Source organism: Sylvia atricapilla, chromosome 2, assembly GCF_009819655.1.
Source record: "Sylvia atricapilla isolate bSylAtr1 chromosome 2, bSylAtr1.pri, whole genome shotgun sequence".
Taxonomy (NCBI): Eukaryota; Metazoa; Chordata; class Aves; order Passeriformes; family Sylviidae; genus Sylvia; species Sylvia atricapilla.
Window position 1 is genome coordinate 37,510,972 of NC_089141.1, and position 955,953 is coordinate 38,466,924.

The 955,953-nt window shown below is 35.5% G+C and overlaps 1 protein-coding gene and 1 long non-coding RNA gene across 2 annotated transcripts; both read left to right on the top strand.

Moving 5' to 3' along the window:
• Positions 1-46,145: 46,145 nt before the first annotated feature.
• LOC136357571 (uncharacterized) lies at positions 46,146-216,421 on the top strand. Its single transcript, XR_010742913.1, has 2 exons — positions 46,146-46,402; positions 216,373-216,421. It is a non-coding gene; the product is annotated as an uncharacterized lncRNA (long non-coding RNA).
• A 127,344-nt stretch (positions 216,422-343,765) lies between these two features.
• CNTN5 (contactin 5) lies at positions 343,766-949,384 on the top strand. Its single transcript, XM_066312958.1, has 25 exons — positions 343,766-344,218; positions 530,386-530,522; positions 635,982-636,112; positions 712,657-712,875; positions 721,153-721,276; positions 726,375-726,550; positions 764,184-764,279; positions 786,086-786,289; positions 801,181-801,283; positions 814,684-814,865; positions 821,839-821,975; positions 823,472-823,601; positions 825,868-826,018; positions 878,865-878,992; positions 880,015-880,190; positions 893,761-893,881; positions 915,228-915,386; positions 915,812-915,961; positions 924,839-924,909; positions 927,034-927,268; positions 938,088-938,197; positions 945,000-945,186; positions 945,640-945,752; positions 947,121-947,289; positions 948,853-949,384. The coding sequence occupies exons 3-25, from the start codon at positions 636,058-636,060 to the stop codon at positions 948,954-948,956; spliced, it is 3,300 nt and encodes a 1,099-aa protein (XP_066169055.1). The 5' UTR covers positions 343,766-344,218; positions 530,386-530,522; positions 635,982-636,057; the 3' UTR covers positions 948,957-949,384.
• The last annotated feature ends 6,569 nt before the right edge of the window (positions 949,385-955,953 follow it).

A 955,953-nucleotide genomic window follows, 5' to 3' on the forward strand; every position in this document is an offset into this window, starting at 1 on the left:
TTTACAGAAATATGAATAAATTTGAAAATAATTTCCAACAAGCCTGAAGTTGAGATTAATTAGATGATTTATTAATTAGAATATTTGATTAGTCTTTCTATATACAAGTTGTGTGTGGTAAACAGTTCAAGTTCACATGTGCAAGTGAAAATGTCATATTTCTGCTGTGGATTGATTTGTATTCACCTGAAATTGCTTTAGAACAGGAGTTGCTATGAAAACAGATTGCTATGCCTTGTCAATTTTATTGCATTTTTAACTGCTCCCTAAAGTTACAGAGTAACACTCATCTCTATTTTTCTACTAAATCTACATCACCTGACGTGAAAATCTTGTCTAGCACTGGTTTAGATATTCCAAGAACACAAAAAACTTACTTTTTCTATTCTAAATTACTCATTGCTTGCTAATGGAAAAAAACCACAATTTGTTTATCTTTCTTATAAGGCAGAACCATGTTTGGTGCTCAAACATTTTATTGTTTCAGCTTTTCTTATTGGCAAATAATATGTATCAGTTCTTTAAACTGTTCCACATCAGAAAAATAACCAACAGAATGTAACCCTTGGAAAAGTAATAACAAGAATAATTGTCCTTTTAACCATGAAAACAGTGAGCCTAAAACCACAAGTACTAATAGTAAGAAAACATCCTCCATCTCTTCATTCTATAGCTATTTCTACCTCAGCTTTTTTTTTTCTATTTGACATTACTCTAAAGAATTAGTGCTGTTCTCTGCTTTTCCAGATAATATCTAAAATATATGCAGTTATAACCTGAGCCTGTGAGTATCTAAATCGACTTCTAATTCAGAATATCTTTTAACCTTTCCTACTTTCTGAAGCTTACATGATAGTTTTTTAATTTTTATTTTTATTTATTGTTTATTATTCGTTTGAATTTTTAAATTTATTTGGACTTTTTTCACTAGTGACACTCTTCAGGGCTCCATTTTAGGCCCTGTGCTCTTCAGTATCTTCATAAACGACTTTAATACAAGACTTAAAAGGAGCACTAAGTTTGACAAATGACACCAGATTGTGAGGAGCTGTTGACTCCCTCAAAGGCAGAAAGGTCCTGCAGAGAGATCTCAAGAAGTTAAGGAGCTGGGTAATCACCAACCATAAGAAGTTCATAAAAGGAAAGTGCTGGATTCTGCAGCTGGGATGTGGCAACCCTGGATGTACAGACAGCCTGGGGAATGACATGCTGCAGAGCAGTGCTGCACAAAGGGACCAGGGGGTCCTGGTCTGTGAGCAGTAGAACATGAGCCAGCAGTGCCCTGGCAGCCAGGAGGGCCAACCCTGTCCTGGGGGGCATCAGGCACAGCATGGCCAGCTGGGCAAGGGAGGGGATTGTCCTGCTCTGCTCTGAGCTGGGGCAGCCTCACCTCCAGTGCTGGGGACAGTTCTGGGTGCTGCAATATAAAAAAGATATAAAGCTATTAGAGAGTGTCCAAAGGAGGTCTATGAGGATGGTGAAGGGCTTTGAGGGGAAGTCATATGAGGTGTGGCTGAGGTCACTTGGTCTGTCCTGAGGTCACAGGCTGGAGGAGACTGAGGGCAGACCTCACCGCAGTTACAGCTTCCTGGTGAGGGGAAGAGTAGGGGCAGGCACTGATCTCTTCTCTGTGGTGACCAGTGACAGGACTCGAAGGAATGGCCTGAAGTTGTGTCAGAGGAGGTTTATGTTGGATATTAAAAAAAGGGTCTTGTTTCTTAGGGTGGCTGGGCACTGGAACAGGCTCCCCAGGGAATTGGTCACAGCACCAAATTTGACAGAGCTCAAGAAGCATTTGGACAATGCTCAGTTTGAAAATGTCCTGTGCAGGGATGAAAATTGAACTCACAATCATTGTGGGTCTCTTCCAAACCAGAATATTTTATGATTCTGTAATTCTGATGTAATAATAATGAGATAATGGCTCAGAAATCAACACAGCATTACAGAGACCATTAATAAAATCTCTACTGCCATCTATAAAATCTATAGTTTTAAGCAAGACCCAAATACCTGGTGAATGTAGGCTATTTGAATTGACTCTTAACAGTCCAAACTGCTTGGAGAATTAAATGCTATTTGCTATGGAAAAGTAAATTGAAAACTAAAAATGAGAATGCTAGAATTGTTCTTAGCAGTTCTTTGGGTTGGATGATTGGTTTGTTGGTTTTGGGGACTTAGGGGAGGCTAGAGGGTCTTTGTAGGTTTTGGGAGGTTTGATCATTTTGTGGTTTTGTTTTGTTTGTGAGCTTATTTTTTCATTCAGAATGAGAAATGACCAATAACATCAGACTTCTTAGAAACCTGAGGAATCCCTGCCTGCAATTAAGCAGTTCTAATCAAAAACTGATTCAGCATAAACTAAGGCAAATACCAATGGCCTGCTCTCCAGGGAGATATATCCAAGGAGACTGATATTTCATGCAACTGAGTCAATAGATGAGGAACATGAACAGGAACTCTGGTTATTTCTGTATTATATTGCACAGCATGTGGCTCAAAGTTCTCATTGTGACAAAAGCCTCTATCCTTAAAATATTCAGCATATACTGATGAAATTCTGAGATGTTTAGTTTTAAAAAGGCTGATATATTCAAGAGCAACTGAATGTGGATACTCTTGGAGACAGGAAAGGATTAACTTTGCCTCTTTCAAAGATCTAGGGAGTTTACTAAAGATTAGACAGCTGTCACAACATGACTGTGTCCTCTTCTGGCTTTTTTGAAAGAAATTGGCATCTGAAAATACATTCTGTGAAGATTTCAAACCTATAACTTCATAAAGATTTGAAAAATGCCTGGAAGATACAAATTCTAAAGGAGATAGAGTCAGATTCTGGAACCCCATTAGTTCAGTGAGAGCTGAGATTATATTTTGCCTAAACTATGAGATTATTATGCTTTTGCTGGTTCCAGAGAACTCTAGAAATCTACAGGGGTTTATGTTATAAATGTTTATGGGACATGAAGTTTGTTAGGACTTGACAGCAGCTTTCACAATCAGAAGTTTCAAATTAACATCCTAAGATTCCAAATAATTTCTACACTTTCCATCTTTGGCAGAAAGATCTTTTCTTTTTTCTTCATCAAACATGATGCCCTAGATGTGTAGAAAAGCCCAAATAAAGTTCTGTGAGAACACATCACCAATAGAGACAAAAGAAAACAATAGAAATTCTTTCTAGAAATATATCCTATAGATATAGGTGAGAAAGGTGAATCAAGAGCAATTTAATGATGTACTAAAATTGGACCCTATTACTCTACAGTTTAGTAGTAGCAAACAGTCTAAAGATACACAAATGTTTAGTTTTACTGTAGTAGCAATTGATCCCAGGACATCCCAGGGCATTTAAAACCAAGTTTATGGAAAATATACATTAAATTAATGTCCTATGAAAATTCAATTATCCAGACACAGGCTACCAGAAAAAGAGAAAAATTTTCCATTATCAAGCAGTAGGAAGTGGAAACCATTTTTAGATAGGCCTAGGCTTACTTGCTTTTTTCTCCTTATTTTTGCTGTGGGAAATAATGAAAGGCTAAAGGCTACCAGAGTTCTGTGTTAGTAGGAGCATATAATTTACTGCCAGTTTTTTGAAAAAAAGAGTGGGAATGCATATGAAGAGGTGTTAATGTTGGAAAATATGTTTCATAACTAATCAAACAGAAAATATTTTTTAGTGCCCGTCATGTTCATTAACAGCAAAGTCACATTTTGCATATGTGCTTTCTTCTGCATTTGCAGAGCACCACTGCTTTATCTTGGTGACTCTGTGATTTCCATTTGAATTCACAGCAAATTGCATATTTGTTTCATTTGCAACTAAATAGTACACCAGTGCATTAGGTTATTGTGCACCACTCACTGATGTGATAATCACCTTCAAACCACTGTAACTGTTAAAACCACAGTATTAAGTGTAAGCACAACTTTTAAAAGCAATCATCAAAGGAGAAATGTACAAAATCATACCATTTAACACAGATTCATAATAAATGAATAAAAATTCTGCAATAAGCATCTTGGTTTTGAAAGGCTAGATTAGAGCCAGCTCTCTACAAGCAGGAGCAACATGTTCCAGTGTCATGTGCAGCAAGAAGTATCATGGTAGCTTTTTTGGCATCTTTCCATTACAAATGATTCTGAGTTCAGTTCAGTTTATAGTATACTAATAAGATGTACTATAATAAATCCCTGCTTGTTGTAGTGGAAAATGAACTAAAGTGGAGGAAAACAGTGCTTTCAGTTGTTGGAGGCATGGAACTAAAGCCAGGGAAGGACAGAAGCCCTTCATTGTGTCTCATCAGACTCTCTTTAGTCTTTCTCATTTGAAATCTATAACCATGAGATAAATATGTAGTCTCTCTCTGATACACTGCAAAGATTACACAGATCACAGCAAGCAGGGATTTTACAGGAGGCAGCACACAGTGAGTTAATAAACAACGCTTCCAAACAACTGCTCAGATAGCTGGAATCATTTGTCTTTTCCAAAGGCCTGAATTTCAATGGAAAAGTAGTCCAATTTCATGCTAGTAAAAATGGAATTGCAGAAGTACTTTTTGGTGTAAATCTAAAATAGTTTTTCAACAGCCAATAAAAAAGCTGTTCCTCAGCATGATCTTCCTTGAGAATAATGTCATTCACAGAACAAAATATCTGTAGAGGAATAAACACACTTTTCAGCAATATACTCTATGATTTCTAATCTAAGATAAATTGCTCAATGCAAAACAACATTAAAGCAACGATTTCCTTTTTCTTATAACCTTGATGAGGAGAAATACTCATCAATGACAAAGTCAACAGCCAAAAGAAACCTATCCTAACATCAACCTATGGAGACAACTTCATTGTGAAGTGGCAATTGCCTCCAGGCTGTCTGCTAAACACCGAACTGAAATTACCAGGAGAAAAAAAATCCCACTTGTAAAATCTCTCTCTTGTATTACTGCAGGAAAAGCTTTTGGTATTGCACAATATTCATTCAAAAATATAGAAATCACATTTAGTCACTGAATCCTCACTAGAGTATACAAGCTTCTTTTCACCATCTGTTACACTGTATTTACAACTGTAATCTAAACCTATATATTCATCATCATCGTCATCATCATCAAAAATTAAAAAATAAATGCATTTTGGATGGAAAGTAAATATTTTTTTAAAGACTGCCCAGAGTCCTCTTTCCTCAATATAATGAGCATATTTCCACTTTCAGTTTTCCCAACCTGGCACAACACCTCAGCATCTCCTCTACCACTGTAATTAATTCTACAGATTAATCATAAAAAAATTTCCTCTTCTTATTCCTTGCTCTCATATAATCTGATTTTTTTTTTACATTTATAGGAATATATCAAAGTGATAATTTTGCATGAATTTGTGTGATTTCATCTGACATGGAATGAACTTTTAAAAATCTTATTAAAGATTTGAGCTCAAAGAGGGCTCTTTCATTTAATTCATTTCTGTGCCAGCTCTATATTGTGGTTTAAATGATAGATCATCTGTAACTAATCTGATGTAAGAAATGGCTGCTATGTCCACAAAGATCCTGTTACTTCTCAGGTTGAGAACAGGCAATAACCATGATAAAATCTGAAACTCTACAGGAGAAGAGATGTAATCTCTACTAGGAAGCAGGGGTGATAGGCAGGAAATCATGCCTAAAAAACAGGCAGGAAAAGATATTTTATAGCACACCAAGTGGCATACAGGAAACAAGGCATGTTTTTTGACTCCTGACTTCTTTCGCTTTTTACTCTCTTTTTAATCGTCATCATCTCATTGAATCAACATCATTGATTTAAGGATGAATCACACAATTAATCACTATGTTTATAATTTTCTCCTGCATACATTTTATCACATCATAAGGATTTTCCAAACTCTCTCTGCTTTTATTTTTCTGTGCGGAGATAACTGCCACAAATGGCAATTCCCTTGAGGATTAACAGGAGTATTATTTGCAATTGCTGTGAATGTTACAGAAGAAATCTAAATGCAGCCTTTGAAACGTAACAGAAACTGCAGTCAGGATCCATTCCAGTTAAACTCTTTCATTAATTTTATTGTATTTGTTGTCATTGAAATCTTTAATGTTTTGCTCCAGCTTTTAGTCTTTGGAGGGCTTTTTAAAATGTCTTTAAACTCTAATACTCTGAATTGCGACATTCAAATTGAAAATAGAAATTGCAAATGTTTTTCACAGAAAATAAATAATAAAGAATATCCAATTGTATAATTTTAATACTTACATTGCCAGATTTACATCTGTTTCCTATATTACATTTCCTATACTACAGTAATAATGATTTTCTGCACTGCAACAGTGAACTTTAATTTAATTGCCATCAAGTGCTGATCACTGTAGTTTTTAAGACACTTGCATTTTCCTTGAAGCTTTTCTCTACAGTTGTTATGATGTGCTCCAACAGTTTGAAAGTTTTTACACTTAAATGAGCATTTTCTGTTCTCATCCTCTCTTAGAAAAAAATGCATTTATTATTGTAATTATTTTACCTTCATAAGTAAGCTAATTGCAACCACAGTTTGAAATTCTAGCTTAGTGTATTTTTGTCATGAATTTAACACAAAAAACCCCCCTTCTGCACACATAAGTCACTTGGAGGTGCTCATTTTCTATAGCTAGTCAAGAACTTTATGGCAGTAAAAAATGTAAACAGAAATGCCAAAAAACCATAAATAATTGAACTGATATCTGCACCTGTGTGAAAAGCCATTTGCAGATGCAGATGACACAAAACTAGGAGGAGTGTCTGTCACCAGCTGCTTGTGCTGCCATTCACTGACACCACAACAGGATGGCAAATTTCATAGGGAGAGTACTTGTGAAGTTCAAAAAATAGGGAAATGTCAAGTTCTGCATCTGGGGAGGGATAATTTCCATGCAGCAGGAAGGACTGTGAGAAACAGCTCTGCAGAAAAGGACCTCGTTGAGGTGGTGTTGTACAGTCAAGCTGACTACAAACCAGCAAAGTGTTCTTATGACAAAGCAGCCTCCTGGATTTCATTCGGAAAAGTTGACTGACAATCAAGGGATGTGATCTCTGCTCTCTGCTCAGTGCTGGTGAGACAGATTTGGAGTGATGTGTCCAGTGCTGAAGCACAAAAATGTTGAAAGACATGAAGCACTGTTGCTGGAGGGGAGGCTGAGAGAAAACAGATTGCTCAGTCTGGAGGGGAGAATGCTTTCATTGTTGAGAGGGTGCATCTCACTGGTGTGTGTAAATAGCTGATGGATATAGTAAAGAATATTTAGCCCTTGGTGTCCAGGACAAGAGACAAGGGGCACAAACTGAAGTACAGAAAAACACTGGAAAACACAACCATCAGAGAGATGTGCCCAAGAGTCAGATCACATGCCTGAGAGTGTTGTTCACCAAGATCTGAATGAACTTAGCCCACTTAGGCACATAATGGTAAAATCAGGGATTGAGACACATCCTCCAAGAGTAAAAAACAGAGAAAGAACCTTGGCAGCTTAAAAGTAACTTTAGATCCAGACTAATTTCAATGAACATCCTGATAATTTTATAGTTACAGAAAATACGCAGATACTACATTGTATCAGGATCAGAGAACTGGAACACTTCTCCTAAGACATGCTGAAAGAGTGGGGTTGTTCAGCTTAGAGAAGAGAAGGCTTCAGGGAGATCTTAGAGCAGCCTTCCAGTACTTAAAGTGGGCCTAGAGATAAGGAGGGACTGTGCACCAGGGAGTGTAGTAACAGGAGAAGAAGTAATGGCTTTAACCTGAAAGAGGGTAAATTTAAATTAAATGTTAGGCAGAAATTTACTCAAAGGGTAGCAAGGCGCTGCAGCAAGTTGCCCACTGGAACAAGATGTCTCATCACTGAAGGTGTTCAAGGTTGGATGGGGCCCTGAAAAACCTGGTCTAGTGACATCCCTGCCCATGCCAGGGGCTTTGGAACCAGATAATGTTTAAGGACCCTTTGAACCCAAACTCTTCCATAATTCTATGACTATATTATATTCAGAATAATAACTTCAGGATTATACAAAAAAAAAATAAAAATTTGCAACCTCAATTATGAAAGTGATATTTGAAAGGAGAGACTAATAAAGACATTTACCAGTTGTTATGAGAGAAATAGGTTGTTTAGGACCTGATCCATCTCACTTATTTTCAGTGTTTACTTTAGCTTTAGGTGAATTACCCCATAAAATATCTATTTCTCACCACAGACTGTAAAGTGAGACTCAGTGACAAGTCAGTATAGGCGTCGACATTGTAAAAATGACAAAAAATATCTATTCAAAACAACGTTCTCTCTTTTTGATATATTCATAACATACAGCACAGATCCTTAGTGAAACTTACAGAGAGAAGAGCACTACATAAAGTAATCATTGCTTAATGTTTCACTTAGGAGAAAAAACCAGAATCTGGAAAACTTCCAAAGTTATACATCTGTTCCTTTTAATTTACTGCTCAGAGGAATGGGCACAGCAAAAAGCGGGGGAAAATTAATACGTTTATTATTAATTGACGTTCTCTCCATCTAAAACATTTAAATGATCCTTTCTGACAGAGAAAACCTCTGGCTACACTTTTAGTGCTAGGAAATATGGTCAAAACACTGCATACTTGAGACAGGAAAACAGTGACATAAATGGAAATTCTCCCAATGCTTCTGAAGCATTAATTTAGAATTCCAGTGTGGATCCAATGGGGAAAAACAGGATATAATTACACAGCAGACTAAGTTAAATATGATTTATTCTAATTACCTCATTTTTGGTTAGTTTGGAATATTGTTTAGTAGTAAAATAAGTGAGAAAATGGGCATGATCATTTATTTTGGATCTGAAAAGGCAGAAAGCGAAAAATATGTCAAAATAACTTTGTAAATAGTGTTTTGACATAAGTATAATCTCAGAGAGCAAAAAGACCTATGCTACACCTATAATTAATTAGTGTGCAGTGCAAAAATAAAAATAAAAATATCATTAATGAAGAAGAAGAAGAAGGAAGAAGAAGAAGGAAGAAGAAAGAAGAAGGAGAAGAAGAAGAAGAAGAAGAAGAAGAAGAAGAAGAAGAAGAAGAAGAAGAAGAATAAACAGAAGAAAGAAGAAGAAGAAGAAGAAGAAGAAGAAGAAGAAGAAGAAGAAGAAGAAGAAGAAGAAGAAGAAGAAGAAGAAGAAGAAGGTGCACAAGCACACACTGCATTTACTGTAGGACTGATGGTGATGCTAAACATGCCCAAAGATTTGATTGGAGTAACCTGCAGTGGTAGGGTGAAGTTGGTGTGGTGAGGTTGATAAGGCTGCCACCAAAGAAATTACTCCTTTTTCTTGGGTACAATTTGTATTGCTATTGCTACTCTATCAAACAATGCAAGATTATTTTGTTTCCTGAGCTGAACATATTTTGGTTGTATTTCCTCATAAAATCCTGAGGTTCTTTGGAAATATGATGCCCTGCATTTCACAATCTACTTTGGTTAGAAGCTGTTTTTTCTTTTTGACTTCTGATGATTGAATTAAAAATAATGCCATCACCCCTCACTCTGATTCTGGAAATGGTCAAGCAAGGCTTTTTCATTGTTCAGACTGTTTTAAGAAGTACACTTTAGAAGAATGTCCGATTTATTTTCAACATTTAAAATCTGATGTAGGATAGGGAGTTTGCTGGGTGTTCATCTCCTAGCTCTTGAAGTGCTCTTCCAATACGTACTTTCCAACAGGATTCAAATTTCTTATGGTTCATTTATTAAGACTGTTCCCTTCTTTTCTTCATTTGCTTTAAACTTCTGTTTCAATAATCATAATGATTTAATTAAATCATTTATTAATTAAATAGCACCTGATGTTGCTATATATGCTCGTGCCTAAATCATCTGGAGTATTTCTTAGATTTTAAATACTCCTCATTCTTTTCAGCAGATTATTTCTGCTTAATGTAATTTATATGTAACGATGATAAACAGATACTTATGAATAGAAAGTTATCAGGATGACAGGGGTGGGATATGCAGCCTCTTAAATGTATCTGATGTGGTTTCCTACCACAACTCTCGTTTTGTAGAAAATTAATCATGTGTGGTCTTTTCAAAGAGCTTGTATTATACCAGACACCAACTCAGTCTCAGCTTGTTTAGTATTCAGTATAAGGTAGTGAGGTTCCTGCTGGGATTAGGGAATAATTAAACAGCCTGTGTTTGACTAAGGTAGCTGACCATCAGTCTGAGTAGGAGTGACTCAAATATAATAACCTGCAAATACCCAATGCATTCAAACCAAAAGAAGACCAGCAAGGATAATTGCACTGATATGTGAAAATCAGGTTTGAAAGACAAAGCAAGTGGAGGGAGAGAAAAAAGTAAAGCTGTGCCTCTTCTGAATACAAAAGTTAAACACCAGAAAAAAAAAATTAAATGACCACACTGAAAAGGTAGATTGTCCCCAGAGGATGAGGTGTTTAAATTATAAAAAAAAAACCAAAACCAAAATCAAGAAAAAACCCCAAACAACAAACAAACACCCCAACAACAACAACAACAACAAACTGCACAAAAGCCAAAAACAACAACAAAAATGCCCAGCAAAAATTAAATCTCAATAGGCAGAAATCTGGAGAAACTGCTAAAGGAGAACTCCCAACAAAGTGCTGGGAGACTCAAGGCTATGTAGGTTTTATGTTTTAGGGGCCACCTGCAGAACTATGTTGCTGGTTACACAAAACAAGGGGCTTGTTTCCAGACCATTCAACTAAAGAAGTATCAAGTTTTTCACTGAAGACAAGATAGTCTTGTATATTGATTTGCAGATTAGCCAGTCTTTAGAGATGTCAGATCAGAGCCCTGTGTTTAGGTGATGCTTCATCTTGAAGTCTGCCCCATCTTGAGAGGAGGAGGTAAGCAGAGGATCCACCTGAGATACCCAAATATCTTTCCCAGTAAACTATAAATTTTACAGGGGTGCACACATCTTCGAGGGAATAAATACCCCAAACATCTTTAAGGAACCTGGGAAGTGAAGAGTGTTTTCTGCCAAACTTTCAGGAACCTGAACAGGAGTGAGTGCTGTGCAATGCCAAGTTCAGCTAAAGTATTTTCTGGCAACTATAAACAAATAGTTTTTCTGCATTTTAAGGCATTTAGTAGGCCTCTGACTGTTCTGAATAAACCTACAGCATCACATGTTGTCTTTTGTCTCCCAGTCTGAAGATCTTAACTGTAGTTGAGATGCCATGGCAATATTTCCCATTTGTATCATAAAGAGAGCTATACCGTCGCATTATGCAACTTGTTAATTAGAAAAAAGATTTCACATTGTGTTATGAAGAGAAGGAAGAAATCTTTCCAGCAGTAAACTGTGATATCAACAATGCACTGAAGTACTCAGTGAGTATGGTAGATGTGCAAATGCATCTACTTATTTCCTGAAATTTCCATGTGATAAGTTTGACCTTAGGAATACCAAGCTTGAGAAACCAGTAAGCTTAGCATGGTAAAACCTTCGGAAATCTTCTATTCATACAAAATACAGAAAATATTCAAATTGTTTACATATTTTCCTGTTTATTTGCATTTTGTTTGTCTTTTTTAATGGCATTCTTACCTTTGAGAAAGTAGATCCGAGTAATTCTTTGGTAGACACTTGGTTGTTGTATGACATATGAGAGTACTATATAACTGCTAATACAGTCAAAGTGAGAAGACCTTTTAGGATGAATATAATTTCTGATAGGGAGGAGGAAATACTGCTATTATCATATCAGGAAAATAAAAGTGTAGGTAGGTGACTCAGAAATAGTGTAGGCTTTAAAAGAAAGAGCACCTAAAAGTCTTTTCAAATCCTTAGTTCTTATCCATTAAAAAAAATTAAACACTTCAGTAAAACTCTGCAGTAAATTAAATATTTTTTTAGAGAGGAGGTAGAGTAATGAAGCTAATTAATTAAATAAAACAAAAGGTTGATGTAACTAAAGATGGACATGTTTGTCCAACCATGGACATGTTCTATTTAAACAATGTCAGATGTCTGAGAGCAAAATAATGAAAAGTAGAAGCATGTTTTAAAATGATTTTTTCACTTGCTGTGAGAACCAGTCTTTAAATTCTGGGAATACAAACGGTGGCTGAATTATGGTATGAAGTGAAATGAATTTTGTAGGATCAGCTGCATCTCAGAAAATAGTGTATGACTCAAACCTTTATGGTTTAACTCAACAAAACTGACAGGCCCTGTTCACAAAGTCCTAAGCACAAAACTCCCATTAGTAAAGATTATTTATTGGACATCAGGGTCAGAGAAAATTATAAAAATACAGCTAGTTCTTTGACCTATGTTAGCTCAAACACATTCACCTTTCTATAAAATGATTGTGCCTGCTGTGTGACTTAGTGATATCAGCACATCATTTTGCCATGTAGAACAACTGAAGGTTCCCACTCCCTGTTTGTGTGTCTGCTACTGACAAAAAAGTTCGTGATTACGTGGGACTGTGGATCTCCCTTATACTGTGACCCACAGAACCACATTCCCTTGTCCTTACACGAGAGGTTTCCTTTGATGTTTATCCATATATCTCTTGAGTCAAGGCATCTTTTTAACACAAAGTAAAAAAGGAGAGCAACTACACTGAGCTCTAGTTTATATCAGTTTAGCAGATTTATATTCTGAAATGTAAGAGTAGGTGGATTTTCAGGTGTGTTCTAGAAGCAGCGCTTTCTGTACACACATGAACTACTGGCAATATCTCCAGACCTTCTTTAATTAATAAAGCTGAATGACAATTAATGGTGTTCATTAAATGAGACTAGAATTGTGTTGTGTCCCTAAGCCTCACAAATGTGCTCTGCCAGACGAGCTCATGATGCAGCTGTGGCAGTTTATGCTGGCAAACATGCCTTTATAGGTTGCCAATGCATTCCCTTACCTAAACTGCAGGTAGAACAAAGACTTTCAATTTAAAGGGAAAATACTTTTGAAAACTCTCTTTAAGAGAAGGAAACTCAGGAGAAACAGTTTACTTCAGAGGCACCAGGAGGATTGTATCCCTAGAGCTTGTTTCTAGAAGCTGCTGACAAGCTCAGGGGAGCAATTACTTCCAACAGATATGTCAGTGTTTGTGAGACAAGAAAGCTTGTGCAGAAGAAAGCACAGGTGTAGTACTCAGAGGCTGCAGTGAAGCCTTTTGATAAACTTCATTCTTTTCATGGTTCCTGTTCAAGTCTCCTGTGTTTGGACATGTATTTAAATAATTGTTGACAGTCAGACACATACTATTGCCAACACAGACTGGCAAATAAGAAGTGATGCACAGTCACTTCGTCTCTTGACACTCTAGTTCTACCTTTATAGAGGTATATTTGACCACAGAAATCAGCAATTTTATTTTAATAAGACTAAAATTGACCTTGAGAACGTCAATGAAAATGTACCCCATCTATCTCTATAATGTTAGGTTCAGAGTGGAGAAGATTCGGTAACACAAGGAAAATAAGAAAACACATAAATGCTTATTTCAAATATTATTACAAAATTGTTTCTAAGAGGGAAAGAAAGATGCTTACGATTACTTTCAGGGTCTGGTTTATTTGCTTTAAAAATTAGTCAAGGCCTGTAATCTTCCTATGGGGCATGTTGACACTAGATTTTCACATGTGTCTCTCCCTCATAGAATAGTTTAAATTGTGCTCTGAATTGCATCTATATATCAGCTGCCTTTTTGACTTCATTGGTGTTCAGTTAAAAGGAGAATTTAATTCAATATCTACATGAGGGAACAACGTGTCCAGTCCAACTCTTATGTTCAAAAATTTTCCCTCTTCAAATAAAAAAATTCAATCCTGTGAGTTTTTCATGGTTTGGCTGGCAAAGTCAGGGATGATCCGACTAGTGTTGGTGGCAGCTGTGGCAGGTTGACATTGACAGACTGCCAGACCCCCTCTCAATTTTTCTCCCACTACACCTTCTCACCAGCCCAAGGGGAGAAATTAAGGTAGACAAACTCATGATTTGTGATAAATGTGATTTAATAAAAGAAAAAAACTGCACAAAAACTGAATACGAAAAGGAATTTAGCCACCAATTCCTACTGGCAAGCAGATGTGCAGACACTTCCTAGGAAGCAGAATTTTAGTGACTATTTTGGAAGACAAATGTCATAACATGATGTCATATGGTCTGCAGTGTCTCCTTGATCAACTTGGATCAGTGTCCCCTCCCAGCCTCACAGCCACTTCCAGCCAACTGGCCTGGGTGTGGAGAGGCAGCCGTGATGCTGAGAAAGCAGCAAAACATGATGTCTTATCAACACTGTTCTAGCAAATGCACAAATTTTATTTGTAAATGTAAATGTAAATGCAAGTGTAAAGCATGGCACAGTATGGGCCACTGTGATGACAAGTAACTCCCAACAGCCAGACTCAGTGCAAGAGTTTATCTCTGAATTGAAAGCTGGTTTAAATTACCTCCAGAGCTCAATATTTCCATAATTCTAGCATTTCTCTCTTACATCCCAAACTCATGTGCTGTATGCAATCAAACTGTTGTAGTGATTGACTTTTACCCTTTTATTACTGCATGAAGGTCATACAATTGCTAAATATTCTCCTCATGACACCAAAAAATCTCTTATTCATTGTTTCATTTACAGACTTGTACAACTGCAAAGACTATAAGCTGAAATAATGAACATAAACTACACCATAATAATTGTGAGTCACCTTCAAATATCAAAACCCATTTGACAATATCCAGGTCAGCAGACAATTTTAACAAAAAGATAATCATACATTGACTGCTATCTTGCTTTGTAACCTGACAATACTTTGGCCTAAATTTCTGTCTCTATTTCTTCAACATGCCTTGGGGGACACTATCTGAGTTTTATCTTTGCAGAGGAAATGAGAAAACTGTCTTTATTTGTCTTATGGCTCATGGAATTAAAAAAAAAAAAAAAAAAAAAAAAGCAAAGAAAAAGAAAAAAAAACCCTGTTCATTCCCTGACTTGCAAGAAAATCTTTCCTTTTAGTTTAAGACAAATAGGCTTTTAGGAATGGCACACTATAATGCTCATGAAGGAAAAAATAAATCTGAAAGACTTCTGAAGCTTTTTAAGTCATTACCGCCACATTGTCATCACCTTTTCATTTTCTATTCAAGTCATTCCTTAGCTGGTGAAAAGCTAGAAATTGCATGACCCATTTTCTATACAGATGGAAAGCCCAGTTAGTGTTTTCTTTCTTCAGATTCATTTCAATGAAGTTGTCTGAATTCTTCTAGACAATGAATTTCACTGCAGTTAGATCTGCATCTAAAAAATCTAGGAGATAAAAGGTCATTTGTGACAGAATTCCAAACATGTTTACCAATGGCAAAAAAAAAAAAAAAAGAGCAAACATTTAAAGGTATGTAAAACCATCACATTAAGTTTCAAAACATAAAATGTTTCAGTATTTACCAGAAAATGCTTTCCAAAATTAGATGAAGTGTTTTTGCAACTCAAAAAATTGTCTGTTTTAATCTGTTTTTCTGTCTTCTCGAATAATTCCTAGGAAAGTGGCCCAGCAGAAACTTTCCATTGATATGTCCCTGCAGGAGAATGGACTCTTCAACTCCATTCAAGAGTGTAAGAGCCTCCTGAGCTACCGTGTTGCTGTATGATGTAGGAAAACGAGGATGAAGACAGCCTTTTTCAACTTGTTTTCAGCTGTAGTCTGACCTGTGAGGCAGAGATGGCCTACTTGCTTGTTTCAATTCTAAACTTCATTGCAAGAAAAATGAAGGGTTTTACCTCCTCTTCTACAGCACTGGAGAGTGAGTGTTGATGTGTGGAAGATACAAAAATGAGATAGATAGTTTTTTTCTTTTTCCTGCAAAGAAGAGAAGGTCAAGGACCCTTTGAAAGGGCCTTAACAGCAGAAATTGAATTTCACATTATCAAGTTCTTTTCTTTAGTTTCTTAAATAAACTATGAAATAATACTTTTTTACCAAATAACTAATATCAATTTTTACCAAATTTAACAGTTACAGAGCCCACAAAAATGTTACTTAAATGAAATTTGTGTAAAGGCCAGCGAGTTAACAACTGGAGAAAAGCAACTAATTCAGTATTAAACAACAATTTCATACTTAAGGTGTGAATTTACAAGTTATGGTTTGGCTGACCTAGTTGCTCATGCATGTATTTGTTTTGAATCTCAAAGAATCCTTGAGAGATTCTTTCCTTTTACATCTAGATTTTTTTTCCACATGTGGATGGCTGTTTTTCTTTTTTTAAGTAGCCATTATTACAGAACTCTTTATTTTCTTAGTCAGGGAAAAACTCTTGACTTCAGACTACAAAAGGTACAAAATAGAAAGGAAACAGTATTTAGTGAACTACAAAAACTTCTCCAAGAAAAAAAAAATAAAAGTCTGGAATTTAATTCTGGGCAACAAAATTTGTCTGCAACTGAAGTGTCTACAAGTATTCTTACTCCCTCTTTGAAAAGCTAGTCATGAAAGTTGTCTTGCTTATTATTTAAATAGTTGAATGTCTGTCTTCCATGTAGCTTTGCATGACCTTGTTTTGTGGAAAAGTTGGTGAACAGGAGTTTCCCTGATCTCTCCTGTACACTTTATACCACTACTCTATTTCCTACTAGCATCATAGCTGAATAAATGCAGGGTCCCTGAATATTTGGTCCATTTCAGAAGGAACATTATGAAGAGCACTGGCAAGTGTTTTTCACCTGATTTCTAGAGTCAGATTTCAGGAATTAGTTCAGGTGTTTTTTCGGTGTGTGTGTTTTGGGTTTTTTTTGGTTTTTTGGGGTTTTTTTTGTTTGTTTGTTTTGTTTGTTTGTTTGGTTGGTTGGTTGGTTGGTTGGGTTTTTTTGGGTTTTTTTTGTTTGGTTTGGTTTGATTTGGTTTGGTTTTATCTGAGAATAAAATGCTCAGTGTGACATGATATTTGGTGACTTGATAATTCAATGATTAACACTAAAAGTCAAGATGGTCTCTCCAGTAAATTTAAACATATTATATACCCATCAGAATGAAAAATTCCCAGTTACATTTTTAAGTATTTAATTCCTTCAGGATTCACTCCAAATAATCAAGTACCATGATAGTTATTGCCTGTCAGATTTTTAGTTTCTTTTCCTTAATTTTACTTTAGAGCTTATTCAGTCTAGTTTTTGTATCTAGAGACTTTTTAAAAATATTAAGTCAGTCTTCATCTCCAGTAGGTTACATGAAGTTCTTCATCATCCCTGCAGTTTGAAATAACAACTCTGTTTAGACTCCTACTTAAACATGACTTCTAACACAGACTTTCCACAGACTTCAACAATTTGGGAGTATACCACCTGTGCCTTCATATTCTTCCCACTCTTCAAATTTACATGCTTTCGGTTGTAAACTGTGCTAGACAATAGGCATATAGATGACTAAAACCTGATATTTTGTTGTTTTCCTTTCCATTGGTCTCATGCCTCTTAAGGCTTGTTTACACAATGAAATAATATTGAGGAGTCTAAGATACTACAGAAAAAACCTAGAAATGTCCTAGGTTCTGTAGTCCTGGTTTGGGGATCTCGGTATGACACTGCAACTGAACTAATTGATGTTGTCTTTCCTCCAGGCCTTCTGATGTGACTCTGCTACTTTCAGTCTGGTTGAGCCACACATGACATCACCACAGGTTTGTGCATTGGCAGCTTATGCCCTGCACAATCTGTGGTAGGCCTTGATGTAGAAACCAACTTCTTCATGCTTATTTTCCCCACTGTTATACTCCCCAGGAGGAAGTAAAGGATCTCCTGACCTTAGCCCATGTAGATGCCCAAGTGGATGCCCGCTCCCATGCTGCTTGCACATACAATTAACAAATTGACAAATAATGCCCACAGATACTCACACTCTCGGTTCTCTAGGTATTGAATGCTGCCCTTCTTTTTGATAGGCGGAGAGGAAAAGAAGTTGGGCTCTGTCTTAGTTTCAGGTGGGGTAGAGTTAATTTTTTCATAATGGTTAGTATGGGGCTGTGGTTTGGATTAATGCTAAACACAGGGTTAATATAGAGGTGTTTTTGTTATTGCTGAGCAGAGCTCTCACAGAGTCACAGCCTTTTCTGCTTTTCATGCAGCTACACTGGTGAGGAAGTTAGAAGTGCATGGGAGGTTGGGAGGGGGTGCAGCCAGGACAGGTGACCCCAACTGCCCAAAGAGATATTCCAGACTACATGGCATCATGCTGAGTACATAAAGTGAGGTAAAGAAGGAGGAAAAGGGCAATATTTGGAGTGATGGTGTTTGTCTTTTCCAAGCAACCATCACGCATGATGGGTTCCTACTGTCCTGGAGATGGCTGAACACCTGCCTTCCCATGGGAAGCAGTGATTTAACTCCTTGATTTGCTTTGCTCTGTGTGTGGCTTTTGCTTTCCCTATTAAACTGCCTATATCTCAACTCTTGAGTTTTCTGGCTTTTACCCTTCTGATTCTCTCCCTGATCCCACTGGTAGAGGAGCAAGTGAACAACTCATGGGTCTTGGCTTGCTGCTTGGGGTTAAACCATGACAGACTCAAGGAGCTCAATGAAATGTTTGGTTTTGGGAATATTAAAATAAGTCTACATTAAAAATATTCCCCATGTGTATAATTTGAATTTAGTAAAAGTGAAGGATTTCAGTTTTCATTTAGGATTAAAAATAAAGCTAGAAAAAAAAATAGTTTTATACGCATATACAACTACTTATTTATGAATTTATATATTTGTATTTATACCTATATTTAGGAAACAGAGACAGTCTTTCCCATATTTCTCCTGTTCGGATTTATTTTTAGCCTCATTGTTGAGGTTCATTTGGTCAGTGAATATATTCTAAAATGGTTCTCAAATTCATTCTCCTTGCTTTTGCAGATACTCCTCCTAATGACTGAATACTTCCAGGTAGTTTATATCCTTCTCCAGATAGGTCTGAGTGTTTCACACACTCTCTCTCACTGCTTAAATTTATTGTCTTAGCCAATTTTTTTCCTCTTTCTCTTCTCAACTCCCTCTGCCACCTTTCTTTACTGTCAATTTTAATCTGTATTTTGAGCCCAGATTTCCCCAGAGTAGCAGCAAAAATGGTGTTGTGAATATTCATAGATTGCTATGATCTTGGAGTTTTAAAATAGAACTGACTATTGTCATAGCAATTCTTATTCTTCCTGTTATAAAATATTCAGTCTTGCCTATAGCTGATCTTCAATATCTAGGGCACTGGGCCTTTTTTTTTTTTGCAACCCTTTTTCAAGTCTAACTTATTAATTACTACACATCATACCAAGACATTGTAATTTAGCACTTTAATAGCCTTTTTCCTCTTTGAGATAGATGATATTCTAGGGGAAAAGATATTGAAGTGATTTGGTCTGTTTGTGGGTAAAAATTGGAATGGTCACTCACTGCAAATTCCACATGGGGTTTTTTTGCCCGATAATTTCTATCACCTTTATTAATCAGAGTGAATTTTTTTCAAAATCTTTCTGCATTTTGAAACCTTTATGTCTAAAATGCAGTCTGGGGAAAATGCTCCATCTTTTCCATAAATTAAATTTCTAAAAAGAGAAAACAATTTTCATATTTGAAATAATGTATTAAGCTGTAGCATCAAATGATGTTCCTTAAACAACCCTGAAAGCCAGTTCCTCCTTTTTCTTCTTTCTTCTTCGCTCACCAACTCTCATGACTTATGCAGTATTAATACTGGAACACCTTTTGTTAATAAAAAATAATGTGTCTCTTCCAAAGAGAAAACAAGAAGACAGATTACAAATTAATAAATATATATTAAGTGAGCAAAATAACACTGAAATATTGTGTTTAATGTAACACAAAGAAGTATGGCCCAACTACTGTCTAGCTGTTTTTACAGTTTGACCTTTCTACAAGTTTTGGAAACCTTTATTTAGCGTCCTCTCACAATTCCCCTTAAATGACTCTTTACCCAAATATGAGTTCTGTTACCTACTCACATGCCATGTATTATTTGAGATTTCTTTTCTCTTGTTTAGATCTAGAACTCTAGCGATGTTACACTTACCACAATGGACAACAAAATTCACTTGAAGGAGAAACTCTGTGTTATAACATATTGTTAGATGCAGCATTTATTTAGATTGTTTTCTCTAGAAAGTTTGGATTTGTGCAAGAGTGACTTTTTTACCAAAAATATTTTTATCTGTATCTGTGACCAGTTTTGCTTCTGGGACTTTGATTTGTCTATAAGTCATGCCGAGTGTAGTAACTTGCAGTTCAGATATGGCAAATAAAGACATTTCAAGCACCTAATTTAGCAGATAGAAATATCTTTTCAATTTAAGTTGCACTAGGGGGAGAAGGACTGTCCTAGAAAACAAAGTAATGAGCCCAAGGTAGAAAGGGTTATTGAAGTCATTGGGATGAATAGTGTCTGGAAGAGAAAAGGAAGCATAAACACAGAGATCTGTGATGCTAATAAATAAGTAATGTGTAGAGTGGTATTTTATAACAGAAAATAATGTTGATATGCAAAGATTAAACTTTTTCTGTTGCATTGTGGTCACACTAATCAACATGAGCATGCAGAATTCTTCTAAGAAAGCCAGAGACAAATGCCTATGAAAGTTAAAAAAGTTCAGAACTGATAAGTAGAAGTTGGACTAAAAATAATCTATAGCTACACTTAGTAGATCTGCTTGTTAGTGTTTTCAATCCCTGTTTTCCCCTTGGACATTGAGCCATGGACTGTAACTCTTTAGATGCAGCCCTGCAGACAAGGTGTTATCCAACTAACAGTCCACTTTTCAAACCTCTATATCTCCAATTTAGGGGCAAGAATGTTGTGGGGGGCCATATCAAAAGGCTATCAGAAGAATAGATATAAAACATATGTGGCTATCTCTATGTGTCTGACTTCTGTAGTTTCAACACCTCTTCTAGGATGATCTGTTCCATGGTTTTACAGAGGTGAGGCTGTTTGGTCAGTAGTTCCCAGTGTTCATCCTATTTTCCTTTCTAAAGATGGAGACATGGTGTTGCAATTTTTGTAGTTACTAGAGACTACCATGACTTTTGATGTATAATGGAGAGCAGTCTGGCAACTGAATTAGTCAATTCCCTCAGGACCATGGGATATATCATCTCAGGTTCCATGGACATACATATATTCAGGTTTCTTATGTGGTGTCTAACATGATCTTCACTTATGATGGAAAGGACTTCACTCCCTATTCCCTGACTTAAGATTCAGGGACTTAAGAGATGTGACAAAAGCCATTACTATTTAAAACTGAGGTAAATGTGCTGAGTATATCAGCCTTTTTCATCTCTCTTGTCACTGTTTCTTCTGGTGATATAAAGCAGTTAGGAAATAAATTTCATTCTACAAAGAATAAAATTACAGGTGTCATGGAAAGTTACAAACATTGAATTTTCTTATTCATTGAATGTATCTGATTTAGAAGGCTTTTTTTTCCAGCATTTTTATATAGTTGGGAGGAAAAGGTTAAAATGTGGAGATGTGGTGGGGAGGAGGAAATAGTTTCTCTCAAAGTGACCTTGCAGCTGGGAATGGTAAAAAAAGTCAGTGTGAGAAGACTTCATTTATTATGCCTTGTGTTGCTCACCCTCTGCCTGTTTTAAGAAGTAGTATTCCTGTGAGCAGATAAGACACTCTCAGACACATGTGGAAGCCTTTTGTTAGTGAGGCAGGTGAGCCCCTGCCCTTGCTGTCAGCTGGGATGAACCAAATAGAGCCTGTGTGCCTGTGTGCTGTTAGTGAGGAAATGATATAAATCTACTCTTTGCATTTTGGCTCTGGCTTGATGGTTCCCCTTGGTTACCTGTATATGTTGATTCACAATATATATGCACACACACACAAAAAAAATATTTTCTTTTATTCTACAAACATTTTATTTGATAACCATTTACTCTTTTGCTCAAAAAACCCACACTTATTTAAGGTGGTAGATTACCTTGTTTTTACTTTAGTTTGTCTTACATGAATGTATCTTAGAACCATAGAATTGTGGAATGACAGAGTGGTTTGGGTCAGAAGGGACTTTCAAGATAATTTAGTTCCAAACCTCCCATTCCATGGGCAAGGACATTTTTAACTAGACTTTCTCAGCCTGTCTTTGGAGAGGAGCTCCAGTCCTCTGACCATCTTCATGGCCCTCCTCTGGACACACTCCAACTGGTTCACATCTTCCTTGTGGTAGGGACCCAAGAGGTGGATGCAGCACTTCAGCTGGTGTCTCACAAGAGTTGAAGGAGAGAATCAACTCTCTCTACCTGCTGGCCATGCTGGTTTTGTTGCAGCCAGGATACAGCCAGCTTTCTGGTCTGTAAGTGCACATTGCTAGGTCATGCTGAGTTTCTTGTTAACTAACGCTCCCAAATCTTTCTCCTCCAGGGTATTTTCAATCCATTTTCTACCCAGTCTGTATTTATGCTTAGGATTGCTCTGCCCCAAGTGCAGGACCTTGCATTTGGCCATGTTGAACATAATGAGGTTTCATACTGATTCACATCTCCAACCTGTCAAGGTCCCTCTGGACTGCATCTCTTCCCTCCAGGCTCTCAACTGCACCACACACCTTGATGTCATCAGGAAACTTGCTGAGGGTGCACTTCATCTCACTGTCCATGTCTCTGACAAAGATGCTGAACAGCACTTGTCCCAGAGCCAATCAGTCCCTGAAGAACTCTACTCATCACTGATCTCTTCTTGGACATCAAGTCATTGACCACAGATTTTTGAGTGTGGCCATCCAGTAAATTCCCTATCCAGTCTGTCTTTGAAATCCATGTCTCTCTAATTTAGACACGAGGGTGTCTTGGAGCACAATGTCAGATGCTTTGCAGAAGTATAGGTAGGCTATATCAGTTGCTCTTCCTTATCCACCAATACCTTAATGCCTTTATGGAAGGCCACCGAGTTTATCAAGTATGATTTGCCCTTAATGAAGCCATGTTGACTGTCACCAACAATCCCCTTATTTTCCATGTGCCTCAGCATAGCTTCCAGAAGGATCTGTTTCATGATCTTGTCAGGCAAAGAGATGAAATTATGTTGCCTGTTCCAGCCCTCAAACCTTTGCAACCCCACAGACATGATTGCTGCAGGAATTTTTGAGACGTTGAAGATCACACTCAACCAAAGTAGGAAGGAGTAACTGTTCATCTCTCAGCTATTCTTATGGGGAGTGTAAGAAGAAAGCCTGTGAGTGCTTCTAATTTGCTTGTAAATATTCAATTTACACACCTTCACCCGCAACCAGAAACCTAGATGTTTTCACACAGAAGTCTGTAAGGAAACACACATTTATAAAACTGAACGATGACAGCAGTAACTGCTAGTGATGGAGTAAATCATAAGAGACTGAGAAATTTTTCTCCAAAACTCTGGCAACCATTTCTGGAGAACTGACTGATCACAATCCAGGTAACATGACAGTGGGTGCAGTTTACTTTACTGTTGTCCTATATCCATTTCTACCTACTTGCATAAAGGGCTTTCATATAAACAGATGTTAAGAAACATAAAACTAGACTAATTTGAGTGCCATGATCTTAGCCGATATAAGCTGTCTTTTCTAATAATAATGCTGGTAAATCAACCCAAAAAGATGCAACAAGATTATGTCTCTAAACAACATTTAGGTGAAGAGGATCCTTTGAAATTAAAACTTAATACAGAAAATGTTCTAGAAGCTGCAAACACAGCTGGAACTTTCTCGAGCGGAAGTATAAAAGACTGCGGCTTAGATCCTAAGTTTCAATTTTTTGTTCTTTGAACTTCGGAATATTTTTGGGTTTTATTTTATTTGTAGAGATAATTATTCAATATTATATTTTTCAATTCTCATGGTTGTGTACATCTTGACATACCTTAGGCATAATGAAAGTTCTGCAATATACTGAAGAGCAGTATCCTTGAATTTCTACCAGAAAGAGCAATTATCAGTACCTTAGATTACAGTCTTTGTTTTGCTAAAATGGAATTTTAATTAGGTAGGTATGAAAGCATGCAATTTACTATGAGAAAGTCTTATCCATAAAATACCTTTTTTTAAGCTATAATATTCATTTCCATTCTAGCTGTTTAGGAGTTCTTATGACTCCAAAACATCAGCTTCACATATACTGAAAATCAAAATCCTTGCTTGCTTCAGGTGGATTTTTCTGTTATCACTGCTCCCAGAGTGGCCTGTTAAGCTGGATAAATATGCTATCTTTTCTCCAGAACATAATAGAGTTGTTAAAGGCGATACAGAAAAATTACTATCTACAAATCATCCAGTTTTGCAAAGCACATGAAGAAGAAAAGGCATCAACAGCATTTGCAAGTAATTAAAGTTGTTTGTGGTTTCTTTTTTTTTTTTTTTTCACTAAAATGCACTGTGTTTTCTAGTAGGTAACTATGCGTCTGCAATGACAATGCACTGCTTACACTTCTGTAACACTGTTTGTAGTAATCCTCTTATTCCTTATTCTTCTGCATCCAGTTAGTCAAGTTTGTCAGAAAATGTTTAACATATATTCTAATAAAGCCCATTCTTTTTTATGAAAATGTCTAATTTATTTATTATATATATTTTTTTTCTTTCATTCTTCTCTTTCTTCCATTACCTGGTTGAATAGTGGGTATTCACTGAAACAAATTCACCTTGGAATGAGTTTAAATATTTCATAAGCTTGATTTAATTGCTGTCATTTCCAATAGCTTCTCTGCTCAGGGGACATCCTTTTTATAGGAACCCTACTGGATTTTTACTGTCAATAAAAATTTTTTAGACATCATTAAGTTATATTTGAAGGGTGAATGAACCTCTAGAGTTTTTCTCCTGATGGCTGTTAATTTTAAATCTGCCATATTTATTTTTCTTTCAAATCTTAGATTCATTTCAGGCATAATAAAAGAAAAAATGGTAAAGGAATATGTAAACCTTTAATAGATTTTATTAGTGTGTCAATAACCATAGCGTAGATATTCTGCTATAAATAATTTTATTTATCCAGGTATTTTTCAAATATGTGGAACTGAGAAAAAAATAATGTTTGAAGACATTCCACAGTCTAGTTTTAAAAATCATGCCATAGTATCAATTGATTTCTCCTTTCTGTTTATTATTTGCTTTAATGTTATTATAAACTCTTTACCAAAATGATGTTTAAAAATGCATTCTCTTATTGTATATCACATTTATGACTTACAATCTTGTAAGATTTTTCAGTCAGAATAGCAAATGCTATTAAAAGTTGCAGTCAAGATTTTATAAAATCTTTGGAAATTATTCAATGAAATATTACTTCTAATCTTTCCTTTTTTTCCCTGCGTATGTGTATCTATGTTTAGGTGTTCAGATAATATACATTGAGCTGTAAATACAAATAGTCATAAACTCACCCAGTCCCATGAAATGACAGCATGCTTATTCACATCCACAACAATATGGAAAACATACATGATTGGCCAAAAAATAAATATATGAACTATCACTGTAAGAAAAGCACTAAACCTACTGTTGCTTAAAAAAAGGGAGGATGATCACAGGGAAAAGGAAAGCTAGAGGTAAGAAGCATATTCAAAGATTCCAGTTGTTATTACTCTGAAATAGTTCTCTTTAAATATTGTAGTGATAGCTCTAAACAACATCATGTGTCCTAGGAAAAAGCACAGCATTGTGACAAACATCAGTGGACGTGTTCATCGGGAAAATCCAAAGGATTTCTGATAGGTAATAAAAAATCACATGATCTAAATGACTGAAGTTCTCAAGTTGCCTGTGGTTATACCCATGTTTTGTTGTGTCTGACCCTTTCCTGTAAAACCAGATCAAATATCTTTTTTTTTTTTTTTTTTTTTTTTTTGTTAACATAGATCTAAAAAGTACTGGGCCAAAACTTCTAAATAAGACAATTTCTGGCTCATTTTGCTGCATCAAGTTGTGTGGCCCAACAATGTTGTGTTTGTAGAGACAAACATTCTCACTGGGGATGCAATATCTACACTTCATGCCTTTTGTAAGAGTTTAATTTCAATTGGCTTTATCTGTGTTTGACTGACTTGAGGTAACCACCCTGTTAGCATTTGAAGTGCATTAAGTGCTCTCCTGAAGTGAATCTTAATTTGTTAGAAAGAATCTGGTCTGTAGTCTGAAATACCTGAAGTTTTCATGAAATAGAATTGTCTTGTGGACTCATCTCTCAAGGTTGATTTTAGCATCTAGCAAAAGTTGTGAATTTCAAAAGCAGTTCACATCCATGTATATAATGTCTCCATTTCCCTCCTTTGTGCTCTGAGAAAATATTTAAAACATTTTTGAATAGTATAACAATTCTCACAGGCATATATAGGTTGCCATGTAAAAATACAAACCAACATTTTTCCAAACATATAGACAAATTCTCTGTGTCAAACAAATAAATCTTGTTAAAAAGAAGTATTTTTTTAATAATCTTTGCTTCAAGCCATGTCTGTAATTGCTGGAAATTATATAGAACCATAACAAGCAGTAGAAAAATTTATATTATAGTGAGGAATGTAAATAAATAAAAAAATTAATACAAAAATTTAATAACAATCGACTTGACCAAAGTGTGAAAAATGGATACTGAAGTACAAGTCAAACCAAAGAAAATAAAAACCAAACTAACAACAAAAAAACCCTAACACAAAAAAAATCACAAACCAAAAAAACCCCTTATTTACTTTCAATAAAATAATTGTGAAGTTTTGAAAAGCAATTAAAAATCCCCTTTCATGACTTATATCTACAGTGAAATTGAAGACTCCCTCCTCTTCCTTCCTCTCCCTTCTACTTCTGCTCTCCTTCATTTCCATTTTCCTCTCTTTCTTCACTTTATGTATATTGTGCATCAGCTCATTCATACAGTATTTGAGAACTTTTATGGAATCTTTTCAAAACCCAGTGCTTATTTGATAATGATTTTAGGCATAAAGTTACAGAAGGAAAATTTAAAAAAATAGCTCAAAACAATTAACATTGGGGAAAAATGTGCTTACTACATAAACTGTAATACAATTAGTTGCTGCAAACACTTCCAATATGGATAACTATTGAATTGCAGCCAGAGAAGAGCAGGGTGAGTATATGTAAGAGAACAGCCTGACAGACACCAAGGTCAGTGGAGAAGGAGTGGGAAGAGGTGCTTCAGGTGCTGGAGATGAGATTTCTCTGCAGCCAGTGGTCCAGACAATGGTGAAGCAGCTGTGGCCCTGCAGCCCATGGAGCACCACAGGGATGGAGAGGTCCACCTGCAGCCTATGGAGGAAACACACACCAGAGTGAGTAGATGCCTGAGAGGAGGCTGTGAACTCATGGGAGGTCCATGGAGAGAGAAGCTCACACTGGAGGAAACTGTTCTTGAAGAACTGCACCCCATGGTAGAGTGGCCACACTGCAGCAATTTGGGGAGGACTGTTGCCTGTGAGATGGTCTCACACTGTAACAATCCTCAGAGGTCTGTTGCTTGTGAGATAGATTCACTCTCCAAAAGTTCATGAAGAGCTGTCTCCCATGGGAGGGACCTCATGGTGCAGCAGGGGAAGAACTCCTCTCCCTGAGAAGAGGGAGAAGAGAAAACATCAGTGAGTGATTAACTAACCATATCTCCCATTCCTTGTTTCCTGGCACCTCTGGGGAAGAAGGCAGAGCTGAGAAGGGGTTTTTAAGGTCTTATTTTTCTTATCTTTATCCTGCATTGATATTCCTAATAATAAATTCAATTAATATTTCTAATGTTTTGCCCATGACATTTGGTCAGGGATCTCTCTCTGTCCTTACACCTCAACTCATGAACCCTGAGTTATGTTTGGTTTCCTTTGTCCAGCTATGTAGAGGAGTGCAAGATTGGCTTTGACAAGTGCCTTGCATCCAAACAGTCTCAATTCACTACTGTTCCACATACCCAGAGGTTTTTAAGTTCAACAGCACATTACACTGTGTTTTAGGAATGCAATACAAGATTTCTTCCAATCACCAGTTTATCCAGAATTATTCTGTCTCTTAACTTCCCTATGGGAACAAACCCTGTTTGTTCCTGTTTTCTGAAATCCAGTGCATACACAGATACTACAAAACAAATCAAATGCTAACCTTAATTGCTCTGAAGGTCTGTGAAATTATTTGTATAGTGAAGGTCATCTTGTTGTGTCTCTTAGTTTTGTGCATTAGTGCCTGTTGTTCTATTTTCTCCATCACAAAAGTAATTTGATGTTGGTGTTTTGGTTTTGTTTGATTTTAATCTATAATTGTCATTAATGTGGCCAGTGTTTTACTTCACAGCTTTATTATGGTTTTATCCAATCCCCAGCCCCAGAATAACCATAGAAGTATTTATTAAACAAAAAGATATTTTATAAATTTAAAGGAGGACACACATCAGCAGAAGCATAGCAAAAGGACAGAAGACCAGACTGAAGTGCTTGGACATCGGGGTTTATTTTTGTCATATTTCTCTGTTAAAATTTATTGATTATGACCATTTTTAAGGAGTTATGAAATTCCCTAGAAGCTGATTTGTAGTTTCATTGACAATACAGACAATGGTATAAAAATTGTATTAATGGGCCAAAAACCATACAGACAATAACTACCTTTAAAACATATAATACATTCAAAGTCAATGTTCAGTGTGATTCATATTTATGGGGATATGAGGAGACAGGTTAAACACATCCTGTATTAGATCAATCTATACAATTAGAAAAAAACCCCAGGTAACTTTCCAGGTTCACATGCTTATAGTCTGCTTTGAAATAGAAGCATTGACTTTTGAAGGGACATAAACATTTAGGATAGTTGTTCCAAGTGTAATATGCTGCTTTTCTACAGAACATTTGATTAGAAGGGATGATAGGCAGTTGTAAGGCAGGGGATGACAGTGAAATAGATGAAAGACATGTTAAGTTTATATACAAGAGAGAAACAAACCATACACTGGCTCTGCTTGCAGTGCTGCTGGGTTGAGACAAGTAAAACGTAGAGAAGTTCCCATATTCTGAGTCCATGACTGAGGCAACTCAATAGATTTGCGCAGTTGGAAAGGGGCTTTGGAGCTGCCCCATAAGAATCTTGATTGTGAGATCTTGGTAAGTACTTGTCTTGTGAAAAAATTACCCACTTAGGGATACTTATTTGTTTTATGCTTTATCATGGGTCTGTTTGAACTAACTTAGTAGTTGTATTCAGTATTGGAGTTGGTCAGCTTCACATATATAGGTGTCCCTGAAGGAACTCCATTTAACTCTGGGGGGCTGCCATTTGAAAACAGTAGAGGAAACCTGAAAATGTATTTCAAGGCATGAATAGCATTTTTTTAGTAATTTTAGCCTTTGTTTTAGGTTATGGTGATATGTGATTACTTAGCTGTTTACTATCAGTGTCATGTTTTGCTTTTTGTATTAGGTTTCCATATATTTCTTTCAGAGGTCATTCAAAGGTATTATATGGAAAAAAGTTTGGTGTTGCATTTTCTCTCACTCAGAGCTGGGTATATCAAGCAAATCTTCAATGGTCTGGCTGTATATCACAGACTTTTTTATGTGTTTTTCAGGTGTTTACTGACTTTTCTGATCTGTGAGATATGTAGCAATTTGTAGTAGCAACTTGTAGTTTATCATCTCATGCTGCCTCTGGTGTCTTGAATTAATGCAAGGAAGCTGCAGCTGGGGTTGATGCAGGAGTATGTCAGAACTGGAAGATGGATAGATGGTAGATATGGAATCTGTAATAAAAATTGGTAAGTCAAGGTTAACACAGATGTTACTGTTGTCATCTCTGTATGCTAGCTACATTAAAATATAGTTGTTTAGATTCGGTTACTTTTAATAGCTAATGAGACTGTACACACATTATGAACTACTTATTTGGACTATCTTGACAGTAGTAGCTGTGCACTATGTGGAAAATGTCATTTATTTACGGCAATTTTTCCTGTGGATAAGAACATAATAGATGTTGGAGAGTGTCACACTGTTCAAAGTGGAATTCCAAGTGCTTGTTCTTAGATTTTGCTGGGTTACTTATGGGATGGATCAAATTAGTAATCACCCTAGTTTCCCTTCTACTCAAAGAAATGGGACATTTTACCACTCAGGTTATAAAATTGCTCTTTGACTTTTCATAAATTTCCAGTTCTCCATTTGATACAGTTCTGGCATAGGAACTTTTCAAGATATCAAGAATTGTGAGTCAAATGTGGTAATTGTTCACTCCTCTTTCACAATGCACATCATTTCACCAAAACCAGTCATGAATTATCTTCCCAAAGTTAAACATGTGCTTTGGCAGTCAGATCTGAGATCAATTCAAAGGCTTAAAACATTACTAGAAACAGCACCACTTTACTGAATAATTTAATGGAATATTGCAGGATATTTGGGATATTATTAATAAATTCTTTTACTTAGAGCCAACACTGCTTCATTTCTCTCCTTATATTAATGAGTTTTTTGTCTGCTGGTTCCGTAGCTTGTATTCTTCACACATTTAAAGAACAAATGTAATGAAATAGGGTAACCATTATAAGATTATGGAAAATACAAGGAAAAAATGAATTAACTATATTTATTTATTTACATATATCTCAGTGAGAGAGCAAAAAGAGAATAATATATTTGTAGAATGCCAACAGTGTAGATGACAAAGCAGTTGCATGGGAATGTAATCATTATTCAGAGTAAGAAAGGACGTCAAAATCACTATTAGTACTAATAGTTTTGTGAGTTGCCACCAATACAAAACTCTTTCACCTCCAGGTTGAAAGGGTCAAAGTAATTCTAGATCCTAAGCTGCAATAAACTGTCTATTTTACATCAGCTAATATCTGTCCTGCATCAGGGACTGTTATACCACTGAAGGATTTGTCCTTTGAATAAAACATTAAATCAAACTCTTTTCTGCTCTGTAGGCATTATGGATAACATGACTAATAGGAGAGTAATAATGATTTGAAATCTCTAAAGACTACTGATTTGATGTTTATCAAATATACATAGTGAATAATGAAAGCAGTTTATAAAGACTTTGGAATCAAAAAGTCTAATACTCAAAAAGGTGATGGGACTTCTTAGAGACAAGTATGTTACTCCTTTTGAAGCAAAGTCCCAATGTATAGTGAAGATATGGGCTAAATCAGCATGTTTCTAAAGCAACTGAATGATTTTTTGTATTGTCTGTGTTCTGTTGACTTAAAAATAGTATTTTTATGACAATTTAAGTATTTCTATCTAGAAGAAGGAGGTGAAAAAATGTTTTCAGATTTTAGAAACCCAAAAAAAAATTAAATTCGTAATTTTTCTTGCCAATCTAGCACATAAACAGAAGATGAATGATTTTCCTGTGTTCTCTTGCCATATGGAATGCTCTGTGTATTCATATATGTTTCAATGCTGTAGTTCATTATTTTCTTTTTTTCAGAATTAAGTATAAAAATTGCAAATGAAGTTCATGGTATTGGCTATTATGGTTCTGTGAAATGGTGTGGAAATTTCAGTAGGGTTTTATACAGTTATAAAAATGGACCCCACAAATAAAGTTGTTACTTACCAGCTTTTAATGGGGAACTCATTTCAATCTTAAACCCTAATTTTCAGACATGATACAGTTTGTGACATGGCTTGAAGTAATCTACATCAGCAGATCAGGGGATTACATAATTTAAGTGGATCAGCTGGTTGTTCAAATAGGCAATAAAGATACTGCCTTTCTGAACTAGCCAGACCAGGAGTTCTTGACCATCTGCTCCAGCCCCTGCTGTAGTGGGGGCTGTATCCAAGTGACTTTTTAATATCTCCAAGATTCGAGGCTCCACCACATCACTGAGTAACCTGTCCTAGTGCTCCATTACCCTTACAGTAAAAGAGTGTTTCCTGATTGTCAGATAGAGCCTCCTGCACTTCAGCTTACGTACATCACCTCTGATCCTGTCACTGGGCATCATGAAAAAGAGCCTCTCTCCAAGCATTTTGAACCCTTCTTTGAGGTGTTTATGTACACTAATAAGATCTCCATGGGTCTTCTTTTCTCTAGGCAAAACAGTCCCAATCCTACCAGTCATTCCTTACAGAAGGAAAACCTCTTTCATCATCCTCATGGCATTGCCTTTTATTCTCTCAGTCGACTCATGTCTCTGGTACTGAGCAGCCCAGAGCTGGACACAGTCCTTCAGCTGTGGCCTGCCTAATGCTGAGCAGGGGGCAAGGATCACTTCCCTCTGCTGGATAAGCTTTGCCTAATGTTGCCCAGGGCATCACTGACCTTCTTTGCAGCAGGGACTTGTCAGCTCATGTTCAATTCGGTGTCGACCAGGCATTTTCTGCCAAACTTCTTCCCAACTGGGTGGCAGCCAGCACATTTTGGTAAATGGAGTTGTTCCTCTTCTTGCATTTCTCTTTGTTGAACTTCAGGTGGACCCTATCAGCCTATTTCTCCAGACTGTTGAGGTTCCTCTGAGGTATCAAGCACTCCTGGTTGTGTGTCATCTGCGAAGTTGCTGTGGGTAGTGTCTGCCCCATCATACAAATCATTAATGAAAGTATTAAACAGGACTGGACTCAGTAGAGACTTCTGCAGCTACACTGCCAGTTTCTGGCCTCTAACTAGACTTTGAAGATTTTAACCACCCTCTGGACCTGGTCATTCAGAGTGTGTTCAAGCTATGCTTATATACATAAAGTATGAAGGAAATATTTTCCAGAAATTTTGCCCTCTTTCCTGAAGTCTTTAAATTGGCTGATTAAAAAAGACTTCCTAATTAGCAGGTCAATAGAGAAAAAATATATGATTGCTGGATAACCTTTGTGTATAGAATAACTAGAAAATGAAATGAGAAATTGTGGGAACAGAGATCTACTGGTGTAATATTCATATTTATCTAGTGCAGTCAGCAGAGACTGATAGGAAGATGTCTCATTAGCTTCCTTCTTTCTGATAGATAAAAGCATCTATCAAAGGAAAATAATGAACAGAACAGAAAAAAATCTTTTAGATATACAGTCCTCTTTTGCCAAGTTTGGTTACATCATCTGCCAACTCAATCCCACTGAATTTATTTAGTCATGGTTGCTTTCAATACAAATCATTAGCAAGACAGATTTAGAAGCACTTATCCAAATACTAGTGCTAGACACCATATTCTAGGATTTTAAAGACAACAACATGAATTCAAGACAGTGACGAACAGTGAGGAACAGATGTCAGGAACAGTAAATACTACACGACTGTGGAGAGGATCTGCTACTGGTTGAAAACAATAAAAATGTACAGTGTAAGTCTCCCATAGAAATCTTGATATATGAGATGTAACTGTGAAACAGAAAAGCAAGGAAATGCCTAGTGAAAATATATAAAAACAATGTAGGAAAGCAAACAAAGGATCAAAGCCCAGATCTTTAGGCTATGTGTTTAAACTCCAGCTTGCAAATAAGTGCCATGCAGGTGCTTTTTGACTGCTGGAGCAGGATAGGGGAGATATTTGGAAGGGTAAAAGCAATTAAAATTGTGGACTGAGATAAATATATTTCATGGGTAAAACAAAAGCTGTATGCACAAGCAAAGGAAAACAAATAATTCCTCCACGACTACCCATGGCAAGACAGGCGTTCAGCCATCTCTAGAAAAGCAAAGCTTCATCATACATAATGGTGACTTGGGGAGACAACTACCACCCCTCTGAATATCCCCACCTTTCTCCTTTCTCCCCCAGATTCATGTGCTGATCATGACTACACATGGTTTGGAATATTACATTGGACCAGCAGTTCCAGCTGTGTCCCTTCCCAACCCCCTGTGCACTTTCAGCCTCCTTTTGGTTGGGGTGGTGTGTGGAGCAGAAAAGGCTGTACAAGAACAGCACAGCAGTAACTAAAACATCCCTGTGCTTTCAACACTGTTTCCAGCACAAATCCCAAACACAGCACCATAGCAGCTACTGAGAAGAAAAGTAACTCTGCCATTTTTAGAGATGGGAATGTGTTCACTGTACACCAAATTAGGTCTTATATTTTAATTTCCTCAGAATACAATATAATTTGTACACACTGAAAGTTCTCTTCAGAATAAACCATCAAATGATAAATGACAATCATGTGGCTGCCTGCACCAAAACTGTGGTGCTGATCTGAGCGAATTTTTCCCAGATTTCTATCCAAGGCTTATGAAGAACAAAAGCACAGAGTGGCATATGTCCTCAGTAATTACTTTAAAACAAATATAGTGGGATGCTTCAGGCTACTTCTTGGTGATATTGGATTTATTTTGGCTTTTCTTCTTTCCTGTTTTCTATTTTTCATCTTTATTTTTTCTATTCATGTGATAAAAAAATTCTGTGAGCAGAATTAAAACTGTTACTCTATAAGGCCCTACTGAAACTAATAGTAGAGACCGATTTAAGAACCTATTTTATATCTTTATTTTTAGTCATTCTTGCAGTATGGTTTCAAGTAATTCAAGTCTCTCTTCTGCTTTTTATTTTCAAACAAATTCATAGAAGTAAAGATATCTGGGATCTGTCAGTGTTCTTTCCATAACTAGAAGTAGTGTAATATGATCTTGCACCAAATCTAAATCTGTACATTTCATCTTGCAAATATTAATGTCAGAGCTCTTTTGCATTCTACCAGCCCATATGTTTTTCTCAATTTTTTATTAAACTTATTTTTATCTTGCAACCTTTATGTTTTGCTTTTACTGATATTTTATTCCCCTCCTCAGTAGCCATTTTCTTCCCAGAGATTCTGCCAATTTTTCTCCAGATTCAGTAAGATTCATTTGAGACTCTGATGATGTTCTCTGAATGAAATATGCAATTTACTTTTTTTTCCAGGTCAAGTGTAGTTGTTTCTATGAAGAAGAAAGAAAATTATGTTGTAACGATTTAACTTGAACATATTTTATATAGAATTTCAGAAAGATGGAGGGTTTTTGTTGTTTTTTTTTTTTTTTTAAGAATGGGGCATTTTTCACATCAACAGACTACTGAAGCAATAAAAACAGTATTTTAACCCTTGAAATATCAAACTGATTCAGCAGATTATCACTAACACACAGTAACATATGTTATTTTATTTTAGGGATATGTAGATATATATTTAAATATGATTCCAGTAAAAACCTGAAAATACATAATCTACCATGAACTTGTCCCATCTTTCCTTATTGTTCAAGTCCTAGTTTGTTTGAATCATAATGAATACAAAACAACCATAAGTAATGCAGGAAAAATAAAGGTTTTAAATCACATGTACATTTGTGAAAATTGAGCACATTAACTAATATGAGAAGTAGGAAGCAAATTGCAACTTTTAAAGCAGGGATCATTATGTAATGTATCAAGTTATCCCAGCTGGTGGATGGGGTCCGCCGCTTGGGACCCAGAGAGCCACAGCCACCCCAAAGGATGTCTCGCTAGAAACAGCTCCTTGGGGGGTCAGGGCGCTCCTCAGCCGGCAGAGGGGCTTCTCAGCATCGGGCAGAGCAGTGATTTTTCAGCTCAGTGATTTCAGCTCTCAGTGACTTCAGCTCAGTGCTCTTAGCTCATGCCCTTGTGAGTTAGCCCCTCTTTTAGCCGGCCGTGGCGAGAGAGAGGTCTCGTATGGAATTTCCACAGGTGGTACTTTATTGGAATGGTACCAGCGAAGGGGATCCAGGGACGAGGAACCTCTGCCGACCAGAGGAAACCCAGGGGTTTTTATGGGACACCAGGGTGGGAGGAAAAGGGTACAGAACCAATCAATTGTAACAGATCTACATAAAATCCCGAGGGGGCTTGTGGGTCTCCAGACAGGTCGCCTGTGGCTAGGAGGTTTGCCTTTGTCTTAGGGGCTCTGGGTGAAGTTGCGAAATTCTTCCTTGACTCCTCAGCTTGGCTCCCTCCAGGGCAGAGCAGCTGGGGCTCTGCCCACCTCCACATCAAGTCTAATTATTCGTTCTCGAACTGTAAAGAAGAAAAATTTAAAAAATGCTTTTATGTAGCAAATAGATTGTACAGTGTCACTGTTCTTCCTGTTTGAGTCAGACTAACTCAAATGAAAATTAAACCACAATTCAGAATGATTAAGTATTAAAAGAAGCAGACAAAGATGGATTCAATGCAAAGGTTAGAAGCAAGAAAAATATAAAGCTAATATCAATTTTATTTACCTGCTTCTTGAATCTTATGGACTATCTTTCATTTTAGATTTACTCTAAGTGCTTGTTTCTGGTACAATGATTTATGAATGGTTTGCTAAGTTTGAAGCCAAATTTAAAATGCTAAAATTTCATAAGAAACCCTCAGTTCAGCTTTTGAGTGTTTAATTTTAAAGGGGACTGTTAGTGTTTGTAAACTGCTAATAATATAATTCAGTTCATGTGTGACAAGTAAAACTATACTATAATATCTCATCATTATGTTGTTTTGCAATCCATGATGAATGAAATGGAGAGGGATTGCTATAGAATAACAGAACCATTTAGGCTGGAAAAGACCTCTAAGGTCACTGAGTCATTTATATTGCTATAATCATATGTTACTGAAAATTGCATACATGTTTAGCGTCATGAAATATTGAAACATAGTTCTCTTTCAGAATGTAAAATTATTTAAATAATTTCAGAAATAATACCAATTCTTCAGGAAGCAGTAGGAAAGTAGAGCTAATCTACTTTTACAAATGAATCTGAAAATAATTCAGCGGTTCTCAGTGAGATCTACTATTCAGAAGAACGTTTTGTTGTTTTGTTTATTAGATTTTTGTAATTTGCTGAGGTCCTGCCCAGCCATCAGTTGCAGAATCATATTAGTATTACATAATGCATATAGATCTTCCTGATTGCCACTGTATTTCCCATAAGGTCAGGTAGCTACATTCTACTTCTTATTTACCAGTGACTAACTCACAAAAGACATTTCCATTTTCTTTTTAAGAAGAGAGAGAACCTCACTAAAATAAAGGAAAGATTAAAGAACAACAGTAGATTTTTTTTTTATTACAAAGAACATCTTTGTAATAAAAAAAAAAAAAAAATTTCAGTCCTACTTGGCATTTTCACTTGACAGGCCTAGTAGTATCATTAAGCTGATAAGCAAAACATGAAAAATACATTTCTTAATGTTGACAAAGGACTCCTAGACTGATCCCAACATTAGTACTCTACACTGAAGTAATCTGATTTTTTTTTTCATCTACACAGAGGTATATTTTTGTTTTGGCTTTAAAAACTGATATGTGAGTGTGGTCTGTGGAGCGTAACTAAGATTTTGTATCCATTTTTCCTGTATTACTAACTGCAACTTTGCTGTGCTTGAACTAAACATTATTTTTCATTTCTTTCCTTATAAGTGAAACTGGGACCAGTGTCCATTTTATGGATTATAATTCACGTTGAAAATCCTACCAGAGGGGTGACACATAAGTCAGCAGATAGTCTGCCTTTGTTTCTGTGTGCAGCAAACAACACTGAAAATTGAAGAACTGCTGAATACTAATCTGAAGAATGAAGAGAAACAGAACAAGAGCAAATCCAAAGGCTTTCTCCTCTTTATCTAACACACTAGAAGAGTAGTAAACAGGTTTGCTGCCATAAATGTACAGTGTTATTATAATCTTAGTACATAATAATTAAAGATAATCAGAAGACTCAGTACAATGCAAACAGGAGTGAACACTAGGCAGAATGGAGATTGTCATTCTTATAACCAGGTTATAAACTGATATATTCCAGTAGCAAAAAAAAAAGAGGTGTATGCTGATTGCTGACAGAGTTAAAAGACAAATAAAACAAAGTGAGGATAGATAGACAAAGTGAGGAGAAGTCTGGACAGCTGCCTAAACTATAAGAAGATCCAACTGAACTAAAATTTTTTTTCTAAACTAATAGGGAATCTAATATCAAAAGATATTATCTCATCTGTATGTCCAGTCATCTTTACTACTTGCTGTTGTTAAACAATATTTCATCTGTCCAGAATAAGACTTAATTTACAGAAGCATCCAATTTTTCTCTGCTTCAGTCAGTCAAGCACTTGGCTAAATTACAATCGAGATAATGAGAAGTCCACAGCTTTCTCAAGTCTCTAATGAATCAGGGTATGATTCACCTCATCTGACTTGAGACACCTACAAAGCATTTATTCATCTGACCTATTTTAGGCAAGTACTTTGAAAAGAGATAAACCCCTCCTTTGACATGTTCTTTTCCCCAATTAAACGATAAAAGTTTATTTCCAATCAAACTATGAAGGCATAACTGACTCAGACATAGAAGTTCACTTTATAGACTTTGCATCTGGCCATATGAATCCCAGCCAGGTGTCTGATGCTGTTTTAGTTCATGGAATCCTTGAGCCTGCCAAATTATGAGCCAGTATTTGACCCTAGTGACCTATTGACCAAAACCTAGAAAAACAAAATCTGTATTTTGGGGAAAAGTATCTTTGACTCAGCTAGACTTAATGTTTCACTGCACCTATTATTACTGAAAAAAATAATTTTTCTGAATTCTGGTAAGAAAAGTACTGGTCAAGTAAATATTGGGCTTGATAGGAGAAAAATATCATGTAATATCAGGTTGTGAACTGGGTACTCCAGTGATTGAACATTAAAAATAAAAACTAATGATGAAACTTGAGTAAACAATATAAAAATAGGTAAATAAAATCTAAAAAATCCCCAACCAAACAAAACTCATTGAAGAGCCATGGATATTGTCTTGCACTCAATTACGAAATCTGGTTTATTTTAAAAGGCATGATGCTAAATAAATATCTGCTATTACGTAATCTGATAATTTCTCACTGAATTTGAGAAAACAAATTGCTGACAGCACAGGCTCAGATTTAAAGACCCATGGAAAATTAATTAGCAAAACATGGAAAGTCTGGAAGTCCAAAGCAATGGAGGAGAATCTTTAAGAACACAAATGGCACTGGGTCAGGATAAAACAGCTGAACTTCATTTAATGAGGACAACATGAGAAATGTGTGGGACTGTTTCTAGAACTAAAGGTAGAGAAGAACACGTGCAGATGGTCCATTTTGAAGGTGTGGGTACTATTTTGTGATGCCAGCCAGAATGCATATTCCAGCTTAAGGCACTTTGCAAAGCAGAGGTGGAAGGTAGTATTGAAGCAGCCATAAGTACTTTTCTTTCCCTCCAGATTGATAACAGGATTAAGTCTCTAATGAGGATTGATCACACTTCCCAGGACTTGTAAAATTGCAATTGTAATTGTCACAAGAGTTGGAGAAAGCTCATTTTCACTTGGTAGGCTCTTCTCCAATGAAGAAATGTCACTGCTCCCACTCTAGTTAAGTAGAGATTTTATCTTCTCATTTTTCACACGTTTCTACTTTTAAGCTACTTGGAGAAGAAATTCTTCACATTTTCTTCATATTTTTGTACATCAAGCATTGACATTCTTCCTTTAAATGATTTACTGCCTAAATATACAGTAACTTAGATTAGATTAGGAAGTAAAAAATCCAGGTTTTTTCAGCAATTGAAAAAGTACATAAGAATGTCTAAAAAGGAAACAGTTAAAAGAAAGGATTAAGTCTAAGAATATGAATCAAAATTAATTATTTATACCATAAGGCCGATGTTAGTGTCATGAAACGATGTAGCATCAGACAGCAACATCATTCTCCACAAATCAGACAACTCCTCTTAAAAAAAAAAATAAAAAAAATATAAGACTGGATGAATTCTGATGATAAAAGACTGTTACTATGTTACTAAAAAGGCTGCTACTAGGAGGAAATATAGAAAGGCAATAATACTTATCTGTACTAGGGAAATTCTTTTTTTAATAGATGAATCCCACAAAACACCTTCAACAGTATACAAAAATGTAATGCATACAGGTTCATAAATCAAACAGTTCAAGAGTGATATATAGTCTCCTATTTAGTATCTGTTTCAAGAAATAAAAATACTTTTCCTTTCTTAGTCTTCTATGTCCCTCTTGTTCTCTCTTAATCTTCTCGTCCCTTTCTCTTCATTGGTCTTTTTTATCATCCAGAAAATCTTGGTTTGAATAATATTCAACAGACCACCCAAGGCAGTTTTGCTCAAAACACTGCCATTGAACAGGTCCAGTGCTCAGATGAAACATGGACTTAATTCAGTTTTTGACTGTGAAATAGAGGAAGAGTAGGGAATTTGTTTGGCAAAGGTAAAATATGTTGGAAAAGAACAGAGGAGTTGGAAAAGAACAGAGGAACTACATGGGTAAAGGAAGCTGAGAGGGGTCTCTGAGGATCTGAAAAACTCAGCAGAAATTTCAAAAGCTGAAAGGGTTAGGGGAAGCTGTGAGAGAGTAACTAGGAGCAGTAAGGGAAAATTGGGAGGAGACAGGAAGAAGCTGATAATGGTGTAAAATTTTTTTTCCAACTGTTACAAAAAGTTAGTGCTTTGATTTTGTTTCTTAATTTTTCAAATATAAGTTTTTTTACACTAGTTAATTACACTATTTGGGCCATGATCCAGAAATACACTTAGGGCCACAAATTAGCTTGGCTCTTAGGCATGTGAAGAACCATGTGTTAATAGTCAGGGGCTTATGGTTTTATGTACTTGAATCCAGTGATAAAACATATTTTAAGTGATGTAAACAGACCTATTAATGTATATTTTTATCCTCAAAAGAAACCTACTTTCTCTAGTTATAGCTCCAGGCCAATTTGATTATGTCTCATAGGAAGCGTGGTTTAGTCTGATCATCAAAACTAGATCTCAAACCTCTCTAATGTTGCAGTATCATATGAGGAAGAAACTTTCCTTTCCCATGTTTCTTTTGTTCTCAGGATAAAGAGCAGCATTTTCTGTGAGTGATAAGAGCGAGAGACTGCATCTCACTCTATTGACCTGTCCTGCAGAATATAGAATGCCTCCCTACATATTTCCAGGTCTCTTTACTTAGGGGAGAGCATGTTCCACACTGCATAGTACCTGCACAGCATTGTAAACCCACTGGCAAGTATAATCATGTTATTGTTATCACTATCACATTTTAACAGCTTCTGAAGCCTTTATTATTTTTCCATGCATCTATATGCAGCCAGTCATCTGGTTCAGCTCCTTACTTGATACTAAATTAGCACTGAAAAAGCATGCTTTTGTGTCTCTGCTTTCAAAGGTGTTGCTTAAACATAGCACAGAGGCGGCTGCTTGGATTAGCAGAGATGGCAAGAATTAAAACCACCATCTGCACCCCAGTAAACATAAAAATATGTCGTGAATGAAGATCGAGAGAGAATGTTCATATCTTGAAGAAAGAAAAATAAATAGGTCATAGTTTAGATACACTCTTCAGAGGGAGGAAATAACTCTGGAAATTTCAGCTAGCAGTAAAGGAATGCACAGATACAGGTGGCACCTGTTCCATGGAAATTAATTACCATATTAAAAAAAACAACCCATCAAACAACAAAACCAAAAAAAAATCTCACATATAAAATAATTACATGCCTTTACTTCTCTTCTGAAGGCTGAAAAAAATAATTTCTGTCAACCAGTTCTTATATTTCACACTCTCCTAACAATCTTGGCAGCCCCCTGTACTGGATTTTTTTAGTCATTGCCCTGATAAGAGAAGTCAAAGTTGTTTAGCAAGGCCAGATATGGACAAGATAAGTGTATGACAAGGCAGATATGGTATTGACCATACAGCTGTTTATAGGGTGACCATCAGTCATACTGTTCTGATGACAAACTGATGTGACTCATGGCATCACATGAATGTGATTTTCATGAAAACTTTGCCAGTGACAGAAACGTGTTCTCATCTCTTTCTCTATATTCCACAGTTCTGACTGTGTAGAAGCTTCCTCTGTGTTAGGTATGAGACCTGCTTCTGTCAGGGGTAGGTACTGCAGCTATGTCTGCAGAGACAGACCTCTTGGTGTAAGATAGAGGACCAGAAGTCTGCCTGGCTCAGAGCTGTGTTTCTCTGTACAGCAGAGATGACCATTGGCTCCTGATGTTTGTAGAGAGGGTGCAGTGGCTTTCTGCAGCTGAGGATGGATGCATGCTCTGACAATAAGCAGTGGGTCACTATTTTTGTCAAAGAACAGTGTCTATGACAAAATAAAGATCACTCAAGGTCTCTGCCAGGTTTTCAGAGCAGTAGAACAGGCTTATCAGAGAAGGCTGTGGAGTCTCTATCTCCCCTGAATCAGCAAGAGCCTCAAGAAACCTGTTTCAGCTTATACTCTTTTGCACAGGGATGATGTAATAAACCACCTTAGAGATCCCTTGTAACATCATCCATTCTATAAATCTGTGATTCTATGTACTTACCTTGGATGCATCTCCCTGACAGAGATTTGAGTATATTTTCATCCATGGTGAATAAACTTTTAATACTTCAGTCATTTGTGTCACAGCGGAAGGCACATGTCTTGCACATATCTATTGTACTAGAGCTACGTGGAAATGGATTTCAGTGCAGGAATAAAGGTTTGAGAAAGAAACCAGAACCAGTGTATGATGGTGCTGTCACTAAGCCAAAAATTAAGGTCTTTTTGTTTAGAGAATAGTATTTAGAAATGGCTGAATGAGTGCCTGTAGTGCACCTCTGGCTTTGCTTGAAATAGTGATGATATTGCAGGTATTTGATTCTAAGTTATGATATTGCACAGGTGAAAAAATAATATTGCAATCAAATTGATTCAATCATAGGAAAGAAGCCCTAATTATCTTACTAATCATCACAGTTTATTGTAGAAACTTTAAAATTTGACAGATTGTGTTCTGCATGCTGTGATATGGAGGAGCTCTGGCTATTTCCAAAATACGACTAAAGTTCTGATTATGTCCAAAAATGTGGACAGTTGTCATGGAGTTGTCAGAACCAAAGGAGGAGTGCTTATCAGACCAGAGCAAAAATATTAATGTGAAAAGATTATGATTGCCAGAGACAAAAATAGAACCTTAATATGACCATGAAACTGAAAACAGTGAAAGGTTAATACCTCAAGAATATGCTCATTCCCTTCAGTTCTGCAAATGATTACAGAACAGGCAGAACTTTAGTTTTCTGTCCTCATAGAATATGGTAAATCAGTACCATGCAAACATTAGGTTTAATTTATTACAGCTGTGCAACTGAAGACATTAGGTGCTAGCAATAGTACTAAAAAATCACATCCTATTATATATTCAGAAATGCATAGATTTTGCTGAATGCAAGGTACTGCTAATAACTTTAACCTGATTATGTGATTAGGGTACACACTGAGGAACTAGCCAATTAAGATAACCAGGCAGAAAAAAACATTTTAAAATATGTAAAAGGCAAATTCAATTTATAAAAATAGCAGTTTATAATTTTTATAATTGTAGGTTTTCTTTTTACATTTTTGTTGTTGAATTTTCAGAGATAAAGAGATACACTTCACCATTATAGGAAATATGGAGACATTTGATATTATGAAAAAGGAAAAGAACTCCACCTGAAAAAGTCAAATATCATTACCTAATGACAAATTCAATCCTGGAACAAGGTCCATGGCCAGACCAGGACTTTGAGACAATGACTGTTGATCAGTCAATGTTAATACAAACTGGGAAACAATGACCTAGAGTTGACAAACCTGTGACATCCACCAGTGACTGCAGAGAACATCTGCATGGAGAGGGAAAATATAATATTAACATCTACTGACAGGTATTGGTAAATCATTATTGAGGTGTCATTTCTAAATATCAAGTTATATTCCATCAATTTCTTCTTCTCTGGGTTTTACTAACTTATTCTTTGCCTTATCTATCCATTGTGGATTTATTTTTGTTAACTAGGGATATAGAAAAAAATATTTAAACACTTAAACTACGAAGTTATTGCCAGAAGTTGTTTAAACATTCTGAAATTACAAGAGTAGATGAAAGAGTAGTTCGATTAAGAGAAAACTTTCTCTTGACACTATTTATTAAAAAAAAAAGATCAAATGTAATAATGTTAGTTCATAAAGATTCTTCTTGTCTAACAAAGATGTGTTGTGATACGTGATATCAAGAACTAGTCAGAACATTTAAAATTTGTAAAAGTATCATGTTGCAATATTTTTCAAAGCAAATACAATCAGAGTGCTTGAAGGTCTCAGAGGCTTCTTAACACCTTAGTTAGAGGAAATGTACAAACCCAAGTGGTTGATCCTCTTCAATGAAGACCAAAAAAAAAAAAAAAAACTGTAGGAAACTGTTGCCAGTGCAGAGCGACTAAATACAGAGAGACTAAAACTGTACAAAGGTACTTCTTTCTGTTGACCTGAAGGAAAATTTGAAGTGCAGGAAAACATACATGGATCAAGCTATGTTAGAAATTAATATTATATTTTTCCCAAAGTTTAGATGAATTACTAATAACTTTCTGAAGGAACCAGAGAACAGACATTTGTTTCTTATCATTAAATGGAAGAGTCAGGGAAGAGTCAGTGAATAATAAGTACAATAAATAAGTGCATAATGTTTATCTATAATTTATTTGAAATAATGCATAGAATCAGAAAATCATACTAGTCTCCCTTTCGGTATTTCAACTCCATCTGGGAGTGAAGTACAACTAACATTGTGAGTAATTAAAAAAAAAGTCCTAATTTCTCTGTCTCACCCTCAGACACAACCGGACAGAATCACCATACAAGGATAAATAGTAGATTGTCTAAGATAAAGAAGCACAGGAGAAAATGTTAATCCCTTTAGTAGGCTACATATTCAGACATAAAAACTCTTTGGGTACGCAGGTTTCTCTTTGCCTTCTTCCCATTCTAATCGACCACACACACTTCTTGTTACAATTAGTTGATCTCAACCTATAAATACCCTACACTTTTAATTTTTTGGTTCATTGACATCTCTTCTTTAGTATTGATGCTTTCATTAGAGGAGTGTTATTCTGCTAGAGAAGTTGTAAACTTTGTCTATACAATATTTTATCTCTTTTATTCTGCTAGAATAGCTTTAAATTTATAGTGTCTAAAAATTATTTCTTAAAACAATGTTCACTTTAGGTCCTTTGCTAGTACCTGAGTATGTTCATTGCAATAGCATTAGAAAGAACAGCTGTGGGGTTTTGCTACTGAACACGAGTGACCTTACCTTAAGAATAAGATAATGTATTACAAGCAAGTTGAAGCATTCATATTTCAGTGGCTGAAGGAACTAGATCCAAAATACAAGGGAAACTAAAAATATCTTATGATATATCTATACTGCTTCACTGTTTGCCACCTTTTGTACAAATATAATCTCCATATGATTAAATCAAATCCACATTGGTCTAAAATCTACATAAATAGCTATAAATGACAGTTACTGAAAAAAGCTATTTCCTTTAACACAGTTCTTTATTTCAGACTGGTTAAAGCCATTGTAAGAAGCAGTACTTAGATAATTTTTATTTTTAAGTAATTAATATTTGCAACCTGTTAGAAATAAAACTTTCTGATGATGCCCATAAAAGTTGAATTAGTAACAGATAGTACTACACTAATGTCTGTAGTTTAATGTAGCTCCTTAATTGGATATTATTACAGCAGCTGACATTCTGAGAACCCCAGAATTCAAATTACTTTGGCAAAATTTCAACTCTATGAGCTCATCATTTAGACTGTACACATAATTTTTATGCTGACGTAAATCCAAAAGTCAAAGAACTTCTGCTCTTAGAAGTTCTTTTAAATAAATACACTTTATCACAAACTTCTGCTTTCATTAAAAAGATAGCCTATTATTTTGGGAATTTATTATAATATGGAATTTCCCATGAAAACATATTCTAATTGCATTGTAACTTATGGATTATACTTCAAACTAAGAATACAATTAAATGCCAAATCATTTACATTGGTTTGTATTTCAATCTCTACTCCCTAAATAGTCTCTAAACAATTACATTTCTTAATTTTTAATAGTTTGTGGTTAATTACTCACTTTCATAGGTAGGTAATAACTAAAAAAGAAGTTAAAACAATTTTTCAAATATTTTTCTCTTGTTAATGCAGTTAATATGTGGTACTATAGGTTAAGGACTGAGATATCAATGAGTTTATAAAAAGTCTTGGAGAGAAATTCTGGACATAAAATTATGTTTGTTAAAATATATTGATGTTTTAATCAGCAGCAATTACTAAGAAAGATGAAAATTACAAATGTAAATATTACATTCTTCTGAAAAGCTGACCAATTTAAATATAACTTACACAGCACTGGTATCAAGATGGATGGAGTCTCAGGTTATGGAATAATTCCTTCCCAATTTTTAACTTCCATGATGCTTTTTATCAAGATTTTGTAGAGATAGCAACAGAATGCAGCCAAAATAAAAATATAGCAAAGGCCTAGATTTAAGCCCTAATAATACATAAAAATATAGTACAAAAAAAATCCCAAGCAGAAAATTTGAGAAATATGTGAGGAAATAGCAATCTATTAGCTGTGTTAGAAAAGTTTGGAAGATGAAGAATTGTGGCAGTAATATTAAGACGTAAGGCCTCTGGAAACAGCTCTTTATAAGCAGGGTTTAACTGAATGGAAAAATAAAGTGGGTTGTGCAATGAATTCTGAACATGATATCATGGAACAATTTAGTTTGGAAAACATCTCTAAGATCATTGAGTACAACTGTTAACCCAGCACAACCATGTTCACACTAGACCACATCCTTGACTGCCACATTCACAAGTTATTTTTTAATTTCCAGGGATGATGACTCCACCTCTTTTTTGGCCAGACTCTTCCAATGCTCAACCACCCTTTTTCAATGAAGGGATTTTTTTCCAAATATCCAGTCTAACTTTCCCCAGGACAATTAAAGACCCTGTTATCTGGTCCTGCCACTTGCCACCTGTGAGAAAAGGCTGACTCCCACCTGGCTACACCTTAAGGGATCTATTAATAATATCCTGGGTTACTCTTGCCTTCTAGGGTGGTTTGCAACAAATCCAAGTCCCCTTTCTAGATGCGAAAATAGTCTCCCCATCAGTGTTTTTTATTTTTTTAATTATTATTTCTTCTGACTTTACAGAGTGTAGTTAGTATTATTTAGTACCTCTACATACACCTCCTTGCAGCAATTACATGGAAGTGGCATAGCTATAAACACAAATTCCTTGAATTCAGTTTATCATCTCTAAGACCACTGCTCAGAATTCAGATACCATTTCCTGTGAATGATTAAAACAGGTGAAAAGAGACATGCTTTTAATCATTGTAACAAAAGATGTAGTATTTTTGATGTTTCAACCATATTGTCATGGGAATTAATCTTAAAAAGAGGGAGGAAAAAATCCTTCTATATTGTCACATGCTCAGTAGATGTAAATATCAAACTGTACATCAAGAGGCATAAAGAAAAAAAAATAAAAGCACAACATACTTTTCAAGGATGGATTAAGGATCCCAGGGGAAGGATTTTAGGATCTGTGAAAAATGATGGTCATGCTTTAAATGCCTGTGATGTTTGGAACAGGTTATAATTTATGAAATAGGTTTTTGTGTATGTTGAAATTGAGAGAGATGTGGGGGCAGGGCATGGGAAAAAGAAAGAAGAGCAAAAGGGACTTCAGAACAGAAGCGGTGGTAGCATATAAAACATATAAAACTTTTATAAACTGTGTAGCACTCAGGCTCTTATGCCAGTCCAAAAAGAGGAAAATGAAACTGCCCCTTGTCACCCAGGTCCTGGGGCAAAAAAATATATAACAAAATAATTAAAATAGCTCCTTTGGAAAATATTCTGCTGTTAAGAAATTGCATCCACTCTAATACCCAGGATAGTGCATAGTGCATAAAAAAGATAATAGCTTAATAAAGATTTCATTAAAATTAATGCAGGTGAAGCGCTAATATGCACAATGCAGACCTGTCATATGGCAATCGTAGCTTAATAACTTGATATTTGTGCCATCCATGTTATCTATGTCTGGGCATTTGATCCATGACAAACACAAGGAAACATAACAAAAAGAATTGTAAGCTTGCCTTTGCCTTTGCTTGGCTTATGTCTGAAGTATATACAAAGGTAGCTATACAATGATGCAAAGTTTCTTTACCACACTGCTGCGGTAATTTCATTGTGAAGCTGAGCCTTAAAACAAGAATTTTGAAAAAAATTAGAAACTTCCTTGTGTTTCAAAATGTCGAGGTTTTGCCTCATAACCAAAAATGTAGCCAAAATTACTCCCTCCCACTCCCACCTCCACTTCCATCCTCCCCAGCCCCCCTCTTCCTAGAAAAGTAATGGAAAGAGATAGAGTTATCAGAAAGAGAAAGATGAACTATACTTGCAAAAATTTCAGAAGGAAGTTATCTTTCCTGACGATTGTAGCCCTAATTGGCTTTCTCGATCAGCTCTGAGAAACTCTTTACCCTGGTGTTGAGTACTTTTGTCCTTGAGGGCTCCCTGGTGGCAGGTTAGTTGCTCTTGTTAGACCAAATAGGATGTGTTCTCCAGAACTACACATGTTTTTAAAGGCTCAAAATTCAAGTTTCTTCATTCCCTGTGTTCAGGTTATTCCTGGATAAAACTTGTTTGGTTTAATATCTTTCCTTAGGATGTGATCCCTGGTATCTAAAAAAGAGTATCTTTTTGAAGATGTTATCTCTTTGTAATTATATTGTGATTGCTGTAATTGGTTATTGTGTGCCCGTAGTGTCTTGCAGCAAGACCAGGAAACTGCCCAGATACTATGCATTATACCTACAGAGTTCCAGTGTTCCTTTTAAACTGCTAGCTTAATTAATTGAAATAAATTTATTCTAATCTAAATTGTGTCGCAATTTGTGCTGAGAACATGCTTCCTACGCCACATCTTGGAAGATCTGGCTTCAAAATGTTATCTAATACCTTGAGGCTAGATCCACAGCAGTCCACAGTAGGAATTAAGTTTTAAAATTCTGAAGCTTGAGTTTTAGACATCCTGTAGCTTAAAGATTTTCTTAACCCCAAATATTAGGCCTGGATCTCATAAGGAATGTAAGAATTTTAACATACCTTCAGGCAAGTGCTCCCCAGGGTGTACTTCAAATGCCTAAACTAGGAATTAAGTTTTTTTTATATTGTGCATGTTACACAGACAGAATGCAAGGAATGGGATTTACTCAGTGTGATGATTACAGATTTTTTTCTAAGCTAACCTAAAAAAAGCAAAGGCTGAAAATAAATATATCCAAGGAAAAGATGGTGGAAGTGGGATTTATATCCAAATAATCACTAGAATATGTTAAGAAGAGGAATGGATTCAAAATTTCCAACTCTATTTACCACCCCACTAAACAAGGAAAAGAGCAAGCAGCTTGGTGGGTGCTTAGCTTCTGACCAGGGTGAACAGACCACAGTGATTCATTTAAATAGTACTCAATAATGAAGAACTAAGGCATGCATAAATTCAATGCTAGATGCATGTAAACTAGAAAAAACAAAGCAAAACTAAAAATCCTCCAGATCTGCCTAATAAAACCCTGTCAAAATCACTGGTAATGGCACATAAGCGGTTACTGAAAATAAGATTATATTAGGCAAGAGGTAACTTTTTCTGCAAGAAAGAAAAAGCCTTCTGGGGAATAATATAATATCACATGCAAATTCTATTTGACTTTGAAGAGTTATGAGCAAGGACGTGTTCTAAAGACAATGGACAAATCAACTTGTTTAATCATTTGAGAACTTTATTGATTAAGGCACAAAGACGAGTTGGTTACCTCTGAAGAAAAGTGACCGATATATTTGTACAGGTCTGTCAGAGGCAGGGCTCTTTGTTTGTATTTATCTCCTGCTGTTTCAGACTTGTAAATGATTACTGCCTGTGTACAGACAAATCCACTGGTCACGTACTTGGATTAGCTAAACAAATATAATCTGAAAGAGATTTTTTCATTTATCTGTTTGATGACATAAAAAAAAAATCCAAAATACACGAGAACAATACTAGGGCATTTAAATAATGATGTTTTTCCTTTCTAAAGTTGTCTGTCTCCAGAGGGTAATTAATCTCATCTTAAAATGACCATCTAGAATAAGTGTATTAGAGAGCCCTCTAAAAATGTACATATTTATCTCTTGTGAAGAGACTTTCAAAGGAGAAAAGTTCCTTCTGCAGGCAGACAGACAAACAGACCACTGTCTAGAAACCTACCTCTCAGCTTTGATTGTTTGAAAAACTTACAATTATAACAGAGATTTCTAAATGAGTCTCTTTGAACAGTCAGTTTGAGTAATGATTTGAATGTGACTCTTCTAACTTCCTCCCATACAGTCATAGAAATGCTTTTCTTACCACTTAACTCCAACAGGAGCAACAGAAGAAAGAAAGAGAGAAAGAGAGAAAGAAAGAGTGAGAGACATTGTGGAGAAGTTCAAGTTTGAAGAAAAAAGACTAGGAGTAAGGCTATTCCAGCCAGGCTTCCTGAAGCACTGCTGAACTGCTTTAGAAAGAATCTTTTAATATTTTCTGTCACAGACGTGTTTTAATCATTTCACCAAAAACAAATACTATTTTTCATCTTGTGAATACAATTGTTCTCTGGGTCTCTCATTACTGCAAGTGGAAAAGGGAAAACTCAAAGTCTTATTTTTCCTACCTCTGGCCATATGAAGAAAATATTTCAGCCACTGGACTGTGAATTTCCTATTTATTTTCCTACAGATTTCATAAAGAACTAACAGATGTGGTTCAGAAAGAAAAAAAAAATGCAGCCAAGTTATGCAGGGACAAGTTAAATCTTAAATGTTTTGCTGTCCACTGTCAGACTCCTCTCCCCCTGTTTTGCCTCATGTGTGTCTCTTAAATTAGTAGCTTTTTCATGCAGTGATCACTTCCAATCTATGTCAATGAAACACAGCAAACTAAGGTCTTTTCTCCTGATGTAAATAACTCCTTCAGGAGCCATTTCCTAAAAGACCATCCTTCATCCAAGATTGCTGCTCCATCAGCATCAAAACTTCCTCAGAGAGTTTGGTTTTGCTGAAATATGGATCAAAATTTTAAAAAAAACCAATAATTTTTTCAAAACAAACAATATTTAATTTCTTACTTGAAATGGAGCATTTTGACCTGTCATTTCTTTATGACTAAAACCACATCATTTTCTTTTACATTATAAACTAGAGAATCATAAAATCACAATATAATGCATGTTGGAAGAGACCTCAGGAGGTTTCTAGGACAACCTTTTACTCTGACTGAGATCCCCAAGAAATCTGACCAGATTTCTCATGCCTTCATACAGAGTCAAGACCTTAAAACCTCCAGGAGTGAAGACTACAAAACATCTCTGGGTTACTGATAACAGCGTTCATCTGTCCTCATGGGAAAAGTGTTTCTTCAGTCTGTATGTCTGTACCTCTACTGCTTCTATTCCTACACATTGTCTGTTGTCCCTCAATGCCCTGCAGGGAAGAGCTCATCTACAGCTCCTAGAAAGCTTCACCTTGGTCAGTTGAGGCTGCTGTTGCATTCTCCCAAAACTGCCTCTGCTTCAGGCTGAACAAACCCAGCTTTCCCAGTTTCTCCTGAGAAATGTTCCTGTTCCTATCACCTTGGTGTCCTCCACTGAACTATCAGCAGTTTAAAAGTGTCTTCCTTGTAGTGAGCAGCCCCGTACTGGGCACACTGTGTTAATGATCTAATATATGTGGGATAGAGGAGAATAGTTCCTTCCCTGGATCTCCAGGGTCTGCCCTGTGCCTACAGTCCAGGTTGCTGTCAACCCCTTTGCTTCTAGGGAAACCCAGGGGCCCATGATCAGCTCTGGTCCAGCCCACGAGGACCCTCAAAAGATTTTCCTGCACAGCAGCTTCCTAGGCAGTCAGTGCTCAGCCTGTGATGTTGCAGGGTTTTTCCTTCCCAGATAAAAAGCTTTAAATTTATCCTTATTGATCTTCTTTTTGTTCTTGCTGTCTCACTCCTCCAGCAAGTCTTGGATGCTTTTGAATGGCAGAGGAACCCTAGAGCCCACCTACTACTCCCCCTAGAGCAATGCCATCTGAAACTTGATGGGAATACACTGATCTCTCACAAAGGTATTGAATACAACAGTCCCAGCATTGTTACCAAACACCATGTAGAGAATGTAGCTTTTCCCTGATATCATAAAATATATTTCTCAAGACAAGACCAGAAAATATTTTGATTTTTGCAAATAAGATTATTTTCCAGAGTTCAAAATGTTTCTGCCTTTCGATTTCTTGGCAAATTGAAAATTTTTGGACACTGAATTGCAACCAAACCAATTCTGAGTTTTGAATGGACATATTTAATAGTGCCTTTGCTGGTCTGTGGCACAGTTTTTATTGTTTGGATAGGACACACTGGGAATACTTTATTGCTTTCTAAGAATGCCTCATCCACACATCCTAGTCTGTAACATTATTATTTTTACTGGAATTTTACTCGTATCAATGAATGTGATCAATTTTATTGTTCTAGTTTTCAATTTCTGAATTACTCCATTCTCAGTAAGATTGGGCACATCCAGGCTCTGACCACAAATTTCCTTTGCATTAAGCATGAGGCAATAAATGTTGAGACAATAAAGCATTTAGGAAATTATTCCCCTTTCTTACCTTTCCATGTATTTATTTACCATTTTACAGCGGGTTGGCAAATGCTCAGGTGCTCATGTGCCTTACATGATTGTATGGTAAGGTGTAGTTGCTGTTCTACTGTGACCTGGTGTCCTCTCTACAGAGCCAAGGCCCTTGTTTTGAAAGGTCAAACAGGAGCACACAAGTCCTTACAAGGTATGTAGTTGAGGCTGGTGCTCTTAAAAAGAGTGCTGGCCCTTAGACAGTGGTTTATGACAGGGAGCACTGATTACCAACGCTACTCAAACCTTTTGTCAAGCTTCTTTAAACACATACAAAATCCTCAGAGACTTCAGGGTAATTTGATGTCTGTTTTAAATAGCTGTGTACTAGGTAGTTGTGTTAACTTTTCAATAAAAGGAAGCAGTGTTGAGGTAGCTGTTTATAACTGAAGATGAGGCCATGCCCACTCATAATAAAATGTGTGAAATTGTTAAACCAAAGCAAATATACTCCATGGATGTACTGAACTTCAGGGCTGCCTTTGGGCAGGCGCTGGACCAAGAACTTCTCCATTGTCCCCTTTCACTTAAACCTGTTTTTTAGTTCTTCATTTCACCAGTCACTAAATATCTAAATGATCTTTGGGCACGTGAATAGCAGGCGATGGAGCACAGCTCAGAGAAAGCTGGTTGCAGAACTGGAATCAGTAGAAGCAGATAGCAGGATATAGGTGTTTAGCCTTGCTGAGGACCAGAGCTGGATCACAACTTGACGGTATCTTGGCTGGATCCATCTGAGAGAGCTCTCTATCCTCAATGCCTCATTTTTTGGAGTACTCCTTCCCATGAAAGTTCGGGGTATGTGGCACTGTTAACCATACACCCATTATTCAGTAGGATTTGGCAGCTGTTGTTTATCATTGTCCACTGCTCATCTATTGTTTGTAATTCACAGGTGACTGAGATCAGAGATGGGTGAATTTTTTTTTTTTTTATTTCTCTGGCATATCTTGGTTCTACAAAAGTCAGGACTTGGTCTTTTTGTAAGCTCACATCACTTCACCTGCATTGGATAAAAGCAGACTGTGCAATGATTGAAATGGTGATTGCCATAAAGTCATTTAGTTTTTGAAGGTACTTGCTGGTTATTTAGTTCCTTCAAGTCAACAAATGGATCCTGCTAAGGAATATCATTGTTCTCAGCCCCCAGGGTTCTTTTTCAGGGAAAAAAATAATATGTTTGATTCTTATTACAGTTCAGGCTATTTACTTGCTCTGTCCATGTGACATCAAGAACACTTGAGTCCTGTCCAAGCCCTGTCCTCAAAAATTTAGTGCTGTCTCTCTGTACGTTAAGGATAAATTTGATTAAAGCCCTGGTGAGGCCTGCTTATCAGTGCCAGTGGGTCTGCAAAGGGATTTTACTCTTAGAAGTCAGGAATGTAACATTGCACAGTGGTGATATGCTCTGCTGATTTCTCATATTCCTCTTGTAATTTCCTCCCTAACAATGTTTACTTCCTTCTGAAGATAAAGGCTTTGGAGAGTTTTTGAAACTGTGAAATCCTATTCGTTTGTCAGGAGCATTTCTTTTGTAATAGATTAACTTTGTTTATCTATTGCTTCAAAACATATTTATTTCAGTTTCACCTGTTTGGGCTATATTTTCTGTTTAGTAGACCGGACACTTAAATTAATGTAAGTCCTTCTGTACTAAGATTAATAGTTAATTTCTTCTTCAATTCCTTCCAATTCAACATTGTCTGGATAATCTTTCTTTCACTTTCAAGCTACTGACAAATATGCTGAAGGCTGGCACTGCTACATTTGGTAGAACTGAGTAAAGGAAAAGAAAGACAGGAAAAATTTTTCTTGCTGGAATTGCAAGTCACTTATTTCTCCCTGGGAAGTAAACTTTACAAGGATGATTTTTCTTCTTTTCAGATTAAGCTGAGCGAAACTCTGTTTCTTAAATTTTTAAAAACTTTTGCCACCTGGAAAATAATAAGAAAATATTTACCTCTTAGTTATGCTTCATAGACTTTCTGTAGAAAAGAGAAAAAAAAAGAAAAAGGGAATTAAAAAAAAAAAAAAAAGAAGAAAAGGAAGAAAAATATTTCTGTATACAGTATGCAAAGCAATCAATGGTTTACTTAACATAAGAAAATCTTGACCTCCAGCAAAACCTGAAATCTTCTAATCAGTGATCTAATCCTTTGGAAAATTAAATATGTGGATTTGACTCATTTTGAGCCTACACAGAAGTTGAATTTAGTTTTCTAACCTTTTGTATGAGTGACACATAAAGATGTCTTTGTGGATGTGACAGGACTTCAAACTCTTTTAAAACAAAACAAACTTTTTTTTTGAGAAAGGACTTAACCAAGTGTCCTGTTTAAGACACCTAGTTTTCTTGTCTTCTTTTGAGTTACAGCTGGGTCTAAAGTCTATATACAATTAAGTAAGGTGTCGGGTTTTACAAACAGCTTATCCTCATCATTCTCTGTAGAAACACATGTTAAATGACTTGGGCTCTACTTGACGGACCACAGCCCCCCAACAGTTAAGAGTAAATAATTATCTACCAGATAAGAGTGATGGGTTAGAAACTTTTCCACCAGCTCCACACAAAGGTTACACATCAGCTATGTAATGTTTTTACGGCTTTTTCTACAACTTCAGGGCTCCTTTATGTCACAGTATGAGGCTGGAACCTCAGAGCCCATGCCCACCCTGATGATGACTCTTTGCTTAACATTAAGAAAGCTCCTACTCAGATTTCATGGTGCTATTGCAAAGTATACTTGCTGAAATAACTGCAGTGACCCAGATGTACACAAAGATAAGCAAGATTAAGAGTGACTGTCATCTATCATTCTTTATGACTCCAAATTTAATAATTTTTGATTATTTTGAGGATGTAGGCTTGACTAACACATTTATTGAATGTAAAAAAGTGCATCTCTGTTGTTTGGGGGTTTTTTTTCTTCCTGGAAGTTAGCAATTATGCTTGAATTGCTTCCTATTTTGGATATTCATTCTGCTTTCTTTCTAATGTAATGGTCCAATTAGGAAGCTCTCTTCTCTGAACACTCTTTATTATCTATGGAAAAAAAGTAGATGGCTCACCCTGGATTAATTCCATGTAACTAGGGCAGGTTAATTGCTGAGTTTTCTATCATTTGAATAGAGAGAGTGAGAGCTAAGCTCTGTTTTCAACCAACTCTCTCCCTCTGGAGGTGTCAACCTCCTTCTATTGAAGGACAAAAGGAGCCAGAGGGGACTGGCCTCTAAAGATAGGCACCTAAATTTGATTTTACTTAATTTAGTTGATGTGATTAATTTGATCATGTGTGAGTTTTATCTTCATTTGGTCTTTTAATACAAAATTCCTTTATTTATTCTGAACTAGCTCACTGGGAAAGCATTTTGGCTTTGTGCTGTTTTGAATGCTATGCTTTCCTAAAGCCTGTCTGCCAAGGACTCCTCAAATTTACATATACCAATAATAGAGGTTCAAGGAGAGGATGTCTCTGACTACAAAATCCTGGGAGTGACATCCTGAACAGTAATCCTGGCCACAGTCAAAAATTAAAATACAGCACAGAGCTAAGTGAGGAGGACTACGACTTCTGTGTCACTGCTAGAAATTGCTGTTCTTCACATAAATTGTCTTTGTCATAGAGTATTTTTGAAGTGCAATTGGAATGTACACACAATTGGATGCAATTACCTCAGAAGTCAGGTACTTAACAAATATCTCCTTTGGGAAAATACTCTGAGACTTATCTGTTTACAATGAGAAGCCAGACTGTAATTCTCTCCATCCTTAGACACACACACTAACATTTAGGTTAACAGTCCAGTCATATCTATTCAAGGCCATTTTAACAGTTTAGGCTGTTGATGCAGCACTCTTCATAGTCCTAAAACTCAATATCCAGGCTTGGTAGACCGAATTCCTCCAAAAACTATGAGTTTTGGGACAAAATATTAATTTCTGCTTGCAGCAAATACAAATTAGACAAATTCTTCACTGTCATTATGGTGCACAAAAATGTATTCAGGAAAGAAGCCATGTAGTTATATATTCCTGCTCTCATCAGATACCCAGCAGTAGTTTCTGTATTATGTCATGCTCATGGGGAGCTTCCTTCCTTCAGCCTGCTGTGGCCGCCCAACAAACTTATCCCAGCTCTATTTCACTTTCAGGGAGAAACACAGAATGAATGTTAGGTGGACGTTTCAAGTAATGCCTACTTCTTTTACATTTGTGGAAACATTTCTTCTCAACAGTTTAATTCAAATATTTTTCCTTCAAGGTCAAGAAATGCCCTTATGTTTGGGGCACAGAAACATTTATCACTTCAAGAGGTGTCCAGAAAGGGGGATGATTGTTCTGTCTTGGAAAAATATTCAGGATGTAATATTTTTCCTCCAATTCTTTCTTCTACCTCTGCCTCTGTTTCTATCTCTGCCTCTTCTCTCTGTGTCTTTATGTCTTTAATTATCTCAAAAAAATGATACAGAAATATACATGCATATTTACCAATTGGTAATTAAAAGATGATTCTAGTTCTGCTGTTTTGTGCCTCCAAAATATTTATTTTTTAAATTATGCTATGCATTTTGAAACTAACATATTTTTCATTTTCAGAACTTTTAAACAAGATATTTGAAGGCTTTGCTGTTAAGTTTTGAAGATTTTTGTTTTGTTTTGTTTTCTTTATCTAGAAATTTATCAAATCTATTTCCTTAAAAATATTTCTTTCAATGAAGTGACATTTTTCCACCAGAATAAGACCTTTCCTTTGCAATATGACCAGTAGTTCTACAGTTTTTTCAAGAAAATATTTCGGTAGGCAAGGAGGGTTGTGGTGCATCCTAGTAAGTCTTCTAGAATTCCTGCACAACTACAAATGTGACAAGAATAGCAATTCTTACTGCACCAGTATTAGAGGAGCTGAGATTGCAACCCAGCTACTGACATTGAGGATGACACTTTTTGATCTAGGTCTTCTTTCTTGTATAAATAATAAGCTGTATTTTGAGTTTTGTTTTTTTGTTCACCAAGACAAGAGGCTGCTGCATCACTCTGTTGTTGGCAAATGGGAGGAGGCTGTTTTTTCCTATAGATGCTGTAAACATAATAGGATTATTTTTATAGATGAAGAATATTGTGTGACCACTTTCCCATTGCTGTAATTGCTTTATAAATATGATAATAAAGAATAGTTTTAGATCAAGTGAGGAAATTACCTCTCTTTCCTCTGCTTTCTGGTACAGACTGTAAGCAAGGAAGGAAAATTACACTTTACTTTACAACTCTGGTTGTAATGAGAACTAGCCTGATAATATAAACCCATCATTGGTATCTTGACTTAAATTTGATTTACAGTTTTCATAATGCTTTCCCTTACTTATGTCTTCCTTCCTTTCCATCTTCCCTTTTCTTCTTTTATTTTTTCCTCTGTGGAGTTTCAGTTTTATATTACAGTTTTGGACTCTGTCAGGCTCTTTCTAAGACTTATTGCAGACCTTCACTTTTCCTTCCTTCAACTTTTACCTCTTTAAATACTCAGGAAAAGGTTCGGCTTGCTTGGTAATTTATCATTCCTAACATAAAGACACAGCATCCAATCAGCACAAAGATCAAGTATCCCATTGGAGAGGACATTGTTTTTAAAAGAGGATCCACAGTCATGCAATCATACACTGCAATAGAAATATTCAGGGGAACAACCAAAGAAAAGATGTGTGCACCATTTCAGAGCTGCCCTGAAGAGTATCTCTGCTGTGTATCCTGAACTCATGCTCTATGTCCAAGTTTTGGAAAAGGCAAAAAATGTGATTAAATCTATTGTGATTGGAGGTTTGAACTCCTCTGAACAAAAGAGAAAAAAGAAACATACCGAGTTCTTTTTTTATAGGAAGCGAACTGCTTTGCCTAAGTAATCAAGCTGAGAGCTGTGTGGTTCAAAGGCAATTTTAGTGTCTCATATGGAGTACCTTCTGTAGTGGCTGAGAGATAGTGAAGAATGAACCTCTTAATGTGTGGTCATGTGGAGCAAAGTATACACAGGATAAAAATATTAAAGTATCCAACTGATTAATGAATCCATATTTATTAAAATATAAACTCTTTGCTTTCTAATTACTGATGTAAATTGAGAACAAAAGGAATGTAGAATCCTAAGTAACTTCTGGGCACTCTGATACTTTTTGGTGATAAAAATATATTTTCTTCATAGTAAAGACAAGGGAAGTAGCTTTTGTCTACTTTCCCCCATTGTAAATTTCAGGTCAGTGAAGTTACACTGTTACAAATGTGTTGAACTCAAGAGCAGCTCTCTGACTTTTATTTTCACCCAATATATTTATTAGCATCTAAATTATTATTTAAGTCTAGAAGTGATGTGCTTTATGAGTGTTGAATCTGATTTCATGCACATTCTCACCTCTTTAAATCCTAAAATCCTTATATTGTTCTTGGCTTTTTTTGCCTCCTGATGGTTAAAAGGAAGAAAAGAAAAGCCACATCTAAATAAGTCTGTATAGAGAGGAATAAGGATCCTGAAATGGGGAATAATTCTTAACAATTTAAACCCAGAAATTTTGAATGGCTATTGCTTCTGCCAGAACATTCACTTCTCTATATTCTCATTTTAATTGATATGGGGTGAATGTACCACATTTATTCATTTTATTGTTTAGATAAAAGCAATCTTGAATTGTATTTTGATTTTAAATCGTTCTGATTAGCTTTTAAATTTCTTTTTGCCTTCAACATGGTGCTCGATCACTATGATTGCAATTAAAGACTAAACAAAGTCCTAGAAGTCAATCTCTTTTACTAAAAACAGAAAATCATGATGTTAGAATGTATTTCAATCAGAAGTGGTCACATCACAATATTTTTAGAAAAATGAAACATTTTCTGTTACAAATAAATTATTAATAAAATAAATTTTCCTTTTCTATTTACCAGTGGAGCTTAATCTTGCAGATTGCAGGTATTTTTTTTAAAGGATCTAGGAGCTGGTCTAGTATCATGATATTAAATTGGCCACTTTTTCTTCTAGGCTAAGGAGCCTGAAGTTCCACAACCATAAACTAGGGTACTGAAATGTGTTCAACTTTGGGGTCTTTAGCACATGTTTAAATTACTACAGTTTAACAATTTTTCATATACCACATTACAACCACCTTTTATGCACTATGGCAAGTGCATAGTAATGCAGTTCACATTCACCTTTTTTTATTGATAGCTTGCTTAACTTGAATGACCTTTGGGCTGAGAGTATGCACAGTGTTAGAGCTGCTCTTTACTGTGAAAAGCTGGGATGGATTTAATTATAAATTCGAGCATTAGCATAGTGAACTGCAAATCTACCCATATTAGCTGGGAAAGGCACACATATCCATGAAGAGGTGTTCATAAAGAAACTTCTCTAGACCTTCAAGTTGCACTTGTTTTCTTAGTACAACATTATCCTTTCAGGTTTTTACTAGGACATAAACAGAGCTACTAAAACATCAGAAGAAATTTTATACCTGAATTCCAGGTCTGATTTGCACATCTGTTTTAAAATTTTTAAACTCTCTTTGCTACTAAGAGTCCTGCCTTTCCTGTGGGATGATGAGCAAAATTCTGCAACTGCCTTTTCCTGACAATAATGGAAGATAATAAGGATGCTATTAGAAGAGTCCCTGAAGTCATAAAAAGCAAAAACCACAGAAGCCTTAAAAGATGGCAACATAAGCAATCGAAAACAGTATGTGGTGTGAACAGCCCACAAATGTCAGACTGCGCAACTTTGTGCTGAAAACAACAAAATTCAAACTGGGAGAAAGTACTCATTCTGCAGATACTACATTTAAAAAGACTGGTTCACATCAGAAAACAACAGCAAAAAAACCCCACAGCTAACAGAAAAAGAGTGCTACTCTTGTCTGTACTCTCAAGCACATCCATTTAGGTAGATACATTTTATTGCAGTGATACTGATTTCTGTGGCAGGCATGAAGCTACTACAGCCAGGTGTGAATTCAACAAAAAATTAAATGGAGCCTTACTTCTTTTCAAAATAACAGCACTAGCATTCAGGGGCCAGCAGTCATTTGGGTTGGTAATGCAAAGCCCAAGGACACAGCCTGGCATAACTCCCAATGTCACAACAACAACCAAACAACTGAAAAAACCCACTTCATGCTGACATAAGAGATTGTTTTACCTCTCTGTCTGTTCACTAGTTGAAGCTGAGACAGCAGCATGAGGAGATCATATGCTACAAGAACTACTGAGATATTTTGTGATAAAACAGTGTTTCATTGGAAAATACAAATTAGTAGAGTATAAAATATTTACCAAAAATCTCCTGAGCTTTCAACAAGAAAACCTACACTGAAAGCTCAGGAAAGCTCCACATCACTCTGTCTAGATTCCTGGCATATTATTCCTCATGCAGCAGCCCTGGGACACCTAATGTGCTGATGCTAAGAACACTTGCCTGCATTCTCAATATTGGTGTCTCTACATGATACATTTGGAGGGACAAACCTGATTCTGACAATAAACCCTGTTCTTTTCATGGAACACGTAAATGTTTAATTCATAGTTTTGAGCCAGCCTGCTTGCAGGTTTTCTTTCAAACTGTGGACAAGAAGAATACCTCTCTACCTTGCATAATGTACAGGAAGCCTCTGCAAAAAACAGAAGCTCTGGGACCTGTAGCCCTACCCAGATGTCATTTCTGGCCCTGTGGAAGGAAAGCCCTAGAAAGACTAACAAAGCAACAGTAACCTGAAGCTCAGTCCCTAAGGGCTTGGTATTTAGGACTAAGGCGTTCAGCAGAATGAGTGCGCCCCATGTAGCAGTTCTGTGACGAGGAGGGCAGGCATCTCTGGAGAGCTGCGCAGCTATTCCCCCATGCTGGTTTGGGCTGGGATAGAGTTAATCTTCCTCTCAGTAGCTTGTACCTGGCTGTGTTTTGGACTTGTAATGGAAACTGTGTTGCTAATGCACAAATGTTTTCTGACTGCTGAGCAGGTCTAACACAGTGTCAAGGCCTCTTCTGCTCCTCACCCCACTGTGCCGGCAAGGAACCTGCAGGTGCACAAGGGGCTGGTAGGGAACACAGATAGGACAGCTGACCCCAAGTCACTCAAAAAATATTCCAGACCCCATGGCATCATGGTCAGCAGTAAAAAGCTGATGGAAGAGGGACGAGAAAGGGACATTACAAGATAAGTCATTTATCTTCCTGAGTAACATATGATGAAGCCTTGCTTTCCTGGAAATGACTAAATACCACTGGGAAGTGGGGATATTTTTTTTTTTTTGCACATGCAGCTTTTTCTTTACCTGTTTAACTCTATTCATGTCAACCCAGGAGTTTTCTTACTTTTATTGTTTTGAATTCTCTCTGCCATCCCATGGTGAGGCAGTGAGTAAGCAGGTGTCTGGGGCTGAGCTGATGGATATGGTTAAACCATGATACCCCATGACACTCACATTTCTTTAACACCACATCTAGTTTCTCATGTCCAACTGTATTATTCAACAGAATAAGAAAATGTTTGAATTCCCTAGAAAAGAAAAATAAAGCAAGTGGTTTTCCTGTCAGGTGCACTTGTCACACATTTTCTGTAGGGTAATAAGTATTCTTACATCTCAGACTACATCTAGTACTCCTAGAAATGTACCTCACAAACGTATAGCTCTTTAAAACACAAGTTACAGGTACAGCTTAGTCTTTATCTGGCTTTGTCTGTTGCATGAGTATTGTGCTGAGGTTGATTAGTATAGAAACAGATTAAGTTAAATCAACTCAACCCTACTATACTGAACCAAGAAGGGTTTTATTCTCCAAAACCAATCTATTACCTACCTTTTTTTAAGTTTAATTTTACCTAACTTCAGCTATTTAAAATAATGAAGCAGATGTGGTATAAACTTATTTTCTAGGGTCTATCTATTACAAGCTTAGACTAGCTTATTATTCTAAAAATCCTAGGTTTATCCTTAAGAACACTCTTGTTCTCTTTGTTTTAAAATTTAATCTCTCATGGAATATGCATGAGATTCATTGGACAGTCAAGAAGCAAAGTAGTGAGCAGCGCTAAGCAGAGGGGAACCATGTGGAGAACCCTGCTCCTGCTAAGCTCAGTCTAAGCCCTGATGCGTGGATTTCTGGGGAGATTCCTTGGTGTGCCATCTATATTGTTACCCGATGCAGGGCTAAAAACAATTCCTGTAGAATTTTCTGCTAAACACACAGCTGGAAAGACAATGCTCATGTTGTAAAACTTTTCTTTTTGAAGGTATTAGGTTATTTTTATGTAGTTTACTGTGCTATCACCTCTCTGCATCTAGTATCAATTATGGCAATTCACAAGCAAAGCTCTGTGAAGTTCCAAGCAGTACATGTGCTCTTACAGGAGATTTATAAGAGAGTTTCTGTGATAGACTGCAGTTCCCTGTTGACATCAATGAGATTCAAAGTTAGATAGAGCTATAGCAAGTGAATTATGAAAATGAGTAGATTTGTTCAATAGCTTCCCTTTCATATCAAGGTATTAGTAATATTTACTTTTTTACTTGGAGTTCTGTTTCAACATAATTTCCTGCAAAGGAAACATATTCTTCAGCAAATTTCATGGTACGGGAATCTGAATATCAGCAAGAATTAAACAATGCAGTATAAGGATCCCTTTTGCCTTCATTTTAGGTGTTATGAAAAAGTATTTAAAGCATAATAGAACAAAGATCTTTATTTTCTTTAAGGGTTCATTATATGGGGCTACACTGTGTGTCAATAATGGATAGTTCCACAGAGTTACAATGACACATAATCACACAATTACCCATGATAAAATGAAATATTCATTCAGGCTATTTATATAACGTTTCCTTTATGGTAATGGAAAGAGATTTCTAAGCTTTTCAAGAGTGGACTAATTATGTTTTTTCTAGGATCAGGCAAAGTATTAGGAAATCTTACAACCAAAAATTCAATTTACCATTTCTCAGAATTAATCTTTTTCTTAATTATTTTTTCCCCCTTGCATTGATATGGAGTCTAGATAGAACTGCAAGGCTGTAAAGTCAAAAATATATTGTTTCCATGTTGGAAATGATAATGGTGAAAATAATTCAGACTGACTGAAGACAGAGATGATACCACAAACTAGGGCAGTCCATGGCGATTATAATTATTTTTAAATACTTGATGTCAGAGGAGCAAGGGAGAGTATACCAGCAGTTAAATTTCCATATGGTGATTTAGTGATCTTTTTGCAAGGCAGAAATGATGGATAGAACAGATCTGTTGACTCTGTAAGAGCTTATTGAAAATGCTTAGACTTGAAGGTAAATTTATGTGCAGAGAAGTTTATAATCACAACCTCAGTCTTGGTAAGATAGGGTAGGAAATGGGTGCTCTGCCACATTAGAACACTTCCAAGAAAATCTGTACATTGGGCAGACTTAGTTCTTCCTTCCTTGGAATCAGCTTTTGGGTTCCTCACAGCAGTGAGCACAGTGAAAATGTGCTCTGTATTAAACATCTATAGATGATGGTGAGCTCTGGGTGACAGTTGTTGTGTAAGCACAGTTTAAGGGGCTGTTGGATGTCATTGATCTAGGACACTGATTAAAAAAAGCATTATATGAAACAAAGACCTAAGCTCTTAGTTTCCTAACAAGAGAGTACCATCTAAAAAAGCTTGGTGGAATACAGAAATACAAGGAAAATAAAGCATTTTTAAATTAACAGATATTTACAATACTAGTAGCCTAAAATGAAAAAAGAATATAGAATGCTGCATGTGCTATGAGGGCTGCTTGTGCCCTGTCCACAGAGCAAGACATATATTTCAATTATTGGCAATTCAGTCCCCAAAATTAATTTTATAGTGATAGAAATTATTAGGACATTTACAAAAAAAAATATTTTCCAATTTTTAAAATATATTTAATATTTTTTAATATGGATCCAAGCATCTCATTTTGACTGCTCTAATGTAATACTTTAAGTTTGTTTTGAAATGTCGTTTCTAAGTTTTTAAGTTCAAAGAAAATATGTTTCAGTATTTTAAAGAAAAATAATCAACTTCAGACTGATACAGCAACAGTTTGTTTTGATTTATTTTATTTAATAATTATATAGACAAACTATATTCCCCCTCTCAAAATTATATATAAACTGGATATCATTTTAAGGACAATCAATTAATTGTTATGTGATATTTCAAATACTGGAATTCTCAGGAGTGTCTGCCTTGGCCCAGGTTCCCATAATTTTTCAAAGTCCCAGACCTGCAAAAAGTCTAGGTGAATTCCAGTGAAAAACAGCCATCAGATCAGCAGAAGTTAGCTGAACTTAAGTTCTTTTCAGTTAACTTTATTTGCCAAGCTAAATTCTCATTTCTCTACCTTTGGGATTACTCTTTGATACCAGCTGTTACAAGAGAGGGCAGCTTGTAAATTGTTCTTACTGTCAGCAAGGAAAAAAGACAACTATAATCTAGACAGGATTTAGAGAATTGAAGTGTTACTTAACGTCACTCTTGCACCCTTTTTCCCTGCACTTTTTTATACGTGTGATGGAGCAACTCATAGGAACAACATTTTGTGGGTGAAAAATCATCATTACAGGACTTATTAGTTAATTAAGTCTAGTGAATTCAATGACCCTGGCAGAAAAACTGGCTATTTTTCATTAAAAATTAAAAGTGCTCCATGTTTTTTGCGTGGTGTAGCATCCAAAGAAGTGATTAAACCTCAATGACTTAAATGACTTTTGTAATTTTGTCAAGTTTCCCTCATGTATGGATTTGTTTCTAGAAAAGGAGTTGGTCTCACTTGAATTAATGGACTTCTACCCTTTTTATAAACTGATATCTTTTCACCACTGTGTACCAGTTCTGGTTAAGTAATGTGACTACTCCAGAAATGCAAATGTAATGCAAATTCTGTAGAGCAAAATTTCATCAAGTGCTAGATTTTGCATATATTGTATTAGCTAGCTCCTGCTAATTAGATAAACACCAGCTAAACAGTCTTGAACTTAAAGTAAGACTGGAGCTCATGAGATCTTGGCTTGGTTTCTTTTTGCACCAAAGACTCATATACTGTATGCCAGGTTTTCCCACTGCAACCTTTCTGACAAGTCTTGATTGACAACAAGAAGTTGATTCATATTTGAGGAGATTATTACAAAAACTCTTGGGAGAGTTATACTGAAATTCCTGGCATTGTGGGAAATATTTTTTCACACAAATGTGAATAAAGTTGTTTAAAAAAACAATTTTAATTAAAAATGCAAAGAAAACTCTTGCAACACAGGTGGATGCAATCATTCTATACACTTCTTGAAGAATATTTTAGAGCATCTTCTCTAAAGAAAATCTTACACCTAATGCTAAACCTAATGTCCCTTTTTATCTTTCTACTGACTTCCAAAAGCTGTGCCTTGTGCCCACCATTTCACAGACTGATTAAGTTAACTTTGGCAAGTTTTCTTTCAGTTTTCAGTTCTCAGAAGAGCTGGTGCAGAGCTATGAAATAATCACAGCCTCTTTAGCCCACCAGAAAACCCCAAACAGTTTCTTCATAAAAGTTGCATACAGTCCCCTCCTTCTTACTCTCTTTCCCAGCCTCTAGCCTTTGTGTTTTGTTTGAAGAAATAAAATAATTTTCAACTCTTTCTCCTTTACTCCTCCAGATGTCAACACAATGACCTTACCTTCCTGCAGCTCATCCCTTCCCAATTTTTGGGTGAAGGATTGTGACAGTTTTACTTTCTCCTTCTTCCTCAACATCAGCAGTGTATGTGCTTTTCTACCTTAATATTCACTCAGGTGGTTCATTTGCCTAATTTTATTCTGGACACTTTCATTGCCAGAAATAGTTCAATTTTGTACAAAGTTGTTTTTGTTTGTTCTTTGCAAAGGAAAGTACTTGCAAAGGAAAGTGCTTGAAGTTGACGGATACAGAAAGGGGAGGAGGAAGAGAACCAATGTGAGATGATGCTGCTTCTGAAGGGGTTTCGTCCTTCAATACCTGGCTGTTTCTGAACTGTGGTATTGCTATGCAGATTTCTCCTTGACTGCAACGAAGGTACAGTCATCTTAGAATAAGATCAGGTCTCGTCAGCTTTGGTAATTTTGCAAGACACAAACCACAAGAGAATGATCTGAGTGCACACCTCAAGTTGTCCAATATCTCTCCTCAGGAAGCACCTGACACCATTTTTTTCCTCATTTTCCTTCAAAATCAGAAAAAATATTGCACCCTCAGGATCTGATTTCTTTGCACCTTAATTCCTTAAACTTCTTTGTAGTTCTTGGGCTTTCTTCCTGTTAGCTCTTCAGGTGACAGATAACAGTCTGGGCAGAGCATGATCCTTGTTATGACACATACAGGACCTAGCAAAACATTTTCATAATAGCCAAGGCTTCCATTGTTGCTTTCCTTTTTATTGCCAACCCAATCTAATGTTAGTTTGACCTGTGTATACGTTATTTTGTTCTGCATCCTTTTTCTGAAATTCATCCTATTTTCAGATACATTCTGACTGTAACCTTTAGACATTTTATTTTTCTTATTCTTACATTTTTCCAGCCTCATGTGCTAAATATTTATGCCTTTTATCTTTATGTATGATTCATAACAATCTAACAATATTTCTCCATGTCCAGAATGTAAAATAGGTCTACGTAGGTAATATATGACAATAACCAAGTCTAGAACTGTGACCTGATGCCCAGATGGACAAATGAAAGCTAATGATCTAAACCAATACAACCCAGAGAAAAAATAAAATCTGAAAAAGAAACCCCAAGCAAATAAATAAAAGAGCTTGCACTCCTTCATTTGAAGCAGCTGATAGCTGGCTGTATGAGAGGCCAGAAAAAAAATATTTTCATCAAAACTTCAGGGAATTTGTTGTTGTTTACTTTTGTTTGTTTAAACAAAACAAAACAAAAAAAATTGTGTTTGGGGTTCTTTAAAATCAGAAGTAAATTAGAATATTTTGTCTACAACTAGCTAACAGATATAATCAGTATTTGGGATTTCTGTGGACCCTGAAAGGTCCATTTTCAAGTTCCTCCTGGTTCCCAATCATAGGCACTCTCCAGAATCTATTTTATTTGCTTGAAGATATGAATAGAATTTTTCCTTTCTTCCCAACAGAAAAAATTTCACTGAGCAGGAAAATGGAAGGAATAAAATCATTACAAATAGTGTTGCATAAAAAAATGAAATATGTTTCATGTGAAAGACACTATTTCATCTAAATCAGAATATGGTATGGGTCAGAAACCTAATTGCATCAAGACAGAACTGAACATTTTTACTTGGAAAACTAACTTTTGTATATAAGACAGAGTTGTACTTAGTTCATGTCTAAAATATTTCTTTCTAAACAAAAATGTTTTTTTCGTATGGAGAGTTAAACAATGCTCTATTGCAATAATATGTTATTTTCTAATGATTAGGTTTCCTATCTTGACCTTCACTTGAATTTTAGCAATTTAATCTTCACAATATGAGGTTTTTTGTTATTTGTAATTTTCCTTTATAAAACAAGTCTTTACTCTCATAAGGCACATTGCTTGTTACATGCATTTATAGGTATACCCTTAAAATGGGCAAACACACTTTTATTCAGTGTAGGTTTTATATTGTCTGGCAGAAGAATATAATGTTATATTTGAGAAGTTCTAGGCCACGACACAGTGTGATTCAAAAATATTTCTTTCTTTACAGAGGAAATACAAAGGCTTTTTTGTATAAATGGTTTCTTTGTATGAATAATTCCTGTTACAGATCAGAAAGTGGCAGACATAAGATAAGAACACAATCTCTGTTCCAAAGAATTTTACATCAAAATAGTAGCTTAGTAGCTAAATTACATAATAACAGCTTATCAAGTTGCACATCTTTGTCTGCATGCTCCTTTTTGCTTCCCTGAGTGGTCTAAACCAGGCTTCAATCCTACCTTTTACCTACCAGCCTGATTTTGTCAGCTAATTCAAAGGATCTATTAAAATTCACAAAGTTAAGCAGCAGCTGTGGAAGTATTTGCAGGGTCAAGCCCTTGTAGTTTAAATCTTTACTACATGTGTATGCAGAACCTAGCAATGGGGAGCCTTGAAGGCTCATTTGCATCTCCTTGGCAGAAACCTGAGAGCAATGCTTTTCAATACTCCAAACTCCACCTTGGAATCCCTTTGAGGAAAAGGAAAAAAGAGGGGTACAAGCCTTCCTGGAAAGAGAACATTTTTGCAGTCAAGCTACATGGAAACGACATCAAAAGAGCCTTTCTGGTAGCAAGACTTTTACACTCTGTTATTCAAAATACATTTCTTAGCTTGGTATTCATGGGAAAATTTTGGATTCTCTGAGTATATATTTTCTTTTAATTGATATGAACTAATTTAAGAATATATATATAAAACTCCTTTTACTTTTCACTGCATATGTGTAAGTCCAATTAATTTTGCTAGCAGTAGACAGCATATTTGCATTTCATTAGTATTCATTTTCACTGTATTTTACTAGAAAGTTACCTCCCGGATTGTAGAGTGTGCAGAAACTAAGCAAACTCAAAGACCCCTAGGAGTCTGGGTGGAGGAGTGGCTGAGAAAAGGCTGGGGTTATATACCAGTTATAGGAACTTGGTTCAGAAAAAAAATATAGTTTGGAAATTACTCAACTGCTATCCTTCAGGAATTTTTTAGCTGTATTTTTTAATAGATTTTTTTCCCTGAATTTCTTTCCTTATCATAGATACACATTTTTGTTTTATTCTCTGGCCTTTTAAACTTTAGTTGTAGATGAAACTGAGAAAGAAGGCATTTTTCTCCTCATAGGAAACTTCTTGTCTGAACCACAAATCAAGATGGAAATTTTAAGTGCTGACTGCTTCATATAAATTTAGAAATTGACTCTGAAATATACTGACTTTGTGTTGCCATTTCAGAGCTAAATAAATTTTCCCCAATTTTGAAATATTTTTTAGTCTTCAGAGTCACAGTTAGGGCATCATCATCATAGGGGCTGGAACAGCTCCCTGCACACTGTGGTGATGACCGCAGTCAGTCCTCAGGCACCTCCATGGGCACAGGACCTGTAGGCACAGCCCCTAGGTAGGCACCAGGAACAGCAGAACCATCATGAGCCCTGGCAAGGCTGCATCATGATGGGAACTTTGAAGTGATGTGGTGTCTTGGGTTGCAATATGTAACTGAAAATGTGTGTTCTCTTTTCCAGTTGTTGAAACTGATAGGGGAGGTGTTTTCTTTATCTTTTGTATAACTCACAGGGAGGGAGGAGGTGGGTGTCTTCTGGCAAGGGTCAGCTGTTAAAAACCAAGTGGAGCAATGTTCCTAATGTCTTCCATGACCCATCCTCCCTCTAGGGGATATCTTCTGTTAATCGGCCATTAAGGCTCACCTCATGACTGATGCAATTATATCATCCCATTGTGAGATGCTGCACCCAGAGGAAGGAGCCAACCATTCCTACCCAGATAAAAACCTAGAGTCAGAAACACCAAGACAGTCTATTTTACATTGGATTTCCCAGAAGACTGGACCCATCACACCACCACTGGAACCTTCTACAGAATCATCTCTACTCCAACAGAAACACATCTGTTACTCCAGGAGGATTTATTTGGACTGCTTGCAACACCCTGACCAAGAGGGTTTCAGGTTGTATTCTGACTCTGTCAGAGTCTAGGATTTTTCTTTGTTTGTTTGTTTATTTGCTTGGTTTTTTTGTACTACTACATTTTTCTTTATAATATTCCCAGTGAAGAACTCTTATTCCTATTCCCATATCTTTGCCTGAAAGTCCCTAACTGCAAAATTATTATAATTTGGAGGAAGGGGCTTTACATTCTCCATTCCAAGGGAAGCTCCCGCTTTCCCTGGTGGACACCTGTCTAAACCAGGGCATGTGGTCTCTCCTATGTGCTGTCTCCATGGCCATGATCTCTCCAAAGCATGTGGAGAACTTCACACATGGTCACCATGGGCTACAGCAGACTTGTGCAACCTCTCACCTAGGAAGTTAATGTGGGAACATCCTTGCAGTTAAGAAAATTACTTTTCTGTAATTGCTGTCTCTCCTGGTGGTTTACTAGGCCATACTCCAGCATGTATTTGGTCCATTCAATCCATCACTTTTTCAAACAATTTCCAGTCACCTTTGGCAGGTAAAATAGCTCAGGGATGACACTCAATAGGATAGTAGGCACACAGCCTACTTGGTAGTGAAAGAATTTGCTCTACAACCATGTGGACCTTTCTTTACTGGTTGTCCTCAATGCCCAGGAATGTTCTTGGTTATAATTTAATTTAAATGGCATGGATGTAGTGCCTGAAACTTATGTCTGCTCTAAAACCCTCCACTGGATCAGTAGAACTTGGAAATGTGCATTACATCAAGGGAAATGCAATCTCTGTGAAGCTCTCTAGAATATGATGAAAGCTCTGGCTATCCCACCATAAGGTGAGGCAGCAGTGGAGATGCCTAACATGGTATTTTACTGAACTAATTCAATATAAATTATTTGCCGTTATGAAAAAATAAGATATTATACTTTGTATTGATTGTTGCCCTATCTTGAATCCTGTTGTGGCTTGCAGTATGAACTTCAGAACTTAATAGTTATCTCTTATATCATTGTTCAGGCAGTTCTAGCTTAAAACCCCATCAGTCTTCCATTACAGCTCTTTTGTTCTGTTTTATTAACCTATTTGTTTTAATATAGACTCATAGGCTGTGTTAAAGGTGCTCCAAATTCTCCTTAGTAATCACCAAAGTGTAAAAGCCCCAAAAGACACCATTAAATGTTACCATTCTTTACATTTTATGAGTTATGGTAGTCATGCCTTTCAGCAAGACACAGTGTGGTGTGCTTACATTTCTCTACTTCTCATTTATATGTTAATAACTCTCAAATGCTTTTATTTGATTTACATTCAATATTTTCTAGTTAATTGAGGTAGGGCTACCTTGTCTGAGAATAGTATCTGCTATTTCCTTCTGGACAATTCTATTAATGGTAATATTGTTTAAGCACAATGGTGCAAAAAAAACCCAACAAAAACTGTAGTTGTTGAAGGTACATAATTGATCCAGGGGGAAAACATATGAGTATATTAAAAGAACTGAAGTACTAAAGTTTTAAAAACTCTGTGGTGTGCAGAACATAAGATTATTTAATTGGGATCTAATAATAAGAATGTAAGATTATTTACTTACGATCTAACAATAAGAATTTCTTCTATAAAAGGTGATGTTTTAACTAGCTATTAAAAAAAGAAGAAAATCACACACTGGAGTTAACCATACATTGTATGCATGAAAATGGTGCACACAAGATAAAAGACCTCACTTGTGACAGACAGTAAAGGTCAAGATTACAAAAACTGTTGCATAAAGCACCATGACCAAAATGTCATTTTCAGGATGAGTGTAGTACTGATCCTGTTCACTATGCAGAAGATGAATCTAACTAGAACAGATAAGGTTATAAGCAGAAGATAAATGGGGTTGTCTCTATTATGAGACAGAATCTAAGTAATTTAGTTGTTTTGCTAACTGAATGACAAATGTGGAGAAGGTATTGTCAATGTCCATCTAAGAAGGCAACCCTGTGTTAGGAGAAATAAATAAACTACCAGTATTTCCAATTTCTCTGTCTTGCAATATTGCTGGAGCACTATCTACTCCTTGACTGGGCAAGTCTTCTGTGATGAAAGTAAAGGAAATACTTAAGTTGAGTAAATTGCTTTGACACCTTAGACAACTCTTTATAAAATATTTAGAAGTGGGAGATAAAGGAGAAAGATGGGAATGGGAAATCAGGATACAAGAAGAACCTGTTGGTCACAGGGTCACAGAGAGCACAGGACAGGTATTTTGCTAAGGGTAAGTGTACATGGCTGCATGTGAAGTGTGATCAGACTTCAGATGCAATATTGAAAAGAACAACTAGGCCCATAAATTTAAGCTAAAAACTGAAAAAATGTATCTGGTTTTCCTAGAAGTGAGATCCCAAGCATTTGTGCAGAGATGCTTGTGAGAAAATGTACTTTCACATAGATATGTCTCACTTTATTGGATGTATTGTGTAACATGCTTAACCTCAATAACAAGTGATGTTACTAAGGCTTAGGTGTCCATTCCATTGTTTTCCTTTATAATTCTGCCGGTCATTATTCATCTTCCTGCCCATGCCAAAACAATAATAGGTGAATCTGGGTTTAAAATTAACTTGTTCTTTTGAAACATCAGACTTCTGTGTTACTAGGGGCACATATATCACATTGTCTAATTAATTCAATAACCTTTATGGAAATACTGCCATTAAAACAAACAAACAAATAAAATAAATAAATAAAAAAAAAAAAAAAAAAAAAAAAGAAGAAAGTAGGATGACAAAGAAACACAAAATGGCTTGGAGACACATAATGCAAAGCTAAAGAAAAAAGATCAGCATTTTCTACCCTAAAAGTGATATTGTTCAAGTTAAAAACATTCCATTATTCAAATAAGATTGCTTAAAGTTAACAAGTTCTGGTGGTTTCTGTGGAAACAGGGTCAGAAAGCTATAGGTAGTCAGTGTGTTGCCATTAGCTGAGAAGGAGATCTCTCACTTGCAGATTTCAGGAGTTGCCTGCCTGCTGGGAAATGTATAAAAAGGCAGCTTCCAAAAGTAGTCTGCAGGGTTTCAGACTGGTGGAAAGGATGCAAGGTTTAAAAAGGAGATAATAGTAAAAAAATTATGAACAATTACATATATCTAAAAAAAAAATCTGTACAGAAATATCAAATAATGTTTAAAAGTGTAATAATTTTACTTTACAAAATATAAATGTTTTTAGTTTGCTGTATTAAAAAATGGAGATTTCAGATAATTTTATATTTTTGGGAGAAGTTTAATTTCAGTCATAGCAGCAGCTGCTAAGGAATCTAGAGATAAGTTAAAACTGTAGACCAATCAGCTCTAGTGTTAGTAGTCAAAGTCAGGACAAAATAAGAGACAATCCATAGTGGTTCTGTATATTGGGATTTATTTAAGAATCAATGAGAAGAGAGCTTTTATCCTATTTGTCTATCCCATATACTCCCTGGCTTACTGTCCTTGGTGCTATGTCACCTAGATCTTAACTTCCCTTCTCAGAAAGGTTGTCACTGCTGGTCTGGGAAGTTCAGTCAGGAATCATGTCAGTCCACATACATAATTTAGTCCCAGGAGTATTTGTCATCACGTGCATTCCCTGGGGTTTGTCTCCATGCATTTCCCACATTTCCAGGATCCCACCACTTCTAGGACTTCTATCTAGCCAGGGTCAGTCTTCAAATTTTTCTTTCCTGGTCCCCATCCTACTTCTAAGACCACTTCTTTGAGAACCCTTTCCACCACTAGTTCCCCAGTTTCCCTTAACCATATAGTCTGTCTGCAGAAGCACAACCTGGGATCAGATGCCTCAGTCTTATGACTCTTCATTAATTGGACGATTAATAAAGGAGGATTAATGATGGAGGATTAATAATATTTTTGACATAATAAGAAAATGGAAAACACATGGCAGTAAGTAAAAGGATAATTTTGTGGAAGGTCAGGGCATAGTCACTTGCTCTTAGAAGGAAACTATTATGTTCCTGCCATGCAGCTTCTGGTTGAAGACACACTGGAAATTCTCTAGGTATGTGAACCCAGTAATGGGCTCAAGAATATATTCATTGTACTTTAGGAAAGCATAAACCTGCTTGCTCTACATTTTTTTTTTTTTGGTCTCAATCTGAAGAAAAGCCTGTTTGAATTTATTAGAAAACAATACTTTGATTTGCACAGGTTTGAAAACACAACAATAATGAGCAATATCTTTGCAAAATGCTTCCTTTGTGTTTTTCTTTATACATTCCTTTCCTATAATTTGCTTTTCTAAGACCACTCTGATGCAGGAACTTGTCTGACTGATAGCTCCATACTGCTCTATTTAAGCTCTCCTTCTTTTCTGTGACCTTTATTCCCATGGGTGTTCTTAAAGTTGCTCTCCTCTTAGTCCTGGCCTCCTTGATATTCATCTCAGATGCTACTATCACTGCAGCTTTGCCTTGGCCTTTTACATAGTGAAAGGGTGAATGAATCACAAGAGACCTCAAATGGATAGATGCTAAAAGGTGTGATAAGAGTGCAGAGAGCTGTCTTTTCATTTTTCACCCCTACTTATGTATTTTCTCTGTTCCTTGAGGTTTTATGCAAGAGTATTTTTCAGGGTAGTCAGGCCTGCTGTGATGTAAAATGAAGCAGTGATAAAAGTAGAAAGATGCATAAAAAATGAGATTGTGGCATTTTGTTTAAGGTGCTTCTGTAGGAAACAAAAGGAAAGGGAAGAACTCTGTGAAGATTACTCTTTTAATGCTGTGTTTTCCCTACCTGTTTGTTTTTCCTTAAATCTCTTAGAATTCCAGAATTATTAGGGAATCTGAAGAGTCACTAAAAAGAGATACACAAGAAGAATGATTTTCTCATCTTGCAAAATAGATAATTCCAAATGGCCTCCTCTGAAAGTTTAAAAAATGGATTGCCACTTGAAAAATATCTGGAATTTGTAGTAAATCTTTTTGTAGGTAGAATAAATTAATGATAATGAATGATGTAAAGTCTTCTCTTTTATGAGTGGATAGCAATGGACATCTTTGTGTTGCATTAGAAGTTCAAATGTTGTCCATCTGGTCCAGGTTTTTTACAGTGTAAAATTTTATCTATCAGAAGAACAGTTTGTCAAAATGAAGTGTTTTTAAAAAGCAGAAGTGATTGGATTTTTTTATTGAAGTATTCAGTTCCAGATAGTATTCTCAACAAAATAGACTGTGAAAATGGTGTTTCAAATGGTGCAGAGAAGAAGTTTAGGTCAAGGGTTTCTTTTCCATGGTCAGAATTTTGCTACTTGTTTACTGATTTGTTCATGTGGGGCTAATAGACTCTGAATGTTTGGGATTTTATTTTGATGAATACCACAACTCAGATATACAGGTTTCAAAATATCTTGGGGAATTGAAGCAGGAAACAGAATGAGAAACTTTTGCTAAAGTAATTTATCTAATATCTAACACAACATCCATGTTGTCTTCAAAGAGTTTCTTATGCTTTGAGCTTGCAATATAGCTGCACCTATATTAACCACTTTTATATGAAAAGTGAAATTTCACAGAGCATAAAATATAGTCTTGTTCTACTGTACAATCTTTTTTCGCTTTGGATGCTTTGATTGCAGAAAATGTTATTTCTCACTGTTACAAAGACAAGTTTACTGATTTCTAAGTAATACTTTCAGAAAATATAATGTAGAATCCCAGTTAAGATCTAAATATCTAATTCAATCTAAGATAACAATTAAATTTTCTCTTCTAATTTGTGCAATTTTATTGTCTGATTCAAAATTTCCATCCGTTAACATTTTGCAGAAATCACAGAGTAATTGTGATGACTCTAAAATATGTGTGTCCCAGTATATTTTGGAAGTGCCAGGTATATTAATAACTTGGTATTTTCTGAAGTCAAAGCCTGGGAAATGCAAATCAAACTAAGTTTGATATTTGAATGACTTTTGATAAATATAGGTGACATTTTGGTAAAATAAATGCTTTTGAATACGTATGCCAGAGTGAGTGGGGTTTTAGGAAAAGGTTGTTTATCTATGTCTATAGGCACACACATATGCCAGTGCACACACAGATGCACACATCCATATAAAATTCCATAAAAACATAGAAGTTGTTAAAAGTCTTAGGATTTCTGACAACAATAAGGCTTCATAATTCTAGCTGCAAGTATTCTTTTCAATTAATCTTTCAGAGTAGTTTTTTAGTCCATGTGCCATTACTACTAATATTAAACCTGTGAGAAATTATTAATTACTTCCACCAATGAATAGCTAAACTACCCTATGCTTGAAAACAGTGGAAGTTACCAGCCCTCAATGAGGCTAAATGGAAATGGTAAAATGACAGCTTAAGAACATAATTTTGTGGATCCTTTTGGATCCAAAACTCCCCTTTCATCTAGAAGGTGAAAGATGAAAAGACGAAAAGAGCAACATCTGGTTTGTTGCCTAAGTTGCTAGCAATTAACAGAGATAATTGCAAAGAGTTCTGACTAAAAAGATAATTTGGACTATAAATTGACTTGTACACAAGCAGATCCTTTGCAGCTGCTGCTGAAGTTTCTTGTTCACACAGATCAGGAACTCGTTCTGGCTCTGCAGTTTTCTCCCTCTCTGCACCTATAAGTTTCCTTTTGATGGACAAACTGTGTGTGAAAAGGCCACAAGCAGTTTTCAGAAACAGCAGCAAAGAAATGTCCCAGCGGGCACACATCCACATTACTCAGAGAAACAGCCGTCTGGGGAAAGGGAAAAAAGGGAAAAGGGAAAAACAAAAAGAGAAAAGCAGCAATAACATACCCTTAAAGATTTAGTGGAAAAAACTGAACAGGTGAGGGAGAAGGGCTATAAGTGACAAAAAAGTTATTTTGTACCATAGTTGGTGCATTTCCTTATTTCTTTTTAGCTAACCCTGAGGCAAAGCTTAGCTAACAAAAGATAGCTACAAACTAATCTTGCTATTCACTGCACAGCTCTCTCGCATATATCAGGACTAATTTCAAGACTAAAGACAAAACTCACAAGAGTAATTTATTTTGGTTCTATTTAATCATTGTTTAAACCATAGAATGGTATCTACTCTGTAAGAACATGTGTTGGATGAAGCAGAAAAGCTCCCAGGGTGTGAAATAAAGCTAAATTCCAGTTTTCATCTGCAGCAGGTCTGAGAGAATTGGAGAAGAAAATGTACTGTTAGGTATCAGAAAATACCTAAAAAAAAATTTCAGCTGAATTAAAACAGAAAAGCACCTCAATATTTATCAGTTCCTAAATTTCTTTTCATGATTTATACTTTCACTTTAAGGTGATCTTTGACCTCACATGAACAAAGATTTTTAGAAATGTTGCGGAGTTCATCTCTGAAATACCTTTGCAAAACAAAAAAAAGTATTTTATTCCCTAAAAAAAACCCATCAATCAACCAACCCCACAAGAAAAATCCACCAACCGACCAAACATAAAACAAAAAAAACCCAAACAAACAAACAAAAAAACAAAAACAAACAAACAAACAAAAAAATCCCAACCAAAACCACTTACCAAAAAGCAAAATAAAACCCCAAAACAACCACACCAAAACCAAAAAATGCAATGGAAAAAGCCCCAAGTTTTACATATGGCACATACCACAGATTTGGGTCAGAACATAATGAGTTTCTTCCTTTGTTAATTGTAGGCCAAATGTGTGAACTAGTTTTAAATTCTTCTTCTCTACACAAAACTTTTCTAGTACTTCAAAACTTGTCTGCTGTCATCCTAGCCATGTGCTTTGGTCAAATAAAATACCCTCCCTGGTCTCTCGAACCTCTCTGTGATCATATGCCTTTCTGTCCCTGGCTAGAGCAACCACGAGATGGTGGAGTTCAGAATCCTGAGATGATGCAGAAGGGCAGAAGACAAGATCTGAGTGTTAGATTTCAGAAGAACTGACTTTGTTCCCTTCAGAGATCTGGTTGAGAAAGTTTTATGGCATAAGGCTCTGGACAGAAGAGGGAGACAAGGAAGCTGTTTGACATTCAAGAGTTGCCTTCTTCAGCTAATGAACAATCCATCCTAACAACTAGGAAGTCAAACAAAAACCACAGAAGACTGACAAAGGAGGATTTTCTGGCAACACTTAGACTAGAAGGTGAGTGTAGGTAGAGGTAACTTGGAATATAGACACTCTCTGATAAGTAGAGATGTGCTTAGGGAAGTCATAACCCACACAGAGCTGAATGTCACAGAGGATGTTGAAGGAAGGAAGTGCTTCTGCAAGGATGTACCTAACAAACTTAGACTAGCAAAAATGTTGGCTCACTGCTGAATGAGGCACCCTGTTTTAAATGACAGAAAATTCTCAGGTGTCTTTTTCAGTTCAGTTTTGTAAGACCCACTTCCAGAATTCTGAGGACCCAGAGACCAGAGGAAAAGTCTGGAGCAAGGAAGGTATACCCCTGGTGCAAAAGGATCACTCAAGTGAACTGTACATGCATAAACCCAGAGGCCATGATGCAATGCACCCATGAGTGCTGAGGGGTCTGTCAGGTGCGTTGTGTAAAAATTGCCTAACCACAATTAACAAACTTAAATTGACAGTGACAGTGACTGGGACAAGTGCCTGAAGACTGTAGGAAAGCAAACATCATTCCTAAACCTCTGTGATAAAATTCAAAAAAAAATTACTGGCCTAGTAGATGAGCAGGAAGCAGTGATATTACTTACCCAGCCTTCAGGAAGGGGAAAAGTGTCTCCTGTAAGAGCATCAGAAGCAAGCCTGTGATGTGTAGGCTGGATGAGAAGAGAGTGAGCTGAATTGAAAGCTGTCTGAATGGCTGGACCGAGAGACTGATGGTCAGCGATATAAAATCTGGCTGGAGGTCAGTAACTGCACTTGTACCCCAGGGGTAAATGCTAGCTCCAGTCCTGTTTAACACCTTCATTAATAATTTGTATGATGGTGCGTGTTCAGAAAATTTGCAGGTTGCACAAAATGAGGAGTCACTGATACAGCAGAAAGTCATGCTATCATCCATAAAGACCTTAGCAGGATCACAGAATCACAGAACAGTTTGGGATGAAAGGGACTTTTAAAACTCATCTATTTCAATACCTTTGCAATGATCACAGAGAACCTTGACTAGATCAAGTTCTCAAAACCCTGTCCAACATAACCTTTCCAGGGATGGTTAATCTAAAGCCTCACTGAAAAACTTTTACCAGGGTTTCACCACATTTCTTGAACAATTTTTTTCTTATGTCTAGTCTGAATCAGCACTTCTTTATCCCTTGTCCAAACACTTATGCCTTGTCCAATCACTGCAGACCCTGCTAAATAGTCTGTCTCCATCTTTCTTTTAAACCCCCTTTAAATGTCAAAAAACCTCAATAACATCTTCCTGGAACCTTCTCTTCTCCAGGCAGAGTAATCCAAATTCTGTCAGCCTTTGCTGATCAGAGAGGTTCCATTCCTTTGATCATTTTTGATGTGTCCTCTGGACTTGCTCCAAAAGGTCTGTGTCTGCCCTGTACTGGGGACTCCAGAGCTGGAGACATCTCTCCTATGAGAAGACACTCTACAGAGAGCCTGGAGAAAGAGAAGGCTCATAAGGAATCTCGTCAATATCTATAAATATCTTATGGTGGGGTGCAAAGGAGAGATGTACAATCTCTGTCCTTGGAGAGCTTCAAAAGTTATCTAGACCTAGTCCTGGACAACCAACTCTAGATGGTCCTGCTTGAGCATGGATGTTGGGGACAAGATGACTTCTGAAGCCCTCTTCCAACCTCAACCATTCTGTGATATGGTTTGAGTGTCATGGCAGTAACACTACTACTGAAGCTCTTGATAGGGCACAGCTGAAGTCTATGATAAAGTACAAGAATCTATGGAGAGTTTCTGGAACTTCATGATATATACTCTTAATTTTTTTTTCAATGCATTGAAATTATCTTAATTGAAAAAAATAAAAGGAACCTCTCAAGGAAACTACAGAAAAAATATGTAAAATATTCTTCCAAATACATGCCCCTGCCACAGAAAAACTGCAGCTGCTGCTGTAGAGATGCTGAGACCACTAACAGGACTTAATGGCCCTGACCACTGAGTCCCTTGCTCATGGGATCAGGGCCCCCATCTCAGTGTAGGCCTTGGCAGACCTGCCTTGAACCATGCTCTAATTATTCACATCTCTCGTCCTGTCTACTGCTGCACTTAGTGGGCTTCCTTGGTCTATCCTGGCTCAAATTCCCTTTGATAGATAACTAAAGAACAACCAGCACAAATAGCCACACAGGCCTTCCTTTGCAGCTGTGTGACTGTGCCCCATCAGTGGGGCCAGTGCCCATGCCAGGATCACTAATAGCTCCTGGCTCTCTCTCACTCATAGGGAAATTCTGCTTCTCTGCTCCCAGAGAACCTATATGACTTCCCTGTTTTCCCTGTTACTACTGAGACTCTCACTCTCTTAAGACACATTTTTTCCCTAAACCTTTCTGTATCTTTGGATTTTTAACTAGTTTCCCCTTTAGGGAGTAATTAATTTCTAAAGTATTGGCATGTCTGGTTGACATCCTAGCCAAGCCCTCATGAAATTTAGAGTACTATCTTGCCTTCAGAGTAAATTCTCTCTTACATGATACTCTTTAAAGAGCTTTTGATCTCCTACTGCAGAGTTCTCAAATCTTTCTGTTGACTTCTCCTTTCACCCAGAATTAAAAACATAGCTGAAATGTTAAACTTTCTTTTTTTTCCATTAGAAATGAGCAGAATTGTAAAAAAGATGAAGATGTTGAGCGCATATGACATAAAAAAGAAGTTATTCGTGATGCATGTGTGTAGCCCAAGCATGTAATTACATTTTGACATGAAAAATCTAAGGGCAAAGCAAGTATTGGTAAGAAAACCTAGATTCTGAGTCTACAAAGAGAGTGCAGTGTGAGGCAGGTGAAGCCTGCTTAGCTTTCTCATGGAATTTTTTTCTGTCTTTTTTTTTTTTTTTTTAGCTTCTGCCATTTCAAAGTATGTATTTACATACAAGTTAGTCCAAGGCTAACTTTCAGAACTAGTGAGTACAATACATGAAATTCTGAAAAGCCAAGATTTCAAGAAGATTGCATCCCATGACTATGTCTAAACAATACCAATATAGTGAACTATACCTAAACTGGGTATATTTTAGATGGTAGTGGGAATATAAGCCACCCATGAATCTGATCTCTTCATGCAGAAATCTACAAATGAAGAGCCATTGTGACAGAAATAATCATGGCCAGTAATACTTATTGTTCCCCTTCGAGCATTTCATTATCTGTTCCCTAGATCAGAACATGAAACCTTCTCTATTTTAGCTTGATGTTTTGAACACATGCCATACAGCCAGTGGATTATCCACAAGCTTTCATGGATAGCATTTGCTTTCTGCCTAATTTTTTGCCTATGTAATCTGGAATACTTGTATTTTCATTCTTAGATGAAAAGACAGTAAAAAAACTCCAATAATTTTTTTTTGTAATAAAACAGACACTTAAAATCAGATGGTTAGAGGAGAATTGGACCTTATCAAATGTATAGCAACAGGCTGATTAATATTTTAAGAGTAGAAGCTTATGGTTTGCCAGTTACTGATGATGTTTGTGCTGCTCAGAACAATTACATTAACTTGTTCTTTAACTGATCAATAGTTAGCTTATTACAAAACTCTAAAATTTCTATTAACAGCTTCTCATAAGATGCTTCTCACCATACAAGAAGCTACCTATGAGATAAGTATGAGAGTTACTGTATGTTTTGCATATGTTAACAAATTATTTTATCAGTGAAAAGCAGCAAATTGGTATTACCCATGACCAATTGCTACAGTGTTCAGTTGCTTCCCTGCTACAGTTGTTAGCAGAACGAGAGCACTGGAGCAGAATTCAATTCCCCAGTATCATAGAGAAAAGCAACTCTTTCCTGTGCTTCTAGATTCTAATCCAATAATTACCTCTGCAAGGAACTACATCCATCAACTACATCCATTATATTGCACATGCCTTGGCAATGCTGGGGGCTTATAACCACTGTAATTCACTTGCAGAACTCAGCCCCCCGTGAACTCAGACTGTGCACCCTCATATTCACCTTGGAACTCTAAGGCTATCCTTGGTTATCCAATAACATCTGTGTATTACACCTGCTTCTTTATACACATCTCACAGCACAGGTGAAGTCTGTCCTGACAGATTGTATGAAAAAGTCTGTAGAACTGAATAATCCCAAAATTACTCTTTACCAGAAGCCAGAGTTGTTTTTCACTTCTTTAAAGAAATCTTTGCTTCAATTGAAATGTAGAAACAAAAAATGGTAGGATAATAACCATAGAATTTTGAAAATCATACTCTTCATGGATAATGCAAGAGTAATTTTTTTATAAACAGTGAAATTTCTTGTTATTTTTACCTCCTTTATGTCTTGTAATATGGTAAGAAAATTTAAGTTAATAGAGATGTGAATAAATAAATGATTACAATGTGATTATGAACTATCTTAGAGCAGGACAACAAATAAATGGATTTAACACCTGATAGTATGTATTTTCATTAAGGTGTCTTGTTATCTGAGAATAGAGAAATAAGACTGTATTACTATCTATACTGACGTATACCAAACTGATTATTAAAGTTGATGTACTGTTATTACTGTTCTTTTAAACAATTGGTGAATGGTTCAATACTGTATTTTTTTCCTACTCTGAAGACTAATGAAACTAATTTTAGGTGCTAATACATCTGGATTACAATTATAATGCCAATATGCAACGCCCTAAAACAGAGTTTCAGAATTGTCACAGGGAGTAGGTACATAATTTGACTAAATTGTTTTCTATTTATTTTTAAGATATTCATAGTTTGAACATCATGTCACACCAGTTTTAATACTGTAGAGTCATTGGTTTAATGTGTGCAACAAAACCAAATTGCTGCACCAGTTCTGTCAAGATGGCACTGAGAACCTCTCCCAGAAACTGTGCCTTAACAGGGGTGAAGATCCGTGCTCTGATCAGCTCCTTTAAAATCTTGGAGTCAGAAACTCAACAAATGCAGATCAATCTAATTCCCTAGCATCAGCAGATGATTGAACTTGAAATTTGCTTTCACTAGAGCTGCCCTGAGTGCATCAAAACCATTTAATGTTATTTATCAAGGAGCCTTTGTTTTCTTTCTTTGTTTTGGGTATTTTTGGATGTAGGCTTATTGTGTTTTTTTGATAATTGAATTTCTATTTCTATTTCGTTACTATGTCTTTAACATGCACTTTTCCTAGTAAGTTATTCTGTTTCCTTTGTTTGGTCTTTACTTGATTTGCTTGCACTTTTGAGATTAAATGACACATGCTATTATGGAACACAGGTGACACAAGCACACAAACAAGCGCAAATGTATAAACACAGTGAACAAAAGAGCTTTTAATGGATACCTTAATTTGCACCACATAAATTAGGTATAGAGATCTAAAAGTTAATTAAAAATGTTGATTAGTGAAACTAAGAGTTATAATTAAGCTGCCTTTCCTAGGTGGCCTAGTTAAGAAATTTTACTGAAATAATTTCCACTACTTTTTATATAAATATGTATTGTAGTATGCAAATCATTTGAAACTAAATATTAGTGGACTGCAAAAATAAGGATATGCGATCCTAATTTTATAACTTCAAATTTATAAGCACTATGGAAAAGCATGACAATTTATGCATTTAATCCAGTAAAATACAGTCCTAAACTATTACTATAAAAATTGTTATGATGTTCTCAGAATTTTAAGCATTATCTGAGTTCCAGATAATAGAGCAAATATAGAACAATATAGATTGTTCTATATAGAGCAATATAGAACAAAGAGGCCAAATTCTGTAATGTTCTATATCCTATCAAAAGCTGATGAAATAAGTACATTAATTAATAATATGGTACCTGTTTTCAAAGCCTCTACTCTCTATTGCATAGTCCAGATCATAAGGTGCTCTTATTTATAGAAGCTGTTGCCACAAGGTAGACAAATATTTCCACATATTTATCTTTTTAATTTGGAGTCATCTCTAACTCCATATTTCTCATTCCCACTTTTAATTGTAGCTATCAGCTTACTAACACCTATTATGAACAATATGTAAAATGTGAAAGAAGCATATGTGAAGACTGATTTTCCCAAAGATTATTTCCTTTCCCCCTTTTACTTTAATTATTTTCAGGATGATATCTATTATCATCAAGTTTTGGATCAGGTCCATAAAGTGTTAAATAACCCAAGTGTTAGCATACAACTTCTCTAAAGGAAAACATCTCTGTTAAAAATTAATAATAAAATCCATCAATAAGGACCATAAAAATCTTAAGCCAGTTGAATAATTGGACAATGTGTTAAAAAGGAGTATCTTTTACAGAAAGTTGTACTCTTTTTTTCCCTGAAATTTTGTGGGGTTGCAAAGTTACTATGGACCTTAATAAATGGACCTTCAACCAATCCCCCTAGTCTGAATACCTTTGGAATTTGGAAAAATGCAGATTTCAGACTCTGATTGGATCCTAACGGTCCAACTGTGCCGTTTAAAAATTCTGCATTATTTATCTGAGCATTTCTCCTTTCAAGAGTGAAAAATATGCAGAGATTTATCCTAGTTTCTGCTCAGACAGAGTTAATTTTTTCAGCTTTCTTGATGAAGGTAGAGCCTGCAGCCATCTGAGTGTGTTTAGGTTGTTATTCTATACCCGGCACATCACCCCTGGGGTATTGCTTCAGGTGGAATCATAAAGGAATGTGCAGTAGAACCATGGCTGTTTCTTCTCCTTTTTACAGGAGAGAAAAGCAGTAGAAGAGTGATGGAGTGGGGTTGCACAGATGGTACAACCTTGGGAGGGTTTGTCTCCATTATTTTTCATTGGCTCAAGCTGAGGGGAAAAATGCCAACAGAGGCAATGCCTGCCATTTTCTTCTTCGTCTTGGGAAGCTGTGTTACTGGCCATGATAACACTGGGTCAGTTCCATCCCTGTAAGCATTTTATTTATTTTTAATGCAATCACCCACTTTCATACACTGTTGTCATTAGTATTGTTGCTGTTACTATTGGTTTTCCTTATCCTGTTGCTCTTTTAGACTCTGAATTTTTGCCTCAACCCACAGTCGTTGCCTTTTTGTCTCTTTTTCACTAAAGAGGGGAAGTGGAATAGCAGTGGCTGCTTGGAGCTTAATTTCCAGCTTGTTTTAAACAACAACAGAAATGTATTCTTTCTTTAGCCATCTTTTACTGATGTGTGTGACTTTTCTCAAAAGCTTGCCTCACCACCTGTCCTGGAATAAGGAAACATTACCAGGTGTAGTTCTTACAGGATTTACTATAATGACAAACTTCCAATGACCACCCTTATGGAAAACACAAAGTTCCCTACGTAAATCAGACTTACAGAAGATTATATGCTCACCCTGCTAATCCTGTTTTGGCCCAATTACTTCACAGAATTACTTCACATAATCCAATTCTGATGTAATTGTGCAAGCCTGAATGAAATGCAGGTTTGGAAGAGTTTGAAGAAAAATGCAGCTCTGAACTTCTGTATCTTTGCTCCAGAAAGTGACAATGCCTTACTTTTAGGATGAGTATTATAATGTCCTTTTTCTTTATGCTTTCTTTCTCTCTGAAGACCTTAACAGAACAACTCTTACATAACAATCTGCCCAAGAAGATGATTTGTTTTGGAGTAATTTATAGGGTGACAATAACATTGATAGGTTGCTATTTCTCCATGGCATGGGAGTTAATTTGTTATTAGTACTATGCAGTGACAGATCCTGTTTAACTGAAGTATAAATGCAGGAATTTAGAGAACTAAACCACCACTAAGTGCCATCCTTATTCTAAGACATTAATTTACTTGGGTAATTGTTACAGTATATAAGCAATTATTCATTGAATGAAATGTTTGGGCCAAAGAACAGTGTGATTTACAAATGTGCTTGTAAAACAGTATTTAAATGGGAAAAGAAAAATGAAGCCAATAGGAGGCTAATTAAATTGAGTCTATTAAGAAGACGTTTTAAAATATGCTCAGTAAGTATCTGAAAGAGAACATGAGGAGGTTATACTGAAGGGTATTTTTGTCCTTCTGCCCAATCATCAAGTATCAGGTGGTTAACTGATAGGACAACCCAGCCACTCCATTTTATGACTTTGTACAACACACAGATCAGTTACTTGAATTACAGAATCATAAGAGCATAGCATGGCTTGGCTTGGAAGAGATCTCAGAGATCATCCAGTTCCAAGCCCCTTGCCATGGGCAGGACAACCTTTCAGATCAGGCTGCTCAGAGCTCCATCCAACCTGGCCCTGAACATGTCCAAGGATTTGGTACCACAGCTTCTCTGGACAACCTCTCCTCTCATCATCCTCACATTAAAGAATTTCTCTTCTGGCAAAATCAGAGATAATGTGCCAGCAGATCATAGTCCACAAATTTTGCTCAAGAGCATCTGAAAATAACACACTGCAAACAACCTGATTGTTTTATCTTAGTCTGCTGTTTAACTTTTCACTTTTTAATATTCACAAAGCAGCACCAAAATGATAGTCCATGAACCACAGACTATGGACAGAGCCTAAAAGCTTTCTGAAAGGGAAAATAGAGAGTGCTAGTTTGTGGGTTTCTCCTACATTTTTATCTTTTTCTTTTCCCCTTGAAATAATAAATTAAAACCCACTTTCATAGAACCCATTCAGTGTTTTGAGGCTTGCATAAGTAAATCAGCTGTGAGGACTGACTGCGAGTGTTCCAGATGTAGTTTGTCCCTTTAGTTTAGTCAGTATTAAAAACTTCGAAGTTGTATATAAATGACAAAAATGGCAGAGTGGATGGATGTTCTGCATTCTTTTAATGGTCAAGCACTCGACCTACCCCTCATAATAGTGATTTTAAATGAGAACCACTGAGGATATAGTCTTACAGAAGTCTACATTTAGTAAATAGTAAGAAAAAAGGAACAATTTATCAAATTATTGTATCAATTAAAAAATCTTATTATTGTAAATATCATCTAATCTAAAAGCACTGGCAACTACTAGAGAAAAAAATATTTTTTGTCTAAGGTTCACACTAAGTGTCGTATTTCAGTATGGTTTCTTTCCTGTTAAGAAACAACAACAACAACAGCAGCAAAACAAAACAAAAACAAAAACAAAACAAAACAAAAAACCAAAACCAAAACCAACCAAACAAAACAAAACAAAACAACCCCCCCCAAAAAACCCAAAGCAAACAAACAAACAAACAAACAAACAACCACAAAAAAACCCCAGAAAGAGTAAAGAAGCCTGGAACTCTGAGTTCTCACATAGATAAGACTAAATAACACAGAATCAACACCATCTTATATAAAGAGTACATCAATAAATAAGATATCTGGTCTTCTTTACAAAACATACAGAACTAGTAAAGGGCTCAAGCAAAGGAATTTTTCTGCTTTGAAGTTCCCATTTAATGCATCCACTTTTCCGAACTTGTATATCCCTGCTGCATTTAACTATTTGATCTCAAAGAAAAAAAATCTATTCATCACACAGATATTAGCCCTGCCACAGAATGCTTCACTAGAATTTCCTTGGGTACTACATTGAGTAGTTCTCTATCCCAAGCTACAGAGACTGAAATTAATTTTGATCTCCATAAACTATCAGGAAGAGTGCTGTTTTCTCCAGAGTATTCGTTGCATAGTGATTTAAATGAAAAATATACTTATCTACAGCTTAAGCCAACACATGGGTTTGTGACTGCTTGCTAGTTTTTGCTGTCTCCAGTGCAGTATCTTGCAGCAGATAGTTCAGAATATAGGTTAAGACTTCATGTCACAGTGCAACAGAGGTTGCAGATAACTAAGTTGCAGGCTTGGAAACGGTAAATTAGACAAGACATTGGGTCAGGCTAACTTTACTAATTTCCATACTAATTGACCCAGAACTTCTGTGATCCTCTGTACATGTACAAAATGCCTAGGTAAAGCTAACTGTTACAGTGGATGTTGGTATTAATAATGCATTTGGAACTCTAAAGTTCATTCTGCTCTGGTAGTTCATACAACCATTGTGTCAAATTTTAGCTAGTTGTGAACAACAATTTATTGTCATTTCTGAAATATTCATTTTGTTCTTTACCCAAATTATTAGTTCTATTTTTCTGTTTTACAGAATTAAAAGCTAGTATGATATCAAAGTGTTATTTTTTAAAGTGTGGAAGCTATAGTGAACTTTCGCTTCTAGAAGATATAAATTTTCTGATTGTTTTAATAAGAATTCTTCCTCATGTTAATTCATGTTTAAACAGGTTTTAGTGTATTTGTAACACAGGAGCACACGCAGTTAAGTGCATGGTTACTTTTGCCAATGAACTGAGGAAAGTTCTAAAAAATAAAAATCATTGAAAATAGATAATTTTGTAAATACACGTGAAAGTATTATGGACAATTTGATTTACCTAGAATGTTTAAGATGATCTCAGATCGACTAGTTAGTAAATGATGTACCATGTAGTGGAGATCCAACACAATCAACTTTTAATCAAAATTGTGGCCTGTGTGCTTGTAATCAAAAAAAAAACCCCTACTCATTGCTGAATAGTTTTATTAGAGCTATAACAAATGTAGTCATTAGGGAGCATTTCAAATTTTCTTAAAATTGCTTCGCTCAGAGGTAGTTAATTGAACTAATTAATAGAGTTACTTTCAAATTTAGTCTTTGCTTTTAATCTGCCACTGTGAAATTTTTGTTAGTTTTCTGTTTTTTTCATGTCGGTTATCAATCCTCTCTAATGCATATAGTCTTGTAATGCCTTTGAAGTCTTTGTTCCAATCTTCTATATAAAACCAGATTATTGTGACTGTATAACACTTTTAAATCCTATTTCTTTTTATATTAAAAATTTTGTTTCTGGTTGGCCTGTTTGTTTGGGTTTTTTTTTTTTTTTTTTTTTTTTTTTTTTTTTTGTTTTGTTTTGTTTTGTTTTGTTTTGGTTTTTTTTTTTTTTGAGGCTGGTTTTTTTGTTTGTTTTGTTTTATTGTATTTTTTTACAAAAATATGTTTGTGATTTTCTAATTTCTGTCAAGGAGGCAAAAACTCTGTTTCTTACAGTTCCATAGGAACTGGGTTGTTTTCCAAACCTTTATAGACAGAGTAGTAGATTTGTGGCCTACACAACTCCTGTTAGAAAAAAACCTAAAACATCAAGCATGGAAATGTTCATTATCTATTTAATGAAGAAGAATAACTGTTAAAAAATTTGATGTGAAGTTTATACCAAGACTGCTTTTTCTAATTTTCAGGACTTTCCATACTCTATTAAGGTCAACCCAGAATTTTTTTTTTTTTTTTTTTTATGGAAAAGAATCAGATATAACATTGGTCTCTCTGGTGCAAATGGGCTTGATGCTTTCATCCGTGAACTGCCTCAGTTAAGAGGCTGAGAATTCAAAGTGTCCCAAGGAAAAACATAGAGCAAAACTTAGCCATCTGGGCAGGGGAGTACTAGGAATTTTATACTTTCAATTTTTCTTCTGCTCTTCATTGGTAATAATAAAAAAAAAGAAATCTAGCCCTCAGCCATATGACACCTTTGATACAATGAAAATATATATTTTTGTGAGTACTGCTAGACAATGTTTTAAATCCAATTGTCTAATGTAAGTTAATTAAGAAATAAAAGTACATTAAATGCTCAGTTTCAGTTAACAGATCATAACATATTTGTAAAAACTGTAATGCTAATGGTTTTTTGCAGATTCCTCTTTTCTATGAACAGCAAAAAATTTCATGTATCTATTTATGGCTCTCATGCAATAGAGCGAAAAATATTTTATTGATACTATGTTGACATAGAATTCACCATAAAATCTTGAAATGCAGTAACTGGTTTACTAAAAGTGAAATATATAACGGCATAGATGGGTCTTAATAAATCATGTTATATATTATATGCTGAGATGAGCTAAATTATTTCATGTTTTGTGACCTATAAAAGTAAACTGATTTTTTTGCCATGAAGGGAGTGTTTATAGCATTCTGTTTTACAAGGAAGTGTCATCTACAAATTTTCTTGCTCATCAAGTTTACTTTTTAGATATTGCCTCATAAAATAATGTCAGACCCTGTCTAAAGATATTTTTTCATTTCCTTCTGAAACATTTCAATAGATTCCATTATTACTTTACATTTTACACATTTTTACAAGAAAGTTTTCTTAAAAGAAGGATTTAAGAACTTTTTTCATCATGTTATTGCACTTTTTGATGATGAATTAAACTGAAGTTGAGGACTTCAGTGTAAGCATAAATTTGTATCATTGAGTTAGAGAACAATCAATATACTTATAAAAATATATATATTTACTAAGGCCCAACTCTCTGACTAGTACTAAAAATCTATTGTTTACTGAGTTCATCAGAAAATTTGTTCAATACAAATATAAGCAAAGACTGTAGCAGTTGGTATGAAAAATAAAGTGTGAAATAAAGTCCATGGCTCATAATGGAAAGATGGCTGCGGGTAAAATTAAAGGAAACCAAGAGGTTATATTCACATCCTAACAGAAGTTATAACAGTATGGAAATTATAGGGTAAAATGCAGCTGCCACTCCCTGGATAGAATATGGTTGACATACTCAAAACCTATTCTGTGATGATTCCCTACATCCACAATCTGCAACCCCAGCTCCTGCTGAGGGGGATGGATTGAAGGTTGGAACAGTGTGCAGACCCCGCAGCCAGGCTCTGTCGGAATCCCTGCAGGGAGGGAAACTCGATGGTGCTTTCCAGCTGATAAACTGCACAGCAACTGACAGCCAAGAGAGGTAAGGGACAATGTCCTGCTGCTGAGCCAGAAACTGTGGCGAAATTGCTCTCCTCAGATTGACTTGGTTCATTATAGACTACTTGTAATATTAATGCACACCTCCATCCCAAAGGTACCTCCACACTGGGAATGTGCTCTATATTTTCTTTGACTGTATCTCTAAAATGAGCTGAGAGAAGAAAACACCAATCAGTGACAAAGGTATTCATGACAAAAATCACTCAAGCTCCACCTAAACATAAAGAAATACTATAAAAGTTGAGAAGGGGGAAAAGTGAGGAAAGAGTCCACCATAACTCCTGAGAAGAGTTGAAGGGCTGAAATTTTTCTCCCTGTAGGGACACCTATTGGGTAAGAACCACTCTGCATTCTGAAAATCTTTTATTGATGATTAGAGTTTGTCTGTGTATTGGTTTGAAAATGGGTTTTTTAATTCATTTTTATACGTGGAAGAGCACTAATGGGCCAAACTGGAGGTCTAGGTTGTGTTGTCACCCCTGTCACTCACTTCTGTCTTCCAGGCTAGTTTGGGTTGTCTATTTAAGTAATTTGACTCTTTAGAGCAAGTAAAGGGTGAAAAACTGGTTGTATAACCCCAAACCAAGCCATCTGAAATCAGACAGATTTCTGACAGACACATTGTCATGTTTAAAATTATGTGAATCCTTGCATGTTAAGTCTGAAAGACTTGTGGGTTTTGCAAGTGGATCTTATCGGTCTGAGCATCCTGTTTCCCCATGTGGGATAGATGCCTACGCTGCCCTAATGTTGCCACATGGAGTTACCTATCTCAACTCACACCTTAAAGCACTCTTTTTGTTAAGAAGGTGAAGAAAGAATGGGATTAAGGGACTCAATGGATAGTATGTAAAAATATCTGAAGGAATAGCTATATCACATAGGCTCAATAAAGAAGATATTTTTCTTCTCCTCTCTTGTGTATACTTGATTTCCAGTTTTAGGTGAAGTGACAGTACAAGTCCATTCATTGTTCTTTCATATAATTTATGTATTTACGGCTTCCTCATTCCATACAATATTGATATTCAGTTATATAGAATGGCAAATTGTCTTTGTTGTTTGATGTCTCTTAACAGTGAAATGTTTAGTGTTTATGTTCAACTTTTTTATTTCCAGTAAGAAACTACTTAGGCAGCAAGACAGAATAAAACAGATATATTTTTCTCATGCAAGATGACCTGTGAGTTTACTTTGAATTTATGACCCACAAAGCATTGAAATCACAGACCTGTGACCTCTTCTAAAGACTTATTTTAAATACGGACATTATGTTTGCTTATGAACACCTTTCCTTTCTCATTACTGCTAATATCCTGTTCACATGAAAAGGTTTCTTCTTCTTACTGTTATTTATTGAAGCCTTCCACAATGCCTCCATAGATAATTTATAAAATTTAACATTAAGTTATTGGAGTTTAGGAAGAAGTAATTGACACACATAAAATATTATGAAGTTGCAGTTTATCTACCTCAATATAGTCTGGCCACAAGTATCAGCAAAACAATCATCAAATACAGAGCTTGCAACTCAGAATCCGTAACCTAGGCTAAAATTCTGACTCCACTACTCTATCAGTCATCATCTAGCTGAAATAAAAATATTTAACCCAATTCACCTACTTATTTTCTCTGATTTTCTTTCAGGTTTACATATCCTTCACTTTAACTCTTCTTATTCTTCATTTATGGAGTTCAAACTCCATAAATGAGTTGCTCCTGAAATTAGCAAACTATTTGAAATAACAAGTAAAATAGCCATGGCATTGAATAGAGGCTCAGACATGTATGCAGTGCAGGATAACTTTATTTCTGACAATGAGGGCCACTCAAAACTGGTATTTGAATAAACAGGATGAGGCTTGCAATTCTCGTTGAATCCCTATCAGTGATTTTAACTTTCATATATATAAAAAATGCTCATATCATTCAGTATTTGCCATAGTAAGGATAACATAGCACATGAAACTCATAGTGACTCCCAAGACTTTTTCATGATACACCAGATCATCAGAATGTAACCCAATAAATTGCCCAACAAGCAGTGGCAACATCCAACTGAGGCATTCTGAAAAGTCACCAACAGAAGTTGCTACCAATATTTGGAGAACTTTTTACTCACTCTGCCTCCAATTTGTTGCACAGCATTTTTGTGCTAACCGCCCCCCCCCCCCCCCCCCCGCCCCGTTTTTTAAAAGACTTGTGCACGTAGAAAGCAAAATAACTTAAAACCTATTAACAACATGAGAACTATTTTCTGTATGGCTATGGCCAAGGGCACTGGACATTACACCTATAGTCCTGCGGTGAGTGGTCTTGTATGATAGGCTATGAAACAAGATAATGGCTGTTCATGTGGCCAGGCAACCAGAGCTGCAGCACTCAAGATGGTTTGTGCCAGAGCAAATATTCACTCATTCCTCATCTGGAAGCCTGATCACTTCAGAGAGTCAGAAAATACTTTTTTCTCTCATATTCATCATCTTCCTTCATGCTTGCATTTCCCTGTGTCAATGTGTGCATGTGCAATTACCAAAGTTTAAAAGAATTTATAATTGTGAATAATTGTGCTACAAAAATTAAAACAATAAGGACATCCACTGCTTTCAGTAAATGTTTTCACTAATGCCAATGGAAGTAGCACTGAATAGCTAACCTCCACAGAGTATTTATATTGGTAAAAATCTGTCATGCACTGCTAGAAATCCTAAAGAGAGGGATGAATGTTGTTAACATTATCATTATTATATTAATGCATGGGAGTGTGATAACCTGCGCATTCATTTCTGGAAATCAAGAATGTTGTATAATGTTTCTTAAAGCACAAGTCTTAGGAAGAGCAGCTGAGGGAACTGAGATTGTTTAGCCTGAAGAAAAGGAGGATGAAGCGAGACATTATTGCTCTCTATGACTGCCTAAAAAAAGGTTGTAGCCGGGTGGGGGTTGATGTTTCCTACCAGATGACAAACAATAGAACAAGGGGAATTGACCTCAAGTTGTGCCAGGGGAGGTTTAGTTGGATATTAGGAAAAAATTATTCATTGAAAGTGTGGTCAAGCATAGGAACAGACTGCCCAGGGAAGAGTTGGAATACTGTCCCTGGAACTGTTCAAAAGAAGTGTAGCTGTGGTGCATAGGGGCACAGCTTGCTGGTAGACCTGGCAGTGTTGGGTTAACAGTTGTACTGAATAATCTTAAAGTACCTTCCAAAGTTAATGATTCTATTATTCTATGTCCATTCATTTGGTAAATACCAAATGCATTGAACACATTCTGCTGCATATATTGATTATCTGTCAAGACTATCTAGCTATCAGACTCCAAACTGGAGTTGGCTGAGCACTTGTCAATAAGTATCCTTAAGATAAATGTGGGAATATCACTTTATGAATGGCATATTACACATGGTTAGGTAAATGCAGAAGCCTTCCTAGCATGTTGTTTCTGACTGCATTCAATTATAGCAAGGTTGGTTTCACATGCTCTGAAAGTTTTTGTCTTTGAGTTAGATAAATTTCCCTTTTCATCAGCACTACTGGAATCTTAACTTCCTCCAGCCCCCTGCACCATAAGGAAGGACATGACGAAGCAGCTGCCTAAAACAGACTGCGCCTGTTAAACCTCCTGCCTTCTGAATGTTTCAGTGTCTCAAGACTGTTTCCCTACTCAACCTCTTCTTTTTCTACATTGAACTTCTGGCCCGTCCATATGAAAATCAATACTTAAACTGGGCAAGTACAGAATAAAAAAAATCAGAAACACTCACTTTACTTTAGTTTTTCATGTTAGGGCACAATGTAAATGTATGGACAGGTTTCAGTATGTAAACATTTTCAAATAAATAGTAGCTGATCTGTTTATAAGCTTGTTGAAAGCTAGCTCTGCTTAAGTGCACCTAGAAATACAAGATAAAAATGTGGTGCTGTGCATGCTAATACAAATCAATTTACATTTGCATAAAGTGTAGCGTTATCACTTCTTCCCAAATAGTGAGGCAGATGATTTAGGAAAAAAAAAAAAGGAATTCTGGTGGGCAGGTGTGAATATGAGCAGTCAAGAAAAAAAATCAAATAAACAAACACACAAATTCCAAAGGGGATTTTTTTTTTTTAATAGCTGCCCTTGTTAGTACCTGCTAAGTGATACTGTAGAAAGCAAATGATTTCCTCATCCCTGGAGCTGAACTCTGAATAGAAGCTTGTTGTTGTATGCACGAGGTGACAATTTTCTTATCCCTTCTGGAGTTGCAAAAGATGTAAATGAAATTTTTAGTAAAGAAAAACATCCCAAACTATTCTCAAACGTGACTTCTCTAAAGGCTGGAATCTTGTAACCTAATGCTGACAGGTTAATGACCAAACTCAGATTCCTTGGAGCATTATATCCCTTTTATCTGTCCTATAAATATCCCTTTTATCTCTCCTATGATATGAATATCTGGATTTGTGAGCAAAGAGTTAAAAGTTTGTCTTTAGCAGAAAAATAGTGTATTTTTTAATGTCACTACACATCTGTTATTCCTCTGGCAAAGAAGAACATAAATAACTGAATCTATTGCAGTCTGAGCATTAAATTCAATAGATTTTCTTAGTTATGAGAGGAAACAGGCTTTTGTTAAACCTTATTGTGTGTATTTCTCAGGCAAAAAGAATATAAAGTGCATTTTTATGAATTAATATTAAAAAAAAATCTTATTTCTACTTTTGAATTTTCTCAATAAACGTAACAGGAATTCACTCCATTTCAGATTGCACTTTGTGGCGATATTAGCCAATTGAGTGATGTTTTGAAAGCTCTAAAATTTTTTACACTGCCATGGTAATAAAAAAGCTGTAAAAGCTTTTTTAGTATGATGAAATGTGAAACACATCTTTATCTTCCTCATCCTCCCTAAGCACTCGTTTATTTTTTTCCATCTTTATTTTCTTAACTCTGATTTAACACAGAGTTGTCTGATGACGCCTTTTAGTGTATCCTAGCAAAAAGCAAGTATGCAATTGTTGTTTCCACTCAAAAATGTTTTTTAAAAAATTAAACTATGGACTTTGTAGCTTACCAGACAGAAAAAAGTTGATTGAATAGAACAATACTAAATTAAAGCACTGACACAAAAATAAGTGTTCTCCTATGCCCACCTGAGAAGTAGTCCAATGCATTCCACAGGAGCAGGACAGTGGAAAAATCGGATGACTGCTGCAATTTTCTTAGCTTTGTCTACTTTATGTTTACAAAAGCATAATAAAAACCTACATTGGAAAGAAAATTCAGTTTAATATGTGATGTGATTCTCTTTCCCCTGGGTTGATTAGATGTTCATCTTTTCTCTCCAGTTGTTCATCTTCCATCTTTCAATGAGGACTTCTTAAAGATCATGTGAGAAAGAACAAGTCTGAAGAACAATTAGTGAGTTCCAAATTAAAAAACATACTGACTTATGAACTTTTCTCCTATTTCTGTCTGTGCTAAAAGAGAAAATAGCTTTGGTTCATGAGATGAAATGAAGAAATTTTTCTATATACAAGCTACAAATTTCATGGGTTTAGACCAATCCAAATTAAGGATTCAATTCAAAATTAAATTACCCTAGTTTAAAATCTATTTGTCGTTTATATAGGTGAGCTGGTTTCCTAAGCTCCCAGAGTAGTCATTGATGATTAGCCATTACAAGGAATTTGTAAATGAGCTTGCCAGACACTAAGTGGGGGAATCATAATTGCCTAGCATTGTCCAAAGCATGCAAGTACATCAGGGCTAAGTATCTGTGATCTTGGAAAGTATCTTGGAGATCTGAATCCCAAGTGAAAGTAATAGGAGGCTGCTGATTATCCTCCATAGCTAGATATTTACATATTGGAATATTAAGCCCTTTCTCAGTCTTTCACTTAAGGTGAACTGGAATACTCTCAAGGTTCCACTGGTAACACAGGCCAGGAATTGAATTAAATTCAGTTTCTTTATGCAAACATTCATTTTCATTTAAGACAGTTACAATTACAATTTTAGGATGACATTGGTCTTCCCTAGGATCTGTGCTGAATCTTGTTGCTCCCTGAGGAAGTCTTGGAGCTTGTTTTTACTGTATTCCAATACCAGCTGCATGCTTTTTACACCAGGAAACAAAAGAAAACCATCTATAAAACTACATTAGAAAAGGTATTAGATCCCCCCATTATCCAGAGGAGGCAGTCAGAGAACTGCTGAGATCCTTGGGTATTCATAAATCCATGGGCCCAGATGGGATCCATCCCAGGGTGATGAGAGAGATGGCAGATGAGCTTGCAAAGCCACTCTCCATCATTTACAATCAGTGGTGAGGTTCTGAATGATTTGAAACAGGCCACTCTGACACCCATTCACAAAAAGGGTGGGAAGGAGAATCTCAGTAATTATAGACCAGTCAGTCTGACCTCAGTTCCTGGCAGATAATGGAACAATTTATACTGAGTGTCATCATGCAGCATCTACAGGATGGCCAGGGTCTCAGGCCCAGCCAGCACAGGCTTAGGAGAGGTGGATCATTTTTGACCAACCCGGCCTCCTTTTATGACCAAATGACCCGCCTGGTGGATGCAGGAAGGGCTGTGGATGTTGTCTATTTGGACTTCAGCAAGGCCAAGACCCTGTCTCCCACAGCACACTCCTGGAAAAGCTGGCAGCCCAGGGTTGGGACAGGAGCACTCTTTGCTGTGTTAGGAACTGGCTGGATGGCCAAGCCCAGAGAGTGGTGGGGAATGGTGATGCATCCAGCTGGGGACAGTCACCAGTGGTCTCCCTCAGGGATCTGTGCTGGGGCCAGTTCTGTTAGATATTTTTATTGATGACATGGATGAGGGTATTGAGTCTTTCATCAGTAGATTTGCAGAGGACACTAAGCTGGGAGGGTGTGTTGAACTGTTGGAAGATAGGATGGCTCTGCAGAGAGATCTGGAACAGTTGGATGGATGGGCAGAGTCTAACCAGATGAAGTTTAATAAGCCCAAGTGCCAAGTCCTGCATTTTGCCCACAATAACCCCCTGCAACGTTACAGGCTGGGGACAGTGTGGCTGGAGAGTGCCCAGGAGGAAAGGGACCTGGGGATACTGGTGACAGCAGCTGAACAGGAGCCAGCTGTGTGCTCGGGTGGCCAAGAGGGCCAATGGCCTGGATCCCGGCCTGGATCAGGAATGGTGTGGCCAGCAGGAGCAGGGAGCTCATTCTTCTGCTGTCCTGGGCACTGGTGAGGCCACACCTCGAGTGCTGTGCCCAGCTCTGGCCCCTCAGTTAAGGGAGGATGTTGAGACACTTGAGCACGTCCAGAGGAGGCAACGAGGCTGGTGAGGGGCTTGGAACACAAACCCTGTGAGGAATGACTGAGGGAGCTGGGGGTGTTTTGCCTGGAAAAAAGGAGACTCAGAGATGACCTTATCACTCTCTACAACTTCCTGAAGGGTGGCTGTAGTCAGCTGGAGGTTGGTCTCTTTCTCCAGGCAGCAACTGACAGAACAAGAGGACACAGTCTCAGGCTGCATCAAGGGAAATATAGGTTGAATATTAGGAAGAAGTTTTTCGCTGGAAGAGTGATTAAATACTGGAATAGTCTGCCCAGGGAGGTGTTAAAAAAGAGACTGGATGTGGCACTCGATGCCATGATCTAGTTGGGTTGGACACAATGATCTTGAAGGTCTTTTCCAACCTACACAATCTGTGATTCTGTGATTCTGTATTTGAGAAAGACTATTAACTGCTGAATAAATCCGGAACCGGAGACTTGGAGAACACTTGTGGGACATTTGTTACTGAACAGGGAAGAGTAGATATCATTTGATTTCTTTGATTTTTCAAGTTTTATTGTAGAGGACTACTGCAAGTGAGTGAAATGTTCCCAACAAGGGAGAGCAAAGCCCTTTCTTGGATTGTTACTACAACCATTGTTGAGGAAATGAAAAAATTAAAATGCATGACTAAAAAAGACAGAAACTTGAGCTGTAGAAACTACTTGCAGGAGAAATCACACTCTTAGAAGCTTCTTAGAAGCTTTTGCAACATACTGTGAACACTGAGACAGGAAAATATGTATCTTGAGTTATAAAACTTTAGATTTTGTAAAGATCCAAAAGTCTCAATAGTTGAACTGAAAAACAGAAAAAGGTACCTAAAACAAATTGAAAGCCATCCCTACTTATTCACTTCTCATCCTCACCCAGTGTACCCACAACACATGATGCAGTTAAAAGATGTAGGGGTGAGACAGGCATCAGTACCTGTACTGTGGGATGAGGCCACCTGGTTAACATAATCATATTTCTGTGGCAAAATAGCAAAAGTATATGTGCTGTGAATATGCCAGAGAAACTCCCAGACCAAAGGAATCACAGGAACATCTTTGTAGAGTAGTAAGTGGCAAATACAGCAACCAACGGAATGTCCAGATGAGTGAGCAGCAGGGTGGTCTAACAGGACTGTACAAAAAACTGCAGTAGTTCTGAAAGGTCTCTTTCAGTGTCTACAGGGATAATTGTTCAATTTAACTCTTTCCCCCCTTATCACAGTATAGCTTTCTTTGCCATGTGAATCTTTTATCTTTCTTATCAGATAAAATTCATCTGATCTGAAGTGAGCTGTCTTTTTCTGAGGAAATAAGATTGGATTTCCTTGGTTGAATTTCAGTGTGGAGTCTACCAAGAACATATTATTTTTATGAACAGTGTATAATAATCTATTATCTTGAAGAGTGTACAGTAATTTCTTTATATGGAATATTACAATTTTAATTGCTCTGGAGCCTGACTTGTTTATACAGAAACAGGCAATCCCTGTAATTCTGCAACTGAATTTTTGTTGACTATATAGTAAAAACTCTGTTGGAAGACTGATACTGACACACACATCTGCTAAAAAAATGAGTAGAGGTGACCAGTTTAGGATTTGTGGAATTCTAGGGTGTCTCTGAAGATGTTAAAATGACAATTTGTGAAATTTGCCAGGGAATTTTTAGTGATCATTACAGTGAGACAAACTCAAAGTTAGCTTGCATGTGTAGTTGCTTTTCCATCCCATTTCCTTTAAAAGTAAATTCAGGATTCAGTGTTTCTAAATAAACTTGCATGTACACCTTGAAGCCCAAGTGAAATAAGATTATGTTTATTGATAATTTGTGTTTTTTCCTTTTCCTCTTTGTCTTTGTGAAGTTTTTTGTTAGGGTTTTTTGAGGGTGATTTTTTTTTTGTTTTGTTGCGACTTTTTGTTGGTTTTTTTTTTTTGTTTTTTTTTTTTTTTTTTTTTTTTTGTGATTTAGTTGGTTAGTGTTTGGGATTTTCTACAGAGACTCATTTTAATAAATTATTCTCTTTCACAAGCTTTTTGCAGACTCCTGAAGAAGCCACTCCAAGTGCTGACAAACCTGGTTCATGCTAGAGCAGAGACAGAGCAGATAATCTTGTACATTACAAGTGCCTAAGAATACAGGGCATGAGAGCAAACTGGAGAGCTTCATTTAACAGAACACTGGAGACAAATCTTTACTTTAGAGAGGATTCCCATAGCATCTTCTTGCTATCCCAATGAATGATGTGGGTTAATGGAAAGCACAGATACTGACATCTAATGCTTACAAAATATGTGTGATGCTGATGCCTTGAAATGAAGGGATAACAGGTTTTGAAGTCACATGAGCAAAAACCCCACTCCCATTATGAAGAGGTGGGTGATTGCTGAAGCTATGAGGCCTGGGACACACTGACACAGTGATCTTGGAATGCTTAATCCACCTGTCCATGTGTTCCCTTACTGGAGAGGTAGATAACCTGCCCCACTCAAACCCACTGACTCAGGCGCAGAGTGAATCTGTTTCAGGGTCAGACCAAGGCTTTGGTTTTGTGTCCTGCTCCAGCTAGAACAGGTCTCACAGTAGGCCCCCCATATACCACCACCCATACACTCTTATGAGTGGAAATACTATGAGTGTTTTCACTCATAAGGGTCTATTTTCCCTTCTTGGCATTCCTTTCCATCATTCTTCTATCTACCTTTCACCTCCTGTTTTCCCTCAGGTAAACACCTGAACCCATAATTTTTTCTCAGTACTAATTTTGATAACAAATACATTATTTCTTATCCCAGTTTGCCAAGCAAACTTGGCATTTTATGGTATTGCTGACGGTTACCTGAGACCTGTTTGCCTTACAACACTGTACTCCCACAAACGTTCCCAACACTCCTCTCCAATTATCTGTGATGTCTGGCATTTTTTCACATCCTCCCACTTAACCACCTGTGAGATTCAGGCACCTGTCATAACTCTAACTTTTGCTTGCTTCCTACACAGGTACTTGTTATGTTCAACAGCTTCTGGTGTTCCATCCAGCAGATTTTCCCTTCCTGCTCCATCACTTATCCTGAGCCAGGTCCCCCTCATCAACCTGAGAGTTCACTTGCAGTCTTGACAACATGTCCACAGTGACTGATGTGGGCTGTCCTGCTACAGTCCATCTCCCATCACTTGGAGAAGGCATGCAGTTATTATGGGCTGGGATGGTGTCTTGCTCAAATCCTCAGAACCTTTCTTCCGCTTCAGCCCCCAGGTTAAGCACATAGCCTTTCAAAGAGGTTGGTGGTGGGAAAGCCATGTCATCACCTCCTTAGTTTAGGGAAGCAATTGTAAGACAACCTTTAATATCAGTGGTCTTCTTAGTACTTGACTTCCCAATTGGTTGTGATGGATTTGTAACCTTCCTATCTATGGAAGGCTGGATTGCCACATCTTCCACTCATCTACCTGTGATTAAGGCTCAGAATATCTGCTGTTCCCTGCAGTCACACACAGCTCAGAGACAGAAGGACCACAAACAGTATCTTCCACATATTTATGATGAGACTTTGTATCACTGAAAACCGTTCTCTCAGGCTGCACGGTGAACCAAACAGCAGGTGAGTAAAATACAGTAAGTTTAGTTCTATCCCTACTTTACAGCAATAAGTATAAAGGCAGAAGGTATGTATTTATAACTGATATCAGTGCAGTTAACAAAACAGGACATTTTTTTCTGAATTTAAGAATCCCCAGACACTGCCCACTCGTTGCTTCTGCTTGCACAGGCCTTCTGTGAAATATAAGTAAACAACATATCACTCAGGCCGATATTCTCAGGTGATCACCTTTCAATAACTTGCATGCTCTTGAAACAAACTTTTCCTTAATAATGTAGAAAACTGAGATAGCTGAGTGAATTATAGGTGCCCATTAACAATTAGACAAAGGATATACAGTGAAATAAAAATGAGGCCACAAAAGCTATATCTAATGGTGAAAGAGATCCTCCCATGGTATGGCCTTGTGCAACAGCAGCAGTGCTGGTAAGAAGCTCTGTGGCAGTGGCAGGTCAATGACATGGACATTCATACCTGGACATTACCTTTACTAACTCAGCTGTCTGATATGTTGTCATAGGTTTTTTGTGGTGGTTTTTGTGTGTTGAATTTTTTGGGTTTTGTTTGTTTGTTTGTTTGTTTGTTTGTTTGTTTTGTTTTGTTTTGTTTTGGTTTGGTTTGGTTTTGTTTTTTTTTGACTCAATAGTTTAATTTTTAAGGAATGATGGCTAAATGAACATTTCTGTGGAATGATGGCTAAATATACAATGCTCCATCACTTATTCTGTCTTATCTCTTTCTAGCTTCTTTTAGTGCACTCTTCTGTGCTTTAGATAAATATTCCAGCATCTCCTGTAACCTTCATGGATAAAATGCAAGCACTCAGTAAAGATATCTCTGAATCTCCAGAGCATTCAAACATCTGGCACCAGGATGACTCATTCAAGGAGTGCTGTATCCTTAAATCAAATCATACAATTTTTGACATCAAGCAATTAGAGAGCGTTCAAAGGACGACTGGAGCAGAAGCCGTATGAGGAGTGACTGAGGACATTTGGTATGTTCAGACTGGAGAACAGGACACTGAGGGGAAACCTCATTGTGGTCCCCAGCATCCTCAGGAGATGAAGTAGAGGGACAGGTGCAGATCTCTTCACTCTTTTGATTAGTGACAGGACTCAAAGAAACAGCATGAAGCTGAGTCAGGGAAGGTTTGGGTTGCATATCAGGAAAAGGTTCTTCACCCAGAGGATGGCTGGGCACTGGAACACGCTGCCCAGGGCAGTGGTCACAGCACCAGGCTGATAGATTTCAAGAAACATTTGGACAATGCTTTAAGGCACGTGGTGTGGATCTTGGGAGGTCCTGTGCAGGGCCAAGAGCTGAACTTCATCATCTTGATGGGTGCCTTCCAACTCAGCATATTCTGTGATTGTATGATTCTATTAAAACAGTTCATGATAATTGTGTGAGAAAAACTCCACCAGTTATGCCAAAATTGCCTAACCCACAGACTTTCACAAAAAATAAAGTTATCTACTTGTCTCATCTGCCTTACAGTGAACTTCACAAAGAACATGAGACATGAAACCTCCCCTTCATCACTGACAGAGCACTCCACACCAAACCATTCTGGATGATTCTCTGGCCCTATGGCTTGATTTAATCCCACAATTTCTTCTTCCTTGTTTATTGTTATGTATTGACACACAGTTCCTTGAGAGCAGTCAGACAAATCTACTGTTTAAAACTCTGCATCCTTTGTAGCCTATAAATACATCAGAAGAAGTGGAATAACAGAAATAAATATATTGCTCCCTGTGCTCATGGAAGATAGTGCAAAAAAAGCAATAATGCAGCAAAAGATACTTAGGACACTGACAGGCTTGTGGCGGAAGATTAAAATCAGACATCTAGTTTTCATTTAGCTTAATATACAAGACTGAATGCTGTGATAACTCAGCAGGTGATGACTTGTATCAGCCATCCCTGCATTAATGGACAGCAGAAGAGACAAACACTTTAGCGGTTTAATAGCTTCATCTACCTGAGTTTGGCTGCCAAGACAAATCTACCACAGCCTTTAGTTTAACCATTAATGTAAGATTTAACATTAGATACAGCCAAACTTTAGAATAATTTCTGAAAGATATTTGCAGAAAATATATATTAAACCTCTGTAAGAAACTCCTCAGGTAAACACCATTTAGGAGACTTGGAGCCTGCCTGTGATACAGGCAGAGGAAGCCAGGATTTGACTCCATGAATTCATGGACACCCTTTCCTTCTTCTCCTTGCGACTCTGTGAGCAAATCATGTAATTCTGACAAATTATCATTTATCATCTGACCCACCAGATTAGTAGCTCTTTTTTCACTTTGACTTCCTATTTTGAGTCCTTCAGGCTTGAGGCAGACTAAAAACTAAAGTGAAGCATTCTAAATCATTGGATGGCTTATAAAAAACTCTCTGTAAGTTTTTGATGTTTGATTGAAGTATCCACCTTGCTCATACTGATCTTTTTTCTAGAAATTATGTTAGAGATCATCAGTCTCTTAAGTCAATGTATCTTTTAAAATTTTGAAACATTTAAAGAATTACATTTCAAATGCTTAATGGCATTTTTAGATATCTTTGTGAGAAAACAAAATTTTGTTTTGAATTTTATGAAATTTTTTGAGAAACTAATGCTGAGAATTGAAACAAGTGATGCAAAAGTAATTGAAATTTTTCTTAATATTTAAAATTTGTAGAGTTCATTCTTTGTTTCAATTCCATATATCGTTATTTTCTTACCATCTTGGAAGAGTCAAATTAAGTTAAAATTTTGTTCCCATTTTAGTTGTGAACAACTACACCTTCTATTTTTTCTTTGCCTTCCAAGACTCTTTATATTAAAATATGAAAATACTAACTTTAAAGTTTTCCCAAAACAAGTGTAAGAAGACTAAGCTTTATTTTAATTGAACACCAAAAAAGACAAGATTTTTTTAGTGTATCAAACTTTATCTAATAAAGTTTTCAAGATCTAGAACTTCGAAGTAAAACCTTCAAAATTAATTTTAAGTTAAGATTTTTTTTAGGATTGTATTCTCTTCTCTGTATGAATAATTACATTACTTTTTCCATTTAAAAAAATGAATCAGAGAGAAAAGAAAAAATGGTCTTATTTTTTTGCCTAGAATTAATATATACATATATCTCATTAATAAAATATTGATATTTTAGTCAGTGCTATTTGAAGGGCCATAATAATGTCATTATTTCAGTGGTTCCAAATAGCTAATTTAGAAGTAAAACAATTGGTGACCAGTGAGACACCATAACAAGTGAAGAATGAACTCTCAAATTGAACAATCAATAACTACAGGAGGGGAAATTTCCACTTCAGACAGTTATTGTAGTATTGTTATGCATGAAATACATTTTACATCGACTGAAGTTGGTTCACTACACAGCATATGAAGAATCAGGCCAGATTTGTAAATGACTTTGCTATAAACACTTAAACTATCAATATATCAAATAATATAATTGTGTTCATAATGACCTCACGTCTACCAGTAAACAGGATTTAAAAAAAAAAAATAATACATTGCTGGTTGTTGGCTTGTTTGGGGTTTTTCATTTGGGGTTTTTGTTTTTTTTTTTGTTTGATGTTTGTCACACTTATGGGTGTGTGTGTGCATATATATATAATATACTGTGCATAGTATATTTAACTTTGTGGTCTTGTTCTGGAAAGTGCCAAGTTTTAGTTCCATAGCTGTTTAAATGAATACTGTAAGCAGAAGATAAAGGGCTTTCCAAGCTGATACACTTCAAGTCAGTGTATTTATTGCCAAAGCTATTAATGCAAATAGTGGACCAAAAGCTCAAACCAAATAGGTAAAAACAATCCCCACAGATATACTCAAATTCCGTAAGTATATCACATAATTAATAATTATCTAAAAGTACAATTTGGTTTGTGGCTATGCAAAATAGTTCATCCTGACATTTCAGTTTATTACTTCAGCCTTAGTTTCTCTGCTGAAATTTATGATTATATATTTCTATGGTAACCCTGGAGGAGGGAAGGGTGCTCAGAGAAAAGAAAGCAAGGATGCTACAAGAAGGAAAACAACATGAAACTGAGAAAAACAGCCAATGGAAAAAAAAATAAATTGTAACAGCTTTTAGAGGAGACTAGACCTACCAAAAAAAAAAAAAACCCCAAAAAACACAACAACAAAAACCAAAGCAAAAACCAAAGCAAAATAAACATTCCATGGCCAAATATTAAAAAAAAAAAAAAAAAAAAAAAAAAAAAAAAAAAAAAAGATATTTTGAATGGGAGCTCTGAATGCCCTTATTCTGGATAAGCCATGCTTTTTATTAGCAATATACACTTAATCTGGGGACAGTAGAAGAAGAGGTAGTGAAAGATGCTGGACTTAAGAGGCAATTTTGAGTAACCTTAGGTCAACATCTATGCTTGCTGTGTAGCTTACAGTGAATTGAAAGTGTTACCAGAATTTATACATTAAACCTAGGTTTTGAGTATTGCTCTATATTGCTAAAGGAGATACAGTCAGCTCAAAAAAGTGATTTGATCACATCAGATCTGTCTGGTTCTCATTCAACTCTGAATGTTAGAGGGGACTAATTCTTAATTCAGATAGGTGAGTCAGGAATTTAAAATTTCTACTTTTTTTTTTTTTTTTTTTTTTTTAATGCTCATGGGAAAATGCTAATCTCATGTGACTATATGAATCATTCGATTTGCTAGTAACATCTAAGTATTGTTTTTAAGTAATTTAAGCATCCAAACTTTTTTAATAGATGTTGATTTAATTTAGGGTTGGGAAAGTGAAGAAAAGAGAAGAATAATCTTTGGAGGGACCGACAGAGTTTTTGATTTAGAACAAGCTGTCCGTTTTGAGCTCTGAAGTACTTAGGACTACTCTGAAGTACTTAAGACTCTTGGCATGGTACCAGATAGTTAAAACTCACTGCTTATAAAGGAAGAAATACCTCCACAAAAGCATGTCCTCTGTTTTCAATCCCCTTGCTACATAGTTAATGTCAGAGAGGGGCTGATTTTGACACATGGTGACACAGGGAGTTAAATGAAATGATGCACTTTCTTATATATGCCATGATAGCTCATCACTCCTAGATGTTCATGAGGTGTGAGGGTAACAGGAGGCAAGTACTTGTCAATATCTTAAATAAGAGAGTAAAGATTTTTTTAAAAAAACTTAATTATCTTGTACATGTTCTACTCTGCTTAATTTTACCCTTTTCTTCCATGACTATTATAGAAATCTGGGTATTTATATATATTTTTGCTAGATGTAGGAGATCATCAGGGCATGTCACATGTGGCTGCCAAGGAGTGTTAAATGGAAACACTCCCAAACAAGAAGAATTCTAACATTAATGTCACTGTCATAAGTATCAGGCAACCCTTTCTGGTCCTCTACCTTTTCAGATTTTTCCCAATGAATAATTTAAATAAAACTGGTTTTGCACTGCTAATTAAGTTGACTAGTGATGTTTTCCTTTTCAGAAAGAGTGAAGCTCATGTTTTGAAAGCAGTGAAGACTCTGGCATAGTCTGCCTTCTTCCTGATACCAAAGTCATTGCTTATGTGAATAAATGCTGTGTTGAAATGCATGAAGAGGTGCAACCAGGTCTTTAAGTCACTGTCATTCATCAACACCAGTGCCTGACTACTTGCTTTTTACTACGTTGTGTATAAAATCTCAATGACATGCAAGGTAGAGTGGAAGGGAGGAAAAGTGCACTATATTACCTATTTCATGAGGAAAAAAAGGTGTAAAATAGACACGAATGAGCTCTAAAACTATATAGAACAGTTTTCTCAATAAATAAATAAATAGAAACCTGAAAGTATACATACTTTAAGTGCCCCTCTTAATTATCTTTTTCTTCTTCATCAGACAAAAAGAACAGATCCATATGTTCTGCTTGAATGACTTATTTTGTACTTCTATGGAAAAAAAATAAAACAAGGCTTTCAAGGCAAAAATAAAGTTTGCATATCTCCTTTAAAACAGATAAAAATATGTCCATTGTATATGAATAGAACTCACATCACCCACTACTCCAAAAAATCAGTATGGATCGTTGTGAAAAAAAGCATTCAAGTTTGTAAAGATAGACTAGAGAATGTACACTAGACTAAGAGAATGTACAAAACCATAGATACTATCCTTTCTAATCAAGTCCTTAAGTAAAAAAGTAATGTAGCAGCTTCTGTTCTTTTCATAAGCTTTTACAAGACAAAAATATATACAGAAAAGCTGGTTGCTTATCTATTATCAGCTGGAAAGAAACAGAAAAGCCAAAACCAAGAGCAGACATAATGAAATCTTCAGATATCAAATTTATGAAGTCTTACTTTATTAAAAAATGCATCATAATCATGTCAGGAGTACAGTCTGGTTGTCTGTCACATCTTCACCTCTGTGGAGGTGAATTGCCATGTGCTTTCATGTCCTCTTGCCCCCTCTCACACGTAGGCTTGACCTGCTGCAGGCCATGCATTTCACAGTAATTGACACTGCCTACAAGAGGTAGGCAGGAACAGGAGCTGGAGTTTCCCAGCTGATGATCTCTCAGTCACTAATCGTTGGGTAGGTCAGGCAGCTGGACCTCCGTATCATTCAATGTGAGCCTCAAAGAGAGGTTTCTGGATGTTATATCCCTGCTGCTGTTCCCCAGTGCCAGCAGCTCTGCACACCATCTCTGGGCCATGGGACTTGATGCCTCACACATGACAGATAACTGCATTAGTGTCCACGGCACATCCAGAGAATGAAATGTAGGATGCACTGATAGAGATGGCAGCAGCTTAGGAGTATGTAGGCTTTGCATTCTTTCTGACTTTCTGGCTTGCTAAGATACTGATATGAAGGCTCAGAAAGGAATCTCTGTATGCAGCTCAAAACCTCTAAAACTTTAAAATGAATACTGTTTTTCTTTGTTGTGTTTTGTTCGAATTTTGAGAGGGTTGTTTTTGATTGGTTGGTTTTTATATAGCTGTGCCTCCATCATAAAAGAAAAGAAAAAAAGTCTATGAAGATCAGAATCAGCTCTTTATTTAAAATTAAAACATTGTTTCATATTCACTTTGTAGATTTTCTTTCCATACAATTATTCTGAGTAATACCAGGTTTTTTCTGTTTTCTGTTGCAGGGAATTGCAACAAAGCACAAAGGACAAAGCACTAAACACTTTGTTTTTCTCAAAAAAGGCATATTTTTGAATTCCCAATACCTGTAAAGATGAAAAGCCTAGTAACAGTCTCTGTAGACTTTGTATCTACTCAGGCATTTTGGTCGTAAGCACTTTCATATAAGTTACTAGAACAGTTTAATTAAAGTTCAGTGACAAACCATGCATACTCCTTTTGTATCTTTGTGCACTCTGTATATTTATGCTTTTTGAAGTCTACCGAATTTAAATGTTATGTTCCTGTCCCTCTAAAACAATTAACTGGTTTTAGATGCTTTCAGGTTTCAGAACTTGTTTTCATTGATCAAAAACTTACATTTCTGGAGTGAAACACAAGCACTGTTCAATACAGCATAAGATGCACTACATCCTGTACCATACTACCCATTGCTCACCAGGGCACAACAACACTGCACAGAAAATATAAGGCAGAAAGTGAAGGATACAGTTCTATTGAAAACATTCTGATGGAATACCAGCACTCAAAATAAAATACATACTCAGCTCAAGAGTGACTCATACATTTGAAAGTGAATAGGAAATTTGGGTAGGCAGAAAGTAATGATCAATGTGAGAATTTTGCAGGAGGAAGGAATTTTACTTTTAAGCCCTGCTTAAAGTCTAAAAAGGCTTTGAAAAGTTGTGTGAATTATGAAATAAACTATGTTGTACCACTTTTTTGTTAGTGGACAGGAAGAGTATTTAGTCATCCTGTTGCTTTTTTCCAGTTGCAGAAATTCATGTTTTCACCAAGTAGCAAGATAGAAAATCCTAGCAAGAGAAATAGAAAATAAAAGATTTATTCCCAGACTGTGGTCAATTCTTGCAATGCTGATGGTCTATGGAACCACACAAACAGATCACAGAGCACCCAGAATTCCATGATTAAAGAGGAACTTGCAGTGGCCCACCTGTGTACTGACTGTGATCCATAGCAACAGCCTGTCACTAGCAGTATTTAGGCCAGAGCATATCAGAGGCCACTACACTGTGCTTTCACTTGGGTCTTGATTTCCACATAAGTTCACAGCATGCACTCCTCCTTTCCTCAAAGCACAGGAGAGTGATCTGTTCTTCACCATTTGCTTAGGCATAAATTCCTGGTATACGTCTATGACACCCCTGTATCCTGCATGAAATTTTGGCAAGGTTGGGTGGGGCTTTGAGCAACCTGGCCTAGGGAAAGGTGTCCCTGCCAACTGTAGGGAGGACGGAAATGGGTGATTCCTAATGTCCCTTCCAGCCCAACACATTCTGTGATTCAAAAAAACACTCTCATACAAACCCAAAACCAAGCAAACAAGAAACTAAAAGCAACCAAACCAAAAACCCACAAAACAATGGAATAACCATTTCATAACAATAAAGATTCTGGATTTAGGATTCATATTTCATTCAAGCTTTGATAAGAAAATGGACATATCTTGAAAACAAAATATATGGAAATATTCTTGAAATGCAAATGACTACATAAACAAAAATCTCTTAATGTTTGACTCTACTTTTAGATGTCATTTTCTCTGATTTCAATGCACGGAATAATTTTCTAGATTAATGCTAAATTAAGAGAAAAAGTGTAAAAAACTATATTCATTATTTAAATGCACTTAGAGAAGTGGAGCCCTTTGCTTTTATTTTTCCCATTGGATAAAATCTTCTTCAGAGAATAAAATTTCCTTGCGTATTTTTGACTTTCACAATTTTTCACTGACATTCAGAAAATCAGAGGTTAGAGAAAGAACATGGGGAAGGTTTATTCAATGGGGTTTAGATCTTGTCAAGCATGAAGGTGTTGTAACATAAAAGTAAAGGACCCCTGGAAAATAATATTTGAATTGGGAAAAGAGTGAAACTTCATCTCTCTTCATTCTTTTATCTTACCATAAAAATACAAAGAAGGTAAAATAAAAGGGTTTCCAGAACTTACATTATGTACTCCATAATGTTTCCTGTTGATTTTAGTGGATAATTGTAGCCAGAGAGTTGTAACTGGCAGTAGAATATCCACAAAGAAAGATCAACCTAGCAAGGAAAGGATATAAGATTTGTTTGGTGCTTTATGTCTCATTGTGCAAAACATTAAAGGTACAAAGGAAATTTTATCTTGAGCTCAATCATTTAAAACACTACAATAGAAAAATAAATAAATAGTTTTTAAAAAATCAATATTTTCTTTGAAACAGAACATCCAAGAAAAGGCAAAAGCCTACAATGAAGACTTCTAATGTAACTCCTAGGAATCAACCTACCACTCAGAGCATGGACAACCTCCAATCTATATTTTGTTTCAAATTCAGATCACAGTGAAGTACAGAATATCTCTGACCTGTCTTTGCAATTTGTCTCAGTCTTTGATTACTCACATTGTCAATTTTTTTTCCTAAAGTATATTAATAGTTTGTCTTGTTGTAGCTCATGTTCATAGCCTGCAATATCTTTATGGTGCTTCTCTGAGAAGAGTCTGGCTCTGCTTTTTCTGCACTTTGCTCCTGAATGTTTGAAGCCAGCTTCCTTTCATTTTCTCTTTTCCATACTGACAAAATCAGGTCTCACAGTGTTTTCTTCCTTTTCCTTGAATATATCTTGTGTTCCAGACCCCTAAACAGCTTGGTGGCCCCTCACTGGCTAGTTCCTTTATTTTAATATTTCTTGAGTACTAGGGAGACCAAAACGGGATGGATACTTTGGATGCTGCATTCTCAGTGCCTCACGAAGAAGAATGAATTTGCCCTATTGACTACACTCTTTCTCATAATGCCTATTTCTTCATGTCTGCCAGAACACACTCCTAAATAAGATTTCACTTGGCCACTGGGACAACTCAAATCCTTTTTTGTTAAACTGGTTGCTAACCAGTATGTCTCCAGCATTTGCAGGATGTTGCATTCAGATTTGTTAAACTTCATAAAATCTCTGCCAGCTTCCCTCATATCGATACCATCTGAATATGGTATTGCACTTCACCCCACTTTACAGGCCAGCAACGAAGACATTAAACAACATCAGTCTCAATATCAGCCTTTGAAAAAGACTAAGATTCCTTTATTTTTCCCAACCGGAATGTTACCATATCTCACATATGGGATCAGGACATTCTGTGGCTATGATGCCTCTTCAAGATGAAAATAAAGACACAGACTTTAAACACATTATTTTATAAGAAATCATTGATTACCTGCAGAGGAGTTAGTAATTTGGTCTCTATTTCTTCTCTGCTACACCAAATACAATTTTTCTCTGTACTGATCAACATCTTTCCACCAATAATGAATTGCAACCAACTTTTTAATAATTTGTTTCCGGAGTTTGATGTTTTAGTGTTCCATATATCTTTTATTGATAAGGTTCAAGGCCATTAATTAGTCAATATACTCAACCAAATGGAAGAATTATCCTTTCATGAGAATTATTACTGGATGGCATATGGGAAGATAGTTATTGATATTGTATTCCTATCCTAAGCATAAATAAAGATGGTGTATCTTTCACTGGTGATGAAGAAAAGGCATCAGAATGATAAGTTTGAGTTAATAAATATCAACTAATGGTGTCACAGGGATATGGAGTATTTAATTTTAAGGGCAGAGTACTTTTTAAAAAGTTATATGTACATGTAATTGATGCAGTCAAGAATGGTTAAACCACAGTGTTCAAGTGGTTTACTTTTTAAGTGTTCAGCGGTTTATTTCCACCTTCATATATGTTCTAGACAAGTCAAGACTTCAGGCACAGAAGTTCTAATTAGAGTTAGGAACACTTCCTCATGTGGGAAATTACTGCAGTGTGTCAGAGAACACTCATGGCAAACTTATTGGTAAAACTACTGGTAAAATAAAATGACTCCTCAGATGCAGAATAAGCTACAAGTATGAAAAGACACTTTGCCAATATGACTGAAATTTCTTTAGAAAATTCTAGAAAATGAACTGTGCTACTTGTAAGGAGCAGTGTAGGCTTGACCTTAGGGATATATTTTAGCTTTACATACCCTGCTGATTTTTTGTGTACAAATTTGTGTGTGTATACACACATATACCTGTGTGTCTATGCTTTATTCAGAGCAATATTGCATGTTTTAGTATTTTTAAAGTACTGAAAGACTTTGAAAACTACATTGCCAAAATAGAAAGTGCCTTTGGCATGAGGTAACATAGTCATAGCAGTTGCAAGTCCAGCTCAAGCATGGAAAATTCCCATAACTCCAGTATCTCCAGTATCTAACACGTTTTTAAAGTGAAGAAATTTTTAAATTTTATTTTAACTGATACTCAGGTAAGAAACTGTACTATAATTACAAAAGTATTGAGCCTTTTTTTTTAATCTCCTTTTGCTCAGCAAACTCCACTTTACTACATTTTGTAGTCTATTTCATTGCTGTGTCTGGTTAATGCAGTCGTGTTTCATTACTCTATTGACATGGCAGAACATAATATTACTGGTAGAACTGAATGTGTCAGATCAAAAATATGGTACAACAGCCTGGGAAATTAAACAATTTCTTTTTCTTTCATGTAAAAAAAAGAAGAGATTTAATAAAGCTCTGAAAACATTCAGTTAGAATTATATTTAAACCTTTGAATTTGTAATCTGATATGGTTCATGTGCAAAACACTACATTTCCAGGCAAACACAGAGTAAAAGTGCAGTTTCTGCTTTGTGGTTAATAAGGGAAATACTCACACAGAAGTCTGGCAAGCTTCCCATGCTTGGGAATATGTGACTTAAATCTGATCCATTCAGTAGGTCCCTGTTCAACATCTACTGAAGTCATGCAGCTCCATCTGATTGCAAAGGGAAGAAAATTGCCACTTCACACAAAAATCTACCTCAGCTGCTCTCACTTTGAAGCAGATGTGCAGAATGAGCTGCATGCAAAATTTAAGAAAAATAAAGAAATTATGTCACTGTAGGGGTAAAGTGATTTAAAGATAATGCCCTAAGTGTTACATCTTTACTGTTACCAATGTTATGGAAGGCTCTTTGTCCTTTTTCTTCAGGAAAAGTTGAAAAGTTGCAGAAAAGTAGGAGACGATTAATTACTTTCTTGATGGCAGCACCACACAGAATAAAACAAAAGTGTTTTATTCAGTACACAATATTTTGGTTTCATGGAAATTGGCTTTTGGGAACTTTCTGCTTTTTCTCTGTCTGGCTATTGTTAGATTTCTGAGAGACAAGTAAAAAATATGCTGGTGGCAGAAACACTTAATATATAAATGTCCAAGAGGAATAATGTGCCAAAGGTGGCAGAGTCATGGTTACAACAATGTTACATTTTCTTGTATGACTGTAAAGTGACAAATATGTGGGACTCCAAGTGGACAACAATGCTGAAAACCTACTGTTTCTGTTCTCATTCTGGATAAATCTCTAAACTAAGATACTTTCAGCTTCAAAAATGTGCCTCAGCAATTTTTTTCTGTACTCACTGACACTATCCTGATCAGATCTTTTTAGCTAGCACTTTGGAAGCTAGCAAAACAATAGAAATTCAGTCAGGAAATTCAGGATTCGTTTCTCATTTCAATTCTACTTATTGTACTGAGATATATTTTGATTTTTTTCATAAAGACACTTAGTATTTGCAATTTTCTCTCCATCCATTTGGAAGCAAGCAAAGAACAAACCTTGAGTATTTTACCAAACAGTGAACAAGTTCATTTTTCTAGTGAATATTCAACAACACTTGGCTTTCTTTTGCTTTGCTATATTGCAACCAGTGTTGGAGTTACAGCCAACACTGGGGTTTTGCTGGAGCCACAGACTTCTCATGAACAAATCTTCTTCCCAATTTTTCCCTCATCTAACTAAAACAAATGCTTGTTGCTAAACAAAGGCTGGGTTGGCATGGTCATCCTCTGTGCTGGATGTGCATCCCCTCCTCCCCTGAGCCTCTCTTATGCAGATCAGAGGTGTTGCCACCACACACAAAAAACTCTCCTCCTCCCTTTGGGCTGGGGTGTGCAAACCCAGCCACATCAAAGCACCCTCAGTTTTTGCAAGTGGTGAATTTCTGAGCCATTAACCTTTAACATTTCAATCTCTCACACCTGACACACCTCAGAATAAATGATACCCACCCAATTTCTGTAAGATGATTGTAGCAGGATGTGTACTGTGGACAAGGCATATCCTCATCAGCCACCTCTCATTTTTTTTCACTAAAATAAGGAAGCAATTAAGGACAAGGATAAATCATGCAATTAAAGGAATGCTGTCCAAATCTTAGTAGCTACAAAATGTTATTCATAAACCATTCACCAAAGGACTCTACCATCTCTTAGATTAATTTTTCTACAACTAATTGGCAGTTATTGCTTTATTATTTACATCGTTCTTCAGTTAATTAGATGTTAATTTAAAATCAATTTCGTTGGAACAAAACACTTTAGCATACAAAATGTTAGATAGTTTTTTTACCTTGCATTAAAAAGTTATAAAAGTTGACCCTTCCCATTATAGGCCAATAAAAATTTGATGGGCTGGATTAGCTACAAGCTGTTCACACTCTTTCAAAGTTAGTTACAAATTAAAATTTGGTTAAGACAACATTTCAAACAGATGAGAACAACCTTTGAAGATTGTCCACTTTTCTGTACATTGCTCATCTTCCTTCTATATCCCTTTCCTACATATCAAAAACCTTTTGAGAATTGACTGGTGACTGGAAAGAATGTATAAGTAAAGTTCTGCTTATTCTTATCCTTATATTTCAGGCTTTCACAATGATAAGGTCAAATTAGGGAGGCTGGAGCAGAATTCCTATCTCCAGTTCCCTCACAGGGGTTCTGGAGTAACAGAAGACGTCCAACCTCTTTAGAACTTCATAGCATCTCCCTGCTGTGAATGTCTCAGTCAACTTTGAATAGACGGTACAAGGCTGTGAATAAACAAAGCTTGACTTTTCATTCACATATTATACTGTAAAGTGTTGGCTATTGCAAAGTATTTGTCAGATGTCCTGTGAGAAAGATTTCAGGACCGTATATTTGGATTGTGCTTTTGCTGATTAGTTCAGATAAATTCTGATTGCCTGCATGATTTGCTTTTGTCTCTTGATTCTCCTTACATAACTGGTGCTTTTTAAGCCATTGGATACAAAAAATAGTAATACTCAAATTCTACTCTTCAGAGAAGTCAGCAATAACAATCAGCATGTTTAGGAAGAAGAAAGTCCTAAATCCTGAAATATTGGGAATTACACACCCTAACATTATTTCAAGATATTTATTGTAAACAACAATAATAGAACTCAGATCTTTTACTGGCAGCAGTATGGTCTTATTTGCACAGCTAAGAATGTTTCTTTGTAAAAAAAATTATAATGTTAATGATTTTTGTAGCATTTTATGTGTTTCACCTAGTGTTATTTGCTAAAAAAAACCCCGCTTAATAACAAAACCAAACCAAAACCAAAAACCGCAAAAACAAACCCCCACCACCACAAAAAAAAAAAAAAAAAAAAAAAAAAAAAAAAAGGACTAGCAATGGGATCAGAAAAATAGATGCTGTATGGTTTAGCACTTAAAATGGGAAATTCCAAGTTCTCCCTTTTTAGAGCACTAACCCGTAGATTTTGGGTCCTTAATATTGGAAGAGAAGGAAGTTTAAACTTAGGGTAGTGAAAAAATTACACATTTTTAAAATTGTTTCAGATATTGTTTGATACTACTTCAGGTGTTCAGCACCTGCCAATTCAAAATTGTAATATGAATCCACCTGTCAAAATTGTATAAAACTATTAAGATCTTCAGCAAAGAAATACAATCTATTTTTTTTTCCCATGTGTTAAATGCACTGTGAAATTTATGAGGTGTGCAAAATTCTGCATTACAAGCATTATAATCCAACAAAGACATTTCATTTACAGCTTTATTTGAAGTAGATAATAGCATCTGCCATGATATACACTACTGAAGAGAAATGTATGCTTTTAAACATCAGGAAGAAAATTAATTTTCCTGTCTCCAGGAGCTTTGGGGAAACATAAATGACACTTCATCATGTTTGCTTGTATTTTTTTATGTAATTCAAACATTTTAACAACTAAAAATCCTGTCTAGGTCTAGGGGTTTTTATGCACATTTTCTAAGGTGATTTTATTCCCATTAGAGATACCCGGAATTCACAAAAGCATGTTTCCAGTTAAAAATCCTTGTTAGAACATGCATTTAAATTTCAAAATCATGATTCTCTCTAAATAACACCTAAAAAAACTGGAATTAAATTGAATTAGGAGTATCCTGATTAGGACAAGGCCATTTCTAGTTTTAATATGAGCAACAAATCTTATTGAAAGCACCTGGATATTGTCAAACATATTACATACTCTTCTATTAGATAAAGTAACCAACTTTAATATTGAAACATATAGTCTGAATTAAATAATAAAATGTCTCAGAAATAGATTTCATGTCATTAACTTATTCCTCTTTCCTTGGACATTTTGACATGTTCTTGTTTTCTGTTTAAGATCAACTTTGAAAATTTTATTTTTTAAAAAAGTCCTTTCATTTTCTTAGTGGTAAAGAGATAAAATACACTGTAATGAAGAGAAAATTGCAGTCCTTGAGTTTGAGTCTGGCAATTGTGAATAAAAACTAAAAGAGATATTTTACAGGAGTCGTTCTTCTAGCATCTGTAAAGGCGTTGATTAACTTTGTTCCATTAACTTGGGAGCTCAGTATGAAGCATAAATAATACAGGCACAGCTGTTGACCACTAAAATGTGGTTCATTTTTCTTCCTTACCTTCCATTCTCCATGTTGAACTTTCATAAAAGATCAGTAAAGGAAATATAAAACACAGTCTACATGCAAGTTTGCATGGAGTATGAATGTGTGTGAATCTGTGTGTGCTTAAAAATAGCAGAATAAATGTTTCAGCAGAGATTAGACAAGTGGGGATTGTGCAGCTTGTTGAGAGACTAAAAGCAGCCACCCATGGATGACAGCAGGGCATTGAGCTGGGTGTTGAAGATAAACTACACAAAAGCTAAATCCACAGCAGACTTGTGGGGTAATCTCAAAGTGATACGCTCAGCATGGCCCCGTGCCTTCATCAGAAGCCTTAAAGGCTGCAAAGAGCAATGCCACTCAAGATGAGCCTAGAAGATATGAAGAGGAATCAAGGTGAATAATTTCTTGTCCTCCCTTCCATCCTCTGTAATAACAATCAAAATATTAGAACATACACATCTCATGGTTTTACATGTGAGTATGAAACTTGTATGTCAATTTGGTATTTTCTATGATAAAAAAATTCTATTTCCCCTGTACCATCTCTTTTTAATTTTGCACATTAGTTAAATATTCACACAGCATCAGATTGATAAACCTGAATAGTTATGATATAAAAGGGATTTTTTTGCCGTGTTTATTGCTTTCTGTGTCACATCCTCAGAGTAATTTACTTATGCATTAACTGCACTTGCAAAATTAATATATTCAGTTCTTACTTCTCTGGACCGTCAAGAGTGGAGAACAATTCCATGACAGGAAAAGGACAATGTTTAAAATGCAGATTCTCACATCAAGTAAGAAGAGTTGTTAGAACAGTGGAGCTTTTTTGTTTGCAGTTCCAATTCAACAAAGACCTCTCATGGCCATGCACAGTGACTAAAAGATTTTTTATAATTACTCTGAAATTCTTGAGGAATATGTATTTTATATAATAAAAAATATGGCTAAATATTAAATGTTCAAAGGTTTTTGAAATCAATTGTTTAGGAATGAAAATGAATCAAATTGAAAAGCTGTTCAGCACTTAAAGGCCAGAGGACTTTTCTGTATAACATAACATTGCTCAATCAGCTGCTCCACAGAGAGCTTTAAGTGCTCTTTTTAAGCATCATCTGTAGATTATTGTCAAATCAAAACAAACTTTATTAAAAAGTATTACAAAGATCACTGATCTGTCAGGTAAAATGATTGAGTTTCATCAGTTTTTCCTGTCTCAATATTTGGTACTAATTTTCCTCCTCGCAACAGCAGGATCAGTGTTTCTCCTTTTAGTAAAGTTTACTTGTTTCTTACTCGGCAGTGATGTGTCTTTCTGCCTATGGAATTAGTTCTTTAAAATTATAAACTTATTAAACAATTAGTAAACAAATCCAATAACTGATAGAGGACCCATGGGGGGAAAATGAGATAACAAGGAAAAATAAAACTCTGATGATATAAAGATGATCAGAAGCAGAAACATACATACTTATGAGTGTTCTTGTCACTTCAATAGAAACTCACGGAGTGCTTTGAATTACAGGATAAGAAAGCAGAGAAATCTCAGTTTTCTGCCACAGATGATCTATTAGTAACAAAATCTTCTGAAGAAGATACATAGTTCGTTTTTCTTCTTTGCATTTAACAAATTACCTGTGAAATTCTCACTTCTAATATAACATTTTTGATAAATAAAAATGGCCAGGTCTACTTTAATAACACAGCAGTAGAGCCATTGGATCTGCAACCATATAATAGAGGAAAGAATTTTGTCCAAATGTATACCTAAGTTTTTGTAATTTTAAAAGTTGTGGAATTTTTTCTTACAAAAATTTGATAATGGTTAGTATATTTATTGCTTTATATTTATGGAAGTCATTTAAAAATGGGCAAGAATATTGTTTCAAGCATTGCTGCAATAAAGCTCTCACTCAATCACATGCCTGATAAATAGTTTTATAAATCTCTCAATACACTCAAGGAAATAAAAGTTCTTCAGAGACCTTTTCTTACATGCATTCCTGCCACATATAGGAGGAGAGCAATAGATGTTTGATGTGACTCAATATTATTTATATGACAGCTTCCAAGAGGAAGTACAAGAAAACAGTTTCAGTGAATGATGAAGGTGAAAGAGTTTAAGATACTGTCAGAGCAGCAAAAGAAACATCCTTTCTCACTAAATTGCGTAAGATCAAACCTTGCACTGTCAAAGTGGATCAGAAACTTTAGTTTCTAGTGTATGACACATCTTGATTCAAAGGAATGATTCCAAATTGGCAGTTTCATGAAATGAAACAGGTATGAATAATGCAGACAGCAAACGAGTAATTAACATGCATTTTGTGTTTATTAATCCCTCCTCTGACACATCCTTAGGGGTGTTCTTGAGCCTTATGCCTTTTGATTTTACAAAGTCTTGCCAGAAAGTATGTTCCTTGGGAAGTTCTCTCTCATCTAGAGAATCTGCTTTGGAACATCTACACAACCCACAATACAAAATCAGCATCTCCTCCTCAGCCAGCTTTACTCTTTATACTCTTCATAATTAGTGCTTTGGACCTCCTCATGTCATGAACCCCAAATCTTCTATTCAAGATTCCCTTTTCTGCAGACTGATGCTTCCTCTTAAATAATCCTCTTATTCCCTTCCATTTCCTGCCTTATTCTACCTTCACTCCTGCCTTCTAGCTTCAGTCTCTTATCACAGCATTACTTTTTTAACAAGGTTTTTTGCCAAGCTTCTCATCTATTCTCCCTTCTGAACTGCTCTCTGCTCATCAACACACCCACAAAGGCACTGAATGGCCTTTGATCTGTCTGCTTTGTGAAAGATAATTTCAACATTAAGAGTATTTGTATTTTAAACCCACAAACTGAGAGCTTATGAAATAACTTTATTGATTACAGTGGTATTTCTGCTAGCTTTTTTTAAGATGCACTTCCTTCACAACGTTTAAAATTCTCACTAAAAATCCTACTGGAGTTATTAGACAGTTTTTTTAAAGAACTTGACCTCATTTGACGGTTCTTAAAGAAATTAAAAAGAAATACTAATCCTGGAGAAAAAATATTAAATATGTATCACATTTTGCAGAATGCATTTATTGTTGCACTTCTTTTTTTAAAAATATAAGCATACTGTTAGCTCATCTGAAGGTCATCAGTATCAGTAATACAAATGCTTCACAGTTTTTATAAATCTCTAAGTTGCCAAGGTGCTTCTGCAATACATAGAAAATTTTTTGACCCTCACAAGGCAAACACTTTGGCAATCAGTTTCAAGTCACAACCTATAAATATTGCCAAGTATTTATCTCTTATAATCATCAGAGTTTTAAGATTTAAAGAAATTATACCCAAAGAATAGGGAAGAGCTGACCCAATAAAGCAGTTTGTGCCAGAACAATAATAGAGGACAGAAAAGTACAAATCTGCCTTCAGAATTACACAAATATTCATATTATCCATCCTATTCTTTTACAGGCCAATTCTGACATAACACTTTCAGTTCTTCTGGCCCAGTCACGGGGGTAGGGAGAGTAAAGCATAAAGACATAGTAACTGGAGAAAAAACTGTGGATGCTAGAGGATGTGCCACAAGATCCACGAAGAGAAAGCAATTAAGAGAAACAGTCCCTCAGCCATAATACTGCCCTGGACTGTGTGGTGTGTTCTGTGTCCTTGTCCTGCTCTCTCTCACAATCCGCAATCATCTCAGTAAGATATTTGTTGCTTTCAACCTCTCTGATCTGGTAGATTCCTTGTTTTTCAAGGAGAGCACAATGTGACTCAAGGTGACTTCAGCTTTCTATTTCCCCTCAAAAGCATTAACTCCACACACCTCATATAGAACGAGTTGGTATTTGATATCCACTGTCACTGGAGCTACCTCTCACTACATCAGTATCAGGTTTTATTACCTATCTTCTCTTTCAGTTATGATTAGTGTATAATTTTCCACCCCTCACACCTTTTTGCAGCATCTGGAACAACAGTTAGCAACCTGGTCTACTGAAAGGTACATTACCCATGACAGTGGGCTTTGAAAGAGATTATATTAAAGGTCCTTTCTAACCCAAGCTTTTTATGGTTCTATGATCTTCATTTATGACAATTCCCCAGAAATCTGTTTTGTTATTTTCAGAAACGAAGAGCTCAGTTTTAATGAAACATCTAACTTTTGTTCAGATTGTTCAGATCGTTACTCAGGAGTTCCATTAGAGACCACCATGTGCTTGCTCAGACTTCCTGCACTTTATTAGCTAGCACTTTATGATCTGGGCTTCTGAGATTGTCATTAAAATAATAATGCTTTATTGATCCCATGATTCCTTTATTTGTCTTGCTGTTTCCTGTTTTTAATTATAACAATTGAGAAACTGTTTGAAGTGTTTCATTTGTCAGGCTAAATAACACCAGCTCTTTGGAGTTAGACCATTCAGAAGATAGGTGGACTAGACTGCACTTAGATAAAAAGTGTAGCCTAATGTTTTCCCACTAAATGTTTCCAGTAGATAAATAATAAAAAAAAACCCAACAAAACAAAAAGCAAACAAACAAACAAAAAACCAAAAAAAAACAAAACCAAGCAAAACCCCAGACAAAACTAAAGAAAAAAAAAAAAAAAAAAGAAACCAACCACCAAAAAACCCCACCAAGAACACCTCCAAAACAACAATAACAATAATAAAGACTAAAAACCAACCGAAAACCCCAACCAGACCCCTAAATAATGCTAATGAAAGGAAAAATATAAAATAATTTAAGAGGAATAATTTGGATTGAACCCTATTTGCCAGTGTATGATACTTAGAAGTGCTACTTTTGTTGTCACCTTTCACTGCGGCCTTTTGGCACTGCAGTTTCTCTTGTTACAGACTCATTTCAGGCCAATGCTTCTGTATTATAGCGGGTGGTGAGTAAAGCAGCAGTGGCACCTGAGAGAGGGAGAAAAGAAGATAAAAGTAAATTAAACAGGAGGCACTGGATTAACCTCATTTTTTTCAGGCAAAACTTTTTTTGACACAAGAAATTATGATAGATTTGTCATCTCTTTTCCTTTCATTTCCCTCTTCTTCACAATGACAGAAAACAGGGAGCTGCTCAAAACCTCAAGAGGATGCAGCTGGCAGATAGCTGAGCAAGATGTTTCTGAAGAGGTGCTTATTTTCTGAACAATAGTCTCAGGTCAACTGAAATTACTTAAATTAATCCTAAAAAGGAGAGCCTTTAAAATTCTAAAATGATTATTTGAAAAATTCCAAGTGAATTTGAATAATGAGCAATTTTTGCAGTATTGTGTTCTGATAGTTTCCTTTTGAAATATTCCTGAATTACATTTGTAAGGGTGGTGAGGCAAGGAAGAAATCTTGATCTATATTCAATCTATTTATTTGTTTATTTATTTAAACTGGAAGAATATGCCATTTGGGTACACTTTAAACAAATAACTGAATTATATTTATTCACCAGTCTCTATAATGGTTTGTGTAAACCCACAAGAGAGAGGCAAAAAGTAGCAGCAACTTGTTCCACAGCAGAGCCTACCGCTCACCTCATCATCAGGCAAGGAGCAAGCAAAGGAAAGGGGAGAAAAGTGCTTAGACAGGGTTTTAGAGATGTTCTCTTCCCTGTGCTTTCAAAACCATTTCATTTGACTTTGGACAAATTGATGATAGTATTCCAAAATTATTTAAACAATTGAGTAAAATATTTGTCTCTAAAATGATTTTCAGTTTTTGTACAAACTAATTGGTACTGAAGTTTGTGTTCAGTCTTGTTACATTTTCTGTACAATAAAATCACACAGATTCAAATATTTTGTTGGCCTAGAAGTGTCAGCTTTAGTCATGGAAGAGCAACATGAACTCCATGCTGAGTACTTTTATATAGTCAGCAAGTTATATATGTTCCTTTTGTGCAATACCTTCCTTTTTCCTTAAAGTTATTCCCTCTTTCTACACTAAATTCCAGATAGATGTCAGATGGCTTTATAAAAATTACAAAAATATTATTTTAACTCTATGTAGTGTATCTTAACTCACAGGCCTACACCTAAAAACTATTTTGGGCACACTCAGCCCTCCTACAAAAATTCACCCCTGGTCATGGAATTCCTATGGCTAAAGAGAAGTGCTGAGATTGGCTAGGCTGAAGAGAAATGCCAAAGACAATATCACTCTTTGATTCAGTAATCAGCATTTTCACTTAGATGGAAGAATTTGGGATTAATTGGTTACTAATGACTGTGTCTGAGTACAATAAACAGTTCTTGCAGTGAGTACACCAACATTTCTTAGCAAAAAGAATAGAAATGAAGGTAATTCTCTTTTGGTGGGACACAAGAAACACTTGTTAGCCTTCTAACTTAATTCCTCTTTAGCGTGATATTTTTTAAATCTCTCTCTGAAATAGCTGACTCTCCCTGATCATCCCATGGGGAGCACTGATGTGTCACCTGTGGACTCATCCAGGCAGGCAGGCATCAAGAAGCAGCTCTGAGCTGTGTTGGTGCTCATGAAAATATTCCTTCTGTTTGTTCAACATGCTCCAAAACTTCACAGCTCTTTTATGTATTCACCTCATTTAATTGTGATCTCCTCAAAATTACCAAGATCAACTTAATTCTACTGAAATAGATGCTCAAAAAGGGTTCCTCTCAAACCAGTTTCTTTTCTGAATCTATTATCTATTAAAACAAATGTAGTAGGGTTGAGGTTTGAAAGTCAGTTGGGGCAGGGATGAGAAAACAGTATGCAAACAGCATATAACAAAACCTGGGTTTTTTCCATGTGTAATTATCTTAAATTGTTGAAATATAAAAAAACATTTCAATTAAACTATGACAAATCTCTTCAACGTGATTGTATGGAGTTAGTCACAGCATGGATCAGCACTAAAAACTTGAAATTTTTGTGCCTTCATTTCAGCCTTTATTACTTTTTGTGAAAGGTAGACTCTCACTAGACTCAACCCATTAAAGAAAATTATGCATGGATTTTCTCCATCCCTTTCAATCAACTAAATATGTTCACATCAATGTTGAAAGAGAAAATTAGTTTTATAGTACAAGGCTAATGATATGATAATTTTGTCTTATGCGTATATAACCTCGAAAGATATAATAATAGGGAAATCTCTGTGTTCTTAAAATCAAATTTGTGTCAACTTTCTCTTGGCAAACATTACTGTTATACAATGTAGCACAATACTTCTTTTGTTTAAGCATATTTTCACATATCATTAGACATAATTTCCTTATTTCCCATGAAGGTTTTTGGTTTATCAAAAGCTTTAAATTCACACTTCTCTCTGAATATTCAACAAGTTCTTTCTGGAATGATATAAGCAAACTTTATACAAAATATTTTCATGCTTTCTCTTAGTTTATCTTTCATGTCCTTTATTTAATTTATCCTTACACTTTAAAAGAGACACGGAATGGAAGTTATTTAACAGTGAAGATGAAAGTTTGAATAACTTATTCTTTTACATATATACTTTTTCCCCTGACAGATTTGATTTATGTATTTTGATCAAATGTTTAATAGGCTGCACATCTACACATTCATTCTGAACCTCAGAAGATATCTTAGAATATCTAGATATGTTAGAATCCAAGAAGAAATCTTGGATTTCCAGAAGGAAGTAAATGAAAAATCTAGCTCTTTTCCACAGTATATCAAAAGAAGAGCATCAGTTTTAGAAAGAGGGGTGAAAAAAAGACTGAGAAATAGCACATGTAATTCACATGGTATTTTTTTAATAAAAAAAAATTAAAAGTTTGTATTTTTCACATTGTACAGAATTAGTGTATTCACAGTGTTTGGTAGAATTATTCTTCCTGCCAATGAACAGGAATGTAGCTCATAGAGGCTTTTCCATATGGCTAAGTTCTACTTGAGTCAGTCAGAGTGAACCAACATGAAAGTGCTATGATTTGCGTCTGTTTACTTTAGAACTTAATAATCATAAAGATAAAAGCCAAAATTTTAGTTCAGAAATTGCAGTTCTCTGGTCTTCAAATCTTCACTGAGTCCTAGTTAATGAAATGACTTTGTCCTCTTATCTATAGTAGGCTAGTAATTTAATACAATAATTTAGCAGAAAGTTAAGTGAGAGTACAAATATCTGGTGGAATTTAAATATCTATTTAACCTAAAATTGGCTGTTACAGGTAATCATATTATGTGTTTTTCTTAGTTGTATTCCTGCTGTGCTTAGGTGTAAAAAGACTAAGAAACTTCTTTGTGATATAGAGCTTATGAATTTTAACAATGTAGTATGTCGCAGAGAGACATGCTAGATTATTGGCATGAGAAAGATTAAGTTTATTCATAAAGTCTCATTTTTAAATAGATCAGCCACAGCTGAATAAAATGCAGCTTACTGTCAACCTCTTCTGTAATCACTGAAGGTATTGAAATGAGCTGAGTCAACAGTCAGTTTCTTTTAAGGCAAGAATAAACTAATCCATTCTGTCAAAATAAGGCTATTAATTGCTTTGACCTCTCAGTATGAAGCAGGTAATGAAAGAAATGGAGGAATAAAAGAGGAGAAAAAAAATGACACAGGAACAAAGTGTATAATTGCCCCTGAATTTTGATTTAGGACCCGGGAAGCTCTGAGATTTGCAATTGGTGTGTCTGTAAAACATAATCTGGCTCCCAGAACCATGCCCACTCTTTCATGGGGAACTTAATATGTGCACATGTGCAGCTTCATGTGATGTCAAAGGCCTGAACTTAATGCAGCTCCCAAGCAGAGGTGGTCCATGGCCCACACACTGACATAAATTATCATCTGACATTGAATCTTGATTTTCATTGTGTAGGAAGGTAATTTTTTTTAAATTTCCAAAAGCACTGTTATTCTGGCATTTTTTAGTAGAACCTATTGCCTAAGCTTATCCTGAGGTATAAGAGGTTCCTGAGGAAATGTTCTATAACTGCCTTTGTATTGTGCTACCAGAAATTTCTGTTCCTTTGAAAATAACCAATAGCTATTTATTCCTTCAAATCACAATGTAACGTCTAACTTTTAAACTTGTTTTCTTTTTCATGTGCAACTTATTATAAGTTTTGCCATCTAAACTCTCATATTTTGTACCAAAAGAAAACCAAAGGATATTAAAAAATATGGCACTAAAACGGAGTTCTGAAGAGCAAAGCTACAATCATGTCTTAGAATCTCAAAACCAGATCTCACAATTAACCTGTATTTTCTGGAGTTATATATTATCATAATTTGCAAAAACTTCCTGCTGGACTACAGAATGAAAGGAAACCAAATAGTTCATGACTTTTTTACATGCTGCCAGAACGACATCCATATCAGGTTTGAAAACATTAATAAAATTAAAATAATAATTACCTAACTGCAAAAAAAAAAACCCTCTTTGTTAAGATTATAGAGAACAAAATTACTTTTGAAGATGTAGGTCCAAAGGTGGAATTGTCAGTTGGGGATGAAAGTGAAGAAAATTAAGTGTTAAAATATATTTTCTCAGAAAGAATTTCAGTTTTACTACAAATATGATTTACATTTTAAAAATACATAAGCCCAGAAAACATTTAGTCTTAAAAACAAAATTTCCTGCTTCTTTCTATTGAGAAATATTCTTTATCCATGAAGTATACTGACATAAATTGAATACACAATAAGGCTACCAAATAGAGTTTGTTATCAGATATAAACACAGTCCATCTATCAAAACACAAAATATTGATACTAGTGGGTTTTTCATTCACTTCTTTTCTTTGTTTTTCTTGAAAAGGTTATTTACATTCCTGCTATTTAATTAACAGCACCTCAACAATACAGTGTCAGTACAGTTTAAAAGTAAAAGTCAATGAAATACTAAATACCATATACTCTGGATATGTAGCAGAAGGTGATTAGAGTGAACATGACAAGAAGCCAGGATGCAAATGACATTGTGAACAAATTTTTAAAAACCTTATATTTCTTCAGGACAGCACATGGTTTCACATGGATTTCAGGTGAAAAAAAAAATGGCTTATGTCATTATTATTGCATGGCAAGGTGCCTTTTTTGTAATCACACTTTATCTGGTAAATGTGTGATTCAGGATTCACATCAATTATTCACCGACACAGAGAAGGTAAGCATACAAGTAGTTATTGCTTTAAAGGATTTGTGTGCACTACAGGAATGAATAGCCTGGAATGGCCTGAATCCAGGGAATTTGTTCTGCTCTTTTGGCTTAGAGATGGTAGCTGACACTTCAGTAGAAGTGATAGATAAGAAATTGATAAGTAGGAATCCTGTTACCAATCTAAATGATTGTGCTAGATATTAGGGTATTAATCACCAGTGAAAACCCATGTGTTCTTCTACACTTATTTAACAAAACAGTTTCAAGTCAAAATTGTTTTTCGCATGTATGTTCTTTCCTCATTGAGCACTCCCTCATTATCAACTGTGATCACATTTTTAAATGTCCTTTTATTATTAAATTCTTAATAATGTGGGAAATGTTCACTGTACATGGAGACCACAGTTAGAAATGTTTTAGCTTCAAAATGAAAAAGTGTGTAACTGTGAGTGCTAAATGTAGACGTGTGGACACATGATATATCAGTTTAATCAGTCTCAAACCAAGAGGTATCAGTTGTTTTATGTCAAATAAGTTAATATATAATGGCATTTTTTTATACACTAGTGTCTCTAGTATTATTAGAATAGCATGGCAGTATCTATGTCTCCTGATCAAAGAATTTCCAGGAAAAAAAAGTTCATATTCAAACGCAAAATAAAATTATATGCTAATAACACAGGCAAGAAGAGCAGTTGATGCATATAGTCCCTATTACCAACCACTGACATTGCATATGGAATAACTTATTAGAAAAATTTGGAAGTTTTTTAAGAGCAAAGAGAAAAAATGCATAATTTCAATTATCCTGTCCTTGATGTGATTCTGTGGTCAAGACCTTGTGAATAGTTGAGACAGTTGAATAGCAGAGTGTTGAACTATGCATTTGAGCTTCAATAAATCCAGAAGTTGATTTGCTGTGAACAGTGAAATATGTAATAGCAAAAAACCAACCAAACAAACAAACAAAAAAAACCCCCACCCAAACAAAAGCTAAACAAATTAAAACAAGCCCCTGCAATACAAAAACTACCATGCAGTAGTCATCTCAGATTAAAACTTCCATGACAAAAAAGTCATGGAAATTAGTTCTTATGAGTGAAGACTCATGAGAAAGGGAGATGTATCTGCAGAATAATTAGCTACTCCAAAGTAGTAATTATATTTTTTAAGTCTTTCTTTATGATTCATTGGAATTTTAAACAACTTGTTTTTCTTTTGTCCCATTTTACAAAGCTTGGATTCCATTTTTCTGTGTTATAATTAATTTAATAGAAAAATATATCTTACTGGTAAGTGTTCAACTGAGAAAAAATACTCAAATGTCTAGGTTATAGATTATTATTTGTAGCAAACCACACAACTTATTCAATATTTCTTACAAAAAACCCCACATGTTTAGTGCACTGCAGGAATCTTGATGAGAATTGAAACAGATTTGCAGAGAAAATATAAAAATTAAATTAATAATGACAACTAACAATGCCGTCTAGAAGTATTGATACTAATTAAAAAACATTTCCATTTTGCACTGTAACAGTGCAAATACCAATTTAAACAACAGAAGGATTCATGAATGCCTGAGAAGCTGACCATCCTCTCTGCCATTCTGATAGGTAAGGAACAATAAACTTGACCTGCATCCTAAACAAGGAGTAGGTCCTGAAATTTAAAGCCATGAAAGAAAATACTATGTATTGTATATTTTTCTTCTTCTTCAATCATTTAATTAATCACTAAGAAGTCCACATAGGCGCATAAATCAGCATGAAAACACATTTTACTCTTTAAAATGTGTACAAAAGGTTAAAAAAATCCACCTTAGTAAGTTTACACTGATTTTGATGATTGCTTAAAGCTTGAATGGTATTTTAGGAAAAATATATCTTTGAAAGTTACCCATTTCTTGCTAAATTTGCTATAAAACAATTTTTAATATCTGCCCTCTCTCCCCCAAAAAAACATTTTAACTAAATCAAGGTATTATCATTAAAATACAGAGCGCTGGTCTGTAAGTCTGGTGTCTGTTTCTTGTAAAGTCTCAAATCTGATGTAGCAAAGTTATCAAATATGCTCTATGCATTCCCTAGAATGTTGGTACAGAATTTTTCAGCATCTTATTATGTGCGCTAATATCACAACAATCAAAAAAGGGTAATGCAGGATTCTTTAGAGATAACAGTTAAAACTCAATCTTTTCTCTCTAATGAGGAGAAAGAATGAGTACATGCCCAATTTCCACATAGTCTACAGGCTAAGAGGCATTGGATGAGGTAGAAAACTCCAATTATTACATTCCTGATAAGCAGTTGTGTTCTGATTGGTGAGAATTTTCATTCATCACTGGGGAGTAATTTATTTTTAAATGTAGATACTCCACTGTCCTCTTCCAACATTTTAAAAAAATTGCTGTAATAAATCACAGTAACAATAACTTTCTGAAAAATAATCATTACTGTAATTAATATTACATTGTTAACTATAGTTTTTCCTTTACTTAAAATTATGAGTTAAAAAAACCAAATAATTAGTAATCAATTTATTTTGTTTAGAAAGTTAAAGGCTAATTTTCTTAAATTTACTGACAGTAATAAAACACTGTAGATATATTTATCATATAGAATACTCTAAGAAAATCTATTTTTTCTACTGATGGTATCTTGCTCCATGTCTTTATCCTTTGGTTTAATTAGTGATGCGTAGATGCAAAGAAAATGAATCAATGCCATTAAAAACTTGATTGTATCTGGACTATATTCAGCACTATAAATCATTAACCAATAATGTATTGTAATTTAAAAACCTTAGGCCAGACTTTCAAAGGAATTTAGGTACTTGAAGCAGGTAGGATTCTACTATAATTTTAAGCAATTTAAATATCAATTCCACAGAAGTCAGTGACATTTAGGATACTGCATGGTTTTGAAATACCAGTGTGGTTTTGTGTTTTATGTGGTTCTGGTAAACCTAAATGGTTTTAAAAAAATCTGATGGCTTATCAATCCCTCTTGAAGTAGAGAAGATTGGCTTGATTTTATGACCATGGGCTCACAAAAAAGTTAGTATAAAATAATGAAGATGGGCATACATGCTGTTGCAGCTATATTGTGGAAAATATCATTCCATGACTTTTTCTCTCAGTCAATAATGAGCTGGCTTACTACAGAGGTATATATGAACCACTCTACACTCTACAGACATGTGAATAGATGCTGAGAACTGCACTGGGCAGTAATTTGTGTTAACTATTTTTATTGTAATACTGAATAATGGGGGAATTGATTACAGAGTATGTTAGCAAACACAGCAGTCAGCTTCACATACATAAAAACAGATTCAGGCATTAAATGTAACTTAAATGAATGACAAACCTGTCTCATAAATAGCTTCAAGAAATCAAAAATAGTCCTTTTTACTCAATTGAGACAGAAAAACAGAAAATCAAAGCACATACCCTCTCCCAAGTGTTCAGTTTCTTCCTGTTAAACTTTCTATCCATTTATCCTTTTTTTTTTCCCCTATCCTGTCTTATCTTAAATTTTGGCTGTACAGCATTCAAATGGAACTCCGTGCAGCCCAGGAAATGGGGTTTTAAAGGCAGCCTCAGTTTCCTGCTCCTTGACATAAGAAAAATCTAGCCTTAAACTGCCACTGTTTCACTGCATTACAGACATCTTTTAAAACATGATGCAATTGCCCTTCTTCTGTGAAGAGACAGATAAATGAGAGTCAGACGAGAACAGACTCTCTGGCAAAAGAAAATCTACTAGACGTCTCAAAATTCCTCATTTCTCATAAGCTCAAAGTAATTTTTCTGTGACAAAATACTCCTGGAGCTGCAGTGAAAATATTCTGTATTCTAGTGGTATTTTGAAGGGGTGATAGTGGTGATGGGATAGAAATCAAAGCATAAACTGCAAGGAGGAATAACTGTACGGTTTATTTCCAGGATAATATTTGTACTAGGATGCTCTAAAAAAATCCCATCAATAAGTAGCTCCATTTTCATATACAATACTCTTATAATATAGTCCATTTGCTTTTGTAAACATACCATGATGCTTTGGATGACAGGTAATTCACAGGTTCAATATCCTTCACTAATTGAACCTGGATGAAACAGGGAGAACACTAATCAGAACTGATTTCAAGTGCTGCTCACCTGAGGGAGTGAAAATGGTATCTTCTACCAAGAAGAAATGTTGATACTGCATTAAAAAGACAAGCTCTGTGATATTCTGTGTCCCTCAGGAGAAGCAGGAGTCTTATAAACTGCAGAGAACTTCCCTGTTGAGGTAGAACACCAGGAATAAGGAGCAAATTTTAATGAAACCACTTGATTGCAGATGTGGAAGATAATGGCTCTCTTCCCACAGCACTCAGCTCCATTCTCCCAGCCTTATTTCTGTTCCCACTACAGAAAGGCTGGTTGCCCTTCTTTTCTCAGTTTGATAAAGGCTGAGTTAGCTGCTTTGGACCCAAATCTGTAAAAACTCCAGATAAACTCCAACTTTGTTTCAGAGAAAATTTTTGAGATCTGATGTTTAATTGTCAGATCGTCCACTTTATTTGTTAGAAAGCTGTGTCAGAGTCTCTAGGAAACTTTATATCAACACATAAGTATATAAACCATAGATAATATTTTCAGAATGACTGGAAAAGTGTATTTATCAAGGAAAAGAATGTATTTGAAAGAACAGGCAGTGATAGTCCAAAGACAGGCATAAGTGAAGACAGTAGCAAATTTTTGGAGGTAGATGTATTTCAGCGACAGTAAAGGTGAAGAACAAACCAGAGACCAGTCAAGATAAGGAGGCACCTTTGGGACTTCTGTTCAGAAGGCAGAGACACATTCTACCTCTAAAAAGAGTGAAAACCTTAAAAAAAACCCTAAAAAAAAAAATAAATTGAATAACAATTGTAAAACGTGCTATTTTTTGATTAGGATAGAGATGGAATGTGAAGCCCTGAAAATTGTGCAAGAAACAAAACCAAAAATAATGAATTAATCTCTTTCACTTAATTAGGAACAACTCAACATAAAGCAGCAGATGGTAAAACAAAATTGCAATGGATACTTTAGAAATTGAAATTGAACTGGTATTCCATTTATGATTTTTTGTTATTTAAAAAGGATTTAATTGTGACTAAGATACATAAACTACCATCACAGCCAATGGACATCAAGGGCAGATGCACAAGTAAGAATTTATTTTGTTTTCCTGAGGTATCCAGGCCATCTACATGGGGCAAGTACATAAAAGCAGGATAGGATACTGGACCCACAGAAGACTTGTACATTCTGGAATGTTGAATGGAGATCAGCTGCAGAGCTCTTCCTTTATGGAACACTGTGATAGTATCTGGAAAGATAACTCAGCTAATGGTCACATTTTCCATTTTATTCATCTGCACAGCAAAACCAGAATTCTTTTAAATTGAAAAAAAAAAAATTAAGTTCTTTAAGTCAAACTGAAAATTCTTTCAGTGGCAAAAAAGGTGAATTGTAACCTTGGAAAACAAATTTCCAAGAAAATTGAAAAATACTGAAATAAAGTTAATTTATAATTACCCCTACATGCACTAGTTTAACTGACATAACCAAAACACCCTGTTCTGTTCTGTACGTATGTCTTACATTCCATTCACCCTTTTTTTTTTTTTTGTAAAGAGTGTGTTTGCTATATCCCAAATGCTTCACAGTATCACTTAGTCCAATATCTGGTTTTTTTCAGAAACCTGACAAGCAGTTTAAAAAGAGGCCTTGCATTTACCCCTTCTCTCAACATTGTTACCAACAATGTTGGTAGTTTTCTTTTCATTTAGTGTTATTAATAGATATTGTTAAGGTAAATAACTACTAGTTATAACTTCATGGTTCTTGGATACCTTAGACTAAACAAGGAAACTATTGCCCTAGGCTAGCTTGTGTTTCACATCATTGACTAGAGTGACAAAATCTCAACACTGACATTTTACAAAAATAAATTTGAGGAAATATCTTTGCTGGAAATTAACTTGAGAAAAGATTCCAACTTCTTTAGAAAAACGATTCACTTAAAACTTTCAAGACCCATTTTAATGAGGTTTCTTTCATTTATTTGTGGTTTCTTTCACATTACTAATTTAATCTCAATTCTTTTAATGGTCTTGATATACAATAACCTTTTCATTTACACCAAGGAAGAATCTGTTACCTTAGGATGATTTTAAGATAATTTCCATTGCAATTACTTCATAGAGAAACTTTTTTTAAAAGTATTAACAAGAAATGATCACAAATGCTATGTTACAGTTTTGCGTTTAGTACTCAAAGACAAATAAGAAATCTGTCCTAAGGCAGATACCGGAAGCGAAAGGTATACTGTTCTGCTTCTTCTTTTTTTTTTTTTTTTTTTTTTTTTTTTTTTTTTTTTTTTTTTTTTGAGCTGACCAAAGTACCTGCTTTGCAATAAGTGAAACGAAAGTTTTTCTTTGGTTGAATAACTTTCAATTTTATTCATTAAAGAGATAGTTTTGTTCTTAATACTTAATTCAAAACATGAAAACAATTCTCTAATTGTTCTCTAATCTCTCAATTGAATGATTAATCATAAGAAGGCCTTGAATTATTTTAAAATAAAGTCATTTTTTAAGAAAAAAAAATCTTCATTCTTCAGAGAACTTATTTTCCGAAAGTTTGTTTGTTTGTTTTTTTTTTTTTTTTTTTTTTTTTTTTTTTTTTTTTTTTAACTGATAGTGTAGTTTTTCCATTTGGACAAATTCTGAGGACGTTTGCAGTTTGGAAATTGCATAAGTCTGGGAGGTGTCTGCAGAATAAAAACAAAAATAATTTGTGAGGTACTAACATAATTTTAATTCCTCCATGTAGTTTAAAAGGTTTTGATCTTCATGCTAGGTATTTCCAGGGAAACTGCAGTATTTATGCAATTCTTATTAACAGCAGCATTAAAAATATACAAAAAAAATTACAGATAATACCATGATTTACCTTTCAAAGTGATACTTAAGAACGCTCACATTAATCTGTAATGAAGGAAAAACTGAGTTTAAGTAAAAGTGTTTACAGCTGAGGAAGATTTCTTTTCTTTGTTGCCATCTTCCATCATTTTGCTTCCATCTGATTTCACATGAGTCACTTTATCTCAATGGAATGAAATCCAGGAAGGAATATGCCTAACCTCAGTTAAAGTCTGCAAGATCCAGAGAGAAATTTCATATTTATTTTTAAAGAATTCATACAGGAGCTAACAGTTTGGGAAATAAAACCAAACCTCTCTATCATTTACCTTCTTCAGTGGAGCAAGTGGAGAAAGACAAAAAAAACTCATGGGGCAAGAAAAGGACAGGGAGATCCCTCACCACCTACTACCATGGGTAAAATAGGCTTGATTTGGGGGAAATTTATTTACTATATTGCAAAATAATAACAGAGTAGGATAATTATACATAAGAACAAAAGCAAAATCATCTTCTTTTTTATCACTCTCATTTTCTCAAGCTGACTTCACTCATAATCCTTTTCTCCTATCCCTCACTCAGTGGCATACACTCCTAAATGAACAGACTGCTCCAGTGTAAGTCCCTTGCAAGACACAGCTCTTGCTATAAAATCTACTTTTGCATGTGCTCCTCTCCACAGATTGCAAGAGCTGTCTTCCTTTTGAGCCCTTCATGAGTCACAGCTTCTCTTGTGGAATCTCCACCTTCTCTGGTGTGGGGGTGTCCATGGCCTGCATGGGAGATGTCTGAGACTGTGCTTTTCTATGGGCTCATGGAAGTGAGGAATCTCTACTCTGGACCCTAGTACAACTCCTGCCTCCTTTTTTTCCTCTGGCTTTGTTGTTTGCAGGGTTCTCTCTCTCACACAGGTGTTGCTCAATGTTTTTTACCTTTTCTTAAATAGGTTATCACAGAGGTCTCACCAAAGCTGCTGAAGAGCTCAGCTTTGGGCAGTGGCAGTCCTTAAAAGAAGCCTGCTGGTATTGGCTCTGTCAGACATGGGGGTAGCTCCTGATGGCCCCACAGAGGCCAATCCTACAGCACACCCTGGCTACCTAGAGCTTGCTTTCTAAAACTAACATGTGGCCACACTTCCCTCTTCAGTTTACTATTCCATCAGTTCAAAACAGAGAAAGGTTTTCAAATGTGTCATATTTTAGTACTAGCAATGAATAAACAGATGAAATCAATAATTCTCGTCAACCACAGAACTAAACCTGTTTGGAAGAGTAAAGGCCAAGTTTCTGCCTCAATTAGAGCTGTTACTCTCTCCCACGGGTTCTATTCCTGGATTTCTATTCTTAGTTTTCTATTTCTGTATGAACTTGAACAAGTCACTCGTCTTCTCCCTGCTTAGTACTTGACAGAAGTTCTTCTGAGGTTAAAATAATTATTTAGCACATGCTAAGATTGCTATGTGGAAGGTCACTGCACAGGAATTACAATAATTATTTTGCACCATGAATTTAAACATGTTTGCATTTTGAAATGAAATGGAATTCATTAATACTAAATAATACAATGCATAGAAATATTACGTTATGCATGATTAAGAGAAAATTATCTTTGTATGCTTGGCTGGTGGAGTAAAATTTGATGAAGCATTTCAATTAAATATATAGATACATACACATTCACCTGGCACCTGTTTCACTGTTAAAGGAGAAACTGCTGCCTGAGCAACCTCCTACTATTCAGAGTCACACACACACCTCCTGAAACTTTAACTGCTAAAACCAGGATGTCTTCACAGCAGGAGGCTTCAGAGAGCCAACTGCTTGCTCACACACACACTCACTTCACGGACAACTTCCTCTTTCTTTGGGTTTGACCTTAGGTTTCCCATAGCAGAGTCTCAGGCACTGGATTTATAAAAAAAAATTATTTAATAGAGTGCTTTAGCTGCAGGTGCTTGAGTGCTACACCTAGCTCAAGGTGGGTGCCTGCAGAGAGGGACACGGAACAAAGAAATCTTCAGGCAGTTATGCCCTTATGAATTCCTCATGCACTCTTCCAATGCCTCATGTGCTTTTCTTGTTCTAATGGTGATTTTTGATCTGGGGTCTTTTAGGAACTTGTTGGAGTCTTTCAATTTGTCTGTGAAGCCAGGTTGTCCAGCATTCTCATCTTGTGGAGTTAAAAAAAAACAACAGCTTCTGCTGGCAGTTGTAGCGTCTTGTTTGCACCACTGCGGGACCTGCTCTCTGGTAGGACATGGGAAGCTAAACCAGCTGTAGATCTGGGCTAAACACAACTTATCAACAACAAACCATCAGTGTGTTAACAATGTTTTTTCTCTTACTAAAGACAAAGTAAATCACTGTACTAGCTACTAGAAAAGTTACTGTGAAAATGTATTCCTATAATCTATTCCAGTCGAAAGCGTATCTAAGGTGTAAGTTCACAGCTTGCAGCCTAAAGCCTCACCAAACCAAGTTCCTCATGCTAAGGCAAACAACATACTAAACACACAGTATTTTAATTGTGTAATTCATTCCATATAACATTTATTTAAGCTAAACAACTAATATCTCTCAATGTTCACTTATTGATCATTGCACATTCCTCTCATTCACTTCTCAATTAGTACATTGCAGAAAAAGGACAAATATGGATTGGCTTCAACAGAAAAGGCTTTCTGTTGTTTTTCTAGCTCATGTTTGTGGCATGCAGACCTACAGCATGTCATGGAATCTACAGAGCAAGAAGGCTGGAACTCTTTGTCTGTCTTCCTAGTACAGCAGGAACAGGAAAAATGTGATATATTTTTTTGGTTATACCTTATAGTTGTTGCACCATTTGCCTTTTCTCAAAACCAAACCAACAACAGATAAAAGCCAACAATTCAAAACAACAGAGAAACAAAACAAAGCAGAACACATAGGCCATAATATTATTTACTTTGAATAACAAATTTCCTGAACAGACTTTCATTGTGCTGGTATAAATTGCAAGAAATCAACTTTTTGCACAAATGCACTCAAGCAATGCTTATGAAACACTTTGCATTTCAAAAGAGGAGTCAAGACCAAAGAGCCATAAAATAGCTCCCATTTTCTGGCATAACTCCACAAATACTGTGTTTGAAAAAGAATATTTCAGATTTACTATTTCTCATGAATAAGCGGGGGTTTTGTTTATGTGTCATCAATCCACTTTTATTCAGGCATTGCTTCTTAGTGATACCCTTCCTCTTTTCCTGACTTTCCAAATTTTTGCTTATTGTTCTCCTATTGATAACAGAGGTGTTGTCATTGTCTTCAATGGACTTCTAGTCTGAATGTCACTGACCTCAGTGATTTCATCAGAGGCTGAAACTGTTGCTCAGTATTCTCTTGCCTTTGAAAGTACAAAAATCTCCTATAAAATGCTGGATTTTGTTAGCAGAATGAAGAGATACACCCTAAAGCCACATCACCTGCAGTATTATACAGTTGATCATCTGGTTGCTGCTCTACCCCAAATTTAGATTTAGACTGGTGATATTAAAGTTTGAAAAAAAATAAAAAAAACATCATCAGAAAATGTATCCCCGAAGAGAGATATTTATATACAGGAGATTCTTACAATAAGATCTTTCTTTATCTTATATTGATTGCTGTTGGAAGTAAAAAATTGGCTGGATTTACTGTCTTACTGTATCATCTGATGGGAAACTGTCTCTTTACTTGCACAGATGCTAAAGGGAATGAATAGACAGATGACAGACAGGAATACTCAAAACAGACATTCATTGGACTCAAAAGGCAGACGGAAGACAAACTATGCATGGCAATACTGTAAGACAGTTGTTTAAAAAAAGGAGAAAAAGGAGAGTATGATTAAAGAAGGTTAATTCAAATGTGCTAACGACTACTCAGAGAAGAATTTGATCAGGTGTCATTAAAATTCATCAGCTTTTGCAAAAATTCGTTTGCTAATAAAACAGTTGTTTAGGAACTTATTTTCCCTATTTCTTATTACAAAGACAATGGTAATTTTGGAGAAAACTGAACAGATGGAATCTTAACTTTGCTTAGTATCTGCTCGTCTTCAGGGCCAGGATTTCAGCTGTTGTGGCCTTTACTTGGAGGTCTTCCATTCATGCAATAGCTAGCTATTTCACTGGTGAGATCTAGTGTAAATTGCATTTGTCCAGCTCATTAAAGAAAAATATCTAATGGTTTAATACTACCTGCAAAATTGTAAAAGTCATATTTTCTTTATCTAAGGTAATCATGTGTAAATAACATTTTACTAACTTGAAAGCAAAACAGGCATTGTGTGTACCCTGCATTGACAACCTAAAAACCAAAGTAATATACCATCATCCAAATTTTCTTACTGAATGAATAATGAATTGAAAAATAATTTTATATTAATTCAATTTAAAAAATCTCCTTCAGTATTTAATTTGTAGTGATCAGTCTTTTCTACTAATCCATAAAGGTGTGGAGATTCTTAGACAGTATCGTTATGTGCAGATCTCAGTACCCTGAAATCAGAACAGAAGCAGCCTGTTCATTGCTAAGAAAACTGTAACTATGAGGAAAGACTAATGAAGGTGACATTTGTTTCCATGTCTAGTGAAGGTGATATTTGTTTTTAGGTACTGAGAGTAACAACTGAACAGAAACAATGACTCCAGGAAATAAATATGTAAACCTTTCAGTCAGCCAATCACTTACACGGCTCTAACTTCCAATACACCAACAGGATGATGGGTCTATGCATTTGTGTTTCCTTCCTGAAGCAGTCCTCTGCCAAAATCTTTCTTTCCCAAATGTTAGTCTACACACTTTTTTTCTGTTATAAAAAAGTATAATTTTGGGAAGGTTTGCTGATAGAATTTCTTATAATTAGCTGTGTTATATATATTTATTAGAAAAGGATAAATAGAAAATATTACAGTAGCCTGGAGTCTACAGTAGTTTATAAAGTGTTTTGTGCTTACAATGTGTGATGTAAAACTGTTGGGTTTTTTTAACCTCTCCTATAAGCATGTTTTTGAATTTTTGCAAGTGGATTAATCTATCTACATGACAAAGTGCTCAGGCATGTAAATACCTGTGACCTGAGCTGAATTAATCTGCTGTGATTCAATACCAGAACTCAACTGCAACTAATAAAAATTGATGGCAAAATGAAAGTTTCTGATTCACCTAATGAGCTCATTGGTGCATTTAGAACTATTCATGTGGCAAATCTTTTAACGTTTACATTGGGATATTTCTATTTGCAAACAATAAGTTTGATGTTTACATTTGCAATTAAAAATGTTTTAGATACACTGGTTTTGTTCTGCAACTTCTGTTATTCTGTTTGAAACTGTCTGATAGTTTTTCACGATGATTTTATTTTTTTTCACTTACAATGTTTGGTTTACTCAAAAAAAAAAAAAAGAAGATGATAAGGGTAAAACATACATTTAAAGAGATAATTATTAAAAAAAATCTGTTTCACTAAGTTTATGTGAATCATTTCAGTCAGTATTAATTACAGAGAAATTGAGATGCACATTTTTCATGTTTTAACAAAGAATAGAGCAGGAGTTGAATGCCTGTTGCTTTCTTATGCTTAAAGTGTGGTTGGGACTGAATGTGCTCAACTGCAGCAGAAACCTTCCTGCATATTCTGAACTGCCAGATGTGGCAAAAATCTTCATCAAAGTGATGTGTGATAAAATGTCATGTATCTGGCAAAATCTGCATCTTTTTTTTCCTGAGCTGCTAATCCTACAAGGATTTAGAGTAAAATAAATTCTAGTGAACCATTAGCTCCAGGAGGACAGATGGAGGAGGAAGAACCACTTATGGAAATTACTGAAGATAGTAGGACTCTGAGGAAAAAGACGTTGCATGGGGGAGCAGACATTTCAGGAGCCAGAGGTTAACACAGAACAGTGCAATAGGGTTCAAAGCTCTGTTCTTGAAGCAGGAGCTGCCAACGTGCAACCTCCTGTTAAAGTCAATGGAGTAGACATTAAAGTAGTCAATGGAGTAGTACAAGCAGTAGATTTTAATTCAGCTTACCACATGTACAGACTGAATTCTTGTTTTTAAAGGTAGGCAGCAGACAGAATTTCAGGCTTCCATCTGCACAGGGGTGGATGCTGTGACTTAGGAAACTGTGGGCACTTGGATTGAGCCTTTCAGGCTGGAAGCTGAAGGCCAGGCAGATAAGGAAGCCTGGGCAAGTAAGCTGGTTTGTATTTGTCAAACCCAAACCAAATTTTTCATCCTGTTTCACATTTCTTCTACAAATTAAACGCACAGTGAATGTTTAAAAGTTGTCCTTTTATGAAAAAAGTCTGTGAATTGGATGAACCTATATAAGTGTAATGTCCTTGTGGGTTGAACCTGGCCAGATGCCAGGTGTCTACCAAATCTGCTCCACCACTTCCATCCCCAGCTGGGCAAAGGAGAAAAAAATGTAACAAAGGACTGGTCCTTTTTATTGCTGATTCAGCAATAGTATATGCAAAGCTGAGTGTATACTGAGTATATACTGCCAAAGCTGACAAAATTTCATATATTATATTTAGTTTAGTTCTGTTTTGATTTTTCTGAGAAATTTTGTCAGTGTTCCTTCTGTTTCATTCATGAATCACAGCTCATTTTAGTATATAGAGTTGCATATTTTGATCTGATGTACACAGATATGATAAAGATTTATAAACAACTTGTGTGTATGGGTGTATTAGCTCAGTTGGTTCGTGCACAACACTAATAACACCAGGGTTGTGGGTTTGTTCCTCATATAAGCCATTTACTGAAGTGTTGGATTTGATCTATGTGAGTCCCTTCCAACTCATAATATTCCGTGATTCTGTGAAATTCCGAAGCCTCACTCTCATCTCTTTCCTACGAGAATCCAACCTTAGAGGTTTCTCTTCCCTTTATCCCATGGCTTTAAGAAATCTGTTCAGCATTTTACCTTATTCAACAGGAGTGAAGAGCTATGAGGTTGCAGCAGTCAGAAGGGTGATTGCAGCAGTGGTAAGCTAGATCAAAACTAGCTCAGGCAGTAAGTACACATTATATGGGCTAACCCCCAAACCGGACTGCTTTCAGGGTTGTGCAGCCTGTAGGAATGATGTGACTCATTCAGGTGACCAGAGCTGCCATGTGGACTGATCAAAGGTGGCTTGAGAAATTGTACAAACATACAAAGATACCACAGCTCACCTGCACAAAAGCTCTACATGCTTCCTGTTTTGATCTCTAATGCAGTGATGTGGGAAATGAGCAAGAGGTAGGTTCTACATCAGACATGATGTTACTATTTCTTTCTACTGTTTTAGCTGAAACAAGAACTTTAATGAAAATATACTGTAATGTATGTGGTGTAGCTTCTCTGTTTACCTCACTCACTCTCCTTTGCCTCAATAGATATTTGCATATAAATTGCTTGGAAGAATATATTAGCAACAAAAGGTTGTGGAAAAGGAAATTTGAATGAATTGTAAAGCCACCAGAGGGTTTTTTTTTTTCCTAATTTAGAAGCTTATATATAAAATGAAATCTCTTCACAAAATGCAGTTCCTTTAAGTTGCCAGTACTCCTGCATTGGAAAATTATATCACTGTTGTAGAAGAAAAATACCACTTAAAGCATCATAATTAATAGAACAGGGGGAAAGTTGTTCTCCTCATAATGACTTGGTAGTTCAGTATTTATAAATCTAACTAAATAGTTATTGAAGGGTAAAGCAGGTTGCTGCCATATTAATTCAGTTAAAAAAACTTGAGTGGAAAAGTAGCATGCAAGAACAAAATGTTGAAAAAAAAAAGAAACTTGGTTCAGAGAGAATCTGAGGAGGAATCTAAACTGACATAGCCCAGTATGAGTGAAAAAAAAGTGCTGTTGAGGCAAACAATGCAGAGACAAAAGCAGAGTTGTGCATGAGCATATATAATGACACACTGTGTTTCAAACAACTTTTTCCAAATTTTTCAGTTTTTTATATATAACATACAAAGGGGATTTGGTAAAAGAGATGTTAGAAGACTTAATTGGAGTGAGATAGAAATAAACAATTCCAGATAATTTTCATAGTCAGGCAACCAGTGAAGAAAGCAAAAGAAGAGAAACATAGATTAGCAGCAACTAAAAAATAATTCATGATTTACAAAAAACAGAAGATAAAGAGAGGAGGACGTGTTTTATAAGGTCTTGATTTTTGTTTCATGTGCTACATGAAAGGATTGAGGATTTTTTCCAATAACTAGTCTTAAAAATATATAATATATATATAAAATATATTGTTAATATATACTTGCTATTTATATATAATAGATGTTGCAATATATATGTCCATCTATATAAAAATTAATAAATACTTCCTAGCTTTCTTTGCTGCTTGTTTGCCTTTTTGAGATTTTGGGATGCATTTCAAAATATGTAGTTCAATACTAGTGCATTGAAAGACTTGAGCCCTTTTCTTGGAATGAAATCAAAGCGCTTCCACTAACTATTCATGTCTAAGTGTTTAAATTCCAAATAGAAAAAAACTCTTGTAGTTGTACAACTCTGAATAAAAAGTGAGAATACTGAGTGTGTTCTATTTGATTAGAAGAAAATAAAGATGTGTTACCTGGATAATTATAGTTTTGTCAGCCAGCGTTAATGTGAGGTAGATGGCTGACTTGGACTTGACTACTAAAGAAATAAAGTAAAATAAAAAAAATTAAAAACTCTTAAAAAAACCTCCAATAAACATATATAAATTCAATTGTGACAAGATTGCTTTCTTCTGCCTGTATTTTGAAAGATACTGAAGATCACCTGGAAACGGTAATAGTGTTTATAGACTGTAGTGGGAACTGCAGGATGTTTGGTTTGGGACCACAAAACATTTTGGTCATATTGTGTGTATTTACAGTTGTACTATTCCTACACCACCTGAAATCCTTAAGCAATAAGATGTCTAACCAGTTGTTTCGGGGCCTGGTAGTACTTGCCGGATCATTTTTAGAAATAATCTGGGAAAATCCCAGTGCATATAGCAACACAAAGAATCATGCCTTACTAAGGAATGCTCCCAAATATCTAATGGATAGGAAGAAAACACATCCCTCACTCTATCTCTTCTCTTCAAGAAGGCTGAAGAGGGACTTTTTATGAGAGCAGTGACAGAACAAGAGGAAATAGCTTTAAACTGAAAGAGGCTGATTTTAGATCAGATATTAGGAAGAAATTCTTCACTGTAAGTGTGGTGAGACAGTAGAACAGGTTACCCAGGGGAGTTGTGGATGCCCCATCCCTGGAAATTTTCAAGGCCCGGTTGGATGGAGATCTGAGCTACCCGGTCTAGTGCTAGTCCATGGCAGCAGTTATCAGAAAAAGATGACCATTAAGGTCCCTTCCAACCCAAACCAATCTATTATTTTGTGATTCACCCCCAGCCAGTACATTGGTGCCATCAAAGGATGTATGCACAAATTATTTTTGGTAAGGAACTTCTCTAGTGCAATATAATTTTTGGTAATCTGGTTATCACAGGTAGCAGACTATATTATCAAAAAAATATTCCTGTTTTACTACAGCATTAAACAGACAAGGTTCAGATTTCTGGTTGAGAAGGGAAGAATACATGTGCATTTTTGAATGTTTGGAAAATTACAGAGTAAGCATACATGTGTTAGGTAGATCAGACCGAAAATGATAAGAAGGCAGCATTCAGCATGTTGAAATGGCTGTGAAGAGCAATAAATCAAAATATAACAAAATTCCCTTTAGAGACTGAGGATTTCTGTTATACTTTCTATCCTTGTATCAGATAAGATTATGATAGTTCTGTTACTTAGATTCACTTTTCCTATTTGGCAAGACAGTCAAAGTCAAATTCAAAGAGAAAATGAGGGTCAAAAGGAGGTACAGAAGACATAGAAGGATAGAAGGACATACACGTTTATGTCTTCAGTCTACCAGGACCTTGACAACAGCCTGGCAACAGATTTGCTTTTATACTTTGGTTCCTCCTCCATTTTCCTCAACCTGAGATACTCTGTTTGGGCCTGTTTGTTCTTGTAGTGAGACAGAATTAATCTAGTCCTGTGCTGCTTGTTAAACAGTCAGACTTTTATTTTTTCCTAGCGAAGAAGAAACAGAACAGAAAAGAATTCACAAGTGGAGCAAGGGCAAAGCAGATCCCACAGGATTCTCAGCAGGGCTTCAATTAGTTCAGCACTACTGTGTGCTGCTCATTTTTAGTCCTGTTAGAGCATCAAATTGGTGGTCATGGAGGGGTCTTTAAACCATAAAGCTAGAATCTGCAGAGAAATGCAGAGGCCTAATAACCTTCCTCTTCTCAGAAGTATTTTTCCAAAATTTTCTCCATGTTCTGATGATATCTGGGCGTCCTTTGTTCAGCCTGTTAGAGGTGATGGATGAGACATGAGCCCCAAACTTCTGTTATAGTTAGCTGTAGGTCTTTTGTGCCACTTATTGTAATCAGTTACCTTTCTTTTGCATCTTCTCTATATCTTTGTATTGTTGTATTGTTCTCACAATGAACATTTTATATGAAAAAATTAATGAGATTTTGTTAAGTTTCTTCCTCTGTCCATGTCAAACTAGTATTTTGGCACAGGTTGTTAGCCTCCTTTAATAAAAGGCAGTTCTGTATTCTGTGCAAGAATAACTCTCTGGCCCTGAGACCTACTCTTCATGTACCTTGCCAGTAGGAAGGAAGACACTTTATGCACTGACATGCTGCATGATCTCCTACATAATGAAAATGCAGCAAATCTGCCAGAACTGAAAGGAAATGAAGAATGACAAAAGGGGTCCTGTTATGTAAAACCTCTCAGCTTTGGAAATGCCGCTTTCAGTTGTCATGATGAAACTCTGAATAAAGGAGGAAAACAAAAGACCTCTAACTAGGGCATGCAGAAAGTATCGCACATTGGGAGTGGGTTTCTGCAGTGTTGATGCCAAGGTCCAATACTAGGAGGGCAGTTGCACTACTGAGAGATGCTATCCTCCAGAAAAGGTATTAAAATTATTTCCCATCTGTTTATTTTCAACATCACTTTGAGATGATAAAGATCTCATGATACTGGCTCGAGGGACATGATGGTAGTGGTGTTAGGGAAGATAGGGAATAACTTTGCTTCCATCAGGAAAATCATCCTTTGTTAAATGTTATCATTACAAATTAATTGGCAGTGTAACAAACATTCATGATTATACAGCATGCAAGATGTGATGCAGGACAGACTGGTGGCCATTCTGATCTGTGTAATAGAATGCACTAAAGCTGTTTAATTGGGAATTTCACCCGTGAAAGTGAAAAGAAAACAATGTGCTAATATACTTGCAGAAGCACCTTTCTTTGAGTACACTACTGCTTGTTTAACAACAAATTCTACATTAAATCATGTAGAGTTTAGAAAGAACAAAGAAAAGTTTTGAAGATAAGATGTGTATTTAAATGCCTAGTGATGGACTTATGTGAATATTTTCAGATATTTCAGTCATCTGCTTTCTTAATACATTTCAGTAAAAATATACCAATTCAGCATTTGAGCTGTATCTTGCAAGTATGAGCTATAATAGCTGCAACAGAAATATAACTTGCAAATTGCAATCCCAAAAGATTATTTCCATGGTCTACCCAGGACTTAATTATGTAGCATGTAAAGCTTCTGGAATGGAACCTGTCGCCTGCAGATGCAGTCCAGTGGGTAGGTGGTGAGACAGCATGTCTGAACTCTGTTACTTAGGTACAGCTCTGAGGTAGCAAGGATACACAAATGTTTTGAGTACTTTTCTTGGAGAGGCACATGCTGCCTTTAAACTCCCCAGTTAACAAAGTCACATTCTCTGTCTCAAAGTTCAAGGCAGAGGATGAGAGAAGGGAGAACAAACAGTAAATACCATGAAAGGGTGCATCAGAATGTGGAAATACAGAGGGAGGCTCTAATATGCAAAGGGAGACAGAAAGTAAGAACAGGTTATTCACTAGAAAGAGGAAGGCAGACAGAAATAGTAGTAGGGTACTTTCCACAAAATTATTTTTTAATTCATTAATGTATTCTGCTGGAACTCAAGCAAGAGTTGCAACTTAGTAGTGATACCCTTTCAAATAAAGTTAACATCTTCACTTTTAGCTTAGTGCTTCTAAGAAACCAGAAAGTTAAAGAAAAGTGCATTAAACATGCTCAAAGAAAAGGAAGTTATTCAAAAAATTATTCAACTGCAATCTTTTATAAATTTTGATGATTAAAGCCAGGTTTTTAGTCTTTGGTTTTGCGTATTTGAAGTGAATCTTAGTAATGCTGATATTATACATATGTGTTCTACATGGATACAGTATGACCATACACTTATATATTGTACAATGAAAACAATGAGAAAAAAAAAAAGTGAAATATTTTTGCAGAGAAAATTTAGTTACACAGTGGTCTAAGTATTTATTAAAAAATCAATGTTTAAACTGTATGTTATAATTTTAGGTTATTAAATATACTTACTAAATTTTGATGAATGTCAACAGTTAATTATATACAATACATAACTGTATTAGTTTTAAAAGATATTCCTTGGAAATCAAGACCACAATAAAACCCCCTCACATTAAATGAGTCCTTAAATGCAAAAATGTGCTTATTACTTCTATGGATTTGTATGTTGATTGAATTACAACTTCATAAACACTTTCTTTAGTACTCTGTATTATCTTCATGCTGGGAAAGATACATGGGTAAGTTATTGATCTGTAACTCATGCAGGTTATTTAAAAGGAGTAATTTAATTGCAGAATGTAAATGTAAATATTGATTTGTAGGTCCGTGAAACAGAATGAGGTCCTGTTTATGAGGCAGTCATTTTTTAAACAAGAAAAGCCTCAAAAAATATTAATCAAAACACAGGACAAAGTCCCAAATTAACTACCTTCTATAGAGGTTAATACCAATGAAGACTTCAGATATAATCTCAGAAACATACAAGATTAAAGATATTATTCCAGAAAATAAGAGGCATTTTTAGTTAAGGTAGGCATTTGGAGTAGAAATTGATCTCCCACTAAACCCTAATAAAACTGGATTAATATTTGTGAAAAATATATCAAATGAATGAAAGGGTTGATTCTGTCTTTAAATAGATTCTGAAATAGTCAAAGTGATAATTACCAGCATATACATAAAACTATGATCAAAGAGCTGAAGAAGTACAATTCTTCTGTATATGCACTAGCAGAGTCTCTATTCAAAATGTCACTGTGAGCCATGGAATATAAATAGCAGCTGAAATGTCAATCTATCCAAATACATGATCACGAAAGATTAGATTCGTAGGATTGTTAAATATCTTGAGCTGGAAAGGACACAAGAGTTATCAAGTCCAGTTCAAAACTCCACTCAGGAAAATCTAAAAGGTAAACCATATGTCTAAGAATGTCATCCAAATGCTTCTTGACCAGTGAGAGGCTAAGGGCCATGACTACTTACCTCCAGAGTTTTTTCTGATTGTTTTTCATACTTTCAGTGAAGAATTTTTTCTCAGTGTCCTGTTTGAACTCTTCCTGACACAGTTTTTCAGCCATCCCCTTGTGGCTTATCACCAAATACCAGAAAGAACAGCACCTCCCACTTCACTACATCAACATCTTGTGATACACAGCAAAGAGGTGACCCCTCAGTCTACTCCCTCTGGGCTGAACAAACTCATATCCTCATCCACTCCTCATAAGTCATGCCCTTTAGTCCTTTCATCATCTTTTTTGCTCTACTTAGGAGAGAAGAATAATATAAAGATTAAGTTGATGAACTGAGAATTCAGGGTTTATGTGTATTTTTTCTTTATGAATATTTACTTTCTTACACAATCTTTCCTGGAACTCATCTCATACAACTTAAGATGCCTACTTAGATGTGTACTATATCAGCTCCTGAATCATTCGCCTGTATTCTTTTTCCTGATCAGTGGATAAGAGAAGGAACTTTGAGGTAAAGATAATCTCACCAAAATGAATCTGAGCTTTTGGTTCATGATTTTGTTTTTAACTGACAATACTTTTTTTCTCTCTTCACTGATTAAAAAGAGTATTCATTGTCTAGAAAAGATATTGCTTTCTGTCCCGTAGACATATATAGGAAGGTAAGTGCTGTCCAAACATTATACTCCAAGCCTATAATTTAATCTCCATAAGATTGTAAATACCAGTATCAAGAGTCCAAATCAGTAGTGAATCTACCAGCTCAGCGCTGTTGGGAAAATGAAGAGCATCACTAACTAATAGGACAAGGAAAGATTTTATTCCCTTGCTATCCAGAAATATTTTAGTTTTGTTAATTACTCAACCAAACTATTTTTGCAATTGATTGACTTCATAGCATCATGAGTTTAATGTCTATCATGAACTTTTACAGTAAATTAAAACTTAATTTAGCTAGATTAAGTTGTAGGAATCACAGAATTTCACCCAGCAACTCCTGCATGAGGCTCATGATTTAGATGAACCCTAAGCCTCTTGGAAACCACATCCATATCACTTACAAAATAGAGGCTTTTTTTTTTTTTTTTTTTACCAAGTCATGTTTAATTTTCAGTTATGGTGGTGTTAGATATGTACCCAAATTCTCTTTTTAATATGTACAGAAAATAAAACAATTATGGAGCCAGACTCCACACAACGCTACACAATCTATGGATGAGAAGCAATGGCTATAAGCCATGGGCATTTTCTGTTGAATATAAGAAAAAATAGCAGAGTAAATGGGTAGGGGCTGGAACAGGATGCCTAATAAGCCTATGAAACCTCTACCCTCAGGAATTTCCAAATCTGAGTGTTCAAGGCCTTGCTGAAAGTGATCTTAATTTAAAGTTAGTACTGCTCTTAACTGGACAGCAGTCTATATAGCCTCTAGATATCCCTTCCAACGTAAATGATTACATGAGTCTATGATCTTAAGAGGTGATTCTTGTTTTCTTCTGAATTAGCAATGCTCCAACCACTGGCCATTTAAATTTGTTCAAGCTCTGCCTCCTGTCAGGATTGGTTTTTCCCACATATGAGCTTGTAGACAATGACTTCATAATATTATCTTGGGTGTATCTTGCTAGTTTCCCAAATCTTGACCTTCTTCCATTGTAATTTTTGCCTATGATATTTTCATATATCAATCCCTTTAAAAGACAATCACCAAAAAATGCATTTAGGCATGGTAGCAAAATTCTCTCAAGTGTTGTTCACAAATACGGCCTCCTCCTTTCTATTTAATATTTTTCTAGTCATACATTGAAAAGCACATTCACCTACTTAACTATGCTGTTGCTCAGCTAGCTCATGTTCACTTAATTATTTACAATTTCCTCTAAATCCGTCAGTTTTGCTGAACACCAGGATGCCATTTCTCATCCTGCAAGTGTGAGCTACACACTTTGTTCCTTGCTGCATGCCCTTTCATTTGGCTTTGTTAAACATATGCTGTCCAAAGAAAAGTAATTTCCTTCAGCAATATAAATTAGTTGAGTTGGTCTTTGCCCATTATTTCTTACTCACTAATTATCTATTATCAGCAAATTTGATAAGATAATTGATGAAGAGGTTGAAAAGCAAGAGCTAACTTTTCAGGGTCGTCTGATTATGCATCCTGTTGACACTGATACTTCATTTGTAATTACTTGCTAAAACATCTTTCATAGCTGATATTTAAGCTTCATTGATTTTGCATAGCAGTATCCTCGACAGAAGGAAGAAAGACAAGGAAAACTGCTTTATAGAAGTATAACTGCATTATGTCAATGAAGTCATCTACTGCAGTTATCAACCAAACCTATTGTGTAAAAAGAACCCACATTTGTTTGACAAGATACATTTTCCATGAGGTCATGTCGATTACCATTTTAATCTTTATAGACAAAATCCCTTGTCAAAGTGCCATCACTGTCAAAAATCCCAGCCTAATCATGTTATTTACCCTCCCTGAAATTTAGACCAGGTAACAAGCTTAAAAAAAAAAAAAAAAAAAAAAAAAAACAAAAAAAACCCAACCAAACAATAACCCACTGCAGTATCTCCCAGAGACAGTCATCAAAGTGAGTATTGAAACATTATTGTCATAAACATGAGCTTTCCTTGCACTCCATTGATACTATGGATATTTTTAAATGATGAATGAGTTGAACATTTTTGTATCTCCTAAAATGTAGTGGCTCCATAGACATATGTCTACAATGGTGATGCTAATTTTTTTTTTGTCTTTTTAATGCTTTTGTCCCCTTTCCATTCATTTATTTATTCATTCATTGGGCATGATAAGCAACATATGAAGAACATAACCTTTTCTATTTTTTTGAAAACATGCAGAAACATTGCTTTTATTGTGTAAAATACAATTAATAGTGATGATTTAAGTGCCTAAAATATTTGCATAGTAAACCCAGAAATGTTTATTTGAGATCATTATTCATTTCTAGATTACTGAGATGGAAATGAATGACTTCTTGATTCATGGGGACAAAAGGGACAGCCTATCCTTCCCTTGACCTATTAATACAACATTTCCATACCTGATAATATCTAAAATAAAAAGAATATTTCTTCTGTGGTGTAGTGTCCAGTACTTCTGTCTGAGATTATCTGTATCTGAGTTAAAATCACGTTAGTCTAGTGGCACATGTATGAATCCACTGCAGGGACTATGACTAGGTCACACTCCTCTCTTGGTCATGTACTGTAAAATGGATTTGCATGTGTTCCACAGCCACTTGATTGTTGTGAAAAGAAGCCTAGACAGTAGCCTGAAAATTCCAGAATAAAAGGTCAGACTCACAATAAAAATGACAGACATGGCATGAATTTTCTGTTGTTTAGATTTACAATTTCTTGAAGATTTTTCTTGTCTACATACAAACTTAATTTTGTTATTAATTAGCTGGAGTCACAAACTGCAAATTTTACAGGATTTGTCTAAACTCCCTTTATTCTATGTTTTGCAAACACCTCTGCTAATTAAAATTTATATATTGGGATGGTTATCAAAGATAGGTAAATTTTAAATATACCAATCAGTCTAGCAATCAAAGTATGAGCAAATAAAAAATGTTATATTATAATTAATGTTTTTATTATGTTTCTAGGATTTTTAAAGACAGGCCTTTAAAAGGTTACGATGTCAAAAACAAATTAGGTACATAAAACAAAGTATTCTAATTAACTACATATAAATTTGAACATTAATTTACATCTAATTATTTTATCCCTTTAAGTTCTGTGTAGCTTTGTAGGAAAAAAATGGCTAAATTAACAGTGTATAATTTTATTGATGCCCTTTTCTTTAAAGGGATAATTTGAATGAATTGCTGAGCTGGTGTATTAAGACACAACCAAACTAGAAATCAGCCAGTTGACATTCTGCGAAGTTCATGTAATAGCATACATTAGGCTAAAGCAGCTACCAGATATATTATCCCAAAGCCTCTTGAAGCTCTTAACACTGGGTCTACTGGGAATATGTAACAAGGAATCAGGAATCTACCTGGGATTTCAATTGAAATCTTGCTGAAATCACCCTGATTCTTTATTTTTCTTTTAATTATTGCTTGACTTCTCCAGTAAATGGTCTAATCTCACTGAAAATACATTTAAACTTTCTGGCCAGCATGGTATATAATCGCCAATAAAGGATTTTGATGTTGTTAACTAGTTTAGCACGTAAACCTGATGGCCAAGGAACAAATTTGAACACATTATTAATTTATGTGTATTCAATGCTGAATAAAACATGATTTTACTCCAGGAATACTCATAATCTGAACAGACAAACATGGCAATCAAATCCAAAGCTCTGTTTCAAATTAGTGAATATATTGGAGTGAATTCTATGAATATGACTTATTTTAAACCAACCGGTAATTTAGGGTCAGTGTCACATTTTAATTCTGGTAGGCAGCTGTCTAGATTTTGGCTGGGATGGAGTTAGATTTTTTCCTGGTAACTGGTATAGAGCTGTATTTTGGATTCAAAATGGGAATAATGATGATAACATACTGATGTGTTGGTTGTGTCTTAGTAGTGATTACCATATATCAAGGACTTTTCAGCATTCTGTCAGTGAAGGGGGCACAGGAAACTAGGAAGGGGCATGGGTGGGACAGCTGACCCAAACAAGCCGAAGTCAGATGGCACACAACAGAATGGCATGTTCACCTTAAAAACTGGGCAAAACAGGCCATAAGGCACTGATTGCTGCTGGACATGGGCGGAGCATCAGTTGGCCAGTGGTGAACTCTATTGTGCATCACTTAATCTTCGTGTGTTTTACTTTCCTCTCTCTCTCCTTTTCATTGCAAATAGTAACAGTAGCAGTAGTAGTAGTAGTAGTAGTAGACTATTTCACTTTGTTTTAATTATCAAACTGTTCATTTATCAACACATGACTTTTAATTTTTTTTCCTGATTCTGCTGCACCTCCCACCAGGAGAGGGAAGAAGAAAGTGAGCAGCTCTCTGGTACTTAGTTCCTGGCTGGGGTTAAAACACGGCAGCAACTAATCCCTGCACAGCCACTTGTTTGCTCCCCCACAGAAAGATGGGGGTAGATTTGGAAGGGTAAAAATGAGAAAACTTGTGGCTTGAGATCATAAAGACAGTTAATAATTTTTTTAAAAAACTGAATTAAAAAAAAAAAAAAAACAAACCCAAAACAAAACAAAAAAACCAACAGAGAGGGTAAGGAAAGGAAACTACAAGGAAAATGGGTGATGCAAAAGAAAATAATTGCTCTGCACAAATCAACAAATGGTCACCTAGTTCCAGAGAAATGCCAGCCCAACAGCCTGCTCTCTCCAGTTTTATTGCTGAGCATGTGTCATACATTATGGGACATCCCTTGTGTCAGCTGGAGCTGTTTGTCCCAGTTGTGTCCCTCCCAATCCCTCGTGCACCCTCAGTCTCCGAGCTGGTGGGGTGGGGTGAGCAGCAGAAAAGGCTTTAACTCTTTGTAAACCCTGCTCAGCAGTAATGAAAACATCCCTGTGTTACCAACACTGTGTTCAGCACAAATCATGTCCCCATATCAGCTACTAAGAATATATTTAACTCTGTCCCAGTCAAAACCAGTACAGTCACTAAATGCTTTAAGAGTGAAATATCGTTTAAGTATTCATATTAGGAAGAGCCATCACAATGACAGTTTCTAGGAAAGGATCCCGCTGACAAGAAGAAAGAAAAGCTGTACTAAAGTATGATTTTTTGCTGCAGAAAAAACCAAACATGGATGCCCAAGCAAAAGGAATTTTACCTCTCAATTTCTAATGTGCACACCAGGTTTGTGCTGCTCTGGTATTAACATCCACCCAGTAATGCTTGTCTGCAGGAACTGCACATTTGTAATTAAAAGGAGATTAAGGTAATTTACTACTCTCCTGTCTGCTGCCCACTAATTTTCTTTCAAAAGGAATAGCAGCACACTTCAGGGATCCAAGCACACTAACCACTTGGATGAAAAAAGGACCCAGTAAATAGCATAAGTGGATATTATCACATCTTTTCATACTAATTGAGTAATTGGATTGATCTGTTTCTTTCTCACAGTGACAAGGAAGCCAAAGCTTTCTGAGATTAGAGTTTCTCTGGGTTACCTTTTCAATCAAGAAGGGGATCTAGACTGCCAATGCCTTAATATTTTCAACAGGCACTCTTCATTTGTTCGTAAAAAAACCTGGGATTCATCTGACCATGGGTGAATCTGTATCTGAGCTGAGCACTAAGCTCATACAGCAAGGAGCAATAAGCATTTTAGCAGGCAGTTCACTATGCACAACACAGTAATACAAATCATGCCCTAATATTTTTTTGCATTTCTTCTTCCATGAATAGGAAAATAGGCTGACCAGGTCAAGTGTTGATATCTATACTGTGGTTGTCTAGATCAACATTCATAAGCTGATAGCTCTGTAATGGCATGTAAGGTGCCCTAGTGCACCTAAGGCATTTACACAAGGCTCAAAAACATGATACAAGATCCATAGGAGATTCGTGTTATTCTCTAGTGATGCATGAAGGCTGTAGTGGGAAGTACACTTGACTTTGTATAAAATTCCCAACTTTCTAATTTAGATTGTCAACTTGCACCTTTAGAGATAGTGAATCCCATTTAAATGACTGGACGTGTCATATTTTGAACAATTAGCTTCTCTCTTCAGTGTTTCATAGCTCCTCTTATTTGTTAAAACACACAGCTGAAAAACACTGATCCAATACCAACAGTATATAAGTACTGTGGATTGTATCAGGATTATTGTTTCCATTTTCAAAAAAATTCATTTTCTTATTGGAATAAACTGTTGAGCTTTGAAGTTAATCCACTATGCATTCGCTCAGAACAGTGTGACATTGTTACCATTTCTTCCTTATGAGCGGCATTTGTGATTTTGTGACCCTGACAGAAACTGTGGGATAAGTATTTTACTTTTCCATTGGGATTTATCAGCTATTTAACAACTGAAAAACAGGAAGCAACCTACCTTCCACAGTCCATGCTTATTGTTCAGCCTGTTGGATAAATGAATGCATCTCTTGAAACCTGTTAAAAAATTAATCACTTTTAGGATGCACAAGACAATACTAACTCCAGTAATGCATGCATTCCTTTGGCATAAATTACTGTATAATATTTAAAGACAGCTGTTTCTCCAAAAGACAGAGATGGTAGGACAGATGGATAAGCAGAGGGGTGGCAAATTCCTCAGAGGGCTTTATCAACTGCTCGCCATATTCAAAAGGTAGAAGACAATAATTTACAGTGTAGCAGAGCTTACATTATACAGTCAGTTTAAATAGTTTGACTTGTTAAGCTGTTCAAGTTTTCTAATACTGGCATTAATACACTTGCTATCCTCTTCTGCTGAGGGAACTGATTTCAACATTTATGCTTTAAAACCTGAAAAATGCTGTGTGAAGGGTACCAGTCTCCATCTCTACAATAAAAAAAATCAAATAGTGTTTTAAAGAAATCCACATGACAGTACAAGACCTTGTAAATAGCACAAGTCCATGTTCTATCCTTTCATATCATTTCTATTTCTGTCCATGTGACAAATCTTTTGCAATTTATCAGCTGCCATTTGTGTCATTATATGAAGTAGAAGAATGAATGGGCCAGGCTTTTTGTGCTAAGAGTTTTCTCACCAAAGACTGGGGTTTCAATATAAAATTATAGTTTATAAGGAAGAAAACAAGCAAATATGATACTCTGCAAAATTGCAAGGTATTTTTTTGTGACATAAGTTTATTATTGTTCAGCTATATACAAAATAGGTACTTCTTTATTCAGTGTCTCCTTATTAAAGCAACTCAGTGGGTTTTCCCTCTTAAACTATGATTCATGAAGTCACCCTAGTTACTGCAAAGAGGTAAATAAAGCTGTGCACAGAGGATATAAGGTACAAAGCACACACAAGAATCCAAACAATAGAGCAAATGCACATTACCACTCTAACACAGCCTCCCAGCACTCCATGCACTCATAAGTGTTTAAAGTGATTGTGGCTTGCTTTAAAAAGCAAGCTATTTGAGACTATATATAGAGCATACATGGTGTGAAGCCAGTTGAGTCTCAAAAAATTGAAATAATTCAGTTTTATTCCATCTGTCCCTCAATATTTGCACCTGAGAACAGATTTTTATTCCTTAAAATGTGGATGATAAACAGCTACTGTATTTTTTAAATTATTCAGTTGCATTATTTCTTTAGAAACTGTGAGAGTTAAGAAATTTTTGCTTCTCAGTTATTGATTCATTGTTCCAATCTTCCAGCCCATGTTCATACTGGATGTATTTGTGGCAGGCTTTCCATTATATCTCTTCAAATAAAGGATCTGGAAATATGTTTTAAAATAAAAGCTAAAAATTCTTTTTGCATTAGATGATTCCAGTGACTAAGGACTAAAAAAATCCTAACTATGACAGAACCTCCTTCTTTTTCTAGAGCTGTCAATACTGAGATAGGAAAATCTGTCCTTGGGGTAGAAAGAGGAATCCTACATGCATTTTGCAATAGAGGTGCAAGAATCAAGTATAGATGAAGATACACACCAGAAGGCTAAAAATAATTTTTACTTTGAAGCCATTTCATACTTTTTGGAGGATGTGAAAAAGAACTCCGAGTTCTCCAGCACTGGCACTTGACAGTTGCAGAGTACAGCTGAAAGTTCCTAAATACCCTTTGAGACACAGTGCAGTTAATGTAGCCTGGAATGAGGACACAGGGAAAAAGAAACACTAAGAAAGAGGAAAGAAGAACAACAGATGGCATAGCTGAAGTATAGTCAGCAGCATAAACTGCAAGGGAAACAAACAAATCCCAAAGGCTGCGGGTAATAAATTTGCACAGTGGGGAACACACAGTTCTGGAGAAACTTCAGTCAGAAAATAAACTGTGCATCAATCCAAAGCTTTCTGTTTAGTGCTAGTTGTCCTAGTAGATTTTCAGCAAGCTTTAGAAATTTTTCCCCCTACAAGTCTGTTTTGAGATTGCAGGGGCCTGCAGGAGGAGAAGACTTTCTCTGAAGCCTGAGGTACCCTTGCAGAGCCATTTCAAAGCCCTGCAGACTGAAGAAGACCCATTGGTAGGGACATAAAACACACTGTTGCCTGTTCCAGACTGTTTAGCCCACTTTTCCATAAGAAAAGCATAGAATGGAGTGACAGGATGGTGCCGATTCCAGGCTGGGCAGAGGCAATGTCTGGCTGGCACCTCCTCAGTAATGCATCCAGACAAAAATTCCCACTGTGGCAAACAGTGTGAAGAAGCAACTGCTCAGACACATATCACAGCCAAACAAAGATCACCCCAGGTTATGGGACAGATGGCATCTGCGGCCACTGTAGTTCCCTCAAATATGCCTAAATGTAACTTGGATTATCCTAAGCCACTGTGACAGGAACTTGAGATAAGATAAAGGTGGCACTATTGTCCAAATATTAATAAAGCGGGAGGAGAAGGATGCATTACTGACAATGGACAAAAAGAATACAGAATGTATGGGTCACAGGGAAAGCAAACTCAGAAAATGTGTTGAAATCAACTCCCACTCAATAAAAGATAATTCTGACAGGGCAGAATGCAACCACCAAGCACAAACCATGGACTAAAGAAACCTACTGACTCAAAACACTCAAGAGGAAAACTCAGCATGGGAATAATCAGCATTAGAAGGACGGAAATCCTTTAACCAATAGAATAAAAGAAATGTGTCGGCAATGAGCATTAATTCCTTTGTTAAAATGTATAAATAGTGACAAACTTTGAACAACACTTGAGACCTCCACCAAGAAGAATCACAGAGTAAGCTGAGGTGGAAGAGATCCACAAGGACCATGAATTCCAACACCTGGCCCTGCACAGCACAATCCCCAAGGATCAAATCATGCCAGAGAGAATTCTCCAAATGCTTCTTGAACTCTGTCAGGCTGGTGCTGTGACCACTTCCCTGGGGAGCCTGTTCCAGTGCCTAAACACCCTCTGGGTGAAGAACTTTTTTCCTAATATCCAACCTAAACCTTCCCTAACTCAGCTTCAGGTAAATTTCCTTGCATCTTGTCACTGGTCACCACAGAGAAGGGATCCATGTCTGCCCTTACTCTGCTCCTTATGAGGCCCAGGGTGAAGAAGAACCAGTGACACGCCACTGGATCCATGGGTATATTCTGCTTTATCTGTTTGTCTCTCCCTCTCTCTTCATTTTTTCTTTTTTTTCTGATTTCTTTCTTTCTTTAAGCTTGGAGAAGAGAAGGACCTTACATCATGTTCCAGCTTCTAATAAAGGACTTTTCACAAGGGCATGGAAAAGGGCTGATAGCTTTAAACTGAAGGAGAGAGACTATGTTTAGATTACATATTTGGAAAAAATTCCTTGCCGTGAAGGTGGTGAGAAACTGGCATAGGTTTCCCAGGGACACTGTGGAAGCCCTATTCCCAGACATGCTCAAGACTAGGCTACATGGGCCTCTGAGCAATCTGGCCTACTGAAAGACAACCCTATCCATGGTGGGGAGGGATAGAACTTGATGATTTTTAAGATCTCTTCCAGCCTAAATAATTCTATGATTCCATGATTTTCAAGAAATACAGTATGATGGGGACAATGAGTTGGTTCAGGCTCAGCTGAGGGTAGCTGTGCTTGGCAGCAAATGTTTGCCTTCCACTAAGCTATGAGGCAATCACCTGGTACCACATAAGGTCATACATGATCAGCCACTTTGGAAAAAGGAGTTGCAAAGTTTAATCTAATTTCATGATGAGGGGATTCTCATGTGAAACTTATTTTTCAATACTGTGAGAAAAGACTCAGAGCAGGAATCTTACTCTACTGGCATATTTTTTTTTCATTGTGGTGAGGTCATGGCTCCCCTGTTTTTAGTTTATGCTTCAGTGTTAAGGAAAACACTATAATGATGTAAAACTGCAGGTGATAGGGACATACACACAGACAAAATGTAAGCTGTGATTGTGGAGCTATTGAATGAGGTGACTACACCTCAGTCACCACATGCTCATAGCATGATTAGGAAATGTGCCCCGAAGTAAAAGAACATTGTTGCCATGGCTAGCATCATCTCAAGTTTGAGACCTCACTTCTGAAGGTAACTAAGAATAAGCCTGGAGCGAGAAATATAGCTTAGCTGAAAAATAAACTAAAACCACTCAAAAATCCTGCATTAATCTGACTGCACTGAGCAGATTAATATGAACAAAGACAAAAAACATATTAAAAGGCAGTAAATATAGAATAAGTAGACTTTAAGTGATAGAGCACAGACATAGACATTAGAAACAAAAATTTGAAATCACAACTAATTTTGAGTGCACAAATTGGAGTGGGATTTATATGTTTTCTTTCAGAAAAAGAATTCACAGAATAACAGCTTTCCTACATAGTCTTCCAGTGAGGACAGAGTGGATTTGCTAGACTATCCAGTACGCCTGCACAAATAATGGCAGTTGGGGCACAGGACATGAAAGAGACCAGACATTTCCAGATCAGCTTCTGAAGGTCAAACAAGATTCCCTAAAGACCCTCAGCTTGCACTAGATGAATCTGCTGAGGCAATTGATTCAAGCCCAAATATCTACTTCAAAATGGGCAGAAAGTCTACCTCCAACTTTTGTCATGTTGGATAAATTTGACCCCAGCTGATGGCTGCAATTTAGACTACTTCACATGCACACATCTGCCTATAGACACATAGATATCTCACCATGGAGCTGAGCCAGCCCTGTAGGAGAGATCTGAGAGAGATGAGAGTAGGAGTATAATTCAATTATCTAAAACATTCATCTAGGGATCTACAGAGTAGCTGAGCCATTTGTAAGGTGCTGACATATGACAAAGTAAAAGAGATTTTCACGATTCTGGATTGGCAGTTGCAGACCAGGTGAGTACCTTGGGACATCACAGCTGGTACTAAATACTATTTAGAAAATTGAATTTACTGTGAAGGTCTATGACATTGATACCTACATCTCTCCTAATCTCATGGATTGGTCTAGTGAACAGGGCCTGACACTTCTCAAGTGAAATTTATTCTTCTGAAGCAATGTCTAATGCTCACTGGCCTAAATTGGTCACTGCTCTGACCTATGAATGCTTCTACTTTCCTAATGGCTATAAAGCAAATTAGGATTATTTAAGGTAAAAGCAGATATTGAAAAAGAGATTAGATGAACTGCAAGTTTTTAGCCCATGCTACAAGGGCAGCACCACTAAAGCTTAAGAACAAATGAGGTATTTAAGGTCCACCTTCTGCACTGTTGAAAATAGTAAGGTTATGGAAACTTAATTTAATAGGAACAAAATTAGAGTCTTATTTTAAATCAATATGAAAATCTTCATCAGAATGTCAAATGGTAAAACTGTTTAATAAATACAAGTATACATATATATATTAAGAAGGTTATAGTAAATATGTTGAGGTTATGCACTTTTAATATCTTTGAAAAACAAGATTGAATAGCAACATTGTGGGCTTTGAGCTGGAAAGTCTAGCAGTAGATGACAGTTTCACAAGTTCACTAAGTGGCAGAAAAGACCCTTATGACTGCAAACAGCCAATGCACTGCCATTATCTAGAGATGAAAAAGACATGGGCACAGTGAGAAACTACCCACCACTTAATTTAGCTCCAAAAATGTAGTAAACAATATACAATGTTCAAGAGAATTTGCAGAAAATATACAGTGAAACACAAAACCACCAAGGTCATGTAGTGACAGGACAGGAAATGACAGCTTTAAACTGAAAGAGGGTAGGCTTAGATTAGATATTTGAAAGAAATTCTTTACCTTGTGTGTGGTGAGGCAATGGAACAGGTTTCCCAGAGAAGTTCTGGAAGCCCCATTCCTGGACATGTTCAAAACCAGGCTGGACGGGTCTTGGAGAAGTCTGATCTAGTGCAAGGTGCACAGGCTTATAGAGTAGGAGTTGGAACTAGATGACCTTTAAGGTCATATAAAATATTCTAGGAATCCATGGGTTTAAAGTCAATTAGTTTAAAATCAAAATCAACTAATCAAAATTAAAAATGTATATAAACCAGTCTTTTAGCATAGATTTAATGTGCCCTTTAGAGCTAGTCCTCAGTTCTCAATCAATTTTTTTACTGAAATTAGAGTTATGACTAAACCAAATTGATTTCTCAAAACTCTCTTTTTTCTTGAAAAGGAAAATAAAGTTTCCAAAAATGCAAGGTGGAATTTATCTCACTTAGCTTTAAAAGTTTATAGCATAAATGTGCTCACCTAAGCTAATTACCTTTAACTTCCCTTTTAGCAAATTTTTGATATGTACTGTAGAAGATGAAATGCACCTAAGAAAACCTGTTTTTCTCTATTATTCAATTAAAGCATCATATGGCAGGCTCAGATGCAGAATTACTCTGCATATATATACATCTGATAAAATTATTCCCATTCCAGGCTTCTACAAGCAGCCCAAAAACAACAATTAAAAGATAACCCTGAAACATTTTGTAACTCAGGTGCATGTTCTCCCATGCTTCTCTGCCTGACACTCCCTTATTGGTCTCCCTGCTCATCTGTGTCTGTGCAATCTCCAATGTGCTTCTTCACCTTTTCAAAAGGGAGAACAGTACTCACAATTGACAGCGCAAAGTGACTCTCTAATACCTCTACATTTTTCCCTTGGGAGGAACATATTTTCTGTCTCATTTTAACTGACCATCTTTCTGTTCAGAATGGTTCACTTTCCATTTTTTTTAGTATGATTTTGTATTTCTGTATAATTCCACCACTAAATATGAGGATGAAAACAAAAACAAAAACAAAACACAACAAAGCAAAACACAACAAACACAAAAAACCCCAAACAAACAAACAAAAACAAAACCAAACAAAACAACAACAACAACAACAACAACAAAAACCACCAACCCCAAATTTCCTTCCTTGCATTCCTAAAATCAGAGGTATACCTACTAGAAACACCAGTTCTTGGAAACATTAATGCTGCTGTTGACTTGCTTTTGGACCCATAGAACAATTTGAAAAGAGAAAATGAGATCTTGAAAGATGAGCTAAAGGTAGAGACTTTCTCTTAGTTATAAGAAGAATAGATAGTTGTCTCTGAGAAATGTATCTTTAAACTTTTATGGAAGCGTCAGAAACTACTTTTTCAGTCACTGTCATGCAGTCAAAAGAGGAAGTCTCTCTAAGACTGAAACAAAGGAGAGCCAAACATATAAAGCAAATATACCTAACATTTACATTTCTGTTCTGAAGTCAAAATCTGGAGAAGGCTGCACAACTCATTTCCAAACAAATAGCATCACTGCTGGCTGCTTTCTTACCATTATATTGAAAGTCTCACAGGAGAGGCACAGTATTTCCAGGAATAAAATTTATAATCAGAATTTACCTCATGAGCATGATTCTACCATGAGACTTCCATGTATAAACAGCAGAGGAAAATAACTTTCTAGCTCATAAAAAAACTTCTGTGCAGTCATGGTAAAAATAAAAAGATTTTTTTTCAGACATGTACCAAACAAATTTTGATACTTTTTCAAGTGCACTTTTATTTTTATATATAAAAAAAAGAAACAAAAAAAAAGTGTTTGAATGTGTTTCAAAGTTTAGAAAGATACTATCAATGAGCATTTCTCACAGGTGTTCTTAGTGTCACTCATTTCACGACCTGAAATCTCAAACTGTTCAAATGAATCTGTTGCTGATGCCACAGAATTGTGCCAAATAAATGATCACACATTTTATTTGCCCATAGAACCTTGTATCTCCCATAATAATCTTGCCAATCCACCTTTGGTAGTTGTGGATTGCTGTTAAAAAGCAGGGTAATCAGTACAGCCTAAGAATAATGATTTTAAGGTGGTATATAATTGAGGTGTTATAGCAGTCTGTAAAATTTTTCCGATCTTTCAAAATGGTTCAAGGAAGATAAAACAACGATCTTGCAACCTATTTATACCTGCAACACCTGCTAGTAAACTTAGAATAATATAATTTCAGTCTTGTCTTGTTAGTTTTGTGTGTGGTTAATTTGAATTAATTTCTGTCATTAAAGAAAAAAGCCAACATCCCTCTTCACATCCCCCATCAATCAGCTACTGGATTTCATAGGAAGGAAAACACTGAATTGAAGGCATGGTTCATTTTTTACATTGCTTTTTACATTTTTTACACTTCCATCTAAGAAGTGATGTTTTACCACACTGTAGATTCTGACCTCATAAAAACATAAAACTGAGTTTGAATTAAGATTTCCTTTTCTTTTTCTCTTTCTTTTCTTAAATTAAGCCTTCTGTCAGGGATAGTCCCACATCAAGGAAATATTGGTTAAATACATCTTAGAGTTTTAACTATTATGAGCAAGCTGACATCACTGTAATATGTGTATGATTTGTGAAAACTGCTTTCCATTAAAAACATTAGCATTTTAAATATTGAAAGCCAAAATATTCCACCATACTGAAAATGCACCTTTATAGAAAAATTTTTTCCTAAGTTAACAAGGAGAAGAAAAAAAACTCGTAAATAACCTCTAACAACTGAAACTCCTGCCTAGAAACTCTGCAAACCTACACACTCTTTAAAGAACATCCTTGAAGATTGTAGTCACTTTATCCTCCCTTTGCTGCTAAATCAAAGAAATTATAACTTATTTATATCTGTATAAACCTGCAGCAAGATCTTTCTCTTGCCATAGTATCACCTGCCAGGACTGCTTTTCTACTTTAGGCACCCTGTTTAAATTTCGTTGGGATAAGACCAATGCTCAAGCAAGAGATTCTACAGCAGATACTTTGTGCTATGAAGCTCTAAACGTCTCTCCCTTTTAGTCTCTCTCTTTTATTCTTCACCTTGCATTGCAGTACATCAGGGAACTAAAATTTATTGTGTGTATCATGAAAGTTGCATATTTTTTTCACATCAACAAATGCATTTTAACAGTGCACCCTGTAGATATGATCATGGTTTCCACCATAAAAATCTGTAGTTCACAACATACATACCTGTTAATGTCAGTAAACATATGCTCAGAAAAATTAATTAGTCATTAAATTTCTGTATCCAAACCAGAAGAGAACTGGACACAAATGAGATTAAAGCCTCTCTGAATGACCACAGAATATGGATTTATTGGGGACTGCTTTTCCAGTGCTCTTTTTCTCCCTATGAGATATTCCAACAAGTACAATGGTAGAAAAAGAATAGTAAAATGAAGACTTGGGATTGTAACACTCAATGAACAGTGACCTATGATAGATAACCAGAATCTTTGTATCTACTGCCTTTTTGTTGGTCTGTTACTTGGCTTTCTTTGTTGTCTTCTGCAATGGGAAAAAATAAAAGAGAAGGAAAAGTGAATGTCCAAGCCAAGCTCTCTGAAATTCTCTAAATTAGTAAATTAATAGGTTCTTCTGATAAGAATACACCATGTGGCCAGTAAGTGCTCCCCTGTAAGGAAGTCTGTCTCCAGACATAACGAGAAGCAAGGCAGCAGTGCTGGAAGGCTGTTGTCAATAGGCTACGAGGGAGAAGTGCTGTGCAAAGGAGTTACAGGATGTCAGTTGTGTAATATGCAGACATTTCTTCTCTTAACCTTTGTTGATGCCTTGTAACTCTTGCCCATGGGATGCCGTTGTGGGGTGTCATACTCTTGTCACCCAAGAGCCTGAAATGAATGCTGGTTGGCAGGATCTCAAGCCTGGAGGGTGTCTGGCATTCCACTTGGCTTGGCTGCACCAGCTCCCTGGATTGCTAATTGGAACATGACCCTGTTAATCATGTATATATATTTGGGTGGGAAAGCATGAAAATCTATTGCTGACATGGTCTCATGTACTGATTTGCTCATTTTGCTAAACAGAAATTTTAACTGTGATCTTATTTGGTGCTGTTTACCCTCCATTGGATCATGAAACATAATGATAACCTAGAAATAACTTGGATTTTTTTTTTTTTTTTATGGAATATTTGCCATTACACTCAGTGATCCAATCTGTAGTGAAAAGTGTACTCCAGAAAACATCCTGAACATCTGATAAATAACAAATGGTCCATGCCTAGGGCCATTTAATTTTCTATGCTAAATTAAGAACACTGCTTCACCCCCCTTCTTTTAATAGAGATCAGTAGGGGGTTACCCACTACAAAAGCTCAAATGTGTAGACTTTCTGATCTTTTTGTCTCATGTACTTTAAGCTGTCTAAAGATTGTGCCCGTCCCAGATTGATATGTTCAAATAGAGTATAATAGAGTAGTGACTCTGAGTGTGGCTAAAATCAATGCCTGGACACATAAGGGTTTGGCTTTTTAGTCCCAGCATATCCTCTTAAATATTCTTAGAGCAAAAGGGATCAATCGTGGAAACTGATTGTTTTTCTTTACTACCCCAAAGGTAATATGAAAGATGAAAGAAAGAAGAATGAAACAGTATGACTATTTAATTACCTTATCTTTCCCATGGAGGAACTGGAAAGTCAGCATGAACTTAAGTCCCATAAATTAAAAAAAAAAAAAAAAAAAAAAAAAAAAAAAAAAAAGTGGACATTTCAAACTCTGTGATGGGTTGATGCTCCTTTGAGGCAGAGTGCTGAGTAGAGCAGCTGAAGAGGAATGAGCTATGAACATATAGCTTTGGTTATAATAATACTTCAGTATTATTTTGACATAATAAAGATAAAAATACTCCTCTATATTTTCCTAGCTGTTGTGTGCAGACTAAGAAACAGAAGACAAAGGCTGAATTTCATCACAATTTGTATGACTGTCTGCAAGTCTTTATACATTTCTGTATATGTGTAATGTATATACACCTGTGTATCTGTGTAATACGCTGTGTATCTTCAAAAATAGATAGTAACTAATAGGTGACAGAGTGAGGCAAATGCAAAAAGAATGTAGGACAAAGTTTGTTGATTGCACCCCGAAGGCTGTAGCCACAGTAAGAAGTGAATCCTGAAAGAATTTGGTCATATGCCTTTCAGTAGTTTGAGGCAAAGCACAGCCTTTAGGCTTAGATGTCCTAGAAACAGCATTTAAAATAACGAAAGATACCTAGATTTCTTCTGCCACCTCGGATTTGACTTGTAAGAGCAGAAAATTCGATTAACAATTCAGTGTTATGGTTTACTATTCTGTGACTCTGCATCTTCTCTTTGCATTGAGATTGTATCACACATGCCAATAGAGTTAATAAAATCCTCATATATTTGGTTAGTTACCAATAGATTTGGCTTGTGCAGGTAATGAAGGTAAGAAAGCTTTCACATCTATTTGCAGAACTATATCAAGAAGAGCACATTTATTTGAATTTGTTAGATTATAGCTCACCTTCTTTTTCCCCTAGATTCAAATTAGTCTTGATAGTAATAATTAATTTTCAGCTTCAAGATTTAATAATACATTAGGGTCAAATTATCACTGGATAATTACATTTCATATTTTGGAAATCTGTAAAGTATATTCCACGATATGTTGTTTCTGTTTCTTGAAGCACCCATACTCTGAGCCTATTTTTTACTTCCTTCTTGATGGTCGGCTAATTATTGGTTTTAAAGTGTACTGTATGTTCATTCTGATGGACGATCTGTTTGGATAAAACAAGACTTTTGTTTTTCCTCCCAGAGGTTTTACAAACTTTTCATTATGCAGTAATAAGGAAATGAGTTTCTGTCTTGAGGGAAGCTTGGGAAATCTTCACCTGTAGCTATTACCAATGTTACTGGAGCATGGCCAGATAATACTGCATTATTGTGGTTAAAGAGACTAGTAAGAAATTCAGAGTGTATGATCTGAAGTCAAAATACATTTTCCCACTTGAGACACATCACCATGTGGACTTGATTCTGGGCACCGCCTCATTAGCACTGACATTTCTCTGAGAGGAGTATAAAAATTCTGGGCTATCTGATCATACCTGATATATCTGATCCCAGTCTAGATTTGGAGAAATACAGATCTGCCAGTTGTGTAAACACAACTGAAACTCAGTTGTGTAAACACTGCAGCAGTGCCACTGTGCTCCCAGCATAGTCCTCCCATGATGGAATCATGATGTTCTTAAGCAGCTGGATGAGCAGCAAGGTAACTCTAAAGCAATTGTAGCTATATGTTTTGAACAGGGAAACCAGTCTTCATGGTATTGCAAGACAAATTTGGAGTGGCCTCAGTGGGAATACTGAGTAGCAAACGCAGACAAATAATGCTGAAATGCTACTAAATTCCTTGCTGCAGGAAATGCAGCAAAACTGAGAAGTGGCTTTACTGATGCTCAGAGTCTTAAATCTCTTCAGATATTGTGTCTCATCAAGTCCACTGTTCAGAGAAGGTGGAGCCTTTTTAAGTAGTGTTTCTAGACAGGAACGCATACTGCAGAGGTACACTGGGTAAAACAGCTAAGCATATAAGTCTGGTAAATGCTGACCTTTATGTTTTATTAAATTTAATGCTATGCTAGTTTAAAATTTTCCTCTTAAAAGTTTAATTGGAGATTAAATGTTCACAGTTGGATGTTTCCTTATCCAGCAGAACTTTAGTCATCATTTATTTACGATATATCTGACCCAGGCTGCAAAATCTTGCCTTGAGTTTGGAGAGAATCAGTTATAGTCTTGAAAATGTAATTGCTGCTTTGTCAGATTCTCTGGTGCTAAGAATTTTCTTTTAAGCTCTTTCAACTTAGCTAGGTTGAAATATTTGTCAGACTTCCATTAGTGTCTGCTGTACTCATTATTACTTAGACATCAGAAAATTGTCTTTCATGTTTATCGTTGAAAATAGGGTTAAATTGCAAACATGTTAAATATTGTTTTTAACATATTCCACATGACACCACATGAGGAAAAAATACTAACCTAAAAACATGAAACCATTACATGTTAAATAGCATTTTTCTGTAATTATTCAAAATTCTCTGGTGCACTGATAGTATTTAGTTACTAAGGAGCCTCTAGTGCAGTGAGCCTGAAACCATGACAACTTCTTGACAAGACTGTAGTTTAACCATATAGTAAAAAAATAATTAAGAGATGGAGAATAAACCAGAAATGTGGTAACAATGCTTATCTTGATATGACTAAATTTAAGTACTTATTTTAAGTATAGATTCTTGCTGTGCTTTATATGTGAAAAGCAAAGAGTGAGGATACTTGCTCAGGATGATTCAAAGTTTTAGTGAATGGACAGCTTTCTGCATGTTACTTATTCTCTCCACTGTCAGCACAACGAGCTGCAAGGAGCAGATTCTGCTAAAGGTTAAGTGTGGTGAATGGGGTTTAATGTCTCTGTCATTTGGGAGGGGAAGGGGAGAAGGTGATATGACAACTGAAGAAGTCCTCTTGAGCTTATGTTTTCTCTTTTGTTTCAGTTGATTGCTTAAAACAGTCTCATAAATGGATTGCACTTCATCTAAACAACAGCTAATATTCTTCATGCCCACTTATCTTAGCTGCCAGAAAGCTATTCTGGACCTTATTGCTGGCCGGAAAATCTGTCCTCATTTGGAGTCTAAACTCATTCAAGGATATTTAAACAAGCTTGTTCTTGTGCCAACACTGTCCTTTAGCTTAAACTGTTCTGATTTTTTTCCTTCTTTGGCATTTATCTCCCTCACATATTTATGGCAAGCAGTCTTGATCTCTCTTGACCTCTGTTTGGTAGAACAAATAAACCAAATTCTTTTGGGGCCTACCCACATCATAAACTGCAGTGCAGATCCCTACACTTCCATCAAACCAAGTAGTCTGGGCCAAAAGACACAGAGTATAGAACAATACCCAAGGCAATTATTCTGCTTCTTCCAGATCTGACTCAAAAGAATAAAATGCTACTGGAAACCACATAGGTTGTGTCATTTAGAAATGTCAGCTCATGCTATTACAGCACTCAAGCACAGTGCTTCAAAGAGATTCACTTTAATTTTGTCATAAAATAGGGTCCCACTTGTCTCACCCATCTTGGTAGACCATCTCATGCTTGCTCTGCTGTGAACAGATCTGCATTGAACAAATACAATTAAAACTTTTATATATGGCTTGGGGATGATTAAAAGTTTGGTGTCATGTGCATGTGTACTATTGATCGAGAATTATAGGACAACTTAATGTTAAAAAATATTTTTCTCATGGCAAAAATAAGAAATACAAAAAAAAAATTTGTAGGGTAATATCCAGTTTTGACTTTATATTAAGAATTTTAGTATCTATACTAAGAAATGTCTTCCAGAATCCCTGCTTCTTGTTATTTATGTCATATCAGATGTTTGTTATGTTTATGGGGGTTTTTTTCTGCCTCAATTCATCAAAAAGATTTAGACTGATTTGTCTAGAATCTGAAAATGTCAGAAAAATTGCTGCACCTTTACTACACTTTGAAACAAATATCTTGGTAGTTCTTGTAATATATGTTCTCTACTCCAATTTATGGAGTAACTGCTTGAGTGTAATACCAACACACACACATGCATGCACATACCCCACCCAAACCAGTGATTTGCCCCAAGATATAAAAATGTACGCCCAAACACATCAATAAAAAGATCACTGGAATATAACCCTCCTAAAGTAACAAAGACTTAGAGAGAGGAAAAAGACACACCTCTCAGCAGCAAGCACTGGTGACAATCTCAATCATAATGATTAAAATGTTTGATGTGAAAGAAGTGACTTCTTCCACTAGTCTCCAGAGGAAGATGATTCTCTCTAGTTAAATGAATTAAGCAAATTTGTATTTTTAAAAGAGTGCAAAGTGCTCTGTAGCATTCAAAGATAAATGATTTTCAAACTACAGAGACAGTACACGATCTCTAAGCAGAAGAAGCAAAATGATGAGTAGCTGAGTTACTAAACAAAAATAAGCCACACAATTACACGGTGTTTTCCACTGTCTGTTAAAAAGGATAGATGGCTATTGAACTGCATTGTGAAAGCATGGTCCCAGGGTTTTGTTTTGTCCATATACTTATTGATCTTAGCAAGACAAGACCTTGCTGGACTGTTGGTGACAGAACTGCAGCTCCCAAGCATGTTGTGTCCAGAAGTGCAAAGCAGTCACTCAACACACCCCCAGTCTTTTAACAGCTCTCATGTGAGACACTCCAACCTGAATTTTAAAATGTTAATTCACACCCTTTGCATTATGTTTTTTTTTAATACTTTTGCAACAAAATTGAGACTGAGTTTGAAACAATGATACCAGGCGGCAACTCCTAACATGTGTGCAAAAGGACCTTGAATATTTTTCAAGTATGTTTGTAGGGACACAGACAAAACAGAGGAAGTGCCAAGAACACAGCTGGTTTTGTCCTTCCTACTCTGGGACTTTTGCACCAAACTCTTACAGCTTTATTGTCACAGAACTCAGCTAGGCATAGTTTTTTTCTGCATTGACACAAATGGGCACAATGTGACCTTCACATACAATACACATAGGAAGATGCTTATGCTCTCAGAAAGAAATAGTCAAGTAAAATTTTCTACCACATATGTTCTCTCACTCAAACAAAGTTGAATTGTAACCCTAGACTTGAGAGTTTTAATGGCAGCCTAAAAATCTTATCGTTAGCAGATATCTGAGAAGCTTTAAATTTTGGAAGGGCAAAACTGAAAAACATGTATATAATTCAAATTATTTCAACTAGATTCTGGGAATAAACCTCAGAAATTCAAAAAGGAGAAAGGATCTTCTTGAAAAAACAGCCCTTAACTTGCTGTATAACTTCACTGGTTCATTGTGAGGTAACAATTCAGTGATGAAGAGCACAAGTTCAGACCTGAGAAGCAGTGATATCTGATATAATGATACATAAGCATGGCTACCAAAAGCTGTCAATGTAGCTATTTGGCATGAACAAGAGACCATCAGACAAGCTATTATCAAACACTGAAGTGCTTCTTGGAGATAAAAAAATTGACATTTTAAATTTCAGACTTCTTGCCTACTGATTTCATCCCCATTCAATAAAATTAATGTTTAAACACTATAAAAGTGTTTCAGTATTTTCCAGTTTTTACCCCAAGAACTTCAAATTTAAATACCAAGGAAACGATTGTTTGAGAATGTGGCAATACTAATTGTTACTATTACATCTTGTTCTTGTATTTGCCTTATCTGAAATACTTGCAAAAGTAATAGCTGTGCATTCAGCCAGTTTAATTCAATAATACAATTTCTTCTTGCACAACAATTTGACTTTCAAAGAGAACATCTTGTTAATAGCCTTCACCAATACTATTTTGTGAGTGTCATTAAGTTTATTTGGCTAGTGACAGTGTGTATTTTTGGCAATCAGGAGCATCTTTAAAACTATATTATCATTACAACGCATCTATGTTTCCTACTTTAATTTCATTCTGCCATAAGAGCAAATTGACAATGCATTAATTTAAGTATCCAATTTAAACCAGCTGAAAATTAATGTATTCAAAGTAGTAAAAACAAAGACAACAGCAGGCTAAAAGATTGTGGAAATTGAAATACTATAAAAGGATCTGAATTTTGGTGGTAGTGCAGCTCTTTCTAAATATTCTGATTGTAACAGTTGATTTATATTGTTATTATTAAAGTAGATCTTTCCTGTTTTGCTTATCAGTAAACTTTTAAAGACTCAATTTAGAAGTGCATGTTTTCATCTTTTGACTTTTGTATGAATAGTGATTCCAATAGCACTGGAATACAGTAATAAAACAAAAGATGCAAAAGAATTTGAAAATGTCAAGTTTTAATTGTAACTGTGTACATATTTTCCAGAAAATAATTACCTCATAAAAATGTTTCGCTTAAATTTTAGGAACACACAAGGCAGAACAACTAGAAAGTGTTTTTCACCAAAATTCTTTTTCTATATTTAAAAAAATTTACTTTTTAAATTATTCTTTTCTTCTTTTTAACTGCTTGACTAGGGGAAAAAAATAATATTTCATTATAATTTTTTTGCTTTAATTAGGAGATAAATTTCTGAGAATGAAAACGGGAATAAAAAACCCAAAAAACCCAAAGCCAAAACCAAACACAAAGAAAACAAAAAATAGCCTCCCCCAAACCCCAAACAAACTCAAAAACCCAGAAAACCAATGGCCAGCTCTACAAAAGTTCTCCTGATCTCTTCAGATTTTCAAATAAAGGAAGAAAACAGAACTTCTTAAAAATAAAATAATAACACTTGTTTACATTTAACTTTTCAGCTCTTTAGGTAGCAAGTCTAGCATCAATTTTTTATCAAAAAGAATCACAGAATTGTTAAGGTTGAAGAAGACCTTTAAGATCATCAAGTCAAACCATTAACCCTGTACCACCACCATGTTCACCATTAAATCATGTCCTCAAATGCCATATCCACACGCTTTTTGAACACATCCAAGGACCTTGGCTCAACCTTTTCCCTGGGGAATCTGTTTCAATGCTTGAGAACTCTCTCGGTGAAGAAATTTTTTTCCTAATATCCAATGCAATCTCCCATCTAAATCTCCCCATGTGCAACTTAAGGCCATTTGCTCTTGTCCTGTCACCATCCTTGGAATGATTTGGTAAACTGTTGAGCTCAAAGATCTTTAGGGTCTTTTCTAACTAAAATGATTTTACGCTTCTATGTGCAAAGCAAAGTGTATTCATCTGACTTTGCCTTGTTACTTCTGGAACAAGGATTGCACGATCCTTTTTACAGTTACTAATAATTTTGTCTATCACTTCAGCTTTCACTAAATTTATCTATCACTACTAGCTAGCCATCATCTAAAAATACCCTCCCAACCATCCACCCCCCACACTACCTGGCTCATAGTGCTGAACTGTATGAAACAAGGTGCAGTTGCTTGCACCTTTGGGCTGATGGCCCAAAACCTCTGATTGGCAATCAGTGTTTGTTTTTAGGTGGTTTCATCTTGATAAAAGCAAGTATAAGTTGTAATGTTAACAAAAATCTGCCGTAACATTTACTTTCAATGTAATGATAAGAAATGGATCAATGAGCACTTTCATAAGCAGTACCGTGTTCCTCAGGATGGCCAAGGACAAGAACTTGAGGAAGGCCGTGGTCCAGCATTTGCTTTTTGTTGCATTCTTCTAATTTCTCCTACAGGTTTTTCCTGAAACACATTGTAGCTCATCACTTCACCATTCGTGTTCACTTTTCTTTTCTTTTAGAAGGCTGAAACAGGGGAAGGGAGGAAATAGAAGTGAAATTTTCTACATGTAGGTCTCATCCTAACATGAGGCCAAGATAGACAACCACAATTTGGAGTTAGGTAGCACTATAGAGCACCACGTTTTCCATGTAGCCCGAAAAACCCTAAAAGAAAATTACATTCAAGAGATACGAAAGTCAGATTTTCTTTCTTTTAAATTAGAAAATCTTTTCATCTGGATTCTACAGTCATTTCTCTAATTCTTCTCTCTGAATTGTGACTTTTTAATTCAGGCTACAAAATTATAAAAAAGATGCTTAAAAAAAAAACCCTGACATCTTATCTCCAATAAAGAGACAACCCACCAGCAATAATATCATAACAAGAAGGAATCTCTGCTTTTCTTTCTTGGAAGCATGTACTGATTTCATAGGTTTATATGGTTTTATCCAGAGTATTAATAATGTTATATATCAGTCTATAAAATTATAAAGAGGGACAAAGACTAGAATTTTTCACACAGATGAAAATTCAAATAAAACAAGTGGATAGATAGAGAGGTAGGGTGGTAGATCAGACCAGGAAAGAGCTGTGGTCACCTGGAGACTTGATGAATATGGATGAACTCAAGAACTTTGATAAGCACTGTATGGCACTTCAAGTGAAAGCCCTTACAGAAAATTCAGAAAATGCCAAAGATGCAGGGAGTGGGGGGTGGAATCGGGAAGGGGATGAGAAATACCTAGAGCTCTCTGCTGGCACAAAAAAAGTAAGCAGATGTGGAGAGCAGCATACAACCAAGGGCAGGAAAACAGGCACAAGCCTGCTGCTTAGTTTATTTATGCCAAAGTCCTGAGAACTCGGGGTTTCAGACACTGCTGCTAATGAGGCAAGAGTTGGGTCTCTGCAGCTGTCACTATGGCAGGCAAGGCACGATGACATTCCAGCACTGTTGTTTTAGCTTATTATCCTACTTAAGCTCTCTCACACATCTAGGATAAAAATATTTTTCCCCCTTACAATTCTTAGGACATTTAGAGCCACCTATAATGGTCTTACCTTAAAAACATGGTGAAAAATTTGTGTTCACCCTCTGTTAGTACATTTACAATACTAACATTTCAAAGGAGAAAAAATCCTAAACAAAACTAGCAATTAATTCTAATATTGATTAAAATGCAGCTAAAAAGGATTTGCATAAATTTTTGAATATCAGCCCCTTTCTTTTGTGCTCATTCTTCTTTTCTGTTTTTATGGAAGCTTGTCAAAACACAAAGTCCTTCACTGGGAGTAGTATGACTTATAGATGAAGGATTCTTTCTCTTTGAGAGTTACCGGTGATTTTTTAAATTTTTGAATGATCTGTGTTAATGCTTCTCAATCGATAGTTCTGCACAGCCAGTTACTAGTAAACGCTGTGATAGTTTGTACAGGTTTTAGGGTAAAATTTTGCAGTTACAAAAACATCCCTACAATAATACTAAAAAAGTCACGTATTGATCATGTCACAGGTAAAAAGTTTGCTGTTTCAGGGTTGATAGCCTAAAATTAACTCAAGACCATACAGGTCCAGTCAGGGATCAGCACTTTCTGAGACACTTACTGTTAAATTAATACAAAGATCATTGGTTTCCTGTTAAATTGATAAGCACATGTTTTGTGGATTTAAATGTTACAGAGGATTAATTTATTTAACATATGTTTAGCAACAAAATAGTATTTAGCAACATGCAATCAATGAGAATAAAGAAGTTTTCTCACTAAACCAACTCAGAATTGACAAAAATTTGAGTGGCTACACAGATAAATCTATAAAATCAGATTTGTAACCACTGAAGATTTTTAAACTATGTTCGAATTTTTTTGGAGGGAGATGAGTGCTGACAAGAGATTAAAACATTATTTATGAAGTTCCCACATTGTAAATAGATATCAACAGAAGAAAATCACAATAAACAGAGTTGAAAGACATACCAGGAGTTACAGAAGATACTTTTTGTGGAGTTTCATGTATATATAGATTCTAATTCACATTATTTATTCAACTGGGTCATATCAGGGTTTGTGCTAAACTTGGGACAAAAATTGGAAAAAAATATATTCAAACCCACAGTTCCACTAAGCCATGGAATTTTCCTGTTTTCTTCAATTGGTATAATTGTTCACTCACACTCATATAAACCAAGTTTTTACTAAAAGTCAATAAATAAAAAAAAGATTTTTAGAAATGGAAAATTTAACAAGTGAAATAACATAGCCTGCTTAGTGGAAAGTACATTTTTTTAAAGATATGACTAGTTAGAGATAGTAAGAGTGATCTGTGAGAGTACTATGTCTAATTACCAGGAATAAAACTGACACTAAAGACAGAAAAAATACTTTATTTGAAGAAAACGACTTTCCAGTGATAGATTTAAATTTATTTAACAAATTTGCAAGGGAAATATTCAAACTCTGTCACTTGAGACTTTTATAATGAGAAGAGGTAGCACAAGATATAGTGTAGGCAACAATCCTGCATTGGTCCCAAGGGTTTGAAGTACTTGAACTGATATATCTCCTCCATTTCTAATTCTTTTGATCTACGGTCAGGGGAGAAATAAAAGGTGAGTGAAACTCAGAAGACTGATATTTCTGATTTAGGTGAAAAATAAAGCTCTGGTTACAAAATACATTTATATGCATACACAAATACACATATACATATTCATGTTAAATTGCATACATACACACTCCCACATTTATTTTTTTTTCTGGAATATTAGGTATATCTTCAAAAAATTAATAAACAAGAACCTGTATTGTAGCCAATCAAAACTCATTACATATAGAGAGATTAAAAATTAATCAAAAATAATTAAAAGTTTTCTGTCATCCCAGAGAAACTGATAAATACCTTTACCCTCTATCATTGCTCAGAGGAAAGTATCACACAGAAATTGCTACATGAGTCAAGACAGAAGCTCCAAGCTGAGTGTATGCATGAAAGATACAATATTGAGCATAATATTCTAGTTAGTTTAGTCCACCTTGGTACTTAAAAAAGGAAGATACAATGACATGCATGAATGTATCTGATTGAAGGCATCTATTAGCTGTTTAATGACTTTTTAAAATATTTTATAAATTTAAGCATTATCTATAATACTTATTTACATGTCCTAACTCAACACATTTTTAACTTATGACTTAATGACATACAGAATGGAAAATGTAGCCAAAATTGTGAAAAATGAAAATGCGCCTCTCATTTAATATTTAGATAATAAAATGAAAACTGTATTTACATTAATATATTATTGTACTGATAGCTACTTTAAGAGGACAGTACAATAGATGTTGGATTTTGCTAAAAGCAAGACCTAGCAGTTAGATTTCTTCATGTTGTAGGAACATTGTGTATGGAGTACAATGCTGTTTCTATGAAGTGGAAGTGATATTAGAAAAAAAAATATACGCCTATTACTTACAGATGATTATTTGGGCATGACATCACTGACAAACCACTTTTGTGTTAATTTTTTTAGAAACAACAAAATAGACAATATTCAATTTGTCCCTTAAACATAAATCTGACTTTATTTTTTTTTTTACTTACATATTTTATAAGACATTTATTTTTACTGCCCACTGAGATCAACCACTAAATTCACTTTTGAAAGCACTAAGATCCAGCCAGAACTAATGAATTGATTATTCCCCTTTACTCCGGGTTGCTGTGTCTGCATCTCAAATCCTGTGTTCAGTTTTGTGTATCTCTCTTCAAGAAAGACAGAGGTGCTGGAGCATGTCCAGAGAAGACCAATAGAGATGGGGAGGAGTCTGGATCACAAGTTTGATGGGGAGCAGCTGAGATAGCTAAGGTTGTTTAGTCTGCAGGAAAAGAGACTCAAGGGGACCTTACTGCTCTCTACAACCTCCTGAAAGGAGGTGGTAGCAAGGTAGGTGTTGGTCTTTTCTACAAGGTCATAAGTGACAAGACAAGTGGAAACAGACTCAAGTTGTGCTGGAGGAGGTTTAGCTGGATATTAGGAATGATTTCTTCACTGAAAGGGTTGTCAAGCACCAGAAAATGTTGCCCAGGAAGGTGATGGAGTCACTATCCCTGAAGGTGTTAAGGAAATAATTTTATGTGGCAGCTATTGCTGTGGTTTAGTTGATATGGTGGCATTCAAAGGTTAGACTTGATTATCTTGGAGGTCTTTTCCGACCTTAATGATTCTATCATGAAACTACTTTAGGATTTTATCTCTGTATGTGGCCATACTCTAGGGCTTTTTCTCAGCAGTCCAAAAGTAAGTGTTCACAGTTCTCTGGCTGGACACACCCTGCAGACATTCCTGCCAGTGGTGGATCCACACAGGAATACTGCCTACAAACTAAGGAGACTAGTTTGCCCCATTGACCCAGTGTGTAGCAGCCTTTAATACTCTTTTGCAAACCAATGCATACCAAAGTCAACACCGATCATCACAGCTCACCTTCCCTGGAATGTATTAATTATGCATTTTCCTCATAATTAATACTTTCATTTTGGGATAAATCTGACCTGGTGTTCTTATGCTAGGAAAAGTCATGCTGGCCAACAGAGACACTTGAAAGGGAGAGAGGGTGTGTGAGGAGGAGCATACACACAAACTCTTTAGTATTTTTTGCTGGACATGAGTGTGACAGTAAGATTTATATTTGAAAACACAGCTGACACAACAAAGAAGGAAGCCTTGCAGGTTTTTTTTGTGATTTCTAGGTCCTTTGAGAAATTAGGAAAGAAATGGCTCATTGTAAGGTTTGTTTTTCTCATATAAGCTCCTGATTAGCTTCATAAATTTTATATGTATATTGAGTCTCCTGAGTGCACAGACAAATATTTTTGAAAAATAATTTCTGGTTTCTGGAAGAAAAATAAAGAATGTTCTTTCATGCAGCCTGTGGAACCTGGAAATCCACATATGATTGTTGCAAACGAGAATGAAAGAGAGTGAACACGTGTAAGTGATATGTGTTCTAAATGTAGATATCCAGTATAATTGCAACTTATAACAAGATTACAGCAAAGAGATTGCATCTTGATCTGGCAGTAAGATATCCTTCAGCTGTTAGAGAACATGAATGGCCTTATTTCCCAGGCAAACACCATATCTATCAGATAGGAGGTCCTAATGTTTCTGTCAAGTAGTGGAGGAAATCGAATTTTGGACATATTCAGTTTTACTACGAAATTTAGAAACCCTTTTACTGTAAAACATTGGTACTACTAGCTTTTATAACTTTGGAATGAGTGAATACTTAAAAGAATTTCAGTTCTTGCTTTAATTATCCTCATAATATTTGATGTGGACAAGGAACTTGGTTGGCACTCAGAGGATTACGTGATTAGAGAGATTAATGAAAAGGAAAATCATCTTGATGAATACTTGATGACTCTTAATTCAACTTGTTAATTAGGTCAGTAGTATTTTATTTCAGGGTACAATTTAACCCATTGCAGTTTTAATTTCCTGTGTTATGGAAAGGCACTTCACATGCTAGAAGAAATCCTGCTATTAAAAGTAGGCATTGAAAGAATCCCTTTAAATGTCTTCATGGTAGAGTGAACAGGAAAAAATTAGAGGGCACGGTAAGTAAGCTTGTATTCTTTTCTTGGTGTCTCTATTTTTAGATCTATTCATTGTGATATAGAATACATAAAAATCAGCATTTGAAATGCTCTCACTTCCCTTTCAATTATTTAAGATTAGAAACGAGGAGAAAAATGCAATCCACTTGTCTACCTATCAAATACTAGCATATTTTCTTGCCCTCATACTTCCACTGTGTTTGATCAAAGATTATATTATTACAAATGTCATTGAAATGTTGTCTAATATATATATATATATATATGGAATTTAAGAGAGTTTTGTTGACTTTTATCGACTTATGATGCACAAATTTTCTACTATTAAGTCAATCTTCTTCCTCTTCTAAAACCAAAGATTTGTAAGTAAAAATCACAAATACAAATGCAGGTTACTGCCCAAAACAAAATTATTGTGGCTTTATGTAATCGCTGCGTATGTTATCAAATCACCTTCCTGATACAGCAGATGGTTCCCTGTAATACATTTTCAGTAACAGTGTTTAACAGCAGCTTTTTCAGTTAAATATTAAGGGAAATCAGGCTGGACCCAACAGCCTGAGAGATGTGAAGTGTCTCAGGTCCATACCCTCAGGTCCAAAAAGTTGTGAAGCTGAGCATGGACATCCAGCTGGAGTAGCAGGGCTCAGCCATCTTGGAGCAGAGCTGGCTTTAGGGGTGCCTAACTGCACCTCTGTGCCAATGGGAATGTCACAGAGGAGACAGTGGACACTACACAGCTGTTCAGGGAGCCAGAGAGAAAATGGGCAGAAGCTGGAACAAGAGAGGTTCAGACTGGATAAAAGCTATGTTTTCTTGGCCCATAAGGTCAGTAGGGCACTAGTGGAAGTGGCCCTGACACTTTGGGAGTCTCTCTCTTTGGAGGTTTACAAGTACTGACCAGATGAGACCCTGAGCAATCTGCTATGGTGACTTGTGCGACCCTGCTGTGAGCAGGAGATTGGACTTGTCTCAAGTTCCCTGAGATCTCTTCCAGAAGAAATTATCCTACAATCTTAAAAATTTTCTGTTTAGCCAGGGCCATTAATACTTTGTTTCATTGTCTCTCTCATGTCTGTGCCCCATGCAATTCATTTGGTTTAATTATAATACTAAATAAAAATACTCAGAAAACTAAGTTTTCTACTTAGAAAAACAAGAGTCTCCTAAAGTTCCAGAAATCTTAGCTGACTCTACCAAAGAGGCCCATAATTTACAATATTCTTTGTCCTGCAATAAACTGAAGGACATAGGGCTTTCTGCATTAATCTGTGATGGGTCAGACTAATCTATTTAACCTATACCATACCACTGTCAGTAAAAGTGGAAACCCAGTAAAATGAGATTTTGTATGCACTTTCTGAAGCCTACTATCACCCTAATATCTAAAAGTTCGCCTGATTTCATTTTTTTTGTTTATGTCTGACTAAGAAATTTGACCCTAGTACTGAGGGGTCAAAATTCTGATTCAGGTTTCTGATAACTGACCCCTTCAACATACAGCCTAAAAGTTCACAAGATAGCAGTTATGCAAAGGTGACTGTGCTATCAAACAAAATGTCTACAGACATGGTGCTATCTCAATTCCTGAAAATATTTGCATAATATGGAATTACTTTGTCAGAGCAAGAGCAGCAAAATCAAGCTGCCTTCCAACACTGGACAAATGTTCTCCCTGTTGACACAGAAGTGCCAGTGGAAGAGACTACTCCCAGTTCTTCAAGATTTCCAGTAGAACAGCAAGTCTCTTGCATTTGCTTCAGGCAAAAATCAGGCTTCCCTAAACAGTGAATTTTGGTGGATTTAGCTTGTCTGACTGTTCTTGCCTGAAGCACATTACAGGGTATACTTATGAACTAACCTCCTAAAAGATCAGCTGTAGCAATAATTTCCAGCAGGGCACTGAGGAACAGCAACTAGAACAATGATTTATTATCATTGCTTGGTCTGGAAGAAAACAACCTTGGATTAGTTAAATTTTAAGTTAATGTGTTAACAATTCCCTTTTCTGGAAATACTAAAAGTTGCTTTTTGGGGATTTTTTTTCTCCATAATCTTCTCCAAGTTATAAGGTAGGATTTACTTGTTCTTCCACAGTTTGCTCTATTATTTCTAATGCTGTAGGAAAAGACTGTCCAATTCATTTTTATTTTAAAACTTATTCTGGAATTGTTCCACAATTTAAAAAGCTAAAAAAACCCCAACTTCCAAAAAGTAACAGAAAACCCTCTTATATCTGTCTGGTTCACCTCACTTGACTCTTAAACCTCAAGTGTGTTACTATCAAGAAAAGTATTTTTTAAAGTTGTAAATTGTCTTCTGATGTTATCACTTGTCTAAATTCCCATGTTGATATAACTGTATGAAAATCAATTCATCTGTGTCATCTTGGATTCCATTGTAATTTACTTTCTAAGATTAGATATTGCTTCCAAAATATCTAATCCAGAGATTGTTTTAATGATTCTTTGCTTATCTATTTGTAACATGGGTGAACTTTGTCAAATGTTTTCTGTCTCTCAGATGAAAAAAAAGAAGTCTTCTTTTTCCCCTTTTAGAAAAGGCAAATAGCAAAAGTTCCTGACAGATGTACTCAAAATAGCCTCAGAGAAGGAATTCAGCAGCCTGTAGTTTAAGCTGTTGTTCTGTCAAATACAAAATACAGGTTTATGGCCAAAGGAGCTCTACCCATTCTTCAAGACAAAGTAGTATGAAAGGATATGAAATCCTGGGGGTGGGTATAAGATACCCGAAAGATTGTTTCAGTAAAGAGAAAATTCACACTGAGGAGGGGTGGTAAATGAACAACTGAGTACGTTACTTATGTTTTCCTGTGACTGCTGAGCTTGCTTGGACCCGTAAAACACAAATATATTTTCAGTGCGGATTAAACCACACTAGTCTGAGATGGTGAAAAAATACTCCTGTCTGGACAGCAGTGTTAAGTATCATTACTAGGGGGATGAGCTGCATGCACAGTCAGATCTTCAGGCAAAACTGTCATAGATTGAAACTAACTAGGGATCTGGTTTTAGCTGTTCCAGTGAAAATGTGAGTACTTGAAAATTCCTGTTGCATATTGCAATGAATAAGTCAGAAAAAGCCCCAAACCAAAATGGATGAGAAGCTGAAAAAATAAAATGTCTCTTCTTAACACTGTGATTTTTAACCCAAATTAAAAATAAAAATTGCTATACCTGTGCTGCAACTGTTCAATTGAAAATAATTTTTTTGCGCTAGAAAGAAATTTATCCTTTTCTTGTTGCCATGATAATGGGAAAAACATTGAGTTTTGATTGTCACAAATATTTCCTTTTCACTAGCATTTTTAGTCAAAGAATTGGCAAAATCAGTAACTGCACAGCTGTATCCTAGTTAAACTCATGGCATTTCTTCTGGTTCATATAATAAAGCACAGGGCAGAGCATGCAGTAAAGATGCCCTGTGTGTTTCCATCTCCCAGCTATTGGGAACTGAGTTCATGAGATGAAAACTTCACAATAACTATGTCTGCAAAAGGTGACCCAGAGAAAAGTAAACTTGAATCAGGCATCTAATTATTATCCAAAATGGAAATGTAAGCTGTTTCTAAAAGGCCTTGTCAGTTGAGATAAAACATATAGCTGTGATTCAAAAGATAAGACAGCAATGCAGGGAGCTACAGGGCCATGGAATGATATGATCTGAGCACTGACAAAGGAAAATTATTTTAGTGACAGTTGCCAGATGAAGGTGAGGGCTGCAATAACAGAAACAAAAGGTTATAAAGTAAGTCTCTGCAGTAGTCAAGGTAACAAAATTTGACATGCCCAGCAATTTACCTATCACACTGAGGCATTGTACATACCCATAGAAGAGAAAAAAAAAAAAAAAAAGAAAAATATGTGTGGTGGGGAAGAAAATAATAACTAAATCATTCATGATAACCTACAACTTCCATGTGTCTGTTTAATTAGTGATAAGAGCTTTAGAGCTGGTAATGAACCTGGTCAGTCTTATGAAAAGCTTTTTATTCAGTTCTTGGTGAACTACTGCTAACAGTCTGAATGCTGTAAAAATTAATGATTCTTGAAAGAACTGGTTTGGATCTCATGTGATAGACAGAAAATCTATTCTGACTAGGTGCTTGCATCCAAATAAACTTCTGTCCCAGCTATTAGAGGATTGCCTCAAATTCCCTCCCGTAAATACTCCTGTTATTCCTCAGCACTCTCTGGCAGGCTAACCAGAAGGATTGCTGGAATACCTTTCATAATTAGTCCTCTTAATACCTTTTCCTAACAAAAAAAGAAAAATTCCCTTTCCTCTATAAGAAAACTGGAAACCAAATATGGAAGTTAATTCAGATAGATGAGACAGTTAATGTATTTTCTATAACAGCAAACCTGCAGTGGACACCTTTTTGATTAGTAGGATTCGATAACTGTGGTGTACAAGTTTTAAATATTCACAGAAAAATGAGGTTTCAACTAAGGCTATGGGTATCTTTTGAAACTGAGGGAGAGGACAAGCCCATAAAATGCATGACTTACAGTGGGATAGTGTTACCTTTTATTGTCCTGAGCTTGTTGATTGTCTAAAAGAAGACCTCCAAGGGTTTAGATTTCAGAATCCTCCAATAAATTTCTACAGAGTAATTTCAGAGTGATTTTAGCTAAGGAAAAAAGAAAAAGAAAAAAAGAAAAATATTATGTATGCTATTGCTATAATAATAATTGTTTCTGTGATATTGGCCAGCCAAAGACACAGGCTGACATGAAAGAGTCTCAAACCCACTTTCCATTTCTAAAAACAATTTTTAAAGGCTTTTAGGTTTAAGATGCTTGACTTAAGTAAAAATTTACTTTTTCTTTAATATGCATAAATAGTATATTTCATTATTTCATTCTTCAATATTCTGCTACCTCAGCTTATAAAAAACCTTCCTCCAGTTAGGTGTTTTCAGTGCCCTAGTTTCTTTCTACACTCACCACATATAGATACAAGTCTCAATGCCATTTTTTACCTTGTCCTGTACATATCTACTATAATTGTGCCAAAAGATGATTCTTACTGTAGTAATTCTTACTACATTACTTGCTAATGCAGATGTATACTGTATTGCCATATTACCTATATCATGACTGAGTTGTAATTCCACTAAGAAATTTGTGGTTTATTACCACTGCAATTTATTTATTATTACCATTTTCCTGTAAAAATATATGCAGAATTATCATTTTTACTTTGGTTATCATTCCTTTTAGTTTTAATTTTTCCATTGCAACATTGATGGGAGTAGAGAGAAATTTGGATTATAAATGAGATAGTAAATCCCTCTGAACAGGAATTATTAACAGTACATAGATTTTTGTCTTGCCAACCCACTATACAGTTATTCTCAGAGTAGATGCTTTGGTCTCCTACTTTTTTATATGTTTTTTCTCCCTTGTTTCTTTTCCATGCTTTTTCTGATACTCCATAATTATTAAAGCTATTACTTTGTATGTCACTGTAATAAAATTATTTTTTAAAAATTAAAAAAAAAATGGAAAGAATGCTCAAAAGAAATTTTGTATTAAGTATGGAAATATTCTCTTTCTGGGTATGTAGTTATAAACACCAAATTCAATATTCAACAGAAAAATATATCGTCACAAATTTAATTAAAATATGGGTAGTGAATGCAATGATTCAGGCACTTAGAAAAAATGTCTACCAACAAACAATAGAATAGGAAAAAAAAGTTCTGCGTTTCCATTAATATTTTTTTTTGTATAATTGTATGGGTTAGGCTTCTCTGTGAAAATACAGAAAATCATCTTCATTAATAAAGTTTTTGCAATTTCATTACTACTTCATTGAAATACCCCATGAACTGAGAGTATTTTTGACTTAAACATATGCAAGTCATTAATATATACTATAAGACATAGAGATATGTCAGTATTGGGAACACCAGTTTCAATCAACATGTCCAGCAAAACAATCAAAAACTACTACAACAGAGAAAGAACAGTCATTAGAAACTTGTCCTCAACCAACATGACATATGAAGTTCTGAAGCAGAGACCAGGAATCTCTGCATGTACTGCACTGAAAATAAAGCAAGACAAAACAGAAATCCTCCAGCCCTGTTCACAGATGAGGAACCTTTTGAAGTGTATTATGCCTCACATCTGAAGGAGAACACAAATTGTTCAGATAGGTCACAGATCTTTAAGACTCTGAAAAACTATTTTGGTGTTCAGTGGACATTAACTTAAAAAATAAATTTCAGAGAGTAAGAACACTCCCTCTATGAATAGCCATGTGATTTCTAGTATGAAACATTTTATTTGAATTTCCTCAGAAAATCAGTTTCTAGTGATTATATGGACAGCGATAGCTGCTCTCGAATGATAATACATTCAGATATAATTTCCACGTTGAAATTCCCTACCTCAAGCCAGGTAAAATGCAATTTAGATGGGCAAATAACAGACGATTAAAAGAAATTGAATAGCTCAAAATGAAAAAGAAAAATCATCAATATATGCATTACCTAAAAGCAGAGATAGAACTAATGATCCAAATTTAGAATTAAAGGAGAATTTTACAAGTTTTCCTCAAAATTAACACTCCTTTATTACTCATCAAGAACTTGTGAAATATCCCAAAGTCAGCTTGCAACGGTGATCTAATTTCCTGAGGTGTTGGGCCAAGTCCATTACATAGTGTCATCAGCATAGGGATGACATCTGGTACCTAGACTGTAAGTGCCTCTGCAACTATCCCTGCTGTACAATGTATGTGAGGAGAGAAGGGACAAAAACAACAGGCCAAATGACTTATGGTTTTTCATTTGCATGGTAAATCAGTTCAAGTTAATTTGATATTGCAAAGGAAAATCTACTTCTTAGCAATTCTACTAGTTCCTGAACATCCACTAATAGTTGATGTAGAACATGTGGGGTCCAAAATAACTTTTTGGATAAGCTGCAAAGATCATTCCAGTACTCATGCAGAACTAATAAGAGATGGATTCTGAGTTACTGGAATAAAATCTGAACAACTCTTTTTTAAATATCTGAGTTTGGATTTTTTTTGCTCACTCACCTGGTTCATGTTTAGCTTGAGTAATACTAGGCTTAAAACCCTATCATTTCAGCCAAGATGACAACCTCTGATATTGGGTTCTGTGAGCCCATATAAGTTAAGGCTCCTCAGGAGTGAACAGACTAGATGGCATAAATGAAGTCTGGAAGTTTTGGAGAAAGACATTGAGAGATTGAGGGCTGTATAGCAGCTGGCTCTTAAGAATATGCATCTGAAGAGGAAGAAAATAAAATATACCAGATGGCAGTGGAGGCTCCCACAGCAAGAGAGGCAGAAAATGAATTTTGATGAGACTAGAGCTTATCATTACTCAGTTCTCTCTGTGACTGAAACGGAAACAACGTTTGTTTTCAGACAAATTCAAGATTCATAACTCTGCTTTTATGCAATCCATAACTCTTTATAGGAATCATTACTTACTGCAGACCCATATTATTTCCACAGTAGCTGATACATATTAAGTACAGGCTCTGCAGAGTAAGACCTATGACTCTAAGAGGAACATTCAGGTATATTTCATCTTTGTCTTGATGATAGCCCCCCCCAAAACAGTATCAAGGATTTGAACTCAGTTTCCTTAAGTCTCATTTTTGCAGAGCATGGTGTTTGGGTGACAAAGAACACTTCAATCCCCTGCAAGACACACCTCTAATGAAGAGGACATGTGAGGAAGGAAGCAGGTTTATGTTTCAAGTTCAGCAAACAATCTACAAATCTGTGTATAATCAGAAACATTAAATGAGTTGAGAGAAAAACAAACAAACAAAAAAAGAAGCAGAGGATAAAAAATCTTTACAATTGAACCAATTTATTAAACATGTAAGGTGATAAAGCATTTTTGCTGTTTATGTTTTAGGCTTTATGTTGTAAAAAAAAGTAATCTTCAGGTGGTGGATTTCCATGAAGACGTATTACAGAAGTACTCAGGGTCCTTGTCTAAATCATTTTGGTGGTAGTTGGACACACAAGGATGAAATTTTGCCTCATTCTTACCACTAGCAAAAACCCTATTTCAATTCAAAGAAACTACATTTCTTTTGAATTCAAGGTACTCCCTTAATTATCCATGATTTTACTTGGTAATTCAGCCCCATGTTTCTAAATCAATCCAACATTTTCCAATGAGCACCTTTTCAGTTACGTAAAAACACTGTCAGTTGAATAATCAGCAGTTTTGTTCTCTACTTTGGCAATGAAAGCAGACCTTCTAAAAGTGTTATGTTTTTCAGTCAGTAACAGACACAGACTTCATTTTATTGGCAGTAACTGAAAAATGACAGTAATGTAGATGTAATCAACAATTTTTCTTTCTCCTATCTCCTAGAAGGTGTGCACTTATCACGAAGTGTCAAAAACACACTTGCAAAATGCAACCAGAACTCTACGGCAATGGGATCAATTCAATGCATTTCTCTTTCATAATACATCAGATAAAGCCATGCTTTGGTGTCAAAATATTTTAAAAACTGACAACATTCCTTGTTGTTATTATTATTCAAATTCTTTTTTAAAGAGAGCTGGCTCGTACAAGATATTGTAAAAAAAGCCAGATCCATATGGTTCTGTTTTTTTGAAGGCAGTTTGTAAAAAATTATATTTGGCCAGTGCAAGCTGCTTTATGTATTTAGAAATGTTTTGATATTAAGAAATGTTGTATAACTAGGGATAGTTCCAAATGTGGCAGATAAGCAAAGAAATTAATGTTTGGATCTGCATATTTTGTGTATTTACTCAACTTTTGAAATATCAAGTGCTGGTACTATTTTATAACCATTTCAGAGGGCAAAATATACAGGCTTTGAAAATTTTGCTTTTGATTCTTCCCTCCTCCTTACAGTAGAAGCCTATCTAAATCTTCTAATCAGAAAAATGAACCGAATTAAGTTCCTAGAAACCTCTCTAACATCAGTGAGAAAGACTTTGTTTGGTTTATAAGACATTCACAGACCATCCCTGGAGTCAGGTTGCCATTGTCAAAAATACACAATTGAGTCCAGACTGCACTCATATGGCTGCATAACTCACATTGACAGAAAAGGGTCATGGGATCCTATTTGCAGGTCAGCTTCTACTACTGAGACAGAATCCACCTCTCTATTTTTGCCAATGGCGTGTCCAATCTCATTAGGAGGGCTTTGTAAGAATACCAGGTGGCAGGGGAAGAGTAACCAGCAGTTCTGTAAGAGAGTGACAAATAGAGTCATAGAATCATAGAGCAACCCTGGTTGCAAGGGGTAAGTATCTTGAAATATATTCTATTCCAACCTTTCATGAAAAGGAAGTCTAGAAGAGATTATCCAGCGCCCTGTCCAGCTGGTTCTTGAAAGTCCCAAATAATGGGGACTGTACCACCTTCCTGGGAAGGCTGTTCCAGTGACTAATTGTTCTCATTGTAATAAATTCCTTCTTATATTAAGATGAGCAAAGAGTATGGCAGAATGTGTCAGGAAGGGATGACAAATTCAACAAAAGGTTTTAAATAATGTCACCTCCAGCATTTGACATGCCAACAAGGAAGGGTCTACAATTGACCACTAGGGACAAATTTGCCAAATCCTCTCCAACATCTCTTCATACTGGGGTGCTTCTCTAAAGGGCCTGCATCAACTGCACAGAGGAAATAGACACAAGTTATGACTTGTTAATACAAGCTAAACATGAGTTAAGTGATATTGTGTATTTACAGTACTACGATCTTAGGGTCACAGAGATGAGGTGGGATGGTTCCCATGACTTGAATCTTGCAATGAAGGGATAAAGACTCATTAGAAAGGACACTAAAGGAAGTTGTGGAGGGGCTTTTATGTGGTAGACCCTCTGGAGTCTATGAAGCTCTGTCTAGGAATTGAAGAGGAATCAACAAACCAGCTATGGATGAGAATTAAAGAGAAGACAGATAAAGGCAGCATTATAGTAAATGTCTGCTATAGGCCATCTCACCAGATAGAACAAGTGGATCAGATCCTGTACAGATATCTATGTCTTGCCTTGTGGTTTCAGAGAGTTAGGAGACCTGGAAGAGTAATTGCCAGTAGTAACTGAGATAGAAGGACTGCTGAGCCTTTACCACTTTGGTTGTTAGTACATATCTTATTGTTGAGAGGGGGAGTGCAGGCTCAAGTGCTGAAGGAGCTGGCTGATATCACTGGGAGGATACTCTTCGTAATCTTTGATTGCTTATGGACATTGGGAGAAGTCACCAAAGACCACAGGAAAGTGACTGCAGCTTCTCTCTCCAGGGAGGGCAATAAGGAGACCCAGGGAGGGCAATAAGGAGACCCAGGGACTACAAGCTGGTCTTAACTACAAGCCTTAACTCAGTCCTCTAGAAAGGTGATGAACCAGCTAATCTTGGAAAGAATTCTAGGCACAGTAAGAAAAAAAAAGAAAAAAAAAAATTCAATCAGAAGTAACCAGAACTACTTAATCAATTAAACAAGATGAAGTCATGCTTGATCTCCTTAACAAATGTCTACACTGAAATGACTGCTTGCTAGGTGAGGTAATGCAGTGGGAATTGTGCACTGTAATTTGGGAAGGCCTTTGAACATTGCATCCTATGATAACACCACAGGTAAACTGCTATATATGGTTTGCATGAGTCAACACCAAAAGGTAGAAATTGAAAACTGACTGAATGATCAGCCAGAGAGGGGTGATCCAGCAGTGCAGAGTGTAGTTGAGGCCACTAATTAGTGTTTATCCCAGGGGTGTCTACTGCGCCTATCCTGTTCAAGATCTTATCTCTAGGTAACAGTCAATTGTGTCTTCCCTCAGACCAGACTTCATAATGCACCAAACTGAGAGGAGTGACTTTTAGGCCAGAGGGTCATGCTGGCATCCAGAGGGATCAATTTTCTATTAATTTGAAGGTAGAATACTATTCCATTTCAGTTTGTAGTCATAGAAAATCTTCCCCGTTATTGCCTTATCTTAAAAATCCAAGGTTTGTGACTCCACATCAGATTAGACTAGATGAGTATCCTCAGAATGGAAATCGTCAGCTTTTAAGGTCTGTGCTCACCAGAGTTTTCCTTATAAATCTCAGGGCTTCCTTAATGATTATCAAAATTTCTTCCCAGTTTTAGGCTCTGTCATAGTTAGCAATCTATGAAGTTGTCTGCTGGCACAAGGAAGTGTATAGATTCCAGGCATTAGAAGGAGCATCTGTTGTTTCAGGACTAAAAAATCTGTCTTGAAACAGTATAATTTCTCTGAATCATATTTCACTGAATTTCCCCCATGTTTCTGCTTTTATTTTTCTACATTTTAATTCATATTGGCAATTCAAAAGAGAAAACAATTTTTTTCAGGAGTGGGCATTCTTATTTCAATGTTCTAAGCCTAGCTGTGAATACAACTGTAAAAACACCAAAAAAACCTGAAAATAAATTATTTGAAAGGCATTCTATGAAAAGAAATCACTAAAATTCAGATTCTCTAAAAACTATAACATGTTCTTACAATGGAGTTGAATTATTTTTAATGTTAAATCTTTCTGGGAGCAACATAAGCTATATCAAGCCAAAAATAATCTATCTTTGTACACTTTAGCATGTTTTTCTAAAGCAAAATGTTTATATGATCACACTGCCTGTATCCGTCAATCCTCCTCTACTAGCTCTGAAATCATCAACCAGCTTTCAAGTACATTGAAATAACAGATGAGATCTTACAGAGAAATTTTTTTTCAGGTTTCATGAATACCATTAATAATAAATTGTCGTTTCTTCCACCAGCACTATCTGACAAAAGGAGAAAAGCTGTTATAACTGCTCACCTCACCTGCTCCAAGAGCGAGCTGCCTCATGGCCAGTCTAAGAGAGCACTTACTGTGAACCTTCAAACCAGCCAGGGCACGTGCTCTCTCTGAGCCAGGAAAATAAACAGTGGACGGGGAAAAAGCAAAAGGTGCTCTGAGAATGAAGACATTGAAGGGGGCTGAGAAGGAGGATGGGGGTGAACACTGCAGGGAACTGGACTAGTCCCAGGTTGCTAGAAACAATTCTGTAGACAACTAGGGGCCATTAATTCTAAGTACTTCAAGATCTGCTTGATTATGCGGGAGTTTTTAACTGTGTCTTCAATTCTTGTCATTAAATAATTGTGCATTATTCCACTGTTTTTCTCTGTGCTTATTTGATATATTTTATTATTTAATAAGTCAACTAGATGCAAAGAAAAAATATAAATATAAACAAGCATAAATATAATCATAAACATAAATATAAATAATATTAATACATAGGTTTGGCTAGAATAAAACAGCAATTCAGAAGTCTGTTTCTTTGCTCTTGTGTAGGAGATGAAAAGGATAGAAAATAAAAAAAGAAAAAAAAAAGAAAATAAGAAAATGCCTGATGTTTTTAAACTATGCTTAGCAGATGTATCTCTAAATCACTTAATCTTATTAAGTGCCTTGTTATCCTCATTTTTTCCCCAAATAAAAATCAGTGTCATGGCACCCCTGGTGCAAACCAGCTCCAAATCAAAGACTAACTGCTGAGCTGTGAATGCTGGGCTTTCATGAACAGAGCAGGGTTTGTTTTCTTTGCTTCTAAAGGGAAAAGGGACAAATAACATTCATTTTAGTTTCCTTTTACTGTTGGTAACCTCTGAGTTTACACTATGTGTGGCACACACAAGCTAAGGCTTCTAAGATAAACCTAATAGACCTCATCTGTGTGGTAGAAAACATTCTTATTTAATCTTGCAACATCTAAGGGGGAAAACCTCAGTTAGTGTAAATGTGAGGGATCCACTTGGTAAAAACATCTGCATTTTTTACATAAGAGGAAATTCATGGCTGGAAATCTCTGTCCTACAGGGGATTAACATTGCCTACAAAACTTTTTATGATCTCCTTCAGCAAAAGGAGAGTTAAACCAATGTTAAGTCCACCAATTTTATAATTTCTCCATTTGGCTTTTAAGATCTTGTATAATAGCCAACATTCACAGAACAACATCTCTGTGCAGTGACTGCTCTTCCTATCTGTGTCATAACTTCGTGTTGCTGTTCATTAGTATGCTGCATGAGGTCTTTACTGGAGTAATAGCAAAGTGCTTAATAGGTGGCAAGGTCTCATGGAAAGAAGTGCATCAAATTTTGCATTGTCCAGTACAGTTTTGTAGCTATTCTGTGCATGAGTGTGGTTTGTGCCCATCAGAAAAATGGGTTGGTGCATCCACCACACAGAGAATTACTTTGGAATCTGAATAGAGGAGTGGGTTGTTATTTCAAGATAATAATTTCAGATTAGCAGGAAAAGGAATTAATGGGGTAATATGTGTTGGAATTAATCTGTTTGCAATTCCGAGCTACAAAATGCTGAAAGATATAAAAGAGTTTTCCTGCTCCTTTTCTTGAGCTGGAGAAAGGAGAAATTATCAAAAGAAAATTTGTCTAGTGGGCAAAGTGATCCACCTCCACTTTCATCAAAGTCTCTGTGTGAACAAATACAACTTCATTTTATTTCAAAATGCTCTTTGTCCAGCAATAACAAAATGCAGGACTTCATGAGTCACTTTGCTGTTGTTGTCAAACCAGACTCTTTCACAATGGTTTTAATGGAAGCAAGAATCAGTAGCACTTTTTTCAACTCTACTTGTATTACTGCTTTCTTGCAAAGAGAGGAGAAACAATTCCCACCTTAAAACTTTGCATTATTGCATTTAATAAGGATCAAATTTCATGGGTTTTCTTCCTTGTGATATAAAGAACGTCTGACATTTTGGAGCTTAACATTGTAATGTTGTCTCAGCTCCAATTCTTTCTTAGCTGTATTTCCAGTAAATATTAAGTTTATGGTAATCAGACTCCTTCAGCCTATCACCTGCTGTGTTTCTTTAATATTTTCAGTAAATTTCTTGTCCATAAATACACCAAGAGTAAAAGAAAAAAAATAATCAGTGCTGCCATCAGGCTTTTTCAAATAAATTTTGACACATATCCATACACACTTATGAAGGTTGTGTTCTTACATCTCTTAGAAGTGTTCTGTAAGTTACAAATGTTCTGTCAAGCATTTTAAATTCTTTTAATTGGTGATAACGGATTGCAACCCAGTTATTAGGAATATAGCAAATAATAAAACAACTACAACCACAATATCTATAGCTGGGGTTTTTTGGTTTTTTTTTTTTTTTTTTTTTTTTTGTTTGTTTTTTTGTTTTTTGTTTTGTTTTGTGTTTTTTTTTGTTTTTTTTTTTTTATTAGTATTGCAATTATTAAAACATCCCAAACTGTAGAGATGCTTGCTTTTGGACTGTACTTAGGATCTATTCCAGCAACATTGTCACTTCACTCGACTGTATTATATCAACACAAGTAGAAGGAAGAATAAGATTCAGCAGTACATACTGAGTATGGCACATATCAGAAATTTACAGGATCAACCTGTGTGCTGGATCAACTACTGAGTGTCCAAGGTTATTAATATCTTAACACCTTTACAGGCCTTTGATCTTAGCTGTTAGAGCTTTGTGAACTTGTATGCAGTGGTTTCAGTCCTCTGGGTCCTGCACCTGCATTTGAAAACCTTGGCTTCAAAGAACTTCCTGAGAATCCATTGTGAGAAGAGCTGCCATTTCTGGCAATATGCCACAGACTTGGCACGTCTTGCTGCTGGCTTTGGTGTTCTTATGGATGCACTACTACTGTGGCACAAGCAGTTCTCTCCGTTACCTGTGCTTTGCTTGAAATTCAAGCATCAAGCAATTCAGTGCATTCATTGGTGCTGCAGTATGTTTATATTCCTAATGGTTTGTTCTGTTCTCCCTGTACTGTTGGCTCAATCTAAGTGGTAGCCTCCCACCTAGTTGACCATCTGCCCTAGTCCTGCCCCTTGATACAAAATGTTCCCTGTCTCTCCTACTGAGCTGTCAATCCCGCCTTGTACCAGTCCCTTGCTTTGGGAAATCCCCTGGAAATCCCCTGTCACTGGAAGCCCCACTGGTTTGTCTGAACTGTTCCCCTCCCTCTGTGTGTGTCACTGGTTGAAGTACTGCAAACCCCAGCTTGTGCTTTCCCTATTGGTCAAAAATTTGTACCCTCCCTTGGAACCTCCCCTGTATAAAAGTCTCTGTATGCCAAGGTTTAGGGTCTTTGGTCCCTGGACCCTCCTTGGAAATAAACCTCCTTGGAAGCCACATGAAAGTGGCTTGGTCCTCAGTGAGCATGAGCAGTGGCACACACAAACGCCCCATAGAGCTAGATGCCTTTGTGGCAGATGAGCCACAGCCATACAGCACTTGGCCCCAGATCTGTGTCATACACAGTGCCCCTGTTAGGATATGGTTAATAATTTCGGTTACCAGAGAAGCTGGGAATAGAATCTCCGCTTCACTGCAACCAGGTGTTGCTTTCATTGTTAAACCAAATCGAGTATAACTCTGCCTGGGTAATCGGGATGGGGGGAGAAGGAAGAATATCGGGACGGCTGTATGTAGAAATAAAGTAGGTCGGGTGAAACTGTACCTAATCATAAGATAGATGATCAAATTGTAATGATTTTGGTAGCTAAACATGATTATTATTTCAAACTAGAATCGTAAAATAGAGATATTTACAAAATCATGCTGGATGTATACAATAGAACAATGTAGGTTTAATGATTAACATAGAGTTATGTAACGAAATGGTATAATACGGGGCCCTTCTTAGACCCTCGTGGAGTTGGATTTGGGTTTGTACCCGGCTCCCAGAGCTCTTCAATAAAGCACCTCATAATCATTCCAATGGTTATGTGTTTTCCTCGCTAACACCCCCACATTTTTTAGCCGGAGCATGTCTCTGATACGGTGAGAAATCTGTGTTAGTCCAGGGGGAGAGGCCTTTACAGCATGACAATCGGATGTCTATTGCTCACCCCAAGGCAAGGAACATGAAGTCGTCCTAATTGTGAAGGATCAGTGCATGCCAGGTAATGCTGGAGAATGTTACAAAGTAGAAAAAACCTAATTGACTGCAGCCTTCATCCACTCTCTTAATTGAAAACTATTTCTATAGAAAATGCACTCCTTAAGAACAGATGGATTTTGCATCATGGGGAATTGATTGAAAGTACTCCAAAAGAGAGTTCAGTAACAAATTAACATTTATGCAGTGTAGAAGACCAAGGGATCCGGGCTTGGGTTTTAACTCAGAAACTAGATTATTGACAAGCCTGACAGATCTCAATTCTCCACAAGCTAGAACACTGATTTTTAGCCAGGTTAATTTCAGACCAATATGTACTCTTGCCTGAATTTTGGATATTCCAAAATACACTAAATTCATACAAAACGAAATTGGAAAGTATTCTACTGACCATTGCAAGTATTCTTGAACAGTCTAGGAGCATTTTTAGGCTTCCTAGGATTTTTTTTTTTCTTTTACCACTTGTCTTTCTTTCTAAGTATCTCTATTATCTGTGGATAAGAAGCATTGCATATATGCATTATTGCATTGCATATATTGCATTAGGTGTTTTAATGACTCTTCACATGAAAGATGATGTCTGTAGAATTTATCACTTCAGAAAAATAGCTTTTGATGGTGGTGGGGGTTTTTTTTATTTTGTTCACTGTGAGGTTTTTTTTGTTTGTTTGTTTTTGTTGTTGTTGTTTTTTGGGGTTTTTTTTGGTTTTTTTTTTTTTAACTTTAATTAAGACATGAAATTATGGAACAGAGCAGAACAGTAGAGGGATGTGAGGGCAAGCCAATGTGAATATATTTACCAGACAATATCCTTCAGCAAATCTTTAATCAGCTTAACAATGTTATCAATAAGTGAAGAATATTGATTAGGTAAATCAATACAATTCTTGTTTAACAGTCCAAATTTTTCTCTGGTTATGCCAAGGTGCTACTGCTTTTAACAGGCTACTGATATTTGGGTTTCTTATAGAATTTGTATTTCCTAAAATAAATGAAGGGAAACTGTGAATTAGCATTTCTAGTGACATACGTTCATATTTTTGTTTCTGTCTCATTAAGATACAGAAAAATGCTAGTCTCAGTCTTTCTCTTAACCACCTTTTGCATAATTTGCTTAATTATACAGATTAATATATTTATGAGCTGCTTGAATAAGGTTGTCAGGTTACTAGAGTGTATGTTTAATTTCTGTTCCATTGGAGTTTAAGGACACAAATACAAACAATTTTTACACACACAAACAATGGCAGGTTTCATCTATATGTATGTGGAAATTAATAGATAACCGCTAATAAATAATGTTATTATCAGCTTGTGTTGTACAAGTTTTCAGATGTTTTCCTATAAACTACAAACATATTTTTCAGTATTACCCTAGGATCATTCTGCCAGCTTTATGACTTTCTTCAGGGTCTTCTCTTTTTCTAGTTCTTCCCCTCCTCCCCCACCAAATAGAGGATTTTGTTTTGGGGATTTTTTTCCATTTGCACACTAACGAGAAAAAAAAATTCAAACCAAAGCTAATTTTTGTTTTTAGATGTCTGTTTTTATTGTTTGCAATTGGGATTTTTAATGAATTTTCTATCTACAGCATTTTTGAAGCTTAAATATCAGATGGGGCATTCATCAGTGTGCTATTTTATTACTAGACTGTCAAAGAGATTAAGTTCTGTCTTTCACTTCAGAGAGACCAAAGCTCCATGTAAATTTATTAAAGAAAATATTAAAATAGGACCCACCATCAAACAAGGCCACTCCTCATGAAAACTTGAAACATTGTTATTCATCATTACTGTTTTACAGCCCTGCAGTTAGATCCTGTCAATATGAAAGAGTAATTTTTCCATTTGATTTTAATTAATGTTGAGAGTAAGATAACTTTCTAGCTTTGCAATAACAAAAGAGTAATCAGACTTGTCTGGCAAGATTTAGTGCTTAAAAGCCTGTAGAGAGGACCTCGAACAACCTCATTCCTCCAGGTGACTGGGACAGGCACATTCCCCTTATTCACAGTCAGCAAACAAGACTCTTTCATCTGGGATGTTATGTGCTTTTTCTGAAGGAGTAAAAGGCTTTCTGTGCTGTGTGAGCTCAGGAGAGAATTGTTGAACACAAGTCTTTAAAGGGCTTTCAGCAGAGTAGCAGGGCCTTTCTTTGTGGCTCAAAAGAGGGGCAAATGAGATGGTAAGGAAGCATGTTAAACCTAAACCATAAACTGCATTTCCACACAGAATCACATCACTGTAGTAAAGTATCTCTCCCCGGTGGGCATCTCTGTATAAGGAAAGAGTTTTCATTTACCTTTAGACATTTTAGGAAGTTTAACTAGAAAGTTCTGTGCCTTTCTCATTTTAACTGGCTCAGTGCCAGCACAGAGCATTGATTGGGTTTGGAAAGTGTTACTCAAAGCCTATTGCTAATTTCATTGGACCAAAAGCCAAATAGCCCACCTAAAATACTGAGTACTAAAAAGACAGAACAAAGAAGCTCAGGGCTTTTCGAGGTAGCAATTATCAGACCTGTCTCTACACTGTGTTTGGCTTGGCCTTTGTGTTTGTATATGATTTTCTTTCCTTACCGAAACCTTTTTGATTTTTCAAGACATACTCGATCATGCTGTCTTGCTAAGTGCTTTTAGCCACTTCTCTGCAAGGGCTGGACCTTCAGAGGTATTGGGAGCACCAATACATCACCCTGCCATGAGATAGACTGGAAATCTCAGAGAACATTCCAAAATTATTGGCAAGATTAAAAAAAAACAATAACTAATATCGACTTTTAAAAAGATGTGAAGGAGATATTTTTAACAGGTGTTTTGAAAAAAAATATAGAAACAAGACATTGCTATAAGAAACTTCATTGGTTTAGTTAAAGGCAAGGTAATTAAAAGGGCTCAGGGATTAATTTTTGTTTCCTACATTCAAGGAGAATATTCTAACCAACATGATATAGACAAAAGGCTTTTTTTTTCAACTGTGCCTCCAAAGCAACTAATTCCAGTTATTTCAGTCGGAGCTGAGAACCTAAAAGCCTTTGAGGATTAGTGCTACAATACATTAAAAGATTTATCTCCTAAGCCAAACACAGTCATGAACAAAACTCAGTGGCAAGAAAAAACCAAACCAACAAAGCTGATGAAACCATGAATGATTGGTAAGCATTTCAAAATTATTTATTAGTTTGGGTTTTTTTACAATTATCAAAATTTTCAGTCACTCAAAGGTCTTCTATTACAAAATCTGGGTCAGGAGAGCCAATGAAAGTTGCAGTTCTCCTGTCACACTTACAATGAAAATTACTTATTTTAAATAAATATATATATTAAAAAAAATACTATAAAACACAGATAGTATGAAAGTACAGAAAATGTATCCCTGAAAACTCTAGTTAACAGGGCACAAGAAAATGGAATACAGCAGTATGACAATATGAAGGACATTTCTTTTAAAAAATTACAGGTTCTATAAAATTGTGAAATTTTTCTTTTTCATCATGCAGACAAGAAAAGCAGTACATTTTTATCAGAAGACTTAAATAACTGTGCTCCAGAGATACCAACAAACCATTAAAAGAACTAGAAATACTGGATTTATCTACTGCACACACCTACTTGCAGATGACACAAAACTATGAGAAGTGATCATACACTGATGGTGGTGATGCCATTCAGAGAGCTCAGAAGGCTGGAGAAATCGGCTGACACGAGCCTCATGAAGTTAGACAATAGAAAATACAAAATCTTTCAATTGGGGAGGAACAAACCCTGGCACTAATCTCTGTTGGACACCACTCAGCTGGAAAGCATCTTGGCAGAAAAGGTCATGGGGTGGGGGGGACACAAAGTTGAACATGTCCCAACAACATGTCTTTGCCACAAAAAAATCTTAATGGGTTGCACTAGCAAGCTATTACTAAATTTTGATAGAGATTATCTATGACCTCAGAACTGGTGAGGCCACAAGTGGAGTTTTGTGTCCAGTTCTGAGCAACCTGATTCAAGAAAGACATGGATATTGATATTTTATGTAGAATACATTTGCATTGATGTAATTTCAATGCTGGAAAAGAAAAAAAAGTGCACTCTATACAGAAATGCATAATATAGGCCCAGGAAATGCAGGAAATTTCACTTAGATGGAAAAGAAGCACTTTTATGGTGAGGTTGGCCAAAGACTGGAACAGGCTGCACAGAAAGGTTGTGGAGTCTTTGCCAATGGAAGGATACAAAACCTAACAGAAAATGGTTGTACTTGAACATGCTCTAGCTGGTGCAGTTCTCCTGAAGTTCCTTTCCCCCACCAGCTGTTCTTTTATTATGTGTTTCTGTAATATATTTACATGGTGACATGCATAGACTATGAAAGAAAAGTGTGTACTTCTTGAATAAATAGAGCTAAACATGAATCTTAACTTTTATGTGGAAGTTATGGTTTCGTTTTGTCCCCTGTATTGTACAAGTGATGCAAATGTTCATCCACCTCTAGGCTGAGTCTAAGAAATTACATTAAATATTATTACAGATTGTGAAGAAATCTTTAATGCCATTTGATTAATAATATATCCTTTGAAATCTTAAAATGGTAATAACTGGGACTCCTAAACACTTAGGATTATTGAACAAATGCCTCAGTCTGAGCTTGGTCACTCTGAATTTCCTTTACAGTTAACAGAAAAAAATATTAAACAGGATATGAGTCCCATGATGGATTTTACAAGTTTACTTTAGGACAGGATTAATTGCTGCTTATAAGTGCCTCAAGAGACTCCAGGATACAAACAATTTACATTTAAAAATCCTATTATCAACAGTACCAAGAGCCCTATTTCTCCCTCCACAAATCTGAGATTTGGACAGGACACAAAAAATTCAGATGCTGATCCCCTGAAGTGTTTATCTTCATGATCTAATGAATACACAGCATTAGCCAAATACTCAAATCACTAACCAAAATGTAATCAAGATTTTAGATAACAGAACTAAGCCAAGTTCTTCAAATAATTAGAAGAAAGCTTTAAGAACACCTTCTTCTATTTGAGATACTTGTGTCTATATCTATATCTATCTATATCTATATCTATATCTATATCTATATCTATATCTATATCTATATCCTGGCAATTGTTTATTAGTGTGTGTATTTACATAAAATATTCCAGTAGTAATAATTAACCCTCATTTTTGTAGACAGAGATCATATCTAGCATTTTCTCTTTTTGACCTCCCAGAGTACCCTTTCATTTTGCCTACAGTTAATAAGAGTTGCGTAAAAGGAAACCTAGTTCTCAGAGTTTTGATTTCTGTTACACTTTCTCTTACCAGAAGGAATCGACTGAAGGATTTGGGTATTGCAATGACTTGCTCAAAAGATCCTGAACTCCTGGGATGGAATTCTGAATTAGGTGACTGGGGGCTGTTAAGGGGAAAAAAATCATGAGAGGCATGCAATGAGTGAAAGGCATAGATCATCCAAGTAATAAGGAGTGCTGATGACAAAAATGTGTTTTACATCTTAGCTTTCCCTGAGTCTCAAAATCAAACTTCAGGCTATGGAAAGGCACCTGTTATCCTGGATTCGAATTTGTATGTCAAAAAAAGCTGCATAATTAGATACTTGAATCTTTCTTTCAGAAATGGAAACAAGGATCATGCTTCTTTTTTAACACACTGGCATGGCTAGAGAAGAAGACCCTATGTTTTTAACTTAACAGTATTTGCCTCATTGTAAATGTGAGACCTCAGTTCATCTCTTTGTGAGGGCTTTAACTCACCTTTCTTTCCATCTGCTAAGTAGCCAAGTGCAATTCAAAGCTGTAAATATGTGCAGTAGCAGCTTTAGAATTAAGGAGAGAATGCATTTCTCTCCTCCAACTGTAATATTTTGTAGGACAAAAAAGAAAAAAAAAAAAAGTTTGACTTGATAAGTATGTATCAAAAGGAAGAAAGAGGGGGGAAAAAGTACCAGAAATACAGAACTGTGAAGTTCCAAAACTCCTTCCAAACAGTTAATTTATTTCACCTAATATGTTAGTGAAACAAATCAATTCCTACAGGACTGTAAGTGGGCCATGCAGCTATGGTTAATTCTGACAGAGGATAAATATGATCATGGGTATCAGTAAAGATTGTCACTACTGAAATCAAGAGTAGAGAAAAATGAAAAAAAAAATAAATTAGAAAACCCAACCCAAAGCCTCATGTTGCAAAATGCTTCTTCTCATTTTCAAAATAATGAATCTCTTTGCATCAAATTCAAGAAGCAGAATTTGAGAGTGTGTTTCTTCTTGACTGTCACTAAAAAACTGCAAAAGTTATGGAAAGTGTGGTCTCTGAAAGCTTTTGCTCTACCTGATTGCATCTTCACAGCTCTGGCAGCAAAATGCATAATAATCCATTCTTAGAGGGACTTGCCTCTTTCTATGCCAAGGTTGCACATGCTGTCTCTCTTGACATTTCTCTTTCTTTTTTTCAAGCTTCACAATCTTTTGCAACCATCAAAATCATCCTCAACAAGAGCAGGAGCTTCTCTCCCTGGGCTTTTGGCGCTACCTCAGCCTGATACCTAGAGTGCAAGAAAACAACAGTGAACATCAGCTAGTAGCTAGTCAGGAAAGACAGCTTAAACTATGCACAAAAACAGGAAAGAAGGCAAACTGCTCTAGGCAAAAATCTTCACAAAGGCACTGTGTGAAAGAAAAGGAATTCCTAAAGTGGTACTTATGTTGTCAGCTGCTGGTGTTAATGAATAGCACAGTCATAAACACAAAAGACTGATGGCCAAGAGGAGGTTGTCTGCTGTAGACTCAGATCAATATAGCACAAGCCAAATACAGGATGTATGTCCAGGATATACATCTGAGTCAAATAAAATTCAACCTGTCAACTCTGAAGACTTCAACATAATTTTCAGCTGGAAAACTGGCACCAACACCCTGGAAACTTTACATAGATGCCTTGAAAGAATTTGGCCTTATATGAATAAAATCCCCATTTGTAAGGGAGCCTGCTTGAAGGAAAGACTTTATCTCCTTTACAAATGAATGTAATGTTTTATGCCTTGTGACAAGTGCAAAATCACATCCACTGCTTACAGGCCACTTATTTAAATCAAAGATGTTAAAGTTAGCGCTGCATCATTTAATGAAAAGTGTTAAACCAAAAGGTTAACCAATCCTGAGTAGGTCATGGAGTTAATAACCTAAGAATACTCATTGAATTAGCTTTCCAAATTTATCATGTCATCCCCTGAGTAAAATTTCAAAGTAAAGATAATGAGGCTGTGGGGAAGAATAACAGATGTGGTGTATTAGAAACTAGTAAATTGCATTTCATGCACTCATAGAGTTAAAGTAAAAAGGAAATCATCACACTGATCTCCACATAGCTCCTTATTACAGCAACAGCTTGAACTAGACTAACAATCTTGAAATGTTTTTTTTTAAATATCTTGTTTCCTACCTTACAGGATGCATGTGCTTTTGAAGGAACTTAGATTATAAACAAGCTTACAAAGTGGTCACCATCAAGTAGAGACCTAATTTTCATTTTTCCTCCTTTGAAATTGAGTCTTTCTCATAAAAAGTATTAAAAAATCTGTGTGTATATCTGAAAAGTCTTGAATTTCTGAGCTAATAGCTATATACCCCCAAAGTATGTACAAAAAACCTGTTTCTGAATTTATCTTACTCTGTATTTCTTCTGCATATGTTCCTGCAGATACTTACAGCTGAAAAGCATCTGATATTCATAGGGAGGCTCTTCTACAGTTTTGGAGACTGGCAAAGCTTTCATGACAATAATTAAAACTAGAAGATGTAAATGAATATAGAACAGAATAAAAAATGCTAGCAATTAATCATATCATGATTGTAAGATTATACCAGATTATACCATATTGTAAAGATTAAAAACTTTAGAGAAAGACCTGGAAGAAGGAAATGTTTGATTAACATGAAATGTCAGGAGTGCAACCTCAAACATGAGCAATATTTTGAATGTCATTGTGTGTTGCCATATAACCCTGAGCTCAGCATTAGAGACCTGGTCACAATTGTTGAGCTCATTTTATTATTTTTAATTTTAATGCCACCAAAATGGAGGCAACATATTCATCCATTTTGGTCCCAGGGACAGTCTTTGGAATGGAAGTCAAACATGCTTTCCCATTGAATGCTAACAGAATTTTAAGAGCCATCAGTGAAAGCATGGTAACTCATTATATCCATTCTTAACCCACAGGAGATGCAAGGTCACTCACCACAGATCAACAGTTCCTACTGTAAGCATAGCTGAGTGAATTACCTGATATTTGCAAAAGATAGGAGCATACAAAAGGAGAATCATGGCAGCTCATCACCCAAGCAGTAAATTGACTGATTTACAGTGACTTGCCTGTCTTCTTTAAATTAGTCTGTGCTTTGAATAGAGACAGATACTTTATGACATTGAATTGTGAGGTGGGAAGGTGTGGAGATAGGAGTAAGAGAAGCACATGCCAAATGTCTCAGGGCACAAAGAAATATAGCAAAGATAAGCAGGTTCAAGAAGGAATAGACAAATACGGCAGTTTAGACTTGATGTGAAAAACAGGTGTCAGGGACAGAACAAGTGGAGCAAGTAAAAACATTCCACAGTGACAAAGGGGAAAGATGGTCACAGGTGGATTGATATTTTTAAAAAGAAAAGTTTGGTTTTCTCTTTTGTTTACTTTGTATTGTGTTTTTTAATCTCTATTTGAAATAAACTTTTCATCTTTTTGTTTTGTTTTGTTTGTTTGTTTGTTTTGTTTTTGAAAAGGTAAGCATCTGAAACAAACTTGTCCACAGTGGAAACATATTCCTTAAACTGCCATGTCAAAAGTATTGATTTGTCTGAGGAAACATTCCAAGAATAAAACCACAGCATGAAAAATAACAAAAAGCTCCATTTATCACATTTGCAGATTTGTGATTGCTATTAGTAAATATCTTGCAGTGCTTCATTATGCTCATTTTTCTATGTATCTATTTGTCAAGGAAATTAATTTTTTTACATGATTTCTCTAAAATCTAAAATTATTTGAATACACTTAAAGGCTTATTTAAGATGAGTAGAATGTACTTGTAACCTTAAAGCTTTAATTGAAGTTCCTAACTGCTACTATCTACATTCTGTCCCTACTCTGCTGTTTCAACACGTATCTGATTTCTGCTTTTTTTACTGCATACTAAAAACCTGAGCTCTCTGCACAGCCCGTTTCATTCAGAGTGTTAAGAGGTGATTATCTCAGGCAGAATTATGCTTAGCAGTAAAAAAGTAGAATCTCAAGTAAATTTGTGAACTATACTCTTTAGTAATTTTGTCCTGTTCTGACTGGAAAGATGGACATAAATTTCTAATCTGTTTATTCCAAATTTTGAGCTACTAGACTAAAAACGTTAATTCTGGAGGTATTAAGAGAAGCCTGTCATAAGTTCTAATTTACTCTCAAAATGTCTGAGATTAATTTTGCCGTAAATTTTCAGTCATTTTATAGTTTCTAAGACTACCCGTGACACTTAGATTCTCAAAAATTAAAAGTAGTGATAAACGGTGAGCACTAACGGAATAGAACAGTCATAAGCATAGAATTAAAGTCAATCAGTCTTCAGGAGAGTGTCTCTGCCCCTAATATCTAGGCCATTCTCTTAAAATATTTTCCGTAACCTGTTCTGAAGCCCCAAATTCTAAAGGTTATAATCACTTCTCTGGGTTGTCCCCTGTTATAATGATTAGAAATTTTTCCCTGGAGTACAGTGTTATTTTTTTTAAAATATATGATTTCACAATGTAGTCACACCAAAAGAATAGAATTAAAAATAACTAATTTCATGTGTTCTGTGGATTTAAATACCACAACTGTATCTTTCTTCACTGGCTTCTGCCTAGATTGAATGCCCTTTATTTTTCAACCTAAAAAACCTTCTAAACCTCTTAACATTCTGTGAAGTTCTGGATTGTTTTTTCTAACTTGTTCATATCTGCTTGGCATCCTAATAAATAACTAATTTTAAGGGTAATTTGCATGGTATTTGGCTAGCATCCTGTGAAAATACTACCTTGCTATTCTTTCATTGAACCATTGTAGTAGAATGCATGCACTCTAGGAGAAAGATCAAGTGCTGGCTAGCCAAAGAGGCTTTACAGACTGGAATACATGCTCTCAATAAAAAAATAGTTATTGGAAAGCTACAAAGCACACCAGAAAATTGACACAAGACTACCCAAATTTGTACCACAACACAACACAAAACCCTGTAACATTGGCACAAGTCCAGATGAAGACTGGTCACTAGTAATGTATCCCTGAGGTTAATGCTGCAGCCAATACTGTTTAGCATCTTCCTTGTAACCTGTAAAATGGGATGGAGCACACCTGAGGCAAGTTTGTGGTGGAGAAAAAACCTAGTGCCCTTATTATAGACTAGGTGAGTGGAGCTGGGCAAAGTGAGCAGAGTTATCTGATGGAGGATAGTGAAGGGAATGGCCAGTTCAGCCTGTGGGGGAAAAAAAAATCATAGACTGCTTTGGAAGGGACCTTTAAAAGACCTTTTAATGAGATCTCCAAGCAACTGAATAGGCTGGGCTTTACCAGCTGGAAAATAGGCTGACAGAGAAGGACGAGGTGGAACAACAAGCAGAGCAACTGCCAGTAATGGTTTTGTGGCAAAGAATGTCAACAGGTCTCTGGGCTGTTAGGCAGAATTGTCATCAGCTCAAGTGAGGGGCCGTCCTTCTCTGCTGGGTCCTGGTGAGACATGTCCTGAAGAGCTGTGTCCAGTGAGGTCTGCCAGAATAAGACAGATATGGACCAATTGGGGCAAGTTCTAGCCACATGATTACTAAGGGCTTGGAAAACTTTCATGTGATGATAGATAAAAGACATAAAGAGTTGGGAATTTCAGCACTGAAAAGAGATGGCTTAGGATCTCATCCATGTTTGAAAAATCTGATGGGGGCAGTGTAAAAGATGAACTCACCAGCATCCACTCAAGGAAATAGCACTGGGAGCAAATTGAAAAAAAGAGAAACCCTATCTAACACTTGTTTTTTCATATTAGGGTGGTTGAACAGTGACACAGTCTGCTAGGGGAGACTATGAGTCTTTAACATGAAATATTTAAAACTTGAATGGCCCTGGCTAACCCGCTGTGGGTGACCAAGTATAAGACATCTCAAGAGATCCTTTGTAACATAATGATTCTGTGATTCTGGGAAACAGGATTCAAAAGAATGATCATATTCCTTCTCAGAGAAGTCTGATAGAGAAGAAGTCTGGTGACAGAAACAAGAGAAGCATTAAAAAAAAGTAGCATTGGAGAAGGGTGGAAAGAGTAAATGAGCCCAAGAGCAAGACTTTGCACAGCAGAACCTCCTTGGAGATTTCGATTTGGGCTTGAGACAATTTATTTTTAGATCATCTACTCCTACCAATCTGAAATGCCCCAAAGTAGCAACTTATCACCAATGACAATATTGCAAACAACAAGTAACATGAAGATAAATTTGATAATTTTTTGCTGCTTACAGCACTTTGTCCTTTTCACCTCCCTGATTATAATCACTAAGATTAATATTTTTTCAGGTCTTATCAATGTTTTTAAACCAGAATTATTTCTTCCTAGTCAAGATTCAAAGTGAGGCTAGTGAGTCACACGTATAGTCATATTTTTTAAAAGGAAATAAGAAAAAAAATGTACAAGTTAAACGTGTAATAAAATCTGTAGTTTGAGAAAAAAGACACAATTGCAGAAGAAAATCATGTCAAGCCCCATGTTGCCAACTGTCCTCACGTTATCCTCTACAGGAAATGGAGTGCGAGTGGAGAAGAACAAATCTTTGGACAGCCACAACTGCATCAAAAACTGATGAGTTTCTTTGAAATAAATATTCCACAGTAGATTAGAAATGGATAATATGCACCTCAAATCTGCATGGTAAAAGAAAAATACAAAGAAAGAGAGGAAAAAAGAAAAAAAAAAACTGGAGAGAGCATTCATACTCATGAAATCTTTTTGAAACGGAACAAAAGGTTTAAGTGAACTGCATACATTTCTGATGAAAAAAAATGCAGGCATACTAACCCTTTTCTGACAATGGATGAAAAACACAGCTGATATGCCTAAAATACAATGAACCCTATTTTCACTTTGCTTTGTTCACTCCATATTGTTCAGTTTCTTGCCTTTAAGCAAACCCTGCAGTACCTTCTTTGAAATGGTGAAGTTGAAGAATGTTCCTCTGTCGGCCACAGATTTACTTAAAAAATAAAAATTAAAGAATTAATATTCGTGGTTGAATTTATTCTTCATAACCTGGCATGACCCCCCCTCTCCCCCCGCTGCCCAGATTCTAAATTAAACTCCTTAGCTCACCATTTTTACTATGTGAATTGTTTGGCCTCTTGGAACCTAGACAATCAAAACAATGAAATCCAATGTAAAGCTCTAAATAATAAATGTGAAGTGCTGCAAATGCACTGATAGATATATTTGAGTAAACCTTGGTGAGGCAGTTTAAAATGTTCCTTAGGTGTCCTCCTTTCAAATACAGACACTGACCTGAAGTGGAGCCACAACAGAAGGAATGTGAGTGTTCTAATTAGTGATTAAATGTATTGCATTCTGCTGCCACTAGTAAAAGGAGCTTCCTTTGCTTGCTGAAAATTTCCTAGAACAAATCTGTTAGCTGTTTAATCAAACTCATCTGCTGTATCCACAGAGAAATCCAGAGTTTCATCCTTTACTTGCATCACTGATCATGAGGTTACCAAACCAGGCTGTTTTCTTGGAGTCTGTCAGACAAGGAGAAAAGCTCTTGATGTTCATCTACAGTGAACATCAGACACGTGATAACAAACAGTTATATTATGTCTCCATATTAAACAATGGGAGTGAAAGTCTAAGGAAGGAAACATCTTATAGAAATCCATGAAGAAAGTAATTGCAAACAAATATTTAATTTTTATATTTGGAAAAAGAATAATCTGTTGAACTCCCTGTAGTGGAGGTAGACATGTGCCTTGATAATAAAGGATATTTACACATATTAGTATGCAAAGGAATCCCTGCAGTTACCTTGTCATCCCTCTAGCCATTCTATCCAGAGATTTCAGAAACAAAAATAATGTAGCATGGTACCCAGAGACCAAATTCTTGCAGTTTGCACATAAGCACAGATGGAAAAAAATATTGCCAAGCCTGGATTTTGTTTATTTGGTTGGTTTTGGTTTTGTTTGTTATGTGGATATTTGCATTATTTATTCAGGATAGTTAATAATTATTTTTCTTTAAGAAATAACTAGATCAACTGAAACTTTAAAAGGGGGGAGTATACTACAGTTCACATTGTGAACACCAGAAGACAGTGGAAAATTGATTTCCTAGAGTGTACAGGACATTACAGACACAGATGAAAAGAATTGGAAAGAATACAGGCAGGAACCTGAACTTCATGGAGGGAGACCTAGAGATGACCTGAAAATGAGAGAGCAAGAGCAGACTGGGGAGCAGACTGCACTTCCTGGGGACCAGAGGTGACTGAGAAGGTATTTCTGATACCTGGGTCAATTGCAAGAAAAGGCCACAAGCAAGAATTTGCCTTAAGTGATATAGTGAGCAAAAGGCAAATTTCCACTTACATATTTTCAAGGGCTTTTTGGTGTATACTTAAATAAAATCTGGTTCAGTATTGTTTTGAGGTGGGTGTATATAAAACTGTTTCTGATTTTTGGTGAATGACAAGGCCTAGAAACTTCTGTCTCAAAGCTGTCCTGCTGACTCAGAGTCCTATGAAAACAAATGAGGGTTTTTTCCTCTACTCGTAGCAATCTGGAAGATATTAATGATGGCATATGGTCCATTGTTCAGCACTATGACAGATTTTTTCCAGATTACGACTTTGCATCAAAGCATGTCGTACATGCTGAGTATAGTACTTGTTATTAATTCATTCATTTGTATGGGTCTGAAAGTATCTAGTGCTTTTTTGTAGCTGTTTAGAAAATCCAGAAATATAATGGCCTTGCATAAAACTGTTTATTTCCCTTTATCATGATTTCCAAAAGCACAAGGTAACAATTTCAATGTCTGACTCAAAAGAACAAAATCAATGTTGATAAAAATATTATCCTTTATCTCCATTTCCTGTCCCCTCCTAACACACCCCCCCCCACCCACCTCTATTGGGTCTTACATGAAAGATTTCATGACTCATCCCAGAATAACTCTCTAGAACATCTGAATTAATTGTCATTTCTGCAGTACTCATCTGCACATAAGGAGAGACTAGAACTTGTGCCACTGTCACTTTTATTTTTTCAACAAAATCTCCTATTCCAGAAATTTTGGAATTTTTGGGAAAAAAACAAACAAAACAAAACAAAAACAAAACAGCAAGATTGACTGATGAGAAGATTTGAAGATATAAAAATATATTCCCAAAAAATGAGAGAAGTTTCTGAGAAATTTTGTGTCAATATTTCTGCAGTTGTGAGAACAATCATGCAGAGTAATACATGTTCTTACTTAGAGGGGATACCAACAAGTTTTCTAAGATTGGAAAAACATGATTATTTCATTTTACAAATGAAAAATAAAAGGTTTTTCCCTCTGTTTATTTTCTCTAATATCTGAGAATTTCCCTCCAGAAAGTGACTGTGTGTCACACACTTATTTATGTCAGGGTTTCTTCTAGAAGACAGATATCCTAATTCCATCTGCTTAGCTGAAAAGTTGGAAACCAAATACAAAAGCCACCAAACTTCAATATATGATTGCATATGATAATTTTTATAGTTACAATTTTCGCAAGTCTTTTTATTTTCATTCAGGCATTCCACAAAGATTGAAATTAATGATGTGAACATTAAAGTCTTTGAAACAAATATGTCTGGAAACAGATGTATTACTGATGAATACAAATAAAACTATTTTTTCGTAGGACTTCCCATCTGGAGAAGACAATTATTGCATGTTCTATATTATATCAACATCTACCATAGGCAAAATTTGCAACAAGATAGAGACACTATTACCTCTCAACATTTCTTTGAGTTTGAGTGCATTATGATTTAAGAACCGTTTATGTCCCAATCTGGAAAATCGTTGCACTTATATTATAGCTGCAGAAAGCTACATTGAAATCTATGAACACCATAAAAATCACTCTCAAAACTGAGTCTTTAATTTCTATCTCTGGACTTGTGAAATTCAAATAATAGTTCAGAATATAAAGAAGCTGCATTTTCCAAACACCTGAGTAGTTTATCTTGTTCATGTCACTGAGCCACGACAGACTCAGTAAAAGCATTCTACTCTACTTTAACAGGCAGAGCAGACCAAACTGAGGTACTGTAGAAGATTGAACAGTGAAGGCTCGCTGTTCCTTCATTTCACAACCACTGAAAAGCAGACCAGTTATAAAGTTCTGTATTGCCAGGATTTGTAAACTGCTCTTCATTATGAAATAACCTTTGGTTTGGTTTAAATTTTTATTGATTTTTTTCTTTAAATTTCCTGCAAAAATACAGAAGAAAGATTTCTTATTATCTGAACTAACTTCTTGTGGAGATATTGTCACATTGATGTCAAATTATTGGAGATGGACTGTTAAACATTGCTGAATTATGTTTTCTAACTCAGATCAGTGGACTGGATACTCAGGAGATTTAAATTCTTGTAATTTTAGTAAAGCTAAAGGTCCAATGCCTATTTGAAACAGATAAGAATACTTCCTGAATTTTGTATCCTCCCCTCAAAACGGACTCATAAGCCTCCCCTCATTCACCTCAGGATCTGGATCCATGTGTTTCCAGGATCTAAGGGACAACTTTGATATAACTCCATTGCTTTTCCTCAGTTGCTGACAATATGTCTAACCCGTGAGATAAAGCCATGTGATAAAGAAGATATACAATGTAGAAAGATATACAATGTAAAATTACAGAGAGACAAAGACATGTTGAAACAAATATTATTAGTCCTCTGGATTCAAGATGGGAAACATCAACATGAAAAGGTATAAAATCCTAAGAAAAGAAAAAAAAGGAGTCAAATGAGGATTTGTAAGATCATCAGGCTGGGTTGGTGTTTTAGTGCTGATGGGGGATGAGAAGATGGCTGAGAAATAATCATAGAAATCTATGGAAGTGAACTGCTCTTTCACAAGAAAGGCCAGCCAAAGTCTTTGGGATGGTGACCACACGGAGCTCATTAAATCCCAGATACCGTGTCTTTGTGTTGGGCAATATGTAGCTGCTATGTGCTTTTAAATGGAATGTGCCCTGCTGGCAGGTTTTCCTTACACAAAGCTAGAGATTTCCAAATAAATTCTCTTAAAAGAATAACAGCCAAAGATTTTAATATCTTGGAAAACTATTCAGTTCTGGATTATTCTGGAATCAATCTTCTTTCCTTTCCTCCCTCCCTCCCTTCCTCCTTACTATTTCCTTCCTCCTCATTTATTCTCTTTCTTCCCTTCCTTTCTTTCTCTTTTTTATAGAAAACCATATTATCAATGTGGTCTTAATTCTGATGTTATTTCTGTGGGATTGCATAGTAGTTATTGTATTGCAAAATACTTGTTTTGTGATTTTTCCCACATCTTTTACTTCATTGTCCCAAACAAAGGCTCTGCATCATTTACTTCATTGCTTGGTGTTTTGGTTTATATTGTGTGATGGCTCAGTCAATAGAAAATTATTTCTAGTTCTTTACCAATTAGGTGTTTTGTATGTGAAGTACATTTAGGCTTCACACCTTCAAATTCAGAATGAAGTCAGAAACCAAGGTCATTCTGACTATTATAAAGCACATTGCTGAATTAATGGATTACCTCTCTTTTGCTTTTGCCAATACTCCAAAACTGAGATAGAATAGATCTTTATTTGTAGGGGAAATAAAGAAGAAACCCAAAAATTCCTGATAAAGAAATAGCAGTGCTGTCTTACAACAATGAGCATGTTGAAATAGTACACTGAAGGATATAGGGTGAAAGAACAGTGGGTTTATTAATTTCTGTTGATATTTCCTAGTTAATAGTTTAACTCTGCATTTAATGAACCTGAAGAGTCACCATAAAAAAATCCAGAGATGAGGGCCAAACATTAAATAATTAGAAAACCTATCCTAAATTTTATTCACAGATTAGAAAGTGTAGATTAAAAAAATTACATTCCTTTTTAAAATATAAAGAAGTAATAGAACCCATTATCTGTTCCATAGCCAGCAAAAAGCTACTTAATTAAAAGAGGTGAGAAGATCATGAGAGGAGGAACACTATAGCTAACAAATGAGACTAATAAACTAATAGTCTACTGAAACTGCATTTTTCTGCAGTTTAATGATTTTCCCTTTTAAAAATTATTATTTATTTTATTTCATTTTATTCGATTTTGTTTAATTTTATTTTATTAAGTCACAGCCTTTTCCCTCATGAAAGAAGTGGAAAACATGCAGCTGGAGGGAAATTGGTTCATTTGGCTTTGGTCTCCTTTGTAGGTTGCAACCTCCTAGGTTACAGTGCCTGAGTTAAGACTTAAATCAGAGAAGACACATCAGAAAATTTTACATATAGCTTCAAGGGCAGTTTCTATCCCAACTACTTCTTGAGATCTGCTCGATTTGGAAGGTACTTACTTTGTGGACACTAGATAAAACGTCCTTGGATAATGATCTAAGTGGTAAACTTGGAAATGAGGAGCATTGAAACCTGTTCTAAATTTTCCGTGGTGGTCTCACAGTTCATTCAGACATGTTCCTTTCATTTTTTCTGAAGTTTGTTCCTCTGCCATTCCTTTATCCTCTTCTACATGGTATGTATTGCCTTCTGATAAAGCATGCAAGCTTCCAGTTTTCTCCATCAGGTTGGAATCTTTGCTATCATTTACCAGGACTTATCTAGTTTCCCAGTTTTTCAACCACTTCCAAAATTTTCATTCCATCTCTTTTCTCTCCCACTGTAGATATTTCAGCAACGTATTACTATTCCTGAAGTCTGATTCTTTGCTGCCCCTTAACTTAATCAAATAATGTCTTTCCTTCTTTCATGCTGCACAGGTTTGCACCCAAGGTTCTCCTTAAACCATGTTTTGAGCATCTAATGGAGAAATGATATTAACTCACCCACTGTTTGTGATTACACTTACCTGGTACTTGTATAGGATGATCATGTTTATCCATAAAGGGCAAAGTGTGTATGGGAGAAAGTCAATTTGACAAATTGCCTCTATTCACTTCCACTCTGCCTCCTGCTACACCCCTGTTATATATTGATTCTCTGCTCCCAGGTCAATTCCTTCACATGCCTCTTACACTCTAGTAGTTTTATGGCATGTCTCTCTACTAAGGTAGACTCTAAGAGGTCTCGCTGCCTCTTTCAAATATTAAGATCATTAAAAAATGCAGAGATGAAAGAGTAGATAAACAAGGCATAACAAGATCTATTAGAACAGGCTATCATAAGCAGGTAGTGGACTTTAAAGTGCCATTCTGGCTGATGACTAAATTTCTTTGTTTTGACTCATATACTCCCATTACTAACACTCCCATCATAGTATAGACAAGAACAGCAAACACTTCTGACATGAAATTGATGGGATGGGTATTCTTCTGGATGGAAGCAATATTCGCAGCTTTTGAAAGCCAAAAGAGTATGCTTGGACTTTTCAGAAGTTTTGCCAAGACATTCACTCAGACCTTCACGAGAGGCTTCCGAAATACCTGAATGACTGAAGGAAAGTATTTTGTTGGTCAGTGAGTGCTTAAAAATATCAGAAATAAAGAATAGATATTTATGTCCAATTTTCATGTCAGGCGAGAGCTACTGGTAGGATACCCTAGGCTCTGGAACATAGAGCATTTAACAGATAATATAGAATTGTCAGTAAGTCATCTGGAAAAGGAGGCAAATAATGATGTGATACATTTTACAGATAATATAAATGTAGATATTTTTCTACTAACCATAGGGGAAATTTTTAGGAAGTATTTTCCACTGTCATAAGTTGTTTTAATTTGGGCAAGCTGCAAAGAGGTTTACTGAAAAGATGAACCTGACAAGAACAGCCTGTTATTTGGATAAGCATAAACTAATCTTAACTCCTAAATATGTGGGTTTGAAGAACATATTATGCCCGACACTGGTACAGTAAACTTCAAGATTAAGGATGAACATATTCTTCTCAAAAAGCTTGCAAAAAAAGAGCTCTTGAAAATGTACTGGGATTGAGTTTAGGAAAGTGTAAAAAATGATGCAATATCATTTATTTCCCTCTCTCTCCCATCCACCTTCAGTTTTAACTTTCTTTAGGCCTCTCCCCATGTTTTTCTTAAAAACATATAAAATTACTATGATTTCTTACTATTAATAAATGCTAAAATGTACAACAAAAGTCATAGTTAGGTTTACTTTGTTAAAAAATGTCAAAACCAGCTTTCTTCAGAGCTGTGCCTTATCCAAGCAGCTCTGCTTAGAGTTTCAATTGTTATTCTCTGAATGCCTACATGTTAACACTGTTACTGTGATTTAAGGAACCGCAGACCAGTGTTGCCATGTCTCACATAGCTGCCTATTTCAGCTAGCTCGAAGGCAGAGAATTTCTTACATGGTACAACACTGTGCTAAATAGAAATGTTTATAAATCTGTGCAGTCAAACTGAAGAATTAAACAGAAAAGTGACTGGGTATGACAGAAAGCTACATAATTAAATACTTACGAATAGGTGGCAGTAAAAGCTTATTGTCTATGTCTGTAACTTCTGGGTTTTGGTGGGTTTTGGTTCAATTAAGTGGTACTAATGGAAAAGAGGACTTCAATGATATAAGACTTAGTGCTATCCCATTGCCTGAATGCAGAAAATGCCAACCAGAGTGGCCCCCACCCTTTGCACTGGAGAGGAATATATGTTGGGCTGACACTGGACACAGGACCAGATGGCAGGTTATATGCAGAAGATTACGGGTCCCTAGAATTGAGTGACAGTTTTTATTCCCAGCGCCACTGTAGTTACAGAGAGTTTTCAAAGTTCACTAAGCAGAAGTCACAAAACTTGTGACCTAATCTTGCCAATTAGGAAAGAAAACCTTTAAGGGTAGTAACTTTGGCGAGAAAAATACAGGCTTCCAGGGCTAATGAGGATGGTATTGTATAAATTGACAGCATTGCCTTCTTTTACTTCAGAAAGCATAAACATATGGCATGTTTTGTTCCCATTTTTTGTTATGAGACATTTCAACAATATAACATACAAGCTTGTGATAACAGGTGAAAGAAAAAGCAAAGTTCTTCATTGAGCAGATAGTCTTCCTGATGTCTGTCAATGCTCTACAGCTGCGAAGTCACTCATGAAACCAGTATCCGTATCACACAGATTCTTTACACAATCTGTAAAAAAAAAAAAAAAAAAGTGCCTCCATTGTTTTTCATGAAAGACAAGGAAAATCAGGTGTATGCATGTTAAAGGGCTGTAAGGGAATCTTCATATACAGAAATCTATATACTTAGTGATAAAAAAGTAATCAGAGTGACAATTATAGCTTATATAATGTTAGCTATTAATTTTTCAGATTTATAATGTGTATTTAAAAGAAGATATTTGTTAAATATAAATAAATCTTTATTGAAAACTGAATTTCATATATGATTATATGAGGAATTACATGTTGTCTTCAGAATTTCTAACATTAGCTTTAAAAAAAAAGATCTGTAGTGTAATGCAAGATGTAATCAAAGAAACCTGAACCCCTGAGTATTTTTCATAAATAAATTGCTACCTTCCTTCAAGTTTCATGTAATTTCCCAAATTTTCCCGGTCAGTGTTTATCTTAATTGAAAGCATAGTTATCAATGAGTTGCATTAATTGAAGAAGTGTCTTCAGTCTTCTGTCTTCACTTTAAATGATGCATAACATTTCCAATATACTGATTTAGAAATAAAGCTATAATCCAAATTTCAAGAAAAGGTAATGAAATCAGTTAAGAAGATAAAGACTCATGTATAAAAAGGTTATTAAATTGATTCAATAAATATATTATTGCATAATTTCAATATATAAACACTATATTTGAAGGCAACAAAAAATACCCTAGCAGTCTCTAGGAGGTAAAAAAAAAAAAAAAAAAAAAAAAAAGCAAATCATAAACAGGCAAAATTAAATATCAAATAAGACCTATAAGCATTAAGAGGAAAACTGACAACTCTTTTCCTAGATTATAATGCAATAATTATAGGAATAAATTTATTATACTAAAGGTAACAAGCAAGAAAAAAAAAAAGAGGGAAAAGGAAGAGAAAGGCAGAACAGCAAAATGGTTCAGAGGCTAAGATTCTTCATACTTCACTTTAATGCAATGAAAAAATTACTGAAACAAATGACTTGGATAGTTCAGGCTGTCACAAGATGGAAAAAACCAGGCAGCAGCACAGATGCAGAAAACTGAGCACCAAATTATCATTGCAGAGGAATCAGTACAATGCCAACAAGCCTTCCTTGGAATTTTACAGAAGAAAATCAGAAGTGGCAAAGTAGTATACTTAACACCAGTAGAGAAGTCTAATGTTTAGCCCAAGTTCCAGACAGCAGAGCATGGAAAACAAGAAGTATGTAAAATAGAGAAGCTCCTACATTTGTCTAAAATTAGTGAATACAAGAATAATGGATCTATTATGCAGAACAAATAATTGTTAGTTGCACAAGCAAAGCAACAATACCTGAGCAGGTGATTCACCTTTTGAAGCCTGCAGAAAGTTCTTAAGATTCCTTGAATATCTGAATACATGGATTCTTTTCTCGTACTAAATGGGTGAAAAAATTAAGCAATTCACCCGTGCAACATCTGCCTCATGAAGTGCTGCAATTATTACTCCCATGCATGTTTAAACCCTTAGATACTCTCACATTTTTATTCCACCTGTTCTGTCAGGATTATTATTTCTCTTGTTAAATCGCACACTGAGAATTTTTTATGGTTTGCTTATTATCCTTCTTTTGTTTCTTCTTCTTTTTCCTTCAAACAACAAATAATTAGTCTTCCCTTTCACTATAATCACATGTTCTACCTACTGATATTGTTGACATATCACAGTATTTATTTTATTTGGTTGTTTGTAGACTTCTCACAATTCCTTATTAGATTTTGGGGGGTTTATTTGGTTTGGTTGGTTTGTTTGTTTTTTTTTTTTTTTTTTTCTGGCCCTATAATGTGTCACAGTATTTTATTTTCAGAAGTATTTATCTATCTATCATACTTTCCAGTAATAAGATCCCAGAGCTCACATCTATATGAAAAATAACAGATATAATGACCTGAAATGTAGACTTAAAACACATCTTTCTCACTGAGGAATTCCTGCAGAAGAAAAGCCAGTATTTCTATGTACTGTCAGCTTGGCTTTGTATTAGACAGAAGTAAATGTTATAACATTTTAATAATAATTTCCTAACTCCTTTGAATAAAAGGAAATTTATCTTTCTATTTTTTTGCCATTGTCTCAATTCTCACTAAATGCAATTGTTCACCATTATGATGTTTTTTTTCTTTAAACATGATGAGATGCTGTCTAAGAGCTGTCTAAGACATGACCAGTGTCATGAAGATCCTTCATGTCAGCTTGTTCTTTCTCCACCCAAGTCTCCAGTTCCTTCTTGAAGCTCATGAGAGATTGCTCTCAGGTAAACTTAGTATAGAAATACATTCAAATCTGTTTGATTTCCAAATCTATTTTTCATATTTCTTGGTTTATCATCAATTTTCATCGCAATAACTCCATTATTTTTCAGCACAATATTTTCAGCACAGTAACTGTTACTAACTCCATTTCTCTGACCATCTTTGTAACTCCCTTCAGTTCAGTTCTTTCAATATTAAGTCAAATCAAGGTATTTCTCCCTCAGTTATATAACTAAGTCCTGTAGATGACTAATTTTTTTTTACTTTAATCCTATATTGACATTATAACCACAAGAAATTTTGCTCTGTGTTCATATTAGACTTTTTGAATACAAATGCAACATTGCATCAGCACAAAGATTCAAGGATGTACTTATAGCATAGAGATATTATATTATAATGAACATTCTTGTATCCTGTAGTACATGCAAGCTATTTTCTAAAATCTGTAAAAATTTAAAGATATAAATGAAGCTTATTCCACAATATTACTGACCTTTTAAACTAAAAGAGGTGATTTTCTTTCATTATACTCTCATCATAAATGGCAATATTTATGCTTAATATAAGTTTATTTATGTTAATATAAGTTTTAATAACATAGGACATACCACACTGTCCATTATGTTTTATTTTCCAAATAGGATATGTGATTTTTTGCATTTTATTGTGTTGTTTTAGTTCTCCATATGAAGCAATTTTGTACAGTGTCTAAGTTAATTGTGCATTCTTTACTAATTCACCACTACAATATCTCATGTTTTATTGCTTTGAGTTTGCTTCCCGAATATTTTCAAAATTTGCATCTCCAGACATTTTATGCGGCTGAAAATTGCTTACTTGGACTATGGTACTTCCTGTCCATTTAATATTGTACAATTAGGGAAAGGAAGGGAGTGGGACTGTATGGAAAATAGAAATCTTTAGAGAAGAGCAGTGCATACTGCATTAAAAGCTACCTGATGACTGGGAGAAAGAGAGGCAGGAATATGATGATCAAGAAGAAAGGGAAACACAAAAACCAGCTCAGTCTTCACAGCTCCAGGAACTGGAGATGCAAGGATAGAGAGCAGAGTGGGGAGACTGGAATTGCTGCACTGGTTTCACAAACCCATTGTGACTTTGGCAAATAGTTCAATCAAACCAGCCTTGATTTCTTGTTTATCCAGCTCAATGATAAAATGCAGTCTCTAAATTACTATTTAAAATTACTGTTCTTGGTTTTTATTAATTATCACATTGTTATCCTGTCATAAAATTCACAAAATAGCAACAACACTACCTGGGTACAGTTTTCTGACAAGTCAAACTGGAAAATTTCTTGAACAATATTTTACCAAAGGTTGGGCTGTACTTTTGGCTTTATCATGCTTTTCACCACAGAATGATTAAAAGTTCTTATTCTTAGCTTTTAAATATTCAAATCATTCCATATTTTTGGTCACTTTACCAAAAATGTGACTCTTTAATCCTGTGACCTTTCATAATCATTTGTACGTTTCCAAAATTTATTTGCTAGTTTTAAAAATAATGGCTTTTAATATATTTTTATTACAGAATTATCAGTAAGAGGACGCTTGGTCACTCTTCTTCAGATTCTCTAAACTGTGAGACCCAGAAGCCTGCTAGCTTAACTTCCAAAGTCCTGAGAGCTCAGAGTTCATCTCATGTGCTGAAATCATTACTCTCACATATTGTACTTGCAGCATTGATTAAAAAATAATAACAAGAAATCAAATGAGAAGTGAAGTCATTGCTTGTTAATTCATCGGACTCTTTGACTGAATAAAAAGGTTGATTGCAGATGAAACGCATTAAAATCTTCTCCAGTTCTTGGTGCCAATTCTCCTCACGCTGTGAAGAAAAAAAACAAAACAAACCAAAAAAACCCTACTCAGTAACAAATTTTCAAATAAAGAGAAATTAACTGACATAATAAGAGAGAAATTGTATTTGATGCCAAAACTGCAACTTGGCCCATGCTATGGGAAAAGATAAAGAAAGTACCTCCCCACATCTGGCACACCAGCAGGTAGGTGTATGTTAAAAGTGCTAGTAGGGATTAAAGCTGCAGCAGAAAAAAGCAGTGGCAGAACATACTAACAGACTCTAAGGTTTCAGTGTCAGTCTGGTGTATGGATGCAGGCACAGCATCATCAGTGCTTTGGGACTCATTTTTCTGCTAAAACAGAGCCAGGAGACAAAGAGGAAATCCTATGAGTCTATAACTGATGCAGGATCAGAACAGGGTGTGCTGGCAGATTGCCCAAAAGTTGCAGGCTGACTTAAAATCTAAAGTTGTACATACCATGCTCATATCTTTGTGTTCTAAATAATAAAAAGCCTTATGAAATTTCTGTTCATTTCTGCTGGTACCCTGCCACTGTGTGAAAAGCCTTGGAGACAGATAGAAATTAGCTGTTTAAACCCTCTATCTTCATCACCTATCACCTTCAAATAGTTGGCTAGGAATGGATAAAGATTGATAAAAAATAGTGGGAAAGAGAAGACTTGTGCATCTTCCTCAGAAAGGATAACAAGAAATAACTTCAGTCATGGTAATTGTTGTGCTTAGAAAAAAAATTGCCCATACAGAAAATAAGCGTTTGCCATAGTGCTCACGTTTATAAAGTTTTATCAGCAAGCCTAAACTCACAGAGCTGCTTTGTAGGACAGTGTCCTTACAGATATATTGTATACAATTCCAAAATGCCTTCACTGAATTTGCAGTGCTACTGTTTTGATGTGTATACCAAGAAAGGGATTGAGATAAACATACTTGACTTGTCTAAACATAGCATAAAAATGGCAACTGCACAAAAAAGAGATATCCAACCCAATGCTAGCATAGAGCAAAAGACCCTCGGTCAACTCAGTTATGTTCAGTTTTCAAAGCAAGGACCACAAAGGGCCTGAGAACAAAAAAAGTAAAAAAAAAAAAAAATATCAACTGCTCATATTCATCATCTTGTCAGTACTTCCAGACACCAGAGAGAAGCCATACATGCCTCTCAAGAACACAGCAATAGCAACTGGAACTTTAAAAGAGCCAAAAATAATGTCAAGAAAATAAAAAAACTTTCTACAAAAACATTTTTTTAAAAGTTTAACCATAAGGCCAGACCTGCAAGAGTGTCATGATTTAACCCTCATGGGCAGCTCAGGCCCACACAGCTGCTTACTCATTCCTCCACAGCTGCATGGGGGGGAGAATGAGAAGAATGAAAAGAATAAAAGTAACAAGACTCATAAGATAAAGACAGTTTAATAGGTAAAGTAAAAGCTGTGCACATAAGCGAAGGAAAACAAGGAATTCACTCACCACTTCCCACAGGCAGGGACATGTTCAGCTACCTACAGGGCTTCATCAACAGTGAATATAAAGGTCATCACTTCAAATGTCCCAACTTTCTCCTTCTCCTCGTGCTTTTGATGCTGAGCATTATGGTATATGGTATATGGTATATGGTATATGGTATATGGTATATGGTATGTGTTATGGGACATTCCTGCAGTCAGCTGGGCTCAGATGTTCTGGCTGTGTTCCCCCCCAGCTCCTTGTACACCCCCCAGCCTCCTCACTGAGGAGGTAAGAGGTGGAAAGAGGTAAGGAGGTAAGAGGGCTTGACTCTGTGCAAGCCCTGCTTTGCAACTAAAACTTCCCTTTGTTATCAGCACTCTTTCCAGCAGAAATCCGAAATACCAGCTACTATGAAGGCAATTAACCCTATCCCACAAAAAAACAAGTCAATGGGTGGGGATAAAAATGAAAAGCCTGGTAAGCCAATGTAACAAGAAAGACAAAACGCAGATCACACAGCAAACGATAATAAAGATACTGAGCATCATTTAAAGAGGTTGAAACAAAGATTTTTTTAGAAAGTGCAGCTTATAGACTATATTTATATGAATGACAGTTCATATATATTCGTATCAGTATAGTCACTACAGAAAGAGAATACTGTGTTCAATCAAATATGCTTCTGTTTGCTGGGATAATTGCATCACTGATTCTTACTTTATATCTTTAAGGGTCTCCGTGTGTTTCATCCTGGAGACAGGAGAGCAATTTCATCGTTCTCATCTTATTACATCCTTCATAGCAATATCTGGATACTAACAACCTTATTTAAGCTAGAACCCTTAACATCATATTGGAACTTGCATTGTTTCTCTGTCTTCACTAAATATTTATTTTCAGAGTGCATTCAATGACCCAGAAGAAATTAGTATAAAAACCACGCTTGCCAAGTTTTTTAGAAAATATAACAAGAGAACAAAAATGTTGTGATGTGCTTTGATTGGGCGATAAAACAACTAGATAAAAGCAATTACACACTTCAAATAAATCAAAGTTTTTGACATGATGCTATATAATACTGTGTTCTGAGAAGGCATGCAGTGTGTATAATGACTTGATCATATGCTTATTTTGTATTTAGAGACAGAAAATGCAGATAAGGTTGAAAAAATCAGTGCTAGAGTCCAAGAGTCCAAGAGATTTGGGAGCATTGAGAATTCTTCAGGATCTGATACTACTCAGTGTTTTAATCAGTAATGATATTTTGTGCATCTGACCAAGTAAGATCTTTGCTAGTATGTTGTACAGCTCAATGGAAACATTAAACAATGAGAAGAAGGTGTTTTTACAAAGTGTTCCAGATCCCAGGTACAAGGTCATAACTGAGCAAAATACATTTCAGTGCATCATTGAGACTGTAAATTGTTACATGTGGGAAGTATGGCAGGATTCAGAAGCAGAATGAGAAATTATTTCGTGGAAAGCAGCAGCTTGAGAAAAAAATGTTATCAAGGAGAATGGGGTCAATGTGGAAGCTCCGTATAAAGTTTAATAAAGGTTGTCACTGAATTTCTAAAGGAATACCAGGAATGGAGCCAGATAACATCTGTATGAAGCATTTGTATGAATTTGAAGATTTCTTCATCCAGTTTGAAGTCTGCAATTCATGGAAGCTATAAATTTAATTAAGACAATGCAAAGGAGTCAAAAAATGACTTGGTTAAAACTAGTCTCTGAAATGGGATGCTTATGGAATCCAATCTACTAGTTTATTGAAGAGAAAAAGAAGTTACTTGATTGTGATACATATAGAATTAACCATAGAAATTATATTTGATAGGAAAAGGAAAATTCTTGCAGAAGAAGGCGTAAGAACATGCCCTACATGGGAACTAAAGTTAGACTTATTCAGCCTTGAAATAAGATGCAGTAAAATGCATTGGTGAAACTAATTAACAATTTGAACAACTTACCAGAAGCAGCCCATGGACTTACTACTGTTTGGAGTCTTCAAAAACTGAGTAGACAGTTCTCTGAGAAACATATTTTAATCCAGTTCCTGGAAGAAATTCTTCAGCTTATAGAGGCAGAGCATAAGGCCAGATGGTCCCTTTGAAAGGAAATGCTGGTCCCTTCTGTTCTCGGTGTCCTTGAGCGAGAAAAATGTATCTTTTATTGCTGCCTTTTTCAGAGAAGCATTCCAAGTAAGCATTTCTAGGATTAGTGAGCTGGAGGATATTCCCATGGCAGAGCTGCATTTCCAGTCTCATGCAGTGTGTAAACAGTAGGCAATAAAGTTGTCTGGATGATCCCAGAAGACCATGCTTCGCTTCCAGAACCTACATTTTGGGGGATGATGAAAAAAAAGAAAAAGAAAGATATAATTTTGTTCCTAAGTCAAGACCTATGTTAGGAAGAAAACAAACAACTTCCACTTAAAAAAATAAACCACGACCTTTTAGATTGGTAGATACTTTATTTAGAACACATCAAGTCTTTACATTGTAGAAGTCTAACAAAACCATTTTTCCAAGTATAAACATATTTTGATGGAGCATGTCGACGTGTGTTTCAATTTCCAGATAGTTGTATTTGCCATTTATAGTATACCAAAGAAGGCTCAGCAACTATAGAGGTTACAAAACTTAACTAAGCAATGCTCCAACAATCTATTGACTACTCTTTCAATTATTAATTAATATTAATTGAGATATTTGATTTTCTGCTAAATCCTATATTCAAATTCCTTTTTCTTTTTTCTTTTTTTTTTTAAATTATTGAATTTCCATGAGCTAAAAGGACCTCCTGCAGTGCTTCTTCCAGGATGGTGTGTGCTTTTTATCAGACTTCGTTCATCAGCACTGGCAGCATGTTAATTAACTCAGCTGTGAATGACCCCCTGCTATTTTACTGGGTTTTCTATTGTAAAATAAAAGAAGGACCAGAAGAATGGAGAAAACACTGCTTTTGTAGCCTACAGGGAATGGGAAAATTCTTCTCTCATGATATTCTTTTCAGCGATGGCCTCTCTGTGGGTAGCCCTCACACTGTAATTTTTTTAATGTCAAGCAGTGGCATCGGTTGGAAGAGGATAATATATAGCAATATCACTTCATATAGACATAAAACCTCCTAAAAATTAGAAAGCAACCCATTGGTCTGTGATTACTTTCTTTTCTGTGCTCCTCCAGTGAAAACTCCTCTCTGAAGAAGCCTGAGAAACAACTGTTAATGGAAGTGTAGTAGTAATGGAAGTTTCGACACACACTCACCTTTCCATTATTATCATGCTGCTGAATTTGCCCATGTTGCTTTAATTCAATTTTGACCCATTGTTCAAAATGGAATCAAAACCTTGTCATTGTGGACTAAGGATACACACAGAAAGACCACCATCCTGGCAATGTCTAGGGCAAAAAATTTGAAAATCCAAGAAATTTTTTTTAGAAGGTATTAGAAAGCCCCTTCCACTTTGCAATGCTTATCTTCCCATGCTGTGACGTTTTTTTATGTTGGTGAATTCTAGGCACTATCCATGTGTTACAGTCTGTGATGCTATATTTTTCTCACTGTTCTACTGAACCCCTCCCACTGAGCTCTTCTAGGTGATCTTGGGTTTTTCTTGTGGTGGTGGGGGTTTTTTTTGTGTTTTTTTGTGGTGTTTTTTTTGTTTGTTTGGTTGGGTTTTTTTGTTTTGTTTTGTCTTTTTTTTTTGTTTTGTTTTGTTTTGTTTTGTTTTGTTTTGTTTTGTCTGTACATGTTTATAAAGGTACCAGTATAAGTTGATACAAACAAGAACTAGAAAAACTTTGTGTTGAGAGAAACTGCATTTCTGCTTCTTAATTTTATCATGAATTGATACTCTTGAAAGATCTAACAGTCCACATGAAAAATTGTAGTTCCACAGAGTTAACAGCCATCTTCCCCTCCTGGTTTGAATAGCTTAGGGAAGAATTTTACCTGCAAACCAAATTTATCTCTCATTTACTCTACTTTTAAACTGATACAGAAATGTTCTTGGCAGTGCTAGTAGTTCATCCTAAAGAGACATCCTAAAGAGACATCCTAAAGAGTTCATCCTAATTTCTTTTGGGTCCTACCCCCAACCCTCCCTCCAGTCTTGGGGAGTACAAAGGCAGTTCAACTCACTTGTTTTTCTATTCGCAAGTCTCTCACACAGCAAAAAACAACAAAAAGAAGCTGTATGTGAAAAGTAGCAACTAATTCTTGCACTGCTATTCTGAAAACCTGCTAATTGCCTCACAAAGCTCAGTTGTCTCACTTCAGTTTTCAGTAAAGACTTGACAAAAGATAACAGGTTTCAGTAAAATAATTGTATTATATTAATTGGGATACTAAGACTAATTAAACTCTGCTTTTGCATTGTTTTCAACAGTAAAAGACAAAGAAATTCAGTATCATAGATCATACTTGGCAAGTAGAGACAATGGACTATGTTTTCTAATGTAATTATTTAGAGTCCTTTGTACAATAGGAATCTGTAAAGATGTAAAGAACACAAATGTGTCTAAACACTATCAAAGAAGCATCTTCCCACAAGATAAGCCACCACAACAGGCACTTGGCATAAGCACTGTAAGGCAAACAGGAAGGTATCAATCCCAGGCCTAGTAGAGGTGAAGGTTTGGAATTAGAAAACTGAACAAAATTTCCACTGTACAGACTATGCAAAAGGAAACAACTGCTTACACCCATGCCAACCCAAGTTGTGGGAACATTTGAGACCACCCTGTGGATACTCAAAACTTGCACTGAATAAAGGTGGGACCTGCAGAAGAATGATTCTGGATCCCTCACTGCTGAGAAGACCAGGGTCTTCTCGATACCAGCAGAATACCACAGGATCCACTGGGTAGTGATATCTTTTTACTTTATCTGTCTGTCTTTCTCTATCTCTCTCTTTCTGGCCTCCCTCTTTCCTGTTTCTTCCATCTATTTACCTCACATTTACTGTTAAATAAAATCCATACTATTGACTTTGATGTATGGCTTTGTTTGCATCTTAATTTGGGTAGCAGAGTCTCAATAATCAGATCATAGCAGAATCCTCTCAAGCCCTTGCACCATCTATAGCTTCAGTGTCTTGTAGGTAGTACTGTATGAAGTCCAATATGAGGAGTGGTCTTCTATCCCTAACAATGTGACTTAGAGCTTGTCTACACAGCAATAGGAGAGAGACTGCATTTGGCTGAAAAGTGTTTAGAAATAAGACATATTTCTTAACTGACCAACTATAACTTGGTTAGTCACAATCATGATGTGACCATTACGCAATGTTTTTTCACGTATTGGAGATTTTCATATAAACAGCTTACATCAAATAAGTCAAGGTGGGTTGGTTTGTTTGTTTGTTTGTTTGTTTGTTTGTTTGTTTGTGGTGGGGTTTTTTGTGTTTTTTTTTTTTTTTTTTTTTTTTTTTTTTTTTTTTTTTTTTTTTTTTTTTGTTGTTGTTTGTTTGGTTTTTTTTTCCCTCAGGGTCTCCCCACAGATAGTTGTCAAACTAGTGGAAAATTATTTAAAGAAATAGACTGAAAATATATTTTCCTGAATTTCTTTGTTTTCTGTAACCAGGAAAAGCCTAATTCCTTGAAATAAGGCCTTCCCCCTGTCTCCCCTGCAAGGTTTTGATTTAGCTAAGATCTTGATTTGGCTCTAAGACTAGGACATACTTGATGAAGTTATTTTCTTTTCTGTAATCTCACTTGCTGAGCCTGATACAGCCAGTGTGCATTCAGACTACCTCAGCCTATGCAGAACAAGAATGGTATATGATCAGTTCATTCACAAAGTATGGAGGGAGAAAAGACTCATCATCTCCCTGAGACTGTTTGAATTTCTTTCTAACAAAGGCTCATTTCTCATTTGCCTGAGACTATTTGAACTTCTTTCTGGTGAACAAACTTAAATTGCTGCTCTATACAGCATGGACTGATGAGATACCTCTCAATCCCTCCTGAAGCAGCCGATCAATTTCACATAAAAAGTTTCACAATACTTACTTCTGAGAGACTTGAAAAAGCCATCACTTAAGGCCTTCAGTTCCAAGGAATCAGAGAATAAATGTGCCTTCCATCACCAGCTCAGAAAAATAGAACACTGTCAAATGCAAAACAGAATTTCTTTAATGTGAAAGAGAAACTGAAGATTATCACAAGTTATGACTATCATGATAGTTAGGTTTCTGGTTTCGAAGAAATAAGTTCCAGTGTGCACAAATAAAGGAAAAATTTGAACAAAGTTTTATCAGCCATTGAGTAAAATAATTTTTTGACTACTGCCTTTCCCCATTTAGAAAGACTTTTTTCTTTTAATGTCACAGAAGAAATATCAGTTTTTCTTAACTTCAGAATACTGAAGTTTATCTTTTGCCATTTATCTTACTGAGAGGATGAAGCCTAGGTCCACCCTCTTAAGAACCTATTTTAAATTTATCTCAGTGGAACTGAGTTTCCAGTGAGCCTCAACTCCTAACTTCTAACTGTGAGAAATAACTTTCTTTTTTTAAATTAAACTTTTGGCTTGTTCTGAACAGGGATATTGAACAGAGATAATTTCATAACTTTTAGAGTAAGTGAGCTATTGTGCATATATAACCCAATAACATTTCTGCTGATGGTTTCTTAAAAAGGTGGGAGAACTAGGAGTTTTAGGGCAGCTGACATTAATTTTGTTAATTTTGCTTTATGTCAAAGGTAGCTACTACTGGTGAAGTCTAAGCATGTCTTACTGAGAAGAGTCTTGTGTGAGCTGACAGCCAAAGGACAAATTTCACATACTGCAAAAAGAATTTGTGAGCTGAATCCCTTCCCTATTTTAATGAACCATAAAACTTTCAGAAGAATATGTTTTAAAAAGTACCCTGATGTGCAAAATATCAGTAAGATTGATTACAAGAAGTATGTACTTGGAGGGAGAGGCAGGAATCATATATGGATATATATCTATATATTTATATCTATCTATAGATATAGAGATATAGAGATATGTAGATATAGAGATACATATGTGCATGTGTGTGTGTGTCTTTATTTCCATTTTATTCCTCTTTGATATGAAATAAGTAGTTTTAAAAAATACTGGTTGGTTGGTTTTTTTACCACAGGAAAAAGGGAAGATCCAAAGACAGGCAATCTGTGATTCCCACTACTTTACAGTATTGAGAAACAGGATATGCTGAGAATAGTACATATATCTAACAGTTCTGTTGGTGTTTCCAGCTGGTATTTCTTTCAGAACCTGTGGCTGTATTTCAACCAGCCCATATGCATCACAGTCCTTGGGTTTGTTTGTTCACTTGCATCATACGGATGTGTATCACAAACCTGCAGTAGAAATACTTAAAAAGTTATGAGAACAAAGGAGAAGAAGTACTATTTTTAGACCTGCAATAATTTTACTGTGGAACTGTTTGTCATACACCAAACTGAGTACAGTTAATAACTGAAATTTGTGTGGTACAGGGCTGCCACTAATTAGGTTAGTTGTCATGAAATACAAGAGTTTTAAAATGGTTTTTTATATGTGTTTGCTTAGTATCTATAAATTTTAGGATGGGTTCTTTGTTACTATGAAAGTTTTGTTTCTAGGAAGATAATCTGAATAAAGTTAGGCTTTAAAAAAGGGATACTTTCTGCAATGAAACACATAACTGGAGGTAAATAGTCTATTTTAAGTCCTGAAGAAAGCACTTTCTTGATTTTTCTGGGTTGATATTTTAATCAACAACTCAAAAAACATTAAATAGACACTGATGAAGTTTTTAGAGAGCATTACAACAGAAGAAAAAGCAATTAGTACAAAAGTCAGGCTTGAATCAGTTCATAACATGTTGGATGCATGTTTTGCTAAAGATAAATATAGATATGCACACCTGAGTATGTAGGGCAAAGACATAAGACTTTGAGAAACAGATGTCTAGGGAATGGAGGAGGCACAGGGGGTGGTTCTGAAGTACCACAGTTGGTTAATAACTAAACATGATATTCCAAGTGGATATTTTGAACAACCGTGCTGTTGGAGTATGCAAAGAGCTAAACACTGAGTATCTTTAAATGTTGCATTTTTTTCTTTGTTTGGTCATACCCTGACACTTGAGAAATCCATAGTGGGTCCTGACATAGATTTTGAAAGGGTAAGGTTACTGAAAAATTGAAGGCTCAGAGGACAACCAAAATACATGAAGGATTATAAAATACATTACAATGAAACACTCAGGTGATTCAGTCTATTATATTATCAGAAAAATGGTTATGACTGTTATGGTCTATGAGTGCTTTACACTTGTTAATAGAGAAAAAACAGGCACTTGCTAATAAAAAGCCCTTAAATTTAGAACCTAATACATTACACTCATATGGCGAGAAATTGCAGCTAACTTCAGAATTAAATAAGTTGCTCATTTCTTTTAAAAGTTAACATACTTGACTACTTAAACACCTTATCAAGAGTTGTGATGACTCTCTGTTTTCAAATCAGGAAAGGATTTTTTTTTAAGGTAAATTAACCATAGATTTTGAACTTCTGACAGGATTTAACTCAGGGAATACAGTATACTGGAAAACAGACTAGCATCAAAACCCGTTCTTCATTATATTTTCCCAACTGGAAAGTTATGCTTTAACAATCAATGTAGAATTTTTCAGTTTTCTCATTCTAGAAAGAATTTCAGTCTCGTGATCTTCAGATGTCATGCAATACCCAGTACAGTGTCATAGCTGATTCACAGAAATGTGTATTCCTGATAGACCACGACATTATGTTTGCTTAAGTCAAATGTTCCAGCCCGGTTTTAGTGTTGCACTTGTAAGTAAACTACACCACTAAACAAGGATTAGTCATTTGTATATATTATGTATTATATTGTAGAATAAATGTAAATAATTTTTTAAAACTCTACAACTAATAAATACTCTTACTTCCCAGAAGATTTCTGTCTTAATCAGAATAATTCAGAATGTGATGTCAGAGCTAAATAAAAATTCTGAACCTCAAGGGATAAAATCCATCATTCTCCCTACTAGGCACCATATTGTCTCCAAAGTTTACACTGTAAAGACATTCTTGGTTGAAAGTTTGTTGTTTTTAACATGCACTGATTCTGAAAAAACAGGCATTTATATGTTAATATTTTCTGTGCATCAGACAATAGGTTTTATTCATGTTTAACATAGGTTTTTACAGTGTACCCACTCTTATTATATCTGAAGATTTTTCTTTTGGTACTCATTCTCACGGTATTGGAACATTTTTGTTTTCACATTTTTAGTTTCCTAAACACAAGCAATAAACTGTGATTAGAGGTATCTCCAAAGCCATTAGTGAAAATATTTTTATGGGGAGATATAATACACTTTACTCAAGTATGCAGTCAAACATTGGAAGGACTGAAAAAGAGTTTAATCTAATGCATTTCAAAAAGATCCATTCAACACAAAATCACATTCCAATTTACCTGATTGTCTGTGATTTGGTTTCATTTTGTATCTATACAAAAAATCACATTGGTTTTATACAAAATCATTCATCCATCTCAAAATTTTCCTTAGAGATATGTAAATGAGAAAAAGAAAATTGTTGTTTCAAAACAGCTGAAAAAACACATATTTGATATCCTTCAATATTTTTTATTTCACATATTCTTTTCCTTTTCTACAGTTTCAATGTATCTGTCGTGTTCTGTTCCAATATCTAAAAAATCACCCCAAACTGAACAATTCAATTCAGGAATATCTGTTGTAGGTGTTACTTTTATTATAGCACCACCCTTTGCCCATTTTCTCACTTTTTCTAATTTTTCTTTCATGAAATTCAAACATATCCACTCATACTAAGTATCTGCATTCTTTCACCAGCCATCTGTTAATTCACCATCAAACACCAAAAACCCATGTAATTTCTTTTTTAAATTTTACATACTTTCATACTCTTTTGACTTTTTCAGAGAGTGACAATCTCAAAAATAGTCTTACTGGTGAAATTATCAATGCAAGTTGTGTTTCTTAAAATATTTCAAGTCTGTCAAAATTTTGTAAGGACATAAAAAAGTAGTTTTTTGTGACAACTTCAAAGAATGATGAAGTTATACAATGTTAGATTCATATAAACATATCTAAAGGTCATCTAGTCCAACCACTATGGACAAGAATATCTTTCACTGCAACAGGTTGCTCAGTCTTGTCCAACTTGACCTTGAACACTTCCAATGATGGGCCATTCACAAGTTGCCTGGGAAACATGCTCATGTCATCATCATAAAAAAAACAAAACAAAACAAAAAAAAACCTTTCTTATATCCAACCTAAATCTACTTTCTTTAAAACCATTGCCCCTTGTCTCATCATTACATGTCCTGATAAAAAGGTTTCCTTCATATTTCTTTTAAGTATCCTTTGAGTATAAAAGAGTTGCGATGAAGTCTCTTCAGAGCCGTCTCTAATCCAGGCTGAAAAGTGCCAAGTCTCTCTCAGCCTGACTTCTCAGAAGAGGTGTTATGCCCTTTAATCATTCTTGTGGCCCTCTTCTGGATCAATGAGTCCATGTCTTTCTTGTGTTGGAACCTCCTAACTGGATGCAGCAGTTCAGGTGGGGTCTCCAAGAGTGGCCTAGAGGGGGAGCATCATATCTCTCATCATGCTGAACAAGCACATTTCTCTCATGCAACTCAGGATATGGGTACAATCACACATTGCATGTTCATGTACAGCTTTTCACCCACCAGTAGCCTTCAGACTCTTCATGGGGCTGCTCCAGCCGCATAATTTCATCCCCCAGTCCCTACCAATACTGCAGACTGCCCTGGCCCATGTGTAGAACTTTGCACCTGGCTTTGTTGAACTTAATGAGGTTCACACAAGTTCACTCCTCAAGCTTCTCAAGGTTGCTCTGAATGACTCCCTGCTCACCCAGCAAATCAGCTGCACTACTCATCTTGGTGTCATCTGCAAACTTGCTCAGGGAGAACTTGATCCCACTGTCTGTGCTTGTGTTCGTTCCATTACAGACTCTGGGAGGATAGCGCTTGTTACTGATTTCCACCTATATATGAGATTGTTGTCTGCAACCCTTTGGATGTAGCCGTGCAGACAAATCCCAGCCCAGCTAACAGTTCATAATGTTGTGGTTTAGCCACAGCTGGCAATTAACCCCATGCAGCCACTATCTCCACTGCTGGGACAGGGGAACAGTAAAAGTGAGAAAACTCGTAGAGTGAGGTAAAGACAGTTCAGTAGGTAAAGCAAAAGCCATGCACACAAGGAAAGCAAAACAAGAAATTTGTTCACCGCTTCCCATAGGCAGGCAGGAGTGAGTCAGGGCTCCATCACACACGTTGCTGACTTGCGAACACAAACACCCCCACTCCGAACATCACCCCCTTCCTTCTCCTTCTCCCTGCCTTTATGTACTGAGCATGATGTCACATGGTTTGAAATATCCCTGTGGTCATTTGGGGTTGCTTGTCCCAGCTGTATCTCCTCCCAACATCTGGAGCACCCCAGCCTCCTTGGTGGTGGAGCAGTACAAGCAGAAAGGTCCGTGATGCTCTGCAAGTCTTACTCAGCACCAAAAAAAATCATTTCAATATTATCAACAGTGTTTTCAGCCCAAATCCAAAACACGCATCCATACTAGCTACTATGAAGAATAATCCAACAGCACATTCCATCAAAACCATAAGTCTCTAATTTAAAGATAGCTAAGTTGTAATGGACTGCATCAAGGATCTTACAAAAATCTAGGTAGATGACATCCATAGCTGTTCCACTCTCAAGGGAAGTAGTGACTCCATTTGTAGGCTACTAGATTATTCAAGTATAATTTGCCCTTTGTGAAGCCATTATGTCAATCTCTAATCACCTCCCTGACTTTCATATCTTTTGACACATCTCAGGGGGGATCTGTTCCATGATCTTACCAGTCAGAAAGGTAAGACTGACTGATCACCAATTTTCCAGGTGTCCCTTTTTAAGAATGGGAGAAATAATCTGTTTTCTCCAGTCACTGGGGACTTTACTTGAATGCCACAGCTTTTGAAATATGATGGAAAATGATTCAGCAACTACATTATCCTATTCCGTCAGGATCCTGGGGTGTATCTCATCTAGTCCCATGGTGTTATGTACTTTCAGATACCTTAGGTGATCTCAAATCTGACTTTCATTCATGATGGGAGGACTATTTCTAGTGGCACATTAGACCACATTAGGCTGAGTGTATAAAAATATTTTGCTAATATTGTTGCCAATTTTATTGCTCTCAGCAGAAAAATATATTACTAATTATGTAAAATAATTTTTATTTTTTACCCAAATAGTGTAAGATGGTTGCAAAAACAAAGAATAAAAGTAGCCATTTCCGAAAAACTCAACATTTAATACTGAGATAATCTAAATAATTTAAATATTTTATTACATATGATTAAGAGCTTTAACTGTTTCATACTGCTTAAAATAAGAAAAGTAAGATAAAACAAATACTTTGATGATAAATACATTCTGAATACTTTGCCACAAATGCAACTTAATACCAGAGAACATGACCAAGTTATCCTAAGTAAGAGCACACGTTAACTAATCTGCAATAAATATCCATAATACTAAGTAATAAATAAATATTTATGCTCCTAGTTCATGAAAAATACAAGATAATTGAATTCAGAGTATTCTTTTCCTACTAGGGGCTATGTTAGCTTGAATTACATTGTATTTGCTTTGGGCTGAGCTGCATCTACCTAATAAACTACCACAGATCAGCAGATGTATGTCAGCCTTCTACTCACTAACATGTGATTAATATTCAATGCCCTTCATGTGTTACTAGTTCTAGCAATTGAACAGCTTTTAATTGAAATTGCAGTTGTCACTGAAAACCAGTATCTTTAACATATTCATGTTTTTTGTAATTATTGCTGTGCTTTGTGAGGCAAAATCAATATTTGATTTAATCTTTTTTCTTTTTTACCTTTCTACTACACACTGATTTATGTTTCAAAATTCCATCATGCTAATTTACTAATTATTTTCTGGGTGGTCCTTCACTACATCAATTGCCTGCTATGCTAATCAGACTTCAGGGAATATCTTTCTTTCTAGTCATTGCCAATGTCAAAGTATTCTAGAGGCGAGATGATTAGTGATGTAGCTTCATTGGATTTGAAATGTACTGAGGTCTGATCTCTCATTCAGGCACTAAACCTTTGAAATTTTGCTTCATGTCAGAACAGTGCACCTGCTCCTGCTCAGGGGCATGGATTGAATGAAGGATTTACAAACCCCCAGAGAAGTCCATCTACTTTATCAAGCAATCCTGTCAGTTTTTCTGCAGAGTCCAACTTCTAGTTATACAATTCCTGTGTTTCATCCCTCTGTTTCACCAGTGGGTAAACTAATTTCCTACCTAATGGAAGGATTTGTGACAGCTTAAATGTGACATGAGGCTAATGAGTTGAACTAGGCTGATTTCAAAACTCATTCCAACAAGAAAGACTTTATGACCTACGAATTGTTTTCACAGCTACAATTCATTTTCAAAAGCGTATTTAGCTTAGCTCAGAAAAAGTCTTTGAAGTGCCGTATCCAAGTCTGAAGTGACTGTTTTTATTTTTTTTTTTTCTCTCGCCATCCCTCCATCCTCACTCCTACTGATATCTGGACTGCCTTTCCCCGGTTTCCTTTCACACTTTGCAAATATTGTCTTCTGCTGTACTCCAGCTGGCAGGAATTCAGCAGCTCTCAGTGTTCACATTTGGAATCCATCCTGAGATGATGAGGGATTGAAGGCAAAGAAGGGAGAATTGGACTGTTTTCCTTACATGATTCTGCAGCTGATCCCACACTTCTCAAACTAATTCAGTCACTGATTTTTGAAGGTGTCATTGCTAGTGTTATGAGTACAGACATGCAAAGACAGACCATGTGAGCATGCTTCACAATTCTAAGAGATGTCATGGAGGAAATGTTTGCATGGAGAAAAATAGCTACTAGGAAGAACTTCATATTTGCTCTTACCAAGGTGAGAGTTACTTTGCTGAGCTTAAGGACAGTGCAATAAAAGCTAAATGTGAAATCATAATTAGCTAATAAAAATAAAGAATTGTATAAAATTTCTTGCCAGCTGCTCAGCTAAAGTCATGTTAGTATATGCTTTTTCTGTAAAATCACTTTCTGTTGAGAAAAGACTAAAATAAAATATAATCACTGTTCCTGATAGAAGTCAAACTAAGGATAGGATGAGAAATTGTCTAGATGCATGCAGCCAGATAATTGTAGTCAATGGCTCTATGTAGCAGGGCAGGCCAGTGATCAGGGGTGTCCCTTGGGCCTCTGTCTTGGAATCAGTGCTCTTTAATATCCCTTGATATTAATACCCCTTGATTAATATCAATGCCACAGATAACTGGATCAAATACACAGTGATATTGAGTGCAGCCTCAGCAAGTTTTCAGATGACACCAAGCTGAGGAGTGCAGTTGACATGGCAGAAGGATGAGATGCCATCCAGAGGAACCTGGACAAACTTGAGAAGTGGGCCCATGGGGATCTCATGAAGTTCAAAAAGGCCAAGTGCAAGGTCCTGCACCTGGAGTGGGAAAATCCCAGAGAGGAGTACAGACTGGATGATGAGCTCACTGAGAGCAGCCCTGAGAAGGACTTGAGGGTTCTGGTTGATAAAAGGTTGAGCATGAGCCAACAGTGTGTGCTCATAGCCCAGAAAGCCAGCCCTATAATGGGCTACATCAAAATAGGACTGGCCAGCATGGTGAAAAAAGTGATTCTCCTCAATTCTGCCCATGTGAGATCCCACCTGGAGTACAGTATCCAAGTCTGAGGCCTCAGCACAGGAAAGACAGACCTGTTGGAGTGGGTTTAGATGAGGGCCAAAAGGATGATCAGAGGGGTGAAGCATCTTTTGTGTGGAGACAGCTGAGAGAGCTGAGGTTGTTTAGCCTGGAGAAGAGAAGGTTCTGGGAACAGCTCATTGCAGCCTTTCAGCTCCTTTCACCTAAAGGGGCCTCATAAAAAAGGTGGAATGGAATTTTTTACAAAGGCAGATAATGATAGGAAAGCAAGGATGGCTTCAAACTTAAAGAGGAGAAATTTAGATTAGATATTAGGAAGAAATGCTTTACTGGGATTGTGGTGAGGCACTGGAACAAGTTGTGCAGGGAAGCTGTGGGATGTCCCATCCCTGGAAGTGTTCAGTGTTAAATTGGATGGTGCTCTGAGAAAACTGATTTAGAGGATATTATCTCTGCCCATGGCAGGGGGGTTGGAGCTACATGATCTTTAAGGTTCCTTCCAACCCAAACTGTTCTATGACTATGGCAAGAAGTCTCAAACTGTAGTGAGTTAACCCAGTCAGCAGCCAAGCACCCATGCAGACTCTTGTTTGGTTCCCTCTTCTGAAGGACAGTGAGAAAATGGAACGAAGGCAAGAAAACTCATGGACTGAGATTTTAAAGGCAGTTAAATAGGTGAAGAAAAGTTGTATTCACAGGAAAGAAAAAAAAAGTAATAAATTTACTACTTCATATCAACAGGCACATGTACAGCCATTTCCTGGCAAGTAGGACCTTGGCACAAATGACAATGGTAGGGAAGGCAAACACCACAACCATAAATGTCCCCTGTACCTCCTCCTCTCCCAAATCACTTATTGGTGAACCCAATGTCACACCACATGGGGATATTCCTTTGGTCAGATCAGGTCAGCTGTTTTGGCCATGCCTCCTTGCAATTTTTTGCTCACTCACAGCTGAGTCATCAGGGAAAAGTGGGAGGAAGGGTGGAGTGAGAAATAAAAGAAACCTTGATGCTGTTTAGGCACTACAACTTTAGCCAAAAAACTCAACACTGTTGATTTCTCTACACTGTTTCAGGCACAAACTGAAAGCACAGAACAATTGGAGAAAATTGACTGCATCCCAGCCAGAACCTGTACTCCTGCTACATACCAAATGAAAAAAGAAATAATGCACTCTGTTGCTCTTCTTAAATTCACCTTGTGATATTAGTGAACTAATCCATTTATTACATAGATTTCTGACAGGTGTAACTACATAAAGCTCTGTCACACATGACAAGCTCAGTTCTACCCTTTTGGCTGCAATCTGAAAAAAGCATATTACAGAAGATTAGTACATTCCCTCTGAGGTGAAAATCTGGCAGTTTCCATTCTGTGGGAACAGTTGAGTATCTATGTCTGTATTATTTTTGTGTCAGGACTTGAGTGCTTGACTGAGCCCATGCTGAGCCCATGACTACATCTTGGACAACTATTAAAACCAAAGGCTGCCTCAGACCTTGTGCATTCATACTGTGTCCACTTTAACATGGATGACACCCCATTCCTCACACAGTGAATGTACAACACCACAGGGGTGGGATTCAAGCCTAGGTTCAGAAATTTGAAGTAAAATGTAAAAAGTAAAAAGAAACATATGTTTGTGTGCTGTGTGTCTTAAATCTCAGTATAGGCAGTAGAGATCCAGGGATTAGTTAACTTGCCTAGAGTCATATGAGAGAACTACATGTATCTGAAAGGTCCTAGTGGGACCCAGAACATATGACACCTGCATCCTTTTTGACTGGCAGATGGAGGTTAGCATGAAGCATCCAGAATGCCACTAGATGCTGTATTTAAGCCACTGAATCAAGTCCTGATCAGCAATGGATACAGCATTGGAGACCAAAATTCCGTGGTCTGGAAACTGAGTTATTTTCTAAAATTTCATGAGTGGAATGCCCATTTTGGTACTCTGGCTCTCTGAAATACCTGAAGTAGGTTGATACTTTTGACCTACAGATTGACAAATGCAGTAGATGGAATGAAATCTATGAGAAACACAAGTGCTTCTTCAGGTACTAAAGGCCACATAAAACACACAATCTCAGGCCATGGCAGACTTATGTGCCTACACAATAACTAAATCTAAACCCTGCTATTTGTTCATTACATTCAAAAATCTTGTAATGTGAGAAAATAAAAACACATGATGGTTTATTCAGGGCACTGTCAGGGAACACCTGCAGGTGCCCAGGGTAATGGTCAAGGGCTTTGTGGGTCAGGGGTTTTTTAACTCAGTTGTGCTTGTGAGGGTAAAGGGCTTGAGATGGAGTAGATGGATTTTGATGGTCAACGTTAGTAGTGAAACAGGTATCAAACCTAAAGATTTGATTTTTGCAGTCACAGGACCTCCTTAGAAGACTGAGGGTTGTTAGGTTGAAATAAAATTCTCTTGATCAGAAGGGACAAAATCTCCTTTGCAAACAGTGATGTCAAACTGGTAAAAAGAATTTTAAAATAAGAGCAGTAGAGGAGGGAGATTATGACATACAGTCAAGTGAGGAAGTGGTGATCCAGGTTGGAAAGCGCAGGATATTGGGTAATGTGGACAGGAGAAAACTTGTAATGGATCAGACAAGACCCATCTCAAGCACATGCACAAATATAGAAATGCCAAAAAGCATGGTGGTGCTGACTCTCTTGCTATTTGTTCCTGGAAGTGTACATGACTGAGTATCTCTCTGAAGTGTGTGTGTGCTAACGCACAGAGTGTGAGGACAATCAGGAGAAATTAGATATTGGTGTACATGGAATGCATGGAGTTCTGCTAGGGATGAATGCAGAACCAAAACAGATTTTATGGGTTAAGATTAGCATAACATGGCAGCACTAAGGTTGGTTTCCACTACAGCTCATATGATCAGGAAGAAGAATCAAATTACATTCTCTTCAGGCAAATAAAAGAAATCTTATATTCAGAGAGACTGGTTTAAATGATCTCTAGAGGTCCTTTCTAATTTCTACATTTCTGTGATTCTGTGATTCTATGAAGGCAAGAATTTATTGTTAATGTAGAAAAAAAATCTTTACAACTGATAAAAATGCAAAAAATCACTTACCATTATTCTAAATACTAAGAGTAATACAAATAGTCATACTAACAGTCCTACTTAAGACTATTTAATTTAGGAATCAGAATAGGGACTGGTGTTATGAAGAGTCACCAACATGCCCAGTCTTTTGCTGACAGTACACATGGCTGTCTTTTCTTCTCAGTTTACTTGGGGATATTGCTGTCATGCCATGAACAAAAAAGAATTGTGCAGGAACCTCAACCAATCCTAGAATTCCTGAAATGTTATGTATGCATGGAGCCTAAGACTAGTATGTGTACTACTGAGAAAAAAAAAATAAAGCACATTTAAGTGTATATGAGCAGAAATGCATCTGTCTTGATGACTGCCCAGAAGTGTTACTCACACTGCCAAAATAATGAAGATGTCCTTACTACACAAGACAAAACAATAGCTAAAATATATCTTTCCCTGTCCAATCTAGCAGCACAGATATAAAAATTTAATTTTTCTCATTGTAGAAAAGTTTGTTATACTTTGAATGGTTTATCTCACTGGACAGACAGTTGTGTGTTCACTATGGTTCTCTCTGCTCCAAACCTTGAACTCTCTGAGGAATCCTGCACATTGTAGGGAGCTACACTTCACCTATATTTCTGTATTCAAATAAATCAGTTTCATTTCTTCCTCAGACTGAGCCAGCCCTAAGAAACTGACATCCCATGGTGGAAGATTCAGTAAAAGTAGCACAGAATAGCATAAATGTTTTTGTATTTCTGCTTGCCTTGATATAGACAGAAAATCCATTGATTGAAGAAGGAGGAGGGAAACCTTTTCATTTACCACAGAAAATGGTAGGAATAAAAAGGATATCTATCCATTTTAAACTTGGCTAGAGCAACAGAAATGCAGAAGTTAGCCAGAACACAAGGGACAGGTCTATCATTGAAGCCATTTCCTTGCTTCAGAGCTACTGGCATTTAGCAGGGTTTTTTTTTAATCTACATGAAAGAATCACAATTTTCACAAGATATAAAAACATTTCCAATCATTTTTATTTTAGAATATTTCACCTCCCACATACAGCTACTCCTATCCCATTAGTTAAAATTTGCAATATGTTCTTCTCCTCACTGTGTAGTAAAATACTTCTTCATCTAAATGTGCAAGTTTTTTAGTTTCCTTCAGCATTAACTTATAAATTTTCCCATGAGTTGCCTTACAAAGAAGCAGTCATCAAGCAGAATTTAATGTCGGCCTTAGTTCTATCCCCCAAAATCCTGTGATCTTATAAATTCCCTAATAACTTAGGGTATAGTTTCTAACAACAATTTTATAATTTCTAACAACAATATTGAAAGCTATCATCAGTCCTTTATTTCCTCCACAAATTATGTAACTATACCTCATGTTAATAAAATACCTCATAACTCTTGTTTTGGTTTTTAAGATTGTGGGGTTTTGTGATTTTCTTGATTTGGTTTGGTTTTTACCAGTTAAATTCTGCTTTGCTCCTATTCTGGCACAAGTTAAAAATACATGGATTGCAGTAACTGACTTTTACACAAAGACCATTTCTTGCTCTATCAATGTTTTGATGTCTTTTGTTTTTTCTGTTTTGTCAGAGCTAATGTGTTCTCCTTCAGAGGGAAAGTTAGGCCTTTGGATTCACATGATGAAACTCTGTGTAATTGTTAAGACCTGTCACAGTGCAGATTTAACCTTCTTTTTGATAAGAGCCAATCTAAAGGTCTTTTCTGCTCAGTTCACTTTGCTCATATTTTCCTCCATACTGCCAGGAGGGTTGCATTATGCTTCCTCAACTAAGGCCTTGATCAAGGGGCCATTTATAGGGTTCATGCAATCTTATAAATTCTTTGTGATCCTCTCTATTTATCTCATTTCCTTTAAGAATGAAAGATTTCAAATTAAAATATGAGGGAGAAGGGAAAATTCTTAGTATATTTAAAATGCTTCATTCCTACATCAATTCTCAGAAAAGACAGCTGGAATAATGAAAATGCAAACATAAATGCAGACACATGGAATTTCATTTAAAAAACCCAATCCAACCGAAGGCCATTTGCCTTTGACTTTTTCAGTCTGGTTTCTGAAATATTTTCTTGTTTTATAAAATGAAAGATATGTTAATTTGTTTCTTTTAAAAGCTTTCATTACTGTTGATTGGATAACACACAGAACTTGCATAGATTTTGAGGAACCATAGAAGAAGAAACATGTAGAACAAGCCAGAATTGGATGAACAAACACTAGTTTGTACAGGAGTTGAATTCTCTTTAGGATCTACAAGAACGTGCCATTTTTTCCAGGTACCATGAAAGTAAATAATTTTATAAAATAATAATAATAATAGCTGCATCTAATGAATAACCACCATAACTATACAGAACAATCATTCACAATAATTGTTCTCACTGCTGTAGCTAAATTAATAGCAATGTGGAAAGTATTTTCAGAAGGTTTGAGGAATATGAAATCCACAGAAGTGAATGGAAGATCAAGCATCACTGAAATAAAAAGATAAAACCATGGAGGGAAATTCTTTTAGAAGTGTTGTTAAATTTCTTCACCAAAGAAGCTACTCAGTGATCTTACACAACATTAATGTCCTAGAAAAAATTGATTACTATCCAAACTTCAGTGTGGTGTGGGACATAGTGAGGCCATAGAGACACCTGAAGAACCTATCTTGTTATCTCTTTATGTCCTGTTCCACAAAAATCTTCAAAAATCTGTCCAGTGCAGAGATCTGTACATCTCTTGAGATTGTAAGGGTGAAACAGATCACATTGCTTTGAAGTCAATATTTATAATGTTGTCATCCTTTCATTATTAGATAAGTATAAAATTTTGCTAATTCACAGGAAGCTTAAAGCTTCTTTTCAAGAGATTTCTCCAATCTCCCATTCTGAACTCATTTCTTATTCATTTACTGCAGCTAATTACCATGAATTCCTTTGTTATTCATTATAATAGCACTAATTATAACAGAATTGTTTGGTATTCATTTTAATAGCGCTGATCACAAAGAATTAATTTGACATTTATAAGGATGTCACATGTATTTTCTCAGCATACAATCATAATTTGGCATGTGTAAAGTTAAACTTCAGCTACATTGTGGAAGAATTACATGTGTACCAACTACAGATGAAGAGATGGAGGACTCAATCCAGTTGTTTTGGATGGAATTTTTTTCACAATCAGCTATATAAAAAGAAAGCTAAACCAATTTTGATGGGTGTCTTGGTATCTAGTATAAGTTTTTAGTACAAAACTCAAACAGATTTTCATTATTCCTTGGTGATCAACACCCTCTGTACTTGCACATAGAGCTAGTATCTTTAGATGTATGAGCTTCACATATGAATTTTAATGAAGAGTCAGCTTTATGCTATTCACTAAGAATTCTGATTCAGGCAATGAAATAATCTCTTCTAAATCTTTCCAGTTGAAGGTTAATTTTGTATGCAAAGATAAAACATTCACAGCTTTTAGATAACCAATATATAGCAGTTTCAGTGTAAATCTAATGCCTTCATCAGACTGAAAATCTCATCACTGAAACTAGCCACAATTAACCATCACTTTTCCGTGGTGGTTAACTGATCTACATTGGCTTAGTTATGTTACTGTCTAGGGTAAAACAGCAATACAAGAAGAATATTTAGTAATCACTATCATCATATGATATGACGTCATATGATATATTAACAATGGAAATTGCACTTAAATATAAGAAAACCTTATTGACTGTGAGAGTAGTTAAATACTGCAATAAGTTTCCCAGAAATATGATGATGTCTTCATCTTTAGAGATACTTAGAATCTCACTGGACTTGGAGCAGAGAGATTCACTTAAACAATTTTGGACAGGCGAGTTAAACTAATGATTGCTGGGACAGCTAGCAACCCCTATGATTTTCTCTTTTATAATATGTAGGGAATTGGCACCTTCTCCTGCACAAAATCAATTTATTTTTACATGAAAATCAAAAGAAACAGGCCATCTTCCAAATCAATTAGCTAAATGAATTACCTGGAATATGCCACATATTAATTAATCAGTCGCTATTTTCTCTTTCATGACAGTTCCCGTTACAAATTTAGAATCAAGCTGCTCAACCCCCCCAGTTTATTTACAGAAAGCACTATTTTGAAGAGTACACTTATAAACAAGTTGTAAGGCCTCTTTTGGAGTGCTTAATTGATCTTGGAGTGTTTCAGAGGTACTCTACTAAGACTGAAGAGGGAAAGAGAATAACATATTAGCAAGGTGCTCATGTGAACACCCTCTAATCATTTTTTTATTGGATATCATAACCAAATGTAATACTAGTAATCAGTAGCTCTTTAGACACCTCAATACAATATTTTTTACATGTGTAAACAAGGAAATGACTCAATACTGATGATGTTTATGATGCTGGTAATACAGAAAAATCATACTACAATAACATTTTATAGAAAAACTGATTAGAGGATATTGACCTACTGGATGAACTGAATGTTAATCTAAATTTATTTTGAAAATGAGGGGGCATTAAGGAATACAATAACATCTCTGTTTAAAGAAAAAAGGAATAGAAAGAAAATTAAAATAATCACTCTGTCTATGTTATTTATCTGGTGACCTAACTCCAACAAGAAAGGATGGAATCTATCTTGTATCCCTCTTCATGTCCCAAGAAGACCTGTTATGCTAAATATCAAATGAGACTTCAAAATAAATTCTTCACTTTTTCTATATGCCTCTTTACATTCCCCTAGAGAATAGAAGCATCTAGATTTTTAAAGTCATCTGCATGAAACCTGACTCATTTAAAGCACTCAACTAGTCAATAGTGGCAGTGATGGGACTGTTATTAAATAGCTGTTCTCTCTTAATAGTCAGCTTATGATTACACACAGTGTGATATACATGTTTTTTCATGAAACCATAAACAAGTATTTTCAGTTCTGTCTTTTCAAAAATCAGCTGCCCTACTCCTGTCATAGGTGAATCTTCAGGCTAGGAACAACTCCTGTTCATGAATTTTGAATGTCGTAAACTCAAGCATCACCCACGATTCTAGGAAAAAATGTCATTGTCACACATATACCTGAACATTAGTTATAATTATTCTTTTTACATGCACAAAGATCCTTGTATTTCTAGAATATCTGAAATCTACTATGTACATAAAGATTGAGTTTGAATAGAGGTTTTGAGAAAACCTCTATCATTCTTACATTTTCAGAGATGTATTCAGGTGTATCTCAATATTAACTTTAATATTACTGATTCATATGATGTGGCTTATAGTTTCAATAGCTCAGCTATTACAATGATCACCCGACCATAAGGGAGTCACACTATGTACAAATTTCTGTACTTTTTAACTGGTTGGGTTTTCTAATACATACTCTGTTCTTTTCATATTTGTGGGTTAACTTGGCTGGACACTGGCATCCACCAAGCCACTCTATCACTCCTCTTCTCAGCAGGACAGGGAAGGGAGAAAATACGATGAAAAAAACCACCCTCATGGGACAAGATAAAGGCAGTGTAATAAGGCAAAGAAAAAAGTCACAAGTAAAAACAAACAAAAGATTTTATTTGCTACTTTCAAAGAGCAGGCAGTGTTTGGCCACTTCCCAGGAAGCAGAGATTTAGGACATGTAGAAATTGCCCTAAAAGACAAACAACATAATAACCAATACCCTGGCTTTCTCCTTCCTCACACTTTTTTATTGCTAAGCAGGCATCATATGGTATGGAGCATCTGTTTGGTCAATTTGGGTCAGCTATCTTGCCTATGTCCCTGCTCAACATCTTACCCATCCCCACCCCCAGCCTACTGGGGAGAAAGCCCCAATACTCTGTCAGCACTGCTCAGCAGGAGCCAGATCAGTGGCCTGTCAGCTCCTTTCAGGTACCAACGAAAAGAACAGCTCTGTGGGGCCTGCTGTGGGGAAAATGAACTCCATCTCAGCCAGACCCAATACAATGCCCTCTGTTATTGATTTCCCCTAGTGTTAGTGAGAAAGTGAAATAATCAAAATATAGGAAAGCATTCTAGTCAGCTATAAAATGCTAAAAACAGCACAGGGAAAACAGGGTGTAATTAAAACACAGAATTCCCCTTACACCGGCAAGTGATTAAGAGCTGTGTTGTGGAAAGAACAAAGATAAAGGTATTCCTAAGAAAGACAGCAAGAGATGGTTCTTCTTATTACACTAGAGAATTTTTTTATCTGTAAGTAAAGACTATCCTGCTTGTAATGCCGGGCTGACAGGGTTGCCTGGATTTTTTTAAGCAGTCCCTAGAATGGATGTTAGATGTGTGAAAATATAAAAATATTGATCCACCTGTCCAAGTTTTTGTACTAAAATTTCAAGGTGGTATTATTTCCTTTTGGAAGGCTTCTGGATGGCTAGTCAGAAATCAGCACCCTTCATTGAAATGATATACATTTTTAGTTTGGGGTGTAATCATTGGGATTTGGTTTTAGTGTCTGAAATTCAAGTTCAACATTTCAATAAAGAAATCTAAAGTTAGATATCCAAATACATGGATCTAATAAATGGTGAGTTGGCATAGGGTTCTCTCTTGGATTTTGTTAAGGTAAAATTCTAGCTTCAAGTTTCCCTTTATCCATTAATATGACATGGAATCTGACTGAAAGCATTGCTAAGGTGCTCCACCTGCCCAACTCTGCTGTGAAGTAGAATGTTATCCACCTTCTCTGTTTATGATCTTTACTAAATAAAAACCTAAAATATATACCATTTGGTGAAATTCTATTTTGCTACTACCTCAATCTAAATTCCCCTATGATGTAGATCATAAAGAAATCAACAAATATCCACAGGAAAATTCAGGGACTGACAGTCTTAACATATCTGCTAATTCCTTTGTTAGAATACAAAGATAAAACCAAACAGATACTTATATTAGACCACAGAGTATTTAACATTGAAATCAGCACCTAAATTTGCAGGAGAAAACAAAATGGGAGCCACCTTGTAACATGATCATGGGTGAAATCCACACTTCATCCTTAAATTCCACTAAGCCAGCACAAAGATAGCTACTGTGCATTGGTTAAATAATATGATGTGTTAATTGATGTGTTCTACATTTCAGGAGCAGGCTCTGAAGTTTCCAAAGGAGGGGATTGCTTTCACGAAAAACACAGTTAAGAAAGGTCACTTGGATTAGGTCACTTTCTTTGATTTGATGATAGTTTTGAGGACCTCAGCCTCATGTTTCATAGCTTTTTTTCTTTTCTGTTATGCGGTCTGGCATACTTTCTAAAACAATAAGCTTCCTAAACATGGGGGTTGCAAAATAAAAATAAATAAAAAATAAATTTAAGAAAGAGTAATATGAAAGAAATAGAATATTAAGCAGGCAATGTTTCTATTGAAATCTTTGCAAGCCTATTATCTCTGAAGGAAAAACTACCATTTTTCCTCACTGCCTTTTCCTCCATCCACATTTTTTTTCTCCAGCTGCAGTTTGATTACAGTCAGTTTTACTCCAGGGAAGTGTAACACTGCATCACAAATCAGGTGCACCTGTATGATGCTATTTTAAGGTTTTCCAATGAACTGCAGTGACTAAAAGCAGGTACTATCATACTTCCAAGATCTTCTTTTAAACTGGATTCACACATGGAAGCACTTGACAAAAACCTAAGACCTTTTGCCTGAGTTCTCCCAGTAGGCAAACAGAAAGCCTCACAGTATTGCCATCAGGTCATTTCTCAGCATAAGAACAAGGTTAATTGTATGTGGGTTTGTATGTTTAAACCACAAAAAACCCCCCGAAGTATAGAAACCTTGTAATTTCAGTTTGTATTAACCTTGTAAAACCTGTCTCTTCAATCATCTTCCATTAAAAGAAAAGTCTTCCACTATGGGTCAATTTAAGCTTTCTGGGACCTCTAACACTCAACAGGATGAGGAAAAGAGATGTTATGTCAGTATCTGTCACATTGCTATTTCTTAAAAAAACCTAACACATGTAATTTTTAACCTTTCCTTCGACTAATTCTTAGGAGTTTTAGTTTATTTAAGATGTCAGTAGTTTAAATTTATCACTTTTTTTTCACAATTTGTCTTGTGACTTTGTCAGGGTTGTCATTTTTACACAATATCACAAAACAGCCTGAACTGATATACCCATGTCTTGAGATTTAAACAAACTACTCTTCCTTTATAATCCTCATTTGGGATTAGAGATAAACTAGTGATCATTTTCAAGTTTTGGGGAAAAACCTCAATATTGGCCTGTTCATTGTCTACAGATATAACATGAAGAAAATCTAACATCCAGTGTCCCTTGTAACTTTGAATAACATTTCTTTTTGACTCAGTTGCCTAAACTTGAGCAGCTTGGTGCCCTTCATTTGTATTTTGACTTATATCTTCATTACTCTCTGTGACCAGTTCAAAAGGTTGGAGGTCTCCAGAAAATCTTCTGTCATACCTTCTTAGTCTTTGCAGATATTTCTGCTTCATCAAATATTTCCAATGTCAGTATGTGTTTAAATCTAAGTAACTGAACATTGCCCCAGGAGTCAGCTCAGAATTCAAACTGGGAGTTTACAGATCTAATGCAAATTCTGTAACCTATTTATGTTCTGTTTTGAGAACTTTCTAAATAAATGTGAAGTATAGAAAAAATCATTTTTTCAATCTTAGAGAATACATGAAAATTGAAAAATACATTACTGACTGTAAACTTCAGTGGTTAAAACACTGTAAACATCTAGGAAGGATTCTTTTGTTGTCACAAACAAGATCAATAAAATAAGTACATCCTTGTTTTCACTAAAATTTACATCAGGTAAAGTTTTGCCCTCAGAGGAAAACTTTTCCTCAAAAATGGAATTCAAAATGCAGATGTTGTATTTATAACAGAATATAGCAAAGGTAAAAGAGAAAGAATCATGTTTCATTTATTACTGCAAGAAAATAAGACTCTTCATTAGTATTTGGAATTTTCAGTGGCTTTCTGAAATAGTTAATGTAGAAGACATCATGGTCATCATTGCATTTGTGAGTTTTCATGTCCATGCTTAAAATCAGTGGAATATGCAGAGGGACATCAGGAGGCAAATTGAGCTCATTCACTCCTGAAAGAGGGAACATGCAATTAATAGCATTTGCTAATATTAAAATTTCTGGGAAGGGCACTGAGGGAAATTAGGAAGGTAGTTGATAATAATATTTACTATTGAAGGAAAAAGTGTAATATGTGAGGCAAGAAATATGAGATGCATTTTCAGAGAAAAGTGGCATAGTTCCAGGTTCAGTAATATCTTCAGCTTCTGTCTGTGTCTTTTTGAGTATTCTTCCAAGTAACATGTCTGGCACCTTCATGTCTTGGAATGGTATCACATGTTCCATTCCATGTGTAGAAAGAGTTTTATATATATTTTTAAATGTATCAAAAACTTAATTTCTTCAGCTGTTTGGTTTGGAAACTGCGAAGAGTATGAAAAGTAGCACTCATGATTTATTTCTTTTCCCGCTAAATGGTATATATTTCTCTAGCAGAAATAAATATTGAAATAAAATAATATCTAAAAAAAATTTGTATTAATCATGCAGGTATATTATTTGAGTAATATATAATATTTTCCCTTAAAATTAAATAAATAAGTAAAATATATACTTTCTGGATGTGATCTGTTTTATTTCAGCGTATGTAGTTAGATGAGCAGAATTTCACATACTCAAAAATTTTACTGCCATAAGGTCCCTGATGACAGCTTCAGACTGCTGGGAAAACAGCTACACTCTACTTCTTTGCAGATATTAGCTTTCAGTGCCGTTGCCAATCTTTTGTCTTACCTGATTGTATAAGATATTCTGGCTTTTCAGAAAAAAAACCTAAAAAACCCAACAAAACCCCACCAAAAACAACACACAGAAATAAAAAAAAAATCCTCACTCACAAGATAAAGCCCTAAAATTAGCTAACTCTTTGATTCAAAGCACATAACAGATTTGTACGTGACAAATGAAGAGATGTACGCAGTGAAAATAATTATATCAAGACTATACGGCCATTAAAAACAAAACTTCAAAGTTTTTTATAATTGACCTCACAAATATTCTTTATAAGTCAGAGTCTTACAAGGAGCAGAATTAATAAAATGAATGTGCAAGAATGAACAATAAACTTCATATAGCCATGCTGAACTAAAAAAACAGTCCACCCCCTCATGTGGATTTTGAAAGGAATTATTTAAGACTTCTCGATGTTAAATAATTCTGACAACCAGGTTATTTATTTAGGATGTTACTTAGAAATTACCTTTTGTACTGATTCCATTTTTAAACAGTTCCTCAAGCATTCATATTTGCTATCATTGTCATAGCATTTATAAATGACTGCTTTTTTGAACTCTGTGACTGATGTACTCATAGACAACAACAGCATGATCAAAATCTCTGATGTCCTCCATTTCTCTGCTCACATAGTGGTAAAAGTGTGTGAAAATCCAAATTTGTTTTCTGCTCATATTGTTAAGACTTCCTAAAGGAGGTTAGAATTCATAAATATGTTTTCCATCTAGATGTACACAAAATTGTTTTGGTCTTTTTTTGGTGGACGTGGTATTTTCAAATACTTTCCATAAAAAAGAAAAATGTCAAAATATTATTTGTATTTTAAAAGTTAGACTTAATTACAGAACAACTCCATAAGTAGCACACTTCTTTTTTTTTTACTTCCTGTTGTATATTTAATGTTCTTTTTGAAAGGAAGAGTCACAGTAATCCAATCAGAGGTTCCTTGTCCTCAAAACTTCAAACTTTCAGGTTTGCACTGTCATAAATGCTCCTGAATGGAGCCTGGAACTTCACAAAAGTCAAAAAGAATTTAAGCATTTCTGGAGCCCTTTCCTTAGAGATGTTGCTGTCCTACTGCAGTTTCCTATACCTTGAAATTACCACATACACAGAAAATACAGAAATGATTTAGCAAATATCTGTTTTCCAACTCATCATATTCTGTGGTTCAGTGATTCTGTGATCCAGAGATTATGCTAGATGTTTTTCAATGTCATGGGTAATGGCTCTAACTTTATAATGAAATCATGAAAGCCTTATTAAGGAAAAAAAATGCAAATTTTAAAATCTCTATCTGAATCTTGAAAATATTTCTAAGATATCTTCTTGGATTCTGAGGTTTTCTTGAACACATTTAAGCAGAAAAAGATATTATCATTTATACCACTTATGAATTAAACTAAGATTCAGTCAACATGAATACTGACATCAGGAAAAGGGGATGTTTCTAACAATATGCTGAACTTAGAAAAAAAGCATAGAATTCAAATATTTTGGGCACCATTGTAGAATATTTTTTCATACTCCTGAAGAAACACAAAAATTATGTTTAATGATCTGAAGTCACATTACACTATCTACACAGACAACATTTATACATTATAAAGAAAAGGTAGAAAAGAAAAACCTCTAGGAGTTGTTTCTCCTAGTGTTCATGTATATATAGTATGGACTAGATTTTAAATTTTCTTTTAATTTAACAAGCCAGGAAAAGCCATCAAATTTGACCTGATTATGCAAAATTTATACTAATAAATAATTTTACTGTGTGGAAGCATTGTCTCTTCCTCTCTGTAATGTAGAAACTAAGGACCATTTTGAAGCTGACAACAAAATATTATTCTGAATTTCCTTCATGTATAGCACAAATCCATTACACACTATGGAAGCAAATTAATGGACATAAACAAAAATGCCATTTTTTTCCTACAAATATCATCCAGGTTTGACTCATTCACTGCTGCAGATTATTCAGTAGGATATTTTGGAGAATGGTGAACTTGAATTCAGCAACAATATTTATAGCACCCTTTTCAACACAGGTTTTTCCCTTTAGATACTGTGTGCACAGCCTCACCTTATCCACAAATCGATCTTGCTAACCATTTTAAAATGGCAATAAAATGAATTATGAAAATTTGTATGCAAAACAGAACAAAAAGAACCCTTTATCTTTTTTATTTTAATTCATGAACAGAATCAATTCCTAGACCAATTATGTTTCCAAACATAAGCTTTTTCTTTCAGAAGTTTCAGAAGGCATTACAATTTCTGTTTTATGGATTGAACCACCTCTAAAGGAAACAAAATTGCAGTCCAAAATGGACAGAAAAATGTTTGGGCTTTTTAAGTTCAGGAGTGTCTGGGGGAAAAAAATACATGCAGACTTCCTTAAAAATGTGTAATTTAATTTAAAATGAACTGTGATTTTTTAAAAATCTGTTTCTCAAGTACTGGAATTTACTTTAAAATAAACTGTACAGCATTGCTCTAAACTATACAAATTTAACTTTAATAAAAAGAAGATTTGAACAACTAATGTAAGTTGTCTGCCTGAAGATGAGATTTCAATATTTTTAATCATGAATTTTACAGCTTTTTTCCTTTTGGGACTAGAAAAATGTCTTCCAACCCTAACCCTAAGTCTAGGCTATAATATCAGTAAACTTGACTAAAATAATACACTGTAAATTTAAATACAATGTATTGTAAATATGGCTAACATGATTAAATGTTTCTATCAATCATTAAAAAGTAACCATATTTTTTTCAGGATCTTGTCAATGTGAAAAGAATATTCTGAATAATTTTGTCCTTAATAGAATTATGCAAGCAGAAATATTCGATAAAATATTCTAATGTGACAGGTACATAGCAAATAAATTTTGTATTTTTAACACAATTTTACATCTGAATGTGATTAATAGTTTTGTTTGTTTGTTTGTTTGTTTTTGTTTGGCTTTGAGCTTTTCTTCTCTTTTAAGTAAATCACAGTAATCGTCTTCGTGTCCATGGCTGAGTGCAAGAAGCATGTCTCACTCTTGGATCTAAAATTTCAGCTAGACAGCCTCAAGTAACAGTCAGAGGATTTATTCTCTGAATTCTTTTCTATTCAAGCTCATTTAGGTCTTAAATATTTGGGAATGTGTAGCTATATATGAAGCAAATCTTCAAAGTTCAGATTCAGATCAAGTTCTAAACCAATCTCTACTCACATTTGTAGGGTTTTCTTCTGAGATCCTTTGATAGAGAAAGCAATATGATTTCAGTGGAAATGTAGAATTCTACACAAGCTAGAAAGTTGTGTTTCACCCCTTTACATAAGATGAAAATACAAGGATGTAATATTAAGGTAAGAAATTGGCATGTCTTTTTCCTGTCTGAAACGAAAAGAGGTACAGAAAAATTTGTGACTTCTCCAGTATGGAGCCTGCAAATTTAACTCTAGAAAATATACCTCTAAAGCAGGCCTCTAAATGTAAAAAAAGATCCCCTCAGACACAAAGCTGATACACATGAAGGTTGGTACCATGTAAATTGAAGTTACCTATGGATGTTTGCAACTGCCCTATAAATCATGAGGATATTTTCAGTTCCCTTCTGAAAACAGATGGTAAACAAAATCTTTTCAGTTGTCATCTCAAAGAGCTGTTGCTCTCTAACTGCTTATAAGTGCTACAGGTCACCTATTTTTAGAAGAGGTGGCAATATTTAACCTTCCTCTGATTGTCTATGGATCCTGACAACCACAGTGTTTGTATATCTGCCCTAAAAAGTTATTTTTATGCAAAAATATAGACTGCCTGACAGATATTAAATTTTAATAAACCACTTTGCTCTAATTTTTTAAGTTTCTACTTCAGCAAAATTCATGTCTGAATAACAAAAAAAAAAATTAAGCCCCAAAAGAAATTTTAAAAAACCAAACCAAGAACCACAACCCCCCAAAAGACCAACAACAAAATAACCCACAGCAACCACTAAACAATAACTAGGGGAAACAGTGCATTGAGGAAGAACTTTGGTGGATTTCTATTCTTTGTCTATCTGCTCTGATATATATCAAGAAGAATATTGCTTTCCTAAAGTTATTTGCTTTCTAGCTTCCATTTCCTATAAAGACCATTAAAGAAAGATAAATAATTTGTCTAAATAAAGAGTCCCAGTTCTATACTCTACAGGAATAGGAAGCCATAAGCCGTTTCAGGAATTACAAGAAAAGGTCAGAGCATTTTCTTGGAAACTCAGTCATAAAGAAGTAGTCTTAATAAGAGTCACACATAAATTACTGCAGAATTATGCCAATGCTAAAATGTATTTGTAAAAGTGCATGCAGTAAGTACTGCATATCTAATGAAATAAATGTTATTGCATGCAAGCTCTCTGCTTATGACAATATATTTATTGCTCTGCTGAAGAGAGCTAAGTGTTCTGGGCATTGATCACTGCAGAACTTCATTGTCTTGAACAGCTTTCCTTTAAAAAACAATTCTGCTTTTTTTAAAAGTAAGCAGTAATGACAAATACTAAATGCATAAATAGTCAATAACTGAGTAAGAGAGCATTGCAGACTTGAGAGAGAAATGTTGGTGCAGCTTCTGACTTACAATTGCAGAATATTAAGAAATATCCTTTCAAGACTCTTGCTGAAGAGGCTCATGAAAAAAAATTTCTATGGTCAAAATAAGCTCACTTGGGGAAAAACATGGTGTCACTTGGGAAAAAAAAATGGTATTTAACATAACATTGGGCTTAACACAATTCTGTAAGATTTTATATCTTTTTAAAGAATGGTGTGGGTTGCAAGAGACTTTAACAATCCTCTAGTTCCATATTGCAGGAACTACTAATAGTCTTAGTATTAGTGTGAAATGATTAGAACCTGGAAAACTTCCATTAGGAATTGTATTTATATTAAGAATAAGCAATAAGAAAAGCCATTTAATGACCGCTTACATGCATATATTGTTACATCATAAATATTCCTTTCTGATTACTTTGTTTTATTAAAATCAATGTTGTTTTGCAACAATAAGTCAGTGAATCTGAACAATTTCCAGAACAGGAGGCATGACCAATTTTCAGACTGAAATTAAAATCTAGGTTTATGGCCAAAAGGCTTTTTAGTCAATATAGTCACTGGTGCTTACTTGGCTATTTACCTGATCATGTACGAGGAAAAAAAAAATTCTTGTTAATAAGTTGCGTAGTGCCATGGTATCTGGAAGATCTGCTCACTAGTAAATCCAGTGTAGGAATGATGCCCTATATATTACGTAACTAAATTCTCTCCTGGAAAAAATCTTGATTCAGTTTGCTAAAAACAACATTTAGAAACATTTTAATTTCTGTGGGACATCCTATCTGGTATTCGGCTTGTAGTCTGGAATTACACAAGACCTTTCAAATTTCTTGTGTGGTATTTAAAATTAAAAATACCTTTGCAAATTCTCTATACAAGCACTGGACATGTATGTTAGCAAGTGGATATATTCCTAATAATGTGCTTTACCATGAGTCAAATCATTCCATACCTCCATTCTACCTCCAGCTCAGAATTAGCTTCATCTCCACTGCTTACACCATGAGAACTTACACTCCTATTGAGATATGTTAACACTGATATACATATGTTTCTTAGTCTAGAAGTCCCACTTGAATAGTTAAATATAATTTAAATGGTCTCCTATTTTTCCCCTTAGCAATATCTATTCTGTGATGGTATAATAGGTATTCTAAGTTCTTTATGCATCTTTATGATGCATACTCAAAATTCAATGAACTCCTATAACCGTCAATAAAAAAATTTTCGTTTTATATTTAAATTTTGTGTTTTCACTGGTCCACATGAAATACATGGAATCATGAAGAAGTTCGTCCTGTCCAAATGAATACCTATATTTGGAACTTCAGTATGGCAACATATGATCACAAATGATTGCCCCAAATCACTCTGTCTCCTTTTGTTACCAGTTTATTTCACACTCAGGGTTAGTAGGGCTCCCTCAGTTCAAATAAAGTCCTTTCCATTAAAGAAAATTTATGAACTTCAGTAATTTGTGCAAGCATAAATAGTCCTCCTTTAAGTCCAAAATGAGCAACATCTAACTTCAATCTTTCTGCAGTATGTTATGCTAGGTTTCTGCAGTATGTTATGTTAGGTTGAAAATATTCTTCACAAAGACTTTTGGAATAAGTACGACTAATCAGAAAGATTTAATGTCACTTGAGATGAAAAATGGTCTTAAACATTGTTGGGTTTTGTTTTTGCGTTATAATGAGAATATAAAATTTGCTCGAAGTGCTGTTCTTGCGTATAATCAGCTCTGTTATTTCACAACTGTGCTAGCAATCTCTTTAATCAGAATCAATCACAAAGTTCCATGCTTAGAAGTAGACATGAACATCCTGTGTTTCATGTGTGTTGGAATTCCTGAGTTCAGTGGATGTCACGGGTCTGCAACACCTCTATGAATCAGGCCCTAACACACTTACCTAAATACCTAACAAAAGGTGACCTTGCTCTCATAGGAGGCTGAGCACCCATATAGAAGCTAATGAAGCAGCACTACTTAGTACATCCAAAAATTAGATTCAGTTTAGCTGCATAACTTTAAACTTAAAAGCAAGCCAATTTCTGATTAACATGGAGAGAGAATCTTCATATTTCTGCTCTGACATTACTCTCCTAACTGTCATTCATCTGCTTTTTTCTTTCCTGGATGTGGATCCCAAGAGTGTGTGTATCTGTGTCTGTGTGGATATGTGGCTTTTGCTTGTGTGTTGTTTTGTTTTGTTTTGTTTTGTTTTTTAAACTTTTCCAGTGTTCACCGTTTTGTGATAGTTTGACTTTTAACAATATTTTTATTGAGTAATTTAGAAAGCCAAGCATATTCCTGGTACCCTTAAATGATCTGGCAGAAGACTTGAAGTGAAAGTCAGAAAAAGATGGTACATATCTCCTCTGGTGAATATCTAGTCAAACTCTCTGTTCAAAGCAGAATCATCTAAAGTTATTTGAAGTCCAGGTTTTGAGTACCTGCAAGGATGGAGAAAACACAACCATTCTGGGCAAACTCTTCTATTGTTCAATCCCTCTCAAAGTACTTTTTTCCTACTTAAATTTAAATAGAATTTCCTGTATTTCACTTTGTGCCAACTACCTCTTATTTTGTCACTAGATATTTCATGTAAGTGTGCTTAAAGATCTGTAAATCAAGGGTTTCATGGAGTGTGTTACAGAATGGGTCAAGCAATACAAACAGGTAAAGAAACTCCTGGAAATACTGTTTAAACAAATCCTTCCAGACAGCCCATACAAAGAAAAAAAGGTACATTTATTTTGGGCTACTGCTGTGCCTGAATACATGAAGTCTCACACTGTGTGGCAGTGTACAAGTTAAAAAAATTCTTTGATCCTTACCTATGAACATATACTCCTTTTCCCTTTGATCCTTTCCTATGTGATGATCTTAAGAAATTGTATTTAAAACTCCACAGATGTCAAAAACCAGTGTCTTACCTAAATCTGTCGCTAGATCTTCATGCACTATAGATTGCTCAATGCTCTCTGGATGGAGCTTTCCATAAACATCTAACAGACTTCTGCAGAATTTTGCTGTTCTGTTATATCCACAGTTTGTATTTTTAGTGTACTGGTACACTGTCAAGCACCTAGCATGTTGGAATCTAAAGACTCTTTTCACATGAGATAAAAGATAGGTCTGAGTTCATGCTGATATTCAATCTTAAGAAATCCATTTTGGGGGAAAAAGATTTTTCTTTCCCTGTAGCTGTGAAGTTCCCATTTGAGGCTGAAAATAGTGCAAAGATTTCGTATTTATTGTTCTGTGTTCTCCATCCGAACATCAAAAAGACCATCAAATTCTGCTTCACCTTTTACAATTCAGAGCATAGTATAAAATACTGGCTTATTAGCAAAATGATGCAGAAAATCTCAGTCTTTTTATACAAAACCTGGCAATGAAACTTAGTGTTACAACTGATGCAAAGATTTAAATGGAAATATATTATAAAATTATATCATATAGTGAAGTATTGCTGCATAATGACAATAGAGAAACTAAATTATTTGTATGGTGATACAGTGCAATTTTGATTTTAGATACCACCTGTCACAGGAGTCAGTCTAAGAGCCTCTAGAAAATCTCTAGGAATGATTTTTGTAAGAATACAAAAGTTGATTAAGTATGCAAGTTACTGACATTAGGATTTTTTCCTCTTCTATACCACAAAAGAAATACATTTCCATTTGTTTTATTCTAAACTCTTTGAGACAGAGCACCTAAGGCACTGTTAGAGAGTCAGGAAAAAAGCAAACAACCAACAGAAACAGAAGCAAAAATAAAAACAAACAGAAACAAAAATAAACAAAAAAGCCCAAACCCAAAACAAAAAACACCGAGGCAAAACCCCGCAAGAAACAATAAAACAAAACCAAATCACCTCTAATAAATAACTCAAACAATTTGTCTTAAAGTTCTTAAACACACTCCACCCCTTCAGCCCTCACACTGCCAAAATCTTGCCACGTAACCCAATGAGCAATTCCATTTCTCATCTCTGTGAATCACATATGTATGAATTATCATTACAATCCACATTTATTACACAGTCCTCACAATTTTCACAAACTTCATTCACATAAAAACAACAACAACAAAAAATCTTCAACCACAAAACATATATAAAAAAAGAATTATCAGATCACTGATTGTCCTGGTATGGAATAAATTAGGGAAGAACCTCCAAAAGGAGTCCCCTAAACCAAAAACCTCCATCACCCCTTTCCCCCCCCAGCCCTGGGTTTGGGAAGGAAAAATACCTTTGAAGAAAAGTGGAAAAAACGGTTTATTGACAATGAAAAAGAACACTCCCCAACACCGAAAGTGGGAAAGGGGCTACTGTGATGAGGAGGGTGTGACACGTCTCTTGCAGACCCGGGACTTCTCCAGCTTCTCAGGTCAGGTCAGGTCCGGAGCCGGTTCAAACCTTGGGCGGGGGGTGGGGGGGGAAGGAAAAGAAGGAAAAAAAACTAAACAGAAGCAGCGAAAAAAAACCAGCGTCAGGGGACAGCGGGAGAGAGAGAGAGAAAAGAAGAAAAAAATAAAAGAAGAAAGAGAAACAACAGGGGAAAAAAAAAAAAAAAGAAAAAAACCGACCAAGCCAAAAGGAGAAGCAAGCAGCAGAGGGCAGAAAGCCAGCGCCAGCAGCAGAAAAAAAAAAAAAAAAAAAAAAAAAAAAAAAAAGCCAGCAGGCCCCGCCCTGCCAGAGGGGCAGCTGCCAGACACAACAATGTATCCAAGTATCCAAGATATGGGATATATGGGATATATGGGATTGGAGGCAGGTCAGCCCAGAACACCGATTGAAAGTGGAAAATATGTGCACAATCCACTCCTTTCTTCACCACAGTTACAGCAACCAAAATTCCCCATCATCATTCCACTGTTCATTCTCTGTGTCCAGTCCATGTTTTACCCGTTGACTCTCCCAATTACTGTGCTCATGTCAAGCTCCTCATGCCCTGTACTGTGCACCATAAAGAACTGTGGTGTGCTGACCTTGGCTAGACACCAGGTGCCCACCAAGCTGCTCGATCCCTTCGCCTCCTCAGCAGAAGAGAGGGGTAGAATATAAGGGGAAAAGAACCTCGTGGGTCAAGGTAAAGGCAGCTTAATAATGCAAAAGCAAAGGCTGTGCACAGTCTGGATGTTGACTGTAAATTAAAAAAAAGCCCTGTTGCAATCCTTTTGTCTGGAATACTGGAATTATTGTTTCAATTTAAATGCAGATACAACTTCTAACAATGTAAGTGCTGTGTTTCCCTAGGCCGAAGGGACTATACAAGAAAAAGAGTATGAGAGCATTTGAACTGTGTTTCTTTGGTCTATTTTATATCCAAAGAAAATACTCATCTCTTGACCTTGCACCTGCAGGCCTGAGAAAGTTTTCTGAGAATATATTTCTCTGAATGTATGATTATCTATTTTCAACTGCAAAGAATAATGAGTCCCGTTTTAAATTATGCAAGTCTGAATTGCAAGGGGCATTGAAAGGTCATTTCCTGTCCCTCAAGATAAGATAATTAACAATGTTCTGTACTTGTGGTACAGTCTAAGAAGCATGTTATGCCTCTGTATTGTGATTCCACATTTGAGCATTTGCAAGACAGTTTCCATATTGACCCATATGGCTTTTCCCAGCATTGAATACATTGAAAACAAGTGTGATTCATATGATATCACAGCAGTTCAAATTCTCTGAGCATATCTAGTGCAAGAATTATTTGGGGTTTTTTTTTCTGGTGCAAAAGTCTGGTATCACTCACAAGCAACAGTATTTTCACCCTTTGCTGTTTTTATCATCCTTGGGGACAGCACTGGAAGAGGTTTACCAGAGTCTAAATATTCAAATATTGTCCAGACACAGTCCTGGGCAGCCTACTGTAGGTTACACAGAGCATTCACAGAAGTCATCCCTGTGGCCTCCTGGCAACCAAAACCTCACCACACAAACCAAATAAGAAGGAATTGTTTTAAAACTACACATACTTTCCACTGTGAGCTTATTTACCTGGACATCACAAACAGTACCCTGATTTCTGGCCTGTTTCTGGATACCTTTAAGAACGTATAATGATATTTTTCCCATCTGATTTCAGCTTGTGCTATCAGAAATTCATAGAGAGTCTCTTTGCCTTAGGTCAGATAGATTTTACTCTTTTTGCTATTTAACTCCTAGTTTATATGCTAAATGAAAACTATTTTCTGCTGGATGACATTTGACCTTCAATTATCTTTTCTTTGTTGTGGAGCCTGGGGTGGTAGGATCTTCATACGTTTGTGCAAAGCCTATCTGTTTCTTCAGTTTTGCTTTCATTGAGATGTCACCTAATTGGTCTCTGCCTTCAAATTCAACCTGGTTTTGTTTTTTTCTAAACAATTAGGCTTAAAGGAGGTTTTTTGTTTGTTTGTGGTTTTTTGTGTGTTTGGGTTTGGTTTTTTTATTCTTTTTTTTTTTTCTTTTTGGTTGTTTTTGTTTGTTGTTTTCTTTTCCTTGATCTGGATATTGATTTTAGTTAATATCTTGAAGGAATTTTTGCACAATACAAATATTTGGGAATTGTACCACAAAAAAAATATAGATTTCTTTGGATATAGAAAGGTTTTAACATGTTTCAAATACATCTATTTAAAAAAATCTATGTATAAAGATCTATATACTGTTATACTAGTAAGGTGATACAGCAAATAATTTTGGAAATCCAAAATCCTTATTATTTCCAAACACACTAAGGTCAAGAAGGTAGTCGACCTAGGTTCATAAAAGAGAAATTCAACCAACCTGACAGTCTTCTATAATAAAATTACCAGCTCAGTGGAGATCAATGTCTTTAGTTATACTCACATAACATTTTCAAATCAAAATTATGAATTACAAACAAGACAAATGGACAGTAAAAACCTGGCAGTAAGTTGGGCACCTAAGGGTAGAAAACTGTTCACTCTTAGGGTTATGATCAAACACAAGGTCCAGCTGGAGGCCAGTTACTAATGCTTTGTCCCAAGGGTTAATATGGTAGCCAGCAGTGTTTAACACCTTCACTGCTTGCCTGGATGCTGGACAGACTGCACCCTCAGCATGTTTGTAGATGATACAGAAGCATGAGAAGTGTCTGATCTATCAGAGCACTGTGCTGACAGTCACACGAACCTCCAGAGGTTACATGCAAGAATCTCATTACATTCAAAAAAGGGAAATACATCAGAGGAAGAACAATTCCAAACACCAAGACACACTGGGGTCAATCAGCTGAAAAGCAGCTTGGCAGGGGAGGACCTGGAAGTCAGCGCTGCCAGCAAACTGACCATGAGCCAGTAATGTGCCCTTGGAGCAAAAAAAGGCTGATGGCCTCCAGAGCTGCATCAGGCAGTGTTGCCAGCAGGATGAGGGAGATGAACTCAGCCTTGGTGAGAAACATCTGCAGTGAGAAACATCTGCACTGCTGCACCCAGTGCTGGATGTGATCTGTGATTCAGTGAGGCACAGAATTCTGTGATTCTGTTCCTTACTGAAGTAAGTCTGGCACAACACCAAAAAAGATTACTAAGATCTTGAAACACCTAACACACAAGGAGGGGCTGAGAGGGATGGGAGTGTTCAGCCTGGAGAAGAGAAGGCTCAGAGGGATCTTAACATTATGTTCAAACACTTTGATGTCAATGGGGAGAAAAGATGGAATCAGGCACATTTCATGATGTACAGTGACAAGGCCAGAGACAATGAGCATAAACTAAAACACAGGAAATTGCATTTAAGCATGAGGAAAAGCTTTTTATTTTTGTCATATGAGGGCGATTTAGTACTGGAGCAGGTTTCCCAATGGGCTTCCCGTTGTCTCTGTCCTTGGAGACAATGAAAACCTGATTGGACATGGCCCCAGCCATCCTGCTGTAGGGGACCCTGATTGACCAAGGTGGTTGAACTAGATGGTCTCCAGAGGTACTTGACCACCTCAACCACCCTGTAATTATATACATAAATACTTCTAGTTGCCTAATACTTAGGATATTGAAAACACTGTGATTTGGAGGCATTTCCAGTTCACTTTAAAAAGTCCTAGGTTCCAAAGTCTTTGATACAGTTGGACAGTTTTCTTCCTACTATACTTTACACTGTAGTTTATGCTATTGCAAAACAAGTTTGTCTTAAACAGCACTGATTTACTTGGAAGGCTCATTTATGTACTGCTATTATAACTTCTTTGATTTTTTGTTAGCAAAAATGCCCAAAGAGCATCATATTTTCACTTGAGTTCCATGTAAGACTTCATATTCTGGACACAGTTGCTGCCTCAGAAGAATCATTCGCAGGAAAATAAGATGGAAGACAAAAAGAGAAATAATAAAAATCAGACCCCAGGACACACTTAGCTGGGAACAAAATACTTTTTGAAATTCTGATTTATGTTGATTTTCTTGTGAAGCTCCCCACTCAGCAAACTAAGCAACAGGGCACAGCTGATGTAACTTTTTTTTTCCTAAAAAGATCCAATATTTTTATTGTTCTTCTCAGCACATTCGTATTAATAATGTCACCCAACTACTTCAAGCCTAATATCTTCACCTTAATGCTGCAGATGTTGTTGATTCTCAGTCATCTTTCAAGTTTAGCTACTTGTACAAGTCATTTGCACAGAAGCAGCAAATTAGTAATGCTCCACTACAGTAGTTTATTGGAATTTAATGTACTAGTTCCTCTACATTGGCTTAGTGAAACTATCTCAGATAATATTTAGGAATAGCTTTACTCTTGCAAGTATCAGTCACTTTGCATCTGTTGTACTGTTCTTTGTGGTGTTTCAATAGACATTATTTACTGAAGTTTCATAATGTTTTATTTAAAGTCTACTGAAGTGACATTAATTTTCTTTTTTTTTTTTTTTTTTTTTTTTTTTTTTTTTTTTTTTTTTAACTTGAGAATCAAAGTGCTAAAGTTGAAGGCAGCAGCAGTCCTGTTTTCTCTTACAGACTGATAGAACTTCTGCTGATTAGTCCTGCACTAGAGCTCACAAGGGATGTTGTGATGCCTAATGGCTAGAGAAGGGCTATGAATCAAAATTAAATATATGGATTTAAACGGCTGAATATTCAGATAGCATTTTGTCTTGTCCTCTTTTCGTATCCAAATAATTAAAATAATGAGATATAACTTTATCTTGACTTAGGCTGAGATTAAGCCATGACATCTTGATTGCAGTCATGAACTGATAGCAATATTCTTTCAATTTCATTTTTCCATGTCTTCTTCTTTTCAAACATGACAAGATTTTGCAGTCATGCATGCTGTCAGTGTTGCTTGTTAGGAAATATATCAAGGTCTGGATTAATCACATGTAACATTAGAAATCTATCACAGAAACATTTTTATCTATGGTTTTTCCTCTAGGCTCTCTTTATTATCAATGGGAAAAGAGCAGCATTTTTCAGAGTGTGACTCATTTGACCTATTTTAGCTGTCTATTTTAGGTCAAGATGAATCATGATCTAGAAGTGCTTATTTTACACCACTGACCAAACTAAAAATGGAGATATGGATGGGATCAAATAAATCCTTGCAATGTGTTTGATTTAAATTTACCTGAGATTACTTCACTGCATAAAGGCAGGACAGTACAGATTAAAATGTTTTTTAGTTAACTGGGGAAAGTAGCTCACACTGGTCATACAACTCCATGCATAAAGTTTGTATAGAAACCTGAAACTACAGTTGAATGCTCAGGATGTACAAAAGTTCCACATTTTGTAGTTTCATGGTATTAAACAAATCCATCTTGTATTTTAGGATGGTGGATTTTTATAGATTTAAGGAAAGTTATGAGTTTGATTTTATAACCATGAATACTGGATTAAAAGGTGAAATCTTTTTACTCTATCAGGAAGATGCTATGAGCAGTGAATATTATCAAACTGCCAGATTTAGAACAAGTTAGCAGAAAGGAGAAGATGGTGTTTTTTTCAAGATGAGAAACAGACTGAGAATAGCATCAGAGAAATGCTGTGAAGAAATATTATATCTTTAAAATATATCTCCAGTAATTAAAATACTTTCAAGTATTCAATAATTTTTTCACACTTTTTTCCTGCTCGATGTCTTTGGAAAACATGCAGCTCCTTTTTATTTGCACACACTCTTTCCCCTAATAATATGTTTTTTTCCTGTTAATGATGTGTTTGGGTACAAAAGAACACACACTTGCCCTTCTACAAGTTACAAAGAATTTTAAAAACACTCTTCTGGTTTTTTATGTATAACTGAACTGGAATTTTATTTTGCTTTCTTTTTTCTGTATTTTTCTTTGACGGTTTCACTGGCTGCCTGAAACAGTCTAGCTATCTCCAATTTTGTAATCCAGTGTTTTACAATTCAAATATCTTTGAGTTCCTGGTATTTACAAAAATAGGTGTGCCTGCTTATCTGCACATGCACACACACGGACACACATACAGCTGAGCTATCTCAAACAGGACTCTAGGAGCAATTTTTTTGTTTGTTTTTCTGTGGAACCTGAATCCCCCAAAAATAATGCAATAAAAAATATTTGTTTGTAAAATAAATCTACTTTGAAATAAAATAGAAAAATGTTAAGAAATGGAAAAAATTCTTCCTATTGAGGGCACATTATCAGGATTAAGAGACATATCCTGTCCCTTTCCAGAAAAAACCAGCATTCTTAAGAATTGTCTTGGCTGTTGCAGTAGGGGCATGCAGTAGGGTAATGACAAAGGTGATCCTAAAGACATTGATTCACCTTAGTCCCAAAAATCTGCTTAAATAATGAAATATTTATTAATGTGTTGAAATATTGCAAAAAGGAATATAACTGTGTAAAATCTTAAAGGATAGGAATGCAATTTAGATTACAAAAATATTCTTAGTATCTGTGATGCAGGAAGAAGACTGTTCTTGTAAAGGTGAAAAAGAAGAAAACGTTATCACAACTAATACAACTAAAGATTATCCCAATTCTAGATGGCTAGAGCAGTCATCTGGAAAATTAAATGTTTGTGATCCATTCTCCTACATATGGACGTTTTCTAAATGAATTTAAGAAAAATAGGATGCTTGGATAGCAATGTCAGGAGATGGCTTTTGAAACCAGCATGTGAGCGCTTTTCCTCAATAAACACTCTGCTTCAAGTCTGGATGTTCAGGGTGACAACTCATGTAAGTGCAGCCTTTAATTTAAGGTAAAAGTAAGAATTATCACAAGGACCTGGATAAGTTAGATAATGAAATTTTACTTCTTTTTCTGAGAGACAATTTCCCTTCTCAGTGTACATTGTACAGTAGAAAATCTTTCTAAACTACATTAAACATTTTCTCTGTAATTAAATCTCTTAAACCACATGTTATTAGTAATATATTGCACCTTTTCCAAATTGTTTCATGTAAGACTTTATCTTGCATTCATTGTTTTTTGAGAGCTTTGGGGAGTTTTTAGAGGTCTTTTTTCCTCACCCTCTTTTGATTTTTCCTGAGGAACATTTTTTTTCAGCTTTATTGTATAAAAAAAAAAATTTGTCTTTTACATTAAGTTCAATTTTTTGGTCACTTTTTGTTCACTCTACATGGGTTTATCATTCTAAGCAATAAGATTGTATCCCAAAGGATGTGAAATTTGGATTATTTCATTTTAGTAGTTCCTACTCTCATCACTTTTGTGTATTTTGAAATAGATACTACACATAGAATTAAAAAACATCTTATTACTTGTTGTAATTTCCTTATGATGTTCTAGATAAGCTTCAAGATTGGGGAAAGCAGAGAGAACTTGGATCTTTGGGAGAGATATTCAAGTAATGTTTTCTCAGGGTCACATGTGCAGTCATGCACTTCACTCCTTAGAGAAAAAAAAACAATATACTTAATTGTCATAATGCAACTCAATAGTAAATGCAATGGTGATGTAATGACATTTGGTGGTAAGTTACACATGTATTTACTGCACAGAGGACAAGGTGAGACCAAACTGTGAGAGATCCTCCTGTTGAGTTCTGAGGTTCAGAAAGGAGCCCCTTGCATTCAAAACCTCTTCTCAGAGTGCAGCTGGATTCACTCCAAGTCCTTGACTTGTTTTCTGTGTAAAGGATGATATATGCCCAATTTTTCCTTTACCTCATTTAGCAAAGACTACAAAATTTCAGCTTGCCTATTCCTGATTCACTTACTGAGTATCTGATGCAATGAGGAATCTATCACACTGGGGGAACAACCTTGAGAGGTGTCTCTGCTCCAGGGGAGATCCTGGCATGCAGCCCACAGCCATGAAGGAGAGTTTAACAGGCCCTGGGGCTTTTGTCATATATGGAACGAGATGATTGTCTAATATTTGTATACAAGCCATATTTAATTTGGCACATGCTCAATTAGCCCTTGGCTGTTGTATTTCCCATCTCCCTGGAATCCACTTGAAGAGGCATGCAGCTGTCATACCAAGTCACATCCATTAGGACTGCCACTGGTACTTGTCACTTGAGCAGTGTTGTGGGAAACAAAGGTCTGGCTGAGGGACAGGGGCACATCACACTCAACAGGTGCAGACTGTGAGGTACAAAGTCTTTCCAGACTCTGAACCTGTGCACCAAAGGTGAGACCAGGACGTGCAAAGTAAGAATTGTTGAAGCCTATTTAATAGTCGCTGTAATCCTTTGATTTACAGAATCTACTGTCTCTGCTGAAGAAATAAAGCAAAATTCATTTCACAAGGCATTTCAAAGAAAGAAGAAATCAGCATATTTTTACTAAGTTTCTGCACTTCTAAACGAAAAGAAAAAAAAAAATTATTACAAGGAAGGAAAAAAAAAATCTCAGTTTCTTCAGACCTGAAAGGTAAGTATTAAAATTAAAGTACAGAAAACAATCATATTTTTTCTACTAAAATAAATCCAAAGCAGATCTTTAGTTAAATATGAAAACATTTTTTTCTGTAATACTCAACCCTACTAACTTTCTCATGGAGCTGTAGTATTTCATGTAATGCAGATGTATTTTGTTATATCATCGATGTCTTAATAAAATTCTCAACAGGAACAAAAAAATCCAAACCCCAAGGCAGAAAGAAACAATATTCCTAAAATTTTGCATCTTTCCCATTGGATAAGGGATGAAGAGAAATGTAGGAATGAGAGAGAGAGGTTTATTGGTTCATCTCTTCTCAACCTCAAGCCTGGAAGCAGAAAGCATCATATCTTGCTGATTCCATTTTTGAAGTATTGTGGTTTTTGTTTTGTTTATATCTTGAAATACTCAGTCAGTTTTGAAGAAAGGGTTATTGAAAAGTTTGCTTTGTCTTCTCCCTTTTAGGAGGTAGACAGACTGTCTTCAGACTGTCTTCATCTTCACCCAAAGACTCTGTACATTATCTTTTATGTAGATTTAAGCATTCATAATTCGTAAAAATTAGCTGATTTTTTTTTTTTCACTTTTCTTCCTGCTATTTTATTTTGCCCTCCAAAGTCCTCAAAATCACCTACAGGAGCACAAAACCAACCCAGAGAGCAATAGATTTGTCTAAAATTTTATTTTTCATGGCCTACAAGTATCAGTTTTGGTACCAAGATCTATTAATAAATAATCTTTATTTTAATATGTTGCTAGATTCTAAATGGAAATTATTTTCATGTGCTTTATGAAATGAAGCTTTCAATGTTCACACTGAATGGAGTTTAAAAACAGCAAGCCTATTTCTTTTCAGAACTCTGAAACTATGTATCAAATGACATAGGAATGTAAATAAAAGGCAAATTAAAGACTCATTTCCTGATTTTTAAATTTAACAAGGAAACAGCTTCAGCAAGAAAGAACTGGAACATTAATGAAATATGAAGGAGTAAAGCAAGGTGGAAATGTTAAAAATTTTTCCTGGTACATGCTTGAAAAATAAATTATTTTAATGATCTTACAGTTTTACAGTCATTCTTGCTGCATATTGCTACAGAAGAGTATACAGTAAAATTTAGATGTAGACTCCAATTTTGAGTGCATTGAGTGGCCTCAAATATATGATATATCTCAGTTCATTGTCATGCTCCCCTGGGCAGGGCATCTCACAATGGGATGATGAATCATACAGGGGATCCTTGATGGCCCATTAAAGAGAGATAGCTCCTGGAGGGAGTTATCTATGAGTCATGGACAAGGCATTGATGGGCCATTAACAGAAGGCACCCCAGAGGGAGAGGGGCCTGGGAAGAGCACTGCTTCACCAATTGGATTCATCAGTTCATGAAGATGGTGATAGAATACTTAGTGCACATCCTACACTACAACCCAGAACAATTAGTATGAGATCTACTGCATTGACTGATCTCAGAATAAGACACCAAAGGTTTTACGAGATTCCTGGAAACAACATTCATGAAAGGCAATTAAGAATAAAGATGTCATTGCTGGTTCAGATAGTCTGTAGTAGCATGTTACCTGGTGTTTGGGGAGGGAAGAAGAAGGGAGAACCTCTGTTTGCTTATCATCTTCATATTTTTCTCCAGGCCATGTGTTAGGTGTTACTGGCAGCTATTGGGCCAAGAGGACCTTTAATCTGACAGCCATTCTTATGTTCCTGTATCTTCAGAAGACTGTAAGAAGGAAAAGATTCCAGAATCCAGGAAGGTGCTAATTAATATTTATAATTAAAGAGCTCGAGAAAAGGGATGTAAAGAAGTGAAGATGTAAAAGGGATGTAAAGAACATGCAAACCTCAAAAGTATCATGGTAGAGCCCTGGATGATGATGCAGTATCCCATTGCAAAGAAATAACACCTAGTAGGAAGAAAAGGAGGATGCTCTATATAGCAAAAATTAAAGCCTTTACTCAATCTCTTATGCAACATCAAAAAAACGGGAAAGAAGGAGAAAAAAAGCACCCATTAGAAAACAAAAGAGAAAGAGGGAAAAAGAGAAAAAAAGTGTCAATTTTAAGTTAGTACTGAAATACCTTCAAAGAGAATGCAAATGACTGTGATTTGGGGCCTAATCTTAACAAAACATTTAATTGTTTTTTTCTCTTTTGTAACTTTGTAACCGAATAAGGTTTTTTAGTACTCTCTGAATTTACTGTAAAATGAAAGTATATTTAAATATAGTGTAACAGTAAAGCTGGCTCCTTGAATGATAATCTAGAGATTCAGCATTTATGTACTACTGTTGTGACCAGTAAAACCAAACATGCTGAGATGCTCCAGCGGGGACATTTCCTGACTAATTTGACTAATTTTTACTTATGGTTCTGTGTCAGAGTTAGGGCCATGAGATCCCGAAAAAAAAAAAAAAAAAAAAAAAAAAAAAAGCCACAAACCAAACCAAACATGACTTCCATGGAATTAACCAAACAAATTTTGAAGGACAAACCAGAGTGCAGCATTCATAATGGAAAATGCTTCAGAGATGGTGAAAATGGGAAACAAAACAAAGGGATGTCGATGGCCAAGAATCTCACAACAAAGTTACTTGCTTTTTCCTTTTCTACTTACTTCACTTCTGCAAGCTAGACTTCAAAATTTAGTTTAAATGCTTATTTACTTCTTTCTAGCATTGATTACTCTGGCTTCATTGTTCCTAATTTTTGCCTTAGTTCATAAATTGAAGTTTAATAAAATTCTGTGCTTGTTAAGCATTCGTTGTTGACCATATTGCCATCCACTTAATTGTAAGGAAATGTAAAGAGACAGGTGTACCAGAAGCCTTTATTAAGGTATCAAAAACCAGCAAGCTATCTACACAAGCCAATTAAATGGCACTGCATGTCCCCAAAGTAGAAAGCACACAGTGTTACACATAAGTTGATATTTTATTCAGCAAATAAATCAACCCTTGCACAACACACTCCATAAAACTAATCAAGCACAATATACTCCATATGGATTAGCAGTCCCTTCACCCCAGGTATATTAAAAAGCATGTGGAAAGCTGCTTTAGCACTGTATAAGCTAACACTGAAAGATGTTCCTTGGTATTTCACAATCCAATAAACCGTGTGTGCACAAGTAATCCGTGACTCATTGAAACTACAATATGAGTAATGTATTCAGGCAATTCTTACTTTCCAGGCTCCCTTGACCATGGATTCATGTGATTTAGCAGAACACCTTCCATCTGTATGAATTGGTGAAGACCATGAATGTGTAAGAAACTTTGGTAGATCAAATATTTCAACTTTATAGAGCACTGAAGAACACATATATATTCCATTTCAGTTTCTATTACACAGGATTAATTTTTTAATTCAGTTTTTGCCCATGAAGCACTATTTTATATCCAGAATCCTGTTTGTGATTGTAAACTAAAGCCAGATTTAGGGTGCCCAGATGCACAGGCTCCAGAGAGTCATCAGGAGTTCAGGCTGAGTCCTGCCCTGTTGTGGGCTTGGGAAAGCTCTTGAAACACAGGGTGCTTTGAACGATATATACTGGATATAAAAAGCTAGCATTTTCATTATGGGACTGTTGCTTTCGAGTATTTTGTCCTGTCTTATTATAATGAAAGTTATTTTGGATGCAACTCCAACTGTCTAAATAAGCACTCCACCACCACTCTGCAGCTGGAGAGAGGAGAAAACTGTTCTCACTGGAGTCTTTTATATATTTTTATTCTAAATTAGACAAGGAGAGGAAGGATTCTTCCATATGAAGAGGAAAAGCAATGGTTACAGTACTATTTTGAAAAGAAAAAAAAGGACCAAGCAGAACATGGGCATGCTAACTCTCAGAGCATTGTGATGATGTGATGTGTATTGTCAACATTTTTCATATAATCATAAAATAAAATAATGGTTCTACTGCCCCTTCAAATGAAGGAAAATGGATAAACTCTTTCTTCAAAGGCAGGTATGGTGCAGACAGATCATGGTTAACACAATGGCTGTAGCCCAGCTTGGAAATCTCACTCCCCTCAGGACGACACTGTCAGGATTCTGAGGGCATCAAGGACCTTGACTGTCCTATCCTGCCCTTTCACCACCCTGTCCACTTCAGCCCTGTCCCTGCCACAGTTGCAGCATGGAATGTTCCTCCCTCATCTCCTTCCAGCCCTGTCCTGCCTGGCTAGTCATGTAACCCACCATCTTCATCCTCAGGGAGATGGGTGATGCCTAGGGCTGTGGCTGCCTCTGGCACCCTCCTGGCTGTCCTGCTCTTGGCTGGGGAAATGGAGCAAATCCTGGCTGCCAGTCCCTGCCATTACGGGAAGACCCTGACCCTCCCAGGGAGCCCCCAGCCCAGAAGGATTCATTGTCTCTCTCTTCTCCCTGTCAAAAATACCATTCCTTGCATATGCCCACAATGACAGGTAAAAATCCTCAGCAGACCATGCTAGTTCTCCAGTACTCCCAGGCAGAGTTCATTTTCCAATGTCAGAATTATTATCACATGTTTGTGACAATGAGAGGCGGCCAGTTTTCATGGAAGGAGTGTAGCTTCTTCAATTGGTTGTGCTGTCATCCCACTCACATTGGAGGCATGAGAGTCAAGGAAACCAGGACTGCATGGAAACATCAGCTCATGAAGAAGTTCTGGAGCATTGCTTGTCATAGCAAATTTGAGAAATAATATGATTGCAAATTAATTATCCTGTTTCAGAAAGCCCGGAGGTTTTGTCATATAAATTTGCTTGATATACATCTTTGCATGCACTATCCTTTGATATTGCAATGACCAGAGGGCCTTCTTTTGCAAAGGTCCACAGACCTCTTCCTGGTCCCTTAGCAGCAATGCTGTAGTTCACTGTATGTGACTACTTCCATAAACACAAAAGTGAACCACAACATGGGCTAGACAAGCCTCCTGCACTAGCAGGAGCTGAATATAGAATCTGAGAATCGTTGCAAAGTGTTCTGTGTTTTGTGTGATGCTAAGGAGGCCAATCTGCCTCCCTATATCCTAGTTTCAGGGCTTGAATACCAATAAGGTCAGTGCAGGCATAGGTCAGACACACTTGGAAGGTCTAGCAGGTAATTTTCCTGTTGTGATTTGATGGGCTGAACTCCAGAGCCAAAAGCTCCTTAATGGTACAGAAAATCACTGCCCTCTGCCAACATCTCTCCAGCCAGATTGCTGCCTTTTATGGAACGTCTTGTTGCAATGCCAAGTACTTGCCAAATGCCCCAGCAGTGGAAACAAAAGGGCTTCAGGATACCATTTCAGGTACTGCCTCTCTGTTTTTCCAAGACTTAGATCCTCTGTTTTTTTTGCACAGAAAACTCTCTGGAAAACTACAGAATCTTCCAAGACCCAGAAGCAAGTAAAGTCAATGTAACAGTCAATAAAAGACTTATGTTCTTGCATTTTTTTGTTAGCTTCCCCCTATGCTTTTTTTTCTCCTATTTTTCTAAGTAATACACTTGTAGCCTCACCTGACTGAAGCAGGTGATCCATTAATGGTTGTAGTCATTTATTTAAATGCAATGCCAAGAGGATGCAGAGCACACACTGCAGCAGAAGATCACTAGGCTGGCGGCTTTTGCAAATCATCCTGTCTAGAGTAATAAACAGGCTTTGTTTCTTCCAGCCTTTAAAGATCGCAGCTTTTGACTTCACAAAGAAAAAAAGCTGGCCCTTCAGTTTGTGAGTAACTACCATACTTCCACAGAGAGCAGCCAGAACCTACTGGAACATGGAGTTTTACAGCAGGCTTTACTTGTGCACTTTGGCAATCACAGGAACACTAGAAAAGAGCTGCTGGGATTAAAGCTATGAATACAGAAGTAGCAGATGTGAAGAAAATAGCATGTAAATGTATGATGGGTCAAGATGTAAGAACATGCTGCAAGCAATGAAAAGATGCCGTAGGAGAAGAGAAATAGTTTACCCTCTGCATATATTACACACACCGTGGTGAATTAATCATTCTGTGAGAGAAGTGATGCTTAAGGAAACTTGCTTGGCTCTGAAATTTGGATTCCATTTTGGCACTGAAGTTTGATATGAATATTTGCAAGGTAATTTATATGGACAAGATTGAGTGACTTTCACTCAAAAAAAGAAAAAGAAAGAAAAAAAAAAAAGCAGCACCTGCTTGGAACAGGTTTTACTATCTGAAAACATGAACAGGAATCAAAAGAATACAAAATGCATGTTTTTCAGGTTGTAGCTAGTTTGGGTACCTCATATGTAACTTGATAAACAAGCAATGGTCATGCTACTTTAGTCACTGAAGGATAATTAACTTTGCTAAAGTGTGTATGCTTCTGGGTTAATGATGTATTCAACATCATAGCTAAAGACAGCTCTTGCCCAGCTGCTTGGTGTTCAAAACACTTTAATGGCTGAACATGCTCAGTGTAATCTATTTCTAGTAGTTTGCAGTCTGAGCCAAGCACTACAAATGCTGAGCTTTCTTAAGCTCCTCAGCCTCCTGGATGGAAAATTGCTGTCCTCTTTACTCTCTGTGCCATCTTTTCCACAACTTTAAAAAAGGGGCAACTGTCCTGCAGCTAGAAATAAAAGTCTCTGTTCTATTTTATTATTAGCAGAAATTAGCAGCACCCCTCAAGAAGAGAAGTGAAATACTTCTTGAAGATACAGGGTCTATATATTATTTTTCTATGACCTGTCAGTGCACTTTCTTTTACTGCTGTATAAAGCTGCTTTAAAAGTTGCAAATTTAAGTGTTGCTTTAGCTTACCCAATCCAATACCCTTTTCAGGGTGAAACGACAATGCCATTAATGAGTAGTTTGCAGCTCAGTGCTGATGTTTAACATGACATCTTTCTAGTTTTTATTAACTCTCTGAAAACTGCATGTAAAAAAGAGTTGGTTTTACCAGTAAAAATACATAAAAAAGAGATATTCCTCTTAGCTGCATATTTATATATTTTAACTTCTCAAGTTAGAAGTCTGTCAGTGCATATTTTTTTCCTAGAGCACAAAACAAAGTAATACAAAAATGTATAGGAATTAGATACTAATAGCATATAATTTTATTTATGCCTGAATTAGTGAACACAAAGACCAGCCATATGGCAACACAGACCAAAGAAAGATTCCAAAAATATGCCTTTGTAGAAATGAAAATTTGGATGGGGAAACAAGGAATGTGACTGCAACTAAAAAGTAGACAAATAGTAGTCACTTACTCCACTGATCTGCCACTTATATTCTTCCCTGACTTAGAGGTTATGCTTACTAAATTCACTGAGAAAACCATCCGCACCTGAACTTTATGTTTGACATTTTCACTGTTGCAGAGTATTTGAAAGTCAATTATCAGTGTAATTTCTCCTGAACAAGGCATGTTGGCCTCTAAACAGCATCTTGTGTAAAGTGATATCTGCTTGCTGGAGAACTGAGGTCGTTCAATGCCTTTTCTACTGCACAGACCTTTGTCTCAAATACTGTGTGTGCTGTTTCTTCTGTCATCAACAGTTTTGCTGCAATATCACCATCAATTTAATTGGAGATTTCCAAATTTGCAACAGTGTGGGTTTGCAATAGTGTGAAATTCAATTAGAAGTTAGCTGGAAGTTCACCACTAAATTAATGATATTTATTGAAAATTCATTAATTACCCTTGAGTTGATGTGCTACAAAGACCTTTTTTTGTTTAATCACTTCCAAATCTACAGCTTTTATTAAATTGCCACCTGCACAGTTATGAAACATCAAGGAGAGGCTTCTGTAGTACAGATGGATTGAATGGATTGCAGAATGATTTTCACATGTCCATCAGCCATGACGAGAATAGAAGAAAAGGGCTTGTAGAATCCAGGCCAATAATCCAGGGAAATCTGTGGAGGAAACAGATAAAATATCAGTGTATGATGGATCATACTGAGGAAATATGCTGTTTTCAAGAAAACAAGGCAAAATAATGTTCTCTGGGGTGAAAACAATAAACCAAAAAAACCTAACAAGAACAAGAAAGAAAACTCACTGCTATTATTTCTTAAAATTACACAGACACACGGATAACTTAATTATGGGAGACAGAGCAAGATCAAAGGTTCGTTTAAAATATACTGGATGAGATCAGTTGTCATACAGCAAAAGGGGATCAAGCTTGGAATTTGAAAGCAAAAGACAACTAAGAAAGGGAAAAAAACACTTATACAATTTAAAAAAAAATAATCTTTTAGTAGCTGCACTATGTTAAACAATCATCAGCAGTCCATGTTTTTGAGCTAACTTTTAAAGAGGAGTTAAGCAGAAAGTCTTGCTAAGTTATCTGCCCAGAACTTTCACATCTGACTTCCTTATTGTAGAAGAGAGTAGCGATTGACCAGCTTTAGGAGTTACATTGAAAATACTGTAGTTTACAGAAATCTGTTTTAGAAGTCTATGAATGTAACAGCCCAGGTAAAGTGAAACACTCTTGTACACATTTGTTTATACTAAGCTCATATGAAAAATTAGTTGCATTCATATTAAGATTTTTTACTCACATAACCATTTTGATAACAATAAGCCAATTTTATATTACTTTTATATTAATAACTTTTCTATTTTATTTTAATACTATTAAATTAATACATTTATATTCGTTATTAATATATATGTAATATGTTTAATATATAATGCATAAATATTATGTATATTATATATTCATATATAATGTATATTCATATATATTTATTTTAAATCTATTAATTTAAAAATTGTATTTCTGGAATAAAGAACGTGTTTTCCAATCCAGGTTAATGTTTTTACAGCTTGTATAGCATACAAATCCATACACTTATATGTTAACACTAGCAGTTACTTTACATTTCTGAGTTGCTAGTGTTCATACTGTCTCAACAGACTTGCTGTTTATTGTACTTTCCTATTCATAAAAAAGATTTTATTGATTTTTTTTTCTGTTGTCAAACATATTTCTGGTTGAAATACAGAACCTAAAAGAAAGGAAGAACAATTAATATCACTTCCTACAACCCCTGCTCTTTACAAGTAGTGTTAAATAAATTATGATATACTCCAAGATTTAAAGCCCAGCATGAATCCAAAGCCTTCTACAGTCCTTGTAATGTTGCAGTTTAAAGGCAAACAGCTCTGTCTCCATAGGCAACACTTTTGAAGCTTCTCATCTCAAAGAGAATTTAGCCTTTTAATTGAAAAGGCAAGTTTTATTAAAATAGTTTTGATCAAACTGAAGTAAAAGCAGGGCTTTACAAAACTGGCCTCTTGTAAGTGGACACGTCTGTGTGTATGGTTATGCTTGAGTAACTGGAAATAAAAAAGAAAGTTTTATAAAAGGCAAAAATGACAAATATTGGGAAGCTGTCCTGCAAGTTTTCTCTAATTGGGTAAATCTCTGAACGCTGCATACACCATCTGAGTGTACCCTGATATAAGTATTCGAAAAATGCGTGGATATTGGCACCTGGGGCACCTGGCTTAGTGGTAACATGGTAGTGCTGGGGTAAGAGTTTGGCCTGATCTTGAAAGTTCTTAATGATTCTATGATTCTGACTCCATACCTGTAATTTAAAGGGAAGTTTTCTCCATTGCAGTTTTTAATGTATAGTCACAGTTACAATTCAGAACTGCTACTGGTTTCAGAGAACAAGCTTATCAGGTAACAAAGATCTAAATATGTCAGGTATTTTAAATGAATCATATTCTGAAGTAAAGCTAAACATGTAACTTTTGCTTCAAGGAATAGTCTGTCTCAACAGCAGATTTCTCTTAGCTGGGATCAATATTAGAAAGTATTGTGTTTTCCAGAGAAAGCTTTTTACTTTTCACAAAAAAAGAAGTAAACAGGAACAGATTTGATGACAGTATGTCAGCCTTAATCAGTTTTCTGCACAACTGTAGAATGGCTGAGCTTGGAGATGGCACCACTGGAGATCAAACAGTCTAACCACCTTGTTCAAGTAGAGTCACCAACAGAAATTTGTCCAGGGTTATATCTGATAAGGTTTAAAATTTCTCCATGTTTGGAGACTCTGCAACCTCTCTGCAAAACCTGTTATAAAACTAAAAAATGCTTTTCTTATATTTACATGGAATTCCCTATTTCTCAGTTTCTGCCCACTTCTTGTTTGAAGTACAGTAAATGCAACTGTCTTTAAAGTATAGAACTATTGCTTGTTCGATTTCTAAACCCATGCCATCAGGCATTTATATAAATCTATGTGATTTAGCCGGTTTGTTGTTTCTTATTTTGTTTTAATTCACAAAACATCTTGAAAGTACTCAAGGAAAGAAATACATTGAAGAATGAATAGAAAATAAAATAAGGGCAGAATCACAGATGATTGAAAGTCTAATACTGTAAAGGAGATTAAACATTGAAAAGACCATGAATAGGGAGTATTATAAATAGAAGCAAAATCAGAGTTCAGTACATCATCTTCACTATATACCTAAGTGAATTTCAGATTTTTATCTGAATTTTATGTGTAAGAGAGAACATCAGGAATTACTGCAGAAATCACCCACTTCCAGAGCAGCTGCAGATTCCTTCTTGCATTATTTATTAATCCCCAAAAATGTGTTTTTATGGATTTTTTTTATTTCAATGATTCTTTTCTCCACATGCTTCAGAAGTCAGTAAAATAAATTCAATCTCTTCTTCTCCATGGATGTGACATCACTGGCTGAGTCAGATTTCCTGAGAACAGAAAAATTGTAAAGAAGGTTTGTCTCAATAATCTCATTTTAACTCAGGTAGAACAGAGTCAAAACAGTTCCAAGAGTGCCATAAGCATTTTTGTTACCATACAAAATGCAGAATCAGAATTGTCAGTGGGGAAAATGAGAACAATATTATGCACAGGAGTCAGTTTTTAACAAAAGACAATTACTTGCAAAGTCACTAGTTCCATCTGAGTCTTCTTTCAATCCCAATTTATAATCCCAATCCCAACTCTTTTCCTCTTTCTGCAATCCAATGACTCTGAGAACAATTATTTTTTGAATACTCTCCTTTATAATTTCTAATATGTCTTTTTCTTCATGTCAGTTGCTCGAGGATTTATGGAAAAGGAGGTTATAGGAGAAGTATTTCTCCCTTCTCTGGATATTTTCCTCTGTTGAAGAGTCTGTATCTGAGGAGTTCAAGATTAATTCTTCTTTCTGAGAGTAGCATATAGAGTCAGAGGACCAGGTCTTTTGTGTTTGTGACCAGTGCAAAACATTACATGGTTTATGTGTGGCAACATAGGAATGGAGTCTATAATTTCCACATGTCCACCCAAGTTTTATGTCCTTACATGACCACTACATGATTACTGCCATACAGTTTCTAATTTAGAACTTCTCAAGTGACTCTTTTAATGAACAGAATGAACTTTCTGAATTTCTCTGGGTGTAGAGTCTCAAGGCCCAATCAGTCTTATTTTGATACAGCATTCCAATCTTTTTTAATGGTATATACGTAGCTTCATTTTGGTCCTTGATTCAGTTTGTGACAGCAGATACTTACCATGAAATGTTGCAAAGGTAACTCACTAACTCCACAAAGATTCTAAGCACACAAATATAATTTTCTATGTACCTGTATGTACCTGTCCCCCTGGCAAGTTCCATTTAGCTCATCAACATTCTGTTTTGACCAAATGCCTCTTTGTAACTTAATCTGCTGCATTCTTACTGACACTTAGAGCAAGATCATATCCTTAACATCCTCTTAATTACAAACCTGAATTTTCAGAGTAATCAATTATGCCATAGAAGGGGGAGTTGGACAGTTTTTTCTCTCCTGTGTTGATGATCAAGCCTCTTTGGAAATCCTTGCATTTGACGGTTGTTCACATTCCCCTTTAAAATGTTCACCCTGATTCAATTTTTAAAATCAAGCCTTTTAACATAAAGCAACTTTGAAGCATTTATAAAGGAAAGAAGATTGGGGAGGGGGAAGCAAACAAGAGTCAGCTTCAGAAATTATAATGTTTCAGTTTGGGGTACTTATGCTATGAAACCTAGCACAGCTTTCTCTGTAAATGTGGCAGGTTTATGACATGTGAAATTCACTGCTTAACTACTAAACTGATGGATATTAACTTGCTGATACTGATTACCTAATAGATATTAGAATGATTTATTTTCTAACTGTAGTACAGGGTTTTTAATGTGTATCTCCACAGGTCCTACTACAGTGAATAACAACTGTGATTGAAATCACAATTTTAATACTACTAATAATGATGCAGATACATTTAATGGACTGTCAAATGTGGATGAGCCTCTCATTTCTGGGGGATGTTATTATCATGTTAATGCCTACACCTGAAAAGTTTTAATGATATGTTAATCCCAAAGACCTGTTTCACTATTAAACACAGATCTAAAAATCCTAACTACAGTTCTAGATGATGGGTTTCATAAAATATAACTTCACTTTTATAAAGTGAGATCATTCTGGGTTCACTACCAGTAGAAAACCTACAGAGAGAATACAGAGAGTGCTGGAGTACTCCACTCCAGCACCTCACAAAATAAATCCTTGGCAATTGAATCTCAAGAAAGAGAGGAGGTTGTGGATAGGTTCAAAGGGGATGATTTTGACCTTATGAGAAATAGACCCATAATTTATTAAATAGATGGAAACTCTTTACAGTAAAATGTAATGTGAAGGAATGACTAGATCTAACCCATTTGTAGACTTGCACCTTTGTATCTCTATGGAATACAATTCTGGCACCACAAATGGCTGTGGAAGTAGCCACACTCAGACTGTGCTTTATCACTGCATTTGCAATAATGTCAAGTAGATTTTTTTACTAGTAGTAAGAAAATATGTGGATTATTAATAATCATATTTTAAGTTGAGCAGGCCTTTAAGTGTTTAATTTCAAAATTATTTTTTACTTTTTGGACATTCTTTTGCTTTTCTGAAAGGCTTTCAGGTTTGAGTGGGGTTTTTTGCTTGTTTAGGGTTTTGGGTTTTGTTTGGGGTTTTTTTCTGTTTTGTTTTGGGTTGGATTTTTTTTTGTTTATTTGTTATAATTTGTATTAAAAAGTAGCTTCTTGGTCAAAAAAAAAAAAAACAAACAAAAAAAAAACCCACAGAAAAACCCACCACTTCCAAGATTTTCTGAAAAACAGCAATTCAAATTGTCAATAAACATCTTTATATTTGTGATGAGAATTTTAGCTTTTGTTAAAATTTTTCTCTTGAAAAAGAAAAGAAAATACACAGAAATAAAAAAAAAATCTGAAAGTGGAAATAGAAAATATACAATAATATTTTGATTACAATAGCAAAAACACTAAATACAAATGCTTCCAAAAACAAATCTAGCTAAAATCATCCCATAGTTAAAATTACTCACTATGTTCTAATTCTCACATGCTTCTTGAAATACTTGGGAGAGCTTGGCTCCATGAGCTCTTATCTTCTGCAATCCTGTGACACCACTCCATCCTCATCAGGAAGACACTTGTTCTGAGACATTTTAATTGCATTCTTTAAGTCTTCACACACGCTCCAGCCCCTCAATGTCCCTCTTGCAGGGAGGGGCCCAGAACTGACCACAGGATTTGAGGTGTGGCCTCAGCAGTGCCCAGTACAGGGGGACGGTCCCTGCCCTGGTCCTGCTGGCCACACCATGGCTGATCCAGGCCAGGATGCCATCGGCCTTCCATTCTGGCTCATATTCAGCCTCCATCAAAGAGCAGTTCCAGGCAGCTTTCCAGTCACTCTTTCTGCAGCCCATAGCATTGCATGGGGTTGTTGGGACTGAAGAGGTGAACCCAACTTTGCACTTTGTTGAACATCACACAGATAGCTTCAGGCCATTGATCCAGCCTGTTCAGATCTCTTTGCAAACCTTTCTTCCCTCCAGCAGATCAATTCTCCTTCCCAGGTTGGTGCTGTCTGCAAACTGTTTGAAGGAACACTCAATCCTCTTGTGTAAATCATAATTAAAGATATTAAACAGAACTGGCCCAATACTGATCCTGGGGAACACCACTATATATTCTATAACAAGGGAAGCTGTGCCCTACCTAGCCTTACAGGTGCATCACTTACCTCTTTTCTTCTATCTGAGGAAGAAAAATGTTCCTCTCCTTTCCTTTCAGCAGCTATCATCCAGCAATATTGGATCAGAGAGGTGAGACTGGAGGTGAAACTGGAGGTCAACTAATTTCAGGTTTTTCTACTTTTACATGCATATTTACTAAAGTCAGTAATGCCAGAGATCAGATCTGTTCCTTCTTTTACAAAGTAGACTAGCAGAAGATAGAAGAGCATGCCTTAAAAAGCTGCAGCATATTAATCTGAGGAGTTTTATGTTTGGTCTTGATTGGTTTTGAGATTTTTTTGTTTTGTTTTTAAAACGTGGCATAGAGGTATTGTACCAAATATGAACACTAATCTACCTCTGCCCACATATCCATATTATAATACACAGGGTGGATATGTAAGTCTCCCTATCATTTAATTCTCAACAAACTATCAAGTAGGAAGAACATAAACTGGTTCAACTATAGCAAAGGAAATATTGAAAACTATTAGCAGAGATTTGTTTGTTTACCAAATGAAAAGCACAGTGCAATGACTCTGCCTTTAAATGTCATTTTTATGTCTGAAAGGATAAAAATAAATTAAGTCTGTTTGGCTTTTTTATTCTTTATATTAATTAATTTTTTGACCATTGGGTTTTACAGTGATTTGTAGCTCTTAGAGAGCACTGTGTTCTCAAACTAGGACTGCTGAGAAAATATCCCCTATACATTTATAATGAACAGGCTCAAATTGCCCTGTAATGTGACACATCATTGTTTCCCCCTTTACCAGCTGAAAATGGGAACATTAATACATTTAAGGTAGGCTGAGGAGAACTACTGGCAACTCAAATGCCTTTAGATCAAACCCTTCCCCCACACTTCCCGACATCAAATATTACTGCAGCTGAGTAAAATGAAGAACTATTCTTGCTCTTATTACATGGCTATCTAGTGGTATTGAGTTCAAGGCCCATTGTGCTACCCCTGTGAGATTTACAGACTAGGAAAGAAACACATCTCCAGAAACAGTGACTGAAGCTAGATCGATTCAAGCTGGAAATGAGACATTTATTTTTAATCAAAAGCTATCAGAGAAGCTAGACTTCGTGTCTTACAGTCTTCTAAGAAAGCTAGGAGCTTTTTTTTTGTAAGAGGCTACTATTTATTCAAATATCAATTATTAGGCTAAAATCAAGAATAATTAATGAAATTTTTTTGCATACAAAAATATCAGATACGCTGAATGGTTTGAGCCTCTGGACTGCAAATCTCTGAATGCGAATTTCACTGTGGATGACAATGTGAGATTAGCATTCTTATTTTACAGATTAGGAAAATAGACTAAGGAGGCAATGCATTACATATTCATATTTTAGTCCAAGAAACTATTTTTTTCTTCTGCATAGAATTATTTCATTTCACCCTTTAAAAATACATACATATATATATATACATATATATATATTTGGGTGTCTCTTGCATGCATCCTTGTACAGTTTTTTAGCTCTCTGGTGCTGGAACATGACACCTGACATGTAATGTATAAAAAAGGATGTTGAACCACCAGCTCTGTGATTTAACCCTCGCTCTTTCTCTTCACATATATCTTGATATTGTTGCTTATTGTCACATCGTTACTGTCTGTCTTCTCCTTCCTGTGGCAATAGAATCCCATTTGTTTATGGATTTCACTTGCGCTGTAGTCAGCAGACTCCCTGTGCTCATTCCTTTTTTAGACAAATTAGTGTCAACATTCCTCCTGAAAAAGAAGCATAATATTCATGTATAATTGTCCCTGCTGTGTTGAAGATATGTGTGCGACATTTGTTGGAAGGTTCAGCTTAGGAATTTAACAACCACATGTGTGAATTCTGGCCTAATCCCCACAGTCCCTGCCAATACAGCAACTACAAGTCAGCGTTTGCAAGCATACAGCTGTCCAGCAGATAAGAAGACACCCTCTGGGTAGCTATTGCCACTAGGGATATTGCAGGTTGAAATCAGCATTTCCTCTTAGGAAATGCTGAAGTCTTTTCACAGGAAGCTGAAGTCAGGCTCACGCGTGCATTTTTCTTCTCCTGTACTTTTTAAATTAATACAAAGACCCAAGGCAGTCCTATTGTTCCTGCTATACTCTCTGCTGTTTCTCTGAATCATTTAGTATTTGGCTACCCCTACTCCCTGCAGGCATAAAACTGATCTACATTGACCCTAATTGGCTGAGAAAGTCTGCCAGGATCACAGCATAATATCACCTACCTATTTGCTTACACTGTGTTATTATATTAGATTGTAGCACAGAGCAAAAATTAATCAAGTATAAGAATTTTCTCTTCAGGTAATGTAAAAAAAGAAGAAAAAAAAAAGAAAAAAAGAAAAAAAAAGAGAGTAGCAATGCTAAATCTAATTTAAGAAAAAGTCCCAGATGGATCCTGATTGACCCAATTAACTGAGGACCTAATTTGGGACCCTGATTGCTGTAGGCACTGGCTGTTGTCAGAGGACAAAGACAAGGCTCTGTGAGACTGTCTTAATTCTGAATTGTTGTCTCCACCTCTGTGGAAGTGCCTTTCTCTCCTTAGCTGTTAAGTATGCTTCCATTTTCAACTATAATGTCTCTGTAAGGTACATAAACATAGGTGAGATGAATTAAGGCTTAAACAGAGGTGAAAATTTAAGTAGAAGTAATTGTGTGAAGAACATGAACAACAGGAGTATGACTGGATTCTGTTTCATGTGTAGCTGATCCTGAAGGTTTTGATGATGCCTATCGGAGACAAGAATGTGTCCTCACTGAGCTTGATGTAATTACCCATGCAACTGACTTTCAGGTATTTCAGCAAAACTGAGTCTTCAGTTAGACAGAGATTTTTGAACCATTTGATTTTTCTTTTTTAGTCAGAGACTGTGAGAGAATGAGATGATAAATGCTAATGACTCAAATAATCAGCCATTTGCCAAAACAGCAGGGTACTTTGCTGAGGCCAGATTTACACCTCCTGTGACTGAAAAAGATGAGGAGAATTTTTGCCTATGTGGTGACAAAACCTCTGATCTGTGTAAGAACAGCCCAAGTGCAGAAGGGGTGCTCTCCCATCACTGGAAGATGACTATGATAAACTGACCTTTACCAAGGTGGGTTTTGGGCCAGAAAAGGGAAAAAGGACAATAAGAAGTGCATCTGTAAGGTGAGGTAATGTTTTTAATTATGCTGATATCTTCCCGATAAGGCTCAGGTGCAAAAATCCTCCCTGGAGGAAGTATCAGGATATTCACTTGTAGGCTTGAAGGTGCTTATCCCTTCTGATGGGGCCTGACTGGCTCCACTACACTGGCATGAGAGGCAGCTGTCATGTCTTAGAAAAACTCATAAACTACCAGAGACTCCTCAAGTGTTGCATGACAAACTTCTGGGGCTTTTCACCAGAGGACTGTGGATGATCCACAGTGTTACATCAGACAGTGTAAAACTCCATTGCCATGGGAGGTACCTGGGCATTCCCACTTGAACCTGAGCGTGTGTAACCCATCAAATTTTGTATTTTGTGGTCTTCCTCCACCCCCAATGGCATCACCTCAACCAACAGACACTGAAATTGCAACAGTCGAGCCTTGTCACTGCATTACCGGATGGTGATATCTTTCCACTCTGTGCTCTTATCCTTTCTTTTTCCTTCTTCTTTTTCCTTATACCCCTAATATTTTATACTTTTATATTGTTATTTTTCTACAGATCGAAATCAAAATGACTACATAGCTCCTTTCAATTGCAACTAAATTGTTCTAAAATAGAACTGCCATACATATACAGATGATATAGATATAGATATAGCTACAAAAAACACCAGTCATTCAGTGTTGTCTCACTTTAATCTGCCCCAACAGATCTATTAAAAAGAACCTGAGTTTCCCCACTTCAGGGGCAGGTCATAACAGAGAATGTACATCCATGAACACTTGTTAGAACTGAAAATGCTGGGCTAAAGGTTATTTTTGTTATATGGGTCAGTTCTCTGGTTACTCACACTGGGAAAACACAGACAGGAATAGGTCTCAAATTCTCACTCTTATGTAGGTTTTCAGGCCTCAGAATTTGTGTGTGAGACAGAAACATCTCTGGAAGTGTTTGCTTAGGTTTAGGAAATCAGGTAGAATTTGAACCAGAGGCCACATCACACCCCAGAAACTCAGGTGTTAACAGTGGCTAATCCATGAAGAGGAGATCTTCCACAGAGTTTTAATCAGGGCACAGATAGATAAAGAAGCCAACAGAAGGTTGTACTTCATTTGACCCACCCCTCCCCCCCATTTGGGGTCAAATAGGAATCCTGTTAAATAGGAAGGCAAGACATTAGATTCAAAGAAAAGAGAGTGAATTTCTACGTGAGTGGGAAGACCGAAGCTATTTGAAGACCAGATATCTGTCACTTAATATTGATTTTCCGCTGGTTGCTCTACTAACTTGGTTTCATATGCTGTGCTCTCACGTTAGATTCATAAATGGAGTAATTGTGCTAAGGTGGCTTATGATCCAAAGAGGTGTTGCTTATGCTCCTGGCCTGTAAAAACTGCCTTCACTTAATTACAGACTTATGTTACTTAAACACTTTATTTTAACTTTGTTTGAACACTTTGAGGACTGGTTTCACTTAACTGAAAATGGCTTTGCACCTCTAGAAGTTCAAATGGGATAAATGACAGCGGCTTAAAATGGGTGGAAATTGTTCTCTTGGAAAGTGTATTCTACTGATCCATCATCTAACCAGTGAGATGTTGGAGAAGTGACTTATTGTGAGCTACCATGCTGAGAGATGTTTTATGAGCTAACAACATACTGGGGGGAGAAAGCCTTATTTTTAAATCAGTGCTGGGATAAGATCTAAGATACCTTTATCTCACATTCCTTCTCTGCGGAAGAAAACCCAGAACCATGAAGTAGACCAGAAGAAGTACCTTCAATAATCTCTACATAGGTGTTCTGACAGGTTATTCTGGGAGTCTTCCCTAGCTATAGGGAGAACCTCATCACTGCGCTAGGTGAAGGATGATTCTGGATCTCTGCTCACTGGATGGGCAGCTGCTCAGAAGCAGCCGCCTCAGCACATGTGAAATGAGGAATGACTCAAAGCTTCATAGTAGATTCCTCTGACCTCTCACACTGCAGTTTTCTTTTTTCAGGTTTGTATTTGTTGGTAAAGGGAGGAATTATTTCTCTTTTTTCTTGAGAGCATTTTGGCTGCCATTACCTATACACATCATTTACTTTCATTCCATTACAAGGAAACAAATATTTTTCTACAGTTTGCATGTGGTTTGTCAAGCCTATTTATCAGTCAGCTAAGAGCAGCTTCACAAACACACTCAGGAGCAGAAGGACATTTTGAAACTGTGTGATCAGACAAAGCCCAATGATCTGGCAAATGTGGTAAAAAAAATAAAATAACCCAAACAACTACAACCAAACCAAAATTGCAAAAACTCAAAAACCCTCCAATCCACAGAATTTCAGCACTCCATGGTTTCCAGAATTGAAATATTTGACTTCACAACTTGAAAGTTCTTTTACTGTGTTCATATGTGTGTGGTAAGGAAGGATGTCACATAAATATAGATTATTCTATAAACACACTGAATACAGTAAAACAAATGCAAGTTTATGCAAAACTATCTTTAACAGAATGCTTTTGCAGTTCACACAAAAACAGAAAACCCTATATTTGGACACAAAACATCTTCTGCTGCAAGTTACACTGTAATTTAGGAAGAACATAATTTTGTGATTTAGAATTGGGAAATCTATTATAGCCTCAAGTACTGAATCTTAAAAATAAATATTCAGCAATGAAATGCAAGTGATTTATCACCATTGATCATGTGGTACAAATGCAATCAGTTGGCTTTTAATAGGCAAAATATAATTAAAGGAAATTATATACAATCTTTCTGTTTTGTACATCTATACACGCACACACACAATAGGCAGACTGATAACTTATAGCTATCTCTAGAAAATTATGGCACTAATGACTTCTTATTTGTCACATAATGAGAAAACTTTGTGCTTATACAGTGATTTCACTCCAAAACCTTTCTAAACTCTGCCAGGCAGTGCTTCTATTTTGGATCCTTTAGATGTCAAGGATTTTATATGACACAGAAAGGCTTGAGGTAAGAAGCAAGCAAATGAACACCCCAAAGTAATGTCAGAAGCTGTGACAGAGCCAAGGAGAAACAAAGTAGTGAAGACATCATCAAGGCACAGGGAAAATCAAGCATCTGTCTAGTCAAATCCATCCACTGAACTTAAGAAAACCTATCGCCAACACACAAGGTTCCAACTCATTCTTAAATGCCTCTAATGACAAAGACTCAACAAACTCCCTAGAAAGCCTTCCTTGTGCTATCAATTAATTAATTATTCAATTTATTAATTATACTAGTACCAGCTTCTGGTAGACATTTTCTAATTGGTTTTACATTGTTATTAATTATATTGGTTAATTTTTCTGGAAAATTCTCCCAATCTGATGTTTTCCATCAGACAGTGATGGAATTTAGCTTTTCAAACAGCTTTGCACCCTCCATGTGACAATTTCCGCTGGGCTGTGTTTCTCTGGAATTTGTGTATGACAGTGCCAAATGGGACTGTGTGAAAATGCTTACTAACGTCAAGATATATCAAATCTTTAGCTTCTCCCTTGTCCACTAGGCAATTACCCTGCCACAAGAAGAACTTGGATTGATTTGATATGACTTTTCTTTTTTTCCTTGACAAATCCATGTCAGCTATTCCCTATCACCTTGTCCGCAGGGTGCATCCAAACTAATTAACAAGCTGTTCCAGAACATTTCTGGTATCGAGGCTAAGCTGATGAACCCAGCTCCTACCACCTACCTGATTTTTAAAAATAGGTACGATGTCTGTCCTTCCTCATTCCTTAGGGAATTCACCTCTTTTTCATGTGTTTTTTAATCACTTATGTCTCCTAGATTTTGTCTGCTTCTTTGAGTATATAATATGAATTAACTTACTTTAACATTGACTGGTTTAAGTCTATGTTTATAATTAGCATTTCCAAACCTAGATGTTAAAACAGTCTAAGTTTAAAAATCCAGTTGTAAATTTTTGTACAACAGTAACAGACAGAGCATATAGTATCTTTCATGAATAATTGAATACTTTAAACATGTTTAAGTGACACTCAGTTCTAATTGTTAAAGGAAGTTGAATTTGGAGGAGTTTGGAGGAATTTCTTGTCAGTTTGCTCCTGCTCCCACATGTGTGTGTGCCAGCACAAGGCTGAGTACATATTGTACAGATTCAGATACACAAACAGTGCACAAATGCACTTCATCCAGCCACACCAATCCACAGAGAGAGCAGTGCCTTTACTGGAAGTCATGAATGCACCAGAAGCCATCTCATCACAGTGAACAGCACTTAGGGCTGGCCTTGAAGCTCCAGTTCAGGTGACACGGGTTGGAGCTTGCTTGCAAACATACAGATGCCTTCACTTTCTCAACTCATGGACATATCTGTGTGTCCCTAGGCTCTGGCTCTGTGGCCATGCCCAGGAAAAATGCTTAGACACATGTACATGCCCAAAGGAGGCTGTGACCCTCTGGAAAGTCTGTGCTGGAGCAGATTTTCTGGCAGGACTTGTGACCTACTGGGGACAAATGCTGTGTCATTTGTCAAGAACTGCAGCCCCTGGGAAGGACACACATTGGAGAGTTTCATAGAGGGCTGTCTCTTGTGGGAAGGACCAGAGAGGAAGAGTGTGAGGAGTTCTTCTTCAGAGGAGGAAGGAGCGGCAGAGACAGCATGTGCTGAATTGACCACAGCACCCATTCCATGTCTCCCTGTGCCACTGACAAAAAGGAGGTAAAGAAACTGGGAATGAAGCTGAGTCTGGGAAGGAGGGAGGAGTGGTGGGGGGAAGTGTATTTCCCATTATCTTATCCAATTTGAGTGGCAATAAAATAAATTAATTTCTCCAAGTCGAGTCTGTTATGTCCATGACAGTAACTGGTGAGTGTCCTCTCCCTGTCCTTCATCTCATGAGCCACTTGCTATATTTTCTCTCCTCTGGCCAGCTGAGGAGAGAAGCAACAGAGCAGCTTTTGTTAGCATCTGGTATCAAGCCAGGGTCAAACCACCATAACCAGATGGATATATCTGCTTATGATCCTGCTTTAATGAAACTGGTCTCTTTTATCATCTCCTTTCCATTATCCCACACCCACTCTGGATAGATTTTCCTAACCATTTTGATCTTTTCCTTTCCGTACCTTTAACCCTTTCCCTAATCCTCACATGGAAAGATCCACATTCTCTCAGTTTCCTCTGAATAGTCCGTATTTTTTATCTTGCCTGTGAGACTTGTGATGATCTTGTTTCCTCAGATATCAGCCTCGAAGATCTCTAAGGCTATGCTCCAGTGGTCTGTTTACTGATTTGTGAGCTCTGGGATTTGTTTTTTTTCTCTTATCTCCCATTTCTTATTTTCTGAATCTAGGTATTTCATTTAGTATTTTTCTTACTGCTGGAGGAGATTGTTTGTTTGTTTGATTATATGGAATAGTTGTTAATGGATACTTTCATAAGTCAGATGTCCCACAATTCATAAGTCAGATATCTGGAAATCTTTTGTCCTATAATTTTATATTATTGTTATGCCAGAGTTACTAATTCTTCAGCATCTTAGTTTTTGATTCTTTGCTCTGTGATGGTTGCATGAATGACTTTCTTTCTACAAGGACATAATTAGCTCTAGCAATTAAGGCTTTTTACAATTTTAACAAAAATATTTAAAAAAGTTATGGTTCTATTTAATATTAGGGATCAGAAATAAAAAAACAACTATATTTGGAAGACTTGATATAAGATAACTTTTTTATTAAACTACTTATCTACTTAATTTTCTTTATTTACAGTTTCTTCTGAAGTTGTCAGAGCTCGATGGCTAGTTACGGCCTTTAAGAGTTTCAAGACATCTTGGTGAACTTGATGTGGGCTAACATTTTATTTCCTTTCTATTTATTTCCCATAAAGAGCCATATTGCTTCATGAGATATCAGATCTGAATTTTGAGTAACTTTACAATAGAAATCCAGAATTTTCAAGCCCATGAAATGAATAGAATAAATAGAGACAGCAGCATATCAGAGCCTATCTGTGAGAAATATGATTTCTCACTTGGATATAGTTTCTCATACTAAAGGCACAATAATGATAAGCTCTTAGATATGTAACTTCAGCCATCACAGTCTAAACAGACTTGATGCATCTCTTCAGCACCCTGTCCCCCGAGAGATGTCAAAGTGTAATTCCATTATACTAATTCAATTTGCAGTGGTTTTCTTGTTGGTTTCGGGCTTTTTTTTTTTTTTTTTTTTTTTTTTTTTTTTTTTTTTTTTTTTTGTAATAAAGGTATTTTATGAAGAAATTTTAGGCCTGCATAGAAGGGAGGATGTGTATAGGAGAGTTTAGCTCAGCTTTCTTCTCATAGACTGACTGGGTCTGCAGTTGAGATGCAGCCCACACTGAACAGAGTTAATGAGGTGTCAGAGGAGGCTATAATCCCTTCCTAGGCATCTTCTTTATCATCTCAATAGCCTCCTTTGACTCACAATCTCTGGAGGTATCTACAGAAATGGATTCATTTGGACTTGGCAGAGTTAGGTTAATGGTTGGACTCCATGAACTTAAGGGTCTTGCCCAACCAGAATTTTTCTGTGATTCTATTCTTCCACTCAGTAAATCCATTTGAAGCATAGTAGCTTTCTTTTTTTATTAGATGAAAATATTTTCTTAGATGAAAAATATTTTTTCTGTCAAAGACCTATAGGCAATGAGGATTCACTACAAAGAAAGCATTTATTTATGTAATTTTTAGTGAATATAACTCTTTTGATTTGTAATATACCAAGTGCATGAGAGGGCATGAAATAAGAGTGTTATAAATATAGGACTATTAGGAAGTTCTCATGTCATGTATTAAACATATCCATGTTAAACATGATAAAAATATCATGTTCTCATTCCTTATAAAATTTCACTAATTATTTTTATATATCCATAGTGAATTTCTCATCCTTTCAAGCCAACAGAACTCTGTGTTTAGAGTCAGTATGAAACATCCTGAGTCCCTTATACCTCAAAACCCCTTGGGGATCTTAGAGCACGATATAACCTACCTAACATTAACCATTCGGACATCAGGTATCACTCCTGAGAGATTTGTTCAGGGTTTCTCAATTGCCAAATATGTTCTAAGGACACCTTGTCCTGGGTATCTCAGACAGAATCTTAGCAGTCGATAAATTACTTTCTAGGGGTGTCTCCTTGCATGGGCTACTGATGGAGTCTTGTCAACTAGCCCAGACAAGTAGCTTAACTTTCATAAGGTTAAACTTAAGGAAAATCAATCCAGCCTTTGTGACTAGCATCCCAATATTTTTTTAATTAACTGGATTACTTCATGCATCGTGAAGTTTTAGGGAGCAGTGAGGTTCATTTACCAACCAACCAACCAACCAACAAAAACAAAAACAAAAAAAAAAGGTTAAGTAAATTATTTAATTTAGTCTTTTAATCAGAATCTTATCCAGTTCAGATTTTGAAGATCTAATAATTACTTTTCAAATATGACAAAATATAAATCCTTAATATATGGAATCTCTTTTACTCCAGTTTATGTTTTTTTCCGAGTTTGAGTGCATCATGCTCTTAATAGTAATGATACTTCTAAGAGTGTAAATGAGAGCATAACTAATCATCATTTCAGTATCAGAGACATCCAAAACAATCTTGGTTTTACTCCTTATGCTGTCAGCTTTGACACTTATTTCCTTATGCTCACTTCTTCCTGCTCTGCAGGCTGTCATTCTTATTTGAAGAAACTTATAATTTTCTATCACTTCATAATAAGGATAAACAAAGAAGGTTAATGGAAAATAAGTTCACTGCTTCCTAAGATTTACTTGGTTGCAGTAACTATGATCTCATATTCTTCTCCATGACCTTCCTGATGTCAAACTTGCTTCAGCTTGGTACTCTGGTGTTATCATGTCATCAGCATTGGCATTTATTGAAAAAGAACCTAGTAGTCAAAAGTTAAATTTCTCTGTCTGTGTGGGCTTGTTTTAAGTGAGAAAGGCATTACCAATATTCATTTAATTTTCATCACTTTCTCAGCCATCATGAGTTGATTGGAACACAAAGAAATTATAGATTGAAACATTTGTTAAAGAGTTTTGTTGTTTCATATCCTTGAAATATTTGATATAAGCTAATGTGTGTCTAATACTCAGAAAAAACACTCAAATACTCTAGTGTCTAATACTCAGAAAAAAAAATGCTGGATGAACTTGACAAGAATTGTTTGAATTTACCTGATTAAAAAACAACAACAACATATCACTAGATTATAAATCCATCTAATTTGATAACTCACTGTGAGGTTAGATTTGGAAATGCCTTCCAACTATCATTCTTATCCTTCTAAGAGTATGCTGTGTGTTTCCACCATCATTTTTCCACACAACTTTTATATTCTACATTACCTGAATTTGCAAATAATGAACCAAATCACCTTACACTGTAAATGATAGCAGCTCCACTGAAGTAGAAGCATAATTTATAATTTTTAGTAAGTGTTTAAGGAGAGTTTATGGACTTACAAGGCTGAAGAGTAGTCTTAGAGTTGACAAGGTGACTTTAAAAATCTGCTAGTTTTCTGTTTCAAGATGGTGCAATGCATGATTTGATGTCATTAAATTATAGTGAAAGGGGATATTATGTATGGACAGTGGACACATCCAGCCATTGATGGGTACTGGGACATGACTCAGAACAAAACATTACAAATTATTGAATATTTATAACCAAATGGTCATTTGGAAATTCTCGTGGGACCGTCTTACAGCAGTGGTCACTCTCATCAAAATGAATTATTAATGATTCACCTGCTAGAAAACCTGCATGACTGATAGCCTTGTGAAGTTCTTCTTTGGGAAGAAAAACAGCTACAAATTACAGTCATAGGAGGAGGTTCTAATCAAGAAAAAAAAAAAAAACAAAACAACTTGCACTCATTGAGTATCTTGCATAATATAGCATACAATAAAATGTTGAACTAGATGGTTATTTGTTACTGCAGATGTTCAGATTCTTACCCCTAAAAACCAGCTCCTTATCTGACCTGAATCATGGTAAGTCTGAGAAGGTCCAGATCTAATTCATGTTTTAGTCATGTCCCAATTCACAATCCAAATTTCTGCCTATGTCGCCAGCAGGGCTGGTTTCTGTCTGCTTTCTCAGAGAATATTCAGTGTAGTTTGATTCTAGAAAAAACAAAGCTGGGAACATCCTATCCCTTACTTGGTCAGCTTTGATTTAAAGACACATGGAAAAAGTGTGTGTTATGTTAGTTAGCTGTTCTGGTCCTGGAATACCTGGGTCTTGCGGATGTGTGTTCCCTAATGGCCACACAGAGGTGAAGTCTAAGGAAAGGACATGCTTTTTGCCTTTTTTTTTTTTTTTTTTCCCTTAAACTCCAATCATTCCACTTTACATGGGATCGATGCACATTCATTTGGCACAGAAGACAAAATGAGTATGATTATAATGTTTGATGGATTCATCTGGGAGACAAAAAAGACCAGGTGCTCCACTTTGTGAATACTTTAATATTCAGTATTGATTAGATTAATGAAGGGACACCAGGTCTCTGTTTTCCTTCCCAAAGGCTTTACATACCAGGCTCTAGATGAAATTCAAGCTTCCAGTTTATAAATGAAAAAAAAAGAAAGCACTTTAACCACATGGAATGAGATGACATCTACTTCATCCTTCTAAAATCAAAAGTCTCATGAAGGACACATGCTGGTCTTCCAGTTATTTCCAGCTAATTGCTCATATACTGAATGAAATTAAGAATCTTTACTTTGTTTATCTATTCTAAAGAATAAATATTAATTAAGGACATGAAAGAACCCAGAAATAGATGCGAATCCCAACTAAAGACAAAATCCTGCTTCAAGACACAGATGCAGCACTTGCATTTGTAGGTGGGATTAGGGACATGCTGCTGTTTCCAGTGTTAGCTATTATCTAGGTGATGAACCAGTTGGCTTCCCCAGCATTCAGATGACTAGCTCACAGTATGAGCTCTCTCTGAGCTACAGAGATAGCCAAAACACCTCTAACTGTGCTGTCACTAGACACTTAGATTTAAAATCAAACACAGCAATAATCAGAACTGGCCTTTTGTTGATTCACTCCAATTTGAACTTTGTGAAAAGGGAAGAGGAAATCATCTTCTGTATTTAATTATGAAATCTGTTGTTGGTTTTTTTTCTCCTCCTCATCTTTTTAAATATTACAGAATTTAATTTATATTTCTGAAGGCTGCTTTCTGATCATGCATTATGTTTTTGAGGTTCTCTTAGCTGAGGCCTCAAGAAAAAGAGTCACAAAGAAAGTACATCTGACATGATATGGAAAGCTCTAAGCATGTTGTAACCCACAGTTGTCCTTTCCTGGACAAGGCAGAAAAAGTTACTCCACTAAAATACGTTTTTCAAATATAAATTTCATCTTTAAAAGCTAGCAGATAGATAATTGAATGGAAAATAATAACATCCTTAAATGTTTTGTTTATACACAGAGAAACAATAACATGCAGCTTGAGCCCTGAAATAATTGACTGCAACGATACAAAACAACCACAAGGTGGAGAAAGACAGAGCAGAATTGCAAAGATGAGTTTTGATATAAAAGCAAATTTAAAATTATACAGCATTCCCACTGGATTTTTCTTCTGAAGGAGAAGGCATTGGCTTAGTCAACAATTGTTACATTATGGTTATTGATTTGAATGGATGATTTTGTCTTAAGGCCAACCTCTGTCAAAAACAAATGCATGGTCTGCTTAAAGAAACTGCTCCGAGCATGAAATGGCAGCTAGAAATATGCTAACAGGCAGATTTAGCTGAAGAAATGATTAATGGAGACTGCAAAGACCTTGTAAGAAAATAACTTCTAGTTTTAGAAATACAACAGTTCTTCAAAGAACACACCAAGAGCCTGTCCTTTACTCTTCACTGTATTTATTTTCTCTTTCTCTTTTTTTTTCAGCACAGAAAATATGTCAGAGGCCTTTTATTATTAGAGAAAGACCAAAAGGTACGAGTTGTATAGCTGACTCAGGACAATCTAGATCTTCCTTCATTCTGGGAATCTTAAATTCTGTGTGAAAAACAATTAGCATCAAAGTGCAAAGATGTTTTAATGCAAGTACACCAAAGGATTTTCTGTATTCGGTCCTAACGAAGAAATAAAAGTGCCTAGGGAATTGTTTCAAATCCTCCAAAGAGTATGCTTACTTGTCACATATTTGTATATCATTTTCCAGATTTCTGTTATGACAATAAATTTGGGATGTTGGATATGTAAAGTTATGTGCATTTATTGCTTAGCAGCATAGTGTGTATTCCAATGCCAAAATGCATGTATTATTCAGTCCATGAATAGCACGAATGGTCCAAGTAAAAGCAGAATCATATAGCCTTTATTTTTAATAAAAATAATTAGTAGATCCATGACCTACATGCATTTTAATTTCTAACACATATAAGCTTGTATCTTCTAGACACAGTTGCTATCTCATTAAAAATATAAGGTATTTTGTGATTTTGATTCCTGTAGGAATAAGGATCATATATGATCATGGTGTTTCAGTATGTGTACGTGTTAAGTCTGTAAGTTCTCAGCAATTCTCAAACTCATTGTCAATTTCAGATATATCAACATTCAGATGTGTTGATATATCTGAAACCTACAAATATCATGAAAATGGGTACCCAAATACACAATACTCCATGGAAAGAAATTATCTGGCATGACCACTTGCCATGCAAGACATTGGAGAATCAATATGGAACAGCTCTATTAGAAATTACCTAGTTTTAGGGAAAAATTCAGGTTGACCTCACACCTTATTTAAAAAAGAAAATCTATTCTTCAGTAGAGGTTCTTCTGTCATGTGCAATCTTTACTGTCAAAAAAAACCAACCAACCAACCAACCAACCAAAAAAAAAAAAAAAAAAAAAACCAGAAAAAAAAAGAAAAAAAATTAAAGGAAATTGTATAAAGCCATTGGTTTCCTCCTTACCCCACCATTCCTGATGCCTCAGAATGTGTGTATTCCAGTGGAATCTTTAATTTCAGCCAGAAGTTACAAGTTCATAGAATGCAAGGCTTCCTTAGTTGATGATAGAACCTTTTTGTTTACTGCATGGCTTTGGTTTTCAGTGCATATCACTTTGTCAGGTTATTTAAATAGCAGCTACCATCTAAGAAGAGTTTATCAAAACTATAGTAAAACTGTCATAGATCTTGATAAAAGCAGTAAAAGCAGATAGAATCAGCAAAATGCAAGAAGCAACTCACAGATCAACAAGGAAGAGAGGATATTTCAAAGTTTATTTTAACATTGAAGAAAAGGAATATACAGAACATCCTAAACATCATCAAATCTTATCTTTACATGATCTGTAGAAGGACAGCCATGCCTGTATCCTGCATTGACTTTGTTATCCTTCCTACCAAGAAGCTCTTTATCAGCCATTATTGCAATAATAATTCCTTCCAATATTTTTCACGCATCTGAAACTCAGAAGTATGGGTTTCAGTTACATCCTTGGAAGGACCTAGATCTTAGATTATCTTTTTCCTACTAAGAAACTCACTTTCAATTACTTGCTTACTTCAAAAATAAGACCTTATATATTATTTATTTCTGGCAGTAATCTTAAAGAAATTCAAAGTTTTCATGAACCCAGTTATTCTGAGACTAAGATATTTTTTGCATTTTTCTGGACAGTATTTATTGTTTGAGGAGTGCTGTCTATGTTTCATTGAATTGTGCCTTTTAGAAATACAAAAAATATTCAATCACCTTTTCAGCTGACCCTATGATGAGTGAATCGTCAGTGAATTTCACTCACTCCTGTTCAGATCACATTATACATCTGAAGTTTACAAGTTAGACAGTCTCTGATACTCAGTAGAGTGTTCATTATTTCTAATTGCCAGTCCATTTAATGTTCTTGGAATGTCTTTCTCTGTCTAATCATATGTTGCTTGGCATCTGTTTCGACCCAAAAGATTTATATAATCATTCCTTTAAAAACATAGTAATACTTCAGCAAAGGGGGAATAATGAAAAGTTTTAGGACAGATATTCTCATACATTTCAGTCCCTCTCTCCTTTCTTTTCTCTGCTGATTTCCAGGACCTCCCCATCACTCCTCTGACCTTTTTCTTCCTCTCTCTGATGTGCGCAAAGAACTGTCAGGAAAATTACCTGTGGCCTAAACTTTTAAGAGTTTACCTTGTCCCAGAAGGTGAACCTGGTCTCCCCAGGGAGAGAAAATGCTGTTGTTGCAGATGTTTCCCTACATCCATCTGAATTAGCTCTACACACCTTTTTACAGGGTAGAACTCAAGGGAGAAGACAAGAAGCAAATTCCTCCCAAACATGAGGGGCAAGCACAGAGCAGGTGGATAATGAGACTTTCATATTGCTAAAAACTATTCTGCTCTTCACATTATTGTCAAAGAAAAAAGACAGAAGGAAGTGGACAGGCAAGAAAGAGAGAGAGAGAAAGAGAAAGACAAAAGACTGATAACATTTTTCTGTGCTTTCTTTTCTGTAACAAAGTATCTATTCTGGGCCCAGCACCAAAAGAAGTACTGATAGAACAAAATTTGCTAAAAAAAAAAAAGAGACAGCTTGTAACTAAGGAAAAATCCCAGTATTCTTGGTGTGTGCAAGTCTAGACTTAGCCTTTTTGTTATAGGGATTGGCTCTTAAAAATGTTTTGGACTTGTGAAATATTTCCCTGTAGGCCAGATTCCTGTTTTTCATATAAATCAGATGCCTTTTTCCTAAACAAATGCAAATAAACTTCAATGTCCACAGATGTGTTTTCATTCACTCCCCTTCCCAGACAAGTTTCAAATAAACATTCATTTTCCAAGAATTAAAAAGATTTAATACTTAATCTCAAGTTCAAAGTGGTGCATATCCTAGGTATATTTATATTTAACCATTCACAATTGGAGGTATTTATTGTACCTTTTATTCGTGTATTATATGTGTCTATCTCATTATACCCTTGATGCCTGATTCATAGAAATTATAAATTGTGTTCTGCTCTAGAAACGGAGTAAGAGCTTTTGTACCACAGAGGAGATATGATGCAGAAAAACAATTGTGTATAATCACTTGCAGGTATATAAATGCATTACTGAAGCATTTTTTTATATATTCAGCACATTTTGAAGCTAGCTAGCTTGTGTCCTGGCAGCAAGGAGCTGCTGCAGCAACAGCAGATCAAAGCAGATTTCAGATGATTTCAAGAGGTAACACAGATTATTTCACTCTAGTGTTCCAATGGCTGCATCTGACTATCTAGTCATATGATTCTGTAAATCTTCTTGGTGAATTCATTGTCCTTTACCCTATTTTAGATCAAATATGCTCAGGATTTAATGTTTGAGCCTGCTTAAAATGAGGCGGTGAAAATTACAACAAAAATGAAGTGGATTAGATTTTATTATTGTAATTTTAGTGCTTTGAGAATGAAAACAATCATGTGGACTGTGTATTTGCATCTCTTTTTACCATTATGAAAGAGTGAAATTGCAACAGGATTAAAGGTAGGCTGTTGTAGATTTTGTCTGTTTAAAATTATTTTTAGATGTAAAGACAAACAAGAATTGAACTGACATTTCAGGAAGATGTTATTAAGGCATTTATTAATCTGGATAGCAGGAAGATTCAATTTCCAATGGCCTTTCTCTTGTGTAGCCTTTACAGACATGGAAGTCCATAAAGAAGAAATTATAGATCAATTTGGGAATTCAGCAGCAATAGACCAGCAGAGCTGGATGATATTTACCAAAGAGATCAGAAGAAATGCAGCAAAACTGGCACTAACACAATATAACCTTATAGATCAGAAATACTCCTGTATTTCTAATACTGTAGAAAGGTCTTTTTAAGCTATGTCTTTTCTAGGAAGGATAGTCCATCGAGGATGAGCAAGCAGAACTTGGCCATTTTAGTGTTGTACTTTCAAATTTTCTAGCTGCAATGGGTTGCATTTGAAAAACCCATGTTCCAGCCACTGTTTCAATCTATGTCCTTTAATGTTTTCTCTAAATTTGGAGCAAAATCCAAACCAGTTAATCAGACACGACTGGACAGTGAAGTGAAAAAGACAACACAATAGTTCTCTTCCTGGGTCATGTATCTGTAATTCTACGACATTTGGTGATTGGATATGGAAGTGGAGGTCAGTGCTTAGGATGTATTTACTCCTTTGCTCTGAACAGACTGTGTGTAGACCTATGAAAAATGTGTAACTGAAGTCCCAACAGCGTTTTGCAAAAAATGGACAAATTAAAGGATAAATGTATGGCCACAATAGCAGAAACACACAGAAAGGCTATTCCACATTCCTGATTCATGGTCTATGGAGGTTTATCTGACCATGTTTCTGAAAGTGCCTCTGGAAAAGCTGGAGTATCCCTGAGTGGACCAGGCCTATCTACTGTAGGTACATCATATCTACCCCATGAAAAAGGCAGGAATCTCAGTATCACCAGGGTAAAGACTGAGTTTGGGATTTACATTGTTGTTGGCCTTTTTCAGTTTTCATATAATTTCAGTGGCAAATATTTGGTCATATTGAGTGAATGAAGTTCTTCAAGTTGTACTAAATGTTGAAGGCTTTCAATACACTCTGCTACAATTTGTCAAACAGTTCTACTCCTAATGAGCACAATTGTTAGCACAACTCATCAATGGAGAAGCCAGAGACAGAGAGGTGGTTTGTACAGAACACCACTGTAGCAGAGCATTTACATATATGTTTAATTTCAACCACTGTAATTTTAACTCTACATATCAGTCAACATCTAAACAAGGAGAAGTTTCCTGGATCAGAGAAAGATTACTAGTAGCCTGAAGAACCTGGAAACCTTAGCGATTTCAGAGATTTCTCTTTGAAAAAAACCCTATATTTACACCCTGATAAGCGATATATGCGTGAAGAAAAATATGATGTCTATGAGCTTTTTCTTTTAATTATTATTAGCAATTAAGATGGAGACAGACCTTAAAAATCTCTGCATCTCTGCGTTCTCGACTGTAATGCTGTCTGGCCTATTTTCTTAAAATCGATATTCACATTCCAAAAAGCATCTGATTCATACTGCCACAAGTTTTTGGAACTTGTAAAAGGAATTTTTTTCTCCACCTCCTTGCCATTTAAACCACACAGCATGGCACCGATGCATTACATTTTATGGTTGATGCTGATCTACTCAGACATTCCTGTGTCTGCCATTGCTGTGTAAACTAAGGGCAGAATTGAAGCTTCTGGTTGCTTATTTATAATCTTGCTTGCTCTGTCAAAGGTAAGATTTTTTTTTTTGTTCTATTCAGCAAATTCCTGTGCAAGAATGTATGAGTGCAAGTATTTTCTGAAAATGACAATAATAAAAGCTTTCAAAAAAGGTTTGATATAGAGGAGTCTAATATTAAAGATAGTCGACCACCTCTAAGATCATCTAAATCCTATATTGTCTAGGAAGAAATATGTCTACAATTACAGCCACAATTTTAACCCTATTAATCCTAAACTGAAAATCTCATGCCAGGTAATTCTAATTCTTAATGCTAAATTCAAGTTTAAATCTAATTCAGAATTCCCTGATTAATCCATTCTGTCATAGCCTCTAGAAAGTAAAGAAACAATAAACATTAGAGGATTAATATCGAAAGCCTATTAGGAGAGTTGGCTCACACTTAAAAAACAATTTATTGTTTCATAACTGGAATTGGATTTAGTCATATTTGCCATTGGGAATGAGCTTTTGCTTCTACAAATCTAATTCCAGCATACAAAATATGCATCTCTTTTTATCTCAAATGCAAATAAATTGCACAATTTAGGTTCTGAATTTAATAAAAAAGATGTTTTGAAGTCTTAATCATAATTAAATTCCAGAACTCCAAATAGAGCTTTACATGTGCAACTTTGTGCAGAACTTGACTCAGAGACTGTTTCAGATTTGTTTCTGGTCATCAACTGTTTTTCTCGGAGGAGGATTTTTTGTTTGTTTGTTCGTTTTGCTGCGGTGTGAAACTCAAATAAGATTTGACATTTGGTGTGGGGTCAAGTCACTTGAACCTGAAACTTCCTCTGGCTCCGTTCAAATCAGTCTTTCACTTTATGAGCTTGCCCTTCTTCCAGATGGAACAATTTTGGAAACAAAAGGTATTTAATGCTACAAATGTCTAGCTAGACACAGAGATTAGTAAGCAGTTCACCATTTTTCTAAGACATTTTTGCTACTGTAACCCCATGACCTCACACATATGATTCATTCTCTAGGGCTTCTTAGTAGAGTCTGTATCAGTAATGTTAAAGCTTTTTTCAAGCACCAAAGAGAGCCCTAGATATGAAGTAGGAAAGCAACCAGGTTACTTTTTTCAATTACTTTTTCTGGTAATTCTGTCCAGAGCTTTGTCTAAAAACAAATTTCTGGAGATAAAACCTTGGTGGGTTTGGTGTGGGTTTTTTCCTTTTGTTTTGTTTGTTTAATTTTTCTTGTTGTTGTTTATTTGTTTGGGGTTTTGGGTTTTCTTGTTTGTTTGTTTGTTAATTTTTATTTTAATTTATGGTTCTGTCTATTTTTATTCTTCTCTGATGCTATCTAATTTGAACCTTACTGCAGAACCGTTCATGGGGACTACTCAGGCTGCTCATTTCTACCTGCAAACATTGGCCATTAGGACTTTAGTGAGAGTTTTACTCATTCTTTATCATTTCTTTCCTACACGCTATGTACTATATTGGGTTCAAGACAAAGGAATATTAGTCCTTGTATGATTTATGCTTGTACAGGGACAGATTGTCCTCTGGTGTAACTCTGTGGTTACTGACAGAGACATGCCAATTTAGCCTGCTAAGGATGTGACTTCCTGCAGTCAGCATGGAGGTAACTGTAAGTAAGATGACTTCTAGGAAGAATTGTAAGCATTCATCATTTAAGAATGTCTTTGTGAGATTAAAACAGGAAGAATGTATCATTTTAATGTTCATGTTTTCTTCAGTCTCTAATATCTGTACTTCTCAAGATTGTCTCTCTGCATATAAACACATATCCATGCATACATATCCAAATACACTTATAAACAAATATCATGTCTGCAGTGATCTAAAAATACTGACATGAGTGACAACCCCAGAGGGAAAATAACAAAGAGACTGAAGAAGTCTGTATCCTGAATTGCTATATAATCTCATTATAGCAAAATAAAAAACACTGAAGGAGAATTCTCTCTGGAGAATAGCAGCAGAGTAGGCAATGGGCAGGTTATACAATAAGTTTTTCACTTCTTTAATGTGCTACACTGTCTTAGCATCTACACACTACTTTTCTTGTGTGTATCCGCAAGCGATTATTTAAAGAGTCTATTTAAAAATAAAAACAAATGTTGCAAACTATTTTGGAACAATAACACAAAGCAACTCATAATTTTATGTTTCCTTTAACATACGCAGAAAAGCAAGATGACCTTAGAAACCTGTCTTTTTTCCTAATTTTGATTTTAGTTTTTCTTTTTTTTTAATGCAAGTAATATACACTATAGGTGGAGAGAAGCCAAAGCAATTAATCACAGAACTATCTGATGGCAAAAGAAAGATCAATCACTAGAGAAAGGAAGGTACAAGAAGAAAAGGAGTTTGATGAAGAGACGCAAATTCTTCATCTTTTTCTTTTTATTCTCAATATGAAAAAAAAAAAAAAAAAAGGAATATTTTTTCTTTAAAGTTTAAAGGAATCACTTAGTGACCAAAGAGTATAATGATAGAAAGTCTCAAAGTAAATTATAGTCATTATAAGAAGTTAAACAGTCATTCTCCTGACTGGTAAGAAGGAAAAAAAAATTGTAATTCTTTGAGGTATATATGCAAAATCCCATGCTCAGATTAAAACATAGCACCATGTGAAAAAGCGTTTAATCATTTTAAGCAAGTGTAGTGGGCATATGTCCCATTCACAAAAGGCACACAATAGCTGACATCCCTCAGTGATTCCTACTCTGCTAAGAATGAGAACAGATTGAATGCAGATGAAGATCAAACCAGCCTCACATCTCTAGAAGTGGTGGATGAAGGTTAGAAAATGTAGACAGAGCAGTGCAGGAGAGCAACAAAGCTGCTGTACGTGCTACCAGGGAAAGGTTTTATGAGCTCAGCGTGAGACTTATTGGTATTTACTTCACGAGCAGAGCTGTGAATTGCAAAACAAAGCATGCCCCAGAGATGTTCTAGAGGAAAGCTTTCAAACTTGAGTATGCCTGGAAAAGAAAAAGAAGAATGATTCAATAGGGAAGGCATTAAGTTTGATATATCTGATCACAGTTCTGTGTTCAGTCATAGGCTTTCTGCTTCATCAGGTCAAATATAAGGTTTAGATTCTTGAAACAGATATTTTTAGGTACAAGAATATGGAGTCTGCATATAAAACCTGCAGTATCCACATTTCTCTTACAGGGTGTGCATAATTCTGCCTAAATCCTTAGAAAAAGGTCTACATGTCTTTGCATCAGCAAATTTTCAAAACTCTTGTCCAGCTGCAGCTTTCATATGTATAAACCCTAACAATTATCACAGCCACACTCCCTGTCTTCCTCTGCTACCTCCACCTACTCCAAAACACCACCATAGGACATGTCACCTTCATTGTCTCCCAGAAGGTCAGAAGTCTCCTTTAAGCTTTTTCCCCTCATGAAGAAACGTTCTGCTGATTCTCAGCTGAATACCTTAGCTATTCAAAATTCTTGTTACACCCGTGACAAGTCAACATTTATTATGCAGATGATTCTAGAACTTAAAAAGTTTGTTTTAAAAAGGAGATGGAGGGAAGATAGGCAGTTCTGGATGTGAGACAGATAGACTTGGGATTAGTCTTTCCCTTTGCCTGCTGACTCTTTTCCACATTTCACACACTTCCTTAGAACCAGATAAAAACTTAACATATATTACATTCATACAATGAGCCTAATTCTATCCAGTAGGTCTACTGCTGAGATCCATGGAAAAATATCTATTGCGATTTATTATATGAATTACTGAATTTCATCCTTTTCTGTCTCACTCACTTTATGAAATTTCTGTGTGTCCATCACCAAGAGTTTTTGTGATCTTAATTGACAATGATTGTCTTGGTGAATTTCTGGAATCTTCAAGCAACATCTTGAAATGACTGTGATAAAGGAACAAGCCAGTTTTTAAACATGACTTTCCTGGTAATTGCTTTCCTGCTAATGACACTGGCAAGTATTCTGCAAGAATTTTATGTGATCTAAAGTTAAATTTAGGGCTATTCAGTTGAGGAGCTATAATCCAGAATAATTCACGTGCACATGTTCTAACTCCAGCATCACAAATTTTGCATGTTAAATTGATACTGTCTACAACTTTTTCAAGGGAGAAAGCTGAGGGGCAGGCTCTGATCTCTTTTCTCTGGTGACCAGGACAGGACCTAAGCAAATGGCCTGAAGCTGTGTCAGGGGAAGTTTAGTTTGCATATTAGGAAAAGGTTCTTCACTCAGAGGGTGGCTGGGTGCTGGAACAGGCTCCCCAGGGCAGTGGTCACAGCACCAGCCTGAGAGAGTTCAAGGAGCATTTGGACAATGCTCTCAGGCACAGGGTGTGACTCCTCAGGCTGTGCTGTGAAGGGTCAGGAGTTGGGATTTGATGATCCTGATGGCTCCCTTTCCAGCTCAGGGTATTCTATGATTCTATGACACAGTAGCACACTGGAAGTCTTTTCTTAAAGCAAGTACCTGAACTCTGTGTATGCACATATTTATACCCTTGTGTTTCAAAATATGGCAACATTATACATTAAATCTACAACTACCTCTGCATGGCTTTTGATTTTTCACAATATGAAGAAGTTTTGATGTTCTATTATTGTATTTCTGTTCCATTTCTGTGACTTTTTTCCAATCTCAGGATTTTGTTCAGTGTGTCAATCTGTTAGTTCACACAAAAAGATGTGTTTTGTGAACCTGTAAAATTGCAAACTAAACCTCTGAATTTTCTCAAATAATCACAGGGACTGTCTTTTTTTTTTTTTTTTTTTTTTTTTTTTTTTTTTTTTTTTTTTTTTTTTTTCTATTAGATCTGTTTTGGATTTTATTTAACACTTTTAGTTTCAGAATTAGGACCCATAATGTTCCAACACACATTCCAGATTTTACACTGCAGTAATTCTATGCATGTTTCCATACCACAAAAGCTTCAAACATCCAAGGAGATGCAGTAATTTTCCAAAGACAGTATGCTTTACTAAAGGTTTTTATATAATGTAGAACTCTTTGAAATCTAGAGCACAGGATTTTCTATTCCCAAAAAGTATTTACAAATTTGTTTGCTAGAAAAAGTATGACTTTTAGTGAGATACCTACATCCAGTTTCAGTGTAGGAAATTCTAGATTCAATCTTAATTTTTAGCACATTTCAGAATTTACATGTGCTGAGAAAAGATTCAGTGATAACTCTCAGAATACTCTGGCATAACTGGATAGTCTGGCCAGGAGAATATAACCATCTCAGCAACTAGCCAGGCTGATTGCAGATAAGCAGCTACTCTTGACACTAAGCAGATTAAAATAATTATGGGATATTTTTATTTCAGTTAAAGACTTTAATTGTGACTGTTTACAAAAATGTCTGTTGCAACTGCTTACATAGCTTTCACCTTGCTTCAGTATGGATATACTTTGCTTTGTGTGATTCAAGGATTTTGACTTGTTGCATTTGGTCTGGGTCACAGAGAGAAAGAGTGGTGCTGCTCAATTGGGAGAAACCTTCCCATAAAAAAATACACCAAGAGCTACTTGTTCCTGGGAGGTAACATCATAATGATCTTGCTGTGACTGGAATCCAAATTTTCAAATGAAGACTCTTCACAAAGAAAGGCAGAAAATGTTCTGTGAAAGAAAGACAGAGCACAGCAGCAAGCTGGGTCTGCTGCGATGCTTCTATGGCAGAATCCAACATGAGATATAAGGACCCAGCTTGAAGTATTGGATGAGGCCATCAGTGCACAGTAACAGCATTATTCCAGCTTGTGAAGAATTGCACAAATAAAACTTTTAACGATAGCCATTTCATCTTAAGGTTCATCTTACAAAATTTACCTAAAATGGAGATAAACTGGATAAAGAAAACCTGCCAGCCTTTTCATTTCTAAGTGATATTTAATAACAGAAAGTTGTTTATTTCTTTGGTAAATCTCTAGTTCTCTTTTACTGTCTCACAGAAAAATGGTTGATTTTCTCAGTCTTTGACCAGCTCTTGGGTGCTTAAAATTTTCTTGCTTTACAGTGCTCAAATAATTAAACTCTAAATCATATTATTTTCAGCCATCTGGGATTCTGGGAGGCAATTAATGAAAAATTGAGCAGTCTTGGGAGTGTCTTCAGTGAGCTTGGTCTCCAAAACAATTGGTCTCTTGCCCAAAGCTTTTGGGTCTAAGATAATTTGAATTTTCCTTTGCTGAAAGAAGAGATATTTTTACAAGGTTGTCAGTTCCAAAAATTTGATCCACTTGAGCTATCACAAAAGGGTATTGTTCTGTAATAACGTTTGCAGTAAATAATGATGGACTACTTCTTTATTTCCACTCTTTCTTTTTTTTCATTCTTTCTTCTCTCAGTATTTGAGACATGAAAAATTAAGAAGATGATTAAATAATAACATATTATCAGAGTGTAACTCCTTCGTCTCTCATCAAAATTTTCACACTGGAAATTCTTAAGGAGTTCTACCTCTTAACAACATGTTCCATTGAAAAATATCACAATTGAAATATGCTGAGCAATTTAAAAGGCATTGGCCTTTACTTGTACACAAATCCTACCACTGGAGGCCAAGAGATATGAAGAATATTATAAAGCAGAAAAAAATCTCAAAAAGAGTAGCTGCTGTCACTGAATCAGGATGCATTGTAATTTTTGAAATTTGAAAGTATGGTTTTACCAGCACTATAGAAAAAAAAAAAAAAAAAAAAAAAAAAAAAAAAAAAAAAAAGTTGTAATTATTTGGGGCAATCTGTGGAGATGTAAATAAAGTCAAACAAACAAACAAACAAACAAAAGTCCTAGAAACATTGTATCAATTCCAGAGGAGTGAACTATCTCTGACACCACATCTACAGTATTTGTGAACAAAAATAGCAAGATCTGCAGTTGAAAATAATTAATTGGGAAAAATCTATGCAGAAGTCTCTATTTTGGAGCAGTTATATCTAAGAGATCACTCAGGAAAACAGGTGCGAATTTGCATTGGTAGGGGATGTTTCAGAGTTTACTTTTTCACTAGTAAAGCAAAATCCATCACACATATCTAAGAGGAAAAATCCTCATGATGAGAGGCTATCCAAATTAGATTCAATTCTTCTCTTTCACTGATTAATTAACAAAATAGTATCAGAATACAGATCCCGTTAAGAGAAGTGTATTGTTAATTTTAATAGAAACAAGCCAGTAAAACCTTAGAATACCTAGTCTTCGTGGAAGCTGTAACAGTATACGGTTAGAGCAAGTTCAGGAGTTGTAAGATTCACCAGCTAAGCTGAAAGTAAAATATGTTTGTTGGGCTCTAAAAACAGTGTCCTAATGACCAACTTGGGTTTTAAAATATTGATATTTATTTTTTGGATGTCAAAGGTTTTGAAAGACGTAACAAAACACAACATTCTCGAAATCAATTTTCAGAATGCTGCCTCCTATATAAAGCACAAGAAACAAATCACTTTGTAGGCATACAACAAATTGATGACCACCAGTTAACAGACAAGCATTGCTTTAAGTTTTCAGGTGTTTTAAACGAGCTAATATTTGCTGAGCATGTTGGCAAATGCTCTGCAATAGTTCTTGTGATTATTCTGCATCTATTGTACCTAATGGCACCACTGTACCTTGTACTCCTAAGCAGCTGTCATGATAAGATCAGTTCAAACACTTCCCAGCTGCTTTGTACTCTGCCTGCCTGGACAGGGAGCACAGCAGAGCTGAAATGAGTGCCTACATTAGTCTTGCACTAGTCTGACTTGAGTACACCATAAAGCAAGGATTTCTTTATTGTTTTTGTTATGGGCAAAGGTAAAAAGTATTGATTTTAGGTGCCATGAGGGTATTAAAAAATCCTTCAACAACATAGAAAAGTGTTTATTCTAAACTGTTGCTTTCAATATAAATTTGTTGGCTGATGTGATTATATTGGTTCTTGGGGTTTCTTTTCCTAAAGACAAGGTGAGCTTTGGCAAATATTTAAAAGCACAGACAAAAGTAGTTGTCTCAGAATCCCAAATTTGTTGGGTTATTTTTGAAGGTGCTAAACAGCAAACATAAGTTTTCTTGTTGCTTTATTTCAAAAAGTTGGAATTTACATTGTAGACTATTTAATGAACAAAAATAGATTAAATATACTGATTTTGAAGAAACAAAAATCTGTATACATATTGTCTGTCAAATTATTGTAATTGCCACTTGTGTTCCTTTCTGCAAATTACCCATTGCAGAACATATATAATGCACTTGCAGAGCTATTCTGACCATGGTAGCAATCTCCACACTGAATGCCAAATCAAGAGCAAATCATTAGATTAATATTAATGTAAAAATGATGCAACATGAAATTGAACTTGCAGTCCCATTGTTTATTTTTCGCAGATTCATGAGAGTCAAATTCCCTCCTCTTTTCTTACTATATCTACCAACTCTATCTCTTAGTGTGCTAAAAAGTAGAAAAAGAAAAACCCTAGCATTTATTTTTATGCCACAGATTGAAAATCAGCTTTTCTGAACAATAAAACCAAAAATTACAAAGTGTTGAGAATCTCAACACTCAAGTGTTTTCCATGAACTTAAATTTTGCTTACACCCTTCCCTTTGATTTGTTTTGTAGGATAGCTTAGAGTAAGCATGAAATCAAACAGTGAGGACTACATAACTTCAGGAGACACTAGATGATTAAAACAATGTATTTCCTTCATGATTACAGGTAAAACCATATTTTGTGAGACAATAACTGCCCTCAAGTCATGACAACTTCCAGTATACACTTAATTGCAATGCAAGGATTAGACGGAAAACAAAATTCAGCCCATAGTGTATATATTTATATTATTTTCACTTAAGAAGTCAATATTCCTGTTCTTTTAGTTACTATTTCATAAACTTTATTGGATGGCAAAAAATACACATCCCTTTTGAAAATTATAATAATTTTCAAACACATGGACCTTGAGATGACAAAAAAGTCAGGAAATAGGTTGGAAAATTTTCAATATGTGACAAGAACTTTAGATCTCTGATTCTGTTAAAAGTAAATATTATGTTAGGTTCTCTGGAGAACACTGGCCATAAATGCATTCCTGTGTATCCACTTTTATATGTAGAAGAGAATTTTTATAGTGGCTTAGGTAAAGACCCAAGTGGATTGTGGCAGAGATATAAATTAAATATGGTAAATCTATTTTAGAACAAACAAAAAAGGACAATTTTTTTATTTTTAATAAACTTTGGCCACAAATTTGATATTTTTCATTAAAGATTTTGAGGGCACAGTGCCAATATATTCTGTATTGGGTACCCAATATAGGAAAAAACATTGTTGAACTGGAGGGAGTTTAGGGCACACAATGGAGACTATGAGGGCTGGGGGCACTTTTTGAGTGAGGAGAGGGTAAGGGAGCTGGACTTTGTCAGCCAGGAGCAGGATAGCTTTGGACAACATAACTACAGCCCCCAGTAATTTAATGTGAGTATGCAAGATGTCAGATCCATGCTGTTCATAAAAAGACAACGGACACACGAATGGTTCAGAGTGGCTATGCAGAGAAGACAGGGGGCTATGCTCCCCATGAGAAGTGCAAAGCCATGGCACAGATTGCTAAAGGAGGCAGTGCAGCTTCTCCATCATTCAAGGTTTTCAAGATACAATGGAATTCCAGCTGGCCTAAGCCCACAGCAGACCCTGCTGGAAGCAGGAGCTTAGACCAGACTCCCTGAGAACCCTTCCATCCTCAGCTGTACAGTGAGCTTACTGAGCAAACAGGTGTCTTTTTAAAGTATAAAGTACCCAGAAGTGCAGGAATAATACTGTAAATTAAATCAGTCAGGGCAATTCTTGCAACTAAATACAAATAAATTATGTAGGTATTTCCTGCCTTTCCTGATCAAGTCCACAGCCTATGAAAGACTTTTGTCTTAACACATTTCAAAGCAGGGCGTCTTCATTTTCAGTAAGAGAGAAGAGGTGGCTCCTTTCAAAGGACTATGCAACAGCCCTAGACATGATCCTTACTCTATTCACATTAATAGCTCTCTGGAGCTACTCCTTTGCACAAGCATTTTCTGATCTCATTAACCCTTACATTTCTGGTACTAATTGAACAAGAAGGTTTATGGCCTTCTTCAAAGCTGAATTTATTTTTTTTCTCAAACAATGGTATGGTATCTGTATCAAGAGTAATGTAATGCCAGTTGCTTGATCTTTTCTGCAGAAGAAAGAATTATGTGGCAATCTAAGAAGAAAAACCTCTCTTCTATTCTCATTCAATTAAGTTTGATATGGAGCCTGAGGAAGAGCAGATGAATTTACATTGCTGCTATCTGAAAGCAATGAGTTCTATAATAAAGCTTATGATGAATAACAGGTGTTATTTAGAAGAGGGAACAGGAGGTGAAACTTGATACAAGAATGCTAATTACTCTCAACAGTGTTCAAATAGAAACATTTTTAGATTCCCCCTTTATCATAAATAGAAAGTATTTGATAAATGTCTTAAACATGTTACTCAGATAAGTTGTCCATTTAGACTCCAATCTCACCACTTTTTTTTTTTTTTTCATTCATCTTTCCATTTAGTTCAGAAAACACTTCATTATATCATTGAATATGATGGGACCAACCAGGATCATTGGGTTGAATTCCTGATTCCACTTAGGACAACCTAAAATTAAGCTACATATCTAAGACCATTGTCCAAATCCTTCTCAAACACTGACAGGTAGGGACAGGACCATGAATCACTTCCTTGGGGCAATTTTTCCTGTGCTAGATGAACTTTTCAGTGGAGATGTTTTCCAGATATCCAATCTAGACTCCCCTTGACATAAATGTAAGACATCACTCATCTGCTATCATGGGACAGCAGAGAAGTACCTCCCTCTTTGATCCCCCTCATTAGCAAGTTGTAGGCAGCAAAGAGGTGACCCCTCAGTTTCCTGTGAGCTGAACAAACCTGTATCCTCAGCCTCTACTCCTAAATTACACCTTCTAATTCTCCATCTATCTTCTTTTACCTTTTTTGGACACAAATTAACATTTTTATACCCTTATATCATGGAGCCCAAAACAGCACACATACTAGAGGTGAGGCTGCAGCAGTGCTGAGTATAGTGGGGCAATCACTCCTTTCCACCAGGGAGCTGTACTGTGCAAAATGAACCCCACAAGAACACTGACAGCTCATTTGGCTGCCAGGACACATTGCTGACTCATGCTGAGCTCCCCATCACCCACATCCCCCAGATCTCTTCCTGCAGGGCTGTGCTCCAGCCACTGGTCCCCCAGTCTCCATGTACATCCAGGATTATACTTTCCCAGGTGCAGAATCTGCTATTGGTCCTTAATTCATGTCATTGAAGGTGTAGATATGCTCACACATAATCTCAAACATCTATGTAAGCACTTTGTGGTGACATGTGCCAAAGAACTTTTTATCTGTTCCATCAAAAGCTGTTTTAGGAAACACATCTCACCCAGCATCCTTTCCAACAGCTCACCCCACTGATTTTGTTTTTCTCCATTTAACAGATCTAGCTTTTGTTAGAAGCTGAAAGACAAACAAAACACTATAGTAAGAAAGGAATAAAAAAATATTGCAATTTTATACAAAAGAATGATACATGAGGATTACCATTTTCTGTTATACCATTCCACTTCAAACAGGGGAATGTGAGAAGAACATCAGAGCTTCTGCAGGGAGAAGTCTTGGAATACTTTATTCAAAGATGGCAAAAAATGCTGGAGGATATGATGTATGTATGAAAAACTACAAGTAGGCTAGCAAAAGTGGTACAAATATTTCTATTTACTCTTTCAGATGATGAAAAAGAAATAAACATTGCACTTAATACAGCCCTCTGGGTTTTCCTCCCTGTCTTAATCTAGCCTATAATTAACAGGAAAAATAGTTTCTACCATCCAGAGATCTTTGTAGCAACAATAAAAAAATATAAACCTGATTTTTATAAATTATTTTAAAATCACAATTTCTACCAGATACTGGCAACTTACAAGAATCTGAAAATTTTTTTTTTCCAAATATGATAACACTAGACATCATTCTAGATAAGATCTGTGGTTTTATGTTGTCCATTAGATTCCTATGCCATTGAGCAATTTCAGAAAATCCCTGTTACAGGACAATCAGAGGCTAATCATCACCAGAAAGCATCTCCTTTCTAACTTCTGTTCCATTTTAATTCCTAAAGAATTACAATTCTTCTTTCAAAAGCACTAATTCCCGATAGAATTCTTCTTCTAATTCACATGCATTCCCCACTTTGTTTGGTTTTCATCTATCTCTTGTCCTGTCTATATCCTGTGGTAATGATCTCCACAGGCACATCTTAGTTTGTTGAAAATAATTTGTTCCATTTGGATTTTTTTTCTATTTTATTGTCTGCCTCCTCATTTCTGATTTGTAGTATAGGGCACTTCCATTTCTTTGACAATGAATTGCTTAACATATCTGCCTCACTTAATTGTGCTCAACTGACTATCCTCAGAAAACTAGCTATGAAAAGTCTTTAGATTTCAACTTTCAATCCCTCTATTTCAACAGCTTTCAAGCTTGTGTACAATTTTGCATTCTTCACAAATAATGGGGAAGACACTTTTTATGGGATCAAATGTTTGATTCGAACAATATCTCAGCTTTTGACAAAAAGTAACTTCAGTATTACTCTAAAACACGTTCTTGTTATTGTTTTATAGGTATATTTATTTATATATGTCTATAAATTTATACATTTCTTGCATAGTTTCATTCTTTGCATGATTATCTCACATTTTCAAATGCAACTACATCAGAAACTTATCAGTACATATTCAGCTTCCAGCACAATGGCCTATATACTACTTAAAGTTCTCAAACATCCTGAAAATATTAATTATCTGTTGCTGTGATTGGTCCCAGATCTTCACACTGTAAAATTAAAAATCTTAGAACGTAATAAGATATTACAATCTATCACAACTTCGCTGTACTGTAACTGATGGCATGAAGGGCTCTATGGTTTAAAAGGGTTTTCTTGTAAAATCTTCAAGAAACAGTAATAAAAAAACAAGCAAGGGAAATATATGGTAAAAATGTGGTTGATATTGGTGTTGCTTATTTCTGCACACTGAATTGTAAAAAATGTTCAAGAATTGCTGCTCTTTGAAAAAGCATGACCTCCTGTAATACTGCTAGAGTCAGAGAGACCTTTAGTGAACTTCTGAGCAAATAATCATCATGTGAGTTGAAAGTGCCTAAGGTCAGTTTTAACTGAAGCACCAAATTTCTGTAGAATTTCAAGTGAGGTTAGAAGAATAAATTCAGAATACAAATACTGTAACTGACACCTCTCAGCTAGAGAGAGGAGTCGTTCCTCCATCCCCCCTCCTTCTCCCCCTCCTGTCCTTCTATCTTTCTCCTTACTCTTTTCTTTATTTCAAGTATACATATTTAGGTTGCATAGTGGCAGGTATCCAGGCAAAGAAGAAAATCAAGGGGGAAAATTTATTCATCAATTAATTGCAGTAGGAATACTATATAGTTCCTGTTCTTAAATTCAAAGGCAAGAAAGTCATTATCTGTGAAGAGAAAAAGTAAAAATATGCTGAGCATGCTTCTCCATGTTAATTATCTTGGTTACATCTACAACCTTGCACATTTGTATGCTCACCTTGTCATTCTGTAGAATCTGAACCCCCGATATTGAACAGCAGGTGCAGGGGAAAAGTATAAAAGAAAGTTAAATCAAAGATAAGATTGAGTGTCTTGTAGTGATGCCACTAGGAAAACAGGAGATCTAAAGTAAGTTCTTGATTTCGCTGTGTGTGCAAGTCCCATTTCCTTCTGCTAATCCTTCTCCTTACCCATAAAACACTGATGACACTTTACTTTATTCAAACTTTTTTCGTCAGTTTGTCATTTAGTCTATGAACTTTTAGCGGGGAAAGATGTGTCTTACTGGAGGCTTATGTGGAACTGAGCACAAAGGGGCTTGTCAGCTGAGAATTCTCAGCTCTAGCAGAATACTGAAATGCAATAACAGGCAAAGCAGAATAAAGATGTTTTTACTTCAAATATCAAGTACATAGAGGTATAATATCACTGAATTTAAATGGGCAACTGAAGGGAGAATAGCAATCAACACAACAGTAACCACTTATCATTAGAGAACTTTAAAACTGAGAAAGTGATAGAAAGATCTTACAGCTATTACATATTTCTGATTTTATTTTTAAACCTGAGTGACAGTGGTTAATAAATTGCAATTTAATTTTCGTTATGTGATGTACTTCATATTTCCAAGTTTATGGTTTTCCCTTTCCTATATGTATTGCTGTGTGTATATATATGCATGCATACATCCAACTTCATATAATATATACATGGTATTTCTACATTCATATTTAACACTGAAGTATGTTTCTGTCTAGAACAAGAGGCATTTCCTTTTAATTTCTTAATGAGGACACATTAGATGTGATGGGATTAAAGTGGTTGATCTGAATAATCTGCCTGCAGTTGCTGAATGTGTTGAAAGGTCAGCAAATTCATAAGTGCATTTGAGCTTTACTTTTGAGGTCTGTTAAATAATTTCAGTGGGACAAAGCTTTAGACTGACTCATTATGTAAGAAAAATATGATGCATTAAGAGTAGACTATAAAATGCCAAATGCTGGGTTTTTTTACAGCTGATAAAAGTTAAAAGACAGAAGCAAATTATCCAGGCCTTCTAGAAAAAAGAAAAATATCCAGCACAGTACTGCTGCATGAAAAATTGTCATTCAATAGGCAGCTTCATAGGCAGCATAGGGTTAATAAAGCTTAAGTTTTATACGGCTACAGCTGCCTTTAAATTTTGTGACGTACCTACCAGATAATTTCAACAGAAAAATAGATAGGTCTTATAAAAATTATCTGTTAAAAATTTAATTCCATGCTAAACTTACTGATACAGAAATATGAAACTTTCATATCAAAAGTGCTTTTAAACTTTGATTTTTCTGTATCTCAATATTTGGTAGTAAAGTAATGACTCTATTAATAATATTAATGGTAATTTTGCAGCAATTTTCTGATTGCCAGCTTGGCTTCTTTTTCTACTTTTTCTGGTTTTAGAAAGCTCAGGAGTATGTCTGAGGTAGACCCAAAACTGAACACAGAGAAATCTCAACTATTTTTAATCAGAAGTCAGCTCTAGTGTTGGGATTGAGTTCGCAGTCTCCAATTGTGAATTTTGATTAATTTTGATTTGTCTCTTCAATGAATGCAGCTGATAATATCCTCATGTTGTGAACAGTAGCTGACAGGCTTAATGTGGTACATGAGAGCTCCTTTTCATATCAAGTTCATCCTTTCAAATCTGTGTAAATAAACACAAGAATAACACTTACAGGAGAAAAAACCACAAATCATAAAGCACTGAAAAGTTGATTAATTTTCTCACCTTTTATTTAAAGAAAAAATATTACTATAGTGCTCATTCTGCTAAAGCCTCTCTTGGGGTTTAAGGTTCACAGTTTTTGTGCTGTACTTTTTTATCCTGAACAAGATATTCTGAGTATTGGAATTGCTGACAGAAAATGAACTTCATGATCCCAAAGGTCACCTGCCAGTTGTTGTGCTGTTTTTTAAAAAAATCCTTCTCAATTTGGTCCACATTTCTTGAGCAGATCTTGGGAAATCTCAATGCAAACCTGTTTTAAGTGTAAACTCCAGTACTGGGTTGGGAATAATGCCCTATGCTCTGCGCAGGCAGGCCTGTAAAAACATGCCTTGAGCAAGTAAATCATCCAGGTAAAACTAAAATGAAATATTCCATCTTTCCAAATACTCTTTTTTGCTTTTTTATAAAAAGTGAAGGACAATATTAATAAATCTCTTTGATATTTTGCAATTTCTTTTACTTTTTCAAGTTTTTGGTGCTTTCTTCCCCTTAATTTAATCAGTCCTTTTTGCAGTTTCAATTTGGTTTCCCGGCCATTTTATGCACCATTTATGTCGTGGTTTCACATTCGCCAAATTTTGTTTATCAACTGGGAGATACGACTTTGGGAGAAAAAGGCAAAACAGGCACAACTTTAAAAACAGATAGATGTTATTAATATGCACTAAAGAAAAAGAGAGAAAAAAATTGAGACATTCTGAGACATTCAAACACCTTCCCCCTAACACCTCCCCCAAATTGTTCACTTTCCCACTCACCACAGAGAGAAAACCATGATTTTCAGTCAGTTGCCACCATTTAAACACAATCCTACATCACCTTGGGAGAGGAGCCTCTCTAGGGTTATGGAGAACATGCCACAAGAAAAGATCTGGTGGCTTTCACAGATCTGCAATTGCCTGGAATTTTTGCAGATTCTGTTCAGTCTCACCCATATACCAGTTTTCCACGCTGTTCATGGGCTTCCACATGTTTGGGGTATCATTTTAAGAATGCTTTTCTAGTACAGAATAGGGATTCTCTTCTATCTCTAAATTTGCCTCTATCTCAAAAGAAATAGAGACCTTCTTGTGCTTTCCCAGGAGCCAGGGACATATTCTATTCAAAATTCTCAATTAAAACCCATGTATATCAATACACACAACCCTTTGGCTAGAACTTGCATTCCCCCAACCAGCATTAGGATATTACCAAAACAATCCATTTCTCCATAATTCACATCTAGAGAAGTGTGGTCAGAAATGTCCATTTCCTCCATCCCATCTTCAAAATAGTCTTTCTCAGTTCTTTCACTGAGTTTGTTTCAATGCTGTCTCTCTACATTTTAAATCACTCTGTCTTCCACAGAGGAGGGAAAAGGATTAAAGTCTTTGCCCAGAATTTGGTTGGGTTTTTTTTTTCTCTTTTGTGGACTCTCAGATCTTCAAGGCCACAGGTGATGGTGGGAGGAGGAAGGGGGAGAGAAAGAGAGCATGCTCAGGAACACTGATGGACGAAACCTTTTCCACCCTCGTCAGATCTAAAGCGACCCAAACTCGGATCAACTTCCTGGAGCTCCGGAGAAAAGTTCTGAAAAGTCTCTCCTCCTTTGGACCAGTGGCTCTGGCAGCCAATGCCCAGAGCACAGCCACCGTGGTCCTGGCGCAGGGCCAGACTCTGGTCTGCAGTCCTCCTCCTCCTCTCCCCATAGGAGGGGCCAGGAGGGGACAGAGGGGACACGGCCAGCCCTGGCCACTGTCCCACAGGCAGAGCTCCCCCCGAGGCCCGGCAGCCCTGGCCCCGGGGGGACCAGCCCGACCCCATCCATGAGGTGATGTTACCTTCTCAATGACCGGAAAAAGAAAGGGAAGAGTCACCAGAATCTGTGATTCAAGACTGTGTTTACAGAGACGTAGAAACACTCCCATTCGTCAGCCAACCTGTCAATCATAATCCATGCTAGAACTTCCTTAGGGAAAAAAACTTTTCAAATCCATGCCAAACCACCACAGTCCTGTAGATAGACATATTTGTAATGCTGTTATTGACAAATCATTGATTTTCACAGGAGTTTTTCTTCATCTCCAAAACTTTTCTGTTTAGTTTACCAGAATGCAAAATTTTTCCTTAACCACCTTGAAATTCTCCTTTTCCCATTTGCCTTAGTATGCTTTTATACTAGAATTTTATTAAATACACTCTGATTAATATCTTAGTGGAATATAAATATATTTACCCCCATAGTATACTTTGATTTGAATAGTATTCTCAGAAGCATCCATTTTACTATTTAAGTACTTAAAGTGGAGAAATATTTGAGTGGCTCTATTCAGGTGTTACCCAGAGATGCCCAGGATTGCAGAATTTGGCATTGTCAATGAAATTTTCAAATAATGGGCTTTGGCAGGGTTACAATTTGAGATCCTGCTATTACACAAACAAGTTTGCATTGTATTCTGGAAAGCTTTTTCTTTTTCCAAAAATGTTGATCATCTCTTTCTGCCTCACACAAAGTGCATTGAGTTTAAAAAGGATGATAGAAAACCTAAAGAGAATATGACAGCTTAACAGAAGCCTTGGAAGGAAGTCACAGGATAATTTAATAGTAGTTCTCTTTAATGGGCTTTGTAGAAAATATCTGTTTATTGATATTTTAAACACTGAATGAGGTTTTTTTTCTGTATTGAAAAGCTGTGTCTGAGAACTGCCAAGGTTAAAATATTTTAAGGTGAAAAAGAATGCAGTTTATAATAAATCTCAAAACTTCAGTAGGTATCAAGGATACTCAGTCTGGAAGATAAAAGAAAAGTCCAAAAATTATAATCTGTTGAGCAGTTAAATCTGTCAACTCTATAATAACCAGAGGAAAGCTTCTATAAAATTTTTGATGAAGAATCCACAGAATGAGTCAGTGAGCTTCTTCAATATCTCCTTACAGGAAAAAAAAAAAAAAAAAAAAAAAAAAAAAAAAAAAAAAAAAAAAAAAAAAAAAAAAAAAAAAAAAAAGTACATTCTCAAAAATTTTGGTGTATAATGCATCTTTACATGCAATGACCACATGAATTTTAAAATGAAGATATTAAAAAATCTATATGAGAACTAGATATAGTATGTTTTTCCCTTCATCTAAAATCACTGTAGGCAGAAGATATTTGGCCATTGTGCAGTGGATAATGTGCAGGGCAAGCTGAGGATAGAAAATTGGAGATAGGTGAGAGGGGAAAAGGAGGACGACACTGTCCTATGATCCAAGAATCATCTGTGACATGGGAGACACATATGGCTTACTTCAGAACAGGGGACTCAAACAAGAGGTATTCACATCCTAACTTCATAGCTCAAGCACTCAAATGCTTGCAATTGTAAGGCCACCTTGTCTTTTCCAAATGACCTTCAGTCTCTACACATTCTAAGAATCCAACTCTGGAAATACTGTAAAAGAATTGTGGTTGGGTTTTAGAGTGGGAGTTTGTTTGCCTTTTTAATTTGATTTTTCAAAAATAGAGCAAAGCCACTTCTCTGCAAAGAAGGTAAGTAAGGAAACTCCAGAAAGTCCCAAGCACCCACTGGAAAAAAAGAAGTCATAAACTAGGAAAAAATTAAGCTTAACTGCTTAAGGTAGTTACAATGGGTGGAAATCATAGACACGGACAATTGTCTCAGCTACAGGCACAGTTTATGTAGCACTGCTCTGCTTAGGCACAACCGGTTTATGCTGGGTTCAAAATGGAGCTTTTGTCCCAGCTGCAGTGGCAGAGCTGCAGAGAGGAGGGAACAGCAGAGAGATGCAAGAAGCAGGATTGGGCTGAAGAGTGGAAACGTACAGAGCCAGAACTGAGTGTGAGGTAGCAATTGTTAAACAAAATCCAAATATCTTGCTACAGTTTCACTCCAGCAATCAATTTAGGGAACTGTCTGGAAATAGAAAAGGATAGGATAGAGTAAGAGGGAGGAAGGATCGAAGTAATGAAGGAAAGATAAAAGAAAGTCTTCATCTGTCTTTTCTGGGATCTTAGTGGAGTCCTCTCTGCAGTGAACACTGTATGTACACAACTTTTACATACAAAATCAAGGATCAGTCCAACATCCTATGTGAGAAAAGAATCAATTCCCAATGCTTTGTAGAAAGGCAATAGCAGATTAGATTGTATCTCCAAAGTTCTCATTTACTCTCCACACCACTCTGTGGAAAAGTGATTTTCATCACTTAAAGCCAACATCTTCCCCAAAAATTTTAAGAGGTTAGAAACTAAGACAGTAAAATAAATTGGATTTTAATACTGAGGTTACAACATGCATTTGAATCATTAGCAGGTTTTTTTTTTAAAGAAAGCTGATAATTTTAAGACAGCTTACAATTGCACAAACAGTGTTGAGAAAAAGAAGTCATTACAAAAATTATGATATGACTGGTTACAGGACTGAATTTACAGAACAAATTTATCATTCCAAAAAAGGGACATATGTTCCTTTGTCACACCCAGTCCTCCAAGCAAGTGAAGTGGTCAATAATGTCCATGTCAGATCATTGTTTTCAAACTGTCTTTTATTTTCTGTCATCTCATGGAGAGTTTACAGTGATGTCTCAGATGCTGGCTGAAGGCTAGTACACTGCTGCATGTGAAGAATCTCTCTAAAGCTCCACTGTTGATTCTCATTAAATACTTTCTTCTTCATATGGTCTTGTATGTTTTAGAATAAAAAACATTGCCATTATCAGATCCTGCAAAGTCTGATTTCAGAAAGCCAAAATCAGAGACATTAACAAAAACCTGTTAATAAAAGCCCCTATCCATTCTGCAAGGATGCAAAACCTGCTGCGCATTTTAACAGCTAGAGGAATCCTGCTAAACCTCTGTTTAGGCTTCTGAATAATAAGTTTCCCAAGGAAAGTTTGCTCAGAGAAGCTCATTGACATTAATGCAATGCCTGATATCTTTAGAACAAAGGTGCTATATCAACATAAAATATCACTATTAAGGTTTCACGTTCTTTAGCTTCAGTGATAGAAGTGTTCCTTTCAGAACAGAGGGTCCATTGTACAATTATTCCCTTAGATATTAATCACAAATGTCCTTTGGATATATAGTATACGTTGAGAACAGCTGTGCCTGTATCCATGAGCACACATCCTTAAAACTACACATTCCAGCTTTTACTCCTAGGTGCAGGTGACATCATGGCCTTGAAAACAACTCATAGGGAAAGGATATTTCCATCTCATAAAAATGTTCCACTGCAGAAAAAAAACACCATGAAAAAAGCTGCAAGGCTGTTTCTCAATTCTCTCCTAAGGCTAGCTTCCACATAAAAGTTGTGAAAGAGAGAAAAATTCAGATTCTAAATATTTTTAAAAGATACTTTTTGACTTTTCTGTTTGGCTTTATCTGAGAACTTTTTGATGGCTATTGTCAGTCTGGAAGAAAACCATAGGGGGAAAAGAAGGATATATTGATCATTTTTCCAAAACATTTCATACTTTAAGTAAGTATGTTGTTATGTTGTTTCATAAGAAAACATGAGGGGGTTTTCTGATTTTTTTTTTTTTTTTTTTTTTTTTTGGGGTGTGTGTGTGTTATGATGCCATTTTCTTAGGTAAATTAAAATGCTATGATTGTCCGCAATTCTCTAGATTCTCTGTTTTGGACCATTGCATCAAGCTTATAGTATCAAATTTCAAGTATTTTCAAGTGGTTTAAAGTATTCTCCAAGTCATAATGCATCCGGCTCTGCCATATATCTTTATATTTCTCCATTCTTTACTATATGTTAGAACCTCAAATTTTGCACTAAGTGGGGACTGGAAGAGAGCAGATATTATTTAATACTTGATTTTTAACTCAGTTTGATAAATAAATTCAAATATTACAGGTTACATTTTACTGGTTGAAAAACAACTATATCCACTGAGAATAATCCTAGAATAATATTTTGTGCAACCATGAGGGTTCATAAACATTTTTTATCTGACCTTCCTTCAAATTAGAAGACCCAGAGACTTCTGGTCTGGCTCTCAGACTGATCTACCTATCTGCAATCTCTTTTACATTGATACATTTTTTGACATATTTTGTGTGCATGTAACATTGTTTTTTTTAACAAAATAAATCAATGCCTATCTTCATTAATGTCTCTCTATCTTTGCTCATTTGGCACACAAAAATGATAAAATGTTCTGTTAGTGCTGCGGGTGCTAAAGGACCTCTGACACTATGCTATGAAGTTTAACAGGAGTAGGTAAAGGTTTTCCATCCCCTGGAAAATTTTGACATTTCAAAACCTTGAGTAGTATGGAGTGGAATTACCCACAGACTTCACATAGTTTTCATGAAAAATGGGACCTCAGAATAAATCTGCAAGTCCATAATTTGGCTTATCTATATGTGCATAAGCGTATATTCAGGCAGGGATTCTACAGAGCTATTAGGTGAAAGAGAAGAATCCTGGAACAATTGTGTCTTTCCAATCCAATTTTGTTTGTTTGTTTTTATGTCAAAAACTGTCAGACTGAAACTAGCCAAAAAATACTAAACAAATAAACAAAACCAAATTCAAACAAAAATCCAAATTAGGGCAAAAAGGGCTACATTGTAAATTTAAGGAGGTTTTCTTTGTTTAAAATCTGAGACACAAAATGTACTTTTAATGCTTTAAGCTCTCCTTACAAAAGAAGCCATGCTGTAAGAGGGTTGATTTAGAGCATAAATCTTTCTGAAAAATGCTTATATTGCAGGTGAAACAATTTTCTACCAAGTCATATTTTCAGGGCAAACTGTAGGTGACCTTAGGAATCTTAGTCAGCACCAGAACACCCAACACAGCAAGGACAAGCCAGCACCTGCAGTCCTCTCAGTCAGTGTTCCCTTTGGCCACTTCCAAACTGACCTGAAGCTGTAGGCTGGAGACTTTATTTCTTTCCCAAAGCATATAAACCATGGTTATATCTGGTGTCATAAATGCAGGCAGTGGGTGCACATACACATACACACAGAGAAAAGAAAGATTTTTCTCCTAAATCAAATCTCATATCTTTGATTGGAAGGTAAATAATGAATTAGTGTATTAAATCTTTAATTTAGCAAGAAACATACAAGGAAAAAATCCAAAGAAACAAAACAAAAGAGCAAAAAGACCCTATTTTACTATGAGGGTAGTCATCCAACAGGACAGGTGTCCAGAGGTGCTGTGTGAAGCCTTCACTCTTGGACTTTTTCAAAACCTAGCTGGATATAGCCCTGGGCAGCCTGCGCTAGAAGACCCTGCTTTGTACAAAGGATTGGTATGCATCCATTACCTGGAGCAGATGCTTCATGTACTCATTGTCTTGTAGGATTGGGCCTTCTGATCTTTATTTTACTGCTGTGTTTCTTAAAATAAATGCAGAAGATGGATAGACTTATTTTCTTCCTCTACTTTCTTTGTTGATCACAGTAACTTCTTAGAAAGAAGCCCTTCTGGCAAACCTGAATAGGAAATATGGATGTGCACAAGAAACTGCTACCAGTAAATTAAATGTGATTTTTTGACAGAAAGCAGGATAATTTGAGAATCAATAATGGTTTCCCTTTGCTCCAGTAGGGAGGTAAGAGTGAAGTGTTCTAACAGATGACTGACTAAAGGTTTCCGGTTTTAAACTATCTTTGGAGCCCAGGATGGTCTTTCATCGAAGCCAGAGTCGAATAAGAGAATGCAGCTAAATGACAGGCTGACAAAGTGCGTAATAAGGGGACCACTTACAATTAACTCCACCTACCTGATTAGGATTAACTTAATAGTCCTTGTGCTTGATTTTTTTCTTGGTTATTTGTTTTTTTTCCAGCTCTGTTATTCTCTTGTGCATTAGCATAATGATCAGTCCTCCTCCCAGAGATCCCTCCTGAATGATGCTGATTTTTCAGCAAAAATTTGAAATTTCAAATATTTAGTAAAACCAAACTAGAGAAAACAGAAGGTGACAAGTGTACATACTTTCATCAGTTAATTCCAGAAGAAGAGTGGTACTGACATGTGAGCATCAAGCTCCTTCCTGTAATGCACATTCCAAGTTTTCCTATGTGAATATGCAACTGTTGGATAGACATTGGGCACACATACAAGTACCTACAGATGCATTCTGTCTCTGCAAAGTTTCCTTCATGTCATTTTAAAGAAGCACTTGCTTTCACTACATTTCAGATAATTCCTCACAAGCTTAGTCTCTTCCACCGTTTTCTCTCTAATTTGGAAAAGTGAAGGACTTGTTACCCTTTCAGTTTTCCAGATAATTCCTTAAAAACTGTATGAAGTGCCTTACTCTGAGAAGATGCAAAATGATCCTAGCAATAATTACATTTTATCTCCTTGATAGGTACAATGGAGAATCCAGTGACCTTCAACCCTTTTCATATCTTTGATCACTGAGAAAATAGTAAGGTCTATCTCTCTTTACGCCGTATTGTTGGACACCTTACTGCTACATGAACGAAACCTGAAGTAATATTGAGTCCTCTCTAGAAAGGTAGAGCTCTTTCTTGGAAGTGTAAAAATTATTTGCAACTGAAGTCAAGGGAAAAATAAGAAAAACTATTCAAAAATAGTTCTCCCAGACTTTTTTACTTGTTAGCAGTGGGATAAATTCCTTGGCAACAGCCACTGGTGCTGAAATTAGCAGTCTTTCAGACAAAGCATGCAAAGACTTCTGTAACGATTAAAAGACTTCAGATAGGTAGTAGGATCAGTTCCAGCTGAAATACAGAATTTTAGCTTGTCCACAGACTTCATTTAAAGTGTTTGGATGTGTTGAATCTGGAAAACAGCTTTTCTCAGAGGCACAATCATACTCTAAAGGATTTTGTCTTATTGGTGGGAAGCAGAAGAGAGAAAGAGCAAGACTCATTACAGAAGTTTCCACTTGCTATGCTGACCTTTTAACTGAAAATAAAAGATGAATAGCTGAATTATTCCTGCCTTTTCCAACCAAGTAACAGATATTTTCAGTGTTTCAGAAGAGATGAGAACACTCAAGAGGTACCATTTCACAGGTTTAATAAGTCTGATATTATACGAGCTTCACAGTGGTGACAGATTTATTCTTGCTTTATTGTGCATATCAACTTTGCAAGAAGCTTCTTTTGCCTCAGAAAGCAGTGGTGGATGATGTCCATAATGTCTCTTTACAATTACTGGAGAAAGAGAAAGAAGGAGGTGTCCAGTACACTTTGTGATATAGTGGAATTTCTCATTACCTATCCAATACATAGAGAGCCTAAGAAGATACAAAATTTAATTAAACACACTAATTTAGAGAACTGATTGAAATAAATGCCTCTCCACAGTATGCATTTATATATACTCTGTGAGTAATCAAACACCAGCTAAAATAATCTCCCTGTTTCTATCAGTATTATTTCTTGTTACTGGAAGAATCAAGGATATCAATTTCTGTGCTCTTGATCATTCTACCAATCATTCCAGGGCCCTGAAGTCTTTTTTGATTGTCCTTGGACTTTGTTAATTTGTCACTGCCAGCTTGAGCAACCAATGGAGGATAGTAATCAGAGTCCTGAAGGACAGAAGAAAATCTTTAGCAAAAGCATACCAATTCCAACAGCAAAAGAGTGTCACAGCCACATGATCATTTCTTTCCTACAGGAGAATGAGTGGAACCAAGGTGCCATGGGTAACAATGAGAAAACCTATCCATATGACAACTACCCAGTAAACTGGGTATTTTCAAGTGTTTCTGCCCTTCTGAAGATTGCAATCTTACCAAATATATAGAAATGCAAAAACAAAATGAAAACATTCACAGTAATTTCAAAGCAATAAGTAAATCCCTGTGATAGCTTTGTTTGAAAATTGATACCTTGCATGGTTTTGCAGAAATCTGTCAGTACATGTTGCCTCATGTCCATATATCCGATTATTAGAAGAGTTAATAGTCACATCCTCTATCAAAAGCCATAATCCTTCCTTTGTGATTGCACAATTATTTAACATCCTGAGAAATCATATTATTGCAGTGCATTACAAATCTAAGTGAGAAATAAGTGGCAGGAGATGGGATTTCTTAAAGGAAGAAAACAGTCTTTAAAGACCACTATCAAGGAAGAAGAGGTATGAAACAGGGCAGAGAGAGTGCAGTTAGAACTGTCACCTTTTTTTCCTAAGTGTCACTGATTCATTTTCCCTGTACAGTTTGCTGGAATTTACCTGTTTGTCTTGTTCTGAATCCCACAAAAGGCTGACAGTCCTACCAATTTTCTAGTTTTACCTCTTTTATACTGAGCTACAAGTAAGGGCAGCTAGTCTGAGGGAAAAAATAAGCTCCTGCAGAACTGTTTGCTTGATGTTGTTTGTATAGGATTCTTTATTTTGTGAATACGTTTACTTCTGAGAGTACTAATAAACAGGCATCAAACACAGTTTCCACCAAGTAAGTGGTAAAACTCACACTGACTTCAGTATAATCATACCTTCCTAATCCTGTGTATTACAGTCTTTCATCCATGCTGAAAAAGTAGTCCGAGAGATCACCATGTGATCATCAAGCCTTATCATTCCCTTTATCAGAGTCCAACCTCTTGATGTGAACAGAGGGGTGAGCAATGTCCTCTCAGCCCTTTTTTTGGTTGGGTGACTTAAAGAGCCAGAGGTTGTCCATCCACAAGTAGCAATTTTGCTGTGTGCAAATCTGAAAAATTTCTGTCCATTTCATATAGGCCAGCACAGAGCTTTAAAGTCATAATATTGTATATAGTGTCCCTTGTATATATATTAATTTGATTACTCAGGTGTTCCCACATAACATTCTGATACTATTACTGCTTCATTAATATAAATCTGGAGGGTGTAACAGATCCTCAGTTTATTTAATACATGACAGGTATTTTTACCAGTTGACATAAAGTCTCAGAGCTGAAAATTTTAAAAAAAATAACTATAGAGATCAATGTACCAAAGAGAATGGTCCTGTGTTAGGTACTTTCCCTCATCTGGCCATTTTCATGTGTGTCTTTTCAGTTGTGTTGTGACTCACAGGCTCATTGTGAGGTCTGCAGTTGTTGATGCAACTGCATTCTGCAGGACCATTATTCTCAGGGCTTTGTTTTGGTTTAGTTTTTATTTTATTTTATGAGAGTAGGACAATACCAAAAGGAATGTTTTTGAAAACTGCTAAGTGCAAGTTGTTTTGTGTACTGAATCAACAAATAACATAATAATAATTAAAAAAAAAAAAAAAAAAAAAAAAAAAAAAAGAGAGAGATATAGAGAGAGAAAAACCCAACAAAAAACAGAAGGAGAAAAATCTGTTTAAAAAGATGACAAGTCAAATCTAGAAAAGAGAAAAAGAGGAATCAACTCAGTGCAACATCTGCTTCAGGATAAACCAGTAAAATTTAATTTATTTTCATACAACATCTTTCAAACAAACCTCTCAAAACGTTTTATAGTAAAAGATAAAATGACAAGATAACTTGTTACGAAAAGGGTTATTGCAACTCTCTCATAGAGAGCAAATGAGGGAAACTGGGTGCAGCAGCAGACTGGTCTAGGGAAAGAAAGGATGCATATTTAAAGGAGAGGAAAAGCATTATCCTTGTACAACGTAACAGAAAAAGAGACAAATAATAATATGAATGAAGATGACATTGAGCATAATGATAGGGATGAGGATGAGGACAAGCATAAGAAATTTTCTCCTTGTATAAAAACTTTCATCTATTATATTTATGTAGTAACTAAATTTCATGGCCTTGCAGAATAGGTAAATTCATTTTGCAAATGGAAAAACCTAGACTAAAATAATACTCTAATAGGACTCATCTAGGAACAGAGGCAGCTGCCTACTCACAGCAGCTGGAGGATGAGACATATGTCCTGCCAGTACCAGGACAAGAATAAAAAAGCCTTCTCTGCTATTCTTGGCATATCCAGTACTTTCCCATTTTTTGTTGCAACAGTCTATGGTACTTTTCAGCAGGTTCACGAATGCAAGAATTCCAGTTTGAGTGCTTGAATTATTTATTGGAAGTACAATTTTTTGATTGGTCTGTCGTCTCTGAAGATCACAAAACAAGTCAGCTTCAGGGGCATGGATGTGACTTAGGAGCTACCTCCAGTGCTGAGCTCCAGGTGCCTGGCAGATGCCATCAGTTCGGAGAGGAAAGGGACAAGAGAGGGTCTGGGAAAGCCAACTCCCATCCAATTTTGATCACACAATAGCATGCAAGGACTGTTTAATGATTTGACAGTAGAAGATAGAAGTATTCGTATTTTCTGGGAATGAAAGCAAGGGAAAGGAATGCTGGTTTTATAAGACTATATTTTCACAGAGAAGGAAAACAATAGAGAATTAAACTATGGAAAAGAAGATGAATGCAAAATATTAGAGTAAAGCACAGGGGTTTTTTAACTCTTTACATGCTAAATAATTTTTGACAGACAGGTAGACACCAAATAACTATGCAGACAAGAGCTGAGCACCGTGCCTGTGTATTGTCTCCCTTTAGAAGGCTAAAATTCTTCATTTTTAGTCAGTGTATTTTCCCTGGCATTCAGCTTCCATGGTTTTACTCTATTTTTTTCCCCACACATTCATCTTGCTTTGTACCATAAATAATGCATACATGGCTTGCCATCCAGCAATTTGTTGGCATCAGAGACATTCTTGCAAAAGTGTTACTTCCACACATAGTTGTACATTTTGAAGAATATGGATATTTTCCTGTGATTGAGAAATATGGCAGTGCTGAAAGGATATTCCCAGAACAGTGTATACATGGCAGGGTGCTTGGATCACACCTGCCAAGGGAGCAGGCTCAGTGCCAGCACACTATATGCACTCCCAACTTGCTGAACTAATATAAACCAGCATCCCCATCCTGCAGTTGGCAGCCCTGGGACAGTCTGATGCACCCAGTTACAACTCAGCTGCTTGCCCATATGCCACCTGTTATGTGACAGACCTGTGGCGGCAGGAATGAGACTGAAGAGAACAGAGATGCATTGACATCCAAATATTGTCTTCAAATATATTAATATATGAACACAAAAACATTGATTACTTACTTACTTTATTATATGTGTTCTCACTTTTTTTTAAATGTGTTCTTACTTTTTAGTATATATGCTTACTAGTAAACATAGATGATATAAAAATTAGATTTATTGATTTGATTTTATAGCTTTATTTAGTGGGGGTTTTTATATTTAAAAATCACAACAGTACGTATTGTAAGTTTTCACTTTTTTTACACCATGATGTCTTCAGACACCAGAACAGATTGTAACTATACGGAACTCAAGGTAACATATTTTAGACTTTGTCATGTAAAGCCACTACTTTGCTTGTTAGAAATGTATCATTAATTATACATTTACATAATTATGCTTCAAAGTAGCAAAAATATTTTTAGCATTCTATTTTTCTTTTTCTGTAGTTTCCACTTGTAAGAATACAATTACTTAATTTTAAAAATTGTATTCTTTATTCAAAAGGTATGTTTCAGGCAGGCAGTAATTATTTTGATCTCTTCTCTCCATAAAATAGTGATAGATTAGTGAGGTTGTTTTTTTAATCTGCTACGTTTGTTTTATTTTTCAATTAACTCCAAGGTGACTTTAAATACCCTGTTTAAACTTTCTTGTAACCTACAAATTAGGATCCATAATGCTTTATGATTTCATAACATTTGTATATTCAGTAGTAATTTAATTGAAATGTCCTCTAGAAATACCCACTACATAATGTGCTTTGTGTTACTAATCTTTGGGAACACTAATAAAATAAACTGTAGGTCAGTGTGAATGAGAGTGTCAGTAGGTGTCCCTCAACATGGTCTACAGACCACGTATCTGGTAGGTATCAGGCAGGTAGACAGCAAGTATCACACAGGTAGTTGTATTCCAAATCTTAGAATGCAGGCAATATCATGGCTAACCCCCTTCATTCCTCACAAAATTATTGGGGAAAGAAAGCCTTCAAACTCTCCAAAAGAAGGAAAATTTGATCTTCCAGACCAAATTAGTATGTTTACTGGGCCTCGTGATGCTCTGTGCAATGTAAGCTTTGTGAGTTGTTTGTAAATTTCTGCTGTATTTTCTCATGTTCTCAGACAGTCTGTGGCAAGCCTTTTGCCTCAGTTGAAATTGAAGATTCCTGCTCAAATTCCCAGGTGGAGTTTCCTTTCCTGGATGTAGAAGTGAGGATTTTTCAACATTTGGGGTTGCTTAGTTTGAAGAAACGGAGGCTCAGGGGAGATCTTATCACTCTCTACAACTGCCTGAAAGGAGGTTATAGACAGGTGGTGGCCAGTCTCTTCTCCCAACTTACAAGAGACAGGGCGAGAGAAAACAACTTCTGTTTGCACCAGGGGAGGTTCAGATTGGATATTATGAGAAATTTCTTTAAAGAGTTGTTAAAAACTGGAACAATTTGCCCAGGGAAATGGTGGAGTCACCATCCCTGGAGGAATTTAAAAGATGTGTAGATGTGGCACTAGGAGACATGGCTCAGTGGCAGACTGGGTTAATAGTCGAACTCAATGATCTTAAAGGTCTTTTCCAAACTAAATGATTCTATGATTATGGGCACTGGCGTCTGGGAAGGAAATTAGCTCTTAAAAGGAAGCGTGTGTCTTCCCTAGCTAACAGAGTTTTGAAATTACATTGACTGGATGTCCATGACATCCATTGACAATAAGTCATAAAGATGGCATCCAAAGATGTGAAAAAGGGAAACAACTGAGTCTGTACATGGCATATAAAACTTGGAGATAATTGCCTATCCATTTCTACATTTTTCCATCTGGCTGTATATTGTTTGAAGCTTAAACTCTTATTTCAGTTCTCTTCATGTTCTCTGTGTGTCATGCTTTCTTCCATTCCCTGCATGTTTTGTTGTGGGGCTGGGATCTTAGGAGAGCAGGATGCCTCTGTAGAGTTTTTTGTAACATATATATAGAGCAGCATCTTCTGCAAGCCCCAGTACTGGCAGATGCTGCTCCCACCACCATCAACATGTAACATTTAGCTGTTCTAAGTGGATGCTTGTCAAGTTTCACCTTTTAAAATTAAATACAAAGTTTTCTCAGTGTCTTTCATTGTCCTTCTGGGAGTACAACAGTCAGGCATATAAAGGCATATTGATAATATATAAATACCAATAATTCAATATTAATTCTACTTTTCTCTTTGTGTTAGCACAGACCCTGCCTAACGTTGACTTTAATCAGTCAGCTTGCTCTATCTGTACAAGGTGACCATTTGTATAACATAATGCCATGCTTAGCTTCCTTAATCACACACACCTAATTTTCCTGACATTGATTTTTACTACAATTTTATCCATAGAAAAATTTATACAGCACATATCTCCTACATCTTTCTGCCCAAGAGATGATAACAAATATAGCTCAACTTAATTGAAATAATAGCACACTATTTACATTAATAAAAAGAAGTATCTAAATTTCAAGGAGTCTCTTGAATTTGAGGTCTGAATGCAGAAATTGGCAGTCAGGCTTCCTAAACTGTAAATTCTCTCACATGGAGTGTAACACTTCTGGGGAAACTTTTTAGCTCTTCTGTCATGGCATTTCCCTCTGTACATTTATTTACTGTATCTGTCTCACAGAAGTGTCGGGAGAATCAATCCTTGTACAACAGCTGTTGGGATGTTACTAAAAGAGAATGATTTGGAAATCCAAGGGTTTTGGTGTGATTGCACTGTACTCTGTGTGGATAGGATGGTGGGTTACACCACTCCCGATGTACACAGCAGACCACCTTAGGAGCACTCACAGCCACTGAAGCCTTGTTCCTTCCCTAATACAGAAGGGGCAGAGAAGGGCTAGAAAATTAAATTCATTTACTGTTGGATTTACTTGATATTCAGAAAAGCAAAAAAGTGTTTTTCCCCACTTGCCTATTCTTGCTATCATTTCTAGCACCCAGACAAGACATTAAAATGGTAAGTTGCACACAATAATTCTAGTGGTGTCTGTGAAGGCAACGAAAGATAGTCAAGTCTTCCTCAGAGACTCCCCACACATATCCCCCTCTCCTTTGCTGTCTCTAATGGACAGTTCTCTTATCTTATCCTAAGATAAGAATGTTAGATGGGAATTACAGGTGGAGAGGTCTGGATGCTCACATAAGGAATGCATCCCATAAAAGGGGGAGCTGTGATGATTGTGATTGACTTTGGTACACCTGGGTCTACAAAATGGTCTTTAGTGTCGCTGAGGACAGACAGCAGAGTAAACTACAAGGTTGTAGGCAGTTCCCAGGTGGATCCATTGGTAGGGTTGTCTGCATAATATATCCAGCCCAAAGACAAGGAACACTCCCTTCTACACAGGTGAGTAAAACAGCTAAGATCTGCTCATATATGGAGGCAAAGTGAAAAATTAGCAGTTACACAGGTGCTGTTGCTTTGTCACCTCACATCCTGGAAGGCTAAAAACTGTAAACTTGGACATTCCCACACTGACCTGCTTATATTATAACAATTTAGACCAGTTTATATTGTATGCTGAATTGGAAATATTTAGATACTCTATTACCAATAAAACTAACATAATCATTCACAATGCCAAAATTTAATTTCTGAGAAAATAGCTGAGAACATTTAGATGAGCATACATACTTACACAGCTGAGCATACATACTTACACAGCTGTCATTTAATAAGAAAACAAATGCCTCAAGAGCACCTGAGAGGCAGCAACACACTTCCACATACATTAATTAACTTCTGTGATGCAAAACACAGTCAGGTCATGACTGCCACATGAAAATGCCCAATTCTATTGACAGTCATACACAATTAAAAAAAATATAAAATAGTGTCATTCCTATCAAGTCCCCACTCATTAAATCTTTTTAGTGTTTCTAAAGTGGTGTTATACTGATTTAATGATGCTATTAGTAATATCTGCAGAGAATATATGAATATAAGCAATTACTCTTTGGGATATTCCTTCCTGGTAGAGAAAACACCTAATTTCACTAATTGCCTCTATTTCTGTTTCTGTTAACTGTACATTGCATACATGTTAATAATGTTATTATCAGTAGGAGTGAATCTTAATTAACTTTCATGTGTAGGAATTTAATTAAAACCAAACATATTCCAATAAGTTTATTTTATTAAATCAATTGCATAGTTATTCCAGAGTTAAAGCATTTTCCTAGGTGTCAATTAACAAAGGGATCTGCATCTCACCATGAAAGAAAGTTAAAAAAACCTGTGCATGAAACAGACATCTAGAGACTCTATCCCTAATACCCAAAATCTGACCATTACATTAAACACTACTATGAATACCTAATAGGAATTACTAGCACATAGTCTTCCAGCTCAGAAAATATACTGTATATTTTTATAAATTCAGGAAAAGTAAGTATGAGGAGCTGAAAAACCAAATCACCTCTACCCAAGGGGTTTACAACAGGGCAAGGAATTGAATCCAGATCTCATGAAAATTGGCCCAGTGCTTTAGCTACAAGATGTTAGAGATACAACAGATTGAGATCTCATAGACTGGAAATGCGAAACAATTTCAGAGTGCAATTTCAGGTTCTTTCCTGCATTAAACCACAGAAATTGGAGGAGGTGTTTCATGGAATGTGGGGAATTCAAGCTATTCTGAAAATCTGCAGTTCTTACTTGTTTTAATCCTCTCACCACCATGTACACATGACTAATACTGATATAAGGATACAAATATAAAATGAATTATGCCTTTGCCCATGCTGCAAGTATAAATGTTTGACAATATACATGAATTTTACTAACTGATTTATAGGAATATTAGAATTTTTTTTTTAAGCTAGTGAAATGAATGTTAGATGATTTTGACTCAGAAATTCTGATAAGGTCCTTGATAGGTGAATCAGCCATAGCTGTGTACTTGGCTGATTTCCACAATACCTTATGTGATTTCAGAAATTTTTCAGAACTATGAATTCTCTTTTTTGCAGGTTCTGGAGCAAATCATCCCTGAAGTTCTAGGTACTTTTCAAAACCCAATGTAAAAGCCTAAAATCAATCCTTTCCCCATTTGAATCACTAGTGATATTACATATATTTTAGACTATGTTTCTTGTGATTCATTTCGCAGTATAATCAAGCTAGATCTAGCACCACTATTTAAAAAAGGACTACAAGTCTCAGGTGTGACTAATTTCTCTGTCTAGCACAGGTTTGTTTTTATTGGCAGTTTAGTAATTCTGATCAATGCCATTTAACTCCTGGCATGCACACAGCAAACACAATTAACAATCCCCCACATTTCACCTCTCCTGCTGCACATGTGCAGACACGTATGCACATGTGGGAGCTTCAGCCACACTGACACTCAGAGAATTGTCATGAGCAGACATATGGAGACAATATGACTCTTCTTAAGGTACAAGAGATGACAGAACATGGCATGCTGCTATTAAACACACTTAACAGCCAAGACACACGCCTTTCAGTCACTGTCGGCATTGCAGTCATTCCAAGTGGGCAATGGCAGCTCTCACACATCATCAAGAAAATTGTCAGTAATCCCTGGGGACCATCTCTGTCATAATTGGCACTGGGAGAGGAGAAGGATGTCAGGGAGAAAGATATTAACACACCATCCTGAGATGGCAATAGTGGCAGTTAACACTCCTTCAGACTTTCAAAACTCCTGTGGAAGTCATAGCATAAATATGAAGCACCAAGATGACATTTTTTACAGCTGCTTCTCATAGTATCATGACATTTAAAGTGCATACTAAAATCTATCAAGTACATTTAAAACATAATTATGCCATAACATGCATTATATCCCTAATACAAGCAGGATTAGTCTATCAGTGTTTTGAATTTTTAATGCAGACACTAGAATACAATGCTTTCAATGCTTTTTTATTATTCAATTAACATGTATACTCTCCCTAAGAAAATAAAACATTTTGAGGTCACAAAACATTTTTGTTACACATGCAGAGTATGCAATTAAATCCTTAACAAATTTCTTCTGCCTTTAAATTATGTTATTAGTATGCTAAAAAATTCTTACATGTTGTCAGAACTCTTTAAATTTCACTACAGTGTACTGGGCTATACATCTGCCAAATGGTTTTGCTTTCAGTCTGTTAAATTAAAACCAGAAATACATTTGTCCAAACCCTAATCCTATGCTAATATCCTATAGAAAATATTTGAGTTACTTTTATTGTACTATTTCAAATTTTTCCAATGTTAAAGTGCTTTACACTAATTGGTAGATGCTTCAGAACAATTACTGGATTCTCACTAAATACTTAACACATTCTTTACCTAATTGTTCATATGCAGTTCAGTATTAGGTAAGAGGTTTTTTAAAATAATTTTTTTGAGATAGAGCATTAAAATAAAGTTCTGAGGAGGATCTGACTCCTTAGTTCCTTACATGCATTCTTAAGCTCTGAAGCTTTTTTTTAATGGAAATAGAAACTAGAAAACAGGTTTAAAAAATTTTGAGAACAAGATAGAAAAACCAGCAACAAAAACCTCCCCATTTCTTTATATGTCCTTGCAGAGTGCTGTATTTTCAAAGACAAATCCCAAGCTGGCTATAAAAACTGCTTTCTCTGTCCCTGAGCCCCTTTGTGACTTGCTCTCTACCACTGCCATCTCCATGTTAGCTGTCTCTCTCTGTCCCTCCTTCTACTTTTAGTTTGGTGAGATAGTTAAAACTTTTCACAATCTTCCCTTCTCTGGAATTTTGAAAGCCCTTGGAGACTGGCAGTTCCCCTTTCAGATGCTCCCATCCAACTGAGCCTCTGGGGACAAGCAGCAAGGCAGCCATCCATCTGGCTAGGTGGCCGTTCCTGATTAAAGGAACGTGTTCATGAAGAGAATTAAATAATTACCCAGCCTGTCACATCTTTTACAATGAAGACTGACACAAGACAGATATTTTAAAGCCCTTACATTACATCCTTTATGTTAACACTTTGAAAGGAAAACAGACAGATGCTTAATATTTCCTTTCATTTCTAATAACATAGCTGATAACTTAATACAAAAAGATTTTATTAGAGATGGAGCTCGTAGTGTCTTTGGAGTTATTCTTTCTTGATATTTCTTATTGGATGTTTCAAAGTGAAGTTCTTTTTAACTTTGCCAAAACTGTACATTTGGCCTGAAATTCTCTCCACTGGGTGTCTGTCAGGTAGAAGTTTTATTTAAATTTTTACAAACTTTTCTGCAAAAAATTATTCAGGCATTTCTGTACCAAGCTAACATAAAAATGCTCTTTCATTGATGTTAAACTATAACAAATTCAGCAGTTACTTTATGAACATTTTTAAGCAAAATCTTGACCTTTCAGCAGAATTTGGTTTTAAGCTAGAAGTGTATCTGATAGCATCTCAGTGATAAAACTGCTTTTTCTCCATTCTGGAAACCACTGAAAAATATCCTTTCACAGCAGCTTGGAAAGTTCTAAAGGTGTGACAAACACATTCCTCACAGTTTCTGTCTTCCACCTTAGAACTTTGACTTATCTGTGCGAGTTTCACACCTGGAAAGTGGCTGAGTACGGTGCAGAACAGTTACAAAGATCAAGGAAGACTCTTCCTGAATTTCAATGCCAGTTAATGTGGTCCATGGGATGTGAACCTGTGAACTAATTAATAGCTTATTTTCCTAGAGCTATAGGTTATTTCTTCATTGCTGTTCAAGTGACATGGAAGCAGAGGAAATATGAAAAAAAAAAAGCATCACAACATCTGAGTCAAGGACAAAAAACAGATGGCAAGAGACAACTGTTGAGGGGAGGAGCAGATTGGGACAAGAAACCTGAGGGAGTGTGAGAAGGTTGAAGATGGGGAAAAGTGTAATTAATAAGCAAGGAAATGGACTCTGGGAAGAGCCACCTAAGGAACATGGAAATTAGAGCTGTGAAAGCTACACAAGTCATAAATTGTGACCAAAATACAAGAAGAGTATGAAAGAACAAAAGGGGGAAACAAGGCAGAGAAGTAATAATGGAAAAGTAGGATTTGTACTGAAAATTTGAAAGGACTATAGAGACAGAGAGGTCTCAAATGTGTATGGATATAACAAACATTTGCAGTACAGACAAATTGCAATACTAGTAGTATTACTACTAGAATAGTAATACTACTAGAATAGTAATTACTACTAGAATAGTAATACTACTAGTCAACACTTAGAGAAGCAGATAGAATGGGTTAAGTTCACATCCCAAACCAAGGCCTGGAGGAGATCCAGATGATGAAAACACACTTCTGTATACATTTAATGGAATTGCACCTTTCTGGGGTCGGATTTTATTCCTGCTGTCATCTATTATTTCTTGTGCTAGGAGAATTTGTGAAGCAGATTTAAAAATCTAGTACATTTTCTTTAATGTCTCTATGATACAGACATGTCTATATGATGGGATTTCTAGTGGTTTTTTGTTTGGTTGTTTGATTGTTTGTTTGTTTTCTTTTGTTTTGGTTTTTTTTTGTGTGTGTGTGTGGTTTTGGTTTTTTTTTGGGAGAGGGCATGTGGGTTTCTTTTTTCTTTTTAGAGCTGAAAATTGCACTTTGGAATATGAGTTAAAATGATAGATTTTTTTAATGCCAAAACAGTGAAAAGTAAGTGATAGCATCAAGGTTTCCTGCATTAATTCAGTCCCCCTGTTTTTACTCCAAAGTTGAATTTTTGCTTGTTTGGACACATGAGAAATTCATGTTTAAGGACAAAAGAATTGGGAAGAAGCCACCAAGAACTTCTGGTTTTGACTTTCTAGCCACCACAATTGAGTTTAGGAAATTATCCTGCAGCTCAGCTCATAACCCTTGAAATTCCCTTGAAACAGATCAATTCACTTTAGTAGCATGTGTAAGCATATTGTGGTAGCTGTGATCACAATACTAGTAAGACATCATCTGCTTTAAAACCCAATAGTTTTGAATGTTGCAGATGGTATCAAGACATTAACAAAGTAGGGTATGTTCCTTGGTATTGGTTATTGGTGCAGCTGTTAAGTTAATGAAGTCAGTATATATTCAGTTTTGATTGTAGACACATTTTATTTGAGCTTTCATAGAACAGCTGTGAAATAAGTGCTATAATTAATGTTCTGTGGGTTACACTAAAACCTGTATATACGTATGCTATTAATTATATGTTATAACCTTGTTTCAATTTATTTAGTTTTTTGTTCCTGAGATTAAAGGTCATCAGATAATTGCACTTTCTCCAGAAAACATTTAAAGGTTTCAAAGTCATCTTCATTTGTGCTTTCACCTGCCAAGTTACCATCAATATAATTTATTATTAGTTGAAATCAATTTATTTTATTATGTTAATGCCATCTTTACATATCTGGATTTATCAGGTACTCAGCATATAAATAAAGGAGCCAAGCAGGCTATTCCAGTTGTACTTGAAGATAATGCTTGAAGAAATAATTGAAGCTTTCTTTTGTATTATTTTTATATAGGGTGCTCCAGATACTATTTTATTATTCCTAGTAAACTAGTCATATAAAAGATAAAACATCAAAAGCAAAGTTAAATGATGAATCTAATTCTCTTGGGGAGGGAGTGGGGAGAGTGGTAATGGGGGTTGCAGGTAAGGTAGATAGGTAAACTAGGGAATGTTGCTTTGTGCTGTTTTAATCACAGCTACTAAAAGCTCCCAATTCCAGACATTCCTAGTCAAATCCTTTCTTCTATGAAGAACACAACAAAGTAGAATTGTCAGCCCTTCTGGGAGCCTGACACTGCCACTATAATCTGAGATTTTCTCAGACTCAAGGAAGTGATTTATAAAGTTTTACTTCTCTGCTGCCCTTTTTCTGTTTTCGTTTGTAAAAAGGCTTGTTTGGTATGTTCACATTTTTGTTTTCAGATGAGTTCACAAATTCAGTTATACATGCTTCACCAAATAAAGACTTGATAATAGTGTCACTCAGGTTTCTTGGGGATAGGGTTATTCGGCTTTACTTATGCATTGCATTATTTATCATATGGCCTTGTACATGGATTGTGTAACAATCCACACTCTCCCTTTCCCCTTGTGTCACTCTGAAATGCTCAAGTGACTATCCCAGGAAGTGCTGAAGGTCTCAAAATGACAGGAACTTTTGTTCTTCCTAGTACTTCTTTCACTGAGTCACAAATCTTCTGGAACAAAAGATAATGCCATATACTGTTGGATACATAAGTTATCTATGTCGTAAAATCTAGATTTCCATTACATTTCTTAACAAAAAGTCACCTAGAACTGAAGGCTCATTTAAAAATAATGAAAAGCTTAATTCACTACTAGTGTAGTTATAGCTACACTATACTCCAAAGAAGGTTTGCAATGACATGGATGCTTCCCACATTAAGTCTCTCTTCTAGTGTATTTCCATTGAGTTTAGGGTGGGAGGGAGAGAAAATAACAAATGTTTGTTACTGCACACTTAGGGCCATGGGAATTCTGCTCCTCATTTCCTTCATTAATAGGAAAACACAGAATAAATATATTCTTCTGCAGTTCTATCCATCTTTGGAAGGCAAAATGGCATCCAATTATTTTACGAAGTAGGCTGCAAATCTCTGCTCTATAAGGTCAGAATTCTGTGTACTATTGTTAGATACTTAAACAATTTTTTTTTTTTTTTCTCTAAGTAGCAACATAAATCAGAGAAATCTGGAACTGTTCAACATCTTTGAAAAAGAAATCAGGCCGTTTATATTTAGGTATTGAAATAGAAGATAGGAAACTAAATTTAGAATCTACTCCTGTTCTGCCTTCAGCAGTCATGGATTCTGACCATTCTATAATTCAGTGGAGGGCAGTGTTTTCACCCTTTGTCCTCATGGCTCTTTAGAGATATGGATTAGAGAGATAGGGGGTTTTATCATTGTTGCTACTGAGTTTTCATTGGTGCTGGAATATTCAGTTATAATTATGTTTTTGTTGGGTTTTTTTTTGTTTTTTATTTTTAATTCAGTGATGCTCAGAGAATTCCTTTCTCTCTTCTTTTTTCTTCTGCTCTGAGGATTATGAATCAGCACATCCCCTATTTCCCTATTACAACAGCTCATGTTGCCATGAGATAGCTGCAGTAGTAAACAGATCTGTTCATTTTCCACTTTTTACTCCTTTGTACATTTCTCTCCCATGTGCAGTGGGAATTTTGCTCCATCTTTTAGAAGGTAAAATCAGTCTCCAGGGGACACTAGGTTCTTCCTATGCATAAGTTGAAGATCAAGCTGGAAGGAATGAGGAAAATCATGGTTTTGCTTTTCCCAGCATATTAACTAGTAGATGTATCACAGCATCAAAAACAATGCATTAAATGTCATAACAGCTTTCCTGGGTATGTCCCTCAGAAGGTTAGGAAAGCCAAGAGAAAATAAGAATCTGGAAATCCCTTCTCATCTTTATTCTGATTCTGGTAATACAAAACTATATTGCACTTGAACAAAGCATACACAGAAAAGAGGAACCCCCTCTAATGATCAGTTCATCCTTGCTTCTGTCAGTGGACAGGAGAGTGATTTTTAAGAACCTGTTTCTCTGACTTCCTTTTTAAACCATTTCCTCACAAAACCAGTAACACTCAGTGGAGCATCAGTGTATGAACAAGTTCTATATAGAGTTAAGATATTCTGTCACTTCCCTATATCTCTCCCAGAGTCTGTGGCTTCTGCAGAGACAAGGGAGTACTCAGCCTGTTTCTTCCTGTCAATAATTGAATACCTCAGCATTGCTGTTTAGCTCTTTGATGACCATTATTTCGATGGCAACATTCTGCCCATACCTGGGTATATCAAAATATATAGGACCCAGACCATTTCCTCTTCAACTAGGCAGCCGTGAAAATTTACACTGGTGTTGTTCACCAAGTAACAGAATGTCCTCATCACCCTTAAGGTGCTTGACTAACTGCAGTGCTGTTCTATCATCCTCTCAGGCCATTGTTCAGTGAAACAGTGCATTCAGTTTACAAGTTTCTTTTCGAAAATCAAAATGACCATTGTGGCATGCTATAAAGCTGTGATACAAAACATGCTTCATTCTGCTGCTTCAAAACTTTTTCAAATAGGTTAACTTTCTCTCAGTCTTTATGTCAGACCAGATGTCATCTGTTTGCACTTCTGAAAATTTAAGAGGCTCAAGTCCCCAGAGCTTGGGGTTTTATTTTTAATTTTATGCAGCAACTTCTTTCCATTGCTAACGTCTCCAGTTTGTTAATTATCTGCTATAACTGAAAGCTTTCATGATAGGCTCTGAATCTTCTGCTGCTTGCCGAAGGCCTGAAGAATTATGTGTCAAATTTACACACAATTCTGCTTATCCCCCTAGAAAATTTTCTTATAACTCTAATTATACAGCCATGAGGAGCCTATCCAGATGTTCTAGGAGAGGACAAAATATAGTGGTTGTCACTAAAATTATATAGCTGTGTACTAAAACAGGGCCAATGTACACCTTTCAAAAAACTATTTTCAAATATTGTCCTCCAGGTATGTGAAAGAGCGTCTCATAAATGGAAGGAGAAGAGCAAGAGAAGCTTTGGTTATCTCTAAAGATACATCTCCAGTGCTGTTGCAGACAAAGATGAGGTGGAGAAATTTGTGCAGTTAATTCTTTTCTCTTCAAAATTCACTCCCTATCTTATATTCTGCAACTGATCAAGAAAGAACAGTGAAATATCCCAATAGTAATGGTACTCACATAGCTCTCCATGTAGGAAGGAAAAAAATATATTATGCTCTGCTTAAAGAAGAGAGACTGAATGAAAAGAAGTACAAAACAAATAAGAAAAGAGCTCAGAAATGACTCAGACTGCAGATGTGCTGCATCTGTTTTCTTGTCCACTGCAGACACTGAGAGAGAGAATAAGGTGTTAATTGACAGACAAATAGAGCAGATACACAAAATGCAGCTAGATTGACTTAAAGTGTATAGCAATAATAGTATTGTAACAAAGTACTGTTTATGCTGATTATAATTCACAGTCCATTCACTAAACACTGAACATACATCCCATAAAACAGCCCACACTCTTAGAGTGGTGGAGCAGAGCAGGAACTGACCTTGCAAAGGATACACACAATCACATGGAATTTTAACCTATTTAAAAGCTGCGTGCCACTTTCCTTTCAAAGAAAGATAAAACTGGTACTCATATAAATCCACTTAATTCCTGATTATATTAAAGGAAAAGATACAAATATATCCTTGTAGAAATATTGCTGATGTGAAGTGAAAATAAGGAAGCAAACATTAAAAGCTGCCATTCATAAGAAAGATGTACTTTGACAAGAACTTTGAGTAAAAGTAAACTAAAAGAAAAAGACCATGTAACCCAATGTGCATGGCATAGGCACTGTAAAGTAGTTTTTCAAAGCAACCCTACAAACTTCACAAAGGATGATAAAAACCATAAAGTCATGTCCTTATGACTTAAAAAAAGAAATCTGCATTTCTTTTAATTCCATTTCTAACGGTAAAAAAAAGTAACCAGTAAAACTCACCTCCTCACAAGTAATTCCTCACTACTGTCATAAATAGATACAGTACAGAAAAAAAAAATAGCAAAAATGCTCCTGGCTTTGACGTTCACTTTGGAAATATTGAGAAATGGAGCCTCATAAGTTATTCATAAGATCAGAATTAATGTAGTCACTATTCCTGGCTTCTGATTAAATGCTGCCTTGTAACCTAGTAACACTGGAAATAATGACCAGATGAAAATTTTCTGTGAACTGAGCCAAAGAAGGGAAGCTTTGATATGTCAGGTTGCAACATTACTTGCACAACAGAAATATGTCTGGAGACCCATCCACACTTGTGGAGACAATTGTCTTCTGTGTTTGTATGGGACAGTGTATCCAGATAAAGTCACTTTCTAATGAAGGATTCATTCTTGCTCTTCCACTATGATAGTTAAAACAATGGGAGATGGTGCTGAGGGAACAGAAATTTGCAATCTTAGAATAATTATACAAAAGGAATTAAAAGTGAGGGTTTTTTTCAGCACATTCTGACTGACAGTAGTGGACAGAATTCATTGAGCATGATGCTGAGCTGTAAATCCTCTGATAGACTTCCATATTTTATAAAGGACCACAAAAGGGTATAAAGCTGTGTCACTCATCACTAGTATCTTATCTTGCTAGAGGCTTCAATATAAGAGACAAGCACAAGACAGAGAAAAAACTCATATTAGTTTCGTCAATTTAAGACCAGAGTTGTGTAAGAACCCCCAGAAAATTCCAGAATTAATCCAGAATCTTCGTTCTCCTGAATCTAAACCACATAAAGGTTAGTTTTTTTAAAATTAACCTGGGATAGAAAAAGAAAAACAAAAAAGTACAAAAAAAGTTAGTAAGGAAAAATGTGCGTACACACACACATATGTACACCACAGAGGTTCAGAAAGCATAAACCATTGAAGTGGAATCACTGAAGCAGAGAAAAGTCTCAGAGAATAGGAACTATACAATAATTACTCAGTTAATGTGTAAGTTAAAAAATACTCCTGACTACTTGTGAACGACAAAGGGGGGAAAAGGCGACGAAAGAAAAACACAGAAGGCCAGAAAAGTATTAAATTTAATAGAAGATAAAACATAGGGGCGGGAAAAAAAAAAAAAAAAAAAAAAAAAAAAAAAAAAAAAAAAAAAAAAAAAAAAAAGGAAGAAGAAGAAAGGGAGGATGAGAATCAGCCTGGATCCCGAGCACAGCCATTAGGGAGAGGCAAAAGAGTAGGAACCCACTAGACATGCGGATGGATGCGGAGCGCCGAGGAGAGCCCGTCAGGAGGCTGCTGTGGCGGAGCGGCGCTGCTCTCGGCGGGGCTGCGGGGGCGGGCGGGGCCGCGCCGCTCCCGGGGATGCGGCTGCTCCCGGGTGGGTGACGGGGAAGGGATCAGCGAGGGGAGCGGCTGCAGGACCCGCGGCGTTCTGTGCGCTTGCCGGCCGAGGGCTGGCTGCCCCGGGTGTGCCTCCAGCCGGAGAAGGAGCAGCCGCGGTGTAAGGAAGAGGAGGCTGCGCTGCGCTGCCTGCAGCGGCCGCGGCTCCCGGGCTCCCGGCTCCGACTGCAGAGCGCGGGGGTAGGGAGGGTCAGAACCGCTGGAGAGGAATAAAACGCGTTAAAAAAAAAAAAAAAAAAAAAAAAAAGCTTAAAAAACCCAATCCACCTAGAAGGAGGATGGGGAAGGGAAGGAGAAGGAGAGAGGAGGAGAGGATGGGCTCAGAAAGTGGTGGATGGAAGAAGCTGGTGTCATGGGTTAGAGAAGCAGGAGATCAGAGGACAGCGTTCGCCAACTTGCCCTCTTGCCTTCACGCTCCGGGGCAGAGGAGTGAAGAGGAAAAAATCGGGGAGGAAGGTGGAGAGGAGCAGGAGGAGGAGGAAAGCGGGAGGAGGGGGTCCTTGCGCGCTTAGGGGTAGGGGCGAGCGGCGGTGCGAGATGGCACTGACATAAACACACATCCACATCAGCTATACATCCACAGGCGTCCAGGCAGGGGCGGGCAGAGCCTCCGCCGGCCCCCCGGGAGCAGCCGGGGGAGGCGCCTCGGTCCCCCCGCCGGGAGGGGGCACGGCGGGGCCGGGAGGGGCTCGCGGGAGCTGCCGGCGCGGATGCCTTCACCTGGGGCTTCCCATCACTGAGCCAGCCGAGGAGGAGAGGCGGTCGGCTCTGGAGAACTACCTCTGGATGGTTTAAAAAAAATAAAAATAAAAAAAAAGGAGAGAGAGAGAGGGGAAAACAAAAAAAAGGGAAAAACCCAACTCTGCAATCTTCTGCTCCCCCAGGCTCAGCACCATAAGGGACTGCTATATTTGAGGCTGTCAGGAGGATGGGAGAGAGACACTGAGAGTCAGGGCGAGAGAGCCGGTGCCACAGCAGCGGTAAGTGTCTTTGCCGTTCCCCCAGCCAGGCACTGATTTCCCTGGTTAGACTTTGGAGTGTGTGCAGATTATTTGTTGTAATATCCATCGCAGCATCTCTGTGAGCAGTCTGCTGTGAAGCCGGCAACGGTGAGAGATCCCATTTTTTGGCTGCAGGTTTATGTGTTTTGCTTTTTTGTTTTGAATCTTATGTTGAGATTGTCATAATTGAGCAGAAAAGTTGAAGCAGAAATTACTGTGATCTTCTATATGCTTCCTGTCATTTAACTAGTGAGCAAACTACTGCAGTGAATGAGTTGTGAAGAGATGTGAGGCTTTTAGTACAAATGCATACTCCAGAGAAGGAATGCCTATTCAAATGTGCTTATTTTTCATGTTTGGGAGAGCTACCATGCTAATGCTTGAGGATGAATCAGGAAATAACCCAGCGTATTGAGTTTATAGGGAGGCACTGAAAGTTGTGTTGTTTTGGAGTTTTGAATGATACTTGGCTTTGGGATAAACAGTTATCTCTGGAATTAGAAAAGTACAGTGCCAGGACTTTGCTGACAGGCAGACGAGATGGAATTACATAAAAATGCACTGTTTTTTCTTCTCTGATGTGAGGACAGTTAATAAGACTATGTGGAATATCTGTGAACTGGATAGAAGATGAACTGAGAGTTATTGTGACATAGAGCACAAAACTGTCTTTTTAAGATCTTTAAATTAAAAAGAAGAAATCCATGACTGTAGCTATACTTCTTCAGATGTTTTGTTGCATTTCTATTAAACTCAGAAACTTCATGTCACAGAAGTTAGACAAGATAATGTAATGTGAGTACTTAAGTTTTCTATGTGTTGCAATATTTCAGAAATGTAGCTTAAAGTTTTTACCAAGTTGATTTTTATTTGTTTAAAAAGTAATGCTTCCTTGGAATGATGCAATTTTAGTTGGGTTTTTTTCTGGTTTTGTTTTAGTTGGGTTTTTTTGGGTTGTTTTGGTTTTTTGTTTTTTTTAATGAAGAAATTGGTGCCAGTTTGTGGGGTGTTTTTTTGTTTTTTGGGTTTTTTTTTTTTTGAGGAGTTCCAGCATTCCCCTAGACTTCAGTGAGCTGTTGATGAGACCCTGAAGTTTGAAACTACAAATAAATTACACATCACTATTAGCCAAAAGCTAAGGGGGGATTCCTGATAATTAAAATTTGAACGACATTTTCTAATTAATGAAAGTGCCTTTAATTCTTGCTGAGTTATAGTACCACTCCTTCAGAAATATTTTATGGCAATCAATATTAGTGCAAGATCAGTTCATTCTTATTATTACAGGAGTTATTGAGAGAATTAGCAATAACTGGGCCATTACTTAAAAAATTTATCAAGTGTTCTAGTAGAGTTTCTAAAAATATATTAAATAAATTGACTTTAGTTACTATAACACTTACCTACAAAGTTTCAAGTAAAAAAAAAAAAAAAAAAAAAAAACCAAAACAAACCAAAACAAAATAAATAAAAAAAAATCCCCAACTCCAACCTCCCCCCTGAAACCCCTTGTCTATTCCCCTCTGTTGTGAGGGAAAACACAAATACTTGCTTACTGGTTTGAGGTGTGCTGAAAGTAAGACAGAAAACTGAGATGTGAACTATTGTAACTGAGGAATGTTTTATGTACAGTGGCTTTTAGTAGGGATATACTGTTGATATACTATGGGAATATTCAAAGAAATGGTTAAGAAGACAAAGTTTTAAAAGACAACAGATACATTAAGGAGGGTGAAGAGTTAAGCACTCTTGAAGGTGATAACAGCTAAGTAGTTTTAAATATGCAGCAGTTCTGTTTCATATACTTACATAGTAAATGCCCGTGAAAAAACAGTCAGAACTTGCAGAGCATGACATGAAAGTGTGAAGATAGCTATGGATATTTGGGAGATAAAAAGTGTTGGTTTTTGGGTTTTTATGATCAATATGAAGCTGAAGGTCATATTTTGAATTCTAGGTAAAAATATCAGGGGAAGGGATCTTAATTTCATTTTATAATGAGGGCAGATGTACTAAGAATGAAAAAATAAAATAAAAACATCTCATTGGCTGAATTCTATTGGAGAATTCGAAAAAAAGGCAGCTTTGAAAACAGGTCTTGAGGAAAAATATTGTAGCAGCTAAGATAAAAGGTGTGATTAAAGCCTCTGTTGTTGGAAAATAATAAAGGGCAACTTTAAGAAATGTGTAACTTGGAGGACTGCTAGCACAGATTCAGTACAGGAAGGTCATGACTGGCAAATTTGCTTGAGTCCCCTGAATAAGTTGCTGACATGCTGAACTATTGGGGAATCAGTGATATGATTTATGGGAGTTTCAGAAAATGTCCAGTTCTGTGCTCCACAAAGTATTGATTTGGGGAGTAAATTTTTGAAGGAGTGCTGGAATGAATTCAAACCTGACTTAAGCACAGGGACCAGAGGGTGTCAGTAAAGGTAAAGAGCTCTGTATGGAAAGAGGAGGTTAAAAGTATGATGCTTTAAGTGACAGCCTGATATCCAGTTTCCTTTCCTGCTTGTTACCAATCTGTTATGTTCAAAAAGGCTAAATCTGATTTGCTAGAAATATAGAAAAATCTGTTTCACTGTACATATTCAACACACTGGGAGTTTTCTGATTGGTTAATGGTAGAAATATTTACTTTAAATAATTAATGCAAGTCTTTACAAAAGGCATCTTAGAAATCTTCTGTGTTAAGAATATATATACCTGGGAATTGAACCATCTGAGGTGATTGGTTCAATGACATTGAAAAAACCATGGTTCTTCTGACTCATTTTGTCTTTCTGCTGGTAGCCTGCAACACAGATTTTAGTTCCTATGAATGCACTGCATAATTTGCCACTGTTGGTCTGCTCCCTCCTTATGCTCCTGCTAAAGCTTCTGCATTGCACTTTCTCTCAGTTTCACAACAACCTCAATCATTTGAACAGTTTCTTGTACTCTAAAATGCTAAATAAAATCTACCACACTTTATACTGCATTTTAATTCCCTGAGAATCAAAGTGAAATATACATTTGTCTGCTAATACTATATTGGTAGGTGCTTCCCAGTATATTTTATTCCTTCTCTGCATGGCTTCTCTGATGCTTTTTTCAGGGTCTGTTACACCCTGGATTACCAACTACTTAGCACTTTACAAGGGAGAAATACTCTTTCTGGGAGTGATGGAGTCCCTACAGATTCTGATCTCCTGAGCAATTTTAATCAATAATACTCTGTTAGGAGATAGGCTTGCAAATTATGCAATTGTTAAAACTTTATAAGATAAATTCATTCTTATATTGCTTAAAGATTTCAAAACCTCATAATGTGTGTGCATGTATGTATAGATGTGTTTTTACATACACACATATATAGAAGAGCAATGATTCTGTGTCTTTGCAAGCTGGAATAGCAGCAACAGTAACATTTCCTAGTTAGTGGAAGGAAATGTAATCTGTTTGTTTTTATAATTAATTTCTTGGCTGATTTATAAAAATATCCCACAGTGTGTGAACCATAAGAAAATCTGATCTTTGCTTATGTGCTCGTTTCTAAAAGGAAGTTCAGGATGATTTCTCGCTGAATTTCATAAAGGCAGCAAATCAATTCTAAGGTGTTGCAAGTGGATACAAAATAAGGGAAACACTATGTCAGATTCTATGACTGTAATAAGAGATTAGAATTTCCATCCATGCTACATCTGATGTTCTTGATCACAACATGCTCATGTTTATTCTGTGTAGTCATCCACTCAGACTAGCTTCTAAGATCACAGAGCCATGAGATTATGTTGGAATAACTAGTCATGTACTAGTTACATCATCATAGCCCACTTCTTTACCTCTCCTTCAGGACCAAACTTACACATCAGTCTTGGGAAAAATTGATAACTCTTCTCCATCCTAAGACCTAGAAATAGAAAATACATCAAACTCTTTCCATCCATCAGAAACCTCTTTTGGGAATTTCTTTTTTCAGCACGCTCTTAAAGGTTTTCTTGTAAATGGTGTTAAAACATGATGCTGTCTTTGGAGAACCTTCAGCTGCTGAAACTAAAAGCAGACAAACTTTTCAGGTAGTTCACTGCAGTTCTTGAGAGGAGTAAAGAGTGACAACTTCTCACTCAACATACAGGGACTTCGGCTTCAGCCTCCTTGTGAGTGAAAATTTTTCACTATTTAATAGTTGAAGACTTATTATATATTCATTGGGACTCCTAGCCTTCAAATAATTTTGATCAAGGTTTAATGTACAGCTTTGTAATTGATGTAGGCATAATATCAGGCCAGTATTTTAGGTGTCTTCCCTTACCACATATCATCAACTTTGCAAGAATTCACTAATCCTTTTTTTTGTTTGTTTTTTTGTTGGGTTTGTAGACTCTATTGAGTAAATGATGGACATTGCCCTGTGGCTTTGACATTCTTGCTACAGGTGGTAACCTTCTGCTGTACATTCAGCCAGCAGTAGTGACTGCACAGATGGGCAGAAGATTGTTTGATTATAGTAACAGAAGAAGCTGAGCTAAAGGCATAAGGTCCTTATAATAATATTTGGGAAGATACTCAGGGACTAGACTTGAAAAGTTGTAATTCTTTGCTTAGCCATGAAGAGACACATTCAGAAGATATGTTTGCTGCAATATTCTCCCCAAAAATGTTCCTTCAGAACTAAATGGTAAATGGCAAAAATATTAACAGAAATTGACTTTTGTGAAAGGTGATAAATTATTAACTTATTAATTATTTACAAAAAATTATTAACCCATGTATCATATGTTCTAAAAGATGACCCATTATCTCTGTTAGTTTACTCCACAGACTTTCATATGCCATTTATACTTGGTTATTCACAGGTGTCCACATAGACTTGAAGTGTAACGAATGAAACCACACCACAATGAGTCAGCAAAGTCACATGTTTACCTCTTCATCTGAGTTGCTTCTCACAGAGAACCTTCTCCAAAAGTAAAGTATTATAGACACTCCAAGAAATTACTCTGGACAGGCTAGAACACTTGGGTGATATTCAACCCTGTCAGTCTGATGAAGCTGGTCAGCTTAGTGATGTTCATATTACTACTGTGTAATCACGATTATTATTTGTCTTTACATTTATTCTTGTGATGCCTTGGATGGGTGGCAAGATATACAGAAGGGATGAAATAGAAAATACTAACAACTTCAGGCATTGTCTTGTTCCTATATAGGAATTTTAGTATGCCTAGCACAAAAATGCATTTGAAGTTCTGGACATAGATATAAATTAAAATTCCATTCACTTTGTCTTTCCTGTGCTTACTAATTTCTTTCCTGTAAGCATTCATTGCCTGAAATCTTATACTACAGCCCTCTTTCTGGACCAAACAAATGATATTAAACTTTGTATAAATAGTGGCTCTTTAAAAGCCTACTCACCCCTCAGGTATATTTCTGTACCTACTATACAAGTTACTTTGATGTATAGTTCAACAACTGTATATATAAATTTTAGATTTTTCTGTTTTACTTTAGCTTGTAGGTACATCTGTTCACACGTATTGAAATAAATGGATGTACCACTTTAAAATGCAGTTTCCTCAACCATTTAATTCACATCACAAGTCTATACTAAATATTATTTAGATTAGAACTCTGATTGCCCTAGATGATACTTTATTAGCAAGGTCCTTTATTCCATTAAAAACCTTATCATCATTGTGACAACTAGGCACGATAATCAAAAATCAAGATTGCATTGCACTAAGGGCTGTAAACAAAATCTCTGAATCAAAGAACGTATGGCCTAACTCAAAACTTCCTTCATTTTTTTTTCTGTTATTTCTGACCTTTGAAGAGCTTATAGGTAAGGGAATACATCTGTGTTTCACAACCATGCTAGCATACTCATGTACAGATGTCTTCAAGATCACCTCCCACACCAGAAAAACAGCCCAAGATACTATCTGCAACACTATGACATGTGTAAGGATCACACATGTAGGCTAAAAAATGTCTTTAAAATTTCACTGAAGACTGTAGAAGCAGTCCACAGTTACTTCTGAAATGTGTACTTTTTAGAACCTTTTTCTAAATTAACTTATTCTTCAGCTTACCTAAACCTCATGCAGATCTAAACTTATTAAATATAAGCATATGGATTTTAGCATGACATTCTTTTAAAAGGTAAGTTCTCCTTATAAAAAATTTTAATGTGTTTTTTTCATTCCAAAAATAATGAATTAAATAAAATAAATAATTTACTCACTCTTGTACCACTACCTTATTCTTTGTTTGGCTTTTGACTTTTGCACATCTGAGGTGATATAAAGTCCTGATTTTTCAGTCTCATGCTGTGCAAGATGCTCAAAATATTCTTACTCCCCTATAACATATGCAGTGTCATGTATTGTTGCTGCTTACATAAAACTCAGATCAGGGAGTCTGGGAATAAAGCCATGACTTCTCTGATGTCATAAAATCTTTCTGATGTGTGTGTGCACAGCTTTTCAACTCAAAACCAGTTGTGTAGTATTGCCTCTGTCTGGACTTTGGAAGATATTTCTTGGACATTGAAACAGCTGAGGAACACTGACTGTTACATGTTTGAGAAGGGGTATAATTGAAAACGTATTCCAGATCAGATAACCAGGGAGGATAATTTATTAAGAGGGCCATTGGAATATAATTTAGAAAACATGATATATAGCTGAAATGTCTTCAGTTTTGTTTTCCCTCTTGCATATCACAACTGACTGATTGCTAAGATCTAAGTATTTATTTGTCTTATCAATCATTTTGTGCCTGAGTCATTCACTGATGGGCATAATCCTCTGTTTGTGACTTCAAAAGGCATCTCTGGAGGAAATTTGAATGTCATCAGCAACGAATTGAGACATTACCGAAGGCATCAGGTAGGAGGGAGATGTTTGCACAAGGGGCATATTAATCAACAACTGGAGAAAATAAGCAGCATCAAAGCAGAGTAATTCAGTTGAATTTGGATTAAATTCTTGCATATTTTCTGCAAAGTAGAAGCAAGACAGACTGATTGATTCAAACCATGCAAAACCCAAAGTTCTTCCCTAGAAAATAAATATAGGTTGAGAAAATTAGGAAGCATTAAGTGTACTGGAGCACTAAAGATTCTACACTTCAAAGGTCATTTTTTAATGTCTGTTATCTCTGTAAGTTTTCATTAAGTATCCATAAATTACTATCAAGATTCCTTCTCTGTCAATCTTTGCAAAATTGTTCTTTTGAAGCAGCACGACTTTAATTGCAAAGGAATGTAAAGGAATTTGCTAAGGATTTCTTTCAAAGCGTACAAAAATATGTTGAAGTCATAAACAATATGTGCATGATTATATAGGATTATAGGATTTGTGAATGAGAATAATGTGTAAGAGAAAGAGGAATTTATCATAGTTTCTTGTTATTTTGCTTCCACAGAAAATGATTAGTAGTTTCATATGTCACATTCTGCATCAAGTAAAAGCTGGCATGTGAGAAAATGCAGTCAGTTGAGCACTTGTAATGCTTATTGAAGATAATGTCTGTATCAAAAATTGCCTGCTACTTTCATGTATTATCTAAGATTAAAAAAAAATAGCAGACGTTTTTCCCTGAGGACTGGTTTAAAGTCAAAGCAAGTGTGGGTTATGAGAAACCTCTCTAAAATCTGTAATGGACTGCTTGCTCTTTGGAACCAACAGTAGAGTAACTGAGAAGCTCAGGGGTTCCCAAGAGTTTATCTAAAAACTACCTGTAGGTGGTATAATAAGATCTGGAATATTTTGCAGTGGAAAAATCCAGATTGTAAACAGCTATATGCAAGGCTGTGATTTTGGACTTTTTGTCATTATTTCTAGACTTATGATAGAATTGCAATAATGTAACAGCAAAGCAAATACAAAGGTTTACTTTTTATTGAGAAACCTTCTTTGAATTGGATAAAAAATTTTCATCCACTAACTTGACAATAAAACTTAAACGGAACAAAATCAGCTTCCAGCATCAAGCACACTAAACATAGAATTGTTTTACTTCTTTATAATATGGGACAGATTTTAAGGCAACTAAGATCTCTTAGGAAGAAATCCTTTCTCATTGTTCAAGAAAACAGACAGTGTCAGATTATGGACTCCTATTGTATTTATTACTTTCTACTAATTTTTATTTCTCATTAGTTTTTATTAGTTACTAGTGTATAAAGATATTATTGGATTTATGTCTTTAGTTATAATCATTACTTCTTAGTGTAGTCTGTTTATTGCCATTTTCCTTTCACCTGAGGTTTTCCCACATGTTGGCTGACAAGAAATTGGTTTTCTTAATTTGTATGCTTCGTTTGCCTTTTCTGTTGTTTGTATTTTATTGCTAATGCCAGACAAAGAAGGAGATGAGGGAAGTATTGAGAACACAATCCTTCATCAGTTCCCATTGCCACACAGAAAGGCAGCAAATAAATGTATTCTGTTAATGCAGTAAAGTCATAGTCCTTGTGCCTTGAGATACATTAAAGAGACTCTCTAGCACTCCAAGAACTGCCAAATTAGATGATGCCGAGGGAAAAGAAATAAAAAAAGGAATAAGAAAAAAGCACTTTCACGTAAAATTCACATTGGATTTAACAAGCATAAGAGAAAAACACTTATCCAAAGCTGAAAGTATAGGTCACTACAGCTTGAGTTTAAGAGCAAGGCTTTCCAATGAGTGGCTGCAAACACAGTCCTGGTAGTGCAGAAATTCTGAGAACCATGCAGTGACGAATCCCCTTTTCTCTGTTTGGTGCTAAGTGAGGGGAAGAAGGGGGAAAGTCCACATAAATGATTCATCTTTTGTGCCAGAAACCTGAACCTAGAAATGGGTAATCCCTTTGTCAGTGTTGTGGAGGGTCACACAGCGCACACAAAATGCTGTTCGAGGTTCTTGAGTTTTCTTGATATACTGGGTAGAAGCCTTCACCTGAGCATCATTGAGAATCAGGTATTGTGCCTATCATCTTGTCAAGTTATATTTCTCCTAAAAATACTTTAGTTACCTATTGAAAAACTTCTGGGTATAGAGTAGCCTTTTTTATAAATATATTTCTTCTCACTCAAAGCATGCATTTAAAGAGTATCTTTTTCAATATATTGAAAGTAAGCAGTTAAAATCTATTGGCCATGAGCACCTGCTGACTGCTGTTTTCATTAGCAATTTGTTCATCTCTTTAATGCCTCTCTAAATATCTTTCTTCATTGCCTCAATAGTGCCAGATCGTCACATTTTGCTTTGTTGAAATTGTCATCAGGCTTTTGTGGCTAGTCTTTACTCAGGAGGATTCAAAACCTTCAAGAGACAAATTCTCTGCTGGCATAAGCAAGTGCAGCAATGCTAAATTTGGTGGAATCCTAACTGCTCATTTTAGGATTGCTTCCCCACCTTGAATTTTTCTGAAATCCTCGACAACTACTACTCTATGAAGCACATTTTGCCACTGGCAGTGACTGAGGAAATTCTAGGTCGGATTTTAAATCTGTTACCAAATGTATTCTGGCGATGCTAGTGACAAGCAGAGCTGCACAAAAATTACTCATTTTTGTTCTGTAAGTGTCCATCTGCAGCAATGATGATTTTCTGCCTAAATATTTTATTCTTCTGTGAATGTGCAAAAATATGATTTTCCCCCCCTCCTGCTGGTTCTGCTGACAAGCAGAACTTTTTTCATACAGCTCTATAATTAGGCTCCAGAGTCCTGTGGAGACACACAGCAGAGTGGTAGGCTTTATATTCTGCAACACTCAAAAGTTGCAGTTCACAGACCTGTGTGCTTATATCTATCCCACCACTTTGCAAGCTGTAACTAGACTCTTCCATTCCCTTTGGATCTGTCCCCCTGTGTCTAACAAAAATGAGAATTTTGAGTGTTTCTAGCCCTAAACTGCAAATCAACACTCGACCACTGTGTGAAACTTTTGATAGAATGGAATGGAGTTTCAGGTCATCATGGAAAATACCAGTGAGGAATCTTGCTTCAGGTAGTGCAATGAAAGTATAAAAATTTGTATTAAAACATATAACTCTAATTAACTCTAATTGTGTTTTCACACAATTCTTTTCAGCATGAATGTGAATTTTTGTTGTGGTTTCCATCACATTACAGTGTTCTTGATCACAAAACCTGATGATGATGCTCTTATAGCAAAAATATAGTTGTAAATAAATAGCTCACTGGTAGAAGTTGTATGTGGAATATTACATATATTGCTATTGTATGGTCTTTGGGAAAATGGAAATGGCCTTGGCCTTTTCCATTTTCCTTTCAGAAAACCTTCAAACTCTTTAGTGTTAAGACATGCTACTTTAGAGAACATGAATCATTAATCTTTTCGACTTCAGGCCTAAGATAGCCACAAACACCGGTAGATTAGCAACATTACTTTTACCTCCTAAAAATGGTTAACATCTGAGATTTCACAATTACTAATCTTCTCTCCAAACCATTTAGAAATATGATCTGATATGACTTTTTTAGCTTTGTATTGGTGCAGTTTCGATAAAAAGGATTTCATATTACAGCTAATGAGGGTTGCTGCTTAATCTTAGAATTGTTAACAGCAAGAAGAACATTTCCTGTCTTTAGCTCTCTTTTTACAGGTTTAATTAATAATGTAGACAGTCGAGTCTGCCTGCTTGAACTAAAATAATTAGCAGAGAGTAAACAAACACTTTAGGTTTCATTTTATGAATGGTGTGGTGCCGCTTTAAATATTTAAGGTTTTGATCTGAGTGACCAATCAATTCTTGAAAAGTGCCAGGTTACCCTGACAATCCAAGCAAGAAAGCTGAGCTGTGAGAAAAGGTAGGCTCCTGTAACTGCTTATGACCAGCAAGGGCTGCAAGAAATGATGTGCTAAAAAGACTGTTAAAAATGAGGGTGTGAAAAGGTAAGAGCTGTCAGAAAAGGAATGGTAAAGAAAATCAGAGAGGAGCAGGAGAGGATAGAAAGGTGTGTAATGCAGCTCAATGACTAACTGATAAGTTAGATCTCCATTTGAGGTCTTAGAGGAGACGTGTCTCATGCACATTTGAATCTCAGGTACTGATTTATTCCTCTGTATATTCAGGGCAAGAAAAATTAAAAAATGTCCCTCTTAGCAAAATTTATTGGCTTTTTCTTCTAAATACTAATGATGTGGGGAAGAGGAGACTCAGACCCTGTCAGGAAAGCAGTCAGAGCTTATGTGTTGAACGTGCTGAAACCAGTAGTGATTGCAGTTTTGATCTAGGGAAACATGTACACATGTTCTGAGCAACTTCACACACAATCTTAAACTAAGCCTACACTTAATAAACCTTGACTGCATTTCAGTGAAGCAATCTTAGGTGTAGTCCTGAACAAGTACTTTGAAGAAAGGTGTGTTAATTACACTTAATCTTTACTTCATGGCATGGAATAGTGCTTTTGAATTATAGTCACTTTATACTTCTATCAGAAATATTCAAAAACATGTTCCTTAATCTTAAAAATGTCTATATTTTTGTAGATTATGTCTTGTTAACCCCAATATCTCTTCTCTATCAGGTTTTATCTTTCTTATAAAAATCAAAAAACTTTGAATATCTGATAAACACATGATAAAAATTTTAAACAATCTCTTTGATTCAGTCAAAAGTAGTTCCCTTTCAATGCCATAAAATATTCAGAAAAACCGGTCTCCCTTTGTTTTTTCAGGGAGACTAGATAAAGATGCAACGAGCAGTGTGTGTGGCTAGTGAATAATATTGTTTTCTGACTGATATAAACTCAAAAAAAAAAACATCTGCAGGTCTTTTACTATGCCCACTTTGATAGATCAGCTCTACTACTGTAGCCCATGATGAGGGTTCTGAGCTGCAAATCACAACAGTTTTCCCTCCAACTATCTTTGTTAATCATGATCATACTTAGACAGCCTTAACTGTTTTTCATATTTCATGATAGATTTACAGGATTGACAGAAAAAACACAGAAAAAATACAGAAAAAACACAAAAATATTTACTTCCCTGTTGTGTTTTTACAAAAACCACTGCACAATGTTTAATATGACTCTCTCGTGTGCCATTTGTGTATGGTTACTTTCTAGAGAAAGATCAAGCTTTGGTTATAATTTTAGTAGGGCATGCTGCCTTCAGCATTTGAAAGATGGTGCTGCTTTGAGTAGGAGAAGTTTTCTGGAAGTGTGCTCTGGAGTGGCAGGAGGTTTTGATAGTGTTTGGATACAGCCTCTGTGGGAAACTGGCTGCATCTCATCTTTGTGCCGGGGCGGCAAATTTTCATCTTCCAGTGACACCAATCCAACAGCACTGAAGCATTAGATGTCTAAATCACTGAATCACTATTGCTTCGCCCTTTGGAAACGACCTAAAAATTATCATAGTAATTTTTTAAAAAAAGGGAGACTTACAAGAGCTTTCACATGAAGTGTTTCGATTTTTTGTTTCTTCATTTGTAATAATTTTGGATGATCACATCTGGGTGCTTATTTGTTAGTGAAAATCCAAAGATAAACGTGAAAAAGTTAACATTTTGTTTTCAAATGTTTTGTTTCTTTCACATTTTTTTTCCAGAATAAAATTGTTCTTATGATATATTGAAGATAAATTTCCATTCCTGACTGGGATTCTGCTGGTGATTGTCATAAAGTGTAAAATCTATTTTTAATCCAGTTCATCTATTAACTAGAACTGGTTCTGAGCAACCAAGGACCTCATTTTCACACTGTATCTATTCTCCCATCTGTAGAAACTAATGATGCAAGCATAGGAGAAGGAGTCAGTTAACTGTTCATAGTCTCTTCTTGGCTTTTTCTGTAACACAGAAAACTCTAAAACTGGCAGCAAAAAGCAGTTAGAACAGATCACTTTGTTGCCAAGGTAATAAATTCCATGAGCTTTCAGAATAAGCAGATTTATTGCATGATATTTAATGTTCATGGCTGACTAAGAAAAAGAAGATAACAGCTCTTCCTGGGAGATAAGGTGTACATCTTTTGGAATAGCAGTTTACAATTTTTGGGTAGTTTGCAGAGCCTGGATGAGATGAGGTGTGAACCAAGGAGAGGGGGAAGGGACCTTTAATTGCCCAAGACTGCCAAGCCCAATCACTCTTCGTCCCAAGCTGTTATTTCAAATTAATGTATAAATGAGTGCACAGGGTAAGGCAAAGTTGGAATTTTTTCAGAATTGCAAATAAAATGCAAAATATTTGAAATTGTGATTGTCATCTCTGATTTCTGAGACATGACTGTTCTCAGTAAGGGAGGGTGACCAGCTAGGAAAGAGTCAGTTTTCAAGCATTCAAACTGGGATTTTGTTTGTTTTATTTGTAACCTCTGCTACCAGTTTGTAAAAATATGACTTGGACTTTTGATTGATATGTTTTTTACTGCACCATTAGGCTTGTCTAGTTTACTATCAGCATGGGGAAATTCACAAATGCAACGTTTTTTTCTACTCTCCAAATACAAATAAACTAGCTTGTGCAGGCATCCTCAAGGACCTGCGTCCTGAAACACATTTATAGAAGTTAATGTTCAGAGGATATTTATGAGAAAATTGAAGTAAATCATGTCAAGGCTCATATTACCAATGTGCTGAATTGGGGGAAAGAATTTATTTTAGTGGAGTTTAAATATCCCTCCAGCCAGAGAAAGAAGATACTCCAGAGCACTGGAATGAACACAGGTGTCTTGTCATTGAAACCTCTGTGGTTTTCAGCCTGTCCACTGTGGCTCTGTGATGAGTGTTCCCCTTAGAACTGAAGTTTTAGGAGAGAAATTCACAGCATAGTAAATACTGATGATCTTTCTTAGCTCTCATCTACCCCATTTGTCAATATGATGAATCTGTGTATGCTCAAGGTTTTAAAAGATAATGTGGCCTGCTATTGGCTCTGATGGGGACTTTTTTTTTTTTTTTTTTTTTTTTTTTAATAGCACGGAACGTTGCAGTTCAGAGTAATTTTATTTCAATACACTCATTTTTCCTGTGAACAGTGGTCTGTTGCCATTTGGTCACATACATGCTGTTTTGCTACAGAAGCTGTTCATCAAAGTGTTGACATTTCATTTTAGTGCACATTTGGAAAACAGCTATTGTTGGTGGCGGTGATTGTTGTTGTTTTGCTTTGACTTGGGAAATGCCAAGAGTATGTGAAAGCTCTGTGCACTTCCAGGAGTTTGCTCCCAGACAAAAATTCCCAGACATTTTAGAAGGAAAATTAGCCACTTCACCCCCACCTTCTCTCACACCAAAGTGTAGCCTGAAATAATGCAGGCAGAGTTAAAACCATTAAAGGAAGTGCTTCCTCACACAGCGTGAAGTCAGCCTGAGGAGTACAGTCACATAGTTCATAGATTAGATTTTTGAAAGGGCTGGGTAATTTTATGACCAATAATAATATTTTTAGTTATGCATACTAAGTGAAGCATAATTGGATTTCCTGCTTCATAGCATCAGCTAGAGGGTCACTACATCACTACAGGGGCTGGGAAGGGATTTATTTACACACACCCGCATATGTTCACACCCATGAACACTTCTGCATGCAACAATGAATTTCAGTGGTGCGTACCAGGGAATCCTCTGAATCATTGTGCATAAGCCAGCAGCTCTGAATGATTAAGGCCAGCATCTGCATGTCAACAAGAGCCATGCAGAGGAGCTCTAGTAATTGCAATACATGTGGAGCATGAGAAAACTCTGGGCAATTTGTCCATTTTTCAAATGGACAATGGCAAATCTGGATTCAGTCACAGGAGGAAAAGAATTTGTCTAAAGAGCAGCTTCAGAAGGCTTCTGGCAATATGAAAGCCTCCAAATGCCAGCTGTTAGTTGTAGAAACAGACACTAAAATGTGATTGTGGGTTTCATTAGCATATCCTTCGTTCTCCTGTCATAGTCATTTAAGAAATCAACAGGAATAAAAAAAAATAGGAGACCATATCATGGATGCAACTTTTAAAATACAACTCTTTTAATAATTCTCTAGGTGAAAATTAAAATTGATTTGAAAATTTGGAGGAAAACTTCTGTAGAGAAAGTCTAGGCCATGAGTATGACAGTAGCACATGAAGCCTTTTTTTATTTTACTATTTTTCCTAACATGCTCTACGTTATCTACACTGGCATATGAACCTATGGAAGAATAGGCTAATTAGTAAGGTTATTAAAGTTATCATATATCATTATCAGCATTTTTGGCTACCAGAATAGGATTTTGAAACCTTTTCTATCATTGAGACTCACTGTACAATAGGAGAAGAGTTAGACACCAGAAATAAGCCAATTAAAATCTGTATGTTCAGCATGCAGATTCCTAGAGCATTCCAGAGGCAAGCAGTGATGATCAGGACAAGGTCTATATCCCTCTGAGGCCACCACCTAGTTTGACCCAGTCATTAACAGTGCATGTCACTGAATCTCTTCTTTAAAGAGTTATGTTTATAGAATAAAAGTACAACATTCATGCTGTTGAAATGCAAAAGAATAAATTTTACTACTGGACTATCTGTAGATTGAGCCATTCCCTAAGTCTGAGTCATGGGTTCAGTTTTGTGAGGAGCCAGGGAAGGGGCAAACACACGGGTACATTGCCATAGCATGGTTAGTGATCCCAAATTCTGCAGGAAGGAATTAGCTAGTTACTGCCAAATGGAGACAGAGGGAGCTTCCAGCTGAATGCTGGAGGAAGCTGCATTGCTGCTAAGAATTGAATCACTGAGAGGGAGCCCTCAGTTTCTGCAGCTAGAAATATATCTGCTAAACAGAAAATAATGCAACAGCCAGCAGTAGACCCAGGTACTCCAACACAAACCTGAAGTTTCTATGGTCTTGCAAGGTTTTATTTAGTTTATGTCCAATTCCTGTTGCATTCACTTTAGAAATAATAAGGAAAGCTGTGAACTGCAGCTCATACCTCCAACAAATGAACTTCTTGCAGATCCCCTCATCCCTAGCCAGCCTGCCTACAACATATTGTAGGGTATGATTGTAGGTAGCACACTCATAACTGGAAAACTACAGCTAAAAGTCTCCCCTTTTACTTTCACTCTGCTCCCCTTACACAATGGGAAATTTGTTCAGACTTTTACAATAAACTCTAACTATACCAGGAAGCTCAAACTAATAAAGTATATGTGATCTTATATATCACAGAATGGTAAAATTGGAAGGGACCACAATTGATAATCTGGTATAGCCTCAAGCAAATGCAAATTATGAACTGGATCATGCAGGTGATATTTAAATTGGTCTGAAGAGTGGTAGACAAGAAAAAGGCAGAAGAAGTATAATTACAGAAGAGCCAAAGAGAATTTTATTACCTTAATGATAGGCTTGATTTCAAGAATTATTTGACTATGATGAAACTATTAAAAGTATGTCAAACAGAAAGAAGTAGGCCAGCATATTATTATAGCAAGGTGAGTCCAGAGGGCAGAGAGAAAAAAAAAAGGGGGGGAAAATATCTGTTTAATTTTATCTAGGAAAGCTTCTGACTAATCACCTTGAGAGTATTGCAGAGTCAAGGGGAAAGCCCTCCTAGTTCTGTGAAAGGATAGGGCAAAATTGATCAGTCTGTAGGTGTTTTTCTCAAAGAGAACAATTCACCTCAAAGAGCATCAAAAATAAGGATACTTGTAGGATAATATAGAGGAAATACATCAGTAATGGGTAGAAAATTTAATTTATACAGAGATAGTAATTTTGTTTGTTTTGTTGAATCCTTTTGTAGGATTCTGCACCAGGAAGAATGTTGAGGAAAACCGTCATCATAGTCAAAAACCCAAACAGATTGGAATACATGTCAGGAGAACTACTACAAGAAGACAAAAGGAATAAATGACATTTTTTATGACAGAAGTACAAGGGAATTGTGTATGGTATTTTAGACTACATGGTCTGAATTCCATTGAATTCTATTCTGTGCAATCCAGTACTCTCTATTCTTCTTAAAAAAATTAGGCCTCCAAATTAAATGCTGTATTTTGTCTAATTGTTACTGAAGGCCAAAGATAAAGCAGAGCATCTGGAATAGTATTATGCAGATTCAAACAAGCCCATGAGCTTTCGTTCTATTTTAATTCCTGGAAAGGCATCGTTTAAAAAGGAAGGATGGAAGCGAAAAAAGCAGCAACATGGAAAAGGCAACAGAGTAATCTAACTACTTTATGTTCCTTCAATTATAAATATATACTAGTTTATACCATCCAACATTTTAATTCAAGGGAACTATCAACAGGGAAATGGTTGTATGTGTATTTGTACTTAGTGTTACTGTAGCAGTGTCATTTTCTGAGCACTGGTGGTTCAGAGGATGATGGCAAATGTGTCATAGAAGGGCTCTGCAACTCATCCCAAATGAAAAAGGAAGTGCGCTTCCTTTGCAGACTTTCCTGGATGTTTGTTTTCCTTCCTTCCTTGTTTTATTGTTTTAGCATTCCAAACCAAAAGTAATTTCCAGTAAAAAATATAAGTTTCATCCTTTGTGTATGGAAAGCATAATTGAATTACTGATGCTTTAAAAGATGGAGTTTAGATCCTGTTAAGCAGATTTTTATTTGTATTGATGAATTCATTTGACATCTGCTTGCTACCTAAAATATTGCTGCTATCATCTAATGACCAGACATTCTGGCTCCATTCACTGGAAGTGTCATTCAATAGCTGCTCTTTAGCACTAAATGTTGCATTACACAGAACGATGTAGTATTATGAATTTAATATATTTTAATTATTTTTCTAATGTCACAATTGAGCATTATGAAGCAGGTGTTCTAGTAAAAGAAACAGTGCATTATCTACAAAGCAATTTTATTAAAACAGAAATGTTTGTGTCTGAAGTGTCTGAAAGCTTTAAAATTCATGTAGGGATATTATCCTCTGCCCAGTCATTTCCTTTGAATACGAATGCATGCACATTTTAATTTCTTTACAAACAAGAATTTTTCAAGAGAAGATGAGTTTTCCTTAGGTTTTTCCATTTAATTTGCAAACCTTCTACTTTAGCATTCTCTCTGCCATTTCTGAATGCTAAAAAAATACCCTGTAAATCAATGGAAACACTGCCAGGAGTTGGACTGGAATAAAACATGACATCTTGCTGGACATTACGTTATTTTTATGAGGTACTGTGTACATTCACTATGTGCTGATTCCACAGTAAATGAATTGGACTGCAAATAAACTTGCAGATTTGGATTAAGAAGAAAGATGCTCAGCAGAAGTAACAGCAATAAATGACTTTTTAAATATGAGGTACAGTAACTGAATTATTCACTAAGAAATATTATATGATTTGGGAGATTTAGTCATTCTTTGCAGCAGTGTGAGAACATTCCCCCTGGACTTTTTCTCAGAAAAGATTGAAATTATGTTTCAAGGAAGGAGAGAAAATTACAACAGCCCTACCCCTGAATCAAGCTGAAAGGCCTTCTTTAATGTTCACAAGCACAGTGAAATATTGGGGTGGGCAGCAGAGTGGATGGTGGTTCCCTTATAATGGTGCTGCCAGAGAGCTGTGGGAAAAGACAAGAGGCCTATGGAGTGACAGAAGGCTTGTTTGCATATGTCCTTGTGTTAGGTGGGTGGTTTCAAAGATTTAGCTTCAACATTGACATCACAAAATCTCCAGGCAGACCATGGGACATAGCACCACACTTCGCACAACCTTTTATTGTAAATCATATGGTAACATCAAGGTAAATTATATAAATTATAGCAGAAAATGTGAAGCATGCTTTGTTTTTTTGGGTTTTTTAATTGAATTTACTTGGGATTATTTTATTGAAAAAGTCTGAAAAGTTCAAGGACATTTGGTGAGGATACAGAGCTAGGCTCCAAAACCCAAATTCAGATACTAAAGATAAGTAGCTTCCATAAAGGATAAGCTGCCAGTGGATCTCTTTGTCTTCCTTTAATGGTAGATGATGCCTTTCTGCTTTATGTTTTAAATAGGTTTAGCTGACACAGCATAAAATATTACACTTCTGAAAATATAACTTAATTTATTACATCTTCACTACAGTATTTTATTTGACCTACAGCATGAGAGGGGGTGCTGTGTCCCAGCATGTGTCCTTCCTCTAAATTTTATTTCTAAAAGTGCAGGTAGGAAAGATACTGAAGGAAAGCCAATGGTCAGTTATGCTGGGGAGGATCAGGGAAATATTTACTCACCCAAATGTAGGCAATTACTATGTCAGTTTTGATATTTCAGCACATCACCTATAGTAACTTTCAAAGGCGTGCAGTCCATTCTAGAGGTACTCTTTTAATCTCTTTTCTGTTGGTGTTTCCCTTTAAAACTTCATACACACTTAGAAAGTTCCAGCATCTGTGTGTACTTTGCAGCTGTTTCCATCAAACCATTTATTTGATCCTACCTTCAGAAAGATTTCATTCTTTATGCTAATTATTAATTAATTGGGAGTGTAATTTATACTTGCATAGCAGATCATTTCCCAGCAGCCCTGGCTCACTGGAGAGGTCCCAGGTGAGTGGAGGATAGCCAGTGTGAAGCTCATCTATCAGAAAGGCAGAAGGAGGATTTGGGGAACTGTAGCCCTGTCAGTCTGACCTTGGTTCTGGGGAATGCCATGGAGCAAATCGTCTTGAATGCAATCACATGGAACACGTAGGACAAACAGGGGATCAGGCCCAGCCAGCATGGGTTTATGAAAGGCATGTCCTGCTTGGCCAACTTGATCTCCTTCTATGACAGGGTGACCTGCTTTGTAGATGAAGGGAAGACTCTGGTTATTGTCTACCTGAACTTTAATAAAGCTTTTGATACCATTTCCCACAGTGTTCTCCTGAAGAAACTGGCTGTGCTTGGCTTGGACAGGAGTACTCTTTGTTGGCTAAAAACTGGCTGGACAGCCAGGCTCAGGGTGACTGGAGTTACATCCAGCTGGGGGCAAATCACAGCTGGTGTTTCCCAGGGCTCAGTATTGGAGCCAACCCTGCTTATTGTCTTTATCAACAACTTGAATGAGGAGATGGGGTACACCCTCAGTTTGCAGATGACGCCAGGTTGGCTGTAAATGTTGATCTTCTGGAGGGCAGAGGGCTTCTGCTGGGCAGCCTGGACAGGCTGGACTGATGGACTAAAGCCAACTGTATGAGATTCAGCAAGGCCAAGTGCTGCCACTGGGTCACAATGAACACAAGCAGTGCTCCAGGCTGGGGGTAGGGGCTGGGAAGGCTGCCCAGTGGAAAAGGCCCTGGGGATGCTGGTCAGCAGCAACTGAACATGATCCAGGGTGTGCCCAGGTGGCCAAGAAGGCAAATGGCATCCTGGCCTGGATCAGCCATGGTGTGGCCAGCAGGACCAGGGCAGGGACCGTCCCCCTGTACTGGGCACTGCTGAGGCCACACCTCAAATCCTGGGGTCAGTTCTGGGCCCCTCCCTGCAAGAGAGACATTGAGGGGCTGGAGCGTGTCCAGAGAAGGGCAGCGGAGCTGGGGAAGGGTCTGGAGCACAAGTGCTGTGAGGAGCAGCTGAGGGAGCTGGGGGTGTTTATCCTGGAGAAAAGGAGGCTCAGGGGGACCTTACTGCTTTCTACAGCTGCCTGAAGGAGGGTGTGGCCAGGTGGGGCTGGGCTCTTCTCCCAGGTAACAAATAGTGGGAAAAGAGGAAAAGGCCTCAAGTGGCACCAGGGTATACTTAGATTGGATATTAGGAAAAAAATTCTTCCCTCATAGGATTATCAAGCATTGAACCGGGCTGTCCAGTGAAGTAGTGAAATGATCATCCCTGGAGGTATTTAAAAGACTTGTGGATATGGTTCTTAGGAACATGATTTAGTGATGGCCTTGGCAGTCTGGGATAATGGTTGGGCTAAAGGACCTTAGGGTCTTTTCCAACCTAATCAATTTTATATTTCTATGATCTGTGGTATGTAATTGCACAGGTTTTTTTCACTATTTATCCTTGTATCCAAGCAGGTTTTGTTAACAAATAAAATGCATGCAATGCTTTCCTCTAAGGTCAGGATAAATATTTTCTAGGAATTCTATGGCCATTCCTTGTATTCTCAAAAAGAGATTTTTTTTCCTCCCCCAAGGTTATAGTGGAAATGCTGTAGCATGGGAAGATGGAACACTCTACACTGACCAAGTAGACATTTACAAGAGTCTACAAGGCAGTGGCTGTGGGAATTGTAAAACCTCTGAGCCTTAGCCTCACTGTCTGTGAAACAGATATGATAGTTATCCATCTTTAAAATCTCCAGTGACTACATCTAGAGGAATGTTTGTATTACTGAGTCTGAGCTGGTGATGTTTAAATGCAGGTGGAGTCACATTGCCTGCTTTCTCTGACAAGCCTAGTGAGATGCACACTAAGATGGACACCATGGGCTCAATGAATGCAGTAGAAACACTCCCAATGTGCTAATTAGGCTTTAATTCAAAATATTATCATGTGCTACATTTTTAAAATTGGCAGTAACACTGCTTACTATTCATGAATTCATGTCAAGTGTTGCTTTGTCAAGGCAGTGCAGTGTTTTGTTTACAGATCAATTTTCTCAAAAGCAGTAAAAAGTGTTTGACAAAATAAGAGAATGTTCTGGTTAAAGGTGGTAAACCTTTTTCAATATGTTGTTCACTGTATTTCTTTTGAAATTTTATTAAATTAATTTCTGTGTTGACTCTAAAATGTTGAAATCACTATTTGGAATGAAAATATGACTGATTCCTTTTTCTCTCCTGTTGTATTTGATTCTGTATTTTACATTTTCATATTTTTACATTTTGAAGTGATTAATTCAGCAGTGTAAATCTTGCTAACAGAAATTTCATGTTCTGACATATTTGCAGATAAAGTAACCCTGCAAGCAAACCAAAGGCAAATGAAAGATTTCATGTCTAAGTAAACGAAGTGAAAACTTTTTTCTTACCTTAGAAATAGTTTTAGTTTTTCACTAATAAGCACCAAGTGATTTATTACTTAAAAGTAAAATAAAAGGTTTAGGAAAATGAAATTGTCACCTTTAAATACTCAAAGAACAGATCTCGATTCCAAATTTACTTGTTGTATGGAACAGAATGAAATCAGCCTTGTACTTAAAATTTCAGATTTAAATTTTTTAAAATGTGTATTTAGGAAGAAGTTCTGTACAGGTTTGAATTGTGTGTATCTAAATGCATATAAACATTGTGATTTAGTTTACATAAGCGTGTAAAAACCTACTCCTTATTTTGGCTTACAAAGACAGGCTCATGAATGACACAGGAATGAACTGCCTTATCTATAATTCAGTAGCATAATAAAATCATGCATGTAAAGTAATTTTCCTCTCAAAAGAAAGTGATTTCCCTCTTAAAGAATAACCCTCTTTGTCTTTAATTTTGCCCAAAGCATTTTACAGTCAATGCACAGCTACAGCTTGTACTTCCTGAGATGTCATATTGTTTATACTGGTTCAGAGATTGAATGGAATATGACCTAAACTACAAGAGGGACCAGATGCTGTGATGAGTTCTACATATATAATTTCTATTGCAGTCATATGTATTCAGATCTATTGGTTAGATCTGGATTTCAGAATCATGACTATGGCTCTGATTTTGGACAAAATCCTAATTTAGTGTCTGAGCCATGAGCTGAGGTGTCTTTAACTAATGTTGAATCTTGCATGGTGTTGACCACCAGACATTTTTTTTTGCAACTTTATAACATCTTCTATTTCTTCAAATACCTCAATAAATCTCAATTTTAATTACATTTTCTCATATTTTGAACTGAGAAATGAGTTATTGCATCTTGAAAATATTTTGCATTAAAGAAAACATTTTGACTTTTAATATTTTACTTTGTTGACTAAAGAAATAAGCATCATATTTCTCAAACACCAATACTAAAGCTTTGAAGTCTTTTAGTAGATCAGCTTCTTTAATGAGAGAACATAAAGCTGCTCATGCTCAGAAACATATTTTCCTTTGTTAAAAAATAATCAGCTATTTTCAATACTTCCATAATGTACCAGCGTCTTTTTAGTTACTGAGAGTTTTAAGACTGCAATTCAATTCATCTTTCAGATTGTTTCATTTATACAGTAAATTTATTATTTGCATTTTAGAAGAAGAGGAGAGATGATCACATAACTTATGCCAAAACCATCAAAATAATCATTCTTAAAATACATAACAAACCTTAATAGATAAATATTTCTGAGGGTTCACAGTTTAGAATTCTAAAAGGGAGAAATAACATACACTCAGGAATTAATTAATCACTTTTTCCTTGTAAAACTCTGTGAATTCCATAGCTTAATTCAAATTTAGAGTAGCAATTGAGAGAAGCAATTAAAGAAATCTGTATGAAAATACATGTATAGTATGCAAAAACCCTTCTAACTATATTAAACTCTTCTTCCATCTCAAGCTGTGCAACAGAACCAACTAAGGACCCAAATACTATAAAGATGAACACTGCCAACAACTTTGAAGAGTACTGACACTTTCGTAATTCAGAAGTCTTTGCCTGTGTGCAGTGTTTTTCACTGGGGCTTCTTTTTCAGCATTGCAGTTATATACATACAAATGGATCAAATGAAAACTACCAATCATTCAATACTGGTAGTTTCCCTCTAAAAGCTCTAATATCTTTTCCTACAGTCTAGCTGTAGTATTTATGCATATTTAATTATGGCAAATTTCATAAAAACAATCAATAAAGCAAGTAACATTGGAAGAACTTTTTTTTTTGCCTATATTTAGGCTTTGTTGTTTGAAGTACTCTGTGCATCCTAGGCAACCACAGCCATCTTCAGGTGGGAATCTTTTCCTTTTTCAAATGTTTAGCCTGGTGTTTCTGAACAGTCCTCACTATCCCTCTCCCCTTGAACCAGAGAAAACACTGCAAGCCTGAAAAAACACCAGGTAGATGATGGTTCCCTTCCTAGAAGGATTTTCATTCTCTGGTAGGTTGTTTGTATTGCCTGTTCTGCTTACAATCAATGTGATAAGACTCCAAAGAACAAAAAAGCAGACCTTAACTTTTCTGAAGAATAAAGTTACTAACATTTTTCCTGTACTAATAAGTAGCATTGATTAAATGTATGTTAAATATATTTATTGAGTGGTAATAAATAAATATTTATTTATTACCAGTCAGGGAATATCATTCAGCCTTATTTTGCCCTAAATGCTGAAAGCAGTGCTGAACAAATGGTATAAATTAAACTAGTAGGTAATGAAATCTGCATTATATTAAAAATTAGACTGTTGGTGCTTAAAGCTCTTGTCCTCAGTTTCTCCCATTTTGCCTTGTTTCTAATCAATTTCAGATAGCAAATACATTCTTTAAAGTCTTTTAAATGGCATGGTGATGAGTCTTTGCAGAAAGTGGCTGAGGTAATCTAAACATTACCTTATATCTTGACAGATATATGCTTATTGTAATTGCTTACTTTGTGTCCTGTACATGGAAAGATTGGGAATCTCAGAAATAAAGTACTATGTAATGAATTAGCTCCAGTGATAACTACCCTTTTTATTGTACAGTCGAGTAAACAGCTATTAATTTGAAACATATAAATTGGAAATCTGAGAACCATATCACTCGCTGTAGTAGGATATATTTCTACAGAACGTGATTACTTCCATAGTTCTTGAATATATAAGAATTGCTGTGAAGCAGAACAGTCAGACATTCCCATTAAGAAGCATCAACTGCTACCTCATTAAAGGATGAAAGACTCTGTGGTCATGGGAAGAATCTATAAGTCCTTCCATTTCTGAATTAAAACCTGAAATAGTTTAAGGATAATGAGACTAAAGATAAAGGCTTGAAAGCTTATTACTTCCTATGAAGAGATAGCATATTCAGCCTATGTTTGAAAGGGTTGAAATATTATGACAAATCCTTGTATAGCTCTAAAAACTGTTGCAATTGGCCTCTGAAAAGTGGGCATGCTTTTAATTGAGGTTACTTTTTAAGAAAGGAAGGAAAGAAAACACCAAAGAAATTGAAACCTGATGCAGTACCCGTAGAAGCATGTATGCACTGAAAGTTATTATTCATTTAAAGAGACCCTCGTTTTTCAGTTCTTTAAGGTTATTCCAGAGCCTATGCTTTGGTTACCAGTAGCTACCACTGGGTGCTCATTACATTAGACGTTACTTGGCTGAACACAGAGGAATTCCAGGGAGCACAACTCTGAAATCTCCTTTCTTAAACTGTCTTCAGAGCAGCTGCCCACTATTGAGGTTCTGAGCTGCCATGAGGACACCTCTAGGGGGCTTCTTTCACTTGGCTGGCTTATGAATGAATTCTAGGATACTTATTTAGGAAGTCAGGATTCTGTGATGGGAAAGAAACATTCCTCTTTCATATATCAGGATATCTAACTTAAGCAGTTTGTGTTTGATCCTGAAAATCTTCATGTAGAGATTTCATTTTTTAGAAAGGCAGAACACTTGCAAAGATTTACCAAGTAAGAAATTTTCCCTTACCAAAACTACACATTTACAAAACCCGTATTACTGGTAATATTTTATTTAATTCTTTTCCTTTAAATTTATGAGCATAGATCACCACATAGTGTATACTAGTAAGACAAAATAAAGAAAAAAATTATATTATAGTATTTATTATATTTATAATAAAGCATAGTATAATATAGCATAATATAGTATTTGTTATATATATAATAAAGCAATAGAAATTATATTCTCTTTATCGGAGAGAAAGTCACCTTAAATTTTACTGTAGAGTTCTAAATATCCTGAAAAAATGGTAATGCCATTTGATGAGACATAATGTGCATTAGGCAAACTATTTGACCAGTCAGTTTTGTTAACTTGATGGCTTGGATTTGCACACCAAAGGAGGCAGCTTAAGTCTTGGACAAGCTGTGATGTCTCTGCTGGTTTTTCTTTTACTCTACTGCTTTAGTATGCAGTGCCACGTATTAATTTAAATTCAGTATTTGGTAATGGCCAGAACATAACAGTGAAGCTCATTATCAGAGACTCCAGGATGCACATAGTCCCCTGCCAACTCCTTACTTTTCCCATCCCAGGTCCTGACTGGAGCCAGTCCTGAAGATCTCTCCATCCTAGCTCATTGTTAAGGCCTCTGCAGCTCCTGCCCTAAAGCTCACTCCTTTCAAATTTACTGCAAGGGTCTAAATGTTTTTTGCCCTCAGGCTCTATTCTTTCAGACTGATCATCAGGGTTTGAACGAATGTTGCCTCTGGGTTGTCTCTTTTCAGTTGCAATTTCGGAATTGGATCTCTTGCTGTCCTCAGATTTTTCACCTTTCGGCTTCAGTATTTGGGTTTTAAAACCCACTGGCTATAAAAGGCTTTCCATTTTAATATTTTCTTGTGTCATTCTTCAGTTAGATATAGATGCATTGCTCTTATTGATGATCCCTCCCTTTTTACGTTTCTCAATATTCACCTAGTTGCTTTGCACAGAGTTTTATTATTATTTTCACTTCTACTTTTACTCTGTGTTGCAATATGGTGGGAATATTCACTGATTATTTATTTAAGATTTTTTCGAAATCACTTGCAAGTTTTGCTTGCATTTGAACATGAAATCTGACATCAATTTATCTCAGTGATAAACTAATGTAAACGTGAACATGGGCACATGCCGGTTTTCCAGAAGAATTTTTGGCTGTTTTCCCCCAGAAGTAACTTGTGTATCTGAGTACTTGAAGCTCAAATTGCAAAGATATTTGTCTTTGTTCCCCTTAAGAAGGATTTGTAATTTAGGTTCTTGAATTCAGGTATTTCACATCAGACACTATTTAACCCAGACTCTGACACCTGTTACAAGAAGCTCACTGAAAATGTTGAATGAATTTCACTGGGACAGGAGCTTCTGAGGGACAGATTTATCAAGTCAGTGAAAATGTTAATAGGATTGTAAACTAATTTATAGAAATACTAAGTTATCATGTGCATAACTTTGTTTTTTCAAGCTGAGGTTCATTAGCTGTAAGGACTGCATGAATCAGGATAGTTCAAAGCATGAGTTTTGATTATTATTATTCAAGATGGATAGACCTATACTGTGTTTACCTAACACAAAAGCTCTTTCGGACTCTTTCTTTTTAAGTTGGGTTGGTTTTTATTTTTTTAATCTAGTGATAACTTCCTACAGGAGGCAACCTCTGGAGTGTGCTTAGCCACCTCCAGAAGGCAATTCATTCCACTTCCCTCTACATGTTTGACATAGTGAAAAACCAGACTCTTTAAATCTACAGCTACATTCACATCTACCTTACAATAACAGAAGCATGGTTTCTTATGGGTTTAAGATCACTTGCAACAGCTCCTTTGGGTATTAATGATTTATTGGAGTCTGTTGCTTCTATTTCCCTTTATTGCAATCACTTTGTCATATTTCATTGGAGTAAGGAAGAGCCAGGCTTTTAACTTCTTCATCTGTTAAAAAAAACCAACAACAACAACCAACCAACCAAAAAAAACCCAAACCAAAAAAAAATCCCTAGCCTTGCTAAATTGATTATTAATATTTGTTAAATTTTACTGCAGGTAGTTTAAAAGGGTCATGGGTTGTGGGCATTTAAGAACCTAAGTTTTGACAAATAAGTAGCTCCCAGACAGTAAGTAGATATTACACATGATGTGTTTCACAGCAAGTTTCTATGGAAATACGATTTGTACTGCCCATTAAAAGTTCAGTGTCATTGCTCTTTTATCAAGGTACCTCACATATTGTATGGAATGATGTAGGAGGGAAAAGACATTCAGAAAATAACATTGAGTAGCTGAAGTACAGTTATTTATTACCTTACAGTAATCTGCAAAAGTATTTTTTTAATTCTTGAGAATGGAATTTAGACTCCAGGTTATATATGTGTAGAAGGAAATTCCAATGTCTTGTTTATCTTCATTTTCAACAGAAGTAAATGATGCAAGACTATAGGGGAAATAAGCCAACAAACTTGAAATATTCCTAAAATAGATAAACAAATTAGGGTTTTTGCTGATATATGTGAAGCATGTGATGTGATTTTCCTGATTGAGTACACAGTAAAATCCAAAGTTATTTTTTCTAAAAATATGTTCTGTGAGACATCTTGTGCAATGAGGTCACATGAATCACTTCCTAATTAAAGTAAGACTTCCCTTTAAACAATTATTAATTCCATTAAGAAGAGCAACTAGTGTGCATTCAGCAACATAATGTCACTAGTATATGAAATGATAAATGTGAAAATTTTTTCTATTTGTTTTGTAGGTAAGCTAATTTTACAAAAAATATTTGAAAAAAAGTGTTTCTGAAATGCTAATAGGTCTTTGAAAATTCTGTTTGGTCTTGTCCAATATCTGGGATTTGAGAATTCAGTATGTTTAACCTTCATACATTTTTTTCTCACACCAGAGTGTTTATTAGGTTTATGTATGCTGGACTAGGCTGTGTCTTTACGGACCTCTCTTTTTCATATTCTTTGAAAATGCCTAAATTACTGGTATCTCCATGCTTTGACCTCTCATTAAAACCTCAGACCATTGTGTTTGCCATATTTTCTGTTTCGCAGGTGATTTTTTCCTAATGACCTCTATTCTGTCTTTTTGTCCAACCTTTTGAATTCAAACACTTTCTTTTTTTTATATATATTCAGTCATTGCTGATAAAAATTACTATCTTAAAATGTTCTCTTGGACTCATTGTAAATTTTGAGCATCTGATATGGATTATCATGGAACCTCTGTTTATCTATTTGGCATAGTTAAAGAATGGTGTTCTCCAATATAATAGATCCACTAAAAAAGCCATGTGCCACTTTGCTTTCCTGCCCCCTCTCCAACTGGAGCCACAAAAGGCAAAGACTACAGTTTGGGATAAGAAAAACTTACTGGAAACAGCAATAAGGTAAGCAAGCTAAGAGTGAGAGCAACAATATTATTAATAAAATATATAAGAAAAAGGAAAGTATTTACACTGAAAGCCCCCGACCATAAAGAAATACTGGACTCCATCTGCCATCTTCCTTCAACTGGAAGGAACCCCATCTCCTCAGAAGAGAGAGAGACTTCCTTCCTACCACCCCTGGCAATGACATGAGGTGGTATAGAATAATATCTAGGCCCTGGCCATGTCCCCTCCTGGCTACTGCAGAAAAATTAACCCTGTCCTGGATGGAACCAGGGCACTGTCATGGAACAAATACAATAGACCATACTACTCTGGCAAAATATACATTTATTAAGATCAGATTTCATTTTACTTGCTCCTATTATACTAAGGAAATATGTTAGGACACCAGATTAAAAATTATTTTAAGTTACTTTCTCAAGATAACTACTTCTTTGTGCTACAGTTCAACTGTTTCCTTTTATTGAGAGACCTTTTTCGATGAAAACCAACAAAATTGTACTGAAGACAATTAAAAAAGAATTTGCTAAAATTTAGCAAAATTTTCTACATCTGCCTTTTTTTAATGAGTAAAAAAGAGAAGTTGGACAAAGGCACTAACAAAGAAATTTATCATAGAATATACACAAAATCTGAATAATCAACTAAAAAATTAAACTTACTCTTATTAATGTCCCTCACTACTGCTAAATCTACTGCTAAAAGTTGTGCACTGACTACAGAGAAATTACATTACTTTGTATGGAAGCAATATATACAGCTTTTTACACATCACATTATAATTAAGGCATGCAATTTTTTAAAATAGTTATAGCTAAAACAGTAATCTTATATTTAATATTTTATTACTCTTTAGATACAGTTCATTCAAGGGTATCCTGTTAGGAAATGGTATGACATTCAATATGAGGAGAAAAAAGGTGATGATATAGCTTTAATTATGTTCTAATATACATTAATGCATTAATATATTAATATACATGCTCCTATAAGAATTCATCAAATAGTTATTTTCTTGGTGCATAAGCTTACAAAGATGGCAATCAAAGCCAGTCAATAGCAACAATGTGCTCTCTTGTAATCTATTATTTACTGTTACTTTACACTTCTGAAAAATGATCTTTTTGATGCTTTTTATCAGTTAGTTTATTTCTTACAATAAAGTAGATCAAATCTGAAAATGCTGCCTTTGTAAACTTCTTTGAATTACATGGATATATTCATCCATCATGGCAAATTTCAAAGTCTCAAACAGACACTTGGCTAAACAAACCAGTAAAGATAAGGGTGGACTTTTTATATGTACTTCAGAAAGATTTTTTTTAAAAAATGTTAAATTTTCTTTTTAGGAATGCTATATGATTTCACCCTACTTCATTGTTCTCAAATAGCTGAGGCTTTACCCTTTAGATTTAATTGTAACTATATCAGGATACAACCTACTGCAGTCAGAAACGGGATAATAGGTTTACATGTTTACTTCTGCACCATCTCTTGGCAGAAATATCTATTTCATTTTCCACAGAAGTGACCTTTCTTTAAGAATAGGCACTGGAACAAAACACAGACTCTTCTCTAGCAAAAGGAGCTGGAGTTAAAAAAATTAGGTTTTGTTTACACCAGGGACATCTCATCAATCACTGAGACATGGGAGTGAACTCTGTTTTAAGTAAGTGGTATAAAAAATACATACATTCTTTTCTCAATGCCTTATAAGGCATTGAGACAGTCTTTCAAAGGTTCAGTACAACACAACCCATGTTCCTCACATTTTCAAATGCTAAATGTGATGATAAAGTGAGGGAAAAACAAATTGTGAACTAAAAGATTATTTAGTTCTGGTCTTTTATTGCATGAGACCAAAATATAAAGCTCAAGTGATATGCAGATGAACTCAAAACTCATTGGTCTACTTTGAAAGTAGCATTGATTTCTCCGCATAGCACTTCTGTTTTGTCCAACACTTGTAAGAAAAATAAGCTGGATTTTTTGTCTTTTTTGCAAATATCCAGATATTTAATAATATCAGATTTCTTGCTATGTCAATATCAAATATTTCTGTTATATAGTTATATAGGTACAGAAGAAGGAAATCTTACAAAAGAAGACATACACTGTGGATATCTTCATCTAGGGTAGTTTCCCTAGACTTGTCTTACATATATTTATTGATCACCATCCATCTCACTTTAAGGCATTTATTGAAGACAAAATTATGGATTATGTTCTAATAGTGACCATGTTTCTTCTCTTCTTAAGGAAGGAAGCTTTCAGTTTTCTGCAAGGATATAAATGAATAGAGCTAGATGTGGGCAGTTCAGTGAGGTGAATACCCACCTTACTTGGGTGAAATTTCTTGGGTGTTTTGCCTCACCCAAGAGTCAGGTGGTTGAGAGTCTTTGCCCTTTGAAAGCCCCGAGACAGATGCAAGAATGAGATGGAGTCTTCAAGGTCTTGTTTTTCAAGGTTTCTCGTGTTGTTTATTATTTCATATCTCACAATGTTCTCTGCACTCAGCTGGGGTCCGTTCAGCAGCTGGGACATGAGACGACTCCCCCTGTGGTGGGACGTTGCAGCCTTCTTATACAGACAATTACGTGTATATTATTTACAGTTATGTGCCCATACCTGTCACCCATACTAACAGGGTCGTCTCTACTCTGACCCAATCCCCTTAAACTGCTTTGTGCCACTGTCACAGCAGGAGATGGAGGCCAAGGGAGAAGAAGAAGAAGCCAGGGCGCTGCCCTAAGTCCTCCATCTTGTTCCCTATTCACTTCCTTTCTAAGAACCCCAAAACTACAAAATTTTCCACCCTGTGATACACAACACTACTGTCTTCACACCTTTGTGACTTGTAATTCTTCTCTCCGTGTTAGAAGCTTTTTTCCACGGGCTGAAGTCAAAGACTGTGTCATCCTGGGCTCTGTGCCAGGGTCTACAGATCTCAAACTTCCCTGTACAGATCTCAAGCCCTCTTGCTCAGGTCCCAGACCTCTCTGCTGAGATCTGTGACCTTCCAGGCGACCAAAGGGATGCCCCAGACTCTGACAGAAGTTCTTTTTAAAAGATTTTTTTAGATATAAGTACTCATTAATGTAAATTACAATAACTCTATTGACCAGAATGAAGCAAGATGGTTGGTTATACAAGGAAGAGAAGCCATAATTTTTTGTCCAAAACCACAGAAATTTTCACAATCTTGAGATGACCATAAACAAATAATTTGAAAGAAATGGGTAGTATGGCACATTTTATCATATACTCTTTTTAAACAGAAATTTGAATTATTAGAAAGTACAAACATACATACTAAGAGTAGGAATAAACTGATACTGAGCTTAGCTTTTGGCCAGACCATTCTCCTTTTTACCTCAGGAGGAGACTGTGGTAGGGAAGGAAAGGATTTCCATTGTGTCCACTAGAACTGATCCTCTCATTTCTGTGCAGAGTGAGCACTGCCAACCTCAGAGGGCAGACTTGAAGCACTTTGCATATTAAACAACCCAGGCATGCTTCTCTCCTTTTAAAAAAGTGTCTAAAACTTTTTTCCACTGCCATGACTTCATCATGACTTCATCATCTGCAAAACAGACTTGGTTGTTTGGTTTTTTTTGTTGTTGTTGTTGGGGTTTTTTTTGTCATTTGCTCATTTGCCTCCTTCTACCATAGCAGTTTATGTTGTAGTGCGTCTGGGAGAAGAGCTTTGCCTCCTTAATCTTACTACACAGTAATTTATCCTTTGAGGTGATCGTCCCTATAAAATTAAAACCTGTATTGAACTAGATTTAAAAAAATGCTTATCCTCTAAAAATACTGAAGACTAGGGAAACTACTTGAGTACAAACCTGAAACTATTAATCATAAAAATGCATAAAAAATAATAAAGTTACTTTAAATAATTAAACATTCTGAACAAAATATTATCAGTAAATTTATAAAAATACTCTTCTGGGACAGTTAGATTTTTAAATTAATTTTTCAAGGCTTTTTTTAAAAATATATATATATGAGTTTTTTCAGGAAACAAATAATTAAATAAAATTTTCAATGACAAGAATAATAAGATAGTTGACTATAGTAGTATTAATTAGGATATCACTGGATATTGATATTAAAGTTACACTGGCATAATGACCTTTTGCTATATCATATTGCCTATCTTACTGTGAAGTCTCACCCCAAGATTTTCTTTCTATGCTTATCTTCATGATCTTTTTTCTGTGAAAGTGAAGGAAGCACCACTTTTCCCCTCTTATTCTAGTTAAACTTTTTCTTCATGAGAAACACTTCCAGATTTTCCTACACCAAATATAGTATCATAAACAATTTACCATTTATAATTATGATTCCAGGTATTGTCATTCTGAACTGTGCACACCCCAAAACTATCTTCTTGGGGTAGATAGCCCTTCAGATATTTGGAGTTAACTTCTGACAGACCTGGGTTATGAATGATTCACATTCTTATCAGCATCTCAAGTTATCTATATCTATAAATTGAAGAGATTTGTTTTAACTTTCTCTTAAACGTTTTTGAAATCCTTCTTTCTTTGTAACAATTGAGCGATCTCTAAAATATATATATATATATATATATATATATATATATACATTTTTAATACATCTATGCATATGTATTTATAATAGAGAAGGAAGTTATGGTTGCCTTTACCAGATGATGAAGCCTTTGTGAAAATATTTGCACAACATTCTTGAAATAATGTGCATATTTTAAAATGTTAATATGCATTCATTGAAGACCAGAAAAAAAAAAATCCATATTTAACTACCTATCTCCTGTGAAACAAGTTTTCAGTGAATGATCCACAAGTTTTCAACACTTGTTGATACAACTGGAAAAAAATACACTACATTTTCATATGGAATGTCGAAGTTTTAATGAGATGGGCAGCATAGAAACAGCAAAACATTAAAATGTGCCATGAGGAAAATAATGCTAGCATTTATTTTTTACTTAACCCAACCAAGATTTTTAATATTTTATATACTTGCTGTAAATAAACCTAAAGCTTTTCCTTATTCTACACTTATCTGGTTTAGACACCAGAAGAAATTGAGCAAATATTCTCATCTCATTGTTGTGTATGATGAATACACCTCATGGCTATTCCAAAAATCCCAAAATTGTTGGAATTCTGCCAGTTCACTTGCTCCATCAATTGCTTATGGATATTCTGTCACTGTCATGCCTTATCTCACCATGCTCAATGCTGCTGAGCTCTGAGAAACATATTTCAGGAGTAAATGATTCAGCAAGCAGAGAGAAATATAGAAAGCTTTTTATGTGCTCAAAACTAGGCATCAGATATGCAGGAAAGCTGATTTTTTTTTTTCTTGTAGCATCTGAACTTAACCCCTCCTTTCTATACAGTTCTCTTCATGTGTATATGCTGAGAGGCAAAACATCTGACCATACCCTTTACTTAGTTGCAAATCACTGCGGAATTTTGTCTGGATGGTGTCTGTCCCAGAGGTAGAGGATGTGTCTACAGCAGCGTTTTAATTCTAAAAAAGAGTGCTCATTTTAACTGGATCTCCTTGTCATTGCCCTTAATTCTGCTTTGAGTAACACCCTAGAGCAGGCTTGGAGAGTATGAACTGGGTTCCTGTTGGAGGAACTACACCTGTGTTTCAGTAGCACACTTAATGCAGTGTAACAGTTGATGGGCATTCATGAATACAAACTTTCTTACATAGGTAAGTATCTAATGTGTAAGAAGCACTTAAAATTTTTCTCAAGCTATTTGTAATGTAGAGAGCAATGTATGAGCTGCACCCAATGCTACTAAGTGACATCTTACTCCGGCCTACTAATCCAGGTCTCTTTTCTTAGCTGGTTTATTTTGTTTCCACTTAAAGAAAACAAAAACAAAAACAAAAACAAAAACAAAACAAACAAACAAAAAAAAAAAAAAAACCAAAACAAAAAAACAAAAAAAAACAAAAAAAAAAACCAAAAACACCACACCAAGAATTTCAGGTATTTTCCAATTCAATTGGAATACAGGTCTTAACAAGTCAATTATTTTATTTCTTAAGATTAGCATCTTCACCAGTTGTTTTAAAGCCATTGGTATCGTGCTTTCTTTGGCTCCTAATCCTCTCTCATATGCTTATGCTTTCTCCATTGTTTGTAATCTCACTTAGTAGTATCTTAAGATCATTTCAGTTCCTTCAAGACTAGCACAATGTTTTATTTTTTCAAATCCTTTGCATTATTTTGCTTTTAAAAGTATCACAGAAACCATGCTGTGAACTCAGTCATATAATGAATTTTATGGAAACTCCACCAAGACTGGTAATATTTATTTAATGGAAGAATGTGATGCTTTTATATGAGATGAAGTTCTTTGTAGACTTTTCTGATATTTGTTTCCAGTGTGGAACTTTTTAATTTTTTGTTTGTTTGTTTGTTTTTGGGAGGTATTTTGTTTGTTTTGGTGGGGGGTTTTTTGTGTGGTTTTGTTGTGGTTGTGGTGGTGGTTTGTTTTGGTTTTGTTTTTTGTTTTTCTTTTGTTTTGGTTTTTTTTGGTTTTTTTGGGGTTTTTTTTGTTTCTTTGTTTTGTTTTGGTTTTTTTTGGGGGGGGGTTTGGAGTTTTTCTTGTGTGTATGTTTCAATAAAGTCAGTTATTCTGGTGTGGTACCAGACAACATTATAATAGTAGTATGTAACCTGTATAATATTGTATGCATATAGTTACAAAAAGAGTCAAACATTGTTGTAAAGGCTGAAATGTGACAAAGCAATAAAAATTAAATGCAATTAATTAAATGCAATTGTTAACATACCAAAGTTGGTCTGTATTTGTTAAGATGTGAATAATGAGATGATTCTGTGGGAATTAAGGTGCAAATGAGATGATATGTCAAAGTCAATAATATAGATTTTATTTATGAGAGAGACAAAGAAATTTAAAAGATGGAGCAGAGAAAGAGAGAGATCGAGCAGAAGACAGCTACAGTCCATGTGTCCAGCAGGGTCCTGTTGGTCTTTCTTCACAATGGGCTTCTTGATGGTGGGAGTCCTAAGGTCATCCAAAATTTTTCCTTATTTACTTATTTTAGCAAACAAAGCTGATTTCAGCACAGTTGCTGAGTTACCTTTCCTTGTGGCTCTTTAATTCTGCATTCTTTGTGTCCATCATCAGCAATATACTCTTCTCCCGCTAGGTCTGAGGTATCACCCAGACAATAGTCCCAGGTTTATCTTATCTCTGGGTGGGGGCTCACCCACAGATGCATATTGGGGTGGGGGGCAGGTGGTTCTGTGATGGGTTGGTGGTTACAGATTCCCTCTCTCCCATTACATGAGGTGATCTTTCTTTGGCTGTGATATGTGTATGGGCTGTTGCTTCCCTGCTCAGTTTGCCAGTGGGAATTTTTGTCTGGATGCGTTACCAGGATGTGCCAGCCAGACCTTGCCTGTGTCAGGCCTAGAGTTAGCATCTCCTGTCTCTCCATTCAGTGATTATCTCATGTCAAAGTCCTTCTGTGGCCTAAACAGTGTTTGAGGCAGACAACTGTGCTCACTAAGTCCTTACAGTAATTTAAGAACAAAAAAGAAAAGCTTAAATGATTCTTTTTAACTTTCCTCAGATCAAACTTTTGTCGATTCAAAATTAGTCAGTTTCATTTTTAACAGACCTGATTTTTGAAACAAAGCTATTTCACCAAGGATTTTTCAGCCAACTCTATTTGAGAGCAAAACTAATAACACTGGGAAAGTTTTTTCTAATTGATGACATAGACCTGAATTAATTAATTTACCTGTAAACAATTCCTACATTTTTACCATAACCATGGAAATTCTACAGATATGTTATCTTGAATATTCCTTGATTCTAGAGTACATCAGTAATATCTATATGCATTATTATGGAATCACAAGGTACAGGGAAGGTAAGCTCACAAAAGACATAAAGTAACAGTGTTTCTTCACCCTCATTTTTAAGAATTAACTTAGTTTAATATCTTAATTATAGCATCTGATAGTAATACAGAAATCTTATAAACCAAAACAAAGATCTGTTTTGTTCTACATCCATAGTTGCAGTGCAACCAGCTGTTCATTTTAGAAGCTCAAGGAAGACTTTTATCCTCTAATAGTGTTCCTTCCCCTTATAAGCATTTATCTTCGGTGTATTTTGTAGTTGTATTTTCTCTGCATTCTCAGGAGAGAGAGGTATTTTTAAAATTATTTTCCTCTATTTCACAGATTCAGTTATGTTTATTTTTTGCAGATGTTACAACTACGAATTGAGTGATACCTCAGCAGTTACAGAGCTATTTGTAACTTACTTTTGTTACATGTTGAAGAGACCTGAACATGTGTCAGTGGTTTTTATCCTATGAAACTTAGAGCTGGATTTTAGTCAGCTTAGAGCAACTGTTGGGTACCCAGAAGTATTTGGTAACATTTTAAGAAAGACAAAGATGGAGACTTTGCCGCAGCTTGCACTTTTGTAAATCACATATTTGAACTTAACAAAGGGCATGGAATAATAAAAGTTTCATGACATGATGCACTGTGGCTATGATCCATTTCCCCCTGAAGCTAGAAGGAGATTTGTAATTGATTTAATTGGAAACTGGACTGTTCTTATCAGTCATCCATAAGTAGGAGAATCGTACATGCTTTTAGATAACAATGCTGATACATTTGATGCTGAAGTGTTCTGCATGTTAATGAAAATCTGCTGATGGTGCCGTGTCTGTAAGTATTTTTTAGTATGTTTTTATTTATATAGAAGACTATGTTTCTGAAACTTCCCAACCTTGCCTTTGTGCTGCCAGTCTGAAGAAATAAGGTCCAGTCATTTTGTATAAATTCCTGCATTCACTGGGATTTACAGAGTAACCTATACAGAGGATCTCAACTCCTACAAGAAGTGCATTTTGATTGCATAGACAACCTCCCTTTCTTTATAGTTGAGGGGAGAGGATCCATTTCTGATAACACCTTGGCTCTGGTATCACGTGGCACCAGTGCTGATAGATTCAGTAGAAGTCCAACAGACCCTTTGTTACACTAGTTGTTGCAAAGACGACACATTTTTCCAGGGTCCAGGATAATTAGAATCACTACTAAACAGAATTACAGCTGTACAAAGAGCTAGAAGTTGCAACACCTACACCACAAGGTGTCTAGAGCCTAACCCAGCCACTCAGGGACTGGATAAATGAACTTTTCCTGGAGCTGGAGCTCAAGAAAAGAGCCTTTGAGCTTGATGGAGAGGAGGAGATAATACAAGGCTTCACCACATCTGAATTTCACTGTATCTATCACTGCTGCTTTAAGGATATTTGAAAAATTCACAATGAGAACATCATTTGGCTTTTCTTGCCATCACTTCCTCCTGGTGGCTGTGAAAATACAGTGACTATATTGGATGTGTTTACTGGAGGGAAAGAGGTAGAATGGGAGAAAAGCATATAGACAGAAAACAGCACCAAATTCTTAGGTCATTAATGATAAATACTAATGACTGAATCACAAATAGAAAAAATATTATGTTACCTTTTTTTTAAGTGTTTTGATAGCATTAATGAATGGACTTAAAAACTCTGCTAATCCTATTGAATGGAAGAACAAAAAAGCTATCCCATCAAGAAAATTAAAGAAAATAAATGCTCCTGAAGACCACAATATTCTCCATCCGTTTTGTGTTTTGTATGAAGTATAACACTTCAGAATTAACTGTGAAACAATAAACACACCAGTGTAAACTGATGAGAATCCTAGTTCAACAAAAGGGAACTGCTGTAACAAAGAGAATTTCTTCTTTCACTGCACAGATCTCAGGCCATGTTGTTCTTCTCCTTAACGAAAGAGAGAAAAATGTCATCGAGGAAGGTAATGTGTTTTGAAGGAGTTTTATTGGTATTATTTTGAAGTAGAAGGTACAGTCCCATAAGGTACTGGGTGTTTCTAAAAATAAGTTTAAAAAATCATCCAGTGAAAATAAATCTTGGTAATGTGACACAATATCTCTGCATGTTCTTATATTAAAAAAAAAAAAAAAAAAATCATAGGAAGGTGGGAAACGACCTCAGGAGGTCACCCATTCCAACTTCCATGTAGCTATATATGTATATTTCAAGATCATAATTGTCAATTACACATTATCATCAGTTTCTGTATTATATATATATATTCTGTATAATATATATATATATATATAAAGTAATATATAAAGTCTTTCCTGTTGACTCCCCATGATTAACCCTAAGAAGATGCAGATGCAGCCAGGACCATTTGAATATATCTGGGGCTCGAACTACACTACCACTTGAGGGGTTTTATGCTGAACTGAGAAGAAAAACATTTAAATATTTAGTTCAGATTTGGAATCAGAGGAAAATCAGAACATGACTGTGAGTTGCAATAATCTGACCAGATTTTCTTCCAGGTTGTCAAAATAAAACCAACCCAAAAAAATAAAATGTGTTTAGAAAAAACCAAGCAGTTTATGCAACTTGAATTATCTATTAGAAAACTACTCAAAAGAGAAGTAGAGTAAGGAAATACAGAAAAGGTAAAAATTCCAGATATACCTTGAAAGAACCATAGAATCATAAAAGTGTTTGGTTTGGAAGGGAACTTGAAGATCATCTAGCTTCAACCCCACTACAATGGGCAGGGAGCCTTCCACGAGGCCAGATTACTCAAAAACCCATTCTGCCTGGCCTTGAACACTTCCAGGGATGGGGATATGAGACTGTTTACAAGTTATGAGTGATTATTGTACTTCTGGGTCAGGGATGTCTATTTCAAAAGAAAGGAGGTGTTTGTAACCAAATGCAAGTAATTTGGGAATCCTTGCGCTTTAGCAAAAATATTTCCCATTAAACTTTGTAAGTTTTCTCAGTTTTCTCTCATTCCCCAATGAGCACCATTCTCTTCACTACTCAAAATTACATTGCTGTCATGGATTGTGTCAATATTAACCTTCATTATACATTTTCAGTTATAGGTTTTCATGAATGGAACTGGAAACAAAAGAGGGAGAAAACTTCTGAACAAGTGTGATAAAAGCCTCATTATTAAATTGTTCCTTCTCATTCTGGTGAAGTCAAACTTTATCGTGTTTTTCTCTTTGTGTATTGCACTCTATATCTGTACTCTTTAATGACATTTTACAGAAGACAGGTTTTTATTTCTAAAATTTTAGCTTGCAATGAAGGAATTCTAAATGTGACCTTCTATTTTTTTCTTCTTTTTATTTTCCTCTTGAGTATGTCTTCATGGTCATGATCTGGAATATTAAAGCTGTGTGACTAGGCTGTAGCACTATTGACATTTATTATGGATTTTCAACAGGGAAATGCAGGTGAAACAATGGCATTTTCTACATACTAGTCCTTTTGACTTATGTCTTACAACCACAGATAAGCGCCTGTAAATTTTCAGACAGAACTGCGTGCTTTTGGCAAACCTATGAGCACAAATTTTACATCCCTACATTTCACGGGTTAAAAAACTTTCAATAATTGTGATGAATTACAAATCTTGGGCTTTTGTAAATTTTGTTACAGATAACTAATCTGTCTCTGATGGCTGTTGACAATATATTCACATCTGATTAACTGATATCTTTATTAAGTTACAAGAAAGATACTCAACTCTTTCTTGAATTGAATTGTTATTAAAATACTTTTATTTTTAGAGAAATGCAGCTGTTTCTGAAAGGAGACATAAAGTTCTATCTTTGAGCTTTAGCAGTAAAAAAGCATGCTGAAAGGAATTCAGTATGTGCTACATTTTAATTTTATTTCTCAGGTTACTTAAACTTGGAACTAGTTGATCAGAAATTAGATAACTTCCTGTTGTCCTGAAAATATAAAGTGGTTTTTTTGTGATTATATTAAGGAACTAGAATGAAAATAAAATACCACAGTGGTTTATTGAATTCACTGAACTTTTAACTCTAGAAAATCTGCTCTCAATTTCTGCCTTTTTCCACATCTGAAAATAATTCCAAGATTCACTCTTGATCTCCAGTATATAAGGAAAGACCATCCTGTAATATCAGTGAATCAATTCTGCAGTTTATGACTGCATCAGTCTAATTTAAAATTTTTTTAAAGTAGGAATGACAGCAAGAAGTTCACTGAAAATTTCAATTTCCTTTCAAACAAATCTGAGTGTCCTAAATGTCACAAAATAGTGCTAGAAGAGAAGGACTTGCTACCTACCAAAAAAGCCCTCAACAAACAGAACCCAAAAAACTAACAGAAACTAATATCTGGAAAGTAAGACATCTGATATAAGTAAAATAAACACAGTTTTTCTATGCACTGTGTTTTTTCAGAGTCTGCCTCACATAAGTAGCTCAAGACTGTCTTCAGAAGCAAGCAGCATGTTTCACTAGTAGATATTGCTGCTAGTATAAAACTGACAGTGAAAACTACCTAGTGTCCTCACTGCCTATATTCTGAAAAATTTTATTTTGTAATAGATGCAGTGTAGGCCTGTGAATTGCATCAGTGCCTACCATTCTAAGCCTCCTCACCTGTAGCAAAAGCATCTACTTGGTACAAATGTCTTTGGACAAGATAAGTTCTTCAGACTGTATAAAGCAAAGGTCAGGTGGTGGTAGAATTGCTTTCTGGCTCTGAAAACTTGGAAATCTCACTCACATAAACAGCTTATGTAAATAAAAATCAGATCATTTGGGGTGAGCTGCTGCCATGCTGAGGCATTTGCGGGACCAAGACATAGATGATAATTGCCAAGAATCTTCACTGTAGCCAAAGATGCTTAAAATACTGTTCATCATCACTGTAATTACAATATCTATATAGGGAAATGTCAGAAAAACATGAAAAGTTACATCTGAATCATCACTTGGTGAATTGGTTAATAAACACAGACTAATCTGAAAATAATTTAAATGTCTGAAGATATGAAGCAATTGTACAATCTCTTCCACTTTGAGATATCCTTGTAAGATAAATCTCACTTTAATATCTCTAATAATTTTTAGGAGTTCTGTTTTCATATATAAAGTAGTGCATGTAATGCATTTCAGGAATACAATTACATTGACAACTTACTATTGACATATAAATTGAAAATCCAGAGGTGCAAGACAACAATACAAGAACAGCTTGGAAAGATAGTTATGATCAGCAGATAACTGATCAGAAATATGAATATATTTTTATTTTCATAGCTTGAAGAAGGTAAAAGGTGTGAATAGAATAGAACTAAAGTTAGATTAGACTAGAATAGTACAGAATAGAGTAGGTAAGGAGCCTACAGCAATCAACTATTTCAACTGTTTGCAGGACAAAAATAGGAAAAAATAAATTATAAGACTAAAGACAGATAACTTTGGGGCTAAAATAATCAAAGTCATAAAACAATTGCAATACTTGAATGTAAAACATACATTTTCCCACTGTTTTAGATTTTATAGAAGTCATACAATGGCAGTTCCTTGGTTAACAATAGTGATGCTAGTAATAATCTTACAAAGGTGTGCAAAAGAGTAGAAATTGATTTTATATTACCTTCCTGGTCTTCAGCCAAATACAACAAAACAAAATAAACTTATATTAAAATGTCACTGGAATAAAATAAAAGCAAAAATTTATACCAGCTGTGACAGATATAGCTACAAAAGAGGTGTTGCAGAGAATGTAATGTGAGACTGGCTGGAGCAGAAATGTCAAAAAATCTGAAGATTAAGAAATGTCAGAGTAGATACGGGATTTTCAGCAGGAAGGGGAGACAGCTAGATCCTGTTGTGCCATTGTGCAAAGTGAAATAGGGGAACACATTAAAAACAATTGAGGAGGAGGTCAGAAAGAAGAAGGAAGAGCAGATGATCATATTAAAGCTGAAGAAAGACAAATATTTCAGCAATGTAAAAAACAAGTATGGAAATTAAAAGAAGTGTTAACAGTGAATTATCCTTGTGTTGTCAAGTATCAATCTGTATGTCAAACAGAAAACCTGTAGAAGCACTGCTTTTATTTATCTAAAACCTTCAGGCATTAAATAAAGTATTTTTTCCTAAATCTTCCTCATCTCTTGCCCAGAAAGCTCTTTATATAACTTTGGCTGGTTTAAAGCTATTGCTTGTAGAAGACACATATATTCAGTGTTCCAGCTTTGCATCTGAAATTGTGCAATATGGAAAGTGGGTGAAATTGTTGCAGGCTTAGCTAGGAGAGTGGGAGCAGAGAATCAAGCCAAAGTTAGAGGTCTGAACAGTTGCCCTGTGAGGAGAGTCTTGGAGGAACCAGAATTTTTCAACCTGGAGCAGTGATGCCTCAGGATAGAAATAATAGTGCCTAAGAAAACATCACTGATCATCAAGGAGATGAAGCTGGGGTCTTCTCAGCTGTGCAGACCAGGAGGATAAGAGACAATAAACATGAAGTGTGAGAGACACACTGAACCTATAAGGAGAACCTTTTCCCATGAGGGGAACTGAGCAGCAGCACAGGTTGACCAGACAAGTGGTGGAGTCTTTGTTCTTGCAGGTGTTTCAAAACGAATCCCAGAAAATCCACATCAGATCTCATGGGAGACCCTGTATTGAGCAGGCCCAACTCCAGCCAGACTGGAGACCTTCAGAAGACCCTTTGGACCTGAATTATCTCGTATCATTTAGGAATTATCTGTGATTTAAGAAGCAGCACTCTCAGACTACTGCCAGCAGTTACCAAGTAGCTGCTTGGACAACTCCTTCCTCTGCCTCAGTGTGAGCTGAATGATGCTTATTACCCACTTATTCTATTAGCTAATTCCATGATATCTAACAATTCTACAACAAAAAGGGAACATATACTAGATAATATTGTTCGTTTGTTTGTTTTGGGGTTTTTTTGTCCTTAAAAAGGATTATTCTTTCCCATTCTATTCTTCAGTGTATGTTTTTGAGCATTATAAATATGACTATTTACAATTAGTAAATATAGGTTCATTAAAATTACTTAAGGTCTTCTGAAAATAATATTATTCTAAGACGTACAAAACTTCAGCTGACTTTTTGAACTTAAATATTTTGCTAAAAGGATTTCTTTAAAATAACTTTCTGTGGTTTTGATGTGAAATTATTTATTTCTACATATGATATCCACTAGTATAGTTGACTATATGAGTTTGGGAAATGAATAACATGATAAGAATCTTGATATAAATTGGAGTGCATTGGTTTTGAAAAATAATTAGGACCAGATGAATGCCATTAGAATTATTAAAAATATTCTGCTTTAAATAAAACTCTTTATTTCCTGGCAAATATGTTGTTTACAATACAAATGATCTGATTTCAGTAACAAGGATATGTATTTATGGAAAGTATATGAAGTGTCTATTTCAGGCAAAAGTTATCTGCAAATATTTCAATTTTCAGTAAAAAGTTAACTAAAAAGTTTAAAATTTTACAACTTCAATTGATTGAAATTCTACAGATGAATAGTGTTCTCTTTTAAAATACAGGTTATGAGAAATAAAAATGTTTTGTGTAAATGTATCCCTTTAACAGAAAGTTAAAAATAAAAAAAAAATCAATCATTGCAACATTCTTGTTAATTTCCATTTGTTGCTCATTTGTATGTAGTTTTGCTAAAAGCAGAAAAGGTGTTCATAGAATTCTGAATGCATTTTCTGGCAGTTGTAAAATATTTACATATTAGCAAATAGATAAATAAACTAAACAGGAATAATGAAGTCAAAATAAAAGTTATAGTTCCTTAAAGTAGTTGATTGTTTTCACATATATTCTGAATTCTTGTCATATTAAACGAGGATTAAATTCTCTAAAGACTGGATTTGAACAGGTATAAACTGTTAGAGTATCAAACAAGATGGATTGATACCATTCCCAGAACAGATGATTCATAGGCCAACTGGCAACCACCAGATCCTATAAACCAGATGTCTTTATTTTCCTTCTCATTTTCTGGTAATACAAAGAAGTTCTCTGGGGATATGTGTTATACAACTTCAAATGGGAAAAGACAAAAGCTACTAAACTTCCTATGGAGGAATTCTCATGGAATTTGGGGTATGGCAATAAAAAAACCCTTTTTCATTATGGGGACGTGGTTAGTCTTTAATGTACTCAGATTGCTTTAAAATATTCCAAAATTAGACTATTCCACAGGTGAAACAAAAGATGAATTTTCTCCTTGTTGTTAATTGTTCCTCATGGAATCTGAATGAACATCAGTGATTGAGGCTATGATATTTAAGAAGTACAGATAATTCCAATAATTTAACTAGTTTTAAGGCACATAATGAAAGAAGATTCAGAGCACTGTTTGCAAAGAACTACTAGTGCTATAAAAAAGGATTTATAATAAAAAAGAGAAAAAACATTTTTATTGCTCCAACCTTACAGTATTATAATGACAGAAAAAGTTTATCGTTCTTAAACATGAAATGGGAGCAGGAAATAATATAATTGTTGAAGATGTGTCCTGCAATGTCAGAAAATGATATTGGAATGTTTAGCACTGTGGATGAAGTCATGTGATCACTGCTGGAAGAAAAGTGGGCAATGCATGTTTGTGAAAATACCAAGTCCAGAGTTACCAGGAATGTTGATACTACCACAGTCAGTCAAATCCAGCTTGTAGGATGCACTTCCTTCCTTCAAATTGTCCTGGATATTGATCTGTGACTGCAGTTTGAAAATTTCGAAGGTACTGGTGTCATAGAATCACTGATTAGAATAAACAGAACAATCAGAACAATTTATCTTGGAAGATAATTTTTCAAAATATCTGATCCAGATCCAGGTCAAAGGTCAGACATCTCCCCACTCTGCTGTGAAAAAAATTTGTTCCTCCTTGTCTTTTGTCAGGGCTTTAATTCTACTCTGTCAATGCACAGCTGCAAAGTGGGGGGAAGAGCTTTTCCTTCTGACACCAAACTTTCAGGCTTCTGGGTTTCTGCTTCCTGGCATCTTATATCCTCTACTTGTTTAGGGGCAGCTTCTACCTGCTGCTCCTTCCACACAATATGGGTTTCAGGTTCTGCCAAAGTATCTATAAATTCCGTGCCTAACCTTTCTTGATGGTGTGCAGCTTACTCACCTCTTCCTACAACTCCTTCAGCTGGTGACTTCAACCACTGTCTTTCCCACTGGGAAGGTGCCTTATGTCCCAGCCTCAGGAGTTGCACCAGGCACTGGGGATTGCCCTCATTCAAACTTGCTCTCATTCAAACTTGCCTGGCAAAGTTGTCCCTGCTGTGTTGCCACTGGTGTCTCACCAGTCGTGGCAGTGGCACACACAATCTCTGGGCATCAGACCTCCTCCTCTGGTCCCACTTTGCCATCCTTGTTCACTGTATTCTCTGATTGTTGGTACTCCTGATAATAGGGTGAAGTATCAAAGGCAAAAATACTGAAAAAATACTGCAGTGAGAAAATACTTTTGGTCAGAAAAAGAGGGTACATCCAGGGAACCACAGAGATGTAGAATACCAGTTCTGCAAAAGTAGGAGCTGCTGCTATTGCTGTTTAGACAGTGATAGATCTATGTCAGCCATCAAGGATGCTGACACCTTAACAATTTAAAATTAAAAGGTTCGAAGTTTGAAAAGCTGACAAATTACTAGAGATGGTAATTAAGTCTGTGAGGAGGTGTGCTAGGTAAACCCAAACTAGTGCCAGACATACCAAATTTGCATTTTCATCTGTATATATCTATGGATAAACATATATATGTCTATATTTAGAACAGTAGACTGAACCAGAGATCAAATTATTTGACTAGCGCACACACTTTATTGAAATAATTTAACTATCAAAATCTCATATTGTGAATCTTACACTTTCTGGTAAAAGGTGACTCTGGGTTCAAGCCCATCAGGATTTATGAATATGGAAACTCATTTGATTCAAAATTACTGCATACAATAAATATGAACTCTCTGTAAAACTTTTAAACACCTCATAAAAACAAATAAAAAGAAAACAAAGCAGAGAGGACTTTCCTGTTTTGACTTGTCCTGCAAGCTGTGAATATAATATTAAAAACAATTAAATATGTGTGCTAAGCTCAGCATTTTTCTCCTTTCTTTGATGTTGGAGTTCTTTTTTTTTCAGCTTCTGCTTAAAAAAAAAAAAAAAAAAAAAAAAAGTCCAGCATAAGACATTGGTTTGTGTTTGATTTATAACTCATTTTGGAGTTTCAGTCTCTCCTTAGGGTAATTTTTCTGCTTACTAAATTTAATGCTTATTCTCCTTGAGAGAAATGGAATTTCTACTTTTTTTAACTCTCATCCTCAACAAAAACTACAACATACTGAAGTTGCTGTTTTTCCATATTTTTTAGTATTTGTGTCATGCTTTGCATGGAGACCAAATAATTATTTTGTTAATTAGTTCCTCAGCACTAACTATACATTCACCTACATTTTTCTTTTCTCAGCTCTTACAGGTGCATATTTTTCTATTGGATTTTCCCAGAAAGTATCTGTTTTGTTGTGTGGACTTTTCCAGAAAGCACTTGTGTAATGTTGTGTACTGTGCTCTGTTCATACCTTCCAAAGTTGATGTTCCAGTTTTTCTAGATCTAAATGAGATTTAAATGCAACACAGAAGACGTAAAAGAACTCCTGAACCCCTGCAGTGATGGGGGAGAATGTAAAAGAGGGAATGCCCACTTTGATTTAAATTAAAATGCCGTAGATCAATTAAAGTAATTTTGAAAAAAAGCTTAAAACAGAGTAAGAAATGCAAATATCTGAACAGAATTTCAGTAAGATATGGGTAGAGCAGGTAAAATGAAACTCAAAGTAATACTTTCAATATTCATTGTGTTCCCACAAAGATATTTAAACTTACTACTCCATCTCAATCTATGTAGCGCACTATATTAATCAAGTAATAGTAAGGTCTTGATTTTCCCATGATTTCTTTTCTAAGTTTTCTTTGAGTTTAAATTTTCCTGGTACCAGAGATCCCCACAGTGTAAGATAAGAACTGAGGATGGGAAGAAAATACTACATGTCTGAAAGTTCTTTGTGAAGAAGTTTTTCTTTTGTTTTCACAGGGCCAAGCAGGGTGTAAGCCCCAGCGCAAGCTTTGAAACTCATATTTCTTCTCCCAGACTCCATCATTTTAGGTTCTGATTTGTCTGCAGCACCTTTTCTTCGAAGGTGGATTGCTGTTTCTCTTTTACCGAATGAACCAGGGTGAGCTCTTGGCTTTGATTAAAACCTTTTAGGAAGACCACATAACACTGAACAACTCCTTTGAAACTCTGGGTTATGAACATGGAAACACAGCAATCTATTAAATGGTCAATAGAAATAAAACTTATTGGACATTGAGCTTTACCCAGGTCTTGGCAGAGAGCAGAGGAACATCACTCGAGTGAACTCAGTGGTGTTACATGCCAGCTGAAGCTGCTTGCTGTTGCTTTCTGTGCTTGTTTCTCAGTGGCTGATTATTATGAAGAGCCAAAAGAGTAAACCAGTGATGTTTTTAATAGGCCAGCTCAAATATGTTCTTCTATCTGAAAGAAAATTACCTTTCTAATACACCAATTTTGTTACTTGGTTTGTTTGGGTATTTTTCTATAAAGAGCCCTCCCAATTTTTTTTCCAGCAATTAAGTTAGAACCAGAATAAGCACAGTGATAATTGTTATGTTAGAACTTGAAAATCTTGTAAATCCCAAAACAGATGCTGCTAGACTGAAATAAAACTTGAGCAAAGCTAATCCAATCTCATTTAAACAGTGTCGGTGCTGCAGTCACTTTATAAAAAGCCTAGATTTGGCTTGGAAAGATCCTGGTGTTGTCTCATTACTGTCTGAACCTTTATCATGGCACTATACCTTTCTAAAAGATCACAAAAAGGAAGGGAAAGGGAAATAGCATCCTTTCTCATTCAGGTCCTTTCTACAGCTCTAACACAGAGATAGTTTTGGCCAAGTTTGCCTTTTAATGCTTTCTCTGTAAGGTATTCCTACACTGAACATAAATAACTATTTCAATCTAACATTTCAGGGCAAAACCAACCTTATCTGTGCTGATGCATATCAGCTGATTCTCATGGCCATCCTACAAAAGGAAAATGTGATGCAATTCCTAAACTGTAGCATAAGCATAATAGCAGTCATATTTTTATGTTGAGATCTTTACCTCACATTGCCATCACACGTCAGTCAAACAACATACTGGGCATGATGCAGGTTTGTCCATCCCATAACTGTGCTTGACTGCTAATTTGGAATTTCTAATTGCATTTTTATGATCTTGCTTCCTGTCAGACTGACAGCTACATAACATGTAGGAGGAAAGCTAGATGAGAAGGCTAATTATGAACTAAGGCAGTCAGGAGGGTGAGATAGAGAGGAGTATTATTTTATATTTTTTAATCAATATTATATTTTCTTTTGTACCACCCCCAGTAGATTGTGTTTTAATGAGATTCAGTCCTAATCAATGCACATCTAGCAAAATTAAAGGTCAGATACTGCCTGTGTAGGGCATGTAAATTACAGGAAAGTCTTTGAGATGCCTTCCCTTCCTTTATTTTTTTTTTTTCTAAAGAGTAGAAGCCAGAAGAAGCATAAATTTCTCTACTAGAAGAGAGGAGGGTGTGTCTTTTTTTTCCTATTTCCTGCAATGTATGTAATAACTTAAAGCAGCAGAAAGAAGGACAGCTGTGTTCCCTGTTCTGATTTTAGTATGGTTTGCTGACTGCCACTCTTTTCTTAAGGAACTATTCCGTGTGTTCCTGCTCTTAGACATGCTCGATGCATTGATTTTCCAACACAGTTAAATGCTACTCACACTGCACACATATTTTCATATATTTTTCCATAACCTTCTATCTTGCTCTAGGGCATAAAACACATATTTAGCATCATGCTATAGAAGAAATATTCTTGTGGGTCACAATTCGTCCTTAGCTTTTTCTTAGATGCTGAAAACATACACATGCAAAAAACCCCAATAGTTACACCAAAAAGGCCCCAGAAAAACCATATGTGAGAGCAGAGTTTACCCAGGTCAGGTTCTATGCTGTGTTGATAGACCATCTGTTCTATAAATACAATCCTTGAGAGAATAATACACATATTTTCTATGCAAACTGCATTAATCTAAGAAAGGGCCTAATGATGCCTCACTTTAAGTTCTATATCAACCATTATATACTAATATTTCATGAGGGCTTCTCTTTTTTCTGTTTTAAAATTTCAGGAATTTTGAGTTTACAAGCATAAAATAATTCAATTGCTAGCATATAGTATATTTCTGGAATTGAAATATCTTGATTTTTAAAAATTTTGTTTTATTTTATTTTATTTTGTTTTGTTGATCTGGTTTCTTCTCCTGATTGGAAATTGCACACCATAATCTGTTTGTATCAGGTTCATCATTCTAGAAACCTGTATGACTCCTCATGGCTACAAGGCAAAAAGCAGAGGTGGACATAAATTCACAGTCATGGGATAGAGGAGTTTTAGAGTTTTCTGAGGCTAAGGATCTGTGTAGAAATGTGATCAGAAGCAAGAGAGGTTTATAGCAGAAATCAAATTATAACAGGAACAAGCAATCAGAAGCAGCTGCCAGCAGTCACAGCTAAGCATGCAAGAGAGAAAATCAAGGAAAAAGCCACAGAGGCACACAAAGTAGCCCATAATGATCTGTACAAGGAGCTGTCATACACTGCTAAGGGACACTAACCATTCTTCCTGATCAATAGTGCACCAGTTCTGTTGGCTCTATCAGCACTTCACTATCTCAGGCTACCAGGACTTTAAGTAAGAGCAGGTGGTCCACTGCAGAGCTGCATTTCTGAGCCTGCACCTAAAAAAACCCATTTTTTTAAATATTACTGGCAATATTTATATAAATTCAGTGACAGTTCATGCTGCATTTTTAAATCAGTAATGGTTGATATTGAAATGGGTAAGTTCAGACTCCAAAACAACAAGGTAGATCTGTAACAACATAAATCAGTTTGCTTAAGTGGATCACTCAGAAAGTGGCTGCATTTTTATATCAGAGACTTAATCAAAATGAGCTACAACTCATTTTGTCCAACTTTTCCCTTCACAATATCAAATGATGGGTAGAAAATGAAAAATAATTCTACTATCAGTAAAAATTAAGGACAGTTTAGATGAGGATTTTCTTGAACTTTAATGAGACTGCTAATGACTACTGCTAGAAAGTGTGCTGAACGTGCCTACTGCAATTTTGCCTAAAGCTGAGATCAAGTTCAGGTCTTGCTCAGGAAGCAGCATGTTAGCTGTGTGTTGCGCCTGTAGCTTCAAGCACTGACTTCTATTTTTGTCTCCTGAGTTTAACACGTCCATTTGTTCACACTTTACTTATCTTCATTGCCACCTTCTCATCTCCTAAGAACATTCAGCATCACAGTTTTGGTGAGATTACATGTATCAAACAAGCCACAGAAATGAAAGGATGCTCCCCCTCGGCCTGCTTTGCTTGATTCTCAGGTGCCCCTGGTTCCACCTGCCAGTTAGCCATCTGCCCAGACAAGAGGAAACATACTAGGATCTAAAGTAGAAAGCAACCATCATTGTTTCAGATTTTTATTTAGGAACTGCAGCTACAATGATAAGGAAGTGTTACTCCAAGCTGGGCAGTGTTACAGATCTCTTCTGAGCAGATGGGCTGCAAAACAGCAAACTTTGCATGGACCAGCTGCAGGCTTTCATAACAAATACAAGCTGCTGATAGCAGTCTAGACAGGCACAACAGCTAAAAACACGTTTCCATAATGTAATAGCCTGTTGTAGAAATGAAGATTGCTTCTTGGCATTCCTACTTAAATTTATGTGCTTATTAATAGAGCTAGATTGTTATATACTCACATACACTCCTGCACCAGCCTGTGCTAGTTAACACAAAATGGATGTAAAATGCTACCAAGGTAACTAGCTAGGAATTGAATATCACAAAGAGTCTTTTATTTTTCTGTTTGCTTGTTTATTTACCCAAAGGAAGCTACAGTTTTCTCAAATTCAGATTGGTAATGAGGAAGAAAGTCGGAGAAAAGTCAAAATATTCTGGTCAGTTAAGCCCAAGAACTTTTAATTTTTTAACTCATGTGAAGTATTTCATTTTGGAACATCAAAATTTTTAAGATTGAATTTTCTTATCAGTACTCTGCCTTATAAAAACTATGAATCACTTGTAGATTTAGGGTGTTTTTAATTTTTTCTTCGTTGTTTTCTTTTACTCTATATGGCCAGCAGAAATTCTATATCTCTCAAGAGCATACTGTAGAGCTCCTGCTGACAGAAATACAACTTCAATAACATTTCATGAGAAATACAACTCTGTATGTCTTAGCAAAGATGAAAAGTAAGGATATCAGAAACATCAGAAGAGATACCTCTCTTAGCAGTGTGATACTCAAAATATAGCTTAATATTAAACCTGATTTTAAATGCGGCTTAGCAGGACAGTTTACTTATTTTGGTTCAGAGGACTAAGAAATGCTTGAAAATTTCTTATTGAAATGTCTTTTGAATGAAATTTATTCAGAATTGCAATTTCAGGGAAAAAAAAAAAAACAAAATCAAAATTTTAGAATTTTACAGAGTTGGCATGAAAACTAACCTTAAGATCTAGAGTGTCAGGATTTGCTAGATCAGTCTGATTTTTTTTTTTTACCCCCTGGAAATCTCTTATCATATATAACTCATAGCTAAAGTGAGAACTTACTTTTTTTTTGTAGCTCTCTTACAAGTGATTTTTTTATTCTGAGGAAAAATCAACAGAGCTAACTCCTGTCGTGAATACTCTCCAGATCTTCCAGCACAGAAATGATATGTCATACTGAAAGAAATAATTCCATGGGTTAATTGCTGTGTAGGAACATGGTTTCTATTTTCTCCAACTCTATATATACTTCCAGGTAGCTTATGATATTTGGTGATATTTCAGTTAACTGAGGTAATTATTTAAGTAATTCGGAATAAGTGAATCATAAATTCCACACACTCCATGTTTCTTGCATGTGGAAACTTCTTTCACAGCTGCTTTGACTTTGACTTTTACCTTCGACTTTGACTTTTACCTTTGACTTTTATTTTGACTTTGTGCAGTGTGGTGAGTGTGTCTTGTGTCCCCAAGTGCTGCTGATGCTTTGCTGTGAGTGCCATGAGGTCAGGCCATGAGCCATGCTCTACAGCATGGCACACCGTGTGCTCTGTGTCCTGTCATCCCTCAGAGAGGTGTCAGAATGATCTAGACCAAAATGCATCTGTATTGTCTGGAATTTCCTTATGCTAACATGCTCTCTGTGTGCAGTAGTGTAGACATGACTTTTTTTTTTTTTTTTTAATACAACTGAACTTTAGTCCAAACACTATGAAATAAATGAAAAATACAAGCCTTAGAAACCAAGTCTTTAGTCCCTGCTTTTAGACTTCAGAGAATTGGCTATTAAGTTTTGAAAAGGCTGGTGTATATGCATTTATGATAATGCATTGTTGCAATAATGAAGCAGTTAACTTAGCTTTTTGGCAGAGTTTTGAGTCTGGTTTAAGTGAGCTGTTTTAGCATATTCAGTATTGAAGAACATGTGATACATTTTTGTCCATTAAATCAAAAAAGGAAAATGATAAGCAAAATACATCACTAGAGTCTAGATTTCCTCCAGGTCCTATGATGCTGAGGCTTAGTATATATATAAAGTGGATTATACAAAAATATTCAAACTTTCTCTCCAGATGTCTTCTCAAACTAGAAGAGAGAAAAGACTGCTGAGAAAAATACAGCGTGAAACACTGCTTTATTAATGCCAGATGAGAAGAATCATGTTGGGAAATCAAAATGACTTTGCAGTTTTGTAAAAAGTGGATAAAGAAATGTGACCAAAACCTCAAACTGCATTTAAAACAAACAGAAAAAACCCCATCATTGAGGAAAACCTCATAAATATGTCAGTCTTTCATTTTTCTTTGTTCAGTACATGATAGTTCTAAACAATTCTACTTTTAAGATTTTCTTTTTTAGTGTCTTTTTTGATATTTTTTGCATATAATATTGGACAGATCTGTAACCACTTCTGTGACTAACAGAGAGAAAATAAAAAAAAAAGTACATTATTTAATAAAAACAGGAAGGAATAAGTTGTAGTCTTTTAATTCAAGAAAAAAATTCATTGCTACAAAATCACACAGAGTTGTGCATGTAAATCACATGATAGCGTCCTAGGAAGGTTACTGGAGCTCTCCTTGCTTTTCTGTTTTGTTATGTTTGAAGATATTCTTCTATTCAGACTGATGATTCAGACTAAAAATGATTTGCTGTATGAGCTCCACAATATTTTTATTGGGTTTTCCTGTAACAAAGCGAGTGTAGTCTTCTGGTATTTTCTAGTTACATAACCAGGGAAGAAGAGTTAATTAGGATGTAAGTACTTTCAATCATTCAGATTTGTATAAGCAAATCTAATAACTCAGTGTTATTAAATATGCTTCTGCAGTGTTCTTGAGCATCAATCACAGAGAAATAAAAGGGAAGAATATTACTTATTTAAATTTTTCAGATTAGTATAAATAATGCAGTGAGAAGAGTGCAGATGGAAAGCATCACATGCTCCCTGCCTCTTCCCTCTCTCTCCTACGTTGTTTTTCAATGCCTCACCAGAGGAAACTGCCACAAAGAGGAAGTTTCTTACTTTTTTGGAAGCTCCCTGAAGCCAAGGAGGAGACTCCAGTGTGCCCCAGTGAGTCAGTTACATGATATAAGACTGATATATGGCTTGCAGGAGTTTGCATCAATGTACCTGTGAGAAAGGGAAAAAAAATACTCCAAAAGAAAGGAGAATGAAAACCTGAGCAGTGAATTTCCTACCACCAACGAGGGAGTTTCAAAGCATGAGTTGAACTTTATAATTCTCTCAGTTGGATGTACTATGATACGGTAGTCCTTTTCCCGTTTTAGATGAAACAACCCTTAGCAGAAGAAAAGAGGCAGCAGGATTCAGGGGAAATATGACTTTTTCCTATTCTGATCTCAGCTTCTGTGATAAAAACACAGGAATAACCACAGCTGGCTCTCCAGGAAGGACTTAAATGCCTTTGTTTCAAGGCATTCTGTATTTAAGTGCCCCATAGATGCCTTGCTATTATCAAAGCATGGAAAAATGCCTGGGAGTTACATGACAAACGCAGTTAACCTGCCTGAAGTGAATGATTTCTAAAACTCAGTGTAAAACTAAATGCTTTTTCAGTTGCTTTGTTTTCTAACAGATGCTGTTGTTTGAATTGTGTGTTTGACTCTGCTCATGTTAATTAGGCATAACTCTGCATCTGAGTCCCTCAGGTCAGTGTTTTATATCCAACATTTTTTTCTGTCATATTGTTGGTTTTCAGCCACTGTTGTACCACAGTCAGTTTATTCACGTGCAAAGCTTATTTGCCATAAGTGAGCAATTCAGTTTCATTAACAGCCCTTGCCCCTGACAAACTAACAGCTGTGGCACTCCTAGTCCTCAGAGCACCTGTGACTGGGTTTCTACATGCCTGGAAATCACTGTACATGTTTTTCCCATTTGCCTCTACAAATACAGATCTGGCTGGCTCTGAGAGTAGCAGCACTGACACATGCATGAATTCATTTGTTTGTAGGACAAGTGCACCATTCTAGGAATGGTTTTCCTGGAAATGCAGTTAAGTGTCTGTGCATAACTACGGATCTTCCTACTCTGAAACATTCCTTGAACACTTACAACTGAATATTAATTAATCAGTTTTGGTACCTTTGATGTGCACGGTTTCCTGACTGATAATGTGTGAGATCATTACAAAAATCATAGCATCATAGAATGGTTTGGGTTGGAAGGGACTTTAAAAATCATCTAGTTCCAAACGCCTTGCCCCATGGGCAGGGGTACCTTCCACTAGACCAGGTTCATCATCCAACCTGGTCTTGAACACTTCCAGAAATGGGGAACCTGCTCTGTGAAACCTGTGGCAGTGCCTCACTGCTGTCACAGTAAAGAATTTTTTCCTAATATCTAATCTAAACTTGCCATCTTTCAGTTTGAAGCCATTCCCTCTTCTCTTATCACTACATGCTCGTGTCAAATGTCCTTCTCCAGCCCTCTTGTAGCTGCTCCCTTTAGGTACTGGAAGGTGCCACAAGGTCTCTCTGGAGCCTCCTTTTCTGCAGGCTGGACAAATAGAGTCTCCTCAACCTTCCTTGACCTTCTGGTCATGCTGCTTTTAATGCAGCTTCTTTCAATACAAATATTTGTGACAGAGTGATAGCAGAGTAAATCAGAGGATATGAGTCAAGATGTTATGAGGATAAGAAGAGGTATCCTGATCTTTTGCTCAAGACTAGGTATCTTCTTGAAAAACTGGTAAGAAGGATTTTATGGGAAAACATGTCTGTGATTCAGGGATGAAAAGTATTAGCATAAGAAAGACCCTTGTCTCAGAAAATAATAAAGAGAAGAAAAGTAAGAGAAAAGTTTCTGGAAGTTGCCTGTGTAAAAAAGAGACTTGATGTGTTTTGTCTGATTTCCATTTAACTGATAAATCCAGATTTTAGATGAGTCAATACAGGGTACTTAAAATGCACTTTTTGAGGTAGCAAATGACATTAGTGGGTTTACTATGATAAAAAAATCAAAGCAGTCTCACACCCAGAAAGGATGTGAACTCAGTAACTATTGAAGTGAAACTATACTGAGGTCTGTGGATACTAGCTGGTGATATATCTTAGTTAATAATTTTGTAGTTTCTGATGGTTGTCTAATGTTTAGCTCTGGAAAGAAAAGTCAATATCTTTCACCAGCAATGGTGTGAGTCACAGTCTTTATTGGAGGAGTCAGTTCTGTGTGGGAGTGGGACCTAAATGAATGTTTATATGTGGAAAAACAATTTTGTTTTTCAAACCTAAAATGTATGCTCTTTCAGAAGACAGTTAGAGATGGTATTTTAAAGTATTTTTCTTTTCTACACAAATCCTCTATGAAATGCCATTTATGTGTCAGAGATCATAAAATGGTACAATTTCTTCGCAAACTTGTTTTTTTTCCTTAACCAAAAAATCAAAGGCCTTTTAGATCAGAGCTTTTAAGAGACACTATGACAGATGCACAGAGCACAATCTTTCTCCCTAAAGTTCTATGTTTAAAGATACTCACTGTACAATTTCCTAGAAATATGAGATTTTTAGAGGAAACTAATTAACTTTATCTTGATTAGATCAGCTTCTAAAGTTAAAAAGTTGAGGTTCTAAAGCTGATGTAATTTATGTAAACCACATGAAATATGCTGACAAAGTGGTCACTCTGTTCACTACCTTTCACTATCCAAATCCTACATGTCAAGCTGCCTTGATCATCCAAGCACAGTTAGGATAACTACTTTTGTGAACCATAAATTAAGGATCATTTCATGTTGTTTAAAACCTTGGTAATTTTACCCTTCTTTTACTAGTCACACAGTGGGGTTTTGTACAATAGTTTTAAAAAGTAAAAGAAAACTTCTGAAATACTTATCTATGTAGTGGAAGGGTTGTAATTACTATAGTATGAACTTCTCAAGGTTGTTTAAGGGTTGTTTCTTTTGTTTAAGAAGCAAGAGAGTTCTTTGGTTTAATGATTGAAAAGTTAGTTCTTGAAGCAGATGTACTTCTATACAAAGAATAGACAACCGAGGTGAGACTCTTGAAGAAAGGGTTGCATAAAGATCTCTTCTAGATTCAATCTGCTTATGGAATGAATTGTCGATGGTGCATATTTGAGACTCTAGAGTTCACTGCACTGAGAAAACTGCTCTAACTTTGAGGCTGGTATTTCTCTGAGTAGAAAGGTTCAATAAGGAGATGCTCAGAGATCCCTTTCATATATTAATATGAAAATATATATTAATATTCGAAATTAATAGATTTGGGGTGTTTAGGGACAATATTCACCAAACATGTTGCCAGTCCTCTCACTGCTAGAGAGGATTTACTGTTACATTACCTGACTAAACCAACAAGCCACGCCCGATTCCTCACTCTTGCAATTTACTGTGCAGAGTTCCAGACTCATAGCACCTAGGACAACCTCTGCTTTGCTGAAATCATACACAGCCTCTCTCCTTCTCTGATAAGTTTTTCTGGTTAATGTCTGAAAAAATACCTTTCTCTGCTTAAGTTATAAGCTGAAGTATATTAACAGCCTGATATCAATAACTTTACCTTACATGCTGCATTTGCAGCAAAGGACTCTTTACCTAGAAAACAACAGAACAAAATCATTTGTTTCTTTTACTTTTTAGCAGGAGTTTCTGTCAGGAACTCTGATTGCTTAGGATTCATAGGAGATGAGAAATGCACATGGCGAAATGGTAATTTCTTTTTTCAGTTTTGGGTGTTGAATTTTCCAAGAAAAAAAACAAAAAAGCATGTTGAAAAAATAATATATACATGTGTGTGCGTGTGTGTATGTATGTGTGTATATAGTATATGCAATTTTTAGGCAGAAACCATTCTCTGACTTCCAGAGAGACTCCTTTTATAAAAATATGAAGGCATCCTGTATCCTGGAAGGCTTCAAATCAAACTGAGTTTTCACTTTAGACAAAGGAATTTATGTTGCAGTACACCTATAGCTGTATCCATCCATCTTTCTTTGGAATTCTGCTACTGTACTACCTAAATAATAGACGAGGAGAAGAACTCTGTCTTGGCATTTCAGAGTTCACCATAGAGTTAGTCTTAGTTGTTTCTGAGATTTACTCTGTCCTTGCAAACCTAACCTTCCCTGGCACCTTCTAGGTTTAGCACAGAGAAAAGTGCCTATTTTGACATCCTCTGGAGGAGCTTCTCCTTCTACTGATTACAGTAAAAGCTTGAGATTATTCAACCTTAGTTAAACACACTCTTCACGAACACTCACCTCCATTTATATTCACAAATTAAATTATTCCCAGCCATACCTCTAAAGAACAAAAAAGCCAACATGTTTTACAATCTCTTGTGACACTGAATTACACAGACTCCGCTAAGCATAAAGAGTTGGCCTATATATGTTTAGCACAGAATTTGCTTATGTATGAACTTGAGTATCTTGGCAAATGCTGGACATGGTCTGGACTGGATTAAAGATACGTTTATTTTGAATATGTCCAGCAAGTGGCATCAGGTCCTTGACTGAGTCTGTGAAGGTCAAATTCAGTTCTCTGTTCTCACAGGCTTCCTGTGAAGGAATGGTGTGACTCAGAATATGAGGTTAGTTATGTATCATTCAGCTCTTATAGTAGTGAACTACTTAGCCTCCTAAGACTTGCTTTCTTTGATGGCTCAGATACTTAGAAGTTTATATCTCGTTAAATCATTTTTTAATACAGTTTAAAGTGCTCTATAAAGTTTCAGGGCTATCAAAACAGTAAAATTATCTGACAAAATCCTGAGAAGATTGTGCTTGCCCACTTAGTCATAGTATGAGGAAGTTCCTATTTCTGTGATTAATGATGACTTACACTGTTAAGGATGGCAGTCTGAATTAGGACAACTATATTACAAAAAATGTCGTGAGTTTATCAGGAAGAAATATTTGGCTGTTCAGTTCTGTACACAAACATCACAGCCTTTAAAACTGCTTGTGGTTCCTATGGGGAATGCTGTTTGCAGAGTTAGGCTTGTCCCTGGCCTATTGAGGTGGAACTGACCTTAGCTGTGAAGTTAATATAATGCAATTAATAAAGCAAGAGAGAAAACTAATACAAAGAAAGGTAGGGAGGATCAGAGGACACAAACAAGGAAAAACAAATTATAGAGTAGAAAGCAATCGGAGAGCTGGGGAGGAAGAAATGCCTGGTTTCGGAAATGAGGAATCTTTCTACATTTCCTAGGTCATTGTATTCCCTAAAACAACATTCAATTAATAGTACAAACCTAAATTTTTCATTAATCTGTAACTAACTATATTATGCTGAGAGCGTGCAGGGAGAAATTCAAGCACTACATAATGGCAAATCAGATAAAAGTAACCACCTTCCAGTGACATTTCTCCTTCCTATTAAAACCACTGTACACATGTAACTGCTGGCAATAAAATGTGAAGAATGAGAGAGAAACTTGAAAGATCCTTGATACAATAGGAAAAAAAGTTGATTTTTTTAAAAAAAGGACAATGTTCTGCACTGTTACAGGTCCTAATTATGAACAAACCAGACTCTGACTGAAAGCTGAGACTTTCATCTCCTGTTTTCAGAAAGCATAAGACTACATTTGTTTTGAGAGATAATGAGTTTGACACAGAAAGCTCAGCCTGGTTACCTTTGAGTTCGGCAGCATATGGTTTAAAACTCCACTAATGATGTGAAAGCTTGAATTTCCCATGTTCTGAAAGTATGTGTTCCACTCTTGGAAGAGGCTTCCTTATCCAACTGTCCATGAACACCACTCAGTACTGTTGCATGTTTCATGTCATTAACAGACAGTGGTAGAGTAAGTAAATTGAATTTTGAATAAAAGACCACTGCTTATATATTGCCCATGTAAGAAAGATGTAAGTATTCAGATATATAGGATTTCGACCTCACAAATCAGTCTTTTTTTGCTGGTCTTCATCACATACTAACTTAAATATCTGTCCTTATACGTCTCCTTAAAAATCACTGACAAATGTGATGCTTGGTAGACTGTGATGGAATCAAAGACAAAACTGACAAATTGTGGATCCTAGTCATTCTAATAGAAAACAATAGTATTATAATCAAGTATGAAGTTTGTGGTTATAAAATCATTTTTTTGGTATTTTAAGATAGCACTTCATTAATTACTCAACATCGCAACAGCACTTCATGGGAATAGTCATGGCCCTATTCTATGAGATAAGATAATAAATGATCTTCTAGAGTAACATTATTGATTTAAATGAAAACATATTGAAAAAAATGGATTAAAACTTGGCATAGTTTGTTTTATATTCTCTTTCAGTCCTTTAGAGTCCGCATAGGGTCATTCTGTGAGCAATACTGTAGTCTCATGGATTCCCAACATATGGTAGCACTGTGACTAGTTTAACCAAATCAAAAAAATCAAGATTACTTCATTATACAGATAGAAAGGATTTAACAGTGATTGATTTCTGTCATAGTGGGATAATTAACATTACCACTTACAATATGTAGTTATTCATTAAGAACATCTCACACCAATTGCCAGAATTTATTAAGCTAAACCTCATGATACTTTCAAAGAAAGAATAATTATCCCCACTTTGCAGGTGGAAAAGCTGATTGCATACAGATGCTCACAAATACCTTACATCCATGACATATAGACACACTTACACAAAAAGAGATAAGGATATATTTTCCTAATTCATTATCTAATATTTGGTATTATATCCATCCTGAAATGTATAACTTAATTTTTTGAGGTGCTGAAAATCTTCTATTTCACAATCAAAACAATATGGAGATAAAGCTTAAACACAAATTAGGAACAAACTACATCCAAGCAGCTTCAGAAATTCAGGTTTGCTTTTGAAAGCATAGGAAGATGTATAAAAAAAACCAGATAAGAAAGTTGAACAGAACTCTGAATCAAATATTAGTCTTCTTTATTTGAATATTGTAATTATGAGCATTAATTTCTCTATGTCAGAGATGTAGGTTAAGGGACTTTCATTTTATATAGATTGCAATGAGAGTACAACACTGTCTAACGTTGAATTCTATCACCTTTACCTTGATTTTCAATTATTTTTATTTATTAAAATAGTATATATTTATACAATTTAAAAAAAATAAATTCTGGTAGCTAATTTAACATCTGTTAGTTTATACAGGGGCAGAGTGATGCTTTACATTACCAGTATAAAGCAGAGAAGACGTGGAGGTCACAGCTGTGTTGCCCACTAGCAGTACTCTGTGTTCTCTAGATACTGCTAAGGACAGGAAAAACCATTACCCACCCAGAAAATCCATATCTAGGTTAATAATAATAACAGTTCTCTTTCAGTTTGCTAAACCTTTGTAAAGCCCTTGTGTTTGGAAAACATAATCACTCTTAGATAAGCAAATCACAGCAAAGTTGTCTCACACAGAGTGCTCTTCTTCTGGTTTATATAGATTTAGATGAGGAAAGGCAGTGAGTCTAACTAAACCAAATCTTCATTGGTCCTACATTTTAATCAGCATTTAATCCTCCAGTATTTGCAGAGATGCTTTTGTAAACTAAACTAACAGACAAACAAAGAATACCAGGGAAAAGTGAGTTAGGACAAGCATGCTTATGAGGTTTCTTTCTAGCAAAAAAAAATAAGAGGTTTTAATTAACTTTTCAATATTTTTTAATAATTTTATTTTCAGCAATCTTTTCTTCCATTAATTTTATCTATTCTCTCATCCAATTATTTGACATAGAAAGATACAGTGTACAAAGTATGGCTAAAAATGCTTCAATCATTAGGTGGGCTTAAGAGCTGAAGACAAGGAACCTGTGAAAAAATATGTCTTGAGAAAAACACCCATTAAAACAGTCTACCTGATTTAATGATGTGTCAAATAGGATAGAAACCTTATTGAGTCCCAGGGCTTAAGTATTTTTTCAAGTTTTGTTTGAGATAGTGAGGTATAGTGTGAAAGCAAAATGCTGTGAAGGTGATAGACCATAAAACTGGTGATGTGAAGGAATGAAAATGGTCAAATACAGCTGTCCTTGCTTTTGCTAAGTAAATAGGAGCTTACTCGTCCTGCTGGGATTATTTGCAGAGCACAGTTTGTCAGTAAATAGGTGTGAGAATCAGCTGTGAGTGAAAAAATATCCTGAATGTGTCTATGGAAATCAAATTGTATTTGTCTAGTACTTCTTTATAACCTATAAAGCTAGAAAATCGCCTTCTTTTATTTGGGGGAACCTTGGTGTAAGCCTTTGTAATATCTGATGAAGAACAGGTACATCAGAATCGTTGATTTCCTTCTCCATAAGGTAATTAACAAAACCATTAATAACCAAGCTGTCTGCTGTACCTTAAAGGTACAGAAAGTCAGAGGTGAGACCACATGGTCTCATTGCAGCTAATTGGGATCACCCTCCCTTGTGTGACCTTGCTTCTTTTAGTGACTCCCTCCTACCCCAGCAAAGGGATGGCCAGGAGCAAGTGAGGACATTAACCTCTTCTTCTCTCACTGCTGGGTCTGACAGCATTGAGTGCTGCAGCCAGGGCTAGCCTTGGTTAGCTTTGGACTATCAGTGTCAAGATCAGGAGCAGGACTGCAGCTCACCTGAACTTGGAAAGCAGGATGACTTCATGTTTGGATTCAGGCTTGACTCGGTATCTATTTTATCAATACTTGTTTGTTCCCATCCTGGAACATTAGCTCTTTCTCTGTGATTCCAATAAAGTCAGTGTTACCCTGGTGATTTCAGAGAGAAAGAGCAAAGCCATCAGAGGAGAGAAATGGTTTTGTTAATTGAGTCTGCTACCTCCTAGTTCTTGTGTCAATATGAATCCAGTGGTTTGCCAAATTTTTCTAAGGAGATTAATGATTTTGGCTGCTTAATTTAGGAAACCTTTAAAGCCTCTTTGGACTTAAGGAAGTGAAAATTATGTTCCACTGAAGTGCTTCAGGCTGGGTATGTAAAAGCCACATCTCTGAATTTGCACCCACCCAAGTATAAGTATATATATTTGTATGTGTTCTTTTCTTTGCTACACTTGTGCATTTGGCAGAACATGAGCTTTCTGCTTCCTCTCTTTGCTTTGCTAAAACTGACAGTCTGAATCGCTAGAAAAATGTATATGCACTCACAGGTCTAGCTTTTTTTGATAGAAATTAACTAGCTTCATATTTTCCTTGTAATAAAAAGATCCAAGAAGCACTACTCATGGTAAAAAAAGAATCAATAGTCTACCTCTATGATTTGATTTGGGAAACAAAAAAAAGAGCTGCAGTTCATATCCACATTATTTAACTGCTTTGGAAATTCCTGCCATTTTTAGAATTTTCCTTCCACGACAGGTTTCCATGTTGAACTGGAATTCAGCTTTGAGTTTTTTACTTGCTCTGAAAGGTTTATCATATTAAAAAAGAAAAAAAAAAAAAAAAAAAAGGCAAGCTTATAACCATTTTTCCTAAAGATTTGTAAAAAATGTTAAGACGTTTTAATTAAAAGCCCATATGAGAAAATATGTATTCCTAATTACTTCCCAAAGTACTAAATACATTTCCTCCTAGATGTTTGCATGTGTAAGTTTCCACAATGCATTCTTATAAGACTGAAAAAAAATTTCTGAACAATGATTTATCATTATAACTAGAATTTTTATTAGTACCATGCTACTTTCAGGCAGATGAGTAAGTCTGCATAGTAATTCAAAATTACAGTTTGAGTTCTCTACTGAGTTGTGTGTAGATCATAAAAAAATCAACCATTTTATAGGTCAAGCATTTTTAATTAAAATAATCTTAATTTAGATACTCTGCCTTCTTTTATTCTCATAAATTCATGCCAAAAGAAAATTATTGCATTTTGATTCTGTGAATACTTCATGTTTAATTCTAGGTTTATGTTAAGTCCAATTTATTCTGACAGAACTATTTATGTGCTGCTATCTAAGCAATGGAATAAATGCTTGCAAATCAGTTAGATAAATATATTAATTAGTTAGAAGACAGTCCATAAGAGAGCAAAATCAATAGTGTGTGGAAGGTAACAAAATATTAGCTTTCAGCCATATGACTGACTATGCAAGCTGCGATTTTTCACATCCAAAACTCAAACTTTGGACAGGAGCACAGTCTTTCTGTTAATATCTGTCCATAAAAAATGTAAATGCCTGAATAGCAGTAGAACACAAATTCTAAATGCTACAAACCCTGTGAAATCAAATTGCATTTTAAAATATGCTTGTATGATTTTCTGTGAAGGCTCTCAATTCTAATTGTCATTGTCTGAGCTTGGTGTTGCCATGACGGTAGTATCCCACTCACTGGGGTCAACGGACTGACATAAAACAGAAACATAACTATGTCTGTAAGTCAGCATTTAGGGTTAGTTTTATGCAGAATGGGAATTCTGGGATAGATAAACAAACATTTATTCTAATACCATGATTCTTCTAACCTGATATGAGAGTATTTGCCTAAATATGATTTGGTACCTTTTGAAGGATAACTTTTGAGACAGTGAGTCTTGAGTTTTTTAAATTCTTTCTTGATCAATTATTTTTAATCCATTTTCTTTCTCCTTCTCAGACTTACTTACTTCTGAATTGCCAATCACTTAAATTTAATGGCTTACAGTAATGTCACAATTTATTTTTTCAAACACTGATCATACAATGGATCTAGCATTTCATCTAGCACATGCTTTTAAGGATGGAATGGAACTCAGAGTCAACTCTCACCCATCAAGTTGCACCGTTTTTGACCTTTAATATAGAATAACCTCAAAAGAATGAGAGCACTCTGATGGGAGATTAACAGATCTTCAGGGACTTCAGAGATACTAGCTCTATCAGCAGAGGGGCTGATTGTTTGAATTGTCCTACGTTGGCCAGAAAAATTATCTTTTTCTTGCAAAGACAAGTTTATTCAGAAAATCCCCAACTTTTCTACTCCTCCCACTTGCATCTGAGGCAAAAACTTATTATTATTAGGGGAGGTATCAAAACAAAACCAAATCCCATCCTCTTCTGAAAACAAATGCTTTGTTCTTTGAAAGAAATCATGGATAAAAGTAGTGAGAACATCTGCTCTGCCTAGTCTTTCGACTTCTGCCATCATTTGTCTCTCAAACTTTTTTTTTTTTTTTTTTTTTTTTTTTTTTTTTTTTTTTTAAATTTTGCAACAAAATGGCTACAGTCAATGCAAATCTGGGTCTTGGTCAGTTTTTCACCTTATATCTAGGAAACTGTCCTAGATCCTTGTGTTCATGTATAGCTTGATTAATTTCTGTAATATGCTATGTTTTCCTCTTTGGTGTCTCCATTGAAGGTGAGAATGACTGTCCTCTGCCTCTGCTAAAGAAGGATTTAGCTTTCATCTTGCAGTGGCTTAGACATACCTTGGCTTTGGGTACTTATATTTTGTTATGGAGACTAAGGATGGTGGGATGGCACATGTGGATGGATGCTTGGGCAATGTTTATGTAATATTATGTCAATGTGATAAAACAGACATTTGTACACATATATAAATGTATGTATATAGGTATGTGTGTGCATTAAGGATTGACAGACTTGATGAGTTCTGCTAAGAAAGGATTGAATGTAGGATCAATATACAGACATCTGTTTGCAGACAAGTGTCTAAATTGCAAAAATATCTTAGAGTACTATGACGAATGCATAATTTTAACTAAATACTTTTCTCAGTGATATCACACTGATTTAAAGGGGTTTTACACTAAAAGTCTTGGAAATCAAGAAAATAGTTGTACAAGAACTATCCACAAATTTATAATTAGTTTTCATGTTTTCAATTAGTACTTTGCAGTATAATTCTTATATGGATCATTTCATCATTTGCTTAATTTTACATGAGAGTGCAAATCCAGTTATCAGTGGACTTTTCTGCTGAAGATGGCTAGGTTTAAAACTTAAGTATGTCCCTTAGCATTTTATGAATGAATTCTGTTATCTTAGGAGATGCAAAAATCTCAAGAACTCAATCAAATGTCAATTAAACTTTGCTGAAAACTCAAACCCGTGAAGTAACTGGGGATCTGGACATCAGAAGATGTCCAATCTGTTTTCCTCAGACAGTGCTCAGCATAGATTTGCTGTCAAGTCTGAATTCAACTCTTGCTATTTAGATCCGCATTCAGTGAGATTTTTTTTCCTATATCCTGCACACCATATCTAAAAATTGATTTCTTAAAATCCTATTTTTAACAATACTGTAAGTACCCTCTATACAAAAGTTGAAAGTAGGATTCAGAATGTCCATTAACTAGGTGGCAGTTGCAGCACAGGACTTAGCTCAAAATATGAACTCGCTTTTCAACAGAGTGGATGTGATTTCTTCTTACTTTTTTCATATGCACAAAATATGGCTGAAAATGTAGTAGTGCAGAAGAAAGGCCAAATTTTAAATAGTTTGCAACTCAACTGGAGAGAAATGCATCAGCCAAGAGAACCACTTTCTGTAGCCTAAGGGTCAGATTTCAGTATTCCGTTATTAGGAAACTTGGAACAAAAGAAAAATACTGCACAGAATTCTTGTAGCACAAAGTTTGCTTCCCATCTTTCTCTGCAATTACTGTAGCCTTAGCCTCTATTCCCACAGCAATTAACACATTAGCTCATTTTGACCATTTTTATTTGATTGTTTTTTTAAAGTCTTTGAAGCAATCTCCGCAGACAAAACTCGATTGACAGGTGGTTACACATTTATGGGAATGGTACAATTTGGCTTTCTGTCTCTGCAGGTTTTCACTCCTTAGTTGCTCTTAGCTCTGTGCACATTTGGCTTCTTCTGTCTTCCATCTTTCACGCTCTACTGAGCTGGTGTCTCTGTGTAGAACATCCTTTGATCATATGCCTCACAGAACCAATACACATACATTTGCACTGCTGATTCACTGTGCATGTCTGATTTCATGCATTTTATGGTTATTTTATTCAGAAGACTGCAGTGATTATTGCCATGTTAATGTTCTCATCCAGATAGTAATACAGCAGGTGACTACTGGTAATGAATCATCAAACTCTTTATTCTTTTTATAACAGAGGAGTGTTTTAATACTGTGCAAGTCATAACCTGCACATCCATAAGTGTTGTGAGAATCTGTCAGAAATAGCCAAGCTGTTCTAGAAAGTGGTGTCAAGTGTTGAAAGTCTTATCTTAAGAATCTACGAGGTCCAAGTTTCCTATCACAAGTTTTATAGATGTTATTCCCATTAAAACACAGAAAATGTCATGTTAAATTCCCCAGTCTAACAGTGGTGTTGTTACTTTTGATAGCTGTTACTCTCCTTTGCAGGTAAATTAGTTTTTCAGCTGCATAGATACATGTTTGCTGTTGAAAAAACAGTGTACAAGCAGCCATTTTTTTTTAAGTCTGCATCTTTGAAAGTCATTAATGCCCATTCAACCAACCTTTCATTGTACTTAATAGGAGTATTAATGACACACAGCTGATAGTAATGTCAATCAGTCAATGTTTGGACACTGTTAATATTTCCCATTACACATTGTAAGGTAAATTTACTATGACTACAGCTAGGAGAATGAGCAGAGCAATGTCACATTTACAATTTTGTTTTAAACTTTATGTAGTACAAAATGTTTTTAAAATTACATTGGGTTATGAGAAATGATGATGACTGTTTGTTAGAATCAATGGTGACACCTAGAGCAGCTATTTCTGTATCTTCCAATCATCATGCTGGTCGATCAATATTGGTAAAGGAGTCTCAAAGTCTACAGCATCTAAGGAGCTTCCAGAGAATCCAGGATCAGTAAAAGTGCAGGGTAGCCACTTGATTCATCTATTCGCTTTTTTTTTTTTTTTTTTTCCCCAGATGTGCTGAGGAAATGAGGTATCTTTCAGTCATACTGGAGAATTAGTGGTGATGGATATTTTCCTGGTAAGACTTCAAGAGATTTAAATCTTAAAACAAAACAAACAGACATACCAACAAGGCCCCCTGTGCCCCCCCCAAAGGTATTTTAATTGCTATCAAAACGTGTTTGGGGCTGATTATATAGTATGCATGTGCTGCTATACAAATAAATATTGATATGGGCTTGCAAGGCATTTTTTTAGCATCTGAAATATATTGTTTGGAATAAAAAAGTCTTTATTTCTCAAGTTAAAGAGATTTTTTTTTTTTGTTTATTTGCATTTCTGTACTATATCAGCAAATGCAAGTATGTTATCACATGAAATATATAATATTGCCTTTGTCCTACTTCTCACAGAACTGCTACAGTTAGTTTTGGATTGAAAAATTGTAGGCATAAAAAACCCCACAATTTCTCAGGCATCACATTTCTTAGTTTGTTTTAGAGAGGATTGTAATCAGAAAGAAATTTTAAGCTTTTAGATTTTTGGACAACATCCTAAAAGATGCTGAGCATCTTGTGATATATCCAGGAATGGAAGCACAGGTCTTTGGACCCTTATATTTTCTTTGTATGTGTGGTAGGATTTGCTTTTCTTTACTTTGGTTTTCAGGATAAGGAACTTCATTTGACCTTTCAGTGAGAATATTTTCATGGGAAATTTCTATGGGAAAACTTAGAAATATTTGCGTACCAAAGATTGCAGATAGACAATGAGTGAGGTTTTCAAAAGTGCCAAGGCATCTAAATATGTTGGAAAATCATACTGTGATCCCTGACTACATTGTAAACCACTTTATTCTCTGAAAACTAATCTTTAACCTCCATGTGTGAGATTAATCTCACCTGACTTGAAGCATCCTTCCTTAATATGGATGTTTTTATCTGAGCTAGACAGAATGGTGACTTTTTATAGTCAGGGAAGAGAAACTGTCTCTTGTTGGACACAATTCATCTAGTTGTGACTTAGAAAGCTAAACCAGTTCAGTAGAATTGAACTCTAAAAATGCTTATTTGTCTCTACTCTCTGCAGCAGAATTCTTTGATGACATCCGTGATATTCTTGACTGTATTACTGACCTATAAAGTCAGACAGTTAAATGTCTTAACTACCTTGCTTTGAATCAATTCTAATACCCAAATAGCTTAAGCAAGCTGTGTCCAAGCCTATTGTCAAGATAAAAATCAGGTTTGAACCTCTCCTCTCCGTATCTGGTTTTCTCCCTATGGAAAATGAGTAGATTAATTCCATAATGAGAGTTTTGCAAAAAACTCCAAAAAACCGAGATGACGTTAGTGGCTAATTGATAGAAAGACGATAATTTTCAAAGTTTTTACAATATAGAATAGTTGATTTGTTTGAAAAAATAAAATATGAGTGAGCTTTTTTGTTTTGTTTTCTAGATAAGATAGTTTTTTTTTGTATATTTTTATTGAGTGTTGTGAAAAAAATTTGCTGAAATCCTTGCCAAAAAGACTAGTGGTGAGTTGGTCAGTCCCACAAGACAGCCTGATCTTGGGCCATTTAGTACTAATGCAGTTGTCATGAAGAATTTGTTGCAAACTCTGATGATGTTCCAAAATACTTCTCTGGCTAAGGAGGAAAAAATAGAGGTGGTTATCAAAAGAATGACATGGGGGCTGGGGGCTGAGGGAGTAGATGAGGACAGTGTATATCCAACAGCATAGAAAAAATAACTAAGGTCTTAGATCTGCAAAAATCTGTTCTGTACCAAGGCCTTGAGATATCACCTTAAGGCAAATTCCAAGCCACAGGCTTTTCACTCTGCTTATTATCTTCACTGAACATAGGCTGTGTACTCTGTGTTTGAAAGCATTAAAGGCAAGGTTTTGTGGAAAAATGGCCCTGCAATTTAAGGTTGATTAATGGCATATAGGAAAAAAGAAAAAAACCCAAAAAAACAACCCTTTTATTTTTCAGGCTCTCATCCTTTCTGAACTCTTGAAATATTTTTATATATATTTCCAAAGGTTTCCACTTTCAGCTCACTCCATACCTACCGGCCATGCCACAGTGCAAACAACTGCTGCTTGTGTTACTGTCCTTGAAGAAAGCCTCTCTGACTTCTTTCATAATTAGGTCTGTATAAAACACAGGTTTCCTTGGATTACCCATCTGCCACTAGATCTATCTGATGAGCAGTGTGGTGTCAGCCGTTATAGTCAGCAACACCAATTCCTCCTCTTTGCCAGGATATCTTTTGGGATGTAAGAATCAGTTTAGGATATTAAAACAGTTGGAAGACACCTGTCTATAGTAATGCCTGAACAAGCTGCAGTATTGTTTTCTCTATTATTTCAAATATACCTTCTCAACTGTTTCTTCTATTGAGAAGAATCTTACTAAAATCTTCAAAGACCTGTAAATTCTAGAAAAACTTATATTTCAGTGTCTTATTTTTACTTCCCAGTCTTTCTGGGCCCGTAAGTACTCTTACCTCAATACTCCGCTCTTCCTTGACTTTTGTGAGATTACCCTCCCTGGTTCTCCTTTTTTTCTTTGAGAAAGAACATTTTTTATATCTCCTGGGTTATTGATCTTTCCTCTAAAACCTGCTCTGTTATCTCTATTTTCCACATACAGTATTTCCATTCCCTTGTTGCTAGGTTCTCAATTTTACTTTTTCCATTTGTTTCTTTCTCATCTTCTGTTATCCAAACTGTGGTAATATTCTATATTTTTTTTTCCTTACAATATCTTTCTATTCAGAACAATTTTACCTCTCTCAGCTCAAATCAGGTCAAGATTTGATTTCTGCAATCTGAGTCTTGCGAACTCTAAAATTTGATGACAGGTCTTGTACCGTTTAATGTTTTACTTAAAGCTTCAGTTCCTAAAGGCAACTGAGAACAAGAAACTCAAGCTTTTATCAAAATTACTAAAATCTTTGCCTTCAGGACTATTCAGAAAGCCTGAAAACACAAAAGAGCATATTAAAGACTCATACAAAAAAGCAAATAAAAACCCAGGCTCTCCCTCTTTTAACATTTTACTACTATTTCCATTAAAATGCCAACCAGCATCACTTTTGAGAAATAAGAGAAATCCTTTCTCAGTAATATTTCAAAATGAAAATTAGAGATATACTTATTAATCAAAACAAAAGCAAAAAACAAAAACAAAAACAAAAAACAAACTCTTTGCAAACACTGTCACTATAAATACGAATGACAGCAATAAAATGAAGTTCTTTTCATATGGATCAGAGAGCATAGTGAGTATGCAGTTTAATTCAAATTCAATTAAGATCATTCTTTATTGAAGATGTACATCTTTGTCACATGGGGCAATTTTACAGAAGTGTGTGAAGCTGCTCAGAAAGCCACCTCTACACAACAGAGAAAATAATGTGGCCATTGTCAGACACCATGAAGTCAACAGTATTTCTGCAGATTTTTAAGAGCTGTGTAAACTGGAATCAATTTCTGTATTTACCTTTATTGATCCTACAAGCTTGTGAACACTGCTACGTATTTTGTTCTGCCAGTAGATGGTGATATTTATATTAACTATTTAAGTAAAAGGGAAAACCTGTAAAATTATTTATTTCAGTATACATGCCTTCTTTACCAGATATGCTTTAACAACACAAACTAGTTTCAAGTACTTTGGCTGTTTATAGTAAGTGTAATTTATTGTGCAAATATTGCATGGCTGGCTTTGAAATCATTGTGCTCACTTTGGGCTTTAATGCCCAAACTTTTATCATATTTTGAGCTAGCATTTTGAGCTAGCAGAATTTACCTATTTTGGATTTGGATTGGATATAGATTTACGTCTCTGGATTAGCTGAATATTTCTTCGGCTGTGTACAAAATTGAAAGGAGAAAGCAGGATTTCGAGAGGCCATTTTCTGTACCACAGTCAGTTGCAAATGGAAGCTAACTCCTCACATATTCAGTAAAATTAATCAGGTTTTCTCTCTTGCTACTGCCCCAGCCTGTTTACTGCTAATAAAATTCTAAAAGCATTCTTGAAAGTGTTGCAGTTAGAGTTCAAGGATAATTTAGAGTGTATTAATGCATGCTTAAATTGCCCTTGGTCAGCTCTAGCACTTTCCAAAACAAACTATACATAATTCACTTCAATACTTTCAAGCTTATCATAGAATATTTCAAAACTTAGTATGGTAGATTTTTTTCTCTATTAATCACATCAGAATGGTTGTAAGTTTGTATTGCTGGTAAAGTATTAACATTTTCAATGCACTAAAAAACCCTACATATATATAACCCTTCATTTAACAAGATATTTTAGTACATATCTAAATTGTAGCATTTATGTCTCACTCGAGGGGAAATGTCCACATGATACCAGTTCAGCATATGCTTCTGTTTCTTACTTGGCTATGATTTAGGATCAATACTAAATTAAGTAGGTCTTATTTTTATGGTTTTGTTCCTTACTAGCTAGATGACAATGGTAGATATAAAATACTCACAACCTAAATTGCAGTAATTTGAGTCTCTCAAGATGCATCTGCATTGAAAAAATTGAACCCTCCAGGGTTTTGACTAAAATTTAAGCCTGGAAATTTTTTTGGAAGTAAGAATAACAAAATTCGGAGCATGAGAAATAATTATCTTGAGTACCTGTTCCTTAAAAATGTGATAGGGAGAAAGCAACAACAAAAACCCCTACCTTCATTTCTATCTCAGTAGTCTGTATTTTACTTAAATGTAGAAAGGGAACTAAGTATTCAGTTTCCTTGAACTTCTCTTTATCATTGTTGTACATTTTGAAATACACAGTAATAATGAAAAAATGCAATTAATAAAGCTTAGTTTTTACATAGATTCTTAAAGTATAAATAAAAACACTGTTGCTGAATTCAATTCCATGAAAACTTAGTTGCTCCAATTATCAAGAAGCAAAAACTATGGATTTATATAACCAGATTTGGGATTTTCAAAATATTTATAATAGAATTAAATAAGTCTTCAATGGTTTGGCTCCGGATTTTTTCTGAAATTCTCCTTTTTTTAAGAGGAATAAAGATTCTTCTGTCTTCAATCAAGCTTATGAAGCTGGAACTCCATCTAAGAGAACAAAGATGTGTCCCTGCAAAAAAAAAAAGAAAATAATCTTTTATTCAGATATGTTTATTCATGCAATGAAGAATAAGGAGCCATAAACTATTAATTTCAATAATATAAATTCTGAAGGATTCAAAGATTTTTGTTTATGCTAATTTTCTTCCATCAAATCACCTCTCTTTTGCTTTTGGAGTCACTGAGCTGGAAATATAAAACATCATGTTAGTACTAAAACATGTGATAAAATACACTAGATGGAATTATCTTGCCTGTATATATATATATATATATATATATATATATATATATATATATACACATCATTCTAGATGGACTTCATTAAAATATTACTCATCTCAAATATGTACATCAAATGTGCAGCAGTCATCTGATTGTAGAAGAGAGAGAGACTGCTGTTCTTTGACCATTATTTTAAGATGGGAGCTCTTTATATCCCCTTTGGTTACAAGTGCTGAAGGCACACCCATTATCTCAGGGTATGCTCAGGACAGCACTTGGAGGAGTGTCCCTAGGGACCAGCGGTTGGGATCTACCCAACAGTACCTGCACAGTTGCAAAGGTTTTGCACATGCAAAAAAAAATATTACTACAGTACAATGCACAGTTTATTGTTGCCAAAACCATTATTTTTTGACAGATTTCACTTTGATACCCTGAGTTGCCAATGATCCATAACTCCTACCAGCTTCATATTGATTTAAGTTGTTACTTAACATAGTTCAGTAACTAAAAAGAGAGACTAAGGCTACATGACTTGGAGCCATAAGAAAACCAATAAGATAATCCATCAAATTATTGGCCTTAGAAAGCAAACATGTTGTTTTGTCAAGCTCATTGTTTTAGAGGAATGAGGAAATTGTGGAAAGGATCAGTAAAAAAAAAATTATCAAGGTGTCCAATTATCCAAGAAGGGAACATTGATTCTGATACAGTAAAATAGTCAGGATGGTCATGGGAAGAGCATTAGAAGAAAATCAAGGCCTATTTTTTGCACTTGGGGAGGAAAATTTGCTCAGTCTTCCTCTCAGAGTGTTGCAATTTCTTTCCCAAAAAGCAGTAAGAAGAAATTTTAAGATCTGTGAACAACCAGGAACTTTAGATAACATGCAGAAGTCAAAACTATCTTAGATGTTCCCTCCAGATACAGAAAGAAACCTTAATTTGGAGAAGGATATAGACAGGCACCTGTCAAGCAGATTTAAGAAAGAAGTATACCTCAGGATAACCCAGTCTGGATTAGCAAAGCTGTAGAGACAGGGAGGAACTCAAGACCCTGGGAAGTGCAGGCAGCTCTTTCAGTTGCTTTAAATCATGATTTTAAATGCAGAAAGAAAAGTTCTGAGGAAAAGGGAGTGAGGTGATGGTCATCTGAAGAAGGTTTGTTATATTCATCAAATCATCCCATGAAGTGAAACCCTAAAGCCACACTAACCTGCTTTGGAGGAAAGCTGGACCAATAAAGCAATCCTAACTCAGCAGGTTAGGGAGTTAGGGAAACAAGGCAAAAGATACAGCTGAAATACAATAAGCAAAGATTCTGCATCCTACCACTTATATTACGCTATTCAATATTTTTAAGTTTGAGATAAAAGTAAAATACTTTGTAATATTTTTTTAAATATAATAAAAGCTGTAACAATATGGAAGTGTCAAATTGTTCTTGAATCTTGTAGAAGACCTGTGAGACAGCTCTGATTTTCTTCCACTAGTTGCTGGCTCTTATTGATCAGTGAGGTTTTGCTAAACATACAATAATGGGCACAGTAATACTGATTTAGAATTAAATGTGTGGCATATTATCTGCATTTCACAATTGTGATTAGTCATATTAAGAGACGAGATAGTGATTTTATGTTAAAGGATAAATGAAGAAAGCAAGTGATATAAAACAGATTCAATCTCAATTACAGAGGTGATAATCTATTTGGAGGCCAATGGCAATAGAGGAGAGAAACTTTAAGTGACTGACTGAGACTTGATTTTCTTACATAGGCCCAGCAAAGAATTGCAGTTTAGATGGACCAACACATTGACTGGGACAAGAATTAAGTTCTTCGGAGTTACAAAATTAAAAGGCAAATGAAGACAAAGAATTTCACAAAGAAAAGGAATTCTTTGTGTTTTATAGGAAATTTACTGTATGTTTTATATCATAAGTACTCTTTGTGTTTTTTTATCAGTAAGATCTAAAGAACAACTTTATGTAATAATAAAGAACAATATGTTCTTCATATAACTATAAAAAACAACTTTCTCCAAGAGAATAATTGGAGAAATCTGAGATTGTTTAAAAGGGGTGTAGTCATCAGAAAACACTTTGAAACTTTTTTCATAACAGACACAAAATATTCAAAATTATGTCTCTCTTTTTTTGCCGACCATGTTACATATACCGACATAGCACTGAGACATACTAATGGAGGTCAGGATCCTCTTCTATCAGAATACTCACAATGAAACAAAAATATTCCTTGCCCCTGGAGAACCTAAATTCCAATTAGTTATGATAAGTAATAATAAGAATGCAAGGTAATCAGGTATCTCTTTAAAGTACTGAATAATTTTGCCCATGACTTAGTGAATTTTTTGGGGGAGGATCTGGTTCTCTTCCCTTCCAGTTAGAATTGTTGCTTACTGTACAGTCATATAACTAAACAAAAAGAGGAAATGAAAATATTTTGCTGAGAGGTCTGTTAAAAAGAGAGAGTATTACAATTTTAGTTTATATTTCCATACGAAAGCAAACAAACAAACAAACAAGCAAAAACAAAACAAAATAAAACAAAAAGAAAAGTGCCACTTGGGAAGACTCAGTATGCCAAGGCTATTAAACAATAAAACTAATAGACAAGTAAATTCCTGTTAGTTTCACTACACAAAACAGTCCCAGAAGCTGGATTTGCACATTTCTTTCATCAGTGAGCCTCTTCTGTTTCGGAAGTGCAAGCATACTGTCTCTGCCTTGTATATATTAGTGTAAAAAGCAAACAATACTAATGTACCTGATTTTGAGTCTGAAGTTAAGCCAAACCACGTCACATGTATTGTGCAGACAATATTATCTACACATGAAAAAAAATTCTACATTTGTGACTTAGTCAGAGAAAACTAGCTTAAGGCTTAATTTATACACAACAACTTTTATTAGCTGGTTTTATTTATAGTTATTATACCATAATGCAGAACCTTTCCCCAACATGTTAAAACCTGTACCTGGCAGTCACGGTTTAAAAAGTAACCTGAGTGAGGTGGAAGATTAATCTGTTACATCCATGTTTGAATGCCTTCATCTGTCTTGTCTCTGCTTTATTTCTTCCTAAGTTAGAAATCCCTCCATAGGAAGATGTAAGGATGCCTTCCTGGCTCATCTTTTCCCCAAATCTAATAAGGATTTGAGACCACTGGCATTAGATTTAGTAATATTTATTTTTCATTCAAGAAGTAGTCTGCATAAGATTTTGCATTATAAACATAGAAAAGGTATAATAAACACTAAGGTAATATTAATTTTATCTGTGCAATTTATGCAGAATAAATGTGTGAACTAACGTAAAATGATATTACAAGCATAACTGCCCAACTGTTAATTTCAATATAAACAAAATCCTGATCTTAATATTGTTAAATATAATTTACACAAATTGTCTTTCTGTGTGTGAAAATGTTGAAATACTTTCTATTAAAACTGATATACATAAAATAAACAGTGAACAAAATATAACGTGAACAAAATAAATAGCAAACAAAATTGTTTCAATTATTTGTAATTTGATGTTTTACTTTTATATAATATGGCACACTGAGCACTGACTTGCAGTGACTTTTTGAGATATTAGTCAATGTTACTCTTGCCTTTTGTGGGATGCTGCTACCATAAATGTCAAATGCAGTTTGCATAGATAAATTAGCATGAACAAAGAAAAGCAGAAAGGGGATATTACAATCCCATTTCGCAGAAAAACAAGGCAAAGCAAGTCTCAAATTAGAATTATTCTCTTACCTCTTTATACTTATTATGTAGACATCCATACCATAATTAATACTATGTACAGTTTTAATTCTTGATAGAAACAAACTGACTGCAGAGATGTGAAAGACATGATTAAACCCCATGTATTTAACATGCTATATTAGAATGAGATTACTTTATTAGTAAAATAGTCTATTCACATTTATTAACTGTAGTAGAAGGCTAAAGGAAGGCTTTCTGCATCTGGTCAGATGAAATCCACTATGAGAAAACTGGCAGATGTGGCAGATGTAAAAAAAACACCCATATATTTTAATTTCTAGTCCAATATTCTTGCTGTTGGGACCTGCTTTTCCAAAAATGAGATTACTGAGTTCTGCTCCTTGTGAATCAGAACGCTTGTGTATTTAGATGCACAATGCAATCTTAGCTAAACCACTGAGTATGCAAGCCCAAGATTCTGAGCTCACAGACAGATCCCGATGACTCAGGCTGCCTTTCATATCTCCTGGTCCTGCAGAAAGTAACAGGTCCTGGAAGATTCCCATTGCATCCTGTGGTAAAGAATGTCTCAAAGAGAGGTAAAATAAGGTTGAATGATTTACATACAAAGCGTGTCAATTGCCATGTCTAACTAGAGAGGTCTTGTAAATTGTTCCTTCAAAACACTGAATGCATTCTGTATTTCCTTATTTTATCCATAAATTTCTGTGCCATGGCAATCACTGTGTTGATTTTGAGCACTACTGTGTATTAATACGTAGCCTTATCATCATAAGATTTTTTTATAATCCACACCTATGTCACACAGATTATAAAAAATAAACATATAAAAATATTTTTAAAGCACATTGAAACATCTTATAGATACTCAAAATTAACTCATTTTAGCATAATTGAATTTTTATCACATAATGTAAATACATTCTGGCTTTCCTGCTCTGTTTCTGTAGCTCAGTGTTTCTCTTTGTGCAAATAAATGTGCGTGTACACATGCACATATGTATATGTATTTTGATAACATTTTACATCTGTAGCAATTCAAATAGAGTACTAATGTGGATATACAGAAATATCTACTTCTGTATATAGGAGAAGGACCGTATAAAAGACCTTTGCAAATGACCAAAAGAGGAACAAAATATTAACATAATTCAAATTTATATTTTGATAGTAAGAACTTTTATGACAGAAGTACAAATATTTTGAATGCTTCTCAATTTCTTATTTCTTCCTGATTTCATATCTGAAAGGTCACATAAAGTAAAAGCTACAGTTCTGTCAGTATTTCTTGATGAATAAGAAACAGAAAGAATTTGAAGTATTTGATAAAACTTCACCTACTTTCATTTTATGTTGATTATTTCAAACAAAGGTGTACATGTGAAATATCAGTAAATTCTTTAAAATATTTTCCATATTAATTCATCTGAATGTTCAGAGTTTACAGTAATATATTCATCAGATAATCACAGGAGATTTATTTCAGATTCCTTCAGAAAACATATTGTGATTATCTGTAGCACACTTCCATATTATGTATTGACAGATGCACTGTCAAAAAGGTACTGTTTTATTCTTTACTATCTGTATTTCAGAAATTCATGAATGACCACGTTACAATGCATATACTAGTACATTTTCCCCCCTTTTATATGACTAAATTACTTGCTATTAAAATAGTTCAATGATAATAATAATAATAATAATTAAAAGACCTGAATCTATAAGTCCTTCAAATGTGGCTTAGGTTCTCATATTAAACTACTAAATTAGTTAATTAATTTCCTGTGCAATTTTTTCTCACATCCTCATTAAAAGAGAAGTGGCTTCATTACATAATGATGGAAAATGTCAGGAAATGTGAGTAGAATTCTGACAGATGTGGCAAATGTGAGGAGCATAGAAACATGAAGTGAGTAGCACCAGATGAATACCTTTTCAAACTAAAATGGAACGAGAAATGTGTTTTCATAATAACAATAATAATTATTGAGGTGGAATAAGCATCAGTATAGACAGTAGATTCTACCACACTACCCCATTTGCTGTAAGAAATTCTTCACTTACTATGTTTCACTCCATAAATGTATAGTTTAGGGCACTGATGGTGGAGCCCACAGAACATGTGGCACTGAGCAGAAATACCATGACTCTTTCCTCTCTACAGCACTTGCAAGCAAAGGCATTGGAGTATTCATAATGTCATGTTAGGAATGGGAGAAGAGAAGCAGGAAGATAACAAGATGCTGTGTGAAATATTCTAAAGGCAATACTTGTAGCATGAATTTCCAGGAGCTTTAATATCTGTAATTCATGAAAATATTGAAAGGATTTTGAGACTGTTACCAAATAAAAAGAGTCAGTCCTTAAAACTGAAGTGTTTAATAGGCCCAGGTACCCTTTGGACACTGGAGGACAATGTTAAATAATCACTAGAAATCACTACAAGCACACAGAATTTTCCAGATCCAACCATTTCTTCTGGAGATAGGTGTGGTACCCTCACAAGTCAGGCACAGATGCGCTACTCCTGCAGTACAGTCTTCCTGTTAAAATTTCCCTGCTGTCAATGAGATGGAAACTTAAAACATTTGACTCCGGTCCTATGAGGAAACTAGAATCCACCAGAAGTTTTCGGGGGTTTTCTGCTTATTATTTCATTGTATACTTTCTCTCTTCATCCTCAACATTTTATTCAAACTCATTTCCTGATGCATGAAGTCATTTCAGATGAATGAAGTTCAGGACTAGAAAAAATGCCTAGAGAGTTGTAGGAGTTTAGGGTGGGGGGTGTTGACGGGTAGGTTTTGCAGGAGGTTTGAGATTTTCTTCTGGTAGGAAGCTCTTCCAGCAGAAAATAGTCTACCAAGATGGCAATTATGGGCTATAGATTCCAATTCCAGGTTGGCCATCAACAAACTCTACTACATCTGGTAGGCTTTTATTCTTTCTGATCTTCACTCTTTCCACCTTTAAGATGTAAATTTCAACCACTTCCTTGTAGATATACTATTGAAATTTTCAGAGAAAATATTTAAAACACTATAGTAGTTTTAAAAAATTCACTTAGCTAATCTATTTTGAATTAAACTTACATATGGATTTTAATTTTTAGTTAAATAGGTGATAGTAAAGATCAAGAGAGATTATTAAACATTACAGTTTACACACACCCACCTCTATTTGCATGTGAATTTTATGAACATGATGGCATATTCATAAACATGATGGCAACATTTTTGGCGTATTTAGTCTTTTATCAAAGGCATTACTCAGTTATCATAATAATTCCACTGATACTGGTTTCCAGATGTCATATATTTTTATATTCCAATGTCATTATTCATGATAGCGATCTCATTTAAATTATTTATACTGATTTGGAGTGCACGGGAAATACAAAACTAGGGAGTAAGTATAGTGAAAATGAAAGAACACATATTGTGTTATTAATTTCCTAGGAGGTAAAGATTCATAGCAAATATTCATCCCAATATTCAAAGTATTTTCTGCTGTTTCACAAGTGAAAGCAAGAGCAAGAATCTATAGAATGTGTAGAAGAAAAAATAAAAATCCATAGAACACACCAATAAGAGAAGCAGATAATTATGTGCTTCAATTCTTTTGACTGCAAGTAATAAGGTAAAAGTGACAGAACAATTTGGATGCTGAGGTTTAAAACAACCTTTTTCCTTCATCCTGGAACACGCTTCCAAGTGGCTCTGCAGTGTAGTGTATGTTTTGCAAATTAAAAGGAACTCACTGGAAAAATGAACACAAACATGACAGGATGTCAGGACTAGAGTAAGACAGTCTGGTAGAAGTTTGGTGGAAGAAATCAGTTTGTGGGTGAGAGAGAGGCTATCCTGAAGAGGAACCAAAGTGCCTTAGCAGCCTGCACACTGTGCCGGTGGCAATACTGATACACATCCTCAACATCCCCAGTACTCAAGATGAACTGTCACGTTCATTTACATATAAGCTGAAGAAAACACTGTCTTTGTGTCATAGAATTATAAAAAGAAGTATGTAAAAATAAGTAAAAGTACCCCAAATGTGTCTATTATCTCCTGTGATATAACTGTAAGGGAAACAACAGAATCTTTATTCCCCTGACAGATTTTAACCACTGGGGGAAAATAAGCAAGGATAAGGACTGCCAATTTGAATGTGATAGAAGCAGGGCTGAAAAGTTGTTGTTTGTATAAATTAGGGCAGTATTAAGCCAGTTTTTCTGATTAAGCCACAGATGCAGAATCTTGTATTATGCAGGTAGCACTGTCCACACTGAGTCCACTGTCCACTGTGTGACATGGTTAAACTTAACTTCGGACTCAAAATCAGATACATTAGTTTTGTTTGCTTTTTGTTGTTGTTGTTCCACTAGTAGATACAAAGCAGAGACAATATGCTTGCACTTCCAAAACAGAAGAGACTTACTGATGAAAGAAATGTGAAATCCAACTTCTGTTTTGGGTAGTGAAACTCTCTGAGGAATATTTTTTTTTGTTTGTTTCATGGAAATATAAACTAAAATTGTAATACTCTCCCTTTTTACGAGACCTCTCAGTAAAAATCAATATTTTCACTGCCTCTCTTCATTCCTGACAACCAAGAGGATACTAAAATTTCTGTACTGACTTTTTACTGTAGTCTGAATTACTCAGCATTTAGCTTTTGTCTCCTTTTGGTACCCGCTTCAATGGATTAATGTCTGTAGGTTACCTTGGAAACAACCAAAGATTTGTCTAGCAAACTAAGAACTGGAAGATCTGTGCAAAGTCACTCAAGGTTAAACTAACAAAATACAATTTTTAACAATTATTTTGCTTTCAAAAAGCTCTTTTGTTGTCTAATTCTTTAGTTTCCCAAGACTGGAACTTCAGCGTATGTTTCCTCTATCAATGGTATTCTCAAAATTCTCTACTTTGGCTGACACCCACAGCCCTCCAAATAATCTCCATAAAGGTGGTAGCATCTCTGTATTAAATGCTAGTCTTTCCCTGTTCCTAGTATGACCTCACTTTGAAAAAGTGAGTTTCTGAAGGAAAGTGGAGTTGGGTGCATCTTCCTCATTTCTTTACCGTATAATTATATTCCCACTGGAGTTCAATGAAATCTAAATCCCTAGCCTTTTTTGAGTTGAAAGCTCCCTGGTTTTGAAACCAGTCTTCCACGATAGTCTCTCAGCCACTGTCAAATATTCTGAATGCTTCAAGACTGTAGAATATAGTCTGTTTCATTGACTATATCAAGGAAATGCTGGCATTTTCATCTCAGACACTGAATTTCAAGATTTAATTAATGTCATTCTTTCATTAGCCACTCATGCTGACTAACACAATGGCTTTTGTGAACCTCTCTCTCAGCTCTTAATTCTTACAAAATCGTCTACAAGGATTTTTGGCATGTAAGACTCAAATATGACTTCTTCCAAATGAACAAGACATGCATTTACCTTTACTTCATACCTACACTGCCTTAGTTCTAACTAATGCTACCACCTAAGAGATATGTTCAAGATGATGAGGCTCTCAGACACTACAGTGGTGAAGCTGTCTAGGTTTCCTAGTTAGATAGTATGTTCTTTCACCAATTTGAAATATATATGAATCAAGCTACTCCTTAAAATTAACTCTGAATTGCACCTACAGCTGTTAAATATCACACTGGTTGCAGCATTTAGCTCCTGCTTTGGCAGGGTATTTATCATGGACCTATATTCAAGTCTTAATGAATTAGATTAAATCTCTTTGGTGCTTGGGCACATTCTTGACTTCTTTGCTGAACAGAGAAACTGAACAACAAACAAGCTAAGTACACCCAGCAGAATCATTGGGCTGTTGTTCCATAAGACTGGAAAGCTGACTTTGGCATGAAGACCTGTTTACTTAATTAAATCTCTTAATAAGTAGACCTCCTTTATGACTTTTATATAACTAACAAGCTTAAGTACTACAGATGATTTTTTTTTCTCAATATTATTGAGTAATTAACATTTAATTCTAATTAAATCCCATAATTTCCTGTTATAGTTAGCACAGAGACCCAGGTCCAGAATGCTCACTGCAAGCTGTCTTGCTTCACTAAACAGGTACTGCAGAGAAGTAATGCTGCCCCAGAAGACTTTTCTGTGTATTCAATTAGAACACAAAGTTGCTGACTAATTTACACAAGTTAGATGTGTTTCACATGGAAAAAATGGGTTTGGTTTGGATTAGTACCTATTTCAACATTTGTATTAAAATACAGAAGGACTAAATCAAACTAGGGATGTAATTCCTTTTCCCCCCTTCCTTCACTGGCAGTTTAAAGTGAATCTAAAATGCAGTATTTAAAGCAAAGCCCTAAATCTGGCATAAAATATTGCACACACATAACTAAGCAGAATGTCTGTTTTATTTTATGTGCAGTCTTTTATGTTAAAATGTAGAAAATGCAGATAACCTTCAGCAACCTAGATTTCTACGACTATTTCTGGGTAAAATATAACATCAACAGATCAGTTTTCACTGAAAGCAACATCTATACTTCTACTTAATTTATAAGTGATTAGCTGAATCCTTGGTAACCTGAAACTAATTGATATTTTAAAGAATATTTATCCTAATTCAACGGGCATTGGACAAGATCTTATTTTTCTTACATCTTTCAATTTCTGTGTAAAATGGATGGTACTTAGATGTTTCTGATATGCTGAAAAAATTTTATGATCTTGAATACATGTAAACAAGCCAAGTGTTCAATTAGAAGTCGATAGGAATTGCTAGAAAAATCTGGGCCAAGGATGCCTGTATGCTCTGGGCCTGCAGAATCAGAAAAAAAACCTTCCCACCAAAAGTGCTACCAGAATATTTAAATCCTCAGCCTGGCCCTTCTTATAAATATGTCTGACGTATGAAAATGTGTCTGCAGTGGTAATTTTCCAGGACTGCTGTGTAACAGCTCCAGAGCAGCAAACTCTAGAGCATAGTGTGCTTCTTGCCATGAAGAGGTAAACATTGATGCCATCATTAATAGAGGTTCAAAATAGATCCAAGTTCTTATTTCCACAGCAGGAAATCCGTGTGCTTTTAAGAAACTACAATCTTGGAGTTTCCAGATTCATACAGGCAATTTCTGGCAGGAGCGACAGGGATTTGTGTTTAGAGTCAGTTATCAGTGCAGGGCTGCTGGAAATCTTTGCCCCAGTGATTTTGGAGCTGCAATTAATGGCTGAAGAATTGAAACCAGTGGTGATGGCACAGCACACCTGTGCTGTCTAGAGGCTGCATCTCATTTCAGAATATTCTCCTCTGTTATTTCATGACTGGGCACAGGAAAAAGGTATGAGATACATAGAGGTGCCCATTCACCCTGCTAGCCACAGGAGCTGCTCAGCACAGAACCCCACAGTGCAGCACAGCTCCTGGGTTAGGAAGGCTTGTTTCTGCCTCAGCTAAGCTTTTTATAATAGTACTAGTGATATTCTACCAGAACTCAGCAGCAAATATTTCTTTGCCTGTCTTGTATTGTTCTTTTTTCTACTTTTTCTTTGTCTTTAAGATTACCCCACCTGTTTTCTGAACAGTTGTTTTTCATATCTCTTTTAAATTCACTGCAAGTTCTTTGAGGCAGGCATTAGTCACTCAGCATGTTTTGTAAAGTGATGTGTACACTTACAGTCCTTTCTAAGAAAAAAAAATCTTGAAGGATTTATTGAATATGGCAGTTTCTTCAAATAAGGTAAAAAAGTTAGCAGCAAAATTCTCATTTAATCTTACTAGATCATGAGATAATTCCCATAACTGTGAGATTATTGACACCACTGTGAATATTGCTGTTTTAATTGTTTGCTAATTAGTAGTTCATGGGGAAGACCAAATTGCTGCTTGGCATGCTGCACTGTGGCACAGTTTTGGCCCCCCTGTCTCCTATACCCCATCTGTTCTTCCCCTCTCCACTTCCACTAAATGTGAGCAGGGGACTTTGCTCATGGACTCAGATGAGACAGCAAATTTTGCCAAGAAATATGATTTGGCTATTCTGGATATTTAAAGCATAATTGAAGAATACTTTCCTCCCCTCTCTTCCCTAAAATAGTGTTGCACTAAAGTGATAACACCTCTCTAGTCCCAGCTTTCAAGGCTTTGAGATACAAGCAAAGAAGTAACATCATGGGGGAAACAAAAACAGTAGGAAAAAAAATAATAAAACATCTGAATAATAGGTTTCAAACTAACAGAGTAGTTTTCTTTCCTGTTTCTACAACCACAAAATAATATGCACATGAGAAAACTAAAAATGGCAGAATGCAGGCACCAACCACTTCTTTGAATAAACATGAACTATCACTGACATGAAACAGGTCCCTACTCCCATTTCATGTTATTTGTGTCATTGTTTGAAATGCAAGAATTATATTTTGAGCTCAGAGATCCAATTGTTATTCTCCAAAATCATAAAAAACAACTGGAATAAATGTGTATACATTGTACCTTACACCCTGACCTTTAACCAAGATTTCTTTAAAAGCTGTAAATAACATGGCCTGTCAGAAGTGAATCTGTATAATGAATGAATAATAATGAAACGTGTAAAAAGAAGAAAATAACTCCATCCCAGTTAAAAACAGGACAGTCTCTAATTCAAGGCAGTGGCCTTAGCTGTTTTGTGAAGGATCATAGAGGAAAAGTACATTTGGCAGAGGCATTGCTTTTATGAGCCATGGGAACTTCAGCTGAGGCTCAGGACAAGGAAAGAAAATGTCTCACAATGTAACCAAGATAATTCTGAGCATCTCTCTGGTGAGCTGTTAAGTTCATTAGGTATAGAATATGACTATTGAACAAGCAGGGTGTAATATTACCAACAATTTTTAAAGTTGCGTAATAGTTGTGCCCTTGCCCTCCATTTTCTCTTTATTATTCCATCAAGTTATATCAAGTTATATATGAGATGTAGCACTTGGTTACAGATATAAAACCGTGTAGCCAACACATATCAAAAGGAACAGTTTAGAATTTAGTTGTGGTGCTGACTTTAGGGGATTCATGCTTTGCATAAAATAAAATATACTTTAGACAGTCAAGTGACTGGGACACCGTCACTAATAAATTCAGACTGGGTGAGAAATCCATAATTTGGGAAGATTTGCTCTTTTTGTTAGGGAGTTGTTTTGGTTTGAATTACTTTTTTTTTTTTTTTGAGAATACCTGTACTTGGTCAGGAAACTGAAAATAGATAACCAGACACTGAACTTAAAAGATGTTTTAGTACTTTCTGAGTGCCAGCACAACATTCTGCACTTTACCAGAGCTGATGCTTAGGTATTCTCTCTTATATTTATTGGTCATGTCTAAATGTCTGGACAATAGTTCCTACCTATCTCCTGCAGCATTTGCCTTAAGCCACTTTCTACATTTAGAACTTTTAATACAGAGAGAGAGACATTCTTCCTAGGAGATCACCCTAGCTTATCTTCCTAGCCAAAGACAGAGCAAAGGCATTCACACTGTTCCTCCAGTAACTATTCCCTGTCTGAACCAATGTCTTCCATGGGGTACTGCAATATTATATCAACTATTCAGAAGGAATTGAAAGAAGGGATCACCCAGGATTATACTCCTTTCTTTTAGATAAATCCAAGGTGTGACAATACTGTCAACAAGCAGAAGTCTTTTTATCCCCTCCAGGTTCAAAAAGAGGTTTTTTTTCTCTCTTCCCTGTTCAACATATGTGCTAAACCAGCCAGCAGTATTATAAAATGCTATAGGCTTAAATGCTTGACATATGCTGGTGACGCACAGCTGTACCTATTGTTTTATCAAGAAAAAGAAAACACTGCCATCCAGATTCTCATTGCCTGTAGAAATAAACCACCAGCCAAATATTACTGACATAAACATAAGGAGAAGTTAGATGACAACAAAATTAATAGGAAGTTTCTGCAGTATCCAGAGATGTAATGTCCCTCAAAGTCATGAATATTTTGTTTTGAGTAACAGTTGGAAACGGAGGAAAAATTACATTTGAGCACTTCTACCTCACAGGAAACACTAAGTGAATTGATATGAAAAGAAATACTTAGGATTTCTTCTCCACATTTTTTATCAGTTAACCCTTTTGCTGAGGTGGGGAAGAATGGGAAAACCAGACAGATGCAAAATATGGTTATGATCAGAATTTTAATTATCTCCTCTCTAGTTTGACCATTCACAGGGTGGAATGACAGTCAAACACCTCCTTCTGGGGTTTTACTTCCACCAGAGTGTTGATGTTCAGTGTTGAAAGTGGTTCCAAAATTAGTAGACTTGGGATGCTCCAAGTAATAATGAGCTAAAACACTTCAAAAAGTGAACGATTTTTTGTTCTTTGTATTTTATATCAGAGTTATTCAGATCCTATACAGTTAGAACAGCAAATGTCCTACACAAATGTCCTAATACTTAGTAAGGGTTGGCAGAATTTTACATGCAATTTTGACTAAAGCCCCATTTACAGTGTTGAGAACTGGGTATGAATTTATTCAAGCAGAAATCCAACAAAGGTTCTGCAGTTTCCCTCAGAGTATACAGATCTTTTATTCACATTAACCTTTTTATGTGAGAAGACAAACATGCTTCATGAAGCTCAAACAAGACCTTTACATCGATCAAAGGATTTAATTCTAACCATTTACCACAGATTAAGAATCGGATTAAGAATGTATTACTGACAATATGCAGCTGAAAGGATGTACATGCAAAACTGGGTCATATCAACAGCTTTGGCCAGCGATTATGTAGATAAATGCAATAATCTAAACGGAATACTGGAGTGTAGATCTTTCCCTAAAAGCCACATTTGGAATGATTTTTATATTGTTGCCTATTTAATCAACTATTGTAGCTGCCCTACTAACCATCTGTCCTAAACACATGCTGGTTATCTGGTGCTTGGATTACAGAATCTTTGAAGGCTCCAGACTTTACTAATCTGGAAATAATTGGGTAGATGAGCACCTTATTCACAACTAAAACCTAGAAGCTTGAGTTTTCCTCGCTTTCTGAAGCTTGTGGTATTCAGGTATGTACGTCAAAAGAAAATGGTAATTCAGTGTAGATCTGACTGTGTTGTTGATCACAGTAAAAAATTGTCCTGTCAAAAGCAACTGGTTTTGTCCCAAACAATCTACTATGCAACCAAAGTGGTTTAAATTCATTTGGAATAGGTCATTTTCTCAGCAATATTTTTCCTTTTTAATAACAAGTTTCTGATGGAAGACCAGCTTCTTCTGAATACTAACGGATATAGAATAGATGTTAGTCCTCTCTCAAAACAATCCCTAGCTATCCAGACTACAGAAACATAAAGTAGTTTTCTCTGCCACAGGTCTGAGTACAACATAGTCAAGAGAGGCAAAATAATATCTTGATTTCATAAAATAAGTTCCACTGTTAAATGTGGAAAGAAAAAGTCACACTGTCAAGTGAAAATTGCTAAGCAATATGTCAACCCGTACAATCCAGTAATAATGACCTTTTATCTGAAAGGGTATAAAAAATTATAATAGTAGCCATGGTTTTCATAGATTTAGCCAAACATAGTAGAAAGAAAAAAAGATTGGTGATACCATAGGAAATGAAATATTGTTTAATAGTGAAAAGTTTCCTCTTACAAATCAATTTTAGGACATTTACTGTAGGTGCTAATAATTCAGTCTTTTAAAGAACCCTTTAAGATGTTATTTTCTGTGTTTGTCTTATGAAATTTATTCTTAAACAGAATCTAAAGAGTTTACTGACTTCACAATGTAAGATAATGACTCAAAAATCAATTATTGGATTCCAGTTGCAGTCAATTGTGAAGACTATTTAGAAAATAGTAAAACAAAAAGAAATATCATAATGACATATTCAAGGATTAAAAATACTTCATCAAGAGTTCTAGTTTATTACCATACATCAGAAGATAAATTCCAATGCAAATGAAGAAAAATCATTCATTTTCTGAAAGAAGAAAAGTAGAGTGGCAGAATAAAGGATGTCTTTAGTGATAATTAGTCAGTGAATCCAGTTTTCTCATTTTTCTCATCATTGCAAACTTTTCTTTAAACTTTTCTGGTTCTTTCCTAGTTCTAGTCAGGAAGGCTTCCTCACTTTTTTACAAAGTGACTGTCTAAGTGTTTGTGTTTTAGATTTCTTCACTCTTTCCTCCATAAAAAATCTTAACCGCCTGGTTCCATTTTTGGTGCCATATGGAGCAGACACACATGTTTGCAGCTCTCATCTTTTCTTCCTGGATGTGGGAACATAGGAGAACTCTTTCTGAGCTATCCCTGCTACCACTAGAAAAGGATAAAACTCAGTTTCAGGTGGACCATGGAGTGTTCCCAAGGACCAAATTTCTTTTCTTTCTTTTTTCTATTTTTTTTTTTTTACATGAATACATGTACGAATGGAATCAAAACCAAACCAGTTCTAGTTCTACCAAAAAGAAAGTGAGAAAACCAGTAAGATTGTAGAATAAATCTGTAATTACATTCTATGAGACTCCTAATAGTTTCTTTCTTTGGAAATGAGCAACAGAATCCTAATCACTCTGATGTTATTGTCTTGTCCCTTTCTAAGAGGGACTAAATTAATCTGAAATTCATCCAGCCTATATAATTACTTGAATTTTGTATCTCTGAGAATCTGGACAGAGTAGGATTATCTTAATCTCTCAGCAGACATAAACATATACATCTGATCTAGTCACTGAAGGTTTAACACCTATACTTGGTCTATCTAAAAATTGATTGTTCTTCTTATAAGAAATAAGTATTTGTACCTCCCAACTCATTTCATGGAATCACAGAATATTCTGAGTTGCAAGGGGCCCACAAGGACCATGTAGTACAACTCCTAAGTGAATGGGGCATATGGGGATCCCAATCTAGAATAAAACAAATTATATCCAAAATGGATCTTTTCCCCCAGTTGAGTATAAGAGGAACCCAGCTGAGTAACTGCTCAGTTACTTTGTACAGTTTGTACACAACAAACCTGTATACATCTATGATAGGCAGATATCAATTCATCCCACAGCAACTGAAATAGGTTCAATATCTTGTGCTAGTAGGAACTCTAACACCTTTCACAGTTATATTGTAGTGATTAAAAAGGGGAATGGAATCCCTGTGGTGAGGGAGCAATAGCTGAACAGAGCGAAAAATGCGGGGATTTAGAAATATCTGGGGGTTAGAATCGACTACTCTGAATAAATCAGGAGAGAAAGTGATAGAGGAAATTAGTTAGAGGTCATGGTGGAGAAGTGGCAGCATTGTAACCCAGACAATTGAGTAGTCATTTATGGTACTCATTCATCACTTCTATTTAATTACAGAACCTGAAGCATAAATGTCAAAGCAAATTTTAAAACTAAGTTAAATGCAGATCACTATGTGACCTGTCCCATCACACAGCCTGTGAGGCCAATTAGCACAGACATAAGTTTAATAGATACATTTATTTAAATATCTCTATTTAACATAACTTACTGAAAATAACAAGGAAATACTAAAATTCCATCTTTTTCATTTTATATAACAAAGTCTTTGCTATCACTGATTTCTGTTCAGTATCAACATGAGATACATTCAAGTTATCAGAATAAATATATTCTATGAAAGATAGGATAGAAGCTTTTCTGTATGCTACTGTTCATTTTTGATGGAAAAGACATTCAAGACAGTAGCCTTCGTTACCCTTATTTTCTGTTCAGGTGTTGAAATTCATAGGTGGGCACTTATTCAAACAGTTCTTCATCACTATTAGATTCATTATACTTAAAGTAACTGCAAATGCAAAGATGGAAATGGGAAGCAGAAGGGATAATTAAGTTCCTAATGTGGAAGCAGCTATATGAGGGATTGGCACAGGGAAAGTGGAAAACTTGTCTATATGATACAGGGCAGTCTGCCAGCATTTTAGGTTATCTAATGATCAACTCCAGACGTTTAACACTCACAAATTCATATTCAAAACTAAATAGGGCTTGGCAATGATATTTTGTTCATTGAAATGTTGTACCACACTGGAATCAGCTCGTGAAATAACTTGTTAACCAATATCCTGAAGCAATAAACATGAAATTAAAAAATGTTCAATGGTCTACATCAATCATAGGCTAACATTTCCAAAAGAGCTGTCCTGTAAATGAGCTTAATAACCATAGTCTAGAATACAGATAGGAAGTGCAAGCATGAGCAAAAAGTAACCTTTAAGAGACAAAACACGAAGGAATGTGGCAAGAAAACTTGGGATTATACTTATAAGACATGATATCAAGTGAAAATCAGTGGCTTAAGTATTCAAGTCTGTCAAACTTATTAAAAAGAGAAAAACATGGACTGCCCTTCCACAGGACTGAATTACAAAATTATATTTTATATGTTGAGACAGGAAAGTAAGGTATTCAAGGCAAGTCAAATTAGAAATGCTGAATGTGATTACCTACTCCATTTTCCTTGGTGGGAAAGCTTCAGCATGCCTGTGCACTCACCGTATGTATGCTCACTCACCTTCTCACAAGCCATCATCTCAATGCAGCTATGTTGCCGACTAGAGATGCCACATATGCACTAATCCTGAATGAATCCAAGGTTTATAGGTCTCTTCTCCTCCAGCTTCTGAGAAAAGGTGGACAAGAGAGAGGGAATGAGTGCCAGGACTTTCTTTAGGTATTTCTAGTTGTAGTGGGTTGGCCCTGGCTGGATGCCTGGAACCCTCCAAAACTTCTCTTTCACTCCCATTCCCTACTAGACAGGGGATGAAGGGTTCATGAGTTGATATAGGAACAGAGAGAGATCATTCACGAAATACCATCATGGAAAAAAACAGACTCAAATTAGACATATTAACTAAATTTACTGGAAACAAAATCAAAGCAGGACAATAAGAATTTAAGACAGACTGTAAAAACAGATACTCCTCCTCAGATACACCTCCTTCCTCCTCACCAGTGCAAGAAGATGGGGAAGGAAGGCTACAGTCAGTTCATAACATGTAATTTCTCCTGCTGTTCAGGGAGATGAGTCCTTCCCCTGCTCCAGTATGGAGTCCCACCCATGGAAAACAATCCTCAATGAACTTCTGCAACTTGAGTCCATCCCAGAGCAACAGTTTTCTACCAACTGCTGCAACGTGGCTCTCTCTTCCACAGGGAGCAGTCATTAAGGCACAGCCTGTTTCTGTGTGGGTCTCCCACAAGGTCAGAAGTCCTACTAGCACACCTGTTTCAGAGAGGGTTCTTCTTTCCACGGGTCTGCAAGTCCCTGCCAAGACCCTGCTCCAGCAGGGGCTTCCCATGGGCTCAGAGCCTCAGCCGTCCACCTGCTCCAGTGTGGGGTCCAGCTCCTCCAGGGCTGCTAGTGGCTCTCTGCTCCACCATGGACCTCCAGGGGCTGCAGGTGCATATCTGCTCCTAAATATCCAAGGGCCACAGGGGCACAGCTGCCTCACCATGGGCTGCACCAAGGGCTGCAGGGGAATCTCAGCTCCAGTGCCTGGAACACCACCTGCCCCTCCTCCACTAACCTCGATGTCTGCAGGACTCTCTGTCTCACATATTTTCACTTCACTCTTCTCTGGTCACCATTACATCTGTGCAATAACCTTTTATTTTTCTTCTTCTTCTTAAATCTGTTATCACCAGGTGTTGCCACCATCTCAGATTCAGCCAGCCTTGGCCAATGGCACATCCATCTTGGACCTGGCTGGCATTGGCTCTGCTGGAAATGGGGAAGCATCCAGCAGTTTCTCAGAGAAGCACCTCTGTAGCCCCCCTATTACCAAAATGTGGCTGTACAAACCCAATTCACCAATGTTCCAAAATTCATAATATAATTCTTAGATTACTGAGTTGGTCCTAGTAAGCCCTTCTGCAATTTTATTTTTCAATTGATTTTGTTGTAAACAGATTCTTTACCCAAAGTCTCACCTTTTTAACAGTAACATGAGTAACCAGTATGTAGTTATCAGAAATGTGATAGATCAAAGGTACTAATCTCCAGCTACTGAGCAAAATCTCATCTCTGCTGGAAAAAAATCACACTGCAGATGAAGGAAGTCTATCACATGATACAAACTGTAGTAACTGTTGTGGTTACAAACACAATTTGTTTAGATTTTCATTCCAAAACCACTTATGATCATAATATTAATGTTGTCTGCAGTTCTTTGATTGCATCAAGTGAGCACATCCCCTTTAATATCACTTCAACTAAACCACTCTCTAACTGACCCAACACAGAATTAGGAGGAATACAGTGTAGTCTCATGTATGTCAATGAATCTGTACTTAATTTTTTTGATGTTTTTTGAGTTCACTGACAAGTCTTAAATTATGATATCAGTCTAGGTTCTTATATCATTGATATTAAGGCTTTTACCATTAAACTTGCTCATTAATAAATTATAGAGATCCTTGGTGACATTCAACCTGTTTAATAAAAGTGTTAATATTAATAATTCATGATAGACATTATATTTTTTGCTATCTTTAATAATTCTGCACTTTATTACAAAGAATTTATTTTAAATTAGTGAAAAACAAGACTACAAGCTGAATGAATAATTTATTTCAGATACTGGGATCTCATAATGTAGGTGAAGTAACACCTAAACCCAGCATATATTCCTTTCCTTTTATAACTGAATCACACATTTTTAAAGGAAATAAGATTAATTTTAATTCTAATATAACAATGTTGGATGATATTTTTTTTCAAAAGGGCAATCCAACCTAAAGTAAATCTTCTGCCACTGGGAGATAACCTCTAAGGAGCTGCTGTGTCTATAAGGAGAATCTTTTTCAATACAATCATGTCTTTTAGCTTATCTCACAGAGGATATTAAAAACATAAAAGAAAAAGGCTTTCTCATAACTATATTACAGAAAACAAACAAACCCCCCCAGACAGTAAGTTCTTTTTCTTTGCTTGATTTATTAAAGTTTTATCCTATCATTTCCAATATAGGTACAACCTGCTTAACTGTAGACAAGGTTTCCCTGTAGTAAGGAAACCAAGACAATATAAAACAGCCCTCAGAAGATTTCTTATTGTTAAAAGATGTCCTTAGTAAACATCATTCTTTTACATAGTGCTTTGGCATTTAAATTTTTCTATATATATAAGTCAAAAGTGGTAGCTGGGTCTTTTTGCAAATAAAAACCAAAGTAAAGCAAACAAAGCTATATTGCTTTCCTTTACCTAGTTATTTTTATCTACCCAGAATAACTATGACATTTAGAATATGTGGGGACTTAAAGAGAATTTTTTCTTTTCCTTTTATCTATATATTTTTTGAGAATAAAGGATATAATAGATTTCCCATTGAAGTTATTTTGTTTTGTTTTGTTTTGGGTTTTTTAGCACGCTTTTTTTGGATAATCAGAGCTTTGCCTTCTAGCCTCAAAAATATATGATCATCTGAGTTTCCTCTTTATCCTCTGTCTCCTGGGGCTAAAGAGAGAACAGATATCTTATAATGATATTGTGCTCTTTCAACTTTATTTCAATGCAGCCAAACATATCTTTCAAAACTTCAGGAAAGAGCTTTCTGATTGTTTATTTACTTTTTATAAAATGATGCAAAAATCTACTGTGTCTTCTATTCCTTATGTTCTCTTTCCTCAAGTATTGGAAGACACCCTATTGGAAGACAGGATATAGCAAGGATGAATGAGAATTTGATAGTCACAGAAAAGTATGCCTCTTGGAGCCTTGTTTATCAGAATATATATATATATATATATATTTTACTCTGTTTAGGCTAAAAATTGCCTAGGTTAAAAATCATCTAGGTTTAAACAATCTAATCCACTCACTTCTTAAAGCTTCTAAATTGTTTTCATTTCTTTAGACTGCATAAAGATGTATCAATGTGAAACATAATGCCTGTATGAACCCTAGATAAACTTGAGATCTCAGCTCTCTGTTCTCAAAATCTTGGACATCCTTATCAGTTGCTTCTTTTAGAGGATAAGGAGCAATAATGAATAAAGTTTCAACATTGTAAGATCTTCTAGAAGACTTTATCAAAGCTAATCTGAGTTAATGATATCTGACAGTACAGACTCTAATACAAAGTTATTGCAGAGAGGTCTTCTGAGCTTTGCAAAGGAAGTCCAGGAGTACTCATTGCATCTTATTTTATTTTTAAATAAATATTCAAATATACTGTGTTTATCATATTCTGTTTTGTGCTCAAAAGCATCAGTTATTTAGGCATCAGGATGTTATGAGTGTTGGAATTTCTCCTTCTCCAGACATCCATGATTAGAGAAGTCAATGGGTGAGTTTCATGGATTCAACATGTAGGATTGGTGCAGATCCAGAGGCCAGATCAGGCCTCTAAAAATCTCATCCATATATCTGGCTCTGAAAGAGTGTATGGTACATACACTTCCAGATCAAGCTATGGCCATGCATCCATTAGGCAGGGACATTTGTGCTTCACAACATGTATTGGTCTATTTAGCCTAAGAAAAGATGGTGTATTATCCTTGCCAAAAGCATACTCTGTGTATGCTTTGCAATCGAGGTTTCCTGAGCTGCCCAAAATGGAAGCCATGGATTCAGCATTAATGAAGATTGGGAAAAGAAAGCACATTTTTAATAAAAGTAAACAAAAAAATCTATTTTAAAAGTCTTGGGGGGTTGTTTGTTTGTTTGTTTGTTTAATAGCATCTAATGCTCTTGTACTATGGGTTGATGGTTGATGCCAGAATTTGAAAATACTGTCAGTGACTATTAAACCTCTGTAAGATCTTGTCCCTGGTATCATGGAGTTTTGGAAAATGAATCATATTGTGTATAGTTAACCTTTGCTTGGCAGTGCTGAAATATTTGTGTAAAATATTTGAGGTCATTTCACAATAACCTGAGAAACATATGGTCTAATATTTCCTGGCTTTGTTTCTTCTGCCCACTTCTGTCTGGCTGGCTGTAGGTTAGAGAATGAATAAATCACTGGATATGTAAAACAAATTAATCTTTTAAGTAGCTGAATATAAGTTTGTTGGGGTTCTGGTGGGGGTTTTTGATTATTTTACTTATTATTCCTTAATTGAAAGTAAATTAGAAAGAGAATATTAAAATGCAGTTAAGTGTGTGTGGAGTAACAATCAGCTTTGGAGAATACATTTTTACTTTTAAAAGCTATTGAAGAAAACACCTGTTTTTAACATTTGCATTAGCCCATATAGTATTAATATTTTGTATTAGGTAAGTTACTTACATGATCAACATCTGTCACAGCATTGTGCTTTAAAAATATGTATTTAAAAAAATGACACCCTGGAAAGAAAATTCCCTTGAAACTGTGAATATGAAAAGGGGTAGTTTTGCTTATTGGCTCTTTCATCTACAGACATACAGCACAGATTTAGTCAAAGGCAAATTACAGTGCATCTGTCTTAAGCAGATGTACGGTTTTTGTCATCAGCACAAAAAAGCAAACACCAAAACAAATGACCAAATCCATATGCCTACTGACACTTATCTTTGTCACTTATGTAGCATAAATTAGACTGAGTTAACTTAGCATATTTTAAAAATAAATGGATTTTTTGTTCATATTTTTTTATCAGTGTTATTTTTGTTTCATCTTCCACTAATGGGAGTTCATTGCTCTCAGTGGCAACAGAATTGGAAAAAACATAGTAAGCTTTTGAAAACTGTGCACTCTTGCAGAAAGTTACACTTCTGTGTCCCTTTTAGGAGGCTTGGTTTTGCAGGGTAGCAGATACCAGCCAATTACATGCATAGCCTGGCCAGTCTGCCCACTCACTATGAGTCCTGTCTGTTGTAATGAGCTTGATCACACTCTAAATTAGGTTTCTACATTTTTATGCTAATTAAATAGTTCCCTTATGTGTGATCCATGATATAGCAAAATAAGGATTGAGGAAAATATGCCAATAATTTTTGCTATCAGTAACATTTCTAAAGTGCCAATTGCATAAAATATATAACATCAGAAGTTGCTGATAGCAATATTTCCTCATTCTATGTCACTGTTTCGCCTCACTTGGCTTTAGATACTGTTGTAGAAGCTGTTTCTGTAGGCATTGATACATAGTATGGTTTAAAATCAGGAACACAAGAATAGCTTGCATTAGGAGCTTGCAGGGTTCAGATTGCTGATGGCTTTAGGAACAGTTTAAGTAAACTATTGATTGAAAGTGCGCTACTAAAGTTAGTTCTGCTGCCAGGAAAAAAATGTCAGCTACCTTCCAGCACTAGTTTACTCTGGTCCTGTGATTCTGTGTTTTTGCTAGCTTGTTAGTGGAAACTCTCGGGTTTGGTTTTCTCACTCAAGATTTAGGTTGGTTGAGAGTCTTTTGCCCTCTGAAGGCACTGGGCCAGACACAAGAGTGAAACGGAGTCTTCAAGGTCTTGTTTTTTTCTTGGTTTCTCACATTGTTTTTTAATTCTTATCTTACAATGTTCTCTGTGCCCAGCCGAGGTCTATTCTGCTGCTCAGACACAGGACAACTCCCCTCCTCAACAGGAGGTCTCAGCCTCTTTTACAGATGATTACATGTATATTATTTACAGTTATGTGCCCATACCTGTCACCCATACTAACAGGGTCATCTCTACTCTGACCCAATCCCCTTAAACTGCTTTGTGCCACTGTCACAGCAGGAGATGGAGGCCAAGGGAGAAGAAGAAGAAGCCAGGGTGCTGCCCTAATCCTCCATCTTGTTCCCTATTCACCTCCATTCTAAGAACCCCAAAACTACACAATTTTTCACCCTGTGATACACTACACTACTGTTGTCCCACCTTTGTGACTTGTAATTTTTCTCTCCGTGTTAGAAGCTTTTTTCCACGGGACTGAAGTCAAAGGCTGTGTCTCCCTAGGCTCTGTGCCAGGGTCTACAAGCCCCCTGGACACCCCCCTGTCCAGGATTCAACACTCTTGTACAGATCTCAAACCCCTCTGCTCGAGTCCCAAACCTCTCTGCTGAGGTCTGTGACCTTCTAGGCACCCAAAGGAATGCCCTGGAACTCCAACAGAAACAAAGCTGCGGACATCCAACAAATTCTTGCAGACCTAATAAACCTCAGCATCCAGGGCCTAACTTTTCATCCCTTTGCTTAAGTAAAAATGAGATTTCATAGCTTCCTTGTGTCACAGCTTTCAGCACTTTACTATCGACATAATTATACATATTGTCCTAATATCAATCTATTTTCCCTTTTTAGTTCATTGTTCTTGTGCTGTCCCAAGTGAACAGGCAAAATAATTGCTCATCAATGAAAGACTCTTTATATTGGCCGGTAAGATGAAATAATGAAAGACAATGACTAACAGAGTCCACCTGATGCCCTCAGAGCTCCTTCCAGTGGAATTTCCCATGCAGAAGATTTCATATATCTGAGAAATACTATTATTATTAGAGGCTAAATTGCTGTAGCGATTATCTTCAGTGGAATTAGCATCTTCCTTGGGTTAAATCAGTCATCTTCTAGGGTTTTGAGGTTTTTTTGCAATTTGCTTTTGCTCCCACTGAACTCATGCTAATAAGATGTGGGTATATATCTTCTATAGAGATGTATAAAAAATAATGTAATAATTTCTAGCTTGCTAAAACTGTATCTGTTTTTTTATCACAACTTTGTGTATATTGCCTCTCCACTAAAACAAGGAAAGAATGTGTATTTTCAATATATATTCAAATCTTAAAACTCTCCGAGAATTTTGAAAGATAAATGTAAGAGCCCTATTAAAGCACTCAAGTCATAGAATTTTCTCACACACATCAATTGTTAGTCTTTGCTTTATATACATAATTTTCTCCTGCAGGTAAAATAGAAAATTCTTTTGGTATCCTTTCCTTGACAGTATCTCAAAAGTTGGAATACTGTCTTTATAGTGATGCCTTTTTGAGACTTCCTAAAAACAGAAGCCAGACAAAACTAAGAGAATAATAAGTGGCTATAAATATTGAACGCCTTCAGGTACATCTAGGGCAGACAAAGCCCACACAGGGGCTACACCCAAAAATGGACAGTTTTTTACACTTTTATGTTTGGTCCATTTGCATATTGAGGGCTAATCTTCCAATTTCAGCTTCAGGAAATGAAGTCATTTTACCCCAAATGTGCCCCTTCCAACTCACTTTTGTTTACATCTCTCAGGCCCCAGACAGCAAGGTGTCTTTCATTCCCAGGCCCAGAGAGGAAATGTTTTGTCCAATCAAAATGGGTAAAGAGTTGCTAACACTCTATATGGAGTTTAGAATTATATATTGAAGAATTGCAGGATTACAAATATAAGAAAAATACAAAAGCTAAGGCATCAATATCTTCTTGAATGTCCTCTTAAAAAAAATCAGTTTCTTCAAGCTTTTCTAGTAGACGCATTGTCTAAACCTTGGTTGGACATGTTTGTTTTCTCTGTCCTTCTCTCCATTTTCTGCATCTTATTTAAGTGCAGTGTCCTCAGAACCTAAATTGTCCTAGATTTGAAACCTAACAAGAATCAACTAGAATTTACATTATCATCTTGTCTTATTATATAAGTAATTTCTGTTAGGCCAAACCAGATTGAGTTGTTTTTTTTTTTCTTTTTCTGCAACTGTGAGGCTTTCCTGACTCATGCAATTAATGATCCATCACAAGTGCCACATCCTTTTGCATCATATAACTGTTTCACTTTTTATCCGTGCATTTTTTCTTCTTTCTTTGCATGTTTCCTTATAGAACATTGTATTTCTGTTTTTGAGCCTTTTCTTCAATTTATCAAAATGACTGTTAAATCTTATCCTGTTCTACAGAGTGTTTATAAACTCTTATGGCTCATATAACCTAAAAGTGCTTTTAGCGTACTTCAGTCATTGAAGTCAATATGTTTTTAACAGATGTCTAGAACAGACAGATAATATGGTTTCTCTATATAACATGGACAATAACTCTTTAAAAAAAAACAGTCTTTGAAGACAAGTAATCTTTAGAAGTCTCAAGAGAGTGTGATTCTGAAGAATATATCTGGTGCTATCAAAGCTGTTTGCGTAAGACTTGTGAGGAATTTATAATGTCGTAGTTCTGGATTTCAGCAGATTTCTAGTTGCAACAGCTCACGAGAGCTGTCATGTTACATTGCCTCTCAGAGTCAGGAGGTTTTTTTGATTTTCTAATGCATTTACTCCTCTATGCTGTTGAATATACTCTATACTCCACTCTTCTATCTGATCTACTACTGCAAAATCTAATAGTGCTGCAGGATTATAGAGATCTAGCCATGCACAAATCCTGCTGGATATCACATAAGTTTTAGGAAGTTCTGGGTTTTTGCTTTAGTTGTGTTTGTTGTCTGGGTTTTTTGTTTTGTTTGTTTTGCTTTGTTTTATTTTCAGAGAGAAGTTATTTCACTTGTAAATGGAGCAGAGCTGATTTGTATATCATCAAGGGACAAGGCTGAACTGCTGAGATGCCTTTTCCTGGAGTTACTTTTCACAGAAAAAAATGGTCTTTAAAGCTTTTAGAGATTCTGCTCTTGCAGAATATGGATGGTTTTGGAAGGCAAAAGAGTAAAGCTTGCTGAAAATACCATAGCTAATGCATGGGTGTGCTGAAATTGTGTCAAGAGAAGTCATGTTGTGGAGGGAGAGAAAATCCCAAAACTACAGGCAGTGCAACCACTCAACTAATTCCTGCAGGACATTCATGTAACTTGGAATTTAAGAAGCAGCTCTTTCTCTTCTCAAGTAAATTTTCAAATTTTCAACTGCTAGTTTGTTCCTTTTGCTTCATTTAAGTTGTTGAAGGTAAAAGCTGCCTTCACATCCCTGGCTATGTAGAAGTGAAAAGAGGAATCTGTTTTCAACTGCAGACATGGTCTGAGAAACTCTAATGAACAAATTTCTGCTACCACTGAGTTTCATTTATTTTATTTATGTGGTAAAAAAGATAAGGAAAGGGTAGAAATTTCTTTTCAGCCCATTGCCATTCTAAAGGAGCCCTATTGCAGAAATTGGAACAGGTTTCCTCAATTATAGTAGAGATGGCAGAAGCAGTTGGACTAGCAAGCACAGACCATGACTCCACTGTCGAGAAAACGTTGCAGAAAGTGTATTTTTTAGCTTTTACTTTAGTTTTGGTTGAGATCACAGATTTACTCGTCAACTCTTTCCTGTAGACTTAGGAATGACAAATTACTATCAATACAGTCATTTAAGTAAAAATGTAGATGTAGATGTAATTTAGCAATATTTCAAACTAAGAAAATGTTATATGATATTGCTTGTTAGGTCATCAGATTGCCACCTGTTGTTAATTACTGAGAAGTGTCAGGGTATATTTTTTTCTGGCACCCAGTGTCTCACTACATAGTCACTGATTTGCTGTGTGGAGCTGACTCATGACCAGCACAAGACACAAGCAGAGCAATGGTACCTTAGTACAGATGCAGTGTAATTAGTGACATTAATAGGTAGTGCTATTACAGGCTGCAACCTTCCTTTGTTAAACTTTTCTGGTCACTATAACCATCAGTAGTTGCAAATAACCCAAGTGAAGTATTCTGCACTACTTTTTTTTTTTTTTTTTTCCCTCACAAAATGTGGTGACCTGGCAGTAATTCAGGTAAATGACCCTCTCTTGGCAAAACTAACCTATAAAAGTCAGATATAAATATATAGACGCAAACAGTCTCTATAAAGTAGTCTTTCAAAAAGCAACAAAACCAATATAAATTATCTGTACCTATACTTCACAGTCATTCATAGTAGTAACTTCCTGCACCCTGTATGCTGTCCAGTAAATTTGTCCAGAATATGTAGATATTGAAGACTGACATTTAAGCTAAAGATTGAATAGGGAAAAACTGGTTGTATGCTTTTTTTTTTTTTTTTTTTTTTTTTTTTTTTTTTTTTAATAATAACTAAGTAACATATATTTTAAAATATTTGTCATTTGCAAAGTTTAGATCATAGTAGGGATCAAAACCTCTAAAAATATATTCCTTTTTTTCCCCAGTAATTCCAATATTTCCTTCATATGCTGTGCTTGTATATCTGTGATTCTGTTCCCCTCAGGCTTGAAATATGCAGTTAAATGATCATTAGTTTTTAATTTAAAAGAAATTGCCTGAAACATTCTGAATCTTCAGAAATGTTTGAGGTTCTGCATATAGGGAAATTATACTCAAATTTTTAAATTTTTTTCATATATTTTGCACTTTCTTTGTGGTCCATTAATGCGTGCTTTTTTATTCTACTCACTGTAGTAAGTTCATGCCCATATTTGGACAACCTGCACCTGGCATTCTGACAGGAAGCATGTCTAGACCTCCACCAAACCAGTTAAGAACAGGCCAGCCCAGTGTAAACAACTTTTTATGAGACATGCTTGTAGTTCAGATTGTTGTGAAAATCCTTTCCAAAACAGGCATAGGTGCTCACTTCTGGCCAGGCAAATTTTTTTGTCAATATCAAAATATTCTAGTGCAGAACATTTGTTTTTTTTCAATTCCAAAGAAGCCAAGTGATTGAAGTGAACATAAGACACAGTAGCAGTTGACTCGTGTTATGAAACATTTGCCCCATATGAATCAATATAAACTTGTTAGTGCATCGCAGTATAGATAATTTCTTATTCTTAAAGGATTAGCCATATATTAATTCATTTCTTGGATATGAAGCAAAGAAATGCTTCAAACTTTTAGAGTGTGATAAACATAAGAATACTTTGTTCACATTGGAAAGATGAGTATTTTCTCCCACAGTGAAGATGTACTTATTATGGTAGTCAGGTCAATAAATTGATACAAAACTCTGAAATCGATGTTGCCAAGAGAAGTAACATTCAGTTTCCCTTTTTTTTCTTTTATTTTTCTTTCCTACAATTTTATGCATGTGAGCATATATCATCACTAGGATGATGCATTTCTGAATAATACTGAAATAAGTGCCTGCCACTGTAGAATGCTTCAAAACTGAAAATATATGAGAACAAACTCTTATAAGGAGAAAGACATGGAAGAAGAACTCATGATCTGAACACAAACCAACTTTCAGAAACTTGATCAATTCTGCTCTGTTTTTTATCAACAGTCATCTATTATTCTGTCTTGGACCATAGGCACATGAGTTCCTCAAAAGAATTAGGCTCATTTGCTTCACACCTGTCAGCAAAGGTTTTACTGATGTTGGAGAACTGAATTTTATGTAAGAAGGACTTTAATCTTGGTAAAGTTGTCAAAAGAACATCAAAGGCTTGGTATGAAAAAGAGCAAGGCAGAGAGTAATGGAAGTATGGATTTGAAAATGTGGAAGGTCAGACTGCATCACAAAAACATTTGGCTTTAGAAGAAAAGAGTGGACATAATATTAGCGTATTATTGACTGAAACAGAAAGATGAGAAGTTTTGTTTTCCTTTCCATTGCATAGGAACATGACAATATTTTCAATTAAATTACAGTATTTGGTCATTGAAAGTCACTTGGTTAATTAGTGATTCTTGAATAATTTGAATTATGTAAGTCTCAGAAACACCTGCTATAGAGTATCATAAAGGAAGATGATTCAAAAGAGAAGTGAGGAATTACATAAACATAAAAATATTTAGCAGAATAATCATAATTATCTCAACTTGGGAAGGTATATTTAATTTTGTATTTCAAGGTTTAAGGCAGTCTCTTACAGAGGACAAGAAGTATTCACCAAGGAACATTCTCTGTCATACTCTAATTTGTTTTAGTTATGGTCTTTCCTGCAGCTAATGTTGCATCCTAGATATTGGAATTTACTAAATTGTGAATCTTGTTATTTTTTTCCTGTGAAATTGAAAATAATGTTTTCACTTCTCTTTTTCTCATCTGAGAATCTTCCATGTCTTTGGAACTCGCAGCATTCTGGACTGTTACTGAAAGTTCTATAGGTATATTTACATCCACACAAATCTATTATTATTAATAATAATAATAAAACAGCTATATTAATATATATTGAAGCTTCAATTTTTGTATGCAAAAAGCGACTATAAGAACCAAAATATTTATTAGACTGAAGAAAAGTTTCTAAATTACAGTAATGAATCAATTTCTTTTCTGGATATATCCCAGATATTGCCACATCTGGATATGGCATGTTTTATAGGCGCATTCTTGTGCATCTGGCATAATTTATTTTACTTTGCTTCTGAATACAATGACTGTTTCAATTTGCCATGTAACATAGTAAGGTATTTGAGGAATATTCAAGTTTGGTGGGGGGGTTTTTTTGGTGTTTTTTGTTTGTTTGTTTGGTTGGTTGGTTGGTTTGTTTTTGTTTTTGTTTTTGTTTTTGTTTTTGTTTTCCATTTTATTTTAACTGAGTTTGAAAATTACTGATCCAACAGTTAATTACATTTGCAGCTAGGTAGATGAATGACATTCCACAATTTATTTAAGTGTGTTTAGTGCATTTTAAGATAGAATTATTTTAATGGAATAATCACATAATTTTCGTTATCACCTTGCTTTTAAATTGTGCATCAAACTTTACTAAGTTCATCATACCTTAAGCATTAGAAATTCTGTTTTCAAACATAGCTTAAAGGAATTAAGAACTCTCTTTTTCTTTTGAAGGACTTGAAGGGCAATTGCAGCAAAGCAATGTCACTCAGGCATGAAAATGTTTTTTATGATTACCAAAACTCCACCTCAATATCTTGTAAGAAAGAGCTCATGGTTGACCAGGCAACCCTGTATTGTTTTTATCACATAAGAGATCAGAATTTGAATTTGGTAGTCATTTTATTCAAAGAGTATTGAGAGGAAATTATTTTTGATGCCCTAGGGCCAAAGTTGCTTTTTAGGAGCTTCTTAAGCCAGTGCTTGACATGTCGGTAATGTGAAATTCAGAGAGGAATACCAAGGCATTTAAATATTTCCAGAGGTGCAGGTGATGTATTGCAACAATACTCAAATGAATGAGCCCTGAGGTGAAGGAAAAGCAGAAACCAGGGATTTATCTCACTTCATCTTAGACATGTGCAGTGTAGATATCAATGTCTGAGCCAAGCAGACATCATTAATCAGATTGTCTTTGTAGTCAAGGGAGAGAAACAGCTGCTTTTATAGCTGGATGCATTTGATGGAATTTGGATGTCTTGTTTAGGATTATATAATTCCCACCTAAAAAGTGTTTTTTTTTTCTTTTCATTGATGACAAAGGAATACAAAAGTGACTAGCTTAGATGCAGAAATACAGATAGCTGTGTTTGGTTAAATAAACACCACTTTGAAAAACTTTTAATAGTGGCAAGAGCAAATTGCTTTGCTGATGTATTTACGACTTTTTTAAAATAACCATCCAGTGCTATTGAAAATTCACAATAAGAATGTTAAAGTGCATCTGTAAATTCTATTAAAAACAAAAATTGGAAAATATTATTTCTCTAAAGTAATGTTATGCTTTTAAAAAGGAAAATGTTGTTTTTAAAAAATATTATTTGTCTATTATTCAGTCTTTTACTATCTTGAAAAATGTCCATGGATCAAAGAGGCAACTTACATTCACCAACACAATAGTGTTCCAATGTATAAAAGTAAGGAACCACTCAGATGAGCCATAAAGATAAAATAAGCAGCATTATCAAAAGCTCATCAGCAGTAGGTGAATCTAAAAGAAATAATTTGCTGTCTAATAAGAAAGCAGCACAAATCTTGCAAAGAGGTCAGACAAGAAGCTGTGAAATTTCATCCATGCTTATATGTATAAACATGAAGTGACTTGCACAAATTCCATTTAATGTTAATAGAGTAATATGCACAGCTGTGTAATTCAAACAATGTAATAATATTTACATTTTCTATTTTTTAATTGCAATGTGAATTTAATTGCAATAACTTTTGTTATCACAGTTCCTATCAAAGTGGTCCTCCTTGTTCAGCAAGCACTTTATGCCTTCAGCTAGCCTCATTCCCACTCCCCTGGGCTCCTTTCCTTCTTCTATTAAGAGGGTCTTCGTGCTACTTCTGGTAGTATAACCAAATGAGTCTGCAGCACTTATACAGACCCATTAACATTTCCTCTCTATTGCCCATCATGGTGTGGCTCTTGGCAATGGTCCTGTGCAGGGCCAGGAGCTGGACTTGATGATTCTTGTGGGCCACTTCCAACACAGAAGAACTGTGATCTTCTTATTTGTTTCCAAACATCCCATTTCAGTGTCCTTTATTACCACTATTCACAATTTGAAAAAAGATTTTATTAGCCTTTTCTAAATTGATGCTGAGGTCAATTTCTTCAACTAAGTATTTAGTCTGAAGCATTTAGTTTGCCTCTTTGCCATTTTTGAGGAGATGTGAAATTGTTACAAGTCCTCTCAAATGCTGAGTAATGTTGTCTCACTGCAAAAGTTTCCATCTTAGCTCTCACCTAAGATAATATAAATGCAATCACTTAATCTACACTTTCTCAGATTTTAAAATACTTTTGAATTTTATAGCATGAAAAAATGACTGTTCAATTGTGAACTTTGAGATTTAATTCATTGACAGTCTTTAATCCATGGTGGTACACCCTATCTCCCAAGCTTAATTAGCTCATTACGACTTTCTCAGAAAGATCTTGACAAAGACCACCTGAAAATATTTCTTCTCTGGTCTTAACTTTCCCCTTACAAGCAAAGAAATGTAGCATTGAAATAGAACACTGTAAGAGTAAGGAAATATGTTAAATTCAAGGGTTACTTCATAGTCACTAGAAATCATCCCTGCCTTCAAGTTTCTAGCTTTGGAGACTGAATTCATGTTGATTGTCCTTAAACCTAATTCACAGTATTTTGTAGTTTTCTTGCAACGTAATCCAAGTTGTTATCAATCGTTATGAGAAAATTTGACAGTAGAAATAAGTAGACTTTTTTATCAAAGGGGGATTTTTTTTTCCTTTCAATTTTAGTTTCAAAAAATACTATCAGAGCATTCAGATTTGTTGAGGTAACCTGAGTAGGGATTTTTTTTGCCTAGATGTGTTGAATTCCTTTTTTTTTTTTTCCACAATACATGTTGCTTAAACAGTTCCTACATCTGTTTACATAAACCAAATCATGTTTGAATTTAGATGTAATAGAATTTTTTAGAACTTTCTTTCAGGAAGACTTTTTGAAATAATGGAGAGTCTTCCTAATTGAAATATAGCAAGACTTTGAAAGAATGAAATTCTTCTCAAAGGAGGATCACTATATTTTGCAGTACTTGAAAGCAGTATAAAGTTCATTCTTGTTAACTGATTGACTTGAAAATAACCTAAAATCTGTTTACTTGGAAAGATGCACAGGAAAATTTTACTGGGGATGCCATATGGGATAATTACAGTGACAACTCTCAAAAGGGTAAAGGATCTGCTTTGTACAGTCAGAGCAGTAAATTAATACCCCAAGGATTAACTCACCAATGTCTGAAGTAATCAGTAGTGCAATAATGTATCACAGACACTGAATTTGACTCAGCTAAGCTGTCACTGTCCTTCTGCCGCACCAGATTTCTACTGGAAACACTGTCTGCTGAGGAGGAGTTGGGACAGGTCAAACATTTGATTGTGTTCCAAGCCACCACGTTGACACAGGTATCAGGACAGTATTTTGAGCATTTATTTATTGCTTGGTATCAGTCTTTCTGTGGACCTGTTGATGAAAAGCCACACAAGTCTGTGAATGCTTGGTAATGAGTAATTACAAAATAAGCCTGTTTGTCATGTAATAGTTTGCCATATAAACATTGGCATTTTAAATTATATGTTCAGCATTTCATGGCAATTCCAGGCAATATTCTCAGTGAGTCTGAGGAAAGTAACACAACTTTGATATTTGATAGAGTATATATGGTATATATACTTTGCAATAGAGCATTGTAAATCCTCATTTTCTCAGGGAGCAAAATATGTTGAAACACATTCAAACAAGGACTGAATTTTGTTCTGTTAAATTCAAGACTAGAACCGAATTTTTTTAGTGAGTGTGGCTATTTATTTTTTAATATTTATTTTTAAAAATAAAAAAATGTCTCTTTAAAGTCAGAATTTTTTTTAAATTAAACCTGAGAAAATGTTTTTGGTTAGTTAAGGAGATAGTTTTTTGAAACTTAATATGCTGTATAAAAGTACATGTTTTATAAGAATATATGACTTCAATTTTTAAAAGACTGAGTATCAGAGACTATTTTATGATTAAAGTGATTTTTTGTATGCACAGAACTCTTGGGCATGTACAAATAAATAGCAGACCTGGAGAGCCTGTACTCTCCAAATTATGCAGATGATTCACTTTATGTATTAAATGTAAGTTCTCATGCTGTGTATTGAAGAGGTTGCAATAACCACTGTATTTACTTTTGCACCAACTAAGCTGTCCTGCTTTCAAAGAAAGATATTTTTGTTTATAGAGACCTTAATTTTGATAATATATAAATACAGTGAAATGAATGCAGACATTCTGTCTGCTTTGTGATAAAGCTAAATTAATACCCAAAGGATTAACCTTCAGTGTGCAGTGTACTGACTACTATTTTAGAAATTACTTGTAATTGCTTTTTAAATATGGTTCCACCAAAGACCTTGCTTTGATGGGGGCAGGGGAAGGGGGGGAGCATGCAGGAGGGGAGAAAAACACTTCTAGTCCAACATCAGTAAAGTATTCAAACTCAGTATCTTTTTACCACTGTTATATCTGCTCTAATAATTTCATTTAAGTGCTGGTTGTTGGTTGGTTTTTTTTGTTGTTTGTTTGCTTTTGTTTGTATTATTATTATTATATTATTATTATTGTTATTTATTTGTTGTTTTTATCCTCATTTTCAAAAAGGATTTAGTTGCTATTCCATAACTTTTATTTCTTCATCAGTGCTATGATAATGAAGGCAGAACTCAAATTCTGGTGCCAACCGTATGCCAACAAAGTAGACTTCTGTAAAGCATCTCATCCAGCATAAAAAATTACAGTGTTTCAAAATAATCTTAAGTTAATTTAAGTTCTCTCTTCTTTTGTGATTTTTTATAGGAGGTGTTGTCTTCTGTTGTGGTTATGAGCCTTCTAAAATCAAGGACATGACATTGGGTCAATGCCCTTGGTACATTTAAACAAGAAAGGACTATTGGATTCAAGTATTTCCCTTGTAAACATATGGCATGCTATCTGAAGACAGGACCTCATTATGCATAAAGCTCTTGAGCAAATCACAGAACAACCTTATGAACTGTGTTGCAGTTCTAGAAAGTATATTTTATCCAGCATTGAGAAACAATAGCTTAAAACATATACCAACAATATAGTTTTAGTGACGAATTATTAACTGGACTTAAAAACACAAATTAAAAGAAGTCCAACCGCCTCTAGACTTGCAGAGAAAATCATAATCACGTCTTCAAATGTACTGCTCATAATATATAGCAAAAATAATTGTCACATTCTCATTACTTAAAAAAGGGAATATGGCTATTTTTTTCATGCATCAGTGAAAAGGCAAAGATGGCTATTTTCACTTAGGAATATTTTTACTGAGGGCCTGTATGCAGATTTGAGCCACCTGTTTGAAGCCCTGTTATATACAATCTAACACATATCAAGTACTTGACTTGCAAATGAATGTGTAATAAACTCAGGAAATAATTAAATATATTTCCACACAGAAGATGAGAGGCTGAAAATACTTTTTCTATTAAACTGAATCACACTTCAGAAGATTAAGAAATGCAATCTGTTAGTTATAGATTTTGATCATATTGATGCATATTTGCCTCAGGCTTGTGGTCTCAAATCTAGTATTATTTAAACTTCTGTTTTTAGCCTTTTTCCCATCATAAAAAGACCCACCTATATTTTAAAGCCACCATGTGCTTTGATAATGATGACTTAAATTTAATGTAGCCTATCTTTGGGATTGGTCTGCACTTTATTTAAGTATTTGCCTGTATTTTAATGGAATATTTTCTCTTGTCTCCAATACTCAAATCCAAGATAATTTTTGAGCTGTAGCTCCTGTTCTTTGAAATATTTGAATTTTAGAAAAAGCTTATATCCACTTACTGATTAAGTTCTTCTGTAAGCAAAGGGTACTTTCAAAATTCAGGTTTGTTTTCTACATGTAGATCAGTATTTTAGATGATATTATAGGACTTTTCTCCCTTCGCAGAACATTTCAGATGTACTAGGATATATTGTGGAAACATTGTGGGCAGAGTCGCTTGGTTCTAATTCTTCTAATTCTGGTTATTCATTTTTCTTTTCTTAATTTAGTAAATCATGCTGACTTTGATACTCGTGGCAGACAATCCAGTGCCTTGCCCCTCTGGGCACAACCAGGCTGTGCCAGCCGGGGAGCTGTTGGTGGCTCTGCTCTCTGCTCCCTTCTGCCTGCACAAAGTGACTACGCATGCACTGACTAGATAAGTTTGCCCTGGCTCTCCTTGAAAGTAATTTAAAAACATATCTCAAAGGCAGTATATGCAGAAGATTTTGCACATTTGAGAAAGGACAAGAATGTGATTGCATTCTTTACTGGCTCAGTTCCAGAGTGCCTTATGAAATGCAGGCAAATTATGGAAATAAAATAGAAAATTACTTAATAAGGCCCAAAATGCTGTGTAAGTATGTAGTGGCATGATTGTTTTCCCAAAGTACTGAAATAAAGTAGGAATTATCTTTCATTTTATCCCTTTCTCCTGAGAACAATTTTTTAAAGGGACAAAACTCTACATATTGAGTAGAAGATTTTTTAAAATAATGTGGGTTTTTTTTAAATCTCAGGAGCAGGATAAATACAATGTAACTCTACCTAAATATTTGAGAAAGTTATTATGCAGTAAATTTTCTATACATGTAAATTGTTTGTAAATTGAACTTGTACCTGGAGACTAAATTAATTTATATCATATGTACCCGTCTTTCTCACATGCACTGTTTGTGAGTATGCTAAGTATTTTCCAAAGCATGAAGTCATACTTAATGTATGGCCAAATGCCTTCTACTTCATTTTTCAAAATGTACTCTTCTATGTAGGGAAAATTTGTCAAAATAGAGATGCTTGAATGACAATAAATCTTGAAACCTTTTGGAAATGGCTGTATCTCTAGTCCATTCCATCCCATTCACATAGAGATTCTCTAAAATAGTCCAGATTTCATGCTAATCACTGTTGTAAGTGAATATGTAGAGCTTCTCACAGAAAATAGAACCCACAAACACAGATTTGCCAGAGGGGTGATGGAGAGACAGAGAGAAAACTGATCTGCTGTGAGTCTTGTGAGCATGATTTGGTTTTTTGCTTGTTTTCAAACCTACCTCACCTGATGCATACTCTTATTTATGTTGATTAATTAATTAATTTTTGATTAACTAATCTGCAGCAAAACAGTAACCTTCATTAAAAAGAAAACAAGAATCTTAAGAAATATTATCACAAAGAATAGCCTCTTTTGGAAGAGGACAAAAAGATAGATATGAAAATATAGCAGAGGGGTCAACCCATAAGTTTTCTTCTGTAAGGTTAAGGTATCTTCTAGAGCCTTTATAGTTGTACTGGACACATAAAATGACTAAAATCAATAATATTTGAAAATAAACTAGGTGATAATTACACACAATATGGATCATTCTACTGTATCATGCAAGTTTATTTCTGTGTATTACCTCAAAATTATATGAAGGTTGAAATTACAGTGCTCAGGCATTGGGAGTTTGAGCACAAAAGATGTTATGGGGAAAAAAGCCAATTTATCATAATTAATTGCTACTATAATGCTTACCATAATCTCTTGGATAAAAATAACATTCCAAAAACATTCCTCATATGTTTCTTCTCTCTGTAATTAGCATCCTAAATCTCTTTATACATACACAAACCTACTACAGGATGGTTGTTACAGTGCACCCAAAAAAACCCCAGAACTTTACAGTTTAATATGAAATTGAGATGGCTAATACTTTTAAGTTAGGTTTGGTCCTTAGACATGAAATAAGCTGAGTATTTGGAATGATTTATGAAGAACTGGATATTGATAAAGATCTGAACAAAAAGTTACAGGTTGTAGCTATTCCAATTAAAAAAAATAAAATAAAAATAATTTAAAAACCCCTGAATTTCCTCTTGAAAGATTTCCTTCACATGCTTATGAAGTTTAAATGAGACCACACTATACTAAAATGATTTGTGGGACCTATTGAGGACCTGCCTAATTTTACAAAGTGTAAATGAATTACAGCCTATACATTTGGCTTTCAGTTGTAAGCTGCTGAGAGCTTTCAAAGCTATTCTAAAAGTTTTCTGGGAGAGTTGTGTCATTTGAAGTAAGTAATTAGGGCACTTAACAACCATGGATGAGATAATGTTTTTTTCCTGCTAGTTATGAGCAAAGCATAAAAATTTGGTTCAATGGATAAAATAAAAGTGCTTCAGCACTGCAGTCACAGAAATGGCTACAGTGTGCTATGGATACACTCCACTTTGCTCTGAGGTGACCGTTTCAGGTGCTACAGCCAACCCTCAAGGCCAGGGCTGCAGCCAAAGCTCTAAAACCCACAGGTAAATTTGCCCACTAGCAGCTCAGTCACTTCAGGGCTTCCATACCCCAATGCAGTGCAGAAGGAGAGGCTAATGCTGAATCAACATTCTCCAGGGGGTCTCACAGACATCAGTGCTCTGCTCCTAGTGCTCAATTTCTCATGGACCTGACATCCAGGCAGTGCCGAATTACTGAGCTAAATTCTTCAGGACACACACACACTTTGCCAAGAGCTAGAACAAAGAATTTTTAATACTTTGTAGGTGCTGCCATACAGGTGTTCCCAAATTATCAAAGAGGTGTGTCTGTACCATTTGGTTTTCAAAATTTCAGCTAAATGCTTGTTTAAAAACATTAATGTTTCCAGGCAACAAAATAACTGATTAGGATCTCTACACTAATTTTGTTTTCATACACAAGATGTAAGATATTCTATGATTTCAAAGTTTTCCATTAAACTTCAATTTCATAAAACCACAGTGGTGTTGGGTGGGGTTTTTTATGTTACTTGATAAATAAAAAGATTTTAGTGAGATCCTTCTCAGTAAATTTCTAGTTATTTAAGGGAAAATTCAAAGATTCTCAAAAGAAAAATGTATGTGGATGATCTAAAGAGATGATCTAAAGAGACTGAAAAACACTCCTTACCATCAAAAGATGTCTCAAGTGTATGTTATAGTATAGTGACTATCTTCAGAGAAAATAGCCCAGGTGTAAGTAATTCTGCTTTTAGTATTTTTCTGTGTGAGTTTGAACAGGGCAATATTCCATTACTGCCTTAACTTCTTATGAATGTCTTTGTTGCACACCCTGCATCAATATCTAAGTATTTGATCTATTATAGTTCCTACAACAAAAGAAAAGTTTTAAATTTCTCTGCTCAGTAAACAAAAACAAACAGGATGAGTTGACCAAAACCTCTTTTGATTTTCTTGATAAGAAATTCCCCACTGCCACAGAGCACTTTGCAATCAAAATTTGTCGGATTATCTGTATTTTGAAGCTACTCTGTCAGAATACTCTACAATTCATTTGCAATATCTCATATACCTGTGTAGTGTTGCCAGCCTTTATAGCAGACTGTACATGCCTTAAAAGCTAATGTCAGGGTATATTCGAAGGTCTATTATTATCTTATTTTGTCAATAAGAGCTATTAATCTCAATTTTTTTTAAATGAACATTAGCCCATTTTTCTCTCCATGTTGCAGTTGTAATTATTGCCACAATTTTTCCTGATTTGCACAATATTAACTTAGGAAATATATAAAACCTGTAATAAATTAGCTCAGTTGGTCAGAGCATGGTGCTAACAGCACCAAGATTGTGGGTTTCAAGCTCTGTACAGACCATTTCTTAAAAGCTAGACTTGATGATTCTTGTGGGTCCTGTCCAACTCAAAATATTCTGTGAATGTCTGAAATAAAAGGAAGGTGAAGGACTGCTCTACTCCCTGGAAGAGCACATTGAGGTTTAAGATTACAAAGGTGTCAAAGAACTGGAAAGACAGCAGCATTTTTACCTCTCAATTGAATAAATAATCTCCATGAAATAAGAAGCTGAGACTAATTTGGGTTTCGCAGACCCTGAAAGCTACAAACAAAATTTACTACCTAGCACTAATAATAGTAGGGACTCTACTAAAACTTTATAACCCTCTTTTAAAGCTGAATAAAGACATTCTCTCTTCTGCTTATTTATTAGATATTTGCATCATTACAATAGTGATAGTTCAGTAGTCCAAAGGGGGATATGTAGGCGATTCAATAATTCATGGCTCTGAATGATAGAACTAATACAGCAACCTTCTGAAATGTCAGTATGCAGTGTGAAGCCTATTAGTAAAAGGTCCTCTTTTTCACAGAGAAGTTAAATAATAATTACACAGAGCAACAGAGTACAAATCTAAACATGCAGAGACAGTCAAGGATTCTTGAAAAACTTTTCTCTTGGTACATTTTAGATAAATTCATATTTCCAGTGCAGCAACTGTTTATCTTTACTCCAGACAGTGAGGGGGTGAGATGTGAATCATGATGTGTCTTGTTTGTGTTGCCATATGGAAAACAAAGAGAGTTGCTGATCATGGATTCTCCATTTCCACTTGGATTATTAACTGGGCTCAGCAGACTTGGTTATGATCTCATACTTCCCACTTATCCACAGCCAGGCATGACAAAGCAAGTCAATTCTAATACCCATATGCTAGATACATTTTGAAAGAAAACATTTAGTTTTGAATGGATCATAAGCCAATGATTCTATACATAATGCATATATTTTGTTACAGATAGACAAGCTAAACATCATTATTTAGATCTTTTTGCAGGGGAAAGATGAAAGTAAGCAAGCAGTTGACTATAACTCCTTTAGAAAGTAATAATGGCCACATGTAGTATAATTATAATAGACTAGGAAAATGAACAAGGGCAATCATGAAGCAGTGGAAGAAATGCCAGAAAGGGATCTAGTCTTGGTCCTTTGCCTCATAGTCTCTCTGGAGTGCTTCAGTTGTGAAATGGGGAAAAAATTCTTTATTGGAAAAAAAATCATCTACTTTAAGCCAAAAAAATGAAATCCCAGTAAGTATTCAAATATTTTTACAAATAAGTTTAAATAGCGAAGAGACTGTAACTGGCAACAGCTTCTTACTCAAAGAGGTCAGATTCCCTAGAAGGTTCAGGTTAATGAATCCATATGTGAAGTTTATGGCTGCTTTGAGTCACCAAAGTAGTGCTTTGCAGTAAAAACACCTCAGTACCCCTTCCTTGATGCATGGGAGTGCTGCTTATTCCATTCTTTTACTACTTGCATCTAATCATAAGCATTTTTTTCCATACTAACTCATGGATCACAGCTGCTTTTAACTTACAGAATGCCTTCAGATAGGCAATTATTGCAAGCTAAGATCGACTGAACAATGTTATTCCTAAGCTGCCTGAGCAAATTTTTTTTTTAAATCCTGATTTTCATACCTTTTTAATTTAAAATCTGTTGTCTTGGGTTTGATATTTTCCCCCTAAATAAATTACACTACACTACCTTTATATAATGGCCTTACCTCACATCTTAAATTCTATGGTAACCAATATAAAACATCTGGATTTGAAGCAACGGGGTGTAATTCTGCAGCTACACAATAAGGCTGTGTCAAGAGCCTTCCTAATAGCTGCTTAAGTGGTAGAAACACAGAAGTTATGTAGGCAGAATAAGATACTTGATGTTATTTGAAGCACAACATAATTCTTTAAATTGCTCTCCATTAACTCCCTGCAAAGTCTAAATCATAATTTAATTGATTTCTCATAAAGCATAAAAATATTACTGTATGACCAAAATTACAACTTCTTGAATAGGAAAAATGTGAGTAAATGAAAAATAAACAAGCTTCAATGAAAAAAAATTTCCATAATTTTAAACGGAGGGAGTTTGTTAACTTTTAAGAATAGTTTTAAATTCTTCTCATTCGTAGTTCTCTGCAAATTTTGGATATGTTTGGAGAATATGGATAGTTGGATGCTCCTGCTCAAAATACACTGTAGAGCAATGTATAAAATGTTTACAAGTGATGTATTTTCCATTGTTAATACTTTAAGTAATTGTCAAAGCTACTAGAGTATTTTCTTACCTCAAATTGGATATTTCAGCCTTATTTTAGAATTTCAGGCTTTACACTAATTAAAATTAACATTTTACTTCTACTCCCAAAAATTCTGGGTTCTTCCTAGCCTAATAAATCTAGTAGCCAAGGCACATTGTCCCTAACACCTCTGATTCAAATCTCATCCACCAGCACAGGTTAACCCATCAAGAATGGACTTTGGAACTGGGTTTATGGCATAGAATACTAATTGTCACAGCCCAAAATTGTCTCAGGAGGATGCTCAGAAAAGAACGAATGCAAATCTGTAAGGGTGTAGCCCCAAGCTTATGCTTCAGTAGTACACACATATATTCCATGTGGCTACTGCAGTCACACGAGGAGTGCCACAATAAACATAGTCCATGTCTAGAAAATTGATAGATAAGTCGATGTTGTCATCCTTAAGACTGTGTTGATAGGGGTGAGGGTTATGACATGGGCATCCTTCCCTTCTGGCTCACTCAGTTTGATGCTGCGGGATTGACTAAGGATCTCAAAGGCTACTCATGAAAATTAAGAAGAGTAAGCAAGAAAAAATTACACAGAATGTAAGATACTATATTTTCCAGGATTTTTGCTGGTCTCAGCCCTGAAGATCAATAGAAGTGTACTGGAGACTAAAGCCATCCTTTCAAAGGCTTCTAAAAGGTTGATGGGCTTTCTGAAGTGTCTGTGAATCAGTCACATCCAGGAAGCCACGAAAAGTCTCTAGTGAGTTTTTCAACCTGATTTTGAAAGCAATGATGCTGCCATTACATTAACATTTTGAAGACTTGAACACATTTTTAATAGGATTACATAATATAATATTCTGTCATCTAGACATCTCTAAACAGGCAAGATCTCCTCAAATGCTTCATGTGCATCATTTATCTCACTAATATTAGACACTGAGAGTGTAGGAATCTGCATGTAGGGATTTTTTTGGTTTTTTTGAGAATTGAAGAAAATGATTGAGAGTGCACTTCCAGGAGGCAACTCACCTGACTTATTTTAGACTTTGAAATAATGATTAAATTTATCACTAGAGGTATGAAAACAAAAGAAATATAAAACTCACTAAAGATCTCAAGGATTTTAATTGATCATTATACTTTGCCTATTCTGTGCTGATAACAAATATTCTCTCTCTGATAGAAAAGAAAAAAGGAAAGGAAGGGAAGGGAAGGGAAGGGAAGGGAAGGGAAGGGAAGGGAAGGGAAGGGAAGGGAAGGGAAGGGAAGGGAAGGAAGGGAAGGGAAGGGAAGGGAAGGGAAGGGAAGGGAAGGGAAGGGAAGGGAAGGGAAGGGGAAGGAAGGGACAGACATATTTATGGAGGAGATTTTGAATTATTTTTTAAAATATTTAACTACTTCTCTATTCAGTCAAGAAGTTTTGACTGACGTGACCGGTGATAATTGTAAAATCAATTTTCTCTGAAAATCTCCGTTAGGAAGAAAATGCTATATTTTCTAAATGTTCCTTTGTATGCTTAGAATTTTATTTGATACAATAAAATTTATTCTTATTTCAGATCAGAAAATTTTAATATTGCACTTGCGTTATTTTGATATAAAAAAGGCCCAAGAGTATAGTTAAATGATATAGTTTATAGTACTGTATCATATAGTACTCTGCGATATTATGGATTTACAGTCTTGCTTTTGATAAAGCTTGATTAAATGAATTGTATATGTAGAAGAATGAGCCAAACCCCAATCTGACACCGTGTATTTAAACAGTTAAACAATTGATAGGAGTTCCTCAAATGCAGTGAATTATGAATTCTTCTCATTTCTAAACAGAGTTTCTTCTAAACCATGAACAGAAACTATATTTAACAGTGGTGTTGCCATGAGAAAAAACCCCCAAACCCTCAACAATACACTAATGATTTGTAACATTGGCCTAATACCCATAGGAATTCCTTTTCTGGCTTACAAAAAGAAAATTTCACTGCAACACAACTTATACCCTCATTTATTCATTGTTTTCCAAAAATGATTGTGAGACACACAATTTTGAGGCATACATAATATAGGAATGAATGGGTTTGGGCAAAGAAGTTTCTTAAACAGAGATATTCTATGACTCAGAAATAAAGACAATTGGGTTCTAATACTTTAATCTATCTGTTAATTCATTCTACAGTATGAGTCCAACAAATACTTTGCTTACAATGCAAATTCAACACTGATTTTAAGTAAGAGAGAGCAATATCTCTTATGTGTTATTAACCACCACAGCCACAAATCATTATTAGTGACATACTACCAACAGGAAACCTGAGAAAAATTAAAATAGTTGCAACTGCAAGACTTCTGGGTTTCGTGGTCTCTCATTTTGTGGTTTGTTTGTTTGTTTTTCTTTACTTTTCTTTCTTTATTTAAAGCTTATATTACAGGAAAAAAGTTTAGTTTATTATGGAGTAAAAAATTACAGTAACAATTACATAAACTAAGAACACGGGCAGTGCTCAATCATCAAAAGACAAGACATTACTGACTTGGCAGTAATTTTTTTAAGAGCTTAGAAAGGTTTTTAGCACAGGCGCATTAAAACAAATGCATACATTTTTATGAAGAATTTTTGTCTGCTGAGTAGCTACATAAAAGGAACAAGTGTTGTGGCCCTGTATTTTTTTACAAATGTAAAATCTACATATTTCACTGTATTACAGTAAAGATACAATGTCATTAAATATTATCTTCTTTTTGTCTTTTAGTCTGTTTTTTGCCATTAAGTCTTTACTAAAGCGAACCTTTAAATTTTAAACTTGAACCTATATGATAAAATACCTAAATTTGTCTATAGACTTGACATGGTTTAACATCTTCTGCCTAACTTATACTGAACAAGCCATCCCATGGCTCCCAGCAGTGAAATCTGCCAGCTTTAATGAAAAGTGTAAAATATATATGTTGCAGTTAAGATAACAAGTCTATATTTAAAGCTTTCTTCAGAAAGTTAAATATTTGTGACAAAAAGGTAGTATGCAAATGTGCCTAATGCAGGATGGTTATTGTTGTTTTAATCCACACCACTCAACCCTGGGAACTGTTCCTGAGTGGAATCACATGGAACAGCTGTTGCTTTTGTTTCTGTAGCTATAGTTAGAGTATGAACCCTGTTTTTACCAGAATGAAGCAACACTGATCTAAGCTAGTAACAGTCTTTTGAAGTAATAAAATTCATTTAAATGTATACAATAAACCTCTGATTCTAAATCAGATCCCTGTTTGAATTTAATGGCATGGGGGAATTTTTCAGAAGCAGCAGCACCAATCTGATAGGTGCAAACAAAAAATAAAGATACTACAGTGTGTGGTAGAGTATGAGAAAGGAAGGGAATCTCCTGTGCTCAGGCACTGTGTACTTTCCAACCTAGTGTACAATGTGAACAGCTCTCAGTTTGGCAGTGCCAGGTTTAGCTGTTTCTGTATAAATATTAGAAAAGAAAGAACAATAAACTCCTAAATAATAGAAAATGTTTAGATAATTGGTGACTTAGCTGATAAACCAGTGTATAATGATCCTGTCTATTCTCAAAAATATAACATATGTTTGCTATCTAGTCAATAAATCTCATTTTAGTAACTATGGTTGTTCTAAAATTATTATGTCATACACGCCAATGCTAAGCAAGTGCTTTTTCCAGTGCTTATCTTAGACACTCCAAAAATTGGATGGGAGGCGCCTGTGTAAGTCCCAATTGTACAACTGCCAAATTTGGTACACAATATGTGTCAAAGCTCAGTTTGTGAGTTTAACGCAGTGCTGAGAATTCAGTGAGTAAAGTTATCTTTGAACTCACCCCAGGACAGTCTTGTAGAATAGTGTTTTCATATTTAGTATGAAAGCAAACAGAGACCTGTTCTAAGCTGCATCCATCTCTGGTGTCCCCAGGCTAGTGCAAAGGCTGGCAGGGCCTCAAGCTTTAGTAAGAAATCCTTGTGACAGTATCCACCCAGTTTGTTTCAGAAGTGCCACCACCATTAGCAGCAAGGAGTGTGTGGTGTCATGGAGCTTGTGACTGTTCTATGACATCAGAGAGTGACACAGAAATAATGTTGCTTGTATTTCACCAGTAAGGCGTGGCAAAATAACTGGTTTGTGTAAAGCACTGGAGTGTCTGTTTCCCAATTAATTGCTCAGAAGGTCACTCTCTCTTTCCTTAACTGTGTATTTCAGTGTCATATAGAAAATCTCAAGCAGAAATACCAGGTAACTCTAAGGTTCTCCTTTCATTTAAAGAAGTTGGCACTTGGTCTAATGGGCACAGTCAGGCCTGTGGTTCTTCCTATCAGTCACTGAGTCATGCAAATATGAAGAAATAAAGGCAAGACTTTCTTTTAAATTTTATTCTTGCCTCTAACAAGCAATAGATGTTAATTGATTTTTTTTCTGGACTACTGAGAAAACCCACAGTCTATAATGATTAAAAAGCTATTAAAACAAAAAACCCCTGAAACCTTCCTTGCCATTTTTTCCACACTCAAAATTTTACTACACAGCAAATATCAGTGTTGAAAATTACTGAAATGAAGGGAATTTGTTAAAGATGCATTCAACAGATATACTTTCTGCAGAAAATTTCATTATCTTGTAACCTGGTTATTCTGGACCCTAGAAGAAAAGAATGAAATTCTTTATGGATAAACAACTAAGAAAAATAAATATGTTTTTTAAGTAATACAGCTTGTGTGGCTCTTTTGCAATTTTATTTCTCAAATACATATGGCTTCACAGTTGCCACTGATAACTGTATCCAAAATTCTGTGATTTTTAAAAGAATATTTGCTTTACATAGTATCAAAGAAAAAGTGGCTTTTCCCAAAAATATAAGTGGCTGGCAGACACTACTTGCAGAGGTTATACAGGATACTTCTTACTCAGATGACGATAACTGAGGAATAACTGTCCCTGGAAATGACTGAGTTTCATGAAGATGCTACAAGGAAGGAGCCAAGTATCAAACGAACACCAATATGAGTAGGTTTGATCTCTTTATTTATTCTTTATTCACTATATTTATGTGGTTACAAGGTAGAAGCAGGCACAGCTAAACAACTTGTGATTGGTTAAAATCTCATGTTTAAGCACTCTAAATAAATTTTCATTGGTTCATGTCTTCTGGCAGCAAATTCTTCTTTGTCCTGTCTTATGAATAGCATTTCTGTCTTTAAGCATCCATGAGAAGGTACAACAACTTAGTACATATCTTCAGCTTCTGCGGGGGCATCTGTGAAAGGGACCAACGAGCTACCATATTTGCTACTTTCTTGCTAATTCAAGGCAATGTAAGAGCAGCACAGCACACATCAGGCACAGTACAAAACCTCATACACTCCTGATAGCAGGGACTGTGCAAAGCTTCGATAATAAATTGTGGCCTCTTTCTTCTAAAAGCTTCACTACATTAAGAATTTGAAGGAGACAGGGAGAAGCCAGCCTTACCTAGGCAAAAAAACAAAAACAAAACAAAAAAACAAAAAAAAAAACCCAAAACAAAAACAAAACCAAACCAAAACAAAACAAAAAAACACCACCACCACCAACAACAACAAAAAAACCCCACCTTTGTTGCATGTTGAATTAGTAGATCTTTTCATATGCTGGTTTTGTGGTTCACAGAAATAATTGTAGGTGATGTTTGCTTCGACTGCTGCTCTAAACTGCTTCTCTCCTGTTTCCTAGAGAACTGGAAGATATCTATATCTGCCAAGTGAAAACTGAACATATGTAACACTAAGAAAAATCACAGTGCTTGCTTGCTTACTGATTTATTTTAAAATTTCAGAAAAGAAAATTCACATCATATCTGTGGTGATAAAAATAACAAAGAATGCAATTTCAGGGAGAAAGTCTCTTTAATTTGAATAAAATAGCACATTGATTAAAGACTTTTTTACAAACTAGCATATTCCTGATGCATTCAAAGGAAGATAGGTAGATATCACTGTGCAGAATTTATGACATTATGACTCAATATTGAATTTTTTTAGCTAATAGAGCCAAAAATATTTCTTTTATATATACAATTGTTGATACTGTAAAACTGGGAAAAGCAATGTTAATTAGAAATACTGGCATAGATACTTGTTGATAAATTAGCGCTAGTCACTTTACCTAAGAGAGTTCTAATAAAATAGTTGTTTCTTTCTTCTCAAAAGAAAATTAAGTGATCAGAAAGAAAGTCAAAAGGTACACCAAACATTAACTTCTCCATTTTTATTACCTTCTTATTTTGTACGTGTTGAAGCTGAAACAGCAAGGAAACCAAATTGAAACTGATGTAGCACTTTGTGGTGGGTTGTCCCTGGTTGGATGCCAGGTGCCCACCAAAGCTCCTCTATCCCCTCCCCTCAGTTCAGCAGAGGAGACAATATAAAGTGGAAAGCTCATGTGTTGGGATTAGGAGAGGGAGATATCACTCACCAATTACCCTCATCAGCAAAAAAAACCTCGCTTTGGGGAAAATAGTTTATTTTATTACCCATGAAATCAGAGGAGAGAAGTGAGAAATAAAACAAATCCTAAAAACACCTGCCCTCACCCTCCCTTCTTCCCAGGCTCAGTCACACTTCCAGTTTCTCTACATCCTCCCCCACCTGGGCACAGTGGGGTTGGGAAATGGAGGCTGCAGTCAGGTCATCACACACTGTCTTTGCTGTTCCTTCCTCCTCATAGGCAGGACTCCTCATGCCCTTCCTCTGTTTTGGTGAGTCCCTCCCATGGGAGATAGGCCTCTGAAGTTTTCCATCTTGAGCCCTTTCCAGGGGCTGCTGTTCTTCGCAGGCTGCTCCAGTGTGGGTCCCTTCCACAGGGCACAGTCCTTCAGGAACACTCTGCTCCAGTGGAGTCCTCAGGGGAGGTCCTGCCAGCAAACCTGCTTCAGTATGGACTCCTCTCTCCACGGGGCCACAGATCCTGCCAGGAGCCTGTTGCAGGTTTCCCATGGCGTCACAGCCTCATTTATCCATGCATGTGTTCTGGTATGAGGGCTTCCACAGACTGCAGGTGGATTTCTGCTCCACCATGGACTTCCATGGGCTGCAAGGACACAGGTGCCTCACCATGGTCTGCACCATGGGCTGGAGGGGAATCTCAGCCCCTGTTTCTGGAGAACCTCCTGCTCCTTCTTCACTGATGCTGTCTTCAGAGTTGATCCTCTCAAATATTCTCACTTCTGTCTCTGGCAGCTTTTGTTCTGAAGAAGATTATTCTCCTCTCCTTAAATCTCTCATCCCAGACATGCCAGTGCTGTCAGTGATGGGTTTGATCTTGTCCAGCAGTGGGTCTGTCTTGGAGCCAGCTGGCATTGGCTCCACTGGATGTGGAGGAAGCTTCTGGCAGTTTCTCACAGAAGTCACCCTTGTAGCCCTGCCACCACCAAAACCCTGCCATTCAAACACAAAACACACTTGAGCCATCCTTCATTGTAACCATGCTGGTTTTACCAGATACATAGTTAAGTATTTGTAGAATTAATTAATATTTTTACTACATAGAATTATAGAATCATAGAATGGTTTGGTTTGGAAAAGACCTTGAAGATCACCTAGTTCCAGCCCCCTGCTGTGCACAGGGATACCTTCTACTAGACAGCTTGCTCAATGCCTCACCCAAAGGCTTAAAGACTTTTCCCTAACTTCTTTTTATCATTGACGTACCTACAGAAGCTTTTCTTGTTGCCCTTGACATGTCTGGAGAGATGTAATTCTCTTAGGACTTTAGCTTTCTTAAAATGATCCAAGAAAAGCATTTGGAGATGCACTTGAGAAAGCTATCAAAATTTATTTATGAAATTAAGAGTGAAGGGCCATTATAGACTGAGGTTATAGCTTTGTAGGTTAAATAGCTCTATGAATGTTATGTAGGAGGTCATCTTGCCACAGATGGCAATTGGACTGTGAAATGATGGAACATTTAAAAAAAAAATTGAAGTGACCTGAGTGGTATTAATGGAAGTTCAACTATCCAAGCAAAGAGTGGAAAATAAAAATGAGAGGAAATAAGAATGTTTGCGGATGTGGCACACAATTGATTTTTAACTGAATATGTGCATCAGCTTAAAGGGAAGGAAATAATAATGGCTCTGGCATTAAGTAATTCTGTCAAAGAGATACAGTTAAATAAGCTTGTCCTGCAAATGGATAAAGGCACAGAAACCCAAAGAAAAGGATATTTATTCCTAAATTTTGTACATTTTGAAAGTTAAGAAAATCATCACCATTTTATCAACAGTGGCAAAAATTTGTTATTCGTATGATGAAATGTCAAGTGTTGGCAGAGAGACTCTAGAGACAAAAAGGAGAGAGGGAGGAATATTAGTGATAGTTATCTTCCACAGAAGATTTGTGCAACTGTCTGAGATTCTATAGCCCACTTCTTTCTGCTATAACATTTGCCTGCTTACCTAAAGTTCTGCTGCTGTGGATATCCAAGAATCAGCCAAGTTAGTTATTTTGCACATATTTCCTGCAAAGCTCACTCACAAATATTTCAGGTTTTAAGTGCTTTTATTTTATGCAGTGTTTTTTATGATCCCTTTAAATAAAGGTCTTTGATAATTTTTATATGTCTATTTCCTACTTAATTAAGTTTACTAATTAAGTTTACTATCTGATACAGCATCACTATAATTTTCATTTAAAATTACCAGAAAAAAAAGGAGGTATGGACTTTTCACTTAAAATCCAAATATAAAATCTTTAAACTACGAAGTAAGAGAGTTGACACCTCAGGGTTTTTTTAGCCTGAAAGGTAAAATAGCTTCTAGAAGTTTACTCCTCCTAGGCTTAAGCACCTGCTTCATCTTTTCTTCAGTCTGAACCTCTGCATGAGAGGCAACAGAAGAACCTGGAGGACAAAAGGAGAACAAACAGCTGGAAACTTGACTCGCTAGCTAAGTGGGTAAGAGAGCCAGCTAGCAGACAGCAGACCAAACATTGGTCTCAACATCAGCCCTTTTTTGCCCAGTAATCTAATATAAAAAGAGTCCAGGGAAGTGATGCCAGACCTCAGGTAGTCTTCTATCAGATGCAAACTCTATTTAATAGCGTCAGGAACTGTAAGCAGACAGACAGCTCATAAGGGTTTTGGTGTTTCATTTTCATGTGCTTCTTTGTCTGTTTTAAAGAGACACGCAAGCAATAGAGAAACCACAGTCAGAAGGCAGCAGTGACAAAAACTGTACTCTAACATGAGTTTCTACAGTCTGCAGCAAAAACCGAATAGTGATTTTTCCCCTTTCTAAGTCTTGTACAGTGTTAGTCAAATAAGAAGTTCATGCATCAATAGAAGACTTAAAAATCACACAGAAGAGACAATTCTAAATTGAGAGTGTTCCATGAAGTTCACTGAATGCAAACTAGTATCACTATTTGATACTTATCTGTGTCATTCTCACTGTCTTACCAAAATTCCACAGAAAATGCGAAATTTGCTTTGAATAATACAAGCTTGGGTTTTCTGCTTATTCATTCTTACTGCCTAGGTAGTTGATATGTCCTGCTTAGAGGTGAGACTCATGGCTGAAGCCTAACGGTCTAGGCTCACCACATCAGTTTTGAAAGGATTACTGTCAAGAATAAGGCAAGAGGATTTTGGTGTTTGTATTGTATCCACGTTAACTGTATGAAAGCAAGATAGGGAGATGTTTATTGGTGGGGTTTTGACAGACGACCTGCATGAATTGGTAAAATGTTTATTTCTAATATCCATTTCTTCAATTTGGAGAAACCCTGTTAACAAGTAATGGAAGTTGTGACATTTAGGATTTTAGAATTATTTATAGGTGCTTTTTCTCCATGGTGAATATTTTGAAGTAAGAAAAAGAGCCTGTGGTATACCATAATCGTATGTTATGAATTATATGGGCAAAGGAAGTCTTGTCTGAGATAATGACACTAGGCAAAATGGAAGTTTCAGACAAGGTAAATCAGTGAAATACTTCTGTGGACTCACGAAGTTCAGAAAGGACAGTCTTTTTCTATGGCTTCTATGTTTCTAATGTGTTTCTCAGAGAGGAGTCTAGGAACTCCTGCATCCAATTCTAGTACCAGGCTTGGTCAGCAGTTTATGTCTAGAGTATTATATAGGTGTAGATGAGCCAGTTATATGACTTTGTCCTGCAGGATTGGGAATGGGAAATGAAATATATTCATATGAATGAAATAGAGTATTTCTTTAAATTGGATGATGGTAATGATAATAGATTAAAATATTTTAATTGGTATTACTTACTACACAGTATAGATAGTTACAACTACTAATTCAGTCACTATTTATTAATCAATAATTTCAAAGCTACCTTAGTAATTATTAAGTAGAGACTGATGTTACTCACCCATTGTAACAACTGTGGGCAAGTCTTTTCTCCAAGCCTTGAGGATTAACCTTGAGTGGTGTCTCCCACTCATGGGAGGACTCTCCCTACACACTCCTGGAAGGAGTATGCTAGAGATTCTCAGCATTTAAAAGTGTTACTGGGTTTTGTTATAAAGTGATTGACTGCCAGCTTTGTCAGCTCAGCAGCCTTTAGATCATTTAGTAGTAGCTATTATTATTTAGTTCCTTTATCAGAAACTTTGTCTGCTTCATACTCCCCAGTGCCAGATTCTTTCAGGAACCTTGCTCTTCACATCTTCAGAATGTTTAACTTCAGGACTGATGAGTCAACCTGGCCTCAGCACTCTTTAATACCAAAGAAGCATGACCCACCTTCTCTAATCATTACTGCTAACTTTTTCAAATTAATGTCAAAGTTGAGATATTACCCCCATCTAGGCAGAGCTCTTGCTACAAATAGGTCTATAAATGAAAAAAAAAAAAAATATGGGATATAAGAGTATATTCATGATGTGAATATATCAATGTTATCAAGCATCAGCAAAACAAAAACATGCAGACACATGCTCTCTGTATTAGATTGGCTTTGGAAATAGGCACGCCTGATCATCTGGCATTACACATGGGGATCAACCCTGCAAAGACTGGTGTTGGCTGTCCTCTTCATCCATGGTATAGGTCAGCCAAAGTATTGTGGACAGTCTGGAGTCAAATGCTATTTAGGGGAAGATGAGGTATACAACTCCATTAAGTCCTTCTTCCTATACTGTATTCATCTTCATGTTCTAGTGTTCTTTATTCTTTCATCCTACCTATCCAGTTTCATTTCACATCCCCTATTTCTTTTTATTTCTTTATGTCCCGGCCTCCACATTCCTGATCCCATACTGCCACATACCCTATAACACTCTGACCATGTCCATCCTCCTCCTCCTTTCGTTTTCTTCTTCCTTGTGAGGCAATCTTACAGGGTAGGAATTCTGACAGATCTCTTTTTTCTACTGCTGGCTTGCAAGTTTTGCTGTTCTGTTTCAGGAACGTGGGTTAACTCATCCCTCGGGCCACATCTAGGCTGATGCTTGGCCAGATCCACTCTGTAGTCAGGTTGCATGAGTAGAACTTGGCTGAGTGAGCAGAACAAAATGATTAGGTTTGGCATCCCAGGAATTGTAATTTCTACTTGTGCCTTTCACTGCAGCACTAAAGATTCAGCCCAACTTCTGTGATATTCAAGCTAACATAAATTGCAGCTATTATGGAATTCAAGCTAGTGTTTGGGGGTGTGTTTGGGAGCTGGATTAAGGACATTCTGGAGCAAAACTTTTAGTTGAAACTGCAGAAAAGACAATTTGAAAAAGAACAAATAGATAGTAGAAAACAAAGGAAGTTGCAATGCAAACAAGGAAAACTATTCACAGTTAACCACATTTTATTCATACAAAGATGCTGGGATATTTATTGACTGTAGTAATCCCTATGGTTTTAAAGGGAATTCTGTAATGAGAAATTAAATATTTCATTTCATAATGATATTTCAAATATCTTGGCTGAGATTTCTAAATCCAGTGTCCATAAGAGATTTTGAAATAAATGAAGACTGCAGAATTAGATACTTATTCTTGTCCTTTATTCTATGGCATGTAATATCGAGTTAATTCAACTAAGAACCAGGCAGTGCCTGACAGGTTTAGGAGTCTTAAATGGAGCCTGAATGGTGCTTCCAGGTCATTAGTTGTAATGAGATCATTAACCCAATGCCCTCTGCAGAACTTATTTTCTGTTTAGAAATTGTGTTTTACATGTAGTCTGTGCTAATCACCAGACACACTATAATAAGAAAATTTATTTCTTTCATTATTATGCCTTTCATAATGACAATAATAAGGTCCAATACACCCCTTTTCAAGTGATACTTTTATCTTTAAGTCAGGTAGGCAAAATATTTCTGCCATTCTCTTGATGTTTCTCACTACAGTGTTCAGATACAAGGTTGTTTTTGAAAATGTGCTGCTTAAATTTTTGCTGTGCTCTTCTGAGGGGCAAGTAACCATAGTAGAACTTAGAATTAGAGGAATACTGTTATGACTTAGGTTAATTCTGGCTAGAAAGTCTTATTTTCTCCTTCTGAAGGTCTAGAGAGAGGAAACAATATGGAAGTAGTAGAGCAGAAGAAAGAGATGACATTAATTTGCACAGAAATATTTTTTATCCTCAGGAAACAGCTGTCTCAAGTTGTTCCATAAGTTCTTACTACACTCGTATCTATTATTTTAATCCTAACCTGAGAAATAGTATTCAACACTAAACTGCCTGATGGGAATATTTGTGGCTTTTTTCTGTCCTTGATTGTTCCTACACAATGTAAAGCACATTCGCAGAAATCCCGCTGGGGCATGGAATATTGTACATATAATTGCTAAATACTGCAATTACCCTCCAGCCATTTGTACCTTATCTAAATATGCACTACTATTCAGTCAAACATATTCTCCTCATAGACAGGTTTGTCTATGGGGAAAGAATTATAATCAAATGAAATAAAGAGAGCATAGGTGAAGTGTCAATGTAAGCAGTAATGTACTGGCACAAAAAGTAATTATTCAATCAAGTCAGACAAACTTTAATATTTTTAATCCTGTAGTTTTTTATCCTCACAGGGACTGAATTGCTTGACTTTTGTTTTCTAGCCAAAAGGCCACAGGTTCAATTTTGGCTGATAATACTAATAATTCCCGGTCATGTCAAAGAAAGTGTTTACCAGGACATTCATGTATCAATTTGAAATGTAGGCACAATAACTCTTTTTTCATTGTGGCATACGATACACCTATAATGTACACCACAATGCATTTCCAACAGGCTTTATTGTAGAAATTCCTTTCTTAAAGGACCAGAGAGTTTAAAGAACAACAAAACAAACAAAGACAAACCAACCAAAAAAACCCAAAAAACAACCAACCAAACAAAAAAGACCACAATAAAATCAACAACAACAAAAACCCAATAAACAAACAAAAAACCCCAAACCCAAGCAACCAACCAGGCCCGTCCATAGACTTATTTTGGAGTACAGTATGTCTTGAGATCTGCCAGGTAAAAATTACACTTTGCTAGAAGTTGTACAGGCACATTCTGGATGTGGAGATCTATACAATTTTTAAGCAAATGCACATAAAATCAGGAAATTATCTAATTACAAGCTCTGAACACACCACCCTAAATCACTATTTTCTAACTGCATTAACCCAATTTGAACTATCCCCCACAGCTTCGTTATAGCTTCAATTAAATTTTAATTTAAAAACTATCATGCAGTTTGAACCCTTTGGCCCATGAGACTCAAACCAACATCTGCAGCTCTGCAGCTTAGCATAGAAAACCTGACTGCAGATCTTGCAGATATCTCTATGTAAGATAATCATTTATAACTCAATTCAAAATGAAAAATGGCATTTCATAAATATTTAAGCTGGCCTTTTAAAGTTAGGGAACTAGCATTAAGTGTTAAGCATGTACATTAAAACCCATATTGTTTTCCCATGGCTCAAGGCATCCATCAGCACTAATGCAAATACCCAGAAGTTGTGAATATAGGCTGCTTCACTAAGACATCACACTTTGAACATTAATACTAGAAAATGTTTTAGCCAGAAGTAAAATAAATAAATAAAATCAGAGCAGTTTGCTAAATCATCAGATGTTAACATAGTAACTTGCCCGGGGCATATACGTAATCAACCGATTAAAAGCACATCATCATGCGAGCTAGCAAGCTATCAAACTCAGTGCTAATGATGGGAAAATCATATGTCCTATGTTATCTAAGAAAAAGAGGAAACTATGTGAAATTAGTGGTTGAACAGAGAGCAATGGGGTGAGCAGATTATGCTGTAGCTGATGTTGGAGGGAAAAAAAATAACAGGGTTTGGGGTTTTTGTTGTTGGATTGTTATTTTAATTTGAATATGTTACGCTTCAATGGTCTTTTCCTAAGTGAGATCTGTAGCTAACCTTGCTAGCCCCAGCAATTATACCTCACAAACTGGTTAATGAAGGCTGTATCCAGAGAAATGCAGTAGCCAAATTCTTTGTGGTATCAGTTAGTTATATCAGAAAATTCTACTGCTTGTCAGAAAACACTGAAAAATACACCAAGTATTAAAAACAAAAAAACAGAAAAAACCCCCAGGGTCTTCAGAAAATAGCCTCAAAATGGCATAAGTGGCTCACTAGCTGAATTTCATGTAACACTTAAAACCCATATCTAAAAGACTCAGTCCATCAACTGGGAAGGAGCATCACTCTGTGGTCTTACTTAACCTCTAATCTAAAGGTACTTCAGTGGATTCTACAGCCTCCCAACTCAGAATAGGAACTGATGTTTTATTCAGCCTTATTAAATATGCTAATTCTTCTAGAAGTTTTATAGAATCTGTCAAAGTCATTCATCATGACAAAATGATTGATAAACTGGGGAACTGAGCTCAGAAGACACAGATGAGAGGTGACCCACTCTAGACACTGCCAACATCAAGTGAGAATAAGCTTTTTTCAAATAAGGATGCTTCTTCACTTCTATGTATATATTTGAAAAGTGCCTGCATGTGGCAAGACTGTGCACCAGTCTCTACGGGCTGAGTTGGACTGAAACACACATACAGAGGGTTTGTGCCTGATAGTCCTAAACTGCTTGAAAAGTAATCCAACCTTCACACTTCCCTAGTTCTCTGAGATCTCTCCCATGCAACCCTTGATCATTGTGATGTCACCCATGCCATGAAAACACCTCTCTGTCTAGCTCCGCCTGATGTGCCTGGCAATGTATTTAAATATGAGTTATTGAAATAGAAGTAGCAGTCAAATAAAAGCCTGAAATCTTGATCTCCCAACTACTATAATAAACTATGATTGCTCTAGAATAAATGTATCATGGTATAAATTAAATGAAATGTTGCAGAGCATTTGTTAGCCAAACAGGTCCTTTCTTGAGCTGGAATTCCTGTTAATAAAGCGATGAAAAAAGAAAAAAAACAACAAAATTGTTCTTATACTGGTTCTGACAGGGGTCCTTGCCCTTTCAAAAGCAGCTGCAGCTAGTGGATCTGACTTTGCTGCTTGGTTATTTCTCCTTTTCAGAGGAAGAATGAGAGAGAAAAACTGCTCAGAAAAACAGAACTTAGAACTGTCCATACAACTGTGTTGCATAACAGTGGCAGAAAAAAAGTGTCCTTCAACACATGAGCATCTTGGTGACGTCATTGAGGAAAAAGGAGAATGTTAATGCAACTCTTATGCAAAAACATAAGACTTCTAAAAGATTTTATTTTTCAACATAAGTACAGATTGCTATAGGAAGGGAGAAATTTTGTACATTTAAGGAATGAGAAATGTTGGAATATGGCTTGTTAATAATGTAAAAATAGTTTACAGTAATGAAATATTTTATTCTGAAATAGAACTTAAATACAATTTTTATGTTTCCGAAAAATTATGAAAAACATATTTTCAAGATGATCAAGGAGTGCTTTAAAGAGAATTAAAATATTTATTTGGTTGTTTAGTTTTTTAATTTTAAAAGAGATACCTATATGTTCAAAACAATTTCCTTCAAAAATGAGTTGAAAAATGTGGAAAATTACTTCTTCAGTAATTTTTAGATCCTTTGTTGACATTAAGTTGAAATTAATTTGAGATGGTTTTACGCAATTTTAAGTTTAAATTATTCAGGATTGCAGTTTAAAAATATTATCTGTAGCATGATTTGTGTGATAGTGCTCTTCAAGTCCTCTTTTTAGTCCATTATGTAGAATATAGGGTAGAACACAGAGAGACACAGAAGGGTGCCGTCACTGAGGGTGCAGCTGGAACAGACGTTCTGACTGTGTTTGTGCACTCCTGGGAACAGTAATAAGGCACTAAAAAGCAGTTCAGTTCTGCATAAATCCTAAAATGCCATGTTTTCTAAAGATCTCATGATCTGTCTACAGCAAATTATAATAAAATCAGAAAATCTCCCAAAAGGTGTCATAGAACAGCTTCCTTGCTTTCAGCACCAAAGCTGCTGTAGACAGAGAGAAGTGTGTCATACTGGCTGTTACACATTGCTTGGCAAAGCAACTGGCAAGTTATTAATTAAAAAGTAGACATTCAGAGTTGGACTGGAATTTGACTAAACCCTCTTAGAGCATGACAGGTCTAAATACATTACAGACTACTTTATATAATGACTTCTTCTGGGTTAAAACCCATGCCATGGCTATTATGATAAGTAACAAAGTATTTAACTCTCCACAGGAAAGTCAATAGCTCAATAGGGTCTATGCATGACGTGAATAAACATTTTGTGGATCACAGTCCTTAATAACACTGTGTTTTAGTAGCAGTTTTAACTTGTCCACCAATTGGAAGAAGTAGGCAACATGAGCTCTACTCTTACGTCATATGCCAACATCTGTAAAAGATGAGAAGCTTATTATTTGCAAATTTCATTAAAACTTGTATCAAAACTGCTGAAAAACAACTTGCATTTTCATAGCCTTAGAAAATTCAGTGGTGTATGCAAATTTAAAACTGATTTTGACAGGGAATTTCATAAGTTTGGCATTACCATACAGCAAGAATACTGGATGCAGTCCCAAGTAGATTGCTATAACTTTTTGAACAGAGCTGACATAAGCATGAGGCTTATTTTTTGCAGGTTTTAGGAGTTATTAAGTTGCTTATCTATCTATTTTATTTACATTTTGCCTTTATATTGTTCCAGAAGTTTTGTGTTTTTGTTGTTGTTTGAGTATAGAAGGATATACCTGTCTATAATACCAGCATAATTTGAACAATTACTCACAGATGTTGCAATCACTTAAAAATGTTCAGGAAATGTAATTTCTCTGTTGGAAATTCCAATACTTCAGAATCTGTAGATGCTGTATAGCAGAATAAAAAGCAAAACTTTAAACTCAACTATGAAAAAAACAAAAAATCATGTTCATCAAACTTTCCATTCAGTTTAAATAATTTGCCTATATTAAATACTTTATTGCATATAGTAAGATCATATAAATGTTAAATGAAATAACCACTTATATATATGGGGGTTTTCATCCAAAATATAAATTAACACAATTATTTAAAAACAGTTATTTATAAGCAGAAAACCTGTTTTGATGGAAAATGCTGAGCTAGTTATAGAGAAGTGTAATTGCCATCATACTATAAAGAAAAAAAAAATCTCCTTAAATCAAAAAGGATCTTATTTTTTGTGCTAATTTGTCCACCACATTAAGAATAGTCCACTAATCTTTGAAAACTATTAATCTAAAGAGAAAACTTGCCATCATGCTTCAAGTTGGAGACACTCACTGACATAAGAACTTCTGTAGGTGAAACATGTGTGGCTGAACCAATGGGCAATTAAAAAGACATCTAATCAGAGGAATCTTCTAATCACTTACTATGCTGTTTAATTTGCACAAAAATGACATATTTTGGAACAAGGATGATGAAAATTATTTTTACTAAATCATTTATTTTAGTAGCTGTTTAACAGGAAGGTATATGGATTTACCAATGTTTTAGCCACTGGCAACCAGATGATAATACTGAAAGTTAATTTGAGACTCTGGATCTATTATTTGTTACTCTAATTACTTGCTTTAGTGAGCAAAGCAGCCTGAGGAAAATAAGCTGGAATAGCATCACATCAGGGGACTGAAATGATAGCACCTCCAGGCTAAGTGATCTGAGGTGTTGCCACTTGCAGAAAGACTTTTTTTTAGGTCTTTTGCTTAAAGTGTATTTTCTCTTCTGAAGATTTTTTTTACCAGAGCCTGTTTGATTTCATGACATCATTTTCAATAATATCCTAGGAAGTAAGCTTTTTTTCCATCTCTTTGGCCTCCCTTCTCACCCAGCATTCTGATTTGAAGAGGTAATAAGAAAAAAGGAAAATTCCCTTTGAAATATCATTTGATATGCTTTAATAACTTCTTTTGCCCCAGAGTGAATATTGAGTTGTGCTGCTGATAAGCAGGGGAAGGGTTGCACCAATTAAATGGAGCCTGTTGTTATTCTGCAGTGTCTCATTTTTGTAGTGATCTTCTAAAGAATGTGCAAAGAGAGACTGTTTAGTACTAATGGTGTTTTCTGAGGAAATAGGAGGATGCCCTTGTACATACTATGTCACTGTATAAATTAAGGATCATGCAGAGCATTCAGTTTTCTACTAATTCAAAAGAAATACATGGTGTAATAGGTGAGGCCACTATCTGTGGTTTCATTTTGGTATGTAGCATGATATAAGCATTAATATATCTGAAGTTTAATTCATGATTTGCTCCTAAAACCATGCTTCCAATATACACAGTAAATTCAAAGTAGCCTTTGTGTTCTCCTTGTCTTCCAGTGCCTTGCTTAAACTCTAGAATAGGATTTAATTAAAGCCTCTACTTACTTCAATAAGAGAAGCCTTGTCAGTTTAATTGATTTTGGTCAAAGTAGTATTGATTGGATAAAGCAAATCCATTTCTTTCCCAACAATTAAAACATTTAAATAGGCTCTGTCTCCCTTTTGATGAAAGGACATGAAACCACTGACATCTGCTCCTGTGGCTGATGTTGATCATTAGCAAATGAGTTAATGTACATTTATATTACGACTCATCTTGTTTATTATAATATTCTACTACATTAAGGTTTCTAATATCTATTAAGCCTAGAGAGTCGTATAAAGATTCCTCACTATATTCTGCTGTAAAAACCATTTCAAATAATTGTTTTTTATTCCTGGATCTGAGTCTGTACTGAGAGCTATTAGTTTTTATAGTGAATATGAAACTGTGAAGGATGTTGAGCACTTCAGAGTTGCTGCTTACTTAAATATTTTAAAAATTATCTAAATATCATCTTCCAGAAATGAGACCTAATTTATATGCAGAGAAATATTTAGCAGTTCTAAGTCCAAAAATCTTCTTTCCAGACCTTTCCTACAGTGCATCCCAATGAAACTTGCGTGGAAATTTCTACCTTTAACTTGTCGCTTCTGTTTAAAGCCTACTATGTCTTCCTAAAACTTCTGAAAACACTAAGACTTCTAAGATTCCTGAGATCTCACTTTCCTCAGCAGAATAAGATAAAAGTGAACACAGTTTTACACCTAAGGTCCACGTAGATCTCTATTCTGTCTCCAGCACCAGCCAATGTTCAGAAGTGCAATGTAAGGAACAGCACATGTAGAGTGATACTTCCTGCTGTGATATTTTCCTCCGTGGTCTCTGATGTGGTCCTCCAGGGGCTGCAGGAGCACAAACTGCTCCCCCTTGGTCTTCTCCACAGGCTGCAGGGGAATCTCTGCTCTGCTGCTTGCAGTGCCTCCTCCCTACTCTTCCTTGCTGTCTGCAGGGCTGTTTTGCTCATATTTTCCCACTTAGGTTTCACAGCTGCTGTACAGCATTTTCTGCTCTTTCTCAAAGGAGTTATCACAAGAGGCACCGTCGGTGTCACTGACAGGATCAGCTCTGACCAGAGGTGGGTCCATTGGAACCAGCTGTGCCTGACAGGGGCAGCTCCTGGTGTCTTCTCAAGGAGGTCACCCCTGTACTTTACCACTACTAAAACATTGCCGTGTAAACACAAGACAAAAAAATAAATAACACCTGTAGTTTGTAAAATCCACACATATTTGCAAAAATCTTTCAAGGTAGTGGCTCTGGGAACAGGATACTTCTGAAAATGCATCTGGTCCTGGGGCTTAGTATTTCTGGACATGGGAAAAAAAAAAAAAGACCTTATAACAAAGAGCTAATCTGGGAGTAACAATATAGAAGCTTTGTAAGTTTGAGCCTTGTTGACCTGAGCTTCAGCTTCGGGAGCTTCAGACCTGAGACTGGAACTCTGCCAGACTGGAGTCCTCTTTTTGCTGTCAGCTGTATATTCTTTAATTTGCTTCTACAACTGTCTGTAACAAAGTCAGTTTTTTTAAAACTATTCCAGGCAGATAGTGCCGTGAGAAAATATATTAAGAAATAAAACGTATTTCAGTAAGTTCTCTGTCATAGCTGAGAACTTGTGACATATTGTTTCCTGCTGAATTTTTACTGCAGTAAGTGTATTCAGGACTGCTGGGGAAAATGCATCTTCTTCATGCAGATTTTGTTACAGAAAAAAAAAACAAAACAAAACCTCCTAACTGAACATCTCTGTTTTCATAGCATTGTTTGCTTAAATCTGTTATCCTCCTTCAGTCATGCGCAACCACAAGACAGTGACTGGTAATAGGCATAGCTGTGTGTAGTTACATTTCTAGATATAAGTATTACATTGGCAATACTGTAGAAACTAAATTTAACTTCTTTGTGCTGTTTGCTTCTTGTTTGTTCTGTAGATTGTTTTCCATTAGTATTATCTTAGGATGCTAATGTAGCCAGTCTTATTTCTGGCCATCTACCAGATTGTTATTACATAATAGCACAATCATAGTGTTTATGTAAAATAATGCTACAACCTATGGGGCTTATATTTTTAATTTTACTCTGTATGGTCTTGCTACTATTGGCAGGGGTAGAAAAAATGTATTATGCTTTGATAAAAGAATCAGCAACTTTCTTCAATGTTAACACTGGTATGTTAAATGCCCAGGCTTTAAAAATTGAAACCTTTTCAGCTTGGAAATTATTTGCTCTCTCTAAGCAGTTATCTCATCCTATTTGCCTGATTGACATTGACCTTCTATCTCCATTTAGAATTCTAGAAGTAGCCTTGAATATAATGATTTTTTTTTCTGTTTCTGATTTGTGCAATAGTCAAGATGATTATGGAAAGCAAAAAATAAAATTCTTTGTTCAAATTTTGTTCATGACATAGAAGATTTTCTTTTTTTTCAATGCGTTGGTAGGAACTACACCTTTTCAAATATTCCATGAATCCTGACCTGCAATCAGTCTGTTGGGAACTTTCACAGCAAAAATGATGACATTTTCAGAAGCTTGGGCAAGATGGATTTTTGTTTTCTATTGCCCTCCTGAGTTAGTACAGACAAGTCACAAGAATTAATTGAAACTTTTTTCTTAGAATAATTTTATTAATTCTTCCTACATATCCTTGACTTTTCTATATTTTAGCTAACATTTATATAAATGAAGAGAAGTTAAGCAGGCCAAATAAATACTACACAGTAAGGCTTCCTAAATATTCCTGAAGCCTCCTAATTAAATATTGCTTTGTTTTTATTTCTCTTGGGGTTCTCAGCCTACAGCTGTTTTTATTTTAAATGCAGATATGTCCAGGTCTAGTAGAGTGCAATAAGAAGCTACTTTTCTCTGATAGACAAGAAGTAGACACTGTGCTACCAAGCATGGTGGGAGATAGCTTCATGACTTTTAATCTACAAATATATCTGCTATTTCTTCTTCAAGTGCCTAGCAGACTCTCTGTTTCTTTTCCTTCCAGGTATGGGTTGGCAGAGCAGCAGGTTACAATACTGTACATAATCTTATAATTGCATTAAACTTAAGAGTTTAATAAGTAATAATTTTTCTAAAGTACTCGTTGAGATTTGTGGCATCATTTTTTAAAGTACTTAGCAGGGGGGAAATCAAAAGCATTAATTATCAGTTAGTTAGGTGTCTCCTTGCTACTTTGCCTGCAGTCATGCTTCCTTAAACCTCATTCTACCCCATTAAAACCATCTTCTCATCCCAAGATTTCTTGCTGAAATCAACAGACTGGTGTGACCTCAAGAGAGCTCCTTCAAACATGACAAACCTTTTCCAACCTTTAACCACATGAATGAAAAAATTTCTATGGTGGAGTTCTCTAGTATCTAATAGCTTTATCCTTCCCAGAATTTTTACTGCTGCTTTATACAAATGGCCTACAGAAACAATAATTTTGCCAATGAAAAGTAACTTCTTTCTCCTCCAGATCTTCTCTCCCACCCTCAGCCCACCAGTGATATCTCTACAGCAGAAATAAGCTTGTCTCTGTTATCACCATGTTTTGGTTCAGATAGACAGGTATCTGCCAGGGAAAATTGGAGTGTCCCATGGAATGTAAGCTCCCCCTCCCCCTTTCCAAATTATTATATATTTGCAATTAAAAGGCTGTCAGGGAAAGATTTTGGGAATAGATATAGCAGTTATTTACTAGAGATATTAAAAATACAAATGTTGTTGTACAGAAGAATAAGCAAACAAACAAGAAATCTTAGAAAACCCAGACAGAGTCAGAAATACAACCTGACACCTATTATTAAAATGAAGCCCTCTGGAGTGGCAGATGTGGTCCTGTTGGAAGCAGAGATGGTCCTGTGGAGCCAAGGTCCAGAGATGGGTCCAGTCTTCCTTTGGGAATCTCTTTGGAGCACTGGATGCTTGGTGGCACTTGTGGCTCCTTTTTATCTGGCTGGAAATGGTTTGGCTCCTCCTCCCTGGGTAGAGCATCTCACAATGGGGTGATGTAATGTGTCATGTCATTGGTGAGCCTTGAGGTCCATTAGAGAAGATATCCCCATGGGGGTAGTGGAAGAGTGAACAGAGATAAGAAACAATGCCCCACCCTGATTTTAAACAGCTGGCTTGTTATCAGACAAGGCAGTTACCACCTCCCTTCTGGAGTTACAACAGATAAGGAAAAATCTCCCCAACTGGGTTTCAACAGATGGAATAGAATAAATATTTTTTTGGTTACAAAACCCAAGACACACCATAAAAATAAGACCTTTTTCTGCAGGAGATGCTGACAAGTCCATGATGACAATATTGCCACTGGAGTAGCAGAACTCTACCACTGACCTAATAGAGTGTTTTAGACACGACGAAGGCTTGACTCCAAATACCTGATCATTAACAACACTGATAGTACCAAAGGATATTAAACATGGGAGAACAACATCTTTTATTTCTATGTCACTGCTTCCTTGAGAGTTTATCTCTTATTCTCAAGCAGTGTGAGGGGACTGGTGTGTATGGCTGTCTCCTGGGAGCATCTGTGCACCCATCTGTATGTGTTTGTGACTGATACTGCTTTCTGGAACTCCAGGCACACAGCAGCCCATGGTGATGTGAGAGGAGGTGGCAGGCTGCATTTCCTCAGTTTTTTGTTAGTGTCAGATTAAAGACAAGGATAAAAGGTTATAGCATGTTCTTTCTTTTCTTACCTTTTTAAACTGTATTAACCTTCTTATGGAGGAAATAAAAGCTGAACTGTACCATACAGTCTGACCTCCCTTTTAAAATTAGACCTGCTGGCACCTCCTGAAAAATATCTAGAAGTGCTCTATCTACTCAGCTTGCACTGTATAGCATGTATTTGATTGCAGACACCTTCCTCGTCCTACTAGCTGAAGATTTTAAGTTATCCTTGTCTTTATTCCTTATTTTCTTTCTGTTGACATCACTAGACTTCAACTATACTAGGCTTCAGATGTGACTAGAAACCAAAAAGGGGATTTGGTCAACGACCAAGAAATCTAAACTGCTACCTTCAACTCTATTTCACGCTTGCCTTGTGTAACAAACTACACAAATGTAGAGCATGACTGCCCACACAGATGTGTCTACTGTCATTTGACACACTCAAGCTGGATATCCCAGATATCCAGTGCACATATCTGTGGGCTTGTCAGATCTGAGGTAGAAGTTGCACCCAAATGCCTGCTGGGACAGGTGTCTGAAGGGCTGGTGGCATTCTCTGGAGAGTCTCAGATAAAAGCAGGTGTCCAAGGGTGAACAGAAAACACAGTCTCCAGGCAACAAGTCAGTCCTTAAGTGATACTCAAGCACTTGGCTGGCCAGTGCTGGCACCTGTTTGCAGGGGAGTTAAACCACTTTTATTTTCATGCTGGCTGGTATTAGGGACACAGACATCTATGGAGCATGCATATATCTATGTATAAACACCTAAAGCTAGACCTGAATTGCATTGCCAGAGATGTAGAAGCAGTATGTGTCAGCACAGTGGAGATATGGATAGTTTTGAGCACTAACTGATGCTGAAAATATCTAAGGCAAGAACACTGCATGTGAGTGCTATCTTACTGTGAGATTCACCTAGGTAGCAGCAGCACAGTGAAAAGGCACCTCTCTCTCTCTGCAGACCCGCAAATAAGTCCAACACTGCACTGTAAATGAATGGAAAAAGTATGTGCCTTCATGCAACTGTGTAATGGGAATCAACTGAGGGAGATTCGTGATAGATGTGCGTGACAGAATAATAGAGAGAAGACTTTTGATCAGGCATGAGAACTATGACACCGATTATGTGTACAATTATGATTAGATTTATTGCTAATACAGGATTTAAATATTACCAATGCGTCACAGCTCCCCTACATCTGGAATGCGTTAATTACATGAGCATTCAGACAGCTCTTTCTGCAATATCCACCAGGCATTCTTATCTTAGGACAAACTGCACTGCCTATCAGAGGTATGGAGGTGTGGGGGAATGACTTGACCAGAATATCTTTTTCAAAGTCACAATGTGCCTTCACTCCCAGAGATGGTCATGGTCTATAGAACAACCAAGGTTCAGTTTTGGTCTTCAGTTCCTCTGTGCTGTGGTTTAACCCCAGCCAGCAACTTAGGCCCCACACAAACACTCCTTCATCCCTGCAGTGGAAGGCCAAAATCCAAAAGATAGACCTCATACTAGATACTATGAAGAAAGTTAAAATCACCCAATCAGCAAAATTCTGCGATGCATACCTTGGTCTAAAACACATGTTCAGTGTTTTACTGAGTGATTTATGGGTGGCTGTTCATAACAGAAATCAAACAGGATTTTGACCTTAAAGTGAAGTGTAAACTCAAACAGAACCAGTTGAACTGTCAAAACAAATTCAAGTATAAGCACCTTGTCTTTATATTAGAGGAGATAAGACCTCAGAAACAATGCAGTCATTGGTGGTGCACCCTTTGCAGACCTAATATTTCAGTGAAGGATCATTTTCTAAATCCTTCTGTCACAGTGGTTACAATAATCTGGACCTTTTTAAGGTAGAGTATTTTTTAAAATTCTCAGTGACTTTCACTCTTTTTCTTTCTGTTCTAAATCTGACAGTTATTCCTAAACACCCTTTCAATATAGCCTGATTACCCCCTGTTTACATTTTCTCATGTTTCTGGCACCCTGTCTCACAGTAATTAGGGTGGTTGCAGCTGGCAGTAGGCATTTCTGCCATGAGCATCCCTAATTCCTGCCATCACCTAACATCTGCTCACTGATATCCTGCTCCTCAGTGTCTTAATCTCAAGCTCCATTATCCTAGGGGTAAACATCTTCAAGAAGGTTTTTTTGTCTGCTCTGTTCATATCAGAAAAGGGAATGCTTTTATTAACTATGATTTGATCTGACACATGCAACCAAATTCAACTGTTGTTCTGTGCAGCAGGCAGCAATTTTTCTTATTCAAGTGTGTTAATTCACTGTGGTGGTCTGCATGTTTTCCTTTATTGAAGACATTTTGATAATGTCATTATAAATTGTGTGTGTCTAATGAGTTTCATTCAGGGCAATAACTATATAAAATAATGCTTTTTAAACTATACTTGTTTCCTATATGCAAATTTTTATGGAAAAACAGAGCAGTGAAGCTTCAGTTGGACTCTGCTGTGTTTTCTAATTCAGTGATTATTGCTGAGATTTTGCATCTGATATGAAATTATGTTAGTCCAGTGAAGCAACTAAAGTTTCACCAGTTCATTCTGGGCACACACCCCTGACTTTCGATTGTGGTATGTCACTGGGTGTTGCAGTAAAATGTAAAATAAATGCATTTGCCATCAAAAACTAAGGAATAGATTAGACAACAAAACAAAAACCTCCAGCAGATTTGTGTTTCTTCTGCTTTCAGAAGACTGAATGAGGGGTTTCAATGAGGTTTGTAAGTGCAAGAAATGCAGTTTTTTAAAACAAAAACCCCAGTAAATTCATACCTACACCCTAGTGATAATGATTGACGGCTGAAAGCACTTTTGACTTTGAGGATCCAGGTCAGATGATTATAGGTTGAAAATTTAAACAGACGAAAAATAAAAAATAATCTGTAAAAAATCAACCAACCAAACAAACCAACAAAACCTTCCAAACATTAAAAACCCCAAACAAAGAAAATTTGAAGAGCAACTTTTGTAACCTAAACCAAACTCAATCTGGAATCCTAAACTGGAACAAATGAAAATTGTAGCGACAAAATTGACCTGTGCATCTGGAATAGAATCCTGCACAAAGGTGATTTGATTTATTCTCACATAGGCTCAATTACTGACAAATTTTTTGTAATTGTGCAAAGGCATTCTCTTCTGAACCTTGGCTGTGAGGGATTGGGAATACAAGCTTGACTCCTGAATGATGTTTGATATAAAAAATATAAAACTATATACATATACATAGTTTATAATATTTTTAAATTCAAAACCTGATACCTACATTAATTTGAATGATGATTTTTTTCTTTCCAAAGTCCAGTTCAGCTGTGAAAATTAGTTTTGTCTAAAAAAGGTATGGGACAGTCACACAGTCACTGAAATACTTGCTTGCCATGTAAAATTTACTCACTTTCCTTCAAAAAATGAGCAACTCCAAAACAGCATAGATTTGGCAGCCAAATAACTTTCTTAGCAAGTGCCTCCTCACAGATACAGGCCAAATGATGTATGCTGATTTTTTCAGCACTAATGGATTTGCAAGAGCAGCATAATATCAGGACCGTGGGATGATGGAGATGTAGCAGAAATGATAGTCTACCTTTACAGATCAATATTATCAGTGAGGCACAGACTGAAACCATAAATTTCTTCTCATAACCTCTCCCTGAAATGTGCTTCACCGCAAACTGTGTATATCGAGATATACTCCAGAAATATTTTATTCTTGTGGAGTTTGGGATGCTTTTTCATTTTTCTCCCCCTTTTTCCTGATGGGTTGTACTGTAGACAGCTGATTTTGGCAAGCTGCCTGACTCCCACCCAGCCACTCTAACTTCTCCCCATTAATGGGATAGGTGGAAGAAAATAAGATAAAAAACCCATAGAGCAAGACAAAGACAGGGAAATCCCTTATCAAATACTATCAGGGGAAAAACAGTCTAGACTTGGAGAAAAATTAATTTACTGTCTGCTAAAATAGATTTGGATTGTGAAAATCAAAGACAAATTAATACAAGACTTCCCTCTATCTCCTTTCCTTTTCCCAGAGTTGAAGTCACTCCTTCATCTCTGACTCTGTCTCCCCTCTCTGGGCAGTGTGGGGAGATGGTGACATGCAGTCAGTCCATAACAGCTCCTTCTCCTCATGCTATTCCCCTGCTCCTCCACGGGCTACAGTTCATTCAGTGAATATCCCCTTGCTCTGGTGTGGAGTTCTCCACAGGCTGCAGTGTGGGTATCTGCTCCACAAGCTGCAGGAGAATCTCTGCTCTAGTCCTTGGAGCACTTCCTCTCTTCCTTCCCTCACCCTGAACCCTGCGGAAGTTTCTGACACTTTTTTCATTTTTCCCTCCCACTGCTCTGTGGTGGTTTTTCCCTTTCTAAGTCAAATTTTCCCAGAGGAACTGCCAGCTTGACTAAGGGGCTCAGCTGTGTCCACTCAGTGATGGGTTCCTTGGAACCAGATCCTCATAGGGAACATGGTTCCATTAGAACCTCTCCTTGAAGAGGCTGTCCTGCATTCTCCCCAGTACCAGCACATTGGCAGGGGCACACTTCAATCCAGTGGAAAAACATAACATTCAGATTAGTCTAGAGAGGAGAAAGACTGAAGCAAGACAGAACAGCAGCCTTTGTCTAACCTGAAATACAGGTTAGACAAGCATTTTTCTGAGGGTTCACATTGAGTAATTTTGGCCCCAGGAAGAAGAATTATGAGTGCAGCACTAAGTGTTGGTTTTGAACCATAACCATCACAGACACTCTGAAATTCACGTATGAAGGCATGATGTGTATTAACCTAATTTCTATGAAGATTTGTTATTTTTGTGGCTTTTTTAGGTGAATCATAAAATACAAATTTGATATTGAGAAGTATAGTCAGAACAGATCTGGTTTTATATCTTAGGATTTTTCACATTTGTTTTATAACTATGATGATGTGGAGTTGGTGAGGCATTGGAACAGATTGCCCCGAGAGGTTGTGGGTTCCCCATTCCTGGAGGTGCTCTAAACCACAGGGCTCTGGCTAAGCTGGTCTAATGGAACCATACTCCTCATGGCATGGAGGCTGGAACTCAATGATCCAATTTTTTTCTCCAGGGCAAGGTCTCAGAGAACAAACTTCATGTTGTTTATTCAGGAGTCTTATTTTGACAGGATTTGCTGTCAAAATCCTGTCTCATGAGGCTTGTTGTAGAACTGAATGACATTATAGCTTCCCTTTTCTGTCTCTATCATTTATCCTTTTCCAAGAATGCTGCCAGCTTCAGTAGGAAATAGTTCATGTACCATGTGATATAGAAAATCAAGATTATATCAATATGAAACAGTTATGGAAAATGCTTTTCAGTTTCAATGTAAAAGCAAACTTTTCCTTTTCATTCAAAATATCATTAACCCTGTCTAGAATCTGAAAGTATTTCAAATTGCTTTCCTTTCTACCCATCTTTCCATCCCTATCTGCTTATTTATGAAATGTCACTGAGTTTTCAGTTTTGCTTTTCCCTACTATAGCAAATTATATGGCAAACTCTACCCAAAGTCAGCAGCCTCTTAGTTATAGCTGTCATATATTGCTATTCCCATCCATAGCAATGGTGATTGCTTGTTCAAATACTGGCTAAGGAAGCCAAACAAAAAAGAGAAAAAAGGCCTTTTTTTTTTTTTTTTTTTTTTTTTTCAGTTTTCATCTTTGTAATAAGCCGTACTTCTTAAAAATGGATATGTTTATCCAAGCTATCACTCTGCTCTAAAACAAAGCCATAAATTGTCAATTATAAAACACTAAGTCATGAACATTCAGTAGCTGGCCAGTATCTCAACCGCAATCTAAGTTTCTCTTTCTTATTTGCATCTCTTCATTAAATTCCTGGTGACTAAAAAGATGTGAACAACCTTAAAATTCAGTGGTAATCTAAACTTGTTGTCTTCTGGGGTATTTCCCCCAAGTAAGCTAAGACCTATCCTTTATAATTTTGTTTACTCAGTTCACTGTATGAGTTATCTAAATTTTTAATTTCTCAACATATTTTGACTGATGACAAAGACATTTGGTCTGCATATGATATTTTAATTTTACATTTAAAAAGTTACGATGAAATAAACTACTTGTAAATATACCCAAAACCTGGATAGATGTGTCAGTATTTTTATCATGGTAAGAGAAGTTTTATTTTTTGAATGAGACTATTTTTTGTGGATATTAGAATTAAAGATTCATATTTTTTTACTATTTTGTTCCTATCCATGTTGCCGTCAATTGTAAAAGTGGAAAAAGATCACAATAAGAAAATCAAAATTTTCACTGAGCGTAGTTTAGGAAAGATGATCACCAATGCAGTGTCACCACTGATACTCTCCAAACCAGGAGCTGCTCCCTTGACCCACTACTTTTCCCCTCCCTTTTTTCCCATGTGGGAGGAGGGAGAGAAGAATTTGAGGTACAAAAGGCAAAGATCACAGGTTGAGATAAGAAAAATTTACTGGAAAGAGCAAAGATATAAGAAAACAATCAGTAACAGCAACAATTCTAATGACAGAAGATCCAAGAAAAGGGAACAATTCACATGGAAAACCCCCAACAATAGACAATGCCCCCTTGCCACATTTGCAAGACTAGAAGGAAACCCTTCTGCCTGGAGAGGAGTCCATAACCCCACCCCCAGCAATAAAGAAGGGTGGTATTAATTAATCTCTGTTTCCTGGCCCTGCCCTCTCCTGGCTACCGCGAAAAATTAACCCTATCCGGGCTAGAACCAGGCCACACTGTGTATGCTAGTACACAAAAATTTTAAAACCTCACACAACTGCGTTCTTGTCTCTACTTAATGCACTGCTTGATTTTTCTGCTTTTTCTACCCCTACTGTGTGAGAGGAAGGAATGATGCATTCTCCTGTAGTTATTTCCATAATATTGTGCAGTTGCTGGTGTCACGGCAGAGCAGCTATTCTAAACCAGAAATGAATACTTACACAGCGTAATTCCCAGAGTTATAAGCAAACCTTCATGTGTGCAACAGAGATAATAGTCACCTATTGTGATTTATTTTTCCTTTGACTTTCCTTAGGCTCGTCAGAAATAAGTAATAACAGTGAGACATACATGGGCTTCCAATCCTTACTTTCACATAGAAATATTTTTGGTACAATTTTTTTCCTTTTGTTTGCTGTTACAGCTACTAGATCTGTGTTTCCCTGGACACTTTCCCTCTTCTCCTTTCTCAAAGTCTCAGAGACACAAAACATTCAGAGTCATTGCGTTAATCTTATATAGATGATTAATTCTTGAATAGTCAAGACTTTGCACAGTGTCTTCTTCAGATCCTACTGTAACAGCCTCAGGTTTTGGGTGGGTTTTTTTGTTTATACAAACTATATAGCAATTCAGTGTTTCAGTATATCAGTGACCTACTTCTCTAACAATTTCTTTCTTCTAATGACGTGAGTCCAAACTCTGTTTATCATCTACATTTCAGTTGCCTGAAAATTTTACATTTTTCAATAAATCTTCAGAAATCTGATCTTCTCTAGCTTGACACAGGAGCTGCTTCTTTGACTGCTTTCTCTTTTGAGGAACTGAAATCACACTGAGCCCATCACTGTTTCGTTTCCATAGTTTCCACATGTTGTTTTTTGTCTCCTCCAGATCACTACCTGGTATCTTAGTAGTTCTGCCAGAGATTTGACTAACTCTCCTCCTAGCTGTCTCTATAGCCTGTCTTCTTTCTCTTAGGTGTCTATTGGTCTTGAAAAAATGAATAATCTGAATTCAAAACTGAAAAACAAAAAAGGCAACTAAGATATTTAAAGCAAATAAATTACTGTTATCGATCCAAACAGTTGTATCTTTTATACTCTTTGATTCATTGGCACTGGTAAATCAAATGCTCACAGCACTGCCTGTCTGGAGACCAAGCTCTGCCAGTTTCAACATCTGAATTTGTAGTGATCAGCCTTGGGGGTTTTTTTCCCTTTTTTCCCCTGCCCTCCCCAAATTTGCAAGTTATTTATATATTCTGTGGATAAATAACATAGACTTATAATGTTCTGTGTTTAAAAAGGAAAATTATAAAAAGATAATTCTTTACCTGTGAAGGTCAACTTTACAGTGTTCCCTAATTTGTTCTTTAAATAATAAAATATGTGTGCTTAGAATAGCTGATATTTGAAACAGAATAACTGAATACATATTATCCATACAGGTAGACAGCTAGATAGAAATCAGTATCATTCAGGCTAGAAAAAGAAAAAATTGTTTTTGCTTAAAAATAATGCAAACTTCTCTTTCTGTCTGTGATTCCTTCAGGATGAGTAGAAAGACATTGCCAAACCTTATTGGCTAGATTCAACAGTCTAAACTTACATATTTTGCTTTATAGCCTGTTTCACACACTATCTAAAAACCTTTTAAATCATATATAGGCTTTTAAATTAATGGGGGTGAGGGGGAAAAATTGCAATGACCAGAGTAGTTTTAGGAATTTTCAGGTTAACATTTTATTTGCTTCTCACCTGAAGTTTACGAAGTTCAGCTGCTATTACAGATGGGGCTGATTCCAAATCTGCAAAAACAAAACCAAAAACAATTAAAAAAAAATTAAGGAAAAGAGGTTTATGTATTATTTTTCCACATGTCTGTGTTACAGGATCTTAATATATTAATATCTTCCTTCACAGAGAGAAAAGAGAGACACAGCCATATCTGTAACTACTAACACCCACTTGAAGCCTGGAATACATAGACTATAGAAAAAGGGCACTGTAGAAAAAGGGCGTTTTCTCCTACTTCTAAACACACTGGTGAAATTAATCTAAAAACACATCTTGGGTCCACAGAACCATTTTATCCAAACCTTGTTCTTTCCTCTGCTATTCCCTATATGTCATAGGAACAAAATGTTCTGGAAAGATACTATAGGCATGGAAAATTCTTGATAGTTCAGTTTTAATGATATTTTCAGACAGCAAGGAGTCAAACTCATTATGTAGCACAGGCTACTACAAACTGCAGTGTATATTGCTCTGGTAGCTACCTCATTGAAGAAGAGTTTCTGGTGGTTAAATTAGTCAAATATTTTCCTTGGCAAGAAATTAATAAGCAGAATCCTTCAACTTGAGGGGTTCAAGTGGATTTTGTACTAAGCCCTAAATAACACGGTCCACAAGCTCTCTTTATGAGCAGGATCTAAGTGCAGGTCAAGAAGGAAGAAGTTGATCACTGTTTGAGAAGAGCATTCATTACCATACTGAGGGGGTCTAATAATAAGCAGTGTGCCTGAATTACTAGCTGCTCTAATTTTTCAGATTCTTTTTATTGAAATAGGCACTTGGAAGCAGCAAAGTATTGATGCTGCATAAGAATGTAGCATCTCTTATGCAGAGAGATTTTCCTTCACTCAAAGAATCAGTGTATGAACTCCTCCTTCAGTCTTGTCCTCAGAAGTAAGAGACTGAAGAGATAGGCCTTGAACACCTGCAGGAATTACTCTTTCAGAATTACTTTTCTGTCCTTTTCTTCTTTTCATATTTGTATTATTCACTATTCTTAATGCTTCCTTTTCATTTAACCAGAGTCTATTTCTTTTTCTTGGTAAAAGCAAATGAATGTTCAGCAAATGCACAAGAGTTATTATAGGAAAAAGTGGATTAAAAAACTCCATCAACCCCTTTTCACTTGATTTTAGAGACACTTAAAGTAACAGTATACAATCTACAGTAATTTTCTAGGCATTGTGCCTTGAATTATAATTTTCTTAAACTGCTGAACTGAAAATGATCACATCCTGATATCTTTGTTGCATTTGTTACTTTTGTTTCTTATTTTTCTTTACTATAAGCATGTTTCAAATATAGCATACAGCATACCTTTATCATTAGCCTTTTTCTGAAGGAATTTATTTGGTATGTTGCACAATGGAGCACGGGTGGTTTTATTTTTTCTTTCATTAATAATATTTTTGTTGCTCCTTTACTCATTTATTTGTTAACATTTGACATTAGAAGAAATCGCAATAATTTACATTCCCCAAACAGAGGTTAAAGTCAGAAGACTAAAGTAAGAATTTCCACAGGTTATTCAGAGAAGATCCAAAGAAGGTACAATCTTGAAGGTGGCTAACATGATGATCATGGTATGACTATCCTCCTAAGTTGTGTCACATACATAGCATTATTCTCTCATAAATATTCTATTAAGATATATAAAAAAATCAAGTGTAATTTAAAATTACTTATGAAAGCATGATTAGTGGAAATTTTACCTTTATATTTGAAATCCCATAATAGACATGATTTTTTATTTACAAGATTAACACAAAGTTATGCAGATGTTTGAATAGTGCTTGGCTGAAAAGCTGAAGTGTATTTTTGAGGACACAGTGTGAAGGCATGGCATAGAATCCAGTAAATGTTTACTTTCCTGTATCAATTTCAACATTTCAAAAGCTGGGGAATAACTGAAAACAGAACAGAAGTCATAATAAATAATGGAATACAATGAACAAATCATATGGGTCTGTCCAGTGTTCAGCCTTATGTCTGAATCCTTCACAAATGTTTTTATTTGAAAACAAATACTGCCATGATAAAGCTTATTTTAGACAAAGAAGAGTCTTTTACAGACTTCAGTCTGTAATGAATTAGGCTCCGTTGCTGGTTGCAGCTGGCAACTTCTTAAAGTTGCCATGACTTTAAGAATAGTTGCCATGACTATTCTTAAAGTCATGGCAACTATCAGTTTTCTATCACAAGAAGTTAAAGAGGCTATAAAGGAACACGACAATAGTGTCGATCAATTCAACGGAAATGTTCAGTGCAGCAGTATGAGCATGGAAATATTTTAAATACAAGTTGTCAAAGTGGTCCTCAAAGTTATACTCAGTAATGGAGTAGAACTAGAAAATCTGTTTTACTCTTCCACATTCTTATGCATCAGTTTTTCCAGTGAAGTGAAAATCCTTATGACTGATTGCTGTTATCTCCACTTCAGTTCTGTTTCCTTTCTTTGAGATATTATACACTTTTTGTACATGTTTTGATTGTAGTAATATCTGTGCTGTTGTCATCTTTTATTAGTGTGTACTATTGTAAGAGAAAGTAAAGTTGGTGCTATTATGAATTGCTATTAAGTTGAAAAAGCAAAGTTAAATAATGAATTCTCTTTTATAAAAGATGTTGAAGTAAGTAGGGACTGGGAACAATAAGGAAATTCAGTATTTTCAGTGGACAAAAGAGGATATTTAGAGCATTGCATTTTAATAACTATATTTAGCTGAACTGACCTGAGCTGACTTGTGCTGAGATGGGGTACTCCGCCTCCCAATATCTGTTATGATTAACTTTTACGTACCTTCCCTAAAAACATACACAACAAGCTTATTAAAAAAAAAAATCCACTAGTTTCCATTAAGTAACTGAAACACTGGCCTTTCCTAATATCCCCTCCCCATCTAGCAGATAAAAATTTCACCTTAAAATAATAAAGTAACTCTGGACATAGAGTTCAGTAGTGTGCAAATGCTAGAGGATGTAATAATTATAAAAGATGTATGTTTGAAATATATTCTTATAAATTAAAAAATGGAGCAAGTTTCTGAGTCTTTAATTCTGGATATATGAAAGCATTTGTTAATTCTTCAAAGTCCTGTGGTCATACTTGTGATAACAGAATTGAGCATTTCTTACATTTTTTACAATTTTATGCTAAAATAAAGCTTTGCAGATATGATTTTGTGAATGTAATGTTCCTCCTAATTGCAATTCCAGATGAAATTGAATAAATTTCCAATTGTTTGTGATAACTAAAATCTTAAGGAACTCTGCAAAAACAAAGAATTTGAATAAAATACTTCAATGTACATGTGCCATGTCCAAACCCCTTGGTAAGAATTTCAGATGGATTAAAAAAAAAAAAAAACAAACTAAAAAAAAAAAAAAAAAAAAAAAAACCTCATTCTTAAACTCATTGGTTCTCTGCTAAATGATTATCCTTTACTACAGGACCTTTTATGTTGGTTCACTCACCTGAACTTGCCAAAATTGCTCAAAAATAATATAATAATATAGATTAGCTCTAATCTACTTTGAAGCAGATCTGACTTCTCAGTCATTATGTCACAATATGTCATTCTATTCCTGATTCAAAGTCAAATCTTCAGTTTCATGAAAAATGATCAGCTTTTGTCATTCTTTTTTCTTTCTGCATGGAAACTTTATTGTTTTGTTGATGTTTTGGTTTGTTTTCGTCCAAATTGAATTTAAGAACACTCTTATTGCTGCCCGGACTTTCAGGCAATGCCATAAATGATGGCAGTTGACATTCACCACATTTGTCTCAGTATCTTAATCTCACATCTATTGACTCTTCCGAAGTACAAATCTTTAACTTTCATGAAAATACAATGACATGACACTGTACAGCACACACACACAGCTAGTTAAACTCCCAGTTAATATCAAAACTAATCTTTTAATGAAGCAATTTTTTATATACAGCTTGCTGTTATCAGGAATCCTTATTTTAAAGAAATTAAGTAAGGACATCTGGTTTTACACTTTATTATTTCTTGTTACCTAGAATGGGTGTTTTGTCTGTGGCTGCCTAAGGGTTTTAAATACTTATCAAGAGAACAAGCAAATAAAAATGGAAAGGGACTTGACATATGTAAAAGGTTTCAAAATTATGTTCCTTCCTATTTCAATTCATTTTAATTGAACCAAATTGAAATTAAATCCACTTATGCATGAATAAGCTGTTTATTTCAGTGTAATTTTCAGTGTTGTTAAATATAGAGTTCTCTTGTATTCAAACAAAGTTGAACAAAATCCCTTTTGTAGCTGTTGATGGATGAAAGTGCCCCTAAACAATATACATATCCCTATCTGGAAAATTATTATGGTATGTTTTTTGTATGGTGAAATATTGTAGTTGATATTATTCATTGTTCTTGGAAAAAAATATCATCATGAAGAACTAATATAATAAATCAAGTAATAAAAATAATTACAAACTAATATCAAATAGCACTCATAAATTAAAGTGAAGCATAGATTAACATTTTTTAGATATTAAATCCATCTTTTAACAAAATATGTGGTAAACTGGGATCAAAATCCATGAGAAGCCCAAATTTTTTTTACTGCTGCAGCTATTCTGTAAGATCTCTGCTCCTATTTCAAAATGATTGAAACATGAAAAGTCTTTTCAGAGATATTGATAGACTATTGTTTAACAGTTAATTGTTGCTGATATCTTACTAAGAATTTTTAAAAGTTATATATATTAGATATAAAACTTTCTCTGATAAATGATCTCTTCCGAGGAAACACACACACACTTTTATTTTGTACTTACAATGTTTTGTTGCATTAGAAAATACCATATTACTTTTAATATTACTTTCACTTATTTAAAGCTTGGAGATGGGGATTGACTAAGAAAAAAAAATTGGCATAGGAAAGGTGACAAGGAATAACAGATAGCAGCTTGGCCAGAAGCTCAGAGCAGGCGTAAGTTAGATAGAAGGACTTGAGAGAAGCATAAGCAAACTGCAAAGCAAAAGCTGTAATGGAAAACACCCCTATCAGAAAAGGAAAATCTGTGATTCCTGACTTTTCATGGGTTTTTTTCCCTTCAGTTATATGTAGTTTACCAAACTACATTTTTAAATTAAATTAAGTAAAAAAGATGCGGAATAGTTAAATGAATGACAAAAAATATGCATAGTTCAGAGTCTTTTATTTGAAAAAAGCAAAAAAGGAAATTATCAAAACCTTGCCTTCTCATCTATGAAAGTGTAAGCCATCAAAGAAAAAGGTAATTTATACAAGAAGAGACTGACATAAAGGTCCACACCTTTGGCAGTGTTTCTGAAATGCATTTACTTTAGAGCAGGACATTTATGTATGGGGTGAGGAAGTGATTAGTACTAAGTAAAATCATTACTTATCATCTTTGGATTTTTATCAAAGTTTTTTTCAGTTATAAATTTCATTAATGTATATGCTAATCTTCCAGTGTTTTGATCTATTTCTTTTTGAATGTATGATGTCAGATACTTTTATTGGCAGTAGGTTCTTTCATGATGTCTAGATAACTTGCAGGCTCTAGATATCCTGCTGATAGGGTACTGACTGAAAAAAGAAAAACCTCTTTTATCCTAGATTTCAAATACAAAGGAGAACATGAAACATACAGCACTGTTTCAAAGGTTTTCCCTATTAGTTCTTTTCCCTATGCTGTTGCACAAATTTATCCCTAAGAACACAGCAACCATTTGATGGTAAAAACAGAAATCTCAGTTTTTCTTTTCAGAAGCAGGTAAAGATAATACTCTAAAAGGATTCATGACAATAACACTGACAAAAAACCCCAAACCAACCAACCAAAAAAAAGAGTCCAAATAATAAACTCACTGCCAACTAGAAAAAGTTTCTTGCTGTTCTTCTTCCATAAATGTATTCTTTTTATATCCACACCATTGTAAGCAGCAGATTTGTAGCTTCCTTTCCTTTCCTTTCCTTTCCTCCTACCAAAATATGAAAGTTACTTTTGTGCTGTATCAGTCAGGGTTGTTCATTCCTCATAAACTTAATTTGCATTTTTTTATATTGATATTATATGAAACACTTTCTTTGAACCTATTTATCAAACCACTTATTGCATAATGTATGAAAATCTCCCTCTGCCTTCACCTCTTTTTTAGTGAACTTTCTACATCAGACAGACAATAGCAAATAAATCTACTGAAACTTATTTTATTTTTTCCATCTCCTTCTTAGCTATCATGTCTTTTAGATAAGTTCATTGAATCACTGTTTTGATTTGTATCTGTCACATGTCCTCATCTTTATTTGGATTTAAAAGCTGTATAAGTTCCATGATTTTACATACAAAAGAACCAAGCTATTTGAAAAAATTGAGCTCATTGTCATGCTTTTGAATGCATTTTTGTTTATGTAATAGAATGAGAAAAGTTTTATGCAATGTATTCATATTATGGAGTATAAATATAACTATTCAAAATATGAAAATTAAATGTCTTATATTATGTAACATATATAATATATTATCATATTCTACACATAACTAAAATGTAAAAGTGAAAGGCAGGAAATGGACAGTTAGGAATGGATATAGAAAGAAATAACAGGCTATGGCTTGAAATAATAGGCAATTAAAAAAAAATCCATTTTTATTTTGTCTTCTGGAGAGGACATTGCACTCCAGTATCTACTTCAGTGAACAGCATGTTCCAATTCAAAAAGTAATGATTTACCAAAGTAAGTTGCTTTTGTAGTATGGCTCTTGGCCTGCTTGAGAAACACAAGTATTGATTCGTTGAAAGTGCCAATAAAAGATTTACAGTGAAACAAATGATAAAAAACATATCCTTATAAAAATGTGTAAAGCACTATAACAATAACTTAAAGTAAACCCATGTATGTACTGCTGTCTCAGGCATTTTTTGCCAAATCTTTTCCTTGACCAGGGAGTCAAGAACTGTTTCTGTGACCTTGGTAGTAATTTTATGACTAGCTGGATCAAAGTGCTTGAATCCATTGGCTTTCTTCCCTCAATCAGCTGAACAAGTCTCTTCTGTTATTCATAGTCAGCTTGGGGTCTCTTAATCAAAATCTGCCATCGATATTTCCTCATTATATGTAGCACACGGAACTGTGTGGTTGCTAATTTGGGCTAATTCTAAAATATCTGGTTTGTAAACAAGAAACCATTCCAGAGAACATTGTTTGGTTATGAATAATTCAGCACACCATGGTTTAGCCCGTACATTATCTAGAAATTTTTGTAAAGAGACCTTCATAAATCCTAGTAGTCAGTAGTCATTTGTAGAGATGAGCAGCATTTTTTTCTGAAGAACCTCATCTGGGATCAAACTCTCAAGCTGCTTAAATAAGATGATCAGTTTCAATATGTGTAGAGTCAGGTAAAAAACCATCAACAACAAAAAATAAGCATTTAGGCAAGCTGTAATGGAAGCATATTTATTCATCTGAATTACAGAATCACTAATTCCTTACACTGCTGTACAATAATGTAGTACAGCATATTTTTCTCCATCAGTATATTTTTCTGCAAGCTTAATCCAAACTCTTCTAAGTGCAGGAAGTATGAAATATAGCCCTGATGCCACATATATCTATGTCATAGGGAATCAGGAACCAGAAGTTGCATCTTTGCAATACAAGTCTGGACTAAAATAGTGTGTTCAACATTGCAACTGTTTGTATGAGAACTAGACATGAGAACACCAAAAGGAGATTCCTTGTGCAAAAGCTGTAGTCCCCAGAACCTTTTCATTTCTATCTCAGTTTTTCCTGTCTTGAAAAGAAAAAAAAAAATAACCAAAAAACAACAACAACAAAAAAAAAAAAAAAAAAAAAAAAAAAAAAAAAAAAACTTTTGGTCTAGAATGTAGTGTCTGAAGTATAAAGCAGATCAAACAGTACTAAGTGGTGTCTCCATATAACCAATTCCTAAGAAAATAAATTCAGATCAGAAGTGAAAAGAAATTCCAAAGAAAAAGTAGCAATCCTTTTAGCCGCAGAAGTCTATTTTCTCACAGATTTGAGTTCTGTACAAACTTAAACATATTTATAAAGGCATTAAGTGATATTGACAACACTTCTTGATGCTGAGACATTTTTAACACCTTTGCACATAATAAAGTATTTGAAGGCCAGTGAAGAAAAGTCTCCATGACACGTTTCCTCCATATATTCTTTCATTAGGTTCAATGACAAGGCCACTCTCTTTGTTTCACCTAAGGAATATCAATTTTGACAAGATTTGTGAGTTCTTAGTAACATTGATATTTTTACTTTTCTGTTTTATTTGAAGGATATTGACCATGGTATGGGCAGAAGAGGAAACAGGAATATGAATATGAGCTAAAGAGGCAGACACGGAAACACATACTCATGAAACATTATCGTATCTCTGCAACTTTTAGTAAGAAAATCACACTGAGAGTTTTCTCCCTATGATGCTCACAGTTAAAAATAGGTTATAACTTGTTATAACACATCAGAAAATTAGTCTGTGGTCAGCTAAAACTTCCAATGAACAGCCTTTCTAGTTCTTCTCTTCTGTGACTTAATGTGACTTAATTAATGTGACTATTTGAACTAAAATTCAGAATATTTTACACTCAATTTTTTTCAACTGCAGTATTTATTTGTGAGGTCAGGTTTTGGTACTGGGGTGGCTACAGGAGTGGCTTCCATGGAACCATGTCCAGCAGAGCCAATGCCAGGGAGCTCCATGATTGACATGCTGCTGGCCAAAGCTCAGCCTATTCAAAATGATACTAACTCCTCTGTGGTAATATGTTTAAAGTAAAGAAATGTATAGTGTGGATTATATGCAGCCAGAGAAGACAAGAGCAAGAATATGTGAGACAGAATATGTCTGGTTCTGCAGACACCAAAGTCAGCAGAATAGGAGAGGCAGGAGGTGCTCCAGGTACCAGAGCTGAGATTTATGCCGCTGCAGCCAATGGTGTAGGTAGTGGTGAGGAAGCTGTACTTCAAGCTCATGTAGATCCATGGGGATGCAGAGATCTACCTGTAGCACCTTGAGGAGACCCACACTGGGGCACGTGGATGACTGACAGGAGGATGTGACCCCATGGGAGGCCCATGCTGGACCAGGGTCCTGGCAGGGATCTGCAGACCCATGGAGAGAGGAGTCCACACTAGAGCAAGTTTCCTGGTAGGACTTGTGATCCAGTGGGGAATTCACATTGGAACAGGTTGTGCCTGAATGACTGTTCCCCGTAGAAGAGGGACCCACACTGCAGCAGTTTGCAGAGATCTGTTGCCCGTGAGGTGGATTCACACTGTAGAAGTTCATGGAGAACTGTCTTCCATGGCAGGGGCCCCACACTGGAGCCCACTCCCCTCCCTGAGCAGAGTGAGAAATCATAGATGATGAACTGACCACAGCCCCCATTCCCTGTGTCCCTGCACCACTGTGGGAGGAGGTAGAGCTGAGAAGGAGGAACAAATGGGAGGAAGATGTTTTTAAGATTTGGATTACTTCTCATTATACTTCTCTTGTTTTGTTAGTAACAAATTCCATTAACATCCCCAAACTGAGTCTGTTTTTACTGTAATGGTATCTGGCGAGTGACCTCTTCCACTCCTTACCTCAACTCATGAACTATTTGCTGTGTCTTCTCTCCCCTGTCCACTTGTGGAGAGGAGAGATGAGGTGGTTGTGGTGGGTGCCTGGCATTCAACTAGGGTCAGCCCACTGGAACTACTAATTTAATCAATTTCTGAGCATAGATACAGATATATAACTCATGTTCTGATGATGACAAAAATTATGATTCTCAAACAGATTTTGATTTTGATGCACACTCATACTGTTTCAATTTCACTTAGAGTTTTGAAACCAAATTTTCTTTTATTATTTTTAACCTGATTCCAATTTCTGCTTCATAAATCCTCATTTTTCATGTTCATAGAATTCCACCCCAAAATCTTCCATGGAGGTAAAGAGGAATATTTGAATGGTTAGAAGATACACATTTAATCTTTTGTATTTTGCCATTTGTGCTTAAAATATATGTATTGTTATATATGTAAATGAGGCAAGTATTTATGAGAAATTAAATGGTTAGGTATATGCAAGTAATTGTTCAGTACTCATAACATTTTTTCAAGATTATTCTATCATTTAACCACATTTACAGTGTATTAAATGTTTTGGTGCAATTTAACCAAGCACATTCTTCAACATTTCTCATAGTCATGCTTTCATGGAGAGAAAATAATGAATATCAAGAGACTTTTAGATTTAGCTAAGAAAAATATAATGAGAGACAATATCTGGAATGTAAATTCAGAGAAATTCTAGTCATAAATTTGGCATAACACTTTAATAATTGATCAGTTATTTGGAGTGATAGATTCTTCACATCTTGAAAGAAAGTCTTGCTTCATAACACAGTCCGTTGCATTCACTGCAAGAGTAACTGGGTTAAACTAGAGTGCCTGTGCTACAGATGAGGTCACACTTTATAATTTAATGGTCCTTAGTGGATTTAAGATGGAAACTTCTCTAACATGGAAATATTTTAAAATGCTTTGAACAACCAAGTAATACAGTGGCATAATGTCATAGATACAATAAATAGCAACAACCCATTTAGTGTATTTAATAAAAGATTTGCTTACACTCTTGCTTAGATATTTTCTTCATCAGTGTTTGTTCTGCACAGGAAATACTTATCTTCCTTGTATGTTTTTGCCTCCCACAAGTGCATCAATGTCATTTCAGTTAGCAGGGTAATAACTCTGGCTCTGTGGAAGCACAGCACCTCAGTCTGTGATTAATACAACATGCTCATTAGGATTTTTTTTTTTTTTCCAATTTAGGCTCTAGGACTGTCAAATCTCTCACTTCGATCTTCACTAAATTCACTTCAAAAGCTTTCTAAAATTACTATTAAAACGTTTTTAACTTATAAAAAGGATTTTTTTCCCTGTAATATCATTAATCTTAATCAGAATTTATTTACACTATTCACAAATTTGGGAATATGTCACTTGAAGAAAATTAAACAATTCCCATTTCACTGTAATCTAGGTTGTGAGATACCAGAATAGTTAACCCTTAATGAGTGCACTGAGTTTTTACAGAACGTATTAATTAGCAAATGACAAAACTCAAAAGTTTGACCTCTGCATAAATTCACATTATATCAGATCTAAAATGGTCCTGAAAGCAAGCTATGCAAATTTTTTATTCCTTTCACTTTATGGTGAGTTAAGATAAGGATTCATCCCCAGGCCTTTTCTCATTGGCTATTTTTATGGCTTCTACTTACAAGTTGTCTGTTAGTACTGTAGAAAAGTGTGTGTTGTCAGTATAAAACAAGGTCTGTACTGCTTCACTAACACACTATGATTACTGGATGATATTCAACTGGTGACTTGAATGGGGTATAGGAGAACTTAAATGTAAACAGAAATTTGATTCTAAATAAAAAATACATTCTTCAGGCTAGAGTCTTAATACAATCTGAGAGAAACAGCAATCATATAAAATGAATGCAGAGGTAGGAAATGAAATCTGACAGTTCAAGTATATTACAAATAAAGCAAATACTAATATTCCTGTCTTTACTTTTGTATCTTTATATTATTAAGTTTTTATATCTACATTTTTATGCTGTATGGAAGGTGACAATGTGTGTGCTATTAAAAAAAATAGTGAAAAATATTATAGTTACTTAGATCAATGATGAAGCTACACCATTCATATTGCATATAGAAAGACAAGATTGCAGAAAATACCTTAGTTCACTCTTGACTTTGTTACGACAGTGGGAAGTTTTAAGAATTACAAGCCTGAGCTGCAGCTGAACATGTCTGTATGCAATCATATGTGAGTAAGATCTTTGACTAATATTCTCACTGTATTTCAATAATGTTTCCTCTTCAAAATCTGGCTGCTTTACAATGCATCGTGTTCTCTGGCCATAGGATATGATATTCTATCTGTGTGGTTTGAGTGTGCACGGCCCTTACAAAAGGAAACATAATCAAAATAAGTCATCTGTAATTAAATAAATATTGCAATGGAAGTGTCTACTTCTATGGATTGGATGAATGGGTTTTTTTACTAATTGTTTGAATGCTATGATCAGCAATTCTGACAGAATACATTCCCAAAACATGGAAGTGCTGCTTTTCCCTAGCAAATATATGTGGATTGAGTGTGCTGGGCTTACACTGAGAATAAGAGTGCCTTTTATCGGTAAGGTTTTGCCATCTGTTCTAATGATTCATTCATACTAAGAAAGAAGCAGGTGAAACTACAGAATGGAGATAAATAGCGATGGATATGCACTGAATTGGACTGTGATTGTGCAAATGAGTTTGATGTTAACACCAATGTTCAGCCAATTGCTATCATTCAAGTGACATCTTCATATGCTATTATGTGGTCTTGAGATGCAAAATATTAAAGATATAATGCAGAAGATCTATTTCTAGGCAACTGATGACATATCCTGTATTCGGATATCCATCCCTTATTATGAGCAATATTATAAAATATTTATGTATATTTTGGTATTTCAAGTGTCAGAAAAATTTAAGGAAATGTTATGATGAAAGATCTCTGCATTAAAGACTTCTAGAAGATGTAAAGATTTTGCAAGATGTTTACCCTGCTTCTCAGTCTGTTTTATTGAGTCATTTTTCAGCTTACATCTTAACCCATATAATGTTTCCTTAAAGGAACTAAATATCCAAAACTCAAGAGTATGGATTTTTTTACATAAAATTTGGTGTAACCAGCTTCATGAATTTTATTTGATTGTGTAGAGGCTTGGGCTGGAATCGATTTCATGTGGGGCTGTGTTTTGAGTTTGTGCTGGAAACAAGTGTTGGTAACGCAGGGATGTTTCGGTCACTGCTGAGCAGGGTTTGTACACAGCCAAGGTTTTCTGCTGCTCACCACACCCCACAACAGAGGAGGCTGGGGGTGCACAAGGAGCTGGAAAAGGACACAGATTAGGACAGCTAATCCCAGTTGACCACACGAATATTCCATACCATAGAGTATCATGCTCAATGTATAAGTCTGGGCAGAAGAAGAAAGGAGGAGAGGCTGGGATGTGGGGAGAGGCCAGAGTGCTGTTTGTCTTCCCAAGTCACTATTCCACATGATGGACACTGCTTTTCTGGGAATGGCTAAACGTCTGCTTGACCATGGGAAGCAGAGATTGAATTTGTTGCTTTCATGGATATGAGTGTTACTACATATATGTAACAAAGGTTTTAACAACAATAGCAACAAAAAACCCCACAACAAAACAAAACAAAAACAAACAAATAAAAATACAAAAACAAACACACAAAAACAAACAAACAAACAACCCCAAAACAACCAACCAACCAAAAATCCCAAAAAAACAACAACAAAACAAAACAAAAACCAAAACCACCAAAAACTATGACAACAAAACCCCCCAGACAGGCAAAACAAGCAATCCATCAGTAAATATTCAGAAAATGTAACAATCACACTGAGACTTAAAAACTTTCCATACTGATCTGAGACTTAAAAATACTCCATACTGATTCTCTGTCACCAATTATAGCATCTAAAAGATTATGCTTATTTCTGTGAAAGGGAAATCAAACCAAAGATTGACATGTTACTTATACCTTTTCATAGGTGACATGCTATTAAAAAAATCAGCTTGCTTGATAACCCCTAGGAATCAGGCTATATTTTAAAATAATGTATTCATAAGCTCATGCTTTTTGTTTGGCATCTGTGGGAGCTAGAAACATGTACTGACACCAATGAGTTCTTTAAATGCTGATAGACTTTCGTGGTCCCATGAGCTGTAGATTCAGAATTCTGTATATTGGTTTGACATGATGTAGAAATCAAATCTATATCTTCACTAGAAAGGTTACATTTTAGCAAATATATTACAATCCAAACTTTGATACAGTTGGGAAGGGAACACTCCTTATACATATTGTTAATCTAAAATTTTAATGGTTAATCATAATGCAGAAATTAATATTATTTATTTATTTATTTATTTATTTGCCACACTAAACCCTTATATTTAGTAATATGCATAATAATAATGCATAGAAACTTCCTAGCACCTATTCCCTTTCTCTGGTATAACATTTAACCTTCCTATTTTCCCCTGCATTTTGACAGCTTCAGATTTCCTTAAAAAGAAACTTATAACAGTTCATCAGCATTTTGATTTTCCAGGTAAAGGACTCTGATACTGATAAGAACATCTTCCTACACAGTGTTGAGTCAACCTAGGTTTATTTTTTTTTTTTTTAATGTTCTTAAAACATAAATTGCTTGGCTTGATCTCCATTTATTTCCATCTTAAGTATGGCTGTCTTCAGCCATTACCTACTGAAGTTACGTAATAGGCTTCTCCAACACTGATTAACATCAATGTAATTATGTTTTCCCAGGCTGATGTTCATTATTCACTCAAAACATGGGTTTGTTTTAGCTTTATGGCATGTAATCTTCACAATTATAGAAACTGGACAATAATAACCTAACTACTTGAAAGTTGTTGCCATAGCTAATACCAGGTAAAATGAGCTTAGCCAAAATCAAAGACAGACAACTCCAGACTGTCAACTCATACAAAATTTGCAGATTTTATTGGTTGCGGTGAAATGGTATTTGATGGGATGCAGATGACTTTGCTAATAAATAATCAACTATTTTGAAGACTAATTATTACCCACTACAAAATGGGGTTAAATCTGGCTTAACTTTCTCAGGAATTTTCTCCAGTTGATCCTCACTTATTAATATTAAGCAGTATTTCAGAATGTGTTTATTACCATGTATTAACTGATAAATTTGTAAAATATTTTCTAGTTTTCGGTTTTGGTTTTGTTTTGGATTTTTTTTATGGTGTTTGCAGCATTCAGAATGTCATGCTCAAATTCACAAAAATAAGTATTTAATTTTTAGGCTCTTTGACTGAATCATAACTGTACTATAATTATCTACAGTGTTTTGCACCTCTTCCTAAACAAATGTAGACGCTTCAAAGAAGCAAAATCTTTAACTTTACAGTAGTTGCTGATAATTTAATAATGGAAAATATTTAATTATTGGAAAAACTGTCTTCCCTATTATTTAAGGTGCATTTTTCTATTCCTAATTTCATCTCTTCATCCTAGTTTTAGCTTCTCCCATAACAGGAGAGAAGCTAACAGCTAACTTCTTCTCCCATAACAGATCAAATTAATTACTTCTGAACATTTAACATCCTTGAGTATTTTTTCTTATTATCTATGACCTATACATTATTTGTAATTTAGCTGCAGTATTCAAGTCACATTACTTCTTATAAATCTGTCACATACTGTAATTAATGAATGAGAGACAATAGGTTGTGAAAGAAAAATCAAGATTCAAATATTTCTAAATGTTTTCTCTGTAGCTATGGTTCTTACCTTTATTTTCATTTTAAGATAAAAGTAAGAACCTGCATTGTTTTTACCTGCATTGTTTTTACCTGCATAAGTTTTACCTGCATTGTGTCTTCTTACTTGACACTGAAATGAGCCATTCTTTTCTGACTGAAAATTCACTTTTTACTTGTCCTTTTTCATATCTTACAGAATGATGTAACAGGCAGAGAGGCAATCTTTTTGGGTAAAGAGACAACTAGGCTACTGAAAAAAAATGAGAGCTGATAACAAATTCACAAGTACCTGACTTACAAAGGGAGATATCCTCTGGAAAGCAGACAGCTAACAAAGAGGAAGTGGACAATAGTGTCAAAGCAACAAAACTTTACCACTTACCTTGAAAAATGTGCACGGTGAGCAGAACTAAAAGGAGGAAAGTAAACTTTGGGTTTCAATTGCAGACAGAACTAAGTTCTATCAAACAAAACCTGAACATAATCTGCATGTTCCTAATCATGTTGTTTCACACAGAAGAGAGGAAATAGAAGCTCAGGGCAGAATTTTCTTCCCTATTTCCTTTCCTTATCTTAGAATTTGCATATTCAGTAGAAGAAGTTGTAGAACATCACTCCATGCTTGATGGAATCTCTACAGGTTTTTTGAGCCAGGGCTGATCTTTAGTTTGCCCAGTACATGCACTGTTAATGTCCAAGTGATCAAAATGGAGCCTTGGATGAGCATCCAGGGGCTGTGGCAGAGGAGGAACAAGGGAATGCAGTGCTGTTCAGGCCAGCACTTCTATTAAATAAATTGTTAATCAAGCACCATCCTTACTGGATTGAATAATGCTCCATATAATGAAGGTCTGATGGCTGTTTCGCCCTCCAGGTGCACCAGGCAAGATTAATATGTCTTAAAGGAGTAATATACATAGAACACAAAGAGAGATGTAAGTGAAGACCTTGAATTGACTGTCTCATGTAGGAAAGCAAGAAATAAATTTCACTAGAAGATAATTGATTCTTCAGGGACATTTACCTGTCAGATTCAATAGTAAGCTGGAAAATGTTCCTGCTTTTTTAAGGTGCGACTGAAAGAAACAGAATGAAAAAGATATTCCTATAATTTGTCATGCAATGGGTTGGGATTTTTTAAGTAAGATTAGCTGTGTTGAACCAGAAGTCCCAGTGGTATTTCAATACCCTGTGGCTAAACTAAACCCCAAATAGCTGTTTATAACACATAGGACTCTGACTTCCAGTAAATGGATATGGCCTAATAAACAAAGCAAGTGCTAAAATAATCTAAACAGTCAACAGCCATGCAGCTGTATTCTTGTACTTTGTCAGCATATTAAAAAAGTGGCATAAATAAAAATAGACAAGCCAAAACTAACTCCAGCATGAATTTGAAAGTGTAAAGGGGCTGCTTCTTAGCTATTAAGAGTATAAACACTTTGAGAGTAAAGGTTCCCTGTGGGTGTCTCCTGATGCCTTAAGTTTTAGCTTTCATATTTTCCAGGATCTGTACTGCAATAGTATATAACTCTGAGCTTCATATCTAAAGTTAGCAAGACCTTTTCACAGTGAATTAGACAAAACAATCCTTTTCCAGCCTGAGTAACAAGGTCACTGTTGCATCTTCAAGCCCAAGAAGTAAAAACAATAGCAAATTGAGGAGAGCAATCTGGGAGGATGGGACTTCATATCCTGAAGTTGTAATTGGACAATTAACCCCAATATATAAATGGACCAAAACTTATAAAAGTGTGAAAAGGTGTGACCTGGTGTCCATCTTGGATGTAGTCTCAGCCAGGCTCTTGTATTGCCCAAGGTGTATCCTTTAAGGCCTTTTTAAGAAATACTCACTTTATTCCTTTAACTCTGTCTAGCCTCCGTTCTTGGTAGCATCTCCAGGCATCACTCCCAGGACTGGTCACAGTCCACATTTGTGATTAGAGCACTGAAGACCTTGGGAGAGCTTTGTTATGCTGATTTCAGTATGCATGTAGGGATGGACAGCACTATACAACACGTATTCCTCTGCCCCTCTGGGTCCCGAATTCTGATCCTCTCAACTTTTTGGTCTCTGCAGGGGAAATGCATCTCTCTTGTTCTTCTGTTCCTGTCCTTATCATATTTTTGGTGCAGATTTTTTTCATGTGTCACAGCAGACCTCCAGAAAATATTATTTTCCATTAGATTATAGCAAAATCTATGCTTTATTTTCAATTATTACAGTTGCAGCAATAAATTATTTCATATATTAATCACTTAAAAATATTAGCAAAATATTTCCAAGCCTTTTAAAAGTATGATTTATCATTGTATAAAGGAAATTAGGCTAGAAGAAAATTGCTTACTGCTGATCCTAAGTAATTCCTCTCAAACTATTGTAATAAAACACCTAGTAAATTCCAAATTAAAATAGATCTTAAGAGACATTTCTGTTTTCTGTGAGGTTCTCTCTGACTCATGGGAAATTTTTTCCATTCTTTTTGAAGCACTAAAGATAAATGAAGAGCTCAGACATTTCTAGGCTCTGTAAAATCTTTTGTTATTTACAAAAGGTTCAAAAATAGTAGTTTAAATTTCCCAGTGAGTAGGAGTAAATGACAGGAGATTATTTGTTTAAAACCACAACTTTGGAATGATACCTGACTTAGTCAATTTGAGAAGTCATTGCAGGATTGCTGAGAGGAACAAGAGTATTTTAAAAAAAATCTTCTTTTTAAAAATTACATTACATTGGAATAAATATGTGGGAGAGAACCACCTTCACAGAAAAAACACTTTCATGCAGTCTAAGGAAAACTAGGGGGTTTTGCCCAGGCTGACAAAATGAGGTATACTTTTTTAATGGAATGTAAAAATCCTTCTCTGGAATCAATTTCAACCATTTGCATTCTTTCAAGCATGAATTCAATTTAGCATTCCTGTGTCTTGGTTTGGGAAGACGAGTATCTGCCAGGGAAAGTTGGAGCTTCCCTTGGAATGGAGAATGTAAACTACCACTACCCCCTTTTTTCCAATTACAATTTTTCAGTTAAAATCTTTTAGGCAAAAGATTATGGAAATAGAAATAGCAATCCTTTACTAGTATGTATAACAAAGCAAACAAACAACCAACCTCCCCCTAAAAGAAACTAAACATCTACAGCACTGATAACAAAAAACACTACCAAGAACTTCGAAGACTTTGCTTCACAAAAACCCAGGGCAGTTTGGTCTCAGAGCCTTTGTAGGATCCTCAGAGCACCAAGGTGGAAACAGTGGAAAAGTCCCGGGCTGCTGGCTGAGATGACAGGGTGTCCCATCAGGCAGGGACAGGGTGTCCCAGCAGGGACAGGGTGTCCCAGCAGGGCAGGGGGATGCAGGGTCACACTGTAGCAAGAGCAGCAGTGCCGATGAAACCAGGACAGCGGGGCAGGAATGGCCCAGCTCTCGAAGGGTGGCAGAGAAGCTCAGAATTCCAGGGTGAGCAGATGATGGCAGATTTCCCAGGACTGGACTCCTCCAGAGACAGTGAATTCCTCCAGCAGGAGCACCAACACAGCCGTGCTTTCTCCCCGAACGCTGAAAACCAGAGTGCCAGGCTGCCCCAAGCTCTGTCCTTTACCTGCCCCAAAATTCGTGTTATCCACCTCCCCCCCGCCCCCCGCCCCCAAGCTTTGACCATCCCTTTATTTGTTAAATAGTCTTAAGTACAACACTTAGTCTCCTTGGTAACTTATGACAGAAAAATTCTTCAGAGTATAAAGGAACAAAAACATAACCCCCAACATCCTGAAAGTTCTTCCATGTGACCACCACAAGTTCCAGATACCCACCTTGGAAGCTCTGTAGCAAGTCTTCCTACAGTGTCTAGGGTAATTGTGTTCTTGTGTTATTCATCTACCTCTACTGAAATCAATGAAACCAGATTCTGTTTGTTGGCCAACAGCTGTTATGTCATTATTAATTTCTCTGCAGTACCCTATTTGAATCAATAAGGGGCCAAGAGGTCTTGGCAAGATTTTTTTTTTTAATATTGATCTTGATGACCAAGCTAGTGCTCTCAAGTCTAACCATTGATTCTAAGAGACAGAAGTCTCAAGCTGGAGGCCAACTTTGTACTATTAAACACATCAGAATCTGTAATTAAAGAAAATGTCACAGTGTCATATTTTTCATCACAAGCAAAAGAAGTCTTTCCATGCACATTAAGAATAGCATGAAGTGCAGAGATACACCAGAGATACATACCCTGAATTTAAATTTAATTCCTGTTTTTATAGCCTACATTCAAATTTGAATCAAATTCACTGACATTCCACTATATATGGAAGTTAATGTCCTTGTATATTTCCTTAATTAAAATTTTTATAAAGTATTTTATTGGGTTGTTTTTGCTTTCATTCTCTGACCATATTTTCTATTAATTTTTTGGGAGTCTCAATTTGAATACTTTTTAAAGAAATACACCTATTTTAGCTGGTCTGTCTTTTATCAGTCAAGGACCAGTAATTGTTGATATTTCTCTATTCACTTCATTGTAAAGTAACGTGAATCAAAACATGAAAAAGATGTTGACTAGACATGAATATCTGAGAAGGAAAACAGAATCAGTTACCTAAAACTCAAGACATTTTTTTTCTTACATATCTTGGAGTGTTTGTTCCCTAAACATGCAACATGAATGTCTGGGTACAAAGATGTCTGCTGGCTTTTACGAAGATCATTACACTACATGCAGATTAAGGTATATTTAATATAGATAGTATAATTTTTAGAAAAAAATAATAATTAATGACAGAAGACTGATTCATAGTAAATTTCCAAAGACAGAAACTGATTTCTAGTCTTTGATAGCATTACACTGATGAAGCCTCTTGCATGTTATGGGATTAGATTATAAATTATGACTGATGTATTATATACTCTAAGAAACCCAGTAAAAACTATTTTCTCAGAAAACTTGTTGCTCAAACTACGGGAGAAAACACAGGCGGAGAAAAGATCCACAGGAATGTTTAGGAAAGACTCATATTAAAAATTAAGATTAAAGAGAGATCATCTATGCCAATCTCCTGCTTAAATAAGGACTGATTAGTTTCTCAATACTCTATATCACCAATCTAAAAATGAATAGAAATCACCAAGTTTTGATACAATAGCTCTTGAAGTCTGAAGATACTTAAATGCCAGCACCACACATGAGTACTGCATTTTGTAATGCAGTAGTCCAGCTGGAGATGACAAGGCCCATAGATATCAACCTTGTCTTGATTTGCCTCAGGTCACATAGGTTCTCATTGACAGAACAGGATATTTAGGAAGTAATTCTTGCCCCAAAGGCTTTGGTCTCCAAAACTCATTATTTGCATTTCAAATTTCAGCTTTTCTTGGCTTAGCTTTCATAGGAATTACACTGAAGTATCTTTGTTTCATAATTTAGGAGAATGCTTCTGTTTCAAATATTTTAAAATGCTATTTTTGTTACATTGTTTTACAATATCATTTTTCAGCTTATAAGAATATTCTCAAGCTTTTCCTCACCAGCATTTCTGTCTGAAAACACATATAATAGTAAAATTCTAGGTTATTTCTGAAAATATTAAAAGGAATCAATTCATTACCTAACTTCACAAAAATTTTACAGTACATTCATTTTGTTATGCAATGAATATTCAAGTCTATATGACAAAGAGAAAGAGGGAAAATAATAGATAGATGAATAGATAGATGTCTATATAAAAATGTACAAGAAATATACCTGGTTTACTACAAGGGTTTACTATTGCTATAGAAATGCTCAGGGACTGCATATAGGCTTTCATAGTTTCCAGTTTTAAACAGTTACTTTCTGCTTTTACTTGCATTTTCTTTGTCTTTGCAAAACTTTGCCTATGGCAGTTAATGTGACAGTTTTTAGGTCAAAGGAATTTGCAAAGTTCCAAGAAAATTGAAGAAAATAAGAATTATAAATTATTAAGATTTCACCTAACTGAAAAACTACGCTTACTTAAAGTTTCTATAATTTCTCAAAACTCAGAAATTATTTTTTATTTTAATTTTATATATTCCATGGATTTAAAACTCAACACTTATATTCCAGATAACTGACACTCAATGACACATTGAGCTTGCTCTAATTAATTGCATATCCCTTTAGAGACTAAAAATTATCATACTGTCAGCTTTTTTCGTGGTGGTAGCTTTTCAGGGCTCCCACCATCCCTAAATGTAAATTAATTTCTAAAACCTCTCATAAAAATGATCAAGTCTGTTTCTTTTGGATAACTGGAAAATTAATTTTTGAAGACTTAGCTCTTTTTTTCTGAAATGTTTTGAGACTGCACTGAAAAAGCATGTTCTACATATTACAAACTATGAAATATGGATTGGCTAATGACAGAAAAGAAGAAGTCAGTGTTAACCATGATTGACTCTGACTGAGGGATCCAAATTTAGGAAATTTTAGTTTATTGTTCTCTAGCTTTGACTTTAAAAAGTAAAATTGCATAAAAGGAAGCAAATAATACAATATTAGAAACTACTGTCTAAATATAAAAAAATTTTATGTAAATGTAAAATTCCATCTCATATTCTTAGTATTCTGTCATTAATTACTATTAATTATTAGAACTACTACTTAAAAATCAAATAATCTGAAGAAATTCTGAAAGAGAAAAGAACCACAATATTAGATGTAAGGTGCATATTACAAATCTAAAACAAGAAGCTTTGTGCTGCTATAGGTATTTAACATCTCTCCCCATGGTGAATCAAAGGAGAAGAGCTATGAATTCAGAGACTCTCAAATGGCAATTGACAGAGTACAAGATGGTGAATATGAAATTTGACAAAATAAGACAAGCTTGTTTTCAGATTAGAAACAGCTTCATAAAAAAGAGGTCCATATTTCATATCTTGTTTTTTTGGTTCAATCCACAGTTACATATCCAGTGCTGAAAATAAATTGTATCTTAATTAGTTATTTCTATTTATAAAGATAGATACTATGCTAACTCCACAGTAAATAGAGGAAAAAGAAATGAGTCAAATATTAAAAAGGTCACAGTAATCTTAACATAGATTTATGAAGTTAATATTTTAGCAAGTCATGTTTTCATCCATTTGGGTTATATTCCACCCAAAGACTGTCCTTACACAGCTTCAACTCCAGTCTAATTAAAAGATCCTTATTCAGGCAGGATTAATAGAAGAGGTCAGTATAAAATTTAAATTATGTTTAAAGGAATACCATAATCACTTCTCTGTTTAGAATATATTGGAAATTCTTAACTCCTTCCATTAGACTTCTTATGTGCATACTAAATTACTATTATTTGCTGAAATCCTTAACTTAAATATTTTCTTAAGACAAGAGAAAGGTCACAGCTTTGTGAGCACAGGGTCATTCACTGAGTCAGCTCCCAGCTGTTGTTAGCTACCTTGGAACCTGTGTGGTACCATGGTTTAGGTACCAAGGATACTGAGAATTCATATAATGCCATGGAGGGATTTTGTGGTGATAAATAAGATATTTATATAAACAATCGTGGTGTTGGAGTAATACTCATTAATACTAAGAGTCATAGCTACATTTGCTTAGATGAAAATTGTTCACAAAATCAAATTTATTTTTTTCTGGTGATTAATGATTGTTCAGGAACTTATAGAGACACCTGCACAGAAAATCCTTTATAATAATAATTTTTGCTCTGTTTCTTTCTTTTTTTTTTTTTTCTATTACTAATTTTCACTTTAGAAAGAGGTATAAGATTTTTTTAGTTTTGTAATGGTGTGAGCATACACCTAAACAAACTTCAGTATCTTCTCCCTTTGTATCTGATATGTTGTCTACTTAAATCCAAATTATTTTAATTTTTCATGACAAATTACTTTCTCATTTATAGAGGAGAAAAAGAGATATGTGCTTATTCTATGCACAAATGAGAGATTAATATCTTTTTAAAATTAAGGACAAGTAATTTGCTAAGGTGGCTTCTGACAACTTTGACTAAGGATAGATTCATTACAGTTTTGCATGCTGAAATTTATATATGGTAAATTTTTTCATTACTTACATAAATGCTTTAATTGCTGCATCTTTGAGAGTATTTTCATAAAATTGTCTTTTCTTTCTTCGGTATTTTCTTTAATGTTTTTGTGCTTAATTTCAGTGGAAAATTCCCCAACAATAATCAAATACATCAAAAGTTATTTTCCTTACCCTCAAACATATTCAAAACAAAATCTGCCTTGTTTCTTCATTTGCCTTCCTTATCAAAATAAAAAAAAATTGAAAATTTTATGCTTGTGTATCTAGAGTTAGAGGATGACATTTTAAAAGCCAGTCAATCTGCCATTTGAAAAGAAGAAACTGGTTAAAGAGGCAAGTCCTTTCATGAGGAATGTAACTTGAATTTTGAGCAGATGACCTGATGCTGCTGCTTTAATTCTTTTAATGAATATCTGCATTCTCATTCCTGTCTGTTAATGTGACTCAACTTGTTGTGCAAGAAAATGTTATAAACATTGATGATAATTGTTAAACATTATACAGTGTTCCATGATAGCAGCTCAGTTAATCATGAGATAATTAACTTTCTTGGGAAATGTCAAGTAATTATGAATAATTTCCTGTTCAGGGGAGGAAAGGGAAAGGGAAAAGTGGGAGTGGAAACAGAAGAAGGAAGGAAGGAAGGAACGAACGAAGACCAGCACTTTGATTCAAAGTACTAGTGCAGTTTTGATGCAAGTACCTTGCCCTTCCTTCTTCAATGTGTTTATATTAGATTTGCAATGTGGTTTTGGTATGTACTAAACAGATTTCAAGGACAAAAAATGGGTAATTCCTCTCCAACAGTACAGCAAAGGCTCTCTAGCTCCTGAAACTGATTTTAAACTGAAGGGAGGCAGGTTTAGATTAGATGTTAGGAAGAAATTATCTACTCAGAAGGTCCTGAAGCATTGGAGCATGTTGTCCAAGGTGGTGGCGGTTACCTAATTCTTGGAAGTGTTCAAGGACAGGCTTGACAAAGCTCTGGGCAACCTAATCTAGAGAGTTGCATCCCTGCCCATGGCAGATGTGTTGGAATTAGGTGGTCTTTAAGGTCCCTTCTAACTCAGACCATTCTATGATTCTATGAATGTTCAGACTAACCCTCCCCATAGTAAACTCCACAGGCCATATGTCTATTGTAGGGAACTGACCTAACACTTTGATATACTGATCTCATCGTACCGTGCTGAATGAGTTCCTACTGTACATTTCTCCTTACTTTGCCTTTTCTAATCCAAGGGAAGTCTGAAAAAAAATTATTCTGGGCTGATTGTACTGTTTTTTTGTTGGGATAGCATTAATTTCTTCATTATAGCCAATGTTGGGCTGTGTTTTGGACTTGAGGTGAAAACAGTGTTGATAACACAGGTTTAGTTATTGCTGAGCAGAGCGAACAGAGTCAAAGATTTTTCTGTTTCCTGTACTTGCTTGGCAGTGAGGGCACTGGGCATGCACAAAGTCTCAGGAGGGGACACGTCCAGGACACCTGACAACAATTGACACAAAGGATATTCCATGTCATATGGCATCATGTTCAGCATGCAAAGCTGGGGGAAAAAGGAGGGAGGAGAGGGCATTCAGAGTGGAGTTTCTCTTCCTGAGGCACTGTTAAGCACAGTGAAACTCTGGTTCTCCTGGAGATGGCTGACCACGTGTTTATGAGGTGTGGTGAATGAGTTCCTTCTTTTGCTTTGCTTATGTGCACAGTTTTTTGGGGTTTTTTCCTACCTATTAAACTGGTTTTATCATGTGTCTCTTTTACCCTTTGAACTGTTTATTTAAGATTTGAGGATAAAAAGCCTGAATACAGTAAAAGATAATAATAAGCACAATATAATAAATAATAATTATTTATTATAATTTTTATGCCTATATCACACATTTTTCCATGCTAGAAAGTGCAAACCCAGTATAATTTTATGTTTCATTTGTTAATGTGACAATGTAAACCAACTTAAAACCAGACATGACACACAATTGACAAGGAATATTATTACAGCTCATTTATCAAACAGGTAAAGCTTAAGAATGAAGTTTTACATTAAAAATTCATAGTTTTTACCTCTGCTGGATCTCAAATGACACAAGTGTCTGGTGATTTCAGGATAAACTCACAATCAGTGTTTCCTTTTCTCCAAAATAAGCTCAGTGTAAAATTATATCCAGTTTTGTGGCCAGTTCTGGCCCTGAAGTCTTTTTCTCAGCACAAATGGGACAAAAGTTATGCCTGTGCGCTTTGTCCTGTAACTCAGGTAAATTTCTGGTATATACTGCAGCATGCTGCCAGTGATAAGGATCATGCAATTTGCTTTATTGCACTCACTTTTTGAGTAGGTCACAAGCAACTACCTTTTTTTTCTTCATACTGTCTCTAACTTACTTGATAATTACTAGAAATTTATTACTCCAGGCCTTTTCAAGAGATGCTAGGAGCAACAGTGCAAAAATTCTGTGCAAGTTCCAAAAACAAGTCACAAGCAATTTGAAAATAATATTGTCTCTGTGTATGGTAGTTTTCTTCGTTTAAAAGAAAAAATACTATTCCTTCAAAAGAAAGAGATATTCACCTACTTTTGAAAATAATCTTATATGCATCTTCATGAAGAGAAGAGGAGTTAGAGAGAAGACTTCACCACAGTCTGCAGCTTCCCCAAGAGGAGAAGTGGAGATGCAGGCACTGATCTCTTCTCTGGAGTTCAGTGATATGACCCAAGGGAGCAGTATGAAATTGTGCCAGGGAATGTTTAGGTTGGATATTAGGAAGAGATTCTTCACCCAGAGGGTGGTTGGGTACTAGACATGGTTCCCCAGGATGGTGGTCATATCACCAAGACTGCCAGAGATCAAAAAGTGTTTGGACAGTACTCTCACGCATATGTCCTGATCCTTGGGGTGTCCTGTGCAGGGCCCAGAATTGGATTTCCATGATCCATGTGGGTCCCTTCCAACTCAGGATATTCCATGACCCTCTGGTGTAACAGCCACTCTTCCTGTGTCATTTGCAATCCTAATGAGAGTATCATCATATAATCATTAAATAAAGCATTTTAATGGACTGGACACAGTATTGACCCCTGGTGTACACCACCAGTCTCTGGCCTCCAATTAAATATTGCACCACTGATCCCCACCACAATGGTCTGTCCGTTCTGTCAGTTTTCAATTCATCTCAAGGTCTTTTCATCCAGCCCATACATCAGCAGCTTATCTACAAGGCTGTGAATGTGTTACTGAAGCACGGGTAGAAAATAGCCACTGCTCTCCTCGCTTTTGCAAGGTCAGTCATTTCATAGTACAAGTTCATCAAGCTGGTCAAGCATGACCTCCCTTTCGGGAAGCTGTGCTGACTATTCCTGATTATTTTCTTATCCTTCATGTGCCTGGAAATAGTTTCCAGCATTAGCTGATCCATAACCTTCCCAGAGACTGAGGTAAGGCTGAATGGTCTGTAGTTCCTGGAGTAGGCTGTGTGTTGTTACAAGATTAATATTAGAAATAATGCTAGGACTTGTGTCACAAGATGAGATGGAGAGATCGTTACTTGATAATATTTCTTCATGCACCAATAACATAATGATTTTTTTCAGTATCATATCAAAGCAATTCTGAATATTTAAGAATTCCAACACTAAGAGGAAGAGCATTATTTATTTGGAAACCATTGAGAGAAGAAAAAAGAAAAAGGGTAAAACATGAGAAGCACATAGAGATGTTGGTGTGATTAGCTAAGCTAATGTGATTAGCTAAGCTAGGCACCTTCTGAATCTAAAAAGAATTTTTTTCCGGATGTAACCATGTTCTCCTCCCCCCATTTTACTTTAGCCTCCAACATAGATAAGCTTCTAAGGTTGATGGAGAGGAGCAAGGGAAAAGGGAAATAGAGGAAGAGGAGGGCAAAAAGGAAGGTGTTCAGAACCCAGGAATGAGGAAAAACAATGATCTAGTGGATTCTTTGGGACAGTGTTGCACTAGCTACAAGCTGACTGGGATTTGAGGCACAGGCTGATGTGGGAAAGAGAGCAAGAGGAGAATTGTCGGCCCTTAATAGTCTTGGGGTGATGGAGAGGGCTTCAGTCTTTAGCCCAGTCAGCTGGGCTCACATTATGGAAGCAAAGAAAGTAATGCTGGTGTGAGGACACTTACGCATGTAGGAATAATATTTTAGTAAAAATTAGTGTCTTGAGTATTCATGCCTTATAGTTCTAAATCTGGCATATGTTCCAAATCACGATATGTTTTACTATCACGATTTCAACATGGCTTTTACCAAACTGATACATTTAGAAAGGAATTTTCCTATGTTTAAAACATTCGAAGTATGTATCTGTCCCTTGATCATCCACTTAGCAAACAAATATACATTTTATGTTCTTTTTTTTTTTTTTTTTTTTTATTTTTTTATTTTGATATATTCTTGTATGACTGGCCCTAAAATGCATCTCTGATTTTTATCTCATTTGCTCCACCTATACTTAATTTGCACAGAATTATGACATCTATGTGTCATTTCCCGGTGTAACTTACTTTCACCGTGGCTTGGGTAGAAAATTCTCTGAATAATATGGTAAAGCCACTGAGGCCACTGTTCAGCCACTGAGCCTTCCTCACTCTGCAGTTATCATGGTGCTATCTCTCAGTAACATTGTCTGCATGATAGAATAGTTCAGTCATCTTTTGCTCTTAGTGTTTTTTAGTTACAGGCACTGCATATAGTCTGATCTTTCCTCCTGCATTACTTATACTCTTGTACTGACTTATTAAGTAATGCTATTTTCCTTGCTGCTTTAATAGACTACTCTTTTCTAATTGAAGGAGAATAAGAGAATGAGAAGCAGCATGTTTCCAAAGTAAAATGACAGGCAGGAGACTTAATTTCTTTTACTGTTTAGACAGTGGCTCACTGTTTGACTTTGTAGAAGGTCCAAATTTGCAAGCAGCTGCACAAAGCCTGGGTGTCTTCCTTTGGTTACCTACCACAGAGTTTTGTTCCAAGAAGTGCTCAACAGAGAGAACAGCAGTTAAAGGTGATAAGACATGCAGGCACTTGACATATTCAGCAATTAGGATAGTATTAGAGCATTTCAAAGTCAAAATCTTAAAATCCCATGTGATTTCAAGCTTTTTTTTTTTTTTTTTTTTTTTTTTTTTTTTAATGCTGACTTGAAAAATATTGTTCCTTGATTTTCCTATCTGCAAGTAGAAAATAATAGCCTTCATAAAGCCTGTTGATTGAAAATGTTTGTAAAACTTTTCAGGATTGCTTGTGTTATATAATAAGAGATTTCCTTAACCATGTTAGTATTACTTCATTGCTTTACAAACAAGACCAGACGGGAACTTAGCCTCACTTTGCTAGACTATGGCTATTCTCCAGGTCTTCTGGAAAACAAGACTTGAGTCAGTCTTCACTGCACACTTATTGTGTGCATTATGAGTCAAAAAGAAGAGAAACACAATTAGTCATAATTCTGTTTTTCCTCCTAGAGTGATATAAATCCAAGAAAAATCATCTGTGTCTACAAAGCTGAAAGAAAACATCCTGTTAGTTAGACTTGAAAATAAGTATTTTTCAACAATTAAAAAGAATCTGATCAAACAAATGTAACAGAGGTTAAGATCAGAGGAGTTCACCATGAGATGAGTACTTACACTGGCAACAAGAAAGGACGATGAGCTTGTTTCCAAAGGGTATTATTTTACTAACAACGATGCAGCAGCAGTACCACCATAAACATGTCTGGTAGAAAGGTGGCCCTATATGTGAACATGAAGATCCCATTGGAGTGGAGTTGGAAAACAGGTTTGGACAAGAAATTCTCCCACAGTTTCTTTCTCCCATCAATATACCTATGTTTTACTGTGTTGGAACAAGCTTAGTTGCATGACAGAACCGTTGGAGGAGACTGCACTATGACAAGACAATATGCATGAAAAAAAAGGTGAGATTAAACTCAATAGCAAAGTGTCATGATCTGTGTAACCCAAGGTTGCACATCTTGTGCATGCACAGAAATTGCTGCTGCGAGTTTGTAGGATTCTGTAATACACAAGGAGATGGATGTTTTTTATTCCTTTAAAATTTCTCCACATTATTAGACCATCCAAAAACACTACAAAAATCAATGCTCACAAGAATCCTGCCACAGATGTCATCACCAGAAAACATAAAAAGTATCAATAAAGTGAATATATATAACAATTAAAAATAGCTATCCACAATCAAGAATATATGAACAAGCAATAGTCATTAGCATCACCAATAAATCATATACCAACAATCAGTGTAAAAAAACCCCAACGATTAGTATAAGTTACTGTGAGTTTTTCATTAATGAAGCAACTTCTCACCAATACAACAGAAGATGCCCTTCAAATAGATGACTTGTGTGGATGTAAAATAGCAGTTTTGAGTGAGTTAGATTTCAGAACAGGCCAAATCATGTTGAAGTGTAGAACAAATCTGTCACCAAGAGACACCCAGTCACCCCTGAGCTGTTAAGGACAAACTGAAACTACTTCAAAAGTGAGCCCAAAGCGGGGACCAACAAGGTAACAGAGTGGATTTCAAAAATTATTGACATCATGGAGTCTGGAGTTAGCTAGGTGTCCTCAATGAGAGTCTAAGATCTTGTAGAAACTTTGTGTAGATTTCAACTTGTTTAGAAGAGTAAAAACATGTGTAGCTTGGGAAGGTCTCAGGGAGAGAGATTCTCTAAAATAAGGTCATTATATTGTAGAGATATAAAAGGGCATAAGACACACCATTTTGAGTAGCCAGTAGATGCTGGTAATGACTATTTTTCAGCTAGACTTTTGGGAAAGTGATGATGATTCACTTCTTTCAGACCAATTTTGTTTTCCAGGGCTGCTTTCACTTTTTCAGAGACTAAGTTGAAGTGTCTTGGGGTTTGCATTTACTGATGATATCTCAGGAGGTCATCACTTTCTAGGTTCCTCACCTGTATTTTTAAAGATGCCAGCTGCAATTTTTCAGTACGTTTCTTGTTCCAGGATGCAATTCCCAGTCTCACAGCTCCCATACCAGCAGGAATTTTCTTTGTTTGTACCTTTCCAGTTTCTAAACTTTTTGGCTTCTTCCATCAAAAAGTTGTAGTATTAGTTATGACTCAGAGTAAAATCCCAAAGTAAATCATGGTTCACTGCATTGTTCCCTTTCTACACCTCCTGACATTAAAGAAACAGGAAAGAGAAGCCAAATATTATGCCACTTACAAACATTTGCAAATGATATTCTTTTGGAGCTGAGTTTGTGTCCTCAAAGTTTCATCTATACAGCTAAGAATTATCTCCTTCCTTATAATTTTGTTCTTTCAAAATCTGCATCTAGGCAACTGAGTTCTTCCAATACTGAACTCTATGGTTTACTGGAAATGACCATTAAAACCTCCTACTTGTTGGCATCAGCTCTTGGTGACCTTTGACTTACTAATTTATGTCTCTGTGGTTTTCCTTCTGAAAACTGGACATTTACTTCTATTGTGAAAGAATCATGACACAGTGCAGACAGCACCAGTTCTGGGTGTTACTGATATCACAGACACCATTATTATAGTTATTATAATGCAAGTGAGGGAAGAAGGACTATCCTGGGATCACATCTTACTGTTTATAAAGTGTGTAGATGGAAGGTATATGTAAGTAGGCAGTACAAAATTACTTGTGAATCTCAATATATCATTTAAATGTAAAGATGGACATGCTGCTACATATTTAAGGACTTGAATAACAATCTGCACTTCCTTCTACCTGATTAAAAATGTATTATGAAATTATTGTTTTGAAATTACTGAGCTCCAGACTATATGCATATATTTAAAATAAATTCCTAGATTCACAGTCTTTCTGAAAACTTTCCTACTGGAGAAGTCTGTGAAAGACAGACAGGAGGAGATGCCACTCACTGTGTGGTATCTCTCATTCCCTTGTGCAAGTAAGTAATTTCTCATCACTTCAGGAATTGACTTCTGTTTTTTAAGTGGAATATTTTTCTTCAAAATTTAAGTTCAGAATTAGACATAGCTTCCCTTGGGCTGGCCAGACTGTTGCCCATCACACAGGAGAGAAATGCTTTCACACTTCCAAGTAAACCAGTGGAAACCATTTCCTGTGTTATGTTTGATTTCTCTGTGGGTAAATTCAAAGCAGACATTAAAGGATAATGTTGGAGAAGTAGCTATCTCATGGAGTAGTTATATGTGTTTAAGCTCTATTTTAAATTGTATTTTGAAAAGGTTTGGGCTGAACTGAGACCAATAATGGCCAGTTCATTTGATAAGGAGTCTGAGGACAAATTTCTTGCCATTAAGGTATCCTGGTATATCTATACTCTCTGTAATCTTCTCCTGTCAAGACCGTACAGTACCAGAAATAGATTGAAGAAAAATGCAGAAGACTCTAAATGGAAAACATTGCACTAAGAACTCAAAAGCACGATTGAAACCCACATATGTAGTAGAAACATTTCAGGTTTTTTATAGCAAGATGATTCTTCAGTGTAACCTACTGTACAAGGCCTCCCAGAGGACATTTAAGAACACAGTAGTCTTTGATTTTAATGGAAACTGTGTTTGCTGATGCTGGTGCTGTCTGCCTTGCAGTCACCAGGTAGTCTGGTTGCACAGCAGGAAACTCTTGCCTGTAATACAGACACAGATAGTGAAAGCTGCTTCATGTGTCTGAGGCTGCCTGGAGATTCCTCTAGTTCAGTGTGGGAGGTATTGTGTTTTTTAGAAAAGCTTCTTTCTTCCATGAAGCCAATGATGATGTTGTTAGTGAGGAAAACGCATAACCATCGGAATGATTATGAGGTGCTTTATTGAAGAGCTCTGGGAGCCAGGGTACAAACCCAAATCCAACTCCCACGAGGGTCCAAGAAGGGCCCCGTATTATACCATTTCGTTACATAATTCTATGTTAATCATTAAACTTACATTGTTCTATTGTATACATCCAAGCATGAATTTTGTAAATACCTTCTTTACGATTCTGGTTTGAAATAATAATCATGTTTAGCTACCAAAAATCATTACAATTCGATCATCTATCTTATGATGATTAGGTACAGTTTCACCCGACCTAGTTTCCAAATACAAGCCGTCCCAATCTTCTCCTTCTCCCCCCATCCCGATTACCCAGGCAGAGTTATACTTGATTTGGTTAAAACAATGAAAGCAACACCTGGTTGCAGTGAAGCGGAGACTCTATTCCCAGCTTCTCTGGTAACCGAAATTATTAACCCTATCCTAACAATGTGGCACGTTTTCAAAGTACCTAGAGACTGTGAGCCCATTTGACACAGCAGGAAAGAGGGAAAACTAAGTGGGAGAAAGATCTGATTTTGCCAATTCAAGAAGAAAGGTGGAATTACTGAATAGACACATGAGAAGAAGGTGACTATTTTTTCTGAATCATGCTCCATCAGAAATAGTAGATTTGTTTGGCAAATGCTGGAGGGCAAGTCAATTGACAGGATATTTTAATGAAAAATAAAAGATTTACCCTTCAACACAGAATGAAATTTTGAAAGGGCATAACTTTCCTGTGTGAAGTGAAAAGCAGGAGAAAGATCTATACAACTCTCAAGCTATTTTTTTCCAACTACAGCAGATCTCAATCAAATTTGTCACAGAATCTATTACCTCTCTATTTGCCTCTCCTACCTTGCCCTTCCACAATATTTAATAGCTTTATAACTGCTTCTCCTTTCTAACATATAAAAATTCACTGATTCTTAAATGATCATTAATAAGAATGTAATCTGTCTTGTTTGAGGATCACTGGGAGACAGCATAGCCCACAGTGAACTATTCTTCACATCATTCCTGCACGGCCTTTCTGAGGATACTGACTTTACATCTCTCTCCACTCTAATTTCCTGTTCGTTCTACAGTATAGCATCTATTAGTCACAGAAAGTTGGAAAGTTAAAGACTCTGCAGCTGGAGTACTCTGAGGCTTGCAAATAGAAAGGTTTTAGACCTTTGTGTGTAATGGGCTGTAAAAGTAAAAGCTGAGATTTATTGTTTCTTTCAGTTACTGAAACCTAATGGCTAGCCCACCTTCTGTGGAATTCAGTGATCTGTAGATGCTTATATCTAATAAAATGTTTGAATAAATTGTGATTCTTTTTCTTTTAATGCATCATGCTTCCATGTTACTGTGCAACATTTCTTTCACAATTATATTTTTGACATTCAGTTCAAAGCTGAAAGTAATACAGATTCATATTCATTTTCATTACAAAACAAGTTCTTAAAAATGAAATCTATGACTATTAGCAGTAAAAAAATTGATTAATTACTCCAGTTAATTAATGTTTAATCAGTCTAAAAATAAAATTAAAAAAACATTATTGGCATATGGATATGGATGAACACAGAACGATAGCTTATATTATACACATACATTCAAACAGGTCAGAAGAGAAAGAAACTCAAGAAAACAGAAAAGTTAATTTTGAACTATATTAAAAGGAGGGATTTGTCATTATTATTGTCAAAAGGAAATTTGTGTGTTTGCTTTTATTTTCCATTATAAAACAAAAAACATATAAAATGAAACACCATGGAATGACATGATTCTTAAGAGCAGTCTTTCTTTCCCAGGTGTAGCTGTAAGCTTTGCAGGCAAATGATTGATCAGCTTAATAATATCTAGGAATTGGTTTCAAAATGTGCTGTGAAAAAGCAGTATTTTATGGCCAAAGAAGAAACACACCTTTTATGTAGATTTAATAGTTTATTGTTAGTGTAATTTAAATCTTAACTGTCACTTGAAAATTTCTTTTTCATTCAGTACCTATTAGCACAGGAAAACAAAAAAAACAAGAAAGGAATTGAAAATAACAAAAATTATGCCATCACAGAAGAAGTTGAAATTTCCATACACACAATCTTGATAGCACTTTTATCCTATTAAGCTTGATTTCCTAACACATGAGTCTAAATGTTGACTTCAGCATGGGGAGAGGTTGCAGCTGTTTAGTGTATCCTTAGTCTTTCACAGGTACTCATGTGTGTTTTCTTCTTCACCTTAGACTCACAAAAGGACTTTTTCTACATTTGTCAATTTCCTCATAACTTGCTATTTGTCACTATTTTTCACATGTGTGCTTCTTCTGTAATTACTAATTATGGCGTGCTTTACATATGTTAGGTACCTGATCTTTTTTCTCTTTGCTGCCTTTAAAAGTATTTTTGCCAGGTCTATACTGCCTTAGCTGGTCATTAGTCAGGTGCTTATAAGACATTGGGTCTGGAAAATTAGCTTGTGATTTCTTCTTTTGTATAATATATATATATATGATTTTATATAATATAGAATAATTTAATAATTTATACAATAATTTAATATGATTATTTATATAATCATTTACTATGGTAATTTCTTATAATTATGTGTCTTCCCCTCTCTACACTGAATCCTATGTCCCACCATTCAAGGCCTGTTTTGTCAGACCACAAATGTCCTCTATGCTATGCTGACATGTTGGAGTCATAAATATCAAATTCTATTCAGAAAAAACTACTTGTTACTACCACACATATGAAAATTTTACCATAGAAAGATAAGCAAAAGCAAAATTAAATACACCTGGTTTCTTGGTAATTTCAAAAATTGCTGTTACAGTTCTAGCAACTATAACAAAGTTTAGCTGAGTAAGAGAAATTCAGACAAAGTAAACATGACTGTCTTATGCCTTGAAAGTTTGTACAAAGGTCAGGGCACACTGATAGCGGTAGCAATTCACTGGGCTACAGGATCCAGTCCACTCAGAGAATCATCTGGGGTATTTTCTAACTTTTAGGTAAATTCTTCAGGGCTGACGTCTTCATTATCCAGATGCTGTTTGGAGATGCTCATAGTGAATTCAAATGAAATAAAGCATGGTTGTGTGGAAGTGCTTCTGTCAGAGATGGGAATTGAGCCTGCAGCTTTCAAGGATAATTTTTCCCATTTTAGCATATGCCTCTCCATAGTTGCTGACAAACAGGTGCTTAAAAGACAGGAGGGAGGAATGGCATTCCTTATGAAAATTGTCTAAATTGTACTATGAATGGAATTTGGAAGGTTTATTAAATCATGAGCTTTTACCGCTTGGTAAACAAATAGACCAGAGAAAATGTATTTGTCGGGTACTTGGTATTCACCTGGGTTTTTGCTTGCACTAAACATTATTATAATTAACAATTAAAACCCATGCAAATATTGTAAAGGAAGAGAAAAGGTCTAATTCTCTCTCTTCCTATATGGTGGCTTCATGACTAGATTACTTTAATCTTTGTCTTCATAATCTTTATAAAATTCTATTGTTTTTAGCAAGGTGAACGAACTCTAAAAGAAGAATGCACAGATTGTCTTCCTTTGCTTCACAGATTTTAATGGTTACTGGACTGCAGAATGCAGCTTTGAATCATTCAAGCAGTACAGGGCAGAACTGTAATATCACTTAGGTAAATTCTTATCCTCTAGGCAGGGCTTCACAAAATATTAATAAGAGCAGCAGCAGATTTTCTCCGTTATATTTTTGCTTATTTATTTGTTTGTTTCAAGAAATGAAATATAATTCAAAGCTACTCTCTAGTCCCTGAATTCAGTGCCTTTCTAAAGGCAAGGTCTAGGTAAAACTTTGAATTTGAATTACAAGTCTGATAGAGTGAGGGAAGACTGTTCATAATTCTCAGGTGAATTAGCTATGAAGTTGGTAGTCAATTCTACCACAGTGCTTTGGTAGAAGAATTTTGGACATCTAATACATTTCCTGCCTATCACATAAACAGATATGACTAAGAAAGTTAGTTGGCTTTTATTTATTTGGTTTGTTTTGAATAGGGCAAAAACTGCTTAGTAGATGTACTTCCAGTTGCTGCTAGTTTCCCAGGACAACAGATGAAGTAGACAGTAAATTGGAACATGAAGAAATTTCTCATGATTCCTTTAGTCAGGAGGAAAGAATGAAAAAGTCAAGGGAAGAAGCATTTATAAACTTAACTCAGGTTGAGTAAAAGGAAATGAAAAAAGGAAAAACTTGAAAATGATAGTACTGTGTTAATTTTCAATAAACACTTTTTCATTAAAAAATTGAGGTTTAGCATTTATTTGAAAATTAATCTAAATGCCCATGTAACACCACAACAATGCTTTTCTGCTTGGGTTTTGGGGTGGGTTTTGGGGTTTTTGGAGGGGTTTTTATTTGGTGGGTTTTTTGGGAGGTAGGTTTGTTTGCTTGTTTGTTTGTTTGTTTGTTGTTTTGTTGGGGTTTTTTTTGCAGGGGGTGTGTTTAGTTGGGTTTTTGGTGAGGAGCGGTTAGGGACTTTTTCTTTCCTGACTGAGGTTGCTAAAAATTGTTCAAATTTATTAAAAGTGTTGTGATTTCATTGCAGTCGATTTAGCTTAATCATCAAATAGTTAACACCATAATTATTTTAAGGAAGTCATGTGTTTTTTGGGTTTTTTTGTGGTTTTTTTTTTTTTTTTTTTTTTTTTTTTTTTAGAATAATAAGCTAAATGGAGACACATGTCTCTAGCATAATTTCAAATGAGTACTTTGAAATAATCAACAAATTTGTGATTGCACCTTATCTGGAAAAAGTTACTCTAAAAAAAATCCTATGAGAAAACATCTTTACAATAATGCTTATGAGCTGGTATAAATTCAAACAACAGAAATTATTTTATATTCATTCCATTATAGATGAGTATACATGATCATAAGAGGCTAATACTGTTAACACGTATCATTTCCATTCTTCCCAGCACTGTCCTTTATAAAGGGTAGCAGATAAAAAAGAACTCTTAATTTCTCTTACTTCTCTTAATTTCTTGTTCTTGTCATAAGAAATTAGATTTTTTTCCACCAAACAACATAAATCAAACACTTGAATTCTATATCTAGTCTGAAGAAAGGCAGATCTCTTAGATTAAACTCACACAGCCAACCAATACTGCTATGTCATGCAACATGCAAGGAATGAAACATAAAGAGCCAAATGAACGTATGTCCACATAGAAGAAGGTTTTGGACACCTAATACTTCAAATACAGCTCTACATACACATGTAACTCTTTTTCCCTCACAGATTATGAAAAGGGATTCCTAATACAATTGAATCCGGTGCAGCTTCTGAGCATCATCGGCTTTCACTCGTACAGGACCTAATCTGTGGAGATAATTTCTGCTTTGAAGAACTCCTGTACAGACAATTGGAAAGTGAAGGTACTGGATATTTAGACAAAACTACTTTTGGGATACGTTTATTGTCTATTTTTTGCCTTTATTAGTTTATAAAGTTCAAATCAAACACAGATGCTCTCATGAGCAATTTAAACTGAATAAGGTTACAAATAGAACAGAGATTTAAAAAAAAAAAAAAAACTTTTATGGATGATATTGTTATATTTCTCAATATGGATTTGTAGAAGGTTCTGTTTTGAAAGTGTTTACCATTCCTTGTAAGTGTTCTAAAACAGTCACTGCAGTACATTCTTAACCTGAATGCACTGAAGAGGTTTTTAAATGTAATTTTTGTGTGATGTTTAGTAGCATATAATTGATTCTGGAAATCTCTGTAGATAAGTCACAAAATCTAAACTGTAAGTCTAACCTCTCAGGTATTTCAGTGTGGCTTGGTATAGGTCTAGAATATGGTGGGTATGCTTCAGGACTCTGAAATGACAAATGAATTCCAAGAAGGTAAATCTCATGAAGGTCAAGGATAATGCCCCTTTTAGTAGTTTTTTTCCAACTTAGATTAAGTGGTTTGTGTAACTCAGGGCATGCCTTACTGGAGTACTATATAAATACAAATTTGTATTAATGAAGCAGGTGAATATGGAAAGCATTTTGTTCAAGAGCCTGTTGTGATACAAACCATTGTGATACAGCAGCTGTAGATTTGAGTCATTTGAATTTGATATTCACTTTACAGATGAACGATAGTTATTCACTTTCAATTTATCATGAGTGCAGCCACAGATTGAAATAAGATGGAGTAAATGTCTGTGGTTATCTGTTAACTGATGTGCTTTATCATTTCATAGCTGAATGGCTCATGATCATGTAGTTCAGGACACCTCTAATTAATTTTTGAGTTGAGTCTTTATTCCTAACCTCAAACTATGGTTTATTAATGGGTTAAGGTAAAGAGCTTGCTAAAGTGTAATGTGTGGCTGTGCAAACATATTTGGAAGCACACAGTTCATTGCTGGATGTCAGAGTTTTACCTGCCTACCCAACTAATTGAGAATCATATCAGAGAGTAGAAAGTCATTGTAATGAATGAGAGAGTCAGAGACCTCCAAAAGACATAACTGAATTAGAACTGATGAACTTGATATAAGTAGATTTGCAGTGTCATTTTAAATACAACACAGTTTAACTCATTTTCTTGCCCTTGGAAATGTATTGCACTAAAAGCATAGGAAAGATTGGCAGGTGAATTTTAACTTGTTGGTTTTTTGCGTTTTTTTTTTCTACAAGTGTTATAAGAGTAGAGGATTTGTGTAAGGATATTTGTTATATAAAAATATTGTAGTTCGGAATGCATGCAAATCAGGATTTCTGGAATCTAAGATGTGTCTTTAATGGTTTTGAGGAGCAAAAAGTGATAGAGAAGAGAAGACAGAAGAGGGTGGGGTTTTTTTTCCCCAAAGGATAAATGAAAAATCTTGCTAAAGAATAGAAAAGATAAGTCTAAGACATAATTGGTAAAGGTATATTTAAGAAATAATATCCCACAGATTTTTTTTTTTCTCAAAATAATAACTTCTAATAGGCTAAATAATTATTTATACTATTCCAGAATTCTTTTAATCTTTAGACTGGAGGTTTATGATAGTCAAATTTTGACAAATATTTTGGGATCATTTATGCAGATATTCTTTTTACATTAATCTATAATATCAAGTGACAGAACTGACTTCTGTCCTGCCAGCCTTTGTGTCAGGTGTTAAATTCATCCTCTGCTGCAACAGAGCAGAAATGAGTCCTGTGTTTGTTTCTTAAATCTGCGTGGTTCATCAGTCATAAAAGATAATGTGCTCAAATAGAGAAACTCCCATTGAAAAAATAACATAAATTACCAGTAAAACATAAATTGTGCTGTATTTTGTTACACTTCCATAAAGAAGAAAGATTTGGCATAATTAATGCCTAAGCACAAGCTGCTTATTTACTGGTGAAGAATATGCTATCAAAAATATGTATTTGGTAGTCCATGTCCTCAGGCTCTCAGTAAGTACATAGTATAAAATAAAACAGATTCAGGGAAAACACTGAGCTTCCCTGACTATAGTCCCTTGAATTTTTTTCTCAACTTTGAGGTCAAGGCATAGGTTCATCTCTCCCAAAATGCAAAAGTTTTCTTTTCCTTTTTTGCCTAAGATTCCTCTGATTCATGTTTCTTTTCTTTAATTTCTGTGGATTTATCTTTAGTTGGATTTCACAGGAATAAGGTTTGCATATAAAACTGTTAAATCAGAATAGCTGATGCATGTCAAAGTTACAGTCTTCACTTCAAATTAACCACTCAAATAAATAGAGAACAGCAATGAAGTTTATGTAAACCGTAGAAATGTCTCTGATGCATGTTTTAAAGAGGTTATATCATTCTATTTATAGCATCTTTCTTGACCATGTGGATCTTGGCATAATGATTAGACCTAATAGAACTGTTAAGAAGTACTCTTTCTTTCCAGTTTTGCTGGAAAAAATTATACCGGTTAGGAAAAACAGTTGCTAAAATGGGCTATATAGGGGGGTTGTGTATTGTTATTTTGGGTGATTTGAAATTCTGACAGTTGTAAAAATGATGGTCAGGAACAAAAGTAGCAGCAATTTTTAAAACACAAGCCTGCAATGTCTCCCAAATGTGAAGATTTCAATAGACTAACGCGCCAAGAGAGCAGAAGGACCTGACAGAAAATAGTAATTTTCTGTATGTGTAGAATTTAACAGTCCTTAAATGTCTCGTGCTGGATGAAAGAGAAACAGAAAAATGACCTTTATCTTTGTCACCACTGCAAATCTTGCTGTTCCACTATTCCAGTGATGCAGAGAGGTGGAAATAAAGGAGATGAGTACAATAGACTTTTCCATAGACTGAGTTTTCCAGGTCATTTAATTCTCTCTAGTGTGTTCAGAACCTTTCCAACAGAGCTAATGATAACAGATTGCCACATTATCCTACTCATGGTGACCTGTTTGGGTACCTGCCAGAAATTCTACTCACTCAAAACTATGGGTTAAAAAAAATGTTTATTGACTTCACTTCTGATGGTCATTATAATTTATTTAAGAAAAAAAAAAAAAAAAAGGATTATTGAGTATTTCATGTGTTAAATAATGACTCAATTATTTTGAAATTGATACTTTAGACTGCTGCTGTGTTGCAACTGATTTTGAATTTTCCTTACTGACTCTGGCCTTTTGCCAGTTCATGTTCCATAGGGACAGTTCTCCCTATCAAACAAGGCTGTTTTTTTAAACATATAGCCAGCTAAAACTACCCATAGAAACTTTGCTAAACTATGCTAAAAAAAAACCAGCTGTGGCTCTGTGAAGGATAAATGTTGCATTTTTCCTGGGATTTTATTATTATTATTATTATTATTATTATTATTATTATTATTATTATTAATTTTGGGCTGTGTGACCTTAAATAGTGCTAAGGAGAAAATCTTATCACAGTGAGTATCATGATGTTCCAGTGCTTGATCATTTCATGATTTTAATATGATTTTTTTTTGATTATAAATTGACCATTCTAGATTTTACTCTTATTGTGTGAACTTCTAACATAATTTTTTGAGAACCAAGAAGCTTTAAATCACATACACTATGTGATATTTTACCAGGAAAAAAACCACCTGAATTTAAAAATTAATAAAGAAATTTTGGCTACTTGAACATATATTTTTTTCACCAATCTAATTGGAGAAAAATAATTTTCTTAAACAGATTTTGTCTGGGAGTCCTGATTTTGAGATAACTTGTTCTTGCATGCTACCTACTTAAATTTGAAGAGCTAAGGGCATCTAAAAATTGTAAGTTTACTGTTTATTTACCCTGATTCCTATTCTAGTGTGTTTAAAAAGGATTTTTGAGATTATATCTAATACATTAGGTTGAGGTTTTTTAATTACATATAAGTTCCTGTAGAAATCATACTTTTTACACATCAATGCAAACATCATGTTAAGACTAATACTAAACTTTACTTACTATACACCAGTGACTTAGGCTTTCCATGTATACTTATTAGTTCTCTAACTTAAGGTCGTTCAAGCCTACAGTGACTTGAATAAGCATCTAAACGACTTGAATAGCTTTCCCTTGATTATAGAATTAAAAACACTAGAGGTAGAAAATTACATCAAATCTATTTCAGATGCAATTATTCTCATCAGAAAAGTTTCCTTTGCAGTCTGTTTCATACATTAAGGACTAGAATTTCAATCTTAGAGAAAATGTTTTGCCTGCTGGATGCAAAGTATAGCAGTTTAGCACCTGCTTGGCTAGCAGCTGAATCATCTCACAGAGTAACAAGTTTCTTTTCAAGGTGGGGAGAGCAACACAGACTGAGAAAGCTAACACAGCTAGCAATGTTAATAGAAACACACTAGTTTAAAAATAGGATTGAAGAGGTTTATATGACTGATATCTTGGTGACAACAAGCATGCATGTGTTCTGAGAAAATTCATGCTTTTACAACCTGAAATGAGTAGTGATTCTCCCCTCTCCTACTTACGTGTCTGCAATAGAAATAACTAAAATATTCCAGACTTTGATCTTGAAGCCATTTACTTTGACCTCAATTTTATGTTCTTCCAGACTATTTTATTTTAATTTTGTGATGAAATATTATATTTTGCTGCTCTGTAAGTTTACAAAGGTTAAAGCACTTCAAAATTAAAACTTTTTGTTACTACAATTTTATTAAATACCTTGTAAGTAATGTCTGAAGTCCTATTAGATTATGGTTCTGAATTATTCAGATATTAGTATAGTTATCATTAATACTGAGTACATAATTTGATAGATTAAATTGTGATATATATGTTTACAGCTTATTCCATGCTAATGAGAAACTTAAATGTAACATATTAATAACGGTTCATCGCCTTCTGTTGACACACAATAGGAAAAATAGAAATATTATTGTAACAAACTGCATGTATGTAGATTTCAGATCTATAAATCTGTCTCCATACAGAGAAACCTTTTTTTCATCCCAATGGGATCTAAAGAAGAAACAAATTTATCCTAAAATTGTTACGTAGGCTCAGTCTGGCATTACAGTGAAGCCTTACCAGTGACAAATAGCTGCAAAAGTTGTGGTTCGGTTCTTTCCCTGTACCTCTATAACTACAGATCATGTATTCAGTGCTTAATTGGTTGATGCAGTGAAAAAGATTCTGTTCTGGTTTGTTCCATTTTATTCTGTTTTGGGGCTAAACCAATATACTAGATGTAAGGGAAATTTCATGGCAGTAAGACTTCTACTTTCCAAGGCAGCTTTCTATCAGACTGGCTTTGCAATCACAGGAAGCCAAAATGCATGCCTAGCTTTTTGAAGCAGGTGATCTCTTGCACTGATACAGCATCAGAAATCCCAGTAAAATCAGGAGTGAACTACACACAGAGCCACTCCACTGAGTGTGCCACCTCCCTGAAGGATTAACTAATACAAAATCAAGTGTGGTACGGCCTCACCCCCACTTCTGGTCTGATCTGGGGAGGTACCATGCTTTTCATGAAAGCAGCTATGAATCAAACCATTAAGGTCCAAGCAGCCTTCACTGTTGGTTAAAAACAGCTTTAAAATGTCCATCAAGACCAAAATATGTTTACTTTCCACATAGTGAATATAGAAGTCCAATTTGAAACCTGGCTGTCTGAGACTGTGCCCATTGCACTGCTGTCTCCTACCAGCCAGACTGAGATTGGTTACAAGGCAGTCACTCATTCACGTTGGGGATAGATACAGGCAGGTAGAATTTGGGGCAGATACTGCACAGACACTCATCTTTTCCTAAGAAATGAGCAAAAGAAAGTCTTATAATTTTAGCCACACATACTTTGTAAGTAGTGAACGCAAATGTTCAAAGTGACAAGCAATGAATCTTGAAGACAGCTCATTGACCATGCCTTTCCAGATATGATATAACTATTACCGTCCTATCTGGAATTCATGTATTTGGGTGATAGCCAGATGTAGCAATCCCTGAGCTAGAGGTAATTTTGGAAGATGCCCATATTTTTCATGATTTTTTTTCAGTATGAAAATCTCAGAAAACTGATGATTTAAAATTGATAATAAGAAAACATTGAGAGCTAAAGTCTTGTGTAAGATTTTCATTATACAGTTTACACAGGTACACATTTCAGAACAACTTCATATACCATTCATGTTTCTGGTTCTATATAACATTCATTTACATTTCAAGTTATGAGAAGTATTTGCAAAGCATATATTTATAAATGTTGTTTTATCTTTCTAGACTTGCAAAAACCCCTAGTAAAGTGCCATAAAAATGCTTATGGCATGCTGCCTTACATGACTAGAAGGAGAGAAAGAGGCTGTCAAGACATCTTGATCTTGACTCATGTCTGAATCCAAATTCTTATCTCAGGTGTTGCAGAGACATCTAGAGAAGAGGTCTTAACAAATGAGACATATTTGTCTTTTGCAATACTTTTGAAAATAGTGGAAAATCCATAACTTCACACAAAAATTGAAGCTTTTCATACTATAACAGAGACACTGATAATAAGCATTAAACATCCCTAATATGCAGTACAACTCCTTTATTTGCAGTTTTGTGAGGAAAAATAATTGCTTCTTTGACAGGATGAGAAGAACCAAAGCTCAGTATTATATACTGTCATTATACTAATTATTGTTGTTTATTATAGCATGAGTATTTTTCCTGTTTAAAGTCCTCAGAATTAAAGTTATTTTATCCTTTTATTCATATATGCGGTGGAGTTTCTAAAGAAGATTTCTAATTATTATTTCAAATTCATATGAACATTATTATTGTCTTAATCTAATATCTTATACTGTTAGAAATGAGCTCCAAACTATTTAATGACATTCTGCAAATACAGGTTTGTCATTGCCACCTGACACAAGCAATTTTAGAAGTCAACAGTCTCATTAGTTAATTCTAATGAATTGGGCAGACACACATAATAGGCTTTTGCCTTGGTTTTTGTGTATTTTTATGGGATTCCACAGAGGCTTTTTGAGAGTATAGACTTCACATTTATTGGTTGCATTATTTTAAAATAATTTCTTGTAACTGATGTCAGCCTGGATTATCTATCACATGAAATAAACTAGGTAACTACCAAATCTGGCAATCTGAAAAATCTCTGTATAAAATGCAAATTTTGTACAATAGTATTGTACAGATAGAAGAAGGGCCTTGGACAGTCTCCAGTCCAATCTTCTGCTCATGGCAGGTCGGCTCCAAGGAGGTCAGGCCAGGCTGTTTACATCTTCATCCAGTTGGGTCAGACCAAGATGCTTAGGTATTCATTCAGTTGGGTCTTGAAATCATCCAAAGATGGAAAGTGAACAACTTCTCTCTGTTTGTGCCACTGCCTCTCTGTCCTTATGGTGGAAAACTTCTCCTCATATTCAGATGAAACTCTCTTATTTTGATTTATACTTGTTTCTCATCTTTCCAGCTTGCATTGCTTTGCAGAGCCTGGTGATGTCTCCTCAAGGACTTCCCCTAACACTGAGGTCTGCTGGTAGATCCCTCCAAGGCCAACTCTGTTCCAAACTGAAAAAGCCCAGCTCCCTCAGACTCTTGTTTAAGAGCAAGTGCTTCGCTCCCCCCAACTCAGTGATCTCCTTGTATTCTCTTCAACTGGTCACTGTCTTTCTTTTACAGTGAGGCCTAAAACTGGATTCAGTATTCTAGATATGAAAGTTCTTGGAAAAGTGGGAAATTAGTCAGTCTTTAAAATACAGATATAAGACAATATTTATAAACATGATTGAATTGGCACTTTTTTTTTTTTTTTTAGTTGATACTAACTTTAATTTGCAGGAGGATAGATCAGACTTTTGGTGATGTACCAAAAGCAGAATTTGGTCTTCAGACATATGCATCCAAAGGGATGCAATTGTTTTTTCTTCAAAGAGGGTAATATATAACTCCTCTTAAAATTTCTGAATTCAGAAGCATCAGGGCAAGATGAAAGTTAAGGTAAGAACAATATCGGTATAATTTATTTCTGTAGGAGAATTCTCTGGTTGCTTTTTTGGTGATGTTTTCATAGCTACAGTTTTGTGCAAATATTGCATTCTCTATCACAGTGAAAGAGCAAAAAGAAACAACTTTTAACTGATCCAAGAGACTTCCCTGTTTACTTGCTTTAAAACTAGTCTGAACTGTCCCAGTTTGTACTCCAAAATGAAATATCTGAATGGGACAGTTCCACATACTCTGGTTGACACCAGGTTCTCACTCACGCCTCTGCTTTCCCAGGAAATCAAACTGAGAACATGATGGTCATCAAAGCAGCAGCTTTCAAGACAGGGAATATATTGAAGAACTCCATAAGAAATTGATAGAAATTAACCTTCTATCAGTGATTTTGCAAAAGGAAGACATAGCTTTACACATCTATCCCAAGTTTATTATCCTTTATTTTCCCTTTACACCTTTTGGTTTAATCTCTTTCGTCTCTAACAAGACACAGTTATCAGTGCATAATTATTTTTTGTTGTTGCACAACTTTCCCTTGTAGTTCATGGCTCTATCTCCTGCTTGCCCATTGCATGTGGTGAGGATGTTCTCTTCTGGTTTGAGATTCCAAAACAGATAGAAGTGTGAGCTGCTCACTGTGTTCCTTCCAAAAGATTGAATATTCAAAAGGAAAATGTGTATCATCCTAATGTAAATATCTGAGAAGGGAAAATATTTATAGGGTGATTTCTCTCAGGTTTATTTTTAGCCAGAAAGGGAAAAGAGTGGTACTATATGAGACACAAGAGTTAGAGTCAATAGATTTTATGAATAAGTGACTGCACTATTTTTATATTTTTTAAAGGAAGTTTAAAAGCTTGAACTGTCTCTTTTATGTGAAAGACATAGTGTGTGGTCTTTTTGATTTACATTTGCAAGTTGTATTACAATAGTTTAAATGAAAGTTGTAGTTCACCATTTATTGTAGAACAGAAGAGGGAAAATGTAGCATCTTTAGTGCTTCTTTTCTTTTACTCCAAGTTCTTTTCAATTAAATATTATTGTAAGATGAAAGAGGGCCACAGCTCTCTTAAAATATCATTAGGTATTCTGGGGTTTAAGTTCTTGATGCACAAAATTTAAAAATTAATTTTAATCCTCAAGTGTATTTATTACCTCAAGTGTATTGTAATTGAATATTTATTTAAATATCATCCCAGTTCAGATGCTATATTTAGAGATTTATTTATTTGCAAATGTCAAGTGAAATTTTAATTCTACACTGATTTAAGAAAACAACAAGTAAATTAGGTATTACTCAAAATAGTTTGCCATAACTACGTAACAAAGAATTCACACCTGTACAGATGAAAAAACATCCTTTGACCACAATATCTCAATATTACTGGTGAAAAAATAGCTAATTCATTTACAAAATAATAAAATGTGGAAGGAAGCACATCTATTGATGAATGGCCTGGATAGAAATGTTACCTGATCAGCTGAATGTATTTCAAGGAAGAGTTTCTAAGATTGCATGCAATAAAGAAAGTGGTATTCCTGAATATTGTAAAACAAGGCTTTTGATATTCTATTCCCATTTTTGCCAGACTTTGAAAGCCTCTCCTGCAAGAAATGTCTTTCATGAATTGAAAATGAAAATAAACATCAGCATAACTTTTTCATACAGTAAGCTAATAAAAGTGATATGTTAACTTATTTAAAGTGCAAGGAATCTTTTACAGAGTTTATGCTTGAATTGTTTATGAGGAGAGGCAGTATAAAAACAAATTTAGATAAATGACTATTTCTAGCAAGTAAAATGCAACAACTAAATTTTGTAACAGTAATCCTAGTTAGTGTTCAGATGCTTTATGAAGCAAAAATCCACTTCCAAAATTTGATACTGAAAATCCTTCAATCCAAATTAGTTAGTTTAAACTGAAGTTCTTGGTTTGCAGAAACACGTAAGGTTTCATGACATCCTAAGAACACGTAGAAGGGAAACAGAAAGTCATTGAAAAGTGTCAGCCATTCCATAATAAAACTCATTCTAAACAGAGAAAACTTTGTTTAGATTTCCATAGTGAATGTGATCTAAATACTTGTTATATTTTTTAAAAGAGAAAGTTTAAGGTTTTTTTGGGTTTTTTTTTTTTTTTGTTTTGGTTTTTTTTTTTTTTTTTTTTTTTTCTTTTTTTGTTTGTTTGGTTTGTTTTTTTTTTTACATTTAGGAGAAGAAAGGCAGTGGGATATCACAGTTTCTGTATTCAAGCTAGGTGCATCTTCAATAGCATGGTTGGCTGGACTCTGAGACATAGGAAAATACGTTCTTTTCATCCAAGCTCCCTTACCTAGTTCCATATAGAGATAATATCTTATAATGAAGAAGTTGCTGGAGATATAAATGTGGTGGAAAAAAGCTCTTTTCTTCTTTTGGTAAATCTTCCATTTTTGCTGATAGTTACTTTGGAGCATCAGCAAAGGTGACATTGGCTGTGCAAACTTCTGTCAGTGGTCTCTGAGCTCACATTTAAGGCTACATTCTGAGCATTCCTATTGTATCTGCAGTACTTTGATGTATCCATACTTGTCCCACCCATCAAGAATTCATATGTATTTCTATACAAGGTCATTTACAGAATCAATTACTGTTCTCCTTTTCTTTTAATAGATCACATGTTTTTTATAATTAACATGAACTTAAAGAGATATGTTCAGTTTTCATGATATACTGATCCATAGATCTTATTTAATTATTTTTGTTATTCAAATTTTCAATTAGAGCTTTGTTCTATTATCCACAGATTATTAAAAAAATAACTGTGTCACTGCCTTCTTAAGTTCAAGATTGAAAAGTAATTTGCTATATGGAATAGAGAGCCTTCAGTGCTATTTATTTGATTCAGTTTGCTGCTCACTGAATATTGCCTTTTTTACTATATGCAAGAACTGTTTATTTCACAGACCTGATGAAAACTATTTCATAGTATTTATTAAGATAAATGCAACAAGTCATCAAATAAAAATGAAATGGATTTTAGTTCATTAAAAATCTCCTTTACTCTGTAAATCATATACTAATGAAAATTAGATAACTTTGAGGAGAGGTGGGAAAGGAAGTCCCTTTGATGAGGAAAATAATCCCTGTACAGAAACTATGGAAGTAAAAAAGCTATTCTTTATAATTTAGGGACTCAGAAACATTTCCAGCTGGGTTCAAGTCCCAGGCAGCATATGCACTTGTATGAAAATCTGTTTGCTGTGTCCCAGGAGTAATACTGCTAGAAGGAAATACATAGCTACTGCTGAGAAGGAACTCAAGAGATTGCAAGTAATATAGTAAAGTAGTAGTATGTTTTTCTCATTATAGTGTAGCTACAAACCACAGCCTTCCAATTTCAATGTTTCTCTTTCAGTTGATATATCAGCTGATCTAACTCTCTGATTTCAAAAACCCATCTAATAAAAATACTTATGAAGAATCTTAAATATTTTACAGCTTAATTATATAATTATTTGTAGAAACAGAATCTTTCATCCAAATTGTTAGAATAGGAGGAAAAGTGGGACAACAGGCAATTTAGCTGAAAATATGAATTACTAGTTTTCATGTTAGAAAAGACCTTGAAAGTAGAAAGTCAATAAAACCACCAACTGAAAACCTAGTTCAAATTCCACTGTAGTTGATAGCAAAGCTTTCAGTAGTGCCAAGGGTTGCATATGTCCATGACATTTATAGAAATTTGAAGAGGAGCATACAGTCTGTCTGAGAAGTAGAATCCTATAAAAATTCTATATGTGTTTTCTTTTCAAAGACAAAATGTCTATTGCTACTACAGGGAATTTAGAGTGAGCACATTAACTTTCAGTACAAAAAGCAAAAATTACTTCAAAGTTAATTTGAACTGAGTAGAGACATGGATTAAAGAAAAGCCAGAAAATGTGAGATAGCATGGAAATAGAAGGTACAGAATATTCCTTCTTGTGTTTCTGTAGAAAATATACTACCAAAAAAAAACCCCACCAAACCCAAACCAACCAAACAAACAAACAAAAAAACTGAGCACAACAAAAAACCAAGTTAAACTCTTTAAAACTCTAGAGTGACTAATCAGTTTGCTAGCTCTTGGGGAATTTTCATGGTATGCCTTGAGGCAAATTAAATACATTTTTGCTCAAAAAATTACATTAAAAATTGTAATAAACAATGCAATGTTTTGTCCTAGTACAGTGTGCAGCTCTACATGGAGTCTTCAAAGATCGATCACAAGCAGAATGCTTATATACCTTTGCACCAGCACCAGTCCCAAGAACAGTGGTACAGCATGCTCCAGGCCACCCTTGGCTCTATCCTCCTGCCCACATCTGCTGGGAAAAATGGCTCCTTAGTGCTCTCGTTCCAGGATGGCTACAGGTTAATTCTGAGGCTGTTCCTTGTCTCAGCACTCAGAAATGCTTCACTCCCTTGTAAAGTAGCCTTCTATCTCAGGCATTCCCATTTTCAGACAGCTTAACTCATTCTTGAGTTGAGCCTTCTTGTCCTCCATGAAAGCTCAATTCATCAGTCAAAAATTACCACAGAAATTCGAATATTTGCTTCATAGCTAAAATCCATTTTAGGATCTGGGAGTTGAGTAGGAAAGGAAGGGTGGCAGAAAACCCTGAGAAAAGGATCTAATTAATGCAATATCAGTTGACAAATGAACATTCATTATCTGTAGACAAATGCAAGGGAGCTCACAGAATGACTGAGAACATCATGTTAATTGGGAAACAAGTGACTCACTATAAATTGTGAAAATAAACTGAAAAAAGTTAATTACTAGCACATAGCAGTGCCAGCCAGTCTCCCAAACCATTGAGCAAATAGAAGTCATGCCACACATTGCAACCTTTTAACTCTCTAGAATGATGTGAGGACTAGAGCACAAAAGATAAATAGGAATAAGACAAACAAATATGTTAATTTCTTAACATTTAATATATATATACATATATATATATCTCAACCCATGAAACAAGAAAATAAGATGTATTATAGTTGAACAACTCTAAGGGTCAGACATTGCCCAATTCTCTTTTTTTAAGAGTTAGGTAAAATCCATAGATTAGAGATGATAGCATTTGTAACTACTGACCAGATAATCATCTATGTGATACAGGAAATCTAGGTGATTTTGTGAGAATTATATTTTGTTGTTAGGAACTAGACCTGAACTACTGCTTCTGCTTTTTTTTTTCCTGTGAGATATATATTTGAACAATAGAAGAATAAGAGATTTTTGAACATTGGTTTTATTGTTTTTTTTTCCTCTCCTAAAAAGAAAAATGAGCATACAACATTATCCTACTGAGTTTATACCAAGTCATCAACATTATTAAAACTCCCATATGTAGATCATAATTTGTACAAGAGGCTTGTTTGTGAACACAGCAAAAGAAAATAATTCAACTGGGGATGAAGAATTACTTCATTTTAAACCCAAATCTTTGTCCTTAGTACTTTTGCAATTGTATGAAATCTAACAGTATATATTAGTTTTGTCTGTATAGATTTTCCTGATAAAAACAAATTAAATATTAATAATTCTTTAGACATCAATATAAGTAAATATAAAAACTATTTTAAAACATGGTAATTGTCATACATAAGTAATCAGTCATGTTGGTAAATTTAAAAATAATTTGGCTTATCTAGAAGAAATGTGTGTTTTTCTTGCATAGTGCATTCATTATCCATAACAAATTAGTGCCAACATAAATTCAGTCTTCCAGATAAATGAATGTTCAGCTACATGAGAATCTGGAATTTGCACATTAAAATAAATGCAACTGTACCAATCTTAGAAATGTAATTAACAGATTCCTATATGGTAGTGTCTATTTAGCTGATAACATACACATATTACATTGTCTAAAAATACACTTTTTACTAAAAATAAGTTCACATTTTTTAAATCCAGTTATACAAGTTTAGAAATTCATGCATGAATTAGAGAGTATGATTTATTTATTTTAACTTTAGTTATAAAAAACTTGTCATTTGTGAAACAGCAGTCCAAGATACTAATTTTTTAAAAGAAAATCTTGAAAAAGAAGTCATTCTTTTTCCATACACTTCACTGCATGCCTAAGGCATGTGGCTTTGAGCTTCATCACTGAGTGTCTGTTTATAATGAATGAAAAGAAATGGCAGAAGTTAATTCAGTTCAACCAACATCTAAATCATCCTCAGGGTATCTGTCAATAAAAGGAACCTGGAATTCCTAGTTGGGATGAACTGGCCAATTATTGCACACTAAACTTCATTTGGCAACAGTGCAGTTTCATGTTGACTAGGCCATCTTGCTAAGGTTTTGCAAAATAGGGTATTGTAGAGATTGTGTAACAGTATTTTGTGTTGTAACTCTGTCAAACATAATAAATATAACCTGAGTTTACTGTGAAATAGTATTATTTGAATATGTGCTGTTTGTATTATGCATTTAACCCTTACCATGTAAGTTACTTAGTACAACATACTAAAGAAGTTATACTTAGCAAAACAGGGCATCACAGTTCTCATTATAAAAAACATTTTCTCATCACTTGGATTTTCTTCAAAGAACAGTCCTCCAATCTGACATACCTGAGCCCTGTTTAGCTGTTTGAGTCTTCACATGCTATACCTGTATAATCAAGGCTGCAGTCACCTTCTGAGCCACCCATATTAGATACCCATCAATACATTATTATATTTGTCACTTCTATTGCATTATTTTGATTCCAACAAATTTACTTTCTTGCCACAATTCAGGTCACTATTGAAAGCTTTTGTTTAACAGTCAGTAATAAAATGTTCTCCCTTTTCCAACACCTTCTCCACTATATGTTGAGCGCTTCTTCAAAGACACATTTTTTGAGCTTGAAGTCAATGACAATGTTGGACATAAAAACTTCTCAGTTCATAGTGGTTTATATCAACTCTGATTCCAAGTGGTTTATTGAATTACTGATGACTTCTAATTAACCAAAAATCTATGGACCATATATTCAGGATCAATATTCCACAATTCTGGGTATAGAAAAAATTTTAAGAAACCCCTTCAAACTTCAAACCAGCCTTTTAGAACTAATTTTCAGAAGTGGGAATTTAACACACTGAGACAGCTGCCTGCATGCTCTGGCTTTGGCGAGACCCATATCAGCCCAACCACTGGTGAGAGAGCTTCCATGGATGCACACACGAGGTGTGGGTCCTCTGTTGCAGTCTGTATCACCACTGCCTTGCTGCATCCCTGTGTCCCCCATGCTGATGATGCTCAGCCAGCCCTAGACAGAAATTGCAATGGTGGCATGATGATTCTGGAACTCTAAAACTGCCATGATCTTTTTGTCCTTCTTTTCTTGGTAATTCCCTAGTTTACACAGTTGCTGGAATCTTCCCCTCTGGGGCTGTCAGCATTTGGACAAAAAGGCTCTTGGACCGTGCTGGGTAATCCTTATGACATTCAGTCCCATTGCCACTTTCCCAGCTACTGTTTTCTCTAGTAAGTGGAACACATGAATGGCCCGACAGAGAACAATCCCACTTTCTTGCTTCTCTCTTCTGCTGCTTCTGTACTGGATTTTAGCGTCTACCCTGCAAGAGACAGAAGAGCCTAGAAAGTCAGGAAGCTGGAGAGTGTAGCAGTATTTTTGGAGGGCTCTGAACATGCTGGAGGTGAGTGTGAGGGTAACTACAACAGTGTAGACAAGAAAGAAGCAACAGCGCATGTTGATTTGGGTGCTACAGAGTCTATTACGGTCTCGCAGGAGAAGTCTAAGTCTGCTCTGTAAATGTTTTGACTCAAAGTCAGTCTTAAGCATCTATGTGATTATATTCACTGGTTTAAGATCAAAGTAGAGTGATGGGGATAATGTTGCTTACATAGAATAGAGAATTCATTAGAATCTGTTTACCTTGTGATAACCAATTTGCGTTTGTTTATCTTTCCTCTAATTTCTGTGTTCTTTAGGCAATTCAGCCCGAGTGATTACTAATATGTGAATAAATGGCAGATTTACTGCATCTTGCAAAACAAATCATTCTTTTAAATACCAATTCCATCCAGAGTAAATATATGTGATTAGCACAATGACTTAATGTCATTTGTTCTTTGAGATGTGAGAAAGCATTTATTTATTTTTTGCTTCTTTGTCAGTAATTTTTTTCCTGTCAAATACTGAAACTTGCCATACATTGTAAATGTAATTGGATTTATCTCAAGAAGAGAGTAATAAGTATTTAGCCAATATTTCCCTATTAATAATAATAATGATAATATTAATAACAATTTCTGAATTTACTTCAGTGCATTCTTTCTTCAATAAATGTGAATAGTTCGTTTGACAAGAAATTTGCAGATTTGGACCCAACAAGAAATTAAATACAGCTACTGACATACATTTTAATATTTAAATCCTTATGTTTTCAAAGAAAAGTTTTATTTTATTAAAAAAGAAACCCAACAAAATCAAAAAAAAATAACAAGCAAGATAGTCAAGACAAATGACTTCACTAATTCGAAACCAAATATTTGTACATTTACACATTTTTCAGTTTCTGAAATTTATTTTTTAAATTCTTTAACAGTTAGTTACAGCACCTTTAAAACACTGCAGACTACTTTAAAATTACTGTAACTAATATCAACCTCATTGTGCCTAAAAGTGCCTTTTAAAAATGAATAAAATATTAATTAGATAAATCTAATATAATTCTGTTTTGAACTGCAAATTAAAATTGTAATAGTTTAATGTCACTGAGAGCACTGAAGAGCAAGTAGTATTTCCAGAGTTTTTTCTGTATTAACAGAATTATGTAAGAGCTTTTAACTTGACAGCTTTTGAAAAGGCAAATGCTTATAAACTTTACTTAGTTATAACAGTCCTTTATCTTTAGGAAATTTAGAGTCTACTTGAGCTTGTGAAAAATATCTTCATTCATCTCACTCTAGTGATATACTTACTCCCTTAGATACATCAGAGTAAAACAATAACAATTGAAATGAAATAATGGCCAAATAACATTTATAAAGCAACATTAGATTAGGCTGAACAACTTTGATTCTCTCAGGCTTGTTTTCACAGGAGAGGTGCTTCAGCCCTCCTCTGGACTCACTGAAACAAGTCTAAATCTTTCCTGTGCTCGAGGTCCCAGAGAAGGTCACAGTACACCAGGTGGGTCTCATCAGATCAAAGCAGAGTGTCAGAACCACCTCCCCTGACCTGCTGGCCACATTCTTTTTGATGCAGCCCTAGCTTCCTGGACTACAAGTGCACGTTGCTGGGTCATGTCTGATTTCTCATCCACCAGAACCCTCAAGTCCTTCTTCATAGGGCTGGTCTCTCTCAAGTTCACCTTTCCACTACCACTTAACCATGGAGCTATTTTCACTTGCTTTAATTACCTGATTTTTTTTTCTTTTTTTTTTGTCTAACATTCTAATTTTAGACAAACACACCACTGTTGCTTAACTGCTCTACACCTCAAAACCCACCCAGAATTTCGAAGTTGTCCAATAGGGAAGGCAAATTTAGATCAGTAAAAAGAGTTAAGGCCTGTAATAATGCAGTTGTGCCTCCTTTAGGACCCTAACACTATGGGTAAAGTTTGACATTTCCACAGGCAATCTGAATGCATTATCTATTAAACAAAAAGCTAATTCTCTTGATCATGATTTCATTACTTAAAGTAACACCTAAAGAGCCTCTTTTTTGGCCAGAAACTGCTAAAGATGTGGTTGTTTTCTTCTTATGTGATACATAAAAGTTCCTGGCTTCAGAGCTTTAACACTATGAAAAGTCTGGATAAGTGTCATGCATTTAAGTTACGCTGATTGCTACTTTAGTGCAAAAAATAAAATATATGCCTGAGTTCATGAGAGGTTTTTCTTGGGGATGGTTCCTGAAGTCCCTTTCTCTTCCTTAAGTAATTCATAGCCTTACTTCACCTCCTAGAATAATATGTACCTTGATTTATAATTCGTCTTAGAAGAGTTTAAAAGGTAGAATTTACCAGTTGTCAATTTATGGAGGTGGAAAAGAGAATTCACTGTCTTACATTAGTTCTGGTTGATAGGTTTCCTTTTTCTGTGTTACTATCTGTACTGAACAGCTTTGTAACCTCTGCAACAAGAGACTGTCTACCCTAGAACTCGTGACCACTGTTGATTATGCTGGGTGAGAAAAAAATTGCTCTGTATGTCTTGGCATTTGTCATGACAGCTGAGTTAGAGATGCAATAGGCATTTCTTCAGAAACCCTTCTGTTTAATAAAACTAATTTAAAAATCATGACACTTTTATTTAAGGAGTTCTAGTACTTAGTGCCTCTGGGGCATTTGTTAAAAGTTTAAACTGAAAGAAGTCTATTTAATATATCTTTCCAATTCGTTAACACTGGGAAAATAGAAGTTATTGGGGTAGTTTAATATTTTAATAATGTAGTAACTGTGTTTATTTAAAAAAAACCCACTGACTTGTAACTCAGTTGAGTTGCTTGTTTGCAAAGATTAGAAAAATCAATGCAATGAATTTACACTCACAAACCAGAATCAGTGTTGTAAGATAATAAAACTGTATTTTTACTCTAAAGTAATTGTGCTGTTGGTACCATTCATGGTTACTGACCACTGTTTGTTCATAACTGCTACAGTTTGGGTGAATGCCAGGAAAGAAAAAAAATTCTTTTATATATGCATCAGATATATGTCATATGGGTAGACTGATCAGTGTTTGTGAAATCTTTTTTCTAGTACTAGGAAATTCCCTCATCTGATTTAGCTCTCTGATTATTACTGAATTCTGGTCATCCGGGTCAGCAGTGACAAGGTTGAGAAGTCCTAGGACAATCAAAATAATTTCATGGGATGACTGGTTGAAGAGGCAGGAGCACAGGTGGTGTTTTCTTCAACCACTTCAATAGGAAGGAAGAATGTCGAGGAGAACCCACTCAATCAACACGTCTTAAAGACAGGGCCATTGGTGTAATTTTGGCTTTTTGAATTATGGAGATATTTACATGGCACCAGGCCTGCTGGAGTCAGATAGGATTCAGCTATTAAAAGGGAGAGAAGGACTCTAACCCATGAATTCACAGGGATGATTGAGAGGCTTTAAACTAGATTTGGAGGGGAAAGGGATCAGGATGGCAAGAGATGAGTCATGAGCAACAGGTCAATGTTGGGAGTGAAATAAATGTCAGAGCAGAAGTCCATCTGCACACAGTGTGGGTAATGAAGAGGAGGAGCTGGAAGCCATTGTGTGATAGGAAAGCTCTGACATAACTGCCATCACACAAACATGGTGAAATGACTCCTGTGCCTGGAGAGGTGCTATGGATGGCTACAAGCTCTTCCAACAGGACAGATGAGGAAGGAGAGGCAGTGGGGTAGGTCTGTGCACTAGGCTGTGCATGTTGTCTACCTGGACTTCAGTAAAGCCTTTGATGCTGTTTCCCACAGCATTCTCCTGGAAAAGCTGGCAGACCATATCTTGGAAAAGTCCACACTTCACTGTGTTCAAAACTGGATGGTGCAGAGAATGGTGGTGAATTGTGCTACATCCAGCTAGTGTCAGGTCAACAGTGGGGTTGTAATGATGCCAGTTGTATTCAATAACTTTATAGATGACATGGACAAGAGGATTGAGTGCCACCTCAAACAATTCCAAGCTGACAATAAACTGAGCGGGAGTGTTGATCTGCTTAACCACTCTATAGGTGACTGTTCAACAAGGACACACACCTACAGTGCAGAACATCAAATCTTTCTTTGCCTAAGGAATGGTATGTGTAAGGAATATAATAAAACTGCAGAATACTAAGTTTAAAAAACTCAACCTTCAACCCTTGGATTACATGGAGTTGTCCCCAATATACAAGCTGGCAGTAGTAACCAAGCTGATGTTCCATGGCACATATACATATATTATGTTCTATTGTATAGAGAGTCTGATATCTATCTGATAAGTGAGGTTTATATGATAAGTCAGACATTTCAGAGTATATATATATATATATATATATATATATATATATATAAAAAAAATTATTTAATAAAACCCAGTTATTTGTCATTTCCAAGGAGATCATCATCCATGTAACAGATTCAATATGTTTTGCACATTTTAGTTTGATTTTGTTGTTGGAGCAAGAATATTTAGATAGAGATTGGAATCACAGGGATTAAAAATGTGTTTCTTAAATAGACATTTGATTTTTCCCCACTTTATATTTTTATTTCAAGGGTATGCCTTCATAGCCTTTGGAACAGGTTTTCCTAAGGGAAGCGGCCCATAAAGATCATTGAGCCTAAGTTCAAGTCCTTCAGGGATTCTGTTATTGCCACAGATTTTTCAGCAAAAGCATATATTAATTAGTGTGATGTACAGGAAATTGCACTGTTCTGTTGAAAAAAAAAACAAAACCAAAGCAACAAACAAAACACAAACAAACAAAAAGCAAGCAAAAAATCACCAAGAAACCACAAAGCTCTACAATCTATTAGAAATTATTATTAACCTTTAGTTCTGATATAATTGAGAAAAAAAATGTACACTAGAATTAGGCTAGAAAATTTTAATATTACTACCTCGGTGAAAAATTCCTTTCAGCCCTTTTTATTAAATCCCATTTTAAAAAAAATATGCTTTCAATTTTTGAAAGCAAAGTATTATGTATCCATGCACATACTCTAGAATAAAGTGTTAATATCTCCTGCCCTCCTTGAGAAAAGTCACTAACATTAAAGATGCCTATCCTCTGGGGAGTTGCAAGCAGAACATTTTTTGAAAATAAGAATGGTAAACTATTCCTAGGGAAGTTATGTGTTCCACAACACTGGGTAATTTTAAGATTCAGTTGGACAGAGTGCTAGAGCACCTTGTCTAGACCACGATTTTTCCAAGAAATGTTAGACCAGATGATCCTTGATGTCCATTCCAACAAGCATTCTATGATTTTAGGATTCTATGAAAATATTATAAACCATAAGTCATTTAAACATGTTTCATATCTGTGCTGAGTTCATTAATAACTTAGAGATCTTACGGCGATTTCATAGCTGGATTTCTTAATTACATGGCCTTGAAATTACCAAGAATTCTTATTGGACGATTGTGTCAAGAGCATAAAAGTTCTTGTTGCAGTAGCTATCTTGACAGCTGTAAATAATTGCTAATAAGATGTAAAATAAACCTCCAGCTTAGACTCATACAAGTATTTTCTATTACTTTCAGAAAATTAATAAGAGACTTTATGTTAACTAATCAGGGGGATTTATTTATCCCTTTTTCTGATTTATGCTAATATGGCTTCATCATTAGTCTGAATTAGACTCTCTAATGCTGTTTTGGCCAGGATTAGAATTTCTCTGAGGCTTTACTTTCTCACATGGTTGCCACTTCCATTCTGGAATTTCCCCACTGGTAGTTTTAGCTTGTGTGTTAACACTAATTGCAGAACACTAAATAGTTCATTTTAATATTTAATAAGTTTACATCTATTCAAAATAATTCTTGGAGTGTGAAATCTCTGTTGTCATCTCAGTTTAGTGTCTTAGCATCTCAGAATAGGAATATGAAATGAAGTTTCCTCCATTGTTTTAGATGATTCAGCAGCTATTAATATCAGAAAGCATAATGCAGTTTCCTTGACTTTAAACACAATTAACGTTCATAATTTTAAATTCCCTTTCTCAGTCCTGACACTGACTGATTTTGGCAACGACTGAGAGGAGACAAAGTCCAATGTAGTTTTGTAAATGTCAGTGTATGACATCACCACGGGGAGTTCGTGTCTTTCTGTACTGACAGAACGGAGGCTGTAATTAGAAATGAGTGACAAGGTGCTTTTCATCTTCGATGAAAAAAGATTTTTGTGTCAAAATATCTCAGTGTAGGAACAATTTTTCTCCAAGCATTTCTTGTCCTGCACGTATTTTGCATAATAATGAAGGGGAGAGCAGAGAGGCCAAAATTATTGCATAGTGTTATTGCTAAGTGACAAAATAGCAGATGTTCTTCATTTGCAGATAACAAATGTTTGAATGCTATCATATTGTGATATTGACAGAAAGTCCTCCTTAGGAGGCAATATATTCAATACTTGCAAAAAAAAATTTGAAAATCAAAATTATTAAAGTTTTTAAGGCCCTATGCAGAGGGCATTTTAAAATTTACTTGAAAAAAAGTCAAACATGAAGTTCAGAAATGTGTTTTATGAATTTAATCCCATGATATATACCAATTTAGGAAGATAAGTGACTTGTGTTTTCTTGTTCTTTTAAACAGCTTGACCTCCCAGGTCAGTCAGTGGGCAAGGTATCAGATGTGATCTGAATTTTTTTATGTTTAATAATTCATCTTGTAGATGGATTTATAGTGGTTACATTAAAATTAATATCTAAAAAACCGGCTTTCTTTCTTTCTTTCTTTTTTTTTTTTTTTTTTTTTTTCACTTTTCTGAGTTAAATATGGTCTTTGAAGCACTATAGAAACACTGCAGAATTGCATATGATGCTTTCAGAGAAGTATATATCTTCCAGTGTGGCATGATCTGCAATTATGACACATAGGAAAATAAGCTTAAAATTGATGGATAATGAATTCTTTAAATCTATATTAAGTCCTGCAGATTTACAAGAAAACTTGATTGGTTTCCCAAAGCTTAGAAAACACTTTCACTCTTCTTAGCAAATATATCTGTTGTATATTATATAACATACAGGTTAAAACTTGAACTTTCAGGATTGTAGCTTATTTCTCATGATATTTACTTAAAATTTGCAATTAAATGAACGCACAGACAATAGATACCTTTACTAGTCCTGTCCTCTCTACTTAATTCTTCACGAATCCTAAAAATATAAGAAAAATCCAGTTCAACGTGCAATTAAAAGAATTTTTCTTTGTATTGAGAAATATCCAAATTTAGAACTCAAATTTACTCTTAAAAAAATAAATAAATTTTAAAAGGGCAAAATAAGAGAAGGGCTACTTACAAATATTTCGGTCTGTTTAGAGAGCAAGACTGAGTTGAATATGTGTGCAAATAAACATATAATTAGTTTATTAGAGGTAAGAAGAATTAATTAGTTCCTCTCCATGCCTTGAAACTTTAGTACGTTGCAATTTTTGATGTTGTCTTAAATTAAAAAGGTTGAATTTGCAGTGTGAAAATGTTTTCCAGATGATAGTCTCCAAACTTCTCCTTTTGTATAGACAGAACTTTTTTTTGCCTTTTCTCTGGAATGGTTGAAATTTCAGAAAAATGCTTCGAAGTTCATGGAACTGCATGAACATACAGATAATGTAAATGCTGTTTGAAATTAAGATATCTCCTGTATAGATATTTTCTGAAGAGATAAAATTTGGTTTAAATTTATTTGATAATTCTTTCACTTTTAGAATTTAAATAGATAGTCTTTGATTTATGTTTAGAAAAAATAAGTAGGTTAATGCAATGAGTTTAGAATTCTAAGACACTTTTCAAAGTTTTTATTACATTGGTAAAAAGATGGAGTACATAGTTATTATCTATAGTGTAAAATCTGAGCTATCATTTAAGAACTGCAAATTACTTTAAAATCTGTGCTAAATATTCATTTGCTGAAATGAATAAATGTAATTTATTGCCATTGTTTAAAAAATACTTGAACTGGTTTTGGCTGCATAATCAATATCTGCCTGGAAGCTGCAGGGAGGTTGTTGATCAGCTGTTATCACCCACTTTATTCTGCCCACTTTAACAGATGGTGGGAATGACCAAGTTACAGACAGAGAAGGGTGAGAAAAGAAGAGAGAGAAAAGCAAGGGGAGGCCACTCCATAGCATAGAGTCTCTCTGTCTCTGTGGCCAGATGGCAAAAGATACCCACTCTGTACATTCAGCTTCCTTCTCCATTACAATGCTTGCCAAAATCTTTACAGAGTTCATTTTCACTAACTCATCCTCCCTCTCTCTACTGCATTTGTAGGTGTTTTTGGAAGTGCTAAAAAGTCAGGCAGGCTGCTTTTGGATCATGAAATTATTTATTCTTCGTTGTTGGGCCCAAACTGTCAGAGGACGGGAAGAAATTTTTCCCATTTTTTCATCTCTCTTTGACCATCAAGCAGTTAAAATTAATTTGAGAAGTTGAATAATGGATGTTAATGTTCAGGAGTGTAAGGAAATTTTTAGCTTATTTGAAGTTAGTGTTGCCCTTCCTATGTATAGACAAAGATAAATAAACATATATTATGGCTTATAGAATAGACATCCTGCAGGCCTTGCATTAGATGTACCAAGAAAAAAATTATAAGCTGTGGTTTACCTTTTCAAATCAGTCCAATGTCTGTTCTATTTCCTATTCTAAACAAAACTAGAGAAAATTTCTCTTTGCATGTATTTGCATAGATCTCCTTTGCAAAAATGGCACTGAAAAAAAAGTCTTTAACACCTCTAGAATTCTTGCTGGCTTTGTTGTAAAAATGGATGATATATTTTGTATTTCAAGATCATGCAAGTTAAAAACAATTCTCATTTCTCCAGAAACAAAACACACACATTTAAATTTCATATTAGAGTCAATGAATGACTATGCTTGTACAAGATTAGAAATAGAAGGATTGTACTTTAATGCTTTTATCTCTGTATCTGAGCTACTACTTGGTACTGACAGGAAAATTTGGTACATTGATTTTTTAACTTCCAAGTTAAAACTCACAGATTTAGTCCCAAAGGCAAAAAGCAATGTTTGTTATGGGTAGTGCCATACTGGTAAACAACACTCCAGACGACTGACTCGACTCAGACTACAAGAATGATAAGGCAGAAGATAAGCATGGCAGAGAAAGTCTGGGTCCCATTGAAATACAAGATGGAAATGTTTGTGGCATGGAAGCAGGGATGTGCATGCTGGGAAGAACATAGCAAAACTGCCTGAAAGTGAAGGGATGAGATCAAGAAAGCTGTAGCAGAGCTGGAAATAAACAAGAGAAGTGAGGAATAGAAAGAAGACAATCTACAGTTACAACAGTCAGAAAATGAAAAGAAAATAAATTGTACCTCCTATAATTTCATGATCCAAAACAAATGAGACAGAGTATCTGGTGACAAGTGATATGGACAAGAATGAGGTACTTCACTTTTTTTTCCTCAGCAATTGTTCTTCCCTACTCTTCTGAATTCCTGAATTTAAAGGCAGGGAATAGAAAATCTCCTTGACCTGCTCGTCACACTTTATTCAAATGAATGGGCTTTCTGGGATGCAAGGACACATTGCTGGCTCATATCCAAATCCACCCGTATCACCAAGTTCATCTTCAGAGACCTGCCATCAATTCATTCATCACCCAATCTGTATTGATCCTGTGGACTTCCCTGGTCAAGATGCAGGACCTTGCATGTAGCCTTGTTGAGCTCCATGGAGTTCACATGGATGCGCTTCTCAAGCCTGCCAAGGCCTCTCTGCATGCCAGCCCTTCCCTGAAGCTTTTCAACTGCACCACTCAGCCCTGTGTCACTTGGAAACCTGCTGAGGGTGCACTCAGTCCCAAAGTCTGTGTCATTAATACAGATATGGAACAATATCCATCCCAGTATTGGAAGTGGAAGGTGTTCCTGTCCACAACACGCCCACTAGATGATCTTTAAAAGTCGCTTCCAGCATAAACAATTCTACAATTCTATGTTTCTGTTAAATTTTTGTCAAGTACCTGAACAGTCAATATTATATCTATGGAGAGAAATTCCTACTCTGAAGGACAAGTGCTTAACACTAAAAGCATTGTAACTATGTATCATAAACAGAAAGCAGCAAATTAAATTGTTTATGTGTCTGTCCAGAATGGTTGCCTGAAGTAATTTCTACATGATACTGAAACAGATCCATTAGACTTTTTTTGTGGCTTTTTTGTTTGTTTTTAATTATTATAATTTATTTTCATTATTTGTGGAGTCTTATCTAGACCTACCTGTTCTATACCTGTCCTATCTAGTCCTGTCTATTCTACAGCAAGCAAATCTTTGGCAAACAAAGAATTGTTAGTTTTCATAAGAGTTTGACTCTGGAGTCTTCATTCAGAGCATTTTCCCTCTTCCATCCTGTAGGCAATTCCTCACAATGATTTTCTGAGATGATGTTATATTATCCCCACTTTGCTAGGGAACTTGGTCACCCATGTGAGGCAGCATGTCTGAGAGTGCTGACCAGTTTTTATGTCTGATGTAAGAAGCTAAGATGACTTTGTTTTCCACCCAGTTTTCTTAGGAGTTTCCCAGAAGTTTAATTCAAAGCAAAGCTCCCACTGATTTCAGTTTTGACCATCAACACTTTGGAGCACTACGAATTGAACTTTAGCTGTCTGAAGCATATAATCCAGTCTTTTTTCAGTACACAGTACCTAAATGAGGTAGGGATCTTGTGGGAAATACATGATCATGTAAGTAAAAATTGTCTCTGAACAGCTACATATACCAGGGTGATTTCAGGTTAAATATTATCTGGTACATTCTACCTTTTTTTTTTTTTTTTTTTTTTTAACACCCTATCATACTTGGGATACATTTTTGTTTGATTAGATGTGGGTCATGTCTGAAGTAGGGTGGAGGGCACTGTTATTATTTGGAGATTTCATTTGATTTTTTTGACAGTAATTTTCTGTTTTCTGTTAAATTTGTGGCCATCTTCTGAGTGGGATTTTGAAAAATACTTAAGCAAGAAATGGATGTAAGTGATAGGCACTGGAAAGAAGTAATTTGTTCACTGCTTCCTTCTAGAAAACCTTTGTAATTCACACTGCTTTCCAGGCGATTATGACAAGTCGAAAGACATATTTTATTTTTCTTCTTTCTGCTGTTCATATTTGCCGTTTTCTTTATCTTCTGGAATGAAGGATTTTCTCTCTCTTTTTTTTTGTTCTTTACACATTTCAGAAAATTGTTTCTTTCCTTTCTTATTGACTATGGGAAAATACAGAGGTCTCTGTTTCCTGTAAAGTTCTTTGATAGTACTTTGTTCTGGAAGAAGTATTTGGAGAAAAATATCATGCTTTCTCCACAAAGACAATATTTAATAGTAGTAGTGGATATAGGCTGTGCCAAATGAAACATGCTGAATCCCCGGAGTATTTGCCTGATGATACCAAAGATATCTGACTATGTGTGAACTTAAAATGTAGATTTTTATAAAAGTCAGAGTTTACAGATATTTTCAAAAGAATGAGCAAGAAGTACATATCAGGAAACTTGGCAAAAATGATGTCTGAGATATATGAGATAGATGTACTTACATTCCTTATTTTTGTGACTGCAATAGTTTGAGCTTCAGCAGAAACAGAACAATCCTTTCTTTGATTTCAACAATAATGTTTCATATGTTACTTGAGGCAAACTTCAAAAAACCCTCAAAAGCATAACAACATCACAAAAATAAAATTGTAGAGTGAATGGTCACTATGAGCAACCACAACAAAGGAGTGTTTATTCAAAGTAACCAAAAATTTTAATAAGAAGTGTCACATGAGATATCTATACAGTAATTCCAATTCTCACAAGGCGAAATATTTTCTTCCGAATAGAATTTTATTCATTAGAAAAACAAGGAGTGATTTTTTTTCCATACAAAGATAACATTTTGGAAATCAGTAGGATTTGCTTTTTGTCCTTCATTGACCCAGTCAATAGAAATGTCAAATTTAATTTAAGTCCTCATTCATGTGCCACCTGGGGTTAGCCGAATTCAATCAACAAAAGTGGAAGAGTTAGTGAAGGTGAAGGTTATTCTACGATATCAAAAAAACAAAAAATCTGTTATTCTTCAAAGACATGATGTGAAATCATTACTTTTTTAAAATTTATTTAGATGAAACTATAGAAACAGAGAGAGGGTCTGCACAGATGCTTAATTAGGGTTGGTCCGAAATAGTCTAGAAATTGATCATCATCTCAGTCATAGAGATTGGTCTGGAAGAGATATTCTGTGCATTTTGGAGGACTAAATCATTGAGGTTTATTTCCTGCAGAGTCAAAGAGCCCTGTATTGATTGCCTTGGACTACCATTGCTGCTAGAAGAAAATAGAAATCAAATCTTTTGTATAAACCAAATTGGCATTGATATTGAACTTGATTTAAATTTTTAATGTGTTACAGAATAAGCAACATTGGTGTTAAGATGATGCTGGCTTGACCATTTGGAAATTACATTACTTTGAAGAGGCCTGGATAAATTGCCAAGGAATTATTGGGAAGAAAAGGAGTATTTTCCCTATTCCCGGATCATTAATAATGAAACTGAGTGCATTTCAGCAAATACTGATCCACCCATGCTTGTATGAATTCAAAACCTGTTCTTTTTTTCTGATTCAAAAAATGCCAGGCAAAGCAATTGCAGTTTGGCTGAATTAAGAGCCAGGAGAAATCATTAGAGTCTCTAGATTTCATATAGCTTTCATTTTTTTACTTTTACATGGAAGCTAGCATCTGGTTAGGGCAAGATTTTTTTCATGTGTATGTTCCAGAGACAGAACAAAACAAGGCTACATTACCCAACCATCACGCTACTCCTTAGTATACTTGCTAAAATATAAAAGCAAAATTTAATTTGAAGATAATATTTTATTTTTCACAAGAGAAATAATAAAAAAATAATACTTTTTTCTGATTTTCTGTCCAGAATAACTATGGTTTAAGAGAAAAAAAGTCTGAATTTTTTGGGGGGAGAATTAGACCTTCAGGGTTTAGTCCAAAGATCATACAAATGTATAAAAATATTCAGATTTTAAACAGATTTGTAATTAATAATAATTAGATTAAGTACAAGAAATACTAAAAGGCTTATAACTTCAATGTACCTCAGAATTTTCCAAGAGGAAAGAGCATTTTTTCTTCCCATTGAAAATATCTAGATCTGCAATTCCAAAACACTGTTACTGGCCTCAAATTCATCTCATCTCATCTCATCTCATCTGACATGAGGCCTTGAAAAGTTATATTCCACCATATTTTATTAGCATATTGTTTCTTTTTTTTTCATCACAGAATTATGTGCACTCATGTCACTGGGCTAATGATCTCAATTGACTAAGTGAAAATGTGGTATAAATATGGTTAATTGTTAAGTAATTACAGCATTATGAATAATTGTACCTATTTTGTGAAGATGAAAATACTGATTTCCAGAGATGATCCTGCAGCACAGGTAAGAGTGAATAGAAAGAAATTTGATGATCATGGCTCAGGGGATATCAGAAAGATATGCTGGCCCTTAAAGGGTTATGAAAGCAGAAATCAGGTCAAGATGTTGCAGCCTGCTGAGACAGTTCCTGTAGCTTTCTCTTAAGACATACTCAGAAATGATCTCGAACTGTTCCATACAATTTTAAAAATAATTTCTTAGTGTAACTGACAATTTAATGTTTTCTTTAAGAAACTCTGGCAATTCAAACACTCCAAATAGAAGCCTGCATGGGTTTTATTTCTATGTTAGGGATTTTGGACATGGTAAACATATATCATGGATCAGATCCTAAAATATATGTCTGATTGAGGTAACTGTCTTCCTGGAACAGCAGAACTGCAGACAAAGCTTACATTGAATGACTGGAATACATTTGCTGTATACTACATGTTGCTAAACAAAATAACTTCTTGGATCTTTGTATTCTCTCCATAATGGTGCTCTCAAGCATCCGTGATATTAAGAAAATACAGATTGCATTCTGACATGTGTATAGTCCTCAGGTTTTTTAACTTTGATACTTTTAAAAAGGGAAAAAAATTACAAAGGGGTCTTAAATTATTGCAATTTCTTAAACTTGCACTTCTTTCTGATGCCTATAGATGAGCAACTGTAACAAAACCTGAAGGTAGTTGGTTGTAGAGTTTCCTTAACAGAATTTATTACAGTTAAGCAGAATTTATAAGGCTTTTTGTTTGTCTCAGTGCAATGAATGGTAAGAATAGATGAAATTTTGATAAGAATGTAAACTGAAAACAGAACTAATGTTACCTGCAGATAAGTTGTACTGTTTAGCTCCCAAAATGTTAGTATTCCGTATTGTAGAATATAATCAGGACACTAGTGACTTTTATGTGTACCTTTCACCCTTTGAGAGAAATTATCAATAGGAATGGCATTTAAATAATCAAGTGATCTAGTGTTCTTAAGTAACAACAAAGAAACTGTTGTGATTACTTGGGTTGATCTCTCTAAATTGGGTAATAGATGTTATAAAATCTTTGTCAATACAGCAGATATTAAGGGACAAAGAAATCGAGTTTTTAAGACATTTGTTGATGTTTGTTTCTGACTGCAAAAGCTTGTCCTAAAGTTGATCCTGTGCTTAGCCTCTGAAATGTGTATTAAATGTGTACTTATTTCAGCCTAAAAATTTATTAATTATGATTTTGTGACATCATGCTGTTAATATATAAGATGTTCCATTTGCTATTCTGTTTTCTACATATAATTTTCTCGTGTCCATGCCAAATTTATTTCCATTATTATAAGGACTTGAATTTTTCACTGGAAGGTGTAATTTCCACACTTTTAAATTAATAAGTATGTTTCTCTTGACAACCTCCAGCTCCTTGACAATCTCTATGTATTACAAACACAATATTTGAGCAGGAGTTCTGTAAAAGAACTGATATACACACATAAAATTTATTATTCTAGCCGCCAGAGCTTTTTTTTATTATTGTTATTTGTGACATTGGTTTGTACTGATTTGATTTTGAAGTTACTCAGATAATTTCACTCAAAAATATGGTCCATGGTTTTGGTACCTAGCAACATTGTTTTGACTTTAGTGACATTGAAAAGCAAACTGGGAGTGAGGTGGTGTTGCATATTCTTCTGATTCCTCAGGTAATCCAGGATTAGTGGTCTGATTATTGTGCCATTTAAATATCTTACTTCCTGTCTAGATTTTTTAAGCTGACTTTTAGATAATGTGAAATAGGCATGACTAAGAACCTGGGTTCCAAATAAATAATCATCAGAGTAATATACAATCCTTATTCTTAATCACTTTGTCAATTAACCACTCTTTCATTGATTTCAGTGTTCACAATGTATTTTGAAGAAATGCAAGCTATTTAATTTTAATAGTGTTGTCTTTTTAAAACTTAAGTATACTGTATCAGCATATTTGTTTTCATCAACCAATCTATGACTGCATAAAAAAATCCTTTTAGGATTTCTAAGTTAAGATCTACTTTCCATAATTCCATGTTGATTTGGATTAATTTCCTTCCTTTAATTATTAAGTACACTATCGGCACTTTTGTATAATTCATGCTGGTTAGCATGGCCTCATCTTTTTTAGTGCTTAAGTCCTACCTGTTATGTTTTAAAAGATTGACATGTGGTTGTTAGATTGCTAATTACTTCCTTGAAACTTTTACTTTTCATTGACACAACATCAACTTTGTTCCATGGCCCTCAAGTTTGTAGTACTTCAGTGCTTGAAGCAGGGCATCAGCAGACTGGACTTTGTCATGGATAATTTTTTAAAAACTGATGATTTAAAACTGTGCACCCTGATTACTTTTGTTTATCAAATGTAGTTTATAGTTTATATCTTCTATGTTTATATCTTCTATGGCAAATATTTTTCATAATGTAAGAATTTTCATCTAGCTCCTAGGAAATAAATTAAATTAGTTTAAATCTTTCACATCACAATTATTTTAATTTAATTTGTATTCCTAAGAAATCTGTACAGATTCTCTCCATAGATAATTTTGGCTGTCAGGAAAGCCCTCCATTACTCCCTCCTAGGATTTTCTTTTAATATTATGTCACCTGTAACAGGAAATGAACTTCTGGTTTTTTTGCCTAGACATTACTCTCTGATATCTTGATGACCAACAAGGTACTTAAGCTTGATCAAGATATAAGTATTGGATAGCTCACTTCAAAATGTACAGGTAAAACTCTCATGCTCATTAGGTGGAAATATTTAATTTCCTGATTCCTGTCTGTTGGTTTTTTATGGGTTTTCTTTTGCCAGCCTGTGTTTGTCTACATGTTGCCTTTGTAGCTTGATGTTATTAATACAAATAGTACTCTATACTCAGGTTCTCAATTCAAAAATAATAATCCACTTATAAGATTATGAAAGAAAAGAAGTCAGCATAGTGTCATTGTACATGAGTTCATAGGTGTAGAGGACTCTGAAAAGTCACAGAGAGCCTTCAGAAAACAAATTAAAATTCTGCAAAGTAATGGCAGTGTTCCTCCTCTGCTCACTGCTGAGTACTATGTATGACAATACAAAAATCCTGTTCAACAAATTTTAACATACTTATGTCATCCTCCTCTGAAATAGAAAAGTGAGAAGTTTACATGCAGCTTTCTGAGTGGGTGTATCCTTATTCTGTCCCAACTGGTGTGACACTTAATGGAATTTTTTTCACAGAAAAACTTCCTTTAAAAACATTTCAGCCTCTGCTGCCTCTCTGCTCTGAATTTTATTTTCTGAGTCTGCTCTTGAACAAGACTGCCAGGCAGTTTGGAAGGTAATCTGACTCTCCTTCTACTTCTTCCATGCCTTCTCCTCAAACAGAAACCTCTTCAGCAGCATCTTTTGGCAGATCATTTTCAGAGCCTTAAGAGAGTATTCAATGGAACTTTTTCCAAAAGGCAAGCTATTCCTATGGAAGCCTACTTGAATTACTGCGCTCATGAATTACCAGTTCAGTCCAATAAGTTAAAAATGCACTGAATATTTCTTTATTGTTTTTTAGGTATTTCTTAAACATTAATGGAATTGTTAGGCTGCAAAATCAACAAAATGTGTTCATTCTTGAAATTTTGATGTTTCTCAGCAATATAAATTGGATCATATAGTCATTTCTAAACTTGGAGGAATTGAACAACAAGAAAAATCCAATTTTATTTGAGTTAGTTAGGGCTTTGTGTCATGGCTAATATGTTTAAGAAGTAACCCTTCCATCCTGTTATTGTCACATCATTAGATCCATACTGGATTGGAACTGGTAATGGTGATCCATTAAAGAAGCATGGAATACTACTAATGTGACTGTAAATGCACCAATGGCAATGAAATTATTATAGAGAAGTACAGTTACCCCAGCCAAGAAATCACTGAATGTGAGTCTTTCTTAAAGAAAAAAAGAGTTTTTAAGAGCATTGTATTTCATGTTTACGCTTGTAAAGCAGTGTTTTCTTCAAACATTATTTTATTTCTCTTTAATTGCTCAAATAGTTAATTCAGGTTGTTTTAAAACACTAATTTTATTCAGGCAGGGTTTTTTTAAGAATTTCTTGGCTTCAAGGCTGTATCTCCCTGGGTGGTATGATCCTGGAGGCCCTGGAGACTGGCCTAAGTAACAGAGTTCCCAAGTGCTGGCACTGACCCTTTATCATATGTGTTAATTCCTTACATTAAAAACCAAAATACTTAATTTCATTCTCCAGGGAACAATATTAAAAGAACGAGGGAGAACTTAGCTTTTTTTCTACCAAATTAATAGGATATTGCTGGATCAATGTTCCAGTCATTCTTTCAGTTTCTATGACTAAAAAAGAAGTATATATACATTAAATTGAGACAATCTGTCCTTCCTACTCCTTCTTGTAAAATTTTTGGAGGTTTTTTCTTTTTTATTCTGACATTGTTAGGCAAAGTTAGGGTGGAGATATTTCATGTTGAGGCTGAAGCCATTCACAACACAGTATTGTAACCTACACAGGTTAGTTCTGTCTGGCTTTAGAACCAGAGTGTAAAGAAGCATGTTCTGCCTCTCAGTAGCAACTTCAGTTTGAAATGTTTCAAGAAGAGTTAAAGAGAGAGAAACCAAGTGTTTTAGATCTGATAGTCATGCATCTTTCTTAAGAGGCAAGTATTTTTTGTGCGTTCAACTGGTTTGGAACTGTTGAAAATCAGAAAAGGAGTTTTACTTAGTGGGAGTAAGGAAGACTGCATAACTAGAGAATGACACTTCAAATCATTCCATTGTTGATATCACCTTGACCTAAACAGCCACAGAAATTGCAGAAAATGGAAGTTGAGTGTAGCTCCTTGAACACAGCCATGATTTCAATCCAACATCAAAGGGGTGGGGGATATAGGAATAAATAAAAAAAGGTATTTAAGCATTTATGCAGAGATGGAAGTGTTTTATGAAGAACTTGAGAGTCATAACCTTGAATTTAAATGGTAAAAGAGAAAAGAGAACCACCCATAATAGTGTTTTTTTGTGTTTTTTATTTTGGGGGGCGGGGGGTAGGGTTGGTGAGGTTTTTTGTGTTTTGGGTTTATTTTTATTATTATTACAGTTTGGTTTGTTTTTAATTTTTTTCCTGCAGAATATTGGGTTTTTTACCCCTTGGACATAAATTGAATGAAGCTAGGTGAAGAGGTGGTGATGATTGTAAGGCATGATGATACAAACACACGCCAATGTTGGTAGAATAGCTGCTGGAAACTAAAGGCTATTTTGTTGACTTTCTATCTTCAAACTTGGGATAGGTTTAGCATGAGAAAGCTAAATTTCCATAACTAAATACTATTATTTTAATGTTATTTCATAATATTAGCAATTTTTTTTACAGCTCAGGATTATCTATCATTGCTCCTTATTTTTGTGCTGATGGGTTTAGGCCAGCCAGTACCAGTTCACCTCTAAGTACGATGATAGTATTTCTTTTTAAACCAGGAAGATTTAAATCACAGGAATGTTAGGCTGAAAAGGATAACACAAGATCACCACAAATTCTAGTCAATAGACTGAAAGATTAGTTGAGGAGATCTACCAAAAATGTAATGATGAATAATTCATAAATACTAATGGGCTAAATATAAAATTGTATAATGAATAAGGAGATAAAGGCCATATCTTATTTGCTGGCAGAAAATTTGTTAGATAAAGTTGTATATTGCATCTCCGTGAAAGCAATGAAAGTGGTCTTAAAATTCCAACATAAAATGCTCACAGAAGTATTTCACTTTAATTTTTGGGTTTCTTGCCTGAGAAATGGAGCCAACATCATCAGCAATTTACCAGCCATACATTAGTCAGAACATGTAAGGAAGTAAGCTGAGAAAAGCCATGTTTTGAGATCTTGCCAGTCTTAAACTGAAATTAGTGGGGTTTATCCTTGCCAATCTTTTCTAATTTTAAATTTATGGCTATATAATTTGCTTGCAGCCTTTTGTGATAATATTGCTCAATGATAACAAAAAAAAAAAAACAACTTGCACACATCCATGACTACTTCTTTGTTTAAATTCTATCTTCTTTTTCCTTTTGAAAGAAGCAACCATAACTGTTTCTGTGGAACACTTGAAAATATCTTCAGAAAGAAATTATCTCTGTCAATCATACAAGGACATACCATAAATCACTTTCTTGTGAAAAAGAACAATATCTTTTCAAATCACTTCATGTATTATGTATTTAATGAAAAAAAACCAGCTAAAAGACATTCTCAAAAAGAAAAAAGTTATTTGTTTAAACATTTTGCTAAGTATTTTTGGCTAACTCTATTTCTGATATAGATTAAATAATATTTCTAAAGAACTGCACATACTCATATAATTTTCAACAGTCAGATATCAGTGTACAATAATCCTATGAGAATCTAGGTAAGTTTGATAGACCTACTCAGGAATATCCCTAATCTTCACTGCTTATTCTCTGCCTACAACCATAAAAACTTGTTGAATTATGTCTCTAATTTAATAACAACTTCGGCTAGTTCCATAAAAAAAACCTCAAATGCTTCAAAAAGATAAATTTAGTAACAATAATTATCAAACAGGGCCTCCTTCATTAATTGAAATTAAATTAATATTCTCCTGGAAAGATCTGAAAAATCAGACACAGAACATATTTAAACAGAAGCTTGCAGAAATGGAATCCTCTTCAATGATGTTAAAATTCAAGAAAATATAAAGCACAAACTGCATTTTGCCCCTAGGAATTTCAAAAGATTATGATTAGAAACTGCAATGACTTTTCCCACTCAGGGTTCCATTCGGCAATTCTTTACTGATTGCTTAATTAATAAAATAACATTTATAAGAACAATGAAACTCCTTAATCCAGTCCAAAACTCTGATTACTTTTGAAATCAAATTTCAGTTTAATTTCAGAAATAGTTGGTATAATGCTGCTTAACCCCTACTGAGTCAAGTTCAATTGATTATTTTTAATTTCAAAAGGCCTCTGAGCAAAGCTCTCTTTCAATAATTTAGCAGGTGAGGAAAAACCTGCTGCCAGTATTGGCAAGGATATATGAAAATCATGAGAAAAGGCAAGTAGCAAGTTTGACACATTCTGACAATTATTTTTATAAAATAAGAATCTTTATAATTATAATTTTTCATTATACTAGCAAAAGCTTGAACCCAGTCTCAAGTCTCTACCTGAAATAACACCCATTAATAAAAATTCCAGTACAATGCTCAATTTAGCTTTTGTCAGGATGCATTTTGAACACTGCATAAATCTCAAGAAGAGGTGGGGTTTTTTTAGGTTCATGATTGCATTTGGCTAAGTGTTGAATAGTCCACCAAACTGCTTAAAACTGTAGAATTTCTTAGCAAATCTTTTGAAACTAGTGCATTTAGAGAGTTGGGTTTATTCCAGTACCAGAGAGCTCCCATGAAGAGATGGTGATATATTGATTTTTCACAGGATCTCAAAATTCTTTGAATTGGCAGGAAGAAAATAAAACAAAATCCACAGAATTCTCAAACAGCTAAGCTAGTTATTCTCCTGCAGTTCTTGTTGAGTTGTAATTCCTGTTTTACAATGTGTAATAAAGACAGAAGGTTTGTACCTAGTAAAATTGGCTGAACTTTTTCACAACTCTATGGTCAATGGGTGTAAACTCTCAATGCACTATAAAATAAAGAAATGGGAAAAGCAATTTTGTGACCAGTGTTACTGAGTTATGGTTACCTTTCAGTAAGTCAGCCAGAAATAACTTCCTGTCACACATCTTTTACCACATATCTATCATTGATGTGGGGTTTTTTTCTTCCATTTTTGTTGGTCTACTGCATAGTCTAAAGATGGTTCTTAAGCTAAGAATGTCATATATCAAATTGACAAGTAGATCACTGAGAGATTCTATAGGTTTAACTTTTGAACACATTCTGATGAAAATTAGATGTTATAAACAGTTGTTTGCATCACTTCTGCCTGAGCAGTCTTCTATGCTGAAAGACAGGACAACTGAAAGGGTACATTTTAAATTCATCATTTCAATTGAGAAGTTACTTCTGTAGCACAAGGTCTAAATGGAACATTTGGGATTATTTTTACTTTATTAGAAAGGACTTGTGTCAATAAAGAGTTACCAAAAAGAGCTGAACATGTTTAAAATTATCTAAAATAACATTTTTAATATATTGAGGAAATAAAATTATTTTATTTTCAGATATCTAACAACTCATAAATGCTTATAATATTTTATTATTTTTAATTACTTGCTTTGGTTATAATTTTTAGTTGTGGGGAAACTAAATATTTTTTAGTTCTGGATTTATTCTCTATAAATCCAGAATATTTAGAGAGAATAAATCGTACCTTGGGGTGACTTTGGTTTGGTTCTGAATTTGCATTTTATTTAATTTGGATTCCTTTAATTGGATGTATTGAACTGACCCTGGAAACAGATGGATTTTATTTGTTTATTTGCTTGTTTGTTTTCTTTATAAATTCTTACAGAAAAGTATTTTTAAGACATTTGAGTTGTTAGGACTCTTATTTCCCAGAATGAGCTTAACCACCTATTAAACACACAAAGATCTAGAACATGTAAAGAAACCTAAAGTATGATATAATGATTAAAAAAAATTGTAATAAAAAAATTAGAATCTGATTGTACAGTAATTGATGATACTTTCTGTAAACTCTTTAACTGAATTTGCAACTAAGTGCCAAAGAACTTATAAAAGCTCCAAAACAGCTTTCAGGATGTACATCCTGAAGATTAGAGCACCTAGGTTTTCTTTTCAGGATGAACTCTCATAACAGCATCAGATAGGCTTCTTTATCTATTATTCTTTCCATTTTTCCTCTTGATTTTGATTGTCTTTCCTCTCTTCCACCTCTACAATTCACTACAAAAACTTAAGATCTCTTTATTTTTATTTAGTCAGTTTAAGGATGCAGGCAATTCTCCCCTTATTACACTTAGGGATGACATCTCCTGTAAAATTCAAAACCATGAAAATGTAGACTGGTGATGCCTTGTAGTCAAACAGTTCAGACATCATATTTATTTAGCTATTTTAATTTCTGAAATATTCAAAGATGATAATGGACAGAAACTTGCCCCAAGTGCTCTGTGTCTTTGGGCTAGAATATTGCAACAAGCTCTCTCTCTCTTTAGTGCTGTCCTTGAAAACCCTCAAAGATTTTGTCTGGTGAGGAGTGATGAGGCATAACTCCTCGAGGGCAAATCACTAAAAGAGTTGGAGACCCATAATCCTCAGGCTTTGCTTGCTGTTCAGAATGACTAAACTGTAATGTAAGAGAAGTAAGGCGTTTGTCTTAAAGAACTTATAATCAAGTATTCTGGTTCTGGTTCAGCTTTGATTTTTTTAAATTATAGTATGAACTCTTTTTAATGATGGTGAAAAATTTCCTTGACAGAGGTGATCAGAATTCTGTACTGTGTTGAAAACTCAGGTTGTTATTTATTTTCTTTATATTGGTGTGACAGATTACATTTTTTGCATTCTGAAAGAAAATGTTGTAAAATTATTAATTTCTGAATCTCTATCTACTATACAATGCAAAGAATAACAACATAGGGCCCAGTGAAAACCCTGACATTTTTCTAAGATTTTCTATGTGGTTCTGCCAGAAAAAAAAGGAAAATGACATTTTCATAATTGTTGAAGTCTATTATTTGTTTTGTAGTGATCCCGTGGAGATTAAATCCTTCTATATCAGACAGAGTAAGAGAAGGTCTCCACCCTGAGGGGCTTTAATATAGGAAGTTGAAGAGATGAAATGAAATAGGGCAGCAGATTAGTAGAGAAGTATCAGCAAGGCCAAAGGCCAAGGTTGCAGGGAGAGGTTCAACTATCCTCTGTAGCCATGTTCTTTAATACTGGGGTTTTGTTTTGGTTTAGTTTGATTTCTCTTTCTGAGGCAGCAGCACCAGCAGGTCATAGGCCAGGACTTCACTATAGAGGTACTTCACAAGTGAAGGAAAAAATTGCTTTTGTAATTGTTCTTTGCAATTAATAAGCCATTATATAAGAAATATTAATGGGTTGAAAACAAGGAAAGACTGTTCCTATTATTTGGTGTAATGAGCAATATCAGTCAGAAAATACTTTAATTGTCAAGAAGAGTCTAAAAGAGTACATTTCATTTCTCCCATGTTTAAATATATAGGATGATTTTGAAGGGTAGCTCTTTGTAAGTTTGAAAATAATCCAGATTCTAAGGTTGCAAGCCTACACAATGAGACTGTTGTTGTTTTGAGACTGCTAAATGGCAATTGTCATAAACTCTAAATTAAGGTTTGGAAAAATAAAAAAGAAATAAGTATTATAAGGATATATGGATGATAAAAATGTATGTGGACACCTGAAATGTAAGGACATCTGAGTTTTGATGACCTCTGGTTAATGGCAACTGAACTTTAAAAACAACCATGCAGATCAGGAGAAGTAAAAGACACAAGATACAAAAACCTAAGTGATGAGGAAGTTACGGTAACACTACCATAGATCAAGAGCTCAAAGAACACTGAAAGGATCAGTGGGACAAAGCCTTGGAGAGATTTACCCAGAGATTCATAATCAAAAAATGGAGGAAACACAATCAACATGGGTCTCAAGGGTAAGAGCAAATTTATGATGGGATATTAAGAGTTTTGTCAGATGTGTAAGTCTAATTTTGGAATGTTATAAGGAGATTGTAAAGATGGGGATGAACAGATTTAGCAAACTCAAGAAGACTGGGATTAAACTGGCCAGTCCAGTGTAAGCCTACTCTGATTTACTCAGACCTTACTCTGACCATATAAGGAGAAATCCTTTTGGTTTGAAGTCCTCCACATATTCTCTGGATATATATATAATTTAAATGCTTTGCTTAACAGAGTTCTCTCTTTTCTCTCTCATCCTAATGCACTCCTGTTTATGATAAACAGGCTCAGTGTAGAGAAGGTGTTTGTTTTCTTCTCTTTGTTTTCTCTCCAAAAGGAAGAGAAACAGTCTCATATTTCTCTTCCCAAATATAATTGAAGGATGAGAACCACAGACAAACTTTATTACAGAGTGGTAAGTTATGACAGTTATATCCAATACATAGGATAATATGTAGAAAGACAAAATGAATGTTGAGTTTTGACAGCATTATTTGGAGAATTTCAACAGGACATAAGATTTATGCAATTTAGTCATTTGTCTATGAGGAAATTCTTTCTCTTCCACACCAGTAATAGCAGAACTCATTAGCCAACTCAAGAGAACATTGAAGGAATACTCAGTGTTGCTATTCAACAAAATTTAGTGAAAAATTAAAGCAGAGATAAAAAAAATCTCCAAATGCTTTACTGGGATAAATTTAGGTAGAACGTGGATGTTCTACATTCTGTTCAGTACATCTGGTGAGCAAACTACTATGTAGAGTGATAAATTGAGCACAGAATACACTTTCTCTTAACCCACACCAATATGGTTGGGATGATGCAAGTAGCTGATGGTACTATATCTATGGACACATAATTTTGAACACAAAGAGCTTTATAAATAAGCTTTATTCCATTTCCTTTATGCAGAAAAAAGGGTTGTTTTAGAGATAGTTTTCCTTGTTGCTTTTTTTTACAGAACATCTAAGTTCATAAATACTCTTTTGGGTAATGCTATTTAATTGATTTTATAATTGAAATCTAGAAAATATTTGTTTATTTTTCTGTGTTGTTATCACTACAACTGACACTCTTTAAACCATTTGTTATACAAAAAATGGGTGTGATATAAGTATCTTTGAGTTTGCACACAGTTCTGCAGTTACACCACTCTTTTGCTTAATGCTTTCTGATGGAATATTTAATTCATTTATCATATCAAATAATCAGATATTTGGAGAGCGTGGACATGATGTTTATTCTCAATGCAATTTCCATGCATGTGGATTCAAATATGATGTGGATATTTTGTTAATTTTTACAAGGGTGTTTCATCACTGTATTGTAGATCATTCACTTCCCCTAAATAATTTCTCTGCAGAAATCTTATAGTGATTAAGCAGAAATTTTACTTCAAGATTCTGAAATGCACACAGTGATGGATCAGAATTTTAGGTATGGCAGTTGTTTACTTATTGTTGATTTCTACTGACTTCTCCATGAAGAAATTCAAATTAAAATATGTGAGTGAAACCTTTGTGATGGGAGATGACATCCAGGCATTTGTCTTAGGGGTGTTATATATATTTTCTCTATCTTATTATAGAATGTGAGAACTATCATGCCCTGATGCTGCATTTTCTGAGGCTGAATGTCCCTCATTGTGGGTCACCCTGTGCTCCAGGCATGCTGAGTTTTCTAATATAATAACCTAGCTGCCTCTGCTGCTGACATCTAACATATCCTGTATCCATACTTTTGGTGACTGCCATTGCTGCACTAAGATTATGTGGCAGGAAATAGTTTTCGAATCACTGCATATTTATCACTTCTTGTTGCCAGAGACAAGATCTAAAAGAAAGCACTTTTGGGTGTTTCCAGGGAGAGAAGAAATCTCAGACAGTATTAGCATGCATGAGACTCATCAGCTCATTAGATATCCAGGTCTCTTTAGCCACCTCTGTCTTGAGTTCATCTTCAACACAGCTGAAAAAAGAAAAAGTAAAATCCACTATGTCCTATCTGTGTCTTCTCTGCAGAAATGCAGCAGTGGAGTCTGGGGCTGCCCTGCAGCCTAAACTCAGCTTCATGCTACCTGTGATCCCTCCTTCCTCTCAATTTGTGTGCAGTCCTGCCACCTCCTTTTCAACTTCTCAGCCCTTATCCCGAGGAACTGTAGCTCACTGACCAGGCAGAAAACTATACTCTTTCAGGTGTCTTCTCTCCAAGGTTAGCACAAGGAATGAGATTGCAAGAAACCCATCAATACCAGAATTAATACAACTGGAGAGGGCTCAAACTCTGCTAAGTCATTCTGACAACGTAATGTGTGCAGAAATAAGCTTTCTTTTTTCTTAACATCACATAAATTTGAGGTTACATAATTTTTTAAAATAGCGTTCAGCAAAAGATTTGCTTTGTATATTGGATCAAAAACTAGGTGTTTGGAGTGAGGTAGAGAACTATACAGATGATGAAGATCAGGCAAAACAGGAGCTTGCCAGGTCATGGTCAGGAGGGCTGCAGGCTGCAGACTGCTCTTCAGCTAAAGCCAAGCTTCACTAGCTTTCTTAGCTGGCTTCAGAGCAAATGAAAACAGATTAGTGTAAAGTATAATTGCTATAAACCAGTGAATTATGTCTGCTAGTCAAACTCTGACTCTCTCCTTCCATTTAGCACTCACTGCCTGTATTAGCCTCTTCAGATTTAAACTGAGACTGAATTTGGAGATTAATCTCCTGCTACAGATGGTCTGCCTAGCAAGGAATTAGTGTATTTCTAAGAAGCATAATTTTTGTACAGTGTTCCTCAATAATTTTATAAAGGCTCTCAGTTTCTAATGTAGGAAATAAAGCTAAAAAAAAATTGGTTGCTCTTCTGCTTTTTTTCAAAAAGGACTGCTTGAAATTTCCTCCCCGGGTAACAATCAGGAAAGTTCTTATAACTGGAAACTTTAAAACGTCTGTTGATCTGCAAAAGAGAGCATGAGTGATGTAGGCATTACTTATATAATTGGTTTTGTGCATACTCACAATCACATAGTGGGTTTAAAATATGTTCCCTTGGTGTGTTCATTATATCCATCTCTCATCCACTTCTGCAATAGACATTTGCAGTCATTCATTATTGTTTATTAGAAAAGCAATAAAAAGGGAGCAGCATCATGACTCACATTACAGTCACAGAAAAACATACATGTAAATATATAAAATGTGGTAGAAAGTTCACTTTTTCCCCATAATCATATTGACTTCTATAAACTCAATACATCTAAAATAGAATATTCTCCTTTGGTTTGTTTGTTTCCTTTCAATTTCTCTCAGCTTAGTTAGTAGAGTCAGAAAAATAACAGGACTCTTAAAATGCTAATTTGGGCTTTGCTTACTGTTAATGTGATTAATTACTAATTTTTGCTTGTTCTCATTTTAAACTACTTATAAGCTTTGATGATTTCTAAATGTACATCTTTTAAAGTAGTCTACATTTTGTATAGGTCTTTAAAGGAATATTTAAATGTATAAACCTTTAAAGATTCAGATAAATCTCCTGTAAGACATATTCAATACCAGTGGCAGCTCTATAATTTAAAACTGTATATCACAGTATGCTATAAAATTTTCTTATCAGCAGTTCTTGGCAATATAAAATTGATAAGTTTGGTGCTACTAGGTCATGCACTCTTTCCTGGAAGTCACCTTATTCTGATTTACTCTTAAACTAGTCTCTCCATGGAGGGTGTTCTGCTTTGGAATTATTAATAAACATATTGGTGAATCAGAAGCAGTTCATCCAGAAGCGTAACTAGTTGAGGATGACCATTATTAATTTAGTTGTTTAGGTTACCCAAGACATTTTGATTACTATTTGGCAGCAGCAAACCGAATATTCAGCTTGGTGAATTGATGCAGCAACAAGTGTCTCCAGAGGCCAGGCACAATTTGTCTGTTTGCTCCAAATTGATAACTTCTTACTGCACTATTTCTCAAAGGGGTCATCTGCTACAGCAGCTATTTCTATTGCTTTTCTAATTGTACACCAGCTTGCCTCAGTGTGCCAAGAGCTATAAGGAAGGAGGAGATTCTCACTGGCAACCTGCAAGAGCTTAGTAGGGATTTTAATAAAAAGGCTATGTGTCATAATGTCCTCCTAGGAGGGATGTCTGGACTGGTGTTTGATATTCCCAGTCCCATTGTCATGTCAGAAAGGCTAATGTCACTCATGAATTATGAAAAACAAGTTATAAACCATATATCCCGTTTAGTGTTTATTTTCACTGTATTCACCAACATGGACATTCATGATTCCATGGAGAATCTTAGGTATGTTCCCTGTCACTTAGATAACATGTCAGGAAAGCAGAGGGAAGAAGCGACTGTACTGCCACCATCAGTAATGGGCCTGAGTTCCACAGCAGTTTGGGTAAGGTGAAAAGCTACCTTGAGTCACCCAAACAGAAAGAGAGAGGGGAGTTTATACCTTCACTGAGTCAAAGAATGGGTAATTTCTGTCAGGTAAATGTCAGGTATAACAACTGATCAGTCTAAGAAGAAATGTGCATTTCTGAAGAAATGTGCACTTCTAAATAAATTAAAGAAAGTTTATTTGAATTCAGATGTATAGTCAGACTATCACTAGAATGAAAGAGAAGTAAACTGATTTTAGAAAAACAAATTAAATATCTCTAGATACACTGGAGGGCTCCAAAATGGAAGTTAATTCTAACCCAAAGTCTGCCTTGCCATGGCAAGATTTTCTTTCAGGGGTAAACCTCTGGGGTACAAGGCAGCAGGAAAAATAAAATCCACAGAGGACAAAGTTTACATTTATCTATTTCTAGATAAAGAAGGGGGTTTTATTTTTATTTAATCATAAGGCAAGCAGATTAAATACTGATTACCTCTTCATTTTTTTGTAACTGTGTCACCTATTTTGGACATGGCTTGAATTTTTTTTTTTTCATTTTTCTTTAAGCTAGCCTGAGAAAAAGGATGATTTTAAGATAATCCATCAACAAGTTCTTAACTGAAGACTAAGGCAAATCCAAAAACCTTGCCACTTGACCTCCTTAAGTGCACAATTCCTCCATGTTCCCTGAACATCCCAAAAGGGATTGGAGAGGTTTTATGTACAAATACTGCATGGCCCTGACAAGGAGATTGCATCATATGGATCAGAACAAATACAAAAGTGTCTCTGAGGAGACTATCTGATATCAAGATAGAGAAACAGGCCTCAATAGCTAGGATCACAATAGAGTATATCACAAAATCTGGAACCAGTTTGTCTATAGAAAAATCAGAAATTGACAATAATTAAAAAAAATTACAGGCTGATGGTTATTTAGCAACCTGCAAAATTTAATTACAGCAATTATGAATCTAAAGGTAATTTGGATAGCAGTCATACATACAAAAGGTACTGGGGAAACAAAGTAGGCTGTGTTTTCTTTTATCCCTATCTGTTGCACATAATACATCTGTTGCTTTTAATACAGTGCTGTACAATACATTTCTGTTATTCTCTTAATGGGAAAAGTTATTTTATGTGTGAACAGACATTGATCACTGAGAATTTTGAGATAGAAACCATCAGACAACTCTAAGTAGTGGTACAAAAAAGAAGTGAAGCCTAACCAGGACTTGTATGTTTAGTCAGCAGTGAAAAAGGCTTTAGGAAGTGAACTCTGACTGCACTTTAAACTTTTTGTAACACACAAAGAACCAAAAAAGAAAGCTGAAAAATGTGTTGCAAGAGCAAAGCCAGTTGAACTGAACAGATATCATTTGCAGGCTGGAAGCTCAGCTGTGTCTTTTACTTTGAAAAATGAAAAAAGAATTTTTGCAATAGGCAGGGCAAATACTTGTCCCCTTCTGTTCTCAGAGGGTTTTTTTATCACACTGTACTCCCTCCTCCTCTCCCTTCTTTTCTTATATTTTGGTGAACTACAGAAAGATGATGGAGATGATGGTGAAAAGTTGGAGATGCTGAAAAAATATTTGATGCTTTCAGACTACAAGTTAAAAGGGAGACTGTTATGTGATTCACTTTAAAAATAGCAATAATATAAATTATTTTAGCAACTTTAGTATCTCCAAAGGAGACTACAGAAAGAAAGATAAATTTAAGACTAATAAGTCAATAAGTCTACTTCCAGAAATGAAGGAGTGTAAGATTACAGTAGAAAGTTCCTTATTTCTAAATTAAATCTGCCATGTATGTACCTAATTAACAAAATATTATGTGACCTTACTGCCAAGATTTATGACAATCTATTAGAACGGCAACTTTTATATGTTCTGCTGGCATTAAAATGCAAGATTTACACTTGTAGCCTATGCAGAAAAATAACCTTTAATAAGATGTAACAACAGGGTTTTTGGCTGATTTTCTACTAAGATGTCTTATAATTCAGCAGAAAGAAAGTAAAATGCATTCTGATTCAGCCTTCTGTGTTTTTTACCTTTTGGGAGGCAAGCATTGGTAAGGGAAATGTCCTCTTTTAATATTTTTAAATCGAATGAATTTTGATATTAGAAATAATTTAGCAATTTTGCAATTCTTCCTACGGAAGGCTGTATTTGAGCATGTGTAGTGATTACAGTGATTAGAGCTCTCACCCAAAATTTCTAGACTAAGCTCAGCACTTAAGATATACCTTATAAATGTGAGGACTTATAAGTCCTCAAGAGTCTGAGGGAAGGTAGATTGCCAACCTCACTTAAACATGGGAATTTGTAAATATTGATATATAAATCTTTCATAATAACCTACAGATTTTCCATTTTTTCTCTGCTAGAATTAAACATTTTCTCATATAGGATTAAAGATAAATAGGGTGACTAAATTTATTTTCTTACTGAGCCTTTCTGTTTTTCTTTTATAATATATATATAATATATATCATCCCTATACCATTGTCCCTACAGCAGGATCTTGGCAAGCTTGGACTGAAGTGTTCTTGCTTTTGGCTTTGTCTAGAATTATATAATGTGTGTCTATTTGGAGCTTCAATTCCCTTTCCTGATTTTATGTCATTCACTTCTGAGCAGATGGTTGCATGCTGACAGTTGTCACTTATATATTAAAGTGACTTACAACTGACTGTTGCTCTTGCCTTAAAGTGAGTGTTGGATGAAATGGAAAAAGTAGTTGTCTTGCAAACAAATCAAGTTTTTATCATAAATTTGACATGCATCACAAATTAATGGAGGCAGTTTCTATAGTAATAATGTAATCCCTGGAAGAACTGCAGCTGTCTATTCAGGTGCATTCAATCTCTCCTTGATGGGAATAATTACCTTCCATCCTTGCTGGATAATTGCCTTTTGATTGAGGTCATCAGAGCAATCAAGATTCTGAGAGGCAGAAATCATTGCTAGGGTGAAGAAAGAAGGGGGAGGACGATAGAGACCAGAAAATATATTTTAGAGGGGAGAATTGAAAGAGAATTTACGTGTATTTTACTGGTTCATTCTTTGAAGTGATATTTCAAATTATGTGATTATATGAAATTAGACGGCTGTTAAATATGCTAAAGCCCATGTCTACTTACTATATTTTCCTCCAAAGGAAGGTTGTTATTCTGTCAGTCCTTGAACACAGAATTTTCTAATTCCAAGTCCTGAAAGCAGTTTCCCTTTGTGAATGTCTGCAACTCTTTATTCTTGTTTGTTGGTTTGTTTGTTTTTCTTCCCCTATGTCTGATAATTGTTAAACCAATTAATTCTGTAATTTTTACGCTGAGTCTTTAGATCTTACTTGGTGGGTGTTGGAAATTGTTTTCACTTGGTTAATGATTTGATGGCAAAAGAGTTGAGAATGCCACTTATTCTCCTATTACATAACTTTCTAGTTATTCTATCAATCTGACACTGTCCGCAATGAGGGCAACAATTGTCTAGCCTACTACCTGGAAGTTTTAGCATTATATCCCTTAGTTGTATTGAAAAGGGATGTTTTGCTTTGGTTTTGGATGTTTACTTTGGGTTTTTTTAATATTTAAATTACGAGGAAAAATCATAAGGTATTTACACACACTTTTTTCTTCCTTTTATTACAATATTATAGCAGATAGGGATGCAATCTGTGGCTTTAAAATATTTTTTCTTTTCATCATGAGTAAAAATATTATTTATTTCCATACAGAAAAAAAGGAGGTTTTTTAATTGAGGTGTGCAGGAATAAGTTTAGCAACAGAGAAAAATCAGCAGGGTTATCCATATTAGTTGATTATGGAGAGGACACTATTGCATTATGTGGCATATTAAATGTATGCATTTTAAATTATAAACTTTCCATTAGTTTTTAATTAAATAATGAAACAGAAAAATGGAATACTTTGTCCTGAAGGAATATTTAAAGTTCATCTACTCCAATTTTCCTGCAATAAGCAAGGACCTACTCAACTAGAACAGGTTGCTAAGAGCCCTGTCCAATCTGGCCTTGATGTGTCCAGGGATGTGACGCCTAACAGATCTCTGGACATCTTGTTCCAGTGTTTTACCACCCTCTCTATTAAAGATTTATCCCTTATATTGAGTCCTAGAGACTTATTTATTCATGCTGAGGTGGTAACAAAGCTGATCTTCTCTTACAGTAGGAAGGACTTTGCTTCCCCTGTCCCTGTCTTGCTGTCCATCCACTCAGGTGTGGGAAGAGTGATTGCTGTTGAAGACTGAGGAAAAAAGTTTTTGAGTACCTCAGGCTTCTCCTTGTCCATAGTTACCAGTTTTCCTGCCTTGTTTATCACAGGACCTACACTTTCTTTGACCTTCCTTTTCTGGTGGACATACCTGTAGAAACTTCTTATTCTTTGCATCCTTTACCAAGTTCAACTCCACCTGTGCCATGGCTCCCCTGACCCCATCCCTACACAACTAGGTGATGTCCCTAGACTCTTACTAGGACATCTGTCTCTGCTTCCTTTGTCTGTATATTTCATTCTTGCCTTTTAGTTTGGCCAGTAGGTCATCCATGTTGGTCTCGTGCCTTCTTGGTTTGATTTTCTGCACCTCATGATTAAAAATTCTTGCATTGCATGGGAAGCAATCTTAAAGATCTTAAAGCTCTGTTCCTGAGGGAGGTTTCCCAGGACTAACTCCTTGAATGGCTGGGGCTCTAAAATTCAGGGCTGGGTTTCCTAAAATTCAGGGTCCTGGCTTTAGTCTTTACAAATACAAATGAGAGATTTACATCCTGTGTAACTGATGCTTTTACAACTGTAAAGGGAAAAAAAATTCTGACTGTTTTTGTTTCCCTCATTCATTTAAAATGAGTTTTTTCCACAAAGTGTAAATAGCATCCATTCTTTGTAAAGTAAGTCCCTGGATATCTCAAATGGCATGTAGAACCAACGCAGATCATTCATGCTCAGGCTGGTAAATTTGCTGTTCAATGAAAGTTCAGGAATTTAGGAGTTTTTTGTGCACAAGTGTATTACATCACATTTTAAATTGCAAATAGAACTAAGAAATATGTAATGAGGATGACCTTATAGTAAATATGGAAATAGTTTATGGAAGTCTTTCTTATGCAGTTTTCGTATAGGACAACATGATAAATTTTCATGAGCCTGTGTCGTGGTTTACCCAAGTCAGAAACCAAGCCCCATGCAGCTTCTTACTCACTCTCCCACAGTAGGTTTAGGGAGAAAATAAAAAGAGTAAAAGGTAGAAAACACTTGAATTGAGATAAAGAAATTTAATGGGGAAAGCAAAGGCCACACAGACAAACAAAAGACCAAGGAATTAATTCACTGCTTCTCATGGGCAGGCAGGTATTCAGCCATCTCCAGGACAGCAGGGTCCTACCATGTATAACAACAGCTTGAGAAAACAAACACCATCACTCCAAATGTTTCCCCTTCCTTCCTTAACCTCCCTCCTGCCTTATGTACTGATCATGATGCCTTATGGTCTGGAACATCCCTTTGGTTGGTTTGGGTCACCTGCCCCATCTGTGTCTCCTTAGTCTCACATGGAACCCCAACTTCCTCACCAGCGTGGCAGCATGAAAGCAGGAGAAGCCTTGGCTCTGTGTAAGCTCTGCTCAGCAACAACAAAACCACTTCTATATTATCAACTCTGTGTTCATGGCAAATCCAAAACAGAGCCCCATACTAGCCACAGCGAAAGTAACTCTACCCCAGCCTGAACCAGCATAACTTGTTTCAGAGACATACCATGAAGTGTCAGGTGACAAATTCAGTGTCCCTGAAACAGCACTGAATTAATTTTGAGCAGATGATTTATTTTTCATAAGTCCCATTTTCAGGGACTTATCAAAAATTTTAACTATCAATACCTACTTGTCAGAGGGTCATAAAGAAAAACGTTTGCAGCAGCATTTCTTTTTATTTTGAAACATGTTTATATAAAATGGATACCTTAAAACTAAAAGAACACAGTATTTGAAATGGTGTAGTGAGTGGCTATATATTTTCAGCATAAAGTTACTCTGTTATTTGTAGCGACTCTATGACACAACCTTTTCCTTCTCTAACAGGAAAATGTATGACTCAGATTTCTATTATTTTTACTAAAGAGATAATCTAAAACCTGAGAGCCTAAACCTGCAGTCTACCATGTAGAATATGTTCAAATATGTGCATTTTTTCAGAGAAGAGATTAACAAAAGCTGTATTAGTGCTCATCAGAAAATAGAGCTAAAAGGAACATCACAGAAATGTACTGGTTTGCTGATAATCCTGCTCGTGAAACTAGAATACATATTTTCATTTGCTAATCCTATTTACAGAAGATAAAGTCCCATGCTTCAGAGCACTGCCAAGCATGAACTGCTTGGTGTTTAGCACAAAAATATTGCTGCCTGGGCAAGTGAAGCATTGTGCCTTGCTCCTTTAAGTAACCCAGTCAAATTGCCTCTGCCTACCACACCTGGGATTACGGGACACTTGAGACTTTTTGGATAAACATAGAATAATGATGATAAGCAACTTGCAAGGTATTGCCCCAACTACTCAGAAAAACAGATACAGATGAGAGAAAAGCAGTTTAGAAGAAACAAGGTCTGGATTTGCTGGGAGACAGACAGAGCGAGACTGCTGGAGAAGCTATTTGATTTGACAGAAAAACACAAAAGAGGTCATGGTGAGTGACAGTGGGAAGAAAAAAAAATGTTTGTAAGTTAATGGTGTGGAAATAAGGTAAGTTCACCAAAGCTCTGCATGTAACTGGAAGGAAATTGTTGCTGCTAAACACTAACCGTTGGCTGAGTGCACAGGATTCACAGTTGGCTTTTATAAGAGGTTTCTTGCTGTTCCTTCTAGGCAGTTAGTGTTAGTGTTTTCATTCAAGTGGATGAGCAACTATTATAAAACCATCACAGTGTGTACATGTACATGGCTCTGTCATTTACAAGTGGGAAAAATAAAGGGTTTAGAAAGGAAAAACGTATATTGGTAGCTACTTCCACAGGACAGAAGTAAATTGTCTTCAAGAACTGCTTGAGCTTAATTTGTTGGTCTCCAATCTTTTTGCTGTTCAATTTCCTTGTTTTCAATTAAACTCTTTGGAACATGAATGTGTGTGTTTAAACAGTGCCTAGTAAAACTGGTGTGAGCTTTCTCTGTAAGTTCAGCTGGAATAATATTGGGAGGCTGTACAGTTTCCAGAAAACTTAGACAAGGGCCTTAGTATAACTGTAAACTGTCCTTTTTTTCTTCTTTTTGATTATTAAGGAATTAGTCTCATAATTATGTGTGTAGAGATGAATTTATCTTAACTTCTAGCCATGCAGCTTTGATCATGAGATGAAAATAGACATGTGAAAACTGCATTGTCAGCTGTTAATCAGAGAAAGAGATTGAAAATTTAAGACATGAAACTCCTTGCCTCTTAATCCCTCACAGGCTGAGATGAATTACACAAAAGAGTGGCAGAAAATGTTATCCTTTCTCTTGAGTTCAGATATTAGGTAATTAGGTAAAAATTTTTACACCGGACATGTTACCCTTCATCCTGACTACTTTCTAACAAGATAATCTTAACTGAAAGAAATGAAATCTCAGAAATGTGAAAAGAAATGTAAATGAAAGGTAATTCCTATTTTTAAGATGCTGAGCTTATGATTTTATATATTTAATATAAAATATGTATTTTAAAATATATATTAATATACTTTTATATGCATACAATATTTAATAAATATACATAAAATAAAAACTGTATTTAAATTCCATGTTTAAAAGAGTTTAAAGGCTCAGTCAGCTGAAAAAAGAATGAGAATGGCAGATGAAAATTACCATGGATTTAAGGCAAAAAACTTTTCATGTAGGATACTGTCCAAAGTACTTTTTATTGTTTGGTATTTTCTGATTGTGTTAGAAACACTGTGTATTTGTGACACTTACTGTTATCTCAATAGAATCACTGAACTTTAAAATATTTGCTGCCTTCTTTTGTGCAAATACTTAGTTTCAGTATAAGCATGAAATATATTCTATTTTTTTTTTCTTATTTGGAACATGAGGTAAAATTGGATATGAACAGCAGAGAACATAAGCATGTTGAAAATAGCTCTGTAAATGACAAATGTAAAAGGATTCCCTATGTGTTTGCATCAAGCAGGATACATACCAGAGTGTCTAATGGAACAAATTTGATTTTTTTCTTAATTGAACATAAAAATAATCAAGGAAATGCATTTTTAAAGGCCATTCTAGTACCATTAAACAGAATAAATTATCTCATTGAGCTTTTCGGGTAAGAACTAAGTTAGGAAAAAACTTGCTAATATTTCTCATCCATAACTTTTCTTATCCCAAGGAAGGATACTCAAAGAAGCTCAGGTTTTGTATGATTCCATCTGAGACTGGGAGGATGCAGGTAGAGTGGGAAGATTACTTGAAATGAATACTACTCTGAAAAAGGTGTTCTACTTCTACCTCAGAGTCCAGCATGGCCAGAGATGTTCTGTGCACTTTTCATGTTCTTGAACTGAGCCACTGATTAACTACGTCCTTAGGTAGCATAAAGTGCAGCTCATTAAGCTGAATTCCTCAATATAGGCCAAAATGTGAAGACTCTGCTGTTTTTTATACACAATGCTTTTTTTTAAGTTTAATACATATCAGCATCAAATTTTATGGTTCAGGATTTTTTTTTCCCCCAGAAACAGTTGAAAGGAAAAAAAAAATAAGTTGAACTTCCATTCTTTATTAGAGTACTTTTCTGTCTCTCACCAGACATGTAATAATAGAACTGGAGAGGGTACCACTGGAGTGGTTAAAAGTACTAAAAAAAACCTGCTATGCTTCCTAGAATGGTATTTGGGAAAACACACTTGAACTAGCTCTTGTGAATCACAGTTGGATATCTAAACCTTTGAACTCCAGAGGTGTCAATTTTTAGTTCTGTAGAAGATGCTATTTAATCTAGCTTGATTTGGGAGGTGTTTTTAGAAGCTGCACACTCTTCAGGACTCTAAATCAGCTTCCTGTTGAGATACAGACCTCCAAGAGGGTGATGCCTCTTAACTTCACATATAGCTGACACACAGCTGGTCCAGACTACGGGGAGGAAGTGCAATTTGAATTTGTAGGAAACTAGGTATTGTGTCATGGTTAGGGTGAACACAACACACAGTGACACAGTAAAATCTTCAGAAGACTCTTTATTATGGCCTCATCCTGCCTTTTACAAACCTTGAGAACAACTTTTAATTGGTTAATAGCTTTCTTGTTAATTATTCTATTGGTTAGTTAAAGGAATTTTACTTGTCCATCAAATCTATCTATTCTAGGACTGTTTACATATTTTCTTTACTGATTCTCATGGGAAAAATCTCTTGTTATTACAGGTGCACTTATTTTTCACCCTCCTAATAGATTGTAGTATTAAGGAACTTCTCATTCTCAAAACAGCTTCATGTGGGAATGTACAGATTACTTGTTAGCAGTACTTAGAAGAAATGACAGGCTAGCTTTTACCCTATTCCTAGAGTATTGAGATGAAATTCAACATCCAGACAAAATTTTTGAGGATTGCAAAATGATCAAGAGTCTCTTTCATTTTAATGCCTCCTGCAGAAATGTAATTTCTGGATACTCCTCACTAAACCAGAGTATTCCTCTGTGGGGAGTTTTGTCTAGGATGGTAGACTTTAATCCAATGGTCTGCATCAGCTGAAAAATGCTCCTTTCCATGGTACAGTCTGAAAGGTCAGTAACAGTATTTGATCTACTTAGGACCACCAGTAGTGAACCATTTTGCTAAGAAGCTAACAAACTCTAATAATTGAGGTAGCTTTTGCAGATTTATCCAAAACCTCAGACAATTCCCTCTGCCAATCTCTATTACCTCCCACTTTGTCTAACTTGCACACACGCCAACTGCCTTTCAGGCACGTCTGAAGCCTTGCTAGACATTCAGAAATCAGGGGAAAAATGTTGTATACTTGTGCTGAAAAGCACATAAACAGTAAAAAAATAAACTTCTTATTTGTTTTTGTTGTTGTTGTTACTACTTCAGAGGGCTCTTTCCTCCAGCAATATGTCAAGAACACAAGGTATTCTGAAATTTAGGATTTCCACGGTGCAACAGCCTCATGGTTTCTTACTAACACTGGTCTTTAATCATGGAGAGTTTTTCAAATGTTGTGACAGTATTATGGGACATTATGTTAATATGAATAGTACCAAATATAGCATATTCTTTTTGGGTAAAGAATCCATTCACAAAATTAATATCAGGTGTGGGAAAACAGTGGGTTTCTATAATAGCTTTGTGATGTTCTTGGTTGTGTTCTTCTCACAGTTTCTATTACCCAAGATTTGTTTTCCCTTTAGACTTCTGAATACGGAGCAAATATCTTCAGTGATGGATCTTGGCCCCAAGAGCTTTTTCCTGAGTGATAATGAGACCATCATGTTATGCTACTAACATTTATTTCATTGCTGTTGTTTTGTTTTTTAAATAATGTGTGGAAAAAAATCTATCTTAAAAATATGGAAATTATTTGCTGATTCAGATCCCGTCTGTATTAATAACAGAAATTACTCTCTGGGAAAAGCTCAGAAGCCTGTCCAATTTGTGGACTACTTTTTAGTCCTAGGTAACTTCTATAATCCTTTTTTTTTTCCTACTTCAGCATCCATAGTCACTGCTTTAAAGATAATAAAGCATACATGTCTAAACAAACATTTTAGTATCTATTGCTGGAGATGTTGTCCATTATTTTTTCTAATTGCTATTTGAACCTGCTAGGCATTTTCAGCTCTGGGGAATGCCACTACTGACTCTTTCCCCCACTGAGAATTGAACACTAATCTTTACTTTCATACCTTTTAATGAGATTTCAGTATGAAAAAAAGAACCTTATGCCTAATTCTGTCACAAATACAATTCTTGAATAGCCTCAATTTTCAAATGGTCCAATAGACTGAGGACTAAGTAATACTTTATTTGTCAATATATTTAAAGTAAAGAACCCCCTAGACTTATTTTACCCAGGCTGTAAAATCTTTGGAATAAAGGCAGCATTGTATGAAGAATGAAATTAGAAAAAGTGAATCTTCATGACAAGAAAATACTCTGGAATAAATACTTTTATTATTTTAAGCCCCTGACAGGTAAGAAGGCGATGAATGGCTGCCAGTGGGATCAGTAAGAATAAATTTTGTCATACAAATCCAGCTGTGGATTTTATACTCTTTACACAGCATAGTTAAGTGGATAGAGAGGGAGTCTATAGTACTGATTTTGATCTTCTGCTTTGGCATGGACTTTATAAGGAATCTAAAAAAGATCTAGATAGGACTAGGTGGTAAATGTAAAAGTAGCTAGAAATCTAGATTCTAGGAATTAGGAATAACCTGCCAGCAGTTATTAATTAGGTAGGAAGAGTGAACTGAGCCTTTATTGTTAAACTCTAACATGTTTATCCTAGGCCTATTTCTAGTTGCTACTTTCAGTAAAAATTTATTTATGTGTAGTGAGTTGACCCTGGCTGGATACCAGGCACCCACCAAAGCTGCTCTCTCATTCCCCTCAGCAGATGGACAGAGGAGAGAAAACACAACAAAGGGTTCATGATTTAAGGACTGGGACAGACAACTCATCAAGTACCATTGCAGGCAAAACAGGCTCAAATTAGAAATATTGATTGAATTTATTACTACAGTATCAAAGCAGGGTAATAAGAATTAAAGACTTTAAAAAATGCATTCCCCCCACCCCTCCCTAGTTCCCACATCTACCTTCTCTCCCAGTGGTGCAAGGAGACAGGGAATGGGTCAATTCATCACCTGAGGTTTTCTCGTGCTGTTCCTGGAGAAGAATCCTGCTGCAGCATGGAGTCCCTCCCATGGGAGTTAGCTCTCCATGAACTCCAATGTGAGCCATCCCCAAAGTGCTGCAGTGTGGGTGACTCGTTGTAGTCACCACACGCTGTAGTCCTTCAAGGAAAGGCTGCTCCAGAGTGGACTTCTCTCTCCATCTCTGTTCTGGTGCCTGGATCACCTCTTCCCTCTCCTCCACTAACCTTGGTGTCTGCAGAGTTATTCCTCTCACATGTTCTCACACCAATCCTTTCTTGCCACAATTACATCTGTGCAATAATTTTCCCTTCTTAAATCTGTTATCACAGGGGCTTTACTGCCATTTCTAATTGGGCCAGCCTTGACCAGCAGTACATCCAGGGATTGGCTCTGCTGGACATGGAGGAAGCTTCTGGCAGCTTCTCACAAAAACTATTCCCTGTAGCCCCCCACTACTTGACCATGCAAACCCAGTGCGTGATGGAATAGAAAACTTCATAATAAATTGCAGATCACAGCTACCTCACTGAGAGTGAAGCATATTGGAAGGTTCAGATTTTGAAATTATCATGACAAACTGAAGCAATCATGCAGGGCAGAAAAAGATGTAAACCAACATGTATAACCTGAAAATACTATCTTACATAAGAACAAACTGCACTGGTAGGAGATGCCAAGAAAGTGTTCATGAGAACACAAGGTAAAAATGAAATGTAAAAGTCATGTTGCTGCCCAAACAGGAATACCCTTAGATGTACAACCAGAAAGTTTTGGACAGGGCAAACATACAGAAAACAGAATATTTTTTAACTAAGCTATACAATAGTAGCTCCCAGTTGAAAAAAATACCTAACACTTTGTGTATGACTGATTTAGAAATATGTGCGGCTACTGGCAAGTCCAAAGATCAGCAGTGAGAACAAACAGAGGTTAGTGAATTTATTTGTGAAAACAGATTGACTGACTTAAGACGGTCTACCTTGAAGAATATAGAATTCAAATGGAATATAAAAAACCTTCTAAACTTTAAAAAGCTATAGCAGTCATGTAACCACTATTTTTACAATATGAATACCTTCTAAAACATAAAAAGCAGATAACTTGCTATCATTTTTTCAGTATGCAAAGTGAACGACCCAAGAAGTTGCAGCTCAGTTTCCAGAGATAAAGATCCAGATAGTCCAATAGAGAACAATATCTAATTGCAGATTGAGTAAAATGCACAATGCAATTGCAAAGTTTTTCTTACCAGTGACAGGGATAGCAAAAGATTGAACAAATTCTTGTCAGTAATTATGTAGGTGAAACTGATGCGTTATAGGGGCAGGGTAACATATTCTAGGGAGTAACTCAAGACTTTTGATATTTTGACCATAATTTTTTGCTCTTAACACGAGGTAGATAGATATTATTAGTAAATAGATAATAATAAAAAGATTAGACAATTTAAAAAGAAATACTGAATAGGTTTCCTGAGGAAAAGTGAGATATTAAATTTAGACTATATAAGAAATTTTGCAATTTTCTGTCCCTTTGTCCAAGTTTAGACAATTTTAAACTATTTATCATGTAAGACAGGAGGCAAAGAAATAGAAATACATATGCAATATTCCTGATAATCTTGCTGCCTCACTGCAACAGCTAAAACCCAGCTAAAATGTTGGGTAATTACTTCTTATGATTATTTATCTTATTAAACAGCAATTCAGATTGAGGGTGAAACAGTACTTAATGTACCAGGAATGAAAATGAACCTACTTAAGGATGAGAAATGATCTATGACGATCGAAACCAAATGATTGCAATAAGAACAGTTGTGGAACAGCACAAATAAAACCCAGATTGCCTTAGGAATCACGCCAGGTCTAAGTGATTTTTTGTACAGACTTTTTGCAATATGGGGCTGAATTATCTAAAGAATCCCTCAGCTGAATTAGCATGCAGTCTCCTTTCAACAATTTTAAGTCCCCTTGATGAATTTTCTGATGTTCTTGAGAGCTGTGACTAGACAATATAGTCTTTTCTTCTTCAGGATGATAATAAATTATGGTGCAGCAGAAGAATACATATTTTCTAAAAAATTAGTATTGCTTATTAACCTGTTTATCTTTGTACATGGTCTCTGTTTGGTTTTAATCCTGAGACACTATAGCTTTCAAGTTAGTATGCTTTCTACAAATGTAAGAGTTAGTAGAGTGTCATTTTATATAAAAACATGTATCTTTGCATTTAAATAATTGAAGTTGGTTTGTTTTGCTTTTTAAGACTTAATCCCCTATTTCATTAGGGTAAATCTTGCATTAAAACACTCATACACTACTGACTTTGGATATTTTTTCTGCCTGTTCATAATTTTTAATGTTTAACCTGAATTTATCAGTGTACTTTATACGGATTTCAGCAGGCCTCCTGAAGTAATGTTGTTTGCATTCTTTTTGTTAAAAAAAGTGATTTTACCTGTAAAGCAAATTATTCTAAATCTTTGGAGAATTTTTGCTTTTTGGGACTTTTATAATTTTCAGTCTGTATTCTTTTAAAAAAATATAATTTGTTTGATGTAAAACTTATAGGCTCCTAAAAGCATTCCTGAATGTTTAATTGTCAATGTTTTAGAAGCATTTTGTTTGATGATTATTTTTACTTTAAAGCTACATAAAGAAAACAAATGTGGTAGAAAAGTTCAAAAATTAAATATTTAATCTGGTTGAAAATACATTGTTCAATTACAACTCAGAACTCATGTGTTTGTAGTTGCTATGAAGTGTGTTATCAGGATTTTGACGTGAAACAGCTTTTTGCCCATTTTTACTTTTATCTTTGTTTTAGTCATTGCAGCCTTTTGAGACAAATAACTAGTGCAAAATAATACTTTTATGATTTAAACTAAGGAATAATTTTGCAACCTTTTAAGAAACTATACTGTTCTTGCTTCCCGCTGTCTTATCCCATTTTTGGAAAAGTTTGACTTGCAGCAGATGAGGAGGTGTGTCAATTGACATCCATATGTCAGTCTTATTTTAAAGTTAGAAGTGAGCATTCTGTACTTATCTGTTCATTGCAAATGGAACAAATTACTGAAAATCTTCTGAACCAGCCAATTCCTTGAGTACAAAAAATCTAAAGAGTACACAACATAGTAAATTTATTACTTAATGAGAGCTTGTACATGTTTAATCGTATATTTTCGTATGCCAGAGATTCTGTAAAGAATTCATTTCAATAATAAGATTCATTTCTCTAAATTCTTACTGATGAGGTGATAATGGAATTGTTCATTTTTTTTCATGTTCTGTTGTTTGAAATCTATTTTCATTTTAAAACCATTTACCCTTGTCCTGTCACTACATACTCATGTAAAGAGTGTTCTTGGAGTTCCCTTCAGGTACTGGAAGGCAGCAATTAGGTCGCCCTGAAGCTGCCTCTTTTCTGGGTTGAAAAAAGCCAACTCTCTCAGCCTTCCCTAATAGGAGAGGTGCTCCATCCCCTAAACATCCTGGTGGTTCATCTCTGGACTTACTCCAACAGATGTCCTTCCTGTGATCTTCTAAATTCAGATCTCAGCTCTTGGGAGATAAAGAGGAAATTATCTGTGCCCACTGACTGGCAGTGAATTACATGATTTTATGTATTAAGAAAAATATTTTCAGTAGTAATGATGAAATGATGAAACATTAATGCCATGTTGTCAGATACTGTTAAAACCTTGTGTGGAATTTCTGTGTATGAGTGGATATTTCTGTTCAGTAAAGGAAGAGCTTACAAAGACACTTACTTAGAGAAAAGGAAATATTTAACAATGTCTCAAATGAAAAAAAAAAAAAAAACAAAAACCAAAAACAAAAAACGAAATGCAATTGTTCTTAACCATTAAGGAATGGCAAGTCTTTCCAATAAGAGAAGTGTGAACAAAAGATCATATTTGAAAATCTGGCCAGTAAAGTTTAGGCAGGAAAACGATAGCTACATAAGCTTCCCCATAATATTGGGGTATTCTAATAGAATTCCTTTTTACTCTCACACATCATGCTTTCTACACAAAAGATATAATTAGTTAACTGATAATGGAAATTAAATTGAAATTGCTTTCTTAAGAGCTATTGAAAGAACAGATGGGTAATAAAGCAGTTCTAACAAGACGAAAAATATTCTTAAAAAAGGTACCTAATAAAGCCTTTAAATAATCTGATGCAGACAAAATGAATTCAGAAAGCATGAATACCCCTCAACTTATGAAATTTGAAATGCTGCATTTGGTGCAGCAGATGTATGTTTAAAATATTAAATATTTGTATTGAATCTTAACTGTCAATAATAAAAACCCATTTTACATGTTACAATTGTCTTTTAGGTGTTAAAAGAGAAAAGAAGATTATTATATCAACAGATTACTTATTCACAGAACTATTGCAATTTATGCTATTTGAAACCTTTTCTGTAATAATTCTGAGCATGGGGTTCAAGATACTTGAATGACACATTCCATTTAACATTATGACAAAGATCCTCTCTCAGAAATGCAGCCAATTCCTAGTCTTAAAACTGACCAAATTTACTCTGCCCTTTTATGAATTTCTATGGAAGAATATTGAGAAAATTGGAGGACCAAGAAATATAATTCAAATACTGTGATGTAAAAAGTTTTGTTTGTTGTTTCATAAGATATACTGATTTTCATATTAGCCCTTCTCTACAGTCAGAGTTGAATAAGGATGGCTAGTTTTGATTAGAACAAAGAAACAATCAAGGTTACTGAAGCTATCAGTAACCTGATGTACATGTACAAGGCTGTACGGGTGTGCTCTGAATCAACTCTCTTGGTGAAAGGTGTGACAATGCAATGTCTTTAGTTTCTGTTTCTTTATTCCCCTGAGTGCTCTAATAGTGATATTATTCTCTATTCTTGATAGTGAGCTGTCATTTTTTCCTAAATTTTCCTAAATGCCACTTTTTTTGTAAATTACTTTCCTAAAGCTTCTGTGTTCTGACTTGAAAAAGATTTAGTCTAACCATTGAGAGAGTAAAAAGAATCCCCAGATGAGAATGCTCATGTTGATCCAGACCTCTAAATGGCTGTGGGATGAGGCATCAGGCAGGATTTCAGTTCTAGTGCTAAATGCAACATTTCTAGACACAAAAGATAGTTTTTTCCAATTTAGTTATTTCCCAGACAACATCTTCTCTAGTTATACATTTAGTCAATCCTTTCTGGGTTAAAATGTTTCCCAAAGTTTTTTAATTTCAGTCACTTCACCTTAGAAAGCAACCACTTTTAAAGATTTTTGAAAGAAATGTGTGGCATTCATAAAACTTATGAAAAGCATTTAAAATACACATGGTATTCCAAAGCTAAAGAATAAAAGTCTCTATTAGACCAAAAAGTATGTTTATCACAACAGGTTGTGGAGAACCACCACCATAAAGGACGCTCAATGCAAAACCAGTTTTTTTCAATTAGTTAACTGTACTGAAAAACTCATTACTTTTTTTTTTCAACAGTTTCCATACTGATGTCTGAAATTATGCATTTTTCTTAGTGCATTGAATTAATAACTTCGTTTTGAATCTCTGTTTATACTTCATGTGTGTATTGAAGCATGTACTTTAATCATTCTAGTGTTTCTATATGTTGTTTATACCAGAATATTTCACATTAATGACAATAATATCATCTCAATCTTCTGTAAAAGGGTAGTTTCAAGATAATACCATATAATTACGATGTTCTGGTATTATCAATAAATATTATTCGAGTTGCTGTAATTTTGACAAAATGTGCTAGTCCTGTTTCTTATGAAGGCACTAAACATTCAGAAAAAGCTTACTGCTTGAAGAGAGAGGTTTATAAGGTGTTTGATTATCTGCTAGATTCAATGACAAACATATATCCCAAAAGTTAAGGAACACTTCTAGGTCATACACTTCATTTCAATGCAGCCAGGATTTATTCTGAAGCTTCTTATGTAAGATTTTTTTGGCAAAAGTGTTCAGTCTACATATTTCTCTGTAAGAATAATAAAAGAAGAAAATAATTATATTCCCTTTTTATGAGGAAAAGCAGTAATCTAGAAATTATAACTAACTTGCAGCAGGATGAACTTAGTAGGAAAGAAATAAGTGTTTATGAAATACGCAGAAATTGTTATAGTTCAGTATCCTCAGAATTACATCAATATTAGGGAAAATTACATGATGAATGCCTAAATTAACAGATCATTCAAATGGTTTTCAACATTAAATTATTGAAGACTTAGTACATTAATATGTACTAATATGTACATTAATATGCACATTTCGGGAGTGGTGCCAGAGTAGACACTACCTATAAGAACAAAATGTTTTCTATGGAAAATGTCTTTCATGAAAGTAAAATGCAATCATTTCTCAGACTCCAAAGAGACTTTTGGTTTGAGCTTTTTTTCATATGTACTAGCACATTGGTCTGCATCTTTGTCATCCAGAAAACAGTGTATATTTTTTTCCATCTTTGCTAAGCAGATTAAAAAATTATTTCCTTTTTTTCTCCTTATCAGTGCTGGACACCCTTGTAATACTGAATGCTTTGAGCTTTGATGCATGTCCTCTAGTGAATCTTGCTAGGCTGATGCAACACATCTATCTCCAGCTCTCCCTGCCTTTTTTGAAGCAAAGTTTACTGCCCCTGTGGAGGAGGTGATGAAAAGGAAATATGTTCTAGCATTTTTAGTTCACATTCTGAAGCAATAATTTAAAAGGCTAATGAAAAGATGGGGTTTGTGTGGTTTGGCTAGACTAGAATATGGAGTTCTCTGTTAAAAAGCTGAAAGCTTCTGGCATTAGGCAGGACATTGGCTTTGGTGCAGTAATTTGCTAAAACACCCCTACAAGAGGACATTGATCAGAGCTCTTTGATTTTGCCCTGCATCCTTTCTTATACATTTGCATAGGTTCTGCATCTTGGCTAAGCTTGACAAAGTGTGACGGTACTTCTACCATGGAAATAGAACTTCATTATTCAAGTAATATGTCAGGCACAAATCCTCAGTCCTCCTAAGCCATGTTCCCCTCCTACCAATCTATTTTAAGGTTTAGCCTATTTACTTAGTTTTTCAATTTCAGAAGTGCCAAAAATGATATCATAGTGAAAAAACCATTGCATGAAATCAGGAGAAATTAAACCTTTTTTGTGCTCACTTCCAAGTATATGGAATCTGAACACTTATTTTATGGGATTCCACAGTTCATTTGAAGTGATGATGCATGTCATTGATAGACCTCTAATTTCCCACAAGCCTCTTAAAAATGCTATCTCAGCTGCAGTTTTGCTTAGAATATGCCTTTCAAATTCCAGCTATAAGGCTAAAGTATTCTGAGCAGCAGATTCTGTTTATATTTACTTTGTAGAAATTATTTTGCTATAGGTGCTGGTCATTTGCAGGTTTTTATAACACTGTGGAAGCATGGTGAGACTATCTTCATGTTGATCAAAGTGCTGAGACTAGGAACTGCTAACATCTTTAAGCCCTTTATCATCATATATTTAACTGTAAGAGAAAAACTTCTGTTGGCAGATGTAATAGCTTTTTGCTATGTCATCAGTGTGAGGATAGATATTAATTCAATTTATCTTCCATATTCAGGGTTGATTCCATGTAAAATATTTTCAAAACTAAAGGAAAAAATACTATTAGCATAATATTTAAGAGTCATCTTCATTTTTGAGGAACTCAGCATGCTAGAAAGATAAATATGTCATATCCAAAAAAGACTTTTCTTTTTGTTGGCAATACCATTTGATTAACCAATCAACCTATTTTAAAAGTTTTAAATAAAGCCATCTGTGAAATATTATGCTCCCAGTGCATTGATCTGTTTTGTGTAAGAAGTGTAAGCTTAGAACATCTGAATGCATGCTGTTGCCAGCTTGCCATGACTCTTCTGCATTTCACCACAATGAAGAAGGATTTTCTCTTTTTCTCTCTCACACACACACTTGTGAATGTCAAAACACACACAACACACACACACACACACACACACACACGTATTTATTGTCTCTGGTTCATACACCATGTATGACAAAGAACTGTTGTGTGTCTCCTTCATGCATTTAACTGTGGTATTGGCCAAAGATTTTTAAAATACAAATAAAGTCTAGAGAAGTAGGCTTATAATTCTAACAAGACTACTATAAAGTATTCAAATCTTATCTCAATATCCAATCTTACATGTCAGGAGTGAAAAAAGCCATTTTAATTTATTTGAAAGATTTTAAGGACAGATTTTATTATCAAATCATACTTTTAATTATAACCTGCTCTAGTACAGAAAAGAATATTAAAAATGTGGTTTTAATGTGAGAACTCTGTAAACTTGCTGTTTACAACTAAGATTACTGTAGAAGAGTCAAAATATTTCAGCTGTGTTCTTACAGTTCTAATAGACATCTGATTCCTTGATATTGACTTTCTTCTCTGGAAATTTATGCAATGGGACAGCATAGATTTTTTTTTGGAAGAAAATTCAGCCTTGAATATTCTTCTGTGTGGTTACAGGAAAAGGTTTGGGTTTTTTTGTTTGTTTAAATGAAATGCTGATTTTTCAGATTTCAGAAGCTGATTTGATATTATTAAAATCATTGCTGGTCTACCAATAGCATAAGGTTCACCCTGGTAAAATTGCTACATGGAGATGGCATCCAAATTAGACAAATGCATGTCATAAAATATCACTATCAGATATGGTTAGTAAATCATGACCATGGGCAGAACAGATGACTTGACAGTTCATTAGGAAAAGACAGGAATCAGGAAGCAAGACATTTTAATAGCCAAAATGTCTGATGTTCTAGACAACTAGACTTAATATACCAAGGAGGAGAGAGGAAAATCAGTGTTTGTTGAAATTACTTTTTATCCAACCCTCTTGTATATGTTCCTACTCCAGAAGATTATTTTGCTACAAAGATAGCTATTGGAGGGGTTAAATTTATCAGATTTTTTTTCCTCTGGAAGGGAATAACTGTCTATATTCATATTGCTAGCACATTTAGCAGTACTGAATAAAATAAGTGTAAGTCAGAATAAGAAGATAATAAGAAGAATAATAGGATCATTTTATTATTGAGATCGAAAGTTGACAATAAAACAAGACAGACACACTGGAGGAATGGATGAAAGGGATAAGTCCCTTCAGCCTCACAAAAACCTAACTGTTGCCATGTTTTCAGTAACAATGATTATTTAAGAAGTTTGTGGAGAATTTTGGAAAAAAAAAGGTGTGGAGTAGTTGTCCATCTGCCACCCTTTAAGAATGAGAAACAACATGAGATAAGGATACAAGCATTAGTATCTGCTTGCTAAAATTGTGAGCCACAGATTTGCTCTTGTACTCAGCAGTGGTGAATCTGCATCTTAAATCCTGGGGTCAGTTCTGGGCCCCTCCCTGCAAGAAAGACATTGAGGGGCTGGAGCGTGTCCAGAGAAGAGCAGTGGAACTGGGGAAGGGTCTGGAGCACAAGTGCTGTGAGGAGCAGCTGAGGGAGCTGGGGGTGTTTATCCTGGAGAAAAGGAGGCTCAGGGGGACCTTACTGCTCTCTACAGCTGCCTGAAAGGAGAGGTAGCCAGGTGGGGCTCATCCCTTCTCCCAAGTGACAGGACAGGAGGAAACAGCCTCAAGCTGTGCCAGGGAAAGTTTAGATTGGATGTTAGGAAAAAAATTCTTCACTGTCAGGCACTGGAATAGGTTTCCCAAGGAGGTGGGTTAAGTCAGCATCCCTGAAATTGTTCTAAAAATGTTTATATGTGGCACTTGGGGGTACAGCTTAACAGTGAATAAGGTGGTCCTTATTTAAGAGTTACACCTTACAGGCTTTTCCAACCTAAAATACTCAATGGTTCTATGATTGTACTGTGGATTAGTAATGGATGTTTTCATTTTTGAGACATGATGCATGGTATAACAGTCACTTGATTCCTTTATTAAAAAGGGAGACACAGAAAGGAATAAAAATCCAACTTCGAGCTTGGAAAGGAAAAAAATCGCAGTAATATTACCTAACCCTTAAAACAAAACAAAACCACAAAACGGGTAGTATAGGGCTGGTAATACTTAGTCATTATCAGAAAATATACTTCAGGTCCTTTTTGAGACACTTGCTATAAACAAAGCAGTTTTTCCCGATTTTGTACAAATTGCCTGCATTCTGCTTCTCTAATCACTTATTTAGGAATTGGCATCCCATATAAGTAAGTGAAGTTGTACTTCTAAAGTAGGCATTGTCTTGCAGTTGTAATCAGTATATCTCATCTGCTTTTGTCAGTTGAGAATTAGATTATGAAAATAGGTTTTGTCTAAAATTTTGTTTTAAATCAATACACAAACAGCAGGTGACATAGATATAGATATTCTGCTTATCATTAAGCTTTCTGGTCTATTGATAACACTGAACAGGGAAAAAAAATAGAGAACTAGTGATCTTTGTGCAGAACTTTAACATGAATATTGCAAAGCTTGTTGTCATTTGGTGTGGGCTTCAAAGAACATTACACCAAGTGTTTCTCATTTTTTATATACTGGAGACTATAAAGCTTTTATCTAGGCTGTGAAAATCCAGATCAGATTTGAAAGGTGAGCTTGAGGGAAATCATGACTTTTGTGCAATTTCTGACCTTTGTTTTGTTGTTTTTTTTTTGTTTTTTTTGTTTTTTTTTAATAAATAGTTCCTTCCAATTTAAATAGACATGCTCTTGTTGACAACTTGAGTTTAACAGAAAATAGGTAATTTTGCATGCTGTGCATACTGAAAGTTTTATGTTAGTTACATATTCATAAAAATGTATGGATTAAGGAAAAAATATCACTGGATACTACAGTTATGCTATTTTAGTAGCAAGACCTTTCATATAAGCTGAAGCCTCCATCATTGTTTGAAAGGAAAGGAGTAGCCCCTGCTGTGTGGTGTCCTTAGACTGACCACAGGGCACACCTTTACTTTAACGGAAAATTTCCCTTTTTATTAATACTTGCAGTTATTTTATAATTGTATCAATTACAAGATGTCTGATTTTTAAAGAAGGTTAATGAGATATTCCCTTTCAAGGCTATAGGCGGATATGTGTTGGATATATCTTAATAACTTTTACTAGCTTTCACATCTCTCAGCAAGATGATTTTTTTTTTTTTTGTCCAAATTGGTAGATGTCTATCTCACTAATATTTCCCACAGCAGAAGAAATATTCTGCAGCCTCATCTTTGTGGCCTCACTTTGATGGAGGGTCTCTCTGTCTGTCCTGACAGCTTGAAATACATGAAACACCAAGAGCAACCAAGAAGTCGTTTTCTTCAGTCCTTCAGGATTAGCATTCCTGGTATGTGTCAGACTAGTCTGAGTGAAATGTAATGGAAAAGTAAACCCCTCTTTATTCTAATGAGATAAAAACAGGAAACTCATTACTAATACTGAGAAGAGATGCAAGGAATTGAAATTATTCAGGAAGTATTTGTTTCAGCATTACTAGCAGTGTTTATTACCAACAGACTTGATAACAAGCATTGTCTCATGGGCAGTCTCCTCCCCTCATTGCCAGTCACTGTTATTCCCATGGACTGCTACTGCTCACCAGGGGCTTCCTAAAATTCTCAGCCTTCATAAATAATCAAATCAAATTATCATCTTGGAAGAACTTGCTAATGAAATGCTGTCAGCGACAATACTGACTTTGGATATGAAAAAGTACATTATAAACCTTCTCACAAGGCATCCATAAACAGTTTTGGCAACTTGTTGATGATTAAACAAGTGCCAGTGAATACCTGTGCAAGTGGAAGACAGTAGGTTTTCTATTAAGTATAGCTGTGATGCATCTAAGAAAGCAAACATCTTCTTGAAATAAAGAATATGGTATATTAATTAGCACTTGAAAAATATTAGGAGAAGTATTTATGGCCCTAGATATTTCTGCATATCAGATGACTGTAAGGACAACACAGTAAAGCTGAAGAGGCCTCCTTTTTGTATAGGATAATAGATGGTCTTTTAGGGCAATAGAAGATACCCTGGGACAAGGATTAGAGAAAAAGAAGTGGGAAAGACTGAAAGGTAGAGGAAAAATTGTATAACTGAAAGAAAACTGGAAGTAATAAGAAAAGTTAAAGGAAAATTGGGCAGAGACTTGAAAAAGCAAAATGCCTGGGAAAGATTTCCCTGAACTGCAGTGACAGATTTTCTCATCTCATTGGGCTATGACACCATGTAGTTGTCCAGCATCTGCTCTCCTAAGACTGAGATTAGTCTATTATTTCACTAGGATATTTCACAAACTTCCAGATGGAGATAATGTGATGAAGCTCTTGACTGGATTTCGCCCTCTGTGCAGAGAACTCTTTGGCTGTTGCTGCATCCTCCACTGTACAAATTTATTCTTGCCTATAGGGATTAACTTTACCATGAAAATGCGTGCTTTGTAAAGCAGCATTCCAGAGTGGCAGACAGGGAAGACACACAGTTTTTGGGCACTGCTGGCTGAGGGACAGATTTTCAAAGGAAAGTAGTTTATCACCTTGTGAGCTAGCAAAAGCACAGTAAAGCTCTGAGGACAGAAAGAAGCCTGTTACCAACTACTGAATCCCACAGCAGGAGTAAATAATCCCTTTTACATAACTAGGATCGCTTTCTCTTCTGCTGATCTCTAAGTGTGGGTCATGTAACCTTCTGTCTCTACAAAGGGAGAACATTAGGATCCAATCCATGGAAGTCAGGGCAAAAGGGAAAACTAAGATCAATGGGTCACAGGATAGAACCTTTGAGAATGACTTTGAGATTTCCTATCAGAAACAGATAGGAAGAACAATACTTAAAGCCAGAAATAAAATTTCAAATTTTATTTGTTCAAATAAAAATATTTGTTCAAATAAAAACTATTTCTACTTTTATGAGAAAGTTAATGAGCAAAAAATGTCATAGCTTTTAAAACACAGTCTATAAGGACAATGTAAAAACCTTTTCTATCTCCAGGCCTTTTATTGTAATTTATAGTGTAGAGTAAAAGTAATTGCATTTCTTCACAAAAAAAAAAAAAACCAAAACCAAAACAAACAAACAAACAAAACCCCACACCACTACCACCAAAAAAAACCAAACCAAAACAAAAAAAAAACCACACACCAAAAAAAAAAAACAAAAACAAACCAACAAACCCCCCCCCCCCCCCAAAAAAAACAACACCACATCAAAGAGGGCAAAAGCCCCAGAAAACAAACCCCAAAAAAACCCACCCAGTTCTCTCTGTTCAAAAATATTCTGGTATCCAATTATTCATTGTGCAAAATTTTTGGTCACTTTTACTAAATTTCTATACAAAGGGACATGGTTTACTTTTTATTAAAGGTAAGAGAACAAAATTCACTGAATTTTCACAAAGAGTACTAGCCTAGCCTATAAGTCCACAAAAGAGAAGTGCTAAAAAGTGCAGCACAACAAATGGTTGATAGAATGCATATAACATAACTGTTTTTTCTAAGGAATGCTAGGAAAAAACCCTTCTATTTGCACTATTGCTTTTTTGTGAAAAAGTAAACATACTAAAAAGAAATTACAAAAATATCTGGATTGGCATTAGAAATTCATGAAAACAAGTTCATTCTTAGGAAGCTTTATTTTAGCTATGCAATCTGAGAGATGAGAAAAAAAGCAAAATTACATGTTCTGTAAGAACAGACTTCCTGCTGTAGTTCCTATGTGGGGCTTATAGGATTTGAACAACAATTTAGGTGCTTATATTCAAGAGCAGGTCAGAAAGCTTATAAGAAATGAAGAGGCGTCACATGCTGGACTTTGATGTTCCTTTAGCATTTATCTTTCAGTTTCTACAGAAAATTATTTAAGAAAGGATTTTTGTGTCAAAGAGCTGGTTGCTATGTATGCATCAAATCCTCCAAAGCTCACGGCCACAATCCTTTTCAAAACAGTCTTCAAGACCATATTGACATCTTTTAAATGTATGGATGTTTTTTGTTTGTTTTTAAGCTGCAGTTTTCCTCCTTTCTCTTCAGACAAGCATCATTCATGACAATTCAGGATTGTTTATTACTGTGTCAGCATCTTGGTACACTCCCCTTCTGACATTAAGTGCAGAGCTGAACAGGATAGCTTTTGTTATATCTTTTGGCAATGAGAATACTTAATTACCCATTGCTTCACTGCAGATTACTATGACATTTTTATTCTAAACATCCATTGAGTTTAGCCCTGAAACAATTCACAGAAAAGGAATAGACTGGAATGCAGGTTTGCCAGTCATGGAGGAGGTCAGTTCCTCCTATCAATTTTCCTTCTGTCTTGTCTGATAATTTTGTGTTTGAAAACTGATTTCAACATAAGGAATGGAATGGTGTGTGCTATTTTCATGTCAACACTTTAAGAATTGGGAACTGAGTTTTGCTAAGTGAATTGAGACAGGAAAGAATAATGAATTTCTTCTGCTGGTATTTTAACAATAAGTGTAAACTCCAGATGCTTTCACACCTCAACGTTCTTAAACAAAAAGAGGCTGTATGGGGTGCTACTTAGGATTTTTTCATTGGGAAAGTAGTCAGTATCATAAATTTGCACAGGTAAGCATAATCTTGAGTGTTATGAATAAATATCAAACAAAATGAGAATTCAAAGATAGCTCTCTGCTTGATATACCCTTTTGGTTAGCTACGAGTGACTGTACTTTGAATAATCCTGAGACTGTGTCCCCTACAGGACACTAACTTGCTATGAAACCCTGACACGCAGGAGTGCTCCATCTCAACAAGATATCTGAAGAAGGCATTTTGAATAGCAGCATTTTGAAAAGCAATATCCTTTCACAAAAGTATAGCTGATCCAGAGAGTCAGAATAGGTCTCTTCCTTAAATATGAATTTATATATTGATAGACATGAAAATATGACATGCCTTCTTCAAATTGGACTGAAATATTTCTTTGCTGGTCGGTTGCTCTTTAAATATGTTCAAGAGCAACCTCTCAGGCTTCCTTAGTACCTTTTCTAAAAGAATGACTTGATTCAGGACTCCTAAAGTATATGATGAAAACCATTTTTACTCACATCTTTCCTAAATTTTTTGCTTAAGATGGTGATGAATATAAACAGAAGAAGATAAATGGGGTGAGTGCTTTATATCTAAATGCTGAAAATTTTAATTTCCAAACATCTTTTAAAAAGCAGTGGAGTCAGATGACCTTCTGAAATCCTATTTCCACATTTATCTCACATATTATATTCTGTCAACAACAATAAGAAACAGTTCCTTAACTCAAGGCTTTTACTAGGAACTTTAAAATTATTTATTAGCTTCTATATTATTTTTTAGTTGTCATTTACCTATTCTATCATTATACATTTCCTTTCCTTTTGCCTAATTTCTTTCCAGAGGCTGATGCTGCCTTGGAGGAGAATGACAATCAGGCTGTATCACTTTATTGTTCTCTGAAGTTGGGCTGCATGGAAATCATAAATGATGCAGTAACTGCCGCACTACAGTAGGAAACAATAGGAACACCAACAAACTCATGGTTAAAGTAGTTTGGCAATATTATGGTAGTGACAGTAGGCAAACCGTCCATAAAAATGTAAAGATAGAAATAAAAAATTAACTGTGTTGAGAATTCTCGTTTTGGAAGAAAATAAATGTGAATGAGGAAGCCAAGTGGTAAGAGGAGAAAGAACAAATATATGACACTTTTTTTTTTCCCCTTAAGGGAGATAAATTTGTCATGTCTCAGTTAAAATAACTTATTTTCCCCATGGAAACAGAGCCACACTCTCTGAAGAAAAGAGAAGCAATTTCTAGTGATACATTTAGATATTGATACAGGCACTAGCAGTGGACAAACTGTTCATTGACAGATGTAGTGTAAATGAATTGGAAAAACTTTTGAAAGATGAGATGTATAAAGCCTGCAACAGGTTCATTTCAAGGATAGTTTTCCGTCTGTTTAAGGGCAGATGGAGAGATGCCATTACTCTGCTGATAGCTATGCAGTTTTCCAGTGCCTTCAGTTTGGAAATTAAGATTGCAAATGAACTTGGGACAGAAACGAACCATATTGTTAAGCCTGGAGAAAACTCTTGTAACATCTGATGGTGTTGTGTAGATTTTGAGCCTCTGAGATATGAGTGAGAGCTCTGAAGAAAGAGTAACAAAGATGGTAAAACTGCTGAATGTGAATGCATCTTGATGTTTCTTTGTACCAGATCAGGATAGAATTTAATTTAAAAATCACTTTAAATATGATTTCCAAACTGACTGCACATTCCTTTTGGGACATGCACACCTGTGTGCACAAAATATATTGATGTAATTAGCCACACACCAAGTAAATATGAAAACAATCAAGAGAAGTCAGGTCTTATTTCTGTCTGAAAATCACGTCGTGGTAAATTAGTGCTAGACAGGCTAAAAACTTTGGAGGTAGTAAGCAGAGCAAGCTGATTGTAGGAGAAGTTCATACCCATATATTTCTTTGGCTTTGGATACTGATTTATTGTAGTGAAGTTAATTCTCATCATTCTTACAGGGGTAAACTTATGTCCTCAAAGCTCATCACTTGAAGGGGGGAACAGGCCACTGTGGTGTGACATCTAACGAGTTTATTTTCTCCTCCATGTAGCCAGTACACTGTAACACTTTTCAAGCTTCATACACGCATTGCTACTTTAAAGTATATGCCTCCTACATGTAAAGGCTATTTCAAGTGTATTAACCAAGCATTTAAAAGCTAAATATGACTGTGAAAAGTAAGCTAAAAACTCTGTGTCATTTTTGGGAGGGATTAGACTGAAAATACAAGTTGAGCTGAGCTGTCTCTAGATTCCTAATTTTAATTTAGACCTGAGATGTGGGAGATTTATGTGTTGTCAGTTTTGAGGGTTTTTTGATAGAATTAATTTTAGCCTGCAATGCCATGCCAGAAATTCTGGTGATTCCTTTCTTTTCTCTCATGTTAGTTTATTACATCAGGAGAAAAGCACACATTTATTTTGTTCTAGACAGTTGGACTTCACGCACATTAAACCAAGTGGATTTTCTAGTAGTGAAATCTTATATATATTTTAAAAACAAAATAGGAGAGTTTCCATTGATACTAGGGAAGTCGGCACCACAGAATAAGTACCTAGAAAGTACATCTAGAAAGGATCAATTAGTGGTACATACATGTATAAGCTTGTAAGAGCACTTACTCCAGAAATCAGTACGGATTAATTATTTTTTTTTTTACATTTGAGTATCCTCCTACTTCTGATACATTTGGTCATCAGTTCTGGTTTTCACCTGTGCCATGTTCATAAGGAGAATTTTAGAGATTCTCTTTAGTCAACTACTCTAGTGCTTAGAAACATTAGCACTGTTTTTTGCTTGCAGAAGACCAACATTAGCTTAATTGTTCATTTCAGGTTAAAGACTAGTCTTTCCATGCCCTGCTCTTATGCCTCCCTTAAGTTTCCACTGCTGATTATTCTTTGAGAAAAGAAATAAGAAAACTTTTGCATGACACAATAGTACCTAATTTTTAGTTTCTTCTATACCATGAATTTCTGCCCCGGTTTCGTCATCATTGTGCATCCATGCTTCGATTTAATTTTTACTTATTTAATTTGCAGCCTCATCCTGGGCTGCACCACAGGCTGCAGAGAAATCTCTGCTCTGGTGCCTGGGGCAACTCCTGCCACTCCTTCTGCATTGACTTGGGGTCCTCTCACATATTGTCACTCCAGTATCCCAGATGCTGTTGCACAACTTTATGTCCCCATTCTCAAACATGCTATTGCAGAAGCACCAGTTTTGGGCAGCAATGGGTCTTTCTTGGAGTTGTTGGGATCTTTCTGTTCATGTGCAGGCGGCATCAGGCATCTTCTCTCAGAGGCCACTCCTGCAGCTCCTCTCCTCCTTGGGAAAAAAGCCCTTGCCATGTAAACCCTCTACAGCTGCTGTTCTGAAATGTCAGTACCCATCACTGCATGTTGCTGCCCAGCCCATGTGCCCCCTGTTTCAAAAACTGCAGTGCATTACTTGAGCATACTTATTCGCTAAATTCAAAAGCCTTTCGTCCCAGTCCATAACACAAGGCTTTTCCTAGTTTCACTAATGCAAAGTCACCACACCCATGGAAGCAAATTAGCTACAGTGATTTCAACACGAACATGTTGGAAAGAGATCAGAATATCTCCCTTTTGTCACACCTTTTGGTAAATCCTTGGTAGGATAGACACCTTTCCAAATGTTATAGATTATTAATTACTTCCAGATTATCTGCTGTAGCTAGTTAACTATTTATTTTCTTTCCTTTATTTGCTTTTTTTTCCATAAATGAAGAAGAAAGACTTGCATGTCCATGCACAGTTAGATCTGAGTTCTGGAACACTTCATGTAGTACACTTGAGGAATTGAAAAAACCTAATTTGAACTTAAAAAAAATGCTAAGGCCTTGGTAAGTAAAATATAAACAGAAATAGGAAGAACAATACTGCAGATCTAATTTGTTTTATTGATTCTGTTTTGGTATTGATTTTGTCTTATGTTCCTTCTCTTCCAAAGCTCTGTCTCTGCAAATAAACTTCTTTGTGACACGTTTATATTGATAGCATAATATGGTGTGCAGTATAAAACATGTGTTTGTGAGGCAAGCAGCAAGCTTTAACACGTGGATATGGATTCACTTATGTGACACTTCCTGTCTGAGAAGGGATTTTAGGATCAGTTCATGTTATGTAGTATGTCTGTCAGATACACTAGATTACAGTTTTCATGTTTATATTTCTGTATTTAGTGATTCAGAGAACTAAGATTACAATTTCCATAACTATTTTTCCTAGTTGTGACATATTTCATAAAGATATTGCAGTTTTATACATCACTCCTGCATCTGTAGTGAGAAAACAACTTTTGAATGAAAACTTGAAAGCTGGACAAATATAGTAAAATAAATATAATACCAATAGAATAACCTGAAGAGCTGTGAACTCTTTCATAGATTTCCTTCATAGTAATTAAAGCTCCACAGTGCTATCCACACTGTTTTAGCATGGTTAGTTATGGTACCAGTAAAACAAAAGCACTTACTCTGATATTAACTTGTAGTTGCCACCTGTAATCGGACTTGTAATATATCTGTGAGTGCATTTAGATAAGCACAATATCATGGATTGACTTTTTCCTAGAAGCCATAACTTCATGATGCTTTTCTGCTTGGTAAAGATTAAATTCCTGTCTATCATCATCTGTCTGTCAATGTTTCATAAAGAAAAAGAGATGCTGTGTTTCTAGACTGTTGTTTGACAGGTGTCTACCCAAGACACATTTCTTTAGTTTATCCTTCTTCCACAAATCTCAAGGAAATTATTGAGCAATGGACACTTATAGTTTAGCACAGTGATAAGGTCTTACTCTTAATTATATAATAATAATCATCAAATTTTTAACTACATTGAGAAAAAGTATTTTCACTAAAAAGCATGTCTTTGTTAATCAGCACCATAATATTTTGTTTTAATAATGTTTGTATTTGTATTTATTTGAAAGGAAGGTGATGTTTTTTTCCCCCATTCCTTTAGTGATTCAATATCTGAGAGATACCTTAGAATTAGATTTTAAAGAAAAACTTTTTCTAATCAAAGACAAAAATTTACCAAATGTTTACCAAGTGCTTTTTGTCCTGTACTAAAAAGAAGAGATATTTTCAACTTTTAGTTATAACTGTACTTTAAAACATAAGGAGCCCCTCACTGCTGGGGGATCAGCTGAGCATTGGTCAGAAGATGGTGAGCATTGTGCATCACTTGTGGGTTTGGATTTTTTTCCCTCCTCTCTTTTTTTTATCTCACATTTTTATTGTGTTATTGTTATTAATATTAATATTTTATTTCCCTTGTTAACTGTTCTTATCTCACCTTATGGAGTTTACCTTTTGTCCCATTCTCTTCTCCATCCCACCTTGGAGAATGGGGAAGTGAGCTAGCAGCTGGATATACTTTGCTTCTGTTTGGGGTTAAAACATTATACTTCTCATATTTAATCCTGCAATATATGTATTTTTGAGGTATTCATCATCTAACAGACAGAAATTACCTTAAATAATTGCTTCTCTAGTAATTCATAGCACTGCTTTGTTTTATTTTTGTTAGGAGAGTGTCTACTAGATGATTTTAAGGTTTTATTCATATGCAGAGTGCAAAATTTCTGTGTTGCATGAACCAAACTTTATCTTAGTATGTTCTCCAACACTGAAAATCCTGTAGTAATAGAACCAAAACACCTAGTTAACAGTTTAGTGGTCCTTAGTTTTAACATTAGTTTTCAGGTATGTAATTGAAAAGGTTGTGTTATTGTGGTTGTAAAAGAACATACACATTTCCTCATGTTCCACTTATAGCACTGATCTTTGTGGCTCAAGGAATTCCTGAACTTCATTTATAGAGAATGAATATCTCATTTTCTACAGTTGTCATTTATATTTAAGAAGAGATTTATTCTCTGAGGCACTGTTCTGCAAGAGTAAGGAAAGGAAATTAATTTTAAGTATTTAAATAACAATATGTCAGGTAGGTGGGCAGATCTTTTTGGCAGGTACTTTATTCCAAAAACTGTCAAGATTGATGTAATCTTTGTAGTCCTTACAGTAATTTTCCTTTCCCACAAAGCAAGAATGCACATCCTAAAACACTGCATATAACATACCTTATTTCTTTCATTTATTAAATAAATATAAGATACTTCTACATTCAGGTAACTGAAAATGTTAATATTGGTTTTCTTTCAAGTGCTTATTATAAAAATTGCTGTGAGTGATTGTTCTGTATTAGTAACCAAATGTTTTGGTGGGGTTGTCTATCAGGCTATACTTTGTGAAAGGAAATCAGTTCAATTTTCAGAAAGATGCTTTGGGAAAAAAATCAAACACAAAAGTAGAAAGTTTTTTCATTTCCCAGTTGAATTATGTTCGTTCATCATGAGAAAACACATTAGGCTCCTTTCAAAAATAAGTTTTGATTAGTAGGAAAATTTTCAAAACACTGTCAACTTCTTAGAAAACCTAAAGATATTTAAGGACCAAAGTCACACTTAGAAGAGCAGCAATATGCATAGATTAGTGTGCTTGTAAATTTAGCGCTGTCAACTTTCATTTCAGCTTGCAAAAATAAAACTGAAGTCTGCAGGAGACAGATGTGTAAGAGTAGCAGTTCTTTTATCTTTAGAGATGAAAGAAGTAGCAGTGTAGTATTAACTTCTCTGGAGTTGGTTAATTATTTTTGTTCTTGAAAATGTTCCAGTGATTTACTTTTTGACTTTAATATTACAAGGACTTGATATATATGGCATTAACTCATATTCCCAGGCTATTAATTTCAATAGGTCAGTACCTACAACTGACTTAGGGAAAGAGGCTGTAAACTTACAGGCTAACTAAGCAAGTGAAGTAATTTCCTTCCCTTTTTGAATTTGAGTTGTCCAGATTGTAAACTGCAACTGAAGATTAAGTATTTTTAACTTCTAATCATATAGATTTGCACAAATCATCTAATTGTGATAGAATATATTCTGAACTGTTTACTTTTTTTGCTTAATTGAAAGAAAATATTGCTCCAATATAAATCCGGAGATCCAGGTTCTAATTCTGCAAAGTCACTTAAAGGAATACCACGTTGAGAAGAGGCTGGTAGTTTAGCTCTTGAAACAGAAGGTTTTGGATGTATAGAAGTTGGAGTGACGTGTATTGCTGGAAAATACTGCTGCTTTTGTTGATGACGATAACTAAAATGATCTTGAAAAAGGCATCTCCATGCTAAATTCAAAGATTTGGGGAACTGAAAATCATAAAAATTTAAGTACTTAAGACAAAAATGTTGAGAACTTAGTCTTTCTGAAGTTTCTGATGCGGAAGTCTAATATTTAAAATTGCTCCTTGGGCAATTTTACTGTTATCACTATATAGTAGCTTTTTAAAAGGATAATCTGTTTCTTCTACCCATAGTTTTGTATCTAACAAGCAGTCACCCAAGTATATGATTGACAGTGCAATCTCAAATGTTAGTCACTCATCCCTATGAAGTGCTGATGCTGGACATGTACATGACTCCTTAAGGCCACTGCAAAAATTCCCACCTAAAATGGATAAAAAATGAACAAGTCAAGCAAAGAGCAGTAGAAAATGGCTCAGTAAAACGACTTTGTTAACTGTATAAGCATCATACTAAAAGGTGAAAAAGTTTGAGGGATTTATGATTTCTAGCCTGAAGGTATCAACTAGCTCAGTTTAATGTGTGTGTGTCTCTCTGTGTGTCTGTAAAATCTAAGTTCTTCATTTTGACTGTACAATGTTGGGTTTAGTGATTTCCTGTGACAGCGAGTTTCACTTCATGTTTGATAGATTGTTCAATATTGGCTTAGGAAGAAATAGCAAGCATCATTAGTGATTATGCTCTCAATCCATCTTAAGACACAAGAAATGGTAGTGTTAAAATTGGCAGTATAGTTTAATTATATAAGATTTCTTTTTTTCCATGTGCAAGGAAAAGTGACAAGATTTGGGGACTGGATATCAATAAATATTGTGTACATGCTTAAAAAGAGATTCCCAACTCTAGAAACAGGGTGGAATGAGAGGGAGTGTCTGTGTCTCTTTCACTATTTTTTATCCCAGTATCCCTCTTACTCCCAAAATCGTAAACTGTAAGGATTTTACAAATTGAACCTATCACAAGCAAGAAGTTATTTTCTGGAAATGATAAGTGAGAAGGAATACTATTTTACATGCCCTCACGTGTAGAAGGGCATTTGTGCTCCCACTTTGGAAGGCCACTCACTAACCATGTGCAACTCCGAAAAACCTCTTGAATACAGCAGTGCCAGTTTAATTTAGGCATAGTTCTTATCAATGCTTTTGCAGATGCTGCAGGCAACAAGCCATGTAAGTCACTTAGAGAGCTTTCCAAATTACTTTCCATGTCTCAGTGATGAGAGTGAAAGCATTGGCCATGGCTTCTCCAAACTCTTTGCTAAGTACAGTCTATTTTTAAAGCAGACCTACAATAGTAATATTTTTAATCCTCCTCTAAAATGATGGAGGACTCAGAGTAATTTGCTTCCTACTGCAGTCTGATGGGTACATAATAAAGACCATATCTTTATTGTAGGACTAAGATACAGAAATTTCACATCTGTTCCAATGTACAGATTCAGGAAAAAGCAATGTGTGAAACTGGATCACTCCTTGTGTTGCAGATTGGATTTTGTTGTGTAAGATCCTGAAGAAAAGAAGCATGAGTGAATGCTACTTTCTAGTCACTGAGCTTTTCTTGAATTAGCTATTGCCATACCATTTTGCTGCAACTGTTTTCAGTGTCACTGCCACTAGTGTTCCTTTACAAGAGGAGGGTGTTTCTGCACAGCCTCACATTAGAGTTCACCTCCATTCTTTTGCCCCAGGTCACCTCCAGCCTTCCCTGAGCTACTGCAGAAAGACAACTGAGAATTAATAGCCCTAAATTGTAGAGAGATCTGAAAACTACAGAAGAAATCTCTCACATCCATTTTTTGACTTCTCTCTGGTCTAAGCAATTTCATTGGGAGGTCTCACTTGGACAGCAAATTACAAGTAAAGAATACAATTTCATACAGTTTGAGGAAAGTTAATACAATGCTGGGTCTCATTTAAGAACTGGATCAATTGTATCTCAAACTTTTATAGTCTAGACAGAAGGGGAGTATTTTTAACACAACACAAAGGTCTTCATACTTCTCTAGTACTTGCAGAAAAACGGCAAGTTAGAAAAAAGGAAGCCTTACAGAAAAAAAAAAGAAAAGACTAGTGTAACCTTCAAAGAAAGTTGCTGTTTGAAGTGTTAGAAATTATTACAGAAACTTAAAGGTATGTTGACATCTAGACACTCAAACAAACTAAGAAATAGTAGCAAGACAAAAAGGAGATACTAGCATGACCACAGAGTTTAGACTGAATGGCTGCTTTGACCTAGGGGCATTTATTCAAGATAAAACCTAGTTATGAAGTCCTTGCTGTAATATTATGCGGGGATCAGGGGTTCAGTTTGCTAGTCTGTATCACTAGATCACAGTGCAAAAGCAAAATTATGGGGAGGCTATACAACCATCCACAAGAGAAGTAATTAAGAGTTTGAAATATCATGAAAAAAAGTAGTGATTTCTGTAATTTTTTGAAAATAATCAGTTTCTTCAATTCCTCATGATGTTTTCCTAGATCCTTTAAAAACCATCTTAGGAATCTTTCTTCATAAAAGAATTGTTTTATTATGAAAGCACAATTGTTTTAGGTTTTTACAGTTGTATTAGACAAAAGATCTACAGATCAGACTCTGTAATATTTAGTTCATTTATATTCTGATTTTCGACTTGTCATCTTTATTTTCTCATCATACCATTGCCCAAATTTTCTGCATATATATGAAATATCAAGAACACCTGCTTTTCCTGGTTTCTTTATAATGTGGAATCCTCTGTTTTCTGAAACCTGACATTCAAAACATATATACACATCTAGTAATGTATTCCTTCATGGTGTTCACTCCCTTAAAGTAGAACATGTAGTTTTAGAAATGAGCACATGCCTTACTCTCTTTAAAATGAATACACATTTTTCTTTTTACAAATAGTTAAACAGAGGAGAGCATTTGATGGCAGTACATGGAAAGACAAGTCCTACCTCATTTTCAAGTTCATCCATTTTGAGTTTTAGAAAATAGATGGGGAATTTAAGAAGAATCAGATTTTTTAGCCATATAATTTTTTAGCCACAATTTCATTAGCCATATATTAAACTGAGAACACATGATATTGTACTGGAACCCTGAAACCATCTATAAGAGAAAAAAAAAAAAAAAAAAAAAAGCCATTTATTTGCAACCTCTCTGGTTAATCATAAGAATTAGGTGTCAAGGTGTCTCATCAAATTAATTCAGTACTCTAAAAGTATTGTTGTACTTTCCATGAAATCTTATCTTTTCCATGTTTATTCCTCTCAGAGTCAAAATATGTTATAGCTTAATCTGAATGCCTGCCCATAGCAATAGGGAAAAGTAAAAGTGTTGAAAAGCAGTAGTACTTTTTATTTACCTTACAGAGCTGTTTTTACTGCTATTCACAATCACTCTGTAAATGTTTTCTGAAAAACATAAATATGTATGTATCAGAATGCACTTCCACTTGAAAACCTGATGCATCATTCTTGCCAAGAAAAGAGAAAATGAAAGGGAGATGACATTAATTATATTTTATTTCAGCCTTTTCCTAATGCATACAAAATGTTTCAGAAGACTTTTAAGGTCTGCACGGAGCAGAACACAGGTAAAATATCAGCCAATGTCACACAGCTTCCCCAAAAATGTGTTTTTAAAAAATATATGTATACACACCCACACAAATATATATATGTATAAATTAATATAAGGTGATATTTAGGGTCTTACAAGTTGTCTACAAGAGACAGTAGCTGATGAGTTTTATTATAGAGACACTAAAGTCAGTTACATAGAGAGTACTTATGATTTCAAATAATCATAGAATGGCTTGAATTGGAAGGTATCTTAAAGAACAGCTAATTCCAACCCTTGACAATTCTGATGGCAATTCTATGGAAGCAAAAGCGTGCAGTTAAACCACAGCTGGGACTACAGCCTTCAATGTCCAGCACTGGCATTTAAAAAAACAACATCTCGACACCTGGCTGCCTCAAGTTCACCCAGAGCCTTCTACTTCTTTCAAAGGCTGACTTCACCTAGATTCAGAGTTTGGCTCCACAGTTCCTGTTATTCAAAGTGGTATAACACAGCAGTAAATTAAATTCTCTACTCAGGTGACAGGTAACACACAGTGGGATCTCAAATTGTAGCAGTCGGATCCGTGGGCACAAATTATGATTTGTATTTATACTCTTTATACTCTTTAATATTTACATATCCTATGTTCCTTAGAAAATGGCATATCTTATCATGCATTACAAATTAGATAATCATGTCATTCCTTTGCCAAGCACATAGGCAAGCTCTAATCACAGACTGCAATCCACTTAGTGCATGTTACACACCATGATATGCCATGTCTGAAAAATTTCTGCACCCCGGGGATATAATACAGGCCTTGGGCAGCCACTGGTCTGTCTTTTGCTGTACACCAGGATCCTGCTCATTCTTGTAAACCTAAAGTGCTCACCAGTTGCACTCTACAGCTTTCTGTGGTTCAAACTCCTTCACGGCTTCAGTACTTAGATTTGATGTTCCCTCATCTGTGAAGCATCATAATTGGCTGTAGCTGAAATAATCTTGAATGACACGAAACTTATGATTCAAACAATTTGTTTTGTTGCTTGAAATGTCTTTGATATCAGTCTACCTGAAATTTTAAATTCCCTCCTTTCTCAGGGAACAATATTAATTTTTTGCCACATAAAAACCGTGTGAAGGAACATAATTTAAATGTCTTCATAAAAATGTTTTATATTAAAAAAGTTTAAATAATTTAGTAATCATTAAAAATAATAATCAAAATTTGCTTAGAATGTAGTAGCAATATACTTATTTTTACTCCAAAAAGGTGCGTTTTTTAAATTTTAAATTTTAAAATACTAATTTGAATTTTCTGTTCAACTGATCTTTTTAGCTGACAGTCATTCCAAAACTAAGTTCTCCACTGACAAACTCTCTTTTGTCAACTCACAGTCTTAACATTTGCTGCTGACAATTTTTGGTAAGGAATATTTACATTAGAAATATGAAAGAAGTACTTCTTTTCCATAACATTTAACTCTCAACAAAACAACAACAAAATAAGTATTTAACCCTCTGTCTGGGATTTCCACGTTTCACATAATAGTGAAAAGCATGCGGACCTGCTGGAGTGAGTCCAGATGAGGAATACAAAGATGATCTGGATTACAGATAAAGAGGCTGCAGAACCCCTTTTAGGAAGAGAGGCTTGTTCATCCTGGAGAGGGCTCTGGGAAGATCTTAAGACACCTTCCAATACCTAAAGAGGGCTAAAACTGGAAAGGGTATTTTCGCATGAGATAGAACATGAGGTAAGGGCTTTAAACTGAAAGGCGCTAGTTTTACACTAGATGTTAGGAGAAAATTCATTCCTGTGAGAGTGGTGAAGCACTGGGACAGGTGGCCCAGACAGGATGTCCCATCCCTGGAAGTGTTCAAGGCTAGGTTGGATGGGATTCTGACAACCTGGCATAGTGGAAGGTGTCCATGTCCACGGCAGGAGGGTTGGAATGAGATGACCTTAAAGGTCCTTTCCCAACCCAAGCTATGCTCCTATTTATGATTAATTGGCAGAAGATATATAAAGCCCCAAACTTTTGTAATTACATTATCCTTTCTACAATAACTTTCAACAATGACATTGTGAAGTGTTTTAACTGTCTAAAGTTTTGATTTTGTTTCAAGCTGGTAGTAATTGTGAACAAGTTTTCTTTAAGGAAAAGTAATATGAAAATACCATTGCCTTAAATGTAAATGTAAATAAAAACAATTGTAAATGAAAATAAAAATAATTTCTCCTCTTGGTGACTCTTAACTGTAGCAGGCTATTTTAAATATCTTTTTCATCTCCAGTAGGTTTTCACTGTTTTTACTGTAGAAGAGCTCATAAAAACCTTTCAAATTGCAAATTTTTGTGAGTTTTTTGTTGCAGTTTTTCAATTAGATCTACAAACCTTTAGTACCATTTTGCTGCTTTGTCAGTTGTCAGTAATATATCTGTGTCAGCTGTATTCATAAAGAAACTTGCTTTGCAAATGTCTTTATAAATCTCTCATACTCTACTGTAAAAAATCAGGGCTGGCAGTACTTTTTCTGAGAAGGGAAAGAACTGCAGTGCTCCATATTGCATCAATTCTTCCAGCATCACAATCTGGGTGTTTCCTATGGCTGATAAAAATTTCTTTGGTGTATTGGTTGACTCCTTAATGGCTCAAAAACAACTACAAGAAAAATTCTATTTGCACTGTCATTCATATAAACTCTTTATCTCTTATTAATAAAAACAGTGCCCTCCAAGACAATCTAGAATTTTGGTTAAGAAATTCTGTAATTCACATAGTCTATTTTTTTTTTTTTACATATTCATCATATTCAAAGAATCTATTGATATTTTCAAATGAAAATATATGTTCTTTATGAAAACTGACTACTGCATAGTAGGTTTGGCTTTTCTTTCTGAGTCCCGAATAGCAATTTGTCTTGTTCTCTGATAACATAATCCACTTTTTTAGAGAAGCATTGTTTAGAATATATTTGTCTTCATCCTCTTTTGCGTATGTTTTGTGCATGGAAAGTCCTGTGTACAGTCTTGTCCTAACTTTTCCTACAGCTTTAATATTTGCACTTGTTTGTTTAAAAAGAATTTTAACCCTTTTAGCACATTTTTCTTTGAAAAACTGGACTATTTTAATTTTAAGACAGTAGAAGATTCATGTATGTGAATTCTGCCGTAAAAAATCTGTTTATAATGATGACAATGCTAAGTGACTATGGCTTCCTTGATTGATAAAAAAAGTTCATGAAAATGCACTATGAAGTTTTTACACCTTTTTTTTTACTCCCCAAATTGCCCTTTCATGCCCTTACCTCAGTCTGCATACAAGAATTTATACTGATTATGAAAAGGAAAATACTCCCTCTTATAAAGTGCTGATACATTTTTAACAATTAGGGCTGGAGAAAAAAGTTGTCTCACTCTTCTAGCATCTCTCTGCAGGAAAATGCTGGTACATGAAAAGTTAATCCATCTGTTCCTACTTCTTTGAAGGGCAGCTAATTTCTGTAATGCATAAAGATGGCTGCTCGGTTCTCTCTCCTTATAATCAGAATGAAGGCAATTAAATTCCTCCAGAATGCCCTAATAACAGCTGATTTTTCTCAGAATGAGCTGTTGACTAGTCTGGCTTCTCACCTTCCCTGTTGTTCATTCATAGATCAAATACAAACTAACTGCAGGGGCTGTTACAAATTGGAGGCAGTAATTTGTCATGTATCTTATTTATTTAATAGGTCTTTTGAATAGATCTTCAATTAAATAATCCTATAAGATCTGTATTTATCTATTTAATCTTACGTTAATAAACAACCAACCAACAAAAATTAGTGTCACATGCAGTTTAACACAGTCACAGTTTAACATAGCCCTTTTTGCAAAAATAAATGATTCAGCTTTTTTAGCTTATAAAGTTCTCCATTTAAGACAGCTTCCCATGTGGTGTTTTCCAATATGTTATCTGTACCAAGTTATGATTACAGTAAATATCTACTCCTGGTTACAGCTTGCGTTTTTAATTGCAGCAGACATTTTGGCATTTGGAAATTACCCTCATCTGTTAATCTGCATTCAGAGCAAAATTTAATTTCTATGGATGGATACAGCAATTAAGGATTAAGTAGCATGTTTAGTCTCTGGATCTGTGCTTTGTATCTCCTACTATAACAAAGATGCAATTTTCTCTAGATTTTCTATTGTTCCCTCTCCAAGGCTGCTTAGCAATATTTTTTTGTTTCATGTCATGCTTTTTGGTAGATTCTAATTTCCCTTTAAACTCACATTGGACTCAGTCTTAATATCAGAGAAATATATGTATAGCTCGATGAAAATCCATACAGCTATTTTTGATTCTTCAAAGTGAAAAGAATGTGACTGATGAGTAAAGATGTGTTAGAGATGTCTAGTTAAAGTATAACCCCGTAAGATGTGCCTGAGTACACTTGTGAAATGCCAATTATGCTGGTGAGGTCCATTTAGAGAGGTGTTTGCTCAGTGTTCATGACCAGAAAGAGTTTGTAAAATCCAGAATATTGGTGCTGTCATTCAGTAAATGCATTGTTTTTCTTTTCTCATGTAGTATGTCCTTTTGAGGTGAAGCCCCACAGAAGAGGATTTTCTCAAGTTAAATATCAGTGCCCCCTCCCGGGATTTTTGTGAACCAAAGAGGAAATGATCCGCAGTTCTGGTAAAAAGTAGTTAATGTGGCAGGATCAGAAGGTTTCCCAGAGTACAGCCTGTGCTGTTGTGGATGTTTAGAGCTGAGCTGTGGAAGGTGTTCAGGAGTGTCTGCTCACAGATGGTTCTGTGTGTGCAGCAGTTATTTCAACCCTTGCTGTCTGTGACTAAACTGTGGTAGACAAAATAGCTCAAGATTCATCATATTAGGGTTTGTTTCCTCCCAGAGGCTATGTTTCCAGCTGGTCTCCTTATGATTTTTTGTGAAAAAGTCAATATAAAAGCTTAGTGCAAATTAGCACTTAAAGGTGCTTAATTTTCTCTTAATGCAGTATTTTCAGTTTCTCTTCAGTTTGTCATGCTTTTATCATCTGATGTGATTTTAATTGCAATAATTTATTGCTAAAGGATTCGCAGAGGGAAAAAATCCAAGGCAGCAGTAGCATGGATTACATGCTACTATAAAATCTGTCTTAAAAATTCCATGACTGCTCACAATTATGAAAAAAATAATGTGCTAATAAGAACAGAAGATAAGACATTATGATTTCACACCGAAGCTTAATTTTATTTGTTTCTCTTTAGCTGATCATGTTGATGCACATGGCTTATGAAATGCTTTTCAATTTAAGAGTTTGTATACCAGTATCAATCTTCAAAGAGTTGAGAAAGAGTTTATCATAGATAACAAAAAGGAGGTGCCCAAATTAGGAAATTTGTTAAATCTGTTTCTGGTTAAGCATGAGAAGATCTGGCCAGAGTAGTCAGAAAGGCAGTGAGGCTTTTTGCTTCTGTATAACAATCCCTACTGAGAGCAAAAATAAAGCTTGAATATTTGATAAAATGGAGAAAATCTTATAAAATGTAGGAAGGAAGTGGGAAAGTTAGCAACCTTAACTAACTACTTTCTAGAAAAAAACCACTTTTTTTAAAAAAAAAAAGTCTAGGCCATTTTTAAGCAAGAGTTTGTTTTTACCCAATAAAGAGAAATATTCTCAATAGGGAAGACATTCAGACGTGGTGATGTGAGTGGGTGGCTAAGATTGTTTAAAAAATTAGTTCCTGTATCTTAATCTCACATACTTTTAAACATGTTTTAATGGCAGTTTGTCATCACTGGGTGTTAGTGAAGATAATCAATGCAATATGTTCTTCAAGATTATGATGACAGTTAATTCATGACTAAATAAATTATCTGATGTGTAAGAAAGAAAGAGCAGTCCTGGAGCTGGCGCCCAATAACTTATTTCATCTATGCTGTCATCTGGTTTTTGTGATTGCTTTTTTCTTTTCTTTTTCTCTACTAAACAAGAATATTTGTGTGATTTTTACAGGAATTTGGATTGATTAATGAAGTTATTTAGGTCATAATTCTTTTTCTTTAGAACACCTTATTTTATTCCTTGTTTATAACATCTCCAGTGATTTTATAGTCACTCTTTAGGAGGAATTAAAGAAAGCCTAAGCTCTAAGAAAGAAATAAATAATTAGAAGTACACTAAGTAGTTACAGTCTCTTCATGCTTTATTATAGGAAGACAAAACACAGTTCAGCCTCTGGAAAGGCTAAACATCTTGAAATTTTAAATGATAATAGTGTAAGTTTGTGTAAGAACATTCAAAATTCTCATGATCATCACACTGATCACGAAACCTGACCATGATGCAGACAAATGCCCACATAGTCACCAATTGAATTTAGACTTTATATGTCCTTGATTTCACTAATTATTAGAGCTGCATTGTACATTTTACTGAGTTAATGAAGTTGATTTTCACACAAGTCAGTTTAAATTACTTTATATTGCTTTGGGGAGGCTTTTAAATGGGCGGCTTTACTTGAATTATGTTGGATTCATTTCTCAGCAAGTGACCAAGCTAAGCTAATATTTTATTTTAAAAGGATGAAATTTATATTTGCACACACAAGTTTGTACTAGCTGAAGAATGATCCTAAGAATATTTGTAGGGGGGTTTGTGCAAATTTAATTTCTCTATCTACAGGTCACTTAATTTGTTATTAAACAGATCTTTTTGTAGCCCTCCCACACTCCCAGTAACTCCAACAGAAAAACATGGGCTCAGAGAAAATCAGTGTTTGAACAGCTGTCTTTATTTTTAAAGTGAAAAAATAAGACCAGTAATATTGATGCATTTCATAAAAATATCTCTACATTGCAATGAGGGTGAAAAATAAAAATACTGTTTGAGTGTTAGTGATAACAGGTTTGCAGCTGTCATAGGATATGCCCACAGAATGATAAATATGTCCAGGGATTGTATGGACTGTCTTTTGTAATCAAAAATTGTTCCTGAAAAGCAAGATGAATGATACAATCTCTTTAACTCATTCTGTCTCATTAATTTTCAAAAACGCTAAACAGGTAGACAGAATTTACTTAGCGGAATGCCATGACTGCCCAGTTGGACCTCTATGAAAAATGTGACAGTCAAAGTCAAATAATTAATTGTTTTAAGTAATTTTAAACATTTTAAGTGCTTTCTTTTATATCCACACATTTCTTGTTTTCTTGTTTCTTATAATTTGTTTCCACACTTTCTGCGGCTTACTTTGTAATTCCGTACACCAATGCACTGATTTAAAGCTAAATGCTCAAATGTATCATTTACTTCCAAGTTTGCCTTAAACTTTCCAGTACTTAAAGTTTACATATCCATGTGATAAGTTTGTCTCTTTGTTTGTTTGTGTAAAAAAGTAAAATGTTTGAGTAACTGAACACAGTGGAAAACTTTTTTTTTTTTGCACATCTATACTTTAATAAGCAAACAATTTTTGCTGTTCTGGATTGTAGGTAGAATGTGTTGTCTAAAATATCAGGAATTCTTTTTATTACAGTAATTTCCAAGAAATACTTTTGTCATAGAATTTTGAGAAATTAAATGTTATTTTTTTACTTTAAAATTATATTTAAGTCTCAAAACTATTCTTGACATATCATACAAAAAATAATATCAGCAACTTTATTATCCATAAAAGCATTATAATTAAAAAAAAAAACCTAGTGAATAAAAACAAATGAGTTTTGCTATTTGTATTGTCTAGGCAAAACTTAAAAACAAACAAGTAGTTTATTTTTTTTAAACACTCTAGAAAAAAACTGATTTTATATAGACTATATTATATGGATGGACATCTGGACATTTAACTGAAGTATTTAGGTTTAATAAAAGTCTTGCCAAGTTAAATTTGTGTAAAACAAAGTCAGATTTAAATTAATGTTTATATATACACACCTACATTCATGTACATCTGAACGGACATGTTTTAATTCTTCTAACTTGCTCAGACCAAGCCAGATGGGACTGTTCTGACCTAGTGTCAGAAACAAAACTGGATCTAAAGGCTATGGAATTAGGTCTCAGAAACAAAACTAGACCTAAAGGCTATGGCATTAGGAAAATCAAATGGCTAAGTAATCGTGGAGGGTGAAAGAGTCACCGATTTTGTCTTCATGAGAAGGGCCAGGCAGAGAAATGGGATGAAATAGGAGAGGGAGCCTGGTGCAAAAATTCCTTGTGGACTGTGGATTTCCTTAATTTATTCTCAATGATTTTAAACCACTCTATAAATACAAGCTGTAAAAAAATGGCACATAAGGCACATTTATTGTGACACCACATTATAAATCTGATTGATTTCTCCAAATTTTATGCTTTCTTTGTGGAAGGGGAAAAAAGCAGATCCAGTAAATAGTGAGGCAACAAATAATATGATAACCTTCTAGTATATTACATGCAAATAGTCAAGGGCAAAGATTGGCCTATAGAGGCCAACAAGGACCTCTGGGGATAAGACAGGCTACAGAAGGGTATATAGGAATAGGAGACACAGCAGATTTATTTTTTGATTTTTAGCTGTCTTGTAATATTTAATCTGCTTGTTCTATGAAAACAGAAAATACTTGGGGGCAGAATGTCATGATCTGACTTTAATCATTCAGCTCAGTCACTGATGGTCACATAAAATTTAAATTGTAAGAAAACAGCTGAGGAGATGGGTAAATTAAAATAAAAAAAAGAATTAAATTATGGCAGCTAGTTCAAACCTGAAGCTTATGAGCAAAAAAATGTTCACTGCCGCTTTCTTGTCCTTAGATTGCTTTTCCTTCATAACGTCCCCCTTCACCAAATTGAGATCATAGATTTGTTTTGTTGCCCTTATTCCCCACTTCCTCTGCAACTCTGAGAATGATCTTCCTTGAAACTGTGGCACTCCTATGTTTAGCAAATCCTCAAATCACTAAGAGAAGGGTGAGATTCCTTCCCTCTGTCCCCCGTAAAACATAATAATCAGACTACATTTTTAGACATAAACTGGAAGGAACACCCATCTTCTGCCTTCTCACGGAGAAATCAGTCTCTGAGTTTCTCATCAGCTGTTGCCATCTCTTGCTTATCCAACATCCCCCTGCACCCCAGTTTGTTTGGAAACAAGGAATTCAGTGAGGAAATAAGTAATTTTATTAAATGAATTAATTGTATAATAATTTATTTCCTCACAATATCAGTACATCCTTTCCTGAAGGTCATGAGTTTTCTATGATTCAGGAAATATTTTTCAGCCTATATCTTTTGAAAATAAGATCAAAAGAGATGATAGTATCCACTTGCAGCTGTAATATTTGTACTAAATAATTTTCTCTTTTTATCTCTCCATAGATATTATAAGGCCTTGGACTGACTGTAGCATAGTCTGGTTTCTTAATGTCTTTCTGCTTAGTGAACAAGTTGTCAGGAGAAATCCACTCACATAATCATCAAGTTGAAACCAAAATTATTTTTAGTTGCTCTTCTTCAAGTTAATTTTTCTGATCTACTAACAAAGTGTAAAACTAGTAGGTGTGGTGAAACTAGTGCAAATATTTTCAAATTAGAGATTTTTCTGATGGATGTGTTATGAGTCATCTTTACTGGAAATTTAAAATAGTGATATAAGTAAGATGTTTCCCACGTTTGGTTAATATTCAATCATATATTTTTAGCTTTGGATTTTCCTTAGGTGAGAGATTATAATTTATTACACATTTTCATTGCTGAAGTGAAGAATCTACAATTACAGACTTGTCTTTTAGTTTACTGGGATTAGGCCAAGTTTACACATGACTGCTTTCCTGTATAATTATCTAAGAAGGATTATCAAATTTCTAAAGTCCCTTTGTCCTTGATTAAGTCTGGTTAAATTTTTAAAATTAGTTTATCTTAAAATCTGATTAATTAATTTAATCATTATATTTAATTTATCTATTGATTGATTGTTGTAATCAATTTTAAGTTTTATCTTACTTAGTATATGGGGCCAATGAGTCATATAAATATAAATACAAAAATTACAAAGAATACACTACTTACACATAAAAACAATATTCAAAACACAAACAATATCTGCCTCTCCATTTTCAGTGGTCATCTACAAAGCCATACTTAATGACATCCTCATTCTTTTATTTTGAATAATTAAAAAATATTCTGACATAATATAGATAGTGGAAAGAAAAGAGGTGAACATGTTGGGGGTTATTTTCTCTTTCCAATTGCTCAGGTTTGGTTTTTTTGGGGTTCAGTTTGGTTTGTTGTTTGTTTTGTTGGGGGTTTTTTTATGGGACCCGTCACAGTGCTAAGTTGCATGGATAAATCATGTTAATTTTATGAATAAACTATTATAATAAGAGTCTAATGAAAAACTCAAGAAGAATAGAAAGTATAACATCATATTCAACAAAAGACATTACCAGACTAATTTTGAGAGCTTATTTTACTAAGCCTGTGTCCTTTTGGAATCTTTTTCTTTGCTGCTGTACATGAAACCTGTAGGGAGGAGCAGGAAGGTGACAAGGCATCCTGAGACAGCATTCATTTTCAGCTATAAGTTGGAATCTATCTATTAGCCATCCTGATATTCTTTTTTGGCAGTAGAGGTTAGAAGTTGAATTGTAAAACACTTCTGATTCCAACTAATTATCAGGGAGGGAAGAGGAGCATACATACAATTCCTATCTCAAATCCACTTGGTTCCCTTATAAGCACTAATCAGGACTGTGCCAAGGGGTTCCTGTCTTTGGAAGGGGATGGCTGAACTTTTAATAAAGGCAGGCATCATCCACATATCTTCCAGAAGCACAAAAAAAAAAAAAAAATCATCCTAAGTAAGCGCAGTGATGGGCCTGACACTTCACTCCCTGTCAAACAAATGAGTGAAAACTCTGTCCCGACAGAGCCCTCTCTGGGTAATTATTAGGATTTGTCAGCACTTGTCCAGCATGTACCACTAGCCCCAGGCTTGTATTTTTGCATGATGCACTGGCAGAATTTCAGCACACTAACAGCCCAAGGTGCTACAGTTTCTTCACTATATTTCACTGCATTTTGCTGAATTGGTGTTCTTAGATTGTGTTTCATAGACAATATGAATTTACCAAAGTGAAGGATCTTCTACAGCAAGGAAAGTGCCACACTGTAAACTTTAAGCTGTGCATAGTTTGTGTTCTTGCTTGTAAATTCTAAATTCTCTTCCTTCATAAATGGGAATAAAGAAAAAAAATTAAAAAGAAATTTTTGTCTGTCAGTGAACACAATCTACACCCTACAATTGCTCTTCGAGCAATTGGAGCTCACTAGATTAAAAAAAAAAAAAAAAAAAAAAAAAAAAAAAAAAAAAAAAAAAAAAAAAAAGGACAATTTTATTTTTTTGCAAGACATGTTCTTATAGAATGAAAAAGACTTGAGATCAATGAAAATAAATGCTGTTAACACAATGACAGTGATCTCTGGAAACCTGTAAGAGCCTCATGACTTCATGACTTCCTTTATTAAAGAGGGTATTCTCTCCCCAGAAAAACTTTTAAGAAATCATTTCAGAAATAAAACCCAAAATATGAAAAAAAAACCCTCAGGACATAAACTTCCACATCTCCTGACAGAACTCTGACCATTTATTGAAATAATTAGGAAAATATTGGTACTCTGTAAGGAGTTCTAAAGCAGTTCATCTTCATGACAGTAAACTCCACTTTAGCATACATAAATACATACATACATAGCATAAAACAATAAAAAATTATACTAAAACACTTCATCCAATTGACACAGAATGGTAGAAATGGTAGGGGAAAAAAGTGGGAAATAACTGGATCATTGCTGAGTTTAATGCAGATCAGATAGTGCCAATTTGTGTAAAACTAACATTATGCTGAATGTGCTGTGCTGAATGTGTTGTGTGGGCAGGAGAATTTACCAGAAATGTGATCCTATTTGGGGTGGATTTTATTTGTGTACAAATATTGAATAGCACAGAGATCTGGTATTTGTTACACAGTACTCTATGGCTGGAGCCTCTGGGCTGATTCTGAACTGGTATATATTTCACAACTAAATTCATGGCTGTTGCAATATGGAAGCTTAGAGCGAAAAGGAACTTTCCTAAGGGCTTTTGCTTTGCTTTGGTTTTTGTTTGTTTGTTTTTTGAAGTTGGATGTGTTTGGGTTTTTGTTGTGATTGTTTGTTTATTGTTTTGAGGTGTTTTTCAATATATAATGGTAACCTCCAATGTAATGGTTAACCCAGAAATCCTGACTAAATTCCATTTGCATGTGCACCAAACCAGCCTTTGGACTTTTAAATTATGATATTCTTAATTTTTGATCCTAAAACTGTCTGTTCTGTCAAGGAAGGAAAAATTCTGGCTGCATCCTGAAAATATTGCATTTCAATACTCTAAAATGTGTTAAAGAAAGGGCTGCCAACTTACACAGGAAATCTTTGTAAGAAATTAATATTCCACCAATAAATGGCTTGCAACCACTATAAGCACACTTTCTTGCAATCTTAAATTAAATTATCTTCTGAGGAATAAACAAATGATGAAGTTTTGGCACCACCAGCTACTAAGAGCTACGCAAAGGTTTCATCTAATTGTTTCTAAACTCAGAAATGACAAGGTGTCTGAACAGTATGAATGGGTAGATGTTATATTAGATCACTTATTTGAATATGAGGAAACCTGGAATGCTCTAGTTGTAAGCTACTGTGATTCTAAATATTTAATGGTAATTTCCTTTAAACATCATAAAAATAATCTCCACAGAAAATAATGAAGGCAATAGTTACTTGGAGAGAACTATTTAAAAAAGCCAGACAGGACGTATGCCCTCATGGTTTATCACTAATACTGCAGAAGGTTTTACATTATGGTGTCCTGGGCCTCAAATTAAATGTCAAATTCAATTTGCCACTGAAAACATGAAGTGTGTGACTGCCCTTAGAGGGATAACCTGACAGCACAATTTCATAATTGGTGTCTGCCCTAACGTTGCATTAAAATACAAGAAGAAATGTTATTTGACTGCAGTCATATCTTAATATTTAAAAATAAACAATCCACCTCTAGATGGGCTAAAATATATTTGGGTTAAATTTGAGCCCTTAGTAAATTTTGCTGGCTTTACTTAAAATCTGTGAAAAAATGATGTTGAATACCATATGATAACAGATAGAAACCTCCCTGATGGGATCATGCCAGCAGTTATGTCTTTATGTCTCTGACATTTAGCTCATAATAAAATGAGATTTGTGAAAGAAAATGAAGAGGTGCTTATTCCACTTTTTTTTTTTTTTATTCTCTGTTCAGACAAGCTTGTGTTCTAATAATGAGATTTCTAATCCACTTTAATATTCTATCATTATATCTTAGTGTACTATTTGCCATATAAGTAATAATAATGAAGTATGTTTAAACATAAAAATGCATCCTTAAGCATCTAGACACTTTTAGTACTGGTTGTAATTAGAAACTTAAGAATTGTGCAATTAAATATGCTCATAAAAAACCAGATACATCTCTCTAGTACCAATCAATTTGTTGCATCATTAATATTGTTTGGTATGCTAGTATGCTAAAAAAATATTGCACTGTTCTAAGTAGAAAATAGCTAAGAACAAAATTATTAGCATTTAAATCACCACAATCATTACAGAACAACAACTGAGCATTTTAGGTGTTTTCTCCTAATTAATTTTGGTTTTACATAAGCATTTTCAAATTCTGCATCTTTATCTGATCTCTAGTGTCTAAGTTCCAAAGATATAGTCTTTTTATTGTATGTTAAAGCCTTCGTTGTTGTGAGATGTGGCAACTATTTAATGTAGTGAGACAGCCTATTGCAACAATTTAGGTGAAACAAATAGTATTTTTGGGTTTTTTTTTTATTTATCTGAATAGATTGAATTGAATTAGACGTGTCATTTAAAAAGCATACTCAGTGTTTTTAAAATACACTTAATGTTAAGACTTGTTTAGAAAAATGTAAAGCGACAGAAGTGACTTCTGTCTCCTAAGCTTAGGAAATGTCTAGCCTGCCTTGAATTGACAATGTAGTGGCAGTGTTATGTTTGTGGTTGGATTCAATGAACTTGTAGGCCTTTTCATGAAATCATAGACTCATAGAAAGCTTTGGGTTGGAAGGGATCTTAAAGGTTTCCAACCCTCCTGCCATGAACCTTTCACTTGACCAGGTTGCTCACAGCCGCATTTAACCTGGCCTTGAACATTTCCAGGGATGGAGCATCCACAACTTCTCTGGGAATCAAAATGATTTCCAGCCTAAATGATTCTGTGATTCTATGATTATGTGATTTGATGGAAATTTTCAACTATATCATTATATATCAAAATAAAATAAAATAGTTGACTAAAAATGGTCTTGTTACCTAATCCTAGGGGGTCAACTAGTGTGAAATCTGGAACAGTGACTACATAGGTAATGACACAGAACTCACAAATAACGTGTCAAGATAAGGTGGTTTTTTTTTGTTTGTTTGTTTTTTGTTGTTTTTTTTTTTAATAGAACTGTCATTTTTCTAATTTGTGGATTGTCATTGAGGCAGGCTTGTACCACATATGCACTGACAGATTGTTCACACACACTCATTTTGCACACAACCCTCTCTGTGTCTCTCACCCACTCCACACATGAAGTAGCCCCTTGCACTCAGCACATGTAGCCTACATCCTTTCAGATGAGTGTCCTTCTGACAGCACCACATGAAGCCCAAAGGTAGGAGGCAAGCAGAGCATTGAAAGATCCTAATTTTCCTAAACACACTTATGGGACCCTGCCTGGCACATTCCTAAAGTTCATAAAGCACACTGGATCTCACATCTTAGGTACAGAAAATTTACTGATAATTTACATACATAGTATTAGGCACCTTGGTGCACAACATACTGTTATGCCACAGCTGATTTGTCTGGAAGAGGGCACAGAGGTGAGTAGAACTTACAGGTTCATGGGGAGATTGTGGCCACTACTTCAGAGCAGTGCACACAATCTCCAGGGCTTTATTCTTATAGAGAAATAAGTAAGGGTCCTGGTATGTGCTATTAAAATGCATAATATCATTAGCCTGGCAGTTGCATTAAGTGGAAGGTTTAAGCTAGGCCTATTTATGCTGGTTGATGTGCTAGAAGCAGTGGCAGTTAAGGGTATTTGTTTAACTGCAGTCATCTTCCCTCTTGTCAGTAGTTGGCTGCTGCAGAAGAGAGGCCAAGATGAGCTGCTATTTATATAGCAGAGGTGGTTCTACCAAGTGCAGCTGAGGGACAAAATAAGAGCAGTTCCTTGATGATCCACTCATTGTGCTTTAATCCCTTGCTTGAAAGAGAAGAGATTATTTCCACATGTGATTACTCGGGCACATATTATGATCTCCCAGAGGAATTTGGAAATAAACAAGTGGGCCTGAAAAAATAGCATAAGAATATGCCTTTTTCCTGCAGCTTTTCATTGCAAATAAATCAAGCCTAATACAAAGAGTGTAGATTAAAAACAGGTAGCTAACATGACCTACAATTCCATAGTTTCTTCCTGAGCTTCTCAATTTTTCTGAGGCATCTGTTGTATTTAAATGCTTAAATAAATTTCCTGAACAATTAAAGCAAAATAGCAAGAAATGACTGTCATATATTAAGGATCATTTTATTGTAATTCAGCTAAGACTGGGAGTTAAATGACCAGAGTTTTTCACATGCAGTCAAAACTTCCATACAGACTTAAAAAAATAAGTGAAGACTACTATAACTCAGCTTTAGCCATCTGAAAGTTAATTGAATAATTTAGGATGGCTGTCTAGGTTTCTGCTGCAATCAGGTTTCCATCACAGTTGGCAAAAAGAATGAGGTTGTTCATCTCACTTCAAAATAGCTGTCAAAAATCTTTGAATTAATTTTCCCTCAGGTTTTCTATTCCTCTTCATTTACTAACAAGAGGCCATATATACTTCAGTTCCAAAGTGTCGAATTATACATAATTTTCTTCTTTATTTTTCTTTCTATTAGATGTGACTAATATTGGCAGAACAAACAAAAAGAAATAAAACTGAAGAGTGTGTAACAACAGCTTTTGAGACTTTGAGAAATGACTGTTCATAAAGTTCATAAAAGAAACGAGACAGCTTAACTGTGGTACTTGTGACAAAATCTTTGTTATTTCCAGCCCAAGCTTTAAGAAATTTCAAAATAATTCTGCTAAGTGAATCCATGTTGCAATCACAATCTTAAGTGAGAGAGCAAGGCTTTTTAAACTGCTTCACCCCCAGCAGCTGCTTATTCTCTGAAATGTGAGCTGAATTTTAGAAGCTGTCAGTCTGATTGGCAAAGAGCTGGAAAAATCCCCAACAGAACTAATTCCATTCCTTTCCTTCTCAGAAGGCCTCTTCCAGCTGATATTTTATTCACCTGAGAGCAAGACCATACCTTGTAGTGGGAGCAGTATGTTGAAGCGGCCTCAAAGCCTGCAAGTAGAAAGGAGTTCATGGTTTTAACACTTCTCAGCACCAGTACCTCAAGGTATATCCTGAGTCATTTTACTGCCTGAGCAGTACTCTGGCTTTTTCCACTTTTCTTCAAATGAATGCTTTCAAATAGAGAACCTCAGTATTGCTGGTCTAGAGAAGCTGAGGACTCTTTCTGCCATCTTTGCTTGAGCACATAAAGATATTTTAAGTCTGATTTGCAGTAAGAATGTTAAAGAGGATCTAGTTCCTCTAGCAAATGACATTGTCCCTCAAATAATTCAGCATAAACCAGCCTTCTTGGTCAAGCGATTTTGTAAATCTCCTCTAGGCATATTAATAGGTTAATTTGGTTAAAAGAAGTAAAATTAAACACGATGCAAATGCAGTCAACTGGTTGAAGCGTTGGAAAGGGAGACATTCGGGCCTTATATATAAACCCTCTATTTTAAATATGTATATGCAAATGTGTTCAAATACAATAAAATAATCAATATTTAATACAATATTACTACCATACTAACTTTTTATTGTAGGGGTACTGTGCACAGCTTTCCAAACAGGTTTGATTCATCTGAACAATTCAGAATCACTTGGACTAATAGGTATTTTGAGATACTCATTCATCATTAGCAATCAAATATTTTAGTTTGTTTTTTTGGAGCAGTAGTTCAGATGTTCATTCACCAGTATAGAAATTGTGATTGATCATTATTTCAGAAAGAGTTAATTTGATTCCTTTGTAGAGTAGCATTCTCTGCTTCCTCCTAGACCTGAACTGGTGTCTTTGAAAGCATTACTAGTATCATGAATAAAACAACAAACTACCAAAAAAAAAAAAAAAAAAAAAAAAAAAAAAAAAAAAAAAAAAAAAAAAAGCAAGGCATTAAAAATTAATTTAGATATTGAAAGTCCTGGTTGCTTACCAAGAGAAACTTGACAAGGAAAGTTTCCACTGCAGAATAAACTCTTAATATTATTAGCAGTAAATTAAGTGTTCGTAAACAACTCTGAAATTGTTTTATTTAACTGTTAAATCTTGATTTTTATTAAATTTTCTTTACAGTAGTTTAAAAAATTCTACAAATCCTACACGATCCCTTGCTGTTTATATTAGCTTAATATAATTTCTCTTTCATTTGTCCTGAACAAATTTCACTGAAAATTCATTGTATAAGTGTTTATGGTATGACTTTTATCAAATATTAACTTAATATAGTTTTGGTAAATTTAAACCAATTTAAAAATAGTATTGTCCAATAGAATTTGCACTGAACAAATAAAAACTTTATTGAAAGCCACAGGGCCATGAGCCCAGCCAAGGTTATTTATATTCTGTATAAGCACTGTCTGTAATAATTGTGGCTTACTAGTTAACTTTATATGTAAGTACTCATTAGGGAGATCTTTACAGACAAGCTCTTTTCAAAAATTTCCAGTCAAGCTACTTCTTCTGTTCATTATGACCTCTGTTCATATTTGAGCTTTTGGTTTTCCAAAGCCTCTAATTCTCCATGGACTGAGCATTAGAGGCCTGATACTCATGGGAGCAGGGAAGACAGGATGAATTGCTGTCTGCAACAATTCCATCCATATCTTCCAAGCCCTGACTGCAGTGGAGGTTGTGCGGGGAAACAGAAGTTCAGAAGTAGCTCAGAAGGCTTTAAAGTGTGGAAGTACTTTAAACTGTATCTTCAGGTAGACCTCTGTCTTCTTCCAAGACTATAACAACCCTTTTATAGAAAGCCCAGTCAGTGATGCTTAGCTTGTTGCATTTATTGATTTCAGTTTGCCTCCTTAAGCAAGGAATATTATTTGCAGTTTCCTTGCACCTTACACCCACATCCTCCACTTACTAAATGTGAGGGAAAGTATTTCCTAATAATACTACCTAAAACAATCCAAGTATATTTGTCACAGCAAATGCTATTATTTTTCTATTTGGATGTATAGGTGGGAATGGCTCAATCTCTAAATTTTTTCAGTTCCTGCTCTTCCAAGTCTATCCAGAACATCAGAATTGTTTATCACTAGCATTTCTTAATTACCTGTGAGCATGTTCCTTTTTTGAAAGGAAAAGGAAAATTAAATAAATTGTTCTCCTTTAATACATTAATATAGGAAATTATACATTAATATAGGAAATTATACATTAATATAGGAAAAAAAATACAGAGAAAACTTTTATTTTTTGTGACAGGTCACGACATTTCCTCTGAGCAATAGAGTCACTGTAGACACAAAAATTTGTTCCACTGCTTTGAGAGAGGATGTAGATTTAAGCAATTGTCTCTTTCATATTGCTACACATAAATGGATAAATATGCGTATGATGGAGGAAGGGAAATTAGGTAGTGATAATGGAGGAAAGCACTTTGATATCAGCATCACAGTATCTATGCTAAAGGCTTAGTTTTATAAATATTTTAATTAAAAAAAGCAGATCCTTGCAGTTGAATTTAAATTCATCTTACGTGTGAGCAAACAAACATTAATGATATTAGATGCTATTGTTACCTTTAGAAAGAGCACAATTTTACTGGATCTAGTTCAAGCCTCTTGCACATTAGGGTTGAAAACACTGAATTAGTACACATGCTCTCAGTACTCAAAAATTCTACTAGGAATCAGAATCGTGAGAAAATATCCATCCTGTAACTACCAGCCAAAGCAATTCATTAAAATATACTGAATGGGAAGGGCTTTAATAAGTTTTCTACAATTAGCACACAGAATTAAAAGGAATTGCAAAAGTAATTTGGCAGAAATCCTTGGGAAAACAAAGGACCAGGGGCAGTACCATGTGGAAATTGAAAACTGCATTTTCTAATTTTTGTGCTGGAAAAGAAGTTAGATAAATTACTTGCTGCACATTATATACATCTGTATCTCAGATCACCATTTTATACAAATTTCCTTCAGGGAAAATTCATGTCCTTTGTATTAAGAAAAAATAACTTACTAAAACTGGATTTATTGGAAAGAAACCAGAATAAGAGCAGGACAGATTTAAAAAAAAAAATCATTAAATTGAATTGATTTAAAGACAGTTCATTTTTAAATCAAAAACAACTGTAGAGCCTTGTCAACTCATGCTATTATGCAAAAGACATATAAAAAATAATACTTAACTTTCTTTTCTTGAAGAATGAAGCCAAGAAACTATTCCAAACAAGCCAGTTGTATTTTTGTGAGGTCCTAATTTATAATTGAGGGAAAGAAACAGACACTGTTCAGCTGAAATGACTTTAAAGTCCTTTTAAGCAGCAGCTTCAGCAGTGTTCTTTTGCATAACTTACTGTATATTCTCTTTTACAGTCATAAGATAAAAATGCAAATATTTTTTTTTTCCTTTTTTTTTTTTTTTTTTCTTTCTTTCTTTCTTTCTTTCTTTCTTTCTTTCAAGTATTTCTCATTCTGGAATAGTAAGGCATGGGGAAAAAACCAAATCAAAAGAGAAAATTAGCAAATCTTTCAAACCAAAAACAACTGAATACTGCTGGTATACATGCCCTTAAAATACTTTTAGAATATGCCAGTTTTAAGTGGAAGTTTTTCTTATAAGTTTTAAGAGGTACTTATTGGGTTTTTTTCAGCATCACCCTTTCTTTCTCTCTCTCTCTCTTTTTTTTTTTTTTTCTTTTGTAAGAAAGAAGATGCTCCTTTTAATGGAAATAGTGTAGCTTTGATCTTTTTGCTATGAGCATAAAGGAATTTTTCAATCATGCATATGTCTAAAAGTTAGAGCTTAGTCATTGGAAAGATAGATGGCAACCAGTGATAACAAAGCCAGGAGTACATCCCTTCATTAAATTTAGAACAGAAATTAGGCTATCTGCCTCTGTTTATTAAATACAACATTTTCATCCTCTTGCCCATGTTATTTCTTACAAAGCACCTTTGTCAGTACCCCACATGCCCTGTGGCATCCCTGCACATGCAGTATCAATGTCTTTGTCAGTTGTAAGCTCCAACCCTGAGATGTTCAATAATTCTACTGTGTTGCTATGCATTTCATTTATCCATGTGTCCAGTAAGTTATTAAGCCAATTATCCTTGAAGAAACAATATAGAAAAAATAAGTAGGCATTCAAAATCCTTTCATTATAACAATAATCAAGATTTCTAAGTGGATTTTTTAAGAGCTATGCAGAGACATATTTTGTCCTTGCTTGTTTTGCTGGCAATGCTTCCACTGAGATCAGCCAAAATATTTATACAAAAAATATCCAAATAAGAAAGCCAGTGTCCAATATCCATGACTTAAACTAGGTTATCTCCTTGTCATAATGATCTGGTATTACATTTTCATATTCCTGTATAACAGGTTTGAAATAGGTTTTATGTTGATAGGTACAGGTTACATAGGGTTGTCACATATAAGTCATTATAGCTATTTAGCTATGGGCTCCTTATCTGACACAACTTGTGATAACTCTGTTTTCTTCAATGACACATTCATATAAAAGAAAAAATCTTTTTCACAGAAAGTTTGAAATCATGATATTTCAAGATTTCTAAGAGAGTTTAAAATCATCATGCTTAAAGGATGGAAAGAGAAATGTGTATAAGTCCATTTTTTATTTTGATGTTCCCACTGTTCGGCTCCATTTATTCTTCATCCTGTTTCTGTTCTACCAATCACAACCTATATTACTATTATTATTATTATTATTATTATTATTATTATCTAATCCAATAGGTACAGTAATACCTAGTAATAAAAACAGCAATCATCTCATACTATAAATGCTGAAAAATTTGGTATCTTTTTCCCTGTTTGTGCAAGAAAAAAATCACCAAGTTAAAATAATTTCTGTGTTGCAGAAATTATAAAAATAGCTGAAAAGAATTGAGCAAAAGAGGAAAAAGTAAAAGCAATAAAGTTGGTGGAAGGAGGAGAAATCTCTTCTCTACTCTCTTGAAGAGATATGGCCATAAGGGAAAAATTTAAATTTTAATGAAATTACTTATTTCCCAAAGGCCTGGCCAGCAAAGAATGCTGAATGAGATAATTCACTAACCAAAGGAACACAAACTGAAAAGCAGATTATCAGTGATGTGAAAAACAAAGGCAGAAGACATTAAAAATTAATTGAGGAGGTTTCCTGTAGAGGTTTAGATGATTTACAAGCTCTACATGGAAAATCACTTGTCTACCAAATTGTTGTGTTCTCTTTCAGGGTTTCTTATACCTATGTGTATATCCAATATTAAGTTACCCTGGTCTGAGTTACCTGAAAAGAAGTACAAATCCTAAATGGGAATTTTTTTCTGTGTTTAAAAGCATATCTGCTGTTCTGTTTAAATGAAAGCTGACAAGCTACACCTTTATACTGCTGCAGGAATAAATACCAGCAGCATAAAGAGATGTCATCTTGTGCTCACACAGTGTATCTCTCTATGTATGATGGAAAGACTGTCAAAACTGGTTACAACTAGAGATGCTCAGAAAGCAGTTGAAATAAAAATATCCAGCAGCAACTCTTCTTACATTATGATTTATATTTTTACTTTTGGCAAGTATGTAGAGCTTTGCTTCTGTTCTCTTACTCAGAGTTCTAACATAGAAAATAAGACCCCCAAAGCACCAAATATGGCATGTAACTAAGCTGGGTATAATCTGAAGGGGTCATATTATTCCCAAAAGGGGTTTGATAGAGAAACAAAGGAAATGCTCCTTTGTCTCATAATTATGTCACATCATTGCTGTTGTAGTTGTAAATCACAGCCTCTACTGACTGAAGATTCCTTGGGCTCCAGTAAGAGGATCTCAAAATCCTCCTGAATACACATGACTTATTCAATGTAGGAAATTAAATTTATGTTTGCAACTTGATGCTTTTCAAGTCAAAGACCAGAAGTACACGTATGTCCATACAAAACCAGCTGAATCTTCTTATATTTTGGACTGACTTTTTAGACATTTGAATGGAAACTGTCTTGAGTTCCAATGTGGTAAATTTGCTGACATTGATAAACTGATAGTTAAGAAGAGAATGATCAAAGATGAGGTGTGCCAAAATTTATGTTCATGTCATGGGACAGATAGGAAATACAAATCTGGAGAATAGTAGGAGATGATTATGAATAATATATTCTGTAAAAGTGTTGATTGTTTCTAATGTATTGGTAGATTCTTCGCATACTAAGTTGAGGAAACTGGAATCCATTTCAATCCAGTTTGCACCCAGTAAAAACACCTGTATTTTCCTAAAAACATTTTAAAAATAGTTTATACTAAATATACCAAGATTTTACTTTCAGGAAAAGAATCACATAATGGCTGGAGTTGAAAGGGAAGTATGCAGATATCTACTTCAAAGCTTCTTACAAAGCAGATTCACCTGGAACAGGTTGCACAGGATTGTGTCCAGAAGGGTTTTAAATATCTCCGGAGGAGACTAAAATCTCTCTGAGCAGCCTGTTCCAGTGCTCTGCCACTTTTCTCAACCTTCCCTTACAAGAGAGGTGCTTCAGTCTCCTCATCATCACTGCCTTCAGCTGAACCCTCTTCAGTACTTGCTTATATTTCTTGTGCTGAGGAGCCCAGAGCTGGACACAGCACTCCAGATGTGCCTCACCAGGGCTGAGAAGAGGGGCAGGATCTCGTCCCCTGACCTGCTGGCTCTGCTCTTCCTGATGCACCCCAGGATCCCTCTGACCTTCTTGGCCACGAGGGCACTGCTGGGCTATGGACAGCTTGTTGTCCACCAGGACCCCCAGGTTCTTCTCTGCATAGCTGCTTTCCAGCAGGTCAGGTCCCATCCTATATTGAGGTTATTCCTCTCCTGGTGTAAGACCCTGCCTTTGTACTTGTTAATTTTCAGACAGTTATTTTATACCCGTCTCTCCAGACTGTTGAGGTCCTTCTGGAGGGCTGTACAGAACTTTAGGGTATCAGCCACCCCTCCTAGTTCTGTATCATCAGCAAACTTCCTGAGGATTACATTCAGCCAGAGTCATTGATTAATATTTTGAACATGATTGGACTCAGTGCCAATCCCTGGGAAACACTGTGAGCTGCAGGCTCTAAATAGACTCTGCACCACTGGTAACAATACTCTGATCTCTGCCCTCCAGCCAAGTCTCAATCCACCTCACTGTCCACTCATCTAACCCACACTTCCACGTGGGCTTTTTGAAACACTTTACACCAAAAATCAACATCCTTCAGGAAAATAAGAACACGTCATTTTATGTGCTTTGAATATGTTTGCTGTGAAAGATTTGTGTACTATCTTCTAATTTTGGCTGTTTGGAAATTCAAAGCTTCAAGAAACATCCAGTTTTAAGGTGATATCCATATAAATATATACACATATATGCAGAGCACTGCCACAGACATTTGAGCTATTAACAGTGTTAACTGCTGGACAAAATGCCTCTGAGTATCTGTCAGGATACTGTTCCTGTGTATCCAGAGACTTTTGGAACTAGACTTTTAATTGCATTAGGAGCAGCTTTGTCTCTTGAATTGTTTGTCATATTATTGAGAGATATTTTTAATTTTCCTAACAGAGATCTGTCTTTGTCCCATTAGGCTAAGCTTTAATTAAGAAACGTCAACGTTGCTAACAACCACACAAAGAGGGACGGAAGGACCTTTGTGACCAAGGATGTGGTTGTCATGGAAACTCTTGCTGTTTCTGTCACTCACTGGCTGTCTTTCAGGTAAATCAAAACAAAAACCAAGAAAACTTTGCTTATAATTTTAAGGCTCTTAACTGAAAATGAAAATAGGAAGATGTAAAAGCATGCTGGAGAAGATCAATATCATTATCAAAACTTTTTCCCTGAGTGTGATGACCTACCTTTAAGGGAAGGAAGCACTTATTACTCAAAAATGCTCCTTGGTTGGAAAAAAATGACAAAAGTCAGAGAATCTGCAAAGAAGTATAGAGTATTATTGGTAAATTATGCATTTGGCATGAAAATTGGTATGTTAGTCCCTGAGCTGTTGTGAAGGCACATAGCTGTGGGGTTCGGATAAAAGTACAGGGTAAAAGGAAAAGAGAGATTAAACATGTGAAAGTGGGCCTTGGATCAAGGGGAAGGATGGAAAGGAAAACAGAAATTAGAGAGGTTCATTAAAAAGGGAGACATTAATTAAAGAAAGAAAAAGAGAAAAAGGAAGGATAAGAAAGAGGAAAAAGAAAAGGAAAAGAAGGTGCACCACCCCTCACTTCAGCATCAACCCAGATGATGGGGATGCCCATCCTGGTCTCAGTGCCAATCTGGTTGAGGAGATCCCCATCCTGATTTCAGTGTCAACCCAGGTGATAAGCAGCAATTCAGCTGTGCCATTGTGTCTATAAGATGTCCAGGGTCCAAGGGGCAATGCCTGGGCTTGGGGCTGTGTACCTTTTTGAAGACAAGTTTCTCACTTTCTCTGCTAGTTCCTTATCACAGTCCATCCTTTTAGGTCATTTGAGAAATGGATCTGAGGGCTTCCAAAACTTTGGTGGTCTCAATATCACCCTGTAGTCCATGTCCACTTTCTGCCATTCATTCCTGTGCTCAGCCGTACTGCATTGTGGCTCTTTCTCAAAAAAGTAAAGTCTCCACCTGTCCCCTCTTCTCCAGTTGAACCTTGTTCTTTCTCAGAGCCTGCCAGTACCAATAGTCCTTGGTTATTACAAAAATGTCATGTCTGTTATTAGCAAAAGTTCTTGGTTGGCTTCACAGCCATATGGGTGTTAGAGGTACATTAGCCACTTATACTCTGGAAACTGAGAGCTCAAAAAAATCTCACTTTGGACCACTGTTTATGAGGTTGTTAGGTAGTGGGCTTTAGTACTCATAAGCCCCTCATATTTGAGAGCTTGAAAGGGTCTCACTTTAGATCTCTGTTCGTAAGATCACAAGAGAGTAGGGTTTAGTCATTGTAATAGTCTATCCTGGATGCAATTCAAGTTGGTAACTTTTTTTGAAGCTTCAGCAACAGAAATATTATTTCATTTGGGTTTTTCACGTAAGAAAAATAAGTTTCAAAGGCTTCTCTTTAAAAGACTGCTTCTGTTCTACTTCCTGGGAATGAACAGTTTCTGACAGCTGGAGAGAGGATAAGTCCAAGTGCAGTTCTTCAAGGCCAAAGTCTAATGAGCATTTCTCAGACCATCATGGGGCCTAAGGGTGGGTGGGAATGCAACTAAAGTCACCTTCTCTGGGCCTCTACACTGAGTAATGAAACTGTAAAAATTTAGATTAAGATGTTAATAATTGCTCTCCTTGTATTATAAGACATGATTATTGCATCTCAACAGTTACTAAGCTATTCTTATCCCAAATTCTTGCAAAATTTATTTGGTTTGTGTCATCACAAGAAGAAATTCAAAAGTCAGTGAAATAAAACACCTGATTAGTTATTATGACAATAAAATGATATTTGACAGGAATTTAATCATGGAAAGAGACCATGGATGTCAATGTATGTGCTTTGGATGCATACCTGAAAGAGTCTGATCTAATCTGGTTTTCTTCATGTAGCTTCATTATCATGTGTTTTCTAAGTCCCTTGATTTTGGACAGAAAAATTTTTGTTTTCTTTGTGCTGGATTGTCAGCCACATTATAAATTTTAGTTTGAACTGTAAACATTTGTATTTTGGTGATTCTAATAGTAATAGTACCTGACAACCATCACCTATTAAGGTAACTTAATTTTTTTAACGGAAATTTATTTTTTTATTTCTACAAATTGCAAGAAATTTGATGCAAAATTCAGAAGAATGTCAGAAATTTAAATATAGGATTTCTTGTTAAGAGCTGTCTTTTATCTTGAAGCCTTTGAGTTAAATGTCAACATCTGGCAGAAGGTATTTGTCTGTTAAACTAATGTACCCGAGCCTACAGTTCATTTCAAATAGCTAGTTTCTCTTTACTCTCAACTGCTGTTTGAGAAAATGGCTGTAGAGTTTGCTCCAAATAAGTTTCCCTAACTCTGTACAAGACAATAACGTGCTTCAAAATCTGTGTGATGTGTTTCATACGCTGACAATTCTGTATCCTATAATTGGATATACAGGAACGAGCTTCAGCTGTTTGCCATTTGCATTGTTTAGGCAGGGACATTCAAACAATATCTTGCAAAGACTTAAAAGCATTAGCAGTGACTAATTCTAATATAGTATTAAAGTGTGCAACTACTTAGGAAGTCAAACTGAAAGTCAATATTTACAGAAGAATTTTATGTAAATAACATTATACCCTGAAAACTGTTGCTAGTCATTCAGCACCATATTTAAAATTGACTATTGCTCTCATCTATTAATTTTTACTCCTATCTGATGGTTTCTAAAGCATTCTTTTTTTAAAATTTCATTGTGATTTGTGATTTCTTACGGGTTGTAAAGGTTTGTTAAATATTAATGCAGGAGATTTAACTTTTGTAAGAAATAAGTTTTAACAACAGTGGTTGTCTTCACACTTTGTTGAATATAATGTGTTAACACATACATTTTTCACATGCACAGAGATAACTTTTTAAATTACTTCATGTACAGTAATAATTGTTCATTGTTAAATTTAATCATATAAGAGCTGAAGTTTACCAAATATAATAAAATTGGAGTTGAATTTTTATAAGATCATCAGTATAATTAGAAATTTACTGTCTTCATAACTATAATATTTCATTACATCATCCTGCATTTGGAGATGTTTTTATATTACAGCATTTATTAAAACATGTTTACAGCTGCAAATGGTTCATTCCCACAGCTGAGGCAATTCAAGTTAGCCTAGTAAGTCTGATGCCTGAATGCACTGTTAACAACAAAACAATAGATATCGATGGTGCTCCACGAAGATCGTTCATTCAATTTCAGTTCTTCTTTTTGCTCTTCTAGTGTTAAAATTCCGTACTTACTTATCCATTAAATCATCATAAAGCAGCAGGCAGTGTTTGGAAGAGAGTACCACACTGTTATATTGATTTTGCAGTGGTGAGGGAAAAAATCCAAGAGAAGGGATGACCTCTCTAACTTTTGTTGATCCTATTTTTATGTCATTTTTATCTTAAAACTGACCCTGTTATTTTGGGTTGTGCTTAAGTGTGAATGCATGGAAGTGTGTTTAAGGTATATGGAAAATAATATTTGAATGGAGAAAAAAATGCATTCTTTTCAGAACATAAGAATGAGGACTAAATTTTGTTTCTTACTCTGATTTAAGGCAAAGGTAGTCAGGGAGTACAGCTCATAGTTATACACTTAAATTGTCAAAAACTTCACATTTGTGAAATATTGACAATTAACAGATGAAAAGAAGATCTCAAGATTGGTATGTTCATTCTCATGTGTAGCACTGCTCTTCAAGCTAAACTGGAGTTGATGAAAAATTAAGCTGTCATTTTTCACCTAGAGACTGCCTCACTATTGAACTGCCAGTTGGAAAAAAAATTTGGGTTTTGGAAGGTTTGGAGGGGATTTAATTTTTTCTTTTTTGTTTCTTCCTCCTATGGAGGTTTCCTATAGAGAAAGACAGCAGGCTGCTAGAAAACAGATTACCATGGGGGAAACTGTAAATATGAAATTCAGAGTAGCTTTTAAAATCTGATTTGATTACAGTAATACATGAAGTACAGAGATGCTGAGTCCAAATTCAATCCAAGCATGTCAGAATTAGTCTGGGTGTATATTCCCAAAGTCTTATTGTCCTGGTTCCCCATAATCACTTTAAAATCTGGTTTTATGTGTGTAGTATAGGCAATGTATTTTTGGTTCACACTAGGAGCAGCTAAGCAGAGAACCTTTTCTTTGCCTAGACTTGTTAAAGTGTTCTTGTGCTGGTTTCTCAGAGAAATTTGGATTGTATTTTACAAAAAAGTTTTGTGTAATACAGCACCCCCTGACCTTGTAATGAGACAAATAGGTACGTCTCTTCATGTTTCAGAAAGGGAAGTGTTTTACAACAACAACAACAACAACAACAACAAAATTACATCAGATTATCATCTCATGATTTATATAGAAATTAAGATAGTGAGTTTTATTTGCAGATGTAAGACACTTGAAAAAGCTAACTTGAGAATAGGACTCCTGTCATTCCTTTTAATAATTATTGCTGCCTGTTACAAGATGTTTCAAGTTTAAATATATGCTAAAGGTTGCATAATAGAGTGAATAGTATTCATGGAGTTCTAATTCTATTTTAATTTAACACATATTCTGTATGCCCTTTTTGTTCCCCTGCCCATTTATCTATTTCTGTAGTATTACCTTCTGCATATTAATCGGGTCAAAGTGAGGCTCATTTTCTCTGTAAGACTGTATAATTCATGGCATCGATAAAATTAAGGATATAATAAAATATCAAGACTTCATAGCATAGAGGCAATACCTCTGAGACCCAGTGGTCACTGTTAAATGTAAACATTTTTCCTTAAAATTCATCTCTGTGTACCACTCATTCCTTTTCACATGAAACATTCTTAGTACCAAGCAATGACTGCCTAAATACTGGGGTTTTTTTCCTGTATCCCTCAATATGGTGTTCAAAGCTAGAACCATCACGACTTTTTCTGAACAGCTGTTTGCTAGAATATGATATGAATGGAGACTTACAAAAAAAGCTCTTAAGTAAGAAAGCACAAACAAACACAAGTGTGCTGTATAGTTTTGACCTGCACCTGGCATGGATCTGGGGTACTTCCTGTCTTTTGTCATGCCCATCCCTCTCCATCTGGCTACTTGGAGGCTTTTAGGAATTATCTCTATCATTTGCACTTATCTGCTTCCAAAACACATTTCAAACCTGCTCAATATAGAACTTTCAGTATTACAGCAGCCATGTCCAGGATTAAAATTCATAGCCTAAGGTTCACAAATTAGTTAACCAAACCATATAAATATGCATACCACTCTGAGGGCCAGGACTATTTCTCTTATTTTTTCTTCCATTTTTTAGACAATCCTTCCCAATTCAGTGGACAGCTTCACAAATGTGAAATGCTGTTTCTCTGCCAAATGAGAGATGAACACATGAATGATCAGTGTTTATCACTGATAAATCTACGCAATTACCCACGGTACCTTACCCCCAACTCCTGGCCTTGCACTGATGACAGTAAAAGAAATACCATGCAACTTTGTCACTATTAATAGCTGAGCAAAAAAGCCTGGAGACAGAGCTCCAGACGAGTACTAGTGCCTAGGGACTTCCCTGTACACAGACTTCTGTGTAAAAATGGAAAATGAGATAACACACAAACCTTCCTACTGCTGATCCTGAAGTACTGCATTTGCAAAGGATGCAAGGCAATAAAGCAGCCACAGCACTGAAAACCAAGGCAGACTGCTGTCCACATCCTCTCCCCTGGATCCAGTGCTTAGTTGAATAAGGGAGTAAAGCCCTTGTCTGTTAAATATTGTAATTTCTATAATTTTAATTTAAAAGAAGAATGGAAAGTTAATAAATATTTACTGCTCCCAGAATCCTGATGCTGTTTAATGTTAAGTAATCAGGAGTGTTAAGGATAAGAAAAGTTGTGCTCATGAAAAAAGGTACTGAGTATGGATTTAAGAAAATATTTTTAGGATGAATCCTTCTGCTTGTATTCATGTCTGGGTTGTTCTTTATTTTTACATTTTTCTATGTTTAATTTATAAGGCTGGTTTCCTACTGCTGGCCAACAAGTTGTTGAAAATAGATCTTACGACTTTTCTCAGATATTCCATGTCTTACTTTTCCAAATACTGCCGTGTGTGACACTTCTCCAGAAGTCCTCATACCCAGGAATGTCTGCTACTTACATTCATACTATAGGGAATTCAGCTGTTATACTACACATTGCAAGAGTGATAAGGTTTTTTGTTGGAATATTTGTAATTGGTTTGCTGGCAAAAGTAATTCATTCTATGAAGTGATTATCATTTTCATTAAGTGTGCTTCTAGATGACCACTTCTCATGATCAGAAGTAATAAAAAAGAGTAATATTTAGTCTTAACAATCAACTGAGTCTGTTTTCCCTTACTTCCAGTGCCAGACATGTACAACAGTATTTAGCTCATAATAGAGAATAATTTAGAGTTTCCAAGCAGCAGTAATAATATAACAAATACATAATAAGTTATTAACTTCATTTCAAAAAGTCATTAGCAGTTAGCACAATGTTTCTTAAGCACTGACCTGGCCTTTTCTAATAGGAAGGCAATAAGAAGACAGTGAAACCTTGGAAATTACAACAAATTCAGCTTTGAAATGAGATACTAGTTTTTCAGTAATGAGGTTAAACCAATATTGCAAGAGGTCTGCTAGGAGAGCTGGCAGATATGACTATGCTTCAAGTTGGAAAGCAAAATTAAATAACTTTAAAAATTAAATGTTTTTTCAAGTTTTTAATAGAAATTCTGTAGTGGATGCAAGTGAATATGTGAGTTTGTGCATGTATGTGCATGTACCTTTGCTGAAAGAGAGTAAGACAGAGTTGCTTTCTAAATAATTTTAAGTTTCATTAATCCCTGTTTTCCCCCATATACCTTCTACATTCCCCCTGGCTGTTCATTGAGAGTATAGCAAGCTCTCTACTGCTCACTTTCATAGAGCTGCTCAGAAGTTTCTCAATGTGCTATCAAATTATCAGGATAGATGTGTTCAAGAATTTTTCTTTCTTTACTGTCCTACAACCACATGAACAAGATTGAATAAAAACCATGGTTGGTTCATCTCCAGATTTATTCCAAGAAATAGTACCTAGTGCTTTTAACCCTAAGGAATGCCAAGCTCAAACTTTCTGTCAGAATCCAATTTGCAGGTTGCCACCTATCTATAGAAATATAATACAATAGTAAGAAAAATCCTAAATGTCTGATAATTTTTTCAGTAAATAACTGAGGAAAATAGCACACTGTCAAGATGTTAGGGGAAAAAAACCACAAGAACAACCAAAAACACCTGCAAGGAGGCTTTCTCCATTTATTTCTTACTGCTCGATTCCAGGATTAGGTAGCAAACATATTATTGCAAAAGTTTTCTGTGTCCTTGAGACTTCCAGAGTTTACTTTTCTTTGGTTAAAAGTTCCAGTCAGGAATCTTCAAGTGGTGTGTTGTCAAGTGTGTATTGTGGTTTCTTCTGGTTTTACCTAGCATGGTCAAATATACTTCATGACAACAAAAGATTGAACTGACAAACCTCAGGCCACATTTTTGGGGTAAAAGAAACCTCTTTGCTCTTTCAAAGGCAATTTTTTTTTGTAGCAAATAACATCAGAGAAACTAATTGCTACCATGGATTTTATAAACTTAGTGAATAAAAATGGAATGTGTATAAAACACCTTCAGAAGTGATCCAGGGAGATATACTCATTGCTGCATTTGAATGAAAAGTCATGCACTTATTAAGGTTATAAACTTGCAGCAATGATATGATTTTCTTCCCACAGTTAAAGTCCATAGCTACTCTATATATGATAATTATCTGTGTTAGAAGGCAACACATAAAATAACCTACCTCCTTGCAAATATTCTCCTTTGCTCCCTAGGTGTAGGCGCTCCCTTTTTCTTTCAGATGTTTCCCTTGAAGTAATGGCAGTTGGTTAAACTCAGAGGAATTTCAACCAATATGAAGTTAATATTTGTTGTCTGTATCATACCTGAAGTTTTCATACACAAAAAACAAAAAACAAAAAACAAAACAAAACAAAACAAAAAAAACAACAAAACAACCAAAACACTTATGTGGTTTCATTTTTTTTTTTTTTTTTTTTATCGGTTGGTTATGTGAAAAGGTTTCTTACCACTTGAAATCACAGCTACTTTTTGGAGTCATCTTGAAAAAGTAATCATCAACCCGTGTTGAGAAAAATTACTATTCGTTATTTCCATTGTTATTTGGAAAAAAATTTAAATTATATAAATGTAAAATCTGTCAGTTTCTCTACATGGGAGACAAGCTGGCTGATGTGGAGTGGTCACATATCTACTCATGTATGAACACTCTTCATTGCTATGTGAGCTGATGAGCATATGTAGTTATGGGGAACTTCCCCAAACTGAATGAAAATAAAGTGTGAAAAATAAATCTCTCTCTTGTCAGAAAGTAGGATATATACATACACTGCTCTGTGATAGGATGGTGGGAGGCAGTATATGGAGCTCTGTGCAGCACTGAGACTGGTGACTGCTTTGCTCAGTGGGCTGCTTTGATAGGGAGGTTTTTTCCCTATTAAATGTAGTAGTGTGAAAATTTTATAATTGTGAAGAACATATCCTGCCATTTTGGCTTTTATCCAACATGACTAGATGTGCTGTGTGCTATGAGAGCATTTCAGCAGTGGCTTTAGTTTACTTCTTTGGATTTATCTACCTTAATGTTGGGTATTCAAGTAGAAAGAATTTTTCTAGTGTTCTGTTAAATACTCCATCAGAGCTGGTTTTGATTGAAATTTTTCTGTGGTTGTGTACTGGGGGAGTCACGAGGTTGTGTAGCATTTTTATATTTTAATTTTAGCATCCTTACAGCTAATACAGTGAGCTCAGTGGGTAAACTGCTCCTGTACCATTGATGTCCACTGGGGTGTGACCCTGTGGTGAGTGCACCATGGCCTGTGTTTGCCCTTATTATGGTGTGCAACTGTGAAAAGGGAGTGTTGCAGTTGTGGCACTATAAGTAGGGTCAATTTAGCTCAGTGTAAAGCTGTAGGTGGTTTGCTATGGCTCACCACACAGCCATTAAGAGTATCATTTCTGCTCAGCACAGAATTGCAAGTGATAGTACTTAAACTCCCTATAACACTGTGAATGATAGTGCTCTCATTTCATCCAGGAAGAAATGTGAAGACAGGCATTCTGACTAAGCCTGTGATTTAAGCCAGTTAGGTAAAAAAAAGGAAGTAATTTCATCATCTGCAAGAGGATGTGGTATCACTGAAATTTACTATTGATTTTAAAGTGATTAAAAAAGAACAATGGATCACAGAGTCAGCCATTTTAGAAGAAAAAGATGAGCATGTTCATAAATATTTCCTGACATTATCACAGTGTAACTTAGCAGTCCTGAATCCTTCTCTAGAGATGCTACTTTTCTCTAAGTCCTGTGGAAACTACTCTTAAATGAGTTGCTTGGTCTAGATGATTCTCCAACTGTTTTTCACTTGTCATTGAAGCTTTATCCTGTTCAAAAAGTTAAAAAAAAATAACTTCTCAAAAATTATTGTAGAATATAAAATACACCACAAAAAAGTAGAAGAAAATGTGCTGAAATAGTATAATACAGAAATGAATACTTTTTGTCTCATAGCTAATTTTTTGTAAGATATTGTAAAGTCAGCTTTGCAATGATCTGTTCTAAATCTACATATGTCAGAGATGGGCAGAAGGTGAGGAGTGAAATTATTACATCTGCAGGAAAAAAAACACACTCTGATTTGGTGACCTTACCCACCAGGAGTTACATGAAGAATTGCAATTATGTAGAGTTTAAAATTGTACCTATCATTTACTTGCACCTCAAAGTAGTGTATTTTTCTGTTTTTAATATACTTTTTCTTTGCTTAATTTACATTGTTTGATGACCATTTTAGATGGAATTTTTCAAATAATAGAATTTATATTTTCCATTTGCTGGGCAGTTCTTAAAACTTTGTAACTGTGTTCAATGTATCACTTAAATTAGTTTAACATGCATAGCTATGGAAAAAGGTCATAATAATATACAAACTGAGAAATTCAAATAAGAATGAACTTAGAGAAATGAACAAGAAACCATTGCAGAACTCTCCTTACTTTAATTTCACCATTGATTTGACTCATTGGGTGAAACGGGGCCTAATGATGGACTTAGTCTCCTTAACACAATTTAGTTTGTATAACTCCTGATACTGATTGTTTACAATTGGATTACCTTATCTAATAGGGAACAGGACAAGGCAAACAAAATTTAAAAATTGACCAGTTTGTACTTCTAGAATTCTACTGTGCTCTTTAGTTTGATGCTTGCATCAGAGTTGTTTAATATTTACGAACTTTTGAACTGCACCTATAAGGATGTCAAAACAAATGTCAAGTACTGGGTTTAGCAAGGTATCCTATGTGTGCTCCTTTGCATTTCAGAATTTCCCATTAGATTAGATTTAGGAATGAAAGAAGTAAGTTTGTTAAAAACTGAAAGAAAAGAAAAGAAAATTCCTCAAAACTCTCTTGGTCTTCTCTGTTCTGTTAGTATGATCTTAAACAATGTTTATAATTTATACTCTATTCTATGTAGTTAAGGCTATAAGTTTGCATGTCTCCCAGGCTGTACAGGAAAACAATTACTGTAATGCAATCTGACAGCATAGAAGATATGAAAAACTACCATAAGAAAAATTATGTAGATCTAAAGCAAACAATTAACCTTTTGGTTGTGTGATATATGAAGGAAAAAAAAAAATCATTCAATTCAATACCATTCCCAAGGAACCCACAATGTTTATATGTTTCTTGGTCAGATGCCCTTATATTTGTTGGTAAGGTTTTAAAATACCTATGATAAGAATTTTTATGATTAGTAAAATACTTTTAAATTATTAAATGAATTATTTTTATGCAAGACTTGAGAAAATTATTATTAAAAATATTTCTAATTCTTAATAATGCTTAAAAAGGATAAATTATTGCATTTCCATTTTGATAAGGTATATTTTTGTCATAAATTATAGAGTTCTGTAATGAACTTTTCTTAATTAACCTCACCTTCACATTACTCATGTCAGTGAAAAAGTTCATTTTAAAATACCAGTTAATCTTCCAAACAGAACAAAAGTACATGCCTTTCTATAAAGTCTTCCAATTTACAACCTGAATCTTCCTAGAACATTTTTATCATATCTATTCTTGTGAGCATTTAAATAAATTTCTTCTTTCACTCATTTACTCACACATTTCCATGAGTTTTCCTTCTAGAAAAGCTGTTATGGGGAAGTCTTATATTATTTCTTTCCACCGTGTAAACAATGCTGAATAATATTCTGAGAAGCTTAAAATTCCTAAAATATTTAGAGGTATCAAATATACATATTATTTATCTGTATAAAGAATAAAACAATTTCAGTGATTTATCAGACTGGCTCAAGGGAGAATAGTCATACTAAAGATAGAATTAATCACAGTGGTTATGGTATTTTCTTGATGTTTAAGAAACAAGAAATTGTAAAATAAAAAAACTAGCTCTAGTCCCATCATGCTTTAATGAAGATTTTTTTTGGCATGAAATAAAAGTAAAGGATTAAAAATAGATCTATATCCTGTTTCTAAATCCACAAAGAATATTAATGCATCTGCAAAGAAATTCATCAAAACTGCTTTCCAAGGCTCTGGTCACAATATTCTCATAATTAATTCCAAAGTAAATTTGTCTAGCATTTGCTTAGTTTGTCTAGGAGTAACCAGTATAAAAAAAATTAGTAATTGATGATTTCACTTCTTATTGGGAGCCTTGAAACTTGCCTTGGCTCTGGTTTCAAAGGCATATCTGTTGCATATTTTGTTGTCCACCCAAGTTACTGCAACACTGTAAAGCATTGACAGGTCTTTAAGAGTCTGTGTTCTGGGAACTTGCACGTAATTTTAAAAGTTTGTTCAGCTGAACCCAGAGAATATGTTTTATTCCTTGCAGAGATATTTTTGTTGATCTAGAAGTTGTTTTGTTCTCGTGTTCAGTGAGACCTGGCAGTGATACTAGTAGTGTTCCCCTTTCCTAAATTTAAATTTCAAATAGATAAACACTTAAATTTGCTGTTAAGCTTTTATTATGAATTCCAAGAATCACACAGTTAGAGATGATTAATCCTAAAGGCCATGTGCTACCTAAGTAAACAAGCTCCTATGTTCTTGATGTAATAATATAACAGAAAGTCAGATTTTGCATTGCATCATATTATTATACCAGAAGGAAAATATTGCTATTTATTAGTTCACAATTATTCCCTCTTATTTATATTCTCAGCATATTAAATATTGATGGAATTAATAGGTTACCAGTTTCATCGTAATGGTGTCAAACAGGCCCAAATGCAAATAGGGATTGCTTTAATGGGATTTATTGATTAATGTACATATGCCTTTTAATCATTTTTGTGCTGGACCTACACAGTTCTTTTCTATTTTAGTTCATAAACAAAATGCAGGTCATATCTGGTATTAGTTGCTTAAAAAAAGTCTCCACTATGCAATTTTTAGGATTTGCAAGTTGAGTTATTTCTGTATGTCCCTCGCATACTGTACCACATTCTTCTAACAGCAAGCCAATATTCCTTTAATTCTTGCTTCAAACTGAAAAAGTAAATACCAGGGACTGTGTTGAAGAATTAAGTACTAAGACTCAGAAAATGAGATATTGTGCTGCTTAGACTACTTAGAGATGTTGGTATAACCTATTTCAAGATATCTTCATCTGCTTCGTAGCACAACATTAAAATGTCACAGATTAATAAATGTCACAATGGGTTTTATTTGGACTTCTAAAACAAGTTCGAGAATTTTGACCTGTAGTTCCTGCAACTGATCTGCTAATCAAATAATCTGAGATAAGGCAGTAGCTGTCCTGGTATCCTTATTCCCTTAACCAGGCCCAAAGAACATTTCTATGATTAAGAAGTAGAGCAAGCCAGGGATATTTTCCTCTGAGATGATGTAGAGATGAGAGCATTCTTTTAGCAGCATGTATGGCAGCATGGCTTTGATCTTCAATTTGCAGGAATACTAATTTCAGGTAATCCTCTTGCCTTTAAAAAAGAAAGAAAGGAAAAAGAAGGGGAAAAATAAAAAGAAATTAAAAAGAAAATCAAATGTTAAATAGATGCTGGTCCTTCACTAGAGTCTTCATTATACCTTGGACAAGCTGATTAATTTCATAAAACTTACTCACGCTCTTTCTGTTGGTGATAAAGTGAGTATAATCTCATCTGGTATGTGTAATTTAGTGTTCATTTTTTGGCAAGATTAAATGAAATCCATCCATCTTATACAAATGCACTAGTGTAGATTCCTATTAGATAGATTTGTGCCAAAATCACTGTTCAAATATGATTTCTACTGCCTTTTCCTGAGATTTTTAAAACTCTGACTAAATTTACTCTCCTGCTGCCCCACCCTGCCACCCCCTCTGCCACCCCAATTGGTAAGGGATATTAACCAAGTAAACCTTACAACTCCAAGAATGATTTTTTTCCCGGTAATTTTTTTGGATTACACATTCCAAATAGTTAAAAAAAAATTTACAACACCTTGCTTTCTTAATAGCAAACTAGCTTTCCTTAATGAAACTAAATCCATACAGTATGACTGGAGAATAAGTCCTTTGGTACTTGCCTGAATTCATAATGGATAGAAGTGTAAAAACCTAAATAGATCATATGCAAATGTAGATTTTTCAGAACGATAAAGAAAGATTTAGAATAGTATATTCTCTGTTAATCAGCCAACTTCAGAATTTTAATTATCTCATCTGTGGATGTAAGGATGAGATATATATATAGACATAGAGATTTCATTTCTTTAAGAAGTTCTGCGGATACATTGCAAAACTGTACCTTTGCAATGTTTAACTGTAGACAACCAAACAAATCAATCAATCTTCCAAAGAGAAACTCTATGCAGAAATTATTTTGACATCTATAGGATTGGTTTGTGCTTGCTTTTGAATTAAGAGGAGGATCTGCTAAAATATGTGTTACTTTGTAAACCTGGTATATATATATTTGCTTTAAATATCATCCTTCCATTTAAGAGTTTTTGAAATAATTGGACATAATTTTACTACTAATACTAAGTATTTAATTCAAGCACATTAAACTAGGAGTCAGTTCTCCTGGTATCATCAACAAAGACAAGAATAACACTCTAGAGAGATTATTTTGGGATACAGGCTAAAAAGCCTTATTACTCATTCTCACTAGTATCTTTACAATGTTGTGTAGTTATCACACTGTAGTCTTTTATTACATACCTTTTTTTCCATGGGTTCTACAGTTTTTTCTACGTAAAATCCAACATACAGGAACAATTACTCAAAATCAGCAAATTTTTAGTTATGAGATACAAACTTTCTGATGTAATTAAGGTACTAAAACCCTGAGAGCAGTTTTCTAAGTTTTCCCACCTATTTCAATATGAGAGTGCGTAATACTTAATTTAGTAAAAAATTTGATATCTGGAAATACATAACAATGAATATTTAGTGCAATGATACTTTCGTTTTATTTCACTGTCAAGATTAGATAAATAATGTTCTCCTTGGATGTCACTTCTTTTCTAGATGAAACAATGGAAGCATTTCTTGTGTTTAATTTGAAATTAATAGGAAAAAAGGAATCAGAATATAATTAGTTCAGCATAGTCCTGTCAGACAGGAATTAGATAATTGTTAACAAAACTAGAATTACTATTAACATGTTGAAAAGACATATGCTAAAGAATATTTCTCTATATTTCCTCTTGGTACTTTTTTATCAGCTGTTGTATTCACCTTCCCTTATTCAAGAATAATGATGGCATTTACAGTGTTCTATGAGATAAGGCAATAACATCCTCTCAGAATTCTGCAGCCAGTTTCACAAGACTGTTTGGATAGATCAAGGACGGAAGTGACTATTCTTTGATAAGGCAGCAAATCAAATTATCTCTACTAATGTGTTACAACACACACTGCCACTCCAACTGTTATTTCACAGTTATTGGGAGTATTTAGGGAAAACAGAGTATGGGGTGCTGATTGATAGATGTATAGTTTCCAACAGTGCTTCACCTTGTTTCCGAGGTTTATTACTTCTTGTCATTCAGATAATTTTTGCATTGTTTTTCGCATCATCTCTGTGAAAATTCTCAAAGTGAGCAGCACAACTATGTGACAACAGAATAAGCAAAATATGTTAAATGGTTATACCTACAGCAATGGAGTCCTTCAAACAGGTTTTAGGAATTAACAGAAGAGCTTAAAAACAAAAGTGTAGTCTTCCTTGACCCGCACATGATAAAATCATATAATCATAGAACCATCGAATCATAGAATGGTTTGGGTTGGAATGGACCTTAAAGGTCATTTCACACTGACTCCCCTGCCATGGGCAGAGCCACCTCCCACTAGACCAGGTTGCTCAGGGCCCCAACCAGTCTGGCCCTGAAATCTAAGGATTGGGCATCCACAACTTCTCTGCCAGCCCTGTGGAGGTCACACTTGGAGTGGTGTGTTCAGTTCTGGACTCCACAGCACAAGAGAGACATGGACACACTGAAGGCAGTCCAGTGAAGGGCCATGAAGTGAAGTATGTCTCCAATGCAAAAGGCTGAGAGACCTGGGCCTGTACAGCCTGGAGAAGAGAAGGCACAGGCCAATGTTATCAGTGTCACAGGAACCTGGAAGGAGGGTGCAAAGAGGATGGATGGAGTCAGGCTCTTTTATTTACTGGTACTCACTGACAGAAGAGACAATTAGTACAAACTGAAACATCAGGAAACACTTTTTGACTTTGAGGGTGACTGAGCACAGGTTGTGCAGAGATGCTGTGGAGTTTCTCCTTTGATCTATTCAACAACTTCCTGCACATGATGCTATAGAACCAGCTCTGTGTGTCCTTTCTGTAGTATGGGGGTTGAACTACATGATGTCTGGAAGTCCCCTCCAATCTTAGTTGATCTGTGAATTAGTTAATCAGTACTTAAAGACAGTCAAAGCTTAAAAAAACAGTGTAGGTACTAGGGAGTTTGCCAAGAAGCAGGAATTGTCAGAATTGTTTTCCTTAACAGTAGTGTGTATACCATAAACCTGTTTTCCTATGGTTTATTTGTCCTTATGTGTCAGGTCTTCTGCTCATAGACATGTCAGCAGATCATGGGTGCCAAGTTTGCTACTTAGAGAGGCACCAAGCAAAAAGTAAAAACATTTCTTCATTTTGTGGGTTGAACTCTACATGTGTGGTAGATTAGGTTAGCAACATTTTACCATTTCCTTCTCTCCCTCTCACTTCTCTTCTGTCTTCTTTTTTATACATTTTCTTACCATCTCATTACTACAAAAAACATGCTCTTCAAACAGCTGTATTAACATTACATCAGTCTACCCATTTGACTTGTTGGCATTAATGCTTGTAAAATACCTTGTACTGACAGTCAAGTAGAATAGTAAAAAGCTTAGTAATTCTACAGACTAGGGCTCTATAGTTATGAATTTTCTAATATATGCACTGGTTATTTTTCCCTGGCTTGCTTTGGAGTCTCTAGGTGCTTAGCTTGAGAAAGCAAAAAGGAACCATGTATGAATTTAGAAGTACTATTATGCAGAGTGCATTAACTGAGGTTTGCAACAGTTTGGTGTTTTGAAATAAAAATTCTTTGGAGATTTGTTGGCACTAAACACAACAGCAGAAATATCACCAGCAACATGTTCTTTACATTCCCAGTGGAACCCTGAGGAACTCTGGCTGCTTTCCTTCCTCATTTACATTTATTTTCTACTTGTTCAGCAGAGCTCAAAAAGAAGAAAAAAAAAATCAATTTACACATGGATCTACATTGTTCCTGGCTATTCCTGTAAAGGTGGCAAAAATACATGTTGATGGTTTGATCCTTTTTGTATAATAAAAGTCAAAAGAAGGGAAAAAAATTCTGTATCCATAGATGTAAAACAATAATCATTGAATATAAATGTTTAAAATGCAGCCTTTTTTTCTGCAATCTTTTTTACAAGAAAAATGCAATATTGCTCATTAATTAGTTTTGGCTAGAATTTGAATCTGTATCTGCGTGTGTATTTGTGTCATATGATTTACCTTTGTTTTTTTACAAAATCTCGTGGTTTATATTTTGTGAATGTTTTCTAATTCTGGTAAGTTTCAAAGAAAAAGCATATTTTTCCTCTGTGTTTTACAGACAGGCAAGAATTTCAAATAGTACATTAAAACAAGAATTAAGCTGTCTTAATTGTAGTGGACCAATTGTACCCTCAACAAAATAGTTCCTGCAAAACAAATAGTGTCACGAATTTATCATGATTTACATAGATTTATGTGGATGATTTACAGTGATGTTGTGTTTCACATCCTTTGTAATGAGATGATCACTCATCAAAAATAGATGAAAGTATTAGTATGGTGACATTACAATGTCACTATTCTGGTAGGTGTTATACAGTGTGATAATCCATGACCCAGCTATTTCTTGCTGACAAATACAGGTGGTTTGGCTTCTAATTAATCCATTATTCCTAGTCAAAAAGACAGCTTGAATTTTTTAATTCAACCCCTCTCTACTTAGGAATTCCTGATTGTCTTTTAAAAAACCCACAACAGGAAGTTTAAAAGCTTTTTTGACAATGCTTGTACAAAAAAGAAGACTTCAGTCTGTACTGCCCTCAGTAGTCTATAAAGTACTTTTAAAATTAATGTGTGTCAGAGTGCAAATAATATTTTCTTAGGGACCTAGATAAATAAACAGTAAGTTTGCTTTGAGTTCCACTTCTAATATGTGTCCTTTCCTCTTAGAGGACATGAAAAACCATAAATCAATATAATTGTTGTATCAGTGCTGCACTGATTCATAAAACATATTCAAAATTTTTCCTTGTTTTGACACAGTAGCAGAAGAACATGTGAAGTTTCATCTTGCAGACTCTGATACTTTCTAGATCTATTGCCAAAGGAATTTTCCCAGGTTGAGCAGACACATTTATTTAAATCTCTGTACAAATCCTCTGAATATATTCAGCTAATGCACAGAATCTTATATTACCAAAAGCCTCTCAATTTGAAATGGCAATGACTGAAAAAAGTCCTTATTATCTCCTTGACCTTGTACAATTTCTTAGAAAAAGAGAAAGAAAGGGATTTGGGGTAAAATTTCAGATCTGTTCTAACCATGTTTTTTTTTCTGTATTTCATCCTTTCCAAAAAACAGTTTTGCAGAAACAAGTTCCCCTCACAAAGTGATTAACATGGGTCACTGCTAAACAAGTTCCATAGAGCTGTGACTTCTTAAAGAGCTGACAACATAAAGAAGGCAAATTTTCAGGGGAAGAAACTTATGTGCTGTGCATTTTTCTTCAGTTTGATTATTTGGGTATTGACATCATTAGACCAACTAACAGTACCAAGGGTGTCAAAGATGTTTTATTATTTTGCCATTAAGTACTTTTTTTTTTTTCCTTACTCCAGCATATATTCTTCTCTGGTTGGTTGATCTTTTACATTTTTTAAAAAGCTTGACAGTGAAAATGCAGACAGAAGAGAATAGTAAAATCATAGAAAAACTGAGATTGGAGGGATCTCTGGAGATCAATTAATACAGTCATCAGCTCCAAGCATTATATCAAGATACCCAGTCCAGACTATGTCTGATAGAGTCCTGAAGAATTACAGTAATAGACATGTCCCTGGGAAATATGTTGCACTATTTAACCATTCTTATGTTTGTTTTTTCCTTGGTATACAATATAGATTTCTTATGTTTCAGCTTGTTTGTTCCCCCTACTCCCATCAAGTTGTGAGGTTGACGTAATGTCTGTAAATCACTGGCTTTATTTATAATTTGCATTAAGCTGCTTGTGAGTGTAAAGAGTTGTAACATCAGTGCAATAGTTAATGAAAAAAGAAAAAATTGAAAACAAACATTGGCTGGAACAGGTGGAGTAATAAGACTATTTTGAGTTTTCAATTTGATATAGGTGAATCTAGTAGATCCGATTCTACTCTCTTTATTTGGTTTTTGGAATAACCCAAAATCTTATTTTGCATTTACAATGTAGGGTAAGCGACATTTTGGAAATCTGTTACTGTTCTTCCCTAATGTGTTACCTTATTTTTAATGGCATGATTTTGTTTTGTTTGATGGGTTTTATTCCCTTAAAATCTTGCTTACCCCCAGTAAAAATAAGTAGAGTTCACAGACCAATACTGGCATTTTATATGAAGGACTTGGTTCTTGATTTTGCTTTTGCAGTTGGGAGAGAGAGTTTATTTGACTAAGCTGGAGCAGCACAGGTCTTGAGCTATGAAAAACAGAGATGGTTTTAATGAAAATCACCATTGTGCTTTGGGAATCTAAATCACTTTTGCTCAGGAGTTGTAGTTCAGTGGAATAAAAATATTTCTGTATGGACCTACTGTCTTTAAAATTTAACCAAATAAAGGGTAAATGCTTAGTATTTTTTAGAGGATGGCTTATAGAATCCTTAATTATTATATGCAATTTTATCTTTTATGACTTAATTGATCAATTTAACAGGTTATTTCTATATACATGATCTATCAATGTACTATCTTTTTTACATTATTTCACTGTTGTTTTTTCTATTTGAATTTATCACTAGAAACACTAAGACGTGTAAATCCCCATGATACGAGACAAATTAGATGATGATGATGATGTAAAGTTCCTTTCTTTTGGTGCTTGCTGTTACTTAATATTTAATATTTAATGCTGTTGTGTTGGACCTGGAACTTGAGTCATTTCCTGTGTTACTCTACATTTCCTTTTCTGCAGGAGTACCCTTGAGGTCTGTAATTTGCAGGCAATGGGGAGTTTCTATCAAGATTTTGACCAGTCTTTAATTATTTACCATGTCAATGTTTCTCTAATGTTTTTATTGCCCCCTTATGAGCCATTTAGTAAAAAGCAATTTGCTGTTTTGGAGATAAATTAGCTTTATTTTTGCTTGTAATACACAGCAAATAGCTGTAAATGGGCTTTTTTTTTTCAGGTCATCAGAGATCCTATTAAATTCTACTGCCCTCATTTTTCACATTCTTAAAAGATCTATTTTTGGCCTTGTTAATAACAACCAACATCTTGACATTTTAATACTGCAGCTGCCTTTTCCTAAAGCCAATAGATAAAAGAGGAGGTGAACTATTGTAATTTGTTACCTTGTTTAGCAGTCCTAAAGAGAGCCAGGTGGCAGCTGGAGAGCACTGACTGTTGGCTGCACATGGCCAACAAGTACTTTATGTCCCCAGCTTGGTCTACCACATGGGAATTTCATTGTGTCACAAAGCAGAAGGGGTTTTAGCTATGCTAAATCCACAGGTGTGGAAGGAAAACAGCTGGGAAAGCTTTGGACCCGTGTCATGGGTCTTGTCTTGACCTGCCCAGTGCAGTTCCTTGTTAAAATGAAGGGATGAGCTGTGTCATCGCACAGCTAAGCATCTAATGGGGTATAACTCCCAATTTTCATCTCTCCCTGAAATCTGTAATACAAATCCTGTGACCCTAAAGAAGATTTTGATGTGAAAGATCAGGTTTGGTTGCTGTGGATTAAGCTTCAGTAAGTAAACCTGCTCTCTAGAATGTTCTACTCTTTTCCCTGGTTTGATGTAGTTAGCACATTTCTAAAGTCCATCAAGTGGCTGAAATAAGGTGAGGTGGGTCTGAAGTGCAGGAACAGACTTGAGAGCAAATGAAAGTTGGTTCCAGAAGGTTTGTTTAAATAGTTTTCTCTGTACTTACAAATAAAAAAAATAGTGCTTCTGTTGGTTTGGCTTCCCTTTACAGCCACCAGAATTAACTGCTTGAAAACCAGCTGTAAAATTACAAAACAAAGCTAGGCTATTCCATAGTATTGTGCCACTTCACCTTATTTTAAATCAATAAGGCATTTCATGCATAAATGAATGGGGCTGGTAGATAGCTTACTTCTTCAGTCATTTCCGATATACATCTGTTTCCATGTCACTCTTTGAGGCATGTGCAAATATGTGTCTGTATTTATGTAATACAAACCAACTCTTCCTTGAATGACACGTATTATGTAAAATACACTACTTGTATGCAAGGAGCTTTGTCTTTGATACACGGTGAATAATTTCCAACTCTTCTTCGCATGTCACTCTGCAGTTTATGGAATAACTTAAATACTGCCTAGATATTAGTGTAAATTTACATTTATAGAGAGCATTTCATGATGGAGCACTCTCAGTGCAGTCCAGCTCAGAAAGCACATAAGAAAAGTACTTAAGGGAAACAATTCACTGCTGGAATTTAGCAGCTCTTCAGCGTACTTGGAACTTCAGAATCTACATGTTTCCAATGCTCCTATCTTTGGATTATGGCATCCTCTACAAACATTACAAAAATATATTATAAGAAGGGTGGAATTCTACCTACTTGTTCTAGTTTTAGCTCATTGAAGAAGATAGTTAAACTTTACTTCTTCAAAATCTGTTTTCTGACAAAAAAGAAATATTGTAAAAAGGGAAGAGTTTGTAATCAAACCCTGCCTGATGAATTTTCTCTTGTCATCCAATCATCAGTTTCCATGAACTTTAATTGATAACCACCCCAATATCAAAAGGTTGGCCAAAAAATCCTGTGGTATACTTGTAAAAACCAATATGGACAAATAGCAATTGCAACAGTAAAGCATTGACTATCACCACTTGGAAGTACTTTTGGAGAGATTTATGCAGAAAGTAAATACATATAGACCATTTTATTTGCTTTAGGAAATTAATTATATTTTCTATATTTATATGAAATGTGATAAGTCTCTCTTTAGACCCAGTCCTGAAAGTGATGTAGAGAGTGGAATTACATTTAATTAAATTTATTAATTTATTTATTATTTAATTAAATTAAAACTATTGGTAACATAACTTTATATATGCAATAGAATACTTGAAATCTCTATTTTTTTTTTTTTCCTTTAGGAACATAAGAATTTTCAGGAGTCTCAACAATTTTCATGGTGATATATGTTAAAGTCTGCAAAATATAACTCTGTAACTAGTCATTCTAGATGCCAAATTTCCCTTTAAAAATCAATTTATGTAATCAGTATTTTAATTCTCATCCATGTCATAATTATTATGGCTTTTCACCTCAAACATCAAGAATTATTGTCTAATACAAAGAGACCCAGCTGGATTTTTCCACCATTATTTTTTTCTCAGGTTTTGGTGGTTTTTTCCCACCTAATTGCAACAGATGTTCATCCTTCTGTATTGGCTATATGTCTAGATCTGTAGAGTCTTTCTTTTAGTTTTAAAACCTTCATTTCTCTTGCATTCATTTCCTAACACTAAGCTATTATTAAAATGCTGTTTGGAAGACTTTGGCAGATGATCAGAATGTCTAGAAAAAAACAGGGAAAAAATTGGGTATTCACTGAAGCACAGAATATTCTGAGTTGGAAGGGACCCACAAGGATCCTCAAACTCCAGCTCCTGGTCCTGCACAGGGAAGCCTCAAGAATCACAGCATTAGCTTCTCAAAAATTTCTGTAAGGGATTTGTACCTATGGAAACTATAGTTTCAAACTAAGTTTCTGAGTAATGAGAAAAAACAAAAAACAGATCCCAGACTTTGCAGAGGTTAAAACTGATGTTAGAAAGCAGACAGTAAGGTTTTAATTGCAAGGAAAATACACATTTTGCCTCAGTTGGGATTTTGAATACATAACAGCCATGATAAGGACATGATTATGCCTGATGGAGGTGTTGTTTAGAGGGTGTTTATAATTAGATATTCTTTCAGTATTTTGTCCTGTCCAATTTGTTCATTTTGATGGAAGAATCAATTGTGCTAGCCAAAATAATTGGGAAAATTAGTAGCAACTAATGTAACACAATATGCATGTCCTCCTTGTTACAACTGGCATTTAGGCACGGCCTTGGCAGAGTGGCAGCACATATGCAGAGGCTGGAGAATCTGCAAACTGACAGCTGCTTAGATTTTGATCATTCTTCAGTTTCAAATACACTCTTTGTAGCCGTGAAAACAGATGAAGAAGAAGGCAAGCTTTACAAAAGACAGTGTCCCTGATAAGGATAAGTGTCTCATTGCTAATAGAAGAAATATGTGCATTATTTCTGCAAATGCCTGTTTTGTTGTTACTCCCAAGCTGTTGCTTACAAGCTAGAAGATTTTGCTAAACTGCACTCACTTGCACTGAGGCTTTAGAAGCATAAAACCTACAGACAAAAACGTGTCTCAAATGAAAACTGGAAAACACAAAACAATCTCTTTGTGTGTGTCTTTTGTTTCCTTTAAGAGGAAAGAAGTTGTATTTTACTAGACAATATGTAAAGGGAGAAATACCCTTAAAAGATATAAAGAATTTAAATTGAAAATTATTTTTCCTCTTTCTGCTTGCTCCTGGTTTCAGAAAGGGAATAAATGTTGTGGTGATAGTGAAACAGGGAGGCATTTGTCTGTGTCAGGAATCCAGATGTGTGAGAACATAAACACAAAAACATACCTAATCCATTAATCATCCAACTGCACAAAGGGAGAGGAAGATCTGTGAAGATTTTGCCATGTTACTCTTGTAATATAAATAAGGTTATCTAGAATCATATACTTCAGTATCTATTAATTCATGTGACCACTGCTTTGTTCCCAGCTCATCTAATCAGTGAATGACTTCGTATTTTCCAGTGGCTGGTGTAAAAGGAGTGAAAGGCTAATCTTAAGTACAACTTTTACTATGTTTCCAAAAGTATTAAGACGGTTATGGGGATTTTTGTTCTTTTTGGTTTTTTTGTTTGTTTGGGACTTTTTTTTGTTATAAAGCTGTATCAAAGAACAGATGATTTATGGTTTTACAGTCAGAGTTATCCTGACATTTGGGGAGATGGTATGAGACAGCAAACAAGAGAGAGGAGACACATAGATTAAAGATACATTCTTGTAATTCTTGGCTTGATCTTTCAAAGAAAAGGGAGAACAGAAGACACCAACACGGTAAATGGGATTAGATGGCATGTTTTCATAGTGTATTTCTCTATAAAATTCATGTCTGATATCACTACAAAGGCTATAAATCAATAGGATGAATTAGAAAAGTCCTGGAAGCTGCAATCTAGTTTGGACTAGCCAAGTCACCAGAATCAGAAGCAAATTCTTGGTAGGTAATCTTACTCTAAACTGCATTTCTAGACATTAATTGGGAATTAAATGGAATTATGGAATCCTTCTAGAAGGGCTTGGCTGAATTCCAACATAGAAATAATAACAGGTACATAGAATTATAAAATCATACAGTGGTTTGGGTTGAAAGGTATCTCACCTAGTTCCAGCACCACTGCCATTGGTAGGGAAAATTTCCACTAGACCAGGTTGCTCAAAGCCCCTTCTAATCTGGCCTTGAACATTTCCAGGGATGGGGCATTCACAGCTTCTCTGAGCAACTTGCTCCAGTGGCTCATTGCCCTCACAGTAAAAGATTTCTTCCCAGTATGTATTCAGTATGTATGACATACTATTCATATAATATGTAATCTATGGTCTGAACCCATTACCCTTTGTTCTATCACTACATGCTCTTGTATAAATTCCTACTCCAGATTTTTTGTTGCCCTCTTTGGGTACTGGAAGGTGTTATAAGGTCTCCCTAGAGCTTTTTCTACTCCAGGCTGAACAAGTCTAATTCTCTCAGCCTGTCTTCATAGGGGAGATGTTTCAGCCTTCTGCTCATATTTGTGGCCCTTCGTGGAGGCACTCCAACAGTGCCAAATCTTTATTATGTTCTGGCTTCAGAGCTGGATTTGCAGCACTTCAAGTGGGGTGTCAAAATGGCAGAGCAGAGGGACAGAATCCCCTCCGTGGTCTTGCTGCCCACGCTGCTTTGGGTGCAGCCCAAGACACCTTTGGCTTTCTGAGCTTCAAATGCACATAGCCGGGTCATGTTAAACTTCTTGTCACCAACATCCCCAAGTCCATTTGGCAGGGCTGCTCTTGATCCAGTCTCCACTCAGCCTGCATTTTTGATTTTTGTTATTTTCCCATCCCATGTGGCAGACCATGCACTTGGCCTTGTTGAGCTTCCTGAGATTTTCATGGGCCTACCTCTCAAGCCTGTCAAGATCCCTTCTCTCCAACATATCGATGAATCATGTGATGTGGTTCTCCTGATGAGATTTTGGAAAGGAAATATATTGTATTTTTGTAATGTTAATAAATATAAATATATCTTGATAATAGAGGGCACTTAAAGACACCTAGCTAATGGTATCTATTTATCTTAAGTTTTTAATGCTAAAAGTACTGTTATTTTTAACCTTTAATTGACATTGCTTCTATAACCATGTTGGTGCTGTATTCTGCTGTTTACTTTTTACAAAGGACAAAATTCTCCCATCCATAATGAATGAAGGAGGGAAAAAGGTGTCCTTGAAAGTAAAGGGAATTTTCAGTTCCTTCTATCCCACAACAACATTTAGACTTACAATTAATGTTAATAAAAATTACATCTACACTTGTGGCCAGGCAGGCTGGCATATGTGTAAAAATTTTGAAGGACAATAAGTCAGCCAAAGTGTCAGTCAGAAGCTGTTTAAGCTGTAATGATAAAGAGCATGAAAGAGTCTGTTCTAATTTTAATTAATGCTAAAGGAAGAGAAAGCAAAATTCACATTAACATTCTGATTAATATTGAACATTCATTGGTTTTCAGCAGTCTCAGTCAGAAGTCTATTTGAATCAGTCAGTCTTAGAAAATTGCATTATGATATATTGGTTTGATCACTCTCCTAAGTCTGTTTGGCATGTAGCCATCATTTAGTAAATTGTGGAACAAAAACATCAAAAGTACTTCATAGAAAAAAAAAGTGAGAGAGAGAGAGAAGAAGGAAAAGTAGATAAAATATACCAAGAAATTAAATTTCATATTTATATATCAGGAATATAGAGTCATGCCTGAGTGATCAAATGTGACTTTATCAACATTTGAAAAAAGTCCTAAAAGTACCTATTCCTTTATCTACCTGTGAACAAAAAGCATCTTTCATCATATCATAATCAGAATACACTTGGAAAATTTTATGTTGAGGTTCACCTTGAAAGCTGTGCTATCAAATTGTGTTGAAACATTTAAAAAAAACATGACTGCACCTCCTCCTTTACGTAGCAGTGATCTGATATCTTAAAGGGTTAAAAACAGCAGAAGAAAAGTTTGCAGGGCAAGTCCAAGTCACTTGCTGAGTTAATTATTTTTTGCTGAGTCCATTTCTCAGTATTGATTTTTGATCTGTGCATTCATTGCAAGGAACTGGAATTTTTGAATCTAAAAGCAGTTGCTTTACTTTGTTTATTCCAGCATGCACAGTGCATATCTCTTTACAATTATAATTTGTGGTTTATTTTCAGAAAGAGGAAGGAATGTGAAGTACTTCAGGGTTTATTTCATAGTAGTTTGTGGGTACGTAGTACAAAAAACAAAGCTCCTAATCTCAAGTCAGTCTTTTGCCCAGACTTAGACTCTGGATGAATGTATTTTCTATTACACATTATTTTAATGCCTGAGTTTGAGACACCGGGCATAAATATAGCAATCTCCATTACGAACCAGTGCAGTGAAATTATTCACTGACATCACAGCCCCATAAGGATGCCCCAGCAAGGCATTTCCTCTCTGTGGAGCCTGAGCTGGAAGAATTCAGGCTTCCCTCAGGCAGATACAGTGCTAGCCAAACATAAAGTAGGAAAATAAAGATGATTATAATTAAAATTGTTATAAGATAGACCTGAACTGAATTTTTGCATGTACTCCTCCCTCTCTACACGGACTACTCCTCTGTGACAGTGGAACTCCTCTCCACTGACTAAACAAGAAATTCTTTCACTATTCTTCCTGCAATAAGGGAATATCACACGGCAGCTGGAGCATCTTTAACAGCACAAATTGAGATAGCTTCATTCTGAATGCTTTTGCTACTCTGCTTAGGGCAGCGGGCAGCTCTATCAGACATGATAGATAGAGGTTCTTGTGCTCCCAGAGTTAAAAAAAAAAAAAAAAAAAAAAATTAAATCTTTCCCAATGAATACAAGGCTGGAATCTATTTCTTGCTTATTGTCTCATTTCACAAGAGAGAGCTGATTCAGCACTGCTCAGCAGATGACACTTTATGGCTCCATCCTTAGGCAGAATCAGATACCTATATCCTGATATCTGTGTTGAGGTGAACCAGTCAATCTTTTACACTGAAAATAAGGACTCATTCCTCTGTCTGGAATTTCTTACTTATGTTAAAAGGTTTTGTGCTCTGTCAGCTGGCTTTATTAGCTCCTTGTTTTAAACAAGTATGTTTCCACTCTGTTTATTAAACGTTCAGTTTAAAGCTAGTTTCCTCAAAGTCAGCACAGAAATTTATGAGAAACCTTTTCATCTAAATAACTTATTAGAACTATATTTTATTATTCTATTTTGCTTGACAGAATGGAATTTTCAAATTTCATAGAAATTAAGGCTTCCTTCTAAGCAACCACCTTATTGGAAACAAAAAATTCAGGTAGCATAAAATTAGAATGTTATACAATAAAAAGTATAAATCAAAATAAAAATTAAAGTTTAAATGTACAAGCCAGACAATAATAAAATATTAGATGAAATGTTAAAGCATCAAAATTATCTGTGGGAGAAAAAAATATGTTTGCTATCAAGCTTAATAAATTTTGCAAGTTATCTACACAATATTGTTAATTCTGGAGTATGTTCCTCTCATGCTACAGTGTAATCAGATTTATCCTTCAGCAGGATAAACTGTCAGATATTGACAATATTTATCCTATAATATAACAGGTGTGATGCTTCCCTGAAGATGAGATACTTGTGTTCATAATCTTTCTCTGAATAAATTAGGTCAGACAACTGTAACCAGGTCTGCCTTGCCTATGTATCCTGTGTTCAGCAAGGGCCATGACTGTATCATCTTAAAGTAAAACCAAAGAGAAACAGCTTTAAGCTGAAAGAAGGTAGACTTAGATTAGATATTATAAAGAAATTATTTACTGAGGGGTTGGTGTGACACTGAAATAGGTTGCCCAGAGGAGCTGTGGATGCCCCATCCCTGGAAGAGTTCACAGTCAGATTGCATGGGGCGATATGGCTTAGTGGAAGGTTCCCTGCCCACAGCCAGGGGTTGGAACTAGGTGATCTTTAAGGTGCCTTCCTACCTAAACCATTCTCTAATTCTATTTAACCATAGCATTTATTAGTTTTTAGGCAGGCAAATATCCAACAACATTTTCAAAAGCCATGCTGAAATTTTAAAGCATTACTTAAACTGTCCAGCACTGATTCAAACAGCACCTACTGTTGATATTTGACATTTTAAAGTTAAAAGAAATATCATGATGAAGAAGAATACAATAAAATTTGGCCACTTCTTAAATTTACTGCCTTATTGCTTTGGACTACAGACAAATGTTGTGGTGAAAAATCAGATTTGGGGATAAACAACTAAAAAACTTTAAACTGTATAGAATTAAGTGTTGTCTTGCTACACTAAAAGGTAAACTGGAATTTTCAGGAGCTGAGGACAATTTTAAAGCAATTGGTGGGAAAAAGGATGTAATACATTTCCTTTTAAAAAGTTATCCACATAGAGAGCTGGCTAGCTCAGCCTTATCAAAATTCCACTCTTCAGGATGCCAGCAACGTATCAGCACAAGATGTGCAAATAACCATGGTACCACTTTTTGACTGAGACATTCCCTAACACAGGTGAGCACTATGTTATATCTGTATCTTAAGTTGTGTGTGGATCCTTGTTCAGGCAAAAATTTAATATTGTTTGTGTGCAGACAACAAGGAAAAGAAGATTATGCAGAAGATGGATGAGCATATTTCAAATTGCTTCCTTCTTGTTTTCTCTCACCGGGATGAGATGCATGAATGAATATTTAGTAGAAACAAAAAGCAAAATTATAGAAACATACATATTAGGCATATGTCCACAGTATTTCTCTCTAAATAGTCCCTTTGTTCTGTGCAGTGAGTTGAGACCATTTTTGCTGTAGTTATATGAGTAAAACAGTGAGAATCAATAATCACTATTCTACTCTTAAAAACACAAATTCCGTTTATAAATTAAATTGCATAGTTTATTATTTTTCTTCTATCCTCAAGATTTGTGATGTTTGTGTTTGATAAGCTCTTTGCTGGAATAAGGCGAATTATTTTGAAATCTTTAGTATTCTACGAGCCATGTTATTGGAAGAAAAAAAAAATCAACATTTTAATGTAATATAAAGTTATGACACTGTGAGATTTCTTGCTGGGAATGATCTAGCAAGACGGTGTGAATTAAGCACAAAATATGTTTTACTTTGGTAAAATACACTGACTGATTTGAGTACTGTTTTCTCCTGCTGCACAAATGGCCATTAATTATTATAATATAAATATAAAGCATATTTACATCTTAGAGATAACTTGTTGGAATACACAAATCTCTGAGGTGAATGTTCTCTACAAGTAAAAATTATTTTCCACAACCTGCTTCTTGTGTTACTAGTAGAGTGAGTGTTTATAATGAGTATAAGTGTTTCCCTTTTTAGGTAGCTTCACTTGAGAGGAGAGTATTTGAATATTTGGTTTATGACTGCAGATAAATGTTGAACAAACTACAGAGGACTGTTCTGCTGGTGTCTTGCAGTATCTAGATCTTCCATGCAGAACATCTTATAAATGTTAGTAGAAAAGCAAACTCTTTTCAGTACTGCTTTATGCTGCTAAGAGAAGTTTGGCTTATTTTGGTTTTTACTTAAAATGTGGTCATAGGATTATTAATACCCTTTTAGATAACTTGGCAGAAGGTATGTGAACCAAAGGGGAGAGGGTTATTTATATCAAAAAGAGAGGATAAACAAAATGCATAGGAAACCAAGCTGATTAACATCTTATATAAATATTTATTAATGCAAGAAATGTAAACAGAACATCATGCATAAGGGTTCTGTACAAATGATTAATGGAGTTTTCCAAAGCACAAGTCTTAGACAAAGTGAAAGGTTGAACCAACCTGTCCAATCACCGGGAAAAAACCACAGTAGAATCCAAGTAGACAGGTAAGTTTGAGAAAATTTTAGACAGAAACTTTTTTTAAAACTGTTAAAAGGACAAAATAAGCATACATAACCTGGTGGTTTTCTCTAAGTGAAACAAAAAAAAAAAAGGGAAATTATCGTGGGATTTTGACAAGCATTATTAAAGAAAATTCATGAAGGAAATTCATAAAGTTTAAAAAAGGAGATAGAGATGTGAGAAGAATGGAAACATGAACAAGATATGTGTGTACCTTCATACATCTACTTTAAAAATCTGACCCATAAAATGAACTTGTTATAACTGTCTTAGCACTTTTATTGATGCCCCAGAAGCAGACAGCCTTCTATAATTCTACTAAACAAGGCTAACTCTTTAGAGTTGATATTCTTCCTCCAAATAATGACATTGGTGACATTGGTTGCCCCCCCAAGAAAAAAAAAAAAAAAAAAATTAGCCAATTTGTAAATGACCAGCTGAGAGGCCGCTTGAAGCAGCTTTAAAGCCATCAGTCACAGCCTGTACAACAGAACTTATAGCCAAGTATTTTATGTAAATTAAAAGATTTCTTAGCAAAAATTAAAAGACTTCTTAGCAAAAATTGTTAATGAATATTTGAATATTTTAAGTATTTTGAGAACAATAATTATAGTTTCTATGCCATTGTGGACAATTGTCAGGAATAGGGCAAAGCATTTCCCAAACATTTATTATATGTCATTTTCTAGAATTAGTGTGAAAATCTATCACCTTTTCTTTTTTTTTTTTCCTTTAAAGGAAATAGACAAAAATCCTAATATCCTGAAAGTTTTCAAATTGGGGGAGACTGAAAAAGGCTAAGTCAGAAACCCAGAACTCACATCTGTTTTTTCCAAACTTGTGAGAACAGATATTGTTCATGGCATAAAACAGATTACTTTAATGGTGTGTTTAGCTGCAGCACAACCTGCAGAATGTGACTAATTATCTCACATAACTTCAAGAAACTCATTTCCCAAAGGAATGCTGACAATAAAACTTTGTCCTTACAGCACTTTGCATTTTTGAGTCTAGAAAAGATTTATAAAATTTACTAATTAAGTCTCACAAACCTCAAGAGAACAAGTAAAGCAATAGTTTACTAATTTTTATGGATGCTACATATCCAACTAATGTGACTTGCGAAAGGTCACACAAAGTCAGACAGAGCAAGAAAGAGATCAAAAGATATTCTTCTTTCCTAAAGGGCAATGGCATAGGAGTGCCCAGCAAAGGACTGTGAACAACTGTTCTGTTGCAGTTCAGATTGCTGCATGCCTGTATCCATTAAAGTGTCACTCAGAAGTTTCTTGCTATAGTTTTCACCCCATTTTTTGCTCTACGTTTTTATATTAAAACTTAACTAGTAACTTTCTACAAATTAAGTATAACAAATTAGCCTTTTTTCTGGGCAGTTAGAATAGGTGTGAAATTCTTTAAATATTTTCCAGTATGTATTCATAATGTTGTGGGAGAATATTAAGTCTATTAGTCATAAGGATGAAATAAAGGAAGACTCTGTAAAAAGGAATTTGTGAACTTAAAATGCATGCTGTAGTAAGACAGACTCCTTTAAATAACAAGCATGCACTCTACTAATTGTTTGCATCTCGTGTCAAAAATCAGGGAAATTTGTATTTTTATATAGCTGCTGTAGCAATTTGGGGCATCTGTCTGTGTACCAGACAGAAGAATGCTCATTATCTCCTAAAATTGCCATGTTACTGAATGCCTCAAGGAGTATTAAGTCCATCACAAACTGACAAATTCCCTAACAGAAATCAATCTTCTTGCCTGGTGAAGCTGCAAAACAAACAGTATCAGCCATTAATCTGGCAGATGGGCTTGTGGCCAAAAAAACTGTTAAGCTAAGAAGGACACAGGAACTGGGAGAAACTTTCCAGGTTAAAAGAGAGAAAGATATCTGGAATGGAATATCCCTCGGAAAAACCATGGCTTTCAAGTTTCTGGTTCTCGCTTATACCTATAATAAATACAGATGGAGAAAAACCCAAAGGAGGAGGGGGAGGGAGAGAGAGAGGTAGAGGGAGAGGGAGAGGGAGAGGAGAGGAACTGTTCATTTTTGAATGGTTGCTTTTAAGCATGGGCCAAATTCTTCAGCTTTTTCTCACATTAGAAATGCATTAAATCACAAGGCCATCTTTCCTGAAGTCAAGAGTTACTCATCTCAAGGACTGTAGAAACAGGATTCTAAACTAGATATTGACCTTTTAGCCTGATATTGAGAAGACAGATTATTTAGTGATAGCAGGAAAATGAAAGCAATTTCCCAGTCTCAATCCCTCATTCCCCTCTGTATGTGAATATATTCTCATACAGAGAAAGGCAAATCAAAATGCTGTAAATTGGCTGCGAAGTAATTAATCTTAGAGTGAAAGGATGAAAACATGAAGTAGTATCAGTAATTTACTTTCCTGTAAGTAGGTTAGACACTTCCAAATCTGAAATGCTAACTCAAAGGAAGAGAAGGCAGGCAGGCATCCACTGTCTGTCAACATCACTGTGCCTTTGCAGTCTGCTACGCATTTCTCTGCTCCAGCAAAATTATCTTGACATTTGCCAAAAAACTAGTCATAAAATATGAATATCTGGGATAGTTTATAAATTATAGTGTAGAGATTTTTTGTTTATAGTTAGACTTAAATCTTTGATAACATATTAACTATAGGAACTTTAGCAAGCCTCTTGATTCCTAGAGACAAAGAGTTTTATAATAATTTATCCAGCTTACTAAGGCCTTGATTTGCCTTCTAAATCACAGGTGCACATTGCCATTATCTTGTAACATCAGCTTGTTCTTCACATATGTTAGCATTTTGCATGTCCTCTAGATGATAGCACAGATACACCTGCATGCTGAAGGGATGAGTTAAATCATTAGTCAAGGCTTATGTCAGGCTGCTTTGGGCCTCAATTCAGCATTTGATTGTAAGCACCTTGTTCTCCTGCTGCCTGAGTTATTCTGCCTCTTTCAGCAGAGCACCTTCCCTGGAGGGAAACAGTCATGTGCAGTTTGCTAGGTCACCATCAAGTCAGACAGGAGTCATAAATACCTTTAGAGAAATGAGTATTTGTTCAATAACAAGGGCTTCTTCAGGAAATGAACTTGTCTTGAGGACTTGAGTTCATTTACTATCTGGTGTTCTCTTACACCAAATCATAGTCTGATTCTTCATTGGTATAGGATAATAATACAGGTTTAGTATTGAGTGAATAGATTATATATCAAAATATTATAAATATATACTATATATTAATATAGTAATATATAATTATCTTATTTGTTATATATAGGCATTATTAATGGAGATTATTGAATATAATAGTCTATTTTTTATACACATATCCATATATATTATGATGGGTTTAGTATACAGTGTGTTCTGGTGAATTTTTGCAGTTAATACATCTGAATTCCAAAAGGAAGCGTCAGAAGGAATATTGCACAGAAGTAGGATGCCAATAAAAGGATTCCTACCTCTGTCTATTGTTTACAAAGGAAAGTAAGAGTGATGAGCTGAGAGAAGAAATGTTAAATGCAGAATTATGGCTGTGATAGTAACATGAGTAGCACCTGGGAATTAAATTCAAAGATATTTTGAGTTTAAGTGAACTGCTGATCCATAAAATCATCCTTAATAGCTCTTCTATACTAATATCATTCTTTGTAGAAAATAAAGTCTTTCTGTGTATGCCTAAATTTCTTATCAGGAAAACATTAATCCATTATAACCTTTGTTACTCATGGTGATCATCCATGCAGAAAAAAGAGTAATTTATTAGAAAACTACTTACCTTCAACATTTGTTGAATTTTTTTTTTAAAAGTTGATGAACTGACAGGAAAATATTAGTCTCTCACCCCCCTCATTGGTTTTGTTGGAGCTTTTTTTTGGTGGTGTTGTTTCGTTTTATTGTTTATTTGTTTGGTTTGATTTTTTTTTCCCCAGAAATTGGGTTTTCTGCAATGTAAAAATATTCTATTCCCCTGAATTAGTTTCTGTTTCATGATCTGGATTCTTCGAGTTCTCAACGTCATTTCTATGGCTCCCACAGTGACTCCACACTAGTTGTGCTAGTGATCCTTCCAGATCCAGAGCACATGTATCTCTAGGTTACATAATGACCTATACACTAACACTAAAACCATGAGAAATGAATTTTTTTAAGCTGGAGTGAACTTTTCAGTATTGTCTCATAGAGGGTATGAATTTTTGGACTTATGATTATTCAGATGGAGACAACAGTACTGATACACACAGCAAAATGTATCGTATGGAGAAACAGTGATCCAGCAAAGTGCCACATAACTCTAGAAATTCCTATTTAGAAGAAAAGTTACAACACATTTAAAGAGAAATTTCTTGCTGAAGATGTTCAAAACCAATCAATCTTTTTGTTGTCAGTTCATTCAGGATATAATTTTTGAGGTGTAAACACAAATAACTTGATTTAATGTTTATTACTTATGCATAAAGCATACTGAATAAATTGAAAAAATACTCCATTATGTTTTCAAATCCAATAGAATTAAGCAAATAAACTTAATTAGAATTAGAGGTTTCTCTGATATTTTCCTAGTTACCAGAAAGAGGTTGGTTAAACACTATAATTACTGAGGTTTTACACAACATGCATGTGTATTTGGGAGTACATATATATACATATACACACACAGAGAAAGCTAGATAAATTGAACAAAAGGAAAGTCTTGGTGAACAAATGATAAAGAACTTTTGTGAATTGAATGTAATGATTTCTGTAAGATTTCTGATCTTTGTTTGAGACTAGCAGGTATGAAATGTCCTAGTGATTTCTAGAGAAATATGTGTAGTATTGAGTTGTTAGTTTACGGTCCTATGGGGGTGAAGAAATACTGATCAGAAAAGCTTTGTGCAGGCTAACAGGAAAGAAGTTAAACTTTGCAAATAAAGGATACTTTTTGGAGCAGGCTGTAAGAGTATTACATTACTTATCCTATGATAAAATATAATAGTGAAGTAAGTCTGAGACTCTTCACTGTTGCATGCTTGTTCTATCAATCACAGTTTATTGTGAGAATGAATAATGTGAAGGAAATGTCTGTTTGATGGTGGGCAGGCTGACTGCTCTGTCACCTGTAGCAAGTGTCCCCTTCAGGCTGAAGAATCCTAGGATATTCAGAGAAGTTTACATATCTCAGTCTTGCACCAGCAGTTTTGAAAAAAGGGACGCAAATGAACATTTTCAGGCTATTTTGATACAAATGATAGCTACCAAAATCCCTAAGTAGCTTAGATCGTTTCAGACATCACAAGTTTTTATATACACATAAAATCACATGGTTCAAGAACCATACCTAAGGCGAGCGTTCCAGAACACAAACATTGTATGGATACATTATTGCATGGAATTTCAAGGAATATTTCTGACTGTCCAGACAGAGAAAATAGAAGCACTGAAAAATATGAAAATGTGTGGACTTTAGACTTGACTCCATCTTGAAATGTATTTCAAACAGTTCTATTTAAGAAAGAAAACACTAAAATATTAAAGAAAATACTGTTTTCCCCTTGCTGCTCTGTAGGATGTCTTACCTTTTCAGCAGGTCAGTATGTAACTACAGAAATTTCTAAGCTGTAATAGAGCTTCTACTTTAGATAGCTATTTTTGCTTTGATTGAGATCTAAAACGGATAGAACTCTTTTCTTTTTTAATTGATATCTGTACTTTCAAATATAGCACAAGTTACGAAGCCATAAGTAGTCATTCAATGCTCACCATACATTTTGTCAGGAAGCGATAGTCTTTCTTGGAGAACTCTATTTCTTTTTTTTTTATTTTGATGTCTGTAAGACTAATAATCTTGGTCTCGCAACTGGGTTAGTATTTAATACTTTAAAATCAGATCACAGGAAGCTTATTTGTTTGTCATACCAACACTCACTCTATATGTAGGATTTCCATGAATTACCCAAGTGCTTATTACAACTGCTTAAACTGCACTCCAGGGATTCAAGCATTGCTTTCAAGTGTGGGAGAGATTCAGAAAACTTTTCACACATCAAATTTTGCCTGAAATGCACTTAGCCATCTCTCTTTCTCAGCTTTATCTGTATAGATGTGAAGTGAATGACACAAATATCATTTCATTTGCTCATGTGAGCCCTCAACAAGACCTCAAAGGTATGGTTCATGTTTATTAAGTCTTGTTCCAAATAATATGGAAAGGAAATATCTCCTTTTATGAATAGAATATATATTAATTGTGCCAATTGTCAGACATGAGCAGCTCCTTAGCATTTGATGTATATCCTCTGGATTCTTATCTTCTTGCCTTACCTCAAGGAATGCTGTGGGACCAAGTTTTATATCTTTGCCTCTGCTTAAATCCTGATTACTTGTGCAACATATGCTTATGACAGACATGATGCTTTTACTGAACCTGTAGCCCTTTTGAATGCCAAGTCTGTAGGAGAATAAAAGATGGTTTTCTAATATTTTTATCTTATGACCGTCATAAAAGAGCACATAGCTTGGTGGTAATTTATGACACTACATCTGCTGAGCTACAGGAGCTTGGAAAAACTATCCTGCTAATGGTGTCCTAAACTAAAATTGTTATGCATTCATCAAGATGCAATAAATAGAAGAAGAGCTAATGCATTAAAGTTAATAGGGCTGCTGGAGATATTTATAGTGAATAACAGTATGGATAGCACTCAGCTATTAATCTCTCTGGGAAATCCATTTTAGTGTAAAGTTTGTAAAAAGGGAAGAGTGAGAAAGAAATAGATTGGTGTTTATGGCAGGCTAATGTAAAAATGTGTCACTTGACAATGAACTCATTTCAGGGTGCATTCATCTTAAAGCTATTTCTAGATATATAATTATAATGTATAATTATGGTATATATTCCTCTTATTCCTTAGACTTTGCTATTTTCATCACATTTGAAAAATGAAGCTAAATCCAGTATGCCTAATACCCAAAAGGATCTTCTGATGACATTAAAAAAAAAAAAAAAAAAAAAACTAAAAAAAAAAAAAAAAAACTGAAATTAAAATAGTCAAGATTGTCTGTAATTTTGTAACAAATCTGTACAGTGTAGTTGCAGTAAATAATTAACTTAAATGGTAACTAGAAGCCCAAATAATGTATTACCAGGCTTAGTAATGGCTTTTAGATGCTCTTTTAGATGTGGTATTGAAAAGGCCTCTAACACTTAAATATCTCATCGGTCTAACTCGAATTTATTGACAGCACTAAGTTTTCAGTTGTTTCACAGAAAGTGTTCGCTAAAGACATTTAGTCCCTTAATTCATGTTTGCACATATATCCTTTTGGCCTAGCCAGACCTTGCATTAAGAAATAGCTGCTTGTTTGGATATCTGTTTTAGCTCTCTGAATTATTCTCTCTTGCTCTCTAAGTATTATTAATATAGCCATTATATTTTTTGTACAAAGCAAGGCTCAATAAATAAAGAATGCACCTTTCCTGCATTCTTAAGTTTGCTGTTCCTGTGATTTACAGTACTGTTTGCCTAAACTCAGTGTTTGCGATTTAAGACAAGGATTCTCTTTTAATTTTCAAGGTTGAAGTAGGACATAAAATATATGTAAATTCTGATGCAGTGGTTCAAAATACTGATCTAGGAGATAGCAATAGTGACTGTAGAGAGAACATTGATATGCAAGGGGAATAAAACTGAAAAGAACAATCATCTTTGCCAATAACATGGACAGTGGAATTGAATGCACTCTCACGTTTGAGGATGACTCCAAGCTCTGTGGTTCAACTGATGTGCTTGAGAGCAGGAAAGTTATCCAGAGGGACCTGGAAAGGTTTAGAGGGGGGTATTTATGAATCTCATGAAGCTCAGCAGGGTCAAGATCAAGGTCCAGCACCTGGGTAGGGCAATCCCAAACACAAATGCAGATTGGGTGGAGAATGGATCAGGCCTGGGAAAAACTTGAGCTTAATGGTGGACAAGAAGCTTGACATAATGCAACAATGTGTTGAAAGCCCAGAAAGCCAGCTGTGCCTGGGGCTGCATCAAAAGAATTGTGACCAGCTGGCTAAGGGAGGTGACTTTGCTCCTCTACTCCACTCTTGTGAGACCCCAGCTGGAGTGCTGCATCCAGCTCTGGGGCTCCCAAGATGAGATATGTCTGTTGGAGTGAGTCCAAAGGAAGGCCATGAAGATGATCAGAGGGCTGGAGCACCTCTCCTGTGAAGATAGGCTGGGAGAGCTGGGGTTGATCACCCTGGAGAAGAGAGGGCTCATGGCACACCACCCAGCAGCCTTCCAGTACTGAAAGGGGACCACAAGAAACATGGACAAGGACATCTACAACAGCATGCAGTGATAGGACAAGGGATAATGGCTTTAAACTGAAAGATAAACATAGATCATATATATAGGCATGGAACCTTCCACTAGACTACATTGCTCAGGGCCCAAATCATTCAGGCCTGGCCTTGAACACTTGCAGGAGTGGGACAGCCAGAGTTTATCAGGGCAACTTGTTCCAGTGCCTTGCACACCCATCATAAAAAATTTCTTCCTTATACATAGTCTAAATCTACACTCCTTCGGCTTAAAACCATTGCTCCTGTTACTACTTGACCTCAGCACTGTAAAATTGCTCATGATTTGTTGCTCTGGACTTTCAGGCACCTATACCAGTTTTGTTATTTTTCTTTTTTCCTTTTTAAGTTGTATGTCTCTCTTGTGATTTTTACCTGTGTGGTTTCTCATTACACCCCCTACATTTATATCAGACTTTTTTGCAACATCTGAATTTCCAACAAGCTGAAAAAATGCATATGTTCACTCAAACTGTGAATGAAAAAATGGTTGAATTACACACCATAGAAGCATGCAGTTTATGAAGCTCAAAACATCAACAGAAGATATTTCAGGTACTTAAAAACCCTAATTATAATTAGATCACTTTTCTTTGATTAATATCTAAAGCAAGGTCCATGAAAGCTTTTAAAAAACTCATTTACTTAGTAAAAAATCAAAATTAATTTCTGGTTAAACATTGTTCTTTCCTCTTTTTTTTTCTCCTTACCAAAAAACCCAAAACCATTATAGAGTGAAAATTATCCTTAAGGAACAGACATATTTAATTAAAGTGCATCATCATTAAACCATTTCAATACATTGCTGTCAAGCAGCCCAGGCAAATAATTATCTCTTAAATTATCTCATTTATAATAAGTCGGATACCTCTCAACTGTGCATTAGTCTTCCTTTAAACTGAGTCCATGCAACCTGCTTAAAAATACTAAAAAGTAGAAAATATTATAATCTAGATCAATTCATTTAACACTTTAATTCTCTATGAAGCTGCAATCTCTGAGGAAGAAGAAGCATATATAGAAATCCCCAAATCTGGCCCCTGAATCTTTCCTCATTTGTTTCTCCTTTATGACACCTCAAATTCCATAATTTGGGGAGGCCCAAAAATGTCCAGCTCTTGGAAGAAAGTCAGTAGTCTTCTTTTTTCTCCTTTGGTCCCAGCCAGGTCCATCAATTTCTTTATAAGACTGAACTGACATTTACTGAATAGAAAGGAGCTCATGACTCCCTGCACTGCATCTCAGGTGAGAATGAGCAGTCTGTCTGTCCTTCCTGTCCCATGACAGTCCATTGTGTCATTAACCTTCCATTTAGATGAGCAGCACCCAGCAGAAATGAGCTTACTGCAGCAGTTTGTGCCTCTCCCTTTCACAGGAGTCTGCACCAGGTGGTCACTGCACTGCTGCTGTGCTGGAGACATAGCTGATCAAGGTGATGGTTGCAGGACTGTGCACACCTAGGACATCTAAACCATAAATTCCTCCCACTTTCTCATTTTTCCTCTATGTTCCACTGCTAATAATATATAAAACTATAAATTTATATATAAATATATTTTATATTTATGTAAAAAAATATATAAATATATGCATTTTCATAAAATGGTTCTGACAGAATACAGGGACAGGTTCTTCAATCACTGAAATTATAACTATATCAGTAAACAACAGGAAATCAAATTCCAGGCAAGTGACCTCTATACCTTTATTTCTCTTTCTTTAGTTTAATTTAGCTTCCTTATAAAAGTTTTATTAGCCAAAGACCAAGTATTGTATATGAGTTACTTTGAATTTTGCCTTCTGCAGATTTGTTTCACAAACCTAACTGAGGCACAAGTTAAAACTATTTCATTTCTAAGTCTTGTATGTTCAAGTTGCATGCAGAACATCCTCATTAATCTACTACTCTTCCTGGTCTTCATCCACATCTGCACTGATTCTATTAAGAGGTTTTATTCATTAATCTTTAAAATTTCACTGGTATGTAAGACCACACTTCCTTTCAGCCTGATTATTTTGTGCTATACGAAGCACCTGAAGCAAGTATTATATATTCATTGAACCCTCAGGAGCAAGGCATATTTCAAAGGAAATACCTGCAGTGTAATAATTTTCTATAGCTTGTTACTTTAATATAACTATTTTCCCCTCTTTTAACTTAATCCAGAAAGATCAAGAATTCCCATAGTTTCAAGGAAATTTCAGCCAGTGCACACACAGGGTTTGGAAGAAACTGTGTGCATCTGTGCATGTGTGTGTGCATCTCCCATAAATATAGAGAATAAACCAGAAGCTGATAGTCTTAATATAGTAATGTAACAAGCTTAATTGTGACTTGATTGGCATGACAGAGACTTGTGATAATTCTCATGCCAGTATTATTGACACAGATTTTTTTTTTTTTTCCCAGTAAAGATAGGGAGAGAAAATGGAGAGAAAATGTTGCCCTTTATGTCAAAACTGCATGCTGAGGATTCCAGGTCTACAAAGTGTGCAGGGAAATATATATGCAGAATGAGGCTATCAAAATTAAAATAGATATAAGCAATTATCTAATTTAGATGGACTTTTATTAGAAAGATCTGCCAGGAAACTTAATGAGGGGCTTTTTTGTGACTAGTTGCAGGGCTGTTGGAAGACAATTATTTTAATGGAAAAAAGAGAGGAAAGCAACAAAGTAACGAGACTGAACATCACAGTGGCATCCTTCAAAAAATCCAGAGTCTGGGTCTTAAAAAAGAAAGTCTGAAGGACTTAAGCAGTGAAGCAAAATCACAAAGACAAAATTATTCTTATGCAGAGAACTCATAGGATGTGCAGTAAAAGCAGCTTTCTGGCCCATGAGTTTTTCTTCATTGATCTCAAACACAAAAACTGCAGAATGTGGAAATAGGCATACTACTTTAGAATAAGTATAAAAATTGTGTACATCAGGAGAATCAATAAAAGAATATCACATAAAATCATAAAAACTAGCAACAAATAGCAAGTGCAAAAAGTAATTCCACATGTATATAAGCATTAAGAGAAGGAGCAAAGAAAATTATATGTTTCTGTTCAGCAGACAGGAAAAGCAATAACAAATTGCTATGTAAAATGTTAAATATTTATTATATTTATTCATTCAAATGAGAAAAGAGAGGTTTCTGGATACAGCAAATAAAAAAATCTGAAAATAATGAGGTTGGGAGTGAAAATAATCTTAAGGGAAGCAGCATGCATGTTTTCCTCAATTGCATTCATCCCTATATATCCATTTAGGGCCTCTATTGAATCCCCTTTCCCAAGGTGGCCATTCCTCTAGTAGATGGGTGTGAAGGTGCAGCAGTCCTTCAGAAATTCTTTCAGAATAACCTAAAGCCAGCCACGATAGTGTGAGTCACTGTGGCGGACAGTCCCCTAAACTACCGCTGTTCTCTAGGTGGAAACCATTTTCTTCCAGAATAATGGTTCAGCCTGTAAAAATTACTGTGAAACATTGTTGAATATATTTTGGCACCAAACACTCTCAAGAGCTGTCAGAAGTGGTTAGAAACAGATGAACTGGCTGCAGGGGTGGAGGGCTAGATTGGGTGGATCATAAACTTTCCCTATAGCTTTTTTTTTTCTGATTTCCTGTACATCTTCTTTTGATGTACATCAACATGTTGTTTGCAATCTAAAAGGAGGCTCTACAGTTCCTTGTATGTAGTTCTCTGTCAGGAAAAATGCAAGCAAGAAACTGCTCAAATTGAATGAAGGTATGATCCAGACTATTACTGCTTTTATACATGTCATCACTCATGGTATTCTAACCCTCAGCAGCTGTGCATCAGTTCTTTACACAGTTGTCTTAATCACATCTGGAGTGTCATAACTGTGTCAAGGTTTCAGTGCACTTACTGCTAATGAAAGGTGCAAGTGACAGAGTTGCTCTGATTAATCTTTAAGACTGGTTCCACTCCACATGCACTGTTTTTTAATAATATTTGGTATGAATTTATTGTTTTACTAGAGAATGTACATGAACATAAAAAGTTCATTAAAAACTTTTTAAACTTAAAAGCAGAAATGTTATTGTTTCTGTTATTTACAATGCAATTAGAGTTCCAACTTTAAGGTCTTCTAAGGGAAAAACTTACTTTAATGTATTTTTAAGCATACTGAAAACATCAAATAGTCAAGTAGAAGCAAAAATTTTCTCCACACAAGATGCAATCAAAATTAACCCATTCTAGAAATAAAACAGCCCAAAGTTAATAAAGAGCAGGTCTTTTTTATTCCATACCTATTATATTAAATACATGTTTTAATTAATCTCATAATAGAGTTAAATATTTGGCTCCATTAATTAAATTGTAATTACATGTAAGAGAAAGCATAATTTAGATATAATTGCTTTATAAACTCTGTGTGCCTTGTTCAGACTTACTGTCAGTGTACTATATAGAACAGTAGGATTTCAAATAAGTATATCTCAAAGCATTTAATAGATTGTTTTTTTCAAAGCATATTAAACCTGGAATGTCACCTCCATTTAAAACAATTATATTATTTTCAGTATGCTTTCTCTAAAATTTAAAATGCATATGTGTTTATAAATATGTTCTTGTGATGATCCACTTTTTGTTATTATGTAATTGAAATAATTTTTTACCCGTTATTAATTTTTATCCTGAAGAAAAGAGAGACTAGAATTTATACTTCTATACAGCTTTAAAATAGGTGGGAGAAAAGGCTTGGTTTATATAAAAAGAAAATAAACTAGGCATTTTTCTTTGTCATTATTTCATCGTTATTAGATGCAATTTTTTTATGGTAAAAGTGTCAAAAAACCATAATTGGAAGGCACCCTTATCATGCTTCCAGAAATGTTACTCCATGGGCAACACCACCTTCATTATTCAAATCACAAAGTGGTTGTGTTTGCATAAGCTTATTTTTACTTTGTAAACTGGTTTTATGCTCAGATAGTTTCAAAGACAGTGGTTTTGTCATAGGCATCCCTAAGAGCATAAGATTTAGATTTGGTATACATGGAAAAGTACAAATAGGCAAAAGACTCATGAGAAGAGCTGTCAGACATCAGAATATTTCTGAATTTCCATTTTGAAAATTTATGCAAATATCTGCACACATTTCATCTGCATGGAAAGAAGAAATATAATTTCTTTAAAAAATTAACAGGGAAAATATTTAATTATTTATTTTTAAGGAATTTATCTCTAATTATGGAAGTTGCCTGGCATCATTTTTCATATACCAAATGCTGTTAGACTATCTGAGTACTATTGAGGAGCTTCTAACATTTCTTTAGATCAGTGTCTGTATTAATGGAAAATAAAATTCTTAACCAGCTATGCAGAACACAATTTATCTCATTAATTGTGTGTTTCTTTATAAGTAAATTATTTTCTAACAAAACATTCATCATTCTACTGCAGCAAAAAACTTCAAAACACAGACACAATACAAATTCAATTTCACTCGAGATTCAAAACACTGGGTATTATCTTCTGCTGCAGCAGGGCCATCAGGAGCTGGTTGGCCAGGACCATGTACTGGTGCTTTCAATTTTCCCAAGCTGGGCCATTCTACCATCTCTCTGGGTTACTTCTGCAAGTGTTCAGCCACTCTCAGAGTGAAAAAAAAAAAAAAGGTTAAAAAGTTTTTCCTTATGCTCAAAAGGAAATTTCTGTATTTCAGTTTGTGTACATTGCCCCTTTCATTGGGCACCACCAGAGTGGTTCTCTTTAAAGTCTTCATCCTCTTTAATTGAAAGTCTACAGTTTCCAGACCTTCTGCAAATTCAGTAAAAACATGCAGATAGATATTAAAATTTAATCATAGAGTATGTGCATGTATACAGAATACTTTGCTTTCAAAGATCAAAAGCATCAGTGTTTTGTGTAATGGGATTTAATATAAGGCTGAAAGGAGTTTTTCAGTGTTGGTAATATTAAAGTTTCTACCCTGATTCTACTGCACATTAATACTTTTTTCTTAATTGCATCAAAACTCACAGTCAATAAATATTTCTAAAATATTGTAGAGCAGTGGGTTTTTTTCTTCCCCTGAACAATGCAAATTCCTGTATATCATAAAAACCAATAAATACTTTTGCTGAAAAATCTATGGCAGCAACAGAATGCCTGAAGGATGTGGAGTTGTATTTGATAATGCTTATGCATCCCTTCCAAGCTGAGAGATTCTATGACGTAATAGAACGTGAATACTAAAATCTTACCAAAACTGGTATAGTCCAGTCCTATTTTACTGGGATGTCCTTTTGCATTATGTGTCAGTGTATAACCCTTTCTGGGTGTTCCAGGTTTCTGTTTTTCACTCCTGATGACTATTCAACTGAAGATCAAGTGAGCAGGGCTGAAACTGGATCATTCTCCTTCATCCTTTTCCCGGCATTATCTGTGGCTATTGCTTCTCCTCTTTTGCTTAGATCAGCTTCCTTAGTGACCTTTAGTGAGGAGAAAGTATTCTGCAAAGCTTCAGCAGATACAGTTCAAGCAAGGCAAGACCAACACAGTGGCACTGGAACCAGTGCTGTGGCATTGAATATCAGACTGTGACAGAGGAGAGGATTGCTATATCTGTGGTCAGCATGATGTGGTGGATGAGCCGGAGTAAAAGTGAATTCAGTGTCTGTTTACTCTGCATTATACTGCTCTAGTGTTTCCCTGGGACATGTGCACACACACATACAAGTTTTTCATTACAGAAAATCCTCTTGTAGCAAAGTTATTGACTGATCTTCACCGTACTAAAAGCTAAGTATTTTTATATTTAAGATACATTTACCAGCAAGTGCAAAGTATTCCTATCAATAATTTAAGGTAAACCATATCTGTCAAAATAAATGGATGAAGTACAATACGTGCTGCCTTACTCTGGTATTCTTGTGTGTGTTTATTTCATTTTTGTTGTAGGAGAATAACAAATCTCACTGTGGTTTAAAGAAATGAGCAAAAATGTCTGTTACATGACTCCTGAAGGTATTAGTTTTGCAGCTAGCAACTCATGTACCGATTACAAAAATAAAAAAAATTTGGAAGAGAAAATCTGCATTTCTGCTTAAGTTATTGTAAGTGTTTGGTTCAGGACTTTGGTCTTCTAAAATAATTACCAGAAGTAAGAGTGTGTTTTCTCTGAAGGCACTCTCTGCATCTGGTACTCATATGGGTATAAAAGTGAAACAATAGGTCTGAATACACTTCAGTATCTTTATTGGCTAACAATGTGTTTACAGACCCAAAAAATGAGGCAAGGAGTGAGTGGGTAAATTATCCAATCATTAACAGCCTGTAGAAAAAGGCATTGAGCCCAGGCTGCACTGATTTCTGCAGGTACCTCCCTTTCTGCTTCTCTATTAAAAACTGGTGTGTTCAGCAATGCAGTAAGTTGGAAGATTTATTCATTATGGAACTGTATTAAATGGCACTGTTTTAAAACTACTTAAAGTTTTTGTGACAGAGTCATTCTGAAGTTATGTAATCCTTCAAACTGGTATCTGATGTGTTAGTCATTTTGATGCAAATTCAGACTCAACTGTAAACTAAAAAGAAAATTAGCATTTACAAAAAGTACTCTTGAATGAGTATTGCCATGTTTGAACAAAAAAGTAAATTTCATACCACCAATTTAAAATAATGATGATGGCAGACATTTAAAATCTCGCTCCCTATATGTGTTTCTGCTCTGTTTCAACTATGTGGGATGTTTTTTTGTTCCTGAAGTTATTTTTTCTGTTTAAAAAATGTCCTAATATTTTACTTTGATGATCTGTTCATTGTGTTCACTGACTTAAACATTCTCCATTCTGACTCTCTTGTCATAGTAGAGTCTGTGATTTATCCGTTTTCATATCCCTAGAGATACAGCCTTAACTGAGTGGTCCCTTGCATAATCAGACTGGCTTGGAGTTCACTAAGTGTAATCTTACACTGTGTATCTCAATTAATCTTGCAGACTGTGGCTAATCACATCCCCACTGGGCAAGCTCACATATCTCAGCAAGCGGGATTATTAAAATCCATATTTCACGTTAACAGCCATGTGTGTGAGATTAGTTTCTAAGTAGTAATGCACCTGCCATAAATACCTCATATCTGGTATCTTCTGAAATACTGCTGCTGTCAAAGATGAAAAAGCATTATGTGCATTCAAAACTAGTTTATGTTTCTTTTTTTATGGGCAAGTGATTTTTTTCTTGATTCCTGTGCTTTGTTCTGATATATCTGAAAATCTACACAGCACAGACTGTAATGAAGACAGAACCTGGGAGAATATATATTCTGGAAGGACTGATAGAACAATATGATTACATTAACTTTATTTATTTTTTATCTTTTCAAGTAAAAGCTTAACTGAGAAAATGTGCATTTTAGTTCACACCATTAGATGCACATTAGGGGCTAAATTCCATTTTACAGTAAAACTTTTTAAATCTGGAGCAACTCCAGTAGCTCAGTTGGTCCAAAAATTGCCTTAGCATTGTCATTTTGCTAATTACACCCTGGTATAAAGCACTTTCCATCCGATCAGTAGACTATTAACAGATGATCCAGACACTGAATTTTGGAGTTTCAAGTCTCTTGGGTCTGTAAAGGCAACTCATGTTATACTTCAAGCTCAATACTTTTAAAAGGAAGAATTTCTGTTTAACTCCCTATATTCCTCAATATAATTGCTGCAATAATGCCTGGGACTTGCAGTAAAGACTAAGGAGACTTTTTTCTCTGAACATTGCTTAAAAGATATCTTCGGTTTAACAGAACATAAGAGTTAAAAGTGTACAGCTACAAGCAAATAGGCTTTGCACAGAATTGCTGAATGTGATAATGCTTTACTTAAAGGAAATAAAATAAATTAGCATGTTTATTATTTTCCTAATGCACTACTCCTTATTTTAACTTCTCGTTTCTGCGGGAGTGTGTCAAGGTCTCTCTGCATTCAGGCAAGTAATGTTTGTCTCACAGCTGTCTGGCACAGACATCTCAGGCTGACTCTTGGGATTGATGGGCACCGTCCCTGCCCTTTCACAACTTTCCAGGCTTCCTGTCAGGTGAATGCTTGAAAAGCCCCTGCTTGGAGCTCACAGATTCTTGACAGACAAAACTGCTGTTCTGGTGATTTACAGCCTGATTGCTCCATCTTTTCTAACGAGTAAAAGCTGGTTTAGAGCAGCTACATTTCACTGGCGTGTTCATTGATCACTGAATCATTGTTGGTGTACAGTCCTTGGAATTCTGATGCCTGGAGGAGGTAGGGAGGTAGTGGAGAAGGAGAAGGGCTAGATACTCCAATCATAATCTGGAATCTTCTTAAGGACCACATAATAAAATCATAACTTTACCAAAATATGGTAGGCTGGATCAGTAGACTCTTCAAACCAAATTTATGCAGAATTTTCCTGTAAGAATCTCTCATTCAAATGTAGATGTAAACTGGCAAAAAAAAAAAAAAATCATAGTCAAAAGGTTTCTCTTTAGGGCTTTCAAATGTCCTTAAGGTCTATCTGTTACTATATAACCATCCTAAACTAATTTTGGTTTAAGATTTAAAAATTATTATAAGAGTGAGATTATTTCAATACAGCAGAAAAACACATGATTGTTTAAAAATTCAGTGCTAGTTGATGATCATGCATGTATTCAGCAGCATAATTTCAAAGGTATAGTTCAAACATGGTGGACGTAAGAAAAAAGATGAACATAAAGGAAAAGTTATCAGAAAATGAAAGTCACATATGCATTACACATGCCCATGTCAGTAAAAGCAGCCTATTATGCCATATATTACATATCTCACAGTTGCAATTTTGAAGTTGTGTTTCATAGTGCATGTTCCCTGTTATACTGAATTCTGTCTAAAAGTAGTAGTCTGTTCTTAAACTTTGTTAAACACTGTTTTATTTTAAAATCACTAGCGCATCACAAGCTGAAAGAGTTATTTGGATTTATTGTTTCTTATCTTTTGCAAACCTTCATATGAAGTCATATCAGTCCCAAATTGCTGCTAATGTTTTGAAACACATCAAAGAAAGTGGCAAAATGCATCAAGACAAATCAGACACCATGCTTCTGGGTAACCACTGAACACCCTCCAGAGACACACAAACAGGAATAAGAAATATGCTTTGAGTCCTGAGGTCAAACGCTTTACCTAAGACATACATTAATCCCCGGGGGAAGTGCTGCTTTGAGAGTTTAATTTCTTGCAGGCAATAGACGTAAAGAAAACAAAACCCAGCAAAAGCTATCCAAGCTTATGCATCCACTGACATAAAATACCAGGAGAGTATAATATTGTCAATAATATAGCAGTTCCTAGGAGCCTGTTGTGCTGGGCATTTTACAAATTCAGACCTAATAACTCCTGTGAGCAATTCATCACCCCAAAATCTATAGTCAGAAGGAGAGCAGATCAACTGCCTAATGCAATTGAGAATGGTAACTGTGCAGGGTTTTCAGGTCTGGACATAAGTAATGGAAACCACATCTTTATAATTTTTATACAAATTATTCTGAAATACAGATTTTATGTGCCTTCTAGCCAGCTAGTCAGCTCATTCCATTTCTCTAGACTATATTCGTTAAGTTATTATTTGATTACTTTTCAGTATTTAAAACCTGAAATACACCGAGATGATGTTACAAGCTCTTAGGTCTCTGATCAGTGTGAGATTTCACATGGAGTAGGTCACAGCAAAGTTACTGACCACACCTGATCAAATAGGTGCATGTGGTGATGTTTGCATAGAGCTAAACTGTTATAGGGACTAAATACATTTTTAATCTGAACTGTCATTAATTAATATGTTCAATTGCACATAAAAGTGATCTTGTTTCATTCTCTAAGGTTTTGGCTGTTAAGTTGCAGAGAGTTGACCACAAAAATCCTTCTGTGGGTTTGATACCATTCCACCTGCATAGCAGAAAAAATTATATTATTAGTATCAAATCAGTGTTAACCACTGTTTGAAGCAGGGAAAATAGTGAAGTTTTAATTTTTAAAAATTTTAATTATTAAAAGTCTTTTTAAACATTGACTGCCTTAATTTGCATGAAATGTGTGAAGACTTCAAGCACCTGCTTCAATGGACTTCATTCATTTTCTTAAAATTACATATAAGGAAACTTAACCAAACTAAACAATGTGCAGAACAATTATATCTCTAAATCTATATTATTTAATTGTCAAGAAAATAGTGTTCAGCATAAGAGGGGATACCAGTGCCTGGGGAAGATAAATTGGAAGACTGTTTCCTCACCAGAAAAATGTTTTTACCCACAATACCTTCTGAATGCCTTATAAGCCACTTTCAAGTAACAGTTTTTACCTTGGACTTTAAAAATATAGAATGTCTGACTTTAGCTGGAGGTAGAGGAATAGGTATTAGATGTGCTAAATGTTTGCAACAAGGAACAAGAAAGAAACATTAGGGTAAACCCCAAAACCATCTACAGCATGCTCAAAAACTGCACTCAAATCTGTACAGAAAAATAAACTTCCCATCATCCGTGAACCTGCAGAGAGAATACAGAAGTGCTACATTTTGCCCTTAAACTGTTAATTGTTATGAAGAAAATTAGGTGAATGCACAAGAACACAAATAAATTCAGAGTTTCTTGAATAAGTAAATAAATTGGTTTTGAAAATAATCTAGACTCCTGCATTTCCACATTAATACCATTACCAAGAAGTTTTCTTCTTTTCTCCCCTCTACCTGAAGAATTCTCAATTAATTAGTTAGAAAAGATTTGATCAGAAAACCTGAGGGAACTAGTCCTGAGGATAATCTGTGGCTCATGTAATAGGTTGTCAGGCCAAATAGGAAGATCAATTTCCATAATTGAATCTGAATCAGAAATTCAGAAAATTTGAAACTATTCATCTTATTCACAGGTAGCTTTGTCTTCTCTTCAAATCCAAAATACTGCCTGCCTAAATTTTTTATCAAAGCATGCCAGCAGCTCTATCCTTCTCTTTACATCATCTCTTCGTAAAAGATCATGCAGAATTTTCTGTAAATAGGTTATCTGTTTTCTTTTCCACGTCAGCCTACTAGTACTGTTCAAAAAGCTGAGTCCACAGAACGCACACCTGCATGATTTCTGATCTTGATTTGCTGTGCCAGTTGTTCTCTTGTCCTGGGATTAAAATATCCAGTGCAATGTTATTTTAATAAAAGCTGAGGTGACAAAGTGAGCACCTGTGTTTTTGTTCACTCCACCTGCTTGTTCTGGTGTTCTGCTGTCTTATCTCACTGCAGCAGCAAAACCCATGTGGCCACCATTAGTGAAAGTACTGTCTTCTCCATACAAGTTTAAATGTTATTCTTTACTTGAAAAGAAAACAAAAAGTCAAAATCATTGAATCCACACATCTGCTTTTACAAATTATTCTTGTATTCTAAACAATTTTGTACTCGATCTTCCTCTCTCAGGTCATGAAAGGATAACCTACCGATGTAAATGGGAGTACATATTGGTAATATCAGAAGAAATATCAGGCTATATTTAAGGAAAAAAATCCCCACTAGTCCCTATACAAAATAGTATAATTATTTTCTCCAGCACCCTTAAGAACTTGATAATTTGAAATAAATGTTAGAATAACTGCTTAAGAAATGCCCATGTGTAATTTTACCAATGGCTGTAAATGAATGTGACCAGAAAGCAGATTTAGTTTAAAGCATGACTGGTGCTGAAAACAGTAGAGTTAAATATAATCAAAGAATCACAGGATCATGGCATCATTAAAATGTCCTTAGAGAGATCTCAAGGAGTGTCCAATCTAACCACCTCTCAGAGCAGTGTCAGCTCTAGGGACAAACCCAACTACTCAGGACATTTTGTCTAGTCAGGTCTTCACAACCTTCAATGATAGTAACTCCATAGGATTTTTGTTGAAGCTGTGTCACTGCTGGATCTTTCTCACTGGGAAGAAATTACTTTCTATATCCTGTTTGAACTTCTGTCGTATCAATCTGTGTCCACTTTATTTCACCCTCTCACCCAACCCGCTGTGAAAACTGCAGGCTCCATCTCCTAGGCCTAGAACCTTCCACAGGCATTTGGGCTCCTGTTGGGTCACCCCAAAGCCATCTCTGTTCCAGGGGGTAAAAGCCCAGCTGTCCCAGCTTCTCCTCACAGGGCAAATGCTCCAGCTCCTGCTCTGATATCCACTGAGTTTGTTAATGTCTGGCTTATAGAGGAGAGTACAAAACCAGGCACCGTTTCTAGATGGATTTTTACAATTGACAAGTAAAGCGGGTAAAACACTTTCCCGGCTGTCCTCGCTCTGCCTCTTTTCCTACAGCCCATTCTGCTTCAGTCCTTTTTGCTGACAAGGTTCAGGGAGGGCTCATGGTTACCTGAGGGCTGCTCCCCAACCTGCAGGTCTGCAGCAGCAGCTCTTTTGCAACCAAGATACATCAGTGGAAAATTAAAGAAAAATCCCCAAACCTGACTGGGTTTTTTTCTCCACTTTGAATAAGACAAGCAAGTTCCAATAGTAGATTACTAGGACAACCTTAATTAAAAAAGGCAAAAAATGCAATGGATTTTTGTAAGAATTGTAACGAAAAGTATATTATCTTGCTATTTGTGAAGCGGTTGTAACCCCTGACTCTTCTCTAAGACCATTAAACTTAAATGTTAGTCTTGCAATTACGCACACCAACAGCATAAGAGAGCCTGCAGACATAGAATTATGTGACTCAACTTAATATACGATTGCTAAGGCATGTAAAGTTGTGTGTGCATTTAGTCCGATACGACCTAAATGTTTTGGACATATGTAAAGGAATAAAAAAATTTAATTCAGAAAGCTTTAATAGAACTAAACACACAGAAGTGTCATCCATTTCCATTCTACCCCACTCACCCTTCCTGCACTCCAACTTCACAGGCTTCTGTCATTTCTGCTGACAGAAGTGAAACAGAGCTGACATCTTTTCTCTCCATGTTACCATTGCCACTCAGAGCAATATTAATCCCTAAACGGATCTTTGAATTTTGTATTTTTGAAATGTAAGCTGCTCCAGAAAAGTACACCAATAGGATGCAAGTGACCTGTGATTCCTCTCAGGACATCTTGTCTGTGGGCAAGTATACAACAGCTGTTTTGCAAAGTCTATATCTAGAGGAGACTGCATCTTCAGTAAACTAAAGGAGATGTCTTACCTTCACTGATAGCATTATAGCATTATATACATTAAAAATAGTTCCAGTTATTTGTTCTGACTTGGTATTATCTCAATTGTCTTGTTTCTATCAGGTTTGTGTCTCCTACTGCTCTTGTTCACTGCTTACACCTTCACAAATTATCCCCTCCTGCCATGCAAAGGTCCTTGACTGGATGATATTAATGAAGATCTCAACTCCTGCATAGCATTAGACTCTGCATTTTACTATGAATAGTAAATAAATTATTTGGGTTTGTGTATATTAAGTATACATTGAAGAGAGTAGTATGAGGTAACATGGCTTATATATTTGGTACTGAGGAAGGAATGAGATCTGCTGTGTGCTTCAAGGAACTACATTTTCAAAGTGTAATGCTACAGACACTTCTGAATCCCCACAGACCATCTTTAAATATTTTTTTTTGTTTAGGTTTTTCTTGGTCTTACAGGACCTGTCAAAATGATATAGTATGTATTAGTCTTGCTGTTCCACAGACTTCAGTAAAATTCGCCTTACATACTATGTTCTGCTTTTGCTTTTAAAAAGAAGACAAAGTGCATCAAAAGTATTTTTCCATTACCCCAATGTTATTCTTTATTTTTTTCTGTTACTATAGACATTATATAACTTTTTAGTGGTTTATATTAACATCTTAAGGCCATGTTCTCTGGAAATTTTAAAAAAATGAGAATATATTTTTCTCTAAAATGGTTTGGTATGGATCCTATTAAAGCATTTTTTAATTTAATGAGAGGCAACTTCGGAACTGGCTTCCTTTTATAATCATGGCTAAAAGGATATAATTAGAACCCCATAAACATTAGTGGCATAAATTCTTTATTAAATTAGAGGCAATTATGCTATTTTATCAGGAATTTAAAAATCAATGTATTTTTAAAAATCATATGATGAACACAGTTTTAAATACACAATAAATGCAAAAAAACCCCAAAACCAAAAACTCCCACCAACAACAAAAAACCACAAACAAACAAAACCCTAAACCAACACAAACCAAAAGTGCACACACACACAAAAAAGAAAAACCCTCACGTTTTGCTTCTGATTTTAGAACTAGATATATTATGTGGAATTTATTTTCCTATCTTTAGGTTTCCACTTCTGAAGTAGTTGTACTCATAATTTGGGAAAGAAAAGAGCTTTAAGAAGAGAATTCATCCATTTCAGTGGGGTGATAATTATGCTCTTCACCTCAGATATATTTATTTTCTTTCACTCTATAAAAAGTTTCTGAGAGATTTGCTTGATGTAGACACCTACACTTGACTGTGTGGATTCCATTCTGTTGCCTTTATACTACAGGAGTGGTGTGTTGTCAGTTCAAGTGTTTCTAATTTTTTAATGTTATGGAATATTCATCATTTATCATGAAATGTAGCTTTGAAAATTCAGCATTTATCTATAATTCCCACATTGCAGGTAGCATTTACAGTCCCTTCAAAAAATAAACAGAGATCTGAAGTTGTTTTAAGGGTAGAATTTTGATCAAAGAAAATCATAACAGAGAAAAGTCAGTAAATTCTCCTTTTGAAATTCTTTAATAGTTTTAAATAAAAATAAAGAAAGTTATTAGATTTTTTTCAGTTGATTGTTTAATTTCAACCATCTATTTTCTAACCCTGACCATAAGAAATACTTATGTCATAACTATGCTTCAGTGGCTGTTTTCTTATTTCTTCCCTAAAGAAAATATGAGAATTTTGTATATTTCACTGGTAATTATATAAGTGAAACAAGATTTATCCATACTAGATCTGCCATTAGCAATAGGAAATCCACTGTGCATTCTATGATAACACATTTCTGATTTGGAAACATCCTATTTCTGTTCAAACTGTTGAGTGCCAACTAGTTAGACTGTCTCAGTAACAGAACCTGCAATAAAAGGCTAAGCCTATAGTTTGATTTCTGAATATTATTGCTAGCATTTAATTTATACATTTTTACCTAAAATTGGTAGTCCTAAATGATAGGACTTCACAAGTAAAAGTATTTGAATTGAATATTTCAGTTATCCATTCAGATTATAGTTACCAGCAATAGTATATGAATTCAGCTATAAGACACTGGGAATATTTTTTCCCTATTTGGTGTTTTTTAATATTTTATTAACTGACAATTAGCTACAGCTTATTGTTGTTTGAAGGTGATTAATTTGAAGGTGAAATCTGGGACATACATAAATGGGAGGAAGACTGAAGTGAAGAGTATTTTCAGTCTACACTGGAAGAAAAAATTACTTTTCTAAAAGTGGCAATATGCCAGCTTCACTGATAATGGTTGGTAATTAACTTCAACAGCAGGCTGCACACCTGCTTCAGAAAGTTGAAGGGTGTAAATCATTATCCCCTGAACTCCCAAGATTTTAATTTTAATTTTCTTATTTGGGCCCCCAAACTCAGCACCATAGGGACAGATGGCTGAGCAGTAGCATGCTTTAGTGGACGAGAGTTCTACTACTTCTTTGAGAGAGGAAAAACATCCTACTGTGGGATGAGGCCAGACTATTCCCATAGGCAAGAAGTTATTCTTATATAGTGCTTATAATAATTTTGCTGATCAAGTTTTTACACTGATAAGGTGAAACTAAGTGTACTTCTTCAAAACCCAGTGCAGCTCTTTGATATCTAGGGAATATACACAGTGGGTCAAAAACAACATTGAAAAGCTCCTACCTGTGATATAATGACACCCTTAGCAACCTCATTTAGTGTAGTCTGTCAGTTTTATGTGAAGATTTGTGAAGCTAAAAATGGAAAAATAGGTATTTGAAAACTGCTGGGTTTATGGTTTAAATGAAAAAACTCCATATTTAAACTGGTCTCATCAGGGCCCAAAACACACTACACAGGCTTTTTTATGATATTTTAATGAAGATTAAGCATGCATTTATTCTCAGTGTGAAAGATACATTTATTTATTTTTCCTTGGAGACTAATGGAGTTCAACACTTTTTCTTGTGAAAAATTTAAAGATTATCCCAATATTGCAAATGATGAAGCTGATGCAGAGAGAGATTAATTGATTTTCCTGTTGCTGGAATTAGGCATAAAAGCTAGTAATAATTTCAATATTCAGTGCTGATCTTAGAGTGCATTTAAACACTATTTTTACAAAACCATTGGTGCTGAAAATTGAAAAAAAAGCATGAAAATTTCTAAAAGACAAAGATAGGAAAATGTCTGTACTGGTAGTGGGTAATTTTAAAGAAAATTTCAATACTGGTCTGAACTTTGTTGCATCTTTCTTTTTTAATTTCTCTAGTAAATGATGTTGCAGTCTTTTATGCTGTTTCTTATCCATACAAAAATATTTTAGTAATATTGAGCGGGCATCTTTCTACCCAAAAATAGAAAACTAAAGCAGAATGACTTCAGTGTGGTGTGACTAATATTAGAAACTTTGAAACAAGTCTTGTTTCTTACTGGTAGAGCTGAGTTATTTCTTCACTGGTTGTTTTGGTTTTGTTCCTTTCTCAAGCTGTTAAGTCGAAAATCACTAAAAGTATGGATATTTGTCACTAACAGTGACCTCTGGTCTCCTTAAGGTCCTTGTATTTTCAAATACCGAATATCAAGAATTTCATTAATATTTTGAAAATCATTTGTGCTGCATCATCTCCAAAATTAATCAAGCAAGGTTTATCTGTCTTGTCAAATGTCTAGAGTTTGATGGATAAGAAGTGCATCCTTAGGTAAGAAAGCAGCATATTTGGAGATACACATCTTTTTTACTAAATAATCCAGGTTACTGTGTCTTTGTAAACCAGGAATGTTATTTCATGCATAACATTAAGAAAGTGCAGCACACAGTGATGCTAATTAAATACGACTTATAGACTTGAATTATTCAATAAACTACTTCATTATTAAATAAAAACTTATATTGAAAAATTGAAGGCCAGTTATAAGGGTAATTTCAAAAGCATCAGCACCTAGTATACACATATTTAAAATTAATCAAATATAGAAGAATATTTGTTGACTGAATAAAATTTTAGGCAGTAGTTTATTGATGCCCACAAGTACTGGTAATAGGCATCTCAATAAATATTTAATCTCAGTTGTAGTCAGTGTAACATTTTTAACAATTATGATAATGCCAGCCTGATAATAAAGGCTTTTTTACAGCAGTTCTACTTTTGAAAAAGTGCATTTGAAACAAAATATACATGACTTCGATATGTAGTTGCTTCCTCTAGAGTACAAAATTGCTGCTTTTGTTTTGCAGTTGGTAGTGGCAAAAAAAATGCATGAAATAATAGAGTTGGATCTTGTTTACTGTATAAGCTCAATTTTAATGACATTTTCACTTCTTTGCTCCATTTTTTTAATTAAAATTTTGAATCCAGATTGGTTACTTGCAGAGAGATCTTTTGAGGAGCACATGTGTCTGGAAATGTACTTTCTGAACTGCATTCCTCCACAGCTTTCTACAGCACTCATCACTGAGTCACACAGCAAGCACACTTATTCTACACAGAGATTTAATGAAATGTTCTAGATTTTAAAAGACCATTTTTTCACTATATATCGCATAATTCACAAATAGAAGTAATCAATAAGCTTCTTACAAAGCACAGAAATCCTGAGAATGGTCATGGGTCTTTAGGTTTCAATCATAATGAAATAACAGGAAAAAGACAGCTATTTCATAAATGCTTCCACATAGCCTAAGATGCAGTTCTTGGGTAATTCAATACAAAATTTACTCAAACTTTTCAGTGTAAATATAATGGAAAATTACTTTTGTGTTTTTTTTAAAAAAAAACCTTTTTTTTTTTTTTAACATGACATGATTTAATATGTAATACTTGAACTAAGCAAAGCCTTTTCTCATTATCTAAATGAATACTGAAGTGTCATCCTGGGTTCCTTGAACTATCTGCTCTAAGTAGTCTTGAAAAACCAATTTTTCTTACACTCTTCATTTGACCTGTCCTGCACACAAGAAAGAATGCATAATTAGCTTGAAGTTATGTTTTCTGTACTGTATAAAATGTGCAGTCTAAAGAGTCACATAGTCTTGAGATTTGCTTTTGAGCTTGTGAATAGCAGTAGAGACATTTTCATGTTTTCTCAGGTGAGGCGTCTGTGCTGCTGATGTCTTATTTCTCTTTGGTCTGAAGTTCTTTTGAATTCTGCAAGATGCCTTCATTGAGATGTGCCACACAAGGAACACTCACTTCTTTTCAAAGGGAGATGTATTTCTTTTTCACTCACTTCCATAGGGTATCATGGGCTATATTAGAAGTTCTCTTTACTCCTGCTGCTGTATCAGTAAGCCTCCTTTTCTGAAATTCAAGCTCTGTAGCATTACAAAAGTCCTTTCTGTATTCCTTCCCACAAATCATCCTACCTTGAGATATGAATCTTTCATTGTGCAGCAAGTTCCTTCCAAGACAAGGATTGTGTTTTAATAAATATAATTGGAATTAGCTTTCCCAAAGGGGAAGAAAAAAAAACCAACAACACAGAAAAAAGAATTCATGTCATTTTGTTAGACACATGAGACACTCTTTCAAGAGAACCATTAGAGAGCTTAAATCAGAAAATTTGCACTGAAAATTTGCTGTATTTCTGACATAATTTTACAGGGAGTGGAAAGATGAGATTGATGTTATACTTGTATTATTTTATTTAAATAGCTATAAGATGAAAGCTTTTATTCCATATTTCCCATTTTGCCTAAAAACAATGTTGTACTGTACCTCATGTTTTGTCTATGTGCTAGGTAATACAAATACACCAGGCACACAATGAGATGATAACACCTCTTGAGGCACCTACTTGATCTTTATTTTTTCCTGTTTCTGTAATTTATAGTAGGCAGTTTAACAAAGATGCCTAAAATACTGTGTGTTATTGCTAAGCATATGACCTTCACAAAAACATATGCTTTCTCATTTTATCGGCGATTGATGGAGAGACAAGAAGACTGATTCATGATCAGAATTCGATTTTACTCAGATTTTCCAAGTCTTATATACCATTTCAGAGAGGTTAATAATTTCTACTACAATAATTAGGTTAAAAGATCAAACAAGCAACTTATGCATTTTACAACATCTTTATCGTAGGGGGTTGATTGAATCTTTTCCCTTAAGCAGGTTTAATCCCTTCTTCTCATAAACTCAAAGTTCTGTTTATCCTTGCCACAGCATTCTAGTCACCAGACTAGTTATGCTAATTAAATCTGTCTTACTCTTGGTCTTGTGTATTCCCACATCATTTTATCTGTTTCATCTCAATTTTGAGAACATTCTAACAGGATGGAAAGATAAAGAGAAGTCTCAGAGACCACTGAGATCCCCCAAGCTCTGTGACAGTAGATGTCCAGGCTGAAGTCCAATGAAGCCTGAATGCATCTGCTGGCAGAAAAAAAAAAAAATCTGAAGCCAAGCACTGCTTGTTTTCTCCTCTGTGCTTTTGTCATAAACTTTGCCAGATAATTCCTTCTCATTACATGGGAAGGTGTATGAAGAAAAGTGACACACACTACAAACCATGATGGGGTTTGTTTTATATAACTTGTTTTTCTAACTCCAATTCAGATGAGCCACTTTCCTATAGTCCTTTTCTTCTTACCCAAAGTAGCAGGACTGAGCCATGTTTTTACATGGGTAACAATGCCTTATTTTACAATGTCTTCTTTTATAACACCTTACTATATGCAACAGGAAGGAATCATATTGACTTCTATTTTTTCACTGGCTTATTGTTAATAATGTTCTTAATGAAAAAAAAAAAAAAAAAAAAAAAAAAAAAAAGTGTGATGAAAACAAAACAGTATGATTTCCAAAAGACTGGATATTCACAAGCTTCAGTAGCACTGTCTTTTGCTGCACCTGTCTGGTGAATAGTTAAGTGACTGACTGCTACCAGACTGCAAACATGGTCCTGGGAGCATTCAAAATGCTACAGTGCTGAATAGTCCAAAAAGCAGAATTCTAGCTCTATAAAGCACTGTCAAAATTCTGAAATCATCCACTTCTGAATCTAGCCAAGGAAAAGTCTGCTTGCATGCAGTTTCATAGAATTATAGAGCCCTTTGGTTTGCAAGGCACCTTAAAGATCACCTAATTCCAGCCCTTCTGTGTGGACACCTTCTGATAGACTGGTTTGATCAGAGCTCCATCCAACCCAGCCTTGAACATCTCCAAGGATGAGGCATCCACAACTCCTCTGGGCAACCTGTTCCAGTGTCTCACCACACTCACAGTGAAAAATTTCTTCCTAATAGCTAATTTTTAATTGAAAACTCGTCCCCCTTTTTCATTTTTATTCACAGCCAAATGTAAAAAAAACATTATGCATACAGAAGAATTGCAAATAATATACAGATGCTCAAAACATTTTCTTTATAGATTATTAGCAGATTAATTTTTCTTTTTAAAATAATCACCAATCGGTTTTTACTGGCAGTGAGGAACCTATCATCTGATGAACTGTAATAATTTTCAAATCATCATATTTTGAACTTCTATATCTCTTTACTTGCCTTCCTAGCCAAAATATGTTTTTTGACATAATCAATGCTCTGAAAATAGTTATGAAATATTTTATTTTATGGAAAGTTTCTACTCTGAAGTGCCAGTCTTTTGTCAAATTTACATGAGGAATATGCATTCAGGGCTGATAAAAACTCTCTGTGAGGCTGCCCATCTCTGTGTGATATTTCCAATACAGAAGGCCATACCTAGACAAAGAACCAATGCATCTTTATTTTTCCTGCCCTAACATTTTGACATTAGTCCGGGCTTATGCTGCTCAGCTGTCATCACATTCTGCTTCAGAGACAAATCTCCATTCAGTACTTTGAAAATATGATTTTTCACTGCTTTTTTCCAAAATGTTACAGAATATTCTTACATGAAGAAAATTATTACAAAAGATAAAAAAATTCTAACTTGGACACAGACCACCTGGATCATGACCTGAAAATCAAGCATGACATAAACCCACCGACGGACGACACTGCTGCATTATGAGCTGGCATACAGAAGCAGGGATTTATATTGCCCTCTTCCCTTCCTCTTTTAGCAGGAAATACAATACAGAAATTCACATTTCACTGTGACCAGAAGACCTGGTTGCGATGAACAAGTATTCAGACTGTTCACTGTATTTGGCTTCTCCTCGGTTTGTACTGTGATAGTGTATGACCATGAGAGCTGTTGCTCTTGGCAGCATTATTCTCATTTCTCTGAGAGGTTAGACTGTCCCCCACAGTACTGACCAGCTGCAACTCCAGCTGAGCTTTGGCCACATAAATTTTCCCACTTACAGCAGCAAACAGCTGCAGCCCTGTCAATAAAGCCTCCCTTGTCAATAATAGTCCTAAAACAGAGAAAAAAAATTACAAAATTAAATTATTGAAATTCACAAAATCTAGAAGAAATATATTTTCCCTAAGTGTAAATAAATGCTATTGAGTGCTATGGATTATTCTCTCTATATACCTGCAAAGGATTCACCCTATCATACATTTTTCTATTTAATGTAGTGCCTTATTATTTGTATCTATAAAATAATAAGCTACCTGCATAGGATATTCTTTTCTATTAAACCTAATTTTAATATAAGTGTGTCTTTAAAATGAAGCATATTATAAAATTCTGTTCTGAAGCAACTGTGGTGTGCCTAGTCTAAGATTAGGGTTAGGGGGAGAAATTAGTTATAATGCTAATTCAGCTGATGTTAGAACGACCATTTCAGTGTAGGAGGATCCCTAGAGAGGACAGAAAATGACCATGCATCTGGATCTGTGCAACAGATACAAAGATGCTACAAGATTATAAAGCAGTAAGCTGGCTGAAGACTGGTGTCCTTTTGAATAACAGAAGGTAGAGTTCACCCAAAGAGCTGTATCAAAGATCATTCAGGGACAACCAAGCTTTGTTTCACTGACTTAAAAAAGGATTTGCATTTGCATCTGCAAACACTATTGGTCTTCTAATTACAAAGCCTATTTATTTTCAGTTTACACAATGGGATTACTGCTTGCTAGTGAAAGGTCAATTTCTGTCCTTTGAATGAGAAATTGGAACCTATTTGAAAAAGTTGGATGTATTTCACAGTTTTAATAGTATCTTGATATCTAATATTTTATCAAGAAAATTATATACTAAAACTTCAAAAGTCTTATGCATCCCAGCAAAAAAAGTGTAATTTGTTTTAGTTCTGTGTGCAGCATGAAGCTCTCATAATTGTACTAGGGAAACAGGGCTGCTATGAAACATATCTCTCAGAAAGTTTTCTGAGTAGTTTGTCTACTTATGACAGATAAAATAATCTGCAATGACTTCAGTACTCTTTATTTGACTTTATACTGCAGAGGTGAATGAGTCATAAGGTGCCTTTGGTCCTGATTTTGAGAAACAAATTGCTTCCTTTCTTTTTTCCTAGAACTATAAAAAAATCGTGCTCAAAAACACACATAGCTAATCTTCATTTTAGTGGAGATTTTTCTGTTTGTTTTGAAGTTAGTTGATTAAAAAGCATTAGAGACAAGTGCAATTATGATGTGAAAATTACATTGTATGGGCATATGGAATAATAAGTGGTGTTTAACTGGGAAATAAACATTACCTGAGACATTGAACAAAATACTGTTTTATAGAGTAGGCTGGAGAAGAAAAAGTACAAAGAACTCTTCATAAACTGTAGATTTTTGCAGTTACTACAGGGTGCTTTATTTGCTTTATGTGCTTAGTGGTTAGGTGCTATAATGTACATGCTCTTACACTGTCATTATCTCACGAAACCATATATTTATTTCACTTACATATGTGTATAAGATGAAAATTTAGGAAGATATAGTCAGTAGTGTTCTCTATGCCAGATAAAAAATTTGCTTATTTACATTATATTTTCATTTATTTATGTTGCAATAATAGAATACCACTAGTAGCTAACTAGAGTTTTCAAAATGTTCCTTGAAGACAGCATGTTTTAAATTTCTTCAGCTTATCACTGTGGGTGTGAACACTTTGTAGTCCTTGGCTGGAGATTTCTCTTTGCCATGCAGAGAATCTTATGAGCCCCTGAGAGTCAGAAACACACTGGCATGAAACAGACTCCTGCAGAGCAGGGCCATAACCCAGCAGCCTCTTACGTGACCTACAGATAGGAAAAAATTCTCCATTTGGAAAGCTCTGAAGAGGTTTAGATATTCACAGCACTTACACATCTCTCCCACAAGGTGGAAGCTACTTCTCCAAAAAGAAGGTAAAGTTTGGGTAAGCATTCAATTGGTACTCACTGGATGTGGATTTAATACACTCTACCATCCCATATAAAATCCTACACAATGGATTTTTTATTAATGTGCACAGTAGTTGTTTGAGATATGATTACTTTGATCTTTTCATCAAGTATGTCTCTGAGTGTGGTAATATTTTTTTAAGTCTTAATTTGGGAAAGAATAGATTTAAACATTTTTTAGGCATTTTAATATTAAGATGAGGTACCTTACTCTCTGTGAAGAGCAGTTTAAGATGAAAACCAAGTAAGTCCACCATGGTAGTATTCAGAAACTTAGTGTTTAAAATGTACATTGAGTGTTGATTACAGTCAGGTTGTTTTTTTTTTGTTTGTTTTTTTCCCTAGAGTTTGAAATCTTCCCAACCACAGAGGAGTTTGCTAAACAACAGAACAGATTATAGGTGTACTCTCAGGAGTCTCGAAGTTCCCATTACCTCTTCCACCCCTGTACATAAAATTCTAATTGGAACAGGGCCTTTAACCTGTGATTTTTAGAGTACAAGGGAATGCTCTCTATGTTAATTTCTAGAATCAGTCTTCTATGCTCTAAAGATTGATCTGAAAATTAAAAAGAACAGGGGCATGGACATGTATCTCTCATATATTATGTGAGTACCAGATATAGCTAAACTTCATTCTAATCTGGAATGATTTTCACTCTGATTATATCAGTATTTAAGAAGTTATTTCAGAAAAACCTTCCCAATTGATATGTCATCGCAATTTTTTTCTCTTTTATAAAAATGTATCTTCTAATAAAGTATTACTCTAAAGAAAATTATTTCAAACTTACAGAAAAAAGCAAGTGAGCTATGGGTGTAAAGCTGAGCAATACAACACAAAAAGACACTTTTTTTTCTTCTAGATGGAAACTGTTATATCCTTAGGAACATTTTCTACAGAAAAATTGACCTTAGGTTTTTATGAACAGCTCCTTACATGATGACAGCCCTACCTGCTACAACTCATGTCATGAAAGGGAGAGTTTTCAGATTTATTTACTTCAAACTGTTTTTTTCATTTTATCTTTTCCAACTTGGACCTTTATTGTCACAGCAAGTTCATAAAGCAAGCTCATAGAGATCCAAAACCTGACATGCAGGAACAGTCCCGAGGAAATGATAAAAAAATGTCCTGTGATCTATTGGGTTGTTACTCATCATGAGCATTGGTATTATTGGCAAACACACAATATACTAAACCATAAGAAATCTGGATTGCTACAGGTAGAATTGAAAACCTAAAGCCTAACTGTGGAAGACAATCTCAGATTGCATTTGAATAGTGGAAAAACAAAAAACAAAAACAAAAACAAAACAACCAAATATTTATTTTTACTACCCTTTTAGCAACAAGTTTTTCATTTAGCCCATGAATGCTTGAAGAGATATCAACAGGTTGTTTCAGAGTGATTAATGATGCCCCTATATGTCCTATATAAATTGGACAGCTTTCCACAAATTCCCTCCATGTTATCCTGGCCTTCAATTTTTGTCTGAGATCAGTGTATTCTCTAGAACCCACTAATGAAGATATCAAAATCTGAAGCAAAATTAGCACTGATGCTTGATTCTTCTGGAAGTCTGAGTTAGTCAATAATGTCATGCATGATTCTTCTTTGGTATCTGCCCATCTAATATGAAATCTTTGAATCTTTGACCATCTTCTCTTTCTAGAATCACAGAATTATTTTTGTTGAGAAGTACTTTTAAACTGTAATGCTTCTGCCTCAAGGGTTTGCTAGTAGTGATTTGGTGCATGGAGAAAGGAAGAAGCAAAGAAGTAGCAAAAAGAACAGAGGAGAATTTTGTAAAGTCTATGGAAGTAAAGATCATTGTCGGGCATTTGTGCTCTCAATCAACACAGTGGATGTAAGTTCAGCTACCTCAGTGTAATTGAAACAAAACTGTGATGCAGAAATCTTTGCAAAGAGATTTTTCAAAGAAAAGATGGTGGAAAATCTTACTAAAAATATAGCAGTGTATACAAGCAAGAGACCTTTCTTTGCTTCTGCAATCTCTATACAGAAAAATTTGCATTATCTTCCAAACAGACAGATTTCTGTTTTGGGACCTTGGAACATTTACACAGCTCATAGGTAAATTTCAGAATTGTCACCATCGCCCTGTGTATTCAGATTTTAAAATTTTGCAAACTCCCTTAGTAAAAGGTCTTCACTCAAAGGTCAAGCAATGCTTTAAATTACTACCACAAGAGAGCTGGTGTTATTTTTTTTAGTCTGAACCATGTATTTTTAGAGGTTAAAGTAATAGCAGCAGCTGATATTTATTTTTTGCTGTGTTAGTGAGTGTTCATCAATAAACTAATGGCCATATCTGATTCTACAAAAAGAGCAGGTGTTTTGGCCAAGTAGCATAGAATATATCTGCTGATGTATAATTTTGATGCATTTTAGAATTATTTTAACTCACCTCTATTCATGGTCTGGGTGCAAACTTGTCCATACAATTCTTTATTAACTCTAAGGATACTATGCTGACAACAGGGTATTTTGTTCCTTTTTCTCTTCTTGCAAGTTATAGGAAGGTTACAAATATAACCAGACAGATTTTAATCTTTATTGCAACTATCATCAATATACTGATATTCTTTTAACTTCTTTGCTCTCACTATATCAGATTTTCTGATGCTCTTCATGCTTTCAATATTTCTTTCTGCTCTACTCTGTTGGCAGAAATAAAGTGATTGTGAATTGCAGAGGGGAGAGACACAACTGAGTCACTTTCATTTTCTTCTTACGTCTATGTATCTTCCATAACCTAAAATTTGACAGTTTCTCTCCTGTACTCATTTATTCTCTTTCTTTTCTTGGTTCCAATGCTGTTTGGTGTCAGTCATCTATGGGAAATGTGAGAGGATATAAAAAAAATGAAGTTATATCAGAGTTTAAAATCCTGCAGAGATTTGCCTTTGTATATGGTTCCACTAGCTAATAATGAGCATAAACGTAAGAAACTCTCCCATTTTAAAAAGTTGTATTTTCAAGTCTCTGAGCTTAAGCAGAGTGAAGAAGAATTTTCAGTTTCTGAGGGCCTTCTTTCTTTGAAGAAATAACAGACATTGAAACAGTTGGATAAATGCAAATCTCATTAAAGAGCACAAGAAATGAATGAACTGCTTTGATTCTACTGCCCACAGGATCAGACCACAAAGTTTATTCTCACTTTCTGCATCCCAGATGTTCCCTTACAGAAGACAAAGAATGGAGAATGAAGGAATCCCGCATCTGTTTTTCTCAAAAGACGTTTGAATGAAACAGCCCTTCCCTGCTGCCACCTACCAAAGCTTTCAGAAATTCAATCTTCATTCCATGTTGACAGCTAAAAAACACAGGTTTAGAAATATCTGACCCACAGATTCCATACAGCAGCAAGAACAAAGTTTTTCCTTTCTTTCAGAGAGCCTCTCAAAGGTATTAAATTGGAAGAAAGGAAGCAAAAATATTCAGGCTTAGGAAAAAGGAAAGAGCCAGTTGCATGCTCTAAAATTTCTCTGCTCAAGTTCCCTCCCTCTAGAGGAGATTACAAAAATATAAACAAATAAATAATAAAATATCAAAGGGGTTTTTTGTTTGTCCTCATGAAAGGCCTTAGGGAGATAATCCTTAGGACCTAGTTCTACCCATTTATACACAAGGATGTAAAATCAATTTAAAAGACATGAGGAAAAAAACATATTTTTATCCTTCCAGATGTGCCTTCATGGTATTTTCCTATAGGACAGTAGAGCCAGCAGCTCAAATAGAGTTTAAGAATCATATACTGAAACATTAACTGTCAAAAATGTATATCTTTTTCAGAGAAGAATAAAACATTTAAAGTATGTCCAGGAACTGTCTGTATGTCTGATGGAAGCCAATTTAGTAATTTAAAGCATTGTTTGACCTTTGAGTGAAGACCTTTTTCTAAGGGAGTTTGCAAAATTTTGAAATCTGAATACACAGGGCGATGGTGACAATTCTGAAATTTACCTATGAGCTGTGTAAATGTTCCAAGGTCCCAAAACAGAAATCTGTCTGCTTAGCAGACAACACAAATTCTAAATTACCCACATGTAAGGAGCACTTACTAGAAATATAGGTTTTTCTTGCTAAAATTAGGCGATCCAAGTGTCAGAATTATGCCCTAGGTGACCCATGTGTACACTGTGGTGGAGGTTCTGTCATTACAGATCTGTCGACTCCAGTCTGAAAACAAATAAAAGAGAGTTACATGAAGTTGACTTTCTTGAGTAATTAGGTCCCCAAATTCAACCTGCTTCGGAGATAAATTGAGACTAGCACTAAGCTAAGAAAGATTTTATTATTTTATTGCACAGTTGAATTTCCCTTATTCTTCATTAGAATTTATTGTAACTTTCTCCCCTCAAGCTACTTTTCATCAAAACTGGGTAGAAATACTTTGGGTCTAGAAATCATGTGCCTAGAAATGTGTCTCAAAATATGCCCTCCCTACTTGTGACTGAGAGGTCTTGTCTGACTCTGTGCTACACTAGCTGAAACCTCCCAGAATAATAGTTTTCTAGGCTTTACTATTTCGAAGTAAGAGACATTTCAGGTAAGCAGAGATTTTTCTCTATGATGATTGACATTCATTGTCTTTCAGGTATGTAAAACCATAGATGGGAACATAAAACCCTCAGAATGCAAATTCCCTTGAAACGACAAGGCTTACTGATTCACTATCTTTTCTTTATGAAGAGGATTTTGAAATGAAAGCTATAACCTCAGGCTTCAAAACAGACACAGTAAAGTTCCATATACCAAATAGATGATTTAGAATAAATCTTTCTGTTCAATGTTATTCATACTTAAAAATTTACGTATATGACAGCAGTAAATTAGGTTGTATTGGAAGGAACTGTTATAAATTCTCTTGGAAAGCTATCTACATTTTAGTCAACCTTGACTGATTTCAAAGTCTTCTTGACTTAAAAATTCCAGCTATATTCCATGTCTATACATTTGAAACTACTTTTGAAATGGAAATCAGCTATAAATCCAAAACAATTTAAGACATGATAAGTCTCTTCTTACTGTTGCCCATGCATACTCCTGTAAGTCCTTGACAAAATAATGCTACTTTGAAATGTAATTCTGATTTCTTTAGAAAAGTCTTCTGTAGTGACTTCTAAAATCAACTGTGTTGATTTTTTTCTGCTGCACTTTTAATTGTCATTGCTTTTTCACTTGATGTACATATGGGGCCAAGTGTGTCTGTCAGGCTGGTTCAGCGCTGGCCCAACTGCAGTAAAATTACATCTGCTACACCACCAATGCTTACAGATGATTATTTTTCACACAGCTTTCTCTAATGCATTTATAGGTTTTATTAAAATTCTGCATGAAAACGTATAATACTCTTGTTTGCTGGGTTAATTTTATTTTTAGACCTTTTGTTGCATAAGAAAACATGCTTTTGTTCCAATTTCATAAATATCTTATCATGTATTTTTTCTTTTCAATTCCTAATTGTAATTCCTCAGGATGACTGTATTGAAACACAAGGAAAAGAACTCATGATAATTTCTTTGGAACTGTTACAAGTCATTGACTAATCTACAAAGAGGTGTGTGGCTGCCCACTGCTGGATGGAATAATGTTACAGGGCATATTCTTGGGCTGCATTGTGATATTGTCATATCATTTTGAAATGGCTCTTCATTTTAGAATGCAGACCTCCATTCTCCTTCAAACAACCTATAGAATAAAATTGTGAGTTTTCTCTGTAATGCTGAGATATTTTACTTGTATGTATAATATGTAAAGCAGTTATAATCTGCCAACTTTTTACATGTGACATGTAATATTTTCCGTCTTGTACATTAACCATTATTCTTAGTCACTATAATTTAGTGACTTGTCCAGTTTGCTCAAATATGCTAAGCTTTTTATAATATGTATATGCAGGAAAAATAATTACAAATTACCATAAATGTATATGGCACCTATATTGATACCTTATTGACATTTTTGATACCTATAAAATGGATCCATCAATTTTCTAAAGGTTATTAAAAAGGAAACATTATTACAAATAGCCCCACATATTGCTCAACTTGAAAATTAATGTCTTCATTTCTAAAGTTTAGGAAACCACCAGCTAGCTAATTATTAAACTGCCTTTATTACATTTTCTGTGTGACAAAACAGTTGTGTTAGAACATTATATTAGTGCTCCTATTACTATTTTGAAATAATTAATTCTTTGTTGGAGATCATCTATTTAGCCTCTATTTTTTTTCATTGTAAAGGACTGTATGACCAGCTCAAGCCTGTGTCCTTCAAGGAGCTGCTACTGGGTCTCAGTGGCTGCATCCTTTTAATGGCTTTCCTTTGATTTTGCAAACACTTCACTGAGGCTGGCAGGGCCACCAAGAGAACAGGGTTCCAGATCCTGTGGTTAAATAAAACTGACCAGTATGAATAAAGAAGAGAAGAATTAAGTATCACATGGAGAGACTGAGAGATGTTTATGGCGTGTAGATGCACCTATGTTATAGATTCACCCTATGATAATTCAAACTCCTGCACAGTGCACTGTATTTATTTCACTGCAAATCCTGGAACAGTTTTTGATGTTTTGAAAGGTTTATGTCTTTCATCTCTATTGGTACATCTCAGACAAGAAGACAAGACAAGTTTCACCATGTTCATTTGCATGGCACTGCTGTTTTCATGCAGGACGAGGGTGGAACAATGTCCATCATAAAAGGGTGGGGATTTTTAAACTTTTATTTTCTTTATTATTTTTAAAAACAGTTTACTCTTTGAAAACAAGAGACATAAAATACTACCTCCTTAACAATCCATAAATCTAGACACCACTTTAAATATTAAAAAAATGCTTAAGAAGTATTTTGCAAGAGTATTTGTCCAGAGCACAAGTATGAATTTCATTTTATGTTGTAACAGTTGTTTAATTGCTAGCAGTAGTTATTTACACTGACAGCACATCCAGTGATTAATTCAAAGGATTCCTTAGGGAAGACTGAGCCACAAAAAAGGTCTCAAAGATGCAAGCCAGGGTAGAGAGTGCACTGTAAGATATTTAGCACACATTAAACAAACCACAAAGAACTACAAGAGGAGCCAAGGGTAGGGAAGAGTATATTATCTGCCTCAAAATAAATAAAAAAAAAATAACCTGGAGAAAGATGTTTTAAAGGGGATGAAAGACTGCGTTTCCAACGGACACATAAGCACACCAAATTGGGATAATATGTAAGGACATGTATTACAGGGAACAGAAAAACTTACATTACATTGTTTCCTTTGCTAATTGATTAATTGCTTAATTGATTATTAGTATTTTGAATGTTTGATGATGGTATTAATAAATCAGTCATCTTATATTTTATATTTACATTTTGTACTAAAATAGGCACTTAAAAATTTCTTCTTTGCCGTGGATTGATCTTTTTTTCCCCCTAACATTGATATGCATATCATTGTAAGAAGGAAGAGATATAAATAAGGATTTCTCTCCATCTAATTACTTTAATTGATTTGTGCTGAAATAGTTGACCTTTAGAACTAGGTTCTCCCTTTGCATTCAGAATTGACAGCTCACTCTGATGATCATCAGCCACCGGGAAAATAAGTTAAGATTTCAATTAAAAGCATGCAGTGTAGGCTGATCTGTGCATCTCACATTAGTAATGCTCTTTGCTTCCCTGCTAGAGAATATGTACCATGATTGGGCTGAAAATATTATATGGAAAGCACCTGAAGAAATACTACAGTGAAGTATACCTAAAGATTGCCAAATAAAACCCACATAGGGGTCTTAGAGGACATGACAACAAATTACACCTAGTCAATAGCACCTCTCTTTCTGGGGGCAAAGATCACAAGGTATTTAGAAAAAGCTAATCCTTACATGGTATTTCTTGGGTGGCATGAAAGTAATGATGCCTTCAGCTATATACAGTGCTTGCTTTAACTCTTATTTTTAGGAAAAGCTGGCATAAAACTCCTTTATATGAGACAAACAGGAAGGAAAAATCCACATTGTTAAAGTGTCAGGCACACCTGTGGCCTTTAAGAGTTCAAAAACCAGAAGCAGTAGATGTTGAACTAGATGGAACATGCTAATTAATAAGTGTTGCTATTCTTTGGAGTTAATTTTTTCTTCAATATGATCATTAGAAGAAGCTTCAAAATATTTTATATTTTTTACTTTCAAAAACCACTATCATTACATAGCCTCAGTGAATTTAAAAAAAGATGCAAAGCAGTCACTAAACATAACAACTGTATTTGAAACCTATGCTATGGCAGAAACACACCCTAGTCCATTTCATTCTGTATATTACATTAGTATGCTTTGAAAGAGACAACATTAAGTGTTTCAATAGAAAAAACATGACAATAAACTCTAAGCATTTTTCTCAGTTCAAAACCACTTTACTTTGGACAAATGTTGTTCCATAATTGGAATATATTATTACTTTTATTATTTGTATTGCTGTAGTAGGAAGCATCCTCTAGTAGAAGGTGTTCTGTACTAAAAGTATATTTTGGTTGCTCTGGTGTATGTCATATGTTGGATGCAAATTGGGCATAAAATGAGTAATCTATTTGCTGAATTATGAGTATGAAGTCAAAGTAAGATGAAAAATAGATTGTTTTTTGAGTAGGAAAGGAAGCAATGACTAACTCTACAAAAACATTTATATTATTCAAAATAATTCCTCATAAAAATTCATGACATTTAAATTAGCTCTAAGAGTATAATATTCCAAAGATGTTGATTCAATTGCTAATAGCCGCTGGAAATATTCTTTACTATCTCTCAGTCAATGTTTTAAGTCTTCAGATCACTTCCTCTTTGTTATTTTAAAGGAAAATAAAATAGACCCCTAATTATTTTTTCCTTGTCTATAATATTCTATGTTCCTAAATTCAGTGCCTTGTATGACCAGATTTCTAAGACAAATTCTATAAAGTCAGAGGCAATTGTAGATTTTCAATTAAATTATGATTTATATTCCTTGAATCGTGGACTACTGAAAAGCTCAACAGTACAATTTTTGGATTGACGGTTTGCTTATTTTTTGCCAAAAACCTGGCAAAAACACTTTTTTCCCCAAAGAAAGATCACCTTGCATACATAACTTTTCTCCCTTTCTCATGCTATCATATCTGTGGTGAATAGGGCTGATCAAGATCACCAACATATTTTCCTTGAGAACTTCCAGCTTCTAAGTCGTCCCTCATTTCTTCTCTGGAAAACAATTCAAATGTCTTGATTTTTCACTCCTTTGCAGAAGAACCAAATATTTTTACCAGAGAAGACACAAATGAAGCTTTATTGATTTATTATGAGGGAACTGGAGAAAAGGAGGCTCTGGGGGGAGATTATCATTCTCTACAACTGCCAGAAAGGAGGTCAAAACAAAATCAGGTTCAGCCACTTCTCCCAGGCAACTAGTGACAGGACAAGAGGGCACAAACACAAGCTGCACCAGAGAATGTTCAGATTGGAACTAAAGAAGAATACCTTTACTGGAAGGGCAGTTAAGCACTGGCATGGGTTGTGCTGAAATCACTGTCTCTAGGGGTGCTCAAGAAATGACTAGTCACAGGACTTAGCAGAACAATCTAGTTGTCCTGCAATAGGTCAAATATTGGACTCGGTGATCTTGGGGGTCTTTTCCAACATTTATGAGTCTATAATGCTATGACTAAGAGAGATCTGAAAAATTGAAATGTTAGTTATTCATCTTACTTTGTTTTACATTCTGTGGCAAAAAGTAGCCATTTATTAAGACCATCTATCATACCACATGCCATTTTCCTCTTCTTTTCTACTGCCTATAAAGTGAGCCTAGCCTCACTACCATTCATGCAGATATCCAGAATCCAAATATTTAAAATAAAGTCTCCAGTGAAGGTTTCCATCTCATGGTTTGTTTGATTTTGATGATTTTGACAGTGCAATGTCAATAGACAATGTCAATAGACAGTGCAATGATATTGCATTGTCTATTGTCTCAAGTAATAAGTAGGATACAAGAGCAACTTTAGAATGAAATCTCTCTCAGATAAGGTGAACCACACCATGGTGGGAAATGCACAGAGGAAGATCAGATGCACAAACCAGTTTGTGAGAAGTCTACTGCCTTCCTTAAGTTTGGGGGGAGGGGTTGTGTGTGTTTAGTTTGTTGGCTTTTGGTGGAAGTTTTTTTTTTTGTGTATGTTTTTGGTTTTGCTGGGCTCTTCTGGGTTCCTTTTTTGTTACAGTTAATACAATTTAATCAGAAAAATATTATTTATTCCCATTTTACTGTATTATAATAGTGATCCTAGCTCTCATAGAAGATGACCTGGATAGACACCTTATCAACAGTGCTTCCTGCTATTCTTGCATCTCTCTCCCAGGTTATTGCCAAGCTACATGTCATTGAGTAGTTTGAGAGGAAACCAATGTGCATGCACAGACCAGGGCAGGAAGTATATTTCTGTTTAAAAACTTGAGGAGCAACACTGATATAATTCAGTTTATAGAATGAATGCATGTATTTCCATAAGCTTAGAAGACTGAAAACTTCCACTGAAACAATGTAATTAAAAGTTACAATGAAAAAAAAAATGGGTTATCATTCTTAGTGACATTTGATTAAACATGCTAGCTTGCAAAAATACACAAATGAAGGTCACATTTGCAAGTATTATAAGACAGTCTACATTTTAATTAGATAGTTGAGAAATGTCAATGAGTTAGTAACTGACCAGGAGTCACTATAGAAAAAAAGGAATAAAGGAAAACAAAACATCACACCAAACATCAGAACACTTTACTTTCTATAAAGTTCAAACATTACAAAGACAGTTTTCAAAGAAATTTTTGGGCCTATTCAGTGAATTTGCCTCATCACTTTTCTCTGTGTAAAGAAAGAATGCATTTTAGTCAAATTACTGTGTACCATTGTTCGAGCTTTATTGAGCTATGCTGTGCCTTTTAAAATAAGCTATGAAATATAGCAAGGTAGTATTTGTGGTTTATATTTGTAGCCATGGACTGTACCCAAGGAACTTGTGCAAACATTTGCTGTCTTGTGATCCCCTTTCCCTCAGAGTCAGTTTTCTTCCACAACAGCACACATGAAATAGAGTTTAACCTGACATAGATGTTACAAATTACAGGAATAAAATTCTTTTACATTATCTTGGGATTCATTTTCTTTCTAAAAGAAAAAAAATTTCAGTAATCAGTGGAAGACAGGTCCTTTATTACCTGAGGCATTGTTGTCTTAAGTCTGACCAACCTGACTGAATAGCAGCGTGTGCTGGAAATAATAAGAGATACATAAATAATTTATTGAGTTGATACAGATTCATTAAAAAATTACCAAAACTATTTCATATCAGTGTGCTGTTGAAAATCCATTAAGAAAATGTGCACTGAAAATTTAAAAGCAATAGTCTATCTTAAAAGAGTCATACCACTGCTAAGATTGTAATAAATCTGGTAGTTCTAGTTCAAAGAAATACAAAGGCTAATACAAATCACTGATTTTATTGTGGGTGGTTTCTAGTTGCTTGTAAATTGTAAAGTTCTATCTGTACCATTCAGTCTATATCTTCTGTACCTGTGTCTTCTTGCAGCTGAGGGAACCTTTGGATATTTCATCTCAAATACTTATTTCTCAGAATGAGGCTACGTAAAACATAATTTCATTGTGAAGTCAAGTACAGCAGCATTTTGGGAACTACCCATAGTAGTTTTGATGAAATTTCCCAAGGATTTTTAGGCTAGACTGGTAAAGTAAAAAAGCACATTAGAGAGTAATATCTATTCTCCAGCAGTTTAATTATGTACTTAAATAATGGAATATATAAATTTACTCTCCCAAATCTCAGAAGTCTAATCCAAACCAAATTAAAGGAATAATTTTACTGTAAATAGTACTGCAATAAAAATATATTCTAATTAAGGCACTGTAACTAGGCAGTTCCGAAGTCTAAATCTCTGAAGGTGAATGCTCGAATTAGGAAGTAGGTTTTGTTTTCAGATAAGTGTGTTTTCTGCTGTAGTTGTCAGTAACGATCACAGGCTACAGACTTTCAGTAAACAAAACAAGAAATATTTCCTTATGTATAATTTATTAACCATTTCCAGTTATGTTTTACAAGACAAACTTTACTCAGATACAGCATCCCGTGAGCATGACAGAGCGACTGGAGTCAGGGTGAAATTTCACATTGATCGCTAATCCCAGCCAAACCAAGCAATTATAGCATAGAAGGTCAGAAAACAGATTACATAACACTATCATTACTGCAGGACCTTTTCACCATGTCAAGTGACTTTTGTACCCTCGGCTTCTCTTTTGTCCCATGGTAGTTTGTGTTTATGCCATCTAAGATATTGTCGATTTTTCATTCTTTTTAACTCCGAAACTACCACTGCAGAAGTAGTGTTCACCACACCACTAGATAACAAAGAATTATATTTTTTTTTTTCTTTTTAACTGGGAGAAGAATTGCAGTCTTCTTAAACTTGACGAGGCAGCCTGGAACAACTTTATTTCACAAAATTTCCTACACAAAATATTTCAGCAAAAAAGAAGTCATCAGAACTATTTCAGTGTTGTTGAATTCGACTTACTAAAGTAGCTAATTGTGTTACATACATGAACAAACAGGAGAGTCATAGCCTAAAAATGACAAATGTGAAAATTATGTTCGGTCTTTAAATATTTATCACTAGCAGAGATGACACAACAGTGATCTTCTTTTCTTCCAGCCACTTCCAATTGTCCTCCAAAAGATCTGTTCCCTCATAAGCACTGGATTTGCAGTCTGAATCCCTTTGCTCATCGCTATGAATATATTTTTGAATATTCTTCTCACCTCCTTAATACTGTTGCATTTTCAGGACAACTGACTATGATACTTCTGCTTGTTGTGTTGCTGCAGGTCTTTAGTTATAGTTTTTAATCTATTATAATGTAATTTTTTTCTTTTATATTTGGCATTATACAGGGACTGAAAACTTGGGCATTATTCTTTATTTGTAAACACTAACATTTTAAATAGTCAGAAAAGACAAAAAAAGTTGAAAAACTTGAAGAGACGGCAGAGGAGGTGACTTTAGTCCATGTATGTTTTCGGGAAAGGCATATGTCCATACAGGTACTCCTGGCCTGTTTAGCTGTCCTGTTGATTTGCAGAGTAGTGTTGAATTGAGAGGCATATTGAGCTTCAGTCAGTGTTTCTGCATTGCAGATACAAAGTGAAGGAAGGCTGTGAAGGAAAGATGGTGGCTTGGCAGACACTTTTCAAATATGAGATAGAAATATCTGGTCATAGAAATAGAATTAAAAACATTGAAAACTCATGTTTCCATAAGTAAGAAATTTAATAACCAGCTGATTTTTGTGTTGTGGTGAAGCTGCAGGGAAATTTTCTTGGCACTTTATGCTGCTGCCCAATTCTTTTCAGAAGCTGAGTCTCATCAAGCCTGGGATGTTTCTGTCACTCCTTTTATAGATGAAACTTTTTTACTTTTCTACTGCTTAACTAAACATTCTTTTGAAAAGTGACAGATTTTGTCTCTATTCAGTATTCACTTCTTGTTGGTTTTTTGGATTTTTTTCCAGAATATTCAGAAGCTGTTCCTGGTCTTCCCACATCATATGCTGCTATCCTAAGAATCAAATCTGGTAGTTCATCTTTAACCTCATTTAATTCAAAGAACAGACCACGATTAAGTAGTCCTTCACTAGGAAGTGTGCCTTCACCAGGCTGGAGAGGAGCTGCACAGCATTATCACTCCCCAACAAACCTCTACCACTTTTCAGAGACCTTCAAACATGATGGTAAGTGTAGCTTCCCCTTCTGAAACTTGGAAATATTTTTCAAAATCACTGCTTATTTTTGCCAGCTTACTTCAGTATTTCTCAGACATAATTTTGAATTTTATTATATGTCACATGGTAGAAATAAAGTGCTTTAAGTTCTTCAGAACATCCCAAAAATCACTAGTTAAAATATCCTTTCTTAAAGATTCCTGTGCAGAATGGTTTTATGCAGGTGTTGCTACATGAAAATAGGAGACCAGTGATTTGAAATTCCATTACAGCACAATTTCATCTAGTAGTAAAATCTAAGCCACTTTTTATACACTTTTTTTAATTCCTTGGAGGTTTTTTTTTTATTTATTTAATCATGTATGCCAGTAATACAAATTAAACATGAAGAGTAAATCTTATAAAACTACTTTTTCCCTAAATTATCTATTCTGTGTAGTCAACTCTGTCATGTAGGTGCTATGCTTGTGCATGCTTGGCTAGAGTTTATCATGTTATAATGTGTCATTCACCTCTAAGAGCAACAATTCATAGTAAAAATACCTATTTTCCCATGTTTGGTAATATTTAAAAAGCCACATTTCTAATACCATTTCTTTAGTGACAATAATTACCTGAATTTCAGTCAAGAAAGATAGCCAGAAATTAAGAAAGGAAGGAAGGAGAGCGAGGTAGGGAGAGATTAGAGGATGCATAAGCATGTTGGTCTAAGGATGTAAAAGAGGAAAGAATCATGCTTAATACCTTGCAGTCAAATTCACAAAATAATATGAGTGTGATAACAGGTTACCTTTTCTCTCAGAAAAGTCTTTTTTTTCCCCAGAAAGTGTACTGCATGTACTGAAAGTTAATGGTGTATACATGTGGTTTGTGTAGAAAATGGTTTATATATGGGAATAAATATGTTGCCTGAATAGAGTTTGATCTAGAAAAGAAACAGTTTGATCCTGTCAGGAGATAAATTCTGTTTGATGCCATTTCTGGAATACGGGTATGTTTCTAACAGTTGTCCTTCCACTGCAATACTCTTTTAAGCAGTGACTAGAGTGAACTCAGTTTTTGCCCATTCACCAGACACTGATAGCTCCTCCAATGATAATGTTTTAAAAGAAAGTTAAATTTAATGTCCTTTATTAGAACTGTAGTCCATTATCCTGGTCTTCTACAGCACAAGTCCCTAAAGACTGAAGCAGAAAGCAAAAATTACAGACTATTTGAATAATATAGTACAAGCTAGAACTAGAAATCCTGGACATCTCCAGAAAGCATGGTGAGATCAAACCGCAGGGATGATCATCATACCATGGATACATGGATTATTTAGGTCAGCAGTCATGACTCTTCTCAAAACGCTGGGGCCACACTGCAGCTCAGCAGTTGAGATTCATCAGTTTTTCAGGAGCAGGTGAAAAACCACTGACTGGAAACAAATTACAAAAGCACCACACCTCATAAGGCCTAATGAATAAAGTATATGACCAAGGAGAGAAGAACACAGTTCTTCTAAAGACTACATAAAATAGTCTTAGGAGACTTATTTCACTTACAGATCTTGGTATATCCAGCTGTGTAGACACTTGTAGAAATAGGTAAATCTGAATCACCTGATGATGTTTTAAAAGCCCTTGACTAACTGAAGTGCCTGCATAGCATAAGTATAGGTATGAGACAATATTTAAAAAAGGTCAGCACTTGGCCAAGTAGGATAATCTGCATCATCTAAGAGGACTTGAGCACATCTGTTATGGGAGCTGAATGTAACTTTTTTCTGAATTTCTCTCAATTCTCTTAATAACTCAATGCCTGAAAAAATATCTTCGATATTTAGAAACTGAGAATAAGTGACAATTTAAATTATATGTCATTACACTTACTTATATCACTAAATTTTTTGATTTGGCCTCAAAGTTTATTTTTTTTTTCTTGTTTTGTGTGAGGCTTTTTTGTTTGTTTGTTGGTTTGTTTTTTTCCATTTTTATAGGGCTTGAAGATATTCTAGTTATGATCCTATAGCTGCTATGTGAGGATAGAGTTAAGTGGTTATGTTTACCAGCCAAGGCTTCCTAAATGAGGAAATGCTACAGCATCCTGTGGTAATGAGACACCACTGCTTAAAGTGAGATGACATTTTTTAAAAGGAGAGAAAACATGTTTTATATTATTATAATAGAGAATTTGCATAATTCAAACTACTAATATATGCCATAAATTCAGGAGTGAAGTTTGCCATAAAAAACATCCAAAAATACTTTTATTAGCTGCTGAATTATACCAGTTCTCAAGTGACTTCTCAAATGATTTCCCAGCAGACATGCTCAAACACCTGACATGGCTTGTAATAAAGGTCCTTTTATAGTGACTTGATGCTGCTTCATTTGCACTTTCAATTCAACATGTGTTTCCTGATAGCTTAAATTAAAAGAACTGTGCTCTAGCTCACTGCTGACTTTAAACTATCTGGATTTAGCATAAACATGCAGCTAAGGCAATGTGTTCCTTCTCTTCAAACTATGTATCAATGTGTAAAGTCATGACTAAAAAATGTGAATAGAAAGTATGAATTATTCATTAAATACTCTTGAAGAATCATAAAACTGCAAACATATTTTCTTACTGTTCCAAAAACTTTTGGAATTGCTGCAGTAAAGATAATTGAACTTAACCTTGAATAATGACTCTATCTTTCCATCTTTGGTTTGGCACATTTCACAAGAAAATGAAGAACAGAATCTGTGTTACAACTGAAAGTGTTTGAATCAATTAACCCCAAGATATCCAAGATCTGGATCTAATTTTTGTAAAATGAGAATTCCTGTTTCCCCATCACCTGCTAGATTCAGAATTTACCAGTCTGAATTACAGACACAAGCTACTACCTTTTTTTTCATTGCTAAAAATATTTGACAACATTGATTCATATGGCATGCAGTTTAGATACTGTAAGCTAAATTTAGAACAGGTTTGTTTCAGAACACAGAACAGAGAAAGCATTTTCAAGCAACAGTAAAATCTTGTATCGTCTTGCATAATAAGCAAATAAACACTTCAGAAAAGATAAATCTGAAAATATGAGAAAATAATTTAATCTTCTTTGTAGTATAAATTTAATAATGCATATACTGTACAGTGTTCTACCATGCAGCACACTAGAATCAATTTATATACCTCAAGGCATGTGTATCAGCCTCAGCTTACCTCAAAAGGAGTCTCAATGTTTCGCAGCTTTTAAGTTGATTGAAACACAGTTTAAAAATTAAAACTTTTTAGAAATGCATATGTTCCAAATATATATGTGTCTATATGTGTGTATATATATATATGTGTATATGTCTCTGCTTCTATATGTGCAAAATAATTACTTTAAATTTCAGCCACCTTTGTTAATTTTAAAATATGTTACACAGAGATTTAATCATTGGAACATATTTTGCCTTGATGAATTTATGGGCTTCTTTTTTATTATATTACAGGAAATTTTGAAAATACGTAATATTTTGACATATGATAGTGATATTAAAATGAATAGTAATTTTATTTCTTAGGTGTAAAGATGAAAGATTTTATCATAGGCCTACTTGTAAAATAAATATTAGTACTAAAGTGAATATATTTTTTCAGTGTTTAAACAAAAAACAAAATAGCTTCTAGCTTGTATCTGGGAAAAGTAATATGTTTCCATCTAAATGTGTGAATACACATCTAAAATATTTCTGAATATACTGAACAGGTTAAACTGTCTGGTTCTGTGATAACAAGTGTAATCCAATGATCTTTTAGAGTTATCAACTGAAGTTCATACCACAAGAACAAGTTGTAAACCAAGAAAGGAAAGAGAGAAATTCAAAGCTAGTGTTGATAATGAGAAGAATCATAGTGTGATCCACCTATACCAAAAAGAATCTTTCAATTTGTAGGACTAATCTAATATGAAACAGTTTTGGTTAATTTTAATTGCTTCTTCTTATATGCAGATTTCAGCAACATCTATAGTCTTATCAACATCAACTTCTTCAACCTTCTTAATGTGTCCTGAACACATTAATTCCTAGGTCATTGGGATCCAGTTTGGTCTGTGTTGTGTCAAATGCTGCAGGTACTCTTCTGGGTAGGACCTGTATGCAAAGTACAATCACCTGTATTTTAGGATGGAAGGTTTTTTAGTGATCCCTCATTTTAGGCTGCTTTAGAGGTTCTATCATTTTACATTCCTTGTGAAGCTTTTCTTTAGAAAATTCTTTCATCTTTACATGGGTTCAAGAAGTCTTTGAAACATGGGGGTAGAAAGTAGAGCAATAGGAAAACATTCTTCCTGGTGTTGTAAAAAGCGTTTCTAAAGGGACATGAGCAAAGGGAAGAAGACTTGAGGGAATACTTCCTTCCCCCACAATACAAAGGCTGCCTGAGCATATTCCCTCCCATAGCATGTCTGCTGTTTCTTCCCACCAGCAGCTCACACTGAGAAGATGGCTCCATGAATGATTAGACCAGTCATGTATCTAGGAGGGTACTTATTTAAGAACACATTTATAATAACCTAATTTCTTTTCTTCTTTATAAGTACAGTACTTAGAATTATCAGACACTAAAAGTAATAGTGCTGGTGTGCAGGAGTTTGACCAGGGTCATATTTCTTTCCTGCCCAAGTCTGTGTTCCCAAGGTTCCAGGAATTAGTCCATTTTCTCAGTGAATTAATTGATCTGGATTTTTATCAACAATGGTGGCAAGAAAGCAGTTGTTGAGGAATTATACTATTTCAGTTGCTACAGGATTTGAAGTACAGGAAACTTTATTCTCAGCTGCAGTTTGCTGTTATGATAACTGCATTGCCCAGCAAGAAGAACTAAAGAACATCTTTAAGATTTTTTTTCTTCATCAGTAGCTGAGAGAGAGAGAATGAAAGTAGGAAAGAATGTCTGTAAATAAGAGAGAGAAATTACACTTTGGCTAAAGTCTGAGTTACAGGATACTGATTCCAGTTTAAGTTCCCATGAGGATTTAAATACTTGGTATGAAGTCACATTTTCCAGAAATTTTCAAGTGCAGAAGTGCTGTAAGGAGAACACTGGCATTCAAAGAATATCAAAGCACCATGCTGAAGAATATTTAAGAATTTAAATGAGGGATTTTTCTTATATTTTGAATGTCTTCCATATCCTTGCCTTTCTGAATGATAACAGTTTAAATAGCAAATCCTAATAAGAGTACTTAGTGTTTTCAGTTGCCTAGGTTGAAAATGGCAGCATAAAACTTGTAAGGGAACCACAAGCTAGCTGTTGCACTGCTGATTGCAGTCCACACCTGTATTCCCAAGACTCTGTTCTAAATCACTGCTCTTAAATAAGATACTTAAAGCAACCAGCTTTATGTATCTTATTTAGTAAAAGCCACCATTAAGAACAGAAATATTTCCCTTGAGAAATTAGAATAGTAAATTGAAATATATGCGTGCTAGCATGTATGTTGAACATTCATTTAATTTCATATTCTTGATACGATAAAAAAAAAACAAAAAAAACAAAAAACAACAAAAAAAACCCCCAAAAGCTGTGGAGCTCAAATCCTGCCTTGTATACTCACAAAGGATTGTTTAAGAGCATGGGTCACAGTTAGCTAAACATGGGTGCAAAGAAATTTGATGTCTTTGGATCCCTGAAAGCATCAGAAAACAAAGGTGAGTATAAAAGAGTGTTTGTGTGTAAATATACAGCTTATATATCCATCCATAAAAAGTTATATATAAATATAATAAGAAAATGAGGGCAATAAGGATACAGCTGGGGATATTTTCCCAAAAAGACCACACAAAGCAGATGAACTAGCCAATGGTTCATTAACCAGAAAGTTTTATTTCAAGATCACACAGAGGGGTTGGGTTGCTCCCATTTCTGTGCTTGAGGGGAGCCTGTAGCTGTCTGTGGGACCATGCTGTGCTGCAGACTGGGGCCAGAGGTGCCTCCTTGTCCTAAGGTCAATGTCTTAGTCAAAAGCTGCAGAAATGTCTGTCTGAGCAGCTTAGGGAGAGGATGAGAGTGTCCCATGGTCTGGTCCTGCACCTAGGCTTGCATCTCTTTTCTTTTTTTCCAGCAGTCCTAGATTGTGATACTGTATTTTATCTACAGAGTCCCTCCTATGGAGAAGATAAAATCATTAATCTTCATTAATATACACCCTGTCCATATGCCTACTAATTTGCATGAAATAACACTTAAATCTAAAGCCATGATTTACATTTGTTATCCTTAATTAATTCTTGGTTTTGCTAAACTCTAGCTCAATGTCAGTTCTGTTTATCTACACGTACATTCATTAGTATTTTCTTTTGCAAGTAGCAGGTGACCAAATTATAAGAAACAATCCACACACTGTATTTGCATCAACAAATTTTCTTTTCTTAAAATAAGTTTTGCCAGCTGAATCCATTTCTCCCATGGCAATTTGAAGATGCACTTCTCAAAATTTGTGACTGGAGTTGTTTTAACTTCAATAATACCAGTAAATATCAGAAATCATTTTTTTTGGTTATTTTGTTTGTAATTTTTTTTTTGAATAGCACAGATATTTGTTCCAGAACACACATTTCTGCCTATAAACTCAAGCGAAGTAATGTACCTACACAGTAAATAAATATGCAAAACAGCAATCCACATTCCTCTACGCAGTCCTACAAGCAGGGCTAATAAACTGGAAAATTATGGGAAAGAGAAACTACTAATTGCTGCTGCTCTTATTTGCTGACTTTATTGTTTGAATCTATTCCAGCAGAACCATACACACCTGAAAATATAGGTATTTTCAAAATCTGCATTTGAATAGCAGCATAAAAAGACAAAACTGAAGTGTATAATAAGTGTGCAGTAACTAAAAAGAAAGGTTGAAAAACATAATGGGGTCTTATGTTGTCTTTTTACAGATATGATATGAGAGTTGAGGAACCCCTAATGTAAGGATTTAAAGACATGGAAATTTCTGTCTCAAAACTAGCACGCTATGACCAATGTCCCCCACATTTCTCCTTCTTTTTCAGACTCCAAGTCTTTGTTTTCTGTACCAAGACTTGTAGCCCCATGAACCTTTTCCTGTCTACCCAGATCTGAGGCTGTTAGCCTTAGATAATATGATAAAGGTTACAATTAGCATCATAAAGTATAAAACTAGCATGAAAAAGTTTGCCGTTCTCAAAACTGTGAAACCATATCATGTGGTGGAAGTTTTGTGCAGCTGGTAAAATAATGTAGTAAATAATTTTCAAGTCAGTGACCAAACCCCCAATCTTCAGGTGTACCTTTTTTCACTTCAAGCTGCTGGTGGTGGGACAAATACAGCAGGATGTTGTAAACTGCTGAATGTGTTGTGCTGTCCTCAGTAAGAACTGGAGGACATCTTTCACATGAATGTATGAAACCCTAAAACTGATAGAGAAGACCCTGCTCCCATATGTTTCATTGCAAGTAGAAGGGCAATGCCACTATCTCCACACAAATCATTAGGATAGTGCTTTGAAGATGAAGAGCATTGTGCATTTAAATAATTCAAGAGTCTGGAGTAAGTCTAAAATTATTAAAATTCCACAGGCTTCTGGTGCACAGGGATGATTTTAGTTATTCAGACCCACAAGATCAGGAATACTTTGCTTGTGACCTTTTACTTTTCTGAAGGTTTACATTTCTCACTTCATAATATGAATGAACTGGAATCATAGACATATTCTATGGGTCTATCCAGCTTTACTAGTTCAGAAATGCAAATTCTTATCAAGATACAGGTACATGCTAAAATTAGAGAAGACAGTGGAAGAAAATGAAGTGTCAGATTAAACTGTATATTATTTAATAACAGACATAATTTACTGCCATTAATTTTCCAAGTAATTTTTCTTAGCAACTCCTTGACATAAAGGGGAAAACTGTATTACTTTTCTGTGACATAAGCTGCTGGAAGCAGTAGGAAAAATTTTGTTTACCTTCCTCTCTATAAGCAGAGTTAATTCCTCCTAAGTCTCTTGAGCTTCTCACTAGACTGCAGGCCAAAATATGTCTGATGACAAAGCCAACCTTAGGCATAATAAATGCTTAAATCATACTATGTGTGTTTTATTCTTCACATAGTAATATTTCTTATATTCCCTCTTTATCTTTTTTATTCCCTTTAATGCAGCTTTTGAAGTAATGGAACATGAATCTTTGGAAAACAGATATAATTTTGCGTACTTTAATCTTACGTTACAAAATCTATAACACGTTTGTATTTTTTCAGCTTTCCTAAACTGTAGCACATTTTTTCCACAGAAAGTGTTGATTATGGGCCAGTGTTTGTACAAGAGCCAGATGATATGATTTTTCCAACTGATTCTGAGGAAAAGAAGGTGTCTTTGAATTGTCAAGCACGTGGAAATCCTACTCCCACATACAGGTACCTGTTTTAGAATTTTGGTTTTTTAGCTTTCAGAATATTAGCCACTACAGTCTTACTCTGAAAATCAATGTATTTTGATGAGAAACAACAGAAACAGCTCTCTGAAACTAATGGTTGTACTGATTGAATGCTTTTTGTGTTTCTGGATGAGCAAGAAGCAGAAGTGGAAGCGATTAAAGGCAAAACAATATTTTAAGTTTCAAATTATGTATGTCTATCCATTTGGAGAGACTCCTTCTGTCCAGTTTATTTAATTGTTCCTGTGACAACTGAAAAAAACCCCAAAATATTTAATTCATTTGAGTTCATTTCTAAGCATCTATAAAGCTACAAAATTATATCCCAATATATAGAGAAGGCAGGAAAATATATGTACATTAAATGGCATGACTTGGCACTGCAAGATACCATGGCTGAGTCAAATCTGGTGTTTTTTCACTTACAAGTCTACAATTTTATCCCTCTGCAACCATCACCTGTTGCTTATTTTTTCATATTGACTTGTATGCCTCAGCTATCCATTATTCAGGCCTTTGATGACACATCTGAGAGCCTAAGAGCGCAGTTTGTTGATGGTGCACACTTACAGGTGGTAACAGTATGCACAGTCACCTTACTCATTTGCTATATCTGTCTCTGCTCATATTTTATGCAAATTAGAGGTGATGTAAGAGTGCTGGGGGAACATATGGTTGGTTATTTTTCCACAAAACCTTCATCTTTTCTCATGGAGTCATTTTTCATATTCAAAAGGAACACAAGGACTCTTATCATGTTTTGTCATAGGTGACAATCATCAATTCTGCATTTTGTCTTTTGCCATTTACCTTTATTTGACTTGTGGACTCTTCAGAATTCTGATTGAAATTTCCTTAGGGTTAATTGAATCACAACACTTGCATTTCTATAACTTGAAGAAATCCAGAAGCAGTACCATCCTTAGACAGCCCTAATACAACAGCACTCAATCTGCCTCTTTCCAACATACTGACTCATTAAATGGATCTGATGCACGAAACACACCCTACCCCCCTGCCCCAAACAGCACAGGCATGACTAAAACATGTAACATAGGGTTAAGAATTTATATCCAGAAGTTCTCCAAGCTAGAATAGCATGAGCTCCTCACTATTCAGTACTGAAGTTATGTTGCATTCTTCTTTACTGACATTCTTTGAGTAATTTTTGTTACCTACTAGCGATTTTTTGATAAAAAAATGAAAAAAAAGGTGTATTAGTTCCACACATTGTAAAAGTGCTGTTGGTCCATTAAACATAGCCTGTGACAATGGCGAAAAGGCACAAATTCAATCCCAAAGGAGGAGAGTCCTGTGTTCAGGTCTCCCAGACAACCTCATTATTCTTGTAGAAATTGTGTCTGTGGAGAACCTATTCCATCTCCTTTCTTTTTTTCAGCCAACCCTTTTTTGCATTTTCCCAGTGGAATGCAATCAACAAATACAGACTTTCAGCATGTTTCAAAGAGGATGCAAAGAAGATAGGGACTCTTCATTCACAAGGAGCCATATAGAGAAAGTAAGAGGCAAGAAGGTTTCATACTCCTCAGTAATCACTGAAGGTTTTCAAGAAACAGATGAACAAAATGCTTGATTATCTCATCTAGGCTCCATTTCTCATATAACACTGGAGCAAATGATCTTTTAACATCTCTTTCAACCTGGGCTTTTTTATGGTTTTTCAATATCCACTTCTTCAGTTCTCCAGAGAGTAACTGGTGTCAGCAGCCTCATAAACAAACTTTCCTGACTGTTGCTCATAGAAGGAGAGATTTAACCTAAAAAGCCTAATTAAAACAGCAGAATTTTACTTCTCCTTCTATTGCTGCCACTTGTCTTGTGAACAGCATTTGAAATGCGCACTACCATTCAAGGGAGGGAAAAGAGGTAAAAATTACTCTCTGAAGAAGATACTATTCTCCAGGACAAATGTAGAGGGAATTCAGCCTCAAAAAGTCTACAGATTTACAAAGTTTTGAGCATGTGACTGCCCAGCTTCATTACTAAAGACCCTGGCCAGCTGCACTGGGCCTTTATTTACAGGTGCTCTGAGGCTTGTGCTGCTAAGAATTATTTTTGGCCAAAGCCAAAGCACAGTACATATTTCTTAAAAGTTGTATTAAAAGAACATTTAAAGCAGTCAAAAATTTCAGTGTTATCTCTGCCTTTTTAAAATTAATTTCCTTAGTCTGTGTAATTTGTGACAGTGTGTTCATAACCTGTTTGTAAATTTATTTTTTGTTCCTAGATATGACTTTGTTTTAATAGAATGGAGAATGCTCACATCATTTCAGATGTTCTTCCTTTCAAAGAGCTTTGTTTCCCTTTGTCCAAAATCTATCCTGAAATAACAATTTTTAATTTCTTGACTTTCAGTCATTAAGGTATTTTTGATGCATAGTTTTAGGGAATAACTCCCTGAGCTAAACTGATTCTGTTTGTGTAGCGTTTCTGCAAATCATAATTTAGCATCACAAGTCAGGACCAATACAACGAAGAAGATAACTGTGATCCCTTTGATGAGGAATACAGACATTCACAAGCTTCCTGTGGAATCTCATAGGTCAGCAATGTTACTGAGCTACAACCAGGTGTTGAATTCTCTGAGATGCCACTTAACAACACAGCTTCCAGCGATTGTGAAACACTGCATGTACTCATTTGCTTAGGACACACATAAACTAGTTAGTAATTTTTTTTGTCAGTATCATTTCCTGTTAGAAAAAGCAATTGAAAAAGTTTTCTAAATATTTTTTTTTGTCTGCTTAAGGTAGATTGTAGTTTTTTGAAGTGTTATCTGTCACTTTTCTTCAAGGAAAAATGCATCTGCGTTTTCCTAACAAACTGTGACCTTGGAAGTGTTATATTTTGGGTTCTGTCCTTCCAGATCAGTCAGGGTAACCTAGAAAAAAGTCACCCAATTCAGTGACTATAATGTGCATAAATTATATGAGGGGAATACAAACCCTCAAGATGGACCCAAAGAAATAAAGGCAGGTAAGATCCAAAGTTTTGAGTTAGAATTCAAAGAACATATTTTTTTATTAACTTAACAGAAAATGAAACTAAAGGAAAGTAAGCTTGCTTACCTGAATTTTGTGGCAGTTCCTATTTGGAAATGCCAAAACACGGGGGGTTTTTTTGCTTTTTCCCTATCTAAATTTCCATTCAAGAAATTACTTTTATAATTTTCTTTTCAAATATATAGACAAGGATATAGGCATAAAAAAGTTAAATTTTGTTATGATTTCATTCAAAATATAAACTAATTAATCAGATGTTCAAATTAAAAAGTTCCTTTCCTTTTTACCTCTTCTATGTATGAATCTATTTAAAAACGTAGCTAATCCTACCAAATTTCCCCTGCTATCATTTATGACATAAATAAATTGTCAGTGTTATTTAATTTCTTACATTCAGTGAGGCAGAGATGCTCTGCAATCAAAAGTCCAATAGTTAAAAGAAGGGACAAATAATGAATTCACAGTTCATCCAAATTCTGACAATTCTGACCTTTGGATTAAGAAATATTCATGGCTACTGCAGCTGAATTCTGCTCTCTGTACCCCATTCACCATGAATGTTGACAAGACAGGATGAATTGATAACTATTTTATTTTGGTAAAGTTGCCTCTGGAGTCTAAATGTTTCATGGTTCTTCCAGTCTTTGTTGATCTCTGGCAAAACTTTCAAGTTCCTGGAAATTTCCCAGGACAAATTTGAAGTTGCAGAATGACAGCAAAAGAGTAATGAAAGAGATATCTGGGCATTATGATGGTTGTTCCCTATCTGTTTACACTGCTTATCTCCTCTTTGTATTCTTACAATTTCATGTAATTACGCTTTGACAAAAAAGCAAATCTAAAAGTCTTCATGTGTGGATGTCAGTCTTTAATTCAGAAACTGCAAACACATACACACACACACATATAAGAGTTTATTCCAGACTGCTGAAGTCTATTAATCTACCACACAAAATATTTTCTCTTGAAGCCTGTGGACTATTGCAGTGTTTGTTGCTTCAGTCTTTTGAGATGAATGAGAGGCTGAGGCTTTTTGTCCCAGACAATAGCTGGGACAGGCAGGAAACTCATAAAGCCATATGCACAACTGAAAAATTATGAGACTCTTAGGTTACTTCTGAAACCTCGTAAAAATACATGTTTATTCAGGAATAATTCAAAATTTTGCCTCAGTTGGGATACTTTTTATGTTTCTTAAAGCCTGGCTTTTCCCATCTTATCTTTACTCTCATCCTTGATTTTACTGCTGAGGGTTCTTATTTCACTCCCAAACACCTCTCTAACTCAGCATTCCCTATTCAGACTGTTTATTTGATCTTAGTTTCCATGTACCTAGTAGCCAGGAACTGCCACTGGCCACTCAGCAGTTAATTCTAGTCTTCTGTTCCGGTCTTTAAATTTTGTGTATACTGATTCAGCTGATATTGTTTTGCCTTTGTCTGTTTCCGAAATCCTATATTGCACAGCAGCCAATGTACATCAATCTACCTCTTTGCTCTTCACAGGTCTTGCTCTTCTTTCTTCTGAATTAAATGAGGTATCTCTGTCTCTTGGGCTCAGAATATCAAATGCTGAAAGAATGGGAAAAATATTTACTTGTTTGCATGCAGTGCAGACTCAGCTCTGCTACCTGTAAGCTCAGCTGGGCCTAAGGCTTTAATGATGGAATATGAATTAATATGCTGATTATCATAAGCACAATAAAAGTCCCATTTTTGACATAAAGGATGCAACTGCTATGCAGTTTTCAAGTATTAAACCTTTGTGGACATTATTTTTTGGGGCAATAAAAGCCGGAAAAAAAGAATTGTTTTCATTCAGCACAGGCCAAATAAAGAATATCCTTTTTCAACTAGGGTTGCAGACTGGGTTTTGCTCGTGTTTTTTGCTTTCAAGTTTTGCCAGAGTAATGGGTTATTGCACAGGATATCTTTGAATAGTTGCCCTTGTTGTTACAACTGGAGCTGTCAGATTCTGTGTCCTAAGCTTGGTATCTTCACTTGGCTATTAAATGCTCAAGTAGTTTTTGTTGTTTTGGTTTTTTTTGCCCCTAAGATGGCTTCGAAATGGAACTGAAATCGACATTGAAAGTGATTATCGCTTCAGTTTAATAGAAGGAAGTTTGATCATCAGCAACCCCAGTGAAATGAAAGACTCTGGACAGTATCAATGCTTAACTACTAACATTTTTGGCAGTATATTAAGCAGAGAGGCTGTTCTTCAGTTTGCATGTGAGTAATACTCTTTTTTTAAATATCAATAAATCAAACCTTTACATTGCTTGATAAGGCACTAAATTGTAATTTGCATACATTATACAAGTGACACTGACATTACTGGGCTAGAATCTCAAAATTAGAAATAGAATACTTAGTGGAAGAGAGTTATTTTCTGTGAACTTGTTACTTTTAAGAATAAAACCATCAGGGAAAATAACTCTAGTACATGATCCCAAATGCTGTATTTTAATGGCATACTTGAATACTCTGCAGTGATGTATTTCACTCAATGTTAGTTTCCTGAAACATCTATCATTTTGCCACACTCTCTGAGCAGGAAACAAAGAACTGTAAACTTTGGAATAGAATGAGATAAAGTGCTTATATATCTTTTGGATAGTCTGCACCTCTAACTATCCTTTTTTTTTAAATGTGTATATGTAAATATGTACATAAATATATGTATGTTATGTCTTTGTTCTCGCATACGCATCCAATGTACTTTTATACGTTATAAAACTGAAGGGTTTTTTATAGTTTTTAATGGAAACCAAAAATGTTTTAGCTTTTGAAATAATTCACTACAGTATCCTTTTCAGAAGCTATCAATATCAAGTAAACATTATCAATAGCATGCTCTGTTTCAAACATGTAAAGAAGGAAAAACAGGGCTAGGATTTCTCTTCAACCCTAATTTCCCTTCAGCACTTTACAGGAAAGCATCCAACATATTTTTATTAGTTTATCTAGATAGGTCTTACCATGAGTGGTTTTTAATAGGAGGAGTGCAAAAAGAACTCCATCCTAGTTTTTCAGATCCCACTGAAAATAAGACATTACCATGAAACATGAGGCAGATCTTCATGTAGCCAGAGCTGGAATGAGTTTAAGGAGAAGTTGCCATAGGCATTTCTACTAAAATATCTGGTGTTGTCAAGAACTCAGATCTAGTGTGAGGTCTGATCCTCCCTTAATCCACCCCTTCCTGGTTGAGTCAGACCTCTTAAATCTATTGCTGAAGTCTTATCTGCTGCATATCTCATCAAGGTGTTTGTTAGGAGATCATAGCACTATCCACCTACTTCTGAACTGGGAAGAATAATGACATTTGGTAAAGTTTGCTGCTGCCAGGGCAGCATGTTTGAAGCTCTAAGCACCACAAGTGTATCATAATATAGCTGGACTTCAGTCTGTAGCTTCTGAGATGTAGCTTCTGAGAAAATTCTGTTGTATTTTATCTTTTCGACAAGAAAACTATTCTGCAACAAGTCTCTTGGTTAGAGAACCCAATCACTTGTAAAAACACATGGTTCCAGTTGTCTGAACCCCAGATTGTTGTCCCCATCTCAAGAGTAAGGCTAAGAGGTGGCAATTTAACCTCCAACTGAAAAAAAAATACAGGGAAAGTGAGAGCTGGTGCTCAGGCAACAGAAGACCTATGAATTTCAATAGCTACATCCACAGTTCATTCAGGCCCCCAAGTATTTATAATATTATCTCCTTCAATGAAACAAATTTAGATAAAGAAAAAAAAAAAAAAAGGTTTAGTTGGTTTACTTTATTTGGATTTTTAAATTTGTATTATCTTTCCTAATGGTGGAATATTATTTGGAAGTGCTGAGGTATAGCAAATAATGTCGCAGGACTTTCAAGGGAGAAAAGTCCTTTGTTACAAGGACAAAAAAAAACCTTTTAAAAATGATAGAGTAATAACTGATTAGAGTTCTTTTAGAAGTTTGTGAGAAACTTGTTTACAACAGCAATTTCAAGTTCAGTGTGTATGTAACTCGATTCCTATGTAGCATGATACTCTCTCTTACACTCTTGCTTTAATGCTTCTTCAATTCCCTGGTCTAAACAGCTGGTGTTCATATTGAAATAATATTTGCATTATGCAGCAATTCAGGTTTTACTATTGTTTAAATTAATCAAAATTTAATGATGACACCATACTGTAAACTCATACTAATATATCAGAAGCTTGATATCACTGAAAATTTGTAAATCAGATCCAAGTGCCAGAAAAGTTGTAAATCAGATTCAAGGCCCACCTCTTCAGGGCCTCACCACCTTTAGAGTGACATATTTGTTGTTAACAGCTGGCCTGCATGCCTCCAGTTGATTCCAGTAAAAGTAAAGCATTGGAAAGATTTTTAAGGAAATGTCCTAACCTTAAAGTAATAAAAGTAACTGGTGCTCTGCAGTTACACCGGGCTCTAGTGGTTTGAAGGGTAATCTATAATAATCCCAAGGATAAACCAAGACATTTCTGACTATGACGTACAGAGCTACACATAACAGTGTTCATTTTTCCTTTCATCACTGAAAACCATGGATGTGGATTCCAAAACCTTTTCACAGCTACTCGTGTTGAAAATAGTTACATCTTTGCAACTTGAAAGTTGTTCTTTTAATTAAAAAGAGAAATGGCAAACAGCTCAAAATGGAACAAGGACCATTAACCAAGGCCTTCAACACCATCTTACAGACAAACTGTGTACTCTAAGGTATCTATGCAAAAATATCATGAAAGCCTAAAAAGGAGAGCATGTTTATCACACTGGCTCTTAATTCTCTCCCAGTTACATGGCCAAAAGCCCAGTTGCTATGGTTATTATCATATAATTCAGCACAGGTGATGCATTGCAAGTATAAATGTTTATGTACTATATCATTTGCATATATGGGCACAGTTAAAATAGGAAATACTTTGAGATACTTATATTATGTCTTTGGATTTGAAAGAGAAAGAGATATAAAATGAACATTACTCTGTATATGTCTAGAGATCTAATATTTGAAATATGCTGCTCTCTCTAGCACTAGTCATTTTTTTGGCGTAAAGTTGGAAAACCAGTTATATGCAGTTAAAGGTCTGCTTGAAATTTTAAAGCAAATACATATGAAGATTTAAACTCAATAAAAGTTCTCTTTTTTTTTTTCCTTTGCATTTCCTATGATGTTATGATGTCTCATGCCTAAGGTCTTGCTGGTTTATTCTATTTTAGGCAAGCAAAAAAAAAAAAAAAAAAAGGAAAACTAAAAGAAAAATTGACCAAGTATATCTGCCTTAGTGCAAAGCAATTGCATAATTTTGCATGTGCTTCCACAGCTTCTCTTTGGAATAGTGTCCTAATAACTTGGGCTAAAAATGGCAGATGTGTCTTGTGCCTACCTTTGCCACATGTACAATCTCTATATGTCATTAGGTCACAGAAAAAAATTGCTTTCCTTTATCTGTGGATTATTCAACCTTCCACAAGCCTACCATCTCAGTGATATTTACAGCCTGGGCTAAAAACCTAAAGAAGTGGTAGGGGAAAACTCACTCCTCATTGCAATTTTATTAATCCAATTGTCACTGGCTTCTTTGCATCATATCCTTTTTTTTTTTTTACTAAATCTGTTTCTTTTTCCTTTAATCTACAAAGAAGGGTATTAGGTTAGACACAATTTAGATGTCCTTTTCCAACGGATGATCTACCATGACTGACCAGTGATGTACAGAACAAGAGGTCACCAATGATACAGACATAAAAATCAATAATTTCCTGAGGAGACAATGCCCATTTTATCACAATACATTTTTGTCAGCCTTTTAATTAACTTCCCCTACTAAGAAAGTAGTTTAATCATCTATGTTCTTTTCTTGCCATCATGCTCCCTGGACACCTTGTTGGGTATATTTCATAATTTCCTAGAATTAATTTGTAATGAGTTGATTTATTTAAACCCTCTAGTCTTGAGAAAGGCCTTTGTTTCTCCTGTTCATTTCAGAAGATGCAGAATTACAAAATGGCATTACAAAAGCGACATTTTCTTCTAAATTGTATCAATCTAAACAATTCTAGGTACTGTAAATGAAGGTTGATAACTGAAGTGAGTAAAGAAAATAAAATGCAAGTGGTGATACTTTCACTTTCAAAAGTGTCCTTGATCATCCTATAATAAACTGTATGTTTGTGACTGCTTTGCTGTGAAAACACCACCACAGCTGTGTGGAGAATGGTACTATGTCAGTTAATAGCTACACCTACAACAGCGACTTCTACTACAGATTTGGATTGTTTTCTTCATTATCTCAATATGCTCTCTTTAGAAAATATATGCTTGAAAGACACCTGAAAACTGTATAAATGTCAGAAAAAGTAAATTTTGTGTAGAACTGTTTGAATTTTATTCATAAATAATTTATAAATTGAAGAGTATCATTCAGTGAATCGGAAATGAATGTGAACTTGTCAAACCCTACCAACAGTTTCAACTGTTGTTTCCAGCCACAGTTTGCTACAAAAATTTTCAAACCACTTGCACATATCTGCTTTAAAATCCTGCAACTCTAGCCCTTTCTTTTGCTTGGAGGATCAGAAAAAAATTAAGTGAAAGATACATATTTTTTGTATAAAATGTTGAAAAAATTAAGCTTTCAGTCATATTATAAGTCTAGAAAATTAAATTATTTTAATTTTAGCTGTGATAATACTTTGTTGTTTATAGAAATAGTCAACCTCTATAACTAAGTTCAGTGATGAAAAATGCTAAGAACTTTGTCTCTAGTCTAAAAAAGCATTTCATATTAAAGTATCTGCATAATCCTTTTGAAGTTGATGGGGTGATGTACACTCTTAAAATTCAGCACATGCTTGAACTCTTTGTTGTTGTTAAACATTAGGCTTCTTGAAACAAGATTTGAAACAAGCTGTATGGATTTGTTGCCATGTCATCATGACAGACACATAATAGGTCTAATTAAGCCTTCTGTCATTCATTTCTTGATTCTTTTTTCTTAAAGTGAATAAATACCTTAGAAGAATAATCTTTAGAAATTAAAAGCTGCAGAACTCATTACAACTCATTGTAAGCAGCATTTCTCAAAGCTCTCCTGTAGGAAAAGATAGATCTTGGTTCTCTGTTGTGACTGTGGTGAATCTTCAATGAAAATTTGCCTTCAACCTCACTTTACATAGGTGAATCCAAGTCTGAAAACAAGTATGGAGAAATCAATAAAATAACCAGGTCACCTAAATCTGTAAAGACAGCACCCACTCTTTCAGAAAGAATGGCAAAATTAATGAATTTTATCTGTTGTTCAAATTTCCAAACAAATCATTGAGTATTGCCAAAAAGTAAATCCTCTGGGAGTTCAGCTGTATTCAGGAGTGATACCCAGTGAAAGCTTTGGAAAAAAAAAAACAAACCTTGTTTCCTGGAACTCCCCTTCCACTGTATGCCTTTAGAAATTGTCTTCTGACCCTATCAACAGTGGCTTACCTGTAATACCATAAGATCTGCTCTGGTAGACTTACTCTCTGTTTCTGTCCACTCAGTTCTGCTTTTGAAGCTGTTTGAAAATCGCAGTCAATTTCCATGGCTCCATTGCTGCATCAGCATTTAAAGACCAATTACCTTGCCTCTCCATTAGATCATGTTAAAGAGCAGAGGAAACCTTTCCTATCTAAAAAAGGAGGTGCTTTCTTCTGTCTGTTGTCTCAAAAGAATATCCTGTCACTTCTAAAAGGAGTGCTTTACTTTGTGCTAGTAAAGTAAGCATTCCCTAGCACAGAGAAGAAATCATACATAAAGGTCTACATCCATAATTCTAAACTGTTCTACCTTACAAGACACAAAGTATTTCTAAACTCTCTTTTGAAAATGGCCCCTAGTCAATTCTAACACATAAAATGTAACAAGAATTGTCTTGGAAAAGGCAGTGGTTCCACCAAAGAATCCCAGGTGCTCTTCCAACATAGAAGAAAACATAATCTCCTGCACTGTTTTGAAAATCCAATGCAGGAGATTATTTCTTGATACCTTTTATGTTAGCAGTATAGACAAAATCTTTGTCTTAAAGGCAAAGATAGAATATTTTCCTTGTTTTCCCAAAAGAAGTTGGCCCCTCTTTGTCCTTAAAAGCAACTCACTCATTCCTTAACTTCATCTGCTTGAATTTTCTGTGGTGAAATCATACATTTCCTCAGGCTGAGGGGGACATTTGGACAACACTGAGAAACAAAACTCAGGAAGCTCTAAGGCAGCAAATATTTTATTCTTAATTAAAATTAACGTATTCTTTCTCAGGATAGTACTAGAATAAAGGCAGTGTGAAAAGTCATGGCCAGATCCCTGATTAGGGATTATACATCAATACAGTGCAGGTCTGATACTCATTAGGATAAGTTACTAGCTTCAGAAAGGGGTGTCAGTTCTGGATGTACTTCACTGAGCAGCATTTATCATATCATTCCATTTGAATTGCACATAGGCATCGCTTCAATCTCATTGATCCTCATATCCATCAAACACCAAAAAAGGTATGATTATTTCCAAGTATTTAAATGGAAATGAGATTTATTAAACTTGTCAAGATCATTTATTGCTACATAAGTTTTGATGCCAAAAGAGTATTCTGAGGTTTAAGTTCTGCTTAGTCTTTTATTCTGAAAATGTACTTTATACAATACATTTTATATTTCTTGTTCTTTGGAAGAATTAATAGAAGTCAGTCATGTAGAGAGACACAGTTGGAAATGTAATTACAGCAATCATTTAAAGATGCATAATACATCTACTGACTTCTCATTTTAGCATTGTGGATTTCTCTGCAGGACTGGAAGGCTGGTGTTTAACCTGCCCATAACCTAACTCACCTATTTTTCACAATCTAATCTATCATGCTAATGAATCATTTAACTTGGCATTTAAATATAGATGACAGTAATTAAAAGTAGTATTACTAAACAGGAGAAATTTTAAAAGGTTGAAGGAGAATTTTGTGCCAAGACCAGACAACACTTCCTAAATTTCCTTTGCAAGTTCTAGATCAGGCTGACTTTTGGAAATTACTATGTCACTTCTCTACTTACACCCTTCCAGGTGTAACATATTGTGGTCAGCACTACTACAATCTCTTTCAAATTTAAAGTTTTACTTGAAATTTCTTGCATGGTATCTGTAGTGCTACCATGCTCATTTTTCTCCCTCTTTTATCCTGACACAGGTGTATTAATATTATGGCTCTCCTGAGAAACAGATCAGGCTCCTGGTCTTGTGAAAAAGCAAAGTGATTTGACTGGTTACTCTCCTGTTTACAAATGCAGGGGCACAGGTACTTGTGACAGCACAAAGGAAAGAGCAGCACAAGCCTGGGAGGGAAGAAGAGAAAAGTAGACAGAGCATTTAAACAGATTTAGGTATTGCAGTCTTTATAAAGGCAGTGGAGACATTTTTGATGATACTTTGGAACTCAGGGAGGAAAACCTCTAGGAAATAGTTGAATTCTGTCTGCATTAATAACACTGAAGAAATGTTTCTAGTGTTATAAGTGTTATTATAAATAGAAGCCTACAATGAATAAATAAGATTGCTCATCAAAGAAAACATCTGGAAGATTGTGAAACACATGGATAAAATGTTGTGTTTGCCTGGCAAAGGGAAGGAAAAAATAAAACAGATAATTTTTTTAGTTAGATTACTGAGAAATTAAAAGAAAACATAGTGAGATAGAATTAAAGTTAACCTATATATGACCTCAACTTCAATGGTCACCTTTGTCTGGTTTTCTGTAAGGACAGAGCAGCTTATACATCTATTTCCATATGAAACATGAGATACCAGTAACAGAAAATCAGGCTTTTAGTTTGGGAATGGGAGAAGACAAGAATGTCAATCCAGACTTAAAAAAACTAGTTCCAAGATCCATGAGTTCTATTCATGAAATCTAATACCTCAGTGACCAAACTTCATAACAGTGTCCAATTCCAAGACCAATTTGTCTTTTATCTTTCTTGATATCTTCACTAGTACTCATAGCACAAATCTTAATTAAATCATCCAAAGCTTCCAAGATGGGACATTTTGTCAACATGGAAGTTATATTCTCAACTGAATAATTATATAACTTGTTTATAATATTTTGCATTCAAAATCATTAACATGGTAATATAACTCCTGATTTATCATTTCTTGTAATTATTTTAAGAATAAAATCAAAACAATTTTCAAAAATAAATACTCGCCAGTGATAATGATAACATCAAAAGCTTTTTCAGATAAGCACCATGTGATGATAATGTCAAGTTCTGTAACATGATGGTCTTAAATTCTATGAGATTGGGTGGCTTTCTTATGTCTGCCATCAGCAGTTTACAGTTTCTTCTGCACTGGTTTTAAATGTCACATGTTAGAAGTTGTTTTCATAGGACATGGTATATATACATAAAAAGAAGCAAATCCTTTCTATAAAATGTACTATAACCTGTCTCCATATACAAACACAAACACACACAGAGTTTTATAATAAAAATCCCGGAAATAAACCTTCTAATTAGGTTTCAGCCTTATATCTCATCAAGCATGAAAATATGTAAAAATGTCCTCAGGATTCTATAAATATGGAAATTCTGAGCCCACCCACATACCTACCACACTAATTAAAACAAAATATATCAAGACAGGAATTTATATACTATGTGTCTAACTACACATTAAATCTTACAAGAAATTTTATTAGACTTGCAAGGTCAAACATCCAAGCTACAGGATGAGGGATTTTCCATTGTCTAGTCTGAATTTTGCCTTAGATGCTGCAGTCCTGAAATACAGAATTGTTGCACCATCTTTTTTTTTTTCCCTTTTTTTCGGGTTGGTTTTTTTTTTCCCCTCTTGTTCTCTTTTTTTTTTTTTTTTTTTTTTTTTTTTTTTTTTTTTTTTTTTTTTTTTAATATTAGACCTACTAGACTCATTTAGGTCAAAGAAGAATTACTGTGCACTTACTGAACAGTATTCTATGTTCTGTTTTCTATTGCTCATTGCACAGCCCCCTGCCTTCATTAATTCAGACTATTCAAAACCTACTCTGAGGATTAAATTAATTTTCTCAAAAGCTTTTTATGGTGTTCATCATTACAGCATCTAAGTGCTTCATGAACATTAATACGTTTATTTTTACCGTGTTCCTGTGAACTGAGTAGTTATTACTATCTCCTTTTTATAAATGGAAAACTAAGACCTGAGAGATTAATGTAAAATATCCAGTAATGTGGGGAACTCTACGTGAGCTCAAGAGGAGTTGCATCTCCCAAGTGCTTAGCAGAGACAGAACTGATCACTCTCCTCTTCATCACACTGACCAATCTTTTTTCTCAGCTTTTGTATCAGTCATATCTCGACCCTGCATCTGGTTTCTGAGCTCTCTCCTGCTATTGATAAGGCTACTGATCCCATTTCCAGTACCTTTACTTACTGAAGGCATCTGTTTGATGAAAAATGGATAGTAATATCTTCCTACCTCTATTTTAGTCTCCATGTACTCACTTTGCATAATTGCCTGCAGTTCCTCTGTCTCACATTTTCCACTTCCAGGCTCCTAAGCTCCATTTCCATCCTTGTCCTTATTCAGTACCTTCTATAGCATACTTTTCTTTCCATAACCTGCTGCATCCTATAGAGACTGAACGGAAAGTCAGCTATTTTTTAACTAGAACTGAGATTAACTAAAACAGAATCTTCTAATGGAAAGATTTTGCCATCTTAATCACAGTACTTGCTATCTGTGGTGCTTATGATAATGGAAGGATTTCCTGACAATACAAATATCCATTGGCAGAATGGATTATTTAGATTGGATTTTTTTATGTATCTTCAGGCTAAATAACTTAAATTACCATTCCATTAGCTCTCATAAGGAAAATGGGCCAAATATTTGAATGGCTAACTTACAGTACATTCTATTAATAATTCAATGTTTTCTCTTCTAAATTGTTAAATTATTACTACAGACAACACTAGAATGAAACAGGTGCCCCTTGTATAAATTTCTGCATGGAATGAAACTTCTACTTAAATACTTTCCATTTATAAACTTTTTTTTTTTTTTTTTTTTTTTTTTTTTTTGCTATGAGATTTCAACCATCCTGACTTATTAACAGGGATTAACTTTGTGTTTTGGTTAGAGACTGCAAGATTTTGATATTTTAAGTCAGCCTTTATTCAGCCGTATCTTCTGAATTACACTGTCTTTTTTTCCTGTCCTTGCCTACTATATTCCCTTATGGCTCACAAATGAAAGACTATTCCTCCATTGAAATTAAAGTGTGAGAAATAATGAAAATCTTAGCATATGATCATCACTATCTGTGATTTGCCACAAATGTGAGAAAGAATGCTTAAATGTTTTCTTTGTTTCAGAGCTGGTTATATAAGGTCTGGTTACATGCAATACTCTGATACTGGGAAGTGGAACTTCCATTCATTTTTAGTTAAGTCTTAAAACTGTCATTACCTCATTAAAATCGGATCTGCTAAAAAAAGTGAAATTATCATGGATAAAATATGTCAGTGAATGTAAAAGTTGAACAGAAATATTGCTAAGAAAATCATAGCTAGCAGAATGAAAGAAAGAATTTTCAATTCAAGATTGTCTCCTGGCAATCTCAACAGAAAAGCCAATCCTTTAGGTACTTTATCCTGCCAAATGCAGTTGGCAGCAGTTCAATCTAAGTCCCTGGGATAGCATTCAGGATAAAGATCTTTGCTGTTTATTTTGGTCAAAGTTCTCTAAAATATACAGACTTTTGTACTATGTGAATGAAGGATATTTAAACACTGGGATAATAGTTCCACAGGAGATTTAAACTTGTCTTTTTTTCTTAGTCTAATATTGACCTTCTTTTTATTTCTTTCATGGTCAAATTCCAGAGCAATATATTTTGAAGTCAATGAAATATGTTTTATTAATAAAATAAAATTGTTTTTTACAAGTGGTCAAGGATATCCTATTATAGTGAAATAAAGTAGTTTTTACAGCAGTTTGAGTACTTCAAATTTGACTTTGTACCATGTTACACTACAAATATAAGAAATTCTTATCTGTATGTATGGTGTATATAGACATTGCAAAACCTGACCCAGTACTGTCAAAACTAAAAGCCTAAAAAACTATTTTTATGTATAAGAATAGTAAAAAAAAAAATTAAAAAATACTGAGACAGAAATGTCATTATAATGATCTTAATATTTTTTTCTGAAAACTGTGACACTAAGTCTAAAATTCTGCACTAGCTATTCAATTGTTGGAGTGGAGTTATAAGAAAATAATCTAATAAGGAAGGAAAGGCTGTATATGAAGTCATAATTAAACTGACACTGTTCATCTGAACTCCCTCTCTCTCTTCCCCTGAGCTCTTCCATACAGCTCGTCCTTAAATAGATTCACAGCCTATAAACCACCCTTGTTCACTTTACTTACCTGATGACAAAGGTGTGCACATTCTGTCTTATCACACAGACCTACAGTGAAATTTGCAGCCCGGAAGCTTATCTTTATTTCCTGTTATTTTGTATACACTCATAAATATGTGAGCATAATATATATCCACACTTTTTCCTGGGGTAAAGATTTAAATATAAGAGTGAAGAATGAAAGATACTAGAAACAGAAGAGACAAACAAAAATTATCCAAATGCAAAACCTGTAGATTCTCTGACTGTTTTAAATGAACTTTATATCAGACCAAAAACATTGAAAAAAACATGCTTTACAAAGATCATTTAAGACAGTAAACTACCATATAAAATTATTCCCACATTATTTCAGACCAAATTAAAGAGAGCATTTTTAGGAGACAGATCTAAAATATGTATAAGATTTGCTGAAACTTGAAGGAAAAAGAATGAAATTCAAATGCTTACTTTCACAGCATCACAGGTAGCTTTTTAAATTCAAATAAAATATTTTCTGAGACAAATTTGAATAAATCATGGGAGTTGGACACTGTGATCGTTATGGTTATGTTTTGACTTGAAATACTCTAAGATTAACTGAATACAAGCAAAACCCACAGAATCACGTTAATGAGCATTTTGAAAATGGGGTATTTTAAAGACTTGTTACAGTCATATCACAGAAACATAGAATGATTGGTTTTGAAGGGACCTTAGGCAACACCTAATTCCAACACCTGCTGCCATTGTCAGGCACACCTTACACTGGGCAGGGTTACTCAAAGCTCCATCTGATCTTGAATACTTCCAGGGATAGGGAATCCACAGCCTCTCTGGGCAATCTGTTACAGTGCCTTAACACCCTCAAAGTAAAGAATTTCTTCCTAATATCTAATCTGAAACTATTCCCTTTTACAGTTTAAAGCCATTCCCCTTGGTACTATCATCTAAACTTCCTGATAATGAGTCTCTTCCCATCTTTCCTGTAGTCCTTTTGACATTAATTTTCGAAACAGTCTTAATATTATCTTCTAAAGTAACATATCATAGAATGACAGAATTACAGAATCAAAAAATCACGCAATCACACAATCACAGAATGTGCTGAGTTGGAAGGGACCCTGAAGGATCAAGTCCAATTCCTGGTCCTGCACAGCACCATGCCGAAGAGTCGCACCATGCCCAAGAGTCACACCATGCCCAAGGGTCACACCATGTGCCAGAGATCATTGTCCAAACACTTCCTGAATTCTGTCAGGCTGGTGCAGTGACCACTGCCCTGGAGAGCCTGTTCCAGTGCCCAGCCACCCTCTGTGTGAAGAACCCTTTCCTAATATCCAACCTAAACCCCTCCTGACTCACCTTCAGGCCATTCTCTCAAGTCCTGTCTCTGTCACCACAGAGAAGAGATCAGTGCCTAGCCTTCTGCTTCCCCACACCAGGAAGCTCCAGGCTGCAGTAGGTCTCCCCTCAGTCTCCTCTTTTCCAGGCTGAACACACCAAGTGACGTCTGCACACTGAGTAAAATGGACACATCCTCACCAGACAGAATTTTTTTTGAGTACATCTGGTTTTTTAAGTATTACGTTTAGATATGTATCAGTGCATAAAATTGTGCATTTCATCTTTCTAGGAGTAACACTATTTGAAAATAATGATTCCTGATATCAATTGTTTTGTATATCCTGTTGTTTTCATCTCTATCTAATAAGGTTGTTTTGCAGTTCTTTCACTTCCTACCAAAACATTTGAAGATCTGTAAAATATATAATGTGGGTGTTTTTTGGTGGTTGGTGGGTTGTTTTTTTGTTTGTTTGTTTGTTTTTTATAGTTTTCCAGATCAGTCACAAGGACTTCTTATCTTCAAACTTTATCAGTTCAGAGCCTAGTGCTGTGTGGCATTGCATTGCAATGAAGACAGCATTCATCAGTCTATTTCAGTTAGTCAGGGCTGCCAAGTTTTATTCCTTCTTTTTATTTTAATCTTATTGAGTATCCTGAAGTATGATAAGTTTTCTAGGATATTGCTTATGTTTTCTTGTTTATTCTTATCTCAGTTAATGAAAAACAGTCAAGGCAAGTTAATCAGTCACTGATGCATAACACCCAAACCAAATGTTTTCTAAAAGGAAGAAATACTGTTTGTGGCTTAGCAGCTGAAAAGTCTGTAAATGATGTCTGTCATAGAGTTCCATGCTTTCAGTATTGATGGCCTTAAAATGCTTTCATCCACTTCAGCTGATCCTTTTTCCAGATAGTAATTATGACTGATGTCTTTTAAGCAAAGGCTGCAGATATGTCTGTTGTTGCTATGAAAATGCATGTGAACTAGGTCACTGCTGCAATATGCTGGAATGTGAGTCTTCATTTTAAAAATGTTTTAGATTCCAGAGGATTTACTTCTGGGTTTGCTCAAATCTACCTTAATACTGAAATGAAATATTTATATTTGAGTTAGTACAATCAGGCGGTTATTTTGTTTGACAAATTGGGTCACCTTTATGGGAATTAACAGTTTGTGAACTCCAGACTCGTTTGGAGTTTTGACACACTGCTCATGGTGAGCACCACGATATTGAGGCACATGGGTCAATACTGTAACAATGATACAAAGTAGCTGGAAAGCACATTTTCCTGAATCAATGAGGTTGAAATATCAGGCTTTGATCCTCAAGATTTCTGTAAAACTCAAGGAGGGGAAAACAAGCATCACAAAAACCCTTTTCCATCAGTAATGTGGCATTTTGATAAAGCTTTTCCAAATGTCATCTCACTTTGTTAACTGTACTCATGTATTTATATTATCTTTATTACTATTACTATTATTTAAGTAATTTGTTCATACAAGTTCCTGGGAATACGCAGGTAAAAATAAATAGGTGGATAGAGAATTAAATGCAAATAATTTGCATATTAAAGATATTTCACTCTCATCAGTGATAGTAATTATTTTCTCTGTGCAAAGGAGACAACTAGAATCAGTGACATTGATTTTCAAGATGGAAGCCAACAGGCAACATCTTGAAACCTGGTAGCCAAATTAAATCATTAGTGAGCATCTCACATCTCTATGTTCTACTGCATTATCACATCAATGGAATATACAATCTAGAATTCGTATCCACAGCTTGTTTTACCATTACAAGGGTCTTATTTTCTGATTTCATGTAAGTTATCAAAGGTGTAAGCACCAAGGCTGTGAAATATTTATGTGATATGATAATTAAAATTAAGTTGGAAGTAATTATAAAAATTTTGGTGGATTTTATATATCTTACTGACATTACCTACAAGTAAAGTACCTACAGGAGCAACTTTATATTCACTTTTCGTACCTGTCTGATAGAAAAAGTTGCAAAAAATATAAAAATCTTTTGTACATTAAGCATAGGCATTTTGAAAAAGGACTGTAATAAAAAGTTTACAAGTTTCAGTGTTTGAATTATAATGCCTGCAAAGATGATGTTTCCGCTTCAGCTCCTTAAAATACTGCTTGAAATTGGAATGCATTTAGGCACTTAAGGTTTGATTTATGAAACTTCTATTTACTTTTATGCAGGTTCTTTGCATAATTTACTTGGTAAAAGTAGAACAGTTTTAGTTTACATAAATCATATTATTCTTTTCTTTTTTCATGGAAACTCTTATGGATGCTATGTCATCATTCTTATTTCAAGAATGTGCATTAAGATAAAAAGATGTTGAAGGTGTGAAAGAACTGTGGTAATCTCAGACTCCAAAAGCAGATTGCACTGCAATATATTTTATTTAAAGAAAAATAGTGGCGACGTTTTACAATAACGTGCAGAAACTAGAGTTGCCTGAAAAAAGTAAGACAGAAAAAAAAATTTCCACTTAGAAACTGTGTATTTGGTCTGATTTGGGACTTCCAGGATATTCACCCTGAACTTCTTTGCTAGGTGACTTTTTATTTTCTGAGCACACAGTGTTAAACAAAATAGGGCGAAAGTACTACTCAGGTCAGATTAGCTGTCATCTAGTTTTCCAGGGATTGTTACCCATGAGAGCTGTGAGTCAATGACTAGAGTATAAGTAGAAAACTGATTACCATTTCTGTAAGTGTTCCCAAATTCTATCACATTCTAGATATAGGTCAGAGGGGAGAATATTATTTTCCATTACTGTATTATCTGTAAGAAGAGGCCAAATGCAACAAACTGAGAACAAATTGTTTGAGATAACATATAAAAGTGGAAAATGAGACAGTTGATCTGATAACAGTTAGCATGTAGAAAAATGATGTACCCAAAACCTCTTTTTTGCCTTGGTTTTATCCTGAAAATTTTTCTTATCACTTCTTTTGAGTCTCAGAATCTCAAGGCAGGGACTGTCAAAATTAAGTCCCACCCATCACAGGGGAATAGAATAAAGTTAATAGACTAGAAAAGAGCAGAATACTCCATATATCAAGGGGCTTATACTAAAGATAAAATGGACTTTTTATTAGGCTCCACAGTGGCAGGACAAGAGAAAACTGGAAGAGGGTAGATTTAGATTAGCTATTAGGATGAAATTCTTTACTGTGAGGGTTGTGAGGCACTGGAACATGTTGTCCAGAGTAAGTGGTGCTTGTCTGGGTTCCCTTGGTTTACAATCTCATGTGTTGCAAAGTCCAGGTTTATCTCCATGGAAACGGTACCTGTGTTTTCTTGATACTCCATCAATTAGTGTAAATCCTGAGGGTTTTTTCCTCTCATTTTCTCCACATTTATTTGTTCAGGTATGTGTCTCTCTCTTTTTTTTTTTTTTTTTTTTTTTTTTTTTTTTTTTTTTCCCCTGGCTTCCCTCTTTCCTCTTTTCCTTTCATTTCATTTTCCTTAACTGGGTCTGCTGACAGATAACCTTTCTGGAATAAATATTCTTACAATCTCACTTGCCTTCACCAATTAGTGTGGTCAACCAAGTTTCATTCTTATGACTGCTTTGTGTGGTTTTTTATGACTTATTCCTCTTTTCATTGTGTCTCTTTGCATTGAGAAAGGACTTCAACCAGATGTTCTTAATGAAAGAGTCCCTCTTCTTCCACAGATTATTACAAATATGACTAGAGAGGAAAAGTTGAACAGTTTCTTCACCAAGTTATGGTTCTTTCACACCTCTTCTATCCCCTTTCTGCTCATATGAGCAGAAACGCTCAAAAATATTAGAGGAAGCTTGAGGCAAAAATGTTTCGAATAACCCAAACAACAACAAAAGCACTATGCTTTTATACTTCCTCAGCTGTTTATTTTTTCAGGCCATGTCAGTTCAAACTGTGCTTTCCCCCAAGTATTAAATAAATATAGAAGCACTGGGAGCATTAAAGTAACATTAGGCGTCTCTTAATGTACTTTGTGGTAATTTTCCTTTCATTCTGAACTGCTATGCATTGTTGTCATAACTATCATAAGAAAGAAATCTCTCCTAGTCATAAGGACTGTGAACCCACGTTTCATTTGCATGAATTTGCACAACATAATGTTTCCTGGGTTTACACCAGAGGATTTTTCTTCCTGATCTTGTATCTCTGTATCTCACAAATTCTTTCTTAAAAGAAAGCAAGTAGGTAGTAACCCACTGCCCTGTAGTAACCATAACACACATGCCTTTTTTTATTATCTTCCCTGCTGCAGATATCTCAATATCTGAACTCAGATTTTTCAGTCTACCTGTAGCAGACATCATACAATGGCATAATATCCCTTTTTCAGCTCTGTTATAATTTATCAGCTCACCTAAAATGGCAGCTTGCACCTTTTTTACATCTCTATGTAAGCACAGAAGTCTAGATTTTAAAGTGTGCACTAAGAATAGTGTGAACAGCCTCCCTGTTGAAATCATTGCCAATCAACAAATGAAATGTCACATAAGCAATGTGTAAGCACATGTGTATTTAAAATGCAATTATATGATTTATATTTATCTAGCTGATAAATATGAATATAGAAATGCATATATATATATATATGTACATGTGCATGTACATATATGCATTTTTTTTCAATTTCTGAACCAGTCATTATTCCCAGACTTCTATACTTCATCTCACTCTACACAGGACTGGTTTGTTTGGCATCTTTTTTTATGCTATTGACTGTCTCTCTATGTTCATTGGGCCATGTTTGTACAAGGTTTTATAAGGCAGCAGCTGAGATAAGAGGGGTGGATTCCAAGGCTGACAATTATGTTGAGATCTTCTAATAGAGGAACACGTAATGTGAAGGAGATGTGAACCACAGAATTTGCAAAATATTCTAATGGTCATTGCCTTCTGTTAGCCTCCAAATTTTCCTCTTTTAAATGAAATCTTAAATGATTTTTCCTTCTCTGCAGATGATTGAGGTAGCATCTTTAGGTTCTTTGAACTTTAAGGAGGCTGGTTCCTCCTGCACAAATTTGGCTATGAATCTCTTTACCATCAGAAGATGATTCCTTGATTCTTTCAGAATCTAGACTGAAAAGATTTAAACTTTTGTATTTAGTAGACAGTCTCCTGACAGGTTCAGCTATATGGGCTATAAAACTCTCATTGTTATGAAGATTTTCATGAAAACAATATAAAAAATGTTCCAGGAATTAATGATTGTAAGGTCTTTTTTCAACTTCTGTGAGTGAAATATCAAGAAAAATCCACCTATTCTTCGTACACAGCAATCTACTTACTGTGTGCCTCTCCTCACAGCTGCTTTAAGTTGTGATGGAAAACTACAGAAATTGCTGAGGAACTGGACTATCTGTGGCTTTTGTCACCCTGCATGAATTCCAAAGGACACATTTTTTCAATGAAGTTTGATCATTCACAGAAAGTTTTTTTGGATTTAAAAAACACCAAAAGTTCATGACAAAAATAGATTTGTAAGTTTTCAGCAGAAGTTTATTTTCTTTTCTGTACCTATCTATAGTATTTCCCATCTGAGACATAGAAGTGTTTGGAGCTTTGAGCTCTTTTGTCTGAAAGAATTAAAGGGGTCTTGTATTATTGGCACCTATAAGCTTTAGAACGTGGTACAATATTTCCTAGGGTGTTGTTTTTTGTTGCTCCTTCATGAGTCACATTACCATATGGATCAGCTCTTGATGACAGTTTGTGTCTCCATGGCACTTCTGTTCTAAGGGAATGATTATTTTGAATTATTCCAGCTTCCATTTTATTGGAACTCTTAATCAAAAATCATGGCTATTCTTCCATACTGACAGTATGAAGATTCCTGATCTTCTTTTCCATCCTGGAGAGCATACCCTGGGGTGTACAAGTTAAAAAGGATCTTGATGGATGGTAGAAGGTTTGGAGGAGTAGAAAAACAGACTTTGTTCTAAAAATGAAATGTTTAGCTCTACACTGGAAAGATACTGGCACACTGATACATAAACAAAAAGACTGAAATAAAGCAGGAGAAGGAGAAAAAAAAATCCAACACCTAAACCTTAAAAGTACTGTTTTTTATTTGGTATAAGCTGCAACCTCACAGATAGGAAAAAAACACCATTGAAGGAACTTGTCTAGAGAATGAGTGCAAATTTTCCTTCTTTTAATTAAATACTTTTTTATATTTTTAAGAGCCATCTTTTTTAAAACATTAATTTCGAGAATTTCTGTGGTTTATGTTACACTGGAGTTATAGTAGATGATTGGAATGGTAATTCCTTATTTATCACTTCTTAATATAACTGAAGATGTTTTAAAATGCCTTCATATTTTTGACTCCTGCATTATATGTTGGGAACAATATGGCAGTTATTCATTTGCTGAATGCTGGGTAAAGATGGTAAAAGTAAAACTTGCACAAATTATCCTTCATTAGAAGCACTTATGACAGCATGATTTATTGATATACCTTAGGGTATGTAGTCTGATTAGTTGCTTGACTTTGACATACCATCTTTTTACTCACAGATTGTCTGAAATTTGCTTTCTCACTTTTTCCCTTCTCCAGTCAACTGCATACAAGGTACCTGATTTATTCACTCTGACAATCCTAGTACTAACCTTGCCATGTCTAACCATATAAAAGATATTCTGACTTCAGATATAAAGTAAGTGGCCACTAATGTTACCAAAAATATTAGCAATTCATTTTTATTTTAGCTATATTTTAGTCCTAAATTCTCCAGCACCAAGAGGCAGTTTGCTAACTTTACTCTTCTTGCAAAGACTTTCCTTAGAGACATTCTAAGCTTGATCAGACAGAGCAACTTGATTCAAGGCTGGTCCCGTTTTCAGCAAAGTGTTGTACATGATCTCCAGGGGTCCCTTCTAACCTGAATTATTATATGACAGTTATGTGGAAGAGAAAGGAAAAGTTTCATAGCCAAAGTCAGACTCCAGTTCCAAGTCTTAATTAAAGTTAAATTGCTGTAGGCTGGATTCTTGTGACTCAAATTTGGCCATCCACAACTACTATTGTTGGGATGGTCACTATACAAAGTGTCATCATGAAAGTTCAGAAGGCTCAGAAAGCTCTTTACTATGGCTGCATGCTGTCTTTTATACAGTTTTTACAAACCTCGAGGGCAATTTCTAATTGGTTAATAGCTTTCTTGTGAATCATTCTATTGATTAGTAAAAGACATTTTACTCGTCCATTAAATTTATCTATTATTGGATTGGTTACATATTTTCTTTACTGATTTGCCTGGGACAAATCCCTCGTGCACTTATTTTTCACCCTCAGAATAGATTGTTGTGTTAAAGGAACAGTTGTATGCAGACATACAGTGATATGGAAGGTGGTGACACATGCACAAAGTTCTTCTGCATTTCCAGTTTCAAGGGCAGACAAAACTCAGCATTACTGTGACCTGCAATTACATTCTGGGAAGAGCAGCAGTTCCTAAGCTGTTTTCCTCTGCAGTGCTAGTGCTGATTGCATAGCTTTACATACCCACAAATTTTAAGCACTGGTTTTGATGCTGTTTCAGTGGAAAGAGTTGAATGCCCAGGAACTATTTTGACAAAAACATAATAAAATAAGTGTGTGACTCACAGCTTCATTTTTGAGAAGATATTGTCTGTAAAATCCTTGCTGATGCAAATGAAAGAAAAATTTAACCTTACACAGATAGTGACTTCTTGCCTCTAACAGGGACCACATAGCAATTAAATTACATGATTTGTCTGATAGAAGTGAAATTTGTCGCCAGGGTGTGTTCAATGTCATAACTGTCCCTTGAGATCCTTGTATTTGTCAACACCAATGGTGCACGAGTTGGAGAGGCTCATGCTTTTATCATTAACAGACTCTGATAGACTGTGTAATGGTACCTAAATTGCAGTCTTTTTTTTTTTTTTTGTAACATTGAGGCAATGAATTACTTCTTTTTCATTATTTCAATAATAATTTCAAATTATTTTAAAGTCTCTTTAAATAATTAATGTGGTAATATGGCAATTTTAAGAGATGAAAATTAGGGACTCGGACACTTAGCAGATAACTAAGTCTTTTGATGAGATCCATTTATTCCATGAAAGGACAAATTAATACATAGTCTAGTTTTGGGCCCACCAGTAAAGACATTAGGAAGCTCAGTAGAATTCAGGGGAATCCACCAAGGTGGTGAGGGGTGGACAACTTGCCTTTTGACAAGAACCTGGGTTTGTTTATCCTGGAGCAGAGATGGCTTCATGGAACCTAGCAGTATTTCCCCTGTGTCTACCAGAAGATTCACAAGACTTTTCAAAGTGGTGATAACCAGGAAAAAAAGAGAAAACAGGCACAAACTGAAGCAAAATTCATGGAAAGAAACATATTCTCTGTGAGGACAGCTATGCAGTAGCACAATCTGGAGAGGTCATGCAGTATCTCTCCTTGGAGATTTTCAAGATCCAACTAGACGAAGTTCCAAGCAACCTGGTCTAACATTTCAGATAACCTTACTTAAACAGGGAATGTGACCAGGGACCTCCTGAGTCCACTCCACTCCAAATTATTTTCCAATCCTTTGGTTTTTCTGACTTCCATGTTCTGTCTGTCCCTGCTTCTGTTAGATAAATTTGACTGTGGTATTGCAAGAAGTACTATGTCTGTATTTTTAAACTTAAGTGAAATATACTTCAGGGTAAGGCTGTGAAGTGCAATATTTTCAGTCTATTCAGAAGGCAAACAAAGACATGTATTTTCATTTTCTATGAGACAGGCAGAAAGCACTTCGGAACCAATTTGGATTACGCAGAGAAGCTGGAAAAAACCCTAGCACTTCTGTGTATTGAATTAAATATAGAAAATTCATTGAAGGGTAGCTTGAGTCCTTCACTGTAAAAATAATATAAAATAGAATATTAATCACTTAACTTCAAATTTTTGAACCTATTGTTAGGAGGGGGATTACTCTTAGTTTAGGAATTTCTGCAACTGATGTTTGTTTAGGGGAGAAAGTCAAAATAAAGAGTGAGCACAATAAAAGATTTTTCCCCCCAGTCTTGTGAGCTTGCTGATACGACAGAATATCTAAATGACAAGCTGTCTCTTCAGGTTCTCAAAATTTGGCTGAATGTATAGTTAAGGGGTAGAAGACGTAAAGTATCCTCAAGAAATATCAGCTTTAGTTTTAAAATACTGAGTTTACACTTGCCCTGAAAATGAAAGACAGATTCTTAAATTTATAAGATAGAAGAGAGAAATATCTACACAGTGGGACTTGCATAATCTGGTTCTGTAGCACTGTGGCATTTGAAGGTCAAATTGCAATGGAAGCTCCATTGGTCACAATTCTTTACAGAGGGAAAAAAAATGAAAGGAGCTGTTTTGCCCCATCTGTGGGTTGTAAACATACTGCTTCCTAGTGGAAATGTTGATAGACATGCAGTCTCAAGCAAAAAGCATTCACATTCTCCCTGATTTTCCCCTTCTACCTTGATGCAGACAAACCTTGATGTCTGTCACAAAGAGAGAGCTTGTTTTGTCCCACTTAGCACCTGACCATCATTTCTACACATCATCTGAATCGTAAAATACAGATCTATGTCCTGCACATGACATGCTTCCCTTATGAAATAACTGATTCATGTCCCAGGATTTACGGAATTAAAGAACATAGAGGAGAGCATAAAAAAGAGTATTTTTCTACTCCATTTTTTTAAAAAAAGTTAATTATGTTAAAAATTGCAAAGGAATTGCAAATGTCCCCCTTTTAATACTGTTTTTGTGCTGTGACCAGTAAGAGTAGGCATATCTTTTGGAAACATCATATATTGTAATGAAAATGCAGGCAAATTTCTTTGCTGCAAGATAGAGTACGAAGAAAATGGTGAATATTTTAGTCCTCTGTAGTGAAAATGCTTTTCAAATTTGCATTTTTATGCTAAACATAAGATTATGAGTTCTACCTTGAGCAGGCCTGCATTTCCTTCTTGGGAAAAATGTTCTACATTATTTTTTCTGAGCTACACCAAAAACTTTTCTGTTAGATCAGAACACACACTAAGCTTGACCTTCCATGTCCAGCTAAGCAATTTGAGTCTATGTGTAGGCTAGAATTCATCTGCAAAACACTTACATTTGGAAGAATCTTGTGGAAAAAGTTCCTGGAATCAGATGCCATGTAAAAATATTCATGTTGTACAAGCAAATGACAGAGAACCTAGTTTCAGTATCAGCCTGAATGACAGCTCCTGAAAGGTTGTTTGGCTCTATGCCCTCTGAATGACGAGTCATCATTCCACAGTAAATATGTGTGCATACCACTTATGCACTGGAAAGGTACCAGAAATTGTCTCAGAATGCTTGCAAAACCTGTATGCATTTTTTTGTCATTGATATAATTGAAAAGTGTACACCCTCAGTGTGAAACAACCTTGGAATATATTCTCAAATGCATGAGTGTGCATATCCTTGAACAAATTACATTTTACCTTCTCTTATTTACAAAAGAACATAAAAAACAAGGACACTGTAAAGTCTGTGAACCTTCCCTGAGACTTTTTAACCTGAGATTAAGGTGGATGCTGAGGATGATGCTTGCAAAGCAATGGAGACACTTACTTATCTTTAAACAAAATCCATTCAAACATTTAAACTTTTTTTTAAATTACATTTCATGAAAGATTACAAGAGTTAATGATTCTGGTAATTAAATTTTAAGTATGTAAGAAAAAGGCCAGAGAGGAGCTATTTTATCAAAAAGCTATTGAGAAGTCTGTTGGAGATACACAGAATTTTTATTGCCTTCATCGCCAAAGTATTGGACATGCCTTCTCCACAGGCATTGTGCCATGAGCATCTATGCCAGCTCTACTGAAAGGCAGTGTCTATGAGATCTAACAAGACTGACCAGTGTTTGGGTTTTTTTCTACAAAATGCTTCAGGAAATCACAAGTCTTCTGGAGAAATTCACTGCAGTAATACAAGAAGACAAAATGACTTTTCAGAAAAATTGTAAAGAAAATAAAAGTGGAGTTTCATTTATTTTTCCAGTAATCCCAGTGACCAGGAACATAACCATTTTGTTAACTAGAAAACAATGGGCCCTTGTAAAGGAGGGGATAAACAAAAGCAATATCAAACTAATGAAAAAAGTTGCTATAAATGGGAGTAATTTGTTGAAGGACTAAAACCTATTCATGTCATATTAAAATTAATATTTTTCAAGGTAAACTTTCTTAAAGAAGTGATTTCTGTTCTCCTATGAGAGATCACTGTATTACTTCAATTTCCATTTTGATATTATTTTGCCTTGTGTCTGTTTCTTTTGCACTTGGCCTCTTGAATCTGCTATTTGGGCAGGTGCATGTATGTGGGTGTATCTTTGAGTGTGTATTGTTTTTCTAATAGTTATTTCCAAACATCAGAACATTACTTTGTGCTGTCTCTCAGAAGTTGTTATGGCCCACATTGCATCTCCAGCTTCAAACGTTTAATTCAAACACTTATAAAAGTACTAGACTTCTATTGACCAGCAACACATTTTTGCCACACCTCCTCATGACCCTCTGAGGATTCCAGGACTGTTGGGCAGAAATCAGTGTTTACAGCTTTGCTTGAAAAATGCGTTAGGTATTTGTTAAAATGTTTAGGTATTCCTTATCACAGTCCCATTCACCTATTATTTTGAAGGGATAGATGTGCAGACTGGGGAACAGAAACCATTTTTTTTCTTTCTAACAGAGCAGCATTGGGAGTGTATTGATAAGAGTAGAGATTTAAAATTGCCTAACGAGATCTTGGGAACTTAAACAACAATGCAGTGCAATCTCGTGTAGTAGATAATAAAATGGTTGAGTGAAGTGATGAAACACAAATTATATCCTTTTACATACAATGGATTTAGCATTATTTATTAATGATAGTCATGTATACCAAGCTGCTAGTTGTGTAGTTTGATTATAGACACTAAAATATATGAGTGCATTTCAATTTTCTAGAGTAAGCCAAAAAGCTACTGATTGGATTATAACTTAATAGAGTATGACTATGGGGAAAAAACTTTGAGAATTTTGAACTAGATTATTTCTTCCATCAGTTTCACTTACATTAGAAATTAGTGTTAGACAAAAAAAAAAAAAAAAAAAAAAAAAAAAAAAAAAAAAAAAAAAAAAAAAAAAAAAACCAGCCAATCCTTTCATTTCTAATTAGAAAACATTTTTAGTCTTTGTACATACATTCCCTCATACTTATCTAATAAGTTCCACCCCAATTCTAAGTTAAGAGAACTAAGCACTCAAGTAACTTGGAAATGTTTTTATAATGCTGGCATTTAAAAGGAAGGATTTAACAGGTAGAAATACTCAAGCTGCATTTGTGAGGATGAGGAGCAGGTTTATATGATAAGGAACCATCTTTTTTGCTGTCTACCTAAAATCAATATCTACCCAAAGGCATTTCTTCTCTGACATTACAAGTGTTTTGAGAGACGGAGATAGTTTACTACACTTTTTATAAAGTCAATGCCATAAAGTAGATATATAATCATATATCTTCCTTATTTTGAAAGCCTTTTGTTTCCACTGGAACTAAAAGCAATAAGCAGAAAATGCTGGCTGATTTTGTGCATACTGGATGAAATATCTGAGTCATCTTAAGATGGACATTTATTGCAACATTAAGATGGTGCTAATTTCATTATCCTCTTTTCTCCAGCAAGTGTCTTCCCAAGGTGTAGTAGATTAGGTTTTCTTAATATCAATCAGGCTCAGCAAACTGAGCTGGAAGTTTTCCTTTTTACGTACATTAATCACCAAAAAGGTAGCCAGGAGATGGAGTCCCTCACATTTTAAAGATCTTATAAAAGTCAATGCAAAATCCTTTAAGACGTAACATTTTGATTTTCTGTACTCCAGAACAATATCAAACACATTAGGTGAATATACAAGTTGTTTTAAATTTAGAGCTTTCATCTTTGTCCTTCAGGAACAGTATCTTAGCATACAATTAGTGCCACAATAAGAAAGACTATGAGGTTAAGGGCTGAATTTACCTTTATTTGGACATTATTTCAAAACTACTATGCTCATATCTTAATCTCTTATGTATCTTTAAAAAAAATTGGTTAGGTCACTACTTTACTGATAAGAGTAAAAAACTATCTACTTACAAAGGTCCAATGCAGTTAAAAAACTATATTTGCTTTTAAAAGTTTTGTTACTTTTCTGGTATATATATGAGAGGCATCTTTTCTCATCTTCTACTTAGTTTTATGAGGGCATCATAGGCAAAATAATTATATTGAGAAAACAATCTGAAGATCAAGGAAATAGTAAATTGCCTCTAAATGCATTTTATTCATTCTCCTTTAATGCCACTGTCAACACCATAGGCAGCTGCGACTGATCTAATTGTTTTGATTTCCTACTTAATCTGTTGCACTACTAGGATGCAATTCTTTCATGTCAAGTTGACATCTAAAATAGGTCAAACGAATCAGGCCTTTGAAGTGTCTATTCCTTTGCATTGCCTTGAAAAGAAGACTAGGATAACTGGCTCAGATATAGCTATAAGGCAACTGTGCTTTTGTGGGAAAATGTTAGAAGGAAATAACGTCAAGAAAAAAAAATTTAAATAATAATGATAGCAATTTAAGATTTTGTTTCACTACATTCAAAATAATTTATGTTGAAATCAATCTTTTAAAAGTCTTCTTTAGCATAAACACCAAATTGCTACCTATAAGTATAACCACACGTGAACTTCCTCAATTTCTAGTCACCATTATTTAGTCACTATAGCATTCATTTCAGGTTTGCTTACATTTTATTCAAATTTGGTAGACAATAGATTTTTATGATATGACTGTCTGAATCAGTAAGCCTAAGTATTCTAACATGATGTTTTTACTTGTAGTGAACTTAATTATAGTTAATTTTAATCTAAAATCTATGCTTGTATTGTTAATTGGAAACTTATAATATCTACAAGTAATTGACTTGGATAAAACTAATGTATATTACCACTGAGGTTATTCTTGTTAATAATTTACAATTACAGTGATAAAAATCCCATTCATGTCCTCAGAATATGCAACATGTAGAGTGGGTTACAATGAATTAAGTAACATAGTTTATATCAAATTACACTGTTAGTATGGATGCAATTCTCCCCAAGTATTTTGGTACCATTTCTTTTAATGTCACACCTTGAAAAGAGATTTCATCAATCACTATTACAGTGAAAATGCTGTAATAATCTGGTACTATTTTCCTGTGCTGTCCTACACATCATTGAAAAGCCTTCACTTTTTTTTTTTTTTCTTTTTTTTAAGTGATAATTTGCTATTACTTTTTTGTGTAAACAGCTTATGCATGAAATTTATGTTAGAAATTATATTCCACTCTATGGAAACAATTACACATATTTTAAATCCATTAAGTATACCAACTGAATCCAAGGGAACCATTTCTAGGATGGAATTCCAAGAATCACATGAAGCTTATTTGTAGGATCAATTAAACTCACTAGGAGATTGATTCACAAGCTCAGATATTTTCTTTTAAGAAAAAGAAATTATGGAAAAATCTTTTTCTCACCTTTAACTCCCTCGGAATTTTTTTTTTTTTTAGGTTTAAGCATTTATCACTGTAAAATGTTTTCTGTAATGCAAATTAATCATAACTTTTCTCTAAAGCCTTTCAGATTTATCAACATCTTTTTACAAGTATGGCATGAGAAAAACATATCATACTTATGTGACAGAGAAGTTTTCAAAGAACCTGATTTTCAGAAAGCAAAATCCCAGCAGTTTTTGCTAAAAACAACTACTGTTCTCATGGGAGCTGGGGAAAACAAACTCCTTTTATAACATATAATGTTAACTTATCAAGAAGCTGACAGGTATGAGTAAGATTTTACTCCTGAAATACTTCAGACACATATATGCAAAAATTCACCTATTATTTTTTTGTTAGCTGCATTAGGTTCTTTGTAAATTAATATCCTCTTTTATGTCTGACTCTCTCTGAATACCTGTTATAACTCCTTTGTGGCACCTTTCTACTGCAGGTCTGATTACTGTGACAGAAGTTTTCCTATTCCATGGAGAATTAATGTATTCAGGGCTCAAGCCTGTAATTTATGTTTGGTTTGGGGTTTTTTTTAACATCCCAGCAGTTGATTTTGCCCACACTACTGAATACCTGTATTGCACATGGAGATCAGTGCTTACGTGTGGCAAAACTTTGTCTAAATATAGGACTGTGATTGTGGTCAATGATAGCTTTAAGTCTTACAAATGCTGTGTAATTCATTTTTATTAATTAGGAGAAAGTATGGTTCCTTGGTAGGATGCCTAGACTTGTCCTGTTTGCAAGGTCATTAGGCTTCTCTGGAAATATCTGTCCAGGATTTTTTTGTTTTGTTTTGGTTTGGGGTTGTTTTTGTTTGTTTGTTTTTAAATGATTGTATGTTACTATGGTTAGGAGTAGCTGCAGGATTTGACACCATGGTCTAGTATTTGATACTCTCTTGAACATTGTATTGTCAGTAGCCCATATGAGAAGAGCTGTCCTGCTGCTTTTCCCCACTGCATTAGAAATACTTACAAAATACTCATAACTTAAAAACCAACAGCCTTCACAGTTTTGCTTGCATTTAGTTTCAGCAACAAAAGTCATTAAAAAAAAAGTTACAGCTGGGACATACTTGGCAGCAATTTACTTTGCCCTAGGAAGGTCAGTTAAAAAGAGAAGCAATTATTAGATTGCTTAAAGAAATCAATCAGTATTGTGGAGCACCTAACCGACATAGTTCAGGAAACATATTTTAGTTTTATTTCTATTGATCGGAGGGCGATAATATATAATTGTGACAAATGGCAAAGGAGTTAAAAGATCAGAGGATCAGATGAACTGCTGAGGGATTGTTGCCTGCTATACATTCCTAAAGCAAAGACTGTGATTACATCTTTGTGCAACTTTGTCTCTACATGGCAGTCTGCAAAATACTAGAGAGGAGAGGAGAGGAGAGGAGAGGAGAGGAGAGGAGAGGAGAGGAGAGGAGAGGAGAGGAGAGGAGAGGAGAGGAGAGGAGAGGAGAGGAGAGGAGAGGAGAGGAGAGGAGAGGAGAGGAGAGGAGAGGAGAGGAGAGGAGAGGAGAGGAGAGGAGAGGAGAGGAGAGGAGAGGAGAGGAGAGGAGAGGAGAGGAGAGGAGAGGAGAGGAGAGGAGAGGAGAGGAGAGGAGAGGAGAGGAGAGGAGAGGAGAGGAGAGATGGTTCATAATATGCAAGCTCTCTGACACTAACATGTGCAGAATTAAAAATAAGTTAATAGGGAAATAACATTAGAATGCAAAGAGAGAGATGGGAGAAGCAAATGCCTTTTAGAAAGCATTTGAAATAGCTTTAGCCAAGACCTTATGAAATTATGAAACCTTCTAAGAAGGTTTAGCTTTTCTGATCAGAAAAATAAATAAATATTGTACCATTCATTTGCAGCACATTAGATAATTAAAAGAATGTTCAGACCACCTTCACAGGGTTATTAATTGATGTGGGACAGATTAGAGATTGAAAAGATCAAAGTACATAGGTGGTAATTTATTGTTGCTCAACTGACTAGTGACAATTCATTCATCTTTGATGACTCTCACTTGTAAAATTACATGCTCATATCCTTAACTGTGATTTGCAGTGACTCATATCACCTTGATATTAAGCAGAATAACATGGTCCAATACAAACTGTTTTATCAAAAACATTACCTAGCATCATATGTAACAGCAAGCTGCTACCTAGGCAACACTCTATGTTTGTAAGGCCTTCGTTTCCAGTTGAGCTATTCAGCTAAGACCAAGGTCTTCCAGATTTACTTCTTAGATGTGTCCAAACACTTATTTATCCTGTCACAATTGACTTGTAGGTCACACTGTGCACTACAACTCTTACAGAAGATCAAATAAATAATTTCTGGGAGATTATGACCTTCTTCTTTTCTTTATGACAAAGGAGAAGTGAAGTATGGAGGCATTTATAAACATTAGTCTAGTGAAAATTCAGTGCAGCAAAATGGCCTATCTAGAGCAGAGTCAGGATTTGATGTGTGATGTCTTATGAAAATGGTGTCTACAAGCCTCCAGCTGTTACTGAAACCTGAACAATCATGCCATTCCCCAAACCTCAGATCTGAACAGTGCTTCTCAGATATTTGTCACAGTTTGTGCATATAATGACACTCTGAAACAAAATATGAAGGAATCAGAGGAAAAAAAAAATAATAGCAATGGAAATATTATCAAACATCTTACATATTATCTTCATAACAGGGACTGTGGGAGGTCAGGTTTTCTTTTATTTCCTGCAGATCCTTTGTCTGTATCTTGCCAGCAAGATAGTCTTGAATGCAGACACTGGGGAAGGTGTAAACTTTTTAATTTAGATGAGCTCAGTGCCATAACTTCTGAGCTTGGGAAAGCTTACTTCCTTTGCCACCTTTCCCTCATGAGAAGAATTTAATTTCTTAACTCTTTTATACCCTTGTTTCTGATAAATTCACCCTTTGGCAAGGCCAGCTTGAAAATATATTTGAATATAATTCTGAATATGTGGAAGTGTAGCCATTATATTATTTTAGTACTAGAATCCATGAACTAAAAGTATCATATGACATATGAGAAATATTTTAGTATACTTTCTATTATGAATTTGCTCAGTGAAATACAGAACAAGTTATCTTTAATGACTTGTTCATCCAGAGTGTCAAAAAAAGGTTTTTTTCTGTGTACTACTGTTACAGCCTGCTGTGAACCACACCACCTACACAGGAATTTTCCAACAAACTAAATGGAGATTAGTCACCGTCCATTTCGTATCCCATCATATGATAAGATGCTGTACTATGGTAGTCATTCTGTGTTTAATCTCCCAAAATCCTAACTGGCTGTGATCTTTAATTACTAATTAAAAGAAGTAGAAGTCACATCCAGTTGGAAAAACTCACAACAAAATGAAAGGTTGTTTGCAATATATCTTTGAATGCCTGTAACTAACTTAATTGAAAAAAGTGACTAAAAGAGAAATCAACAAAGAGGGAAGGAGGACTCATAAGAAGAAAGGGAAAAAAAAAAAAAAAGTAGTATCGTGTACAGAATTTATTCAGATTAGTATACCACTCAGTGTCAGGGATTTCAATGGAAAAGGTTGGAAATAAAAATGTGTGTTTCTCAAGATGCAGATAATTTTACATAAAGGTGTTTAAAAAATACATTGCATATATTACTCAAGTGAAAAAAATTTATTTGCTCAGAGGCTCTAGAAGCAGGACTATTGATTGGCCCACCTTACTTTGGTGCTTAAATCTTGGCATTTGTATTTGAAAATCTTTCATTTGTTGCTGAAGATTGGTTGCTTATTTGTTTGGTTTTAGTTGTTGCTTCTAAATGACAGAATGAAAGGATGAAAAATGCTTAACTATAATATTTCCACTTGATTCTGTGTTTTGCCTGGAAGTTGCATTATGCAAACGTGAAAGACAACTGAGAAGCATGCTGAAATAATTCTTGTGAGAAGAGATGAAATCTGACAGACAGAGAATGATTAAAATTAATTAATCATAACCATCAACAACTGTAGCCACAAACATCTTAATTATTGTGAACTTAAACTGTCAAGTTGAATCATATAGCAGCTCTGTGGTTTTCAACATAATCTTGTTATTTTATTCTGTATGTAAATATTTCTTCTAATTCACTTTGGCCCAGTACTTCAGAATTTATGAATCCAGAAATACTACTGAAGCTCAGGGAAATTTTGGTACCTATAATTTCCCTTTCTTTTAAAGGCTCTGGGGAGAATTGAGCTTTATTAATGATACTGATGGTATTAATTGATGTTACTGAAACTACGTGTAACAAAAGGAAAAATTCTTCAGAGCTCTGAATTTCCTCAACCTTCCTGGAGTATGCCTCCCTACAAGATTAGATTGTAGAAAAAATCAGTAGTTAGACAAGACAAAACAGTGGAAGAAACATATCAATTCATAATTTATATAAAATCTGTGCAGGATCACAAATAGTGAATATTTTAATTGAAATGTAGCACTCCCTTTTAAAAAGTATGGTATGGTAAATAGTGAAATAAAAAGTTTACCTTTTTAAATTAGTAATAATAATTAATAAATATAGATCATACAATTTGGGAAGGAAATTAAAAAGAAAAAATAATTTTACTAGATTTAATACAGGATTCTACAAGTCAATTTAGGTCATAGTTATACATATTAACAACTGAATTATAGTACAATATAATAATAACAAAAATACTATGTATAATGCTAACAATAATAATACTAATTGTAATTTACAAAGGAGAGAACAGAAAGAGAGAGTGGACCAAAACCCAAGAGAGACAAGTGACGCACAGTGCAGTTTTTCACCACCCACTGACTGATGCCCAGCCCACCCCCAGTTCATACACTGAGCAGGATGCTCTGTGGTGTGGAGTATCCCTCTGGCCAGTTAAGGTCAGCTGTCCTGGCCATGCCGCCTCCCAACTCCTTGTGTTCACTCACTAGCAGATCATGAAGCACCCAAAAGTCCTTGATTTCAGGTAATCACTGCACAGCAACAACCAGCACATCAATGTTCTGTAAACATTATTCACATAAATCTAAAACACAGCACTGCAGCAGCTACTAAGAAGAAAATTAACTCTATTGCAGACAAAACCAGGACACTAGGATAGTTAATTATCTCTCTAATGTATCATTTTATGATAGAATATAGTTGCCACATTTATGGATTCATGATTTCACTGTGATAGAAAATGTAGAAAGTATAAAAAAATATTTCTGCTTACAAGGTAAAACAGTTGGACATAGCTATGACATACAACTACAATGAAGGACAATAAACAGTAAACCAGATATTTTTAAATTTTTATAATTTATAAAAATTACATAAAAAAGAAATATGGCATTAAGGACAGAAAAATGTTCCTTCATTTGACTATTTATCTGCCTTTCACACTGAAAATTTAGTTCAGGGTTAAGGAATCAATAGCAGATATATTAAATTTCATACTGTCACCATAGTAGATAAAAAAGTCTTTTGTTTTTGAAAGAACACATCAATGGGGCACCATTATTCAAAGATTCTTTTTCTGAGAAAAAATATCCTGTAGTATCTGAGAAAGATTCTGAGTATCTTAGCCTAAATATAAGTACCATATATTTTCTCCTTTCTCTGTTTTTGACATATTCAGAGAGAAGTCCTTAAACATTCTCAAGTACTTTGACACCTTTTGTCATCCCTACCTGAAAAAATCTGTACAGAAACCCTCTTTTATTAAAATCCTTTAATGGTTCTGCAGATGTATGCAGAGAGAGTGTTGCTGCCATGCAGGCTTGAACCACGTAATTTTTTCTCTATGCTCTCTCTGTTTCTGTTTTTGCCGAGTAACTTTTCTGAGAAGAAAAAAATGACCTTTTTCACATCATGTCAGTCTGATGATCTGTGAAGGATTAAAACCTTTCTGGTAATAAATAATAACAGCAGCAATGATAATAAGCTTGATGCATTCTAAAGTGTTTTAATCTTGCCCTTATTTTGTCACCTAAAATTCATATGGTAATGTGATTTCTGAAAGTTCAAGATGTATGCTTTTCCCGTTATCAGTGGTGAGATGATGTTTCTGTCCTGGTAGAGATCTTTTTTCCTGAACTTCCTTTCACACTTTTTCTGATGAATTATTTCAGTATTAAAAGTTACTCTTAGGTCAAATGAGTGACTCTACTAATACAGCTCTATCTAATTAATCTGGTATTCCTAAAAAAATTAGTATACATCAATATAAAATAATCCATTAATTTCCTTGGACTTTTAGATATTCTGAGTCTTGTGTTTAATTCATCCAATGTAAAAGTTCCTTATACAATCAGACATGATATCTTTTCAATACCCTTCTTTCATTCTTCCATAGCTTGTGTTCGTGGGTTATTTAACAGACGTTTATATTTTCCATTGTTTTGAGTGTACAGTCAAACCATGTTTTGGTTCAGGTTATAATGGGATTTTGAAAAGCATGTTTTAATGGAATTCTTTTCCCTGTAAATCCTACCTCTTTTAAAGAGCTACAATTCCAGCTCAAGGTCTATTTCTTAGTCCTGTCTTTCAAATACAAGGAGAGGAAGGCTACCCTCTCTTAGTGACAATGCAATAAATAAGTTTGTCCTTGGCCTGACAGAAGAATTTTACCTTGTGTAGAGCTATTTTTACCTTCCTGGAAAGAATATTGCCTGCTTTATACTTGTCTTTAGGTATCTTCAGGATATGTCTTTAAACATTTTAATACATATCATATTGTGTCCATTTTAAACTCCATAATAAATTTGCATATAAAACAGTTTAAACCTACAGAACCGAGCAGGCAGAGGACATTGTTCTGCACCAATCTAATTTCTACTTTAAAGCTAAATTGACTGCTTTAAGTCACTGATAATGAGGTACAGCGCCCTTTACAACTTCCATGCTAGGTTACCAAGCAATAATTGCCTAAAATAAAAACAAGATCTGTTTTTCATCTTTAATTTGATCCTAATTTCATAGCAGTTATCCGTTGAGTGTTGACTGGGTCACGAAAACCTGTTGCCCCCTTTAGCTGCAGCAAACTGATGAACACAGTGAATGAATGATCCCTCCTGTGCATACCTAAAATGCAAACTCCAGAGAAGGTGACTTGGAAGGCCATTAAGTGATAAAAACTGCTCCAACTTTTGGAAAAGCCTTTCTGCCAATGGCAGAATATTTCCCCTTTTATTCAAATGCTTATTTTGTTGTTAGACCTGCAAAGCTTTTTGGTTGCTTCAACTGCCTTGAGGTTTTTTTCACTTATTTCCCTTTATTCCTTTCACTTTCTGCAGAAGTGTTTCCTTTTCTACCAAATCTTATTTAAACTGATACTCTTGTGGTGGTGTCATTTTTCCATGATGCATATTAATACATAAGTACATGTGCTGAGAGAAACCCATGCTTCAGCTCATTTCCAAAGCATGGCAATAGCCACTGTGGAGAGGGCTACTCTATCTGGCAGCTCCTTTGGATCAGATATATAAATGGTTTTCCCAAGTTTATAACTTCTCTTGAAGAGCAAATACTGCACTGAGCTAATGTAAATACACTTGCAGTGTAAATTTGACATCCAGAAAGCACTGCATCAAACCCATTGGATTTAATGCCTGGCATCATCAGTAGCTCTGGAATTTCTCTATTTCCCTTTTACAGTGGAGAGCACTACTGTCTCACAGGTTGTACACTAGTGATACTGTATAAAAATTTTTAATCTAATAATTTTGTAGCAGTAAAGGAAATTTGGTTATTCCTGCCACATGCACTCATCTAAATGTGCTTTGTGTGTTTTGCATATATACTGTTAATAGTAAGTTACAGTAGACATGGTGGCTGGCACTTGACATTTTTTCAGAACAGTCAAAGCTGTTTCTTGTGTTAAAGAGTATGGGAGCTGCGTAGCTGAATCCCAGGATCTGCTTTAAAAAGAACATAGTATGTGTTATCATCTTTACCACTAGTGGTGAGCTAAGTGTAAATTAATCTTTCAGGGCAAAAGAGCAACACCTATGGAGCAAAATAAGGCATTTTCTTATCAATCAACTATATACATCATAATAAGATGAAGGACAGACTCATCCTGTGTGGGGCATTCTGACATGTCACACGTGTTACAGGTTTATAGTGCAGCGAGATACTGAACCAAAGGCTGGTGTTGCTGTGGGAGGTTGCAGTTTCCACCTCTAAAGCTGGGTTATATCTACCCTTTCTTTTATTATCTATATCTTTCAAGCTTTAAAGTGAAATGAAAGGGGTTCATATAAATTTTTAGCAGCTTTTTTTTTTTTTTTTTACAGTACAGATAGATATGAAATGTGTGAGATTTATAAGAAAGTAATTAAATTTTTCATTAATTTGATTTTTCATTATTGTGCTTATTACTTTAATGTGGCAGAACAGCAAGCATGAGCCTTCACCTTTCCTTCCTTTTAAGCTTTTCTACATTTATTTATTTTACAGCTAAATCCCTTCTTTTGTACCTGCTAATCCTTTTTCTTCTGTATGCTAACAAGAAATCCAGTTCAGAACCAACAGATAGCCAAAAAGAACTGAAATTCAAAGCTGTTTGATACTTTCTTTCTTCAGTTTAAAAATAATGGTTTTGAACTAATAGAAACTTGAGTCATTCATAGTACTTTTATTTAAAAGAAAGAAAGAATATCTATGTTTTTCATTTGGTGAAAAAAAAAAGGTCTATTTCTCCATCACAGTGAGCGTTCAAAGAAGGAAATGGAAAGAAAGGTTGCTCTCACTAATAGGAAAATAGCATTTAATCACCTGAGGACTTAACTAGGAAAAGTTTCAATTACAAGATGTTCTCCCATCCAAGCTTTTTCTACAGGAATGTTTCAGCCAAATATTCTCTGGACACAAAATAATAATTGCTTTTATGCAGAGTCTGCTGTCAGATAACATACATTAGGAGACACTTTTAAGAGAAATTACACCAATACATATTATAAACCATGGTGTGCTTATTCTAAAATGCAATACAATATTTCTATTTTTAATTATCTATTGACTAGCAAAATTTTTCGAAGTTTTGTAATGTAACCTTAATTAAAAAAAAAAAAAATTAAAAAAAAAAAAAACTCAAATTACTTCTGAAAAATCACTGAACTTCAGTTTTATGCTCTGCTAGGTCTGGAGCAAGGTCAGAATTTCATCATCTGACAGAGAAATGCCAACTGAGTGCAGTAAAGATGGGAATAATTCTGCTCCACCTGTTCAAGCTGTTTGGTGGTATCTGGCTCATCCCAGCACTCTGGGCTGTATGCAGAAATTAGGAGGTATGGCTGCAGGTCACTGAATGTCAGTAAGAGAAGCTCCCACTGGCCTCTTTCTGATCCTCATTTAATGATTTCTGAAGCTTCTGTATCCTATTCAAAGATATCTTGCTGCTCTCTTCATTTTGATCCACATCAGATAGAAATGTCTCTAGAAAACACCTGAGAGAACAGAGGTTTTAAACACCACCACTGGCTCCGAGGAGTGGGTGAAGACGCCAGTCTGATGGCAGAACTGAACTCTCATGTCTCTTTACTACAGATATAAATGCTAGAGCATAACTATCTACCTAAAATTCACCTTCAGTGTTCTCTGTGGTAAATAGAATAATGGGATCTTTTGATGAGAGCATTTAAATTATCACAATGAACCCTTCACAGCAGTGCCCTACAGCTTTATTCAAAAATTTTTGTTCTGTTAGCAAGATGTTTCTTATTGACCTAATAGAGGGAAATTTTGGTGGGACAATATGTTTACCCACAACAGGTTTGGGCTTATAGTACCAGAGAAATCGGAAGGAAAGTATTTGAAAGAGTAAGTGTGCTGTAGATTTGGTTTTAGAAACAATGTTTTGATTTTCCTTTCTGTCATCGCCATGTGCTGTGTGCATTGTCCGAGTGGCATCTGCAACATCATCAGTCTGGGTGTTAACCAAGGTGTTCCCTCCAGTTGTATTTCTTCTTTTTCACTGTGTATGAGTCCCTTCTACCAAGGGAGAAAATCAATCAGGAAATAGTAAAAAGAAATAAAAGCACTATTAAATGTTTTTGTAAATGGCAGATATACACATATAGATATAGATGACATAGATATAGATAGATATAGATGTAGATGTAGATGTAGATGTAGATGTAGATATAGATATAGATATAGATATAGATATAGATATATAGATATAGATGATATAGATATAGAGATAGAGTGTCTTCCACTTTTTTTTATACTGTATGTAAGTGCACTAAAGAGGGAATAAAGTGCTGATGCAACATGGAATTTTTTGTAATGGAAATAGAGGTTTTTTTCAGGCCCTCCTATTATAGATCAAGGTAGGACAAAAGAAACAGTTAGATTTAAAAGAGGAAATTAAATGCAAGTCATGGTAGCCACAAAATTCAAAATCTTTGGTATGTAACTAAAATGCTCTGTTCTTTTGATAGATCTGGGGAATTTTAGCGGTCGGACAAGAAGTGCTGTATCTGTACGTGAAGGTCAAGGAGTTGTTCTGATGTGCTCCCCTCCACTTCATTCTCCAGGTACAGTAGGTTGCAGCCTGTATTCATGCTCCTCCCTTACAGTTTCCTCATTATTGGACAGCCAGGATTTTAGATACAATATGTATTTGATTGTGGAATTTCAAAGATGAGATATCCACCATTCTTCTGACAGTTTATGGAGTACCAAAGGACTAATTTAAGCTCATATATTGCAAATGCCAATGAATAGCAGCAGAGTTACTGTTACGAGACTGTCAAATTCCTGGTATAGAACTTGAATGTAACGATAATCTCCATGCCATCAATGGTCAGTATGCGGCCTTGAAGTCACAGAAGATTGTTTTTAGTGTTTAGAAGCCATCAGAAATTCCTCCAAATTCCAATGTCATGATACTTTTTTTTTTTTTTTTAAATACGAATTTTATTTTCTTTAGAGTGGTACAGACAAGATTTGGTTGCTTCCTTTCACTTAGTTTCATAAAACTGCATCATTGCTAAAAGTTAGAATTACCATAAATTCTATGAAATGCCTGTGGATTCCCAGATGAAAACAGATATTCCAGAGAGGTTACTTTTTTTGCTTTTAAAATTGACACTCCTGCAAAATCTGTAGACAGCTAGGTGCATCCTTATATTTGCTTGTCATATAACACCTGGAGACATGATGCTAGACAGAATATCTTGTTTTTCAGTAGATACAGTATAACCTATGCTTTTCTTCTGTGGGAAATGAGGTCTGTACTGAGGGGATTTTTCTACTCCAAATTTTGGGCCTGAAGAAAAATAACATTGCAGATGGAAGATCTGAAGAAAATAAAATCTCCTCTGAGTTTCTGTTAGAGATATGTGTTCAGTATCTATTTATACTGCAAGGATTGTTATTACTGTATTACAGTTATCCATGCCATCTCTCTGCTTTTCTCTGTTCTAGCAGATTCTCTTGTTGTGGTTGCTTCTACAATCTCCTTCTGAGTTTGACACTGCAGTCTATATGATGCAATTGAGTACACAATGTTAAGGATTGATAGTGATAAGTAAACTGAGAGAGAAAAGAAGTAGGCAGAAAAAGTGAGTGATGGTTTCAGCAGCACAGCTGAATTTCATTTCCCCAAACAAACTGAGAGTGAAAGGATAGATGGACATCAGTCGAGAGAGAAAATGTCACACACCTTTTCACAGCTGCCATTCCACAAAATACACCTTTGTATATCATCAAAAATATTTATAATTCTTTTCCTCAAATTATACTTCTGAGTTTTATTTAGTTAGATTTTTACACAGTTATCTACTGTAACACAGATGTTGCCTTTGAAGGTGAAAACTAGTATCTTTCATTTTCATCACCAGGACAGCAAAAGAAACCCCTGCTGTGCAAATTACAGTGCTCAAAAGCAGCATTCAGTTGTTTTAATTTATATTGTCTGAGTACCAGTAGGCTATGCCAGCAGAAAAATTACTTCCAGAAAAATATCTTTATCCCCTGTTGGCATAATTTTTTCACCATAGCTAAGCCAAAAAAGGTTCTACAGAGGAATGGAGTAATCAACAAAAGCTGAAAAATGACACTGATATGCAGATGTAAACACAAGCTCCCATCAGTGGGAAGGGGACTTGGCCTCCCTTCCTTTTGTTCATCACATACTGCAAGTGATCCTTTCATCAAAAAGGTTGTCAAGCACTGGAACAGACTGCTCAGGGAAGTGGTGGAGTCACAATTCCTGGAGGTATTTTAAAAGTGCATGGATGTGACTCTTAAGAACCTGGCTTATTGATGGAACTAGTGTTGGTTTAATGATTGGACTTTAAGATCTTAGAGGTGTTTTTCAACTTAAATGTATCTGTGATTCTATCAAAAGCAATTTGCTTCCAACTTCTTACTTGCAAAGTACTGGGGGCCAGTAAGTTCTTGTGGTGCTGCAGTGGGACTGCAAGTGGTATTAATACAACGCTGGAGTCTCCCTGGAAAGGGAACAGCTACCTCCATAGGCCTGGTGATGTTTCAAATATCAATCATTCCACAAATCCCTGGCAATAAAATACAAGACCTTAATAAAAGACATTGACTGCCAGATCAGCGTCCATTTGTAAAAAAAAAAAAATCTGGACAAAACTTGAAATTTCAGAGGGAAGCATATGAATTTAATTCTGAAACTAAGCAATAAAAATGAAACTTCCAGTTAAAAAAGTCTTTTGCCAAGCAGAGTTCCTTCAAGGATTTGTGTGCAGGGACATTTAAACTTTTTTTTAAACATTCTATTTCTTGGTACTCTATTTTAGTTTCTGTGTCTGATTTGCAAAGATGGTATTATCTTCTAAATAGCCCTAAGAAATTCTGAACATTAGAATCATCCAGGAGACAAACTTTCAAGTGGAGCCTGAGATGTTATAGTGGATGTATCTAAAGACTATTCAGAGCATGTTTTCTATGTGCGAACATCTCAAATTAACAAGACCATGAGTCATGGTAGTGTTTTTGATGATAGAGAATTTTTTGTGGATGAACACTCCAAGCTTTGCGATATTGATTTATTCACATTGATCAGCACCTTTAGAAATAATTTTCACTTACTTATCACAGGAGATAAATCCATGATACAATATCAAGCCTAATAATTCTCCACAACCTCGTGAGCAATTCATCCTTCAACAGAATCCCATTCCTCAATCTCTCCAGTCAATAACTGCATATGAACTTGCCCAAGAACTTTAGCTTGAGCCTTTTTAGACAATGACATTATCAGTGTGGGAAAAGAAAGATGACTTCGCAAAATAACACTGTATTAAGAGAGATATAGTTTTATTAACATGTTTTCAAATGGAAGATAAAATAAATACTTTTGATTAAATAGTACCTACATTTTATTCTTACAGAATACAATTTTAGAAAAAATCTGAAAGTTCTTTACAAAGCACCACTGACTGAAAACAATACTATACTGAATTCTTTTGACAAGATTTTAATCAGAAAGGCAGTTTCATATGCATATAGACTTGATTTTTATTTATTTATGCTGAGCTATATTATCAAGAGGTAATGCATTAAACATACAAACACACACAAACGTGTGATGTATTTCTATCGCTCATATAGGCTTTCATTAGATTGTTGTCCAAATACTATACAAGGAAAACAAGGGAGAATGCAGGGTGGTAAGGACACCTGAAATAGATTCTGAATATTGCAATGCAGATTCATATGAGAGAATCATCTCTTTAGTTTAATAAATTAGGTTTTTTTAATTATTGTCATCTTTGCTGAGAAATAGCTAGAAAAGAAACTAAGGGAGTTTTTTTTTGAGAGACATTATCCACTTCTTCAAAATGGCGAAGGAAAATAAATTCAATGAAAAGATTTTTCTGCCAGTTCCTTATGTCAAAAACCACCAAGAGATTGTCACCTGCTGCTTTTCTTGGACCATTGCTCATAAAAAATGCTGCCTCTAACTTCCTTAGGAGTCCTGTATCATTTTGATGTGCCTGCTCCAGAAGCTTTCCCACTAGTACAGTTTTTGTTGATAATCCTTAACTTGTCCCCTGTGAAATATATTAAATGTGGATAACTTGATCATTCATATACATAACACTTTATCATTTTTTATCATAAACAAAATATCTGATTCTTTCCAATTACTTCTTTTCTCCAAGAAGGGTTTCCTAGGCAGTTAACCCTTAGTTTTCCTTGCTAAGCAAGAGTTACATTAATTACCGACTGCTAAAATAACAAGCTTTGTTTGATGTTTCCAATTTAAAATGCCTTTACTGTTTTCTTTCCATAAACAGGATTATGGTTTTCCATTGTGGTATTCTAAAGCATGTAAATATAGGGTTTTATTCAGTCATTTAATCATCTTAATTACAAGGTTTACTATAGCAAGATTAAAAATGAATGGAAGTTTTCATCCAGATTTACATGTTTCCCTCAGAATTAATACTTTCAGCTGAGCTTTTTAAGGCTTTTATTCAATGCTTTCAGTATGAGCTTAATGGAGAATGCCGATTCCTATTGTTAGAATGAGTGGAGCTCTGCCACACACAGGGGAAGGCAGATGTGTGCTCCATCCTGCCTCAGAAGGATGCTGCCGTCTGCAGGGAGCTCTGCTACATAATCTATCTGCAGCATGTAGCATCTGGACAGATGTTAAACTATAACTGCCTTTATCTCTCTCTAAAGGGCAAAGCTGATCTTAAAAAGTTTGGAACCTGTGCTGTAAGCTGCATCTTTTAGATCTCTCCTTTACTGTTATAAAACTACTTTACATGAGAAATGTTTCATCAAAAATGATTAATGCCATGGGAATCACAGTCCTTCCCATCTGTGTCTGGATGTTTGCATATTGTGTTGCTAAATAGAAAAGCGGCTAAAAAATTCCTGCTAGCCTGAGCCAGAAATTTTTGTCCTGTTCTTCTATTCCCTACACAGTTGTCTTGGTCCTCATATTAATTGGAGAAACTCACACTTCAGACACACTCAGAAATCCACTTTGGAAGTAAACACAAACTTATCACTTCTTACTGTTCAGGGTCGGCTAAAGGAATCTGAAAGCTGCCTTTGCATTAAAACTCCACCTCTGGCCTGCAGCTTCACTACTAGTTGGAAAACAGGTCCAAATGAAGTGCAATACAGCCTTAGAACTTCCCTGTTTTGAACACTGCACAAATTATACATTGAAATAAGAAGACAGGTTCTAAATCATATCATTCAGGTAGAGAATAGACTACCCCAGGCAAATTAGTTATGATAACAAGATAGTTATATTTGGGCTGGACTGCACTCAAGTGTGCTCATTAACTTGTTTACAGGCAATTGGCTCAGGTATCTACATGCAGTATACAGCAAATGCTCTTCTGGAGTCCATGCACCCTCTGGATCTCAATTTACTAAGCTGATTTTGGGAATACAAATCTCAGATGTCTGTCTAAATGCAGCTGAAGGTCACAAGGTTATTTTAAGGTTGTGGATTGAATCCCAGGATCCAGGCACAAAACAGTGGCATTTCAGTCCACAACATCAGAGAACTTCTGTCCTGTATGTAGATCTAGCCTTTACCAGTTTCTTCAAAACCACAGGAAGCCTTCAATATCTTAGGTTTCTGATGCTCTAGCCCTCTCTAAGTATGAGTGGATGCACTTCATCATGTTCACTTGTTAGTACAAGTGAGATTTCTTCCTGACCATGGCTTATACTGTATTAAACAATATTATGTATTAAACAGTAAAATAACATTGAGATTCTTTTCTATTATATTTTTTGCTCAAATCTGAATTTTCAAATCAACTTTAGCATAGAAAGCTAAATTATTTGCTTCTAGGAGTGGCCAATAAGTTGGTGAAAGTGAAATCTCTTCTTTTGCCTTACTTTCAAGGCAGAATTGTTTTGCTGGTACCTATCCAAGCACTTGTAGTTTACCAAAACATTTGAACAGATCATGCCTCTAACCATGACTGTCCATAAGCTAAACAGAACTTATTAATCACTCAGTACCTTCTCTTAGTTTGTAGAGGTCAAGATGTATGAAGATGTATGTATGGTGATGGCAAGTAAAACATTTCATGTTCACTGTAAACAATTATCATCACTTCCTAACTGATACACTTGCTGAGAAGGTAGAACTGTCAAATACTCCAGTATGCTTCCTCTTCTACTAACAAAAGGGAAATTGAGAGGAACACTAATGTTTGGGGCTTGGTGGGCTGTTGTTCTTCCTATTGTTCTCTTTAAAACTTATATTCCTGTTATAATGGAAGCCAAATGCTAGTATCCTAGACTTCACCAGCTGTTGGCCTTACTAAGAGGATCTGTATGGACACTATAGAATACTCAGGTCTGTTTTGTTTTTCTTATAGTTGCATGTCATCGTTTGTTCTTCACTCATTATAATTCCTAGTAGGAGCATGATGCTGGGTATCAGAAATAGGCCCCTTAAGTAACAGTAGTAGAAAATAATTGCTTACTTCACAGGAAGGAAAGGTTTATTTAATAAACCCTTCTTATATCACATATAAAATACAAGATGACAACTTTCTTGTATCTGCTTTGCATGTCTATAACTTATAAATTATCTGCACAAAATCTTTTAAAATCTCTGTTTGAGAGCCACATGTATCAAACAAATGAGTTAGATATCATGAGTTGAAGGGTTCCTCCATTTCCCTATTAGACTTCATTGGAGCCTTGTGATGATTTGTCTTCTATTGGTAAATTGAATAAACTTTAAATTTTCCTTTTTAATAATGGGAAAATAAAAAGCATTAGAAGGCAGTTCAGAGTCCCTTAAACTTTATATTCCTGTCCTAATTCTGTGTTAATTTCATAAGGTCATCTTATCTCTTCATACACCACATTTTTGCTTGGAAGAATCATAAAGATGTTTCACTCTTGCATCGTCTACTTTGTCAGTTTTACTAGGCTTCTTTTGAAACTTCCATGTCCAATAATGCTAATTTGCATGGGTGTTAACATTAAAGAGAATGTCCATGGCCCCTGACATTGTTCAACATAGGAACCTGTGTTCTTTATTTGTGCAACTGATTGATGACTATGCCTGTAGTTTTCGTTATGGTATGAAAAAATACAATTAACATTTTTTCTTCTGTGGTCTTTTCATTACTCAATACATGACCAGTAATTTTGCTGCTGACTTCCCTGAAGCACATTTTAAGGTTTCCTTCCTCAATCTTGTTGATGGCATTCATCTGAGAATATGAAATTAAAGAATTTGGGAATTACAGAATTTTCTGTAGAGTAGCATTTTAACAAGTTGTACTTGCCAGAGTGGAGTTACTCCCAGTCTGTTGGCAATGTGTTGTTATTACCTTTTAATTGCATTTTAATGATTGCATGTGCCTCAATTCTAGACAATGTCTGTATAGTAGGTGTGCAGATAAATAAGTCCAGATTTTCTCTCTTTTTTTTTTTTTTTTTGTTTGGTTTGCTTGGCTTTCTTGTGTTGTCGTTGTTGGTGTTTTGTGGGCTTTTCTGGGGTTTGGATTTTTGTTTGTTTGTTTGGTTGGTTTGTCAGGGTTTCTTGTAATTTGAAAAGTAATAAATGAACAAAAATATATTTCTAGTTCAACTGTAGTAAATTCTTCCAAGGAACCTCTAAATATTACAAAAACCCCAACCAAAAAAAAAACAAAAACCAACCAACCAAACAAATTTTCCACATATTTCCACATTGTTGAAAAAGCTTCCCCACCCTCTCAAAAATGTTAGCAATTCTTTCAAAGAATACAGTAATTTACACTAGAAACTGCAAGTTATATGTCCCTATATCCACTGGATCACTCACTAGAGCTGTTTGTCCCCTCAGGGACTATGAAAATGTAATGAGAGGAAGATGCTTGACCTTGCCCAATTAAGGCAGCACACAACAATGGATGATGGGGGCAGCCCTGACAGGGCTCTGCTTAAGGGACGTGTGCTGTAGTTTCACAGTCACAGTAGTGCCTACAAATATTACCCCAGCTGACAGCTCAGGAGAAACAAAGTGAAAGGAGATACCAAGAAAAGAGGGAGGAAGCATGAGAGATTAATTAATTTTAAAAATATGTGGAGTGAGTTGACCCTCAGGCTCATGCACTATTGCCTCTCAGGCACCAGCTGTATGTGACTATTTGTCTACAGCTTGACAAATAGGACAATAATGAAAAGTTTCTGTAGTGGGCAAGCTCCTCTTCCCTCAAGACAAATTACTAGCCTGTTACTGATATGTCCCAACATATTAGACATAACTATCAGGAGCCTCTTAGTCTAAGGGTTAAACCAGACAGCATTGTCTGCCAGGTTTAACAGAAATGGATGCTTATGGTATCACATCCACTTTTCCACAGCTAATGTTGAAAAGATACCAATTAAAGTGTTGCACAAATACTTTCTGTGGCAAGGTTCATAGACTTAAGACTGATGTAACACAGAGCAGTTACCATCTCAGAGGTGCAGGGCTCTCCAGAACTAACCTGCTCACAGTAACCTTCCCATTAAAATCCATTCACTGTTCAGATCCAATGTTTTACTAAGCTGATGCCTGGAAAAATACCATTTCACAAACATGTCAGTTAGTTAAATGTCAGAAAGCCCATTTTGCTTAAGGTAGAAAGTTCCTAATTAATCCTAATTACCTCTCCATATCACAGAAAAGAATAGAGTGAGAAAGCACAGGTTAGTCTGTCTAACTAAGGAGAAGAAGCCAGAAGTACAATGCTGATCAGACACCTGAAACAAGAGGAAACAGAAGGAGAAAGAAATGAGAAAATATCTGTTTCTGAGGCTCTGGATTCTAGTTTTTATCTCCATGACCATTGTGATTAAATCTTAAAGGATGTAAAAAAAAGGGATAAAACCAGGGGAGTTTTCAGAAAATGCAGTTCTTCCCACACTAGGCATGATTATATGAATTCAAGGGTGATTCTGGTAGACATGACTACTGTAATTGTTAGCAGAACAGGTTTGGTTCAGACGCAGAAGGCTTTGGACAGAACTGATCTGAATCCTGCAAGATTACAGTAAAAGGTTTCCTTATATAATAAAGTCAGTTACTCCTTATTCCATAAGTATGAAAGTGAACTCACAACTGTTTGAGGTGATACAAAGCCTAATGAGACATAGAATTTCATAAAACCTGATTTAATCAGTTCAGGAAGATTGTTTGAAATAAATTAAGTGGTATGGAAACAACTGTGGTTGGGATACTTATTCGTCATTTTTCTTTTTCAAAGGAGAAATTAGAAATTGTTTAGAAATATATCCATATATATATGTGTGGATATATGAATACTTATATATGGATGTATTGTGGATTCTTTTCCTATCCAATACAATTATAACTGGCATGTAGATAGCTATAATTTAACATTGAATATGTTAAAGGCAATTGCTTGGATTTTTCAAGGAGAAAATTACTCGATATCTATAAGCATAATATCATAAAAGTCCAGAGGGCAATCTGATTTTAGCCAGATCTGAATCATTGTGCAGCAGCACATGTACATTCCATATCTTCTGACAACAGAATGTTTTCCAGAGCAATAATAGTGAAAAAGTGACTTTTTATGACCAAAATGACATCTCTTTAACGATGTAATAATTAATACCACACATAATTCCGATTATTTGGTTGCCCACCTGTATCTCCCATGTTCTTATGCTCAGTTACAATACTGTTAAAATCATTGTGATCACTTCTTTAGCCAGTTGATACAGTTCCTGTTGTTTTGACGCTGCTGCCCCAGAGTGGAGAACCTGCAAGCAGAAAATTTTATTTCATTTATTGGTTTACTGAAGCATTAATTTGCATGCTTTTTTCTTTCATTAAGTGAGAAAATGTTCTATAGGAGACTGCAGGGATAAAAAGTCAGGAATAGGAAGGGAGAATAGAAAGAAGGATTAAGGTAATACTGATAAAGGATTTGTCAGCTTGGCTTTTCCTGCAGAACCACGAAGCCCTTTAGGAATTTAACAAGCTAGTTTCAATCCTGACGGATCTATTTTCAGGTCTACCAAATGCAAGAAGAAAGAAGCACTACCTGTTTTACAGAGGATAGCAATGGATGATCTATGAAGAAAACATCAAACAAAGATTGAAATTGCACTGATTTACAGTCCAGATGTTGTGACTTTACATGGTCCAGATCTTTTGTTGCCTAAAGTTGGAAGGAAGACTTTCTAAATAATATTAAAATTAAAAACATAACGGGAAGTAAGATTTCTGTTCTACAAAATATACTTATGTGCACACATAGGATTGAATTTTCACTTTTTTTTTCTTTTTTTTTCTTTTTTTTTTCTTTTTTTTTTTTTTTTTTTTTTTTTATTTTATGTTTAATTAGTATATCTGGAAAGTACATCCAATGAGAGAAGGTTGGTCCTGGTAACCCACCCTTGGACCTGCTCCATTGGGGTTCTTAGCCCTAAATCTTGTTACGTCTTCCAAGTGCTCGTCAAAACAGGATGATCTTGTTAGAAATTGTTTTCCTTGAAAATAAAGCCAAACAGAATTCCAAGAGTGTGATATAATGTGTGAGAAAGGATAACTATCATTATAAAGTGGAAAAAAGTGTTTCAAACTATAGGAGGTATATATTAAAAATATACAAATATATGAAAAAGCTAAAAAACTTCAGGCATCATATCACAATTCTTTCCTATTCCAAAATGAAAATGCATTTAAAAAAACAGAATAAGACTTCTGAAAACTATGTACATAGCAGAAGAGTGAAAGACTGTCTGCTGTTTGTATTATTTTATTAATGATATATCCCTTAGAATAACCAAAAAGAACAGGAGAGTTGGACAAATACCTTCTTCCATGTGATATGTATGTGTAATGGGACATATCATACATCTATATAATATTTTACTTTGACTGCTATTGTTAAGAGTTTGAGGAGAGGATACATAAGCCTGGGATACTGGTCTAGGCTAAAAATAAGACAACAGAAGGCTACATATAATGTCTCAATAACAATTATGTGACAAGTAGAAGATGAGAGGAAGCAGTTCACTGGATTTCCAGCAGTGCAGAACAGTGTGCACAGGGATGCAACAGTAGAAAGTCTGTATGTAGAAACAGGTAGGAGTTACATTCTCAACATTGTTACACTTTAAATGATTTATTGTCGTTGATGTTATTTGTGGTGATTTATTTGTACAACATAGTTGAACAGCAATATCAGCATTCTGAGGCAATTTGCTAATGTGACATGTTTCTGCCTCTTTGTCTGCACTTTATTTTTTAATTAAGGGGGGAAAATCATCTGTCAACATCATTCTTACTATGTAAAGATTTTATTTTGTGGACTATAAAATCGGTTTTATGCTATTATCTGGGGCGTATGTTCACCAGTTCCATTATGCTCAGAAAAATGTAATGGCTGATCCATTCCTTGGTACATTTAAGTCTAGAAAACATACCAAGGAGGAGCTGAGCACTAGACGTTAAACACCTGGAGGATTATAAAATTTATACTGTTATTTTGTTGTTTGATTTTTTTAATATATTTGAAAATTATATTCAGAGGGAGGATGAGAGAGTAGCTACCTTTCTCCAGTGTTCATCCACAAAAGTCCTAAGGATTTATTGACTATAATGTTTTGTGTGTGTGTTTTGGCATTTCTCATAGATGTAAAAAGAGCTGGTGAGGAAAGGAACAAATATTCTAAATTAATTATAGTGGAGATATCCATTTGGCTACAGCTTGATTCGGGACTCCTGAAGGGTCACTTCCTTCCACTTTCTTCAGTTTTCTCAAATAAAGGTGATGATAATGGTACCGTCTTCATTTGAGACCTTAGGATAATAAATACTATAGGACCAAAGAAGCAGGCCCAAGAAATAGTCATCAATCATGTTGTTTGCTGCCCATGGCGGAATTCACCAAACACTGACCTGCAGATAGACCTAGCCAAAGCCTTTATATTTATGTTAAAACACTTAATATCAAGAGAATATAAAGCTGAGAGGCAGTGGGCTGTGTCTTAAGTTCAAGTGTGTACAGTCATACAAGGGTAACTCTGCAGATTCCAAGTACTCCAGTTTCAACAGTACAGTTCCTATGACAACAACTACAAGTAAAGACTGGTGAATTCTACTTAAAAAGAGTGTTTTGAAGTGTAAACTAGAACTCTAGTTGCCTTTAATTTTCATTTCTATACCCAGAAGTCTGAATTTAAATCTTGTTAAATAAATCTTTCTGCTACACTTAATCCCTCCTAGCATTAGGAATCAAGGTGACTGAGGTGTAAACGGACAAATTTAAATTGCTTTCTTTCTTTCTTGTAAGTACAAGAAAATGAACAGAAACATATATATAAACTCCTTGAGAGACTGATACTATTATAATTGAAGTACTAGTGAGTATTTGTAACCAAATAACAGAATTTACTTCAGAGTTTCTTCTGCTGAATAAGGAAATTTACTCATTTTGCATCTCTCAGCTAAAAAGGAGTTAAGAGAGAGCAATATTCTATAAATTTGGATGATTATCATCCAAACATTACTTCTGTTTTCTTGTTTTGAAAAAATGTCCCAGTTGTAAATATAAGAAGTGTATATATAAATATATATAATATATAAAGTGTAAATATATTCTACACAGTGATGTTTTCTTAGCATTAAGCAATATACTCATTATTTTCCAGTGCCATATTTTTCATATGAATGTAATAGTTAAGCATTACCACAAAACTCTTGTTCCTTCAAATTATTAACAAACAATTGACTTGTAGATTCAACACATTTCTATCATTAAGAAGATTCTAATAATAATAAGCTATCCAAATCAGAGTTGATTAGTGTTTTGTTCTGCATATTTTCCCTTGCCAAATCTTGTATTTCCTGTAGATTAGTGATTACAACTGCATAAATTTCTTTTAATTCTTAAAATGGTCAGCAGTAGAGGACAAACCTCTACTGATCCCATTGATCATGCTTTGCTGCCAGCTTTTTTCCCTTCAATGCACAGTAAGTTAATTTTGAGGTTATTCTAAATATTTTAGTAAACATGTTCTTTTATAAAGCATGAACTTGAATTCTAGACACATTAAAGAAACTTTGCTCTCTTGGTCAATACAAAGAATTATAAAAACGACTTAGTTAGACTAGATAAACTTTCTTCTAATATTGTTAGTTATATCTCACTTTTTAAACCAGGTATTTATCGAGTCTCATATGACCTATTGAACTACTTAATCTAAGATTGAAACAAATGTATTTGTAAAGATGTGTATCTTTTTGATTACCCTTTCTAATGACAGACCAAATTTAACTCTAATTTTTGTCTTTGGAAATTACTATTCGTAGAATCATTTAGATTGGAAAAAACCCTTAAGATCATCTAATCCAGCAACCCTAAGCATCATGACTGGTATGTCTTCTAAATACCTGCAGGGTTTGTGATTTCAACACTTCCCTGGAAAGCTTCTTCCAATGTTCTACAACCTTTTTGGTGAAGATTTTCTAATATCCAATTCAAACTTTCCTTGGCACAACCTGAGCCCATTTCCTCTCATCCTTTCAGTTAGTGCTTGAGGGAAGAGACTAAATCCCACCTGGCTACAATTTCCTTTCAGGTAGTTTTAGAGACTGAGATCCACCTGAGCCTCTGTTTCTCCAGGCTAAACACCCCCAGGTTCCTCATAATAGTTCTGTTCAAGACCCTTCCCCAGCTCTTTTGCCCTTCTCTGGACACGCTCCAGCCCCTCAATGTCTTTCTTGCAGGGAGGGGCCCAGAACTGACCCCAGGATTTGAGGTGTGGCCTCAGCAGTGCCCAGTACAGGGGGACGGTCCCTGCCCTGGTCCTGCTGGCCACACCATGGCTGATCCAGGCCAGGATGCCACCGGCCTTCTTGGTCACCTGGGCACACCTGGATCATGTCCAGCTGCTGCTGACCAGCACCCCCAGGGCCTTTTCCGCTGTCCTGCTGGCTGTAGATGTTTCAGTAGTTTCAATAGTAATTCTTTCTCTAGTATCAATTATTTACATCATTTAACTTTATTGTCGTTTATCACCTAATTTTTTTCTACTTTTTGTAGCAAATACTGGTATTCAGTGCCATTTGTATTACCTGGTGTGTCATAAATCATTGACCATTAATTTATATGGCGCATTCCAGAATTTTCTACATAAGTATTGATTTCCATTCCTACCTAAAAATAGATTAATATCAATAACAGAGTTGTTGTTTAAAATCTCTTAATTGCTTTAAAAAATATTTTTAAACTTTCTATGTAGTTTTTCTGCCTTGTTGTCAGAATTTTCTCTTTCCAGTGTTTGTCTTCCTTTAAAAATTCTTTCAAATATTATCATAAATTTATTTGTTTCTCCCATCAGCTATTTTTTCCTATAAAATTCTGCTTTTTAGATGTCTTCTTTATTTACACACACACACAAAAATATATTGATAAAATGGCCTTAAAGTATGTCTATACATTTCTTTACATTAAAGGGTCACCGAGCATACATATCAAATTTTATTCTTTTGAAAGTGTGAGTGACCTAGAGTAAAGAAAGGCATATTTAGCATTTAAGAATGACCTCTGCAAGAGGTTACAATTACTACAGAGCACAGAATTAAAATAAAAAAAAATCATCAAAAAGGATAGCATTTGATAAATGGCTAGCAAGTATCAAATATATAAATAAAATAAAAAAGAATGAGTGATTAAACAGCATTTTTCCTTAGAAAAATGCAAGTGCAAAAAATAACAGAATACTTAGCAGAGTGGATAATTCAATAGTAGAATTCTAGAACATCCAAGGAGAACTGCTCCCTGTGGAGTATTGAGTGACTATTGTTCCACTGCTCAATAGTGCTGATGTCCAGCTTTGAGTCCTACATCATAAGATGTAGAAAAGCAGTAAAGATTAAAATAATAAAATTAAGCAAAGGATTAAAAATCAGGGCTTCTGAAGAAAAGTTGAGAAGATTTGGCTGATCCAGCCTTGCAAACAGAAGTTTGGATAATGGTATTCCAATGCAGCTGCAAAACTTTAATATTGCTTTCAAGTAATGTGTTTTGAATATTTCCAGTATCATATTTGGTATAGGTAATAAACAGTATTTAAAAACTATAGGTAAATATTAAGGAAAACCATCTAATTATCCAAGCAGATAATTGATAAGGTTATTGTGAAGATCTAAATTTAGAAATATGAATCACTGGGCATTCTTTAAGAGTGAGCTGAGAATATCTGGTCTTGCCTGAGGGCTAAAGAAGGACCTGAATAACGTGTGGTTTGGATAACAGTATTTTGACACATTCTGGAACAGGTTTCTTTTTTATTACGAAAACCATACCAATGACAATCAAAACCACATGATAATCCAATAACTTTTCAAAGCTTTTTGTTCTTGTTGTATGCTATGGGGTCTCTTTAATAGGGATGAATTGTAGCCAGTCATTGAAGCATATAAAGACTGATGAAATGTATGTCTCATACACGCACTCTTTAAAGTATAAACGAGATTGCATTGACTGTCTATGCAATATAATATAACACATAATCTAACAACAATATAATGTTTACATCCTTCAGAACAAGATGAATCCTGACAGTACATTTACCTTTTCTAGAATATTTTTAGTTATTATCTATGTGAGTGGGTATAAAAAAGAAAATATTTGGACATATATCTCTGTAATTGAATCTGAAGAAAGACAACTATGTGATTGGTAGAATTGTGTTTCAGATAAGTGAGCAGCAGATACAGAGGCCCCAGAGAAGGAAATAAGCAATTTCATTTCTAACTGATAAATCAACAATATCTGTTTGCTCTATGTGGGTGTGCTACGATGCAACAAATAAATTATGTTCATTAAATATTTTCTTGGAGGATTAATGAGCACTGATAATAAACCATAGCAGCATGAAGAAATGCACCACAATTATTTATCTGGTTGTTGTGGGAGGCTGGAGGAATAACCCATTGTTATCATTCATTTTAGCAAAAAAGAAGCCTCTTTTCCTCTTAATGTGAAATGTTCCCCATTATTAGAGGGTACTGCATATTGCACCCTTATTCTGTGGATAGTACACAGAATATCCAAACAGCAATTGTGATGAAAAAGTTCAAAGCTGGGCTTAATACAAAATCAGGCTTTATATTTTCAGAAGGGGAGATGTAGACCTATATATTTCCTTACAGCTTATTTCATTTAAACAGGACAGTTCTAAACACTAAAGCAAAGTTATCTTGCAAATCTCATGTGTTTTTCGCTATGTATAGTAAATTCAGCCTGTAATCTCGAGTGCACTTTTTGCTGGCTATTTATAGATTTATTTATTTGTTTGTTTGTTTATTAAAAATAGCAATAAAAACTTCTTCAGATTTGCAAAAACTCCCAGATCATCTCAGATTTTGCCTGTCATCAGGCATCAGTACCATTTATTCATCAAGTACTGCCATCTTGTGGAATTAGAGTAATCAAAGCAAATCCTAAATGGAGGAAGAGAAATATATATTTCCATCAAGATCTCCCACTGCATCACAAAAAGAAGACTAAAACTGGAATTATGTCTTGTACAAAAACCATAACTCCACAGAAGTGCAATTATAGGATGGGTGTTTTTCATGCTCTGCCCTTGAATAGGCAAAATTTAGTTGTGTTATGGACATTTAGGTTTTCAGTGACCTTAATAGAGTTCATATGACAATCTTCTTGTTATGTCTTCATTTACACCCAAAATACCACCTAGCTAACAGGACTGGTCAAAGGCTGTCCAGAAACCTCATGCTAAAAGGATAAATGGAGCAATTTTTTTACGAGAAAAACCCTGAAGCAAATCTGGGAAACTTTCAGGCAGTAACAAACACAGGAGCGAATATTTGGTGTTATCTGAATGCTTCAGCACAGCTCTCTTTACAATATTTCAGGCATTATTTCGTACTGACCCACAATGACAGAAAGACTTTTGCATAACCATAGTACTGACATTTTCTGGATAAGAATATCACCAAAAGCACTAAGAAAAATGCTGATATGTCAGTATTCCAATATCCATTATGGGAAGTACATCACATTGTGACAGTTTAGGAATCAGTGTTGCTTAACAGAGAAAGGAAAACTACAAACATCATTTAAGAAATTAAAGTAAGCAAGATTTCACACAATAAATTCATTCCATCTTCTTACTACTTCATCACCAAATGACCCAGATTTTTACCTTTACAGCCTAATAAAAACTGCTAAATAAAATACAGAAACAAATTAGACAAATTAGGAAGGCTTTGCTCATCTTCAGAAAAAAAGACAAGCATTTCCTTAGAGACATCCTTCTGTAAACAAGGTTGGTCATTCATAAAAGGAATATCAGTTTTGCAGTTACCAAAAATACTTATATAATTTTTACACCAAGATTTTATGTATAAGAGAATTTAGCAGCAGAAGGGTTTTCAGCCCATGACAGAAATTCCAATTTACAATTGTTCTATAATACATAATTTCTCCATCCTTTTTATTTTCTGTTTCTGTTTGTGTTGATGCAAAGTATCTGTGGAAAATTTTCTTGTGTTTTGGCAGTCAACTACAGTTTCCCTGGAAGGTCTCTGCATCGTCTTTGTCGTTTTACCATTGATGTCACATTAAAAATAGAATAGATGGGCATAAAAATAAAAAATAAACACAGCACACATCCTTAAAAAAACTCCAGACTTCTCCCTACTGCAGTGTTTAGTTTTCTCTTTTGTCTTAAACTTATTTTTTACCTATTGAAGGCAAGTTGTGTACAGCATGGAAAAACCACTTACTAAGTCTTTTCTCAAAAGCAGATGACTTCATAAGTTCAATATCTAAAGTAATTACTTTCTGATTTTAACGTTCTGGTTTGGTTTATTTAGATTTTGTTACCACTGACTTTTAGCTTAAAATTTTCTTGAAGTTCATCATTGTTTATCTGTTAGGCTTAAGATGCATCTCTGGAGTTCAATATCTTGTTAAAAAATATTGCTTTGATGATTGCATTTTTGCTTAGCTAAATGACACTGGTTCTAAAATCTTTTAACATAAGCCATTAGGGGAAAATTCAGGCTTGAAGTTCAATAAAAACTGCAGTGAACTGTGTACAAATAGAACTGGTATCATCCGTTTAGTCTTAGGTTTCTTGTTCTGAAACCCTTGAAGTTCACTCAGCAGTTTATCATTTTGTAAGAGTAGGATTTCAGATAATATTTAAAAGCTTTTCTTGTTGCAGTTTACATACGCTCCCGTGCTGAACTCCTGTGGGACTTGTATATTAACTACATCCACTGTTGTTTTAGAATATTTTACTGTGCATGTACTATAGATTACACACTTCCCTACAGAGAGACAGCTATGTTTTAAGTTTTGATTCTCCATTATTGTCTTTTTATTAGGGTTGTTTGGTTTGTTTTTTTTTTTTAATATGTCTTGGCAATCATTTGGGTATTGGTTTATGTTTAATACTACCGGCAGAAAAACCAACAAAACAAAACAAACCCCCAGGTTTTGTACTTGGCTAGCCTTTGCTAGCAATTGTTTTTACAAACTCTAAGTTGTAATTTTGCTGGCATACAAAGTAGAAACAGTCAGAGTCCAAGAATGTGAACAGCGATGCATGTTTTATCCTCTTCTAGGGCTGCAAATTTAGAAGTGTGAGATATTTGCACAATGGATCAATGTCAAGGTACACCCATTTTCCCTTAATTGCAGTCATTCTGTGAACACCCTTTTGTAAAATCACTTCTGCAAGATCATCCATCTACTTCTGTCAGCTAAAAACTGTGGGGTCCCCAGATCCCAAGCCAGCTGTGGTTGTTTCTGACTGGTCTGCAACATTTTCCTGAGATATTTCCACTGAAGCCTATACATAGTGTATGGATATGACCCTTAAAATTTTATTTAAGAACCTGCTGAACTCATTAACCAGGGCTAACAGGAGAAAAATATTCATGAAGTGTCTAAGGGGCTTTTCACCTCCAAATTAGATCAAGAATTCCAGATTAATTCCAGATCTGAGCATTCAGATGCATTTTTCAGGTATTCTTAAGCTTATTCCTGGGGTTTTGCTTTTTAGAAATGAAAAATAGGAGCAATACTTTCAATGAGTCAATGGGCTGACAAGAATCAAGAAGTCAACAACTAACACTTTCTTTTTTCTGGACTTCACTTTGGGCTTTTGGCTGGAATATAGATGCAGTAGGTGTGCACACAAAACAAGACAAAACAAAACAAAACAAACAAACAAAAAAGCATTAACCACAGCTCTACAGCATAAATGCTTTGAGTTTCAGATTTGGTAGGAGTTCTGTTACTTTTTTTTTCTCAGTACCCTAAACCAGTCACACTCATCCATCATGACATTTTTAACAGCAAAAATAATTAAGAAAATGACAAAATGACAGTATCCCCCTGGATTCAGCACTGGCAAAGACTAAGTATTTTATTTCCTCAGTGGCACAAAAATTTATTGCCTGAAATCTGTTCCTTAGTATTAATTCTAATTAATAAATGAATAATTAATTATAAGTGGTTTTAGGCTACAAATGGAGAAAATTCTCTTCTGTGTGAACTGCCAATGAACCCACACTGATGACTGCTTTGCATTTGGTTTGAACTACTTTTAAACCAGAGCAATTAGTGAGACTAATTGCTTTCCATTTGAATTGGTAACAGGTTTTCAGTTAAAGCCTATGCATTTTCCTTGAACTTGTGTATTCATCACCACTTTGTAGATTTTTATACTGCCATTAATAATTTTTTGCCAGACAAAACATTATGGCAAAATGTGGCAATAACATTTTCAGAGACATATTTGGGGCATAATTAGTATTTTGCCTGAAACATAACAGAAGAGAAAGAAAAATCTGAACACTCAGAGGACTTTCTGAGAGCCCTTAATTCCTTGGAGTCTTGTGTAGACACCAGAATTGCTAATAAATCTAAAAAAGATTTTACCAAAAAGTCATTGTGTGCAGTTTAATTCACCATTTTGAGATTTTTGAGGCAGTCTTGCCTTCCTGTTAGCTATGTTCAGTCCTTTAACACAGTATTTTTATATTGATACCATCAGTTTTTCAGGAGAGAATTTTCATCTGATTTCAAAACCAGAGTAAATGTCCTTAAAATTGATTCAGAAGGTACTACATCTTTCTAACATTATATGCACTGTTTGCTTATATTGGCTGAAAAAGCAGTCATTGTGCTTCTCTGTTCCCTTCTCACTGCAGTGTTGGGGGACAGTACAACATAAGGATAGAAAGGACAAATCAGCTGGAATTTCTAATGCTGTCTTATACTGTTATAGTCAAAGGGCACACTTCTTATACCAAGAACAGCTGTAGCAGTTCCTCTCCTATTATTAGAAGAAAAGCACATAGTAAAATTTAAATTTTGAGGTGTTTCCTCTCACCTTTTTGACCCTTTCATCTTCAAACTAACTTTATATCAAGAAAACTTGACTGTCTTGGGGATGAAAGTATGAGAGAACCAGACTGACATACCTGAAATTACTGTCTTCCTGTTGCTGCTGAAGCTGAGTAGTCACTCAAGAAATTTCAGTCTAAAACCTTGGAATTTGTTATATCAGTGGAGCAGTTTGGAGCTGTAGTGGGAACTTTACATTCTTGGACTAGCTTTGGCTTATCTCATTTTGAAGCCAGCTTTTTGAAGGCTATACAGAGGGGAGATTACAGAACAAATAACCTTACAGCAAATGTGCTAGTTTAAGTTGTGAACTGTGGAGGCTCCCAAAGACTATGCAGAAAGGGCAACGCTCCCGGCGCTCCCATGGAGGGTGTCTAGCCCTTGAATTTCTCTAACCTAGTTGTCTAACCCCTTGTTGTTTGAAGTTGGCAGTTAAAGTTACTTCCGGGTATGTTAATTACCTTACCCCTGATTGGTTGTTGTGTCTTCCCCTCAGTTCTGTATCCTGATTGGTTCTTTTTGGATCCCTTCTCCGATTGGCTAACTTTTCAATCCGCACCACTACTGGTTGCTTTAGTAATCCCCACCCCCTGAGTTAAGAATAAAAATCCGGCTCCCGAGACCTTTGGGGTTATTCCTTGGAGAGTTGTCGGAGAGTAAAGAAGGCTCCTGAAGAAGACCCCTGGCCCCTGTGGTTTCTCCCATGCCACCTGGGTAAACCCCTGCCTGGAAGGAAGTTGCTTCAGCAGCTACAGCCTGGCAAAAGCTGACAGGCTTGATCGCTTCTGCGATCTCACAAAAGAGCTGACACTCTAGAGGAGTGCCTGTGCCGCCTGGGTTGAGGCCGTCTCTCATTGGGCAACTCACTTGGGAAGGTGGCAGCACCCAGAAGGCCCCTGCCAGGGAACTGGGCGGTCGGCGACAGCGAACAATATTTTTTTTAAAGTGTGAAGAAACAATGAAACAATGGTAGACAAATGCAAAAGGAGAACAATGTGTAAAGAAGTACACTTAGAGTTAAGGCTTTAAAGTTGGAGTTGTTGAAACTCCACATGAATAATTCCCTGCAAGAAACATCCTGCTAAATCAGAATCTCATTAATTTCACTGATACTTCTACTGTTGAGGCATAAATGAATCTAGGTTATTATTAAATCATGATATAATCTCATAGAGAATAATAGGAAATAACTTTTTTTTCCTCAACTAATTATTATGAGTATAAAGGGAAAAGTATATAATGTTCAGGTAAATAGAATAGGTGATTCGTAAAAGATAAAGATAAGAACCAAGGGACTCGATTTAACTGCTATTTTTAAAAGTCACTGGTAGTTTTGGATTAGGGAATTATTCATTGATCATAAGGATTTAAGCTGCATAAAGGAAGGGTTAAGAAATTCTTCAATGAAGCAGATGTACAAGACTGAATATTACCGTAGGCAGTAATATTACCTACAAGTTTGGTTGAGCAGTTACTACAATCCAGTGATTTCAAAAACAGACATTTGGAATGAAACCTGTTTATACACATACACTTGCAGAAGTCATACATAGCTTTGTAGGAATCACCTTAATATATTTCCCTGCAAATGTGAACAAGCTGAAAAAAAAATTCTTTGGATATTATTATTGGTTTCACTCAAAAGACTAGAAAAGGGAATTATCTAATATCTTATTGCTGTTTTCTGAGTCTGAAAATAATTAAATTATTTTACCTGAACTAAATCTGCCTTCACAAGGAGCTTGTGTATTCAACATTTATGTTATTTTCAAAATCCCAAGGGGAGAAAAATATTCTCTCCAATTCTAAACCAAACAAATAAAAAGTTTTAAAATCTTTAACTTTTTTTCCCCATAGATTATTGAAATAAAGCTAATGAACGTTATTTTAGTGTATCTATTAACATGGCACAATATTGTTTCTGCAATTACTTTACCTTATTTTCTTTCTGTGTGTTTTTTTAGAGATCATCTATAGCTGGGTATTTAATGAATTCCCATCTTTTGTGGCAGAAGACAGCAGGCGCTTCATCTCTCAGGAGACAGGCAATCTCTACATATCCAAGGTGCAAACATCTGATGTTGGCAGCTACATATGCCTGGTGAAAAACACAGTGACAAATGCCAGAGTTTTGAGTCCTCCTACACCTCTGACACTGAGAAATGATGGTAAGAAAAGCATTATTTCTAGGGACTACATGGAAGAAAAATGCCAAAGTAAAAATACTCTAATTAATTTAAGAAGCATGATTTTACTGTTTTTCAGCATATGCAAGCATTTTCTGCAGCAACTGGCAAAGGAGTGTTGTTCATGGAGGCAGTTTCTTTCAAAACATCCAGACATTGTGAGAAGATTTAGAACCTGCGAAGGCTGAGGTGGAAACCAACACCTCTTGGTGTATTTTGTTTAGAAAGAATACTCCACCTTGCTATTCTCATGTTCTGTCAATGACAGAGAGAAGCATGTCTCCTTTGCAGGCAATGTCTATTTCCTTAGGGCTCAGTTCAGTTGCCTCAACCCGGGTGGCTACTGTCACACTGATACTCTCAGGCACCTTGGACATCCACAGGGAACTGGCAAATGCCACATGGGGCATACAGACCCTTCTGCAGGATGCCAGGAGATCATTCATGTATTTGGCCACTGCGGCAAAAGACAACACAAAATGTTTCCCTAAATACACGGGCAGAAAAAGGAGGGCTGAGGAGAATCTCCATCCTTTTCTGGGTGCAGAATGTTGTATTGTCAGAGGATGACAAACAGTCTGATATACTTGATGCCTTCTTTGCCTCAGTCTTTAATACCAAAACCAGTTGTACTCGGGATATCCAACTCCCAAAGCTGGAAGGTAGGGATGGGGACTTGAGTGATACCCCCATAATCCAGGAGGCAATGGTGAGTGATCTTCTGTGCCAATTAGATATCCAAAACTCTATGGACCTGGATGGGATGCACCCAACAGTAATGAGGGAGCTGGTGAAAGAGCCCACCAAGCCACTCTCAATTAGTTACCAACAGTTCTGGTTATCCAGAAAAGTCCCAGTTGACTGGAAAATAACAAATATGAGGCCCATGTACAAGAGTGATCAGAAGGACGACCCAAGTGCTGCGTTCCATATTTGGGTCACAACAGCCCCAGGCAGCGCTATAAGCTGGGAGCAAAGGGCCTGGAAAGCTGCCCAGCAGAAAAGACCCTGGGGGTGCTAGGGTGAACATGATCCAGGTGTTCCTGGGTGGCCAAGAAGGCAAATGGCATCCTGGCCTGGATCAGCCATGGTGTGGCCAGCAGGACCAGGGCAGGGAGACATTGTCCTGCTCTGCTCAGCTCTGGTGAGGCCATGTCTCAGCTATGCGTCCTGTTGTGGGCCTCTCACTTGAAAAAAGAACAATGGTGCTGGAGTGAGCCCGGAGAAGGGCAATCAAACTGCTAGAGGTCTAGAAAACAGATCTGATGAGGAGTGGCTAAGGCAGCTGGGGTGGTTTAGCCTGGAGAAAAGGAAGCCCAGAGGAGAGCTGATTATCACTCTCTACAACTGCCTGAAAAGAGCTTCCAGAGAGATGGGTGTCAATCTCTTCTGCCATGTGTCAAGGGAAGAGAGAAAATGGCTGATATTTTCCTTTTTTCCACGACATTCCACATTCAATCATTCTTTCTAGCTCCTCACAGCAATTCAGCATATGTGAATGCATACTTGTATAAATCAAAGAGAGAAAGAGAGAGAAAATTTTCAGAGCTTTCTTTCGTCTTGCTTATAGCTTTTTCTCAAACTAATACTAGTCCTGTGCTACAGACATATTTCAAAATCTGGATTTAAACAGAGATGACTTAGTTTAATAGAGTAAATGTAAAATGTGTTCTCCAATTAGAATGAAATTAAGTTAATGTTTGTTTGTTGTAACAAATTTAAACTTCCTTCTACATAGCATGCAGCCTCTGCAGCAAAAAGTTACTCTTTTAATTTATCACTTTATCTTATTTTTTGCTGGTTTGGCACCTATGTTAGTTATTGAGTTTCAGGTGTTTAATTTTACTGATTTAACACAGAGAACTTGATCTTTTTGATAATTTTTTTTTTTCAAATTTAAAACCCCTAAACATTTACTGCCTTTTTAATCTCTTTGGACTCTGAAAAAAACTAATTTTATTGTCATATTTATTATTAATATCTTAGTCTATTTATTCTTTATTATATTTCTTCATGCTTTTATTAGGCTCCATCTTGTGCAGAAATTCAGCAGATTAATTATCCATCTTGTACATAGGCACACAATACATTGTAAGAAATTGAGAGAGCAAATAAGGATAAAGGCAGCAGTATACATCACTGAGCTAAGAAAAAAAATCTATGAAGGAAAACTCTGCAGATTTTTTTAAATGTCAAGTGAGTAGTAAATAGCAGCCTTCAGCAAATTTTTGTTTCATGGCTGGCTGTCACACCACTGTGATAATCCAACCTTGAGAACTGTGCTGGAATACTGGGGAAGTGTTTGCACAGAGATGGACAGATCCTCAACAGTTTGCTAGTTTCCTGATTCATTTTTTCACACACATGAATTTCTATTAGGCTTCCATGCTTTAATTTTAATCTGTTGGTATTTATGAAAAGCTCCTTTATTCATGGGATCCTTTAGTATTTCTTAGTAAATTGCTTGCTTTCCTGTATGACCGAGCAAGTTTCTCAGCGAAGAAATCTCAACTTTCTACCAAACCTTGCATTCTCCATAAACTTATCTTGAAAAAAATTGTTAAGGAAAATACTGGTTGCTAAATCATACTATTTAGGACATCTCTCTGGTTCTATCTCCTGCACACAACACAATACCATGGGCCTTTTAAAAACTATCTGGGATTATAATAAAAATTTCCATAAATCATACTGTACATTTTCATTTTCATACAAATGGCCTTAGGTAATATTGCCTTGTCCATTGACAAATATTAAAGGATGATTACAACCTTTTTAAAGTATGCCTTCTCTATGTGCCAAAATGCAGACTAACTGCTGAAAAGTAGTCCTAACTAGTTAAAGAAAATTTAAGTAATTTATGAAGAAAGAAACAGCTAGCAATAGACTCCAAGAGGGAAGTGAGAACTTAAAAATAGCAATAAAACAAACATCAGATTACCTGAAAATATACTTGACTCTATGTTTGCTGAGTTGTGTTATATGCTTTTAAATACTGCTTTTCAAGCTTTTTTTGTTTTTATCATAAAATTACTTGAATTACTTTGAACTTTTCAAATACTCACTTAGGTTTAAAAATAATACATCTTTCTAAGTTCCAATGGTTGGCATCACAACTGACATTATTCTAAGCAGTCAGCACATTTGTTAGAAACCACAAGAGCTTGTGGTTTTAAACAGCTTTTACAAATAGCTCCATATAAATAAAGCAATTTATATAGCCTAGAACATATATATCATTTACTCCAAAATACTCTAGTTGATTTATTTATCATCATTCTTAAATTTTGATGTGTATACAGTACCTATGCCCAGGGGAGTAGTAGACAGTTTGTGACAAAGAGCACTTCAATGACAACACTGGTCTCTATTTATCTATGAGAAAGAAACGAAATACTATTAAGACATTCTGTCAAACTCCTCAAGATTGTAAGAACTTACTGGGATTTTATTAATGTTTTATTTCTTCTGTGATGTGTCTCCAAGGGGAGCTTAGCTGCTTGATATGAAGCAAATTAAATAAAAAACATCAAGAAATCCTTCAATAGATTCTGAATGAAATTAATACCTCATTTGTTCAGATGTCCTTGAAAATCAATCATTTCATCTAATTCAATTTCACTTTAAGCCAAGTTATAAAAACAGCCTAAAATTCTGAGGAGATAAAAATTTTAGCAGGAAATAAAAAAAATATGCATCATTTCATTAACTATCTTTTATAGCATTACAACCTTCGAGGAATTATTTGATAACTTTTTATAAATAATAAACTGTTTATAAATAATAAACAGCTTTGTTAAATTATATCTTCACAGGCCTGGATGCTGATTGAGAGCAGTAAATTTTCTTGACTCATAAAAACAACAAAAAGTTTTTTCAAATTTATGAAATGGAAACCTAGAGAGTAAAAACATTTGATGTTTGAGAGCATAAGACAGTTATTTCAAGTTCACACATTTTTTATTCCAGTTTTTCTTAGTTGTTTATCTTATCTTTTTTATTTCTTTGAAAAATATGTTATTTTAACATTATTACTGTACAGTAGTGAATTATGTAATTTTCATTTTAGCTCTGTGCAGATACTGCATAGTAGCTTTGCTATGATAAAATTTCCAGAGGGGGGGGGAAAAAAAAAAGACAACCAAAAACAACACCAAAAAAAAAAAAAAAAAAAAAAAAAAAAAAAAAAAAAAAAAAAAAAAAACCCACACCACTGGACAATTTCAGACATCAGAAGATACTTTCTACTGTGTTCTATTAGTTTAACCTACAGAGGTTGGTATGTCTAACAAGATATATTCTCATGTAACTGACTTTCAGATTTCTTCCATGTCTTCATAGTACGTGAACCAGGGAACTGAATTTTTTTCTGTCTTCATTCTACTGATTAATTCAATGCAATTAATAGTCTTATATAATAATATAGTGTATAGCTTTCAAGGTATTAAGGATGTTAATTTCTAAATTTCCATGATGAAATGTGATCTGCATGTGCTTTTTAAACCTAAATTCTGGAATATGTTGCTTGTTTAGGCTATCTAAAGATGTCTTTACCAGCATGAGGGAAAATTTGGAGGAAATCATAACAAATTCCCAAATAATAGAAATCAAGCAATAAAAATCCCCAGTGTAGCATAATAAGGTAATAAATAAAGACAGAACAAAATTTGCAGTTTCGCAGACTTAGTTGAAGATTGCTGACAATTTTTAACTAACTAATACGTAGAATTTTTTAAAAATTGTTTAAATAAATGCTAATGGTTTTGACCTGTCATTCTTTGCCTTTCTCTTTTTTTTTTTTTTTTTTTTAATTTTTTCCAACTTTTATTAATTGTTTTGTCCTCTAATAAGACTATTCATATGGAGCTGAAATCTAGAAGACACCAAAGTAAACCTGAATTTTAATAGGGATTCAAAATACATACTCAGCTGTGACTTAATTGTGCTAGGTTTTCTGGAGTTTACAGGGTTGTAACCCTCCCTGTTTCATGTGAGTTTTACTGCAAGGTTTTTCAGTAATATTGTGTATTTGAATTGTGCAAGTCCATGAAAGCTGTACAGATACTATAGGAGCTCTTCTTACTCAGTACTCCAGGGCAGGAATCAAACCTGAAGTAATCCTACTTTGATTATTTTTTTCAAGCAGAGACAAACTGTCTGGGCAAAATCAAGTTTGTCCTTTAGTGATTGATAACAAACATTGATAACACTGACAGAAACATGAATGTATGCAAGGTTTGCTCCAGGGGCAAGTTGATAAAATTGCAAAGTCCCTGGACAGCCATTACCTGACAGTAAATATGTTTCTCCTGTAAAACTCTAGTGAAGTATTTTAATGATGGGTCACTCTGAAAATTGAAAATTAAAGTGTTCCCACAATCTCTGCTCTACTCTACTGAAAATATATCCTTCATGAATTACAGTTATTTTGAATGTTGTCTCTTTTGTTCTGCTCTTGTGCCAAGGTCCTCCTGCAATGTTGTCAAAATGATAGGATGAATATCAGGATTAAGATATATCAGTGTAGTCTTATTTTAATAAAAAATTAAATGAAAGTAAAAAAAAAAAAAAAAAAAAAAAAAGAGAAAAAAAAAAAAAGAAAGAGTGTGCATATAATAAAATGAGGGAGGGTTGATGGTTTGATGGTTTGGCTTGAGGTTTTTTTAATTCCCAAAATAGTTACTTTGTTTTTTATTTGAAAGCCTGTTCTGGCAATGTTTAAACAGTTAGCAGCAATTGTTCTTACTTATAGGCAAGAAAATCTATAGGTAAGCAAAGACTTTTATAGAGGCCTACTATACAATAAACGTTTTACAGACTGTTTTATATAGGGTGTAGAACAGTTGAAGAACACCCTCAAACAGCACACAACATTTCAAGGACACTATTTGTAAAATATTTAATCTAAAAATGTAGAGAGAGAAAAAAACTTGGAATGGCCTTTTGACAGTGTAAAAGGGCTGAACCCAGGAGGCTATGGGGCTATTAGAGCATGAAAACAGGGACAGGCTGGGGAAAAATTATGTCCCAGGATTCAGTATACAGCAAGAACTCCACTGCAAAAGTTTGCATTGAGTTTGGTCTGCTTTGAGTTAAGTCTTTAATTGCTAAGCCTTCCCATTACCTTATAGAAATACTTTATGCTGGAAGTGCAGTGGTTGCTTTTTTAAATTAGCTGAAATAGCTCAAGATCCTAGCCATGTAGCATCTTGCACATCTTCTGCGCTGTTATCTTGTTTCAATCCTTCTCCTTGTGACTTATGAAACTTGCACAAAGAAAGAAGTAACTGGTCCATATACAAAATATACAAAGACCAAAATTACTGAACTTGAAAAAAAAGTTCCTCTAAATTCAAGTCAGGATTAAGAATGGTGCTGCACTGAACTGTAACTATTAAGATTTCAGACAAAAGTATGTTGATAATATTTTAATTCTTGGTGAATTTTGTACAAAATCATAATGGCAGTAACATTTACAACTGTAAAAGGTTTCAGATTATGAAGAATGGTCCTGAATGTTATGTATCATAGTGTCTCAGGCTTTTAGATACAAATTCACCAGTGACTGCTGCTTTGCAGTCATAGGGTATGGCATAACATTCAAATAAAAATCCCTTGTCACTTTGGAATTTTTGTCAGAGTAGCAAAATAATTTGATTTTGAACAGCAGCAGGAGTTTTGCTGGAAGTGAAAACTACAGCAAATAGGTAACAGATTGATTTGTTGCTATTTGGTCTAAAAGAATGGGTATTTCAATACTTGATGACAGAGAAATTTTAGTGTTAGTTGGGTCTTTTATATTAAGGAAACAATAGGTTCTTTGTTTTACATGGTTATATTAGCAGTCTCGATTGAAAATATTTTTCTTATTTGGGAAGCTTTTTCCAGTTAATAAGATACAGTGAATATAAGAGCATCACCAATTCGTGCAGTAGTGTTCCAATTGATCAGAAGTGAGGAAAATACTCTCTTTGGACATCACAATAGTTTTGGCACTTCTGACACCCAGTTGGAAAGGGAATATTGGTTTTTCATCCTGTAAAACAACTTTGCAGGTTGCAAGGAAAAAAATTAGGCTGAAGGTCATATTTGAAGTACAAACAATTAGGTCATTTCCTATAAAACAAATGAGATTCTTAGAGAACTGTGAACATTTCATCAGGAAGATAATTATAAACCCCATAAAAATTAGATCCTCCTCCTAATAACTTAGATTAAATAATATTTCCCAGGTTTCTGAATAGCTTTTGTGAGCCTGTCCTGGATGAATATCAGGCAATTGGAAAGGAGAAACAATAAAAATTGGCCACTGATCCTTAAAAGAAATATCTCACATATTTCTTGTGCAAGGTTCAATGCAATCTCATTCCCTGTAAAAACAAAATGGAACAAAAATCACCATGATGTGGTTTTTCTTAACCTACGCCTCCCAGGAAAGATGATATCTTGACTAGTCTCGTGAGTTCCTTTTTTTCTTCATGTGTATGGCTGCTTGGAAAAATTACAAGAATTTTCAGGTTTTCATGTTTAGATACAACTGTATATTCACAAATCTTTACGTTGTAATGCTGTATACAAGCCATACACATGCCCTCACTCATCCCTGAATGTCCAAAGGGTGAAGTTTGGTTTCATCCAATACCAGAAGGAGAGCTTAGATGCCATTTTACAAACACAAGGGAAACTGATGCAGTCTAGGTTATTACCCAGTAAAGACTTTTCTAAATAGAAAAAAACTACAGACTTGGTCATAGTAACTGCTCAACATCATCAAACACAGCTAAACAGAAATCTCTGCAGCCCAATCTGTATACTAGAAATTTTGGCCTCTCATTTGAAGAATTAAACAATATACCAGTATTTCTCTCATTGCTTATTCAGAGACTATCTCATTGCTTTTGTGTCTTTGGGGTTTGAACTCAGTTCCCTTTATTTCAATCTAAAACAGCTCTTTTCAATTGAAAATTAAGTGCTTTTAGCTGTTTTCAATGCTTGAGAGTCAGAAAGCTCATTTGTATGTATGACGTACATACGTTTTAGAGTTATAAATAACAATATATTTCAAAATAGTAATACTATTTCTAGAAAGAGCTTTCCAGACAGAGTTCAGAGTTCTGTGTAACTGGTGAACTAGTGAAATCAAGCAAGAGAAAAATATGGATTTTAAAGTGATGAGAGTAAAATTAGTATTAAACCTTAAACTTTTTTTTCCTGCTAAATGTGACTGTCACATTTATTCCTCAAATATTAGTAATACATGAACATCTTATCCCTAGCTGTAAGCTAAAGTTTATTCCCTTCTTGTGTGGTATTTTTTTTCCAGACAATGTGAATTACCAATTTTCTTTTCATATCAGGATATGTTTCAGTAAAGACCTCTTTCCATCCAGTGATATGCAATAGGATTTGCTCTCTAACGTATGAAACACATATTGGCACTTTAATATTAGTTCAGTTTAGTGCTTAGTTCAGTGCATTACAGAATGCAATTTCACATGAGCATTTTCAGGGCTTCTCAAATGGTAAATTTATAGCTCAAAACCTGGCTGAGAGACATCTAAGTGGAAGGAATGCTATGGTTTTAAGTTATCTTAAAACAACCATTCCCACAGTAAATTCTCAGGGACTTACAGCAGGCCCTGGTCCTTCCATATAGAACAAGATTAATAGCAGATGAGTCAATAGATTCTTCCCAGTGCATTTAAAATCTCTGCTGCAAACCAGATACAATGGTGGGTATCATCATTATACTTGAATTAATTCAGTTTGTGCTGTCAATTTACTGTCATTTTAAATGTGTGTATTCAATGCTCTCCCAAACAAATGTCTGGAGGCATTTAATGGTGCAGGTGTTCAGGGAAAGTGCTTGATTTTCATTACAGATTATAGATAGGAGAAGAAATTATACATGAACATTCCGTAAGCAATTTCTTAGGCAAAATTTCCTCGAGTTTAGATACATACTCACATAACAGATCCTCATTCCCTTACTCAGCTTTTGATCTGTAAAATTATATAAAAGTTCTTATACAGCAGGATGAGTTTATCACTCCTCAAGAGGTTCCCCAAAACCTGAGAGGAAGATCCAAACTAGTGAGAATCCAAATTAAATTTGTCTGTAGAGTTTTATCCAGGATAAAGTTAATATTCCTACACCATCTGATTAAGATTGGGGACTTCTTTGTGCAAACATCTCAGATAAGCACTCTTAGTCACTGAGTTGGGAGGGTTTTATCATTTGTTAACGAAATAATGGCAAGTATCAATCCATGCCTAATCTTTCTCTTGGGTATAGGAAATATTTGGCTTTCATTTTGACCTAAACATTCTGATGATGTTTAGCCAGGAATCTTAGAATCTTTTCTATCTCAAATAGAAAATATCTTAAATGTTTATCAGCCCACTTATTCAAGTACTCACTATAACTTGTTCCATTCAAAATTAGGCTCCAAGGGAAGTTAAAGAGCTATTGCTGAAAGAGTATTTAACAAACACAAATCATTTAAGCTGAAAGGATTTAAGGAGCCTTCATGTTTTGGGGGATGCAAGAGGGTAGTTAATATCTGGAAGATTAATGCACGAATCATTAGCCTCTAAACAACTGAATAAGAGAATGTGTGATGATTTCTCAGCAGTCAGATTTTTTTTTGCTCTCATGAAGGGAAAAGAATCTTATTGTATGGATACTGTCATACTATCTCAGTTTTTCCACACTCTTCATCTGAGGTTGTATAAGTCATGGATTATACAACTAAATGAAGAAGTAGAGCAGTCATTTGCAAAGCAATAATGTCTGGTACCTTGTCTGTACTCTTTCTCTTGTTCTTAGCTGAAAGGACTGAAAATATGAAACTGATCTTGCTTTTTAATTCCATTCTCCATTTCCATTAAATGGCCCATAGTGGGTAATGTAAAGAATTTTAGCTGCAGTAATCACATTTATCACATTGTTACCTAATGGGGTTTTTTTTAATTTTTTCATAGAAAAATGAAATGCAGACATTATAGCTTAGGGTTCATAAGATACTGAGTAGCAGAGTGTAGAACTCAAGTCACAGATTTGCAGTGAAGTTGGAGGAAAAACCTGTTAAATAAAACCCCTTATTAAAAGTAAACCTGATTTTCTGGATACTTTTTTTTATAGTTGGGTTGGAGAACAATTACTTTGTGATAACTGCATCACTGTAAAAAAAAATCTGAAGGAGAGATCCCTTCCATAAATATTGAGGTCCCTTTCTGGCTAGATGACAAACAAGCTATTGGTTCTAATGAGGTCAAACTGTGCTTTGTCCTGGGATATGCTCAATCATTTAGATCAGTGGCAATCAGAGACAGAACAAAAGGATTATGAGCTTTTAAATCTCTCCCAGTCAAGAAGACACTGCCTGAAAGGGCAGAGACCCAAACACTGGAAAGTTTAAGGTAGAATGACATATTTCAGAATTAAGGGTAGAGATAAGATTTACTTAAACAAACAGTAGATTTTGGCTTTAAAACCCATTTCTAAGCCCAGACCAAATCTCAAGATATGGTAAACTACATTTATTTTGAAGAGGTATGTTTCATATCAAGCACAAACTCAGTACTTTTATAAGCAGATCTGAACTCAGGTGACAGACAAAGTTTGTGAAGTAAGGAGTGTAGTAAACTAAGAAATTAGCCTAAAAAATAGAGAATGATGGGGGTGAGGCTTTGAAAGATAAAGGATTTTCAGGAAGGATCTGTTTTCATGGGAAGGCAGAGCACAGCAGCACTGAGAACAACATCCCATTGCTCTGTAGTGCCCAAACCATGCGAGCTCAGTGATTTGTTAGCTGCCTGAAAATCATATATTATGTTTTTTATTCTCTGCTGATCAATTTTATTTATTGTTGTATTTCATGTTTGATAACTGGGTATAAAAAATGACTGAGAGGATTTTTTATGGCCCTAGCCAAACTTCCATGAGAGAGTCATGTACATAAGCCTGAGAGAGATTGATTCCAGTGCACAGAGCTCAAGACCTCAATATTTCTTAAAAATTCCATTTCCTTTTAGCATCTAACACAAATGAAAAAAAAAAACTTTATGAAAATGCAGGTGATGGTCGTTTTGCTATCACTGACTCGTAGTGACCAAAACAGAAGCTGGAAAGCTAAAGAGCCTAGAGGCAGCACAGCCACAGCAGAGCAATTAGAGTGTAATGTGGGAAGGTAAGGTCTTAACAATTCCCTTAATATCTAGGCAACTATAATGGCCTTCATGGTCTCAATAATCATAAATAATAAGGATGAAAAATATCACTCTGCAATAATAGACTTTTGTTTCCTAATTTTCATAGGGACACCAGCAATTGCTCAGTAATTTTTATACATTTCCTGCCATTTGCTGCAGGCATGTCACTTGCTAGGGTAGCAATAACTCAGAAAAACAGGACGTGGTAAAAAGCATCAGTCAATCAGCATTTCATTAGGAATATAAAATGATGGCATGACATGCAAAGAGCATTCAGTGCACATCCAGATTGCGCTTACCAAAGGGACTTTATGAAAGTTAAGAATATAAGATCTGAAGGATAATATTGTCCATCAGATGGATACAGATGTACTGTATTATTTTAAAGGCAAGACTAATTTAATCCTCTTTTAAGTTCTGCTTTTATTCATGACTAAAAGAGCAAATATTAAATACTATATAACAACTCAACACAATTATTTTCCAGAACAAAGCCTTACCCAAAATCAAAACCACCCCATTTGTAATTTCATTGAAGCACAAAACTTCTCAGTGAGCATGAACAGTCAGCAGATGTCAGAGATTTAAAAGGAACAGCTTAAGAATATAACACTCCACCATAAAACCTAAATGAACTATTTTCAGCAGTGTTCACTACAAGGGAACATCAAAGATTCCCCTATCAGGACTGAAGTTCTTGTAATTGGAGTTTAAATGGAAGAAATATTTGAAAAAATATTGACACTTCACATAATAACAAGCCCCAAGGGCCAACTTCTGTATGGAAGGAAGCAGGATGTACTATTTTCCTTCATTGAGTCTTAGGACTAAAAGGAAGATAGATAGAAAAGGTGGAGGTGATTTTTTCCAAAAAAAGGGACTCATAAAAACATCTGAGGAATGAAAGACCACTAGATCTGACTTCTGTGTCAAGTATGTTGATAGAAAATGCATTAAAATGTGTGATCATTAGGATTGTATTTAGCACACTATCATACACTAGTCTTACCACACAGCCATATACCAACAACACGGCTTTAAACCAGGGAAGTCGTGCTTGAGCCTGTATACAACTTTTCTAAAGAGAGAGAAAATGAACAGGAATGGCCAAGCTGGTTTCATTTCAGATAGCTCTTTACAGAGTCACCCATCAAACGCTGTCAAAGAAACTAAAGTCTTAGAGGGGCTGAAATACAGCCCATTTTCTATAACAAATAGATTTTAAAAAATTCACCTATTGTATGAGTATCTAAACAGTTTGGAGAACTGGGAGATTGTCAGCAAAGACTTTTCTGGGGCTTCTCTATTCAACATATAAACTATATGGAAAAAAATGAACAGAGAAGTAGAGAAGATTGTTGATGTAGAGTTATTCTGAATTTTTTAAGTTAAAACTAACCCTGAAGAATTGCAAAAGGATATTTTGACAACAGAGTTAGGGTAGATAGGAAATAAACAATGTCACCACCACTAAATTTATATAATACCTAAACCTAAAAATATAATACCTTTATTAGCTATTATCTGTAAAGAGATTCAGGTGCCACGGTGTACGAACATCAGTTCAAGCACAAAACAGCAAATAGAACTGAATTTTGTGGAACAAAAAATTTCCAAGGAAAACAGTAGTGTAATGGAAAGATCCACATCTTCATTATTGTTGTACAGATCTCATCTTCACATCTCAAAGTGATAGAATGAAATTGGAAGAGGTGCCACATGGGCACTAGGAATGTTTATTAAAGATTCTTTTTTAGGAAGAATTAGTGGTCTGGGGGTCTGCAGTCTGTTAAAGACATATTTAAAATGAGATATGATAGATATCGGATAAAACCACGTAATTGGTTAACTGAGATAAGTCTCAGTTACATGAATACATACATTATGAATACACTAGTATTCATAATCAGAAAAAAAATCAGAAAACAGTAAACAAAGTCACGAGGAGTATAACTAAGCTATAAATTTATTGATGTGTTACAAGCCAGTGGGGACACATTTTTATGACTTATTATACCAGCAACCACTTTCGTCTAGGCTAAGGAGAATTTTAATTGACTACCATTTTTTGATGGCCTGGACACAAATGTTTGGGGTTTTTTTTCCCCTATAAAAAAGGGTTTCATAAAGCAATGTCAAAACGCTGATTTAGTCATGTCTTGGAGGAAATGGGTCAGTATTGTTAGCACATGTAAGACTTGCAGGATTACATTTTTTAAAAAGAAATCTGCTATCTATAAAGCCACATTATTTATAGAATTACATGATTTGAAATGAAAGCATTTTATGCTTTCTGCTTCTGTCATTTGATTCACTTATGAGACACATTTAGATTTTCTAATTAGACTTAAGCCCCTGACAAAACATTTGGACTTCAGACAAAACGTTCAGACTTCCTCCCAGAACCAAGCGTCAGGAGCCTGAGTGACAAGGGGAAAATGAGAGCACAGCCCCACTGGAAACTCCTGAGCCCCATAAGGAACATTTGAAGGCTAGGAATGTATGTTTTGCAATTTCAGTCCTAAGTATTTTTTTTGGTCTAGTAGGTTGTGGGTTTTTCCCATCTATCTCTGCCAGCTGTTATCCTCTCAACTGTAAAACTCACACTCTTCTACTTCCATGTTTCTTCTTACACTTTCTTTTCTTTCTTGCATAAAAGATCTCTTTTCTCTCCTTCCTTTTCATCTCTTGTTCCCATTTGCTTGCTTTAGAATTTTTTGGAGACTCTTGACTGCTCTTTATAGATTTAAACTTGCCTTGTTTCTATTTTTTCAACAAGTCAGATTTAATTGTTTTCCTCATCTAAAAATCTGAAAATTTCTTTGTGAAATACAGCCTTTGTTCCTGAGTATTTTCTACCCCATAGCTCAAATTCCACCTAACCAAACACAGCTGTTGGAGTCATATTCTTCTCATTCTGCGTTGATTATGACATTTCCTCCAAGTGGCATCAAATACAAATGTCTCACCTCACCTTATAAAACATACCTACACCTCCCTATTGATTTCTCATTTCCTAGGGTCTTGTGATTCTCCAAAGCTGTCAATCACTCTACAGTAAATCTGAGATAACTTTATTGATTTCCTTTTTTATATTTTCCTATTCCTGAATATTTCCACATTTCCTAGAATGCTATCTTACAGAACTTAAAGTACTGAAAAAAAATCTCCCAAATTAAATGTCTCACTGATAATGCCATAACTGAATTTTGCATATCTACACATCTGTGCTTGTATCCATGTACACAAATGCTCCTACATAATTTGAGTTTTTTTACTGAGCTTAGAAGATCCTCAGTCAAACACAGCATGATGTGTTGATTTATTCATCATAATTCTCAATATATTGGTAAACAAAGATTTGGTCTATGAAAATTCTCACTCTTCTATTGATTGCCCACTTTAATCTTTGAAAATTTAAATATAAATCCAAGTTTGAAAAAAATTAATCCTTTTTTTAAGCTCAGTGTTGTGCTTCTGGTAAACTGAAGAGCACTTTAGTATACTGGACCTGAGCACAGCATATCAGATCAAGTGAGGCTATCTCCATTGATTACCAGCTTTACTGCTGGGCAGATTCAAAAATCAAGCCACGGGTCTTTCTGTGATAATGGAAAAACTGACGTTATTTCATATCTTAAACATTCATTATTTTCCAGGTGTGATGGGTGAATATGAACCAAAAATTGAAGTCCATTTTCCTTACACAGTTACAGCTGCAAGGGGAACTACTGTTAAGATGGAGTGTTTTGCACTTGGAAAGTAAGTACAGATTCTTTCATAATTAGACTTGAATTAAACATAATTCATTGTTTATTAAGATGAGACATGCCTGATTTGTGGTTTCATTATTTTGCTGGATTTTACTTTTACAGACATTCCTTACTGCACTCTCAAAATAACCAATTGACTAAGTAGCTAATTATGAACGCCCTGCCCAGCCATTTCTGTGATCGGAAATTCAGTCAAGTTAACAGTGTCTCTGTCAAAATTAAAAGTACCAATTGCATAAACAAAAAGAAGAAAGGTGTTTTAATTGAAAATTTTACTAGATTCACATCCATTTATTCACTGGGATACTATAATCCAGTAAATTACAGTTTGTTCTATCAAAATGTCATATTTGGAGAATAAACAAACTTTAGTAGAGTTTTCTCCTCTCCCCCATATTCATAATTTATACATGAAGCTAAGAGCACAATTTCTTGATCATATCCTAACACACTTTGTGGCAGTGCCTTCTCTATAGTTTCTACCTGACCTAACAGCCTTAATACAGAATGGGTGTTTGCTATTCCTGTCAAGATGTTTTTAGGTGTTTGTTGATAAAAGAGTTTAGGGAGAGAAAGGTGTGAGAAACTGAACCTAAATTACTTCTATTCAGTATTCAGATTACAGAATATAGGATGAAATTGATAACATTTCAGTTTTGTGGTGGTAGTTACTAATAGTTATTCAAGTTACTACTATCACTGTTCCAAAGAATAATGTTGGCAATGTTAGTATACAGCCAGACAGAACTGAGTCCATTCTCATGATTCAAAGAGGTTCTTTCCTCTTCAGATATATGCTGCTTAAAACACATGTTCCTTCAGTGATGTTTCTCTAGAGATATATAAAAAATTATAATGGGTCGAGTTCTTTCAAAAATACCTTATCAAATTCTGTATAGTGTATTGAAAAAAATCTCACTGTATTGAATTCTTTTCAGTTCTTTTTCATAATGATGTTCATTTTGGACATCTTATCCCTTGTCTCCAAAGTTTTCTTCTAAATATCATCTATCCTGCTTGCTTTTACTGTTCATGGCTTATTGAAAACATACAATTTTCTAACAGCATGGCCTTGATTAAAAAATAAGGGAAAGATTTATCTTTGTAACTCCTATGGAGGGACTTCACAAAGTTAGTCTGAGAAATACTAACACACCAATTCTTCTTATTTACCTGAAGATGAACAAAACATAAGACGTTAGGAGTTTTCCTGAGGATCATTCCTGAAATTGTTCAGCAGGTCTGGTTTTCCAGAGTCTCTTTTCAAAGCTTATCTCTACTACATCAGAGGGGCTATTTAAATGTTTTTATAGTCCTTTTGATCTTCATGTGTCACTGATCACTGGATTTTTTCTGTTCAGATTTTTCTCTTAACAGTTCCTAATTACTGACTGGATGCTATGTGTCTGGAACTTACTCCCCTCTCGTGGGTTTTTCATGTTTGACTAACACCAAGATTGACCTCAGTATGCAGGTCAACAGAAATTATACACAAATAATTAAAGAGAAATTCTGACATTTTTTTTCAGCTGTATCTATTTAGGTTCAGTGAAGTTGATGAGGAAACAGGACATAGACAAACCAGTCCAGACAAAAACTGGGAGACCATAAGCCTGTATGGAGGGAGCCGTTAGCAACAGCAGCTTTTGCAAGTTCATTCCCAACATAAATGTAAGCAGTAGCTTAGAAAACAAATGTGAGACAAGAACTTTCGTAGGCTAAAACACAAGTCTTTTGTTCGTATAGTAAAGATGAGGAAAGAAGTATATGACAGAGGACAGAAAAGCAATAAATGGAGAGATTCCCTGAGATGCTGAAATAAATGAGGGAAGAGTCTGTTCTGTAGAAGCAATGGCTCCAGGCTCTCTCCTGTCAGAAACAATGCCAAGTCAATAGCTGCCAACAAGGCCCTTTTAGACTCTGGCTATGGTTGGAGAAGTAACCAACATATTCCTTCTTATTTTCCTCATTTTAGTGGAATTAAATTGAAGCTGCTACAGATTAAAAGTCCACTTTCCAGCAAAAAGTAGATATGACACACATTGTCCTTTACAACCACCACTGAAAGGCAAGAATCAGACCTAGTGCTACCTTCCGTCTTCAGCACCATGAGATTTAGTAAACTCTCTCAAAAAGATTCAATTACTATTCAAAAAGGAAGGTGAAGTTGACAGAAAAGACTTTGATTAGGTTATTTTCTCATTTTTATTTGGTGTTAATCTTTAATAAACAAAAAAAAATCAAAACCATCTGAATGATCAAGGAGTTTAAGGTTATCTAATAAGATAATTGATCCATTTGCTGCTATTGTAATGGGCAGCTATTTTTACCATGCACATTCCTTATCTTCTTTTCCCAGACATTAATGAACAATCAAATCAGCTGAGTTGAAACTGCTTTCAGCTTGATATTGTAATAATTTCATGAATGACATTTCAGGCACCATTTGAAACCTAGAGGCTGAGGTGAGAAGTAGAAATGCATCAAATTTCCTTCCTATAAATTTTCATAATTTTCTTTTTTTGTCCCCTTTTCTTATTCCTGATGCACTGTAGGGGTTGTTGCTTGTTAGGTTGTCATGGGTCCCATTTGCTAAACTGAATCAACAAATAACCTGTTCTTTTTTGTTTAGTATTTTGAAACTTGGTATTTTGAATTCTTATTGTAAATAACACTGGGGTCTGTTACTATTAGAGACATGAAAGAATGAAACAGGCAGTAGGAGGTTAAGCAGGAAAGCTCTTTATTTTTTCTGACTCCATATTTACAATTTTATAAGCAGGCTAAGATTGGCTACACATGTAGCCACTTCTTTGACTTCATTGGTGAACATTATCATCAATCATATTTCTCCTCCCAGAGGAGAAATATGTAAAAAATAAATAATTTTTAAAAATATACATCGTTTACTTGAAACTGTGTGAGAACGAATGTAAACAGTAAAAAGCAGGCAAACTTGAGGCAACAGAGGTCATTACCATCTCAAAACCAGTATGCTGCTAGTTTTCTCATGGTTTAATTTAGTTGTCTGAAACACTCTGCTCTCTCCACTGTAATTGTGAGAATGACAGATGTTCCAGTGAGATTTCCTGAAGTAGCTATTTGGCGTATATTCCAGGAAGAGCCTGGTCTTTAGTTACTGATTAATGATTTATTAATAGTGTTTATTTAGCACTGTCAGTCACTACAGCTGAAAGAATTAAATAAATTTAAGTTCTGCAGCTTTTGTCTTCAAACTAAAGTCAAATACCATAATTGCTTGACAGAAAAAAAAAAAAAAAAAAAAAAAATCTGAGAAGGATTTTATTCTGACCCAAGCAATATGTAGCTGGTTCAGTTACAGGTGAAAATATTAGGTTACTGATGCCACTTACAAATAGACTTTGTGGTTGCTAAAGAATTCGAAGTAATGCAGGAGTGAAATATCTGAAGATCTTATTTGTACTAGATAATGCTTCTTATCATGATCATCAGTCATCAGCTGGGAAATCACTGCATAAATCAGTGATTTACTGCTGAGATTTAACAAGACATGAAAAACCGTGGAGCCAAATAAAATTTACTGCATATTTATCAGAGCGTGCATTTTGCAATTAGTGGCCTTTTGTGCTGGATATATATGCTGTCCTGAGTTTAGTTTTATAGACATATTCACTGCTGCATCTACTCAACAGCTTATGCCTTAGTTCTGTCTTTCATCTATCTTTCACATATAGCGTGCAGATATGTTTTCTGCCACCCATTTAGTTATATGATTTCTATAGAAGTACTTAATTTTTTTGTTCCCTAACAAAACAGGAGATCATATTTTTTGAAAAACATGCTAAAAAAACACTGGCAATAACAAGGTATTAACAACTATTCATTTTTAACTTTTACCAACAACAGAAATACTTCTTTTTAATTTGCAGAATTGCTACATCCTGATTAGTATTTACATAAAACATTGTTAAAATAATCAAGTAATTGAATGGAAAAAGAAAAAAAATCACAATGGAAGAATTCAAATTTAATTAACAAAAATAATTCTAAACAGCAGAATGTTAATGTTTGCTTTTGAGTAATACAGTTTTCACTCCTATCTTCTCTTATTTAAAAAAGACAAACTAATTTTTTTGTAAAACTAACAATGGGTTTCTGTTTGTAGTCCAGATAATCCTGATTTTCTGTGTCCATCTCAGTGTCATATCTTAGATTCTTTATGTAAATCAGGAAGACAGATCATGACCTTGTTCTTTGGAAAAGTTATGGTGAAGAAATCATTTTCCTACCTGCCACTTTTGCACAAATAACAACATTCCTGGCTTTTCCTGCTCCAGAAATGCAACTTTTCAGATGCTGCATTCTGTGACAGGAGGTTGTCATTTTAATTTTCTTTCAAATTTTGCTGACTTTGCTTCCAAGAACATCTAGAGGCAACTGGTCCATTCTTCAATTTCTTTTTCCATGCACTTTATTCAAATAAATAATTCTGGTGCTTTCATTTACTCCCCATTAGAAAGAGATTAAAGTAATACTGTCAATATGTAAAAGCACTCTAAATTTCATCCCCACACATTCACTAATGAAGCACTTCAGTGACAGCCATCCAAACATCCTTTAACACTTCCTGACTTTGAGGTATACTTATGTCATAACTAATTTTAACACTATTATTTTAAATATGGGACTTAAAGGCAGGCATAGATGGAAATATGTCCTTTTTTTTTAAGCCTAAAAATGAACAGTTTTCATAGTTTGAGAAATGATACAGGACTGCTTTGTCCAATTGGCATGGAAAGCTGTAAGTTCCTGCCCTCTTCAATAAGCCCAGACCTTTGGCCTCAGAGGAAAGCAAGAAAAGTGCAAGTGTCAGAAACATCTTGCTTTTTTCCCCTTTATTATTCTTTCTAGCATATAACTCTAAGTTGTCTTCTTGCTTCCATTTAAAATAATTCTACTCTCACTCTTTCACACAGATCTTTAAATTTTAAACTGTTTATAAAACACACACCCTACCTGACCCTCTCACTTCAGCCTTTTCCTTAGTGCATTTTCTGTTTGTGCATTACACCAGACTGCTATTTTATTTTCCATATAAAAGTCACATTTCATTGGTTTTCTGACTCTAGTCAGAAAAAAAAAAAAATAGAGTTTGTATTATGATAGCACCAGCAGCCAATTTTGAGTGAGTAATCATATTTTATTTCTCATTAAAACAAGTTACTAGATGTGGGCTATTGCAGTACTTGTAGATTACCAGAGTTTTTAATCTTTGCTTTTAAAATAAGGGCTATATAGACTGCTAAAAGGATAGTTTTGCTAAAAAAAAGAAAAGTTTTACACATCCCTTTATTTATACTATGGTTATTTTTAAACCACGTGGATCAGTACAGAAGTATTTGAATCAAAAGAATCAAGAGACAACAGTGCTGATAGACAATTTTTCTTATTACACATTTGCTTGTTTTTTCTGTATTTTTGAAAGACTATTTTATACTTAAGCTATTTCTCTCCAATAGTAACATACACATAATATACCAACATTCTTTTTAAGTGCTAGGTTATGTCATTTTGGTAATGCCAAAACTATGTTTTTTTTCGAAATATACTTAGTTAATGATAAGAATAATTTAACAATGTTTATTTTATTACTGAATGACAGCAAGGCTGTTTTGATAGACATGCTGTTCATTTTGTCATATTTAATGTTGCCTAAATAATTCTACTGTTGACTTGTTTGGAAGAGATTTATAGCTCAGTTTTAAACATTCATTCCATCTGTAGTATAGCATGCAACAACTCAGCTGAAAGTCCATTTAAAAATCTAGATTTCTAAATGAAACAAAATTAAAAAAATGAAGCTACATATATTTAAGTCACACAAATTAATAAAAATTTAGTGTCTTTTAATATAAGAAATGTTAAAAAATGTTTTCTTAAAACAATGAACTCCAAATCTGTTCAAATTAACAATTATCTCAAAGTTTTAAATCTATTAAATATAATATTTTTTGCTATCTGCTCTGCCTGGATTTCTTTTACCAGACTTTCTTAATTTATCTGCAAGCTTTTATTAAAAATGCTATTATCTGTTTTATATTACTATCAATACTTTCATTTCAGACTATATACCAGTTGTGGATGCACTATCCTGAAAGTGTTTAAGGCAGGTTGGATGGTGCTCTGAGCAACCTGGTCCAGAGAAAGGTGTCCCTGCCCATGTCAGTAGGTCTGGAACTCGATAATCTTTGTTTCCTTCCGACTCAAACCATTCTATTAATCTGCACAGAGAGAGCTTACTAAATATTTTTCAATATCCAGAAATAAAGGCAAAGTTTTTGGACAAGTGAGTACATAAGTGAGGATCAGAGCAACCAAATAAAAAATCTTTTTGGTCTGCTGAAGAGTATTTGACTGTAAAAGTGTAGCATTGCGTGAAGTTTCTGATGAAGTTATTTTTGCTATGTTGCTCATTAAGCCAATGACACAGGGTAATGGCTGTGAAGCAGGTTTCTAGATATTGCAAATCTTTTTGCAGGTGTGAAAAGATAGGCTTTGCAAGTTCACATTTTAAAGAGTTGTTTCAGTGAGGTCTGGTCAATGTCTGGGAAATAATGTATTGATGAAGAAAATAATTTCAGAAAAGAGGGTTAAAGGCACCCAGGAATGAATCTTTGGTCAGAGGTTTCACAGTATGTGATTCCTTCCTCCTCTTCATCTGTCACATAATTACATGTGATTTTTTGAGGAACAAGAAGTTCACAGACAATAATTTTATAATGAGTCATAGATCCAGGTTGCACACTTCTCTCTCTAGCACGTGCAGTTATCTATCTGGTCTCTAGACACATGGGAATAGAAGTTCCAGCATTTCACCATTGTTGTCTAACTTCAGAGGACTGACTTTAAGCCTCTCTGCTCCTCAAATCTGTAACATACGGCTTTTTACTTTCAGACCACCCATTAAATCCATCAGGCAAGTCCTCCATAGACTTCTCCTTGACTTCTGTCCTTTAGTTGGCTTATCTTGGCAAATCCAGTATTACCTACTGGTCTTGAATGTTTCCAAACAGGTCTTCCAAGATTCTTCCTCCACATCAGGCAGGAGGCATCTCCTGTTAGAAAATGTCAAGGGAATCAGACAAGATGTTCCTGTAATCAGACCCCTTCCCAGTAATCTAGTGTCAAAAAAGGTCTCATGGGGATTTTTATTCTGGGATTAGATTTTTCTAGCCTAAGCCTCCTTGTTATCAGCATGAATCCACATCTTGCTTCAGCCCTGGTGTTGTGCTGAAGAGTGGCAGAGCTAATACACTCGTGACACTGCAACTTAAAATTTTTAAGCTCTGTTAACTGTACTACACTGAAAGCCAGGGGCATTGACATGAGTGAGCAGTCAAGGTAGCAAGCAGCAGATGAGTATTAGTGGGCATAAACATGGGAATGGAGTATGTTGCACTGGTTTATATATATATATATACGTATGTATGTATGTATGTACGTACACACATATACCAAAAAAAAAAGGACAATAACATCTGAGATATAAATTTGGCTTCATTTTTTTAGGGCCAAGTATGAAAGTTCTGTTATCAATGTATTTGGGATATGTCAGTAGATCTTCATTTTTCCCCCTGATGATAAGCTGTCTTTTCCTTGAACAACTGTATGAAACTTCTCAAGGAGTGAGTGTCTCTTTGCTAAGGATTCTGATAGCTCACAGAATAGCCATTCAGGCCTGGAAGTTGCTTAGTTACTGTGTTTTGGAAAATACTAAACTACTTCTACTTTTCCATGAACACAAAACAGTCCTTTCCTCTTTCCAAAATAATGATGGCACACAGAAACACCTTTGATAGTAAAGGTAACCTGGCATCAAATAAAGCAAATCATTCTAGAAGCTGTACATCCAATTCATTGCTGGAACTTGGATTGAAATATTTAGTCATTTTTCTACATATAACAGAACTACTGTGGGAACAAGGAATGCTAGTAAATCATTTTCAAACCTCAAGCTAATTCACAGTGTAGAAGTCCACAGGGAGTAATTTGCCTCTACTACTAAAAACAAGGTTTTGCATGATGTTCTATTTTTCATCTACTGGTCACAGAGAAATGAATTGTCTGTGTTCTTTTTTTAGAACACAGAAACCATGCCTTACAGTATTAATCTGGTTTAATTATTTGCCCAAAATGAAACTGCACAATAGATACAAAACTGATATAGAAATACGTAAGCTCCATAGGACAAATAATCATGTTGTTCCATGTCCCTTTACACCAATTCTCTCTACTGGAAAAAATATTTTGTTAATCCTAGCAGATGCCAGACCTGGAAGCTGTGGAAGCCACTTTTAAATCTTATTGATAACAAAATAATTGCAAGAGGGAAATAAACACTCTCCACAGAACAACATTTGTCAATGCTATAAGTAGGAATGTCCTTTCCTCTTAAGATAAGCTTGTGATGAGAGGAAGGAACATTTTTAAACACAGGCATGACATCTTCAAGTTGCGTTTGTTTATATGCCAAAAATAGATCCAGGATTCTCTTTCTTTTTTCTTTTTTTTCCCCGTCAATAGCGCATATTGTTCATATCAAATAGATATTGTTTATATCAAATAGCTATTATTTATATCAAATAGCTATTTCTAGGACTTTCATCAATTTCAAGTTCATTTTTAGCTCATGCTGAATAATTATTTATGTCATAAAGTGCTATAGCCAGACTGGATTTTGTTCCTGGTTTTCAGGCTGGATTTCTTTCTTTCTTTTTTATGTGGACTTGTTCTTGAATAGACTTTATAATACTGTCACAAATATTGCAATCATTCATAGCAATGCAATGAAGATTCTTTAGTAAATCTCACATAGCACTCCCGTGCCTCGTTCTGCCTCACTCTAAATCTAAAAAACTAGATTTGTTTGCTTTTGCCATATGGTATAATGGGAATGGGAAAAAAAAACCCTACCAAACTGAAAGTCCTCATCAGTAGAACATCATTCTTGAAGAAGCAATATTACCAACCCCTTCCCTTTCTCTCTGAGAACCATCAAAGAAAATATATAAATGTTACTAAAAACTGTGTTCAATAACTCACACAGCTTTGCTGTAGGTTTAAAGATGGAAGAGCTTTTTTTATTTGCATTCAAAACTTAGTATCCGGAAGCATACGTGTAGACTTTCTCTCTGTGTCAGTGTCTGAGAGGATCAGAAGGAAAAAAAAAAATTAGCATTTCTCAAGAGTAGGTCACCAGTTACCACTGTTATGTTTGTCTTCAGGATTTCCCACAAAGAACTAAATGTATATGGTACTATGGCAGAAGAGCCTAAAACAAAGATTTCTGGAAATCATCACACTTATTGTCTTCAAACTCTGTGTCTGATCAGCAGGTTCAAAGCCATCTTGCACTCTTCAGGCATGCTGGATTTGTGTTTACATTTACATCATCATTGATGGCATTTCATGATTTGGGGGATTTTTGGACTCATTGTAACTAGCCCTCCAGATCTTCTGGATCTATACACACGCACTGGCTGTATCTGTACAGCAGAGTCAGGACATCCTAGATCAATGTATTAGCTACAGGAAATCTGCGTGGACAAAGTTTGCAACAGAGAAAAATGACACAAAAGTCCAGGTATAAAACAGCTTTAAGACAAAGCAAATAAACACAGTTCTACTGCAGTATTGTGGCCCTGAAGATCTGTAGGAGCACTTTAAAATATGTGTCATCTTTTCAAATAAATTTTATGCTTCAGAACATTGTTTCTTACTTAACATCATGGATTCTTCAGGTATTATCCCCTATAGTAAGACAGCAGATATCCTATACGTCTTTTGCTTTCCAAGTTGTTTCAGATTCTCTTCTCAACAGCCTTGATCAAGTCACATGCTGGTGATAATTTACCTGTTATGTCTTTAATGCTTTTTAGAAGAATGTCCACTTCAGAATGCCCCCAGCCACATGCTGAGGTAGGGTGTAATACAGAATCTAGAAAAAAATGGTGACTGGGTGGCTGATGGGAAAAACAGTGCTTGTTATCATTTTTTCACAGGCATGATGACCCAATACCTCCTCAATCCCCCATTATAAATGACATTTACAATAATATGATGGCAGAAATAATATGGAGTTTTGCAATGAGGACAACACTGAATACATAGGAGGAGATGTTCATCTCTTTTGTGTTAAATTTTTACATGTGCTGTTGTGATTTCATCAAGAGTAAACACCATTACCTAACTCATAAAGGCAAACCCAAAAGTTGTGGAATAACTTTTCCACTTTCCTCACTGCTTGTCAAAACCAAAACCTTTGCCTGTTGTGGTCCATCTGGTCTCGTTTGATTACATATTAATCAGGTGACAAATTAGTTCATGATTAACTCAAATTTGAGAAACTAAAAAACTTAGATCACAAAAAATGTCAGTTATATCATCTAACTTAGGGCATTGGACAGCTACTTTATCTAAATTTGGCTGTTGAATTGTTAAGTGTCAAGATTGACACATCAGTTTAGTATCTGATCAACCAGTAAAGAGAAGCTCTGGAGTATAATTCATTGCAAATAATGAGCCATAATAGAAAATGAATCATCTTTATACATGGCACTATTTTAAATGCTTGAGATGCTCTAACATGCCATAATTAAATTGTGAAGAAAATGCTGTGGAGCTAGATATGCAGCCAAGCAGGGATTGTCCTTGCTCTGTGCCATAAAGAACAAGCTAATAGTGGTGGTAAAGCACGTTAATATGTGACACTCCTATCTGCAATAGATGCTTCTAGCACAATCATGGGCATCTGTTGAAGTGACTTGCAGACCTGGACTTGGTGCTGCACGCTGGCTTCAAGCTCATCACCATCTGCTTCTATTCGTTTTTAATTTTTAAATCACCATGGCTGCTTTATTTCATGAGTGCTAAATCTCTTTTAAAAACCACATGAAAGGAAAAGTGGTCATTGTGTCTCATAAAATTCTGAACATATTTATATGGGACATTCTAAAGGTAGATGTCAATGGTTGATAGGCATTCCTGGAAAGCATCTGACAGAGAGGATTTCATTATAGTGCTCAACATGTTAACCCTCATAATTATGCTATAATAATTAAACACAATTGCAAGACAGAAAAACATAAGAAAATAAAGGATTTTTTTCAACCTCAATAGGCATGCATAGGTGTTCAAGATATATTATGATGTGAACCTGTGGATTTGAAGGCACAGCTCAGAACAGTGATGCATGGTAAAAAGAAATCATGGGAAGAGTGATTGAAATTACAGCAGTAGATAAAATATTTTAAAATACCACATCAATCTGAGCCAACTGAGTATAGAAACAATAATCTATGCATTCCTATTTAAAATATTCTTGAAATACTAGGTGCTCAGATCCATTTTAAAATTCAGACATTTCCCAAAATAAACATGTAATTTAGGGATGTAATGAAATTCTTTCAATTATGAAAGTCTAACTGAAAAGTATGTAAAATAACTTCTAATAGGAAACAAACTTTATAAATTAGAACCATACACACTGCAGAAGAGGCCTCAAACCAAACACACAGGATACCAACATTTGAAATTAGTCATCAAAAAAATAATTTAAAAATTCAAAATGAGAAAGCTACAATGCTCCTTATGGTGATAGAGAGGGAAAAAAAAGATCCTGTGATCCACACCCATCACATGATCCACCAAGGTCTATAAAAAGAAAAATATATACATAATTGGAGTGCTGGAAAGAAAAGAAAATTACCTGTTTTTTTAGCAAGGACAAACAAAAAATGTTCCTACATGTGTTTTTTCTGTGGAGGACAGTGATAAGAGATCATTTTGCCAGAATAGCAAGATATTGTGGGGTCCACGTCTCAGAGATTAATACATACACACGCACAATAAAGTTCACTTTGCCAGGTTAATTAATCAGCAGCAAACTGATAAGGGAGATAATTTTTTCCTATTTCTGGTATATTAAAATGAATTCTACATGGGACTATACGTTGCTTTTGTAAGATAATGGTGTTAATAGGCTCAATGAAATTCAGTGATATGTGGCACTCAGGAGTTAAAATGAGACCAATCTGATTATCAATTACAAATTTGGGAATTGTCTTAATCTCTACAAAGTATTAGAATTCAGAACATCTTGTCCACAAGTTTGAGTACAACTGCAGTAACTCATAGCCTAACTCTAACTGATTGAAGAGTAACAAGAACTTGTTTGTCACATACTTGTATTTTGTGTCTCAAACTGGATACCCTGAAATGTAGAGAGAAAGGTAATATTCTTTATGCAATTTCATACATTTATAGCAAGTGAAAGTTGAAAACCATGATAACAAATCATAGCAATTTTGAATTTAAATTAAATTTATTTCAACTTGAACTATTATGAAGTGCTTTTCCTCATCTAAACTGCCACAAAGTCCTGTGTATATATCTAAGTTTAAACTTGAAATAAATACAAAATATGTTTTTCAAAATAAGTTCCATTTTCTGAAATGGTGTCCTCCAAGCTGCTTGTGGAGTACCTGAAGCTCTCTGGTTTTCAGGTCACAATCAAATTTTTTAAAAACTTCTCTTTTTTTTCCCCTCCTAAATACCTGCCATATTTAGAAAAATGTATGCCTGTACCATAAGGCTCGCTCGGTGCACAATGGTGGAGGAGTTTTTGAGTGAAAAATAAAATTTTATGCAAGCAAACACTATTTATTGTATTTCTTCCCGAGTGTGAATGTAAATGACCCAGGGTCCTCACAGACCTCTGTGGAACAGCAAGCTGCAGTGAAAACCCTTCTGCTGCAACAAGCAAGACTGTAATGCTGTGAGACAGAAACAGAAGTGTCATTAATACATCTTCTCACACAACCAGTTTTGCAACTTGTAGAATATTGTAAGAAAAATATCTCCATATTATTTGTCGCTTAAATTTACCCAAGAAAGAGGGGTATTGAAATTCCCTTGATGCCTTGGGAATCTAGACAGATGTTTTCACTGATTGACCTGAACTGCAGTTTCATTGCAGGAAAATTGGGATATTTTGGAATTTGTTAAATTCATCCAAGTTTTGAAGTTGTAATTTTTGTTTGACCTATCAAGTGGCAGCATTCAGGAGTAAAGCACAGAGAGCTAAAGAAACTCTAGAGAGAGTGATGTCAAGTGATTTATTTGATCTCAATAAAAACAGCCTCCTTCGTGGATGAAAGAGACACATTCTATGTAGTAATCCAATTTTTAAGCATTCCCTATAGAAAGCGAACTATACTAACCATTATAAGAACCTTAATTGTGATTATGTTTTATTGGTACTTAGATTATTAAGTTTCAGCTACCAGATAACAGAATCTATTCTCAATAGTAGAAGAGTTTTAACATTAATTTTACTAAATATTTCAGCCCTGTTCCAACAATCTCTTGGAGGAAAGTTAATGGTCATAATCCAAGTAAAGCCCGCCTGAGAAAATCCCAAGCTGTGCTTGAAATACCTAATGTGCAGCTAGAGGACTCAGGAATGTATGAATGTAAGGCTGAAAACTCTCGTGGAAGAAATGTCTTCAGAGGACAGCTACAAGTATACAGTAAGTGTAACTGCACACACTATTGTCCTGAAGTCCTTTGTCCACACTTATAGCTTTTGGAACCCGTGAAGCATTCCAATGTTCAGTAGAAACAGGATACCTTGGTATACAGAGTATACACCATACACCAAAAATAGTTTTGAATTAAGGTATATTTTTTATTCCTTAGTATTGCATTAAAGTCTGGAACATAAATAATGTTGACTCCTTCAAAGAATTTACTTAAATACAATTGCATATGGGATTTGTTTGGGTTTTGTTTTAATTAAAGAGTATAGCTATAATTTTAAAAGTCTATTTCTTTTAGTTTGATATAACAATGACATGCAACCTAAATGTGAAATATCTGTCAGAAAACAATGGTGGAGACATTTCAGGATTATTATCACACTTTTATTTACATTTTACCTGTGCCATACTTGCGTGATTATCTTTGTCACATTCATTGTACTGGAATGAGAGCTGAAGAAGGATTTGTTTTTTTCCAGGAAATTCTCAATCTAAGTATTCATAATTTCAGAAAGTTATGATTTTTAACATTTCCTAAGACTCAAAAAACATTTTAGAGTAACCATAAAAGTAAGAATTGAGTCATGCATCAGATTGAAAACAGAAAAGGAACCCTGAAAATAAAAACATTTAACAAATCCCATGAATTCTATATTAGACGGTTGCTGCATTCTAGAGTCTAGAAACAAATGCCTGTGTAATACATACCATGAATGCTTACAAGTCAGAGTTTGGCATATATCACATGTAAGCTTGAGTCCCACTACTTTTAATCAGATTAAGCCACACTACCTTCTATCATTCCCTGAATGTTACAACCTTAAATATTTAGCTGAAAAAGTCTACTGTGGAGGGGTTATGGAACAGATCTTTCAAACTGAATTGTTTTCTGTCTTCAAATATCCCAGCCAGTGGAATTCCAAATGATGCAGTTTAGATAGATCCTCAAGTTAATGGATATGTCTAAGAGGAAGTTTCTCCTCTTAATTTTCTTTTTCTTTTCCTGATTTCAGCCCATGACTCCTAATGCCTTCTGCCCACTACTAACTATATGGAGGTCTCTCTCTTTGTTACACACTTACATCATATAACTATAGACTGGCATAGTGCATTTAGTTTATTTTCCACATATATCAATATTTTCAGGTCCATAATCAATTTTTCTGTCTCCTCTGGCTTTCCAGTGTCTTTATCTTAACTCAGTTGATTTTAGTGAGTATCAGCATATTGCTGGATCATGATTCTTTCCTTGATTTTCATTCTCATGCACCTAGAGCCCATGGCAGGTTTTTGTCTTCAATTTTTCTTGTATTTGCTGGAAAAATGTGACATTTAAGATAAAAGTCTGTGCATTCAGTTTCAGGTTTGCCATCTTGCACTTGCAGCAAAGGTTTTCTAAGACTTTTCCTGAAAACAGCAGTCAAAGCCCAGCACCCACTCTATGCCTCCAGTATGACAATACCCCACTGATATTTCTCAAACTCTTACTACAAATTACTTCCATGAAAGTATAGCAGCTCCTGAAAGGCACCTGAGGGCCAAGGGAATTTAGCAGCTGGTCTTTTTCTACAATGTTTCTTAAAATGTTAGAAATTCAGAAAATTTAATTTGAGTTAAAAGATGTATCACAGCTCATACACTTCTTACCTGTTTTCTAGTGCTGTGAAACTACTAGATGCCAATGTGGTATAAAAAGGGGTTATTATTATCTTTGCTTCCCTCTTTCAGTGTTAAAATAATATAAAAGGTGCTCTTCAAGAGAGAAGCTAAGATGCTATAAAATGAAATTATTTTTTCAAGAGCACCATGCAGATCAGTGGCATAAAATGACAGCAATATGATATAGTGTTCTACACAACTCTTCATCTCTCATTAGCCTTTTGCTTTGAGCAGAATTAAAGGTGGTACTCAAATCCATGGAAAATATTTACAATGTTAGTTTCGTCCTATTCTGTTTAGATAGAAATATGAATTTTTCATTCTTTACCATTGTCTAAATTATATTTTTAGAGTCTGTCCCTTAAGAGGATAGAGCACAAATTTAGTTCATTGATGTTTTTTGCAATAGTATTAGAACAACTTCTTTAGCAATTCCGAAAGAGAGTTGCCTTCATATCTTCTCATTCATCTTTTAACAGATATGTGAGACTAGTACATTCAGTCTCACCTATCTGCATCAGCAGGCAGCAGGGTCAGAACAGGTTACAGAGATGGACAGGTCAGATGGACAGTACCAGCAGTGACCTCCAATACAGCTGGACGAGAAGCACAGACTTTACTAGCCCTCCCACACGTGCCTTTCCTTGGCCTCAAGATAAAACACTCCCCGTGGAGCCACTCTCGGCTTTCAATGCTCATGAAGACAGCATTAGAGTCTCACTGGCCCACAAACCTTGGCTGCTCTTTCCAGAGATGTAAGAGGGTTTGTATGAGAAGGTTTCTACACAGCATTTAACCAAACATTACTTCACAAAACTCTCAGCTTCCTTAGCTGATAGCTGATGTTGCAGGATTTGGGGTCGTTATCTGAAATGGCCTTTTGTGCTGTACCTTTTGTTTATAATAACAGTCAACATGAATTATTTACCTGTAAGCTCATTGTCTTTTCACTGACATCTTATTCCTCCAGGTGACAACGATTACTTTGGCTCAGAAATTCAGATGTAGGCCGTCATTCCTTACCAGGGGTTTCTTGTAAAATTTCAGAGCAGTCTGTAGGACCAGCTGTGTCATACTGCGGTCTCACAATTTGCATATCTCTGTAGGAACTCACTCGCTGTCTGTTTGAATCTTCTTCATCCTGTCAGTTGCATCTGATCTGGGTCACCACAGAGTATTTTGGAGAAAGCCCAGGACACCCAGTCTGCCTGTCTAGTCACATTTAATCACAAACTAGTGATTCTTTGCTTCTTACCTGCTGCTGCAATCCAGATACACCAAGACTGCCTGATGCAGCTGACAATTTGGATGTTGCTCAGAAAGCAAGGTTTCAGATGCTGACAACCTCAGATTATTGTAGTCTCAGCACTTAGTGCAAATTCAGCTGTAGGCATTAAAAACATAGTTTTTTAAAATGCCTCTTATGCATTGCAACCTATTTTGAGAGGTGTGAGTTTCCCCCAAATGATCTGCTCATCCTGTAAGTTTCCATGAAATTTTATTCAAGCTCAAGTTGATTCACAGAAGAGAGCACAAAATTTAAAAAGTGAGTGGATAAATTTGCCATTAACCTTTTTGTTTCTCCTCAAATTCTGGCTAGCAGCATTTTCCCAATGGTAAGCATTTGGTATGTGAAACTTCTCACTCCTCTCTCACTCTTAACTTTTTGGGGTTTTTTCTATGTTACCTACTCAGTACTGCCAGGATCAGCAGGGGGTGGTGATGTGATTATAAAAACATATTTTTGGCAGTTTTCCTTTTGGCTGTATCAGTTCCCTCATCCTGCACACAACAGTGCCTTCCTGGCAGCTGGAGGGAAGGCTTGCCATAACACAAGAGTGGAACAAGCATCTGACAGCAGGAATATTCTGTAATGCAGTGTAACTGACCATACTGAATTTAAAATCTATTTTAATTATTTCCTTATAAAAACTGCATGGGAAAAACAGTCCAGTCACTGCAGGTTAGTCCCACACAGTAAAACTGGAAAGAGAAGACATTTTGTAGCCAAAATTGTACATTAGTTTTATATTTTCTATCTTGACTTTCTTACTTTTCTTTCTCAATATGCTTCTCTTACTTTACTCTTCCCAATTAATCTCATCTACAAGAAAATATTTATTTTTTCACTCCAAACTCTATTCATTCACTTTCTAGGACATTATTTTAAGTCATTTGTCTATGCAAAATTTTGTCCTTATTTTCTCTCAGCTTCTAAAAATCTTGAGAAATAACCTAAATTTTCTGCACCTTAATTTCATTTTGCATAGAGGATTTAAAAACTGGCCTGTAAGCTTGCAGATTTATTGCCAATTTATGTTTGTAAAACATTTTGACATCCTTGAATAAACAGGTGCAGAAATGCAGCATAAAATAAATCATGGGTTGGGTGGTGATTTAAAAATTTCAGAAACACTAGAGCTCTGGCACAACACTCACAAAGACTACTGAACACTAAAATGCATCCTTCTCTTCTCACAGTCACCCCAAAACTCTTCAATGGACAGATTAAAAAAACACACAGACACCATGGTTTTTTCCAAGAGGATTGTTGTATTTATATAAAAAAAAAAGACTTGTTACTTTTGAAATCTGGTTTAATTTTCTAATTAAAATAAAGTGTGATTATGGAATGAAGTTTTCTTTGCATACATATATATCAGGGTGATGTTAAGATACTTTTGTTTAAAAAAAAGGCCCAAAAATGGTACACTGAGTCAGAGGTTGTAGATCTAGTTAAATGCTTCCACTTTAGAAGTACTGGTAGGATTTCAGAGCAAGGGTTATGATTTCATGGGGAGTGACCCTTGCTAATGAGCAGAGAGGGAATCGTCTGTGATAAAGCAAGGAGTACGTGGAGAGAAATAGAAGCCGAAAAGTGATGAACAGTATTTCTCTCAGTCATGCTTTTAGCTCTGTTCCAGCTACATCTACCTATTGCTTTGCTACTTTATTTTCAAAGGGGTGGGAATCTTGTCTTCACTGATGGCAAGTTCAACAGCTTGAAAAATGTGACTCCAAAGGCCATTTAGGCTATGAGGAGAAAATTTAGAGTAGAAATACCTCAATTAATGGAAAAAGGTTGTTCTGACCAGTCAGTCATATGAGGGTGGTTTGCGAGTTTGTAGTTTCAGAAGAAAACCTGTGTCACAATTGTGTCAGCAAGACAGCCACAGACAAAGGGTAGGGAGCTGCAGTTCTGAAGAGGACAAGTCTTCAGCCAGGCTTGGGGAAGATTTATTTCAATGTAAAAATGTGCATAGTCTTTTTCTGGACACTTTGGTTCATGATGAGCTCAAATTCAACATAGAAATGTGAGACTATATATGTTTTGGGTCAAATAGCAAAATTTACAGAACAGCAAAATAATGAAAATAAGTAAATATAAATAGGAACAGTTTAGTTCCTCTTTGAAATGATTTGCATGATTTTATGGTACCACTGGCTGTCTTTTATGACTTTTTTGCTACACATTTAACTGTCTCATCTTCCAGAATCATATTAATGTAGTTATTTTCAAAGGAAACAATTTGTTCTCAGCATGCTTCCTTTGTGCATATTGAAGCACAAATAATGAGAACGACAACTATACAATGCACTTGAATTATATTTTAGGACAACAGAGAAGAAATTAGCAGGGACTCCTAAAACCCATTTCTTTCTGCTGATTTTTGTGAGACCCTTTGTTCTAACACCAAAAAGAAGAAATTCAGCACAACCGAGCACATATAGAGAATTTCATGATTTGCCTTTGTAATAAGGGAGAAGAAGAAGAAAGAATAAGGAAGCAAAGTTTTATTGCCTTGGGTTTGAGAGTGGGGCTGGGTCAATTTCTTTGTTTTCCTCTACCAGAAAGGAAATGAGTGATTCTTTTTCTAATATGTTTCCAGCTTCTGACAAATGTCTGGTCTGGGACTCTGGAGCAGACTATTCCCTGCTCAGGAATGATAGGCACCTTGTTCACGTTCTTTATCATCCATGCACAAGATGTAAGCTAGAAGCAGTTAGTCACCTGTCATGCCTTTTCATATTTTCACACGTCTTTGATTGATGACCTGTCAAATGCCAGCTAGATTCAAAGATTTATTTTTAAACTCAATTCCCCATGTTTAAGTACATTATCAATTATTTGTCATTTGAAGCAGAGACCTTGTTATGACAGATCTGGACTTCTATTCATATCATGCAGAATTTTACATCCCTTTAGCAATGCCTTTAACTACTTATTTTCTGTGATTTGGAAAAACAACAACAAAAAAACAAACAAAAAAAAAAATCCCAAATCAGCATTTGATATCCTTAAGTTAATTGCTGTCATCCATCACTCTCTGTGTTATACACAGGATATGGCTACAGTATGAAAGCTCAAAAGCTGGCTTTTAAGCATGCATTTTTATTTCTGCATATCAATGCTCACTGAGTCATATACTGTTTTCAAAATTATAAGATCCTACAAATAGCTATCTGATTAACTGCTACATTAAAATTATATTTCTCAGAAAAAAAAATCCCTGTTTTTTTTTTTCTTGTATTTTGAGTGTCAAGGAGTTTTCCTCGTGCTCTGGACTCCAACATTTTTTGATGGATTATTTCTTGAAAGTTAGGTATAACTTTCACATATACAGCTATCAACTGCCCTGCCTTTAAAAAATGACTATTTTAAGAGTGATTTACTGTGTAATTTATGTTCCTGATGAATGCTGAAAATCCCATGGGTTCTGTACTTAAAAATGTTAAAAGCATTTTCTCTCTTGAAATAGGAATTAAGTTTAACAAAACACACTTTAACAAAAAATATGTTCAAATACCTTACCAAATTCCCAGTCATTCTCCCACTAAATAAATAAAGATTTCCTTGTAAACCGAGAAAACTACATGAAACACAGCCTATGACAATTGACCTCTTTAACATAATTCAAATATCTTAGGTCTTTTAAATTATTAAATGTTCAATTGTGATTATCAAACGTTTCTCTTAAATTCAGGAATAATGAACCCAATATTATATAGTACTGCAATTTAATCCATTGGACTTTATTAAATCAAGCAGGTTTCTATTCTTGGTCATGTTACTGCTCACTACCTGGTACCATTACAGCACTTCCTTTAAAGTTAAGAGTTTGTTCATTTTATTACTGTCTATTTTGATTTGGGCCTTTTTCTTTTAGTGCACTTTGTTCTGGGAGCAAGGTAAGTCTTGTAAAGGCCATTAATTTAGGCTTTTAATTGATTAGGTCTTCGCACATCAGCTAGAGACTTACCACTTTATAATCTTTGACTGTAACAAGGCAATTTTTTCCTGCAGCTTACCCCCACTGGGTGGAGAAACTTAATGATACACAGCTGGACAGTGGAGATCAGCTCCGATGGGAATGCAAAGCCAGTGGAAAGCCAAGGCCCACGTATCGCTGGCTGAGAAATGGAGTTCCTCTCTGGCCACAGGTACACTAGACAGGGAGCCACCTGCATGTGGGATGCTTCTCCTTCCATTCAGAGAAAATTATTTAAAGAAAGTACTGAAAAGTCCTCCAGAAATTACTGTTTGGTTAAGGCAAAAAGTATGACGACCATCACATTTTCAATTCAATTTGTTCTCTGAAAGTATCATGGAGATATTAAAATTGTTCATTGTAAGACTTCTAGAATGTAAAGTGTTTTAATATAATCACCTGCTATATTTTAGAATTAGACATAAATAAAATTCTCTTTTTCTTTTAAAAGACCACTGACTGCATGGTCTGTCTTTTATCTCATTTTTTTTCCTCTTTCTCTCACTGAATCATCAAAGCATCATCCCACACCATATGGGGGCTTTGCCTAATGCCTTTCCATTTTATAATCTCAAATTATTTGGAGTAAAGAAAATTTTGTAAATTTATTTTATCTATTTCTTCAGATTAAGATAAAGCTGTTTGATTCTGGGAGAAAATGTCTATATTTGCAAATGAACTCACACAATGGATTTATTAATATAAAAGATGTAATGTCTTCCTTTTCAGCAAATGTCCCTTCTATCTCTCTGTGAACATCAACCAATTATGCAAACCAGAAAGGAAACATAAAAACAGTTTACTTTTGAAGCTGTGAGGCAGTGAAAATAAGGTTACTCTATTCATTTCTGCTTTTTTAGATGGAGCTATTAGTGCTGAAATTGAAGCAATTTAAATATCTCTGCTTTTTGGTTCTCTGATTTTCCAAACCATTAGTTTCTCCAGGCTCTGAAATTTCAAAATAAATTTTACTTTGAGCTTACAACAAACTGAATTTTTTATCATCATCTCCTCTGCATTCCCAAGCAATTTATGCCTTATCAATTTTAACTTACAGCAACTGTTATAATGAAACTTAGAGTTGTTTTATAGAAGTTCAAATTATTCATATTATAGCTTCATGAGATACTCACTTCCATATACTGCTATTGATGTCCCTTCTCTTCCAGTTGTAATTATTTTCTACTAGTGGGCTTTTCAAATAAGAAATTTGTACTAATAATGAAAGAAATTAGATCCTTTGATACTTACTTATGCAAGCAATCTTTCATATCTGCTTTTACAAAAATAGCACCATGACTGAGACCAAACATTTATTACATATTTGAAGATCATCAGATGTATTACACTGACAAATGATTTCTTGCCTACTTAAAGTTCCCAGGATGAGTTGCTTTTAAAAAATTGTGTGAGGGTAACAGCAATCAAACAGGAAAACAGAAAAAAGAATTGTTTTGAATATAGTGAATTTATTCTGAAAATGTTTACTGTCAAATATTCCTTGACTTTTTATTCTTGTAATTTCTTGTATAACAAGAAAAAGGTAAGCTGAAGAAAAGTTGTTGCTCAGTTTTAAGTCTTTTTTTGTTGCCTCACCTTAAGTTAATAGTACAGCAATTTTCCAGTGCCTATTTGCTTTTATAGATTTTTTTTTTAATTCTATTACAGAGCAGGATTGAGATGATTAATGGTGTTCTGATGATCCACAGTGTGAATGTTTCAGATGCTGGAATGTATCAGTGCTTAGCAGAAAATAAGTATGGCACGATTTATGCCAGTGCCGAGCTGAAGATTTTAGGTGAGTATTGGAAAAGAATAAATTGTTCCTTTTTCTTCTTTTGAGAATTTTTTTTTTTCTTGGACTGCTGTGACAATGAACAGCTTCTGTCAGTCCAAACAGCCGAGCAGATAAAAGTAGTTTCTTTTTATTCTTGCTACTTGTGTGTGGGGGAGTCCTTTGTTGCTCCAGAGAGCATAAGGCCTTCTGTCAACCAAAACCTTTCATTCATACATAACTGACTCAGTAACATTTTGTGAATATTTCTATTGTAAGGCTATTTTACTTTAAATAAATGGAAAAATATTTTTTACTTCCTCAAACGTATGTGCAGGAGATGAAATTTAAAGGAAGTAAATGTATTTTAATCTCTTTTAAAATTAACTTACTACTTCTACTTTGGCCATTATTAAAAGGTAATTATGCATGATTTTAATTTCAAAAAACTTCTTATGGAATCACCAAAACTGATTGAGTAATATAAAAAACATACTTGGGTGAATATCCTCCAGAGAAAAACAAATACATTATATAGCATTACCTGGAAATATGATAAAAAATGTCATAATCCAAAAGCTGAAGCAGGCAGTCAATGAATAAAAACTTTTAAGAACTTTTAAACACTAATTTTCCTTCAAGTGAGCTGTAGCAACATGCAGTAGAACAATAGTGGTAAGTGCCCTTCCAGAGGATTAAGTGAGACAGACAAGTAAGACTCCTATGATTTTTATTAGGGTACAATGTAGCAGGAAGAAAAGTGTCCACCAAAGTCATTTAATGGCCATATCAGAGATTAGACCTGCACATGAGAACCATTCCTATAAACTCCCAGTCAAATGAATAACAAAGCTATAATTGCAGAAATATACTGTATTTAGCTAACATTTGGCTCTTTTGGCAAATTACCTTTCTAGTACATTTCAGCTGTTTCCTAGCTGGCCAGCATTGGAATTTCACTTATAAGTCTTAAAATCGTTTCTTGATATGCATAAAGTTTAGAGTCAAGACCAGAGATTCTTCTCGCTTCATCACTTTTTTTTTGGTCATTTGTGATTCACTCAGCAAACCTATTGGTTACAGCATTTTTTTTCTTTTTTTTTTCTTTTTTTTTTTTGTTGTTGTTGTTGTTGTTGTTGTTTGTTTGGTTGTTTGGTTGGTTGGTTTGGTTTGGTTTTTTGTTTTTGTTTGTTTGTTTTTGTTTTGGTTTGGTTTTGGTTTTTTTGTTTTGTTTTGCTTTGGTTTTTTGTATCTCTTATAAAATAGGCATACCTAGTATGTCAGGTAGTTGCACACTTTCTTGGATGTTTCTTAATATCAGAAATAGACCACGTATATTGCTGCAGTAAAATTAGCTTTTCATTTCTCACTTTTAAGATTGTACCCCTGTTAAATTTTAACCATAATATTGTATTAAAGAAGCAGTTGTGTTTAATTTGCTGCCTTACCAAAGGGAAAAGAACAGAATAAATTGTCCATATAAATATCTCTAGTATGAGGATTAACTGAAATAATGGTAGGAAATTCCTACATATTTGAGGCAATGAAGTGTAATGTCCTAGTTGGTGTAGAAGAGATAAGGGCCTTTGGCTTTGCAAAAGTAGTTCAAGAAAAACACTCAAATGTGATTAATTGAGAACTTATGTCCTTTCCTGGTGTGAAATTACAGTAATTAGTGTCATTTTGTAATGGATTTATTAGCTTATGTTTGTTTGTAAATAATGAGATTTCTTAAAAAATTAAATACTGAGAACAAGACATGGCTAAATCTCTTTTATTAAGAATTTCCCCTATTAAATTCCCAATATTCTGACAAATAGAAGAAGTGAAAGCAATAAAATTTTTCTAACAGTAATATTTGTTGTATGCATTAACTCTAGAGAGTGCATTTTGGATAGTTGTGGAATTAAAACTTCATTTTATTTTGAACCATTTACCTCTAACAAGTTTTCGATAAAAAAAGGGATGGGAAAAGTGTAGCTAAAACATTCGTATTATTTAATTACTGAAGTTGTTTGATTTCACAAGTAGTTTTACTCTAATCTGCTGATGTGAAAGATTTCTCAGTAATCTGTACCTGGATTATGTTATAAACCTACCATATAATCCTGGCTGCTGATTTCAGATGTTTTGTAAAATTTTGATTTTGACATAATTATTTCGAAGAGAAAAATAGAGATTCTATTCACAAATCCATTTTTCTCATCTTCTATTAGAACATATTGAAACAGAAGGCTCTGATTGTTCTCTGATTGTTTTCTGTGGAGTTAACGAACTTGTTTTTTAACAGCTTCAGCTCCCACCTTCCCACTCAATCAAATGAGGAAAACAATAATTGTTACCAAGGGCCAAGAAGTTGTCATTGAGTGCAAGCCACAAGCCTCTCCAAAGCCAACCATCACTTGGAAGAAAGGAGACAAAGTGTTAAGGGAGAATAAGAGGTCAGGAGTCTGTTCGGTAAACTAAATATTGTGTTTGCATGTTGGATTCTGTGAAATGATATGAAAATGCAGCAAGTGACAAGAGCATGCTGAACATTAGCTTGGGTATGGCATAATTATTTTGTCAAGATGATTTGTTTGACAGTAGTAACTTCATAGTTTCCACAATATTGAAATGAAAAAACTTAGCATCATTCAGAAATGCAGAGACATGAGAAGGTGTTGCTGCTTTGTCTCTATCTGTTATTAATTTCAAAAACCTTTCAATTATTCTGTAGAAGTACTACAAATTTAGTGTATGTGAGTATCAAAAGCAGAGAGGCTGAAGTATTCAGGAACATATAAAATGTGCTTATTCATTTGAAATAATTTTAATAAGGCAGATTTACAGCTTGTTCACAATGAAAGTCTATGTGAGAATATCTTTAAAATTACTCAGGGAAGGAAAATATAATTTCATTATAAGATTTAATTATACTGGTAATGTCTGTACTCAGCAGCACATCCATTTAACACATTGTACTTGATTGAATAAGTTCTGTCCAGCTTTGTATGATAAAAGTAGTTTAAGCACTGAAGGTAAAATGCCAGATATAATTGCACTTTACAAGATTACTTATCTGTACACTAGAATAGTTTTGCCACTCTGCACACGGTCTTTAAGTACAAAGAGCAATCTTTTCCTCTTTCTGGTAATGTGGTATGTGAATGAACCATTTAAAATGACTTGTGTAGTATTAATCAGAAAGATAAAAGAAAGCCCCTCTTTTGTTGAATGTTTGCAGCACTGAGGGAAGCAATAGAGTGCATCTGTCCTCATTAACTGCAAAAGCTATTTTGTTGAAGTGCACTGTATTTTCATCTCAAGACTTGTGTTTTGTTCTGAGAAGGAAAAATGGGTAACTTCTTGTACCATATTGAATTATTTTGTTGAGGGGGAGAGAACAAAACAGCATTATATACAGCATTTTACTAAAAGGAGTGAGTTGTATCATTTGTATTGACAGTATGACAGATTCATATTACAAAGGAGCAGAAAATATAAAATATTTTGACACTGACTTCTCTATGTTCTACCTACACAGTTGATACTTATCACTACATGACCTTTTCCTCTCATCTCTACAAAACTCACTATGGTTTCTCTGATCACCACGTGTAAATCATATTTTAATCCAAGACCAGTAAAGCATTTTGGTAATTACTTCAGGTCTGTCCAAGCATAGCCTAACTGAAGTTAAAATCTTTTGAAAATAGATATGGAGTTTCACTTTTTTGGTATTTGTAGCTTTTGATACTTCCTTGTTTTGACAGAGGCTGGAACAGGAAATGGTGAAACATAGAAAATGAAAAGCTGGTTGAACTATTTCAGATATCTGAAAGAAGAGGGTTGCATTCAATTTAATTTTTTAGTCAGCTTTTCAAGGTTTATCTTGTGTTGTTCACAGTATTTTCCCTGCATCTAGTGTTCGCAGAGGGGTGGGCATGAGAGGAACATCAGCTTCAAGGGAATTCAGTTCCGCCTCTGTACAGTGTACTTAAAATAAAAAATAATAGAGTGTCTTTGAAGAGAAAGTGAGGAAGCCTACTGTGTTTTGTGAAAGGAAGTGTAAAGCAAGGAAGAGAATATGTGTGTTTCCATGCTTTGTGCACTCTGAGAAGGACCTTCCTGTTTAACTATGTTAAACATTTTAAAAAGGAATAAACTGACATTGCAAAAATGTAAGTATACTTTAAAAATGGGCTTTCTTCATTGTCTGTTGATAAAAATCCCAGAAAAAAAACCAATTGGGAACTGTCCTCTGATGAGTTTGCATGGATTAATAAGTCCTTAGAGATTAAAAAACAATAATTAATTTTAAAAATAGCAAAAAAATACCAACAGTCTGATTAAGTAATAAGGAAGGCAAGGATATAACAGCATAATAATCTTTTTTTCTTTTCTGTCACAGCTTTTTTCCTCTTCTAAAGTGTGTATGTCAAGTGCACTTTGTGTTTAAGTTTTGTGAGGTCTGTGAGCCCAGAAAAGGAATTAGATCCTTTTAGCAACATCAATAAAAGAGAGATCTTCCCCTTAACAGCAAAGAAAAATTTTCACTTGACCAGTGGGTCTGCTATTGCCTATTTCATGTCTTCCAAACTCTCTTTCCCCTAAGGTAGTTTTTATACAACAAAATCTAGCTGACAGAAATACCTCTGGCAGCATTTCCATAGGTAACTGCAGAGAAGGTCGGTTGTTCCTGTGGTACTCCTGGCTGAGTACAGTTCTCACTGCAGTCAGACCTTGACTCAAGCTCCTGGAATTTAATGCAGTCTGAAAGCCTCAGATGTTTCCGATTCATTGGAAAGCCATGCACTTGGGAACATAATTGTGGAAGGCCTTCACTAGCTTCATTTCTTGGTCTCTTTTACCTTCAAACAAATTATCCAACTCAAGACCTTCATATTCGTAGTATAGCTATGACAGTCTTGATCCTCAGAAATAATTTTGAGTAGCCAAGTAATTTGATTCCTCTTGGAAAGCATCTGCATATTGTAACAGGTTTTCTCACTTGAGTTCCAAATGAGATAGGTATAAAAAAAATTAGGGTATTCAGTTATGTCTGTTATTATACGTTAGTTATTTGCTGACAAAAAGCATGGCTCCAAGTTTTGCAATCTCAAAATGTATTAAATTGGATGAAATTACTCCTGTAGAAAGATAGTTATTTAATAAAGTTTCCAAAGTGTTTGCAATTCATTCTATTAACCAGAGATAAAGAATGGATGCAAAAGAAATTAAATAAAATATATGATATTAAAGATCTTATTAGATATTAGATATTAGAGATCTATGCAGAAGACTACAACTTCCAAAGATAAAGGCATAATCTGTGGAGCTTACTGATACAAGACATTCAATGATCAGCATTTGAACAGAGTTCAAGTCTCTTTCATATACCATTGTCTCAGTGAGTCATTAATACATTCAATCAAAGATAATTTCATAAAAAAATTCACCTAGCATTTAAAAGAAGAGAATTTTTATTCTTCTGTTTTGGAATTAGAATACAGCTGAACACAATACAAATTTCAGTGGTGTAGGTAGAGAACATATATAAGCTGCATATTTTCATTAATCACCTCACAATAATTAAAATTCGAAACTATCCTTACTAACCACTTGTCTCTGTACTCTGTTGTCTCATAGGCTGGTAGATGATTTTGTCTCATTTATGGCAAGCTGTGATAATGTATGCTCTGCTTATGGATTGAACAATATTTTGATCCATAAGAACTTGTAAAGATCTTTGGAATCTTTTAGTTCATAAGTAGTTTTGGTTTTATAGGAAAGGGGATTACATTGGGGTCAAAGTCTAAAAAAAAGTACTTGCTCTGATTTTTAGTAAACAGTTTGGTTGGAACTTTGCTTTAGAACCTAAATAGGAAGAATTAGGCACTTGGGCAAGAGTTCATTGACCAAAAAAATATTTTTGTGAAGTTTCTGAAATATTTTAATAAAAGTGTAGCCAAAAAAGTGTAGCCAAACCATCACTTACTACATTAGCATCAGCTTCTAAACAAGACCAAGACTCAGCCCATTCAGATCACAAAGCCATCGAGAAGCCTGTATATACTTAAGCATTTTTTATCTTACATATCAAACTAAAAAAATCACAAGAGTGATGTTTTGTAGACCACAAATGTTACAATGCACACTAGAATGGACCAAAATCTGGTGTCAGTTGCGTCAATATAAACCATGAGTTCTACTAACAAAGTCAATGATTAAATTTAGGACAAACTTTTATTACTATTATTATTATTATTATTACTATTATTATTATTATTATTATTATTTTCGGTTCCTGTGTTCAGGCATTAGGTATTTTATAATGATTTATGGCTGTATAAGTTTTTGTGAGCCATTACTCCATGAGCTGTAGTCTTTTTCTTCACTTTCTTAAAGACACCTTCTTATCTTGTCTAGATTGCCTTGTAGTGGTGACTACAGATGATGTTTAAACAGATACATCTGAGGAGTCGTAAGGGTTGAAAAGTCCTATGGTTTTGTGCTTTCTCATTCAACTAAAATAGTCTCCTCATTAAACTTATATTAATTTTTTACTCTAGCTCATTATTTCCATTATATATCAATAAATATAGTTAAAATAAAATAATTTGAAAGCACTCTAGCAGTGAAAATGTTCCCTTTAGACCCTATTTTTTCTTCTTTATTAAGACTACCAAGTAATAATAATAATAATAATAATAATAATAATAATAATTTAAAAAGCATAGTTTAACCAAAATATGTGTCACTGAGGAAGAAAGCACAGCTTAATCAAAAATGGGTAACTGAGGGAGCAGGAGTTTCTAGACTCAATTCTATGCTGCCTTATTTTGCTTTAAGTTTTTTTTTCTTTTGAAGCATCTCAAATTATAATACATTTTTAATCATTGTTTGTTTTACAACGTAATTTGTGTGCAGATTAATATTTCATCTTAAAAAAAAAATCAAAGTATAATGGTGACATAATACCTGTGTATTCATTGGTAATGTAGCTCTGTGTTTATGGATTTTTTGCTTTGGCTCAGTGGCACAGTCTAAATTTTCTCCTTCACCTCACAGAACAAGCTGTGCAGAAAAACCTTAAGAGTCTCTGAAGGTCAGATTTACCATAGATCACCAAGAGCAGAACAGTGCCAGTCTCTCTGTGGCCACTGTGTAATTGCTCATATTGATCCACCTATGTCCCAGATTAACTTTTGCTGAAGACCTAAATACACTAAGCATTTCTGTGGAGAAAATAAGTGGCAGCAAAACTCCACCTGCCACTTCAAATCAGTCACTTTTCCTACGGAGCAATTAGGCTTCTGTGTTCCACTTCTGTTTGAAGGACTTCTGGATATAAGATGAGAAAACTTGGTATGTTAAGCAGCAAAGGGAATTTTAGATATTTTGAATGTAATACGTTGAGTTTGGCCAGGACATAAACTTCAACATCCTTATTCTTGCAATGCACAATCACAGTGGTAATTTTATTGAATGTAAGTGGGTAAAAAGTTTTCCTTTTTTTCTGAATGATATAAAAGAATTACAGAACAGCAGTGAGCAGCATGGAACTCTGGATACCACCCAGTCCACTCCCAGGAACAGACCAGAGTCAGAGACAACAGATTACTTAAGGTCATGTCTAGTCAGGTTTTGAATAACTCCAAGGAGGGAAACACTGCAACATGTCTGGGAAATCTGTTCCTACTAGAGTTAAGCACCCTTACAAAACAAAACAAAACAACAACAACAAAAAAAAAACCCACCATACAAAAATCCAAACAAACAAACAACCCCTTTTTAATGTTCAAATGGGATTGATGTTTACATGGAATTGCATGTGTTTCAGTTTGTCCCCATTGTCTCTGTCCTGTCACAGGGCACCACTGAGACTAACTAGGTCTGCTTACTTTATCCCTTCGGAGTGGGTGCACCAGTCAATCAGTGTCTTTAACAGCTGGGAGGCTCTAGTCTGTAATAAATATAATGAATTTATATCAACGCTTCTTCCTTGACACATGAAATTTTCCAATCAGATCTGTGCCAAACCTGTCTGGCCACCAAAACTCAAAAAAATGGAGATGTCACTTCCCCATACAAAACCTGCCCAGTGTGTACTGCCATGTTGCAAAGTTCCTTTCTGTTTGCCATATTCTTCATTTACTGTGTGCCTCCCCTGGGGTCGTTGGGACTGATTTGCAGCTGTAGAGAAGCCTGTAGACACTGTGCATTGAACAGCAAAGCACTAGATATCAATAGTAAATACTCTGATAGTTATTCCCTTAATATTATAAATAAAATCAGTAGTTCCTGAAAATAGGGAGATATGGATATTTGTGAAGTTACTGGACATTAAAAAAACAGAGAGTTATTTATGAGGAAATTTTGCCTTCATAGATACGTGGGTACAAAATTGCAAGCCATACCATTGACCTGTGAAGAACAGGAGAACACTAAACAGTGCTGATTAGATGGGAATTTTTGTCTATAGGTACTAAATTTAGAATAAAGACACTGGAGGGGACAAAGTGTTCAAGCTGCATGTAACAATACAAGAGGGAGTGAATTGAGGCTGCTAAAATGTTGCCTTGAACTAAACTTGCTTTATTTAGCTTTCTTTCCCTTATGTTTCTGTAACATTGAGCAGCTGTAAAAGAAGTCAGAGAAAAGAAAGAGAAGAAAGAGATCTTTTATGGGGGCATTAAATTCCAAATATGAATACCATACAAAGACACAGAGAAATCTGGTGTTCTTGCTTTTTACTTACCTTCAAGGGAATGCTGAAATCTTTGAACCACAGAAGTAGCTATCCTGTATGCCTAGATATTTCATCTGTCCCACTTTGCTATGTAATTAGTGGGAACACATAGAGCACTTAAACCTAAAAATATCATCATTCAAAACCTTAGAAAGAGACATGTTTTTATAGTCATCTGGTTCTCAAACTCCTTCATTTTCAGTTTTGACAGGTTCTTATTACAGTTTTTCTCTTCACTCTACTGTATTTAAGGACCTGTCAATGTTTCCACTATAAGTTCCTATTTTAATAGCTTTTCAGCTTAATTATGATGGAAAAAATCAAAGGAAAAAGGAGGGTGCTTCAGAGCAGCAGCAAGAAAAAGATTGAGTTTGCAGGGAAAATTTGTATTCAGTTTTATAAAGTGATTTGGTTTGTACATGTTGTGTTATGCTTTTGAATATGAACATGTAGCATAGGTATATATTATATGCTTTCTTCATAATCATGGTTGTAGCTTTCCAAAAGAATTTGAGTTCCATCTAAATGTGGCTTGTATCATTTGTTTGAGCTGAAAACTATGGACTGTGAAGGTAAAAGAAAACATAAATGCAAAATGGATAGAAAATTATTCTGTATCATATTTTTTTCTGTTTTTCTATTGGCCCCTGAATCGCACAAGGCTCAATTTGTTCTTGGCACAGGCTTTCTTGTATTTGTGCTATCACTCACACAGACAGCAGAGTAGCTCAGCCTACTACCATTCCAGTTTTTCATAAGAAAAGAACACCCTTTATTTCTGCATAGTAATGAAATTTCTTAGGGTTATTCCAACTACAGGGACAATCTGTTAAGCAGTTTGAAGATTTTACTCCAGTTAAATATCCAAATAAAATGACTATTTGTAAGTTTTAATTAGTTTAACAAATAAAATTTCCCACAGAATACCAAATATTTTATCTTTTTGAATCCAAGTAAATTATCTACAAGATCCTGCATGACTTCTCTGAACTGCCTTTCTTCCCTAGGATGGTATTCAGTGGTATAATATGTTTTATTATTTGTCCTTAATACAGTACTTCATATACAACTGTGTAGGCACTCACTGACTCTTTTTAGGGAAATAAGTCTTGATTCAAATCAGAAGTGTATGTTTAGGTAACAGTGCATTGATTGCTGCATTTTAGAAATAATATTCTCTTCTTCCCACATTGGCTTAATCTTTGAAAGTGTTCCATGACATCTTACCAATTTTCAACTCAAGCAGGATTTATTTCTGTGAAAATAGATAGACAGATCCCTACCCTAACCCCCACTGCCATCCAGCTGTTTTGGCAAGTCTTAAATAATTACCCTTAAATATCTATCAGACACATGTGCGTGTTTTGGACCTCTTCAGGTATTTACAGACTAATACTTGAGGAGGTGAGTCCCATCCTGTAGGATCTTTTTTCTCTGCATTTCCATGAAATTGCATTTCCCTTTTTCTGGCTCAGTTACTGAACTGTGAGTATCCCGTGTATATTCCATAGCCCTAGTTAAAAGAAAAAGCTGAAAAGCTCAATCATTTTAAGTTGCTGACAGCACAAGATTTTTGATCTGCTGTCTATGCCTTGAATAACTGCTGACAACAAATCATCATTTGAGCAAAAAGTTCATGAATTTTGATTTTAACTATGATTCATTTCTCTGTTGTTATAAATGGCTACCTGTTTGTTCACCACACAGATAGAATATGACAAGTCGTCAGTGGCCTAAAGGTTTTGCTTTGCTTAAGGCTCTTCAGACTCTGATTTTTAGCATCCTTTGCCCTTAAAAGAAACTTCATCTAAAATCTAAGGAATTTAAACACTTAAATTCATGCTACCAATTCATCCACTGAATCCCTCGGGAAAATTTAATGATTGAAAAGCAGTGAAGAATGAAAATACCCAGGACATAGAGAAGCTTCATGACAGAAACTCCAATCTTCCTGAGAGAGCTCTCCAAGTCACTTCTTTTCATTTTTTGCATAAATCATGATCTAATTTAACTGTGGCAAGCTCATAATGGGAATTAGAGAGCTGGTTATGAAATAGAAAAGAGAAACAATGATAACCTTGACTAAATAGTAAAAACAAATGGCAAGATCATCTCTTGGCAAAAGGAGTCTCTTCCAAAGCAGCATTGTTTTACTAACTGAGCATACTACATGGGTTTTTAGAACTAATGATTTGGCCACACACCTTACACCTCTCAGTCTTCACTCATGCGTTCTTACAGAGAAGATGATTAAGGAAACACTCCAGTACCCAAAAATATGAAATCTTACCTACTCTGTGGACCTTAGTCAAGAGACTTGCTTTTCTGTATCTATGTGTGCAGCTAGGCATGGTTTCAGGGACAAACTTCCAAAATTTCCATCCCTCATCTCAGGCCTCCTGATTTACAGTGAAAAGATGAAAAGATTCAGGAGTCCAATTTGGGTGAAAAAAAATTAAAAATAGCCAAATAGCCCCTTTATTTCACCTAAGCTTTTTTTTTCTTTTTTTTTTTTTTTCCTAGATCATTATCCTTGTCAGCAGGTCATACAGATGCAGTCATGCTTGTGCCAGAGCAGCCCAAGAAAGACTGGAGTGACAGGGGCAGGTGCTCACAGTGGAGTGTCCAGGACAGCACACACCCCCATCCAGTCTCTCATTTTTCTATGCCCTATACATGCTCTGCACCAGTTAGGACAGTGATTTACCCACACATGTAAGTGAAAAAGCTGCCTTGTAATCCCAGCTGGGATTTCACTGGGATACAATCAGCTGAACTATTCAGCAGTTAGTCCCTGGCTGGATTTTTGCCTCCCTCAAATAGCTGCCCCACGTAGTCCCTAAGCATTTTAGGAGTTTTAGCATGCCACAAGCCAGTCCTACCTATTCTGTCTGTATGCTGCCACCATGTTTCAAAGGCCAGCATCACTGAATGGATGAAAGCATTCCTGTTATTGCTGACTTCACTGTGTGGGGGCAATATGCCTATTTATTTTCCTGATGGAGAAATAATCACTGTTTAAGTAGTACAGCACATGGGAGTCTTACCTCAGCCAGAATCTCTGGGCTTTACCACTGAATTAGTCACAAGATAAGAAATAATTTCTATGGCTCAGTAACATGCAACCAAACAGCAATAAACTGTTTCAGGCTCTAGGAACTGAGTCAATTTTTGAATTAGAAAGAAGCAGAATGTGAAAGAAGTTCCCAAGGCATTGTGAGAAAGTTGTAGCAGAAACCCAGATATTTTGGATTGAAAAATTTTGCCACACTCTAGAATATCAGCATATACTTCAATTCTGTATTTTAATTTATAGCAGATGTTGCATTTTAAGTGATCCTTAATATTTTTTAAACCTACCAGTCAGCATCCATGATCCATGTGGAGGCTACAAAGATTTTTCCATACATGAGCTGTCAGAATTCATTATGCACTGGAAAATCACCTTTACAAGGAATATTCTTCCATATCTGTCATATATCTAAAATAATTAGGGTAACTTTTCAACAGATTATCATCTATTGCATCTAGATGTAGTGATCTTTGTAGGTATATTGTGAAATTTATTATTAAATTTCAAAATTAAATAGAATCTGTGATGCCTTTGGCATCTTCTCTCACATTATGTTCTGACATTCTCCAGTCTGTCAGTCTCAGAAATCAACAGACTCTCAGTATTTATGTGCTAATTGGTCCCAGAGAAGAAGAATAAGTCTGTGCGTGTTTTTAAAAAGTTAGATACATTTTGCAGAAAATTAAATTTTGTGCAAAAAATCTTTAACGAATGATTCATTATTTAGAAAAAATGGTGGAAACTGGATTTCTAATGGCATTATTTAAAAAGGAAAAAGGAATTACAGTAGTCTAGAAAATAATGCTACAGTTAATCCACAGTCATGATAGAAGATAACGACTCTCTCAAGATCCATGATCTTCAGGTCTCTGCCTAACTTTATAAACACACTTCAATCCATAAATGACCATAAATTTACTCTCCAACCAGCAGTCTCAGTGGTGTATTTCTAAGCAATGTATGCCAATGAAGCTATATATTATCCAGCAAAAAGACATCTTAGGTCAGAACAAGGAATATCTCTCCTGCTTGCATACTTTCAATTACTGTAGAACCTCAGCCACTGCTGTTGTCAAGGTTCAGATTTGCTTCACTGTGAAAAATAGACACCATATTTCCTCATGAAAATTTTATGCCATTTTACCTATAACAAAAGCCAAAGTATATCTTGTTTTAAGTAATGTAAAAATTAATATCACAAATCAGTATCACACTATTACTGATCACTGGGAACATTCATTGTCTTTTAAAAGTATCAGTCTCATTTGGACAAGAGGTTAATTTAAAAGATTTTTAAAAATGTAATGTTTTTTCCTAGTAAATCATAGCGAGAAGGCAAGAATTTGACAATATTTATGAAAAACAATATGAGTGATCTATCGCTGCTTTTAAATTGAAAATGCTCTTACCACTGGGAAAGACATTATCTCTAATAAGATCTAGTTGTGTATGACACAAATTTTACAATGGCATATTACCAGTATCAGTGAAAATCACATTACTCTGATATTAGTGACTTCCATGTAAGTAGATTTTCTACATATTTATCTGAGATTCCCGTATTTCTCATTTTTCTTTTCAATAGCTGTGTATAGCTACTGTCCATACAGCAAATAAATGAAAGTCAGAGGGAAAAGAATCATAAATGTAATGGACATGGGAAGCTTAAAAATGTACTGAAGCTTATTTTTAGTAGACTAACCTTGAAAAAGAAAAAATGTTCAAGCAAAGCAAGCAGTTGAGGCATTTGATATTTGTGAAGGCTTTTAATGAGCATTCCTCAGCCTTGCCCTTCCCTTCCACTTTCTTCTTGCTAAATCCTTTAAAAAATATTTCTCTAGTTTCTAGTTTTCAAGTTTAACCGAGTCTCTACTCATTTGTCATGGACATTCACCCCATCAACATCTTTGTGTATTTCTTCTGGACTGACTCTAGTATGTCAATGTAATCAATGTGCCAGATACAATCCCAAGTGCCAAACAGAGGGAAACAATTGCTGCTCTGAACCTGCCATCTGCCTTTACAAATGCTGGCCTTTTCACTGCAAGGGCTCATTTCTGACTCATGTTCAGCTTGGAGTCAAACAAGATCCCAAGTCTTTCTCTGCAGACCTGCTTTTAGCTAGTCTGAGATCTGAGATCTTCTTCACAGATTTAGAACATTATAAAAATACCAAGGTTTGTTTCAGTGCATTTCTTCACCTGCTGAATTCCATCTGAATAACAATCACGTATATCTATCACACTCTCCCTTTGGTATCATTCGTGGAATTACTGCATGCAGTCCTTGCCTTTGTACATGACATTTATAGGACCAGTAAAGAGCAGCAGCCTCTCTATAGGACTGTAAGGAATGCCAGATAGTAACCAGCCACCAGCTGGATTTTATATCACTGAGTACAGACTTTTGAAATAGAGTGTAACCTATTCATTCCACACATCCACACAAAGTAGGCCCCATTACACAAATTCTTGGCCTAGGATCAGCTGGTCTTGCTGCCTTCTCTGATGGGTATTCCTCCTCCTCAGCTGCTGCCAGGGTACTCTACCTGTCCTGAAGTTACAGATCTACAGGAGTAGATAACTACAGGCCAAGATTTACGAAGACTGCTGTTGCCTGAAATCACACGTTTCCAGTCTTCCCCATCTTGAGGGTTTCCATCTACTGTTCCATCGAGTGCAGTTTCTAGCTGACCTTCATTTCTTGTTTCACATAGCCTGGGTTTTTTTCCCTTCAGGGTCTCTGAGAACAGCCTGTCAATCACCTTTCTGTCCTCTCTGACGTGTCACAGTCGACATGCACTGCTGCCCTGACAGCTCTTGGGTCTGTGGCAGGGGCTCTCCAGCCTGCCGGGTACAGGGGTGCCTCCCAAACACCAGACAAAGAGGTGCTCAGGTCAGTTCTTGGCAGCAGCCAGCTGAAGGCAGAAACCACAGGCTGTCTCTAAGCAGAAAACCACCAAGAGAAGCCTCCTCTTTGCTGAAGGAAGCAAAAGTCCGGGAGACAACCCTCACCAACAGCAAACCATCAGTAAATGCCAGAAAAAGCTCTCAAAAGAAGATGGGAACTGTAGCAGTAACAGCTAGTTCCCATTTGCTGTGTGTTGGGAACTGTGTTTACTCAACAGAATATTTTTTGGTTGCCCATTTTCTCATCGGGGATGGGAACATTTTCTCAACTTCTTTTTTTCTGAGAACTTTCCTGGTCATTCCATTTTATATCTGCCTCATATTTATAAAGAAAAGATAAGTTAAAAAATAAAATTAACTTTTATAGTTACCTCATATTATAAATCCAAGCTAAACTAAGGTTTTGCCATTATTTAATCAGAGGAAAGAAGAAAAAGATCATTTTACTGTGAGTGATAGCTCAGTGCTAGGTCAGGTTAGTAGGAGGGCAAATGGTTCACCTGAAGCTTGAATCTGCATCAAGCAGGTATGTTCAAGGCAGTGGTTGCTCTACCGCAGGCTGATGGAAGAGACAAACATGATTCTAGGACATGTACTGCAGCATGTAGAAGACCCTGCTGCAGAAGACCCTGTACTGCAGCATCAGTGACATGCATCAGCTTGGATTTCTGTCTTCATAAATGGCATAATACGCAGTGACTCACTTCTGCTTGAGATATGGATTCACTTCAACTCAGAAACTGAACTTGCTTATACCATAAGCAAATTTTGCATTATATAAAGCTTAAAATATATCAGCATTGATGTACCTTTAATTTACCTTAGACCTTAAGTGGATTCAGGAGAAATTATGCTAAACAGTTCAGACTTCATGACTGACATCTCTGTAGCTCCAGACTAAACTTTGACAACTTGTTTTAGGATTTTCCCTTATTCTCTTTATTCTGATTTCATGCATCACTAAGCTCTGAAAAATTCTTGTCTCGGAGCACAATATGCACTAATTTTGCTCTGACAACCTTGTAATGGGAGTCCTAATACTTATTAAATTTTAGGTAAAAAAGAAGGGAAGTAAAAGACCCCCCTGTGATAAGTTTGCCTAGGTTATATATATGACAAGAGGTCCTAGTTTTCAATGTTATGTATTTAATGCCAATTAGAATAAACTGTACCAGGTACTTTATCTCTGTACTGAATACCTTTCAGATGAAAAGCAGTATTTCTGAAGACTTAACATTCCTAGTACTTCAAGAGCTAAGTTCAGAATTCAGAAAGATACATCAACTGAAGTTTTTATCACCAGTTTCCCCTTAGCAGTGAATTTATCTGGAATCAGTTTTTGCACCCTTTCCCACTTTCACATGCAAGGCACAGTGTATTGTAGTTGTGTTGTTGTGTTTTGTTTGGCATTTTCATTCTGTGCCCCTTTTCAGGATCAAGGCCCACACAATAGTTCTTTGTTGTCCACTGATTACCCACTCAGGGATATCTTACATCCTCTTTGATATTCCATTAATATACAGTGGTTTCCAAACTCTGTCAGCTTAAAAGACTCATGCAATTCAGACTACTGAATTTAAGCTCATGTGCTTTTTCCTTTAAGACATTATTCCTGCTTGATGCTTGACTTCTGCATTATGGCTCAACTGTACTTTCATGTGGCACTGAGATAAAAGCATATACTAGAAAGTATAATCCAGAGTATAATTCTCTTCACACTGAAAAGAATCCCCTGTGTCTAATACAAAGTCCTATAAAAGGAAATACTTGCAACCACAGCAGTAAATGGATCCTTATTTATTAAAATTCATTTATTCCTTAGCAAGGGACTTCCTGTTCAGCTGAATATAATTTGCCCTAATATTAATGAAAAAAATTGTCACTGTAAAAACATTATATTGAAACGAACTAATTCAGACACTTCCAACAGGACCCCAGAGTGTAGGGAATTGTGTAATAAAACTGACTATAATCTGCTCGGAAAGTAAAACCACCATTCACTTGCAGACCATATCCTCAATTTTTTTAGCTTTTAATACTGCAGTTAATAAATTTTGATTTAACCCCTATCTGTTTACTACTTTTTCCTTATGTATGTACTCATTTCTGTATGTGCACTTTTTTGTTTGTTCTTTTTTTTTATGTAGATAATTTTTTCCATGAATGAGATATCATTTTAGGAAATGAAACATAAAATATAAATTTAAAAAAGACTTCTACCAAATCATTGGAGTTAAACTCGCACATGGGAAATTTTTATGGCTGTTACATGGCATTTTCTTTACTGCCATCACACAAGTTTGTGAACTTGATAATATCATATTGCCTATATTCATAAGTATTGAACTTTTGGCACTATATTTTTTGCTCTGTCCATTTGGCCTGGAAATTGATTGCACAAATGGCCTAGCAATACATAGCTCTACCTTGCTCATAGCTTCTCTCCAGGTTATTGCAGTGAATAAATTCTATTACCCAGTTCAGCTCATTAGTTTTTTAAATAAACAAAAATGATGTTTTTTTACCTTGACACATCAGTTGAATTCATTTTCAGGTGACCAGTCTTCAATTGCATTTCTTTCCATGGACAACTTGTTTCCCCTCAGAGCCAAAATACGTTCCTTAGTACATATGGCAAATATCTCTCAGTTTGATATGATACCTCTCAGTGATATGAGTAAAGTGAGTAAAGCCAAAGGATAACTTTGGGTATTATCTCCAGGCAGTTATTCACCATTACATTCTTTTTTATATTTTTATTTATTCTGTTCATCATTGCTTTAAGAGCATTAAGTGAGAAAGTACTGTAGTTTAGAGACTTCATCTTGTTTCCTTTCAAATGATACAAAGAGCTAGTCTTTCTCCCCAGTTTACATCCCTTTATAATGCACCCTTGTTTATCTGAGTGTAACAAAGTGTAGTTTACCTTTCTGCATACTACCTTGCCTACATCATAGCCCCTTTTCCCATTTCTGTAATAATTTTCAAGCTGTTTATTTACCTAGTTTAGTTCTGGAACCCTTTCCCAGAAATATTTTTTCTCTTTACTTAAGAAATTCCAAGAAATTTCCAAGAAAGAAATTCCATACAATTTTTGTATCTTTAACTTAATAAAAATAATTTTACTCTACATTCTGGTCCCTTGTCCAGTGAGTAGTTTCCCAACGTTTCATCTGTAATAAAGTCACTGAGCTTGCTGCCGTTTTTCTCAGGTCCAGGATTCAGGAACAATGCTGGAAAAATGAGTTCAATTTTCTGTTATGTTCAGGAATACCTGCATTAACCATGTTTAGTATTTATTATTCAATCCATGCCATAGTCTCCAACTGTGACATGATTTTAGGCATTTTCTTGTTTACTAATATTTTAGAGATATCTTCCCAATCCCAAATATGAGACTTGCTGCAATCCTTTCAGCCTTACAGACCTCCTTAACTGACCAAACTGAAAGAAATCAGCTCCAAGGAGTTGATTAATTTTAAATAGCATGTCTAATATTTTCAAAACCTAAGTATTTTCAGTACATAGTTAAATTTATCTCTATTTTGGTCTTCTCAGGAATTCTTAAAGTATCAATATTAACTGTGGTCTGAGCAGAGTAGCAAAGGTTCCAGTGAGGAGGCTGCAGGCAGACACCGCCCCATCAGCCCCACCTGGGAAGTGCTTGGTTAAGAGAAGGACTAGAGAAAGATTTGAAGGGAAAGGTGATCTAAATACAGACAATTATGTTAAAATTCTGCTTAACTTGTATGTGGAAGCCAGAAGAAAATCAGGCAAATACCTTCATAATGTAGAGGAAAGTATCAAAATTGTATAATTAATTCTGCCTTAAAAGCATGTGAAAAAGGAAATTACAAAATTGCTGTCATATATTGAACTAGCTGAGCCTTTGTTTTAATATAAAATTAACAGTTTAATTATAAAAACAACTGAAGCATTTCACTCATAATATTACAATTAAAGTTTACATTGCTGTTTCGTCAATACATACTTCAAGAAAAAAAAATGAACAAAAGGTTAAAAACTGTAGAGATTGATCAAGAACAGCTTCACCAGCAAAAGAAGGGGTTCTTAAGTGAACACAAAGTGCAGGAAAATGCACTCAGCTTCAAAACTCTTGATTCCAGACTTCAAAAGCATTTTCTTTTACCCTGAAATATTGGGGACAGGAACTTCTTATTGTAGATTGTGGCTTAATGCTCTCTAGTATGGTGTTGAAACCTGGCTAGAAAAAAAGAAACACCTGCCATGCTTTTAATGCACATTCTGGAAGCTTGGAAATTTCTCTGCTGCAGCTTTCATTCTCATAGCAGGGTGATTGAAAAAATGAGCATCAGTGCCCCAGGTTCTTAACAGCACTCTGCGGATCTCTGCGGTAGATTTCTCTGCAGCACTATTATCCATGTACTGTTAACTTGGATTTTGCACTTAGCGAGTGGAGAATTTTGATCAATAGGAGGGATTCTACTCAAGGGACTGTGGGTAGGCATTAAAATTACTGAAGCAACTAAATGAAGTCTCAAGGAGTCTTGACAAATTACCAGCTGCTGCTCTTGTCACATTCTTAGCAGTAAACTGGCTGTGAGCAGAGAACTGCATCAGAAATGGATGAAACATGAAATAGTTAAAGCACTCAAAGGTGGCACCTTTCTCATTTTATAAAATACATCAATTTCCCAATAAAATATTCATAGGCTGAGCCCAAAACATGATGAAGAACCTTAAATGTCTCACTGAATATTATGTAAGCTGATTAGTAGTAGTAGTTAAACTATCAAGGAAGATTTTTATCCCAGGTCTATATATAGAAAAAAAAAATCTTATCTTTAAATGAATATAAATTATTCATAGTTATGACATAAAGAACAAATAAGGTGAAAATTAAATTCAGGTAAAATCAGAGGATCCTAAAACTTAAAGAACCACCTTGTTTGTCATTAGATGACTTAATTAGTTTTTAACCAAAAAGTATTGAACATAACCTCTTTGAACTATTTACAGTCCTTTTATTTCATCTTCTAGCAACTGAATTAGGATCAACAATTTTGTAATTCAGAGGCAGAAAATTGAATGGAAAAGAACAAATAAAATTGCATTTGTCTCTTCCCAAGAAATTATTTTTATAACAATTCAACTTTCAAAAATGTGCAAACAATACACTTGATATCAGTGTTGTCTTTGCATCCATTGTTCTAGACACTGCTCAAGCATGTGCAGTTCCCACGTGAGGATGCAGGTTGGTACAATGAATGATATTTATGTAAGCAGGTTTCTTTCTTTGTGGAAGAAATGCAATTTATTATTTAAAATCCAGAAGTCAAGATGAAAAGCTTATGCTTTCTGTGTAGAAAAGTTTGGCACTGTGAGTTTCATCCCAGGACACATTGCTAGTCATGAGACACAAATACCACATATAGTAGTATTAGTGAGATTGATAGTCAATATGAACCATGAAAACCATAGAAATATTTTCTCTGATATATGCCAAAGCTCTCATCAGATCATCTTTAAATGATAAACACTGTTCATAGAATAGGACAGGAGTTGATATGCTCATTTTTAAGTAAGAAGATATAAATACATTTCTTATTTAAATGTACAATTCAGAAAAAGTATATCTAGATCATTGTAAGCTATTATCTAATTTTCTATTGCAGGAAAAAAAGATAATTCTGCTTGTTTATTAATAGCATCTTGAAAAGCTACATTTAATGAAATTTCCACTGACCGATTTGATCACCATGGAGTATCTTCATGGCTTGTGATTTATAGACAGGCAAAGGGTCATGGAAACTGTTTACCCCATTAATAGTGATATATGAGAAACTTGGATTTTGTGGACAAGATCTCAGGGCAAATTATGCCCTGAGAAACAGATGGGGTGTGAAGGAGGCCTGTGTGAAACAAACTAGCAGAAAAATGAGGCTGTAACCTGGACTATGCAGTGCCAGGATTGAGTCATATAATGTTTCCTCTTTCAAACTAGAAACCTAGAAGCAAATGAAACTCACTGATGTTTTATAATACACAAACCACGATATTGGCCAGTCATGTCCCTGGTCACAAGGTTTTTAGTATTTTCTGTCTCCACTAAATCACTTCAGTGAGACTGCCTGCTAACTGGCGTTTTTTAATGTTGTTATTCTTCCCTTCTTCATCTCATTTACAGATTTCTCACATTTTCAGCTGTCACCCCTTGTTTTACAAGTGTATGTGGTTTTACTTAAGTTGCTGAAAAACCTGAGCCTTGATTTGCCATACAGGCAACTAAAGAAGTTCACTGCTAATAGCTTCATGAGTAATTGCTTTCAGTACGTTTTACAAGGCTTTATTTTCACCCCTTTTCCTGTTCAAGAGAACACAGATAATTAAATTTGTCACTTCTGTCATGACACTGCATGTCTAATGCATCATGCAGGAAAAGCCAGAGGGAGTTTGCAGACCTGTGTCGTTCCTACATGCAGTTCAGAAACACATCAATTTTCAACATTGTTTTGAGATGCTTTTGTGAGCATCATGCATGCTGCAGATCTCATTTTCATTGCCTCCAGTGTCCTTTTCTCTCTTCCTCTTCTTCTGCAAACACCACAAATTTCCCTCCTCTCCTCTCCATCAGATTCTTTTGGAAATTGATATATTTCACCATTTTTTGTTGGGTAAGTCTCCCATCAGAGTAAAAACAACATTGCTGGGACTTCTGTCATGACTTCTGTCATGACTTCATCATCCTTGGAACTCTGTGAATGTAGAAGTTGATTTTGCCCAGTCCTTTCTCTAACATTTAGGAAAACACACCTTACTGTTTTCATTATCTGACTTCTATGGTTCTGTAGGGATTTTTATCAGACAGTAATTTTTCTGACCCATGAAATATTTGATATGACTTCACATATTAACATTTTTTTAATGACAAGCAAAAGTAACATTGAAAAATATTTATACATATTTACATATTATTGCTTTCATATAAACAGTTTCTAACATTCATGATTCTTAAATATTTGTTCATAGAATTCCTTTTTCTAGATCTTTGCAAGCATAAGTCAATATTTATTTACCTGCACTGAAGTTTCTGTCTGTGCAATACCGAACTCAGTTTATTTTCCTGTCTGCAAGCTGTGTTACCTCCAGTCTTAAACACAGAAAGTATAAACATCAGTTTCAACAAAGTAATTTAGGATAAATCCCTTTCTAAAAATGAAGCTTTGAGAAGAGACCTCCATAGACTTTTGATTTTAGAATAAAGACTCTGTCAAAAAATATAAACAATTATTTCTAACATTTATTTTCTGATATTTTTCAACATTTCTAGAAAAGAAATATATTTGGGTTTACTTCCTTTTTTGTGCTTTCCTTCACTCATGATAGATAGCTAATTCCTGATTTATAGGAATTTATTTTAATTAATTCTGAACACCTGCAGCCTGTATTTGATTTGACACTGATATAAATTTCCTGACTCAAATCCATCTATTACACTGCCTTCAATCATATTCAACTTCTCCTTTAGATATGGTGGCTTGCCTTAGTAGGGAATCAATTGATTATATTGTTGCTGTTTAAATTCTTTGTATTTATACTTCCTTCCTTCCATTGGTTCAAAAGACTGAGTGTAACCACAAGATAAAATTATGCTACAATTTGTGCTACCATCATCCTAGTTAAGTGGGGATTGAATATCTGTAGACTGAAATGGGTATGTTTATTTAAGAATTCAGACTACTTCTAGGCACAGATCCAACTTTCTCACCAAAGAATCACAGGTTACTGGGCATTAAAGAAAAATAAATCTTTCAACTTATAATATATTTGATTTTAATTGGTGTTTTTTAAAAGGAGAATAATTTTATTGTCCTTATATCCCCTTCCAATTATCTTCACATTTCTTCCTATGTCCTGTCAGTTTCAGGCTCAATATGCTTAATTTCCTCAATTTTCTAATTGGAATAGGATAGAAGCATTTCTAAGATGTTGAGTGTACAGTTCTGATCTTTAGTGTAGAAAAGCAGTGATGTGATTCCCATTTGGAGTAATGAGGTTAAGGTCTCTCTAAGATCCCCAACCTCGACAATTACTGAGGAAGCCTCTGTCAACCACATTCAGGAGAATGACCAAAAAATATAGAGCTAATTGAAAGTGCCACGAAACTGTCTTCTAAGGAGACCAATTTTTTAACTACAGAGAAAAGCCTCTCCAGGGATATAGGTGGAAAAAATAATAATTTACATTAAAAACTTTCGAAAATAAGTAACCCTCATCTGCCTGTACTACAGCATTAAATACCTACAATAAATGTATATTAATCACTAAGAATATTTTCTGTATGCTCTGGGGAAAACACAGGGTTAATTCTCATGGGGAACATATTAAATATATATAGTAATTATACACGGTACTGTATATATTTATAAATTATAAAATATTTATATTTCACGTATGTATAAAAATGTGCAAATTACATTATTTATTATATATATACACATCTGTTATGCTATGCATCTAATCATGAGCTCTTATTTTTTTGCTGCTATAATAGAGGAGATGCATGTATTCTTTATTAGTAAAAACCATCAAGTAATTATTTTTTTCTTGTGTAATTGATTAAGCAATATACTGAGGATACAGAATAACTACCTGTTTCAGACAATTCCATGCTCTTTTACTTGTGTTCATGGTTTAATTTACACTGATCATAACAACTCTTACACTGAAACAAAGAAAAATTAATAAAACATGTAAACACTAGATTAGATATTGATTAAATGCTCTATGCCAGTAAGAAAGAAGATTTGCATGGCAAGAATCACTGAGATTGCTTGACAATCTCATAAGAGTGGGGAGGAGACATGTACTTTTCTACTGCCTTTAGGGATTCTGCCACAGAAATTAAGCCTAAATTTGAGAATAGAATTCCAGCAAATGAATGATACAAATCACTGTTTCCATGTCTCAGTATTTTCAGGTTGAGGGATTTTGTTTGCTCTTTTATTTAACATTGGAAGAGTCTTTTAGCATTGTTTCTTGTCAAATACATATAATATTCCAAAGTTCAGTTCAGTGGAGATAAAGAATATTGAATAATCGTCTGAAAGCCTTAATTTCTTTGAGTTTTCTGTAAAGCATTCCCAAACTGTCAGTGTGTGTCATTGTCTCTCTGAATGCACAGAGATGAACTTTAGGGAATGAAACACGACTTTGACAAGGACTGACACCACCTTAAGTCACTTAATTCTCTGGATTCCTCATCTTGACTGGTGGGAAGAGAGTAATGTTTCTAATTTATTCTGCAGAGGTTTGCAGGGTTAATTAGTCATGTTATCAGATCATCAGTCAGGTTAGAAGGGACCCAGCAAGATCACTAGTCTTAGTCCTCATCAAAGTTGAATAAATAGTGAATCAGACCTGGCTGTGATAGTACTTTGATGTACTTACGATAATTATTTTTAAATAAGTAACAAAATTAATAGCAAATATTTTGGGGGGAAAAATAGGTAATGTGTGGCTTCATATTGTGACAATGGAATAATCTGAGTTTGGGAGGAAACAGCATCACAAGAAAACTTAATTTTGAGTTTATATTTTCAGAATTTGGCTAGTTTCTAGACATAGTTCAAGAAAGATAATACAGCTACCTAGCAGAGAACAGATTACTTTTAATTAACATTGGACAAAATATGCTGAAAAATACCATGGCATTATGGCATTTTGGACTATTCAAACTATTTAAACTTCATATTTTCCATTAATAGAAATGGAAATACCTTTATTCTTCTCAGATAAAAGGTATTTGCTTACGAGTGATTCAAGTATTTCCAGTGCAACCTTACACCAGAACTCATGGCAGAAAATCTTTATTTTCCTGAACTATAAGGCAAGTTCTCTTTACAATTTTTTTAACTGTTGTAGTAAAAAAAAAAAAAAAAAAAAAAAAAAACCCAACTAATTGATAATACTTAAAAATTATCTGTCTCAAAATTATGTGGCATATTAAGAAAAAGGAGAACCTTGTTTTGAGATCTCACTGATTGTGTCATTTGCCTTAATTTGGGAGTTAATATGCTGGTATTGATCCTGACTAACTTTATCTTTGCTCAAAGCTACAATAGGAACAGTAAATGCACTAAATAAATTTACAATTTGGTAATTTATCAAACCAAAATCTAGTCAATCATTTATCTTCTAAAAAGGACATAATATCTTTCTGTAGCTTGAGGACCCTGAACTGTTATGAATTAATATATGTCTTATTTAAAAATGAACTTGTTAAAAACAAAATTGGTCACTCTAAGTAGCAGCATTCCTGAGGCAAAAATCCCTACATTTTCTCTTTAGTAAATTCATGGAAAACCGTTGGCATTGCTTTGCAAGTCAAATTTTTGTTCTGAATACAAGCTGACATTTTTTTTCTAAATATCTTTTCGTGTATTTCCTACACTGGAAACAGCATGACCAAAACTTCTTGCTTGTCCTCTGACTAGCTTCTAAAAAGGCCACCACACAATGTTTCAGAGTGACACACCTGTGTCCCTTTAGCACAATTCTCAGGGTAAATGGGCAAGTTACGTCTTAATTTTTGTCCAGGTGGATTTTTTGTATGGTTCATTATCTCCTCTGGTGCCTTTGACTGACAGTGGACTTTCCATATGTGGTGAGCCTGTGGGCAGCTCTTTACTTTTACAAGAACAGAAAACTGCACTAATCTTCATGCATTTGATGCTTCACTTCAGTTTATACTGATAAAAGCCAAATAAGTCTGTGAACCGTGACTCTTCCTTTCCTACAGTGTACAGATATCTTAACAATGTCTGCAGAAAATGCTTTCATGTGTCAAGAAAAGCGCTTTCTTCTCACGTGGCACAGCTCTGTGACAGAGGAAATGTAGCACACAGTGTCATCTGAACCCATCATGGCCTGTCATGTATGATCAAGAGAAAATTTTAGATTTGTGAATAAGTATTGTCAGAAATGGCATGGATAGCAAATACACATAAAGGCAACAGAGTCTTCAATAGTTCTCGGTGATTGCAAAGTGACAGTATGCAATGACTGCTGTAAAGAGCCGCTGATCTCAATTACCTTTAAAGCAAAATATGCCACAGAACCATAGGAAGGGTCATCAAGGATCATCTGTTTCAATCTGTCTTGCCAAAAGAATGATCTAGACAAGATAGCTGAGAAAACTTTTCATCTGGATTTAAATGTCTCCAAAATTAGAAGAAGCCACCAGTTCCATTTAGAGGTTATTCCAATGGCTGATTGTTCTTGTTGTGAAATATTTTCCTCTTCTGACCAATTACCCCAGGAGTAACTTGCACCCATTACCCCTTATCTCTTTCATGTATCTCCTCATAAAAAGGAAGTTTCCCCTCTTCTTTAAACAGTAGAGAACACTGATAAGATGTCCACTGGGCCTTCTGTTTTCAAGGCTGAATAAATGCAGTTCTCTAAGCTGTTCCTCATGTGTCAGGCCTCCCAGCTCTTTGACCATCTTTGTGGCCCTTCTCTGGACTCCCTCCAGCCTTTCCACATTTTTTTGGCATAAAAGGGACCAAAACTGAATGCAGTACACCACACGTGGCCTGGAAAGCACTGACTAGAGTAGGATTATGGTTCCTTTAACTCTGCTACTGATGCCCTTGTTGATGCAGCCCATCACCCTGTTGGCTTTCCTTGCTGCAGCAGTATAATTTATATGTTGGGTTTGTCCACCAGGAACCCCAAGGCCCCTTCCACAGAGCTGCTCCCCAGGCAGCTAGATCCCAACCTGTGCTGCACTCCTGGGCTATGAGTTCCCAGGAAAAAATTCTTACAATCTTACATTGCAAAATCTTACACTTGTCCTTGTTGAACTTCCTAAGTTTCTTGTTATTCCACTCTTCCAGCCTATCCAGATTTTCCTGCAGAGGGTTCTCCTTTCTGAAGTACCAGCTTTCCCACTCAGTTTGGTATTATTGGAAAACAATTTTGATCACAGTTATAGATAAAATATGATTCAAACTGATGCTTTGTTGTTAAATGGAAACTATACCATGAATGCTGGAAACATCCTATCTTGCCAATACTGATTATGTTGCAGTTGCTAGCAGAACTCATCTCTCAAAAGAGATTATGCCATAGTGATATACTAACTTTATCCCATCTCTTTTACAATTAAATTAAAATAGTGACATAAGACAAAGGTTAATTTTATTTTATTTAAATACTCAGTTTATCTAAAGTTCTGTGTACAAATGGGACTTCATTTTGATTATGTTTATTACCTAAAAAGAATATAGTTTCTTCTTCTTAGTGTTGCTAGTATTTTCCCTGTCTTCTAAAGATATTTCCAAGTCAACAACTAAGAACACTGTGTCCTATACCTTTTAACTTTCCCTTCCTGCTCTTCACTTTCTTCCTTTCCTCTTTTATCAGTGCCCACAACAGCAGTGATATATATATATTCTTAGAAAAGGTATATATAGCACATGATGGATACTACCAGACAATGGATATAATCAAACTACTTATAATAAATACAGATAACTGGAAAAGAGAACATGCACATCCTGAAAACTACAGTTTCTTAATAGCTTAAGGTTCCTTGTTGAACAAAGCCAGAAATGCTATCTAGTGGTTTGTTTTTTTTGTTTGTTTTTTTTTAATTGAATCCTTCTTGTGAAATAAATATAGTACTTTTTAAAGGGTGTTTGGATGATTGGAGTTTTTTGTTGGTATTTTTTCTAAAGTCAGTAATTTGCAATAGTATTTATTAGCTTGTTGGCTTGGATTTTCAACAAGGTTAGGATCTTTTTTAAATCCGTTTTACTCATAAATCATTGATGTCCCCTTTAAAGATAGAGGAAACATTCAGTTAAATAAATTTCTAGTACTGTGTCTCCTGCCTATATATCTTTGTATTTCACTTAGAAGACAAACAGTTTATTCCACTGACTTAAGAACAAAATAAGTGCCATGAATTCCTGGGTGTATCTTGCCCTTCCTGTAACTGCTGTATATGGTCTTAATACCTGAAGGTAAAAATCCTCCACATCTATAAGAAACAGGAGTAGGCACAGATTTATTATCCTTCTATCAATCAGAAAATGTTCAGATGATTATCCGTGTAGCATCAGACACTAATTTCCATGTCCCGGCCTTGTACAAATACAGCCCCAATGTCTTCAGTTACCTCTTTCCATACTAGGAAAAGGCTGAATTTAGCCTTCTGCTTTGTTGGTGATGTTGTACCGAAATGTCTCTGTTAGCTGTCAAATGTGATTTTTCTTTTGTATTTTTTTTCTAGACAATCAATTATTGCTTAGATAGTATTAGCATCCTCAGCAAATTTTGGCATACTATAGGCTTATGAAAGAAGGCAAAACATGCTGACATCAAATAGAGTTGCTGTGTTAAGTATTGCATTGTGATTTACTGAAAAGACAAAGAGAACAAAGAACATTTTTCAGCTCAGCCCAAATGTGCTTTGTTGGTAATTCAAAACAATGAACAAGTCTTGCTGTACTCTGCTTTGTAATATAAAAAAGGAGTTCTTTATTGTGCAGATAGATAGCAACTATCAAATCCAAGGAATTATAATTTCTGGTATCTCAGGACGAGTTGTACAATAGCCCAATACATTCTGTACCCTAAATCCAGTGGCAATAGACAGGAGTGATCTTCCGCCTTTGTGGAAACATGCAAGAGGCTACTTTCTTTTTTCCATGCTTTGCATTACTTTCAGCCCATAATCCATTGTGATCAAGAAGTTGGAATGATGTCCCTTTACCACTAAATGTTCTTAATTTTCTTCTGTCATGAAGTGCATTTCTGGATGTCAAGTATATACTCTTTTTTCAATGCTAATGAGACAAAAAAGAACAGAGAAACAGGTTATTTCTTAGTGTTATTGAGGTTAGAACTGTAATAGGCTGCTGGATGATCTAGTCTGGACTGCTTCACACCTCAGATCCTCCTTATTCTCTGCCAAGTAGCATGTTTGAGTATAGCAAGTCTTCTTTTAAAAAGGAACCTAGATATAATACAAATACATAAAAGGATAGGTATCCAGCTCTTCCTATGCTGGTTTGAGGAATTTCTTTCTCGTAAATAATTTTTATTTGTTTTCCTGCTATTTGTACTTATAGTAAATTTCCTTTCTGGATTATGACCTCCACCTTGCTACAGTGTCCTTTCACATCATCCATTCAAAAATACGTATTGGTTAAGTTTTGGATATTTCTATTGAGTAGTCTTGGACTCCTAGAAAAAAACAATAACAAAAACCCAAGCCAAACTGAAGAAGCAAAAACAACCAACCAAAAAAATACCCCAAACAGAACACCAAAAAAGAAAAAACAAAACTGAACAAAACTTTTTAAAAACCACAGAGTTTATTTTAAAGCTGGATATCATGTTTATAAGTTGCTGTGTTTGTCTTAACCATTGTCAGCTAAGGGTGGAATAAGATACCAGTAAAATGCATTAGCCATGCTCAGCCTCTATACCGAGTGATGAATCTCCACTATCAACCAGAGGGAGCAGGAAAATCTCTCCACTCAGGCTCTAAAACACAACAGATGCTGCTCTGACAGTTTTCATTATGCTAAAGTAGTGTAGAAACAAAATTGTTTCTGGATTTTTGAGTCTGATGTTACCAGTTTTCTTAGGAATAATATGCATTTCAGATTTCTCTTTTGACATTGAAATCCAGCACTTCTTAACAGGCAGCACCTCTGCTGTTCTTGCATTTAACAACAAAGCAAACCAAGGAAAACAATCTAAATTAAAATTGTAGGACATTTAAGGACAGTAGGATCTATCCTGCATGTTGATAAATAATAATTATTAACAAAACATTCAGTAGCAGGGCTTGAATGAAACGTAAGCAGGTCCTCAGACTTTTATCTAGTGTCCTCAGCTGTGCAGTGTTAATGAATGTTTTTAATTACTATGAATTTTAACTACTACTAAGCTTTATTTTTAATTGATTTGTTTACAAAATGCATTCATTAATCATATTAATGTCATATTTTATCATTTTCACAATTACCTGGTGGCAGTTAAGGAACTCCAGATAAAACAACTTGTTTCTGTCTTTTTCAAATGCATTATGAAAGGTGATACAATGAAAAATTAAAGGTATTACTAATTTATTCTTCTGAGGAGAGTTCATAACCCATCTTTAACATCTTTAAGATGTTTTCTCAGATGCATTTTATTTCAGTATCTTATGACTATGGTTGAAGTTATAACTCTGTAAACCCTTTACATAAATGTTCCTGATAGGAAATTTTAGGCAGTAAGCAATTAAGTGTGTAATAAAAAGTTAAGTTTTGGCTCTAGGTATATCAAGAGTAAATAAACCTCTACTTTTCATGACTGTAGAGGGTTAACCTTGAGTTCTGTATAGCAAAATGTATATTAATTATACCAATATATAGTAAAAAATCTGATATATTTATAGACATTGAAATTATTATGAGACTATTTCTAACTGCTACTCTTTCACATAATTTTTTTACACAATTGTTACTGTTTTGATTGATAGCCCTCTGGCACAGTGCAGCTAAGGAGATATTGGTGTGGTACCCTACGAAGCTGCAATACTGCAGCAATGTAGAAAGGAGAACAAGATCATGCAGAGCTTTCCAATTTTTTGTCTATTTTGATCCCATGTTCACAAAGCGAAAAATGTACACTTACTTTCAAGAACATCTGCTTGTGCAGTAATGGCGTTTATTTTCAAAATTGTAGTGGCTGACACAGTGCACTGACAGTGCATCACAATATGAGCTGCTGGTTTTGCCCTACAGTGTAGCCTTGGTGTCACAGGGGCAGGCTGAGCTGGGGCTGCCTCCGTGGGCACAATGGGCACCAGATTGGCACTGACACTAGATAAAGAATTAGTCTAAGAAACAGCCAGAGATTCAGAGCATCCTCATAACATATGGTTCTCTATTACCTGTTAGGCTGATGCAGCCAGCAAGAACAACCAACACCAATAGGGACAGAAGTGGAAGATACTACCTAGTTCTGCTACCTCCAGTAGTAATTGTTTCTTTTTGTTTTCATTGAACTCACTTGGTTTCAAACCTCACAGTCTATAATTGAGTTCCATTTCAATATGATTATATTAATCCTTTTACAGGTTTGCCCCTTTGTACCTCTGTGAGAAGCTGAATTAATTTTAATAAAGCAAAAAATGGAGCTGCTAGATACAAAGTATGGACTACAAAAGAACCAGAGCTCCTTTTCCCATAACTGCCTGACTTTTAACCAGGAGGTACTTAAGAAAAAACACTGTTCAATTTACTCCTTTGTAGTCTGGAAGGGAGAAAGCAGTCAAATGTTGCACGGTCTTTGTCAATTACTGCGAGTGTGGACGAGCTGGAGGGGAGTGGCAGTTTCAGACAGTAAGACAGCACTGAAGCATGCTGCTTTTAAGTCCTCTCAATTCTTTGCTTTGGATCAAAGACAAATTCTGCTGCAGTCATCTGAGCCTTGGGAGTAGCTGATATCCTTACTAAATGAAATACATACACCTTTCTGAAGGTCTAACTCCATGTGCCTGTCATTCTTCTGATTTTATTCATCAGGCAATCACTGTATTCCTGGAGCATGATAAACAGCAGCAAAACCCATCCATGACCTTGATAATGGAAGTTCGAAAGCAGAGAATCCTTGAAAAATACTGGGTTTAGACATCAGTCTGTTTCAGCAATTTAGTAATATGATGACTAAATAAAATTAATGAAATATGTTTCTTTTTCAAGTTTTTGCCAAAAAATTAGGAAAATCCAATTCTCAAGCCAAAAGAGTGTTTTACCATTGTTTTAATTTTCTTTTGTTTTACTCATGTATATGTCTTGGATGAAAATGGATTCTTTTCCTTGGTGACTTATAGAACCATTCTTAATATTTTATGTTGACGGAGGAATCAAATTCATAAATAATAAATCTAAAACTTGTAGGTGGAATACACAGGAATATAATGAGTTTCTGTGAGAAATCACAGATTTCATTCAATAATGCAGTATTTTAATGTCAGCTATACTCATTTGGTACCACATGAGAATAAATTGTCAGTCATTAGTGTATGCATTCAAATGGAGGTAATTACTTTATTCTTCACTGATTTTTGCTACATCACTTAACAGGAATGCAAATCTTAGAGATTAAAAAATGAAACTGTACTGCAGACAGTGGGGTCAAAATGAACAATGTATGAGAAGGAATTTTTTATTATTTCGTATAATTCATTAGATTATATTTGAAAACCTAAGCCATAACCACAGTTAAATAAAGGAAGGAGAGTAATTTGATAAGCAACTAAAAAAGGTCTCAGAACAAAATTTTGTTGAGAAATGAAAGAAAGAAAAGAACAATCCAAAAATAACCCATTCACAAAAGAACTAATCTCAGTAGAAGGGTCTCAAAAGACCCTCACATATATAGAACTAAAAATAGATGCTAGCCAGTACATTCAGGCTGAGAGTTTCAGAAGACCTGAAACACTCATGTCCTGTGTTAAATAAGGGCAAACAGAGCAAAAGCACGGATTTATCTATATAAAAGACAGATTGTCTGTGTTCTGCCTGTCTTCCAGACCTTTCAAATACTACGGACTTGAATTACCATAGCCCCGAAGATCATACTGGCATTTTAGGTTCTTTTACCTCAGTGTTATGAATGTAAGAAGCTATATAAGAAATTCAGTAAGGAAACAAGCTCAAAAGTCAAGACTATTTGAGCTGGAGAAATCTCATTAGGTTCTTCTGTGTGGGAAGAAAACTATTGTGCCCCAGAAGCTGGACATACATACAGGACACTGGTAAATTGGAGCCACCTCTTTTAACACTTCAGCTGTCACCTTCCTCCCTTTAGATGATGGACGATCCACTCATTTTTCTCACATTGAAAGAGCTGTATCCTGGCAAAGTTTAAACAACAAGCTGACGTATCCAATAGTTTTGTCTTTAAAGTTGCCGGGCCAAGATTACTTGACTGAATTAAATAAGTAGATACTCAAGAATTCCCTAAACTTTTAGCTCAACATTCGTCATTTTACACTTTAGCTGCCTGGTTGGCTTGACTATTGTCGGGATGTTGATTTTCCCAACATGAAATGTCTTCCCAAGAATGATTGTGCACTTAAACTGCCATTCAAGAAAGGTTTAAGATGTAATGATCACCTGGATAAAGCCCTTATTTTTGATTTGTTATCAAAACCACAATGATTTGATTAATCTGTTCTTCAAGAGGCCGTTTTACGAGATATATTCACCCATGCACATAAATGTGCCTAGATAAACAAATATAAATTATTTTTCTGGAAATGTAATTTTTGAGATTTCTACAGATTCAACATTTTGATTTCTAGTCATACTTAAAAAAGTGGAGTCAAAATGTTTTGGTTCAAGATGTTCAGCTACGTTCAGAGCGCAATCTGTTGTATTTAACTTTCATGGTGAAAAACCAGTTTCCATGTCCATTGCCATCTGTGATACTCCAGCTATCCTCATTATACAGTTCCTCATAATAGACTATCACAGCAAAAAAAAAAAAAAAAAAGGGGTTTTGAAAGATTTGGTGAAGGATTACACATTTAATTGTATAATAATATCCAAAATTCATAAACAAACTAATTTATTAACTATTAATAGAACTTTAGGGATAAATCTCTATTGTAGATTGAAGTATTACTCTAGACAGGCCTGTTGTGTCATTTTCCCTTCTCTACCTCCTTAAAGCAAAGTCTTCATCATTGTCCTGTGTCTGCCAAGCCCCCCTCCTTCAACTTTTCTCACTGGAATAAGGAGCTATTATTTACAGCCAAAGAGCATTGAACATCTTGTGATATTTTTCATCAAGGATTTAGACATGATAGAAGTAATTTTTCTTTGTTAATTAGATTGAGCAGAATAGGAGCGAGCACTTGTTATTACTTATTGTGCCAAATTTTCTGGCTTATCCAGGTTTTTCTGTAAGGAGTGTTTAATTGTTGAAGACAATTGTAAAAGACCATTTAAAAAAAATCTTACCTTAAATAAATATTGCCTCTAATTATAGCCAAAACACAGATGGTATTTTTTAAAGTTACAGAAAATAAAGTAGGCTGAAACTACTTTTCATTTTTTTTCCTCATTTTGATAATATTCCATATCTACAACTCAAATCTAACTTCAAAATTTTACAGTCTGAGGGGCTGATCTATTCCTTTGGAGCCTACAGTTATGCACTTTTTCATGTTTCATTGATTTGTCATTGGAAAAAGGCTCCATAAACTCACTGAAACTCATCAAAAGAAGGTACATCTCCCAAGTCTGAAGTCAAGAAATTAAGTTATTCCTACTTTTCATTTGCACAATATGTGCTGTTTCTAGCACTGTTACATAATAATAGCTCTGGCAAAGTTGCAGAGTTCTGTTCTATGCAAGCACACTGTGAAATGAAAAAGATCTGACTTTAATGTTTTCTTTTTTGAGTTTGGTGAGAAGCAGAAAGACTAAGACAAGGTTTTAGAAAATTTTAGAAAAAGCATAAAAAAATCCTTTTTTTCCTTTTTTTCCTTTTTTTTCTTTTGTAATGGAGAGATTTCCCACCTTAATAGTTCAACGTTCATGTAAGCATCACTGTTTTCTCTTACAGTGTTTTGTCTTTATCATTTTTAGCATCAGAAGTCAGAGGAATGTCAAGACATGCTAGGACTGAGGGAATCATTAGTTGTATGAATGAGTTCAAGTCTGAACACCTCTTCTCAAACTTCTCATAGAAGGACCGAATCTCTTTTTCCCTTATTCATATTTACAGATATGTATAGTGCAGTATACATGCCCATCTGTCTGCCTAACTGTCTGTGAGCAGTCTTTGGCATGCTCCAAGATTCTTCATTTCAGCCACTCACTGCTTCCTGGAAATCAAACTGTTCATTCCTTTCCCTTCTTAAATGCTTCTTCCAGCTACCCCTTATGTTTAGGAAACCAATACCCATGAATTCAGAGGAGGAATTACACCCCTCTAATGGCAGTCAAAGATGAAATGTTTCAAAAGGGAAAGAAAGAGATGAACCAGGAAGCAGTCAGAAGAAAAACACAGATTTAACTGAGGTTTAAATACACGTCTAGATGTAGAAATTTCAGAAAGGGAGGAAAAGAGAATGCACATATTCTAAGGAATGTTTTGTAAAGATCTAATCTATACGTGATAGGTACACATTCCAGATGTTTCTGCACATTTTGTTTTCAGAGCATGGTGTAATTTAGCTTCAAACTTGTGAATTCCTGGTCATTTGTCTGGGTTTAGTTCAAATATATCGAACATAATGGCATCTCATTCACTTTGTTGGATAGGTACCTTAATGTGCTATAAGATTTAGTTCATTGTTCATTACTGCTCAAGATTTATTTGATTTCAGTATGTGACTTATTTGTCACCATTATCTACGCAGTTACAAATACACTGTTCTGTGCACACAGATTTCTCTTTTATTGAGTTAACTTTAGAAACAATTTATTTAGCTTACTCAGCTGGGTCTGGCAAAGACATTCATGTACGACGATTGGAAATTAGAATAAGGTTGCTCAGTCATTGAATATTACTTACTTTTTAGCTGAAAATAATAAATGAAGATGACACTTTGATTTCCATGTTTGAGCATACACTTTATCAATTTTTCAGAGTAACTTTTTTTCATTTATTGTGCAATGGTACAAACCTTTTTTTATGTCACTGCAGACATTGAAATTTTGGATTATTTTCTTTTGAGTTTGAACTAGACAGCTAGTTTGAAAAAAATGTTTCTGTGCTTTATAAAGATAAAATGTATGCTTAATAAATGTAGAAAATTCTATTTATATAATCACATGCCACATATCTGCATTAAAAACAGATATTTAAATCTAGGAATGAAGGGAACTCCCCTCTCCATTACTTTTCTCCTTTCTATAATAATGCGCAGGAGACCTTTTTTTGTTGTTGTTTAGAGGAGAAAACGGATTACTTTCTCTGTTATCCTAAATACATTAATTAAAATGAGACTAAGAAGAAAAACCAACTTATTTTTATAAAATAGTTATGGAAAGATTGTGGTACATCCTTAGTTATTGTGTGACTGAATTTTTGATCCAGAATTACTGTACAATAAATGAAAAGGACTATCTTTGTTAGCTAAATAATACAGTTGAAAACCAAATAAAGTTTTGGCCTTACTTTCTGCAGATATTCTAAATCTATAGGGAGCTACTGTAGAGCCTTGTCTTTTTTTGTCTTGTAGATTGATGGGTCTCTTCTAATTGATCAGTTGTTGTATTGTTTCGGATTAATAGTTATTGCAAGAAGCCATGGTTAAATAGAAGCGGGTGCTGCCATAGTTACCACATGATGGATTACAAAAAATATTTAAGCTTCATTCACATGATTCTCTATTTGGTAGAAAGACAGTAATGAACAAGAAGTTGAAAATGTTTTTTCATCAGCAGCTTATTATAGGTTTATGTGCTGAATTCAGGCTCTAATATCAACACTGTTAAATGCTGTGCATGTGGTCTGCCTATTACAAGATTTAATTGTACCAATTTCGAGGGAATGGACAGGCTAGAAGGGGAAATATTTTACATTTCCTCACAAAAGTATCACAAAGGATTTTTCTCACATATAAATTTAAAAATTAATACTACAAGGGCTGGAAGCAGGGCTTTCTGGAACTCCAAAAAGTATTCAGGTTTGTATGATGACAAGCTAGAACCAGATCTTTATATTCATTGACAAGGTCATTGTCCAGTTCCAAGTAGAACCACAGAACAGCCTATAGCACTCAGGTAAATTTGTTTCCACTGCGCTTCTTCTGACTGCATCTTAACTGTCACAGGCGTTTTGCATCTCAAGCACATTTAAAATAGAACTATAATATTGAACTTGTTGCAATAAGGATGAGAAAGTGATCATATGGCAGTGGCTTGTCAGTCTTTTCCACTTTGAAACAGAGGAAGTTTCTCTGTCAAAGGCAGGTAGGTGAAAAAAAAATTAGAAGTTATTAAATCATTAAATAAGGTATTTTAGCTATTACTGAGAAGACTTTTATATCAAAGAAGGAAAATTCCATTAGTATGTTAAAATGATTTTTTTTTCTGTCATGTTAACATACTGACTTTAAATAATATATATATGCATCCAAATTCCTGTACTGTGGTACAAGCCAAATTTCAGTCTCTACAAGCACTGAGTTCAAACCTACTCTATTAAAATTAGAAAGTCTGTCAAATAAAGAGAGAAGTAGGAGCATTGTGTTCCACACTGGTGAAGTTTTGTTGCTTTGCAGATGTTTCTCCTATGGCTGTGACTCACAAGACAGTAAATCCAAGTTCGGATTGCTTGTTCTGAAACCAAATGTGCTGGAGTTATGTTAGAAAACACTGAAGCACAAAAGCAATCTGCTGATTCAGAATTGTTGGGGTTTTCTACACAAAAATCAAGTTTCAGTAAACTTTGTTGGAATTAAGTAGCCTGTCCTCCCACGCCATTGGAAAGCAAAATAAAAATATAAGAATGTCAGAAGGCATTAATAATGAGTTTTAGCTAATTGCATGGAAACACCAATTGTTCTTCTGTCTCAAAGTTCTAGCAGAAAGTGATCCAGAGTGATTGTGAAATGAGAGCGTAAGATTCAGAGACACTCGGAATTAGGTACAGTTGTTTCATCTGTTAAAAATATACACAATTCTTCCATAAGTTTCAGAGCTGAATATAGCAAATGCTAATTAAATATGCCTCTGTTTTACAAGATATTTTTAACAATCCACCTTTTTTCCATTTTCAGCAGATGTTTTCCAGGGCATTTGTCTATGTCTTTGTTTCTTTGATCAAGCATATTAAACTTGAAATTGAATTTCTGCATTTGTGGGTTTCATTTTAACAGTTTCCTATTAATTACATCAAATTAAATGAAATCTTATGGCTAGTGTCCCAACATGAAGATCAAGAGCTAGTGTAACTCCATACAATGAAATGCAAGTCATTATTTAATTGCCAAGATATTAGTTGTTTAGACATGGTGATTAATTCATTTGGCATTTACAAAGATGAAAATGGTAATTTTGTAATTAGAGAGAGGCATATCATCTTAAATGAATCAAGCCTCAAACTGTAAATCTCAACCAATACAGGCTTAACTTAACAGGAAAAATTTTAAATTCCTTTTATTTAGTATTTTCTGATAAAGATGGTGATTTTTGTCCAACAGGCAACATTTTGAACATGAAAATATTACTCCAATAGCAATTAAGGATTTCTGTTCAAGCACCAATGATTTATTTAAATAAATTTCCATATATAAGAACACTGATGTGTAAAATAAGTTATAAAAAGGAGAAAATAAGGCTTGACGCTATTTATTTGGAAGTCCATTTTTGTGTTTTTTGTTATAAATCTTAGTTAGACAAAAACTATGAAATTAATTTTTGCAGTCCATGTCTTTGATCACAAATTTTATTCTTTTCTTTTGTCTCATCTCATAGAAAGTACTTCAACTTAATGGCCAAACTGTAAATATTTTGCATTTTTAATAAGACTAGTGATTTAGAATGTTGAATATTAAAATAATTTTGAAAATATTCTCATCAAAAGGTGCTATATCTTGTTCAAATCCCAAGGAATTCTGGAAATCTGGGGGAAAGAAAAGCAATATCCTGTAGCAAATTTGAACCTTCCACAACCATGGCTAACTCTATGAAGTTATATATCAGAAATTTATTCCTAGATGAATTGAATATCCTCTAAGCATCAATTATCTGGTACTAAAATATTCACCTAAAATATTTTCCTTTTTTCCATCATACATATTTTCACACACATGGATAGGAAACCAATATAATTTGTACTTAAAACACACATTTGAACCATCACAGCTAAGAGTATGACTTAATACCTGTGTTGCATCTGAGAATTTCTTGGTGGTCTACATTTTTCTCCTAATTATAAGGAAGTGATTAGTGGCTACTGAATTCTTACTGAGTTTGAAATTCAGGCAGAACATCGGCCAAAAATTTCTTTTAGAAGGTACTTATTCCCAAAAGATGAACTTGGACACAAATGTGTCCAGTGGTTTGTTAGGCTTATGTGCTGCCTACAGCCTGGCTAAGTTTCTACAGTAAAGTAAAAACAAAGCACAAGGGAAGGTTTTTTATTACTGTGTTACAGGAAAGACTACTTCTGCAAGTATTCTTAGAATGAAAATATTTCATCTTTAAATAGGAAATTAGAATTGAATCAAAGACAACCTAGAAAAAAAAAAAGGAGAAAATAAAATAACTTGAATGATCATGCAGCTGTAAGAATTAAAGCATTCCTGAGCTTAAATAAGATCTCAAACCCTATATCTTCAAACACTCACATGTGAAACCAGATCAGAAAAGTGTCTGATTGGATTAAACCTATATCTTTTCTCAAAGTCCCTTGCTTTGTGGTGAACTTCATGCTTTGAGGTTATACTGATGTATAATATCAACAACATAAACATTCTCATTTTGAGATGAAAATAGCTGTAGAGGATTTGATACCACCTTGCAGCTATAAGGTTCCTTTATAGTCACAGTGAGCAAGAATCTCAAGAATCTTTCATCTTACCCTTTTTTTTTTTTTTTTTTTTTTTTTTTATGGCAGCATTGCCTAAGGGCTTCAGTGTGTAGTGTTTTATTCTTTGATTGTTTTACACTACCTTGCCTTCTTTACTAATTGTTTTGAATCACAGTGCTCATATCTTAGATGAGTTCAGAAAAGAGATAGAATTCATTGTAAGGGTGTGCAGCTGCAAAAGAACATCCAATATTTTCCTCATCCCAATTTGTCCCTCATCGTTCTTCTCATATCTGCTCTCTTTCCTAGGCAAAACTCATGAAAGTGCGTGGCTCTTACAGGAAACTGTTAGAAAGTAATAATAAAGTTTTCTTGTACCTTAGCTGTTAGTTGTATATCTTTGCAAGGATAAGAACCATAATTTTCTTTGCTTGACCATCAAGCCCGAGCTAAGATATTCTTAGTAATGTAGACGGTTGTTACTTTGTTCATTAAATAAATACCAAATGTGGAGAAACAAAATATAAATACTACTAATTCCAGACTGACCAAAAAAAGTTTTTAGATAAAAATCACAATTAGGTAGAAAAAGTAGTCTGTGAAAGAGCAGTCAATGGATCATGGTTCATAAATGGCTCAGAGGTCTAAAACTCTTCACACAGGTATAGTCATCAGTAATGACTTCTTTGCAAAGATAATTACTGCAAATCCATACTTATTTCATGTTTGGCAGTAAGACCAACTGATTTATCTACTGCTCATGTCAGTGTTGAACAACTGAAGAAGTAGGCTATTCATTTGTTCTGCTACAGACTACAGGCATAGAATGTGTCTTCTGTTCTTGGGTTACAGAAGGAGCTAAACTCAAATTGCTGAGCACTGGTTCTGCATTCATTGCATCTCCTTTTGTATGAGGCAAAACCCATTACACTGGCATTTATTTTAAGACTATTTTCTTCTTTTCCACTAACTTCCTATTTTCATAGAATCATAGAAGAGATTGGGTCAAAATTGACCCCCCAGTGTCCCTTGCAATGAGCAGGGACACCTTTAGCTAGATTAGGTTCAGGTGAGCTCCATCAAACCTGACCTTGAATGTTTCCAGGGATTGGTTCTCCACCACCTCTCAGGGCAACTTGTTCCAGTCTTTCACCACCCTCATAATGAAAAATTTCTTCCTGATATACAGTTCTAACCTCCTCTCTTTTAGTTTAAAATCACTACATGTTGTCCTATCACAACAGACCCCATTAACAAATGTGTACCCATCTTTCTTCTAAGTTTACTTTAAGTATTGGAAGGACATTTTTATGAGTGTGAGGGACAACAGTGGAAGATTAGCAGTACAGGACTCATAAAGGTAATGTTACTGCATTATAAAAATATACTAATTGAGCTAATTTGATTTAGCTCAGATATCTCACAATTCATACTATCAGTTTGTATGTGAGTAGGAATCTCCTTAGATTCTATGTGTCAAGATATAAATCTCCACAATGAAGATAAGCCCATAAGTTGGAGTGCTTTATAAATATCCATAAATAAAAGTCAATCTATGAGCTTAGAACCTGTCAAGCACCGCCTTGAATAAACATATATTTCTGGGTATCAGAAATATATATTATCAAGGTCAATCCTCACCCTTCTTTTTAAGGTTTTAAACTATACCCCGCTCTCAAAGGAATGTTTTTGTCTGATGTTTGTAGCAAAGACTTCACATCACTGTGTTCCCTTTCCCAGCTCCCCTGCTAAACAGCAGCTTAGTTTCCACTCTCAAAATAACAGTAAATTAAATTATGTTATAAAAAAGATCTTTGGTTTGCTGACTATGTATGGGAGAAGCTCTGAAATCTTGATTTAAAAGGTCAATTGCTCTTTACATACTACTTTTACAAAGTTCATAAATAATCCTATAATCATATCCAAGTAACTATGTGAAGAGCACTGCAAAGGGTCTGAGTTCAAACACTCAAAAATAAGGTAAAAATATGATGGATGAGGTTATAAGTGTAATCTCAGTTCAGCAGGAATTCAAGTGTGATAGGAGCATGAGTCAAATAGAGTTCTGAGGATTTTTCTGCAATTTTCATCAAAGTGAACATGCCTAAAGCACCAAAAAAATCTTTGAACCACAGGAGCTATATTTTCTTAGAATTGAAGTAAAATCAAGGAGCATTTTTTAAGTGGAGAAAACCTGGCTACAGAAAGGTGAAACTATAAACAGGTTATCCTCATTCACTGTGTCCTTGGAAGGCTCATCTTTCCCTTAAGGTTCAGCAATCTTTCATCAGGTTTCAGTAAACCTGTATGTAGTTCTCTCTGTATCCCTAGGAAAAATATCTTTCTTCTCATTGCCTCTGATCCCTGACTGTGTCTTTTCCCAGACCTCTGAGGAGAGGGAAAGAGAGATGCCAACATAGTGAATTACAAAATGATGGGCAAAACTTGTGCCATCTGTCACTATCTGCTCTGAGGATATATACACACTGCTGCCTTTAGATACTTAGCTTACCCTTGCCAGGTCCCTGGGAAGTAGTTATCTGGTCTAATAGATTCAGACTACACAAGTAAAGTTATTTAAAATATATTAAAATTCTTTTAAATAGCTGAAAAATAGTTCTGTGTGCAAAAGTGAGATGTAATTATACAGTAAGCAGTGAGGTCTGTTGATTCTGTAGTCCTGCCTGATATCCTGAGAAGGGAGCTTGCCATAGTTCAACTATATAAAATTAAAAAATGGGAGTACTTTTCTGATTGGTCTAGCTGTATAATTACAGGACACAACTGCATATCTGGCACCAGGTTATCCCCAGTGAGTCAGCAACTTTTCATCCTATTTTCTGTCTTCCCAGCTCTATGCCAATGTCATCAATAACACACTTCATAGGTAAGGTTAGGGAAGAAGCCAGATGTGGCAACATCTTGACATCAGTTAAGAATACCATAACACACTGGTTTGTGTGGAAAAGAAAATTTAGGGAAGAAAGAATAAGAAATAAGTCTGAAGAAAGTAAGTAGAATTTAGGCAAACAAGGAAATTATGTCACTGAAGTGTCATGTTCTTTTTTTCTATGTTGATGAGAGAAGATGCCGTTTTATTGAGCCTGTTGGTATGAAGAAGTGAGCTTGGGGTTGTGTGCCATTTGAATGCTCTGATGCTGATTTGACCTTCTGAAACAGGAAACAAGGGTCAGATTATAGCATTAGAATTTCCCATTACAAAACAGCAGATAACTTTGAATGATTGCACAGCCACCATGTCATCAGTCTGTAGGTGTGATTTAGCTAATGTCACACAAAAATTCACTTCTGCCTCTAGAACAATATGAGATCCCCTCTAATTTTGTGTGGCATTACAACCATGACAGTTTATATCTTGAAATTAGCAACCCATAACTGATCACCTGTATCACATGGGAGTATGCGGCCTTACCAGTGGGATGCAATGATGTATACCCAGACTTACCATGATAAATAAATATGGGGGGACATTACCTCTGATCCATCAGAGAACCTGTGGCCGGTAGAAGCAAGAGCAACCCAAGAGCCATCCAAATGCTTCAAATGATGTGGGCATTCAACACCACAAAATTAGCAGTTGCATCTTCTTTCCAAGCACTTTCATTGGTTCTTGCTGGCTCCCTAGTCCTCTCCAGAGCTGGTGACCACCACAAATTTCTGTCCATGCACAAGCAATAAATACACCGAGAGACAGGTGTACAGCTTATGTGTGGGTAATTTGTGCATAAAGCAGAACAGAACTTGGCGTGAGGGCACCTTTTATTTTCACATATGCCCCAAAGAGGTTTATGATCTTCTCATTGTGCATGATGGGACCCCTGATTCTAAAGCAAGAGACATCTTTGGGAGCAACCTGGTGGAGTAGCACAGATAGAGTCACTGATTTATATTTTTCTTGTTCCATTATTTTTGTCACATGCTTTATTGCACGTAACTTATGTCACTGTGGGTATTCCATCTGTTCTCTTCCATGCACAGTGATACAGCTGTAGACAGATATGTCAGTTTTAAACAGAAGCACATTTTACTGAACTGTTATTCCAAACTGTAATCAAAATTTTTGAGTTGTGGCTGAAGTGCAAGATAGTCCAAAGTAAACTAAAGCTTCTAAGGTTCAAACAACCCTAACCAATAAATTGTTTGTCAGTAAGAACTCTGTACCCTTTTCACCCTTAGTGGCAATGTGGTTCTCTGGAGGGAACACGTGTTTTTTTAACTGCCTTTTCCAGTTAATAGACTGTATTTCACCTTGTGACATGAGAATAAAATAAATCTTGTTTTACCTAGTTTTCCAGCCATGGTACCTGATTCCCTCCCAGAATGCAAAATGAACTCATCTGACCAGAAAAATAGAGTCAATAAGATGCTAGTTCATTTTAGTCAAAATCCCATTTACCACTCCTACAGTCTGGAAGTACTTTTGTGTTGAACCAATGCTTTTAAACAGTCTCTCCACTGAGCTGATTCTTTCTCCTTCCGGCAAGACATCTACATCCACAGGTCAGATTAGTCCTTCCACAAAATGTAAAGTTCTGCCAGCTTTACAGCTTAGTTAGATATATATTTCTAACCTGTCATAAAGGTTTAAACACTGCAAGATCCTCTAAGTAGAATCATTAACCTGTGGGTTTGCTATCAAAATAAAAACCTAATTACAGATAGTTGTCCATTATTAGAGGAAATGTAGTATTCCAGCAAAGCTGTCTTCCAGAACAAATGTACCTGAGGTAATTTTGTATGTGTTGCAGAGACAGCACAGCTTTTACTCTGGGCTGCTATTTATTATCAAGGTTTCTGAATCTTCATCTTGGACCAGCATCTTAACAAACCACAAGGTGTTCTTAAGAGGTACAGCCTTTTGAGCACACCCCTTGTGGAGGATGCAGGTAGAAAGTGTGTTGAGTGCAAATGATGTAGAAATCTAGAGCTCTACCACAGAAACAAGTTAGAGATGCATCATGGCATTATAGATGGAAGGTTTTTTTATCACATGTGTTTTCACTCCTCATATTTTTCTGAAGTTTGTCTATCCCACAGATTTTTCCACTGAAAAGATTTTGTCTCAAGGTGTGGAAGAGTATGGAGTAAAAATGGAGCAATGAGATAGCTTTTTGCCTTTATCCTTTGCTTTCTTTCTGGACGTAGCAACAGATTATTTAGATCTTTCACACTAGATCTAATTGTCAGAAGATGATAGAAAAAAGAAATGATGGAATTTCTAAGTGTAAACTCAGATATGTTGCAGAACTAAGCAAACAGATGACTGCCCCTTATTGGTCACAGCATGGTGATCTCTGATTTAAATAACCAGAGAGCCAGCAGGGACATCCTACTACAAAGCAGGACCAATTATTCTATTCTATTGTATCTATTCCTTTACTAATACATGTCCTTTTTATTGCAGACAGTCTACAAAGCTTATCAATGTTCAAAATTCTCTAAACATTTCAGCAAGTGTATTTTGGAGCTGAAGTAATCTATGTTCAAATTCTTCTTTTCCCATTTTCAGAAGTCGCTTTTGCACTGAAAAATTCCTTTACTCTGTCTCCTCTATGTCATGTATCTTTCATGAAAACAATGTGTCTGTAGTCCAGCTGAGACCTTATGGTTATTGAGCAGTGAGAAAATAAATGTCATTTCACCACAGCAACGGTTGGAGTGCCAGCAGTTCTGTGGAGCACTGGATTTTATAATGACTGCTCCAAACAGCTGGTGAAGAACTTGTAGCTATTGATCCAAGCATAACATACATCATGCTAATGGAATCTCTCCTTCAGAGAGTGTCTACCTGGACCAACATGCAGTAAGGGCAGACTTTGCACACTCTTCAAGAGGCAGAATAATGATGAAAGCAATCAGTCTTCATCTTTCAGAGTCTAGCAGTACCTATCATATGATAGAAATATAATTGGAGCTTCACAAGCTGAAAACAGAGTCAGTTTGACATCACGATAGGGCAGACATTGCCACATTTATATGTCCTGTCTTTGAACTACAACCAAGATTAGACATATGAGATGGTTGAAACCACAGCTTTACAAAATGCAAAAAAAGTAACAAATTAACAGAATGCTACATTATTAACATTTATCAGTAGACCTGAAACTACCTAAAACTCTCTCAGCCCTTCCATATCATGACCATATTAATCTCATTATCCTGTCTGTTTCTGAAAATGTCAGGAAAGAATACGCCTTTTTTGATGTGTTTTAACACATTATATGATATATGAATGGGACGCAGAAAGCATGTATTTAAGCTCTAATCCTTTTCAAACCTCCATGCTGGCCATTTTACAAGGATTTACAATCCTCTTTCTGATTTGATTCTCACCAGTGAGCTTCTTTCTCATGCATCAGTTTAACTGCTGCTCCTTTACCACCTTGCTTGGGACTAGGGCATTCAGCTCCCAGTGGTGCTTCAGTGGTTGACTGTCTATGTGTGCCAGGGAGAGAGCACTACAAAGGAGAAAACAGCTCCGTCAGGAGGGTCTTAAAGAATGCATATTAATTACCTGCATACTGCAATGGTTGGGCGGTTGGTTGTTTGGTTGGTTGGTTGTTTTTCTTTGGGAGCGGGGGTGACTGTCTGTCACTGTTAGGGACAGGAAAGAAAGAAGCAGGCAGCAGGAGGTCAAGCAGGAAAGCTCTCTCTTTATTTTCTGACTCCATCTTAAATACCTTTTACAAGCAGGCCAAAGATCGGCTTCACAAGTGGCCACCTCTTCGACCTCGGTGTTGAGCATCACCATCAATCATCTTTCTCCTCCCAGGGGAGAAATATGTAAACAACTCTAAAAACATACATAGTTTACTTGAAGCTGCGTGAGAACAAATGCAAACAATGAAAAGCAGGCGAACTTGTGGCAACAGCTGTCTGCTGTTCTTTATTTTTCTTGGGAGCAAGCATTTAATGTAAAAGAACAATAATTTCTTCTCTTCTACCCAGCTCTTCTATTTGTATGAGGGCAGTAACGGTACATCTAACCAAATAATTTTTCAGAGAAGTGAGAAATATCCAATTTCATTGCTGTATTACATAAAAGTACCTATTGCAGTTAATATTTTAGTAGTGCTGCTGTAGAACATGAATCAACACTGGGAAGCTGGTTCCGTCTCACTGGACATCATTACACAGCTTACAACAATAATGCTTTAGCTAGATGTCTGCTGCCCCGAGCAGATGAAAACTTCCCATGTAAATATCTAATTAACAGTCTTCAATTCACAAGAATATCATTTGAATCAAATTTCAAGTTTCTGCTCTTCATAATACATTGCTGAAGTTAATGTTAACACTTCAAGCATAGCATAGTTTGGCTGTTTTGAGATGTGTCTTTATCTAGTATGAACCATAATAGAACCATGTAGTCAAATGCAATTGTTATTTTACACTGGTTAAAGATTTGCCTCCTTGAGTCTATTTGAATTTTACCTCTTGCATGTAAGGCCTGCCTTTGAATATTAATGCTGCTTTTCTAACTACCAAGTGAAACATGGAAAGATCTTAGAGTAACTAAAGTTTCCTGTGTATTTTTCTTTTCCTGGGAGGATCATGCAGTCCTTGCAGATGTTATTATTTCTAAAGCTTCTGAGGAAAATAGAGTAAGTTAATAATTCATTGCTGTCACTTAGAAATATGGAGAAAATTATTGTGATAAGGCTTTTCCTTGAAAAGGAGGAACCTTTTTGCAGTAGGAGGATATATCTGACATTGAAATAGTGTGCAAAAAAGAGGAATATATTTAATTATTAAAAATATTTAATTATTAAAATATATATTAAATTTAAATGGGTAAAGAATATTATATGGATTTTAAAAAATATGAAATAACATTTTAATAATTGTAGAGTACTTTCAGTGTATTTAGAGATAAACTGTTCTAAACCAATTGCATTTTATAAGAGCTTTTAAAAGTAGTCTTGGACTTCAGTGCATGGCAGGAAATGCCTTAAATGGCCTTTCCTAACAATTTCTTGAACAAGTGTTTCTGGAACATTTATCCTGATATGTCTTCTGAGTAATACTCCTAGCTCTTCCTTTGCACAAGTTGAGACACATTTGAGGGCAAAATATTTGAGCAGCAAGACATAGTACCAAATTGTAAAGTGATATTAAATTTTCAATATGTACCAACACTTACTTGACCATACCAGCAAAAATGCAGAATAATTGAAATATCTGCTTGTTGTAAAATTTGTCTAGCTAATAGGCTACTGATCTGAAGTTCTGTTACATTTACAGTTAGGCTCTCTTTCAGTTTATTACCTTAAAAATTTAAATTTTAGGGCCTTCCTATCATCTTTAACATTGGTGCTATTAATGGAGTTTTTAACCAACTATGTTCTTAAGTTTTGGCTTGAATAAAGTCATTAATGTGATACATAATTTAAATTACTAGTGACCAGCAGATTCATAGAAAGAAAAAAGCACTCCTAAAGACCCTTCCAATTCTGACATGTCAGTATTTTTCAGACTTTACCACACAGAAACACTGAGGAGATCATAGTTATTTTCTGTGCTTAGAACAGAAGCTACATTTATTAGCAAAAAAACTTCTAGTGTCATCCACATGACATACTTACATACATGGACAACATTTGCACCATTGAGAGCTGTGTATTTCATACACAAATGTTTGTGTGCAGCAAACAGCAAAGAGAAAATGAAAGGCCCGGCTGTGGCTGCTTTGAAAGAAACTGCCTTAAGACAGTTTGCATAGATTAGCTTATATAGAGCTGGAAGTAGCTTGTGGTACAGTAATTATAAGACTTAGCACATTCCAATGACCTAAGATATCACACACAGGAATTGCACCCTTATAAATGTTTTAAAACATGAAGTGAAGAAAATCCAAATAATTTCTTGCTTTGCCAAGGGACTGTGCCAAATATAGGGGTTTTTTTCAAGTTAAGTCAACAATATCAAAATAAAGATTACACTATCTAGGGTGATATTATTAATATATATATATATATATATATATATATATATATATATATATATATATATAAAGCAGATTTTTCTTTTGCTTATCTAAGTGGCTTTACTATAGCCATAAGTCACATCCATTTTCTATAAGCATTAGAGTTTTGTGCATCTATTATGAAAGAGCAAGAGGAAGCAAAGGGGAATGAGATAGCCCAAAGCCATTCATGGAGAAATAAAGGTTTCAACTATTTACAAATACTTGTTCTGATTCCTTGTAGTCTAAATTAAAGGAAACTGACAGATCTCAAACCCAAACTAATGTCAAATGACAGATTGCTCAGATCAGAACACTGTGAAGGGCCACAGGCTAAATGAGTCAGTGCAGCTTCTCTCCATTTGCATCTTTAAAAATCTTCTTTCCAACATGCAGACAAACCAATTTTATACTCCTGATTTTTGATCCAAATAAAAAATGCATGGGATGATTTTCCAACCACCAAATACTTACTTTTTAATTCCAGTTAGTAGGTGTTAAAATTTGCAAGGGTTTTAACTAAATGTTATGCATCCCTGATTACTGTGGTTATATCTCTAATGTGCTATAAAAATTTCTTTTGGTTTGAAATTCAAAAGGTAATACCAAACGAATTATTTGAAAACAGAGAAAGATACTGGTACCTATAGCCTAACCAAACTACCCATTGCTAATTCTTTCTCCCCCCAGAAAATGGCCACACATCTGACTTCTAATTTTTCTTACTCTGTAACTGATATTTAAAGAATAAAAAGCTCCAAGTGTAATATGCCTAACACTAATTTCTATTAAGATCCAGACTCTGTGTCCCTTGTCTGGGCAACAAGTCCTCTGTAAAATCCTGAGGTGTTGTGTAGCAAATCTAATGTTTGCTGCCTCAACTGCTCAGCTGCTTCTACATCCAAAAACAATTTCTACCACAGCATCAAGACATGTGCTTGTGAGAATCTGCTATGAATGATGCAACAGAATGAAAATTAGAGTTTCCATTTCTCATTATCTTAATCTTGATGGAAGTCTCTGCTCACTGATTTAGCATGTGATATGGAAAACAAATGCACATCCTGGTCCCAGAGGGTCAAGGTAAAACTGTCCCTGGTGATAAGGAAGGCTGAAAATTTCCAGCATCAATTTCCAATGCAATAGTATGTCCTCTACCAGCTGTAAATAATATCTGAGAATTTCTATGATGTGTGATACAATATATTAATGAATTATTACTTTTTCAGTAAGATAGTGGAATAGCCAAAGTATCTGCAGTACTAGTACATTTCATTTATACTTAAGAGCTAATTAAAGGAAAAATTATATGACAGACAGTACTCTGCCACATAATGTTATGTCTTTTTTATTTTTTATAAAATATAAAAAATTATATGCCATATATTTTTATGTTCTTTTTTTATACTAAAGCAATGATATCTGTATTTATTTTTTACTCCTTCCCCTCAACATAAGACCAAAGCTTATGGTCAGCCTCAAAAGTTTTCTGTAAACAGAGCACGAGGAAGGAAAAAAATTGCTACATTCTAATCAAAATACTGTAGAAAATAAAACATGCAAAACTTCCCATACAAGCAACTCTTACATATCATATCCAAGTCAGTCCCATTCTCTAAATCACATAAAACCTAAAGAAAGCTGAACTTTGTCACATTTGTGGGGACCTCACACTCTGTTCACCTCCATCAGCATTTTCCTTACCTCTCTGTCAGTCAGCAGTGATTAGGAGAAAGCATTTCAGACTGCTAAAAAAAGGATGTCCAAACACTGTCTATAAGAAAAGATCCAGAATTTCTTATGAGCCTGATTTCCAGCCATCAGCTTTTTAGCAGAAGCTTGGTCTCAGAGAACACCTTTCTATTCACATCAACATTGCAAACAGCATGAAATTCCATCCTTCCAGACAAAGCAGCATTTTCTTTATCAAGGATTTACTCTCCCTGGTCCATACTTCATTGCTGAAAGAAGAACAAAATTGACAAAATCTGAGTGAGCTAATGCATTTTTTTTAAACAAATGTACTAGGCATGTTTTCCAATCAAAAGTATTACTGGTGGATATAAATTTTGAATAGACTGTAATATTTTTACAGTGAAAATAATTATTTGAAAATATTATCTGAAAACTATACTTGCTAAGTATTTTTCAGCATTCCAGTGTTAATCTAAGTCCAATCCCAAAGATTTACAGTGGAAAATTTACACTCTTATTCATGTTTCTATGGCTTGTAGCAGTTCTCAATCTAGTTTAATGGATTATGCTGTCATTCAGAAAACTGACATTACAAAAATATTACTCATATGTTTGTCTAAACTTGCTGATATTCTGGACAAGAAAACCACAGGTGCTGCAAGCTAGGCATCCAACAATTGCATTATTTCTGATACAATCAGAGTGGAAAATTATAATATGCAGAGCTCTGATGAAAAGGTACACTTTGATTATTATTATTATTTAATAATATTTATTATTAATTTGTTTGGGAGTTTCAGCTTCATGGGCAGTCTATGTCTGTGCTTTAAGCACTTACATCCTCTCACAGGTCTTCTGTCATGTTTTTCAGCCCAGTCTAATGGGTATTTCTGCATGAGCAGGTAGCATGGATCAATAGGAGAAGCAAAAATTTGATGCTATCCACATTGTCCACTGTGCAAAGTTTGTCTTTGAAGTGGCCTTATCTCCATTCCACAGGTGGATTCCTGTGGAATGCTTTTCATCTGAAAAACAATTCCCTCCTCAGTCATCTCTTCTAGTTTAGTATCAGCTGAAGTTCAGGTGCTCAGACTGCTTCATTTCACAAATCAAGCCCACAGCAAGTGGGGGCGCAATGAGGAAATTAATAATAGGAATAGGAAATTAGTATTAATGTCTTGCAGCAGCTGAGATTTTGTCACACAAATTATGTCTGAGCTGGGATTTTGTCCCACAAATTATGGCAGATCAGGAAATGTACTTATACCTGGGGAATCAAATTAAGTTTTGAGAGTGAAATTCAGTTTCAGGTTGAGATACTGAAGCATGGAGATCTACAATATGAATTAGACATCTGCACATTTTAAAAGAGGTTCAACTGAATGCTGACAAGATCCATGAATTAACATTTCAAATAAAAACACATCTCATGTGCAGCTTTAATTTTTCAAACAGCCTCTAGAACAAACGGTTTTCTTTCCTCCCTGGTCATCATATTGATCCTTCCAAATGTCAGCTTGATTAGAATTAATCTTTCTGTATACCGATGATCAAAATTGTCTATATTATTTTTCCTCAGTACTTCATGTATTATTACTTCCATAAAGAGAGGCAGGTTGATATCTGATATATTACAGGGTTGCATTTTCCTTTACTACATGGTCCTCTTAGTTCAGAGTCACAGCTACTGCTTTTCTGTGAATCTGGTCCTCAGTTGCTGTGTCAAAGAACCATTTATTTAATCGAATTTTTAGCAGCCTTTTGTATCCTGATAATCTTGAAAAATAATATCATAGTATAAAAACCAATTTCACTTTCAAAAAAGTGTTTTCTTCAAACAGTTTCTTAACAATACTTAATTTTGCATGTACCTTCAACTAGTCATGTGAATTTCAGCATGAAAATCATGCTTGAAACCCATGGAAGAGTAAATCTGCACTTATTTTCTCTAGAAAATAATTCTTTTTATTAAATACTATAATATTTAATCTATTTGGTTTACTTAAATTAACTCATGTTCATTTTATCTCAAGAGTCCACTTGCTGTTATATCTTGATTACTCTTTCCTAATAATTACCTCTAAAATCTTTTTGCAGTTGATCTCGAGACAACACACTCTTTGACATCAAGACATCTCATCTCTTGACTCTTTAACTCTCATCTCATTTTCTTCATGTTATTAGACAGATGAAAACTGTTTTCTATAGAGACACTGATTTTGTGCCACTTTTTTTCTGAAACCTTCTATGAAAAACATCCATCTCCTTTATGTGATTACAATGACTTTTCTTACACTTATATATATATACAATATTCTCCAAACTCTCACCTCCATCTCTCAACCATCCATTCTCTATTTGTTCATCTATCATCATCTTTCCCTCAATTTCTAGTTAGTTAATAATTTAAGATCACTTCTTTTCCTGAATTATCCTTAATTCTACCCCAGCCCCATTCTCCTCTCTTTGCTTCACTTCTATTTATGAAGTTAAAAAACTTCTGCTGTTATACTTTTTTTTATTAAAATATGTAAACGTGCTACACAGGTGGTCTCTCCGTGACTGAGAGATATTGACAGGGAAGGAAGAGGAGTCTATGTTCCTGCTGTGTGAAGCAAGTCTTATATGAATAAATAAAGCATTTCAGTTTCCATCATAACCAGACCTCTGGCTTTTTTCCCAAACACATAAAAAAAAAAAAAAAAAAAAAAAAAAAAAAAAAAAAAAAAAAAGAGAGAGGACAGATGAGTGCTAGGCACCTTAAGAAAAATATTAATTTCTGAGCCAAAAAATTCACAAAAAAATGTGTTTGCAATTCCTTTGGGTGAAAGATCCACCCATTCCCTCATGGACAACAGGAACCTTTAACTATATAGAAATATGATTGATTGTATCTATAATAGTCATTAGATAATCTTCCATATGCATCTACTTCTTTCCTCCAAGGTCAGAATTTCAAAACTGTTTTATATCAAGAGTTAAACTGTGTATAAACTTCTATCATTTGCAAACGTTAAAAGGAATAGCCTTTCGTTTTTTCTGATCCTGTCCAGTATGTGATGAGAACTATCACTGTTCTGCAAAGACTATTGCCATACAAATAATGTCATCAGAGCATTGGAAACCGAGCATATTGATTGATTTATTTTTTTTAAATTACATCAAGAGAAAATGGAGTAAACTTGCATCCCTGACAGTTTCTAAATCAGTGTGTTTTCTTCAAAGGTGTGACTTATCATAATAAAATTCGAGACTTCTTATTTGTTGGAAAAAAAATCCAAACACTCAAAACTCTAATGCAGAGTCATTTGCTTAATACAATAATGTTTTTCTATAAAATTACCTTTCGGCAAATAATGGGACTCAAATACTGGTGTATATATTCTTTAGAGAAGGATGAGAAATGCATCATCGGGTTATACTGGGGAGCCTTAGAGTTGACATGTCCTTCCTCTGCCCCATTCACTTTTAAGGCTATTATTTTCTTTTGCTGTCTTCTGAGAGCAGTGAGTGGTTTCACATCTGAAGTGAACAGAAGCACATTTTTCACTGGAATGAAATTCTGTTTTCTCCACCATAATGTTTATAAACCTTGGCTAATAAACCACCATTTCTCACAGAGTCAGAAAATAGGGGATATTATTCTTTTTCTTGAAGACAAAGAAAGAAAGAAAGAAAGAAAGAAAGAAAGAAAGAAAGAAAGAAAGAAAGAAAGAAAGAAAGAAAGAAAGAAAGAAAGAAAGAAAGAAAGAAAGAAAGAAAGAAAGAAAGAAAGAAAGAAAGAAAGAAAGAAAGGATAGAGAAAGAGAAAGAGAAAGAGAAAGAGAAAGAGAAAGAGAAAGAGAAAGAGAAAGAGAAAGAGAAAGAGAAAGAAGGAAAGGATATGCAGTCTCTTATTAATGATTTAATTTGAGCACATTATTGAATTTTAGGCCTATGTAAATCACTCCTAGTATAAATCAAAGCTAACAACTTTGAAGTTTAATGCATTCAGCCTGTAAATGTAATTCCTTCTCTCTTTGCTGCTGAAGAGCCCAACCCAGTCCTGTCAAAAGTGCCGTACTCCTGATTAAATACTTCTCAAAGAGTAAAACACAACATTGCACCCTCCATGATTTCTGATCAGAGACTCCACAGAGGTTTCCCAGCAGAAGGAGTGTCAGTCTATACTATATCAGTCAGAAAGTCCTCTCTGGACAGGTATATCTAAAAATCCTAATGTCCCTGGGGAAGAGCTACTCACCTACTTATTTAGATTCTCTAACTCCTAGGTTTTACCTTAGTCTTCAAATACAGGAGACGGAAGAACCCCATGTCCTCCTCTACCTCTATGGGATACCTGAAAGAATTTGCTGAGGATTATCTGCTTCCAGTGTCCATGCTTCCTAGCCTACAACTCCCAAGACCATCAAAGGAGTCATAACCACTACCTAACCTGGGAAAGCATACACAACACCTGCAAGCAGGGCTTGGATTAAATGCCATCTAAGAGTTTTCATATTCCTTTCAGGCTCCCAGTTCTCTGTCAGGAAAAGAGCCATGATTATTTACTGCTCTTCCAGGCCTACAACTCTAAGATAGAATAAATTCAGGGTCTTTGTCATTTTAGAATAGAAAAAAAGTGCTAATTTACATGCTTCTTCATGGACTTTATGATTAATATTGTGTAAGCAAAACCAAAATTTGAAACTCCTAAATGTGAGCAGCTGAACATTTCTCATGAATATGCTTTAGTGGGGTTACTTACCAAAAGGTATAGTGGAGCTGCAATTATAGACTCTGAGAAAGAAATAAAAGCCCATCTACAAAAAGCAAAGATTATTTAAGACCCTTTGCTACACTGTGCTATGATGCCATAAATCATGTTTTAACCAGATGTAATTAATTTTGTAAGTTTTTTTTTTCCTTCTGTTCTTTTGAATTTTGCTTCCCATTCTTTTCAGATCTGGTTACTAAGGTCATTTTTTTTCTAGATGGAATAGCCTCTGCTTGATATTGAAATGTGATTTGACAATAATATAGTGGTGAAATTCTGAAGACAAATTATGAAGGATTACCTTTTTTACTGTTCTACAAAAGTCTCATTACAATTCACCCCTAATAAGTGTCATAGGATACTAATCCACTGATGTTTCCATGAAAATTTTGAATTAAGAAGGAGTAGTAAAACGGATTTATTAAAACCTTTTTGAAACAGAAGATAATTCATTTATCATCTTCATCATCCCTTGCTACAGAGGCAGCAGTCCTTAATCCTATTTATTATCCCTGAAAGATATCATCATGGAATTTGGCTGGTAGGATTGGAGAGATATTTATATATTTATGGATTTATCCTTTTCAGGATAACTATTCTTCCACATGGGAGTCTGCGAATCCTGAATGCTTCCAAGTCTGATGAAGGGCGATATTTATGCCAAGGTGTAAATATATTTGGATCTGCAGAAATCATTGCATCACTATCTGTTAAAGGTATGAAAAAAATGCTTTGACAGTAATTATGATTTCTTTTGACTAATACTTAAATATTACTTAGAATTCCCAGCCAGCCATAAAACAACATTCTCCAGGCTGAATAAAAAAGCGTTTCCAACAAGCTAATGGGACTAAACTCCATCTGGTCGAACACTGAATCAGATTGCATACTCCAGCTGTTGTATTGTAGATGTGTCATAAAAATGAATATATATATTAAATCACTCAAACTGTAAATAATTCTATCATTAAAGGAATCAATATTCCTTTTAACATATTTTATCTTTGTATGTTATATCTTTATAGCTCACCCCTGACTTTTTCTGCAAAAGAACAAACCTTTAAATTAAAGTAATAATTGTATTTATATAAAATCTGGAGAAGAGTAGTGCCTTAGAAGATTATTAATAATAATAAAACCACAGCGTAGCAATCAATTTCTGAACCTTTTTTTTTTTCATTTTTCTGCTGAATTCGTGGATTTTCTTTGCAGTTGTTCAAGCTTTTTAACTTCACTTTTCAAACTTCTTCCCACAATTAGTAGTCCAGAAAACATTCTTTAATATTTTATGTGACAAAACTCAAATTTTCATGCAATCACAACATTTCAGGTGCTGCAGCCTGGGAAACAAAAAACAAAAAACAAAAAAAAAAAAAGAAAAACAAAACAACAAAAAAAAAAAAAAAAAAAAAAAACAACAACAAAAAAAAAAAAAAAAAAAAAGGAAAGAAAGAAAGAAGAAGTTGTTTCTCTTGAAACTAATAGAATTAATCTCAGATGTCCTATAGATTGTTGTTTAGGATTCTGCCTTATTGACTCCATGAAACTGCCTGAACCTTCTGATTCCCAGTGTCATACTTCAGTGTGCATTTTGAATATATTTCAGTATTTGACTGCCTGAAATTCATACTAAGAGTAAGTGTAAGCTCTGGAAAAATTCAGCAGTACTCAATCCTATTGTTTTTATCTGGCATATAAGTAGACTTCCATCTGAATGTTCCTAACACTCTGTTTCAAGAACCTACAAGAATAGAGCTGACACCCAAGAAGATTGAGTTAACGGTCGGAGAGAGCATTGTCCTCAGTTGCAAAGCCCTCCATGACAGCACAATGGATGTCACCTTCTTCTGGACACTCAATGGGCAGCCAATTGACTTTGAGAAAGAAGGTGGACACTTTGAAAGCATCAAGGCAGTAAGTGATCGTGCATTTTTCATCTCTGTGCTGGGAATTATTAGAAGTTTGCACGCTTTTATGTGTTTGCCATTTACCAAATTTTGACCAGAGAGATAACTGGTTTCAGTAATATTGGAAAGAAGTGTTAGATAGAGGAGGTGCAAACTGCAGATCACTAGAATTACTCCAAGTTTTCTTCAAGATGATACTAAATTTAAACTTGTACATCCTATTATTAGTGTTGTTGCCATAATCTTTATGAGGGAACAGAAAAGAGCTTTCATCAAATCCTATTTACATTCTTCTTCTGATTTTAATATAGAAAGGGTGCTGCTATAAACATTGATGTGTCTCTCACAGATAACATGGCTGTTGTAATGTCCTCACCTCTCAATGCTTTACTTGCCAAGAATATATTTGAATATCTAAATAGCAAGGGCTATATTTGCTAACTCCCCTGCATGAGGTACTTCCTAATTGTGTAACTATTATTTAAGTCAATAAGAATCATATGGACAAAAATATGCATACCAATTTCAAATATTCCCACTTGAGTCAAAAAGAGTTTCATATGATCAAATTATATGATGAAGTTATTCAAACCTGTCTCATATAAAATGATTTGAAGATTTCTTAGTAGAAAGAGATCTTCTAATGTGAACAAGTTTGGAAATGGAATCTACAGTCATTTAAATGAATCTTCCAAGTAATGAAATGTAAATCAAATGTCCATGCTATGTTAACAGAAAAAAATGAAGTTCATAAAGGTCAGGAAATTTTAAAACTTAATGTATCTCATTTGGTACAATATAGCAAAGTTAACTTTGCATTTAAAGCCTTGTCAGCTGCAATCAATTTATTATTCTGTTTGCCTAAATGGAAGTCATATTCTTTATGAAATTTACATCCACTTGGTGGGGGTTCCTGTTTTTAAGATTTAAGTTTACTCCAATAAGCCTTTTAATTAAACAACATTAGTAAGGTATATCTTCGTGGAGAGGTTCTTAGTATAGTTATCTTCATCTGAGGAATACAACACTTAACACTATTTATGTAAGAAGAAAAATATTCACTCTTTTTTGACTTAAAGGTCATTCTTTGATTCAAGAGAGCACCCTATGATTACAATTTAACTTCAAGTCATTCCCAAAAAATTGAAATCAAAAATATACTCCATGGTTCTTTCCATGTATTTCAGCATCTCTCTTCAAAGGAAGTTTATAATCACTGGGAAAAATCTACAAGTTAGGAAATTTTCAAAATAATTTCACGTCTCATATCAAAATTAAGCTAATTTAATATCATTTATTATATGAAAAAATAGGGTTTTGTAGCTTTCTTTCAAGGATTCTTCATTAATGTCATTTCTACAAAAGAAAGCTCTCAGATTGATAGAAATAAGGCTTATTGAAAGTGATCAAAGACAACATTCAATTTTCAGACAAATATTCAGGCAAATCTCACTAAAATTACTGATTGCTTTAACTGTCCTGACGTGATTAAAATTTGGCCAAAACTTGGTAGATTTAGCCAGCTATTTATCTGAGTTTATCATCTCCTGCTCACTGTGCTGCTAGAGTGCCACTGCTACTTTACTAAGTGAAAATAGTGCTACTCACAGAATCACAGAATAAACCCAGTTGGAAGGGACCCACATGGGTCATCAAAGCTCCTGGCCCTGCCCAGCACCATCCTCAAAAGTCACACCATGTGTCTGAGAGCATTGTCCAAATATTTCCTGAACTCTGCCAGGCTGGTGCTGTGACCACTTTCCTGGAGAGCTTGTTCCAGTGCCCAGCCACCCTCTGGGTGAAGAACCTTTTCCTGACACGCAACCTAATCCTCCCCTGACACAGCTTCAGGCCATTCCTTTGGGTCTTGTCACTGGCCATAAGTGTGAAGAGAACTGTATCTACCCTTTTTGTTCTCCTAATAAGGAAGCAGATGGCAACAAGCCCTCAGCTCAGTTTCCTCCAGGCTGAACAAGTCTCTCATAATGGAGTCAATACTCAGTCTAAATGATTAAGTGACTAAGAGGATTTTAAAAAGTAGTTTATTAAATAAAAATCTGATTTTTTTTTCTCTTCAGAGGCACTTAAGTTTTTTTTTTTCTTAAAACATGGGTTTTAACAAACAGTAAACTTCAGCTGATCAGAAAATATAATCAGTCTGGAAATAAAGGCATTATATATTTTGCGAAATATTACAGAATTAGATGTCACTGTTAAAATCACGTTGAAATAACGAAATAATATGCAACTCTAAAGAAGTACCAAAATGAAGCATCAAACCCCAATATTTTTACACTGGACTAGCTCCATTTGCCTTTACAAAATGGTCAGGCCATGCTTTCTTTGCATGCATTCCTAACTCATTTAAATAGCAAGAGATTTCTATTCATCCTAAAGACAAAGTGGAAGCATTGGCTTGGATCAGGTAGAAGGGAACATAAAAGAGCTGTTAGCAAGTTACAGGAAGGATGAGGAGTGGGGAGATACATTGCTCCTTAGAACAGAACTAACAAAAATGGCCCTCTTAGGACAATCATCATGGAAATTTTCTGAATGCTGTTAGAAACAAAATGTGACACATCTTTTGACATTCTTTTAAAGTAGCAGTTAAAATATCTTGATTTTTGCATTGTCCTGAAATGAAGCTGGATCAGTTGAGAGATGCAAGTCTTAAAAGTGGTGATAGCAACTGTGGTAATAAAGCAGTTTTTTTGATGTTTTGACACAATTCCCATACCTACTCATTTATGGAATATTGTCAATTGTACCTCGTTATAATTTCTGTTAACTACATAAAAATGACAAATTAATAAAAAGGTTAAGAATGCATTTCTTTATTTCATTAATATCTAAAGCATGACCAGGTACCAGGGAAAAAGAAAGATAAAACTCCTTTTATGTTGTGGTGTAATCTCCTTTAACCTATCCAGTTTCAAAGTTGAGATAAACAATGTGTTAAAGCCACAGGTTTATGGATGAAGTAAACAGGACTTCTAAGTTTGATAGAGTTGTATCTGTTTCCCTTATTTTGCTCTTCTGAATGAAACACTTCAAAGTCTTATGAGCTGATCCTGAACAAAATGTTTTCTAATGGAGTACATTTAAGAAAAATAATAACATTTGTGTGAATGAAGTCACAGAATTATATGCCCATTTTTTCTGCATGCACTGATATTTCATAAGATAAAAGTATTTTCAGGCTTGCCTGCAGTTTGCTTATTCGTTTTAAATCCTGACAAATTAAACATTTTTTAAATGTGTTTTGCTAGTAATAAAACCATGGTAAAAGCACTGGTTGGAGCGCTCATATTTTCACTGTGGCAGACCCAAGTGTGATGAGCATCTTGATGCTTAATGCAGTGTTATAAAGCTATCACCAAAGTAAAATTTATTTGGGCTGTAGATAAGTTTTCACTTACTAAAATTACATGATCCCTAACAATTAAAATTAAAAAGAAAATCTTTTCCTAGCAATAAATATTACTTTGCTTGTTTTGAAATTATAAGTCCCTTTTGTACCAAAAAAAGTGCTGTAATTTTTCATATTGAGAAGTAATTTTTTTATACAAGGGATTTTTGCTGTTCTTTACTGAGCTATCAATGATTTAGTACCCATACCAATTTAGGTACTTCAAGGATTTATCTGGCAAAAAAGATATGTGATAAGCATGTCAACTTGTGCATGAAGAGAATATTAAGGAAAATGTACCAGCTGAATTCCACTGGAACGAATGCAGATTGCAGTCTAGAAAAAAGGAACATCTCAAATGTTGTGTATATGTAACTTCACAGTACATTTGGTAGAAAAACAGTAATGTCAAGAGTTATATAAAACCAGAATCCTTTGGCATTGGTAAATTCTTATTTTGTCTTACAAAAGACTTGGTAACACTTTAGGTACTCCGAGGGATAATCTGTGAACTTAGTAGAAAAAATTTTGCATGGAAGTCTGAATTTCCAAAATTTTCTTGTAGCAGGACAGTATGCAATAAACTCGGAAAGTACAGGCCTGCTTGATTCTATCAGGATAGCTTTGATTTTCTGTCCCTTGTGCCAAATCTAGAAGTCCTAGTCAAAATTTTATTCAAAATGTGCTCTCCTAAAATTGACCTTAATTTTCTCATTGACATATCCCTTTTCATCTAGAAATATCTGATTTTTTCAGTAGATTTTCATCCAACTATCATCATTCCCACTTTGTGCTTGAAGGCTGACACTGTTTTTATAGTAGCCAAACAAAATTATTTACTGTAGTTATCCACAAACTGGTAAGCAACCGCACTGCTCTTAATGTCTCTCACCTTGACTTTTCAGACTCAGGAAAGTGATTTGGTCTGAATATGTTCTTGGTCTTTGATCTTAGCTGAAACTGACATCAGGGGAAGCAATAAGCACATCTTGTCACGTTATATTTTACAATGGTTATTTGTTCACACAGAGGTGAATGGAAATCTAACTGTTTTTCTTCAAAAAGGACAGTAGATACAGATAGAACAATGCATTTAATTCCTGCCTAGTACTGGAGATTTCAATTTGATAACCTAGAATTTTGGCAAGTGCGTAAATTTCTTTCTTTTCTTATATTTTCAAGTCACTCCCTAATTTCTTGTAGTACTTTTATCATATTTGAGAAATTAGAATTAAATTTTCCTAAGTGTTTCTGAATAGGAAGGGCTAAGTTCTACACTACATGAAATCAATTAAAACAGCAGGCTGTTAATAATGACTTTCCTCTTTATTGGATGTAAACCCAAACAAGGTTAATTAAATAGGGGTTTTACGTAACATCCCTGCCTCCCCACATGAGTAAAACACCAATAGTTGTCATAAGCCTTGCAGAAGGTGACAAGCTCCATGCACAGTGAATTTCTGTTCAGGGTAAAGCTTCCATATCAGAGTCATTGCTACCAATTTGTTTCACTGTCTCTTGCAATCCATTCCTGCTGCTGGAAGAGGCTGAGCACAGCCATTACTGTCAACTGTAATCTCCAGATATTTCAGCCCTATGCTCATTACCAGGTTTTGCCCACTTGTCATGCTACAGCAGTTACCTCTTTGAGCAATCAAGGGAAGTTTAATTTTTATTTTTTTAAATCTCATCTTCTGGTTAATAAATAGCTACTGTAAATTAGGGTACTAAATGGAATAAGGATTTCTGGAATTTGAATTCTGTGACTGGTAACCACAAACAAAATCCCAACACAACAAAGACCACAGTGCAATACTGCACTTTACCATGTGTTGCTCTCAGGAAGCAATAAACAATTCTAGTGAACTGATTGAATTTATTTCATGCTGTGTTAGAAAGAGACACTCCAAACACTTCCTAGAATCAAAAAGTGTATGTAAATTGTTACATGCAAGTGTTTGTGGCTTTGGCTATTAATAGAGCGTAAGGGACAGAAATGATAAGCAACATCTTTTCTTGTTTAGCCTAGAGAAAAGGAGGCTGAGGCTTGCCGTTTACAGTTACTTCAGAGGAGGATGTAATGGGGTAGTGGGGATCTGTTCTCCTGATCTGTCCCAGGTTATAAGTGACAGGCTGAGGGGAAGTGACCAGGTTGTACGAGGGGAGATTGAGACTAGATGCTAGAAAATATTTCTTCACTTAAAGGGGTAGTAATGCATGGGAACAGGCTGGCAAGGAAGTGGTGAAATCACCAATCCTGGAAATGTTCAAAAGGAATGTGGATGTGGCACTTGAGAATATGGTTTAAGGGTGAACACGGCAGTGCTGAGTTAACAGCAGGACTTGATGGTTTTAAAGGTTTTTTCCAACCTTAACAACTCTATGAACTCTTCTATTTTGTTTTATTTTAGACAAGGGAGGTAACCAATAATTTTGGAAAACCTGAGCCTCCTAATGTTCCTGGCAAATTTCTATTAAAAAATATTGAAATAAGTAATGAAATACAGTCAGATAATTTGTATTGATTTGTCCCATTGTGGTATTTTGTACCTTTTCTTGTTTACAGAAAGCATTCTAATGCACAAAATCTTGGGATAAATAAAAGACATTTCATGACAGTCCATTTTTCCCTCTATTTACTTGGAGCTGATGGATCATTTAACTGCTTGGAACGGTGTTAATCTGGGCTATAACAGCAGAGTCGATTGTTTGAACAACTGATCAATATCAGTTCCTAACGAAGCTTCCATTTAGAGCTCTGCTGCCAATTTTACACTTGCAGCTCTGCAACCTTTCTCCTCAGCTGCTGTAGCAGTGCTTTCCAAAGCCCTCCTGAAAGTACTTCTCCATTTCAGTTCTTAAACTCCCAATCTTCTGGTTTTATTCTTGAAGCCTTACACCTGCAAACATCAATTGCATCATCACAGAGCAGTGTCATGGGAAGAAACTTTCATTGTCCTGAAACTCACCTCTACCTCTTGCCCCCTTTCTTTGTCTCTTGTTTGGTAAATCAAGACACAGCATGCAGCACAGTAGATAACGTTTACATAAATACTTCATAAATGTTATCCAACAATATACATGCTAAGAATCTTAACAATCAATTGTTGTGTAACAACTGTTCTTAATTAACATATTCCAATTAACATTAGCAAATAGGAATTTTAAGTAAGTCCACAAGAAACTGATACAACACTAGGGGCAAAAAAACCCTGGCAAAACATGATCATCATTTTCATTGTCACCTACTGCACCGGAGGGAGCCTCTAGAAGGATTTTCTTCCTTTTTTCTCATGGTAATAAAATCTGAAATACAGAACATGGATTTAACAACAGGGGTGTAGTGGGCCTTTCTGTCCTGAAGCTTGCCATTTTATATCCCATCTCTTTTCTCATTCCTTCCCGTTCTCACTGCTTTTTCCATGCTTTTGTTAATTCCTTGATTTCACAAAACTACCCCAGAACATGGCATACCAACTGACAGCTGATTTTCTTTTAACTTTATCTCTTTTTCTACCTTCTTTCAATGGAATTAACCAAAATCATTTGCAGCAATTCAAGATGCACTTGGGATGCATTTGAAGCATTTCAAGTTGATTCCAATTCTCCCTATCCACTCTCAACACTCCATCACTCTCTGGCATCCACTCAGAGCGATTAGTGCTCACCAAAACAATTATGAAAAACTCTTTTCATAATTCTTGCCTGTCTATGCAAACTGTTCAGAAATAGTGTCACTCTAAGGGTCTGCAATCGCCCTGGATGATTCTTAACGATTCACAAGCCTAAAGCCATCTTTTTAACTTCTTATAGACATGAAAAATGCAAGTTGTGTTTTATCAGATATATCTGAGTCAATCTGCACCAGCCTGGATAGTGCCATATTACCATTATTATCTACCACATACCATTAATCACAACAAAACTGATAACAATGATTTCATCTTCTTTGTTCCAAATGTGCTTATGTGATTTAAAGACAGAGCTCAGAGTATAATTTTCCATTATCAATATATCAATCAAGAAATCTTCTGCTTCTTAGAAGATCAAATATTTGCAATTTGTAATCATCACAAGCAGTAGACAGATGTAGTTTATATGTTCAAACCTGAGAATTCATATGAAATGATATTTAAATTGCCCTAAACACAGTATGGAAAAACATTTGGCTTTAAGCCAACAATCCATCATAATGTACATATAAATTGTCAGTATTATTTAAAATACCATTATTGTATTTCATGTTCTCACTTACTGTTGATGGTACAAATATGACACTGCCATAGGTTTATTCTGTATAATCATTAGTTTGCTTCACATAAACTCACCAAAGAAAAAATTCCATTGCCAATCAAATATAACAAAAGTCAACCGTGAAGTAAATTTTCAATCTAATCTAACTGGATTTCATTAATAAAGGCTATTTTGCTAAATGAAGTAATATATGAGTCAGGAATTCACCTAACCTTTGTGTTATATGTAAAAACACCCATATATTTTAAATGATCATTTAAATTGAAAAAGCTACCTTAACAACACAGATCATTCTAGTTTAGGATCAAATCTCAGTCCTTTTTATTTGATTCAGCGTTGTTTTATTGTTCTCAGTTTAAACAGAATAGAATCTTTTTTTTAGTACCTCTCAAGCACTGTCTTCTGTATAAAAACCATTTTGTAGGAAAGCATCCTCACCTCTCACTGCCAAGAGATTTAGATGACAGGCAGCAAACCTTGATAAACCCCTGTAGTCTTAGTAAAAAAGTGGCTCAAACTCCACTTTGGCTTTCATCATAAAAGTTTTCCTGCAATAGTAGGCAGTGTTTGCCCACTCTTTTCTTCCCTTTGATTTAAGCTTTTGTTGAATCATGATCATTTGTAATGTTCTCATTACCCATTTTAGACGCGTTCTTCCCAGGCAAAGACAGTCTTCACTGCATGCTGTCCAGGCTGAGTTCCCAGCCTGAATCCTCTGCCCAGTAAGAGGCAGTCCCCAAGCCCTTGCAGTGCAGAAGTTGAGAGCTGTGGGTCAATACGTCATCTCTATCAACTACCTAGTATTATGAACTTCTTTGGCTTTTTGTCCCTCTTTCCAAGATAAATCAGAGATACAATCAAAGAACTGCAGCTGGAGTGCAGTAGGGAGGTATGACAATGAATGTGGAAAATGAGCAGCATTAGAAGCAGACGAAATGAAAGCTGGGCTTGATACAATGACAAAATAATGATATTTCATATATATTTTTCACCTGTGGTTCTGTAGTTTGAGCATATATGATAAATTATGTAATAATCAACCCAAGTTTAATTCTTTCATGGAAGAGACAGGGAGAAGGGAACAAAAGACTTACTAGATGTTAAGAAAATGCTCTAGGGTGTAATTGTGAGCTCCATTTCAAATGCAGGCAGATTAGAAATTGTTCTTGTGCAAAGTCTTCAGAAGAAAAGGTTGGATACACTGAATGGACCAGCTTGGTTTAGAGATAAAAACTCACCAAATGGACAGATTAACAGAGAGGTTTCCTAGCAACTGGCTCAGGACAATGAACTCACTCTCACAGGAAGAATAAGTTTAATTCTCTTCATTTGAAGGAAGAAACATGTAAAAGTTGCTTATTGCAAAGCAACTCACAACTGTTAAAATCTGGTTATTAAAATTAGAGAGATGTCTTTGCCGAAATTAAGGTGCAAACGAGACCATATGTCTAAGTCATTAGTAGGGATTTTCATTTAACAATAAATGTGAGGGAGAGAAGAGGAGAGAGAGAGAAAGAAATAGGAAAAGAGAGTGGGGGCAGGGAGAGAAAGAGAATGACAGAGAGACAGAAGATATATCACCACTGCATGGATTCGCTTCTTCTGGTCTTCTCAGTGGTGAGGGTCCCATCTAGTCGAAGTGATTGTTACTGTCTTGAGCCATCAGTGGTGGGAGAAACCTAAAATACACTGGGGTTATATTTACTCAGGTTTGGGTGGGCATGCCCAAGTACTGCCCCTGGGACAGGGAATTTTACAGTAGATGATGTAATACTTTGGGACACTTTCAGAGTCTGATGGTTTATGACACTTTTTCAGACTAAGACATCACAGCTGCCTCTTATATCAGTGAAACTGAGTCAATCGTGGCCCACAAGAAGGGGTGAATTCCTTTGGCCTCTGTGTGAAAGTCCTGCTACTTCTCTGGAAGGGAATTTCCACAGCTAGTCACTGCTGTAAGGAGTTTGGCATGATAAAAAGTAGTACTTCAGCTTGCAGCATCTCCCTCTTATCAGCCTCTTCCCTTATCCAACACCCAGCTGTAGCCTCTGGTTGTGGTTTGCACACCTTCTGCACCTGGGCAGTTAAGTGATTGATTGTTTGAGTAATTAACTAGTATCAGTCCAGGCTCCCACAACAACCTCTTAAGATTTATGCAATGGAAAGAGAAAAAAAAACTCCGCACACAAGTTCCTCTCTGTGGGTATTTGAGAGGGGTAAAAGAGTATTAATTCCCCAACAGTAAATTCACTGGAAATTATCTTTCTTTCTTTCTTTTTTTGTTCCTGAATATCCCCCAACATTAGGACGGGTGCAAAAGACAAATGCATTTTCTTTTGTCAGACTGATGTCATTACAACTGAGCAAAGCATGCATGCTATGTGCTCCTTGGAACCTTTTTGAATTTGGGGAAGTATTTCCACATCAAAAGCAAATGCCAAACCACAGGTGGCACCATTTTTTTTAAAAAAAGTATTTTCAAGCAATACTTTATATGAAAAGCTAATTAGATACATTGCAGACATGACTATGACCTCAGACAACATGCCACACTGAAGCAGAGAGGGCCATAGCTTGACACATCATTCAGCTTTGGAGCTGCCCAGAACTAGATGAATGAGATGCTTGGGAGCATAATATGAATGATACAATAATTTGCAGTCCTGGAGAGAAACATTAGTCATGATGAATAGCATTCTGACCTCTATTATTATTTATTTGCTGCTTAATAAATATCAACAGTGTACAGCAGGTCTGCAGCTGATGCTGACCTTGAAGGTTACTCTTCGCTTTCCTGAAAATCAGTAAAAGTTGGTTGTTGAACCTATCAGTTTTGTTTTGCTTTCTTTCAAGTTTTAGCTTCAGTAAATTACAATCTACATTTCACAGAGTAGAAGTTTATATGCAGATTAAGGTATTGATACTTGGTTAAATGGACAATAGATGATGCTCAGAACACCAAGGAATACAGATTTTTCCAATAAAATGCTACTTGGAAATAACACATTTTTTGCAAAATATTCCCTGTTATGAAAGGGCATAAAATCAGTGAAATAAAAGGCAGCCTTTGAAAACATACACTTAATAGCATCAAAATTTAGACCTAGACAAAGAAATTTTATTTCCATTAACTTCAACTTTGAATAAAATTGAGACCACAAAGTTGCTGATACACCAGGCTGTCCTAAATCATGTTAGCCCAGATGAGAGAGACCTTCCTACACTGCATCCATATCACTCAGTTTTTGTCTTCCCCCAAGGGAAAGTGAATGTCTCTGCTTTGCTGAAGCGTCACATCTTTTTCCACTGACAGAAGTCTAAAAGCACAAGAAAGTTTCTGACCTTAGATGTTTTTCTTAAAGGAGTCTCTGCTGCATTCCCATTTAGTAGGTTTTTCTTTTTTAACTGGATTGTAATTGTTCAAGTTTAAGTAGCAACTACAATGACAAGGTGCAGAAATTTTCTCAAGGCTTAGAATGCCAGCACATCACTTTAACCTCCCCCAGAACTTTTCGTGGCCTAGAGTCTCTCATTACAGGATAAATTAATGAACAAATAATTTATCTTCCAAGATTTGGAAGAGTCTGTAAAATTAATAAAGACCACTTTATAAATGCTGCTGAAAAGCAGTAATGCAGCTGGAGTTTTTTTTAGAGCCCGTTGTCAAACATATCTCCTACTTATCTAAATGGAAGCTAAAATGTATCATTATTTTCTTTATTATGATCAAGAATCCAGTGTCTGAGCATATACATCTCTGTATTAAACACAGTGAGTTTAATCCACTCACCCATCCTCAGGAATGCTGGCTGTACATCCTGTTATGTTGTAATAAAAGTGTTTCATAGAGATCTATTGTACTGCACTGCTCTCCTCTTACAGCCGTGATTCTTTCAATTGCTCCTTGTCTGCCCAGTTACACAGGTGTGCAGATGAAATACATATATATTTCCTGATAAGAATATCAGGATTTACACATTCATGAGCCCTCTGGATGTTAGAGTGGCAGGCAAATTTTTTAACAGCTCCTGAGCAATGAAATCAGACAGTTGCTATACATTACACTATTCCTCACACTTAACAACAAAATACCCATCAGATGTAAATCACCCTCAAGAGAGGACAAATGTGGACTGGTTCTGGTCTTATCCTTTTAATAACTAAAGCTTTGTACCAAGATCACTAATGATCTTTAGCAACCCATTTCAATAGCTAGTAAATGCTACTGTTACATAACTTTAAAAAAAATGTATATCTTGAATTTGATACCTGGTAGGAGTGTAGGCTTTCTTTTGCATTTTGAGCTCTAGAGGATTGAGATATCCTTTTCCATTGCTGTGATTTCTCACATGCCAGAGAAAAAATATAAGAATTGCATTATGGCCTGACTGGTCTGAGTATTTTCCCTTCAGCAACATCATTATCTAGACTACTTCAGAAGGCAAAACATTCCCACGGTAATCACGCTCTTAGATCTACAGGGTTATTAAGCTATAGATCATGCCCATATTCACTCTGGCCTCAGAGGCAGCCTTGATGTCTCCACATCTTTTTTTCTGCTTTGCATTTGAATATTTTGCCTTGATGCTACATGGAATATTACGACAAGTTAGTTCAAAAAATGTAAATGAAGAGAAGATTGACTGAAGAAGTGTGTCAAGACATGCTGCAAAGGAACCCTTCTGCCTTAAAAAAAACCCCTGAATTATAAAAGATTGGATCTTGAAATGAATCCTATTTCATCTTGTCATTAATGACCTTGGCATAAAAGAAAGAAGTATGCAAATGACGATTGTATGGTACAAAATTGGACATTTTACCAATATAGCAGATGATGAAAATAACAGATGGGAGCAGACAAGAAATGCAACCCTACAAAGAACAAGGTCACATATGAATGACTGGTTATAAAGTGTGAGCTTGTAGCTTGCTGATGAATAAGGCTAAAGATCTGAGTCTGTCTACATGAGCACAGAATAAGTATCTGCCAAGAAATAGGCAAATATTAATCTAGGTGAATTCAGTGACAGATTTCCAACACAGCTCGAGAAGTATCAACACTTACATCCCTAGTAAGATTTTATTTTGAGTGCAGGGTACAATTCTATTCAGTCAGGATCACAATTACTCAAATTAGAACCACTTTGTGGGACAGAAATATATAGTTCAAGGAAAGACTGTCAGTGTTTCCTTAGTTAGCAAAGTAGACCAGTTCTGAGAAGGGAAATGCCTATACTCAATTAATGTTTCTTAAAGTGAACTTTGGGGAATTGTAATGACTGTTGGATAGAATTCTAAAAAATGAAAATTTGAACTCATTCTTCTCTTTATACTCTCTATATAGATTTTACACTTTCCATATTTCAATACATACAGATTTCATCAGGAATTATGAGAATCTGTTCATATTTTCTCAGTCATATTTAGCACTAACTTCTTCTATATTAATAACAAATCAATCAATATTATCTTTCAAGTTATCTTAATTTCAGCACAGTAGCATGCCATATTCCAAGTATCACTGCATTGCAGTAAAGAAGGAGAAGAAGAAAGTTCTTAATTTCTAAGATGACTTTTTTTAATACAACGGATAGCATCCGAAGTATTTCTGTTCATCTCCTTAATGAATTTCTTTGTGCTACTTGGAATAATTCTCTTTGAGCATGCAAATATGCACAGTGTGCTTTAAGCAAAGTCAAAGTTATTAAAAACCTGAAATTCTCTTCTTTAATCCCTATTAATAATTGTATAAATGCACTGTTCTGATAATCCTCACAAGAGGGTATTAGGACACATATTTTGTAGGATGAAAGCTTCACTGAAGAGTTGCTCAAACTGTGCAAAAAACATTCTTGTGAACTACCCTGAATACAGATTTACTGAGATTTAAACTGGCACTTCATCCCTGTTTCAGCAAGCGTCCTCTGCAGATTTAATGATCAGGAACATCCTCCTGATGCACGCTGGGAGATATGGTTGCAGGGTCCAGACTGCAGCGGACACCGTGTCAGATGAGACAGAGCTGCTTGTTAGGGGTGAGTATGCCTGTGGTTCACACCTGAAAACACAATCACCACACACAGTTCTACCAGGGACTTATTTATAAGTGAGCTCCAGGGATGCCTCTGCCATGAAGTGGTCTTCAGATTTTACATTATTGAAGCAATTTGTGATTAACCTGCTTCCTTTGAAAGCAGTTTCACCGTAAACTGACCTGCACACATTGCAAAGAGAAACAAAGGACAGTGGGTTAATAGACAGTTTTAAGAGAGGTAACAGCACAAAGGTATTCATTACCTTTGCAATAAATAATTACTAATATTACCAGATTAGCTAAATATTACTAATATTACCAGATTAGCTAAAATGCAGACAATTAGCCTTCACAGACCTGTGTAAGGTAAGTATAATGAGTTCATTGTTATTTTGTGTGATGTTTTGCATTTCATCTTATGGTCAAGCCATTCTTTCAGCTTTAGCAGTTTAGGAACATCCATTCATTTCCTAAGAGGGGTGCCCATGCAGCCTTTCGTAAAATTATAGATATGAACAATGAAACAGAAGTCCCATAATATGACAAGAATTTGTGTGTTTTCATGCATAGAATTATTACCACCAATTGTCCACTGTATCTTTATGCCCAGTCTTATAATCTGTTAAATTGTTTCACCCATGATTGAACATTCCTGATTATGCACAGGAACATGGAGTCCTTTTCCTGAAGGATCCCAGATCATACCAAGGATCCCAAGTAGTTTACAGTAAAGCAGGGCATCAACACCATCTGTGCCTTCCATTAAGCAGAGTGTTTTTGCGGTCTGCACTGCCTCTGTGTGTGTGTGTGTGTGTGTGTGTGTGTGTGTGTGCATACACACGTGTGTTCAGTGCCTGAGGGGCTCTGAGGATTTAATTCAGTTACTGGCATAACAACTGGTGGGTTCTGCAGTGCCAAGAGAGATGGATCCTTGCTAGGGAGCACAGCTGGGCAACCTTACTGTGGATGACACATTTTTGAAATAATAAATCACGGTAGATATTTTCTTAATGTTTGAAAAAACTCCAGATTAAAAAAAAATCAAATTTATGTGGGTATTATAATATTTCAAAAATAATTATTTTACCACATTCTGCAATATCTTTAGACTTGATGTGTTCTTATTCACCACTTTTAGGGTAAATATATATATTTTTTAAATGATAAAGCATGTTTCTGGCTGACTGCAGGGTACTTCATATTTTCATGAAAGTAATAGTTAAATATTTCCATAAAAACAGTTTGAGGACCATCAGATTTCTATGAGCTATGGCACTATTGGGATGGTTGTATTCAGTTGACTCACCATGTAATACCATTTCAGCTGCCTTATGAAATCTAATTCATCCTTCTGGGGTATGCAAGGCCTTTTGTGTCACCTTTGTCTCTCTCAGACAGGAGCTGGAGGCTCTATGGATAGGCAAGGCAATCTCAACTTTAAATTGAACTTTTGTCATAAAAAGGTCTTAGTTATTATCTAGGATAGACTGATTACAAAACTATTTTTAAGAATAGTGGTTATATAAATTAGTTTATTGAGTTTCCTGTAGAAATTAAATTCTTCTCCGAGGAAGAGATCTGAGATTAAATTTTTAAAAAGGCATTGTAAGAGGTATCAAGATGCATTTATGTGAGTCTCATTACCATGTCACCATGCTTTTGAAGTAAAAGCTTATAATTGCTTTGTACTGGAATATGAATTCAAATATACTTTGCTTACAATTTTCTCCTTTTCCTGTTTCTACAACTGGATAATTTTAAGACAGAACAAGAAATTTTATTTTGTATTGCAGAAAGCATTTAAAGCAGTGTAGAATTGTGAATGACTGGTCCTTACAGACTTCAACACAGCAGAAATCAAAAATATTTATTGAGAATCTAATCTATCTCTCCTCATACTTTTACAGGAACTTAATTTTAATTTCAGTATCTCTAATTTTTTTCTCCACTATCTCAGCCTGTAGAGTGTTCTTAGTGTGCAATTTGACACTGATGATCTTGAATTGCAGCACCTTTCAAACTTCTTTGTATTTAGCTTCCGGTGATGCTGGACATTGCTTAGGAGAAGATACCAGCAGAAACAGATGTTTCAGTAAATACTTCAGTTAACTGTGAAGAATTCCACCTGACAAAGTCTTCTTCTATGAAGAAAACTCATGCAGTAAAGTTTGTAATCCAAAGCCAAATATTATTCTTTATTTCCAGTACAGTTTATAGTTAAAATAATTTCATTTTATGCATATTACAAAGCATCCTTTTCTTTTACATGTTACATTTACAGCCTGTAGTCAAACTGAGATAGCAGAAGCTTTGTTATGAATTCTTCTATATGTTGATATAAGCAAACTTACCCCACACCCTTGCTCTGACCTTACCTTCTCTCCTTTTGCCTCTGCAGAAAATGCCAGTGACATAAATCATTACTTTTATCATAGAGTTCATAGGGTATTTTAATAAATCATTGTATATTTTTTCTTGAAAAATTATTCATCTTACAATGTTCCTACATGAAATAAATTGGACATGGAGAATAAATTAAATTAAAATAATCTCATTCCCCCTCCTTTAGATATTCATAAATATCAGAATTACTGCCACCAGCAATTTGATTAAATTTAAACTGAAGTATAAACTTAAACTGGTACACTATTTTTTTAGTCAAAGGGCTTTTTGTCAGAACTTAATTACAAGTGACTTGGAAGAGTACTACAGCTAGCTGCAGCCTCCTCAGAGGGAGGAAGCAGAAAAAAAATTTTGCAGACTTCTGTTGCTTGAAATTAACATCTTGATCTTTAACAGACAGACATTCACCATTGTGTTTTCAAGGAAGTGTCTCAGTATAATTTATTGTGGAGAAGACACAGAGTATCTTTAAACAATATTTATTTGTTTTGAAACCATTTTTACTACTTGATGAAAATTGAAAATTGCCTTGAATATATGCCAAGAAATTTCACTATTTTTGCCCTTGTTCTTCTTCACTCTGCATTATACAGTGAACGTTAAATTCCAAAAATATCACTAATGAAAGACAACATGAAGAGCAGAGAATGTACAGTGTCAAGTAAATCTCAATTTCTTCGAATCTAATTACTCAAAAGAATTAAGTAATTAAGGGTGCAGGAAGATTCCTGAATTTGCTTCATATAAATATGTGTGTGTGTGAAAAACAAAGGAAATAAAAACAGCAGCAAGTTTCTATTCTGCAACTTCCTATAATGTTCTATAATAAGGGGTTTTTTTAACTCAAAATTTAAATTTTCAAATTCACTGCATTACAAGTCTTGAATTTAGATAATTTTCAGTCAAAAACATAGCTAATATTTTTTGAATAATAATTGTGACCTAGTGGATCCATTTCAGGAACATATCAAAAGAATATAAAAAAAAATATATTCTATGTCATGTTTGGACAAAATCAAGATTAAAGTCCCGTCAGCACTAACTACTCAAAAAACCCTCCAAATATTTCTCTAAGTGCTTTGAAAATGTGATTAAATTGTGTATATTAAAGTATGAAAAACTTTTTATTGATCTCTAGCATTTTTTTCTAATGGTCCCAGTAATGTGGGTTTCATTAGGAAGATATGTTCTGCCAGTGGCTGGACCTGTCAGGCAGTACATTAACTTTCCAAGTTAAATGTTCCTGCATTTTATTCTTGGAGTGGGTTGTGAGTGAGAAGTATTTTGGTAGTCTCATGCTGGTCAACAGTGACCTTCAAGGGTGGGCTGTCCTGACATACTGGCATCATCTGTTTATATTCAGGTAAACTACTATCTAACTTGCAAAAGTATTTCCTCTCCAAAATATAGCTCTAAGAAATTCTCTTCAATTCATTATCAGGTTGTTCTTGTTATTAGGTGCCTAAAAAAAGTCATGATCTTTTATTCATCTGAGATTCACCATTGCCTCTAGATACACACATTGATTCTGTAAAGGTCCCCAGAGAGTCCTTTACTCTCTGAATGTGAGGAGGATGAGAGAAAATTCAGATCAAAGGCCAGAACTGATTTAAGGCAGAAGAGGCAGTGTCAGTCACTTTCAACTTAGCTCAGCAGTTATAGTGCTCATCTATGAGTTAGGATAACTCTTCTTATCTGTCTCAGACCACAACTAAAAATCACACTTTCTCCTTAAATGCATGCTATAGCTGCAGGTGGCTGTTAGGTAGGATCAAGATATGTTCAAGTCTCTTTCTAAGGCAGAGGAGCCATGAGCACAGAAATCAAGTGACAAACAAATGAGCACCTGGATGTGTAGGGCACAATTTAATACATCTCCTGTAACCCAAATATCTTCTTCTTTCATTGAATTGGCTCCTGTTCTAGGAATGAACCGAGGTTCCTTTAGGTGAATCTCTGTCAATGGCTTAATCCAATACACTGAACTGTTTATTGGAAAGGAAAAAGCTAAAAAGTTTTGTAAAAGCTAAATAAAGCATGCCACCTTCTAAAACAAGTTGCCCTCCATTGGGGCAATAATGGAGACAGTAGTAAATTTTCTGCAATGTTTTCTGGAAGCAGAGCCCATAACAGCAGAATATCTATAGGCTGATAAATCTCAGGGACATCTAGAAGAGAAAACAGCTTTTCACAGAAGCTAGTAATTATTCTGGCACAAATGTGGTACCTCACGTGCAATCCCATGACAGAAATTAGGTATGTCTGATGATAGAAAGAAATAGTTTTAGAGGAGTGAATAAATACAACAAAAATCACCATTATGGACTTACATTCCTGACACCCAAGTCATTAACTGATTTCATTTAATTTATGTCATCTCTTGTTTGCTCACCCAAGGAAATGCAGAATACCTGTTTGCATTGCAAACAAGAATGCTTACAGGACAATAGAGATACTCACTACACAGTCAACAAATATTTTCCTCAGCACATGAAGTCAAGAGCCATTTAAGAAGTATAAGTGATTTATAACTTTTATGAATATCAATCCTCTCCTTGACATCAGTCCAAGAATATTTTTCCCATGTCGTGTACATTTTCTGGCTACCAGCCTTTACTTATCCACCCAGATCTTCAAATTGCAGTGAATATTAAGCAGAAGAGTAGCAGAACAGCAAAATGTTAGAGCTTGGCTGATTTTACACTTAACATAGGCACACCAGTAGTCGAGCTGTCTCTGTACTGATTTTTCACAAAGTAGTGATTACCTAAGCAGAAGGCTCTAATACAGGATAAATATGCATGTCATGTTCTGACACTAAGGATATGATCACAAACATGGGTAACAAACACCCAACTACCAGCCAGGAGACCTGCCTCTCACAGATGTCTCAGGTGGTCTTGTAGTCAGCAATGTGTCAGTTTTTCTTGAGACAACGCCTACTTGATGAATAAATTTGTGTTTTAAAGCATAGCTTCCAAAAAGTTCTTATTACATTCTTATTTTCCATTATGCTCTTGAAATCTGAAGTTATCTGTCCTTTCATGTTTTCACTACAAAGGATATCTAAATGATCCCGTGCTTCAACTACATTTTGCTGTAGAGATGGTTAGAACAAGAAATACTTTTATCATAAAGAGGTTGACCCCATGAAAGGGTTGACCCTTACTCCCATACATTGGATCCAAATAGCTACAGTATTTTGTTTACAGTTTGTGTTTATTTAACTCATTTGTGCAAAATCTATTATACAGGGAGGTTCTGAAGAACATCAGCAGAAGTCATAGATAAGAGCAAAAGGCAACTTCTTACATTTACTTTAGCAAAAAGTATCCTTTTTCTCTTAAAACACACTGCTTCTAATGAACTCATTGGAAGCGCTGTTTCGCCATAGGCTGCAAGAAAAAAAAGCTTGAGCAGAAAAATGTCCTACCAAAGCCATTTATTGTATATTCCTTGCTCTTTCTTCTGCAAGTTTGGAGGGTTGACTGGAGAAAAGCATTGATAGTTCAGCAAAGGAAAATAGTGGAAGTTGGGAACAACACACAAGAGTCTAATTTTCACAGAAGTCATCATGAGGCTTCCTATACTTCCTATACTGACTGTAATTCCTGTCAATTACAGGTAGAGAGCCCTTTTACATACACTGAGATGAGTAGTAGTTCTGGTTCAGCAGCAGTTTCCAGGAGTACAAGAGTTCCTTGCAGATAAGATCCATGCAAAACTTGCTGTAATACTTATCTCATATGGATGGGGACTTCAAACATTTAAAACAGAGTGGTTTTTGTTATATAAACCTCCATATTTTTAGAGATTATAGTGGCACCCCAGACACCAGAGTAGCTATTTTTCACAGTTACTCATTTCATGCATGTCATTCCTTTTTAGAAGCATAATGACTGAGTTAGAAATACAAAGCTGTGAAGCAAAAAGATTGGTTTACATCAGTGAAAGCTTCAGTGCCTAATCAATGCAACCAAGCTTCCAGGATTTTAATGCTTATTTAACAAATGAAAGTTTTTAGCCTAACACATTACAGGTTTCAGTAACATTAAGTTTTCAAATTAATTCCATCAACTCTTACTTGTAAATTAATCTTGCAAAGCTAGTTTACAATTAATTATAACCAAAACAGTAAGTTTATATTTGTTTCAAATTACTCAGACAGGTGCTGGGTGCTGCATTACACACCGGCAATCTATGGAGCAGTGAGGTCATCTCCAAACTTTCTTTCTGTAAAATATCTCCACCTACTTGCAAAGGAGCAAAGACTACCAGTCCCAAAATTACTCAGTGTTTGAATTTCTGCAGTGTAAGTAGTGTAAAAGTGTGTACAAAGGTAGTGAGGGTTGACAGAACAAGGTAACTAAGCCTGGGAGAGTGTAGCTTAGAAGATGATCATTAGGTCTGTGACAAGAAACTACAGCAATGCAACAGCCAGACAAGTTTGCTCAAGTTTTGAATTTGACGTACTATTTAATGACATGTACCATTTTCTAAAACAGAAAATATTTCAAATATATAAAAGGCATAGAAATTATTTTAAATTATCATATAAAAGATCATTTCACCACACCTAGTCCCCTTAATAATTTATAAATTTATAGATAGATAGATGGATGGATGCAGGGATAGATAGAGAGATAGAGATAGAGGTATGGATATCAATTTCTACTACTACCTTAAAGTAAGTTGTAGTGAGGCAGGGGTCCATCCCTTCTCCCATGTAACAAGCATTAGGATGAAAGAAAATGGACTCAGGTTGCACCAGAAGAGCTTTAGATTAGATATTAGGAAAAAAGTCCTTCCCTAGAAGGGTAGTATTTTAATATGCTGCCCAGGTAATTGGGGGAATCACCAATTGTGGAAGTGCTCAAAAATTTCATGGTTGAGGAATTGGTGATGAACATGATGGGGCTAAGTTAATGATTGGACTAGATAATCTTAGAGGTCTTGTCCAATCTAAATGATTCTATGAGTTCATAATTTTAGAGAAGTACTTTATAAAATGTTTTTATATTTCATATCTACTATAAAATATACTTTTGGAGAAAAAATGTATTGGTGTCAGTTATATTACAAATAGACCTGTACTCTCTAAGCATCAATACAGTAAATTTTTTTTTACAGTAGTATCTCATTTATCTTCACTTAAGGATTTTAGTAGATTTAGATGATGGCTATTTTCTGGGTATTTTAGTAATAATTCACTCACTCTTGTTTGCTTTTATTATCCTTTTCACTCCTGGTGCTCAAATAGTGTTTTCTATTGTTATGGATGTCAGCAGACACTGTGATTTTTTTAAGGGTAAAAAAAATAAGCTCCAGTCCTCTTAATTCTCTGCGTCAATGCTGTATACTCTTGGAAACTTAGGAACATATACAGAGCTAATTAAAATCCTTTGACCAGTACACATATTAGTTCAAAAATCAAAACAAAACAAACAAAAAACAAACAAAACCATGTAAGGAAACTCCTTTAAAATTGGAATGAAAATCAACTTCCCCTACAATACAAAAAATGTACTTTAAGACTGTGCCCCAAGAGCTAACCAAGTGCACTGTGCCTGCCTACTGTAAGTTATACAAACACTGAGATCAAACATCTACCTGCAAGCTGTAGGATGTTGAAATGAAGCAGAGCACAATCCAGTTGTGTGTAGGAATGAAAGTGACTACAATCTGTGATTTCAGTACACTTTTTGCGGTCTAAAAATAAAATAAAAAGGTTAAAGCTATTCATCTTATAGACTGGCAAAACTAGCAATCTAAGCAACAAATCCACTCAATTCTTTATTTTTTGAGAAGTAATGTTTCCTCTGAACTCCAGTGACCCAGAGCACATATAACGCAGGAACTGCTGGTTAGGTTGACCACCCTGCTCCTTTCTGTTGTGATATTGCCAATAAAACTTAAAGACAAGTACTTGGGCTTAAAGGCCTTCAAACACATTATTAAATGGAACGTAAACAAGGTCAGCAGATTCTTGCTGGTCCTTGAAATTACATTTGGGCTGTAACAAAGGCCAGGAAGATGCCCTCAGCACAGACCCCGTTATTTGGACTCACAGAATATGTCCATAATACAGAACTGTTTCCTGAGGCTAGTTGGTACAGCAGAGTTCAAATTCACACACTTACATTCCCAGCCCCCTCCTTCAGGATGGGCATGGCAAACCACCTGTAAGGGTTTGCCCCTGCCCTGACAGTAATCCATCGATTGTGCCAAAGCATTGGTTGGAAAAGTCATTATTTCATGGGGCTTGTGGAATTGTGATAGGGTCTGCCTGCCAACATAAGAGCAGGTAGGATCAGGGCTAGAGTTCAGATCTGTTCCTTGGCCCTCTTCAGTGTATCATCTGGCATATTTATAGCATCGGAAAATAGCATATTAATGTAGATGGAGAATCAGCTCTTTAGCCCACAGATTTCACCAAAATATTTCCAGTAATTTGATCTTGTAATAGGACCTTTAATTTTATTTTTTTATTTATTTTAATTATATGAAAGGGAAATAGATTAATATCTTTAAAAAGCTTTATTTTCAAGAATTTAAAAATGATCTTTTGTTCTAAGAAACTTTTTTACAAGCATTAACTTATAGGTATGAACTTACTTCAGTCAAAGAAGTGTCTGGAAACAAATAATAAATTAGAGATCAGATATGATGGTGTTTATTAACTCAGTGCCTGAAAGAGACATATGTAATCCTAGGAGTGCTGGTGCTCACAGTAGGACTGTGGAGAGTGAAGGGAACAGCACAGACTAGGGCTGGGGACAGCTGGAAGGGATGCCCGGCAACACTAAAGATAGTCAGCAGCCCATGCCAAAGAAAGAGACACTTCCAAAACTCAGTCTCTTATTCTATTTTTGGACCTGCTAGCAATGTCATCTGTGATCAATTCCTAGGCTACTAGTACTTTTACACCTTAGATGAAATTCAGGTTCCCTGCGCTGTCCATACATTTGTGTCAACAACTACCACTACAAAAAATCCAGCTCAAAGGTTCTGGACTGCAGTCTGGAATCATAAAAATCAGCAGCTCTCAGGTCGCCTCACCCAAATTCACTATTTTTAGGTTTGCACAAGGCAGAAAAGTCATAAGGGCAAAGGGGCACAACATGACATAGGTACCACTGAAGGACTTCTCAGGGAGGACACCAGGGGTTTACCTTGACCCTCATCCCTGAAATGAGTTGAGACTATTCAGGCTGAAATAGTCAATCAATGTCTTGTCTTCTCTTTCTTACATTCCAACCCTAAGCCTAACCCTCCTGACATTGGCTGGGTTCTAACCTCTCCATCTGCCCACAGTCCTTATGTACCTTACAGAAACCACACGTGGAGGGACTGGTGCTATGGATTTATCCAGTAAAAGCAGAGCGTCTCTAGCATCTGCTATAGATCCAAATTTCTCTCCATCATCTTCTGCACGGTGTGCAAACACATTGTCTGTCATAGCTGGGTACAGAGAAGGGGATTTATGCTGGAAGAGTCAAGCTCCTGTTTTATGCAGCAGTTTTATGTACCTTTTCCACTATTTTATAGTTACTGCCTCTTTCTTATCCTCTTATTCTTGACCTCTCAGCTTCTTGATGACAAGCCAGTGCACCTTGTCATTCAAAAAGCGAAAATCTTCAGGTCGACAAATCTGTATTTGTGAACTGCTGCATTTCAGGCTTCTTAGCTTCTTAATAAAAGTAAGAATTCTCCTGGTCAGGCAGCAGTGAAGTAAATCAGTATATATCCTGGGATTCACAGGAAAGGGCACTGCCTCACTGAATGACTACAGCTATTATTGGTAATTGTTTTTCAAGAACCCTCACATTAACATTGTATCATGGCAAGCAATCTAACGACCTCTCAGGATGATCATTCCAACAATAAAAAATACATAAAACAAATTTGCCAAAATGCAATCATGCATGTCCTGAAATGCAGTATCAATCTATGGAATTGCTCTGAAAGGAGATAACGTACTAATATCCTTGACAGTGGGTTCCCAGTGCTCCTAGAGTTGTATAAGAGCCTATCACAGCCCCAAATGTCTTCTTCATGAAGGTCAACTGCACTATAGTGCATTTATGACCAGTCATTTTCTGTCTAGTTTCCAGATAAGCATTTGAACAGACCATAGATTTTTTCCTCAATTGGTTATTCTCAGCTAAAAATAATTGTTTTAGAGATCCTGAGCAGTAACACAGGCCTTGGGAGAAAAGCCTTTCTGCATTAGCCATCTGACTGACACCATGAATGATTACACCCAAGCATCAAATTTAATGAGATTTCTACAAAAATGAGTGACATCTGCATAGCACTCATGTCCTGGCTAACTGTCATACATTTGTCATCACTGAGGCCTTTGTCCTTTATTAATCCACTTTCGAGAATGCCTGCTGCTGGAAATTGAAATGCTTTTTAGCAGTCACTCTGCAGACTGTGCAAGACCACACATCTCTGAAAGCATAATGACACATTGTCATGCCTAGGAATGCATTTCAAATATTTAAAAAACATGAGAGAACTCTGACAACAAAATGTATTGAGAATTTAGCAGGGGATGTCTGCATAAACATTATTCTACATCCTTTAATATAAGCAAGGAGCATATACTTTTGTTATAATATAGTGGCTGGAAACTCTTTAACAATATTCAGAGTGCATGGGAGAAATACTGTTATAAAGGAAATGTACTAAAGTATTTCCCTTTAATTTTGTTTGTGCTTGAGACCATTATATAATTCTGGCCCTAGGGCTCCAACCCAGTAAAAGTGTATGATTGTATCAAAATCCCAGCTTTCCTCTAAACTTTCCCTCATGGCTACAAATAAAAATTTCACTAATATTTTTCTACATCAACCAATAGCCTGAAACAGTAGAGGATAGAGATTGAAGAATCACCCTATTTTATTAAATTAGCCCCAGGACTTTCTCTTCTGAGACAAAGATCTGACCTGGTGCTTCCCAGCAAAGAGCAGCAAACATTTGGCAGGAAGGCAGGAGTGCAAAGAACATATCGTTCTGCCATGTTTTCTCCAAGGAAGAAAAGCAAGATATTTCCATTGCAAATAAAATGGGACTCTTGAAGGCCAAGAGCTGCAGGGTGACCAATGGGAGGCACCATCTTATTCCAGTCATTGTTTGCAGCTCAGTCAAAGGTGCTGACAGCAGCGAAGTCAAGCCTGAGGAGCAGGCAGAGCAAGGGGAGAGACTCCCAGCAGTGAACAGGTTCATTGCCCATTAAAGTGGAAAACCTAGTTCCTTGTTCTTCCTACAGCCTGAAGCCGTACTCTGAACTCCTGAGAAGACTGCAGGATGTTGTGAAGACAATATTCTTCCATAGTACTAAAATTTACTGAACGCATCCATAGTACTAAAATTTACTGAATTGAATCTCCTGAATTTCAAACAGAGGTTTCTCTTTCTTGTCACTATTATTTCTAAGTGCCATACACTTCCAATACTTTATTGTCAATTAGATGCTTTTACATCATTGCTAAGCAAATAGAGGCAAGTGAATAGCACAATTTGCTTTCTCATTTATAGGATTCAATGTTTCTTTCACTCTGAAGATATTGAGGCCAACTATTACAAAATTCTGATCCTACTGTTGTCACAGTTCATGCAATCATGTTTTAGTTGAAGGCACATCAGAGAAAACATAAAGCTGTTTGTAGCTGCAAATGACAAAAAAATTACAGTATATACAAATACTTCAATAATGGGGTTTTTTAGCCTTTGATGTTCAGACAAATTTGTTTTTACTCTTGGACTAAGAAGCTCAGCGAGTAAAAAAATTGATTGCATGAAATAGCACTAAAATATAAAAATGCTGAACTCTGTAGTGCAGAAATACTGGCTGAAATTTCTTCTTCAAAGGTAGGCACCTGATCCCCGTGTTTGCCGCCTTGATCGGCACATGCTGGGCTCTGACATTTCAGCAAGTGGGACCACATCACTCACCAGACCTCAGAGGAATTAAGGTTTTCAAAGATCCTACTCTGCTGCAGCTCATAATATGTTCAAACAGCACTGGGCTCCCTCAAACGAGTACCAGCAACAGCTTTCTATTAATGAAGATTTGTTCCCTTCCCACAGTTCCATTTTGGAGAAAGTGTTGTTAGCGAGGAAAACACATAACCACCGGAATGATTATGAGGTGCTTTATTGAAGAGCTCTGGGAGCCGGGGTACAAACCCAAATCCAACTCCAACGAGGGTCCAAGAAGGGCCCCGTATTATACCATTTCGTTCCATAACTCTATGTTAATCATTAAGCCTACATTGTTCTATTGTATACATCCAAGCATGAATTTTGTAAATATCTTCTTTTACGATTCTAGTTTGAAATAATAATCATGTTTAGCTACCAAAAATCATTACAATTCGATCATCTGTCTTATGATGATTAGGTACAGTTTCACCCGACCTAGTTCCCAAATACAAGCCGTCCCAATCTTCTCCTTCTCCCCCCATCCTGATTACCCAGGCAGAGTTATACTTGATTTGGTTAAAACAATGAAAGCAACACCTGGTTGCAGTGAAGCAGAGACTCTATTCCCAGCTTCTCTGGTAACCGAAATTATTAACCCTATCCTAACATTCCCCCCTTTGAAAGTATTTCACTTTAAATCTACTAAGTGTAAATGCTTTCATTCAGTACAGTCCATTCATCTTCTATACTGGATGTTCAGCTTCAAATCTGTGGTTGATGTGGGCTTCATTAGTGCAGATCGGAGGTGCTGAAGGTGCAGTCTTGTCTCGTGTCAGCGCCTTCATTATTGTTCTGTTCCAGGATGTTCTTCTTTGTATTTCTCCTTTTAGGATCCTATAAACTAACCAAATCACTAGAAACATAATCAGTAAAATTATTAAATTTTCAAGAATAGATTTCACCCATGAATTAATATTCAATCCTAATCCTTTAAAAACTTTGTTTAACCAAGTAGTAGCTAAATCCTTTTGTTCCTCTTGGACCTCATGTTCTATTTGTCCTAACTGGCTAATATCATGTTCTATATTTGTTGTTACATTTGGGATGTGGATGCAGCAATGGTCAATTTGTCCTTTTAAATATCCACACACTCCATGTTCTTTCAGGAGTAACATATCTAAGGCCAATCGATTTTGTAAAGTCATTTTGGTAGTAGTTTGTAACTGCATATTTAGTTCACTAAATCCTTCTCGTGCAACTCTTGCTAATCTGTTTACCTGACCCGTGATCTTATACAGCATTTCCCTATTTTGATAATTTGCAACAGGACCAAACAAAGATTCCAGGGCCCACCCGAATTTTACTCCACTAGAGGGTTCTTGCCAGGTGTCATCTTGATTTTGATTATTCGAGACACCTCGTTTTGTTCCTATCTGCAGGAGCTTACGGCTCCCATTAAATGGGGACTTTTTCCAGATTGGGCATAAGGTGGGGAGACCCAGAGTGATTTCCTTTACCTCCCCGTCTACTGGCAAGTGTGTTGTCCAAGCACCATCACTTGTTGCCCACACAAATTGCCCAGGACTTCGGATTGTACTCTTACTACATCCTACTATGATCCTGGGTGCGATTTTGCCCTGTTTGTGTTTGATTTCTCTGCAAGCACAACCAATTTGCAAGGCTACAGCCAAGGGTGACTATTGTTTTACCTCCAGGTTGTCAGAGGTGCAGTCATAAATCTTATCACATGTCCACCAATTTACTTTTGCTGTTTCTTTTCTGCTAGCAGTACCAGTGTTTACTATCGCTGGATCTGTTTCATTTTCAGGGCCTTTCCATTTAATGCACCAAGGAGTGCTTGCCATATATCGGAACCTCTGAAATATACCCACAGACCATGCACTATCCCAGGGTTCTAATCCTTTTCACTCCTTTTCTTCACACTTCCACACTAATGGGTTTCCTGTCACATTTTCTGTTACCTGTTTATATTTAACTGTTTTGTTCTCTTTTATATTAGGTAGTTTTGATGTTATGATTCCCCAACTTATTGGGTCCTCTGCTGCCTTTGGTATTGGCAGGCAGGCTGTTATTCTAGTGGTGTTTTGCATTTTGGCAAAGTCTTTGATTAATCCAATCATCACATTTCAGCTTGAATCGTATTAGGAGCTTCTATTACCTGTGTTCCTGTTTGTACCTCTCTCTTCACTTTAGAATGAAGAGCAGTTGGTAGACCTCCGTGCATTCCATATCCCAAAGTAATTCCTAATGGTAACATTAAAATACATAAAGTTAACATTAACCCCCAAACGAGCATGGTAACTGACACCATTGAAAACAGTTACAGACGTCTTATCTTCAGCTTTGTTGGTCCTACAGCTTGCGCAGCCCACGACACAGCTCCACGAGGGACTTTCTTCACTCGGGTGTAGTGTATCCAAGGTTCCACTCCGGCCACTTTGACGGCTGTAAAGGTGGTTAGCAGTACTTGATGCGGACCAGTCCACTTCTCCTTTAATGGCTCTTCATCCCAGGTCTTGAGGTACACCTCGTCTCCTGGTTTGATATCGTGGACCGGATTCTCAAGACTCAGTGGTCTGTTCCACAGGAGGGCGCCCCGGAGCTGTGCTAAAGTTTTCTTAAGAGACAGAACATAATTATACACATCTTGTTTCCCTGTAACGTGTACATTTGGATTAGGGTTTGGAGATTCATATGGCTTCCCATACTATATCTCATGGGAACTGACTGACATTCCACTCCTAGGTTTTATCCGAATCCCCAGCAATGCTATTGGTAATGCTTGTGGCCATTGCAATTTGGCTTCCTGGCATATCTTACTAAGCTGCCTCTTCAATGTCTGGTTCATCCTTTCTACTTGTCCACTTGACTGGGGTCTCCACGGAGTATGGAGGTCCCAAGAGATTCCCAGTAATCTACTTACCTCTTGTACCACCTTGGCTATAAAATGTGGGCCTCTATCTGATGAGATCCCTATAGGCACCCCGAATCTGGGAATAATCTCTTGTATTAACCACTTAACTGTTTCTTTTGCTTGATTGGTGCGACAGGGAAGGGCTTCTGGCCATCCAGAAAATGTGTCAACCCCTACTATCAAATACTTATATCCTCGAGTTCTTGGTAATTCTGCAAAATCTACCTGTCAGTAATCTCTTGGTTTTGTCCCCACCCAAATTCTTCCTAGCTGTGTTTGTCGTCTGGCCACTGGATTGTTCTTTAAGCAAATCTCACATTTTGACATTACTGATTTTGCCATTGTTTGCGTCTGTACCGAGATTATATCTCGTTTCAGTGATTTTACCAATGTCTCTGCACCCCAATGACACTCATTATGTCTTATTTGTAAGATTTCTTTCATTACCAAGGGGGTACCACTATTTGCCCTTGTGTGGTTACATACCACCCTTCTGCATTCTTCTGTGCCTTCAGCAGATGTGCCAGTCTGTCATCTTCTTTTGGGTACTTTGGCTTGGGAGGTAAATTGAATTGAGAGACATTAAGTATTGACGGAATCAAGGCCATTGTTTTCTGCACTTCCCGTGCCACCTGACGGGCTGTCCAATCTGCTCTTCGATTCCCTTCACAAATTTTAGAACTGCCCGACTGATGTGCCTTGCAGTGCATGATTGCTACTTGTTTGGGTTTTTGTACTGCATTTATCAGTTGTAGGACTGCATCTTGATGTTTAATATGTGTTCCTTGGGAGGACAGTAGTCCTCTCTCCTTCCATAATGCTTTGTGTACATGCACTACTCCAAAGGCATATTTTGAGTCAGTCCATATGTTGACTGCTTTCCCCTCACTCAGTTCTAATGCTCTGGTTAATGCAATCAGCTCTGCTCTCTGGGCAGATGTATTAGGTGGTAATACTTTTGCTTTCACTACTGTGTTAATTGTGGTTACCGCACATCCAGCGTATCTCATTCCATTTTCCACAAAGCTGCTTGCATCCGTGAAGAGTTCCCATTCTGGTTGCTCCAGAGGAGTATCTTTCAGGTCTGCTCTTGCTGAATAGGTATATTCGATCACCTCTACGCAGTCATGTTCCAGTGAACCTTCTTCAGCTGTAGTACCTAGAAACAAGGCTGGATTCAAAAGGTTAATTGTTTTTAGTGTCACATCATCCTGCTTGGTCAGGGTTACCTGGAATTTTATCATCCGACTTGGAGAGAGCCAGTGGCCTCCTTTCTGCTCCAGGACCGTGGTTACCATGTGTGGCACGAAGACATCAATATGTCTTCCCATTGTGAGCTTCCTGGCTTCTTGTATCAGTAGCACAGTAGCTGCCACTGCCCGCAGACATGAGGGCTACCCAGCACTTACGTTGTCAAGTTGGTTGGAAAAGTAACCCACCGGCCTTTTCCAACCTCCCAATCGTTGGGTCAGGACTCCCAGTGCCAGGTGCTGCCTCTCATGTACATACAGCTGAAAGTCTTTAGATACATCAGGTAACCTTAATGCAGGAGCGGTCGTCAATGCTTCCTTCATTTTCTGGAAGGCTTCCTTTGTGGTTTGCCCCAGACGAACAGCTGAGTCTCCTGAGCCTCATATGAGGGTTTTGCAATCAGTCCATAGTCCACGATCTACAGGTGACACCACCTGGTCATTCCAAGGAAAATTCGCAGCTCGTGTAGATTCTGGGGCTCTGGAATACCACAAATAGCTTGAACATGATTAATACCCAGCCTTCTTTGCCCTTGTGAGATTTCACATCCCAGGTAGATAACAGTCTGTTGGGCAATCTGGGCTTTTGCTTTGGACACCTTATATCCTCCCATTCCCAAGGAATTTAAAATCTCAGTTGTTACCTTTATGCAGGTTGTCTGTTCTTCAGTAGCAATCAGAATATCATTTACATATTGGAGCAATAGGTACTGGTCTCTTGGTACCTGTCCTTCTTTAGTCCAGATTTCCAGCTCCTTTGCCAGCTGACTCCTGAATAGGGTCGGGGAGTTTTTAAAACCCGTCGGTAATCGAGTCCAGGTGAGTTAGGACTTTCTTCCACTTCCAGGATGTTCCCACTCAAAGGCAAATAGGTTCCTACTATCTTGGTCAAGGGGTATGCAGAAAAAGGCATATTTTTAGATCAAATACAGTGAACCATTTATATATCTCCTTTACAGATGCTAACAATGTATAAGGACTGGCCACCACTGGATAAATATCTCTGGTTACCTCACTTATGCTCCTCAAATCCTGTACAAGTCTATACTCACCATTGGGCTTCTCCACTGGAAAAACTGGAGTATTGTATTCTGATTCACATTCTTATAGAATTTGATATTTTAAAAATTTATCAATAGTCTTTGCTATTCCTTGCCTTGCTTTTGTTTTATAGGGTAATGTTTAATCCGTACAGCATTTTCTCCTTCTTTCAATTCTACATGTACTGGTTGTGCCAATTTAAATTTTCCAGGTACATCCGTTTCACATACAGAAGGAATCACTGCATCTTCTACCTCCTTAGGAATATTAGGGATTGGCTTTTTTTTATCATTAAAATCTTTCCTGTTTTGACTCAGGTATCATTACAAGTTCACCATTCTCAAAAGTAATTACCACTTCAAGTGCCACCCATAAATCATGCCCTAAGAGCGGAATTGGGCACTCAGGCAAATACAAGAATTCATGTGTTAAAACATTATTCCCAAAACTCAAATCTAGGGGTTGCAGGAATGACCGTGTTTCTTCCTTCCCTGTGGCTCCAATGATTACAGTCAACTTATTCTCAATTTGCCCTTCCATACAGTTCAATACAGAATGTGTATGTAAAAAGGGAAACCTTTTTCCTTCTAAACACAAAGTCACCATGGGTTCCTTTAATCCTGGCTTTCTTTCACATGAGACCATGACTCCAGCTACGCTGTCTGCTTGGGGCTGACCATTCTGGCTAAACCGGTTTGGGCACTCTTTTTTTTAATGACTTTCTAATAAGTAAGTAAGCATAAATAAGTAAGCATTGATTTATTATTAGTTTTTTCATGGCTTCTGCCAAAACCACTTCTATTACCACTCCGACCAGTTCTACTACATCCTCACCCTTGTCTTTGTAAAACTGCTAAAAGACTCTGTCCCTGTTTCTTAGCAGCCACTTTTCTCTATTGTTATTAATTTTAAGTCATCTCAAATAGTTTGTCCAAATTTCTTACCTTTTGCCCCTCCTGCCTTAGGCCAGGCAGGGGCCAATTTTGACCGAGTCCAATCAAATACCGGTGTTACTGGTTTATCTTTATCACTCCCACTACTATCCGCTCCTTCTGCACCCTCCCCATGTCTCTTTATCACAGCTACATCTTGGTTATTTCTCGGGGAAGGAAGGAGCAGGTGAAAATGACAGACGAAGGTCAGGGGGACAGGAGCAGGTGTCAGCAGGGGAAAGAGAGAGGCGTAAGCTGGGGAGAGGTAAGAGAATCAGGTTGGGTGAGACCAAGCGAAGGGGAACTCAGTATCGAGGGGGGGGGCACTGGTGGGAACTGTGGGTCCCACTAACAAATCAGCTTCTAAATAATTTTCTCCCCCCTTTTCCCCAAACTTGCACTCAAAACCAAGTGTTCCACACAACGCTTATCCTGGACACAAGCCAGGCACTGATTGTTTTCAAAGATCATTGTTTTTAACCCATACTCAGCCAGCCACTCTGGCTTTTCCTGTAAATGAAACAAATCACCATACATACCTTCATCCAATCTCCCCTCTTATTTGCAATACTCCATCAGCTGTGGTATTAGATTCGGTTCCAAAGATCCATACACCAGCCACCTCTGATTATCAGGCAAAACATAACCAGGCCACCATGTATTGCAATAATTAATCAATTTATCCTTCTGTAATTCCTGACCAAAATTTTCATCTTTCCTGTGTGCTGCCAAGCACCCCAAAGGAGAAGCGGGTATGGGGGCATTGCCGCCCATAACCCCTACTTTTAAACCCTTCAGCTTCTCCATATGTTACAGTACATAACACCACCACTGCCGAACCTGCAGGGCTTTCGCCCTGTCTGACGGACGGCGCCTAGGCAATACCAGGAATTCCTTAGCCCAACCACGCGCAGCTTTCGCCGCGTCTGACAGGCAGGCACCAGACCAGAATAAAGCACCTTACCTCTTCTCCAGGGGACGTTGTGAGCGGCGGGGGGTCCCGCCTCGATGGGCTCCCCGAGAATCCCTCGGTGCCGGCTGGAGCGTGATCGGGACGGGAGGTCCTCAGCAGCACTCACAGGGTCCCATCTGGGTCGCCAAAATGTTAGCGAGGAAAACACATAACCACCGGAATGATTATGAGGTGCTTTATTGAAGAGCTCTGGGAGCCGGGGTACAAACCCAAATCCAACTCCAACGAGGGTCCAAGAAGGGCCCCGTATTATACCATTTCGTTCCATAACTCTATGTTAATCATTAAGCCTACATTGTTCTATTGTATACATCCAAGCATGAATTTTGTAAATATCTTCTTTTACGATTCTAGTTTGAAATAATAATCATGTTTAGCTACCAAAAATCATTACAATTCGATCATCTGTCTTATGATGATTAGGTACAGTTTCACCCGACCTAGTTCCCAAATACAAGTCGTCCCAATCTTCTCCTTCTCCCCCCATCCTGATTACCCAGGCAGAGTTATACTTGATTTGGTTAAAACAATGAAAGCAACACCTGGTTGCAGTGAAGCAGAGACTCTATTCCCAGCTTCTCTGGTAACCGAAATTATTAACCCTATCCTAACAGTGTCTGTTAGTGCATTTCTGATTTCACTGTCCTCCATCTGTATAGGAGAAGAAGCAAAACATCAGCCTCCAATAGCAAGAAGATGAAAAACAATTAGAAGGGCCTTGGATGCCCTATATATATATATATATTTTTCATAAATAATTATAGCTATTAATAATATTAATATTTTATGGAAGTATCAAGTTCTGTCCTCCAGGACTTATATAAGCTTTTAAGTATAAGTAACCACAAGAAAGAGGTTTGTTTTGCATTTACACATTAGAGACACGCATTTTCCCCAAAATACCTGGTTAAAAACAACCATGTAGGAGGATCCTGAACCAGGACAAACTTGCCGCTAATTTAGTTTGGCAAGTGTAAATGGACAATGTCTTCAAACACCAGTCATATCAATCATCAAGAAGAATTAAATAGGAAAATTATGAATGGGAGTGGGATGTTATAATCACATATTTCTTTGCAAAATTATGTTTGTTACCAGAGAACTCACTTATTGCAGTAGTCACATGGCCTATACAAATGGTGATTAGCATATTCTCATTTGGAGCAGCTAAATTGAAAAAAAAAACTCTTTACCTTTCAAATTAAAAAGTTTTCACGTGATTTTTGTTGGGTTTTAGCAGCCTTTAAATAATTTTCAACCTTTAAAATATTTGGGGTTGGGGTATTTTTACTTTTATTTTAGTAGCTTTCAATCAAACAGTTAATGGACTTCCAGCAGGAATCCAGGCAGCTTTCCTGAGTGAGTGAATTTCAGAAAAAGGATGAATGTTCTATTCTTGATTCAGGTATTAGCAATATTGCCTTTCTTCATTAAGAACACCCTCCTATGCTTCATTTTTTTTACTATCTGTCTTTCCCGCTGACAAGTCGCACACAAAGAGAAGAGGTGATTGTGACCATTCTGTCTAGCCTGGATCCTTCCTAAAGTTCCTCTTTTTTCCTCTCCCGTTACTTTCAGAACAATTACAATGGTGTTTTGGGAGTGTTTTTAAATCTATTTCTATTTTTAGTCCTACTACTGTCACTCTGACAAGCTAATTGATGTTCACTCACGCAGCATCTAAAGAACAGCAACAATCACAGTTTACCATCAGAAATCGTGGAAATGAGGTATCTCCGTGATGTCTTACTGTGTATCTTAGCTCTTGTATTTCATGGATTATCAACTCCACTGAGTCCCTACAGAATGCATCTCCTGTATTAATGCTGCACATCCACAATGATGGTGTAGTCTGTTTGATTATTCCACTTTATTTCTAGGTCCTCCTGGTCCCCCAGGGGTTGTAATAGTGGAGGAAATTACAGACACAACAGCAACACTCTCCTGGAGTCCTGGGGCAGACAATCACAGCCCTATCTCCCTCTACAACCTGCAAGCACGCAGTCCATTTTCTCTTGGCTGGCAGACCGTAAAAACAGGTGAGAAAAAAATTCAAACAGCACAAGTAGACTGTTCAAAACCCCTGATCATAACAGTAATAATCACTGGCAACTACAGGAACAGATACTCATAAAAAAAGAATGACAAATTAAAATCACTGATTTTTTTTTCTTTTTTTTTATTCCTTTTGTGTAACTTAGCAACAGCTCTGAAAGGACAGCACAAAGACACCTGCCATGATGCATCTGTAAATAAGCAGAAAGCTCTCCCCTAAATCCTTCAATCTGTGTCGTTTCAGGAAAACTACAGTGCCAAACGCCTAGCTGCAATTTCTGACATGTTAGATCCTTGATGTCAATCATGTCTGATGACCATGTTGCACCACAAAGTCTGCTTTCTCTTGAGACACTACACGTCAGCTTCAGATTTCTGAGTGACCTGTACATTTCTTTATTGTCTACAGTTCCAGATCTGATAAGTGGTGACATGGAGTCTGCTATGGCTGTGGAACTGAACCCTTGGGTGGAGTACGAGTTCAGAGTAGTAGCAACCAACAAAATTGGGACTGGAGACCCAAGTGCACCATCGCGAGTGATCAGAACCAATGAAGCAGGTAAGGAAAGGATAAAAAGGTTATTATTACAGCACTGTCAGAAACAAGAACTGCTTTAATACAATAATAGACCTAATCTCTTTTCACTGGTAACGTCTATGTATCCAGTAATGACTGCTCCAATGTGATTTTCTTTGTAGTGGGGAGTCCGTTTGTTTTATTTACAGGAATATTGTTAACTTACAGAAATTTCAAAGCTATTCGCCGCTCTTCTACTCCGAGTTGCCCTACTTTTTGTCTTACACTTAAGCCATTGTGGTCTTCCCTCTGATACTACTGCTGCTCTTAAATTCTGCTGCGTTGCAGTCTCCTCAAACAACTGCTCCTAAGCAGCCTCTTACCCCAATTTTTTCACAACTTCCCTCACTTTCAGCATGTGGATTTTTTTCAGCAAGATAAGGAAGTAAAAAAAGCTGCTTAATTTTAAATACCTTGTATTCTAATTGTTCCTTTGTCTTGTACACTCTACTGTGAACAGTTACTACATTTTTATAAATTTCATTGTATTTCTAATTAGGATGTTACTGTGGGAGATCAGAAAAACAAAATACCCTTTTTGGGTCTCTTGAAAGTTACAATGGACTAAATAAATGGAATAAAATTTGGGATCATTGACAATAACCTGGGTAGAATGAAGGAAGATAAAGATAAAGAAGGACTGAGAATCTGAGAAATATACCTAGGCACTTAGAAATACATGTTTTATGAAGCAGAATAAAATAGAGATAGGATTTGGGCAAAGCCTCATATGGGAACTATATGTCAGATATAGTATATAATATATATATAATATATAATATATTAATATAGATATCTATATTATGTATATATATATATATAATTCTTCATTCTTCTTTGCTATTTAGGATGCTTAGACATATTTTGTGTTTTTATCAGTTCAATAATTTTTAAGTGACTTGTTGCAGCACTGTGGAGACCTCATGCCTGCCTCCTCAGTGACCTCCCCACAGGCACTGGGAGCTGCTGTTAGGTTCCCCCAGGACCATCTCTGCTCCAGGCTGAACAAATCCAGCTTCCCCAGACTCTCCTCACATGGCAGCTTCTCCACTCCAATGGCATCCCCTGAACTTTTACTAGTTGATCAATGTCTTTAACATTGTGGAACCCAAAATTGGATGCCCTGTTTCAGATGAAGTCTACCAAACCTATCTGCAGTTGTAGTAAGACATATTTATGTTTTCCTGCTTTAAATAAAGGTGTAGTTGCTAGCTGATAATAAATTTCACTGCAACAAACAGCACTGAAGTGATTTAATTCCCATTCATGCATGTTGAAAGATATTTCCTTTCAAACTCTCCCCCTCACCTTCTTCAAGCTCCTCACATTGTGAAAATCAACAACTTGACAGCAGAAGTTTCAGATGCTCCATACTTTGTTCCATTAGAAACGGATGAAATGAAAATGAAATAAAAAGCACAAGGTAGTTCCATCTCAAATTATTTTTTAAAAAAATCACTTTTTTCACCACCGTTATTTTTTCCTTGATTTTGTTTTATGTTTCATTTGTAGTATAAATTGTTCTGAGCCCTAACATTTGAAAAACTTTTCTATTTATTCAGGTGATACATGTCAGAAAGGGCAAAAACATTTTGGAAAAGTTTATCCTGAAACAGGTTGCACCCCTGGTATTATGCTCTTTCAGACCGAGGAATATTTTCAAAGTTTTTGCAAGGATGGTTCAGTATTTTAATAGACCAGGTTCAGTTAAACTGTGGGCTTAGGGTTGAAAATGTTCGATTTCATCCATCTGTCATGTTTTTAAGCTCCTTCTTCTTCTTGCCCAGTGTTTAACAAACTAAGCCTCTATTTGCTAAAATATATTCTCATAACTCAAGTAAAACTCTTCTTAATGCATATTCATTTTCAATATTTTTTTGCAACTTTACCTCTGTAAAAGTGAATTGATAAATCATAATATTGATCAGCAAAATCAAAATTGAAAAAAACAAGAAAAACAAAGTATGCAATGTGTAATGAATATTCACCTGGTGCTTGGTATTCATTTCTGGGTAACTTTTTACCATTATTGCCATCAGAAAGAAGAAACTCAAGAAACAATCTAAAATCTGCACAGATTTGTTAAATTGCAACAATAAAACAATGGAATATGCTTTAAATAAAGAACCAAATAAATTAAAAAAAAAAAAAAAAAAGCCCAAGCTATTACACATATAGTTCTTAGAAAAATGGCATACTGCACATAATATTTATGGCACTCTTGAAATTTCAGAGCACTCATGATCAGCGTCATTCAGCCAGTCAGTTTTTCCTGAACTTCAGATAGTCTTGAAATTCAGTCTGTTGCCTCTGTATTCCAAAATGCCTTTCACTGATTTTGGGATTTATCACCTTGGTGTAGTTTTCAGATGCCAAAGAGACAGGAAACCAGTAATAGTTTTCGTTGGCTTACAATGGATTTCATATGGGTTTTCAAAAAAATTAGCACATCATTGCCTATCTTAGTGAACTCATTAATCCATTATTTTTCATGGTCTCTCTATTACTAATTTTTTTTTAATCTGAAAGCTTCAAGGGAAACTGTCTATTTGGGTGGTGCCTAGTTCAAATATTATTGTTCTCAATTTCTAAAGGACATTTATGTGACAGGTTGTATTTCAGAAAAAACATGGCACAAAGCTCTCTACTCATGACCCAGGCAGAATAATCTGCTATTTGCACTGATGGTAGATGTGGCCAACCAGTGCAAGTAGGCAGGTTGCTCCTGCACTGGGTGGAAATACAGAAATATTCATCTCCCAGCTGAGAAAGTGACTCTGACTCGTGTTCAGAAAAGAGTTGAGGCCCAGCAGGCTGAATGGTAGCTGTGTAGACAAGCCACAGAGGCAGTAAATATGTGATTCTGGTTCCATTATCTTACACTTAAATGGAAATCTGCATCTGTAGTTTAATGGCACAAGAATATTTGACTGCGGGCTAAAGTAATTTTTTCTCCCCACACTTCACTTATTTTATCACTCCTTATCTGAGACAATAACAACACCTTATATTAGTTCATTATCTAAATGCCTATGAAATAATTATTCGAATTGTGTAAGGAAACCAACAGAATAATAAACAAGTTTGACTTGCTTTAATTTTTTAATTAAACTCTAATCTTGTTACTTAGCTCATATTTAGTTAACATGATTGCTTTTCATTGCTACTTCCATTGGTACAGATAATACCACAATTTTCTGGCACATCTAACTTACAGCCAGCTGCTGCATTTCTGTCAATTCTAGCCTTGATACATATTTTACAGATCCACAAGTTGCAAAGAGCCAATAACATGAATTTAAACATGTCTGGCATTCCACTAAGACAGTCGGGGCATTTGAAGCCTGGGGGCAAAACATCAATTACATTATCTATTCATGGGGAAACATGGAGAGAAAGAAATTGAGTAAAATCAAAGTTTAACCTGCTAATCATGCATGCAAACTTGATTTTACGAGGTAACATTGTAATGCACTCTATTAGTAGCAGACTGTACACTGGCTTTATTTTTAATAAATCCTTATGTTCCATTAAGTTATCTTTATTCTCAGCTAGAATTCCTTCACAGCATAACAAGAAATGTCTCTGTCCCAGGAAAGAAGCTGATCATTTTAGACTAGCTTTATTTAGAGGGGTTTTTGGTTCTTGGGGGTCCTGTTTTATTTGTGATTTTTATAAAATAATTCCAGCTTTTCCCATTATCAAAACTATTTTTGCACTTTAAAAACCAAAACAAAACAGAAAAATAGAAAAAAGAAATCCTTTTGTTTTAGAGGATAACCTCTATCATGTATCTGGGACATTTGCAGATGATGGCATGGTTTACTAAAGCCTTTGTAGAAAATGCGCTTTTTCCATGAAGAAAAGCAAAATTAATAAGTAGGCTGAAATCACTGACTGGAGGATACTTAGACTTTGGATTGCAGGCTCAAACTTATATTGACAAGGAATCCAACCGTGTGTGTGACAGAAGATGGAGCAGAAAAGCACCTGCATTTGTCCCATAGCATATTTGTATGCCACAGCATTCGGGATTTCAGCCCTATAGGTGGTGATCTGGAGAATATTCAGGCAGAGTCCTGCAGTCGCACATGACCCTCTTGTCAGTGAATAGAACTGAATTCAATTTTATAATTAATTACAAACATTAATAATACAGAGGAAATTAGAGCAATATTTCAGATGCTGAGACCAGTAGGGACATCCTGCTTTTCCAGTAGTTGAATGTGTGTGTCATCCATTTCTGGGATGCTGGCATGTTGTACATTTCATTCCTGGACAGCTGAGATGTGTCTTGTTATTCTGGAAGGGTGACAACCTGAGGGTCACCAACTCTGTGGTCTTTCACAGAGTGAAAGCATTTTCATTAACACCCTCCTGTTTCCTTGATGTGCGCTGCAGGAGACATACAGAGACACATACACATGTTCATACATGCATATAGAGGGAGAATGGAAAGCAACTGAGAAGAAAAAACTGAATGTGTAGTAACTTTGGTCTCACATTAAAGAGTTTTGCCAAGCTGGTGACAAGCCATCTTTCCCCTGCCCATAGCTTCTTTGCAGTTAAAAAGTATTGCTTTTCAAAGTACATCTGTATCTTAAGTTATAAAAAGCTTTAACATAAATAACACCAATAGCAGCAACAACCCTTGAGCAAAGGTATACACCATTTCTTAAGGATTAAAGCCAAGTTTATTTTTTTATCCCTGAAAAAAGTGTAGCAATATCTACATTTTCCTTATTTTTTCTTTATTTGACAAAAGTTTCAGAATTTATAGAAAAAATATCGATGTGGAAAATGTATTAAAAAATATAGGATTCAAGCAGAGTAAGAAAGATGTTGTGAACTAATTATGGAAGTGGGAATTGGGAAATCTGGACTCATTTGTTTATAAGAAAACTATAAATTTGGGCTTCTCAGATTAACATCTTTTAGTCTAAAAACAGGAGTTTAGTAAGACCCTTTCTTTTCTTTATCTTTTCTTTATCTCATCTATTTCCTGTTAAAGGATAGGGACCAAATCTAGATACAGGTTGCTACTAAAATAATGCAATCAATTATACTCAATTCTAATTAATTGTAATTTTGGCAGCTAAATTTTTTTGTTTTGCTCAAAAATTAAGACAGACTATTAAATTAAGAATCTGTGTTTTTTCTTGATAATAAACAAAATACTTCAAAATGAGCCACTAGACCTTTCCTTGGGAAAAAGAAGCAAACAAATCAAAACACAAAACAGAAACACTTTTAAATTATTAATTATTCATTCAATAACATTTAAAAAATTATTTACAAAACTGAACTGTTAAAAAAAACATGAACTGGCTTACAAATACTTTCAGCTTTTCCAGGTTCAGTGTGATATTTTCCTTTCTATTAGGAAAATAGGAATTAGGAATTATTAGGAATCTAGAACTATTTTAAAACCATTTTTAGTTCATTCACTGACATAAAAGTACAGAGTGTAAAACTGCTTTCAAACAAAATGCTTATTTATTTTCTTTACCAAATTAGAACTAAAATAATAATTTTGAATTGAAGTTAAAAATCTCTGTCAATTCAAGATGAAATAATCTCATCTCTCTTTCTATTTTTAATTTTTCCATTTTTAAAAACTGAAACAAAATTCAAGCTATACCTTTTTTCAAAGTCAAATTGCTCTGCTTTATTTTTTATAATGTGCAACATAATAAGTATTAATATTTTTTCCAAAACTGAGTACCAAAAATCTTTGAATGAGCTCATCTTTCCAGGCCACCATTTTCATTTAAAAAATAAGCAAAAAACCTAAACTAAAAAAACCTCACAGATAACCCATCAGCCATGAAGACTAAAGAGAAAGGAATTTTTAAAATATAATTAAAGCATCATAAAGCACAGAGCAATTTTCAAAAATTTGGACACAGTGGAATTCTGGAGAGAAAGTGAACATCTACCCCATGTGTTCGTGGTTTCATAGCTACAGTATTAGCCAGCATTTCAAAAGCTTTCCCATTTAAATGGTTTACATTTAAATATAGGTTGAAAATATATAGATGACACCATCAGCATTTTTCAGCACTTTATAACCACTGTTCCCATACATACAACCCTCAGCAGTAGCAATTCTGTGTATATATTTTGTCCTAAATTAAAACTCTTCATTTTTCATCCATATTTAGCTTGTAATGATAAGATACACATGAATTATTAAACAACTGTCATGGCTTCATGTATAAGCTTTATCCTTCCATATCACCTTTTCTTTATTTATGTCTCAAGCATCTAGTCAAATGCTTTGTAGGACTGCTGAGGGCTACATTCTCCGTGCATGCTCTTAGAGAAAATGTTAAAGGGGTTTTTGTTTGGTTTAGAGGAGATAAGTTTTAATAGAGTCTAATTTGACTTTCACTTCCAGCATATCACAGTAATTTCATGAAATTGGAAAACAGTAAGAAAAAAATCCTGCTGTTTGCATTCAAATCAAACTCCCAGCACATTCATTTCAAGATTTTTGTTTGTTTGCGCTAAGTGCGGGGGTGTATTTATTCAGAAGAAAAATACCAAACTTCTCAGCATTGATAAACCCTGAACTAAAAAGGGCCAAATGTCCTTGTTCCCCAGGCACATGTATCCCGTTTCCAAGTTTAGACATCATATTTACATGTCTGGTGTAAGTGCATCTCCATGAGAATTAACAGCACAAAGATTTGGAAGTCATTAATTGCATGGCTACAAACTTAGGATATGAATGAGTAAATTCGGATGTAACACTGATATAAAGGGGATGGTGCTGAAAGTGTGGCTGACATACAGCCTTGGTACCTGGCAAAAAACGTTTTCTTTTAATAGTTTTCTTCACTTAATAGTTACTCATTTTAAACTGTCTCCCTCTAACTGTGTTTACTCTGCTTTGCTGCGGTGCAGGGGAAATTTATTCTTTTGACACATTTATTCTTTTAATGGTTATTCATTTGAAAGAGCTTCACTGTATGAGTGTACATTTTAGTTTCGTGCAAAAGAAATTCATCGTTTTGACAGTTTTATTCTTTTAGCGTTTATTCATTTAAGTAGGGCCGCAGTCTGCAATGCTGTTAACAAGAAAACTCTAGAAAGACGGTGCTGCAGGTTAAATAAGTCCATCATACTGGATGCTTCAAAGGAATACAGCATACTCTCTCATTTCTAATGTGGCAGGCACCTACATAAAAACTCCATTTGTCTCTGTAATTTACCCAAAAATACATTAGAGATGCAAGAGAAAAATGGGTGCTAAATAAGGTTTAAATATGCTCCATTAGAGATGGCATCATAATTTCTGGATGTTAATTAACTGTTAGATGAGGCTTCATCTGCATCTTTTCATGCTAGAACATTCTTCACACTTTCACATTGATTGCATTCTTTCTACTCTTTTTTTAAAGCCAGAGGGAAATTCTGTTTCTGAAAGCAAAGCTTCATTATCTTTTGCCATGTCAAAGGGAGGCAGAAGGCAGAAGGCGGAAGGCAGGAAGGCAGGCAGGAAGGAAGGAAAGAAGGAAGTCAAAGGCACCATATTTGCCAGGTGAACACAGATTTATTGGAGAGAAACCCATTAGAAGTCTCCCCTATCAGTCTGATAAGAGCCACAGATAAAATAACACCTGCCTCATTTCCAACAGCATGAATCAGAATCAATGCATACACTTTGTAGGGTTGCATCATTTATGAGGAAAAGCAGTGTTGGGCTTCTGTTCTTTCTAGAGGAGCGTAGGGTTCAAAGAGTGACTAACCAAATGAATTTTGAAGTCTTAGGTAGACAGACAGGATCTAATAAAAACTGCATTTTCATTGAACTCAAGCTATCAATGGCACAGGAAACACAGAGAACTGTGTACATTTATTTAAATGCATTTTGTTTTATATAGTTCAAAGACACAGTGCTACTCACGGAATAAGCTAAACAACATGCAATAAGGCTGAATCACTTAAAGGCTCACAGCACATTTCTACCAATGACCTATGTACAGCTGTAAAGAAGAAAATAAAAAGTTTTTATCTTAGGACATATTTAATCAAACAGAGAATGCAGATATTGCCTCCTCACAGTAAATAAACTTTGGCCATTTGAGGAGTTTCACTAGAGGTAATAAACAAAGTAAAAGAATTTATACAATTCCTACTGAACAATTGCCATTTCTGGTTTTGCAAAATATGATAATCCAAATAAAAATGGTGACAATAGTTATAATTTACTTTAAAGAATGTCATCCTTTCCTCATGTGCTTTAAAGCTGCAGTGACGAGCTCCATTTTTCAAGAACTGTGGGTAGTACTGCTTCCAGCATTTTGCAAGAAATTGTGAGAGATCTTTGAGGTTAGTTGCTTCAAAACTTCTGAAAGTTGGCTTCCCAGTAGAGCACTGAAAAATAGATTTAAAATAATTAAAATATTCTAAATCACTAGCTACCAGAAAAATAATACGGAAATTATTAATTATGTCCTAAAATTTTGCCTGAAATCTGAAATATGTCAGGTTTCCTGGCATTTCAAGTTTTTTGTTAAAAAATTCTAAACAAGATAATTCCTGTTTTATCTCTTAGGTGATCTGTACAATTGAAATTTTTGCCAATCTGCAGAAGACCTAGTGCTTAAGCAGTTTTTTATTCCAATATTATTTTCATTCTCAGCTTGTGTTTTGTTTGATTTTTCTAGCTCGTGTGGGCAATTCTCTGAAATGAAGCTTGAGCAAATTCTCTTTACCACAGAGTGCTATGTTTTTATTTCTGCTCTGATTTAACAGTCTCATGTCTTCTGCAGCAACTTATTACTATGGGGAAAACTTCAATAACTTGGATACTCTGATTTGTTTTGTTTTGTTTTTCCTTTTTGCACACAGTGCCAAAGACACCTCCAGCTAACGTAAGTGGCAGAAGTGGAAGGCGACATGAATTAGCAATAGCATGGGAGGTAAGGGATTTTTCTCTTTAAAGGTTTTTTTTCATGTTAACTTCTTTGAGGCCAAAGTAAAGAGTACTCTACAGGGGTTTCCTTACAACAAACCTTGTCAACACATAAACACAAAATACTACTCTTAAATATGTTATAAAATTTCAAAATACTGTGGACTTTCATGAAGTTTGAGTAGAAGACATTATGGCATCAGCTCTGAAGTTCTATTGATTCATCCGGCGTTTCTTCCGGATCCACTAGTTTGGTTTATTTGATTTTTCTGGATTTTATGTAAACACTGGATAAAATAACAGCTAAGAGAGGACAAAGGAAAGACTTGTAAAAATTTTTGAATGTCAATCAAAACCCAATTACTTTTAATTGTTGAATAAAAATAAACTAAAGAGAATCTTGAGAACATATTTGTGATGCAAGATGCAACACAAATGTGTGGTCATGCCATACATCATGCCATGGGAGAGTTGCTTTCTCTGCTAATCATAAAAACTAGTAGAACAGACTCCTAGATTCATCATGAACAGTTTCAGATTCATAAAAATTCATATATACATACATATATATATGTATACATACATATATATATATATATATGTGTATATATATTAAAAAAAAATCCATCAAATAAAGAAATGAAGTTATAATGAAAAAAGTTTTAGCTTGCCAATTTGAGAAGTGATCCAGATGGTAAGAGACACACCAAATTCTAATTGTTTCAATTGGCAAATTTTAAGACATCTAAAGAGACTGCCTTCTGTTGGTACATCTGCCTTTTTTGACATTGGCTACCAAAGGCAGCTGAGACAAGGCTGATTTCAGCTTGCTTTATGTTCAGTAAGGGTAAATATCAACATCTCTCTTATTATTATCCTGAACAAAAATACCAGGTGGCTAGAACTATATCTGATGTGAACAGACATAATCCCAGTCCCTAATAAGATTTATTAGTATGCAGTATTCCTATTAAGTGTCTTTATAGCATTTCCCAGGTGACTGGGTTGGGGGCTACTGGAGAATGTTATAACTCCCACTCTGTCGAGGGCCAAAGTTTTCTTCCCAAAGAAGCCAGAGACCTAGGGATGAGACTAGGTTACAAAGTCTGTCTTCATTTTGCATCCTCTGCCCATGGAGTCATGACTCCTTTTTTCCTGGGATGCTCAGCGCACAGCTTCAGAAGGATGGGCAGAAAATTCTGTCTGCAAGTGTAGTTTCAAGTGATGAGGTGTTCACTTGAAATGTGGAGGGGAGAGGATTCAGTGTCACCTGTGCCCTGGCTCCAATTCATTCCTCCATTAGCTGCACATCTATGATGAGCATTTCAAGAGAGGGAGTTTAGACGCCCATTTTTGGACATTTCATATAGGTTTAATACGCTGTCAAATATAGCTGTCAAATATAACCTAGTCCCTAAATTAGTCCAATGACTTCATAATAACTGTAAGCTATTGCTAATTTACTAATTAGCATGAAAAGTTCAATTCATTGAATTGGGCATGTAAGTTTCAGTTTTTGCAGTGCTCAGACTCTAAAACAGATAACTTTCTAACTGCCTGCTTATGTCAGATGTTTCCCAATTTGAGGCTAATTTCACAGGTCCTCTGAGGAGAAAATGTGTTATTTTTCACCAAAAAAATAAGCAGAAAACTTTTTGAGACTTGAAACAACTTAGATTTATTACAATGTATACTAAGTATTAAGTTGAACCCTGGAATTGAATCTCTAAGACTTAACACCCTATTTGGAACAGAATTCAAAACCCAAAAATGTCCCACTGCAGTAGGTATCACACACATCATCTTATTCACAATATACTACTCTGTGTTTTTTACAAGGCCACTGATAGGGGCTATTCCACCTGCAGACAGCTGGTTAAAGCATCCTACTAAAAAGTGGGATGTATAAAAGAAAACCCTTTTCTGAGCACAAAAGCTCATTCAGTAGTAGGACAATGACCTAATTATGATTATTAGGTGAGGAAACTCTCTTAGAAAGTTCCTCTTTAGAAGCAATTGTCCTTAGGAGGACAGCTATGATAAGTAAAATCCTATAATGGAACTGTGACTTGTTTCTAAATTAGTAGAATTATTTCTGATCATAATTAGGTTTCTGAACTTATTTTTTCAGCCAGTGTCAGAAGAGTTTCAGAGTGGAGAAGGATTTGGATACATTGTAGCCTTCAGACCCAATGGAACTCGTGGGTGGAAGGAAAAGATGGTGACATCTTCAGATGCCTCAAAATTCATCTACAGAGATGAAAGTGTGCCACCTCTGACTCCTTTTGAGGTGAAAGTTGGTGTTTATAACAACAAAGGAGATGGTCCCTTCAGCCCTATTGTGGTCATTTGCTCAGCTGAAGGAGGTCAGTTCAACATGAAGTTAAATTGCATATTGTGAGCTATAATAAACCTTTTTTATATAATGCATCCTCTTATAACACATTTTTTAAACCTTGAATTACAAATTTCTTTGCAGAAGTGCTAAATAACATTTAACAGGTTTTGCAGAGAAGGAAGTGTACTAACTTGTCAAGTGTACCTAGAAAGCTAATTACAAAGTTTAGGAATAGACTTATACATGAAATAAGACTGATGTAGGACTATATCAGTCATAATAAAAAAAAAAAAAAAAAAAAAAAAAAAAAGTTCATCCTTTATATTAAATCATCAGCCTTTAATTTTAGACAGGGCTTCTCTAACACTGAGCAAAGAAAGGATGCTATTTTCTAATGTTTCTGAGATTCATGATCCTTCTTTTGATGGGCTAATCACACAATAGCTCAAAGAATAAATTAATTCACTTATGAATGTTCTTTTCTAGCTAATGCATTCTAAAAGTGCACAGAAATAAATTTTGTTTTAATTTTTATTTCATTAGTAGAAAGTTCTGACTTTGCATTAATGTCCCAGTCTTCAATGTGATTTATAGGAATAATTCCCAAGAACAAATGAAAACAAATCTTGAAAATTTCTATGGATGCTATAAATTTTAAACAGTATTTTGTGGGGCAGAAAAGAACCAAACAGAAACAACCAACAAGCACTAATTGGTACTAATAAAAGAAATTGTTCTGTTTTGACAGGACCTAGTGTATGGAAATTCCTATCCACAAAAAGGGAAAATAAATGTTGTCCACAAAAATATTTTCAGAAGCTTCATTATTGAAATTCATAAACATCAGTTTTTCTTTACTGTACTATCTTGAGTTATTCCATTGTCACCTATTAAGAGAATAAAATTAGCAGAGTCCTAGTGAAGATGAGAGGAATTTCATACTCTCTGAAAAAGTAATGTGAAGATAATAATATGTTATGTGAAGATAGAAAACATTAAATGTTATTTCATATTAACTGTAACTATTATTTCCTAATAAATCGGTAACTTTGGAACCATGATGTAGCAAGCACTGTCTACTACTATTCTCTCACAGTAATTACAGAGGTTGGAGCTGCTGTTTTTGTTAAAAGCAGTCACTGTAGTTCGGATTTTTCCACTTTTTCAATCAGGATTACCAAGTTGCATTTTTATAGAAATCATTATATTTTAAAATGTAAAAATTGCACAGTACAATTTGAAAATTGTACAGTATATCTCCCGATTCCTCAATGAAAATTGATACCATGAGGTCAATGGTGATGCTTTTATTTTTTAATAATTTCACACTCATTTGCAGAAAGTTCTTTGCAAATCAAGTTTTGGAAAGGAAGGAAGACAAACACTTTATTTTTTTAGAAGTGAAAGCTCTTTTAACCAAAGCTGAATGCTGAATTGTAATAATGAATCCTTATACCTTTGCTTGTAATTTGGACAAGACTGAAAATAGAATAATTAGTAATATATAAACATTTTTTGTATCAGTTCTTTTAAAATATGAGCATTACAAATTATCTTAATAGAATATTAAAATTAACTTTCTCTAGAAACCAACTTTTATGATTTTAATTCAGTAACTTGAAAGTACCTATCCATTTTAACTTTGCTAATTCAGCCTTTGCATGTGTCTGTACATAAGGAATTCTATGGGCCTAAATATTTTACAAGACTTATATCTCAGGAAAAATATGGGATGCTGTGACATTATAGTAAAAAATTGATTTATAAAAAGCTTTCCTCCAGAAAAAAAAGGTAATATACTGAGAATTTAAAGGAGTAATGAAACAGTTTATTACAACTAAATCCTGGACAATATGAAGATTGAGGGCATTGCATTTCACCATGAAAATGGGGAACTGCTTTTGAAAGAGGTATGGACTGTCATGCCTAAGGAGCTAAACAACTGAAGGCATAATTTTTCACGGATTTCTATTGAAGTGTAGATATTTAATAATGATTGACAGTACAATATAATATGGTCCTAGGTCTGATTCAGCAAACCTTTAGCTTACTGGCTTTTCATCACACATCCAATTCACTCAGCAAACATCTAGAGAAAGCAATAGGAAAAAAATATTAAAAAATTAAGGCTTTATGTTACATATTGCGAGTTTTCCCACATCTACAAATGGATCTACAATTGTTTAATGGCATAACAAATTTGTCTAAGTCCAAAATGTGTTGCCTCTGCTAAGCACACAGGAAAAAAACAGTTTTCACAGGGCAGATTCTGAACCATGAAGTAGTCTCATATTTATTAAGACTAAATGCATCTCCTTCTTCTGTATGACTGTGACAGCATATTGTGTGCTTTCTGATTCACATTCAGAGCCCCTTTGTAGTGGCTCTGAGTTGTTCTTAAGCAAGCAACTTGGCAAGTGGTGTTGAGTAAGGTGTTCCCTCAGTGAACACAACAGACTGCCCTCTGATTGCACGAAGTGATTCTGTCCAGGGCAAAAGACTTAAAACATTGCCTTTTAAGAATAAGAACTCAGAAATTTGATTAAAATACTGAGCACTTTTTCAGAAGTAAATAGAGTGGCTAATATTTTTCTGTCTATTAAGTCAGATCATATAATAGAAATATCGAATTATTTGGGTCGGAAGGGACCTTAAATATCATCAAGCTTCAACACACTGCTGTGGGCGGAGAACCTTCCACTAAGTTATTCAAAGTCTCGTCCAACCTGGCCTTGAACACTCACACCTTCTCTGGGCAACTTATTCCTGGATCTCACGAACCTCACAGTAATTAATTTCTTTCTAAGAACTAATTAATTTCTTTCTAAGAACTAATCTAAATCTCTTCTCTCCTCCATTCCCTCTTATCCTGCTACTATGTGCCTGTATAAAGTATCTCTGCCTTATAAGCCTCCTTTAAGTACTGGAAGACTACAAGAAAGTCTCCCTGGGACCTTCTCTTCTCCAGGCTGACCAAGCCCAATACACTCAGCCTGTCATAGGAGAGCTGCTCCAGCCCTCTGACCACCTTCATGTCCCTCCTCTGGACCTGCTTCAACAGGTCCACTTCTTTCTTGTGATGAACACCCCAGAGCTGATGCAGCACTGCAGGTGGGGTCCCAGCAGGGCAGAGCAGAGGGGCAGAATCCCCTCCCTGGCCCTGCTGCCCACACTGCTTTGGATGGAGCCCAGGACACGTTTGGCTTTCTGGGCAGTGAGTGCACACTGACAGCTCATGTTCAGCTTTTCATCTGGGACAACTCACAAGTTCTTCTCTTCATGGCTGCTCTCAATTAGTTCTTCTCCCAGTCTGTATTTGTCTTTGAGACTGCCTCAACTGAGGTGCAGAATCTTGTATTTGGCCTCATGAGGTTCCCACAAGCCTACTTCTCAAGCTTGTCCAGGGCCCTCTGGATGGCATCCTCTCCTCCATGTGTGTCAGCTGCAGCACCCAGCTTGTCGCCATCTGCAAACTTGCTGAGGGTGCCCTTGATGTCACCCCTTGATCTCACCAGCCTCCACCTAGGCATAGACCCAAGAGGTATTTAGAAGACAGAACTACACCAATTGCTAAAACATAAATCATAGTGGTGACCCAGTGTTTAAGAGGTAAGAAAGTCTACCTCGTCACAGACATTTTAAGACATTTTTCCTCCTTCACCAGTCTTTTGACTTCATAAAAATCATCACCAGAATATAGTTCATGGGAAAGACTATCCAGGAGCTAAAAGTGTAGATGAATGGAATGGACAAATAAGGAATAGAATGGAGAATCAGTTAAAAAGATTGTACAAAACTTGACAAATATCCAATGGAGGAAAAAAAAAAACAAACAAATATATGTGTGACTCTCAGGAAAGGATGGCTTAATTCAGTAGGGAAGTTTGAAGGAGGAGTCTTTCCTGGGAAACTTATGAAAGGAGAAAAAGCAAGCAATCAGAGAAAAAATAAGAAAAGTAGAAGTCACATGTAATGATGTTAAAAGGAATGATGAGAACCAGGAAGCAGTTCTGAAGAGGGAATGAGGATGATGCTCAAAAGATGTAGGATAGAAAAAAGGATGCACAATTACCTCAGTAAGAAGGCAGAACAGAAGGAGACAGAGACATTTCCCGCAGCACAGAAGGAGAAACCTGAATCCTACATGAAGGAAAACTTTATTAACAGAAAGAGACATGAGAGCACTGCAAATTAGGGTACCTGCCAGGAGAAAGGTTGCAGTGTGGAGACCTGAGGCTGAAAAGGATCATGAACAGAACACAGAGAAATCTTCTGACCATGCTTTCTGTCAGGAAAATAAGGTATCGCATTCTTGCTAGAAAATACTGGAACAGCACTGAAATTCAGTGCGGGCACAGATAATTTTTATCCACAGAACAAAAAATTGTAAGGCACTAGACATTGAAAGTAAAGCAATGAACGAAAGCAAGGTTAGCACTGTTTGTAACAACATAAACATTTATGCATTCTCTTTTTATTGATGACCACATTCCACCTAAATACTGAGGTGTTAGGAATTCCAAAATTACTGATACAAGCTTTCGATATCAGGGAATGCCATACGCAATGTCTATGTGCGACTTTAACTCACTGGAAAATGAAAACTGGGGAAACCACAAATATAGCAATGGAGAAGGAAATAGGAGTGTGGATATATGATGGCAAGAAGATGAGAAAGGCTGTGCTAATAACAGTGATGGCCAGGCTGGCTTTCTTTAACAAGCATGGCTAGACAAAATATGAGCTACATAGGAAGAAAAAATAAAACTAAGAAATTGGATGTCATACCATGCTGATGATATGATAATATATCAGCAAATACAAAATCAGTGTTTGGATAAAACAGAACAACCTTGGATTCCAATGTAATTTTGGAAAAGGGCAATTTAAAAAGCTGGAAGTCAAAACAGAGGTCAATTGCTGATTACCTTGATCAATTTGGATGCTGAGAAACATCTTTCTAATTGTTGAAAAATATTAAAGAATGCTGTTATTTATGAGAGAATTTAACTGTTCGGATTAGTTTGGATAGTAAAAACTAATTAGTAAGGACTAATGACCTTGTGTTCTGGCTGTGCTAATTAGCAGATTCTTTATCCCGTACTGACTAAGTGAGAAGAAAAACAGCACAATAGCCTTGTTCTGATGAATAATTAAGACACTATAGAAAAGCTGATCATACCAAATAACAGTGAAACACATCATTAAAAAGCAGGAAATTATTTTATTAACCAGAATTAACAGTTGACACCAAAAATAGAAGTGTTTTGGGATGTCTCTAAACATATAAGAGATATTTGAAGTTTATACTGCAAGAAATGGTTTCTGCATGTCTGAGACAGGACATTACATTTGAGGATCTATAGATGTACCCTTTAAAAGATATTCAGAATAAGTAAAAAGCATACATAATACAACTCAAACAATGAAAAGGATAAAAATAACAACTGTATAGACAAAAATTTAAGGTAATTTTTTTTTAAGTTAGGAAAGTATATCAAGCATGAAAATTTGAATTAATAAAGAATCGATGTTAAATATAATAAAGGAATGGACAACAGTAATGAAAAACTATATCATTTGTTTAAAATAAATAAGACTATGTAGACAGGATTACTAATAGGAATGTGAAAGTGAAAATTTTTACATCTGTAGTGAAAACTTCTGGTATTGTGAATTGTCAGCTCAACCCTTTCCAAATTAAACTATGCAGAATTAAACTATGCTATTCAAATAAATAAAAAATAATATACCATGTAATTTACCATAAATAAAATTAAATCTGTTTTTCCATTCATTAAAATGGGGTAGAAATCACACAAAAGAAAGGCTCAAATGTTTTAATTTACATCAGGGTATTACTCTGATAAAACTGTCTCTACGTGGGGCAGCACAAATTGCCCAGGGTCAACACGGATGATGCCAACAGTGCAATGCTACAGATAGCTGTATGTCCATGCTCAGGCAGGGGCCTTTGTCTCTCTGTCCCTGTTTAGTTTACAAGCATAGATGCAGCCTAAAAGCACAAGGATAAATATGAATTAGAGTACTCTACAGTATGGAAATAGATGAGAATATAAAAGGAAATAGAAACTAGTTTCTCAGAACCCAGCTGGTTCCAAGATGAATTAGGTCTTATATAAAGGGGTTTTTGTTACTGATTGTCATAATGGGTGATACAGGATCAGTTCTGTCCATTTCAGTATCTAATTTTTCCTTCAGGCATTGACAGAATTATCTTCACAACAACTGAAAGATCTATAATTTTGATAAACGGAGTAGTAAATACTACTAAAAACTTCTATACAGGAAATAGAAAGCCTTTAGCAATACAGGTTAAAGCCTGAAGACTCTCATATTCTCTATTTAAAACCTCCTGAGGGACCCCAGATGCACTTCTGTAATGCATACAAGATGCAATGATACTGCACAGAGCTTTTGTTCTTGCTTTGTCTGGATTTGTGGTAATTCATCAAACCAATGGAAATTCAAAGCTCTCAGTTATCTAAAAGGCAAAGGACTATACAAAAGGCATCAAAATTTTGCTTCTCCATATTTATACAAATAAATCACTATTTTCTTTTCACTAAGAGGAAATAATATGTAATTACACACCTTTGAATACAGGCTTCATGTCTTCAATTAAAATCTTAAATTAATGAAGACCTGATTGATTTCCTAGCTAAAGCAGAGCTTCTTGGGGTTTAGGTGAACCTGAAAACTAATTGATAGATTAGCTGTAAACTACAGAGGGTTATTTCCTGATTCTGCCAGATGATCTGTCTGTAGAGATCCTGTGAAAGCTCAACTAGGACGGTCTCCAATGACTTTTTAAGGAATGAAACCTGACATGCAGGAGTTTATTAAGCACTCCTCTGATCAATGGCACCGGCCCCATGAGAAGCAGATGTGCAGTCAATATAACGGGCACATCCCCTCCTCACGTGCTGAGGGTGACTCTCTGCCCTGTCACTGGACGGAAAGAATCATTTGTATTCAGGAAGATGGCAACACTCCTCTGGTAAATTCTTCATGGAATAAGGCAACTTCTTATTCCCAGGTGACACTCTGCTGTGTAATAAATCTGGGTTATTCCATGGGGAGAGGAGAGCCACAGAAGGATGTACACTGTGAGAAAGTGTGAAGGAGAGCATCATTACAGGAAAAAAGGCTTCAGAAGTTCTACCCAATAAGTGTTTCAGCACTAAATCAAAAATATTTAGGGCAGAGCTCTTCACTTATAGCTCATTCCAGTACTCTTGGAGTTTTCCTCTGTTTTAAAGTCTTCAGCAAAGACAATGGTCAGAGCGAAGGTGAAAATAGAAAGGACTTGTGGAAAAGTTGGAATTCTGAAGGCCTGTCATGGAAACAGTAATCTTGTTTCTGCTATTGTGATAATTGGACATTTCTCCTCTTTGAGCACATGATTCTGGAGAAAGTTCTATATCCTGCAGATAGACTTATCACTGCAGATCTAGTGGAGTTCCCCATTTCTCAATAATGGAAAAAGTTCACTGAAGGTTCTCTGGTTTAGAAGACAGTCCATGTGGCTATTTCTAGCAAAGAAGCAAAAGCAACCACTTTCTTTACAAACAGGCTGACACAAGAGGGATGAATTTTCCTGATTTTCCTTCTCATATATCTCCTGTGGATTTTTCCACAGAGAGGCATTATCACAGAAATATGTCCTGGCTGAAATCCCAAAATCTCAGCTATGAAGAACTGCCTGCAGTCATAATGCAATTACTCAGATTGAGGCTCTTTCCTTCAAATACGAGCTTGGATTTTGAATAAGACTACTTTGCAAAAATCATTTTTGGAATCAAAATAAGAACTGAACAGATTCAATGAAGTGATTGGTTGAATATTCCTGACTGAGGCTCTGTTCCATAGAAGAACTAAAGTGACATAAATTTGAGTAGGCTCTTGGACTTGTTTTTTATGTTAGATCAGGTGGAAATCTTTTTATTTTAATAAAATTAATATTTCAGGAAAACAGATTAGCTTACAGTCATAAACAGGTCAGCACACTGAGGGCTAATAAGTGATTCTTTACTTTCCAGTGTCAAAATTCAGGATTTTCTGTCTGAACATTAGCCATGAAAATGTCCTGACATTTTACAGCCATCCCAAAGACTTACATATTGATCATGTTTCTTTAAAGTATGATTGCAGCACAGAGAAAGACAGTGTTTCCTGGACATTGCACACAGCCTTATTACATTTTGTTGTACTCCATCTTTAATTCAAACAGGAAGTATTAAAGATGGCCTTTTTTTTCTTTTTTCAGGAAGTATGACCTTAGGTAGGCACCTACAGCTTTAGCATAATGACAAGATCTGAAGAAAATAATATGAATATAACATCAGTGGTCATAATAGAAAAAGCTAATGAGCCTATCAAACTTACCATTAGTTTCAGACACAGAGAATAAAGCATGACATTGGAGTGAACTACACACTGTATTATATCACCAGAAATTATAAGGTCCTCATCGTATCTGAATCAATAAAAAATGCTATTTAGTCTCCAAAAACTTTCAGGCAGTCATAATATATCTTATTCCCAAATATGCAATTTCTGGTTTTTTGTTGAACACTATTCTCAGTGCCTAATATCAGTGAAACTGCAGCGAATTATTTCAGAATATATGAGAAATGCATTTTCTTCACATAAAAAAACTTCTGACTATTTCTGCTCCATTTGTTGAAAACAATTTTTAAAGAAATCAGAAAATATTCTATGTATCTATTCAAGCAATGTATAAACTACTCATAGTGAATACTATGAAGAGGAAATGATACCTGCATTTACAGAAAATGTAAAGTCTGCCAACCAATATTTTGTGTACATCTCAAATTATTTATCCCACTGCAATCTTTTCTGACAACAAGGTAATTGCTTCAATAATATAGAAACTAGAAAATAGCTTTTGCCACACAAATCTTAGTAGGACATAAAATAGAAAGCAGGATGTAACTGTTTAACAAAAAATCATATTATGAGCAATATATTTCTTCATAATGCAATTCTTTCCATATTGAATTCAAAACATCATTTCTCTAATTCCTGAACATATTTTTTTTAATTCTTTATTACCTAAAATGTTAAAAAATTATTTTATACTTACTAGTAATACTCATTGCTGACAAACACCACTTTGTATCACATCAGAATTGCTTCTTTTCTTGAGATATAAATTTAAAAAGAGATCAAAAAAGTAATAAACATTAGAGGTCTGACATCAAAGAGAATGAAAAATTTGTATGAGCTGTGTCAAAAATATTTGTAGGGCAACACTGCCAGAAAAACATCTGCAGAGAAAGGAGGGTAGCTAATGAGTCAACACTGATATTAGGTATCTTACGTATGGTTTTATCACTGAGAAAAAGATATCATTTTATCTCAGGCTGTTCTAGAAGGAAGCTCCTTTTCTGTAATCCTCTTAAGCAGGTCCCCAAAACCCATTTTTCAAAAAGCTCTTTGATGTGTCTCCCTATGACATAAAACCAAGACCTCTGCCTGCCCTTCATGAACAGATCAACACATTAGAAATGTAATGAGGAACATTAGGCCAAGGAAGAAATCAGAGGTTCTGTGACCTGAGGAGAATGTGAATTCCCATTTTTGCTGAGCAAGTGAACTACACCAGAAAGGTGGAGAAATGCCCTGTTCTGTGCTGCACAGTGTATGTAGAAGCCTTGCCTCCACAGCTTGTCTTTAAGAAAGTTTTCAGTCATATCTAAGAAATAAAGCCAAAGACCCAGAAGACTTCCTTGGCTCATGTCCCAGTTTCATATGAGGCAATTTCTGGACGCTCGTCACTCCCAGCCCACTGTAACACAACAGGTGACACACCTGAGTGGGGGGGGTGATGCTCAATCACATGCCATGGCAAATATCTGGGGACATTTACTCAACTTCCCAACCACTGAAAGAAGCTGGGCCTCTGTAAGGCATTCACTGATGTGAAAGTACACAGGGAAACATGCCTGTGACAACACTGTTAGGCAAGTGTGGTATGTAAAGCATCCTACAGCTTTCAGTGAGGATGCTGGCCATGCTCCAGCACCACCAAAGGACACCCAGCCAGGCTGGAGGACAGGAAGGATCCCCTGTTCCAGGTAATCAGGAGGTCAGGACTGCAGAGTGTCTTATGAATAGCATGGAGATAGAAACACGGACAGAGGGCCAATGGTAACAAACACAGGTAATCAGAGGGACCAACCTTAGGTCTTGGTACCTTTATAAAATGTACACCTAAAACAGTAAATGCTTCAGAGCAGAGAGAAGGTGGCACATCACAAACATTGGTGCCTGTGACTTTGAGGATATAATAACATAGTCCTAAAAAAAATCTTTCACATAGATTTCACTACAGTTCTGGGTATCACTTCCTACCCAGTATTGCCCCAGGACAGGACTGACTGAACACCTCAGCAAGGTATTGCTCATCCTGAGCTGCCAGAATGGCAGTAATAATCCACAAATAGAATGAATTCTCCATTTACTGCTGCAGTTAGGGCTATGAAAGGGGTGTGTGGAGACAGGGGACACATATACAAATATTAAAGCTTTTTAAAAAAATCACAGACAAGAAATTCTTTCACACTTTGCTGCACCCGTCATCAGTGATGAGATATTGATGCAGCACGACACAAATAAAGAAATACAACAATAATAATCTCTTCATCTTGTTCAGTTTTTCATGTTCCCCCTAAGTGTCATACCTTCTTGTGAGTATTAAGATAGAATAAAGGAAGTAAATGACAGTTTCAGACGGAATGCTTTTGATAAATACAAGCTGTTACAGTGGAGGTTTATTGTTTCAATTTTTCTTAATACAGAACCTACTGCTGCTCCCATCGATGTGAAAGCTACGAGTTTGTCTGTATCAGAGATTCTTGTTGCGTGGAAACATATTAAAGAAAGTCTAGGAAGACCACAGGGATTCGAGGTATGAACACAGAATATCATAATGAGAAGTCTTGTTGCTTTTGTGAGAGCTGCATTCTGTCAACATGTGCAGTAGTGGAACTTCAATAGGAATTATGCTCATTTTACGTACGTACAGCTAGCGGTGCAACAACAGTCACAGCTGTAGCACCCGAACATTTTTTATTTATTTGTGCTTGAAAACTGTTCAACACCAGTTCTTATAACATCTCTTTGTCACTTCAAACAGAGCTGAAAGAACTGCAAGTGACCCAGCATGCATCATTCACGGGCTGGGGAAAATTAGGTATTGACTGTTTCCAGCTCTAAGCGACCAGTTCAAACTTGTTATTTACTGAGCACAATGCAGAGGAAGGAGAGAGCCTCTGCATCCATGTGCTCTCATCCCACAGAGGCTGAGGGACATCTGCTGGGCAGACAGTAACAACAGGATGCCAGGAGGGAAGCAGCAGCTGCACAGTCCATAAATAAAACTCTGCTTAGAGAGAGCCTTTCCTGATTTGGGAGAGTGAACCAGCCTTGGCGAGGGACCTCCTTGCATTTTTGGATACAGTTTACAACCCAAACTTCCAGGAACAGATCACATCTAGCAGTACACCCGTCTATTCTTTTGGGCCACCATCACAACTCACCCTGACCTTGTGGATCAGGGTGTGCTGATTCTCGTTAAATAGTCCAGCTAAAGCAAATTAACTGATTTTGGGATGCAGGTTATTTAAACTTTTAGACAGTGCTGACTCATTCCTGATTTTCTACAGTATCACTGAAAAGAGGGTTAACATGTAAGTCTGTGGTTGACACCAATCGTGTGGGTGTCAAAAAGTATCTTGTAATGTACTAACACAGGGTGTCTCCCTGGTAGCATTTCTGGGCAGCCTCAGGTGCTGGTGGCCATCACGAATAGCCTTAGGAAGGAAATGTAGGTGTCTGGGCAGCACCAGAGCCAATACTTTCTGCAGCTCAGCCTCTGACAGGCCAGCCATGACCAGGACAGTGCATTTACCTCATAGCTCAGACACAGCCAGTTAATATTTTTTTTTTTTACCTGCTTCTGTAGCCTGTTGATATATTGGATAGCAACATCTCTATTAATATCTAGCGCAGTCCAAATGGGCTGTGAGTTTGCCATGTCCCCTCAGGTCTAGCATTTGTTCAGGTCTTTTTCCCATCTACATCTGCATGCTGAATTCTGCTGACCCTCTGCCAGTTTTATTTCATTGTTCTTTTCTCCTGCTTCTTCCTTACATTAAATATGTTTCTATTCCTTTGCTCATAGCTTGCTTCATGCAGCAAAAGTCATAATTAACCATTTTACCTTTAAACCTGCTATTTATAAAGAGAACAAATGTATCTCATACAGATGATATTCATCTTGCAAATACTATTCCTCTTCATGTTGAAGTGTTCCACTTGTTACAAACCTGACTTCAATTTTGAGACTAGTCTTTTATCACTTGAAATAACCTACTTGCTGCACCCTGACTTTTTTTTTCTTTTGATAAAGGTGGCTGGTTTGTTATTTTTTCTCACGTATCTTAACATCTTTTTAAATATACGTACTATTTTCACTCTTATCCTCATTCCATCTATCAAAATGATTCTCAAAAAGTTCTATTAACTTTGCATTACATATTTTAAAATTTAAAAGATGGATTATTTTTTCTAAAAATTGAAATTTATTTCCCTAGAAACCTATCCTTTCATAACGTGAATGGATTTTGCATTTACTTGCTTGTCACATAACACTTCCCTTAGCTCTACAGGTGTGTCCAGCAATAGATGGCTGTTACAGGTAGGACAGTGGGCTTGCTTTGTGTCAGGGGTGGTCTTTGCACTTGGAAAATGCTCTGACCTTTGGAGTTTGGCATACTTGCCACCTCTGTGTCTCTCATGGATTTCTCAGGTACAAATCTGAAAATGCTCACTGATACAAGAGAACTAACTAACAGTGTTATTAATAATTTGGCTCCTCATTCTGCTGTACACCAATTTTAGGATTATAGCATGAAGACTACAGAGTAAATATTTCAAGACAAGGACCTACAGTTGACATAACAAAAAACAAAACAAACAAAAACAACAACAACAAAAAGAAAAAAACGGCTGCTCCTTGTACCTCCTCCCATGAAGGAATTACAAGAGCTTTCTAAATTGTAATACCTTTTAAGGTACTACTTTTATCTGGGGAGATGAAGGTGTTTTTTCCTCTCTACCCTACCCACCTCCATCCTGCCCTTTCTGTCTTTGCTCATTTAGCCAGAGTTCCTCTGCCCACTTTCTGACAGACAAATCTTTCATGGAGTAATTTGCTATTCTCCATCTTCACAAGAATAATTATAATCTGAGCAGCACTTATTCAGTAAACATAAAAGTAAATGTTGCTGTTCTGCACAATTCAGCAGGAGAGAATAATTCCTAAGGATGGTATCACCAGATGTTTTTAATTCCATTTTTGGGAAGGATTTCATAAAAAAAGAGGTAATGATTTATAGGATCAGTACAGTGAGTGAGTGCATTATAATATTCACTTAAGTACACTAAGTCCACACTATCAGCCCAGTTTTCCTAACATACTGTCAGTTTGCCTTTAAAGCATCCACACAGTGCAAAAAGGAAAGGAGTCTGTGTAGGATGACATTGGGACTAAAATCCACCTCCCCAAAAAATTACCTCCAAAGTACAGAACAGTTTTATGTTTTCCATATTATTTACTTTCTTAAGAGTCTCTTTCACTTGTTGGGAAGACTCTAAATTTCAAAACTGATTCTGAAAGTTCATAATTTGTACAGTGCAGTGCAAAACAAAGCCTATAGTACTCCTTTAATCACCAAACAGCGAATAGGATTAATTATTTATCTTTTCTCTGTTTTTTAATTATTTCCTAATGTAGAATTATTGTGAGTCACAAATAAAAAGTTGCCTTCAGTTCAATCTGAATGCAAAACTATCTGATTAGCCACTCTGTTTGCATGTCTCAATTCGTATTCTGGCTGCAGTCATCATAGCAATGACAACCTCTTACACAGTCTTCACATCCCTGACCTTTTGGCAACAGCATTATGAAAGGGACAGCTATTTCCTTAATACTTGAGTGTTTGGGCTTTAATCAACAACAGTGACAGAATATTTACTAAATGTAGACGAGTTCACAGTGACCCACTTTCACCCTGGCCCTGCTTGCCCTTTGTCCTAAGGAGTAATGAAAGGCAAAGGAACTTGTCCAATTTCACGTTGTCATCCTTGAAAGGCAGTGTTAAGTGTTATGTCACATGAGTTTTATGCAAGGTTTGCTGCCCTCATTTGCATCTTCCAAAGCACATATTATTCCTGCCTTCAGTACAGGTTGTCAGCTGTCCGCCCAACCTTACTAAATGTGTGCCAGCTACAGTCTGATAAAGTACCTCAAAAACTTCATCAGAATTGTGGAAAAATATAGTGTGTTGTTTATACTTACTGTTTGGAATCTTTAAGTTGAAGGTTATAAAATCTATTTGAGCCCAAGGCAATATTTTCTTTGTCATTCACTACTGATAAGGAAGAAAATCAGAAAGAATTACTGACTGGAAGAAGAGATATTTTGGGTTTCTTTTTCCTTTTCCCCAAAGGTTAATACTTAAGTTTAGATGAAAAAACTCATGTCTTTTTCACTGGAATTCCCCCAAGGGATAGGAGTTTAGCTAATACAATCAAAAGATCAACTTGAAGAAAACAAATAATCGAAAAATAACAAAAAGGTAAAATATTAAAAAAAAACAGTCTTGAGTGAAAATGAAAAATCGTTTTCAGAGAGGACTACTTGATGTAATAACTTGGTTTATTATATTATTTATTTAATAAAACCATATGATGACTTTTCAAAGAAAATTCAATATTTTGCTGGGTTTTAGCTGCACTTTTTCTATTTTTATAATGGAAAAGATAATTATATCTACATAGTACTGGATTTATTTTTTCTTTTTACTTAGTGAAGTACACCTTGACATAATTTAGAAAGAGCATATGGATGCTTTAACCACAGCAGGACAGAAATTCTACTTAATTTAGGTGCTTACTTGATATGCTTTATTTGTAGCTCTAATTTTCTGTGATCAACAGAAAGAGCCAATAACTCTGACTTTTCTGCATTTAGTGAAGACCTGCAATTAGATCAGATTAAGTTACGACAAAGATTAGATTTCCTAGAAGCCAGCTTCAGGAAAAGAGTAGTACCATTTAGGATACTTTTTAACTTTAAACTTGAAGGAAGTGAAGTTTAAAGTTAATAAGTACCTTCTATCAGAGGTAGAAGAATATTAGACAGGGGTTTTTTTCCCATTATTTGTTTTTAACTATTGCTTAACCCGTGATCAGAGCAAATCAGTTTGCTCCTCTGCAGCTCAAAGGGAGGGTTTCTGGAAATCAGGTATCAAAGTTTACTATTCTTAAACATCAGAATGTCCAGAAAAAATGTAAAGCCTCACAAACAAGAATGCATTAAACAGACAAGATATTTTCTTTCTCCTCTTTTTCTTTCAGTTTTCAAATATGGGCTACTTTTTTTGTGATTTCTGTTTCATGCTGTTATCAATATTCCATGTTATCATTAATGAAAACCTATTCTATGTTATAGATCCCTTCTGAGGAGTTTAAATTAAAATTACAGAAAAAATAGATTTTAAAAAAGGACTAGAAAATTCAGACAAGTGTAAATAAACAAATTCTCTATTTTAAAGAAATATGTGCCTCACTTTTAAATATCAGAAGTTTCTTTATTTCAGTTCAAATCAATATTAATCCCCACACCATCTACCTCAGTTAATAATCATTGGAATTTATTTGTTTTATAACCACTTTTTCTTTTATTCATCAAGAAGTGGATACATGTGTTATCACACACACACCCACACACATACACAGACAAAAAAAAAAAAAAAAAGTTCATAAGTTCATTCATGAGCATTTGATTAACACGAGACATGGCGTGTCCTGTGAATAAACACAGCTACTTGTAATTTTGCTCCTGGCTTTCTAGAAAAAGGAGAAAAATTTCAGTTGCATTTCCACCCCTGCTACTGTTCACTTGTGTAAGCTTAGTCATTTTGTTGGATCCTCAGCAGACTGAACAATCTGGATGACAGGGTCTCCAGGACACATGTTCCCTCTCTGCCTGTTCATGCAGTGCTCAATATTGTGCAGCTCTCACCATTGTAGCATCAAATTTGTAAAGATTCATCACAAGTTAAATGAAAGGAATCTGACTGCCCTAGAGATAATAAGCATGGGAGATTCAATAGTAGGATGTGAATAAAGGGTAATTTTTACCTTTTTCTTTTCAAGAAAAGAAAACCGACTCTGAATAGGTGTTACTTCAGCTATCGGTAGCTTTGGTCAAGTATTCATCCAGCAAAATACCTCAGTGAATTGCACTTATTTCAGAACAAGTGATGACTGCAGCTAGGTTTGTGAACTGAGCTGTAACTCACCTAAGAATTAAAGCAACAGCATTTTAAAATGAGATAATGCCAGGACACACACAAAAGAAAAATACTTGAATTTCACAGTTGAAAGAGTGGACTGCTAGTTGACACAAACTAATATACCCTTAATCAAAGTTAACAGAGGCACTTTTCTCAAGTGAAGACAGGACCTCAAATGTATATTTTTGCAATCAGATTGTTTCAGATCTTTTTTTTTTATTGCAGTCCTAGTGCAATTATAAAAGGTCAACATTGTGCTCATTGGTCTTATTTTCCTGTGAACCCCTCGGGGATTTTTGGTTTGCCATTTCTTGGGAGACATTCTCAAGAGTTCTCTCATCTATGACCTTTTTTCTCAGAGGAAAAGTTATCCTGATACAATGTAAATAACTTATTAAGAAATAACCAGCTTCACACAAAAGGTCAAAATGTGGAAGAAATGCAAGTAAGTCTCGGCATAAATAAAAGTAAGCTGAGTATAGGTCTTTGAATGGCATGTTAGTGACATCTCCTGATAGGCAAAATACAGCCCCAGGAAAATTGCCTTACTTGTGTAGCTCAGCTAGATACATTTTCTCCAGCTATGCCCTGAACATGCTTGGTCCCTGAGGACAGAGACTGGCCAAATTCTCAGCTCAGCTTTATGAGAAGCTCTTTGAGATTATGATAAATTTGAAGCTACCAAAGAATAAGAATTAAGAGCCACCAAAGGTCATTTAAGGGTTCATTTTATGTCGGAAAAAAAAGAGCATAAATATATATCAAAACTTCATTTACCAGAAACTTATTTATATCCGAGAACTAAAACTGAATCCATTTCCTTCTTTTTCTTCTGTTAAGATCTTGCAGATAATCAAAATACTTCCATCATTGTTCTGTCATTGCCTATTCATTGGACTGATAAGAAATCTCCTGGATGTGGATTGCACCAGGAAAAGAACACTGCTCACAAGACATCTTAACTGATGCAGTCAGAATTTTCTGGGGTGAACTTAGATATTCTGGTGACCTACCAGAGGATGAATTCTCTTTGAATGGTGTCCTTCAATGATGAGCTCTCCTTGACAAAGTTCACCCTCTGCTCTTCTGTCGTACAGTAACCTCTTCTTGTGCCAGTATACAGCTATTCCATGTGCTTCAGATCACTTCATGATATTTCAAGTCTTGCCATTTTGGAGAAGAGAGCACTGCATGGCTTGAGGTCAAGCTGCAATTCCCATATGCTTAAAGGGGTCTGATGATCAGAAAAAGGCATAAATGGCAAAAAAGGATAACAAGCACAAGCATCTGGAAGCATGATCTTGCCAGGTGCCCATATTAATCCTTCATTTGGTTGCTTGTTGGCAGGTTGGTTACTGGAAGGACATGCAGCAGGAAGAAGCAGCAGAAAAGGTCAAAACAGAGGGAAATGAGTCATCCATCCTCCTGACAGGATTAGAAGGAAACACATTATATCACCTAACAGTGAGGGCATACAATGCTGCAGGGTATGGACCACCTAGCACTGCTGTGCATGCAGCAACCAAGAAATCCCGTAAGTAATCTCAGTACCTTTGCTAAAAGGAAAAAAGCAGGGAACAACCCCTGTCCCCTTGGGTTTTTATTTATTTAGAGCGTATAATAATCAGGAATCATGTATAGATTTGATTCACGGCTTTGCTTTGATGCTTAGACAGGAATTTATATGACTTTGCATTCATAACAAAAGGTAATCTCCTAGGAAGCAAGGCATTTTTTACAAAGGGAGAAAAAAGAGTTCAAGTTCATCGGCTTTGTGAAAATTATGAGGTAGGCAAAATAAGTACACTATAATCCACAAAATTACACTACTGATGAAAAAAAATCATAAATGTTCCATCTAGAGCTGTAAGCCTGGTAACACTACGAATTTTAATATAATGAAACCTTAAAATACTTTTCTTTTGTTTCTAAAGAAACTAGCTATAAAATATATATATGTGTACATGTCGGTTTTTTTTCTTCCCAGCTCCAAGCCAAGCACCAGGCAATATTATGTGGATACAAGATGGTTCACATGTGTCACTTGGGTGGGAGCCAGTCAGGCCTCTAGCTAATGAATCTGATGTAATGGGATACAAGGTTAGTGCTTCCCCTTCCTTGCTCACCTTTCTCTCCTCCAAGCAATTTCTCCTCTTCTTTGCTGTCTTTTTTCCCTTTCTTGTTCTTCTGTGCAAGTGAAACATTCTATTAAGATTGTCTCAAATCAGCTTTCATTATGAGAAACAATAAATAAAATTAAAATGAGAAAAATGTCCCAACATATTTTTTGTTGTGATTTTCAAATACTGAACTCTATCCGACTCTATCTGAGGGGGGTCAGTCCATCATCTGAGTCAGCAGTAGCTATTAATATCAGATTGAAATGAAATTCCTAATAACTCTTCAATTCAACTGTGTTTGCAGTAGGATTTAGAGAAATGCAGATTAATGAGATATATTTTTAATTTACATTAAAATTAATATTTTTGAAGCAGAAACACAAGTACTTCAGTTTGTTTTGTGATAATGTTAGTGCCTTTCTACAGCAGTGTTGGTAACATCTGGAATTTAAAGATTAAAATCCAGATTAACACTTAAATTACAAGTTATAAAAACCAGAATTCACTGCAATACTACAAATCAAAGTAGAATTATTTCAGTGTATTTAGAGAAACATGGTGTCTGGGGTTTTTTGAAGCCCATATCAAATCATTTCTGCAGACTACAATCTTATATCTCCTCTGATACATCAGGAAATATCACTTAGAAAGTATAAAATGGTTCAAATAAACCAGAAACTGTTCTAACCTTTATCAGAATAGTTGATATTCTGAAGTAGCTGAGTTGACTTCTTTGGTTTTTCACACCTCTCTGACCTTTTCAATTTTCTCCGGGAGCAGAAACTCTTATGCAGAAATACCAAAAAGACAGCTACGTGCTGACTTGCTTTCCCCCCACATGCCATAAATTTGCAGTGAGTTTCACAGGAAATGCAGGGACAGACCTGAGCTCTTGTCAGTTGATTTAGCCAGCTAAAGTAAACACAGTAAATACATTATTCAGGCTATTTTCTTTACATTTGAAGTTGGGTTCTTGAGCCAAAAATGTGAATATCAACACGAAGTTTGGGATAAGAAATTGAACCAAAGAGAACTCAAAATACATTTTGAAATTTTGGAGACAAAGTTGTGCAACACCTGATGCTGGAGAGGGCAAGTCCTCTGTCTTTGCTCTAGGTCATAATCTATGTCTTTTCACATTCATGAATCTTTATATTTTGCTATTACTGTTTTGAAGCCACTGCAGGAAGGGAAGAGTAAAAGCAGATGTCTGTTTAAATGCAGTGTCAAGAAATCCCTAATTAAAGCATGAAACAGTTAACATTGCAGCGACTATGCTATCTACACAAAATGTCTGGTACAGAGCTTGAATGTCCACTGTGACCATTATCTACTTTATCTACCACAGGTGTTATTCCGGCAAGAGGGGCAGAGCAATAGCCAAGTTATAGAAACACAGAAAACCTCTGCAGTGGTACTTCTTCCTGATGTTGGGGTCTACATCATTGAGGTCTGTGCAGTCAGTGAAGGAGGGGATGGGACTGCAAGTCCCCAGATCAGAGTTCCATCTTTTTCAGGTAAGGTTACACTTATATTTGAGAGTGTAGTGCTCGTTATAATAGTAACAATGTTCTCACAATACTTTACCTATTAAATAAAAATATTTAGTTCTATGCTGAAACAAAGGTATCTAGTGATACATGGGATGTTTAAGGTCATCTGAGGCAACCAGGTGAGGCTAATGAAAAAAGAGATGATTTATAGGAGACCTCTCCCTTCTGAGGATAACATCTAAAAACCTACCTGAGCTCTAGATGTTTGTCTGTGCACTAGTGTCTCAAACAGCAATACAGTCAGCTGGGATGCAACCCACAGACACCAGCAGTCAAGCCTTGACAGCAATTCAGCTAAAATTCTGAATTTTAGTATTAGGACAAGAGCACCTAAGGACATCTACAATGCCCTAAAGTATCCCAAACAGAGCTAGCAGATGAGATGTGGGATTTAGGGGATATACACATCATTCTGTACCATAGCCAGAGGTGTACTATGTAACACTGCTAAAGTGGCATGTATATAGGCATGACTCCTGTGTACATACCTGCTTGAGAATAAGCTGAATTTCTCTGTAAGGTCCAGTGACTCCCTTGCATAATTATTATTTTATTTAATCATTTAACACTAATAGCAGTATTAAAGTGTTATCATTAGGTGAATTATGATGCCTAGTTGCTCTCTCCTCAGTTACTGTGATAAGTTGAAAGAATTTAAAGTATCAATATTACAAAGATAAGTAAGAGATGGGAGGATTAGTGGCAAGAACAACAAAGAAGTGACATTATCTTTACCTAAACACAACTAGGCATTTTAATTATAACCTTCTGACAACACTTTACAGTTTTAATAAATGTTGCCTTTTGGTCCTTAAGAAGCACTAACCAAAAGGTGTGAGCCTGAAAATTCAATCTAGAACTACAATTTCAGCTCTAGTCGGGTCACAAACTCCAGTGTTATAACCAGTACGCAGAAAACACCAACTCCTCCTCCATGGAATATTTCTTTCATATATCTTTTGAAACATAATTCTAGGCCCCAAAGTCCTCCATCTAATTAAACTATGCATATAACACTAGTTTCACTTAGGGCAATTGTTGTCCAAATAAACTGGTTCCCTTCCCATCTTGTTGCCACCACCCCAGAGCACAGCTCCCCTTAGCATGGCCTTTTAAGACACTACTATGACCAAAAATCAACACTGGACTAATGGACCAAAGACCACTCTTTCCTCTGGACAAACAGAGACCAAGGGCTAGCTTTCATTCCTTGTTCTGCGACAAAGATTTGTGACTCAGGGCAGATTCTGCAGCCTAATGCCTTTTTGAAGATTAAGACACAAAAACATATATCCTTTTGGAATTTCCTACTAATTTGCAGACGGGATATGAGGATTCAGAATGTGAGTAGTCATAAAATCTCATCTGTGTAGGGAGCCCATTTTGTGACTGCAGTTCTCACATGGTAACCCATTCCCTAAAAATTAGTCTTTTACTGTGGGTAATAGAATATAAATTTGGGGGAAATGTAATACCTAAATGTACTGAGAAACATTTGCTTCTTAATTACTTTGCTTTTCATTTCAGGAGGGAAAGTAACAAGTGCTCAGTCCACCTTACATGTGTTGTCTCCTTCCTCACCCTCTGTAACACTGCTTTTGGTACTGATGGTACCTTCGACCTCATGGTGAAGGCTGCAGACTTTGTTGTTGTTGTTTTTTGTTTGCTTTAACTTGATGACACCAAGGGATGGAGTTTTTTGTCCATAGAGAAACTGAAAACCCAAGCTAGTGCTTGAAGACCCATCAAAATGCCTGTGGTGCACTTAGGAGTGTTGGAGACACGGTCAATAATTCATCAGGTTTTTATCTCTTCTTTATTTGTAAAAGTCCTCTGGGGAGGAGACCCTTCTTGGCCCAAAAATATGCAGATTGTATGTAATAAACTTTTGTAAGCAAAGATAGTTTCTGTCAAATGTATTTTCCTTTTTTATAATGTTCAAATTTGGTGAAACCAGTCATGTATAATCTGGTGTTTAAAAGGTGGTGTCTAGTACAGTACACCTGTATGGTTTGGAGAAAAGAATTCCATTTTTAAATATAGAACAAAGTTTGATACAGCTTTGCTTTCGAATACTTGGCTTGCATCCCTGATAATTGGTTATTCCTACTGACAAGGAAGAAAAACACAGTTTTTATACAAAGACCACCACAAAAGTAAAGAAGAACTTCTTCTGAAAATATATAACATGTATTCAATTATCAAAAATAATTGTCAATGAAAAACTTGACAACTTAGCCCGGAATGTAGCAAAATGGAGAAGAAAATCCATTTATTTTGAGGTAAATGGAAAATTATTAAACACAGCTGAGGAGGAAACCATTTGGTTTTTATCAAATACCACAAGATTTCATGTCCAATGAAATTTTCAATAGAAGATAATAAATCAATTCCTACTGCATATGACAATGAAAATTCCACTGGGCATTTAAACATTAAACTGCTAAGTGGAAAAATAAAGCAATGCAAGGAGATAAACCTACTTTTCCCAACCACTTCTCAGTTGTAACTTTCTTTTTCCTCTGAGTCCAATTTTTGGTAACAGTCTATTCTTTCTATAGGTGGTACTCAAGTTGAAGTATACATGAAAGCATATAATGGAGAGAATATTAACATTTTTCAGGATGGCATTATCCACGTATATACAGACTGCAGTAGGATGTATTTTGGAGAATTTTGTTTCTGAGGAAAAAATACTTGGAAAAGTGCTACAGAGCATCATTCCAATTATTTATCTAATTAGCTCTATTTCTATAGCTCACTGGAGATTATTCTTGTAAGTACTGTGTGCTATCAGTTTTCATCCCCACTTTTTGCTGTAGCAGACAATTTTTTACTCAACAGACAATTTGGGCAATTCTATTTTGGAAGGCCTTCCCATGTACTGGAACCTGAGGAAAAATGACTCCCAGAGAAGATAGTGTGCATGTTTGTACAATCATGGTGTGCACGGTATTGTGAAGGGCAGCATTTTGCTAACACATCTGGGGATAGTGCCTAGGAAAAACATTGCAGTGCCTGGGAAGAATCAAGTCAAAAATTCTTAACATGAAAGTCCTAATTGTATGATTCTTCTAGTTGTCTGTCCCCCTCAAAGTTTTCATGAAAACCTATCTTAGCTGATGGGTTCCCCATTCAAAATGCTATTATTTTGCCAGATCACTAGCAAAATAATTTTCAACGTTTAGATAATACACTGCACTGTGCTCTTTCTCCACCACTTCAAAACAGTAGCCAAAAAAATCACATCAGAGATAAGAAGGTGAAAAGCTGATGATGACTAAAAATTTTTGGTTTTGAATATTTTATCAGTAAAATTTTTCAGAAAAGGTTCAACTTCAAATCATTATTATCCATTAATATATTAAATAATTTTCTAAAAAATGCTGTTTAAAATTACTTAAGTCACCGTGTTGCTCAGAAAACAAAAGCAGGATAGCTAGCTAAGAATTGACTGTAGATATACAGAAAGAGGCCTTCTACATCTCTGCTTCTGGAAAAGCCTTTGAGATCAAAGACAGGAAAGTGTAGTGCACCTTGCTGATAAAGCAGACTCATAGAGAATAACAACCTGCTGTCATTTGTAGAACAGCAGCACTGCTACTGTGCAGAGAGCCTGCATCAGCAATCCATCATCTGCCAAAATGTTAAAATAAATAGGAATAAAGTGATGAACCAAAAAGTCAAATGGCTATTTTATAAATTAGTTATGTATAATTTCCTCTATTTTTTATACAGTTGATTGCCAGTGCAGCTTATTTCAGAGCATTCAGAAAGGCAACATTCATTGCTGGCATTTGGTTAAACTTTCTGATAACAATAAATGGATATGCTTTATAGGAAGAATAAAAGTCTGATAAGGAGACAGAGCTCCATCTAGACACATCTCCCTCTTTAGTATGAAGATATAAATAGAAATACTCAACATACCATCAGGTAATGTAGTTGTATTGCAGGGACAAAAGGAGGTATGTTTTATATTCAACATGAACAGAATATGTATTTTGCATCTTAAATATATTAATAAACATGTTTTAAATGTTTAAGTACCTATGTATTACCTATTTGTTACTTTGTAGAAGATGTTTCCTTATCATGACATTTTTAGTTGCAAGGGAAAGCTTTTTCCTTTTTCATGTAAAAGATTGTACTAGTGCAGTCTGGTGTCACTGAGGAGACTGTATTTTTGTATAATGTTGCAGGATCTGTTCAGAAAAAAATAATTAGAAAGAAACCTTGTTACACAGACCAAAAGAAAGGTTCTGTCATGGCCCATATCAAAATGTTAGATATATTGTATACAATCTGTATATATGCTATATATAATGGTATATACAGTGTGGAAGACACAGTAATATAATAGTTTCTGTGTACTGTTCTTGTAACATTAGATCTTTTTAATAAATTATTCTCTTTTTATTGACTTTTATCTTATCTCCTGTCATCTCCTCAGTTATATTCATAGAGTTCAAGGTGACACAATTATTTGCTTTTCAGCAGCAGGGACCTTCCAATTACATGATTTTCAAGAAGAAAGTGTTGATTCTGCAATGGTGAATGTGGAAAATGCAGCCATTAAAATTATATAATTTTTGGCAGTGTTGTAATTTTACCTAAATTTTGGTTTTCCTAGGTAATTTTTTTTTACAGCTAAATAACTGAAAGATAAAAGACCTGGATTCTCAAAATTAAACTATGCCTAATGAAAATTGCAACTTAAATCCGCAATTTAGCATCAGAGATAAAGGTTCTCTGCATTAAAAAAAATCATGAACTGAAAAGAGATTTATATTAGATTTTAGGGAAATCTAATCTTTCCTAGGAAGGTGGTGAGACTGGGACAGGTTTCCCACAGAAGCTATGGATGCCCCACCCCTGGAAGTGTTCAAGGCCAGATTGGATGGGGCTTTGAGCAACCTGGGATGATGGAAGCTGTCCCTGCTGATGGCAGGGGGTCGGAACGGGGTGATTTCTAAGGTCCCTTCCAACCCAAACTGTTCTATGATTTCCATGAAAAGAAGAGCTTTATAAAGAGGTCACCAAGGTCAATTCTCTATGCACTGAATTATTACATAGTTTCTGGGACCTCTCAGTAACATTCTGCCAAGTGTCATTTGTACCTGATGTCTGTGGAGGCTCAAAAGCACAGCATGGTCATGTCAGGTTCAATTGAAAAGTTCAGTTGCTTTGTCTTATACTTTAAATACTTTGTGTGACTAACCATAATAGAATAACTTTCAAAAATGCATATACCCTTTTGAGAAAAAAAATGGAACAATGGATAACCCAAATATAGCAAATATTTTTCATTTTGTTAGTTTTATTTGAGCTCTTAATAATCCCCAATCAGTCCTTTATGAAATGCATATTTGTAGTAAATGACTTTGCAACACAATACAAAGTCAAAAAGCCTATACTGAAAACAAAAATACATTGCCACAGTCATTTGAACTGAGCCTTCAATTACAAAATGGGTATGGCTTCAATTGCAAATTATATCAGGACTTCCATTAAATTCATTATGAATGTCACAGAAAACTGTAATGACCTGATTTTGCTGACATGGAGAACTATGCATATTGAAAATCCATACCCTACCAGAACTTCTACCAAATTGCAGCCCGCTCTTGCGTTGTTATGGCCATCATCCCAGTACCTCTGAAGATGGAAGACATTTTACTTCTTAATTACTTCCTATGCTTTTGAGCAAAACAATGTCAAGGATAAGAGAAAATGAACAGCATTTTATTACAACTGGTTAGTTTGCTTTAGGCTATAACAAACAGCCTCACTAAGCATGCTGACAAGACAGGCTGCTTCCAAAAATACAGCCCCTGAGTTTGCGCTAAGACTTTTCTCTCAATTCCAGTAGAGATCTGACTTTGTCTTTATTGTGGTTCATATTTTCAGTACTTTAAACAAGATAATGATAGTGTATATAAATTAAAGCCTCACAAGCTAAAAGAGAAATCCATGGATAATTGTACCATTTCAATGTTCACATTACTTCTTACAGTTATGAGGTCAATTGTAAGGTTCTTACAGGTCAACTGTTTGAACAAACTGGCAAAAACCTTTAGATATGCAGCTATTTGTGCTTCCTGTGCTACTTTTCTGCTGTCAGATTATTAACTAAGCACCACTAAGACAGAGGTCTTCAGAAGAAACTGATAAAGAAGTGTGGGATACTTTGGTTCTTTGGTTTTTTATTATGATGAAATACATATGTAAGGAAAACACTGTCTCTTTTAGTATGGTTTGTTGTTGGCTTTTTTCCACTTCTATGCTCAAACTCATTAATTTTAAAAAAACTATAGAATAAAAACATGAGAATGCTCCTGAAAAATACAGTTAGCAAGATGAATAGCAAAGGCAGGCACCCATATATGTTAATCCCAAATAAAGTTATTCAGCATATTTTGCTTTTTGTACAGAAAAAAAGATGAGAAAATACATCCATTTCCTCTCCATAATATAAAACAAGTGAATAAAAATATACTGAAAGCAACAGAGGCATATTTGGATCAAAGCTTTAGCAAGTACAATTTTACTTTAAGCTGCATTGCTCTGCTCCCTGGCTGAACAAGCATTTCCATTTCATAATGACCCCATTTCTTATCTTCTACAAAAACAACTTTTTAAGGCAGGGTAGTAAAACAGGATAGTTCTCCCGATATTTCTTCAAAAATTTCTTCAAATCTTCTTTTTTCTTAGAAAAGAAGCGTCAGGTCAATTGCTTACTTTTGTATTAACTCCCTCATTCTTGAGTGATATATGCACCCAAATCTATCATTTTGAAGAGATTCATTTCAGAATTCATTCCAGATGATTAAGTTTTACATGTATGTTTGTCCAATTAACAAGTTTCACATATGTTTGAGACAAAATAACTCAATATCTATCCTGGTCTTAGTGGTTAGACAAGTATTAGTACTTGTCTAAGTTGTACTCTTTGCCTGGTATTAGTGCTTAGACAAGGCTCAAAAGCAAATTATTGGTTTTTTTTCTGGATATACCTTTATTTCAAGTCATATTGGTAAAAGTCAAATTATTTACAGTGCACTGAGTGACCCTTTTGGTCCAGTTACAGACATGAAAAAGTGATGCTTCACTCTTTTCTACATATTTCTGAGCAGCCTCTCCTTCCTTCCTCTACCCTGTCCTGTAACAAAATGAAAGAGTATGTGTGTGTATGGAGATGGATGGGGTGTGGAGAAAAAAATAAAGGAGGAGGGAGTCCAGGCGCACTGTCTCCCACAAGGACTACATGAGATTAACCCTGCCTCTTGAACCTAGGAGTGTTTGCCTTCCAGCAAGCCATCTGAAATGGCAAGTCTTTTACCTTCCTAACAAGAGAGGAAGCGTTTTTACCCATCTGAGAATGGCTGCACTAGATTAGCCAAAGACAAGCTAGTTTTCCACTGCATTGCGTCAACACTTTCTGGCTTTCCAGTGGGAATAAAAGCAAATCCCATAGCTTTTGAATGGGAAGTGAAAGGAATTTCATCACTACAAATTTTTCATATAAAAAATCCTCTTAGGTCCCCAGGGCACATACAATAGGAATTATCAGTCTTTAATGCTCTTAACAAAGTTTTATCCATTAAATGCAGGAGATATCTTTGGCAGGCTGAATGCATTATTGCACTGTGAGAAATAGGCTTGCAGTGGCAAAAATTTTGTCAGGTTTCTACTTTTTACACTTGAATGTTGCTGGATCTCTTCAAGTTTGCTTTCCAGAATGGTAGTTCTTCCTTTTTGGCCATTTTTTATTACACCCAAACATCTCTTGGAAGTTCCTGATGTATGAAGAACTACGACACTGAAAGTCCTCTGCCATAAGCGACCTCCAGCACCTTAAAGCGCCATAAGCGCACCATAAGCGACCTCCAGCATATTAGCAAACATACTCTTTGCTCAAGGCATAGCTAGTTCCACAGTTCTTCCCTCCACTAGGAAAATATTTACCTTCATAAACAACAGTGAGGTATTTCTGTTCTTGTATGGCTGCTGAACTCTTCCTCACTCCTCGTCAAAGAGTACGATCTGTTAAGATACAGTAAACATCTAAAAAAGGTGTTAAAAACACACACAAATCCAGTAGGTCTATTTTATAGGCAAGCAAACAAACTAAATCAAGCCAAAATAAAACTATGCTCCATCCAGATTGATGGTGGGAGAGGGAATGGAGGCTTATCATCCTGCAAAACCAACTTTATTTGTTGAATGTCAGTACAGAAAGATCTGTAGCACCATAACAGTTTTTCACAAGGTTCCTGGTAGGATGCTATAGAGGAGGAATGGCAGCCAGGAAAAAGGATAAACAAGATTTCTGTCCATTTTGTGGCTGATGCTGCCATTTTTACAAGGTGAGAGATGTCTGGCCATCTTATATCTCCTTTGAAAACATTAATCTCAACATTATGATGATACAAAGCGCTTTCACATAATTAAATGGTAGATAATGTTGAAGCACTCATGGACTGCTCAAAACTGATTGAGAGGAGAAAAGGCAGCAGGCACCTTTCAGTGCCAATAAACATGAGATGAAGAAAACCTAAACTCTGTGAACCTAATGCTGAGTGTGGAACTGACAAGTGAAACTCAGGAAAGGTGACCTGAAATAAC

Excerpts from the sequence above, each read along its gene's own strand:
- CNTN5 (XM_066312958.1), top strand. The coding sequence starts at position 636,058 with ATGTGGTTGTCATGGAAACTCTTGCTGTTTCTGTCACTCACTGGCTGT. Across the intron at positions 821,976-823,471 it reads GAGTTCCTCTCTGGCCACAG|AGCAGGATTGAGATGATTAA; the intron begins GTACACTAGACA and ends ATTCTATTACAG. Across the intron at positions 915,387-915,811 it reads CTGGCAGACCGTAAAAACAG|TTCCAGATCTGATAAGTGGT; the intron begins GTGAGAAAAAAA and ends TATTGTCTACAG.